Raw genomic sequence first — 1,153,433 nt, forward strand, 5'->3', positions numbered from 1 at the left:
TTCCCGTTTTGGTCTACCTCAAAGGATTGAGTCAGACAGAGGTAGCCACTTCAGCAGTGAAGTAATGACAAAGATGTGGGAGATATTGGGGGTCAAGAGAAAGCTGCATATTGCTTATAGACCAGCTTCTTCTGGGGCAGTAGAGAGATATAACCGGACAATTGTGAGCATATTAAAGAAGTTTGTGGCAGATTCTGGGCCAAGTTGGGATATCCGATTACCTCTGGTCCTAATGGCCATCAGATCTACCCCTTCATCTGCAACCAAAATGTCACCATTTGAGTTGATGACCGGGCGCAAGATGGTGCTTCCGCAGCATTTGCTCTACAGGACCCAAGAGCAGACACTAATAAATGCCTCCACTACTCATGAGTATGTGGAGAATTTAAGGAAACACCTCCAACATGCTTTTGCTTATGCTCAGCGGAATCTAGAAAGATCAGCTGATAGCATGAAGACCCATTATGACCTGAAAACTTCCAGGAAGGAATATCAGGTGGGAGACCGGGTCTATTTATACAACTTCCAAAGGAACCAGGCCAAGCAGCGCAAATTTTTGCCTACATGGAAGGGACCCTTTGAGATCATCGACAAGATCTCCCCTGTGGCCTACAAGATCCGCATCCCCAAAGGCGGTTCGGCAGAGGGGGAAGACAAGTGGGTCCACATAAACCAGTTGAAATGTTGCCATCCCAGGCACACTCTGCAACAACTGGAGGAATCCTCTGGAATCCTAGCGGGTATTGTCTCAGACTAATTCAGTTCCAACCATAAAACATACCACATCTAGTCTCTAAAATATTGTGATTTGCATGAAACTGTCTTTTAGTTATACTGTTTTTTTTTTCAAAATAAGAATGTAATGTTTCGTGATGATGAAATGCATATGCTGCCCCACTATCTCAACAGTGGTGGAAAAACGTCTATGAGTAGGTATTGCCGCTCTTCCTTTGTCGTCCTAGGAGAAAGAAGACCTTGAGACTGGCCAAGGAGGATGACCCAGGGACCGGGAACGAAGATCCAATGGGCCCGGGGTACCGCCCAATATTCCCATCAGGACCGACGAGGCGAACCCATCGATCAGTACCGGATGGAGGAAAAGATGCTGAACTGTGCCATCTACCGGAAGAAGATGAGAACTACATCCCAGATCTTGCGGGTCCCACCAGTGAAGGATCAGATGGCCACCGCAAGAAGGGGGGCTTGTGGGATGTTTTTAGCCATGCATCCGAGCCCTACCTCAAAATTGTGCATTACTGGCATTGAAAACATCATAATGGCCAGAGCTCCACAGAAAATGCACAGGAAAATCCCATTTCGCCTATGTTGTGAGCTCAGAGAGGCAATGCTGGTTGCCAAAAGCAAACCCATAACTGTTGGGAATTCATTTTTTCTTGAATGTCAAATATGGCAAAATCATGGGCATAGAATTACTTTACTTCAGAAACACACCAATGCCGTGTCCTGAACATGGACAATATACTCCATGTAATATCACTTGCTGAAATGAATCAATCTAAAAAAAAATCCCAAGGATGGATGCAGTAACCACAAAATCCTGATGGTGGCGCTAGCGGTCTAAACTCTGACACGAGAGCTGTCTTGCAAAACTGTCTAAGTGCAAAGAAAGGGGTCTCATGTCATTAAAAGTTCAAAGGGGTTGCCTGTCCTGAGAACTCTTGACACTTCAGAACTCAACACAAGAAGCCAGGAAATCACAAGGTGCTGTTAATTAAATGCAAAGTGGCTCCCTGGCCTCCTGATCTGAGCTTGCCGGACACCACACAAAGGACCCTTTCCTCTGAAAGGAATATGTTAATTCTGAATGTTTGCTGTCAACAAAGGCCTGCCTGCCCAGAGGACACCTGTGACTGACCCACCCAAGTCTTGGAGGCGGACCTCAACACTCTGAACTGACTTGAAAGCAAAATATATATTTTACAAAAACACTGATAACTCTTTGTAATCAAATGACAGAAATGTATAACTTTGAGAGCCTTAATTTAAAAAATGTACCTTTAATTCAAGCCCAAACTCCAAATTGTGGGATATTCTGGGACAAAACCCTGCTGTTTATTAATATTACAGACTCCCTGTTTCAGCTAGACAAACGAAAATGCATTGGTATATGGGTAGATATGTGAGGAACAGTTGTATAAAATTTAATGAAGATCCAATGTTGTTTAGCACATTAAAACGCGCAAAATATTGCCATTTCTGGATGCAAGCTCCTAGAAACGCCAGAGTCAGAACAGGGGCTAACATCAGTAATGCCTCATGTGTGTATGTCATTTTAAACAAATGTGTACCTGTGCAAATATGTCTTTTGTTATCAAATATAGAATGTGTGCAATTTGACAGGGGAGTGTCCTCTCTGCAAGCCATAAAATGACATCACTCTGACACAACTTAGCTCCCCCAATCAGGGGAGAAATGAAAGCTGGACCAATGGCAAGTGGAGAGGGGTAGGGTCTAGTGATGCTGCATACACACCCACTCTCAAAACCCATAAAAGCAGACAGTCAGGACAGATAGGGACCTTCATTTCCATCTGCCGCTGGAAGCTCTGCCGGAAAAATCCATATTTACCTCCATCAAACCTCCAGAGAGACAAACTAGAGACTCCAAATCCATCAATCTCCAGAATCCAGAAGCAGTGCTGTACCCAGAGAGAGAGCAGAGCTGACCCAGACCCATTTTAGCAGTTCCAGAGACCAGACCGCTGTGCGGAGAGACCGTCCGTGGCGAGTGAAGAAAACCTGACCAGATCCGTGACGAGGCCCATTTAATTCAAGAATATAGTGTGAGTACATAGTAAAACTGTACCAAACCAAAGCTCTTAGTTTAAATTCATCTAATTCAATCTATTTAACCTAAGTCGAACTGCCTGATAACTCCAAATCTGTCACCTGTCATTCTAGCTGCAAAATCTGTCACTTGTCATTTTGAGCTTTTAAAATTTCAAATCTGAAAAACAACCTTTACAAAATCGCTCATATCTCCGCGACCGTTTGTCTTAGAGACTTGCAGTAACTTTCATCTGGAAGCTGAGATCCTAGGCTTTCCTAGGACCCCAAAACGATATTGCTAGCCCTTGTAGTTCCTCTGTAATCGCACCAGACGCATTCGCGAATTTTACCGCGATTTGCAAATTTCTCCACTTGCAAAAAGATAGCTGCTTTTGCCTTCCGTTAAAGAAAAATCGTTTGCCTCATAAAAACCATCCCTGCATCATTGCTAGTGTGAGCCTGGACTAATATTAACTAGATACCACTCACCCTGAACCTCTGAAAGGGAATTAAAAGCATTTCCAGCATATTTCTCATCCATTGCTAGCACATATAAAAGCATTTGGGCCTGTGTTTTCAAAACTCCTATCTGTTTTCTTTAAGCGTGCTTGGGGGGGATTGAACTGAATTACATTGATTGCATTTCTGAGAACTGTGTGCTTTCCTCCCATTTCCTTGCATTGCATAAAGAGGGGGGGAGTGAATAGCCAGAGAAAAGTGATTACATTGTTTGGTTGAAATCATATTGAGTATTTTCTGTACTGCATTAATTGAATATTGCATCCACCTGAGCTTACATAAAGCATTCTGTACCACCTTCTTCTTTTGTTCCTATTCACCTGTGTGCTACCTTATCCATTTCATGTCAACTCCTTATTGATTATAGAGAAGCGTGTTGGTGCCAGATTCTCCGTTGTTAATCTTTATCATATCAGATTAAGTGTGCTATTCAATTATTAATTTATTATAAAGTGTGATATATATATGTATTGTTTAAATTATCAAATAAACCTTTTAACTTGCAAAACAGAACTACTTCTTGGCTCAGTGGGGTCAGGAGGATTCCAAGAGAGGGGTGTTATATAGGGGTAGTCATCCAGAACGCATGAACTGGACATAAAGGTATATCAATAAGGGTTTTCATTCAGTATTCTAGACTAGGCGTTGACTTAGCTGTAGTGTTGAATTGAATCCTCTTACAAATTGGGGGCTCGTGCCGGACGTTTGGGTTAGATCTACCATTTGTGCAGATTAATACAGCGTGCCAGCTGACCAGATACACATATCCGGTCGGATCACCACGCTGTGTTACGCTGTAAAGCATTCCTCAAAAGGGACACTCCAAGAAAAGTTCTGTTCTGCAAAAATAAAATACTAACTTCTGTAAGTCAGGACAGAGACCAATCTCTAGAATGACGACCTTGGTAGATATGAAAATAGCCAGAGAGCACTTCTTACATAAACTATTTGTGAGAGGTGAATGGGCTGAGCAGGGCCAGGAGGCCTGGTTGCAGGCCATCACGCGACCATTCCATGTGGCCCTGAGTGAACTATATATGGCTCCTAAGGCCAAAGATGAACACGACAAGATTGTTAGGATAGCGGCATATTTATATTTATATATGGGAGCCATACAGAATAAATGTGCTGAAGGCCATGATCTGGCAAAAAGGCAACAGATGGCGTTAGAGAAGGCCCAATCTGATCTGGACTCTTCTGAGCAAAGGCTGCACAGAAGCCAGGAGTCAGAAAATGAGACCAGACAGTACATCACTAAAATAAAGGAGGATATGGATGTGCTGCAAAAGGAAAAGTCAGAACAGGATACCAGATTTCTGGCCTTGCAGAAGGAACACCAAGAAGGTTTGGACTCCCTACTGCAAAGCCAGAAAAAGCTGGAGCAACAACTGGACTTCAACAGGGTATGTGCTGAGCAGGTAGTCACCCTGCAAGGCCACCTAGATAGGGAAAAGGCAGAAAGCAATAAACTGATTCTGAAAGACCTGGATACCCAGGCAGAGTTTGATGAAGAGCGCCGGAAAGCTGGTGCCCTTCAAAGGCAGAGGGACGACCTGGCAGCACAGATGCAGGCTCTCAGTCAGGAAAGAGACACTTTAGGCCAGGAAGTCTGCCACTTAAAAAAGGAAATTGAAGAAAATCACCTGGCCCTTCAGGGGCTGGGTGACCTCCAAAAAGAAAACCAGAACTTGGTAGAGCACACCAGAAGGGTGGAAGATGCTCTGGCAAGAAAGGAGCAGGCCAGTAGGGATGGGACTCAGGAGGTAAACCTCCTGCAGCAAAGACTGGTCCAGTTCTCCAGGACCAACCAGGAAGCACAGAGGGAAAATGAGGCTCTCTGCCAGCACAATGAGAGGCTCCAGCAACAGGTAGCGATGCAGGAGAAACTGATAGAGTCGAGTAAGGCCTTAACAGAGGAACTGAAAGCACAAATGCAGGCTCTTGCATTGCAACAGGGAGCAGGGGTGGATAGAGATGAGGTCCGCTGGGAAAGAGAGATTCCTGACCATAACCGCAGGAGCCCTAACACCAGGGGCCTTCATCTCCCCCAGTCCCTGGACTCTACCACCCCCATGTCCCCTGGCGCACATGAGCATAGGGCCACAGGGATGGCAGATTACTATCCAGCTAAGAGTATGGGGCTCATAGGCCAGTACCCCTCAGGAATGGAGGGGTGGGCATCCGGGTATGGGCACCCAAGTACAGTACAGTTCAATGGGGAACCCCAGGAGAGTAGGCCCATTAAGGGCATCCTGAAAACCTCTGCCCAGTTAGGTCAGTGGAGGGGGTACCCATCAAATCCTGGAAGCAAGGAGGAATCTGAAGACTCCTCTGAACTGCGCAGGACACAGGAGACCAGGTCCCCACATTCTGCCAGCCATTCCCAGGCTCGCAGAATCCGGGAAAACCTGGAAGAACAGACGGGAACCTCTGGGAGCAGTGCCTCTGAGTCCGAGGACGAATGGACAAGGGTTACCCGAACCAAAAAGGCCAATAAGGCAAAAAGGGCCTTGCTTAAGGACCCCTTAAAGCAGATTAAGGCGATCAGGAGCGTCATCACGCCTTATCATAAGAACGCCAAGTACTCTGTTTGGGAGCACTTAGAGTTGTTTGAACAAATGATGGAGACTTTCCATTTGAAGGACAGCCAAAGCTGTATTCAATATGTAAAGTGGACCTTCTCCCCGGAATACTCCAGTTTCTTTGCGGGGCTGGAGGACCAAAATCATTTAAGATGGTCCACCTATAAGGCGGCCATCTTGAAACATTTTTCTGTTCACAGAAATCCTCAAGAGGCTCGCAAGGCAGCCTACAATTTGCAATGTGGGGAGGATCAGGCCCCACAAGAATTTGTGCAGGAGTTAAAGCGTGCTTTTGCACAGACCACAAGAAGGGTGCGCACGGATAGCAGGGAATTTATTAATACGTTTTTCCATGCCTTGCCCAAATATATCATGACCCAGCTCGTGAGGGATTTTCACGAGAAAAGATCTTTAGACTGGGTCATTGAACAGGCTACCCGGATCTATGAGGTGCAGAAACCGATAGATAGCAAAAGTAATGCCCAGAAAAACCCCAAAGCCAACAGCACCCCTGCTGCTGCCAAGGTGGCAGAGGTAAAGGTCACCCCCGTTTTGGATTTGGAGATGGGGGGGCCTAAAAACCTACCTGCACCTAATGATGCTAGGCCCAGGAGGTCCTCGGGTCAGTCACAGACAGGGAGCCAAGGAGGCAGCCCCACAAATGGGGTCCCTCGCTCTCCTGATTATGTAAGTCCCCGTTACAAGGGAAATCGACCCATCCTGGGTTATGTGTGGACTCCTCCAGCCCAAGGGGGGATCCAGCCAAGCACCTAACCCAGGGAACTTCCCTCCAAACTTCCCACAGGAGGGCAGAAATTTACCAAACCCTGGGCAGAACTTTTTCCCCAGATATCCACCCGACTTTCAGCCCCAAAACCATCCATCCTTCTTTCCCCAATTCCCTGAGCCCAGACCACTGAATCCGGGAGAGGGGAGGCCAAGGGTGGAGGGGTACCCAAATCTTCCCAACCCGGGGTATTACCACAGGAGGGACAGCTACCCTTCCCGGGATCAGCCCAGGGGAGAAAACAGGGCCCCGTATCAGCCTGAGCGGGTTTCCCAGTTAGAGCGCCACGTTCAAAACATGGCGCGGGATCTGGGTCACATACTGAGGGCTCAGCAGAACCCTCAGATGGGCGTGCCGGCGCAGAACGCACCCAACTCTGGACCTGGTGCTCCAGAACAATGACGGGGGCAGCACCCCGATAACTCACCGGTTCCCAGGGAGGAGGCACAAAGGGAAGGGGGGTGTAAAGCCTTGGAGGAAGCTTCCTTCCTCACTTGTAAACAGCCCCTGGAAACCCAGGAACCGGAAACAAAATCTCTTGCCCCTGAAAGTCTGCCTCCTAAGGAGCAGAGGGGGGGTAGGAGAAACAAAAGACCCAAACAGACTCAGTTTGAGGAGGAGGTACAGATCTTCCAATTTGAGGGAGAGGGATCCTCAGAGGATCCTGGGAAAAGGATCTTCTCCTTCAGAGAGGGGGGAACTCCTCCCAAAGAAAAATGGGTCCCTAGGGATGCAAATCCAGACTGGGGAGATGTGGAGACTGAGCTACCGCCGCCCACCATCTCATCCCAGAACCAACAGCAAGAAAATCCCCTGGTTCAAACCCATCCTGGTGACTGCCTCCAAAAAGGGGGGGGGCGGCCCAGAACCGGAGCCAGGGGAACCCACAATGGCTCTGATCTCCAGTTGCCAAATTTTTCTTTCAGATTCCCAAGGCTCTCCACAGAATTCTGCCCAAATCTCTTCGCTAGCGATGTCCAAAACCAGAAAATTAGCCCACCAGTTGTCCAAAAATGTACATTATCTGTGCCCCCTTGAGGAGAAGGAGGGAAGATATTATGCCCCGGTACAAGTACCGGGGCAGGGTACAATCTTGGCACTGGTGGACACTGGATCTCAAGCTACCCTTCTGTCCAGAAGGGCCTTTGACGAACTGAATGCAGGAAGGGGAGGGAATTACCAAATTCCTCTCACCTCACTTCCTGGACAACTCCAGAACTTTGACAGGAAGGAAATTCCCGTCGAGGGGACGGCAGATTTGGACATTGAAATTGGGCGACACAAGTTGAAACACCCGGTCATAGTTGTGACCCCAGAGGGCACCCCTTGTTTACTAGGGAATGACCTCCTGAGAAGGTTGTCACCCCTAATAGATTGCGTAAACGAGGTCCTCTGGACCCAGACTAGCCGACCAATAAAATTAAAACGGAGTGTCAACCATGTTAGTTTAAACGGCACCTGCCACATGGTTGAACAAAAATCTGACCAAGTAGAATTTCACTTCCAGAATAGCCAAATCCCAGACGTGACAGTAATAGCAGTAGGACAACAGACTGGTGATGCAGGGTCCTCTCTATTTCTGAAAATCAACCTTCCTTCCAGTCTAAAGTGGTACTCCACGCTGGAAGGAAACACTCTGAGATTCCATACTAATCCACAATCTGAAACTCCCACTCCTACAGTCCAGAAAGATGTGAAATCAGCTCAGAGCCTGGCTGATATTCAGCAAATTGGAGAGCAGTTGTTCATCCCTGTTCAGTTAAATGATGGGAAGGACTCTGTTCTCGCTCGAGTGTGTGTGAACAACGGTAAGAGCTTCATCAGCGAAGCCATGTTCCGCCAACTCCCAAAAGATCCAGCCATTCCCACCTTCAAACTGATAGACAAGTGGGAAATGGACCTGGAAGCACCTACTTCCAAACATCTCCTGCCAAGCAGGTGTATGTTCAAAATCTCCATTGGCAACAAGAGCATAGTCCACAATTGTTGGGTCGTGCGAGACGTCCCTGCCGCCTTTTACTTAGGCAGTGACATTCTCAATCGCTTTGCCATTAGTTTGGACCTAATAAACTTCAAAGCTTGGTCCCGATTAGCGGATAATCCCATGGGCTTTGATGATCCAGAAAAAGCATTTAGGTCAGCTCAATTGCTACCTTATGCAGTTGAAATTCAGATTAAAGAGGAAGTCACCATCCCAGAAAGGACCCGACAATTCTCCCTGGAAGTGAAAGTTAAAAGGGGACAAGAGTTGAAAAACCCTGATGCTTACATACATCTAAATGCTTCTCTCCAACAACAAGGGTTGGGGGTAAACCCAACTCCATTAGTCAACATAGAACATGACACCATTCCAATAGAGGTGGATAACAGCGACTTAAAGAGTATTACTCTAGCCGCAGGCACCATTATTGGAATGGCGGTTGATGACCGACATTTCTCCTTTGATCTTGGAAATGAACTGTTAGGGCAAATCCCCAAGGACTGCGTTGACAGTGACAGTGAGGACAATACAACACCAGACAGGATTTTTACCCGGCATGGGGGGAACTTCCTGGTGTACACTTCCTGCCCTTATGGTAAGGAAGATGTGACGTGTGACTTCAGGAGGGATGAGGTGATTTTCCAGGTCCATGAGGGCTGCCTTTCCCACCTGAAGCCTCCAGTCCAAATCAGCACTCTGACCAGGGACTTCTCCACCCAGCTGAAGGAGGCCGCTGAAATAGCCAAACCAGAAGTCTTTCCAGGCTTCAGGCAGATGGTGGAAGAGAGAGTCAACCTAGCTGATGCCTGTGTGACTCTGGAACAAAAGCAAAAGTTGAAACAAGTTTTCTTGGATTTCCAAGATCTCTTTGCGGTAGACTCATATGACTGTGGTCGCACCGACATCCACACAACCACAATCCCCACGGACCATGGCATGACTCCTGTGTTTGTGAAGCAATATCGCTTGCCTCTCGCATCAATGGAGTCCCTTACTGAAATAATTAAGAACCTTGAGTCCAGGGGAATAATCCGTCCAGTCCACAGCACCTTCAATAACCCGGTGCTGGGAATATTGAAGCCAAACGGCCAGTGGAGACTCTGCGCTGACCTCAGGGAGCTCAACAAACGGGTCCATACTTCCCGATGGCCTCTGCCCTACATTGACCAAGGGCTGGCCCAGATTCAGGGGTCACAGGTATTCACTGCAATAGACCTGACCAATGGATACTGGACTGTGCCTGTCAGTAGGGAGGACCAATACAAACTGGCTTTTACCTTTGGGGGCCAACAGTATACATGGACCCGGACGCCCTTCGGATACCTTAACTCCGGTAATGAGTTCAATATTTTCCTACATAAGGCCATGCCCGACCTGGGTGCAAGGGGTAACCTGGCTTATGTAGATGATGTCCTCATCAAAAGTTCATCTGTGGAGGAACACATAGCGGAGATCCGTTATGTTCTGACCCAGTTGAAAGCCGCCGGAGCAAAACTTTCCTTTCGGAAAGCACAGTGGTGTAGAACCCGTGTTAATTTCTTGGGGCATGAGATTACTCCTCAGGGTCTCTGTCCCCAGGAAAAGAAAGTGGAAGCACTTCAGAAACTGAAAGACCCCACAACTCTGCGGGAACTAAGGAGCCTCCTTGGACTGACTAATTACAGCAGAAAGTTCATTGAGGGCTACGCAGCGATCACCAGACCCCTGATTCATCTCCTGAAGGGGGGGGTCAAGTGGGAATGGGGTCCAGAACAAGCCGAGGCAGTAAAACAACTCAAAAGAAGCCTCTCACAAGCGCCTTGCCTAGCTTACCCTGTCAGAAACAAGGAGTTCTTCCTGGAGACGGGGTTCTCTAATACGTGCTTGGCGGCAGTATTATACCAAAAGCATGACAAGGTCAATAAAGTAATCTCATATGCGAGCAAAACTTTATCCTCTGTGGAGGAGAAATTCAACGATTGTGAGAAGGCACTCCTGGCGACGGTGTGGGCATTGAAGAATTACCGCCCGTTTATCCAGGGGGAGCACATCATAGTGGAGACTCCACACCAGCCTCTGCAATATCTCCAAAGTGACAGAATCCGGGCCGGAAATGTGAGTAATTCCCGAATTACTTCCTGGATTCTGTCAATGCAAGGCTTTCCTGTGGAAGTCAGATATGGCCAAAACAAGAAGAGTCCCCTCGCGCAAGGTCTGGCTGACTTGCATGATTGTGCCAGAGAAAACTGTCTCGAGGACGAAAGTCTAAAAATCAAGGACAACACAGAGGCATACCTTAATTCCCCACACAAAGTCTTTGAAGAGGACAAGTGTGAGGGAATGCCCACTGTCTATGTGGATGGATGCTCTTACCATGTTGACAACAACGGGGAGAAAGAACTGGTGGCTGGCGTAGGGAATTCATGGGTGAATGAGTCCCCAGAACCCTCCGCTGGATACAAAATTGGTCCCCGAAGTAGTCAGGTGGCAGAATTGATGGCTGTGCATCAGGCCATCCTCACTGCTATCCAGCATCAACTCCACAAACTGGTCATAATCACAGATTCGGATTATGTACGGAACGGGTTCGTGGAGCACCTGGTTAATTGGAAAACCAGAGGCATGTTATGTGCTAACAACAAACCCTTGAAACATGGGAAGTTGATCCAAAACATTGATGATCTGGTCACATCGAATGGGATGACCATCTACTGGAAAAAGATCAAGGGTCATTCCAAAGTAGAGGGACCAGACAAAACTGGAAATGACTTAGCTGATCAGCTGGCCAAAACCGGGGCCATCCAAGGGGTTCTAATTAAGATTGAGTCCCTGTTGGGGGAAAATCCAGGTCACTGCCATCACTAGGTCCCAGACAAATGCTCACAACGACCTTTCAATTGTACAATGGAGTAAGGAGACCCCTGATGCTGATTTGATTACCGCTCAGAAGGGGGATCCAATTATTGGTAAATTTTACCAGCACCTTGAGGACCCTGAGAACTTTCCCCTGACGGATACCGATTACATTGGGAAAGAGGACCTAAGAGTGTTGATGAAATGTCCAAAAATGTTCCGGATCCAAGACGGTTTGTTGGTAAGGAAATCCAAAGCTGGCCACGATCAGTGGGTGGTTCCTACCTCATTCCGAAGCCTGATGTTAAGTCACGCCCATGATGCGGCCACTGCCGGTCATAGGGGGTTTCACACAACATTGGAAATCTTAAGAGAGGTTGCATACTGGCCACACATGGGGCAGGACCTCGACCAATACTTGAAGGGGTGTCTTGTGTGTGCACAATTTCAGCCATCATCCCTCACGCACCGCGCGCCTCTCCAAAAGAGGGGGATGACACTGCCATGGTCAGATTTACAAATCGACTTTGTAGGCCCTGTGATTCGCTCGGCTAGGGGGAATAAGTACATGTTGACTGTGACATGCTTGTTTACTAAGTGGGTGGAATGTCTCCCAGCCCCAAATTGCAAGGCAGAAACTGCAGCTGCCTTGATGATTAACCACATCTTTTCCCGTTTTGGTCTACCTCAAAGGATTGAGTCAGACAGAGGTAGCCACTTCACCAGTGAAGTAATGACAAAGATGTGGGAGATATTGGGGGTCAAGAGAAAGCTGCATATTGCTTATAGACCAGCTTCTTCTGGGGCAGTAGAGAGATATAACCGGACAATTGTGAGCATATTAAAGAAGTTTGTGGCAGATTCTCGGCCAAGTTGGGATATCCGATTACCTCTGGTCCTAATGGCCATCAGATCTACCCCTTCATCTGCAACCAAAATGTCACCATTTGAGTTGATGACCGGGCGCAAGATGGTGCTTCCGCAGCATTTGCTCTACAGGACCCAAGAGCAGACACTAATAAATGCCTCCACTACTCATGAGTATGTGGAAAATTTAAGGAAACACCTCCAACATGCTTTTGCTTATGCTCAGCGGAATCTAGAAAGATCAGCTGATAGCATGAAGACCCATTATGACCTGAAAACTTCCAGGAAGGAATATCAGGTGGGAGACCGGGTCTATTTATACAACTTCCAAAGGAACCAGGCCAAGCAGCGCAAATTTTTGCCTACATGGAAGGGACCCTTTGAGATCATCGACAAGATCTCCCCTGTGGCCTACAAGATCCGCATCCCCAAAGGCGGTTCGGCAGAGGGGGAAGACAAGTGGGTCCACATAAACCAGTTGAAATGTTGCCATCCCAGGCACACTCTGCAAAAACTGGAGGAATCCTCTGGAATCCTAGCGGGTATTGTCTCAGACTAATTCAGTTCCAACCATAAAACATACCACATCTAGTCTCTAAAATATTGTGATTTGCATGAAACTGTCTTTTAGTTATACTGTTTTTTTTTTCAAAATAAGAATGTAATGTTTCGTGATGATGAAATGCATATGCTGCCCCACTATCTCAACAGTGGTGGAAAAACGTCTATGAGTAGGTATTGCCGCTCTTCCTTTGTCGTCCTAGGAGAAAGAAGACCTTGAGACTGGCCAAGGAGGATGACCCAGGGACCGGGAACGAAGATCCAATGGGCCCGGGGTACCGCCCAATATTCCCATCAGGACCGACGAGGCGAACCCATCGATCAGTACCGGATGGCGGAAAAGATGCTGAACTGTGCCATCTACCGGAAGAAGATGAGAACTACATCCCAGATCTTGCGGGTCCCACCAGTGAAGGATCAGATGGCCACCGCAAGAAGGGGGGCTTGTGGGATGTTTTTAGCCATGCATCCGAGCCCTACCTCAAAACTGTGCATTACTGGCATTGAAAACATCATAATGGCCAGAGCTCCACAGAAAATGCACAGGAAAATCCCATTTCGCCTATGTTGTGAGCTCAGAGAGGCAATGCTGGTTGCCAAAAGCAAACCCATAACTGTTGGGAATTCATTTTTTCTTGAATGTCAAATATGGCAAAATCATGGGCACAGAATTACTTTACTTCAGAAACACACCAATGCCATGTCCTGAACATGGACAATATACTCCATGTAATATCACTTGCTGAAATGAATCAATCTAAAAAAAAATCCCAAGGATGGATGCAGTAACCACAAAATCCTGATGGTGGCGCTAGCGGTCTAAACTCTGACACGAGAGCTGTCTTGCAAAACTGTCTAAGTGCAAAGAAAAGGGTCTCATGTCATTAAAAGTTCAAAGGGGTTGCCTGTCCTGAGAACTCTTGACACTTCAGAACTCAACACAAGAAGCCAGGAAATCACAGGGTGCTGTTAATTAAATGCAAAGTGGCTCCCTGGCCTCCTGATCTGAGCTTGCCGGACACCACACAAAGGACCCTTTCCTCTGAAAGGAATATGTTAATTCTGAATGTTTGCTGTCAACAAAGGCCTGCCTGCCCAGAGGACACCTGTGACTGACCCACCCAAGTCTTGGAGGCGGACCTCAACACTCTGAACTGACTTGAAAGCAAAATATATATTTTACAAAAACACTGATAACTCTTTGTAATCAAATGACAGAAATGTATAACTTTGAGAGCCTTAATTTAAAAAATGTACCTTTAATTCAAGCCCAAACTCCAAATTGTGGGATATTCTGGGACAAAACCCTGCTGTTTATTAATATTACAGACTCCCTGTTTCAGCTAGACAAACGAAAATGCATTGGTATATGGGTAGATATGTGAGGAACAGTTGTATAAAATTTAATGAAGATCCAATGTTGTTTAGCACATTAAAACGCGCAAAATATTGCCATTTCTGGATGCAAGCTCCTAGAAACGCCAGAGTCGGAACAGGGGCTAACATCAGTAATGCCTCATGTGTGTATGTCATTTTAAACAAATGTGTACCTGTGCAAATATGTCTTTTGTTATCAAATATAGAATGTGTGCAATTTGACAGGGGAGTGTCCTCTCTGCAAGCCATAAAATGACATCACTCTGACACAACTTAGCTCCCCCAATCAGGGGAGAAATGAAAGCTGGACCAATGGCAAGTGGAGAGGGGTAGGGTCTAGCGATGCTGCATACACACCCACTCTCAAAACCCATAAAAGCAGAAAGTCAGGACAGATAGGGACCTTCATTTCCATCTGCCGCTGGAAGCTCTGCCGGAAAAATCCATATTTACCTCCATCAAACCTCCAGAGAGACAAACTAGAGACTCCAAATCCATCAATCTCCAGAATCCAGAAGCAGTGCTGTACCCAGAGAGAGAGCAGAGCTGACCCAGACCCATGTTAGCAGTTCCAGAGACCAGACCGCTGTGCGGAGAGACCGTCCGTGGCGAGTGAAGAAAACCTGACCAGATCCGTGACGAGGCCCATTTAATTCAAGAATATAGTGTGAGTACATAGTAAAACTGTACCAAACCAAAGCTCTTAGTTTAAATTCATCTAATTCAATCTATTTAACCTAAGTAGAACTGCCTGATAACTCCAAATCTGTCACCTGTCATTCTAGCTGCAAAATCTGTCACTTGTCATTTTGAGCTTTTAAAATTTCAAATCTGAAAAACAACCTTTACAAAATCGCTCATATCTCCGCGACCGTTTGTCTTAGAGACTTGCAGTAACTTTCATCTGGAAGCTGAGATCCTAGGCTTTCCTACGACCCCAAAACGATATTCCTAGCCCTTGTAGTTCCTCTGTAATCGCACCAGACGCATTCGCGAATTTTACCGCGATTTGCAAATTTCTCCACTTGCAAAAAGATAGCTGCTTTTGCCTTCCGTTAAAGAAAAATCGTTTGCCTCATAAAAACCATCCCTGCATCATTGCTAGTGTGAGCCTGGACTAATATTAACTAGATACCACTCACCCTGAACCTCTGAAAGGGAATTAAAAGCATTTCCAGCATATTTCTCATCCATTGCTAGCACATATAAAAGCATTTGGGCCTGTGTTTTCAAAACTCCTATCTGTTTTCTTTAAGCATGCTTGGGGGGGATTGAACTGAATTACATTGATTGCATTTCTGAGAACTGTGTGCTTTCCTCCCATTTCCTTGCATTGCATAAAGAGGGGGGGGAGTGAATAGCCAGAGAAAAGTGATTACATTGTTTGGTTGAAATCATATTGAGTATTTTCTGTACTGCATTCATTGAATATTGCATCCACCTGAGCTTACATAAAGCATTCTGTACCACCTTCTTCTTTTGTTCCTATTCACCTGTGTGCTACCTTATCCATTTCATGTCAACTCCTTATTGATTATAGAGAAGCGTGTTGGTGCCAGATTCTCCGTTGTTAATCTTTATCATATCAGATTAAGTGTGCTATTCAATTATTAATTTATTATAAAGTGTGATATATATATCTATTGTTTAAATTATCAAATAAACCTTTTAACTTGCAAAACAGAACTACTTCTTGGCTCAGTGGGGTCAGGAGGATTCCAAGAGAGGGGTGTTATATAGGGGTAGTCATCCAGAACGCATGAACTGGACATAAAGGTATATCAATAAGGGTTTTCATTCAGTATTCTAGACTAGGCGTTGACTTAGCTGTAGTGTTGAATTGAATCCTCTTACAAATTGGGGGCTCGTGCCGGACGTTTGGGTTAGATCTACCATTTGTGCAGATTAATACAGCGTGCCAGCTGACCAGATACACATATCCGGTCGGATCACCACGCTGTGTTACGCTGTAAAGCATTCCTCAAAAGGGACACTCCAAGAAAAGTTCTGTTCTGCAAAAATAAAATACTAACTTCTGTAAGTCAGGACAGAGACCAATCTCTAGAATGACGACCTTGGTAGATATGAAAATAGCCAGAGAGCACTTCTTACATAAACTATTTGTGAGAGGTGAATGGGCTGAGCAGGGCCAGGAGGCCTGGTTGCAGGCCATCACGCGACAGGCCACTGAAACAGGGTCAGACTTATGGAGAGATCAGGGTCCATTCCATGTGGCCCTGAGTGAACTATATATGGCTCCTAAGGCCAAAGATGAACACGACAAGATTGTTAGGATAGCGGCATATTTATATTTATATATGGGAGCCATACAGAATAAATGTGCTGAAGGCCATGATCTGGCAAAAAGGCAACAGATGGCGTTAGAGAAGGCCCAATCTGATCTGGACTCTTCTGAGCAAAGGCTGCACAGAAGCCAGGAGTCAGAAAATGAGACCAGACAGTACATCACTAAAATAAAGGAGGATATGGATGTGCTGCAAAAGGAAAAGTCAGAACAGGATACCAGATTTCTGGCCTTGCAGAAGGAACACCAAGAAGGTTTGGACTCCCTACTGCAAAGCCAGAAAAAGCTGGAGCAACAACTGGACTTCAACAGGGTATGTGCTGAGCAGGTAGTCACCCTGCAAGGCCACCTAGATAGGGAAAAGGCAGAAAGCAATAAACTGATTCTGAAAGACCTGGATACCCAGGCAGAGTTTGATGAAGAGCGCCGGAAAGCTGGTGCCCTTCAAAGGCAGAGGGACGACCTGGCAGCACAGATGCAGGCTCTCAGTCAGGAAAGAGACACTTTAGGCCAGGAAGTCTGCCACTTAAAAAAGGAAATTGAAGAAAATCACCTGGCCCTTCAGGGGCTGGGTGACCTCCAAAAAGAAAACCAGAACTTGGTAGAGCACACCAGAAGGGTGGAAGATGCTCTGGCAAGAAAGGAGCAGGCCAGTAGGGATGGGACTCAGGAGGTAAACCTCCTGCAGCAAAGACTGGCCCAGTTCTCCAGGACCAACCAGGAAGCACAGAGGGAAAATGAGGCTCTCTGCCAGCACAATGAGAGGCTCCAGCAACAGGTCGCGATGCAGGAGAAACTGATAGAGTCGAGTAAGGCCTTAACAGAGGAACTGAAAGCACAAATGCAGGCTCTTGCATTGCAACAGGGAGCAGGGGCGGATAGAGATGAGGTCCGCTGGGAAAGAGAGATTCCTGACCATAACCGCAGGAGCCCTAACACCAGGGGCCTTCATCTCCCCCAGTCCCTAGACTCTACCACCCCCATGTCCCCTGGCGCACATGAGCACAGGGCCACAGGGATGGCAGATTACTATCCAGCTAAGAGTATGGGGCTCATAGGCCATTACCCCTCAGGAATGGAGGGGTGGGCATCCGGGTATGGGCACCCAAGTACAGTACAGTTCAATGGGGAACCCCAGGAGAGTAGGCCCATTAAGGGCATCCTGAAAACCTCTGCCCAGTTAGGTCAGTGGAGGGGGTACCCATCAAATCCTGGAAGCAAGGAGGAATCTGAAGACTCCTCTGAACTGCGCAGGACACAGGAGACCAGGTCCCCACATTCTGCCAGCCATTCCCAGGCTCGCAGAATCCGGGAAAACCTGGAAGAACAGACGGGAACCTCTGGGAGCAGTGCCTCTGAGTCCGAGGACGAATGGAAAAGGGTTACCCGAACCAAAAAGGCCAATAAGGCAAAAAGGGCCTTGCTTAAGGACCCCTTAAAGCAGATTAAGGCGATCAGGAGCGTCATCACGCCTTATCATAAGAACGCCAAGTACTCTGTTTGGGAGCACTTAGAGTTGTTTGAACAAATGATGGAGACTTTCCATTTGAAGGACAGCCAAAGCTGTATTCAATATGTAAAGTGGACCTTCTCCCCGGAATACTCCAGTTTCTTTGCGGGGCTGGAGGACCAAAATCATTTAAGATGGTCCACCTATAAGGCGGCCATCTTGAAACATTTTTCTGTTCACAGAAATCCTCAAGAGGCTCGCAAGGCAGCCTACAATTTGCAATGTGGGGAGGATCAGGCCCCACAAGAATTTGTGCAGGAGTTAAAGCGTGCTTTTGCACAGACCACAAGAAGGGTGCGCACGGATAGCAGGGAATTTATTAATACGTTTTTCCATGCCTTGCCCAAATATATCATGACCCAGCTCGTGAGGGATTTTCACGAGAAAAGATCTTTAGACTGGGTCATTGAACAGGCTACCCGGATCTATGAGGTGCAGAAACCGATAGATAGCAAAAGTAATGCCCAGAAAAACCCCAAAGCCAACAGCACCCCTGCTGCTGCCAAGGTGGCAGAGGTAAAGGTCACCCCTGTTTTGGATTTGGAGATGGGGGGGCCTAAAAACCTACCTGCACCTAATAATGCTAGGCCCAGGAGGTCCTCGGGTCAGTCACAGACAGGGAGCCAAGGAGGCAGCCCCACAAATGGGGTCCCTCGCTCTCCTGATTATGTAAGTCCCCGTTACAAGGGAAATCGACCCATCCTGGGTTATGTGTGGACTCCTCCAGCCCAAGGGGGGGATCCAGCCAAGCACCTAACCCAGGGAACTTCCCTCCAAACTTCCCACAGGAGGGCAGAAATTTACCAAACCCTGGGCAGAACTTTTTCCCCAGATATCCACCCGACTTTCAGCCCCAAAACCATCCATCCTTCTTTCCCCAATTCCCTGAGCCCAGACCACTGAATCCGGGAGAGGGGAGGCCAAGGGTGGAGGGGTACCCAAATCTTCCCAACCCAGGGTATTACCACAGGAGGGACAGCTACCCTTCCCGGGATCAGCCCAGGGGAGAAAACAGGGCCCCGTATCAGCCTGAGCGGGTTTCCCAGTTAGAGCGCCAGGTTCAAAACATGGCGCGGGATCTGGGTCACATACTGAGGGCTCAGCAGAACCCTCAGATGGGCGTGCCGGCGCAGAATGCACCCAACTCTGGACCTGGTGCTCCAGAACAATGACGGGGGCAGCACCCCGATAACTCACCGGTTCCCAGGGAGGAGGCACAAAGGGAAGGGGGGTGTAAAGCCTTGGAGGAAGCTTCCTTCCTCACTTGTAAACAGCCCCTGGAAACCCAGGAACCGGAAACAAAATCTCTTGCCCCTGAAAGTCTGCCTCCTAAGGAGCAGAGGGGGGGTAGGAGAAACAAAAGACCCAAACAGACTCAGTTTGAGGAGGAGGTACAGATCTTCCAATTTGAGGGAGAGGGATCCTCAGAGGATCCTGGGAAAAGGATCTTCTCCTTCAGAGAGGGGGGAACTCCTCCCAAAGAAAAATGGGTCCCTAGGGATGCAAATCCAGACTGGGGAGATGTGGAGACTGAGCTACCGCCGCCCACCATCTCATCCCAGAACCAACAGCAAGAAAATCCCCTGGTTCAAACCCATCCTGGTGACTGCCTCCAAAAAGGGGGGGGCGGCCCAGAACCGGAGCCAGGGGAACCCACAATGGCTCTGATCTCCAGTTGCCAAATTTTTCTTTCAGATTCCCAAGGCTCTCCACAGAATTCTGCCCAAATCTCTTCGCTAGCGATGTCCAAAACCAGAAAATTAGCCCACCAGTTGTCCAAAAATGTACATTATCTGTGCCCCCTTGAGGAGAAGGAGGGAAGATATTATGCCCCGGTACAAGTACAGGGGCAGGGTACAATCTTGGCACTGGTGGACACTGGATCTCAAGCTACCCTTCTGTCCAGAAGGGCCTTTGACGAACTGAATGCAGGAAGGGGAGGGAATTACCAAATTCCTCTCACCTCACTTCCTGGACAACTCCAGAACTTTGACGGGAAGGAAATTCCCGTCGAGGGGACGGCAGATTTGGACATTAAAATTGGGCGACACAAGTTGAAACACCCGGTCATAGTTGTGACCCCAGAGGGCACCCCTTGTTTACTAGGGAATGACCTCCTGAGAAGGTTGTCAACCCTAATAGATTGCGTAAACGAGGTTCTCTGGACCCAGACTAGCTGACCAATAAAATTAAAACGGAGTGTCAACCATGTTAGTTTAAACGGCACCTGCCACATGGTTGAACAAAAATCTGACCAAGTAGAATTTCACTTCCAGAATAGCCAAATCCCAGACGTGACAGTAATAGCAGTAGGACAACAGACTGGTGATGCAGGGTCCTCTCTATTTCTGAAAATCAACCTTCCTTCCAGTCTAAAGTGGTACTCCACGCTGGAAGGAAACACTCTGAGATTCTATACTAATCCACAATCTGAAACTCCCACTCCTACAGTCCAGAAAGATGTGAAATCAGCTCAGAGCCTGGCTGATATTCAGCAAATTGGAGAGCAGTTGTTCATCCCTGTTCAGTTAAATGATGGGAAGGACTCTGTTCTCGCTCGAGTGTGTGTGAACAACGGTAAGAGCTTCATCAGCGAAGCCATGTTCCGCCAACTCCCAAAAGATCCAGCCATTCCCACCTTCAAACTGATAGACAAGTGGGAAATGGACCTGGAAGCACCTACTTCCAAACATCTCCTGCCAAGCAGGTGTATGCTCAAAATCTCCATTGGCAACAAGAGCATAGTCCACAATTGTTGGGTCGTGCGAGACGTCCCTGCCGCCTTTTACTTAGGCAGTGACATTCTCAATCGCTTTGCCATTAGTTTGGACCTAATAAACTTCAAAGCTTGGTCCCGATTAGCGGATAATCCCATGGGCTTTGATGATCCAGAAAAAGCATTTAGGTCAGCTCAATTGCTACCTTATGCAGTTGAAATTCAGATTAAAGAGGAAGTCACCATCCCAGAAAGGACCCGACAATTCTCCCTGGAAGTGAAAGTTAAAAGGGGACAAGAGTTGAAAAACCCTGATGCTTACATACATCTAAATGCTTCTCTCCAACAGCAAGGGTTGGGGGTAAACCCAACTCCATTAGTCAGCATAGAACATGACACCATTCCAATAGAGGTGGATAACAGCGACTTAAAGAGTATTACTCTAGCCGCAGGCACCATTATTGGAATGGCGGTTGATGACCGACATTTCTCCTTTGATCTTGGAAATGAACTGTTAGGGCCAATCCCCAAGGACTGCGTTGACAGTGACAGTGAGGACAATACAACACCAGACAGGATTTTTACCCGGCATGGGGGGAACTTCCTGGTGTACACTTCCTGCCCTTATGGTAAGGAAGATGTGACGTGTGACTTCAGGAGGGATGAGGTGATTTTCCAGGTCCATGAGGGCTGCCTTTCCCACCTGAAGCCTCCAGTCCAAATCAGCACTCTGACCAGGGACTTCTCCACCCAGCTGGAGGAGGCCGCTGAAATAGCCAAACCAGAAGTCTTTCCAGGCTTCAGGCAGATGGTGGAAGAGAGAGTCAACCTAGCTGATGCCTGTGTGACTCTGGAACAAAAGCAAAAGTTGAAACAAGTTTTCTTGGATTTCCAAGATCTCTTTGCGGTAGACTCATATGACTGTGGTCGCACCGACATCCACACAACCACAATCCCCACGGACCCTGGCATGACTCCTGTGTTTGTGAAGCAATATCGCTTGCCTCTCGCATCAATGGAGTCCCTTCCTGAAATAATTAAGAACCTTGAGTCCAGGGGAATAATCCGTCCAGTCCACAGCACCTTCAATAACCCGGTGCTGGGAATATTGAAGCCAAACGGCCAGTGGAGACTCTGCGCTGACCTCAGGGAGCTCAACAAACGGGTCCATACTTCCCGATGGCCTCTGCCCTACATTGACCAAGGGCTGGCCCAGATTCAGGGGTCACAGGTATTCACTGCAATAGACCTGACCAATGGATACTGGACTGTGCCTGTCAGTAGGGAGGACCAATACAAACTGGCTTTTACCTTTGGGGGCCAACAGTATACATGGACCCGGACGCCCTTCGGATACCTTAACTCCGGTAATGAGTTCAATATTTTCCTACATAAGGCCATGCCCGACCTGGGTGCAAGGGGTAACCTGGCTTATGTAGATGATGTCCTCATCAAAAGTTCATCTGTGGAGGAACACATAGCGGAGATCCGTTATGTTCTGACCCAGTTGAAAGCCGCCGGAGCAAAACTTTCCTTTCGGAAAGCACAGTGGTGTAGAACCCGTGTTAATTTCTTGGGGCATGAGATTACTCCTCAGGGTCTCTGTCCCCAGGAAAAGAAAGTGGAAGCACTTCAGAAACTGAAAGACCCCACAACTCTGCGGGAACTAAGGAGCCTCCTTGGACTGACTAATTACAGCAGAAAGTTCATTGAGGGCTACGCAGCGATCACCAGACCCCTGATTCATCTCCTGAAGGGGGGGGTCAAGTGGGAATGGGGTCCAGAACAAGCCGAGGCAGTAAAACAACTCAAAAGAAGCCTCTCACAAGCGCCTTGCCTAGCTTACCCTGTCAGAAACAAGGAGTTCTTCCTGGAGACGGGGTTCTCTAATACGTGCTTGACGGCAGTATTATACCAAAAGCATGACAAGGTCAATAAAGTAATCTCATATGCGAGCAAAACTTTATCCTCTGTGGAGGAGAAATTCAACGATTGTGAGACGGCACTCCTGGCGACGGTGTGGGCATTGAAGAATTACCGCCCGTTTATCCAGGGGGAGCACATCATAGTGGAGACTCCACACCAGCCTCTGCAATATCTCCAAAGTGACAGAATCCGGGCCGGAAATGTGAGTAATTCCCGAATTACTTCCTGGATTCTGTCAATGCAAGGCTTTCCTGTGGAAGTCAGATATGGCCAAAACAAGAAGAGTCCCCTCGCGCAAGGTCTGGCTGACTTGCATGATTGTGCCAGAGAAAACTGTCTCGAGGACGAAAGTCTACAAATCAAGGACAACACGGAGGCATACCTTAATTCCCCACACAAAGTCTTTGAAGAGGACAAGTGTGAGGGAATGCCCACTGTCTATGTGGATGGATGCTCTTACCATGTTGACAACAACAGGGAGAAAGAACTGGTGGCTGGCGTAGGGAATGCATGGGTGAATGAGTCCCCAGAACCCTCCGCTGGATACAAAATTGGTCCCCGAAGTAGTCAGGTGGCAGAATTGATGGCTGTGCATCAGGCCATCCTCACTGCTGTCCAGCATCAACTCCACGAACTGGTCATAATCACAGATTCGGATTATGTACGGAACGGGTTCGTGGAGCACCTGGTTAATTGGAAAACCAGAGGCATGTTATGTGCTAACAACAAACCCTTGAAACATGGGAAGTTGATCCAAAACATTGATGATCTGGTCACATCGAATGGGATGACCATCTACTGGAAAAAGATCAAGGGTCATTCCAAAGTAGAGGGACCAGACAAAACTGGAAATGACTTAGCTGATCAGCTGGCCAAAACCGGGGCCATCCAAGGGGATCTAATTGAGATTGAGTCCCTGTTGGGGGAAATCCAGGTCACTGCCATCACTAGGTCCCAGACAAATGCTCACAACGACCTTTCAATTGTACAATGGAGTAAGGAGACCCCTGATGCTGATTTGATTACCGCTCAGAAGGGGGATCCAATTATTGGTAAATTTTACCAGCACCTTGAGGACCCTGAGAACTTTCCCCTGACAGATACCGATTACATTGGGAAAGAGGACCTAAGAGTGTTGATGAAATGTCCAAAAATGTTCCGGATCCAAGACGGTTTGTTGGTAAGGAAATCCAAAGCTGGCCACGATCAGTGGGTGGTTCCTACCTCATTCCGAAGCCTGATGTTAAGTCACGCCCATGATGCGGCCACTGCCGGTCATAGGGGGTTTCACACAACATTGGAAATCTTAAGAGAGGTTGCATACTGGCCACACATGGGGCAGGACCTCGACCAATACTTGAAGGGGTGTCTTGTGTGTGCACAATTTCAGCCATCATCCCTCACGCACCGCGCGCCTCTCCAAAAGAGGGGGATGACACTGCCATGGTCAGATTTACAAATCGACTTTGTAGGCCCTGCGATTCGCTCGGCTAGGGGGAATAAGTACATGTTGACTGTGACATGCTTGTTTACCAAGTGGGTGGAATGTCTCCCAGCCCCAAATTGCAAGGCAGAAACTGCAGCTGCCTTGATGATTAACCACATCTTTTCCCGTTTTGGTCTACCTCAAAGGATTGAGTCAGACAGAGGTAGCCACTTCACCAGTGAAGTAATGACAAAGATGTGGGAGATATTGGGGGTCAAGAGAAAGCTGCATATTGCTTATAGACCAGCTTCTTCTGGGGCAGTAGAGAGATATAACCGGACAATTGTGAGCATATTAAAGAAGTTTGTGGCAGATTCTGGGCCAAGTTGGGATATCCGATTACCTCTGGTCCTAATGGCCATCAGATCTACCCCTTCATCTGCAACCAAAATGTCACCATTTGAGTTGATGACCGGGCGCAAGATGGTGCTTCCGCAGCATTTGCTCTACAGGACCCAAGAGCAGACACTAATAAATGCCTCCACTACTCATGAGTATGTGGAGAATTTAAGGAAACACCTCCAACATGCTTTTGCTTATGCTCAGCGGAATCTAGAAAGATCAGCTGATAGCATGAAGACCCATTATGACCTGAAAACTTCCAGGAAGGAATATCAGGTGGGAGACCGGGTCTATTTATACAACTTCCAAAGGAACCAGGCCAAGCAGCGCAAATTTTTGCCTACATGGAAGGGACCCTTTGAGATCATCGACAAGATCTCCCCTGTGGCCTACAAGATCCGCATCCCCAAAGGCGGTTCGGCAGAGGGGGAAGACAAGTGGGTCCACATAAACCAGTTGAAATGTTGCCATCCCAGGCACACTCTGCAAAAACTGGAGGAATCCTCTGGAATCCTAGCGGGTATTGTCTCAGACTAATTCAGTTCCAACCATAAAACATACCACATCTAGTCTCTAAAATATTGTGATTTGCATGAAACTGTCTTTTAGTTATACTGTTTTTTTTTTCAAAATAAGAATGTAATGTTTCGTGATGATGAAATGCATATGCTGCCCCACTATCTCAACAGTGGTGGAAAAACGTCTATGAGTAGGTATTGCCGCTCTTCCTTTGTCGTCCTAGGAGAAAGAAGACCTTGAGACTGGCCAAGGAGGATGACCCAGGGACCGGGAACGAAGATCCAATGGGCCCGGGGTACCGCCCAATATTCCCATCAGGACCGACGAGGCGAACCCATCGATCAGTACCGGATGGAGGAAAAGATGCTGAACTGTGCCATCTACCGGAAGAAGATGAGAACTACATCCCAGATCTTGCGGGTCCCACCAGTGAAGGATCAGATGGCCACCGCAAGAAGGGGGGCTTGTGGGATGTTTTTAGCCATGCATCCGAGCCCTACCTCAAAACTGTGCATTACTGGCATTGAAAACATCATAATGGCCAGAGCTCCACAGAAAATGCACAGGAAAATCCCATTTCGCCTATGTTGTGAGCTCAGAGAGGCAATGCTGGTTGCCAAAAGCAAACCCATAACTGTTGGGAATTCATTTTTTCTTGAATGTCAAATATGGCAAAATCATGGGCACAGAATTACTTTACTTCAGAAACACACCAATGCCATGTCCTGAACATGGACAATATACTCCATGTAATATCACTTGCTGAAATGAATCAATCTAAAAAAAAATCCCAAGGATGGATGCAGTAACCACAAAATCCTGATGGTGGCGCTAGCGGTCTAAACTCTGACACGAGAGCTGTCTTGCAAAACTGTCTAAGTGCAAAGAAAGGGGTCTCATGTCATTAAAAGTTCAAAGGGGTTGCCTGTCCTGAGAACTCTTGACACTTCAGAACTCAACACAAGAAGCCAGGAAATCACAGGGTGCTGTTAATTAAATGCAAAGTGGCTCCCTGGCCTCCTGATCTGAGCTTGCCGGACACCACACAAAGGACCCTTTCCTCTGAAAGGAATATGTTAATTCTGAATGTTTGCTGTCAACAAAGGCCTGCCTGCCCAAGGACACCTGTGACTGACCCACCCAAGTCTTGGAGGCAGACCTCAACACTCTGAACTGACTTGAAAGCAAAATATATATTTTACAAAAACACTGATAACTCTTTGTAATCAAATGACAGAAATGTATAACTTTGAGAGCCTTAATTTAAAAAATGTACCTTTAATTCAAGCCCAAACTCCAAATTGTGGGATATTCTGGGACAAAACCCTGCTGTTTATTAATATTACAAACTCCCTGTTTCAGCTAGACAAACGAAAATGCATTGGTATATGGGTAGATATGTGAGGAACAGTTGTATAAAATTTAATGAAGATCCAATGTTGTTTAGCACATTAAAACGCGCAAAATATTGCCATTTCTGGATGCAAGCTCCTAGAAACGCCAGAGTCAGAACAGGGGCTAACATCAGTAATGCCTCATGTGTGTATGTCATTTTAAACAAATGTGTACCTGTGCAAATATGTCTTTTGTTATCAAATATAGAATGTGTGCAATTTGACAGGGGAGTGTCCTCTCTGCAAGCCATAAAATGACATCACTCTGACACAACTTAGCTCCCCCAATCAGGGGAGAAATGAAAGCTGGACCAATGGCAAATGGAGAGGGGTAGGGTCAAGTGATGCTGCATACACACCCACTCTCAAAACCCATAAAAGCAGACAGTCAGGACAGATAGGGACCTTCATTTCCATCTGCCGCTGGAAGCTCTGCCGGAAAAATCCATATTTACCTCCATCAAACCTCCAGAGAGACAAACTAGAGACTCCAAATCCATCAATCTCCAGAATCCAGAAGCAGTGCTGTACCCAGAGACAGAGCAGAGCTGACCCAGACCCATGTTAGCAGTTCCAGAGACCAGACCGCTGTGCGGAAAGACCATCCGTGGCGAGTAAAGAAAACCTGACCAGATCCGTGACGAGGCCCATTTAATTCAAGAATATAGTCTGAGTACATAGTAAAACTGTACCAAACCAAAGCTCTTAGTTTAAATTCATCTAATTCAATCTATTTAACCTAAGTAGAACTGCCTGATAACTCCAAATCTGTCACCTGTCATTCTAGCTGCAAAATCTGTCACTTGTCATTTTGAGCTTTTAAAATTTCAAATCTGAAAAACAACCTTTACAAAATCGCTCATATCTCCGCGACCGTTTGTCTTAGAGACTTGCAGTAACTTTCATCTGGAAGCTGAGATCCTAGGCTTTCCTACGACCCCAAAACGATATTGCTAGCCCTTGTAGTTCCTCTGTAATCGCACCAGACGAATTCGCGAATTTTACCGCGATTTGCAAATTTCTCCACTTGCAAAAAGATAGCTGCTTTTGCCTTCCGTTAAAGAAAAATCGTTTGCCTCATAAAAACCATCCCTGCATCATTGCTAGTGTGAGCCTGGACTAATATTAACTAGATACCACTCACCCTGAACCTCTGAAAGGGAATTAAAAGCATTTCCAGCATATTTCTCATCCATTGCTAGCACATATAAAAGCATTTGGGCCTGTGTTTTCAAAACTCCTATCTGTTTTCTTTAAGCGTGCTTGGGGGGGATTGAACTGAATTACATTGATTGCATTTCTGAGAACTGTGTGCTTTCCTCCCATTTCCTTGCATTGCATAAAGAGGGGGGGAGTGAATAGCCAGAGAAAAGTGATTACATTGTTTGGTTGAAATCATATTGAGTATTTTCTGTACTGCATTCATTGAATATTGCATCCACCTGAGCTTACATAAAGCATTCTGTACCACCTTTTTCTTTTGTTCCTATTCACCTGTGTGCTACCTTATCCATTTCATGTCAACTGCTTATTGATTATAGAGAAGCGTGTTGGTGCCAGATTCTCCGTTGTTAATCTTTATCATATCAGATTAAGTGTGCTATTCAATTATTAATTTATTATAAAGTGTGATATATATATCTATTGTTTAAATTATCAAATAAACCTTTTAACTTGCAAAACAGAACTACTTCTTGGCTCAGTGGGGTCAGGAGGATTCCAAGAGAGGGGTGTTATATAGGGGTAGTCATCCAGAACGCATGAACTGGACATAAAGGTATATCAATAAGGGTTTTCATTCAGTATTCTAGACTAGGCGTTGACTTAGCTGTAGTGTTGAATTGAATCCTCTTACAGGTTATAGATGCACTTATAGCCGTGGTTATCATAAATTCCTCTCACTTTTCGGCTAACCCCAGTGATAGCTGCCCCCTGCTGCAGTAATCATAAATTCCTTCATGGCAATCTCATTATCTCCTGCATGCTACACTCCACAATTTCACATGATGTCCTATTTCGCTAGCCTGATGTCAGGTCCTCCTTTTTCCTCCTCCAAATGGCATTTTTTGCCCTTTTGGTTTTCGGCTAACCCTGGTTAGCTGTGGCTATCTTGCATCAAACAAAAACAAAATTGGAGCATCTCATTTCAGAAAAAGGCTCGCTGATGCATTTTAGGACACATATAGCTTGTATTTTGGGAGAAAGGGACAAGCCCTTCTCCGTCAAATGTTTAAAAACATCTGTACAGAATAACCCCAGACCGCTCCTGGAAATCGAGTCAATGCTTCAAGCCCAGTTTGTTTCGTACCTGGTCCAATTCCATCCAGCGGATTTTGCTGTGCTCTGTCCAGAAATGGGGACTTTTTCTCTATGGGGAAATAAATGGGAGTAGACTGAAAACAGAGGTTCTTTTTACTTTCTTACTAACGTTTTCATTTTTGAACAAATCTTTCCCAATATTTCCAGTAGGGGGAAGCCCATGACATTTCTGTTTGCAAAATATCAGCCAAATCCATTCTGCAAGTCAAATGTTGTTAGAAATTCAATGTGCGGGTTTCCTGTGACACTTGATTCTCACCGCCGTACTATAATATTCATTTTGATTTTAGCTCTGGAATAAAACGTTATTACAAAAGCGTTTGTTTTCCGTCCCAGAGTGTGATAAGGAGGGAAGTATTAGACTGAGATATGGGGTTGCTCCAATTTGTTATATAACCCAGCACATAAACAGTTATTTCTGAATTATAAGTACAGTGCTCCCTTGTAGCATTAACGTTATGCTTTCGCCTTGATATATAGTGCACATCTTCATACAGATTTGTCAGTTGTTGTACTTTCTTGCTATGTGCAACATGACCCATATACGTTCTCCTTTATTCCTTGCCTGCTAGAAAATGTCAACATCTAAAGTATTATTCTGATACCTTATTGCATCACTTTTAAAAGTTATAGCGCGTGCTTATAATGTGATACTTCATTTTAAGTCCTATGTCACACGAATGCACAAACTCCTTTGCCGAATATGGATTAAGCACCATGCCCCCTGCAAGAGCGCCAGGGGACCACTCCGGTGGTGATAGTGTGCGGTACAAATATTCTTTAACATTAACATTAACATTAACATATGTTGGGTACACTGTAGTACTGTAGTAATCACACCCCACCATTACTGTCCTGAATGCACCCCTGCTGGGGCATGATTGCAATTCGCATCTCAGTGTTTGCCCGGGTTGCAAAACGTTTTTTTCTCTGGAGTTTGGCTCCGATAATTGCAAGATGTCAATCCCCACAGTGATGGAAAAATAGAAAAAAGATGGCTGCCACCATCAGACAAGGTTCTAAGTTCCATTTCTATGGCGACTGGAGGCAGGCAGAGTGCCGTGACTGGCGCACAAAGCTCTGGCTCAGCAGTTTAGTGCAGAAGAGGCAGGGGGCAAGGGGATAGGGAAGTGGTTTGTTTTGTTTTGGGGCTGTGGAGAGGGGGGATAACAAGGAGAGCCTCTCAGTTGCCTCCTATTATTACACATAAAAAAGGATGGCGCGACCCATGGAAGGGCCCTGCATGGCTGGAAACAGCGGGTGGGACACTGTATTCTCACCCGCTGTTCCAGCCACATGATCCTCTGAACGCCCTACCCAGTGTGCAAATGTTGCTTAAACACTTAGTGAAGTATAGCATTATGTTTTAGAAGCATTTCTTGCGTTAACTACGGCCTTCTAGGTTCTCGTCCTGCTTTTGCCAACTAATTAACTGTAACCACCAACATTGCCACTCCTGAAACACCTTGAAGTGGAGTAGCCAGTTCACAGAAACTTCAAACCAAACAAAAGTTCTCCAAGATCATACATTTTAATTGGTACCAGGCATCATAATAATAATAATAATAATAATAATAATAATAATAATAATAACACTTCCAGTTTTTATGGGTTTCTGTGTAGCTGTATATGATGTGCTTTGTAAAATGAATCGAACACTGGTTATACCGAGTATGAAGTTTGAAGGTCAAGGAAAGAGGAAGGACTTGCTGAAAGGTTGTGCCATATGGCAAGCAGCCGAGCTGCATCCTGAGCAGCAGCCAGGCGTGCACCTGAGGCAGCAGCAGCCATGCTGCACGTGTGGCTCTGTGAAATAGGCAGGATTGTTAGTCACCACATAAGCGATGCACACTAGGATGAGAAAGGTGTGGGAAATAATTGAAAGAGCCGTGTATCAAAGACCTAGTGAAGCCTATATGACACATCAGCATTTTCATACTATGACTGAGGCAGAACGGCCTGGGGTTTCTTGCTGCTGTTTTGTAAAACACATTAAAGAAACAGTTCTCGGAGAAGCAGGCGAGTTTCTAGGTGACCTGATCATTTTAGCTGCTTCTTTGTTGGCAGCAAAGCAATTGAAAGCACTAAATGTTTGAGAATTAGTCTGCCATAGATGCATCAAAGTGTGCCCCCTTTCGTGATACACAGACTGCACACGTTGTGCCAATGAGAATTACAGGAGTTTACATGTCACAGTGACATTGCTTTAAGACTTGGAACTGGTTACTATCATAAAAGTGCAAAATACAGTAATACAAATCCATATGTTTCAGAACTGACCCTCTGATAATGAGGTAGATTTAAACATCACATCAGCACTTCCACACTCTCCTTGAGATGTAAGAAGATAGTGGTGCCTGCACTATTGTCATAAATCAAATCAACTTATTGGATCGAGCATGGCTACTGAGTATTGAGTACATCATGCCATAATTATCACATTCATATTGTGTAATATTTTGGGAAAAGTGTGTGTATGTCTGGGGGTTAGAGGTTCAGCTTCTGTGATTCCTATACCTGCATAGAAGGAATTGTGCAGTTGTGGTTCTGTAGTCCTGCAGGCCAACACTCTAAAATGTCCTTATGGCTGGCTGGCTGGTTTGCATTTGTGAAGATTACAGTGAAGATACTGTGCCTCTGAGCATTCTGCTAGTCACTAGGGCAGCTGGCATGCTGTGTACTTGCTATATAAAATAGAATAATTCTGCTGGGACTCTATATATCAGTACGTCACAAAAGGGGTAGCCGCCTAGCAAAGTTGAAACATACTATAACTTTGGTATGTAGTTAATTATATTGGAATTGGTGGTGTATACAAAGATTCACCAGTGATTCATCCTAGTGATGTAATCTAGAACCCCCTAGGGGGTGGACAAGACAAAACAGTTGTATTGTATGAGTGTGCTCTATATTATTAAGAGAAACTGCTTTTTTGAGGTGCAATTTTTATTATTATTACACACCGCTTTCTTTATCAAAACAGCAAAACACAAAGTACGGTGTCCTGATAAAATGGAGACGCAAGGAAAAAAGGTGCAGACAGTAATAGAGCATGAGTCTCAAACGTGTTCTGTAAACAAAGAAATGAAGTGACCAAAAAGCAAAACAATGACTGAATTGTGGTAATAAACTTTTGACCAGTATCGGCATAGCATCATCACTTGAGTGGAAGATTCTTTACAGAAAGCAGCAGAGGCATCAATGATAAAAGATACATTTTCATCAATTACAAAAAAATGCCCCATTCGGGGAATGCTACAACCAGAGCAAAGCAGGACAGACTGGTGAATGTTAGTAGATGGTGTACATTTAAATATAGGTCAGGAGCAATTGTCCTTGCAATGTCAGTTGTGAGTCCTATGCAATTGTACACTGATTTTTCGATGTATGAGTGACCAATCCTTGCAGATTTACGGCTCAAACCACACTTCATCTACACCACAGGTACTTCAAATGTTACTTAAATGAATAGTAATGTTAGGTTTTGGACTTGAGAATTAAGTACTTATCATAAATATGATACTGAATTTGTTACTCTTTGTAGGCTACCTCTTCAAAAGGCAGCTCACAGTCAGAAAAGAACCATCACCTAGAAGAATGATTAATTTCCAACTGAAATGCTATTTTGGTAAATGTTTCCCGTGCCCAGAGTATGCTCATCCCTGCACAAAAACATACAAACATTCAATTATCTCAGCATGACGGCAATTAGCAAGGTTTATGGCAGTATCATGTCAGAGGCTAGTAACTTGATGAATTTTGGATCTGAATACATTTTCATAGACTCTCTCCATTTTCAAGCAATTCGGAGGTGAATGTGTGTGTGTAGATCTGCCAACGGGTGCATTCGGGGTATTTTGAATTTAATTTAAAAGTACAAACGCATGAGCGCTCTATGTCCTGATCCCGTCGTCACCAGTGCCTTCTTCCTGGTGCTTGACCTTATTCACACCTCCCACCCACCATATGCTGCAGATTGTCTTTTTAGAAAAAAGATGAAAACCCAAATGTCTTGCGCCCTCAGCAAATTTTTTAGTTGAAAAAATAATGAAAGGTATAATCCAATTTTGGTGGTTTATCCATAAATCTGTATTTATTTTCAAAATGATAAATCAATGTCCTCAAATCAATGCCCTCTATGTCCTAAAATCAATACCCTCTTTCTAAATGATAAATCAATGTTCACAAATCAATGCCCTCTACACGTGTTTCAATGTCTTAAGTTTCCAGACAGATCTTCAGGAGGGAATAATAAGTCTATTTTTCCGACTCATGTAACATATTAAAGCCTTTTTCGGCACATTTGATATTGGAACAAAAGAGTTGTGTTGTCTGAAAATAGAAAAAAACATTTTTTGCTTATTATCCTTTGAATGTGTTGCAAGCACTTCTAATACGGTTAACTTTAACACAAAATTTAAAATTTTCTGAACCTTTGTGATTTTAATTGCTCTTTCACAGTGTTAAACACGTTGAAAACAAATAACAGTTTAATAAACATATTTGTAGCACTAAAATAAACTCACTTCCATTTTTTTCTCTCTGGCCCCAAAGCTTCTATATGTGTTTTTGAATTGCTTAAAGGAACGTTTCCCCTTTTGTTCTCCCAATTGTTGGTTAAGGCTGGGGAGAGAGGAGCACCATAGAGTAGTAAATTTGTTGTAGAGTTCAGCTAGTTACTGTCACTTTTGGTTTAAATCATACGATATGTCTACTTCCTTAGAGTTTCCTCAAAAGCGCTTACCTTCTATTTTCTTGTTGCTCAAACATTCGCTATTGTCAGAGATCGATCCTTATGTACGCAAGATCGTACGGCCTGATAACTGTAATGCTTACCTGCTTCCTTTCGCTTTTATGTTTGTTCAAAGTCGCGGTCACGTGATTAAATGTATCACGTGATCGCAAATCCACCATTTTGGATTGGGAACTTATTTAGTACTTTCTACTACTGCATGAACCCTTTATTATAGATGCGTAATAATGCATCAAAATGCTTTTAAAGTGTTCATTTCTTTAGTTGTTTTCTCCCGGTGATTGCTGTTATGCGAAAGCGTGATCGCTTAGTGATATATATCACGTGATCGCTCAGATACGCCATCTTGGATTGGGAACAATAAAGTTGTTGCCCTCACCAGTGGCTTACTTACTTTTGTTGTTTTTTTATAAATATTTATATTTTTCTATAGAGCTTTTGCTACTGCGCGGGTCCATTTTGAGGATCAATAATAGTACTGCACAATAACATGGTAATAATCTTATGCTTTTCACATTTACTGTTATTCAAAAGCATAATCACGTGATAGTGTATTTCACGGGTTTGATCCTTTTCTGTGAACAAGTAATTTTCAATGCAGGTACTATTTTCATTGTGGCTAAGACAAATGTACTTACCAAGATCTGGTTGGTTATGCTTACTGCTTGCTAACTACATTTCCGTTGTTCTCGGGGAGAGGAAATTACTGACGGGCCCATTGGTCAGTACTCGACCCCCAAAAACTTGTAACACAAGATAGCTGCACCGATTGAGGACAGGGTGCAGGACTTACATACTCCAGCACAAATCAATACTAGGGACTCAGTAAATTGGCAAAGGGAAGTCCGTTTAATAATACATACATCAGCTTATGGATATCAGCAGCATCACAAACACCTGTCTCGCCCTGACTTCCCCGAACTTTAGTCAAACAGCCTTTTTATTGGCAAATTCCGTCATGAATGACGTACACTTCTATAAAAAATCATCATGCAATATAATTGGTTGGGAAAGGTAACTTAAGTATAGGTGTTATGTCTGTATATGAAAATAAGGCATACGGATTGGATAACTCTTATCGGGTGGTGTCTATGCCCATCCCTCTACAACACACGTGATTGACATCACTAAAAGTACGATGTCCTATTGGTTACAGTCTCTGTAGGACCCTAGATTACATGGTCCCTTGTGATTGGGCAAGTTACACCCCTAAACATGAATCTCCACTTTAATTAGCAGCATGCAGAATAGATACCCTGGTGCCTGATGTCCCAAGATTCACCCTGCCTCCCTTCCATCAATCAGTGGATTTAGGGCGATGTGTCAATTAGTTGGCTAAGGAAGGCCTCAAAACTGTTGTCTTATCAGGAAACGTTATGTCACCCTCCGATTTGGGTGACATCAGAAGGTGGTACATCTTCGCGACTGGTTAGTCACGTGCTAGTCCACCGTGAATCTGCTTCAGTGTTCCACCTTTTCGTGCATTTGATTCTGTGTTCGCTTGGCCACTTGCATGGGCCTCTCTTATCTTGACCTTCCCAGGGCAGGCTGGTATGCTCTGAAGTTTCGGCTCTCTGTAGTTGAGCTTGCCTTCCCCTCCCGGGTTGACCTCGATTCCCCAGGCTTAAGCCATTCTTTCTTAAGTTTCGATTCCACTCTTCCTCCAGGCGTGGACCTAGATGTGAAACTTAGCCAGTTGGGCCTGGGCCGCCTGGGCATCCTTCTGCTCAAACAAAATGGAGTCACACATGTACATTGTGCTGCATTGAGGTAGACATATATAGTTGGCGCATGCCGTTCTATTCTTCTACTTAAGCATTGCAGGCAATATCGATTACTTAGCTTCTTGCATTCCAAGCTTATTTACATGTATTAGTCGGTTGATTCTTCCATCTTGGTTCATAGTTATATTGTTTCTTACATTTCATCTCTGCATTGTCTTTCGTATCTCGCGCACTTAGTTTTGTGATTAACCGAGTTCATGTCTGTTGCCTTTTCTCATGCGTTTGGTTTGCTCTGGCTCTCTTCTCATCAATGTTTGCCCTCCATCAGAGCTCTTTGTGTCTCACTCATGAACAGTCTGTAAATACTCATCGTTTCATATCAGTGGCAGGTGTGGTTGTCTGATTGGGTACCGTTCTGCCCACGGCTGTCTGGTTATGGGTGCTTTGGCTGGTACCGATCTCCTTATGGATATGGGGCAGAGGCCTAGTACGGCTCTCTGCTGATGCAGCTGCTCCTTGTATGTCACACACCTCGAGGGGTACCTTACTGGCACCTCGCATTGGGGGGAAGGGGTACAGGTAATATCTGCGAACTCCTCTACACTCCCCCTCTGGTCGGTTCATCGAACACTTCTGCTTCCTCCTTTACATTCAGTTTCTTTGATTCCTCGAACTCTTGTTCATCGTCTTCTGGATTTACGCAAGATGGCGTGAATGTATGCACTTTTGGTTCCATATCTTTATCACCCCTTTAAAGCTTCCTTTTCACATGCTCATCTTTGTTCCAGGTCATTAATTGGCATTGTCCATTTGGACTGCAGTAAATCCATTTGCCTTCATACCTTCTTCGTTTCTTGGGATAAGTGAATTTCATTCCCTCAGTTGCAAATTTGCTGGCCTTCATGAAATTCCTTATCTCCTCATCTGTTAGGTCTCTGGGCCTCCACCCTGGCTCTACGTCGATCATTACTTTCATCCCAAAGGTCTTCTTTGCAGTTTTATGGCACTCTGTGATGATTATCTTGATAACACAGAATCCTAGCAGCACCATTGCTAGCAATGCGCCCAGAAACTTGAATAGGTCTGCCATCCATTGCGGGACCCATGAGAATAGGTTTCTGGACCAGTTATCATCATCCATTTCATCAACTTCTTCGGTCATCTGGTTCTTCAGGGTTGTCAGCATGCCTATGGCCTCTGTGAGGGTCCCATTTTCTTCATCGTGTGATGGTATGAACGTGCAACGTGATTCTCCAATCTTTGCGCAAACACCTCCATCCATTGCGGTGATTATGTCCAACACATATCTATTCCGAAGAGTCATCAGCTGGACTGCTCTTAGTTCCTCCTTGATTGCATTGAATCCTTTTATAGTGGTGTTGATGGTCTGCAATAACTCCCATCTGGTTATCTGCAACCACTTGGCATTTACTCCAATTTGGATGTGAGGTAAGAGCATTGTGGTGAACACCATCGAGGTGAGGCTGAACAGCCTGTGTTCATATGGGAACGCATGGAATGCCTCTTCGGATTTGGCTGAAAAGTAGTTCTCTCTCTTCATTCTGGACACCACTTATACAGCTCTCCTTCTCCTCAGGTGAGCATCTGCTTTCAGTAAGCTGTCCAGATTCAGTTCATTTTTTGGGATTAACAGTGCAGGAACGTGGACGTTCACCAGTGTGCATATGCCTCCCCAGTCCTTTGGTAGCCTTATGTATGCCTTGGATCCACACGCCCAATAATGGTCCATTAGGACTGCGGTTCCTTGCATCATTCCTGGGGCCTCGAAGATTCACCCGCAGTTTTGATTCTCGCCCATTTTCCTTGTGCCATTACGTGTGAAGCACAGTTTCGGGTTTTCCAGTGGCACTATTTGCAAGGGTTCTCCTCTGTCTTTGACCCATGTTAGCTTTACCGATTTTGGCCACAATGGTTTGCATAGTCTTTGTGAGTTCTCTATAGGTTCTTGACAGGCTCCAAGGACCATCCAAGCTCGGCAGATCACAACTCCTTCTTTCCATCCATTTGGGGAAACTACTGACCCCCAGATCTGCATTTAGCCTCTGTTCTTCCAGATTTGAGCCTCTTCTGCAGTTTTTCCTTGGACGTTCAGTCTTGGGTTTATTTCCCATCTAATTCCTGATCCTTTGACATCAACGTTCTCGTATTTAATTACATGGTTCTTGGTGTGTTCCTTGTTTCTTGTTTAGATATCCTGGACAAAACCGTCATCATCAGGGAAGTCCTTCTTGTTGGCCCATATCAGTGAGGCGTCTCTTCCCATAAACTGCCCTCTGGTGTTGCACATTGCTACGTGTGACATGCAGTGTGCCGTGGGGACGCCAACTTCTACTGCAACAAAGATTTTGGACTTGCCCATGCTATATGGCAGGAGTGCACAGGCAAAACACTCCCCTTCAGATTGCCTTCTTCCAACTTCCTTCATGTGTTGGCACCGGATATTGTTTCCAAGATGGGCTGTGCTGTCCAAATAGTCATTAAGTTCATTGTCGGCTTCATATGGCCTTCTCTTGATTCTCAATGTTTTCCTGTAATTAGCTATCACTACGTCTCTGAATGCGCCTGTGCTGCTTTTCCGCTCAGGTAGCTTCTCAGGGATTATCCTCGGTGAGGCAGGTTCCATTTCCTGCCCTACAGCAATAGGGGGAGGTCTTGTGTTTCTTTTCCTTCCCTCATGCATTCTCTTGTAGACCTCCTCCCACCACCATTGGCCAGTCATCCTTCCAACACGTGGCAGTGTCGTGGGTTCGGTAGTTACTTCTGGCATTGGAGCTGGCGTACATGTTATCACAGTTGTGGTGGTTGTCTTGCTCATCTCTTCGTGTAGCTTCTTTGCTCTAAGTATGAGTGGAAACACATACTCGACTACCGCGTGTGTTTTCTCAGTAAGTTCTTTCGTAGCTTCCTCCATTTTATTGAGGGATTTTGCTATGTCAGCTTTGTTCGGTTTCTCGCTTGGTTCTCTGTTCTCTGTTCTCTGGTACTGTCTGCTCCACGGGTGACTTGTCTTCTTCAGTTGCTTTGGATTGTGGTGGAGTAGCCATTGACACTTGCCCTTGCTTGTGTGCATTCAGTGTATGGGTGCGTGCCGTGGACAGTGCTATGTTATCATTCATTCCGTGCTGACCCTGGTTCCAGCTTTTTTCACCATTCATTACTTCAAGTGTGTACGTATTACTGCTAATTACATTCAACTGTAAATCGTTTGCTTTATCATCAGGTTTTCTTGGAACAGGGACCACTATATAGGGTCTGGGCGCTTTTGTGGGGCCCAGACGTTCATTACCCGGTGGATGCACAGATATTGGGATGCTCCGTGCTCCAATAATAAAGGCAGTTCTGACAGTTAAAGATACAAATACTACAATAATCACTATGCATATACATATGACGGCCTTGAAAGACATCTTACAGCATCTCTTCCAGGAGACCGGGGGCGTCCTTCTGCTGGTGGCATGACTAAATTACTGTTTTGGGCCCCCATTTCAAATAGGTCCATAGTCAATAGTCAATTTTTCTTCTTGTTCTGGCTTGTTGCTCAAAGTTCAATACACATTAACGTGACAAGTGCAGCTCAATGTCCCCCCCTTTTTTTTTAACGGGTGATGATGATGGTAGTCTCTGCTTAATGCAATACAGTTTCTCCGCTAGACTATGGAAAAAAGGTTAGACTATCGCTTCCAGCATCCCATGGTGCACAGGGATCCAGAATGCCCTTGCTGACAAAATCTCAGGGCTCCAAACTAAAACTGACAACAAACGACAACACACTCATGGCCCTACTTCCAGCCCCACCCTTCCCCCACCCTCCGCCACTAGCTCAGGCTTTACTTTCAAAAAGGTATCCATACCTGAAGTACAAAAAATTATAGCATCTTTGAAACCTTCGAAGTGTAAGGGGGACAGCTGCCCCGCACAGATCATAAAAGATGCAACCAGGGATCTCTCCCCCTTCATCACCAAATTAATAAACCTGTCATTCGCCAATAACTTGGTCCCTAGTAATCTGAAACAATCATGGGTCCTACCTCTGCTAAAAAAAAAAAACTCTCGATCCAGATATACCCACGAATTATAGACCCATTACCACTGTCCCATTCTTACTAAAAATTCTTGACAGAGTGGCCTATCTACAAATTCAAGATGACCTTGAGACAAACCAATTATTAGGAACTCGCCAATCTGGCTTTCGTCCTCAACATGGGACAGAAATGGGCCTTGTTGATCTCAAGTGCCAGATAGACGAACTCAAAGATAAAGGTAAGGCGGCCATCCTTCTTCTCCTCAACCTTTCCACTGCCTTTGATCTGGTTGACCACAAAATCCTGTGCAACCACTTGTAATCGGCAGCACACTTCTCCCACTCTGCGCTCACATGGATCCAATCCTTCCTGGACAACAGGACCATGTGGGTCTTCTCACCCCTAGCAGCGACCGACCCTATCCCCATTACTTGCGGTGTCCCACAGGGATCTTGTATCTCTCCCACTTTGTATAATATATTTACAAAGCCCCTTTTCGACAAACTGGACCATCTGGGTGTCACCTACACGAATTACACAGATGACACCCAGATACTCCTTACCTTATCCGGCAATTACAACTCGGACGCCAACCGGATCAATGAAGTCTTCTCCATCATTCAGGCATGGGTGGCCACACATGGCCTCTGCCTGAATGATGACAAGACCAAACTGCTCCTTGTCGGCTCACCTAACACCATCCGGAAATTCAGTCCCAACTACACCAGCTTCACCATTGACGGTAACACCATTCCCATCACCAAAAGTGTAAAAACCCTTGGTTTCTACCTAGACACGAATACCAACCTTGCCAAACAAATTAATATGACCGCCTCAGCCACTGCCTACACTGGCAAACTAATTAGGGCCTGCAGACCGCTGACCTCCCCCAACAACTGCCTCACCTTAGCCAGAGCACTTATACAATCCAAACCGGATTATTGTAATAGCCTTTATGTAGGGGCCAACAAAACGGTAATCAATATATTGCAAGTCCTACAAAATAATGCACTCCGTGCCGCCCTAAATATTCCCAGAAGAGAACATATCTCGGCCACAAGAATCTCATGCAAATGGCTCTCTATCCAACAGAAAATAGACCTAAAAACCATCTGCCTCGCCTACAAAGCTCTTAGCCACTTAGCCCCGCCCTATATAACCAACAAATTCACACTAAGACAGAATACTAGAACCACTAGATCCTCTAACACACTACAACTGACAGTGCCCAAATATTCCCTTAAAAGAGCCGGCGGATCCAGCTTCCCAGCTCTAGCCTCACAACTGTGGAACACCATTCCACTGGATATCAAAGCCACCCCCACCTTCCAACCTTTCAGAACAAAGGTCATCTCTTGGTTACTCAACAAATAGCCAACTATATATGCATGTAGACCTAAAGTAAGAATGTATCCTTTACCATGTCTGCCTGTTCCTATCTCTGCACTAACTGCTCTCTTGTCAAATATACATATGCTTCACAATTGTGCAAATGTTCCCCATCCTTGCCTGTAACCTGATATTTTTGCCTGTAACTTGATGTTTTAAGCGCCCATATACCCTTGGATCTGGAGCGCTATACAAATAAATAAACAAACAATCAAACAAACAAGCATATCACATTCGTTTTGTATTTCTATGATAAACGTTGTCCCAGGGCATTCTTCAAAGTCGATTTGGCCCTGAGGACATACAGGGATCTGTTCACTGTGGCACCATAAAAAATGGCTTCACTGCACATGATGCATAGATAAACCATTGAAAAAATAAAAACAAAAATAAAAATAAAAGTGAACATATGAGAAGGTAGGAAAAAATAAGAAAAAGGTTGAAAAAAGTAAACACGGCAGTGAAGTTCGTTGCTCTGCTCCTTTCGCTTGGTTCTTCGAGGTCGAGTTGCTGCAAAGTCTCTCTTTCTCCCCCCATTTACTCCACTGCGGGAGGATGATGAAAAATAGATAAACCGGAAAAATAAAATCACGATCTTGGTATCCTTGTTTCTGCTTTCCTCAATCTGTCCTCCGTTAAAAGCATGGAGAACTGCGTCTTTATTTCCATGCTCTGCCCCTTGGGGGGGAGATGATGAAAACGTTTTATCTTGGACCTCTCCTTTCTAAAGCCCTTCTCAGCAGCAGATGTCCATGGTTGCTTCTCAGCTGTAATGCAATAGCTCTCAGGAGTCTGTTGAGTAGTGCATTTTTTGCTGGATCACAGAGAAACGTGTGCACATCGACCGTGATGGGCCAACCCACTAGCTCTGGAAAGTTCTCGATGAGGTGAAAGAAGACTGTGAAGGCAATTCTGCTATCTTCAGGTGATACTGACATTTGCTCTGGTTCTCTGTCTCTTAGGTCACCGGTCTTTTTTGCAGTGTGATCAGTCCTTGCCTTCTCGATCTGTCCCTCACCGAATAATTTCACTGGAATTCTCTCAGAAACTCTCTCTGAAAGCTGGACAGTTCCATTTGTAGCTGTATGCTATAGAAGAGTGTTCCTATCTTTTTCACGTTGGCAGGGTCTCTGAGGAAGGTGAGGGCGTCAACCTCGGCAGGTCTCCCTGCCATTTCCGGAAAGTCATTTACTAAGCCAAAGAGGACATTGTGGGCTAGTAGGCTGGCCTCAGGGGACAGGGAAATTTTTTCATTTTGCAGAGTCTCAATCACAAGGTTTTTTGCTGTTGTGAACAGTTTCTTTGCTTATCTCCCCGATCTGTCCCTTGGCGGAAAGTTTCACTGGAGACTCCTGAGGAATTCTTGCTGAAAGTTGGTCAGTTCTACCTGGAGCATGATTCCGTGGAGTAGAGTCTTCATGTGTAATAAATTGGCTGGATTTCTGAGGAAGGTTGCAACGTCGACAGCAGAGGGCCTTTCCACCATTTCAGGAAAGTCTGTGACCAGTCTAATTAAAACATTGTGGGCTAGCTGCGTGTCTGCGGGGGGCAGTGGGATTTGCTTCGCCTTGCTGGGTCCCAATCACACGCCTAGCTTTTGCTTTGAGCAGTCTTTGCCCTTGCCTGCTGCGTGGATGGCTACCACATGGTTTATTTTATTCCATATTTGGTCAGGAACTGATTATTTCCGGGATCTCGTATATAAGTCAGTGTGTCGGTGGTCCTCCCAACAAGTTCTGGGCACTCCTCTATGATCCAAAAGAACAACCCGTAAGTAATCTCATCAATGACTGCTTGTGGTGGTAGCATCAATCTTTTGCTCCTAGTGCTCGGGCAATTCAGTGAGGACCTCTGTGATGACAGTCAATAGTTGCCTGATTACCTTCTTATTTTCTAGATCTTGGATGAATTCTGTGACATTTGTTTCTCTCCCTATGAGTGATGGATAAATCAATGTCACTAATTGGAAGTAGATGAGTAAATCCCGCTTCTGCTGGGGTGTACCATAAGTTCAAATGAACAAAGTCTAGACACTGGATGCTTTCAGGATAACAGTTTTAGCTTATGAGTGTGTCCTGCCTTTACTGCTCATCAGAGTCTTAGAGTTCTTTGTTCACTACTCTGTGGCTCTACGTGTTTACGTTACCAGCGTCACTGCAGATTCAAAGTATGTGACCTTTTCCTTTGCTCTGCGATTTCAGCTGCACATTGCGTTTGTGTGAAAAGTTTTGCATCTCGTTCAATGCTTAGAGAGAAAGTTCAATGTATAGCCACAATTTTCACAGCGAGTTCTTCAGTTTGTCTTTTCTGATTGTGCGTCCTTCTTCCTCACCATAGTCCTTGTCTGCACGTGCTGTGGTCCTTTCCCATTGTCTGTAGATTCTATGGTAGATTCAGTAGGAGTGCCTTCTCCTATAATGATGTCATTCAGGAAGATCCAGGCTCTTCTTCCTTGGAGCTTGATAGCGGACGGCGTGCAGTCCTCTACGATGAAAGGGCCATTAAATCGGGGTTCGTCCCATTACTTCCTTGTAAAGTTCCTCACCAAAACGCTGTCACCAGGGAAGATGAGTGGCGTACAAAGACTGTGTGCTGCGCCTGTCTCAGCAATGTCTGTTGTGGTGTTCTGTTACCTTTACACCGTCACTGCAGCTGGCCCGAAATGACAGATGTACTAGAGGTAAGGCAGTCAAGGTAATTCTTCATTTCTTCTCCCAGAACCTCCGTAGCAGGCTGGGCATCACATCTAGCCCTATCTCGGGGGGTAAGAGGGTTTCTCATTCTTCTACCAGTGATAATTTCGTGCAGCATGAGGTGATAGTCGGAGCCTGGCTGGTTCCGAAGCGCATATAATGCCAGTGGTAGGCAGTGCAGCCATCCCTTCTTTAATGTGAGCTTCAATTTGGCTATCCTTTCTTTCAACAGGCTGTTGAACCGTTCACATATGCCATTTCCTTCTGGGTGATACGCCGACGAGAACTTGTGCTTTATACCAAGCAACAAGCTAATCTGCTCAAATACTGAGTTTACAAAATGGGGCCCGTTGTCTGACCTCATAACCTCACACATCCCCCACCTGGGAAAAACCTCCCTCACCAGGAATTTTGCAGCACAAGCAGCGTCAGGGTGTGTACAGGGCCCTGCTTCTATCCATCTCGAGAATGGACACACCACAACAATTAAATACCTGTACCCATTACAAACCTGAATCATATCGACATAGTCGATATGCAAGTGCTGGAAAGGCCCTTCAGGTCTGGGAATGATTCCTCTCATCACCTTCAATGTGTGCCCAGAGGTGAATTACTGGCAAATTATGCAATTGACCATAAAGAATGCAACATGCTCCGCTAGATTCGGAGTGAACCAGTCTTCTGAGAGCGTTGCAGCAAGATTTTCTTTTGATATATGGAAAGGGTAGTGGAGCTGTTCTAACGCTACCTTTAGAAGGGTGACAGGCATTACTGGTTTACCAGTGCTGTCCTGCCTCCATAACCCATCAGAGGGTTTTAAAGAACACCCTCGACGCTTCCATACATTCTTCTCATCCTGAGGTGCCTCCCCCTGGAGTTCCATTAACTGTGTCTGCCCCATATTGCTATAGGCTTCTGGAGTGGCTCGGGCTATCATCATTCGTTCATGGGTACGTGCCACCTCCACGTCCATGATTGTCTCACCCTTGGATGCCATGCACTTGGCTTCCGTGTCCGCTTCATGGTTTCCACGTGACACGAAATCTGTTCCCTTGGTGTGAGCGGCGCACTTAACAACCGCTATGCACGCTGGGAGCTGTAGTGCTTTTATCAGCCTGTCCTCCTTTTCCATCGTGCCAGGCTTGCATGCACGGTGGACGTCACATAGGCGGAGTCACTGTACACTGTTACTTCCTGGTCTGCGTGATTCTCAATGGCGAGTATCATTGGCACTAGTTCTGCAGCCTGTGCCGAATAGTGGGATGGTATTCGTGCACTGACAAGTACTTGGAACTCTCCATTTGCCATGTGTTTGATCACGGCTTTGCCTGTATACCGTTGCCCGTCTTCTTGGTCAATTCCCGATGACCCGTCAATGAACACGACTTCTCCGCCAGGCAAAGCATTCTCTCTTACTCTGGGGATTTCATCATAAAACTCTTCATAGTTGGCGCAGTCATGCACAGGTTCTCCCTCTGTGACTGGCTCAGCAATAAACATAGCAGGGTTCACAGTTTTGCATCGCACTATTTTGATCGATGGATTTGAGATAATCACTTCATATGCGGATGCTCTCTGTGAAGTCAAGGCACCTTTTGGCTTCTCCAATATGGCAAATAATGAATGCTCAACATATAATGTCATGGAGCATCCCATCACAATGGATAATGCTTTCTCGATGGAAAACGCTGCGGCTGCAAAATTTTGCTTGCATGGGAAGTGGCCCCTCATGACCGGGTCCAAGCTCCCACTGTAGTACGCTAGGGGCTTGTACCCCAGTGATGTTCGCTGAGCGAGCACTGCCGTCATAAAATTGCCATCGGTATGAGAGATGAGATAGAATTCCTCTGGATAATTGGGGATCCCGAGAATTGGGGCCTTACAAATTGCCCCTTTAAGCTCTGCAAACCCCTTTTCCATTTCTTCAGTCCATTAAATTTTCTTTAATTCCTGGAGCAAGGGCTTGGTGTACAAGCTGTAATCGAAGACCCATGCTCTGGCATAGGCCTAGGAAGCTCTGCATTTGTTTTACCGTGAGCGGTTTAGCTGTGTTCATGATAGTGTTCATGATAGCTTCAGCCCTTTCTGATGTTATCTTTTTCCCTTCATGTGAGATTGGTTGCCCTATGTATAACACCTCCTGTTGGCAGTATTGCAACTTGTCCTTGTCCACCTTGTATCCCTTCTCAGCTAATATGGTCAATAGCTGAACAGAGTTGTGTCGGCATTGCTCTTCAGTGGTGCTGCAGATCAGAAAGTCATCTACATACTGCAATACAACACTGTCTACCGCAATGTTGCTTAGGTCCATTTGCAGGACTCTTTTAAAAATCGACGGAGATTCACAATACCCCTGTGGCAGCCTTGTACTTTTCAGGCGCATTTGTCTGAAAGTAAATGACGTCAGGTCTTGTGAGTCACGGTGCAATGGAATCGAGAAAAATGCATTCTTCAAATCAATTACAGTGAAATATTTTGCCTCCGTGGGTATGTTGCACAAAATGGTGGATTGATTAGGCACTAGAGGGAACTCGGCTTCGACTATGTCGTTCAATGCTCGTAAATCCTGGTTTAAACGCCAAGACCCTCCCTTCGATTTCTTGACAGGATAGATCACCGTATTACAAGGTGATTCTGACGTTGCCAGAATGCCTTGCTCCATCATGGCAGAGATTGTCTTCGCAATCCCCTCATCCGCTTCTCTGGACATGGGTTATTGCTGCGCTGTTGGTAGGATCGCTCCAGGCTTGAGTTTAGTCTTCACCTCTCCTGCCCCCTTCAGGAGTCCTACTTAATAAGGCCCTTTTGTCCATACTGTGACTGGAACCTGGGCCATGTCCTCCTCAAAGTATTCTGGTCATACCATCACTAGCATCATTCGCTGTGACACTTCTCGTTTGATCATTTTGACCCAGAATATGAGATTTACTTCCACCCGTGTCTCTTCTAAATCAGGGTGCTCTTCGAACAGATCATCATCTGTGACGTCAGTCACTCGATACACTTCTTCAATGGTGATAACAGCGCACCATTGCCTTCCTTCGGCATCGTATCCTTCCACTAAAACCACCTTCCCCTTTACTGCGGCAAACTGTATCTCCAATGGAAATATTTGCCCCTCTTCTTCATGCATGGGTATCCTTGGTCTAACAAGAAACTCGTAAGGGGTCCTCATAGTTTTGCCTGTGAGGCCCGGCAATCCTGCCATAAGCACTCGCACGCCATATTCGAAGACCTCCGGCTCCAGCGGTAAAGCTCTCATAGCTGCATGACCCGAGTATGCTCTGATCATTTCGCATACGTTGGAATAATGCATTCCTGGCGTGGAGCACACTATGCCATCCTCAGTAAATGAGATTGACATATTTAGCCTCGTCATTAGATCTCGACCCATGATGTTTACTGGGGACTGACGTGAGTACAGTAACGGCACATTCATTTCATGCTCTCCCACTGAGACCGGGAGAGTGTCTGTAAAGGGAACTCTACTATGAGCTCCAGTGAAACTCTGCATGTCTATTGCCTCGCCGGACTAGGAAAACTTGCCTTCTCTTATGCACGAACGCGTCGCGCCCGTGTCAACTAAGAAGGAATACTTTTTTCCCCCTATGGTGACATTTACCCTCAGTTCCCTATTAGGGTTTGGTGTCACTGATAGGATAGAGCACATCTGAGTTTCCCGTGAGCTGTCCTATTTTATGTATAGGTTCGGCCCATCATAAGTTTGCGGAACACCCCCATTGTTCATTCCTTGTTGTACCGGCGGCGGTGCCTGCTGGGGTTGCCCCTGTTGCAAGTTCCCCAAGTTCGAGGTTTGAAACCCTAGCTGTGCACCTTGCTGCGCGTTCGCCGCCTGCTGCTGTACCATGTGGCCCTGTGCACTGCCTTGTTGCGGGGCGGCTGGCTGATTCGTCATACCTGCTCCCGTTCCTTGACTATTTTGCCACATGCCCTGGTCTCTGCACATGCGCGCCACATGGCCTGCCATTCCACACACCCAACAAACTGGCAGTGGTCGGACCATCTGTCCATCCGACATGATTTGACCGCCCAATTGTACATTTTGAAATCCACCTTGGTTACCCTGAAAACCTCCCTGATTACCTTGGAAGCCTCCCTGGTTCCCTTGCCATCCTCTTCCTCTAAATCCTCTACACCTCGGGTAATATCCCGTATTAGCTTGGTTGTTTACTTGCTGCGTGCTGGGCTCAGCCGGGCTGGTCAACATGGCTCCCTCGAGAGTATACTTCGAGAGCTTTTTTTGTATCAGCTTAGCTTCCTTCCCTTTACGAGTTGCCTCCTTTTTCCGGTTCTTTTCTTGTACCAATCTACAGTAGTGTGCGATTGTCAATTGGATTTCAGCCCATGGTTTGGCTTCTATCCCCACCAATTTCTTGAGCTGTTTTTGCACCGGTTCTGGCAACCCTTGGCACAGTATATGGTAAAATACAGGGATAGATTTCGACCAAGATTCATGCGTTTCAAGCACCCACGCATCTTGGAAATTCTGGATATAAAGCAACGGATCCTCTGACTCTTTCATTTTGCGAGTCATAATGGCTCCCATGTCTGATGTGTCAGGGTATAGCGTTCGCAGCGCTTTCCACACTGCGGCTCTACAATTATTAAATGGGGCTCCGTCATGGGTTGTGTTGGTAATGGTTACCCTTGGGCACCCTGCCCGTTTCCACACATCATCAGCCCTTTCACCAAGTATGGCAATCGAGAGTCCCTTAATATCCCCTATTGCCAAAGTGACTACCCCGGTCATCTTTTCTAATTTGTGTATCCACTTTCCAGCCCCCGATGTCAGCATTGGGAGCTTATTTTTTAAGTTTTCTCGGTCCATGTGGGGCCATGGAATATATTGCGGTATTGCTCCCCCCTTTTCTAACAGTGGGAATTGGAATGCACAATCCTTCCTTCCCCTCTCTATACTTCCTTGGTTTCTCATCGGTGTGGCGTTCCCGCCTTGCCGTCTACCTGGCAATGCCCTTAATCGATCAGTATAGGCCGGTGCCGACGCCCCCCTCTGACCGTGGTGTGTTTCTTCATGTCGGCTGGACTGTCCAGCAGACTTCAATGTCCTATTTATGGACTCGCCAGCATCTGACCATTGTACCTCTCGGTTCCCTGGGAGCCGCCTTTTGTGCCGTCTCCCATCATCATACATCACTTCCTCCACTTCTCCATCTGAATCCGACTCTGAATACTCCCATTTTGCACAACTTCTCGCATCATCTTCATTCTGTCCATCTCCCAGTCTATCTAGGGAACGTCCCCTACTCTCACTACTTTGGCTCACATCCACAGTGCAATATAGCTGGGTGCTCTCTAAGCGCTCATCTTCCCTTTCCTCATGGGAGATTCGTTCCAGGCCCATTTCATCATATATTTTATCAATCGCCTCTCCGATGCTTCTGGTATCGAAGTCATCATCAATATTTGTCCCGCTTGTACCCGGTACCGCGTCGTTTGCAGGAAAGAACTCTTCTATGTCTTCCCATTCTACGACAGGATTGGGTTTTTTAACTTCCCGCTACAGATAGTCTAAATCTGGCGCCCTTTGCCTATGTTTACGTTCTATTTCCTTGTCTGCTTCCTTGCGTTTCCTTGCATCCTCTTTAATCTTATCTACTTCCCGCATCCTTTCATCTCTACGTTCTTTTGCCTTTCTAATCTCTTCCTTCCTTTCATGCGCCATATGTTCTTCCTCTAACTTCAACATATTCAGTCTGTATTTTTAGTAGGCTGCATACTGGGTGCGACTGAGCGTTATTCCTTGCTCTTCGCGATAAAGTTGTTCTCGCCTCAGCCTGTCCTTCTTTCTATTTCTTTCATCTCTTGTCTCCCTATTCGTCTCCCTTATCTGCCTTTCATGAGGCCTTCCTCGTGGCCTTGCATCATCACTCCCCTTTCCATCTAACTTTAACAATATCTATCCTGCCATCCATTTGTTTTTTGCAAATGTCATCTCATCACTCCCTTTCCACTTCTTTCCCTCTCTCCTTATCGAGAGGTGCACTAGTCTGTGCCTGATCCTTTCGTCCATCTCCGTGCCTCTCCTTGTCCCTCGGGACGGCGGGGGCTGGAACGATTTCCCGCTCCTTCTCTTTAGTTTCGTCACTACCGCATGCAGATGATTCATAGACGGTGTTGCTATATCCCGTGGCTGCTTTGAGCTCTCGTAATGGGTAAAGACCCTCTGACTTGCTTCCCTCAATGACTGGTTCCGGTGGGGCCGGAGGCACAGTAGGCGTCTCACCCCCCTCTGTACATACGTTTAATATCCAGTCTGCAGGTGGGTCTTCTTCTTTTGTTTGTTAAAAAATCTTCCATAACTCGAGAACGGCAAGGCGTTTCTCAAGATTCTTGCCCGTATATGTGGCATCTAGGAAGGTTGTCATGTGCTGCAAAATAGCAAAATAGCCTTAGAAAACGACCTGTTCTGGGGCCAAGGCATAAACATTTTATTGGCAGTACCCTTAACCCATTCTTGGCTATATTTCTTCAACTTCACTGTGTGCTTAGGCAATTGTCTACAGAGATGCATAAGCGGGGTGACCTCCTCCATCTTCTCACTAAAATCATACGATATGTCTACTTCCTTAGAGTTTCCTCAGTAGCACTTACCTTCTATTTTCTTGTTGCTCAAACATTCACTATTGTCTGAGATCGATCCTCATGTACGCGATTCAACAATATAATTGATTGGCGGGGCTATATCGAAGATATTCTTCTGATATGGAATGGAAACACCGAAACCTTGAATGATTATGTCATATACTTAAACTCAAACCAATACAACCTGAAGTTCACCACAAACCAAAGTTCCAATCAAATTCAATTTCTAGATCTAGAAATATATGTATAAAAATGGAAGAATTTTAACAACCCTCTATGTGAAACCAATTGCTGGCAATACAATTTCACATGCAAAAAGACACCATCCCCAACATATTATTCAAAATATACCATATGGAGAAATATTAATAATCAAAAGAAACTGTACTAAACCACAAGAATATGAAAAACATGCCAAACAAGCAATGGAAAAATTTCGGGAAAGAGGTTATAAGAAAAAACATTTGGAAAAATCGTATGAAAGAACAAAGACTAAACCAAGAACAGAACTGCTGAAAGACAAAAAAGTTAAGAAGGAAACAAAAGAACAAAAAGAGAGATTTATCAAGCAATACAGCATGAATGCAAAACAGATGCAAAACATTTTGAGGAAGAATTGGCATATATTAAAAATGGATCAAGCTATATCCAGATACATTGAAGAAGATGTAAATATTACTTTCAAAAGAGCGAAAAGCTTAAAGGACATATTAAGCCATTCGCATATCCAAGCAAAAAAACAAGAAGAATTAACTCAGTTATGGACCAAAAAAGCCTTACAGGGAAAAAAAGTATTTCTTTGTCAAATGGAACAAAATACCGAACCAAAAATGTCATGAATTGCAACACAAAAACGGTAGTATATGTGATCACATGCGTATGCAAAAAAGAATACGTAGGAAGCACAACGAGAAAACTTAAAACTAGAATTCAAGAGCACATGAGAGCCATTATCAATAAAGACATAAAATACCCATTGGGTTATCATTACCTAAAAGAACATGCAAATGAATCTATCAACGGCATAAAGTTCTTTGGAATTGAAAAAGTCACAAGACCACAGAGAGGAGGTAATTTGGAGAAAATTCTGAGAACTAGAGGAGCTTTTTGGATCTGTACTTTGGCCAGCTGCCATACAGGCTTAAATTCGGACAATGAACGAATACATCTAATGTAATAACATTTTGTTCAGCCTTGAAACCATATTTCAAACTCAAAAATTAACCATGCATATGCTGTTAGCTTTATGTATAGCTAAACAACAATAAGCACGGAAATGTAGTTAGCAAGCACTAAGCATAACCAACCAGATCTTGGTAAGTATATTTGTCTAAGCCACTATGAAAATAGTACCTGCATTGAAATGACTTGTTCAAAGAAAAGGTAAGTAAAGGATCAAACCCGTGAAATACACTTTCACGTGATTATGCTTTTGAATAACAGTAAATGTGAAAAGCATAAGATTAGTACCATGTTATTGTGCAGCACTATTATTTTTTTTTTATAAAGTATTTTATTGTTTTAAACATAATAAAATAATCACAATAAAGCAACAAGCAAACAAATCAACTTAAAGACTGTCATGGTCATTCAGAATCAATGGAGATAGTACCATAGCATCAGAAGTCGAACGGCTTCCTCAGAACGTGTAGTAGTATGTAATACAAATACATATACTAATACAAAACAGAACAAAACACCCAGTGCACATTCCTCAGGCTGTGGGAGGGGGTTCTCAGGTCGCTCCTTCTTCCCACCTGCCCCATATGTTCAAGGCTTTGTTGGGACAGCCTCGTGCTGAGTAAATCCTATGCTCCATCATAGCGCATCTGTCCATATCTAATTTCCATTGGTCCAGTGTTGGGGAGTCAGGGGCTCCCCATTTCTGCGCTATGTTGCGCTTGATCAGTCCCATCGCCGTGTGTAGGAGTAATATCTCCCACTTATTAGCTTCCATCTCACCAGGCACACCTAGGAGCAGAGTCTTTGGGTCCTGGGGCAGGGTTCGGTTCAGAACTCGAGAGAGTTCCCTACAACATGCGTTCCAAAAAGTTTGTATCCGGGGACATGCCCACAAAATATGAATGAAGGTTCCCTCCTCCTCCCCGCATCGCAAACAGTTCGGGTTTGGTGCCCGTTTCCAGCCATATAAGCGCGTTCTAGGGTAATAAACCCGGTGCAGTATTTTCAACTGCACAAGTCGAAGCCTAGAGGAAATAGCGATTTCTCGGGGGTGCATGAGGACTTGTATCCAGTCCTCTGGATCTATCTCTCCCACATCCGCTTCCCATTTCGCCTTCAGCTCGTTCAGTTCAGGGGTGGCAAAGGAGGACATGGCATTATAGAGGATGGAAGTGCATTTGGTGGGAATGTACGCCGGGAGAATGTTAAGCTCTATAGGGGTATAGTCTGGCAGTTGTGTATCATCTGTTAGGTAGGGACTTAGGGCGAGGGCCAGACGTATATAATGGTATCGTTCCGTATGTGGAATCTGGAATTGCAATTGTAGGTCATCAAATGAGGTCAATCTTCCCTGCGTGAGCACATTCCCAACCCTAATAATCCCCGCCTTAACCCACTTGGGCCACGGCTCAAACTTCTGAGTCGCAGCTAGATTGTAGTTTTGCCAGAGGGGTTGTGCAGTAGTAACTTTGTTTCCCCACCCAATGAATCGGTGTGCTTGTCTCCACACCGTAATCATGTGTGCTTTGGTTGTGGGTGGGGGGGTTCTCGGGAGGGGTTGATAAAGGAGGGACAGCGGGTCGGTGTTCTGCATGGTGGCTACCTCAGCACGTATGTGGGGCAAGTCTCGGTTTCCGTGGAGAAGATCATTAACCACTACCAGTTGTGATGCCCAGTAGTACGTTTGTAGACGGGGGACTCCTATTCCTCTCTCCCAGATCGATCTCTGAAGTGTGGTTAACGCAATTCGTGGTTGGCCTCCCCCCCATATGAGATCTCTAAGGAGTGTCTCCACCTGGTGAAACTCCAGATCGGGGATTATAAGTGGGGCATTCTGGAGGACGTAAAGGAATCTGGGAAGGGATATCATTTTAAAGAGTGCCGCTCTTCCCATAAGTGTCAGGGGGAGGAGTTTCCAGTGTCGGACATCAATAATGAAGCGGTCCGTGATCGGTCGGAGATTGTGTTGTATATTACTTGGTAAGTCCCCAGATATCCATATTCCCAGGTATCGAAAGCCCTGTCGTTCCACCCGATACGGGCACTCCTGGGGAATTGCTTGGTCTCCACCCTTTACCGGAAAGAAGACTGATTTCTCCCAGTTGATTCTAAGTCCGCTAAGTTCCCCAAAGCGGATGAGCAGTTGTGTTACAATGGGGGAAGACCTTGGTGGGTCACCCAGATATACGAGGAGGTCGTCTGCGTACAGGGACGTACGATCCTCGTGACCCTCCGGCCATCTGAATCCTTTCCAGGTGGTGTTTTGGCAAAGCCAAAGAGCCAGTGGCTCAATAGCAAGGGCGAATAAAAGAGGGGACAGTGGGCATCTCTGTCGTGTACCCCGACCCAGGGGGAAGGACTTGGAGGACCAGCCTTTTACCTTCACTTCAGCTTTGATGTTAGTATAAAGTAACTGCACCCATCCCAGAAAGGCCTCTCCGAATCCCATACGGCGCATGACCTCCCAGAGGCAGTCCCATCAAATGGAATCAAACGCCTTTTCAAAATCGACTGCCAACAGGGCCAAGGGTTCGTTTATGATCGGGGATCTCTCCAACGCTAGATGGAGGCAGCGTAGATTCATCCGAGTCGATTTGCACGGCATAAATCCACATTGGTCCGGGTGGATCAGGGTAGATGCAACTAACTGTAAACGGTTCGCTAGTAACTTAGCGAGGATCTTAGCCTCCCCGTTGATCAGTGATATAGGCCTATAGGAGGCACATTCATGTGGAGGTTTGCCAGGTTTGGGAATGACTACGATAGTCGCCTTGCAAAGATCTGGTGGAAGGGTCCCCTGATCCCGGGCAGTAAGGAACAATCTGTGTAGAGGAGCCGCCATTTTATCTGCTCCTAGCTTTTGCCAAGTTTCGACAGGGAATCCATTTGGGCCCGGGGCCTTCCCTGATTGGAGCTGAGACAGCGCCTCCGAAATCTCAGCCTCCGATAAGGCAGAGTCCAGTTGGTCTCTCTGTTGTCCCGAGAGAGTCGGTAACTTTACCGCATCTAGGAGGGAGGGGTTTAGTGGTGAGGTCGGGGCTCGGTACAGGTCCGCGTAAAACTCTGCGAAGGCCTCAGCGATCCCAGAGTCTGAATGGTAGCTGTCGCCCTGTGGCGTAACTATTTCCCGGACATGGCGTTGTCCTTCGTCCCTCCTCTGTACCCTGGCGAGCAGTTTACCTGCCTTGTCCCCTAGTTCGTACACCCTCGCTCTAGCCTGCCAATGGGCCTGCTTAGAGTCATCCATCGCTCTGTTCCGAAGGCATTCTTGGGCACGCTGGAGGGATCGATGGGTCTCGGGCGTAGGGTCAGAGATATGCTTAGTCTCCCAGTTGCTCACTTCCTCTTCGGCTTTTAGTATTTCCCGAAGCCGGGTGTTTCTTTTATGTGTCGTCCAGGAGAGAATCTCACCCCTGAGCACTGTTTTATATGCCTCCCATAGTATCACGGGGTTATCCACCGACTCCTCGTTAATTTCAAAGTATTCGGCAGACACCTCCTCTAGGCGAGCTATCAGCTCCGGGAACCCCAGGTAGTAGTTGTTAAGTCTCCACGTTCTAGGGGAAGGGGGCCCTGCATACACAGTTCAACTGAGAGAGGTGAGTGGTCCGAGATACCCCGGGGGAGTAGAGCTGCGGACATTGCCCTGTGGAGGTCGGTATGTGGCAAAAAGAGGTAATCCAGTCTGGACATGGAGCCGTGAGCGCCTGAGTGGAAGGAATACTCCCTAGCATTCGGGTGTAACTCTCTCCATACATCTCGGAGCCCAAGAACAGATGTAAAATTGGCTAATCTAGTGGGAGTGTTTGGGTTGCGATTTCGGAGATGGGAACGGTCCACGCTATCATTCATGGTGTCATTGAAGTCTCCCCCCAGAACGAGTGTATCAGGGTGGTGTTTCCCTATAAGGGTAGTGAGGTCGTCCAGTAACACCTGTCCCAGCCCAGGTGGAGAGTAGATTGAGGCAATAGCCACCGTCTGACCCCAGATCGTTCCCATGACGAACACTTATCGGCCCCTACCAAGTTGGTAGTTAGTCCTCTGAAAAAAGGCACAGTTTGATCCCGCCAGGTGGGTTTCTGTCAGAAGGGCCACATCAGGGGAGTGTCTGTTTAAAAATTGCCTGAGAAGACGCCGTTTGATTCCCGACCCCATCCCATTCACGTTCCAAATAAGGAATTTCAGAGATTTAGTGTGTCGTATGGGTGTCCAGTTAATCTGTGCGGAGGATACTTAGTACACATGGTGGGACTGTCAAGGGTGTAGCAATCAGTGAAAGAAGGCGACATGGTATCTGCCTGTGTCAAAAGAGCGGGGGTGTTCCGTAAAATAGTACAGAGCGCCTTCAACCAGAGATAATGATTCGCATGACCTACGAACACATGACAGTCTTGAAATAACAAACAAAACTTTAAACATTCCCAACTCCCCCCCACCCTATACTCCACCCCAACACGAAGTACCTGACGCCCCAACATAGTTGAGCCTTCAATTAAGGTATCAGCTCAAAAGCCAGACCCTTGGACAGGGTCTAGATAAACAAGAAAGAGAAAAAGAAAAAGGGAGGGGGGGGGAAATGGAAGGGAGAGGGAAAGGACTTAGCTAGGGGGGGGGGGTGAGAGCCTCCTCCAGAGTTCCCTCCCTTGCGCCAATGTCAACATCTTCCATGGTGGACTATTTATGCGTGGGGCTCAGGAGTGCGAAAAGTGCACGCCCCCATGTCAGAGCATATCTCCTAGGCCCCAGGAGTAAGGGGCAATACTCCGTTTGATGTTCTTCTTGATCTGCCACTGGCTCCAGGATCTCCTGTCCTTCCGGTTCTGGGTTTCTCCTCGGGGAGGCTCGCCTAGGCCTCGGCCGGGGTCTTCCTCTCGGTCTCCTTGGCCTTGCTGTCCAGTCGCCTTCTACGTGGGCCTCCGCCCATTTCCATGCCTCTTGCGGGTCACTGAAGTGAACAGTAGTTACTTTATGATAAATCTTTAGTTGGGCCGGGAAGAGCAGGCCGTATTTCACATTCAGTTGAGCCAGTTGTCTCTTGAGTGGTTCAAATGATTGTCGTGCCCGCTGCACTTCTCGGGTATAGTCCGGGAAAAAGGCGATTCGGGAGCCGTTATGGGTAATCGACCCTTGTGATCGTGACAGTTGCAGGAGGGCATCCCTATCTCGATAGTTGAGTAGGCGGGCGATAATAGTACGTGGCGGAGCACCCGGGGGTGGTTTGCCCGGCGGCATCCTATGAGCCCTCTCCACTGAGAAAAACTTTGAAAAGGATGTGGCCTCGAAGATATCCACGAGCCACTGCTCCAAGAATAGTTCCATGCATTGTCCCTCTTCCCCCTCCGGCAGGCCCAGGATGCGGACGTTGTTACGGTGGGATCTCCCCTCTCCATCCTCCACCCTCGATTCAAGGGTTTTAAGGCGGTTCAAGGCCTGGGACAGTTGACGATTGATCCCGCCAATGTTGTCCTCCACCTCAGAGATGCGGTGTTCCGCCTCTCCTGTTCTGGAAGTTAGTTTCTGCAGGTCGTGGCGCAGGAAGGAAACATCTGCCACCATACTGTCTATTTTGGTCTCCATGGAGGATCGGGAATTAGCAATGGCCGCCATTACATCATGTAGGGAAAGAGGGCCGTCCCCCGTGGGGGAGTTCAGTCGTGTTGCTGGGCCCGCCGGGGCCGGGGTAGTAGCAACAGCAAATTGGTCCATACTGCTCTGTGTGGATGGTTTTTTCTGCCTGTCTTTCCCCATGGCTCCGAAGACCGTGGAGCTTCGGGCACAATGGGTCAAGTGATATTATTTATACCCAGTTGAACCCACTCCAGTGTGTGGTGTTGCAGGCCTGCAGCGGATCAGATGGAGAGCCGCGGGTCCCCCAGAGCGTCCTCCAACAGGCTAATATGTAATCTGGGTAGTAGGGACTCAGCGTCCTGTATTGGGGTTTAACGGGGCCTCCAGAGACCGTGCAGGCCTCCGTCGTATCTCACAGTCCCTCGCTAGGTGGTGGTCCCCTTATGTCTCCTACGCGGCACCCGGCTCCGTTTTCTGTGTGGAGCGGGGGGGGGGACCCACCTACCTCTAGCGCGGTCTAGCCGAGCCGCTTCTGTCCTCCACCGCTCGGCGCTGGGACGAGATGGCCCAAGAATGGGGGCCGCTTGTCACCGGGCTCGGGTCTGTCCAGGCGTCCTCCGGGTGCCAGCAGGTTCAAATGGTGTCCGCCTCGTATACCGCTTCACACCGCACCACGTCTGGCCGCCCCGAGCCACAGTCATGCAAAGGAGATCTGCCCTCAGGCCCCGGCGGGCATCTTGATCTCGCAGTTCGGACGGCGCCACCGGCCTTCAGCAAACTGTAGATTTAGCCCGTTGGGTGGACCGTTAGGTGCCCAGATTTCAGTCGATCCTAGCCCACAGCTTCACGGGCACAATCGCGGCGTTAATATCGCCCGAAATCCCCAGGAATCAGGATAAAAGTACAGGATTGTATCGGCGCTCACGGGAGCTCACTCGGCTCACGTCCGCATCGTCCGCGCGCTAGCCACGCCCCCGTGCAGCACTATTATTGATCCTTAAAATGGATCCGTGCAGTAGCAAAAGCTCTATAGAAAAATATAAATATTTATAAAAAACAACAAAATAAAGTATGCCAATAGTGAGGGAAAAGACTTTATTGTTCCCAATTCAAGATGGTGTATCGGAGCGATCACGTGATATATATCACTAAGCGATCGCGCTTTCGCATAACAGTAATCACCGGGAGAAAACAACTAAAGAAATGAACACTTTAAAAGCATTTTGATGCATTATTGCGCATCTAAAATAAAGGGTTCATGCAGTAGTAGAAAGTACTGAATAAGTTCCTAATCCAAAATGGTGGATTTGCGATCACGTGATACATTTCATCATGTGACCGCGATTTTGAACAAACATAAAAGCGAAAGGAAGCAGGTAAGCATTACGGTTATCAAGCCGTATGATCTCGCGTACATGAGGATCGATCTCAGACAATAGCGAGTGTTTGATCAACACGAAAATAGAAGGTAAGCGCCATTGAGGAAACTCTAAGGAAGTAGACATATCATATGATTTAAATCAAAAGTGATAGTAACTAGCTGAATGCTACAACAAATGTAGTACTCTATGGTGCTCCTCTCTCCCCAGCCTTAACCAACAATTGGGAGAACAAAAGGGGAAACTTTCCTTTAAGCAATTCAGAAACACATATAGGAGCTTTGGGGCCAGAGAGAAAAAAACTGAAATGAGTTTATTTTAGTGCTACAAATATGTTTATTAAACTGTTATTTGTTTTCAACATGTTTAACACTGTGAGCAATTAAGATCACAAAGGTTCAGAAAAGTTTAAATTTTGTGTTAAAGTTAACTATATTAGAAGTGCTTGCAACACATTCAAAGGATAATAAGCAAAAAAAATGTTTTTCTATTTTCAGACAACACAACTCTTTTGTTACGATATCAAATGTGCCGAAAAAAACTTTAATATGTTACATGAGTTGGAAAAATAGACTTATTATTCCCGCCTGAAGATCTGTCTGGAACCTTAAGACAGTGAAACACGTGTAGAGGGCATTGATTTGAGGACATTGATTTATCATTTTGAAAATAAATATAGATTTATGGATAAACCACCAAAATTGGACTATACCTTTAATTATTTTTTCAACTAAAAAGTTTGCTGAGGGTGCAAGACATTTGGGTTTTCATCTTTTTTCTAAAACGACAATCTGCAGCATTACGCTTATAGTCTGATTTGCTTCAGACCAAAAGAAAACCAAGAGTGCTGCCCAGTGACCAAGTTTGTATAAATAGATACTATCAACTATTGGAAAAATCAGGCTCGCTAAATAATTGCATAAAGCAGAAAATAAGGGTCCATTTGGACCCTAATCTTACACTACCACCCACCATACCCTGATTGGCCCATAGCCCCATATTACACATCACTGTAGGGCAGCACATCTGCCATTGCAGCCCTTCCGGCGAAGGACCCAGAGGCAAAGGACAGCAGCTGAAGAAGAAACAGCTCCAGACCATGTTGGCCGTGTTAACCTGTGGTGCCTGAAGCCGTCAACAAGCAGCGATTGACAAAGTAGGTGAGGTCTGGACAGGGGGACCAGCAATTGCTTCTTCTCATTAGGCTGTCCTGCCCATCTTGTTATCCTATCATTATATAATCTAAAAGCCTGTAGTTAGTTGCACATTCATATGTCAGCCACATCCAACACCTAGGCCAACCATCAGTGAACCACATCTCGCATTTAGGTACATTGTGTAATCCAGCCACAGTTTGCATTGAGATAGGTTGGGTCAGGTAGCAACATCTCTCCTCCAAGCAAATTGTCCACTTGTGTACTTGCAGCAAAGGCATTTACCCCTCTGCCCTGGTATCCCAAACCTTGTAGCTACTGCCTGCATTGTAGTAATCCCATCTAGGTGTTTCACTGCCTTGCCAGATCTTCCATATCTAGGTGTTACTGTATTTTACATTCTACTGTTGCATGCACATTTAGGTGTCTCTCCATCTACCCAAAACCAGGCACAACTATATATGAACTGCCTTTGGTTTTAGGCCCATTTAGGAATCCAGGTGTCCCAAAATTAGGTGCTACTGTATTTTACTGTATTCAGTTGTAGGCCCATTTAGGTATTTCTTCTGATATCCAGGTGTCCATGATCTAGGCGCTACTGTACTTTACTGTCTACGGTTGTAGGCCCATTCAGAAATTTCTCCCGCTATCCAGGTGTCCCAAATCTAGTTGCTACTGCATTCTACTGTAAACGGTTGTGGGCCAATTTAGGAATTTCTCTCGCTATCCAGGTGTCTCAAATCTGGGTGCTACTGCATTCTACTGTCCACTGTTGTATGCCCATTTAGGCCTCTCTCCCTCTAGCCAGGTGTCCCAAATCTAGGGGCGGCTGTATTTTACGGTCTACTGTTGTATCCCCATTTAGGTGTTTCTCCCACTATCTAGGTGTCCCTAATCTACGTGCTACTGTATGTATTTTAGTGTCTACTGTTGCATCCCCATTTAGGTGTTTCTCCCACTATCCAAGTGCCCAAATCTAGGTGCTACTGTATTTTACTGACTACTGTTTCAACCCCATTTAGGCATTTTCCCCACTATCTAGGTGTCCAAAATCTAGGTGCTAGTGCATTTTACTTTCTACTGTTGCATGCCCATTTAGGCGTCTCTCCCTCTACCCAAAACTAGACACTGCTGTTTTTCAACTGCCTATGGTTATAGGCCCCTTTAGGAATCCAGGTTTCCCAAAACTAGCTGCCACTGTACTTTACTGTCTATGGTTGTAGGCCCATTTAGGTGTTTCTCCCGCTATACAGGTGTCTCAATTCTAGGTGCTGCTGCATTCTAATGTCCACTGTTGTATGCCCATTTAGGCCTCTCTCACTTTAGCCAGGTATCCCAAATCTAGGTGCTACTGTATGTATTGTATTGTCTAGTGTTGCAACCCCATTTAGGTGTTTTTCCCACTATCCAAGTGCCCAAATCTAGGTACTATAGTATTTTACTGTCTACAGTTGTAGGTCCATTTAGACGCAAACCAGGTTTCCCAAAACTAGTTGCTACTGTATTTTACTGTCTGCTGTTGCAACCCCATTTATGTGTTTCTCCCACTATGTAAGTGCCCAAAACCTAGGTGCTTCTGCACTAAAATACAGTAGGACCTAGTTGTGCGAAACCTGGGTCCCGCCTAAATGGGCCTAGAACCGTCAACAGTAAAATACAATAATCCTTCCAGCACTCAGAAGGGAATTAGCACATTTCTGAGAATTATTCCTAACACTCATACCCCCCAGACTGAGGGACAGGAGGATTAATCCACTCCTGGATGAATCTCCTAATCCAGTCGGTAATATTTTCTGGGGAGACCATCAGCATTTTGGTGATTACGCCCTGACTTGTGTTCTATGGTGAAATCAAGTACCTGAAGGCTGATTGGCCATATTAACAATTTAGGATTCCCCCCCTTCATCTGCATTAACCATCTCAAGTGTTTGTGGTCTTTTTGAGTTACAAAAGTAGATCCATACAAGTATGCTCTAAACTTCTTCAAAGACCACTCAATTGCAAAACCTTCTCTTTCAATTGTTGCACACCTTGTTTCACAGTCCTTAATTTTCCTACTGATGAAGCAGATTGGGTGTTCCCTGCTTTTCTCATCCAGCTGACTCAGAACTGCACCTATTCCTGTATTTGAAGCATCAGTTTGTACAATAAAATATTTGCTGTAGTCAGGAGCTCTCAAGACTGCAGCTTGACAAAGGGCTTTCTCAAGTCCTTCAAATGCCTTGGTGCACTCCTCATTCCAACTGCCTTTCTTGGGGAATTTGGCTGAGGTAATCACATTCAAGGGAGAAGCTATGGCCCCATAGTTCTAAATGAAGTTCCTATAGTAACCAATGAGAGCTAGGAAGGCTCTCACTCGGGCTTGAGTAGTAGGGGTGGCCCAGTCTTGTACAGCTTGTACTTTGCTAGGCAATGGCCTTATTTCACCTTATTTCACATCCTCCTACTTCATGTTCAAGGTAGACCACTTTACTCTGATCAATATGACATTTGCTTGCCTTTATGCTCAAGAGCCTTTAAAACATATCCAAGGTGGTCAAGATGCTCTTTCCAAGTGGGGCTGAACACTGCAATGTCATCCAAGAATGCCATGCAGAAGTTCTCCATCCAATTCAGAACATGGTTCACCATCCTTTGGAATATAGTTGGTGCATTTTTTTGTCCAAAAGCCATAACCTTAAACTGGTAAAGGCCTCCTGGGGTGGAAAATGCAGTTTTATCTTTGGCATGTTCTGTCAGAGCTATTTGGCAATAGCCTGATGATAGGTCAAATGTACTGAGGAACTTGGCTGAACCAGGTTTGTCCGCCAGCTCATATGTCCTAGGTAAAGGATGTGCATCAGTCGTGGCGACTGCATTAAGAGCACTATAGACCACACAGAATTTCAACTCCTTGGATCCTGCCTTTGGCACTATTACAGCTGGACTAGCCCATGGACTTGTAGATGGCTCAATTACCCCAAGATCAAGCATCTTCTTGACCTCTTGATTTATGTGGGTTCTTACATGGTCTGACATTCTGTAACCTGGGGGGCAAACTGTTTCAACAGAACTTTGCCCTCCTCCTGTTGTTGCAGAGTCAGATCAGAAGAGAGATTAATTCCTTCTTTTGTTCCATCTAAAGGCTGTCCCCTGAGAAGGTCAGGTAGAGGCTCACTCTCCTCCTCCTCTTGATCAGAGGCTAAGAGCAAAGCTCCCGGTTCTGGTCTGGATACGTGTGCCTTTGGGCGGTTAGTGTGAAAATCCCTAGGATTCTCCTTGGGATTGCCCAAGTCCACTAAGTAATTGACCTCTCCAGGTTTGCCCAAAACCTTGAAGGGTCCAATCCATTTGCCCTGTAAGGGCCCTCTGCCCTGTAGGCACCATAACTAGAACTAGCTGATCTGGCGTAAACTGCACCATGTTGGCCTTCTGGTCATGCCAATGTTTAACCAGAGCCTGACCGGCTTTCAAGTTATCAGAAGCTTCTGTCATCATTTGTGTCATTCTCCTTCAGAGACCTAACACATAGTGACTTTCACAGCTTTAGGGAAGGGGCACTTTCCAACCCTTCCTTGATTAGGGCCAATAGACCTCTAACCGGATGACCATAGAGGAGCTCAAAGGGGCTGAAACCAACCCTTTCCTGAGGGACTTCTCTATAAGCAATGAGAAGGCATGGCAGTAGAAGGACCCACTTTCTTCTAAGGGGTTCCCCTAAAGCACCAATCATGCTCTTCATAGTTCTAGTAAACATCTCCACCAATCCATTGGTTTGGGGACGGTAGGATGTTGAGAACTGGTAGGTTACTTCACAGTTTTTCCACATTGCTTGCATGTAGTGGACATAAAATTGGTCCCCCTGTCTGAGATAACCTCATTAGGAAAACCAACCCTGGTAAAAATACAAAGAAGGACCTTAGCCACAGCCTGAACAGTAACAGTCCTCATAGGTATGGCTTCAGGATACCTGGTAGCATGGTCTACCACAACCAATATAAATTGGTTGCCTGAAGATGTGGGAGGGTCTAGGGGACAAACAACTTTTTTTGAGTGGCCCCAGAATCCTTGTGAGTGCCCGTGTTGTCAACCCACAAGTCAGCAGCCTTTGCTTACTTTTTGGGATCAATTTCTTTTGAGTCCGCCAAGTGCTGTCTCAGCTCAGGAGAGCAGGCATCAAAAATAGACTGTAACAAAAACAGATTGCTCATTCCTTCAAACGTTGTCACTCTGTAACCCTTACCCCAACCATCTAGGCTTTTTAAAAAATTCACACACCCAGGTAGCCCAAGGGGTACCATCAGTCCTTTTGAGGGTCCTAAACCTCTTAAGGTACTGGGAAGGAGTTTTCCAAAATCTGGCTATCAAGGCCAGCTTCACATTCTCGTACTCCTGTCTTTCAAGTTCAGCCACCTCCATTACAGCATCAGTTGCAACCTGGGGGAGCCTAGACAAAAGCCAATAAGTCAACTAATTCCCTGTGAGACCCTGAATCCCATGATTGTATTCAAATGCACCCAACCAATCCATAATATCAAGTTTCACATCATACATACTCACTGCTTCTTTAGGGAAACCTTTTCAAAAGACAATCTTTTCATTTCAAGAGCATGTTGCATTTATAATTCCCTGAGCCTGATGTCCTGATACTTGGCTTCAGCTTGAGCTTGCAACCTTTTAAATTCCAATTCAAGTCTCATTGTTTCAAGATACACATATTCTGACCTTAGTGTTGAACCTTGTGGGTTCCCAGTGGACATGGTTTGTGGCAAAAGGACAGGCTGAGGCAAAGAGGGGTTTCTATCCTGGGACTCCTCTAATCATCTAAGACATTTGAGTTAGACTCTGAACTATCATCCTTATTATCAATTTCCACATTTCTTAGGTTAGCAGGTGTTGAAGGCCTACTATCCAAGCTTTGGTGATTCAACAACTTTGTAAGCAACTCATTTTTGCTTTCCTTTACACATTTCTTTCAGTTGATCTACTGTTAAAATGATCAGGGCGTCCTGACTGAAGTTATCCATATTTGGCATGTTACAATTGCTGTTCTGATGGAGCTTAGCCTTGTGGGGATTTAGTTGAACACAAGCGAAGCAAAATACTCAATGTAACAACTCCACAATACATCCTCACCACCTGCCACCACTGTTAGGCAAGATTGTATGCAGTGCCTTGTGGGAGACTGCACCAGCCTTGTCCTCTAGGCAATAGTTAACCCAACCTTTGGTATAAGCATGTACTACACACGTTGCTAAGGTGACTGAGTAGGCAGGCTTATCTTAAGAGGGGTCAATGTGAGCTGTACGGTTGCAACATAGACTTTTACAGTGACACATATCCAAATAACATCGATTAAATAATTATTTATTAATTTGACAGTCAGTTTGAATAAGCCTTCTTTAGAAGGGAGCAAATATGTAACACTTAAAATACACAATCTCAGTTTCAATAAATCAGTAGAAACCCATTTGGGATGACACACAGACACTTCCAATACCCTCAGGTGACTTCAATAACTAGAACACTATGGACATTGATATATCACTGGTACATTTAGAGCAATACTGAGTTTGGTGTCAAAAGGAAGATGTTAGTGGATGAAACAATGGTTAACACGTTTCTCAAACAGGTAAGCACTTTAAACACCCCAATGCAATGTAGATGAACCCTTTCCCAGCTATACAAGTAAAGAATGTATGACTTTTTGGATGGACAGATCAAAATACAAAGTCAGAGGTTAGAAGAGTCTTCAGGGAGCCAGGACTGCCAATGTCACTTGGGCAAAGTCTAGGGGAGCTGAGGCACTTCTTGTAGGCGAGGCAAAAGTTTAGCACAATGTAATGGAGAGTTTTGTAGAACATGAAATCACTGTTGGGCAAAGCTGCAAGCAACTCTCCAAAGGGGAGCCAATGCCAGTCTCAACTGAGAGCTAGCAATGCTACACAAGAAGAGGTAAGTACCCCTCAGTTTACAGTACCTGAGGTCTGAAGAAATTGGTTCCAGCTGGATTCTGTTCCTGTTGTAGTATGCAGATCCTGTTGTTCATGGGCCTCAGTCGTGGAGACAAGAGCGAGGACATCTGGGGACTCTTGCACTATGATTCGAAGATCAGCTGCAGCAATGTGCAAACTTCAGATCAGCAACACTTCACGGTTTCAGCTTCTCACGAATAGCTCCACTGCGGTTCTCGGATACCTTGTGGGCTTTCCTTGCTTCCGGGGTCCAGCACTCTGTTGAAGTGGCTCAGGCTTGGTTAGTCCTGCTTCAAGGGAGTACAGAGGATCTTCCTGGAGCTCCGGTCATGGTGTTCCTCTCCCTGGTGCTCGGTTCCAGCAGCAGCAAATGGAAGTTCAGCCTGCAACGAGAGCAGAGCTTCAGCACTGCAGCAGGGCTTCGCCAGGCAAATCAACAGTCCAGGAATTGCAGCAAGCATCTCTTCCAAGTTCTTTTTCAGATTCCTTCACCCAGTGGTCGACTCTGCCTTCTGTCCAAAATACTTCACCTTTTATACAGGTGTCTCCCATTCATTTGCAGCCTAGGTGTCACTCACACTTCAGGGTGGCTGTCCTCCAAGGACAGCCAGCCAGCCAATCACCTTTGGGTGCATTCCTGTAACCAAGGAGACTAAGCACAGGGAGTTTTGAGAACCTTCCTTACTTCCTGCTCTGCCAGACACGCTGGAGCCAGAGGCGGGATTCAGCAGTGAACCCCGCCAAAGACAAAATGAACAAAGGGACCAATCCTGGTTTGGTGTAAATATCAGGAAGGACCTTTCCAAAAAGAAATGGCGAAAAAAGAACGCCGGGCCATTTTGACAAAATGCAGCCTGAAGTAAAAACACACAATGATAGGAAAAGTAAACCACTGCCACCAGCCATTCATTATAGAAAGTGTAACATAAAATGTTACATGATAAAGTAGACCAAAGGGATACTAAGTAACCCCTCCAGAACTCTATGAAAGATAGTGTGTGCTGGCTCTACAAAGTTACAAAAGGTAAGTAAAGTCAATTTCACTTCACTGCTCTTAGAAACAGTAGTTTATCAAAGAGAAGGTATTTAAACCTTTGGGAAATCTGAAAGACTTTCCTGTGCCACTGCACTGAAGGTGCTGTGTGTCACAATGTAAAAAGATGATGCCTATGGAGTTTGTCAGACTCCAAAACCAAAAGAAACACAGTGTTCAAATGAAAGAAAAATACATGAGAGAGTGTGAAAAAGATCGCACTCTCTCCATGATAAAAATGAAAATTCCTAAAGTCCAACAAAATAGCTAGGGGTCTGTAAGGTAGAAGGGAATTAGCGCATTTCTGAGAATTCTCCTTAACACCCACCAACTCTCTTGTGCCCTCATCAACGCAAGGTCAATCTCCAAAAGCAAATTACACATATTTGACCTCACCACAGAGGAAAATCCAGAGGTCCTTTTCATCAAAGAGACCTGGTTTGCTGACGATTATGAGCCCATTGCGCACAAGGCCTTCACACCCGGGTACAATCTTATTGTTGGGAAAAGATTGTGAAGGGGTGGTTGACAGGCGATACTATACAAATACAAATTCCCACTAATAATTAATAAAGGACACCCCAGCCAACACCACAGACTACTAATCCCTTCTAGTAAAACTCCAACTCTCACCGTCCACCTTGCACAGATTTATACTTATCTTTATACTTATCTACAGACCACCTGGCTACACCAAAAACTTCACTAACATGCTCTCTGATACACTGACAACCATCCTCAATCAGCATCCAACACTTACCATCCTAGGAGATTTAAACATATTGCTTGATTCACCCTCAAAACCCATGACCCAATCTCTCACAGACAACCTAGAAATATTAAAACTGACACAATATATCCCCTCACCCACCCACACTGGGGGTCACAACCTTGATGCGATATTCACCACTGTAAACATATCCACATTTCCCCCATGCCCCTACCATTGACCGCTCACTCAGAAATATTCTTCTCTGTACCACTGATCACTGCAGCTCTCACCCAAAGTCACACCTGACCTCCACCACCCCCACACCTCTCATTCCGCTATGATGAAATAAAGTCGTTATCACCCCAGATCTAGATAACACCCTCCACTCCTCTCTCCCAACACTGTCCCTTCAGGAAGGGCCACCCCATCAATCTTTTGAGATTGATCAAGACCCACACCCATGTGGTACACCACCAACCTCAAAGTACACCCTTTGATACAAACTTTCTGCTCTTTCAATCCAATCAAATACCATGAGTTCCTCTCGCTCCTAGCACAAAGCCGCCCATCAGGCTCCAATGAGGTCTCCGAACTCAAAAACAACCCAGCCTCAACCTGTGCAGGCAGTATTGCATGCTCAAACCTCCACCACTCCCTAACATTGAGAACTTTCCCAGAAGCCCTAAAAAACTTGCACTCAACCCACTCCTCCCCCAGAACTACCGGTCCATCTCCAACACCCGCTTCATGGCAAAACTCATATGCCACACAGCATACAAGCAGCATGGCCTTTTCACTGATGCCAACAACCTCCTAGACCCTGCAAAATTTGGCTTCAGACCACTCTGAGGAACAGAATCCTTCGTAGTGTTCATCTGGGATGACCTAAAAAGAACAGTGAGGAAGGATAGCTCAGGGGCAACGCATTTGTCTTGAAAGCAAGACAACACGGTGCAACACAGGTTTGAATCCCTATCCCGTGCTTATAAACCCCTAGCTGGTATTAAGCGCATTATAAATTAACAATAAAATAAAAATAAAACAGTTGATGCAGAAGGTTGTGATGTACTCATCCGTTTTAACCTCTCTGCCACTTTCAATACCATCGATCACACAATCCTCCTAGACAGGATACACTCATTAGGAATCAAGGACCTCTTTCCATCTCTAACTGTCTCAAATCATGCACCTCCACCTCACAACGAGTAACAAAAGTGGTCCCACAAGGAGCATCCCTATCTCCCCTGTTCTTCAACATCTTTCTAAACTGTCTGCCCACATTAGCCCACTCCCACAATCTTCCCTGCTACAACTGTGCAGACAACACACAGATCATCCTTAAAGTCCCCAAATCGCCAGGTTCCAACCGTCCAAATCTGTCATCATGCCTCTTGGATATTGACTACTGGATTACAACCAACCATGTCATCCTCAATCCTGGCAAAACAGAAATCCTTCTCTACAGGAATACATTGTTCCTTCCCAACCTATTCTCTGGTGCAATCCATAGGCCCCCCACTCGCTACCTCCAACTTGGTAAAAAAAAACCTTGGATGCACACTGGACACAGATCTATCCCTCTCCCAACAAGTCAACTCTGTCTCCAGAACTTGTTTCTTTCACCTTTGCATCCTAAGGTGCATCTTCCCTTACCTCACTTATCCTCACCTTATCTCTGCCATCAACTCCATCATCCTCTCCCACGTATACTAGGCAAACTGCCTTTACCTAGGCACACCAGTGTTTCAGCTAAGGGAACTACAAAGAATCCAAAACGCTGCAGCCCGCCTGCTCATTAATCTCCCAGAGAACACACCAGCCTTACACTGAGAGTCCACCATTGGTTCCTTATTGTTCAACACACTACCTTTAAAGCCATGTGCATCACCCACCAGGCCATCCACAACACAGGGCCAGAATTCCCTCAAGACAAAGTCACCCACTACCACCCCTCAAGGACTCTCAGATCTGGCACAGAACCTCTCCTAGTAGTCGCACAGCATGCCACCAGACTTGGCAGATCCTCTTTCTCCGTCCAAGCGCTGATCATCTGGAACTCTCAACCCCTGCACACATGCAATATCGACAATCACTGGGCATTCAGCAAGGCCCTCAAAACCTGGCTTTTTCCTCCCTCATCTTGAAACCATTTCCCACTATACACTCTTGAAAGGCGCACAGAAACGCTGAGCCATACACAACAGCACTCCTATCTGCCAATACCCCATGGATGCCGGCAGCATTCTCAGGGGCACACCATGACAAACTTTTCCTTCCCAAACACAACAACACTCCTACCCACCAATAACTCATTGGATGCCGGCAGCTTTCGCAGCGGCTCACCGTGGCATACTCCTCCTGTCCAAACACAACAACACTCCAACAGACCAATACCTCACGGATCCCGGCAGCGTTCACAGAAGCAAACAGTAACAAACTATCACCTGCCTCTCAACTCCTGGCCCATCATCCCTCTGGGCCCTCTACCAATGCGCAGACTTTTGTTCCAGGGGGACCATGAATAGCAAGACCTGCCAATCGCACTGGACCAAGAAAAAAAAAAACACTGCAGTATAAGCTGCTGTGAGGGTTAGTAACCAATCATGAATGTATCACCAACCACAGTACATCCTTGTGGATCTGACAAGATCCAAACTAGGACTGACTGAGTCCAAGAACAATTATTTAGCCAGCGGTCCATCAATAGCTGGTAAATCCCACTGATATACTTTATGGCTTCCTGTATTGACAAACCTCCCATGATATTTACAACACATGTAAAGGCATGAACCACTTTCCCTATAGCAACGAATGTCAGGTTGTAGGTCAAATGGTCGAATCTAAATGGTCGACAGGACAAATGGTCGACACCAAAAGGTCGACAGGTCAATTGGTCGAATTTTTTTTTTTTTTCACATTTTTTTTTTGGGGGTGTTCTCCCCAACCCTCTTATTTTTGCTAAAAAACCCTTTTTTCCCTAAACGAAAACCTAAAAATATATATATAACTAAAAAAAATATTCTATCATTTGTCCTGTTGACCAAATTGTGTCGACCATTTGTCTGTCGACCATTTGACTAGACACCCGAATGTCATACATGTAACAAGTTGATATTATGCAATGTGGACACTGGCCCTCATTACGACCCAGGCGGTAAGGGGTTTACGCCGGCGTAAACATCGCCGACCCTTACCGCCTGAGTACGAGTTCCCTTAGCGCCATGGCGGATTTAACACCTGCTTTTAGCAGGTGTTAAAATCCATGGCGCTAAGGGACCTTGTTGTTAATTACGCCACCGTAATTTACGGTGGCGTAATTAACGCCTTCCCCACTCCCATTATGCCCTATGGGGCAAAAATGGGAATGGGGAAGGGTAAATGGGGATTGGGGATTTACCGCCCCGCCAAGGTCGGAATGGGGCGGTAAGTCCGCCAACCACCATGGCGGAATTGCACCCTTAGCGGCATGGACCATGGTGCTAATAGCACCATGGTTCTCCGCCAAGGTCGTAATGAGGGCCACTGTGTTTTGGCCTTGAGTCTTCGGGTACATGGTTTGACCAGGCGTCACCCCAATTTATCCACAGCCTTCATCAGGACTCAGGGAGCTATGGCTACGGTGGGCTGCTCAACATTTCAAACCTCTGTGTTGTGTATACACAACTACAATAACAAAGGACTAGATTTAAAATTGAAAAACTTTCTTGTACAAATGCATTGGACCTTGTAAACCAATCAGATAGCACTGACCTCTGTTCATTCACTTAGTGTATAGTGGATCCTTGCTGTAAACGGATGAATCCTTTCTTCTTCATGGATATTCAATCCGTGTACCTTGTGGAGCCTATAATATGAATTCAAAGTATCCTGTAGAACCTGAACCTTCTACCCCTATGTTCATTCAATAGATCGTTCTTATAATTTATGACTACTTGTAATGCAATAAATACATCCTTTTGCATCTATGAGCAAACATATTCCAATATATTGTTGGCGCTATAAACAATATACAAGAGATATCCCCCATGGTTTACTGAAAAGCCCATTGTGCCATAAAGGGCTAGATCGATATCCATCCCAACTCCTTTCATCTACCTTTCAATCTCCAGATTGCCCCTCATGCTTAAATGTAACAGCCGCATGGTCAAAGGGGAGTGGGAGGGATGACTGTAATGGAAGAGCCCTAGCTCTGTCTAGTAGAATAGAGGCACATAACGAGTACAGGCGGTTCCTTCTGCGTGTCCTCCATGTCGCGGGCACAGGACATGTCAATTGTGGAGTTCCATTCTCAGTGAGAACCTGCACTGCCGGAGTCCCGAATTGTTTTTAACTCTATATGAGGGAAATCATTTTCCTCCTTGGCATCATGCTGCACCAGTGTCTTGGAGAACCGCACTGCATGCAGCTTGCAGGCACTGTTCTAAACTGGGCGCCATGTTGAGTGTACATTGCACATAAAGTTCCAATCATCCACCTCTTTCTGATGTCAGTGTATATCCCCAAAACGGCCCAGTTGTAATGCAAAACGCCCCTCTTAAATGTAAAAGGCATTTTTTTTTATGAAAATAGGTGGAGGGGAACAAAGGAAGAAAAAAGAGGGCACAGAGAGGGGAAGGACAAATTAGAGCAACTTTGGATAATATGGTATTTTCCATGACAGTCTCAGTGTACTTAATCTGTTAACTCATACCATCTACCTCTGGTAAAAAGCAAATTCCATTCGATGCAGGTGTTTGTTCTGTGCCCAATGATGTATCCATTTCTGCTATAAAAAAAAATCAATTGATTATCTAAGGTGGGCTTTCGCATTCTGGATCACGAACCACAGCATATTGTGGTGTGCAGTAATAAAATCATGGCAAAACAATCGCGGTGGTTTGACACGGTAAAGGTATACCCATTATAACATTTAAGGGGAGCAGGGGCTGCGGGGGTGCCCCGTTCCCCTAAAATGGTATAATGGGTCTGGTGGTTGCCGGGGGCCTTTTGCAGTGATTTCTTGTGTAAACTGTCATTTTTAGAACCCATATTGTCTGGGTTGTGATCTATCTCTTAGTTGCCATATCCAAAATAGATCATGGAATGTGTGGTGGAAGAAGAATTCTAGTATTATGTAGGATCCCTGGCTCTTCTACATGATCGCTTAGCAGATTTATAGCCTGTTTTTGGAATGGCCCATTGACTGTCAGCTGCTCTTGGACCTTCTTCTTCAGATGGTTTTAACTGAGCTGGCTTTGGCTTCAATTGTTCTTGTTGGTCCAGTCCCAGAGCGGGGCGATCCTGCCTTATGATTCCCCTTCAAGTTGCTCAACGTTTTACTTGGCTCAGCATGTGGCCCCTTATTATATGTTTCTCCTCGTGCACATTCGCTGTCACCTTTTCACCATTCATTTTATTTATGGATGACAACTAGAATTTCCTCCATATGGAGTCACCTGGGCTAAATGTCGAGCTTGTCTCGCACCTGGGAACAGTTGAATGTGCCACATTTGAATTAAATCTAGTGGCAGGATGACAGAGGTTTCACCTAAAGACAACATCTGGTGCTGCTCATTCTGGCCACAATGTATGGGCTCTTTGCCTACTCTTTTTACCATTGTGAAATATGCGGCAGTGAGAATTGACTCTGCACTTTCTCTGGAATTCACGCTGTGGCTCCTACAGGATTTTGTTTTTCAAATCTCTCCCTAGACATATTCCATCCTTCACTTTTTCTGCTCACGCATTTATTAAATCCACCCTCGATTATTGGAGTTGCCTGTACCTGGAACAACCTACATTCATCCTCTTTGGGGCCTCAGTGACTTTAAAATGCGGCAGCTGTACTGAAGCCGCACGTGTCAGATCATTTGACTTTTCTTTATATTCTCTACACTGGCTGCCAGTGGAAAAGCCGACGAAACATATGTCATTATGTCAAGTTCATAAATCTGTTTTAAGAAAACGCACAGGATGTCTGCCCTACAATCTCACTATATCCCGTCAGTCTTCCTCACATCTTAGCTGAACTTTTTAACTCATCCCGTGTGGGTGGAAAAGCTTTGTTTACACAGAGACGTTTTTATGGGAGGGCAAAAGGGGCACTTCCCAGTGCCCCCACCTTGGAGGGGGCCCAACAAGGTTGTCTGATCTAAAGAAGTAAGATTCCCTTGTTCACCAAAATTTAATAGCACACATCATGATAGTTTATGGCATTATGCTGAGGCTCTAAACCTATTGCCTGTCTGTTTTGGCAAGTAAATTCTGCCTCAAACAATTCACCATGTAACGCTTTCTGTGTTCTCTGTGGTATATATAGTTTGTGTGTTCATTGCGGCACAACTCCTGTACCATTCTTTCCTTCCTGTGGGAATTACATTGATCATGTGCAATAGCTACATTTGAAATGCATATTGGTAAATTGAGTGCCACAGTGGTTCAGAAGTTAGCTCTGTGTGTTAAGCACTCATTGCAGAGATATGTGTTCCTATGCAAGATTAGAATAGCACATTCCTCTAAGGCTGGCTGAGCTTTTCCTATGTCTGAAGTTTAAAAACCTGCCTGCATATGTACCTGGTCTTGCATCACAACAGGTGCTATTATCAGCAATGTACCTGCAAAATGTACTGGCTGCAATAAAAACAAACATGTCAACCTTATGGTAAAGGTCTAGAAATTGGTTGGTTCAGATGGGGTGTTGTAAAACCTAGGCCATCACCTCCAATGAGGATCATAAACTGTTATTCGAAGAGATGAATAAGTATCCACATTTGGAACCAAAGCATCTATGCTTGTATCCTGGCTTTGCTAGCAGACAATACAGTGATCCTGGTCAAATCAACTAATATCTCGTACATTACTGCACTGTCTTCTCTGAAGTTTGCCTTCTCGCATGCTAGTGGCATTGTTTATCCCATTACTTGATCTTTCTTCTTTCGTAGGCCATTTGAGTGGAAGGGGTGGTAGACATAAGGGGGCGGACCAGATGGTGCAGGACTCGGGCAAGCATATTTTAAAGTCTGCTCGTTTGACACAAAAAAAAGCTTTGCTTTTTTGTTAAAGTCAAAGGTTTTTCTGCACGTTTATAAATGACAGTTTCACAAGCCAGTGTTTTGGAAGTATGTAAAGCTTTAAAATAAAAAAGACAAACCCAGATTAAATCTGTTAAACACACTGATTGGTATGCTGGTTCTTATATACGTCTCTTTATGATGGAAATAACAAAGGTAGAATCATTCTGTGTAACAACCTTCTATAATATTTAGTTTTAAAAAATGGTCATGTTTGGTAATGTGATTGGTATACTTTCCAAGTCAGTTTTATAAAATGAGATTATTTGAGTTCATGATAAGAACTAGTTAAGAAAGATTTCAAATGCAGAAATGGCAGAGTTGGCACAAATCCCAAATTCACCTCTTGACCAGTTTGTGTAATCCTGTGCATTGTGGGATGTCTTAACCCACTGATCCAAGCCCTGCAACATCACTGTGCATTGCTGGCAGCACAAACATCATAATGGCCGCCGGAAAGCATGCTGCTTGCCAGAAATCACCAGAAAGTGCGCAGTGAAAACCTGAAAAATAGGCCAAGATCTACTTTTGCCTATATCAGTGGTAACACAGGAGACCACTGTCAAAACCCATCATTTGGTTGCTCACAGAGCAAAATCATTGCAAAAGAATCAGAGCTGGTTTCAAAAATCTGTTTTTATTTGGTGTCAAATTTGTAGAAATCATGGCTTACAAACCACCCAAAAAGATCCAACCTCCTTGATGGGTGGTCAACATCATTCTCCCACGAGAATCTACATAAATATAAGGTCCACACAAGTGTATGTATATCTGAACAAAGTATACTTTTGAGGATTGCTTGCTGGAAGAAATCTGTCAAAAATGGGTGTAATACCGATACTCACCTCTACCAGAAGCTGGCGTTTTAAAACCATTTTGGGTAAAGTTGAACATGGAAATCAAACTATGGCAACGAAAGACTTGCTATCAGAAGCCTAAGAGGTGGATACAATTTAAAACCATATTCTGAAAAGGCTTGAAGCAAGACATTTTTTAATGTATGTGTTAAAAATGTGAGTTATATTATAAGAAAAGACAATTTGTAGACATTGGGTTAAGAGTTAAAGTTTCCCACACTGTGTTCAAACGAATTCCACACCTTCTCCCTGGACAAAGGAGACTTCCCCTGCCCTTGGCTAAGAGATTGACAGGCTGTTGTGAATAGGAACTGGGAGTGGCACCCTGGCCTGTTGCTCTCAGTGCAGACAAAGGAATCCTTGTGCTGAATAGAAAATGCTAATTGGGGTGTGACTGACAACAAACTGCTGGCAGGAAGGAAGAAGGACATGTGACCTCTGAGTCAGCCCAGACCTTGGAGGCGGAGACAAACGATTGTGTGGATTCAGAAAGCACAGCAAATGTATGTTTTAGAAAAATGCTTATAAAATATTGTACCGAACTGACAAAAATGTGAAACCTTGAGATTGTTCAAATGAAAAATTTGCTCACAGTTGAAGACTAAGCTGGACTCTGTGCGATGTTCTGAGACCAAACCCCAGAATTATTCATATTGTAGCTACTGTGTTTATGCCAGGAACCGGAAAAATTACAGAATTATGCTCAGATGAGGTGTGCATGCATGTCTAAAAATTGGTGCAGAACTAATATTGAGAAACCCACCAAAAGCGCAAAAAGTGGTAATTTCTGAACCAAAGCTCTTAGGAAGATGAGAGTTGAACAGAAATGTACCTTAGTTAATCTGTCATGTGATTTATTTAGTATTAACAAGTTGTGTATATTGTAAATATGTGTTTTATGAAAAATAAGATATACTGTACAGAGACAAAGGGGAGTGTTTTCCCGTAAGCCATAAAGATGACACAGGATGACACGCTGATCCTTTCTCCAATCATGAGACAGGGAATCCTATGACCTATCAGATCCTTAGAGGGTTGGGCATTGTAGAATCAGCCTCCCCACCCACTTTGGAAATAAATAAATAGGGACTGCTGAGGACAGATAGGACACACACTTTTCCACTACTCAACTGATTTCTTGGCGAAGCACCCTGCAAGAAGATCCAGACTCCAGGCAATATCCAGACAGAGACTCTAGAACCAAACTCTAGAACTTTGAAGCAGAGAGGCCTAACCCAAAAGCTGAACCTTTCTCAGCAGGCCTTTAGAATCTAGCAACCCAATTGTAACCCCTAAACTTCCAAGGGGCTCTCACATTCAACAGCCGGGCTGTACTGTTTTGCTATTCTAGCCAAGAACCCTGTGCTAGAACCAAGATACAGACCCAGAAAGCAGAGTTGTATCAAGAACCTGTCAGATCCAGTCCAAGAGACCACGTAGACCGCAGTGCAGTGCTGAGAGCAGAACTGTGACCTGTCCGGTGGCGAGAGAATCCCAGCCAAACCCTTGACCAGATCTTTGACGGGGCCCACTCCATTCCAAAGCCATAGGAGTATCTAGTCTAGAACTGTACATAACCAATCTCTTAGTTTAAAGTAATACTATTCCATCCATTTCAATTTGTCCAGAACTGCATTATAGAAACTTTTGTCTATCCTTAATTCTTCTCTCCTCCACATAATCCTTGATAATTGTAGTGATCATCATCTTGGCGCTAATATATATTTTCTGGAGAAAGGCAATCGTCTCGTTCAGACAGAAACCATCCGGAGGTGCCTCTGGATAGGTGGCTGGGCTGTCGTGTAGTTTGCGGCTCCGTAGACTCTTTAGTGTTAAGAAATCTTTGTTTCTAATCTTTAAAGCGCATCTGTCATTTTTGAAATCTTGACTTTGTTTCTGAAAAATCTACCTTGATTAAAACCTCTGTAACGTTTGAACCGCACGTCCTAGAACAGAAATTTAACTGTCATTTTAAAGCTGAGATCCTAAGCTCCCCAACCAAACCCAAACAACCCCTTATAGTTTTTCCATAATCGCGTTACCCGCACACAGAAAAGTTGCCGCAAATTGCAATTTAGCTCCATTTCCACACATCTCAAAATAGCTGTTTCTTGTTTTCAACTGCTGAAATTCGTTTTCAATCTGATAATCATTCATAATCATTGCTAGTGTTGCCCTGAACCAATTCAAAGTAACTCTCACTTATCCTGAATCTCCTTTAGTGAATTAAAATCATTTTAGCATATCTTCCCTTTCATTGCAATCACATTCAAAAGTATTTTGGCCTGTTTTAAAATTATACCTGTTCTCTCTAAGCTTGCTGGGCGAACACTGGATTGAACTGCATTATTGATTGTATTCCTGAAACCTGTGTGCCCTCATTCGCATCTCTTCATATTGCATAGTGGGGGGAGTGAGTAGTCACAGGGGAAAAAGTGATTATATTGTCTTATGATTGAAACCATATCAAGTTCATTTCTGTGTTGCATTCTTTCCCATCATTGCATTTCCTTGAATCATACAAAGTATTCTCTGCTACCTTATCCTTTCTATTCCTACTCCTAACTGATTAAAGAGATTGTTGATATTGTAATATTACCCATTGCTGCTCACTGTACATATTCATAGGTGAGCTATTCAGATATTATTCTATTCATAAAAGTGTGATATATATTGTTCAATTCTTCAAATAAACCTTTTAATTTGCAAAACAAACCTACTTCTTGGCTCAGTGAGGTCAGGGAGATTCAAAGAGAGGGGTGTTATATAATGTTCATCATCCAGATTTAAAGAACTTTGACAAAAAAATATATAAATAAGGGCTTCCATTGGGCATCCTATACTAAGCATTGACTTAGTTGGAGTGCTGGATTGAAGTCACTTACAGATTCTAATTTAATCTTATATTGCCTAGCTTCTCGAAATTGCCAGTCCCTAAACCTTTCAAAATTTTCAGCCCTACAGAATGATTTCCTTCTCAGGGTATAATCTTCAAAACAGCCTCACTCATGGTGTCACTGGCTATAGTGTTGCTTCCACTGTAATATTGAGCATTGATATATTGCACACCACAGGCAATTTATCTTTTGATCTCTGTTTGATCTAATTAACCAATCATATTAACACTATTTGAAAACCATGTCCCATTTATAATCTCAGTCTGTCTGGATACAGACACCTGCCTGTATCTTTTAATCTTCATCCACTATCCATGCTATGGTATGTGTAGCTTTCTACTTCTTCCCAGTTGGTCTTCTCTATCCATACTTAAGCATGTTTGCTTTCTGTGAGGCAGCAAATGTGAGTTCTCTGTCTATTCTGGGTTACATGTACCTATTATATACTGTCCTGCATTAATAGCGCAGCATCATGACTGAGGGAGGGCAGGAGCCCACCCCCCTGATCCCACGCGGCAGCTACGAGAGCACAGCCCTAGCCTGCATCCACTGTCACCATCGTCGCCCCAGAGAGGGTAAGCTAGCAGATCTGGACCTGGATCCCCAGAATCCTGACCACCCACAGTTAGAGGCCCATCAGTGCTCCCCCCACTGACCACCATTCGCAGTGTACTACCCCTGCCCCATTGACAGCATCACATTATCCTGAGCCACGAGACACGGCCTAAAATGGCCGCTGCCTATTTGTTTACTGTTGCCAAGCAACAGAGCCTTGTATTTTGATTGGCTCACACCCCTACATCTTCATTTCGGCGCCGCCGGAAGGCGGGAGCCAGCCTTCCTCTGAAGGCATCCTCTTAAGGCTCTGCCTGTCTGTGCCACGGCAGAAACGCAACATCACGACTGAGGGAGGGCAGGAGCCCACCCCCCTTGATCCCACGCGGGAGCTACGAGAGCACAGCCCTAGCCTGCATCCACTGTCACCATCGTCGCCCCAGAGAGGGTAAGCTAGCAGACCTGGACCTGGATCCCCAGAATCCTGACCACCCACAGTTAGAGGCCCATCAGTGCCCCCCCACTGACCACCATTTGCAGTGTCCTACCCCTGCACCATTAATGGCATCACATTATCCTGAGCCACGAGACAGAGCCTAAAATGGCCGCCACCTGTTTGTTTACTGTTGCCAAGCAAAAGAGCCTTGTATTTTGATTGGCCCCCAGCCCTACATCTTCAATTCGACACCGCCGGAAGGCGCGAGCCGGCCTTCCTCTGAAGGCATCCTCTTAAGGCTCTGCCTGTCTGTGCCTGCCTGGGGCTGTGGGCCTATCTACTATGCCCTAATCCCAAGCTCTCAGCGTGAGGTAAGAAGCCATCCATACTCTTCACATCCGAAAGTACTCTTTTCCATTTCCCATCGATACTAATCCATATTTGCTGTCCTACCGCTCCGCTGATTGAGCTCCTACTGATGTCCACTAAGCGCTAGTGCACCTAAACTTCCAGCGTCTGGTCTACATTGAATCCAAAAACAGTAACTTTTGATCCTGCACGGCGCCTGTCCACAGGCATAATTCACTTGCCAAGGCTGCGGCTCGGCACCTTGAACATTACCAATCGACAGTCCTGAACTCACTCGCATCACTCTAACCAGCCACTATGAGGACCTTCTTTGCCTGTCTATCAATCTCTCCATAGCCCACTCGTACGCTGCCCCCTTATATACGTTGGTACTCCACTTCAAACTACAGCGCTGTTCTATGCTGTTACTCCCACGACCAACTTGGTGACTAGCTCCTCGCACAACATTGATGTGTCCTGTTTGTAACCTACCATACATCCATGAGATGCTGTATCAAATCGCATCTAGCCCGCATTAACTTATCAATATTAATATGTGCAAACTGTGTCTGCCTGCATCATTTCCGCTGACATAAGCACAATCTGCATATAGACTACACCAATCCTGTCTCTATTGAGTTTAAATTTCTCCTAGCCTGCATGAATGCATGAATGTCTTGCTTATATTGTGCATAAAATATACCTGCCTACCTCAATCCTACTGTGACTGAGTACAAATGGCACCCAGCTTACCTCAACTCAGCGTTTACCACGCATAGATTGCTCCAAGTCTACACCAATCCCTTACTAGGATTTTGTGCATACTGCACTCAACCTACTTCTATAATTACAGGCACCGCGTGACAGTTATGTAAATTAGTCTGCTCTGTTACTGCTGACTATTGTTGCACCATTGCTAGTTTGATCTATTACTACTGATTACTGCTGCACCCATGCCCATATGCATTAACTACATATAGCCTGCTCGGCTCTAGCTGATCACTGCTGCACCCACCCCAGCGCCTGCCAATACCTGCAGACAGAGAGCTTTAAACCGATTGTGCACCATTTACCCTGCACTATGCACCAACACATGCACTATAGCGTACCCAGAGCTCTCCATTAAACTGACTCGTAACGATACTCCTGCCCTCATCTTAGCATCATCACTGAAAGTACTAATCAGCACACTTCGCAGCCTCCCTGTGTTGCCCCTTGATGATTTGCAAACCAACATCTATTGCCTGCATGCCATAGTATTTTCCACCATGATTGTATCTCCAGCAACACCTATTGCCTCATTGCTATGTTTTGCATCTAGCCTAGCACTGCCTCATGGTTGTGTTCTGCATCTAGCCTAGCTCTGCCTCATGGTTATGATCTGCATCTAGCCTAGCACTGCCTCATGGTTATGTTCTGCATCTAGCCTAGCATTGCCTCATTGTTATGTTTTGCATCTAGCCTAGCTCTGCCTCATGGTTATATTCTGCATCTAGCCTAGCACTGCCTCATGGCTATGTTATGCATCTAACCTAGCACTGCCTCATGGCTATGTTCTGCATCTAGCCTAGCAATGCCCCATTGTTATGTTCTGCATCTAGCCTAGCAATGCCTCATTGTTACGTTCTGCATCTAGCCTAGCTCTGCCTCATTGTAATGTTCGGCATCTAGACTAGCACTGCCTCATGGCTGTGTTCTGCATCTAGCCTAGCATTGCCTCATTGTTACGTTCTGCATCTAGCCTAGCTCTGCCTCATGGTTAAGTTCTGCATCTAGCCTAGTAGTGCCTCATGGTTATGTTCTGCATCTAGCCTAGCACTACTGCACCCCTCGAATTGCTACCATATACGAGCACCCTCAACACATACCATCCATGGCACATATCCCATTTACTTTCATCGCTCTTTCAATATACTTCTACCAGACCCAGTCCACCAGGATATCGCCCCTAAGAGCCAACATGCAAATCCCAACCTTTATCCCACCTCGCCATCATAAGATGCTGTGCACTAAGGGCCCATCGCACCCTCTTGAAGTCCACTGCTACACACCTGCACCCCACAATCTCATATGTAGAAATTCCTTCTTAGGATACCGCACCTCCCGATCACCCCTGGCGATCTAGCCTAGCATTGCCTCATTGTTACGTTCTGCATCTAGCCTAGCTCTGCCTCATGTTTATGTTCTGCATCTAGCCTAGCTCTGCCTCATGGTTATCTTCTGCATCTAGCCTAGCACTGCCTCATGCTTATGTTCTGCACCTAGCCTAGCGCTGCCTCATGGTTATGTTCTGCATCTAGCCTAGCATTGCTTCATTGTTACACTTTGCATCTAGCCTAGCTCTGTCTCATGCTTATGTTCTGCATCCAGCCTAGCACTGCCTCATGGTTATATTCTGCATCTAGCCTAGCGCTGCCTCATGGTCATGTTCTGCATCTAACCTAGCACTGCCTCATGGCTATGTTCTTTATCTAGCCTAGCATTGCCCCATTGTTATGTTCTGCATCTAGCCTAGCATTGCCTCATAGTTACGTTCTGCATCTAGCTTAGCTCTGCCTCATTGTTATGTTCTGCATCTAGCCTAGCACTGCCTCATTGTTACATTCTTCATCTAGCCTAGCTCTGCCTCATTGTTATGTTCTGCATCTAGCCTAGCACTGCCTCATTGTTACGTTCTGCATCTAGCCTAGCTCTGCCTCATTGTTATGTTCTGCATCTAGCTGTCACGCTTACCGGGAGACCGGGGTTCACTGTTCGCGCTCCCCCTCCCTGGCGCCTCTACCCACGCTTTCGCGCTTGGGGAGGCGCCGGGGGGAGAGCTTCAGGGACATGGGCGGCAGCTCCTCGGCGCTTGCGTCGGGGACCGCGATTACGGTCCCGCGCATGCGCCGTGAGGCGGTCGCCCAGGCTTGGAGCAGCTTGCTGCTCAAGCCTCATTCTGGGCCCGCCGGCGCCTAGCAACCATCTGGCTTGCGCTCCAGGCCTCGCAGGCGCCGGCGGCCCATAAAGGGAGAGGCGCGGTCGGGAACAGATCGCGTCTCAACGCGTTCTGTTCCGGATCGTGTTCTCGCCTTCTCCCGCTCTGCCAGTCAGTTCCTGCCCTGTTCCCTGCTCCTACTTACCTTATCCTTTTGCCCGCTGCCGGCCATTCCCTTTGGCCAAGTCTCTTCTTGGGTTATTTCCCTTGGTCCAGCTTCCTACTCTCCTGGTTCCCTTCCTTGTCCGTGCTGGTCCCCCTGCCTGATTTCTTACTCTCCACCTCTTGGCCTGGCCTATTTCCTGTGATTTTCTCCGGCGCTACCTGGGACTCTCTACTCCTCAGCACCCACTGCCAGCTACGGGTGTGGCCTCCCACACCTTTGGACTCTCTACTCCTCAGCACTCACTGCCAGCTACGGGTGTGGCCTCCCACGCCTTTGGACTCTCTACTCCTCAGCACTCACTGCCAGCTACGGGTGTGGCCTCCCACACCTTTGGACTCTCTACTCCTCAGCACTCACTGCCAGCTACGGGTGTGGCCTCCCACGCCTTTGGACTCTCTACTCCTCAGCACTCACTGCCAGCTACGGGTGTGGCCTCCCACACCTTTGGACTCTCTACACCTCAGCACCCATTGCCAGCTACGGGTGTGGCCTCCCACACCTTTGGACTCTCAACTCCTCGGCACCATTCGCCAGCTACGGGAGTGGCCTTCCCACTACTTGGGATTCTCCACTTCTAAGGACTTCCTGTGCTCACCCATCTCAGTTCATCGGAGTCTCGCCTCTTCAAGGATTCCCTCCTACCACTTCTTCTGTCAACACTGTGCAGATCTGTCATCACTGGAACCAGGTTGTGGCATTGGGAATCGGTCCATCTTTCACCCAGTTCCCACTCAGGGTGGAGGAGAGGCTGGTTGCTTGTGTCACCAAGTCTTCTTGTCAGTCTGGCTGCCCCGTCGAGACCAACCAGAAATACAGGTACGCAGCTTTCCCGTGATTCTCATCTTAACAGATTGAGACGCCTACCTTCCGATTTGGAAATGGAGGACACACAGGACCTGCGGAGTGAGTTGCAAGCCCTCAGAGCAGAGATGACAGCCCTACATCAAGAGAATCAAGTCCTTCGTCAGATGGTAACCCAGGGGACAGGAGGTGCTCCGCAGGCCGAAGGTTCATTGGCCCATACTGCCCCAATCAGGTTCGATGGAGACCCGCGTCGAGTGGCGGAATTTTGCAACCACTGTCGTATCCATTTCCTTTTCAGGTCTACCTATTTCAATAATGATAAGGCCAAGATCGGATATATCTTGGGAAATTTAACCGGAAATGCCCTTGCTTGGGCGACACCTTTTGTGGCTACTAACAGCCCCATTCTTAATGATTTTGCTGCTTTCGAGAAGGCATTTCTGGAGGTCTTTCAGACACCTAACCTGGCTGCCGCTGCGCAGAATCTGTTAATGGACATCAAACAGGGCAGCTCAGACATAATAACATACATCAGTCGCTTCCGCCTGCTGGCTACGGATTCGCAATGGCCCGAAGTTACGCAAAGGACCTTGTTTCGCCGGGGGCTGAGGGAGGAATACAAGGACGAACTACTTCACATCCCTGAACCTGAGAGTCTCCAACTCTTAATTAATCAGGTGCTTCGCATAGACCAGAGACTAACCGAACGAAAGACTGAGAGACGGCGGCTAGAGAGAATCGCTCCCAGAACAGCTAGTCTTCCCGCCGGGGCCTTTGGTTCGACAGAATCTGGACCAGAACCTATGCAGTTGGGTGCCGTGAGAGGGCCGCTATCAGAGGAAGAAAGAAGGAGGAGAAGAACATTACGATTATGTCTGTATTGTGGAGCTGCCGGACACTATTTGGGAATGTGTCCTCTACGGCCACAGAAGAAGAAGTCGGGAAACTAGAGGACCTGTCGTGTGGAGGAGAGGCAACGACAGGTCTCGCCCCTTTTTCAGACCTTTCCGCCTTTTGCTCGATTCTTCTTCCCATGCAACCAGCTGTTCTACTAACCTTGAGGATTCAGATTCAACTGCCCGGCTGGACGCTTGAAGTTTTTGGGTTGTTGGATAGTGGAGCATCAGGCAATTACATCGATGAGGATTTTGCTAGCACTCACAAGATTCCTCTTTTACCCAGACACTCAGTCCTTCCTGTGGAGGTTATCGATGGTACTCCTTTATCCTCTGGACCGGTTCGTCTGCACACTGTCGGATTAAGTCTTAGGATCGCCGATCACGTGGAGAGGCTTGCTTTGGACGTCATCCGGTCACCTACTTACAAGTTGGTCTTGGGGTTACCTTGGCTCCAGCATCACAATCCAGTTATTAATTGGAGGACTCATACCTTGACCTTCTCCTCCACCTCTTGTACCTCGAGATGCAGCTTGCCTGTCCAGACTCTGGTTTCTTCAACTGAATTGGAACTCCGAGACAAGGGGACTCGCCTTTGTTCTACATTGCTGATTCCTCCTGAATTTGCCGACTACGAACAAGTGTTTGCCGAACCAAGTAACATACCCCTGCCACCTCATCGGTCGTTCGATTGTGCCATAGAACTGTCTCCTGGAGTCGAGATTCCGCATGGCAGGCTGTACGCGTTGTCTCGGGAGGAGAGACGAGTACTACAGGATTACTTATCGGACTGCTTGAGTAAGGGGTACATCGTACCATCCAAGTCTCCCGCTGGATTTCCTCTGTTTTTCGTAAAGAAAAAAGAAGGTTCTTTAAGACCCTGTGTGGATTACCGGCTATTAAACGATATTACCATCAAGGACCGGTACCCACTACCGCTGATTCGAAGTATCCTAGAGACCTTACACCAGGCTCAGATTTTTACTAAACTAGATCTTTGAGGGGCATATCATCTGGTCCGAATCAAGAGTGGAGATGAATGGAAGACGGCGTTTAAGACTCCTTTTGGGCATTTCGAATACAGGGTTATGCCTTTTGGTCTGTGCAATGCCCCTGCGATCTTCCAACGGCTCATGGATCATATCTTTGGGGACATAATTGGAATCTCTGTCTGGATCTATCTGGATGACATCTTAATCTTTTCCCGATCAAAGGAGGAACACATAAGTCATGTACGAGAGGTCCTCGATCGGCTGCTTCATAATCATCTGTTTGCCAAGGCGGAGAAGTGTTCCTTCCATCAATCCAGGATTGAATTCCTAGGGTTTGTAATAAGTCAGTCCGGTATTGAGATGGATTCCAAGAAGGTTCAGGCCATTCAAGAATGGCAGCAGCCTCATGACGTAAGGTCACTGCAACGCTTCTTAGGATTTGCCAACTTTTACAGGCAATTCATTCCAAGCTTCTCTGAGATCACCGCACCTCTTACTAGATTGACAAGCAGCAAGATAGTTTTTCTGTGGGACTCTTCCGCTTCACAAGCCTTTGATGCCTTGAAATCAGCCTTTATGGCTGCTCCGATCTTACGCCACCCACAAGATGACTTGCCCTTCATCGTTGAAGCAGACGCTTCGGACTTTGCTGTTGGTGCTGTACTGTTACAAAAGGATCCCGCTACTTCAGTCGAACATCCCGTGGATTCCTTCTCCCGCAAGCTGAATCCCAGTGAGAGGAACTATGCAGTTATTGAGAAGGAGCTGTTGGCCATCAAGATAGCTTTCGAGGAATGGAGACACCATCTGTTGGGAGCCCGTTTCTCGGTTGAGGTCCGCACAGATCACCGTAACTTGCAGTATTTACGCTCCTTACAATGTCGGACACCCAGACAGGCCCGGTGGGCCTTCTTCTTTTCTCCGTTTGTGTTCCATATTACTTACATCTCCGGATCCTCGAATATAAGAGCAGATGCCTTGTCTCGATCCTTGGAGAGAGAGAAGAATGAAGACAACTCCAGCCAGATTCAACCTCTGATCCCTTCTCATCGTTTTCTATCGACTGTATCGCCACTCTTACAGTCAATATCAGACGCCACCCGGTCTGATTCTTGGAGGTCAGTTTTGCTCCAACGACCCTCAATATCTGAAAGTCATGGCCTCTTATTCTTTCAGAAGAGACTATACATCCCTAAAGGGGAGATTCGTAATGGCATTCTGCATGGAGTCCACGATTCCCCCATTGGAGGTCATCGTGGGATTCGTGCAACGCAGAAGTTACTATCACGACAGTTTTGGTGGCCTGGCTGGGCTGAGGAGGTTCGGAAATATGTACAGGCCTGTCCCATCTGTGCCCAATCCAAGGTTCCCAGACAACATCCTTTAGGGCTACTTTCTCCTACTGAATTGCCGCCATACCCTTGGCACTCAATTGCTACCGACTTTATTGTCGATCTTCCTCCCTCTGCAGGACATACTTGTATTATGGTCGTAGTGGACTGTTTTACAAAATATGCCCATTTCATTCCCTTTAAAAAGATACCCACTGCGGTCCAGATGGCCACTGCTTTTCTTCACGAAATCTACCGTTTACATGGTCTTCCTGAGAAGATCATTTCTGATCGAGGGTCTCAGTTTCTCTCTTCCTTTTGGGGTAAAGTTTGTGGTCATCTCGGCATTCATAGAGCCTTAAGCTCGGGTTATCATCCACAGTCCAATGGTCTCACGGAGAGAACGAACCAGACCTTGGAAGCCTACCTCCGTAGTTTTGCTAATGCCACACAAACCAATTGGAGTACCTATTTAGACCTAGCTGAGGTCTCCTACAATAATTCTTTTCATTCTGCCATCGGGACCAGCCCCTTTCATTGCTCTATGGGACAACATCCCAAGCTGGTCCCTTTCCACCCTGTGCCGACCAGTACGGTTCCTTCCGCCGACACCTTGGTCTCCACAATCCAACGGCAGCATGAATTGGCACGTGCCTCTTTCACGGCCGCTCGTGACCGCATGAAGGCTCAGGCTGACCGTGGGAGACGGATGGAACCGGATTTCCAGGTTGGTGACAGGGTTTGGCTGTCCTCTAGGAATCTGCCTCTCCGCAACCTGCCCGTTAAATTGGCTCCCCGGTACTTTGGCCCATTTAGGATTGTTAAACGCCTATCCTCTGTAGCTTTTCGTCTCCAGCTACCTCGTTCATGGCATGTTCATCCTGTTTTCCATGTCTCCCTCCTGAAACCCTATGTGGTGGATCCTTATGGTCATTCCAGTGTTTGTCCGGTCCCTGTTCTGGTGCAGGGGGTTCCGGAGTTCGAGGTTCAGGAGATCTGTGATGCCCGCTATCGCAGGGGGGTGCTCCATTTCCTGGTGGATTGGAAGGGGTACCCGGCCTGTGATCGCACTTGGGAACCCTCTCGGCATGTGCACGCTCCGCGCCTTGTGCGCGAGTTCTATCGCCAGTTTCCCTGGAAGCCTGGGGCCCCGGATCTTCCTAGGAGGGGGTATAGTGTCACGCTTACCGGGAGACCGGGGTTCACTGTTCGCGCTCCCCCTCCCTGGCGCCTCTACCCGCGCTTTCGCGCTTGGGGAGGCGCCGGGGGGAGAGCTTCAGGGACATGGGCGGCAGCTCCTCGGCGCTTGCGTCGGGGACCACGATTACGGTCCCGCGCATGCGCCGTGAGGCGGTCGCCCAGGCTTGGAGCAGCTTGCTGCTCAAGCCTCATTCTGGGCCCGCCGGCGCCTAGCAACCATCTGGCTTGCGCTCCAGGCCTCGCAGGCGCCGGCGGCCCATAAAAGGAGAGGCGCGGTCGGGAACAGATCGCGTCTCAACGCGTTCTGTTCCGGATCGTGTTCTCGCCTTCTCCCGCTCTGCCAGTCAGTTCCTGCCCTGTTCCCTGCTCCTACTTACCTTATCCTTTTGCCCGCTGCCGGCCATTCCCTTTGGCCAAGTCTCTTCTTGGGTTATTTCCCTTGGTCCAGCTTCCTACTCTCCTGGTTCCCTTCCTTGTCCGTGCTGGTCCCCCTGCCTGATTTCTTTCTCTCCACCTCTTGGCCTGGCCTATTTCCTGTGATTTTCTCCGGCGCTACCTGGGACTCTCTACTCCTCAGCACCCACTGCCAGCTACGGGTGTGGCCTCCCACACCTTTGGACTCTCTACTCCTCAGCACTCACTGCCAGCTACGGGTGTGGCCTCCCACGCCTTTGGACTCTCTACTCCTCAGCACTCACTGCCAGCTACGGGTGTGGCCTCCCACACCTTTGGACTCTCTACTCCTCAGCACTCACTGCCAGCTACGGGTGTGGCCTCCCACGCCTTTGGACTCTCTACTCCTTAGCACTCACTGCCAGCTACGGGTGTGGCCTCCCACACCTTTGGACTCTCTACACCTCAGCACCCATTGCCAGCTACGGGTGTGGCCTCCCACACCTTTGGACTCTCAACTCCTCGGCACCATTCGCCAGCTACGGGAGTGGCCTTCCCACTACTTGGGATTCTCCACTTCTAAGGACTTCCTGTGCTCACCCATCTCAGTTCATCGGAGTCTCGCCTCTTCAAGGATTCCCTCCTACCACTTCTTCTGTCAACACTGTGCAGATCTGTCATCACTGGAACCAGGTTGTGGCATTGGGAATCGGTCCATCTTTCACCCAGTTCCCACTCAGGGTGGAGGAGAGGCTGGTTGCTTGTGTCACCAAGTCTTCTTGTCAGTCTGGCTGCCCCGTCGAGACCAACCAGAAATACAGGTACGCAGCTTTCCCGTGATTCTCATCTTAACACTAGCCTAGCACTGCCTCATGGCTATGTTCTGCATCTAGCCTAGCATTGCCTCATTGTTACGTTGTACATCTAGCCTAGCTCTGCCTCATTGTTATGTTCTGCATCTAGCCTAGCACTACCTCATGGTTATGTTCTGCATCTATCCTAGCACTACTTCAACCCTCGATTTACTACCATATACGAGCACCCTCAACACATACCATCCATGGCACGTCTCCCATTTACTTTCATTGCTCTTTCAATATACTTCTACCACACCCAGTCCACCACCATATCGCCCCTAAGAGCCAACATGAAAATCCCAACCTTCATCCCACCTCGCCATCATAAGATGCTCTGCACTAAGGGCCCATCACACCCTCTTGAAGTCCACTGCTACACACCTGCACCCCACAATCTCATATGTAGAATTCCTTCTTAGGATACCGCACCTCCCAACCCCTGGCGATCTAGCCTAGCATTGCCTCATTATTACGTTCTGCATCTAGCCTAGCTCTGCCTCATGGTTATGTTCTGCATCTAGCCTAGCACTTCCTTATGGTTATGTTCTGCATCTAGCCTAGCATTGCGTCATTGTTACGTTCTGCATCTAGCCTAACACTGCCTCATGGTTATGTTCTGCATCTAACCTAGCACTGCCTTATGGCTATGTTCTGCATCTAGCCCGGCATTGCCCCATTGTTATGTTCTGCATCTAGCCTAGCACTGCCACATGGTTATGTTCTGTATCTAGCCTAGCTCTGCCTCATTGTTATCTTCTGCATCTAGCATAGCACTGCCTCATGGCTATGTTCTGCATCTAACCTAGCACCGCCTCATGGCTATGTTCTGCATCTAGCCTAGCATTGCCCCATTGTTATGTTCTGCATCTAGCCTAGCACTGCCTCATTGTTACGTTCTGCATCTAGCCTAGCTCTGCCTCATTGTTATGTCCGGAATCTAGCCTAGCACTACTGCACCCCTCGAATTGCTACCATATATGAGCACCCTCAACACATACCATCCATGGCACGTCTCCCATTTACTTTCATCGCTCTTTCAATATACTTCTACCACACCCAGTCCACCACCATATCGCCCCTAAGAGTCAACATGCAATCCCAACCTTCATCCCACCTCACCATCACAAGATGCTCTGCACTAAGGACCCATCACACCCTCTTGAAGTCCACTGCTACACACCTGCACCCCACAATCTCACACGTAGAAATTCCTTCTTAGGATACTGCACCTCCCAACCCCTGGCGATTAAATTCAGCCGCAGCCTACAAATAGTGACACACTCTAACACACTCAGAAACCGTCACAAGAACACATCCACCACACCTCATGACCAACCTAAACGTCCCAAAGACTCGGCAATACCCACCAACATCAAACTCAACTGTGCCCTTATAAACGCCAGATCCCTTGTTGCACACGCCCTTGAGATTTCAGATCTCATCACAGCCAACAACCTGGATCTACTCGCAATAACTGAAACCTTGTTACATCCAGCAGCAGGACCTGCACTTATGCTGGTAGTCCCTAAAGACTACACCATCACCAAAGCCGAAAATCCAGCAGAGGGGGAGGAATTGCCTTCATCTCCAAAACCCAGCTATGCCTAAGAGAATGTACATCTCTCCCATTCCTCTCTGGAGAACTCATATCCACAAAATTACCACTCTTTGCCCAAAGCACACTCCTTATTCACCTGATCTATAGACCTCCAGGCCCCACCTCCACGTTTGAAGAAGACATCTACAACCTACTCTCACACACCAAACCTTCCACAAAAATCCTACTAGGAGACTTGAACTTAGGGTTCAAAGACCCTCTAGACTCCCACGCCAGAACAGTAGAACAATCCCTACTCGAACTGGGCTTCAAACAACACCTGTCAGAACCAACCCACTGCCTTGGCAGAACCCTGGACTGGGTGGCCAACCTAAACTGCAATTTGAACCTTATCTCTAATAACCCATGTCCATGGTTCGACCATCACATTTTCCATTTCGAACTGGACTCAACTCACATCCCCCCAGTGACCACCCAGTCTCCTCCAGCCTCGACTAGGAACAACAAGGCCATCACCCTGGACACTATCCGCCCACTCATCCAACCCATAATCAACCCACCTCACACCCCCACATGTCAGTCCAGAAAAACCAAACACCCCTTGAGGGTCCGGAAATGAATGATAATTGGTTGGCCGAAGACCAACCGCCTCATTTACAGTGTAAGAATATATATTCATTAGTCATTATTTATTACGTAGCTATTAGTTCAACTAAAGTGAAGCCATTTTAAGAAGACCAGAATCGCCATTTTGTTTTCTCTCTCTGCTCTCTCTAACGTTGCCACTTTGCCTCATGTAAAACTGCTTTGCTGTAGATATTATTTCGCTTCAATGGTCCAAGGCTAAGAAACATGTTGAAACATTACACTGAAGAGCCAGACAGAAGTGCCTGATTCCCTCCCTCACATATCCTTGAAGACAGGGAGCAAGGCATTTAATCAGTACACGAATGCCAGCGAGTCTCCTGAAAGAATAGCAATGTACGAAACTAGCATTTAAAGAGTTGAATTATGATCTTCTTTATGGCCCCCCTTTCTGAGCCCGGTGAGGCCCAGAGAGCGGGCTGACCTCTAGAGCGAGAATTGAAACTGAGAGATAGAGAGGTCTGGTATGTGCCAGTCTCCTATGCGCAGCTTGCCCATGAAAAACAGAAACGCTGTGTTCTCGCAAATAAAGAATGGTGTCTGTAAAATTGAAGATTGCAAACCGTTACTAAATATGGTGGTCTAAGGTGTCATATTTGTCACACTGGTCAATCATCGCCTCTTATTCAAAGGGAAATGAATTGGGGGCGGCATCAAATGTGTCATTACTGATTGTAGGATGCTCCGTTTGTATATATGTAACTGATGTACGTTTCACGCTCTCGTGCATCCCCCGAGGTCTGTTAGACACACGTCGCGGGGCGTCGGACCACTTGGCCAACTGGGACTACTTTATATTGCAATAAACCCTAGATTTTGGGAACAGATTCTCGTGTCTGTTGTATCTATTTGTGTGTGGTGACTGTGCCTTGTTTCCACATTCGAGGGTCCTTCAGGGGCCCCTTCACACAGTCGACCCAAACGCTCTAGTGGACACCTTCAATAAAAACATACAACTGGCGCTAGACCAAATCGCCCCCATCAAACCCAGAAAAGCTAAACAACCCAACCACCTCAACAACTGGTTCACACCGGAACTAAAAGCACTGAGGAAAACTAAAAGAGCTGCAGAATCCACATGGCTAAAAAAACCCTCTCCCCACAATAAAGATCTCTTCAAATTAGCTGCCAACTCCTACAAAAAAGCCATTAACTACACCAAAAACGACACTTTTAACAACAGATACAAAATGCCAAATCCAGTGTGATAGAACTTTTCACCATTCTCAGAGAAATAGAAGCGCCCATTCCCCCCAATCCACATGTGTCAAAGATGCCACATGGTGCGCCAAAATCCAAAATGCACTATTAGACAAAATAGCCTTACTCCAAACAAAAATAGAAGCCAAAAGACTCCTCCTATTCCACAAAGGTATAAACACCAACCAAACCCACAAATTTCATCCTAATAACGCAGAACCATTCGAATTTGCCCCAGTCAACATCGCTCAGGTAGAAGCAATCATTTCCAGCCTCAAACTTTCAAAATGTCAAGGGAGAATTTGTCCCGCACCCTTCATTAAAGGAGTTAAAGACTTTGCACCATTCATCACCACGCTCATAAAATCTTCTTTCGCATAGTGCACTGTACCCAAGAATCTGAAAGACGCTTGGGTCAAACCACTGCTAAAAAAAACACCTTAGACCCTAACACTCGCACCAACTACCGCCCCATCACCACCATGCGATTCCTGCTAAAAATCCTTGACAAAGCAGCCTATATCCAAATCCAGAACCATCTAGAAACGCATAACCTACTGGTCCTGCGCCAATCAGGCTTCAGACCTAGACACGGCACAGAGACAGCCCTTCTAGATCTGAAAATCCAAATGGATGAGGCTAAAGACAAAGGACACCCCTCCCTCCTTTTACTTTTTGACCTCTCGGCGGCCTTCGACCTGGTCGACCATAACATCCTTACCTCACTGCTAACCACCTCTGCCTCCTTCTCACCCAACGCCGCCAAATGGATCCAATCCTTCCTATCCGAAAGATCCATGAGGGTCTTCTCAGACAAAGCATCTGCAGAACCCGCACCTATCATGTGCGCAGTTCCCCAAGGCTCCTGCGTATCCCCCACCCTCTATAACATCTTTACTGAGATGTCATTTGACCTCCTTGATGACATGAATGTCCTATACACCAACTACGCGGATGATACACAGATCCTCATCATGCTCACAGGTTCATATGAAAAAGACTCAGCCTTTCTCAATGAAATCTACAGCAGGATCCAAGACTGGATGGCTAAGCATGGGCTTTGTCTAAACGATGACAAAACCGAGCTCTTACTTATCTGCTCCATACAACGTCTCAATAAACTCGACCCAAAATATAAGACATTCAACATCGACGGAAACCATATTAAGGTCTCCAATAATGGCAAAACACTCAGTGTCTACCTAGATTCCACACTGACACTATCAAGATAGGTTAATGCCACTGCTTCCGCATCGGCCTACACCACTAAACTTATAACGGCCTGCGGGCCTTTTCTATCTACTCATTTTTGTATCATCCTGGCAAGAGCTTTGATTCTTTCCAAACTCGACTACTGCAAGTCACTATACCTAGACACTAGCAAGCAAAACATTCACAAACTTCAAATCTTACAAAATAACGCCCTTAGGGCACCCCTCAACATCCCAAGTACTGACCACATCACACACGCAAGACAGACGGCCAACTGGCTCCCCATAAAAGATTACATTCAGGACCCTCATGATCACACACAAATGCCTTAGCAACACAACCCCAAAATACCTTGTCGACAAATTCTGTACCAGGACATCCTCCAGACGCACCAGAACTAACTTCGCGCACTGCCTCAACATTCCCAAATACAGACTCCAGAAAGCAGGTGGCACTAGCTTCCCTGTCCTAGCAGAAAAAACATGGAACTCCATGCCCCCATCACTGAGAGATAAACATCACTTCCCCGCATTCCGCTTCAAAGTCAAAGCATGGCTTTTATCCGCAATCCCTTGCACATAACTTCATACCCACTTCTTCCATGTTCAACCTGTATATACATGTACATTGTGCCTATTTGTTCATACCACTCAATCCTGTAAAATAATTTATTCACTGCACATTAATCCTGTCTGCAATGAACATCAACAGCCACCCCTAATCACTGCTGTATATTGTATACTATGTAACTGTAAATTCTTGTAATTATGTAACCTCGCATGTATATTATGTAATTGTAAATTCCTGTAACTCAAGACCAAGCGCCTAGCTACCCCTGGGTTCAGTGAGCTATATAAGCAAATAAACTAAACTAAACTAAATACTACAGGCTGCATACCATCCTGAATGCTATTGATAAAAAGTCTCCTGTGTCTATGCTAGAACAGAAGTAACCTCTTTGTAGACTGATAATGTTGGCCTTTAAATGGTACTTGTTTATCATTCTGATTAGAGCAGGAATGAAGAAGGTAAGGGGAATTAAAGGGAGAAAACATCCTTATTTGTAATGCTGTGAGGCAGCAAATCAGCCTATGGGTTGTGATCGCGGTGGGGGGGGAGGCAGATATTCTTGATCACTTAGTTCCTTTGGATTGGTGGAGGGGGCCCCAAAGATGTTCGTGCCCAGGACCCCAAAAGTGCTTAAGATGGGCCTGTGCTTACAGTCAAGTCAATTATGGAATTCTACTTCCAGTGCCTTTACATTTCACTATGATTTTCTGATCTTCAGTTGGATGGTTCATATGTGGCTTTACAACTAATTAACTAGGAGGTTATTTTTAAAACAGTGGTGCCCTTTAGCTCTTCTACAGAACAAGAAAGGCCTTACAGGTTGGAGCTGAGCTGTATGAATAAAATTAACTGGAAAAAGAAAAGAAATGAATCTCTGGCTAGTACAGAAGTATCTAATCATGTTTCAAATGAAGATGATGAACCAACTCTAAAGAAAACTCAAAACGTCCCCTCCAGTTCCCCCATGCACAGTATGGGCAGTGGATGTGCTCCACCAGTACAGGCAACCAGTTTGCAAGTGACTCAAAACATAAATGTGAAAGAAAGGAGGCCCTGAACACAGACGTCAGTTGCAGGTGTGCGCCTCAAGTGGGTGGTGCTTTACATTCATTCAATGTGCTTCTGCTCACGCTTCCTATAAATTGTATTGTGTTCTTAGACTTGTACCATTTGAATCCATTACTTCCTTTCCCCAATTGCATTCTGGACAGTGCAGCTTAACAACACACTGCACTATAATTGGGTATTGAGATACATGGGAAACCCCAAAAATGAATTGCTTATAGCTTTTGACTTGCATGACTGATTTGGCTGAAATTTTGCAAACAAAAAGTTTGTCATGGGTCCCCGAGGCTGAACATTTTGGAAAATATCTGTTAAAATTTTTTTTAAAAGTTATTAAGAAAGTAAAAAAAAACACTGTTTCGGCCTAAACCCCATTCATATTCCCATAGAGACAAAAGTCAAATTTTTTCTCCAGCGCACAGCCAAAAGCGCTGGACGGAATTGACCAGGTACAAAACAACGTGGGCACAAAGCATTGACTCCACTTCTGGGGTGGTTTGGGGTAATTGCGTCCTGTAGTTTTTAAAATATTTGATGGAGAAGGGGGTCCCCACTTTTCCCAAAATTATAGCTATATTTTCCATGGTTCCATGGTGTTTTTCAGCAGAGTGACTTTTTCTAAATGAAAAGACGCCACTTCTTTTTTGTTCAATGCGAGAGATAACAGTGGTTATTACGGTAATCACTGCGGCTAGCCAAAAACAGCTCAAGTTTAAACAAATTCCATTTCGAGGTTGAAAAACAATGCAATGCCATCAGGCTAGATGTGGGGAGTAGAAAAGAGGCCGTCATGTAAAATTGAAGAGTTGGGATTCGGCAGGATAACCGCGGTAACGAAAAGAAAATGAGGTCAGAAATGAAGGTGCGTTCAGTGGTGTGTGAGGAGCATGACAGGAAGCAGGGGGCACTTGCTTACTGTCTGAGGGGACAGGGAAACATGTTTGATTATGAACCATTTTTATGGATAACTGCGGCTTTGGGCGTCTACAGAAATCGCAGTTATCTGTAGTACATTGCTATTATAACTGTGGTTATGAGAAACACATTTTTTTTTGGAGAGTAAAAGAAATAGATTAAAAAAAATGTTTTACAGCTATATTGAGGTGAGGGTAGAAAGTGTACTAAAAGGAACATATTGCGGCAACGTGTACAGTGGACACGGCCGAAAGCCTTGACCACTGACAATGTCTAGTAGCGCAGTAGTGCTTTAAAATATACAGTGGGCACATCTGAGGCCATGGCTAGTGTGCCCGAAAGACATGTATAGTGGCCAGCCAAAGGCTGTGGCCACTGAGTGGGCTTAAAAGAAATATATTGGGGGAACATATACAAAGTACATGGCCAAAGGCTGTGGCCAATAGCCATGGAAAGTCATGATCAGGTAAACGCGGCGCGTTCCTGTTGCAAAGACAATGAGAAGGGATTCACAATGACATATTAAATGGCATTATGGGGGACAGCATTAGGGGGACATCAACAGGAATGTGTCGAGTTAAGCTAGTCATGATTTCCCACATCCGCTGAATTTCAAGGATTTTGTTGCGTTAAATCTTCTCAACTTACCTAAACTTTAATGTTTTTTCAGTGCGTTTATATATAGTGAATTACAATAGCAGTACTACAATAACCAGAATACAAGTGGCCGTAAATATGAGCAGACATCTACTGAAGTAATCATTTTAAGAACTGAACCCTTGCAACTCACACCTGAATTTTGCAGCCCATTGCAGGAGACCGGTGTGAATTGTTGCAGTGATGTTTATTTTATAAAACAACTGTGATTACGTATGTATTCATTCCGTAAACAGCACCTGCATAGCCTCACAGTGTTCCCTACACATTTCATTGGCACACACACGCACTTAACCCGTGCTTCAGAATGGAGTTAGGTTTGCCTGAGAGAAGCAACATTTGCTTTCAAGAGTAGAATGCAACATGATTTTGTTTTTAGACAGCAATCATAACTGCTTCTCTGCAGGCTGATTTCAAAAGCACCGATAACATCGTTCTATGTGTAAAGAAATAAAATACTTTATATATCAAAATGACTTTGCGCCTTGTCTTTCAATAATATGTTTGTATAGCCTCTCAGTTTTTATCACAAACAATTATATTTCTTATGAAAATTAGTTCATGATTCGTGGGGCAAATATATAGAAAATCCTTTCAAATCACAGAGTTTTTTATTCGTTTATGTTTATATGTAATCATTTTAATTTATTTAGATATACACAAAGGAGTTAAAGGTGTTTCCCCTCTTATTGAAGAATGAAATAGACATGGAGATGAATAGTCTTCCGGCGTATGATGATAGTCTGGTTTTGATGACAGCTGGGACGATGAAAGAGGTAAACACCGAGATGTGAAATGGTGTAAACTGATTTTTCTGCAGTGTCTAGTTGTCATAGGTTTATGTTTGTCACAGGACTGCTAATATGAAGTAATTGCCCGATTTAAATTGCAAGCAAAGACCCTCATGAATATATATGAAGTTGTGTACCCCGTGTTGAAAATGGGGTTAAGTTTATTCTGTTCAATCCGTGCTCCCTAGTGAGATGCACAATTCGTGAAATATTAATTGTTAGATTGTACTTGTCTTCCACGGTGGAAGAGTCAGCGTGATGTAGCATGTTATCCTCCAAGAGAGCCATTAATTGAAACGTGGGTTTGTACACTATAGACAGAGATGATTAATTGGTGATTTTGGTTCATGTTTGTGGACCGCACAGAACCTACACGGATTGCCCTGTAGATGTCTTGGCCAGCTTGAAAGCAGAGAATATTACAGCTGGAAATGGTTGTCATCATATCAAAAAATGAAAGCAGCAATAGCATCAGAAGATCTTAATATGATTCATATATATTGAGATGATGTTTAATAATTAAGGGATAAGGAAGTGAAATCCAGGGGAGTATTATTTTTTATTGCTATTATATAGTTCAATATTGCACTTTATTGTATTGTTTGTGAAGTTATGCTCGAATATAAGGCAATGAGGTGGTAGTTTGTTGATTTGTATTTCGTACTCAGTTGCTCAATTTGCATGTAGTAGGTGTGTGTTGTTTCTGCATTTTAAGTAACTGTTTAATCCTATATACGTGTGTATATGGGTGTGCATGTGTGTGTTCATAATAAGATATATTTTTGACACACATTTTCACTGTCTTATGTGCAGGTGTGTTGTTGCAGACTAACCACTTGTAAGTAAGCAGTGAGCCATGTTTTTGTTTTTCATGTGAGTGCCAGCCAAGTTGTACTCCTCTTTATTTGGCGTGTTGAGAGTAGATTATCTGGTCGATTCATGGAATTAATGTGCGCCGAAAAATCCCGCACAGAGGTGCCAAAACGTGCAATTCGCAGTAAAAGTGCGAAAATCACAGTGCAACTGCGAAAATCGCAGGGAAACCAGCGCACAGGTCATCCAACGGCGTGCGCCACGGCCACTGCGAAATCGCACATAGCGCGGCGCACATCACAAAAGTAGGTGGAACACGGGGCGTAACACTCGGAATGGGGAACAACGCGTGAAAATATGGGCATCACGGGGGAAGTACAGGAGGCAAGTGCGCGGAACGCCCACACGCTCGCCTACAACCCGTATTCATGGAATCGAATAGGGCAAACCAGCGCACGGTGAAAGACGCGCACAGGGCCAAACAAGTACGCCACAAGAAAGCAGGCGGTAGCGTCCGTGCGCCTGAAATAAATGTGCGCCAAAATGTGCGCTAACAAAAAGCACGCATATACAGCCATGATGAATGGTCCATACAGTGGCCCTCTAGGACAAATAGGTGCAAAGGGGTACCGACAAACACGGACACCCGCTGTGTGAAAAATAGCGTGTGCGTGTGTTTCTGGGTGCGCGGGAAGTTCCACACGCGATTGGCCTGGGTACGTGTGTTTCGGGGTGCGCGGGAAGTTCCACATGTGATTGGCCTGGGTATGTGTGTTTTGGGCTGTGCTGGAAGTTCCACACGCGATTGGCCTGTGTACGTGTACTTCGGTGTGCGCGGGAAGTTCCACACGCGATTGGACTGGGTACGTGTGTTCCGGGGTGCGTGGGAAGTTCCACATGCGATTGGCCTGGGTACGTGTGTTTCGGGATGCGCGGGAAGTTCCACACGCGATTGGCTTGGGTACGTGTACTTCGGGGTGCGCGGGAAGTTCCACACGCGATTGGCCTGGGTACGTGTGTTTCGGGATGCGCGGGAGGTTCCACACGCAATTGGCCTGGATACGTGTACTTCGGGGTGCGCGGGAAGTTCCACACGCGATTGGCCTGGGTATGTGTGTTTCGGGATGTGCGGGAAGTTCCACACGCGATTGGCCTGGGTACGTGTACTTCGGGGTGCACACGAAGTTCCACACGCGATAGGCCTGGGTACGTGTGTTTCAGGATGCGCGGGAAGTTCCACACGCGATTGGCCTGGGTACGTGTACTTTGGGGTGCTCGGGAAGTTCCACACGCGATTTCAGCAGGGTACGTGTATTCCGAGGTGCGCGGGAAGTTTCACACGCGATTTCAGCAGGGTACGTGTATTTCGGTGGTGCCACTACACGTGATTTGGCCGTGTGGGTCCTCCCAGGTGTTCCCTCTACACCGTCCACGGCCCCTGCAGGCAGCCCACACCTCAGGGGACTACCCTGCACCCCTGCTTATGTCCCACAGGCAACCCATCCACCATGGCCATGCCCCCCAGCCAACCCACATGTCACCTTGCACTACTGATCACCAACACATGGCTCCCAGCACCCCCCAGCACTGTGGGGCACCTGCCAGCAGGCCCCCACACATGTCCCACTCATGTCCCCCTGCACCCCCACCACCCAGCAGTGCAGGGCACCCTCCACCAGGCCCCCACTCATGTCCCCCTGCACCCCCCCCAGCACTGTGGGGCACCCTCCACCAGGCTCCCACTCATGTCCCCCTGTACCCCCACCCCCAGCATCCAGGGGCACCCTCCACCAGGCCCCCACTCATGTCTCCCAGCACCCCCACCCCCCTGCATCCAGGGGCACCCTCCACCAGGCCCCCACTCATGTCTCCCAGCACCACCACCCCGCTGCATCCAGGGGCACCCTCCACCAGGCCCCCACTCAAGTCTCCCAGCACCCCCACCCCCCTCCATCCAGGGGCACCCTCCACCAGGCCCCCACTCATGTCTTCCAGCATCCCCACCCCCCTGCATCCAGGGGCACCCTCCACCAGGTCCCCACTCATGTCTCCCAGCCAGCATGTCATCACAATCTAGATCCCTGGCCCCTATGGGCAGCCTCCAAATGCCAAACACCCACCCGAGTAAATTGAATCCAAAATAAACAAACGAAAATGGGAATTGACAAAAAAAAGCAGCATGTCCGTGAAATAATGTAAAACCACATTTCATAATCCAAAGGAAAGGTGTCCAAAGTCACAGTTCACAAAAGAAAATCCAATGGAAAATTAAAATCGAAAACCATTGCTCCATGGGTAAATCATAAAAAAAATTAGAAAATCCAACAGTCTACTATATACAGAAACAATCCAGGGTCCATGATCCCAACTGAAGAAATGAAACCTATCTAATAACACTACCTAATAAAAAAAACTATATACAAAAATGTGGCCCATTGTCCAAAAGGTCCAAAAAAAATGCTAAACCAAAGGAAACCTAACACTAACTACAGAACTATTTACAAGGGCAGCGGGTTAGTCCGACGGCTCACTTTGGGATGTTCCGGGCCAGGGCATCATCGAACTCCTGCTCAATGTCCCGGAGGCGGTCCTCGTCCATGGCCCCGAGGGTCCGCAGGGCTGTCGACATGTTCACCTCCAACTCCCTGCGGATTGCCTCGAGGCACTCGGCCCGCCTCAGGGCCCTTCGCATGGAGTTCTCCGCCCTGACCATCGTGAGCTGTGCCTCTTCTGCCCGCTGCCGCTCCGCATCTATGGCGTGGCCCAACCGCTGCCACACGGAAGACACTTTCCGTCCTGGGTCCTCCTGCCCTCTGGCCGATGCCTGCCCCTCTGATGTTGAAGGCCCCGAGCCATCATGGCTCCCACCTCGTTGCTGCTGCTGCTGTGCCTCTGCCCGTGCCCTGGCTCCTGCTGCCTGCACATCCTCCACCGGCTGGGGTGCAGTCGTTGATGTGGCCACCCCTACTGGACGTCTGACTCCCGACTGTGGCAGGGATGCCTCCTCCACCATCCTGGCCGCACCGTCAGAGGCAGCTCCACAGGGCACCCAGGTGACTAATGGGTGGGAAGATGGCACAGAGGACAACTGGCGCATAGTGGGTTCAGTTGAGGAGGGGGTCGGAGCAAGCCCCATCAAACGGAGGAATCCGGCCTGGGTGACCTGTCCCAGTAGGCCGCCGAGGTCAACGAGCCATTCGAGATGACGTGCAGTGCCCTGATGCCTGTGTTTTATTTCTCCCTGTCTGCAGCGTCAACTGATGAAGAGGGCGGAGAAGGTGCTGTGGAGCACAGCGGCGGGGATCGCACCGCCAGCCGGAGACGCAAGGCCCGGCTCCCCTCCCAGGTTGTGATCTCGTCGGGGAGTGAGGAGTCCGGTGCCGCGTCCCAGGCCGCAGCTGCCGGGGGGAGGTCCAAGAGGCGGAGGTCGGAGTTGGACTCCTCGGCTGCAGAAGGGGCAGCTGGGACCCCACAGGGCCCAACGGGGGAAGATGGCACGGAGTCATCCAGGTTGGTGGGGGGTTTGGTGGAGGAGGAGGCCGTGCAAGCAACAGAGACGGGGTCTGGAGGTGGGGATTCCACTGGTGCTAGTGGTGCAGTGCAGGACCAGGGACAGGAGGCAGCACAGGTCGCCGCGGAGGTGCCTGTGTGCAATCCTGTCGCTGATCCTGTCACTGCATCATCTTGCACCAGCAGGGATGCCTACGTCCAGACCCGTTTTCAGGCAGGGGATGAGCTCACGACAACTGGCCTTCCTCTGCCTGCGGACGTGGCTATCCGGGTCCGGGTTGAGCCTGTCCTGACTGGTGTGGCGTTGCGTCAACGGGCCATGCGAGGTGACCTGCAGCCCCGAGCACGCTCCCACCTGCCATCTGCTGCTGCCTGACTGCCTGCTGCCCACGTGCCCTGCCATTTGCTGCCTGCACATCAGCCCAGGGTACTGTTGCTGTGACCACCCCTGCTGGAACAGAAGACTCCCGACTGGTATACCATCGCTCCACAGCCCAGCCCCAGGACCCAGTTGCCCACCCACTCCTGCCTCTGGGGTTGCCAAGTCGGGCACTGCAACATCTGGCACCACTGGCAACCCCCGGCCAGAGAGGCAGAGGGGCACCAGCTTCACTGCCACCGAAGTTGGTGTCCTGGTGGAGCAAGTCCTGGGGCAGTATGATGCCCTCTTTGGATCATCACGCACCAACAAGGAAGGCCGGGACAGGATCTGGGACGACTTTGTGGTTGCCATCAACGCGGAGGGGGTGGCAACCCGCAACATCAAGCAAGTCAAGAAGCGCTGGGAGCACTTGAGGTCCAGGACTCTCTTGAAGGCCCGGCACCTCGTGGAGGGGGGCCGGGGCCGCATGAGTACCATCCAGCTGAGGGTCCTGGAACGCGTACGCCCAGCGCTCCACGCCCAGATCCTTGAGAGGCAGACCCATCTGGAGTTGAGCGGTAAGTGGCCAAGCCTTGCTGTGTGAGACAGGGCATGTTACAGTGTTCTGGTTGTCTGATACTTGCCTGTATGTGTGACATAGGCCATGTACGCATGTATGTGTGCAGGGACATCATGGTCATGCATGTGAGGCCAGTAATGTGTGTACCACATGGTTGGTGCATGTGTTTAAATGCAACATGGGGAGCCCTATGCCGAATGGACACATGAGAGCATGCCAGTCTGTGTTCCTGGACATGGGTGGGGGTGAGGGATGGGTGCTGATGCCATGTACATGTATGGTGTCCATGTCTGTGTGTCTGACCTGCGTGTCTGTGACTTGTGAATGCCATGGATGCATGACACATGCCTGTGACAATGTTCAGATTCAATGATGCAGCCTAGTTACCCTTGTATCCACTGTGTCTGGGGTGTACGAGGCCAGATGGATGGAACTACGGTGAAGTGTGTGCATGTGATAGGCATGACCCATGATGCATGTGAGTTCCAAAACAACATCGTATGTTTCAAGAGTCCCTTGGACATGTATGCTAATGTCCATAGCATGCGCCATGCCTGTTACTGCATGTGTCTTGCCTGCACTGACCCATGTGTTGTGGAGGGACATGATGGAAGTGATCTTTGACAGTGCCACTCATCTGCTATTGCTTCCTGTCTAGGGGACCATTGTACAGTACCCTGATGCTTGTGTTCTATGTCTTCTTCTACACAGCGGCAAGTGAAGAAGAGGGCGGAGATGGCGCTGTGGAGCAAAGCGGCGGGGATGCCCCCACGGCTGCAGCGGAAGGGGTGGGTGAGCCCCCACAGGGGCTTGCAATGGCGGAAGACGGTGTGGAGCCATCCAGGTTGGTGGTTTCCACAGAGGAGGAGGAGGCCGCTACTGAGCCGCACATGGGGCCTGGTGGGGGCATCCCTGCTGGTGCAAGTGGTGCAGTCCAGGGGCAGGGGCAGGAGGCAGCACAGGTCGCCGTGGAGGGGCCTGTGCATGTCACTGTCCCTGACACTGTGACTGCACCACCATGCACCAGCAGGGATGCCCCATCCCAGGCCCATCCGCAGGTAGGGGGGATGTCCATGTAATCTGACTCCCCTCCACCTGCAGACGAGGGGACCCCTGGCCGTATGGAGAAGGTCCTGATTGGTGTTGCGTTGCGCACGGGTGTCATTCGTGATGACGTGTGTGCTTCACGGGTGGAGCACGCACATCATCACGAAGAGCACCATGCCAACATGGCCCAGTTGGGAGTGGCCATGGTCAGGGGTTTCGTATATGTGTCGGCCACTCTGGCGGCCCTCTCCTCCTCTGTTGCGACTATGCGCCAGTCGTTCTCCATGCCCTCTTCCGGCCCAGATGCCACCAGGGTCCCCTGTGGACCTGCCCTGACCAACGCAGCCAGCTCAGTGGGGATCCCAGCCCTGCCACAGTCGGGAGTCGGGGGTCCAGCAGGGGTGGACACACCAGCAACTGGACACCAGCAGATGGAGTATGTGAAGGCATCATCGGGCAGGGCACGTGCACGACGGCGTCGGTGGATTCCAGCAACCTGGATGCCGTTGTGCTGGCAGAGGCAGTTGCATCGGAGGCAGCGGCAGGCTCGACGTGGGAGGAATCATGGCTCTGGGACATCTACATCAGAGGGGCAGGCATCGGCCGGAGGGCAGGAGGACCCTGGAATGGGAGTGTCTTCCATGTGGCAGCGTTTGGGCCAGCAGATAGGTGCGGAGCGGCGGCGGGCGGAAGAGGCGCGGCTCACAACGGTCAGGGCGGAGATCTCCATGCGGAGGGCCCTGAGGCGGGCCGAGTGCCTCGAGGCAATCCGCAGGGATTTGGAGGAGAGCATGTCGTCGTCCCTGCAGACCCTCGCGGCCATGGAAGTGGACCGCCTCTGGGATATCGACCAGGAGTTCGATGATGCCCTGGCCCGGGACACCACGGAGTGAGCCACTGGACTTGCTCGCCGCCATTGTATATAGTTAATTAGTTAGTGTTAGGTTTCCTTTGTTATTCTTTTTTTTTGGTTGCGCTTGGACTATGCACCACATTTTTGTATATAGTTTTTTTCTTAGGTATTAGTTTTTGGTAGGTTTCATTTAGTTAGTTGGGCACATGGACCCTGGATTGTTCATTTGTACATAGTTCAACATTGGATTTATCTTTTCCTGATTATTTTTAGTTTCACCATTGAGCAATGGTTTTGTTTATGGTTTTTCCCTTGGATTACTTTTTTTTTACTTTGATTTTGGACTACATTCATTTGGATTCTGATTTCTGATTTCTTGTTTTTGATTTCAAAAGGGACATGCAGGTTTCATTTTTTCATTCCCACTGTTGTTTTTTTCATTTTATTCCCATTCATGTTTTTTTAAATACATTTTTTGGATTCATACTTTGATGTGTGGTATCGTCTCATTGGTTTCATGCATGACATGCTATGGGTTTTCACATTCATTTGCAACCATTGTGTGTGTGTGACAGACATGTGTTCATTTACATACTTTAGATTGGGGGTGTATCATGTAATTGCCTTTTCTATGTGGGTGGATGGGATACTTGGTTGGGCCTTTTGGCTGGGGAGGCTGGCCATAACAGCCATGATTGAGGACTGTCAGGACCTGGGTGCAGGGGGAGATGAGTGGGGGCCTGGTGGAGGGTGCACCAAAGTGCTGGGTGGTGGGGGTGCAGGGGGACATGAGTGGGGCATGAGTGGGGGCCTGGTGGAGGGTGCCCCACAGTGCTGGGGGTTGGGGGTGCAGGGGGACATGAGTGGGGGCCTGGTGGAGGGTGCCCCTGGATGCAGGGGGGTGGGGGTGCTGGGAGACATGAGTGGGGGCCTGTTGGGGGGTGCCCCACAGTGCTGGGGGTGGGAGTGCAGGGGGACATGAGTGGGACATGAGTGGGGGCCTGGTGGAGGGTGCCCCACAGTGCTGGGGGGTGGGGGTACAGGGGGACATGAGTGGGGGCCTGGTGGAGGGTGCCCCTGACTGTTGGGGGGTGGGGGTGCAGGGGACATGAGTGGGGGCCTGGCGGAGGGTGCCCCTGGATGCAGGGGGGTGGGGGTGCTGGGAGACATGAGTGGGGGTCTGGTGGAGGGTGCCCCTGGATGCAGGGGGGTGGGGGTGTAGGGGGACATGAGTGGGGGCCTGGTGGAGGGTGCACCAAAGTGCTAGGGGGTGGGGGTGCAGGGGGACATGCGTTGGTGTGCAGTAGTGCAAGGTGACATGTGGGTTGGCTGGGGGGGCATGGTGGATGGGCTGCCTGCGGGACATGTGCAGGGTAGTCCCCTGTGGTGTGGGCCGCCTGCAGGGGCCGTGGAGGGTGTAGAGGGAACACCTGGGAGGACCCACACAGGCAATTCACATGTAGTGCTCCCCGCGCACCCCGGAAATGCACGTGCCCTGATGGAATCGCGTGTGATACTTCCCGCGCACCCCTGAAATACACGTGCCCTGATGGAATCGCGTGTGATACTACCCGCGCACCATTGAAATACACGTACCGTGATGGAATCGCGTGTGATACTTCCCCCACACCCCTGAAATACACGTACCCTGCTGCTTTTGCGTGTGATACTTCCCGCGCACCCCTGGAATACACGTACCCTGATGGAATTGTGTGTGATACTTCCCGCGCACCCCTGAAATGCACGTACACTGCTGTTTTTGCGTGTGATACTTCCCGCGCACCCCTGGAATACACGTGCCCTGATGGGATCACGTGTGTTACTTCCCGCGCACCCCTGATGTACACGTACCCAGGACAATCGCGTGTGAAACTTCCCGTGAACCACTGAAATACACGTTCCCCGCTTGGCGTTTGCTGTTTGGCAGCCCTGTGAACTGGTCCAGGGTTAGCACAGCCCTTTGCGATGATTTGGGAATTTTGAAGGCTTTTCCTTTGCGCGAGGGCGTTCTTGGGGGTGTAACTGGCGCTGCTGCAGGGTCGCTGCGCCACTCTGCGCCACGGCTGGTTTTTGAGGCTAAAATCCATGAATACGAAAAGGATTTTATCGCACGCGGCTGGCGCAGTGTATCGCACGGGGACACTGTGCGCCAGCTGCGTGCGCCACTTTTGTGCGAAATTCTATGAATTACCCTGTATATTTTATTATTATGAAGACCAATTACTACACACGTTCTCTTACTTTGAAAAGCAAAGTTCAATGGTTTGGTGTTTCAGTCTGTATCTGTTCTTTGGGCAGTATACATTTTGTCATGGCTTCACGTCAGATGTCTAGTGAGGAGGCTCTCGACTTACTGATGCAGTCTGACACGGAACAAGGCACAGAACCAGAACCAGAAGCAGAATCTGAAACAGAATCTTCTTCTGAGGGTGAACATGAAGTAGATTCGGGAAGTGAGTTTTCTGTTGAGGCTAGTTCAACCTCCTCATCGGATGAGGAAGGGAACGGATGGGTACATGCACCTCGTGTGGCACTTCCCACACTAAGTTCACCTGCAAGGTTGAGGGGACATGCAAGGAATATACCAGTTCATCACATGGCTGATGAGTCTGACTGGGTGCCTCCAGCAATGGCTCAGCCTGTTGTGCCACCTTTCACTGGAGTATCAGGATGCACAGAAAATACAGGTGGTTTTGAGCCTTTTCAACCTTTTTCTGGATGATGGGTTCATTTCAGATATGGTTGAGCAAACCAATCTGTATGCTGAACAGTTCTTGAGGGAAAGAGGTGCCAAACTGAAACCCCATTCCCGAGCTCACCTTTTGGTTCCAATTACAAGTGTTGAGATGAGAACATTTAGGGGTCTCACTCTGCTCTTGGGACAAACAAGGCTGCCGTCTATTTCTCTGTACTGGTCTACTGAACCTGTATTTGCAAGCCCTTTTTTTCCAGCAACAATGAGTAAAGATCGCTTTCTAGCACTAGAACGTATGCTGCATTTCAATGACAACTCTGCAGCATTGCCATGAACTGACCCAAATTGTGATAGGTTATTCAAAATTCAGCCATTACTGAAGCACTTTGCACAGCGATGTTCTGAGGTGTGTGTTCCTAGCCAGAACATATTCATTGATAAACCTTTGGTATTGTTCAAAAACCAGCTACTGCTCAAGCAGTATATTTCAAGCAAGAGAGCACAATATGGAATCAAGGTTTATATGTTGTGTGAAAGTACCACTGGGTATGCCTACAACATGAAAGTCTACACTGGAAAAGACTCGAGCATAAACCCTCCCGGCTGCCCTGCCAATTTAGGGACCAGTGAGAGGATTGTGTGGGATCTTGCCACATCATTGTTCCACAAGGGTCACCAATTGTATGTGGACAATTTCTACACCAAAATACCACTGTTGAAGGAATTGTACAACGTGGGCACACTGGCATGCGGTAGAATCCGCAGTAACCGCAAAGGCTGCCCCAGACAACTTGTGTGTAAGAAGCTGGACAAGGGAGCACATATGGCATTGCGGCATGATGCACTGTTGGCACTAAAATTCTGCCACCGAAGGGATGTGCACATGCTGAGTACTTTTCATGATGAAAGTACTTCCCTTGTCACTGTACACGGGCAGGCTCAGCAAGTGGTAAAGCCCAAGTGTATTCTGGACTACAACAGGTACATGGGAGGAGTAGACAAAATAGACCAATTACTTGAGTTATACCATGTAGAGCGTAAGACTTGCACGTGGTACAAGAAGTTGGCAGTTTACCTTATGCATCTAGCTACATACAATGCATATGTTGTATATCGTGCAGCCGCTCTAGAAAACAAACTGACATTTTTGAAGTTTGAATTAGCAGTTTTAACTTCGCTGAGCGTTGTGCATGTACCAACTCCCAACTTTGCAGAAGTAGAGGATGTATGTAGTCACATTGCAAGAACAACACTTTGCCAATTATGTGCCTGCCATTCCCAGGAAGACACAACCATACAGAAGATGTAAGGTGTGTACAAAACAAGGAAGGAGGAGGGATACTCGGGTGTACTGTCCCCAATGCCCTTCAAAGCCAGCCCTCTGCCTACAGCCTTGCTTTGCTTTGTATCATACAAAGAAAAAATATTGGGAGATCGAGTGATTTCCTGAAATGCCCATCTTTCCTACAAAGTGACCAATACACTCTTGATTCATGCAACACCCAATTTACTTGTGTCTTGGAAAAGACAACACCACTCAGGCTTCCTCCACTTGAGAAGCGCCTCACCTTCCATCAGCATTAGAATTGCAACTGCAAACTTCTTGATGGCTCTGGCCTTGGAGAACACCAATGAACTAGAACTGAAGTAGATATAATTTGCATTTTCCCTATACATGTGCAAGATCCACTAAGTCGAAATCATGGGCTCCCAGTGGCATTGATCCAAACAACTATCAGTATGTTTTGTTAGAAATTTTGAAATTGGGAAAAATGGCATGATCTGCTGCAGGTGGGAAATTATGTGCTCTGTCTTATACTTTATACAGTTTAAGGAAATAGCTTATAATCATGGTGTTCAGATATCAAACACAAATGCATTGGAATCACTGTATTTTGTTGTAAGGTGTCATTTTTCTTACTTTTATGATGGATGACATATGCATTTGTAATTTGTAATTGAACGTACAAATGTTATGTTTTTTTTTAAATCTTTTTTTTATATTATAAAAATATAATCACCGAATCACCCTTTTCTGTGATATAATTTATTTTAATATGGGAGGTATCCAACAACATTTCTACAATGTCAGTACTTACACATTATATTCTCCTAGTCTAAACATGTATGTGCCCCTAAAGAATACCTTTGTTTACTTTTATCTAAATCCCACCTCTGTTACCCAGTTAACTTTAAACTAACTATATGCCTCAGATAATTGTACAGCCACTATGAGAATTTGAAAGAAGGTCACGCTTTGAGGTAACCCACCAGCCCATTTGTCACACTTTATTCACGTGTGGCTTATACTCCACATTTGTTCCATCGCTCCCATCCCATAACATTTCCTGGTTCCCCATTTGTATTCTTACACATTGATTTTCCCTCTCTTCTTTATTCATTGTGTATTTCTTCCACCCGAATCATCTTGGTTTGGACTCCATAGATCGTCTGTCCGGTCGTATTTGTCCTCTTCTTAGGCATGCTTTGCAGCAAGTTCCTGGGACTTTCACTGCATAGGCCACTTAGTCCATTCAACGATATGGGAGTTTTCACAGGAGTTTGTCCACTGTCAAAACTGCATAGCAGACACATTTGTGTATGGGCATCTGGTTAGGTCCCTTGACCCTTCTCTCTGCTGATAGGTTTGAGTGCCGCCAATTCTCCGGGTATATATAGGGTTCTCTTTCTCCCCGCCTGTAGTATAAAACTGAATGAGTTTCCTTTGAAAAACAAGTGTCTTTATCGTCAATATTTTTCCTTTCAACCCAACCCTTTAAAACCCATTTATGTGTTACTTTTAAACATTCCATTCCTTCTACTCCTTAAACTATCCAGAAGAGACCACATCACTCCAGCCCTAAAAACACTACACTGGCTCCCAGAAAAACTTCGCATCACCTTCAAAACAATGTGCATAACGCACAGGGCAATCACCGGACAAGGAGCAAAATTCCTACAAAAGAAAATAACAGTCTACAAACCAACGAGACCCCTCCGATCAAGCAACAAAATCTGCCTGGAACTCAAACCATACCTTAAGAAAAAACTTGGAAGCACCTCCTACCACTTAGCTGCAAAAACAACATCCCAAAAGAAATAAGAAACACTGAAGATCACCTAAAATTCAGGAAATCACTAAAAGCCTGGCTCTTCAACACCACAGACTAAATCTGGAAACCGAAACCAGAAAAAGGATGACTAATCCGGAAAGGACACGGACATCCCTGACCCGAGAGGGTAGCTCCCACGGCACCTGGATGGGTGACACCGGATAGACTGGAACACAGGTGGCACGCATGAAGACTGAGCCAACTCCCCCAGACAATCCCACCAACACTTTCGCCCATCCCTTAGTTACTGCCAGGTACGACAGTGGTGTGGAATTGTTGAGATATTGGCAATCACCACTATACCTGAGAGGGTGACATTGGCAGGTGCACTGGCCACATGAGTATGAAGGGAGGATAAGGGGAGCTATGAGAGAGCATGTTAGAGGTGGGGGCCAGAGGAGTAAGGAACCTTGTATGCCAGTCGGACCCAGATCAGGACAGAGCCGCACCAGGGGAGACTGCGCAAGCCGAGCGCCTGAATTCAAGATAGAGACGCAAATTAACCAACCATACTAACAATTTCCCTTTCTGCATACACCTCTCAAACTCCAAACCAAACACAACCAAAATCTACAGCACAACAAACCGCAGAAACCGCACAAACTTCACTACATTGCAACAACAAAACAAAAACACGCATAGTCTTGCACAACATTACACGATGACTACCGGCCGCAAACACCCCAGGCCCAGCCAACGGACCCACCGGGCTGAGGCCGCCAACAGCACATCACTGCTCTCTTGCACTTTTCCTGCCTCCTCCCACTAACTCAACCTCCTCTCCTGTTTCAGAGCTGCCAGAACGCCAGGGGACCACTCCGGTGGTGATAGTGCACGGTATAAATGTCCTTTAACATCAACACTAAATGTTACTACTGATCAGAACTGGCATTCTCCCAATAAATTTGTACTTTTTAGATGTCATGCTGGGTATTGTACAGTGTATAGTAAATATGAGGAACAGTATTTTCCCCACTCCAATTGTGTACATGAAGTTGTTAACTATGGTTCTAATTTCCTGCATTGATCCAGCAGTGACACTCTGGTAAGGTTTGCTGACTCAATCGAGTTACATGATCACCTTTGAACATGACTCTTTGTTGGCCAGGTCTCCTGTTCAATGTTTATAACACTTCAGAAGCAAAGGGAAGCCTCTCCTAAACAGACATCTTTTAAGAAGTCTGATCATAGGCAAGCTGCTTTATGGAAGAGATGATCAAATGCCCAGGCTCCATTATAGTAAAACCCTTCTGATCGGTGCCAACAAAGACTGTATCCATAAGCTCCAGGTGATACAAAATGCAGCAGTCTGGATTGCGTGTGGTGCTTTGAGAAGAGATCACATCTCAAGTGCTAGCAATGAACTTCACTGGCTGCCTGTGATTGTGAGAATATGTTTCCAAGTCATCTCCCTGACCCACAAATGTCTCTATGGAAATGCACCTGCTTACCTAAAAGATAGTCTCAAACTGTATGAACAATGCAGAAACATGCGATCAAGCAGCACCCTACACTTGGTTAATCCAAGAATCAAAAGTGTGAGGGGGAATCGGTGACGGTCGTTCTCGGTACAGGCATCCCAGGCCTGGAACACTCTGCCTATAGACTTATGACAGGAAAACTGTCTACTGGCTTTCCAAAAACGCGTAAAACTTTTTTAATAAATTAAAAGGTTTTTAGATATGTATGTCTGTGTTCTTTGTCTCGTTTTTCTTCATGTCCTGTGTTGATATGTGCCATGATGCCTGCGGGCTATGGTACGTAACAAATAGACACATATATAAACAAATAATAATGTAGCGTTTTGATACAGTTTCTTTTTGGTAGTGATTAATGGCATGATGCAGTAACAGATTGTGCAGACAGAGCTTCCGACAACAGTCTGAACCTCGAGGTCTGTGACACTTGCAGCAGGATTTGCTGATGATGTCAGAGCAGATACAAGCTCTACATGGGCACAGCACTCGACGCTGTGGGGAGGAATAGATAGAAACTAACATATGTCCTTCCTTTGCTAACCTGAAGAAATAGTAGGAGGTCAGCAGCCTCTTGTTTATGCAGGTAGGGAAGGGGTTTGGGAAACATCATGAAATGTGCCAAGTCACATAAACAAGGGCAAAGGGTGCAGCTAAATATTGCTTTTCACGACTGTGGCTTTATTTCATACTGAGTCATCCATAAGTATACACAAGACTCTCCTTCAATTATACCCTCTAGATAACTCAGATTAATTGACTAACTCAATTATTGCCATTAATTCAAAATTCATGCAGTGAGCAGAACGAAGGACGCAGAGAAGCTTTCATGTGGGAATGCCAGAAGCAAGAAGAGTGCTTCTGAACATTTGGTGATAGAAGAATGCAAAGAGAAACTTACTGGGAAGCCGTTAGAAGAGGAAAAGCCCAGCCATCAGCATGAGAGACCTGGAAACCGAAAACCGGACAGCGTGAAGGAACGCAAATCCAGCAGCTGCCCTCAGCGTCCTGCAGACAGAGCAGCAGACGCCACAAAGAGTCAATGAGTTCACGCTGGGACAGAGGGAGCATCAAGCGTATTGGCAAACATGCCGTATGTTAAACATTGAACAATGCAAGTCAGCTAAGGAGAGGAAATCTTTTTGTGATAATGAAAGTAAAGATGTTAAAAGCACGTTTGCCTCAAGAGAGACTCTTTAATGGACAATGCACAATAACCCACAGTGATAAAGTTGGGAATGATTGGAAGTATGAGCAAAACACTAATGAGGAAATAAAATATGAAACAAAGGAATTAGCCAAGGGAGCTAATCTGATAAACTATCTCTGGTCGACTCATAGAAACAGACAATTACAAGAAGTCCTGCTAGGAGAGTATACCAGGCAGATTCAAGCATGTCAAACAAGAAGCCCTGGCAGGACAGTATAGCAGGCAATTACAAGTGTGAGAAAACCAGAAGCCCTGGCATGAAAGTACTTGAGGCAGCCCATAGTGGGTGAAACTCGAGAAACACAGAAAACTCTGTCAGGATAGCATACCAGGTATTCTGACAATCAAAAGGCCAAAGATAGACACAGAACTGTCTTTTATATTAAACAAGAGGAAAAAGAAAAGAGTTATTTGTGAAGAAGAATCCAGGGGAAGGGTGACACCCCATGGATTAAGGAACTATATCCAAAAGAGGGCCTCATTACAAGTCCAGCGATTTCAGGAACCCAGCCAGTGTGTGGTCTTTCTGGCAACAATGGTGCAGAAGACACCCTCACAGTGTTTTTTCCTCCTACAGGAACAGCTGCAGCGTTACAGCCTATTCCCAAGATGGCACCCGGGATCACTCCGGTGGGGTGGACGTGGCACACCACGAAAAGCTGCATATAACACAGCTCCAAGGTGAGCTCTCTGTGTCACTTTGTTCCTGCTAAGCAACTGACACTGTTTACCTTCTGGCCTTCCTTCCCTGTTACTTTTCACTTTTGGCTTCCATTGGGCCTCTCAGGCCCCTGCTGCTGACTTCTCTCCTGCCGTTCTGCTGCCTCTTCTGTTCTGCTTCCATTTGTTTTCCTTCTTCTTGTTCCAATTTCGGACAGCATGCCTTTCCAACTGGAGTTGTTTGTTTGCTGTGGATTCCACCGTGCTCCTCATCCACCTCACACTCAAAACCCGATCTGGGGGAAATAAGACACTTACGCCACTTGGTTCCGGAGCACACAAGGAGTTTTTTTCCCCCTAATGTTTTTTTCTCCCTTGGGCTTGGCCAATAGCGCACCTTCTGCACCCTGTTCCCTATTATGGCTCGGAGGAGGCTTTCTGGGCTCTGTCCTGAAGCTTCACCACACTGTTGCCTTCCAGACACTTCCCCGCTTGCTCACAGGTCAGTTTCTTTCAAGTTGTTACAGGCAGTAATCCGCTGGTGCTACCGGTGGGTTGCTGCCGGACTGTAACACTGTTTCCACCGCCTGAGATCCCAGTGCCACTGGGACATTACAAGTCTTGGCGGGCCGGGATATCAGGTGGCAAAAAATGTAGTCCACATTTCCGTGGAGTCCATTTGGGGACTCCGAAGCACCGGCACCGTTAGTCACAGTGCCGGTGCTTCTGTGACAACTGTGCCTGCTGGGGCTGTTGCACCTGGCAGGCACAGTTGTAGTCTGCTGGTCCGGAAAGGGTGCCGGTATGTTGCTATCGGCACCCTTATTTCTGGACCAGCAGACTTGTAATGAAGCTACTTATGTTGTAGTTATTTACTTCTTTTTGAAGGCCAAAGACATTACCCTTTTCACCTTAAGAATTTTTTCATTAGAATGTGATGGTCAGAATACTGATTTGGACACCTGACGGTTTTGTTTTGTACACCCTGACACTGACAGATCCATAAATTTCATTCAGGTAGGGAAACACCTACGTTCTGATCTTCTCCCAGCTCCTGGCTTGCCAAGGGGTTCCCTTCCCCTAGCTTTCTGGTTTTTCTTCACAACACGATTTTCAGGGACCGTTCCCAGCTCCTCTGGTTTGGTTATTCTTCACAAATCTCACAACTAAAGTTCCTCAATGCTTCCTTCATGTTCAATCACAGATTTCTCTGCAAGTATTTTATATGCTTTTCAATAGGTGGGTGTCCTCGGTCTAGACACAGTTGTTGGACCACAGAGTCAACTCATTACAGGTCACACAACCGATACACCTTACTTGTGTCCTTTGTACCATTGCTTGCTTGGCCACTTCTCTTTATTGCCACTTCATTCACTGCTATGGCTCTTGCCAATCTTTGGTTTCTCAAAGCACATAGGCTCAAATGAATCTTGCCAATAATTGTTTCACACAGTTTCCCACAGTTCCCCACACAGAATCCAATGGTTCTTGCCAAAGTTTGTTTCACACAGTTTCAGAATGGCTCTTGCCAATGTCACACTTGTGTAGCATCAACGTTGTCAATTGAATAACTTTAACACTCTTATAGCTTTGGCAATGCTTGTTCATTTCATCCACATTGGTAACTTGCACATTACACTCTCCCAACCTCTCCTTATACAACACAGAATGTTGTCTTGGCTTTTAAGGAATAAGTGTACCACTCTTTCCTTCCTTTTACTTCCCAACAATGCTGTCATCAAAGATTCAGTCTTATTGCAAAGAAACAGTTCGCTCACCAGCTGTCCTTCCATAGCCAAGTTGCTGCCACTAAGATGTGGTTCATGTGTGAGTTCCTTTTCTCTTGAAAACGTGTTCAACAATATCTCATGTACTCGCATTCGCATGTAAGACCACTGATTGTTTCTTATTTCAGTGAAACTCACTGACGCAGAGTGCCCTCCTGCACTCTTTGTCCGGCTTTGGGGGTCTTCAGCCTGCCCTGTGGACACTCTGGCATTCCTGCAGCACCCAGAGGTAATGAGAACTCTTTGTGGGCTCAATGGGATGGCTCTTTTTACCCCTGATTCCCAATGCACAGACTCTACATAACGGAGCTCACGCTCTAGCACCACTCACAGGACCCAACTAGCACAGGGGTCATTGTCTCAGCACTGATTTGTCACAGAACCATTTCTCACAGCTCCCTCCTCTCTAGCCACTTCATCGCCAGTTTCTTTCTTCCTCTTGGCTTTAGGTGACAAAGCCTTTTATATCCATCAGGATTGTTAAGTGAGCTCCGGTGTGTCATCTCCAATTGCCTGACTCTGGCCAAAGCTATTAGGTGAATTTGCCTGGTCATTTGACCTGCATACCTCTTTAGTCCTCTTCTTTGTCTCAGTACCAGAGAGGTGTGTGAATGTATGAATGTCTAATGGAAAATAGGGGTCTGACCTACAATACCCTGCAAAGGTCTGGGGGATTGATGGAAAATCTTGAAAGGGAAATGGGGATACCGCATCTCAGCAAATGGTGCCTCATCCCCACTCCCCAAGTCTCCTCCACCCAGGTGGTCCTCCCTCACATATCCACCCACAGGGTCAGGATCCAAAAGTGATGGCCTTTTCCCTGGGCCCCTGTGACTAGGATATATGGGTAAAAGTGGTGAGGACGCCCTCAGATTCCTCACATAATATCCTTCTCTGTGAGAGCGATGATAACACTCTTCCACTAACATTACTATGGGTGGTAGAGCAGGCATAGTTCCCTGTGATTTATATCCTCATCCTTTGAAGAAAGCTTCAGGAGCGCCGGCCATTTGCTACAAGGCTGATAAGGAGGAGGAACTGGTTTATAAACAAAGCCTTTGTCACCTTTATAGAAACTATAGAGAGATTTATATTACAACAAACCTCTTAAATTATTCAGGCAGAAATCGTGGCAATCAATTAAATGCAAAGAGAAAACAAGAGCTCTTCTTTCATCATTTTGGCCACTACCAACATGAAATAGAGGCATAAGGAATATAAGGCAGAACTGGACAGAAGGAGGGCAGAAATAGCATAGGAACATTGGAAAGCTCTATGTCAGGCTGCTAATTCCCATGACAACACATCTTTTTGGAATATTCTTGTAAGAAAGTTAAATGGGCTTCATCAGGGCCTCCCAATTTCTACTGAAATACATGAGTTGATAATTAGACACCAAAAACCACTGAAATGGCACTATGAGCACCCTTCCTGATGATTGTATTTAATGCCCTTTTGTTTGAAGATTATAATCCTTACAGTGTAAGACTGACATTATTGTTCCAACTTATAAAAAGGGTCTGAAATTTCTTCCATCCTCATACTGTCGCATCACTTCTAAACTCTTCTCAGGTGTTTCGTTATGCAGATTGGAGGAATGAGTTAGGGATATGAATATCCCGTCCGATACACAAGTGACCTTTACTACGGGCCTTGGCTGATTAACATTTGTATCTCATCTTGGCCAAATATATTTATCTCCTGGGAACCTCTGTCTATGTGGCCTTTATAGATATCAGCTCTGCTTTTGATGACATGGAGAGGGGTCTCCTTTGGAGGGCATCTTGATGAGATGGGAGTACCTGGTTCTTTACTTCACACACTGAAAACACTTCATAACTGTACCATGGTTTGTGTTTACTATGGACAGGTGTGGGAGCAAAGTCGACCTATTAAAGCATGGAAAGGGGTCAGGCAAGTGTCCTTGCTTGCACCCCTCCTGTTTTTATACCAATTGCCTCCCATTGTAGCTGGAAAGTCTAGATGGTGATGTCCCTGAAAATGAAGGTAGATAGATCCCGGTGCTGAGCTTTGCCGATGATGCAGGTCTTATAGCCAGATTTCTGATGTCCCTCCAGGCTTTGGTGGAGGTCTATGGAAAATACATTTCAAGTCACGGACCTAGGGCAACTGTCTGCAAATGCTAAGTAATGTGTATTTCAAATAAAGCCCAGCATCCCCCAAGAATAACCTCAATTGATATATGTTAATCAGTTTGCCAAAAATGCAGTATTTGGGAATTATTCTTTACAACAAGCTTTCTTGGAGCGATGATATTAGCAAACGCAAAGTAAACATTAAGCACGCTTCTGATGCACATTTTTAGGTTTGCATAGACCTTTCATCATCACTTGGTCACTCATATGTTGACAGCCTATAGGAGAAAGAGTGTGGGAATGGGGATTTATGGAGGATAACTCTGGGCTGAGGGTAATGTGAAGGTGCTACAACGTGAAGAAAATTCCTTTGTATCCCACTTGCTGGGTGTCTCTTTGTCCACGTCCACATACATTACCCACCTAGATTCAGGACTAATCCATCTTTCAGACGTTCATGTATCTTATTCTGGCATTCACTGTGGGACAGTAAAGTTTGGAGGCTAACCAAGCCACTTACCAAACATGTGCCCTCTTTTGGCAACTGTGATCGAATTATCTGGCTGGCATTCATGAGAACCTCTTTGAGAAGTGTGGGTCTGGGTCACAACTTTGAAAACCCTGACAATATCATTGGTGTGCCAAAGGGATCTTTAAAGTGTACATGTTATCACCCAGGGGTGTTGCTAGGTCTGGAAAAGACCCGGGGCTATGCTAATGCCGGAACTGTTGGGACTGGGGGCTAACTAGCCTTTTGGTTGTAGCTCCTGAGATTCTATCCAGGGCTACAACCAAAAGACCAGGGGCTATAGCCCCCTTAGCCCCCCCCTAGCAATGCCTCTGTTATCACCTATGGGAACATCAAAGGAAGACCGGAACCTGCTTTACATTCCTCTTTCTCAGGGGCCGGGGGCAGCCTGTTATCTCAATGTGATTATAAATTTGTACCACCACATTTTATTGACCAAGGCCAGATTAAATGTCCTCCCAATAAAGGCCATTACTAATAAATGGTTGGGTTCAGGTCAAGTAGATGATGTCAGTTGTTTCTGCGGCTCTTATGGGTCCTCACTCCACTTTATATTATTCTGCCCAATCTATGCAGATTTGAGGAAATACTATGTGCTTGACTTATGGAAGTCATAATGAGGCAGTGGCAACTAACCTTTTTATCGCTTTTGTCTCTTTCTGATGCAAAGTCTAATTTTAAACTCAAACTGTACCTGCAATTCACTTGGAAACGCAGACTTGTATTCCTTACATTGATTCCATAATGATTTACTGACTGTTTTTATCATGTTTAGAAATTGCTTGTTGGTCAAGGGTTATTAAATATGGATCAAAGTGCATTGATGTTTTAACTGTTCTATCGTGACTCTGTGGGAGTTACATTAATCATCCAGGATTTCTGCATTATTTATGTATTGTCTTGTTTTAATTATGGATGGTGTGGTTTAATGGATTATGCAAATCCAAAATAAGCTATTTGATGATGATGATGACATAAGAGCAGGAGGCGGAAGAGATTATACATGGTCTCCCAGATGATGTCTCAGGTGAAGGAAGTGGCTGGAATCTCTGCATTCTATACGCAGCCTTGCACAAGTCTTGTCAAGTTTCTGTCAGTGCAAGCAACCCTGGGCAGGACGGTGCCCACCTTGTCATGGGTCTGTGACCACAGTTTGGAAGACTGTTAGGGGGGAGGAAGGCACTATGATAATCAATATATTCACCACACTGCATCAGGGGACACCATAGCAGGGTTTCTACTTGGGTTCCAAGGGAATGCACAATCACAGAGTGCCAAACCATTGTCTGACTAATCCTATTGCATGCAGGTTGATTTCCAGTGACCACACTTCCATACCACCCTCTATTGGTGGGGACGACAATGAAATAATGTCCTCACAGGAAGCTGCACCTGCCAGTTGCTTGTGTCATATACACCTAGCAAGCTTCCCTTAGTCCTCCTGATACCTAGCCTGCCCAACCACATTTGTCCTCCATACATATTGCACCAGTGGCACCATCATCCAGCAGGGCCTTATCCCCAGTACTAGCATCACCACAAACAAAACTGGCTATTTTTGATAGCCCCATGAGTGTGTCACTATTTGGGCTGGAACATGCGTGCCCGAATGATGCTTCATGGCAGCATGCACTGCTTAAATTACCAAATAGCCATTGGTCAGGGTATCTGAAACTAGCAGCATTGGTTGATGTTATAAAAGAGCAAATTCTCTGCTACCAACCTACCCTTTTGCAAGCAACTAACTGGGCAAAGAGAAAATTGATAGGCAAAGGCCAGATGGATTTAATGTACTTGGCGCCAGAAAGATAGTCCCCAAATGTTGCCGGAGTGACCCTCCAGGTCTTCGAGAGGATCACAATGAGTTGCAGAAGTTCCATTACATTCTGCAGCTTTGAAAAAGAAGTTAACAATGTTGGAAAAGGAGTTCATGGGTTCAGTGGAATCAAAGGAGCTGATCCAAGCTGAAATTAAATTAATGGACCAGATGTTTGCCCATATGGGTTTAATTTGTAAACTTAAACTCTCAGATTGCAGAAAGCCAATGAATTATGTTCCGCCTGTTATTACTGTATGTATTTGCATTTTCCATCTGCAGCATGGAAATCACTGCTAACTTGGAGTGAACTCCTTGCAATATTCATTATTGTTATGGGTTGAAGTAAGGCTAAGGATTGGGTTTTTTCATGATGGTGAGGCATGGGAAAAACATCAGGCATCCACTGAATTAAATGACAACATTACCTGGGCTGAATATTGTAGAGTAAACATTTCAGACTGAATGTGGGGTGATATTATACAACAGACTATTATGTAAAATTGCTTGAATATCTCACTTGATTAATTCTATACATTTGCTATCTTGCTGTCATCATTGGCCTAGTGTTGATGGTATGTTTTCTGAAGCAACTGTTAAGATGTTTGCAAATGTGTAAAAGCAGTTAACAGTGTGTTCTTACGAATATCAGTGAATGTATTAGGCAGGAGCTTTTGATTTATTTAGTGGCCATTTCACAGAGAAATATGAAATTATTGACAGTGGCAGCACTGTGTGCCCTTAATGAAGTCGTAAAATAGGAGGACCAGGACACAAGATCGGAACAGTAGCAGTTCAAATGTTAGTGACATCTATTAATCTTAGAAAACAAAGGGGGTCGGTCTTCCCAATTGTACAATTAAGTCACACTCTTATTTTCAGTATGGATTATTTGCAACGAGAACTGGCTACAACTAGTTTAGCCTTACCATTGAATGAACCCCATCCAAGCTTGGACACGGCAGGTCAAAGAGCAGGGAAGTAACAACAGAAGTAACCCATGTGTTGTCTTCAGTGACGGTTCATTTAGTAGCTGCTATCTATTTTCACTTTTTGGAGATTTTTTTTCCCTCTCCTGAACAATTATTAATAAACAAAAGTTGAGAGATAAAACATATTAGCAAAAGAACACACATATTTACAATAGTGAATGCATTGTGAAATAGTGAATAGACATATATAAGGTGCAGTAAGATTCCCATTCTAAATGTACATAGTAAAACCCTTCAATCCAGCCAATTGGTACATATCCAAGGTCTCACATGTATCCAACCCATAAAATTGTGGCCAATGCAATCAGGGCAAAAGCGCATGAATAACTGACTGTTGAAAATTCAGTCATTGGCACCTGGCCAGTTCATGAATATATCCTGGATGAAGAGGTGGCCAGTTAATTGTCTCACTGAGTAGATAAAGACCAATCCAAGGTCGACGTCTGAAAGTAACTTGCTGATGATGTAATGTGGACTGCAAGAGGGACACGTGGACTCTTGGTCCAATGACGTTTCAGCAAGCCGTGGAAGCTGCCTTCTTCTGGGCCTAGGAATGTGTCTCTGGTAGAGGGTCCCTTGTGTGATGTAGTGTCCCAATGGAAGACACAGTCATCATTTGGGTTCTGTGTTCCCTTTGTATGGGAAATGGTTTTAGGATATGCACTGGCTCCCTGTATAAGCCTGGAATGGCTCACTGGTGGGATAGTCAAAGTAGTTGGAAGGATGAGGACCCACCATGTAGGTCAGTAGATGAGCTTCATCCCTGTGTACTGCGTGCAGCGTTCTCCGATTTCATGCTCGAGCGCCCATCTATTAATCTGTCAGCACCTCTGCAATTAGTCACTAGAACTATGACACAAGAAAAGCAACATTTTCTCTTGTGAGAGAAGAGACTGTGAGCTGCATGATGAATGACATCTGGGGAAAGGACTGCAGTAGATGTATTCTGGGTTCTCTATCCTGTCCATGGTGTTGCATAATGTGTCAGTGTTAGGGAGAATTCTCAGAAATGTGCTAATTCCCTTCTACCTTAAAGACCCCCAGCACTTTTGCTGGACTTTAGGACTATTTCATTTCTAACCTGGAGAGAGTGAGACCTTTTTCTCACTCTCTCATGTATTTTTTCATTGATTTGATCACTGTGATTCTTTTGACATTGGAGTCTGACAAACTCCATAGGCATTATCTTTTTACATTACACAGCACCCTCATCTTTTCCTTTTGACACTAACCTCAATATTTATCTAAATATGCCAGTGATATATCAATGTCCACAGTGTCGTAGTTATTTAAGTCACCTTAGGGTGTAGCAAGTGTCTGTGTGCCGTCCAAAATGGGTATCTACTGATTTATTGAAACCGAGAATGTGTAGTTTTGAAGTATATTATTGTGTTACATATTTTTGCTCCCTTCTAAAGAAGGTTTATTAAAATGACTGTCAAATTAATAAATAATTGTTTAATCAAGAAACCTTGAGAGTGTTTATTTGGATACTTGTCACTGTGAATCTCTGTGCAATAACACTACAGCTCACATTGACCCCTCTTGAGATAGGCCTGGCTGCTCAGTCACTCTACTAACTTGTGTAGCACATGCTTATACCAAAGGCTGGGTTAACTATTGCCAAGAGGACAGGGCTGGCGCAATCTCCCACAGGGTACTGCATATAATTTTGCCTAACAGTCACCACAAATATATTGTATCCAAGTTCCAAGTTAGTCTCAGACTTTCCCTGGCACACAGTTTTACTGCTCAGACATCTGGTGGTGAGATTATTTATTATTCATCCACAGGTCTGAAGACTTCCACACTTTGGTCTTTCTTCCAGGAGCAAGAACAAGTGCCATCTGATGCCCTTCTAGAGGCAAATGTGATGCTGCTGGTAGCAGAGTGGTACTGCCACAGACAGACAATTTGTACTTTCAGATCTGTCAGGCGGTTTTTGAAAGATGCTTTGCTAAGAAGGAATAGTAGCCTTAATAGTCCCCATATTTCTGTAACTGTGGCATTTCCCCCCTCATTCATTTTCTCAGTATTACTAGTTTCCAAAATCATGTGTGCTGGTGGCCTAGACTCAGATGTGTAGTCACCTTTACATTGGTCATCATCATCATTATCTTCAGGCTCATCATTTTTTGATGTACATATTTGTGGAGGGTCCAGGAACAACTCACATCCTACACCAGGGCACTTGATTCTTACAGCTCATCAATAGATACAAGCTGTGACTCCATTCCCCCTTCTGCCGATGAAACAGTGGCTGAACCTTATCCACAGGCCTTCTCTTTCAATGGAACTTTTGTGTTGCTCTGGACATGCTGGCAGTTAAATTGACAATTTCTCCATAGTCACAAGGTGATGGCATGGTGCAGGCTCAGTTATAGCCACTGAATGTATTCTCTTTCCTCAAAGGAATTCTAAGATTTGTTATTTGCAATTTTACTACCAACAAATATTTAGTTTGGCCACCAAAATATGGCATAGCCTTACATCCACTGACTATAATCTCATCTTGCCTAAAATAGAACTGTACAACATTTTCTCTGTAACTGGTTTGTGATGTGGCCATTAAATGATGATGCACTCAATTATAGGCAATGGATAAGCTCTCTGCCTGCCTTCCAAGAAATATATGGCTTGATCACTGCAACTAGTGTTGGATATGCCCACTAAAGGATGACACACCCAATTACAGACACAATTATAATGTAATGCATGCAATGAAATATAAGACTTTGGGGGTCATTACAACCCTGGTGGTAGGGGGTTAACGGGGCCGGTAGAGCTGCCGGCCCCATGAGCCCCCTACCGCCTCATTACAAGTTCCGCTTGCGGGACCCGCTAAGGACGCCTGGTTTTACCAGGCGTCCTGAGCGGTTGAGCATGCTTAACAACGGGCCCGTTGTTAGCATGCTACCCATTCCCATTGAGCCCTATGGGGGCTCGAATGGGAACGGGGCTGGGTTCCTGGAATGGGGAAATACCAGGCCCTCCAAGGTCGGAATGGCCTGATATTTCCCCATTCCAGGAACCCGGACCCGGTACCCAGAATGGGGGTAGCCATGCCGCAAATAACAGCATGGCTACCTCCAAGATCGTAATGACCTCCATTGTCTACTATGCACATCTGACTGTAAAGGTGGTGGCTGTGGAATTGTTGGTCGGGCTTCCCCACATTGATGTTTTGAACATCAAAGTATTACAGATTGTTTTTGAAAGATACTGGACATAGGTGCAGAAGCAGTTTTGGCTGTCCCTCCCATGCCTGTAACTCAGCATTGCTCTCATCCTCAGTATCAGTGGTTTGCAGCCTATGGATCGGTCATAATCGTTATCTAGCTCATATTATTCTCAGACTCATTGCACGTAAATAGTGGAGACAAGAAATTCTCCTGCCACCAACCCCTATCATGCTGCTCCTCTATACGTACGTTGTTTCTCCTGGCTCATTATGCTCCTCTACACACTGTACCACCTCTCCTGGCTCACCAAGCTCCATCTTGCACAATTCTGGCTTCCCAGGTGCCGACTACAGCTCCTCGATCTGATGTAAAATGCTCTCTACCTTCATGCCTCCCCTTTCACGTTGCTAATTTTAGTGTTCCAAATCATTGATTGTAATATTATCTACCCCTGCCTATTATATGACTTTGGAATGCAAACACTATGTATTTAATCTGGCCGTAAAAAGATAGCCCAGTGAGTTAGACACTGAATTTACTCACTTGCCAAAAAGGAATTTTAAGACTTTATATTCGCAACACTGCAAGCAAAAGTTATATCTGGTCTAGCCTCGAAAGATGCAATACTGGATTAGAGCCACTGACTATAGTGTTCACTAGTCTCCAAAGAATGATAAAACGTTCCTTTGCAAGCAACACATATTTAGTCTAGCCACACAAGGATGGTAAACTGATGTACTCTCGTGCCTAACAAGAGTGCTAAAGTTTTATTTGCAATTTCCCCAACTACAAGTGTTAGGTCTGCCCACAAAAAGATGGCAGACTCACTAGTTACATTAACTGAATATAATCTCCTGCCTGCCACTGGTCCCGAACTGTTCTGTGATTACATTTTCCTCAATCCGATGGTAGTTTATGAGTTTATGCTGTGCAAGGAAATAAAATAAATAAATGAATCACAGAAAATGGCCAAGCCTACTTAAGTTTCCCACCTCTCGCTCCAAAAAGACATACTTACATTTTCTACCTCCTCAGCTAAATCTTATTTTCGTTTTAATCCTTTCCCTCAAAGAAACAATGTCAATCTTCTACCCATATTGTATGTAAATCATATTCTCTCAACTGGTCTGAAACCTCTTGCCTCTGCCTACGTAGAACTTGCTCCAAAAACTAACCATGCCACTGCCAGCCCAATTTAAACTACTCAACCAGAACCATCAAAATCACCCTGCCTGAACTTCCTATACAAACTTCGGAAAAAATCAATTTCACTGGAAACAGCTAGCATTCGGGTAGTTCAGTTTATAGCCAAATATTTTCATTCAGACTCACCCTGGAGTATCACACGTGAATCTGATTTACATCTGTGTGCCTATCTGCGGTCTTTAGGTTTGTAAGTGAGCAAAAAGAAGTAGTGAAGTGTCCTTTTATTACAGATCACTGTGTGCTTTTCATTTTACAAAATAAATCTGAAATTATCTCTTATATTGAAATACATGCATTAGATACGCCGCAAAAGAATAAAGGCGTTCATTCATTTGCAAATAGAAGAGTGGTATAAGTGCTTTGCAACTCAATCTGCAAAGAAGCAGCCATGATTGCTGTTGAAAAACAAAATCATACCTCATTCTGCTTTTGAAATGAACATGTTGCTCCTTATCAGGCAAACCTAACTGCATTCTAAAACACGATTTAAGTGCAAACTACACATTCATATCCAACAGCCTGTGAAATGTGCAAATCCCAATATTTTGCAATGTATCAGTATGATTTAGCTGTATTTCATTTTAGTTATCTTTGTGAAGGAAATGAAATTGTAAATAGCGGGCAAAAAGGGGATTCATAATTCCACTTATCAGTTCTCAATTTATGATAGATAATACACAAGAAATGGCATATTGAAAATGAATTTTTGTGAGGACATAGTGGATACGTGGATAATGATAGTACATACCAGTATTAGTAATAACAGTTTAAAATTAGAAATAATTATTATTCCTAGTCCTTCCAGCTCGTCTCATTCAGTACTTCATGAAGGCCACCCCTTTACCAGACTGTTATCCACGAAACGTAATCTGCTGCCTCCAAAGAATTCTAAGGGCCTGCAATGAGTTTGCCGGTAGTAGCAAAACACCTGGTAATTATCATAACTGGGTGTTTTACCATTCCGCTAAATTCTGAGTCTGGGTTCCGAAATACTTATTTCAGAGTGATTCTGTGTGGAGTTAATTGCCTCTACGCAAAAGCAGTACCACCGGCAGTCATTGCCAAATACAGTCATTCCTATACCCATGGAGTCATATGGGACTCCAAAATGGGATAACAGAAAAGTCTATAAGGATTGAATTCATGCAGAACTTTCTGGGGACACCGTAATTATGACATGAGCTTAGCTGTATTTTATAGGTAATGCCGCCAAACTCATACTCAGGATATAAAGATTTTCTATGCAAGTAACAAGTGTTTGGTATTAGCACAAAAATTGAACCCTGAGTTAGATACTGTCTAAATTCTCCTGTGCCTCCCTGTACCAGAGTAGAAGGTTAAACACGAAAATGTAGTAGTTTCCATATGAACCTTTGGAGAGAATATAAGTCATAAGCAGCATTATTGGTTGGGAGGTATAAGAGTCATGATAATTATCATATGTTATCTATAATCACCTCCCAACCCCCTTCCTTGTCTCATTCCTTATTTCATAAAGATGTGGCAAGAAGTATGTAGGATATGAAATTGTAACACAAAAAGAATACTGTATGCATTGAGTAGTCATTTATATAGCGCCTTTTCCAAAGTCCAGGTATAGAAATATTCTCAGATGAGGTTTAAGATGCATGTGTGCATTTGCCCAGGATTAGGATTTAGGAGGGCTGTCTAGGCTCCAATAAGCAACCCAAGCAGTAAGTCCTGCAGATAGGTGCTGATGGAGGTCAAGACAGAGCGCTAGCGGCAGAGACTTGATATACACCCAGCTAGACCGAATTGTGTTGTAGGTTGTCACAGTATTCTGATGGCAGAGGTATTGAGGCAAGTCTGGTGTTTCAGTTCGAAGTGATTATGCGACCAGCTAGACCAAATTTGTCGTTGTCTTAGCTGCATTCTAAAGTACATGGGTGGATAGCCTTCAGCTCAGATAGACCTTATCTTTGATGTCGCTGTGTCATCCGGACTTTTGTGGGGAAGAAAAGCCAGCTACCTTCATATAGCTTTCTAGGCACTATGGACAGGCTACCCTCAAGTCTACCAATTGCAATAGACTGGCTGTCCTGGAAAATCTTCAAGGCAGTATCAACATGCTGCCATAGAAACTAGGATAATGGGATACTCTAAGCACAATTGGCAGGTTACCTCTAACCAAAGGAGTCTACTAGGTGCAATATGAAGGGTACCTTCATGTAATCACTTTGCATTACAATGGCTAACCTAAGCAGTTATGTAAATGATTTCAATCCGGCACACACCCAAGTCAAAGCCCAGCATGTAGTGCATATATTCTGAACGATATACCACTCATATCACACCCTTCTCCTGGAACCCCCTCCCCCAGGTCACACTAAACCAGGAATCAGGCTGGTTTGCAAAGGTACATATTTATTTATGTATTTGAAATTTAATCACAATGGTTTTAATAGATAAACAACAATCACCAATGGGGTGACAGAATACAGAATAATATATTTAATACACTATGAATCAAGCAATGAACACCAAAAACATATGCAGCACAGAAAAGAATACTTTTGTGTTGGTTCAGATCAGATAGCACTATGGTTAGAGGTTCCCCCTGCAACACCTCTGGTCAGGGGATTGGGTCTGGTCTGGGAAAGAAAGCACATCAGGCACGGTACTGGATCATCTAGGCTAGTCGCCGGATTGGCACAGGATCTGCTCTTCTACTCTGTGGGTATTTGAATCAGCTGGATGGCAAGTTCCCCAGGCAGGCCTAGTGGTGGCAAGCCAGAGAATTTCAGGATACTGGTTCAAAAGGCCTTCTCACACCACACAGCGCTTTACTGAGTGGATAGAATAAATTTGAAGATTTGGGGCTTGCTGAAATCAATAGTCTCTATTGCTGGCAAGAGTTTTGGCATCTGGATCTGGAAGAATATTAAAGCTGGATGTAGGATGCTGGATCAGAGTGCTTCACCGGAATAAGGAAAGTGGCTGGATCAGTGAGTCCCTATGTGTTGTCAGCTGTCTCTATTTATCCTTTAAAATGACATCACAAAGGGGTGTATGGGCCGGCTTAGCTAAGCTTGCCCCTGTTAGCTGGGATAGGACCTCACTTCATCTCCACCTTGCAATTTGAGTGATTGGATCAAGGCCGGGTAATGTCACATTTTATGATTTGCTTTACAATCCTCTGGGACCTCCCTTTAGCCACTGGTCTCAAAATCAGATTTTATATTAAATGTACATTTCGACATTGGTCACCTTTATACAAATCACAAACAAAGATGCCATATTTTATGTAGCATCTGATGCTCAAAAGCCTGTAGCTGTGGGATCTTGTTTCAACTTTCTACAGAGTTTTGTCCTTTTTGCTAGGAACACAATTTCCAAACTTTATGCGACTTTCCACAAATGTGTGTGTTTAACATAGGGATGTGCGGGTAAATTTTCACAATTCTAATATTTATACATTTCGAATAAAACCACATATATTGCCACTCCTGTTCAGAATAAGCTACACTGTTGTACTATTTTTTCAAAGGTAGTGCCAAAAATAGGTTAATTAATCTGCCATTTTCAGATTTTTCACCCCTTCTGATAATAAGTTATAAACCTTCTAGAAATGTCCATTATATATCCTGTTAACACAAAATGGTCAGCATTTGTTACTCCTTGAAGCATGTGGTGGCCCCCTCCTTTGGAATTTTCTTCTGTCACCTAGCAGTTTTATGACCCTTCACACCTTCAATATCCTGGGTTGGAGGATGTTCATTGTTTAGTCCTGTGCTAACCAGCACCTCCCAGTGAGTTTCTGCTGAGAGGAAGGCCCTCCATCTGGGAGAAAAACCTGCTATTCCAGTTCTTGCAGCTCAGCCAGGTTAATTTATTCTTAATTAAAATCCAGCCAAACCAAATGTATTGCATCAAATATAAATACATTACTTTCTAGCCTGTGGGATAAAAAGCAACTGAGATCTATCTTCTTTTTAGCAAAAAATCATTTTTATGTTTGCTAATCCAGTAGACTTTTTAGTTTTAGATCCCTTTAAAGTTTCATCAGTAACTCATCTGACAGCTGCCATTCAGGTAGCCCCGGGTACTGCACCCAGATTTTGGCATGAGCTGTCAGTTCACAGACTTTGTATGTTTTACAATGTTTCATCAGATACATGAATTTTAGCACCAGGCAAGATTTTGAATGTTGAGAAGTGTTCTGTTATGGGCATTTTGGAGTTTTTGGCAACAAAGAAAATGTCATTTGTAGGCACATTTTGGGGTTTCACTTGCAAAGTGCTGCTTCTCTCTCTGCACTCTGTTTACTGGACATGGAAGGTTGTGCATCCCTCTTTTTGCATGCTGAAGCAAACCGTTTTTGTAGGTTTTTGGTGCGCACAAGGGTTTTGCCACCATTGTTGCCGTTTCTTTCACCACACCTGGCAGGGTGATGCCTCATAGCATAGCGGAGTGGGTCAATACATCCCACAGTTAAAAGTGCAATCAAGGGTTACCAACATATATCTTTGAGTGTCATGGGCGGGCTCAGCATTAAAAGGCGTAACATGCGGTAAATGTACACATGTTTTAACCTACATGTGCTTTCTTCTGGTTGCGATGCCAGGCTACCCGCATATCTAGGTACATCCCCATGGCTGTCCTTATAGGTATTGTGATCATAGAAGCGGGCTAATATCAAGTAACTGTCATGTCCAGTGCTGAGTCCTGGGACCAGTGGCAAGCTATCCTGACAGATCTTTAGGCACAGAGGGGCAATCCTAATACATCTTCTTGGTGCAATAAAAGGACTACAGACATGTTGGGTCGATTCTCCCTATGATCTTCAGAGTGCTGGGTATATCATTATTAAACATCTGCATAAATGGACAGGCTAGCAAAAGAGTACTAACCATTCCTACCCACCTAAAATCCATTAAGTGCATCATATTTCCTACCCCCAAAAATTCACCTAGGTGCACCACATTTCCTACCCCCAACAATCCATCTAACCGAACATTCTGAGCACTTTTAGGCAATCCACTTAGGTATTTGACAAGAGAGAGGTACCGGTATGGGTCCTCTAGGTGTCGAGTCGAGGCGGGTGTAAGGTCCGGACCCCAGTGGATTTTTTTATGACCTGATCAGCTGTTCTGAAACATTTCATTGGTTGCATATAAGCTACCCTCAGACTGTCAGTTGTTGTATACTGGTCGAATGCGTGCACTAGCCAGAGCAAAGGATGCCCGGGTCTGAGGTGGAGGTAGCAGGATAGGCCACTGCGACTATGGCCTGCATTCATCTGTGGGTTTGTTTGTGAGAGGGTGTCAGTGAATGATGCGTATATGGTGTAACATTGCCACAAATGCCGGCATCCCCTGCAAACGTGAGTTGTTGGTGTTTTGATGAGATGAGGCTGGTACTTTTTAACGGTACTATGGTGATGGAATAGGGTGGGGAAGTGGATATCAGGTTACAGTAGGTTACAGTAGGGAATAGCCATGATTCGAGGTCCTTTCTGAATGAGAGGTGGTTATCAATGCAGCGGATGTGGAGAAGAAGGGAGTTCCAGATGATAGTGTCTTGGATAGAGAAGGAGGATCCACCCAATCAGGCAGTGTTGTAATGCGGGATAACTAGGAGAAGAGCAAAGTTAGATCTGTAGTTCCTGGTCGGTTGATAGCATCTGAGTTTATCTTGAAGGAATTTGGGTCTGGTGTAGTGGATGGCACAGTAAGTGATGCACTTGGATTGATAGGTAGTTGGTGGACTGATAGGGAGCCAGTGTAGGACTCTGAGTGCAGGGATACTATGTCCTAGTGAATGAGGAGATGGGAGGCAGCATTCTGGATTCCTTGGAGTTTCCTGAGCCGGAATTCCAGGACACCTAGATAAAGGCAGTTTGCATAATCTATGTGAGAGGGAATGATGGCAAGGATAGCAGAGATTTGGTGTGGGTTGGTGAGGTACGGGAAGATTCAGCTGAGGATGCATAGGTGGAAGAAGCAGGTTCTGGACAGAGAGTTGATATTTTGGCAGAGGGATAGATTTGAGTGCAGCGTGAATCTGAGGTTTTTCACAGAAGTGGATGTTGCTGGGTATGGGGTGGTCCTAGGGAGTGTGGCCAGAGGATTGGTTGGGGAAGGAGAGCAGTTTTGCCACATATTAGGATTTCAGCTTTGCCAGGGTTAAGGAGGAGGTGGTTGATTGTCATCCAGTGGTCAATATCAGAAAGGCAGGAGGAGACGTCCTGGTGGGTGGAGGATGGCAATTTTCTGAACTTGAGGATGATCTGTGTGTCATCTGTGTAGTTGTAGCAGATGAGGTTATGAGACTGGATGAGTGCAGTGAGGGGCCTAAGGTAGATATTGAAGACGAGGGGAGACAGGGAAGCTCCCTGCGGAACCCCTTGTGGCTAAAATCGCATTTCTTTGAAAGAAATAAATCAAATAATTCAGCGAATTCTACAAAAACCAATTAACTGATTTAACAAAGAATGTGATTGAGCTTGAAGTACTGAATTTAGCGAGCGCTGGGTGTTACAGGGTGGTTTCCACTCTGTTTTTCAAATCATTACAGTTATTAAGGCCCGAGTGTCATTGGACCTTTTTTCGACCCAGTGAGCTCCTACTAAGCACAAAAAAATATTTGGATCAGTACGAAATTTGAGAACCACATGAAAATATAATACTTTTCGTGGTGCCCACCTATTCCGGATTCAATGGTATCGAAGGCGACAGATAGGTCTAGAAGGATAAGCGCTTCACATCCTTCCACATCTGCTGTTCTTCAAAGTCATTCCAAACTGACACAAGTGAGGACTCAGTTCCTCTGAGGGGTTTGAAGACTGTTTGCACTAGGCCAAGAAGGTTTTTGGTTTCTGTGAAGAGGCAGAGCTGTTTATCTGCTGTGTGGTCCAGGAGTTTGGCATTGAAGCGCGCATTGGAAATAGGTCGGTAGTTCATGGGACTGAGTGGGTCCAAGTGACGGTGTTTTTGAGGAGAGGTTTGATATAGGAGGTTTTGAAGGCATTTGGAAGGATTCCTGAGGAGATGGTCTTGTTAAGGATTGACTGTGCAATGATGCCAGCACATGCCGTTTTAAGGATGTTCTTGAGAAGAGCAAGGTAGGGATTGCCAGGAGAGCCTGATGGATGGCTTTGTGCTAGGAGTGTGCGGAACTCATTGAGTGAGATGCGGGAGAAAGAGGAGAAGACTGCATAGGGGGCATCAGTACTATTTTAGAATGCATAGCACAGTGTCTATCCATAGCGATGTCGTGAAAGTGTTCAGACAAGGCGTCGCATAGAGATTAGGAGTTAGGGGGAGAGTTGTTGAGCAACCTGGACTCTTGAATTATGTGATGATCCTGTGCAGTTCCTTACTTGGGTTGCGGGAGTTCTGGATTCAGTTCCCGTAAGAATTTTTGGGGTCTTTCCTAATTTCTGACCAGTAGGCCCTTGTCAGTCTTGCAAGAGAGGCTTTGTTTTGAGGAGTGGGGTTGGATCTCCAAGTCCGCTCCAGTCAGTGCTTGAAGGTTTTGTTAGATTTGAGGTGGGTTTGTACCTTTTGGGCTGGGGCACGTTCTCTGAGAGGTATGGTTCATTGGAGTGAGGTGGATGAGGACACTGGATAAAGAGTGAGAGTCCTGTGAGTTGAAGAGGGAATTGGCTAGGATGGATTAATGGTGACTTTATTACAGAGAGGGTGTGGGAGGGAGTGGTTGGAGAGGGCAGGCTGGTGAGCCAGGAGAGGGAGGCGGGTGAGGTCAGGAGGGAGAAGAAGATTGCTGAGTGACCTGTCCAGATAAGGGGTGGGGGTTAAGGGTGGATATAAGGTTTGTGGTGCTGAATACTGCATTGAGGGTGTGGCCTGCGGTGTGGGCCACGATGGAAATGTGTTGTGTCAAGTTGAGGGCTTCTAAGTTATAAATCATAGAGGGGGCCATGAGGTTTGAGGGAGTGTCAAACTAGATGTTGAAATCTCCTAGTAAGGTGAGTGAGGGATGCTGATTTAAGGTAGTCGATAGTGCGTCACTCAGGAAGTCTGTGAAATTCCTGTTGTAGACAGGGGGTTTGTATAGGAGTAGAAAGCTGTGGGAGATACACGGGTGAGTTGGGATTTTAGAAGCAATGATTCACAGTCAGTGTTGTGGGCGATGGTGCCCTTAAGTAGGTATTTGTGCAGGATTGGTCTGTTCTAAACAATCAGGGTGTACCCAGGGGGAAGGCCTTATGAGCAATAGGTTCATAATCGTCTACAAACCAGGTTTCTCTGATGAAGAGGATGTCTGGCTTTTAACCTGTGATAAAGTCAAAGATGTTAAATTTGTTTTTGGAGATAGACCTGGCATTGATGAGTATGCAAGAGAGCATTTTCGAATTATGGGGGGTGTATTACGGGTAAATGCAGTGGTTGGTGTGTGCGTTGTTGAAGAATAATGAGTTGGAGTGTGTTGTAGTAAGACGTGGGGTGAGAGGAGTGGGGAGGTGGCAGAGTGAAGGTTAGGGATGTTCAGTGGAGGGCATGAGAGCGGTAGGTGGACAAGAGGGGTTTGGGGACAGAGAATAGAGTTAGGACAGGGTTGGGTGGGGAGAATTGGGTGGAGTAGAGGGGCCAGGGATTGGGATCTAGGATAGAGCACAGGAGAAGAGAGGGAGTGGGGGTTCTGAGGTGGCCACGACCATAGCCCTTTTATGTCATTTGCATGGCCAAAGGGATATGGGTGAGAGCAAGGGGGCTGTGGAAATTGGTGTGTTGGCCAGAGCGGTCCTTGATGCACTGAGCAAAGGGAAGTGTCAGTTGGTGGGGTGAGTGGGAGGATGTGAGGGAGAAGAAGATGAAGTGGAAAAATGGTTGGGGGTATGTGCCGGGTAGTGGTTTGGTGCGAGGGGCTGGAGAGTAGAGATGGGAGAGAGGCTGGAGGGGTCGATGAGTTCATTTCTTTGTCACCAGCATACAGCTCTGATTTGAGAGGAACGAGATCTGCATCAAGGTCGGACGGGTGGGTAGTGGGGTGGTTGGTTTTAGGGGGTATTGAAGTGTTAAATTGAGTGTTGTGAAGGGGTAAAATGGGATGCGTGTATGGTTGGGCGAGAGGGGCGGGCTGGTCGAGGAAGAAGGGAGAAGTTGGCTGGCTGGGTAGGTCATTAGTTAGGTTTCTGGAGCACCAGGGTGTCACTCTGGGCGGTGTGAGGCATTGTTTTCTTAGTGTTGGAAAAAGATGCACACGGATTCAAAACACAGCAGTGGGAAATATATATCCAGATTCAGAACACACAGCAATTCGAAAATGCACCTAGATTCAGAACCGAAAGCAGTGGCTAATGTACTTAGATTCAAAACTCACATTAGTGAGCACATGCACCTAGATTTAAAGTACACAGCAGTGGTATAATGAACCTAGAATTTAAAACTCACAGCAATTGGCGAATGCATCTAGATTTTAAAGATACAGCAGTGCGAAAATGCACAGCAGTGGGCAAATGTACCTAGATTTAAAATGACACAGCAGTGGGAAAATGTACCTAGATTTAAAACACACAGCAGTGGGCCAATGCACCTAGAATTAAACTCACTTAGAATCAACAGCGTAATAAAAAGCTGTATTGGCGTTGGCAGAGTAATGAAAAACCAGTTACACAATTAGGCTAGATGCAAGTAGGTATAAGATTATTAGGTAATAAGAGTGGTGGTGTTTTACTGGAGTGCATTAATGGCTGCACTCCCCTCCCACACCACACTTACCTTATCAGTCTCTGCAGGTTGTCTGCATCAGGTGCCCAGGCAAACACGGGAAAACACAGAGAGGAGCTGCTTGGGTGAGAGCTGCTCTTTACCACTGACCCTTAGCCGATCACTGTCCGGGCAAGGCTGCCTTGGGAGAGTAACCAATAGGGGGGTGTCGGGTCATGTGTGCTAAACGCCCACCAATCACGGCCAAGTTGAGGTTCTTAACCCCCCAAACACTAATACAGGTTAAAACAAAACCAACCTTAAGGTGCTGGGAGGCGCAGTAAAAAAAAAAAAGAAAATGGCTGGTGGCAGTTACCTTGAGCAGGAAGCCTTGCTGGCTCTCTGTCCTGCTGGTAAATGGAGTGGATTGCCCCAATAACAACTTTCAATGTGCTCCGATAACAGACCTATTCCATCACGTGTGCTAAACGGCCACCAGTCAGGGCCAAGAGGAGGATCTATCTTACCCCCACAAACACTAATACAGGGTACATGAAAACCAACGTTAGCGCACTGGGAGGCACAGTGAAAAAAAGAAAATGGCTGGTAGGAGTTAACTGGAGTGGGAAGCTTTGCTGGCTCTGTGTGCTGCTGGTAAATGGTGTAGATTTCCCTCAGAGAAACTTAAAATGTGTTCCGATAACAGAGACATTTTCCGGTTACTTGTGCTAAACGCCCACCAATCCGGGAGAAGAGGCGTTGTTTACCCGCTCAAACAATATGACAGGATAAAGAAAAACAACCTTTAAGTGCTGGAAGACACAGTGAAAAATACAAAAATGTCAGGTGGGAGTTATCTGGAGTGGGAAGCTTTGCTGCCTCTGTGCGCTTCTGGTAAATGGAGCAGATTGCCCCGAGAACAACTATAAATGTTCTCCGATAATGGTGAACGCCCACCAATCAGGGCCAACACGAGGTTCTTACCCCCACAAACACTGATCCAGGTCCAATGAAAACCAACCTTAAAGCCCTGGAGGCGTGGTGAAAAAAAAGAAAATGGCTGGTAGGAGTTACCTGGAGTGGGAAGTCTTGATGGCTCCTTGTGCTGCAGGTAAATGGAGCAGATTGACCCGAGAGCAACTTTTAATGTGCTCCGATAACAAATACTTTTTCCAGTCGTGTCTGCTAAATGCCCACCAATCAGGGCCAAGAGGAGGTTCTTACCCCTAAAAACAGGAATACAGGTTAAACTAAAACAAACCTTAAAGCGCTGGGAGGTGCGGCGAAAAAAATAAAATGGCTGGTGGTAGTTACCTGGAGCAGGAAACCTTGCTGGCACTGCGCTGCTGGTAAATCAGTACTTAGATAATGCTCACTACATTACATGTAGATAATCAAATAGATCATTGGGAATTTTCGCAAAGGAACCTGAATCCAAATTCTTCGATTAGAGGGCCTCCAATTACCTGCTGTTAACTAAGCAATAAAGCCAGTCGGGCAGGGGCATTACTGGGTCAGTTAATAACCTAGGGCCAAGTTAGAGGCACAGGAAAAGCTTTAATGTTACCATATTTGGTAATGCCCACACCTGGCACTGGCGAGGGACAAGGAAGCTGCAGGTAAGTGAGGCAGGAGAGGAAGGTGCAGGGAGGGGAGGAGGCAGGGAGTGGTGGAAATTAGTGGGGCTGGAAGGTTTTTCAGGCCAGCAGATCCCCCTTTGCCAGTCCATAATGTTGCCATTATTTGAGTAAGTTGTGATGGATAATATTTGGAAGACGAATGTCAGCCATATCGAAACAGATGCTGATGGTAGACTAGCCCTAATGACTCAAAGATAAAGCTACAGGCTTTTTTTCAACTTGCATTATCAACAAAGATGGTACAGTGACTTTCAGTTTTCGAAAAAGGAACTGTTTCATTCTTATATATTTGTAGAGCTTATGTCACATCTAATGTATGTAAATCTCTGGACGTACTACTGGAAGAGTATCTTCCTAATTTAAATGACACTCTGAAAAGATTTTATTTATTTTAATTTAGGACCTGTATATTCTATTACCAATTCAAGAGTAAACAAGTAGATACGGTTCTAACAATATGAATACTCCAATGTTATCAATTCGTCTGGCTGTTGTGATGGATGCAAACAAGAGTGTTTTACACAATGTGATGTCAACTTCATCAATTGCTGCAAAGAGAGCACATATTAAAGCTCTTTGAGCAGAAGTTGAAGGGCTCTTTCTTTTTAGCATTCTAGTCAAAACCCTCCTGATGTTTTTATTTTCCTCCTACATCTTAGTTGTTGCTTCCTCCACTTTTTTCTTATCACCTTCCCTCACCTCCTTTATTTTGGTTAGCCCTTCCGCCTTATAGCTTCTATTGCCCTCTTCTACTGTCAATGTCCTACTTTTTTCGACCAACTCCACCTTCTGTTCTTCTGTGTGCTTCCTACCACCTCATCTGTACATCTCACATCTTCCTTCTCTTTCAACTCAACACTCTCTTCCCCCTTACGATCTCCTCCTCCTTTATTTCCACCTCTTCTGCACCATTAACCTCCTCACTGCATCACCACACATTGTCCAGTTCACTCTTCCTCTCTTCCTTTGACTCCTAACTCTGACACCGTACACTTCCCAAACCGACAAGTATTTTGTATACTCCAATGGACCTTTCATGTGGACACTGTGATTGACTGATATTTTTTAGCTGGAATTTTGCATTGTGCAAGTGTTGTAATTGGTTGTCATAGGCATAGATTATGAAACTCTTATTTTATTTGGCTCTATGACTTTTCCCAAAAGGCTGTTTTCACTGAAGCCCGATTCCCTCTAACCAGTTTTGGTGCTGCTGCGGACATCATTTTCTCTGCACACCCCAACAGTCTCCGTGATAACCTGGGTATCACTGGTCAGGCTCTGGCATGGCTGACTTCTTTCCTCTCTGACCGACCCTCCCAGGTCCATCTTGGGTCTTTCCTCTCTGATATCTTTTTCTCCACCTGTGGTGTCCCCCAGGAGTCTACCCTCTCTCCCTGGCTGTTCAACCAGTGCCTGGAACTCCTTGCCCACTGCATCGCCACTCTTTGTCCTAACTTTCAGTGCTATGCAAATGATACCCAGCTCATTTTCAGGCTACCCTCGGCCTCCTCCTCTCCTTCCCTCATCTCTGACTGTCTCTCTGCCATCCATGAGTGGTGTACCGCCAATGACCTCTGCCTTAATGCCAGTAAGACTGAGATTCTACTCATCAGCACACCCGCTCCCTCCTTCCCTGCAGCTCTCTGGCCGGCCTCTCTTGGCCCACCTGCAAGGCAAAAAACCTTGGAGTCATCTTCGACTCCACACTCTCCTTCTCTCATCACATCTCCGACGTCTCTAAGAAGTCTCACTACTAGCTGCACCTCCTCAGAGGTATACTTCCTTTCCTCTCCTTCCCCCAGAAGCTCACTGTCTCCAGAGCCCTGGTTCTCTCTAGGCTGGACTATTGTAACAGCCTCTATCTAAACCTGCCTGCCTCTACTCTCCGCTCTCTGCAACTTATCCAGAACAGGACTGCGAGACTTGTCATTGGCCTCAAGCCCAGGGATCGTATCTCTCCAGGACTTAAATCTCTTCACTGGCTCCCCGTGGCTGCGAGGATTAAGTTCAAAACCCTCTGCATTGTCCACAAGGCCTTCTGGGGTCTAGGGCCAAAATACCTTCAGCTCTGTCTTCCTAAATATCTTCCTTCTCAAGCTCTTTGCTCATCCGCCACCAACTCCCTCAGGGTCAGTCGCTTCTCTAAGCAACAAGTTGGTGGCAGATCTCTCTCTTCGGCAAGGGCCTCCCTCTGGAACAGCCTTCCTGTCTCCCTGAAACTTGAGGAGAACCATCTCCGGTTCCGGAAGCACCTCAAAACCTTCCTCTTTGCCTCTGCTTTCTCTCCCCCTCTCCCCTGCTAAACTCTTGTCAGAATCGGCACCAGTTACCTGGCCATCCTTTCTGACTCTCTGTGCCAGGCCCTGCCAGTTGCCAACCTGCACTGCCTCCCTTGCTACCCCGACACCTGGGGACTGTTTTCTGTATCCCTACAGTCCCCCTGCCAGCACTTATGTCTGCACTTACCTTGCACTTGCCACCAACGGCCGTTTTTCTTTTCTTTTTTATTTATCTTATGTATTCTACTATCCCTTGTACTGCACTTTTCCCTATCCCTTCCCACGCACTTTTCCCTCTCCCCCTCCCCATGCACTTGTGTGATCTGAATGACACCTGGCCTAGTAGGATCATTTTCTGTCTTCCCTTTGTTCCCCCTCCCTTGCCTCGTCACGCTTTGAAACACCTGTGTATAGGCACGTTGTAAATGCCATATCATATAATATCATATCATATCATAACCCTTATTCCTCGCATGTGGGAACACCCCCAGAACTCATATTTTCTTCACTGCCCTGTTCTCTGCATGTGTCATGGCTTCTGGTGGAGGCCTGTCTGCCCGAGAAGCTGAGTTCCTTTGCCAGGTAGCTGGGTGTCTTGAGAGCGACTGCCTTTTAGATGATGCAGCAAGACTTGAAGGTGATTTGCGCGTGCAGTGGAGGCCAGTGAAGGTTGAGGAGGGCTTGCGTGATGTGGTTGTATGTGCGTAGACTCTTGATGAGGTGAGTGGCCGCGTGTAGGACACTACACAGGTGGGATAGGGCTAGTGCTTGAATGGTGGATCTGACGCTGTCCGTATGGAGGATAGGATTGACTTTCCACAGGAGAGAGAGTTTATACTAATCTCACTGAGTTCTCTTAGCTATTTGTTTCTTGAAGGAGAGGTGTTTGTCGATGTGGAACCTGAGGGACTTGGTGCAAGAGGTAAACTCAGGTGGGAAGCCCTCAGAGTTCATGATTGATAGCCAGGTTTGTATGTCCGGGTGTTCGGTGTTGTTGGTGAGGAGAAGGAATTCAGTCTTGGAGGGGTGAGCTTCAAATATGAACTGGACATCCAAGACTGTATCAGCAAGAGGCTGATTTTGAGCCTATGGCTGTCCTTGATGGAGTTGATCTTGAGGTATAGCTGTATGTCATTGGTGTATTGGTCGATGTGTGTGTGTCTAGGAGGGCTCCCAGCATCTCCATGTATAGATTGAAGATCACTAGCGAGAGGATGGAACCCTGAGTGACTCTACAGGTGATGGGTACCATTAGGGATCTAGAGGAGTCCATATGAACACAATGCTGACAGTTGGCGAGGTAGGACTAGACCTAGCATAGGACAAGGTTGCTGATCCAATGTAGGGTGTCCGTTAGCGTCTTGTGGTCCCTCTTTCCAAAGACGTTCCAGTACCTGATGGCCTTATCAGGTCTCTCTGCAACATTCACTTTTCTCTTAAATGTTTTCCCAATTGCAACTCCTCAGGGCACAACCTTGTGTTGATTTAAGTTAAAACTTGCAACAATTGTCCCCATACTATCATTCCTTAAACACGGGTTGGTTTAAGCTCCTTCTCTCAACCTCTCTTACCATGTATCTTGGCAATGCTTGTTCCAGTTTTCCCCCAACTGACATCTCATGTGCCTCTTTGTTTGTTTTACAACGTCTCTTGGCTTATGGCAATGTGGGTTCCAAGTTTCACCCAAATTACATCTCTTGTCAGGAGAATTTCCCTGTGTTTTCCCACTTTTTCTCTCTGTAATGTATTTTGGCGTATGGCAATGATGGTGCCAGGTTTCCCGAAATGACATCTCTTGTCAGGAGAATTGCACCATATTTGCAATCAGGTTCTCTCTTTAATTCTATTTAGTCGGTATTCAAAACCTTGACTTAATTGTCAACGCACCTGTCAGAATGCCCATGACCACCACTAACAATGGTGTAGCAGAAGAGTTTTACGTCCGGTACAACTTCAAAAGCTTGTCAAAGCCCTTTTCGGGTCCTCTGCCGGATTTTGGGGCCTCACTTATACGGGTGCTGATTTCTCACTTGGCAGTTTCGTGGACAACCTGTCTGGGGATGTTGACACCTCAGACCGTTTGATACCTTATTTCATTGCATGGAAACCCATTCTCTTATGAGGACATTGTGGTCCACTCAAGGCTTTTCCAGTTTTAAACATTTCAGAAGGACTTCCCCACTATTGTCTTAACAGGATAAAATCATATGTCAATTTGGTATTGGTTCTGTAACTGTTTAGTAGCAAACGTTTTGATCCTCCAAGCTGTTATGTTCCGAGACTTAACTCTGAAATATTAAGATGTCTGTCAATGTATGAACCTTCTCGTCAAATATGGATGTTTTAAGATTTGGACAACATAGATTGTTCTCATAATTATCTAAAACAATGTATTTACTCCTCCCTTTCCAACATTCCCATTCAGATCTCCATAAAAGAATGATGACTTCAGGCTTTGGTTCTGTGTTTCAATGATTTCTCTCAGTACTTTTTATGAACTACTGCACAAACTCCTGACAGCAAGCTATTGACACAGAAGGGCAATACACTATGATGACAATGATTTCTTGTTTGTGTCTAACTTCTTTCTCAACCAAACGGATTAAATTCCTTCAGTTGTTAGTGTTTTTGACTTTATTTCTTTTACCTTGAGCAATGCTCATTTCAAGACTTCCATGTCCCTTCCATTTTGATTGTTTGTAGGTGGTACTATAGGTGTTTCAAACCCTGATTTGCTCTATGAAGTTCAGGACCAATTCTCTTGAAGTAGGGCCATGTCTCACACTCTCATAAATTTAAAGAGAAAACTGTCACCCTTCTTTGCACTTGTTCCCACAAAGTTCCAAGAAAGGTTTTCAGTTGGAGAGTCTCCCACAATCTCACATGTTTACTTTTCCCATTAACGCTTTTTATTATCCAACTTCTGACCCTTGGTATGAACGGTGTGCTCTTCCAGTCATTCAATGTTATGATGACTTTTCAGGGAAGAGTAAACCTCTCCACTCTCAGAACCCCCAACAAAGATCCTGTAGTGTAGGATTATGTAGGATACTGGGGTACATGGCATTATTTCATAGGAGACAGTCAGTAGAAATAAGTGCAAATAGAGACAGCAAATGATTTAGTGCAAGTGAAGACAGCAAATTAAAAGGTAATGCAGTGCGCTCATGTGGGTCTGTGAACTAGGTTTTCAATGGAGTCAATAAAATGGATGCAAAAATAGCAGATTTAATGCACTGAGCATGAATAGAAAATGCTTCATGTTATAAGTGAATTCGCCATGAGTGTAGTTCTGCATTGAAAAACTAACCCAGATTAATCCATTAACAAGTCCCTATTAAATAACATTGAACCCTGATTAATTAATGTTCCCTTTCAACATTGAAATGCAAAGACTCAGATGGAAAATTCTGTTTTTCATTCGGCAGAAATAAATGTGCATGCAAAATGAATGGACTTTTTTTCATTCAGAAAAGGCTATTGTCCTCTGCAGGAAGCAAAGTTGATACATGTAGGCCCTCGCTGGTTAATTGGACAGAGATATGATATGGTTCTAGAAGTTTACTGGGGTGATAGAAGATGTCAGGAAAGGGGCAGGAGGTAGTTTTGACTGACAGGGCTGATCTATAAATGTAGGAGGCAGAAAGGGTTTGGGGTTCTTCTGCTTCTGGCTGTCCAAAGAAGAGAGGGAGAGCAGTAGACAGCGGGAGAGCCGAGCTGTCCCGGCTTTAGCTGCAGCGGGGTCTGTGAGCTGACCTTCGGGGGTGGCAAGAGCAGCGCGGAATCTGCACACTTTCTGTGCTGATAACCCACATCAGAGAGGGGACTTTTCCTAATAAAGCGCAGAGACTTCACAGTTTAATGTGAGTATCTGTGCAATTCGAGGAGCGCGGACAATTGCATGTGCGTTTCCCATCAGATAGTCAGGACAAATGTTTATTTTTATCAAAGTATTTGCTGTTTTTCTCTCACATATTTGATATGGACTTACAAAAGCCGATGAAAGAAAACATTTCCATGTATTGTGCTGTGCTTCATATCTCTTCTCTTAGATAACCACGTCAGTTTCGAGGCATTGGTAAGAACAAATAAATGTTCTCATTGTGAAACAATATAAAATATTTTTTATTGTAACTAGTGTTATTTTAACACATGTATAAAAATGGCAAAAGCTGAGCTGGTGGAATTATTAGTGTGTCTCTGGTGATTATTTTTAATGGAAGGGAAGTAACAAGGAAGTGCCTTAGTGCATATACCACAGTGGTAAAATATTTACTATAGGTGGTACAGTAAACTATATGGCAAGCTAGAAAATCTGTGATGCACATGTGTGTTTGTTCAGCTGTGCATGCTGGAAGCTGAACAGAACTGTTAAATATGGTAGGCTGATGTTGTATATAAGTCATCAACATAACAGATATGTTCCTATAAGTGTGAGGTCCGGTGATTTGTACTTACCGTCAATCCTAAAACAGAATATAAATATATATGCCTCTTGAGATTATTTAGAGCTTCAGACAAAAATGCTAAAAAGATTGCTTAGTAAGGCTATGTGCAAATATCTGGTTTCTCTTAAACTGGCCTCTAAGACTGCAGGATAATGACACTGAGGTAATCAACAGATCACAGATCAGTTTGGAGGAGGCAAATGAGCAGAAAAAAAGTTAAAAAATCGGAATAGAATCATGTAATAGAAAATTAATTTGAATAGTATGTGTAAAAAAACTAAAAGATGGAGAATACAAGCAAATGGCCTTAATGACCCAATAATAGATACAGGTTTAGAGGGTTGCATAGGGGAATATTTTAGGGAAAATAATGGATCAGCAGATTTGAAAACAGTATGGGACTGTTTTAAGGCAGTTTTGCGTAAGGAAATGAATTGTAGAGCTTTGTATGCATATAAGAAAAATCGGGAAAGAATTAAACAACTAGAAGAAGAAGTTGTAGAATTACAAAACAGTTGTGCACAGGCAGAATCGGAATTTAAAAAATTAAAATTGAGAAGACTGGAAGAGGAATTGAAAAATCAAGTGCAGACACATGCAGAAAAAGGGTTGTTTTACACAAAGCAGAGATTTTGGGAATTTGGTGACAAGAATGGTAAACTCTTAGCAAATAAGCTTAAAGGACTAATGCTTCACAAATGTATCTCTTCCATTGAAACTGATGAAGGAGAAACGTTTCATAGAAGTGCAGATATTTGTCAATATTTCAAAGATTTTTATGAAAAGTTATATATGGAAGATCTGCATCCTAATGAAACAGACTTAAAGAAGTTTTTTGATAAAATTAATCTTTCTGAAATTCGTAATGATAAAAAATAAATACTCGAATCTGTGATAGATGTGACAGAGGTGAATAATGCAATTTTACAAATGAAAGATGGAAAATCACCAGGGCCAGATGGGATCATCTCAGAGTTTTATAAGAAGTTTGCAAGTCAATTATCACCAATTCTATGTGTACTTTTTAATGATTTTTTTAACATCAGGAACAATATGTGGCTCAATGACAGATGCTCTGATTATTGTTACTCCTAAACCAGATAAAGATCAGAAAAAGTGTGGGAACTGTAGGCCGATTTTGTTGCTAAATGTAGATTTTAAAAAAGTTACTAAAATATGGGCAAATCGGCTTATGGCTAATATGGGAGATCTGGTTGATGAGTCCCAAGTGGGCTTTATTCTAGGGATTTATGGATATGATAACATCCGAATTATATTAAATGTCATAGGGATGTATTACAATAAAGATTCAAAAGGGATCATAGGTTTTTTTGATGCTGAAAAAGCCTTTGATAGTGTTAATTGGAGATTTTTAGAGTACACCTTGTTGAGGATGGGGTTTGGGCAAATTTTTATGAAAATTATAAAATGTATTCATCATGAGGTTAAAGCTAGAGTGACTATAAATGGTTTGATCTCTGGGACTTTTCCTCTATCTAAAGACACTTGACAAGGATGCCCCCTGTCACCATTCTTATTTGACTTGGCACATGAGCCACTGGCTGCTTATATCCGGCAATGTGAAGAAATGAAAGGATTATGTGTTGGAAAGTAGAGGTTAAAATCTTGTCCTATGCAGATGGCATGTTGGTCCTACTGTCAAACCCAGCTATATGTGGTCCGTTAATAAAGCAAATGTTTGAGGAGGTAGGAATGCTATCTGGACATAAAGTAAATTGGGACAAGACCAAGATTTTTCCATTGTCGAAAAATTGTAGCAGGAACATTCTAAAATTGGGTGCTATGTATCTTGGTATACACATCATTGGTGATTTGAACAAAATTGTTCAACATAACATTGATAAAATATCAAATTGTTTTCTCTATAAAGAGTTGGGAAAGATTGAAATTATCTTTATGGGTGAAAATCAATGCAATTAAGATGGTCTTACTGCCAACAGTGTTATATATTATCCAGGTAATTCCACTATTGCTTAGTAAGAAGCAAATAATGAAAATTGATAAAGTTTTCCAATGTTTTTTATGGGGTTTGGGTAAAAGACCTCGAATTCCAAGATATATACTGATGCAGAAGCGAGCAGATGTGGTTACCCAGATTTGTTAAAATACTGTAAGGCATTCCTAATTAAGAAGGTCTCTTATTATTACAAAGATGACAATTTTAGGGGACCAATCTGGTTACGCATGGAAAGAGACATTTGCACTCTGTACCATTTAATAGCCTTTATACTATGGGGAAAATATCAGCCAGGAGATTAAAGTTTAAATCAATAATGGCAACTAGGCAAGTTTTTGGGTTTTGGGCAAACAAACAAAAATATGGATTCAGTGAGGATACGTCACTGTGGTATAATGATGCACTACAGCTTAGCAACAGGTGCCTAAATTGGCAGATTTGGGTCAAGAAAGGTATTTTGACTCTAAGTGATTTACTGGATGGTGATCGTCTGTTATCAATTGAGGAATTACAGGGAAAATACAATCTGAGTGCAAGAGAACGCAATAGATACATAGAACTAATCTCATTAATTAATCTCAGGAAAAGTATGGTGAATGACTCATAGGGGGTTAAACCAGAATTGTGTCAGCTGCTTATGGGACAGGAGTACAATGTACATACATACATGAATTTTATGCAAATGGAAAATAGACATGTCATGGCATGGGGAAAACTGAGAGCTGCATGGTCAGTTGATGTGAACATAGAATTTACGGATACAGATTGGAAAGATATACCTAGGGAGAGTGCCATTTTGGGAGCAGACTTGAATTTGCATACGATCAGGCAGAACATAGTAGGCAGGGTATACTGGACACCAGTTAAGATGTACAAATTAAAGTTGCAAATGAATGATTTATGCTGGAGTTGTGGAAATGACATGGGTACACTTTTGCACCTACTGTGGGTTTGAAGTTTTTGGAATGAGGTGATTGATAGAGTTCAAATGATTTTAAATATAATTTTACAGAGATCAGCAGTGAATATAATCTTAATTCAGCATCAGGATAGATGTAAAAACTCTAAAAAATACAACAACTGGATAGATAAGGTTATGTTAGTGGCAATGAGAGTGATTCTCAGGGTCTGGAAAACAAGGAAGAAACCTCTGGTGGAAGACTGGTTAGTGGAATTGCAAACTTTGTCCAGTTATGAAAAGCTTGCATTCAAGGCAAAAGAGAAAGAGGAAAAATACCTTTTGCCATGGGGACCATACAATGCCTTATATGATTGAATATCTAAGATGTGAATTGTAATGAGGAGTGGGATATCTCTCTCTCTTTTTTTAATTCTCTTTCTAATTCTCTTTCTCTTTTCATTTTCTTCTTCTTTGTTGGTGGCTTGGTTTGGTGTTTGTCTTTGTGGGGTCCTTTATTTGTGTCTGTGTCCTACAAAATGATATTACATTTTTTTGTTTTGTTATTTAACTGAGTAAAGGGAAAGTTGCTTAGTATGTCTAAGGGGGGTGGATTTGATTGCAATGTTTATTTTTATTATGTTAGTAACATAATGTTAAATTGTTCATTTATGACTTTACTAAATGCTCCTATAATATTCTATGAGATTAAATATATTTGTTGACATACTAATAAAACGATTTTTAAAAAACAACTATAACAAAAAAGAATCATGTAATAGAGAGATGCAATCTAAATGCAGCGATTTAGACAAACAGCTATCTCAGAGAAGGAGACCGTTTGAGGAGAGTGAGCAGGAACCTAAACAACTAAAAGTGGTGGTAAGTGCCATCAGACAAGATAAAGAGGACACTATTTTGGAGATGTAAATGCTCCAAAGGGATAACATGGAGAGGGAAAATGAGTTTCAGGTTATTAAACAAGAAATGGCCAAAATGGTACAGGGAAATGACAAGAAGGATGAGAATTTAATCAGTGCCAAATGCAGATACATGAAATGCAGGATGTTAGTAATGAAATGGGTGATGAGAATTCGTACCTTTGTCAGGAAGCAGACCAACTTCATAAAAAGTGCAAAGATTGGAACAGCAGATATGCAGCTTTAAATCTCAGCAAAAACAACAAGGCACCACATTCAATGGGATTGAGGTTGGCCCCAGCTCTACACAAGGGAGCAATGTACCAGTAGCTATACCAGTGGCTAGGCCTGGTTTTAAATCATTTGGGGGGTTTGACTCACTCACCAATGGTTATCATCAATCCTGTCCACCTGAGAGAAGGAGTGAGCAACTGAACAATGCAACTCCAAATATAGTGCCAAGTAGTCCTATTGAAATAATGAAATCGATCAAGACCCTGATTAAACCGTTCAAAAAGGGAGGCAATTGTTGCATAGAAGATCACTTGGGGACAGTGCATGTTAAGCTCTTCAAATACCTAGGGAATAGTATAGACAGTATTTTCACCTAACTCTTGATTCTGCTACTGCTAGCATTATCAGAAGTCTAAATGAGCAAGAAAATATGTTATAGGCAGAATAAAAAAAAAAGAGATTAGACATCACTTCTCCCCATACCAGTCATTGCAGGAAGCAAAAAAAGGCAGCGTATACCGTGACAGCGAAGCCAAATGTGTCACCTCGCCAGTTTCTCCAAGAATTCAAAAGAACATTCTCCTGCTTTGATGTATCGTTTAGCCCTAATTCTGCTGTGTTTAAGACTGCCTACTTTTATGGCTTACAGAAAGACATTATATCCCAGTTAATTTGTGAATTTGATCGGGACAAATCTCTGGACTGGTTTGTAGAACAGGGAACTAAGCTATATGCGGTAATAAGTTGTCAAAGTGAGGAGGGATCCAAAAATAAAGAAGCAAAATTAAGATCTAAAGATTCCACCCCAACGGTAATGGAGATAAAATCTGCAAAAATGCCACTTGAATCAGCCCAAACTCAGGCCAGGAATTATATGACAGCTGATCAAAGGGGTGCACCTATGTTCCAGTGACATGACCCAAGCAATAGAGAAATTTACTTTAGTCCTAGGCATATGGGAGACAGACCTAGGATAGGGTACTGACCCAATATGTCAGGTATGAATAACAATCAAAATCAGAATCAAAATCAAAGACACAATGGCCCATACCAGTCGCTGGGGGCACAGAGCAGATTTGACCCAAATACTATGGTATATGGCAATCAAGACAGACCACGATACGTGGATCGGTTCATTGAAAATGGAAATCAACATAAGGGACAGTTCCCACAAAATGAAAGACAAAACATGAACTATGTCCCGCGCCATTATAATCAGTCACAACCACTGGTTGACCACAGCCAATGGATGGTAACAAAGTGGTCTCCACCTCCTATGAATCAAGAGATCAGAAACAACTCAAATAGAAATCAATCTCCTGAGAGATACCAGAAAAGATCCAACCAGGGTGAATTTAACCAGTACTGACCTAGGCCGCAAACAGAAGATTCCAGCGAGATGGACAGATTTCAATGCCTTGAGGCCCAAGTTAAGATGTTGTCTGAGCAAATAGGAAAACTCTGTGCAGTTCAAGAGCAGCCACAAAGTGAGGGTGCGGAATGTCAAAGGAGTGATCTTGTGCGCTGTGACAATAAGTGACCATATAAAAGCCTCTGCTGTGATAAAAGAACAGAATCCCATGAACCAGTTTTGTGTAACGATCCTGAATTGCTTGCTGATTTAAACATGAAGGTGACCACAAATGAGAATGAGGCACCCAAACGAAAAGGGAGTGTAGCTCAATTTAGAGTTGAATCAGACTATCGAAGTGTGCCCAAATAAAAGACAAGAAAGAGAAAACAAACAAGAAATTCCAAAGGAGCAGAGAGACAGATTCAAAAAGGACATAATGTACTATGATAAAACACCTGATAAAGAGGTAGGATTAGTTGTTAGAATATCCTCCCTCGATAGTCAGAATACTGATGAAATGCAGACAGAAAAAATGAGTGTTCAAAAGGAGGGTACAGGCCAGTTACCTGAAGAGTACTTTGAGCCACACATATTCCAAAAGACTGAGAGAACAGGGACCACACAAGATGCAAATGGGTGTTCTAAGCCAGAAAATGACAAACTACCACATGATTCTTGTGAGGATGTTCAGTCAAAAAACTGCAGTGTGAACGCTGATGGTACCTGAACAGAGGGGCGAAAAGTGGCTACACTTCGGGTGGCTTCAGAACATAGAAAGATAGAGAAAGAGTCCCAAAATGGGATGGGCGAAAAGGAGGGAAAGGTATTGTTTCACTTGCCTCTGTGTTTGGCAAAAAGTGAAAAGGGCCTGAGAAAGCTGAGCCCTGAAATCCATAGAAATTCACACTTCTTGTGTGTGCTGGAAGAAGTTGAGTACAGGTATTATGCTCCTATTACTGTTGAAAAGAAGTGCAATGCATTTGCAATGATTGATACAGGTGCACAGGCCACGATCATGAACAAAGATTTGTTAAAAAGTATCAATGAAGGGAGATCCCCACAAAATCATATCAGAATGAAACAAAATGAAGACCCAGTGCATAATTTAAATGGTATTTAAAGTGTCACCGAGGTTGACATAAAGATAGGGAAACACAGGATGAGACAGGAAGTGTTGATCATATCTCTCAGAGAAATTCCATTTTTGATGAGAACAGATTGCCTGAAGAGGTTGTCACCCCTCATTTATCGGGTAAATGGGGTTTCTATGGTACCTAGCCAAAAAGCCATTGTGGCCTAAAAAATCAAGGTCACAAAATAACAGTATAAATGAATGCCATTGAGTGGCTAAATCAGATGATGCAGTGGAGGTGTACCTTCAAAATGGCTGTGTGCCTAGTGTCACTGTCATCCTGATGTGTCAGGGGGAAATGCGAGGTGATGAAGGGAAACAGACTCCAGAGATTTGTTTGTGCCCCAAGAAAAATGGCATACCGAAATAGATGAGAACACATTATGCTTTTTCTTAAAAGAAGAAAAATGCAAGCCATCTGTCATTTCAAAGATGAACACAGAGAAACACATTTCAACCCTTTCTGAAATACACATGGGAGATGGGCAGCCATAGATCCCTAGTGCTGTAAATGGTCATTCTGAAACGATAAGAGATACATTAGCACTTGAACAAGAAAGAAGTTTAATTAATGAAAAAATGCTCCAGCGAATAATTGAAAGGGAGGAGATCCCAAAATTCAGAATTAGAAACCAACATGTATTTGGTTTAGATGAGCCAGACTCTGGGAACAGTTTTTTAGGCAGATGCATGCTAAAAATTACCATTGACCCGAAAACTATCTGTCACAATGTGTGGATCGTGAATGGGACACAGAATGATTTTTAGTTGGGAAATGACATGATGCACAGAATGTGTATGGTGTTGGACTTCCTTAATCAAAAAGGTTGGTCCCAGCTAGGAGGACCTGCGCCTGAATTTGAAGACAAGAGACAGGCTTATAATTGTGCGCAGTTGGTGCCATACGCAATTGAGCTACAGGTGAAGAAGGATGTAACCATTCCTGCCTTCACCAAATAAGTTACTATAACACTGAGACACAGAAATGGACATCAGATGAAAGATTCTGATGCATTTGTGTGCATAAATGGATCCATGAGGCAACAAGGAATAGAGTGTGAATATACTCCACTGGTGAATATAACCAGTGTTTGTGCATCAATATCGGTTGCCACTAGCATGTTTGCAATCATTGGCTGAGATCATTAAAGATTTAGAATCCAGAGGAATTATTAGACCCATTCACAATACCTCAAACACTCCCATGTTGGGTGTGTTGAAACCAAATGGTCAATGGTGTTTGTGTGCTGACTTAAGAGAGTAAAATAAAAGGGTGCCTGTTTCCAGGTGGTCACTTCCATTAATTGATCAGAGTCTCGCACAGGTCCATGGGTCAAAGGTGTTTACCACATTGGATCTTACAGCTGGATACTGGTGTGTGCCGATGGCTGAAGACATACAAAACTTATTCACATTTTCATTTGATAAAACCCAATACGCATGGTCCAGAACACCCTTTGGGTATGTCAATAGTGGAAGTGAATTCAGAATTGTTTTTTGAAAAGCGCTCCCAGATGCAGCAGAAAGGGGGACAATAGTTTATATAGATGATGTTCTAATTAAAAATGAAAACCTAAAGAGTCATTTTGATGAAATTAGACATGTGCTTGGCCAGTTACAGAAGGAGGGAGCCAAAGTATCTTTGCAGAAAGCGCAATGGTGCAAAAAGAAAGTGAATTTTGACAGGAAGTGTTGATCACATCTCTCAGAGAAATTCCATTTTTGATGAGAACAGATTGCGTGAAGAGGTTGTCGCCCCTCATTTATGGGTTAAGTGGGGTTTTAGGGTACCTAGCCAAAAAGCCATTGTGGCCTAAAAAAGTGAGGTCACAAAACAACAGAATAAGAGAATGCCATAGAGTGGCTAAATCAGATGATGCAGTGGAGGTGCACCTTCAAAATGGCTGTGTGCCTAGTGTCACTGTCATCCTGATGTGTCAGGGGGAAATGCAAGGTGATGAAGGGAAAAAGACTCCAGAGATGTGTTTGTGCCTCAAGAAAAATGGCATACTGAAATAGATGAGAACACATTATGCTTTTTCTTAAAATAAGAAAAATGTAAGCCACCTGTCATTTCAAAGATGAACACAGAGAAACACATTTCAACCTTTTCTGAAATACACATGGGAGATGGGCAGCCATAGATCCCTATTGCTTTAAATGGTCATTCTGAAATGATAAGAGCTATGTTAACACTTGAACAGGAAGGAAGTTTCATAAATGAAAAAATACTCCAGCGAATTGTTGAAAGGGAGGAGATCCCAAAATTCAGAATAAGAAACCAACATGTTTTTGGATTAGATGAGCAGGACTCTGGGAACAGAGTCGTAGGAAGATGCTTGCTAAAAATTACATTGGCCCGAAAACTATCTGTCACAATGTGTGGATCGTGAACGGGACACAGAATGATTTTTAATTGGGAAATGACATGATGCACAGAATGTGTATGGTGTTGGACTTCCTTAATCAAAAAGGGTGGTCCCAGCTAGGAGGACCTGCGCCTGTATTTGAAGACAAGAGACAGGCATATAATTGTGTGCAGTTGGTGCCATACGCAATTGAGCTACAGGTGAAGACGGATGTAACCATTCCTGCCTTCACCAAACAAGTTACTATAACACTGAGACATAGAAATGGACAGCAGATGAAAGATTCTGATGCATTTGTGTGCATAAATGAATCCATGAGGCAACAAGGAATAGAGTGTGAATATACTCCACTGGTGCATATAACCAGTGTTTGTGCGTCAATATCGGTTGCCACTAGCATGTTTGGAATCATTGGCTGAGATCATTAAACATTTAGAATCCAGAGGAATTATTAGACCCATTCACAATACCTCAAAAACTCCCATGTTGGGTGTGTTGAAACCAAATGGTCAATGGTGTTTGTGTGCTGACTTAAGAGAGTTAAATAAAAGGGTGCCTGTTTCCAGGTGGTCACTTCCATTAATTGATCAGGGTCTCGCACAGGTCCATGGGTCAAAGGTGTTTACCACATTGGATCTTACATCTGAATACTGGTTTGTGCCCATGGCTGAAGACATACAAAACGTATTCACATTTTCATTTGATAAAACCCAATACGCATGGTCCAGAACACCCTTTGGGTATGTCAATAGTGGAAGTGAATTCAGAATTGTTTTTTGAAAAGCGCTCCCAGATGCAGCAGAAACAGGGACAATAGTTTATGTAGATGATGTTCTAATTAAAAATGAAAACCTAAGGAGTCATTTTGATGAAATTAGACATGTGCTTGGCTAGTTACAGAAGGCGGGAGCCAAAGTATTTTTGCAGAAAGCACAATGGTGTAAAAAGAAAGTGAATTTCTTAGTCAATGGAGTGACTGAGCATGGGTTGAATCCACAAAAGAAAAATGTGGAGGCAATACAGAAGGTGAAAGATCCTACTAATTTAAAAGAGTTTGTTAGGGATGATAGGATATAACGGGAAGTTTATTGAGAATTACGCAGAGATCACTGAACCTTTAACCAAATTGCTGAAGCAAGGTGTATCCTGGAAATGGGGAAAAGAGCAATGTGAAGCGGTGGCTAAATTGAAAGAAAGTCTCATGAAGGCGCTGTATTTGGCCTATCCTGTGAAGACCCAGGATTTCTTTGTGGAAATAGGATTCACTGACCAATGCATGTCAGCTGTGTTATCTCAGAGGCATGATTGAAATCACAAAATGATTGCCTATGCGAGCAAGGCATTATCTCAGGTTGAAACTAAATTCAGTGAATGTGAGAAAGCACTACTGACCACTGTTTGGGCATTGCAGCATTTCCACCCCATCATTCAAGGAGAAAAAGTAATTATTGAAACAAATCACCAACCCCTACAATTTTTGCACAGTAAAAGAATTAGGTCAGGTCATTTGGCACAGTCCAAAATTACTTCCCGGACACTGGCATTACAAGCGTTCCCTGTGGAGATAAAAAATGGTCAGAATAAAAAGAGCCTAATTGCTCAAGGACTAGCGGATCTGCATGATTGCGCAGCTAAATGCATGCCAAATGAAACAGAAATAGAGATCAATTTGAATTTCATTTGAACAATACCCACACAAAGCTTTCGATGAAGAGGTGCGTGGAAGTTTGCCAACAGTGTATGTGGATGGATGCACATATCATGTGGAACATAATGAAGAAAAACAACTTGTGGAAGGGATAGGAAATATTTAGTTCAAATGTGACAATAAAGCAAGAGTGAGCTTGAGAATTGGAGCTATGAGTAGCCAAATAGCAGAGCTGGCTGCCATCTATAAGGCAATTGCTACTGCAGTTAAAAAAAAATTCAAAGAGATAGTTTTGGTGACTGATTCTGATTATGCGCAAACTAGTTTTGTAGAGTATTTAACTGGCTGAAAGGCAAAAGGGATGCTCACATATAATAACAAACCTCTTAAACATGGTAAAATGGTTCAAGCCATAGACAAACTAGTATCAGAAAATGATTTAATAGTTCACTGGAGAAAAATATGTGGGAATGTAAAGGCTCCCGGAGAGGAGAAGGAGAGAAATGACAAAGCAGATCAATTGGCCAAAATTGGTGCAGTCATGGGAGAGTTGTTTCCCAATGAACACCTACTTGGTGAAATACAGGTAGCTGAGATGATGTCTTTGCGTCGAGCAATTGCTGCTCACGCAGAGGCACACATGGAGACCCTGAGGGAGGAGTATGCTTCCCTCATATCCACTCTGGGCGTCCTTATGATGTCCCAGAGGGAGCGGCAGAGGAGAGGTTTGCACAGCTTGAGCGTACCATCTCGGCTGAGCTACGTGCTTGCCGGGAGGTGCAACAGTTGTCCAGCCAGGCCTTGCAGGAGGAACTCCGTGTTACACGTGTTACCTTGCAAGCGGAAGCACGCGTATCACGTGAGGTCCTGCATGCAGACCTACATGTGATCGCTGCACAGAATCAGGCTCACCCATCCGGCAGACTTGCTGCCGATGAGGGGCAAGCTGCGGCTAGGCGTGGTCAGGCTCCTGTGCCACATCCTCCTTTCCAGGAAGAGCCAGACTCCGACGACAATCTATCGCCCACATAGGTCGGCTGTGCAGGCGTTGAGCCAATGGAGTTTTTTTTTTCCTCAACATCATTGCATGTGGGTGTTGAGCAGCACCCTGTACCTCGCCCCTCTTGGGTGCCTCCCCCCGGGTCATATGTGGCCATTTTTATTTTTATTTTAGTTTAGTTAGTTAAGTTTCTATTTGATAGTTAGTTTAATTAGGTAATGTAGGTTTTTCATAGTTAGTGTAATTAGTAAATGTAGTTTAAAATTGCTTGTCTATTGTGCTTTCATGTGACGGTGTGGTGCTTTGTGGCTTTTGATAGCATCCACTGTCTGTTCCAGCAGGCCAGCACTCACCCCAGAGATAAGTTTCTGTTTGTCTTCCATTTGAGTAATGTGTTACTATGTGAATGATGATCAGGTTTGGTGTACTTGTGTATGTGTTAATGTGAGTAGTACATGTTTGTGCATTTCCTACTTTCCCATGTGAATCCGACTCCCCTCTCCTGCCCCTCATTCCGGTTATCCAGTATAGCAATGCCTGTCCCGACTGCATATCCCTGACCCTCCTTCCCCACCAGGGTCTCAGAGGCCTGTGTGAGTTTGACCTTGCAGGCACACAGCCACGGTGGGGGTGGTTGGTTTGTGCCACTCCTGCACCTGTACACGGGAGCAGTGACAGTACACATCAGTTCGTGGTACATTATTCTGTGTTATGTACCACACATGGTACACATCCTGTTGTGACATTGTTTTACTGTGCTACCTTGGTTGTTACGTCATCGTGGTAGTACTTGGGCTTTGTGACGTACTGCTACTTCAAGTCATCTACTGGAGGGTCTTCTGGTTTGTTTTGCTGCCTGCAGGCTTTTTGCTTGGCTTCTGTGTTGACCTGCTTTGAGTTCTCTTTGATGTGGTGTTTTTGCAAGTCAAGGTGGCCTCTGAGGGTGCTGGACACTTTTTGCACACAAGGTGGGAGATGGTGACAAAGGGGAAGGGTGATCCTGTGGCTAGGTGAACTTCAAGGATGAAGGCTAGATAACCCATGTGCAGTTGTTCAGTGGGTCATGGTGATTTGTGAGGATGGGGGGTGTTTTGTTGTTGACAGTTGCCTTGCCCTACAGTGTGATGCACACCCTGACATTGTAATTGCAGTATCCTATGTACATGATGTATTCTGCTGATCAATGCCTGTTCATGTGTTGTGTTTACCTTTCAGGTGTGAGGGAATAGTTGTGATGTGTAGAGGAAACTGATGGTCACTTGATTGCACATGTATATATTGAGTGCATGTCCCTACTGACCCACACACTTGCTCCATGATCCATTACATGTACAACCACCCGTCCATGTCCACATGTACACTCTGTTTGCCTTCTGGTGCCCACTGTGTCCCTGCAGCACATGATCTATGACCAATTGTGGATCCTGTACATGCGTAATTTGATTTTTGATGTAGTTTGTCACTTGGATGTGATGCTCAGGGTGTGCGTCACACACAATGGCTGTTCACTATGCTGTGCGCTGAGCAGTGTGTTGCATGAGGTGGGCACGGACACAGAAGCTGCAGTGTTGATTTTGCAATGCACAATGTGCATGTAGACAGGCATTCATTGTTATGTTACAAATACAACTGTTGGAATGCATTTGGGTATGACTTCTTTTGGGTGGGAGGTTGTTGGTCAGTCATTTCATCTGATTCCATGTCAGGCATCATTGTGTGATGCCACTTTACATTTTTCACATGTCAATGTGTACCTTATTGGTACTGTGTTGGTATATAGCTATTGCTTGCCATGTCATGTTGTGGTTTGGGAGGGTTTGGGTGACATAGCAGTAATAGTCATGGCCTGTTTTGCAGGTCTGTATGATTCACACCTTGCATGTGTGCCTTTTTGTCACACAGGATTGGTTATGTTTAAGTAGCTAGGGATGCACACAATGTGGCACTTCCATGGCAACATTCTCAGGGTGGTAAGGTTGTGACAGTTGACTGTCTCTTTGTCATCATCGATTGTCACCTGGTATGTGCCAGGCCTGTGTGCACTCTGCAGGGGTGGGAGTTTAGGTGAAAAATGTGGCCACAAGCTGGGTCCGGGCCCTGTCCCCTCCCATGGGCAGCGCCTGTGCCTCTGGTTGGGGATGTGGGGGCACCACCATGTCCACCGGTACGCGTGTTGCAACATTGTGCAGGACGCATGCTGTCACAATGATCCTGCACACTACTGGGGGTGCATAGAGTAGCTGCCTGCCAGAGCAGTCAAGGGAGCGGAAGTGTGACTTGAGCACTCCGAATGTGCGCTCCACTAAGGCCCTGGTTGCAATATGGGCAGTGTTGTTTCTTACCTGGGGTGGTGTGGTGGGGTTCCCGATTGGCGTCATCATGTGGTTGCTCAGAGGGTGGGCACTGTCCCCTGGAGAGGTGATGATGGTTGTGATTATTGGGGTTTGTGTATTTGTGTGTGTGTGTGACATGCATGCATGTGCACAGGCATTTGTACTCACCTAGGAGCCATGTGTCGCCATGCTGGCCAGCTTCCAGGGCCCAGCTCAGGGTGGACATTCTGTATATGAAACTGTCATGGGTGGAGCCAGGGTAGTTTGCATAGACAGAGGTGATGATTCCTTTTGCATCGCATACCACCTGCACGTTGATGGAATGCCAGTGCTTGCGGTTTCGGTAGATGTGCTCAGTGGCCCTAGGTGGAAGTAGGGCCAGATGGGTGCCATCTATGGCACCAAGCACTTTTGGGAAGTGTGCCACCCTGTAAAAGTCCTGGACAATGGCCTGCCTTTCTGCAGGTGTTCTGGGCATGTATATGTGCCTGCGGACTGAGGGGTGCTCTGTCATGATTGCCAAGACCTGTTGTAGGCAGCATGACTGCGTGGCCTGTGAGACCCCCCCCACTATGGCAGTAGTCCGCTGAAGCGACCCAGTGGCCAAAAAATGCAGGACATTGAGCACCTTCTCCAAGGGGCTCAATGCTTGGGAGCAGAGGGTGGGGGATGTAAGGTCATCTTTCCACTCTCTGACCAGGTCTAGGATGATACGAGGTGGAAACCTATATCTGCCATAGACCTGGTCATCAGGCATCCCAAAAAGGCTTGTATGCTAAGGTGAATAAATGCATGCCCTGGCTATACTCCTCCTCCTGCGGTGTCCCACGATCAGTGCTGCGACAAATGGGGCATTCATCGTAGCGGTATATACGTGTTTGCGCGCACTTTTATACTGTGCGCGGGGACGCTTCCGCCTGCCTTCCTGTGGCGGACGCGTTGACGCCTATGCGCGTCTTTTGCCGTGTGCAGGTTTCCCGTATTCGGATCCATTAATATGGGTTGTTCGCATGCGTGTTGGCGTTCCGTGTAGTTACGGCCACCGTTCCGCCCACTTTTGTTTTGTGCGCCGCGCTATGTGCGCTTTCGACTTGTCGGCGTAGCCCACGCCGTTTGATGTAGTGTGCGCCCGCGTGCGCCACGCACGGATTTGGCACACAACCAGTGGTATGCACGTGCAGCGTCTCCTTGAATCGCACGCGTGCGCTTGCTTTCTCACGCTTGCGCCACCTTGCGCCTGCTTGCGCTGGGATTTTTGGCGCACGTTTGTTCAATGAATCGGCCCCTTAGTGTTTTAGCATCATGCAGCTACCTTTTGTGGTTTCTTTTCTGTGTAAAAAAAAGTAAAATTGCTTAAGCATGATAGTTTAAAAGCTGCAGTAGTATACAGTTTTCATTATACATTTTCTTTTTTGACCCTCATAAACAGTACATTTTAAGTACTATGTTTGCTACAACATTAGCGTATGACACACTGCTGTTGTTTTTACTTTATTTAATCATTGGGTGATTGGGAAAATAATCTGTACTGGATATTACAAAAAAAAAACATTGCAGTTATGTGAGTGTAAGTACGTTTGATTGAAGTATATTGTAATTGAGGGAATGCATGGACTAGTTAGATACCCGTTGGCGTATTCTAACTACATTAGAAGTTACAAGATGTTTTCTCATATAACAGTTCAGATAGTGTAGTTGAAGTGCTTTGCATGGAAGGGCATTACTTGTTGGCATATTCTAACTAGAATGACTTTGAAAAGTGTTGTTGCAATATTATGGATGTTATTAGGTACCTGCTGGCGTATTCTAACTGTTAATTGTGCTATTCCTTAGTGACTAAATTTGGGTTGGAGGAATATTAAGTAGGCATTTGTTAAATTTGCTGGTAACCTATGTTTTGGGTTATGTGGGAGGTTTTGGCCCTCATTAGGATACTGTCGCTAAACCATGGTGCTATTAGCACCATGGTTGGTGCCGGTATCGTAACGAGTCCGCCAATGTTCAATGGGGAATTACCACCCCATTCCAAGGTTGGCGGGGCGGTAATTCCCCTTTGAACATTGGCCCTACCCCATTCCCATTTTTTCCCCATAGGGCTCAATGGGACTGGGGAAGGTGCTAAGAATGGTACCGCAAATTGTGGTACCGTACTAAGCACCAAGGTCCCTTTGCGGGTCCCTACTTTAACGGCTGGTCTAGACCAGCCGTTCAGGTCGGGTCCCGCAAAGAGATCTCGTAGTAAGGCGCTAATGGGTTAACGGCACCACAGCCTTTTACGGCACCGTTAACCCATTAGCGCCAGGGTCGTAATGAGGCCCTTTGTCTTTTGGGGTAAAATCTGGATTTGGTGGTATTTTCTTACCATGGCAATTCTGTGGTAATTTTGTGGTAATCTGGCCTTATCATTAGGAGAAGTTCAGTATTACCCTATTTTGGTGATATATAATATTAGCTTATGTTGGTGTTAATTTTTAGTGAGATCTTATTTTGGTGGTATTTTAGAATTATCTAATTTTTGTGGTATAGTGGTGAGCATGTTTTTTATACTACCACCCCATGATAGAACAATCTCTCCCTCATTACGATTGTGACCCACCTTTGGCTGACTGTAGGTACTCCGTGGACATAGCACACCTTTAGGGAACCCAGTGAGTTTATTCAGAATACCACTTATTGCATGTAATTCATGTTACTGAATTATTTACATTCAGTTATCTACGTGCCTTGGGGCACCACTTTCTCCTCAGTATGCAGAGAAAGTGAATCCATACACACACATAACCTTGTATCTTGCTTATTTGTATATATTTACTCTTGTCCTAACCTTGTCCCATGTGGTAAATGAGGTAGCAAAATTCTTTACCGCAGTTATATGACACTCGGATCACCCACTGACTTTTCCCCTAAAACAGTAATCACGAGAGACATAAAATAAAACCCCAAAAAAGTGCACCAGCTTTGCTTTTTGTTATAATACTGGTCTTTGTTATACACAATCCAGAATGTTACAATAGCACATATGCTTACCAACAGCGACCACAACCTCGACCTCTAGAATATAAACACAGAAAAGAGAAAAAGTACATGGCAACTCGAAAAATCCTGATTCATTTCTTTTTCTTTTCTTTTAAACAATTGCACATAGAAAGGAATAAAAATAAAGCATTGTGTGCTATAATTCAGCACCCTGAGCTAATCTGATCACATGTCAGCCAGCCACCCACGTACTCCTCAATTAAATAACTTACAAATGTATTTGAAGTCTGCTTCTATTTTCTGTCTGCTTCTCTTGCTGCTAGGGTTTATCTTCGCGACCTCACAGCTCATGGACTCAGCCTTTGGAATTCCTTCTACTTTGATGCCAGCAACCGACCCCTTTCTGTATGGTTTGCTAGCTGTTTTCAAAGCTGCATTCCCGTAGCCCCATCCAGGAAGACAATGATAGCTTTCGAATCTCTGGAAGCACTCCCTTCTCTGCCCAGCTCAGCTGATTAAAAAAACTCTGGCTGTCTCTCAAACTCAGAACATCCTTCTCTGACCTTATCACTACCATCTCTTGATTCTCACCAATCATATTACAAGAATTTTTATGTATCAAGTAATTTCCTGCGAGGACAATGGAAGTTCTCAGCCTGCATAGAAAAACCTTGCACAAAACAGCCTTTCCTTTTTTTCCATGCATCTCCCCATGTAAAAACACAAACTGAAATTACTTTCAAACTGTACCTATCGAACTGCATTATAAAGTGAATGGGGACAGTTAATTGGTTAGTGGACTTTTTTATTAGTTATTAGTTGGTTATATATTTCCAGTTCAGTTCCACACAGATATAAAAGTATCCAATTTGTAAATATGGACGCTTCTTCATTTTAAAATGACTGCCCCCTTTACTGAATGCTTTTAATAATAATGCTTGCTGGCATGCTGCTAAAAAAACGTTTTGCTACATACTTTTAACAATAATGCTTGCTGGCTTATTGCTAGAAAGCTGTCCCTTGCACCCATTTTGAAAAAGCTGCATCTACATAATAAACAATGAACACCCCACTTTTACTTCCCTTTGAATCTGCACACATGTGCTGTTGTTTGCACAAATATTTCATGCATGAATATATCCCTACAGGTAACAGAGGTATCGTTACTTTCAAACCAATTACTTTTTTCACATATGCAGTGTGGTGCCCTTAGGTAGTTGTGGCACCAGGGTGGTATATTATATCTATTGTTTTGAAGGTTTTCTTTCCAAGAGATACTTGGCCGTGTGTGCAGCCTGTAAGATTATAGTTATTTTTGATACCATCTGCATTGTACTTTAGAAGCATTAGTATAACATATTGGCTATGTGAGTTTATTTGTATGCTGGAACTATTGTCTGAATTGCAAAAAGGGCACAATATGCTATGATTTGCATTCTGAAGAAGCTGGTGAAATAGATTGGATTCAAAATTTGGTATGGATACATTTCGGAATTGTTCATTAGGGATGCGGTCTTGTGAAACATGGCTGCAGAGAGTGCATGTATGTTTCCACATGTATGAAATATTCCTGTATGAAATCTAGAAGATTTCATTTATAGGGATGTTTTTGGTTTCCAGTACTTGTAGTAAGTACATCAGGACTTCTTGGGGATCGTCTTGTGTGTTTATGGTAAATGTTACCATTCCTGCACAGTAGTCCAATTCTTGCCTTATACCTGAGACACCGTAAGCGTTGTCAGTATTATTTGTGGCATTTCTGTGAAGGACGGGCATTTGCAGACATAACCTGAGTCGTTTAACTAAATGTTGTGAACATTTGGTGGCAATTGAAAGAGAAGATTCATTGTCACATTAGCATAACAATGTACTCCAGTTGTGTTTGTGAATTTAGTTGGAGCGGAGAGTTCTGTTTGTGGATCATTAGATGGGCCTCCAGATCTTTGTGTCTTTCTTTCCTGATGGATGTGACCTTGACTTTGTACTGGATAGTTTTGTGGTTGCATTGTTTGATGCAGGAGTTTGTCCCTGTTTTTTAGTGGTATTCTTGGAAAATCTGCTGTAGCTTCTGTTTCTATTATTTGTCTTTTTAAAATGTTTCTTTATTTGAGGAACAGGGTACATATTTAGATGGGGTGCATAGTGCCCATAACCTGTTGTATTCCAGGATGCAAGGAATGGCAGCATTGACTTTGTTTGCATGAAAGGTAACTAGGAATAGACCATTGAGTGTACGCAGGCGTGAAAGTGATACATAATTCATACGTTCTTTAAAGACGGTGTACTGTGTACCAATGCCAATCAATGCTTGATCTAGGGTTAGACCTGTGATTTGTGAATAGTGACAGCATATACAAGTGACAGAGACAATTGCTCTCTACGTACCTGCATGTCTTTGAAAAGAAGGAAAGGTCCTATTGTTCGGCCAAATTGTTTAACCTCTGCAAGTTTGTCAAAGTGGATATTGACAAACTGAATGTTGTTGTCACACAAATATGTGTGGAAGCTAGCAACTATACCAATTGTTCGATTGACTAAACCCTGTTCTACATTAAGGTTATATTTTATAATTACTCTGCCTTTTGGACACAAAGTTAATATTTTCTCCAGTTACATTTTTCTAAGCTAGTTAGTTGTGCTGTTGCTTGTTGCTTGTTGACACATATGAACAGTCATGTCTTGTACTTCTAGTTTGTCTATGGAGCTGATATGCAGTATAGGTTGCATTTCCTTTTTCAACATGGTTTCGTTGAATTGATTACAGCTTGCAGTTGTTGGCATTAAGGATATACATTTCAGATTTTGTTGTGTTAATTGTGCCATGACATCAGGAGCAGATGTGTTCCACCCATACAGCTCATTGATTAGTCTACTATTTAAGATGAATTTTGCATCTTTTGTAAGCAGCCCAGTTCTAATGCTTTTTAAAATGTTATCATATGTGAGGTCTGCAGACTGGCGCATGTTTTGAGTTAGTTCTTTGTAGTGAAAATGTTGCCAGAGATTTACATTTCTAATGCTTCCAAGATCATTACGGCATTCTTTGTATCATAAAGTTTTGAAAATAGGTTGTCCTTTCACTGGCGTCAACTGTAGGAGGTCTTTGAGAACAATAACATGTTTTCCTCCAAACAATTCCTCATAGTTGGTTTTTACGACTTCTTGCATTATGATATGAATTAAAGCGAACATGAGGATGAACACCATGCTTACTTCATCTATCAGGAGCACTTTAATTTGTTTTAGAATTCTTTGTACCTCAGTTGCAGCCTCTGCTGACAATTTGTAGTATTCTAATTTCTTTTGGTGTTCTATGAGTAGGAGTAATAGTCAGTGTAAAGTGACACCACCTATGTTGTAATAGCTAAACCTTTGGGGGGAATGTTTTGCCAGGACCAGCTTCACCACTTACATACAGGAGCAGAAGTTTATAATGTTTACATGTACAGGTTTTACTTTCATGTTTACAACCATGCTCTTATTCTTGAATGACTTGCAGATTAATGGTGAGTTGTTCATCATTTAGCTGAGATTCCAGAACTGACAAGAGTTCTTCAGATTGTTTATATTAATACATGGTATTTTCTACCTCGGAAATGGTTATTTCTGCTTCATTTAGAATTAGTGCTTCTTCAAGTTGGTCTTGGCTTCCTGTAAGGAAAGGTTGGCTGCCCTCAGGAGTGTCTTTGTGTGGTTAAGATTCAATTTCTTCCTCTTGTTGGCATTCATTGTCCAACATTTCTTTGTATTGTTTTAGATTTTTATTTGATATTCTGCTTTCATTTGCCTTAAATGCAGCTTCAAATAAGTCATAATCACCTAATCATTCTTTTTCTCTTCCCCAAGGTTTAAAAAGTTTGCGTAGAGCCATTTAGTACAGTTCTCTATGTTGTGGAGTTTTAAATGATAACTTTAAATGATTAATTAGACTGGGTTTAAGTACCTTCACTAGGCTTACTTCTCAAGTTGAAACTGAATATTTGCCAGTTCCCTCATTTGGTGTGACATTGTTTTTGTAGGTGTGGTTTTGGGAAATGTCGTACAGACACATGTTTTCCAAAGTAGTACTTCTGTTTGGGTAGTATGTCTCAAGTAAATTGTTGTTTAAAATGTTCTGGCTGTTGGGATCATTTGTGGCTATGTTTTCTATCTCTTGATAGGATTTTGGTACTCTTTTTTGGGATGGTGCTGGTTAAAGGTTCAGCCAAACAACTGCTCAGATTTGCCATATAAGGCTGTACCTGTTAAACAGTATTCAGCTTTTTAGGACCTGCATTCTCTATGGGAGAGCATTTTTATGCCGAAGATGTACAATTTCTTTGATATTGTTTTGTCAGATGATATCTCATCCCGCAGATCCTTTAGCTTTGTTTTCTCAGATTTGATGAGATAGGCTGCAACATAACTTGCAACTGCAGTGGAATTGTCTGAAATGTATAGTATCTCTATGTTTGTATTCGACAAGAGGTCAATGAATCATTGATGTACTTGGATGCTTCCTCCCTTCGTCCCTACTAATGTTGTATGTATTTTTAGGGGATTTGCCTTTTACGCTGTGTCTAACAGAAGACTTCAAGCTATTTACTTGCCCTTTTTTGCACACTGGTCTAGGGAAGCAAAAGCAACATTTGGTATAGTATAGTTTTTATATCTACATTGGAAGTATTTGCCACATTTATGTTTTTGGAAGCGTAACACTTGTGTATGAAGGTCACTTTGTGTGGTTTCTCAAGGTATGTCACAGGTAATAATTTGTAAAACAGTGTTGTCAGAATCATGGCCACATTTTGGAGCATCTTTTATCCACAAAAGCATGCAGATGTGTGGTGCTCCTCTTGATTGATATTCTTTTCTCCAAAAGAAGTGTTGCACGTTCCCGAGCAGAAGGGTAGTTTTATTGCAGATAAAATGCAGCATGGCTATGAAGCGATAGTGAAAGTGCCTTGATACATGTACAGCGTTCTCTTAGTGTTTTTATGTCTATTCTGTCTTTATTTTGGTTTGCAGTAAAGAAGTCGTGCAAGTCATCCCATGCGTACTCTGCACCACTTAAAGTAACTTTAGACACCACCTATGCCCGTACAAACAGAATTCCATCTTGGGAAGGGCGTAACTCATCAGCCACCATTGACTACATCTTTACCTCTACCCAGCTGCTTGAAATCATTGCCTCCTTTAACATCTCTAAAACGATGGCCAGTGACCACAATTTGTTGACCATGACGTGGCCCTCCTTCTCGATAGGAAAAGTCATGCCCAACTCAAACTTGGCTGTAAATCGTAAAGGAAATCGCCTCTCAATGGGTGTGAATAACATCACCACATTAACTACCAATTACGCCCAGCTAGAAACAGCGAGAGTGACTAATCTCCATCCTGACTACCGTAGTTTGCTGACCGTCTTCAGAAAAACAAAACTAAACCCAGGTATGGTCATAAAAAAACCTGTCTACAGCTACGACCAAATATTGGTCGTCAAAAGACGGCCTCTATGAAAACTAAGAAGAGCGTTAGCCAGCAATAGCTCAGAGGCAAACAGAAAATCTTTATCTGATGGACTTATGCTGTACAAGACCTGGCTAAAATCCTAATGCCTCTCCCTGTCCCAAAAGGACTCAGAGGACATTCTGAGGGCCGTCTGTGGCAAAAACACCCGCAAATTCTGGGCCCTGATAAACGACACTGAACAAACCACTAACGACTCGCTAATACACAGTATTGGCGAAGATACCTGGTCGGCGTACTACAAAATGTTTTTTTACAATCCACTCTGGATCTCGTCAACTTCATGACAGACAGGATATCCTGGAAATCTTAAAAAAACTTAAAAACTCACGTGCTCAAGGACCAGACCGGCTGTCGAACATACATCTGAAGCAGCATCCGGAAGAATGGCCTCTTTTCATCAGTCAGGTTTTCCAAAGACTAACAAAAACCAAGACACTACCAAATTCCTGGACTACTGCAGTAGTAGTCCCCATCTTCAAAAAAGGAAACGGAGACGACCCCAAGAACTTTCGTCCATTGCACTTTTGGACGTCATTGGTAAAGTTTACGGGTCTTTGCTGCTATGTAAATTTCAATCATGGTCAAGTAAGGCACCTTGCGAGGACCCACTTCAATCTGGGTTCAAGAAAAACGCAGGAACTAATACCAACATATTAACCCTGAGTGTCTTGAAGAGTAAAACACTGGCTGGAGGGACTCGAATCTACATGGCTTTCATCGATTTAAGCCAGGCCTTCGGTCAGGTTGACAGAGCAAGACTGTGGGAGAAACAAAAAAAATGGAAATGCCCGGCTGAAATATTACAACCGATAAGAGCTCTTCACAACAACACCAGGATACAGGTCCGCCTAAACCATCAAGGGCTCCTCTCCGAAGGGATAACCACAAATCAAGGGGTGAAACAAGGGTGCCCCTTGGCCTCGGCTCTATTTGTGGCATACATGGGAGACTACAAAGAAATAGAGGCAAGGGTGAGAGCCTTCCCCCGGCAACTTGGCCAGGCTAAAATATCAAGGATCTTATACGCGGACCATATAATCCTTCTTGACCAAAGTGCAATCGGTCTACAGAGACAGCTTACCAACTTTGCTGATTATATCGCAGAAAAACACCTGGAAATCAATAAATCCAAAACCAAAATACTGTCATTTGGTAAAAGGAGAGGGAAAGCAGACAACTTTGTATGGCAGCTGGAAGGTGAGCGAATCGAGAAGGTTACAAACTTCAAGTACCTGGGCATTATGATTGACAACTTGCAAAACAAAAGTGCTATGCAAAGCTACCTGCAAGAAAAAACCAACAGCCTAATATCTCAGGCCAAAGCCATTGACAAGAAGTTCGGGTGCTTCTCTTTAACTCCAGTTATAGACTTGTACAAGGCCAAAGTCGTCCCATCGCTTGTGTATGGTGCAGAAGCAATGTCAGGCTACCCAAGAAGATCTGGTCTACACTGGAAAGCAATTTCTGGCGGAAAGTGCTGGACTTGCCGACTTCAACACCTATAGTCCTGATAAGGCGAGAAGTGAGTCAGTTCTCCTTACAATCGGTAGTCAAAAGAAACTCCATGATGTTGTTTAGAAAACACCTGCTGGAAAATACCCCACAGCTGGCAGAAATTAAAGAAGAGCTGATGGGGAAACGATGCACAGTCCTAAACCTTTGGTCTGCGGAACAGGAAGCTAACCTAGAAATGATCCAGTGCTGCAACCAGGACTTGATTGAGAATCCAACAAGGGTTCATAAAAAAAATTAATGACTTAGAGTGGATCAAGACATGTGAGCAAGCAGCGATGCATAAACTAACCTCACAAACTACTTATGTGCCCCGAAAATTACACGAATTACAACCTTTTGTGGGCAAATACCCAAATCGAAAACTGCGTAACATCTTTTTAAGAGCCCGCCTTAATCTGCTGCATACTAATGAAATTCTTGCCATTTGTGGACTCACGACGTGCAATAAATGCAGATTTTCTAAAAATTCCAACGAAGTAGAAATGACGCGGCATCTTCTTACATCTTGCCCAGGAGTGGAAAACATCAGACAAGCCTACTTGAACCCTATTTTGGCTTCTGCCCACATTTTCGAAGAAGATGTCTGGTGGTCAAGACTCATCGGAGCACAGAAGACAGCATGGGTGACGGCTACAGCTAAAATAATGGATTCAACTTTAATGAATTTAGCCGGAAAGGAAAAATAGACTAAGCACAGAAAGTATAAATAAAACGGGAAAAATACAAAGCGATCAATTCTTGTAAAAAACTTGTGGGTTAATCAAGTATAAAAAAAAAAAGTAACCAATCATGTGGGTGGCCCTAAGTTCCTTAGCATACAACTTACATCAGCATGACGTCGGAACCAGCATTATTTTGTACCACGCATGTTTCCCAAGAGATTTGTGATACTTGACTGCAACACTTAATCTTTTTCTTTTATTTTTTTAAACAATTGGGTAGCAGATATTTTATAAAGTTAGAGCCTCTTTTTAATGTGCGTGCAACTCCATAACTAGTTCAGTTGCTAGACCACTTTCGAAGAGGAAGTGTATTCGACAGTTTGCCTGAATCTGGGGTCTTCAGAATACATTTGTAAAGAGCAATATTCTGATGCACTAATTTGTGTGGACCTTTCATAATATCTTCCTTTTTTTCTGTAGGAAAGAGTAGAGGAAAAGAACGTGCTACTACACTTTATTGCCATATGCTCATTGGGGATCTTTTGGTTTAATGCATTTGATATGTTTCTGGTGACTCTTGACTAATGTGGGTGGTTTCTTTTAAGTTTTCCTCTATGTTTATATCTTTGTAGTATTCATTGTTTTCTTTTAGACATCGTAGAGCTTGTCTAACTTTGCACATTTTTGCATTTTTTTTCTTTTGTTGGCACACCATTAACTAGTATAAACAAAGATTGATCTATTGGCCATTGTAGTCCTAGAGTTTGAGCATTTTCTTTTAGACCAATGGTAAATATACTACTTTGCCACGTATTCCCTTTAGTAGCTCAAATTGAAGTAATTTGGCTGTTTTTGGTTGAAGGGCGTATTACAGATTGCAATGGGTGCACTGTTTGTATTATAATGCACTCATACAAGTTAAGCTGTAGTGATAGCAGGTGAGGGCATTTGGTTATTGTCAATCCTTCACACTCTTGAGGGGTTAGTTATTTTGTATTTACCTTCTGCTGTTAGATGTAAAGCTAATTGGAACCATTTGGATTCTTTATTGTCTTGTATTTTGTATGCTATGTCTACTATTTTTGTGCTCTTTTTATAACACGTTCTGCAGTACCAGACACATATTTGGTCTGGTATTTCAGCAGATAAGTTTAAACGTAGCTATTTTCTTTTTGTGTGTGTTTATTCGGATGTTGGTGTTGTAGGGGTTTTTGTCTTTTGTGGCAAATTTGGGATTTGGTGGTATTTTCTTACCCTGATATTTTGGCAGTAAAATGGCCTTACCATTAGAGATAGTTCAGTATTACCCTATTTTAGTGATAATATAGTGTTAGCTTATATTGGCGGTAATTTTTAGTGGTATCTTACTTGTGTGGTATTTTTAGAATAACCTTATTTTTGTGGTATAGTGGTGAGCATGTATTTTTTATACTTCCGCCCCATCATAGAACACACCCTCCCTTGTTACAATTATGACCCACCTTTTGCTGACTATAGGTACTATGTGGACTTTGCACCTTTTGGGAACCCAGTGAGTTTATTCAGAATGCCACTTATTGTATGTAACCTGTATTACTGACTTATTTACATCCAGTAACCTATGTGTCTTAGATGACACCGCTTTCTCTTCGGCATGCAGAGAAATGCGCACTCAAAACACATACACACCTTCCTACCTGTTAGATAGTTATATCTATATACCTTTTTCGTTTACTACTTTTAGCACTGGTGATAAAATGGTAAATGCTTTAGCGCCCGAGCATGAACATCAAACCCTTACAATTTTCCTCTCCCTTGAAAAATGACCGATAAACGCATTAAATAAAGCACAAAAGAAACACCCAATATACTTTCAGTACACAATTTATTACACAATCATGATAACAAGGTTCCATTATGTGTTGTTACAATCATTTGCTCTTACCAGGTTTGTCATAGCCTCGAGCCTACAAAATATAACAGAGAAGAAAAAAAAACCAACAGAAACAAGCACTTCGCATGGCAACTATGCATAGAGAAATATGACACATTCTATATCAAAAATACATAATTTTTTTGTTATGACTTCAGCTCCCTAAGCTAATCTAATTACATGTCAGCCACCCCCACATACTCCTCACTTAACTTCACTCACCCAGGACATATCATCTCGACCTCACAGCTCACAGGCAGAATTCAGAACTCCTTCGGTTTCAATGCTAGCAGCAGTCTTTTTTTATGGTCTGCCAGCTGTGTTCAAGGCTGCATTCCTCGAGTCCCCATTCAAAGACATCAGCAGCTCCTGAATCCCTGGCTGTTCGCATTCAGATCCCAAACAGCTATGCCTATTTTTTTCAGCTCAGCTCATTAAAAAAACTCTCTCCATGTCCGTCACTCTTAGGTCAGGCCCCTCTTGACATCAGCTTTTCCACCCCTTCATTTACCAATCAAATTACAAGAATGTCTTGTACTATTTCTTCGCCCGTTTAGAACAATGAAGACTTCAGCCCAGCAAGGCAATTGTTTCAATTTCCTTTCCTGTTGCACATTTTTCTCCTCTCCATAAAACACTAAAATGGAATGGGTTTCACTGTGTTTAATGAACTGCATTATATATTAGAAGTACAGTTAATATGTTAGTGGGATACATTAGTATAGAATTAGTGAATTATATATTTCCAATGCAGTTCCACACAGATGAAAACATCGAAATTGCATTTTAAAATGACAGCACACTGTACTAACTTATTGCTAAAAGCTGTGCCTCACACCTTCTTTGAAATGGCTGCATTTACATACTACCCAATGAAACTCCCACTTTTGCTCTTTTTGCATGAATATCCCCACAGTGTTTATCAGATTTTAAGTAATGTTTTCTGAAGGTACAGAATTCTCAAAGTCACCTTCAGTTCCAAAGTATTTACGTTGGATGTGCTCTATTTCTCAAAGGAGTTCTTTGGCTGTTCCATGTAGGAGAATGGTATTTCAATTTTGCAGTTCTAGAGCAGGAATCTTTGCATAGTATAGTAGATGCACAAGATTCTGTATAGTGGAATGGTGTGTCGCTAACATTTTGATGTTTGGAAAGTGCTTTTACATGCAGTTCATACAGTGCAGGCTAATGAATGTCCTTGCAGACCAGTGTGGCTGCACACTGGACAGGAGTCTATGGTTTGCAAGGTTTTCATTTTACTTTTGTCTTTTAATTTTACATAGTGAGTGAGGAATTGCCGTAAAGATTTAAAGGATTGTTGGCATTCAATACACATTGAGCTGCATGTCCATTTGTACAATGGATGGTTTGTTTGGGTGAGAGGAGCATTTGGTTCAGAGTTTTTTGGGGAATTTTTTCTATAAGGGTTTCTTTTGCCATGATGGTTTGATCCACCATTTCATACCCTCGACCACTATTGTCTATGGCAATTGTTTTTTTCTTGTTGTTTATAAGCTTCTTCACTGAAGTATGGTTCTCTGCTGCTTTTGTGCATCCATTCACCATCACAGAAGTTTGAAAAGGTCTCTATATTGACAGTGCGCATGTTTAGAAGTACATGTTGTAATGGTTTGATTAATTTGGTTAGTGATTTCATTCTGTTTAAAATCAATATAAACAATGTTCTTTTTAGTTTTTAAGGGACGATTGTGACTTTTCAGATGATTGTACGGTGGAACACATTTTGTAACATAATTTTTTGGGATTTATTTACTGTGACTATGTTACCACTGGTAGATACAGGATTTGGTTCATTAGTAGGTACACTTTTCTTTCTATGTAATTGTTTACTTTTTATTCCTGCAAGAGGGGCCTTGCCTTCTTTAGTCGTTGTTGGTTTAGTTTTGTTAAGTGAGGTTACAAGCTCTTTTGTTTTAAGGCTTTCTATACATTGTTTCAGAGGAGGATGACTATGTGGTGTACTTTTAGTCTTATCTGCTCTAGTTTTTCTTTCTTTTCTACGGAGTTGCTGTTTAGTAGGCATTTTGCTGTGTCGGTTGGGAAAAGAGAAAGATTGTATTGGTAAGGTGTGCAATGTATAGGCATGTATGGGGCATGGATGTGTGGGTGTGATTGTAGAGATGAATAGAGTACTGTTTCATTGTGAGGTGGTATATTTGGTGTGGTTAGAAAGGTCGTGGGACAACAAGTGTACAGAGGTGTGATGGTGTTGAGTTAGTGAGAAAGGCAGTGATAGTGCAATGGTATCTGTATGGTGATTGTATTTTTTTGAGGAACAGAGTGGGTGTTGCAAAGGTGATGTGTAGATGGGAATAGTAGGAGTGTGTACGGTGGAGTATAATGGGCTAGAGTGAGAGAAATGTGGGTTTGAAAAAAGTAGTCTGGGGTAATCTATACCCCATAATGACACTGTGTTGCTATAATAACATACATATACCTGGTCCATTAATGTTCTTACTTTGTCGGATGCAAAGGGTATTCGTTTTTCGGTTCTTGATTGCAGGGATGTGCTTCTTTCCTTTAATTTATGTGGTAATGCTGACGCACTGTTAGGAAGGAAGGGTTATATTTGTAATGGAAGGAGGAGTGGTGGGGAAAAAGTTACTGAAATTGGTGGACAGTCAAAAATGGTTGCTTATAGGAGCATTTTATACACATTTAAGAAACATTTGTATGTGCATTTGCAGAAGCTCTGTAACAATTTGTAAAAGCAAAGAAAAGTTGATGGAAAATATGTTTTGTACACTTTAAATGGCAGTTGGTGTGTATAAGTTTAATGTGTTAGGAGTATATGAATACTTGCCAACATGATACATTAAAATCTGTAGGTGTTTATGTAGTCATTGAGTTTTTGTTTGCATTATGGGACTTGTAGTTCTACGTTTACTATTATAAACATTGGGGTACAAGTCACAGAATGTAGAGAAAACAGTAGGACTGCATAAGCAGCTGAAGATTGGAATGGGTTCTGTTAGGAAGTATGCATGTACTGTTATTATATTAAACTGGCACGCAGTGAGCGCTAAGTACAAATGGTGTACAAATCCATTTTTTTTTACTTTTCCTTTGTTTTATGAAACAGGGACACACTGCTGCTGGAAATGCAGATATGCATTTTTTTTTACTTTCTTAAAAAGGAGAATTGGGGACAGAGGCAACTATTATATTTAAATCACTTCTTTCAGGCAGTAAACCCATTACTATTCGAAGACTGTAAGCCGAAATTTGGCGTAGGGAAAAGAGATAGATATACATACATCCAGATCCGATATTGGATAATGCAAAAGGGGAATAAGAAAGCAGCCACTAGGACCCCGGTGGGTCTGGAGTTGAAGCTGCAAGATGGGAATGAATCAAGGGCGGTATCCAAGCTGTATAGGTTACTGGACAAAGCACAGGAGAGTGATACCCTCACATACATGGATAAGTGAGCGAGGGATCTGGAGGCACCCATCACTGAGGAGTGGGGGCAAATATGGAGAAGAACTCAGAAATCCTCCAAATGTACAGCCATTAGAGAGACGGCATATACGATATGTTTTAGGGGGTACTTGACCCCTGTAGATTACACAAAATGAATTCCAACTATCCGCCCATGTGCTGGAGGAATTGTGCAAGTAAGCGCGACCTATATCACATGTGGTGGTCCTGTCCTAAGGCGGGGCTGTATTGGAAAGAAATTCTCGGGCATATAAAAGAAATTACAGGGAAACAATTGCCAGCCGAGGCAAAGGTGATATTTTTGGGTTCTTTGGTTGAAGACATTTATGTGGCAACTGGCAACAAAACAGCACTGATTACCCACTTGCTAATGGCAGCAAAAATGACTCTTGCCCAAGGTTGGAAAAATCCGAATGGTCCTATGAAGTGTTGAAGAGAGATGACAAGTAAAGGTGTAGAGGTTTTGGATGTGATTGGTGGATGGATGTGTGGCTCTTTCAAAGCAGCCAATGAGGGAGTGTGGAAGCGGAAACAGTAGAAGGGCTGCCCTCTGTACGCGGGTCTGCATACAACATGGTAGCACGCAGATGGCACGTGCCACATCCAAGGCTTTTGAGGATGCCTAGCATGGAAAAGGGACTGTGGGGAGTAGCCAATCAGGGTGGCTGGGTGTGGAGTACAGGATGAGAGGGTAGTAGGAGTTTTGTTTGCAGGAGTTGTGAGAGCAGTGATACTGGTTATGGCTGTGTTTGAGAAGACTGTCATGATCTCTGCTTCCAAAAGGTCAGGGTTTTCCCAACTCCCTTGGAAGCAGATCCATAACCCAGGTTCCGAGTGCCAACCAGTCCCAATTGGGATCTTTTGGACCCAGTCCTGGCGCCAGTGGCACCAGGCTCATAAATATGCCCAGTCCCAGCGCTGGAAGCGCCGGGCTCATAATGCTTGGGTGGACTTACCTGCAGCAGACCATGCTGCTTACTTGCCTGCCAGTTGAGCCTCTGATCCTCTTCTGTTTGGAACTACTTTTCCTGTTGGGTGGGGCAGGAGCCACTCCCTAGATTCAGAACACTGGAACTCTTCTGGAAAGCAGGAACTCTTTTCTTACCTAGGCGTGGCTGTGGAAGGAGACACCTAAGCACTACAGGAGGCTATTTAAACCACACCCGATGGATGAATCTTGCTTTGCGTTATTCTGCATCCTCTGCAGCAGAACGCTCATCGTGTCTTCTGCATCTGATCCTGGGCCTAAGGAAAAAGGCTTACCATCCTGAATCCAGTCTTCAGCAACACCTATAAAGACAAGAAAGAACAGGTTAGCATTACGGTCTTCAGTGACAGCTCTTCACTTACCTGGTCCATCGGCTGTCACCAACGCCTCGCGCTGCATTCCGGCATCTGAAAGACAAAGGCTTACCTACTCCTCTTGCGCTCCGGAGGTCTTCACACTGCATTCCGGCATCTGAAAGACAAAAGCTTACCAACTCTTCGCACGCTCCGGAGGCCTTCGGCGCTGCATCCCGCATCTGAAAGACAAAACAAGGTGCGTTTAAAGACATTGGGGAACTTTAATACTCACGTGCCATTACTCCTTTCCACATCTAACCCAGTGGGTATTCCGGCACCCTGCAGCCGCTCCGAACTTGTACCTGCAAAATAAAAAGACAGTTAGAGCGCATCGTGAAGCAGGCAACAAGCGCTTACTTACGTGCTTCCAGGCGCTTCTATTCATCACACGGGCTCCATCTTCAACTCACTTCAGCCCGTCATCCGCCATCGCCGGAACCCTGCAAAACAAGAAACAGCATTACTAAAGACTTTAAAGACATTAGAATTACTCGAAACTTACCGTTCGTGCAGTAAACGACGGACAGCAGTCCTCTGAAGTCAAGAGGCCTGCTCCCCTTATCCAGTGAAGAAACTGGTTACAGCACCCTGCCCCGAGGCAGATGGAGAGCACGGCGTTCACTTACCTAAGGTGAGAGCGTTAACCTTTGGGGTTCTACAGGAGAAGAGAAAGGGAAGAAGAGAGAGACATTCAATAACCCAGTTCCTTAATCCCATATTTTCTATCTGCAGACATTTTACCCTTCGAGTCAGACATACAGTGCACAGAGGTCCAGCCCAAAGAGCCAGCCGTGTGTTACACATCACCTTTGAAGATACGGTATACGCCCAGTCAAGACCGGCGCCTCTACGGGAATCAGGTGAGCGTTACAAAGGCATACTTTGTGGATTCTGGGGGCCTCTTCAATTCATTCATTGAAGGTATATGCTGATAATCATGGCATCCTTGGAAATATTTGATTGGCAGAAATGGAAGTTTCGTGGCATGGAGTTTTTGGATCAAACTGGGCAAGCTTGTTTTCATTCTGTGAGAGTATGGCTTGCTTTAAATGTCCAGATATTGTGATTGTCCATTGTGGAGGGGACAGTTTGGGGTTTGTGACTCCAGTGTCTTTGCAAGTTGCGGTTAAGGATTCTTAAAATCCTCATGCAACTGTTTCCTGCTGCTCAGATTTCTTTTTTGGAAATAAATAGGAGACGCACATGGAAATGTCCAGAAAATCTTTTCAGTCCTCAAATTGAAAAATCAAGGCAGATTGTCAATAAAGGTGCATCTGCCTTTTTGTATGCTACAGGAATGTCATCTTTTGAGAATGATAATATCAATTCTCAGGGTGTGAATAATTTTGTTTTTCCAGATGGAGTTCACTTCACAGATGTTGTAAATGCAAGTTTCCTTTACAATTTTAGGAATGCATTGAAGAGGTTCCTGTAAGGAAAAAAAACATACAAGCAAAAAAAGGGAAAATAGGTGTTTGTTAACAAACCCCCAAAACATAAAAAAAGGTTATCTTCAAAGCCTCGACTAAAGATTAAGAGGCTGATTCATGGAACAAATGTGCGCCGAAAATCACAGCGCATGCTGGAGCAAGGTGCCGCAAGCGTGAGAAAGCAACAGCACGCGTGTGATTCAAGGAAGGGGCTGCGCGTGTTTTCCAAATCCGTGCGTGGCGCACACAGGCGCACACGTCATTGCAACAACCCGAACGCTGTGCGCGACGCACACAGGGAAAGCGCACAACGTCCGCGCACACACCAAAAAGGGGTGGGACACGGGGTGTAATGCACGGAATGGGGAACAACGCATGAAAAAGAAGGCGTACTGGGGAAGTACTGCAGGGAAATACACGGAAAGCCCACACGCACGCGAACAACTTGTATTCATGGATTCGAATACAGGAAACAAGTGCACACAAAAAGACACGCACAGGCGTCAATACGTCCGCCACAGGAAGGCAGGCGTAAGCATCCCGCGCACAGTATAAAAGTGCGCGCAAACAACAAACACGTTTATATCTCTACGATGAATGCCCCATTTGTCGCAGCACTGATCGTGGGACACAGCAGGAGGAGGAGAATAGCCAGGGCCCGTATTTATTCCCCCCGGACTAGCCTTTTTGGGATGCCTGACGACCAGGTCTACAGCAGTTATAGGTTTCCACCTCGTATCATCCTAGACCTGATCAGGGAGTGGGAAGATGACCTTACATCCCCCACCCTCTGCTCCCAAGCATTGAGCCCCTTGGAGAAGGTGCTCAATGTCCTGCATTTTTTGGCCACTGGGTCATTTCAGCGGACAACTACCATAGTGGGGGGGGTCTCACAGGCCACGCAGTCATGCTGCCTACACCAGATCTTGGCAATCATGACTGCGCGCCCCCCAGTCCGCAGGCATATATACATGCCTAGAACACCCACAGAAAGGCAGGCCGTTGTCCAGGACTTTTACAGGGTGGCACACTTCCCCAAAGTGCTCGGTGCCATAGATTGCACCCATGTGGCCCTACGTCCACCTAGGGTCACTGAGCACATCTACCCAAACCGCAAGCACTGGCATTCCATCAGTGTGCAGGTGGTATGCGATGCAAAGGGAATCATCACCTCTGTCTATGCAAACTACCCAGGCTCCACCCATGACAGTTTCATATACAGAATGTCCGTCCTGAGCCGTGCCCTGGAAAATGGGCAGCATGGTGACACATGGCTCCTAGGTGAGTACAAATGCCCGTGCACATGCATGCATGTCACACACAGACAAATACACAAACCCCAATAATCACAACCATGATCACCTCTCCAGGGGACAGTGCCTACCCTCTGAGCAACCACATGATGATGCCAATCCGGAACCCCACCACACCACCCCAGGTAAGACACAACGCTGCCCATATTGCAACCAGGGACATAGTGGAGCGCACATTCGGAGTGCTCAAGTCATGCTTCCGCTCCCTTGACCGCTCTGGCAGGCAGCTATTCTATGCACCCCCAGTAGTGTGCAGGATCATTGTGGCAGCATGTGTCCTGCACAATGTTGCAACACGCCAGGGCGTACTGGTGGACATGGTGGTGCCCCCACATCCCCAACCACAGGCACAGGTGCTGCCCATGGGAGGGGATAGGGCACATGGCGAGGCAGCCCGGACCCAGCTTGTGGCCACATTTTTCACCTAAACTCCCACCCCTGCGGAGTGCACACAGGCCTGGCACATACCAGGTGACAATCGATAATGACAAAGAGACAGTCAACTGTCACAACCTTACCACCCTGAGAATGTTGCCATGGAAGTGCCACATTATGTGCATCCCTATCTACTCAAACCTAACCAATCATGTGTGACCAAAAGGAACACATGCAAGGTGTGTATCACACACACCTGTAAAACAGGCCATGACAATCACTGATATGTCACCCAAACCTTCCAAAACCATATCACCCTTGCCTGCCACACCATGACATGGCAAGCAATAGCAAAACCCCAAAACAGTACCAATAATGTACAAATTGACATGTGAAAAATTGAAAGTGGCATCAGACAATGATGCCTGTCATGGAATCAGATGTAATGACTGACCAACAACCTCCCACACAAAACAAGTCATACCCAAATGCATACCAAAAGTTGTAGCATGAACATAACAATGAATGCCTGTTTACATGCACATTGGGCACGGCAAAATCACCACTGCAGAATCTATGTGCTGTGTCCATTTCCTGCAACACACTGCTCAGCATACAGCATAGTGACCAGCCATTGTGTGTGACGCACACCCTGTGCATCCCATGAAAACGACCAACTAAAATAAAAAACAAATGACGCATGTACAGGATCCACACATGTTCATAGATCATGTGCTGCAGGGACACAGTGGGCCCCAGAAGGCAAACTGAGTGCACATGTGGACATGGAAGGGTGGTTGTACATGTTGTGGATCATAGTGCGAGTGTGTGTGTCAGTAGGGACATGCACTCAATACATGCATGTGCAATCAAGTGACCATCAGTGTCCTCTACACATCACATGTGAACATTGCCCGTGTGTACACCCCAGCATGTCAAACCACTCCAATTCCCTAACCCCTTGAAAGGTAAACAGAACACATGAAAAGGCATTGATCAGCAGAATACATCATGTACATAGGACACCGCAATTACAATGTCAGGGTGCCCACCACACTGTAGGCCAGGCCAACTGTCCAACTACAAAATACCCCCCCCCCTCACATATCACCATGACCCACTGAACAACTGCGCCTGGGTTATGCAGCCTTCTTCCTTGAAGTCTTCCTGGCCACAGGATCACCCTTCCCCTTTGTCTCCATCTTCCAGCTTGCGTGTAAAAAGTGTCCAGCACCCTCAGAGCCCACCTTGACTGGCAAAAATACCAAATCAAAGATGACTCAAAGGAGCCAAACACAAAAGGTATGCAAAAAGCCTGCAGGCGGCAAAATACACCAGAAGAGTCTCCAGTAGATGACTTGAAGTAGCAGTAAATCACAAAGCACAAGTACTAGCACAATGATGGAACAACCAAGGTAGCACAGTCAAACAATGCCACAACAGGATGTGTACCATGTTTTGTACATAATATACAATGATGCACCACAAACTGATGTGTAGTGTCACAGCTCCGGTGTACAGGCGCAGGAGTGGCACGAACCAACCACCCCCACCATGGTCGGGGTGCCTGCAAGGTCAAACTTACACAGGCCTCTGAGACCCCGGTGGGGAAGGAGGGTCAGGGATATGTTGTTGGGACAGGCATTGGTATTCTGGATAACCGGAAAGAGGGGCAGGAGAGGGGAGTAGGATTGTCAAGGGAAAGTAGGGAATGTACAAAAATCTACTATTCACATTAACACATACACCATCAGACAATACGTGTTCATCATGCACATTGTACCAAATGACTCAAAGGGAAGTCAAAGAGAAACTTATCTCTGGGGTGAGTGCTGGCCTCCTGCCTGAGCACTCTCAGGTCCGGTAACAGGAGCAGTTCAATGCTGCAAAGAGAGTCAGAGTTACTAATCTGTGTGTGCCCATAACACACACACACACCACCATACATGCCCCAAAGTAACAAACTCCTCTACAAACAAACAATCTTGTGTGGTGCTTCGTACCCATACGTAAGATTTCCCCCGTGATGGTTCATACACAGTCAATGCAGTACGTCCGGCGCACATGGGTGCGTGGCAAATGGAAGACCAATGTGTCAAAATTCACACAACATGCAATCTTCCCTGGGTAAGCAGCTAGATGCATTTAGCGAGGTACGACTTCAGTACAAGTTGTGTTACGGCATCCCCCAAATAAAGTAGGTAGTGCATGTGTCAATTTCAACATGCAAATGACATGCACTGCACACGAGTCTGCCCCTCGCTGTGTGTCCCTGTGCGCTGCTACTTTCCCTGGCTCGGAACGCTACAGGGCTAAAACATCTGCATCAATGGACCATGGTGGACTGGAGGATATGTGCAACTGCCCCTGCGTGTGCCCCTGACAACTTTGTCATCAACTAGCCGTTAGTCCACCAACGCATCTTAACTGTACTGTGCGCTTCAACACCAATACCTGTCCAAGCTGACTGTCAGTGGTGCTACTTAGAATGCATGTGCAACTGGCCTGGTGGAAGGTTGGCTGCGGTGTGGCCCCCTTGTGCTGCTCACCTTGCCTGGAATTCCTGGAAACACGTCTGCTTCTATTGGATGTATGAGCGCAATCCCTGTGGCTCCGCTTGCGCACACATGCGCATGTCTGCACCACCGAATGTGTCCAGCTGCCAGACGTCCAATGGCCCATGTCTGCTGGCAAAGGTGGTCTGGAGGCTCATTCCCCTGCAAAAAAGGGCACAAAACACATGATTAATGCTGGAAATTCCCCTGTGTGTGTCTCTTCAGGCAGGTCATGACTGGACCATGTCAGAGACGTACATCAGAATTCACACCATCAGTGTGACTTTGACAGGAAAAGTATGGTAGCCACTGTCTACAGCATGAATTGCATCAAGCACATGTACAGTGAAGATAAGAAACATACTACACAATGTATATCAATTAATGTACACATTAATCATGAAACCACACATCTCTCAAAAGAAGAAATTCGGTCAATAAGACCCCTATAATCCCCACTAGGGGTGTTAACAAAAGTAATACAGCAGCAGAAACGCCACAGATATGACAGTACAAAGCCCTTGTGAAACAGGCTGTAACACCGAACAATCCTTGCGAGCCCATGGATAAGGGAAGCAGGAGTGGCTCATGTGAGTCAGGACCCCAAGCTGCAAACACATACACGAGACAAGCTTGAAGGGACCAGTTGGAATGCTTTCAAAAGCCACAAAGCACCACACCATCACATGAAAGCACAATAGACAAGCAATTTTAAACTATGTTAACTAATTACACTAACTATAAAAAACCTACATTACCTAATTAAACTAACTATCAAATTGAAAGTTAACTAACTAAACTAAAATGAAAAATCAAAAATGGCCACATATGACCCGGGGGGGGGGAGGCACTCAGAAGGGGGGAGGTACAGGGTGCTGCTCAACACCCACATGCTATGATGTTGAGGAAAAAAAAAAACCCATGGGCTCAACGCCTGCACAGCCCGATCTGAGTGGGAGATACCTCGTCGTCTGAGTCTGGCTCTTCCTGAAAAGGAGGACGTGGCACAGGAGCCTGACCACGCCTAGCCACAGCTTGCCCCTCGTCGGCAGTAAGTCTGCCGGATGGGTGAGCCTGGTTCTGTGCGGCGATGACACGTACGTCTGCATGCATAACCTCCCGTGATATGCATGCATCCTCTTGCAAGGTAATACGTGTAACACGTGGTTCTTCCTGCAAGGCCTGGCTGGACAACTGATGCACCTCCCGGCAAGCATGTAGCTCAGCCGAGATGGTACGCTCAAGCTGTGCAAACCTCTTCTCTGACCATGCCCTCTGGGACATCAAGAGGACACCCAGAGTGGATCTGAGGGACTCATACTAAGCCCTCAAGGCCTCCATGTGTGCCTCTGCGTGAGCAGCAATTGCTTGATGAAAAGACCACATTTCATCCTGGCATGCCCTGTCTGAGGCCGCCATGCCCAGCCTGAGTGAGCGGGCCGTGGACTGTGCCACCCGCTGCTGGAGAAGCACCTACCTAGCAGGGGGGAGCACAGATTGGGCCACACACTCCATGCTCACGGCGATGTTTCCATTGCTGCCCCCTGGCGTTCTGAATTGGCAGTCATGTCTTGCTCCCACTCAGTATACCTCGGTGGCACGTGGCCACCGCGTTGCTGGGCTTGACACCTGCGGGGCCCAAGGGCCGGCCATCCTCGTTGGGATGGCACCGCCCGCGGCTGCACGACTAAATGCCCCCGTCGATGTGATGGCCCAGGCCCATCAGGGACTGGTATGGAGGGTGACCCTGCGTCCTGATCCACCACAGGCAGAGGTCCCACCACTGTCTGACCCCTCAGTGCAGGTGTCGCGGACAGAGGAGTGTCCACATCAGAATTACTCACCCCTGACGTATGGACCTGATGCACATCCAACTCGACATGGATGTCAGAGTGGTCATCTGGGCTGGACTCATTGCCAGCCAAAGACAAGATGGTCTGTAGCACATGTGGGTGCTCGTGGCCTACCACCCCACGACCCCCACTTGTGCCGGGTTGATGTAGTGATAGCAACCCTGTGCCTGGCATGACAACATCATCCTCTGGCTCCATTGCATCATCATCTGAAAATTAGAGAGAAAAACAGATCACTACACATGTTAGAAAAAGAGAACCTGCCATGCATGCCGGTGAACTTGACATTGCTTCTGTGATTAGGCATGTAGAAGGGTGTTATACCGCTCAGAAGGGGGTCAATGCAGTGCTGGACATTTGTAACTTACTCACTATCTTTATGTACAAGTACTTCATGATGTGTGTCAGAAAACGTGAAGGCAGTGCAAGGTCAAGTTCAGGCATCACGTGAAATGTGCATGCAATGGGTTGCATGGCTACAAGCAAACCACCCCTCACCCGAAATGGAAATGCAGGGATGCCTTGCATGGTATCAAAAGAATGACCAGACACCTGTGCATTGGCAGACAGTGTTGAATAGCATCAATTGCATCCTCTGAGTCAAGTGACAACACAGTAGATGATGATGGGACAGTAAGCAGGACACATGATGAACCCTCAGGAGTACACCCACGTGTGCAGAAGACACTACACCAGTTGGACAGAGTCAGTGGGCCTGAAACAGGCTGGGGCCTGTGACCCACATAGACTGTCACACCCTAAACATGTGTGGGATGCAGGACTGAGCCACAGTGGCCATGGGAATGCTGATGAAATGCCATGCAATGTAGGTCACCCTGGACACGTACTACAATGATCATCCAGTCAAGGACACATAGGGGCATGCATGGAATGCACATGGAGCATGAATGGGCACTCATGTCCCTGCGGAGCATCTGACAGCACCAACACATGGCACAATATTGTGCCCAAGTGGCGCATCCCTGCCTCTTCCCCCTCTGTGGCCACACTGGTCACCCCGGCCACGTCCCTGACCACACCCATCACGAGGAGTACGCACAGCTGAGGCTCCCCTCACCTTTGGTGGCCTCCCAACCATGGCACAGATGGAGTAGTGCCAGCACAGATGGAGAAGTACCAATGGGAGGTGTACACGACAATTGTCCTGGGCAATTGGGGTGAAGGGGGTGGGATGCAAGATGTTAACAGCACCCCTGCACCTGCAAGGCTGTATGTGACCCCGGTGATGAAGTGACAGGCCATGCAACGCTCTGGCACCTCAAAACTGCTGTAAAACTGTGCACGCAACCCCTGCAGCCTACCTGCGTGGAATTAACCTCGCGCAGTACGCTGTGGCACCCAGGAACACGAAAAACACATACGCGTGGGACGCGCAGGCTACTATGACCTCGAAAACGGGTACGCTATACACAGGGGCACCCGCAGTGGGAAAAATAGCGTGCGCGACTCACCATCAGTCTAGCGCATAGCCAATAACCCACCAAAAGAAGAGATACGTCCTTGATCCGCTGTGAAGTTGTGATGGTGCGCGAAACAACACACACGTCAGTCTCCACGAAAAGCACATACAGCAAACTGCTGGCCCCGCTCACCTTTAATCCGTGCTGAGGGAAACGCCCGCGTGCGTCACGTCACTTACGCACTTAGGCCCTTTCCTCCAATTACACGCATTCACACACGGACGTGTGGTTTTTTCACATGCTGATCCAGTATGCACCCGTGTTGCGGAAAACGCCCGTGCGTGTTACGTCACAGACGCGCTTACGCGCTAAGGGCCTTTCCTCGAATTACACGCTGACGTGCACTTTTTGCACGTGCCAAATCACTCTGTATCAAGCTGGCCACGGGAAAACACACGGAAGACATGCTCCTGCCCAAAAAGCCATTTCCCTGCCCCCAAGAGCCCCGAGCACGCTCCCACCTGCCATCTGCTGCTGCCTGTCTGCCTGCTGCCCACGTGCCCTGCTATTTCGTGCCTGCATGTCAGCCATCTGCAGGGGTCCAGTTGCTGTGTCCACCTCTGCTGGAACAGAAGACTCCCGACTGGGATACCATCGCTCCACAGCCCAGCCCCAGGACCCAGTTGCCCACCCACACCTGCCTCAGGGGTCGCCATGTCGGGGCAAACACCATCTGAGACCACTGGCGACCCCCAGCCAGAGAGGCAGAGGGCCACCAGCTTCAGTGAGAAGGAAGTTGGTGTCCTGGTGGAGCATGTTCTTGGGCATTATGATGCCCTCTTCACACCATTGCGCGCCGACAAGGAAGGACGGGAGAGGATCTGGGAGGACGTAGTGGTTGCCATCAACGCGGAGGGGGTGGCAACCCACAACATCAGGCACGTCCGGAAGCGCTGGGAGGACTTCAGGTCCAGGACCCTCAACAAGGCCTGGCGCCTCAAGAAGGCAGAGGATGAAGAGGGGTGCCAGGTCAGTCTGACCAACATCCAGATGAGGGTCCTGGAATGCATAAACCCAGCACTCCATGCCCAGATCCTTTGGAGGAAGACCCTTCTGGAGTTGAGCGGTAAGTGGCCATGCATTGCTGTGTGAAACAGGGCATGTTGCAGTGTGCTGGTAGTCAGCTACTTGCCTGTATGTGTAACATAGGCCATGTATGGATGTGTGTGTGCAGGGACATCATGGTAATGCATGTGAGACCAGTAATGCGTGAACCACATTGATGGTGCATGTGTTCCAATGCAACATGGGGAGCAGCATGCGGAATGCACACATGAATGCATGCCTGTCCCTGTTCTTGGACATGGATGGGGGGTGAGAGATGGGTGCTGCTCTCATGTACATGTATGGTGTACATGTCTGTGTGTCTGACTTTGAAACGCCATGGATGAATGACACATGTCTGTGATGAGGTGTACATTCACTTATGCAGTCTGGTCACCCTTGTATCCACTGTGCCTGTGGTGTACGAGCCATGATGCATGACCCTCCGGTGATGTGTGTGCATGGGATCAGTATGAGCCATGATGCATGTGAGTTTTAAGGCAACATTTATGTCAATTGAGGCCCTTGTACATGGATGCTGATGTTGATTGCATGCGCCATGACTGTTTCTGCATGTGCGTTGCCTGCATTGACCCATGTGTTGTGGAGGGACAGGATGGAAGTGACGTTTTACAGTGCCACTCATATGTTATTGCTTCCTGTCTAGGGGACTATTGTACAGTACCCTGATGCTTGTGTTCTATGTCTCCCTCTACGCAGCATCGAGTGAAGAAGAGGGCGAAGGCAGCGTTGTGGAGCTAAGCGACGGGGATGCATCGGCTGGCGACGCAAGGCCCAGCCACCCTCCCAGGTATTGCCATCATCCGGGAGCGAGGGGACTGGTGTCGTGTCTGCCACTACGGCTGTAATTGAAGGGCCGGGTGAGCCCCCACAGGGGCTTGCAATGGCAGGAGACAGTGCAGAGACATCCAGGTTGGTGGTCTCCACAGAGGAGGAGCCCGCTACTGAGCCGCATGTGGGGCCTGGTGGGGGTAGTACCACTAGTGCAAGTGGAGCAGTCCAGGGCCAGGGTCAGGAGGCAGCACAGATCGCTGCGGAGGGGCCTGTGCATGTCACTGTCCCTGACTCTGTCACTGCACTACCATGCACCAGCAGGGATGCCCCGTCCCAGGCCCGTCCGCAGGTAGGGGGGAGGCCCACGTCATCTGGCTCTCCACTACCTGCGGACGAGGAGTCCCATGACCGTATGGGCTCCATCCTGATTGGTGTCGCGTTGCGCACGCGTGTCATTCATGATGACATGTGTGCTTCCTGGGGGACCACGCACGCCATCACGAAGAGCTGCATGGCAAGGTGGCACAGTTGGGAGGGGCCATGGTCGGTGGGTTTCTACATGTGTCGCGCACTCTGGCGGACCTCTCCTCCTCTGTGGAGACTATGCGCCAGTCATTCTCCTTGCCGTCTTCCGGGCGAGATTCCACCAGGGCCCCCTGTGGACCTGGCCTGTCCAACATAGCCAGCTTGGTGGAGATCCCATCCCTGCCACAGTCGGGAGTTGGCGGTCCAGCAGGGGTGGACACCCCAACAACTGGAGGCCAGCAGATGGAGGATGTGCAGGCATCATCGGACAGGGCACATGGACAGCAGCAGCAGCAGGCTCTAGGTGGGAGCGTTGATGGCTCGGGCCATCAACATCAGAGTGGCAGGCATCGGCCAGAGGGCAGGAGGACACTGGAATGGGTGTGTCTTCCGTGTGGCTGCGGTTGGGCCAGCGGATAGATGCGGAGCGGCGGCAGGTGGAAGAGGCGCGGTTCACCATGGTCGGAGCGGAGTTCCCCATGCGTCGGGCGTTGAGGCAGGCTGAATGCCTCGAGGCAACTCGCAGGGAGTTGGAACAGGCCATGACTGCATCACTGCGAGACCTCAGGGCCAGGGCAGAGGCCCGCCTCCAGGATATTGACATGGAGTTTGATGATGCCCTGGCCCACAATATCACAGAGTGAGCCGTAGGACTTGCCTGCCGCCATTGCATATAGGTAGTTAGTGTTAGGTTTCCTTTGTCTTTATTTTTCTTTTGGGACGCTTGGAAAATGCCCCACGTTTTTATATATAGTTCTTAATTAGGTAGTTTTTTTTTTATAGGTTTCAATTCATTTGTTGGGCTCACGGACCCTGGTTTCAATCTTTGCACATAGTTGGACTGTGGATTTCTGCGAAAATATTATTTTACACGACCATGGATCAATGGATTTTTAAATTTAGGTTTCCTTTGGATTTGCTTTGGTGGACAAGGAGTTTTCACTGACTTTATTTTGGATTACTTTGGATTTTTTTCTTGTTTAAAATTATTTTCATGCTTTGATTTCATTTGCTTCATTTTGTGCACAATACATTTTGATTTTTTACTTCCATGTGTGATATTCACTCATTGGTTTACTGCATGTCACAATGTGGGTTTACACAATCACTGGCACCCAGTGTGTGTGTGTGTGACGGACATGTGTTGATATGCATAGTTGACTTTTGGTTTGTGACAAGAAATAGGCCTTTCAGTGTGGGGTGGATGGGAAACTTGATTGTGTCTCAAGACTGGGGTGGCGTGCAGTGGGATTTTGGTGGACATGAGGCCCATGAATGTGCATCTTTATGACATGTTGGGTGGGGATATGAGTCGGGCCTGCTGGCAGGTGCCCGTAAATGCAGGGTGGGTGGGGGTGCAGGGGGACATGTGTCGGGGCCTGCTGGCAGGTGCCTGCCAATGCTGGGTGGGTTGGGGGTGCCTGTCAATGCTGGGGGGGTTGAGGTGCAGGGGGACATGAGTCGGGGCCTGCTGGCAGGTGATTGTCAATGCTGGGGGGGTGTGGGGGTGCAGGGAGACATGTGTTGGGGCCTGCTGGCAGGTGCCCGTCAATGCTGGGGGGTGGGGGTGCAGGGGGACATGAGTCGGGGCCTGCTGGCTATTGACCGTCAATGCTGGGGGGGTGGGGGTGCAGGGGGACATGAGTCGGGGCCTGCTGGCAGGTGCCCGTGAATGCTGGGGGGGTGGGGGTGCAGGAGGACATGTGTCGGGGCCTGCTGGCAGGTGCCTGTCAATGCTGAGTGGGTGGGGAGGAGGGGGACATGAGTCAGGGCCTGCTGGCAGGTGCCTGTCAATGCAGGGTGGGTGGGGCTGCAGGGGGACATGACTCGGTGCTCACTGGTGCATGGTGACATGTGGGCTGGCCAGGGTAGATGGGCTGCATACAGGACATGACCAGGGGTGCAGGATAGTCCCCTGTGGTGTGGGCTGGCTGCAGGGGCTGGGGAGGGTGTACAGGGCACACCTGGGAGGACACACACTGCAAAATCACGTTTGAAACTCCCCGCGCACACCTCAGAATACACGTACCCCGCTCGCACAGGGCCTATCGCGTGTGATTCTCCACGCGCACCCCAGAAATACACATACCCGCTCGCACAAGGCCTGTCGCGTGTCATTCTCCACGTGCACCCCCGAAATACACGTACCCTGCTCACACAAGGCCTATCGCGTGTGATTCTCCATGCGCACCCCTGAAACACACGTACCCCGCTCGCACAAGGCCTATCATGTGCGATTCTCCATGCGCACCCCCGAAATACACATACCCGCTCGCACAAGGCCTGTCTTGTGCGATTCTCCAAGCGCACTCCCGAAATACACATACCCCGCTTGCACAGGCCTATCGCGTGTGATTCTCCTCACGCACCCCCGAAATACACTTGCCCCACTCGCACAGGGCCGAGTGTGATTCTCCACACGCACCCCCAAAATACACGTACCCCGCTCGCACAAGGTCTATCGCATGTGATTCTCCATGCACACCCCCAAAATACATGTACCCCGCTCGCACAAGCCCTATTGCGTGTGATTCTCCATGCGCACCCCCAAAATACACGTACCCCGCTCGCACAAGGCCTATCGCGTGTGATTCTCTGCGCGCACCCCCAAAATACACGTACCCCGCTCGCGCAAGGCCTATCGCGTGTGATTCTCCATGCGCACCCCTGAAATACACATACCCCGCTCGCACAAGGCCTATCGCGTGTGATTCTCCACGTGCACCCCTGAAATAAATGTAGCCCGCTCGCACAAGGCCTGTTGCGTGTGATTCTCCCGCGCACCCCGCTGCGAGCGCGGTTCGTGTATTCGGAGGGGTTCGTGGGGAGTTTTACAGATGTTTTCATGGTTGGGGGCTGTATGCTGGTCCACTGGCCTGTGCGCCATGTACGGTATTTGTGTGCTGTTCATGACGCACGGGGTGGGGTTGGGGGCGTAACTGGTGCTGCTGCAGGTTTGCTGCACCACTCTGCGCCACGGCTCGTTATAGATGTTAGAATCCATGAATACCCTGTGCGCGGAAATGGATTTTGGCGCACGCGGCTGGTGCAGACTGCCGCACGCGCACATTGTGCACCAGCTGCGTGTGCAACTTGTGCGCTGATTTCAATGAATTACCCCCTAAATAGCTTACATCGGGCCTCATCACGAGTTGGCCAGTAGCCCTTAAATTCCGGCGTAACCCTATTAGCGCCGCCAATACCGCTCTGCCCGATCACAACTGCAATCCAGCTGGTGCTTTTCTAGCCGGGCGCTATTACAGATGGCTGTAATAGCACCGGCTGTAATAGCTCAGACAACACAATCCGCTATAACAAGTAGAGCATCAGCGGTACTAGCGCCGGAAAACCAGTGCTAATAGCGCTGGAAATACCCCTGGCTGCCTGCTGAAGGTAAAAAGAACATAGGTGAGAGTAACAAAGCCACAGGGAAAGATGCCTAAAAAAGACCCACCAGGCCCCAAACACACTACCCAACACCATGTTGCCATTAGGAGCAGGGAGAGGAGAGCAATAAAGGAACAGGTGCAAACAATGCACACAAAGACCCACCCAGGCCCCAAACACACTACCCAACATCATGTTGACATTAGGAGCAGGGAGGTGAGAGAAATAAAGGCACAGGTGCAAACCATGCGCACAAAGACCTACCCAGTTCCCAAACCCACTCCCCAAGACCATGTCACCATTTGGGGCATGGAGGTGAGAGCAATAAAGCCAAAGGTACAAACAATGCACACAAGAAGCCTACAAAAGACCCACCCGGGCCCTAAACATACTTCCGAACACCATGTTGCCATATGGAGCTGGGAGCCTTGACATGGACCTCTGCATGCTGTGCCTGGAGCTACAGAGGCCTGACAACCAGCTCAGGGCACAGGCAGCCCGAGGGGGAGGAGGAGAAGGAGACCAGCCACAGCAAGACGGGCAGACATCCCCAGGGTCAGGCCATCACCCTGGGCCCTGACTGATGGTCAGTTGGTAGCCGAGTACAGGCTGGACAGGGCTACCATCACCCAGTTGCCAGACACAATTCAAGGTGACATTGGTAGCAGGATTGCCATCAGCACTGCTCTGCTCCCACTCGTGAAGCTGGTGTCAGTCCTGCAATACCTTGGGATGGGTAGCTTCTAGAACACAGTTGCAATGATGCATGGCATGGCCCAGTCCATATTTAGTGCAGTCCTAGGCCAGGTACTGGATGCACTGTTGTGCCATGTGAACGAACACATGGCATTGGCCGCCACCTAGGCACAGGTGAATTAACTTAAGGCACAGTTATATGCGATTGCCCAAGTGGCCAACTTGATTGCAGCCCTGCACTGCACACATGTTGCAATGGTTGCACCCCGGGACCGTGAGGCAGCATACTGGAATCAGAAAAATGCCCATTAGTTTAACGTACAGATGACCTGTAGCCAAGACCTGACCATCAGCCAGTGCTGCGCTCGCTACCAAGGATCCACCCGCGACTCCATGGTGCTGCACAACAGCACACTACCAGACTATATGGAGAGGCACAGATGACAACGCACATGGATAGTGGGTGGGTGCAAACCCTGCCTGAAATGCATGCAAAGGTACAACAAATGAAGATGGGCGCAGAGCCACAGGAAGTCTTGCATGCCACCAGGAGCCACAATCAGCACCATCATAGCACCAGTACCATATACGTGTTGCACACAAAGTCACCTGCACACGGCCACCACACCTGTACCCACACAAGTAATTGCCACACACTTCTGAAAACACTGTAACACATGTGACCACAACAATCAGAATGCACCTTGCCTGTGTTGCATTGATGCGTTAGACCCTGACACACAAGAGTAACCTCACCCAGGGCACCACGCAGCAGTGCAAAGTGAGAGGAATGCAATACCTATCATCTAAACCACTGTAGATGATCAGTATCAAACCCGAACATGAACATCCCTGATAGAGTGATCCATGAATGCACATTTACATGCATGGGAAACAAAACAAAAACTGGTGCCATGTAGCTAAAGCTCCACCATCCACTGAGACAGCCACATCCAAATACAAATCACCACTGGCCCTGAACAGCCTGTCATGATGGGTGCCTCATCGTGAGGGTATGTATCCACCACTGTGCCAATCACACCCAGGGAGAGCTGCCGGTAGAAAATGGGCTACAAGGGCCATGGCGCACATTGCAGAGCAAAACCATGGAACATGAATACACCATATTCAAAGCACAAGTGGTTACATGATGGTACTTGATGGGCATGAGTGCCACACAATCCCATTCACATAGGTCATCATCCACCGGTGCGAGTTCAGTAATCCCATGTGCAGGCAAATGTAATCTGCCACAGGAAAGCCCACTCTATCACACAAGGTGCATGTACGGGTCAGATGATGCACGGCCTGAAATATTATGGATGTACACACAAAGAGAACCACAGTGCATAGCATATTGATGCTTAGTCCTTGCACACGCATTGAGGTGACATAGGCCTCATGTACCCCATTCAGGTGATTCAGGATACCTTCAGCTCACCTGGCTGATGACCCCTGTGGGAATCCACAAATTCCGGCAGAGCAGGGGTACGAAAATGTGCATAGTAGGACACACATATGTGTAGAAAGGACATTTGGCTTTTTGAAGGCACGGTTTCAGTGTCTGGACCGTACTGGAGGGGCATAAATGTATGCACCTGAAAATGTTGGCAAGATTGTACTCACTCGTGCCTTGCTGTACAACATCTGCTGCTGTAGCAATGTACCACTGCCCCCTGACGCAGACGGGCAACCCCCAGGGGATGGAAGTGACAATGACCATGTGCCCGTCACCAGGGCTATTGCACACATGGATTGGGTGAGGGAGGGGAGGTTGGCCAGGCAGGCGTTGATTGCCAGTTTTGTCTAACATGGTGAAAGGACACATGGCACGGACAGCAAAATAAATAACACTACTACACAATCATGAATGTCCTTGCTTTATGTCATGTTTGAACAGGCTTTAATGAAAGTGAAACTAAGCCCCTCCCCCACCAACTCCCCAGCACACATACCCCCCTCCCCCACCAACTCACCAGCACATATTCCCCCTGCCCCCACCAACTCCCCAGCACACATATCCTCTGCCCCACAAACTCACCAGCATACACTTCCACCTCCCCCAACACAGTGCAAATGGGTCCATGTGCCCGGCCCTCAGGCCAACAGTGCATTGTTCATCTAACTTGGACGTTGACCTTTCCCATGTGCACCACCTTCAGGTGTGTGGTGCTGCAAATGATGCAGTGACCTATGCCTGGGTGGTCCCTGTAGGAAGCCCTCTGTGGCGGTGGTTGTGGTGGATGGCACTGATGCAGCCAACTCCAGCTGCTGGTGGAGGAGGTTGTTTGCCTCACACATCTGTTCTGCATGTGCAGATTGGCACTCGCACAATTCGCAGAGTGGCTATCCAAACCCTGTCAGTGACGCAGTGCATGCCTCTTTGACCTTACGTGTGTGTGTGTTCATCGTCACGTGCCATGGTCTTGGCTGCCCCCCTAATTGCACTGCTGATGGCCTTGATGTGGCAGCTGTGATCGCAGGCCATGCCCTCGATCCTCATCTGGCATACCTCCATCACATCCATGCGTGCCATGACAGCGTTGGCAGGACCTGTTCCTGTTTAAAGTGTGGGGCTGCTGTGCCAGGCAGGTCTGCACGGTGTTGTAGGGCTGATGTGCCAGGCAGGGCTCTGCGGTGTTGTGGGGCAGCTTTTGCTGGAGGTGCTGGGCTGTCTGGTGGGGCTGCCATGGATGGAGAGGCTGCCAGCAGATGACCCATATGAGGGTGTTTCCTCATCCGCCACTGGTGTGTGTGCATGGTGGCGGCATGCACAGGCATGTGGACTGTGGTTGTTAGTCTACACATGTTCAGGGGTCCCTGTGAGTGTGATCATTTGCTGCACTGGACTATATTGGTGTTAACACTGATACAGCATGCTGCTCTTCACCGGATGAGGCACCCTGCTCTGGGGTGGTTTCAATCGTGGCAACTTCCATATCCTGTGAGCCCCCGGTGACTTGGGATGGGCTCAGTGAGGCTGCCCAGGCGGCTTATGTGAGCCGAGATGGTGAGAACAGCACCCTGGTGGCTTGTGTGCGCCAAGGTGGCGAACCCCTGGTGGCTTGTCTGCGGCGAGATGGTGTAACACTGCTGCAGTGGGGTGGGATGCAGTGGGTCTTCCACCTTAGCGTGTCCTGCCAGGCCCTTCACTGGGTGGTGGTGCTGGTGGATGCATGCCTGGGCAAACGTTGGGATGGACCTGCCTCCTCATCATCCACATTGCCCTCGGACGATGCATGCATGCCTGTAGGTGACATAGGGTATGGCATGAGGACAGAGCACCTCAAATTATTTCATGCATTTCAGTGCTTACGGGGGAGGGGAGTTGTACAGGACAGTTTCACTCATGTTTGGGCCTGACCTGTTTTGTGTTCACGGTGTTGGTATTACTGGGGCATACTACGTGAGGTGGGACACAGTTTGGAATTATTGGCATAGTCATTTCATGCATATATATGATGCACATGCACAGCTGGCATGCTGCAGTTAGTGAGGGGGGTTGGTACTACACACGCCCACCTGACAATGCTGTGCCCCCACCATGGATGTGTGTGGCATGGTGCTTGCCTGTGCCCATTGGCTGCCCTACTCACAACTCTGGAACACAGAGGTCGCCTAGGTGCACTATTAGAAGGGTACTGTCATGGTGTCTGTGGTCACTCCCACACACTGCACCCACTCACAGTGCCCGGCTGTCAGGCATTCACATTGGGGATGGAGTCGTGGCCTATTCACGGTGACTCGCCTCCTTGGTGCCGGTGCCTGCCTCCGCTCCTCCCACTCCCTCAATGGATGCCATGTCAATGAGGGTGGTGCACTGCTCCTCCCTTGGTGCTAGCTCCGGTGGTGGTGACAGTGGCCCTGCCCGGTCACCCTGCTCTCACTCCTGTGCTGTGCCAGGAGGCACCAGACACGGACCTGCAAGTCGTTAAATCGCTTGAGGCAGTTCTCACCATCCCTAGGGACAAGGCCTGCCCAAGTGACCTTCTCGCTTATGTTTGCCCAGATGCGGTTATGCCGCTGTGAGCCCGTCTTTTTCTGTTGTGGTCCATAGAGTTCATCCTGGTGGGAAATTACCTCCCCTACCAGTATTGTGATTTCAGAGTCTGAGAACTTAGGTGTGCGCACCCTATGCAGATCAGACTTGCCCCTCACACGCTCCTGAGACATTTTCTGGAATTTGTTGGAGTGGATGGCGTCCAGGGGCTTCAATTTTAGGTGCATTGTGATTTCCATAATGGCCGTCGCTTTGTTTCCCATTCCGGCAGTGACACATTTCCCTCAGCGCGATTACTGAGCGCTATTAGCTCATGCTAATAGCGCTAGCTGCCGACGCTAACGCAATGTTCGCTGAGTTTTTGGGTTTTCAGCCACTATTACAGCAGAATGGTATTTGCATTAATGCCTGGGCTGTGTGTGCATGCCTGCCGACTCATCACAGGGCATTGTTTGCACCACAACTTAGTGCATTAATGCAAATAACGCTCAGCAGTATAGGTGCCCGGATACCGCCCAACTTGTGATGAAGCCCATTGTGTTTAATTTCCCTCCCCACCCCCTTCAATTGGATGGTCTGACCATGGACATCGCGGTTGTCTGCAGACGGCAGGTGCCACATCCTTTGAGGTTGCCTGGTATGGAAAGGGGACTGCGGAGACTGCAGCCAGTCGTGTGTACGTGGACATTGGAGGATCAGCCTTTATAGGATAGCAGAACTTTTGTAAGTGGCAGTTGTGAGAGGATTGAAAATGGCCATGACAATGTTTTTTTGCAGGCAGAGTGTTTGGATTTTGGGGGCCCCTTGGGTCCACTGGGTGAAGGTGCATGCTGAGTATTGTGAAATAGGCAAAAATCTTGGATTTCCCAAATTGGAAGTGTTCTGGTATGGAGTGCGTGGCATGATGTGGGTGGACTTGCTGCCATTTTGTGCAAATATGGTTCAATTGAAGCATTGTTATCATTCACTGTGGTGGTAACAGTTTGGGGATCGTAAGTGGATTCACATTGCAGTTTGCAATGAAGGAGACATTGCTAAAGTTGAAGGAAATGTTCCCTAATTCCAAAATAATTTTTTCACAAATTGCCCAGAGACAGATGCGTATGCTTTCAAGTTAAATTGGTCCACAAATGGAAAATGCGAGGCGCAATGTCAATAGAGCTGTGTGCACTTTTGTTTGCAATGTTGCCATGACATCGTTCTATAATGAGAACATTATATTTGATAGGGCCAACATTTTTCGATGAGATGGAGTCCATCTAACTATTGTGGGTAATCAAATTTTTGCGGAAAACATTCAAAATGCTGTGAAGCAGTTTCTGTGAAAGTGAGAAGAAATAATGAAAATCAGTGAAATATTTTCTTAGTTCAGTTTGTAAACCCAAACATAAAAAAAATATAAAAGTGAAAAACACAAAAAACAGTTTTTTAAGAGCCACCCATTTTGAATGCAAAACAATTAACATGATTTCAATTATCCCATGCCTACAATTTTTAGAATTCTGCAGACTACCGTGCAGACCGCGGACCTCCAAGCCATCTGCGGACTGTGCAGGCTGTACAGGGTCCTGTAACTTCCTTTCACACTTCTATTTTTTAACTGTGAAAGGTGGCTCCTAAAGGAACTGTTTTTGTGTGTTTTTTTCTGGTTCTGTATTTTCCTTTGGCTTTTTCAGGTTTTCTTTGCAGGAGAGGGGAGTTAAGGTGGGTAAGGTAAGGGAGGGAAGTGAGGGAAGGGAGAGAAGGGTCACCAACCACAGAGATGGAGGGGCAGGTTGACAGGGGAAGTTGTTGGGCATTCCTTAAATTTAAGTTAAGGGGCACTGTTTCTAATGCTGAAACTGTTCCTGCCTGCAGAAGTTGTGTTGCAGTACATGCAGCATCCTGTGACCCTCAAAAGGTAAGGATCTACAACCACAGTCACTGCATTGCATGTCATGGAATGCTTTACTTACAAGATCAGGAAAATGTGCACTATTCTAATCAGGGATAGGCACATATACCTATACTTCACAAAGATCTGGAGTAGACCCAAGTTTCTTACATAGTCAACACATATGATTCCACTCATAACTAATTCCTGCATACCTATCCACACTAACAGTTTCCTGCATTAATGAATCACAGACAGTCATTAAAATGTCTTGACTATCTTCTGGAGTACTTTGAGAACATTGGTGATTTCAACTTGTAACACCTACTACATTTCGAATTGACCTTGCCGAATGCATTCTGTGTGGTTTTTCATCTACAGATTTTTTAAGAAATGAAAGTTCCACACATAGTTGCTTCTCTGTTGTGGAGGTTATTTCTTGCATCAATGATGTCATTTGAAACAACATATACAAAGCTGCATTAGAATAGCATTCAACTGTTTCATTACTAAATTTGCAATGTGTGTATGTCATAGTTGAACAACTCTGCAACTGAAGCAGATTATGAGAAAATATTTTATTACAATGTAGTTTCACTGAATCCTTATGTTTCCTAACTAAGGGCTTAGCAGGTACAGGTATAAGGTTTAGGTGTGGAGCATACAGTACACGTAACCTATTATATTCTTCAATGCAAGAAATATCAGCTGTCAATTTTCTTTCATCAAAGATTATTAAAAATAAACCTATATTTTTCACAGATGACACAGCTACATATTACATTCCTTCTTTAAATCCTGTATTACCAATGTTAATAATTGCTGGTTCTAAAGTCAACCCTTGTGATTTATGAATACTAATTGCGTAAGCAGAGCACAATGGAAACTGTGCTCTTTTGACAAAGGTAACCTTTAAAAGCATGAAACATGCAGAAGTACGGGAAATCAAATGAGTTTGTTCCACACGATCAAACTTCACTTCAACATGTTCAATGTTTGTACTCTGAGATGCAATCACTCTTCCCATCTTTCCATTAACTAGACAGAATTTTGAAAACTGGCTGACCTTTTACAGGAGTTAATTGTAGCAAGTCTCCAAAAACCAGAAGATGTTTACCTGCAATCAAACCATTGTGGTCAGTTTTCAAAACCTCTTGCATTTGCAAGTGAATGGAAGATAGCATCAAGTTAAACACCATGCTTACTTCATCTACATTCAAGGTATTCAAAGAACTTTTCCTACTTCTTGTACTGCACTTGATACACGTTTTCGATACTCTAGTTTGTTGTCATGCTCCACTAGTAACATCAACAGAAAATGTAAAGTAACACCTGCTACATTAAATTCTGCTAAACCTGTTGGAGCAGTTACAATACATGACAAAGAGGAATCTGTAACATTTTAGACCATACATCTTATTGCATAAATTAAAAACGATTTACCTGTTCTTGCTTGACCACTAACATACACCAATACAGGTTTGTATTGCACACAAGAACATTCTCGCTTGTCATGCTTTAAACCATGTAAGAACTTATCTTTCATTTTATAATAAACTTTTTTTTTGCTTTACATTACGTTTAATAACTATTTCATCAAAATTCACGTCTGAGACTTTACTTGTTCCATTGCACTTTCTACTTCCTCCATGGCAAACTCAACATCAGTTTGAATAATTGGCTCACCAAGCACATTTTGACTTCCTGCTACAGAATCTTGACTTCCCTCAGGAGTCTATTTTGCCAATTCAGATGGCAAAAGTTCTTCTTGAAGTAGTTCTTTCTCTAGGAACTCCAAGTACTGGTCAAATTTTCTATATGTAATTAAGCTTTTTTTTAATAGCAAAATGGATTCATCAAATGTTTCAAATCTTCCAAGCAAATCACTCTCTGCACGCCATGGGAAGAACAACTGTAAAGACAAAAATAAAATAAATCCTTTTTCTCTGCAGTTAAGCAAGACAGTTCCATGTGGTTACTGGACAACCAGTACATCCATGTACTTTAAACTGTCTTCTGTCACTGTTTGCTTCAATATTTTGATATTAGTAGCATTGTGATACTGCATATAAACAAATATCTTTCAACACTTCCGATCAATTTATATAATGTATAAATCAAGTTGGTTTTCAGAATCTCTGTACTATCAAGTACTGCTTCAGCTAACTGCTCAATTTCACTCAAAGGCTTCAGTACCCGATTTCTAGTACGAGCTGGTCCAAGACTAAGCACATTGATACTATGTCCATAGAGGCAAACTAGTTAGCTAAACTGCAGATTCGTAGCTACCACACTCTCTATGTGAAAGCATCTTCAGACCAAAGCTTAAAGGTTTCTGACTTGTATCTGCTGATAATTCTGCCCATACTTCAGCTGCATTGCTCTATTCAGTTTTTGTCATGTACGCTGTAACATAATGAGCAACATCTGCTGTATCATCAGCAGTAAACTGTACATCAGCATTTGCATAGCTGAGCAGTCACAGGATTGCAATCATTGATGAATTGGCATTCCTTACTTCTTTTTAAAAGATAGGTATTTCTTGGTGACTTACCTTTAACATGGTGTCGAACGGATGATATTAAACTATTCACTCGACCAACTGGTGTCAACAGGCCTTGTCTTTACTTTTGTATTTTCTCTGACAGCATTTTCCACTTTGTTCCGTTGATCAGCATTCACATGCTCAGCAGGAATTGAACAATGAACATATTTTTCAATAAACTCCATCACACTCACCACTTTCCGTACCATACTGAGGAGCATCTTCAATCCACAACAGCATACGAATATGTGGGGCCCCACGTGCCTGGCACTCTTTCCTCCCCGGAAAATGTACCACAGTGCATAATGGACCATTTTATTTATTATATATAAAGTGTAAAATGGCTATAAATCTGTGATGAAAAAATCTCCATACACCTACAAGGTCCATAGAACACAATCCCCTGGTTTTATGAAAACATCTCCATACACCTACAAGGTCCATAGAACACAATCCCCTGGTTTCATATGTTCTAAATCTTCTTTCTTTGCATTACTTTCCCAAATCCACTCTGCAAGATCTTCCCAACCATACTCAGCACAACATAAAGTTACAAACCAAGTTGGAGGGCTCAACTTTCTGATCATGCTTCGAACCTCAGAGTGTCTCTGATACCAATATTCCTTGGTTTCTCTCATTGTAGAAAGAACATTGGTAAGTGTACCCTCTAAAACTTAATTGTCTTTCTTTTACCTGTTGCAGCATCTTACATATAGACATATTTTTTAAATCTAGTTCCGGTCTGAAGTGTATACGCAACAACATTACATAATGTTGAAAATTCACTTTCATACAATAAATGAAAAATATATTGTACATTGGTGCAATATCAGGAATCTTCAGAATACATTCTTGTACACCGATATTCTGAAGCAGAGATTCATACCTTCTGAATAGCCAATCAACCTCCTGTAGCAGTAGGAAAAAGCATAGAGAAACAACAAGCTTCCAACGTTTTTTCCCAAACACAGATTGGTGCACCTTTTGTTGCTTTCATTTGATACAATTCTAAACTGTCCCCATCACTTTACGTGAGAGTAGTGGATGAATAGTATAATGTTCATAGAAACGGTTCTCTTCTGCAACAGATAAACGTTGGAATTGACCTTCACTGCTTTTCTTTGTTGACTCAACATCAAGCATAGACAGGTCTGGTACCATTAGACTGCCTTTGTATAAATTATTGTGCTCCAATAGAAATGCCAATGTGTTTTTCACTTTTCCAATATCTATAAATTGTTGCCAAAAGGTCTTATCTTTAGTGGAAACTTCACTTACAAAAACAACCAAAGAATCTAGAGTGTTCACATTTGTTCCAAATGTATTTATTTATTTATTTATGGATGAATTATTTATATAGTTTAAAAAGGATTCTCCACACCTCAAATGAGCGCCATACAGAGTATTTAGGTAGGTTGATATATTGTATTAAATCGAAAAATGCCCTTTACAGATGACACGTGTTTCGACACACCAGTGTCTTTTTCAAATCAGGGCTAGTGGCAAAGCTAAATCTCAAGTCAAAAGGTTTCAATTGGGTGTAACACTCAGTCATGGGTTAAATCCCCCTCCTACTCCGCTGAAGTCTGCTGCCGTCTGGAGACTTCAGCGGACTAGGAGGGGGAGTTAACCCATGACTGTGTGTACACCCAATTGAAACCTTTTGACTTGAAATTTAGCTTTGCCACTAGCCCTGATTTGAAAAAGACACTGGTGTGTCGAAACACGTGTCATCTGTAAAGGGTATTTTTCGAATTAATACAATAAATCAACCTACCTAAATACTCAGGGTGGCGCTCATTTGAGGTGTGGGGAATCCTTTTTAAACTTTTGCTCTAAGGGGTCGGGGTCACTTTTGTCCCCTTTCATGCTCCACACTACCTGCGACACTTGCTTGAATTGAAACAATAAACAGGTGCATGGCAACCAAGTTGGCACTGAACAAAAAAAAAACTGAGTTGTGGTACAAATTATTTATATAACGCACATAACCCAGGGGTATCTGGGCGCTTTTACTTAAGAGATTGCTTGCAGTGCTTCAGGTTACAGAAAGGAAGTGCATGAGGTGATTACATCATAGATGAACGTACATGAATAATACATCACACGCAAAATTCAGAGGAGAGTTCAAAGTGAGAACATTCATGACGCCTAACCCCATGTTGCAGTGCAGCGGCACACACAAATGCGAAAAAGTCAATTAGGATGGCAGATACCTGGAGCCAGCCCCATGTTACAAGGTGGCAGCACAAACAAATGCGAAAATGTCAATTTGGAGGGCAGATACATTGAGCCATCCCCATGTTGCAGGGCGGCAGCCAGCACAAATGCGAAAATGTCAATTAGGAGGGCAGATAGATGTAGCCAGGCCCATGTTGCAGGGCGGCAGCACGCAAAAAAGCTAACATTTCAATTAGGAGGGCAGATACATGGAGCCAGCACCATGTTGCAGGGCGGCAGCACACACAAATTCGAAAATGCAATTAGGATGGCAGATACATGGTGCCAGCCCCATGCTGCAGGGCGGCAGCACACACATTGAGAGGTAAATACACGTTTCCTCTCACACCTTGCACTAATGATTTTTTAAGCAGATTTGACATCTTTGTTTGTAATCTAAAAATAACTTGGAAAGGATGAACAGTTTGGAATGCATTCACTTATATAATATTCAATGTTTGAAGCACAGAAGGGATATCACACACTAACATGTCATTTAAAACACTTCTTGCAGGAATACTTCTTTGATTATAAAAACCCTACACAGTGCCTACAGACATAAAGTGCCTCTCTTGTGTCAAATCGCTCATCTACAAACAAATACAGGTAAAGTTATTTCCAAACATCCTCTACACTGCCCTGAATGTACAATAGTTGCACTTGAGATTTATAATAAATGTGTGGACAAGATACGCAAACAATGTCCTGTCTTTCAGTAGAAGACGACTCAAACATTGTAATACTTCTTTTATAGTGTTGAAAAATCTGATCCTTTGGAAGCATAGGGTCATCATGTCCACTTCCTTTAAGTGTTTCATCTACACACACATTTGGCCTCATTCTGAGTAGGGCGTTAAGGGATACTGGGCACCGGCAAAGACACCGGTGCCGATAATCCCTTACTGCCCTACTATGGGGTCCCTTAGCGGGTCCCTTCCTTAACGCCTGGTCTGATCAGGTGTTAAGGACGGGACCCGTTAAGGGACTTCAGAGCTAAATAACGGTACCGCAAATTGTGGTACCGTTGTTAGCTACTTCCCCATTCCCAGTGAGCCCTATGCGGGCTCAAATGGGAATGGGGAATGGTTTTTTCAATGGGGACTTACCGGACCCGCAAAGGTCGGACTACACCGGTAAGTCCCTATTGAATGAGACCGGTGCCGGTACCGTTATTGGAGGCAGTCATGGGGCAAATAGCGCCATGACTACCTCCAATCTCGGAATGAGGCCCATACTCTTTTAAATGCATGACATGTATCATTTGTACTGTAGAAACTAATAAACTTTCTACAGTTACATTCAAAGTGTTTGATTTAAAAGTGCAAGAGACATACTTGCATGGTAATTCATGGAATAAATGTGCGCCGAAAAGGGAAGCGCAAGTGTGAAAAATGCATCGCACGCGTGCAAAAGCCACGCACGCAGCCGTTTGTCGATTCATGGAATGCGCTGCATGTGTAAACTCTGGGATGTGCGCCAAATCCGTGGGTGGTGCACGTGGGCGCACACGTCACCAAACGCTGTGTGCGCAGTGCACAGGGAAAGCGCACAATGTGTAGTGCACACAAGAAAAGTGGGCGTAACACTGGGCGTAACATGCAGAATGGGGAACAACGCGTGAAAATGTGGGCGTAACGGGGGAAGTATGGGAGGTAAATGCTTGCAACGCCCACATGCACGCTAACAACGCATATTCATGGAATCGAACAGGGGAAATCCGTGCGCCAAAAAATACATGCACAGGCCTAAACATGTCTGCCACACGAAGGCAGTCGGTAGCGTCCCTGGACATAACAAAAGTGTGCGCAAACAACAAACACATAAATACAGCTATGATGAATGTCCCATTCAGTGGCCCCCTAGGAGAAATGACGTGTCACGCAATGCACAGGCATCCTATAAAAGCAATAAAATGAGATAAGTGACCCCTGTAGCCCACATGCATGTTAAAAAACACACGCAGTATGCTGTGGCAGCCAGGAACCCCAAAAAGACATAAGTGATCAACGCGCAGGCTAGTATGGGTGGAAAAAAAGGGGTACGCGACAAACAGGGACACCCGCAGTTGGAAAAATAGCATGTGTGACTCACCGTCTGCCTTGCGTGTAGAAGAAGAACACGTAGCCAAGACCCACCTGCTGTGAAGTAATTGCGTGTGAACCCCAACGCCTGGAAAACACATGCAACGCTTTCCATGAAAAGCACGTACAGAGCAATGGAAACCCACGTGGGACCCTCAACCCGTTGCAGGGAAACGAACGCGCCTGTTACGTCACGTACGCGCTTACATGCTAAGGCCCTTTCCTCGAATGACTCGCTGACGTGCAGCTTTTTCACATGCCAAATCACTCTGTATCAAGCTGGCCACGCAACAACACATGGAAGACCACACTCCTGCCCAGAAAGTCGATTTACTGCCCCCCAGAGCCCCGAGCAGCCTCCCACAAGCCAACTTCTGCTCCCTGCCTGCCTGCTGCCACAGTGCCCTGCCATTTGGTGCCTGAACATCTGCAATCTGCAGGGGTCCAGTTGCTGTGACCACTCCTGCTGGAACAGAAGACTCCCGACTGAAGTTCCATCACTCCACAGCCCACCCCCAGGACCCAGTTGCCAACCCACACCTGCCTCGGGGGTCGCCATGTCGGGGCAAACACCATCAGATACCACTGTCAACCCCTAGCCAGAGAGGCAGAGGGCTACCAGCTTCAGTGACAAGGAAGTTGGTATCCTGATGGAGCAAGTTCTGGGGCATTATGAGGCCCTCTTCACACTATCGCACGCCGACAAGGAAGGACGGGAGAGGATCTGGGAGGACATAGTGGGTGCCACCAATGCAGAAGGGGTGGCACCCCGTGACATCAAACACGTCCGGAAACGCTGGGAGGACTACAAATCCAGGACCCTCAAGAAGGCCCGGTGCCTCTTGGAGGCAGCGGATAAAGTGGGGCACTGGGCCCATCTTACCACCCTGCAGATGAGGGTCCTGGAGCGCATTCGCCCAGTGCTTCACCACCAGATCCTCAGGATGCAGGCCCGTCTGGAGTGGAGCGGTAAGTGGCCATGCATTCACGTTTGAAACAGTGCATGTTGAAGCGTGGTGGTAGTTAGCTACTCAGCTGCAGGTGTGACATGGGTCATGTATGGATGTGTGTGTGCAGGGAAATTGCAGTGCTGCATGTGAGTCTAGTCAGGCGTGACCCCCATGGATGGTGTATGTGTTACAATGCATCATGCTGAGCAGCATGCGGAATGCACACATGTATGCATGCCTGTGTCTGTACCTTGACATGTTTATGGTGCGATAGATGTGTGCTGCCGTCATGGACATGCATGATGTACATGTCCGTGTGTCAGAGTAGTGTGTGCGCCATGGATGCATGACACATGTCCGTGACGATGTGTTGAATCACTGACACAGCCTACTCATCCTTGTATCCACTTTGTCTGTGGGCATATGGCGCCAGATGCATGACCCTCCGGCGATGTGTGTGCATATGATCAGTATGTCCCATGATGAATGTGAGTTGCAGCCCACCATTGGATGTATGTACGGTATGATGGACATGGATGCAAGTTTTTGTTGCATGTGCCATGCCGGTTCTTGCATGTGTGTTGCCTGCACTGACCCATGTGTTGTTGGGCGACATGATGGAAGTGACGTTTGACAGTGCCACTCATGTGCTATTGCTTCCTGTCTAGGAGACTGTTGTAAAGTACCCTGATGCTTGTGTTCTATGTCCCCCTCTACACAGCCGCAAGTGAAGAAGAGGGTGGAGACGGCGCTGTGGAGAAAAAGCGGCAGGGATGCCTCCACTGGCCGGCGACGCAAGGCCCAGTCACCCTCCCAGGAATTACCATCATCCAGAGGGACTGGTGCTGCGTCTGCCACTACGGCTGCAGCATTAGGGGCAGGTGAGCCCCCACAGGGGCTTGCGATGACAGAAGACGGTGTGGAGCCATCCAGGTTGGTGGTGTGCATAGAGGAGGAGGAGGCTGCTACGGAGCTGCACATGGGGCCTGATGGGGCTGGTACCACTGGTGCAAGTGGTGCAGTCCAGGGGCAGGTGCAGGAGGCAGCACAGGTCACCGTGGAGGGGCCTGTGCATGTCACTGTCCCTGACACTGTGACTGCACCACCATGCAGCAGCAGGGATGCCCCATCCCAGGCCCGTCCGCAGGTAGGGGGGAGGTCCACGTCATCTGGCACTCCTCTACCTGCGGATGAGGGGACCCGTGACCGTATGGGGTCCGTCCTGATTGGTGTTGCGTTGCGCACGCATGACATTCGTGATGACGTGCTTGCTTCCTGGGGGGACCACGCACGTCATCATGAAGAGCTGCATACCGACGTGGCCCAGTTGGGAGGGGCCATGTTCGGGGGTTTCCTACATGTGTCGGGCACTCTGGCGGGCCCTCTCCTCCTCTGTGCACACTATGCACCAGTCGTTCTCCATGCCGTCTTCCGGAACAGATGCCACCAGGGCCCCCTGTGGACCTGCCCCGACCAACGCAGCCAGCTCAGTGGAGATCCCATCCCTGCCACAGTCGGGAGTCGGAGGTCCAGCAGGGTTGGACACCTCAGCAACTGGACCCCAGCAGATGGAGGATGTGCCGGCAACATCGGGCAGGGCACGTGCACAACGGCGCTGGTGGATTCCATCAGGCCGGATGCCATCATGCTGGCAGAGGCAGTTGCGTCGGAGGCAGCGGCAGGCTCAGTGTGGGAAGCATCATGGCTCGGGGCCATCAACATCAGAGGGGCAGGCATCGGCCGGAGGGCAGGAGGACCCTGGAATGGGAGTGTCTTCCGTGTGGCAGCTGTTGGGCCAGCGGATAGATGCGGAGCGTCGGCGGGTGGAGGAGGTACAGCTCACTATGGTCAGGACGGAGAACTCCATGCGCAGGGCATTGAGGCAGGCTGAGTGCCTTGAGGCAACTCACAGGGAGTTGGTACAGGGCATGACTGCATACCTGCGAGACCTCGAGGACAGGGAAGAGGCCCGCCTCCGGGACATCGACGTGGTGGAGTTTGATGATGCCCTGGCCCAGAACATCACTGAGTGAGCCGTAGGACTTGCCCACCACCATTGTATATAGTTCATTAGTCTTAGGTTTTCTTTGTTTTTCTTTTAGTTTGGAGTTAATGGACACTGCTCCACTTCTTGTATATAGTTTTTTCTTCATAGGACTTTTTTTGTAGGTTTCCTTTTGTTTGTGGATCATGGACCATTTGGACTTCCATTGTATATAGTTACAGACTTGTACATACTTTCTTTTTATATATTCCCATGGATCAATGGTTTTTTAAAATTTGGATTATGATTTTATTATGGACATTGGAAATGGACCACATTTTTATTGTACATGATTTTTCTTTTTTTTACTTTATTGGATTTACAATTTCTTTCTTTCGAAATCTGTCATTGTACATTGATTTTCATTTTACAATTCCTCCAAGTCAGTTCATTATGTTTTTAATGCATTTTTTCTAACTTCTAAATTGGTGTTGTGTTCTGTCATTGGTTTTGTTTGCATTCCTGCATGGGCATGGTGGTTCATTTAGACTATTATGGCATGGCTAATTTGGGAGTGGTTTCTGTGGATGGTTGCATGCTTGGACTGGGGGGCAAGGGGGATTAGGATTGGCTTTAGGGACATGGCTCTGTTTTGTTAGGACATGTTGTTTGTTGGGACATGAGTCGCGGCCTGCTGTCAGGTGGCCATCAATGGTGAGTGGGACATGTGTTGGGGCTCACAAGTACATGGTGCCATGTGGGCTGCCTGCAGGGCATGCCCAGGGTGGATGGGCTGCCTGCGGGGCATGCCCAGGGTGGATGGGCTGCCTGCGGGGCATGGCCAGGGTGAAGGGCTGCCTGCGGGGCATGTCCAGGGTGGATGGGCTGCCTGCGGGGCATGCCCAGGGTGGATGGGCTGCCTGCGGGGTATGCCCAGGGTGGATGGGCTGCCTGCAGGGCCTGAGGAGTGTGAGGGGGCACACCCGGGAGGACCCACACTGCCAAATTGCATGTAATACTCCAAGCACACCCCCGGAATACACGTCCCCCTCTTGCGCTAGCGAAATCGTGAGCGAAACTTCCCGCGCACCCCTGAAATACACGTACCCCGCTCGCACAAGCCCTGTCACGTGTGAAACTTCCTGCGCACCCCTGAAATACACGTACCCCGCTCGCTCAAGGCCTATCGCGTGTGAAACTTCCAGCGCACCCCCGAAATACACGTACCCCGCTCACACAAGCCCTATTGCGTGTGAAACTCTCTGCGTACCCCCCAAATACACGTATCCCACTCGCACAAGCCCTATCGCATGTGAAACACCCCACGTATCCCCCAAATACACATACCTCACTCGCACAAAAGCTATCGCTTGTGAAACTCTCCCGCAAACCCCCGAAATACACATACCCTGCTCACACAAGGCCTATCGCGTGTGAAACTTCCCGCGCACCCCCAAGATACACGTAGCCCGCTCTCGACCAAGGCCTGTCATGTGTGAAACTCCCCACGCACCCCCGAAATACACGCAGGCACCCCATTCACCCTGGCCAGGCCCCACAGGCAGCCCACTCACCCTCCCCACACCCCACAGGCAGCCCATCCACCCTGGGCATGCCCCGCAGGCAGCCCACGCCACAGGGGGGTGCTTTTTCTAAGCAATTTACCTAGTGCGAGCGGGGTATGCGTATTCCGAGGGGTGCACCAGTACATTTTCACGCTTTTGGGTGCTGTGAGCGGGGTGCGCTTAGTATTTTCACGCGATTACAGTGTACCGGCCCTGTAAGCTGGTGCAGGGTTAGCGCTTCCCTTTGCGCTGCATTGGGGATTTCAATGCCTTTTCCTTGTGCAAGGGGCGTTCTTGGGGGCGTAACTTGCGCTGCGGGATGTTCTCTGCGCCAGCGCTCAAAATGGCTTGGGAATTCCATGAATACGCGGTGCGCCAGAATGCTGTTTAGCGCACATGGCTGGCGCACGCTGCCTCTCTGCACTGCTTGCGTGCGCTGCCTCTGCGCTGAAATCTAAAATCTTGTTAAGACTTAACAAAAAAATCTGTCAATATTGCACAAAAAATTGCATGTCCATACTTCACAATGCTTCTTTTGTTGTATTCTAGATTGACCTTAAGTTTCAATTTCTGTATTGTCAGACCCTAGTATTTCTGATTTTCTTTTTAAATCAACCCATTTTGTACTTCATAGCTACGTCCACTTGTATCAATAGCTAAAAGAACATTCTTTCCTTGAATGTAACTCTCCTCATTAAAACATCTTTCTGTATGAGAAGTGTGTTGTCACGTGTAAGTACATGAACTCTTTCTATATTTTTATAGAAATATATAGTCACCTTAAGTAATTTCTTAAGTTTATTCAATGCAAAAATTAACAATTTTAAAAACTTGAGAGTGATAAATGTTTTTATATATATCTTTATTCCTCTGTTTCAAATTGATATCACATTTCCTACCTTTTCTTCTAAAAATCTTTCTTTTTTACTAGCTACCAACACTTTTCATGCACTTTTTGTTTTCTTACTATCAATAAAAACATTCTTGGTTACATCGATAAGTTCAGTTGGCACATCTCCTATTCCAAATTGCAGATTTGTAAAAGTATTGTTGATAACAGGCACTATTGTGTTATGTTCACTATTTGTATCTACAGCTATAGTAACACTACTTCTTCCCTGCAGACAAGGCTTCCTAATAACACATTGTTTTTGTTTTCTTGTTGGCATCTTAAAAAATCTGTATAAAAAATGAATTAGAATGTTAACATCACTCATTACTAATGTTCCCTCTAATTATTTTTCCCTAAGTGCAGGAATGGTTAGCTTTTGTGCGCACTTTATTTTGCATGTGCGCAACTTAATAATGAGGTAAGCCACTTTGTGATCATCCATACTTGGTGAGCTACCATCTCTAAAGAGTTTGGAAGGGTATGTCCCCTTCCTAACCACTGCAATTCTTTACAAATCAGTGTAAAAGGTGAATCTTACAACATTTTCTCCAAACCTAAATAGGCTAAAAAAATAAATATATATTTTATGCATTTATATGGAGAGCTTATCCACCAGTCCAAGACTTCAAGATATGCCATAGTACCTACCAAAAGTACTCCTGTACGGAGAAGAACATGTGTATGTTCGCCTCGGGAGGCTAGCTCAGCAGCAACGTGCTCGCCTTGGAAGCAAGATGACACAGAGCAACACAGGTTCGATCCCCGGGTCCGCACTTAGAAACCTCTGGGTATTAAGCGCCTTATAAATAACATAACATAGCATAACATATAAGTAAAGAAAAAGCTTTGTATCCTCGGGATAATTAATAGGTTTAGTTGTGGCTATTCATTTGTTGACCACGCCCAGAGACAATGCAGTAAGTGTTTAATGCCATTGAAATAAAACACTACTTTATTACAACAACAAATATTGCTTATCGCGGATATGGTTGTCAAATAATTCAAATAGGATCTAATTTTTGCAAATGAAATAATGACCACTAAAAGGAGTGTGTAAGAATACATGCAATAGGAGTTCATGTGCCACTTTAATGAAGTAATTCAAGGTTCAGGGGAACATGTCTCTGGTTGTATAAAGACGATAATTGCACCACAGAATATGACCAGAATTCCTGGGTCTCTTCTTGCTATCCACATTATGTTGTCCTGTGAGTTGTGACAACATTTACTCAAAACATGCCTTACGGCTAAAAGGCTTATAAACATCAATTTTTACTCTCTAAAAACAGGAAAATGTCCCCAACAAAAATGGGAAACCAAGAACATATAGGAGCCTTCCCCCTGCTTCTATCCACAAGGTTCCATTGATATTTATTTGAATCAGTGACCAGCAGTGGCATAGGTAGGAGTTCTAATAATATTACTGCCCGATGTCAAGAGCAATTGTAAGGGGAAAGAACACATTTTAATAAACATGCAATATCCCTACTGTCAAAGCTAATTATTTTCTTACTCCCTCAAAAATTATTTGATTCCAAGTAGGGAGTAAAATCGTATCAGAGCTGTGATTTAAATGCAGCTTATAGTGTTGCCCACCTTGCCTCACCACAGCCCGAGATAAAATTCAAAAAGAGCCTTACTGAGGTTTCTTCAGGAGCCCCATTGAAGAATATCACATATTTTGCTTTTAAGTCAATAGCAGCAATGCTCAGGGGTACAACAGATTGAGTGCCTTTTTCTTTGATTAGGGACCCCTCTTCTGAAATTCACAGATATAATTTAAAGAAGATGCATGGAGATGCTAGAGGCAATAAACGCAAACCCATGATTATATTAAAAAGCCCTCAGCAGCAGAGAATAGAAAGAAACCGAAGGTGCAGTTTCCTTGACCGTTACTAGAGTTTCTTATCCTTTAGCAAACAAACAACTAATTTCTATCACTGCACTGTCCTGCCAAAAGGATTTGATTTTTGAAAGTTGCTGATTTGTTCTTCACCCTGAAGGAGTATTGTCCTGCTACCCATACCCCTACCCGCTTCCTGTGCTGCCCTCCAATACTAGTTCACAGGGCTCTGTAAAAAGGTTGGGATTGTAGTAGCAAAACACTAACTCAGATATGTACATACCCACAATACTTTGCAAGAAAAACATATTTGAAGCCTCACCATGACATATGTGCACTTTAACATGTTATGAATCTGCATGTGCACAATTACTATGAAGTGAATGCAAGATTGTTTGGAACATACTCCACCTCTATATTCTTGGGTAGGATAAGTGCTCAGTATTACCATGTAATATGTTAAGGTCTATGCCCCATGGAACTCTGAAAACATGGAAAGTATGCATATTGTATAAACAGCATGCCTCTTTTGCCCTAATACTATATACAAAAAATGGCAGGAATAGCCCATACCTACTGTTCCGAGCAAGCCAAGTAAATGCTGTTGCAATGTTGTTCTCCACTTATAGGGTAATGGTGGCTTATTTACAGTCAGAATGCAAAATCTGAGCTGACAGTTGGGTTACATAGTCTGGGTGATGCTTTTGCTAAGGCACCATGAGTAACAGACATTCTTGTGCTTGAACGTTGTTCCTATTATAACAAACAGTAAACAAGTGGATGTAGGTACAGGCTGGTAAACGTTTGCAGAGCCAAAGTAGGCATAGTGACCGTTCTCTGCTAATACCTGTATGTGACTTGGGCGGAAGTTAGTCATAAGATTTAAGTGTGGTAGAGTCCAGTATAGGAGTCATGGGTGGGGAGGGTATCTTATTTGGTTAATGTGTGCAGGCATATTTTAGCAAGATCTTCTGTTCATGGAGCCACCTTTTCATTTTAGTTTTGAACCTCTTGTGGGTGCATTCTGTTTTTAGGATTTTTTGGTTTTTAAGGTTTTTAAGCGTGCATAATAGGGCAACGAAAATAGGCTAGACCAGAATATCAAGAAAAGTTAGTCCCATTTAGCTTTATTTGGTGAGAAAGCAAATATTATGTACCTGTTATGGCTTGTGACTTATTAAATTATTTTGAATTGGTGGGAATTTTCTGTGTGCGCTGCTAAAATTCTTCTGAGCGGCACCCAGAAGGAAGCTGGGCAAGCGCACATGCGCACAGCTTAGAGGGAACATTGCTCATTACGTTTCTTTATATTTTCAATATATAATATACCTTTCACGCTGAGGCTGTAAAACAGGCTGTAAAACAAAACATCACTATCAAGTTTGTAATGATCCCAAATTTAATTCAACCTTACCATCCTAAAAACATACTGTTCCATCCACAAATACATAACAAACCAGAAACCCCAGTTTCCATACATTTAGGGGGTAATTCATAGAATCCAGCGCACAAGTGGCGCACGCGGCTGGCGCACAGTGTGCGCGTGCGAATCCCTGCGCCAGCCGCGTGCGCCAAAACCCATTTCCGCGCACAGCGTATTCATGGATTCCAGCCACCAAAACCAGCCGTGGCGCGCAGTGGCGCAGCGACCTTCCAGCAGCGCCAGTTACGCCCCCAAGAACGCCTTCCGCGCAGGGAAAAGCCATCAAAATCCCCAATCCAGCGCAAAGGGCTGCGCTAACCCTGTACCAGCACGGCAAGCGGGCTACGTGTATTTCAGGGGTTCACGTGAAGTTCGTCACGCGATCGGTCCTGGGGGAGCGTGCTACATGTATTTCAGGGGTTCGCGTGAACTTTTTCACGCGATCGGGCCTGGGGGAGCGGGCTACGTGTATTTCAGGGTTCGCGTGAACTTTTTCACGCGATCGGGCCTGGGGGAGCGGGCTGCGTGTATTTCAGGGGTGCGCGGGAAGTTTTACACGCGAATAGCCTGGGCGCGTGTATTTCAGGGGTGCGCGGGAAGTTTTACACGCGAATAGCCTGGGCGCATGTATTTCAGGGGTGCGCGGGAAGTTTTACACGCGAATAGCCTGGGCGCGTGTATTTCAGGGGTGCGCGGGAAGTTTTACACGCGAATAGCCTGGGCGCGTGTATTTCAGGGGTGCGCGGGAAGTTTTACACGCGAATAGCCTGGGCGCGTGTATTTCAGGGGTGCGCGGGAAGTTCTACACGCGATTTCAGCAGGGTACGTGTATTTCAGGGGTGCCGGGGAGTCCTACATGTGATTTGAGAGTGTGGGTCCTCCCAGGTGTTCCCTGTACACCCTCCACGGCCCCTGCAGGCAGCCCACACCACAGGGGACTACCCTGCATCCCTGGTCATGTCCCGCAGGCAGCCCACCCAACATGGGCATGCCCCCCAGCAAAGGCACATGTCTCCTTGAACTAATGAACACCAACTCATGTCCCCCACCACCCCCACCCCCCAGCACTGTGGGGCACCTGCCAGCAGGCCCCCACCCATGTCCAACTCATGTCCCCCACCACCCCCACCCCCCAGCACTGTGGGGCACCTGCCAGCAGGCCCCCACCCATGTCCAACTCATGTCCCCCACCACCCCCACCCCCCAGCACTGTGGGGCACCTGCCAGCAGGCCCCCACCCATGTCCAACTCATGTCCCCCACCACCCCCACCCCCCAGCACTGTGGGGCACCTGCCAGCAGGCCCCCACCCATGTCCAACTCATGTCCCCCACTACCCCCACCCCCCAGCACTGTGGGGCACCTGCCAGCAGGCCCCCACCCATGTCCAACTCATGTCCCCCACCACCCCCACCCCCCAGCACTGTGGGGCACCTGCCAGCAGGCCCCCACCCATGTCCAACTCATGTCCCCCACCACCCCCACCCCCCAGCACTGTGGGGCACCTGCCAGCAGGCCCCCACCCATGTCCAACTCATGTTCCCCACCACCCCCACCCCCCAGCATTGCGGGGCACCCTCCACCAGGCCCTCGCCCATGTCCCATCCATGCCCCCCTGCACCTGGGTCCCAACAATCCCCAATCATGTCCGTAATGGCCATCCTCCCCTGCCAAAAGGCCCAACCAACTATCACATCCACCCACATATCAAAGGCAATTACATGTTACACAACCAATGTAAATAATGCAAATGAACACATGTCTGTCACACACAATGGCTGCAAGTGAATGTCAAAACAACCAACATGACATGCATGAAAGTAATGAGATGATACGACACATTGAAGGATGAAAATAAAAATGTATTGAAAATCAACTAGAATGGAAATGAAATTAGAAAAACCACAAAGCAAAACAACAAAAAGAAGATGAATGTCCAAGTAAAAAAATCCAAAAAATCAAAAAATCCATAGAAGAACTATTTACAAGACAATCCCGGGTCCATGAGCCCAACCAAATGAAACCTAACTATGTCAACTAACTAAAAACTGAACTATATACAAAAAAGTGGCGCATTGTCCAATCGCAACCAAATAAAAAAAAAATAATTAAAAGGAAACCTACCACTAACTATATAACTATATACAATGGCAGCGGGCAAGTCCTGCAGCTCACTCTGTGATGTTGCCGGCCAGGGCATCATCGAACTCCATGTCGATGTCCTGGAGGCGGGACTCTGTCCTGGCCCCGAGGTCTCGCAGGGATAACCCCATGTTCACCTCAATCTCCCTGCGAGCTTCCTCGAGGCACTCAGCCCGCCTCAATGCCCGACGCATGGAGAACTCCGCCCTGACCATGGTGAGCCGCTCCTCTTCCGCCCGCTGCCGCTCCGCACCTATCCGCTGGACCAACTGCTCCCACACGGAAGACACTACCATCCCAGGGTTCTCCTGCCCTCCGGCCGATGCCTGCCCCTCTGATCTTGATGGCCCCGAGCCATGATGCCTCCCACGTCGAGCCTGCTGCTGCCTCCGACGCCACTGCCTCTGCCAGCACGACGGCATCCAGGATGATGGAAACCACCGACGCCGTCGTGCACGTGCCCTGCCCGATGATGCCGTCACATCCTCCATCTGCTGGGGTCCAGTTGCTGTGTTGTCCACCCCTGCTGGACCTCTGACTCCCGACTGTGGCAGGGATGGGATCCCCACCGAGCTGGCTGCATTGGTCAGGGCAGGTCCACAGGGGGCCCTGGTGGCATCTGGGCCGGAAGACGGCAAGGAGAACGACTGGCGTATGGTCTCCACAGAGGAGGAGAGGGCCGCCAGATTGGCCGACACATGCAGGAAACCCCCGAACATGGCCGATCCCAATTGGGCCACGTCGGCACGGTGCTCTTCGTGATGACGTGCGTGCTCCTCCTGGAAAGCACGCACGGCATCACGAATCACAGCCGTGCGCATCGCGACCCCAATCAGGACCTTCTCCACACGGCCAGGGGTCCCCTCGTCCGCAGGTGGAGGGGAGTCAGATGACATGGACATCCCCTCTACCTGCGGACGGGCCTGGGACGGGGCATCCCTGCTGGTGCAAGGTGGTGCACCCACAGGTTCAGGGACAGCGACATGCACAGGCCCCTCCACGGTGACCTGTGCTGCCTCCTGCCCCTGCCCCTGGACTGCACCACTTGCACCAACAGGGATGCCCCCACCAGGCCCCATGTGCGCCTCAGTGGCGGCCTCCTCCTCCTCTGTGGAAACCACCAACCTGGATGGCTCCTCGCCGTCTACCGCCGTAGCAGGCCCCTGTGGGGGCTCACCCACCCCTTCCGCTGCAGCCGTGGGGGCATCCCCGCCGCCTTGCTCCACAGCGCCGTCTCCGCCCTCTCCTTCACTAGCCGCTGCGTAGAGGGAGACATAGAACACAAGCATCAGGGTACTGTACAATGGTCCCCTAGACAGGAAGCAATAGCAGATGAGTGCCACTGTCAAAGTACACTTCCATCATGTCACACCACAACACATGTGTCAGTCCAGGCAAAACACACACAGTGATAGTCATGATGCGTGCCATGGACATTTCAATGCATGTCCAATGGACTCTCGAATCATACAATGTAATGGGACTCACATGCATCATGGGTCATGCCTATCACATGCACACACTTCACCTCAGTCACATCCATCTGGCCCCGTACACCCCAATCACAGTGCATACAAGGATGACTAGGCTGCATCAGTGAATCTGTACATTGTCACAGACATGTGTCATGCATCCATGGCACTCACAAGTCACAGACACGCAGGTCAGGCACACAGACATGGATACCACATATGTATCTGGCATCAGCACCCATCCCTCGCCCCCACCCATGTCCAGGAACAGAGACTGCCATGCTCTCATGTGTGCAATCTGCACAGGGCTCCCCATGTCGCATTCAAACACATGCAACAACCGTGCGGTTCACACATTACAGGTCGCACATGCATTCCCATGATGTCCCTGCACACATACATGCGTACATGGCCTATGTCACACATGCAGGCAAGTATCAGACAACCAGCACACTGCAACATGCCCTGTCTCACACAGCAATGCTTGGCCACTTACCGCTCAACTCCAGACGGGTCTCCCTCTCAAGGACCTGGGCGTGGAGCGCTGGGTGTGCGCGTTCCAGGACCCTCAACTGGATGGAACTCATGCGGCCCCGGCCCCCCTCCACGAGGCGCCGGGCCTTCCTGAGGGTCCTGGACCTCAAGTCTTCCCAGCGCTTCTTGACCTTCTGGATGGTGCGGGTTGCCACCCCCTCCGCGTTGATGGCAACCACACAGTCGGCCCAGATCCTGTCCCGTCCTTCCTTGTTGGCGCGGGACGATCCGAAGAGGGCATCATACTGCCCCAGGACTTGCTCCACCAGGGCACCAACTTCGGTGGCAGTGAAGCTGGTGCCCCTCTGCCCCTCTGGCTGGGGGTTGCCACTGGTGCCAGATGTTGATGTGCCCGACATGGCAACCCCAGGGGCAGGAGTGGGTGGGCAACTGGGTCCTGGGGCTGGGCTGTGGAGCGATGTTATCCGAGTCGGGAGTCTTCTGTTCCAGCAGGGGTGGACACAGCACTGGACACCTGCAGATGGCTGATGTGCAGGCACCAAATGGCAGGGCACGGTGGCAGCAGGCAGGCAGGCAGACAGCAGCAGATGGCACGTGGGAGGCTGCTCGGGGCACTGGGGGGCAGTGATTCGGCCTTCTGGGCAGGAGCGTGGTCTTCCGTGTGTTTTCGCGTGGCCAGCTTGATACGGAGTGATTTGGCACGTGAAAATCCTGCACGTCAGCGTGAAAATCGAGGAAAGGCCCTTAGCGCGTAAGCGCGTCAGCACGCGTACGCGATTTCATTGGACCCAAGGCCCTTGCAGCGTAAGCGCGTCTGTGACGTTTTGCGCACGGGCGTTGCCCTAGCAGGGCTTGGTGATCCCGCGTGCATTTATGTTCTGTACGTGCTTTTCGTGCGGTGCGTGTGTTTTCCATCCGTTGGGGTTCACACGCTATTACTTCACAGCGGGTGTTGGCTCCGCGTTCTTCTACACGCAAGGCAGACGGTGAGTGGTACCCCGCTCCCCCAGGCCCGATCGCGTGAGAAAGTTCACGCGAACCCCTGAAATACACGTAGCACGCTCCCCCAGGCCCGATCGCGTGAGAAAGTTCACGCGAACCCCTGAAATACACGTAGCCAGCTCCCCCAGGCCCGATCGCGTGAGAAAGTTCACGCGAACCCCTGAAATACACGTAGCCCGCTCCCCCAGGCCCGATCGCGTGAGAAACTTCACGCGAACCCCTGAAATACACGTAGCCCGCTTCCCCAGGCCCGATCGCGTGAGAAAGTTCACGCGAACCCCTGAAATACACGTAGCCTGCTCCCCCAGGCCCGATCGCGTGAGAAAGTTCACGCAAACCCCTGAAATACACGTAGCCCGCTCCCCCAGGCCCGATCGCGTGAGAAAGTTCACGCCAACCCCTGAAATACACGTAGCCCGCTCCCCCAGGCCCGATCGCGTGAGAAAGTTCACGCCAACCCCTGAAATACACGTAGCCCGCTCCCCCAGGCCCGATCGCGTGTGTGACTTCCCGCGAACCCCCGGAATACACGTATCCCGCTAAATCGCGTGTGTAACTTCCCGCGCAACCCCGAAATAAACGTGCCCCGCTCGCACAATTGCTGTATGTTGCCACTTTTGTAATGCGCAGGGACGCTACCGCCTGCCTTCGTGTGGCGGACGTGTATCGGCTTGTGCGTGTCTTTCGCTGTGCGTGGTTTTGCCCTATTCGATTCCATGAATACGTGTGGTTCGGGTGCGTGTGGGCGTTCCGTCTGCTTCCCTGCAGTACATCCCCAGTTACGCCCTTGTTTTCGCGAGTTGTTCCCCATTCCGCGCGTTACGCCCCGTGTTCCGCCCACTTTCTGGTGTATGCGCCGAGGTTGTGCGCTTTCACTGTGCGCATCGCGCACGTCTTTTGGGATGTTGCAGTGACGTGTGCGCCATGCACGGGTTTGGCGCACATCCCGTGGTAAACACGCACAGGGACTTCCATGTATCGCACGCGTGCGCCTGTTTTTTTCCGCTTGCGCCTGCTTGCGCCTGCTTGCGCGAAGATTTTCGGCGCACGTTTGTTCCATGAATCGGCCCCTTAAAGTCTACTTTGCACATCTTATTTGCACTACCTACAATGCTTCACACACTTCCTCCAATCATGTAACACTAATCTATAAGGAATATCAGCATATAGGCCAAAAAGCATTCTTTTATCAAAAATATGAAAGACGGATGCATGCTCTTCTCTCTCTACATTAATTCATGACTACAAACTTAAGGTGCAAAGTGAGCACCTTAAGCCTAAACACAATAAACATTGCATAACGTACCATAATTTCTTATTGCACAGTCATGACGGTGTTCCAGGTAATCTGTACAGAGCTTTACTTTCATGTCCCAACTTGCCATTCATGTGTCTCTGGTGTATCTTCAATTAATATTGGGACACTTGCTCCCTCTTTTCCTCTCTCACTCTGGCCGCCTACCTGGGGCCCTCTACCTGCTCCTTCCTGTGAGGCTAAAAACCTTGGTGTCATCTTTGTCTCCACCCTCTCCTTATCTCCTCACATCTCTGATGTCTCTAAGAAGTCACGCTATCAGCTGCACCTCCTCAGAGGTATTTATCCTTTTCTTACTTTCCCCCAGAAGCTCACTGTCTCTAGAGCCATGGTCCTCTCTAGGCTGGAAAACTACAACAGCCTCTTTCTAAATCGGCCGGCTTCTACACTTCACCCTTTAACACTTATCCAAAACAGAACTGTGAGACGTGTCATTAGCCTCAAGCCCAGAGATCATCTCTAAGCAGCCCTGAAATCTCTCCATTGGCTCCCTGTGGCAGTGAGGATCAAGTTTAAGACCCTCTGCATTGCCCACAAGGCTTTCTGGGGCCGGGGACAACACTACATCCAACTTTTCTCTCCCTAAGCATCTTCCTTCTTGAGCCCTCCGCTCATCCACCTCCAACTCTCTGAGGGTCAGACGTTTCTCCAGGCAGAGAGTGGGTGTTAGATCCCTGTCGTGGGCTGGCGCCTCCCTCTGGAACAGCATACCCGCCTATCTCAAACTTGAGCAGGACCACCTAAGTTCTGGAAGCAACTCAAGACCTTCCTTTTTGCATCCACTTTCTCTCTACCTCTCCCTTTTTTGATGTCCCTGACTGCTGTACATACTGTTCACCTGGTCACCCACTGAATTTATGGGACCAGGCTCATGCATGACCAGTTGCCCTTGCACTTCTTCCGGGCCTCTCAATCACTTAAGGGATTGTATCTGTGGCCCTACAGTCCCCTGACTCTCTGCACTCATGAGCCATTTCCCGGCAGCACTTTTTAGCTACTTGCACTCTCCCATCCCCCTATCCCCCTGGCACGCCTCCCCTCCATCCCTCCACACTTGCACAATCTGAATGACAAAAGGCCTAGTAAGATTGTTCTTTTATCCTTCTTCTGTCCTCCCTTCCTTGTCTTGTCGCACCTAGAAACACTTGTGTACAAGTGCATTATAAATGACTTATCATATCAATAAGTAAGGTAATAATAGACAGAGCTTCAAGACAAGTCACTGACACTTACTTGCTCCATCCAGCTGCAGTTTTCACACCTTAAAATCCTCTACTTAACAACCGTATAATACTTCCACACACACACACCTATCACTATGCTCCTGCTCACACAACTACGTCCTGCCACACCGTTGCGTCTTCCACCACCCATTTAATCAGTCCTCCTTATTCACTCTCATAAAAAAACATGCAAAATAAACAACCTTACCCATTACCACCTATTTAAGCATCATAAGCCAATGCTCTAACCCACTATCCTGTTTTTCACCAACAAACTAATCACTACTATTTCTACTCAACAAAACATAACATGGATGTCCTCCCTCCACTACCCATCCCTACTCTAATTAGGATTTTAATGGCCAAGTGCCTTAAACACCCCCATTCCGCTAATTTAGCAAACCACATCAATAATACTATTTCCCCATCCCACTATGCACCCTTATTCATTTTATATCTCCTCATGTCACTGCTAATCTCATACACCACAGTGCCCACTTTTTACATAACTAATGCATGATAAAGCATAAACATATTAAAAGAAACACCTGTCAGTTTTACAATACAATTCTCAACCACTTCTCAACATATAGTAATGTTTTTATTTTTTATTTTGCATTTAGTCACAAAAAAAGGACTTTTTACACATTTTATCAAATTCAAATTCAAATTACAAATGATCAATTCATACTATTATTTCATTCAAACCACAAAAAGAATTAACATAATAAAATAAATACATTACTAAAATCAATGAAAAAATAATTATTAAAATACAAACAGAAACAGACAACAAGCATATCTTCAAAAATGAAATCGCAAGGATTAAATGCAGTCCTTGCTCTGCCTCATTTGATCAAATCACAATGACAGCGTTATGAAATTCAATTCATTCAAGAGTTTCAGTAAAGCAATAGATATTGAGATCTTGTTTGCTGCCGATAATCTATGCCAGAAATCTTCAGTTGAGATCCAAGCAATGTTGTGCCCAAAATGTGTAAAATATTTTTCCCTGAGAGTCAAAGTGAATGGGCAAGAAATTAATACATGGTGCACACCTTGAGGATAACCTTCTCCACAAAAGATACATTCCCCTTCAATGGGATCTAATTTATTCCAAATTTGGTCAGTCTCATTCATTTTTATCAGACCTAACCCAAACCGCAATAATTCATTATGCCACAAAGAATTTGGAAATCTCCTAATATATGATAGCACATATGAACTTGATTTTTCACACAGTGGAGCATTTTTAGTGTTTTTTAAGTTACTAATTAGCGCTGTTTTAATCCAATCTGAACGCATAAGTGCTTGTTTGACTTTCTCAGGATTTTCTATGAGAGTCTGAGATGCACATTGACACTGAACAGGAATCTTTTGAGCCTCGTCATGTATATTTATGAGGAAACAGTTTTTCCGGATGTTTGTATATTCATGTATGTCTTCATACAGAGATCGATCAAGTGGAATTAGAATCAATGTATAGAGAGCTAATACTTTCCAATAATAGTGAGATTGCAAAGAGTGTAAGCCAAGTTCATATCTCAATCTAACGATTGGTAGAAATTGTGGCAGGGATAGTGTCTTTTTCCATAACAAGCCATCTAAACAGTCCCAATTGATGTTGCGTGAATTGGGGTGCATTCCATTCCATATAAGAGTGCTGTAATGATTTTTCCTTAATAAAGTTGTATTAGAGGCATTAAGGAAAATCTGCAGTATGTACACAGTAGTTTTCGTAACTGGCACATATATTGGTGCAATTTTTTCTCTAGCTCTTAGGTTAAGTATTGAAGTGACAGGTTAGACCTGATATTAAATCCCTAGTATTTTACATTTTTGACTATCAGAATTGCTTGCTGGGCTATGCACCATTGTGGTTTCCGAGACCTGTTACTTGGTTTCACAAACATGATAATAATTGACTTTGTGGGATTCATTTTTAGGTCATTGGTCAAAGCATATGTTTCCATGGCTGAAAGTAAATGTTTTAGCCCTAAACGGGTGTTATCTATTAGGGCTATATCATCAGCATATTCAAGTAAATGAATTTTGCAATTTCCGATAGAGGGGGACACAAAGGTGTCGTTTTGTAAGAAAGGGGCTAGGTCCACAAGATACAGATTGAAAAGTAAGGCTGCTAATAGACACCCATGTCTTATGCCATTGTCAATGGGAATATTTAAAGACAGATCACCTTGTAAATTAAGTGTAACTCTAACTCTAATGGTATTACAGTCATGCAGAGCAATGATTATTTGAAGTAACCCATCTGGTATGTTCCATGATTTAAGCCTTTTATATGTCAAAAAAGGAAATATAAGTTGAAAGAGATTGCTTTTTTTGATTTTGAGCTTGCAAGATGTTTATGGACAACCCATTTAAGATGGTTGAGAGCCCTTTTCTGAATCCTATTTGAAATTTTGATAGGATATGATGACTCAGGCCCATTTTTGCAACTCACAGAGGATCACTCGAGAACAAATCTTGCTTTAACAATCCATGAGAGCGATTGCACGATAATTTGCTCGGTCAAGTGTATTGCCCTTTTTGTGAATAGGGATTATTATGGCTTTGGTCCAGGAACTGGGTATTGCTTTGGAATGCACAATCTTAAATCATTTTGTGAGAGTTATTGACCAGGTTTGAAGATCTAATCTAAACATCTGGTTGGGCAAGCCATTTGGCCCGGCCATGTGGGATTTAGAGGCAATCATGATTAAATTCAAGATTTCATTTCTGTCTATCTCCAAAGTCCATTTAATAGAGTTGCCAATATAAGATTGTACTAGAGCACCCTTAATTGTTTGTTCTTTAAAATAAGACTCCCGAACAGAAGCAGATAAAGTACATGTTTTCTGTAAACTTTGAGATTGTTTTGGATTATTAATTAAAGCCCAGATGTTTTTAGTTTCTGATGGTAAGTGCATTTTTAACATATTCTGCCCATTATTAAACATACGCATCAATCGATGCCTGTGCGACCAATGTTTATAGATGTTTTTCAGTTCAGCATTTTTGGCAATAAAAGTATCTAGGTTGATTTTCTTTGTTTTTAGTCTTCTCAAATTTCTGTTTAATTGTTTTTTTTGCCTACACATGTTTTGGTCAAAAGTGTATGCATAAGGTTTTATTAGCAAATTATTTTTGAGTTGTGGTGGATTTAGGTCCCACAGAAATTCTACGTAGGTTCCTGGGGCACTCAGTATTTCTAACTCCTCTGTTGGACCCTGCATGACCAGTTGTTGTATCTTCGTATTTAACTTCTGCCCCTTATTTGTAGAGCCAACAATACGGTTTCCCCTTAAATTGATCTGAAGTTTAGAAGCATAAGTCTCTTCACATTCATATCTTTCCAAAGAGAAGGAAACTTGTAAGGCATTATGATCATTTTGTCTGCAGGGGGCAACCCTAAACCATTTGCACTGATAGAATAAATCAAGAGATACAATAAAATTGTCTATTATGGATGAGTTCTTACCATTTGACCACGTTACCACAGGAGGACAATCAGAACTAATGTTGACATTCACTATATTCAAATTCCAATTTGTGAAAAACTGTTCCCATTATTCATCACTGTTATTACTTACTAAGGATTTTGATAATAGCCTTGCAGCTGGGAAACAACATGCGTTAAAGTACCCACCAATAATAATAAAATCATCCGGATACTTTATATTCAACTTAGTAAAAATGTGAGAAAGGTCTTCCAAAAAATGATGGTAATGGGCTGGAAGCTGGATGCCAATAAATATTTATCACTTGGAGACCTTTGATTGTTATACCCCACTTAATGTGACACCTCAGTACCAGAATGCTTTGAGTATCGCTACTAAAAAATTCAATATTATGGCCTATCATGTTTTTAACAGCTGTCAAAAGACTGCCTGAAGAGCACCCACACGTGGAACTGGATGCTAACTGAGATACAACCGTGAAACCATCAAGATATAGTTCAATGGTGAGCCACGTTTCTTGAAATAAAACTATATCATAGTCCTTGAAAATAATTTTGGCGATTTCTTTATGTTGAAATGACAGGTTACCCCGTGTGTTCCAGCTTAATAATTTAGTACATTTTGAAATCTAGAGTTGTGCATGAGTCATATTCAAATGCTGGAACACTTGTGATATGATATCCGGGAGGAGAGATAGTAATTTCTCACTATCTTTATTTGCATGAACTGCGCTTTTTCCTTTTGATCGAATTGTTTCTATTGCTGCTACTTGTTGCCCAAACATAGATGGTGGTTTGGGATGTATAACAGTAACGGATGCAGGATGTGAACATAGATGGTGCAACATAGGAATAATAGTAGAAACCTGTACACCTCCTTTTTTTAGATTTGAGGCACATAGCAGAAGAGCTTGAACACTTTGGGTGGTTTTCAAGATTAACCCGACTATGTGTGTTGATTTGTCATAAGGAAAAGATAATCTGTCTATGGACGAGAAGAGGTACAAGTCAGGTCATCCTTTTTTTGTAAGTCAGGATGTTTCTTCTGTTTAACGCTTTCTGATTTTTATTCTGATTTATTTGTTGCAACCACACCTTTGGTGCAGCAAATGGTTTGCTTATGATGACAGACTCACAAACAGGAGTGACAGGAGCTGGCACTTGTAGAGGTGACATTTTATTCTCACAATTGATTGTTAACTCTGTGGGTTGCAATTTTTATTCAACTTCACTATTGGATTCTTCACTTTTGTCTGTTGGTTTTGTGTAAAATAAATTGCAGAAAATTGGGGCTATTTTCAGTACCTTCTCTGGAGTCTTAAAACTTTTCGAAAGATCTTCAATTTGAGACCTAGTAGTTCTTTTCATTGCCACTGATGCTGGAATTGAATCAGGGGTGTCACAGATTAATTAGTCTTATTAAGACAAGTTGGCTCATATAAGGCGACTTTTAACAACACAACAGTAAGAACCTACAGATGTTTGTTGAGCAGAAAGCACGCACTCACACACAATGCAAAAGTTGCTTTCGAGGCACAGGAACAGACACTGGCCTCTGATTACATAAACTCCTTGACTAAATAACACACGTGCCTGCAATCTACAAACACACATAGACACTTGCCGTTTAGCTTCAGCAAAAAGTGATGAGCTTCCCTTTTTTAGAAGAAAGCCAACCACAAGTGGCAACTTCCTGTCTTAGACGGGCTCGTAGCAAATTCAAGAGATGCTGCTTTGCTGATTAGCAGCCAAGGACAGGAAGCATGACCCCAGAATACACACAGATGTTTGAACATGTGTGCAGATGCTCTTCACATCTTCAGAAACTCAAATACTTTAATGGGGTTTGAAGTTGTGTAGTAGCAAATAACACACTTTGATTGTTCCCCAAGCAGAAGCCCCACTCACTCTGAAGCGCAACAGCCAAGGGTCAAAGACAGCAACTGGCTCTTAATTTTGCACATAGGTATATCATGTGTCCAACATGAAGCAAAGCACAGGAGCAGTGTTAAGCCCTACAGTTTAACGGGCCAGGTGTCGGAAATGACGCACACATTATAGGCAGACCAATTCCAGCTTTAATATAAAAAGCACAGGCTGGTGGGGTAACGCCACACACATCGCAGCAGAAGAACACAAATCCTGGGGGGGGCTGAGAAGGCACATCCATCGCAGGTCCCCGAGCAGAGGCACAAGCAAGCCCGATTGACATGAAGTCATTGTCAATTCACATGCAGCCCAGCGAGCCCTGAAAGCGTGAGTTTAAATGTCGAACGGTATACATTTTCTGAGACTAAAGGCATGTTTTATTACACCACTCCCGATCATACCATAGCTTAGTATAGACCAACATAACATTAACTCTATGTTGCTCAAGCTGGTATCTCAAAATGAATAACTGTACTTGTTCTTTATCAAATGTAAATCATGCTTTTAGCTTATACAATAACGCTTCTCATATGTATGGCAATCTGCTATGTTATAATTGCTGCTTCCATAGCAGGTGTAATGAGAATTAGAGCGGTTAGGAAATATATGGTATTAAATATATTAACTCGCTACCTTGAAGTGTCAGCTTCATATTTCTGAGTAATGCATCATGATGATGTCTCTCTGAGTCCAAACGAACCACACAAACATTTTCCTGTCTGTATTTTGTCAAGTATGTCAGGGGGTGCGAACACTCAAGGAAACAGTCCTAGCACTAGACCAAACATTAGGGGCACCCCTTACCATAGACACAACTTTAGATTCCATGCCCACTTCACACAGCCCTATTTGGGGTAGAGGGAAGGGGCAGAATTTACGCGTTTTAGGGGCAATTAAGTCAGGGGCAGTGGATAAATTATCTAGATTAGGAGATTCAGCTTCTTCATAAGATTTCAGTATGGCCTCTATGTCATCTGGTCTTCTGTCTTTCTAATTTTTTGCATGCAATTTGTTCTTTTTGTTTACGTTATCTAATGCCTTGAAGACATTTCTTTTCCCAGTATTTTTTTGTTTTTCATTTTGATGCTTTTTTGAAGATTCGGTGGAGAGAAAAACTTCTAAAGACGTTCCTTTCACCTTTTTTTCCCTTTCTTTTTGGGTTTTTTAATGTTTGTCAGGAGAAGCTTCTGTAACATAGAGGTTTCTGTGCCATCTTCAATTAAGATGGGTGAACCAGGCTCCTCTATTACATAATCTGGCAAAGATGTTTTTTGTCTCCCCTCGATCTAAGGGATCGTCAAGTCTTGGAATTTGAGATTGATTTTGTGCTTGGTCATCAGCAATTGGTGCTAATCTCAAGGATTCTTCAAGGGTTGAGGTGGATAATTGAGTGACATCTCCACCACATGGTTCTAGAATGATATAAAATGTTCTACAACTGAAGCTTTCATTGTTTCACGTGCAAGCAGAAATGCTTTGAGTTCAGACCACATCGACTCATTAGTATTCCTGAGCTTGAGAAAATATTTTGTCAGAGACTTAATAGAGTCTATTTGTAGCGTCTCATTTTTTGTTGCACAAACTGTTTGTTCATTGAAGTCGGCATGCATAGCTGTATTAAACCCGACCAGGTTAGAATCGCAACTGCCCACCTCTTTTGTTAGTTCCATAAGGATGTCAGAATAGGTGTGGACTTTTAGTGATTCAAAAACATTTACCAAAGATGTTAGCACAAAACTTAGCGCCGAAATTGTAGGAACTTGTAATCTCAAAGTATCTATCTGTATGTGTCATTTTGTCATCAAAGTTTTCTCCGACAGAGGAATTGACCAGCAGAGTTCTAACACCAGTATCAGGTCTTGTGGTAGGTTTGGTGCATGACAGTGATCTTAACAAAAAGGAAATGATCAAGCTTCTATACTGTAAATTTATTCAAGCATCATGTGTAAGATTCAATAATGGAACCAAAGTTTCTTTAGGCAATGCGTCCCGTGCATAAAAAAACATTAATTTCTTGATTTCGCTTTGCATTTAATTGAATTGGGCTTGCTGCCTGTGAGAAATGTTCTAAGGCATTCAAACTGCGTGATCGATAGTATTTTTTGTACACCAAGGTGTTAATGTGGCGTTTCATTGTGGATGTAGAAACCATGAAATCTAAATTATGAGTTAAAGTATTTTTCACCAAATGAGGTAGAGAAATGGGCAAAAAGCCTGGTTTTCATCACTGTTTTTTGTATGCAGTTGCTTCTCAGCATTAGTATTACGTGAAACACAGGTATTAATAGAGGGCATGGTCGGACTGTGAAGGGACAAGTCCATTTCAAGGGCCCTCAAATCATCCTCATGTTGTACATCCTGTTGAAAATAAATAAAACAATGTACTTTCTGCTTCACATGCTGATTGTAGAGCACACACACACAAGGAACACGACAGACCCAGTAAACTCAGGAGTAACAAAGTGAAAAATTGACCAGTCTGGCCTTCTGTGGCCTTTCTTATGGCAAAAAAACAATAGACACTTTGTGGAAATCAAGGAAGGTGCTATAGCCTATACGGCCAAGTCAACCTGCAGCTCCTGGTGGAATGAACTGTTAAATGCAGGAGCAAAGAATGATCAACACTACAGGAATTTCAGGAAGAGTTGAGCATCAAGAAAGCAGTTTCACAGGAGCTCAAAGGCATACATTCTGAGAGTCACCCCAGTAGACTGCTAGCACACTCGGAAAGTTTCAAATACTTGTAAAGCGATATCATACTGAGGCTCATCGGCTAAAATAGCCAACAGTCACTGCAATGAGTGAACCAGGCTTCTTATGAATAATTTTGCAGTGGAAAAGCAAACACAGTGTTGGGTTTCAGCCTCGGGGCTCAAAGGCTAATTCTGGAAAGACAACCCTGCTGTTTGTAATCTCTGCAGTGAATAAAACAGGCTCCTTGTTAATCTCTACGCATCAGCAAAAGCAAACACAGCAGCAGATGATGTTGCAGGGCTCAAAGGCTCGGAACGCCTGCAGTCATCCCGGATGATCGTTAGAAGCTTATATTTTACTTTTGAGAAGTTAAGTGCGCAACTCAGAATGAATGTGTAGAAATGTTCATGAGCGCTGTTCATAAATTGTTCATAGATTATAAAGGCGCACGTTCATCAGCAAAGTGCAACTATGCATTCATGTATGTTTTAAGCTTACTTCACTGCTCGTCTCCTCTGTTCCCTGCTCCATCTGCTGAACACTGCAGAACACTTCTCTCCACACTTCGCTGTATAGTAATCAATAAAACCCAACAAATCATTTCAAAGAATACCTTGAATAACATGTACACACATTTGTTTTCTTTTTTTAAATATGTCAAAATACATAACCGCGGCTATAACCCCGGTACACGTACATTTTTCAAATATGCCAAAAAACACATATCACAAAGGTTTCAAATTTAATTCGCGCAGGCCATCAGATGAGAACATCCAAACAGAAACACATGTAGAAATATGTGCTAAAACTTCCATAATGTAATATGATCACTGCACCTAAACACAAATGGTTATAACTGTGGGTACAGCTATTGGATACATACCCATGTCTACGATAGCCTGGCACAAAGTTTGACATATGATTGCAGCATTTCTAGCCACTGATCGGGTCAACTGTAATTCGCTGCGAGTCCCCATAACATGTTTACAGGTTACAAAAGAGATAAATCAAGCTGTAACAATTCAAACAACATAACAGTACACATAAGAACATGAAATCAGAAACACATGTGAAATTGTGTAATGTAAAAACAAGGGAAGACTGGGATCACTGCACAGAAATTGAAATTGCCATACCCGTGGATAAACGTGACCAAAAAATATCATAATCGCGGCATAACGTCCCATTGTCTTGCTGGCACTCGCGGCTCCACCCCTCCTAAGGGAATATGTTACCTGTGGCTACACCAACCAATAAATATACAATGCCCCATTGACTTTCTGATACCCGTGACTACGTATGTGAACCACAGCTACAATCCACCTGACTGGGTATGACATTTCATTGATTGCTTTTGTAGCCGCAGCAATAAATAAAAAAACATGAAAGATATTTCCTATTCCAATATACTTGAAAGGTTCTCTGGGTGGCTCTTAAAAGAGCCTTTTTTAGCTGCTTTAACCAATATATAACCAACACATATATTTTAAATCAGAAAAATACCCTTCACCTCTATTACAATTGCAAAAAATGTCAAACAGTTCTCTATGCTCTTTCTTGAGATGATTAATTAATTTTCTTTTCCCAAACAAAAGAAACCTGTGCTCCATTTCAAAAGAAATTCTCCACAATTGCAGCAAACACCTCTCATTTCATAGCCTCCATGTAAAATAATATTATAGAACAAAAACAACTTTGTAAGCCAATGCTTTCCCTATAACCTCAACATCACTAAGAACCCCATTCTCAAATTCCCCACTGTCTTCTGATAAATCAAAATGTTCTCCTTCTATAATTGTCTCCATGTTTGAAATATCCAAAACACCATGAATATAACACCAGAACATTGCACTATCTACTGAAACCACAATTCACTCTCAAGCAACAAAAATGTATTATTTATAAAAACTCTGAATACAATGATACAATATAATCTACAATTTCATTTGATAGGTTCAACAATTCAACATCATCTGAGGTAATTTACACCTTATCGGCAACCACCCACCACACAGTCAATGAACAACCAATCAAAAAGTAAATACAAACATTACACCTTCTCTCCTCATGTACTCTTCTTCCATTGCTAATTCTAATATCCGAAGTGTCGAGCAGTATTTCTTCTTCCCACACCAAAATGGGAAACTACATGCAATGCCTGGAGGATAATTATCCTACAGAGGAAGAAATACAAAATGAAGATGCTGAACACAACGCACCAGGATAAAATGCAGCACAACCAAGATTTTGTATGTACATTCTATATATTCATTCAAAATAAAACTAACAATTATATTCAAAGGAACAAATATCACTATCCAAAAACATATAATTACAAAACACATATAATCTATCTGCATACTATAAAACTACCAATGATGTTTACTATAAACACAAAAAATTTAAAGTCTATTATATCTTCAATTGTTTAAACTTATTTCAAATATTTTCAAACAGATGAAGAAGTGATTCAAGTCTCAAGAAGATTTCAACAGCAACCAAAAGAACAAGTAGTCGCAAATGAAATTATGGATTCCTTGAAGGAAGTAAAAGGACTATTACTTAATATTCAACAAGAAATACAATCTATGAAAAAGGATATTCAAAATGTAAAACAAATCATGGACAGTAAAGGTTCTGATAAAGTGGGCAACAGAAGAAGATATATCATGTGTTAAACCTAAAATTTAACGTAAACCCACAACCACATTCCCACCAAAATAAACCTGCTGCGAATAACCGTTGTTTCCATATTTATTTACCTTTCTAAATATGTGCACTTATATGTGTTATAGATGTATAAAACGTGTTTAAATGTTACAGTAACAGCTGACAAACACCAGACTCAATACACATAAAAGGAAATTCCACATTACATTTCTTTTCAAATATTTTCTATAGCCGCGTCTACCAACAACCCCATGGCTCCCCAAGTTTTCTAGCCACAGCTATAAGTGTGTCTGTTGGGGCTCACTTTAGGTTTATACTACAATAGAACTTAAAAGATCAATGCAGTACAACACTACTACAGAGATAGAACATGTGAAGGGAAAACACTAGGATTCATACATATAACAAAAGGTATAAAGAAGATTGTGTTAAATAAATATATACATAATAGATCAGTGTTACAGATACAATACATAATAGATCAGTCCTAGAATGGACTCGCTCTTGTACAAACAGTGTACTTTTTTGTACATTGACGCCTATAGCCGTGGGTGTGGTCCAACAAACCCACGGATATGACCCTCCCCAGTCGTTGTGGCGATTAACTGCGCCTCAATATTCAACAGCCCATTGGTTGATACTGTGGCCACATTTATTCATCTGTGTTAAAGGAAAATAATAATATCCTTCTATTTTAAAAAAAGAACAGATACTCAGTGAAACAACACGCACACTTTAAGAAACACAATTTAATACACAAGTTTTTAAGACTCTCATATCTTGTATGCAGTGCATCACATGCTCTATATAAGTTACAACATTTGCACACAACACTGTTGTTCTCTTTCCACACACAAATCATAGGGTTATTGGGGAAAAAAATCCAACATGGATTAAAAACAACCATTAAAAAAGCTAGGTGTGAGCAGTGTTTGTGCAGAATCAAACTCCACATATTAAAGGTGCTGCCACCAACAACCAGATACTTCAAATACCTGCTGCACTCCATTTAAAGAATCATCTGAAATGTTACATTCCTGGTGTAGAAAGTGATGCAGCAATTGCTTGTCAAGCGTGACAACCAATGTAGAGGACACCAGTAGTGAAATGGAGCAAGAAAAAATTCTGACAGTAAAGGAAACACCATTTGCAGAAGAAGATGAGACACAGCAATGAAGAATGATAATACAATCCTAAAACTAATGAAAGGTTAAACTGAAAACACCCTGAGCAAAAGAATGCTCAAGGAGGTGAATACGGAAGCACAATAGAACACAAAGGATAAACTGTTGCTACAAGACATTTGGCCTCATTACGAGTTTGGTGGTGCAGGAAAAAAGTGGAGGTAATTCAGTTACCTCAATTTTCTCTGCAATGCCAATTTACAGGTGTTGGTGGAATTACCACTGGTGGAATTACTGAGTGCTAATTCTGCCGACTTTTGGTGTATTAGATAATGCTGGCAGCGAATCCTCCACTTTTCCTCCCAAAATTGGTGGAATTACCACTCATTAATTCTACCAGTGGTGATTCCACCAAAAATCCCCAATGGAGTCTGATGAACCCCAGAACGTGGGGATTTACAAAGCCTTCCACCACTTGTAATCTTGTGGTAATTACATGGACCCGAGTGGTGGAAAATGTAAATCAGTTTGGTGTTATCTCAGAGGATTTACCTCTGAAATACCACCAAACTCATAATGAGTCCCAATGTTCTGAAGCAAGGAGACAAGATCGTACCTCCTGAAGAGATAAGGGACCATATAGTCAATTTAGGGCATCAAGGTCATCAAGGAATAGTGTAGAAGAAACACGGAATCAGAAATGAATGTCGGTGGCTAGGATGTGATATACAAATAGAGAGGGCCATAAAACATGGTATCCTTTGTGAAAATAGCGATTAAGTGTGTGTCAGTGCAAAGCTTCCAATAACTGTGACTGACATACTGAGGAAGCCATGGAAAAACATAGGAATAGATGTTGTTGTTCCGATATGGAGTGACGGTAACCAAATGGATTGTCTAGTGTTGATAGATGGTTTGACTAGGTGGACCAAGATAATGCTGACACCACAGGTAAAGAAAAGGAAAGTGATTGAGTTCCTGGAATAGTTGTGTGGCCGTGAGCATTATCCTAAAACAATCCTGACACATGCAGGCCACAGTTCAAATCAGGGGAGATGGAGAAATACTTTAAGGACCATGCTATAGAGCATCACAAAAGTGCCATTTATCATCTCCAAACAAACAGAGGTGAACCATTCAGCAAATTCATTAAGGAGACTATAAGATGTGCATGGGCAAATGGGAAATATTGGAAAAATGCAGTTAAGTTAATTCTGATTACACATAGGTTTACACCTCATAGCACAACAGGCATTTCACCTTTTGAATTCAGGGTAGTCAGAAAGGCTAATACAAAAATGCTTCCCGCATGGTTGAGGAAGGAGAATACACTTTGAGTGAATAAGGGTGGTGTGGAGGACAGAATAACGAAACAAGTAATGAAAAGAAGGTTGTTTAAGACTGGTGCAATAGACATAGTGTATCCTCGAGTGGGGGATTCGGCCAGGATTAAATTGCCGGGACCACTCAGAAAGAAATGGGAGTAAATGGTCTGTGCATGTGGAAGTTAGGTGTTTCTATAGAGGGGCTGTTAGGACTCCAGATGACAGAGTGTGGAATATGGAGAGAGTTATGATGGTGAAAGGGAGGGCATCCAATTGTGAAGAGAGACAGGACTGGAGAACTCAGGAAGAAGATGATTCCTAGCTGTGCAAAACAGATGATGGTTTGTTGATGTTGAGAAGTTGGAGAAAGTATCAAAGACCAAGATATCTTGAAGAATATATTTGATAGCTAGAGGAAGGAACTTCAGGAAGAAAGATGGTGATGTAATTGAACATCAAGTGTGAAAGGCGAATGGAGAATGGGATGTGAGATATGGTTGGAGAATCAAGGAGGAAGGAGAAACCAGTGGAGATCCTTACACGGATATAACTATGTTACATCTACACAAGTAAATAGGAAGTGTTCCTACCCCAGCGTGGTCCTGCCCTTCACTACATACTGTCTCAAAAAAGCTCAGAATCTGCACTCTCCAGGGAAACTCAAAAGCATTCTTCGTACATCTTTCAAAAGCAAGTTATGGACATTTCAAATCATGCTTCCGTTCCACTCACCTATCATGAGACTGTGGCCCTTGAACTAGGCAAGGCATAGACAGTGAGCTCCCTTTAGCTTTCAGGTTAGAGAACTGTGAATATGCTGGCATTTTAAGAATATTAATATAACTGAATTTTTACATTGAACGTCCGCCTGTAGTGAGTTGCATTAGACCATCATAAGAGATTGCAGAAAAGAATAAAAGAGAGGAAAATGCATGGTGACGTACATGCATTGATAACCGCATCTATGCATGTCTAGTGTGCTATGTGATGAAATCCACTGTCTGGACCGTGTAGTACATGGTGGGGTGCACATGGCTGCCATGTTGTGCCACCTTACATGCTGTGATATGTTGGGAATGGGGGAAGTGAGCTGGGGATTGCCTGACCAACCCTATCATACTTGAGGCTTTTGCCAGAATCGTGACCCATTGAGCAAGAACACATCCCTGTTCCTAAAACGAGGAAGTGAAGTTTCGAGCATGTGTAGAACATCTAAATCACAAGCACCTTTGAGATAAAACTGTTCCCAAAAGTCGCAGCGTTATTTCCAAGGGAACCACATCCACAAAGCTATTATTGCCTGCTTTCCATAACCCCTTGCAAGGAAACACTGTGGCCACTGAGAATGAAGAGTTACCAAGCCCTGACTGTAAATACAAAACCATGTCAGAACTAGTAGACTCAGTGAAACATGTTGGTTTTCATCAAAATGCTACTCTCGTTATTCAAAACCCCTGACCAGGCAACCAAATACTGAGAACCCCTATTCTGTAGCCTTTCATGTACAGCAGAACATTTCCATGATGGAAAGCTGGATCCAGGGCTCTAGAGCAGCAGCCCCTATCCCTGCATTTAAAGAGTGGAATTTGAATGTGACAGCAATCCTTAATCAAGGCTTGTAGCACGGCCCCAAGAATAGAAGAGAGGAGCAATCTAGTCAATCATACTGTAACCTATATGATTCCAAAACTAAAAATATAGCACATCTGAGTGTGGATAAGCAGTAGGCTGTTCACAATATACACGACTGGCATTTTGACAATGGTATTGGTGTTTGGAGGCAGTGAAGGAGCTATGGCGAGAGTTGCAGGTGAAGGCATAAAAAAATTGTGATGGACCTGGAAGAAGGGAGCTGGAGAGCAGTGCCCAGCTATAGGGTCAGGAGAAGGGAGTTGGAAACAGTGAGGGGAAAGGTCAAGAGGTTGGAGGTAACTAGATGTATATCTAAAGGAGGAGAGGAAAAAAGAACAAGTTTCAAAGAAATTGGAGGTGATATCAAGTGAGAAGTTGGTGTGTGTTTTCAAGAGGAGGTCGAGGTGTCATGGGGGAGGCAGATCAGCAGAGAGGTGGAAGAGTTTGCTAAGGAGTAGGTCTTAAGTGGAGTTGAATAGGAAAGGACAATCAGTGAGTCTATTGAACAAAATAAGATGTAGGTGAGAGAGGTGCAGGCCTACCCTAAGCTTGAGGGGTATGTGTGTGTGGTAGATGGGTGTCCGTAGCACATGGCAGATCACAAAAGAGACAGAAGTGAATAAAGGAGGAGAGAGAGAGGAGGTAGGGCAGTATGGGTTCCCATAGGGTTGAGACTAATAGTGACTAGTTAAGGAAGTACGCAAGGATAGGGTATCGGGCACCCAGAGGCACAACCCTAACACAATCCAGTGAATAATTCACCCAGACCCAAACTGTAGACAAGCTGAAGTGGCCAGCTTCTTGGTGGATGTTCTGGGGCTAATCCCACTATCCCAAGGCCTATCTCTATATGTGCCTAGGTCTAATATGCAAGTGCATGCAAAGTCGCGAGGCCCAGACGAGTCAAGGATGGGAGGCAGGGACCTGGATCTATGCACAGGTAAGTTTCTTCCAAGGGTTCAGGATTAGAAGCAGGGGACGTGAATCTATGCAACAAAGAGTTACCAAAGCAGGGTGGGTACACTCAAAACCCTAAACCTGTGAATAATTTAGCAATGACAACATATGCCAAGAAGGAATTTTGGACTTGAGTGTTCTGAAACCCAATTCTTGTTTATATTAAGGAAAATTCATTCTGTTTTTTGGTATGAAGTTTCCTTTAAGTCTTAGAGAAACCGCCATGCTGATTTCGAAAATTACCTACTTAGGGGAAAGTGCCTGGGGATCGGGAAAGAAGTTTCAAGGCATTTGTTTATTTTGGCCTTATGTTGTATATATATATTGACAAAGAAACTGAATTTAACCTATCTTCGTGCTGATCTGTTGTTGCGCCTACTCAATACGTGACAGTTATAAATGGAAAGATTGCTGTCCCTACAACCACTGTTTGAAACATCATGGTGGTGAAAACCAGAATTATGCCATTTGTTTAGGTTCTGTGCGAGCATATATAGTTGGATTGTGTTTATGATTTGAGCATGACCAGGAGTTTAAACAGAGCAAATCACAATTTCTGTTTGGAGCCATGTATTGAGAACAGATTAGAACATGTGTGTTTAACTCTTTGCAAGAGGCTCCCATGGTTGGGTCTGGGACTCAAGACAGTGTACATACACAGTGTAAGTTTTTGAAAAAACCTAAAAAAGAAAATATTATGATATTTTCCCCCTCACTCTTTAAAATGCGTAGGTGGAAACCAGCCAGTCATAGCAAGGACTATATCCAAGATGAAAGGACAGTTCTGCCACTGGAGGTCTGCAAATGATCTGACATAACAGAAGGTATGGCTTTACGTGGATGATATGCTGCTTGTGACAATGGATCTGCATTCTTCCTTGTCCACCTTGATGAAGCAGATAGAGGCCTTCACTTCATTCTCAGGCTATAAATAAATAGGTCTAAATCGGAGGCTATGTCTGTGTCTTCATCGTGCAGGAGTGAGCATGTTACCAGGTTCGGTTTCCATTGGTGCCCCGAAAAGATGCGATATCTGGGAGTGTGGTTGATGAAGGAGGTGAAAACTATAGTGGACGAGAACATGAGGCACTTAATTCTGAACATGAAACTTAATGTGGCAATGTGGCCATAGTTGAACTTGTATCTTTGGGGGAAATTGAACACTAACAATATGAGTCTGGCACCTTGCATCAATTATGTTCTGAGTATGCTGCCTCCTCGTGTGAAGAAGTCAAGTTTTTGGGAGATTGAAAGACAGTTGCAGAGCTTCTTATGGGATTGGAAACAGCCACACCTGAAACTGTGGAAGTTACAGCTGCCATGTGAACGTGGGTTCTTATGAGTGCCGGACTTCAAACTGTACATCTAGCTTTTTCAGCAATGAATTTGTTACTGTTTCTGGAGGAAATGCCTGGTGTTTGGGCTCAGTTAGAATCTTGTGTAAGCATGCCGCTGGCCTCAGAGGCTTTTTGAGGTCTGCTAGTGCCAGGGGCAGTGTTTATTCTCTTGCAATGGATTTTCTGAGATGGGCCTGGCACACGCTTGAGGGAAGAATTAGTGAGGTCACAGCAATGTCCCCAAGAACTTCGATCTGGATGAATAAGAAGGTGCTGATTGACGGGATGGACGTTTTCTGGCTGCACCGGCTTTTGAGCGGTGTGCAGTAGTTTGGAGACCTATTTGGGAACAATGATTGGATCACCTTTGGCAGGCTTTCAATAATGTTGAATCTTCATAACTGCTTCTATGGGAAATACAGAAGATTGCAGATGGTGATTAGGAATATCACAGTGAAGGAATGAGATGCTCTTAAGGAACAGATATTGAACTTTAATCGAAAGAGACATTTTGCTTCAGCCATGTACAAGATTTGATGAGCAGGAAAAAGTTGAATGAACTTTTACCTAGTGTCATGACCCACAGGACGCGCCCCTTTTGGTCTTCCTAGTCCTTATCGCAATGGGCCTTGCATTCCCTGACACTCCCAACATGGCCGTCCAGCGTGACACGCCTTCCGCAGTCTATACGTTGGACGTAATGTATTCTACTAATAGACCGCACCCCCGCGGCTCCGCGCGTCTCAATGCTATTGCCAAGTAGCGATCAGACGTGTGCTCCGTAGTTCGCAGTATTGCTTTCCTGGTTCCTAGCTTTTCTACTTCCATTCCTTGCCCCTTTCCCTTTTCCTCTTGCTTCCTGGACTCGTGCGCCATTAGCACATCTTCTTAGTTTCCACGATCCCCGGATTGCTGCATCCCGGAATATTAAACGCGTGCTGGATTCGGAAGAGACTCACTCAGCCTATTTCAAGTCCAGGTCTGTCCGCAAGAAGACACCGCCCATGGAGTCCAGCAAGGATCGGTCTCAGGTGAGAAGGGGGGAACTCCGTGACACCTAGGACATGGTCAGATGCAATTGGCGAAGACATGTTGGAGGGCAGGTGGGAAAACCTATGCAGAAATGTGTCCCTGACCTTGTTGAACCTGTGTGAGAGGGTGGAGCAAATAAAGATGTTAAATAATGTTAATTGAACGCCAACCATGCTCATTGCAAGATGTATGATTGAATCTGTAGGAGGTTTACAGGGTAATTCATAGAATTTCGCAGAAAAGTGTCGCAAGCGGCTGGCGCAGAGTGTCCGCGTGCGATTGTCTGCGCCAGGCACGTGCGCTAAAACCGATTTCCGCGCACAGTGTATTCATGGATTTTAGGCTCCCAAACCAGCCGTGGCGCAGAGTATCGCAGCGACCCTGCAGCAGCGCCAGTAACGCCCCCAAGAACGCCCTCGTGCAAGGAAAAGCCATCAAAATTGCTAAATCATCGCAAAGGGCTGCGCTAACCCTGGACCAGTTTACAGGGCTGCCAAACAAGGAACGCAAAGCGGGTAACGTTCATATCAGGGGTACGGGGGAAGTTTTACACGTGATTAGCCAGAGTACGTGTATTACAGGGGTACGCGGGCAGTTTTACACGCGATTGCCCAGGGTACGTGTATTACAGGGGTACGCGTGAAGTCTCACACACGATTAGCCAGGGCACGTGTATTACAGGGGTAGGCGGGAATTATCAAATGCGATTTGGCTGGGTACGTGTATTACAGGGGTACACGGGAAGTTCGACACGCGATTTGTCTGGGTACGTGTATAACAGGGGTGCGCGGGAACTATCACACGCGATTTGGCCAGGTACGTGTATTACAGGGGTGCGCGGGAATTATCACACGCGATTTGGCTGGGTACGTGTATTACAGGGGTGCGTGGGAAGTTACACACGCGATTAGGCTGGGTGGGTCCTCACAGGTGTTCCCTGTACACCCTCCACGGCCCCTGCAGGCAGCCCACAAAACAGGGGACTACCCTGCACACCTGCTCATGTCCCCTTGCACCCCCACCCCCCAGCAAACAGGGGCAGCCCCCACCAGGCCCCCACCCATGTCTCCCACCACCCCCACCCCCCAGCAGTGCAGGGGCAGCCTCCACCAGGCCCCCACCCATGACTCCCACCACCCCCACCCCCCAGCAGTGCAGGGGCAGCCTCCACCAGGCCCCCACTCATGTCCCCTTGCACCCCCACCCCCTCAGCAACCAGGGGCAGCCTCCACCAGGCCCCCACCCATGTCTCCCACCACCCCACCCCCCAGCAGTGCAGGGGCAGCCTCCACCAGGCCCCCACCCATGTCTCCCACCCCACCCCCACCCCCAGCAGTGCAGGGGCACCCTCCACCAGGCCCCCACTCATGTCCCCTTGCACCCCCACCCCCCAGCAACCAGGGGCAGCCTCCACCAGGCCCCCACCCATGTCTCCCACCACCCCCACCCCCCAGCAGTGCAGGGGCAGCCTCCACCAGGCCCCCACCCATGTCTCCCACACCCCCCACCCCCAGCAGTGCAGGGGCAGCCTCCACCAGGCCCCCACTCATGTCCCCTTGCACCCCCACCCCCCAGCAACCAGGGGCAGCCTCCACCAGGCCCCCACCCATGTCTCCCACCACCCCCACCCCCCAGCATCCAGGGGCAGCCTCCACCAGGCCCCCACTCATGTCCCCTTGCACCCCGACCCCCCAGCCACCAGGGGCAGCCTCCACCAGGCCCCCACCCATGTCTCCCACCACCCCCACCCCCCAGCAGTGCAGGGGCAGCCTCCACCAGGCCCCCACCCATGTCTCCCACCCCCCACCCCCCAGCAGTGCAGGGGCAGCTTCCACCAGGCCCCCACCCATGTCTCCCACCACCCCCACCCCCCAGCAGTGCAGGGGCAGCCTCCACCAGGCACCCACCCATGTCTCCCACCACCCCCACCCCCCAGGAGTGCAAGGGCAGCCTCCACCAGGCCCCCACCCATGTAAAACCCATGTCTCCCACCACCCCCACCCCCCAGCCACCAGGGGCACCCTCCACCAGGCCCCCACCCATGTCTCCCACCACCCCCACCCCCCAGCCACCAGGGGCACCCTCCACCAGGCCCCCACCCATGTCACCCACCACCCCCACCCCCCAGCATCCAGGGGCAGCCTCCACCAGGCCCCCACTCATGTCCCCTTGCACCCCCACCCCCCAGCAACCAGGGGCAGCCTCCACCAGGCCCCCACCCATGTCACCCACCACCACCTCCCCCCAGCATCCAGGGGCAGCCTCCACCAGGCCCCCACTCATGTCCACTTGCACCCCCACCCCCCAGCAAGCAGGGGCAGCCTCCACCAGGCCCCCACCCATGTCTCCCACCACCTCCACCCCCCAGCAGTGCAGGTGCAGCCTCCACCAGGCCCCCACCCATGTCTCCCACCACCCCCACCCCCCGCCACCAGGGGCAGCCTCCACCAGGCCCCCACCCATGTCTCTCACCACCCCCACCCCCCAGCAGTGCAGGGGCAGCCTCCACCAGGCCCCCACCCATGTCTCCCACCACCCCCACCCCCCAGCAGTGCAGGGGCAGCCTCCACCAGGCCCCCACCCATGTCCAACCCATGTCTCCCACCACCCCCACCCCCCAGCCACCAGGGGCACCCTCCACCAGGCCCCCACCCATGTCTCCCACCACCCCCACCCCCCAGCCACCAGGGGCACCCTCCACCAGGCCCCCACCCATGTCACCCACCACCCCCACCCCCCAGCATCCAGGGGCAGCCTCCACCAGGCCCCCACTCATGTCCCCTTGCACCCCCACCCCCCAGCAACCAGGGGCAGCCTCCACCAGGCCCCCACCCATGTCACCCACCACCCCCACCCCCCAGCATCCAGGGGCAGCCTCCACCAGGCCCCCACTCATGTCCCCTTGCACCCCCACCCCCAGCAAGCAGGGGCAGCCTCCACCAGGCCCCCACCCATGTCTCCCACCCCCCCACCCCCCAGCAGTGCAGGTGCAGCCTCCACCAGGCCCCCACCCATGTCTCCCACCACCCCCACCCCCCAGCCACCAGGGGCAGCCTCCACCATGCCCCCACCCATGTCTCCCAACCCCCCCGCCCCCAGCAGTGCAGGGGCACCCTCCACCAGGCCCCCACTCATGTCCCCTTGCACCCCCACCCCCCAACAACCAGGGGCAGCCTCCACCAGGCCCCCACCCATGTCTCCCACCACCCATACCCCCCAGCATTGCAGGGGCTGCCTCCACCAGGCCCCCACCCAAGTCTCCCACCCCCCCACCCCCAGCAGTGCAGGGGCACCCTCCACCAGGCCCCCACTCATGTCCCCTTGCACCCCCACCCCCCAGCAACCAGGGGCAGCCTCCACCAGGCCCCCACCCATGTCTCCCACCACCCCCACCCCCCAGCATCCAGGGGCAGCCTCCACCAGGCCCCCACTCATGTCCCCTTGCACCCCCACCCACCAGCCACCAGGGGCAGCCTCCACCAGGCCCCCACCCATGTCTCCCACCACCCCCACCCCCCAGCATCCAGGGGCAGCCTCCACCAGGCCCCCACTCATGTCCCCTTGCACCCCCACCCCCCAGCCACCAGGGGCACCCTCCACCAGGCCCCCACCCATGTCACCCACCACCCCCACCCCCCAGCATCCAGGGGCAGCCTCCACCAGGCCCCCACTCATGTCCCCTTGCACCCCCACCCCCCAGCAACCAGGGGCAGCCTCCACCAGGTCCCCACCCATGTCACCCACCACCCCCACCCCCCAGCATCGAGGGGCAGCCTCCACCAGGCCCCCACTCATGTCCCCTTGCACCCCCACCCCCCAGCCACCAGGGGCAGCCTCCACCAGGCCCCCACCCATGTCTCCCACCACCCCCACCCCCAGCAGTGCAGGGGCCCCCTCCACCAGGCCCCCACTCATGTCCCCTTGTACCCCCACCCCCCAGCAACCAGGGGCAGCCTCCACCAGGCCCCCACCCATGTCTCCCACCACCCCCACCCCCCAGCAACCAGGGGCAGCCTCCACCAGGCCCCCACCCATGTCTCCCACCACCCGCACCCCCAGCAGTGCAGGGGCAGCCTCCACCAGGCCCCCACCCATGTCCCCTTGCACCCCCACCCCCCAGCCACCAGGGGCAGCCTCCACCACGACACCAACTTCCCTGGCACTGAGCTGGTGCCCTTCTGCCTCCTTGGCCGGGGGTTGGCACTGGTGCCACCTGTTGTAGTGGCCGACATGGCAACCCCAGAGGCAGGAGTGGGTGGGCAACTGGGTCCTGGGGCAGGGCTGCGGGGCGACGGAAAAGCAGTCGGGAGCCTTTGGTTCCAGCAGGGGTGGTCACAGCAACAGCACCCCTGGCTGATGTGCAGGCAGCAAATGGCAGGGCACGTGGCCAGCAGGCAGTCAGGCAGCAGCAGATGGCAGGTGGGAGCGTGCTCAGGGCTCTGGGGGGCAGTAATTTGGCCCCCTGGGCAGGAGCATGGTCTTCCGTGTGTGAACGCGTGGCCAGCTTGATACGAGTGATTTGGCACGCGAAAATCAAACACGTCTGCGTGTAAATCGACGTGCATGCGTAGGAAAATGTTGCGTGACACGTCCGAGTGTCAAAGCGTGTAATAGTTGAAAATGGACCTACACGCAGAAGTGACAAAGCGTGTGATTGGTGAAAAAGGACCTACACGCAGAAGTGACAAAGCGTGTGATTGGTGAAAAAGGACCTACACGCAGAAGTGACAAAGCGTGTGATTGGTGAAAAAGGACCTACACGCAGAAGTGACAAAGCGTGTGATTGGTGGCAATGGCCCTACCACGTACACGCCGCGTAAGTGATGCTGTACGTGTGGGCCTGTATATAAGGTACGTGTAGAACACCATTTCCTTGTACGTGCTTTTCCTGGAGAGCGAGTGGGTGAATTCTGTACTTCTTGTCGTTTCACACGCGATTTACTTCACGGCGTTTCCAGTTCGTACTCCCTGTTACCTCTGACAGCTTTTTCTCTTTTTTCTCTTGTACTGGTTTACCTGGCCCTGTTCCCTCAAACAGTGTCCCCTTCTACTGTTGTCCTGTCTCCTCAGACAGCGTACAAATCTTCTTTTGGCGGGGGTGTTGCCAACCAAACGCGCTCATTTTTCACGCTCTTTTACCTGGTGAGTCACGCACGTATCTAACTTCTGTGCTTGCCCCGTGTGTAGCCTACCCCTTCAGAGGTCATTCTAGGCTGCGTGTGACACGCATACGTTCATTCTTGTGTTACTGGGTGCCACAGCGTAGTGCAGGTTTTTCTTTCTGCACACGTGGTCTAGGAGGGGTTGCGTGCACGTCATCTCCCTTTTTTGGGCCTCCTGTGCGTTGCGTGACCCGTCATCTTTCCCCAGGGGTTACATTCAGCCTTGCTAGAGCACTAGGGTACAATTACCATCTGGTACCCAACCCCTTTGACCCCCAATTGCCCAGGACAATAGTCTACATCCACTCCCATACGCACATTAATATCAGTGCCATGGCTGGGAGGCGAGGATTCCGTAAGGGTGGCAAAGGTGGAAGAGCCACAAGTGGTGGCCGTGGTGGATCCGGTAGGGGACGTGGTCGTAACTTGCAGGGTGAGCCTGTCCCCCCATGTGTGGAGGACCAGTCAAGGGCACCCATAATACCCCCCCTCGAACCCTCCCCCCCTCCCGTTGAGGCTGATGTGGCTGACACCATCCATGCACAGCCCTTGTTGGACCAGCCCATTGTGACACCAGACCTGGCTGACTCCATGGCTAACTTCCAGGTCAGCAGGGCTACGACACGTGCGCTGGTGCACGTTGATGCCATCATGCCACGTGGATCTGGGGCAGCAAGGTCATCTGCTGCCACAAGTAGGCAGGGCGGAGAGGCTGCAGGGGCAGCTGCGGCTCCATCCTCCCCAGCTCTCACACACCCAGCCAGGACAGTGTCGGTCCTAGTCCATCCTGCTGACATTCCCCCTGACACCATTACACTAGAGCCAATGCCTGCACCAACTCCCATGCTGAGTGTGCAATCCCACACACCTGATACAGAGCCCACCAGGGCTCCTGCCCCTAGTGTCCAGAGCGGCGCAGGACACTCAGGATCACCACCACCTTCCAAGCGGAAGAGGAAGAGTGCTCGTCCGGCACAGGCTGATGCCCCAGACACGGCTACACAGTCCGGCCCGTCCAGGAAGCCCAGCTTCACGGATGACGAACTGAATGCACTGTCGAGTATGTGTCCGGACATGATAACGAGATGCTCATTGTTGCAGGATCCAAGACCACACCTGCACAACGCCAGGCACACTGGCAGACCGTTGCGGACATCGTAAGTGCTCTTGGAATCGTGAGGCGCACAGCCAATGATTGCTGTAAGCGCTGGAATGACCTAAAGCGCAGGGCAAAGAAGAAGCTGGCCTCAAGTCATGCCGCAACTCTAGTGACTGGAGGTGGGTCTCCAGTAGTAGACATGGAACTCACTCCACATGAGTCAGTCACTGGGACCTACATCACGGAGGAACAGATCCAAGGCGTGGGAGATCTGCCTGATTACGAGGCATTGTCCGGTGAGTGCACATGCATGTGTGTGTCATCCATGTGCATGGTGTGTGTGTGAGGGCATCTGTTTGTGTGCCAGGTGAGAGTGTGTGCGCCTGAGTCGTATGGGTCAGCCATGTGCTTCATGCAATACATCCTGCGCAGCTGCATTTGGCCATTGCAGTATCCCTTCTGCCAATAGTAGACATCTAGCCCAACAGCACCCCAGTTGCCCTTGTAGTGTCACCTTGCCACAACATTGTTGCTTATTTTTCTATGTTCAATCAGACAGATTGTTTGCATTCCACCACTTATACTAGGCATTCCTCAGTCCTCCGGTCACATGTCTGGCATGGCTATGGTAAAGTGGAGTGACTTTGTTACCTGGATATCATATGTTCACACATGTCCCTGTGCAATTGGACCATATTGGACTGGCAGCTCCAGGTGAAAAATCAGACCTGTTTGAATTAGAAAAGCTATTGCATGCGGGAACTGGACTGAATGAATAAGTGCTGCCCTCCTCTCCATCTACACTCAATAGCAATGGTACATGCCAGCTGTGTGATGGCATGTGTGTGTCACCTGGCAATTACAGGCCAATGTGTGATGCCACTGCCAGGCAGCATGCAGAAAATGTGTTCATCTTCCATCTTTGTGTCATGAGTGTGTGCCATTTGCCTGCCCTTCATACGCAGTGAGGGTGCATGCATGGGAGGGTCTTAGTCATGTGGGACATGTGTCAATCAAGTACTGGTTCTCAGCCCTCATTGTGTGCCATGGTGCTAATGCGTGTTTCCATTTCTTTGTCATTATGTCATTGCAGGGGAAGACGCACCTGATACTGCTGGGGTTGTGGAGATGGTGCAGAGCCAGGAGGGGTCCGAGGGCCGACCAACCACCAGTGAGGGACGTGGTGTGCTGGTGGGTGAGAACCCACAAGTGCTGCAGGTCGTGCTCTCAAGGGGTGTCTCTGGCTGCACCTCCCCCGAGCTGTACTCAGCTGTTGACTCGGATGATGAGACCTATGTGCCGTCGCAGGTGAGTGTTCCAGGGAGGGATTCTGTTCTGTCCCACCCACCTGCACCAGGGTCAGAACCCTCAATGGGGATGTCAGTGTTGGCAGCTAGGCCTTTGGTGGTTACGGATGCAGGGTCACACTCCGCGACATCTGATCCTGTTCCTGGGCCAGCAGATCAGAGGGGGAATGCAGTCCTGCAGCCTCAGGCAGTGCCCGCACATCAAGGCGCAGTCCGCCTTGCCCCAGACAGGTGTGGTGCCCGCCGATGTGGTGGCCGTACGCCACCTGGCAATACCGCATGGGAGCAATCCATTTACGGTATGGCTACCCAACAGGCAGCATCATCCGAGATGATGGCTCAGGCCATGGATAGGGTGGCCACTTCCATTGTCCCCCCTGAAAGGCTGATGGAGCGACTAGAGCAGGCAGCCAACTCCATCTGCCAGTCACACAGGGAGGACATGTTGGCGTCCAACAGGGACAGGCGGGCGGCACTGGCGACTCTGCAGGAGGCCATCTCCATAGAGTCCCAGGGCCACAGGGAAGCCCTGAGGCAGGAGCTACATCAACTCAGGACGACTCTTGTTGAGCTTGAGGCTTCAACACACCAAAGGACAGAACAGCAGCTGAAGCGTCTCACCCGTACGCTCTCAGCTGAGATGCAAGCAACGAGGGCGGAGGTCCGGGCATCTCGTGAGTTGTTGCATGGGGACCTCCGCACCCTCATCCTCCAGAACGAGACCTACCACACACGCATGCTTGCAGCCATGGAGGAACAGAGTAGGGCCTTGCGTGGGCTGCCTCTCATAGTGCAACCACCTCCGGATACAGCTGCACAGGGTGATAATAGCGACAGCAGTGATACTCCCACAATAGGGTAGCCGTGTGGGCCATGAGCCCATGGAGGTGTTTTTTTTTCCCAGGATCCACACAGGTGGGTTTTGGTGTGCACCCTGACCTCGGACCTCCTGGGTGGCCTCCCCAACCCCCCCGGCCCTTTAATGGCCATTTTTGATTTATTTTTATTTTTATTTTTATTTTTATTTTTAATTTTATATTTTTCCCAATTTTTTTGGGACAATTTGTTGGCTTCCGTGGTTCCTGTGGGCATACGCTGCATTGTGGCTGGGCACATGCAGGCTTGTCATGTATTAGGTTCAGATGCCTGGGTTTGAGTCACACACACCCCTCCTGCTTCCCGTTTCCATGGGCTTGCAAAGGGTGTGCCCAAGTGACATTGAAGTACATGGCGACATTGGACTCCCACTACATGTGTGGGTAGTCTAGTCAATACTGTGTATACATTCCTAGTGTATATTGCTGTTGTGTTGTACACTGCATGTTGCATTGATGTGTAACTCATCATCTGTGTCTGCCTCCCAATTTGCAGGTCCCTACCTCATGTCTACACAAGGCCCTCTAGTCTGGAGATGGGGTCCTTGTTGGCAGCAGTGCACCTACAACTCTACATGGCGCCAACACTGTTCAGTTGGAAGTGGTGGGAGTGCAGGCATTTCCAGGTGGTGAGACTACTGATTTATCACATTAGTGAAGTCATGTCAATGGTAATACCTGCTCAAGTTTGTTGTTGGTCCTGCATTACAGTGAGTATTTCAGGTGTAGCAAGTTTCAATTGGGGACACCGTACATCACAACACTTGTCATGTTGTGGGGATTACTTTGTTTACCTGCACATAGCATGACATGGCACGGTGTGTTGTGTGGCGGTGCTGGGGATGGGTTGGGTGACATGGCACTGTCCTCTTGTTGCATTTAGCAAGTGGGTATTCATTTTAGCTGCTTGAATGTGTTTCTTCACAACACTGCATTGGTGGTGTGTGTGGGTAGGGATGCACACATTGTAACACTTCCAGGTGAACAATCTCAGGCTGATATGCTTTTCACGGTTGAATCTCCAGACATTCAGGATCAGTGTAAGGTTGAGTCATCATTGACTGTCAGATGGAATGTGCCAGGCCAGTGTGCAGTCCACAGGGGTGTGATTACTATGTGACGTAATTAGCCACTAGCTGTGTACGGGCTGCCTCCCCCCGTGCCCTTTCCCCTCCCATGCGCAGCGGCTGTGCATGTGGTTGGGGATGTGGGGCCACCACCATGTCCACGGCCAGGCCCCAGCGTGTTGCAACGTTGTGCAGGACACATGCTGCCACTATGATCCTGCACACTACTGGGGGAGCGTATAACAGCTGCCCGCCAGAACGGTCAAGGGAGCGAAAGCGTGACTTTAGCACTCCGAATGTGCGCTCCACTATGCCCCGGGTTGTAATGTGGGCTGTGTTATATCTTACCTCGGGTGGCGTGGTGGGGTTCCGAATTGGCGTCATCATGTGGGGGCTGAGAGGGTAGGCACTGTCCCCTGTGGAGGTGGTGATTGGTATCATTGGTGGGGTTGTGACCTTGCTCAGTATCCAACATGCATGCATGTGCAGTGGCATACATACTCACCAAGCAGCCATGTATCGCCATGCCGCCCAGCATCTAGGTCCCGGCATAGGGTGGACATTCGGTAAATGAAGCTGTCGTGGGTGGAGCCGGGATAGTTAGCATATACTGAGGTGATGATTCCCTTGGCATTACATACTACCTGCACGTTGATGGAATGGCAGTGCTTGCGGTTCCTATAGATGTGCTCAGATGCCCTGGGGGGACGTAGAGCCACATGGGTGCAGTCGATGGCACCTAGCACTTTGGGGAATCGTGCCACACCGTAAAAATCCAGGACGGCAGCATGCCTTTCTGCAGGTGTTCTGGGAAGTATATGTGCCTGCGGACTGATGGGCGTGCAGTGATGATGTTCAAGACCTGGTGTAGGCAGCGTGACTGGTTGGCCTGTGACACCCCACCCACTATGGCACTTGTCCGCTGAAATGATCCAGTGGCTAAGAAGTGCAGTACATTGAGGACCTTCTCCAGGGGGCTGAGTGCTTGGGAGCACAGGGTGGGTGATGTGAGGTCATCCTCCCACTCACTCACCAGGTCCAGTATTATGTGTGGTGGAAACCTGTACCTTCCATACACCTGGTCATCAGGCATCCCGAAAAGGCTGGTTCTGGGTGTGAATATTCTGGCCCTGACTATCCTCCTCCTCCTCCTTTGGTAGCCCACTGCCACTGCTGCTAGGAACGGTATGTTCATCCTGGCGTCTGGCTTGTTATTGTTAAAGTGCGCAAATTCATGCTTTGCGCGTGTTCTAGGCGAGCGTGTGACCCGCGCACCCCTGGAATCCAGTTCCCAGTCCAATAGCGTGTGGAAATTCACACGCACAACGGGATACATGTGCGCTGACGTACTTGCGTGTGTAAGTGCCTGCGCACCCCTGAAATACACGTACATAGGCCAATCATGTGTACGCGCACTTTTGTCCAATTACACGCGATGACACTCTGACGTGCAGTATTTACACGTGTGCTCCGTCATCACGTGCTGGGTGGGGAACACCCGTGCGGGTCACGTCACATACGCGCTTACGCGCTGAGGGACTCTGGACCAATAGAATTGCGTATGCGTGCTTACGCGCTTACGCGCTAAGGGCCTTTCCTCGGATTTCACGCTGATGTGCCGAATTTTCACGTGCCAAATCACTCCGTATCAAGCTGGCCACGCGAAAACACACGGAAGACCATGCTCCTGCCCAGAAGGCCGAGTTACTGCCCCCCAGTGCCCCGAGCAGCCTCCCACGTGCCATCTGCTGCTGCCTGCCTGCCTGCTGCCACCGTGCCCTGCCATTTGGTGCCTGCACATCAGCCATCTGCAGGGGTCCAGTTGCTGTGTCCACCCCTGCTGGAACTAAAGACTCCCGACTGGGATTACATCGCTCCACAGCCCAGCCCCAGGACCCAGTTGCCCACCCACACCTGCCTCTGGGGTTACCATGTCGGGCACTTCCACATCTGGCACCAGTGGCAACCCCAGGCCAGAGGGGCACCAGCTTCACTGCCACCGAAGTTGGTGTCCTGGTGGAGCATGTCCTGGGGCAGTATGATGCCCTCTTTGGATCGTCCCGCGCCAGCAAGGATGGACGGGAGAGGATCTGGGCCGACTGTGTGGTTGCCATCAACGCGGAGGGGGTGGCAACCCGCAACGTCCAGAAGATCAAGAAGCGCTGGGAGGACTTGAGGTCCAGGACCCTTGTGAAGGCCCGGCGCCTCGTGGAGGGGGGCCGGGGCCGCATGAGTTCCATCCAGATGAGGGTCCTGGAACGCGTACGCCCAGCGCTCCACGCCCAGATCCTTGAGAGGGAGGCCCGTCTGGAGTTGAGCGGTAAGTGTCCAAGCATTACTGTGTGAGACAGGGCATGTTGCTGTGTGCTGGGTCTATGATACTTGCCTGTATGTGTGCCATAGGCCATGTATGCATGTATGTGTGCATGGACATCATGGTAATGCATGTGCAACCAGTGATGTGTGACCCACATGGTTGTTGCATGTGTTCAAATGCCGCATGGGGAGCCCTATGCGGATTTTGAACATGAGAGCATGCCAGTCTCTGTACCGGGACATGGGTGGGGGTGAGGGATGAGTGCTGATGCCAGGTACATATGTGGTAGCCATGTCTGTGTGGCTGACCTGCGTGTCTGTGACTTGTGCATGCCATGGATGCATGACACATGTGTGTGACAATGCACAGATTCAGTGAAACAGCCAAATTGCCCTTGTATCCGCTGTGTTTGTTGTGTTTGGGGCCAGATGGATGTGACTGAGGTGAAGGGTGTGCATGTGAAAGGCATGAGCCATGATGCATGTGAGTTCCATATCATTGAATGTTTCAAGAGTCCATTGGACATGCATGGAAATGTCCATGGCATGCAGCATGCCTGTTACTGTGTGTGTTTTGCCTGGACTGACCCATGTGTTGTGGAGGGACATGATGGAAGTGTACTTTGACAGTGGTGGTCATCTGCTATTGCTTCCTGTCTAGGGGACCATTATACAGTACCCTGATGCTTGTGTTCTTTGTCTCCCTCTACGCAGCGGCTAGTGAAGAAGAGGGCGGAGACGGCGCTGTGGAGCAAGGCGGCGGGGATGGCCCCACGGCTGCAGCGGAAGGGGTGGGTGAGCCCCCACAGGGGCCTGCTACGGTGGGAGACGGTGAGGAGCCATCCAGGTTGGTGGTTTGCACAGAGGAGGAGGAGGCCGCCACTGGGGCACACATGGGGCCTGGTGGGGGCATCCCTGCTGGTGCAAGTGGTGCAGTCCAGGGCCAGGGGCAGGAGGCAGCACAGGTCACCGTGGAGGGGCCTGTGCATGTCGCTGTCCCTGACCCTGTGAGTGCACCACCATGCACCAGCAGGGATGCCCCGTCCCAGGCCCGTCCGCAGGTAGAGGGGATGTCCATGTCACCTGACTCCCCTCCACCTGCGGACGTGGGAACCCCTGGCCGTGTGGAGAAGGTCCTGATTGGGGTCGCGATGCGCACGGCTGTGATTCGTGATGCCGTGCGTGCTTCCCGGGAGGAGCACGCACGTCATCACAAAGTGCACCGTGCCGACGTGGCCCAATTGGGATCGGCCATGTTCGGGGGTTTCCTGCATGTGTTGGCCAATGTGGCGGCCCTCTCCTCCTCTGTGCAGGCTATACACCAGTCGTTCTCCTTGCCGTCTTCCAGCCCAGATGCCACCAGGGCCCCCTGTGGACCTGCCCCGACCAATGCAGCCAGCTCGGTGGGGATCCCATCCCTGCCACAGTTGGGAGTCGGAGGTCCAGCAGGGGTGGACAACACAGCAGCTGGACCCCAGCAGATGGAAGATGTGACAGCATCATCAGGCAGGGCACGTGCACAACGGCGTCGGTGGTTTCCATCAGCCTGGATGCCGTCGTGCTGGCAGAGGCAGTGGCGTCGGAGGCAGCAGCGGGCTCGACGTGGGAGGCATCATGGCTCGGGGCCATCAAGATCAGAGGGGCAGGCATCGGCCGGAGGGCAGGGCAACCCTGGGATGGTGGTGTCTTCCGTGTGGGAGCAGTTGGTCCAGCGGATAGGTGCGGAGCGGCAGCGGGCGGAAGAGGAGCGGCTCGCCATGGTCAGGGCGGAGTTCTCCATGCGTCGGGCGTTGAGGCGGGCTGAGTGCCTCGAGGAAGCTCGCAGGGAGTTTGAGCTGAACATGGGGTTATCCCTGCGAGACCTCGGGGCCAGGACAGAGTCCCGCCTCCAGGACATCGACATGGAGTTCGATGATGCCCTGGCCAGCAACATCAACAAGTGAGCCGCAGGACTTGCCCGCTTTTTTGTATATAGTTATATAGTTTTTTAGTGTTAGGTTTCCTTTATTTGTTTTTATTATTTTGGACCGCTCGGACAATGGCCACTTTTTTGTATATATTTTTTTCATTAGGTAGTAGTAGGCTTCCTTTATGGTGTTGGGCTCATGGACCCTGGTACATTCCTGTATATAGTTTGTTTTTTGAAGGACCATTTTCTTTTTTTCGTTATTGTGTTCACCATGTGGAAATGGTTTTTCATTCTTTTCCTTCTACTTGATATTGCTTTGGTCAACATTTGTTTTTGTATTCCTTTTTTTTTATTGATTTTTACTTTTGTTCTCCGACATGGACCATTTATTTTGTTATCCACATAGTTGTATGTTTGATTTGTTTACTTATTTTTCATCTTTAATACATTTTTTATTTTTACTTCCACTTGTGTTATTTTGTCTTTGGTTTCATACATGTCATGATATGGGTTTTGACATTCACTTGCAGCCATTGTGTATGTGTGTGTGACCGACATGTGTTCATTTACATACTTGCCATTGGGGTTGTGTCATGTAATTGCATTCACTATGTGGGTGGATGAAATCCTTGCCTGGGTGTTTGTGCTGGGTATGCTGCCTATTACTGCCATGATTGTGTATCGTCAGGACGTGGGGGCAGGGGGACATGGGTGGGGGCCTGGTGGAGGGTGCCCGTGCACTGCTGGGGGGTGGGGGTGGTGAGTGACATGGGTGGGGGCCTGGTGGAGGGTGCCCCTGGTGGCTGGGGGGTGGGGGTGCAAGGGGACATGAGTGGGGGCCTGGTGGAGGCTGCCCCTGGATGCTGGGGGGTGGGGGTGGTGGGTGACATGGGTGGGGGCCTGGTAGAGGGTGCCCCTGGTGGCTGGGGGGTGGGGGTGGTGGGTGACATGGGTGGGAGCCTGGTGGAGGGTGCCCCTGGTGGCTGGGGGGTGGGGGTGGTGGGAGACATGGGTGGGGGACTGGTGGAGGGTGCCCCTGCACTGCTGGGGGGTGGGGGTGGTGGGAGACATGGGTAGGGGCCTGGTGGAGGCTGCCCCTGGTTGCTGGGGGGTGGGGGTGCAAGGGGACATGAGTGGGGGCCTGGTGGAGGGTGCCCCTGCACTGCTGGGGGGTGGGGGTGGTGGGTGACATGGGTGGGGGCCTGTTGGAGGGTGCCCCTGGTGGCTGGGGGGTGGGGGTGGTGGGAGACATGGGTGGGGGCCTGGTGGTGGGTGCCCCTGCACTGCTGGGGGGTGGGGGTGGTGGGTGACATGGGTGGGGGCCTGCTGGCAGGTGCCCCACAGTGCTGGGGGGTGGGGGTGGTGGGTGACATGGGTGGGGGCCTGGTGGAGGGTGCCCCTGGTGGCTGGGGGGTGGGGGTGGTGGGTGACATGGGTGGGGGCCTGCTGGCCGGTGCCCCACAGTGCTGGGGGGTGGGGGTGGTGGGTGACATGGGTGGGGGCCTGGTGGAGGTTGCCCCACAGTGCTGGGGGGTGGGGGTGGTGGGTGACATGGGTGGGGGCCTGGTGGTGGGTGCCCCTGCACTGCTGGGGGTGGGGGTGGTGGGTAACATGGGTGGGGGCCTGCTGGCAGGTGCCCCACAGTGCTGGGGGGTGAGGGTGGTGGGTGACATGGTTGGGGGCCTGGTGGAGGCTGCCCCTGGTTGCTGGGGGGTGGGGGTGCAAGGGGACATGAGTGGGGGCCTGGCGGAGGCTGCCCCTGGATGCTGGGGGGTGGAGGTGGTGGGTGACATGGGTGGGGGCCTGGTGGAGGGTGCCCCTGGTGGCTGGGGGATGGGGGTGGTGGGTGACATGGGTGGGGGCCTGCTGGCAGGTGCCCCACAGTGCTGGGGGTGGGGGTGGTGGGTGACATGGGTGGGGGCCTGCTGGCAGGTGCCCCACAGTGCTGGGGGGTGGGGGTGGTGGGTGACATGGGTGGGGGCCTGGTGGAGGCTGCCCCTGGGGGGTGGGGGTGGTGGGAGACATGAGCAGGTGTGCAGGGTAGTCCCCTGTGGTGTGTGCTGCCTGCAGGGGCCGTGGAGGGTGTACAGGTAATGCCTGGGAGCACACAGCCAAATCGCGTGTGGGACTTCCCGCGCACCCCTGCAATCCACGTACACGGCCAAATCGCGTGTGGAACTTCCCGCGCACCCCTGAAATTCACATACCCTGCCTAATCGCGTGTGGAACTTCCCGCGCACCCCTGAAATCCACGTACCCTGACTAATCGCGTGTGGTACTTCCCGCGCACCCCTGATATCCACGTACCCTGCCTAATCGCGTGTGGAAATTCCCGCACACCCCTGAAATCCACGTACCCAGCCATGTCGCGTGTGGAACTTCCCGCGCAACCCTGAAATCCACGTACCCTGCCTAATCGCGTGTGGAACTTCCCGCGCACCCCTGAAATCCACGTACCCGGCCATGTCGCGTGTGGAACTTCCCGCGCACCCCTGAAATCCACGTACCCTGCCTAATCGCGTGTGGAACTTCCCGCGCACCCCTGAAATCCACGTACACGGCCATGTCGCGTGTGGAACTTCCTGCGCACCCCTGAAATCCATGTACACGGCCAAATCGCGTGTGTAACTTCCCGCGCACCCCTGAAATCCATGTACCCTGCCTAATCGCGTGTGGAACTTCCCGCGCAACCCTGAAATCCACGTACCCTGACTAATCGCGTGTGGTACTTCCCGCGCACCCCTGATATCCACGTACCCTGCCTAATCGCGTGTGGAAATTCCCGCGCACCCCTGAAATCCACGTACCCTGCCTAATCGCGTGTGGAACTTCCCGCGCAACCCTGAAATCCACGTACCCTGCCTAATCGCGTGTGGAACTTCCCGCGCACCCCTGAAATCCACGTACCCGGCCATGTCGCGTGTGGAACTTCCTGCGCACCCCTGAAATCCACGTACCCTGCCTAATCGCGTGTGGAACTTCCCGCGCACCCCTGAAATCCACGTACCCGGCCATGTCACGTGTGGAACTTCCCGCGCACCCCTGAAATCCACGTACCCGGCCATGTCACGTGTGGAACTTCCCGCGCACCCCTGAAATCCACGTACCCTGCCTAATCGCGTGTGGAACTTCCCGCGCACCCCTGAAATCCACGTACCCGGCCATGTCGCGTGTGGAACTTCCCGCGCACCCCTGAAATCCACGTACCCGGCCATGACGCGTGTGGAACTTCCCGCGCACCCCTGAAATCCACGTACCCTGCCTAATCGCGTGTGGAACTTCCCGCGCACCCCTGAAATCCACGTACCCTGACTAATCGCGTGTGGAACTTCCCGCGCACCCCTGAAATCCACGTACCCTGCCTAATCGCGTGTGGAACTTCCCGCGCACCCCTGAAATCCACGTACCCGGCCATGTCGCGTGTGGAACTTCCCGCGCACCCCTGAAATCCACATACCCTGCCTAATCGCGTGTGGAAATTCCCGCGCACCCCTGAAATCCACGTACCCTGCCTAATCGCGTGTGGAACTTCCCGCGCACCTCTGAAATCCACGTACCCTGCCTAATCGTGTGTGGAACTTCCCGCGCACCCCTGAAATCCACGTACCCGGCCATGTCGCGTGTGGAACTTCCCACGCACCCCTGAAATCCACGTACCCGGCCATGTCGCGTGTGGAACTTCCTGCGCACCCCTGAAATCCACGTACCCTGCCTAATCGCGTGTGAGACTTCCCGCGCACCCCGGTATACACGCACACGTTTTTTTTTCTCTGAGCGCCTGTCTGTGTTTGTGGGTACCCCTTTGCACGTCATTTGTCCTGGAGGGCCACAGTATTGGCCATTCATCATGGCTGTATATGGGTGCTATTTGTTGGCGCACCTTTTGGCGCACATTTCTTCCAGGCGCAGAGACGCTACCGCCTGCTTTCTTGTGGCGGTCGTGTTTGTGCCTGTGCGCTGGTTTGAGCGTGCGCTTTTTTGCCCTTTTCTATTCCATGAATACGTGTTGGAGGCGAGCGTGTGGGCGTTCCGCGCACTTGTACCCTGTGCTTCCCCCGTGACGCCCACTTTTTGGCAAGTTGTTCCCCATTCCGAGTGTTACGCCCCGTGTTACGCCTACTTTTGTTGCGTGCGCCGCGCTATGTGCGATTTTCGCTGTGGCCTGTGCGAATTTCGCTGTAACCTGGCGCACGCCGTTAGATGGCCTGTGCGCCAACATGCGCCGCGCACTTTCTTATCGCACATCTGATGGTCTTCTCGCGCACGGCCTTCCATGAATCGATGTGCGCTGCTTTTCGTGCGATTTTTGCACTTGCACTGCGATTTTCGCTATTCCACTGCGATTCGCACGTTTTTGGCCACTTGCGCCGCGCTAATTATTCCATGAATCAGCCTCTTAGTCTTTTGGGGCAAATTCTGGATTTGGTGGTATTTTCTTACTGTGGTATTTTGGTGTTATTTTGGCAGTAAACTGGCCTTACCATTAGAGGTAGTTCAGTATTACCCTATTTTGGTGATAATATAATGTTAGCTTATATTGGTGGTAATTTATAGTAGTATCTTATTTTTGTGGTATTTTAGAATTATCTTATTTTTGTGGTATAGTTGTGAGCATCTTTTTTATACTACCGCCCCATCATAGAACAAACTCTCCCTCATTGCATTTGTGACCCACCTTTGGCTAACTGCAGGTACTCCGTGGACCTAGCACACCTTTAGGGAACCCAGTACGTCTATTCAGAATGAACTTATTGCATGTAACTCATGGTACTGACTTATTTACATCCCGTAACCTATGTGCCTTAAATTACACTGCCTTCTCTTCAGCATGCTGAGAAGCGCATCCATACACACCACCTTCTATTTTACACATATATATTTTCTTCCTTATTTACTAACTTTTCCTTTTGCAGTAAAATGGCAAATGCTTTACCGCTCTGGTATAAACATCAAACCCTCATGATTGCCCCTTTTCCTTTGAAACAGTGACCAACATACGCATGAAATGAAACACAAAATCTCAGTCTTATTTTGGTACGGTATATATTACACAATCATTATAAACAAAGTAACATTATAGGATGTTACAATTATTTGCTCTTACCACATTGGTCACAGCTTCGAGACTTTAAGAAATGAAAAGAGAAAAGAAACAAGCACAGGTACATCACAAAAAATTGAACTTGGCGTTCATCACTTTCGTACCTAGTGTAGAAATGCAGAGAGAAACATTAAATATTTTTTATAAACCGAGCTCGCTACACTGTCTGCCAACAATTACATCATCTCCCATTCATTTTGTTTTACGAACCCCTCACTTATAACCTGACTCACCAAGGCAGGCGAATTTTGAAACTTTTGCTGCCAGAGCTTTATCTGCACGACCTCACAGCTCACGGACACAGCCTTCAGAAATTCTTCCACTTCGGTGCCAGCAACTCGACCCCTTTCTGCATGGCTTGCCAGCTATCTTCAAAGCTGCATTCCTGGAGCTCTGTCCAGGAAGGCACCGACAGCATTCGAGTCTCTGGAAGGACTGACTACTCCCCCCAGCTCAGCTGATTAAAAAATCTCTGGCTGTTTGTCAAACTCAGATCAGCCTTCTCTGACATCAGCACTGCCATCTCTTTATTCCTACCTATCATATTACAAGAATGTCCTGTAACAGCTCTTTCCCCAGAAGAACAATGGAAAACTACAGTTAACAAGAAAATGTTTCCCATTTATTTCCTGCTGAGCACATATTTCTCCTCTCCATGGAAGAATACTAAATGGAATGAATCAAACTGTGTATAATGAACTGCATTGTAATGTTAGAGGAACAGTTAATGGGTTACTAGGGCAAATTAGTATGGGATTAGATAATTATGTATTTTTAATGCAGTTCCACACAAATAGAAACATCCAAGTTGTACCTATGCACATTTCTGCACTTTAAAATGACAGCACCCTGTGCTGCATGCATTTGAAACTAAACCCCATGTTGCTGGCACGCTGTTAAAAAATGTTTGCTAAATACTTTTAAAAATAATGCTTTTCCAAAAATAATGCTTACTGGCCTGTTGCTGAAAAGCTGTCCCTTGAACCAATTTTGAAAAAACTGCTTCTACATACTAAATAATGAAACCCCCACTTTTGCTTCCCTTTGAATCTGTACACATGTGCTGTTGTTTACACAAATATTTCATGCATGAATATATCCCTAGAAATCTGATGCCTGTTGGGGGTGTGGTCATAGGTCAGGCTCATTTGAACACATGACGTGGGAATGTTGTAGAGTGTGTGAGTTCTGGAGTAAAGTCACAAAGACAATGAACAAGGTTTTGAGAACAGATTTAGACTTTGATTTTGTGACCATTGACCTGGGGGAAGATGAACTTTTGGAAGATTTGAATTACCCACAGAAGTGCTGGTTCTTCAGGACCTCTCTCTCTGTGAAGAAGATTGTGTTACGAGATTGGAAATGTAAAATATTTCTCATGACATCGGCGTGGATTGAGGTCCTACAGAAGATGTCATTGTTTGAGAGAGTCATCCTGCGCAGGTAAAAAAGGATGGTCTGTACGAGACAAAGCATCATGTTGGTTTTTATTATTCTTTCTTTGTCTGGACTTTTTCTTTGTACTGAATTGCAAATGGTTCAATATAAATATTAATACTAAAAAAAATAAAATTGCGACAAGAAGTACAACACTTTACTGGTAACTGTGCCATCATGACTAAATAATACATTATATTAGATTTGAATCAGAATGAATCATACACAACTGAGACAATGCTAGTACTGTATTGCTCTGTTTGAATCTATTTCAGTCCCAGCATGTAAAGGGATTTGGGGCACACAAGCAATTCTATGTGTATTTATTTATTTTTCAAGTTCCTTCGGATGCCAATCGTGCACTGAAACCGTTTCAAAACAATCATAGAGCAATCATAAACATATACGCATTGACTGTCTTCTTTGGAGGTCTACTCTGCATTATATACATTTTAAAAAGATCAATTGCATTGTTGTTTTTAGTTTGTGCAGTCTATTTGATACAAACTCAAAGTTTTGTGATTGTAGGTGTTGAATGTTAGCTTTGGTGTTGAGTGCTAGGTATCTCATTTAGTGAAATTGTCATTAAATTAACCTAGAAATGATGGCATGATTTGTCACTCTTATGATCTCCCTCTTATCTGGCATGCAGGAAACCACCAACATTAGCACTTACATGGTGTTGGGTTCCCGGCATGCACTTTTTTACTTTTGCAAAAATGAGTTCAAAAGTAAAGGGCCTCATTACGAGGCTGGCGGTAAGGGGTTAACGGCGCCGGTAAGGATGCCAGTGCCGTTAACCCCTTACACCACATTCCGAGGTCCCTTAGCGGGTCCCGCTAAGGCCAGCTTGTTAAACCAGCCATCCTTAGCGAGAGCCGCTAAGGGACCAGAGAGCTAATAACGGGCCACTTATTAACGGGCCCGTTATTAGCTCCCTCCCCATTCCCATTGAGCCCTATGGGGGCTCGAATGGGAATGGGGAAGGGTATTTTGAATGGGGACTTACCGGGTCCTCCAAGGTTGGAATGACAGGGTAAATCACCATTCAAAGAACCCGGACACGACTTTGGAGGCAGCCATGGTGCTAATAGCACCATGGCTAATAGCACCATGGCTGCCTCCAAACCCGTGTCTGAGTCCTTGGTGTTGGAATGGGGATTTACCGGGACATTCCGACCTATGCGGACCCGGTAAGTTCCCATTTCGAAAAAAAAAATCTCCATGCCCATTCAAGCCCCCATAGGGCTCAATGGGAATGGGGAAGGAGCTAATAATAGCAGGCCCATTATTAGCTCCATGGTCCCTTAACGGGTCCCGATAAGGGCGGCTGGTAAAACCATCCGGTCCTAGTGGGGCCCGCTAAGGGACCTCGGAATGTGACGGTAGGGGGTTAACGGCACCGGCATCCTTATCGGTGACGTTAACCCCCGACCGCCGTACTCGGAATGACCCCCATTGGCTTTACTCTTTCATTATACTCTATGCTTTTGCAAGGGTTAAATGCAGAAGGATTTCACAGTATTCCAGTAGTTTAACATCAGCATGAAAATGCATGCTCGCCTTCAACCATATTCTATTTGAAATCAAAGAGCCAAAGCACAATGGGAATGGGAATTCTGTTTTGTGTGCCTTCTCTGTTCTAAATGCCTCTGAACTGCTCCATAGTATAACAGTACAGTGTAAATAGCTAACACCTTGCTTTTACACCTTATTTTTGCATTCTGGGGTTCATAACATGAGCCACATTCATTTTTCAACCCATGTTGTAAATGTGGAAAATGTTATGCAATGGACCCAACAGCAGGCAACTGATAATTTTATTTATTTATTTATTCATATTTTTAAAGCGCACATCAGCCCAAGGGCATTGTGGTGCTGTTACATATAAAGGACATTGCTGCTTACTAAGGAAGGCTTATTAATTACATTGATATTTGCATTTACGGTTCATCTTAGAGTTACATAGTACAGAGGATAGTATATATTTGCATTTATGGTTCAACTTGGGGTTACAGAGTACATAGAAAATAGCATATAGCATATAGATAGAGCAGTTAGAGCAGCTAGTGGATTCGCCAGCCAATGAGGGCTAAGGTACTGGAGTGTAGTGAAGGTTTATATGAATAGTGTGGTTTTGAAGGTTTTGCGAAAGGCGAGTAAGGAAGGTTCTGCTCTGAGTGCGTTGGGGAGGGCATTCCAGAGTGTTGGTGCTATGTAGGGGAAACCAATGCCGCTGGCGTTTACTCTTTTTATGGAGGGTACGCCGAGTTGGTTTGCATGGTGGCTCCTAGTAGGGCGGGCGGAGATGTTTTTAGATATAGTTTCTGATGGCTAGGATGGGGCAGAGAGGTTGGTGCATTGGTGCGTAAGTGTGAGAATATTTAAATTGATCCTTTCCTTGCCAGTGGGCTTTGCGTCTGGCCTGGGATATGTGGTCCCTTTTTGGAATGTGAAGGGCTGCTTGGAGTACGTTGTTTTGTATTATTTGGAGCTTGTTGATGTTTTTAGTGGAGGTGCCTGCCAGAAGGGCATTGCAATAGTCGAATCTGGCTCCTATTGTGGCTCTGGCTATGGATAGGCAGTTTTGAGTGGTAAGAAAGGGTTTTATAGCAGTCATACATTTAGTGGTGTGAGCAGAGGCAGAAGAGATGGGGCCTCATTCCGAGATTGGAGGTAGTCATGGCGCTATTTGCGCCATGACTGCCTCCAATAACGGGTCCGGCACCGGTATGGTTCAATGGGGACTTACCGGTGTAGTCCGACCTTTGCGGGACCGGTAAATCCCCATTGAAAAAGCCATTCCCCATTCCCTTTTGAGCCCCCATAGGGCTCAATGGGAATGGGGAAGGCACTAATAACGGTACCGCAAATTGTGGTACCGTTATTGGCTCTGAATTCCCTTAACGGGTCCCATCCATGACGCCTGGTCAGGAATCTCGTAGTAGGGCGGTGAGGGATTACCGGCACCAGTCTCCTTACCGGTGCCCGGTATCCCTTATCGCCCCAATCGGAATGAGGCCCATGGTGCTGACCTGTCTTGTCATCGAAAGAGTAGAGTCTAAGTGGACTCCAAGGGTCTGTACAGATGTAGAGACTGATAAATTAGTGTGGTCGATGGTGAAGTGATTGTATTTAGTGTTGAGTTTGGAAAGAATTTCCTTGGGCCAAGGATGATGATCTCAGTTTTGTCCCTATTTAGGCAGAGACTGTTAGATGCCATCCAAGTTTGGTTGGTGGCATATATCTGGAGGAGTGCTTCTGTGTCATGGTCGTAATCTCCAGTAAGGGGAAGGAGGACTTGAGTGTCATCAGCATAGTTTGTGTATGCTACAATGAGCACATCCAGCATGTCAAAGAGAGGTTTGGTGAACAAGTTATAGAGGGTAGGCGAAGTACATGAGCCTTGGGGTCAGAGGCGGATCTAACGGTCGCTAGGCAAACAAAAGGCGACCGGGCCCCCCCCGCCCCGGGCCCCCCCGGCCCTTCCACACAACAGGGCCCGCCCCTTCCACACAACAGGGCCCGCCCCTTGCCCGCCCCTTCCACACAACAGGGCCCCGCCCCTTCCACACAACAGGGCCCTTTCATTTTAACACTCCGGGTTCATTCCAATCCTGGGCCAGGACTGGCCCAGGAGACGTGTCTACGTCACAGTGACGCAGTGTTATGTGCCGGCGGTGTGATCCCACGAGGAAAAAGAAGTAATCTCCATTGCCCGGGCCCAGCTGAGAAGAGAAGGTGCTGCTCGAGTCGAGGCTGTCGAGTGGTGTTTGCTGTTTGCTGTCTCCTGCCTACTGAAACAACGGGTAAGTTTAGCTATTGTGGGGATTTGTGTCTCCATGCTCCCGTGACTGTCTCCATGGACCATGCTCCCCTCCTGCCCCAGCCCCCCGTGAGTGTCTCCATGCCCCCCTCCCTCCCCAGGGCCCCCGTTTGTGTCTCCATGCCCCCCTCCCTCCCCAAGGCCCCCGTTTGTGTCTCCATGCCCCCTCCCTCCCCAAGGCCCCCGTTTGTGTCTCCATGCCCCCCTCCCTCCCCAAGGTCCCCGTTTGTGTCTCCATGCCCCCCTGCCTCCCCAAGGTCCCCGTTTGTGTCTCCATGCCCCCCTGCCTCCCCAAGGCCCCCGTTTGTGTCTCCATGCCCCCCTGCCTCTCCAAGGCCCCCGTTTGTGTCTCCATGCCCCCCTGCCTCCCAAGGCCCCCGTTTGTGTCTCCATGCCCCCCTGCCTCCCCAAGGCCCCCGTTTGTGTCTCCATGCCCCCCTCCCTCCCCAAGGCCCCCGTTTGTGTCTCCATGCCCCCTCCCTCCCCAAGGCCCCCGTTTGTGTCTCCATGCCCCCCTCCCTCCCCAAGGTCCCCGTTTGTGTCTCCATGCCCCCCTGCCTCCCCAAGGTCCCCGTTTGTGTCTCCATGCCCCCCTGCCTCCCCAAGGCCCCCGTTTGTGTCTCCATGCCCCCCTGCCTCTCCAAGGCCCCCGTTTGTGTCTCCATGCCCCCCTGCCTCCCCAAGGCCCCCGTTTGTGTCTCCATGCCCCCCTGCCTCCCCAAGGCCCCCGTTTGTGTCTCCATGCCCCCCTGCCTCTCCAAGGCCCCCGTTTGTGGAGCGTAACTGACCCAATATCCTCAAAGCACTGTTACTTGAGACTTCAGCCTTTCATCCTTCTGAGGTTGATAAATCAGTGGCAACTTTGGTTGGGCGATTATTGTATGTGAATATGTCTATATATAATGGTTGACAAAATAACCAATAATGATCATTAACTAGAGTTTAGTGTGTCGAGAGTAGATGATTTTATTTTATAACAAAAGTTGCCTAGGCAACTGTAATAAAGACAACTTCATAAAAAATAGCTTTTGTCCCTAAAGTTTGCCATTGTGCACTTGTTACCTCAATTAACTCCGCCCACCCTAAGCTCCGCCTCCATGACCCGCCCACCTAGGGCCCTCTGTCAGGTGCTGCCCACGGGGCCCTTTGCCTTAAATCTGCCACTGCTTGGGGTACTCCACAATTGATGGTGGTGGGGGCTGCATTGTCTTGGTCAGAGAAGATCTTCATAGCCCTTCCTTCTAGGAAGGAAGATATCCAAGAAGTGGCTTTGTCAGAGAAGTGGGCGGCGTTGGACAGGTGGGAGGTGAGGATATTATAATTAACTAATGTTAATTGTTCTTTTCATGCAATATGCATGTTTTACAAAATGCGTCGTTACCTGCTTTTATTGAATGTGACTGCAACCGTTGAGCATTTAAGCCACACACCTGACCTTCACACACATTGGAGAAGGGGGGAGGGGTGTATGAAGCACCGAGAGTGTTCGACAGCAGAATGTTTGACAGCCGCGCCTGTGCTTGCTTCCTTGCGCTGGATGCGCGCTAGCTGCACGTTGTAAGAATCCAAGGGGGCTTATGATTGTGGCGCAGCACTGAAATTTCAAGTGTTTCGATTTAATTGTATTGGTGGTCAGTTTGTTGGGTCTCACTTCAAGAAATGGGGGAAACTTATTGGTTCCATTGGTTTATTAATGTTAATGAAAGTGCCACTTTCATTAACATTAATAAACCAAAGGCACAAATGTACTTTGTAATTTTTGCACTATATAAAATGTCCACTATATAAAATGTCAATAAAAAATAAACAACAATGTTTGTGTATGTGTGTGCATGCAGACAGCATATGCGTGGGTATGACTGTTCTTCTTCCAGACTATCTGTCTGCTTGTGTATCGGTCAATGTATATTGCTTGAGATTGAGTATCATTCTCAGTTTGTTGGATAGAGATGCCATTCCCTCTAAAGTCTGTGAAACAAAAAGTGCACTCACTGCCTCACAGGCAAAGCTATAGACAGGGATGTCATTTAGGGGTCGCCAGAGGTCGCAACTGCAAACTCTGAGGTCTCCCTTGGACCTCTAAATATTTTTTTTTTTTAAGTATTTTTCTTTTTTTTTGTTGGGTAATGCAAACTCCTGGGCTGTACCCAACAACATGTGGCTCTTTACTTCTGGAGTGGCTGGCTTCTTGTTCAGGCCCTTTAAAAAAAAGAAGAAAAATAAGAACATCACTGACCTTAAATAAGAAAGAATAGGAATAACAAATGATGTGTCTTTCTGGAATTCTATACAAGCATTGCTGGTCTCATTAAAGGTTTATTTCAGGCCCACTTCGGGGGGGGTGAGCCACTGATTTAGTCTGTCCTTAAACACCTCAACTCAGCCTTTCATCCTTCTGAGGTCCATAAATGAGTACCAACACAGGTTCGGTTGATATTGGGTGTATATTTTTTTCTATATAAAGCGCTTAAGCGTAAGTGCCATATAATAACACATCATTATCAATTGGTCATGGACGTCTGCTTGCATTCACAGTAATTTGGTAGTATGGGCCTATACACACTGATCTTAATGATACATATGGCGATCCATTTTTGTATGAAGTGTAGATCACATTATAGTGATTTCGTAACGATATTTTTCGTAGTGTACAATGCTATGTGATGCCACTTACAGTTTTAACAACAGATGAAAGGTTGTGCTCCATCCCTTCCAGTGATATCACTTCGGGGTGGGGTCAAATGACATCACTTACTGTGATGTCATCAGGGGGTCAAGGGTCATGTGATGTCACTTCCGCTACCCCTGGCATTTTGGTGAAATGACATCCCTGCGTATTGAGATGTAGAGCTGCCATAGGCAAACGTCCAGTAAAAAAAGTGTTACCAGCGCATAAAATGTGGATGACCCATGCATATGTGCCATTCATTTGGGGTACAGATTCCCACCACAACCTTTAGTGGCCATCAGTAGCCCATTTCATCTATCGATAGATCGAAACCTAGAGGGTCTATGTATAGGGGGCACGCTCTCAATATACACCAGCAGAAAATCACACATTCAAGGGGCTTGTCAACTATTTCTCTTTTCAAAGCCTTCAAAAGGCTGCTCTAGATATTGTATCTATGGTTAGCATTGAACGTCGATAGACCTGGCCAAACAATGAATCACCCAAAAGCTTTGGCGAGTGGAAGTTTCTGCAATTAAGTCCAAAGCTAATTCATAGTAATTAGTGGACTCATAAGTCTTAACAATGGTAATGTTGGGGTTCATATGATATGATATGTTATGGTTCATACCTGAAAGCAAAGCAACACACACCAATAAGTACAATTTGTAGTTGTAATTGGTTATTTATAACGTGCTTAATACCCAGAAGTTTCTAAGCACTCCCCAGCGTTGCTCCACGGCGTCTTGGAGCGTTGCCCCTGAGCTATCCTTCCGAGACAACTGTTTTTAATAGTATATAATGGAAGAGTAATCCTTGGCAGTATGGGCTGTAGCCTCATGTAGTACTACTGTCCACATGCACAAAATTAATCAAACTTAAAGAAAGAAAGGGGAATTCAATTAAGTCGTTTACATTTTAAGTTATTTTTCTGCATGCATGAAACAGCATCCAATGCTTTAATCCAGTGGGCTATTTAATCAGATTTATTTTTCGAATGTATGCTCTTGAACTTGGCAGTGGCGCTCACTGCACACACTCCACAAACAAGAAGAATTTAAATGTCCATTAGTACTGATAAATTCATCATCCATTTGCAGGGGCTGATAAACCCCATTTTGCCAAATGCAGCATCAGCAGAATACCTCTGACATTGATTGATCTTGTGCTATTTGTTTAAAAACATCGCAAATCCAGTTTATTGGGTTGCAGGATCTCTTGGCCAATAATAGTTTTCAAACCGCTGCCGTTATCACTCATGCAATCCTAATCGACTGGCATTCATCACACGGGGTTTGTTCGTTTTTTGTAGTGCAAATAAAGAATTACAGTGGCATATATGTTCCACTGAAAAATAACCTATTCATTTTAGGTATAACGGTCCATATTTTCTCCTTCTTATCTCCCTTGCAAAAAATGCACATCTCGAAGAGTAATGCTTTTGTTAGGAAAATGAAAGAATGATCATGGTGTGACAACCACTTTTATATTTCCGAAATGATAGACAGCGTCTCACATGGCTGCATCGAGTGTGTATTGGAGATGCATTTGGGCCAAAATAGTGCCCATATTTGTTGGTGAGGTGGCCATTTCGAAAGAAAAGACCACAATGTTCAAATGTTCCTCTCAACACAGTACTCGACAAATTGAAGACAGTCATGCACACACCCTAACTTCTCATTATAGGACACACTGGGGCCCATTTTCGAGTTCCATGATTGCCATGATTGCATAATTGAAGTTATATAACATCACATCCCCCTTGAACTTCATAAATCTCTCAGAATATTCAGTAACCGACACAAAAGAGCCGAAAGAGGTAAACATCTCTGTGATAACTGAACATATTTTAGAGATATGTGTCTTTGTCCTGCAAATGCCATTTACAGTGAAATCACCCTTTGTTTGTGAAGACTGATGCGTTTTATAGGAATATGCGCATACAATCAGCGCCACCTTAAAACTAGTTTATGTGGCAACATCTTAAACAAAGCAAAGGAGTGAAGGAGTGAGTGACTGCATATTACCAAGTGGCATGTGTATTGGCCTCTACAAAGCAGAACAAAGAAGGACAACCGGCGAGGAAGCTCAAACCTTAAATGGCATTTTAAGAAAAGCTAGTACATTTTCCTTGTCAGAGTCCTGTGGGTTTTTTATGGTGTGGTGGTCCATTTCAAAAAACAATTGAAAAGCCCTAACAACAGGACTGCACTATTTTCTAGTTTACTACACTTCCATAACAATGTCAGATATGCACTATAAAAGTGCTTTCAACATAAGATAAGTTCAATCTTCCCACAATAATAAATGGTATACTGCACCATCCATGTTATTCAAAAGCCTGTTCCTATCTGTAACCTGATCAATTTACTAATATCTTTCAGTAGCATCAAGTAAATGGCAATTTATGTCACTGAGTAATACTTGTACTGCTTCGACGAGACAAACCCTTTCTCTTTGTTTGATCTTTAGAATAAATGAGCAGGAATGACTAAACTAGATCTTTTATGTTCAAGAAAATGTATTTATTAAATGACTAACTTGGGAAAGGAAACTTAAATAATTCATATGATGGAGCTGTTTCATGTTTCCCAGCCCTGGAAGAAACCACAGAATTGCATATTGATTTTACAGGAATTTCACTGGGTTCATGAAAGAGATGGTAAATCATTTAATTGAACAAACATTTTCGGGGCTCTTCTATTGTTGTCTTTTTCGTATTGTAGAATTCAGTCCAGAAAATAACTACGCCTGTCCCAGATGCATGATCGTCAATTTTTGTTTTTCACAATCAGGATTCTCACAGATTTTATTAATAACAGTTTTTGTTTCTTTACCAACAGAAATGTTTTCTTTGTTACCAACATATAGATGTCGTTGTGCTATTGCCAGCACTAAACTCTGTGGTGACCTAGGCCCGCCCGCCCTCCCTCCCTCCCTCCCTCCCTCCCTCCCTCCCTCCCTCCCTCCCTCCCTCCCTCCCTCCCTCCCTCCCTCCTTCCTTCCTTCCTTCCTTCCTTCCTTCCTTCCTTCCCTTCCCTTCCCTTCCTTCCTTCCTTCCTTCCTTCCTTCCTTCCTTCCTTCCTTCCTTCCTTCCTTCCTTCCTTCCTTCCTTCCTTCCTTCCTTCCTTCCTTCCTTCCTTCCTTCCTTCCTTCCTTCCTTCCTTCCTTCCTTCCTTCCTTCCTTCCTTCCTTCCTTCCTTCCTTCCTTCCTTCCTTCCTTCCTTCCTTCCTTCCTTCCTTCTCTTTCCTTGATTATTCCCTTTTCGTTTTTTACTTCTCTTTGTCTTCACATCCCTGTGTCACTTTACCTCCTTTGTATTGTTTAGATAGTCCCAAATGTGAAAAGTAACATTTTAGCCGGGCGAAATTGGAGTCGTTACCTTTCGTTGTGGCGACATCTGATATACTTGCAACTGGTGCAGCATATTTCTTGAATGTTACATACAACGTATATGGAATGAAGAGGTATTGACAAAATAATAGGGCAAGAAGTCCACAAAAAATAGTACCGGTGTGCAAGTCCACTCAATCACGTGACTTGTCATATTTTTGGCCACCGTCAAAAGCCTTCAACACACTGTCTTGGAGTTAAGGGGTACCACTGTGGGATCCAGGGCTGCGGCTTTGTGTCTCTGGAATACTGTCTGGACACATAAAGAGTATTTTTTACGTGTGGGTGGGCGAAGTGGAAGTCGCGTGTGTTCATCCCAGACCTATTCATGGTGGTGCATGATATGGGACAGCAACGATATTTTAACTAAGTTGATCCCAAGCTAATGACTGCGAAGTGTGTTGTGGTAATATTAAAGGTTTGGCTTCCACATGCTGACAGTATGCACTTTCCTACATTACAGGTTGTGATTGAGGGACACTTAACAAAGGTGGTGAAGTCGCTTTCTTGTGTTTTAATGTGCCACTGTCTTCCTCATTGGTATCAGTGCTTTACAGAATCATGTGTAGCCCCTGGGCTTGCATCATAATCTTTATATGGCTCATCATCATTTTCATTATTTTTGTTCTCAGACTCAATGAATGTGGATGGAGTCGGAAACCAAGAACTTCGCATACCTTGCTCCTCTACACTGTGTTTTGAATCTACTGGCCCATCAGTAGATTGCGTGTTGTGGACATCATTGGGCCAATAACAGTGGACTGAACCACCTACTCTTTTCTGAGCACAAAGCATGAACGTGTAATACTTACTATCTCTTGCGAAGGAGGTGTCAATGAATGCCAAATTATTGCCTTTAATTTACCATGAATAATTCTAGCCCCCCTGGTGGGTACAGCAGCTATGCTGTGGAAGACATAGATTCATGGAATTAATGTGCGCTGAAATTTTCGGTGCAAGGGTGCGAAAGCGTGCGAATCGCAATGCAAGTCCGAAAATCGCAGCGAAACCCGCACACAGCGATTCATGGAAGTCTGTGCGCATGTAAATCCCTGGATGTGCGCTAAAATTCTGCGTGGTGCACGCTGGCGAACACGTCTCCATACAGCGTGCGCTAAGCGCTCAGCGAAAGTGCACATAGCGCAGCGCACACAACAAAAGTAGGCGGAACAGGGGGCGTAACATGCGGAATGGGGAACAACACTTGAAAATGTGGGCATCACATTTTCATCACGGGGGAAGTACAGGAGGCAAATGCGCGGATCGCCCTCACGCGCGTCTACAACACGGATTCATGGAATCGAACGGGGCTAATACGTGCGCCAAAAAAGATGCGCTAATCCGGAAACACGTACGCCAGCAGGAAGCAGGCGTACGTGGACCCGCGCAGCATAAAAGTGCGCGCAAACAACAAACAAGCTCAGATGCCAAGATGAATATACAGTTCGTAGCAGCAGTGGTCGTGGGATACCGCAGGAGGAGGAGGAGGAGGATAGTCAGGCCCAGAATTTTTACACCCAGAACCAGCCTTTTTGGGATGCCTGATGACCAGGTGTATGGGAGGTACAGGTTTCCACCTCACATAATACTCGACCTGGTGAGTGAGTGGGAGGATGACCTCACATCACCCACCCTGTGCTCCCAAGCACTCAGCCCCCTGGAGAAGGTCCTCAATTTACTGCACTTCTTGGCCACTGGATCATTTAAGCGGACAAGTGCTATAGTGGGGGGGTGTCACAGGCCACGCAGTCACGCTGCCTACACAAGGTGTTGGCCATCATGACTGCACGCCCATCAGTCCACAAGCACACATACCTGCCCAGAACACCTGCAGAAAGGCATGCTGCCGTCCAGGATTTCTACAGGGTGGCACAATTCCCCAAAGTGCTAGGTGCCATTGATTGCACCCATGTGGCGCAACGTCCCCCCAGGCCATCTGAGCACATCTATAGAAACCGCAAGCACTGGCATTCCATCAACGTGCAGGTAGTATGTGATGCCAAGGGAATCATCACCTCAGTATATGCCAACTATCCAGGGTCCACCCACGAAAGTTTAATTTACAGAATGTCAACCCTAAACCGGGACCTAGAAGCTGGGCGGCATGGCGATACATGGCTGCTTGGTGAGTATAAATGCCACTGCACATGCATGCATGTCAGATACTGAGTAATGTCACAACCCCATTAATGATACCCATCACCACCTCCCCAGGGGACAGTGCCTACCCTCTGAGAACCCACATGATGACGCCAATTGGGAACCCCACCACGCCACCCGAGGTAAGATACAACACAGCCCATATTGCAACCCGGGGCATAGTGGAGCGCACATTCGGAGTGCTCAAGTCACACTTTCGCTCCCTTGACCATTCTGGTGGGCAGCTGTTATATGCTCCCCCAGTATTGTGCAGGATCATAGTGGCAGCATGTGTCCTGCACAACGTTGCAACATGCCGGGGTCTGCCGGTGGACATGGTGGTTCCCCCACATCCCCAACCACGCGCATGCCCGCTGCACTTGGGAGGGGAAAGGGCACGTGGTGAGGCAGCCCGTACGCAGCTAGTGGCTAATTACTTCACATAAAATCACACCCCTGTGGAATGCACACAGCCCTCGCACATACCAGCTGACAATCAATGATGATGACATAAGGGACACTCAACTGTCATAACCATACCAGTCTGAGATTGGTCACCTGGAAGTGTTACATTGTGTGCATCCCTACCTACCCAAACACCACCAATGCTGTGTCATCAAAAGACATACATCTATGCTGCTAAATTCATAACCCCCTTGCTAAATACAACATGAGAACAGTGCCATGTCACCCAACCCCTCCCCAGCTCCACCACCAAACACACCATGGCATGACATGCAATGTGAAAGCAAACAAAGCAATGCACAAGACCTGACACAAGTGTCACAAAGTACACCGTCCCTAATGGAAACTGCCCACACACAATATGCTCCCAGTAATGTATAACTAACAGCACACATTACCAAATACCACCAACACAATGCTGCAACACACCATGGAAAAATGCAAAAACATGACAGTACTAAATTCAAGTAGTGGTAATCTTACAACCTGAATACGCCAGCACATCGACCCCTTCCAACTGTAGAGTGTTGCTGCCACACAAATGTCTCAGTGTACTGCATACAACATGAACTGCATCTGCAAAGTAGACGGCCTTGTGAAGACATGAGGAAGGAACCTGCAAATCAGGAGGAAGACATGGATGCACAAGCACATATCAATACACCATGCAGTGTACAATACAACAACAATATCCACTAGGGATGTGTACACAGTATATTGACTACAGACTGCACACAAAGCTCATGGGAGCCCAATGTCACTGTGTAATTCACTGTCACTTGGTCACACCCTTTGCAAGCCTATGGAAACGGGAAGCAGGAGGGGTGTGTGTCTCACGAACCAAGCATCTAACCCAAACTCAGGTCAAGCCTGCATCTGCCCAGCCAGAATACAGTGGATGCCCACGGGAGCCACACAAGGCAACACACTATAAAAAAAAAATCAAAAATCAAAAATGGCCATGTGGGGGTTAGACGGGGGTGGGAGAGGCCGCCCAGGAGGTTTGAGGACAGGGTGCACACCAACACCCACCTGCGTGGATGTTGCAGAAATAAAAATATCTCCTTGGGCTCATTGCCTGCACGGCTATGCCATTGTGGGAGAACTGCTGTCGCTCTGCTCATCCTCTGCTGCTGCATCAGGAGGTGGTGGCACTATGGGAGGCAGCACACGCAAAGCCCTGGTATGGTCCTCCATGGCAGCAAGCATGCGGGTCTGGAAGGTCTGATTCTGGAAGATTGAAGTGCGGAGATCCCCATGCAGCACATCACGGGTTGCCTGCATTTCTGCACGCATGGCCTTGCGTAATGCCCGGATCTCCTCACGTGTTGCATGCAGCTCAGCTGAGAGCGAACGAGTGAGCTGCTCCAGCTGCTGTTCTGCCCTTAAATTACTGGAAGCTAAAAGTTCAACCAGAGTCTGCATGAGGTTATGTAGTTCTACCCTCAGGGCTTCCCTGTGGCCATGGGACTCTATTGATATGGATTCGTTGGACGCCAACATGTCTTCCCTGTGTGATTGGCAAATGGAGTCTGTTGCCTGCTGTTGTTGCTCCATCTGCCTTTCAGGGTGGATAATGGAAGTGGCCACCCTCTCCATTGTCTGAGCCATCATTTCTACTGATGCTGCCTGTTGGGTTGCCCTACCGTACATGGAGTTTTCCCATACAGTATTGCCTAGTGGCGCATGGCCACCGCGTCGACGGGCACCACACCTGTTTGGGGCAAGGCGATCTGCACCTTGCTGTGCTGGCACTGCCTGAGGCTGCAGGACTGCATTCCCCCTCTGATCTGCTGGCCCAGGAACAGGATCAGATGCTGTGGAATGTGACCCTGCTTCCGTAACCACCAAAGGCAGACCTACCAACACTGACATCCCCATAGAGGGTTCTACCCCTGGTGCAGGTGGGTTGGACAGAACAGAATCCCTGCCAGAAACACTTACCTGCGACTGCACATAAGTCTCATCATCCGATTCAGCACCTGAATAGAGGTCTGGGGAGGTGCACCCAGTGACACCCCTGGACAGTACGGTCTGCAGTAACATTGGGTTTTCACCCACCACCACACCACATCCCCCACAAGTGCGTCATCACCTGCAAAAACATGAAAGACAACAAATGGAAACAGGCATGAGCACCATAGCACACACATAGGCCGTGACAAGCCAAAGATCCAGTACATGATTTACACATGTCCCACATGACTATAACCCTGCCATGCATGCACTGTCAAAGAGTTGGAAGTGGAGTCAAAAAGGCAGACACTGGGGAGAGCAAGATAGAAAAGCAACACATTTGCAGCATGTTGGGTAGCACTGGTATCACACAGCAGGCTGCGAGTGGCATGTCCAATACACATACATGACACATGCCACCACACAGATGTCATGTAGCATATCCACATTAAATTACAAAACTACAGCAATATGTCAGTGAATGAGTACTGTCATACATCCATGTCACATCGACATGATGCGAAGATTAATGCTGAATAGTGTTGCTAAATATGCATGTGCCACACACTGAAAGACATCCAGTGTCCAATAATACCGTCATTGTGGGCTGATTAATGGTTGGTCACTTTAACATTACAGGAAACATCTGTCATGTTCCACATGCAAACAGGCCCTCATAAAAAATTTCTACAGCCCAAAACTCCATCGGCCTGAATGTTGTAGTAATTAACATAACCACGTAAAAATAGTGGCCCAGTGTGGGCTGTAAACAATGACCGAAGCATATCACATATGTTGTAATAGGACAGAAAAATGCGTAGTAAAAATGGGAGAGTAGAAACAATCAGCCTGAATGAACACTTACAAAATCTGAACAATGTAGTTGCAAGATGACAGTTGAAGGTAAAGTGCACTAATGTGGCCCTACTTGGCAACTGTGGGCAGAAGGGATACAGTCATACCCAAATCCAAGGCACGTGAATGTATGGGAGGAAGCAAATGGGTGACCCATAACACTCAGGAGTACACACCCTCACCTGGCACTCAATCAGAACCTGTCACCCAAAAAACATACACATGGATTACGCACACACACATGGGCACTCACCGGACAATGCGTCGTAATCAGGTACATCTCCCACACCTTGGATCTGTTCCTCTGTGACGAAGGTCCCAGCAACAGACTCATGTTCAGTGAGTTCGTTGTCCTCTTGTGGAGACCCACCGCCAGTCACCAGAGTAGTGGCATGATTTGAGGCCAGCTTGTTCTTTGCTCTGCGTTTCAGGTCATTCCACCGCTTGTAGCAATCATCAGCTGTGCGCCTCACAAATCCAAGGGCACTTATGCGGTCCGTGATGGTCTGCCAGTGTGCCCTACGTTGACCAGGTGTGGTCTTGCACCCTGCAGTCACCAACATTTCGCGGCTATGTGCCGACACATAGCTCACAAGTGCATCAAGTTCGGGGTCATTAAAGCTAGGCTTCCTTGACGTGCCCGACTGTGTAGCCGTGTCTGGGGTCTCATCCTGTAGTGCCAGAGCACCCTTCTTCCTCTTCTTCAAAGGTGGAGCAGAGCCTGAGTGGCTTGCGCCGCTCTGGTCAGTAGGGGCAGAAGCGCAGGTGGACTGGGTATTGGGAGTGTGCGAATGCACAATGACCATAGGTCTTGGTGCAGGCATTGGCTGAAGTGTGATGTTGGCAGGGGCAATGTCAGTTTGATGGACCAGGACCGACACTGTCCCGGCTGGGAGACTCAGAGCTGGGGTGGATAGAGCTGCAGCTGCCCCTGCAGCTTCCCCACCCTGCCTACTTGGGGCAGCAGATGACATTGCTGCCCCAGATCCACGTGGCCTGGTGACACCAACTTGCACCGGCACACATGGCTTAGCAACTTCCTAATTCTCAGTTCTTGATTCGACCTTTACCTCCTGAGTTTAGCATTGTCCCGGAATGTTTATGGGTGGTAGACGACAATGATGTCGGGGTATTACAGATTGAGCCCGTTAAAATAGTTCTGAAACATGGAGTGAAACTACCACGCATTCCGCCGTATAAAATATCAGTTGAGGGCCAGCCTGCTTTGAAATGCATTGTCTCCGATTTTGTGCATCGTGGGGTGATCGAGGAGATTACAGGTAGTTTGTGTAATAGTCCGATCTTGCCTGTATATAAGAAAGGCGACAATGCAATTCCATACCGGTTCATAATTGATCTTCGTGCTATTAACAGAGTGGTCGCCCCACAATTTCCAATTGTGCCCGATGTGACAACGATATTGACAATGATCCCTGCTACGGCTACGCACTTCAGCGTTGTGGATTTAAAAAACGCTTTCTTTAGCATTCCTATACATGAGGAAAGTAGTAATCTGTTTGCGTTCACCTTGGGGGGACGCTCATTTACATTTACCAGGGCACCTCAAGGGTATACTGAAAGTCCTAGCATTTATAGTAGAGCCTTGAAAGAGCAGCTCGACACCCTTGAATTGCCACCTACGTGTACGCTGCTTCAATATGTTGATGATTTGCTTTTGGCTGCAGACTCTGAGAGTGCTTGTAAAGAAGGCACTGTACTGTTGCTTGTTCATTTAGCTAAAAATGGTCATAAAGCTTCGCTTAAAAAATTTCAATATTGTTGTCAGGAGGTCGCCTATTTAGGCATGTCTGTTCCAAATACACAGAAGGAAGTCAGAGCCTTGATAGGTATGGCTTCTTACTGTAGGTTGTGGATCCTGAACTTTTCGCTAGTGATAAAACCGATGTTGGCTTTGACGAAGAAGGGCATTTCTCTGCCAATGCCATGGAAATCGGAACATCAACGATCATTTGAGCTTCTCAAAACGGCGTTATGCTCTGCACCGGTTCTGGGTACTCCAAATCATGACAAGGCCTTTGTGTTGTTTGTGCATGAATGTGATGGATGTGCTTTGGCTGTGTTAACACAGGAACACGGAGGGAAGAATAGGCCGTGCGGCTACTACTCCTCCGCCCTTGATCCTGTCGCATGCGCTTTGCCAAGATGTTTGCGCGCTGTCGCTGCTGCTGCCGCGTCTGTAAAACAGAGTGAGGGAATGGTCCTAGGCCATGATTTGATTTTGATGGTACCTCACTCTGTTGATATTCTATTGAACAAAACCCAAACGCAACACCTCACCTCTGCGCGGTTAACAAGTTATGAATTAATTCTGTTTGCCCCTCACATCCAAATTAAGAGGTGTTGTGTTCTTAATCCGGCTGAACTCTTACCTTTCCCGCAAAACACTGTTTGCGGTGACAAAGAATTACATAACTGCCTGTATACCACTGAACAAGAAACGAAGGGCAGGATAGATCTCATAGATACTCCTTTGGATAATGCAGAAGGTGAGCTGTTTTGCGACAGCTCCTGCTTCAAACTTTCGGATGGTACATCTACAGCTGCTTATGCAGTTACTACATTGAGCAAAGTTGTTGAAACTAAGAGAATTTCGCATAACTCCGCGCAGGCCGCAGAGATTATAGCGTTGACCCGAGCTTGTGAACTCTCCCAAGGGCGTATAGTAAATATATATACTGATAGCCAGTACGCATTTGGGGTGGCTCACAACTTTGGAATGCTCTGGTCGGAAAGAGGGTTCCTGACCTCACATGGGACCAAGATCCAGCATGGCCCCTTGATAGTGCAATTACTCTCGGCACTCTCACTCCCTAAACAGTTAGCGATCATGAAATGTGCAGCACATCGTGAGGTCATAGATGATGTGGGCAAAGGGAACGCTTTTGCGGACCTGATAGCCAGACAAACGGCCACAGACCTTAGCACGCACATGTATGCCTTGAGGGAAATGAGAGATGCTTACATAATGGATGAAGGTATTGGGTCTGTGCGAAATATTCTGATGCCACAATAGAAGAATCTAAAAGGTGGGCTGAAGGAATGGGGAAATTGGATGATGAAGGGTGTTGGGTGGATACGTCCAAAGGAAAATGGTTGCTCCCTGATTCATATGTATTAGCAATGGTTACGATGGCACACAGTCCTACACATGTGTGTGCCCAGCAGATCACGAAAATGTTAGAGCAAGTTTGGCTGAATAACAAGATTCTGGAGACTGCGAAGAGGCATGTCCAGAACTGTATGATCTGCTTACAGCACAATGTGGGTAAGGGGACAGTAACTCCAAGGGGAAGCTTTGGGCCCCCTTCTGTTCCCTTCGAGGTCATTCACTTTGATTTTATTTAAATGGAACGATGTAATAATCTGAAATATGTTCTTGTAATTATTTGTGCCTTCCCTAAATGGGTCGAGGCTTTCCCCGTTAAAGATGCTACCGCCATGACCACTGCAAAGATTATGGTAAAAGAATTCTTTCCTCGATTTGGGCTCCCGAGGGTAATTTGGTCGGATAATGGTCCCCACTTTATTGCAGCAGTAATTTTGCAGATATGCACAGCTTTATGTATTGAAAAACGATTTCACTCAGCTAGACATCCTCAAAGTGCTGGGTTGGTGGAAAGACACAATGGTATCTTAAAGAATAAGCTTGCGAAAACATGTGCTGATACCAAACTGAAATGGCCAGATGCGTTACCTATTGTATTATTAGCTATGCGTACCACACCTCAGACTAAGACTGGGCTTTCTCCATTTGAGGTAGTGATGGGGAGACCTGCTAACATTTGGGGTCTCCCAAAATCTAAAGCCCTGAGAGAGGTGGAAAATGTATTGCTTGTAGACTACTGTAACCAGTTAACTAAAAACCTGTATTTCATTTATCACCAGGTGCACTCAGCTTTACCTGTATGGTTCACGGCCCAGGACACGATATACAGCCTGGAAGTTGGGTCCTAGTGAAGGCCTACGAGAGGTCTTCCTGTCTCGCGCCTCGCTGGCGGGGATCCTACCAGGTGTTACTGGTCACCAGGACAGCAGTGCGGGTGGCTGGAAAGAAGCACTGGATCCACGCGACGCATGTCAAGAAACTTCCTCACCCAACGCCACACATTACAGAAGAAGCAGAACCCCTCGCTGATGCTACAGTCTCTGATCTTGGAGTAGCAAACAGCGCTGTGAGTGCGTCAGAGAATTTCTCTGAGCCCGAGGAGCTTGGGGAACAGTCCATTTCGTCTCCGCACTCTCTTGAAAAATCACATCCGGAAAACACTGTTTCAAGCTCTGCGACTTCCGTCGCCTCCGATACATCGCTTCCCTCAGGAAGTGACGACACCTTATTTCCGGATCAGACAATTTTGGGTACCACCAGGTACAACCTTCGACGAAGGAAATAGAACTACGGCACAGGTTTTTCCATGCATCTGGAAAAAGGAAGTGATTGGAAGTTTTCCTTTTTATAAGAAAGTTCTGTTGAACAAAAGGGATTCTGCTGGCTAGGGTTGGGAAGGACTAAGAAATTGCACGACCGTAGCATGGCCAGCAACGAACATTGGGGTCGTCGATTGAGGAACTACAATGCCTGCCACCTCCGCTGCTGCTCCCTGCACTGGACTTGTGAATAAGGGGATGACCAACTTGGAAAATGAACAATGTGCCTGGGCCCCGAAAACGTACTGCTGTGTTTTGATAATGATAATTGTTATTTTTGCAACTGCTGCTGTAGGACTTTGGTATTTTGAAGAAATCTATCCTCTGAAACCTTTACTACCGACCGAGATTGTACCAACTGTTTTGACTCCCTCTGTACACCTTCACACTCTGTCCCCTAGAGACTCCCAACATAGACAAAAGTATCATAATAACACTATAATGATAGTAATGAATGCAACTCATGCCATTTTTAATAAGAGTAATTGTTGGATTTGTATTCATTTACCGCAACATGGGAACAAGGGACTGGGATGGTATATACATCCTTTACCTTTAACGACTGCTTGCTATGCCTCTCTTAGAGCACTATTCTTTGGCCGATGGAATGATAGCATATCAGGGAACTTTGATGGAACTAATCTGAATGATTTCGAGAAACGTGAATTAACTCCCCTGGGATGCTCGCTTTTTGCAAATAGAAGTAAACGTAATGTCGCTTCTATTAGGCCGTCTGATAAACTATCTCTTCCTTTTCAAACTCTAATTTCCTTTAAAATGGCTCCGATAGGCAATAAGGACGACGTACCTCCTTCTTATTCTATAAATCATAGCCCTGACTCGGTTCCCTTTTCTGTACAAAGAAATGGCAATCGGCCAATGGGAGATTTTGAAGGGTGTAAGAACATTGTAAATTTGACTGGAGAAAACAGGCCTCTGTGTGTAGGGGGGCCTGTTTATTTTGTTTGTGGTAGTTTAGCATTTCCCTGGTTGCCCAAGGATTGGCAGGGAACCTGTTATTTAGGAATATTATTACCCAGGGTATTTGTAGCTAGTACATTGGAGGTTTCTAAGGCTCGCCCACGGCGGGACAAGAATGGAGATACCCCTGGGCAAGTATTGGGAGATATAGCGAAATCAGTTGTGCCCTTTTGGGGACAAATAACAAACTCTGAGAACATTAGGGGATTAGCAAGGGTACTGGAGAGAACGATCAACCGGACCACGGACATACTCTACAGTATGACCTTAGAGCAAAAAGCAATAAGATTGTTAGCATTCCAAAATCGGATGGCATTAGATGTCATTTTGGCAGAACGAGGTGGAGTATGCAAATTAGTGGGGTCCGCTTGCTGTGTTTTCGTACCAGATTCCTCGCCGACAATTTTTAAAGCAATACAGAACTTGCATACTCTTAGTTCTGAAGTACATATCCCTGTAGGAGATTGGAATCTTAGCACTTGGTTCTGGGATTCTTTACGATCTTGGGGTTGGAAGGTGCTTTCTGTTATTCTGGTTATTCTGGGGATCCTGCTATTCCTTTGTTGCTGTTTTCAATGTCTTCCGAGTATATGTGGAATGCTAGGGGGATGTTGTGCCCAAGCAGTGAGCACAATAGGGCATAAAATATATGCCCCAGATACAGCATCTAAAGAATTCGTGTTACAAGAGGTTCTGATGAACGACCTAATGGCTATAGATATTACAGACAATGATTCGGGATCTATGGATGACAACACATGGAGTTATTTTCAAAAGTATTAGAAATGATGTTAGCACTTGGCAGAGGCCAAAATGAGGGTCTGTTGGAATTGAAATAATATTATGCCTCCTATCGCAGTATTTGAATGTGTGTTGGCCTACGCCAAGTTGTCTAAAATATCATGTAAATAGATTCCGCGGCAAGGTCCTGACCTTAACGAAAAACTGTGTAAGTCGCCATCTTGGATTTAGCCACCATCTTAGGTTCTCTTGTAAAGTGGAAGTCACCCTGAACATCAAAATGGAGGCCGAATGACATTCCGAGTGAGATTCTGGCCGTTGTGACCTCCGCACACATGAATAAGTAATATGCCTGCAGGCCACTTGTCGGGGTCGCGAACTGAGACCTTGTCCTATCACTGACCTATGTGTAAATGAACAACTTTATCAGCGGAACTGATCAAAATGCATACATTATGGGATTGACCTGGCAAGGAACCCTAGGCCTGGTCCAAAGAATGGTTAACCAGCGCGGGGGTTGGCCAGAGCTGGATAAAGAGTATAAAAGCACAAGTATTCCAATGTACGCTCTCTCTACTAATGCATCGAACCTTCGTTGAAGTTCGTTACGTTACTCTGAGAGCCGAATAGCTATCCGTTTGTCAATTGACTTTTTGGTAACTGCTGTAGCTTTTAAATAAAGCACTTTGTATGTCCTTTGTAACCTGTGTTGGTGTGTTTCCTTTGGGCTTCCCAGCCTCATATCAATTTCTTTGTTTTCACAAGAGCCCCGAGCACGCTCCCACCTTCCATCTGCTGCTGCCTGACTGCCTGCTGCCCACGTGCCCTGCTATTTGCTGCCTGCACGTCAGCCAGGGGTGCAGTTGCTGTGACCACCATGCTGGAACCGAAGACTCCCGACTGGGATACCATCACTCCACAGCCCAGCCCCAGGACCCAGTTGCCCACCCACTCCTGCCTCTGGGGTTGCCATGTCGGGCACAACATCATCTGGCACCACTGGCAACCCCCAGCCCGAGAGGCAGAGGGCCACCAGCTTCAGTGCCAGGGAAGTTGGTGTCCTGGTGGAGCAGGTCCTGGGGCAGTATGATGCCCTCTTTGGAAGTTAGCGCGCCGACAATGAAGGACGGACCAGTATCTGGATGGACATTGTGACTGCCATCAACGCGGAGGGGGTGGCAGTCCGCGACTTACAACATGTCAAGAAGCACTGGGAGGACTTCAGGTCCAGGACCCTCAACAAGGCCTGGCGCCTCTTGAAGGCAGCGGATGCCAAGGGGCACCGGGGCCACCTGTCCGACCACCAGATGAGGGTCCTGGAACACATATGCCCAATGCTCCACGTCCAGGTCCTTGAGAGGCAGACCCGCCTGGAGTCGAGCGGTAAGTGTACATGCATAATGATTGGACGCTGTGCGTGTGGTGGTGTGCCAGTAGTGTGCAGGTTGCACATGTGTTTTCGTAGGGCCATGTAGGGATGTGTATGAACAGGGGCGTGAGGCTGCCACATGTGAGTCCTCTTATGTGTGAGACACATCGATGGTGTATGTGTTGGTAAGCATGCTGTGCAAATGCAGGTGTGGTAGCACACATGTTTGAATTTCTGTGTATGTAAGTTGGCATGGTTGTCACACATGGATGGTGGTTCCTGCTGCATGTATCTGCACTGTGTACATGTGCATGTGTGTGTATTTGACAAGTGTGCAACTGTGATGCAACATGGATGCACGTGACACTGATATGTAGAAGGCTGAATGCCAGATGTGACATGTATGGCGATCGCATCACTGCGACAGTTGGAGGAGATGTAGACATGCATGTAAGTGTGGTGGCATGTGTGCATGTCTAGTGCTCTCCCTGTGTTTCATGTGATGTCAGGCTTATCTTCCGCTGTTCATGCTGTTGTATGTGTATGGATGTTGCTGCCTGGTGCAATATTGCTGTGGAAATGCTCATGTGTGTGAGTTGAAATTACATGTGTGTCGTGGAGAGTGATGCCATGTCTGAAGTTTGACACTGCCACTCATGTGCAACTTTCATGTGTGTATCAGTCCATTGTACAGTGCCCTGATGTCTGTATTTTATCTCTCTCTGTCTGCAGCGTCAACTGATGAAGAGGGCGGAGAGGTTGCTGTGGAGCACAGCGGCAGGGATCGCACCACAAGCCGGAGACGCAAGGCCCGGCTCCCCTCCCAGATTGTCATCTCGTCGGGGAGTGAGGAGTCTGGTGCCGCATCCCAGGCTGCAGCTGCCGAGGGTAGGTCCAAGAGGCAGAAGTCGGAGGTGGACTCCTCGACAGCAGAAGGGGCAGCTGAGACCCCACAGGGTCCAACGGAGGAAGATGCACGGAGTCATCGAGGTTGGTGGGGGTTTGGTGGAGGAGGAGGCCGCGGAAGGGGCACACACGGGGTCTGGGTGTGAGGATTCCACTGGTGCTAGTGGTGCAGTGCAGGGGAAGGGATAGGAGCCAGCACAAGTAGCCGCGGAGGTGCCTGTGTATAATCCTGTCCCTGATCCTGTCACTGCATCATCTGGCACGAGCAGGGATGCCTACGTCCAGACCCGTTTTCAGGGAGGGGATGAGCGCACAACAACTGGCCTTCTTCTCCCTGTGGACGTGGCTATCCGGGACTGTGTTGAGCCTGTCCTGAGTGGGATAGCGTTGCATCAACGGGGCATGCAAGGTGACCTGCAGTCTTTTCGGGGAGAGACTGCACGTCGTCTCGTATGCCTCTTTGACCACATTGACCTGCTGGGACGGGTTACCGGTGCTGGTTTCCTCCGTGAGCTGGACCCTCTTGCGACCCCCTCCTCACCTGAACCTCCTATGCGCCAGTCGTCCTCCATGCCATCTTCCCACCCATGTATCACCTGGGTACCCTGTGGAGCTGCCCCTGACCCAGCGGCCAGACTGGTGGAGGACACATCCCTGCCACAGTCAGGAGTCGGACGTCCAGCAGGGGTGGCCACCACGACAACTGCACCCCAGCCGGAGGAGGACATACAGGCAGCATGAGCCAGGGTGCAGGCACAGACACAGGCACAGCAGCAGCAACATGGTGGGAGCAATGATGGCTCGGGGCCTTCTACATCGGAGGGGCAGGCATCGGCCATAGGGCAGGAGGACCCTGGATTTCAAGTGACTTCCGTGTGGCAGCGGTTGGGCCACGCCATAGATGCAGAGCGGCAGCGGGCGGAAGAGGCACGGCTCACAATGGTCAGGGCGGAGAACTCCATGCGGAGGGCCCTGAGGCGGGCCGAGTGCCTCGGGGCAATTCGCAGGGAGATGGAGGTGAACATGTCGTCTTCCCTGCGAACCCTCTGGGCCATGGAAGAGGACCGCCTCCAGGACATTGAGCGGGAGTTTGATGATGCCCTGGCCCGGGACATCAAAAAGTGAGCCGTCAGACTAGCCCGCTGCCATTGTAAATAGTTAGATAGTGTTAGGATTCCTTTCTGTTTTTGTTTATTTTGGGCTGCTTGGGCAATGCTCCACATTTTTGTATATAGTTCTTTATTAGGTAGTGTTTTTTGTAGGTTTAATTTCATTTGTTGGGCTCATGAACCCTAGATTGGTGATTTGTATATAGTTGAACACTGGATGTTTCTCGTTTTTATTTTAATTTCACCATGGCGCGATGGATTTCATATATTTTTTTTCCCTTGGATTTGCTTTGTTGGATACATTTTCATTTGGATTTCTTTGGATTCTGATTTCATATTTTTTATTTTTTTCCGGACATGCTGCATTTTATTTCTTATTCCCATTATTGAGTTTTTTTTTCATTACATTCATGTTGTGTTCAATACATTTTTGTTTCATACTTCGATGTGTGGTATTCTCTCATTGGTTTCATGCATGTCATGATATGGGTTTTCACATTCACTTGTACCCATTGTGTGTCTGTGACGGACATGTGTTCATGTACATACTTGCCATTCGGGTTGTATCATGTAATGGCCATTTCTCTGTAGGTGGATGCAATAATTGTTTGGGTCTTTGGGCTGGGGTGGCATGGGGTGTGATGTGGGTGGCCATGAGGCCCATGATTGAGGATCGTCATGACGTGGGTGCTGGGGGACATGTGTGGGACATGTGTGGGGGCCTGCCGGCAGGTGCCCCTGACTGCTGGGGGGTGGGGGTGCTGGGGGACATGTGTGGGGGCCTGCTGGCAGGTGCCCCTGACTGCTGGGGGGCGGGGGTGCATGGAGACATGAGTGGGGGCCTGCTGGCAGGTGCCCCTGACTGCTGGGGTTTGGGGGTGCTAGGGGACATGTGTGGGACATGAGTGGGGGCCTGCTGGCAGGTGCCCCTGACTGCTGGGAGGTGGGGGTGCTGGGGGACATGAGTGGGGGCCTGCTGACAGGTGCCCCTGATTTCTGAGGGGTGGGGGTGCTGGGGGACATGTGTGGGACATGAGTGGGGGCCTGCTGGCAGGTGCCTCTGACTGCTGGGGGTTGGGAGTGCTGGGGGACATGAGTGGGGGCCTGCTGGCAGGTGCCCCTGACTGCCGGGGGGTGGGGGTGCTGGGGGACATGTGTGGGGGCCTGCTTGTAGGTGCCTCTGACTGCTGGGGGGTGGGGGTGCTAGGGGACATGAGTGGGGGCCTGCTGGCAGGTGCCCCTGACTGCTGGGGGGTGGGGGTGCTGGGGGACATGTGTGGGACATGAGTGGGGGCCTGCTGGCAGGTGCCCCTGACTGCTGGGGGTGGGGGTGCTGGGGGACATGAGTGGGGGCCTGCTGGCAGGTGCCCCTCACTGCTGGGGGGTGGGGGTGCTGGGGGACATGTGTGGGACATGAGTGGGGGCCTGCTGGCAGGTGCCCCTGACTGCTGGGGGTGGGGGTGCTGGGGGACATGAGTGGGGGCCTGCTGGCAGGTGCCCCTGACTGCTGGGGGGTGGGGGTGCTGGGGGACATGTGTGGGGGCCTGCTGGCAGGTGGCCCTGACTGCTGTGGGGTGGGGGTGCTGGGGGACATGTGTGGGGCCTGCTGGCAGGTGCCCCTGACTGCTGGGGCGTGGGGGTGCAGGGGAACATGAGTGGGGCCTGCTGGCAGGTGCCCCTCACTGCTGGGGGGTGTGGGTACTGGGGGACATGTGTGGGACATGAGTGGGGGCCTGCTGGCAGATGCCCCTGACTGCTGGGGGGTGGGGTGCTGGGGGACATGAGTGGGGGACTGCTGGCAGGTGCCCCTGACTGCTGGGGGGTGGGGGTGCTGGGGGACATGTGTGGGACATGAGTGGGGGCCTGCTGGCAGGTGCCCCTCACTGCTGAGGGGTGGGGGTGCTGGGGGACATGTGTGGGGGCCTGCTGGCAGGTGCCCCTGACTGCTGGGGGGTGGGGGTGCAGGGGGACATGAGTGGGGGACTGCTGGCAGATGCCCCTCACTGCTGGAGGGTGGGGATGCTGGGGGACATGTGTGGGACATGAGTGGGGGCCTATTGGCAGGTGCCCCTCACTGCTGAGGGGTGGGGGTGCTGGGTGACATGTGTGGGACATGTGTGGGGGTCTGCTGGCAGGCGCCCCTGACTGCTGAGGGTTGGGAGTGCTGGGGGACATGTGTGGGACATGAGTGGGGGCCTGCTGGCAGGTGCCCCTGACTGCTGGGGGTGGGGGTGCTGGGGGACATGAGTGGGGGCCTGCTGGCAGGTGCCCCTGACTGCTGGGGGGTGGGGGTGCTGGGGGACATGTGTGGGGCCTGCTGGCAGGTACCCCTGACTGCTGGGAGGGTGGGGGCGCTGGGGGACATGTGTGGGGGCCTGTTGGCAGGTGCCCCTGACTGCTGGGGGGTGGGGGTGACATGTGGCTTGGCTGGGGGGCATGCCCATGATGGATGGGGTGCCTGTGGGACATGACAAGGGGTGCAGGGTAGTCCCCTGTGGTGTGGGCAGCCTGCAGGGGCCGTGGAGGGTGTAGAGGGAACACCTGGGAGGACCCACACTACCATTTCACGTGTAGAACTCCCCGTGCACCCCCGAAATTCATGTACCCCGCTCTGACAGCAAAATCACATGTGAAACTTCACACGAAGCCCAGTTATTCATGTACCCCACTCGCACAGGGCCTATCGCGTGTGAAACTTCACGCAAACCCCAGGAATACACGTACCCCACTCGCACAGGGCATTTCGCGTGTGAAACTTCCCGCGCACCCCCAAAATACACGTTCACCTCTCCAATCGCGTGTGAAACTTCCCGCGCACCCCAGGAATACACGTACCTCACTCGTGCAGGGCATTTCGCGTGTGAAACTTCCAATGTACCCCAGAAATACACATTCCCCTCTCCAATTGCGTGTGAAACTTCCCGCGCACCCCAGGAATACACGTACCCCACTCGCACAGGGCCTATCGCATGTGAAACTTCCCACGCACCCCAGGAATACACGTACCCCACTCGCACAGGGCATTTCATGTGTGAAAATTCCCGCGCACCCCCGAAATACACGTTCCCCTCTCCAATCGCGTGTGAAACTTCCCGCGCACCCCAGGAATACACGTACCCCACTCACACAGGGCCTATCGCATGTGAAACTTCCTGTGCACCCCAGGTATACACGTACCCCACTCGCACAGGGCCTTTCGCGTGTAAAACTTCCCGCAAACCCCTGTTATACACGTACCCCGCTTCAATCGCGTGTGACACTCCCCGTGCAGCGGGGTACTTGTATTCGGAGGGGTGCGCAGGGAGTTTTACAGGCGTTTCCGTGGTTGGGGGCCTGTGCGCCATGTATGGGATTTGTGCGCTGTGCAAGGGACACAGGGAGGGGTTGGGGGCGTAACTGGCGCTGCTAAAGGGTCGCTGCGCCACTCTGCGCCACGGCTGGTTTTGGAAGCTAAAATCCATGAATACGCTGTGCGCGGAAAAGGATTTTAGCGCATACGGCTGGCGCAGAAATTCGCACACGCACACTGTGCGCGAGCCGCGTGCGCCACTTGTGCGCTGAATTCTATGAATTACCCCCAAAATGCCTTCTAGCTGTGTGCTTTCCTCCTATTTTAGCAGTTTAGCTGCTTAAGACATGTTGGCACTCTCCTCCCTATCACCGAAAATGTGTGCGTACATGCCACACTAAGTGGTAACTGGGATTCTCTCCTCTATATTACCAGTAGGTGCTACAAGATGTCAGAAATGCTGCATACTTTTTTATAGCCAGTTACTGTACTCTCTCAGCTACAGACAATTTAATTATGTATTTTCACAAAAAGTATTTCATCTCATCATGAATCTCTGCAACTAGTATTTTCCCTCATCCGCCGTAAACTGTTGGCACACTAAGTACAAGCACTAAATGTAATTTTCTGATTCCAAACTATTTTAAGACATTGGGCCTCATTACAACTGTGGCGGCCACGGAATGAACCGTTCATTCTGGGCCACCACATTACGAGTTCTGCAGTGGGTCCCGCTCTGTACACCTGGCCAGACCAGACGTGCAGAGCGGGACCCGCTAGCAGTACAGGATGCTAACAACGGGCCTGTCATTAATGGGCCCGTTGTTAGCATCCTCCCCATTCCCATTGAGCCCTGTGGGGGCTCAAATGAGAATGGAGACGTACCGGGTCCTGTCGTAAACTGTTGGCACACTAAGTACAAGCACTAAATGTAATTTTCTGATTCCAAACTATTTTAAGACATTGGGCCTCATTACAACTGTGGCGGCCACGGAATGAACCGTTCATTCCGGGCCACCACATTATGAGTTCTGCAGTGGGTCCCGCTCTGTACACCTGGCCAGACCAGACGTGCAGAGCGGGACCCGCTAGCAGTACAGGATGCTAACAACGGGCCTGTTATTAATGGGCTCGTTGTTATCATCCTCCCCATTCCCATTGAGCCCTGTGGGGGCTCAAATGAGAATGGAGACGTACCGGGTCCTGTGAAAGGGAATTACCGGGCCCTCCAAGGTTGGAATGGCCCAGTAAGTCCCCTTTTGCGGGAGCCGGACCTGAGTTTGGGGGTAGCCATGCCGCTAAAAACGACATGGCTACCTCCAAACTCGTAATGAGGCCCATTATCCTCACAACTATGGTTGTGTTTCTTAACAGAAATATGTCACATTCAGTTACACCCACTCAGTATACTGTCCTTTATCCAATTTTTTGTTTGGGCTATTAGGTGTCACTTGTGACACTTTTAATTTAATAGCCCATACTATTGCATTCAAATACTGATTCATGTGTACATAGGGAGATGAGCTTGTGACAAGGGGCACAAACACATGACATTTGAGGAGGGACACACAGTGTATTTTGGTGCTATTTGGTTATTGATTCCTCCCATTTCCTGCCCCTAGCCATGCTAATCCCTATGGCTAATCCCACCCATTCCTACCCATCTCAACAATTGTTTAGCTCTGAGCTCTTCCATGGTCGTGGCCATCTTGGATGACTGTCTCTAAGGAAGCTCTCTGGAAACAAGTCAAACATAGCAGCCATCTTTGAATGGGAAATATACCAAGCAGTTTCCAAATAAAATGATACATTTTCAGATTACTGTTTATATGTGGAGAGAATTTCAAATTAAACTAGGATTTGTCCTGGCTGAGAAGGGATGTTTTATTAGGTTCCCGGAGATGTAAAAATGATGGCCTTTGCTTGAGGCTAACGCTCAACTGCATTTCATTCTCACAGCAGCTTCTTGTTTTCTTTATTATCAAATGCAATTTGCTGTGATTGAAATAGAACCAGGCTTTCCACCTTGACTGTGGCAAGCCTGTGTTTATTTGTTCATAGCCCAAATGACTTGCTTTAAGACTTGTGTTCCGTTGCTCCTATCACACATGCCAGTCGTTGTTAAGACTGATTTTCTATACTCTGGCCTGGTGGACAGATGTATAGAAGGCCAACCTTTATTGTGACAGGGACAACTCTGGGAAGCTGTAGCCAAACCAGCTTAAGGTAGCAGTGACAGGCGGTCTAGGCTAAGTTCTTCAGAGGGGTGAGAGTGTAAAAGGTCCACAATGAGGTCACACAATGGGAGTCACAAATGACACTTAGACAGGATATATAAAAATACAGTTATTTAATTATGGACAAACACACTACAAGAACAATGAATACAAGCAAGTAGACTTATGAACCAATACCATCAAACTAAAATACATATATACAGTCACAGGTTCAAGTGCATAATACAAACTAATATTGTCCAACCCTAGGTGCCTGGGGCTTTGTTCCCTATTGTTCAGGATGCAAAGACACAGAACCCAGGAGGCAGGAGAAAATGTAGGTAGGGTCTCTGGGGGTTCCTATAGTATGAAATGGTGTGCCCCAGTACGTCCATATGTGAATGCAATGCTGTCAATGAGCAGAACGCAGGTGTGGGCAGCAGTCAAGTGTGACAGCAGAAATGTGCATCCCTCCAAAGCAAACATTATTCTAGCAGCAGGCCCTTCTCAGCGGAGCTTCATTTTAGCACATCTTCCCATGGCCATTTGCAAGCAGTAATCTATGCAGACATGCTTCTTGGCAGGTAGTTGTGTCAGCAAGACGTGTAGTTGCTAGTTGAGTGTGACTGTAAGTGCAGGGGGGAGTTGGGGAAGGGAGGCGTGGTAGGATAGATGGCTGGTCACAACATGCATGCAGGAGGCGTGTGTTTCCTGGATTCTTCACTCTCCGCTGTTTTTAGGGGCTGGTCTGACATGTTTCAAGGCAGTCAAACCTCGACACTTCAGCTGCGTCAAAAAGATGTCAGTCAAGGACGCATTATATGGTTTGCATCAGTTATTCTTTTTAGTCGTTTTTATTGGTGCGTTGGGTCCCGGAGATCAACCTTCAGCTTTTTTGTAAAGTGAACGCTTCAGCTTTTTTTGCACTTTGTGACACAGCGCAGACAATGTAGTGTTTATTTGCGAAATACTTTTTTAACTTCAGTGATGCATAACTCGTACTCCAGACGTAGCACAGAGACAAAGCAATGTTTGGAGTGCGTTTAAGCTATTTTGGAACTATAGCTACAAATTAAATCAGGAGGAGTGTGAAGACAGGATGCCAGTAACTATGATAAATACTGATTTAAGTACTCTACTGGCGCATTGCAGCCATACGATGTCAAGTTGATAATATTTTATTAATTCATTCTGGTTATTGTGAACAAGCCTAGATTAGGAAGCAAGAAAGTTCTGGGCACCAAGAGTTACATAGGTTCAGGGCTCAAGTCGAGGGACCACTCAGGTGGATGGCGTCCGCCCACTTTGAGAGGGCAGACGCTTTCCCCGCTATATTTTTAAGAAATGTAAAAATCTACATACGATTCATTCACCTACCTTTTTTTCTTTTCCGCTGCCGGTCTTGAACTCGGGTTGCGCCTTTGATAGATGACACTGTTAGCTACCAAGTCCAAACTGTTGGCATTGCCAGTGCCTCTTTTTTAAGACTTCATGTTCACAACTAATACTTTGGCTCTTCAAAAAATAATGTCATAGTTACATCCAATGAATGTACTCTCCTATTTGCCTTCAAACAAGTCTTGGATTTTCTTCTCTCTCCATAGTGACGGACAATACAAGGCATTTTTTATTTATGTATTCATATCATGCAGTGTGGTCATTGGGACTCTTCTCCCTATTAGTCGCAAATATAATAATATAATATAATATAATATAATATAATATAATATAATATAATGTTTACCTCTCCCTCAACAAAATACAATGTTAATTTATTTTCTCTCTTCCCTTCCACTACAGCCTATTTTAACATTTCACCAATGCCTCAACTACTCTAATGACCTCATGCCTCTCCCTATAAGACACTTCCGAACTTGAACCATAAATCCCCTCTTTATACAATTTTAGTACAACATTGATTGAATCTCTTTCCATGAATCGCAAAAATATTTCAAGAAAGCTCGATCCAACCAAAATGGCCAATATTTAGTTGATTTGAAAAGTCCCTGATGATGTTCACCTGGGCTTAAACACCATAGCAACAACATAGGCACTGTAGTGGTAAAGAAAAAATGAATGTAGCAAGGCATGGGGATTGAACGTCTTATGATAGTACTTGTCATTGACATTTGTAATATTGAATTGACCAGGATGTACCCTGGGTTGCAATACGAACTCAGGGAGCCGATTCAAACAAAAGTATGTCTGTTTCCCCAATGCCAATGTTCTCAGGGGGAAAATTAATTCACCTCTCCTCTACACTTAACTTCACATCTGTGGCAGCTGATAAAAGGTACAATAATCAAATCAACTGTACTGATTTGGCCCCTTTATGGTCTCAATTTATGGAGGGGAATAATCTTAATTTTATTTATTTTATTGTCAAATGTTATTGGAAATGCAAAGAGATATTAGAGACTACTTGAATGTGTGTGTGCTTGATTACCTTTTTTATCTAAGCTCTTGTCTGGTCTTATGTATTTCTTATGAGCCTTTTATGAACTTTTTTATGGACGTTTTAACGATTGAAACTTGTTTTATATTTTTGTGCATGTCATTCTATGTATCGATGTGTGCATTCCCTTTCTATTCTTGTTTTAACAAGATGTTTTATGTTGTACATACAAAACATAATTGCTATATGTATATTAACCCAAATAAATAAATAAATAAAAGCTGCATTGTCAATGCCCAATGTGTTGCCATACCAAGCATGTTGCATTATCTGCTGTCCAGCGGAGCAGGCATGGAAAGCCATTACCAAGATGGAGCTAAATGCTTGTAGAGCAATGCGCACTTAACGTGGGAAAGAGAGCAGGTTGAAGCTATGTTTGAATATCACCATCAATGTCTTTTGTCAGTGGCCATCAGTGGCCTACATTGAAAACAGAGTACTTAAAATAATCTGATCAGCTGTGAAAAGTGTTAGTTTCATTGATTTTGATCATTTCTATAATTTGGTTTATTTGGGGCTACAATTTCCATAATTCATTTGGCAAAGATGAAGGACTTACTGTCTTTAAACAGCATAGTGACTTGAACACTCAATTTGGGAATGGGTTATTTTTAGTTGTCCGGTTTTCTCTGTGGACCCCAAGGTTATTGTAAAGCACTCCACTGACGAGGAATCAATTGTTAACCTCTTGCTGAATTGCTTCCATGTTAGGTGAGCAATTGTTGCAATATCTCCATGGCATAAAACCATCTCTATGTGCTTTTAAAATCTTCATTGGACAAGCTCAGAAAAGAGCGGGAAAATGTGGGAGGAGCTACTTAATGGTTTAGTGCCTTGAAGCCATTCAAGGGATAAAAAGGCTTGCACTTCTTCCACAATGCCCATACCAGGAACAGTCTCAGATGAGAACAGTGATGCAGACCCATGGATGAACATTGCAGTTTGAACGTTTTTTTCGCTCCCCCCTCTGCTTCTCTGCTCTTTTCACTGTTTTTATTCTATTCTCTTCTCCTCCCCCTTCCCCTTCTCTCTCTCTCCTTCCCCTCTGTTAGGGAGAATTCTCTGTTTAGGCTGAATTTCCTAACCTAGTGAGTCCCCCAGCAGCTTTGCTGGATTTCTGGAGTTTGTTTTTTTCCATCCTGCCAAGATTGAGACTCTTTTTCTCCCACTCTTGGACATGAGTGTGTGTAATTCCTTTGAATGTCAACGTGTTCTATGGCTATGGGGTCTTTTACTCCATAGGGTCTCATATGTTTTGCTATGTGTGTTACACTGCATGCACCCTCCGTGCCGTAGCACTGGGGCGTCCTAGCGGACCTCCATCATAGACTACATACCCGGGGACTGACTACTGTCTCCCCGGGCATGTAAAGTCACCATTGGCTTTACTAGACCTAAATTTACTAACAGAACTAGTACAAACCATCCTATTGTGGACGTACTAGTAGGGGTAATTCGATTACTCCTGGGTCTGTTATTCGAGGGGGCACTGTCCCATCCCCCCTCGTCGAGTTTTGGCTGGTGGCAGTGGAAACTACTTGTTATGTTCGACCCCGAATATAACCCTGTGGGATTCTTCCCATTGTTGGAGATTGATACTTTTCCTCGTTAATCTCTAACATACCACCGGTTTACTTATCTTAAATAAGTCTATCGGATGGTATTTTCTGCCAGAACTCGGCTCTTAAAATGGCGTCTGTGTTCGTCTCTGTGACTCCTGAACCAAAGCTTGAGCCCTTTGTTCCACTTTTGGCGGGCTTCTGTACAGAGACCCTCCAAAGTGGTGCCATTCTGTCTGGGTTACCACAGGGGTGTGGGAGGGGGTTTAGGCACCCTGGACTGAGTTGCCTTGCCAACTCCAGTCGCACTCTGGTGTGATTGGCTCAAGTGGTGAGCCACCCCGCTCACCACTTAGCGTGTTTTGATTGACAGCTAGGCTGAATGAATGGGGGTTTTCTGCATAAAAGCAGGGTTTTTGGGACTGGATCTTCAGAAGTCGCCACAGGACCTAAGAATCCGACGAGGGTAAAGCTGAGCCGACCTGCAACGACGACACCTCCGGTGGAGCCCTGCGGAACCGACTCACCACTTCCCGACGACAGAGGAGATCTCCCTGCCGGAGAGTCTCTTCCCCTGACTGGTGGGAACAACCAGTCCCCTTTGCTTTTCTTCGCTCCAGGACGCAGTGGTCGAATTGCCCGTGCAGAGCACCTCGGCAACCAGATAGCCACTACCCCTGTACCGCGACCAAAAGGTGGTGCCTTGTGACGGAGCACTCCGCGGCTGGTCTCTTCCCTGGTGGTGCACCGGACTTCACTTTTCTTCGACAACAAGATCATCTCTACTCTTGGCAAAGACCCGACGTGCATCCACCACCAGGAACAACTGCCCCCGCCGGAGCTGTCTCTCCACAAACAAGGTACCGTGTCCGCCTGGCTTCCCTTTCTGCCGGATCGAGTGAGGTGTCTTAATCCTCGGCTTTCCATTGGGTCGCCTCCAAGCTTTCTTTAACGTGTTGTTCTGAACTGGTCCAATCTTTCCATAACAATTTTGCGATAAAGACTCAAAGCGCATTTCCACTGAGAAACTTTTTGGGACATATCGCCTTGCCTCTCTCCGAGTGGGCCTGGCCTCTGAACTTTGTGATCTGCAGTAGACCCTGCCTTACTTGCCTTGCATTTGTCCGAAAAGTATTGGTACCGGGTTGACTTCATAACCTGCCTTATTTTTCTCTCCCGTCCTAACGAATACTAGAGTACCATCTAGGTTAAAGCATACACCTCTGTCTGCAAATAAGTGATGCCGGTGAACCTAGACTTGTCAAACTATTGTTAGGGGGATTGATCTTTTTCTTCGTATAGTAATTGTGATTGAAGTTGTTTGCCGTATTAGTGCCAGAGTGTTTTCCATAGATGTGTTGTTATAAATAAATACCTTTATATCTTTACACCGAAGCCTTGTTCCGTGTTTGCTTGTTCTTCTGTGTAGGTTGCCCTATATTGTATACTCCACATACTGCCTAACTCTTCTTGAGGGAAGTCTGACTGCTCAGCCACAGCTACCAAGTGAATCTGTGTGGTACAGACTGCTACCAAGTGGGTTTGCTGCCAAACACCTGTAGTCCTAAATCTTTTGCAGTGGTCCCAGAGGGAACTGCACAGGTTTCCGCCTAACACCCTCCCCTCTGTGCACTTACTCTATCAGAATTGTCACTGGACCTAGTATGATAGTAACAAGTGTTTGTCTCCTCCCCCTTACTTGTTATCCCCCCCAGCACTATCTGAAATTTCAGCACTAGTACGATAGTCGCTTGTTTTGTTCCTCTCCCTCCTCTCTCCTCCCCACTCCCTCACCTTGTGTAATTCTCCGGCACTATCAGAAATGTCATCAGGCCTAGTACGGTAGTCGCCTGCACTATCTGAAATGTTGCTAGGCCGAGTACGATAGTAAATTTCACATTCTTGTTGTTCATGGCCTGTAAGAATGTTTTGTATTTTCCCTTGTTCCCTCACTTGACGTGAAGCGCTTTGAAACACATTGAGCCTCACTACGAGTTTGTGGTAACCATGCCAGAAAAATCGGCAGGCTACCGCCGGACCCGTATTACCATTCCACCTCCGTGATTCCCGAATCACCGGACCATTATGACCCCGGTGACCCGGGAATTCCGGAGGCGGAATTCTGTAAGTCCCCATTCTCATGGAGTCCCATAGGACTCCATGGGGATGGGGACAATGGAAACACTGGTTCCGTCTATGACGGAACCAGTGTTTCCATGTCCGCCTGCAGGCGGGTGATGTAAATCCTACCAGGTCAGACCTGGTGGGAGTGACACCTCCTGCCTGCAGGACTCTTAATCAGCTGGTCCAGAGAGAATGGTGGCGGCGGTTTTACCGCCACCGTTCTTTCCGGACCGGCAGGGTCGTAATGAGGCCCATTGTGTGTAGGCGCTATATAAATAAACAAACATATCATATCAAGGTTGTATGGAACTGTCGCTTGAGAGGGTTTAAAAGTAACCTCACATTATGTTCAGTGTTCCGTGAAAGTCCATGTCAGCGGGACATTTCCAAGCATGCAGCTGGTCTGAAACGGGCTGAAGGGAGAATGGCCACAGACTTCTTAAAAGAGCACTTTGTCTATGTAGTGCTAAACCCACATGTGGAAATGCATTATACCGTGGCACCCATAAACTCAGAATAAAATGAACAATGATCTAAAATAGTCCTCACCTGCAGGATTCCCAGATAGCCCGGGCCTTCATTAGGTCCGGACTCCTAGTGAGTCTCTGGACCTACATATAATGTAAATGCTATTGGCACAGGGGTATTTGCAGTGGTTCATAAATACATGAACAAGGCAGAGAAGCTTGATGGCACCCCCAACGCTTCAGTCTGAGATACTTTCAAAGGACATTTGAAGCAGAAGAATTGGGCATGTTGAAAAAGTCCTAATGGTGGTTTGGAATGGAAAGGGACAGCAATGAATATGTGACCCTGCATCCAAAAATATACTTATTCGCCAGGTATTCCCGAATAAATAACTGATAATAAATAAATCAGGTAGATATTGAAGCCCCCCTCTTTCTGTTCGGTGTTAGCGACTCAACATAAATGTATTTTTGAATAAATGCAAACATCAACAAATAAACAAGCGGGCCTAGATGGGGGAGTGCACTGAGCTGGCAGCTGAAGGTGAGCAATTGTAGACAGTGTAAGCAGTGGGGACGTTGCTATTTAAGGGTGCTGATGCCCAAGCTAGTTAAAGATGTGGTAGTAGAAGTGACTGGTTGGGTGATATGGTCAGGTGAATGGACACTGGTCTGACAGAAAAAGTGTGCAGATGAACGTTATTAGTCATAGGTTTTCTATCCTCCTCCCATTCTTCCTCAACCATTCCCACCCGTGTTTTTCCATGAGAACTGTGCAGCCAGGTCCCATGGCTGTTTTAGAAAAAGGCTCTATTCAAAGGTAATCACTGTTACTTACAGGGTTGGCCTGCACTATAGGGAACTCTGGAGATTTCCTGCTAGGCCTCTGCACCCTGGGACTCTTTTGTGTGCTTACCTCTTTTATTTTCAAATGTTGTCATAGGAAAAGGAATGGGCTTGCTGAAGATGTCTAATAAGGGACCACTTTGAAAACTATTTCCAGGTCTCCAGCCCACCCCAGGTTATTTATGCTTACTGTAACCGTTCATTTAAAATACAGCACGAGTGTGGGAGCTCCAATACTGTAGCTGTGTGAAGTCAGTCTGGTGTGAACATGTGTGACCAGGGAAGTGCACTCGAGAAGAGTCTTTCTTGAGCGGCAGCTAATGCCCACCCAGCAAGTGCCAGGCGGGAGGGAGCCAGAAAAGGGGTGAAGACGTGCAGGTGTGAGGTAGCCCCATGTGTACCCATTTCTCCTGAACGGTATGAACGTTCAGATTGACAGTGGCTCTAGAAATGTATGTGGAATAATCGTTAAACTATGAATATATAATTATTTACCAAAAAAAAATAAACAGTGACTGTGCATTATACATTCATTATAAATACAGTAATTATAAATTCAAATCTGCAATTTCCAGATCCAACACGGTTTATGCTACGATACGGTTTGGTTGCACTGTGCAATGTTATGCCATTAAACATGTGTATTCTGATGTTCTGCAAAGGATTTATGATATTTATGATATTTAGGATATTCATGGTATTTACTGCTGCAAAACAGATAGACTTCATATTCCTTAGCAAATAGCTTGTATGTCACTCTTGTTTAAATCTGTATGAAAACATTGACTCAAAAACTCAACTTACCCTAAGGAAATATTGTTTATTATGACTTTGTGGGGACCCAATAAAGAAATAAAAATGTTGCTGACAGGGGGAATTTAAGTTTCAGTGTCTGACTGTAATTCATTGAGGATTCTCCAGAGGGGTTTCCTTTCCTCTGTCCCACCAGCATGATCTGAATGACATGTGCACATGTCTGTGGTGCAAATGGCATAAAGGTGCTTTGAACCCTGCTAAATGACAAGGGACGCCTAGTGGTGAAATATTGGCAGTGGTGCACATGGGTATATCAGCCATGCATCGGAAAATACTGCCAATACTGGCGATAAGAAATAGTGATATGTATACATGTCACTCTCAAGTAAAAACATTAAGCTACACTGACTTCATAACCTGGCCATCCTGTGCTGTACAGTTGAGACAATGTTCTGCAGAGAAGACTGCACATTTTCAGTAGGAAAATAGCATGTTGCCTTCTCCCTACTCTTTCCTCCTGTTCTTTTTTCCTTATTACAGACTCCTTTTACCTGATTAAATGTCCCACTGCATTGACTCATTTCTCTGGATGTTCTCTCAACCTGGTCTCTCAATCCTTCTTCTGCCTCCCCTATATCTGCCTCTCCTTTTCTCACTCCTGACCATTTCTTCCTGTGCTTCTCGAAGTGCCTAAATGCCAGCCCTTCTCCCATTTCTTCCCCTTTTCCTCTTTTTTTATGACACTATCTTCTTTGCTTTAATACTTTTTAATTTCTTGCTGATGTTACCAATCCATTACCCTTCGTATTTGTCTCTTTTTTACTCCGATTCTGCTTCTACTCTCTTTTCTTCCACTATGCCATCTTTTTTTGATTGTTACAGCTCTCTTTTCAGTTTTGTAGCTTGTGTAAACCTTCACAACCTTAGTTAGCTCATTATCTTAAGCTTACCTGTAATACCGATTACATACCTGTAGTTCACTTGGTCATCATGGCACAAATTCAGCAAACACTATTGCATGGATTCTATGCCAGGTCAGGAGGCATGATTTGGCAAGGCAATACATTCTCTGCTCCCACCCCCTTCCACACACTGCTTTGGGAGTCTATCAAAGAGGAGAAAATCGTGGGAGGACACAATACATTTGAAGAACAAATTACTTAGCCCTGGTAATGTTATTTCGACTGGATGTTCCTCCCATATATTCCTCATTGCCCTCCCATCCTTCCCCTCTATCTTGTGAAGAGTTTATGTATTTTTGCATCTTCCTCTATTTCAACATCTGGGTCATTCCTTTAAGACAGCTGAGCATAGGGTGGAAAAAAATCGAACTGAGGCAAGGGGCTCCGTGCAAGCTGCTTACACCAGCATTGACATCACGACAAAGGACAGGATTGAGGCCGTCGAGGACCATGCCCGATACTATGAAAAATGTTTCTGAAGGGGCAAGCAGACTTACAATTATATTAAAGATGAGGAATATGTCGGAGGAACATCCAGTCGAAAGAACATTAGCATGGGTAAGTAATTTGTTCTTCTCTGTACTGACTGCCTGAAGGATGTGTCAGTTTCACTTTAGCAATGAGATAAAGTCCATTGGAGTGCAGCTGAAGGCTGTGCTCCACAGTAAATAGTCAGGTTTGGGTACAGAACCAAATGCAAAAGGTTTGGGAGTTCATGGACTATGGAGGAAAAAATGCTTCCAGAGAGTCATTTCTAACATGTATCCACCCATTTCTAATCCAATTCCTGACTAAGACTTCAATGGTGTACTCAAAAAGCTCATGGGGGCACCCTTTGAGCCACTGCACAAAGCCAGTCTTAAAATACCTACCTTTAAAACTGCTTTCCTTGTGGCCATTCCATCAATAAGGATTCTAAGTGAGCTTCGAGCCCTTGCAGAGCAAGATCCTTTTGTCATTAGTCACAAGGACAAAGTGGTTCTATGCACACATCCATGCTTTTCTCCAAAATTCATCTCTAAGTTCCATGTAACCAAGCCATAGAACGTCATGCTTTCTTCCAAAACCCAAAGAATACAGCAGAGAAAAGCCTACACACCTTAGATGCCAGAAGGGCAGTCATGCATTACCTTCAGAAGACTAAACCACTCAGAAAAACAGAAATTATTTTTGTGTCTCTAGCCGCAGGGCGACAATGGGATGCTTTCTCTAAATCGGCTATCTCTAAATAGATTGTCAGATGCATTCAATTATGTTATTGTCTTGCCAAGAGAACTTTACCCTTCAAGTCCAGAGAACATTAGACTCAGGGCACAGGGGCTATGCTAGCTTTCATTGCAAATGTGCCTTTAGATGCCATCTACAAAGCTGCCACTGGAGTTCCATTCATGCCTTCACACAACAGCCCCCTCCCTGCACTTTTTCTCTCCCATAACCTCATGTGTTACAACTACGCAGATGACACTCAGATCATCTTCAAAATCCCCAAATCACCCGCCTGGATGTCTCATCATGCCTCTCTGATATTGACCACTGGATGATGACCAACTACCTCCTACTCAACCTGGGAAAAACAAAAATACTTGTATGCAGTAAAACCACTCTCCTTTCCCAACCTATCCCCTGGCCTCAGTCTCTAGCCCTGCCCCTAGCCCCAGACAACTTCCACTGAAAAAACTCGGAAGCCCGCTGGATTACAATCTATCCCTCTCCCAACACATCAACTCCATATCCAATACCTTCTTCTTCCACCTATGCATCCTCAGGGGAATCCTCCTGTACCTTAACTACCCACAGCGAACCTCTGTCATCCACTATCATCCTCTCCCGCTTAGATTATGCAAACAGCCTTTATCTAGGTGCACTAGCTTTCCAACATAGGAAACTCCAAAGAATCCAAAACGCTGCTACCACCGCCTCAGTGGTCTCCCGCCTAGAGATCACATCAGCCCCGCACTCAGAGTAGAACACTAGCTCCCTATTGGTTGCCGAACTGCCTTTAAAGCCATGTGCATTACTCACTATGCCACCCACAACACCAGTCCCAAACTCCTCCAGGACAAACCTGCATGCTGCCACCCCACCAGGATACTCAGATCCGGTGCAGCACTTCTCTTCATTGTCCCCCATTGCAAATGCACCAGATTGGGAGGATCCTCCTTCTCTAGCCAAGCTCCCACTATCTGGAACTCTCTCCCTCTAAACATCCACCGCATTGACAATCACCTCACATTTAGATAGTCCCTCATAACTTATCTGTTCTCTTCCTCTTCCTGAATCCCCTCCCGATGCATTCCCTTGATGATCCTCGCATACAAGCACCGGCCCAGACTCGCCAAAATATCAACAGTTCATGTTGCAGCAGATCCTGGCTGCTTTTGCAGTGGTCTTCCGTGCTAAACTCAGCCCATTCCACGCCTGCATACAATCACACATCAGCCCCTGGGATTTCCTGCACTCTAATTGGTGCACCAGACAATACCCGAAACAATCTGATAGTACCTTGTATGTTACCACCGAAAGGTGACTGGACAGCAGATCAGGCATTGATATATGCAATTTGGTCTCCAGACTCCTGCTTTCCCAAAACACTCAGATTGCTCGATTAATTTAATCACTCGAGGTAGCAAATGAAGTGCGCCTAGATGGATTATGTGGATAGGGCATGTTATGTGCTTAGATGGATTGCCTATCTAAATATCAAAGGGGCTTGCTCAAGCACTCAGAACTCTCAATTCATAGGTTCACTGGAGGTAGTGCGCCCAGTTGGATTTGGATATTACATGTGACTCCACTTAGCGCATTACACCTACAAGGTGTCACCCCAACCATGACACTCAAAGTTACTTGCTAGCAACCTGCTTCACACTTATAACTGCTTAGGTTAGCTGATGGAATGCACAGTGGTTACATGCAAGTAGCCCTTCGCATCACGCATATTAGATCACTTGGTTAGCTTCTTTAGAATGTGGAAGACATGTAGTAGCTATGTATCCTCTGTCACCGGGACATCAAAGAAAAACTCCATCTGAGTTTAAGGTATGTGTAACTGCACCACTTCTGTGGACATCTGCTGCAAGAACGCCTCTCCATCCATGCACTGTCAAATGTAGCTACAGCTATGAAAAACTTGGTATAGCTGCTCACATAAATCATCCCACTGAAACCCCAGACTTGCCTCAACACTTGCCTCAGCCAGCGTGTTCCCTATGCTGCTCTTCTGACCCCCTAAGGGGGCCTTTCTCCAAATGTTGTGGCACTGAGTGGCTGTTTGCAAGGCCGACCCTCCCCCGTTCGCTTCCCTGTTTGCTTGTTTACATTTATTTCTCCCCTTTTTGCCCACTCCAACTTTTTGCCCTCCAATCCCCTCTCCCTGATCCTCCTCCACCCACCTCCCATTCCCCCCAGCATCTTTGCATTGGCCCATAGGCCCTGCAACATCACCAGCATGGACCTGAGACCCCCATTGCAGGCCATCTCCATTTCGGCCAGCGTGGTCCCTATGGACAGGTTAAGTACTTTGCTGCTCTTCCAACCGCCTAAGGGGACCTTTCTCCAAATTTCGCGGCACTCAGTGGCCGTGTGCAAGGCTGACCCTCCCCTGTACCAATTCCCTGTTTGCTTGTTTACATTTTTTATTCCTTTGCCCATTCCAACTTTTGTCCCTCCAATCCCATCTCCCTGATCCCCCTCTACCCACCTCCCATCCCACCGAACACCTTTGCATTGGCCTGTACGCCCTGCAAGATCACCCGCATTGACCTGAGACTCCCACTGCTGGCCGTCTCCATTTCAGCAAGCGTGGTCCCTGTGCACATGGTAAGTACTGTGGTGCTCTTCCGACCCCCTAAGGGAGCCTTTCTCCAAATACTGCAGCACTCAGAGGCCATGTGCAAGGCTGACCCTCGCGACCCACTTCTCAGTTTGCTTGTTTACATTCTTTTTTTCCCTTTTCCTTTCACCCACACCAACTTTTGTGCCTCCAATTCCCTCTCCCTGATCCCCCTCCACCCTCCTCCAATCCTGCCCAGCACCTTTGCATTGGCCCGTTGGCCCTGCAAACCATCAAGGTAGCATCACCTGCATGGGCCTGAGAACCGTATTGCTGGTCATCTCCATTTCAGCCAGCGTGGTCCTTGTGCACAGGGTAAGTACTGTGCTGCTCTTCCGACCCCCAAAGGGGGCCTTTCTCCAAATTTCACGGCACTCAGTGACCGTGTGAAAGGCTGACACTCCCCCCGACTCGCTTCCCTATTTGCTTGTTTACATTTTTTTTTCTTTTCCCTTCGTCCACTCCAACTTTTGTCCCTCTAATCCCTTCTCCCTGATCCCCCTCCACCCGCCTCCCATCCCAGCCAGCACCTTTGCATTGGCCCGTTGGCCCCTTTTAAGGATCCCATCCAGGGAAGCCCTCTGCCCGACAGCCGTTGTGACTAAGGGCCCCAAGGCAAAGGCCAGCTCCCTCAGAGGCGGCTCCAGATTGAGTCTGCAGGTGTCAGCAGGGGATGCCAGCGGCCAGCCATCAACCAGCAGCAACCATCAAGGTAGGTGCTGTCTGGGTGGGGAGTAGAGCAATCACTCTACTCCAGAAGCTGCTACCTGTCCTCAGACCATAGCAAACCAGGACATTAGCACTATCCTACTAAACAACTAGATGGAATTGTGAACATCTGCCTGCGCCGGACCCAGACAGAATTGTGAGTGTTGGCAGGTACCACACTTAGATAGAGTTGTGAACATTAGCCTGCGCCGGACCCAGACAGAGTTGCGAATGATAGCGGGTGCTGCGTTTGGATGGAATTGTGGATGTTGGCCAGTACCGCACTTGGACAGAATTGGGAATGTTAGCGGGTACCGCACTTGGATAGAATTATGAATGTTGGCAGGTGCCACACTTGGATGGAGTTGTGGATGTTGGCAGGTACCACACTTGGATAGAATTGTGAGTGTTAGCTGGTACTACACTTCGATAGAATTGTGAATGTTGGCGGGTGCCACACTTGGATAGAGTTGTGGATGTTGGCAGGTACCGCACTTGGATGGAGTTGTGGGTGTTGGCGGGTGCCACACTTGGATAGAATTGTGGACATTGGCTTGCGCCGGACTCGGATGGAATTGTGGGTGATGGTGAGTACCACGTTTGGATAGAGTTGTGAATGTGTGCAGGTGCCACACTTAGATAGAATAATTGTAAATGTTAGCAAGTGCCACACTTGGATAGAATTGTGAATGTTGGCAAGTAGCACACTTGGATGGAATTGTGAATGTTATCAAGTACCACACTTCGATAGAATTGTGAACATTAGCCTTCACCGGACCCAGACAGAATTGTGAATGTTGGCAGGTGCAACACTTAGAGTTGGGAATGTTAGCAGGTGCCACACTTGGATAGAGTTGTGAATGTTGGCGAGTGCCACACTTAGAACTGTGAATATTAGCGCGTGCCACATTTAGATAGCATTGTGAACATTAGCCTGCGCTGGACCCAGACAGAATTGTGAATGATAGCAAGTACTACATTTAGTTAGAATTGCGGACACTGGCCTGCATCGGACCCGGACACGATAGTGGATGGTGGCGGGTACCCCATTTTGATAGAGTTGTGAATTTTGGCAGGTGACACACTTGGAACTGTGAATGTTTGCATGTGCCACATTTGGATGGCATTGTGGACATTGGCCTGCGTCGGACACAGACAGAATTGTGAATGATAGCAAGTACCACATTTAGTTAGAATTGAGAATATCAGCCTGCGTCACATCTACGTAGGATTGTAAATGTTAGCAAGTGTCACACTTTGATAGAATTGTGAATGTTAGCAAGTGCCACACTTACAACTTTGAATGTTAGCAAGTGCCACACTTAGATATAATTGTCAATATCAGCCTGTACCGGGCCCGGACAGAGTTAAGTGTTGGCAAGTGCCACACTTAGATCGAATTGTGAATATTAGCACATGCCACATTTAGAAAGCATTGTGAACATTAGCCTGCGTTGCATAGAGATAGGATTGTGAATGTTAGCGAGTGCCACACCTAGATAGAATTGTAAATGATAGCCAGTACCACACTTAGATAGAACTGTAAACATTAGCCTGTGCCCGACACATACAGAATTGTGAATGATAGCAAGTACCACATTTAGTTAGAATTGTGAACATTAGCCTGCGTGACATCTATATAGGATTGAAAATGTTAGCAAGTGCCACACTTGGATAGAATTGTGAAAATTAGCCTGCACCGGACCAGGACAGAGTTGTGCTTGTTGGCAAGTGCCACACTTATTTAGAATTGTGAATATTAGCACGTGCCGCATTTAGATAGCATTGTGAACATTAGCCTGCACTGAACCCAGACAGAATTGTAAATGATAGCAAGTATCACATTTAGTTACAATTGAGAACATTAGCCTGTGTTGCATCTAGATAGGATTGTAAATGTTAGCAAGTGTCACACTTAGAACCATGAATGTCATCAAGTGCCAAACTTACATCTATGAATGTTAGCAAGTGCCACACTGAGATAGAATTGTGAACATTAGCCCGCGCCGGAACCGTACAGAATTGTGAGTGTTGGCAAGTGCCACACTTAGATAGAATTGTGAATATTAGCACATGCCACATTTAGAAAGCATGTGAACATTAGCCTGCGTTGCATCGAGATAGAATTGTGAATGATAGCAAGTACCACACTAAGATAGAACTGTAAACATTAGCCTGCACCGGACCCAGACAGAATTGTGAATGATAGCAAGTACCACATTTAGTTAGAATTTTGAAAATTGGCCTGCATCACATCTAGATAGGATTGTAAATGTTAGCATGTGCCACATTTAGATAGCATTGTGAACATTAGCCTGCTTCGCTTCGAGATAGGATTGTGAATGTTAGCAAGTGCCACACCTAGATAGAATTGTGAATGATAGCAAGTACCACACTAAGATAGAACTGTAAACATTAGCCTGCACCGGACCCAGACAGAATTGTGAATGATAGCAAGTACCACATTTAGTTAGAATTTTGAAAATTGGCCTGCATCACATCTAGATAGGATTGTAAATGTTAGCATGTGCCACATTTAGATAGCATTGTGAACATTAGCCTGCTTCGCTTCGAGATAGGATTGTGAATGTTAGCAAGTGCCACACCTAGATAGAATTGTGAATGATAGCAAGTACCACACTTAAATAGAACTGTAAACATTAGCTTGCGCCGGACCCAGACAGAATTGTGAGTGACAGCAAGTACCATATTTAGTTAGAATTGTTACCATTAGCCCTGCGTCGCATCTAGATAGGATTGTAAATGTTAGCAAGTGCCACACTTTGATAGAATTGTGAACATTAGCCTGCGCCAGACCAGGAGAGAGTTGTGGGTGTTGGCAAGTGCCACACCTAGATAGAATTGTGAATGATAGTAAGTACCACACTTAGATAGAACAGTAAACATTAGCCTGCGCCGGACCCAGACAGAATTGTGAATGATAGCAAGTACCACATTTAGGTAGAATTGTGAACATTAGCCTGCGTCACATCTATATAGGATTGTAAATGTTAGCAAGTGTCACACTTGGATAGAATTGTTAACATTAGCCTGCGCCAGACCAGGACAGAGTTGTGGGTGTTGGCAAGTGCCACACTTATATAAAATTGTGAATATTAGCACGTGCCACATTTAGATAGCATTGTGAACATTAGACTGCACCAGACCCAGACAGAATTGTAAATGATAGCAAGTACCACGTTTAGTTAGAATGGAGAACATTAGCCTGTGTCGCATCTAGATAATATTGTAAATGTTAGCAAGTGTCATACTTAGAAACATGAATGTCAGCAAGTGCCACACTTACATCTATGAATGTTAGCAAGTGGCACACTAAGATAGAATTGTGAACATTAGCCTGCGCCGGACCCGGGCAGAGTTGCGAGTGTTGGTAAGTGCCACAATTCGATGGAATTGTGAATATTAGCACGTGCCAAATTTAGATAGTATTGTGAACATTAACCTGCGTCATATTGAGACAGGATTGTGAATGTTAGCAAGTGCCACACCTAGATAGAATTGTGAATGATAGCAAGTACCACACTAAGATAGAACTGTAAACATTAGCCTGCGCCGGACCCAGACAGAATTGTGAATGATAGCAAGTACCACATTTAGTTAGAATTGTGACCATTAGCCCTGCCTCACATCTAGATAGGATTGTAAATGTTAGCAAGTGCCACACTTTGATAGAATTGTGAATGTTAGCAAGTGCCACACTTAGAACTGTGAATATTAGGATGTGCCACATTTAGATAGCATTGTGGACATTAGCCTGCGTCGCATCGAGGTAGGATTGTGAATTTTACCAAGTGCCACACCTAGATAGAATTGTGAATGATAGCAAGTACCACATTTAGTTAGAATTGTGAACACTGGCCTGCGTCACATCGATATAGGATTGTAAATGTTAGCAAGTGTCACACTTGGATAGAATTGTGAACATTAGCCTGCGCCAGACCAGGACAGAGTTGTGGGTGTTGGCAAGTGCCACGCTTATATAAAATTGGGAATATTAGCTCGTGCCACATTTAGATAGCATTGTGAACATTAGACTGCACCAGACCCAGACATAATTGTAAATGATAGCAAGTACCACATTTAGTTAGAATTGAGAACATTAGCCTGTGTCGCATCTAGATAAGATTGTAAATGTTAGCAAGTGTCATACTTACATCTATGAATGTTAGCAAGTACCACACTAAGATAGAACTGTAAACATTAGCCTGCACCGGACCCAGACAGAATTGTGAATGATAGCAAGTACCACATTTAGTTAGAATTTTGAAAATTGGCCTGCATCACATCTAGATAGGATTGTAAATGTTAGCATGTGCCACATTTAGATAGCATTGTGAACATTAGCCTGCTTCGCTTCGAGATAGGATTGTGAATGTTAGCAAGTGCCACACCTAGATAGAATTGTGAATGATAGCAAGTACCACACTTAAATAGAACTGTAAACATTAGCTTGCGCCGGACCCAGACAGAATTGTGAGTGACAGCAAGTACCATATTTAGTTAGAATTGTTACCATTAGCCCTGCGTCGCATCTAGATAGGATTGTAAATGTTAGCAAGTGCCACACTTTGATAGAATTGTGAACATTAGCCTGCGCCAGACCAGGAGAGAGTTGTGGGTGTTGGCAAGTGCCACACCTAGATAGAATTGTGAATGATAGTAAGTACCACACTTAGATAGAACAGTAAACATTAGCCTGCGCCGGACCCAGACAGAATTGTGAATGATAGCAAGTACCACATTTAGGTAGAATTGTGAACATTAGCCTGCGTCACATCTATATAGGATTGTAAATGTTAGCAAGTGTCACACTTGGATAGAATTGTTAACATTAGCCTGCGCCAGACCAGGACAGAGTTGTGGGTGTTGGCAAGTGCCACACTTATATAAAATTGTGAATATTAGCACGTGCCACATTTAGATAGCATTGTGAACATTAGACTGCACCAGACCCAGACAGAATTGTAAATGATAGCAAGTACCACGTTTAGTTAGAATGGAGAACATTAGCCTGTGTCGCATCTAGATAATATTGTAAATGTTAGCAAGTGTCATACTTAGAAACATGAATGTCAGCAAGTGCCACACTTACATCTATGAATGTTAGCAAGTGGCACACTAAGATAGAATTGTGAACATTAGCCTGCGCCGGACCCGGGCAGAGTTGCGAGTGTTGGTAAGTGCCACAATTCGATGGAATTGTGAATATTAGCACGTGCCAAATTTAGATAGTATTGTGAACATTAACCTGCGTCATATTGAGACAGGATTGTGAATGTTAGCAAGTGCCACACCTAGATAGAATTGTGAATGATAGCAAGTACCACACTAAGATAGAACTGTAAACATTAGCCTGCGCCGGACCCAGACAGAATTGTGAATGATAGCAAGTACCACATTTAGTTAGAATTGTGACCATTAGCCCTGCCTCACATCTAGATAGGATTGTAAATGTTAGCAAGTGCCACACTTTGATAGAATTGTGAATGTTAGCAAGTGCCACACTTAGAACTGTGAATATTAGGATGTGCCACATTTAGATAGCATTGTGGACATTAGCCTGCGTCGCATCGAGGTAGGATTGTGAATTTTACCAAGTGCCACACCTAGATAGAATTGTGAATGATAGCAAGTACCACATTTAGTTAGAATTGTGAACACTGGCCTGCGTCACATCGATATAGGATTGTAAATGTTAGCAAGTGTCACACTTGGATAGAATTGTGAACATTAGCCTGCGCCAGACCAGGACAGAGTTGTGGGTGTTGGCAAGTGCCACGCTTATATAAAATTGGGAATATTAGCTCGTGCCACATTTAGATAGCATTGTGAACATTAGACTGCACCAGACCCAGACATAATTGTAAATGATAGCAAGTACCACATTTAGTTAGAATTGAGAACATTAGCCTGTGTCGCATCTAGATAAGATTGTAAATGTTAGCAAGTGTCATACTTACATCTATGAATGTTAGCAAGTGCCACACTTAGATAGAATTGTGAATGATAGCAAGTACCACACTGAGATAGAACTGTAAACATTAGCCTGCGCCTGCACAGACAGAATTGTGAATGATAGCAAGTACCACATTTAGTTAGAATTTTGAAAACTGGCCTGCGTCACATCTAGATAGGATTGTAAATGTTAGCAAGTACCACACGTGGATAGAATTATGAATGTTGGCAGGTCCCACACATGGATGGTGTTGTGAACGTTGGCCTGTGTCACGTCTCGACAGGACTGTGAATGTTAGCCAGTGCCACATCTAGATAGAATTGCGAATGTTAGCCATTGGCACATCTCGGCTGCATTGGGAATATTACCAATGCCACATTTAGATAGAATTGTGAATGCCAGCTTGCTTCTCATCTAGACAGGATTTTGAATATTAGCCAGTGCTGGATCTAGATAGAAATGCAAAGATATTCACACGCAACATCTAGAAAGAACGTGGACATTTTGCACATATCACTTCTAGATAGCGAAGCCAATAACCAAACCACTAACAATTTCACCCCTCTGCATACACCTCTCAAACTCGAACCAAACACAACCACAACCCTAAAGCACAACATCACTGCTCTCTTGAACTTATTCCACTTGTTCCCACTAACTCAGCCGCCCACCCCCTTCCCTTTTCAGATCCGCCAGAGTGCCAGAGGACCGCTATGGTGGTGATAGTGCGTGGTACAAATATCCTTTAACATTAACATTAGCATGCAGTGACAACCTATGACAAATTTGGTCTAGCTGGGTACACACGGAGTTTCCTGCACTAGCGCTCTGTCATCACCACCCACAGCACCGCTCACATATGTGATCTCTTGGGTTTCTTACTGGAGCCTAGCCAGCCCTCCTAAGTCCTAATCTCGGTCAAAGGCAAACATGCATTTTAAAGTCTACTCTTAAAAAAGTTTTCTCATGCCAGGACTTCGTTCCCTGATGGTGTTTCAACCACAAAGTCATTGAGACCATACAAATTGGAAAATGGCACTATATAAATGACGACTACAACACAATACAATACTTAAGCAGCCCTCCATCCTCTTTTTCTTTTCAGTTAGTGAGCAGATGCAAGTGGATGTATGTCACATGGTCTAAGCCTCACCCACCTTCTTAGCCCTGTCTCTTCCTTTCTGCTATTAACTCTTAGTCCAAGAACCTCTCTCGCCGTGTCGTCCAAAGTGAAGGGCAGATGAAGAAAAGGGTAATTCCTGTTTGCACCTGTTGGGACCGGGAGAACCCAGGTCCCGAACCACTACTCAGACAACAGGTAAGCCTGTGCTGACATGTGTTTTCTCTCTTTGTCCCCACAGGCCATCCCTACCATCACCAGGCAATGCCATCATCAATTACAGGACCCCTCTCCTAAGGCATAGGCTCTGCAATGCAGCAACCTCACCCAGTTCAGCCTCAAGCCCATCAGCACCCCCTCACCATCCACAACACAGAAATTGATGCTCAACAGCATCTGCTCAGCTATCACCCATACAGCAGACATCGCCAACCTCATCACTACGCTTGGCCTTGACCCCATCTTCATCACAGAGACCTGGCTGACACCCACCTCCACCCACATCCTAGATATCCTTGTACCCTACAGCTACAGCATCCAACACAGAGACCGGCTGAACAAGACAGACGGAGGCCCCGCAGTCATCACAAGACCTTGTGGCCCTGCACCAGACTTGATGTTAACAACATTGGCTCCTTTGAAGTCCTCCTGCCACTTCCTGCTCTCTCCAACAGACACACTCCCCTTCCAGCTCATCTACAGACGTGCCAAACACCGCCTTAATCGGAAACTCCACTGACCTGGTCACCACCATGTCCCTCATGCACACCAACATCTTCCTAGGCGACTTCAACCTCCCAGGCATCAAAGCCACCAAGTTGATGAAGGAAGCACTCCTCAGCTTTCTCGACACTCTCAGCCTCACACAGCACATGAAAGACCCAACGCACGACAAAGGTAACATCCTCAACCTAATAATTACTGCACTGTCATGCCTCCACTACCTACAGCTCACCTTTCCCGCTTGATTGGTCTGACCACCTGGCCGTGCCTTTCAGTATCCTGCACACCACCCCAGTCAATCACTTCCAGCAGAAACCCATCAGACAAACCTTCAGGTTTTTCAAGAACTTCCCGGTGGGAGCCCTCAACCTTCACCTTACATGGACCAAACACCCCCAAGCGAAGCACTCAACGCCACCCTCTCAGCCGCCATCGAACCCATCAGCACCCTGGACATGCAAGAACTCAACCTCAGTAAAAGAGTAATCAGGAAACAAGAGAAATCCTGCCACCGCTCGAGGACCACATCCGGCATGGCACTCGTCAGGGAACTCCGAGCAACCTGCAGATAACTAATCAATACATCCAAGGCCTTCTACTATCAGAACATCATAGCAGAAGTCGACAAGAAAAACAGAGCCCTCTTCAAAGCAGTCAAGCACTGTGTCAACCCGCTACCTGACTCTGCCATACCACAATCCATCGAAAAATCCACTGCCATCAACACATACTTCGACAAAATCAGCAAGATTTGCTAGCACATAGATTCCAGCTCTGCATCCAGAGACCCACCTCATGTCCCTCTCCATGAAATCTCCACCCCATGGACAACAATCAAGACACTCTCTACAGAGGACCTGGTAGAAACCCTGGCCACACTCAAAGCCACATCATATACAGAAAACATCCTCCCAGCATCCATCCTCAAGGCCCTCCTGCAGAAGCTCTCCTTCCCTCCCTGGAGATCATCAACAGCACCCTAACTCAAGGCACCTCCCCATTGACCCTAAAGACAGGACAAATCCTCCATCTACTAAAGAAACCCACTCTGGATCCCGACAATCTAGGTAGCGATCGCCCCATCACCCATCTTCCCTTCCTAGGTAAGATCATCGAGAAAGCAGTAGCCATGCAACTACAGCATCAGATCGACAACAACAAACTCCTCCAAACCTACCAATCCGGGTTCAGACCCAGATGCAGCATGGAGATGGCAACCGTACAGGTGGTCAAAAAGCACTCAACATCCTTGATGACAGCCAAACCTGCCTCCTGGTTCGACTTGACCTCTCGGCCTCCTTCAGCACAGTAGACCACTAGGTTCTCATGGACACGCTATTTTGGTGCATGGGGTTTAGAAACCTTGTGCTACACTGGTTCAAATCCTACCTCTCAAACCACCAGCAGTTTATTCAGAAAGACTTTGGTATATTGCCATTTCTGCCTGTCACCTGTAGAGTCCCACAGGGTTACATCCTCTCCCTACTAACTTTCAATCTATACATGGAACTGCTAGGAGACCTCCTAGCCACACACAACATCCAGATCCAGCAATACACTGACAAAACAAAGCTATACCTCAAGATCGACTCCATCAAGGATGTGCACAGGCTCAAAACCTGCCTCTCGCTGATCCAGTCTTGGATCTATGGTGCATACCTGAAGCTGAACCCCTCCAAGACCGAATTCCTACCCCTCACTAACAACACTGAACACCCATACATACAGACCTGACTATCATCCATAAACCCTGAGGGCTTCCCACCCAAGCTCACCTCCTGTGACAAGTCCTTCGGGTTCCACATCGACAAACACCATCCATTCAAGATACACATAGCTAAGAAAACTCAGACAGCTTGCCTTCAGCTCTCCCTCCTGTGGAAAGTCAAGCCAGCTTTAGATCCACTGTTCAAGCACTAGTCCTATCCCACCTCGATGGCTACAATGCCCTCCTTGAAGGCCTCCCGTCATTTTCCCTTGTGCCCCTGAGAAGTGTCCTACATGTGGCTGCACACCACATCAAGGGTCTACGTAGATAGGACCACATCACCCGGCCCTCATCGACTTTCACTGGCTCCAACTGCATTCACAAATCACCTTCAAGATTTGCTGCACCATTTATAAGGCAGTCACCCTCAAGTCATCCAGCTTCCTTTAGGAGAAAATCAGCCTTGTCTGCCTACGCCCCAAGACTATGGAACCTCCTCCCTGTCAGCATCAGACTCACCCCCGCTCCTACAATTCAGAAAAGAACTCAAGACCCACCTCCTCCTCAGCACTCAGGGCATCACGTTGCACCCCACGCCAGCTTACTCACTAGATGCTGTACGCCCTTCTCTCAGCCACCCTGTAAAGCTGCACCCCTCCTCTGTGCCTCTCGTTATCTGTATCCTACTCCCACTGCATATATGTTCAGTTGCTACCTCTGTAAAGCGCTCTGTTGTGTATCTGTATTGTTGTATAGCTCTTTAAAGCACTCTGTTGCTTCTCTAAGTTAGGTCTGTGCTCAATAAATACCATAATAATAATGATGATAATAATAATAATAATAATAATAATAATAATAATAATAATAATAATAATAATAATAATGATAATAATAAACGTCAAGGTCAGATGGTTTGAAGCAGTGATCCTGATATTCCTGTGTACAGTTTGATGAAGTGGCAGTTAAATTTTGAGATGGTTTGAGCCATTCAGTAACTGCTGGTTTGAGTCTGCGAGTGACACTCCATTGGATCGAACCGAGGTTTGGCGGTGAGCAGTTGATTTGAGCCAAGTAGGTGTCAGGCTATGCAAGGATACTGTGCTGCATTGATCTGGTTTGAGGATTCCTGCTTGTCTTGACCTTCAGTTTTATGTGGGCCTCAATCAAGGGACTCAAGGATAGGATGTGTCCCTGTTCTTGGTCTCCGAAATTGGATGAGGCTGGCACACCTGCAGGGGTCCTTTAGCACAGTGAGGTCCTGGATAGTGGTGTGACTGGCATAATACCAGGTCTTGTTCCTGCAGCAGGTCACCCCCAATGTGCTTTGGGGATGGGTAGGATGCAGAGCTTGCCTCTGCCTTGGACACTCAGTCTTCTCCTCCAGCAGAGGGTTTGGAGAGTCAACTCTCCTAACAGACGTTCAATGAATTCTTTCTTAAGTGTTTGTTCCAAAGTGAATTAAAGAAGGAATGGGATGCCCCTTCTTTTAAAGGAAAACGATTACAGGTGATTTGACTAAATAAAGCCTGCTTTAGTGGTCCAATCTCTGTCCTTGGGACAAGTGGACATTCCCTTCTGACATCATACCTAAAGTGCTTTGTGTTAAAGGAAGTGGAGGGACAGAAAATAAGAGATATACAGAGAGAGAGAGGGCAAAATGGTGGAATCTTTCTCCAGCTACTCTGAGGTCCCCCTATCTACACTAAATATGTCTCCATCTTTTTTTTATTTATTTTTTATTTGTGTTTAATCCAAAACAGATTTTTTAACAAAAAGTAGAAGTAGAAGATAACAAACTTACTTAAGATAACATTCTGTTTTCTGAAAGGAGAAAGAGGGAAAGTCTTAAGTGAGTGCAATCGAACCGGTGATTGAGTCTTGAAGAGGGAGCATCACTTTAGTGATGTATTGCATGATTTTCAATATGTCTCCATCCCTTGTCAATAACACAAAAGTTCATTTTGATATGCAGCACCCTGTTGTGTGGCTAGTCCTTTTTGGGTTGGAGCGCCCTTGGATTCCTGTTTCCCAGGCCAGCTCCTGCAGGGAGGCTGGCTGACTCAAGAATGGTGTTACCCAACCTCATAAAGGATCAAAGGAAGGCATAGCCATCCAATCTCCTGCACTGTCACTTCTCAGGGCCAGGTGGTCTGAGTTGGGCACGCAGTGCTGAAACATGTATGATATCAAACTGATGTGGATTGGATAATTATGAGAGATACTAGCCACCATACCTTAAAGTCAGGTGTGGCTTATTTATAAAGTTTACAACAACTACCAGGAAAGCGATTCTCATAGTTATGTGGTTTTGGCGATATGGGTGCATATCTTAAATGCAGCCCCTGTGCTGCATTTAAGAGTCTTGGCTGTCACTTCAGCTGTGGCCCATGAACCTAGTCAGTGCTTGCTATTGGAGAACAGGTGCTGCAGATCAGGATACTGATTGAGCAGGGCAGAGGTGCACAATATGCTTTTGGCATGGAGCTTCTGAAATAGAGATCTGATTAGCAGATTTCCCTTCAAAGATGGAATTTCCTGTTTCATTATAGTAATTTAATAAAAATGAAAAAAGCCAGGCCTTCTACACCTTTGCCAGATAACAATACATCACAATCATGCTTCCACATGGCCCTGTCCCAGTTCCATCAAAATGTGTGCAGGGTAGCAGGGCCAACATGTATAAGTCTCATGCATTAGGGTGGCAAGGCCAACTTGTTTATCTCTCCTACATTTGAGGGGCAGTTTTTGTTGAGTAGTGTGCCATATCATGATACCTGGTCCTTCCCCGCTGTCATGGACATTTTTGTAGGGTGACAGGGCCAACTTGTTTATCTCTCATGTATTTGGGGGTAGCTTGTTCTTGAATTGTGTTGTTTCCTTCTTCCACGTGGCCCTTCCCCACTTCCATTGAAATGCGTATAGGATGGATGGGCCAACTGTGTCTCTCTCATGAATTAGGGTGGCAGGGTGAACTTGTTTATCTTGTTTATCCCTCATGAAATGGGGGTAGCGTGTTCTTGATTGTCATGTATCATTTTTCCACATGGCCCTTTCCCAGTTCCGTTGAAATGTGTTTAGGGTGTCCAAAGATCGCTATGCCTCATACTCATACATACTACAACAGCACACAGGGATGATCTAGCTGTTCAACCTTCATAAAATAACATTTAGATTCCAACAGAGAAATTAAAAACATAAATCCTTGAAACCAAGGTTGAATCCCCTTCACCTGGATCAATGCAGGATGGTTCAAACCAAAGTTCAAAATCAAGAAAGTTATTTTCAATAGCCAAGATCCACTTGAAATATAGCACTAAGTTCTGTTCATTCCATATGTGCTTCACTTGGTAATGCAATTGTCTTATTTTCAAGTAAGACTTCTCACTCTTCAACTACTGTTTGCTAAACCAAAATGAGTTTGTCTTCGTACATTATTGAAATTACATTTGTTCATTTCTAACATGCTTAATACCAACAAGTGGTTTCTAAGCATGAGATAGCGATTCGAGCCTGTGTTCCGCTGCATTGTCTTGCTTCCAAGACAAACATGTTGCCACTGAGCTATCCTTCCTGAGCTATATCTCAAGTCTGTATGCTATATAATTATTCTCCTCTCTGAAGACCAATCAACTTTCATTAAATCACATTTATTCTTTATAAGCAATACAGTTTTTTCAGGAAGATTCCACATCAGTTCATCAGTAACCATTAATGGTTATAAAACTGCTTTCCACCACAACCTTCTACCACATTGTAGTACTTCAATGTATCTTCTTCTTGGTCCACTCGCCTGCCAGGACTAACCACTAACTGGCCCTTTCCTGTTATACTTGCCTGCCAGGATAAAAACTCTTACTACTACTATCAATACTTTGTGGTGAGGGTTGCTTCAAACTTTCCATACTTATATCCTCAATTGGGAAAGTTAAATTGACAACTACTTCAAGGATGATTCCTTTTGACTTTCTGTAGTATGCTTGATGTTCTGTAGTGTATGCAGAATGCGATGTATGGGTGAATGGAATGGGTGAATGGAATGAATGTGCAGAGTGAGTACTAGAATGAGAATGCAGGAGTGTCAGGGGAGTGTGTCAGTTGGAGAGAGGCTCTGTTGGAGGAGGATGCTCTGCTGTTGGGCTGTATGATGAAGACTTAATAAATATGTAAGTCTTATCCTTACCTGTGGTACTTCAACTTTGGCAATGAGCGCCTACCAGCATGAATCCACACAGCAGCCTGATCATCCTGATCCTGTCAACCTGCCCACTCCACGCTTCTGACCTACACTACCAAAAAGGGTTGTGTGTTCTTCCGTGCTTCTCTGTGCTGCTCCGCCCACCCATCTACATTGTTAATCTACATTCCTGCATTGTTTATTCTACAAGCTGGCTGCAGTAAATGAGCGCGTGTGCTGCCATAACACGACATGCTTGATTGCATTAGAGCAAAGCACTGATGAGCATCGCTATGCTTTCCTCCAACAATCCCGGTTGCTCAGCAACCGACAGAGAATCTGCAGTGCCTTTTGTCGCACCCACACAGAAGCATCAGAGAAATGGTCACACGCGCGCATGCACATTATTACAATTGTCATGCACGAAACAACATTAGGAGAGACATTTCATGTGCACGACATCATAAAGATTTATATAATAAAAAAAGTAGGGTTACTTCCAACACATCGTGTATTAGGGACTTTAAAACAAAAATATATATACCCTAATTAATCAAAACTAATACTGAAGGCACACCACACAACAACAAAATTTAAAAGCATTCCAAAATTGCAACCGGAGACCACCACTCGGTAGGAATGATGCAAAACATTGTTCCACAATTATCCTTTCCTCCCAGTCCAGGAGATCCTCCAATACCTTGGAAAAGATCGGAAAAGAATTTCAAGCATTTTGCAGCTGCAGTTTGTAGCACAGATTTCAGCGCTGAAAGAAAAACATGTTGTTAATGCATTGCCTATGACAGTAGTATGCTTTATCACAGCTTTCAGAGGTCTAGCAAGAACCATTTTGGTCAACAGATGGATGAATGCTTGAGAAGCCAATTGATGCTGGAGTGTTGGGAGGGAAAAATAAGAGTGTGGCTATGGGAAAAGTGTGACCATCCTTTACAAATATGTGAAAACCGTGAAAAGAGGAGTCAACAATCCAAACAAGTGGAGAGCACAGCTGAGAATATTGCAGCTGTATCCAATAGTAAACCTTCAGTGCAACCAAAGATCCTTGCCGATAAAACCAGACACAAAGGCATTGCGATAGATGTGATGGGGTGGGACATCTAGCTAAATGTTAATCTTGTCCAGCTATAGAGGTGAAATGCACTAAGTGTAAGCGAAAGGGGCACCTTGCCAAATGCTGCAGATCACACACAATAAATATGATTGAAGAGTGGTATGAAAATGCAGAGGAGGCTGTATTTTCTGTCAATGATGCAGATGATGAAGATGTGGAAGGTCTCAAAGACATTGTACTGATTAATGGGCATCAAATTCACATGATGATAGATGATAGATTCAGCTGCAAAGTATAACCTTCTCCAAAAGAAGATCTTTGAGAATGTGATTCCAGAGGTGTCGCTAAAGGATGTCGACATAAAACCTTGAGGATAAGGGGTTGCAACATCAAAGTACTTAAGTTGACTACAACAAAAATGGCTGAAAATAAAATTAGATCCCAACTAAGAGGACTGTGTGCTACATTGTAGTGCTGATGAGTTACACTTTCAGTTATTCAATGAATCATTGGGGTGCCTGAAAGATTTTATACACACAATCTGGTTAGTGCAAAGATCAAGGCCAATTGCACACAAAGGGAGGTCGATTCCCCTAACATTAAGGGATCAGGTAAAGAAGGATCTTGCAAAATTGGAACGAGAAGGAATCATAGAAAGGATTGGGTCATCGGAATGGGTGTCACCACTTGTGGTACTTGGGAATGCAAATGGAACATTGCAGATGTGTGTAGATCTTCGATCACTCAATAAATGTATTATATCAGATTGCCAACCCCTCCCTAATGTTACAGAGACCTTGGCTACATTGGGAGATACACAAGTATGTTCTTCTCTCGATCTCAAGTCGGCTTACCATGAGATAAAATTACATCCCGACTAGAAACAACTTACAAGCTTTATTACCCTGATGGGTCTTTATCAATTTGTAACAATGCCTTTTTTGGGCTGGTATCGGCTACATCCTTTTTTCATAGCATCATGCATCAAATATTTGAGAATGAGGAACGTTTCATTTTCTTCCAAGATGATATTTTGGTGTTTAGCCCTGATCAATGTACACATGATAACAGATTGATGAGGGTCATGAACATACTGGTCAAAAAAGGTCTCACTTTGAGTCTTGAGAAGTGTAAGTTCAACAAGGAGGACATTGGGTACCTAGGACCTTCTGTTTCAGCCAAAGTTGTTAAGGTTAAAAGGAAATTGGTGGACAACATGATATATATGACAGAACCAACCAATAAGAATCAATTGTGTTCTTTCCCTGGCATGGCTGAATTTTACTAAAAATGTATTCAAAACTTTGCAGATAAAACTGTTAATATGAGGATGTTTTTGAAGAACAAAGATTCCTTTGATTGATCCATGAAGTGTGCTTCTGAGAATAATGATATCAAATGAACATTAGCGAATACTCCCTTTCTACAGAACTTCAAAATAGGCAGAAGGAAAATCTTCACCACTGATGCTAGCAACATAGGCTTAAGAGCAGTCTTTGCACAAATTGAAGCGCATGAAGAATTCATTGTTGCATTTGCTTCTCGCTTGCGGAAAGGAGCTGAGCTCAACTACTCCACGAAAGAAAAGTAGATGCTAGCTATAAAATGGGCTGTTTGGAAATTTAGGACATTTTTGTGGGGTTTGAATTTTACCATCAGAACAGACCATGAGCCACTGAAAGAAACACTGCCGAAGAAAGGATTGGATGGACTGTCATCCGGGATAAGGAGATTGGTTGTAGCGCTCCAAGAATATCATTTTGAGGTTGAATACCTTCCAGTAAAAATGAACATACCTGCTTATTGTCTGTCTCAACTGACAGCAAATGGAAATGACAGAGAAGATGAAAATGAACAGGACTGTGTGTTGTATGTGGAGAAAAGGATTATTGAGAAGGAGGAATGGAATGACAGCATAGTCTTGGTTATGGCTCTTCGCACTGTAAGAGAAAAGATCATAGAGGAAGGGATGGTCACTAAGGAGTATATCAAGGGTTCGAATTTGGAAGGATTGTATGGTGAGGGATGAACTATGTGTGAATGAAGGTTATGTCATGAGAGGAGATGGGATAATACCACTTTCAGGTGTGAGAAAAATTATTGTTGATATTGCCCATGGAGGGCATTGATGAATTATGAAAACCAAACAGGTGGTTTGAGCAGAATATTGGTGGCCAGGGTGTGATTTGGAAGTGGAATGAGATGTGAGGAATTTTATAACATGTACGTTGAGTGAGAAAGGTCTGTTGACAAGGGAAAGTTCCATGACTTTAGAAGGCGGGTATGGATATTGTTGGGCCAGTTAGGAGCAGGGGTGTGCAGAAGTATGGCATTATCTTAATCAATACATTGTCCAAGTGGGTGGAAGTGAAGATTACTAAGAACAGTACAACCAAAGAAGTTGTGGAATTTGTGGTATTTGTGTTTAAAAGGGAAGGTTACCTTTGTGAACTGATCACTGATAATGGTGTTCACTTTAGGTTTTAGGAGATGTGTGAATACATGAAAGAGAATGGGGTGGAACACAAAATTACTGTGATATGTCACCCCCACGCTAATGGTGTGACAGAGTGGTTCAACCAAGTTATAACAGACTGAATAAGGGGGGTATGGGCGAATGGTGAAGATTGGGAGGAGGCAGTGAAAAGTAGGATTGAGGCACATTGGTTTTCACAAATTGTATTGACTCCTCTGTGGATGAAGAAAGCAAAATGGTCTTGGAAATATGTGCAGAGAGCGAGGTCACATGTACAAGAGGGATACATGATAAACAAGAAAAATTTCATAGGATGAAGGCAGTCAAAGAGAGTCACTTACAAACTGGAGATGTAGTAAAGTTGCCTGTGGCTTTGAGACAAGGACCATTGAGATGGTCAAAACCCTGCAGGATCAAGAAGGTTTTCCATAATGTGAAAGAGGATGGAAGAACTTGGAATGTTGGTGGAGTTGAGATAATTGATGATAAGGGTGTGCCGAATCGCAGTGAGGGGTGGGAGAGAAGATGTACTGAGGAAAAGAAGTCTGGAAGATGGATAAGGCAACCTGCATAATTTGAGGACTATGTGATGGGAAGTTTGAGGAGTTTCAATAAAGTTTAGAGTTTCATTAGATGGACAGAACATACAATGCTCTTATAGTTGTTTAACAGTTTTATTGTGTGTTTGTCGTGTTGTGTATAATGAAGGGAGGTGTGTAGTATGCTTGATGTTTACATATTTTTTAGTCTCAAAATGTCCAACTTTACAATATGACATTAATATATTATGATCATTAGGGACATTATTCAAAGTATTTTTCTATTCTTCCTGACCTGAACCTCCCCTCATGTGATCCTCACACATAATATCATCCCCAGGGACAGATCAGATAGCGGCTGCTTTTACCTGGCCACATGGGAAGGGGTCCAGGCAAGGGTTTCTGGGATGATCATCTCTGATTCTTCACAGTGCTAATAGTGTTTGTATGTTGCTTTTTCACAGGATGTGAGCAAATAACATTACCACCTCCATGTACCGTATTTCTGCTGTACTTGCAGATATAATCAACACTGACGGTGGTGCTGCTCTTGATTCTTGGGGGCCACTGCAGCCTCTGCCAGGGGGGCTGGAGATGAGTAGCCTTGTTCACCATAAAAACAGAAAGCAGCAATAGATTGTGTCATCACTGGCAGGACTAGTGGAGGGAGCATTCCCAAAAAAATACCATGGGTCAACATTGAATACACCATGTCGGGTTGAGGACATGGGGCCTCATTACGACCCAGGCATTAACCATGGTGCTATTAGCGCTATGGTTGACGCCGGTACCTTACCGTTTCTGCCATGGTGAATGGCGGAATTACCGCCCCATTCCAAGGTTGGCGGGGCGGTAATTCCCCATTCACCATTGGCCCTTCCCCATTTCCATTTTTGCCCCCATAGGTCTCAAAGGAAATGGGGAAGGCAGTAATTACGGTACCGCAAATTGCGGTACTGTAATTACCTCCAAGGTCCCTTTGCGGGTCCCGTCCTTAACGGCTGGTAAATCCAGCCGTTAACGCAGGACCCACAAAGGGACCTCGGAATTGGGTGGTAAGGGATTACCGGCACCAGTGCCCTTACTGGTACCGGTAATCCCTTACCGCCTGGGTCGTACGAGGCCCATGATGTACTTCGTGGTGGAGGACATTATTTTGATTGAGAAATATGAGGAAGTCTTTCAAGTAGAGTCTGTCAACCTCAGCAGAGCTCAGCAACAAACATATACGCCCACTCTACTGGCACCAACCACATGCCCACAAATTGATTGAAGCATCACCACCTCTAACAGAATGACAGCAGTGTTGGCTTACTTCACTGCTAAGCAAGCAAGGACCAAAGCTGAAGTTGGTACCTTATGTAAAAAGGAGTCGAACAAGGTCTTATCTGGTTATGTCGGGGGAGATAGTCCACACAAAAAAACCACCCTGAGTGGCCCTGGTACCAAGCAGGCAGGAATGGGAGCAGCACAGCGTAGGATCCACAAATATGTGGCTCAAGTGCAATGACAACTAAAATGTACACTACAGACAGCACACACCAGCTTACACTTACTGAGGCTCTGTAGAAACAAAGACCCTATAATTGCAAACATCCCATTGCCCAGAAACACAAGTTTCTGACAGAAAATATGCTTGCTGTTTATCTTCTGACTTTCTCCTTTGTTGAGAACCAGAGCTTCCGAGAACTGATGGCATGCACATGGCCAAGTTGGAAGATTCAAATTCTTCATATTTTCTCAAGGGTTGCAGTTCCAGTTATTTATTTATAAAAAGGTAGTGGTAGGGCTGCACAAGGCTCTGCAAGAGTCAGAGGTAGAGAAGGTGCACCTCACCATGGACATGTAAACTAGTGTGCATTGCACTGACTACGTCACTGTAATGGTGCACTGGGTCTCCTTTGCTAAGCCACACTCTGGGCTGACAACAAGCTGCAATGATGAATCCAGAAGCATCACTCCTTTCCTGGGCAAACTCTTGGAAAATCTGGCCATCTCCCAGCTTAATCTACATACTGAATCTGTTGTTTGCCTCCATAACCACCTGTCTGGCATCAGAGCTGCCAGGAGCACAGAAACTTATCTCCTGAACACCTGTGAAGACCTGCTCTCCAATCTTGACTCGAATCTGCCCTCTGTCCTCATTCTCCTTGATCTATCCTCTGCTTTTGAAATGGCCAACCATGCCATCCTGCTCAATCACCTCAGCGACAACCTTCGCATTAGTGATTAGGCGTTGGCCCGGTTGACCTCCTTTCTCACTGACTAAACCTTCAATCTCTTCTATCTGGCTCTTTAACCACTATCTGGCACCTCTTTCCCACCACATCGCTACTTTCTGCTCCAATTTTCAATTTTATGCGGATGATACTCAGCTCTCTTTCAGGCTCCGCACAGCCACCTCTGCTTTTTCTCTCATACCAGACTATCTGGCCGCAATTCAGGAATGGTGTGCCACCAATGATCTCTGTCTTAATGCCAGTAAAAATGAGAGCCTCCTCATTGCAACACCACTCCCTCCTTTCTTCTCTCTCTCTTTGGCTGCCCACTCTGGGCACTCTTCCTGCTCATTTCTGTGAGGCTAAGAACCTTGGTGTCATCTTTGACTCCAGCATTCCCTTCTCTCCTCACATATCTGATGTCTCTAAGAAGTGAAACTATCACCTGTACCTTCTCATAGATATTCTTCCTTTTCCCACTTTCCCCAGAAGCTCACTGTCTCCAGAGCTCTGATCCTCTCTAGGCTGGACTATTGCAACAGGCTCTTTCTAAATCTTCCTGCTTCTACTCTTCAACCTTAACAACTTTTCCAGAACAGGACTGCAAGACTTGTCCTTGGCCTCAAGCCCAGGGATTGTATCTCTCCAGCTCTGAAATCTATTCACTGTCTTCCCATTGCTGCAAGGATCAAGTTCAAGACCCTCTGCATCATCCACAAGGCTTTCTGGGGCATGGGACTGCTCTACATCCAACTTTCTCTTCCAAAACTTCTTCCTTCTTGAGCTTTCTGCTCATCCACCATCAAATCTCTGAGGGTCAGACGCTTCTCCAAGCAGAGAGTTGGGGGCAGATCTATCTCCTTGGCTGGGGCCTCTCTCTGGAACAGCCTCCCTGCCTCTCTCAAACTTGAGCAAAACCACCTCCGGTTCCGGAAGCAACTCAAGACCTTCCTTTCACTGCCGCTTTCTCTCTTCTTCTACCCTGCTGATGCACCTGACTGCTCCACGCATTGGTTACTTGGTCACCCTGTGAACTCGGTCCTAGGCTCCTGCATGTCCAGTTGCCCTTCCATTGCCCCCAGACCCCCCAGCACTTAAGGGTCTGTATCTGCAACCCTACAGTCCCATCTCGCTGCACTTATGAGCCACCCGCTTGCTGCACTTGTGAGTTAACTGCACTTCCCCCTTCCTCTCCCCCCTGGCACCTCTCCACTTCCCTAATCCCCACAATTGCACGATCTGAATAACACAAGGCCTAGTAAGATCATTATTTTGTCCTCCCTGTGCTCCCCCCTCCTTGTCTTTTCATGCTTAGAAACACTTGTGTACAGGGACATTATAAATGCCACATCAAATCATATCATATCATATCACATAGCACACACTTCTTGAAACACCCAGTGCCAACATGCAATGTTTTGCCTCTAGAGCTTTGATCAGATGTCAAACAAGCCTTCAGACATTCGCACAAAACCTGAATCAGTTGGTGCCTGAATGGCTTGGTTCACTCTCCCTCAAAGTTATCTCTGTCAATGCAAACAATGGAAGAAATATTGTGTCTGGCCTCAACCAGTTTGAGACAACCCACATGCCATGTTTTGTGCATGTGATCAACCTTGTTGTGGCATGGTTCCTGAAAAGAGCCCACCCTTGCTGAAATGCTGCAGTGTGCTTGCAAGATATGTGCACACTTCAGCCATTCCTATACTGCTCACAATAAATTGGCCTCTTCCACACCACTCCGAAAAGCTGAGGTTGTCACTCACTGGAATTCCACCCTCTATATGTTAGAATGCCACCTTAATCAATGACTAGCCTTAGTCGACTATTGAATGGAATCCCAGCAAGCCAGTACATTAGGCAGCATTGCTCTGTTGGCAAGCCTGTGGCACTTGATTTGCCTTGTCTGCAAGGTACTTTGGCCATTGTGGGAGGCAACTGTGAGGGTAAGTCACAAGGAAGCAGGCCACCGTGAAATCCTGCCACTCATTGTTCTTCTGGAAAGGAACGTGGACAACATGCAGCATGGGACAGTGTGCAAGAGGATGCAGAGAGTGATCAGATGGTGACATTCTCCAGGAACATGCTAAAGTTCTGGTGGGCAGACCCATGTATCCGTGCAATTAAAACAGTGACTTATAACTTACCACCAATTTTCTGTACCCATGTTGCTAGGAGCACCCAGAAGAGCAGCCTGCCTCTATAGAGTGCACAAAAACAATAGAAGACAATGTTCATGAAGTCTACCCCAAAACAGGCAAAGGAAGGGGATGTGAGGTCTCCCTATGGGGTTATGGTAGCAACATATTATGTTATTACCACCTATAAAGCATCTGACTCTCTGGGCCTTTGTCCCATAAGGTGTTCAGCCCTAGTACTGATTGAGCCTCAGGGACTGTAGCAACATATGCACGAGATAAAAGGTATACCCCTGCATTACCAGGAAGCAAAGGAGGACGTTTGTCCTGAACTAGTAGACGTTGCTGCTAAATCATTATTGGCCCTCAGGAAGTGTAAAGTCAGAGTTTGCTGTCAGTGCTGAATGGGGATCCGATCATGACAGTCAAGAGGGCAAGTTTCTCTACAGTTAGTGCACAGAGACTGGCTTTTCTAAAAATGTCCAATACCTTAATACCCATACCCTTTTCTTTCACCCACCACTTTCAAGATGGGTATGCAATCAGCAATGACAAGGATAGGTTGCAGTGGTATGCATGATATAGTTCTCAATAACTGTATTGCGTTTTAACTCCTTTATTTTGACCTGTAACTTCTCAATTTGGTGTATTTCTTACCTTGTCTTAGCTTCACTTACTTAAATTTAAAAGTAAAGTGTTGGTAATGTGAATGTGTATATGTTAGTAGGATATATTTTTAGATTTACTTACCTAGAATTTTAAATTGAAGAGTTGCCCAAGTCCATATCAATAAATTGGATGTTTATACATTCTGCCTAACTTGTGTTATTAAGAGTCCTCTGTGTATGCTTCACTGATCCCTTCACCCCTCCCACACTATTCTAGGTCTAACCCTTTCTGCTCATTCTATGAGAGAGGTATTTCATTTTGGGAGAGGTATTTCAATTTTCCAGAAGTGCAGGTTTTGCACGAAGTTATTGTCATTTTCTGGCAGGATCCCATCACCACTCCTTGCCCTAACAACGCCACTGCTCCCTCACATAGGGCTCTCCTAGGAAAGAAAAAAAGAAAGAGTGGTTGGTCAGTATGTGTGTTTGTATGTGCGTGTGTGTGTGAGACAGAGAGAGAGAGAGAGAGAGAGAGAGAGAGAGAGAGAGAGAGCTGGCATGGCTCTGGTTGGAGGCAGTATAGGGTCCTGCTCCTCTTCAGGTGGTGGTGTGCTGCTCCAGCAGCTGGCAGCATTTGGTGGGGAAACACCTTCTATAGCTATGCCAAGCGCTACAGGATGAATGAAATGGGAAATATTAGTACTTTGAAATGTCAGGATGAAGAGAATATGTCCAAAGTAGACTGCAAGGCACACAGATTATTGATTCACTTACATGGAAGAATCCAACAACTTTTTGTAACTGGAGAAAAGTACATTTTGTTTTTTAAAAGTACAATAATTTATAGGAAAGTGAAAAACTGAGTTCATCCCGGCATTGTGTATGATTTCCTTTACAGTACTAAGAATCAGCTTTGTATAAAGAAACATACAGAGTAAAAAAGAAAATATTTGACTGGACGTGTTTTGGATCTAGGATTGTACACTTCCTCAGTATCAATGGGTTCTAGCTTAGCATAGCACCAAGTTCACAAGAAAAGGGATACTCGACTTTTTCAAATAATGTAATAATAGCGGCAGTAGTGATGTTTCGTTTAATAGTTAAGAGATGTGTTTTTAATGAGTTACTGTTATTTCTCTAGGTTCGATCTGATCTCTAAAGTTCTCTTGGTGAATTTAAGACAGAATTGTTGAGTTGCAGCCTTTTGAAAATGGAAGGGTGCTACAACCCTGGATGAAGTTAGTGGCATTCATTTCCTTTAATTTTGAAGATTAGCTATGAGTTTAGTATCTAATATTAATTGATAATATACATTTGCTTAATAGATGATACTAGGAAGTTAGAAACCATTGGTCCTGGGGAAGAGTACAATCTTATATAAGAAACACGTTACATTAAAGAAAATAACAGATTATTACTATGGGATATTTAGCATTGATGAGGAATTTCATAGCATTTCTAAAAAATATTATAATCCATGTACTATTTAGTATAATTGTGTTATTAGTCTGGGCATTCTGACAACCTTGAAAAATATTGTAATGTTCATTTGATTTGTAAGGTTGTATCTTTATATTTAATTGTATGCTGTGAGGATTCAGAGGATCTCATCACTTTCCCCTCTGTTAGGCTATGGAGGTGAGCTCGCTATGCATCATTCCGCCTAGGGGTGGTGGAAAGCAGGACTTCACAGGCAGATAATCCCCTCTTGGAGATAGGGACTCCCATTCCATGAAGGAACTCCCCAACCCTCTATCCTATCAGACGCTTAGGTCATCACTACCTCAAGAACTCCAATCTGAACAGACCGCAGTTTGCTATTGTAACACCTTTTCCCTTACTCCATTAAAAACCACAATAATGGAGGAGAGGAAGAGTTAAGGAAGCATGAAGAGTGCCTACGGGTTGATATCCACTCTTACTAAAAAGAAAAAGAAGAATAAGAAGAAGAAAAAGAAGAAGAAGAAGAAAAATGAAGGAGTAATAACGATCACTCCTCCATTGGAAGCATACATCACTGGGAAGAGTTGAAACCAGGGTGTCACAAAGAATATTTCATGGATACTGAGGAAGGGCAAAGATCCTCCACAGGGGATGACCCACCCAGATAGTATAAGATTTGAAGAAGGACTTGCAGAAGAGGGAAGCCGACACTGAGCAGATGTAGCCAGGAAATTCAGGATCAAATCATAGAAGAGGCTGGATATTTGGTCGAAATGACATGGCGAATCGGATGGAGTCCGAATTCCGGCAGCAAGCCAACTCACATGAAGGACTCGAAGATCCAGGTGGTTGTGTGACTTCGAGCAGGTGGTCTGTGCGGTCCACAAATAATGTGGAGACTAATGAGCTGGTGTCAGAGGCAAGGAAGGGTTTGTGGTTTGTGCAGGGTGGGCTGGTAACAATGGCAGTCAAAGAAGCAGGGTGAAATGTGTTCTTGGTGCAAACCCAGATTTTCTGAAGCTATCTGTTGCCTACACTTCACAAAATGGAGGACTGGGAAGTAGCCCAGAGCAAGATGGGGGAATGGTGCAGGAAAAGTTCCAGAATACAATCTTTTGAAAAGATGGCAAGCAGTTTCCATTTTCAACTGTCTTTCATCAATGTCCTTTGAGAAGTAATGACCTGTTTGTGTGATCTCCAGTCAACAGGCCAAATCCTGGATTCCTGAAACTACTTCAAGTAAAGATTCGGTGGAGAGAGAAGGAGCAGCTAAACAAGACACTAGTGGGAGTGCTGCGATTTAGAAAGAATGTTATAAATACATGTATTCTTTTCCTTTGAACATACGTATGCTTTACAAGTGACACCTTGAATGATGAAATCTTCCAGTTTGACAACCAGAGATTCTTAAGAAGCCTTTTTATCATATACGTTTGTTTGGTGATTTTGGAAAGTTCCATTTTGGTATTTTTGAGGCAAGTGCTATAAAGTTACATTTTTTATTTTGGCAGTGCTCGTAGCAGCATGTCAGAAGTTTGCATCAGTTCAGTAACCAAAGCTAGCTCTGGCGCTCAAGTGCCTTATTTGTAATATTGTCCCTTAGAGCAGCGTGAGCAAGCATTTCTCTCGGACATGCTACGCGCATCTAGTAATTGCAAGAGTAAGCGGCCAATGCTCGCTCTTCAAAGGAGGGACGAAATGTAAGTTTAAAGACACCTGATAAGTAAGCTCTGCGCTGATTACCCTTCGCCTGAAGGATAGCGGGAGCATTCAAAGCCAAGTTGTGCCTGTCATTTTGGAAGGCATGCTGGGTAATGTAGTTTCTCAGGGTGCGCACCTGGAAACAAAGAAAGGAAACCATCAGAAGTAAATGAAGCAAGAGATTTTCTTTTAAGGCAAATTCAATTTATTAGATTCTACTCAGAAAAGACTCAAAAGATTTTCAGGCAAAAAGAAAACAGTTTTTTTTTATAGATTAACAATTTACTTCTTCAAGTTTCTTCAGTAAAAGACTATTGATTTCAGTTAACTGTGATTTGAACAAACTCATACACTTTGTCAATATATTAAAACATTTCTACTAGTAGGAAGAAAATTCCGAAAAGGAATAAAAGTCAATGACACTCAAGCCGCTTTCTTAAAGGAGAATTCTAAAGAGTCAATCCTACTTAACTCTCAGCTGGGGGCAGAGGTTATACAGGTAATTGGTGGGACAAATTAGAATACATTATTTTTTGGTTCAGAGTGTTGTAAGTTTTAACATTTAATTTCTGTACAGGGTGCAGAGCTAAGAAGTCAGAAGAGCTCCTTTGTTTTTTTTTTTTATTTTCTACACTTCCCCTTTCCCTTTGTGGCTAGCCTGAACTCCATTGTAATTTAGTTCGGTGGAGCGCAGAAAAGACATGAGGGGACTGTGGGATTCAGCAGCTCCCACGGATGCGCATGTTCCGGAACATGACAGTGCGTGCTCTGCGGAGCCACCAAAAAGCACTGAAAGTCGGAGAGAGAAAACGCTCAAAGGGTTTACCAGCACACAGGAAATCCACAAGCCCAGGAAAAGCCAGTGACACCAATCTGTTAAGACAACAAGAGTGCCAGGAGACCCGGTAGGGGACAGCAGCATAGAGAAGGCGATATTGAAAGTCACAAAGACTGCGGGAGTCATCTCCTTCATCTCAGTAATTGGGAAAACATTAAAGCAAGTCAAGAAGTATTCAAGAGTCATCTCCCACATCTCAGTAATTGGGAAAACATTAAAGCAAGTCAAAAACACCACAGGAGTCCCCTCCCTCATCTCAGTGGTTGGGAAAACATTAAAGCAAGTCAAGAACACTATGGGAGTCATCTCCCTCATCTCAGTAATTGGGAAAACATTAAAGCAAGTCAAGAAGACTTTGGAGTCATCTCTTTCATCTCAGTAGCTGGAATGGAAATCCAGTAAAGGAAATCAAGACTACTACGGGAGACATCCCCTATGTCCCAGTAGTAGTGAAGTAACTAAGTCAATCAATAGCACTACGGGACTTGTGGTATTTTATTTATTTGTATTGCACCAAAGGCCCATATATTTAGACAAGGACAACAACAGTTAGGCGGGACAGTGGACAGATTCATTGACTTTTCTGTGAGTCTGCTAAAGATAGCTGTCTTTAGCATTTTCCTAAAGAGTCAATAATTACTCTCAAGTCTGATTGCCTTTGGTAATCCATTCCATATTTGGGCTGCTCTTACTGGCATACTCATCCCAATAACAACAAAGAGACACTAACAGAAACCCAGTGGGGAAAAGAGCAATATCCTGACATAGTGAAACACAGAATATTGAAACATTGGACATTTAAGAGAGAATGGTATAGCCCCCTTAAGCAACTATGGGTTTTAATTAAGAATATCACAAGGAACTATATGCAGATAAGTTACTAAGTCTGAGTAAGCCTGTTCAACAGACGGGAGTCATTCTCCTGGAACTCTTTTTGTTTGCTGAACATTTTTCAGTGGTGGTAGGGTCAGCATAGGTTCGTTTTTGGACAGCGGACATACTCTTTTGATTTGAACAACATAACTGACAACGAGCAGCGTAGTTAGATTTCTGTTAGCCAGGGAACCCTCCCCTTTTTATAGGAACAGAGAGGCCTATTTTCAATAAAGTGTTGGTTAAAAATGCCACCCCTTTATCCACCTCCTTCTTTTGGCCTACCATATATGGTGTCAGGGGTGGACCATTGCCCACCTGAAACAAGGTGGAGGGACCCATATAAAGCTGCATGGCCAGAAGCTGCAATCAGTTACGTCCCATTGGTACATTGGTAATCAAACTCAGCCTAAAAAAATCTACTAAAGTCACTTCCCAACTTACACCCTTTACATATTTTTTTACTAACGATTCCGATATCAGGGAAATCCCGGAGGAATCCATGAGTCTTGAATTCTTTGAAGACCGACAGGAGACAGTTAGAATCAAAACAATAGAGGCCTTGTAGGACATGTGGTACACCACCAAATTCAAGTCGAGCAAAGGTTCAGGAAGGGTAAGAAAGGTTAATGACCAGTCACCACCGGCCCTTTCCTCCTCATGGAATTCTTCAACCATATAAAGAGGATGAAGACACGGGGCATGTTTTTCCTAGTTCATCACATTTGATAGACTAGTTCATCAGTTCAATTGGAGTGAGGAATTGAAACCCTGTGATTTAGCGCCCGTGTTAAAGGGAGAGTTACAAGATGCATATCAAACCTTTAACCCACAAGGAATAACACAGTTTGATAAAATCAAACAGGAACTGCTAAAGAGGCTCGGACAGACCAAAAACCTCTATAGACAGAAGTTCAGAGAGATCTGTCTGACTTTCAAGGAACTCATGGTGGCAACAGTAAAGAAAGACACAAGTGACCACAGTTAAACTGTATGGGAAGGTTGGAACAAACACCTAATCTAAACCTAAATCTAAGATGGGAGTAAGCTACAACCATCAAATAATAATAATGCAGTCTTAGTGGCTTCTCGTAAAATACAAAAAGGGCCTATACTAAGAAAAACCTATTGCCAATCGTTACGCTAAATACAAAAAAGTAAAGAGAGTAAAGAAGATGGGGAAGTCCTGCCCCAGAATAACTTCTTTGGGAAGTCCAGGAATTATAGCTGATGATATTTCACAGGACTCGCCTCGGATCTCAATGTATACTGGTATTTTAGGGTGTACTTCGTTGTCCCCATGTACACATGTCACTCTAACTAGTGCCGCATTGCCCAGGTATTTAGTTGTAACTAAATTGGCCCATATAGCAGTTTGCTTACTACCTGTGTCGATCAAGGCTCTCACTTGCCTCCCATTCACCCAAGACTTTTCATATGTAAACTCAACAAAAGTTTGACACAAGCAAAAGCTAAAGGTCCCTAGCTCATCCTCAGGTTCGTCCCATTCTTTGCCCTTCAAACAGCCTATTTCTATGGGTTCGTCTTTTATATTCTTTGGCAGTTTCTAGCTAGATTCCCTGTTTCCCTACAGGAGAAACAGATCAGAGCAGGTGGTCTGCTTCCTTTTAACTCCTCCTTTCTACTTTCATCCTTAGCTTTTGGGTACATTTTTGGGATTTCTACTCTCTCTTTGATCCTGTGTAGCCGCCCTTGTTTATCTATTGCTTGAGGTTGAGTTTGATGGATGGACTTATGGTCCTTCCGTTCTTCCCATCGATGGGCCAAATGGAAATGTTTAGCTGCATCCAAATGGTTTAGTGTAGTCTCAATGGGCGTGGCTAGAGTAGATCAATTCAACTGAAGGACATATTTTTGTAAAAAAGGGGTAGAGAATTTGTAAATTGTTCTAAAGTAATCATTTCTGGTAGTTTTTCTAAGTGCTTGTTATCAATCCATAGGGCCATCGTGTTTTTAATGAGTTCACCCAGTTCTAAGGGGGTTTCTCCAGGGTTTAACCTAATGGCCGGTAACCTCTGACTATAAAAATTACAGGTCTGTCCCACTGTTTTTAGTAACCCTTCTTTGATGGATAGAAAGGTGGCTACCTGTGCAAGGTTAAGTAGCTGATAGAAGGTTTGGAGTTCGCCTTTGAATAAGGGAGCCAAGTAGCATCTGTGCAGGTTCTCTTCCCATCCCAATGGACGGCCAGGCATTCAAAATTTAGAAACAGATTTCCTAAATCTTCACCTTCAAGATAGGGTTGAAGTACACCCTGTGGTAATAATGGCCTTGTTTGTTTTCCAATTAACTTTGTTACATTTTCTTGGAGCCTATTTTCTGTCTGTATCTGATTGGCCACCAATTGGGCGATTACATTGGGTAAGTCTGCCATTTCCTCCAGGGGTGTAAGGGTTCCTTCTGTGGTATCCGAATCAGAAAAGAAATAGCTCTGGACTCCCTTGGATAGGGTTTCAAAATCCTCTGAATTTTCAGATTCTGAGTCTGCTATAGAAATAGGTTGGGGAAAAACTGTTTTTAACTCTGAGGGTCCCGAAAAGGATGAAGACTGGGTACCATGTGCAAAAAAGAGTTCAGTGGGAGGGGGGCTAAGAGCAATTGATCTGAGGAAAAAAAAACACAGGCCCAACTTTGAGGATTATTCGGTACCAGGGCTGTATGCTGTAATGGTAGAGAGGAAGGGTATCTAGCAACACAGAATAGATCCTGTTGATCCTGTTTTAGCTGGAATAAGCAACTGAGAGAACAACACCTCTTTCAGTGTGGATACACGGTCAGAATCTAGGAGATCAACTATTTTATTTTCCCCTTCCGGTGGAACCACAATTATTAGCATGGGTTTCAATTTTGTATCAGTTGAATAATACCCCCCCTGACACCATATGTAAGGAACTCTTGGTGCCAACAGTTAAGACAGACACAAGTGATCACAGTTCAAGGTGTTTATTAAACTGTATAGGAAGATTGGAAAAATGCCTAAGCTGAACCTAAAGTTAAGATGAGAGCAAGCTACAAACATCAAATAATAATAAAGCAGTCCTAGTGGCAACTTGTCAAACAAAAAAAAGGCCTATACTAAGAAAAACCTATTGCCAATCCTTATGCTAAATGCAAAAAAGAGTGTGGGATAATGTTCACAAGAAAGAAGTGTACACAAATAAGTCAGGATGTGGTAGTCAGGGGTCTTTGTTCCCCACGTTGTGAGCATGGGATAAGGTGGGATTCCAGAGCACAGCACACACTCGAGCTTTCCCAGCATGAGACAACAATTCCGCTCTCAAATCATCAGGGCCTTGAGTGGTGAAGTCTCTTTTCTACAAAAAGTCTCTTGCCTCCGAGGACTTGAGGTATCCAAAATAATAAACAAAAAGTTACTTTCCTCATGTAAATTGGGTGACGACTTGCACCTCTGGATCCTCCTCTTCGGGGCTCAGATCGCCAACACGTTCTTAGCAATATCCGGACCTTCAGTAGATAAGCTTCTTGCTTCTGAGGGTCTGATGGGCTCATAATAATAAACAAAAGTTCCCTCTTCCTTAACCCTGGGGTGATAATGGCTTCACCCCTCGGTCCGCCTCTTCCGAGCTCAGACCTGTGACAAATATCAGCCTCCCTCCATCGGGGTTCACCCTGACTTATATTCAAAAGGTTTCTCTGTTGTAATTCACGGGTCGGTGGGGTGATGCCTTCTCACCCCTGCATCCCCTTCTTCCAGGCTCAGACCCTTCTTGAATGTTTTCCTTCCCTCTGTCGGCTTCACTATGGCTTTTGTCAACTCAACTTATTGGCATCCACAAATCTTAATGTCTTTTTAAACAGTTCACTGTGGACATCCCTCTGTTGGGTTCACTCTTGTCTGTGGACATACCCCTGACGGGTTCACTCTTGTCAACACACTATTCACTGGGACTTTAGACTTCACCCCTTTTTCATCAGCATCCCTTCATCATGTTCACTCTTTCCAACTTTGCCCATCACACAATTCCTTGAACAGTTCTTACGATGCAGGATTCACTTCCCGTAGCTTCACAATTATCTGCCAGTCAAAGACTTTTGACTGTACAGAGGATTTTACTAGGCCCCTGTATGACCACTTTGACCCCTTTCTCGAGTTCCCAAAGCATTCTGGTAATGATAGTTTCAACAATAGGGTAATCGCCAGAGTTTCCTGAGTGAGCACCCACATGATGCCTGATTCCTCTGTAACTGTTTTTCCCCTTTCGTATTTACAGTTCTTTGTACTTTCTTCAATTAGTAGTTTTCTACTTTTGTTGAACACAATTCTGCTCTCCCTCGACTCGCCGGCTGTGATGAACCACTTGGCATTTCTTGTCTCTTGAGTCAAGACCGGTACCACAGTGGGAAGCGTCTCTCCCTGGCATGGTTATAGGATGTATACTAATTGACCTTTTCACAATTGACCTCGGGAGAATTGACCGTGGGAGAATTAACCTAATTTAAAAGGTCAATTAGGACCCTTAAAACCCACCACCCAATCCAAAACCCCCTGCAACCCTCCACCCAATCCCCTTATATTATTTATAATCCAAAACCAGCCCAATACATATAAAATAACTAAAATAATATAAAGGTCAATTGTTCAGAAGGTAAATTAGGACCACTATAATTATGTCGATTAGGACAAAGGTCAATTGTAAAAGATCAATTTTGGTAATACCTGGTTATTAGCAGAGGAGGGCACTGTATACCTTTGACATCTGGTGCAACACACGCTGGCTATTTTTCTCGGTTTTACAACTCCTTCCATGGAGGTTTCACAGGCCTAGCACGGAAAGGGCAAGGTCGCTTCTCTCCTTGCCACCCTCTCGGTTCGCAATGTCTTTCTCCTCCTCTTGAACTGCTGTGCTGATTTAACTCTCTGGTCGTACAGTCTGCCTTGCTCCTTTTGTGCTCTCATGCTGCACCTCTTATCCCTGTGGGGAAGGGAAAGAGCTGTCAGGTGTGGTTATTCTGGTCAATTGCCCAACTTTGCCTGACCCTTGTGTTGGGACATATCAGGCAAATCTGCCTGGCTCTGGTGTTTGTCCGTTGTTTGTTACAATCTAAGAATGAGTTCGTGTCGGAAAAGAGGGGTAGAGTTTTTGAGTATCTTACAAGTTTGTATCAGGAAATGGTGTTATAAGAAGGGGATACCGCGTCTCACAGTCGGCATCCCACTTCCACTCCCCGAGTACCCCCATACAGGTGATTCTCCTGCATTGGTCCACCCCCCAGGAACTGGATCCAATAGCAATGGCCATCTGGATGACAGATGCCCGGGGACTATCAAGTGAGAAACCTTCAGGTTTCTCACAGACTCCTTCAGAAACTACATTGCAGATGGGAGCCTGGGTCCAAAATACGTTGTCCAAATGGTTAGGGAAATAGACTCTCCCAGAAGTATTAGAAATCCGAGCCATGGAAAAATGGTACAATGGGCTACTCCCCTATTTGCAAAAAGCAATATTACAACAATGTAAACCCACCTTTAATAATGCCATTCAAATTGCTGAACGCCATGCAGAGGCTGCTAAACAACTAAGGTCCATGTATAGGGGACAGGAGATAGGAAAGAATTAAAACCTAGTATGAAAACTCCACTTGTGAAAGACCCACTTGAGATGTTTAATTCTTAGAGAAGTTGGCACTTACTCTTCCTGCCACTCTTATCTGCTTCTCCAGTAACGAAAAAAGACTCCTGGCATGACATTGTCCAAAAAATAAAAGGGAAGAACCTATTTAGATACGTTGGATGTCTGCCGACATCTGGGACGGGGAGGTTATAGAGTAAGAAGATGGCATAGAAGTGACGTACAGCTGTTTTTGTGCTTCCAGTCCTTTTAAGACTCATGAAAAAAATGGTTAATGGAGTGTACTTGGTGGACTCAGAAAGCAAGCAGACAGCCGTTCGGTCGACTTGATATATACACAGGATCTAGGCTTAGGCAAGCCAATGCAAATTACTTGCACTCATGGGGATGAAGAAATCTGTCCCAGGACCCCCGCTAAATTAACAAATAGAGACAAGCCCATATTGACTCTGCCATAGTCCCAGGTCTTCCTTTATAGGCACTGATTTTCCCAGCTTTGAAGACATATAGGGGAAACAGAACAGGTTCTCCTACAACTATTCTCCCTTGAATACCTGGAAAAGCGGTTGCTTTGAGGTAAAACCACCCATTTGGGATTGGGGATTGAGTAAGAACACCTCATCATTAAAAGATGTTTTCTCTAAAGATCAACCTGTGTTTATCGAAGGAAAAGGCAGTCTCATAGGGAAAGGATATGTGATGATTCACAGGATCACGTCACTTTTCCCCAGAGGGAGCCCTTCTCTCTGAGGCTTGGAAGGTGAACCTGTTATGCAACATTCCCCTTAGGGGTGGTGGTAAGCAGGACTCCCGTTCTGTGAAGGAACTCCCTAACCCTCTATACTATTAGACCCTTAAGTCATCACTACCTCAAGAATTCCAACATAAACAGGTCACTGTTTGCTGTTTTAACACCTCTTCCCTAACTCCATTAAAAACCACAACCAACCACAACCACTTATTGCACGAGTGAACTTGCTGCCTGTTCTTAGACCATTATTTTAGCTTAATTTTAGCTATACTAGTTTTAGTCACTTAGAATTTAGTTATAAATATTGCTTTTAGCTTCCAGACCTTTGAAGAAATGTGTGTGATTTCTGTAATATTGTGCTTTGTTTCTTGTACCGCTTGGATTATTCTTGAACGCCAATCCAATTCTGTTCTGCTTCACTTACCTGATTGCTGCTGCTTGAAAAACTCTGCCTAGATTCGAATTTCCACATTTTCGTGCTTTTTCAAGGTAACTACAATTCCCGGTGGCTCTGTAGTCCTTTGACCTATTTCTTAAAGGTCAGCGGCGGCGCGTTTTGCCAAGCCGGTCTGTGCCGACATATAATTGCCTGCCCTTGCCTTGCCAGCCTTAGTGCCATTTTTATAGCATGAGTGAACTTGCTGCCTGTTCTTAGACAATTATTTTAGCTTGATTTTAGCTATACTATTTTTAGTCGCTTAGATTTTAGTTTTCAATTTTGCTTTTAGCTTCCAAACCTTTGAAGAAGTGTGTTTGATTTCTGTGATATTTTACTTAGTTTCTTGTACCCTTTGGATTATTATTAAACGCTAATCCATTTCGGTTCTGCTGGATTTACCTGCTTACTTCAATTTGAAAAGCTCTGCCTAGATTCGAACTTCCACATTTGTGTGCTTTTGCACAGGAACCACAATTCCCGGTGGATCTGTAGCCCTCTGACCTATTTCGTAAAAGTCAGGCACATCTAGGCAAGCCGGTCTAGGCCAGTCAGTGGCGCTTGATGGTGCAGGTGCCAGCGGTCAGGCTGAATGGGTAAGGCATGTCCGTTACCTCAGTATTGGCACTGATTAAAGAGGTTAAGGACAGAATGTCACAGAACAATGGGAACACAGGGTCTTATAGGCTAGCTGGCACGCGTATACTGGAAATTGTTAAACTTCATCTCGCAGCTATGTTAGGTAACACAATGGGAACACAAGACACGACAGAAGTAGTTGAAAGCGCACTAGCTCCTCCAATCTTAGTTTTAATAATTTCAGCTTAATCTTTGGCACTGTCCATTTTGTTTGAAGCTATTTTTGTTAAGGATTTGGCTAATGAGCAGAACAAGGCAATTCGTAGGCAAGATGGAGACTATAATAAAGTGTGCAAGATAGGTAATATACCGCAAATGAATACTCCAGCAACCGCCATTGACCACTGCTCGAAGATAACTTATAAGGCTGGTCTCAATATATTCCTATTGAATACCAGGTCCTTACGAAAGCATGCACTTGATGTAGCAACACATATTTTTAGTCAGAATGTTCACATCTGTGCGCTGACTGAGACGTGGTGTCATGCTGCAGCAGGTCCTACCATGGCATTAGATATTCCGCTTGTTTATGATATTCTATGCCTGAGGTACCAGGTATTGAAGGGAATTGAAATATACAGCTAAACATTAGGACTGATGCGTAAATGGCTCTGAAAATGAATTTGGTCTATAGACCACCTATTCCGATGCCAGAATTTCAGACGCATCTAGGTAATATCCTTCTAGCTAGCCCCAAGCCTAATACTAAGGCAATTGTCCTAGGTGATTTCAATTTCTGGTTGGGCAACAGCACTGAAGCTAACATTTTATAGGACTCATTAGGCAATTTGGGCTTTCAGCAATTGGTCAAGGTACCTGCACATACGAGGAATACCCTAGAGTGTGTAGTTATACGGAATGTTAAAATGACAGATCTGCTGGTCTCGTCGTGACCATTTCTTTATCCATTTCACGATAGCTTGTGAAAAAACTTTAAGGACCAAGGTTACAAAAAGATTGATATAACGTTCAGGAACTTGAAAAAAATGACACCAGAAGCTTTGAAGCCCTGGTTAATGCCTATGGTTAATAAGGTTAACAAACTTGAGTTGGTTGATGATATTGTTAACGTTCATGTGCCGTCAGTGCAGGAAGCCACTAACATCCTAGCACCCCTCAGAAGAAATATGCAGCATTGAAAAAAGGCAAGGCATGTTTCTCTCCAGATTTACAAAAACGTAAAGCCAATACAACTAAGTGCTTTTACGCATGGAGATCCTCACAGGGCGACCATGATAAGGAACTCTATAAGGTGGCTGGTAAGGTGTTTAAACCAGCAGTCATAGCAGCAAAAAAAAGTATGTTTGATGACAGGATTGTTATCGAACATTCTGAGTCCAAAGAACTTTTTAAGATAATGAGGGAAGAGTAAGAATACATCCGGTGTCCCTGTTAAAGATGTTGCTTCGTGCACGTCGATTCAGGAGGCCCTGATAGGGAAGCTTGATTGGATCAAAAAGAATATTGAGGTTAATAAGAAGACCCGTGGTTCGGTAGTAAATGATCCGGATGGGTCAGAACATATGCAAGTACAAAACCATCAGTTTAATTTTAAACTTTTGTCAGAATCCGAACTGGCAGTGATTATTGATAATCTTAAACCGACCAGTTAAAAAGGGGATACATGCCCTGCAATGATAATAAAGCCTTGTACTCCTACTCTTATAGGTACTCTCTGTAAATGTGTTAAGGCTTCTTTTACAGAAAATCATGTGCTAGCAGCTCTCAAGAATGCTTGGTTCACCCCTCTTTTAAAATAGTCAGGTTTATGTCCAATTACACCAACAAACTATAGGCCTATTACTAATACAGGGTTTCTTTAAAAAGAAATGTGATTGCGCGGCATACATTCAAATTTCAGCATCTTTGAATGAACATGTGATTTTAAATAAATGGCAGTCAGGTTTTAGGCAAAGGAATGGCACAGAAACGGCACTGCTCGATTTGAAATCCAGATGGCTGCAGACCATGGATAAGGGGCAAACTGCTCTGCTTATGCTGTTGGACTTGTCCACAGCTTTTGATCTTGTTGGCCATATTTTCCTGGTCACCAGATTAAAGGAAGTTGCTTTTTTCTTTGACAATGCCGCACATTGTATTAATACATTTCTTAGCAACCGACGGTGCAGAGTTTGCAGTAAGGAGACAGAAACCTAACCAGTATCTCTGAATTATGGTGTGACTGTTTTTCTCTCTCATTATTCAATATTTTCACAATCCCCTTTTTAATCTCCTAGAAACAATGGTGTTGAGTTCACCAATTATGCCGACTACACACAGTATCTCGTCCCACTATCTGGTAATCAAGCTGAGGATGAAAGAACCGTCAACAAAGCATATGAATGTATCCATACATAGATTGTAGGAAATGGTTTGGCGCTCAACAAAGAAAAAACTAAATTGATGGTGGTTGCCACTGAGAATAAAATACAAACATTGAGTACTGACTACAAGCACTTTTTGGTGGCAGGTTGTAATATTGAAACCCAAAAGAAAGTGATAATGCGTGGGGTCTATTTGGATCAGAATTTGAACACGCGGGCCCAAGTTAGCAGCCTTGTTCCAGGGTGCCATGAAGAATACTTCATAGAGACTGAGCAAGAACAGTGATTCTCTGCTGGGGAAGACCCAGCCAGATATACAAATTGAAGAAGGACTTGCAGAAGAAGGAAGTTGACGCCGAGCAGGTGTACCCCGAGAAGTTCAAACCTGGGAGGGAGAAACCCATGAAAGCTGGCTGTTCCTCTGTCAAGATGACATAGTGAAGCAGAAGTGGAAGCCCTCCAAGGAGCCAGCAGTGAGCTGACTCACATGAAGGACTGGAGCATGCACGTGGTGGCGTGACCTCGAGGAGGTCATCCATGTGGCCTGCAAATTAATTGGAGATTCGCGAGCAGAGGGCTCAGTGGAGCTGCCGAGAAGCACTGAAAGCCAGAGAGAGAAACGCTGGAAGCATACACCAGCACACAGGAAACCTATGACTCCAGGAACAACCTGTGACGGCAACCCATCAAGACAAAGCTAATGGGAGTGGCTGGAGACTCGGTGGGGGAAGGGGGTCAAGGGCTTTTTATAGGTACAGACAGGCCTTTTTTCTATAGGTTTAGTAAAGTGTTGGTTAACAATGGCACCCCTTTATTTATCTCCTTCTTCTGGCCTACCCCAATGCTTACTGCTTACATGTTATATATATTTCTTCTATGAATTGAGGTTGCATTTATTTGTAATGGGTTTAAAACAGATTGGACATTAGTGTGACCATACAAAGAAATATTTGTGTATGTAGTACTTAGAAGATGGTTTTCTCATTTTGATTACATTACTTACAAAAAATACTCATGTATTACTTATTTTTTATGCATCAAATCTAAATAAGTGTTTCATGAAGTGATGAATATATATGTATTTGCGTATTACATTGTTCTGGCTTTACCCAGTGTGAGTGCAGCATTGCTTGCACAAATGCAGGTTTGTGTGACATTTCTTAAATGAAGACCGTTTAATGCTGACACTGATATAATTGTGTAACACTGATATAATTGTGTAAATTCTGATGTGAATGTGTCTTTTCTATTGAACATACAATGTCTCCATGTATTTTGTAGGAATGTATGTGTGCAATCTCAACATACATTTCATGTATAGGGATTTGTAGGGTCAAACCCTAAAGACCCCAAGAGAGGCAGAGAGAGCAAGAGGAAGATAAAAGCTATCCGAAACCCAGAGTCTAGAGTCCTGTGAGACTGACAAGCTCACCAAATAAACAGACTAACACTTGCTCACTGAGAAACCCGAGTCAGGGGGGCTCACCAGGAACCTGAGCCCACAGGCTCACTGATAATCCAACCCAAAATGAGATTGAGATATGAAAGCAAAAGTTAATTTTTAAAAACAACCTTAAATGTACATTTTGCAAATGCTCATAGAAAAATATTCCTAGTTAATTTAAAGTGCAATGGATGGTGGTGGGAATTTCTTCCCATTCATCGCAGCAATCCCCTGCTGCCCCCATCCCCTAAATAAGAACCTCTCAATAAGATATGAAGCCCTGGAAGAAAACCTTTGTGCTCTTTGTGTCTGTAAGAACTGGTGAGGGTGATGCATGGCAGAGTGTATTTGATATGAGAGTAATGAGGCTGAGTAATGCACACATTGTATTCTGTAACATGAATAATGCTCCAGGCAAATGTGTTTCAATGCAGCACAACGTTTTAAATAATAAACAGTAAAAGATCGGTGACTTAAAGGGAAACATAATGTTTACTCCGGGGAGGAGAGTTCTAGATATTTTAATAAAGGGAATGAGGTAAACCGTGCTTCTCCAGCTTCTGTGATTAGTTTTTAGGAAAAGAGCCCCAGAGTCATTTGGGCCATGTATCGCCTCTCACGAGATTGTTCTGTTATCAGCACCACGTGATCAAATGCTGCACATGTCCAAAAGCCGCAACACTATGTATGGATGGCAGTGCAGCACTGATGGACCTTAAGTGTGGACACGGTTTTATCCATCGCATAATTCCTGTTACTGCTTCCAATAATATGCAAACCAGAAATCACACACACACTTGATTGATTGTTCTATCAAGTAAAATAAACGGGTCTATGTGAATGATGAATTACTGCAACAGATTCAACAGATGTTTCATGTTTAAGCTGAAACATTATTGATGCCCCTTCTTTGGTAATTAATAATGTATAGCAAATCATATGATCTGTGGCTCAGAAGGAAAAGCCAGCGTTAGGAATAACAAGCTCCATGCAGCCTGAATGGAAGAAATAACTTTTGAAAAAATAGGCTTCTTTTTTTCAAGATTGTGTAGTCCTATCGATAGGTTTAACTTGCAAACAAAAGCAAAGTTTAGATTTCCGGTTTGCTCATTGTGTACAAATGCACATTGTAATGATACTGTATCAAAGAGATTGCCACACCACAAAATGACTGCAGCCCCCTGCAAAATGTGACATTCCCAAGCACACATCCAATAATGACCACCCTGTTTGTGTCACATATATTCAGTCGATATACAGAGGTCAGTGTAAAAACACACAATTTGCAAATGAACCACTGAACACATGCACAACTTTGCAAAATAAAGTAAATGCGAATCTGGCATTGCGCAAAATCATAGTAAATGTGCAAATGTGCATTCAAGTACACTGGCTATTTCAGTGTACCTTCTCAGTTACACTTGAGTGTCCAATGAACATGTACAAATCTTATTGTATCGTTATCGTTGAGGTCCTAAGTGGAGTTGGGGAAAGAACAAGAGATCAGGCAAAGAAAGGGCAGCAGAGCATAGTGTTGGAGAGGTGAATTTTGAAATAATTATAACCCATGAAAGAAAGGATTTTGAACAGTAAATTAGAAATATCATTGGGATATACTTATACAAACACTGCAAGACTCAAGGAGGGGTGAGGACAGTCTCAACAGTCCCCGCTGACAGCAAGAAGTGTGCAAGCCACCACACTTATGAGCTGCAGGCTTTTGGGAAAACCATCAGTTACAAACTACCCTTCCAACGCCACCGTAAGCCCAACGGTCCCTTGGTCCTGAAGAAGGTGGTACACCCACCAGTCGCCAAAATGAAGTGTTACGTCAAGAAGGATGATGCAGCAATTGGTCCCCGAAACATAGTGTTACATTGACCCTGTTACTTCAATTCATTTGAAACTCCCCTAATTTGACTCAGCAACATTTATTTTCAACTGTTTAATTTGTTATATTATACCACTGTTTGATTTGTTATATATTGTATTAAAATAGTGTTTGGTTAGAATGTGTCTATATTTGTATTTGAAAGATGTTGCTTCCTTACTGTAAGCTCTATATGCCACTGTGATGATTTGTAACTGATGTTTGTTATGTCATTTGTTTTCATGCCAGTTTACATTTTGGATCTACATACATAAAACATCATTGAAAAATTGTTGTAATCGCTAGTCTGAGTAAATATTGGCAAGACATTGAGTAATTTATTTCTCTATTATCCATATAAGTGAATACAAAGGGACTCTGTATTGCCAGGCAAAGTATTCATTCATTTGAACGATGAACAAGAAGAGTCATTCACCCTCACAAACATTTCCTGACAGGAACCCCTCTTCCTTGCTGTACTCATGTAAAATTATGACCATGTGTCACGTATTTCAGCAGAAAAATAACATAAGTGGTGCTGTATTACATAAGCTTTCCACATGTATAAGTGCTATTTTGTACACTATTTATTATTTTTTTTATTTTATTTAAAATGTTTGCACATTTATTTACATAAAAGGAACTGGTTCTTCCATCATTTCATTTTTTTTCCCCTTTAAACATCGCTAAAAAAGAAAAAGGAGGAACCGCGCATCTGTTTACTCCTTCGAAAGGTCAATGTTCTGCAGAAATTGGGTCACTGCTACAGTATTGGAAGTTCGTTCTCCCTCCATTAAATGGAACCACCAAATCTCTTTGTCGTAGTAAGATATATCTTTGAACAAATGTAGCATATGAGTCGTTCTCTCCTTCTCCAGACCTTTACAATTGAATAACAGATGTCAAATGGTTTCTGTTTGTTCCTTCAACTCACAAAAGCAACACAGACTTGTGTTTGATAGCCCTCTGATGGCTCTTATTTCATTTGTTGCAATGATATTAAAACGGGCTCTCATAAAGGTTTTTCGAGACACTCTATTCAGAAATTTTCTCAGGTAAGAGCTTGTGTCATTCAATTTTCTACTTACTGGTGTAATGTGAGCCGCTGATTTGTACTCGGCTGCCATATCTTGAGTTTTTATCCAATCCCATGTTTCCAGTTTTAATATCGCTTTTGTTGGATTGTTTATAAATTCCATTTCAGATGAGCCTATATCGATTAAGGTAGAAGCGATTTTCTGGACCCACGGGGGTTCCGAATTTTTGAATTGGGGATCAATAAATTCCACATGAATTATGTTAAAAATTGCCAGTCTTTTTGGCAATATCACTTTTCTGAAAAATTTTAGTCGATTTCTTTCTAAATTGGCTTTTAATGAGGAAATGTACAGTTCCCTTCTGATTAAGGTCATAGGTGTCGACACTGGTAGGTTCAGCAAATGTCTCCAAAAGAAACTTTCAAGTTTCTGCCAAAGCTCATCAAGGAGATTTAAGAATGCTTCTGGTCCATATAAAATGGTTGGAACGACTTTCATTTGATAAAATTGGATTATCGGTTGCATTGAGAATTTACCGAATGTCCTTTCCAATTTCTGTGCTTGGAATGTCAATCGTCTCGGCTTCTCCCACAGATTTGATTACATATTCTTTTCTGTGGGGTTATTACTTAAAATGACTCCCAAGTATTTGAATTCGGCAACTGTTTGAATCTTTGCTCCTTCCAGTAGCCATGTGAAGTTGGTGTTAGGTTTCAGCGTTTTTTGGAATGACAACGGCCCTCATCCCGAGTTAGGAGGTAACCATGGAGTAAATAGCTCCATGGTTGCCTCCCAACTCGCCGGAAATCCGGCATGGTGTATGGAGTAATTACCGTTCCCATTCCAAGGTTGGAGGGACCGGTAATTCCCCATTCACCTTTTCCCTTCTCCATTCCCATTTCTGCCCGATAGGGCTCAATGGGAATTGGGAAGGAGGTAATTACGGCACCGTAAATTACGGTACCGTAATTACCTCTGAGGTACCTTTGCGGGTCCCGTAATTTACTCCTGCTAAAAGCAGGAGGTAAAGAGGGACCCGCAAAGGGAACTCGGAATACGGAGGTAAGGGATTACTGGCATTGGTGCCCTTACCGGCGCCGCTAATCCCTTACCTCCAACCTCGGAATGACCCCCATTGTCTGTGTTTTATTCGTATTAATGGTCATGTCATGTTTTCTTATATATGCACTCAAATTGTCCAGCTGCCTTTGCAGGCCTATAGGTGTTTGATTTAATAAAATTAGATTGTCGGCATATAAAAGATGAGAAATCTTGGTCCCACCCAGTTTGGGGGAAAGATCTTACCAGCGATTCTGTGTCTCTAAAGTCCCATAAATATGCGTTAAACAGGGTAGGAGCCAATGGGCAGCCCTGCTTTACTCCTCTCGCCGTATGAATCGGTTTGGAGATCAGTCCTAGTTGATTTAGTCAGACAGATATTGACGTTTCCCAGTAAAGCACCTTCGTTTGTTCCAGGAGATTGTCAGGGCACCATTAGTTTTTAGCTTCTTCCAAAGGCGTTCCCTGTTGACCTGGTAAAAGGCCTGAGCCAGGTCAACGAAGGCCACATAGATCGAAGAATCACCCGCCTTGGATTTCCCTTTTAAGATGTTAATTAGGAAAATATTTGTCAAGGTTCCAAAGTTTTTTACAAGCCCAGACTGGAATGGATCCAATACCCTTGACTCCTCAGCCCAGGTTTGAAAAAGATCTAGTAAAGTTGTGGGATGCTTTAACCCACTAGTCCATGCCCTGCAACAGCTCTGTGCGCTGCCTGCATCAGAAACAACAGGATGGTCGCCAAAAAGATCTTTGCGCTAAAAATATATGAAAGTGCGCAGGAAAACATGAAAAATAGGCCGCCAATCCATTTTGCCTATATCATTTGGCTGTCCACAGAGGAAAATGAAACTACTTGAAAAAGCAATGCTGCCTTGCAAGGGAAACACAAACTGTTTTAAAAATCTGTTTTTCCTTCACTGTTAAAAGCGCAAAAATCATGGTTCTCAAACCTCACAAAAGATCCAACATCCTTGTTGGGTGTTAAACATCACTTTATCAAAGAATTCACCTTAGCACAATGTCAGCAGAAACATATTTTATTAGAAGAAAATCCACATTCAAAGATGCTTGCTTGGAAAAATATGTTAAAATGGGCGTAGTACCGCCGCTCGCCTGTGTCAGAAACTGCTACTTACTCATACTGTCATTTAAACTTGTGCCTTAAAACCAAAGTATGGAAAAGAAGAGATTTCCCATCAAAAGCAATATAGGGTGACAATTCAATCTCTATGTTTTAAAAAAGGCTGGAAGTAAGATATTTGTGGCTATATTTGTAAATATGTAAATTACATTTTAGAGAAAGACTATTTTTAAACATTGTTTCAAAAGTAAGTTAAAGCCAGCCACACTCAGCTTCAAAGACATTCCACACCTTCTACCCAATAAAGGAATCTTCCCCCCTGCTCTCTGCTGAGAAACTGGCAGGGAGGTGTGAAAGGAACTGGGAGGGGGACTTTGGCCTGTTGCTCTGACAAAAAACAAAAGGCTCCCTTGACTGAAAGGAAAATGCTAATTCGGGTGTGACAGAAAACAACTGCTGGCAGGAAGAAGCTTGGGACTGCTCTGGCCCAGCCCAAAACCTTGGGGGCGGAGACAAACAGTTTTGTTTATTCAGAGAGCACAGAAAATATCTTTTTGAAAAAGACTCATAGAAAACTGAACAAAATTGGTAAAAATCTGTAAATATAGTGTTGTTAAAATGAAAAGGTTGGTCACGTTTTAAAACTACACTGGAATTTGAGCGATGTTCAGAGACTGAACTATCAAAATATTGACTTTGTAGCAGTTGTGATAATGTTACAAATATGAAACTTCACAGGAGGATGCCCAGATGTCATGTGCATGTATCTGGAAAACTCTGAACAGATCTGACACTGGGTAACCAACCAAAAGCGCGGAAAACTGTCATTTGTGAACCGAAACTCTTAGAAGGATGAGACTTTGATGGATATGTGCCTTATTTAATCTGTAATGTAAATATGTATTATTAGCAAGTTGGTGATATTGGAAATATGTTTTATATGAAAAACAGATTTTTTTTATAGGCACCAAGGGGAGGTCTCCCCCTGGATTGTAAATGGCAGCATCACTATGACACATTATGACACACTGTTTCCTTCTCAAATCAGGGGAGAGGAAATTCTCTGACTTATCTGATTCCTAGAGGGTTGGCCTTAGTATAATCAGCCACCCACCCCTTTGGAAAATAGATAAATAGGGACTGTTCAGGACCTAGAGACACACACATCCACCCATCAACCGATAAACTGGCGAAGCGCTCTGCAGGAAGAACCCAGATCAAGACTCCAGAACCCAGATTAAGACTCCAGAACTCTGAAAGTAGAAGGCCCAATCCAAAGCTGAACCCTTCTCAACTGGCCTTTAAAATCTTGCAACCTGATTTTAACCCCAAACTTCCAAGGGGCACAACCAATTCAACAGCCGGGCTGTGCTGTTTTTCTGATTCTTGCCAAGAACCTTGCTAGAACCCAGAGATCCAAACCAGTAGAGCAGAGCTGTAACCCAGAACCAACCCAGAGGCTGTGAAGATACCAGAGTGCCTTGCTGAGTGCAGAACCAAGCGCCTGAATCCTGACCGGTGGCGAGCAGATTCCAGTCCAAACCTTTGACCTGATGGGCCTACTCATTCCCAAACCATAGTTGTGAGTATCTAGCATAGATTTGCCATAGCCAATCTCTTAGCCTTGAGTAATCCTATCCAACCCATTCCAAAATATCCAGACTGCATTGTAGAATATATTTTGTCTTTTCTGAATCTTTCTCTCATCCATATAGCCTTGTGATAATTGTAGTGATAATCATCCTTTGAGTGGAGGTTGAAGTCTATAGAGCTGTAATAGCTTCATGCTGAATTTCTGACCTCGTCACCGCCGGACGGATCTCAAGGATCCTGGAATTTAGACTCCATTGGCGGTTCAGTTCCACCTTTTTTCTCCTTGCAGACAGTGACATAAACGGGGTGAGTCAGTACCCATTTTTTCTTTATTATTCTCTCTGTTTGTTTTTTGTGGTGATCGACTTTCTTCTCCCAAACAATACAGATCGGGCTCCAAACCTTCATTTGAGTATTCTGATAAGTCCATGAGGTCAGTCGGAGAATTCACAACTAGGTCATTCACTATGTGGTTCAATGTCTAAAGAGTGTTAACATCAGACAGGTCTTGTTCAGTACTTGGTTTCACTGTTAGTTTTTTTATGTTACTAGCTTGTGCTAAGATTGAGAGAGCTCTCTCGTCTTCGTTTTCATAATTCTGCTCGGTATTCTGTAGTTCTTGAGCCGGCTTCTCTTCAAAGGTTACAGTCCTCATTCCTAAGCCTTTAACATTCGTTGTTGATGAGAATATCGGATATGTGTCTTCTTTGACCGTTTGTATATGTTGCTTTTGGTTAGGCGATGGTTCTTATATTGATTGATTATTTTTCTCTCCTTTTCAATCCAGTATTACACACCCATTTAAGGGTTTTGTTTTTAGAGTTATCTTCATAATTCTTGAGACTTTTTCTTTAGTGTTACATACTAGATGACCTGGACGAGCTGATTGTCGTCGCACAGCGCCCTTGGTGCCATGCAACATGCCATGATGTAGCTTTCCAAATAGATCATTTTCGTATGTATCATGGTCTTCTCTTTAGGTTTGTACAGTGCAGGCACATCACCTGTCTGATTATCTTGAGGTGTTTTCAATTGTTCCAATTTAGACTCGTTCGTCCATGACGTTTGGGTGCTTGATGATAATACACTCAGATTTTCTGTTTCCATATTTTTAGTCTTCAATTGAGGCTTAACAGAATCTTGGGATTGCCTTTGGGAAAGTTTGATTGATGGCCACTCGCATCAAAAGACGATTGCAGTAGTTAAGATGCTTGAGGACTGTAGATAGAACTGTAAAATTCTTTTAAATATTGTGTATATTGTGTTGGAATTAGTCTGGATGCGAATGCTTTGTTTATCAACTGTATATATTTTCTTTTTTCTTCTTCTTTTGAAATTATGTATTTAATTTTGAGATTTGTGAAAGGTTATATTTTCTTTTGTAACCATATACAATAAAAAAAAGAATCTTTCATGTGTAACTTGTTCTCCTCTCAAAGTTTCTTCTGTTTCTCACATGCCATGATGTAGCTTTCCAAATAGATCATTTTCGTATGTATCATGTCAATCATTGTAGAATGGTCCTTGAGTGTATCGTTGATTCCCTATTAGAGTTTTGTAAATGGCTCCAAGGACATACTAAATGTGGACATCAGTGCCATCAAATCTGTTTTTTAGAAGGAGTGTCCTTATCTGTGAATTCAGACAATCTCGAAGATGGTATCCTTCTCGTAGACTGATGTATAGGTGAGTTTGCCGGCTCTAAGTTTCTATTCAGTCTTAGGTTTAGTTTAGTTTAGTTTGTATTTGATAATGCGCTCCAAACCCAGGCGTAGCCGGGCGCAGCAGTCATAAGAATACTTAGGCTTAGGTTACATACATAGGATACATACAGAAGATGCATTGCAAGTGTTATTAACAAATTGCAATACATATATACAAGAGATACAAGATGTGGGTGCCTCACATCACAAAGGGCAATGAGATAGTCTATAGTCTGGTTTCAGCGGTATCAAGGTAATTATATGCAATGGTCCAGGCCCAGAGCAGGGGATCAGTTTGTTAGTCGTCTTTGGTCCAGAACCCGCTTTTCACATTGCGTCTAAATCTCAGAGTAGGGTAGATTCGCTCTCAATGCAGTAGGGAGTGCATTCCAGGCTCGGGCAGCTCTAACAGGGAAACTTGCTCCGCCCGCTTTTGTCAGTCGGAATCTGGGAGTTTCAAGTAGAAAGATGTTAGAGGCTCTAGTGTTGTGACTGGAGGATTGTTTGGTCAGTCTAGCCGAGATGTATGGGGCGCAGTATTGTTTAGTCCTTTATGGGTGAGAGATAGCATCTTGAGGAGAACTCTATCGCTAATTTTTAACCAATGATGGTCTTTCCTGATGTTGGAAATGTGTGCTCTGCGGGGTATGTCCAAGGCTGCTCTAAGAGCATTATTCTGCAGTATTTGCATTTTGTTTATGGCAGTTTTACTAGCTCCTGCATATAGGGCGTTGCAGTAGTCTAATTTAGACATTACTAGGGCGTTAGCTAGTGTGATACAATTGGTTTTGGACAGGTAGGGTCTGCAGGCCCTGATTAATTTGCAGGTGTAAGCAGTGCAGGAGGCCAAGGAGTTGACTTGTTTTTTGAGAGATAATGTGGAATCGAGGTAGAAACCTACTGTTTTTACCTCAGTTGCCACTTTAATTATATTGCCATATATGTTGAAGGCGAGATAATTAGGCCTGAGTTTTTTGAGGTTAGAGTCGGAACCCAGGATCAGTATCTTTGTTTTGTCATCATTCAGGCAGAGGACGTGGGAGGCCATCCATGCCTGAATGAGGAGGTAAATCTTGTTTACTAGAGCTGTGTCTTCGACAAAGTTGCCAGATAGCGGTATGAGGATCTGCGTATCGTCCTCATAGTTGGTATAAGTTACCCCCAGTAGGGTGTAGTATTCAGGGTTAGTCTTCAGGATTATTACGCGGATGATTGCCAATGTCCTTCTGTGTTTGATATTTCAAAAGAGCCAACTCGTGCATGGGACTAACAGTTATTGTCTCCAAGGCCGGCTCTTTCAATACTGAAGTTTCCGTAGGTGTCAATGTGGGGTTTCCCACCTCAAAGTCTTCAATTTTAGATCTTTCTTTACCCTCCTGTTTTGTAGGATGGTTGTCTGGGTCTTCAAGCGGGAATGTCGGACAGGATCCTCCCTAATACCTTGATTGGGGTTCCGCTAGATGTATCTGTGCTGTAATTTCAGGGGGTGGCACTAAGGTGCCCACCCCATTGTTCTTGATGTTGTCAGAGGATTTATTGTATCTATTAACCACTGAATATGGCTGCTGTTCCTCAATCCATTCCAATGTTTGGGGAGGGCGGATCTGCCCATTCATGTGATTTTGGTAAAAGTCCTTTGCTGAATCCATAACCACCCATGTAAAAGCTTGTGAATCCACTGGGACAAGGTATGGTTTACATCCGCTCCTTGTAATATTTCCATGTCTGATAATTCACCCATAGCATGTTGTTCTACCGTTTCTTTTTTAAAGAAAAACTGCAGAAGGGCAGATTCTTCTGGAGAATTTTTCTGTTTCTTTAGTTTAATTTTTTTGTATGATCTTTTTACTAGGTCATCCTTGTCTTTACATTTTTGTGATAAGTCTTTTTTCTTTAGAATAACTGGTAATAATCCACGTGTCGTTCCATTCTTATTTATTACTTTTAAGATCTTCTTTTCGTTTGCCGAGTGTTTCTTTAATGCAGCCGTTTTTTGTGTTTTTTTTAACTGTTGTTGATTTATCTCTTTGAGTTTTTTGATGGATATCTATATCCGTTGAGTTTAAACGTTTTTCTAAATTAGTTGTTTCATCCAGGGTTTCACTGTGTACAGAGACCATGTTTTGAATGTCCAAAGACTCATCAGCTATTTCAGCGTAGTTTGATGGTCGTTATTGTGTAAACCAAGCGGAATGTTCCCTGTGTTTTTTTTGTTTGGTATTGGATGGATGTCAATAACTACTTGAATTTTGTGTTGTCCCTGAAGTTTGTTTTGCAGGAGGGGCTCTTGGTCCACGGTCGACTGGCGTCCCGAAGGAACGTCAGCAGACAAAGACTTGAATATATTAGTATTAATGGGTGGTGCCTCCACAGGTATAGTGTCTTCCGCTATTTTGGAGCCCCCTGTGAAATGATCGGACCTCCACTCCCAGTCCATCTCACCCAAGAGTCGGGCGTCCCCATTTGGGTTGCAGCGGGAGTTCTCTGTCAGAGACTTCATGTTTGCGGTCTCCGTAAGAGTAACAGACCGCGGCTCCCACGATTGCACTAGGGATCCATCAACCTCCAAAGTTCTCCCAATTCCTCCCACCCCTCCTCTGCTAGCATGCACGTCAAGTCCCCCGCCAGACCCAAACCGCTGCATTTGCTGCGTATGGGGGACAGAAGGGGGGCACAAACTGTAACGTGCCCGACGGGGTCAGGGTTTTCCGTTGATGACTGCATAAAGATATTTTGCAATAGAATGTTCGTATGAGAGCTGTTACCCTCCAAATTATCGACACACTATTAGCACCAGGGCAAACATGGTCATAGTGAACACATATTCTTTCATTACATTTTTTCTTCAGAGGAAGGTTTGTACAAGTGCTATTATGAAATTGTATTATCATTGAAAGAATACATTGTTTTGTGCTTGGAGAATATTTTTGGCCTAGTCCAGGTACTATGAAAAGTTGCACTTGCACCGGTACACATTTTCTGTAATGGTGGCCCTTATGTTCACTGTAAACATACTGATTCGGGAGACTAATCTGCCTTTGAGCCTGTTGGAAAAGAGAGGGACATACATCTGAACTTCAAGATGATGTGCAGACATTTAAAGATCACATGACATTCTACTAGCAGAACTCATAGCTTTGGGAAGTAAAATCCCAAAAGACCAAAAGACCGGAAAAAAAACGTATGGCATATTTGATCGAATTTAGGCTACACGAAAATCTCGTACAACTTAACAATTCGAACAAATATACCATACTAAACATTACAGTGAAGAAAGGCAGCGGGGGCTACCTGGGGTGTCCCCTGCACCCTCCTTCACTGTAATGTGAGCAGAGGTTGCGGGGGTGTCCCCCGCTCCTGACTCAATAAAGTATTTAAAAAAAAGAAAAATGAAGAAAAGCGGATCCTGCTGCGCCGGTTCCCATGAAGGGAACCGGTGTCGCGGAACGATGCTGGAGAGGGCTGCGCACAAGGAGGTGTGCCAATTAAGGAGGTGGGGGGCAAGGGCATAGTGTGAAATGTTCGAGGGAGAGAAAACTGAAAGTTAATTTCGGTAAAACAACTTTCGGTCTTTTCTCCCTCGAACATTTTAGCCTCAATGTTATCACCCAAATCCGCTTTGGGGCACATACGAATCCAGAAAGGAGCATGAACAGAGCCCCAGAGCATACTGCCAATGCCAGAAGTGTTATTAAATGAAGAATGTGCACTATTCCAATGTGATTCTGATCAGGAACCCGTATGGGTCTGTTAGTGAAATTAGGATATGTGACAGATATAAAAACTTGTTTCCATAAACTGCCACCTAGGCAAAAACACCTGACATGGTTCCTTGCACTTTTACTGCAGGTCTAGCTCCACTTTCACCCAATGTGTAGTCGTGGTACGAGAAGTGTGTATCACAGCTCATCTGCAGTTTTGAGTTACACTAAAGTGTCATGTCTATGAATGAAAGTGTGCTCGCTTCTATTGCCAAAGCAACACTGGCATGTTCACATGCTAATCACCATTAATACTGTAGTTGTGCCTTACTGTGGCTTTCTACCATCTACTGGTCTCCTTGCACCCCATCACTTCCCCTCCACCCCTGCCCTTAATTGAGCCTGTCCATTAAAGTGGGCAACACACCTGTTATTCCTCCAACCCATGTTAGCCACAAAACAATCAATACAATCAATGAAATATCATTACTCTGAAATTACAGTCATGTGTTCAAGTGTCATCCAGCTATGCACCTAATTGGATCCAGAACATCAGTACAGGACTAGCACTTCCATACTACCCTTTTTCACTACTTAACTACCCATATGATAACGGGTGAGTCATGGACCAAAGATGCCTCTTAGCTGGCTTATTGTGCATCAGGTTTCAGTTATTAATTTGCTAACATGTTCAAAATGAAAGCTGCTCACTTGCACAGAACCTTCACATGAAATGGCTGTGGTGCTTTCATTCAATGGAGGACTCTTGGCCATGGTATGTATTGTAAATGCTCTCTGTTCAGAAAACATATGTACCTGTGCTTCTTGTCTAATTGAGTCTTCTTTCTTCACAGTTCACTGGCCTACAACATGTTGTATGGTACCTGTGAAGAACACATCTGAATGATCTAACCTGCCTTCTTATGCTTTGTAAGAGTTCTCACATTTTTCATCTTCATGAGGCATCTACAATACCACGTAAGCATAAAACGTGAACAGTACTACTACCTGATTTATGTTCTTTCATTAAAAATAACTTGTATTTTTGTATTTTTTTGTATTTATTTTATTTATAAAGCGCAGCCAGGCCCATAGGCATCCGGGTGCATCATTTTAAATACAGGTTGCAGAACGTTACAGCTGCATACAGTAGATAAGGACAATACATACGTGTTGCAGATACATAAGTATTACAGTTATATACAGTAAGTAAGGGAAGATACAGTTAAATAATACAGTACAGTATTTACAGTAAATACAGTAGGTCAGATGACAGGCCTAAGATCAAGGAAGTTAAGCTGTCATTGTATCCAGATCCTGAAGCCAGTGCTTAGTGTTACTCTTGAATAAGTGGAAGGAGGGTTCTGATCTGAGGGAAGCAGGGAGTGTGTTCCAAAGCTTTGATGCTCATACAGGGAAGCTAGCACCACCCAAGTTATGGAGTTTGAATCTCGGTATGGACATTGTGTTTGCTTGAGCCGCTCTAAGTGGTCTTGAGGACGTATGTGAGGTCAGTTGGTTAGTAAGGTAGGCAAGAGCGAGGTTGGCCCTGGCTTTGTGTGTTAGGGCAAGAGTTTTGAGAGATAGTCTGTGCTCTACCGGGAGCCAGCACAGGTTGCGTCTAGTCTCAGGGACATGCGACTTCTTGGGGATGTTGAGGGCAGCCCTGATGGCAATATTCTGAATTACTTGTAACTTGTTAATGTTTTTGTGACTAGTAGCTAAAAAGAGGGCGTTACACTAATCAATTTTGGACAGAACTAGCGTTCTAGCAAGTGTGATGCAATTAGGTGTGGAATTGAACGGCCTGCAGGCGGTGATTAGTTTACAGGTATATGCGGAGGATGTTGCTACCGCGTTAGTTTGTTTGGAGAAGAATAAGGTGTCATCACGGTAAATGCCAAGGGTTTTAGTGTTGTTTGAGATGGTAATAGAGTTGCCATCTATAATAAATGATTTGAAGGCAGTGTTAAGTTTTTTTCATTTAGCGTGTGTACCAAGGATAAGCAGCTCAGTATTTTTGATGTTTAGACAAAGACCATGTTGCAGCATCCATGCTTGTATCACTGAGTAGATTTCGTTAAGGGTTTTGCTGTCAGATGCATAGTCTCCAGAGATAGGAATGAGTATCTGGGTGTCGTCCGCATAGTTAGTATACGTGACACCCAGATAGTCAAGGATATCGAATAGGGGCTTCGTAAAGACATTATTGAGCATTGGGGAAACACAAGAACCTTGCGGAACCCCACCAAGTACCAGGGAAGGTTCAGCAGAGTCAGTGGGAGAGAAGACCCTCATAGTTCTGTTCGCCAAGAAGGAGCTGATCCAGGAGGTGGCTGCGTCGGAGAAATGTGCTGCAGATTTCAGATGGTGGCAGAGCGTTTGGTGGTTGACCAAATCAAAAGCTGCTGACAGATCAAGCAGTAAGAGGAGTGCTAGTTTACCATTGTCTTTTAGTACTTGAATTTGAGTGATGAGATCTATCAAGGCAGTTTCCGTGCCGTGTCTTGGTCGGAAACCGGATTGCCTTAGTCCCAATAGATTGTTAGATTCTAGATATGCCTGTATTTGCAGGTAGGCTGCTCTAGCCAATATTTTTTAGTAAAAAGGGTACAGTTGTTATAGGCCTATAGTTAGACAGGTTGGCTGGGTCAAGGGTCGTTTTTTTAATTAGAGGAATGACCCAAGCGTCTTTTAAGTTATCAGGCACTACTTCCTTTTTGAAGGAGGCATTGATAAGGTTAGTAATAAATGGAGCAGGTCGTGTGCTGCTGCTTTGATGATCAGAGCAGGGCAGGCGTCACCTTGGCAATTCGAAGGTTTGAGTTTCCTAATGATATTTTCCACTTCCCTTATTGACAGGGGTGAGAAACTAAATGGTTTACACGTGGGCTCAAAGGTGGGGGTCTTATTAGGATGTTGTTTGTATTCAGGGTCAGAGAGTAGCAAACATTTTTTCACGTTATTTTTAGATTGTAGCAGTGCTATTTTATCTAATAGTGCCTTCTGAATGTTAGTGCACCATAGTGCAACTGTGATACATTTGTCAACAGGGGCGATAGGAGATTCTAGTTCTTTTTAGGATCTTAAAAAGTTCTTTTGTATTTTATTCCTCTTGTATGATCCTTTTGTTGTAAGTGTCTTTTTTAGCAAGTATAATGGCCTCTTTGTAGTTAGAAGATGCTTGGGTTAGCTCATTCTTATTAGTTACTGAAGGGCACTTTTTCCAATGTGCTTCTGCAGTTCTCTTAATTTTACGCAGTTCTCTTAGATGCGGCGTGAACCACATATTCAGATGACGTTGAGGTTTAGGTTTCCGCAATTTTAAAGGGGCGATGGTATTCAGAGCTTTAAGTATTGCCTGATTGTAAATGTCCACTAGGACTCAAGGGTCAGAAGTGGCAGTATTGTTCAGGAGGGGGAGTAATAAAGGGAGGAGTTTATCAGGCGTAATGTCTTTCTTGTTCCTGGTGTGGGTGGCTGGATGTCATACACTCCGGGAAGAATCCCTCCTCACTCACAGCTTTGCATGCCCCTTCTGGAGATAGGGACGCCCAGACACCTAGCATAGCCCAAATACCCACTACACAATCGCCTCCTCATTATACCCGCTCAAAGTACTGTTATTGCTTGTGTTAACCTTGCCTTCCTTCCAACAGCTTTGGGGTTCTCGACGCTGCTGATCCTGTGAAACACCATCCACCTGTGGTCCCAAGGCTCGCACAGGGAGTTCATACTACCTCTCTGTGGGGAACTTGGGAACGGAGGTCCATACTCTCTTCACTACGTGGCAAGTCACGACACTGGAGCAATGATTGGTGCAGGACGTTGTGTGGTGACTTTGATGGAGAAGGTTATTTTATGGTGATCCGACCAAATACATGGTTCGTTAGATAGGAGATCAATAGTGCAATTAAGGTTGGTGAGCCAATCCAATGTTCTTCCTTTAGTATGTGTGGGCTCATGAATGATGTGGGCGTGACCAAGGTCAGATAGGGTGTTGGCTAGATCAAGGGCGTTAGTATTCATGGGGTCATTAAGACCAAGATTAAAATCCCCAAGTAGGATAGTTTGTGAGTTGGGTTTAGTATCAGTCGATATAAGGGATACAATGTCCTCTGTGAATGTGGAAATGGGTCCTGCTGGTCGGTAGATGAGGTGCACTGTTGCTGTATGGTTGGGTTGTAATGGAAGTTTGATGGACAAGGATTCAGCAGAGGGAATTTGTAAGTCCTGAATGACTCTAATGTCGATGGTGTTTTTGAAGATGAAGGCAAGACAGCCTCCCTTCACCTGGTTAGTGTTTCTATCACATCTAATGATAGCATAGTCGTTCGGTATGGCTAGAGCCAAGGAAGGGCCAGAAGCTGCGTTTAGCCAAGTTTCCATAATTTGCAAGCTATCTGCCACCTGTGTGTCCATGCTGCAGATTGAGGGTGCCCACAGAGGGCATCGAATGCACAACTACATTTTCAAACTTGGATAGGTCACTCCATAGTCCCCATCACCTTGGATCAGAAAACTCTCAAGGGGTTCAGTTCAATTTGTCCACATCCATTATCTATGGTAATCTATAGCTAAATGATGCCCCACTACTCCTGCTCTGAATGTCAAAACTGTATATTATATGGAATATCTCCCGCATTTACAAGTTGTGTGTGCGGATGCCACTAGCATCCCATGCTTACATTACCCTGCACACACACCATGTGTCACAAGGTGTCATGATTCTTATCATACCTTCCATGCCAGAGCCTAACCACCACCGCAAAGGCAATCAAAATGCCCCCCTGATGCTGTGGTAGGTTTTACGGCAGACAATAGTACTGTAACTGAGACAAAGCTCTGAAGCAAGTTGGATCTCAGTGCTTAGAGCACTAGTCCTGGAAAACAGACAGGTCTACTATTGAACAGCAATATTGGTGTTGGCTCTACCTCTAGAGTATTTGGGAACACATTCTAATGTTCTGTATGTATGTCATAAACATTGGGTATTATCAATATGTTCTGTACACAGTTTAATCACTAAATCAAGTATTTGTACTTGCAATATAGTGTGTTTTATAGTCAAACATAGAAACACGTTCCAAATGTTCTCACTCCCTTGTTTAGCAGGGTAATATATGAGCATGAAAAAGAGTATAGTCAAACAGCATGCAGTCCCCATATTAGCAAGAAAGTTGTTGAATATAGTCCCAGCACCCCACTCTTCTATTCACTTCTAAAATGTTAAAGCAAATTACAACCAATCAGCAATATATGTAGCTATTCTGGCACAGTAAAACTTAAAATCGGACACACAGTAGTAGTGCTGTCAGTTTTCACGAGCCAGGCAACAGGTGAGGTTGTACATACCAACCCCTGTAAATCCTATTACATGGAGAGAAAAACACAATGTCATAAATCCATGGCTTTTAGGGGAAATTAACAAAGAAAAATCTAGAAGAAATCGAAATTAATGGGTTAAAACGTACAGACAAATTATTGTAAATTCCCCGGCAAGGGTTTCTCTCTTCTGTCCTCTGTACTTTAAGTGATTCACTTAGCATAGCCAAATAAATACCAGGAGTATCATAGGAGGATGTTATGCACATGGCCAAAATGCAGTATTGTAATAAACTCTGTGTTTCACCAGCACAGGGATAGTTCAAAGGCTCAGCTAACACAAATACATCATAGTGCTCTTAATGGCATAACATGGAAAACAAAAGAAAATGTTGCAAAAAGAGGAAAAAAAGACTCATTTGAGACCCCAAAATACTGAAACTTGGAAAATATGCCAAAGTGCCAGGTCTAAGGCAGATTTACTGTCTTCTGATGAAGGCTTTTGAAAGCTGGTTGTGCCATCTCATCCAAGCCACTAAACAAATTAGTTCTTCAAATGCCGCACTCCTGGGAGAGCTGCATGCCGCATATCTAGACAGAGCTCCCCTACCGCCTTTCTGCCCTGCCGTTACACTGTTAGACAGAAGTGTGCGTTCAGGGCACAAAAGGCTTTAATCCGGCAGGGGGTGAAGGCAAATTCAGCATGTTTACTGGTCTGCACAGAGTGCCAGAAAATCACTGGCCAAAACCATCAATGTGGGAAACTCACACAAAATACAGGATAGTTGGCCATTTTACTATTACCTTTGATTTGTGTACTTTTCCAGATGTGCTGAGAACACACTCGGCGTTGCCATTTTGTGCTACTGCTATGTGTGCATTACTTGCACTAACTTTCAGTGAGGGTGCGCCACTACATCTTAACTTTCGCCCCTATAGGTGACATTAGTTGCCGACAGTAGCAGCTCAAACTGTGTACTACTGCTATTTTCATAACGTTCGTACCCAATGTAGCCCAACGTGTCATGTTAGTACCTACGTCCAGACATCAGAAAAATAAACACAAGGTAAAACAGACATGCACACACAAAGCGTTCGGTTCCTGTCTTCCTATACACTGTAGTTGGTTGGAGAATATTTGCTTCATTTGTGAACAACACTGTGTACTGTCACCAGTGGTTTCATTTTAATAGAAAGTTCACAAGAAAGTGTAAGCTGCCTGAAACGCACTCTTTTTCCATTTTGCGGGTACCTTCCAGCATAGAATGCTGTGTGTGCTTTTGTGTACTTCTTTTGTTGACTGGCAAAGCAGCAAAAGGATTCATTTATGGTCCTTGGTGGTTTGTATGGGAGAACACACTTTCTTTTTAAATTAGGAACGGTGCAGTTGTCTTTGTGATGTCTTACATCATAAAGGTATGTATGTTGCTTCTTATTGCCAGAAATGCAAATGGACATACATGGCCATAGCGATCCTCAAGACAACGATGAGCGTCTACACACCGCTTATGGTAATCCTGTAATGATTGTTCCACAAACCATTTGTTGCCAGGTGGAAGGGGTGAACCAGGCAGTAAAGAATCCGGTATCTGTGAACAAAGTAGATTAAGAATACATTTCAGTAGCCATTATCAGTGGCAGCGTAAAGGACAAAGGCCCTGAGGGAAGGATGTCATGAAGGGCCCTAGATGGCCAGTTCATGCATTTTAGGGTGAGCTACTGTGTGTTGATGAGTACCGTCAGGTGTTCACCCACAGGCTTGCTATCTGTTTTGTAGGTGCCACTCTCCTTCCACAGCTACACACATGCTGTTTGTCTTTCAAACATTGCCAACAGACCCTCCTTTAATGCGTTTGCATTTTATAACAGATGTCACTGCCAGCGAGTGTCGTCAGACCAAAGGCACATTCTCTTTGTGTGTGCTCAAACAAACATACAAAACAAAAGGAGTTTTTTTTCCGAACCATTGAACAGTAAAATATTAGCTGTTGACATTTTGTGTGCCAGCTGAGTGCCATATGCGCCTCTGACCTTTTATTATTTTTAATAAAATGAAGGTGCGTAAAACTGTTAAGTGTTTGAAAGGTCATTGTAAGGACAATACAGCCAATCATTTAGCACACGATTGAACATACGGTGTACTGTTTCAGTGCAGGAGTTTTGTTCATTTTCATTGTTGTGCTCCATATATAGGTTTGATTGGCCTGCAGAACCATGTTAACAAAATGAACACCAATCCTAATACTCACTTAGGCTGAATGCTGCAGAAATGGTACTGTAATGCAGCATGCACAACTATTCTTACAAAACCCACTACATTCCAAATTGACAAAGTGTACGGGACGGTACGTTAATAGTTATGCACACAGAACTGTATGCTACTAAATTTTAATACCTTTACGCATGTTATGTACATTTGTACATACATAATTTCTGCAAATTCCATGGTTATACTGTGTCTCCATGAAATCACATTGTACAGTTTACGAAAGAATTGCAGACTACCGTTACGGAAAATGTGTGCTGCAACAACACTAAGTTATCTTTCATTTTCTTTTTAAAATTCATAGGACATATACATTTGGAGCAATTCATGCGTACCACTCAAGCCTATTTTACAATGAGCATTTCCCCTGTTGATAGAGAGAAATGTTAGGTTTTGATTTCCTGCCACCATGCAGCTACAAAAACGAAATCAGGTGGCAACGTTTTACCATGTCATTGTGCATTTCCAATTCTAAGTACTGTAGAACTTACTTTTACGTACAAGGAGACATGCTGGTACCTTATACATGGTGCAATGAAAGTACAGCTGACACAATCTATAAATGTACATTTACAGGTCCTATCTACAATTTATATCTGCAGTGTTTTACGACTCAACAGTGTATGTTGTCAGACTGTGTGTGCGATGGCTGCACATAGGTGGGTGGCAGGGCCATCTTACACACTTTAGTGCCTTTGGGCAAGGAAATTTTTGGGCCTCTCCTTCAGGAAAGGAAACAAATTCATTTACAACTTCTTCAAAGATTGTACGTGCTTCTAATGTATGCAGTAAAGTGATCTGAACTGGTTGTGTCACCTGTGCGGTAGATTATGGCTATTAGCGTGAAGGTTTTGTTGCCAAGTGATACCTGTCTGTGTGTGAAGGTGGTAAGTTTGCAGTTATTGTTGTTTCCATCTGCGTTGTATGTTGAAAGCATTCATATTACGTATTGCTTATGTGATTGTATATGTAAAATGGAACAATTATCGGAATTGCAAGGCCTACACAATATGCTATGGTTTGCATTTTGTACCACTTGATGAAATGGAATGGAATCACAGTTAGGTATAGATACATAGAGAAAGCACTCATTGGGGACTTCTTCCTGAATGACATGATTGCAGAGAGTGCATGTATGTTTCCACATGTAGGAAATCTGAAAGATTTCATTTATGGGTATGTTTTTGCTTTCCAATACTTGTAGTAAGTACATTACAACTTCCTGTGGATCTCCGTGGCTGTTTAAAGTGAATTTACCATTCTAGCACAGTAGTCCAATTACTGATTTATTCTGTTTCCAGGATTGTTTGCAGCATTTCTGTGCAGGACTATCATTTGTGAACACAACTGGTCTGAACCGTTAAAATAAATGTTTTCAACAATTGTTGGCATTTGCAATACACCATTGATTTCTACATTTGCATAGTAATATACACCACTTGTATTGGGAAATTTGAATGAACCAGGCAGTTTTGTGTCTGATTACTTTTTGCTTAGTACACTTTGTAAATGAGATTTCTTACACTACAATGGTAAATTGCTAACATTTTGATATGGTGGAAGGTGCTTTTGCAAGCAGGCCCAGAAATGCAGGCTAACAAATGTCCTCGTACTCGTGTGCATTTGTGTACTGGACGGGAGTTCATCGTTTGTAGTATTTTCCTTTTTCCTTTGTCGTTGCCTTTCACATGGTGCTTGATGAACAGCTTCAATGACTTCAGAGAGTTGTGGTGACCATTACACATTGATGTGCAAGGCCATTTATAGATGGGCCATATTGGTTCGATACCATGGAGAGGGACATCTAAGTTTGATGGGGATATTTGTGAAAGCAGTGTTTCTTCTTCCATTATGCTATTGTCTACCTTTTCATACCCTTGTACAGTGCTATGCATGGCAATTTGGTTTCTTTGCTCTTGGATGAATGATTCTTCATTGAGGTATGGCTCTGTGCTGGAGGTGTGGTCTCCACTCACCTGTACTGATGTTGCCAAAGGTATTTATGCTGATATTGTATTTGTTTCAAAGTAGTGGTTGTAGTTTACAAATTAATTTTGTTAGTGCTTTGATTCTCTTTAAAATTAATAGGAAGAAAATACTTTGTTTCAAGAGCATTGAACTGTCTACAAGAGCTTTCAGGATTACTTTTCTGTGGTACGGTTAAGGGGTTGAGCATGACTTCTCCTCCCAACTCATAAGGTTCTGAAGAACTCTGTGGTGGAACAATTTTTGTAAAATTGCTTTTTGGAATGCTTCCTTGTGGTGACATTTGCATTTGTCCATGCTCTACTACCAGTAGTGACAGTTACACTAGTTTCACTGCCTTTATTTTAATTTCTACATTTTGACAGAGGCATTACATTCTCCTTACTGGTAGGTGCTTTCGTTTTCCTTAGTGACTATATTAGCTGTTCTCTTTCAACTTTCGGTACAAAATCTGCTAGGGGTGGATGGCTACTTTCTATGCTTTTAGTTAGAGCTGGTCTATTTCTGCATTGTTTTCTACAGAGTTCCTTTTGCTAGGCATTCTGTAGCAGCTGTTGGAGAAAAAAGGAAAGTTTGGGTGTGCAAGTTTTGTGATCTATATGTGTGCAGCTGTGCATGAATGGATGAATATGAGGGTAGGAATACAGATAGAGGTGTGTGATTTTGTAATGGTGTGTTAGTGTATGGTGGGAATGCTATATTGCTATTTGGGAGTTAATATAATGGTGGTGACATGACAACACAAAGTGAGCAACTGCTGAGATGCACTGAGTAAGAATGAAGCAAATATCAGTGGGTGGATGCAATTGTGAACCTTAATATACAATGATACTGCACTGTCTCAGTAAGAGATGAAACTCCGGGATAGCATTGCACTTACTTGGCTGTCGAGAGTATGCTTACTCTGGGTTGCATTTTCATGTTGCCACGCCACTAGCTTTGAGGACAGAGGTGCTTACTGCAATTGTCAAAGAAAATAAGAAAATATAGTTGTTCATGGCATACTGGCTGCATTTGGAGAATACATTACTTAAAAGGGTAGGGGATGTGTTGTTAGGAAGATTTAGTGTGTGTGTGTGTAATTGGATGGCTTTGTATATGAATGGGGATTTGGGAGCATCAGCATTGTGGTACAGGGTTAAGTGGTTCATTTGTAAGTGTGCCATATGACATGCGGTTTAGCAAGTGTGTGCATTGGTGTATGAGTATTTACTTTGCAAATGGATTAGTCCTAGTTGTAGAAGGGTGAGAAAAAGGTTCGGAAAGGTGTGAACCTTGGAAAGGAAAATTATTTTGTGTGTGAAATTCCATTAACTTTTCTGCACATATATGCTTCGTACATGAGTACAGCAATCATTTCACTTGTTGGATTTATGTATCCACATTTAAGATTGGTACTGTTGTGAATGCACATACTTTTTGTTGCCTTTCTAAGTAATGTTACATTCTGTGAAGTGTGCAAGGTAAGTGGCAGGAACCCTGCTCTATGCATGCAATTTATGTACTTGGTTTAGGTTGGTAGATATATTCAGTGCTCCTTTTTTGCGACAATTTTATGAATTGTATAGGAGATGCGGAAAAAAGTTGTAGAATTGAAAGAAGTAAAGAGAGTAAACATTTGGATATTATAATAGTTGATATGGGTATTTGATGGTATGTGATGGGAGAAATGGCGGTATATGTTTCAGTACTTTATGAAGAGTTGCAAAAATACACTATGAAGAATACTAATACCTGCACTTTGTGGTGATGGGCGCCAATGTGGATGAATCTGGATGCAGAAATCTTGGATAGTTTCACAGACCTTTCTACTGAAGGTGCTTTCGAATCACACAAAACTTGTACTCTGTGTGTTTAATGGTACATATGGAGTGTTGCACAGAAATGATAGTGTTAGATGCAGAGGACTTGGATGTGATTGGTTGATGTGTGTTTGATTATTTAACAGTACCCAACGAGGGAGTGCTGGCAAAAGAGTAGTAGAAAGGGAAGAAGGACTGCCCCTGCTTTACTGGGACGTATCTGTTATGCTCACCTGATATCCCCGGGGGCGTCTGGAAGGCTCTGAGATCTGGAACCCTGGATGCGTAGTTGCCCAGTGTTGAATAATGAATCTTAATTATTTGTAGGGTGAGCTATCCGTCCTGCGTTTCTTGTGCAGGGGTGCTTGATGTTTGTTGGCGAGCTGCCCGAGTTGCTTCACTGGTGCAGTACGCCTTCCTGGGGCCAGGCCTGCTGTGACCCCGAATCTGCTGGTAGGCAGGTATGTTTGTTAATTGTAAGTCTTTGTTCTGTTTATGGTGGGAATTCGTTAATGTCTTTATCTCCTTCTTTTCAGGTGCGAAGGTCTTGATGCTGGCGTGCCGGATGGAGAGGCATGTTTCTAGGTAAGAGAAAGCGCAAAGCGCAGTGTCTTTATTGTCTTTTAAAGCTAACCTGTGTTTTCTTCGTCTTTTCCTCACAAGCAGCTGAGGTGCTGCGAGTGGATGATAGCGCGAAGAAAAACAGGCCTCCAGAATCTGTTAAGGTAACTACAGCATTGTGCGGTTGTTTAATATTGAAAGCAACCCTGAATATGTCTCTTTTCCTTTGCAGATATTGCTGTGGTGCTCCGGATGGAAGTGTGGCGTAGCGTGTCGGAATTCAGGTAAGACTGATGGAATTCGATCTTTTGGAAGCGCGTGTTCTAATATTGCTTTTCCCTTTCTCGTTATTGTGTTTGCGGTTTGCCGGAAATCCTTAAGCTAGTACTCACAGGTGGTGATGTTTCTTCTTCTCTCAGTTTACAAAGATTGCAGCCCAGTTGAGATGCTGAGTGCTGGATGGTGTTTTCTCAGGTAAGACAGAATAATCTTGTTCTTGCAGGATTACAGGAAGATGCTGAAGACCAGGAGCTGGACACAGTGAGCGTCACGCTGCTGGTGGCAGAATAACATGGAGTGGGTTCTGCAGTCAGGGTGTGGTTTATATAGCCCTGGTAAAGTAGTACCAGGGAAAGTAGTTCCAGGCCTGTCACACACAAAACTCTAGACCGCATGGCTTGGTTCTTAGAACTAGACTGGGTGGGTGCTTCCATGTTGGATTTAAAGGCCCATGTACATAAATGGGACCTGGTTTGAACAGCCCTTCCATCCTACATATGAACCTGGTGCCAAAGGCACCAGGACTGGCTCCAGGAGCCCTTTTGCAGTGGTTTTAAGGCCTCAGGGTTCTGGTGGGAGTCTGCTTGTGGCACAACTTGTGCCCCCTCACAGTGGTCATGACAGCACTCCCCCCCAAGGCCCCTCTCATGGTATTCTTCCTCTCTGGTCTGGGTTGGTGGGGTTATCCAGGTGAAACCTCTTAATCAGACGTGGTGCGTGAATATGTTCACTTGGTTCCCAAGTTCTGTCTTGAGGCCCGTACCCTTTCCAGTCCACTAAATAGTATAGCTTAGATCTGGTACGTTTCAAATCCAGGATGTTTTTAACTTAAAATTCAGGCTCTCCATCAACTACCACAGATTTTGGTGGTGTTAAGAACTGGGTTCCTGGTTGTACAGGTTTTACACGTGACACATGGAACACCGGATGAATTTGCATGCTTCGTGGTAAGGCTAACTTGTCGACCACTGGATTTACAGACTTCATCTCCAACTTGATAATCGGGAGCTTTATTTCGATGCCGGTCCAAGAATTTATTTTGTCTGTCTTTGGCTTGCAGTAAATGTTCATTTGCCCTTTTGAAGGCTTGGGTTATGCTTGTGTGTAGAGTCTTTACCGCTGGCATTCCCTAGGTCGTGGGGGAGTCTAGTTCAGAGGTACGTGGATGTCTTCCGTATATTGTGTAGAACGGGCTTTGTCCCGTGCTGGTGTGTATGGAGTTATTGTATGCGTATTCCGCTATCCATAACACGTCTTTCCAATTCTCTTCCACTTGATGCAGCATGCAACGTAGATACTGTTCTAATGTCTGGTTTGCTCTTTCTGTTTGTCCATCCATTTGGGGGTGATGGCTAGTGGATGTAACGCTCACCTGGTATCCACGGGGACGTCACTCAGCCTGTTCTGACCTCTTATGACCTCACACCCTTCCCTGGAGGCTATTCGACTGGAGACTGGGCCTGAAACACAGGATTGGTAGAGTTTAACTCCCTATTGTCTCTGTGTGCTTGAACCCCCTCTTCCCCGGGCTCCAACCCTTCCCTTTGATCCACAGCTCACCTTGTTTTCTTGGATAGTGTGCTCTCCGTCCTGCTTTCAGCGCAGGGGCGCATTGATTGATGCGGGCTCGTTGCTGCCTAGTTACTTCACGGCCAAGAGTCCAACAGGTAAGTATAATGAGTCTTTTGAACAGTTCTCTAACTTTGTTCCTTCCCTTCCTTAGATGATGGCCGGCATCCGGGGATGGCGGCGTGCTGCTGAAATGAGTAGCACTGAAGGTGAGTGAGAGTGCGATGCGCGATGCACCCCTTTCGTATTTGCATTGAACTGAGTTCTGTTTCTGTGTCTTTTAGGTGCCGCAACGTTTTCAGCGTAGATGCCGGTTATGAAGAACAAATGCGGTGGGTAAGCACGGTATGCGGCGCCTCTAGATGTTTCCACGCTAACCTGGAGTGTCTTTTCCCTCTTGCAGATGGATGAGAAGTTCCGGGGACAGAGTTCCCCCAGAGTGGCTGGGATTCAGGTAAGCGTTTGAAGCTCGTACAGTATTTAAAAATAAGCGAAGATTTGCAGAATGCTTACTAATACCTTTTTTCTGTTCTTTTCCCTTTTCCTTAGGAAGCGGCATGCCGGGATGGGAATGACACCGCCGGAGATGCCCGCAGAACAGAAGGAGCGATGAATGATGGGCAGAAGCGCCGCAAGGTAAGGCTGTTCCTAACGGTGTTCTTGTTCTTGCAGAAGCTGAGCGCAGAAGAAAGATGCAAGCCTACTGGAGACCGATCCGAACACGGTGAGTGTCACGCTGCAGGTGCAGAAAATGCAAAGCATGTTTCTCAGCCTGGGTGTGGCTTAAATAGTCTCTGGGTATCCCAGGTGTCTCTGGGCTGAACCACACCCAAAAGACTAGACCGCACATGCAGTTCTGGGAACCGAAATATGTGGTGGCATCCATCTTGTCCCCATCAATGCACTACAAGTCCAATCCCCAATGTTATCCTACAGAAGTGAGTGAGTCTGGTGCCACAAGTGCCAAGTCTGACTCCAACTGAGTCTTTGGAGGGATGGAGAGGCCCTTGAGGGCCATGTAGGTGATCGTGGCCTGGCTCCAGCCTGACATCTTGGAGGGCTGCGGACATGAGGGGCAGGAATCATGACAGTGGATAATTGAACATCGATTTGTGCCATGGTACAACCATTCCTCCAGAAGTTGGATACAAATTGGCTTCCACGATCTGAGATTAGGACTGACAGAAACCATGCAGTTTTATAATATGTTCAAGAAATGCATTTGCCAGACCGGTAGCGTTAGGAAGTCCTTTGAATGGAATGAAATATGCCATTTCAGAGAACAGGTCTACCACCAGAATGGTATTACAACCTTGACCGGGTGGTAAGTCCGTAATAAAATCAAGAGAAAGAGTATGCCAGGGAGCCTGTGGAATACACAATGGTTATAGGAGGCTAGCTGGTTTCTGTTTTTTGTGATTTATTCTGTACACATATCTCGCAGGATAGAACGAATCGAGCAATGTCCTTACGCCAGGTTGGCCACCAATAATTCTGTTTAACCTTGGCTAGAGTCTTAGCAATTCCAGGATGGCCTTCGATCAGGGAATCATGATAACCAGACATGACCAATTCTTGCAGATGTTTACTTGCTAGATATCATCGTTCCCTGAAGTAGGGTAATCCATTTAGAACCGTGTGATGTTCATTTGTCAATGTGGTGGTGAGTCCCAGTAGTTTATCACTTGGGATGATGGCAACAGGGTCCAGGGTACTGTTTGTTTTCTCTTCAACACCCATACGAGACAAGGCATCAGCCTTCCCATTCCGAACTCCCGGTCGGTATGTTATTAATTAATCGTATTCTGCGAAGAATAGAGCCCACCGCAACTGTCATGACGATTGGGCTTTTGCTGACTTCAGGTATTGAAGGTTTCGGTGATCTGTGATTACTGTGATGGTATGTTTGGCACCTAATAGATACTGCCGCCAGGCTTTGAAGGCTGATTTTATTGCCAAAAATTATTTGTCTGTAATTGCATAGTTAAGTTCTAGTGGTGAGAATTTACGTGTCCAAAAGGCCACCGGGTGTAATTGGCCTGTCTCTGGATCTCTTTGAGAGAGAACTGCTCCCATAGCTATGCTGGAAGCATCAGTTTCCACTACATAGGGCAGATCAGGGCGAGGATGTCATAAAATTGCCACGGAGGTGAATCTTTTCTTGAGTTCTTGAAAGGCCTGTTCTTCCTCTTCAGTCCATTGGAATTTTTTGTTGTTTGTTCTCAGTAACGATGTGATTGGGTGGACTATCCATGAGAAATCTGGAATAAATCGGCAATAAAAATTTGCGAAGCCGAGCATGCTTTGGGTTCCTTTAAGTGAAGAAGGTGACAGCCAAGTAAGGATGGCATCTACTTTGTGTAAATCCATCTTGACTCCCTTTGGCGAGAGAACAAAACCGAGGAACTCAACTTCGGTGACATGGAAGGAGCATTTCTCAAGTTTAGCGTACAGTTTGTGCTGGCGAGGTTTTGCAAGGACTGAGCGAACATGTTCCACATGATTTCTTTCAGAGGGTGAATACACCAGGATGTCATCACTACAGACCACGGCACAGACATCGATTAATTCCCATAATACATCATTCATGAAGTATTGGAACGCTGCAGGAGCATTGCACAGCCTGAAAGGCTTTACCTGATATTCGTACAGGCCATACTTGGAGCGAAACGTGGTTTTCCATTCATCCCCTTTCTTAACACATACAAGGTGGTATGCTCCTCTGAGGTCTAGTTTGGTGTAGACTCGGGCATCCTTGACTTGGTCCAACAGTTCCAGGATAAGGGGTAAAGGGTAGCGTTTTTTACTGTGATTTGATTAAGTGCGTGGTAATCGATGGAAGTCTTCAAATCTCCTTCCTTCTTGGGTACGAAGAATAAGGGAGAGGCTGCTGGTGACTTTGATGGGCGGATAAACCCATTAGCCAGCTATTGATCCAGATCGGACTTCAAGTGGAGATTTTCGGTTTCTGTAAGTGCATAAATTTGACCAAAATGAACCTGTGCGCCAGGTATCAGGTCGATTTGACAGTCATAGGGCCTATGTAGCAGTAATGTGTTCCTTCTGAAAAACATCTTGATAATCCTGATATTCTTTTGATAAGGTGTCCATTGGTTCAGCGATCCCTGATGCTATTCCGTGAACAGATTTCAGGTTTGGCTGTGGTGAAGATTTCGGGTAGCAAGCGTGGGCGCATTCGTCGGAAATGGTCAGTCTCTTTGCATGCCCGTCTATGTGGGGATTGTGAGTTACTAACCATGGCATCCCTAAAATCAACCGGAACTGAGGAGCTTTGATGAGGTCAAATGTGATTGCTTCTTGATGTCCATCCTGACACAGAAGCGTTAATTCTGTTGTGCATTGGTTTACTGGTCCCGAAGCAATTTCTGCACCGTCAACAGTAGTTACCTTTTCAGTTGTTGGTTTTGTGCATAAGGGAAGTCCCATTTCTGTTGCCAGATCTCGATCTATGTAATTACCAACTGCTCCGCTGTCTATATATGCCTCTATGGCATGCATCCGTGACGGTCGTTGGTGATTGATCAAGGTTACTGGTAGGGCGAAATGTGAGGTCTGTGACTCATCCATCTCGCTCGACAAGCAGACCTCTACGCTTGCTGAGCCTGGTAGCTTTCTCATTCTTTTCCATCTTCTTCTTTCTCTGTAGTGCCTACCACCTTCCTTGGAGGTTTCACTGGGCATTCTTTGAGGTAGTAACCCGATTTACTGCAGTATAGGCATAACTGTAGCTGTCTCCTCTTGTCTCTTTCAACCTTGGTTAAAGGGGGTCGTACTCCTCCAATCTGCATGGGTTCTGCGGTATTTTCTGATGGACGTTGAACATTATCTTTTGAAAGTACGTACATGGCACGATTTTCGAGTCTACTTCGGTCTGTTCTTTGATCCTGTAATCTGTGGTCCAACTGAACTACCAGGTTGATAAACTCTGCACAGTCTTTAGGTGGATCTACCACTTGAGCAAGGACATCCTTCAGTTCTCCTTGTAGGCCCCAATGAAACAACATGGTTCTTTTTTCTTCTGGCCACCCCGCTTCTACAACCAGTCTATTAAAGGTGGCAATATAAGTCAGCAAATCTCGATTCCCTTGGCGGAGGGACAGGAGTTTGTTATCATGAGCTTGTCCATGCAAGTGTCGAGCAAATAACTTTTCCATCTCCTGTTGAAAACCCCCGAAGTTCTGCAGTAATGGGTCTTCCTGGCTCACTAAAGGTACTAACCAGTCTGCGGCTCTTCCTTTCAAATATAATAACACGAAGGCCACCCTCACCTGGTCATTTGGGAAAGCCCCAGGCCTACAAAGAAAATGGAGGCGGCACTGGTTAATGAATGTTGCGTACCATCTGGGGTCTCCATTAAACCGTTCTGGTGGTGCCAGGGGTACTGCTCCCGGGAAAAGTTATCTGTACTGGATTGACTGATGATGGTGTAGCGCCGGATGGGGCGAATCCAGGTAATGGAGCCTGTCCCACCTGTGTTTCTAGTAGCTGTTTGCTTAGTTCATCAGTACGGTCTTTTGTGACTATTAACTCTCGTCTTAAGGCATTGGTTTCCTGCTGGGCTGCGTGTACCTCGGTGCGTAATTGTCCCAAAAGCTGGGCTAACTGATCAGTCTCAGATGTCTCCATGATGCCCAGGTAGATAAGGTTTAAAGGCTTTGTGTTCTGTTACGCTCACCTGATATCCCCCGGGGCGTCTGGAAGGCTCTGAGATCTGGAACCCTGGATGCGTAGTTGCCCAGTGCTGAATAATGGATGTTAGTTAGTTGTAGGGTGAGCTATCCATTCTGTGTTTCTTGTGCAGGGGCACTTGACGTTTGTTGGTGAGCTGCCTGAGTTGCTTCACTGGTCCCTTCCTTTGTCCCAGGCCTGCTGTGACCCCGAATCTGCTGGTAGGCAGGTAGGTTGAATTGTAAGTCTTTGTTCTGTTTATGGTGGGAATTCGTTAATGTCTTTATCTCCTTCTTTTCAGGTGCGAAGGTTTTGATGCTGGCGTGCCGGATGGAGAGGCACGTTTCTAGGTAAGAGAAAGCACGAAGTGCAGCACCTTTATTGTCTTTTAAAGCTAACCTGTGTTTTCTTCTTCTTCTCCTCACAGGCCGCTGTGGTGCTGCGAATGGATGAGAGCACGATGGAAAACAGGCCTCTGGAATCCGTTAAGGTAAGTACAGTGCTGTGCGGTTGTTTAATATTGAAAGTGAATCTGAATATGTCTCTTTTCCTTTGCAGATGTTGCTGTGGACCTCCGGATGGAAGCGTGGCATAGCACGACAGAATTCAGGTAAGACTGATGGAATTCGATGTTTTGGAAGCACTCGTTCTAATATTGTTTTTCCCTTTCTCGTTATTGCAGGTCGCAATGTTCCAACAGCAGCTGTGGTAGCGGTTCGCCGGAAGTCCTTAAGCTAGTAGTCACAGGTGAGTGATGTTTCTTCTTCTCTCGGTTACCACAGATTGCAGCCCAGTTGAGATGCTGACTGCTGGATGTTTTTTTCTCAGGTAAAACAGGATAATCTTGTTCTTGATCTTGTTCTTGTTCTTGCAGGATTACAGGAAGATGCTGAAGACCAGGAGCTGGACACGGTGAGCATCACACTACTGGTGGCAGAATAACACAAAGCGTGTTCTGCAGTCATGGTGTGGTCTATATAGCCCAGGTAAAGTAGTACCAAGAAAAGTAGTTCCAGGCCTGCCACACCCAAAACACTAAACTGCATGGCTTGGTTCTTAGAACTAGACTGTGTGGGTCCTTCCATGTTAGATTTAAAGGCCCATGTACATAAATGGGACCTAGTTTGAACAGCCCTTCCTTCCTACATATGAGCCTGGTGCCAAAGGCACCATGACTGGCTCCAGGAGCCCTTTTGCGCAGTGGTTTTAACACCCTCTGGGTTCTGGTGGGAGCCTGCTTGTGGCACAACTCATGTCCCCTCACAGTGGTCATGACAGCAGCCCTCGCTACAGTTGGGGAAGCGCACATGCCACATCTTGTCCTTCTCAGCATGCTGGGCATGGAAATGGGACTGTGGGGATTATCCAATCAGGTGTTTGATGATTTTGATTTTGAGTCATTTCTTACGCGCACCAAGCAAAAAAATTGCATTCGGGCGCAGATGTTCACTAAATGTTATATATTTGGCTGTGGAGGCTTGTGGTCACCCTAGTTACTTAAGTTCATTTGAATAGGAATGTTTTCAATTATTTTCAAAACGTTGCCAGTGTGGTGCATGAACGTATGCCAATCGGCAGCTGATTCCACAACTTGGGCCGAACACGGAGAACCTCCTGTCTCCTTTAGAGGTGTGTTTTATCCGGGGGGACGCATACCAGGAGTTTATCTCCTGAACGGAGGTCTCTGGTAGGGTAATACTTGTGGATTCTCGTATTCAAGTAGCTGGGTGCGAGTTTGTGAAAACATTTATATACCAGACATGCCACCTTGAATTTAATACGGTCCTCCACCATCAGCCAGTGGAATGCTTTCCGGGATGTGGAAACGTGGTCTCTTTTGCCCAAAAGGGCAGTTAACCTCACTGCCGCATTCTGGGCCTTTTGGAGTCTTGACATTTGTTTCATAGGGATCCCTGTCATAGGACTGTTACAATAGTCGAGATGGGTGTTTACCAAAGCTCCCACCACCACTGGTTGATCTTGGGGAGTTAAAAAAGGGAGTACTTTCCTGAACAGGCGCAGGGAGTAGTACACTGCTTTTTCTTTTGCCCCTACTTGAGCTTCACTGCCCAAATTTTCTTGCCAGATGCAGCCAAGAATCTGTGGAATTATGTGAGTTCCTTCCTCTCAACTTTTATTCTCTGATCTAAATAGGATTACTTCTGTTTTGGCTGCATTAAGCTGTAACTGGTTGCAAGCCATCAATGTTTGATATCTTGCATACACCGGTCTATCCTTTCAAATGCCTCTGGCAGGTTATCTGTCTCCACATAAATCTGAGTTTCGTCGGCATAAGAATGGAAACGTAGGCCGTGTTTCCTCAGGATATCGAACAGTGGTCGAATATATAGATTGAAAATCAGAGGTGAGAGCGCTGAATTGAGGGTGTGCTTCACAGGAAGGGGCGGTAATACTTTTTTTCATTTGTCTGTGTAGTGAGGCTGGCAGAGATGGAGAGACTCACTGGGTTGATCGTGGGTGATGCTTTTGTGCATGATCTGCACAGAAATGCCCAGGAAAGAAAGAGGCATTGCTGGCAATTTCAATTTGGAAGGAGTCAGTTTCTGTGCTGTGGTTGCAGTTTGCAGAAATGTGGCCACTGTCACTACTGTTCATGCTGTTGTGGTGCATTATGGAGCCCTGCATTTGGGTTACATCCCTTGTGCACATTTGCTCTGTCGACTGAAGAAGTTGGTGAAAGCAGTGATGCAGGTTGTTCCCACTGCCAAGGTGGTTTTCTCATGCATACCACCAAGAAAATGATGGGACTATCCCAATGCACTGTGTCACCAGCCAGAGGTCGGAAGGTATCTTATAAACAGAGGCATGTGTGAATTTTTGTGCACTGCTGGGATGTTCTCGTGACAATGAGATCCTTAATTCTCAACCTGTGTACTTTTTCCATGCAAATGGCATTTCTTTGACCACCATTGGAAATGCGATTTTGTTTTACAATCTACCGGATGCTTTGAAGAGGTTCCTGTACGAACGTAAGGAGAAGATGAAAACAAAAACCCCTATACAAATCAAAAAAGTGTTTGTTTACGAGCACCTACCAAAAAAAGAAAAGTAAAAAGGCTCTTTTCAGAGCCACCAATAAAGACAAAATCCCCTGCGCTGGTTGAAATTTGTTCCCCCACTCCCGTACACAGCATGATATATCCACAGACACCGCAGTAGTTCCAGGATCGCACGTGCCACATCCGGGGCTTTTGAGGATGGCAGGCTTGGAAATGGGACTGTGGAGGTTAAGGGATTGGTCAATAAGGTTTCTGAGTGTGGGCAGTACGCAAAGACTGTGGCAGAAGGTCTGTTTGTAGAGAGGAAAGCAGAAGCCTATGGTTATGGCTGTGTCGTTCACGAGGCAGAATGTATGTATTTTGGAGGACTCCTATTTACATTGATTGAAAGTGCATGTGGAATGGCTACACATTTTGGATTCTATCATGTGGATGTGCACTGGTATGGAGTACGTGCAATGAATTGGCTGATTTTGGTTCCTCTTTGTGCCACTTTGGTGTTGCTCGATCATCCAGATATTATTATTATTCATTGTGGCGGGAACAGTTTAGGACATGCTACTGGAATTTCTCGGAAGTATGCAATTAAGAAGGCATTTGGCCAGGTCATGGGTATGTTTCCGAACTGCTGATTAATTTGTTCTCGCATTGCGCCAATGTGGCTGCGTTCTTCTTCATTTGGTCCGCAATTGGAGAAAGCGAGGCCCAATGTCAAGAAGGCTGTTGGTGCCTTTTTCAGAGATGTTGGCATGTCCTACTTGCATAATGCAAATATTACGTTTAGTAGCACAAACATTTTTCCCACAGATGGAGTACATTGTACTGATGCTGACAATCAGCTTTTTCTCCGAACTATCCAAAATGCAATGCTGCCCTTTTTTCAAGTACAGTGAGCATTTTTCGAGTAGGTGTTGACAATTTCATCCTTTCAAAACATAAACAAACACCACAAAGAGCTTCTTCTTAGAGCCAGCACTTTCTCTCCAAAATGACTGCAATGTTTTTGACAGAGCCACCCCTCCCATTATATAATGTGCAATCTGTGGAGCTTATAGGCTGTGCGGCGGCCTGCATCCTTTCATTGGCAATTACATTTTTGAACTCTGAAAGGTGGCTCTGAAAGGAGCCTTTTTTAAACTTTTCTTTCTTTTTTCGTTGTTTTGTATCTTTCTTGGTCTTGTAACACTCAACACAGAAGGAAAGGAAGGGATGGTATGGAAGGGGCACCAACCACAGGGATAAGATAGGGCAAGTGCAGAGAGAGGAAGATGTTGGGTGGCTCTCACTTAGGTAGGGGGCAGTCATTCTCATGCTCCCGGATCGAACCCTCGAAAGCACTTCGAAGTTGCTCCCCCTGCAGAGTACCGTGTCACAGTACATGCAAAATACAATGACCTTTGAAAGGTAAGGGTCTGCTGCGGTGCATATGGCCTGCAAGGCTCATTTAAGGATCCTCTACCCCACTGGAGTGTCCCTGGTGGTGGCAGGAGCAGATGCAGAGAATGCTGTAGAGGAAAGTAACCTACTGCCTTGTTCGAAGGTCATTAACCTCCGAACTGCTGCCTTGTGGTTCGATTTGAGGTGTCGTTGCAGGGAGGTGGTGCCATAGCTGTACAAGCCAGGTTTTCCGTGACTGAGTCAGTGCATCTCACCTGGGTTGCATGACATTTCAGCACGTCTCCTATTCTTGTAAACAGTTTCCATACCCAGCACTCATTCTGGCTGCAGGCATTGGGGATTTGCTCTACGTCATCCTCGTTCTCCTCTTGATCCCTATCTACATCATCACGCATGTTCCCTTGTCCAGGCCCTTTGGAAGGAGGTGGTGGTGGTGGTGAGGATGAGGGTGTGGGTGCTGCTGACTTAGAGGCAGTAGCAGCAGCCATGGTTGCCATTAATTGCAAAGGTAACATAGCACAGCAGAATTGATCAGAAAGAAATTTCAGCACAAAGCAATGTGGCCCACTATTCTGCTCTGCGAAGGTAAAAACAGAATGCGGAGCAGCTCTGTGGTATGGCCTTTTGTAAGGCTGCTGTGGAGCACTTGGAACCAGAAAGTGGGCCTAAATCGTTCAAATAAATAGTTACATGTACAATGGCACAGTGTGGGATCTTTTTAAGGGTGTACTTTCACAATAACACTCCTTACATTGCAGAAAACAGTACTTTTCCGATATCTGGGGGTCCGGATCGTGTCCGGCAAATAAGGGCCCACGCGCAGTGTGGATACGGTCACATAGTGATGTCCCAAAATGTTCTCGAATGGGACAACTGTCCGCAGGACACGTATTGTGCAGAACAGTTTGTGCACATGTGCATAGGTGTCCCATAGGTGCCCTACGAATTTCTGGGGGCTTTCGGTTTTACATGTACCCATAATATGGATAAGTTGTTGTTAGTGCAAAGTATGTATAATGACCCTTTAACAAAGTTTTTGCACTGACTGTGCTAGGTTTTTCTTAGGGAAACTGAACCATAACGTGCCTTTAACAACGTTTTTTCACTGAATTATATAAACAATAAAGCAGTACACAATTTTAACCTCTGAAACATACAACTGTAGAGATTTGGTAATGATCTTTCAGCAGGGTCTCCTTTTATTTTTCAAGCCACTCACCTGATGGTAATTGAAAGGCAGACCTCCTGAGCAGGATGTGCCACCAAATTCATGAGCGTTACTCGCGTTTTCGCAAACAGGTAAAAACCCATATCTTCAAATAAACGGCCATCACGGCATATACCTCAGTTAGCTTAATTCTATGTGACTGTCCCGTCTGCTCTGTCTAATCACTATCTGTTCCATCCGTTCTCTTGTCCTTGTTTCTGCACCCCGAGGCTCGCGAGCTACCGGCGCAATATAAATATTAAATAAATAAATAAATAAATAAAATGAGCAGGAGCTTGATCCAAACATTCTAGCAGTCATATTCTGGGAATTGGATTTCCCTTCATATTATCTGTTCACCAAAGCACTGAACCTGGCGTGCCCACAGCATTTCTACTGCAGCATCCTGGGCTGCTTCTTCTCTTGTATTGACTTCCAAGAACCCAATCTAGTTCAAACTGTGTCAGAACTGAATCTGTGTGCTGATAACATTGTATTGGCCTGTGGAGTTCTGTTTTGCATTCAGTCTTCCATACCGATTATTTCTTACAGGCCAGAAGTTCTCATTAAAAAATGGGTGTGTTGTGTCTATGACACCCATAGATCAATTAACTTTGCTGCTTGGTGATTCAGTTCCTACACTCATTGCCACTGACTTGACCTGTGAAAATATTGCCATCCTTGAGGTAGAGAGGAATTCCTCTAACAGGCCCAAAATGTCAGCAAGTAGCTCTGATTTATTATTGAATGTCTGTGTTCAAGCAAATATCTTTCTCTAGAAATGTATCTGGACAATGCCATGTCATGTGTTGCTTTTATATATTCTTCTAGATTTAAAGTTGACTCTTGCAGATCTTACTAGATGGCTTAAGAAACTGACTGCATTTCTTTTGTGTGCTCTAAAATTCACCTAGATGCAATACCACATCTCGCCCTTCCAGTGAAGTCACCTGCCTCTGCCAGGTCTTTCAGTGCTTTAGTTCATGCCATTTCAGCCAATATCCTCAGGAGCTATGTATGCAGTGATGTAGAAAGCTGTGTTCTTAGTCACTCTAACATCAGCCTTTGCACATAAGCATAATATAGTTGCTTTCCAGTGAGGGAACCTTATGTTTCACAAGGACAGGTTTGTGGGGTATAACTTCCCTTCCTTTTTTCCTTTTTTTATAAGACGTTGACATAAATCAATAAATCTTTATGACAACTTTTTATCCAAAGTTTTCCTCAGATAAGGAGCAGGTTCTGATTGCCTAGATATAAGTCGGGTCCTTTAATTTTTTCTTGAGAGGACTAAATCTTTCCTGACCTTAGAAATTATTTTTATATATGGGATGAATTTCCTGGTTTCTCAGGCCGTCAACCCATCTATTATACAATCGGTGATATTGTTCATCATGCAGAATTCCAGAAAGTGACAAAAGGTCTACACACTCATTTAGAATATGCTAAATCGGTATGCACTGACATTCTGAAGCACATACCGCCTGATGTCTTCTGCAGGACAGTTCCCTGGTCTTCCATATCCTCCTCCATATCCTCCTCTAAACTCTACTGTTTGCTTATTGATAGATTTTCAATGTCTTGTTTAAAGTGTAATGCTTTAGGAAGAGGGCAGGGGTTGGGAGTATGATTACACATTGTAGTGACTACAGTACTAGTCAATAGTCCCATAGCCCCCAGTGACTAGTGTTGAAGTAATTAGTGCACACATTTCAACCATGCACTAATTTCAGCAGCAACACTGACTGCAATAGAGGTAGTGTGTACCAATTTAAAATAATGTTAACATTACTGCCACTGATTGTAGTTTAGGGTAAATGAAAAAGTTGGATTGCTTTGGGGACTTTAAACATTAGCATTTTAACATTGTATCATGCACATGGCTTGCAAGCATTCGATTCTGAAAAAGCAGAACATATAGAATTAAAAGCCTGTTTTGTGCGGTATGGAAAATGTGAAAGCCTTGGAGGAAAAACATGTCTATTGTTAGAGCAGTGCAAACGCAAGAAGAGAGGATGCATGTAGCATTTCTTTTCCCTGCACAGGAAAGGATTGGTGAAGCATGGCAAAAGCCAAAGGGCTGAGGTAATGCTAGAAGACACTATACATTTTGCAAAGGTTTTGTCACGTGTCTGCTGGCAAGGCACAAGATGGTGGGGCAAGGAGGTGACATAACAAACGTAGGTGGTCATGATGTGCAAATTCTTTATTATCTATAGGTCCTGGGCTGAGTTTGGGAAACTTCAGCAGAGAGATAGGGGTTTTTGACGGTTGTTGCATCCATGGGAGAGCTGTGTTTGGATTTTTATTTTCCTGGATCTGGAAAGGGACTCCTCTACCTATCGAATTGTTGAGAATTTTTTTTTAAGAAACAGGGCTTCAGACTTGCCAAAGCCTGGTTGTGAGCAAAAGAAGACAAACCTGAAGCCGTGTTGTTTGAACTCTTGAAAGGCTTCTCTTGTGTGTGGGTGCCCAGCCATAACTGTGCTCTCAGAGCCTAAGGCATTGTGCCAAGCCTGGCTGAAATAGCGGTAAGGCCGTGGATATGAGATCCATGTGTTTGGTTTTATGAAAGGCTTCTGAGCTACAGTCTGAGCCAAGCCCAAAGGTGGGGTTGTTGTGAGCTGAGGGATATGGGCCAGTGGAGCTGGGGCATTTTCAGTCGCAAATCAAGGGTGTAAGTATAAACAGGGGATACCAAAGAATAGTTTGGAATTTCTTACAGGGGAATTCCTCCTTTGCCACGGTACCCAACAAAGATGGAAGCTCTCTAAGTCTAAAATTGATTATGGGAATTATGTCATGCAGGACATTCCATTATTGCTAAGATTAGAATAACGTGACATTTGACTAATAGAGCAAGAGGGCAGGTAAGTAAAAGGTAAACTGGTTTATAAAGTGTGTCTGTTTCTATAGCTGAATTAGATGACAAGGCATGGCCCTTTTACATCCCCAGTCTATTGAAGGGGTTAACTACAAGATAGACTTTCGACAGTATGTGCATTTATCTGTCCTCTATCTAGCTGTGAATACGTGTTCTTTGTGTGTGCACGTGTGTGTACAAATACCTTTGTGTAGGGATGTGAGTTTGCCTTGTGCTAATGTTATTATGTCGGAGTGTCTCTAATAATGCTAGCACAGCTGGATATTTATTGTTATTCAACTGGGTTCAGTGTTGAGGTACCTGTATTTGCCAAGATTTCAGCTGGATACGGTTTAAATGGTTGCCTAAGAGAATATCTGCTCACATATGTAGAATTTACTGGCCCTCCTGGTAGCTGGCCAAGCAATGACTGTCGTTTCTAAGTCTTTGGGCTGTCATGCATATAGAGGTCATGTAGGGCTTTCCAGGGACCCTCCCTTCACATGTTGAAAATTACAATACGATTCAAAAGCATTCATCACATTGTATGGATTGTAAGTGGAACCAAAGCCAAATTCTATTTGGGAAATTACATCATGCACTGAATGTGTATGGTTTTAGATGTCTTGAATCAAAAGGTTTGGTCTACACTGGGTGGAGCAGCACCTGAATTTGAGGACAGAAGACAAGCCTACCATTGCGCACAAATAATGCCATATGCAGTTGAACTGCAAGTGAAGAAGGAGGTTACCATCTCTGCATTTACAAGGCAAATCACAATGGCATTGAAGTACAGGAAGGGACAAAAATTGAAGGCGCCCGATGCTTTTGTGGGTCACAATGTATCCATGAGACAGCAGGGGCTAGAATGTGAATATACACCTTTGGTGGAAGTTGGAGATTGTCCCATTCAAATTCTGGTGAATAACAAAGGATGTCAGGAGTGCTCACTTGAAAAAGGGACACCATTAGGGATGGCAATGCAAGAATCACACTACACCACAGATTTAAACAACCACCCATTGGGCATGTTCCTGAAAGTTATGTTACCTCACAGGGTGAACTGTCTGAGTCTTTAGATTTTAAACCAAAAGGGATTTTTACAATTCAGTCAGTATACCCTTATGAACCAAAGGAAGTGATTTGTTGTCATGAGGACGATTGCATCCTATTTCAGGTAAATGAACATGAGGAGGAAAGACAGAAAATTTGGAGGATTTTTCACAAATTTCTAAAACGGTTGTGGAGCAAATTCAAGCTGCAGATGCTTGCACCATTGAAGAAGAGAAATACCAGTTGAGGAAAATATTCAAGGAATTCAAAGAGTATTTGCGGGTGTACTGATTTGCGCCTTGCTACGCTGCCAAAAGAATACAGTAGGGAGCCTGTATTTGTGTGACAATATAGGATGCCCTTGGCCCTTGGCCTGTTAAGAGTCGGTGGCAGAAAGAATTAAACTTTGAGAGTCCAGAGGAATCATTAGACCCATCAACATAACTTCAAATGTGCCCATATTAGGTGTGCTGAAGACCAATGGCTAATGGCGTTTGTGTGCTGATTTCAGAGACCTAAATAAGTAGATACCTGTTGCAAGATGGCCACTTCCATTCATAGATCAAAGCCTTGACCGGATCCATGAGTCAAATGTGTTTACTAGGTTGGATCTAACAGCAGGCTATTGTTGTGTGCCCCTAGCAAAAGATATCCAAAATCTATTTGCCTTTTCTTTTAATAGGCTACAAAGTGCGTGGAATCATTCAGGTATATCAGTAGTGGGAGCGAATTAGGGATATTCCTGAACAAAGCACTCCCGGATGCAGCCAAGAAAGGAACTGCGATCTATGTGTATGATGTCCTGATAAAAAATGAAGACATAAAAATCAATTTCAATTAACTTAGACATGTGCTCAGCAAGTTGAAAAAGGCTGGGGCAAAGGTGTCATTGTAGAAAGTGCAGTGGTGTAGAAAAAGGGTACATGTCATGGAACATGAAGTGACAGAGCAAGCGTTAAATACACAAATGAAAAAGGTTGAAGCTATCTATCCAAAAATAAAAAGATTCAAAAATCTGAAGTGTTTAAAGCGTTTGTTAGGGATGACAAGTTACAATAGGAAATGCATTGAAGATGATGCAGAAATCACACAACCTTTGACTAAATTACTGAAGCCTGAGTGCCCTGGAAATGGAGAAAGGAAAAATGTGAAGTGGTAGCCAAATTGAAAGATTGCTTGATAAAGTCCCCATGTATGGCTCATCCAAAGATTTCTTTTTGGAGATAGGGTTCGCAGATTAGTGTCAGCGGTTTTATATCAAAAACATGATTCAATAACAGAACCATTGCATATGTCAGCAAAGCATTGTCAAGGGTAGAAAAGAAATTTTATGAATGTGAAAAAGCCCTTTTGACTACTGTGTGGGCATTACAGCATTTGCTCCCCATTATTCAAGGTGGACGGATAATTGTTGACACTAATCATCAGCCCCTGCAATTCTTGCAGAGTAAAAGAATCAGATAAGGGAATTTAGCCCAGTCAAGAATCACATCATGGACATTGGCATTGCAGGTATTCCCAGTAGAGGTTGAGATATGGCCAGAACAAAAGGAATCAAGTAGCTCAGGGGCTGGCAGAATTACATGACTGTGCAGCTGTGTGTGCTACAGAGGATGCAGAATCAGAGACAGATTAGGCAGAATTTGAACAGTCACCACACAAGGCTTTTGATGAAGAAGCATGCAGGGATCTCCCAACCGTATATGTGGATGGCATGATATGATATGATATTTTATTTTATTTATATCGCGCCCACACACAAGTGTTTCAGAGCACAACGAGGCAAGGGAGAGATGCAAGGGAGGACAAAAACAATTATGTTACTAGGCCCAGTGACATTGAGAACGCGCAAGTGCAGGGGAATGGATGTGCATACTATGTAGGGGTGATTATGAAAAAGAATTGGTGGCAGGAATAGGGAAGATGTGGGTCAAATATGATGGCATCCGAGGAGTAACCATGAAGTTATGTTTCAAAAGTAGTCAAGCGGCAGCATTGGCTGCAATTTACACGGCACGATCCATGGCTGTGGAGAACAAATTAAGAGAAATAGTTTTGGTTACAAACTCTGATTATGTACTTACCAGAACGGAAGCTCAGAGGAATGGTCATATGTAACAAAACACACTTAGTTCCAACATGGCACGCAGAGAGAATAGGGCTGGATCTGAGCGCCTCAAGGAAACAAATGTACCAATGATATAGCGATGGGTATTTAAGTTACTTCTTAATTATGGTAATGGAATCTTACATTGCATGAGTATATTCATTTAATTTAACAAAACTTACAATGCAATAGACATCAAAATGAAAAGAAACATTTTTTAAATTGATCACATTATGTAAACAGAGGTATTGTTGATATCCAGTGAAGTTAGTAGTGATTTACTGATAACTAGATGTACACCAGTGGAACACACCTAGTTCCAATATGGCACACAGAGAGAATCATGGAAAGCTGAGTACCTATGGGAGCGGCACTGTGGCACCTGACTGATTTGCCAGAATCATGCCACTTATGTCATTTCCAGGTACTTATATCCGTATAATGTAAAGGATGTTGCATTCCATAAATATACATACAAAATAATCATGACTCAGATGAGGGTGCCGAGTGACTATAAACAGTCACGTTTTAAAAAGAAAGCTGTACATTCAAATATACGTTTCTGGTAATGTTCAATTTTGCCAAAAATACACCAAGATGCCAATAGAGGACTACTGGTATCATGGAATGGACAGAATGATGCATTTTGAAAAAGGCACCAATTGTGACTTGGTACTTACAAGATGGTCACTAGATTTGAGGCTCAGACACACCTTGTGAATAGTGAGACAAAAGGAGGGGATGCAAATGTTTGATGAGTCTAATGCATAGTGACAGACAGGTAATCCAGTTGAGCACACTTCTATGAGAAGGAACAAGGCTCTTGCTGTAAATAAGGGAGTGAGGGGAGGTAGATTGAGACGATACCATGGAGGAAACTGACATAAGGAATTTGGGATGTCATTACAGTAGGAATTGTGAATAATGTGGAAATTGCATTACTTACAGATCCTGGTTAGCCCTATGGGGAATCAGAGTGCCTACATTGGTGAGAAATTGTTTTCCCTGGTTGAAATTAGTGCAATGGTATATACTGCTACAAAATAGATGTCGACATATATTCTGTTTTGATTTTGCTTATAGGTACACAACCATGAGTGTATTATCTGTCCAAAAAAAGTCAGTGTAAATAATTTTATTTTGAAATGAAACAGGAGAGGGTAGTTAGAGGTGCCAAAATGTAACTCTATATATATGTTTTATAGGTTATTTGAGGAAATTGAATTTCAGAAGAACAGTGAACATGCCCTGAAGATGGATTTGTAATCCGAAACGCTTTGACAAGAGTTTGAGGAATGAAATGTTATATCAAAAGGCTTACCTCATTTGATTAAACTGTTAATTGTTTGATGCGTGAAAGGGCAACTAATTTAGTGTAGTTAGGAAAGACTTGAGGCAATTGAGTTCAAGAAACAGTGTCTTTTGCTTTTTGAAACTTACATAGTATCACTTTATATGCAGTTACAGGAAAGTGTTTTGTATTGAGTTAGTTTTATTTGATATGTAAAGATGAATATTATTTGATAAAAAAGAATGATATGGGTCTCTGTTTGACTTTATATGTTCACTTTATACTTGTTTGAGAAGATTTATCTGAAGTCAATTATAAGGGAGTTATCCTTGCAGGAGGGCATTTGGGTCACCTACTGGAAACAGTGGGCTATTTTCTGGTTTTAGCTTTTGGCACTCTCTTTGGCCAGGGAGCAAAACCCAGCTGCACTTGAAATGTATATACATTCTAGACAGTAGTATTTAGAATTGGATATTCATTAGAATATATGTTGTTCACCTCACACATGTAACAAAAAGCCACTCAAACATGGAAAACTGATTCAGGCCATTGATAATCTTGTTTCAGAGAATGACATCTAAAAACACTAGGGGAAGACAAAGGGGAATCAGTTGGTCAAAATCAGGACAGTGGTGGGGGAGTTATTTTCAATTGAGCATACCTTTGATGCAAACATAAGAGATCAGAAACGCATGATGCGACGAGCCCTAAGAGCTCTTAGAGTGCAAAAAACTGCTAAAGCAGACGAGGGTTCGTTGAAAAATGAGATCATAGAGAAAAACGAAACTACTGCAGGTGGTTAAGACTGTACCGTTTGACACTACAGAGAAACCAATGGCAGAAGTTTGCTGAAGCTCTATGCAGTAAGAACAGCCATAGAATTTGGCACATTCTAGCCGAGGTGGGGGGAGAACAGAAGCTGAGAATGCGAAACCCCATTTCTGGGGTAAAATGGATTGAGTATATTTCCAACAAATTCTACAAAGAGAACGTTACTAACACTAGCAGCCTGGTGGGGGTAAAGACCTGGCCTCTCCCTCTTAGTTATAAAATCATAAAACAGACTATTATGAATCTAAAATCATCCAATGCCCCAGGCCCAAATGGATTAGCCGATGCTGTACTAAAAAGCGACCTACATAATGGGGCACAGGTATTGCTTACTCTCTATTCCCGAATATGCAGAACCTGTCAGCTACCCTCCTCCTGGAACAAATCTGTGTTAATCCCAGTATATAAAAAGGGGGAGAGGAAATCTGCCGCTAATTATGCTGGATGTAACTAGCAAAATCTTTAACACACTGGTTCTTAAATAAATAGAAACCTGGGTTACCGAAAAACAGATTCTTAACTATGCACAAACGGGCCTCAGGCCAGGGGTGAGTAAACCCATAATATCAGGGTCCTTGACCAATTAGTTCATAACACTACAAGTAGCATGGAGGCCACATTGTACATTGCCTTTGTAGACTTCAGCAGTGCTTTTGATCTTGTGGGGAGGGATATTCTATGGTTGAAGCTTAAGGCTATGGATTGCCCCAGGTGGATTCTAAATATACTAATAGCCCTGCATATTAATACCACCACTAGAGTCCGACTTAATGATGAAGGCGGGGTGTCTGTTGAAATTAACACCAATATAGGGGTAAAACAGGGCTGTGTAACTGCACCTATGCTTTAAAATCTATATATAGCCGATATGTTGGTGCGCATGTCATCAAAGTCTAATTGTCCTCCAAAACTGGGTGAGACTTCTATTCCTGGCATGCTCTATGCAGACGACTTGATTCTGTTTGACCGTACGTTGTCTGGCATAAAGAACATGCTGAATGAACTATTAGTCTATTCTACACAGTTAGGCCTTGTAATCAATCTGGAAAAATCTAAATAATGACAATTGCACGAAAGGGGCCTAGTCGGACTGGCATAGATACCAATGTGGGTAAAATTGCGTTGGTGGAGCAATATCCCTATTTGGGTCTAGACTTTAAAGCACTGTCTGATTAGGAAGCCATAATAAGACATACAAAATTGCGAGCAAAATTGCTCACCCTCCAAGCCTGTACATTTTCAAAGGGCTCAGCAGGCTTTAATATGGCAGGTATATTAAGATTGTACCAACTATGCTTTGTACCTGCTATCCTATATGGCCTGGAGGCATTGTCTATGCAAGACCTAACATGGCTCAACATACTAGAAGGCCATTATTGGCGTACTGTGCTTGGTCTGGGACCTTCCTGCTCGGTCTACTATCTGCGCCTAGAATTGGGCCTCATCTCATTGAGTGGGATGGCACTGCATGCGTGAGGGTCTTTCTTTTTGAAATACGAGCAGACCCTAGCTGTAAAATGCTCAGACTGGCAGGGAAAAATTATGACATAGAGAAACATCCACAGGGCCGTAACTACAAAGAGCTGAATGAATCACTATTTAGGGAGATTGATTGGGCCTATGAAAAATTGAGACATCTGCCATATATCCATAAAAAAAAGCATTTGAGGACAAACTGAATAAATGGGATTGGTGTGCGAACTCAGTCCACCTATCTAAACTGAGTCGATATGAGGCAGTTGCTCATGTTATGCATAGATATCTAAAACCCCAGGCCTAGCTACTCCTATGCCCGGCCCCTGAAGTGAGACAGTTCCTACTAATATTAAGAACTAACCAGTTACCGGTCCTTACCATCATTGGCCCTTGGCTGAAGATATCACATGAGTCTAGACTCTGCCAAATTTGCCAGGGGGCAGGAGTTTTTGAATCCACCCGCCATGTATTATCACTATGTCCTAAATTGGGTTCTACATACATGAGTGCATATGGGAAATGGGTCCATAATTATGAGGCGATAAGAGAGGAAGATTTATGGTATGCTTGCCTGAACACCGACTCCTTAGGCCTCCAGCTCAGACTCTTTAGGGTGTAGGCACAAATAAAGTATCTACTACAGTTATAATCTAAATCATATTAGATCCTGGTATTAATTACATGGTGGACTATCTCCATCTGGGCTTACACGGATCTACCTGACTCTACATATAAGAAGGAAATGGATATTACTCTGGATGGGGCACGGGTATTGGACGGTTGGCCAACTCTTACACCTCAACAATATCATACTGTTGCAGTGACAAAATGAGAACTTGACTGTCTGAGTTAATTTGTAACACTGTATAATAAGTTTAATACTTTTAGATTTTTAAGATTTTGTATATATTTCCTTGTATTCTTATTTGTGCTTTTACCCATATATATATATATATGGTAGTGGCTGTGTAGTTATGCTTAAGTTGCTGTTTCCATAGGAAGAGCCCTTTTTGGGTGGCTTACAACTTCGCTCTCCCTGGACGAATCCTCACCAAACTTTGCAAAAAAAGTATATGGGTCACTTCAAATTCTTTTGCAAAGTTTGGTGAGGTTTGGTCCAGGGGGGGTAAAGTTATAAGGGGGTCCCAAAACTTATTTTTTTCCCATAGACTGAATGGGGAAAAAACTTTGCTCATGCCTACAGCCCAAACCGCTGGACGGATTTTCACCAAATTTGAACCAGGAGCAGTGGCTTGGTCCCAAAAGCAAATTTGGTGAAAATCCATCCAGTAGTTTTTTATAAAATGAGCAAAAAAAAAGGTTAAAAACAATTAGTGATATCTATGTTCGGTCCGCGGACAAACTTCCCTGTTCGCTCTGCGGACAGTGTCCTGATTGGCCAACCGGCTTGCGTCATGTCCGCGGACATGCAACGTGTTTGCTGATTGAATGGCGAAGAGCGTGAAGCGTGTCAGATTTTCTGGAACGCCCAACATCTTGAATTTGTCAACGTCCGCGGACAGCGCAGTGAAACTTTTTGGAGAAATGCTATTTAGTAGCGTGTGTTGGTGTGTAAGACTGTTTGGGGAGGGTGGGGGAGTAAGAGATGGGTTAAATGTTGAATTTATTTAGGTGGTAGATCTCCTTATTGAGTTTGATTTGTCCGCGGACAACACGGATGTCCTGAAATGTTGAAACTTCTAAAAACACATGGAGTGTCCTGGGATGTTCGCAAGCAAGTTGAAACTGTTCTAAGAACACATGAAGTGTCCTGGGATGTTCGTCACTAAACAAAATCGGAGTGTTCTGAGGACGGTATATCTGTCCGTATTGTTCGCAATCAAGCTGAAACTGTCCTAAGAACACTCGCAGTGTCCTGAAATGTTCGTAAATAAACAAAATGCGAGTGTCCTGAGGACGCTGTCCGTATTGTTCGCTGGCAAGTTGAATCTGTTCTAAGAACACTCATCATGTCCGCGGACATTAAAATGCCCATATGGCATAGTCAAAATGTTTGACTCTATGGGTGTGATATGCTGCGGTGGTTGTGGCCATGCACCCAAGACTCTATGCCCTGGCCACAACCACCGCAGCATATTTCACCCATAGTGACTTAGAACTTTGGGATCCAAGAACAAATTTATAAGCAACTAAGTTGTAAGCCACTATGGGTGTGATATACTGTGGTGGTTGTGGGCAGGGCATATAGTCTTGGGTGCATGGACAAGACCAAAGTTATAAGTCAATATGGGTGTGATTTGCTGCAATGGTTGTACTTATTATAATATACTTACTGTTTGGTTTAGTGACTGGAGTACATGTATTTCTTGTTCATTTCTGTGATAAAAGAAAAGATCATGTTAATATTGGTATTTTGTAATGACTTATAACATTGAATAATCAACATTTTTTTTTACCCTCATATTTAGTAGATTACAAACCAGTGTACTGTGCAATTTGCTCAGTTTCTGTGTTTGTTGCTAAAATCATTGGGTCTGTGGGAGAAAAAAAATCCATGTTGTATTAAAAAAAACCTTTTTTTGTTATGCTACAGTCTATTTGTTTGTTTTCAGTGTTCACTTGTTGTTTCTGGCTAATCCTCTAAGTATTGGCTTGTCGCAGATTTTTGGAGCAGTTAGATACCTGTTGACATATTGTAACTGTCTATTTTTTGTGATAATGAAGTGGTATTGATTTATCTGTTTGGATATTGTAACATTTTGGGGCAGTTAGATACCAGTTGGCATATTCTAACTGTCTATTTTTTTTATATAATTTAGTGGTATTCATTTATCTGTTTAATTGTTGTATAATCTTGGGGCAGTTAGATACCTTATGGCATATTCTAACTGTTTATAGTTTTTTTTATAATGAAGCGGTATTGATTTATCTGTTTGGTCATTGTAAAATCTTGGGGCACTTAGATACCAGTTGGCGTATACTAACTATCTATTTTTTGATATAAGTTAGTAGTATTCATTTATCTGTTTAGTTGTTGTAGAATCTTGGGGAAGTTAGATAACTGTTGGCATATTCTAACAGTTTATAGTTTTTTAATAGAAGTTTAGTTAAGGTTTAAGTATAGTTTAGTTAATACATTTTGGTTTTAAGAAGATTAAATAAGCGTTTGTAAGATTTGCTGGTAATCTCTGCTTTAAAGTAATGGTACTATAATTACATTCGAACCATCCACAATTCTTTTTTATATGTGCAGTGTAGTGATCTGAATTGGTTGTCACTCCTGCGTAGTAGATTATACCTATTGTTGTGAAGGTTTTCTTACCAAGTGATACTTGACCATGTGTGAATCCAGTCAGCTTGCAGTTGTTTTTGGTACCATCTGCATTGTAACGTAAAAGCATTAGTATTACGTATTTACCATATGTTTGTATTAGTTAGGTGGAGCGATTATCTGAATTGCAGGTAGAACATAATCTACCATGGTTTGCATTTTGTACAAGTTGCTGAAATGGAATGGATTCACAATTAGGTATATATACACAAAGCGTTCATTGGGGATTTGTTTTTGTGTCACATTGTTGCAGAGAGTACATGTATGTTTCCACATGCATGAAATCTGGAAGATTTCATTGATGGGTATGATTTTGTTTTCCAGTGCTTGTAGTAAGTACATTAGAAATTCTTGTGGATCTTCCTGTGAGTTTATAGTGAATTTCACCATTCCAGCACAGTAGTCCAATTGTTGTCTTATTCCATAAACACTATGGGCCTCATTACGACCCAGGCGGTAAGTTACCGCCTGGGCCGTGACTTTACCACCATGGCGTAAACTACGTTTACGCCATGGTGGTTGGCGGACTTACCGCCCCATTCCGAGGTTGGCGGGGGCGGTAAATCCCCAATCCCCATTTACCCTTCCCCATTCCCATTTTTGCCCCATAGGGCATAATGGGAGTGGGGAAGGCGTTAATTACGCCACCGTAAATTACGGTGGCGTAATTAACTCCATGGTCCCTTAGCGCCATGGATTTTAACACCTGCTAAAAGCAGGTGTTAAAAGCGCCATGGCGCTAAGGGACCTCGTAATTGGCGGTAAGGGGTCGGCGCAGCTAACGCTGGCGTAAACCCCTTACCGCCAGGGTCGTAATGAGGCCCAATATGTGTTATTAGGATTGTTTGTTGCATTTCTATGAAGTACTAACATTTGCAAACACAATTGGCATGTACTATACTGTACATATAATGCAAGTATATGCTATCAACAATTGGTGGTAATTGAAATAGAATATTCATTGCTACATTTGCGTAGCAACTTACACCAATTATATTTGAGAGTGTAAATGGACCAGGTAATTCTGTATCTGAGTGATTTTTTTGAGTTTGTCTTCCTTCTTTGAAGAAGTACCTGGTTTACTTTCCCTAATTGGTTCTTTTTTGCTTGTGGTACTTGATGAAGTATTAGTTTCTTTTACTCTCTTTGGAGTATTTGCAGTGATATCCTGTTGTATTTCTGTTTGATTTAGTTTTCTTTTACAACGTTTTACTTTTTGTGGAACAGGATATGTTTTTAGAATGGGGGGTGTAGTGAACGAAGTCTATTGTATTCTAAAATGCAAGGAATATCAGCATTTACTTTACATGCATCAAAGTTGATTAGAAATAGACTTTCAAGTGTACATAAGCGTGATAGTGCTACGTAGCTCATGCCTTCTTTAAAGACTGTGTTACCAATGTCTATTAATGCTTTGACTAGGGTAAGATTTATGAATGGTGACTGCGTATGCAAGAGAAAATTGTTCTCTGCGTACATACATGTCTTTGAAGAGAAGGAATCGAGCTGTTGAGAGTCCTATCTTTTTACTTCTGAAAGTTTGGCAAAGAGTATATTGACAAACTGAATGTTGTTGTCACGTGGGTATGTTTGAAAGCCAACAACTGTACCCAGTGCTCCATTGACTAGTCCTTGGTCCACGTCAAGGTTACGTTTAAGCATTACTCTGAAATGTAAGGATAATTTTAATATTTTTTCCAATCCAGCTGTGTTGGAGATTGAATTTTCTAAACTATTTAGTCTTGTGGCTTGTTCACACATGGGTAGTGTCATACCATGTACGTCTAGTTTGTCTGTGGCGCTAATTTCCAATATTGGTTGCATTTCTTTTTTTAACATTGTTTCATTGAATTTGAAACAGCTTGCAAGAGTTGAAATTTTTGTGGGCTAATTGTTCCATAACATCTGTAGCACATGCATTATCGCCATGAAGTACATGAATGTGCCGGGTTTTCAATATTGATTGTGCTTCTTGAGATAGTATACCAACTCTAATACTTTTTAAGATGTTGGCATAAGTGAGATCTGCAGATTGACGCATGTTTTCTGTTAATTCTCTGTATTGGAAATGTTGCCAAAGGTTGACATTTCCTATGCTGCCAACAGTTTTACGGCAGAGTTTGTGTCCTAAAGTTTTAAAAATAGGCTCACCTTTCACTGGTGTCAATTGAGGAAGATCTCCGAAAACAATAATGTGTTTTCCTGCAAAGAGCTCTTCGTAGTTTGTTTTGAGTACTTCTTGTAATCTGAGGTGAATCAAAGCCAACATTAGGTTGGAGACCATGCTCACTTCATCTATTAGTAGCATTTTCATTTGTTTTAATACTCTGCGTAGTTCCATTGCAGCTTCTGTACAATGTTTGTAATAGTCTAATTTGTTTTGGTGTTCTACTGGCAGGAGTAGTAATCGGTGTAAAGTGGCACTGCCTATGTTGTAGGCAGCTAAACCTGTGGGGGCAGTGACAACAGCTGACAGTTTGTTGTTTGTCAACTGTTGAAGGAACTTACTGATGATTTTGATTAAGAATGTTTTGCCAGAACCAGCTTCACCACTGACATACAGTAGTATAGGTTTGTAATTTTGACAGGTGCATTCTTTGTTTTCATGTTGTACACCATGTGAAATTTCTTTTTTGTTACTTCTTGAAAAATGCTACATTGCTCATTGTTTAGTTTTGATTGTAGTATAGTTAAGTCTTCTTTATCTTCATACTGACACATGGGCCGTCATTACGACCCTGGCGGAGATCGTGGTGCAATATGCACCATGGAGCACGGCGGAAAGCTGCCGATACCGCCATGGGGGTTGGCGGATTTACCGCCCCATTCCGACCTTGGCGGGGCGGTGAATCCCCATTCCCCATTTTACCCTTCCCCATTCCCATTTTTGCCCCATAGGGTATAATGGGAGTGGGGAAGGCGTTAATTACGCCACCGTAAAATACGGTGGCGTAATTAACAACAAGGTCCCGTAGTGCCATGGATTTCTCCGCCTGGAAAAACCAGGCGGAAACCGCTCCATGGCGCTACGGGAACTCGTAGTAGGGCGGAAGGGTCCGCCGCGAATACCGCTGGCGTAAACCCACTCCGCCAGGGTCGTAATGAGGCCCATGGTGTTTTCTACTTCTGTCATAGCTAATTCTGCCTCCTTTGTTATTAGTGGTTCTCCCAGTGGTTCTTGGCTTCCTGTTACAGAAGGTTGACTACTGTCAGGAGTGTCCTTATCTAGTTGGGCCTGGAGTTGTTCTTCATGTTGTTGTTCATTGTGCAATGTTGTTTTGTACTGTGTAAAGTTTACATCAGTTATAGTGCTTTCATTTGCTTTGAAAGTGTCTTCATATGAGTCATAGTTATCTAGTATTTCTTCTTCTTTTCTACATGGTTTAAAGAGTTGTAGCAGGGACATGTAATATAGATCTTTATGTTGAGGAGTCTTTAATGACAATTTGATATGATTAATAAAATTTCGTTTGGTGAGATTTACTAAGCTTCCTTCACAATTTGTCACTCTGTATTCACTTTTTTTTTTCATTGGGTTTTATATTATTTTTGAATGTGAAGTTTTGGGCTATGTGGTATAGACACATGGTTTCCAAAGTGTTACTTCTGTTTGGGTAGTATTTGTCCAGTAAATTGTTTTCTTAAAATGTCTTGGCTGTTGGGATCACGTTTGGCTATTGTTTCTATATCTTCATATGATTTTAGAACTCTTTTTCTAGATTTAGCAGGACAAAGACGATCTGCTGCTTCATAGGAGCCACATTCTCTGTGGGAGAGCATTTTTATGCCCAAGCTGTATAATTTCTGGGACAGTGTTTTGTCTGATGTCAGGTCATTCCAGAGGTCTTGGAGCTCTGTTTCTTCTTCTTTTGTTAAGTATGCTGTAACATATCGTGCAACTGCAGTGAAATTGTCTGCAATGTACTGCACATCTATGTTTGCATTCCATAAGTGGGCAATGATTGCATTGTAATCATTGATATATTTTTCTTCTTCTGCTCTTTTTATGTCATATGTATTTTTAGGTGATTTACCTTTAACACTATGGGCCTCATTACAACCCAGGCGGTAAGTTCCCTACTTTACCACCATGGTGTAAAACTCTGTTTACACCATGGCGGATGGTGGATTTACCGCCCCATTCCAAGGTGAGTGGGGCGGTAAATCCCCATTCCCCATTTACCCTTCCCTATTCCCATTTTTGCCCCATAGGGCATCATGGGAGTGGGGAAGGCGCTAATTACGGCACTGTAAATTACGGTGCCGTAATTAGCACCAAGGCGGGTTAGCGCCTTGCATTTTAACGCCTGCTAAAAGCAGGCGTTAAAATGGTAATCAGGCGTTAAGGGTTAACGGCGCTGACGGCGCCGTTAAACCCTTGACGCCTGGGTTGTAATGAGGCCCTATGTCTAACTGAAGACATGAAGTTGTTCACTTGACCTGTTTTTGTAACCGGTCTAGGGAAACCAAAGCGGCATTTGATGTAGTGTTTCCCTTTGTTTTTGTATTTGCAATGACAATATTTGCCACATTTGTGTCTTTGAAATTGTAAAATGTGTGCATGAAGATCACTATTTGTTGCCTCTGATGGAATTTCACAAGTGACATATTTTTCAATAAACTGTAAAACAGTGGCATCACTGCCTTGACCAAATTTAGGAGCATATTTAATCCATAAAAGCATGTGGATATGTGGTGCTCCTCTGGCTTGGTATTCTTTTCTCCAAAAGAAATGTTGCAATGAAGCGATGGTGAAAATATCTTGAAACATTAACAGGATCTAGAGAAGAAAGTTCTCCAGGTTTTAGTATATCTATGTTTGTTTTTGTTTTTGTTTGATATGCGTAGGAAATCATGTAAATCTTCCCATGCATATTCTGCACAACTTAATGTAACAAACCAAGTGGGTGGGCCAAGGTTTCTTATCATTCAACGTACATCTCCATGACGTTGAAACCAGTACTCTTTAGTACCACGCATATTTGCTAATAGATTTGTAATATTTGATTGTAAAACCTCATCTTTTTGTTGCACTTTTTGTAATAATTGTGTAGCTGACATATTTTGAAAGTGGGATCCTGGTTTTAATGTGTGTGCAACTCCATAACATAAAGTTGCTAGTTCACTTTCAAAGAGTAGGTGGAATATGTATTCCACATTTTGTCTAAATCTAGGATCTTCAGGATACATCCGTAATGAGCGGTATTCTGATGCTGTTATTTGAATAGGTCTTTCATCGTACCTTCCTCCTTTGCCAGTAGGAAAGAATAGAGGAAAAGCATGTGCGTCTATACTTTTTTCCCATATGCTGATTGGTGATCCTTTTGTTTGACGAATTTGGTACGTTTCTAGTGCATCTTCTATGGTGTCATTAGAGTGCAATGGGTGAATTGTATAATGGTCTAAAGTATTGGATATTGTAGCAGGATCTAGGAGCTCAAATTGACCAGCTTCTTGTGTCTTTTGAATTATTTCACTGGTATCCTTCAAGTTTTCTTCAATATTAATTTCTTTGTAGTATTCATTATTATCTTTTAGATATTGCATGGCTTGTCTAACTTTATGTAAATCTACCAGTTGTTGCCAAATTTTTTTGTCTTTTTTTTTATTATTATTTTTTTTAATTGTGAAACTTCATCTTGATATCTCATATCATGTTTTTGTTAAATTTCAGAAAGAAAAATTAGGTACATTTTCCTTTTCATCTCCTCCTTGAGTGGCCTTAGTCAAATTTAACAATAGATATTATACTATAGGGTGACACAGTTACCGGAAGAGGCAACAACCATGATGGCATATCTTTCAGTTACTCGCGGCGTTCAGTTGGGTACTAACTTTAGGGCTTCATCAAAGAAATTAATTAGGTTGCAGGAAAGCTTGATGTTATGACATGCTATGGCATAATCCCACCAATCATCAGACTCATGGGATTGTGATTTAAATTCATTTAGATGCACCTCACGGAGATCTGTTAACATTGGGCATAAAATAGCTAGGTGCTTTAGGGACTCAACTTCTGTAGTTTTGCAGAAGCGGCAGTTATTATTAGCTGTTTCTTTGTTCTTGCGCATCCAGAGCATCTCATTAGTGTTTAGAGCGTTCAGTCGCAGCCTTAGAAATTGTGCCCTATGATGGCGAGATGGACAGTTCGTGAGATATTTTGGTTGACAGTGTAGTTTAACCAGACCTCTGGAAGTGGGCAAGGTAGATTTGAGAGCTAGGCGGGTGTTGTAGGTTGTGATCCAGTCCCATTTTGCTAACTTCTTCTTAGCATGTTGTGGACGCTTGACTAACTCTTCTTCCGATATGCCTGCATCAGCCATAATTGAATTTAGTTTGAGCTTCCATGCGTGAATAAGGACATTATCGACGGATTCTTGCCCCAGCTTGAAGATGTTGTGTGCCGGGATGGTAGAGCCGAGTAGTATTTTACGCAAGGTAGATAGAGATTTCCAGACAATTGTCATATAAATAGAGTTCAAAGCTAGCTCGTATCTCAAGGCTGACATAGAGATATAATTCGGAAGGCTCAGAACGCGTCTCCAAAACTTTCCCTCCAATTGGCACCATAGGTTATGATTGACATTCAAGGCTGCTTCGCCGCCAAAGGTGATGGTTGGAATTACTTTTTGAAGATAAAACATTACTACGGGGGTGACAGAAAATTTCCTGTGGTCAATGTTAATTTTGGCAGCTTGGAGACTCAGAATCTTTATTTTATCCATCAGATCGCTGGTCCAAGCAGATTCGTTGACCATTACACCTAGGTAGCGGATAGACTTGACAACATTTAGCACTTTTTTTTCTATGTGCCATCGGAAAGACCTGTCTTTCTTTGACATACTTCGTCCGATGCAGATGATTTTTGTTTTCTCTGCCTTTAAATAGAGCTCGTTAAAGGTTAGAAACTCATGCAGGTGAGAAAGAAAATGTTGGAGGCCAATTTGAGTTTGGTCAACCAACACTATGTCGTCAGCATAAACCAGGTGATTAATGAAGGATCCGTTAAGCTTGGGGGGAAAACAATGGGCAGACTTTAGCCACTCCGGTAGATCAGCTATGAAGAGTTTAAAAAGATCTGCTGCGAGGGGACATCCTTGTTTGACGCCTTTAAATGTTCTTATTGGATCTGTGAGGTCGCCTTGTGAGTTAAGTCTGATTTTAATGGACGTGTTAGATTGCAGGGCGATGATGGGCTCTAACAGATGATCAGGACAATGCCACAAGCGTAATTTTGCCCATAGTTTGGTCCTATTAATGGCGTCAAAAGCTTGTTGAAGATTGACAAATGCAAAGAAGATTCTTTTTTTCGCCTCCATCGCTGACAACTTTAAGAATTACAAGATTGTCAGATTCACATCAGTCCCCACGTTTTTCGTGAAGCCTGTTTGGCGACAGTCAAGTTTTCCAGCTGAAGTTGCCCAATTCACCAACTGTTGGCGCAAAAAGGAGCCGAAAATCTTCCCAATGGTATCTAGGAGGGCGATCGGGCGATAGTTAGCAGGATCGGCCCGACAGCCCTTCTTGTATATCGGAACTACAATTGCCTTGCACCAAGAGGAGGGAAGCTTCCTACTATTTGCAATCTGAGAGAACAACTTGTGGATTAATTTGGCCCAATGTACACTATGCTTTTTGAGCATGAGGTTTGATATTTGGTCGGGGCCAGCAGCTCTTGAGTTTTTCAGCTTAGAGATTGCAAATTCAATCTCTTTGCAGGAAGGTGTAATATCCCAAATAGAAAGTGTCGCGTCAGGCAGCGAGGGATCTTCAGGCACAGGTTTTTCATACATTAAGGTAAAGTATTCGCGCCATTTATCGCTTGTAATTTCATTGGATATTACTGGGGTTGATTTAGAGCGGCCCTTATTCAGGATGGCCCAGATTTCACAGGTGTTTTTCTGTGCTAGGAGTTTTAGCATTTTTTCTGCTCGTCCTTGATCGATGATGGTTGAGTGTGATTTTAGCAGATTTCGATAATCTTGCCGTCGGTTCTTGATCTTCATTGCCTTACAACGCGGGTCACTCGGCTCTCTTTTGATTTGCCTAACATCTTTCCTTAATAGTTTTTTTGCCAATGCTAATACAGAACTATATAGATGTTTCAGCAATGACCCGAACGTTCTTGAGTTGGAAATTATTTGAGTATGCTCCATCAGCAAAGGCGTATATTCTACTATCTCAAGTGCGTTTACACTCAGGTTTAGGTGGGCAATAGCAGATCCATTAATTACTAATCGATTGCCTGCTGCATTTGATTGCAATTGGGAGGAGTATTTTCCTGGCGTATTGCAATGCTCTTCACACCAAACAAGCCGCAGCAAGTTATGATCGCTAGATGACATCGGCCGCACTTTAAGGAAAGAAACTTTATGGAAAAGATCCACCGAGGCCCAAATGTAGTCACGAGTGTTTGTTCGAGCCATACAATGCCACGTCGGATTTGCGGGAGAAACGCCCTTTGTTGTTCCATTTAGCATCTGGCAGTTGCGTTCCAAGAGATCCTTTGCTCACGTTTGGCCTCTCTGAGCTACTTCAAGATCAGGAAGCCGAACATTTAACTTGGTAAGTGGATCGTATTTAAACCAACTGCAGTTGAGGTCGCCGCAGATGAGTACAGAAACATTGTCATATTCTAAGAAGGTGTGGTCGATTTCATTCAATACTGACTGGATGAAAGATGTTGATGAAATCATAGCAGGATTCCAGTATCCATTTATTATTAAAAAATTGGAAACAGTGGCTCTCAGCGAAAGTTTGATCAAAGTGCTTTGCACAAAAGGATTTGGATTCGTGGAGACAACTAGCGACCACCAGTTCTGGATTTTCAAGAGTGTTATCAGGCCTGCAAAAGGTCGACCTTTTGGGTTCTTGCCAGCTGGGTTTATCAGCGTGATGAATCCGTCGCGAGTGGGGGGATCCCGTAGCCACGTTTCCTGTAAGCATATCGCAAACACATTCACCAACGGTTCGTGAAATGTGTTAAACAAATGCGTGAATCCTCTCGTGTTCCATGACAGTAGAATCAGTTCTTGTTGTTTGACGTTGGCTCATTGTTATTTACGTGGTCCATTTGGGAATCTTTTCGCATTGTTGGCTCTTCTTTCAAATGACTGATGCATGGCAGCATCTAAAATGTTGGGCGATGAGACTAGTGACTGGCGCAAGGCCGATCGCCTGGCGGCGCCGTGACTTGCTTCATGGTCAAGATTTACCTTGGAAGATGAAACAGCTCTTGCAGCAAGAGGCTCGAGGGTGAGATCGAAGGCGTAAAGCAGGAGATCTTCGTTTGCTTGAAGTAGCATGTTTTTTACCGCCGTCGATAAAATATGGAGAAAAACTTGGTCGGAAGACATTTCAGTTATATATTCCACGATTTTAATGTCATCTGATGAAATGGCTCGCAATGGTGGTATGCATGCGAGCAGTTTTAGGATGTTTCTTCTATTTAGATTAACTTTGTTACCGTCTGAATGGATGTTTTGGAGACAGAGTTTCCACTTGCATATTTGAGGCTCAAGATTGGCAGGACCAGAAGCGCGCTGAACTAGAGGCAAGCGCGATTTTAGCTGATTCAACATGTGTTTAGGATTTAACCTAGAACTCAGTGGTTGCTGAGCTGCCCTCTTTGTCAGAGGTGAAAATTGTCGAACATTGGGTCTTGATTGTGCGATCTTCGAAGTTTTATTTGCCTCTAGCTTCTCCCTCGTTGATAGCCCAGTTGATATAACGCCTTGGGCTTCAATAGAAGCATTGGTGGAATTCTCAAGATCAACTGAGTAAGTCGATAAATCACATAAGTCAACAGAAGAGTCATGAGAGCCGTTTCCAATGGAAGCATCGTTAGATGCTATGCGCCGGCGTTTTGCCGAGATCCTTAAAGGACTCTGTCTGGCACCTATTGATCTTGATGGTATATTGCTGGTAGGTTTTGTCACAGTAGTTGTATGAACATGTCGAGTGAACAAACTTGTCTTCTTCGGGGTTGTTAGGTTCCTTATAAAACGTTTTTTGGTTTGCTGTTGTTTTTGTTTTGGTAAAGTACATTTTTTGTTAGGGTGCTGTGCTTGTTGTCCGGAAGACTTTTTCAAATTAGGTACAAAGCTTGTAGTGATTGTTTTTGCTGGCCCTTTGAATATGTTGAATGAATTCACTGACGTGGAGGTTTGCACCGGTACATTTCCTTGAGACGGGATCGCATTTATTGCGAGACTGCTTGTTTGAGGGACTAAACCCTGCATTTTCGAGTTTGGATCCGAATAGTCATGGGAGGGAGCCAGAAGGCTCATTGTTGGGTCAAAATGCGAAGGTTCATTTTCAATTGTCACAGGTGCAGCCAAGACTTGAGGATGAGGGGAACCTGATGAATTTTCTCGTGTCTTGCAGGCGCCTCGGGATGCGATGATTGTGTTTTTTCGCATCCATTTCACAGAGTCCAACAGACCTTCCATTAGGGAGTCATTTTGACAATGATGGCGAGCAGCTAAATCACTCAGCCTGTCTTGCCATCTTGCCGCATTTTCAGCATTAGATGCCATTTGAGCTTGAAGGAAACTCAAAAAGTGTTCAAGTTTATCGATTTTTGTCATTAAGTTAGAGATGGCAACACCTTGATCACTTATGGTTCCTATCAATGATTCAAAAATGTTGGTGAATGGTGCTAAGGCGACAGCAGAGGCAGCTCAGACATTGTTGTGTATCTGGGAGAGCGCTTCAGGTGAGATGCCGAGCGGTTGAGGTACAAAATCATGGAGAGACAAGGAGCCAGCTGAATTGTCCAAATTGTAATGTGGGTTAAAGGTGGAGAATTTTTTTGCAAAGTTCGTAGGATGAACATCTTCGCCAAACTGGGGTAGCATTGGGTGCTGAGTACTTGCATTCAGCATGGACTTTTCGCATAGAGGAGGTATGATGGAAGTACGTTTTGCCTTAAGCTCGGCGACTCTTTGCAGGCGACTAGCGCGAGCAATCGCACTCCGATCGAGTTGAATAGGGAGTGGATTGGAATCTAGTGCCGGTGGCTGAGGGCTGCTCGATGGATTAGCATCGATGAACTGATCATTTGCACTCGAGATGGAAGAACGACCAACGTCTGGGGCTTGACATGCCAAAGCGCTATCGTTGTCAGGTTCCGTACATTCAAGAGCTGCTCCTAGAGCAGCTCGACCTGCTGTTTTTAGTGTGGTGAAATCAATTAGAGAACACATTGGATTGATTGTGGGCAAAGAGCGTGGAATATTAGCAGGGGGCCTCAATGTATTTTCGGCCTCGACCAAGGCAATCTGGAGGCCACGCGACTGAACCGGAAAATAACAAGAGCTTTTCTCCTGTAACAGAATGTCATTGGCAGTATGGAGACAAGTCAACCCCACAGTGGGCATAGATACTTGTTTATTGTTCAGAGCTTGTTTAGAAATAAAATTGTTAATCGAAAAGTTTTCCCTCTCAAGATTCGAGATTTTTAACAGTTCTTCATCAGTCACTAAATGTGAAAAGAGACCTTTATCTGTAGAAAGGCCAGCAGCATTCATGAAGTTGTTGTTCTGAGAGGGCGTAGGTGCCATTACAACCGGTTGCGTCGTTTGTGGTGTATCAGATGTTTTAACATCGGACCGAAGCACCAGAATAGCGCCTGGAGCGCTAGATGAGTTCAGTGAATCCACCTTACCCGCTCTATTTGCTAATATGTCTGTTTCACCGACAAATGGGATTTAGTCGTTAGACGCTGGATTACATTCCAGATTGGTGGCAGGGATTCTCGATGAGCCGGGATTGTCTAACTGGACTGCTGGGGCGTTAGATGGAACAGTGAGCAGTACGGGTGGCATTAAGGGATCAGTTTGCGCGCATCGCTCTTGAACAGACGACAAAGCTGGGGGCATTGGAGAGCTGATAGCTTCTGTTGGTAATAACCCATTTGCAGCCATAAGCGCACGTCCAGTCGCTTTGCTTACCTTAGGGCCGACTGCAGCTTTCATCATGGACCAAGGATTTGTTGAGCGTCGTTGCTGTAAAGATTTTTTCTGGGTCTGTGGGCGGTCTGCCAATAGAGTCATTATTCGCGGCGGCTCGGCAAGAGTACGTAGAATGGAGCCACCAGTGCCTAACAGTCGCTTAACAGTCACTGGGCTTTACTTCTAACGGGCTTAACGCCGCAAGGGTGGACTGGCCCAGTTTTTTAGGTCAGGAAGTGTCACGTGAGCTATCACGTGAGCACCACAGTGCTCTGCCCCCACCTGGAAGTGGGCGCTCGTGAAGCACGAGTTTGATAAACTCCCAGCGCTAATTCACGAGCAAAAGTAGCAGGTAGGCGAGTTCCTTATCCTTTGGAAGTAGCTTCGCCAGAAGGTTGGAGTCCGCGCCGCTCAGCTGCACTGGCCCAGTTTTTGAGGTCAGGAAGTGTCACGTGAGCTATCACGTGAGCGGCACAGTGCTCCGCCCCCTCCTGGAAGTGGGCGTTCGTGAAGCGCGAGTTCGATAAACTCCCAGCGCTAATTCACAAGCAAAAGTAGCAGGTAGGAGAGTTCCTTATCCTTTGGAAGCAGCTTCGCCAGAAGGTTGGAGTCCGCGCCGCTTAGCTGCACTGGCCCAGTTTTTGAGGTCAGGAAGTGTCACGTGAGCTATCACGTGAGCGGCACAGTGCTCCGCCCCCTCCGGGAAGTGGGCGTTCATGAAGCACGAGTTCGATAAACTCCCAGCGCTAATTCACGAGCAAAAGTAGCAGGTAGGAGAGTTCCTTATCCTTTGGAAGCAGCTTCGCCAGAAGGTTGGTTTGTCTTTTGTAGGTACAGCATTTACTAAGATAATTAAAGAATGCTCCATTGGACCTTGCACTCCTAAAGTGTGCACATTTTCTTTTAGATCTAATGGTAAATACACTACTTTTCCCCATAACCTTTCACTAATACAGAGGGAGGTAATTTTGCTGGTTTTGGTCAAAGGCGTATTATTGCTTGAAATGGGTGCACTGGTTGAATTATGATGCTCTCATATAAATTGAGTTGTTGCAGGGGTTTTGGTAGTGAAAATAATTCCAAATTATTTGTGATAGCACGTGAAGGAGTCTGGTTGTTGTCAAGTTTTGTAGTGCAGTAACTGCGAAGTATTAAGGGCTCAGTTATTTCGTATTTGTTTTCTGCTGTAAGGTAGAGAGCTAATTCAAACCATTTAGAATCTTCATTGTCTTCTATTTTGCATGTTAGGTCTACAGTTTTTATGTTACTTTTATAAAAAGTTCTACGACAACATACAGACACATGGTTTGGTACTTCAGCAGATGTACTTTTAAATTTCAGTATTTCTTTTTTGTATGTGTGTAGTAGAAGGTTGCCATGCATAGAATTGCTGCTAATTTGCTTTAAAGCTATTTGATTCTGTAAGTGGCTTTCACTTCCAAAATATTTTTTCTGGATATAGTCGATTTCTTCAAGTAGGTCTTTTGCTGTAACATGTAGAAGAATGTTATTTCAATTGGCTAGTGCTAAAGCAGGACTTTTAGCATAGTACAGTTTATAGACTACATTTCTTATAGTTGAATGATGTGTTGATATCATTTTGATATAATGGAAGGTGGTTTTGCAAGTATGTCCTGAAATGCAGGCCAATGAATGTCCTTGTAGTCCTGTGTACTTGCGCACTGGACAGGTATCCATATTTTGCAGTAGTTTAATTTTGATTTTGTCTTTGCCTTTCACATATTGATTGAGGAATTGGTGTAAAGACTTGAAAGATTTTTTGGGAATGTTACACATTGACGTGCATGGCCATTTGTATACTAGACGTTCTGATTCAGTTGAATGGAGAGTTAATTCTAAGTTTTCTGGGGATATTTTTGTAAGCAGTATTTCTTGTTCCATTATGGTATTATTAGCTTTTTCATAACCTCGTCCACTGCTTTGTATGGCAATTGTATTTGTTTGCTTTTGTTTGTATGCTTCTTCATTAAAGTTTGGTTCTGTGCTCTTAGTGTGACTCCATTCACCTCCACAGATACTTAAGAAGTTATTTCTGTTGACATTTTGTTTATTGAGAAGTCTTTTTTGTAATGTAGTCATTAGTTTTGTTAGTGGTTTCATTTTGTTTAACACTAAAATAAATAACTTTCTTTTGAGAAGGATTGCAAATTAATTTCTAAAATTTCTAAAATTAATTTCCTACGATAGGTTTTAAGGGTTGAGCCTGATTTCTCTCCTGTTTTTATAAGATTTTGAAGGACTCTGTGACGGAACATTTTTACTAAAATACTTATTTTGGTATGCTTACTTTTCACTATATCAAGATTTATAGGAGCAGTTCTATCCATAGTGGTAGCTGATTTTTTGTTAATTGTTTTGTAGTTAGTTTTACATTTTGATAGAGGAGGCAAAGTTTCTGTAGTTGAAGCTTGTTTTGTTTCGCTAAATGACTATATTAGCTGTTTTGTTTTAACTTTTTTTACAAATTCTGCTAGAGATGGATGCTTGTTTTGGACACTTCTATTTTCATTTGCTCTGCTTCTCCATTGCTTGCTACGGACTTGATTTTTGGTAGGCATTCTTTAGGGTCTGTTGAAAAAAATAAAGAAGGTATCGGTTGGGGTGTTCTTAATGTATGTGTGCTGTGTGCATGAGTGTCTGAGTAAGATGATAAAGATGTATGTAATGGTGTGTGATTGTGCATTGGGCAACTACAACTAGTTGGGATGGGTATTCTTGAATTTATGTGCTTCTAAACTGGGGTTCAGATGACAGTAGAAAGTAAGCTAGTGGTGTGGAGAAGTAGAAATAGTAAATCTAATGGTATACAATTAAAACAGTTGTTTGTTCTATAATATCAAAATTCTAGGGGCTGAGTTGGGTCATTTGTGTGTCGAAAAAATTCTGCCTGTACATCTCTGTTTAAGAAATGGGGATTTGTAGACAGAATGGTGCACAACCTCTATTTTTAGGCACAGAAATAGCATGAATTAACCTTACAGTGTGTTTGAATAATAGTACAAATAATATGGTGGTATTCAACTTACTTTTTTTTTAAATGAGCAGGTTTCTTCTTAGTTGTTCACTGTACTTCAAATTCGGCTGCTTCTTTTCAGGAGAATGGTTTTCACTGCAATTGTAAAGGAAACAAATTAGTAATTTTGTTTGTATGTAGCACTGTTTTTAATTTAGACATTGATATTTTTAATTGACATTGACCCTCAGCGCCTTCCTCAAAATCATGAAAACTATCTTATTCACAGAAGATGCGTCGCACCAGTTGAATACATATCATATGTTCTTAATGCATAAACTGTATTGTAATGACTAACTGTACCATCCAAAATATCATTTGTATGCCTTGTGGAATTCATAATGTACCACTGAATACCACTATTTCTGTAACTAGGCTCTTGTAAGTAACAGCGCCTCAATGCCATGGGCTGCTTGCGCAGTATATAAAAATATAAGTAAATAAATGTTTTTTGTTTTTGTACAAGTATTGTTGTTTGATATTTGAACATACTGTGTGCATGCAATTTTGTTTGAGTATGTTACCTCTTCATATTGCACTTTAAATATGTTAGTTCAACATGCTTTGAAAATGTGTGTGTAAAAAGAAATTAAATAGCAGATAGGTTTGGAAGTGACAGTTGATTTTAGGAGATAAAAAAATGACAGTAAATTCATTTTATAGATTATACAAGCTAAAAGTCAGTTGATCTGTTTATATGAATCTATAACAATTGTACATGTACTATAAAGAAAATATGCATACCTGTATGGATATGCATGCAGCTGCAAGTAGAAATCTTGGAGACTTGTACAGTATTTCTGGTAGAAGGTAGAAGGTGCTTTCCAATGATATGACACTTGTACTCAGAGAGATTAACAGTACATTTGAAGTGCTGATCTATGATGATGCAGTTAGATGTAGAGGTCTTGGATGTGATTGGTGGATGTCCATGTGACTTCTTAGCTATATCCAATGGCACAGAAAGTGAAACGGAAATGGTAGAAGGACTGTCCATGTTACGATATGTCCGCGGACATAGCCTTAGTCCGCAGACATCGGATGTTAAATCCGGGGATTTTGGGTTGGGGAGCCATGCAAATGAGAATGAGCAGAGGAAGGGATTGGTCAGGAAAGTTTAGTGGGTGTGTTGTGCCAGGAGAGAGTTTCTCAGATACTCTTTTGCTGAGAGAAGAACAGATAGCTATGGCTGTGTGTTTCAGAAAACAGATTGTTTGGATTTTGGGGGACTCGTTTTTGGGGATACATTGGTTGAAGGTGCATGCAGAAAGCTGCGGAGTAGCTGTAGATCTTGGATTCCCACATGTGGAAGTGCACTGGCATGGAATACGTGGAATGAAGTGGTTGGACTTGCTACCTCTCTGTGCTACTTTGGAGACAGAGCAACATCCAGACATAATTGTAATTCATTGTGGAGGGAACAGTTTAGGACATGGGAAGGTCATGGACATGTTTCCAAATTCTCAAGTAATTTTTTCACGGATTACGCAGAGACAAATGTGGCTTTGTTCCTCTTCATTTGGTCCACAAATCGGGAAAGCAAGGCGCAATGTCAATAAGGCTGTTTGTGCCTTTCTAAGAGATTTTGAGATGTCCTCTTTTCACAATGAAAATATTATGTTTCGTAGAACATACATTTTTCGCAGAGATGGAGTCCATCTTACTTATGCTGGCAATGAGATTTTTCTGGGAAATGTACAAAATGCATTGCAACCTTTTGTAGTAGGTGTTGAGCATTTCAAATTGTTTAAACACAAACAAACAAACACCACCAAAAGGCTCTTTTCAGAGCCACCACTTCCTCCAAGATAAAACTGCAATGGTTAAGATAGGGCAGCACCCCAAAATTGTAGTTGTCCGCGGCCTGTGAGGCAGCTTGAGGAGTACGCTGTCCCACAGGCGTGTTCCTTGTGGTGACAGGATCGGAACGGAGGAACGGAGGATGAAGTAGAGGAAGTCAACCTGCTACGCTCCTTGCAAGGTACAACCTTGCAAATGGCCCAGTGTGGAATGACTTTAGGTGTCGCTTCATGGTAGTTGTCCCAAAGCTGTATGAACCAGGCCTCCCGTGACTGAGTACCATTTTGCACTCGTTGCAGGTGACTTGGTTCGCACGCGCCTTAGGACCATTAACACAAATGGTAAATAACCGCCACACCCAAGACTCATGCTGAGTGCTTGTAGTAGGGACTTTCACTACATCATTCTCGTCATCCTCTTCATCCACCTGTGTATCCTCACTCCTGTTCCCCTCTTCAGGCCCTTGGGGAGTTGGTGGTGGTGGAGGGGCTGGGGTGGTGCTGAGGCAGATGCAGCACCAGGTGGCATGAGTGGAGCCATGGAAGCCATCAGCTTGGAGATGAAAATCTGCAAATTGGTAGCAAAATTCGCTGTGTTCTGTAGGATAGCCAGAAGCACAATGAGAATGAGTTCTAGGGCGTGGTCTTTTATAGGGGTGCTTGTGCGCGGTTCATGGACATGCGCGCTGTGCGCGGACAGATCAAACAGAAAAAAGGGTTCCGAAAGTCACAAAAAGTATGTAGAAACTCAGGATTACTATGTGTGACTTGTTCTATGGTGAGTTTTTATTGAAAAATATTGTAGATTACTTGAAAATGTAGTTTTAAATTGTTCGAGGACACGAACAGTGTTCGCAATCAAAACATACGCTCATCGTGGGCGCGGTCACATGATAGGTTCGCGAACATGTTCGCGAAGGGAGCGGGTGTCCGCAGGACACCAAATGTACTGAAACTGTTTTGTGCATGCGCGTTGGTGTTCTACGGACACTTTTCGGGTCCTGAAGTGATTAAAAGTGCGTCACAAGTGAAACGAACAGTTACGGACAGGCATTTGTTCTTAGAACAGTTTCAACTTGCCTGCGAACAATATGGACAGGCATAGCGTCCTCAGGACACCCCCATTTTGTTTATTTACAAACATTTCAGGACACAGCTTGTGTTCTTAGAACAGTTTCAACTTACCTGAGAACAATATGGACAGGCATAGCGTCCTCAGGACACTGTAACGCTCACCTGGTTCCCACGGAGGCGCGGCGTCAAAGGCGCAGAACTCTGAAGATGGACAGGAAGGGCCCCTCTATTCTGGCTTCCCTGGCTCGTTGGATACCCTCCTGTGCGTGAAAAGGGAGTATTACCAACTGTGGAACAATGCTCAAGCCTCCCACTCCCTTCCAACCCTCCACGATACCTCCTCCACGATTCCCCGTGAAGCCTCACCTTAGGGTTTGGAAGGATGAGCTCTCCATCCTGCTTCTGATGCAGGGGCGCGTTGAAACCCAGTTACTTCACTGGATTGAGGATTGATGGGAGTTCAGGTAAGCTTGACTGTTCAGGTAAGGCGCTGTAAAAGTTCTGTTCAAAAGTTCAAGCTTAATAATAATGTTCGTTGTCTAATTGCAGCAAGCGCTAATGCTTATGTCTTTTTCCCCTTAGGGGCCGGGGTTCGGAGTGCCGGAGATATGGCGCCGACCTGAAGTGAAACAGTTCTGGATGAGCGCTCAGGTAATGTCTTTGCATTCGCTCATTCAATGTCTTTGTCTTTTTTCCCCATAGGGGCCGGGGTCCGGAGATGCCAGGAAGCGGCAGGACCCGAAATGCAGTGGGAATAATCCAACAGGTAAGACTTAAAAGGAAACTGAGCTTTCCTTATTCCTTTTCTCCCTCTCATCTTTGTTCTTGTCTTTTTTCCTCTAGGCGCCGGGGCGTAGCTGAATCCGGAAGATCGCTGCTGAAGATGGAAGCGCCTTGCAAAGGTGAGTAAAATGCAGCGCTGCAGCGATCGAAACGAAATGCCTTTAAAATGATGTCTTCCTGTTCAGGGCCGTTGGAGAAATGACTCCGGGATGCAGATTTAGCAGGTAAGGGCTTTTCTTCTCCTATTCTCTTCCTTTCTCCCCTTGCAGGTGTTCCAGGGTGCTGGCAGGCGTGGCTGAAGTCAGGATGCAGGAGCTGACACGGTGAGCGTCCAGCTGCTAGGTGCAGAACAACGCGAAGCATGTGTGGCTGTTCGGGTGGGGTTTAAATAGCCTTGGAAGAAGTTCCTGGTATGTATCCTTCCACCAATCAGGTATGTATCCTTCCCCGACCACACCCGGGTGGTGAAGTAGTCCTACAGGTTAAGTAGTCCCATTCAGGCCTCAAGAGGGCCTGGATGAAGCAGCAAGGTCTGCATCAGGTAAGTGTGCACCCAAGCACTTAAACACATATCCTTTTCTATGAGCCTGGCGCCTAAGGCGCCAGGACTGGGGTCCGCTATGAGCCTGGCGCCTAAGGCGCCAGGACTGAGTCCAAAGGGCCCCGACTTGGGCCCGCTGAGACTTCCCTGGGGAAAATGATGTCTGCCTCTGGGGTTGCTGGGCCCGGCCTGGCTCCTTAGAGGTAGGCATCATGACAGTACCCCCCCTCAAGGCCCCTCCCAAGGTCTTTTCCTCCGGAGGTTTTGGTTTGTGCGGGAATCTTCGATGGAATCTTTGAATTAATCGTGGTGCGTGAACATAGTTACTGGGTTCCCAAGATCTTTCCTGAGGTCCATATCCTTTCCAATCAACAAGATAGAAGAGTTTCGACTTAACTATCTTGGAATCTAAAATGTCTTTCACTTCGAATTCTAATTCTCCATCAATTTGGACAGGGCCTGGGGGCTCAGACAGTCTGGTTCCAGGTTGTACTGGTTTTAGAAGAGATGCGTGAAAAACGGGATGAATCCGCATGTTGGATGGTAAATCGAGTTTAAAGGCCACTGGGTTGATAATAGCTTTGATGGGGTAAGGCCCAATGAATCTGGGATTAAAAGTTCGCTGACCCTTGAGGGGTAGATGTTTAGTTGCTAGCCATACCTGATCTCCTACTTGGTAAGGAGGAGTTTTACTTCGGTGCAAATCAGCGTTTTCTTTATACTTTTTCTTGGCTTGCTGTAAGTGGGTTGTAGCTTCTTTGAAGGCTTGGGTTATTGTGGAATGTAAGTGATTTACTGCAGGCATCTCCAGGGTCAGAGGTGGATCTAGGTCAGAGGTCCGAGGATGGTGACCATACAGGGTATAAAAAGGAGTCTGTCCGGTTCCAGAATGCACTGAATTGTTGTATGCATATTCTGCAATCCAAAGGATGTCCTTCCAATTCAACTCGGATTGGTGTAACATGCACCGCAGATATTGCTCGAGAGTCTGATTGGTTCTCTCGGTTTGTCCGTCGGTCTGGGGGTGGTGGCTGGTGGATAACCGCACGTCTATTTGTGCTAGTTGGCAACATTTCTTCCAAAAGTGGGAGATAAATTGACTTCCACGGTCTGAGACTAATATGGAAGGGAAACCATGTAACCGCACTATATTTTCCATAAATTCCTTGGCCAAGGTGGAAGCTGACGGCAATCCTTTTAAAGGGATAAAATGGGCCATTTTGGAGAATAGATCCACTATTACGAGAATCGTGTTGTAACCACCACAAGGAGGCAGGTCAGTTATAAAGTCCATTGACAAGGTGTGCCAAGGTGCTGGTGGAATGTCCAAAGGTTGAAGTAGGCCGGCTGGCCTTTTCTTTTGACTCTTATTTTGGGCACAGATTCCGCAAGACAACACAAATGACTTTATGTCTTTTCTCCAAGAAGGCCACCAGAAGTGGCGTTTGATCTTTTCTTCTGTTTTCGCGATACCGGGGTGTCCTTCCATTAATGATTCATGATGACGGGTAATGACAAGTTCCTGCAATTCTTTACTTGGCAGAAATAACCGCTCTTGGAAGTAGGGTAAATCATCATTAACGGTGTAGTGAGGACCCTTTTGACTCCATTCCAGTAAGGCAGAAGAGTCAAAAAGCTGTTTTACTTGAGCTTGGATGTCCTCAATGGTTTGCAATGAAGTCAAGCCCAGAATTCTTTGTTCCGGTATGATTGGCACAGGTTCTAAACTCGAATTGGGTTCTTCCATGCCTATCCGGGATAAGGCATCTGCCTTACCATTCTTGCAGCCAGGGCGATAGGTAATTACAAAATCAAATTCTGCAAAGAATAAAGCCCATCGGAGTTGTCGCGAAGATTGAGCTTTGGCCGTCTTTAAATACTGCAAATTTCTGTGGTCCGTAATTACGGTGATGGTGTGTCTTGCACCGAGAAGATAGTGACGCCAAGCCTTGAAAGCTGATTTAATAGCCAGTAGTTCTTTGTCGGTAATTGCGTAATTGAGTGCAGGTGGAGAGAATTTTCTGGACCAAAAGGCTACAGGGTGTAGTTGGTTAGTTTCTGGGTCTCTTTGCGACAGGACAGCTCCCATGGCCGAACTGGATGCATCGGTTTCCACGATGTAAGGGAGATCTGGGCGCGGGTGCTTCAATACAGGTGCAGAGGTGAATTTGGTTTTCAGGTCCTGAAAGGCTTGTTCAGCCTCAAGAGTCCATTCAAAGCGTTTGTTTTTCTTTAGGAGAGCTGTGATGGGTTGAACAGTTCGAGAAAATTCCGGGATGAACCTTCGATAGAAATTGGCAAAGCCAAGCATGCTTTGCACTCCCTTCACAGAGCTAGGAGATGGCCATTTAAGAATGGCGTCCACTTTCCGCGAGTCCATTCGGATTCCTTGAGGTGTCAGGATGAATCCGAGAAACTCCACTTCTGTGGTATGAAAAACGCATTTTTCGAGCTTGGCAAATAATTTGTGCTGGCGCAATTTCTCAAGAACTGCCCTAACATGGTTTCTGTGATCAGATTCTGAGGAGGAATACACCAGGATGTCGTCAATATAAACGATGACACAAACATCGATAAGTTCCCGAAGAACATCATTCATGAAGTACTGAAAGGCGGCAGGTGCGTTGCACAAACCGAAGGGCATTACTTGATATTCGAAGAGCCCAAATTTGGTGCGGAATGCAGTCTTCCACTCGTCGCCCTCTTTTATACGTACCAGGTGGTAAGCTCCTCGGAGATCTAGCTTGGTGTACACACGAGCATCTTTTACTTGGTCGATAAGCTCAGGTATCAGGGGCAAAGGGTAACGATTCTTAATGGTTATCTGATTTAGGGCGCGGTAGTCAATACAGGCCCTAAGGTCTCCTTCCTTTTTAGGTACGAAGAACAAAGCGGAAGAGACTGGTGACTTTGATGGGCGAATGAAACCATTGGCCAGGTATTGATCCAAATACTGGCGCAAATGCAGGTTCTCAGGTTCAGTAAGAGCATAAATCCTACTACAAGGTAGTTGTGCATTGGGTACCAAGTCGATTTGGCAATCGTAAGATCGATGGAGAGGTAAGGTGTTAGCCTGTTCTTTCTGAAAAACGTCTTGGAATTCTTGGTATTCAGATGGTAGCTGTACAGGGGTGGAAGTTACAGAGGCTAGACCCATAGCTGGATTCCTTGGGTAACAGGTTGGTTCACAATCAGGAAAAGTTATCTTCTTTGCTCGCCAGTCTATTCTCGGATTATGTGTTTCTAACCAAGGGATTCCAAGAAGTACTTGAAATTGTGGGGCCTTGATTACATCAAACACGATTGCTTCCTGATGTCCGTCCTGACCCACCAGAGTGATTTCAACTGTGGAATGCGTTACAGGCCCTGAGGCTATTTCGGTTCCATCAACTGTAGTAATTACATCTTGGGCTACTTTCGGGCGGAGAGGAAGCTTAATCCTGGAAGCCAATTCACGGTCTATGTAATTTCCAATAGCTCCACTGTCTATGTATGCTTTTATAGCATGCAACTGCTGAGGCTGTTTTGGGTTCACAAGCACCATTGGCATGACAAAATGCGAGGTCAAAGAGTTTGTTTTCAAGCTCGGCAAGCGGACCCCTACGCTTGTCGGGCTAGGTCATTTCCCGAACCAGGTGTCAATAACTCATTATCAGTGGCTCCAACCACCTTTTTGGGTGGTTTAACTGGACAACTTTGAAGAAAGTGACCGGAAGTTCCGCAATACAGACAAAGTTGCATTTGTCGCCTTCTCTCTCGTTCCTTCTGCGTTAATGGTCCTTTAACACTGCCAATTTGCATAGGTTCGGAAACGTCAGTACTCTTGGAGTTAACGTGGGTCTTGATAGGTACTCTGGTTTCATACTTGAGCCGATCTGCTTTTCTATTTTGAAGTCTGTGATCAAGTTGAACCACTAAGTCTATGTAGTCTGCGCAGGCCTCGATGAAACAATGTGATCCTTTTATTTTCAGGTCATCCGGTTTCCACAACTAGTCTATTAAAGGTGGCGATATAGGACAAAAGATCATGATTACCTTGTCGTAAGGATAGCAGTTCGTTGTCAAGGGCCTGTCCCTGCGAGTGTCGAGCGAACAATCTTTCCATGCTGGCCTGGAAGCCCTGGAAATCCCGGAGAATGGGATCATCCTGATTTACCAATGGAATAGACCAATCGGCAGCACAGCCACTGAGGTAAGATAGTACAAAGGCTACTTTGGTCTGGTCGTTGGGGAAGGCCCCGGGCCTGCATAAAAAGTGTAAACGGCATTGGTTCATAAAAACGGCATATTTCTTGGGATCCCCCGCAAAACGTTCCGGCGGGGCCAAAGGCATGTGTCCAGGTAGATTGATTTGTACCGGGTTATTCGAACCCATTGTTGTAGAAATATCTCCGGAAACAGGTAAAGGAGTGTGCTCTGCCTGGCCCTGCAATAACCTTTTGGCCAGATCATCAGTTCTTTCCTTGGATAGGATTAGTTCCCTTCTGAGAGCATTAGTCTCCTGGCGGGCTGAGTGCACTTCTGCCCGTAATTCCCCTAAAAGATGGGCCAGCTGATCTGTCTCGGAAGTCTCCATAGCGCCCAGGTGGGAAATTGTGGTAAGGCTTCGCGTTCTGTAACGCTCACCTGGTTCCCACGGAGGCGCGGCGTCAAAGGCGCAGAACTCTGAAGATGGACAGGAAGGGCCCCTCTATTCTGGCTTCCCTGGCTTGTTGGATACCCTCCTGTGCGTGAAAAGGGAGTATTACCAACTGTGGAACAATGCTCAAGCCTCCCACTCCCTTCCAACCCTCCACGATACCTCCTCCACGATTCCCCGTGAAGCCTCACCTTAGGGTTTGGAAGGATGAGCTCTCCATCCTGCTTCTGATGCAGGGGCGCGTTGAAACCCAGTTACTTCACTGGATTGAGGATTGATGGGAGTTCAGGTAAGCTTGACTGTTCAGGTAAGGCGCTGTAAAAGTTCTGTTCAAAAGTTCAAGCTTAATAATAATGTTCGTTGTCTAATAGCAGCAAGCGCTAATGCTTATGTCTTTTTCCCCTTAGGGGCCGGGGTTCGGAGTGCCGGAGATATGGCGCCGACCTGAAGTGAAACAGTTCTGGATGAGCGCTCAGGTAATGTCTTTGCATTCGCTCATTCAATGTCTTTGTCTTTTTTCCCCATAGGGGCCGGGGTCCGGAGATGCCAGGAAGCGGCAGGACCCGAAATGCAGTGGGAATAATCCAACAGGTAAGACTTAAAAGGAAACTGAGCTTTCCTTATTCCTTTTCTCCCTCTCATCTTTGTTCTTGTCTTTTTTCCTCTAGGCGCCGGGGCGTAGCTGAATCCGGAAGATCGCTGCTGAAGATGGAAGCGCCTTGCAAAGGTGAGTAAAATGCAGCGCTGCAGCGATCGAAACGAAATGCCTTTAAAATGATGTCTTCCTGTTCAGGGCCGTTGGAGAAATGACTCCGGGATGCAGATTTAGCAGGTAAGGGCTTTTCTTCTCCTATTCTCTTCCTTTCTCCCCTTGCAGGTGTTCCAGGGTGCTGGCAGGCGTGGCTGAAGTCAGGATGCAGGAGCTGACACGGTGAGCGTCCAGCTGCTAGGTGCAGAACAACGCGAAGCATGTGTGGCTGTTCGGGTGGGGTTTAAATAGCCTTGGAAGAAGTTCCTGGTATGTATCCTTCCACCAATCAGGTATGTATCCTTCCCCGACCACACCCGGGTGGTGAAGTAGTCCTACAGGTTAAGTAGTCCCATTCAGGCCTCAAGAGGGCCTGGATGAAGCAGCAAGGTCTGCATCAGGTAAGTGTGCACCCAAGCACTTAAACACATATCCTCTTCTATGAGCCTGGCGCCTAAGGCGCCAGGACTGGGGTCCGCTATGAGCCTGGCGCCTAAGGCGCCAGGACTGAGTCCAAAGGGCCCCGACTTGGGCCCACTGAGACTTCCCTGGGGAAAATGATGTCTGCCTCTGGGGTTGCTGGGCCCGGCCTGGCTCCTTAGAGGTAGGCATCATGACAGTACCCCCCCTCAAGGCCCCTCCCAAGGTCTTTTCCTCCGGAGGTTTTGGTTTGTGCGGGAATCTTCGATGGAATCTTTGAATTAATCGTGGTGCGTGAACATAGTTACTGGGTTCCCAAGATCTTTCCTGAGGTCCATATCCTTTCCAATCAACAAGATAGAAGAGTTTCGACTTAACTATCTTGGAATCTAAAATGTCTTTCACTTCGAATTCTAATTCTCCATCAATTTGGACAGGGCCTGGGGGCTCAGACAGTCTGGTTCCAGGTTGTACTGGTTTTAGAAGAGATGCGTGAAAAACGGGATGAATCCGCATGTTGGATGGTAAATCGAGTTTAAAGGCCACTGGGTTGATAATAGCTTTGATGGGGTAAGGCCCAATGAATCTGGGATTAAAAGTTCGCTGACCCTTGAGGGGTAGATGTTTAGTTGCTAGCCATACCTGATCTCCTACTTGGTAAGGAGGAGTTTTACTTCGGTGCAAATCAGCGTTTTCTTTATACTTTTTCTTGGCTTGCTGTAAGTGGGTTGTAGCTTCTTTGAAGGCTTGGGTTATTGTGGAATGTAGGTGATTTACTGCAGGCATCTCCAGGGTCAGAGGTGGATCTAGGTCAGAGGTCCGAGGATGGTGACCATACAGGGTATAAAAAGGAGTCTGTCCGTTTCCAGAATGCACTGAATTGTTGTATGCATATTCTGCAATCCAAAGGATGTCCTTCCAATTCAACTCGGATTGGTGTAACATGCACCGCAGATATTGCTCGAGAGTCTGATTGGTTCTCTCGGTTTGTCCGTCGGTCTGGGGGTGGTGGCTGGTGGATAACCGCACGTCTATTTGTGCTAGTTGGCAACATTTCTTCCAAAAGTGGGAGATAAATTGACTTCCACGGTCTGAGACTAATATGGAAGGGAAACCATGTAACCGCACTATATTTTCCATAAATTCCTTGGCCAAGGTGGAAGCTGACGGCAATCCTTTTAAAGGGATAAAATGGGCCATTTTGGAGAATAGATCCACTATTACGAGAATCGTGTTGTAACCACCACAAGGAGGCAGGTCAGTTATAAAGTCCATTGACAAGGTGTGCCAAGGTGCTGGTGGAATGTCCAAAGGTTGAAGTAGGCCGGCTGGCCTTTTCTTTTGACTCTTATTTTGGGCACAGATTCCGCAAGACAACACAAATGACTTTATGTCTTTTCTCCAAGAAGGCCACCAGAAGTGGCGTTTGATCTTTTCTTCTGTTTTCGCGATACCGGGGTGTCCTTCCATTAATGATTCATGATGACTGGTAATGACAAGTTCCTGCAATTCTTTACTTGGCAGAAATAACCGCTCTTGGAAGTAGGGTAAATCATCCTTAACGGTGTAGTGAGGACCCTTTTGACTCCATTCCAGTAAGGCAGAAGAGTCAAAAAGCTGTTTTACTTGAGCTTGGATGTCCTCAATGGTTTGCAATGAAGTCAAGCCCAGAATTCTTTGTTCCGGTATGATTGGCACAGGTTCTAAACTCGAATTGGGTTCTTCCATGCCTATCCGGGATAAGGCATCTGCCTTACCATTCTTGCAGCCAGGGCGATAGGTAATTACAAAATCAAATTCTGCAAAGAATAAAGCCCATTGGAGTTGTCGCGAAGATTGAGCTTTGGCCGTCTTTAAATACTGCAAATTTCTGTGGTCCGTAATTACGGTGATGGTGTGTCTTGCACCGAGAAGATAGTGACGCCAAGCCTTGAAAGCTGATTTAATAGCCAGTAGTTCTTTGTCGGTAATTGCGTAATTGAGTTCAGGTGGAGAGAATTTTCTGGACCAAAAGGCTACAGGGTGTAGTTGGTTAGTTTCTGGGTCTCTTTGCGACAGGACAGCTCCCATGGCCGAACTGGATGCATCGGTTTCCACGATGTAAGGGAGATCTGGGCGCGGGTGCTTCAATACAGGTGCAGAGGTGAATTTGGTTTTCAGGTCCTGAAAGGCTTGTTCAGCCTCAAGAGTCCATTCAAAGCGTTTGTTTTTCTTTAGGAGAGCTGTGATGGGTTGAACAGTTCGAGAAAATTCCGGGATGAACCTTCGATAGAAATTGGCAAAGCCAAGCATGCTTTGCACTCCCTTCACAGAGCTAGGAGATGGCCATTTAAGAATGGCGTCCACTTTCCGCGAGTCCATTCGGATTCCTTGAGGTGTCAGGATGAATCCGAGAAACTCCACTTCTGTGGTATGAAAAACGCATTTTTCGAGCTTGGCAAATAATTTGTGCTGGCGCAATTTCTCAAGAACTGCCCTAACATGGTTTCTGTGATCAGATTCTGAGGAGGAATACACCAGGATGTCGTCAATATAAACGATGACACAAACATCGATAAGTTCCCGAAGAACATCATTCATGAAGTACTGAAAGGCGGCAGGTGCGTTGCACAAACTGAAGGGCATTACTTGATATTCGAAGAGCCCAAATTTGGTGCGGAATGCAGTCTTCCACTCGTCGCCCTCTTTTATACGTACCAGGTGGTAAGCTCCTCGGAGATCTAGCTTGGTGTACACACGAGCATCTTTTACTTGGTCGATAAGCTCAGGTATCAGGGGCAAAGGGTAACGATTCTTAATGGTTATCTGATTTAGGGCGCGGTAGTCAATACAGGCCCTAAGGTCTCCTTCCTTTTTAGGTACGAAGAACAAAGCGGAAGAGACTGGTGACTTTGATGGGCGAATGAAACCATTGGCCAGGTATTGATCCAAATACTGGCGCAAATGCAGGTTCTCAGGTTCAGTAAGAGCATAAATCCTACTACAAGGTAGTTGTGCATTGGGTACCAAGTCGATTTGGCAATCGTAAGATCGATGGGGAGGTAAGGTGTTAGCCTGTTCTTTCTGAAAAACGTCTTGGAATTCTTGGTATTCAGATGGTAGCTGTACAGGGGTGGAAGTTACAGAGGCTAGACCCATAGCTGGATTCCTTGGGTAACAGGTTGGTTCACAATCAGGAAAAGTTATCTTCTTTGCTCGCCAGTCTATTCTCGGATTATGTGTTTCTAACCAAGGGATTCCAAGAAGTACTTGAAATTGTGGGGCCTTGATTACATCAAACACGATTGCTTCCCGATGTCCGTCCTGACCCACCAGAGTGATTTCAACTGTGGAATGCGTTACAGGCCCTGAGGCTATTTCGGTTCCATCAACTGTAGTAATTACATCTTGGGCTACTTTCGGGCAGAGAAGAAGCTTAATCCTGGAAGCCAATTCACGGTCTATGTAATTTCCAATAGCTCCACTGTCTATGTATGCTTTTATAGCATGCAACTGCTGAGGCTGTTTTGGGTTCACAAGCACCATTGGCATGACAAAATGCGAGGTCAAAGAGTTTGTTTTCAAGCTCGGCAAGCGGACCCCTACGCTTGTCGGGCTAGGTCGTTTCCCGAACCAGGTGTCAATAACTCATTATCAGTGGCTCCAACCACCTTCTTGGGTGGTTTAACTGGACAACTTTGAAGAAAGTGACCAGAAGTTCCGCAATACAGACAAAGTTGCATTTGTCGCCTTCTCTCTCGTTCCTTCTGCGTTAATGGTCCTTTAACACTGCCAATTTGCATAGGTTCGGAAACGTCAGTACTCTTGGAGTTAACGTGGGTCTTGATAGGTACTCTGGTTTCATACTTGAGCCGATCTGCTTTTCTATTTTGAAGTCTGTGATCAAGTTGAACCACTAAGTCTATGTAGTCTGCGCAGGCCTCGATGAAACAATGTGATCCTTTTATTTTCAGGCCATCCGGTTTCCACAACTAGTCTATTAAAGGTGGCGATATAGGACAAAAGATCATGATTACCTTGTCGTAAGGATAGCAGTTCGTTGTCAAGGGCCTGTCCCTGCGAGTGTCGAGCGAACAATCTTTCCATGCTGGCCTGGAAGCCCTGGAAATCCCGGAGAATGGGATCATCCTGATTTAGCAATGGAATAGACCAATCGGCAGCACAGCCACTGAGGTAAGATAGTACAAAGGCTACTTTGGTCTGGTCGTTGGGGAAGGCCCAGGGCCTGCATAAAAAGTGTAAACGGCATTGGTTCATAAAAACGGCATATTTCTTGGGATCCCCCGCAAAACGTTCCGGCGGGGCCAAAGGCATGTGTCCAGGTAGATTGATTTGTACCGGGTTATTCGAACCCATTGTTGTAGAAATATCTCCGGAAACAGGTAAAGGAGTGTGCTCTGCCTGGCCCTGCAATAACCTTTTGGCCAGATCATCAGTTCTTTCCTTGGATAGGATTAGTTCCCTTCTGAGAGCATTAGTCTCCTGGCGGGCTGAGTGCACTTCTGCCCGTAATTCCCCTAAAAGATGGGCCAGCTGATCTGTCTCGGAAGTCTCCATAGCGCCCAGGTGGGAAATTGTGGTAAGGCTTTGCGTTCTGTAACGCTCACCTGGTTCCCACGGAGGCGCGGCGTCAAAGGCGCAGAACTCTGACGATGGACAGGAAGGGCCCCTCTATTCTGGCTTCCCTGGCTCGTTGGATACCCTCCTGTGCGTGAAAAGGGAGTATTACCAACTGTGGAACAATGCTCAAGCTTCCCACTCCCTTCCAACCCTCCACGATACCTCCTCCACGATTCCCCGTGAAGCCTCACCTTAGGGTTTGGAAGGATGAGCTCTCCATCCTGCTTCTGATGCAGGGGCGCGTTGAAACCCAGTTACTTCACTGGATTGAGGATTGATGGGAGTTCAGGTAAGCTTGACTGTTCAGGTAAGGCGCTGTAAAAGTTCTGTTCAAAAGTTCAAGCTTAATAATAATGTTCGTTGTCTAATTGCAGCAAGCGCTAATGCTTATGTCTTTTTCCCCTTAGGGGCCGGGGTTCGGAGTGCCGGAGATATGGCGCCGACCTGAAGTGAAACAGTTCTGGATGAGCGCTCAGGTAATGTCTTTGCATTCGCTCATTCAATGTCTTTGTCTTTTTTCCCCATAGGGGCCGGGGTCCGGAGATGCCAGGAAGCGGCAGGACCCGAAATGCAGTGGGAATAATCCAACAGGTAAGACTTAAAAGGAAACTGAGCTTTCCTTATTCCTTTTCTCCCTCTCATCTTTGTTCTTGTCTTTTTTCCTCTAGGCGCCGGGGCGTAGCTGAATCCGGAAGATCGCTGCTGAAGATGGAAGCGCCTTGCAAAGGTGAGTAAAATGCAGCGCTGCAACGATCGAAACGAAATGCCTTTAAAATGATGTCTTCCTGTTCAGGGCCGTTGGAGAAATGACTCCGGGATGCAGATTTAGCAGGTAAGGGCTTTTCTTCTCCTATTCTCTTCCTTTCTCCCCTTGCAGGTGTTCCAGGGTGCTGGCAGGCATGGCTGAAGTCAGGATGCAGGAGCTGACACGGTGAGCGTCCAGCTGCTAGGTGCAGAACAACACGAAGCATGTGTGGCTGTTCGGGTGGGGTTTAAATAGCCTTGGAAGAAGTTCCTGGTATGTATCCTTCCACCAATCAGGTATGTATCCTTCCCCGACCACACCCGGGTGGTGAAGTAGTCCTACAGGTTAAGTAGTCCCATTCAGGCCTCAAGAGGGCCTGGATGAAGCAGCAAGGTCTGCATCAGGTAAGTGTGCACCCAAGCGATTAAACACATATCCTCTTCTATGAGCCTGGCGCCTAAGGCGCCAGGACTGGGGTCCGCTATGAGCCTGGCGCCTAAGGCGCCAGGACTGAGTCCAAAGGGCCCCGACTTGGGCCCGCTGAGACTTCCCTGGGGAAAATGATGTCTGCCTCTGGGGTTGCTGGGCCCGGCCTGGCTCCTTAGAGGTAGGCATCATGACAGACACCTCCATTTTGTTTATTTACAAACATTTCAGGACACCGCGTGTGTTCTTAGAAGAGTTTTAACTTGCAGTTAAACATTATGGACAGATATAGTGTCTTTAGGACACTCCCATTTCCGTTTCTTACGGACATTCCGGACACCCACGCTGTCCGAGGACACCTGAATTGCTTTTTAAAAAAAGACAAGAAATGAATTAGGACACAATATAATAATTTTACTTTATTTTACATGGATGTTAAATTTATGACAGAGAAGGTGAGGCAGAAACTGAAACAAAAACAGGAGAATTGGGGGTTTCAATAGGATTTATATGAGGTGAAGAAGGGATGGAAGTCTCATCAAAACGTTTTGGTTCATGGAGAGGGTTTGGGGATAATTGAGTGGGATATGGTGAAGGGGGACAGGTACATGTGGGACAATGGTATGTAGTTGTTTGTTTCAAGTGATCCTCCACAAAGTTTTTTAAATTTGCCAAGAGTAGGTCCATTTTTTCTTCTATGTGCTGAAGAGTCTTATCCAATATTGCTTTTTCTTTAGTATTTACAATGTTTGTATGGTCTGTACAAAAATATATATGTATATATATATATATGTTAAATGTATCTAAAATAATATTTATTAATTGGTTTATATAGTAAAGTGTCTACCATTAGGTTCACTATCTTCTGACATTTCCTCACATGGGAAATGCTCCTCTAGCCACTGCAGAGTACTAGACATTTCTGTGAGAAAAAAAAATACATAATATCATTTTTTTTGTATCTAATACAGAAAGTTTACAAATATATGAGTAAAATGCAGTACACTTACTAGCTTCTGGTAAGGTGTGTTCTGAGTGGTCTGTAGATCTGCTGTGGCTCTTAGTTGTGGAGTTTCTGTGAGGTAATCATGTTTGAAGACTATCTTTCTTCTTTTGGTATAGTCCATTTTAGAACATATTGGGCCTCATTACGACCCTGGCGCTAAGGGGTCTGCGCCAGCGTTAGCTGCGCGGACCCCTTACCGCCAACTACGAGTTCCTGGAGCGCCATGGTCATTTTTCCGCCCGCTTTTTGCGGGCGGAAAAATCCATGGCGCTCTGGGACCTTGGTGTTAATTACGCCACCGTATTTTACGGTGGCGTAATTAACTCCTTCCCCACTCCCATTGAGCCCTATGGGGCCGAAATGGGAATGGGGAAGGGTAAATGGGTCAATGGGGACTTACCGCCCCGCCGACCTCGGAATGGGGCGGTAAGTCCGCCATCCGCCATGGCGTAAAGGGACTTTGCGCCATGGCCGGAAAGTCCGTCGATGGCGGAAAAAATCCGCCAGGGTCGTAATGAGGGCCATTGTATTTAAATGAATGGTTAGTGTGTTATATATATGGGTTACAATTCTTATTTATTACTACATATAATGTGTATGTGTGCTGGTTTGTGAATGTGTAAAATGTTCATATGTTATGATATAACAATTAAACATACCCCCCAGACTTTTTGGGTAGTGGTGCTGTTGCCCGCCTCTGTCCGCGGACATTAAAAGAGTTCGCGGACATCAAATTAGTTGCGGGGGGTTCAGTATGTTCTTTGTTACTAAAGTACTTAGTACATAAAGTCAGAGTTATTATTGTTAAGTTGCGCTACTACAAACCTATGAAATTCAGTAAAAAACTTTGTTAAAGGGACGTTATGGTTAAGTTGCGCTACTAAAAACCTATGAAATTCAATGAAAAAACGTTGTTAAAGGGACATTATGGTTAAGTTGTGCTACTAAAAACCTATGAAATTCAATAAAAAAAACTTTGTTAAAGGGACGTTATGGTTCCAAGTAAAACCGAAAAACCCCTGAAATTTGCCAGTTATGGTAAGCTAAGCAACCATAACTCGCACCACCACCGTGCACTGCTAAGACTAACACCCACGACATCAAAGATGACATCACAAATGTCATTGATGACATCACTGATGACATCACATGTCTGTCTCCCACTTTTGTCCCTATATGTCTGTCCCTTTAACAAAGTTTTTTTTATTGAATTTCATAGGTTTTTAGTAGCGCAACCTAACCATAATGTCCCTTTAACAACGTTTTTTCATTGAATATATATATATATATATATATATATATATATATATATATATATATATATATATATATATATATATATATATATACTGATTAATTTTTGAGAAATGTATGAGTTGCGTAAAATCCTATTTTGGATTATATCACAATGAAGTATGTATTATTATTGAGCATTTGCTCTGTGAGATCCAAGTGGATGTGGTAACATGTTCCAAATGTCAGGGAATAGTTGATCAGCCATTGTTGCAATGGAGCTTTGATATGCCTGACCAGGACTTGATCAAGGCACAGGAAGACGACCCCACTGTAGGTCTGTTCTACAATCATTTGTCAGATGCAGAGCAAAATCCTTTAACAGAGGAGAACTGCAAAGGGAGAGCAGAATTGAGTGTGTAGTTAAAAAATAAAAAACATTTAAATTGCAAAATGGATTATTGGTTTGAGAATCTGCATCAGGCCAAATCCAATGGGTGGTCCCCTTGTCATTTCGGGGTTGATGCTACATCATGCTCACAATGCAATAACAGTGGGACACAGAGGTTCACAGAAAACATTGGCAATATTAAAAGAATATGCTTATTGCCCGCATATGTCCAAGGATGCAGAGTTGTATACCCAGTGGTGTTGGGTGTGTGCACAGTTTAGGCCTGCCTCTCCAACACATAGAGCACAATTGATAAAAAAGGGGTCTAACACTACTCAGGTCATATTTGCAGATAGATTTAATTTGCCCAGTCCAAAGATCAGCACAGTGAAACAAGTACATGTTAACAGTTACCTGTTTAAAGTCTAACCGGTTTCAGTGCATACCAGCACCTGACTGCAGTGTGCGCAAACAGCAGCTACTTTGCTAGTGAATCACATATTGCCTAGGTTTGGTTTTTTCCACAAAGAATAGAATCAGACCGTGGAAGTCATGTTACTAGTGCAGTAATGACTAAGATGTGGAGATTCTGACAGTACAAAGGAAGCTACACATTTTCTATTCACCATCTTCTGCTGGTGTTGTGGAACATCACAATAGATCAATAATTGACATTCTGAAAAAATGTGTTGTTGAAGCAGGGTATGGTTGGGAGTTGTGACTCTTTTTTGTGCTAATAACCATTAGGTCAATACCATCAAAGATTACAAGCCTCAGCCCACATGAAATTATGACAGGCAGGAAAATGGTGTTGAACAGGTCCTGGTAAATGCATACACAAATCATGAATACGTGGAAGAGTTGAGAAAGCATTTGTAGCACACATTTGCATTTGCACATAAAAATATGGAAAGGACAGCTGAGGGTGACAAATCATACTATGACAAAAAATCATCTGTTAGGGAGTATGAAGTAGGTGATCAGGTACACAAGTTTAATCTTATGAAAGGGAAAAACAAAAATACCAAATTCGTGGCATCCTGACATGGCCTTTTCAAAATCGTGCACAAGGTGTTGCCGGTCGGATAAAGGATTATGATGAAGGAAGGAGATCTGGCTGTGGAACAATTTGTCCACGTGAACCTGACTAAAACGTTCTACTCGAAACAAGGTTTATATGTTATGATTATAAACACATGTTTTTTTTAAATAATTTGATTTATGTGAAAGGTTTCTCTTTATGTAAAACTGTATCACATTAAATACATAATAATAATAATACAAATTAAGGTGATGCCACAGTGAATGGCAGTGAGGTAAGTATTCCACTCAAAGACTAGAAGGTGTCATTGGAGCAGGTAAGTTGATGTGTAGGGCGTGGTGTGCATAAAGGTGTGAATGCAAGTTGTATATGTTCAACAAAAATAAAGAAAATGTAGGAAATGTACAGGTTTATTGTGATTATAAATGTATATGATACTAATCTTTGTTTCCAGATAAAAAGGGGGAAGGAGTTTGAAAAATGTGATATGTCTAATACTTAACCTTTCTCTCTCTCTTCTGGTTTAGATTGCCAACTCTTTTCCCTGATCAGTGCCCCCTCGAGCCTGGTGTCGATGGGGAGGTCCTTGGAGTCGCCTGGACCAGAATTCCCAGGCCCAAAAGGGTCGAAGGAGTCTCGTGGGTGAAAAAGAGGAATCCAGATGATGACACAGCATTCCTTGCAGTGTGGGAGCTTCATTCTTCTTCTTGCTGACAGAGTTTATCCATCAGTGATTATTGGATATCAAGGCTTGAGCCTCATTGCTCCAACCCCTCAGGCTGAGTGTGTAATCCTGGGTTGGATTTCTTCATGGTCTGTGTGGACGTGTAACAATAAGACTGGTTTCACAGGGTCTTCAGTGTGATGGGCTGTGGGTAGTGGTCAGGAAGCATGGGAGGAGACATCATGTCCTTTTATTCAAAATCATTTTGACTGTGGTGTTATTTTTAAGCTTGATATTTGATGACCCAGTAGAAATCCAAGTGCTGGTCGAACCGGGGCCTGCATCTTGCACTGTATTTCAGGAACTCCCCGGGTTCATTTTGGGAAACAGAAGACTATTATTTTAAAATATTTATACTAGCGTAAACACAGATTTGATCCTAGAAAAGTTTCTTAATGTCTCTGAGGTTAAATCGGCCTAAGTAAAAGAATAGGTACAAATGCTATGGAAGAAGCTCAAAGAGCAGTTGATAGAGATCCTGATGCAACTGGAAAAGACGTTTATAAATTCATCTCATACAAAAAAAAAGAGGAGGTGAAGAATGGTTAATTTCCTGACAGCAATTGTTATGATGGTAATTGGAGATATTGGTGCGACAGCTGTTTCTACGGACAAGGCAGCATGAGTGAATACACTACAGAACAAAGCTCTAGAATTCGGACAAGATTTGAAAATGGTTCAGCAAATGCTGGATGAACTTTGGTCTGAGAAAAAGGAAGTGGTTCAATATGTATATCAAATCATCCAAGGAAGTGGTTCAATACGTATATCAAACCATCCAGATCCTTAGTGAGCAATCAAGAACACTTGCCCACGGCATAAATGTCACGGTCAAACACGTCAGAATTTTAGAAGATATTGTGAATGTTGTGAATGTGAATGTTGTGAATCCAGTGGAAAGTTCAAATCTGGGTGTCTCATTTGCTACAGTGTTGTGTCATTTGATATCATCCATCAAACTATGGCAAGTATCACACAAAGAGAAGTGGAGACTATTTAAGAGAAGATTGCATTTGAAATGGGGATTGCAATTCCTTTGTGTGTGTGTGTGTGTGTGTATATATATATAAATATATATATATATACCATGTGGAGGGCAAGGAGATTGGTTTTGAGCATTTTGTTTATTACTCCATAGTTAATTTATTAGACGATGTTGGCACACAAGGTGTGTTACTGGCAGTTTGACAAGTATATCAAAATTGTAACTCTTGAAATGGTAGCTTTTCAAACCTGATTTCCTGATTTCTATCTAGTCTCCAAACTAGATACCTGCGTAAACGTCAAGGAACACAACTACATATGTCCTGGGAAACCATTTTACTTGATGCAACAAGTGCAGTTTGTGGGTTGCAGTTAATTCAGATCATTGCTGAAGGATGTGCAGTGTCTATAGGTAATCCAACACCTGAAGAATTAGTACATGCCATATTAATTGAATGCATGCTAGCTAGTCAGTACTTGTGCACCACATTTTACAGTCACCCATCTTAGTCATGGTTCATTTGTTGTAAAGCCATTACAATACACTGTGTTCTTTATTTCTGCACACAAAGATAATGTGGTGACAGTCGGGGGTTAACATTGGTTCATGTTGACATGGACTTGTGGGAAGGTAAAGTAGAAAAAAGAGCTTTTACCAAAGGAATAGGTTTCCCATAGATCCTGACATTGGGCCTCATTACAAGTATGACGGTACCGCCATACTAGGAGTTCTGCTTGCGCGTGTCCTTGAAGCCACCAGGTCTGACCTGGTGGCCGTACTGGCACCCGCGAGCAGAACATGGTGGTAGCACTGGTACCATAATTAACGGTACCAGTGCTACCACTCTCCCCATTCCCATTGAGTCCTATAGGGCTCAAATGGAAATGGGGATGTACCGGGCCCAGCACCCGCGAAAGGGCAATTACCGGGTCCAACTAGGCCAGAATAGCCCGGTAATTGCCCATTCGCGGGTGCCGGACCCAGATGCGAGTTTGGAGGTAGCCTTGCTGGTAAAACTGGCAAGGCTACCTCCAACCTCGTAATGAGGCCCAAATAGAAACACAAAAACGTGCATACAATCAAACTGAATATACATCAGAACAATGTCACGATGAGTTTGACAGATGAAGATTCTTACACAAGGGGAACTTGGACAGAAAAGGGCTTGGTGCTCATGGCTGTGTCCATTGCATCCATCATTGTGTGGTTGATAGTGCTTATGATCAGTTTACACATTATGATGCTTGCCTTGTTGGCTGCTGACAGAAGGAAAGTTCAGTTGAGTGGGCAGATGTGTTTTAAGGCCCATGTTTGTTCGATTCTGCAAGAAGAAAAATGTCAAGTCCACTATAGAGAATCATTCATTTTCACCCATATTCATAGGGGTAATTCATGGAATCAAGCCCAGAAGTGGCGCATGCGGCTGGCGCACAGAGTGCGCATGCAGCATCTTGCGCCAGCCGCCTGTGCCAAAACCCATTTTGACGTACAGCGTATTCATGGATTTTTATATCCATAACCAGCCGTGGCGCAGAGTGGCACAGTGACCCTGCAGCAGTGCCAGTTACGCCCGCAACCCTGCCCAGTGTGCCAAAAACACCGCACAAATCTCCTATATGGCGCAAACCAGTATACAGCCCCCAACCACGAAAACACGCTAAAAACACCACACAGCCCTCACGTGCCAGCGAAATCGCGTGTAAAACTCCCCACGCACCCCTCAGAATACGCGTACCCCGCTCACGCCAGTGAAATCACATGGAAAACTCCCCACAGACCCCTCGGAATATGCGTACCCCACTCGCGCAAACGAAATCGCGTGGAAAACTCCCCGCGCACCCCTCAGAATACGTGTACCCCACTCGTGCCAGCGAAATCGCATGTAAAACTCCCTGCACACCCCTCGGAATGTGCGTACCCAGCTCGTGCCAGAGAAATTGCGTGTAAAACGCCCTGTGCACCCCTCTGAATATGCGTACCCCACTCGCGCCAGCGAAATCGTTAGGAAAAAGTCTCTCCCTGTGGTGTAGGCTGCCTGCGGAGCATGCCCAGGGGTGAAGGGCTGCCTGCGGGGCATGCCCAGGGGTGATGGGCTGCCTGCAGGGCATGCCCAGGGGCAAAGGGCTGCCTGCGGGGAATGCCCATGGGTGAAGGGCTGCCTGCAGGGCATGCCCAGGGGTGATGGGCTGCCTGCAGGGCATGGGGAGGGTGAAGGGCTGCCTGTGGGGCATGCCCAGGGGTGAAGGGATGCTTGCGGGGCATGCCCAGGGGTGATGGGCTGCCTGTGGGGCATGCCCAGGGGTGAAGGGCTGCCTGCGGAGCATGCCCAGGTGTGATGGGCTGCCTGCGGGGCATGGCCAGGGGAAAATGGCTGCCTGTGGGGCATGCCCAGGGGCAATGGGCTGCCTGCAGGGCATGCCCAGGGGTGAAGGGCTGCTTGCAGGGCATGCCCAGGGGTGATGGGCTGCCTGCGGAGCATGCCCAGGTGTGATGGGCTGCCTGCGGGGCATGCCCAGGGGTGAAGGGCTGCCTGCGGGGCATGCCCAAGGGTGATGAGCTGCCTGCGGGGCAAGCCCGGGAGTGAAGGGCTGCCTGCGGGGCATGCCTAGGGGTGATGGGCTGCTTGCAGGGCATGGTCAGAGAGGATGGGCTGCCTGTGGGGCATGCCCAGTGTGGATGGGCTGCCTGCGTGGCATGGCCAGGGGTGAAGGGTTGCCTGTGGGGCATGCCCAGGGGCGAAGGGCTGCCTGCGGGGCATGCCCAGGGCTGAAGGGCTGCCTGCAGGGCATGGTCAGGGTGGATGGACTGCCTGTGGGGCATGCCCAGGGGTGATGGGCTGCCTGCAGGGCATGCCCAGGGTGGATGGGCTGCTTGTGTGTATACTGGGGGTGCGCGTGGAGTTTTACACGCGATTGGCCTGGCGCGAGTGGGGTACGTGTATTCCGAGGGGTGTGCGGGTACTTTTACACACGATTGGCCTGGTGCGAGTGGGGTACGTGTATTCCGGGGGTGCGCATGGATTTTTACATGCGATTGGCCTAGAGAGCGAGTGGGGTACGTGTATTCTGAGGGATGTGCTGGTACTTTTACACATGATTGGCATGGCGCGAGCGGGGTACGTGTATTTCGGGGGTGCGCATAGAGTTTTTTTTTTTAAACTTTGGTTTTTATTAGCATTTTGTGAAAAAAGAAAAAAAACAGAAAAAGGGGCATAACCAAAGCCCCCATCTCCCCCTTTTCGTGACCCCCCACCCTCCCCCCCTCTGTGCCCAATCAAAACATAACAGCAGTAAAGAGACCAAACTGCCACTCCTTTTCCTAGGTCTTTGAAGCGCCGCAACTTGTGACCAATTCAGTTACTGACTTGAAGCCGACATCGCCCTGGGCCGTGGGAACCTCGCATTTGGGTGTTGACCTTCACAGCGGTGATCACGCCCCGACCATCCGGGGGCACGATCTCGAAGCTAGTGAACATCCCATCCCCATATCTGCTGGACCCCGTACCATTCAGCGAGGAATGAGCATGAGTCTTTATTCACCAAGGCGGTCAGTTTGTCCATCAAGAACATATACTTAAGTTTTTTTGTCCAATCTTCTTTGGAAGGTGTTTCCGGGCTCTTCCACCTCTGGGCTAGGGCCACTCTGCCTGCTCTCAACATAGTTCCCCACATCCTTGGGTACCGGTGTATTTCCGCTTCCTCCGGGCGGAGGCCCAGCAGCATGGTCAGCGGGTTGAGGGGTAGAGGGTCCTCCGTTATCTCTGCCATCCAGTCTCTCACCAATTCCCAATAGGTCTGCACCTTCGGGCATAGCCACCACATGTGACCTCTGGTCCCTATCTGGCCACAGCCCCTCGGGAATTCAGGTGATACCCCTGTGAACATTTTCGAGAGTTTTGCCGGGTCCCTGTGCCACCCCTGCAGGATTTTAAAGTTGTGTTCCACATCCGAGGTGAAGAGATTGCCATGAAACGATATCCTGAAAATGCGAGCCCAGGCATCCTCTGATATCTCCTCCCCCGCCAGATCATTGCAAAAGCCCCGGAAACCTCGCCTAGCCTGGAGGTCATGGGTGTTTAGGACAGTGTACATACAGGAGACCGCACCCTTTCTGGAGGTCGCTGAGTCGAGGAGTTTCTCGAAGGGCGTTAGTTGTCTCCGCAGGTTTGGGCCCCATGCAGGGTTGTTGAGGATGCCCTTGAGACGGAGGTATTCCAATATGGAGAGGGTCCCACCACTCAGTCCCTCCCAGAGGTCCTCATAGCTCAAGAATTCTCCCTCCTTGAACAGCTGGCCCGCCCATTCCAGTCCCGCATCAGACCAACGCTGGGCTTGTCTAAACCCCCTGCTGCACAGTTTCAGGGGTGGCCCCCACAGGGAGGTCATGGGGGACGGCCACGAAGAAAGATGCGCCGTCCGGGGGCATTCCCTCCAGATGTCCCAGAGAACCCCCAGGGTCGGGTGTGACAATATTTGTTTCGGGATAGACCTGCGATTGGCCCACAGGAGGTCACAGACTTTTAAGGGGTGGACATCCATGTCCTCCAGATATGACCAATATGTCCGTAAACCTTCCTTCATGTGTTCTAGGAGGACCCGCAGTTGTGCTGCGTGATAGTACAATTGGAAATCTGAGAGACCAAAACCTCTCTCCTCCCTCGGGAGCATCAGGGTGGCCCTACCAATCCGCCGGGTTTTCCCCTGCCAAATGAAGTCTCGGACACTCTTGTGTAAATCTATGAAGGTTTGAGCGGGTACCTGGGTAGGGAGGGCTGTAAAGAGGTATAAGAGCCATGGCAGTATGTTCATTTTGACTGCCGTCATCCGACCATACCATGAGAGGATCATTCTTCCCCATCTCCTTAAGTCAGAGGCGATCTTAGTTAGCATGGGTTCGTAGTTGGAAGACCCTAGTTTTGTTAAATCCCCAGTGAGGAGAACCCCCAGGTATTTTATAGAGTTCTTGCCCACCGCTATCCCATGAAACCTAGTCAGGGGGTCTAGTACCGGGTCCACCAGGCGCATTGGAAGGAAGACTGACTTGGCAGTATTTATTTTCAGGCCTGAGAACCTCCCGAAAGAGCTGACCAGGGACAGGAGGGAAGGGATCGAAGAGCTCGGGTCCACTAGGTATGCCAGGATATCGTCTGCAAACAGGGATATCTTGAATTCCACCTCTCCCCTTCCAATACCCCTGATATCTGGGTGGGACCTAACCACTATAGCCAAAGCCTCCATCGTGAGGACATATAGAAGGGGGGAAAGGGGGCAGCCCTGTCTGGTCCCTCGGGTAAGAGGGAAGGATTCTGACAGCACTCCATTCACCTGGACCCTCGCAGTAGGGGCTCTGTAGAGGGCGGCAACCCAGCTCAGGATGTGCGTCCCAAAACCCATTCGTTGGAGGAGGAGGGTCATGTATCTCCATTCTACTCTGTCAAAGGCTTTTTCTGAGTCCAGGGACAGGATGCATGCCTCGAGGTTTGAATTTTGGGCGAAATGAACCAAGTCTACCATTTTGCGAATATTATCCATTCCCTGCCTGTCCCCTATGAAGCCCACCTGGTCCCCGTGGACTAGCTTCTGCATTATCCCCTCCATCTGCCTGCCCACCACCTTGGCCAAGATTTTGACATTGATGTTGAGCAATGATATGGGTCGGTAGGACGAACACTCCCTCAGGTCTTTACCTTCCTTGGGAAGGACCACTATAATGGCTCCCATCATGGTGTCGGGGAGAGTGCCCTCTTTCAATACCGAATTGAAAACGTTCGCCAGGTATGGGGACAGGGTAGATCGAAATCTCTTATAGAAATACACCGAAAAGCCATCCTCCCCGGGGAAGTCCCCACCTTCATCCCGCTGATCGCCTTCTCCACCTCATCCTCGGTCACCCGGCCCTCCAGCCCCTCTGCCTGCTCACGTGAGAGGGACGGTATCTGTATGGAGTCGAGAAACTCTTCGATTTGGGCATCACCACCGTCATATTCGGAGGCATATAATGTCTCATAGTATTGACGGAAGTCTTTGCTGATATGGGGGTGTCATGACCTAATGTTCCCCCACTGTCCCTCACCTCCTTCACCATCCTGCTTCTCTGGACCTCCCTTAATTTCCAGGCCAGGATCCTATCCGCTCTGTCCCCCTTCTCGTAGTATTTCTGTTTAACCATTTGGAGGCTCTTCTCCATTTTGTGGAGGAGTAGGTCTTTCAATTGGAGCCTGTAGTCCTCCAGGGTGGCCACGCGATCTCGCTCTAGGATCTGTACTGGGGAGCCTCCCGGTTGGAGGCGCGCTACTTTATCCCTCAGGTTCCTCTCCTGGGTCTCCCTTTCCCTCTTCTGTCTGGAGCCTATTTTTATAAGCACTCCTCTTAGTGTCGCCTTGAAGGCGTCCCAGAGAGTGTGTGTGCCCACCTCCCCATTGTCGTTTAGCTTGAAGAATTCTGTAATGGCCTCCAGTACAGTCTGGGCATGGACCTCGTCTCTCAGAATAGCGTTGTTACATCTCCAGCGTCCCCTTCGTTCTCTGCACCAGTCCCCCACCAAGGTGACCCTAACCAAGTCGTGGTCCGACCAGGGGACAGGGTCTATCCTGTAACCCGCTATGTGTGGTCGGAGTACCTTGTCCGCAAGGATATAGTCTATTCTGGAGAAGGCTTTGTGGGTGGAGGAATAGTACGAGAAAGAGGGGGTCCCTGCTCGGGGGGGTAGGTAGCGTGTCCACTAAGTTCAGGTCATCATTCACCCTTTGGAAGCAGCATGATGTGACGTCCCCAGCGGGTCTGGGGTTTGATGCACCCACCCGTCGTCTATCTCTGGATGGGTCTAGGACCATATTGAAATCGCCTCCCACCACCAATGGGCCCTGGACAAAGGTTTTCAGCCTTTTCCCCACTCCCTCCCAGAATTGAGCTTGACCCTCATTTGGGGCGTATACTACCGCCAAGGTTATGGGCGATCCCTGTAGGGAGCCCCGTACGAAGAGGTAGAGGCCTTCGGGGTCCCTTAGGATGGAGTCTTTCACGAAGCCCAACCCCCTAGCGGTCAGAATTGTGACCCCTCTTTTCTTTCCTTTGTGGGAAGCGTAGAATGTCTCCTCGATTCCGCCCCCCCGCAACCTGGGCTCCCTACCCCTCGCCCGGTGTGTTTCCTGCACGAACAGTAGGTCCAGCTTAGCCCTCCTAAACTCTCTGCTGATTAGGGATCTTTTCGTGGGGGTGTTCAAGCCCCGTACATTCAGGGTTCCCACCCCCAGGGCCGGTCGGTCGTCAGCCATAATCGCTATCGCCTTTCCCCTTGGTCACCGGTGTCGCATGGTCGCTCCCTCCCTGCTTACTATGTTTCCTTGTTTGGATCTCTTTGAAACGTTTCCCCAACACACCCCCCAACTCTTTCCCCGCCCTGGAACCCCCAACTTGTAAACAAACCCCCACCCCTTCCCCGGCGTCCAGCCAATCAGTTTTTCCATTCCTGGATTGTTGGCTGGACCACCAGCCGGTTCCCCTCCGGCCAGGCGTCAGATCCAAAGCTTGCTAACGTGAGCCCCCCTTTCCCCTCTCGTCACTCCCCCGAACCTCTCAGTTTGGTCCCTCTCCCGGGCCCTGGTTGAGGCTTCTCTCAATTCCCACAGTTGTGATCCATCTTATGCCCCCTTATACTTGCAGTTCGAGGGGGTGCAGCAAACCAAGCGTCTCCAGAGTCCTTCTGGTTTCTAGTCCCGATGATCTGCATGGGGTCGCTGGAGTCACCCCTCTGAGTCGGCCCGGTCTTCCTCCATTGGTGTTGGTGGTGTGTTCAATTTCTTGAACTTCCTCGTGCCGGTTTTTCTCCTTCTGGGGTTGGGCTGCCCGGGGGTGCCCCCGCTGAGCACCTCCGGACCCACTGGTCCCCTCCGGGGGGCGGGTTCGCCCACATAATCTTGAATGGTGCCCTTAATGTCTTCCTCCGTTACCAGCGTTGTGCGTTGGCCTGAATATTCATAGGTCAGGGAGAAGGGATATCCCCATCTGTAACGGACGCCCTTCTCTTTCAATTGTTGTGTCAGAGGGCAGCATATCCTCTGTTTGGCTAGGGTGTAAGCTGAGAGGTCTTGAAAAATGGCGATCTGTGCGCCGTTGTAGGTTATCGCCCCCGCCTTCCTCGCAGCCTCTTGAACTTTGGCTTTCTCCGTATAATAGTGGAAGCGGGCCAGGACCGTTCTGGGGCCCCCCGATCTTCCCCCGGCCCTGTGCACCCGGTCGAACGTGAGTTCCGTCGTCATTTCCTCAGCAAACAAGAGGGTGATGATGTCTCTCACCACTCAAGTCAGCTCTCTCTCCGTCTCACCCTCCGTCTCTGGGATCCCAAAGAACCTTAGATTGTTCCGCCTTTCCCTGTTTTCATAGTAGTCCATAATCCTGGCTCTCTCTTCATCCCTCTTCTCCAGAGCCGCCAGCCGTGTGTCGAATTGGATTTCCTGAGATGTAGATGACGATTGATAATTTTCCATTTGTAGGACTCTATCCTCAATTTTGTCTACCCTTTGGTCCAGTTTCTCGAACTTCTGGGCAATGTTGGATCTCATTTCTCTGATCTCCTGAAGGATGGAGGCGAAGCCCTTTTCCATCGTCATTGCGGGATGGCCTGCGGGTTCCGTGTGATCGTTTTCTCTGTTTCTTGGAAGCGAAACGTTTGTAGGGCTTTCTTCCAGCTCATGGGGTGTTGTTGATCCTCTGCCACGGGGTCCGCTGCGGGCCGGGGGGCCTTAGGGGGGAATGCTGTGCCGTCCCAGGTCCAGTCCGTAGTGCGTCGCTCCGGTGGGGTTTGTGGTCGATGGATTGTCCCCTGCGGGGGGTGGGGCAGCCCTCCAGGCGGACACTCGCCCCGCCAACTGAGGATGGGGGCCTCTCACCTGGGTTGCGGGCAGCCTGCGAGATCAGGGCGGGCCGGGGGAGCGGTGATGCAAAGGACGCCGGAGGTGTGTGTCAGTTCTCTTGAGGGGCGTGATCGTGGGGACTCCTTTCAGGGCTAGGGTGTCTAATGCCCCCCAGTTGCTTGGTGCGTCGTTGCCCAGTGGGCCCCTGGGGTCATGCTGCGCTGACCCGGGGTCGAGTTGTTGTGGTTCTCCGGTGCGTGAGCTCTGGTCCTTATTAAAGGTGGGGCCGCCCCCCAATCGGGCCCGATATGCGGGAAGAGGCCTCTGGGCGGGCACACGCCCCACCGGGTCCTGGTGGGGGCCACACACCCGGGTCTATCTCCTTGATCAGCAGAGTCCTGGGTGGTTGTGGGCGGGCACACGCCCTGCGAACTAGCACAGGGGCCTCCACCCACCGGGATCGAGCGCCAAGTGAGGCCTTCTCTCCCTCCGACTCCTTTGTGCTGGAGAGGAGGTGTGGATCCTCGGCCTCTTGGGAGGGGGGGGCTCTGTGGACGCGGGTCGTGGCGTGAAAGCCCGTGGGATCCCAGCCACGGGCCGCCGATGTTTGTCCTCCCCCTGGCTGCGGGCCACGATAGCCCCGATGCCCCTCTGCAGAGGGGGGCCACGCTCCACCCACAAGGGCCGCTGCGTCCTGGGTCTGGCTGTGTCGATTTAGCCCTGGGCGGGCTCTCCGCGGCATTTGCTGGGCCCGCTTTAGGCGGGGGGTCGTGGTCGCAGGGCAGCTGCCGCCCCGGGTTTGCTGCAAAAGTGAAGCGTGGGGGGGTGCAAATCCCCGACCCGCCCCGCCGCCAACAAGTCACCTCTCTGGGCCTCGGGGTAGCGCGAGGATCCCGTCCTCCTTCGTGTCTCCGATGGGGGCAGGGCAGCCGGAGCCCGCAACCTGCTCAGGGACCGTTGTGCCCTGCACTTGTTCCCTCCGGCGGGGATGGGCGATGGGCCGACAGCGGGGACACGGCACTCCAATGGGAGTCCCCCGCCTCACCGGGCAGCGCCTCTTCCCTGGGGCCGCGACCGAGGGATCCTCCCTCCAGGCCCGCTCCTCACTCCGTCTCCGCAGGCCGTGAGGCCCGTTCTCTGTTGTTCCGTTGCCCCTGAAGACCGCTCCTTCGAGCCAAGGGGGCACGGGGGGTTCCGCCAGCCGAATCGGCACTTTGTAGTCGCTGGTGGGGGACGGGGGGGGGGTCAATCCCCTTCGATGGCCCAGCTTCGGCGGGAGAACTGCGCTCAGGCTGCCATGTCCTGCGCGCCCCCTGGTGGCCTTCCGCGCATGGAGTTTTACATGCGATTGGCCTAGAGCGAGTTGGGTACATGTATTCCGAGGGGTGCGTGGGTACTTTTACACGCGATTGGCCTGGCGCGAGCGGGGTACGTGTATTCTGGGGGTGCGCGTGGAGTTTTACACGCGATTGGCCTAGAGGGAGTGGGGTACGTGTATTTTGGGGTGCGCAGGTAATTTTACACGCGATTGCCCTGGCGCGAGAGGGGGAAATATATTCTGCGGCTGCGCGTGGAGTTTTACACGAGATTGGGGTATGCGTATTTCAGTTTGCCGGGGGAGTATTACACGTGATTTTGCGTTGTGGGCCCTCCCGGGTGTGCCCTTCCCCCCAGGCCCTGCAGGCAGCCCACACCACAAGGGATGACCCAACACCCCTGGGCTTGCCCCGCAGGCAGCCCATCCAGCCTGGGCATGCCCCGCAGCAGCCCATCACCTCAGACCATGACCCGCAGGCAGCCGAAATGGCACCATGCACTTGGGAGCCCTGACTCATCTCCCCACCCCAGGTGACAGCAACCTGCCAGCAGGTCCTGACTCATGTCCCCAGCCCACCCCCAGTAACGGCAACCTGCCAGCAGGCCCGACTCATGTCCCCGAGCCCAACCAAAGTGACGGCAACCTGCAAGCAGGCCCCGACTCATGTCCCCACCCCACCCCCAGTGACAGCAACCGGTCAGCAGGCCCCGACTCATGTCCCCCAGCCCACCCACAGTGACGGCAACCTGCCAGCAAGCCCCGACTCATGTCTGCCAGCAGGTCCCAACTCATATCCCCCAGCCCAACCCCAGTGACGGCAACATGCCAGCAGGCCCCAACTCATGTCCCCCACCCCCAGTGACGGCAACCTGCCAGGGGTGAAGGGCTGCTTCTAGGGCATGCCCAGGGGTAATGGGCTGCCTGTGGGGCATGCCCAGGGGTGAAGGGCTGCCTGCGGAGCATGCCCAGGTGTGATGGGCTGCCTGCGGGGCATGGCCAGGGGCAAAGGGCTGCCTGTGGGACATGCCCAGGGGTGAAGGGCTCCCTGCGGGGCATGCCCAGGGGTGATGGGCTGCATGTGGGGCATGCCCGGGGGTGAAGGGCTGCCTGCGGGGCATGCCCAGGGGTGATGGGCTGCTTGCAGGGCATGGTCAGAGAGGATGGGCTGCCTGCAGGGCATGGGCAGGGTGAAGGGCTGCCTGTGGGGCATGCCCAGGGGTGAAGGGATGCTTGCGGAGCATGCCCAGGTGTGATGGGCTGCCTGCGGGTCATGGCCAGGGGCAAACGGCTGCCTGCGGGGCATGCCCAGGGGCAATGGGCTGCCTGCGGGGCATGCCCAGGGGTGAAGGGCTGCTTGCAGGGCATGCCCAGAAGTGATGGGCTGCCTGTGGGGCATGCCCAGGGGAGAAGGGCTGCCTGCGAAGCATGCCCAGGTGTGATGGGCTGCCTGCGGGGCATGGCGAGGGGCAAAGGGCTGCCTGCGGGGCATGCCCAGGGGTGAAGGGCTGTCTGCAGGGCATGTCCAGGGGTGAAGGGCTGTCTGCGGGGCATGCCCAGGGGTGATGGGCTGCTTGCAGGGCATGGTCAGAGAGGATGGTCTGCCTGTGGGGCATGCCCAGGGTGGATGGGCTGCCTGCGTGGCATGGCCAGGGGTGAAGGGTTGCCTGTGGGGCATGCCCAGGGGTGAAGGGCTGCCTGCGGGGCATGCCCATGGGTGATGGGCTGCCTGCAGGGCATGGTCAGGGTGGATGGGCTGCCAGTGGGGCATGCCCAGGGGTGATGGGCTGCCTGCCGGGCATGCCCAGGGTGGATGGGCTGCTTGTGTGTATACTGGGGGTGCGCGTGGAATTTTACATGCGATTGGCCTGGCGCGAGTGGGGTACGTGTATTCCGAGGGGTGTGTGGGTACTTTTACACACGATTGGCCTGGTGCGAGCGGGGTACGTGTATTCCAGGGGTGCGCATAGAGTTTTACACGCGATTGGCCTAGAGCGAGTTGGGTACATGTATTCCGAGGGGTGTGCGGGTACTTTTACATGCGATTGGCCTGGCGCGAGCTGGGTACGTGTATTCTGGGGGTGTGCATGGAGTTTTACACGCGATTGGCCTAGAGCGAGTGGGGTACGTGTATTTTGGGGTGTGCAGGTAATTTTACACGCGATTGCCCTGGCACGAGAGGGGGAAATGTATTACGCGGCTGCCTCCCAGGTGTGCCCTTCCCCCCAGGCCCTGCAGGCAGCCCACACCACAAGGGAGGACCCAACACCCCTGGGCTTGACCCGCAGGCAGCCCATCCACCCTGGGCATGCCCCGCAGGCAGCCCATCACCCCAGACCATGACCCACAGGCAGCCCAAATGGCACCATGCACTTGGGAGCCCCGACTCATCTCCCCACCCCCAGTGACAGCAACCTGCCAGCAGGCCCTGACTCATGTCCCCCAGCCCACCCCCAGTGACGGCAACCTGCCAGCAGGCCCGACTCATGTCCCCCAGCCCAATCCAAGTGACGGCAACCTGCCAGCAGGCCCCGACTCATGTCCCCACCCCACCCCCAGTGACAGCAACCGGTCAGCAGGCCCCGACTCATGTCCCCCAGCCCACCCCCAGTGACGGCAACCTGCCAGCAAGCCCCGACTCATGTCTGCCAGCAGGTCCCAACTCATATCCCCCAGCCCAACCCCAGTGACGGCAACATGCCAGCAGGCCCCGACTCATGTCCCCCACCCCCAGTGACGGCAACCTGCCAGCAGGCCCCAACTCATGTCCCCCATCCCACCCTCAGTAACGGCAACCTGCCAGCAGGCCCCGACTCATGGACCCCAGAGCACCCCCAGCCCACCCCCAGTGACGGCAACCTGCCAGCAGGCCCTGACTCATGTCCTCCAGCCCACCCCCAGTGACGGCAACCTGCCAGCAGGCCCCGACTCATGTCTGCCAGCAGGCCCCGACTCATGTCCCCCAGCCCACCCCCAGTGACGGCAACCTGTCAGCAGGCCCCGACACATGGCCCACCAAACAACATGTCATAACAAAACAGACCCATGGCCTTAATGCCAACCCAAAACCCCCCTGCTCCCCAGTACAAGCACGCAACCATCCACTTCACCCACTCCCAAATTACCCATGCCATGAGAGTCTTACAAGAACCAGAATGTCCATGCATGAATGTACAACAGAGCCACACAGTGGCAACACATGACTGAGGCAATGCCCATAGAGACATGCACAAAACCAATGAGAGTACACAACACCAATAATGAAGATATATGAAATGTATTCAAAAACGTAATGAAATAACATAATGTAAATTCAAATTTGAAAATAAAGTAATAATGAAAGCAAAAAAATAAAAAATAAAATCCAATGTAAAACAAAAATCCACAACAGGAAAATAGAAAAGTGGTCCATTGCCAATGTCCATATAAAGTACATTAAAAAAAACATTGATCCATGGGATGTCCAAAGAAAGAAAGTATGTACAAGTCCGGAACTATATACAATGAAAGTCCAAAGGGTCCAAGATCCACAAACAAAAGGCAACCTACAAAAAAGTCCTATGAATAAAAAACTATATGCATAAAGTGGAGCAATGTCCATGAACTTCAAATTAAAATATAAAACAAAGGAAACCTAACCCTAAAGAACTAGGTACAAAGGTGGCGGGCAAGTCCTACGGCTCACTTTTTGATGTTCCGGGCCAGGGCATCATCGATATCCATGTCGATGTTACGGAGGCAGGCCTCTTCCCTGGCCTCGAGGTCTCACAGGGATGCAGCCATGGCCTCCTCCAACACCCTGCAAGTTGCCTCAAGGCACTCAGCCCGCCTCAATGCCCTGCACATGGAGTTCTCCGCCCTGGCCATAGTGAGCCGTGCCGCCTCCGCCCGCCGCAGCTCCGCATCTATCTGCTGACCCAACCACTGCCATACGGAAGACACTCCCAATCCTGGGTCCTCCTGCCCTCCGGCCGATGCCTGCCCCTGTGATGTTGATGGCCCCGAAACATCATCGCTCCCATCCTGAGCCTGCTGCTGCCTCCAATGCAAATGCCTCTGGCACCACACCAACCTCCAGGCTGATGGAATCCTCTGGGACCTGAGTGCACGTGCCCTGCTCGATGATGCCTGTACGTCCTCCATCTGCTGGGGTCCAGTTGGTGGGGTGGGCACCCCTGCTGGACTTCCGACTCCCGACTGTGGCAGGGATGTGTCCTCCACCAGCCTGGCCGATGGCTCAGGGGCAGCTCCACAGGGGGCCCAGGTGATACTTGGGCAGAAAGATGGCACAGAGGACGACTGGTGCATAGGGGGTTCAGTTGAGGAAGGGGTCACAAGGAGTTCCAGCACACGGATGAACCCAGTGCCAATGACCTGTCCTAGTAGGTTGACGCGGACAATGAGGGATCCGAAATGACGTTCATTGTCCTGATGAGAACCCTGCACGTCATCCCGAATCCCACGTTGGTGCAACGCCACCCCAGCTAGGACAGGCTCAATACGGTCACGGATTGCAACATCCGCAGAGAGTGGAAGGCCAGTTGTTGTACGCGCATCCCCTCCCTGAAAACGGGTCTGGACAGAGGCATTCCTGCGGGTGCCAGATGATGCAGTCACAGGATCGGGGACAGGATTACACACAGGCACCTCCGCAGCGACCTGTGCTTCCTCCTGTCCCTGCCACTGGACTGCACCACTAGCACCAGTGGAATCCCCCATCCAGGCCCCGTGCATGGCCCTTTTGCGGCCTCCTCCTCACCCAAACCCCCACCTCCTCCTTATGCCCCTGTGGGGGATCAGCTGCCCCTACTGCTGCCGAGGAGTCCACCTCCAAACTCCGCCTCTTGGACATACCCTCGGCAGCTGCGGCCATGGACACGGCACCAGACTCCTCACTCCCAGAAGAGATGACAACCTGGGAGGGAAGCTGGGCCCTGTGTCTCCGGCTGGCGGTGGGATCGCTGCCGCTGTGCTCCACAGCACCGTTTCCGCCCTCTTCATCAGTTGACACTGCAGACAGGGAGACAGGCATCAGGGCACTGTACAATGTGTGTATACACACATGGCAGTTGCACATGAGTGGCATTGTCAAACTTCACAGATGGCATCACACTCCCCAACACACATATCATTTGAACCCACACACATGCACAAATTAATAGGAATGGTGCAGCGGCAGCAGCATCCATACACACAATATCAAGAACATCCAAAGGTCAGCCACCAGACAGACATGCTTCTGTACATCACCACCTGTCACAGTGCAATCACCAGCAACTATGTTACATCTGCAAATTGCCTCACTACAAGTCTGTGTCACATGCATCCATGGCGTATCACAGTCGCACACATGTCAAACACACACACATGCACATGTACACTGTGCACGTGCATGAAGGTGGAACCAGCATCCATGTGTCACACCCCAACCATGGCATAGTACATACACAGAAATGCCAACATGTGTGCGTCTCCACGTGCATTTGTGCATCATGCTTCTGAACACATACACCATTGTTGTGCATCACACATGACTGGACTCACATGCGGCAGGCTCATGTCCCTGCACATACACATCCATACATGGGCCTTTCCAGACACATGTCCATGCTGCACATTCCTGGCACGCCTCAACATGCACTGCGTCCAATCAGTATACATGGACACTTACGGCTCGACTCCGGACAGGTCTGCCTCTCAAGGACCTGGAGGTGAAGCGCTGGGCATATGCGTTCCAGGACCCTCATCTGGTCGTCGGTAAGGCAGACCTGGCACCCCTCTGCATGTGCCTTGTCCAAAAGACGCCAGGCCTTCTTGAGGGTCCTGGACCTGGAGTCCTCCCAGCACTTACGGATGTGTGTAATGTCACGGTTGCCACCCCCTCTGCGTTGATGGCAAATACGATGTCCGTCCAGATCCTTCTCCGTCCATCCTTCTTGGCGCGTGTTCTTCCAAAGAGGGAATCATGATGCACTAGGACTTGCTCCACCAGGATGCCAACCTCTCCTGCTGAGAAGCTGGCAGGCCTCTGCCTCTCTGGCTGGGGGTTGCCAGTGGTCTCTGATGGTGTTTTCCCCAACATGGCAACCCCCGAGGCAGGTGTGGGTGGGCAACTGGGTCCTGGTGCTGGGCTGTGGAGCGATGGAACTTCAGTCGGGAGTCTTCTGTTCCAGCAGGGGTGGTCACAGTAACTGGACCCCTACAGATGGCTGACGTGCAGGCACCAAATAGCAGGGCACGTGGCCAGCAGGCAGACAGGCAGCAGCAGATGGCTGGTGGGAGTAGTCTCAGGGATCTGTAGGGCAGAAAAATGGCCTTTGGGGCAGGAGCATGGTCTTCCGTGTGTTGTCATGTGACCAGCTTGATACGGAGTGATTTGGCACGTGAAAAGACAGCACGTCAGCGTGTAATTCGAGGAAAGGCCCTTAACACGTAAGCGCATATGTGACGTAACGCACATGGGCGTTTCCCTCGGCACAGGTGCATATTGATTCAGCACGTGAAAAAACAGCACGTTCGCGTGTTAATGCATGTAATTCAAGGAAAGGGCCTAAGCGCATAAGTGACGTGCCACACGTGGGCGTTTCCCTCAGCACGGTTGCATAGTGATTCAGCACGTGAAAAAACAGCATGTCCGCATGTTAATGCGTGTAATTTGAGGAAAGGGCCTAAGCGTGTAAGTGACGTGATGCTCGTGGGCGTTTTCCTCGGCACGGGTTAAAGATGAGCGGGGCCAGCAGTTCACTGTACGTGCCTTTCGTGGAGACCGACGCGTGTGTTGCTACTTTTGGTTGTTTCACACGCCATCACTACTTCCCAGCGGATCAAGGACATATCTCTTCTTTTGGCGGGGGTATTGGCTAGGTGTGTTTTTCATTACCACGCTAGTCAGACGAAAAGTTGCACACGCTATTTTTCCAACTGCGGGTCCCCCTGTGTAGCGCTTACCCGTTTTCGAGGTCATAGTAGCCTGTGTGTCCCACGTGTACGTGTTTTTCATGTCCCTGGGTGCCACTGCGTACTGCGGGAGGTTAATTCCACACACATGGGCTACCGGAGGTTGCGTGCACAGTTTTACTGCAGTTTTGGGGTGCCTGAGCATTGCGTGTCCTGTCACTTCATCACCGGGGTCACATACAGCCTTGCAGGTGCACAGGGGTGCTCTTAACATCTAGTATCCCACTCCCTTAACCCCAATTGCCCAGGACAATTGTCGTGTACACCTCCCATTGGCATTACTACATCTGTGCCGGCCCTATTACATCTGTATCATGGTTGGGAGGCCACAAAAGGTGAGGTGTGCATGTGGTGGGTGTGGTTAGGGACGTTTCCGGGATGACCAGGGAGTAAGGGGACTCCAGGGTGTCCAGGGTGGCTGCAGAGGGGGAAGAGGCAGGGGTGTTCCACTTCAGCAGAATGTTCTGCCACGTGTTGGTGCACTCATGCCACCACCACCTGTGGTTCTGGGAGATGCAGCTATTGCATCTGGCACTGATGCCCATGTGACCCGGCAGTCCGTTTCATTGACTGCCATGGTCCCAAGGATAGTGGTAGCTGCAGGTGCAGCTGTAAACACCAACACCCAGGCTCAGGGTCGGCCAGCGCATGCTGCATTGGCACCTGAAGAGTCCCAGGATGATTTCCAGGAGGTCAGGAGGCACACGGTAAGTGCACGCAGGGCTGCACTGACCGAGGCACATGTCCCTGGGGCAGTATTGTCATCTGCTGCTCCGCGGAGCCGGGTGTTGGCAAGTGCATGGGCAGATGCATCCGACACTACCCTGTCTGTGAGTCTGCCATCCAGGACAGTACCCGGTCAATGACCTTGGCACAGCAGATGTTGCTGCGTAGGGTCCAGTATCTAAAAGAGGGGGGTACTGAAGCATCCAGTCAAGGGCACCGAGCAGCCACTGACGCAAGTCAGGGCTTCCGTCCTTGTTCCACCTGTCACTCCCTTGGTTCAATCAACCAGTGCCACTGCCCCTACTGATCAGGGCGGCATTTGCCAGTCAGGGTCAGGATCACTGCCCAAGAGGAGGAAGGTTGCACCTGCACAAGAGGCTGGGACCCCACACACGGCTACGGCCTCTGGCACATTGAGGAAGAATCCTTTCGGCAATCAGCAACTGGACTTCCTTGTGGGCTACGTGTCGGAACACGAACGTGATATGCTAGTGGGCCCAAATTGTCACACTATGGCTGAACAGCATTGGGTCCACTGGAAGCGTGTTGCGGAGAGTGTTAGTGCATTCGGACATGAGGTGCGCACAGCTCAGGAGTGCAAAAAGTGTTGGGATGATCTCCGACGCTGTGCTAAGCTAATGTGTGCCTCCATGACTGGGGTGACTGGCGGTGGGCCACCACCGCAGGAGGAAGAACTCAATCCGCACGAGTTGATCTCTGCAGTGTTCATACCGGCAGAATTGTTTGAAAGAGTGGGAGAGATGCTGGATTTAGATGCCCCGTCCAGTGAGTATTTTTGCGTGCTTGTCCAGGCCATGTGTGGTTTGCTTGTGCAATGTTCTGTGCTTGACTGCCAATACATGCTATGTGTACATGGTTCTCATTTGCGAGTCATGCAACGCTTCACTAATGCGTGCCTGCTGTGCAGCATGCTGGACATGTAGTGCAGACAGGGACTGTCCTCATCACCACACTTGCACCCTACTCACATGCTAGTCACCCGGCTGCCCCTCCAGTCCATGTTACAGCTCACTGGCCCTTCTGCATGTAGCCTGGGGTGTCTTTCCACTCAGCACTCGAACTATGTCATTGCATGACTGACATGCATGTGTCTTCTGCCTGCATGCTGGTACTCCACGTAGGCATGCTCCCTTGCCCCTCCACCCCCCTGCACCACTATTGCACTGGTGGGTAACATGTTGGACTACTGCAATGGCCTGTTCAACACTCCTGTGTACATGCACAATTCCCCTTGTCAGACACATACTGTGGGGTACATCCTATGTCCTTGATGCAGGGAATCTCACTCGGACGGTGCAGATGTCGGATGCTCCGCAGGGACATGAGTGCCCATTCATGCTCCATGTGCATTACATGCATGCCCCTATATGTCCTTTGCAGGATGATCATTGTATACGTGTCCAGGATGACATACATTTAATGGCATTTCATCATCCATTCCATGGTCACTGTGGCTCAGTCCGGCATCATGCACATGTTTACGGTGTCATAGGGCCTCATTACACGGATGGCGGAGAACCATGGCGCTATTAGCGCCATGGTTCATGCCGGTAAAATACTGGCACCGCCTTGGTGGAAAGGGGAATTACCGCCCCATTCCAAGGTTGGTGGGCGGTAATTCCCCCTTCCACCATTGCCCTTCCCCATTTCCATTTTTGCCCCATAGGGCATAATGGGAATGGGGAAGGCGCTAATTACGGTACCGCAAATTGCGGTACCGTAATTAGCTCCCTGGGTCCTTTTGCGGGTTGGTTTTTAACGCCTGCAAAAAGCAGGCGTTAAATTCCCCAACCTGAAAAGGGACCTCGTAGTTAGGCGGTAAGGATTTACCGGTAACGGTAAAATACCGGTACTGGTAAACCCTTACCGCCATCCGTGTAATGAGGCCCATAGTCTGTGTGGGGCACAGGCCTCCCCCTGTCTCAGGCCCCCTGACTCTGTCAAACTGGTGTTGTGCCTTCTGCACAAATGGGTGTACTACAGAGGGTTCATCATGTCTCCTGCTCACTGTCCCATTCTCATCGGCTGTGTTGTCAGTTGACTCAGATGATGCAAGTGACGGTACTCAACACTGTCTTCCAATACACAGTTCTCTGGTCAACCTTTCACTGTCATGCAATGCCTCCCTGCATTTTCACTAAGGGGGGGGGGTGCCTGTATCCATGCAACCCATTGCATGCACATTGCATGTGATGCCTGACCTTGCACCCACACTGCCTTCTTGTTTATTGTTTGACATCATAATGTACTTGTTGATGTAGATAGTGGGTAATGTGCACATGCTCTGCGCTGCACCAACCCACTTCTGAGCCATGTCACACTGTTCTACATGCCTACTCACTGAGGCATTGTCAAAGTGACCTGGCAAGTATGGCCACATTGTCATCCCTTCACTGTCATGAAAGGCACAGGAACAAGTGCATCCTGTGACACATGAACTCAGTATTGAAACACCCTAGTGTAAGCAAAGTTGATAGGTCAATCTGCGGCCTATACTAACCGGTATCAGCTGCAGATTGACTGTAGCCTGCCAATCGGGTTGTAATGACTGTGGAGCTGCCTGCACGTGTGTATGTGTACACTTTCACAAACATCAAAGCAAGCAGCATTGTATTGGTTGCTGCTCATGTTCACAATACAGGTGTATAGGGAAACAGGTGTTTTTGAACACTTTCACATGTACATATGCAAGCAGCTTCAACGTTGTGTAGTGCAACATTGCGGCTACTCACTTATGTGTGTGAATGTGCTCATTCAGGACCTCAGGGGTGTTCTGGAGGCTTCATGGCCGCAGCTCGGACCGTACTGGGCGTTATGGTCCATCATGCCTGGTTGCAGGTCCTCGCTTTGCTCGGGACATTCACTATGTCTACATGGCCTATGAAGCCCGGTACGGGACGAGCTGCAAATGGATGAAGCAATATTGGTGATGATGGTTTAGTGATGTATGTGTACATGCATATCACGTGTGTCATGGTGTGTTTGAATTCACTTGCAGCTGTGTCCATTTTGCAGTTCAGACATACTTATGGTATGTGACATCTCTTTGTTGCCATCTGTCATATCTGCCTGTGACATGTGCCTGACAGAGGTGGTGTGTGATGGAGGTGATATACTACATTCTGTACATGTGTGAGCTTTGCTATTTACACACATCCATTTCTGCTTTTGGGATGTGTTTGCATATCAATGCCACTGGATGCATGCCAGAATTTCATTTGTGTGTGACATGTCTGCTTCATGGGTTGGCTGTCAATGTGATGTCTATGTGTTTGTGGGTTATGTGCTTCTGACATTTGTACTCATGTTTGTTTTTTCCACACTACAGATGATGACGCAATGGAGCCAGAGGATGGTGATGTCAATCCTGACACGGGGTTGCTATCACATCAGCAACCCGGCACAAGTGGGGGTCATGGGGTGGTAGGCCACGAGAACCCACTTGTGCTGCAGACCATTGTGTCCATGGTTGGCAATGGGTCTAGCTCGGATGATCACTCTGACAACAATGTTGAGTTGGATGCGAGTCATGTCCATTCGTCGACAGTGATTGATTCTGATGTGGACGATCCTCTGTCTGCGACACCTGCACTGAGGGGTCAGACGGTGTTGGAGCCTCCACCTGTGGTGGATCGAGATGCACCGTCTCACTTCACACCAGTTGCTGATGTGCCTGGGGCATCACGTCAACAGAGGGATGTAGTCCTGCAGCCGCCCAACGAGGACCGCGGATCGTTGGGCCCCGAGGGTGTCAAGCCTAGCAATGCAGTGGCCGTGCGCCACCGGAGTATACTAAGTGGGAGCAAGCCAATTCCGAACAATAGGGGGCAGCAATTGATATGATTGCTCAGAGCATGGAACGTGTGGCCCAATCTGTGCTCCCCCCTGCTAGGCAGGTGGATCTCCACCAGCGGGCAGCACAGTCCGCAGTCCGCTCGCTCAGGCTGGGCATGGCGGCCTCAGACATGGCATGCCAGGCTCAAATGGTGTCTCTTCGTCAAGCACTTGCTGCTCACGCAGAGGCACACAGGGAGGCCCTGAGGGATGACCATCAATCCCTCAGATGTACTCTGGGTGTGCTCAACATGACCCAGAGGCAGCGGATAGAAGAGAGGTTGGAGCAGCTTGAGTATACCATCTCGGCTGAGCTACGTACTTGCTGGGAGGTGCTCCAGATGTCATAACCACTAAACATACCACACTAATGCTTAAAGGGTCCCTTGCTTCTCCAGTACCTTCTTCTAACTCAGTCCTGCATGTTGTTTAACTCATTAAATTACAACATACTTATTCCAAACAATTATTTTTATCAAAAATATCAATTTATTTACTCTCAGTAAAAACACCACTAAAAAATACATTCACAATTATCTCAACAAAGACAGCATCTTGCACTTTTGTCTAAGTTCAATTATTGCACATTTGCCACTATTTTTGGTATCATTGACCACAGACAACTTCTACATAACATTCTATTTTCTAATACATATCTCTGTTATTAGATAGTTCATCAGTAGAAGACACATTTTTCAGTTTTTCATTTACTTTTTATATCTTCTCCTTTCTTCAGTGGGTACTCTGACTTCCCCATAAAAATCGTGCTCTACTCATTCACACTTATGTCATTCATACATCCTTTCATTCTACAATCCACACTACCCAACATGTTTCTTTCCTTTATCAGTTCTCATAATTTCAGGAAATTCTTCAGGGGTTAATTTTTGTATAGCAACAGTCTGTTATGTAGTGACCATTCGGTCTTCTTGTATTCTTTATACTTCTTGGTCAAGGCTCATGTGTTCGGTTCACATCTGTTTCATTTCTGGGCCAGAATTCCACAAGAAGGTATCTGTGAGAAGCAAGTGTATGAAAAATGGATTTAATTATTAACCCAACTTCTATGCAGTCTTATTTCTACATTCGGGGTATACAATTTACCATGAGAGAATATATTCTTCCAATTCTTCAGTACTAGACATGCACTACTTGGTAAAGGACATTATCACGACACGACGTCTTTTCATAAGGTGGTTTACCATTTATCTAGTGACCTACCCTCTCTATTTTTTACCGTAATTCCCCTGTTCTTAAAAAAGGGGGCATTTGATAATTTATTTAGTTTCCCAACGCTCTCACCCTACTGTTATGGTACCCTATTTACCTTCTGGCTTTTACCTGCAGGTTGTTTATTTTCATCCATCCAGGTATCTATCTCTAGGTGCTTCTTAATTCTCAACACTTGTGTACTGCCTTTTTGGGTTCACCTTTTGCAACATCTATCAATACAGAAATGTCACTTACAGTTAATCCTGGTTAAACTGGTACTACATATCCTATGTATAATAAGCATAATCTGGTATTACACTTAGTTCTAGGGTATGTACCTTAATTAGGACTTCCCATGTTAGAGTCCGCCATGTTTGTTGTTTTCAGCTTATCCCGACCTTCAATGGTTACGACCTCGGTCGTCCCGGGTTCCCACGTGATCTATACACGGCTTCTTAGTGTTCTAAGTGCCGATATCTATAGAAGAAAAAAACAAAAAGTGTATCTTTAAAAATTGAAACATTCCGCCCGCGTGATCTTCAAACGGCTTCTTGGTATACTAAGCGCCAATATCTCTTATAGCTAACTCACGGGACATGTCTTTAAAAATAGGGACATTCCGCTCTATTATATCTCCCTCCTACAGTCTTACATTTGCTGTCTCGTATGTTTCGCTTACCTTCTAGCTAAAGGGCTTGATCAATCTCACTCGCGGGTTGCTGTCGGCGTTCTCTTGCTTCTTCTGACTTCCGTCGTCTCTGTTCTCATACCCGGATGTTTTTGCCCACGTCAAAGTCGGTTCCTCCTTCCGGCTTGTGTCCATTTCCATGTTCTTTTCTACATTGTTGTAGATAGGCACGGTTCCATCTATCCAATGATATTCCTTCATGTCACCATTCTGGCATTACAGGTCCTTTTTTCTTGCCTTCGTTACTCCGTATTTATTTCTTCTTTGGTACTGCCTTTCCTGCACCATAGATAAGGATCTAATTTCCTAACCCATCAAAGTTGTTCTTCAACAGATGTCATGCCAGGCCATGCAGGAAGAACTCCATGTTACATGTGCTACCTTGCAAGAGGAAGCACGCGTATCACGTGAGGTGCTGCATGCTGACCTACGTATCATCGCCACACAGGACCAGGCTTACCAGTCCCGCAGACTAGCTGCCGACGAAAGGCAAGCTGCGCATAGGTGTGGTCAGGGTACTGTGCCACGTCCACCTTTTGAGTCAGAGGGTGAGCATGACAACGACTTATCTCCCACACAGGTTGGGCTGTCCAGGCGTTGAGCCCATAGAGTTTTTTTATCTCAACATCATTGGGTGTGGGTGTTGAGGTGCACCCTGTGCCTCCCCCTTCCTGGGTGCCTTCGCCACCCCCGGGTCGAATGTGGCCATTTTTTATTTGTATAGTTAGTTTAATGAGTTAATATAGTTTAAAATTGTTTGTCTATTGTGCATTCATGTGACAGTGTGGTGCTTTGTGGCTTTTGAAGGCATCCACTGTCTGTTCCAGCTGGGCCCATTCAAGCTTGTCTCGTGAATGTGTTTGCAGTTTGGGGGTCCTGACTCACATTATGTCACACCCTTCCCTCTTTCTCACCTGTTTGTCCTTGATTGTGGTCTTCTTGGAAGCTCCTTCCTTCTTCCTGACTGATCGGGACTTGTACAGGAAAGGACGTGAGTCTTCAGGTTCCAGTGTGAGGAGTGCTGACTGGCTAAGCAGAGTTGTGTTCGGTATCCAGGAAGGTTACGGCGGCGGAATCTAGGAAGGAAAGGGAACAGGTTGTCCAATGCTCAGTGAGTGCCGGGGAGCCCGCGGCATCGGAGCACGAGATGGAGTCCGGGATGGAAAGGGGAATGGTTTGGCAGGAGCAAGGGCAGGTAAAAGGGGTTTCCAGGAAGGAGAGGTTGGTGGAAATTGGAGAATAGCACTAGAAGGAAACGATACACTTGCCAAACAACTCGGAACAGAAGCGTTGAGACGCGCAGAGCTGCGGGGGCGTGCCTATTTTCTAGGAGGCAGCACCTAGCGCGTAAACACTAGAAAGCAGCGTTTCCATGCTGTCGGCCATGTTGGGAGAATCACCGACCTGATGTTGCGGTGCATTATGGACCACGAAGTCCAGAAGGGTCAGAATCGGTGATTCATGACACATATGCCACTTCTCCTTCCCCCATCCATGGGCTCACAACGATGGTTCGGTGTTACAACCATTTACACAAGGGCATTGGACTTTCGTCATATCTGTGGCCTTTCTGCTGCTGTACTACTTGTATTAACACCCCTAGTGGGGATTATGGATGTTTTCTCCACAGCATGTCTGCAATCAATTTTGGTGAGTACATTATTGAACTGTCCATTTACTGATGTTGATTGGGATGTATGTTCATTTCTTGCCTGTATACGTGCTTGATGCACTTCATGCTGTAGACGATAGCCTGCACCCCTTAGCTGTCAAACTCACACTGATGGTGGGAGGGGGCCTTGTGGTGAAAATGTCAAGTTGGTACATGTTCAGTACAGCCCCTGGGGATTGTGGCAAAGGAGGTTGCATTAGGAATGTGACCCACAAGGCACAACTCACGGTCCAGTCCTAACCTGAGATGTCCGCCTATACTACTACTACGCTCCATTCTGTTTGGACGGCATGTTGTGTCTGTCTTCCCTCTGCGACTTTGATGCTGCCTGACGGCACAGTTTTCCTACTGGACTACAGCTCTTTTACTTGTTTTTCACACTCTGGTGCCTTTAGTCCCTGTTCTTCTTCCTGCTACTGTCCTTGTTTCAGATCTGTCCGCCTGTCTCTCGGGCAGTTATTTCCACATACTTTTACACTGCCTTGGTTTGCCACAGTACACTTCTGTTCAAATGCATCTCTCTGTTGCTCCTCCTGTCTTTCATATATTACATCCATGCTTTTATGTTGAGTGTTGCCTTTTGCCAATGCTATTCAACTGTTGTGGCTCTTAACTTGCTGTCAGCTGTTTCCGGCTATCTTGCATTCTCTATGCCTTTCCAGACTTGTGCTGTCTCTGCCTTTCTTAGTTCATGCTATCAAGGATTGATTGGGTTTCAGCTCAACCATCCAGTTGTGCCAGCCTCCTTGGTTATTTTCTACTCAAGTTCCAGCTCTACCTGTCAGGGTACAGAACCTGGGTTTGTATGAGAGGAGGTCAGATGTAGGTCTCAGACATGGCCCAGTAACAAGCAGCATGAAGACACACACAGAAAACTTTCCAGCCTTATTAAAGTCTTGTATGCCCTTTCTGCTCAACTACCTTTCCAAGCAGACACCGGGCCAAGAATTACTAAACCCTTGCCATGTTGGATGGGGCACATGTGCGCATACGCGCGCAAGCAGAAGCACGGGGCTTGCGCTCAGACGTCCGACAGAAGCAGACATGTTTCCAGGCGCTCCAAGCAAGATGAGCAGCATGAGGGGCCATGCCCCAGCCGACCTTCCTCCAGGCCCCTCACACATGCAAGCTAAATAGCGCTGAGGACCAAATGCCAAGAAGCTTTCCAAGTCCATATCCTCGAGTCTACCCTGCTCCATAGAAGCTAAATTATTAGCGCAGTAGTGTTCCTAGCCACAAACTAATACAGCGCAAGGGGGGGCACCCATCTATGTACAAACTCCAGTGCAGTGCATATCATTAGCATATGCAAATTGCCACGTGCGCTACCTATAGAAATCTGCGGCTGGCAGAACGCGACTTGTACTGAAGTCGCACCTCGCCACACGCGTCTAGCAGCTCACCCAAGGACCAGTCTATCATGTGTGATTCTTAACACATGGTCTTCCATATACCGCGGTGCAACGTGCAGCTGCCTTACCGCATTAAAAGTGTATGAACCCTCACAGGGGCAAGCAAAAGTATACGAATGAAGCAGCAGACAAGAGTGCTTGTTTGGGGAGGAGGCACTAAGTTTGAGGCATGAATGGTGTTATGTATGTGTGGGGAAAACACACACAGAATAGTAACTCACACTCTCTTTGCAGCATTGAACTGCTCCAGTTACCAGACCTGGGAGTGTGCAGGCAGGAGGCCAGCACTCACCCCAGAGATGAGTCTCTCTTTGGCTCGCCTTTGAGCCATTTTGAAGAACATGGTTTCTCTGATTGAGTATGTGTAATTGTCAATAGTTGTATTTTGTCTTTTGGCTACTTTCCCTTGCCCATCCACCTCCCCTCTCCTGACCCTCTTTCCAGTACTCCTGAATACCGACGCCTATCCAAACAACAGATCCTTAAGCCTCTTTCCCCGCCGGGGTCTCAGACGCCTGTGTAAGTTTTACTATGCAGGCTCCCAGACCGCAGAGAGGGTGGTTGGTTCGTGCCACTCCTGCGCCTGGAGATCGGAACTGTGACACTAACCATCAGTTGTTGCATCCTCATTGATTATTGTGTACTGAAAATGGTACCCATGCTGTTGAACCATTGTTCAACTGTGCTACCTTGGTAGTTCTTCTATTTATTTTTATTTATTTATTTTTATTTATAATGCGCCGGTAGCCCGCAGGCCTCGGGACGCAGAGATATGGACACGTTTACAACTGGGCAGTGCTTATGAAGACGGGACAGACAAACAAGTGAGCAGGGGGCCTAAAAGATAGGTTCGACAAAGCGATTATTTAAAACAGAGGGTCTTCACTTGCTTGCAGAAACTCAAATAGTTGGTTTCCAATCGAATAGGAGTGGGGAGATTGTTCCAAATGCCGGCTGCCAGTATAGTGAAGGATCTGCCAAGACCACATTTAAGTTTATGCGGAGCAGCTGTAATTTTACTGAGGTGGGTAGATCTAAGTGTTCTGCTGGGCACATAGGAATGAATCCTGGATTTCAAGTAAGCCGGGGCTTTTCCATGGATACATTTATGCACGATGGTTAAGGCCTAGAAATGGACCCTATCCTCTATTTTCAACCAGTGTAGCTCTCTTCTGGAGTCACTGATGTGTTGTGATTTGGTTTTTTGCTTCACAATCCTTACCGCGTTATTCTGGACAACCTGATAGCTGTGTATCCATTTCTTAGATGCACCCAGGATCAGGGCATTGCCATAGTCCAAACGGGCAGCAATGGTGGCGCTGTTTTCCTCGGATATATATGGCCGGATGGGTTTCAGTAGCCTGAGGTGATAAGCACAGTTTTTTTTATATATTGTGCCTGCGCGTTTGTCCCCAATGAGGCTCCAAGCATCATACCCAGGGTTTTAACTTTACTTAGGACCTGAATCTGTGTATCATTTATTTTAAAGGATTTATACGAGGTGGATAGTTTGGCTGTGACTGAAGAAGATCCGAAGATCATATGCTCGGTTTTTTGTCCATTCAGGCACATCCAATTGGAGTCCATCCAAAGTTCCATGTTATTGTAGACCAAGGTGAGCTGGTCACTATCTTTCTGATAGTCGCCGCTTAGCTCGATCACCAGCTGCATATTGTCAGCGTAGTTGGTAAAGAACGCATTGATGTAATCAAGGACGAGGCATAGGTATCTCAAGTAGATGTTAAAGAGTAGCGGTGACATGCTTGTGCCTTGAGGAATTCCACAAATGATTCCTTTTCCATGGAGAACTTGTCAACCCAATAGACCTTAGATATCCTGTCTTTTAGGAATGACATAATCCAGCCGATGGCTTCCTCAGAGCAATTAGCTGTTTTCTTTAGAGCGGACTGAAGTTATGGTCCAACAGATCGAACGCCGCGCTTAGGTCGAGGAGAATGAGGAGACCTGCCTTTCCTTTATCGATAATGCTAAGCATCTTGGACTGGAAATCAAGCATTGCCGACTCCGTGGTGTGGGCTGGGCGGAAACCCGATTGTTGAGGATGTAGTGAATTGGTGGACTCTACATGTGCCTGTAGCTGGATGGTGGCAAACCTGTCCATGATTTTCAATATAAAATTACAGTTCATGATGGGTCTCAGGTTATTGGGGTCTCTTTGATCGAGGTTTGGTTTCTTGACCAATGGTGTAACTGTAACTTTTTTTATGGCCTTAGGTACATCCTGATCTCTGAAAGATGCATTGACAATTTTGGTTAACATTGGTGCGAGAATGTCCGCATTGTCCAAGATTATTTTAGGAGGGAGAATGTTCTCCACACAGGAGGTAGGTTTCATGGAGGTAAGGGTTTTAGTCATGTCTTCGATGATTATCATTCTGCTTGGACATGTGCTTGGCCATATTCAGCGACTTCAAGTCATCTACTGGAGACTCTTCCAGGGTTTTCTGGTGGCTACAGGCTTTTAACCTGGTTTGGGGGTTTGGCTCCTTGGAGTTCTCTGCAATTTGGTATTTTTACCAGTCAAGGTGGCCTCTGAGGGGGTTGGACCCTATTTACACGCAAGGTACGACAAGGAAACCAAGGGGTAGGGGGATCCTGAAGTCAGGTAGACTAGAAGGAAGAACACAACGGACCCCAGACACAGTTCTTCTGAAGGTCATGGTGATGAGTAAATGAGGGAGGGCCTTTTGTTGTCGGACAGTACGCTTGAGCCACAGTGTTTGGGCATTCTCTGACATTCTCATTGTGGGGTACTATGTACATGATGTGTTCTGCTGGTCAATGGCTGTTCATGTGTTGGGTTTACTTTTCAGGTGTCAGGGAATTGTTGTGGTTTGACATACTGGGGTGTACACATGGCCAATGTTCACATGTGATGTGTACAGGACACTGAGGGTCACTTGATTTCACATGCATGTATTGAGTGCATGTCCCTACTGACACACACACTTAGACAATGCTCCACCACACATACAACCACACTTCCATGCCCACACGTGCATACAGATAGACTTCTCTGGCATGCTTTGTCCCTGCAGCGCATGATCACTTACCATTTGGGGATAGTGTACATGCGTCAATAGGTAATTTGTGTTGCTTGTCCTTTTTATATGATGCTCAAGGTATATCGCCAACACAATGGCTGCTCACTGTGCTGTGTGCTGAGCAGTGTGTTGCAGGAGACACACACAGCACACGGGTTAGGGATTTGCGGATTTGGCTTGGCCAATGTGCATGCCAACAGGCATTCTGTCTCTTGTTGATGGTACCGCTGGTGTCATGCATTTGTGTATGACTTTGTATGTGTGGGAGGTTGTTGGTCAGTCATTTCATCTGATTTCATGTCAGGTGCGATTGTCTCAGGCCTCTTTCCATTTATCACGTGTCCCTTCGTTTCTAATTGGTCATGTGTTGGGCTTTTGGTTTGCTCTTTTGCTGTTGCATGCCATGTCATGGTGTGGCAGACAAGGGTGATGTGGGTTGGGAGGGTTTGGGTGACATACCATTGATTGTCATGGCCTGTTTTGCAGGGGGGTGGGGTGATATACACCTTACATGTGTTCCTTTGGTCACACAGGATTGGTTATGTTTAAGTAGCTAGGGATGCACACAATGTAGCACTTCCGTGGCAACATTCCGGTATGTGCCAGGTCTGTGTGCACTCCGCAGGGGTGGGAGTTTAGGTGAAAAATGTGGCCACAAGCTGGGATGGGCTGCCTCGCCACGTGCCCTTCCTCATCCCATGGGCAGCACCTGTGCCTGTGGTTGTTGTTGTGGGGGCACCACCATGTCCACCGGTACGCCCTGCCATGTTGCAACATTGTGCAGGATACATGCTGCCACAATGATCCTGCACACTACTGGGGGTGCATATAGTAGCTGCCCGCCAGAGCGGTCAAGGGAGTGGAAGCGTGATTTGAGCACTCCGAATGTGCGCTCCCTCTTTGCCCCTGGTTGTAACATGGGCAGCGATGTAGCTTACCTGGGGTGGTGTGGTGGGGTTCCGTATTGGCATCATCATATGGTTGCTCAGAGGGTAGGCACTGTCCCCTAGGGAGGTGAGGATGGTTGTCATTAGTTGGGTTTGTGTATTTGTCTGTGTGTGACATGCATGCATGTGCACAGACATTTGTACTCACCAATGAGCCATGTGTCCCCATGCTTCCCAGCTTCCAGGTCCCGGCACAGGGCAGACATTCTGTATATGAAACTGTCATGGGTAGACCCAGGATAGTTTGCATAGACAGAGGTGATGATTCCATGGGCATCGCATACAACCTGTATGTTGATGGCATGCCTGTCCTTGCGGGTTCGATAGCCTAGGTTGACGTAGGGCCACATGGGTCCAATCTATGGCACCAAGCACTTTGGGGAAGTGTGCTACCCTGTAAAAGTCCTGGACCACAGCCTGCCTTTCTGTGGACTGAGGGGCGCAAAATCATGATTGCCAACACCTGGTGTATGCAGCGTGACTGCGTGGCCTGTGAGACGCCCCCAACTAAGGCAGTTGTCTGCTGAAATGACCCAGTGGCCAAAAAAGTGCAGGACATTGAGCACCTTTTCCAAGGGGCTCAGTGCTTGGGAGCACAAGGTGGGTGATGTTAGGTCATCCTCACACTCAGTGACCAGGTCTAGGATGATACGAGGTGGAAACATATACCTGTCATAGACCTGGTCATCAGGCATCCCAAAAAGGCTGGTCCTGGGCAGAAAAATGCGGGGCCTGGCTATTCTTCTCCTCCTGCGGTGTCCCACGATCAGTGCTGTGAGAAATGGGACATTCATCGTAGCTGTAGATACGTGTTTGTTGTTTACGTGGGACGCTTCCTCCTGCCTTCTTGTGGCGGACGTGTTTACGCCTGTGCGTGTCTTTTGGCGTCCGCAGGTTTCCCGTATTCGATTCCATGAATACGTGTTGTTCACGTGCGTGTGGGCCTTCTGTGTATTTCCCAGCAGTACTTCCCCAGTTACGCCTTCATTTTCATGCGTTGTTCCCCATTCTGTGTGTTCAGACCCCTTTTTGGTGTGTGCACTACATGTTGTGCACTTTCGCTGTGTGCGTCGCGCACGGCGTTCGGGATGTTAAAGTGACGTGTGCGCCCATGTGTTCCACCCACGGATTTGCCGCACATCCCGGGGAAAACACACGCAGGCCCTTCCATGAATCGGACGCGCGCGCATGCGCTTGCTTTTTCACGCTTGCGCCAGCTTGCGCCACAAATTTCAGCACACATTTCTTCCATTAATCGGTCCCATAGTGTTAGCCAAGGATCGCAGGGTTGGTAAACTGTAGCTAGGTGGCATGCTTTTGCAGAGGCATTTGTTTATCGAAGTCTCTGCAAAAGAATAGGGGATGATGTTGGAGTAATTAGGGCATGCATTTCAACCATGCACTGATTTCAGCTGTGCCACTGACTTTAATAAAATAAAATAATTTTAACATTGCAGCACATGCCAGGTGCTGTGTGTGTGTTTTAATATACTGGCACTGAGGTGTATTTTAGGGTAAATTAAAAAGTGGGGTTGCTTTGGAGGCTTAAAGCATTAACATATTAACATTGCAGCATGGGAATGTCTTGCGAGGATTAGATTATGAAAAAGCAGAAAATAGAGAATCAAAAGCCTGCTTTGCATGGTGTGGAAAATGTGAAGGCCTTCGAAAATAAATATCCCGGCAGTGTAAATGCAGGAAGAAAGGATGCACGTAGAATTTTTTTTCCCTTACAGGAAAGGATGGGTGAAGCGTGCCAGAGGTCAAAGGGCTGAGCTAATGCTAGAAGACACTCAAAGTTTCACGAAGGTTTTGTTGAGTTGGGAAAAAAAACTATTTAAGAAACTCCAAGCTGAGAGGTGGGGTTTTTTGCTGCTTGTTGCGTCCATAGGAAAGCTGTGCTTGGACTTTTATTTTCCTGGGTCGGGACAGGGCCTCCTCTGCCTATTGTATTGCTGAGAATTGTTTTTTTTTAAAGAAACAGCACTTCAGACTTGACAAACCGTGGTTGTGAGCAGAAGAAAAACCTTAAGCAGTGTAGTTTGAACTCTTGAAAGGATTACCATAACCGTGCTCTCCTAGCCTAAGCTGAGATAGCTGTGGAGGCGGTAGAAGTGAGATCTGTGTGTTTGGCTTTGTGAAAGGCTTCTGAGCTACAGTCTGAGCCAAGGCTGAAAGGAGGGGGTTGCCGGAAGCTGATGGAGAGGAGCCAATGGAGCTGGGGTGTTTTCCGTTGCAAATCAAGGGTGTAAGTATGAACAGGGGCTTCCAAAGAATTGTTTGGAATTTCTTGCAGGGGAATCTTGATTTCGCCAGGCCAGTTTGACCCAAAAGAGAATTTCCTCCTTTGCCACGTTATCCGACAAAGGTGGAAGCTATGTAAATCTAAAATTGATTATGGGAATTATATTATGCAGGAAATTCCATTATTGCTAAAATAAGAATAATGTGACATTTGACTAACTGAGCAACAGGGCAGGTAGTGAATGAAACTCGTTCATAAAGTTTGTCTTTCTCCATAACTAAATGAGTTGCATGACAAGGCATGTCCCATCTACATATCGAGTCTATACAAGGGGTTAACTACGATACATACATTATCCATGAATGCAATTTAGATTCCTAAAGGCCAAAGAAATCTGTCTGCATGACATTACATATTATAATTGTTTTTTCTCTAACAACGTGCATGGGTAAATCTATTGGTTGTTTTGACCTTAGATGAGGACAGGGGGCAAATGGGCAAATGGAATCGGTGTGCAGTCTCTGCACATGGGCAAGGTACTAGATGAAGATTTGAGGTTGTGATGCCTTACACACAATATTATTCTCTCCAAATGAAAATTGTTCTTCCTGTGTTTTATATGTGTTCAATTATAAATGCAGTGCTGATATTTTTCCTTGCATATTTTTCCTGGTTTGCTGAAGGAAGTGCCTGAAGGTATACTTGTCAAAACCATGTGTGGTTTACTATTGTGTGGTCTGTTTATTGTGTGATATATAGACTATAAAGCCTGGCACATCTGATACTGTCAGTGGTAAAATCTAGTGTGCTTAGCTCAGTACTAAGTCTTGCAAGTCACTCACCACAGGTTCCGGGAGAAAAACATAGCAAATTAACTAATTCCCTACATCTTGGTAACCAGCTTATGCAAGTGTTTCTAGAGAAGCACATATTCCTGCATGTGGTGAAAGTGGTCTGGATATATTTCCCTACACTAGTGACTACTTCATCAGTCCATAGCCCCATTTTCCCTATAAATAGGTGGATGTGAATGGACTGAAGGGTGGCTACGGAGAGCAGAGCATGCCACATTATGGCTATGCATACGTGCTTGCATATTTATTTTTTAATTTTATTTAATACATTTGTTACTCGCCCAGACCCTGGGGTATCACCGCGAATGGATACAGAAGGTAGTCAAATTAATACACAGTGTTACAGTTTCAAGACAGTAATATTTTTACAGACGTTACAATGGAAAATAAGGTCCTAAATCAGATTACAATTGGTGAGATAGTTCAATATTTATTGAATAACCAGGTTTTCAGAGCTTTTTTAAAGTTTTGTAAAGATTCCTCCTTTTTGATGCTTAGTGGAAGGGCGTTCCAATGCGAAGGGGCTAGAACTTTGAAACTACTTCCTCCTGCTCTGCTATATTTGAATGTGGGAACTTCTAAGAGGGCCAGATTGTTGGATCTCAGTGATCTGCAAGCCATTTTGTTTTTGATAGAGTTGTTGAGGTAGCTGGGCGCTTTGTTAGTGGTGCATTTGTAGACAATGCTAAGGGTTTTGAATATGATCCTTGCTTCAATAGGCAACCAGTGATTTTCTCTTCTAATGTTAGAGATATGTTCTGATTTCTTTATCCCTAGAGCCGCTCTAAGGGCTTTATTCTGCAGTAGTTGGATTTTGTTTATATTGGTTTTGGATGTTCCCAGGAAGAGGATGTTACAGTAATCTAGTTTTGTTAGGATTAGGGCTCTAGCCAGAGTGATACAATTTACAGGGGTGAGAAATTGGCGACTAAGAGCAATAAGTTTTGCTGTGTAAGCTGTGGATGAGGAGAGGGCTGCTATTTGTTTGTGCATGGAGAGGTTGGCATCGATGTAGACACCTAACGTTTTGACTTGTTTAAGTACTGGGATCTGGGTACCGTCGATGTTAATGTGGGAGTAGTCCGGCTGGAGGGTGCTTAATCTTTTTTGGGAGCCCACGATGAGGATCTCCGTTTTCTCATCATTTAAACAAAGACTGTTCAGGGCCATCCAGTTTTGGATTATGGAATAAACTTTATTGATGGTGAGGGTGTCTTGGGTGTAGTCGCCTGAGATAGGGATGAGGATCTGTGTGTCATCTGCGAAATTGGTGTAGATGACACCCATATCGTCTAGGGCTGAGAATAAGAGTTTGGTGTATGCATTATAGAGTGTGGGGGATAGGCAGGATCCCTGGGAGACCCCTAAGGGCACTAATATGGGGTCCGCTGCAAAGTTCCCAATGGCAACTCTGGATGTACGGTCCGTAAGAAAGGATTTGATCCAGTAAGTGGCGTTGTTGGAAAGATTAAAATCTTTTTTTAGAGTGTTGCATAGTTTGTCATGATCTACTAGGTCAAATGCTGCTGATAGGTCCAGTAGCAGTAGTGTAGCTAGTTTGCCTGAGTCTCTGATAGCGTCTAATTGGATTTTTAGATCCAAGAGTGCTGTCTCAGTACTGTGGTTAGGCCTAAAGCCTGATTGTCTGGCTCCTAGCAAATTATTTTGTTCTAGGTGAGTTTGTAGTTGGTTATACGCTATTTTATCAATGATTTTAAGTAGAAATGGGACAGTTGTTATGGGCCGGTAGTTAGTAGGCACTAGTGGGTCTAGCGTGGGCTTTTTTAGAAGGGGGGTGACCCAGGCTGCTTTAATGCTGATTGGGACCTGGTTGGTGGAGAAGGAGGCATTTACAAAGTTGGTGATTATGGGCGTGAGGATGGGGGCGCAGAGTTTAATTAGGTGTGCTGGGAAGTTGTCTCCTTTGCAGTTGGACGCTTTGAGTTTGGCTATAGTCTTAAGTACTGTATCGTGAGAGACTGGTGTGAAGTTGAAGGAAGGGGCAGTGTTTACTCCGGTAGTGGAGATCTGGTTGGCCGTGGGGTGTTTGTCGGATAGGAGGTTTCTTTTAGAGATAATTTTGTTTTGTAGTAATTTAATCTTAGTGTCTAAGGCATCTTGGATGGTGGTGCACCATTCTTTGCTAGGTTTGACTGGGTTAATTATAGGGATCGGGTTCTCCAGCTCCTTGAGTATGGTGAATAACTCTTTGCTATCGGAGGACGCATTACTGATTCTTGTGTTGAAGGCATCTGCTTTATGGGCGATGATGGCTGATTTATAGGTTTTGTTTGCCGAGTTGAATTCTTCCAAAGCTTCTGGGGTCTGGTTTTTCTTTAGGCGGTGTTCAAGCGATCTTTTAATACGTCTGAGGGCGACTAGTTCCTCATTGAACCAGAAGGAGGATTTTTTGTCTTTACGTTTAGTTTTATTAACGCAGGGTGCTAGGGCATCTATTGTACTAGTAAGAGAGTTGTAGTAAAAGTCTGCCAGGGCACACGGTTCTTTGGCGTTAATGATTTTGGTATTGAGGGCTTTGGCTAATAGTGGGTTGATATTTTCTGCTGTGAGTTTACGTGTGTTTCTTGTTACATATGATTCTTTCATGGCCGTTTTGGGTGCATCTGGCTTTTTGCTCAGGATAGTGAAGTTTATGCAGTGATGGTCTGACCATGGTACCGGGGAGATGGAATCTATGGATACTGTAGTGTTAAGATAGTATCCAGTCTAGAGTCCTCCCTTTTATGTGGGTAGGGGTGTTCACGAATTGCGTGAAAGCCATGTCTTTAAGTGCACTATGTAGTGCATCTGCTTTGTGGTCTTGGGGGTCGTTGAATCGTAGATTCAGGTCCCCTAGTACTAAGCATTTTGTGTTTGGTTTTATGAGTGGCGTTAGCAGTAATGGTATGTCTAGTTCTGGTTGGGATAAGGTGTTAGGTGCTCTATAGATGGTTATTAAATTAATAGTGGTTTTGTGGTCCGTAGCTCTGATAGCTATGATAGCTCTGCATAAAAGTATAAGACATTGATGTAACATTTTTCTCCAGACTCATCCCCGTGGATCGGCATCCCAACAGAAAGGCACTAAACCTTGGAGTAGGAATACAGAAGTCACGAAACTGGATAACTTTTATATTTGTGGAATACATTTTGTCAGGCCATTAAGCTGCACATTATATAATAAATAGAGTTTGCTAGTCCAGACGGTAATTTTTCTAAACAGACAGAAATTTCTTCAATATGCAGTACATCTGGGTAGGAGAGAAGTTGCACAATGGTTACATTGCATTGTACATTTTTGCTGAGTTTTAAAAAAAGGGCTCATTTGTTTCTGAGCATTTTCTATTAATATTTATTTTATGGGGAGAGGTGGTGTCCCCACGCATTCTACACCCATACATGTTTCCCTTTTTACCTCATTATTTTTTATTTTAATCATCCATGTGACCTTTCCATCACCTTCCTCTGCCAGCCTTCCCCTTTCCCAGTTACCACCACCTGACACCATGTCCTGCATTGATATTGCTAACCTTAGCTGTCAGCATGGTGAATTGAGGAAGAAAAAATCACATGGTGTTTCTTTTTTTTCTCCAAAATGAATGTGAGACAGTGAGTGACCTCTATCCTCAAACCCTTCTTGTACCTGGTGTCCTAGTATGCCACACACAGTGTAGGGTAGTTGTAGAAACAAGTAGTTAAGAGGGTTTGAAGCCTGTCAAAGCTAACCCTTGGCGATTCCACAAGTTATTCTTTTAAGTTCACTTGGTTGTCAGCCAGAGATTGATCCCTCTATGTGTGGCTGCCACACAGAAAAAATGACCTGCTGATAAGGGAGGGATATTATTCTTATGCGCCAACCAGAAATTAAGAAAAGACGATGAAAGGTTTTGGTGGTGAGTGAAAGTCAAAATAATGTTCTGACAAGGTTCTGCTTCCACAGGTAAAATAAACGTTTTTAATTAAAAAGGTTCCTGATTTCCAATCAGATTTAATTCTCTCAACACGTGTTTCCCCATTTTAGATCAAATGGTTCATCAGGAGAAATTTCATGAAATAAATTGTTCCCGGATTTCTATAAATCTTGTTGTTAAGGTTTCTTGAAACTTAAAGTATGGTCACAATTCTTGTCAGTAGTAACATCCTACCTGCCCCCGAAACACCACACATAATAAACTGATCAAGGTAGGCCCTGATATGGGACCCCATTTAGCTCCACCATGCAGTCCGTTCTGGGAGGGAAGTACTGCTAAGCCGTAACTAAGGTGACCACCTGCTGGTATTGTTCTGCCAGGCATTGCCCATGAGTACAGCCTCTGGTCCCTTTTTGAACAATTCGTCCATAAGGAATGTATCTATTAACTGTGTTGTGTTTTTTTGTTTCTAAATTCCCCATCACTTTCTACGGTGTCACAATTGAACTCTGAGAAGCAGAAGAAGAAAGAGGCAAAGATACTATGCAGAAATTTTAGCTGTTCTCTATGTGCGAGTAGATCATTTTAGAGGAGGTGAAATATATGGTTTACCTTTATAGTCCTTACCATCTGTTCGCCCTCTACTGGGTCCACGACTTCCTGGCATCCTGATACATACTTTCTGTGTAATTATATTTCACTGTTCCTATATTATATTCATATTTTGGTATACTGTTACAATAAACTTCAATGTTATTCAGTGGTTTTGCTGATTTGAAATTGTAGGAGGTTTTGAGTACTTATTCCACAATGATGTTGTGGCCGCAGTCACAGTGGCCTTAAGAAAGAGTCTATTGTCTGTAAAGAATCCAGAGACTCATGAACAAAGATAAATCAAGCATATATTAACCTACAAAAGTAGAAAGCAATATTTCTACCCAGCTAAATGGAACGCTGGATTGATAGAGTAGAACTAATCAGAAATAAAGTCCACGACCAGGGAATATAACTCAGGAAATTAAGACGCATGCTTTCAGAAACACAATTTTATTAGAATAAATGGCCAAGAGCACGACTTGACCTCCAGTGTGCACTGCAGTGGTTAGGAGTAAATTGTGTCTGTGTGACAAAGGATGGTAAATATTCATTTTGTAAAATGTTGTTATTTTTTATAGGATTCACCGTCTCCAGACGAGATGGACGTTGACTGATGCATGCATTTTCATAAACCAACAGTCACATTCAATAAATATAGCAATAAAAAGGCTTCATATTCTGTGTGGCAGCTTGTTTGCCCTCCAGCATTGAATAAATTAAAACATATTTTGAGGACTGACTTTTGATGTAGCTAATTATCCATTACAATTGTAATCATATGATAATCGATGCTTATAACTGCAAGGCAGTAAAACAACTATTGTGTATGCAAAGCAGAGCTCGGTTGGCTGTAAGCTACAGCTACGAGACAAACTAGGATTAAATATAGATAATTATCCAAATGACATTGTAGTGATAACAGGACATTGCGCTGTAAAATGGAATTGCTAAACAGATGAATAACAAAAGAACGCTTCGGCTCCATACAATGGAGTTTTGCAGCAGGAGTGCAAAAAGAGGTTGAACTAAACGGAGGCATGCTCTTTCCGATGTATCCAATAGCAAGACATTGGTGATCAAACGTGGACTATACTGGAAGCAGGGCTATATACAATTATGGATGTCTTTGATTCAGAAAGGAGACTCGTCTCCCAAAGAGGTGGGGAACACCTTCACACAGATCCCACAAATGGATAATGGTAAACGATGCATACATAAACTCTTACTTCATTTCATTAAAAAATGTGTTTTGCATTTCGTGTAGAACCACATTAGAGGGAAATCCAAAACGTTTAGTGGCTCATTTCGATGATCTTGTAATGTAAACAAATTGCATAAAATCCTTGCGTAAAGCATTTATGCATTTCATTTACATCACAGCTCATTCTCATTCATTTGTATGTCCTGCTTCCATTCCGCCAAACAATTACTACTGAATTTGCGCCAGCATGGATTTTCATGCTGCCTCAAATGCTGTGGATTCCTATAGAATCCTTTTTAACAACAGGCAACGTTTACTCAGTTTTCATGTCTGAGTGCAAAAGGGAGGTGTACAAGCATGTATGCAGTTGTTGTATTGTCCTCTTTTGCACTCTACCATACAAATGAGGAAAATTACATGGCAGGCACGTGAACTACCTAAGGGCCCTTTAAGACGAGGAAGCAATACTTAGAGATGGATGGGGATGCAGATCATGCTCAAACATCAATAATCAAACTGACTCAGGAAGTTGGCAAACTTGGTACTGTTTTATTTGCAATGATCTAAAACAGGGAGTTACAACGGACATCAATGGGCATTCGCTCGATTCTCTCAACACAATTTATAAAAAACACAGCTTTTATAGTAAAAACTTGTCATCAGTGATGTTAGTCTACGTGGCAAACTAAGAAAACCTACTTGGGAAAGTGACAGGCTTAGAGGGAGCATCTAAGTATACGTTCCATACTTGACAGGGATAATGATTGGGTCTTTAACATTAGGTGAGCAACTAAGCCCTCCTCTAGTATATGTGATCTACATCCTCACAAATTACACAACGATTCATCGGTTATACAAACTATAGGGCTCTCAGTTACGTGGCCCTTTATAATCGGTTGGCACTCTCGTACCTTTCTGGAATATTCCACACGCCAGCAGCACGCAGGCCGGTACCCCAGGTACTCATGGGCTGGTCTTGAACATAGCTTCCCACCCAATTAGTCTGGCATCCATCATCACTCTTGCAGTCTTCCATTAAATTAAGCTTTGAACTTGGCCTTGTAAATGTTCTCTGTGTCTGAGAATAAAAGGGAGTATAGCTACAGTTTGTCTCCTGGTTTCGCTGTAGCTCGACCCAATGTCTATTTTCATATGACCATGTCACTGGAGACCAGGTTCCTGAGCTTTTTGCTGTATTTAATACCACTAAATGATGATCCTCTGACATCTTCACAATTTTTCCACTCCACCTCAGGCAAGGTTTGTTCTTTTCTCACGTTTGTAACTACTAGCCATTTAGCTGTTTTCCAACTGCGCCACACTAACATCTTGTCTTTTCACAGGGTCCAGGCTCTGCTAAAGTGTATTGTGGAACATCCATATTCCATACATTCCTATGTATATTTGTTGGCGCATCACCACAATCTATTCACTACATAGCCAGCCTTAAGATTACTTTGTCTCCTTGTGTTACTGCGTCTGTACAATTATAAAATGACTTGGCATTTTCTTCATCATTTCTGTAGCATGAGCATCTTCATCTCAAGCCTGAAATGTTGCTCATCTTTAACACCTCCTCTTCAGATCCTATAGAATGTTTTGTTCTTCAGCCTCTTGCCTTTTTTCTGGGTGCGTCTGCCCTGCTTTGCATGATGTCATCAGTCTTCTTTCCTACTCATTTTCACACATCTGTCGGGACTTTGTCCAAAAGCCATCATATCTTCGTGAATGCATATAGGTTTTCCTCAATGGATACCTTGTTTCCAGAATTTTCTGAGGTACAGGCATCCTCACTGGTACTACACGTGTTTCATATTCTGGCTCCCAACATATAGGCAACATTGGGGTAGAGCTTTTGGTGAGGTACTTGACTCCTTTTCTACACCACCCCTGGGTGATTCATTGACCAATGTCTCATCATTCTTCATATCTAGTTATCCTCGTCTGCAGAAGTGCATTTTTGGAACCCATATCTTTATGACTCCTTTCAGACATCCTGCTGATTGCACATGCTCATCAGTACTCCAAGACATAGGCATGCATTGTCCATTAGGACTGCAGTAGATCCATTTCCCCATGTACTTCTTGTAGTTCTTTGGGTACAGGAATTTCGTTCCCTCAGGTGCATGTATGCTAGCCTTTACGTAGTCTCTGATCTCTGCATCTGTCAACTCTTTAGGGTCGCATCCTGATTCAACATCAATCACAATCTTCGTTCCTACTGCCTTCTTTTCAGTCTTCTTGCATTGTGTGATTATTATTCTGATCATACAGAATCCAAACATAATCATCACCAACAGGGCTCCAAGAAATATGAAAATGGTTGCCATCCATTGTGGAACCCATGAAAAGATTGATCCAAACCAACTGTCATCAGAAATGTCTTCCACCTCATCTTCCATCTGGACATGTAGGTTTGTCAGCAACGTTATGACCTCTGTCAAGGTGCCATTCAAGTCATCATGAGAAGGTATGAATGTGCAACATGATTCTCCGATTCTGGCACAAACACCTCCATCCATAGCTGTGATCATGTCTAGGACATATGTGTTCTGTAGAGTCATCAGTCGTATGGCTCTCGGCTCCTACTTGATAGCATTGAATACTTTTATAGTGGTGTTAATTGTCTGCAAAATCTTCCATCTGGTTATCTGTAACCATTTGGTATTTGCTGCCACCTGGATCCTGAGCATAAAGATTGTTGTGAATATTGATGAAGTCTGACTGAACAATCTGTGTTCATATGGAATGGCATCAAAGGTTCCTATCGACTTAGCTGAGAAATAGTTCTCCCTCTTCATTCAATTCAGGAGCTCAAAGGTCTATTCTTTCTCAGGTGAGCATCAGATTTTGTAAACTCACCAATGTTCAATTCACTTTAAGGAATCACCAATGCTGGAACATGGACGATCACTATAGAACACAGTCCTCCCCAATCTCTGGGCATCCTCATATAAGCTCTGGATCCACAGACCCAGTAGTGATCCATTATCACTGCTGTCCCGTCCTTCATTCCTGGCACATCAAAGATTTGTCCACACTGTCGATTTTCCCTAAATTTTCTTGTGCCATTATTTCTGAAACATAGCTCTGCACTTGTCAAAGGCACTATCTGTAATGGGCCTCCTTTGTCTTCAACCAACGTCAACAACTTTTCAAGCTTTGACCATAAGAGTTTGCATCCATTTTTAACTTGTTCAATAACTACAAATGCTTTTGTATGTGCAGTGTTTGAAAATATCAACTTCTGGTGCCCTACAAGCACATTTACTCTCTAGTATTACGTGTCGCATGCGTGTGGAAGAAACTGGAGGACAAGTTCCCCACCTCCGTTCTAACTATGAATAAGTAGACTAAGTAGACTTTCACACAATAACTATGCTACAAATACAGTTTCAAACTTGTCTGTTTATTTTATTCCTATCATTTCAACTCCCGTAGGTGAGGTGAAGGAGTGGTGAAGGGGAGGATGAATTAGGATTATGTGAAAAAGCCACATCAGTCAACAAAACAAGACAAGAAAATGGGAAAGAGAAAACATGAGATTAGAGTACTTCCTGTGTGGCTTATTCATTTTACAATGTCTCACCATCCTTATTCATAGTCTATTTAGCCATTCCATCCACTTATAGACATGACTATCCAGCCCTTCCCAAATCAGTGTCTAAATTGTGTTCCTGTAATACTCTAACATTCAATTAATGTCAATATAGGTCTTTCATGCTTTATCCTATGTTATGTTAACGTAAGTAAATCTTGATGTCTTAACTTATGTCTATCAATTCTTGTTTAGTCAAGTCTTTAAATAGTAATGGTTCATGGGTTCAATCCCACCTGCAACATATTGTTATATCTTGATCAATTGTTCCCATGATGCTATGTCACGGGAATGTACTGCTTTATTCTTAAAATCATATTAAAGTGCCCCCGCTAGGGCTTACCTGAAAATTCGCCTGTCTCATCCATCCCCGTCGGCTCTCCAAATGTAATGGAAACGCCGGCTTCTGAAACCAGAACCGAATTGTGTGCGGTTTTCAGGTTTTCAAAATTGCCTCAGCCCTTTCAGGTGTAACTATCTTTCCTTCATGCAAGATTAACTGTCATATGTACAACACCTCTTCTTGGCAATACTGTAATTTCTCTTTGTCCACCTTATGTTCCTTCTCTGCTAGAATAATTATTTGCTGAATCAAATCACATGTGCGCCCATCTGCCGATGTGCTGCAGACTAGAATATCATCTACGGACTGCACCATGGCACTTTGCAAATCAATATTGCATCAGTCCATCTGCTGGACCCTATTGAAAATTGATGTTTACTCACAGTACCCTAGAGGTAATCTTGTGCCTTTCAGCTTATTCTGTCATGCTCCATTGTTCCTGGCGGTTGTGGGACAGATGGTGCTCCAGACGCCATTAACGGGCCATCATGTTCTTCTTTGAACGTAGTTTTTTGGTCTAGTTGTTTTCAACATGGCCACCGCCAGAGAAGTACTTTACTCAGTTCTTCCTGACGGCTGGTGCGTTTCAACCCGTTTGTGCTGTTTTCTTTTTGGGTCCAACGCTCCCAGGTTTTCTCTTGGCTCAGGTGAGCCCTTTTTTGATATCCTTCTTCTGCTCTCCTGTTTTGCCTTTACCGGTCTTCGCCTCCTTGGCTCTCTCTCTTACTTTGGCGTCCACCGCTTTCTGTGTTTTTGCTGATGCCGTATCCTCTCTGTGTTCTCTTACCTTATTCCAGACATTTCTTTCCTCTTTTATGTACCTCTCGGATCGCAGCTTCTCTGTGCGGCATCTGCCTTCTGGTCCTCTCTTTCCCTTTTCCTTCATCTGGTGTCCGCACGTTATCTGTGCTCTGCTGGCACTTTCTCCTCTCTACTCTCCCTTACCTGGTTATTGGACATCGCTGATATATCCTGGTCCTCCTTGACTTACTCCACGGCATTCACCTTCTTGCTTTTCCACAACTCTGTGACCATCCTTGTTCCAGTCCTCTCTACGATTTGGATTCATTGGTGGCTGACCAGAAACTGCATATTACTTGGTTACTCTGCTTGGAACAACATCACTTCAGCCTTGTCTACACTACTGGACCTCCACCTACCGTTGTGTCTTCAGGAGTCCAAAGTCAGGAAGAATTCTTGAAACCAGTGGACAGTCTACGTTCTGCTATCAGGAATTTTTTGTGCCGATCTGGCTTTTTCCCCTTTCCGGCTATCCCGGGAGCCCAGCCACTGGACTACTTGTCCCATAAGTACTCACAGTGGCGGCTTCTCATGGTAGACCATTCCTATATCAGAAAAAGGATTACAGAAGGAAAAGAAATACTGCCATCAATCCTGCCGATACAGCTGAGGAGTCGGGGGAAGTATTGTCGGATGGTGAGGTTGACAGTTTGCAACGCCCAGAATCTCACATGTTCAACATGAACACATTGGAACAGCTACAAGAAATGGTTGCTGCAGGCCAAAACCTGACTCTGGAAGTAGAGAATCTGAAAGTAGAAAACAACACCCTCTGACAATTGGTAGCAGCTAGAGATACCCCTACGCCTGACTTGCCTCTCATGCCTCTTTCCTCAGGGAAGTATGACGGGGCACCCAAGAAGCTGAAAGAATTCTTGGAAGCATGTTCTGTGCATTTTGCTTTCTGTTCCCAAACCTACACATCAGAGCACGCTTGTGTGGACTTCATTGTATCTAATATCTCAGGCAACGCTTTGGCATGGGCTAGCCCGGTTAATGACCCTGTGTTGCAAGATTATGGGGCTTTCCTTGCATTGCTGATACAGTCCTTTGAACGTCCCGAGATAAGCTTTAGTGCTTGTGAAGATCTATTGGACATTCACCAGGGATATTCAGACCTGCTTTCTTACATCACACTGTTCAAGTGTTTGGCATCAGAGGCTGTTTGGCCTGAACAGGCTCAATTCACGATTTTCCATTGTGGGTTACGTGAGGAACTCAAGGAAGAGTTAGCAAGGATTCTTCCCCCCCTCTAAACTCTCAAAACTAATTTCTTCGGTCTTACAGATTGACTACTGTATGGGGGAGAGGAAGACAGAAAGAAAGAGTTTTTTTTTCCTTACCTAATCTACCAGCGTCTTACCCTACAACTGGACCATAGCAACCTAATGATGTGCCAATGCAAATCAGAATAACTAGAGCACTGCTCTCTCTGTAGGAGAGAAAACGAAGAAGGGATGGAGGTTTGTGTTTCTATTGTGGCTCCTCCAGTCACTTGCTTAGGGATTGTCCTGAGGTTCCTTCTAGGCATCAGGGAAACGGTTGACCTCAGTCCTAGGAGGGACGGGCACCCGAGGTTCACTAAACAGTCCCTATGTTTTGGTAACTGTAACCATTCCTGAAGACAGAGAAGACACTCGTCTCATGGTTGTGGCCTTGCAGATTCTGCTGAAAGGTAAGAAGATAGAAACCTTTGCTTTAATTGATTGCAGAGCTGCAAGAAACTTTATCGACATCATCTGGGCCGATAAGGTTGGTATTTAGCGAGTTGAGAAGAAGGAAGATCAAAAGGTAGAGGGGGTAGACGGCACCCGCTCAGCTCCGGACCCATTACAATCTCTACTGAACCATTACGGGTCAATATCATGCAACACACTGAGAGGATGTCTTTTGACATTATTCAAGCTGCCGCATGCAGCTTGAATAATGCCCCATGCAAATCAGAATAACTAGAGCACCGCTCTCTCTGTAGGAGAGAAAACAAAGAAGGGATGGAGGTTTGTGTTTCTATTGTGGCTCCTCCAGTCACTTGCTTAGGGATTGTCCTGAGGTTCCTCCTAGGCGTCAGGGAAACGGTCGACTTCAGTCCTAGGAGGGACGGGCACCTGAGGTTCACTAAACAGTCCCTATGTTTCGGTAACTGTAACCATTCCTGAAGACAGAGAAGACACTCGTCTCATGGTTGTGGCCTTGCAGATTCTGCTGAAAGGTATGAAGATTGAAACCTTTGCTTTAATTGATTGCAGAGCTGCAAGAAACTTTATCGACATCATCTGGGCCGATAAGGTTGGTATTTAGCGAGTTGAGAAGAAGGAAGATCAAAAGGTAGAGGGGGTAGACGGCACCCGCTCAGCTCCGGACCCATTACACACACTACTGAACCATTACAGGTCAATATCATGCAACACACTGAGAGGATGTCTATTGACATTATTCAAGCTGCCCATTTCCCTGTCCTTTTGTGTATTGCTTGATTAAGGAAGCACAATCCTTTGATTAACTGGTCTAATAATGTTTTGGACTTCCAGTCTACCTTTCGCAAACAACATTGCCTTCCTGAACCGAGTCATCAAGTAGTTACCACCTTGTCCAGTCCTTCTTTGACTTCTCGCACAGTGCATTGAATACCTCCGGATTTGAATGAATTCCAGCAAGTGTTTGTTCATAAGGGCCAACTTGATTTACCTACCCACAGACCAGAAGAATCCACCATTGACTTGGTCCCTGATGCCCTGGTCCCGTTTGGTCGGATGTTCTCTCTGTCCATCATAGAGAAGGGAGCATTACGAGTTTACCTTGATGCCCATCTTGAGAATGGTCTTATTCAGCCTTCACGGCCTCTGGCGGGTGCTTCCTTGTTTTTCATACCAAAGAAAGATTCGACTGAGCTTCGACCATGCATCGACTATAGGGGGCTCAATAAGGTTACAATCAGAGATCTTTATCCCATGCCCCTCATCTCTGACATTCCTGAGGCCATACAGGGAGCCAACATATTTTCCAAATTGGATTTACTGAGTGCTTACCATCTGCTTCGGATCAAGGAGGGCGACGAGTGGAAGACGGCCTTCCGCATTCCTTTCAGCCACTTTGAGTATCGAGTAATGCACTTTGGCCTTGTGAACGCTCCATCCATCTTCCAGCGCTTCATGGATCGCATGTTCTCCGATATGGTCTTCCAAACCGTTATTGTCTACTTAGACGACATCTAGGTCTTCTCCTCTTCTGCCCTTGATCACACTTTTCATCTACGATCTGTACTGGCCCGCCTTCAAGCCCATCATCTACTCATCAAACCTGTGAAATGCCTTTTTCGAGTGTCTTCAGTCACGTATTTGGGGTTCATCCTTTCCTGTGACGTCATTATGATGGTTAATGCAGTCAAGGACAGGCCAGCTCCATCCTCGGTTAAAGGGGTACAGAGGTTTCTGCATTTTGCAAACTTTTATCACAAGTTTATGCCCCATTTCTCTGAAATAGTGCTGCCTCTGACCGGACTGTTGAAGAAATCTTCTGGCCCATTCAGATGGACCGACGAAGCAAACACAGCATTCCCATGTCTTAAAGATCTATTCTCTTCTGCCCCCATTCTTTGGCAACCTGATCAGGCTAAGGTGTTCATCATTGAAGCTGTTCCGTCCGCGAGAGCAATAGGGGCAGTCCTTTTACAGGAATTTGAAGGAAGGGAGCATCCTATAGGATATTTGTCTAAGACACTTACTCCCGGTGAATGTAATTACTCCGTTATTGAAAGAGAATCCTAGCCATGAAGAGAGCCTGTGAGGAATGGAGAGATCTGCTCCAAGGGAGTTCTTACCCATTTGTTATCCGGACCGATCACAAAAATCTTAAGACTCTACAGAGATTGGACTGTGTTAACTCCAGACAAGCTAGGTGGGCACATTTGTTTTCTCAGTATGCCTTCGAAATTACGTACCTCCCTGGCTCCCAAAACATTTTTGCGGATGTGCTTTCACATAGAGACGCTCCTGGGTCCATATCAGAAAACCCTCCTGAACCCTTGTTTCCCAGGAAGAGGATCATCAATCAAGTATCCCCTTTTGTTAAGGAGGTTAAAGAAGCAACGGTATGCTCCAGACACATGATTCCCAGTGGGTTACTCCCATACACGGAGGAGAGAGGGGGCCTTGTTTTCGTTAACCAGAAACTATTCCTTCTGGATCCTAATCTCCGACATAAGGTTTTACCCTGGTGTCATGATCATGTCTCGGTGGGCCGTAGAGGTACTAAAGGAACCCTGGACCATGTTTCGTGCTCTTTTTTCTGGCCAGGTATGGCAGCAGATGTCAAGAAGCACAACACCTGTTCAGTGTGTGCTAGGAGCAACAACAGAACTCAACAACCCGTCGGCTTACTTGAACAGGCTACTCCACCCACTAGACCTTGGAGCCACATCTCCATGGATTTTATTGTGGAATTGCCAACATCCGAGGGTTGTTCCTGCAATATGGTGACAGTCGATTACTAAACCAAATTAGCACATTTCTCCCCTTTGGTCAGCCTTCCATCAGCATCTGAGACAGCCAAGATTTTCATACGTGACATCTATCGGTTGCTTGGTCTACCGGACAAGGTGGTATCTGATAGGGGTAGTCAATTCACCTCACGGTTTTGGACAGCCTTATGTTCCAGGCTGGGTATTGAGAGAGCACTCTCTTCAGGATTCCATCCTCAATCCAACGGACAGACTGAACGTCTCAATGGCAGTTTAGAACAGTACCTCCGATTTTATATAAACTCTCAACAGGATAACTGAGTGGCCTTGCTGCCGACAGCAGAGTTCTCCTATAACAACTCTATCCATTCCGCCACGGGCATGAGTCTTTCTATTGTACCTACGGCCTACATCCTTGCAGTCTCCTACCAGTATTCTCTCATCCTTCCAATATCCTGTGCCTTGAAGCTCTATTGACAACTATCTCTGAAGCTCATCGCATCGCCAAGAACAACCTTCAAGACTCCAAACGTGTCAACAAAAAACAAGCAGACCGTAAGCGGTCTCCGGGACACCTTTGGGAAGCAGGTACAAGAGTATGGCTTTCCCCTAAGTACCTCCCTTGCTGGGTACGTCCATCCAAACTCTTTCCTAGGTACCTGGGACCCTACATGATATTCACATGCATCAACCCAGTCACATATCGTCTTAAGCTTTCAGCCAGCATCAGTCACATTCATCTGGTGTTTCACTCATCCTTGCTCCATCCTGCTGAAGGCAGAACCACCCCTTGTCCTGTGCGCAGTAAACCTCACGGTCAGGACGCCAACCTGGAAGAGTATGAGGTCTCACAGATCCGGGAATAAAGATAACACAAGTGACGTGTAGAGCATTTAGTTCACTGGAAGTGCTACACCGATACCAAAGACTCTTGGGAACCTCAATCTTTTGTATATGCCCCCATTCTTATTCAGAGGTTCCATCAAGCTCACCCTGGGAAACCAAGCATGCCTAGGGTAAAGGGGGGCATGAAGTCACACTACGTCATTCCTGGCAGTTGTGGTACAGAAGGCGCTCAAGACGCCATTAATGGGCCATCACATTCTTCTTTGAACATAGTTTTTTGGTCTAGTTGTTTTTCAACATGGCCGCCGCCGGGGAAATACTTTACTCAGTTCTTCCCGATGGCCAGTGCGTTTCAACCGGTTTGTGCTGCTTTCTTTTTGGGTCTAACGCTCCCAGGTTTTCTCTTGGCTCAGGTGAGCCCTTCTTTGCTATCCTTCCTCTCCTCTCCCTTTTCAACTTTCCCAGTATTTCCCCTTTTGGCCCTCTCTCTTACATTGCTGTCTGCCACTTTCTGTGTTTTTGCTGACGCTGTATCCTCTCTGTGTTCTCTTACCTTATACCAGAGATTTCTGTCCTCTTTTTTGTGCCTCTCGGGTCGCCGCTTCTCTGCGCGGCGTCTGCCTTATGGTCCTCTCTTTCCCCTTTCCTTTTATGGTTTCCGCACGTCTTCTGTGCTCTGCTGGCGCTTTCTCCTCTCACCTCTCCCTTACCTGGTTATTGGACGTCTCTGTCCTTTGATTTATCCTGGTCCTCCGGGACTTACTCCACAGTATTCGCCTTCTTGCTTTTCTGCAACTCTGTGACCTTCCTTGTTCCGGTCCTCACTACGATTTGGATTCATTGGTGCTGACCGGCAACTGTATATTACTTGGAACAACATCACTTCAGCCTTGTCTACACTACTGGACCTCTACCTACCATTGTGTCATCAGGAGTCCAAAGTCAGGAAGAATTCTTGAAACCAATGGACAGTCTACATTCTGCTATCAGGGTTTTTTTGTGCCGATCTGGCTTTTTTCCCTTTCCGGCTATCCCGGGAGTCCCGCCACTGGACTACTTGTCCCATAAGTACTCACAGTGGCGGCTTCTCAATGTAGACCATTCCTCTATCAGAAAAAGGACTACAGAAGGAAAAGAAATCCTGCCATCAATCCCGCCGATACAGGTGAGGAGTCGGGGGAAGTATTGTCAGATGGTGAGGTTGACATAGACTGACAGAACGTAAATGATGTCAGATCTTGGGAATATTTATGCAACGGGATTGAGAAAAATGTATTTTTCAAGTCAATCACAGTAAAATATCGCAACTCAACCAGAATACTACATTGGATCATCGCCAGATTAGGAACTGGAGGAAACTCTGCATCTACAATCTGGTTAATTGGTCTCATATCTTGAATTAAACACCACAACCCCTCTTTAGATTTTTTGATAGGGTGCACTGTAGTATTGCATGGTGACTCTGATGTCACTAAAATCCCTGATCCATCATAGCCGATATTGTCTTAAAAATATACTTGTCTACCTCTCGAGACATGGGATACTGCCTTACTGGAGGTAAAATTGCTCCTGGCTTCAAATTAATCTTAACTTTTCCCACTCCCTTTAACAGGCCTATGTCATAGGGGCCCGTAGTCCACAAAGAAATTGGCACTTTCGCCATATCTTCATCAAAAAATGTGGGACGTTGCCGTACTATCAACATTTTCTGTGGAACCTTTCGTTTCTCTGTCCTGATCCAATATGTAATGCTCTTTTCAAATACCACTTTGTCAACTGATGGGTCATCTCTGAATATATCCCTGTCAGTGAAGTCAGTCAATCTGTGTACCTCCCCAATAGCAATCACTGTTCTCCATGGCCTGCCTTGATCCCAAGCTTTAAGCATGGCCAATTCTCCTAGTAGTACATATGCCTGTAATTCCAAGGGAAAAACCTACACCCCCTCTTTGTCCATGGGAATCTCTTGCCTGAATAGAAATTATCAGGTATTCTCATAATCTTACCCACTAAACCGGGCAGCCACGTTAACAAAATGTGTACCCCATAGTGAAAGGCTTCTGGTTCAAACGGCGCGCCTAGTATGGCTATTTGCCCTGTAAATTCCATGATAAATTCACCCAAGTTTAAATAACGTACTCCTGGCGTTGAACACACTATGCTTTCATCAGTGAAAGAAATCTTCATATTTAGCTTTGTCATTAAATCTCGGTCCAATATATTAACTGGCGCCTGTCTTGAATATAATAACGGGACAGTCATATCACACTCTCCTATAGATACTGGCACCTTTTCAGTAAAAGGAACTCTACTTGTAGCCCCTAAGAACCCTTCAGCATTCATGACATTACCTGATAATGAAAATTGTCCCTCCCGTATACATGAGCGAGTTGCACCCGTGTCTACTAAAAAAAATAGGATTTGCCTCCTATGGTAACGCCAACCCTCGGTTCCTCTTGAGGATTGGGCATCACTGATAGTACTGAACACATCAAGTCACCCAGTGAGCTGTCCTGTTGTGGGTACTTGCTTATTCCTGTTCCCATTAAAGCATGCCCACCCTCGACAGTGAAACCCCCTAATCTAGGGTCAGTAATTGTCCTGTGTTTGCATTCTGCTGTATTTGCATGGGTGCGTGCTGTGACTGCCCTTGTGGCAGATACAATGGTGCTTGCTGTGGTTGTAAAGACTGTGGCATTCTCGGTGTTTGTGCTTGATATACTGTCTGATCTTGGGCAAATCCGTCCCTACCTTGTGGGCTATATGCTGGTGGATAAGCAGTCCCCCCTTTTGAGGATTGCCCATTCCGTACATATCATACCCACTCTAGAGTCCGCAGCCACATTTTAGCTCACTGTACCTTTCACAGATTCATTCATGAAATATTCATTTACTTATCAGTCTTTGTCCCGCCCACATGGGCAGTCCAGCAACCAAATGCTATGGCAATTCCCTTCTGAACAAGAGTACCAACAGCAACCCCATACATGTGTTTCAGCCTTGTTGGGCATCATCAGTGAGGTGGAGCTGTGCCTCTATGAGCATAGTGAGCAAAGCATCCACGACCCTACGACACTTAGGGTGACTAAACCTAAGCCCTTGAAAAAATAAAGAAAATTAGTCATGGGCGCCCGTCTATGAGAATGAACACAGAAACAATTGCCTGTTCTATGGGATGGTACCCACTCTAGAGACCGCAGCCACATTTTAGCTCAACGTACCTTTCACAGATGGGAAATATCCATTTGCATATCAGTCTTTTGCCCGCCTACATGGGCAGTCCAGCACCAAAATAATATGGCAATACCCTTCTGAACAAGAGTACCAACAGCAAACCCATACATGTGTTTCAGCCTTTTTGGGCATCATCAGTGAGGAGGAGCTGTGCCTCTCTGAGCATAGTGAGAAAGGGGTTACATGCAAGAGGGCGCAAGGCCTCCATCTGTTCATCAAATGGGCTACGGCTTACCACATGCAACACACCAGAGTACATGCTATCTAACCATGTGCAAGTCATGTGCAATACACTCCCCTTCTGCAATTGAGCTCCCACAATCACCATGGAAAGAGGTCTCCACACCAACTATCATGCAGTAATGCAGCCTGCCTGCATTCAGCACACATGGTAGTCGCATGTGCAGAGGCCCGAGAATTGGCGCAGTACGCACGTATACTGCAGTCACTTCAACGTCTTCATCCACCTATTGACGTATCATAGATGAACCCCACCCTTACCATCTCGTCCTCCCACCACCACATGGCGTACTCTATGCAGTACACAAAAGCAATACCTCATAGTGCAGTACAGTAGTCAGCACTGCATGCAATGGACAATATGCAATCCTTTGAAATATGCAGTTCACCCCTATCCACTTCTATGCACACACTATTTAAATATTGCACCCACTTCATACAATGCAGTATGCATGCACCTAGAAGATGCACTTCAACCATACCCTCTTCTATACTGACAGTATTCCAACAGTGCACACACTGCAGAACTGTTCACTCTGTTAGCTGCAGCCATGGAGTGAACACTGTAGCATGTGCTAACAAGCATGACACCCATGGAATCAAGAATGTATGCAATGCTGATGAACCACACACAGAGAAGGCAACAATGTCAAACCTAATTGCAACCACGACACATAGTGGTCGGTGCACATCGAATGAGCTACAGCCTTACCACATGCAACACACCGGAATACAAGCTATCTTACAATGTGCATGTCATGTGCAATGCACTCCTCTTCTGCAATTGAGTTCCCACCAGTCACCACGCGGAAAGAGGTCTCCGCACCTGCTGTCATGCCATACCGAAGCTTGGCTGCATTCAGCACACATGGTAGTGGCCTGTGCAGAGACCCACGGATTCACCCTGTATGGACGAATACTGCAAGCACAACAACGTCTTCGTCCACCTATTGACATATCTCAGATGAATCACTTCTCACTCCCCCACCCTTACCATCCCTTATTCCCACCACCACATGGCGTAATATATGTTTTCCAATGCACTCCCCTTCTGCAAATCAGCTGGCACCAGTCAACACGGTAAGAGGTTGTGGCACGAGCTATCATGCCGTAACTAAGGCTGCCTGCATTCAGCACACATGGTAGTTGCCTGTGCAGGGACGGGTGAATTGGTGCAGTACGCACGGATACTGCAGGCACACCACTGTCTTCATACACCTAATAATCACACATCTCAGATAAACCACTTCTCTCTCCCCCGCCCTTTCCATTCCTTCTTCCCACCACCACATGCCTTACATTACATTTCTCATTCCCTTTTGGTGCCACACTGTCCTCCGATACACCATGGCAGCATTTACCAAAAATGTTGACGCACACCACGCTTCCCTCCAGCCAACCACCAGCTGCGTCCAGAGTTCGCCGACATCACAGTGCACTCCAAGCCAATGAGACTTCTGTCCACGGAGCGAACAGGGAAATGGGGCCATGGAACGGAGCCAGATATCACTAATTTTTTGAGACGTACATTTCAGTTCTTTGCAATAAAAGTACTGGTCGGATTTCCACCAAACACACAAAAGCACGCTTTCAGAACCAAGCCGCCGCTCCTGCCGCAATTTAGGAGAAAATCCATCCAGCCGTTCAGGCTGTAGTCGTGCACAAAGGTTTTGCCCATTCTGTCCATGGAAAAAACATGTTTTTTTGGGACCCTCTATAACTTTTCCCCCCCTGCACGAAACCTCACCAAACTTGCACGGCCATATACTTTTTTTGCAAAGTTTGGTGAGGATTCCTCCAGGGGGAGCAAAGTTATAGGCCGCCCAAAAAGGGATCTTCCTATGGGTTAAGCAACTTAACCATAGCTATGGCGGGCCGTATAATATATATATATATATATTCAGAATCAAAATGAGATGAGGAGGCTTCAGAATATAAGAAGCTCATTGTCATCAGGAAAATCGATGAGCTTTCGTGGAATAATAATTATGATATAATTTTGTATTATGTTTTGTGTTTTCCTCCTGATCTTCATGGCATTTAGAAATGTTATAAGAATTGATACAGGAATGGTGGGGAAGAATGACACAGTTACTATTGTCCCTGATGAAAGCACAAAGAGTATCCTTTATAATTTTATTTATTTATTTTATTTGTAATGCTCTGTGACAAGGCCCATAGGAATGGAAGCGCAAGAAACGACAAACAGTCCTTAGAAGAAATCATCATTCGAATAGGATGGTCTTCATTAACAATTTGAGGGAAGCAAGGGAGGAGCAAGACCTTAGATCTGGTGGCAGTGTCTTTGAAAGGCGAGGCACTGCCATAGGGAAAGGGCCCTCCATGACCATAGAGAGTTTAGCTCTTGGGGTTGGCAAGAGTCCCACATTTCTGGTTCTTTGGCTGCGTCTTGCTGGCAGCCAACCCAATAAGGCTGACAAGTAGGTTGGGGTTTTTTCCAAAGAAACAGGCGTGAGCGATTCACAGCATGCAGGACACAATACGCTTTCTAATTGGAAGTCAGTTCAGAGATTTTCTTGCCACTGATAAATTGTCATATTTATGCAGCCCACTGACCACGCTGACAGCATTATTTTGAACCACCTGTAGGTGACACAGATCTCCCTGACCTATAACCTGCAGTAGACTTGAGCAGCAGTCTAACTGTGATCCTACAATTGGATGCGCCAGGCTAGCTTGACTCTAGGAAGGTACGGATCTGTGTCTGATGTAGTACGAGGAAGAAGGCACAAGATCGCTAGCATGATCTTTCATGGTCAGTTCTTGATTGAAAATGACTCCCAGATTTCTAACCTTCAGGAGAGTGTTAAGAGAGCATGTGCCCACTTTATTGGCTAGAAACGCTGTATCCAGGTGACAGAGCTTATAAGAAGTGCCAACAATCATTATTTCAGTCTTAGAATTGTTGAGAGCCAAGCCATTGCACAACATCAATCTATGAATAGGGTTATAGGTGGTGTTTATTGTAAGGTTGTCAGTTGCATGGTACCTGTCAGAGGGATGAGGCACTGAGTGTTGTCTGCATAATTAGCAAACATTACCTGCCTGGACTCCAGAGGTACAAAGAGGAGCAGGGTAAAGATATTAAACAGGGTTGGGGACATACACAATCCTGAGGAACCCCAAAAGGCAACACAAAACTCTCTGCGATGGCATTGTTGCAGTATACCATAGCAGTATGCTCCGAAAAAAAGAAGAGGACCCAGCTGGCCGCTTCAGGAGAGAAAATGACTGACTCTTGAAGTCGGGTGACCAGCATGTTATTTTCCACAAGGTCAAACACTGCAGTTAGGTACAGAAGCATCAAACTGGCAACTTGTCCCTTATCTAGATGTTGCATTATGTTAGTTTTAAGATCCAACAGAGTTGTCTCCGTACTATGATGGCTTCTGAAACCTGACTGTTTAGGGCTTAGGATATTGTGATGAACAACATCATCTTGTATTTGTTGGTGTGCAATCTTGTCCAGACTTTTTAGAAGAAACGGCATATTAGTTATGGGGGTATAGTTGGCTGCCAGAGATGGGTCCAATGAGGGTTTTTTCAATGAGGGGGTAATCCATGCATGTTTAATGGAGGTTGGGACATGGTTCTCCAGAAAGTATAGGTTACAAATTTAGCAATCATTGAGGCAAGGTGGTGGGCACAAGATTTTACAATAGCTGCTGGGCATATGTCCCCTTTACAATTAGTTGGTTCCAGGTTTTTTTTAGCATATCCAGCACATCCTCATTGAACACTTTTGCAGAATACAAAGTGTGGTAGATGGTCCAATGCTTTTCCTGTGTTAGATGCATGTTCATCCTCTATTAAAGCCGTTCTGGTAGTTATTGTGATGCTTTTGATGTTCTCAATCTTGGTTCACATCGAGATCTGGATGTCTGGACATTTCACATCATTGATGACTAGGGAAGTGGGTGGACAAGGGCCCTCCAGTTATTTTAAGACCCTAAACAATTCCCTTGAGTCAGAGGAGGCCGCCTTTATTCTTGGCTCATAGCATTGCATATAGCCTGATTATGAGTCTTGACTGGCAGGGTGTAGTTTTCTTTATCCTCCAGAGAGAGGGACCCCTGCCATCTTTTGAAGGCTTCATCCTTCAAGGTTTTTAGTTTCCGAATGTCTGAGGAGTACCATTTTTTTGATGGTTGTATCTTCGCCATTCGTTGTTTTAGTGGTGCTAGATTGTTTACTGCCAAATCCATCATTTTATCATACACCAATGCGATTTTAGCGGCAGTGGCAATACGATCACGATTGTCTACTACAGGGGCAAAGAATGGAAGCATAGAAGAGGGGGTCAATTTACGCATATTGCGGCAAATAACCTTTAAAGGAGGGTTCCTCTTTTTTTCCAGGTGGCGAGCTAAATTGCTGCTGGAAGGAGAGTAGAAAGTGGTCAGAACAGGGGCAGGTCTTTACTTCAAGGTTATCAAATGTTAAAACATGAGAGGCTACCCAATCCAGAGTTTTACCTTCATTGTGTGATGGTTGGTTAAGATGTTGTATGAAGTTTAAACTCTCTATTGCGTCCTGTGCAAACCTTGCCAGGGTGTCGTTTGGGTCATTGAAGCTGAGATTCAGGTCACACAGCACCAACACCTTTGAGTGAGATTTTAGAGATTAAGAGATTCATCCACTAAATTGGACTAGAACATCTGCCATACTCTGGGGCGGCGATAGATCAGGAAAATGTTCAGTGTGATGTTAGGGTCCAATACTACTTTAGCATGCAAAGTTTCACAATCATCAATGTTTATTGAGTCAATCGTTTGTATGTTCAAAGTCTTACGAAAGATCAGGGCCATGCCCCCACCTTTCCCAACTAACCAATCGGCTCTTAGAACCCTGTAATCCTGTGGTATGGCCAATGAGAGAGCTGGTCCTGCTGCTTCATGAAGCCAGGACTCCGTAATGGCACTGATATCAATTTTGTGCTCAGTAATGAAGTCAGATACTTCCGTAGAGTGCTTTATCAGCGATCATGTATTTAGTAACATATACTTCAGGGCTGTTTCAGTCCCCAAGCCATCCACACAAATGACGTTGATAGAGGCGGGATAGTGCCCTGAATCATTTCAGAATCTATCTGTGTTTCTGTAACAAGGTATTGAACAGTTGTGAGGTCAGTCACACAGTCTTGCGGTCCATGTCTGAGGGGGTCACTTTGAGAATGTAACACTCCTTTAGTGGCATCTGCCAGTATGGCACGGGGGATAGTGCATGTGTCCCTGTGGTACATGGCTGTATAACCCCTTTATTGCCTGCACACATCCGTTTATCAAGATAAGATGCAATTAGAATACGTGTGTGTCCTGCCTTGACTCGAACTCGAATGGAGAATTTGCCCGGAGCACACCGGATGCAAAGCAGTGATAACCAGTGATAACCAGCCTAGCACACATGCCAGCGCTAATGCTCCGCTGATGTCGTTTAAAGTGCCGGTTACCCTGGGAAGTGCAGTTCACGGGAACTACAACGTGCGCCCATAGCTCTGCTATAGGAGAGCAGGGGGCAAACCACTCGAAGCTTTGAAAACACGGGTAAGTGGTCAAAGCCTACACCTGCAGTACCCAGAAAGTTAAATCTGGTATATTTCTTCTATACCGGGAGGATAGCTCAGCAGCAACATGTTCGTGTTGGAAGCAAGACGGCACAAAGCAACAAATGTTCGATCCCTGAGTCCGCACTTAAAAACCTCTGGGTATTATGTCTTAGGGTTTTTTATGTCTTAGTTGCGTTATAAATACGCAACTAAGACATAAAAAATAAATAAATTACACAACCATTCCTGTAACAGTACCTTCATGCCCACGGGCTGTGTGGGCAGTTTAAACATGCAAATAAATAAATAAACAGACACCAACAGCCTAGTTACTGTGGTACACTAATCAAAATAACAGTGAATAAGCAGTCTTCACTGCTAGGAAAGATTTCTAAGAATTCACCCAATTAATGCAGTACAAAAATATTTAATGCGCAGTCAGGCTTTCAGATCACACTCAGGCACAGAATACTGTCAGAAAGAGAGAAAAGACACCATACTCATACCTAGCGTACCATAATCTCATTAGGCGTCTATTTAGATTTAAAAGGGATGTTGGGGAAGACTATGAAGATATAAATACAAGCTTGATTATTCGGCTCATTTAAAAAATAAAGTACCAGCACTTTAAGGAGGCAGGAAAGAGAACTCCAGATGAAAGCTGCTAAGTCTGTTTCTGAATACCGAATGCCATGAATGCAGCAAGGACATGTATTGCCAAAGAGATGCTTGGACATGATGCAATATGTCTCAGTCTTCAAGCAGCTGTACAACCATAGGTAAATTCGATAGAAAATGGGCAGCCTTACGATGGCGATCAAGAGGAACATTCCCATATGAAGATATCTATTTGAAGAAAAAAAGGATGGAAAGTGGAATGGGGTGGACAAGCAAAAAACGTATGTATCGATCCCATATTGGAGAACAATAAGAGGATCGACAGCTCAGATATGACTGAAAGTGCAGGTGAACCAGGATGCTGGGAGAGACCTCAGCTATTGGTATATGGGTGTGTTGCCACCAGTAGCAGATGGGAAGATAGATTATTGTCTTGACCTTCACACTAATTGAAGAAAGAACCAGTAAGCATAGTGCAAATAGTGAATGACAGATGTCTAGAATCATGGGCGAAGTACTCCAAGATACTAACATGGGTCGATAATGATGCAGGACCAGTATCTATAACACCATTAAAGAATGCAACAACATGCTTCAAGAATGGAAGCTCGGTTCTGTTTGGAGAGAACAAAGGCTGTGGACAGATACACGAGGTCCCAGGAATGAATGGAGGAACTACCATACTGATGGACCGATATTGGGCCTGTGTATACAGAGCTCACATGTAGTTACCTAGGGAGGAATGTGCTCTATGGTGATGGTACACTTTCCAGCACTAGTGATTCTTCAAAGTGATCTCAACATTGATGGATTTCCAAATATGAATGAACATAAGAGGAGGAAGAGGGCACTGAACCTCTGCCGGCTGAAGAGGGAGAATTATTTCTCATCAAAATCAATATAGGCCTATGAAGCCATTCCAGAGGGGCATCCACTGTTCAGCAAGATGGCAATGCTAAGGACATCTATATTTTTGCCAGGACTTCAGGCTGCAGTGAACGCCAAGTGGCTGCATATTACCAGATGGCAGCTGCTGCAGATGATCACTGCAACAATTAAAGGATTCAATGCAATCAGAGAAGAACTGAGACCCATCAGGCTGATGACTTTCCAGAACAGGTATGCCCTGGACTTAATTACAGCAATGGAAGGAGGGCTGTGCATCAGGGTTGAACCTTCTTGCTGTACATTCATATAATTCACAGACAACCGTATCAAATGTTGCATGGAGCGTTGAGTGAAATCTGATGAGGACAGATTGATGTCATGAAGAAGATACATACTGAAAAAATATGAAAATACTTAAGAGTGATAATGCAACTGAAGTGATAAGAGAAACATGTACTAAATAATAAACTGATCATATATGCAAAGAAGATAAAGAAGATAAAGTAACTTGCTGACCAATAAGTGTAACTACGCAGCAATGCAAGGTAGATAAAACATACAGAAGCTTGCTATAAAGGGAAATATAACATGGCAAGGACGTCCATGATAGGAAAGTGGATGTTGGCTTGTGTAAAGCTTCAATTTAGTTACCTCAGAGACAGGCCAGGGGTGCAGAGTCAGGAGACACTAGGAAAACAACTGTGTGTGCAAAACAAAGAGGACTCTATGTTGGCCTGGGATCAAGGATGCTATTTTTAATTAATAGCTGCAAGGCTTTAAGGGAGGCATCATGTGCATGAGACATATTTCACTTAGATTAAAGAAGAAGAAAACATCTGAAAGATCCATCTATTGGAAAATTAAAAGGTTATAACGTCTATAAAATATAGAATGGTCAAGACTCTAGAAGCCAAGAGGAGCGATGACACCCAGTATAATTGAAACAAATAGCAGTATATAAGAGGTCTAAATATACAAATGTGTGGTCTCTTCACAAGTGATTTAGAAGTCGAAAACAAGGGCTATTCACTAAGCTTGGGATCAAGATAGTGATGTACTTGCATTCCCTTGAATGTCCCAAAACAGATAGCAGGCTACAGGGCCAACTATAGATGGTAAACCTTGACTCATGTCCTGACGTGACTCAGGACTTGGGTTTCATTTTGCTTACTTGCTGCTGGCTGAGGCGAAAATCCAATGTTGGGTGGGGATGCCAACCAATCAATGGTTCTATGGGGCAATCTGCTATGCAATGTTCCATAGACCAATCCAATGCCATTTTGTCCACTAGTGTTAGTATTATATGTATTTAGAGGTCGATCGAGGCATGTCTTACAGATAAGAGACAGCCAATGGTGTACTAACGCATTTGTATTCTATAAGTAGATATGTTGCGCTAACCAATCCCTCCCATCAATAGGTTTTACAGTTTGCAAAGTAGAATTACATCATAGATGATGCATATTGGGGTATAGGACCTCTGTGTAATCAAGTTTGTGTGTGAGTGTGAAAGCATCAGTCCGATGTCTTCCAGTTTTATGAAGTTGAGGATAAAGTAGTATTTTACCATATCCTTTTGAAAGACCAAAGAAATATCAAGGCTTAGTACCACATGAAATATGCCAATCACGGGTTGAAAAGATACAAGTATCTTTTATTACTGTACAGTTACAAAGCAAAATAGATACCTATCTGGCTCCCAACACCTCACAGTGTGTATCAGCAGACGCAGAGAGGGGTGAGAGTGCTGGACATCTAAACACAGACATATTTATACAATTTTTGAAACATTGTCCAGCCTCTCCAAGCTAATAAGTCACTGGCTAGAGTTTGTGCCCAGTTCATATGACAAACATTACAATAGTATACAAGGAATTAAACAGGTTTGCATGTCCATGAAGTCACAATGATGCTGTTGGTTCTCTGATCCATGGTAAGCCTTATTCCAAGAATCGCTACAATGCAGTTCATCCAGAAAACACAATCTGAGTTTGTTTTCCATTGTCTCTTTATTTATACGAGGATGAGGCTTGTGAGCGCAGAAAACACTTGGATGGCAGTTCATTCGAGTTACAAGGTTTCTTTACATTGGTCAAACAGTCTGCTCTCGGTCAGCCTAATCCTTAACAGAACTCAAAAGTCGTTCGGCTCGACTGCAAATTGAAAACACAGTCCACCATTTTAGAACATGAAACAAGATTTTGAAATCAAAATTGAGGATGATTCATAAAATGGCGGCAAAGTTAACCAAAAGTCGGAACATTATGAATGCGGTTTTCTGTGTAACGCGCATGGGTTTAGGCCAATATTCATAATAAGGGGGTATTATATGATTACGGTTTAACACTTAGTTTGCCCGGTTATTTGGTCTATGATCTTTATTGGTAATTCCATCTAGAACAAAAGACGCTTCAAGTTGCTAGAGCACATTTTGGACACCATCCTTGCTACCAAAAAACACTTAAAAAAATGTATTGTGTTTTGGATTTAAATAAAACCTTTCACAATTACTTCATTCATTTTGTCACATACATTTTGGATTCTTGTTAAGCAAAAGTAGTGCTTTCCTTTTTTAAAAAAACATGCTGCATAAATATAAAAGCAATTCATAATATAACATTCAAATTATAGTTTACTTCCTGTTATACTTAGATTCCGTACTATCTAAAAATGTTCCATTAGGCTTGCAGATTCATTCTCTCTGAAAATCTTAATCTTGCTAAATTCACCGATATGTGTTCCGCATTGATTATAATGTTGCACATTTGTGTTTGATCCATATTGCATTGTTCCTTAAAATGTCTATAATAGTGTTCTTTGAGTAGTTCTGCCAAACTGTTACATTGCACTAATAGGTGTTCAAGTGTTTCTGTATTGCTTTCCACTTCACAGAATCTGCACTTGGACTTGAACTCAGCTTTCATGTCTCATCAAGCAAGCACCACTCTCGTGGGCCACAAATTCAATCTTAATCACATTATTTGCACTTGATATTTTCGATCCAAGTATTTCTGTAAATATTTTGGTATCTGATTGCAACATTTTAGGGGGAAATTGTAATTCTTTAAGATCCTATAGGCTCTGCATTGTGACATTGTAGTGATCCAATCATGTTTACATAACTTTCTTTTTGCTCTATTGGGATTCAATGTTAAGGTGGCTCTATCAATATCTGCACTTTTCATAATTCATTTGCAATGGTCTCTCCAGGTGTTGAGATATTTGTAAGCGTTAGTTCTCACAGTTTGTGAGATAAGTGGAATTAGCGTGTTTTCATGAGATTTTATCATTAGACATTTTCTGTATAGCGTCCGTCTATTCCACCATATTTTTCCTTTCAGTGATGTTAATCCTAATTCGTATTTACTGATGGCAATAGGAAAACTAATTGGTACCGGGAGCAATGATTTCCAATATACACCTTCTACCTAATCCCATTCAGGCTGATATTGAGGAAGTTTAGAATGAGCTCCATAGGTAATGGTTGGTATATCTTTTTGTTTATAATATATCAATAGAGGTGTATAAAAAAAGTGCCATATTTGCCATGGATAATCTTTACTTGCGAGCATAGTGATTGTATTAATATTTTATTTCTGTGTTATATTGTGTATCCATTTTATTATTGTTGATATTAACACCCAAATACTTATATTCTTGCGTGGTTGGGACCTGCTCCTATGGACCATTTGAATTCTGAATATTTGTAGGTTCCTTTCTAATTCTGCAACTTCATGATGTTCGCGCAGGAGTGTTGTTCGTGTTGGGTACCTTTGCTGCAGTGACTGGATTTGCCCTTCTTCCCTTCAAACTAAAGTTTTGTGCCCATTGACATCGTTACGTGGAGGAAGTCGCTTTTACTTTCGAAAACCCTGCCCCCGTCACGGAGCGAGGCAGAGTGCGCAGGAGTGTTGTTCGTGTTGGGTACCTTTGCTGCAGTGACTGGATTTGCCCTTCTTCCCTGCAAACTAAAGTTTTGTGCCCATTGACATTGTTACGTGGAGGAAGTCGCTTTTACCCTCAAAAACCCTGCCCCCATCAGGGAGCGATGCAGAGTGCGCAGGAGTGTTGTTCGTGTTGGGTACCTTTGCTGCAGTGACTGGATTTGCCCTTCTTCCCTGCAAACTAAAGTTTTGTGCCCATTGTCATTGTTACGTGGAGGAAGTCGCTTTTACCCTCAAAAACCCTGCCCCCATCAGGGAGCAATGCAGAGTGCGCAGGAGTGTTGTTCGTGTTGGGTAACTTTGCTGCAGTGACTGGATTTGCCCTTCTTCCTTGCAAACTAAAGTTTTGTGCCCTTTGACATTGTTACGTGGAGGAAGTCGCTTTTACCTTCAAAAACCCTTCTCCCGTCGCAGAGCGATGCAGAGTGTGCGGGGGGTGTTGTTTGTGTTGCTCTGGGTGCTCTGGAGTGCGCCTTGCGACTACATCTAAGCAATATGGCAAGTGGAGCTAAAGTAAAGAAGGTTCACATGCCCCTCCGCATAGCGGATTCGTCTGGACCTACAAACAGCAGCGTGATGGGAACGGATGCTGGGCTGGTTTGTATTTGTGAAGACTATGATGTAGGAAGGGGGATGCCCCTCCTCTTATGTGGCAAAAACAATGCTTTTCGGCTCCGAGACCCAGAGAGGCGTCCCCCCTTTGGTAAGTAGCACAGTGTCCCGCAAAAAGACCTTCGCTTCCATCTCTTCTTTAACTACTGACACTTTCTTTGACTGTACTGCTAGCAGCCCTGTGTTTCTAGCAGCAGAGAAGCAATGGGATGTGCTAGAATGTAGTCAGACTCATGAAAGCCGTAACGCTCCCTGCATGGCTATCATTTCAGCCGACGAGTTAAGCGTCCCCCGATTATGTTGCTTAACCACTGGTATGAATGTGAATGTACTTAGTACCGTTCCTAAAAAGAATTGTGATCCTCTGACAGTTTTGTCATTACAGACATTAGCGTCACGAGCCACACTGTACTCAATTGAGCCAAAATAAATGATCATGTGTGACACAGACGCACTGGACCTTACACGATATGAATATACATGTGATAGTGGAGCTCTAGCACAAAGAGAAATGATAACTGAGGCAGGAGAAACGGCCTGTGAAGAATGACCCAAAGAGAACGAGTCTCCCCGTGCAAATGTTCATCCAAGCCCTCATACCACTAAGCAATATGCTGATGGAGAACCAGCCGTACGTCACATCGCTGATTGGACAATGCCCATAATGCCACAGGATGGTTCTGCTAGTAGCAGTAGTGCAAGTACAAACAGACGTAGCTCGATTGCAGTGGTTGACAAAGTCCTGAAAGATCTAATTGCAATTAATGCCAGAATCGGAAACCAACAAAGTGCTGAAACTGCTGGTGAAGCTTTAAAAGGTGGAAAACCACAAGAGGTACAAGCCAGTGCTCATAGCATCAGTGGAAACAATGTTTTTGAATTGTTTACTGAGGTGAATAGCAGTGAAAGAAATCAGAAGTTGGCACCAAAGCAGCCAGCAGAAAGGAGAAGATTGGTGTCAAGTACGGACGATTATGTAACTATCTCACAAATAAGACACTCTGACAAGACGCTAAGTGACCCTCAAACTTTATCATATAGGATTCTTATTCATCTTCTTCATCGAAAAGCTCAGTTACCGAAGAACTGCCTGAGAAGTACAGAAATACTAGAAAGAGGCTCACAGCTGCGCAATATCAACGGAAATGCAAAAACCTTAATCCGACAGAAAACTTGCCACAAAATCTCTCTGACATGCTTACTAAATACCTGAACCCGCTGATAATGGCTGCTCTTAGCATAACCATGTCTCCTTTTACCAAAGTTTATGAACAGCTAAATGAGAATATCAAAGATCAAACAACATTATTAGCTCTGCTGAACACTAAAATGGTAGCTCTGGAGCAGGAAATGGCTATGAGCAACCAAGCTCTGACACATGGAAATTCAAGATCTGAAGCAAATGTGAGAGTCATGTTAGAACACACCAAAAATAGTGCGGAAGATAAGCGTTTGTTTGCTGAAGGTGCACGAGAAGCTATAGCCCTTTTGAAAATGCAAAAACAGGATCTTCAAATGCCAGATAAACTGGATAATGCCCTGGTTGCTAGTAAAACTACCCCACGTGAGTTGGCAGCTGGTGTAAAGTATACTAACCAAAAGGAACAAGGCCCCTTACAAAGCAAAAACAGCATAGCAGACATGAGTAAAAATAATGAGTCGATTGATGTTGAACCATCTAGAGAAGTAACAACTGAAAATCAATCACGAAAACGAAAAGAGAAAACAAAAAATATAAGCACAGATGTTATCATGACTGAAAAAGTTGATCATCCTATTCTTAGCGAGCGAGACAATAAATCTGCACAAGCAGCAGATGAGGGAGATCAAGTAGAACTTGAGAAGCGAACAAACAAACACCAGAATTTTTATCCAAAAAAGACCCTCAGAACTTGAATACACAGGAAGATTTAAGAGAGAGTATACCCTCTACTTCTGCGAATGCTGAAGGACTGGAGGGTAACCCAGAGGGCCAGGGCTTGCCCCAGACAAGTGCTAGAAATAGACATGAGACAATCGACCAAGGCAGACTGCATGAAGATTGTATTCCAACAGGTGCAGGACTGTTCTCAATATTTACTTTAAAAAAAGTAGAGACAAACAAAAAAGCCCTGAATGACCCACTCTTGGAGAAGAAATCGAAAAATATGTAAAAAAGAAAAATGCCACAAAGATCGAATGTTCAATACTTCTTGAGGAACATCAAAACCTTTAGTATCATGACAATATCTAATAACATCTGTGCAAAAAAACTTAACATTGGATCAAACAGTCAAGAGGCTCTAATACAGGGTGTGATAACGGAACCTAATCCAGTGGAAATGATCAACCTTCCGGTGGAAGATAGCATACCCTCCGACCTTCTAGATTTATCCACATATGAATCAAGTGAAGGTGAACAAAATGAAGGGAGTGAGACACACGATTCTGAAATGAATGTAGGGAATGGGCCATTAAACCCTCCTATAAATATAGATCCTTGCCCAGCCACTGTGGATGAGTCAGAAATAAGCATTAGAAGATGTGTCATTATTGAACCTAGAAAGCATAATGTCTCACCTCTCGAGCCAACTGTCGAGAGCTCATTCAAGTTCCTCACGCCCGATGCGAGAAGAGCTTTGATTGAAGCTGCCAACTCCTCAGAAGCGCAAAAGATGGAGCCTGCTAAATGAATCAATCGCTCAAACAAACATGATCAAAACAGTCACCAAATAACTAAATGTTCACCACCAGCCAGAAAGATGACCTTTGATCTATATAAAGCTAAGTGAGAGGAACAAAAGAGCAATCTAAAAGTCAGTCGCAAGCCGTCAGGTGTCAAATGCAAAAACAGTCGGGAAATATCTGTTATGGCTGGGGCGAATTGAAAAAGAAAAAGATGGTCTGATATTAAATAGAAAAAATGCTCTCGTGCTCTTCCATCATAGAGCTTAGGACGGTTGCCTCCGAAGATATTCAAACAGTTGAATTTGAGGATGAACAGACAAACGATTGTGTAACTCTTCACATCGCGTCGAAAATTATCAGAGACTCATTACTGAATACCTGCACTTTATTGAACTCACTGGGGTTCGATATTATTGAAATCAGTGAAAGAAAGTGGCAGGATTGACCAAGAGAGGTGACACATCCGCTACGCCTAGATCAGTACAAAGCAAAGTTACTGACAACTTTCGGCATTGAAGCTAGATTCACAAAATGGCAGTGACAACACCAGGAAATGGGATTCCGAAAGAAACATGATTAAAATCACAGTTGTTAAGTTGGACCAACAAAACCGGAGTATCCACCATGATGCCAGTACAACAGTATGAATGAGCGTTAACGTTCAGAGAGTGGTCGACTGGAAACATTCTGTATTGTGTCCTGGAACACGAGAGGTCATACACACCTTTTTGGAACAAATCTATGGAACTAGGGGACATAGACATCCTTTGCCTCCAGGAGACGTGGCTTTTGAAAAACCCAATTGCTCATGGATTTGAGACTGCATTTAACCCTGCAATTAAGGGTGCAAAAGGCAAGCCCATGACTGGTCTCTTAACACTTGTAAAAGTCAAAAGTGGTGCATGTATCATCTTTGACAAAAATGTATTGCCTTATTTACAAGTAGTGAAGATCTTACTACTGACGCAATTGAGTAAAATAGGCAAAATCTTGGTGTTGATAAATACATATTGGCAACATGAGGCCTCGCGACAAGACAAACTCATTGCACAAGTCTCTGAAATAATAAGCGTTATCTGTGACAAAGAGAAAGAAGTGAACATACTGATTTGCGGAGATCTCAACATAAATTGCTTACTAAAAAGACTACAAATGTCCAAGACAATCTAATGATAAACAGAGTATCAGTAGCCGATGTGTGGCTCCACGAAATGAAAGCATGGAATCTAAAGATGCTAAAGGGAAATACTTCTGGAGACATTCTTGCACACTTTACTTGGCAAAGAAAAAAACAAAGACCAATTATCGGCTATATGTTTTCTACAGAAAAAGTGAGAAGTCAGGTTGAAACACTACAAGAGGGGTCACAAACCATGAGCATTTGGTTGTTGCACCAGGTCGTAACCGCCTACGGCTCGATGACTCGAACATAAGAGCTCTATTAAAATCACTTGAGAATAAGCAAGATGTTGAAAGATCCGAATATACAGTCCTTCTCAAAGCTTATTGTGAGATATATATGTGATGAAGTCTAAGCCCAGCTTTAAAAAAACACATCTGTGGGATAATCAAATATCAAGTAAGAAAAAAGACTTAAACAAAGCCATAAGAACATGTAAAAAAGTTGTGCTAGAAGAGCACATAAGAATGATAAAACAAGCAAAACAAACTTACAAAAACTGGCTGATCAGTCACAGATCCGTAATGATGCAACGTGATGCTGAACTGATGATGGAAACCCTAGTCAAAAGAAACTCAACTGCTTTTTGGAACTTTCTGAATGATGTATCTATGCCTCAAGGAGCGCTCATGAACAACATGGTGTCTGAGAAAATGTGGGTTCACTACTATACGAAAATATTTTTCATCAAAGATATAAATGTCAGCAAGCACCCGGAGTTGGAAATTGAGTGGTCAATTACTATTGAAAAGGATGATATCCTAAGAAATATCTTGAGACTCAGCACGTCGAGAGCTCCTGGGCCAGATGGCCTGACAAACCATCTGTTAAAACAACAACCAGATTTATGGGCTCACTTTTGCTATGTCCTGTTCGCATGTATCTTGCGAAATTGAAAAATTCCAACTTCTTGCCAGAGTGCAATCGTTGTCCCTATTTTTAAAAAAGGCAATAGAGCCAAGCTAAAGAACTACCGACCGATTGCACTCCTTGACATGGTGGGTAAAATCTTTGCCACCCAGCTACAATGTCTACTTCTAAAGTGGATTGAAGAAGCTGTGAGATTTGACCCATGTCAGGCCGGTTTCGTTAAAGCAGTTGGATGTGGCTTAAATTTAACATTGATACATTTTCTAAAGATGAAAGCGATTTGACAAAACAAGAAAATCTACATAGCTTTTGTCAATTTATCCAATGCATTCGACACCATTGACCGGGAACTACTCTGGGAAAAAATGAGGAAATGGAAATGTCCAGAAAACTTGTTACAACCTATTAAAGAACTTCACACAAGAACAGAAATTTAGATCAGACTGGACAATGTTGGAACACTTAGTAAACCAATATCGACTAACCATGGTGTAAAGCAGGGCTGCCCGCTTGCGGCTACCCTGTTTTGTTTATTTCAATCAGACATTGGAGAGACACTTGGAGCGACCAATTCTCATCCGCCAAAAATTAATGGCGAGGCAGTAAACTGGCTGCTGTATGCTGATGACATTGCCTTACTAGACCTTATGCCAATTGGCTTGACACGGAAGCTAGCAGCCCTTGAGAGCTACGTTACACAAAATAAATGAAAGATTAATCCTGCAAAGTCGGAAGTATTAATCCTTCAAGATCTTACTCGAATAAATAAATTGACTAACAACCGTGAACCAAAATGGAGACTGAACAACAAAGAGCTGAATTGTGTAAAAAAGGTTAAGTATCTCGGGATGTGGATCAACAGCACTATAAATGATGTGCCTTGGGTCGAAAATGCAAAGCAAAAATTTAAACAACTAGCTTGCCAGCCTGCTGTCATAAACAAAAAATATTGAACGTTTTCCATGCAACCGGTTCTTGCTCATTACAACCAGAAGGCAGTGCTGACATTAATCTATGGTGCAGAAAGTGCCCTAGGAGTACCTGCAAACCTGTAGTCACAACTAGAAAATCAGTATTGGAGGCGCGTTCTACAGCTGTTTGCGATATGAATTAAATCTGATATCAATGAACGCGAGAGTTCTCTGGAACATGTTGTCTCTGCATAGAAAGACCATCATTGACAAAGGTACACCTCAGTTTGAAATACTATCCGATCTAAAAAATGGGTACCCAGAGTCTATACCGGTTAGGTGGACGAACGCCTGTGAAAACCATCTGAAAGAGTCACTGACAGATTGCGAGACATTGAAAAGTAACCGAATTATGTGAAAAAAAACAATGGGAACGAGGCTGGTGTTCAACTTTAGATGATAGAAATTGCTATAATCTAATGGAGATGCTGCAAAAGAAGGAAAAAACCAGAGAAATCTCCCTCAATATTTGGTGAAAGCTCCAAATGCCAATTATCGAAAGATTTTCATGAAATTTCGACTTAATCTATTTCACACAAGAGTAACTCAAAAACTGAGATTCAGAAAGACCCCAGCGATGTTCACCTGTCGCTTCTGTGAGAACCACCCAGAGACTTTAAAACATCTAACACTCTATTGTGCAGGGCTGAAATCATTGAGAACGTTACATTTGAACCAAGTGGTAAAGTTATATTCTACTTTATGCGGAGAAGAGCTGTGGTTGAAATTTGCTAACCCAAGAGAAAAAGACGTCTATGGTTTGATACACTTCTTTCGTAAACTAGAAGTAATGCTAACAGATCGAAATCAGTTGGACGACGTCAAAGATGTGAAGTAGGATGAGTCCTGGTAACAGAAAAGCAAAAGAAAAGCCCCAAGGAAGGCCTATCACTCAGAGGGAACTAATGGAACTGAAAGAAATTCATGCACAAGGGAGGGATGAATTCATCCAAAGGAGCTGTGATTTTCTGTTGATTTGTTTACCTTTCTTATCCTTTTGCTTCCCTCTACTCCTTCTTTTTTAAAAAGTTTGTATAAACTAAATGAAATAAAAAATTTAAAAAAAGATGTTCATTTTTGCAGCATTAATCTCTAGTTTATTTTGGCTTGCATAATGTTGTAGCGCTTGCAGTTGTCTTTGCAGTCCAAGTGGTGTCTGATATGCAATCAACAGATCGTCTGCATAGAGAAGCCATGCTATCAGATACTGTCCCATTTTGGGGGGATAGGTATTAGCCATAGTTAGATTTGTGTTGATGTCGCTAATATAGAAATTGAACGGAGGGGACGCCAGTATGCATCCTTGTTTTAATCCCTGATGGGTCATTATTGGTTGTGATAAAATTCCTTTCTGATCCAGTTTGATTCTGGTAGACGTATTGGTATAAAATTGGCGTATTGTGTTTAGAAAATATTTTGGACAACCCACTTTTTTTAGCTTTTCAAATTGTAATGATCGAGATATAGAATCAAACGCTTGTGTAAGGACTAAACAAATGCTATGTATAGCAGTCTTTTTGATTTGGTTGCCTGTTCTTTTAATGCTGAAATTACTAGTAAATTGGTGGCCATACCTATACCAGTGATGAATCCAGATTGTTGATGGTCCATCTTTTTGGTTGATTTTAGCCATTTTTTCATGTCACTCACTACTAAAGTATATTTTGCCAGTAGAGTCCAATGATGCCGATGGTCTATAATTGGCTGGGTCATCCCTATCTCCTTTTTTGAATATTGAAATAAGGATGGATTGTTGCCATGTCATGGAGATATTTCTAGTGCGTACAATAGTTTGATAGACGATGTATAGAACATCAGCCCATTGCTCTGGATGTTTTTTTATTGTAGCATTGGAGAGTCCATCAGGATTCAGGAGCAGGCGAGGAGCTTAGCTTATTTATTTGAATTATGATATCCAAGCGATCGATTTTTAATTCATGTGTGTTATCATACATTACCTCAGAATTGGAGATGCTCTCTGGGTCTGCAAATAATTTAGTATGATGATCTGCCCATGACTTTTCACTTATTGTATTTAGTAAGAGTGAATAGTTCCCCTTGTTGTTGGCATTTTTTAATAAATGCCAGATTTCAGTGCTAGACTTTGCCAAGATAGCTTTAATCATGATCTCGTTATCTTCCTGTTTCTTCGTCACTTTGAGTTGTTTCACACAATTATTTTAGCCATTTTTATAATTTTTTTAGTTAGCCAATTTTTTTATTCTCTTTTCATTTTTGATTTTAATAATCTGATTTTAGGATCTTAGATATGCTTCTGTATAATTTCTGGACGGTAGCTCTTTTGAGTTTTTTCTTGGAACATTGCCAGGAAGTGATTTTACATATGTGTTTTGCTCAGTGGTTTTCCTTTTGAAAATGTTATCTTCTGTTCTGTCATTTTCATTAATAATGAGTCTATTTTGGCAGCCGACCACTTTATCCTATTTCTCCCATTGTTTAGCATAAGATCATTTGCGTACGATTGTTTTGCTGGATCGCTTGCTTTCTTCCATGTGGTTTCCAGCATATTGTGATTGCTATCAGTTGATGTTATGATCTTAACGATTTATGTCTAGTGAGGATATAAACACATTTTATTATGGCAGTAGTATCATTTCTTTTCCAAGTGGGTTTAGGCGTGTAGTCGCCTTGAATTGTGCCATTGTGGATTGTGAGATTTCTTTCGCCCATCAGTGTCATCCATCTGTGGCATTTTGGTGATCGCAACTTGTTGTTCAAAAGAATGCATCTTATATTGAAGTCACCAGCGATTATGATAATGTGATGATGTGGTTCATTCTGAGTGATGTCCAACATCGATGATACATGTTTCAGAAACTCATTGTCCAATATGATGGCGGAGTTCCAGTATAGATTTATGATTGCAGTTTGCGTAACTAAGGGGTGATATTTTTCTGAAAAGTCTAATTTGAGTAATTGTACACATGGATGTGGGGTTTGCCCTGTCGTCAGTTTTCCACCAGAATCTTATCGCAGGGCTGTTAGCTGACCAGCCATTGAATTTACCCAATCTTGCTTAATGGCAGGATTCCAGCATGTTTCATAGTTAGGTTTGGTAGGTTGTGACGTAATCCATGTTTCTTGTAGAATAATAAGATTGTAATTGTCCAATGGATGTTTTGAAGTTTTTCTCATTAAGTGCATAAACGCCTAGTGTTCCATACTGTCATCTTGAAGAAGCAAGGGGATATCTTCTTTTGGCTCTGGTTTTTGGTGCAGTGATTGTTGTTTTGAATTGCTTCTTTGAGCCATGTCCATTTCGTAGTGAGCGGAGTGGATTTTTGGATTCGCAAAATACCTGCCATTTCAAGTTGCCTCTCACAGTGTATAAATACGTCTTGAGCTGGCGGTTTTTGTGGTTGAGTGCATCTGAATTAATTGGGACAGTCAAAGTACTTAGAAACTTTTTGATTTTTGAATTCTGCATTTTTTTGTTTGCTTAGTTTTTAGTATTTTTTTATCATTGTTTTGCCTTTTCATAGATTTTTGTTTCCGTTTTTGTCAGGTAAATACCTCAAATACTGATTCTTGTGTTTCTTCAATTATTTCGGTGTTGCTAACAGTCTCGTGAGCACATTCAATTTCAAAGATTTCCTCCGATTCATTCTGCACAATGTCAATGATGGGCATTTTTGGGTGTTCCAATATGCTTTGCTGTGCACTTATGCTCTGGGAAGTCATAGGATTACACGGGGTTAAGAGTGTGTCACATCTTTTCCTTTATCTTAAATGATGTGTCTCTATAGTTTTTGCTATTAAAAGCTTCATGTACTTTATTTTCAATATTTCCGTATAATAGGAGCAAACCTTTCAGCGGATCAAGTTTTGTTGCATTTATTTGATGCTGTGTTTTTTTTCCAAGGTCTCATAGAGTTTGGTTAGGCTATATAATCCATTATTCATCGCAGACAATGTTATTTCGTATGCAGGGATCGGCACCTGTCTTAGGCCAAATAATGGTCTAGGCGTAGGCTTCACAAAGTAAGCTGCTGATAGAATTGTTGTATTTGCAATAGACTCGCCCTAATTTGGGTAAAGTATTGGGGAGTGTGATAGACGTATGCATAGTGGGAGATCCCATTTGTGTTTCAAATACAATTTGGGATATTTGGGATATTTGTTGTTCTTCTGCCGGTTGTCCGTTTTGCTCAGACGTAGGAGAAAGGGTTAATGTTTTCTCTTCTCGGTCTTCCCTTTCGAATTTTGAATATTAGGCTCAATGTGCTGATCGGCATCTTTTTGAGGAGATCTACTGATGGTATTTCTTCTAAACTCTTCATTTGGCATGGACTGGCTTCCGCTTCAATGGTTATTTTTTATGATTTCGGAGTATAATAGCGGTTTTCCGTATGTCAATGTCTTTATGTATCATGGCAATTGTTGTCGGGTTGTATTCAGATATATTCATTTCAGTTGGCTTGAATGATTTACTCTTCATGGATTTTGGCGATAGGCCTGCTTGGGAAAGAGAGTCCAATATACCTTCATCCGATATTTGAGAGTCGATGTTAGTGTTTATTTTCATTTCATGCAGGTATTCACGCTCGGAGCTTCGGCAGATTTAATAGGTTGTATCGTTAGGTTGCATTGCGACAGTGTTTGTTGCAGTTTCGATTTCGCCAAGCGTTTTTGGCTTCGGAAACCAAATGAGTCTTACATCTGATGTCAATGATTTGGAGCGCGCAATTCTTGCACATTTTGTTTTCCATTCATTTATTGTTCCGATGATGTCATTTAGCGAGTATTGGCATGTTGGTTTTCAACGTATAAGCAGTCATGGCTTTGTGCTCCCTTACTGCCAAATCTGTGAAGTATTAAAGGTCAATTTACAATGAACTCGGGTTGCTAGCTTAAAGAAGAACACTGTTCGCTGCTCAGTTGAACAGCAGAACAGCACTCATCAATGGCACTCACACAATGTGCGTGCACAATGCGTGCGCCCAGTGGATTTTATGGCACTTCTGGGTAACGGTGGGCAGGGCTTGGAAGTGCACAGTTACCATTGTTGAGAGAGCTCAGACGTTGTTTTACGAGTTTTATGAAGCTCGGTATCGTGGAACGTAGTCAGCAGTGCAGAATTGCGAAGCACAGCAGAACAGCACTTGCCAATGGCACTCCTACAATGTACTCACAACCAACTCTACATAGTGATTTAGCCAGGTCTCTTATACTATAAATATCTGTGGCATAAATAACACACCCTCCCTCCCCCGTATCCACACAACTAGTTTTTCTGGGTGCAAATTCTCAGAAAGACTTCAAATCTGAGCTTTCTGAGGCCTGGCACAAGGCCTCCCAATTGTAAAACGCAATTTCCTTCCTCCGGTCTAAAAGAGCAGACTTACGTTCCCTGTGCCTTAACCCAATTTCATTAGAATCCACAGTTGACTTTTTAATGCACCAAGGAGCAGTCATTTCTTGGCCTTACAGGTGTCAGACAGCCATGTATATGATATACGATAGTCTCTCCTCGAACTGTAGACCGTTGGTCAAAAAATGCCCTTACAGACTTCAGTGAAATTATCAAATGCCTTGACAAAGAGAGCTGCTTCAGAATTCCCACTGTTTGGCCCCACTATGTTGCATCCGAATAAGTATTATACTTTACATTCAGACCCTCCTTAATTGCCCATTTCAAAAGGGATTATGGTCACTTCCAGGTGTTTTGTGGATTCCAAATTCTAAAATGCATCTCCATCACGACATTGGGACAAGTATATAATCAATAATATTTTGGAATCTGCCATTCTTAAATGTGTAGTTCCCTGGGTCAATAAATGAAGTAGTCCTGCCGTTTACGGCTCTGTAGCTTGAATCTACCAAAATGTTCCATAAATGCAGGGCTCTATCAGAAGCTAGTGAGTCAACCAGAGAGGCGGAAGGAACGAAGTAAACTATTACTTCTTCTTCCAGCATAAAAATATCTTCTCCTCTCCCCAGCCGAGTATTAAAGTCACCTCCCACTATAATAGGCAAATCACTGCAATGTCCCACTTGGTTATGAGTCAGAAGTTCCTTTAGGATAGTAAGTATTTCTATCAATTGCTTCCCTGTTTTGTTATTATATAAATTGATCTGTCCTAGGCGCTGACCCAATTTATCCTTCAAAGTCAGGTACTGAATAGTCCTATAAGAGTCTTTTGTCTGTCTAGTTGCCCCGGGGAGGTTCACCAGAACATAGACAGAAGTCTTCCAGATGGCCGCCCTCTCCAACTGTTTTTTGTGGCTGGAACAAAAAATAGATAATAACCCTGCAAATGTATTGGGTCCACCAGCCAGGTCTCTTGGAAAAGCAATATCTGGTGGCTCCTGATATATGATACCCAATGCAGATGCAGAAATTTACAAAATTCCATACCAGCATTTTCGGATTTGCTGGTCCCTTGTCATCTGGGTTGGGGTTAACCCCAGAAGACACCCGATTGCTATTACTTGATTGGGACGTCATACATCCTGGAAGGATATTCAGTCTCAGTGCGGTCTGAATCTGTCACTCTATGTTCTCCAAAGACTCCAGACAGGAAAATCTATTTCTAAAGGTTATGGGAGCAGCTAGATGTCCCTGCATAATTCCCACCAACCTCAATGCACGAATTTCCCACCAGTAACCCCCTGGAAGGGACCTAGGTAAGCTAAGCTGTATTGGTATCTGCCTCCCTTTGTCTCTGAAGTACATGTACTGGAGGGTAAAAAAAAGACAAAAGGGGAAAGCTCAACCTCGAAATATACAATTCGACCTTCTGTGCCTTTCCAAAGGAGATCCGCTGCCTTAATAAGATTGTTAAAATTGACAGTAACACAATCTTCCCTTAAACACTTCATGCCCTGCCCAACCCAAAATGATCATTTCGCCATTAGAACATCCCTGTCTGGAACAAAAACTACATTGCAAATTCTTTTAATGAAGTGACTAACCTTATTTTCCAAGCCAGGTGTATCATCTGTTTGGCTGTCATTCAAAGAAGGGCCATTTGTCACTACCAACAAGGGTGCAGCCTGTGGAAGGAGGTTAAGCATGAACCCTGCCCTTTCAGTCAACATGTTTCCTGTCTCTAGTGTTCTCATTGGCCGATGTGGTGTACGGGCCCCTACATCCTCTTGAGTCCCCTTGATTCGGTAGCCATAATCTTAGTTAAATAAATGTGTATTCAAATGAAAATCATGGGACAAGTTGTCAGCATTGACTTGATTTATTTGGTAACCTTATTTAGGTAAGTAATGAAACATTGAAAAGACTGCAGTTGAAGAAAAGTGCATGTAGGCTGAGTGAGAGGCACACAACACCCAGTAGGGAAGCTTGTGCTTGGATGTTCACCCATACATTAAACAAAATATTAATCACCCAAGAGCAGCAGAAACGCCTGTCACATCCAGTGAAGCCAAAGATAAATGCCCTTGCTTAGCAGCACAGATATACAACACTGCTGACCAAAACAAGACTGCCCACCCCCTTTATCAAAGTAGGTGAAAGCTAACCCTTCGGTAGGACAGGAGTAGGAAGGGTGAATAAATGTGTCTCCAGAATTGCAATTTACTGTGTGAATGGAGGAACATTTGGATGGCATCTTCATAAATTTCACATAATCCTCTCAGGGTTTTCCAATGCCAAAGTCAGGGAACACAGGCAAAATGTCAATGTCAATGTCAATATGAGCTTTGAGATTCCCAATGAAACAGGGGGAGGATTAATTCGGGAGATCAATTATAAATGTACTTTTAGGACACACTTATCTGGGCACACTGCCTGGTACATCTGCAAAAATGAGCTCACATAATTTCAAACATAAGTGCACAATGCAATGCTGGGCTCAAGTTTACAAACACACAAGGCTGCAATTGGCAAAAGTTTATGCAGACTTTGTGGGCAGACACACCATATCCATGAGTACAGCTTGGACCTGTACAGTCATCCATGCTCTAAGCCAAACCTACATCACCCAACAGCAACACAAACATCACTATCACTATAGCGCTCAATGATATAAAAGTGATGTTTGGTCAGCTTCAAACTGGTATACAGTCTCTGCATGGCAAAATAGACATGCTTACTTGCAAAGTGGACCACATTTATCCTGGCAGTTCCTGTGTGCCAGGTTCTCATCCTGGCAGGGATCAGAGTAAGGTTCTTCCCTGCGTGTGGATTGTGGTTGGCTCCTTTATGCCAGACTTAATTATGCCCACTGGAAGAGCTTCCCTCGAGGGAAACCTCTGCTCCGGGGGCTGTTGAGGAGCTGCTCTCCTGAGTGTGTCCTGCATTGCCTGTGTGGCAGGCATCTTCATGGCAGGGTTCTCAGGGTGACCCCTTTGCAGAGCTAGCCTTAGCTCAGAGCAGTGGGTGCTTGGCACACCTCCCCTGGGTGCTGCTTGCGGGGCTCCCCCTAGCTTGCTCTTCCTGTGCTTCTCCAGCAGGATCCCTGCGCTTCCCTCACCCCGCGCAGCCTCTGCACTGCACCCCTCTCACCCTGCCAGTGCACTGCACTCTGGAAGTCCTCGGAAAGGTCCAGTGGAGGCTGTGGTGCTCACAATCTGGTCCGGACTGGCCTATCGGGCAATATGCACATGGCCGAAACAAACATACAAAATGCTGGTGTGGGCCAGTTTCTTGGGTCAAAATGGGCTGCTTTTTTGGCCACTTTGGGCCAGTTTGATCAGTTAATTCACTCTGCAGATAGTAGTTTTGACCAGTGTTGCTTAATACATTTTTAAAAAGCACAATTTGCATCACACTTTATCAAAAAATCCCCGCCTGGTTATTATTCAAACCGTGAACAAACAAAAAGTGCTCACAATTAGTGGGATACTCACCTACCACGTACACCTACAATAATTGGGTACCAGTCATTTAGATTTCAAATTGCAGAACTTTTAATAGGTGACCACCTGAGTTAGATAATCCTTATTTAAAGTTTATCTTGAAAATAAACTTCATGAAAATTTGTACAAAAGAATCACCTTTACTCTATTCTTGTAACCCAATAAACGGATTATCTGTGTGTTTTGTTTATTTAGAAAAAAAAATTATTTAATCATTCAAACATTAATTGAAACTGTGATAGTTGAACTTAAAAGTGCATTAGAAGCTGAATTTAGAAGTTGAATTTAGAAGTGCCCAACAGCCTCTCTGTGAAAGTTGAATTTAAAGTGTGCCCAATAGACTCTCTCTGGTAGTTCAATCTAGAAATGCATTAGAAGTTGAATTTAGAAGTATGCCCTATAACACTCCCGTGCAAAGGTGATTTTATAGTGTGCCCAATAGCCTCTCTGTAAAAGTTGAATTTAGAAGTGCATTACAAGTTGAATTTAGAAGTGTGCCCTATGACACCCCTGGGCAAAGTTGAATTTAGAAGTGCCCAATAGCCTCGCTGTGAAAGTCGAATTTAAAGTGTGCCCAATAGACTCTCTGCAATAGTTGAATTTAGAAGTGTGCCCTATAACACCACTGGGAAAAGTTGAATTTAGAAGTGCCCAATAGCCTCGCTGTGAAAGTCGAATTTAAAGTGTGCCCAATAGACTTTCTGCGATAGTTGAATCTAGAAGTGCATTAGAAGCTGAACTTACCAGTGCGTCCAACAACCTCTCTGTGAAATTTGAATTTAAAATGTGCCCAATAGACTCACTGTGAAAGTTGAATTTAGAACTGCATCTAGTTGTCTAATAGCTCAAATACCCCACCGTACAAAAATTGAATCTAGAGGTAAACCTAATACCATCTCTGTATACAGTTGAATGTAGAAGTGTTCCTAATGGTACCTAGTAGCTAGCCTAATATAATCTCTGTGCACAGTTAAATCTAGAAGTCTACCTAATAGTACCTAACAGCCTAATATCACCTCTATGTGCAATCAAACCTAGATGTGCACCTAATAATCTAATATCATCCCTGTGCAAATCGAACTTGGAAGTGAGCCTAAAAGTGTGCCCCCACTGTATCTAAAACCACAATTAGAAAACCCTCCTAAATTCCACCTAAAAGCTTGTACTAATCATGAGTCACCGACTCCACCAGAGTTTATCGGATATGACCACTGTGGACTACTGCCCCTATCCCTGATCAGCCCCCCCGCTCGTCACACCCTGCTCCAATCATTCCTCTCCCTTTCGCATTCCCTGCCATTCCCCTCTCCAAACACCAAGCCAGAGGGGCATGATCGAGCATCACCCAGCCTACCCTTCTCCCTCGCCAGTCCCCACTCTCTCCGCCACCATCCCCTTCTGCTCCAGCTCCGAGACCAACCTCGCCTGCCAATGTGAACTGCACTTTAACGCCCGATCCGTAGCAAAAAACAGACACTGCATCTTTGACCTCATCGCCTCTGACAAACCAGACCTAGTCTTCATCACTGAAACTTGGTTCTCTGACGACTTTGCCCCAATCGCTAAAGAAGCCTTTCCCCGGACTACTCCCTCATCCCACTGAACCGTCCCTCCAGAGGAGGGGGAGTAGCATTCATCTTCAAGTCTCTCTTCCATGCCTCAATCATCGACAACCAACCTTCCATTCCTTCCTGCGAATCTCTCCTTGTTAAACTATCCCTCTCCCCGTCACTCTCACACAGCTTCCTAATAATCTACAGGCACCCTGGCTATGATAGAGAATTCACAAACAACCTCTGCAACACTATTGCCACCCTTCAACTAAAACACCCCAACCTCACACTTCTTGGAGACTTCAACATATGGCTCGACATTCCCTCCAACCCTATGACTCACTCTCTGGTTGACGGTTTAGACGCAATTAACCTCCAACCCCACATAAATGGCCCGACTCACTATAAAGGACACACTCTTGATGCCATATTCAGCTCCAACACCCGGATTCATTTAAACCCCTCCACCCCCATCATCTGGTCTGATCATTTCATTCTCTCGTTCACCATTAGCTCACCCGACCCCCCTCCCCGACTTGAATCCGAACCTCCGAATCTATGCAAATGCTGGAAAAAACTAACTATCATCCCGGACCTAGCCGACGTACTCCTCCAATCTCCACCACCCTCCTGCCAACTCAATAAACAACTAACCCCAGATGCCTTTGACTCATAGCTCAACGCATCTCTTATGCGGCTCACACCCCCTTGCATCCCTCAAAGCGTCGTGGACTCTTCCCCAAATGGTTCACTCCCGAGTTGAAGACTACCAAACAACTATATAAATACCTAGAATGCAGATGGCAGAAAGACAAAACCCAGGAGAGCAGGGCCACTTTGGCCCGACATCTTTATCAGTACAAGGCCGAAATCCGGAAAGCAAAAAAAGCCCACTACAACTCCCGAATCCTAAACTGCAAAAACCATAGCAAAGAACTCCACAAAATCATCTCTGAATTCACCAACCCGGCCTGCACCACGACCGTCCCGACCCCCTCACAATCACTATGTGACTCGCTCTCCCTCCACTTTTACAACACAGCTCTCGAAAGAACAAATACTCTAGCCACCAAAGTTGCTCTTCTAAATCCGCCAGGCAATACTCCCCCCAATCCGACCTTCCGACCAGCTGCAACCACTATGCAACCAACGTTTGAATCCTTTAGTCCAATATCACCAGAACAATTTCTCAAACTTCTATCTGCCTGCAAACCATCTGGTTCTCCCCTAGACCCTTTTCCAGCCACAACCCTGAAAGAAATGTTTGCTTCAACCTGCACAGGAAAACACGCAAAAGATCCAACATAAATGCCTCCCTTTCCTCCGGTATCTTTCCCGACGCATTCAAAATGGTTCATGTCAAACCTCTAATTAAAAAACCTTCCCTCGACCCTCTCGAGCCCAAAAACTACCGCCCCATCTCAAACACCAGGTTCCTTGCCAAACTCATTGACCGAACCGCCTACTCCCAACTAAATGCCTTTGTCGAAGCCAACAATCTCCTACACCCCGCACAATCAGGTTTCAGAGCCCGTCACGGAACTGAAACCACCCTAACCTCTATCTGGGATGACCTTAAGATGACAGCAGACTCAGCGGGATGCGCCACACTAATCCTTCTGGACCTATCCGCCGCCTTTGACACAATCAATCACACAATCCTCCTAGACCGCCTCCACTCCCTAGGAATTCGTGGAACCGCTCTTAAATGGATAGCTTCATGCCTCAAAGATAGGCACCAAATAACGATACTCTCGACCTATACCTCCCAAGCTCGACAGGTCGCTACGGGAGTCCCACAAGGAGCATGCCTATCCGCCCTCCTGTTCAATCTCTACCTGATCACCCTCCCACCAATAATTAGTTCACACAACATCCTATGTTACAACTACGCCGATGACACTCAACTAATTCTAAAACTCCTGAACTCGAAACCCAACTCCCGACCTGACCTGGCATCCTGCCTCCTTGACATAGAACTCTGGATGACCCAAAGCCACCTCCTGTTAAACCCCACCAAAACTGAAATCATGGTTTGCGGCGACCACGAACTTCTTCCGCACCCACTACCCTGGCCACCCGCCATGGGCAACTCACCGACCCCCTCCAACTCAGTGAAAAATCTTGGATGCACCCTTGACTCTGATCTAACACTCTCGCGCCAAGTCAACAATGTCTCAAAGTCCTGCCACTACCACCTTAAAACCCTTAGGCGCATCTTTCCATATCTCTCATTTCCCAACAGACTCTCCGCGGTCCAATCAATCGTTAAATCAAGACTAGACTACGCAAACCCCCTATACCTTAGAATCCACACCTACCAACTGAATAAACTCCAAAGGGCACAAAACGCGGTGGCCAAAATGCTACCTGCGCTCGGTCCAAGAGACCACGTCTCCCCAGCCCTTAATACACTGCACTGGCTTCCTGTAGCCCGTAGGGTGGCTTTCAAATCCTTATGCCTCTCCCATCGAGCACTGCATAAAACTGGACCTCAATATCTTCAAGACAAACTAAAACCTTATCATACCACTCGCACCCTAAGATCAAGCTCAGCTGGCCTCCTAGTAATTCCTAAAACAAACTCAGTCAGGCTAGGAGGATCGTCATTCTCAGCCCTGGCCCCAACCCTGTGGAACTCGCTCCCACCCCACATCCGCCTAACTGAGGATTTAGCGTTCTTCCGCAAACTACTGAAAACCTGGCTCTTCCCCTAAAATCAACCGGTTTTCCAAACTAACAGCATCACAATGAGGATTTAGCGTCCTTCCGCAAACTACTGGAAATCTGGCTCTTCCCCTAAAATCAACCGGTTTTCCAAACTAACAGCATCACAATGACACCGACCCAACAAACTACCTGATGCGAGAAATTGACAGCTAATAAACTCGAATGTAAACTAGAAAGACAAACAGAAATAAATGAGTAAAGTTGATCAAAACAGTGAAGTGGATAATTTGAATAAATCATTGGGAAAATAAAGAGATCTAAACTGCCGAAATGTACATACTGAAGGAGGAAGAACGAAGTGAATGGCGTGGGTGAAACAGTTAGAATGGATGAAGCGTATAGAACTGATGAATGCACTGAGTGGAAGAGTGCATGAGTGGAAGAACAGACGACTAGATAGATCAAATGAATATGGAGATCAGCTGAGTATACAGAATAGATGAACATACAAAACAGGATGAGTGTGTAGAGCGGCTAGGTGTATAGAGCGGACAAGCTGTAGAGCCGATGAGTGCGTGAATACAGAGAAGCAAATAGAACACAGGAGTGCATAGAACTGATGACTATACAGAATGGATGAACATATAGACCAGATGAACTTTGGAATCCGGATGAGCGTGTAGAGCGGATGAGTGTGCAGAACGGATGAGTATGCAGAGCGGATGAGTGTGCAGAACGTATGAGTGAGGAGAGAGGATGAGTGTGGAGAGCGGATGAGTGTGGAGAGCAGATGAGTGTGGAGAGTGGATGATGGTAGAGAGCGGATGTGAATGGAGAGTGGATGAATGTGGAGAACGGATGCGTGTAGAGAGCGGATGAGAGTAGAGAGCAGAAGAGTGTGAGAATGGATGAGTGTGAGAGCGGATGAGTGTGAGAGCGGATGAGTGTGAGAGCGGAAGAGTGTGAGCCTGGATGAATGTGGAGTGTGGATGAGTGTGGAGCGCGGATGAGTGTGGAGAGCGGATGAGCGTGTAGAGCGGATGAGTGTATAGAACGGATGAGCGTGCAGTACGGATGAGTGTGTAGTACGGATGAATGTGTAGTATGGATGAGTGTGGAGTACGGATGAGTGTGGAGTAAGGATGAGTGTGGAGTACAGTTGATTGTGGAGTACGGATGATTGTGGAGTACAGATGAGTGTGTAGTATGGATGAGTGTGGAGTACGGATGAGTGTGGAGTACGGGTGAGTGTGGAGTACGGGTGAGTGTGGAGTACGGGTGAGTATGGAGCATGGGTGAGTGTGTGGAGCGGATGAGTGTGTGGAGCGGATGTGTGTGTGGAGCGGATGCGTGTGTGGAGTGGATACGTGTGTGGAGCGGATGAGCGTGTAGAGTGGATGAGCGTGTAGAGTGGATGAGCATGTAGAGTGGATGAGCGTGTAGATTGGATAAGCGTGTAGATTGGATGAGCGTGTAGACTCGATGAGCGTGTAAACTAGATGAGCGTGTAGATTGGAAAAGCGTTTAGATTGCATGGGCGTACAGAGCGGACGAGTGTACAGAGCGGATGAGTGAAACGCCTGATCTCGAACACTTGAAACGAATAAAAGTGCATAGAACGGACTTGATCGCATAGAATTACGTGACGTACGTGATTTGCCTTGGAATGCAGGGAACATTTGAAAGAGCATATATCCCATCATACCACACCCCTCGCTTACTCTCATCTTTACACCACCACACAACTAGAACACAGAGATACTATGACACCATTCGGTATAACTGTTCTCATATCAACATCTCACGCTCACTCCCCATCACGCTATGTAAACACCACTGGTTACACACCCCCCAGCCAGGCGTTCTCCTCAGGCCTAACGCAGCCACACTCTGTCTGAATTAATCCTGCCAGAGCGAACACATACTCCTGATCTCAACCACCACACCTACCGCTATGAAGCAGCTACTACACGAATTCCGCACCAGCTGCACACATACCTGGTTCGCAGAGGTACCTTTGGACTCTCTACTCTCTCTACTGACTCGAACTTCGGTTCCCAAGGGCGTTCAACCTACCAGCAGCTTCAGACCATACCAATGGTATGTAAGGCGCTATATAAATGCAAAATAACATAACATGCAGGTCTAACTAGATAAGCATGGGGTGCGGATGGAGGAGGCAGAGACCAGAATATTGACGGTGGAGGATGTATCCCCCACGGCAGCGAGAGAGCGTGTCCAGCTTAAGAGGGCACTGAAGGAGTTGGTGGATAAGCAGGAGGATCTTGAGTGTTGTTCCACAAACAACCTCTGGATAGTTGGGAGTTCCAGAGTCAGTTCATTGGTGATCTATGCAGCCATTGGTGGAGTCCAGCCTGAAGGATGCCCTGGGTTGGAAGACTTCTCAGTGGTGTTTATCATTGAGTCGACAGGCTGGTTCCCCAGTGGTGAGCGACAAGTTCCAGAAGCACCCGCTGGGCCAATCTTTCCTAAATTGTAGAATTACTGGCACAGAGTCTTGGCGATCTTCATGGTGAGAGAGAGGGGGACATAAACATAGAAGGGGGACCCAATGAAGATTTTCCCTGTTTTCTCCAACAGAGTTCAGGCATCACAGAGGACATATATTGATGTTAAGAGGAGACTCTGGGAGCATGGTATAAGATATGCAATGCTCCTTCTGGCAAAAACGTAGGGTGGAGCACAATGGCAGGGTGCTGTTTTTTCAATCTCTGGCGACGGCTGATACCTTCCTTGAGTTGTCGCCAAGAGCTCCCAGACAAAGAAACACCAATGTTCAGGGGGCGGGGGATCCCCTATAAGAAAGGGAGTGAAATACTGGTGAATGGAGGACAGGTATGACAGAGGTTTGTGGTGTCCGGATGTAGTTCAATTTTTGAATGTGAGCGGCTGGGCGCTCTGGTGGTCCTCAAGCAGGTGCCTATGGTAGGGAATGGGGTGGAGAAGGGGGAGTTTCCTGGCATGTTGGGGTTGCTGGATGGAATGCGAAGGGGAGCAGTTTAGAAGGGGGGACAGCGGCCAGTGAATCTTTAACTGTTGGGACTTCAGCTTGGATCCGGTGGTGGGTTCGGGATGGAGGGGGGAAGAGGAGTTTCATTTGGCGCTTAGCGATTCCAGGGTCAGAAGTAGTAGAGGGAGAGGACCTGGGGAGGTATTGTGATTGCAAGTCATGGTTTGGCTAAGGGGTGAGGTGTATGACATGAAAATCAGATGCTTGAATTGCACATCCAAACACTGGAGAGTGCTGTTATATATGAAGAGGCATGGAGTCAATGTTGCTTTTTTGCAGGAGACGTATCTTGTCCCATCTGGGGAATCACAGTTTGATCCGAGCTGGGGGTGTCATAGATAGTTCTCTTCCTTTTCCACCTACTCTAGAGACATCTGTATGCTTATCCATGGTACAGTAGGGTTTAGGTTACTGTAGCTACCCAGGCCAACAGCCTGCCATATGGTGGACCTACGTCTTGCTAGCCACAAACCTTAGCACTTGCCCTGCTGGGCTCCCTCCCCCTATACTAGCCTGACCGGGCCTACACCCGTACTGAGCCCGATACAGCCCTGTCCTCGCATTTAGCATGTGGACCCGCATTCCCTGCACTCCCTGCTTCTCCCTGTCAGTTGTCCACCTGACCTCCCCATAGCATGCACGAAGGCCAGGGCCCCTCTTTCCCCCCTCCCTATCCCTCACCACTTGAGTGTTCTCAACTCCTCCTTTCCCATCGTAGCATTAACACATTCCACTCTGACTGGCACTCCCCACTCCCCTTCACTTCCCATTACTGCACTTGCATGATCCGAATAACACAAGGCCTAGTAGGACTGTTTTTTGGTATTCTTCACCCCTGTCATCTCCCCTCACTTTGTGACACCTTGAAACACCATTTGTTGTATATGTGCATTATAAATACCCAAAAAATAAAATAAAATAAATGGTAACAGAGGGTAGGGCGCTGCTGGTTAGGGAGATCATAAATGGGCAGCTGATAACATTGGTGAACTACAATGGCCCCATGTTGACATCATGGAGACCCTGGAGTGGATTGATGGGCAACTGGCCCATGCCCCTTCAGGAGTTATAGTGTGGGCAGGTGACTTTAATACGGTGATGGATCCAGACCTACACAGGATGGATGGCAGCCAGAGAGCCGTAGCTAAGGCCACTGGTAAGCTGGGGGAGATGTGCTGGCCATGGCATGAAAACCTCTGGGTATTAAGCACGTTATAAATAACCATTTATAATTAATGGGATATGTGGCGTGTCAGGCATTGGACGGATAGAGGATGCAACTTTCACTTATCTGTGCATCAGTCAGTCTCCCAGATGGATAATTTATTGATGTTGGTGGTTGCGTCGGGATGAGTTAGCGAGGTAGAGATACTGGCTGGCACCCTGTAGGATCATGCACATGTGGTGATGGAGGTTGATGCCCTCGGGAAGTTGTATAATAGACGCAGGTCATAGATACTTTTTTCAAGGAAAATGTGGGCTCGGTCAAATCAAATGTAGTGTTATGGGAGACCTTCAAGTGTGTAGTATGTGGAGAATGTTTATCTAAGCAGTCTGGAGTGCTGAAGGTTATTAGAAAGGCGCTTGCTGACGGTGCTCAGGTGGATTCAGGTGGAGCCCGAATACCTGGGGAATCCGGTTAAGCAGCAGAGGATCAATGAGGAGTTGGAGAAATTTAAAAATTTGTGAAAGTCCCCTGTACCGGATAGCCTTAAGGCACAATTTTATAAGCACTATGCAGCAGTGTTAGCCCCACAGCTGCTGGAGGTATACCAGCAGGCCCAGAAGGAAGGACAACCACCGGAGTCTATGTGGGAAGTGGTGATCATTATATTGTTGAAGCCTGGGAAGGCGGCGGAGGAATGTTCTTCCTATCATCCCATCTCACTTGTTAACTTGGACAATAAGATCCTAGCAAAGTTGTAGGTCCTGAAACTGATTCTTTATTCCAGTGATGAAGAAAGAAAACACTGATGCAGCTGGTCTCAGGGAACAAGAAGGAATTCAGGAAACTCGGCTTCAGTGACCGTCACTGTGGCACACGGACGCAGGGGCTCCCAGCTCTCATTGTCTCATGCAGCTTTCCCTCTCATGACCGACAGTGCCTGTGACAAAAGAATTAGGCAAAAGGGCGCATTACAGAGCAAGGGGACACTCCTAAACAGTAACTCAAGTTAGAGCTGGATAGTTCACTGGATCCCAGGGACACTTCTGAACAGGTTCACTTGCACTGCAAGCAGCAGGCATCGAGTGTCATTAGTCCCAACACTCCAAAGGATCGGAGCACCTTCGCAGGTCTTTTGAAATTGGGCACAAAGCAAGGCTCCACTGGGTCAACAACAGGATTGGGGTGCCAACCTTCTTTTGCGTGTCTCTGGATTGTCCTTTATTCTACTTGGGTCTTCCAGATACTTGGCTCTGTCTCCAGGTCAGTTCTGACCTGTTGCTGTTCTCCTGGGAGGCATTCAGGGCCCCTCCTCATATCCAAAGTGTGGTGAGTGCTCGCACCCGGCCAACCAATGCAAAGATCTGCCCCATGCTCGCATACCAGCAGTGGTCCAATCAGGGACCACTGGGGTGCTCATGCTCTCATGGGGACCCAACATCCTGGCACCAATTGTGCAGATTGGGACCAGACAACCCCAGACCACTTCCTGGGTACCTACACATGTGGCCTGCAAGGACCCACAAAAAAAGCTTTCACGGGCAACTGCATGCCCAAATAAGGAATTCACAGTTTGGGAAGACCAGGAGGAAGGGCAAAAACAAAATGCCAAAGGAACAGACAAAGAACCTTGTGGCATGGAAATGACGGACACTAGTCACTGTCCTGAGCCAAACACGGTATTCACCGTATGGCTCGATAAAAAGTTGAAACATTCAAAGAAAAACGACTGCTGCCACCAGTCTGTTCCCAGGCACACTGTACCAATCACAGAAAAATCCTTAGAGGATGTCTACGGTCGGAAACAAAACAGAGACCATATTGCACAGTACTGTAATGTACTTTGAGCAATGATAAACTGTTACCAAAATTGGAAACTAATTCGAAAGACTAAGAGAAACAAACAGGGTAATTCATAGAATTTCGCAGAAAAGTGTCGCAAGCGGCTGGCGCAGAGTGTCCGCGTGCGATTGTCTGTGCCAGGCGCGGGCGCTAAAACCGATTTCCGCGCACAGCGTATTCATGGATTTCAGGCTCCCAAACCAGCCGTGGCGCAGAGTATCGCAGCGACCCTGCAGCAGCGCCAGTAACGCCCCCAAGAACGCCCTCGCGCAAGGAAAAGCAATCAAAATCGCCAAATCATCGCAAAGGGCTGCGCTAACCCTGGACCAGTTTACAGGGCTGCCAAACAAGGAACGCAAAGCGGGTAACGTTTATATCAGGGGTACGCAGGAAGTTTTACACGCGATTAGCCAGGGTACGTGTATTACAGGGGTACGCGGGAAGTTTTACACGCGATTGGCCAGGGTACGTGTATTACAGGGGTACGCATGAAGTTTTACACGCGATTAGCCAGGGTACGTGTATTACAGGGGTACGCGGGAATTATCACATGCAATTTGGCTGGGTACGTGTATTACAGGGGTACGCGGGAAGTTTTACACGCGATTTGGCTGGGTACGTGTATTACAGGGGTGAGCGGGAATTATCACACGCGATTTGGCCAGGTACGTGTATTACAGGGGTGCGCGGGAATTATCACACGCGATTTGGCTGGGTACGTGTATTACAGGGGTGCGCGGGAAGTTACACACGCGATTAGGCTGGGTGGGTCCTCACAGGTGTTCCCTGTACACCCTCCACGGCCCCTGCAGGCAGCCCACAAAACAGGGGACTACCCTGCACACCTGCTCATGTCCCCCAGCACCCCCACCCCCCAGCACTGTGGGCCACCCTCCACCAGGCCCCCACTCATGTCCCCTTGCACCCCCACCCCCCAGCAGTCATGGGGCAGCCTCCACCAGGCCCCCACTCATGTCCCCTTGCACCACCACCCCCCAGCAGTCATGAGGCACCCTCCACCAGGCCCCCACTCATGTCCCCTATCACCCCCACCCCCCAGCCACCAGGGGCAGCCTCCACCAGGCCCCCACTCATGTCTCCCACCACCCCCACCCTCCAGCCACCAGGGGCAGCCTCCGCCAGGCCCCCACTCATGTCTCCCACCATCCCCACCGCCCAGCATCCAGGGGCACCCTCCACCAGGCACCCACTCATGTCCCCCTGCACCCCCACCCCCCAGCAGTGCAGGGGCACCCTCCACCAGGCCCCCACTCATGTCCCCCTGCACCCCCACCCCCCAGCAGTGCAGGGGCACCCTCCACCAGGCCCCCACGCATGTCTCCCACCACCCCACCCCCCAGCCACCAGGGGCAGCCTCCACCAGGCCCCCACTCATGTCTCCCACCACCCCCACCCCCCAGCATCCAGGGGCAGCCTCCACCAGGCCCCCACTCATGTCTCCCACCACCCCCACGCCCCCAGCAGTGTGGGGCAGCCTCCACCAGGCTCCCACTCATGTCTACCACCATCCCCACCCCCCAGCCACCAGGGGCAGCCTCCACCAGGCCCCACTCATGTCTCCCACCACCCCCACGCCCCAGCATCCAGGGGCACCCTCCACCAGGCCCCCACTCATGTCTCCCACCACCCCCACCCCCCCAGCAGTGTGGGGCAGCCTCCACCAGGCTCCCACCCATGTCTCCCACCACCCCCACCCCCCAGCCACCAGGGGCAGCCTCCACCAGGCACCCACTCATGTCCCTCTGCACCCCCACCCCCCAGCAGTGCAGGGGCACCCTCCACCAGGCCCCCACCCATGTCTCCCACCACCCCCAACCCCCACCCACCATGGACAGCCTCCGCCAGGCCCCCACTCATGTCTCCCACCACCCCCACCCCCCAGCATCCAGGGGCACCCTCCACCAGGCCCCCACTCATGTCTCCCACCACCCCCACCCCCCCAGCAGTGTGGGGCAGCCTCCACCAGGCTCCCACCCATGTCTCCCACCACCCCCACCCCCCAGCCACCAGGGGCAGCCTCCACCAGGCCCCCACTCATGTCTCCCACCACCCCCACCCCCCAGCATCCAGGGGCACCCTCCACCAGGCCACCACTCATGTCTCCCACCACCCCCACCCCCCCCAGCAGTGTGGGGCAGCCTCCACCAGGCTCCCACCCATGTCTCCCACCACCCCCACCCCCCAGCCACCAGGGGCAGCCTCCACCAGGCCCCCACTCATGTCCCCCTGCACCCCCACCCCCCAGCAGTGCAGGGGCACCCTCCACCAGGCTCCCACTCATGTCTCCCACCACCCCCACCCCCCACCCACCATGGGCAGCCTCCGCCAGGCCCCCACTCATGTCTCCCACCGCCCCCACCCCCCAGCATCCAGGGGCACCCTCCACCAGGCCCCCACTCATCTCTCCCACAACCCCCACCCCCCCAGCAGTGTGGGGCAGCCTCCACCAGGCTCCCACCCATGTCTCCCACCACCCCCACCCCCCACCCACCATGGGCAGCCTCCGCCAGGCCCCCACTCATGTCTCCCACCACCCCCACCCTCCAGCATCCAGGGCCACCCTCCACCAGGCCCCCACTCATGTCTCCCACCGCCCCCACCCCCCCAGCAGTGTGGGGCAGCCTCCACCAGGATCCCACCCATGTCTCCCACCACCTCCACCCCCCAGCCACCAGGGGCAGCCTCCACCAGGCCCCCACTCATGTCTCCCACCACCCCCACCCCCCAGCATCCAGGGGCACCCTCCACCAGGCCTCCACTCATGTCTCCCAACACCCCCACCCCCCAGCAGTGCAGGGGCAGCCTCCACGAGACCCCCACCCATGTCTCCTACCACCCCCACCCCCCAGCAGTGCAGGGGCACCCTCCACCAGGCCCCCACCCATGTCTCCCACCACCCCCACCCCCCAACCACCAGGGGCAGCCTCCACCAGGCCCCCACTCATGTCTCCCACCACCCCCAACCCCAGCATCCAGGGGCACCCCTCCACCAGGCCCCCACTCATGTCTCCCACCACCCCCACCCCCCCAGCAGTGTGGGGCAGCCTCCACCAGGCTCCCACCCATGTCTCCCACCACCCCCACCCCCCAGCCATCAGGGGCAGCCTCCACCAGGCACCCACTCATGTCCCCCTGCACCCCCAGCAGTGCAGGGGTACCCTCCACCAGACCCCCACCCATGTCTCCAACCACCCCCACCCCCCACCCACCATGGGCAGCCTCTGCCAGGCCCCCACTCATGTCTCCCACCACCCCCAGCCCCCAGGATCCAGGGGCACCCTCCACCAGGCCCCCACTCATGTCTCCCACCACCCCCACCCCCCCGGCAGTGTGGGGCAGCCTCCACCAGGCTCCCACCCATGTCTCCCACGACCCGCACCCCCCAGCCACCAGGGGCAGCCTCCATCAGGCCCCCACTCATGTCTCCTACCACCCCCACCCCCCAGCATCCAGGGGCACCCTCCACCAGGCCACCACTCATGTCTCCCACCACCCCCACCCCCCCAGCAGTGTGGGGCAGCCTCCACCAGGCTCCCACCCATGTCTCCCACCACCCCCACACCCCAGCCACCAGGGGCAGCCTCCACCAGGCACCCGCTCATGTCCCCCTGCACCCCCACCCCCCAGCAGTGCAGGGGCACCCTCCATCAGGCCCCCACCCATGTCTCCCACCACCCCCACCCCCGACCCACCATGGGCAGCCTCCGCCAGGCCCCTACTCATGTCTCCCACCACCCCCACCCCCCAGCATCCAGGGGCACCCTCCACCAGGCCCCCACTCATGTCTCCCACCACCCCCACCCCCCCAGCAGTGTGGGGCAGCCTCCACCAGGCTCCCACCCATGTCTCCCACCACCCCCACCCCCAGCCACCAGGGGCAGCCTCCACCAGGCCCCCACTCATGTCTCCCACCACCCCCACCCCCCAGCATCCAGGAGCACCCTCCACCAGGCCTCCACTCATGTCTCCCACCACCCCCACCCCCCAGCAGTGCAGGGGCAGCCACCACCAGGCCCCCACTCATGTCTCACAATACCCCCACCCCCCAGCAGTGAGGGGCACCCTCCACCAGGCCCCCACCCATGTCTCCCACCACCCCCACCCCCCACCCACCATGGGCAGCCTCTGCCAGGCCCCCACTCATGTCTCCCATCACCCCCACCCCCCAGCATCCAGGGGCACCCTCCACCTGGCCCCCACTCATGTCTCCCACCACCCCCACCCCCCCAGCAGTGTGGGGAAGCCTCCACCAGGCTCCCACCCATGTCTCCCACCACCCCCACCCCCCAGCCACCAGGGGCAGCCTCCACCAGGCCCCCACTCATGTCTCCCACCACCCCCACCCCCCAGCACTCTGGGGCACCCTCCACCAGGCTCCCACCCATGTCTACCACCACCCCCACCCCCCAGCAGTGCAGGGGCAGCCTCCACCAGGCACCCACTCATGTCCCCCTGCACCCCCACCCCCCAGCAGTGCAGGGGCACCCTCCACCAGGCCCCCACTCATGTCCCCCTGCACCCCCACCCCCCAGCAGTGCAGGGGCACCCTCCACCAGGCCCCCACTCATGTCTCCCACCACCCCCACACCCCAGCTACCAGGTGTTAGGCGGAAACCTGTGCAGCTCCCTCTGGGACCACTGCAAAAGATTTAGGACTACAGGTGTTGCGATGAACCCACTTGGTAGCAGTCTGTACCACACAGATTCAATTGGTAGCTGTGGCTGAGCAGTCAGACTTCTCTCAAGAAAAGTTGGTCAGTATAGGGAGCATACAAGATAGGGTAATTCTTCGCAGCAAAACGAGTAAACACGCAACCAGGCTTTAGTATAAAGGTAGCAAGTTATTTATTAATAACAGAACATCTACGGAAAGTACTAAAGCGAACCACGGCAAACAAATCAAAATACAATTACTCTGCAGAATGGAATAAAGCTCAATCCCCCGAAACACAATATCGACAACTCCAGGTTCTACGGCACCACTTATTTTCAGACAGAGGTGTATACCTCAACCCAGATGACACTCGAATATTTAGTGAGGAAGGGAGAGAAGAGATAGGCAGGTAATGAAGTCAACACGGTTCGTACTGAAGCAGGTAAAAATGCAAGGCAAGAAGGCATTAATCACACTAGATCATACAGTTCGGCGGCCAGGCCCACTCGGTGAGAGGTAAGGCACGATGTCCTGGAAAGTCTCTATGGGTGATGCGTTCAAGTCTCAGTTAGCAGTTTGGTTAGCGACAGGTTGAACCAGTTCAGAACAAAGAGTGAATAAAGCTTGGAGGCAACCCAACGGAACGGAGAGGAATCAGATACCTCACACGAACCGATCGATAAGGGAAGCCAGGCGGTTACGGTACCTTGTTGTGGAAGACCACTCCAGCGGGGGCAGTTGTTCCTGGTGGTGGATGCACGACGGGTCTTGGCCAAGAGAAGAGATGCTCTCGTCGTCGAAGAGAAGATGTCCGGTGCACCACCAGGGAAGAAACCAGCCGCGGAGGGCTTCGTCACAAGGCACCACCTTTCGATCACGATGCCGGAGTAGTGGCTATCCGGTTGCCGGGTGCTCTGCACGGGCAATTCGACCACTGCGTCCAGGGCGATCAAAAAGCACAAAGAAGAAGAAGACTGGTTGTTCCCACCAGCCAGGGAAAGAGCCTCTCCGGCAGGGAGATCTCTTCTGTCGTCGGGAGATTGTGAGACGGTTCCGCAGGGCTTCACCGGAGGTGTCGTCGTGCAGGTCGGCTCAGCGTTACCCTCGTCGGATTCTTTAGGTCCAGTGGCGACGTTCTGAAGATCCAGTCCCAAAAGCCCTGCTTTTATGCAGACGTCCCCCATTCATTCAGCCTAGCTTGTCAATCAATACATGCTAAGTGGTGAGCGGGAAGGCTCACCACCTGGGCCAATCACTCCAGAGTGCGACCTGAGTTGGCAAGGCAACTCGGTCCAGGGTGCCTAAACCCCCTCCCACACCCCTGAGGTAACCCAGACAGACTGGCGCCACTTTGGAGGGTCTCTGTCCAGAGGCCCGCCAAAAGTGGAACAAAGGGCTCAACCTTTGGTTTAGGAGTCACAGAGAAAAACACAGACGCCATTTTACAACCCGAGTTCTGGCAGAAAATACCACTCGATAAACCTATTTAAGATAAGTAGATCGGTGGTACGTTGGAGATTAACGAAAAACAGTATCAATCTTCAACAATGGGACGGATCCCATGGGGTTATGCTCGGGGTCGAACATAACAAGTAGTTTCCACTGCCACCAGCCAAAACTCGACGAGGAGGGACGGGACAGTGCCCCCTCGAGTAACAGATCCAGGAGTAATCGAATTACCCCTACTAGCACGTCCACAATAAGATGGTTGGTACTAGTTCTGTTAGCAAATTTAGGTCTAGTAAAGCCAATGGTGACTTTACATGCCCGGGGAGACGGTAGTCAGTCCACGGGTATGGAGTCTATGGTGGGGGGACCAGCTAGGGTGCCCCCGTGTCACGACACGTAGGGTGCGGAGTGACACAAATAGAAAAACTTATGAGACCCTATGGAGTAAAAGACCCCATAGCCCATCGAACACATTGACAATTCAAAGGAATCACACACATACATGTCCAAGAGTGAGAGAAAAAGGGTCACACTCTTGGAAGGATGGAAAAAACAAACTCCAGAAATCCAGCAAAGCTGCTGGGGGACTCACTAGGTTAGGAAATTCAGCCTAAACAGAGAATTCTCCCTAACACCAGGGGCAGCCTCCACCAGGCCCCCACTCATGTCTCCCACCACCTTCACCCCCCAGCATCCAGGGGCAGCCTCCACCAGGCCCCCACTCATGTCTCCCACCACCCCCACCCCCCAGCATCCAGGGTCATCCTCCACCAGGCACCCACTCATGTCCCCCTGCACCCCAACCCCCCAGCAGTGCAGGGGCAGCACCACCAGGGCCCCACTTATGTCCAACTCATGTCTCCCACCACCCCCACCCCCCAGCCACCAGGGGCAGCCTCCACCAGGCACCCACTCATGTCCCCCTGCACCTCCACCCCCCAGCAGTGCAGGGGCAGCCTCCACCAGGCTCCCACTCATGTCTCCCACCACCCCCACCCCTCAGCATCCAGGGGCACCCTCCACCAGGCACCCACTCATGTCCCCCTGCACCCCCACCCCCCAGCAGTGCAGGGGCAGCCTCCACCAGGCCCCCACTTATGTCCCCTATCGCCCCCACCCCCCAGCAGTGCAGGGGCACCCTCCACCAGGCCCCCACTCATGTCTCCCACCACCGGCACCCGCCGCACTGTGGGGCACCCTCCACCAGGCTCCCACACATGTCTACCACCATCCCCATCCCCCCAGCCACCAGGGGCAGCCTACACCAGGCCCCCACTCATGTCTCCCACCACCCCCACCCCCAGCATTCAGGGGCACCCTCCACCAGGCCCCCACTCATGTCTCCCACCACCCCCACCCCCCCAGCAGTGTAGGGCAGCCTCCACCAGGCTCCCACCCATGTCTCCCACCACCCCCACCCCCCAGCCCCCAGGGGCAGCCTCCACCAGGCACCCACTCATGTCCCCCTGCACCCCCACCCCCAGCAGTGCAGGGGCACCCTCCACCAGGCCCCCACCCATGTCTCCCACCACCCCCACCCCACACCCAACATGGGCAGCCTCCGCCAGGCCCCCACTCATGTCTCCCACCACCCCCACCCCCCAGCACCCAGGGGCACCCTCCACCAGGCCCCCACTCATGTCTCCCACCACCCCCACCCCCCCAGCAGTGTGGGGCAACCTCCACCAGGCTCCCACCCATGTCTTCCACCACCCCCACCCCACAGCCACCAGGGGCAGCCTCCACCAGACCCCCACTCATGTCTCCCACCACCCCACCCCCAGCATCCAGGGGCACCCTCCACCAGGCCACCACGCATGTCTCCCACCACCCCACCCCCTACCCACCATGGGCAGCCTCCGCCAGGCCCCCACTCATGTCTCCCACCACCCCCACCCCCCAGCATCCAGGGGCACCCTCCACCAGGCCCCCACTCATATCTCCCACCACCCCCACCCCCCCAGCAGTGTGGGGCAGCCTCCACCAGGCTCCCAACCATGTCTCCCACCACCCCCACACCCCAGCCACCAGGGGCAGCCTCCACCAGGCCCCCACTCATGTCTCCCACCACCCCCACCCCCCAGCATCCAGGGGCACCCTCCACCAGGCCACCACTCATGTCTCCCACCACCCCCACCCCCCAGCAGTGCAGGGGCAGCCTCCACCAGGCCCCCACTCATGTCTCCCACCACCCCCACGCCCCAGCAGTGCAGGGGCACCCTCCACCAGGCCCCCACCCATGTCTCCCACCACCCCCACCCCCCACCCACCATGGGCAGCCTCCGCCAGGCCCCCACTCATGTCTCCCACCACCCCCACCCCCCAGCATCCAGGGGCACCCTCCACCAGGCCCCCACTCATGTCTCCCACCACCCCCACCCCCCCAGCAGTGTGGGGCAGCCTCCACCAGGCTCCCACCCATGTCTCCCACCACCCCCACCCCCCAGCCACCAGGGGCAGCCTCCACCAGGCCCCCACTCATGTCTCCCACCACCCTCACCCCCCACCCACCATGGGCAGCCTCTGCCAGGCCCCCACTCATGTCTCCCACCACCCCCACCCCCCAGCCACCAGGGGCAGCCTCCACCAGGCCCCCACTCATGTCTCCCACCACCCCACCCCCCAGCACTGTGGGGCACCCTCCACCAGGGCCCCACCCATGTCTACCACCACCCCCACCCCCCAGCAGTGCAGGGGCAGCCTCCACCAGGCCCCCACTCATGTCTCCCACCACCCCCACCCCCCAGCCACCAGGGGCAGCCTCCACCAGGCACCCACTCATTTCCCCCTGCACCCCCACCCCCAGCAGTGCAGGGGCACCCTCCACCAGGCCCCCACTCATGTCCCCCTGCACCCCCACCCCCCAGCAGTGCAGGGACACCCTCCACCAGGCCCCCACTCATGTCTCCCACCACCCCCACCCCCCAGCATCCAGGGGCACCCTCCACCAGGCACCCACTCATGTCCCCCTGCACCCCCACCCCCCAGCAGTGCAGGGGCAGCACCACCAGGGCCCCACTTATGTCCAACTCATGTCTCCCACTCATGTCTCCCACCACCCCCACCCCCCCAGCATCCAGGGGCACCCTCCACCAGGCCCCCACTCATGTCTCCCACCACACCCACCCCCCAGCCACCAGGGGCAGCCTCCACCAGGCACCCACTCATGTCCCCCTGCATCCCCACCCCCCAGCAGTGCAGGGGCAGCCTCCACCAGGCTCCCACTCATGTCTCCCGCCACCCCCACCCCCCAGCATCCAGGGGCACCCTCCACCAGGCACCCACTCATGTCCCCCTGCACCCCCACCCCCCAGCAGTGCAGGGGCAGCCTCCACCAGGCCCCCACTCATGTCCCCTATCGCCCCCACCCCCCAGCAGTGCAGGGGCACCCTCCACCAGGCCCCCACCCATGTCTCCCACCACCCCCACCCCCCCGGCAGGGTGGGGCAGCCTCCACCAGGCTCCCACCCATGTCTCCCACCACCCCCACCCCCCAGCCACCAGGGGCAGCCTCCACCAGGCACCCACTCATGTCCCCCTGCACCCCCACCCCCCCAGCAGTGCAGAGGCAGCCTCCAACAGGCTCCCACTCATGTCTCCCACCACCCCCACCCCCCAGCCACCAGGGGCAGCCTCCACCAGGCCCCCACTCATGTCTCCCACCACCCCCACCCCCCAGCACTGTGGGGCACCCTCCACCAGGGCCCCACCCATGTCTACCACCACCCCCACCCCCCAGCAGTGCAGGGGCAGCCTCCACCAGGCCCCCACTCATGTCTCCCACCACCCCCACCCCCCAGCACTGTGGGGCACCCTCCACCAGGCTCCCACCCATGTCTACCACCATCCCCACCCCCCCAGCCACCAGGGGCAGCCTACACCAGGCCCCCACTCATGTCTCCCACCACCCCCACCCCCAGCATTCAGGGGCACCCTCCACCAGGCCCCCACTCATGTCTCCCACCACCCCCACCCCCCCCAGCAGTGTGGGGCAGCCTCCACCAGGCTCCCACCCATGTCTCCCACCACCCCCACCCCCCAGCCACCAGGGGCAGCCTCCACCAGGCACCCACTCATGACCCCCTGCACCCCCACCCCCCAGCAGTGCAGTGGCACCCTCCACCAGGCCCCCACCCATGTCTCCCACCACCCCCACCCCCCACCCACCATGGGAAGCCTCCGCCAGGCCCCCACTCATGTCTCCCACCACCCCCACCCCCCAGCATCCAGGGGCATCCTCCACCAGGCCCCCACTCATGTCTCCCACCACCCCCACCCCCCCAGCAGTATGGGGCAGCCTCCACCAGGCTCCCACCCATGTCTCCCACCACCCCCACCCCCCAGCCACCAGGGGCAGCCTCCACCAGGCCCCCACTCATGTCTCCCACCACCCCCACCCCCCAGCATTCAGGGACACCCTCCACCAGGCCACCACTCATGTCTCCCAGCACCCCCACCCCCCCAGCAGTGTGGGGCAGCCTCCACCAGGTTCCCACCCATGTCTCCCACCACCCCCACCCCCCAGCCACCAGGGGCAGCCTCCACCAGGCATCCACTCATGTCCCCCTGCACCCCCACCCCCCAGCAGTGCAGGGGCACCCTCCACCAGGCCCCCACCCATGTCTCCCACAACCCCCACCCCCGACCCACCATGGGCAGCCTCCGCCAGGCCCCTACTCATGTCTCCCACCACCCCCACCCCCCAGCATCCAGGGGCACCCTCCACCAGGCCCCCACTCATGTCTCCCACCACCCCCACCCCCCCAGCAGTGTGGGGCAGCCTCCACCAGGCTCCCACCCATGTCTCCCACCACCCCCACCCCCAGCCACCAGGGGCAGCCTCCACCAGGCCCCCACTCATGTCTCCCACCACCCCCACCCCCCAGCATCCAGGGGCACCCTCCACCAGGCCACCACTCATGTCTCCCACCACCCCCACCCCCCAGCAGTGCAGGGGCAGCCTCCACCAGGCCCCCACTCACGTCTCCCACCACCCCCACCCCCCAGCAGTGCAGGGGCACCCTCCACCAGGCCCCCACCCATGTCTCCCACCACCCCCACACCCCAACCACCATGGGCAGCCTCTGCCAGGCCCCCACTCATGTCTCCCACCACCCCCACCCCCCAGCATCCAGGGGCACCCTCCACCAGGCCCCCACTCATGTCTCCCACCACCCCCACCCCCCAGCAGTGTGGGGCAGCCTCCACCAGGCTCCCACCCATGTCTCCCACCACCCCCACCCCCCAGCCACCAGGGGCAGCCTCCACCAGGCCCCCACTCATGTCTCCCACCACCCCCACCCCCCAGCACTGTGGGGCACCCTCCACCAGGCCCCCACCCATGTCTACCACCACCCCCACCCCCCAGAAGTGCAGGGGCAGCCTCCACCAGGCACCCACTCATGTCCCCCTGCACCCCCACCCCCCAGCAGTGCAGGGGCACCCTCCACCAGGCCACCACTCATGTCCCACTGCACCCCCACCCCCAGCAGTGCAGGGGCACCCTCCACCAGGCCCCCACTCATGTCTCCCACCACCCCCACCCCCCAGCCACCAGGGGCAGCCTCCACCAGGCCCCCACTCATGTCTCCCACCACCCCCACCCCCCAGCACTGTGGGGCACCCTCCACCAGGGCCCCACCCATGTCTACCACCACCCCCACCCCCCAGCAGTGCAGGGGCAGCCTCCACCAGGCCCCCACTCATGTCTCCCACCACCCCCACCCCCCAGCCACCAGGGGCAGCCTCCACCAGGCACCCACTCATTTCCCCCTGCACCCCCACCCCCAGCAGTGCAGGGGCACCCTCCACCAGGCCCCCACTCATGTCCCCCTGCACCCCCACCCCCCAGCAGTGCAGGGACACCCTCCACCAGGCCCCCACTCATGTCTCCTACCACCCCCACCCCCCAGCCACCAGGGATAGCCTCCACCAGGCCCCCACTCATGTCTCCCACCACCCGCACCCCCCAGCATCCAGGGGCAGCCTCCACCAGGCCCCCACTCATTTCTCCCACCACCCCCACCCCCCAGCATCCAGGGGCACCCTCCACCAGGCACCCACTCATGTCCCCCTGCACCCCCACCCCCCAGCAGTGCAGGGGCAGCACCACCAGGGCCCCACTTATGTCCAACTCATGTCTCCCACCAACCCCACCCCCCCAGCATCCAGGGGCACCCTCCACCAGGCCCCCACTCATGTCTCCCACCACCCCCACCCCCCAGCCACCAGGGGCAGCCTCCACCAGGCACCCACTCATGTCCCCCTGCATCCCCACCCCCCAGCAGTGCAGGGGCAGCCTCCACCAGGCTCCCACTCATGTCTCCCACCACCCCCACCCCCCAGCATCCAGGGGCACCCTCCACCAGGCACCCACTCATGTCCCCCTGCACCCCCACCCCCCAGCAGTGCAGGGGCAGCCTCCACCAGGCCCCCACTCATGTCCCCTATCGCCCCCACCCCCCAGCAGTGCAGGGGCACTCTCCACCAGGCCCCCACCCATGTCTCCCACCACCCCCACCCCCCGGCAGGGTGGGGCAGCCTCCACCAGGCTCCCACCCATGTATCCCACCACCCCCACCCCCCAGCCACCAGGGGCAGCCTCCACCAGGCACCCACTCATGTCCCCCTGCACCCCCACCCCCCCCAGCAGTGCAGGGGCAGCCTCCAACAGGCTCCCACTCATGTCTCCCACCACCCCCACCCCCCAGCCACCAGGGGCAGCCTCCACCAGGCCCCCACTCATGTCTCCCACCACCCCCACCCCCCAGCACTGTGGGGCACCCTCCACCAGGGCCCCACCCATGTCTACCACCACCCCCACCCCCCAGCAGTGCAGGGGCAGCCTCCACCAGGCCCCCACTCATGTCTCCCACCACCCCCACCCCCCAGCCACCAGGGGCAGCATCCACCAGGCACCCACTCATGTCCCCCTGCACCCCACCCCCCAGCAGTGCAGGGGCACCCTCCACCAGGCCCCCACTCATGTCCCCCTGCACCCCCACCCCCCAGCAGTGCAGGGACACCCTCCACCAGGCCCCCACTCATGTCTCCCACCACCCCCACCCCCCCAGCCACCGGGGGCAGCCTCCACCAGGCCCCCACTCATGTCTCCCACCACCCCCACCCCCCAGCATCCAGGGGCAGCCTCCACCAGGCCCCCACTCATGTCTCCCACCACCCCCACCCCCCAGCATCCAGGGGCACCCTCCACCAGGCACCCACTCATGTCTCCCACCACCCCCACCCCCCAGCCACCAGGGGCAGCCTCCACCAGGCACCCACTCATGTCCCCCTGCACCCCCACCCCCCAGCAGTGCAGGGGCAGCCTCCACCAGGCTCCCACTTATGTCTCCCACCACCCCCACCCCCCAGCATCCAGGGGCACCCTCCACCAGGCATCCACTCATGTCCCCCTGCACCCCCACCCCCCAGCAGTGCAGGGGCAGCCTCCACCAGGCCCCCACTCATGTCCCCTATCGCCCCACCCCCCAGCAGCGCAGGGGCACCCTCCACCAGGCCCCCACCCATGTCTCCCACCACCCCCACCCCCCCAGCAGGGTGGGGCAGCCTCCACCAGGCTCCCACCCATGTCTCCCACCACCCCCACCCCCCAGCCACCAGGGGCAGCCTCCACCAGGCACCCACTCATGTCCCCCTGCAACCCCACCCCCCCAGCAGTGCAGGGGCAGCCTCCAACAGGCTCCCACTCATGTCTACCACCACCTCCACCCCCCAGCATCCAGGGGCACCCTCCACCAGGCACCCACTCATGTCCCCCTGCACCCCCACCCCCCAGCAGTGCAGGGGCAGCCTCCACCAGCCCCCCACTCATGTCCCCTATCGCCCCCACCCCCCAGCAGTGCAGGGGTAGCCTCCACCAGGCCCCCACTCATGTCTCCCACCACCCCCACCCCCCAGCATCCAGGGGCAGCCTCCACCAGGCCCCCACTCATGTCCCCCTGCCCACAGGCCCTGACAATCCTCAAGCATGTGCCTCATGGCCAGCCACCACAGCCCAAAGACACAACCAAGTATTACATGTGCCTATGATACTACTCCAATGGAAACAATGTAAATCAACACATGTGTCTCACACACACACAATGGTTGCAAGTGAACCTGAAAACCCATATCATGACATGCATGAAAACAATGAGATGAAACCACACATTGAAGAATGAAAAAGTCCAAATAACGTATTAAAAACAACAGCAATGGCAATCAAAATTAACCAAAATACACAAGTAAAAAAATAACAAAATTAAGCTGGCTGTCCCTTTTCAAATTAAAATCAATAAATGATAATCCAAAAAAATATCTTCCAAAATTCAAGTCCATGAAAAGGAAAATGAAGGGAAAAAAGAAATAGAAAACCATTGCTCCATGGGAAAAAATATTTGTAGTAAAAAAAATATCCAAATCCAAAGTCCAACTATGTACAAAGTATTCAGGGTCCATCATCCCAAGAGAAGAAATGAAACCTACCAAAAATCTAAAATGGAACTATATACAAAAGGTGGAGCAGTGTCCGTCGACTCCAAATAAAAATAAACTACAAAGCAAACCTATCACTAAATAACTATATACAATGGCGGCGGGCCAGTCCAGCGGCTCACTTAGTGGTGTTCCGGGCCAGGGCATCATCGAACTCCTCGTCTATGTCCCGGAGGCGGTCCTGTTCCATGGCCCCGAGGGTCTGCAGGGACGCCGACATGTTCACCTCCAACTCCCTGCGAATTGCCTCGATTTCTCGGCCCGCCTCAGGGCCCTCCGCATGGAGTTCTCCGCCCTGACCATCGTGAGCTGCGCCTCTTCCGCCTGCCGCCGCTCCGCATCTATGGCGTGGCCCAACCGCTGCCACACGGAAGACACTTCCCGTCCAGGGTCCTCCTGCCCTCCGGCCGATGCCTGCCCCTCCGATGTTGAAGGCCCCGAGCTATCGTGGCTCCCACCTACAGCCTCCTGCTGCTGCAGCTGCTGCTGTCCATCTGCCCTGTCCGATGGTGCCTGCACATCCTCCTCCAGCTGGGGTGCAGTCGTTGATGTGGCCACCCCTGCTGGACATCCGACTCCCGACTGTGGCAGGGATCTGTTGTCCACCAGCCTGGCCGCATGGTTGGAGGCAGCTCCACAGAGCACCCAGGTGACACATGGGTGGGAAGATGGCATGGAGGACGACTGGGGCATAGGGGGTTCTGTGGAGAAGGGGGTCGGAACAAGGTCCAGGAAACGGAGGAATCCAGCCCTGGTGAGCTGTCCCAGTGGGTCAACGCGGTCAACGAGCCATGCGAGAAGACGTGCAGACTCATCATGAAAAGACTGCAGGTCAGCTCGCATGGCCCGTTGACGCAACGCCACCCCACCCTGGACAGGCTCAACCTGGTGCAGGATAGCCACATCCGCAGGGAGAGGAAGGCCAAGTGTTGTAAGCCAATCCTCCCCCTGAGAACGGGTCTGGAGGTAGGCATCCCCGCTGGTGCAAGATGATGCAGTGACAGGAGCAGGGACAGGATTGCACACAGGCACCTCCGCGGCGGCCTGTGCTGCCTCCTGTCCCTGATCCTGCACTGCACCACTAGCACCAGTGGAATCCCCACCTCCAGACCCCGCCACTGTCGCTTGCACGGCCTCCTCCTCCACCAAACTCCCCACCAACCTGGATGACTCTGTGCCATCTTCCTCCGTTGGGCCCTGTGGGGTCCCAGCTGCCCCTTCTGCTGCCGAGGAGTTCAACTCCAACCTCCGCCTCTTGGACCTCCCCTCCGCAGCTGCGGCCTGGGATGCGGCACCGGACTCTTCACTCCCTGACGAGATCACAACCTGGGAGGGGATCCGGGCCTTGCGTCTCCGGCTGGTGGTGCGACCCCTGCCGCTGTGCTCCAGAGCACCTTCTCCGCCCTCTTCATCAGTTGACGCTGCAGACAGGGAGAAAGAAAACACAAGCATCAGGGCACTGTAAAATGGACTCATACACACATGACAGTTATACATGGGTGGCATTGGTAAACCTCAGACATGGCATCACAATCCCCAACACACATGTCATTTCAACTTGCACACATGAGCCATACCACAGCCATATTGCAACAGCCAGCACCATCCATTCACCATCCATTCACATACAACAGCATGAGCAGCCAAAGGTCATCCACACATCACATGCAACATAGGGAGTACACTACACATGCACACACAACACCAAACTTGCATGCATGTGTACACCCCCGCCAACTGTCGCAGTGTTTTGATCGACATCCATGTCACACCTGACAATCATTCCTCCACATCCTGTGCCATGCAAGCCCACACACACAAGCACCATCCATGTGTCACACATGAGACCCCATGAGACCCCTCGCATGTGTCACCCTCACGGCCCTGTACACCCCCCCTACTTGGCCACATAAAAATATATGTTCAACCTGCACACTCCTGGCACACCACCACACGCACAATCAGTATGCATGTACACTTACCGCTCGACTCCAGACGGGTCTGCTTCTCAAGGACCTGGATGTGGAGCGCTGGGGATATGCGTTCCAGGACCCTCATCTGATCTTCCGACAAGTGGCCCCGGCGCCCCTTAGCATCTGCTGCCTTCAGGAGGCGCCGGGCCTTGTTGAGGGTCCTGGACCTGAAGTCCTCCCAGCGCTTCCTGACACGTTCGTAGTCGCGGACTGCAACCTCCTCCCCGTTGATGGCAGTCACGGTGTCCATCCAGATCCGAGTCCGTCCTTCCTTGTCGGCGCGCAACCTTCCAAAGAGGGCATCATACTGCCCCAGGACATGCTCCACCAGGACACCAACTTCGGTGGCAGTGAAGCTGGTGCCCCTCTGCCTCCTTGGCCGGGGGTTGCCACTGGTGCCAGATGTTGCAGTGCCCGACATGGCAACCCCAGAGGCAGGAGTGGGTGGGCAACTGGGTCCTGGGGCTGGGCTGTGGGGCGATGGAAAAGCAGTCGGGAGTCTTCGGTTCCAGCAGGCGTGGTCACAGCAACAGCACCCCTGGCTGATGTGTAGGCAGCAAATGGCAGGGCACGTGGGCAGCAGGCAGTCAGGCAGCAGCAGATGGCAGGTGGGAGCGTGCTCAGGGCTCTGGGGGGCAGTAATTTGGCCTTCTGGCAGGAGCGTGGTCTTCCGTGTGTGAAACGGCGGCTTGATACAGAGTGATTTTGCACGTGAAAATCCAACACGTCTGCGTGTAATTCGAGGAAAGGCCCTTAGCGCGTAAACGCGTCACCAGCGTATGCGCGTCTATGAAGTCACGTGCACGTTGAATAGGGCACAGGTTGGAAATGTTGCGTGTTAAAAAAATGAAAGACACGTCCGAGTGTCAAAGCGTGTAATTGGTGGAAATGGCCCTACACGCAGAAGTGACAAAGCGTGCAATTGGTGGAAATGGCCCTACACGCAGAAGTGACAAAGCGTGCAATTGGTGGAAATGGCCCTAGCGCGTACACGCCGCATAAGTGACGCTAGACGTGTGGGCCTGCATAAAAGGTATGTGTAGAACACCATTTCCTTGTACGTGCTTTTCGTGGAGAGCGAGTGGGTGAATTCTGTACTTCTTGTCGTTTCACACGCGATTTACTTCACAGCGTTTCAAGTTCGTACTCCCTGTTACCTCTGACAGCTTTTTCTCTTTTTTCTCTTTTTCTGGTTTTCCTGGGCCTGTTCCCTCAAACAGTGTTCCCTTCTACTGTTGTCCTGTCTCCTCAGACAGCGTACAAATCTTCTTTTGGCGGGGGTGTTGCCAACCAAACGCGCTTCTTTTTCACGCTCTTTTTCCTGGCAGACGGTGAGTCACGCACGTATCTAACATCTGTGCTTGCCCCGTGTGTAGCCTACCCCTTCAGAGGTCATTCTAGGCTGCGTGTGACACGCATACGTTCATTCTTGTGTTACTGGGTGCCACAGCGTAGTGCAGGTTTTTTTTTCCGCACACGTGGTCTAGGAGGGGTTGCGTGCACGTCATCTCCCTTTTTTGGGCTTCCTGTGCTTTGCGTGACCCGTCATCTTTCCCCAGGGGTCACATTCAGCCTTGCTAGAGCACTAGGGTACAATTACCATCTGGTACCCAACCCCTTTGACCCCCAATTGCCCAGGACAATAGTTTACAGCCACTCCCATACTCACATTAACATCAGTGCCATGGTTGGGAGGCGAGGAATCCGTAAGGGTGGCAAAGGTGGACGAGCCACAAGTGGTGGCCATGGTGGATCCGGTAGGGGACGTGGTCGTTACTTGCAGGGTGACCCTGTCCCCCCATGTGTGGAGGACCAGTCAAGGGCACCCATAATCCCCCCCCCTGGTTGAGGCTGATGTGGCTGACACCATCCATGCTCAGCCCTTGTTGGACCAGCCCATTGTGGCACCAGACTTGGCTGACTCCATGGCTGACTTCCAGGTCAGCAGGCCTATGACACGTGCGCTGGTGCACGTTGATGTCATCAGGCCACGTGGATCAGGGGCAGCAAGGTCATCTGCTGCCCCAAGTAGGCAGGGTGGAGAGGCTGCAGGGGCAGCTGCGGCTCCATCCACCCCAGCTCTCACACACCCAGCCAGGACAGTGTCGGTCCTAGTCCATCCTGCTGACATTCCCCCTGACACCATTACACTTGAGCCAATGCCTGCACCAACTCCCATGCTGAGTGTGCAATCCCACACTCCTGATACAGAGTCCACCAGGGCTCCTGCCCCTAGTGTCCAGAGCGGCGTAGGACACTCAGGATCACCACCACCTTCCAAGCGGAAGAGGAAGAGTGCTCGTCCGGCACAGGCTGATGCCCCAGACACGGCTACACAGTCCGGCCCGTCGAGGAAGCCCAGCTTCACGGACGCCGAACTGAATGCACTTGTCGAGTATGTGTCCGCACATGATAACGAGATGGTCATTGTTGCAGGATCCAAGACCACACCTGCACAACGCCAGGCACACTGGCAGACCGTTGCGGACATCGTAAGTGCCCTTGGAATCGTGAGGCGCACAGCCAATGATTGCTATAAGCGCTGGAATGACCTAAAGCGCGGGGCAAAGAATAAGCTGGCCTCAAGTCATGCCGCAACTCTAGTGACTGGAGGTAGAAGACATGGAACTCACTCCACATGAGTCAGTCACTGGGACCTACGTCACAGAGGAACAGATCCAAGGCCTGGGAGATCTGCCTGATTATGAGGCATTGTCCGGTGAGTGCACATGCATGTGTGTGTCATCCATGTGCATGGTGTGTGTGTGAGGGCTTCTGTTTGTGTGCCAGGTGAGGGTGTGTACGCCTGAGTCGTTTGGGTCACACATGTGCTTCATGCAATACATTCTGCGCAGCAGCATTTGGCCATAGCAGTATCCCTTCTGCCAACAGCAGACATATAGCCCAACAGCACGCCAGTTGCCCTTGAAGTGTCACCTTGCACCAACATTGCTGCTTATTTTTCACTGTTCATTCGGGCAGATTGTTTGCATTCCACCACTTTTACTAGGCATTTCTCAGTCCTCTAGTCACATGTCTGACATGGCTATAGTAAAGTGGAGTGACTTTGTTACCTGGATATCATTTGTTTAGACATGTCCCTGTGCAATCGGACCATTTTGGACTGGCAGCTCCAGGTGAAAAATCAGACCTGTTTGAATTAGAAAAGCTATTACATGAGGGAACCGGTCTGAATGAATAAGTGCTGCCCTCCTCTCCATCTTCACTCAATAGCAATGGTACATGCCATCTGTGTGATGGCATGTGTATTTCACCTGGCAATCACAGGCCAATGTGTGATGCCACTGCTAGGCAGCATGCAGCAAATGTGTTCATCTTCCATCTTGGTGTCATCAATGTGTGCCATTTGCCTCGCCTTCATACGCAGTGAGGGTGCATGCATGGGAGGGTTTTAGTCATGTGGGACATGTGTCAATCAAGTACTGGTTCTGTTGCTTCTCAGCTCTCATTGTCTGCCATGGTGCTAATGCCTGTTTCCATTTGTTTGCTTTTATGTCTTTGCAGGGGAAGACGCACCTGATACTGCTGGGGTTGTGGAGATGGTGCAGACCCAGGAGGGGTCCGAGGGCCGACCGACTACCAGTGAGGGACGTGGTGTGGTGGTGGGTGAGAACCCACAACTGCTGCAGGTCGTGCTCTCAAGGGGTGTCTCTGGCTGCACCTCCCCCGAGCTGTACTCAGGTGTTGATTCGGATGATGAGACCTACGTGCCGTCGCAGGTGAGTGTTCCTGGGAGGGATTCTGTTCTGTCCCACCCACCTGCACCAGGGTCAGAACCCTCAATGGGGATGTCAGTGTTGGCAGCTACGCCTTTGGTGGTTACGGATGCAGGGTCACACTCCGCGACATCTGATCCTGTTCCTGGGCCAGCAGATCAGAGGGGGAATGCAGTCCTGCAGCCTCAGGCAGTGCCGGCACAGCAAGGCGCAGTTCGCCTTGCCCCAGACAGGTGTGGTGCCCGCCGACGTGGTGGCCGTACGCCACATGGCAATACCGCATGGGAGCAATCCATTTACGGTATGGCAACCCAACAGGCAGCATCATCAGAGATGATGGCTCAGGCCATGGATAGGGTGGCCACTTCCATTGTCCCCCCCGAAAGGCTGATGGAGCGACTACAGCAGGCAACCGACTCCATCTGCCAGTCACACAGGGAGGACATGTTGGCGTCCAACAGGGACAGGCGGGCGGCACTGGCGACTCTGCAGGAAGCCATCTCCATAGAGTCCCAGGGCCACAGGGAAGCCCTGAGGCTGGAACTCCTTCACCTCAGGACGACTCTTGTTGAGCTTGAGGCTTCAACAAACCGAAGGACAGAACAGCAGCTGGAGCGTCTCACCCGTACGCTCTCAGCTGAGATGCAGGCAACTAGGGCGGAGGTCCGGGCATCCTGTGAGTTGTTGAACACTCATCCTCCAGAACGAGACCTACCACACCCGCATGCTTGCAGCCATGGAGGAACAGACTAGGGCCTTGCGTGGGCTGCCTCCCATAGTGCAACCACCTCCGGATGCAGCTGCACGGGGTGATAATAGCGACAGCAGTGATACTCCCACAATAGGGTAGCCGTGTGGGCCATGAGCCTATGGAGGTGTTTTTTTTTTGCAAGATCCACACAGGTGGGTTTTGGTGTGCACCCTGTCCTCGGACCTCCTGGGTGGCCTCCCCAACCCCCCGGGCCCATTAATGGCCATTTTTGATTTTTTTTTTTTTTATTTATTTATTTTTTTTTAATTTGGGACAATGTGTTGCCTTGTGTGGCTCCCGTGGGCATACGCTGCATTGTGGCTGGGCACATGCAGGTTTGTCATGTATTTGGTTCAGATGCTTGGGTTTATGTAACACACACCCCTCCTGCTTCCCGTTTCCATGGGCTTGCAAAGGGTGTGCCCAAGTGACATTGACGTACATGGTGACATTGAACTCCCACTACATGTGTGGGCAGTCTAGTCAATACTGTGTATACATTCCTAGTGCATATTGCTGTTGTGTTGTACACTGCATGTTGCATTGATGTGTAACTCATCATCCGTGTCTACCTCCTAATTTGCAGGTCCTTTCCTCATGTCTACACAAGGCCCTCTACATTGGAGATGGGGTCCATGTTGGCAGCAGTGCACCTACTACTCTACATGGCGGCAACACCATACAGTTGGAAGTGGTGGGAGTGCAGGCATTTCCAGGTGGTGAGACTACTAATTCCTTACATTCGTAATCATGTTAATGGTAGTTTTGAGGGTCAGTAGATGATAATTGTTTTTGCGAAATACCTGCTCAAGTGTGTTGTTGGTCCTGCATTACTGTGAGCATTTCAGGTGTCGCGGGTTTCAATTAGGGACACTGTACATTGTGACACTTGTGTCATGTTGTGGGGATTACTTTGTTTACCTGCACATAGCATGACATGGCACAGTGTGTCGTGTGGCGGTGCTGGGGATGGGTTGGGTGACATGGCACTATCCTCATGTTGCATTTTGCAAGTGGGTGTACATTTTAGCTGCATGAATATGTTTTTTCACGAAACTGCATTGGTGGTGCCTGTGTAGGTAGAGATGCACACATTGTAACACTTCCAGGTGAACAATCTCAGGCTGATATGGTTTTGACGGTTGATTCTCCTGACATTCAGGATCAGTGTCAGGTTGAGACATCATTGATTGTCAGATGGTATGTGCCAGGGCAGTGTGCACTCCACAGGGGTGTGATTCCTATGTGAAGTAATTAGCCACTAGCTGTGTACGGGCTGCCTACCCCCGTGCCCTTTCCCCTCTCATGCGCACCGGGCGTGCATGTGGTTGGGGATGTGGGGGCACCACTATGTCCACAGGCAGGCCCCGGCGTGTTGCAACGTTGTGCAGGACACATGCTGCCACTATGATCCTGCACACTACTGGGGGAGCGTATAACAGCTGCCCGCCAGAACGGTCAAGGGAGCGAAAGCGTGACTTAAGCACTCCGAATGTGCGCTCCACTATGCCCTGGGTTGCAATGTGGGCTGTGTTATATCTTACCTCGGGTGGCGTGGTGGGGTTCTGAATTGGCGTCATCATGTGGGGGCTGAGAGGGTAGGCACTGTCCCCTGTGGAGGTGGTGATTGGTATCATTGGTGGGGTTGTGACCTTGCTCAGTATCTGACATGCATGCATGTGCAGTGGCATTCATACTCACCAAGCAGCCATGTATCGCCATGCCGCCCAGCTTCTAGGTCCCAGCTTAGGGTGGACATTCGGTAAATGAAGCTGTCGTGGGTGGACCCGGGATAGTTGGCATATACTGAGGTGATGATTCCCTTGGCATTACATACTACCTGCACGTTGATGGAATGCCAGTGATTGGGGTTCCTATAGATGTGCTCAGATGCCCTGGGGGGACGTAGAGCCACATGGGTGCAGTCGATGGCACCTAGCCCTTTGGGGAATCGTGCCACACCGTAAAAATCCAGGGCGGCAGCATGCCTTTCTGCATGTGTTCTGGGCAGGTATATGTGCCTGCGGACTGATGGGCGTGCAGTGATGATGTTCAAGACCTGTTGTAGGCAGCGTGACTGCGTGGCCTGTGACACCCCACCCACTATGGCACTTGTCGGCTGAAATGATCCAGTGGCTAAGAAGTGCAGTACATTGAGGACCTTCTCCAGGGGGCTGAGTGCTTGGGAGCACAGGGTGGGTGATGTGAGGTCATCCTCCCACTCACTCACCAGGTCCAGTATTATGTGTGGTGGAAACCTGTACCTCCCATACACCTGGTCATCAGGCATCCCGAAAACGCTGGTTCTGGGTGTGAATATTCTGGCCCTGACTATCCTCCTCCTCCTCCTTTGGTAGCCCACGGCCACTGCTGCTAGGAACGGTATATTCATCCTGGCGTCTGAGCTTGTTTTTTTTTTTTGCGCGCAAATTTATGCGTCGCGGGTCGACGTATGCCTGCTTCCTACTGGCGTACGTGTTCCTTTGCGCGTGTTGTAGGCGAGCGTGTGAAACTTCCCGCGCACCCCTGAAATCCAGTACCCAGGCCAATAGCGTGTGGAAATTCCCGCGCACCCCGGAATACACGTGCGCTGATGTACTCGCGTGTGAAACTTCCCGCGCACCCCTGAAATCCAGTACCCAGGCCAATAGCGTGTGGAAATTCCCGCGCACCCCGGAATACACGTGCGCTGATGTACTCGCGCGTGTAAGTGCCTGCGCACCCCTGAAATACACGTACATAGGCCAATCGCGTGTACGCGCACTTTTGTCCAATTACACGCGATGACACTCTGACGTGCAGTCTTTCCACGTATGCTCCGTCATCACATACTATGAGGGAAACACACGTGCGGGTCACGTCACAGACGCGCTTACGCGCTGAGGGCCTTTGGTCCAATAGAATCGCGTATGCGTGCTGACGCGCTTACGCGCTAAGGGCCTTTCCTCGAATTTCACGCTGACGTGCAGGATTTTCACGTGCCAAATCACTCCGTATCAAGCTGGCCACGCGAAAACACACGGAAGACCACGCTCCTGCCCAGAAGGCTGAATTACTGCCGCCCAGTGCCCCGAGCAGCCTCCCACGTGCCATCTGCTGCTGCTGCCTGCCTGCCTGCCTGCTGCCACCGTGCCCTGCCATTTGGTGCCTGCACATCAGCCATCTGCAGGGGTCCAGTTGCTGTGTCCACCCCTGCTGGAACTGTAGACTCCCGACTGGGATAACATCGCTCCACAGCCCAGCCCCAGGACCCAGTTGCCCACCCACTCCTGCGTCTGGGGTTGCTATGTTGGGCACTTCCACATCTGGCACCAGTGGCAACCCCAGGCCATAGGGGCACCAGCTTCACTGCCACCGAAGTTGGTGTCCTGGTGGAGCATGTCCTGGGGCAGTATGATGGCCTCTTTGGATCGTCCCGCGCCAGCAAGGAAGGACGGGAGAGGATCTGGGCCGACTGTGTGGTTGCCATCAACGCGGAGGGCGTGGCAACCCGTGACGTCCAGAAGATCAAGAAGCGCTCGGAGGACTTCAGGTCCAGGACCCTCGTGAAGGCCCGGCGCCTCGTGGAGGGGGGCCGGGGCCGAATGAGTTCCATCCAGATGAGGGTCCTGGAACGCGTACGCCCAGCGCTCCACGCCCAGAGCCTTGAGAGGGAGACCCGTCTGGAGTTGAGCGGTAAGTGGCCAAGCATTGCTGTGTGAGACAGGGTATGTTGCGGTGTGCTGGTTGTCTGATACTTGCCTGTATGTGTGACATAGGCCATGTATGCATGTATGTGTGCAGGGAATTCATGGTAATGCATGTGCGACCAGTGATGTGTGAACCACATGGTTGTTGCATGTGTTTAAATGCGACATGGGGAGCCCGATGCAGAATTTACACATGAGGGCATGCCAGTCTCTGTTCCTGGACATGGGTGGGGGTGAGGGATGGGTGCTGATGCCAGGTACATATATGGTAGCCATGTCTGTGTGCCTGACCTGCATGTCTGTGACTTGTGAATGCCATGGATGCATGACACATGTCTGTGACAATGCACAGATTCACTGATGCAGCCTAGTTATCCTTGTATCCGCTGTGTTTGGGGTGTATGAGGCCAGATGGGTGTGACTGAGGTGTACTGTGTGCATGTGATAGGCATGACCCATGATGCATGTGAGTTCCATATCATTGTATGTTTCAAGAGTCCATTGGACATGTATGGAAATGGCCATGGCATGCACCATGCCTGTTACTGTGTGTGTTTTGCCTGGACTGACCCATGTGTTGTGAAGGGACATGATGGAAGTGTACTTTGACAGTGGTACTCATCTGCTATTGCTTCCTGTCTAAGGACCATTGAACAGTACCCTGATGCTTGTGTTCTATGTCTCCCTCTACGCAGCGGCTAGTGAAGAAGAGGGCGGAGACGGCTCTGTGGAGCAAGGCGGCGGGGATGCCCCCACGGCTGCAGCGGAAGGGGTGGGTGAGCCCCCACAGGGGCCTGCTACGGCGGAAGATGGTGAGGAGCCATCCAGGTTGGTGGTTTCCACAGAGGAGGAGGAGGCCCCACTGAGGCACACATGGGGCCTGGTGGGGGCATCCCTGCTGGTGCAAGTGGTGCAGTCCAGGGGCAGGGGCAGGAGGCAGCACAGGTCACCGTGGAGGGGCCTGTGCATGTCGCTGTCCCTGACCCTGTGAGTGCACCACCATGCACCAGCAGGGATGCCCCGTCCCAGGCCCGTCCACAGGTAGAAGGGATGTCCATGTCACCTGACTCCCCTCCACCTGCGGACGAGGGGACCCGTGGCCATATGGAGAAGGTCCTGATTGGGGTTGCAATGCGCACGGGTGCAATTCGTGATGACGTGCATGCTTCCCGAGAGGAGCACGCACGTCATCATGAAGAACACTGTGCCGACGTGGCCCAATTGGGATCTTCCATGTTCGGGGGTTTCCTGCATGTGTCGGCCAATCTGGCGGCCCTCTCCTCCTCTGTGGAGGCTATACGCCGGTCGTTCTCCTTGCCGTCTTCCGGCCCAGATGCCACCACGGCCCCCTGTGGACCTGCCCTGACCAATGCAGCCAGCTCGGTGGGGATCCCATCCCTGCCACAGTCGGGAGTCGGAGGTCCAGCAGGGGTGGACACCACAGCAACTGTACCCCAGCAGATGGAGAATGTGCCGGCATCATCAGGCAGGGCACGTGCACGACGGCGTCGGTGGATTCCATCAGCCTGGATGCCGTCGTGCTGGCAGAGGCAGTTGCGTCGGAGGCAGCAGCAGAGTGAACGTGGGAGGCATCATGGCTCGGGGCCATCAACATCGGAGGGGCAGGCATCGGCCAGAGGGCAGGAGGACCCAGGACAGGAAGTGTCTTCCGTGTGGCTGCGGTTGGGCCAGCAGATAGGTGCGAAGCGGCGGCGGGCAGAAGAGGCGCGGCTCACGATGGTCAGGGCGGAGAACTCCATGCGGAGGGCCCTGAGGCGGGCCGAGTGCCTCGAGGCAATCCGCAGGGGGTTGGAGGAGCAGATGGCGTCGTCCCTGCGGACCCTCGGGGCCATGGAACAGGACCGCCTCCGGGACATAGACGAGGAGTTTGATGATGCCCTGGCCCGGAACACCACGGAGTGAGCCGCTGGACTTGCCCGCCGCCTTTGTATATAGTTCTTTAGTTTTAGGCTTCCTTTGTTTCTACTTATGATTTGGAGTCGACGGACACTGCTCCACTTTTTGTATATAGTTGCATTTTAGTTAGGGGTTTTTGTAGGTTTCCTTTGTTCAGTTGGGCTCATGGACCCTTGGATGTTTTGTACATAGTTCTTCATTGGATTGTTTGATTATTTTATTTTTTTTTATTTATTCACCATGGAGCAATGGTCTTTGCATTTATTTTTCTCTCTCTGATTGATTTTATTTTTAATGTGACTTTGGACAACATTTTTTTGGATTTGTATTTGTATTTTTTATTTTTTTGGACGGACATGCAGCTTATCTTTTTTTCATTGCCATTGTAGTTTGTTTCATTTCATTTGCATTCAATTGTTTTTAATACAAATTTTTGTTTTCATACTTCACTGTGTGGTATCATCTCATTGGTTTCATGCATGTCATGTTGGGTGTTTTCCCATTCAATTGCAACCATTGTGTGTGACGGACATGGGTTCATTTGCTTTATGAACAATGGGGGTGTAACATGTAATTTCCATTTCCATGTGGGTGAATGGGTTACTTGGCAGGGCCTTTTGGCTGTGGAGGCTGACCATAACGCACATGATTGGGGATTGTGAGGACCTGGGTGCAGGGGGACATGAGTGGGGGCCGGGTGGAGGGTGCCCCACACTGCTGGGGGTGTGGGGGTGGTGGGAGACATGAGTGGGGGCCTGGTGGAGGGTGCCCCTGGATGCTGGGGGGTGGGGCTGGTGGGAGACATGAGTGGGGGCCTGGCGGAGGCTGCCCATGGTGGGTGGGGGGTGGGGGCGGTGGGAGACATGGGTGGGGGCCTGGTGGAGGGTGCCCCTGCACTGCTGGGGGGTGGGGGTGGTGTGAGACATGAGTTGGACATGAGTGGGGGCCTGGTGGAGGCTGCCCCTGCACTGCTGGGGGGTGGGGGTGGTGGGAGACATGAGTGGGGGCCTGGTGGAGGGTGCCCCTGGATGTTGGGGGGTGGGGGTGGTGGGAGACATGAGTGGGGGCCTGGTGGAGGGTGCCCCTGGATGCTGGGGGGTGGGGGTGGGGGGAGACATGAGTGGGGGCCTGGCGGAGGCTGCCCATGGTGGGTGGGGGGTGGGGGTGGTGGGAGACATGGGTGGGGGCCTGGTGGAGGGTGCCCCTGCACTGCTGGGGGGTGGGGGTGCAGGGGGACATGAGTGGGGGCCTGGTGGAGGCTGCCCCTGCACTGCTGGGGGGGGTGGGGGTGGTGGGAGACATGAGTGGGGGCCTGGTGGAGGCTGCCCCACACTGCTGGGGGGTGGGGGTGGTGGGAGACATGAGTTGGACATGAGTGGGGGCCTGGTGGAGGCTGTCCCTGCACTGCTGGGGTGTGGGGGTGGTGGGAGACATGATTGGGGGCCTGGTGGAGGCTGCCCCTGGATGCTGGGGGGTGGGGTGGTGGGAGACATGAGTAGGGGCCTGGTGGAGGGTGCCCCACACTGCTGGGGGGGTGGGGGTGGTGGGAGACATGAGTGGGGGCCTGGCGGAGGCTGCCCATGGTGGGTGGGGGGTGGGGGCGGTGGGAGACATGGGTGGGGGCCTGGTGGAGGGTGCCCCTGCACTGCTGGGGGGTGGGGGTGGTGTGAGACATGAGTTGGACATGAGTGGGGGCCTGGTGGAGGCTGCCCCTGCACTGCTGGGGGGTGGGGGTGGTGGGAGACATGAGTGGGGGCCTGGTGGAGGGTGCCCCTGGATGCTGGGGGGTGGGGGTGGTGGGAGACATGAGTGGGGGCCTGGTGGAGGGTGCCCCTGGATGCTGGGGGGTGGGGGTGGTGGGAGACATGAGTGGGGGCTTGGCGGAGGCTGCCCATGGTGGGTGGGGGATGGGGGTGGTGGGAGACATGAGTGGGGGCCTGGCGGAGGCTGCCCATGGTGGGTGGGGGGTGGGGGTGGTGGGAGACATGGGTGGGGGCCTGGTGGAGGGTGCCCCTGCACTGCTGGGGGGTGGGGGTGCAGGGGGACATGAGTGGGGGCCTGGTGGAGGCTGCCCCTGCACTGCTGGGGGTGGGGGTGGTGGGAGACATGAGTGGGGGCCTGGTGGAGGGTGCCCCACACTGCTGGGGGGGTGGGGGTGGTGGGAGACATGAGTGGGGGCCTGGTGGAGGCTGCCCCACACCGCTGGGGGGTGGGGGTGGTGGGAGACATGAGTTGGACATGAGTGGGGGCCTGGTGGAGGCTGCCCCTGCACTGCTGGGGAGTGGGGGTGGTGGGAGACATGAGTGGGGGCCTGGTGGAGGCTGCCCCTGGATGCTGGGGGGTGGGGTGGTGGGAGACATGAGTGGGGGCCTGCTGGAGGGTGCCCCACACTGCTGGGGGGGTGGGGGTGGTGGGAGACATGAGTGGGGGCCTGGTGGAGGGTGCCCCACACTGCTGGGGGGGTGGGAGTGGTGGGAGACATGACTGGGGGCCTGGTGGAGGGTGCCCCTGGATGCTGGGGGGTGGGGGTGGTAGGAGACATGAGTGGGGGCCTGGCGGAGGCTGCCCATGGTGGGTGGGGGGTGGGGGTGGTGGGAGACATGGGTGGGGGCCTGGTGGAGGGTGCCCCTGCACTGCAGGGGGGTGGGGGTGGTGGAAGACATGAGTGGGGGCCTGGCGGAGGCTGCCCATGGTGGGTGGGGGGTGGGGGTGGTGGGAGACATGGGTGGGGGCCTGGTGGAGGGTGCCCCTGCACTGCTGGGGGGTGGGGGTGCAGGGGGACATGAATGGGGGCCTGGTGGAGGCTGCCCCTGCACTGCTGGGGGTGGGGGTGGTGGGAGACATGAGTGGGGGGCTGGTGGAGGATGCCCCACACTGCTGGGGGGGTGGGGGTGTTGGGAGACATGAGTGGGGGCCTGGTGGAGGCTGCCCCACACTGCTGGGGGGTGGGGGTGGTGGGAGACATGAGTTGGACATGAGTGGGGGCCTGGTGGAGGCTGCCCCTGCACTGCTGGGGTGTGGGGGTGGTGGGAGACATGAGTGGGGGCCTGGTGGAGGCTGCCCCTGGATGCTGGGGGGTGGGGTGGTGGGAGACATGAGTGGGGGCCTGGTGGAGGGTGCCCCACACTGCTGGGGGGGTGGGGGTGGTGGGAGACATGAGTGGGGGCCTGGTGGAGGGTGCCCCACACTGCTGGGGGGTGGGGGTGGTGGGAGACATGACTGGGGGCCTGGTGGAGGGTGCCCCTGGATGCTGGGGGGTGGGGGTGGTAGGAGACATGAGTGGGGGCCTGGCGGAGGCTGCCCATGGTGGGTGGGGGGTGGGGGTGGTGGGAGACATGGGTGGGGGCCTGGTGGAGGGTGCCCCTGCACTGCTGGGGGGTGGGGGTGGTGGGAGACATGAGTGGGGGCCTGGTGGAGGGTGCCCCTGGATGCTGGGGGGGTGGGGGTGGTGGGAGACATGGGTGGGGGCCTGGTGGAGGGTGCCCCACACTGCTGGGGGGGTGGGGGTGGTAGGAGACATGAGTGGGGGCCTGGTGGAGGGTGCCCCTGGATGCTGGGGGTGGTAGGAGACATGAGTGGGGGCCTGGCGGAGGCTGCCCATGGTGGGTGGGGGGTGGGGGTGGTGGGAGACATGAGCGGGGGCCTGGTGGAGGGTGCCCCTGCACTGCTGGGGGGTGGGGTTGGTGGGAGACATGAGTGGGGGCCTGGTTGAGGCTCCCCCTGCACTGCTGGGGGGTGGGGGTGGTGGGAGACATGAGTGGGGGCCTGGTGGAGGGTGCCCCTGGATGCTGGGGGGTGGGGGTGGTGGGAGACATGAGTGGGGGCCTGGTGGAGGGTGCCCCACACTGCTGGGGGGTGGGGGTGGTGGGAGACATGAGTGGGGGCCTGGCGGAGGCTGCCCCTGGATGCTGGGGGGTGGGGGTGGTGGGAGACATGAGTGGGGGCCTGGCGGAGGCTGCCCATGGTGGGTGGGGGGTGGGGGTGGTGGGAGACATGGGTGGGGGCCTGGTGGAGGGTGCCCCTGCACTGCTTGGGGGTGGGGGTGGTGGGAGACATGAGTTGGACATGAGTGGGGCCCTGGTGGAGGCTGCCCCTGCACTGCTGGGGGGTGGGGGTGGTGGGAGACATGAGTGGGGGCCTGGTGGAGGCTGCCCCTGGATGCTGGGGGGTGGGGGTGGTGGGAGACATGAGTGGGGGCCTGGTGGAGGGTGCCCCTGGATGCTGGCGGGTGGGGGTGGTGGGAGACATGAGTGGGGGCCTGGCGGAGGCTGCCCATGGTGGGTGGTGGGTGGGGGTGGTGGGAGACATGAGTCGGGGCCTGGTGGAGGGTGCCCCTGCACTGCTGGGGGGTGGGGGTGGTGGGAGACATGAGTGGGGGCCTGGTGGAGGCTGCCCCTGGATGCTGGGGGGTGGGGGTGGTGGGAGAAATGAGTGGGGGCCTGATGGAGGGTGCCCCTGGATGCTGGGGGGTGGGGGTGGTGGGAGACATGACTGGGGGCCTGGTGGGGGCTGCCCATGGTGGCTGGGGGGTGGGGATGGTGTAGACATGGGTGGGAGCCTGGTGGAGGCTGCCCCACACTGCTGGGGGGTGGGGGTGGGTGGGAGACATGAGTGGGGGCCTGGCAGAGGCTGCCCATGGTGGGTGGGGGGTGGGGGTGGTGGGAGACATGAGTGGGGGCCTGGTGGAGGCTGCCACTGCACTGCTGGGGGGTGGTGGGAGACATGAGTGGGGGCCTGGTGGAGGCTGCCCCTGGATGCTGGGGGGTGGGGGTGGTGGGAGACATGAGTAGGGGCCTGGTGGAGGGTGCCCCTGGATGCTGGGGGGTGGGGGTGGTGGGAGACATGAGTGGGGGCCTGGCGGAGGCTGCCCATGGTGGGTGGAGGGTGGGGGTGGTGGGAGACATGGGTGGGGGCCTGGTGGAGGGTGCCCCTGCACTGCTGGGGGGTGGGGGTGGGTGGGAGACATGAATGGGGGCCTGGTGGAGGCTGCCCATGGTGGGTGGGGGGTGGGGGTGGTGGGAGACATGAGTGGGGGCCTGGTGGAGGCTGCCCCTGCACTGCTGGGGTGGGGTGGTGGGAGACATGAGTGGGGGCCGGGTGGAGGCTGCCCCTGGATGCTGGGGGGTGGGGGTGGTGGGAGACATGAGAGGGGGCCTGGTTGAGGCTGCCCCTGGATGCTGGGGGGTGGGGTTGGTGGGAGACATGAGTGGGGGCCTGGTGGAGGTTGCCCCTGGATGCTGGGGGGGTGGGGGTGGTGGGAGACATGAGTGGGGGCCTGGTGGAGGGTGCCCCACACTGCTGGGGGGGTGGGGTGGTAGGAGACATGAGTGGGGGCCTGGTGGAGGGTGCCCCTGGATGCTGGGGGTGGTAGGAGACATGAGTGGGGGCCTGGCGGAGGCTGCCCATGGTGGGTGGGGGGTGGGGGTGGTGGGAGACATGAGCGGGGGCCTGGTGGAGGGTGCCCCTGCACTGCTGGGGGGTGGGGGTGGTGGGAGACATGAGTGGGGGCCTGGTTGAGGCTCCCCCTGCACTGCTGGGGGGTGGGGGTGGTGGGAGACATGAGTGGGGGCCTGGTGGAGGGTGCCCCTGGATGCTGGGGGGTGGGGGTGGTGGGAGACATGAGTGGGGGCCTGGTGGAGGGTGCCCCACACTGCTGGGGGGTGGGGGTGGTGGGTGACATGAGTGGGGGCCTGGTGGAGGCTGCCCCTGGATGCTGGGGGGTGGGGGTGGTGGGAGACATGAGTGGGGGCCTGGCGGAGGCTGCCCATGGTGGGTGGGGGGTGGGGGTGGTGGGAGACATGGGTGGGGGCCTGGTGGAGGGTGCCCCTGCACTGCTTGGGGGTGGGGGTGGTGGGAGACATGAGTTGGACATGAGTGGGGGCCTGGTGGAGGCTGCCCCTGCACTGCTGGGGGGTGGGGGTGGTGGGAGACATGAGTGGGGGCCTGGTGGAGGCTGCCCCTGGATGCTGGGGGGTGGGGGTGGTGGGAGACATGAGTGGGGGCCTGGTGGAGGGTGCCCCTGGATGCTGGGGGGTGGGGGTGGTGGGAGACATGAGTGGGGGCCTGGCGGAGGCTGCCCATGGTGGGTGGGGGGTGGGGGTGGTGATAGACATGAGTGGGGGCCTGGTGGATGGTGCCCCTGCACTGCTGGGGGGTGGGGGTGGTGGGAGACATGAGTGGGGGCCTGGTGGAGGCAGCCCCTGGATGCTGGCGGGTGGGGGTGGTGGGAGACATGAGTGGGGGCCTGATGGAGGGTGCCCCTGGATGCTGGGGGGTCGGGGTGGTGGGAGACATGACTGGGGGCCTGGTGGGGGCTGCCCATGGTGGCTGGGGGGTGGGGATGGTGGTAGACATGGGTGGGAGCCTGGTGGAGGCTGCCCCACACTGCTGGGGGGTGGGGGTGGGTGGGAGACATGAGTGGGGGCCTGGCAGAGGCTGCCCATGGTGGGAGACATGAGTCGGGGCCTGGTGGAGGCTGCCACTGCACTGCTGGGGGTGGTGGGAGACATGAGTGGGGGCCTGGTGGAGGCTGCCCCTGGATGCTGGGGGGAGGGGGTGGTGGGAGACATGAGTGGGGGCCTGGTGGAGGGTGCCCCTGGATGCTGGGGGGTGGGGGTGGTGGGAGACATGGGTGGGGGCCTGGTGGAGGGTGCCCCTGCACTGCTGGGGGGTGGGGGTGGGTGGGAGACATGAGTGGGGGCCTGGCGGAGGCTGCCCATGGTGGGTGGGGGGTGGGGGTGGTGGGAGACATGAGTGGGGGCCTGGTGGAGGCTGCCCCTGCACTGCTGGGGGGGGTGGTGGGAGACATGAGTGGGGGCCGGGTGGAGGCTGCCCCTGGATGCTGGGGGGTGGGGGTGGTGGGAGACATGAGTGGGGGCCTGGTTGAGGCTGCCCCTGGATGCTGGGGGGTGGGGGTGGTGGGAGACATGAGTGGGGGCCTGGTGGAGGGTGCCCCACACTGCTGGGGGGGTGGGGGTGGTGGGAGACATGAGTGGGGGTCTGGTGGAGGGTGCCCCTGGATGCTGGGGGGTGGTAGGAGACATGAGTGGGGGCCTGGCGGAGGCTGCCCATGGTGGGTGGGGGGTGGGGGTGGTGGGAGACATGGGTGGGGGCCTGGTGGAGGGTGCCCCTGCACTGCTGGGGGGTGGGGGTGGTGGGAGACATGAGTGGGGGCCTGGTGGAGGCTGCCCCTGCACTGCTGGGGGGTAGCGGTGGTGGGAGACATGAGTGGGGGCCTGGTGGAGGGTGCCCCTGGATGCTGGGGGGTGGGGGTGGTGGGAGACATGAGTGGGGGCCTGGTGGAGGGTGCCCCACACTGCTGGGGGGGTGGGGGTGGTGGGAGACATGAGTGGGGGCCTGGTAGAGGGTGCCCCTGGATGCTGGGCGGTGGGGGTGGTAGGAGACATGAGTGGGGGCCTGGCGGAGGCTGCCCATGGTGGGTGGGGGGTGGGGGTGGTGGGAGACATGAGTGGGGGCCTGGTGGAGGGTGCCCCTGCACTGCTGGGGGGTGGGGGTGGTTGGAGACATGAGTGGGGGCCTGGTGGAGGCTGCCCCTGCACTGCTGGGGGGTGGGGGTGGTGGGAGACATGAGTGGGGGCCTGGTGGAGGGTGCCCCTGGATGCTGGGGGGTGGGGGTGGTGGGAGACATGAGTGGGGGCCTGGTGGAGGGTGCCCCACACTGCTGGGGGGTGGGGGTGGTGGGAGACATGAGTGGGGGCCTGGTGGAGGGTGCCCCTGCACTGCTGGGGGGTGGGGGTGGGTGGGAGACATGAGTGGGGGCCTGGCGGAGGCTGCCCATGGTGGGTGGGGGGTGGGGGTGGTGGGAGACATGAGTGGGGGCCTGGTGGAGGCTGCCCCTGCACTGCTGGGGGGGGGTGGTGGGAGACATGAGTGGGGGCTGGGTGGAGGCTGCCCCTGGATGCTGGGGGGTGGGGGTGGTGGGAGACATGAGTGGGGGCCTGGTTGAGGCTGCCCCTGGATGCTGGGGGGTGGGGGTGGTGGGAGACATGAGTGGGGGTCTGGTGGAGGGTGCCCCTGGATGCTGGGGGGTGGTAGGAGACATGAGTGGGGGCCTGGCGGAGGCTGCCCATGGTGGGTGGGGGGTGGGGGTGGTGGGAGACATGGGTGGGGGCCTGGTGGAGGGTGCCCCTGCACTGCTGGGGGGTGGGGGTGGTGGGAGACATGAGTGGGGGCCTGGTGGAGGCTGCCCCTGCACTGCTGGGGGGTAGCGGTGGTGGGAGACATGAGTGGGGGCCTGGTGGAGGGTGCCCCTGGATGCTGGGGGGTGGGGGTGGTGGGAGACATGAGTGGGGGCCTGGTGGAGGGTGCCCCACACTGCTGGGGGGGTGGGGGTGGTGGGAGACATGAGTGGGGGCCTGGTGGAGGGTGCCCCTGGATGCTGGGCGGTGGGGGTGGTAGGAGACATGAGTGGGGGCCTGGCGGAGGCTGCCCATGGTGGGTGGGGGGTGGGGGTGGTGGGAGACATGAGTGGGGGCCTGGTGGAGGGTGCCCCTGGATGCTGGGGGGTGGGGGTGGTGGGAGACATGAGTGGGGGCCTGGTGGAGGGTGCCCCACACTGCTGGGGGGTGGGGGTGGTGGGAGACATGAGTGGGGGCCTGGTGGAGGGTGCCCCTGCACTGCTGGGGGGTGGGGGTGGGTGGGAGACATGAGTGGGGGCCTGGCGGAGGCTGCCCATGGTGGGTGGGGGGTGGGGGTGGTGGGAGACATGAGTGGGGGCCTGGTGGAGGCTGCCCCTGCACTGCTGGGGGGGGGTGGTGGGAGACATGAGTGGGGGCTGGGTGGAGGCTGCCCCTGGATGCTGGGGGGTGGGGGTGGTGGGAGACATGAGTGGGGGCCTGGTTGAGGCTGCCCCTGGATGCTGGGGGGTGGGGGTGGTGGGAGACATGAGTGGGGGTCTGGTGGAGGGTGCCCCTGGATGCTGGGGGGTGGTAGGAGACATGAGTGGGGGCCTGGCGGAGGCTGCCCATGGTGGGTGGGGGGTGGGGGTGGTGGGAGACATGGGTGGGGGCCTGGTGGAGGGTGCCCCTGCACTGCTGGGGGGTGGGGGTGGTGGGAGACATGAGTGGGGGCCTGGTGGAGGCTGCCCCTGCACTGCTGGGGGGTAGCGGTGGTGGGAGACATGAGTGGGGGCCTGGTGGAGGGTGCCCCTGGATGCTGGGGGGTGGGGGTGGTGGGAGACATGAGTGGGGGCCTGGTGGAGGGTGCCCCACACTGCTGGGGGGGTGGGGGTGGTGGGAGACATGAGTGGGGGCCTGGTGGAGGGTGCCCCTGGATGCTGGGCGGTGGGGGTGGTAGGAGACATGAGTGGGGGCCTGGCGGAGGCTGCCCATGGTGGGTGGGGGGTGGGGGTGGTGGGAGACATGAGTGGGGGCCTGGTGGAGGGTGCCCCTGCACTGCTGGGGGGTGGGGGTGGTTGGAGACATGAGTGGGGGCCTGGTGGAGGCTGCCCCTGCACTGCTGGGGGGTGGGGGTGGTGGGAGACATGAGTGGGGGCCTGGTGGAGGGTGCCCCTGGATGCTGGGGGGTGGGGGTGGTGGGAGACATGAGTGGGGGCCTGGTGGAGGGTGCCCCACACTGCTGGGGGGTGGGGGTGGTGGGAGACATGAGTGGGGGCCTGGTGGAGGGTGCCCCTGGATGCTGGGGGGTGGGGGTGGTGGGAGACATGAGTGGGGGCCTGGCGGAGGCTGCCCATGGTGGGTGGGGGGTGGGGGTGGTGGGAGACATGGGTGGGGGCCTGGTGGAGGGTGCCCCTGCACTGCTTGGGGGTGGGGGTGGTGGGAGACATGAGTTGGACATGAGTGGGGGCCTGGTGGAGGCTGCCCCTGCACTGCTGGAGGGTGGGGGTGGTGGGAGACATGAGTGGGGGCCTGGTGGAGGCTGCCCATGGATGCTGGGGGGTGGGGGTGGTGGGAGACATGAGTGGGGGCCTGGTGGAGGGTGCCCCTGGATGCTGGGGCGTGGGGGTGGTGGGAGACATGAGTGGGGGCCTGGCGGAGGCTGCCCATGGTGGGTGGGGGGTGGGGGTGGTGGGAGACATGAGTGGGGGCCTGGTGGAGGGTGCCCCTGCACTGCTGGGGGGTGGGGGTGGTGGGAGACATGAGTTGGACATGAGTGGGGGCCTGGTGGAGGCTGCCCCTGCACTGCTGGGGGGTGGGGGTGGTGGGAGACATGAGTGGGGGCCTGGTGGAGGCTGCCCCTGGATACTGGGGGGTGGGGGTGGTGGGAGACATGAGTGGGGGCCTGATGGAGGGTGCCCCTGGATGCTGGGGGGTGGGGGTGGTGGGAGACATGACTGGGGGCCTGGTGTGGGCTGCCCATGGTGGCTGGGGGGTGGGGATGGTGGTAGACATGGGTGGGAGCCTGGTGGAGGCTGCCCCACACTGCTGAGGGGTGGTGGTGGGTGGGAGACATGAGTGGGGGCCTGGCAGAGGCTGCCCGTGGTGGGTGGGGGGTGGGGGTGGTGGAAGACATGAGTGGGGGCCTGGTGGAGGCTGCCCCTGCACTGCTGGGGGGTGGTGGGAGACATGAGTGGGGGCCTGGTGGAGGCTGCCCCTGGATGCTGGGGGATGGTGGTGGGAGACATGAGTGGGGGCCTGGTGGAGGGTGCCCCTGGATGCTGGGGGGTGGGGGTGGTGGGAGACATGGGTGGGGGCCTGGTGGAGGGTGCCCCTGCACTGCTGGGGGGTGGGGGTGGGTGGGAGACATGAGTGGGGGCCTGGCGGAGGCTGCCCATGGTGGGTGGGGGGTGGGGGTGGGGGTGGTGGGAGACATGAGTGGGGGCCTGGTGGAGGCTGCCCCTGCACTACTGGGGGGTGGGGGTGGTGGGAGACATGAGTGGGGGCTGGGTGGAGGCTGCCCCTGGATGCTGGGGGGTGGGGGTGGTAGGAGACATGAGTGGGGGCCTGGTGGTGGGTGCCCCTGGATGCTGGGGGGTGGGGGTGGTGGGAGACATGAGTGGGGGCCTGGCGGAGGCTGCCCATGGTGGGTGGGGGTGGGGGCGGTGGGAGACATGGGTGGGGGCCTGGTGGAGGGTGCCCCTGCACTGCTGGGGGGTGGGGGGGTGGGAGAGATGAGTTGGACATGAGTGGGGGCATGGTGGAGGCTGCCCCTGCACTGCTGGGGGGTGGGGGTGTTGGGAGACATGAGTGGGGGCCTGGTGGAGGCTGCCCCTGGATGCTGGGGGGTGGGGGTGGTGGGAGTCATGAGTGGGGGCCTGGTGGAGGGTGCCCCACACTGCTGGGGGGGTGGGGGTGGTGGGAGACATGAGTGGGGGCCTGGTGGAGGGTGCCCCACACTGCTGGGGGGGTGAGGGTGGTGGGAGACATGAGTGGGGGCCTGGTGGAGGGTGCCCCTGGTTGCTGGGGGGTGGGGGTGGTGGGAGACATGAGTGGGGGCCTGGCGGAGGCTGCCCATGGTGGGTGGGGGGTGGGGTTGGTGGGAGACATGGGTGGGGGCCTGGTGGAGGGTGCCCCTGCACTGCTGGGGGGTGGGGGTGGTGGGAGACATGAGTGGGGGCCTGGTGGAGGCTGCCCCTGCACTGCTGGGGGGTGGGGGTGGTGGGAGACATGAGTGGGGGCCTGTTGGAGGGTGCCCCTGGATGCTGGGGGGTGGGGGTGGTGGGAGACATGAATGGGGGCCTGGTGGAGGGTGCCCCTGCACTGCTGGGGGGTGGGGGTGCAGGGGGACATAAGTGGGGGCCTGGTGGAGGGTGCCCCTGCACTGCTGGGGGTGGGGGTGGTGGGAGACATGAGTTGGACATGAGTGGGGGCCTGGTGGAGGGTGCCCCTGGATGCTGGGGGTGGGGGTGCAGGGGGCCATGAGTGGGGGCCTGGTGGAGGGTGCCCCTGGATGCTGGGGGGTGGGGGTGCTGGGTGACATGAGCAGGTGTGCAGGGTAGTCCCCTGTGGTGTCGACTGACTGCAGGGGCCGTGGAGGGTGTACAGGGAATACCTGGGAGCACACAGCCAAATCGCGTGTAGAATTTCCCGCGTACCCCTGTCATACACGTACCCAGCCCAATCGCGTGTGGAAATTCACGCGCACGTACCCTGCCAAATCGCGTGTGGAACTTCCCGCGCACCCCTGAGATCCACGTTCCCAGCCAAGTCTCGTGTGGAAATTCCCACGCACGTACCCGGCCAAATCGTGTGTGGAACTTCCCGCGCACCCCTGAAATCCACGTACCCTGCCAAATCGCGTGTGAGACTTCCCGCGCACCCCTGAGATCCACGTACCCAGACAAATCGCGTGTGGAAATTCCCGTGCATGTACCCGGCCAAATCACGTGTGGAACTTCCCGCGCACCCCTGAAATCCACGTACCCTGCCAAATCGCGTGTGAGACTTCCCGCGCACCCCTGAGATCCACGTACCCAGACAAATCGCGTGTGGAAATTCCCGCGCACGTACCTGGCCAAATCGCGTGTGGAACTTCCCGCGCACCCCTGAAATCCACGTACCCTGCCAAATCGCGTGTGTGACTTCCCGCGCACCCCTGAGATCCACGTACCCAGACAAATCGCGTGTGGAAATTCCTGCACATGTATCCGGCCATATCGCGTGTGGAGCTTCCCGCACACCCCTGAAATCCACGTACCCTGCCACATCGTGTGTGAGACTTCCCACGCACCCCTGAGATCCACGTACCCAGAAAATCGCGTGTGGAAATTCCCACGCACGTACCCGGCCAAATCGCGTGTGGAACTTCCCGCGCACCCCTGAAATCCACGTACCCTGCCAAATCGCGTGTGTGACTTCCCGCTGACCCCTGAGATCCACGTACCCAGACAAATCGCGTGTGGAATTCCCGCGCACGTTCCCGGCCAAATCGCGTGTGGAACTTCCCGCGCACCCCTGAAATCCACGTACCCTGCCAAATCGCGTGTGAGACTTCCCGCGCACCCCGGAATACACGCACACGTTATTTTTCAGTCAGCGGGTGTCCGTGTTTGTGGGTACCCCTTTGCACGTCATTTGTCCTGGAGGGCCACAGTATTGGACATTCATCATGGCTGTTTATAGGTGCTATTTGTTGGCGCACCTTTTGGCGCACATTTATTACAGGTGCAGAGACGCTACCGCCTGCTTTCTTGTGGCGGTCGTGTTTGTGCCTGTGCGCTGGTTTGACCGTGCGCTTTTTTGCCCTATTCGATTCCATGAATACGGGTTGTAGGCGAGCGTGTGGGCGTTACGCGCACTTGCACCCTGTACTTCCCCTGTGACGCCCACATTTTGGCAAGTTGTTCCCCATTCCGAGTGTTACGCCCCGTGTTCCGCCTACTTTTGTTGTGTGCGCTGCGCTATGTGCGATTTTCGCTGTGGCCTGTGCGATTTTCGCTGTGACCTGGCGCACGCCGTTAGATGGCCTGTGCGCCAACGTGCGCCGCGCACTTTTTTAGCGCACATCCGATGGTTTTCTCGCGCACGGCCTTCCATGAATCGATGTGCGCTGCTTTTCGTGCGATTTTCGCACTTGCACTGCGATTTTCGCTATTCCACTGCGAATCGCACGTTTTTGTCCACTTGCGCCGCGCTAATTATTCCATGAATCGGCCTGAAAGTTTCTCAGTACTGACAGCCTGAAGGACGTGTCCGTTTCCCCATAACAATAAATAAAAGGCCAGTAAAGTGCAGCTGAAGGCTTTGCTGCACTGTAAAAGGTCAAGTCAGGATACTATAACAAAAGCAAAACGTTTGGTGTTCCATAAATTTGGAGGGAAAGTTGCATTCAGAGAACTCTTTCCTAACAATAACAATATTACATTTCATCAATAACATTCATACACATTTGTATCACTAAAACAACAAGTAGTTGCAATTGCGATATAGTGCATCTTTATACTAATAAATAAAAGCACATAAAGAATGCTCTCTCATGTATATGCAACAATTGTTTATTTTTTACTTAATGAGATAATGTATGAGCATTACAAATAATAGAGTGGAACAACTAGCAATCCCTGATATTAAAAGCAGTGTACCTGAATATAGTCCTTGCATTCTACTGTTCTCCTATTCACTTCTAGGAATCGAGGCCTGAAGCCACACAACAATGTGTATTGCCATTTAAAATATGGTGTAGTAAAATAAGGGATATGCTCACAATATAGGTAATATCGTACTAATGGTATATTACTGCAAGCAGTTGTCGTGTATTTCTATTTAAGGCAATGTAAACCCATTAAACGGAAAGAGATAAAACCCTATCACAATCCCAAGGATACCAAAGTGTCCTAAAAGCATTGTAAAGTCATGTATAAATATACATGTCGAGCAGTACCAATCCACTGATTCATTCGTGGAGGTGTTTGTCAGGGCTCAGCCCTGGCACCTATTCCTGAGCCCTTGCACTTATTGCCTCAGTCATCAATTATGAAGTAATGATAGCCATAGCATCTGTCAATCTCAGTGTGCAGGTGCAAACTGTAGTTCAACTCCAATGTGTCGACACTGTGGGGTGCAGCTGTGAGTGGTGGCAACAATGGTGGGGAACTGCCACCCCACAGTGTCACAGGCGTGCATGAAAATGTTTGGGCACTTATTTTCTTACAAATTAAGCACAGCACCAATCCAAGCATTTGGTTCCTCTCTTCCATCCACCAATGCATGCATGTATCCACTTATCCTGATCAAATAAAGTTCATGGGAGCAAAGGTTTTGAAATATGATAAGCCCAGTCTTGTAACTCAGCTCAATACTTTCTGAAACTTCAATAACAAATAAAATGCTAGACCTGACCACAATTCAGAATTACCACTCATTATTTCAGAAATATGGAAAACAAAGTAAGGGTTAAAAAAAGTTTTAACTGTTTAAGTCAGGCCTGGAAATGTGGAAAAACAATAAAAATACACATTCGAAATTTTTTCTAAATGCATATAATTTAGCATCAAAGTTGAGATTTACTTTCCACAGGAAAATCTATTTGAAAAAATGCTTCATCTCATTCTCTGACAGCTCAGTACTGCATGGACATAGGTCTTGCTTCACGAGATCCACAAAAACATCTGTGTAACCACCAATTAGACCTTGTTTTAATTACTTAATAACTAAAACCACATTTTGACTTTCCATGTCTTCAACATGATAGTGCTTAGTGCAGTTTAAGGTTCAAATTGTTACAACGTTATGAGTTACCGGTTCAAAGTGTCTTGTGACATGACTAATAGGTTATATTGTCTTGTGTCACAATTCACAGTTTAGACCTCCTGCCACATTTATATACTATAACCATTGAGCAGGTTAAATTATGCCATCTATACTTTACAATGACTAATTATTCTCTGAGACAATGTGTTATTCTGCACATGCTAGTATTTACTTTAGCTAAAGGATACATTCTCTGTAAACTGTAAAGAAGATATTACTAAGTGGTTTAATACAATGTTAAAACATACCATTTGGAAGGTTTGTCAGAGAATGTTTTGTAATTTCTGAAATGAAAACATGTTTTCCAACTAACAACAAATGTCGACTTCCCTTTTCTGAAACATCATAGTGCACAGTACAGTTCGGTGTTCATAGTGTTGTAATGTCATGAGTTAAGGTTTAAAGTGTCTTGTGGCATCACTCACAGCTTATATTTTCTTGTGTCACAGTTCATAGTTTAGACCGTATCCCACATTAATGCACCATAACCCTTAGCAGGTTAAAATACGTAATCTTAGATATTTTACAAAGGGCAATATTTTCTTTGACAGTGTGTCTGTCATTTTGCTCCAGCTAGTGTTTACATTATCTCAAGGATACATTCCCTGTAAACTGTAGGCAAGATATTGTTCAATTGTCTAATACAATGTTGAAACATACAGTGTTGAAGGTTAGTCAGAGAATGATTTATTCTTTCAGAAATGCAAACATATTACATTAGTACCCGGCACGCGCGGCACACCGGGAATCCAACATGTTGATTGGCTCTTTTCCGAGCCATACCACAAGGTATTTCCGTATACGCTGTGCGAACCGGGTACTCTGTTCCTGGCGAGGGGCGTGGCAGCCCTTCACCGAATGAGGAGGCTTGAAACGGGGCAATCCCCGCTCCAAGCCTCCCCATGGCTGGAGGCTGCCTTCATCTACCGCCGGGGACTCAGGTAAGACTTTTTTTTTCCCTCCCTCCTCCCACCTCCATGCCCTCGCCACCCCACTTACCTTCTACCCCTTGGTCTCCGGCGGAGGACGAGGGAAGCATCCAGGCATGGGGAGACTCGGAGCGGGGCCATCCCTGCTCCGTGCCTCAACACGGCTGGAGGCTTCCATCGTTCCCCGCCAGAGCCGTAGTACTTTTTTCTTTTTTTTTCCCTTCCCCCCTCCCAACTCCACTTACCTTCTTTTTTCTTCTTTTCTTGGGAGCGAACGCACTGGAAACACTTTTGTTCCCAGCGCGTCCGCTCCCAATGGCCACCATGGAAAGGGAAAATGGACTACGTTTTCCTTTCCCAGCGGCCATTTTTTTCACTTTTTTTTTATTTCTGTTTTGAAACGTGGCAGCATTTGTAAACAGAAAAAAATGCCATTAGTACCCCGGTCTAACAGGCCGGGGTACTAATGGCAATAAGACCCAAGGCAGCGGGCCAATACCGCCCACGGTAATGCCCCCTGGGCATTACCTGGGGCGGTATTGGCCCGCCGCCTTGGGTCTTATTTCCACATTATTCTTTGTGACTTTGCTGTGCTGATAAATGTTTATCATTGAACAATGAACTGCAATTCCATAAAATGTACGTTAAAATGCTATTTCTATATGATTTGTTTGTCCATATATAAAGCAGCATTTTAACACTAAGTCCCATTTATGTAATACAGCTGGTACATATGGTGTCAGACATTTTTACTAGGCATCTGATTTATTTGATTAAATTCATGAAAGTGTGATAATACTGGAAAATAAGAACCAAGACCTCATGTGTGTTCACTGTAGTCTTGGAAATGGAAAACAGAAGGTCTACGTATGCGTTTTCCATAAAATAATGACATCATACAATGAAAGCAGTGTGTATGTATGTATTGTGTGAATCCCAAGAGTAACCTGGCTTTAGTTAGTGGCAAACATTACAGAGAGAAATGGGCACCATCATAAAATGCCTCTGCCCACCGTGTCTGCCCTGCACCAGTTATGGAATGCACAAGTATCGTTACATGCACCTAATAAGAGGTGTAGTACCTGGTGCAGATTGCATTGCAGGCAGGCTATGCAGATATATTTAGAAGGATATTGTTCCAGTGAAATGGCCAGGTTGCCAGGGAATGTAGTCCTCTGAGCATATTCACATGTGTTGACAGGGATGTGAGTGGGCTGTGGGTGTGATTAACAAAATATGAATGTCAGAAAAGATAGTCTTAATTTTGGTGAATGAGATGCACAAGAAAGCAGTTTTACAGTTAGTATTGGAAGACAATCGGTCATAAGGTGTCAGATGATAGATAGCTTCTGGGTTAAACATGACAATATGTCTGCAGTTTTGATGGCAACCTCCTCAGGTGAGGGACCAATAGCCTCCATCCCAATAATGCCTCCCACTGTAGATTAATAGTTTTTTGTTCATTCTGGTTTAAACCAGTGTGATCCAGTGACACAAAATGGGTGGCCTTGCCAGAGTCAACCAATGCCGGCCAAATGTTCAATGCAGGCTAAATACTCAGTGACCACGTTTTAAGTGCACACACACACAGCCTAAGTTGTAACAAGCAGCAATAGCTGGTGCCAATACCGATAGGGGGTGCACTATCAAACATACATCTGACACCTTATGGACTGCTCAAAGATCTCAAGGTGAGTCTCATATTTGGGTGTACCTCCATTTACTGTTGAGACTCAGATTTAGGTGTTCCTCTGTTCACTGTTGAGTCTCATATTTGAGTGTTCTTCCATTTGCTAATGTGTTCCAAACTTAGGTGGTGCAAGATGTTCCAAACCTAGGTGTTCTTCCATTTGCTGTTGTGTCTCAAACTTAGGCATTTATCACACTGCTCAACTTCTCAAAACTAGGTGGCTCTTGGTTGCAAGACCAGCCAATCGTCTTGGGGGACCTGGGAAAGTGACATTGAATATAAACTCAGTCCAAGTTCAAGGTTTGTATAAATCGCACCACGTCTGTGGACACATGCCGCAGGCACTGCTCCCCATCCATGCACCTTAGAATTCAGCTATGGCGATGTGAAATCCGGTCTACCTTCTCGCATAGTCATCCGGACTGAAACTCCTGCCGTGCCACAACATCTCTGCCATTAGTGTACAGCAACAACATATGACAAATTTGGTCTAGCTGGGCACACATCAAGTCTCCTGCACTAGCACTTTGTGTTAACCACTCACAGCACCCACCCACGTGCCTGACCCCTGGGTTGCTTAATGGATCCTAGCCAGCCCTCCTAAGTCCTAATCTTGGCAGAATACACACGTATCTTAAGTAAACTCTTAAAATTTCCCATACCTGGAGCCATACAAATGGAGGAATGGCACTATATAAATGACAACTACAATACAATACAATTTAAGAAAAACAACACAAGATGGGTATTTATTTATATATGTATTCGCTTCTATAGCGCCATGGCAAACATGGAAGCATCAGGACGCTCACAAAGACAGACAACAAATAAACAATCATGTCCAGAGAGACAGGAGCCAAGAAATCATTAGGCACTGTAGACATCTACTCAAGCAAAGAGGTATGTTTTCAGATTTTGTTTAAACAAGGACAGCGAGCTGCAACCCCTCAAATCAGGTGGTACAGTGTTTGTTAATATTAAGAGGATCACTACTGATCTCTCCCCCTTATTTCATTGTCTTCCCCGAGTACACGATCAGCATCTCATTATTGTTATTATTTTTCAACTTGTTCTGCGGCTGTCTTTGTCCATATCAGTCAGGATCCTCTTCAGTGTATCTGGTGTCACGCCTGGATCAAAGGAGCATGTCAATAACACAACAGAGGCAGTTATGCCCATAAACCCGCATTCCCTGGGCTGACGTATATAGAGTTACGACACAAGGTTGGAATGACGGTATCTTCAGTCCGAACTTGTGTCGTAACTCAAAGAAACATGTCCCATGACCACGATATCAGACACCCATGTGGAATAAATACTGGGCCTCATGACAAGTATTGTGGTAAGGCAACAACGGTGCCGGTATCGCTAGCGGCACCGTTGCTACCGTACCGCCATACTAGGAGTTGTTCTCGCGGTTGCCCTTGCAGCCACCAGGTCTGACCTGGTGGCCGTACCGGAACCCACAAACTGAAAATGATGGTAGCACCGGTACCGTTATTAATGATACCGGTGCCACCACCCTGCCCATTCCCATTGAGCCCTATAGGGCCAAAAAGGGATGGGGAGTCCCTTATTACTGGCACCCGCAAATTGGCAATTACTGGGTCCGCCAAACTCGGCATGACCTGGTAATTGTTCATTCGCGGGTGCTGGAAAAAACTACTACAAGCACGGCTACCGCCAGCCTCGTAATGAGGCCCACTGTCTCATTCCTTCTCCTTATACTTCAGAGCATCAGGGTCTTTGGCACTATAACTGCAAAAGACAGTTCACAACAATGGTCATGAGGGGACTTACTCATTTTCATCTTTTACCTATGAAAGGTTTTAGTTGAGGCCTACGTGCCCCGCCAAACGGGTCTAATTTATTTTTGGAATGAGTAATGGCTCTGTGTGATTTGCTCCTTCGTGGGTGTTGACCTGACCTTCTGTGCATTGCACTTTCAGTGGCACTCCTTGGAACTCCCCTGACACTCCCTTTCCACATGTGCAAGTCATTATACGTGGTGCACTCATGGTTACTCCAGCTCTTGGGATATGCATGTGCAAAAACTGCACTATCATGGCACAATCAGTTCCAAGGCATCTTCTATACACCTGCTCATACAATGCACTTTGTATTGTACTCATATGCATTTTGTCCGATTGCAGTTTGCACCGGTCTACAGCCTCATATCGGTTTGTGGCTGTAATAAAGCTTTGCGAATTGCTCCCTTATTTTTTCATAACATTAAAACTCATTTACGCGAAAGGGACTTTTACTGTCTCTTTTTAGGGTAATCAATATGAGGTTATGACAATTGTTTCTGCATCCTGAACATATTTAACGGATACCGAGCTAACATGCTCCATTAGCCAAATTAAGGCAATTGTTTTCATTAGTTGTGAAAGAATGCTGAAAGGTGATCAATAAAGGCTAGGAAGGCTATTAAGCAGACCCACACTGTATGCCTTAAAGACCATCCACTAAAGATGAGGACTCCTTTTTGGGATTCAATAGAATGCCCAATATTTGGCATGCAAATTTGTAGCTCCTATTTAAAACTATGACAGGCAATTATTTATGCAAATTGTGATATGCTAAATATTCTTCTTCCTGCTGTGAAACTCTATCCCACAATTGTTTAAATATGCTTGCGTAAGGGATATTAGCATACCACTTTTTCTTTTGATTAAAAACATGCACAGTCTACTCTAATTTAAGAAATTAGCACACAATATTGTAAAATTCCACAGAAACAGTGATATTTTGAGGCCTAAATGATCCAGTTACATCAATTCAATGAAAGGCAGTGCTTTAACACGACTGCCAAGTCGAATGCCAAGTCTAAGCAGCATTTACACAAGTAGAGACGAACACAATCAAAATGTCACTTCAATGCCGCAGAGATGATAAAAAGTTAATATCCTAGTTTTAGCAATCATCTGAAAGATAATGTTACAAATATAATAATATGCTTACAAAAATGCGGATTATATTGAGTGGCACACCAGGTTTGGCAGGTCTGGGCAGTGTGAGGTGAAGCCCTCTAGGCCCCCACCCAACAAAGAAAACCGCTATTGTTTTGATGGCAGAAAGCAGAAAAATACGCAGACTTGTCAGAATCAGAGTCCCTCCATGATTGAAGGAGTGGGACACGTTCTGGTAGACGAGGGAGGTATCTGTCGCTTTGCACGTGAACACATATGAACTTAATTGAGAATGAAGTGAGATTTAATTTAACATAATTTCAAATAACACATTTAAAAGGCTTTTACAGTAGCAATGGCCGTGACAGCTGCGAAGGCACTTTCAAGCTTCGTCACTCACTCTTGATTAGGAACTTGGCCGCAATATGCCGCATTGCATGGTGTGTATGGGCCGGTGCTGTTGGCCCTATGCAATGCTGATTAGATTGGGGTCTGCACCATGAACTCACTCTGCAGGCACAAAGCATGACAGCTTGGTTTCAGTATACACCCTTGATTGCTAGTAGTGGCACCTGTGTGCTTGTGACACATTCCTTTTCAGGCCCGAACAATTAAAAAAGGGAGCAAAGGGTTTTGTTTGCTATGCCTAAACTTGTACCACATAAACAGAAATGCAGGAGTCCCTTTCTTCCAGATATTGGGAACAAAAATAATAAAAACCTGAAGCTTTAAATCTGGGACAATACATTTACAAATAATGTTAGATATGTCATCAAAAGATAATAACACGTTTTATTTACAGTTAATGTAAAAAGAATTCAATAGTACATACAGCAGCAGAAACTGTCACTAGAAGCTCTACCTAAAAATCAATCAACATCACAGATATTGCATCCAGACATACCATATACACAAACATCACTACCAAAACATACTGTGCATATGAGCTATTTCAAACAAACAAGGCACAATATGGAGGGTGAAAGACACAATTCCCTAACTAAAACGATAACACAAAAGTATGAATACATGTAGCCAAGGGGAGACCAATTAGTATGGATTGTTGTGAATGTTTTCCAGCTACTTACAAAACACAGACTGGTTTTGACGTTAAAAGCTTAGTTGTAACGTCTTCATCAGGGGAAAGAATACAAATCCTAAAAAAAACATATTGGGATGTATAAATCAGTTATTTCAGACAAATATGCAACACAGTACTACATTCTAATTCAAACTGTACATACAATTAAATTCGGTCCAAATAGTTCAAGGAGCCCTAAAGATAGTCAGGAAACCAGCAGTGAACTAGGAGACCTGTAGTACAGCATGAATCATAAACCAAAGGTGCACTCTACTCAGAAACACCTGCAACCCCAGAAAGAGTGTGAGATGACAGAAAAACCGACCTAGGTAACCACAGCCACACCCAGTGACAAAGAGTGGGAAAGCTTAGCACACCCAGTGCGGTTACTGATTGAAACAAAAACAAATAATAATACAATGAAACCACCACAATAGCATAACCTTACTCCCCATACCTCGCCCGTGCTATCCAAGGTACTAAAAAGTGAGGAAGACACCCAAGGCCTAAAACAGACACACATGGGTACCTAAAACAAGCACCACCTTAAACTGTGATAGCAACTAACTGAGTGGACCCTCCCAGTCTATTTATACTTTAATGATAGCATAGGATTGGCCACTTCAAACCCCCTAGTGGATCTAATCGGGCTTCTTGTCTTGGAGATTCCTCCATCTTTTCCAACATCTTACAGGGTGATGGAGGTGCTGCTGAGTGGTAGCTTCAAAGAATCCTGGGATCTACAAAGTGGTATTGTTCCCATTCGAGGAGCTTATTTCTTGCCTTCCCAAGGGCTCTGACAGCAAATAGCATCCCTTACCATAAACACTGCATACTGTCCAGGCACCACGGGTCACATTTGGTTTAAACTCCCCTTCCTTTGCAGGTGACATGTGATATTGTCACATGGAAGCACAAATACATTCCTGGGTTGGGGTAAAGCCATGCTGTATCAGATCGAAAAGAGGAACCGCTTTTTCAGATCATAGATCTTTCACCCAAAGCCCAATCAATTAATGGTGAGTTTACCAATTCCCCTCAACCTAATCTATACCCTTAACCACCTCCATACATATATTTAATTACATTTGACAGAAAAAAAGGTTAAAAAAATGCATTCAAACGTTTTAGATCAAATGTGTTTAGGTCAATTATGCTAATACTGTGGAAAGAGATCAAAAGAACAGCCGACCCGTATGTTAAAGGTTTAGATGGCTCTCCCTTTCTCTTGTCCAGGCAGAAGTGGACTGCGATCGAAAAGAGGCCCTTGATTTTTGTTTTTTGAAAGTGACCCCATATTATACTGTGCAGGGGGCAAAAGCATTTTATTTTATTTTTTCGAATTCAACAAAGTGCAACATTCTGAGTGCTCTGAGAAAAGAGGCCCATAGTGCAGATACCTACCGGGAAATCTCCAGACAGGCATTACAACCCTTTCAGGAACTTTCTAGGGAGAAAGCTGCCTGGCTGCGTGTATTCGGTTCGCGTGTAAAATCACACGCGGACGCTGGAACTCTTCAAGCGCGGCTGTCCTGGCTGCGTGTACTTGGTTTGCGTACAAAATCACACGTGGACGCTGGAATTCTTAAAGCGCGGCTGTCCTGGCTGCCTGTACTTGGTTCGCGTGTAAAATCACCCGCGGACGCTGGAACCCTTCAAGCGCGGCTGTCCTGGCTGCGTGTACTTGGTCTGCGTGTATCCAGCACGCAGTTGATTTGAACCTGTGAGGAAATAACAGGTGGACTCATTCCAATTTGTTTTGTTCCTGGTGGGAAAGGAAGGTGTATCTACAACTTTTATTTGAAGGTGTCTGTGCACAGGACTATGGACGCTATCCTGTGGTGCACCAACCCGGTATCTAGCGAGAGCCTCGTGCCATTCGGGATAAGTTTCCCTTACTAACCTTCCCTCCTTTGTCGTTGGTTTTCTTTCCTGGATTTCTTCATTGACTTTGGTGGATACTCCAGTTCTAAGCCTACAGGTTAGTGTTGGAATTTGCATTATTGCCATTCTATCAGAGAGGTTAGTTGAGATAGTTTCTCATTATGCTTTATTTTTCCTAGGCTGCTTTCCTATTACTCTCTCACACCCTTTCCAGTGACCCTTCTCTCTGCCTGTTTTACCAGTCAGAGAGCTGTATCATTTGGAAGGTCTAAATTGACATCACTTCTATCAAATCGTGTGAATTCAAGGATCTGGAAGACCCCTATCAATTGTATCCTTTTTGGTTACCATATCCTTTTCATACCTTGGGGATTTATGACACCAATTTCCTTTAGATTTACTCTCACCCTTACGTCAGAATTCCTTTAGAATTCCCAGATATATAACATTGTTATGATTTATGAGGATTTGAGCCAAGTATCGGCCTGCCACTTTGGTTACCTCCCACCGTTTAAGTCTCAAACGATTGCCTCCACCTTCTAAGTCCACCTGTCCCATTTTTTTCATGGGCTTGCCCGTTTCCCATCTCAAGACGTGAATAGTCAACAAAATATGGTCACAAAATTTCTGGGGCATTATTGCAAAATTCTCAAACTTCTCTCTCAAATTTTCTGACACAAAGCAATAGTCTATACATGACTCCAAACCCCCACATTTCCATGTGCAATGACCAAGTATAGTTTGTGAATTGAGCATATGCATCTCCCTCAGTCTCATGTTGGACATCCATTCCCGCTCTCTTTCCTTCCATTTACCCTCTTTCAATGGATGGTCAGTTTTGTTCAGGAGTTTGATGTTCAAGTCTCCCCATATAGCAATCCTGGCATCATCCCATTCTTGCATTGCTTCATCAATTATTCTCATTACTGACTCCACTAGTTTTGTTTTTTTCCCCAGATTGACTTGCCAATAGATATTAATTAGCAATAGTGGGGATCTCCGGACACCCCCGATTAGTGTCAAGAAAAGAACCTGGGCGTACGGGTTGGGGATTTCCGATTCTATTTTAACCAAGGTTAGTAAGCCAGCAAATGGATGGCCTGTTAGGCCCTTAGGCACCGGATTCAAAAATGCAGCATGTCCTTCGCACCGCGGCAGCTTCCTTAGCTAAGTCTCTTGAAAACATAATATCTCAAATTCCTGCAAATCGGGGACTTTTTCAGTAAATAGGGTAAGAAAGCCTCTAGTATTACAACAGGCAATTTTCAGATGTTTCGGGCTCCGGCGATTTTGGGTTTAATCAGTCCAAGAGCTATTCAAGGCTCCTGCAAGCCAAGCCCATGAACTTGCTGCCCTTCTGTCCACTTCTTGCTTCTCTTCCTCCATGGCTTTGCTATTCTTCTGATTGGTGACTCTAAATTTCAATGGAATCAGATATTTTTTTGTGAATGGAAGTGATTTTTCCTCAGGCGCATTTTTATTTGCCTCAGCTTCCCTGACTTTTTTGTGTAGGTGCAGTTGGAATGCTCTTTTCTATAACCCTAGGAATCAGGGCCTCTCTCCAATTAGCTTTCATTTTCACATGGTAGTCGTTTATTTCATAAATTGCAGGAAATTTTCTTTAAATGATAGCACTAGGTCTTTCTTGACTCGTGAATTCAGATGGAGTATGACCCAGTCGGTTCTTTTCTCACCCACAAATTTAATGACTTTGATATCCTCTGAAGTCAATTGATGGGCCGGCCGAATGCAATTCAGCAGCCTTAAAACATTCCTTCTATTTAATACCTGCATAGTTGGTCCTAACATGATCCCCTCTATGTAGATTTTTTTACTTGTCTGCTCCTTTATTTTAACATGACCTTTTTGGCTATTCTTTTTCACTGGGATTACCCGTCGATCCTGCCAGGTATCCTTTTCATTCTTTCTTGTCTTCTCACTGCCCATCAGGGAATTTCAATTATACAATTGCAGGCATCTTTTTTTATCCGATCTTCCAATGTTCTAAAGCCATTAGCTTCCTTTTCGGGCATTGTAGGTATCCTTATTCCGCTCAGTCTTTGTCCTATCCTTTTTCAGGTTTGGTGGCCAGATCTATTTGGCTCTCGATATTTGCCCATTCCGAATTGCTCACCTCCTTCCACACCTCATCTTCTTCAGCTCTACCTATTTCTTCAATTAAGTCACTTAAATCCACCTGAGAGGCAATCCCCCATTCCTCCCCTTTCTCCACCTCATGGGCATTTGATGGTTCTGTATTTAAGTTTACATCCGGTAGGGTTAGTTCTTTCCTTGCCTTTTTAGAGATGGGTGGACTATCCACCAGTGGAGCTGAGCGCAAGTGTCTCAAGAAAAGACTTGACCCATTTGATTTCCTATTGGCCATCCTTGTCATGTTTTTTGACTTTTTCTTACATTGAAGGCTTTTGTTTGAGACATTACTGGGCATTTTGTTTAATATAGCAGCCTTTTGTGGTTTAAACATTAAAAAGACATTACTTTCTTTAATGACTTTCTCCAGTTCTTGCTTAACAGAAGCCACTTCATCCGCCTCTGTGATTATCTATTATTACCACCAACTCTTCTTTCCTAGGGCTTTTAGTTTTTTTGCTGGGTCTTAAAATGGGTCCTCATCCATTCACAGCGTAGAAGCAGAGCCCTCATCATTGAGTTCTTATCCATGGTTTCTGGTCGTGCAAGATCGCACAAATGGTTTTGTCAATTCGCAGAGGTTTTGGCTTCTTTGTCTAGCCTAGCCTCAACTTTATTTGCTAGAATTTCCAGTCCTAACAATTTGTTAGTCATTCCTGTGATTAGTACAGATTGATCTGGAAGGCTGCTGTTTAAAGCCTCATAGAGTTTCGTGAAGGGCGCTAATTACATTGTTAATGATGCCATCATAAGCTGCTGCAGAAGCACTTCATCCTCCACTCAGAGAAGGCCCTCCTTGCTTCAATCCTTCATTCCAGCACACATCAGCAGAGGCGTTGCTAGGGGGTGGCTTAGGGGCCTATAGCCCTGGGTCTTTTGGTTGTAGCCCCGGATAGAATCTCAGGGGCTACAACCAAAAGACTATAGCTAGCCCCGAGTCCCAACACTCCCGACATTAGCGTAGCACCAGATCTTTTTCAGACCTAGCAACACTCCTGCACACCAGGCATTCAATGGAGGACGCCGATGAAGAACAAGAGGCACTAGAATCATGCACCTCAAATACTAGATCTTCCCCACTTCCCCCCTCCAAGTCCCAGCCTGCTGCCCTTATTCCAGGCTGTCATTTTCCATATTCCATGTTCAAAGACAGAGGAACCTCTTTCCTCTTATACTCAGTGAGATTGTCCACTTCCATTTCTGCACTTTCCCGCAAACCATCAGTGTGCTGGCCTAGAGATTTCTTCTCGGCTCGCTCCCTCCCCTCATGCTTATAGACCACAGAGACCCTCCCTTCCATTGCCTGCGCTCAGCTGCCTGGTCTACCTGTTGCAGCGACTGATCGAGGAATCACAGACAGTCATTAACCTTTGCCATGCTAAGGCATTTTTGTTGGGCAATTTTCATGGTTAGCATGCCGGGTTTCTTGGCCAGATGGGCTGCCAGCCCCACGTTCTGGTTGGTTTCTGGGCAACCAGCGAGCTCTCCTTTTTACTTCCGCATCTAGGCTTTGCCCTGTTCATTTAGAGTAATCTCACCATGGCTCAGATCTTGTAGTAGGGGTCTGTTGGTTATTTGATTTAAATTCGACTGTTTCCCCTCACTCAAATTGTGATTCAGCATATAGTTAAAACTTAACTGGGTACTTTGTGGAAAGCTCCATGGAGACCCGTCTTTACACTGTTCCTCCACTGGAAACGCTAATGATCGAGGGGCCTCTGATGATTCTGCCCCCACATCATATTTTATCCTTAACCTCAGAACAGGGGTATCTGTTTGAGTTTGGCCCGGGCTATGTCGTGATGCCAACCCTGTACCGTCCCTCAGCTCCAATTCAATGATCCCATCGCCAGGGATCAACCCCTTCCTCACCATCACCACCTTGCCGCGGACATTTGCATTTGCATTCGCCTGAGCATTTACCGGGGCTTCCCGCTGCTAACTGTCCTGTGGAGTCTCTGTTATTTCACCCACCATTGAATCAGCACTCCCCATCTCACTGTAAAGCACCACAGGACTGCCCCTCCTTACCTGTTGCTTCATTTGTGCACTCAGGAGGCTATGGTCCATTCGCATTTCAGATACCAACTAGATGGTAAATGTCCAAGTTCTAATCATGGCGGCTCCCTCATGGCTAACTCCGGACAACTACACCTAGCCCCACTTCACTCTGTTTCACGGAGCAAGTGGCTTATAAGTCAGAGGAGCACTAGTGCTGGCAAAGACGGAGGGACTTGTCGGCTGCAGGTTCCTTAAAGTAACAGCGCTGCGTTGTATCTTCTTCTCTTTCTCTTCGTGTTCACAGCAAAATCAAATCAGTATGCAGGTCAGCAATTACACACTACTCCGGACAACTCCACTTAGCCCCACTTTGCTCCGCGAAGTCCGAAGAGCAGTGGAGCTGGCACGGAGGGAGGGACGCGTCGGCTGCAGGATCCTTAAAGTAACAGCGCCACATAGTTTCTCCTTCTCTTTCTCTTCGTGTTCACAGCAAAATCAAATCAGTAAAGGGGGTCAGCAATTACACACTACTCCGGACAAATCTACTTAGCCCCTCTTCTTTCTATTTCATATTCTACTAGGTTGTTCACAATTCTTTTCACCTTCATCATTTGGCTTAAAGCTAAATGATTCATCAGATTTTCTGGTGGAAACTAAGTCAATGTAAAAGGTTGTTACGATCCGTTTCCTTTCGGAAAATGTTTGTCAGAGATTTATCCTGTTGTACTTGTATGAATACATCTATGAAATGTATCTCTGCAGTGGAGCTTTCGCTGGTAAATTGAAACCTGAGTCTATTGTGTTGACATATTCAAAAAAGTCTTGCACACTCTCTGATGAGCTGATCCAGATGCCAAAAATATCATCAAAAAAACAGACCCATAAGGAAATGTAATTACGCCATACTGCATGATCTAAAATGTGTTCCCCTCAAACTTAAGCATAAAGCATAAAGCAATTGGCATATGTGAGGACCATAGTGTCCCCATAGATGTTCCCAATATGTGAAGAAAAAACTAATTCTTGTATTGCAAGTATGAATTTTCCGATATAAACTAGAGGAGAACCAGAATGAACTCTTTAATTGCTTTCATCTCTCCCTCATTCAGGAGGATCCATTCAATTGCTCCGAGTCCCATATCATGTGGGATAGATGTATAAAGGCTCTTGACATCAATGGTAAACATAATCGAGTTCTTAATGTGTCCAGTGCTGTTCAGTCATTCCAAAAATTGAGTGTTATAAGGGGTTAAAGAAAATAGTCAGTATACTTTCCTAATGGTTGGAGTAGACTATCCATTCCTGATACTGATTGGTCTACCTGGACGTTGAGTTGGATGTTTATGCACTTTCGGTAATGTGTAGAAATTTGGAATCCTGGGATGTCTGTTGATCAAAAATGCTTTAGTGAGATCATTAATCCAGCCTAGTTCTTCTGCTTTGTTGAGCAAGGTCTCTAAGTTTTTTTAAATTTCAACAGAGGGATCTGTCTCCAGTTTAGCGTAAGTGGTGAAATCATTCAGTTGTCTCTCACATTCCCTGTGATAGTCTGCACTGTTCACAATCACCAATGCTCCCCCTTTATCAGGTGAATTCCGATGATTTCAGGTTACTAAACTTTGGGCGTTTATACAAGATCTTCTTAAGGTCCCTCAGAGTTTGTCTGTGAAAAATGTCAATCGATGGTATACTGATAGGCGGCATGAAGTTGCTTTTTCTCTTAAATTCTTGGAGTGTTTCGTCATCCATCAGCTGGCTGTCTGTAGGTTCAAGTTCATTGAAGAAAACGTTGAGCTTCAGTTTTCTAACGAACTTAAAAAGATCCACTTTGGACTCAAAAAGTTATGGCCTATGTATAGGGACAATACCTAGACGGTTCTGTAGCAAATCTGTTTCAGCTTCATTGAGAACACTGGATGAGAGGTTGATAACAAAACATTCCTCTGTTGTTGTCTCATTACTCACCCTTGTGTTCTTCTGTTTCCACTTCCCCTGCCTGGTCCTCTTACTCCTGGGGTGCATCCTAAAAAAGCGGCACCATTTGATGTTGTCAGTCTGGAGTTAATATCTTCACTTGTCTCTGTACTCTCATGGTGGGTTGGTCCCTTGTCATTTGAGATTTCAGAGTCTGTGCTAGAGGAGTTATCTGACCTACCCGGATGCAGTCTTCTCTATGGTGGAGCTGCATACTTTTCCATAAATGCATACTCTTCCCCATTCAGATAGTCATAAGTGTCTCTGCAGAATTTTCTGACTTTCTTAGCCACAATTCTGTTTTATATGATTCCAGTTTATGGTTATCTTCGTAAATATTATCTCTGAATCTTCTTTACCTTTAGACCTTAATAATAATAATTAGGCATTTATATAGTACTACGAACCCTCAGGTATCTGAGCGCGGCTTATTATTACCCACGGTGTGTGGTGCTCATTTATCGAACTCGGAAGGATGAAAGGCTGAGTTTGGCCCCGCCGGGATTCGAACCTGCGTCAGCAGGCTCTGCACAGATGTCAAAGCGAGCGCTCTCCTCGCTGTGCCGCTGTGCCACTTGACCGGCTACTGAAAATGTAGAAACATTAGGAGTATGACAACCAGTGAAAAAATCATAGATTGTACTAGTTAATGGTGTGCCAACAAAAGATAAAAACATGGCAACAACTAGTTGACTTAAACGAAGATAAAGAAGCCCTAGAGTATCATTAACAAAACAATGAAAACTACAAAGGCATAAACATAGAAGAAATCTTAAAAGAAACAACCCAAATATATGAAGATGCACCACAAACTTGTCAATTTGAACATGTTGATCATATCACAATGGACAACATTCCTGACCAGTATACAAACCACCCACTACATTCCAGAGATGACATGCAAGAAGCATTAGAAACATATCAAATTTGTCAAGCCAAAGGGTCTCCAATGAGCATATGGGAAAAGAGTTTAGATGCACATTGTTTTCCACTACTGTTTAATACAGGAAAAGGAGGAAGAAACAATGAAAGACCCATTCAAATCAGTGCATCAGAATATCATTCTCTACAAGCGTTTTCTGAAGATCCAAGATATCGGCTGAATATGTTTTCTATCTCTTCTTTGAAAGTGAACTAACAACTCTATGTTACAGAGTTGTCACACACTAAAGACAGGCACCTATTTTCTAAACATGTCATCTGCTCAACTCCTTCAAAAGATACAAACAAAGATGAAGTATTGCAGTCAAGTATTACAAATCTCTTGGCAAATATGCAAGTACAAAGAAATACTAGTTCCGATATCATGCTGATATACGTTGTATGTTAAGGAACCTAGGCCCCCCCTGCATGGATTGTTAAAGTTGCGCTGAACACGCTTCGGATGACTTGCATAACTATCATAGACATTCGACACATTGCAGACAATTCAACTGCCGTTGCAAAATATGTCACAGCCTATCCCTCCAAAGTTGAGCAAACTAAGGTAAAATACCTTTGGGATGACATATCATCTGACAAAAGCCCTACACAAAAATTGTACAATGTTGGTAACAAAATGCTGTCACATAGAGAATGTGGGTCATACAAAGTTGAAGATCATTTAACAGGTACAGCCTTGCATGGGAAATCTGAGAACATTTTCTGGCTCAAACTTCCAGCTTCATCGCAAAGAAGAGTACTTAAATCCTACTAAGAAATTGAATCTATAGCCACAGCTGATCCCAACAGCCAAGAAATCTTAAAGAATTATCTGCTTGACACATACTATCCAAACAAAAATACTGCTTTGTAAAACATGTGCCTTTATGATATAGTCCGAAACTATACCTACAAAAATAATGTTATGCCAAAGGAGAGAACTGGCAAATACTAAGTATTAAATTGTAAAGGAAGCCTAGTAAGACTTTCAAAGCCCAGTCTAATTAACTATGTAAAGTTATCATTTAAATCTGCAGAGTAGAGAGAACTTTATTACATGGCCCTTCTGCAACCATTCCAACCTTGGAGAAAAGAGGAAGAATTGTTAGGGGACCATGACACATTTGAAACTGCTTTCAAGGCAAATGAAAGCAGTATAACAAATGAAAAATGTAAACAGTACAAAGAAATGTTAGATAATGAACTACAAGAAGAAGGAATAGAAACAATATATATCTCCTGTGCCTTGCACAAGCAGGAAGTACCCACTTGTGTTTTTGTCCTGGAACACAAGTAGATATGTCCACCTGTTCACTGGCCCTACAGTTGGTAAGACATTTAAATCTCAAACAAAGGTTTTTCTGCAGAAACCCTAGTTGAGGTCTTCTCCATCTGTTCCAAGCAAAAAACAGGGATTATCAGGCCACCCATAGGGTGGTGTACTCATCTCATAAAATGCACTAAAGAAATAGTAGTAATAGGGAGTATGGATGTCTGTAATGCAGTGTAGGCAACACACATCCAGTTTTGTGAAACAGATCAAATTCACAGCCTAATCCTCAATGTATATTGGCATATGGGCATTGGTGGTTTGGAAGATGTTCTCCAACAAATTATTCTCTGCATAAATGGCTTTAGCGAGGTCCATGTGGGTGGTCATGTTATTTTAGTAGGAGATATAATCTATGATTGTGTTTATTTTGGCTTTAGCGAGGCGGGGGAACAGTTTAACGAACATCACAATATCAAACTACTTAATGCCAAAAAATGGGCAAAGGGATTGGGAGGTCAAGGCCTGTGCCCATTGAATGGCAGTCTTTGGTGACATTCCCAATTAACCTACCTGGGTCAATGGAGTAAAGCGATTATATTTTCGTGGGTCTTTGGTTGTTTGAGCAATGTGTGCTACTGAAGGTAGTACCCACAAATCTTAGTTATTATTCTATGGTGATGGCACATTTTGTGATTGGTTCTCCGAATGGAAACATAGACGAGTATGCTAAAGACAGTCCACCATCTCTTACAGGAAGCCAAGAACCTCTTGGAGAATCACTCATTCAAAATGAAGCAGATAAATACCAATGAATGAGGTAGAAAACACCACGTATCAATCCAAACAATCTAAAGAAGATTTGTCAGTGGTCAAATCTCGGTTAAATGATGAACAACTTATGATTTACCTAGAAACCACTGAAGAAATTGAACATGGACTACAACATGAAAATAATACTTTCATTTGTAAACATTGCAAACCTCTGCTCTTGTATGTAAGTGGTGAAGTTGGTTCTGGCAGACACTACTTAATTAAAACAATCAGAAAATGTGTAGAAAACAAAACAAATAACCTTCCAGCTTTTATAACGTCCCCCACAGGTCCAGCGGTTTACAGCACAGAAGGTGTCATTTTACACTGACTACTCCTCCTGTCACTAGAACCAAAACAAATTAGAATATTACAAATTGTCAGCAGAAGCTGCAACTGAAGTACGCAGAATTCTACGACAAATGAAAGTCCCCCTACTAGATGAGGTAAGCATGGTTTCCAACATTATGTTTGCTTAATTCATCTAAGAATGCAGGAAGCCCTAAAAAACTGGATACATGAAACTGTTTGGAGGCAACCATGTTATTTTGGAGACCTCCTACAGTTAACACCAGTGAAAGGACAACCCATATTTAAAACATTAGGCTACAACAAATGCTGTAATACACGAAGCAGTATAGGCAATGTCAAGCTGTGGCATAATTTTCACTACAGAGAACTTGGACAAAACATGCATCAGTCTGCTGATCTAATAAATGCTCACATTTTAAAATAAAACATTAGAACTGGTATGCTTACTGAAGACGCAAAGTCATCCTTGAAAAGTAGACTAATAAATGAGCTATATGAAAAAAGCACATCTGCCCCTGATTAATGTAACAATTAACACAACATAATCAAAAATACATGTGAGTAATGCCTACCCTTGCAAACTGTAACCAATTCAATGAAACAATGCTGAAACAAGAGATGCAACCCATAGTCCATATCAGCTGCACAGACAAACTAGAAGTGCATTGCATGTCACTCCCTATGTGTCAACAAGAAACAGCAGGTATACATCTAAACTGCAGAGTGATAATAAAACACAACGTTGATGTAGGAAAAGGAGTCATCAATCGGAGCAGTTGTTGACTTTCAAACAGATCCAAATGAAAACAATATCCACTTTGTCATCATCAGTTTTGACAAACTTGAACAAACTAAAAAGAATCCCCCGCACAACAGCATGTTTCCATCTTTTCAAATGTATGTATGTACGCAGAGAACAATTCTCTCTGTCTCTTGCATATGTTGTTACCATTCACAAGTCACAAGGTCTAACCCTCAATCCACACACTTGTAGACATTGGCATCACAATCTTCAAAGAAGGTATGAGTTACGTAGCACTTTCCTTTTTTCATACACTCACTGGTCAATTTCTAGCTAACTTTGATGCAAACAAAGCCAACACTGACATTCCTTGCATCCTAGAATACAACAGGCTGCATGCGCAGTACACTCAGCATCTGGATATTTACCCTGTACCTCAAAAAGGAAAACCTTTAAAAAGACAACTAATACAAACGGAAACTATAACAGATCTCCCCATTATCCCCAAAAAAGAAAAAAGAAATGCATGATGTTCAAACCAAACAGAGACAACATTCTCTGGTCCTTTTTGTGGGCAATATTTATTTAAATGACTCAGATCAACTATGTTTACCAATGTTCATCCTGCACAGAATGCCACTAACAACTCTGACACTATCTGCAGTGTTTCAGGGATAAGATAGGAATTAGACTACTATGCAGAAATTGTTAAAATCATCACATACATACTAGAGGATCCACAAGACTTCCTAATGTACTTACCACAAGTACTAGAGACACAGCACAACGCTATAAATACAATCTTACAGATTTCATACACTTGAAAACATACATGCAGTCTCTGCCACCATGTTTCACAAGAGAATATCCCTAATGAATAATGTGTGTATGTATATATACCAAATTGTAATTGAATTCCATTTCAACAACTTCTCCAAAATGCAAATCTTGGCATTTGATGCCCATTTTGCAATTCAGACAATCTGTTCAACATACAAATAGATTCACTTGCCCAATCTGTATTATTAATCTATTTTAAGATACAATGCAGATGGTACGGAAATTAACTGTAAACTCACTAACTTCACACATGAGTATCTCTTGGCAAGAGCACTTTTCCAACAGTAGGCATAATGTACTACACTGGTGCAACAACCACTTCAGGCAGATATACTGCATTTGTGAAAAAAAGACGTGGTTGGTTTGAATGGAATGACACTTCCATTACTCAAAAACATAGGTTACCAGCACATCTAACAAATGCCTACTTAATATTCCTTAAACCCAAATGTAGTCATTGAATTACACTTTGAAGTCACATTTACAATAATATGCAGTTAGAAAACTCCAATGGGACTCTAACAACTTTAAACACAAATAAACACACATAACAAATAGTCATTTGTGATGTCATCTTTGATGTCCTGGGTGTTAGTCTTAGCAGTGCACAGTGGTGGCGCGTGTTATGGTTGCTTAGCTTACAATAACTGGCGAATTTCAAGGGTTTTTCGGTTTTACTTGGAACCATAACATCCCTTTGACAACATTTTTTCACTGAATTTCATAGGTTTTTAGTAGCGCAACTAAACCGTAACGTCCCTTTAACAAAGTTGTTTCACTGAATTTCAGAGGTTTTTAGTAGCGCAACTTAACCATAACATCCCTTTAACAAAGTTTTTTCATTGAATTTCATAGGTTTTTATTAGTGCAACTTAACCATAACGTCCCTGTAACACATTTTTTTTTTACTGAATTTTATAGGTTTTTATTAGAGCAACGTCACCATAACATCCTTTTCAATAGATGAAGACCACTAGCATCTTAGGTCCTCAAAGTGGGAACCCCGGGTGGTAAAAAAAAAAGATTTTCCTTCCTACACCGGGGTGCCTGTGTAGGAAGGAAAATCTTTTACCAAGATGGCCACCATGGAAAGGGAAGGCGGGGTGTATAAAGAGAACACAACAGGGCATGAGCGGGGGTGGGGGGGAACAGGGGAGACACATGGGCATGATCGGGGGTGAGAGGGAACAGGGTACAAACAGGGCATGAGAGAGACACGGGGCATGAGCGGGGGGTGGGGAGGAACATGAGGGAGACACGGGGTATGAGTGGGGGTGGGGAGAAACACGAGGGAGATACGGGGCACGAGCGGGGGGTGGGGGAAACAGGGCACACACGGGGCATAAACAGGGGGTGGGGGAAACAGGGCACACACGGGGCATGAGCAGGGGGTAGGGGGAACAGGGCACACACGGGGCATGAGCGGGAGGAGGGGGGAACAGGGCACACACGGGGCATGAGCGGGGGGTGGGGGAATAGGCCAAACACGGGGCATGAGCGGGGGTGGGGGGAAAGGAGAGAGACAAGGGGCATGAGCGGGGGGGTGGGGGAACACGAGGAGGACATGGGGCATGTGTGGGGGATGGGGGGAACAGGGGAGACACACGGGCATGAGCGGGGGCTGGGGAGAAGGGGAGAGACACACAAGGCGTGAGCGGGGGGTGGGGGGAAAGGAGGGAGACACGGGGCATGAGCGGGGGGTGGGGGGGAAGGGGAGAGACACACGGGGCGTGGGCGGAGAGAGGGGAGAGACACACGGGCATGAGCGGGGGGTGGGGGAAAGGAGGGAGACACACGGGGCATGAGCGGGGAGTGGGGAGGAAGGGGAGAGACACAAGGGGCATGAGCAGGGGGTGGGAGAAAGGGAGAGACACACAGGGCATGAGCGGGGGGTGGAGGGGAAGGGGAGAGTCACATGGGGCATGAGCGGGGGGTGGGGGGCAGGGTAGAGAGACACACGGGGCAGGAGCGGGGGTGGGGGGAAGGGGAGAGAGACACACAGGGCATGAGCGGGGGTGGGGGGAAGGGGAGAGACACACGGGGTATGAGTGGGGGTGGGGGGAAGGGGAGAGAGACATGGGGCATGAGCAGGGGGTGGGGGAACAGTAGGGAGACACGGGGCATGAGCGGGGGGTGGGAGGGAAGGGGAGAGACCCACGGGGCATGAGTGGGGGGTGGGGGGAAGGGGAGAGACACACAGGGCATGAGCGGGGGGTGGGGGGAAGGGGAGAAACACACAGGGCATGAGCAGGGGGTGGGGGGAAGCAGAGAGACACACAGGACATGAGCCTGGGGTGGGGGAGAAGGGGAGAGAGACACGGGGCATGAGCGGAGGGTGAGGGGGAAGGGGAGAGACACACAGGGCATGAGCAGTGGGTGGGGGAAGGGGAGAGACACATGGGGCATGAGCGGGGGGTGGGGGGAAGGGGAGTGACACACGGGGCATGAGGGGGGGGTGGGGGGAACAGTAGCGAGACATGGGGCATGAGCGGGGGTGAGGGGAAGGGGAGAGACACACGGGGCATGAGCAGGGGGTGGGGGGAAGGGGAGAGACACGCGAGGCATGAGCGACGGGTGGGGGGTTTTAGGGGAGAGATGCACGGGGCATGAGCGGGGGGTGGGGGGAAAGGAGGGAGACACGGGGCATGAGCAGGGGTGGGGGGAAAGGAGGGAGACACGGGCATGAGCGGGGGAAGGGGAGAGACACACGGGGCATGAGCGGGGGTTGGGGGGAAGGGGATAGTCGCACGGGGCGTGAGCGGGGCGTGGGGGGAAGGGGAGAGAGACACACGGGGCAGGAGCGGGGCGTGGGGGGAAGAGGAGAGAGACACACGGGGCATGAGCGGGGGATGGGGGGAAGGGGAGAGACACACAGGGGTTGAGTGGGGGTTGGGGGAAGGGGAGAGAGACATGGGGCATGAGCAGGGGGTTGGGGGAATAGTAGGGAGACACGGGGCATGAACGGAGGTGGGGGGAAGGTGAGAGACACACGGGGCGTGAGCGAGGGTGGTGGGGGTTATTGGGAGAGACACATGGGGCATGAACGGGGGGTGGGGGGAAGAGGAGAGACCCGTGGGGCATGAGCGCGGGGTGGGGGGAAAGGCAGGAGACACGGGGCAAGAGCGGGGGGTGGGGGAAGGGGAGAGACACACGGGCATGAGCAGGGGGTGGGGGGAAGTTGAGAGAGACACGGGACATGAGCGGGGGGTGGGGGGGAAGGGGAGAGAGACACAGGGCATGAGCGGGGGGGAAGGGGAGAGAGACATGGGGCATGAGCGGGGGGTGGGGGGGAAGGGGAGAGAAACACGGGGCATGAGTGGAGGTGCGGGGAAAGGGGAGAGAGACACAGGGCATGAGTAGGGGTGGGGGGAAGGGGAGAGAGACATGGGGCATGAGCGGAGGGTGGGGGGGAAGGGGAGAGACACACGGGGCATGAGCGGGGGGTGGGGGGAAAGGAGGGCGACACGGGGCATGAGCGGGGGGTGGGGGGAAGGGGAAAGAGACACGGGGCATGAGCCTGGGGTGGGGGGGAAGGGGAGAGAGACATGGGGCATGAGCGGGGGGTGGGGGAAGGGGAGAGACACGGGGCATGAGCGGGGGGTGGGGGGAACAGTAACGAGACACAGGGCATGAGCGGGGGGTGGGGGGAAGGGGAGAGACACACTGGGCATGAGCGGGGGGTGGGGGGAAAGGAGGGAGACACGGGGCATGAGCAGGGGGTGGGGGGAAGGGGAGAGAGACACGGGGCATGAGCCTGGGGTGGGGGGGAAGGGGAGAGACACACGGGGCATGAGCGGGGGTGGGGGGAAGGGGAGAGACACGGGGCATGAGCGGGAGGTGGGGGGAACAGTAGCGAGACACAGGGCATGAGCGGGGGTGGGGGGAAGGGGAGAGACACACGGGGCATGAGCGGGGGGTGGGGGGTGGGGGGAGGGGAGAGACACATGGTGCATGAGCAGAGGGTGGGGGGAAAGGAGGGAGACACGGGGCGTGAGCAGGGGGTGGGGAGAAAGGAGGGAGACACGGGGCATGAGCGGGGGGTGGGGGGGAAGGGGTGAGACACACAGGGCATGAGCAGGGGTGGGGGAAGGGGAGAGTCACATGGGGCATGAGCGGGGGTGGGGGGAAGGGGAGAGAGACACACGGGGCAGGAGCGGGGGATGGGGGAAGGGGATAGAGACACACGGGGCATGAGCGGGGGGTGGGGCGGAAATGGAGAGACACACTGGGCTTGAGTGGGGGTGGGGGAAGGGGAGAGAGACATGGGGCATGAGCAGGGGGTTGGGGTGAACAGTAGGGAGACACGGGGCATGAGCGGGGGGTGGGGGCGAAGGGGACAGCCACACGGGGCGTGAGCGGAGGGTGGGGGTCAAGGGGAGAGACACATGGGGCATGAGCAGGGGGTGGGGGGAAGGCGAGAGACACACGGGGCATGAGCGGGGGGTGGGGGAAGGGGGGAGACACACGGGGCATGAGCGGGAGGTGGGGCGGAAGGGGAGAGACACACGGGTCATGAGCGGGGGGTGGGGGGAAAGGAGGGAGACACGGGGCATGAGCGGGGGTGGGGGAAAGGAGGGAGACACGTGGGGCATGAGCGGGGGGTGGGGGGGAAGGGGAGAGAGACACGGGCATGAGCAGGGGGTGGGGGGAAGAGGAGAGAGACACGGGGCATGAGCGTGGGGAAGGGGAGAGAGACACGGGGCATGAGCTGGGGGTGGGGGGGAAGGGGAGAGAGACACAGGGCATGAGCGGGGGGTGGGGGGAAGGGGAGAGAGACGCAGGGCATGAGCAGGGGGTGGGGGGGAGGGGAGAGAGACGGGGCATGAGAGGGGGGTGGGGGGTAGGGGAGAGAGACATGGGGCATGAGCCGGGGTGGGGGGAAGGGGAGAGAGACACAGGGCATGTATAGGGGTGGGGGGAAGGGGAGAGAGACAGGGGGCATGAGCGGGGGTGGGGAGAAGGGGAGAGACACACGGGGCATGAGCAGGGGTGGGGGGGAACAGGGGAGACACGGGGCATGAGCGGGGGTGGGGGGGAACAGGGCACACACGGTGCATGAGCGGGGGGTGGGGGGAACATGGGAGACATGGGCCATGAGCGGGGGATGAGGGGGAGGGGAGAGACATGGGCCATGAGCGGGTGATGGGGGGGGTAACAGGGGAGACAGGGCATGGGTGGGGGGTAACACAAGGGAGACACAGCGCATGAGCGGGGGTGGGGGGTAACACGAGGGAGACACGTGCCATAAGCGGGGTTTGGGGGGTAACACAAGGGAGACACAGGGCATGAGTGGGGGTAGGGGGAACACGAGAGAGACATTAGGCATGAGCAGCGGGTGGGGGGAACAGGGGAGACAAGGGGCATGAGCGGGGGGTGGGGAGGAACATGAGGGAGACACGGGGTATGAGCGGGGGGTGGGGAGGAACACACGGGCGACACGGGTCATGAGAGGGGGCTGGGGGGGTAACACGAGGGAGACACGGGGCATGAGCGGGGGGTGGGGGGTAACACAAGGGAGACACAGGGCATGAGCGGGGGGTGGGGGGTAACACAAGGGAAATACGGGGCATGAGCGGGGGGTAGGGGAAACACGAGGAAGACACGGGGCATGAATGGGGTGGGGGCAACAGGAGACACACGGGGCATGAGCGGGTGGTGGGGGGTACACGAGGAAGACATGGGGCATGAGCACGGGGTGGGGGGCAACAGGAGACACAGGGCATGAGCGGGGGGTGGGGGGGCAACAGGAGACAGATGGGGCATGAGCGGGGGGGTGGGGGTTAACACGAGGGAAACATTGGGCATGAGCGGGGGGCGGGGGGGAACAGGGGAGACATGGGCCATGAGTGGAGGGTGGGGGGAACAGGGGAGACACGGGCCATGAGCGAGGGTTGGGGGAACAGTAGGGAGACACGGGCCATGAGCGGGGCTTGGGGGAACAGTAGGGAGACACGTGGGCATGAGTGGGGGTGGGGGGGAACAGGGGAGACACGGGGGCATGAGCAGGGGGTGGTGGTGAACAGGGCACACATGGGGCATGAGCAGGGGTGGGGGCGAACAGGGCACACACAGGCCATGAGCGAGGGGTGGGGGGAACAGGGAAGACATGGGCCATGAGTGGAGGGTGGGGGGAACAGGGGAGACACGAGCCATGAGCGAGGGTTGGGGGAACAATAGGGAGACACGGGCCATGAGCGGGGGTTGGGGGGAACAGTACGGAGACACGTGGGCATGAGCGGGGGTGGGGGGGAACAGGGGAGACACGGGGGCATGAGCGGGGGGTGGTGGGGAACAGGGCACACATGGGGCATGAGCAGAGGGTGGGGGGAACAGGGGACACGGGGCATGAGCGGGGTTGGGGGAACAGGGGAGACACGGGGCATGAGCGGGGTTTGGGGGGAACAGGGGAGACATGGGGAATAAGCGGGGGGTGGGGGGTACAGGAGGCAGACACGGGGCATGAGCGGGGGTAGGGGGAACACGAGAGAGACATTTGGCATGAGCAGCGGGTGGGGGGAACAGGGGAGACAAGGGGCATGAGCGGGGGGTGGGGAGGAACATGAGGGAGACATGGGGTATGAGCGGGGGGTGGGGAGGAACACGCGGGAGACACGGGTCATGAGAGGGGGCTGGGGGGGTAACACGAGGGAGACACGGGGCATGAGCGGGGGTGGGGGGTAACACAAGGGAGACACAGGGCATGAGCAGGGGGTGGGGGGAACAGTAGGGAGACACGGGGCATGAGCGGGTGTTGAGGGGAACAGTGGAGACATGGGGCTTTAGCGGGGTTGGGGGATAACACAAAGGAAACACAGGGCATGAGCGGGGGGTGGGGGTAACACAAGGGAAATACGGGGCATGAGCGGGGGGTAGGGGAAACACGAGGGAGACACGGGGCATGAATGGGGTGGGGGGCAACAGGAGACACACGGGGCATGAGCGGGTGGTGGGGGGTACACGAGGAAGACATGGGGCATGAGCACGGGGTGGGGGGCAACAGGAGACACAGGGCATCGGGGGGTGGGGGGCAACAGGAGACAGACGGGGCATGAGCGGGGGGGTGGGGGGTAATATGAGGGAAACACTGGGCATGAGCGGGGGGTGGAGGGGAACAGGGGAGACACAGGTCATGAGCAGGGGTGGGGGGAACAGGGCACACACGGGCCATGAGCGAGGGGTGGGGGGAACAGGGAAGACATGGGCCATGAGCGGGGGGTGGGGGGAACAGGGGAGACACGGGCCATGAGCGAGGGTTGGGGGAACAGTAGGGAGACACGGGCCATGAGCGGGGGTTGGGGGGAACAGTAGGGAGACACGTGGGCATGAGCGGGGGGTGGGGGGAACAGGGGAGACACAGGGGCATGAGCGGGGGGTGGTGGGGAACAGGGCACACATGGGGCATGAGCAGGGGGTGGGGGGAACAGCGGACACGGGGCATGAGCGGGGGGTGGGGGCAACAGGGGAGACACGGGGCATGAGCGGGGGTTGGGGGGAACAGGGGAGACACGGGGGGTGGGGGGTACAGGAGGCAGACACGGGGCATGAGCGGGGGTGGGGGGAACAGGAGGGAGACACGGGGCATGAGCGGGGTGTGGGGGGGAAGTGGAGAGAGACACGGGCATGAGCGGTGGGTGGGGGGAACAGTAGGGAGACACGGGGCATGAGCGGGGGGTGGGGGGAAGGGGAGAAACACACGGGGCATGGGTGGGGGGAAGGGGAGAGACACACGGGGCATGAGCGGGGGGTGGGGGGAGGGGAGAGACACACAGGCATGAGTGGGGGGTGGGGGGAAAGGAGGGAGACACGGGGCATGAGTGGGGGTGGGGGGAAGGGAGAGAGACACGGGGCATGAACCTGGGGTGGGAGGAAGGGGAGAGAGACACGAGGCATGAGCAGGGGGTGGGGGGTAGGGGAGAGACACACGGGGCATGAGCGGGGGGTGGGGGGAAGGGGAGAGACACACGGGGCATGAGCGGGGGGTGGGGGAAGGGGAGGGACACATGGGGCATGAGCGGGGGGTGGGGGGGACAGTAGCGAGACACGGGGCATGAGCGCGGGGTGGGCGGAAGGGGAGAGACACACGAGGCATGAGTGGGGGGTGGAGGGGAAGGAGTGAGACACACGGGAATCGGCGGGGGGTGGGGAGGAAGGGGCGAGACACACGGGGCATGAGCGGGGGGTGGGGGGAAGGGGAGAGACACACGGGGCATGAGCGGGGGGTGGGGGGAACAGTAGGGAGACACGGGGCATGAGCGGGGGGTGGGGGGAAGGGGAGAGACACACGAGGCATGAGCGGGGGGTAGGGGGGAAGGGGTGAGACACACGGGGCATGAGCGGGGGGTGGGGGAAAGGGAGAGACACACGGGGCATGAGCGGGGGTGGGGGGAAGGGGAGAGACACACGGGGCATGAGCAACGGGTGGGGGGAAGAGGAGAGACACAGGGGGCATTAGAGGGGGTGGGGGGAGGGGAGAGACACACGGGGCATTAGCGGGGTTTGGGGGGAGGGGAGTGACACACGGGGCATGAGAGGGGGGTGGGGGGAAAGGAGGGCGACACGGGGCATGAGCGGGGGGTGGGGGAAGGGGAGAGACACACGGGGCATGAGTGGGGGGTGGGGGGTAGGGGAGAGAGACACGGGGCATGAGCGGGGGGGCCAAGGGGAGAGACACACAGGGCATGAGCAGGGGGTGGGGGGGAGGGGAGAGAGACATGGGGCATGAGTGGGGGGTAGGGGGAACAGTAGGGAGACATGGGCCATGAGCGGGGGTTGGGGGGAACAGTAGGGAGACACGTGGGCATGAGCGGGGGGTGGGGGGAACAGGGGAGACACAGGGGCATGAGCGGGGGGTGGTGGGGAACAGGGCACACATGGGGCATGAGCAGGGGGTGGGGGGGAACAGCGGACATGGGGCATGAGCGGGGGGTGGGGGCAACAGGGGAGACACGGGGCATGAGCGGGGGTTGGGGGGAACAGGGGAGACACGGGGGGTGGGGGGTACAGGAGGCAGACACGGGGCATGAGCGGGGGTGGGGGGAACAGGAGGGAGACACGGGGCATGAGCGGGGTGTGGGGGGGAAGTGGAGAGAGACACGGGCATGAGCGGTGGGTGGGGGGAACAGTAGGGAGACACGGGGCATGAGCGGGGGGTGGGGGGAAGGGGAGAAACACACAGGGCATGGGTGGGGGGAAGGGGAGAGACACACGGGGCATGAGCGGGGGGTGGGGGGAGGGGAGAGACACACAGGCATGAGTGGGGGGTGGGGGGAAAGGAGGGAGACACGGGGCATGAGTGGGGGTGGGGGGAAGGGAGAGAGACACGGGGCATGAACCTGGGGTGGGAGGAAGGGGAGAGAGACACGAGGCATGAGCGGGGGGTGGGGGGTAGGGGAGAGACACACGGGGCATGAGCGGGGGGTGGGGGGAAGGGGAGAGACACGCGGGGGGTGGGGGAAGGGGAGGGACACATGGGGCATGAGCGGGGGGTGGGGGGAACAGTAGCGAGACACGGGGCATGAGCGCGGGGTGGGCGGAAGGGGAGAGACACACGAGGCATGAGTGGGGGGTGGAGGGGAAGGAGTGAGACACACGGGAATCGGCGGGGGGTGGGGAGGAAGGGGCGAGACACACGGGGCATGAGCGGGGGGTGGGGGGAAGGGGAGAGACACACGGGGCATGAGCGGGGGGTGGGGGGAACAGTAGGGAGACACGGGGCATGAGCGGGGGGTGGGGGGAAGGGGAGAGACACACGAGGCATGAGCGGGGGGTAGGGGGGAAGGGGTGAGACACACGGGGCATGAGCGGGGGGTGGGGGAAAGGGAGAGACACACGGGGCATGAGCGGGGGTGGGGGGAAGGGGAGAGACACACAGGGCATGAGCAACGGGTGGGGTGAAGAGGAGAGACACAGGGGGCATTAGAGGGGGTGGGGGGAGGGGAGAGACACACGGGGCATTAGCGGGGTTTGGGGGGGAGGGGAGTGACACACGGGGCATGAGAGGGGGGGTGGGGGGAAAGGAGGGCGACACGGGGCATGAGCGGGGGGTGGGGGAAGGGGAGAGACACACGGGGCATGAGTGGGGGGTGGGGGGTAGGGGAGAGAGACACGGGGCATGAGCGGGGGGGCCAAGGGGAGAGACACACAGGGCATGAGCAGGGGGTGGGGGGGAGGGGAGAGAGACATGGGGCATGAGTGGGGGGTAGGGGGAACAGTAGGGAGACATGGGCATGAGCGGGGTTGGGGGAAGGGGAGAGACACACGGGGCATGAGCGGGGAGTGGGGGGAAGGGGAGAGACATGGGGCATGAGCGGTGGGTGGGGGAAGGGGAGAGACACACGGGGCTTGAGCGGGGGGTGGGGGTGAAGGCGAGAGAGACACAGGGCATGAGCGGGGCGTAGGGGGGAAGGGGAGAGAGACACGGGGCCTGAGCGGGGGCTGGGGGGAAGGGGAGAGACACACGGGGCATGAGCGGGGATAGGGATAAGGTGATAGACACACGGGGCATGAGCGGGGGGTGGAGGGGAGGTGATAGACACACGGGGCATGAGCGGGGGGTCGGGGGAAGGGGAGAGACATGGGGCATGAGTGGGGGTGGGGGGAAGGGGAGAGACACACGGGGCAAGAGCAGGGGGTGGGGGAAGGGGAGAGACACACGGGGCATGAGTGGGGGGTGGGGGGAAGGGGAGAGACTCATGGGGCATGAGCGGGGGGTAGGGGAAGGGTAGAGACACACGGGGCATGAGCGGGGGGTGGGGGGAACAGTAGCGAGACACGGGGCATGAGCGGGGTGTGGGGGAAGGGGAGAGACACACGAGGCATGAGCGGGGGGTGGAAGGGAAGGTGATAGACACACGGGGCATGAGCGGGGGTGGGGGGGAGGTGATAGACACACGGGGCATGAGCGGGGGTGGGGGGAAGGGGAGAGACACGGGGCATGAGTGGGGGGTGGGGGGACGGGGAGAGACACATGGGGCTTGAGCGGGGGTGGGGGGGAAGGGGAGAGAGACACGGGGCATGAGCGGGGGGTAGGGGGGAAGGGGAGAGAGACACGGGGCATGAGCAGGGGGTGGGGGGAAGGGGAGAGACACACGGGGCATGAGCGGGGGGTGGGGGGAAGGGGAGAGACACACGGGGCATGAGGGGGGGTAGCGGAAGGGGGGAGACACACGGGGCATGAGTGGGGGGTGGGGGGAACAGTAGCGAGACACGGGTCATGAGCGGGGGGTGGGGGGTAAGGGGAGAGACACATGAGGCATGAGCGGGGGGTGGAGGGGAAGGTGTGAGACACACAGGCCATGAGCGGGGGGTGGGGGGAAGGGAAGAGACACACGGGGCATGAGCGGGGGGTGGGGGAAGGGGAGAGACACACGGGGCATGAGCAGGGGGTGGGGGGAACAGTATGGAGACACGGGGCATGAGCAGGGGGTGGGGGAAGGGGAAAGACCCACGAGGCATGAGCGGGGGGTGGGGGGGAAGGGGTGAGCACACGGGGCATGAGCGGGGGGTGGGGGGAAGGGGAGAGACACACGGGGCATGAGCGGGGGGGTGGGGGGAAAGGAGGGAGACACAGGGCATGAGCGGGGGGTGGGGGGAAGGGGAGAGACACACGGGGCATGAGCGGGGGGTGGGGGTAGGGGATAGACACACGGGGCATGAGCGGGGGGGTGGGGGAAAGGAGGGAGACACAGGGCATGAGCGGGGGTTGGGGGGAAGGGGAGAGACACACGGGGCATGAGCGGGGGGAAGGGGAGAGGGACACGGGGCACGAGCGGGGGGTGGGGGAACAGTAGCGAGACACGGTGCATGAGCAGGGGGTGGGGGGGAAGGTGGAGAAACACACGGGGCATGAGCAGGGAGTGCGGGGGAAGAGGAGAGACACACGGGCATGAGCAGAGGGTGGGGGGAAGGGGAGAGACACACAGGGCATGAGCAGGGGGTGGGGGGGAAGGTGAGAGACACCCGGGGCATGAGCGGGGGTAGGAGGGAAGGGGAGAGAGACACGGGGCGTGAGCGGGGGTTGAGTGGAACAGTAGGGAGACACGGGGTATGAGCGGGGGGTGGGGGGAAGGGGAGAGAGACACGGGGCATGAGCAGGGGGTGGGTGGAAGGGGAGAGAGACACAGGGCATGAGCGGGGGGTGGGGGGAACAGTAGGGAGACACAGGGTATGAGCGGGGGTGGGGGAAGGGGAGAGACACACAGGGCATGAGCGGGGGTGGGGGGGAAGGGGAGAGTCACATGGGGCATGAGCGGGGGTGGGGGGAAGGGGAGAGAGACACACGGGGCAGGAGCGGGGGATGGGGGAAGGGGATAGAGACACACGGGGCATGAGCGGGGGGTGGGGCGGAAATGGAGAGACACACTGGGCTTGAGTGGGGGTGGGGGAAGGGGAGAGAGACATGGGGCATGAGCAGGGGGTTGGGGTGAACAGTAGGGAGACACAGGGCGTGAGCGTGGGGTGGGGGCGAAGGGGACAGCCACACGGGGCGTGAGCGGAGGGTGGGGGTCAAGGGGAGAGACACATGGGGCATGAGCGGGGGGTGGGGGGAAGGCGAGAGACACACGGGGCATGAGCGGGGGGTGGGGGAAGGGGGGAGACACACGGGGCATGAGCGGGAGGTGGGGCGGAAGGGGAGAGACACACGGGTCATGAGCGGGGGGTGGGGGGAAAGGAGGGAGACACGGGGCATGAGCGGGGGTAGGGGAAAGGAGGGAGACACGTGGGGCATGAGCGGGGGGTGGGGGGGAAGGGGAGAGAGACACGGGCATGAGCAGGGGGTGGGGGGAAGGGGAGAGAGACACGGGGCATGAGCGTGGGGAAGGGGAGAGAGACACGGGGCATGAGCTGGGGGTGGGGGGGAAGGGGAGAGAGACACAGGGCATGAGCGGGGGGTGGGGGGAAGGGGAGAGAGACACAGGGCATGAGCAGGGGGTGGGGGGAGGGGAGAGAGACGGGGCATGAGCGGGGGGTGGGGGGTAGGGGAGAGAGACATGGGGCATGAGCCAGGGTGGGGGGAAGGGGAGAGAGACACAGGGCATGAATAGGGGTGGGGGGAAGGGGAGAGAGACAGGGGGCATGAGCAGGGGTGGGGGGAAGGGGAGAGACACACGGGGCATGAGCGGGGGTGGGGGGAGCAGGGGAGACACGGGGCATGAGCGGGGGTGGGGGGAACAGGGCACACACGGTGCATGAGCGGGGGTTGGGGGGAACAGGGGAGACATGGGCCATGAGCGGGGGATGAGGGGGAGGGGAGAGACATGGGCCATGAGCGGGTGACGGGGGGTAACAGGGGAGACAGGGCATGGGTGGGGGGTAACACAAAGGAGACATGCCGCATGAGCGGGGGTGGGAGGGTAACACGAGGGAGACACGGGCCATAAGCGGGGTTTGGGGGGTAACACAAGGGAGACACGGGGCATGAGTGGGGGTAGGGGGAACACGAGAGAGACATTTGGCATGAGCAGCGGGTGGGGGGAACAGGGGAGACAAGGGGCATGAGCGGGGGGTGGGGAGGAACATGAGGGAGACACTGGGTATGAGCGGGGGGTGGGGAGGAACACACGGGCGACACGGGTCATGAGAGGGGGCTGGGGGGGTAACACGAGGGAGAAACGGGGCATGAGCAGGGGGTGGGGGGTAACACAAGGGAGACACAGTGCATGAGCGGGGGGTGGGGGGTAACACAAGGGAAATACGGGGCATGAGCGGGGGGTAGGGGAAACACGAGGGAGACTCGGGGCATGAATGGGGTGGGGGCAACAGGAGACACACGGGGCATGAGCGGGTGGTGGGGGGTACACGAGAGATAATCATTTGGCATGAGCAGCGGGTGGGGGGAACAGGGGAGACACGGGGCATGAGCGGGGGGTGGGGGGTAACACAAGGGAGACACGGGGCATGAGTGGGGGTAGGGGGAACACGAGAGAGACATTTGGCATGAGCAGCGGGTGGGGGGAACCGGGGAGACACGGGGCATGAGCGGGGGGTGGGGGGTAACACAAGGGAGACACAGGGCATGAGCGGGGGGTGGGGGGTAACACAAGGGAAATACGGGGCATGAGCGGGGGGTAGGGGAAACACGAGGGAGACTCGGGGCATGAATGGGGTGGGGGCAACAGGAGACACACGGGGCATGAGCGGGTGGTGGGGGGTACACGAGGAAGACATGGGGCATGAGCAGGGGGTGGGGGGCAACAGGAGACACAGGGCATGAGCGGGGGTGGGGGGCAACAGGAGACAGATGGGGCATGAGCGGGGGGGTGGGGGGCAACACGAGGGAAACATTGGGCATGAGCGGGGGGCGGGGGGGAACAGGGGAGACACAGGTCATGAGCAGGGGTGGGGGCGAACAGGGCACACACAGGCCATGAGCGAGGGGTGGGGGGAACAGGGAAGACATGGGCCATGAGTGGAGGGTGGGGAAACAGGGGAGACACTGGCCATGAGCGAGGGTTGGGGGAACAGTAGGGAGACACGGGCCATGAGCGGGGGTTGGGGGGAACAGTAGGGAGACACGTGGGCATAAGCGGGGGTGGGGGGGAACAGGGGAGACACGGGGGCATGAGCGGGGGGTGGTGGGGAACAGGGCATACATGGGGCATGAGCAGGGGGTGGGGGGAACAGGGGACACGGGGCATGAGCGGGGTTGGGGGGAACAGGGGAGACACGGGGCATGAGCGGGGGTTGGGGGGAACAGGGGAGACACGGGGAATAAGCGGGGGGTGGGGGGTACAGGAGGCAGACACGGGGCATGAGCGGGGGTAGGGGGAACACGAGAGAGACATTTGGCATGAGCAGCGGGTGGGGGGAACAGGGGAGACAAGGGGCATGAGCTGGGGGTGGGAAGGAACATGAGGGAGACACGGGGTATGAGCGGGGGGTGGGGAGGAACACGCGGGAGACACGGGTCATGAGAGGGGGCTGGGGGGGTAACACGAGGGAGACACGGGGCATGAGCGGGGGGTGGGGGGTAACACAAGGGAGACACAGGGCATGAGCAGGGGGTGGGGGAACAGTAGGGAGACACGGGGCATGAGCGGGGGTTGAGGGGAACAGTGGAGACATGGGGCTTTAGCGGGGGTGGGGGGTAACACAAGGGAAACACAGGGCTTGAGCGGGGGGTGGGGGTAACACAAGGGAAATACGGGGCATGAGCGGGGGGTAGGGGAAACACGAGGGAGACACGGGGCATGAATGGGGGGCAACAGGAGACACACGGGGCATGAGCGGGTGGTGGGGGGTACACGAGGAAGACATGGGGCATGAGCAGGGGGTGGGGGGCAACAGGAGACACAGGGCATCGGGGGTGGGGGGCAACAGGAGACAGACTGGGCATGAGCGGGGGGTGGGGGGTAACACGAGGGAAACACCGGGCATGAGCAGGGGGTGGAGGGGAACAGGGGAGACACAGGTCATGAGCAGGGGTGGGGGGAACAGGGCACACACGGGCCATGAGCGAGGGGTGAGGGGAACAGGGAAGACATGGGACATGAGCGGGGGGTGGGGGGAACAGGGGAGACACGGGCCATGAGCGAGGGTTGGGGGAACAGTAGGGAGACACGGGCCATGAGCGGGGGTTGGGGGGAACAGTAGGGAGACACGTGGGCATGAGCGGGGGGTGGGGGGAACAGGGGAGACACAGGGGCATGAGCGGGGGTGGTGGGGAACAGGGCACACATGGGGCATGAGCAGGGGGTGGGGGGAACAGCGGGCACGGGGCATGAGCGGGGGGTGGGGGGAACAGGGGAGACACGGGGCATGAGCGGGGGTTGGGGGGAACAGGGGAGACACGGGGAATGAACGGGGGTGGGGGGTACAGGAGGCAGACACGGGGCATGAGCGGGGGGTGGGGGGAACAGGAGGGAGACACGGGGCATGAGCGGGGTGTGGGGGGGAAGTGGAGAGAGACACGGGCATGAGCGGTGGGTGGGGGGAACAGTAGGGAGACACGGGGCATGAGCGGGGGGTGGGGGGAAGGGGAGAAACACACGGGGCATGGGTGGGGGGAAGGGGAGAGACACACGGGGCATGAGCGGGGATGGGGGGAGGGGAGAGACACACAGGCATGAGCGGGGGGTGGGGGGAAAGGAGGGAGACACGGGGCATGAGTGGGGGGTGGGGGAAGGGAGAGAGACACGGGCATGAGCCTGGGGTGGGAGGAAGGGGAGAGAGACACGAGGCATGAGCGGGGGTGGGGGGTAGGGGAGAGACACACGGGGCATGAGCGAGGGGTGGGGGGAAGGGGAGAGACACACGGGGCATGAGCGGGGGGTGGGGGATGGGGAGAGACACATGGGGCATGAGCGGGGGGTGGGGGGAACAGTAGCGAGACACGGGGCATGAGCGCGGGGTGGGTGGAAGGGGAGAGACACACGAGGCATGAGCGGGGGGTGGAGGGGAATGAGTGAGACACACGGGAATCGGCGGGGGGTGGGGAGGAAGGGGCGAGACACACGGGGCATGAGCGGGGGGTGGGGGGAAGGGGAGAGACACACGGGGCATGAGCGGGGGGTGAGGGGAACAGTAGGGAGACACGGGGGATGAGCGGGGGGTGGGGGGAAGGGGAGAGACACACGAGGCATGAGCGGGGAGTAGGGGGGAAGGGGTGAGACACACGGGGCATGAGCGGGGGGTGGGGGGAAGGGGAGAGACACACGGGGCATGAGCGGGGGTGGGGGGAAGGAGAGAGACACACGGGGCATGAGCAACGGGTGGGGGGAAGAGGAGAGACACAGGGGGCATTAGAGGGGGTGGGGGGAGGGGAGAGACACACGGGGCATTAGCGGGGTTTGGGGGGGAGGGGAGGGACACACGGGGCATGAGAGGGGGGGTGGGGGGAAAGGGGGGTGACACGGGGCATGAGCGGGGGGTGGGGGAAGGGGAGAGACACACGGGGCATGAGTGGGGGGTGGGGGGTAGGGGAGAGAGACACGGGGCATGAGCGGGGGGTGGGGGGGAGGGGAGAGACACACATGGCATGAGCAGGGGGTGGGGGGGAGGGGAGAGAGACATGGGGCATGAGTGGGGGGTAGGGGGAACAGTAGGGAGACATGGGGCATGAGCGGGGTTGGGGGAAGGGGAGAGACACACGGGGCATGAGCGGGGGGTGGGGGGAAGGGGAGAGACATGGGGCATGAGCGGTGGGTGGGGGAAGGGGAGAGACACACGGGGCTTGAGCGGGGGTGGGGGTGAAGGCGAGAGAGACACAGGGCATGAGCGGGGCGTAGGGGGGAAGGGGAGAGAGACACGGGGCATGAGTGGGGGGTAGGAGGGAAGGGGAGAGAGACACGGGGCATGAGCGGGGGGTGGGGGGAAGGGGAGAGAGACACGAGGCATGAGCGGGGGTGGGGGGTAGGGGAGAGACACACGGGGCATGAGCGAGGGGTGGGGGGAAGGGGAGAGACACACGGGGCATGAGCGGGGGGTGGGGGATGGGGAGAGACACATGGGGCATGAGCGGGGGGTGGGGGGAACAGTAGCGAGACACGGGGCATGAGCGCGGGGTGGGTGGAAGGGGAGAGACACACGAGGCATGAGCGGGGGGTGGAGGGGAATGAGTGAGACACACGGGAATCGGCGGGGGGTGGGGAGGAAGGGGCGAGACACACGGGGCATGAGCGGGGGGTGGGGGGAAGGGGAGAGACACACGGGGCATGAGCGGGGGGTGAGGGGAACAGTAGGGAGACACGGGGGATGAGTGGGGGGTAGGAGGGAAGGGGAGAGAGACACGGGGCATGAGCGGGGGGTGGGAGGAAGGGGAGAGAGACACGAGGCATGAGCGGGGGTGGGGGGTAGGGGAGAGACACACGGGGCATGAGCGAGGGGTGGGGGGAAGGGGAGAGACACACGGGGCATGAGCGGGGGGTGGGGGATGGGGAGAGACACATGGGGCATGAGCGGGGGGTGGGGGGAACAGTAGCGAGACACGGGGCATGAGCGCGGGGTGGGTGGAAGGGGAGAGACACACGAGGCATGAGCGGGGGGTGGAGGGGAATGAGTGAGACACACGGGAATCGGCGGGGGGTGGGGAGGAAGGGGCGAGACACACGGGGCATGAGCGGGGGGTGGGGGGAAGGGGAGAGACACACGGGGCATGAGCGGGGGGTGAGGGGAACAGTAGGGAGACACGGGGGATGAGCGGGGGGTGGGGGGAAGGGGAGAGACACACGAGGCATGAGCGGGGAGTAGGGGGGAAGGGGTGAGACACACGGGGCATGAGCGGGGGGTGGGGGGAAGGGGAGAGACACACGGGGCATGAGCGGGGGTGGGGGGAAGGAGAGAGACACACGGGGCATGAGCAACGGGTGGGGGGAAGAGGAGAGACACAGGGGGCATTAGAGGGGGTGGGGGGAGGGGAGAGACACACGGGGCATTAGCGGGGTTTGGGGGGGAGGGGAGGGACACACGGGGCATGAGAGGGGGGGTGGGGGGAAAGGGGGGTGACACGGGGCATGAGCGGGGGGTGGGGGAAGGGGAGAGACACACGGGGCATGAGTGGGGGGTGGGGGGTAGGGGAGAGAGACACGGGGCATGAGCGGGGGGTGGGGGGGAGGGGAGAGACACACATGGCATGAGCAGGGGGTGGGGGGGAGGGGAGAGAGACATGGGGCATGAGTGGGGGGTAGGGGGAACAGTAGGGAGACATGGGGCATGAGCGGGGTTGGGGGAAGGGGAGAGACACACGGGGCATGAGCGGGGGGTGGGGGGAAGGGGAGAGACATGGGGCATGAGCGGTGGGTGGGGGAAGGGGAGAGACACACGGGGCTTGAGCGGGGGTGGGGGTGAAGGCGAGAGAGACACAGGGCATGAGCGGGGCGTAGGGGGGAAGGGGAGAGAGACACGGGGCATGAGTGGGGGGTAGGAGGGAAGGGGAGAGAGACACGGGGCATGAGCGGGGGGTGGGGGGAAGGGGAGAGACACACGGGGCATGAGCGGGGATGGGGATAAGGTGATAGACACACGGGGCATGAGCGGGGGTGGAGGGGAGGTGATAGACACACGGGGCATGAGCGGGGGGTCGGGGGAAGGGGAGAGACATGGGGCATGAGTGGGGGTGGGGGGAAGGGGAGAGACACACGGGGCAAGAGCAGGGGGTGGGGGGAAGGGGAGAGACACACGGGGCATGAGTGGGGGGTGGGGGGAAGGGGAGAGACTCATGGGGCATGAGCGGGGGGTAGGGGAAGGGTAAAGACACACGGGGCATGAGCGGGGGGTGGGGGGAACAGTAGCGAGACACGGGGCATGAGCGGGGTGTGGGGGGAAGGGGAGAGACACACGAGGCATGAGCGGGGGGTGGAGGGGAAGGTGATAGACACATGGGGCATGAGCGGGGGTGGGGGGGAGGTGATAGACACACGGGGCATGAGCGGGGGTGGGGGAAGGGGAGAGACACGGGGCATGAGTGGGGGGTGGGGGGGACGGGGAGAGACACATGGGGCTTGAGCGGGGGTGGGGGGAAGGGGAGAGAGACACGGGGCATGAGCGGGGGGGGGTAGAGGGGAAGGGGAGAGAGACACGGGGCATGAGCAGGGGGTGGGGGGAAGGGGAGAGACACACGGGGCATGAGCGGGGGGTGGGGGGAAGGGGAGAGACACATGGGGCATGAGGGGGGGTAGTGGAAGGGGGGAGACACACGGGGCATGAGTGGGGGGTGGGGGAACAGTAGCGAGACACGGGTTATGAGCGGGGGGTGGGGGGTAAGGGGAGAGACACATGAGGCATGAGCGGGGGGTGGAGGGGAAGGGGTGAGACACACAGGCCATGAGCGGGGGGTGGGGGGAAGGGAAGAGACACATGGGGCATGAGCGGGGGGTGGGGGAAGGGGAGAGACACACGGGGCATGAGCAGGGGGTGGGGGGAACAGTATGGAGACACGGGGCATGAGCGGGGGTTGGGGGGAAGGGGAGAGACCCACGAGGCATGAGCAGGGGGTGGGGGGGAAGGGGTGAGCACACGGGGCATGAGCGGGGGGTGGGGGGAAGGGGAGAGACACACGGGGCATGAGCGGGGGGGTAGGGGGAAAGGAGGGAGACACAGGGCATGAGCGGGGGGTGGGGGGAAGGGGAGAGACACACGGGGCATGAGCGGGGGGTGGGGGTAGGGGATAGACACACGGCACATGAGCGGGGGGTGGGGGGAAGGGGAGAGACACACGGGGCATGAGCGGGGGGGAAGGGGAGAGGGACACGGGGCACGAGCGGGGGTGGGGGAACAGTAGGGAGACACGGTGCATGAGCGGGGGGTGGGAGGGAAGGGGAGAAACACACGGGGCATGAGCAGGGAGTGCGGGGGAAGAGGAGAGACACATGGGCATGAGCAGAGGGTGGGGGGAAGGGGAGAGACACCCGGGGCATGAGCGGGGGTAGGAGGGAAGGGGAGAGAGACATAGGGCATGAGCGGGGGTTGAGGGGAACAGTAGGGAGACACGGGGTATGAGCGGGGGGTGGGGGGAAGGGGAGAGAGACACGGGGCAGGGGGTGGGGGGAAGGGGAGAGAGACACAGGGCATGAGCGGGGGTGGGGGGAATAGTAGGGAGACACAGGGTATGAGCGGGGGTGGGGGAAGGGGAGAGACACACAGGGCATGAGCGGGGGTGGGGGGGAAGGGGAGAGACACACAGGGCATGAGCGGGGGGTGGGAGGAAAGGAGGGAGACACATGGGGCATGAGCGGGGGTGAGGGGGAAGGAGGGAGAGACATAGTGCATGAGCGGGGGGTTTGGGGAACAGTAGGGAGACACAGGGCATGAGCGGGGGGTGGGGGGAACAGTAGGGACACACAGGGTATGAGCGGGGGTGGGGGAAGGGGAGAGACACACAGGGCATGAGCGGGGGTGGGGGGGAAGGGGAGAGACACACAGGGCATGAGCGGGGGGTGGGAGGAAAGGAGGGAGACACATGGGGCATGAGCGGGGGTGAGGGGGAAGGAGGGAGAGACATAGTGCATGAGCGGGGTGAGGGGGAAGGGGAGAGACACACAGGGCATGAGCGGGAGGTGTGGGGAACAGTAGGGAGACACAGGGCATGAGTATGGGGTGGAGAGGAAGTAGGTAGACACTGGACATGAGCAGGGGGAACCGGAAAGAGAAACGGAGCATGGGGGGTTGGAGGAAAGCACAGAGATTCAGCGAGGGAGGGACATGGTAGACACGGGCCTTGAGCGGGGGTGGGGGGAACAAGAGAGAGACACGAGGCCCTGTGCCTCACCGCCTTTTCGTGGCCGACGCAGCCCACATCTACACTGTGCAGGCAGCCGATCCGCTCACATAAACAAAGATGGCGGGCGTCTCTGAAAATAGACACACTGCACGCTTTACGGCAGCCAATAGAAAAGCACGTCAGATGTCTGCGGACATCACGCAAGCTGCTTGCCCAATCACCGTCCTGTCCGTGGAGCGAACAGGGAAGTGTGTCCGTGAAGCGAACACAGATATCACTAATTTTTTCTGACCTACTTTTGGGTTATTCAAAAAAAAACTACATTACGGATTTTCACCAAATTTGCAAAAGCACGCTTTCGGGACCAAGCCGCTGCTCCTGGTCCAAATTTGGTGAAAATCCGTCCAGCGGTTTGGGCTGTAGGCGCGAGCACACTTTTATTCCCATTCAGTCTATGGAAAAAAAAAAGTTTTGGGCCCCCCCCTATAACTTTGCCCCCCCTGGACGAATCCTCACCAAACTTTGCGAATTCAGAGTGGGCCATGTACTTTTTTTGCAAAGTTTGGTGAGGATTCATCCAGGGGGAGCGAAGTTATATGCTGCCCAAAAAGTGCTCTTCCTATGGAAACACCAACTTAACAATAACTATATGGCCACTACGGTGGCCATGTAATATATATATATATATATATATATATATATATATATATCAATCAAAAGTGAAAGCAGGATACAGCTTTCTGGACAGCACTCTCCTGAGTGGTAAAGAATCACCTAGATACGTTTAAAAAAGTATCTTCATCAAACTTCCTCTATTCAACAGATATAGTGGACAAGTTGCTCAGGAGAGAACAAAACAACTACGCGTTTCACCCTTACGGGCTTCGTCTGGTTGTAAACATAAATGACAAGCTCCTCTTTTTAAACACTTTTACAAACAGGAAAAAGTCCTTCTTTGCTTATCATTAGCTCAACTCATCATTCCCAATGCATGTTTCTATGAGTGACATCTTGGAATGGTTAAAGCATATTTTCAGGAATACTGATGGAGCCAATTGTTTTTGTGTTTTACATGGTTTTAGTAATGTAGCAGCATATATTCTTGTTTACATTTCTACATCAAACGTTGCACTTCCCGGATTATTAACAGTAACCCATGTTTTTTAAAAGAAGCGGTTTCTCACATCATGCCCTTATTGCACTTTTCATATGGCTAAAGTTCCAATACTTTCAATGAAGTGGATTATGCATTATTATAGCAGATATTTCCCATTTCCAAAGTATGTAATGCTTTGAATAAGATGCATATTGCACAGTGGAAATAGTCATGCTAGTATAGCAATAAATCTGTCTATTCTTGCTAATATAGCAATAATCATGCTGTGCATTTTTCAAGTTTCAAACTGTAACCAATATCTTAGGAAATGTACATCCTATATCATGACCATGTTGCATCATCCAAATTTCTGAAGTGCCAAGTGCTTTTAATAAGGTGTATTGTGCGTTATAGCTGCCGATATTCCCACATTTCCAAAGTGTCTAGTGCTTTGAATAGAGTGCATAGTGCACAATGGCAATAATCGTGCTAGTATAGCAGCAAAGATACCTAATCATTTCAAGGATAGCAACAGTCATTTCTAACCCTTTGAATAAAGTACAAGGTGCATTATGACAACAGGTATTCTACAACATCCAAAATATCTAGTACCCTGGATAAAGTGCATTATGCATTATAGCAGCAGATGTTCTACATTTCCAAAGTGACTAGTACTCCAAATAAAGTGCATGGTGCATCACAATGGTCATTTAACCGTCTTCATTATTTAAAAAACCTCTTTGCCAGAAAAAAGTGCTTAATGCTCACAATATACAAAACCATTTGATTTACTTCAAAACCTCTCAATCTTCGAATATTTGAGATGTTAAAAGAGGGAGAAGAGAAGGAAAAAAGTATAGCATATTTTTTAAGTGTTTAAAAGGAGCCTGTGACAGATTGACAAAATGCACCCATGTTCAAAAATATATGTGTCTAAATATTAAAAAGCTTCCTACATGTTAAGAAATGTAAAAACTGTTATATAAGAGAGTGTATCAAAAGAAAGTATATTTCAAAGATAAGCAACCATACAGTGACCTCATAATTTTTGATGAAGTATCTATATTCTTTTTTCATTTTTTGTTTTTGTTTTTTGTATGTATGTGTTACAAATATAGCCAAAAACAGTTCTAATTTCCCACAAATGTATAGAGTTCCTCGTCCTTGTTATGACCACCTGGATTTTTTGTCTGGTAGTCGACGATGTATTTACATTCAGTTTGTCTCAACTTTAATTCTCGATTGCCTCCTCTCGGGTGTGGTAAGATTTTATCTATGCCGAAATATTTAAACAATGAAATATCTCCATTGTGCTTTTCTTCCAAATGCTTGGCAAGGGTGTAAGTTGGATCTTTGTTTTTAATGGGCCGAAGATGTTGCAATATCTGAGGTTTTACTTCTAGTTTTGTGCTGCCTATATTCCAGAGGTTATAGCCACATGTGATCACCTAGACTACATATGTTGTTACACAGGTGATATGTTTTTTAATAATCACTTTCCACTGGGTTCGTGGATGTACATAGTGTTTCAAAGAAACCTCATGTTTGCAGGCCTTGCATTTTGTGCATTTGTAAAAACCCCCAAGGTTATTTATTAACCATTGATTTGTTGTCTGTGTCGGGGTCGAGAAGAGACTTGGTGACAACTCTGATTGTAGCGATTTTGCTTTTCTTAATGTTACACTGGCATTTTTCTGAATGTGTCCTGCAATATATGGATCTCTTTGTAATAGCGCCCATCGTTTAGCCAGGATCTTCTGGATGTCTTTTGCCCCATTATTGTAAGTTGTAATGAAGCGTATACTTTCACATTTCATTTCCTGTAATCTCTGTTCATTCTGCTCCTTGTTTTTTCTGAAAATATCCGCTCGTGTTTGTTTGGTGCATTGATCAAAAGCACTATTGATAGTCGACTTCTTGTAGCCTCTTGCCATAAAATTGATCGCTGTTGTTTTGGCATTCTTTTCAAAAGTTTTGTTTTCGCTACAATTTCTTTTCATTCTTAAAAATTCACCATAAGGTATACTGTTTTTTAGACACTTCGGGTGTGCACTTTCCGCATGAAGCAATGAGTTTGTACTTGTTGGTTTTCTGTAAGTTTCCGTAGTCAATACTTCATTTTTTATCATAATCTTAATGTCCAGAAAAACAACCTCTATTCGATCATTTTGTTCTGTGAATTTGAGATTGATATCATGTGCATTCAAGATGTTAAAAAAAGACATCCATTCCTGTTCACTGCCCTCCCACACTATAAACAAATCATCAATATAACGCCACCAAAGGGCCACCTTGTTGGTATATGTAAAAAGGGCTTCTTCAGAAAACAGCTTGGCTTCCCAGGCCCCCGTAAAGAGGTTCGCGTACGTGGGTGCTACTGTCGTGCCCATAGCCTTTCCACACAATTGTTTATAATGTTGACCGTCGAACATGAAGGCATTGTGTGTAAGACAGAAAAAGAGCATATCCAATAACATTTGTGAGTGGTCTCTAAAACTTAATGATCTGGTAGATAAAAATCTTTTGATAGCTTCCATGCCTTCCTGATGTCTGATGCATGTGTATAAAGAGACCACATCCAAGGTTACTAATAGGTACCCTGGTTTCCATGATATTTGATCGATTTGTTGGAGAAAGTCAGATGTATCCTTAACGTAGGATGGCAATGTCTGAACAAATGGAAACAAAAAATGATCCAGATATTTTGAGGTATTTTCTAACAGGGAGTCAATTGATGCAACTATTTGCCTCCCCGGCGGTGTTCTCTTGCATTTGTGGGTTTTTGGTAAAAAATGTATTATTGGCAGAATTGGAAAGTCCTTTGTCAAAAAAGCCTTTTTTCGTGCAGTCAAAAGGCCCTTTTCATGCCATGTCGTAAGCTTCTTATCATACTCCATTTTGTATGACTTATATGGATTTGCAAGTACTTTTTCATAGTTGTCAGGTTGTCTAAGCTGGCATAAGGCTTCTCACTTATAGTTCTGCGTCTTCAAAATCACAATGTTTCCTCCTTTATCCGATGAACGGATGAACATTTTTTCATCTTGTTTTAAATTGTTTATAGCTACCCATTCTTCTGAGGTTACATTGTGATGCATTTTGCTGTTCACAGAGGCCAGTTTTTTTAGGTAATCTATAATTAGATCCTCAAAGAGGTCTATAAGTGCCATGTTGTTAGATGGAGGAATAAATCTAGATTTTTTTCTTAAAAGGCTTGGTGCTGGCATATTAGTATGGACATCATCCGGTACATCAGAAAACCATTCCAGATCAGATGCATTTGTATCTGTTATCTCTTCGTCATCTTCTTGTAATAAGGATAACGTGCGTAATGTTGGTATATCTCTGATAGATAAGGCTGACGGTAATTTTGATTCTGAGTGACAAGATGTGTTGTTAACGTTTGCTCCTGCAAAGAATTTTGCCAGTCTGATTTTTCTGATAAACAGATGTAAATCCACTCTGCATTGCGCATAATCAAAATTAGATGTTAAGCAAAGATAAACCCTTGGACAGAACTTGAATTTCTATGTCCGTTAATGCTCTCTCTGATAGGTTGATGACTTGTGCATTCTGAGTCATCATTATTGCTTCCGTTTCTTGATCTTCCCAGAGCGTGTCTGCGGGGCTCCTGATTGGCCTCTTTTTTTTGTTGGATTTGCCTTAAACCCTTCTCCCATGTCTGTTCTTTCTCTTGTATGCCTCGGCTGATTTCTGCCTTGCATATTTTTCCCGACTTGATGCAGGAGTTTCATCTCCTCTAAAAAATGTAATCTTGGCAGGGGTTCATTCATATCGCTCGAAGTCTAGATGTCTGTAGATGATCTTGCACTAGTTTCCATCTCTGATTCTTCGTCTGATGTAACTGAGATCGAATTCTGCTTTTGACTTTGTATTCCCTTTCTGATGGAATCATATTTTTTTGAGAAGGTATAGATTCTTCCACTTGCATAATCCTCTTTGTCACGAAGGAACTTCCTCTGTTTCCTCTCTTTTATTTCTTCTTCATGCTTGCTAATGTTTTTCTCCATCTGTACCTTGAGCTCATTTGCTGTTTTTGATTCAGCTCCCATGTACACACTGGATTCCAATACTTCTATTTCTTTCAGGGCCTTTGATTTGTCACTTTTGGCATATTTAACCAGGGTAAACATTTGTTTATATATTCTGAATGCAAATATAGGTTAACAGTAAAGGGTTTAGTTCCACTTAAATCATTGCGCTGCTAGATCCAAAAGGGTTATTCGAACAGCCACCAAATGTGTTATAACACTAATATGAGCCAATTATCGAGCTGAAACATGGGTAGTTGTAGCAGAAATATTGTATTTAAATCCTTCAGTTAAGAATGCCAAAGAAGTCTGCCGATACGTGTTTCGACCTTCAACGGTCTTTCTCAAGGCAAGACTCTGTGTTTTACAGTCAACAAATGATGCAAACCAAAATCAAATTGTGCAAAACATTTTCAAAACAACATGGATCAAGGACCCAATGATACATTGAATGTGGTCATCATACATTGAGAGGTCAAGGGCATAGATAATGGGAAAACATCCAACACATTATTGAAACTAGTTTGAGATCAATACATTACTATGGCGCCCAGAAGTAATTGTTCAGTTCATGTCACCAGTAGTATAGTATCACATATCCACGTATTTCAATGTCCAGACGCGGAACAGAAATATAAACAGAAAAAAGAATGCCAGAGGCATCATTAGCCTCATTTGAAGTTGTCACCATCATTCGGAGTGAACAACCAGACATGCGACGATGGCACAAACAGCTTGGTAAATAACTTTCTATATATCAATTGCACTGAATTACACTCAATTACTCACTCAGCAAATATCCAATTAAAATGCACATACTGCGCACAAGGGACCTTATTCTGCTCTATTTAGTGGTGGATTTCAAACAGGTGCACAAGGCATTTGGCAGGCGGTATACATTGGGTTGCAAGCATTGCTGCACATGAAGTCTCAATGTAATTTTGTAAGATCAGTGACACACCAATGGCGCAATGGGTATCTCGGCACATCTAAGTCAAGCCCAGACTGTGTAGAGGATTACTTTCACAATTTGCATTTGAATGATGGTGACAACTTCAAATGAGGCTAATGATGCCTCTGGCATTCTTTTTTTCTGTTTATATTTCTGTTCCGCGTCTGGACATTGAAATACGTGGACATGTGATACTATACTACTGGTGACATGAACTGAACAATTACTTTTCGGGGCCATGGTAATGTATTGATCTCAAACCGGTTTCAATAATGTGTTGGATGTTTTCCCGTTAACTATGCCCTTGACCTCTCAATGCATGATGACCACATTCAACGTATCATTGGGGTCCTTGATCCATGTTGTTTTGAAAATGTTTTGCACAATTTGATTTTGGTTTGCATCATTTGTTGACTGTAAAACACAGAGTCTTGCCTTGAGAAAGACCGTTGAAGGTCGAAACACGTGTCGGCATACTTCTTTGGCATTCTTAACTGAAGGATTTAAATACAATATTTCTGCTACAACTACCCATGTTTCAGCTCGATAATTGGCTCATATTATTGTTATAACACATTTGGTGGCTGTTCGAATAACCCTTTTGGATCTAGCAGCGCAATGAATTAAGTGGAACTAAACCCTTTACTGTTAACCTATATTTGCATTCAGAATATATAAACGAATGTCAACCCTGGTTAAATATGCCAAAAGTGACAAAGCAAAGGCCCTGAAAGAAATAGAAGTATTGGAATCCAGTGTGTACATGGGAGCTGAATCAAAAACAGCAAATGAGCTCAAGGTACAGATGGAGAAAAACATTAGCAAGCATGAAGAAGAAATAAAAGAGAGGAAACAGAGGAAGTTCCTTCGTGACAAAGAGGATTATGCCAGTGGAAGAATCTATACCTTCTCAAAAAAATATGATTCCATCAGAAAGGGAATACAAAGTCAAAAGCAGAATTCGATCTCAGTTACATCAGACAAAGAATCAGAGATGGAAACTAGTGCAAAAAATGAGACTTACCAATTCTAATCTGTCTTACAATTTGACCCCCAGACAGAAAACCACCTTACAAGAGCTTCATAACCTTACCAACCTATTCATTAAGACTTCAGACAAAGGTTCAAATATTGTTTTGCTGGACCGCCATGCTATGTCTGAGAGGCCAACAGACAGCTCCATGATAAGAGCTGTTACACAAAATTGTATTGTAATCCTTATCCTAATATTAGACTTGAACGCCTTGCTGTATTACAAACTTGGATGGATCTTGGTATCTTGGACAATGAGTTACTGGATTGTCTGTCACCTGTTGCTTTTGTAACTCTGACTATCTATTTCCTGCCCAAGCTTTATAAGTCACTCTCCATGCCTCCAGGGAGACCGATTGTCACTCTTTGAAGTTCTCTTCTTTGGAATGTTGCTAGATTTATTGATGAAACTTTAAAACCTCTGGTTTCTACCCTGCATTCCTATCTATGTGACACTAAGGGTTTCTTGTCACATATTAATGGTTTACCATGGGAAGGTGTAGTGCTCTTGGTGATTCTCAATGTGTTGTCACTCTATCCATTGATTGATATAGGTTTTGCAGGACATAGGTCATTTCTTGACATTCGATCTTTGAAATATTTACAGCACACACAAATGATGATGGATATTTGTCTAAATCATAATGACTTTCGATTCAATGGATCATTCTATCATCAAGTCAGTGGTACAGACATGGGGGAAATCTTTCCCCTGCCTATGCAAACCTCACCATGGGTTGGTGGAAGCACAATGTTGTTTGGAGTGAGACCAATTTGCTTTATACTGAAAAGGTTTCATATTTGTTACGGTACATTGATTACTTGTTTATCCTTTGGAATACTGGAAAGGAAGAATGGGGGAATGGCTTGACTTTGTGCAGATCCTTGACTCCAATGATTTAAACCTGCACTTTACAGAGAACCAGAGTGAGACGGAGTTGGTCTTTCTGGATGTCAAGGTTACCAAGGCAGTTGATGGCCCCCACACGACTATTCTTGGCAAACCTACTAGCTCTAACCTCCCTTTATTGTCAGCTAGCAGTCATCCCAGGTCTTGTATCAACAGCATACCATATGGTGAGTTTGGGAGGTTTAGACGCAAATGCTCTCAGAAGGAAGATTTTAATACCCAGTCTGTGCATGCTGTGAAATGCTTCAGGTATAGGGGCTATCGCAAGAAGTTGGTTGAACGTGCATATCTACAAGCTGGAGCTTTGAATCAGGACTGTCTTTTGGCCAATTCGAGGCCCAAGTCTGAAAAAACAGAATCCCAAATTTGGCTCATCTTGACATATGGCCCTGCATGCAAAAGAATTTGAGAGATCATCTCTAAGCACTGCCATGTGCTTTGGACTGACAGGGATTTGGGAGATGTGCTACCTGCTCATCCATGCTTAACATTCCGCAGAGCTTCCTCCCTCAAAGACATGTTGGTACCAGCTTTCCTTGTTCCCGCTAGATCTCCAACCTGGTTAGGTAGGAGCACAGTGGGTTTTGTCAAGTGTACTAAATGTAAATTCTGTGAGAATGCTTTCACACAGTCTGTCTTTGAACATCTGGTGACAGGCTCTGCTTTCTCCATTTATTGCCATATCAATTGCAACACTGAATTTGTTGTGTATGTGTTAAGCTGTCTGTGCTCCAAATGGTATGCATGCAGCACTACCAAAAATAAAATGCAGTATCCTACAGCACCTCAGGGCAATTAAGAACAAGGATTTTGCATATCCAATTCTCACAGTGGGTAAGTGTTCGGCTTTAAATTCTTTGGAGTAGCACACATTGAGAAGCACCGACGAGGAGGTGATAGATTACTGAAATTAAGCCAGCTTGAAAACAGGATCATCATTGATTTTCAGACAAAAGCTCCCGCTGGACACAACATCAATGAGGAACTATATACATTCTTTGGTGTTCACATTCTTCCCTTTTTCTTTCCTCTGCTATTCCCACAGTTGCTGTGATTGGTGTCTGGGGCCCTTATGTATCCTCAGACCCCTGACCTCCCACACCCAATCAGCCCAGCTCCTGTCTACCCTCAGCACTTGCATTGTCATACCCTCCAACCTGGAGGTTCGACTTACACCGAACACGGCTCCAGGCCGTGTAGCACTCAACAATCCTAGCACTTCATCTGTGGCTCAGCCATGAGCTCAGACTCCCCAGCACTTATGCTCTCTGCCCTCTTCCTTGCTGCAGTTGCACATTCGGAATACTCAGAAGGCATAGTAGGGTTGTCCTTTTACCCTTTTTCCTCCCACTGCTCTTAAATATTGTGTTTTGTAATGTGTTTCACATCCTTGTTTCCTCCCTTCGCCCTGTGGGCTCTTTGAAACAGTAATCTACTTTCTGAATAAGCGCCTAACAAGTAAACAATAAATAAATAAGTGCATAAGTCTATATTATCTTGTATATGTTTCTCTTAGCCATATTCATTTATTTTGAACCTACAGCTATATATGCTTCATCCATTGGAAGCTAGGCATCCCTGCAGTGCACCGCGCTTGGCATTTCCAGCTTGCCATAGCCGAGGAGTGAAGCACACATTATTTAGCCCCTCCGTGGGCCTGTTGCTATACTTGACTGCCTGTTGTGTTAGACCCTCCATGGGTCTGTTTACTTGTTTTCTGCCGCCTTGCGTGTGTTCCTCTGCCCCCTCCCGCCCTCTGTGGCATTCCCCGTTGATCCCTTCCCGCCCTCCCGCCTCACAACACCCTGATTGTCACGCCTCCCCCCTCCTCATCTCCAGCAGTACTTGCCCTGATCTTCCCTGAGTGGATTCCTGCCTCTTTCACTCCTACGCATGGCTACTCCTCTTTTGAATGCCTCGTCTGCAGGCTCTCTCTCTCCCCTAGCCATTCCCTTACTGTGGCTACTATCTATTCGCCACCTGCTCAGAGTTCCTCCTTCCTCTCAGAGTGGGCTGACCTCTCCTCCTCACTCCTGGCCTCTACCATTCAACTCCTTCTCCTTGGAGACTTCAACATCCTCCTGGATGCCTCCTGTCCCTCCTCTGGACTCTTTTGCAACCTCTGTGACTCTCTCTCACTCGCTATTCTCCCCTCTGGCCCAACTCACTCTGCAGGGCACACTCTGGATATTCTGACATCCTCAGACCTTCCCCTCTCTGTCCCTCTCAGCACTCCTCTCTGCTGGAGTGATCCCTTTCTCCTCTCCTCCCATCTTACCCTCAGGTCAAGCCACTTCGTCACTGCCACCCACCTTCTCGGTCATCCGGCCCATGAAGCGTGTGTCAGCTGAGGCTTTCTACGACACCTTCTCACCCGCCCCCTACCATCTTGGCTGACTCTCACCCTGAACACAGCCCTCTCCATGCTCCACGCTGCTATATCTGATACTCTTGATATCCTTGCCCCTGTTATGAGAATCTACCTGAAGCCCAAAGCCAAGTGCAACTCCTGGCATGACTCAGGCCTCATCACCCTAAAAGGCAAGTGCAGGGTGGCCGAGAAGAAATGGCTTGCTTCATGTGCATCCTCTGACAAACTATCCTGCCGACTGTTGCAAAGGCAATACCAACACTCTGTCCGAACCAAGAAGAGAGCTCATATCCAAGCCCGCGTCTCTGCGGCATTTAATAACTCGGCTGAACTCTTTAAAATCTGCAAGTTACTGGCCAATCCTGCTGCAGTCTTTACCTCTCCTGTCCCTTCCCAGGCCCTCTCCACAGCACTGGCTTCTCCCCTTCCTCCCTCTACTCCCTGCTCTTCCACTGGCCCTTCTTCGGCCAACTCTCCTCCCTCCTTCTCTGTCTTTCCCCTGTTCTCCGCTGACGAGGTTTCTAGACAAGACCAATCTATGAAAGTCTTGTCAAAACAGGTTCACCCCTGTTCCTCCAAAACCATCATGGACCACATTGACTCCCTGGCTCCTGCCCTGGCTGATTTATGCAATCATTCCTTCACCACTGGAGTTTTCTCTTCCCCCCTGAAACACTCCCTTGAGCACCCTCTTCTTAAGAAACCCTCTGCCGGCCCCTCCTGCCCGGCTAACTATCGCCCAATCTCCATCACTCCTTTCCTGGGCAAACTCCTGGAGAAACTGGCCAACTCTCAGCTTAATCTCCACACTGAATCTATTGGTTGTCTTCATGACCATCAGTCTGGCTTCAGAGCTGCCAGAAGCACGGACACTGCTCTCCTGAACATCTGTGAAGACCTCCTCTCCAACCTTGACTCCAACACCCCCTTAGTTCTCATCCTGCTTGATCTCTCTTCTGCCTTTGACACTGTCAACCATACCATCCTGCTCAACCATCTCTGTGATAATCTGGGTATCACTGGTCAGGCTCTGGCATGGCTGTCTTCTTTCCTCTCTGACCGACCATCCCAGGTCCCGCTTGTGTCCTTCCTCTCTGCTATCTTTTTCTCCAACTGTGGTGTCCCTCAGGGTTCTAACCTCTCTCCCCGGCTGTTCAACCAATACCTGGCACTCCTTGCCCACCGCATCGCCACTCTCTGCCCCAACTTTCAGTGCAATGCGGATGACACCCAGCTCATTTTCAGGCTACCCTCGGCCTCCTCATCTCCTTCCCTCATCTCTGACTGTCTGTCTACTATCCAGGAGTGGTGTGCCACCAATTACCTCTGCCTTAATGCCAGTAAGACTGAGATTCTCCTCATTGGCACACCCGCCCCCTCCTTCCCTGTAGCTCTCTGGCTGGCCTCTCTTGGCCCTCTTCCAGCTCCCACCTGCAAGGCTAAAAACCTTGGGGTCATCTTCGACTCCACACTCTCCTTCTCCCCTCACATCTCTGACGTCTCTATGAATTCACACTACCAGCTGCACCTCCTCTGAGGGATTCTTCCTTTCCTCTCTTTCCCCCAGGAGCTCACTGTCTCCAGAGCTCTGGTTCTCTCTAGAATGGACTATTGTAACAGCCTCTTTCTAAATCTACCTGCTGCTACTCTACACCCTCTGCAACTTATCCTAAACAGGACTACAAGACTTGTCCTTGGCCTCAAGCCCAGGGACGGTACCTCTCCAGGACTGAAATCTCTGCACTGGCTCCTAGTGGCTGCGAGGATTAAGTTCAAAACCCTCTGCATCGTCCACAAGCTCTTCTGGGGCCTGGGTTCTCAATATCTTCAACGCTCCCTTCCTAAATACCTTCCTTCTTGATCTCTCCGCTCTTCCGCTTCCAATCCCTCAGGGTCAGTCGCTTCTCCAAGCAACGAGCTGGTGGTAGAGCTCTTTCTTTCGGCTGGTGCCTCCCTCTGAAACAGACTCCCTGCCTCCTTTAAACTTGAGGAGAACCATCCCCGGTTCTGGAAGCACCTCAAAACCTTTCTCTTTGCTTCCTCCTCACCTCTGCTGACCTCTTTGCTGAAACCGGAACCACACCGGCTAACTGGACACTCTCTGAGCTCGGGCCCAGGTCCCTCCCCTGCCATTGTCTCACACCTGCACTGCCCACCAGGCAAACCCTGCACTCGGGACTGTTTCTGTATCCCTGCAGTCCCCCTAACAACCCCATACACCTGTCGTCCGCACTTACCTATGCTCTTGCCATGTGCTGGCCGCTACTCACTTATTGTTATCATCTTGTACTGCACTTGCCACATGCTGGCTGTTAGTAACTGTTATCATCTTGCACTGCATTGTCCCTGGCACCTTCCCACGCACTTGCGCAATCTGAATGACACCTGGTCTAGTAAGATTGTTGTCTGTCCTCCCTCTGTTACCCTACCTTGCCTTGTCGTGCCTTGAAGCACTTGTGCCTAGGCGCATTATAAATGCCATATAATTTCATGTCATCATATCATATCATATCATTAGTTTGGGCGTTGGTATTACTGTGAATGTGGATTAGTGTAATTCCCCTTTACATTTTGCCTATTTGGAATCTGTTGCTATTTTCTAATTTTTCCCATGACTACTAGGGAATGGCACTTGTCTTTCTCAGACCCCCTTTTTTGGTCCCCCAATTCTGGTTCCCCATCATAATGATTGATATGGTTTTGTGGTGTTTGATCGTCTGATAATTGATTGCGGCAAACTGTCTGAAAAAAAACTGCCCGCGTGCGATCAATTATCAGAAGATCAAACACGCTCACACCAACCCACACCCCCCATCTCCCATCCCACTCCCCTATATACCTGTTTGCTCGCCACCAGGTCCCCTTCAAACCTGTGGTATCAGATCCGTCCCTCTAATGCAGGTCGGATCCAACGCCACAGGTTCCCTTTTTCATTGTTGATTAAGCAGGGGACACCCCAGCAGCCCACCAAGGCTGAGGCAGACAGATCATAGGGATCGGGAGACACCCCACAATTCTCGCTCCACATGTTCAGTATGTATTAGCCTAATTGTTTGATTTTAATCGATCGAATGGGACTGGCCAAATTGGGTCAAACCAATTATGCTAATACCAATTGATATAGCTTTGCCAGTTGTACTCACTATGTTTTCAACTGTACTTCATTTCAATTTATTTTATTTGCTTCATGATTTTTTCTATTTGAAAATATATTTCTTGTTGTACTGTTCTTTTCTTTTCTTCACTCATATCTCTTTCAATTCTTCTTCTCCGGTGGCCATTTTGTGTATATGGCATTTTTGATGTGATATCATTCTTGATGATTTGTTGAGGACTGTTTTGTGCATTGGCCACCAGGTGGGTGTAATACACACTTGCGTGCCCCGTATTTGTGCACATGGAAATGTCATTTTGCACTGTGACATCTGGTTTTAGTATCTATATACAATTTTACAGTTGCTGAGTTAGAATACTTGTCTTAAAAGGGAATTTATGATTTTATCTGATTTGTAGCATTTTGCACATGAAGAGCACTTGGCACCTTATGCAGGATGCACTTTATCCATCCACCCATTCTGCATTACTTGTTACTGACAGTGCGCCTCACACACTAACAATCACAGAAAACAAATAATGACCACTAAGAGTAGCTGATATGTATATCTCGACTAGAGCACCTATGTTTACTGAATTATGCATAGTTGAATAAGACTAGCTTTTAAATGGTCACCATATTACTATCCATATTTATTGTCATCTTCACAGTAATGATCAAGTGAAAAATATGTGATTGTTTTATGTATGTGAGGCTCACTGTTTAAATATCACAGCTGAGTCACTTTTTCTTTTAATTGCATCCTGAGGACAGAACGTTAGGCAAAGTATATCACTCCTTTTTATTCAGGTACTTTTTCACTTGTTGGTCCATGCAACTAATAAGTATGACCATGGTTTGTTAACTAATGGTTAAATAAAATTCAATAGTTGCATTTTTTCAAAAAATCTGAGTGCTAGCTCTTTTCTTTAGAAGCTGACAAACATCGCTTGGGAAATGGATGGATGATTGTTCAGTTGCTTTTTGCCTTTGGAATTAATTTGGAATTTTGGACCCACGGCACCCACTACAACTTAAATAGGCCAAGCGCTCCTGAAAATCTGAGCCACATTTGTGCGAGATATTCAGCAGTAGTGGCCATGTAGTTATGGTTAAGATGTTCATCTCATAGGAAGACCACGTTTTGGCCGGCTTATAGCTTGGCTCCCCCTGGACGAATTTGCATCAAACTTTGCAAAAAAAGTATATGGCCCTCTCTGAATTAATTTGGGAAGTTGGTTGAGGTTTCGTGGAGGGGGGCAAAGTGATAGGGGGGTCCCACATTTTTTTTCTCCCATAGACTTTCTCCCATAGACTGAATGGAGAAAAACTTTGCGCAGTCCAACAGACCAAACGGCTGGATGGATTTTCACCAGATTTGCGCCAGGAGCGGTGGCTTGGTCCCGAAAGCGTGCTTTTGTAAATTTGGTGAAAATCTTTCCAGTACTTTCTTTAAAAACAGCTAAAATGTATGCCTCTAATAAATAGTGATATCTGGCTCTGCTTGTCAGGTTTCCACATTATATACTTCACATTTCCAAGGGCCCTAGGAGATTTGGGCGTTTCAGGCATTATTTCTGGAGAACTAGAAGGGGAAGTTTGTTTAAGTATTAGGTAAACTCTGGTTTGAGTGTAGCAATTTTCATATTAAAGTTTGTTCATCTTCCCTTAACTCATTTTCACTTAGAAAGATGAAATTCTCCCAAGCCAAGATGGTGGAACACCTTTCCAGCAGTTATTTGGCTTAGATCTCAGCAGTCAGCATTGTGTTGTCATTTAGAATTTTCATTACAGTTCTAAACTGCCTTTCATTAAAGTTTTCCTCTGAGTAGGTCGTGTTATAGTTAGCTCCAGTAAAAATAAAACTATAGTTTCTCAGTTAATAGTTGTAGACTCCTATTTGTATAGTTTTCTCTCCATCTCAATATATGTTAACCCAGAATAAGTTTAGAAGACTGCAGCAGAAGAAAGAAAAACCCAAGAGAATCAGATTACAATGTTGCTGAGTATCCAGTCCACAAGACAACAGACTAAGCTAAGTGATTCATCTGGATCTTCCATATAAAATAATTTGTAAAGGATTTGCGAATATTTTTGAACTTTTGCTAAATTAGTTTTGAACTGAACTTGAATCTGTAAATATTTCATTTGGGTTTTGGATTTAAAGACATATTTTTTAATTGAATTCCATGTCTTCAAAAGATTTCTTTGCGTGTATTTTTACTTAATACAATTAACAGTGCGTGCAGAGCTTATTCACTGCGTTACTAATATTAAAAAAAACATAATTTTGTTACTAACATGTTGAATTTTGCTACGGGCGCGAGTTTACAGTTAACGTGTACTGAGTATTTTTTGATCGAGTGCGCGGTTAGAGGAAAAGAGCCTACGACGTTGTGCGCGTGTCGCACCCATTTTTGATTTTCGTTTGATTTCATCGTTTTTCTCCATTATTCTTCGAACAAGAGACATTGGCGCTCAAGGACATTCTCTGTTGAAGGTGTTTTTTCTGATTCCTCAATTTGAAGACTGCCTAATCGGATTTATTCATCCTCAATCCTCAAATACTTTACCATGTAATTTAAAAAGGAAAAAAATATTCTGAGTTAAAACGTTACAAAGACAAAGATTAGCATAATAGTAAATCTTTTTCTGGGAATTTATCTAAGGACTAGTTTTGTGGTGATTAATGAAAGAGTTAAGTGAAAAAACAAATTGAAGAAGAAGATCATTTGTATTTCTACATTTCAAATCTTTATGGTGAAAATCTTTTACAATATTCTACAGTCAACTATAAAGACACATAAGGAAAAAGCCTAATGGCAATCAAGCTTAGGCAACAGCTAACAAGAATAGTGTTATTTTAGAAAGTGTGAGTTACGTTTAGAGAGTTAGAAAAAATATTTAAAAGATTGCCTTTTCATTTTAGGATCTCTACTGAAAACACAAAAGACATTCCAGTGAAGACAGACTGAAGTGCCAGCAGTAGAAGTTCCTGTATTTGTTTGTTTCTCCATTCCCCTTTCCCCTTGGGTTTGCCGGACCAATAGTTTTATAGTTACAGGATTGTTGGGCTGGCAGGCTTAGGGGGTCTGGTGGGCCAGCTTCACTCCTGCCGGATCCTACAGCTTTAGTTCTTGACACTGCTCCGCGGTCCCATTTCCCTGTTCGCTCCGCGGTCCAAAGTCTCATTAGCCTGGAGTGTGGCGTGATGTCGTCGAACATTGGACGCACCCACTGGTTGGCTGGAGGGAAGCATGCTCTGCATCACAATTTTGGGTTACGCAGCCATGTTCTATCCATGGACAGTGCGGCGCCGAAAGGGACTGGCAAACATACTTTACGACATGTTGTGGTGGTAACAAGGGATAAAAAGGATGGGGGAGTGAGAAGTGGTTCATCAGATATATCTCATTGGGTGGAAGAAGACAGTGGTGAGCATGCAGTAGCCGTTTGTACTGCACCAATTTGCGGGTTCCTCCAGAGGCGAGCAACTTGTGCGGAGAATGCAGGCAGCCTTCATTACGGCATGATAGCTCGTGCTGTGAACTCTTTCCATGATGACTGGTGGCAGGTCAATTGCAGAAGGGGAGTGCATTACACATTATATTAATATGTTAACATAGTGTGTACTGTTGTGTATTGCTTGTGGTAAGCCTGTAGCCCCTTACATGCATGGCTGGAGGCCTGCACCGACAGCCTTGTGCCCTGGTTGCAAGTAGGTTTGACATTGTTGTCTCGTGTGTGTGGTTTGTCAACATTGCCTACATTGTTGATTCCATGGATGTGGTGACTGCTAGCACATCCTACAGTGTTTACAGCATGGCTAGAGCGCATGGAGTGAACACTCCTGCAGTGTGTCAACTGGGTGCAATGTTCAAATGCTGTGTGCATAGAAGTGGATAGGGTTCAACTGCCTATTTTATCAGTTTGGATAGTCTTCATTGCGCGGAGTGCTGACTACTGCACTGCACTACGAAGTATTGGTTTTGTGCAGTTAATATAGTGCTGGGAGCAGGGCCACTGTTGTGAAGATTTTGTGGTTCGATTGGTAGTAACACCATAGTATGGGAATGAAAGTGGGTACTGTTGCATGTTTCAATGCATAGCTGTTTTATGGTGTGGAGGTTGGGTAGGAGTGCCGGTGGCTGTGGTACATTTGTGGATTGTGGTACTTGGTCACATGTTCACATGCACGGCTGCATTATGTTGTGGTGGGTGTAGCCAAGGCCTAGACTCTTGGGGGCATGGCCAAAAGCTGTAGGCCGTAGGCCATGCACCCAAGAGCCTAGGCCTGGACCACACCCATCGCAGCCATGCAGTTTTCACTCTGCATCTCTGAGAGGGTGGTGACCTTTAAAGAATGGTTGTGGAGCACATTTTAGACTTGGAAGTGCACCAGAAGTGAGCTGACATGTGTATATTGTTGGTTCCATGGGTGAGGTGATTGTTAGAACATCCGACAGTTTTCGGTGTATGGCTGGAGATGCTGCAGTGATACGTCCAGCAGTGTGTCCACTGGGTGCAGTGTTGGAACACTGTCTGTAAAAACTGATAATTGGGGATGCCTGGATTGTTATCATTATAGAATCATTAGACTCTTTGGTAGAGAATTATTATCCATCTTTCCATTATTGCATCCTGTTTAGTTCTGATTAGTACATGAAGAAGTAGCATCATTACTCTATCCACATTACATATTAGACTGCCACTTTGTATACATTAGCAATTTGCTTATAGAATGACCACTGACGTATTTGAAGTGTCATGTAGTGCTTTAAAGACACACTGTTATACTTATGGAGACATGTAGAGCCATTTAGAGACACATGTTATGTTTTGTAGTTACATGTACACATGTATGGATTGTAGAGACACCATGCACTGAGTGTGCACTTAGAATAAGTTTGTATTAGATTGCGCTTGACATTGGGAGAGAAAGAATGGCTAGAAGACATGGAAATGTAGGACATGGAGTGCAATTGAACGAGAGATATGCAGTGGTTCAGCATTTGAATGTGCAATTTTTGAATGTGCGATTTCTGGAGTATGTGAAATTGGCTGTTCTGTTTTGTTTTGAAAAGGACAGAGATGGAATTGCAGGAGTCATGCATTAAGCATGCATGCATTAAGCAGCATGGAGAGACAAGCATAGTTAGACAGATGCACTGACACATTGATAGAACTGACTGAATCACAGAGGAACTAGCATTGATGTCTTTTGAGAGACATGGGACGTTTAGAACTAGATGTGCACTGCAACGTTCAATGAGAAATGCTGTTTTGTTTTTGGCTTTGATTACATCTGAATCTGATTGAAGACTGATACTTGCACTTTTGTTTTCTTTGCATGACATCTGGAGAAACACCTTGACCAGACTGTGAGCGCATTGATGACAGACCAGATTGCATCACAGGAATTGACAAGACCATGATTGGCAGCAGCATGACGATTGAAAGCAGCATGACCAGAATGATGATTTACTGACCAGACCAGAATGACCAGACCTTGATGACCGTCTGTTCGAGATCCATGATGGCTGACACCTTGTGACTTTGCATCATGGCTGTTTGTTTGCAGCAATGATGAGACATTGGCATCTGACCTTTAGCTACGTTTTGCAGCAACACTTTTGGGGAATGCCGACCGACTGATTTGAGGCCTTAGGGTATGGCCTTGTTTAATGGCTGTGCTCTGAGAATGTACCCAGAAAACCTGCCTGTTAACCAGACTTCGTGGCATGACACCTATTGCCATGGAAAGTGAAGATCGTGACTGACTTTACAGAGAGAAGACCCCTTGCAGCATTCTGTGCCAAGAGGAGAAAGAGAGAGAAAGAGCAGTGGAAGATTTTTCAGCAAAGAAGGGAGAAATTCATTTTGTGAGCTTTGTTGTAATATGCAGCGAGAAGAGAATCCATTTGGAATGCCTTAACTTGTGAACCAGAAACATTCACAAGTTTGGGCCTGAGGAGAAAGAGAGAAATGCAGGAATGAGCAGGAAGACACACTCTGAAAGCATTTGAATTCCTGTCTTCGTTTGAACAGCAGTGAAGCTTTGTCTCTTTAGTGAAAGAGATAGAGCACTGATTCCTGGTGCTTTGAAATTTGCACTTGCATTCAACGTTGACTGGTCCCTCATTTGAAGAGCATGGGACTAGCATGGCATGAACTGGCATGGCATGGCAACAGCATGACCTGGCAAGGAAGGAGAGAATTTGAAAGCTGGAGTTTGGCCTATGGAGAAGGGCCACTGTGCATGGAATTGCACTGAGCATGTAATTGTGGAGAGTTGCCATCTGCATTGTTTTTGCACTCGCCTTTGTTCCCACTTCTCCATGTTGGGAATGAGAGGCCTACGGAAAAGGGAGCGTATGAGCTGCAAATTGAAAGTTCTGACACACGGTTTTCCCAGTGCCACCTTTCTCATTAGCCTGCTGCCATTTAATAAGCATGCCAGCCTGAACTGGCTTGAACACTTTTCTGCTACCTGAACATTTAAATCCTTTGCTGAACACATAGATATACTCATTGTGACATTTGTGAACACTTGCTTCATTGACACTTACTTTGTTGACTTTCCTTGGCTGAAACCGTTGCATTAGAACTGGATTTGTACTGACTTGGAATTGTGTGCAGATGTGAGGGCACACATACCTCATGAGTGAGAACCTGGAAATATCTTGGACGGGAATATAAATGTATTGGCCTGTATGACCAATGCACTGGATGTATACACTGATATGTATTCATTGATCTGTAATGAAATGATTTGGCCTGTTTGGCTACTGACATCTGAAATGAGCTTTGACACCTGTGAAAGTGATTGTTATTTTTGTGCTTGACACATTGAAATGGAAACACCTTATATCCACAGTACACATGCATTGATTCTATGCATTGCATTTTTGTTTTCTGCTTGTAGAGACACTTTCACACTTTTGGCTTGTAGAGCCTTTTGGCTTTGACTTCTGACTTTTGACTTGACTTTTGCTATGATTTGCTATCAGAAATTTGAATATGCTATTAAGAATTTTGACACATTTGCAGCTATGCATTTGAATATTTAGCTTGCCACTAATACAGTGAAATGCTTGCATTTTTAAGAGGGTTTTTTGTATCATGAAATAGAATGCTTTTTCCCTTTGCAATTTCGCTTGGTTTTAGCATACCACATTTCTATGTTATGCTATGACATATGGTTAGAATGATTTATGTAATGATAATAGGAGAGATTGTAAAAACTGATAATTTGGGATGCCTGGATTGTTATCATTATAGAATCATTAGACTCTTTGGTAGAACATTATTATCCATCATTCCATCATTGCATCCTGTTTAGTTCTGATTAGTACATGAAGAAGTAGCATCATTACACTATCCACATTACATATTAGACTGCCACTTTGTATGCATTAGCAATTTGCTTATAGAATGACACACTGTCATATTTGAAGTGCCATGTAGTGCTTTAGAGACACACTGTTATACTTATAGAGACATGTAGAGCCATTTAGAGACACATGTTATGTTTTGTCGTTACATGTACACATGTATGCATTGTAGAGACACCATACATTGAGTGTGCAGTTAGAATACGTTTGTATTAGATAGCGCTTGCCATTGCGAGAGAAAGAGTAAGCATTATTGAAAGTATGAGGCCTATGAATCCATTCTGATGGAGACAGAGGAGTGCCACGGTGTGCAAAGATTGTTTTGAATTACACTGAGTACAAGTATTCGTAAACAGTTGCTTGGCAGGCAGGGAGCTAATACGGCCTTTGCCTTAGTAGAGAGATGGCCTGGCCTAATCAGCATGGCTTGGTGTGCGCGGAGACAGCAAAAGTGGGGGCCATGAAGGCTGCACCACATGGATAGAGGGAGTAGTGCCTTTTGCATGCGAGAAGAGATGGCCTGTTCTCTGGAGGAAATAAGATTTTGTGATGCCAACAGAGCCAACAGTGGAGTGAATGGATATGAATGGAGAAATGGAGGCACCGCAGGCAGATAGAAGGCCATGACAGAGATATGCTTTGAAATGTCACATTGACACAGAACATGACAAGAACACGAAGTGAAAAAACATGGAAACACAGACTTTCAGGCATTGCTAAATGCTGACAGAGAAAGAGACATTCTTAGTAGAGAACGAATATAACCATAAGGATTTGAGTGCGTCATGGAATAGTATAACCAAGAGAGAGGGGAGATGCTGGTTCTAGTTGTTGGAGATGGAGTTTTGGATGGAGCTGCTCTATGAGAGATAGATCGAGAGATGTATTGATGCAGTTCTGAGATGCGGCAGAGGTGTCTTGGTGCAGCAGAATCCGATGGCTTTGGGAGATCGTGAGCTTGGGGAAGCATTCTGATAAGGCCTTGATGAGAATGATCTGGCAGACAGAGACCGAGGCCTGGCCCTGACACTGACTGGCTGGTTGCAGAGTAGCGGGAGAGGAGAGACTTGACAAAGACAGAGCTGGAGACAAAGGGAAGCAAATGGGAAGTATGGTTCATGGCCTACACTGATTGATTAGAACAGACACTCACAAAGAGCTTTGGGTTTGGGGGAAGGGGAAATCAGACAGGGATTGTCTTAGAGAGTGAGTGTGAAGTATGGTGTGGAATGGAGAGGAATGCTGATGTGACACTTGCCATATCTATATCACAGTAGACACTGATAGCTTGCATTAGAAGCCTTTAAGGCGTATAGTTATCCACTGCATGGTAGATTTGCACCAGAAGCATAAAAGGTGCAAATTAGATATTTGCAATAGTTTTAGTATTGTTTGCATCATGCTATGCTGTGCATAAATAAATGTATTATATTGCTCTAATTGAATCGATTCATGTGTTTTCTTTGTGTCTTATGTTATTGTGTCTATAGGAGTATGTTAGGAGTAATCTAGAAGTAACAAAGTGCACAAAGGGCCTGAGATACGAAAGCAGGGGGGTATAGTGGTCCACATCGTCCTAGGAGATTGGCTAGGGTTGTCTAGCGTTGGCTAGAGTTGTCTAAGACCGGTGCATGGTTGCCTGAAGGGATCTATACCGTGGTAGGATTTGTTATAAGACTAACATGTCAGTATAGAAGAGGGTAGGGTTGAATTGGATCTTCTATGTGCTTGGGTACTCTCCTTTGTGCATATTGCTGGGAGAAGGCCCAATGTTGTAAAGATTTTGTGGTTTGGTTGGCAGTGACACAATACTCTGTGAATGGAAGTCAGTAGAGGTGCCGGAGGCTGTGGTATGTTTGTGATTTCTTCTAACTGTTACATGTTTCCATACATCGCTGTGTTAGGGTGCAGAGGTTGGGTAGAAGTGCAGCTGGCAATGTTACGTTTGTGGATTGTGGTGCCTGGCCACATGTTCGCATGCATGGCTCCATTATGTTGTTCTCGGTATGGGCAAGGCCTAGACTCATGGGTGCATGGCGGATGATTTTGGATGCTGAAATCATGGATTATTTTGCAGAACTTTCTACTAGAGGTGCTTTGGAAGCACACGTGACGTGTACTCAGAGTTTTTATCAGTACATATGGAGTGCTGTACAGAAATTATATTGTTGGATGCAGAGGTCTTGGATGTGATTGGTGCATGCATGTGTGAATATTTCACAGTACCCAATGAGGGAGTGCTGCAAAAAGAACTGGAAAGGGAAGAAGGACTGTCCCTGCTTTACTGGGACGTAGCCCTCGCTGTAGCTGGGAAAGCGCACGTGCCACATCCAGCCCTTCTGAGCATGGTGGGCATAGAAATGGAACTGTGGGGATTATCCAATCAGGTGTTCAGGGGTGGTTCACAGGAAGGCATGGGACTATTTTTTCCCACTACTCTGTATAGTGAAGTTGTCAGAGATGGAGAGACGCACAGTGCTGATCGTGGGTGATACATTTGTGCAAGATCTGCACATGTATGCCGTGCAAAGAGGCATTGTTGCTAATTTCGGGTTGGAAGTAGTGGAGGCTTTGTGGGGCAGTCTCTATGAGTGCATTTCGGTGGTATGGTTCACCTTTGCAGATATGTGGCCTCTGTCGTTACTGGTGATGTTGTTGTGGTGCATTACAGAGGTCTACATTTGGGTAACATGTCATGTGGACGTTTGCTCCGTCACCTGAAGAAGTTGATGAATGCAGTGATGCAGATTTTTGCCACTTTCAAGGTGATTTTCTCATGCATACGACCATGAGGAGTATGGGACCATGCCGGTGTCATTTGTCCCCAACCAGAGCTCAGAAAGTGTCTTATAAACAGAACCATGTGTGAATTTATGTGCACTGATGGGATGTTCTCAACCCACTGTGAGATCATGAATTCGGAAGATATGCACTGTTCCCTTTAGTATGCATGCACTGTATGTACTTATTTTACGTTGCTAAGATACATTCAGTGCTGCTTTTGTCTGATATTTTTACAAAATTTGTAGGAAATGGGTGAGTGCGGCAAATAAATTCTGTGAATTGTGCATGGTAAGTGGCAGGCATGCTGTTTTCATGCATGCAAAGTGTTTACTTGGTTTAGGTTCCTAAGTTACATTTTGTGTTGCTTTTGTGGGATATTTACACAATTTATGTAGGAGATGGGTTAGTGCGGAAACATATTTGTACCATTGTCGGAAGGAAAGAAGAGAGTTCCTGTTTGGATACTACAATGGCTGATATGGGTAAATGAAATCATTGAAAGCTACCGGCGCTATGTAAGTGCACATTACATTACATTACATTGAAGTGGCACATGATGGTAGGTGATGGAAGAAAAAACAGCATGTTTTTTAAGTACGTTATGGATCTTCATTGGCAGATACTGTGCTCAGAGGCACTTATAACAGAGTTGTAAACATACTGTACAGAACATTTTCATACCTCTAGTTTGTGGTGATGGGTGCCCATGTGCATGAATCTGGATGCAGAACTACTAGAGGTGCTTTCAATTCACATGACACTTGCCGTCTGAATGTGTAACGGTACATATGAAGTGTTGTACAGAACTGACATTGTTAGATGCTGACATCTTGGCTGTGATTGGTGGATGCCTGTGTGACTATTTGACAGTACCCAATGAGGTAGTGCTGGACAGAAAATAGTGGAAAGGGAAGAAGAACTGCTCCTGCTTTACTGGGGCACTGCCCTCGTATGGAGAAGCACATTTGCCACAGTCTGCGCTTCTCAGCATGCTGGCCAATGGGAATGGGACTGTGGGGATTATCCAATTAGGTACTGAGGGTGTGGTTCACAGGAAGGGGGTAATACTGTTTTTCAATACTCTGCCTAGTGAGGCGGGCTGACATGGAGAAATGCACTGTGTTGATTTTGGGTGATGCCTTTGTGGTAGATCTGCACAGGTATGCCCAGGAAGGAGAATTTGATGGTGATTTCTGTTTGGATGGAGTGGAGGTATTGTGGTGAGCTGTCGATATCCACAGTTTCCACGCTCTGCTTTCACTTTGCAAAGAAGTGGCCAGTTTCCCAACCATTCATGTTGTCGTCATACAGTATGGCGGCATGCATTTGGGTTACGTGGATTGTTCACGTTTGTTCCATCAACTGAAGAGGTAGACGCATGCAGTGAAGAGGCCTTTTCCCACTGCCCAGGTTGTTTTCTCAGCCATACACCAAGAAGAGTATGGTACTATCCCAATGTATGTTGTTCCGAGCCAGAGGCTGGGAACAACATTCATTGTCGAAATGCAGAGTTTTTCCATGCAAATAGCATTACTTTGTCCAGCATTGGTGATGCACTTTTGCTTGCCCATCTACAGGAGGCATTGAAAAGTTTACCATAAGAATGTGAGTAGGAGAAGAAAACAGAAAACCCTATAAAAACTGAAAATAAGTGTTTCTCTAGAAGCATCTAAAAATAAAAATAAAAAAGACTCTTTCCAGAGCCACCACTAAAGATGAAATACCCTACCCTGGTTGCAATTTATTCCCCTATGCCTGCACAAAGCACAAAAGCCACATCTGGGGATTTTGTGGATGGCGGTCATGGAAATGGGACTGTGGAGGCTAAGGGATTGTGCAATAACATTTCTGGGTGTGGTGTCTATGCGGAGGAATGTTGTACAGAACTGATAGTGTTACATGGAGAGCTCTTTAATGTGATTGGTGGATGGGTGTGTGACTGTTTACCAGTACCCAATGAGGCCGTGCTGGAACGAAGATAGTGAAAGGGAAGAAGGACTGTTCACGCTTTACTGGAGTGCAGCCCTCACGGTACTTGTGGAAACGCACGTGCCACATACTATCATTTTCAGCATGCTGCCCATGGGAATGGGACAGTGGGGATTATCGGTACTGAGGGTGTGGTTCACAGGAAGGGGCGTTAATACTTTTCTCCATTACTGTGAATAGTGAGCCGGCCTGACATGGTTGCCATTACTTGCAAAGGTAATGCAGCATAGCAGAATTGGTCCAAAAACAATTACAGCTCAAAGCTTTGTGGCCCGCTACTCTGTTCTGAAAAGCTACAAACAGAATTCAGAGCAGCTCTGGGATGTGGCCTTTTGTAGGGCTGCTGTGGAGACCTTGCAACTGGAAAAGAGGTGTACATCGCTCAACCAAATACATACATGTGCAATGGCACATTGTGGGGTGTTTGTAAGCATGTACTTTCCCATTAACACTCCGTAGTCAGAACATTGCACTTTTCCGCTGTCCGAGGGTTCGATCGTGTCCGCGAAATAAGGGCCCACGGCCAGCGTGGGTGTGGTCCCATGGTGACGTCGCGAATGTTCTCAATTTGGACGGCTGTCTGCAGGACTCATTTTGGGCGGTATGCTTTGTGCGCATGTGCATAGCGTTGGGATCTCTGGACTGCTTAATAGTGCGACAGATATGCGCCAACCATATTGGGACAAGCTGGGTGTTTGTAAGGTATAACAGGTGAGATGTTTATGTGTACAGCTACCTGTAGGACGTCGGTAGGCACCTCAAACTACTTTAAGTTGGTCACAAGTTTCTTCGAATATGCTGGACAGGGGCGGTGTTACCAGGAGACAGAGGAAGAGATACGCATGCGCATACTTGTGCAACGCACAAACGTCCGATCCCACAAATAATTATATGTGGCACACAAGATGCAGACATAGAGTTCATACTGGCATTGTACGGATGCCTCCATTGTGATTGCGGATAGGCCGGGCTGGTGCAGTGTCCTTAGGACACCTCCCTTTTGCTTAATTGCTGTAATTCCCTCCAGTACTGTGTGCCACTGAGTCATAAAGGGATTTTAAAAACAAAGGAGAAGCCAGATATACACTCAGCAACAATTTACATTATTTCCACACATTCATAGATACTATTAGGAAAGGGAAGGGGTAGCAGAAGTAGATAAACATTGGGGGGAATTGGGGATTTGTATAAATTGGTTGTGAGGAGAGGAAGGGATTAAGGTATCATCGTAATGTCTCTGATCACTTGGATTTGAGGGGATGGCGGGCTGTGAAATGGGGAAGGGGTACATGTGCAGGGCAGGCAGTGGTATTTTATTTTGTCCATACTATGTCCTTGTACGTAATCTTTTAAGGCAGCAAGATTGTTCACCAATTCCTCTATTTTGCCTGCCAGGCTGTCCACTTAGCCATTTACAGAGTTTCTTTTCTTTCCTGTGCCCGTATGCTGTTGTGGAAGGGGTGCCGCTTGTGCTGCATTGCTTTCCTTTCCAATATGTTCTCTTAAAGAAAATATTATCTGTTAGGTGTACATGAAGCAATAGATGTAAAATATTTTACGTTTCAGACTGCGGGGCGTACCAATGTGGTTACTATCGTAAGTCATTTTGTCATGAGGGAAATTCTCTTCCAGGCACTCTGAGGTGCTTGCCATTGCTGCGTAAAAAAAGAGACCTTATGGTTATCTACCATTGAATACTGCACCACCTGATCAATTATCAGACAAACTTTAGTGTGCTTACTACGTTGTAGTGATGTTCTGCTGTTAGTACTTTCCAGTCCTTACTCTAGCCGTTTGTTCTTTGTTCCTATGTAAAGCAGCAGTGCGGTAAGATTGTTGAAGGCAGACATCACTTCTCTAGTTGGTGCCTTCTGTTATGGAGCTCTCCCTATGCCTTTGTTCTGTTTCTTTCCTAAGTACACAGTTTGTCAACCTATTCTATTTTCCCTTGCAATTCACATACATGGTGCTGTTTGTATATGTTCCTTGTGCTTGCTGAATGGTACCACCATGTAAGAGAAATCTGCGCAGGTTGGATGCCACCCGATCTCCGCGACCAGATGCACACTCTGCGACTGCTGTGCACATTAACATGGTGCCAGCGGGGTCAGTATGTTGTATGGTACACCTTTACAAACTAGGGGTTTCCTGGTAAAAACCTACGAAATTCAGTGAACAAATGTTGTTAAAGGGACGATATAGTTAAGTTGCACTAGTAAAAACCTATCAAAATCAATGGAAAAACATTGTTACAGGGACGTTATGGTTACAGTTAAAACCGAAAAACCTCAGAAATTAGCCAGTTATGGTAATCTAAGCAACCATAACACGTGCCACCACTGTGCACTGCTAAGACTAACACCTAGGACATCAAAGATGACATCACAGATGTCATTGATGACATCTCATGTGAAATACATTTTTTATGAAAAGTCTCTACAAGGCGTTGTGTTTATAATGTTGGTAACAAGATATCAAGGTAGATTGTGTAATGTTAAACATGTAATAACCAGCTACCAATTCAAGACTTACTACACACTTGTGCTAGTAGAAACACTACATATGAAGACCCACAATGCATACATATCAGAGGCGCATACAGGCAAACTATAGTAAGGCAGACAGAAACAGCATCATCAGAAAATGTTAATAGCATTAAAGTTTATTTTGATGTATACAAATGAATTGTGTGTTTGAGGCCTGCTATTGCCCCATGATTTTGCACCATGAGCTGAGACCGAACACTAAGGAAAGTAATTTAAGAACATATGCCAAGGTTAACGTTTAGATATACAGCACCTTTTGAATTTTAATATTCTGAATGTCAGTGAACAAAACCACCTGGCCTAGATATTTCAGTGAAAAAAACAAGTGAGCCAGATATGTGATGTTATCAGTCATGTCATCAATGACATTTGTGATGTCATCTTTGATGTCCTGGGTGTTAGTTTTAGCAGCGCACAGTGGTGGCATGAGTAACGGCTGCTTAGTTTACCATAACTGGTGAATTTCTGAGGTTTTCCGGTTTTACCTGTAATCATAACGTCCCTGTAACAATGTTTTTCCATTGAATTTCATAGGTTTTTACTAGTGCAACTTAACCATAATGTCTCTTTAACAACGTTATATATATATATATATATATATATATATATATATATATATATATATATATATATATATATTACATGGACGCGGTAGCTCCATGTAGTTATGGTTAAGTTGGTGTTTCCATAGGAAGAGCATTTTTTGGGTGGCTTATAACGTCGCTCCCTCTGGACGAATCCTCACCAAACTTTGGAAAAAAAGTATATGGCCCACTCTGAATTTTGCAAAGTTTGGAGAGGTTTGGTCCAGGGGGTGCAAAGTTATAGGGGGGGTCCCAAAACTTTTGTTTTTTCCCATAGACATAACGGGGAAAAACTTTGCGCCTGCCTACAGCTCAAAACGCTGGATGGATTTACACCAGATTTGCGGCAGGAGTGGGGGCTTGGTCCCGAAAGCGTGCTTTTGCAAATTTGGTTTAAATCCGTCCAGTAGTTTTTTTTAAAATGACCAAAATGTAAGGCAAAAAAATTTGTGATATCTCCGTCGCGCCGTGGACGGACTTCCCGGTTCGCTCTGCGGACAGTGCCCTGATTGGCCGAGCGGCTTGCGTGATGTCCGCGGACATGCGCCGTGTTCATTGATTGGACGGCGTGGTGCATGAAGCGCGTCAGATTTTCTGTGGCGCCCGCCATCTTGCATTCGCGGACGACCGCGGACAGCATGGTGAAACTTGGATTCAAAATTGTATTTAGTGGAGTGTGTTGGTGTGTAAGAGTGTTTGGGGAGGGTGGGGGAGTATGAGATAGGTTCAATGTTCTGTTTTTTTTACCTGCTAGACACTTTTGTTGTGTACGATTTGTCTGCGGACAACACGGCTGTTCTGAAATTTTCTATAAAAACTAAATGGTGGGGTGTTCCGAGGACGGAGTATGTGTCCGTTTAGTTCATAAGCAAGCTAAAATTGAGCTAAGAACACTCACAGTGTCCTTAAATGTTGGTACATAAACAAAATGGGGGTGTCCTGAAGATGCTGTCCGTATTGTATTCTGGCAAGTTGATTGTGTTCTAAGAACACTCGCGGTGCTGAAATGTTTGCAATTAAACAAAATGGGAGTGTTCTGAGAACGCTGTTCGTATTGTTCGTTGTCAGGTTGTAAGTTTTCTAAGAACCCTCCTTATGTCTGCTGACATTACAATTTCCTATGGGCCTTACCCGACTTTTTGTCCACTAAACAAATGATAAATCAGGCTGCTGTGCGCCAACATTATGTGATAATCCTATCGCTTGCCCCATCGACCAGGCTGACCTGTTTTTGCGACACTAAATCATATCTCCCGCCCCTAAGCCTGACATTATCAAAGCATTTATATTCCCCGTCTCTCTCCGTGACGTTACAGGGTGCGTAGCCAAATGTGCCTAGTCGTCTCCAGTTCTACGTGACTTTACACAGAACCCAGAAAACAACACACATCATCTCACAACACAGCGCACCACAATTCGGAATATGAAACTGTGATTTAAAAGCAAACAGCAAGATTGTACATTTCGTAAAGTACATTTATTTGACATCAAATGTTTAGAGAATATTCAGCGATTTGCATTTGTCTTTGCTGTCGATCCGCAAAAAAGTTCATCTTGACTCACGCGCTGTTCCTTTGCACTACACAGGGTGTTGGTTTATGACAAAAGCAGCACTATGGTCGCACTGATAATCGGAAGGCTGTTCCAACAACGAGGCATTATGGATTATAAAATAATAGCATATTAAAAATGGCAGTACACGTTTAAGAAGCGACAACAGAACAACCTAATCATTGTGGGGTTTATTTAAATACTAGTGCATTTGCATGTGAATGTATGCATATGGATGTAATGAGTTTGCATCTGTGCATTCGCGACTTTCATTACAAAAAAGGGGTGAGCTCAATGAGAGGCTATAACAACCATGCCCTCGGCAATCACCCATCATGCACCTGGTGAATTATGCAAATTAGGTTATGACATCATTTAGCTACTTCTAGCTTCTTTTATGACGGCCAATAGCTACTTTTCTTACTAAGAAGTTGCCAACACTGCTCCTACGCGACTTCATACAGAATCCGGAAAACAACACAGAAACTCTCACAACACAGCGTGCCACAATTCGGAATATGAAACTGTGATTTAGAAGCAAACAGCAAGATTGTACATTTCGTAAAGTACATTTATTTGACATCAAATGTTTAGAGAATATTCAGCGATTTGCATTTGTCTTTGCTGTCGATCTGCAAAAGTTCATCTTGATTCACGCGCTGTTCCTTTGCGTTACACAGGGTGTTGGTTTATGATAAAAGAAGGACTGTGCTGGCACTGATAATCGGAAGGCTATTCCAACAACGAGGCATTAGACCACCATAATGGTTGGTATGTTGCTTCTAGCCGCTAGTACCGCGTAAGGGCATATTGGTCATTGGCGATTGTCCCATAAAATGGTGAGGGTCATGAAGTTGTTTACTAGGAGCTGCACCTGGCAGTTAAAAAATGCGTCGGCCGAGGTCTGAAAATCGTGGCATTGACAGTAGGGAAGGATGTATCTGTTTTAAAAACATAAATTTGTCTCACGAGCCGATATTCATTAAAAATATTAATTTTATTTATTAGGGGGCGAAACTATTTGCTAGCGAGGATAGTGCAACGGAGTATGTTAACTTATTCCCACTAACCCACCCTCTCTCCTCTGCCTTTTTCAGAGCCGTCTGAGCGCCAGCGGACCACTTCGGCGGTGATAGTGCACGGGTCAAAACAATATGCCACATTGAACGAACAAGTACAACTTAACCAGGCTTTAACGCCACGCTATTGTTATTATATTCCGGTATAAAATAATTTAAAGGGTTACTTACATTATATTGGCATTTTCCATTTTCTACGCGCAATGCAGTCCCTAAATACGACTCTGTCTGTGCCAACAATCTTTTTCATAGTGATACAATATATAAAAGCGGTTTTGTTTCAGAAATTTCATCCTTATCATCTCTTACGTTTTTGCACCCCTCCTTCAAAAGAAGTCTTTTGGCACGATCCCTGTCTGTCAAGGTAACAAAACAATAGAACCTTATAGTGCGAGTCGTGGGCCACTCCGGCCCGCAAGCAAAAAATGGAAGCAGCTGACTTTCACTGTGAACGAGCATAAATTCTTACTTTGCAACATTCTTTGTAAAGCCATCCCTGAGAAAAAGCTTTTTACACTCCATCTTTGTATATTGTCTGCGTGCTAATGAAAAAAGTTTGTTAAAGGGAGTTTATGGTTAACTTGCGCTGCTAAAAACCTATGAAATTCAGTAAAAAAACTTTGTTAACGGGACGTTTTGTTTAAGTTGCGCTAATAAAAACCTATGAAATTCAATGAAAAAACTTTGTTAAAAGGGACGTTATGGTTAAGTTGCGCTACTAAAAACCTATCAAATTCAGTAAAAAAACTTTGTTAAAGGGACGTTATGGTTCAAAGTAAAACCGAAAAACCCCTGAAATTCGGCAGATATGGTAAGAAGCAGCCATAACTCGCGCCACCGTGCACTACTAACACCCAGGACATCAAAGATGATATCACAAATGTCATTGATGACATCACTGATGACATCACATGTGCATTTACTTTTCATGAAAACTCTGTAGGAGGGATTCTTATAATGTTGACCAAAAAGTGTCAAGGATCATTTGAATAAATATCATGAGCTAATTAGTGCATTAAGCAATGCATGGATATAAATAGCATTCTATAATGAAGTTCTATCAAGTATACTAAGCAACTCATGCAGAAACCTAGGCAGTGTGTGCAGTATACATGATGAAGGTGCAATATTCATAATCTAACATGTAATAAGTAGCTAATAAAACCCACTTAATACATAATTACACTTAATACAGACAAAACACAAAGAGACAACAACACATACAAATATGAGTATATACAGGGACAGAGAAGTAAGCAAAAAAGCAGAAGTAGTAGCAGAAAGAGTTCATAACCTAACTGATTATCTTTATGCAGAGAAATGATTGCTCTGTTTCAAAGCTGCTACTTACTGTATGGATGTGTACCAAATGATGTTAGTGAACCCTAAGGAAAGGAGTGTGAGTACAATGTATACAAATATGAGCATATACAGGGAAGGTATAGTAATAAAAATAAAACTATGAGAAAGTGCTGATAACTCTAATGATTATCTTCATGCACAGAAATGATTGCTCTCTTTCAAGCCTGTGTCTTCTGCTATGTATATGTTTCATATGATATGACTTGACCCTAAGTCTACAACTATAGTACCTTTTCAATGTTTACTTCCTGACTGTTACTGAAGAAAACTATGTGGCTTAGATATGTCAGTAAAGGAAAAAAAGGGAGAGCCAGCCATGTGATGTCATCAGTGATGTCATCAATGACATTTGTGATGTCATCTTTGATGTCCTGGGTGTTAGTGTTAGCAGTGCACGGTGGCGCGAGTTATGGTTGCTTATTTTACCATAACTGCCAAATTTCAGGGGTTTTTCGGTTTTACTTTGAACCATAACGTCCCTTTAACAAAGTTTTTTCACTGAATTTGATAGGTTTTTAGTAGCGCAACTTAACCATAACGTCCCTTTTAACAATGTTTTTTCATTGAATATATATATATATATATATATATATATATATATATATATATATATATATATATATTCAATGAAAAAACTTCACAAAGTAAACTTTGTTACAGGGACGTTATGGTTACAAGTAAAACTGAAAAACCCCAGAAATTCGCTGGTTATGGTAAGCTATGCAACCATAACTCGTTCCACCGCTGTGCGCTGCTAAGACTAACATTCAGGACTATTTTTTGTAACCTACATTATGACACGTATCAAAAAATAAAACACAAGTTTGCTGGAAATCCACCCATGTTTTATTTTTTCAAAAGTGTCAAATGTTTGCACAGACAATAGTCATATAACCTCGCCCCCACTTGACAAAATCCATTCAGACTTTATGAAAACATGTATCTCTAGATCTATAATCTTTTTGCATACCTTTGTGTAGATTTGTCAAATGGCACCACATGTATAAGCCTTTACAATATTTCCCCCCTCTAATTTTGCCCCCTCTTGACAAAATACCACCAAACTTTGCAAAAACATTTATATCTAGATCTATAAGGCACCGACTTTATAAGCCTTTACAATATTTTGGGAACCCCCCTCTAATTTTGTCCCCTCTTGACAAAATCCCACCAAACTTTGCAAAAACATTTATATCTAGATCTATTATCAGTTTGACAAATTAAGTGTAGATTTGTCAAATGGCAGCTCATTTATAAGCCTTTGCATTATTTTGGCACCCCATCTAATTTTGCCCCCTCTTGACAGAATCCCACCAAACTTTGCAATACCATTTGGAATCAGGTCAGGAATATAATTGCATGCAGTTTCATTAAGTGGTGTCAAAGTTATTAGCAATCCAATAACTGCTTTTCACCAACCCTGTAATGCAGAGGTGTCTGCGAACTTCACAGAACTGTTTGCGAACATCCGGACTGTTTGCAGACTTTTATGGCAAAAAACACCATTTTTTTTGCTTCTTGCAGCCACATCCCATCCCATCCTCATTACCCCTCACCTCCCCAGAGATTATTTGATAGGTTTGACAAGTGCAATGTTGTGTTTTTTAATATGTTTTTACCGCAATGTCCGCGGACAACAGCCGAAGTCTGCAAATTCAAGATGGCAGACATTTCCAAAAATCTGATGCACTTCACGCTTTTCACCATCCAATCAGTTGGTGGATCGGATGTTCGCTGTAAGCACGTTGCCTTCTAAGCCAATCAGAGTCCAGTCTGCGGACCGAACAGGGAAATGAGTCAGCGGACCGGACCCAGGTACCACACATTTTTTTGGACCTACTTTTTGGTCATTTAAAAAAAACTACTGGACGGATTGCCACCACGCTTTCGGGACCAAGCCACCGCTCCTGCCACAAATTTGGTGAAGATCTGTGAACCGCTTTGGGCTCTAGGAGTGATAAAAGTTTTTCTCCATTTAGTCTATGGACAAAAAAAATGTTGGGACCCCACCATTAACTTTGCCCCCCCTCGATGAAACCTCACCAAGCTTTGCAAAAGAATTCTTCGTGGGCCATATGCTTTTTCTGCAAAGATTGGTTAGGATTCATCAAGGGGGAGCGAAGTTATATGCTGCCCAAAAAGTACTCTTCCTATGGGTTTAGCAACTTAACCATAACTACACGCCCGCTACCGCGGGACGTGTAATATATATATATATATATATTACATGGCCTGCGATAGCGGCCATGTAGTTATGGTTAAGTTGCTAAACCCATAGGAAGAGCATTTATTGGGTTGCTTATAACTTCGCTCTCCTTGGACGAACCCTCACCAAACTATGTACAAACAGTATATGGCCCACTCTGAATTTTGGTAAGATTTGGTCCAGGGGGGGCAGAGTTACAGCGGGGGTCCCAAAATTTATTTTTTTCCCACAGACATAATGGGAAAAGAACTTTGCTCACGCCTACAGCACAAACCGCTGGACGGATTTTCACCAAATTTGTGGCAGGAGTGGTGGCTTTGTCCCGAAAGTGTGGTTTTGTTAATTTGGTGTATATCCGTCCAGCATTTATTTTTTAAATGACCTAAACGTGAGGCAAAACATTTTATGATATCTATGTCCGCTCCGCGGACTCACTTCCCTGTTTGGTGTGTGGACTGGCCTCTGATTGGCTGTATTGTCCATGGACTGGCCTCCGAATGGCCAGAAAATTCGTTGACTTCTGCTAAGGTCCGCGGACATGTACGCGGCCACCAATTGGCTGGTGAGAGAACGTGAAATGCGTCGGTTTTCTTGAAGCGCCCGCCATCTTGGATTCACTGATTTTTTTGGGTTCCGCGAGCAGCGCAGTGAAAACATTTTTAAAAAGCAGCATTTCACTTGTCAAACTCAACAAACAATCTCTAGGTATGTGGGGGGGAGGATGATGATTGGATTGGATATGGCCATAAGAAGCCAGAAAACGGGTTGTTTCACCCCCCGAAAGTCAGCGAACACTCCAGATGTCCTGGGGCAGTGCTGTGGTGTTCGTGGACACTTCAGCTGTCCTAGGACATCTGTACATATTTCTGCATTACAGGGTTGGGGAAAAGCAGTTTTTGGATGGCTTATAACTTTTGCGCCATCCAGTGAAACTGCATGTCATTTTGCAATTTTATTCTAGAACTAATCCTGAATGGTTTTGTGGGATTCTGTGAAGAGGGGGCAAAATTAGAGTGGGGGTCCCAAAATATTGATGACATGATGCGGACAATCTGGCTATTGGCCGTACCCGCTAGGGACGAAAAATTGTGTTAAAGTGGCTATGTCTACCTGGGACCGGCTATGTGGTAAAGTTATTCGAAGGTAGGATAGGTTTGAAAGGGAAAAAAATTGCTTGTGGTAATATGTTCATAGGGTTTTGCAGGCTGCCATGGCAAGGGAAGAGGGGTTGTGTACGGAGCCCCGCCTTCTCTTTCCATGTTGGCTCTCTTGGAAAAGGATTTTCCTTCCTTCTTACAGTGGGACGCCACAGGCGTCCCGTTATAGGAAGAAAAATCTATGTTTTAGCACCCTGGGTTCCCGCTTTGGGAACCAGGGTTGCTAATGGCCTTTATCCCTCATTCCAGGGACTGCAATGGACGATAATGGCCTGTAGGCCTCCTTATTTATTTATTTATAACGTACCAAAGCCTGCAGACATCAGGCTGTGTGGTTACAGTTTTTGTTGAGGAAGATGAAGTGGAGGAAGACAGCTTACTACTTGCTGAGAAAGGAACAACCTTTCTGAGAGCATTGCGGTTATTGGATTTGGTGTGGCGGCGCATGGAGGTGGGGTACTGTCCAGGTAGCCTGCGACTGAGTGCACTCAGTGCATTTCACTTTGGTAGCTTTAGCCTCTGGTACACTCCCAACCGTAGCAGAGAACTGGCACACCCATGATTTGATCTTGGTGCTAGAAGTAGCTAGAAGTAGGCACTTCCTCTATCTCACTACCTCATCTTCTTGGTCCTCTTCATTGTCTTTGAAAGTACAGCGCTTTTTTGTTGTGAAGGTCCTCCAGCTGGTGGTGGTGGTGGCTCTTGGGGAGGAGGGATGGCAATAACGGATGCCATTTTTAAGATAAATAGCAGTTTTGATAAAATTCTTCCAAGTATGTACTGTGTTCTAGATTGGTAGTGGATAATGAGTATGAACAGGTGTAGGAGGTGTGCAAGGGAAATTTTGAAGTTTAAAGTTCCTAGATCAGTAGAAAATGCAGTTCCGAACTGTCTGCGAAGGACGGATCTTATCGTGAAGTGCGGATGGTTCTCCGACACATCATCATGCCGCGCGTCAGCGCATGGTCATGTGGCTCTGTCCGGAAGGTCCACAATGAAGTAAGATGTTCGTAGAAGTCTACGGATGCAAAACTAGTTGAAATAGTTGCAAAAATTGTATAGAAGTGTTAAAAATGATTCTAGTAGGTGGGAAATGGCAGAGTTTTAAGGTGACAATTTGTAAATTGGACACAAATATTGTTATAGTTGGTAAGTATGATATTAGTAGTTGTAGGAAAATTGCATACTCTGGTAAAAACATTTGTGATGTCATCTTTGATGTCCTGGGTGTTAGTCTTAGCAGGTCACGGTGGTGGCGCGACTTATGGTTGCTTAGCTTCCCATAACTGGCGTATTTCAGGGGTTTTTCGATTTTACTTGTAACCATAACGTCCTTTTAACAAAGTTTTTTCACTGAATTTCATAGTTTTTAGCAGCGCAACTTAACTATAACGTCCCTTTAACAACGTTTTTTCACTGAATTTGAAAGGTTTTTAGCAGCGCAACTTAACCATAACGTCCGTTTAACAAAGTTTTTTCACTGAATTTCATTGGTTTTTAGCAACGCAACTTAACCATAACGTCTCTTTAACAAAGTTTTATCACTGAATTTCATTGGTTTTTAGCAACCAACTTAACCATAACGTCCCTTTAACAAAGTGTTTTCATTGAATTTCATAGGATTTTAACAGCGCAACTTAACCATAACGTCCCTTTAACAAAGTTTTTTCACTGGATTTCTTAGGTTTTTAGTAGTGCAACTTAACCATAACATCCATTTAACAAAGTTTTTTCACTAAATTTTATAGGCTTTTAGTAGTGCAACTTAACAATAATGACTTTGACTTTATATACATGTCATATGGTACTGACTGAATCTCTTATACTGTACTTGATGTCCACGAACTCACTTAATGTTCGCGAACATGTTCGAAGAACAGTACCACTACCTAAAAAACTCTGGGGGGGGTATGTTTGATTGTTATATTATAACATAGGAACATGTAACAAATTCAAAAAGGAGCACACAAACACATTATATGTACTAATACATAAGAAATGTAACCCATATATACAACACACTAACCATTCATTTAAATGCACTATGTTCTAAAATGGAATATACCACAAGAAGATAAATTGGCTTCCAACATAATTAACTCACAAACACGACAGTACTGAGAACAAGAGCTGACCCACTGAGTACATAGGACATATCTTACCTGAAATAGTAAGTGTACTTAATTGTATTCATATATTTATAAACTTTCTGTATTAGATAAAAACATATATTATCTTTTTTTTTTCTCTCTCAGAAATGTCTAGTACTCTGGAATGGCTAGAGAAGCATTTCCCACATGAGGAAATGTCACAAGATAGTGAAACTAATGGTAAACACTTTATAATATAAACCATTTAATTATTATTATTTTGTATACATTTAATATATATATATATATATATATATATATATATATATATGTATATATATATATATATATATATATATATATTGTACAGAGCATACCAAAATAGAAAATACTTCAGAAAAACCTGTTATGGATAACACTTTTCACAGTATAGAAGAAACAATGGATTTATTGTTGACTAATTTTAATAATTTGAAAACTTTTGTGGAAGATCATTTTAAACCAAAAACCTCGTACCATTGCCCCACATGTACTTGTCCCTCCTCACCATATCCCAGTCAATTATCCCCAAACCCTCTCCATAACCCAAAACGTTTTGATGAGACTTCCATCCCTTCTTCACCTAATAACAATCATGTTGAAACCCCTAATTCTCCTGTTTTTGTTTCTGTTTCTGCCTCACCTTCTCTGTCATAAATTATTAATATATGTTAAATAAAGTTTAATTTTTATATTGTGTTGTAAATAGTTTCATTTTTTATTTTTTTTAAAACAATTTAGGTGTTCGCGGACAGTGCAGGTGTTCTGAAATGTTTGTAAATAAAAAAAAATGGAGGTGTCCTGAAGAACACTATACCTGTTTGTACTGTTCGCTAGCAAGATCAAACTATTCTAAGAACACACGCGGTGTCCTGAAATGTTCGTAAAAAAAAATAATTAAAGTGTCCTAAAGAACAATATATCTGTCCGTAGTGTTCGCTATCAAGTTTAAACTGTTCTAAGAACACAATTGGTGTCCTAAAATGTTCGTACGTAAACAAAAATGGAGGTGTCCTGAAGAACACTATACCTGTTCGTAGTGTTCGCTAGCAAGATCAAACTGTTCTAAGAACACACGCGGTGTCCTGAATTGTTCATAATTAAACGAAAATGGAGGTGTCTTAAAGAATACTATACCTGTCCGTACTGTTCGCTAGCAAGTTGAAACTGTTCTAAGAACACTATTGGTGTCCTGAAATGTTTGTACGTAAACGAAATTGGACGTTTCCTGAAGAACACTATATCTGTCCTTACTGTTCGATAGTAAATTTAAACTGTTCTAAGAACACACGCTGTGTCCTGAAATGTTCGTTTCACATGTGATGCATTTTTAATTAGTTCAGGACCCGAACATTGTCCGTAGAACATCAACGCGCATGTGCTAGTCAATCTCCGTGCATTTGGTGTCCTGCGGACATGCGCTTCCTTCGCGGACTTGTTCGCGAACGGATCATATGACCGCGCCCACGCTGATCGCTTGTTCTGAATGCGGACACTGTTTGTGTCCCCGAACAAATTAAAAGTACATTTTCAATGAATCCATAATATTTTTCAATAAAATCTCACCATGGCACAAGTCCCACATAGTAATCCTGAGTTTCTAAATACCTTATTAAACTTTTCGAACTTTTTTTTGTGTTCGATCTGTCCGCGGACAGCGCGCAAGTCTGCGGACCGCGCTCAAGCACCCCTATAAAAGACCACGCCCTAGAGCTTATTCTCATTGTGTTTCTGGCTATTCTTCAGAACACAGCAATTTTTGCTGCCACCTGCAGATTACACCATCATTGAGATGGCATCCCTGGCTGCTGAACTGCCACCTGGTGCTGCACCTGCTTCAGCACCACCCCCACCCCCTACACCACCACCACCTCCCCAAGGGCCTGAAGAGGGGAACAGGAGTGAGGATGCAGAGGAGGAAGAAGAGGATGATGAGAATGAGGTAGAGGAAATCCCTACTATCCGCACTAGGCGTGAGTCTTGGGTGTGGCGGTTATTTACCATTCATGGGAATGTTCCTAAGGCTCGTGCAAACCGTGTTACCTGCAATGAGTGCAAAATGATACTCAGTCGCGGGAAGCACGGTAAGTACAGCTTTGGGACCACTACTATCAAGCGACACCTGAGGTCATTTCACTCTGGGGCTATTCGCAGGGTTATACCTTGCGAAGAACGTAGCAGGTTGATTTCCTCTACTTCATCCTCTGTTTCTGATCCTGTCACCCCAAGGACCACCTCTGTGGAACAGTGTCTTCCTCAAGCTGTCTCACAGGTCACACATAATGCTGATGACCCTTACCTTTCGAGGGTCACAGTTGTATGTATGTACTGTGACACAGTACACTGCAGGGGGGAGCGACTTAGCAGTGCTTTTGAGACTATCGTCTCAGAGCACGAGAAGATCTGCTCACTACCCAAATAAAACCCACTTTACGTCTTCCTCTCTCAGCTTGCCCTTTCTTATCCCTGTGGTTGGTGCCCCCTCTTTATCTTCCTTTCCCCTCCTCTCCTAGTGTGTCCTGTATAAAAAAACAAAAAAAAATACAAAATATCAAAAATCAAAAAAAAAATAAGGCTCTTTTCAGAGCCGCCTTTCACAGTTAAAAAATAGAAGTGAAAATAAATGAAGCAGGGCCCTTTGTATTTTTTAGAAGTCTGCGGACAGTTCGCGAACATTTAAAAAATTGGGTTGCTACCCTATCACAAACATTGCAATTTTCTCTGGGAGGAAGTGGTGGCTCTGAAAAGAGCCTTTGGGAGGTGTTTGTAAGTCAAAAATTATAAATGCTTAACACCTACTTCAAAATGGATGTTGTAATTCCAAAAAAGGTCGCAATGCATTTTGTACATTTCTCAGAAAAATCTTATTGCCACCATAAGTAAGATGGACTCCATCTTTGGAAAAAGGTTTGTACTACGAAACAGAATATTTTCATTGTGAAAAGAAGACATGCCAAAATCTTTTGAAAGGCACAAACAGCTTTATTAACATTGCGCTTTGCTTTTTCCATTTGTGGACCAAATGAAGAAGAAAGAAGCCACATTTGTCTCTGCGCAATCCGTGAAAATATCACTTGTGAGAATTAGGAAACATGTCCATAACCTTCCCAAGTCCTTCTTTCATAGCAAATTGCAAAAAGATTCCAGTCACATGTCCTAAACTGTTCCCTCCACAATGAATTACAATTATGTCTGGATGTTGCTCTGTCTCCAAAGTAGCACAGAGAGGTAGCAAGTCCAACCACTTCATTCCACGTACTCCATGCCAGTGTACTTCCACATGTGGGAATTCAAGATCTACAGCTACTCCACAGCTTTCTGCATGCACCTTCAACCTATATACAGGAATCCCCCAAAATCCATACAATCTTTTTCCTAAAACACACAGACATAGCTATCTGTTGTTCTCTCAGCAAAAACAGTATATGAGAAACTCTCTTCTGGCACAACACACCCACTAAACTTTTCTGACCAATCCCTTTCAGTACTCATTCTCATTTGCATGACTTCTGAACCCAAAAATCCCCGGATGTAACTCCTGATGTCCGCGAACTACCGCCATGTCCGCGGACATATCTTAACATGAACAGCCCTTCTACCATTTCCACTTCACTCTCTCTGCCATTCCCTCATTGGATGTAGCTAAGAAGTCACATGACCATGCACCAATCACATTCAAGACCTCTACATCTAACTGCATCATCATAGATCAGCACTGCAAATGTACTGTGAATCTCTCTGAGTACAAGTGTCATATCATTGGCAAGCACCATCTACCAGAAATAATGTACAAGTCTCCAAGATTTCTACTTGCAGCTCCATGCATATCCATATGCATGAACACAAACTTCAGGTATGCATATTTTCTGTACAGTAGATGAACACATTTTCAAACAGACTTTTAGCTTGTGTAATCTGTAAAATTAATTTACTGTATTTTTTTCAATTTCCTAAAATCAACTATCACTTATAAACCTTTATACTATTTACTTTCTTTATACACACACACTCAAATCATGTTAAACTAACATTTTTTAAATGAAATATATAGACTACATATATTCAAACAACATTGCATGCAAGCACAATCTATGTTTAAATATTTAAAAAAATACTTATACAATTTCATATGTTTTTGTTTATTTATTTACTTAATTAGTTTAATTTAGACATGACATTGAGGCGCTATTACCTAGAACAGCTTAGTTACAGAAATAGTGGTATTCACTGGTATATTATACATTTCACAAGACATAGTAAAGATAGTTTTTTTTGCTACAGTTAGTCATTCAATACAATTTGTTCATTAAGAACATATCATATGTACTGAACTGATGCAATGTATCTTATGTAAATAAATTAGTCTAATGGTTTTAAAGAAGGCGCTGAGGATTTCAATGAAAAAAATCAATATCTAAATTAAAAACAGCGCTATATACAAACAAAGTTACTAATTTGAAGCTTTTACAATTGCAGTGAAGACCAGTCTCCTGAAAAGAAGCAGCCGAATTCGAAGAACAAAGAAGAACTAAGAAGTTACCTGTTAATTTAAGAAAAAAAGTAAGTAGAATATCACCATTATATTTGTATTATTACTCAAACATACTGTAAGGTTAATCCAAGCTATTTCTGTGCCTAAAAATAGAGATTGTGTACCATTTTGTCCAAAAATCTCCATGTCTTAAACAGCGATTTACAGTCAGAATGGCCCACAAATTCCTATTTTTGGACACACAAATTACCCAACTGAAACGCTACAATTTTCATATTATAGAACAAACAACTGTTTTAATTGTATACATTAGATTTACTATTTGTACTTTTCCACACCACTAGCTTACTTTTTTTGGTCATCTGAAGCCCAGTTTAGTAACAAATAAATTCAAGAATACCTATCCCTACTAGTTGTAGTTCCCAATGCACAATCACACACCATTGCATACATCTTTATCATCTTATTCAAACACTCATGCACACAGCACACATACATTGCAGAACACCCCAACAATACCTTCTTTATTTTTTTCAACAGACCTTAAAGAATGCCTACGAAAAGTCAAGTCCCTAGAAAGCAACGCAAAAGTAGAGCAAATAAAAATAAAAGTGTCCCACATAAGCATCCATCTCTAGCAGAATTTGTAAAAAAAAAAGTTGAAACAAAACAGCTGATACAGTCATTTAGTGAAACACAAGAAGTTTCAAGTACAAACACTTTGCCTCCTCTATCAAAATGTAAAGCAAACCAAAAAACAATTAACAGAAAATCAGCTATCACTACAGATAAAACTACTTCTTTAAATTTTAATATAGTGCAAAGTAAGCATTCCAAGAAAAGTATTTTAGCCAAAATGTACCGTCACAAAGTCCCTCAAAATCTTATAAAAACAGGAGAGAAATCAGGTTCAATGCTTAAAACCAATCGTAGGAAATTAATCTTAGAAGCGTTGATGGACAGTGAAATTCTTCTCAAAAGAAAGTTATTTATTTTACTGTTAAACAAAATGAAACCACTAACAAAACTAATAACTAAATTACAAAAAAGACTTCTCAATAAGCGAAATGTCAACAGAAAGAACTTCTTAAGTATCTGCGGAGGTGAATGGAATCACACTACGAGCAAAGAACCACATTTTAATGAAGAAGCATACAAACAAAAGCAAACAAGTACAATTGTCATACATAGCAGTGGTTGAGGTTATGAAAAAACGAATAATACCATAATGGAACAAGAAGTACTCCTTACAAAAATATGCCCTGAAAACTTAGAATTAACCCTCCATTCAACTGAATCAGAACGTCTAGTGTACAAATGGCCATGCACGTCAATGTGTAACATTCCCAAACAATGTTTCAAATCTTTACGCCAATTCCTCGATAAATATGTAAAAAGCAAAGACAAAATCAAAATTAAATTACTGCAAAATAGGAATACCTGTCCAGTGTTCAAGTACACAGGACTACAAGGACATTCATTGGCCTGCAATACAGGACCTACTTGTAAAACCACTTTCCATGATATCAAAAGGATATCAACACATCATTCAACTATAGGAAATCTAGTCTATAAACTGCACTATGCTAAAAGTCCTGCTTTAGCACTAGCAAAGTTAAATAACATCCTTCTACATGGTACAGCGAAAGACCCACTTGAAGAAATTGACTATATCCAGAAAAAATATTTTGGAAGTGAAAGCCATTTATAGAATGAAATAGCTTTAAACCAATTAAGCAACAATTCGACACATGGCAACCTTTTGCTAAACACATACGAAAAAGAAATACTAAAATTTAAAAGTACATCAGCTGAAGTACCAAACCATGTATGTGTATGTTGCCGTAGAACTTTTTATAAAAGTAACACCAAAACTGTAGACCTATCATATAAAATAGAAGACAATGAAGATTCTAAATGGTTTGAATTAGCTCTCTACCTTGTAGCAAAAAACAAATACGAAATAACTGAGCCCTTAATACTTTGCAGTTACTGCACTACAAAACTTGACAACAACCAAACTCCTTCACGTGCTATCACAAATAATATGGAATTATACCCAGTACCAAAACCCCTACAACAACTTAATTTATATGAGAGCATCATAATTAAAACAGAACACCCATTTCAAGCAATAATACGCCTTCAACCAAAAACAGCAAAATTACCTCCCTCTGAATTGGTAAAAGGCATTTGTGGAAAAGTAGTTTATTTACCATTAGATGTAAAAGAAAATGTGCATACTCTAAGAGTGCAACGTCGAATACAGCAATCTTTAATTATCTTAGTAAATGGTGTACCTACAAAAGACAAAAAAAATGTCAACAGCTGGTAGATTTACATAAAGTTAGACAAGCCTTCCAATATCTTTAAGAGAATGATGAATATTACAAAGAAATTAATATTGAAGAAAACTTGAAAGATAAAACTGAAATAATTCAAGAAATACAAGAAACTGGTCAATTTGAGCTACTAGATCCTGCTACAATATCAAATATTTTAGACCATTATACAATTCATCCTTTGCACTCTAATGAAACCGTAGAAGATGTACTGGAAACTTACCAAATGCGTCAAACAAAAGGATCGCCAATCAGCATATGGGAAAAAAGTATAGAAGCACGTGCTTTTCCTCTACTCTTTCCTACTGGCAAAGGAGGAAGGTATGATGATAGACCTATTCAAATATCAGCTTCAGAATACCGCTCATTACGGATGTATTCTGAAGATCCCAGATTTAGACAAAATGTGGAATACATATTCCACCTACTCTTTGAAAGTGAACTAGCAACTTTATGTTACGGAGTTGCACACATATTAAAATCAGGATCACACTTTCAAAATATGACAGCTACACAATTATTAGAAAAAGTGCAACAAAAGGATGAGGTTGTACAATCAAATATTACAAATCTATTAGCAAATATGCATGGTACTAAAGAGTACTGGTTTCAACGTCATGGATATGTACATTGTATGATCAGAAACCTTGGCCCACCCACTTGGTTTGTTACATTAAGTTGTGCAGAATATGCATGGGAAGATTTACATGATTTCCTACGCATATCAAATAAAAACAAAACAAACATAGATATACTAACACCTGGAGAACTTTGTTCTTTGGATCCTGTTAATGTTTCAAGATATTTTCACCATGGCTTCATTGCTATGCTACATTTTATTTGTAATAAAACTGTTCCTCCCCTTGGAGAAGTGCAACACTTCTTTTGGAGAAAAGAATACCAAGCCAGAGGAGCACCACATATCCACATGCTTTTATGGATTAAAGATGCTCCTAAATTTGGTCAAGACAGTGATGCCACTGTTTCACAGTTTATTGAAAAATATATCACTTGTGAAATTCCATCAGAAGCCACAAATAGTGATCTTCATGCACAAATTTTACAATTTCAAAGACACAAATGTGGAAAATATTGTCGTCGCAAATAAAAAAACAAAGGGAAATACTACACCAAATGCCAATTTGGTTTCCCTAGACCAGTTACAAATACAGGTCAAGTGAACAACCTCATGTCTTCAGTTAGACATAGTGTTAAAGGTAAGTCACCTAAAAATACATATTACATAAAAAGAAAAGAAGAAGAAAAATATATCAATGATTATAATGCAATCATTGCCCACTTATGGAATGCAAACATAGATGTGCAGTACATTGCAGACAATTCTACTGCAGTTGCACGATATGTCACAGCATACTTAACTAAAGCAGAAAAGACAGAGCTCCAAGACCTCTGTAATGACCTGTCATCAGATAAAACAGTGTCTCAGAAATTATACAGCTTGGGCATAACAATGCTCACCCACAGAGAATGTGGATCATGTGAAGCAGCTGATCGTTTAACTGGTACTGCATTGTATGGTAAATCTGAAAATATAGTATGACTAAGTCTTGGTCCAGCTAAATCTAGAAAAAGAGTTCTAAAATCATATGAAGATATAGAAACAATAGCCAAACGTGATCCCAACAGCCAAGACATTTTAAAAAACAATTCATTAGACACATACTACCCAAACAGAAGTAATACTTTGGAAAACATTTGTCTATATCACATAGCCCAAAACTACACATACAAAAATAATATGAAACCTGATGAACAAAACCGTAAATACAAAGTGACAAACTGTGAAGGCAGCTTAGTTAAACTCACTAAACCAAATTTAATTAATCATATCAAATTGTCAATAAAGACTCCTCAACATAAAGAAGTATATTACATGTCCCTGCTACAACTCTTCAAACCATGGAGAAAAGAAGAACAAATACTAGATAACTAGGACTCATATGAGGATGCTTTCAAAGCAAATGAAAGCACTATAACTGATGTAAACTTTACACAGTACAAAGCAATGTTGCACAATGAACAGCAACACGAAGAAGAACTCCAAGCCCAACTAGATAAGGACACTCCTGACAGTAGTCAACCTTCTGTAACAGGAAGCCAAGAACCACTGGGAGAACCACTAATAATAAATGAGGCAGAATTAGCTATGATAGAAGTAGAAAACACCATGTGTCAGTATGAAGATAAAGAACACTTAACTATACTACAATCAAAACTAAACAATGAGCAACGTAGCATTTTTCAAGAAGTAACAAAACAAATCTCAAATGGTGTAAAACATGAAAATAAAGAATGTTCCTGCCATAATTATAAACCTATACTACTGTACGTCAGTGGTGAAGCTGGTTCTGCCAAAACATTCCTAATAAAAATCATTAGTAAGTTCCTTCAACAATTGACAAACAACAAACAGTCAGCTGTTGTCACTGCCCCCACAGGTTTAGCTGCCTACAACAAAGTTGGTGTTACATTACACCGATTACTACTATTACCAGTAGAACACCAGAACAAATTAGACTATTACAAACTTTCTGCAGAAGCTGCAATGGAATTACGCAGAGTATTGAAACAAATGAAAATGCTACTAATAGATGAAGTGAGCATGGTCTCCAACATGATGTTAGCTTTGATTCACCTCAGATTACAAGAAGTACTCAAAACAGACTATGAAGAGCTCTTTGCAGGAAAACACATTATTGTTTTTGGAGATATGCTTCAATTAACACCAGTAAAAGGTGAGCCTATTTTTAAAACATTAGGACACAAACTCTGCCGTAAAACTGTTGGCAGCATTGGAAATGTCAACCTTTGGCAACATTTCCAATACAGAGAATTAACAGAAAACATGCAGCAATCTGCAGATCTCACTTATGCCAACATTTAAAAAAGTATCAGAGTTGGTATACTTTCTAAAGAAGCAGAAGCAATATTGAAAACCCGGCACATTAATGCACTGTATGGCGATAATGCATGTGCTACAGATGTTATGGAACAATTAGCCCACAAAAATGTCAATTGTATGGCCTTAATGCCAACTCTTGCAAGCTGTTTCAAATTCAATGAAATCATGCTAAGTAAAGAAATGCAACCAATCATGGAAATTAGCGCCACAGACAAACTAGATGTACATGGTATGACACTACCCATGTGTGACCAAGCCACAACAAGACTAAATAGTTTAAAAAAATCAATCTCAAACACAGCAGGCTTAGAAACGATTTTAAATGTATCCTTAAATTGCAGAGTAATGCTTAAACGTAACCTTGACGTGGACCAAGGAATAGTTAATGGAGCACTGGGTACAGTTGTTGGCTTTCAAACATACCCACGCGACAACAAAATTCAGTTTGTCAATATACTCTTTGAAAAACTTTCAGAAGTAAAAAGGATAGGACGCTCAACAGCTAGATTCCTTCTCTTCAAAAATATGTATGTACGCAGAGAACAATTTTCTCTAACTCTTGCATACGCAGTCACGATTCATAAATCACAAGGTTTTACCCTAGACAAAGCAATGATAGATATTGGTAACACAGTCTTTAAAGAAGGCATGAGCTACTTAGCACTATCACGCTTACGTACACTTGACAGTCTATTTCCAATCAACTTTGATGCAAGTAAAATAAACGCTGATATTCCCTGCATTTTAGAATACAATAGACTTCGCTCACTATACACCCGCCACCTAAACACATATTCTGTTCCATAAAAAGTAAAACGTCATAAAAGAAAAATAAATCAAACAGAAATGCAGCAGGATGTCACTGCAAATCCTCCAAAGAGAGTAAAAGAAACTAATACTTCATCAAGTACCACAAGCAAAAAAGAATCAATTAGGGAAAGTAAACCAGGTACTTCTTTAAAGAAGGAAGACAAACTCCAAAAAAAGCAGTTAGATACAGAACTACCCGACCATTTAAATTCTCAAATATAGTTGGTGTAAGTTGCTATGAAAATGTAGCAATGAATATTCTATTTCAATTACCACCAATTGTTGACAACATTTACTTATACAGTACAGACCCATTGTGTTTGCAAATGTTAGTACTTCACAGAAATGCAGCAAACAATCCTGACAACACGTATAGTGTTTATGGAATAAGACAACAATTGGACTACTGTGCTGGAATGGTGAAATTCACTATAAACTCACAGGAAGATCCACAAGAATTTCTAATGTACTTACTACAAGTACTGGAAAACAGAAACATATCTATAAATGAAATCTTTCAGATTTCATACATGTGGAAACATACATGCACTCTCTGCAACAATGTGACACAAGAAGAAATCCCCAATGAACGCTTCATATATATATCAATACCAAATTGTGAATCCATTCCATTTCAGCGACTTGTACAAAATGCAAACCATGGTAGATTATGCTCTACCTGCAATTCAGATAATCGCTCCACGTTAGTAATACAAACACATAGTAAATACATAATACTAATGCTTCTACGTTACAATGCAGATGGTACCAAAAACAACTGCAAGCTGACTGGATTCACACATGGTCAAATATCACTTGGTAAGAAAACCTTCACAACAATAGGTATAATCTACCACGCAGGAGCCACAACCAATTCAGGGCACTACACTGCATATATAAAAAAGAAATGTGGATGGTCTGAATGTAATGATAGTACCATTACTCTAAAGCAGAGATTACCAGCAAATCTTACAAACGCTTATTGGATGTCCTTAAAACCAAAATTTGATAACTAAACTGTATGTAAACCCTAAGTAAACTTGTGTTAAAAAAATATAAACTGTTAGAATACTCCAAGAGCTATCTAACTGCTCAAAGATTCTACAACAACTAATCAGATAAATGAATACCACTAAATTAGACCACAAAATACACAGTTAGAATACGCCAATTTGTATCTAACTGTCCCAAAATTTAAAAATATCCAAATAGATAAATCAATACCACTAAAATATATCAAAAAAATAGACAGTTAGAATACGCCAATTGGTATCTAACTGCTCCAAAATTTAATAATATTCAAACAAATAAATAATATGTTACTGCTCCAAAAAAATTCAACAAGCCAAAGTATAAAGCATTAGCCAGAAACAACAAGTGAACACTGAAAACAAACATACAAATAAACTGTAGCCTAACAGAAAAAGTTTTTTTTTTAATCCAACATGGATTTTTTTTTCTCCCACAGACCCAATGATTTTAGCAACAAATACAGAAACTGAGCAAATTGCACAGATTTGTAATCTACTAAATATGAGGGTCCAAAAAAAAAAGTATGTTGATTATACAATGTAATAAGTCATTACAAAATACTAATACTAACATGCTATGTTCTTTTATCATAGAAATTAACAAGAAATACATGTACTCCGGTTACTAGACCAAACAGTAAGTATACAATAATAAGGAGAACCATTGCAGCATATCACATCCATAGTATCTAATAACTTTGTTCCTTATACATTTGTTTATCACCCAAGGTTATAAGCAAATATGAATGTAATATGCTGCGGTGGTTGTTGCCAGGGCATAGAGTCTTGGGTTGCATGGCCATATGGCCATGCACCCAAGACTCTATGCCCTGGCAACAACCATCGCAGCATAGCCATAGAGTCAAACATTTCAACTATGGTCTATGGAAACTTTTAATGTCCGCGGACATTATGAGTGTTCTTAGAACACTTTCAACTTGCCAGCGAAGAATACGGACAGCGTTTTCAGGACACCCCCTACGAACATTTCAGAACAACACGATAGTTCTTGGAACACTTTCAACTTGACAACGAACAATACGGACAGTGTCCTCAGAACACCCCCATTTTGTTTATTTGTGAACATTTCAGGACACCATGAGTGTTCTAAGAACACATTCAACTTGACAGAGAACAATACGAACAGCATCTTCAGGACACCCCCTAAGAACATTTCAGAACAACGCGAGAGTTCTTAGAACACATTCAACTTGACAGAGAACAATACGGACAGCGTCCTCAGGACACCCCCATTTTGTTTATTTGCGAACATTTCAGGACACCGCGAGTGTTCTTAGAACACATTCAACTTGCCAGCGAACAATACGGACTACGCCTTCAGGACACCCCCTACGAACATTCCAGAACACCACGAGTGTTCTTAGAAACGTCTTCAGAACACCCCCATTTTGTTTATTTGCGAACATTTCAGGACACTGCAAGTGTTCTTAGAACACATTCAACTTGACAGAGAACAATACGGATAGCGTCCTCAGGACACCGCCATTTTGTTTATTTGCAAACATTTCAGGACACCGCAAGTGTTCTTAGAAGCGTCTTCAGAGCACCACCATCTTGTTTATTTGCGAACATTTCAGGACACCGCGGGTGTTCTTAGAACACATTCAACTTGACAAAGAACAATACGGACAGCGTCCTCAGGACATCCCCATTTTGTTTATTTGTGAACATTTCAGGACACCGCAAGAGTTCTTAGAACACATTCAACTTGCCAGCCACAACCCCTCATTCATATTTGCGAACATTTCAGGACACAGCGAGTGTTCAACAACGTCTTCAGAACACCCCCATTTTGTGTATTTGCGAACATTTCAGGACACCGCGAGTGTTCTTAGAACACATTCAACTTGACAGAGAACAATACGGACAGCGTCCTCAGGACACACCCTACGAACATTCCCCGGACACCGTGAGTGTTCTTAGAAACGTCTTCAGAACACCCCCATTTCGTTCATTTGCGAACATTTCAGGACACAGCGAGTGTTCTAAGAACACATTCAACGTGACAGAGAACAATAGGGATAGCGTCCTCAGACCACCCCATTTCTTTATTTGTGAACATTTCAGGACACCGCGAGTGTTCTTAGAACACATTCAACTTGCCAGCCACAACCCCCATTCATATTTGCGAACATTCCAGGACACAGCGAGTGTTCGACAACGTCTTCAGAACACCGCCATTTTGTGTATTTGTGAACATTTCAGGACACCGCGAGTGTTCTTAGAACACATTCAACTTGACAACGAACAATACGGACAGCGTCCTCAGGACACCCCCATTGTGTTTATTTGCGAACATTTCAGGACACAGCGAGTGCTCTTAGAACAGTTTCAGCTTGCTTGCGAACAAAACGGACACATATTGAGTCCTCAGAACACCCCCCATTCAGTTTATTTAGAACATTTCAGAACACCTGTGATGTCCGCAGACAAATTGAACACAAAAAGAACGTCTAACACATAAAAAAACACAACTTTCATCCTATCTCATACATTCCCACCCTCCCCAAACACTCCTACACACCAACACACTCTACTAAATACAATTTCACTGTGCTGTGCGTGGACGTCTGTGAATCCAAGATGGCGGGTGCTACCGAAAATCTGACACGCTTCACGCTGCACGCCGTCCAATCAGCGAACACGTTGCATGTCCGCGGACATCACGCAAGCTGATTGGCCAATCAGGACACAGTCCGTGGAGCAAACAGGGAAGTGTGTTCGCGGACCGAACACAGATATCACACATTTTTTTTACCTACTTTTTGGTCAGTTTAAAAAAAACTACTGGACGGATTTTCACCAAATTTGCAAAAGCACGCTTTCGGGACCAAGCCGCTGCTCCTGGTCCAAATTTGGTGAAAATCCGTCCAGCGGTTTGGGCTGTAGACGCGAGCAAAAACTTTTTCCCATTCAGTCTATGGGAAAAAAAAAGTTTTGGGACTCCCCCTATAACGTTGCCCCCCCTGGACGAATCCTCACCGAACTTTGCAAAAGAATTCAGAGTGACCCAAATACCTTTTTTGCAAAGTTTGGTGAGGATTTGTCCAGGGAGAGCGAAGTTATAAGCCACCCAAAAAGTGCTCTTCCTATGGAAGCACCAACTTAACCATAACTACATGGCCACTACAGTGGCCATGTAATTTATATATATATATATATATACACTGAAAATACTTTAGTTAAAGTTTATAAAGTTTAGTTGAGTTGAGCAGATTTATCGCAACAAAACCCTTGAAATTTAGTTCATTCGGGAAGTCATGACTGGCTTAACTCCCATTGATGTTCCCCACAATGCTATGTTCCCCCATAATACCATTTTGTATGTTATTGTGAATCCTTTCTCTTATTATATATATATATGTTCTTGGACTTTGCAATGGGACTGTGCTGAATTAAGCCAGTCATGATTTCCCCAATAAATTGGTTCAACTTACCTAAACTTTAAGTTAAGTTTTTTAATTTAATTTCAAGGGTTTGTTATACCATAGTTTATTTCTGCGCCCCTGGTGGCCACGGCCTTCAGCCGTGTCACTGTATATTTTACAACATTACCCGGCCACAAGCCATGGCCATCGGCCATGTCCACTGTATATTTTACAACATTACCAGGCCACTAGCCATGGCCTTTAGCCATGGCTACTATATATTTTACAACACTACCAGACTATATTTTACAACACTACCAGGCCACTAGCCATGTCCTAGTTACGTATAGACTAGCACAAATGTTTTCACCAGTACAACGAAACGCACTGTTTCAGCAGAAGGTGCCTGCAATTCAGACTGTGTCATGTGACAATCTCTCAAACTGTGGTAGATGCATACGTTCTGTTTTCCTCCTTTTGAACAGTTGGGATCATCGCCTGTCATTGCCTCCTCCGACTTCTGCTTCTCTCAGCGCTCCAAAGCACTTCTGCCTTAAATGTGGCACTATATAAAGCATCTTTAAGTAAAGATGTTAGATTCTGTCAGCACATTGAGGTCTGTCATGATGCGGGGTATAAATTCAGCCCCTGAGTGATAGAGACTGAGAGGCCATGCAAGGCCCTATTGTGAGAATGAAGCTGGATGATGTTGAAACCTATTGGAATATGCAGACGAGTCCAACCATTGATTTCCAACATAAGGACTAGTGAAGGTACAGAAATGGGCAATTTTCACAAAATGTACAGGTGCTCAAGTGGAGGAAAATGTGCGTGAGACCTGAATACTGCTGGATGTGCCCATTACATTTGAAAGTGAGAGGCCCCCTGCACTGCTGGCAAATCAACCAACAGAGTCAGTAAAGGTACATCCCAGAAGACCAAGACCAAGTGAGAGTGCAGTTAAAGTCTTTTATCTAAAATTAGGTCAAACAGAATCTACTCTGCTTATGCCAAGAGCACTCTGCAGGAAACATGTTACAAATTGTTTATAAAGTTTTGTCATCATCAAGAAAGGGAAGGCCTAAGGGGCACAGTGACATTTGGGATTGGACACTAAGAGTAGGCACCTATAGGTGCTATATGGTTGGTGACGGCTGATTGGTCCATGGGCACGTGACAAGATGATGTGGTGCGTAGGGTCAAACGTTCAGCTGCGCTCATCGGTCCGGCATCTGTTGTTGCTTCTTTGACATCCTATTTTAGCAACATTTGCTCTTGTGGCCACACATTCTCACCCATTCAAACTTTTGAACTGTTCATCCGGCAGCAAGGCCAGTCATTTACGAATATGAAAAGAAGGCTCTGAAGTGAGATTATTCATTACTGAACATGAAATATGTGTCCCTATCAAAGGTATCACCCTCCTGTTTAAACCTATTCAAATGCTAGGTCAGGGGTAGGAGCTATAGGATCAGGGTATGGTCGAGGATATTCATTCAATATTGACAGGGGGAGGGTTGAAGGATATAGCTCTGATGACCGGGTTACAAAAGGTACATTTCATTATAAACATGCACTTCCTTGGAGGGGGTTTCAGGGGCTGAGTGTCCAGACAACATAACTCTTTGCTGATGCCAGGTTGATCAGGGACGTTTAGTCCCACAGTACCACTACATACTGGCCTGGAGCCTTTCCAATTACATCTAACAGATGACTATTAACATGTGGCTGGCTGGTTTACATTTGAATCAGATAGGCTTGGGACATATTTTTATCTCTATACAACTAGTCAATTCCATAACAACAAACAGAGACAAGAGACAGAGAGAGAGAGAGAGAGAGAGAGAGAGGGAGAGAGAGAGAGAGAGAGAGAGAGAGAGAGAGAGTCAGAGAGAGAGAGTGATTGTCGTCAGATAACCACATTATCACATTATAATGACAGCCAAAGGCGACTACTTCCATATTGTACTTTTCTGACATTGTGCATGTAATTAAATTCAGTGTTGTCCAGAATGAGGTAGCATTGTGTGGGCATGCACAGATCTATATTTCATTATCCATTGTAATATTGCAGTTAGTAGTGTAAACGTTTCAGCATTATAAGTCGACATATATTCTGCTTTCAATATAGGAGGTTAGCATAGGAACTTCCAGTTACACACGTACATGTATTTACATTGCTCACTCATAATCCTTCTTCGGTTATCAGCAGGTTTATATAATTTCGCACAAGATGAGAAGGCATGTTTACTTTTTATACAAGTCAAAGGGAAAATAGGTTCACAGGTTTAAGGGACCTTTCGATTGTTGACTTTACTCTGGGGTGCACAGGGATTATGTTTTTATGGCCAGGGTCTGTGGGATGCGGGGCAGGTTTACAGAGACAGATAGCCCTTGCTCTGGTCCTCGTTCTGGGCCGCATTTGAATCAATGAAGGGAGTCGGATGGCAAGTGATACAGTGTGGGTTTTGTTGCATTCTTGCTGCCAGCCTTTTCATGGGAAGCAAGTAGTTCTGTGGATGGAAGAGGGGAGGAGGTGGGGGAGAGAGCCGCACTTGCTGTACATGCTTGATGGAGATGGCTGCAGGCTGGAGTGAAACCTTAATAGCCTTTTGTTATTTGCAAAATGGAGTCTGAGAGTTACAAAATTGAGTCTTTTGTACCCCTGATTTAGCTATGCAAGTGTGAGCGCGGGGGTATTGCAGCACCCAGAGATATTCTTGTACGAAAGGGGTCGTGGTTCTCTGAGTTGTTCCCACATGAGTGCCCCAGGGCCGGGGCCCTGGACCTGAAGCAGCCATGGCTGGGCCCACCTGGGAAGCATAGGAATAAGGGAGGGGGGTCTCAAGTGCCCCTTCCTTTCACTCATTCACCCCTTTCATTACTTAAGTAACGAACATTGTAACTGTCCCAATCTCTTACGTTCTTCCTCCTCTGCCACTGCTTCATCCCATGCAGGTGTTCCCTTTATTGGCATCGATGCCCTGCATACTGCTCTGAGACTGTGTCCCCTTCTAGCATATTCGTCAGGGGTGCGGCTCATATAAATGCACCCCCATCACCTTCCATGTCCACCCACACTTCCTTGTACGATGACAGTTCTCTAGGTTCTTTTACAGTTGTGTGATATAAGCTATCAACTATATGCCCTGTGTTGTACATGGCAGTCATTCTATATTTGGGTCCCGTAGCATCTGCTGTTTGTACTTCTGCCTTATGTTTGATTTGTGCCACACCATTTGCACGTCCCATTGTCACCTTCATTAGTGCGCAATTTAGTACTGCATTTGCGCAGCATTGAAGTCCCAGTTGGCACACACAACAAACCAGGAGTAAAAAGACGATGAGAGGTACAAGGAGTTTTACAGTCATTCCAAGCCAGGAGGGCAACCACGAGAAAAGATTGTCAAACCTGGTGCTGGGCTGTGCCCCTCCCTCATCCTTCATTCGTTTTCCAAGGTCGTGCACCGTGGCTCCCACGTGTGAAAGGGAGCCATTCTCAGTGCCTGCAGAAGGTACAAATGTGCAACATGCGCTCCCTATTTTTCAGCAAACACCTCCATCGATTGCTGTTAATGGGTCCAACACATATCGATTCTGCATCGTCATCAATCGCAAGGCTCATAGTTCTACTTTGATCACATTGAACCCTTCTTCAGTGTCGTTGGCCAACTGGATAAGCTCCCACCTGGTGATTTGGAGCCACTTGGCATTTCCTCTCGCCTGGATGCTGGGAACAAGGGATGCGAAAAATGTCTCTACTGAGCTGAACAGTCGATATCTATCAGGGATGTGGGCCAAAAGTTCGGAGGACTTGGTGGCGATATAGTTGGATGACCGCTTCTTCCTCCTGTATGGACCTTCAGCTCCTTCTTCGTCCAAGGCATATGGAGGTTCCGTCTTGAGTGGCGTTGGGGACGGTTCAGTCCAAATTGCTGCATGCCTGCGCCGTCCGTTGATGTGGCTCTCAGGGATTACGATTCGTGCAGAATGCAACGTTGCCAGGGAGCACGTTCCTTTCCATGACTGCAGGAGATGCAGGTATGCCATGCTGCCGCAAACCCAATACGTGTCCCTTAAGGGGGCCATTCCCTTCTTCATGTCAGGAATTATGAGGGTTTTGCTACAGTTCTCATTGCTCCCCATGTCTCTCCTCCCTTCTCCATGGAAACATAGTTCGTATGAAATATTTTTCTGTAATTTGAAGGGCTTCTCGATGGTGGTAACCCATCTAAGTTTGCATATGTGTTCAGTCCATATGGGAGCGCATGTTCTCTGTACCCATGAGAGTTTATCTTCGGACAAGCCTTGCAATGCTTCTGCTTTGCATAGTATCTCTTCCTTCTGCCATTTGTTGTCAGCATGCAGAGTTCCTTTTATTACCAAGAATGGTTCTTTTACGCAAATGAATCCTTGTGGCCGCGAGTAGCATGTGCGCTCATTCTGCAAAAGTTCAAAAGAAACTGTGTGTGCTTGAAATGTGTTTTTTATCTGGCACAGCGTGAGATGTAGAAGACATTGGGCCTCTGCAAATGGAATTTCTTGTAGCAATAGCACTTTTGGAGTGCCTGATGCATGGGGAATGAGTGAGCAGACATAGCTGCTCTCGTTAGTTGTTTGTTGTGCTGTGTGGCTCATGTCGGGATACCACTTATTTGTTTGATGGGGCTGCTGGGGGTCAACAACTCTATCTAGGCCAAATGTATATTCCTCTTCCCAATTATCTACCACTGTCTCCCGCAGCTTTCTCCTGGGCATTTCCCCTTCAGCCATCTGGCCCTGCCAGTCATTCCCGTTATTATATAGATTGTAGTAAGTATTTAACATGGCTCTGCTTTTATTACCCCCTGTCTCTGTGGTTGAGCCATTGGGCAAGGCTGATTCTGATATTGCTGTAGCTGTTGGATATGGATGGTTCTGCACCCATGTTAGTTCTGACAGAGTTCTGTCATTCATTGTATACACTTTAAAATGGGAATCGCTCATTTTTAGGGGCGGTGGGGTGGTTTGCATTGTTGTGTTATGGGTGACACTTGTGTTATCATCATTATGGTGCTCACTCTCAGGAGTCCAATGACCCCATATCAACCTTGCACCATCCCAAATTAGGTGGGTCCCTTTCTTTATTGTCTCAATGCCCACACCGCCCTGGCCAGCATCAATTGAAATGTACACTATTACCCAGTACAGAAACAGGCCAAATAATGCCGAAAGGAATACCACTGCACACACAAACAACACACACACATACAAATAGCTAGGATACGCCTCTCTCCACTGTCTACTCCTATCTGCACTACCACTAGTTGTTGTTGGGGGCTCGTCCATGCCCAGTGATACTCCTAATAAATGAGATATAAGCACTTGTTAATCATGAATATCATTTTCATACATTGTTCACAAGCATAATCTGGTCACTTAAAGTATGCTCCTTTGTGTTAATATTTTACATATCATTAATCTCATAGCCATACTGTCATTTGTATGTTCTTTGTCCATACCGTGTCCTTCCGTTTCCCTCGCCCACACTATACATCTGGGGGAAGAGAACAGAGGGAGGCGAACAATATAGCTGCATCATTTCATTACGAAAGGAAGGAAAGTGTTAATTACAAGTCATCATTTCACTTGACGAATAAAACCATGACATTATGCAAGGAGAAAGACAGCATTTCATCAAAACCTTTTCTTGTTGTTTGCTCATCAAAAAATATCATTACTCTTACACAATTATTTACATATTTTTTCCATCCCTGAGCTTCCTTTTCATACTCAATTTTATACCAGCTCCTGAACCCCTTTTATTTGCTACGTTTGTGTACTACCCTCGCCCTCACCTTCTTGGGTGCCTTGGTCGTTTATGTTCCCACAGACCCTGCGCACATCTGTCAAATGAATCCAATATCGCAGTCCCTGTACCTTAACTGCTGTAGGTGTACAAAAGATCACCTTATATGGGCCATGGAATCTCGGCCCATTCCATCTCCTCACAAAACTCCTCACTTATTCCATCTCACCTGTCAGCAGCTGGCAGTCTGTATTCCCTGTGGTGGGGATTGCTGTGTCCGTGGATGTATCTTGTGTGAAGGGGTGCTATTTGTTTTGCTATTTCGCGTGCTGCTTTTGTCAAATTTCTGAGATATTCATGGAACTCTTCACCTAGGACAGTGGAGCTTTGATGTGCGTCTGATTGTCTGCACAAGGGTGAATGGGTGGTATGCATTCTCCTACTTGTCACAATTTCATGCGGTGACAGGTGGTGGTCCTTGCTGGGCTGGATCCTCATTTCAAAAGCGCCAGGGGTAGGCAGTACACCCTGTTCTTTTTGAGTGTGTGGCATAGTTTAGACAATCTACTCTTGAGTAGTCTGTTCATTTTTTTTACAAGCCTGTTCGATTGCGGATGATAAATTGTGCAGAGCTTGTGGGTTATGCCCAACATTGCAGTGATGTGCTTCAACATGTCATTTACAAAATGAGTTCTGTTGTCGGAACGTATGATGTCACAAATACCCCAGCGGGGAAACACCTCTCTCACTAGGAACTTTGGCAGCACACCGTGTGTCTGGGTGAGCGCAGGGTCCTGCTTCCACCCACCAGGAAAATGGGCACACGACAACAATCAGGTTTCTAGCCCCGTTACACCCCTCTACCATGTCTGCATAATCTATATGCAGCTCTCTGAAGGGCCCTTCTGGTTTTGGTAATGTTCGTCTGAGGGTTCGTAGTGTCATGCTGGAATTGTATGTTTGACAGGTGATGCACTCCACTATTAGCTTTGAGACATGTTCCTGTATCCCGGGGGCAAACCAATTTTCCTGGATGTCTGCAATGATGTGTTGTTTTGTGTTGTGGGCTGGGAAATGTAACTGTTTAAATGCTACTTCTAGCAGTTTGGTTGGCTTTACCACTTTGCCTGTAATGTTTTGTCTCCATAGCAAATCAGTGGGTGATTGACTGCACCCCCTTTTCACCCACATCTCTTTCTCTTCGCCGGACGCATCGTGTTGAAGCTCAATTATCTGAGAAACTGGTAAGGAGTTAAAGCCCTCTGGTTGTGTTTCCTCTACTGCCTTTTGCAATATGTACTTACCTGTTGAGGCTTTTGGTAAATATGAAGCTTATTTTGCAGCGGCTTCCGCTGCTGCGTTCCCTAATGAGATGACGTCATCACCTCGTGTATGGGCCTGGCATTTCACGACTGCGACGAGTGGGTGTTCCTTCAAGGCATCACTCAAATCTCCTAGTAATGCTGCATGCTGTACTGGGGACCCATCTGTTCTCCGGAATCCCCTTCTCCCCCACCGTGCTAGTACCCCATGTACCATTTTTACCATATAGGCGGAGTCTGTATAGATGGTGACCATACATCATTTTGCTGCATGAAGTGCTTCTATCAGTGCAACTAGCTCTGCTGCTTGGGCGGAAAAATGTGGGGGCAACCTCTGCTGCACAATCACTTCAAAATCTCCATCTTCAACCCGCACTATGCTGCTCCTACGTGCTTTTCTCCTATTTCACAATCTATGGAGGCAGACCAATCTACAAAGTAATCCTCTCCCCCTGACAAGGCAATTTCATGTGCTTTGGGAATGTCATAATCATTCCCTGTGTATGTGGCGCAATCGTGCTGCTGCATGTCTTCCACGGTGCATGTCTCTATGATAAATGTAGCTGGGTTTATGCTTTTACACCGCACTATATGAATGTTGGCACTAGAAATGATCAGTTCGTATGCTGTGGCCCTTTGAGTGGTCAATGTACTCTTTTGATCTTTCGAGGATGGCGAACAGGGAATGTTCTACATAGAACGTGACAGAGCATCACAATCGTAGAGCTCTTTTCTATCGCGAATGCGGCGGCTGCGAAGAGCCTGTTCATATGCGAAGTGTCCTTGCATGACTGAATCAACTGTTCCACTGTAAAATGCCAAAGGCTTGTGGCCCAGGGATGCCTTTTGTGCTAGCACAGCTGTCATAAGTGTGCCGTTGCAGTGTGAGAAAAGGTAAAATTCCTGCTCATAGTTTGGGGTTGCGAGGACTGGGGCAGTAGATATCAATTCCTTTAGTGTGTAAAAGGCTGTGTGCATTTCCTGTGTCCACTGCAATTTAACCTTCTCCCTCTGTGCTTCTTTAAGTGCCTGTAGCAGGGGCCTAGTGTATGATGCCTAGTCTAGTAGCCAGGCGCGGCCCTAAATACACATGCCGAGGAATTTCTGTATTTCCTTTACTGTTCTGGGCACTTTTACTGCTTTTATTGCTGCTGCTCTGTCAGGAATTATCCTTTTACCATCTTTGGAGACCAATTGTCCTAGATACAGTACTTCTGTCAAGCAGTATTGCAGCTTCTGTCTGTCTACCTTGTAACCCTTCTGTGCCAGATGTGTCAGTAAAATGATGGAATCTTCTCTGCACTCGTTTTCACTTTTTCCGCAGACCAACAGATCGTCTACATACTGAATTATGGGGCTTGTTGTGTGTATGTTCCCAAGGTCGTTGTGCAGTATTCTGTTAAAAATGCAAGAGCTCTCACAATACCCCTGGGGTAGCCTGCAATGTTCATACCTTTTCCCCCTAATGTGAATGTTGTTAAGTACCAAGAACCTTGATCGAGTGGGATTGAAAAGAATGCATTTTTTAGGTCCACTACTGTAAAATGGATGGCTTCTGTTGGAATGCTGCATAGTATTGAGGCAGGGTTTGGGACAAGAGGGAATTATTTTCGTACTACGTCATTGAGGAGGCGTAAATCTTGGATCATCCTCCATGCCCCTCCCTTTGTTTTCTTGATTGGGTAAATGCAGGTGTTACAAGGTGAGGCTGATGGAACTAGTATGCCTTGTACCATTAATGCATAAATTGTGTCTTTTATTCCCTCCTCAGCTTCCATGGATATGGGGTATTGCTTCACCCAGGGTAGAATGGCCCCGGGTTTGAGTTTGATCTTCTCTGGTGTCACTTCGTGTAGTAGCCCTACATCGTGTGGGCCTGTGGTCCACAGCTGTTGTGGTACTTGGGACATGTCTTCCTCAAAGTATGTTGGTTGGGCTTTGATCATTGCCATGAGAGGTAGCTGCACCTCTCTCCTTTGGATCATGATGTCACACGGGATTGCAATTCCCATTACTATTTCCCGGCGTCTTTTGCAGCACAAAATGTTCTTCATCAGTTAAGTCGTGCAGGGCCTTATTGGCGTTGATGCAGAGCACGATTCTCCACTGGCATCCCTGCATGTCCATTGCTATCACTGCTATTCTCTGGGCAGACACCTCCACTGCGTGTATGGCCAGGGACACAATGGATCCCAGCACTATTTCTGGGTCTGCTACTGCGCAAAAGATACATTTTGAAGGTACTCTCCATTTTTTGTTTTTTAGTTCTGGCAGTACTTGCGTTAGTATTCTCAGCCCTTGTATGAACATGTCAGGATTTACCGGTATGCCTCGTGTTTGTGGGAAGTCTGCCTGTGTGTGTATCACTAACATTGCACGAATTGCACTTATGTCTGGTGTGGAGCACACTAGCCCTCTCTCGGTAAATTAGATGGTCATATTGAGTTTGCTAAGAAGGTCCCTTCCTAGTAGGTTGATGGGCGATTCCTCGTAATACAGCATGGGGGCATGTACAGTTTTCCCCCCCACCGTTATGTCTAGCTCTTCAGTGTATGGAACCTCGAACACCGCCCCAGAGAACTCCTGCGTTTCCAAAGTCCGATTAGAAAGCGGAAACCTGCCTTCCTTGAGGCATGATTTTTCCGCTCCCGAATCCACCATGAAAATGAATTGTTTGTTTCCTATTGCCGCCGAAACAAGTGGTTCCTCTGCTGCATCACGGGTTATCGATAGTACTGGACATGCAAGTGCTCTCTGTGGGCTGTCCTATGCTGAGTGCCACGGGAGTTCGTCAACGTCAAAAACATTTCCTGTCACCATTGCTGTCCCCCTACACTGTGTCGTTGGTGCCCCGTTGGCTGTAGTGGAATAAGTCTGGCTGCGCACGGGGCGGCATGAGCTTGGCACTGGGGGTGTGAGGATGTGTCTTGAGAGGGCTTTGGGCGCTCATCCATGTATCAGGGGTCTGGTTGACTATCTTGTCTAGTCCCACCCATTGGCAGCCCGTAGAGGCTTCCCAGGGGGGGTGTCCACCCTGGCATTCATTTGGGTATTAATGTTTGGCCTACTTCGACATTCTCTCATAAAATGGTGCCACCTCCCACAATTCCACCATTGTCCTTGCATTCCTCCCCGTGGCCCACCATACCCTACACCTCCTCCTCTTGATCCCCTAAATCCTCCTCTTTTGCCTCGCCCCCCTCTCGATTGCCACTGCAGCCCCTCATATTGATTTTCCCCTGCCCACAGGTCCTGGCCATTACCTGTCCAATTTGCCACCATCTACATTGGTATCCCCATCTGCCCATCTTCTTCCTCCCACTCCCTTCCTGCCACGCTGGTAACCGCTACTGCACTGACATTCTGTAGTTTACTTTGCACCGATTTAGCTTCGTCTGCCAACCGCCGCTGAGCTATTTCCTTTTCCATCTCTTTGATCCTCTTACTGTGGTGGACTATGATGCTCTGAATTTCAGGCCACCCCTTGGCTTCTATCCCAGCTATTTTGTAAAGAAGGGCTTTCCGCACTTCCTTTGGCAGCCCTTGTTTTATAATGAAGTAAAACAGGGACGTTGATTGGTCCCAGGCCCTACCCGTTTCTGCTCTCTACATGTCCTGCACCCGGAGAATGAAGGACATCGCATCTTCCTCATCATTCAATGTACATTGCATCACTGACTGTAGGTCGGGAGTGTCCGGTAATGTTTCCCTCAACGCATCCCACACACGCGCTCACACTGTGTTGAAAGAAGCCCCATCATGGCAGTCACAGTCTAGCGTTATGCCTGGGAACCCCACCTTTGCCCAGACCCTGTTAGCCTGATCTCCCACTGCAGATACCAGCAGGCTTTTAACATCCCCACTGCAAAGGGCACTCCTGCCGTGTGTTTTTCGAAAGCATATATCCATTGACTGGCGCCTCCGGATAGTGGGGGGTAGCTGTTTAAGGAAATTTGCCTTGTCCATTTGAGCCCATGGTATGTAGTTTGGCCTTCCCGCCCCCCTGTGTATTAGAGGCAGATGTAAATTCTTCCCCCCCTGTTTATTACTCACCTTCTTTCCTTTCTTTCGAATCACTGCCATACGCCCTGCCCTGTTTCTTAGCCACCCCCTCCATTCTTCCATGGGAGAGAACCCTTCTCAAAATGAGGCCCCACTACTAGCAATTCCTAGTCTTTTTCCCTCCTCCTCTTGCTCTTCTAAGTCACTCCAGCACTTTTCCTCTGTCTGACGTTGCCCCTCCTTCTTCTACCTCCCGTTCACTGTCGGCCGTGTTTATTTCTATTATTCATGTAGGGGTGTCATTTATTCTGAATAAGATCTCTCCCTTTTTCCATCCTTCTTCCCCTGCTCCCGCACTCAGTGGGGGTGTATCATCACGTTCTGCCGGGGGGTAGACATCCCTCCTCCCTCTCCCATGGCCCTGATGCGAGACAGCTCTGTTCGAGACATTGTGAGTTGCGTGTCCAAATCCTGTGCCAGCTTTCCGATATCAACTGTTGATATATCTAGGGTCTTGTTATGCTCTGGCTCTCATACGGGGGTGGTGCTGTGGCAGAGGGTTTATGTATGGGTGGGGCTGTGGGTTGTGCTACATATACGGGGTCACTATACCCTTCTGCGGGCACTGGTTTTGACAATAGGGGATGAACACGTGTGACCTCTATCACCTTTTCGTCCTGTGTAGGTGGCTGTGTGCTGCCAGCTGTTGTCAAGGGAGGTGCATGGTGCTCACCATTCTTACCTGAGGGCACCTCCTCAAACAGGCGCCGCAGATCCAATATCTCTCTTCTATTCTGTAACTGCTTTCCCTTGTACTAAATAAACAGACAAGTGGCAACCATATCTATTACCTCCTTGTCAAACCATATCTATGACCCTCCTTCTGGCCATACTTGGGGTATGGCTGCTCATGGTATTTATTATTTTTTTTCGCAAACCCTGGTAACGATTTACAAATATGGGCAAGGGGCGTCTCTGCTCTCAGCACACCTTACCTGAAGTTTCTGTTTTGTACCTGCTCACTTCTCATATAACCAAATTAATATTTGTTACACTTTTCGTCAATGTAGATTAAGTATCATTCACCCTTCAATATTTTAGAATCGCGTTGTTATACATACAACTTTTCTCATAAATCACCAAATTTGCTTCCCACGGTATGTACCACAAATAATCTTCTCACACAAAAATGGACGTTTAACGTTTCACATAGACGACAGAAAACATAAACAAAACAGATTATTTCCCACTGTCCCCAATATTCCTCTACTTCTGCCCACTCCCTTGTTCTTCTCTGAGTTTTAATCTCTCCTTCCACCTTGCACCAGTTCACCCACTTGGGAGGGATAGAGAGAATAAGTAAGAAAAAGGTCAGAAAAAAGCATTTCTACCTCATGTTCCGGGTTTCCCCTTGGACCCCTGTGTTTACCTTATTTTACCTCAATTTCTTATACCCATATATCCTGTACTAGTCAAGATAGCACTATGCGGCTCTACCTTCTACCCCCTCACGGAGATAGGATCCCTGTCAACCTCTCGTCACCTTATACTTTGTCACCGTCCTAATGGCCATATGCGATAGAATGAGAATAGTATTAAATATAGAAAAGCCCCACACTCCGAGAACCCCTTCAACCCTCTTTAGCTTCAACCCTCCACACCTTTTTATGTTACCACGCTATGTTCTTCATCCCAAGACCTTCTAATCTGACTCCCACCGTCCCTTTAATATCACTTGCACTTGATACTCACGTGTCCGTCTTGATCCGAGACCCTCTGGACCCAATCAGGCAGGGCGCCGCTCCTCGCTTAAAGACCACGCCCGGCTCCGGCGAGTGGTACATTGGGTTTTGTTAAGGGGGATCCCGTACCAGCTCGCCCTACTGCGTGCGCACGTCTAGGTGTACCGGTTGTCATTGGCAGGTAGCTCTTGAGGGAGTGCACTCAGGGTCAAAGCAGGGGGGGTGTCTTGTGCCAGAAGGACAGAAAAGAACGCTATCATGTCAGGGTCACGAATGAAAGTGAGAGGCCCCCTGCATGCTGGCAAATCACCCAACAGAGTCAGTAAAGGTACATCTCAGGAGGGAATAGGACTAAGACCAAGTGAAGGTGCGGTTAAAGGCTTTTATCTAAAATTAGGGCAAACAGAATCTACTCTGCTCACGCCGAGAGTGCTCTGCAAGAAACATGTAACAAATTACTTTTATACAGTTTTGTCATCATCAAGAAAGGGAAGGCCCAAGGGGCACAGAGTCAATTGGGATTGGACACTAAGAGCAGGCACCTATAGGTGCTATGTGGTTGGTGACGGCTGATTGGTCCACGGGCACATGACAAGATGATGTGGTGCATAGGGTCAAACGTTCAGCTGGGCTCATCGGTCCGGCATCTGTTGTTGCTTCTTCGACATCCTATTTTAGCAACATTTGCCATTGTGGCCACACATTCTCACCCATTCAAACTTTTGACCTGTTCATCCGGCAGCAAGGCCAGTAATTTACGAATGTGAAAACAAGGCTCTGAAGTGAGATTATTCATTACTGAACATGAAATACTTGTCCCTATCAAAGGTATCACCCTCCTGTTTAAACCTATTCAAATGCTAGGTCAGGGGTAGGGGCTCTGGGATCAGGGAATGGTCGAGGATATTCATTCAATATTGACAGGGGGAGGGTTGAAAGATATAGCTGTGATGACCGGGTTACAAAAGGTACATTTCATTATAAACATGCACTTCCTTGGAGGGGGTTTCAGGGGCTGAGTGTCCAGACAACATAACTCTTTGCTGACGCCAGGGTGATCAGGGACGAGCTGAGGCCTCCTTTACAGTTTAGTCCCACACTACACACTGGCTGGGAGCCTTTCCAATTACATCTAACAGATGACTTTAACATGTGGCTGGTTGGTTTACATTTGAATCAAATAGGCTTGGGACATATTTTTATCTCTATACAACTAGGCAATTCCATAACAACAAACAGAGAGAGAGAGAGAGAGAGAGAGAGAGAGAGAGAGAGAGAGAGAGAGAGAGAGAGAGAGAGAGAGAGAGAGAGAGACAGAGTAATTGTCGTCGGATAACCACATAATAATGACAGCCAAGGGCGACTACTTCCATATTGTACTTTTCTGACATCGTGCATGTAATTACATTCATTGTTGTCAAGAATGAGGTAGCATTGTGTGGGCATGCACAGTTCTATATTTCATTACCCATTGTAATATTGCAATTAGTAGTGTAAACGTTTCATCATTATAAGTCGACATATATTCTGCTCTCAATTTAGCAGGTTAGCATAGGAACTTTCAGTTACACACCTACATGTATTTACATTGCTCACTCATAATCCTTCTTAGGTTATCAGCAGGTTTATATGATTTTGCACAAGATGAGAAGGCGTGTTTACTTTTTATACAAGTCAAAGGGAAAATAGGTTCACAGGTTTAAGGGTCTTTTCGATTGTTGACTTTACTCTGGGTGGGGTGCACAGGGATTATGTTTTTAAGGCCAGGGTCTGTGGGGTGTGGGGCAGGTTTACAGAGACAGATAGCCCTTGCTCTGGCCCTCGTTCTGGCCCCATCTGAATCAATGAAGGGAGTCAGACGGCAAGTGATACAGTGCGGGTTTTGTTGCATTGTTGCTGCCAGCCTTCTCATGGGAACCAAGTAGTTCTGTGGATGGCAGAGGGGAGGAGATGGGGTGGAGAGCCGCACTTGCTGTACGCGCTTGACGGGGATGGCTGCAGGCGCAAGTGAAACCTTCATAGCCTTTTGTTATTTGGAAAATGGAGTCTGTGAGTTACAAAATTGAGTCTTTCGTACACCTGATTTAGCTATGCAAGGGTGGGTGTGGGGGTATTGCAGCCCCCAGAGATATTCTTGTACGAAAGGGGTCATGGTTCTCTGAGGTGTTCCCGCATGAGTGCCCCAGGGCCGGGGCCCTGGACCTGAAGCAGCCATGGCTGGGCCCACCCAGGAAGCATAGGAATAAGGGAGGGGGGTCTCAGGTTCCCCCTCCTTGCACTCACATTGCAAAAGACAGTTGTGGCTGAAAATGCTGTTTTCATAAAATTTGAAAGGCTACAATTTCACCTAAAGAGACAGATAGTAACATGTCACATTGACTTCAATGCAGCACAAGACTGTGATCCAGAAATCTAAAGTGAAGCCAAGCACTTTGCATTTGTCACAATAAAAACACTCGTCAACATTCAAAATTACATAATTTTAAAAGAGATGCCTACTTGTTGTAAAAGTGAACAATAGTTTCCTTATTTTAACTATGGCCTATGTGTGAATAATACTGAACGTCAGACTCAATTATTGTATTAAAGAAACATTTCATTCCTGGAAAACAGGCCCAGATGTGATACAAAATGTCATGTGTAAAACACGTCTTTTCAATTTAAGATGCTCTTCTTTTGGAAATATGTATGTAGCTTGTTTCCCCATTGAACTGAAAGGTCTGTGCCTCTCAAGTTATTACCTCAGGACCTTTGGGGCTCAGCCCACCAGGAAGAGAAGGTCTGGTTTTAGGTGAAAATGCAAAGAAATACAAAGATTTAGATCAACATTGTGGGAGGGTTAGATAAGCCAGCCAACAGAATTCTAAGTAAATGTTAATCATGTGTGATGGATAGAATTTGAGTTAGGAAGAAATCCATGATCCTGGCTTTCTCATAATTTTCAGAGGAACTCAAAAGTTGGTGAACTGATAGAATGCAAATTAATGCTTGGATTGTGAAGTGCCATATGTGTAACTTTTTCTGGCCAGGAACAAGCCATGAAAAATAATAGCTTCTCCCAGGAAGGTTGTGCCAGAATAAAATTAGTATTCCCTGAGGTAGTCGCCATGAAGTGAGATTTTGAGGGGGGAAAAACGGTCATTTTTAAATTTTGTATTTTTCCCCTTCCCCATTATCCATAATACAGACCTCTAAACTCCTAGCCCTATCAGCTGGCAGCGGGCAGACTGGTGGGAGGGGGAGAAAGAGAGATGTCCAATCTGCAACATGGGAATATTCATAATATGTAAGCATCATCAGCACAATATAATGTCAGTTTTCAATCTAAAAGGGTACAGAAGGGAAAAAAGAGGAGTGCAGCTGACAACAACAGAGAGCTGTCACTCGCAGTCGCGGCCATCGCCGTGACTGGCGTTTACTTCCGCGTTGGAGTTTGAGAGGTCATGGGGGAAGGTTGCTTTAGTCCCTTTTTTGTGTTTATGGCCGCAGCTCCTAACGCGAGACGCAACGCTGCCGGGAGTATAAAATCCCTGCCTCCCGGCAGGTCATTGCGTTGCAACCCCTCTCCGTTGTTTACTTCGTTTCTGGGTCCTTCGCTCTTCCTCTGCACCTCGCTTTGGATTCTACTAGGGGTTAATATTTACCCCCACGCGGTTACTTCTCATAGGTGTCCAGTCACCAGTAACCTCCATACTTTGTTTCCCTTTGCCATCCGCCGCCCCCCTTTAGGCGGCGTCTGCCGTGCTCTCTCTCTCTCTCTCTCTCTCTCTCTCTCTCTCTCTCTCTCTCTCTCTCTCTCTCTCTCTCTCTCTCTCTCTCTCTCTCTCTCTCTCTCTCTCTCTCTCTCTCCCTCTCGTCCTCTCACCTAGCTCTTGAGTCTGGTCATCGCGGGGTTTTCTCTCCCGTGCTCCCGTGTTCCTCCGCAGTGCCTCTCGGAAGACTTCTACCTTCAGTCCGGACTTCCCAGCTGCTGTTTCCCTCGCCTCTCTCCAGGTCGACCGCTACAGTGGACGTTTTCAGCGTTTGGTGATCCTTCGCTTCCTCCTCTTCATCGGTGGACTGCTGGCCTTCTGAGAACAGTCTTGGCACCTCCTATCAGGGTTTTTTCCCCTAGTGGGTTTTTCCCTGCTTTTTCTGGTTTGATTCCGGAGAGGGGGTCGCTGTGCCGCTGTTCACACCCAGCGGCCACAGTGGCTTCTCTCCGTGACAAGCCCTCGCACCAGAGGAAAGAGAGAGACTACCTGGCACGTCGAGGCCTGCAAGATACCATCGACTCGGAAAGCCCAGGTGAGGAGAACGTGGGTACGGAGGGAACACAGTCAAAGGTACCCCTTCAGTCACAGATTGCAACGCCAAAGAGTATCACGATGTCAGCTGACGAACAAGTCCAAGAGCTCTGGAAGGCATTCCAAGCGATGTCCCAAGAGCTACAAGGGGTCAAGACTGAGAACGCTTTGCTTAAACAGATGGTTGCGGCTAGGGAACCTACTCCCTCGGAATTGCCACCCATGGCACTGTCCTCGGGGAAATTTGATGGCTCCCCAAAGAAGGTAAAGGAGTTTCTCGAAGCATGCCTGGTTCACTTTACGTTCAGACCCCGTACCTTTGCTACAGATCAGGCCCGGGTGGGTTTCCTAATAACCAACATGACGGGAAACGCTCTTTCCTGGGCCACCCCTCTGGTGACTAGCGGAAACGCCATTCTGCAGGACTATCCGGGGTTTCAGAATCTTCTCAAGCACACCTTCGAACGACCAGAGCTCTCCTTTACAGCCTGCGAAGACCTGTTGGATGTCAGGCAAGGCTCGCTAGACGTGTTATCATACATCTCCTCTTTCAAGACATTAGCAGCCGGGGCCGGATGGCCCGAGACAGCCCAGTATGCCATTTTCAGAAGAGGACTGAAGGAAGAAATTAAAGACGAGCTAGCCAGGTCTCCTCGTTCTCCTACTTTCACAGATCTACTTTCTGCTGCTCTTCACATCGAGTATCGCCTTCAGGAGAGACGAGTTGAACGTCGTAAGCAAAGGACTCCTGGCCATAACTCAGACCCCTCTGTACCCGTTCTCCCTGGTCGCTCTACTAACATCATTACGGAAGAACCTATGCAGATCGGTGCTACCAGGGCGCCCTTGTCCGCTGCTGAAAGACGTCGCAGAAGAGAGAAAGGACTGTGTGCCTACTGCGGATCAGAGCAGCATTTTCTCAGAGACTGCACAGAACTGTCAAACAAGAGGTCGGGAAACGACTACCCTCGGCGTTAGTAGGGACAAACGACCGAGGGTCTTTAAGAAATCTCCATCGTCCCTATGTTTCTCTGTCAGTGACCTCTTCCGAGTCTAAGGAAGATTCCAGGCTAATGGTCATTCCAGTACAACTCAACCTCGGAAACCATCAGGAGGAGACACTGGCTCTGTTGGACTGTGGCGCGGCAGGGAACTTTGTTGACACCGTGTGGGCTGACAAGGTGGGCCTCCGTCGAATTCCCCGGGCAGAAGGTCAGAAGGTGGAAGGAGTAGACGGCTCGCCTTTGTCCTCAGGTCCTATCACCCATACCACTGAGGAACTCACTTTGACGATCAACCAACATAAGGAAGTCCTGAGTTTTGATATTATCAGAGCGGCTCATTTTCCCATCATCTTGGGCATTACCTGGCTCCGACGACACAATCCTCTGATTAATTGGACCGAGAACCAAATAAGCTTCAGTTCCCCATATTGCGCTACTAACTGTTGTTCTCTGGAAGGTCGGGCTGATCTTCAGCCAGTCAAGGTGTTTCCCAATAATCATGTAGGTATCCATGCTTTACCCTATTTCTGCTCAGATTTTTCAGACGTTTTTCAGGAGTGCCTCCATGCCAGACTTCCACCCCATCGGCCAGAGGACTGCACTATCGACCTGGAGCCCCATGCCTTGGTGCCATTCGGAAGGATGTTCGCCCTCACTCAGACCGAGAGACAAGTGCTTCAGAAATACTTGGATACCAACATGGAGAATGGTCTCATACAACCTTCCAAGTCTCCAGCAGGAGCCCCTTTGTTTTTTATAAAGAAAAGAGATTCCACCGATCTTAGACCTTGCATCGACTACAGGGGTCTAAATACAGTGACAGTCCGTGACAGGTATCCGATGCCCCTAATCACGGATATTATTGAGGCAGTGCAAGGTGCTCGAATCTTTACCAAACTGGACCTACGAAACGCTTACCATTTGTTGCGGATAGCCAAGGGTGACGAATGGAAAACTGCGTTTCGTACTCCTCTGGGCCTATATGAATACAAGGTAATGCCGTTTGGCTTGGTGAACGCCCCTGCGGTATTTCAGAGGTTCATGGACCGGATGTTCTCCGACATGCTTTCCATCTCGGTCATCATCTATTTAGATGATATCTTGGTTTTTTCCCCTAATATGAGAGAACACATAGCACAAGTACGACGAGTTTTGGAGCGTCTTAAGGAAAACCATCTTCTGGTCAAAGAGGAGAAGTGCAGCTTCGCGGTACCTTCGGTACATTATCTGGGATACGTGCTATCAGAAGAAGGGATCGCCATGGATCCTGACAAGATGCAAGTGATTCTTGGCTGGCCGGCCCCGACCTCTGTCCGGGAGGTTCAGAGGTTCTTGGGTCTTTCAAATTACTACCGAAGATTCATTCCGAACTTTTCAGAGGTGGTGTTTCCCATCACCCGCCTACTCAAGAAGACGGCCTATCCTTTTTCCTGGTCTACTGAAGCAGAAAGAAGTTTCTGTCATCTAAAAACCCTCTTCTGCTCTGCCCCGATTCTGCAGCATCCAAACCAAACTCTTCCATTTATTCTGGAGACGGACGCCTCCGCTATCGCTGTAGGAGCAGTGTTGCTTCAGTCTTTCAACAAGGTGGAGCATCCGGTCGCCTATCTCTCTAAGACTCTTTCTCCCAGCCAGCTCAACTACTCGGTTTTGGAGAAAGAATTGTTGGCGATGAAATTGGCTTGTGAGGAATGGAGGCACCTTCTCATGGGTGCCCGTCATCGGTTTCTCATTCGCACTGACCACAAAAACCTCAAGGCTTTACAGGACATGGAATGTTCTAACTCCAGACAAGCTAGATGGGCCTACCTGTTTTCGCAGTACGACTTCCAGATCACGTACATCCCTGGGTCTCTCAACCGTCTGGCTGACGCTTTGTCTCGCAAAGATTCCCACTTGGAAACGGTAGCGGTCAAGTCTGAGCCGTTATTCCACAGAAATCGGATCTTAGCCACAGTGAGTTCTTTCCTTCAGGAGGTCAAGGCTGCCGTTGCGCAAGAGGCTCCCCAGTTCTCTTTTTCCGTTGATTCTCCTTTCCAAATCAAAGACGGCTGGGTCTTCTACAAGAAGAAGTGGTATATTCCTGAGGGGTCACTGCGCCGGAAAATCCTTAAATGGTGTCACGACTCACGTCTAGGTGGACACCGAAGCGGGAATGGTACGTTGGAACTCATCTCGAGATCGTTCCAGTGGCCCAACATCAGGAGAGACGTGTTTAACTACGTAAAGACCTGCCCTACTTGTGCCAGTGTCAAATATGCTTCCGGGAAGCCCCTAGGACTTCTTACCCAAGCAGAGATGCCGACTCGCCCGTGGGGTCTCATCTCCACGGACTTCATAGTGGAGCTTCCCGACTCCGAGTCATGCACATGTATCATGGTGACAGTGGACTCTCTAAGCAAGCTAGCCCATTTCTCTCCTCTTCCAGGACTCCCTTCGGCCACCAAAATGGCAGAAACCTTTGCCCGAGATATCTTTAAGCATCATGGCCTCCCCGACAAGATGATATCCGATCGAGGAAGCCAGTACATATCCAAATTCTGGACGGCTTTATGTACTCGATTGGGGATGGAAAGGGCCCTATCCTCAGGGTTTCACCCCCAGACAAACGGCCAAACGGAGCGACTCAACGCAACTTTGGAGCAGTACTTGCGATGTTTTATTTCCCAGTGCCAAGATAATTGGGTTTCTCTACTCCCTACGGCGGAATTCGTGTACAACAACTCCAAGCACAGTGCCACTGGCCTATCACCTTTTTATTGTACCTATGGCGTTCACCCGCGTTATCTAATGCCCGAGGTACCCAGTTACTCCAACTCTCCCACTGCAGAAGAGGTGTTAAGTAATCTCAAGGAGGCCAGGGACAGTGCATTAACGAGTTTGGCGGATTGCAGACGGCGGAATAAGACCGAGGCCGATAAACACCGCAGGGATACACCTTCATGGAAACCGGGGGACAAAGTGTGGTTGTCCACCAGATTCCTTCCCAGATGGACAAGGCCTTCTAAACTATCTCCTCGTTTCTTGGGACCTTTTCCCATCCTCTCCAAGGTCAATCCAGTTGCCTATCGCCTACAACTCTCTCCGTCTCTCAGACGCATACACCCTGTTTTTCACGCCTCTCTTCTTAAACCTTACTATTCAGATCCCAATCACCGGTCTCTCCGCCGGAAACTACCTGTCACTACAACCGACCAGGAGGAATACGAAGTTTCCGCCATTCATGATTCCAGATTCCTTCATGGTCGGTTGGAATACCTCCTGTCATGGAAGGGTTTCCCAAGGTCGGAGGATTCCTGGGAGCCAGCTTCCCATGTACATGCCCCTCAACTGTTGGCAAAGTTCCATCGCTTGCACCCAGGTAGGCCTGGGCGGTTGCACTCTAGGGGGGGGCATACTGTCACTCGCAGTCGCGGCCATCGCCGTGACTGGCGTTTACTTCCGCGTTGGAGTTTGAGAGGTCATGGGGGAAGGTTGCTTTAGTCCCTTTTTTGTGTTTATGGCCGCAGCTCCTAACGCGAGACGCAACGCTGCCGGGAGTATAAAATCCCTGCCTCCCGGCAGGTCATTGCGTTGCAACCCCTCTCCGTTGTTTACTTCGTTTCTGGGTCCTTCGCTCTTCCTCTGCACCTCGCTTTGGATTCTACTAGGGGTTAATATTTACCCCCACGCGGTTACTTCTCATAGGTGTCCAGTCACCAGTAACCTCCATACTTTGTTTCCCTTTGCCATCCGCCGCCCCCCTTTAGGCGGCGTCTGCCGTGCTCTCTCTCTCTCTCTCTCTCTCTCTCTCTCTCTCTCTCTCTCTCTCTCTCTCTCTCTCTCTCTCTCTCTCTCTCTCTCTCTCTCTCTCTCTCTCCCTCTCGTCCTCTCACCTAGCTCTTGAGTCTGGTCATCGCGGGGTTTTCTCTCCCGTGCTCCCGTGTTCCTCCGCAGTGCCTCTCGGAAGACTTCTACCTTCAGTCCGGACTTCCCAGCTGCTGTTTCCCTCGCCTCTCTCCAGGTCGACCGCTACAGTGGACGTTTTCAGCGTTTGGTGATCCTTCGCTTCCTCCTCTTCATCGGTGGACTGCTGGCCTTCTGAGAACAGTCTTGGCACCTCCTATCAGGGTTTTTTCCCCTAGTGGGTTTTTCCCTGCTTTTTCTGGTTTGATTCCGGAGAGGGGGTCGCTGTGCCGCTGTTCACACCCAGCGGCCACAGTGGCTTCTCTCCGTGACAAGCCCTCGCACCAGAGGAAAGAGAGAGACTACCTGGCACGTCGAGGCCTGCAAGATACCATCGACTCGGAAAGCCCAGGTGAGGAGAACGTGGGTACGGAGGGAACACAGTCAAAGGTACCCCTTCAGTCACAAGAGCTGACAAAAAGGAAAGGCAGACACCCGCAAGACAAGATAGACAGAAGACCCTGTGACACTTGTTGGGGACTTTTTCCTGGAAGCTGGGAGTCCTATCTGAGAGAGAGGCCTAACATCTACCTGGAAGGACCTTTCTTTGAATAGAGACCAGAGGTGTGAGCTGCTTACCTATTCCTGAAAGGGGGTCTGAAATCTTCCTGGCCTTCTGAGCTAAGAACAGAGATCTCCCGCATAGGTAGATATATCCCAAAGCTATCAACTGTGTGGGGAGCTAACTGCCTTAATCCCTTTCCATTAGTGGATGGGTGGGGGGAAACCGTGTGGTCATATTTGACTAAAAATATCACTTGAATTCTCTTAAAGAAAATCACCTTAGTAGTTTTAACCAGAAGTGTGAGGGAAGCTGTCTGTTTTAACCCATTCCTTTTTATTAGTGGGTGATCTTCCATTAGTCAGAAGGGGTTAAAAGCATTATAGCCTTAGCTTAATCAACTACACATTTAATGTAATCCATTCCCATATAGTAAGCTATCAAGGGGTGGATGGGTGGGGGGAAACCGTGTGGTCATATTTGACTAAAAACTACTGTAACCACTAACAATTGCTTTGTACCTGCCTGTCATAATTTCTTACATACTTTTGCCCATAGTAGTAACATAAATTAACAATTTTGTCAAAAAGCACTGTAAATGTCTTTGGTTGTTGAGGGCTATGGGGTTTCTGAAACGTCTGACTGCAATGCAGACCTGTCTACATTTGAATATAAAAAACCCTGACATCTGTTTAACACAATGCCATGTCCACAGCCATTCAAGAATCCACCCTCAGCCCTGCCCGTGCATGTTAAAAAAATATTCAATCGCAGGTGGCTGATAAATACCATAGTCTTGTCATAATGTGCACAGACTCCTCCTCAGCTCCTTGCATCCATTCCCCATAGCTATACAAGCAACAGCTAGCATCTGAGCAAGTATACACATAACAATGTTGCCAAAGGGGCTGATGGCCTTAGTTTACTACAAAACATACCAAATATCCACCAATTTTCGTATCAAAATTATTAAAACATTGGTTTATTGTGTAATCATGCATCCAAAACTTCCTTTTTAAAATCCACGTGTGTTCGTTCATGTGTGCTGCTTTCTTTTGTGATCCACTGCTGAGTTAGGGTGACCAGATAAAAAAAAAAAAAAACGGAACAGGTCATAGAAATAGACGTAGGACTAAAGTAAATACTAATAACATGTTTGTCCTACTTCTATGTTGCTGGCCTGTTGCGGGGTCGGGGAGTGCTCACAGGCAGAGGAGAGCACCTGGGAGGGGGTAGGGGGAGGAAATGGATGCGTGAAAAGCATGGGGGCATGAAAAGCACTTCATGCCCCCATTCGCACAGGAAGAGTTGCGCTGGGACCCGATTTCGGGATTTCCATCAACCTGTGGAAACCCGGGACGGGGTAAATTCAAAAAACTCCCAGGACGGAGGGTGATTTCTCCAGACTGTCCGGGGAAAACCGGGACGTCTGGTCACCTTATGCTGGCTGCCCTTCCATACAGGGCTCCTGTGAAGTCTTATTATGTTCATGGTAATTTTCAGGCATTTGAGGGGCATCATGACTCCAGAAGGAAGCCTTCTTCCAAGTTGAAAAGCAGTCTTTGATGTTGGCGTGAATCACCTACAATTGGCTTTAAATTGGGGACGAATGAAGCCAGTTACCAGCCATGCATCACTGGCCCTCATTACCTTGGAATCCTGGAGGTTTCACACTCTTGCCTGGAGACCAAGAGAAGAGTGTTAAAACCGGGGGTTTGGGCTAATCCGGGAGGTTAGGCAGGTTCCATTGCTGCCCCTCATAAATTATTAGGGTCATCAATTGGAGATGTGAAATCAGGTGTGCTGTGCTAGTTCACACAGGGGTACTATGGTGGGTACTATACCCAGGTGTGCACTGCGCATGCAAACGAAATTTGACACAAAGGTTAGGGTGTATCGCACAAACACGGACGCTGTGCGCTACGTTCTATGCTTATGCTCCTGTTTCTGTATTATTAATTTGTGTAGTTCATACAGTGCCTGCAGCACACAGACATTTTTTGTTGATACAGTTGAGCTCTTACGGATTGTACACGTTCTTGTGCGTACATTATGTACGCACTCTCCTCTTTTTAACCCAAAAAACTGAAACAATACAGGGTTAGATTAAGAACAAGTAGCACACAACAAAACATCCAGCACCTTAAACGTCGATGACGTGACAATGCAGTTATTTCGAGTTCACTAGATTTCTTAACAGGCTGCAAGAATGTAACGATATGACAAGAAGACTTGATACAAGGTGTCATGTCCTGCCCCGTAGCGTGCAATTCCCCAACTCTCAGATTCCTGGTGTGACAAGACACAGCAATTCAGCTATTCAGGCCTGCACCACAGAAGCATGTTTTCCTGTACATGAGTGGCATTGGCTGATGAGCTCTGCCTTCATCTGCCGTATTGCCTGCAAAGCATGGCAACAGAGACGAGTCTGATGACTGTATGTCATTGTTCTATACAACCCTGACGGGTCTGCGTGAATACAGCGCCCTGAGTGGATTGGAAGCTGCTTTGTTTGTGCTGTGCAACGTGCACACGCTATTCAACAAATACAAGCCTGCATAAAATATGCATGGTTTTTTTAGCAGTCTTATAAAATATTGACATGTATACTCTGTGCATTGGTAGATTGCAATAACCAACACTGAATCTACCTAATGTGTTTAATATGAACTTATTTTATGCGAATAGCAGTGAGGTTTTTACTTATACCAAGCCCATTAGACGTGCATGTATGGCAAATGTTTTAATTCCTACTCATATGCATACATATCCATGTATTTAATTATGGTCATACTCAGTGGGCTGCATACCACGAGCCCCGCAGAGCACGCGATCAAGATGATGGACAACAGAGAGACAAGATGGGTTGCGGGTGTAGTCGGAAGAATCAGTCTTCAGATCCTTTCTGAATTTGGGGTAATTGGCTCCAAGGTATAGATATGTTGGAAGGGAGTTTCAAATCGTGGGACCACTATAGTATAGGGCTCTGTATTCATCGGTCGTGTTGCTGATTTTAGGGAGGCAGGAGTCCAGCACTTTCCTGTAGAGCATGAGGAGGGTGTCATTTGAGATTGAGACTTTTCGGCTGTCACCATGTATTGCATTGTTTACTGTCCAGGATTTCTCAGAATGGAGAGATGTGCTCTTGTCTGTTGAGATAACGAAGAGTCTGGCTGCAGAATGAATTTTGCCAGATGTGATACCCAGATAAAGACTGTTGCCATGGTCAAGAAGGGAGGATCTTAAGGTGGTTACAGCGATTACTCTGTTGGGAAAGAGAGGAAAGGGAAACATTGTTAGGAAGCTTGCGTTAGGAAATAATCAATAGATGACAACTGAGATTACTTGTGGAATGTTGGAGATATTACAGTCTATGATGTGCTCTAATATTTTACTGACTTGGCATCATAGGCCAAGTGCCCAGGTCTAGGGGAAAAAGGTAACGATTCTCTACAAAACACATTGGAGCTCATGTTGCTCCAATTTGTAATCTGGCGATGTGGACCTGGTACGTTTGCACTCAGGCATAATCAGGTCCCCGCCACCAGATTTTCATCATTTGCTTGGCGAAGTGCAAATGTGCAGGGCAAAAGGTTGTGTGCATGCATGTATGCCACCGTTTGGCCAGCATTTTTGCCATCCGCCGTGCAAAGTGAATAAATGTCTACTTGTAATTGTGAGCACGCATGATCAGCAGCGTTCACAATGAAAATTCAATGCTGCCCGACATACGAGAATGTTAGGCAGCTTCTAATTGTAATTCTAAATGCTGCTTGTCATGCGACTATGGCAGGTGTTTATGGCAGGTGAATATAATTGATCCCTATGGGGTCAGCTGGCTTTATGCTGATGCATAGGGATCTCCAGCATTTGCACCGGCATTTAAATTCATGCCTGTGCAACTGCTGGAGTATTTGTATGGCAGAGAGGAAGGAAGGTGGCCAAAACAATGGTTGCGTTCCACCCCTCCTCGCCGCCATACAAATCATTGCAAACAGAGCATCACGTTAATGGAAGGTGTTAAAGCCAAGGCTTTTTCGCTTTCCATTAACATTATGCCTCCCCCAACGAACATGAGGTCCGTTATCTTTTGTTTTTAATGGTTACAGTTTTTGACAATTGGATCACATAAAGAAGTTAATGCACTGGAACAAGAACCAAGAGCTGTATATCTAAGGCTATATTTCCTGTCTAGTCAAAGTAGGGTCTGCGTGTCATTGGCATGCATATCAAAATTTAATCTGAGGGACAGATGATGTAGGCCAATGAGCAGAGAGAACGATTGAACCTGTATGAGTATAAGTCAGTGTCATGTGGGTCTTCACAGGTAGTGAGGAAAGGGGAGGAAATGAAAAGGAGGGCATGATTCATTGAGTTCTATATTTAGGAAACGAAGCAAATCTCACAATGCTGAGTCAAGGAGGCTGGATGCTGGTTGGTAGGCAAAACTCCACCAGTCCAATATCTTCGTTTTGATATTTAGTGGTCCTGCCAGATATCGTGCAACATGCCAGCAGCCCACAATTGTTCCCCTACACCTGTAAGAGATGTCTAATGATAAACACGCATCAATGGGATAATACGAACCATTGAAATAATTTCCAGGCAATTTGGTGATAAAAAATGCATCTACCTGGGACTCTGGGAACTGTAATGGCCAGAGAGACTAGGTTTCTGGCTGATCTGTCCTACAGAGCTACCAGGCCAATCAGAGACCCTGATTTTATAGGATGATTTGTTGGCCTGGTAAAATCACTTCCCCACTTCCTGTTTCTCTGTGTGTAGTGCTTGACTGTTAGATGCAGCAGATGGGCTGAACTCCATGGAGAGAGAGAGCAGGCGAGGGTGTGCTGCAGCCACTGAGAACATTCTTAATTTTTTATAACCTGTGTATGACATTTCATTGTGTATTCTGCTTGTTTTGTGATGTTCTTTAAAGCCTGACTCCCCATTCATACAACCATTTGTGAACCTCTTTCTGAGTGTTTGTTTTCTGACTCCCTCTGCCTTCTCTTACTTCCATATACCCCAAAATGAAAAAGGACACACTTTGTAAAAGACTTTGTGACCTCCTTTGTGATTCTTTATTTTGTAATCCCATTCCCTTATAAAGCCCCCAAAGTAAATATAGAGAAACCTGATGTGAAACCCTTTGTCCTAGAAACCCTTAACCATCATCTTTTCCGACATTTCTTGTTTCTGCCTCCATCTTCATGTGCAATTCTGAGAGTCGGGTGATGGCCTTCGTCTGCGTCCCGGTGTCTTCGTTGTTGGCAGGTTTGAACGTACAGCAAGAAGACCCAGCCTTGGCACAAACGCCTCGCTCCATGGCTGTGAGGCAATCTAGAACATATCTGTTCTGGAGGGGCATCAGTCTAAATGCTCTCAGCTCTACCTTGATGGCGTTGAACCCCTTGACAGTTAAGTTTATTGTGTGGGGTGCATTTAAAGATCCCAAACAGAAGTCCCTTTCAAATGAATGGCAGGAATTTAAACACTGCAACAAAAACGGCCAGGCTTTTGCTTTTTTTTTCTCACATGAATGACATGCATTTAAACACTGCAATACAAACAGTCTGGCCAAAGTTATGCCTCCCCCAATCAACATGAGGTCCGTTATCTTTTGTTTTTAATGGTTACAGTTTTTGACAATTGGATCACATAAAGAAGTTAATGCACTGGAACAAGAACCAAGAGCTGTATATCTAAGGCTATATTTCCTGTCTAGTCAAATTAGGGTCTACATGTCATTGGCATGTGTATCGACATTTTATCTGAGGGGACAGATGATGTAGGCCAATGAGCAGGGAGAAAGATTGAACCTGTATGAGTATAAGGCAGTGTCATGTGGGCCTTCACAGGTAATGAGGAAAGGGGAGGAAAGGAAAATGAGGGTGTGATTCATTTCATTCTATATTTTGGAAACGAGGCAGGCCACACACTGCTGAGTCCAGGAGGCTGGATACTGGTTGATAGGCAAAACTCCACCAGTCCAATATCTTTGTTTTTATATTCGGTGGTTCTGTCAGATATCGTGCTACCCGCCAGCAGCCCACAATTGTGCCCCTACCCATGTAAGAGATGTCTAATGTTAAACACGCATCAATGGGATAATCCAAACCACTGAATGTCCTACAGAGCTACCAGGGCAATCAGAGACCCTGATTTTATGGGAAGATTTGTTGGCATGGTAAAATCACTTCCCCACTTTCTGGTTCTCTGTGTGTAGTGCTTGGTTGTTAGATGCAGGAGATGGGCTGAAATCCATGTAGAGAGAGAGCAGGGGAGGTTGTGGAGCAGCCACTGAGAACATTCTTAATGTTTAATAACCTGTGTATGACATTTCAGTGTGTATTCTGCTTGTTTTGTGACATTCCTTAAAGCCTGGCTCCGCATTCATCCAACCATTTGTGGACCCCTTTCTGAGTGTTTGTTTTCTGACTCCCTCTCCCTTCTCTTACTTCCATCTACCCCAAAATGAAAAAAGACACACTTTGTAAAAACACTTTGTGACCTCCTTTGTGATTCTTTATTTTGTAATCCCATTCCCTTATAAATCCCCCAAAGTAAATATAAAGAAACTTGATGTGAAACCGTTTGTCCTAGAAAACCTTAACCATCATCTTTTCTGACATTTCTTGTTTCTGCTTCCATCTTCATGTGCAATTCTGCGAGTCGGGTGATGGCCTTTGTCTGCATCCCAGTGCCTTCTTTGTTGGTAGGGTTGAATGTACAGCAAGAAGACCCAGCCTTGGCACAAACGCCTACCTCCATGGCTATGAGGCAATCTAGAACACATCTGTTCTGGCGGGCCATCAGTCTAAATGCTCGCAGCTCTAACTTGATGGCGTTGAACCCCTTGACGCTTGAGTTTATTGTGTGGGGTGCATTTAAAGGCACCAAACAGAAGTCCCTTTCACATGAATGGCAGGCATTTAAACACTGCAACAAATACAGCCAGGCATTTGCTTTTGTTTTACACATGAATGATAGGCATTTAAACACTTCAACAAAAAAGCCTGGCTTTTGCTTTTATTTTTCATATAAAGTTAAAGAGCCATCTGGAAAGGGGCCTGCCTTTCATTACCCATGGACAAGCAGCAGTTTCATTTAGAAAAGAAGAAGGAATCAAAGATCCTGTAACATGGAAAACAGGATTTTTAAACATTGAAAGCAAAAACAGCGGCACATGTGTGTGCAAAAAAAAACGGCTTTAAAAAGCCACCATGGAAAAAAATATCCCTGCTCACAGAAAAATGTCAGGAAAACAAAACATGATGTGTGGGTTGACAAAAGCAATGTGTATTATGTTTCACCCACAAAACTCTAGTGACATTTGAAGAAACACTTAGTCTTCAGGAAAAACCTGTTTCTGGCTGAGGGCAAAACATCACAAGGAAAACTCCCACTTCCAGCCTAGGATGTCACATCACCTATCTAATGACCCCCTGCGATAGAATTTTGTGCTGAATCTGTCGAAAGCCCACTGTTCCCCAGACTGGCTGGCCCTGAAGGCAGTTAAAGCAGGGAAAGCCATCCTTGGCTGGAGCATGACTAAAAGGTGTGTAGACTGGAGTCTCAACTTCACAGAGACTCATAAACAAACCTCTAGTCGCAGGTTGGCCCGTGGAGATAGAGGGCTGTGCTGGATGAGCCAGACCTCCCATTTGCTGAACAGGAACACTCCCAATTAATTTAAAAGACTAGTATCATTTAGACATTTTGCGCAGCAACCGTCATGTGGATTGATTTCATTTTGGTACCATTTTTTATGTAATTTCCAGGCAATTTGGTGATATAAAATGCATCTACCTGGGACTCTGGGAACCGTAATGGCCAGATAGACTAGGTTTCTGGCTGATCTGAACATGTTCCAAATGTGAGAGTTGGTGAAAAGGTGGGAAATGAAATTAGGTATATGTTTAATAATTTACATCTTCATAATTGTTGTGCATTTCATGGAAACGACAAAAATATACCACATGGCCATTCTACAATTTACGAATTTGGCAGTCGGCTTATCTAATTCTCCATGATCAGCTAAAACAGAAAATATGTTTAGTATGGCAATTGCTAGTACAATTATGAAGTTGTGATACATAACTAGTTTTTGCCAAAAAGTTGAAAGGAGAAGAAATGATGATGACGAATGGGAATAGGCAGATGTTGCTCCAAACCCCTAAACCAATCCTGTCTGGGGATGGAGAGAGAGAGGGTAACTGTCCAATTCTAGTGGCAGGGATTATTGCAGAGTACTTCCCCAAGATTGTACAATTGGTGATGTCATTTCTGCTATCTAAGGGGGACTGCACTAGGACAGGGGACACAAGAAAGACTGGGGAGACAGAAAAAGGAGAAAGACAGGAAGGCTGATGAAACTTATCATCTGACAGCTGTAAGGAGACACCAGAGGAGATTGATGAGAGCGCATCTGGGTGGAGCTGTCTATTTCTAGGAAGGCCTCAAAGGTGATTGGGTCCGGTGGTGTAGAGGGGGAGGTCATCTTGGAGAGTGGAGTGATCAGACACATGCCCTATCTTTCCAGAGTGTCCTGAGATGCAGCTGGGTTTCCTGAACCTTAAGCAGAGGCTTGCTAGCTAAGTAGAACTAAGCCCTGGAAAACCAAAAGGTGGGGGGAGACTGCTTACCTTGAATTTCCCTTTATAGTGGGTGGGAGGGGCAAAACTATGTAGATCCTTAGCCTATGTAACCAGAAATAGTTATTTAATTAATTCCCCATTTGTCAGAACACTACAGGGTGAATTCTGTTAAAATTCAAAATTAAAAAAGCTCACTCCTAGTGTGCACTGAAAACTATAGCCTATAATTTAATTAGGTAATCCTTTTTGTCCAGCTGACCCTGACTTCTTTAAGGAAGAGGGGTGCCTTTGTTCTTAAATCAGTCCAAACCTTTTTATCCAGCTTCCCCAACACAGGCCTTTCAGTAGGGGGGGGGGGTCTGAAAATCCAAAATTCCCCAAAGCATTCCAATTTTTCTGTCTGACCTCCCAACCTAGACCAAAGCAAGAGGGGTCTGAAAAAAAAGCAAGAAATCACCCTGTTTTTATTTTAAACCAAAAGTGTGGGTATAATTATAATTGCCATATATATTTTTACCAATCTTGAAATCCTACTGCTAGCCTTTTAAGCCTGCAGGAAAATCAAAATCGCACAACATTAAATAAGAGCCTTCTTTATTGATCAGTGTAATTATTTTGTGAAGTGAAATTTACAGAAAAAATGGTGCCTGTGTTCTTTTTAACTCACTTTTGTGATTTATTTGTGCTGAGATAAGTTGATTGCGTGTGCCACAGATAAAGTGGTGTTTTTGACATTTTCATGCTGATTTCTATTATTTTTGATTTAAATAAGTACCAATATATTTCCCATACAACAGCCTGGTTCTTGACTCATTGTTAGCTCAAGGGCGTGGAATCGAAGGGACATTATATGTGTCTGAGATAGGGCTAAAAAAAAGAAACAGTTTGTTGAACAACCGCTTGAGTTGGGGAGGGAAGGGACTCCACGTGTTGAGGGTGGCTTCTCAATAAACCATTACAATTTTCTGCAGTAAAGAGATTAGAAGACACAAAATATTATCAAAATATTACAAATTACATTTCCCATGTTTTTATTCTTCAGTGTTTCTTTGCGTTGATCCGAGGATTTGTGCAGCTCACCAGAAAAGCATGAGAAATGCATTATTGTTGTGTTAGTGTATGTTATATTAAGCTCTAAGCCTACAGTATTGGGCGAGTGCTGCAAAGAACAATCAATGCCACACTACACGGATTCTCAGATCACCAAGCAGAGTAATGCTAGATGGGTTTACACAGGTTATTTGTGGGTAGATGTGGGAAACATATAGCAGAAAGGCATGAAAAAACAATTGTGGAGGAATCATTTGTTCAGTTTCTGTCAGTATCACAAAGCAAATAAAGCATTCCTGGAATGGGTTACACCTACCAAGCACCATATAACTTAAACTGTCCTTACTTTCTTGATGAATACCTATTGTAAGATAAAGGTAGTGTGCCTATTCTAGATGTGTGTATTGTCATTACCTAACGCTCTTGCTCTGGACCGTGTTATCCGTGGTTTTTGTTATTCTTCTTTGTTTTTGTCTTCTCCTTGCATCAAATCGTCTTCTCTTAGACAGGAAGAGGTCCCACCTTGGCAGGGCTCAATGTCCCCAATTTAGTTCCAAGCGTTCTTCCCGTTCAGTTTCAGTGCTTGCTCTGTGGCTTGCACTACGGTATAGGGGCCCTTGGATCTGGTTTTAAAATAGGCCTTACAAAATTCCAGAGTAGGACTGTATCCCTCGGATAAAGTAGAGGTTGCTTGAGGTGTTTTTCACTTGTGGCTGTGATGATATCTTCCTCACTGATCTTCGACCTCTCCCACTGCACCTGCAGATGACAATAAATAAAAGACGCACTAGCCATCAACGAAGCCACATATCCACACATTTCATTTCCAAACACATCCAAGGTTGCATTTACTCTAGTGTGAGGAGCTGGGGGTAGTTGCATGCGCTGTCCTGTTACCACCTCATGGGGCGTTAAGTGGTGGTCAGATCTGGGCTGATTGCACAGTATGAACAGAGCTGAGGGCAAACAATGAATCCATCCCTTTTTTAAGAGTGTTTTTTTGTTGCAATTACTTCCTTGATCAGGATGTTGAAGTGCTCACACACCCCATTCACTTGCAGGTGATAGGCACAGGAGAATTCTGCTTTATCCCCAGTAGGGTTGCAATGTGCTCAAAAGTCTTGTTCACAAAATGAGACCAGTTATCTGACCGCAGGACCTCAAACCCGCAAACCCCATTGTGGGTATACCTCTCTAACAAGGAATATTTCTGCCCTGAGGGCATCGGGGTGTGAACAGGGACCAGCGTTGATCGATCAGGAGAACCGGCACACATCCACTATCATGTAGCGGTATCCCAGGCACACCTGGATCATATCGACATAGTCGATGTGGAGATGTTGGAAAGGCCTGATTGGACGAGGTATGGCTTCCCTCACTACACTTAAAGAATGTCCTGCAGTGAACTTCTTACAAGTAACACTGCTTTCCATAAATGCTGCTACATGCTCTGATATATTAGGACAGAACCAATTTTCTCCAATGTGAGTAGCAAGTACCTCTTTAACCATATGAGTTGGATAATGCAGTTGTGTGAGTGCAATCTGCAATAATGCTATTGGGAGTACTAGCTTTCCTGTGCTTTCCTGTTGCCACAGAGCATCCGTAGGAGATACTTAATATCCCCTTCTCACCCATAAGTCTTTCTCCTCTATCTGAGCCTTCCCTGAAATTACATTGTCTGTGTGGCTGGTAACGTGTTATAGCTTTCCCTTAGAAGCATATTCTGCACACGCATACACATGAGTGATGGGGCATCGAAGTCTGTTATACCTGAAAAATATGCTGCACACTTTTCTTCTGCATCTGCTGCTTCAATGCCCCAGGAGACTGCATTCTCCCCCCTCGTGTGAGCCTGGCACTTTACGTCTGCTACTGCTGCTGGGAGTTCAAGTGCATCTATGAGCTTACCCAATAGGGGCATGTGCTGCACCAGTGTGCCGTCAGCACGTCTAAAGGCCCTAATCTGCCATTGTTACCTCCCATAGTGTACTGTAGCTGTCAGATAGGCCGAATCTGAATACACTGTGATTTATAAGAGGCACTCATTCTGCTGCTTGCACCAAAAAATGTGAAGGCAATCTCGTGCTGGCTATTATTTCTGCAATTCCTGTATGCTGTTCCCCTGTTGTCTTGTCTATTTTTCAATGAACCCTTAATATAAAGCAATTTTCTGCCCTCACGTGGCTTCTCCCCCACCTTGGGAAGGTTATCATACTGTTCCATATATGTAGAACAGTTGTGTACATAGTCTCCCTCTTCTACTGGCTCAGCTAAAAATGGCACCGGATTGACAGTGCCGCACCTCACTACCTTAATTGCTGGGTTTGAGATAGTTACCTCATATCCAGAAGCTTGCTGCATGCTCAACATACTCATGTGTCTTTCAAAAATTGCAAAGGGGCATGTCACACGTAAAGTGTGGTGCTGCACCCCATTATGATACTCGCTGACTTCTCTACCGCAAATGCTGCATCAGCCAGAGCTTGCTCACAAGGGTAGGGCCGCTCATCACTCGGCCTAAATATCTGCTACAATAAGCTAATGGCTTGTGCCTTAGGGTAGTCTTCTGAGTCAGCCCTGGAGTCATCACTACTCCATTGGGTTGTGACAACAAATAAAATTCATTGTCATAGTCTGGGACCCCTAACACTGGAGTTGTGCATATTACTTTCTTCAGCTCTTTGAATACGTCAGTCATTTCATATGTCCATGCCAACTTTCCATTCCCTCTCTGTGCCTACCTAAGCACAATCAAAAAGAGTCTTATGTATGTGCTATAGTCAAACATCCAGGCTCTGCAATAATTGCAAAGGCCCAGAAACTGTAACGCTCACCTGATTCCCACGGAGGCGCTGATCTTGGCAGGAAGGTGTCTGTGACTTGAAAGGTGATGTGCAGAACCCGATGGGCTTCTGGGGTCGAACCTCTTCGCACTGTGTGTCGAACTCATAGGGTGAGGTTTCTGCAGGTGAAAGAATATGGGGGTTAATGGTCTGGGTTGTTCAATGTCCCTCTTCCTCTCTCTCCCTCTCCGTAGAGCCCCCAGGTCAACGTGCTCACCTTAGATAGGTGAATGCTTGGCTCTCCATCTGCGTCTGGTGCAGGGCGCTGTTGCCAGTTCCTTCACTGGTGAAACATAGGCCTCTTGGACTCAGAAGACCGTTACCGTCGTTAACTGCACGAGCGGTGAGTTTCCAGGCACCTTTTTAGTCTTTATAGTCTTTAGGTGCAAGGCACGTTAACATTGAACAGGACTTCGTATAATGCTTTTCTCCCTTTTGTCTTGCAGGACTCTTGAGGAAGATGGAGTGAAGCGCCTGGAAATGCGTGAGTAAATGCAAGCGCTCTAATTGTCTTTTCCTTGCAGCGGAGTTCGTGCTGAAGAGCAGGCGTTCTATTGCGAAGAGCGCGATGGGCGTAAGTAAATACCTGTCTAATGTCTCTTCTTTTGTCTTTCAGAAGTTGGTTTGCAGCGCCGGAGTCCGCGGAATGTCCGTAAGTAGATACAATGCTTTTATCTCCGCAGGCGGCGATGCAGTGTGAAGAAATCCAGAATTCACGGAGTGCCGGTAAGTAGTGACAATGCTTTTGTCTTCGCAGGCGGAGGTGCAGCGTGCCGAAAATGACCGCAGCCGATGGATCAGGTGAGTAGCACTGCGAGTTAAGGCTGCCTTGCTAACCTGCTGTTTCTTGTCTCTGCAGGTGCTGCTGTCGACTGGATGCAGGAATGGAGAGTATGCTTCTTGCAGATTCAGGATGCAGGAATGGTGAGTATGATTCTTGCAGATTCGGGATCGTAAGAAGAAAGGCTGGAACAGACTCGGTGAGCGTTCTGCTGCAGATGCAGAATAACGCGAAGAACGTTTCGTCTATCGGGTGTGGTTTAAATAGCCTTGGAGTGATGAGGCGTCTTCCTCCACGGCCCCGCCTAGGTAAGAAAAGAGTTCCAGTTCCAGAAGCTTTCCAGTGCTGAATCCAGGGAGTGGAGCTTGCCCCACCCAGGTAAGAAAGTAGTTCCTGTTCACAGAGGACTTCTAAGAGGCTGGTATGTAAGCAGCATGGTCTGCTGCAGGTAAGTCCACCCAAGCATCTGCACACATATTATGAGCCCGGCGCTTCCAGTGCCGGGACCGATTATTCTGATGAGCCTGGTGCCACCGGCGCCAGGACAAGGTCCAAAAGGTCCCCGTGGGGACCGGCTGGTGCCTAGGATTAGGGTTAGGGGCCTGCTTCCAAGGACGTTGGGTTGGTCCTGGCTCCTTGGAAGCAGTGATCATGACAGAAACTGCTGCATTGCTCTCACTATCCTTGGCATCAGCATTCTACTGATCGCCCCAGCCCTTTCTGGAGTCACTTTTTGCCCTTCTTGTGATATCAACTGCCCTATGGCAATATTGTAATTTTGCCTTGTCCACCTTATAACCCATTTCTGCCAATACTGTCAGCAAATATACAGAGTAATTTCGACACTGTTCCTCTGATTAGCTACAAATTAAAATGTCATCCACATATTATATGACTGTGCTCGCTATCTGCATGTTGCCTAAATCCATCTGAAGGACTCTATTAAAGATGGAAGGTGACTCACAGTACCCCTGTGAGAGCCTTGTTTGATTTCACTTCCTGTTTCTATATAGGAAGGTAGTTAAGACCTCTGATTCTTCAATATAGAAAAGAAGGCATTCTTCAAGTCTATTACCATTAAGTGCCTAGCTTCCGTTGAGATGCTGCACAACATTGTAACTGGGTTCGGAACTAACAGAAAATCTGATTCAACAATTGGTTTCAACATGTGCAAATTCTGAATAAAACACCATGATCCCCCGTCACCTTTTTCATCGAATACACTGTGGTATTGCACTGCGATTCTGAGGGTACCAGAATGCCCTGCTTCAATAATGCAGCAATCATCTCATAAATACCCTTGTCTGCCTCCCTTGATAGAGGATACTGTCTTTCCCTTATTAAAATAGTCCCTGATTTAAGCTTTATCTTGACCGCTCATATCCCTTTTAGCAGACCCATGTCATAGGGACTATTGGTTCATAACACACTGGGTACCCGCCCTAAGTCTTCCTCAAGAAAGAATGGTGGTGGTTTTCGCAATACAGCCATTCTCTGCTGTACTTCCCTGTAATGCATTTCCACCCAGTGTGTAATGCTTAAGTCAAACACCACTTCGTTATCTGATGATCCTCTTGGAATAACTCCTCATCTGTCATGTCAGTCAACCTGTATCCTTCCACCACTGCAATTACAGTTCTCCATGATCATCCTGTATCATCAGTCCCATGCAGTACTCATCTCTTTTGTCTCTTACTATAACTGCCTCGAGTTCTATGGAGTTCAGTTTTTCTTTTTCTCATCTAAAGGAATCTCTGGTCTGAATAGGAATTGATTGGGTATGCTTTACAGTCTGCCTTGTATCCCTGGGAGCCTTGCATTTAACACTTCTACCCCACATGAAAATAGTTCAAAGTCTTCTGGCAACTCGCCTCTGTACCGTTAGGTTACAATAAGTCTGGATGAGTTCACTCATTTTCATGAAATGAATCTGTGGCATTGAGCACACTATCCCATTGGTCTCTGAATGAAATGGTCATGTTAAGACGGCTCACCATGTCTCTACCCATTATATTCACTGGACTCTGTTGGGACTATAACAGTGGCATGGGCAGGTCGTGGTCTCCCACCGAAAGTGGCAATTTGTCAGTAAAAGGAAACAAATCTGTGGCCCCAGAGAATCCCTGCCCATTGATGGTAATGCCTGAAATTGGCTATCTTCCCTCCCTTGTACAGAACCTAGTCGCCCACTGTATCCACGAGAAACTAAAATGTCTTGTCACCTATAGTCACACCTATATGTGGTTCCTCAGCTGGATTGGGTGTAACAGATAGGATTGAACACATCAGGTCTGTCTGTGGGCTGTGCTATTATAGATATAATTACATTCCCGACCCTGTAAATGGATTGGCCACTACCATAGTCGTCCCTCCCAGCTTTTGCATGGGAGCCGACATTGTGGGACCTGCATGTGTCGTGGTTATAATATTCTGTTGAACTGGTGCCTGCTGTGCTGGTTGTGATTGCTGCATGTGTCCCTGTGTCTGTAATGCATATGTCATGGGCTGATATTGCTGTGTTGTTTTGTGTACATCTGCGCTTGCATGTGATCTTGGGCATAATAGTCAGTCTGTTCTGTCTGGTATGTGGGCTGTTGCTGTATTCTACCATTCTGAGGCATCCCGCTTCTGTATCTACATACTCACGATATGTGGCGAATTTATCCACACACCCAGAATTGTTTGGGAGCCCCCATTGGTCCTTGCTGTCCCCACGATCCCCATGCATTCTGCTGCATTGGGTGTCCAAACCCACTTCCCTGAGGTATCCCTCTTTGTCCTCTCACCCACTGAATCATATCCCCTCGTCCTGCGAAACCTCTCTCTGTCATCTGTGGTCAGTTCTGTACTTGCTGATCACCTACTCCTTCTCCGCTCGTCAACATTGTGCCTTCCATTGTATACTTAGATAGTTTCTTCCGCACTAACTTTGTTTCTTCTTGTTTCATCTGCTCATGCTCCTTTCTCGCATTCACTTGCATTAGCCTGCAATGGCTCTTTCTGCAACACCCGACCAAGAACTAATTCCAATGGACACACATACCAACACACAGACTTCATAGAACTACGCTACAGTTAAAAGATGCCAGCCCAAATGCTGGCTACCCACACTCTGTACAACGCTCTGCTGCTCTCGAGCTCGGTATGCACTTTAAAATAAAATAAATATACTATCTTGTGGTCGTCACTGTGCACAAAAAACAACAATAGTAAGTCTCAACATCTTGCACATATATCAGTGTTTAACTTACAAGAAGGCCAGAATCAAAACTGTTGTTGTGAGCTTCAGCATTTTTCGAAATAAGCCTAATAGACAACTCTTTGACAGATACAAGACGTGTGTTTCAAGTATTCCAGGTGGCATTCTTAAAGCATATTATAAGGGTTTGATGCATGCTGGTCAACAGTGTTGAATTTTGATAGTACAGCGAAATAACTTGCTAGAAAAAAAGAAAAAAGTCGATAGAATTTGGGAAGTCGATCACTAACACAATGCAACCCACTCTGTTGGATTCTTTCAAAAACGAATTCGGGTCATTATAAAGAGAGCTGCTACATTGGAACCGAAATGCAGCATGTTAAATAAGATTTTAGTTTTTGCACAACTACTCAATGTTCACATTACTTATGCAGCCTTTAATGGCATTTTAAACAAAGAAAGCATGCCAGGATTGTGGAAATTCAAGGACTTCAGTGAAGGACATGGAGAGGTCTTATAAATCGAGTGGCTGAAGACAGACCTGCAAACTGTTTACAACTCCAATTAAGTCATTAACTGAGAGAAGACTGCTTTGAACCAACAATGGCAGGCACTTTGAATGCGTGCAAAGCCTGATGGTAAGGCTTGATTACAGTGAGCTCAAAGAGCTCCCAGGAGGAGGTGTGTTGGGCGGGCAGAGCCAGGAAATGGTGAGAACGATCATAGGGATTAGCATGGCCATGGGCAAGCAATTGGTGGGTACAAAACCAAACAACACCCACAGGCTGTGTGTCCCTTCTCATATGTCATTCCTTTGTCTCTTCTCATATGCCCTATTACCTCCCTAACTGTACTCCAATGCAATAAGCTGGTCAGATAGCACAGTGAGTAGAGTGCTTGCTTTGACATCCCTGCAGAGCCTGCCGATGCAGGGTCGAATCCCGCAGGAGCACCACACACGTTGGTAATAAGCAGCAATCAGATGCCAGAGGGTTCGTAGCACTATATAAAATAAGTGACATCTAATAGCCCAAACTAAAAAAACAAACCCTAAATATGTACCAGTTATGGTTCTGGAGGACCATCACTGTGCTCTGCCATCGAAAATTAACAATAACTCGGCCACCACCATGCACTGATCATGACGGCTCTTGTGTTGCTACACACCCTGTAAAATCGATTATTTCTGAGTTTTTATTTGTGTTTTCTCCCAGTTGAAATGTAAAGAATTAGCAACATGTTTATTTTGAGCTGCTTTTTTCGTTGTTAAAGTCGTGCTGAAAGTTTTATTAAGTGCACATTATTTGTGTAGGCATGTGTGGCATCATGAGTAGTGCGCAGGCATGGTCGAGTGTTGGTTGTTTTTACGAAAGCCATGGTGATGGCAGTGGTGCAGGGACGACTTCTTTAGAAACCCCATCTGGGAGCTTTAGGGGTTTTGTTGTTTTACTTTGCATCCATAAAGTCCTTATTGGAAGTATTGAATTTCTGTATTTTTTCAATGGTCTGTGGCCATGTCCATGGCAGCTTTGAGCAGGGGAGGTCCATTGGGTCTTCCGCTGGTGCTCTTAAACACCTGTTCAAACCATTGCCTAGAGGCTGTGGGAATTCTCAAGCACCTGATTGCGCCACTGTGCATGGTCTGTTGCTATGCCCTGTGGCTAGTTTGGGCAAGGAAGAACCTCCAAGCTCCCTAATAGACCCGTTGTGCCTACTTTGTCCTGCCCAGGGATGTCCCCTGAACCACCCTACGTGCCCCTGGGCATTACCTAGGGCTTCATTTGTGGCAGTATTTGCCTGGGCTGAGTCCAGGGACCTAATTCCGAGAAACTGCACTTATTGTTTCAGACTCAATACAATTCTAATGTGGTGTTTTGACAACTATAATTTTAGGCTTTGTCACAGAACTTGTACCATTGAGTGAGTAACATGGCTTTATACCCTGCACTTGCAGTAGCAGAGATCTAGGCTATATGCCATCCAGTACTACACTGCCTCCCACTATTGATTTTGTTGTTGTAGGCATTGCTCTCCCGGTCCAGAACCTACTCACCTGTTTGTTCACAAGTCTAACTGTACTGCTGTCTGCACTCTTGTCACTTGATATTGCCAGCTAGCCTCATATGCGTACTGATATAACAATTGGATGCCTGTATTATTCACCTCCTCCATGTGCATAATTGTTGCCAATTGGAGTATAACCTATCATGCTTTACTCTGGCTATTCATTACATAGTGGTCTGCCGTATTTTGGCCAACTTGTTATCCCTCCAGACCTCCAGATCCTATTGGTGTATACTTATACATGCTGCCCAATTCTCACAACCACTGCTCCATGATTCTCATGCTATTGTACTGTCAATACTCTATTGTTTGATCTGCCCTCTTGCCACATTGCCCAATTTGCCTTAATACATTATGCATCTCACCTTGTCGACCCGAGCCTGCTTGGGCATATTAATTAACTTAATAGTACTACTTATTACGGCATGGTCCACTAATACAGTAAATACTGCTGTCGACCATATCACCATGTCCTCTAAACTGTCCTTAGACAATGCAGGCACACCTATGGAGGTAACTATTATAAAAACCCCTTGCAACACAGCACAGAGAAACCTTAGACTCTGTGCATGATTGCCTCAAATATTTGAACCCCTCATCAGATATGGCATCAATCTAGACCATATTCATCCTAAACTACATCACCTAATGAAGACCACCTCACCACCTAACTCCAAGACTCATTCTAAAAGAAGCAAGACCTCTACTATCTCACATTCCCCCCTCAACTCACCCCAACTACCACAGTCAGGACCAGACCTTAAAGGTGCCCTGATAAATGCTAGGTCCCTAGTTGCCCACGCAACAGAAATAGCAGAGGTTATTTTAGCAGATGACTATGACTTCATTACCATCACAGAATCCTGGCTACATGATGCAGCAGGCCCTGCACTGACCCTAGCAGTACCTGACAACTATACCATCCTTAGAGCGGACAGACCAGAATAACACGGTGGAGGAATAGCGATCATTGCCAAAACGAATCTATCTATGAGAATAACCTAGCCTAATCTTAATTCTTGTGAGTCACTATCTATCAAACTACCCACCGCCAACTCCCAAACTCTAAACATTCATCTCCTATATAGACCACCAGGCCCTATGAGCACCTTTAATGAAGACATCTCCACCATCATCTCAGAGAATCTAAAAAACACCTCACAAACCTTACTGCTGGGAGACATCAACCTAGGATTTGATCATATCAATGACCACCAGGCTACTTCTGTAGCTAATATCCTGACTGAACTTGGCTTCACACAGAGAGTGAACGCACCTACGCATATTAAAGGGAGAACTCTCAATTGAGTATCCAACCACAATTGTAACGTCTCCATCTCCTCCATCTCTCTACAAATTTGGACTGGCCACCACCTTATATCCTTTACTCTAGACACTAAAAGATCCACTGTGCAAACACCACCACCCGGCCCCCCTACATTAACTAGAAACAAGAAAAACATTACAGCAGACAACCTCCTACCCCATACCTTACCCAATCTTAATTCTCTTCCAGACTATTCAGATCCAAGTCTATTAGTAGAAGAATATAATAACGTAATGACTATTGCTCTTGATAGTATCGCCCCTCTAAAACTTAGGAATAGCAAACCTAAAAATCATCTCAACTCCTGGTTTACACCCCACCTAAAAAACGTAAGATTAGAGAAAAGAAGATGTGAAACGGCTTGGAGACTACATCCCACAGCAGAAAATAAAACAAATCTAATTAACATCTCAACTCAATACAAAAAGGATATTCTCATGGCCAAACAAGAAACGTATAACGACAGAATCACACAAGCCAACTCTAGCATGAAGGATCTCTTCACCAGTCTAAAAGAACTAGAAACTCCCATCATAGCACAGGATGATTCTATCAAAGATAAAACATTGTGCTCGGACATCCAGCATGCGTTAGTCAACAAAGTCACCAACCTCCAAAACAAAATAGCTCAAAAGAAAGCCTCACTAACTGCTCAGACTCCCTCCAATAAAATACCTCTGCCCAAGACTAAAGCCTATACTCAATCTAACTTTTCCAAAGTCTCAATTATTGAAGTTGAGAAAACGATTCTTGCTCTCAAACCATCTAACTGCAAAGGTGACCAATGCCCAGCTCAACTGATCAAGGACACTGCCAGAGATCTAGCTCCCTTCATCACTAAACTCATCAATGCCTCCTTCACCACTGGCACCATTCCTTGCAATCTAAAAGAATCATGGGTACTCCCTCTTCTGAAAAAACAAACACTAGACCCTAATATACCCACTAACTACAGGCCCATCACCACTGTGCCATTCCTATTAAAAATCTTAGATAAGGTAGCATACACCCAAATTCAAAATTTCCTAGAGCTTAACCTGTTTCTATGCTCACACCAATCTGGTTTCCGACCACAACATTGCAGAGAAACAGCACTTATCGATTTGAAGGCCCAAATAGACATACTTAGAGATAAGGCAAAATTAGCACTTCTCTCCTACTTGACCTCTCGGCTGCATTTGACTTGGTGGACCACGAAGTCTTATCCAGTCACCTGGACTAAGCAGCCCACTTCTCGAAAGAAGCTATAGTATGGATACAGTCATTCCTCAGTGACAGGACTATGAGGTTCTTCTCTCCATCGGCAGCAGCAGACCCCATACCCATTACTTGTGGAGTGCCCTAGGGATCATGTGTCTCTCCAACGCTCTACAACATCTTCACCAAGCCACTCTTTGATGATCTTGACCATCTGGGTATCTCCTACTCTAACTATGCAGATGATACCCAGATCCTCTTACCACTCACTGTGGTTTATGAGGAGGATCTGGCTATGGTGAACAGAGTCTACAGCATCGTTCAGGCATGGATGGCCAATCACGGCTTGTGCCTGAATGATGACAAAACAGAGCTCATCATCCTGGGCACCGTATCTCACATTACCAAACTCAGCCCTGACTACTCGTCTTTCATCATCGATGGGAACATTATTAATGTCGCCAGAGAAGTAAAAACCTTAGGCTTTTACTTAGACTCAACCCTATCATTCACCAAACAGGTAAATTCCATGGCCTCTTCTACAGCATACACATGCAAATTAATAAGAGCTGGGAAACAATTTTGACGGCTGACAGTTGCCTGATCTTATCTAGAGCCCTCATCTTATCAAAACTTGATTATTGTAATGTCTTATACATAGGGGCGAATAAACACATTATCAATAAAATACAGGTACTCCAAAATAATGGCCTTAGAGCAGCTCTAAGCATTCCAAGAAGAGAACACATATCCGAAATAAGAAGGAAACATAAATGGCTATCCACCCAAGAAAAAATCAATCTTAAAACTGCTTCCCTCATCCACAAATGCTTAAACAAGAAAGCTCCTCACTACCTACCAGAACGATTTGTCAAAAAAACCTCAATCAGACCCTTAAGAACAGTAAACGCCAATTGTCTTCAAGTGCCACGTTTCAAATGATCTACCATTGGAGGTTCCAGCTTCCCAGTTAGGTCAGCACAACTGCGGAACTCCCTACCACACACACTAAGATCAGACCAAACTTTCACCAAATTCAGTCAGAACCTAATCAAATGGCTCATAGTGAAAGACAAGTAATATGTCCTTCCTACACATCCTCCTCTTGCATATATATTTGTTTTGTTCACATGTATCTTTGCATCCTCTAATATATGCTAGACAACAGTCACAATAGTTACCTAGTATGCTTGCTATCTATGATTTGATGTCGACACTTGTATGCCCACCATACCTGCTCTGATCCTCAACCTTTGTAACTCTGCAGAAAAATTGTTTAGCTATGTTCCGCAACCTTTGAAACTAAGCTGTATGTACTCTTATCACCTGCGCCCTGATACCCTCTGGTCCGGTGCGCACAATAAATAAACAAACAAACAAGCAACAGCAGTGTGAGCCACCCTGGCTCTGCAGTGCTAGTTATCCAATGGCATGAATAACAATGAGCCAGAAGGTGTTAGTGCTGGGGGTTCGTACTGGTCATGCCAGAACAATGTTCTTTTGAGCCTACTTGGCTTTGGTGCCACACTTCTGCTGTAATAACTGTGACTAATGCTGAAGCAGGATGAATGGCTTGTGAATTTGGTGTAGGCAATAGCCAAGTAGTTGCAGTCCCAGGTGGAATGGGGGCTCATGCAAGTAATTGTTAAGCTGGAGACATCCCCTTTTTCTTCTGGCACAGACACCTGCCACCATGCAAATTCTTAAACACACACTGGCACATGATATTAATCAGTGCCACACAGTGTCAAGTGCCTGTAATGGGGAAGAGCCGCTCCAAGCACAGAGAGGCCAACAACATGACAGTCACTTGCCAACAGCACCACTAGGGAACTAAGGCCAGGGAAAAGACATTACCAAGAAGGAGTAGCTGTAATGAGTGCCGACCAATAGAAGAGCTTGCTGAGCTGTTTGACGGGCAAGTTAATCAGTTCAGTGATGATGTTGTCTTCATTTGTCAATCCCTTTACTCTAGGAGAAAATCACATTTGCTCTATTTTCTCAGGAAGCCTTCCACATGCCACCTTTAAAATCCCCCAAAATTGATAACGAAGAACACATGTTTAGAGAAACAGTGAAAGAGTTGGTCTCATCTACCAAGGGTGGTGCACATATCACATTCAAAGAACCGGAGGAATTTGCTGCTACAGCCTCCAATATGTTGACATTCTCTATACTGGCTCCCGGTTGCTGCTAGTATCAAATTCAAGACCCTCAGCATCATCTACAAGGTTTTCTGGGACCTTGGCCCCTGCTACATCCAACTCTCTCTGCCCTAAATAGCTCCCCGCTAGAGCCCTTCGGTCTGCTACCTCCAACTCTCTGCAAACCAGATGCTTCTATAAGCAAAGAGTGGGGGGTAGATGTCTCTCCTCCACAGGAGCCTCCCTCTGGAATGGTCTCTCTGCCCCTCTCAGGCTTGAGCCAGACCTTCTAAAGTTTTGTAAGCTCTGAAGACCCTCCTTTTAACCTCCTCCTTCACTCTCCTCCCTCCCCTGCTAACACCTTCTTCTGCCTCTTTGACTGGCTACCTGGTTCTCTTTGAGTAGACAGGGCTAGAGAGTGCACTGCCCCTTCCCTGCACTTATCTGCATTCTCTGGCACTTGCCCCCTGTCCGCCCCTTAGCACATGCACCTCCCCTCGTCACATTTTTCCCTTCCCACCTTAGCACTTGTTTTTGCACAGACCTGCACTCTTCCCCTTCCTTGCATTTCTTCTTCTGCACCTGCACAATCCGAATGTCACAAGACCTAGTAGGAACGTTATTGAATCTTTCTACCTTGTTCACCCTTTTTTGTCTTGTGACGTCTTGAAGCACCATTTGTTGTATAGGCGCCTTACAAATAGCCAATAAATAAATAGATAAAATCAGTCCTAATGGGATTTTGCAACAGGATCACATGCTGCAACTGAGGTAGTTGTAACGGCTCTAGACATACCAATTTTCTGCAATGGATTCCCTTTCAAAGAATCAGACTCATTTCCTTTGCTTTTCTAACTACAAGACAACTTATCATCAACAACACAATCAAGATCAAAACCCCCATTTTAGTAGGGACTCTAAGTTTGCTCTAACCAGCAAGACAACTTCAGTAGAATGACAATTAAATCTTGTTAGAGGAATTGAGCATGACTTTACTTGCTCCACAAAGTCAAAGTCTTTGCTTTTAAGAACCTGAAGTGAAGGAAGATGACCTAGAATGTTGAACAATTCACTACGGTTGATACGGGTCTTATTTCCTTCAAAAAGATTAAAGATGGTGAATGTAGTGGGTGGCAAAGGCTTCACAGTCACTGGAGGTGGAGGCACAGCAAGGCTCTTTGAGGAAGGACATGCGCCATTTCCAATATCACTATCATTTACAGATAGACAATTAGTATCATGAGTAGATGACTCCAAACAGCTCACTACATATGTTGGAACTGAAGCTGAGCACGTTTCTTGTTGGAGTTTATCCACAGTCCGTTTCTTTTCCTTTTAAATCATTAGCCAATCTGTTAAGTTACCCACTTTGTTGGTTGCTCTCTTCACCTGTCTAGCGGCGCTTTTCCTCGATTTCTTTGAGCTAGATAATCTTTTATCTTTTTGATCATTACTTTGATCTACACAGCTTGCATTATTTTGGGAAAACCTAACTATGGCTGCTTTCAAAGTCTTCACTTTAAAAAAAAAAATGTAAAGGACTCTAAGCGTTATTTCAACGACCCTCAAGGGTGTCCACTTTTGTTGATTCCAAAACATAAGTACATTGCACTACTGAGGAATCTGGTGATATAGACATATTCAATTTGGGGGCATTTAAACCAGACCCGACCGACTACATTCAGCGCACCAACATTATTGGAATTCATTAGGTCCTCCAAAAGTGTTGAATGTCTTTGCACAGTACTATTGATGTAATGGCATAGTTTCAATAACATTTTCAGAGCAAAGTTAGTTGCCATGTTTTGCGCTTTCTGGCCAGCATTAGTGCTGTCAGCTAATATTTGGCCGCTAGTGACTACATTCATTCTCGACTGCAAAGGAGAGGACTTGGAGATAGAATGGGGAGAAGATGAATCTTCAATCAGGCACGTACAACGCGGTGTACCTGACAGTCTTCCCATATGAACATTTAACTGATCACAAGTCGTAGTTACTGTTTTTTCTATGGCAGAGGAAACTTCAGATCTCTCCCCGTTAGGCACCTCCACAAGTTGTACCTCGGCCTGGAGGGAAAAGCACAAATTGAGAAGAGAATTGTTGTTGTCTATTTTAGCTGAGATACACACTGCAGGACTGCCAATAGATTCAAGATTGCTGGGAACGTGATGGACTTCCACAGGACTGGCTACTGCACCATTAAAATAATTAGTAATCTTATCCCATTTTAAGGAAGCCACCAACTGCACTGCCGTTTTGTCATGAGCTGTCGATTTTGCTGCAACATAGTTAGCCTTTCTGACGACAGTTATTGTCTGCTTAGAACCATTCCACAAATTGTAAATGTTCTTGTTAACTTTGCCAGTCATTTCCTACCAAAAACATTAACGCGTCTGCTTATACAATATAATGATATATAAGCTGACACAATAATCAGGCACGGTCAATGGGCCCGATGCAAATAATAGGCACCTGGGAGAACTGTCAGTTAGAGGAGAAGCACACAAGTTCTCAGCTTTACTCACTTCCTCAGGCTAGTAATGTTTCCTTGACACAAGCCGAAAGAATAAGCTATAGAGCTACTCCTTGTCGCTCGTTCTCTCAACCTCAAGGCACCAAGGCACACTCAGCTCACACTCGCCGCTGTGCATCGGCCAAATTAAATGTGCACAAACCAGGTGAAGCAGCAGAACACTGAGCAGTCTACATGCAGGGTCAAGTAGTAGATGCTTGAGAAATGGATACAGTTTCCATACAAAGTATCCGCAAGCGTTAATGGAAATGGTGCCAGAAATCATAGCACAGGTATTTCAGAAGATGGTGATGCCTGAACAGAAGCTCTAGCCAACCAGGAACTTAGATGCCTGTCATGGAACTCCAGAGGCTACAACTCCTTCTCTGGGGATAACCAGAGAGGTTTCATTTTCCAGAACTTTGGTTTGATTTCTTTACAAGAAACCTGGCTAGTGGAAACTGTGGGTATCGAGGGTTTCTATGTTTTTCAACAACTTGCTGAATACAGAGGGGTGGGTCTGCTGCATGTATTCTGTTATCAAACAAAGTTCAGGGACTCCTGGTTGTTAGAGTCCTGATCAAAGAAAATTTGATTTTTGCCTACTGGTTTGTAATCACAGTATACTGGAATCCCGCAGTGATTTCTCTCGGTCTTTTTCTGCAGCATTTGTCTGATATATTGGTTGGAGTCCTATCACAATTTCCTTTGGATGAATTGATCATTTTGGGTGGCTTCAACTCGCAGTGTGTTAGTACAGGTGTAAGGTCGCTTCCCTCTAAAAAGAAATCACTGAATGGGTATGCTTGGGATGAGTTTATGTCGGAATGGAATTTAACTATGTTAAATGGGACTGTGAAGGGGGATATCCCATGTGCACCATCTTGGGAGAGAGGTGATTCTTTTACAACTATTGATTATGTGTACGTTTCTGGGAACATATTTAAGAAATGTTTAATTCTGAAGCTGACCCATACTTTAGATAGTGATCACGCTATGTTGGATTTTGTCACAAGAATTGAAGATACATCATCAAATCTATATCACTCATATTACTCTCACTCTCTTGAGGTGAATATAGGGGGTAATCGAGATTACAATCTAGTAAAAGCTATTAGGCAGACATCTGCCGCACAATTGAGAGAATAATGTAAACCAAGCAACTGTATTGGCTTCTTGCGGTTTTTGAATTCCCCTAAAATGGGAAAGGGAAATCCTAATAAAAAACATAAACACGGCTTTGACAATCAGATCCATGAAAAAAGAAGCAATTAAGAGCCGAAAAATATAAAATGAAAAAAAATGGAAAATTAGAAGGTTTGTTTAACAAATTAATAACCTATATAAGAGCTGGGTTAGAAGCTATAGGTTTATGCTGCTGCAAAATGATGGGAAGAAATGTTGATGGCTCTATCCCTGCAAAACTCTAAGAACTTCTGGTCAATTGTTAACTCAGCGCAATCCTCTACTAATTTAACTCAAGACTCACTGATTGATGAAAAGACATGGGTGGCTCATTTTCTGAGGGTTTATGCTCCGATAGTTTCTGAACCCTACTATTACCAGCAAGAGTCAAATTGGACTTTGCAATTTGATGTAGAAGACATTGAGAGCCTGATAAAGAAATCTTCTAGCTCAAGAGCGCAAGGGCCTAATGGCCTATCAAATTCAGTTCTGAAAAATAACTCTTTTGTTTGGGCTAGAATACTAAAGATCCTGTTTGACAATATTATTGTCTCTAAAACAACACCAAATTCATTGAGACAGGCGGTCATTATTTCGGTCTATAAAAAAAGGCGACTGCAATTTGGCGATCAACTATAGGCCAATATCACTATTGGATGCAGATGGAAACATTTTCAATGGTTTAGTTCTGATGGAATTGGAGAACTGGGCTACATCAAATGTTATAATGCCTATGGAACAGACAGGCTTTCGGAGAGGTCTATCGACTACTCTGAATATATGAATTCTCACCTGTATTACATCATCATTATTGGCCAAAGCAGGCACTCGGCTTTTTGCTGCCTGGGTCGATCTTTCCCCGGTATTTGAAACCATAAATAGGAATAGACTATGGTTCAAACTAAAAAAATGTGGTCTACCGAATGGCCTCCTAAATATTCTTATTCATCTTCATGAAGGTTCTGCCCTTAGAATTAGCCTTCTCTCTACTGTTATTAAAACAGAGAGGGGGTTCACCAGGGTTGCCTCTTGGCTCCTTTTCTGTTTATTTTATTTATGGCGGATCTGTCTCAATGGTTTTTGGAGAAAGGTCTAGTGGCTCCTAGAATTGGCATGATTAAAACATCATGGCTGGTTTATGCAGACGATATTGTGGAGATGGATCACACCCAAGTCGGACTGCAGTGGCTATTGACAGCCGTAGCTGAATATGCTAGCCTTAATGACCTGGCTATTAATCCAGCAAAGTCAAAGATTGTAATCTTTAAACATCCTAATAAAATAACCAAAACATATGTATGGCATTTGAACAATACTGTTGTTCGTACAGATAAAGAAGTGACCTATCTGGGGTGTGAGATTCCGTCCTATCCCTCCATGACTCACCTTCTAACAACCATTGAGCCCAAACAAAGAAAGCTGGGTACGCAAATGAAAAGAGTGTACTCTAAGTACTGTAGATATTCCTTAATACCTAATACCTCAGATTAAATGCTATGTGGGGAAGGTTCTTCCATCTATCAGCTATTGCTTAGAGTGCTATCCAAAGGCTTTTGATGTTAATTGGGATAAAATAGAGAGCCAGCTATGGAAAAAAGTAGTAGCTTTGCGAAAGTGTATACCAATTCCATGTGTATGATATGAGTTAGGCCTTGGATTTCTGATGTCAGTAATGGAATGGTAATGGTTGAGTCTATATAGACTGATTTTGTGCCCTCAGAAAGCATCTCTATATGTTGAAGCTGCAGATCAGATGATAAAGAATGATAACACCTTTCTTAATAGCTTGAGATCTTTTTGTAATAACATACTAGTAGCAGCAGATACCACCAATGATATTCTAATCCAGAATGCCTTAAAGGTAAAGGAATATGTAAATCATATGGATTGGATCAGAACCATTTCCAAGATGAGAGCGGCCAAACTATCAGCATCTTGGACCCAAATTGACAAACCTATCGAATCCCTGCTGGCATATCTGAAAAAAATCATCAAATCCAAGAGTAAGATCAGATTTCTTAAGATTCAGGCTAAATTCGGTTCTCTTATTGGAACTGCAGCACATTAGAGACCCAATAGCCTTCCCCTCTAACATCTGTGATAGATGTGAAGACGGTGAAAGCAAATCGCAGTCCATCTATTGTCAGATTGTATGGGAACGTGGCCCCTGAGATTGAAAAGATTACAAAGATTTGTGCATAATCCGAACATTGTGAATTCAAATCTGTTTTGGGAAAGAGTGTCGCAAGGTCAAGAAACCTTGCTTACCTACAAAGTAACATGCTTTTTAAATGATTTGAAACTAATTGCAAGCGTGACCTAGATGATTTTCCATTGGTATGCATTGATAAGTGTATGATTATCTGAGTATTTACGTTTCTTCCAATTTATCTTTGTATTTCTTTGTGAAGTTATTGTCTTAAGGCGGCATTGATGAGTTTTATTGCTTTCTTTATTTTCTTCTTTAAAAAATAATGTGTAAATAAGTTTTTGGAAAAAGTTAGTGTTTGTATTCTTTGTTTGTCTGTGTAAAAATTCAAAATTCTTGGTTAACATCACAATAAAAAATAAAAAAGTATCCCAAGCATTGGATTACAATTTCCTTGTAGAAAAGAGGAGGGCTGCTAAAGGCAAGAGTCCCAGGCACCAAGACACATTCAGCTCACACTCGCTGACGCCGAAGATTACATTAACAGTAGAAATGCAGAAACACAGTTCACAGTTTTATTAATGGCATGGGTGGTTGGAGAGTGCCTGTCAGGGTACATCCAGCCATAATAGGGATATTCTACTATCTAACAGTCCCAGAAAAGTGAAAAACACAATATTTTCCCTACACATCAAAATAGGGATGGTCTACTAGCCAACACAGTGCCAAAATAAGTGAAAAAATACCATTAACCTACTCGGAGAATAATCGATTATCCTGTGTCCAAAGCACAGGTCTGATTTTAGACATGATTCATCGAAGTCATGCAGAGCATTAGGGATTCATAGTGTTTCAGCGCACTTCAATGTCATAGTCGGGATCAAATCCTCTGAGACTCTGGTAGCTACCATCCTGGGATGGTGAGACGGCCCTTAATGATGGTTGACTGTGGTTAGAATCAGGCATTCTGACTTGTTCTGACGCGTGGTGGAAAGATTGGGGGAGGGCTTTGGAATTCCACAGCCTTTTCTTTCTGGCACAACCTGAGTGAATTTGTCACATAACTCATCCCCTTCCTTGTGCTCCCTCTTGCGTAGTTGTGTCCTGATGCTGGCTTTCTACTCAAGTAATCAAAATAAGGATGGCATTTACATTCTCTATGTTCTACCATAAATATAGTGAGCTCCAAGTACAATCTCATGATCACTGAATTCATATCTTTATTTAGTCCATCTAACTTAAGGATGTGTGGTCCATATCTAATTAGAATATCCTTCTAGTTGTATAGTTTGTAGGGGCCTCAATGACCCAATCGATGGCAAGGTATTCAGGGTCTTTAGTAGCATAATTTATTTCACTCTGGAATACCCTGCAACCTGTATATAGTAGTGGCTGCCCCACCCTTGCCTTTCTTGAGATAAATAGCGCTCCTAAACTGATCAGAGTCGTTTGGTTTAATGATTAAAGGCTTCCAGAAATCGGGCATGGCAAGGATGCAGATTTACACGGGATGACTTCTAATGCCTAAAAAAGTGACTATTCCTATTTTATCAGGTACATTTTATTGGTTGACCCTTAGTTAATCATTGAGGTGGCCAGCCAACATGGACACTTAGGGATGAACATTTATAACATCCGAAGAGCCTTAAGATGTCTTGTGATTCCTTCTTGGTGTTGGGACAAGGTATCTTCTGTACTATCACATCCTTTTAAGCTTGGGGACACACAAAGCAACCTCCCACACAGAACCCTAGGTACTTTATCCTGCACTGGTTAAGGTGGCACTTGGCCAGATTAGCTATCAGTCCCTCTTAGCACCATGCTTTAGCCACAAAATATAGGTGTCTTATGTGTTCCTACCAGGTATCCCTCTGCATAACGATATCACCTATGCAGGCAAGGGCAAACGATGTTTATGGCATTAAAACTGTGTCCATTAATCACTAGAAGATGTCTGCGGGCCATGCACTATAAATAGAAAATCACAAACTAAAGCAACTCCGCCAAATTGAAGAAATATGTTTCTGCTTGTCATCTGGGCTTAGAAGGACCTGCCAAGAGCCATTTGTAAGGTCCAGGGTTGATATCACATTGGAAAGCCCAATTCGTTTGAATCAGTCACCAACTCTGGGAATGAGATAGGCACCAAAATCTGAAATCCATACAGAGGGCCTCATTACGAGTAGCGTGGTAAACCGGTGGTCATTACCGGCATGGCGGAACGAGCGGGTCCGTGCCTGTATGATGCCGCTAATAGCGGGTGATTATGAGTGCGCGAGCATGCGCAAACTCCCATGCCGGTAATGGCCATACCGGCATGCCGCAAAAGGCCCTCCAACCCCCAGATAGCGGCATCACGGGACACGCCAATACTGCCACCGCCTAAGAGGAACCCCTAAATACCGACCCGGTAATACCAACATGTTAATACCGGGCTCGTAAAACCGGACCCAGAAATAACGGCATCGCATCGGAACGGGAAATTGGCCGGCGGCCATCTTTAAAAACAAAATCCATTGCAATCCTCCCAAACCACCAGTCGATTCCTGTTGTGCTCTGTGGCAATACTCTGAGGATGTCCAAGGCTACCCGGAAGACCACCCCCGGCAGTAGAAACAGTGTTTCTCCGACACAGAACTGAATATGTTGGCGGGCACTCTCGCTGCACATGCAGATATCATTAAAGCAAATTATATGAAGCGTGAGGCCCAGCTAAAGAAAAAGGAAATCTGGTAGGAGGTAGCCCGCAAGGTGTCGGCTGTGGGGGCCACCCCACGTACTGTCCGGAACTGCCGTAAGAGGTGGGACGACCTCCGCTTGAGGGTCAGGAACATCATGTCAAGCAACATGAGGACAGCCATGGCACCAGGCGGGGTTCCCCACTGACCTGCAAAGATGATGCCCTGGGAGGAGACTGCTAGCAGCTTCATCGATCCAGAGTCGATTGAGGGATTCGGGGAGATGGAGATGGGTGCGGCATCATCCCCAGAAGGAGGTGAGTGACCCTGCACGTCCCCGTAGGGGAAACCATTACGTAGCACAAGTGATGTGGAAGAGAGACTAGGCAAGGCAATGCATGTCCCTACACCCACATCAACATATCCAAGCCCAGATTGCGGCCCAAACCCTGCCACGCAGAAATGCATGCTGAGTGCCAATCCCATAACCAACACACGGCCAACACACCTGGACCGTGCCCATGTAACACATCACACAAACCCCAAATCAACGGCATGCCACCTGCCATGCAGTGAATGCCAAAATGCCCCCTCAGAACACCAAGTGTGACACCCTGTAAGACATGAATGTATGAATGGATGAATATTGAACAGCACAATTGTATGCCTCTGGTATGTGATACCATCACTGATGACCTGCATCTCTTCTACCCCCAGGCACCGATGAGGAAGAAGCCAGTCAGGAGAACACCGCAGGGGCATCCATGTCACACCAAAAGAAAAGGGCCACCACCACCCCATGGCAGACAAGCAGGCCACACCCACAGGCAGTGTGCCTGTCCGAGTGGAAACACAGCCACCAACACCTGCTGCCAGTGTGCCGGACACACATCAAACCCAGCAGCCCACACCCACACCATGATCCCTGCCTCCATGACTCTGACCTGAGGGATTCAGACCTGTGCACCTTTGAGGAGGACAGCACCCAGGACGCAGGCCCCGTGAGTGCACCACCCACCAGTGCACCACCCACCACTCCAGCTCCCACCACTCCAGATCCCACCACTCCAGCTTCTACTAACACCCTGGAGCCATGTCTGTCGAGGGTGGACCCGACAGGAGGCCACGTTGGATCTCCTGCTGCAGGATATTGCCGATGGTAAGGACACAAGGAGGGGAATTGCAACTGCCATTGTGGGGACCACAGCGGCCATCGCAGCGAACACAGCCGCTGTGAATGCATCAGCTGTGCTCATGAGGGACTGTCTGGGGGCAGTAACCCAAGTACTCACTTCCATCCTGCTCCACATGCAGCGGCCACGCCTTGGAGCAGGTGTGGTACCTGCCTCGGACTCATCAACAGCCACCGCACCTGCATCCTCAGTCCCCGCAAGCCCTGTGTCGCCAGACCCGGAGCAGTGCACGGCACTGTGAGATGCCACCCCCGGACAGCAAAAAGTCCCGGAAGTAGTGTGGCCAGACAATGGGAGTGGGACACATGGTTTTGGGTGAAGGGGAGCATTTCATGGAGTATATTTGGGGTCTTTTGGGGTTTTTTGGGTGGGTTTGGGAGCTCAAAGTCCCGGAAGTAGTGTGGCCAGACAATGGGAGTGGGACACATGGTTTTGGGTGAAGGGGAGCATTTCATGGAGTATATTTGGGTCTTTTGGGGTTTTTTGGGTGGGTTTGGGAGTTCAATGGGGATTTTTGGGGTTTGTTGGGTGGGTTTGGGAGTTCACTGGGAGTTGGGGGGGGTGGTCACATTTTTCCCTGTTTGAACAAATACACCCGTTGTGTGCAAAAAAATTCAATGGCTGGACATTGTTCATTTTGTGTATATCCATTTAATGTGTGACGATGTTCAGTGGCCAACTCCCAACAATCCCAGTGTGCATGTCCACATGGACCCAGTGTGTCACTGACACATGTCTATCATAGCCCCTGTGGTTCAGAAGTATTCGTGAATAAGTGCTTGGCGTACTGCATGGCCATCCCGTGCATCACGTACTGTCAGGGGGGCTACTTCACCTCTGTCTCCATCCTCATCATCCTCACCCGATGCATGCATGTCAATGTCAGGTGGCAGTGGTACATTTCTCCGGACGCACATGTTCTGCAGCATGACACAGGCCTTCTCAGGACTATATAGGAGTGCCCCACCAGACCTGCTTAGGCAGCGGAAATGCTCCTTCAACAGGCCAAAGGCCTGCTCAATCACTGTCATGACCGCAGCCTCCAAGGAGTCAGGTTTAGCCCAACTGCCTAGGAAGCTGGTTCACAACTTCATTTCCAGGCACCTATCAGCTCCCATAGGGGCCTTATGGACCTTGTCCTGGCGCCAGTGGCGCCAGGCTCATAAGGGGACCCAGTCCCGGCACAGGACGTGCCGGGCTCATGATGTAAGGAATGGTGCTTGGGTGGACCTACCTGCTGCAGACCATGCTGCTCACTCAACTGCAGGATGAAATCCTCATCCATCCATGGCTGGAACTACTTTACCTTCTGGGTGTGGCCAGCACCACTCCCTGGGACTGGATACTGGAACTATTCTGGAAGCTGGGACTTCTTACCTGGGCAAGGCTGCTGTGGAAGGAGACACCTAAGCACTCCAGTAAGCTCTTTAAACCACGCCCGATCAGAGCAACGTGCTTCGCGTTATTCTGCAATAGCAGCAGGACGCTCACCGTGTCAGCTCCAGAGAATCTTCAACTTCTGCATCTGGGGAAGAGAAATCCGCAATCTTACCTTCCGAAATACCATCTTCGTCTTCAGCAGCATCTGAAAAGGGAAAAGAACACCAGGTTAGCACGAGATAAAAACCAGCGCAGCACTTACCCAGTCCATCGGTGCATCTCAAGCCACGGGCTGCAGCTTTCCATTTTTCCGGCACCCTGTGGAAGCAAAGACATTGGTTAGTAAACCTCAGTGAAACCTTCCTTACCTGCGCTGCATTCTTCTCGCCTCCGCCGACGCTGCTACTCGCATCTGCAAAACAAAAGGACATCATTAAGAAATGCAAAACTCCATCTATACGCACATGTTTTGGGCAGCGCTCATCTTTCTCACTCCTCGGTGCATTCCTCGACATCCATTTTTCTACCCAGCTGCTTCTGCGACCTGAAAAAGGAAAAGAGACATTAAGAAGTGCTTTTAACTTCGAATTGACATTTTCTACTTACTTGCCTGCAATACCTTCGCCATTCCATCACTCTCCGGACCTCCATATTCAAGCAACCGCCGTTCGTGCTGCTAACAACGGCCTAGCTCCAAATCTTCATCCTCTGCAACCAAGAGGCTGGACAATTAACCAGTGAAATAACTGGCTTCGGCGCCCCTGCACAGACGCAGGATGGAGAGCTCTGCTTTCACCTACATAAGGTGAGCACATTTAGCCTACGAACTACTTGGGAGTACCAGGAAGGGGAGGCAGCTTACCCAGTCAGGCTTATATATCCATATTAACCCCTTGCTCTCATAATTGCAGACACCTCACCCTTCAGATCAAGATCTCAGTGAGGAAAGGGCCTTTCCAGGGTGGCATTCGAGGCCTGCGCGTGACCCTAGAAGACTCCGAGAACCCCCAGCCCAGACCTGCTCCTCCGAGGGATTCAGGTGAGCGTTACAGAACGCGAAGCCTACCGCAATTTTCCCACCCAGGCGCAATGGAAACCTCGGACACAGATCAACTGGCTCAATTGCTTGGGGAACTAAGGGCAGAAGTACACGCATCTCGCCAAGAAACAAACGCTTTACGAAGGGAGTTGATCATTGCCAAGGAACGGATGGATGATCTGGCCAGACAGTTGCTACAGGCTCAAGTGGGACAGACGCCACTGCCTCCCTATGGAGGGGGCGGCACTCCTACAACCTCAAGTAATCCGGTGCAAATTAATCTGCCAGGGAATGTGCCTTTGGCCCCGCCCGAACGTTTTTCCGGTGATCCAAAGCGATATGCAGTATTCATCAATCAATGCTGCTTGCACTTTCTGTGTAGACCCGCCGCATTCCCAACGGACCAAGCCAAGGTAGCGTTTGTACTTTCCTATCTTAGTGGTAGTGCTGCAGATTGGTCCATTCCTCTCGTGACACAGGATGACCCGCTCCTCTATAACTTTCAAGACTTTCAGACCAGTATGGAAAAGTTGTTCGCAAGACATTCACAGGGGCAGGCCTTGGACAATGAACTCCTGTCACTCAGACAAGGTAATCAGGATCTCCTGGCTTACATAGCGTCCTTTAATAGACTGGTGGTTGAGACCAGGTGGCCTGAAGATAAGAGAATCACGCTCTTCTACAGAGGTCTACGTGGGGAACTTAAAGACGTTTTAGCACAGGTGGTTAATCCGCCGCAAGACTGTTCAGATTATATCGACCTAGTAGTCCAATTAGATCATCGGCTACAGAACAGGAAGACCGATCGATCCAGATTTGAAACCCGGGTACTTTCAAGACCTCAGAGCTCCGCTAAAGGGAATGACTCCGTGGAACCAATGCAAATAGGAGTAGTAAAAGGACCATTAATTCAGAAAGAACGGGAAAGAAGAAGGCAATTACAGCTGTGCCTATACTGTGGGAATTCTGGACATTTCCTTCGTGATTGCTCAGTGAAACCGGTCAAGAAGACCGTAGGAGTTTCTGATAAAAATGCTGAGAAACTGGAATCAGGAAACGACCTCGCCCGACAAGCGTAGAGGTCCGCTTGCCGAGCGTTAAAACCAGTTCCTTGACCTCGCATTTGGTAATGCCTATGGTCCTCATAAGTCCCAATAGACCAGATCGCATGCATGCTATCAAAGTATACATTGATAGCGGAGCAATCGGTAATTATGTGGACCAAGACTTGGCTATCAGGATGGATCTTCCCCTACGTCCCAGGATGGTAAAGGACGTAATCACTACAGTGGATGGTACTGAAATAGCTTCCGGACCAGTTTCTCATACCACCATGGAGGTAACGTTGTTATGTCAAGACGGACATCGGGAGAAGATTGTGTTTGATGTAATCAAGGCCCCGCAGTTTCAAGTGATTCTGGGAATGCCTTGGTTGGAAAAGCACAATCCTCAGATAGACTGGCGAGCCAAGATAATTCGATTTCCAGAATGCGCTTCAACCTGTTATCCTCAGCCCGAAATCAAGCTAGCAGCCATCACTTCCGAGGACCCCCGATTACCTCTGGAATACCAAGAGTTCAGCGACGTCTTTCAGAAAGATCAAGCCAACACCCTGCCTCTGCATCGGTCATACGACTGCCAGATAGACCTAATACCTGGGTCCACCCCTCCGTGCAGTAGAATATATGCCCTCACTGAACCAGAAAACCTCCATCTCAGGCAATACTTGGACCAGTGCTTGGCTAACGGATTCATCCGCCCCTCGAAATCCCCGGCTTCCTCAGCTTTGTTCTTCGTCCCGAAAAAGGAAGGTGACCTAAGAACTTGTATCGATTATCGCGCCCTGAACCAGATTACAGTCAAAAACCGATACCCGTTGCCCTTGATTCCTGAATTATTGGACCAGGTAAAAGGCGCCTGCATATACACAAAGTTAGACCTCAGAGGAGCTTACCATTTGGTACGCATTAAGGAGGGCGACGAATGGAAGACGGCCTTTCGCACTAAATATGGATTATTTGAGTATCAAGTAATGCCCTTCGGACTATGTAACGCACCGGCCGCTTTCTAGTTTTTCATGAATGATGTCCTCAGAGAACTTATTGATGTGTGCGTAGTCGTTTATATTGACGACATCCTGGTATACTCAGCCTCAGAAACTGATCATCGTAGACACGTCACAGCGGTTTTACAGAGACTTCGCCAACACCGCTTGTTTGCTAAACTGGAGAAGTGCACCTTTCACGCAAAGGAAGTGGAATTTTTAGGGTTCATCTTGTCACCCAAGGGAGTTCACATGGACTCAAGAAAAGTGGATGCTATCACCAAATGGCCTTCCCCAACTTCCGTGAAAGGTGTACAGAGCATGCTGGGCTTCGCTAATTTTTACCGAAGGTTCATTCCTGAATTCTCTCGGGTAGTCCAACCTATCACGGCTCTTCTGAAAAAGAATAAAAAATTCGAGTGGACTCCAGAAGCCGAACAAGCCTTCCAAGAATTAAAAGCCAAATTTATCTCTGCTCCAGTCTTAAGGCATCCACGTCCAGAACTTCCCTACATCGTCGAGACAGACGCTTCCAGTCTTGCAATGGGGGCGGTGCTGTCACAAAGAGACCCCGAAACGCACCAGTTACACCCTGTAGCCTTTTGGTCTCGCAAATTTTCGGCTCCTGAGATCAACTACACAATTACGGACAAAGAACTCTTGGCAATTAAGTCCGCCTTTAAGGCCTGGCGGCATTATCTTTTGGGAGCCCGGCACACAGTAACTGTAATCACGGATCACCGTAACCTCCAGTACCTGAAGTCAGCTAAAGCTCAATCTTCGAGGCAACTACGCTGGGCTTTATTCTTCGCAGAATTCGATTTTGTAATCACATATCGACCAGGCGTTAGGAACGGAAAAGCAGACGCCCTTTCCCGGATAGGGGTAGACGAACTTACAGCTAATCCGGAGCCGGTGCCAATAATTCCTGAACAAAAGATACTAGGAGCAATCAACACACTATCCCTCGAAGAGATTAAAGCAAGGGTCAATCAACTCATAACTCCTGAAGATTCATCGAATTGGCAATTGAAAGGAAAGGATTTTACAATAGATCAGAACCTATTGTATTTCCAAGGAAGACTATTCTTACCCTGCGTTGACTTACAAAAACAGGTCATCACCTGCTACCATGATTTTCTAATGGAAGGACATCCTGGAGTTGCCAAAACCTCAGAGAAAATTAAAAGGCATTTTTGGTGGCCATCTTGGAGGAAAGATGTTAAAGAGTTTGTGGCTTCTTGTGGTATCTGCGCACAAAACAAGAGTCAGAAGGAAAAACCAGCAGGATTACTACGTCCAATAGACATTCCACCAGGCCCTTGGCACACGCTCTCGATGGATTTTATCATGGATTTACCCCCTTGCTCCGGATACAACACAATTCTAGTGATCGTGGACCTTTTTTCAAAAATGGCTCATTTTATCCCACTGAAGGGTTTACCTACAGCTTCCATTCTAGCCCGAGAATTTCTTGAAAACATTGTCCGGTTGCACGGTTTCCCTTCAGTACTAATCTCTGACCGCGGGAGCCAATTTATTTCCCATTTTTGGCGGAGTTGTTGTCGTTTAGCACAAATTGATGTACGACTTTCCACCAGCCATCACCCTCAAACCGACGGGCAGACTGAGAGAACTAACCAAACTTTAGAACAATATCTGCGCTGCATGTTGCATCAATCCGAGGGTACTTGGAAGGATGTCCTTTGGATTGCTGAATACGCTTACAATAATTCAATCCATTCTGGGACGGGAAAAACCCCTTTTTTCCTGCTGTATGGAAGTCATCCTCGAACCTAAAATCTGGACCCACCTCAAGCTCTCGGAACACCTGCTGTTGACCATCTGCATTCGGCGATAACTCAAGCATTTAAAGAAGCCAGAGCTCATCTTCAACGAGCTAAAGAATCATACAAAAAAGGAGCAGACCAACATCGAAAAGAGGCTCCTCAATATCAAAAAGGAGATCAAGTCTGGCTGTCCACTAAACATTTATCTTTAAAAGGGCCACGCACCTTCAACCCAAGATATTTAGGACCCTACTCGATCACGGCCGTGATTAACCCAGTGGCTGTCAAACTAGAATTACCTACTCGAATGAAGATACATCCTGTCTTCCATGTTTCTCTCCTGAAACCTGTGCAACCCGGAACCCGTTTGACTAAACCTCCTGAGCCAATCCAAGTTGACGGAGAATCCGAATTTGAAATTCGAGACATCTTGGACTCCAAAATTTCCAAATCAAAACTATACTACCTGATTGATTGGAAGGGATATGGACCCCAGGAGTGATCTTGGGAACCCTCAGAATATGTACATGCACCTAGTCTAGTCCGAAAATTTCATCGGGCTTTTCCCAACAAGCCAAAACCTCCGGAAAAGACAAGCTTGGGAGGGGCCTTGAGGGGGGGTGCTGTCATGACCGCAGCCTCCAAGGAGTCAGGTTTAGCCCAACTGCCTCGGAAGCTGGGTCACAACTTCATTTCCAGGCACCCATCGGCTCCCATAGGGGCCTTATGGACCTTGTCCTGGCGCCAGTGGCGCCAGGCTCATAAGGGGACCCAGTCCCGGCACAGGACGTGCCGGGCTCATGATGTAAGGAATGGTGCTTGGGTGGACCTACCTGCTGCAGACCATGCTGCTCACTCACCTGCAGGATGAAATCCTCATCCATCCATGGCTGGAACTACTTTACCTTCTGGGTGTGGCCAGCACCACTCCCTGGGACTGGATACTGGAACTATTCTGTAAGCTGGGACTTCTTACCTGGGCGAGGCTGCGGTGGAAGGAGACACCTAAGCACTCCAGTAAGCTATTTAAACCACACCCGATCAGAGCAACGTGCTTCGCGTTATTCTGCAATAGCAGCAGGACGCTCACCGTGTCAGCTCCAGAGAATCTTCAACTTCTGCATCTGGGGAAGAGAAATCTGCAATCTTACCTTCCGAAATACCATCTCCGTCTTCAGCAGCATCTGAAAAGGGAAAAGAACACCAGGTTAGCACGAGATAAAAACCAGCGCAGCACTTACCCAGTCCATCGGTGCATCTCAAGCCACGGGCTGCAGCTTTCCATTTTTCCGGCACCCTGTGGAAGCAAAGACATTGGTTAGTAAACCTCCGTGAAACCTTCCTTACCTGCGCTGCATTCTTCTCGCCTCCGCCGACGCTGCTACTCGCATCTGCAAAACAAAAGGACATCATTAAGAAATACAAAACTCCATCTATACGCACGTGTTTTGGGCAGCGCTCATCTTTCTCACTCCTCGGTGCATTCCTCGACATCCATTTTTCTACCCAGCTGCTTCTGCGACCTGAAAAAGGAAAAGAGACATTAAGAAGTGCTTTTAACTTCGAATTGGCATTTTCTACTTACTTGCCTGCAATACCTTCGCCATTCCATCGCTCTCCGGACCTCCATATTCAAGCAACCGCCGTTCGTACTGCTAACAACGGCCTAGCTCCAAATCTTCATCCTCTGCAACCAAGAGGCTGGACAATTAACCAGTGAAGTAACTGGCTTCGGCGCCCCTGCACAGACGCAGGATGGAGAGCTCCGCTTTCATCTACATAAGGTGAGCACATTTAGCCTACAAACTACTTGGGAGTACCAGGAAGGGGAGGCAGCTTACCCAGTCAGGCTTATATATCCATATTAACCCCTTGCTCTCATAATTGCAAACACCTCACCCTGCAGATCAAGATCTCAGTGAGGAAAGGGCCTTTCCAGGGTGGCATTCGAGGCCTGCGCGTGACCCTAGAAGACTCCGAGAACCCCCAGCCCAGACCTGCGCCTCCGAGGGATTCAGGTGAGCGTTACAATCACAACACCGGTACGGGTGTGCACACAATTGTACTGCACTTCATGGCTATTCTGCGGGTTCCGCACAGGGGTAAGTAGCCATGGCCTCAAGGGATATCCTCCATCACCTGCAAGCAAATACAAATAGGTGTGTGTCACTCTGAGCTGCCACCTTCAGGAAGCACAGTCATAGCCGCAGCTATTTGGTGTGGACATTCACATGTCCCTGTACGTATGCAAGATTGTTACCTAGATGCATACTATACTGTTATGAGGAGTGGTAGTCTGGATGGCGTTCAATAGATGATGCAGGGTGTAATAATGCATGCTGAGGCAGCTGTACTGTGGTTGTACGACAAGGTTTAGCCTGCCATTTATGCTGTGTATTCTACACTGTGCATGGTCACACTAGCCACATTGGCACAATTGCAATCCTGTTCAGTCATGCATTGCTTCACATACCCATGGTGGCCTGGTCGTGCCTCTTACTTGTTGTCTTCGATATGCATAAATGGTCAAATGTGTGCCAGTGATGTGTCATGTTCTGTTTGGGAGGTTCAGGTCAGGAGTGTTTAGCTCTGCATGCATTCTCAAATCACCGACATATGCCACCCAGGTGGAGTATGCATCCCTCCCCCCTTTCCCAGTATGCATCCCCCCTTTTACCACCCTGGTGGAGTATGCATCCCCCCCTTTCCCACCCAGGTGGAGTATGCATCCCACCTTTACCACCCAGGTGGAGTATGCATCCCCCCCTTTCCCACCCAGGTAGAGTATGCTTCCCCCCCCTTTACCACCCAGGTGGAGTATGCATCCCTACACATCAGTACCCCAAAGCACTGCCATGGGCCAGTTGGGCAACTCACCAAGCAGCCAGGCACGTGGTCTAGCATCTCGCTCCATGTGACGGGATAGCGTGGAGTTGCGCAGCACCATGGCATCATGTGTTGATCCGGGAAATCGGGCGCAGCAATGTGTGATGATCTTGCTGGAGTCACATACCATTTGCACATTGATGGAGTGGTATTGCTTGCGATTGTGGTACACCGCCTCTATGGCATGGGGGACTACCAATTCCACATGGGTGCAGTCCAAGGCACCAACACAATTGGGCATGCCTGCCAGTGAATGGAAGCCTACTTTGGTGTCGGCTATCTCCTGGGCAGTCCGCGGTAGAGATATGTGGGTGCTTGCATGCTTCAGGAGGGCATTCAGCACTTGGTTCAACATGCGTGAAAATAGTGGTTGTGAAATGCCATGCAGTTGACCCACTGTGTGTTGATAGGTGCCTGTGGCCAGGAAGTGGAGCACAGACACCACCTTTAGTAGCAGGGGGACGACAGTGCGTATTTCTATGAGGCTGGCAATGTCGTTGTGTATCATGTCCACTATGGTGGTTATGGTGTTCCGGTCCAACTGGTACAGGGTGTGGATCTGCTCAGGGGTTAGGTTGAATGGCCTGGATCTGATGCGTGGGATTGGTGGCTGCCTACGAGGCACTGCTGGCTGCGCTGGTGGTAATTGCTGGGCCTGTCTCACCCTCCTTCTCCTCCTGCATCTCCTCTGTGCTGCCTGTTGTTGCTGCTGTAGTTGTTGTTGTAGTTGGTGTTGTTGCTGTAGTTGTAGTGGTATAGGCATGTCCTCCAGCGCCATGATTGCAACAACTAGTGGTAGCATTTTGGTTTAGGAAGGGGTGTGGTGTGTGGGTGTGCTCATTTAATACTGGCCCAGCCTCCATTGACTCCACCTGTGGTGATTGTGTGCACCTGTAGCAGTTGGCTTGATTGCTGATTGCTGTTTGCGGGTGGTCCGCGATGCCTGTATGGCCGGCATCGTGCAGCCCGTGATTACCGGCTTCTGGATGCCGGTATTTGCATGTCCGCATGGGTTGTGATGTCCTCCTATTACCGGCATGCCAGTATTTGCTCCCCGAAGGGGCACATGTACACGCCCATGCCGCTATTGGAGGCACTGTTATTTAGGGTGCCGCTAATAGCACGTTGCCGGGTCATAATACAACGGAGCGGTAAGCGATGCCGGTAATCCTTTACTGGCATCGTTTTTCCATTACCTCCAACCTCGTAATGAGGGCCAGAGTAACTGACTACCATCAGGTATTTCAAACAACTTGAATGGGGAATACCGCTGACTATTGAAACGCTTGATAACTCCCAACTCTATTATTTTCCAGATCACGTGCTTCACTATTTGCCTACATGCTTCCAGCAAACAATTTCCCCGGAATCAAAATGATTTCCATGGTGGTGTGCGTATGTGATGGTAGAATACTGCACTATATCTGGCATTTCTGAAAGAAGTCAGAAAAAGTCTCACAAAACCTTCCAGATCCTGCCGTTCCTCTCCAGATAAGTACTCTCGGATTACAGGGGACTGAAGATTGGGAGAGGGCCCTCAGGTCAGAACATCTTTGTCGGGCCATATCTCTCCTTCTATGCCTTGAGCTAATTTAAATGGTGTACTTAACTTTTCTTGCTTCTTTCAGGCTGTTGGACCCTGTAATTCTGAAAATCTAAAACATCCCTAACTGTACATGCCCATGCCATTGGGCAAGGAATTTGTTGTGAGATGTAGGTAACAGTACCATGATATGGTCCCCTATTTGAAACGTCATTATCCAAGCCTTTTGATCATAAAAGCGTTTTCTGATTGTCCTTTGCTGTTTGTAAATGTTGCTGCACTAAATGCTTAACTAGAGTGATTTTTCCCTGGTGCTTTGGACAAGCTGGGCAGTGTTTAAACCAGAGCCCCTTTGTTGTTCCCAACCCGCCTACAACATGGCCACTAGATTTGGAGGGTAACTAACATACAATGCAGACGATGCTTGGGGTGTTTTCTGGACTACAAACACAGTCCAGAGCATGCAGTTTATCCTAGTTATTAAGGATTTCAATTGATGCTCCAAACGTTCCCATCAGTTTGAGGCCAATAGATCGAGTTCCATTTGGTTTGACTCTAGAGTAACTCTTTGACCGTGCCCATACGAAGCTCATGCCATGTTCAGTTAAGTATTCTTTAGGGTGTCCCACTTGAATAAAGTAAGGCACAGAGGGGGTCACCAGAGGTTGGGCAGAGTGGTAAAAATTCAGCGATAACGCTATTACCACTGCATTACCGGTCTGCCCAATCCCAAGTTTGGGTGGAAAGTGGGAGGTTTGCCGGTGGTAAAAACCTCCCCTTTCTGCCCATTTGCAGCACTATAACCGTGGCACAAATTGCACCACAGTAATAGCACCAAGAATGTCCCATTGGATCCAATTGACCCAATGGGAATAGTGACTTACCTCCCCAACCCCAGCAACTCAGGATCCGGCGAAAAAAGCACCGGATCAAGTTGCTGTAATGCAATTTACACTGGCGGTATTCCGGCAGAATTACCTCTGGGATACCGCCAGACTTGTCATAGAGCCCAAAATGTCAGGAGCTGGCTGCCCAGAGCATAGCCCACCATAAAACACTATGCTGTTTCCCTTCTCGAGAGGGATATCCATACCGATATGATAAAATGTGACATCAATAATAAGTTAGGGCTGTTGAGAGTATTTGGCCCATCCACACTGAAGGGTTTCTCTCATATATAGCAGGATGTGTAATACTTCTTAAAGTATTGTTTTCTTGGCCTGTAAAACCATGACAGTATGTAGTCCAGGGTCTTGGCTATCCACTGATGGACAGCTGTTAGGTGGTATTGTACCATCTACATAACAGTACGTTGGAAGGATGATTGTTCTCTGCTCAGTACAACAGACCCTTCCATTACACAAGTTGGAGTGAGTTGACTGCATTCCATGCAGCCTGCAGTGTTTTTTTCAGTGGCATGTTGCAGTCCAGAGCGGAGTTGGAGTGAGCTGACTGCAGTCCGTGGAGACAGTGCTGGCATCCCGGCATGCTGTGGCTGGTGAATGTTTCAGTCTGATAGAATATGAATGGAGACTCGCCCCACACATGGAAAAACACATGTACCTTTCCCCTCTAATTTGAATGCATGACTCATCAGCGGGAGTGTGTGCAGGAGTGTGGTCACACTGAGGAACTGTTTAACAGTGCCCCATAGCCTGCCATTGCCCACTTTTTGAAAATCTACAGTGGAGCATTTTGTTATGGTACAGAGTGCGGCAGTACTGTGATTACGCAGGGTCGGTACAAGGAATTTTGACACCATAGGAAAACTGTCAGATTGGCGTCCCCTCCACTCCAGATCCTAACCGTTCTCAACTCATTTTGTTATCGATTGCCGGAAACCCATTACCTCCACCTAACACATTGCTCGCGTCTTCTGCTGTGAATGGATCCCATTGCACTTTCCTTACCCTCACATCTACTCAGAGTGTTAGGTTTCAGAAGTCAAATTAAAGCCTCTGTGTTTCATAAATACAGGTTTATTAAACAAGTCAGTGATACTATAACAGCAACAAATGTAATGCTGAGCATGCAGATCTAATCCTCTCTGTAAATGATATATAGTCAATACAGGCAGTAGGAAAACGATTTTGGTAATGCATACTAGACACCTGTGTACAGTTATGTCAGAGGGAGATTAAATTAGTTGTCCAGGGTCACACACTTTGGGTAAACAGTGAAGCAGTGATTTTAACCCACTCTGCTTTTTAATGTTAAGAACATGTCACTATCTTCATAAAGATCACCTTTTTATTGTGTGCACCTCCACATATTGCAAGTCCCAAAATATCTCCCTCCCCCGTTCTCATTGCCTATATCTCCCCTCCCCATGACAATAGTTTCAGGTGATAGGTGTCACTTTCATTTCCACCTAATAGCCAAAACTATTAATGAGATAGTGGAGGGCTAAACAGGATGAACCTGGAGACACACACCACCTTCAAGCCCTCATTGTGTTGGATGTACTCAGGTTAACCTACTCTGCCCTCACACTGGAATCTGTGCATGTTATACACCTTTTCTAAAAATCAGGTCACCCTCATTCTGTGTCCTACAGCTTCAAGAATCCTTCTGTCAGAATTAATGTCTCGACATGTGCAGGACACTGGAATACCAGGGAACTGTCAGAATTCTTTACAGGCACAGTTTCCAGAGGTGGCCTGTAAAGGTGGCACCAGCACAAAGCACAAAGCACAAGATCACACATTGCTCTGCTGTCATGGAGTCTGTCCTCCAAAGGGGATTATTCTGCAGAGACAGACAATCTTTGGAATTGGGCCGACCAGCACCACAGGAGGGGTCACCGGCATGTACTATGTACTGTAAGTACGCATTGGTAGGATAGTATTCAACAATATTTGGCACAGACAAACTAGACATGCTTCTGAATTTCAGTGGCCACTCAATGGTAGCTTTGAGATTGCCCGAATAGAGTATTTAGAGTCCATATTGTTAAACAAAAAAAGCTAGACATGCAGCATTTGATGTCATTCAAAATTGGAAAAAAGAAGCTATGCAGCAACTTAAGAGTAAAGAGAAGCATGCACGTCGTCATATGTCAAATTCAGAAAAGGCATTATTGTACGATCAACAAAAACAGTCAGAGTCTGTTAAAAACATGGATAGGGCTTTTCAACTTGGTGTACAGAAAATATATCTGTCTAAATATTTTCATGTCTCAGATGAACTAATTGATAAACTCTTAAATGAACATAGGCCTGGTGCCACTGCACCACCTCCATATGTACCTATTCCTGCTGTCTTACCTCTTCCCGCTGTCGCACCTCCTCCCGTAGCAATTCCTGTTCTTCCTGTTGCTCCTCCACTGCCAGCTATTGCTCCTCTTCCTATTGTTGTTCCTCCGACTGAACCTCCACCTTTACTGATTGTTACTGTTCCAGTAATTCTATCTTTGTTGTCTCCACTACCTGTTGTACAGGATCTGTCTACTCTTTCTTTGCCAAGTGGTTCTGCTCCGCTTGTAGCTGATGAAGGGGCGAGTTTTTAATCAAAATTAGTGACTCGGAGCACAGTTTCTAAAGATAAGAGGAGAGATTTGAATGCATGGGCTAAGCAATGTATAGCGAAAGGTGAAACATCTATTGTCTTAGCTACACTCCTTAATCTAGAAAGTATTCCCGAACAGAATGTTTTTATTGAAGGGATGGGGATACATTTGGCTGCAATGTGTAATATTTTGACGGACATGGATGTCCAACAAGGGTTGAGGGATTTGAATGTTTTAGCCTATTCAAGGGATACTGCGGAGACAGTATATGAGCATGTTGATAGGGTTTTTGAGTTAAGAAGGGAGTTAGAACGGTTACAGAACGATGAACGATGAAACAGATGGTGACAGTTTGGACGCTTTGTACATGCAGAAACAGTTCCTTCCTCCTTGTAAGTCAATGAGTGAAGAGACTCAAATTTGCATGAGGGATGCGCTTAGATGGATTTCGGATGCGTCGATATCTCCCATAGATGTATATGATACGTATAGTCAGTATACTACAGAAATGCAGAAGGAAGTGTTACAGGTAATGGTAGAATACCTGCAGGATGAGTGTATAAAGAAAAAGATTTGTTGTCCCGCAGAACTGATGATTATTTCTAAGAGAGCTTTTGCGCCTGATACTGCTTCCACCACTTTAGCGCTCGATTTGGCTCTGTTGCTTAACAAACGTTCGGAGTTGCCTACTTCTCAGTTGCCTATGAGAGAGGTTCCTCTGACATTCATTCCTAACGTTGAGATTCCAGCTAATGTCGCAGGAGGTACCACAGCCATCAATATTGAAGCTCACTATGTATCACAATTTGTTCATGCCCCGTTCTCCAGACAGGAAGTGTATACTATTAGACAGTACATTCCAGACATTAGGAAAAATCCAACAGGGTTTTACAAAGAAATAGAATCTCTCTTGCATTCGTCCGTTTTCACTTTGGGTGATATAGACTGGTTGTTTCCCGTGATCCTACCTGCTGATTTATGGAAACAGATTAGGAGTGTAGATGATCAAGCAGGTTTAGGAGACACATGGGTTAACTTGGTGAGGATAGATGGAGAAAGGAAAGCTGGTAAGAGACCACCGCAAGTGATACTGACTGTGCCAGACAGAACAGTAAAGAAATTAATAACTTTGGTTCCTGAGAGAAGGATTGTTTGGGACAAACTCACTGCTTGTACCCAAGGAAAATCTGAAGGTGCTATCGAATTCTTGAATCGGTTCGTACAAGTATTCTCAGATTTTAGCAGACAGGATTTAAGCACTGAGTCAGGGAAAAGATTGTTTGTGTATAAGTTTGTGCTTGGATTGTTGCCTGATATCGAGTCACAAATCATGACTTCCGACAGTGCTTGGCAAGCTAAAACCAGTCCGAAGTATTGCATATAGCTCAGTATTACGCAAATAGAGTCAATAATGAAAAAGAGAACATTGAAAAGAAAAGGGGAGATCTAAAATCCAAAGTATTATTGCAACAGATGGTTAGAGGACCTAGAGGTGGGAGTACACAGTTTCAAGGTCAATTTGTTCCACAAAGTAATGCGCAGTTGGGTCCTGTACAAGACCCAATGTGCTTATTGGGAGACAAGAGGGTCATTGGAGAGCACAATGCCCGATCCTTCAGCAAAGGTCGAATAACACATATGGTGTCATGGGTAGACGATCCAGAGGCCGCCCTGGGGTAGGGGGTCCTGGTAGAAGCCAGTTCGCTCAAAATCCACAGTCATTCTCGTAAGATAATCAGAAACCTAGTATAGATAGCAGAAATATTTTCGATAATCCTTCAACTGCCTATCTTTCTGAAGATCTTGTCTTCGATGATGTATTGTTTCGTTAGGACAGCCCGAAGCAGGGTCTGGAATCGATGCCTATTCCTGTAATCAGAAAGGGCCCTACATTGAGATGACGGTGGGGAATAGAAAACATTTATTTTTGATAGATAGAGGAGCACGGAAGTGTTCCATTGTTCATTTGCGGGTTCCAGACATCTCACTGTCAGGGCAGAACATCGTTTCCATAGGGTTTTCTGGCATGCCAGTGGTTAGTCTGGTTTCTCGGCTGGTACCTATTTCACTGGGGCCATTCACAGATCACTGTCCGTTTCTTCTGACAAGGAACTGTGGAGAGAATTTGTTGAGGTTGTATCTGTTGAAGGAATTCAATTCAGTAATTAATTGTTCTTCGGATGGAGTACGTTTGACGATTTCACCTAGGCAATCTTCTGCCTCACAGTTTTTGTCTAGACCTTTGCCGCCTGAATTTAGTGAAGTTCCGGCGTGTTTATGGGTGGTTCACGACAATGTTGTTGATATTTTGCAAATTGAGCCTGTTAAAATTGTTTTGAAACTAGGAGTTAGGTTGCCACGTATTCCACAATATAAGATTTCAGTTGATGGTGAGCAAGCTTTGAAGACTATAGTTTCCGATTTTGTACATCGTGGAGTAATTGAAGAAATTGCAGGAAGTTAGTGCAATAGCCCGATTTTACCAGTGTACAAGAAAGGGGATAATGTCATTCAATTTCATTTCATTATCAATTTGCGCGCTATCAATAAGATTGTTGCTCCACAATTTCCAATTGTGCCTGATGTATTTACGATATTAACAATGAACCCAACTTCTGCTACTCATTTTAGTGCCTACTTATTATAAAGATTGTCCTAAGCCCCTTCGCGTTACACGGAAAACCGCATTGCAAAGTTCCGATTTTTGGGTTAACTTTGCCGACATTTTAAGATTCGTCCGCCAGATGTGTAACCTTCTCCAAAAAGTGTGTTTGTTCCTATTATCAAGTGGGATCTCTCTCAAGAGAACAAGAGAAGACCGCTCCAGGGAAAGGAGTGGTGCTGGGCTTGACCAGTATTTTGCTGCAAGAATACACCGATTATCTAGACGTTTTGCAAAAGGAACAGGCCAATACGTTGCCTCCACACAGACCCTACAACTGCCAAATCAACCTTGATCCTGTGCAGTCACATTTATGCTCTTACTGACCAGGAAAATCTCCACTTAAAGACTTACCTAGGCCAGTACCTGGTGAACGGGTTTATTCACCCACCAAATCACCCACGGCCTTGCCCCTCTTCTTTGTACCTAGAAGGAGGGAGATTTGCAGATTTGCATCGATTATCGAGCACTGAACCAAGTAACAGTGAAGAATAGATACCCTCTGCCTCTCCTTCCGGAGCTATTGGACCAGGTCAAGGACACCCGAATTTACACTAAACTGGACCTTAGGGGTGCATACCACCCAGTACGAGTTAAAAAGGGCGACAAATGGAAAACTGCGTTCTGTGCAAAGTACAGGCTTTACGAGTACCAGGTCATGCCCTTTGGGCTTTGTAACGCTCCTGCTGCGTTCCATTTCTTCATGAACGACGTGTTGCGGGAACTGCTTGACGTCTGTGCGCTAGTCTATATGGATGACATCTTGATATACTCTGCCACAGAACAAGACCATGTCACCCATGTGCAAACCGTCCTAGAAAAACTCAGACAACATTGGTTATATGCCAAACTGCAGAAATGTTTTTTCCATGTTACAGAAGTCGAGTTCCTAGGGTTTAATCTCACTCTGCAAGGCATTAGAATGGAGACTCATAAGGTAGACGCATACTCAACTGGCCATCGCCATCGTCCGTGAAAGGGGTTCAAAGTGTACTCGGATTTGCAAACTTTTACCGCCGATTTATTCCTGGTTTCTCGCAAATCATCCACCCTATCACATCTCTACTGCGAAAAAACCAACACTTCAACCAGTCCGCAGAGGCTAAAGCAGCCGTCCAGAACCTGAAACAAAAATTTACTTCTGCCCCAGTGCTACGAAATCCACGGCTGGACCTTCCATATGTGGTCGAAACTGACGCTTCCAGTATAGCCATGGGAGCTGTTCTCTCACAAAGAGTCCCAGACACCGGTCAATTACATCCAGTGGCATTCTGGTCACGCCAATTTTCCGCACCGGAATTAAACTATGCTATAAGGGACAAAGAACTCCTAGAAATCAAGGCAGCATTTAAAGCATGGAGGGACTACATTTTGGGAGCCAGACACACCATCACATTAATCACAGATCACTGCAACTTGCAATACCTAAAATCAGCTAAAGCCCAACTATCACGCCAACTCCGGTGGGCCCTGTTTTTCACAGAGTACGATTACGTAATCACATACCGGCCAGGAGTGCAGAAAGGCAAAGCCGACACATTATCCTGTATGGGGGGAGGAGAGGACGCATACACAACACCGGAACCAGTGGCCATCACCCCTGAGGAGAAAATCTTGGGTCTTACGGCTACCATGTCCTTAGAAGATCTAAAAGGCAAAGTCCAACACCAAATGGATGAGAAGGCACAAGAAGCATGGACAGCCAAGCGAGAGCAACACACAATTTCTGATGGACTTCCATTTTATCAAGGGCACCTTTATCTCCCAACCAAAGAACTACAAGACCAGATCATCACCAGTTACCATGATTCCTTAGTCGAGGGACATCCAGGGATTGCCAAAACCCTGGCCAAGGTTAAGAGACATTACTGGTGGCCAACCTGGTGAAAGGACATAATCCATTTCGTATTGTCGTGTGGAATATGCGCACAGCACAAATCCCAGAAACAGAAGCCTGCAGGCCTTTTACAGCCCATAAAGGTGCCTTCTACACCTTGGCACACGCTATTGCTCAATTTTATCATGAAATGACCTCCTGGTAACGGCTATAATACCATCCTTGTCGTGGTAGACCTGTTCTCAAAAATGGCCCATTTCATTCCCTTGAAAGGTTTACCAACTGCATCCACCCTGGCGAGAGTCTTCCTGGAAAAATTGTCCGTTTGCACGTATTTCCTTCAATTCTAATTTCTGACCGTGCCAGTCAATTCATTTCAAACTTCTGGAGAAAGAGCTGTCAGCTTGCACAAATCGATGTCTAATTATCCACAAGTCACCATCCACAGACCGACGGCCAAACCGAACGGACAAACCAGACATTGGAGAAATACCTGAGATGTATGCTGCACCAGACAGAAAGCAACTGGAAGGATATTTTATGGATAGCAGAATATGCATACAACAACTCAATACTTACTAGCACCGGACAGAGCCTGTTTTATGTGCTATATGGACGACATCCACGTACTTCCGATTTCGATCCACCTGAGGCCCTTGAAATGCCTGCCGTAACTACCTTGCACGATACAATCACCAGAGTCTTCAAACAAGCAGTTGAACACCTGACTAAAGACAAGGAATGGCACACAAGATTCTCCCATCAACCCCGGCGTCAAGCTCCAAATTACCAGGTTGGAGATGCAGTCTGGTTGGCATCCAACTATAATCCCATGAAAGGAACTCGAACCGTCCGTCCCAGATACTTATGCCCATACGCATCAAGGCAATAATTAATCCTGTTGCGATGAAGCTAGCCCTGCCCCCCAACATGCGTATCCAACCAGTATTCCACATTTCTCTCCTGAACCAGTCCAACCTGGCACTCGGATCAACACACCTCCAGCCCCGATAACATTACACAGTGAACCAGAATTCAAAGTAAAGGACATTCTGGACTCCAAAGTAGTCAAGTCCACACAATACTACTTGGTAGACTGGAAGGGGTATGGCCCCCAGAAAAGGACGTGGGAACCCAGCAACCATGTCCATGCTCCACGATTGGTAGCACATTTTCATTGCAATAATCCGGTCAAACCCGGACCAAAGCGAAATCCAGCCTTGAGATGGGTATTGGGGGCGAGTGCTGTCACAGCCAATGGACCAGGGACACTCATGCAACCCTGCATCCGTGCTGCCATGGGGGCACTAGCCTGAGATGCTGCTCCAGTTATTCCTGGGAGACAAGGAAGAGCTCTTGGACCTTGGACCTTGTCCTGGTGCTTTTGGCGCCCTGGTGAATATTGGGCCCCAACAAGATTCCAGACAACTCAACATGGAGGGCACTGGGCCACAGCCTCATTTTCATTCTGTCTGACCATGCAGACTAGAGTTTGGGTGTGGCTGAAGTTTCTGGGGTGGGGCTGGCTCTATAAGCCATGCCCCGGCTCAGAAACGTGCTTTGCATTATTCCGCCTTCCAGCAGCGTAACGCTCACCGTTGCTTGCAGCTTGCCGCTCATCATCGCAACAAGGAAAGAAAGCATCAGCATAGAGATAACACACGCAGCTACCCTACACCCCGAGCAGCTTACCTGAAGATCCTCTGCTTCCGCCCGCCGAAGAAATCAAGCAACCACTCCTGTTGAATTCCTGTGCGGTTCACCTCATTGCATCCGTTTAAACACTGGCACCTGAAAGAGAAAAGGACAAAGTCAGCGCACACAAAGTAAGACCTTAATATCGCGGTAGCAAGCGGGTGCACACATGTACTTACAAATGAGCTGAGACAACAAGACCGCCACGCAGGACCCTCTCATTGAAGTCTTAACACTGGCGCTTCCCGGTATAGCGCTGACCCCTGCAACACAAGCAAGGAACATTAGACACATAAGAAAGGAACATTTAACAATGAACAGCGAACATTCACAAATCACAACCTGGTGTGAGATCGAACGTCCAGGTAAAAGACTGAGTGCTAGGACAATAAATAGACGTGGAAAAGGGCGCAAGCACAAGAAGGAGAAAACTAGCAGAAAGACCAACCCGACTTAAGAAGCCGCACTGCAGCAGGCCTGGGCTAGACTCTTCAGTCAAAACTGCCATACGAACCAGTGAGAATAACTAGGTTCAATTACAGGAGCACAGAGACTGTGCCCTTGCTGAAAGTAAGCAGGACGGACAGCTTGCCTACAAAACTAATTAGGTGAGCAAGGGAAAGATATTGTGTCTGAAAGCAAGGGACATAGCCAAGGGGAGAGAGAAGGGGAAAGCTAATCACTCTTGGCAGCCCTAACCTATCGTGACTTCCACATCACAGGAGCTGACCATTACCCCCTTGGGAAGACAAGAGATACCAGAGCTGTCAGCTACCAGAAGCAGAACCCTGAGAAGCAGATGCTTTATTTATAAGAATAAAAAGAGAGCATAAGTACTGGTTGAACAGAAGAAGGTACACAGCCCTTAATGGGCAGTGTGCAACAGATGTTCTCTGTGCTATGCAGCAAAAAAGTTAAATCTATTTGGCAAACTCTGTCCAAAGCTAAGGGCGATACTCAGGGTCTTACAACAAAACCTATACCTGAGTGCAAATGGATGGTACATTAGATATAACTTTGTCACAATAGCAGATGGTACATCAGAAATAAGAGAAGTGGGACGATGGCCACTAAAATCAAGTGTTGATGACATCTACAGTGCTGTAATAAAACTGAAGGGATCTAGAGCTCCAGGGCCCAATGGGTTGTCCAATGTTGTACTGAAAGAGGCCCTTGTGTTGAATATACTATTTGAAAAGGTGTGCAAAGAAAAAACACTTCCTGTAACTTGGCTAAGGGCTACACTGTTGCCAATATAAAAAAAGGAGATAGAGTTTGCCCGGAGAAATATAGATTATTATCATTGCTAGATGTCACGGGTAAACTCTTCAGTACAATTGTGTTGCACACCTTGCAGAGCTGGGTGGAGGAAAATAATATCTTGGTCTTCACACAAACTGGCTTCCGTCCAGGGTCTACTACAATACATCAGGTTTCTGGATATACCTATAGGTGAAGCCACAAATAGGGGGAACCCAGCACTGTACTTGATATGGGTGGACTTCAGTGCTGCATTTGATACAGTGAACCAAGCTCGGCTATGGCAGAAGCTGCACACATGGCTTTGTCCTGAATGGTTGTTGACAGTACTTATCCAACGACATACAGGGAATAGTGTTCAGGTGTGTCTGAATAACAGGATCTAAGACGACCCCTGTCATGGTTAATAGGGATGTCAGACAAGGTTGTGTACTGGCCCCTCTATTATTTTTTATTTACTTGGCTGATTTGACGTTAATGCTACTGGCGGGGGATGGATGCCCAGTTCAGATTGGCACTCAACACATAGCCATTCTATTGTATGCAGACGACTTTGTCTTGCTCGACCGTACAATAAGGAGAGTAAAAAATTAATTTAAAAATCTGATGTATGCAAAGTTGAATGACCTAGATATAAATATGAGCAATGCAAAAATGATGGCTGTTTTATGTAGTAAGATAGCCAGAGTCAGTCTGCAGACAGACTCTCATAAGGTTGAGTATGTCGATAGTTATCAATAGTTGGGAGTTGAGTTGACAGCCGACGGTGACTATGGAGCCATTGTGTAGAAAAAAGAGGGGGTGAGGCACGCACTCTAGTTCCTAGTTGTGTATACCTGATGCAAGTAGTAACAGGGTTAAATCCCATCAATGATCAAGTAATAACAGGGTTAAATCCCATCTGCTGCAGTTCAGTTGCTCTTCTCCTCCAAGTGCTTTCATGTCTCTTACAATCTTCAGGGAGGCAGTCTTTTAAGGTGTTACTAATTAGTCTCAATTTAGTTCTCAGGGAATTCTGGTAGCTGCAGTAACTTCTGGTAACCAGGAACCAACTCCCCTCCAATAGCACAATTTTTTCCCATAATAGGGGGAGGAGGGAAAACCATAAATGTGACTCTCCTAGGTAGGTCATGTTGACCCCGGTGCCACTGCATCTAGAGCCCTGGCACTCGGATCAACACACCTCCAGCCCCGATAACATTACACAGTGAACCAGAATTCAAAGTAAAGGACATCCTGGACTCCAAAGTAGTCAAGTCCACACTATACTACTTGGTGGACTGGAAGGGGTACGGCCCCCAGGAAAGGACGTGGGAACCCAGCAACCATGTCCATGCTCCACGATTGGTAGCACATTTTCATTGCAATAATCCGGTCAAACCCGGAGCAAAGCGAAACCCAGCCTTGAGATGGGTATTGGGGGGGAGTGCTGTCACAGCCAATGGACCAGGGACACTCATGCAACCCTGCATCCGTGCTGCCATGGGGGCACTAGCCTGAGATGCTGCTCCAGTTATTCCTGGGAGACAAGGAAGAGCTCTTGGACCTTGTCCTGGTGCCTTTGGCGCCCTGGTGAATATTGGGCCCCAACAAGATTCCAGACAACTCAACATGGAGGGCACTGGGCCACAGCCTCATTTTCATTCTGTCTGACCATGCAGACTAGAGTTTGGGTGTGGCTGAAGTTCCTGGGGTGGGGCTGGCTATATAAGCCATGCCCCGGCTCAGAAACGTGCTTCGCATTATTCCGCCTTCCAGCAGCGTAACGCTCACCGTTGCGTGCAGCTTGCCGCTCATCATCGCAACAAGGAAAGAAAGCATCAGCATAGAGATAACACACGCAGCTACCCTACACCCCGAGCAGCTTACCTGAAGATCCTCTGCTTCCGCCCGCCGAAGAAATCAAGCAACCACTCCTGTCGAATTCCTGTGCGGTTCACCTCATTGCATCCGTTTAAACACTGGCACCTGAAAGAGAAAAGGACAAAGTCAGCGCACACAAAGTAAGACCTTAATATCGCGGTAGCAAGCGGGTGCACACATGTACTTACAAATCAGCTGAGACAACAAGACTGCCATGCAGGACCCTCGCATTGAAGTCTTAACACTGGCGCTTCCCGGTATAGCGTTGACCCCTGCAACACAAGCAAGGAACATTAGACACTTAAGAAAGGAACATTTAACAATGAACAGCGAACATTCACAAATCACAACCTGGTGTGAGATCGAACGTCCAGGTAAAAGACTGAGTGCTAGAACAATAAATAGACATGGAAAAGGGCGCGAGCACAAGAAGGAGAAAACTAGCAGAAAGACCAACCCGGCTTAAGAAGCCGCACTGCAGCAGGCCTGGGCTAGACTCTTCAGTCAAAACTGCCATACGAACCAGTGAGAATAACTAGGTTCAATTACAGGAGCACAGAGACTGTGCCCTTGCTGAAAGTAAGCAGGACGGACAGCTTGCCTACAAAACTAATAAGGTGAGCAAGGGAAAGATATTGAGTCTGAAACCAAGGGACATAGCCAAGGGGAGAGAGAAGGGGAAAGCTAATCACTCTTGGCAGCCCTAACCTATCGTGACTTCCACATCACAAGAGCTGACCATTACCCCCTTCGGAAGACAAGAGATACCAGAGCTGTCAGCTACCAGAAGAAGAACCCTGAGAAGCAGATGCCTTATTTATAAGAATAAAAAGAGAGCATAAGTACTGGTTGAACAGAAGAAGGTACACAGCCCTTAATGGGCAGTGTGCAACAGATGTTCTCTGTGCTATGCAGCAAAAAAGTTAAATCTATTTGGCAAACTCTGTCCAAAGCTAAGGGCGATACTCAGGGTCTTACAATAAATCCTATACCTGAGTGCAAATGGATGGTACATTAGATATAACTTTGTCACAATAGCAGATGGTACATCAGAAATAAGAGAAGTGGGACGATGGCCACTAAAATCAAGTGTTGATGACATCTACAGTGCTATAATAAAACTGAAGGGATCTAGAGCTCCAGGGCCCAAAGGGCTGTCCAATGTTGTACTGAAAGAGGCCCTTGTGTTGAATATACTATTTGAAAAGGTGTGCAAAGAAAAAACAGTTCCTGTAACCTGGCTAAGGGCTACACTGTTGCCAATATAAAAAAGGGAGATAGAGTTTGCCCGGAGAAATATAGATTATTATCGTTGCTAGATGTCACGGGTAAACACTTCAGTACAATTGTGTTGCACACCTTGCAGAGCTTGGTGGAGGAAAACAATATCTTGGTCTTCACACAAACTGGCTTCCGTCCAGGGTCTACTACAATACATCAGGTTTCTGGATATACCTATAGGTGAAGCCACAAATAGGGGGAACCCAGCACTGTACTTGATATGGGTGGACTTCAGTGCTGCATTTGATACAGTGAACCAAGCTCGGCTATGGCAGAAGCTGCACACATGGCTTTGTCCTGAATGGTTGTTGGCAGTACTTATCCAACTACATACAGGGAATAGTGTTCAGGTGCGTCTGAATAACAGGATCTAAGACGACCCCTGTCATGGTTAATAGGGATGTCAGACAAGGTTGTGTACTGGCCCCTCTATTATTTTTTATTTACTTGGCTGATTTGACGTTAATGCTACTGGCGGGGGATGGATGCCCAGTTCAGATTGGCACTCAACACATAGCCATTCTATTGTATGCAGACGACTTTGTCTTGCTCGACGGTACAATAAGGAGAGTAAAAAATTAATTTGAAAATCTGATATATGCAAAGTTGAATGACCTAGATATAAATATGAGCAATGCAAAAATGATGGCTGTTTTATGTAGTAAGATAGCCAGAGTCAGTCTGCAGACAGACTCTCATAAGGTTGAGTATGTTGATAGTTATCAATACTTGGGAGTTGAGTTGACAGCCGACGGTGACTATGGAGCCATTGTGTAGAAAAAAGAGGGGGTGAGGCACGCACTCTAGTTCCTAGTTGTGTATACCTGATGCAAGTAGTAACAGGGTTAAATCCCATCAATGATCAAGTAATAACAGGGTTAAATCCCATCTGCTGCAGTTCAGTTGCTCTTCTCCTCTAAGTGCTTTCATGTCTCTTACAATCTTCAGGGAGGCAATCTTTTAAGGTGTTACTAATTAGTCTAAATTTAGTTCTCAGGGAATTCTGGTAGCTGCAGTAACTTCTGGTAACCAGGAACCAACTCCCCTCCAATAGCACAATTATTTCCCATAATAGGGGGAGGAGGGAAAACCATAAATGTGACTCTCCTAGGTAGGGCATGTTGACCCCGGTGCCACTGCCTCTAGAGCCCGGGACTCTAAAAAAAATGTGTAGAAAAAAGAGGGGGTGAGGCACGCACTCTAGTTCCCAGTTTTGTATACCTGATGCAAGTAGTAACAGGGTTAAATCCCATCAATGATCAAGTAATAACAGGGTTAAATCCCATCTGCTGCAGTTCAGTTGCTCTTCTCCTCCAAGCGCTTTCATGTCTCTTACAATCTTCAGACAAGCAGTCTTTTCAGGTGTTACTAATTAGTCTCAATTTAGGTATCAGGGAATTCTGGTAGCTGTAGTCACTTCTGGTAACCAGGAACCAACTCCCCTCCAATAGCACAATGTTTTCCCATAATAGCGGGAGGGGGGAACCATCAATGTGGCTCGCCTAGGTAGGGCATGGTGACCCGGCTGCTGCTGACTCTATAGCCCGGGACTCTCGACCAATGTGTAGAAAAAAGAGGGGGTGAGGCACGCACTCTAGTTCCCAGTTTTGTATACCTGATGCAAGTAGTAACAGAGTTAAATCCCAGCAATGATCAAGTAATAACAGGGTTAAATCCCATCTGCTGGAGTTCAGTTGCTCTTCTCCTCCAAGGGCTTTCATGTCTCTTACAATCTTCAGGGAGGCAGTCTTTTCAGGTGTTACTAATTAGTCTCAATTTAGGTCAATGGAGCCATTGTGGACTGCAAAAAAGAAAGGCCAGTCAACTAACCTGTCTAATTTACACATTTGCAAAACAAACTGCTGGATAGTCACTAGAAGGGATCCTAAAGTTGTATAAACAGAGTTGTTCTCCAGCCATTCTCTATTGTCTAGAAGCACTTGCCATGAGGGATTTGACATGGCTAAACATGGTGGAGGTTCAATTCTGGAGGAAACTCCTGAATGTGTTTTCTACCACGCCTATGGCAAATCTATGATTAGGATTGGTCTCCCTCATGAGTAAAGTGCACATAAGAAGGGGAACGCTCTATATTAAATCTAGATGTTTTCCAACTTTTCAATTGTTGCAGCTCACTGGCTCAAAGTATACAATGGGCAGCTATAACAAATACATTAAATTGAACGAGGAATGTTCCACTAACATTGAATGGACCCCCATCTTTGAACGTGGCTCAAAGTTTGCGGTGTTCAAGGCAATATATAAATATAAGGTGGAGCAGTAGGATTGGTTAAACAATTCCACACATTTGAAATCATTACTCAACTTCAAATACGTATTAGGTATCGACCATTGCTATCTTAAATCCCAACAGTATCTTTTGAAATGCCCTAGTTCTGCAGTCCGCTACTTTGTGTTGAAGTTGCATACAGCCATTTGCCACTGTTGGTGCTGCAAGGTGCCCACACTAAGCTCCCAGCGGAGCAGAGAATATGTTGTATGTGTAAGAAAAAGGAGAACATTGAATCACCTAGACATGTACTAACATTGTGCCCTCAGATGGGACCTACTTTTATGACAAAGCTGGGGCAGTTAGTGGGAAACTGGGTCCATTAAGAGTACCGAATTTTGGGGCAATTGTCCAAATACTGATCTCAAAACTGTGCATATGGGGCTATACCACATTTGGAAAGAGATACTTGAATGGTTGATGAAGTAACAGGAAAATGATTTAGTGCCATACGTAATCGCTGATTTTTAGAAAATGTTTGTTATTTTGTTGACGGCCAAGTAATGAGCTATTAAAGTTTGGATATATGGTCTTTAGGTATAAGAAATCCAGTTTTAGAGGGTCATTACAAAATTGTAGGCTGTTGAGTGTATTTCAGTGTGTATTTTAGAAAAATGCAGGCAATACAGGAGGCTAAGACAACGACAACATTGTGCAAAAGTTTTATGTGTAAGTGTCGGTTCTGTAATGGTTTTTATGTGTGGGTTTTGTAAAGGTTCCATTGTAAATCAATACAAATAAAATAAAACAACAAGTTACACACTGAAGGCCCCCCTTCCTGTCTTTCACTTCCTGCACTGACACCACCTATCAATAGGCCAACTTTAGAACTGTGTCACTTTATTGAGCAGCCATAAAATGTGAGGACACCAACCTCTCCTCTACTGCTTTCTTGGGAATATTACAGGGATGAGTTCAGCCAAACTGTTTCCGCCATCATGGTTAGTGGTAATTAGAAACCTCTAATACCTTAGTCTAAACATAAATGTGCATATTTGTTGGGCAGCGGATCCACTTTATCTAGTGCATAGAAAATCGTCCTGTTAATAATAAATAGGACCCTGCCATCCTATGTGTAGTCTTACACCTCAGCCCCTAGGTCAATACAAAGGTTGGTGGCTAAACCGAACTTGGGAGAAAGATCTCCATATGCACCATGGGGCATGCAGATCTTTAGATTGGGGTTTACGAGTGTTCACTCTTATCAGGAGTCAACATGATTTCTGTACTTCTGTACTAGAGGGGTCAAACCTAACATGCCTCCCTCTTTTTCATTCTCTCTCACTCTCTATCTCTTTCTCTCCTCTCATTTTCCATATTCCTCTAATGGAAAACCATCATTTTGCCCCCACAGCTCAAAGAATGGTGTCTCTTTTTTAGTGAAGGACAAATTGTGTCATTGGTTCTGCAGAAAAGGTCCTTATGAGAGGAAGGTAGGTTCTTCTTCTTCCTTCTTCTTCTTCTTCTTCTTCTTCTTCTTCTTCTTCTTCTTCTTCTTCTTCTTCTTCTTCTTCTTCTTCTTCTTCTTCTTCTTCTCCTTCTGAGGAGATTATCCCTCATTTCCTCATGAGAGAGATTTATTGATGATTATTAGGATGGTCAAAATTGCTTGCCCTTTAATTGATTTGATGATGGCTTCCTGGAAGGATGTCATCCTCACAGGTTGCGATTTTTAAAGATGTGAGAAAGTTGGCAAGATTTCAGGTTTGATAGTTTCATTATTCAGGTATGGTCTGGGATGGTGTAGGTGGAGGTCAGGAAACTGTGGTTTGTGGAGTGCATATTCATTATGTGTTTCAAGATCCTATGATGTGACAATAGAGGGAGTAGGAGAGTCCCTATGATGTGACAATAGAGGGAGTAGGAGAGTCAAGGAGACAGAATATGTGAACAGCTGGACTGAATTTTGCAAGGGACTCTTCTGCATTCTGTTGGGGGTGGTGATGAATGCGGGTGTAGTCGGGTAGTGATTATTGCATCATGCCCCGTGCTCGATACAGCTATGTTCCATTGTGATGGAGTGCTTGTTGTTCCAGTAAAGAAAGACAGACACCTGGATAAATGTGGTATTGAGCTGCTTACCATAAAGGCCTGACTGAGTTGCATACAGTGCGGAGGGCTGTTTCCCACCTTATTGACTCCTCAGGTGCCCCTGTATTCCTGTCAGGGGATGGATATTAGTTCCCCCAGGAAATGGACTAAGTCTGTAAGAACGCCAAAGGGAAGAGCCAGGTTTTGAGAGACATGCTGAAGGCGAGGTGGTCGTCTATGTGGTGTAAAGTTAATGCGATCAAAGTCCTGATGGTGGGTGCTTGGACTGAGAAACCCTATTCTGGTTGATTTTGTCATTGGAATGATGAGGAGAAGTGCTGCACCTCATCTGAGGTTTCTCTTAGGCCGGTAGCGTGTACGTTTGTGCTGCAGATATTCAGGTCCTATGTTGTGGAGAGCTCAGTGGGAGATAAACATTCCTTTGAAAGTAGAATGCCGCCCGATTGGAAGCTAGTGAAGGACATGGAAGTTGGGTGTGATGTGTCCTCTAGGGCTAGGAGGAGCATCATGGCAATGTTTTGTACCCATTGGAGTTTCATTAGCTATTATTCGAAGGCCCTGAGGTATAGGGCGTTAGCATAGTCTAAGCATGAAAGGGTGATAGCAATGATCGCAAAGACCCTCTGTGGGAAGGTGAGGTAATAAAAATGCAGTGGAGAATGTGCATCATTAGATAGCAGCTTTTTGTCATAGAGTTGTGTGATGTGAAAGGGTGAGGTCCGCGTCCATAATGCATCCAAGGTTTTTTACTGTGTTGGAGATGGAAGGCAGTGGGTCTAGAGAGGGCACTGTGAGGGGTCAGAAATGTGAGGCAGACAACTTTGCAAAGAGTTTTTAACATCCTCCATTTTATTAAATTAAGCAGGCTAAATAAACACCTCACTATCCCTGCCCTAATGTGGATTTCCCTGCCTATAGTTAACAAAAAGGGAACACCCTAAGCAAAGGATCTCTATCCCTAACACTTATACAATAATCAGAACAGAAAAAAGGTATAATATGGCAACTCAGTTCCACAAAATATAACCTTGATTCACAGTGTAACCAACATTTCTTGTCATGCACTGGGCAAACTCCCCTTTCTCTGATCCAAACAAGGATTTCCTACACCGTTCAAAGGAAAACAAAGGAAATCCAACTTTAACACAAAGTTCCATTGTTTCAATTAAGTAACTTGTCAAAGTCCAAAAGTTCTAACTCCTGCTGAGATAACAACTCTCCCAAAGTATCTTGAAAGGAAATGTCATAAGCACTCACACCTGTATTGAGAACTACTTTACATCTTTGACAAAAAGAAGTGGTTTGCTCAGAATGGTCTGCTTCAAGAATGGCTGCAGGAAGAATTGTAACTTTTCCTTGATCAGCTTTCACAATCCTTCCCCATATCTTAAAGCTTAAGAGAGAGAATTCCTGGCCACACATCCGGATGGCAGCGGCCACCTGCAGCGACCAGTCCCTCTTTGTATGCACCTTTGAGAGGTTTACAAGAGCTGTGTTATCAGAATTCCTGTCTGTTCTTTGGAGTTGGAGGTTGTCCCTGGATTGGGCAGACCGTTAATGGGACACTATAGCAGAATACTTCAGGTGAACACGTAAACAAGTGGGGTATGGGAAGGGAGTATGTGGGGCTGAGCTTGTGAGGAGTGGGATGTGTGTGTGTGGTGTGGGAGGATTGAATTTATAGCTTGGAAAAGCATGAGGTGTTGTATATAAAGTGCACATTTTTATACAGAGGATTGTGGTGTAATGGGACTGTTTCCTATGGTTTAACAGAGGTAAAATGATACAAATTGAGACCCTGTATATTTAGTGGGTCTGGGATCTCTCTGCCCAGTATAAGTGGGAGGGGAATGTGAAAATGAGACCTAGTTGGGGTAGAGACCCTGGTGGGCCTGGGATCTCCTCACCCAATGCAAAGGGGGTGTTGGAACGAAAATAAATATTTAATTGTGATTTATATGGTTGGTAACTTTGTTGCAATTAGTAGGAGGATGAGGGAGGGGCTGGTGTGTTGCTTAATAGGAGGCCTGGGAGGGGTGAGTGGATATGTGTGTGAGGGAAGTGTGAACGGGAATACATTGTGAGGAAGGGGGAGTTGTGCATTAATAGTGGGTGGGTGTTAAGCAGGAGGGAAAGGGGTATTGGGGAGGGGTACAGTTTGCTGGGTTGGAGCAAGGGTATTTTACCATTGCAGAACAGTGTTACAGGGGCGCCCCCACTGAAGCCAGCAACTCTTTTGAAATATATGTGCAAAGCTGTTCCTTTGTATTGAGAACAGATTCTCATGTATCATAAGGAATGGCTAGCTGGGGAGGGATGTTTAAGCCATGGCCGGAACAGAGAAAAAATAACATAGACATTTTCAGTCATATGTACACATTTTTGACAGCCAAATATAAAGGAAATAAATTGAAAAACAGAAAGGAAGTATTAGAATTATGAAAAATTTGGAAGTTTTGGAAGATGGGTCTACAGATTCCCTTAAAACGATGGGCGAGTTGGTCACCCCTTGTGCCCCATTCACTCCTGCAGATACTGTTCTGAGTACCCCTGAAGCCCCTACTGAGAGAGTCAATTTTCCCTCATTAGGATGTTACCCTACGCATGCTGCGTCAGAATACGCAAACCCCACGTATGTTCCCCTGCCTGACACAGCTTCCCTGTCACCCACGGTGGCCCAATCCCACAATCTCCCAAATCATATAGCGTCTGCTGCTGTGAGGGATAAAGCATGACCACAAAAGTGATGGGTGCAAGGTTTTGAATGAATCTGTACCACTGGCGTTGCTCTGGGCAACCTTCCACACCACCGTTTTTAGCCTGTCTGCGCCATTGCAAAAGGTGTCCAGCCATATGCAAATCAGTCTGGTACTGCCACCAATGGTAGCAGCCCAGCCCAAACTGCTAGGCCAGGTCTGCTCTGCACAGAAACACAAGCAACCCCAGACATGTTTCGGCCTTGTTGGGCCTCCTCAATGAGGTGCAGCTTGGTTCCCTATGGCGCAGCAAGCAAGGGACCCACGTCTGGGCATACCATCTCTCACATAGTGAGACAAACTGTGACCACAAAAGTGATGGGTGGAAGGTTTTGAATGAATCTGTACCACTGGTGTTGCTCTGGGCAACCTTCCACACCACAGTTTTTTAGCCCGTCTGCGCCATTGCAAAAGGGGTCCAGCCATATGCAAATCAGTCTGGTACTGCCACCAACTGTAGCAGCCCAGCCGAACTGCTAGGCCAGGTCCCCTCTGCACAGAAACACAAGCAACCCCAGACATGTTTCGGCCTTGTTGGGCCTCCTCAGTGAGGTGCAGCTTGGTTCCCTATGGCACAGCAAGCAAGGGACCCACGTCTGGGCATACCCTCTCTCACATAGTGAGACAAACTGTGACCACAAAAGTGATGGGTGGAAAGTTTTGAATGAATCTGTACCACTGGCGTTGCTCTGGGCAACCTTCCACACCACCGTTTTTTAGCCCGTCTGCGCCATTGCAAAAGGGGTCCAGCCATATGCAAATCAGTCTGGTACTGCCACCAATGGTAGCAGCCCAGCCAGAACTGCTAGGCCAGGTCCCCTCTGCACGGAATCACAAGCAACCACAGACATGTTTCGACCTTGTTGGGCCTCCTCAGTGAGGTGCAGCTTGGTTCCCTATGGCGCAGCGAGCAAGGGACCCACGTCTGGGCATACCCTCTCTCACATAGTGAGACAAACTGTGACCACAAAAGTGATGGGTGGAAGGTTTTGAATGAATCTGTACCACTGGCATTGCTCTCAGCAACCTTCCACACCACTGTTTTTTAGCCGTCTGCGCCATTGCAAAAGGGGTCTAGCCATATGCAAATCAGTCCGGTACTGCCACCAATGGTAGCAGCCCAGCCGGAACTGCTAGGCCAGGTCCCCTCTGCACGGACACACAAGCAACCCCAGACATGTTCTGGCCTTGTTGGGCCTCCTCAGTGAGGTGCAGCTTGGTTCCCTATGGCACAGCGAGCAAGGGACCCACGTCTGGGCATACCCTCTCTCACATAGTGAGACAAACTGCGACCACAAAAGTGATGGGTGGAAGGTTTTGAATGAATCTGTGCCATTGGCGTTGCTCTGGGCAACCATCCACACCACCGTTTTTTAGCCTGTCTCCGCCATTGCAAAAGGGGTCCAGCCATATGCAAATCAGTCTGGTACTGCCACCAATGGTAGCATCCCAGCCCAAACTGCTAGGCCAGGCCCCCTCTGCACGGAAACACAAGCAACCCCAGAACTGTTTGCCAAAGTCACCCTAAGTGGGACGGGTATGCCCAGACGTGGGCCCCGAGTCTGCCGGGCCTAGAGACTCCTCACTGATGATGCCCAACAAGGCTGAAACATGTCTGGGGATGCTTGTGGTCTTGTGCAGAAGGGATGGGACCTAGCAGTTCGGGCTGGACTGCCCCTTTTGGGGTAGGACCAAGCCTGATTTGCATATGGTTTTTCCCCTTCTGTAATGGCTTGGCATGCTGAAAAACGATGGTCTGGAGGGTTACCCAGAGCTTTGCCCGTGGTTATGATTAATTCAAAACCTTCCAGCCATCACCTTTCTGTTTTGCCAAAGTCACCCCGAGTGGGACGGGTATGCCCAGACGTGGGTCCTGAGTCTGCCGGGCCTAGAGACCCAAGCTACTCCTCACTGATGACGCCCAACAAGGCTGAAACATATCTGGGGATGCATGTGGTCTCGTGCAGAAGGGATGTGACCTAGCAGTTTGGGCTGGACTGCCCCATTTTGGGGTAGGACCAAGCCTGATTTTCAAATGGTTTTTCCCCTTCTGTAATGGCTTGGCAGGCTGAAAAACGATGGTCTGGAGGGTTGCCCAGAGCTTTGCCCGTGGTTATGATTAATTCAAAACCTTCCAGCCATCACCTTTCTGTTTTGCCAAAGTCGCCCCGAGTGGGACGGGTATGCCCAGACGTGGGTCCCGAGTCTGCCGGGCCTAGAGACCCAAGCTACTCCTCACTGATGATGCCCAACAAGGCTGAAACATGTCGGGGATGCTTGTGGTCTCTAGCAGTTCGGGCTGGACTGCCCCTTTTGGGGTAGGACCAAGCCTGATTTGCATATGGTTTTCCCCTTCTGTAATGGCCTGGCAGGCTGAAAAAAGATGGTCTGGAGGGTTGCCCAGAGCTTTGCCCGTGGTTATGATGAATTCAAAACCTTCCAGCCATCACCTTTCTGTTTAGCCATGAGGGATAAAGCACCAGAAGGAACTGATACAAAACCAAAGAAGGAGTTGGAAGACGCATTAAGGAAAGTGGAAGGTGAACTGGCACGATTAAAATTGGAAAGGAGAGATGGACAGTGTTCATCTGTAGGAACTGATGAGTGGAGTGTGTGTGGGATATTTTACTTTGGATAGGCAGTACAGCCATTAAGTATGTGCACATAGAGAAGGAAAGAGAGGAAAGGAGGCGGCAAGAGGAAAATATGGACTATGGTACGGTACAGTCAGATGACGAATATGACTGTACGTGAGGGGGAGAAGAGGAGTGGGATACTGTAGATGAGTTGGAAGATGAAGAACAGTCACCTGTGATTTCCAAATGAGTAGAAAGCTTGTGGAGACCTAGATTATGAAATACATATGGGCGTATGTCAGTGGCCAAGATGTTGGTGATGGGAAAAAGAAAGTGGGGGAGACAATTGGAGCACAGTTTCCATTATTACACAAGGGAACCGGTAGAGCACAGTATATACCATGGGCTCATATGGATAAGAACAATCTCATTAAGGCACTCCTGTCTCTCACTGCTGGAGCGGGTAAGTGGATATATGCTTTTGAAAAGCAAACAGCTGGTACCACTTTGGCTGTAGGGGATTTGAAAAGCTTGTTTGTGTCGATACTGGGCGATCAGTCTGATGACATATGGGTTAAAGCTGGGTACTTGGGGTGCAGTTGGGTGATGATAGTCATGATGGGGTGCATTTCAATGACATTAGACCCCAAGTGTGGGCAGCACTACGGCACAAATATCTGGATACATCTGATCTCCATTCGATCAAGCAGAGGACGATGTGAGATAATGTGGATCCTGCCCAGTATATATTGCATATACAAGAGATGCGGAGGGCAGAAATGGCAGATTCCTGGAATCAAGCAATTCCATTTTTCTATTTTGTAGTAAAAAGCAGTATTCTGAAGGAGATGCAGAAGGTTCTTGACAAGATAGTGGATATTGAGGCAAAGGGCTGGGCATAAATTCAGTCCATTATTATTCATCATTATAAAAGGTTGAAAGAAAAGAAGAAGGAAGCCACACATCGAGCACAAGCGGAGGAAGCAAAACTGGTTCAAATTGAGCTGGCAAAGGTTGCATTGGAGCGGGCTGTAGTGACTGTGCAGACAGAATTATCATCAGAGTTCAGCGTGGTTCAGGCCAATGTGCCAGCGGCACCTGTGTGTGGAGTTGAAAAATGATTGGGTATGTGGGTATCAGCCCCAGTATCAAAGAGGGTTTCCAAGGGGATGGGAGGTTTTGGAGGAATGGGACCTCAGGGAGGAAGAGTGGGTCAGTGTTCAACATGTGGGCAAATGGGTCATTTTTCAAGAGAATTTAGTAGTAGGCAACCGTTTGCATACCCCCAGCAACAAACATATCCTTCTCCCAAGGAGGTTCGGCCCCATACCTCTAGTCATAAGGGCAGTTAACCCTGGCAGTTTCTTATGGTGCACGATTGCCTGTTGCCCCACCTGCTCCCCCACCATCTTTCCCACAGTTGCTAGCTCAAGGCTCCAGCAACATGTCGCTCTACGCAGTGCTTCAAGGACAACAGCAGGGTCCTCAAATGCCAAACAGACACACTGTGCTGAATGGTACAGTGTGCATTATCAGGCGGCCACAGTGATCAGAGGGAACCTATTTGATTTCCCAGGGACAACCACCTATCTAGACTAGGACAGCCCACATAGAGCCTTAACGTGCCCAGTCCCATCGGTCACTGCTGACCAGAACAGGAACCCTTGGTGGGCATGTAGATAGTTATTAAACCATTTATTTTCATGGTGGACACAGGTGCAACTAAATCATGCATCAGCGAGGGAGGGCTCCCTTTGTCAGGTGAGGTCAAGGATACACAGGGCTTCTCTGGGGCAATCCAATCCGTTCCGTTTATGAGGAAATTACGCATCAAGTTAGGGGGCAGAGAGGTGCGGTCCCCCTTGTTGCACTTTACTGCGACTCTGATTAATTTGTTGGGAAGGGACATTTTGAGTAAGCTCAACATGACCATCTGTTTCACTGAGAGGGGTGTGGTGTACACACATTGGGCATTGACTCTGCATTGAGGAATACCAGTGGCCCCTGGCTTGTTCATGTACGGCAGCTCAACATTACTCAGTGCAGTGCCGTAGGTGGCTAACAGATATTGGCAAATACGTTCAGAATTCCTGTTAAGGACGGTTTGATTTCAGGAAGTAGTTGTAGGAACAATTAACATGCTCAACATAGAAGGAGTTCTAGTGTCAAAGAACAGAATTGTGCTGATAGCAGTAGATTCTGAGAATGGGGAGTGGTGCACGGTTTTGTGCATTGATCCTACAATACCAATGAAAGATGTTTTAAATGAGGACCTTTTTTAAAACAAATAAAATGAAGGCAAGATAATATTGGGAGTGGGTGTTCCTTCTGAGATAATGAAATAACATAGGCGTGTAGCTTATTCCAGGCTACCAGTGGGGCATGCCCCCTGTTTTGTTTCAGAAGATTTGTCTCAGGTACCTGACAAGTTGTGGACAAGTAATCTGCATGATGTAGGGCTTCTGTGCAGTGTCACACCAGTACGTATAACACTGAAGCATGGCGCTGTGTTGCCCCGAGTTAAACTGTATCCCATATCAAAGGCAGCCAAGGAAGGAATTTATGACACCATAATGGCCATTTTGCATCAGGGTATTATAGTACCATCTAACTCACCCTGTAACACAGCTATTTACACAGTGTAGAAAATTGAAGGGGCTAGTTGGAGGATGATTCAGGTTTTATGCCCCCTTAATGATGTTGTACAGGCAGAGTTCCCAGTGGTTCCAAATCCCACAATCATACTATGTAACATACCTGTTGAGGTAACCCATTTCACTGTGGTGGATTTGAATAATGCCTTTTCTCAGTGCCGTTGCACAATTTCTCACAGCGTTTACATTTGTCGGGAGCTGATTTCAGCGTACTAGGCATCATCAAGGGTACTGTGAGTCCCTGAGTATTTTTCATAGGGTTTTACACAAAGAGATAGGACATTTTGATGTCTCCAGGACAGTTTATTCACTACGTGGATGATTTGTTGGTGTGCAGTAGCACCAGACAACAGTGTAGGGAGGACTCTATTGCTTTGTTACAACTGTTGGCTAACAAAGGATATAAGGTTGACAAAGCGAAGTTACAGTACTGCCAGAAGGATGTTTAGTACCTGGGTTAATTGATTTAACAGCAAAAGAGTGACTCCAGAATTTGCAGCAGCAGTGTGTGCTACCCCCAGCCAGTGACGGTTACATATGTGCAATTATTGTAGAGCAGGGATCTTTGAATACATGTCATATACTCAACCATTGTTGCAGGCTCTTAAAGAAGCATAATGAATGATAAGTAATATTATCTGGACCAATGAGATGGTTACAAGTTTTCAGAAGTTGAAACATTTTATCTCTACTGCTCCTGTACTGGCAACTCCTGAATATACTAAAAAGTTCTATCTTTTTTCACATTCAAATGGCCAGATGAGGACTGCAGTTTTGACTCAGCACAGTACTATGGGTCATAAAGCCTTAGCATATTACAGTGGTATGTTGGACCCTGCCATTGAAGGGCAGGTTCTGTGTGAACAAGTATTAGCTGCTGCTTTTTTTGCTATTGAGAAGTCTGCCTCTATTGTTATGGGGTGTTCACTGACGCTGCATGTCAAACACACTGTAATTGCAATACTGGAGAGGTCCAATCCACATTGACTACACAAAGGGCTTCCGCATATTAAGTGATTGCTTCTCTCGAGCCCATCTATTCATATTGTCCATTGCACAACAGTGAATCCAGTTACCTTTCTAAATGAACCCATTACTGATGATGACGAAGTGCATGACTGTGTCAGATATGAGGGTCCTGAGGATGACATTCCTAAGGAACGGGACTATGCTTTAGATGACAATGAGGTATTTTTGTTGATGGGTCCTCAGCTATTGACAAGGAGACAGGCCAGCAACATACTGGGGCAGCAGTAGTGTGACTAGTAGAAGGGGAGTATGAGGTTTTTGTGCAGCAAAGTTTACCATGTCACTGTTCAACAAAGGCAGTGGAATTGTTTGCTCTTAATGAAACACTTGAGGCAGCGTAAGAGTGCCGAGTAACAATTTCTTTTGACTCGGCCTATGTTACTACTGTCGTTCATTCAAGTTTGTCGAGGTGGATGAGAAGAGTATGTTGTAAAGCAGATGGGTCCACAGTGCAGCATGCTGCCCTGTTGGATCATTTGATTCATGCTTTATCACAGCCCACTCTTGCCGTAGTTACACTAGTGGAGCAGACTTTGTCTGAAGCAGCGGACACAGATGCAAAACTGGCCGCATCTTTACCAGTACAAGATATCCCTGAGCATCCAGTGCTTGTAAAAATGTAGTTGTAGGTTCCATATAGTGTGCTTCCTGTCACTGAAATAATTGAAATACAAGACCAGGCACCACAAAGTGAGAAATTGCTGTGGTAAAGAGGGAGATGTGCGCAATCCCCAAATGATTTAGTGTGGACACACACCAGCATTGGAAAGGTGGTGATGCCCCAAGATTTGTCCTTAGTGGCAGTCGATCAGCTTCATTACCCCGCCCATGTGTCCAAACAGAATGTTGCTACAGATATACAAGAGGATTGGTATGTGCCCAATATTCAGGAATTGTCTATGTTCACAACAAATTGTGCAGTTTGCCAGACGCACAACAATGGGAAAACATTAAAACCTTTGAGGGGCACACTGCGACGTCCAATTTGACCATTCCATGATAGACGTTGCAGATATGGGTGAGAGATGTAATTCCTTCCATTCCCTCATAGTTCTAGTAATTCCTTTCTCCCATTGGATTGAGGTTGTTCCATGTGCACATCCTGATGCCAAATCGGGCGGCAAATTTTTGGTGAGAGAAGTTTTCACCCAATAGGGAGTGTGCAAAACACTTAAAAGTGATAATGGCACCCACTTATTTAAAGACCTGTTCACGGAGATTGCAGCTCTTTTGGTAATAAAGCACAAACTGGGTTCCATGTATCAACCCAGGCCAACGGCATTGCAGAAAGGAGGAACGGTTTACTCAAAAATAAGTTGGCCACACTTTGTGCTACACGGAAAAGGAACTGGGTGCATTGTCTACCTTAGGACTTGTTCAGTTCGAGAACCCAGCCCTGTAAGGACCATCACCGAGGAGATGCATGCACACATCATTATCCCCTGTGCGTAGTGCTTTTGATGCTCACAGGGCTGCATCATATTTTGGGTGATGAGTTTCATTCATATTTGACTCAGTTAACATAGTATATTAAATACCTTACTCATCAGATTGCTCCATGGCAGTGTAAAGAAGGTGAAAGCAGCACTAGACCAGAATCTGCAAGCTCACCACCATTGCAATTATTTCCTGGTGATAAAATATATGTTAGGAATTTGTCCGCAGGTGGAGCGAGCCTCGATACAACAGACCTTATACAGTGGTGTATGCTACTCCGCATGTGGTCAAAGTTAGAGAACTATGCTACCAGGTGCATTTTTATGATGTTAGGAAAGTACAGCAAATATTACCACCAGCCAAAAGTATTTTATATGAGTGTGTTTTTTATGAGGTGATTGTTCTTTAGGTAAAAACAATATTTGCTGCATTTTCTTTTTAAGAATATTGACTTTTCACTGGTTTAATGCGTTACTGATGTTTAGGTTTTGTAACTTTTTCAGTGATGTTTGTGCATGTTTTGATGGGACAAATGTTGTATGGTTTAAAAGGTTTTGTGGGAGAATAGTTTTATATACTTATCTATTACAGTTATATGGACAGGTCATATAAAGTGGGGTGGGGGTTTAATACAAAGGGATGTGATAAAGACAATCCATTTTTGACAGCAATCAATTTTTTTACTGTACAACACCAACTGATAAGTATATGACCACAGTAGTACATTATAAAAGGATGAAGATAAAAGACACAAAAATATGGAGTTAAGGTCATGAGACAAAAGGGATTTACATGAAAAAAAGGAATACAATGTGTATAAAGGTGTGGTATTTGATAGAAGTTACGCCCAATAGCCTCTCTAAGAAAGTTGAATTAGAAGTGTCATAATTGCACCCAGACATTTTTCCCAACTGCATTTGAAGCTGAACCCAATAACCTCTCTGAGAAAGATTGAATCTGACGTGTACATGATTGCATTTTGAAGTCGTGCCCAATAGCCTCCCTGGGAAAAGTTGTATTAGAAGTGTTCCTAACTGCATCTACAAGTGCTCCCAATTGCATCTAGAATCTGCGCCCAATAGCCTCTCTGAGAAAAGCTGAATTAGAAGTATACATAATTGCATTTAGAAGTTGCGCCCAAATAGCCTGTCTGAAAAAGTTAAACTATAAATGTCCTAACTGCATCTACAAGTGCATTTAAAATCTGCGCCCAATCGCCTCTCTGAGAAAGTTGAACTTGGAAGTGTACATAATTGCATTTAGTAGTTGCGTCCAATAACCTGTCTGAAAAAGTTGAATTATATGTATCCCTAACTACATCTACAAGTGTTCCCAATCGCATCTTGAAGCTGCGCACAATAACCCCTCTAAGAAAAGTTCAACTTAGAAGTGTACATGATTTCATTTAGAAGTTGCGCCCAATAGCCTCTCTGAGAAAGTTGAATCTAGAAGTGTACATGATTGCTTTCAGAAGTTGCGCCCATTAGCCTCTGTGAGAAAAGCTGAATCTAGAAGTGTTCTAAACTGCATTTAGAAACTGCGCCCAATAGCCTCTCTGAGAAAAGTTGAATCTAGACGTGTACATGATTGCTTTTAGAAGTTGCGCCCAATAACCTCTCTAAGAAAAGTTGAATTTAGAAGTGTACACGATTGCTTTTAGAAGTTGCACCCAATAGCCTCTCTAAGAAAGTTGCATTAGAAGGTCCTAACTGCACCTAGATGTCTCTCGCAATCGCATCTTGAAACTGCGCCCAATAGCCTCTCTGAGAAAAGTTGAATTAGAAGTGTTCCTAATTGCACCCTGAAGTTTCTCCCAATTGCATTTAAAAGTTGTGCCCAATAGCCTCTCTGGGAAAAGTTGAATTAGAAGTGTTCCTAACTGCATCTAGAAGTGTTCCAAACTACATTTATAAACTGCGCCCATTAGCCTCTATGATAAGTGGAAATTAGAAGTGTACCTGACTGCACTTAGAAGTTGCGCCCAATAGCCTGAAAAAGTTGAATTTGAAGTAATCCCAATTACATCTAGAAGCTGCTCCCAACAGCTCTCTAAGAAAAGTTGCATTAGAAGTATTCCCAATTGTATCCAGAAAGCACCAAATAAGTCGTCGATCAGTTGAACCCGAAAGTCTCCCAAAAAAGCGTTAATCATCAACCCTTGAACTACAATCAGAAACCCTCCTAAATCAACCCAAAGCTCGCACCGATCATGAGTGCAGTCACTCCCCCCACTCCTGTCAGAAATGACTCCCGTAGACCACCTCCATTCTCCGATCCGCCTTCCCTCCCGCCCCCCCCTTCCCATATCAGCCCACCCTCGTCCGCAATCCTTGCCACCACCCTCTCCAAACACCAAGCCAGGGGTGCACGATGGCGAGCAACACACCCTAAGACCACGCATCCCATGAACCCCACCGCCGACCTGCCAGCAGTGCCCACTGTGCCCACTCCCGCCCTCCTTACTATCATATCTAGCACACCCGACCCTCCATTCGCCCAACTCCCTCCTTGCCCCCATACCCCTACCATTTTCACCGGCCGACTGCACCATTTCCCATCCCTAAAAACTGCACGCCTTGCACTAGCAAGAACCGAAGCCGCTTCCCTCTCCCCCTCTGACCCCCCTACCCTCTCTCACACACCAGTTGCAGCAAAGAAACTAAAGAGGAAACGTTCCTGGTCCCCCTCAACCTCTCAGCTCTCGTCGCCTCCCCTATCTCGACCCTGCACCTCTCTCCCACACTCTCCTCCTTCCCCCGTGGCCTCTCCTTTCCTGAAACCCCTCTCCCTCGATTTCTCCCCGACTGCAACTGAAACTCCCAACCGCCCACCCCCCTTCCTCAAATCCCCCACCCTGAACCCGATCAACCTATCACAAGCAACCACCCAACCACGCCCGAAGCCTAAATACTTCTTTGCTCGCCCACTTTTCCCTAGCATCACCAACCTTAACCCCCTCCCTCCAGCCTCTCCGCCCCCCCCCACCCAAGCACCAAACCCAACCCTGCCTGCAGATGTAAACTGTATCCTTTTTAACGCGCGATCTGTAGCTAAAAACAGACACTGCATCTTTGACTTCCTCACCTCTGTCAAACCGGACCTAGTTTTCATCACTGAAACCTGGTTCTCTGATGACTTCGGCCCAATCGCTAATGAAGCCTTTCCACCTGACTATTGCCTCATCCCACTGAACCGTCCATCCAGAGGAGGGGGGATAGCATTCGTCTTCAAATCTCACTTCCGTGCCACAATCATGGACAACCAAACCTCCATTCCATCCTGTGAATCGCTCCTCGTTAAACTATCCCTCTCCCCGTCGCTCTCACACAGCTTCCTAATAATCTACAGGCCTCCTGGCTACGATAGACATTTCGCAAACAACCTTTGTGACTCCATCGCCTCCCTCCAAATCAACCTCACCCTCCTTGGAGACTTCAACATATGGCTCGACAACCCCACCAACCCTATGACCCACGCCCTGGTTGACGGTCTAGATGCAATTAACCTCCAACCCCACATAAACGGCCCGACTCACTTTAAAGGACACACTCTCGATGCCATCTTTAGCTCCAATACCCTGATTCACCTAAAACCCCCCACCCCGATCATCTGGTCCGATCATTTTATACTCTCGTTCACCATCCACTCTCCCAGCCCCCTTCCCATACGCACATCTAAGCCTCCGAACCTACGCAAGTGCTGGAAAAAACTAAAAATCACCCCAGACCTAGCCAAGGCACTCCTCCAGTCTCGACCACCTACCTACCGTCCCCACAACCATCTAACGCCTGAAGCCTTTGACTCATGGCTCAATGCATCTCTGACACGACTCACTCCCCTGTGCAAACCATCATCCCGCCTTGGCCCTTTTCCCAGATGGTTCACTCCTGAGTTAAAAACCACTAAACAGTATTACAAATACCTTGAACGCAATTGGCGGAAAGAGAAAACCCAAGAGAGCAAGACCACCTTGGCCCGACAATTGTATCAGTACAAGGCCGAAATCCGGAAAGCAAAAAAAGCCCACTACAACACCCGAATCCTAAACTCCAAAAACCCAAGCAAAGAACTCCACAAAATCATCTCAGAATTCACCAATCCAGCTTGTAACACAACCATCCCGACCCCGTCACAATCACTGTGTGATTCACTCTCCCTCCACTTTTACACCACGGCTATTGAAAGGACTAAAACTCTAAACACCAAATTGGCTCTCCTACAACCAACTGACACTCCACCGCCCGCACCGGCCAGCCCCTCACCTGCGACCTCAACGCAACCAACGTTCGAATCCTTTAGTCCATTATCACCAGAGCAATTTCTCAAACTTCTATCTGCCCGCAAACCATCTGGATCACCACTAGACCCTTGCCCAGCCAAAACTCTTAAAGGAATTTTTGCCTCCACCTGCGCAGGGGAGCACGCAAGATCTATCATAAACGACTCCCTTTCCTCCGGTATATTTCCCGAGGCATTCAAAATGGTATACGTCAAACCTCTAATAAAAAAATCTTCGCTCGACCCTCTCGAGGTCAAAAACTACCGCCCAATCTCAAACACCAGGTTCCTTGCCAAACTCATTGACCGAACCGTCTACTCCCAACTAAATGCCTTTGTCGAAGCCAATAACCTCCTAGACCCTGCTCAATCAGGTTTCAGATCACGTCACGGAACCGAAACCACCCTAACGTCGATCTGGGATGACCTCAAAATGACAGCAGACGCCGCAGGATGCGCAGCACTAATCCTCCTTGACCTATCCGCTGCCTTTGACACGATCAATCACTCAATCCTCCTAGACCGCCTCCACTCCCTAGGAATCCGTGGAACCGCTCTTAAATGGATAGCCTCTTTCCTCAAAGACAGGCACCAAATAACTACACTCTCCGGCTTTACCTCCCAAGCTCGACCAGTCGACACGGGAGTCCCTCAAGGAGCATGTCTATCTGCCCTGCTGTTCAATCTCTACCTGACCACCCTCCCGCCAATAATTCGCTCACACAACATCATATGTTACAACTACGCCGACGACACCCAACTAATCATAAAATTCCTGAACTCGAAACCCAACTCCCGACCCGACCTGGCAGCCTGCCTCCTTAACATTGACCGCTGGATGACCCAAAGCCACCTCCTCCTAAACCCCGCCAAAACAGAAATCATGGTGTGCGGCAACTCCGATCTTCTTCCGCACCCTCTTCCCTGGCCACCCGCCATGGGCAACTCACCGACACCCTCCAACACAGTGAAAAATCTTGGATGCACCCTAGACTCCGGCCTAACACTCTCGCGCCAAGTCAATAATGTCTCAGAATCCTGCCACTACCACCTTAAAACCCTCAGGCGCATCTTTCCATACCTCTCATTTCCGAACAGAGTCTCTGCCGTCCAATCAATCGTTATATCCAGACTGGACTACGGAAACCCCCTATACCTCGGAATCCATGCCTACCAGCTGAATAAACTCCAAAGAGCACAAAACGCGGCAGCCAAAATGCTACTTGCGCTAGGTCCAAGAGACCACGTATCCCCAGCCCTCAAGACACTGCACTGGCTTCCAGTAGCCCGTAGGGTGGCTTTCAAAACCTTATGCCTCACCCATCGAGCACTGCATAAAACTGGACCTCAATATCTTCAAGAAAAACTAATACCATATCATCCCTCTCGCACCCTAAGATCAAGCTCAGCCGGCCTCCTAACTATTCCTAAGACAAACTCAATCAGGATAGGCGGAACATCATTCTCAGCCCAAGCTCCAACCCTGTGGAACTCGCTCCCACCCCACATCCGCCTAACTGAGGACTTAACGTCCTTCCGCAAACTACTGAAAACCTGGCTCTTCCCCTAAAACCAACCGGCTTCCAAACTAGCACCATCACACCGACCTATCGAGGGGAAGAGTGTTGAGGGCGGATGTGTGTTGAGGGCGGATGTGTGTTGAGGGCGGATGTGTGTTGAGGGCGGATGTGTGTTGAGGGAGGATGAGTGTTGAGGACGGATGAGTGTTGAGGACGGATGAGTGTTGAGGACGGATGAGTGTTGAGGACGGATGAATGTCGAGGGCGGATGAGTGTTGAGGGTGGATGAATGTTGAGAACGAATGAGCGTTGAGAGCGGATGAGTGTTGAGAGCGGATGAGTGTTGGGAGCGGACGAGTGTTGAGAGCGGATGAGTGCTGAGGGCGGACGAGTGTGGAGGGCGGACGAGTGTGGAGGGCGGACGAGTGTTGAGGGCGGACGAGTGTTGAGGGCGAATGCCTGTTGAGGGCGCATGAGTGTTGAGGGCGCATGAGTATTGAGGGCGCATGAGTATTGAGGACGGATGAATGTGGAGGACGGCCGGGTGTGGAGGGCGGCCGGGTGTGGAGGGCGGCCGGGTGTGGAGGGCAGCCGGGTGTGGAGGGCGGCCGGGTGTAGAGGGCGGCCGGGTGTGGAGGGCGGCCGGATGTGCAGGGCGGCCGGGTGTAGAGAGCGGCCTGGTGTGGAGGGCGGCCGGGTGTAGTGAGTGAAGACATGAGTGGAGAGAGGAGACGTGTGTGGAGAGAAGACGTGTGTGGAATGAAGACGTGTGTGGAATGAAGACGTGTATGGCGAGAGGACGTGTTGTGGCGAGAGGACGCGTTGTGACGAGAGGACGTGTGTGGCGAGAAGACGTGTGTGGCGAGAGGACGTGTGTGGCGAGAGGACGTGTGTGGCGAGAGGACGTGTGTGGCGACAGGACGTGTGTGGCAAGAGGACGTGTGTGGCGAGAGGACATGTGTGGCGAGAGGACATGTGTGGCGAGAGGACATGGGTGGCGAGAGGACGTGGGTGGCGAGAGGACGTGGGTGGCGAGAGGACGTGGGTGGCGAGAAGACATGTGGTGGCAAAAGGACGTGTTGTGGCGAGAGGACGTGTTGTGGCGAGAGGACGTATGTGGCGAGAGGACGTATGTGGCGAGAGGACGTGTGTGGCGTGAGGACGTGTGTGGCGAAAAGACATGTGTAGCGAGAGGACGTGTATGGCGAGAGGACGGGTGGAGGGCCGACGAATGTGCATGGATCCTTTAAAAAGATCATACCTCATATCACACCCCACGCTTACTCTCTCCTTATACCACCACCCAACTAGAACACAGAGATACTATGACACCATTCGGTATAACTGTTCTCATATCAACATCTGACGCTGCTCACTCCACATCACTCTATGTAAGCACTGCTGGTCTCGCACCCCCAGCCAGGCGTTCTCCTCAGGCCTTACGCTGCCACTCTCGGTCTGGATAATTTCCTGCCAGATTCGAACACATACTCCAGACCTCTCAGCCACCACACCTACCGCTATGAAGCAGCTTCCACAGGAATTCTCGCACCAGCTGCACACATACCAGATGCGCACTCGCACCTATTGGACCCTCTCTCCTCCCTCTACTGACAAGAACTTCGGTTCCCAAGGGCGTTCAACCTACCAGCGCCTTCAGACCATACCAATGGTATATAAGGCGCTATATAAGTGCAAAATAACATAACATAACATAACATTGTCTGATGTGCACAACCCAGAATTTAGTAACATGTGATACAGTGATATGAACTCATTCGTAAAACAGAGGTATAACAGGAGTTGGAAGGAGTATTGTTCATTTCTAACACATGGGAGAAGGTGGTGGTGAGCTGCGCATCAGGGGGGTTAGCACAGTGTGGAGAAGAGGTTATATGGAATATAAATAAGAACTGTTTCAAAACTTGCACTGCCTATATATCAAAACTAGCATGGATTGAAGCACAAGACACTCCAGTAAAAGTGCAATCAGTATAAGGATACCAATTCTGTTTTCGAGGGCATGGGACTGTTCCTGCAGGCACTAACACTAAGTGCAATAAAACAATGTTCATCCCAGATCTTGCAAAGGAAACAGTGGCTCTGATGGATCTGTACTGCGTGTGTGGCCAACAAGCATATCTGTATCCCACCAGACAGACGAGCAGAACCACCAGGCATTAGCCTAAATGAGTGGTAGCACATTGGATGACTTCTGCCATTGGCCTGAGAAATTCACGGAATTGATCCCTTTCACCTTACCAATCAGACTTGATAAAGACCCTCCGGGGTTGAAAAACGTGTCGGCTGACCTTCTCTTTGCAGGCAATGCATCTAGACTATGATTCAATGTAAATAAAAACACACTTGTAAAAACCACAGCTTAAAACGCGTAAAGATCCTTTTATCTCAAAGGGTCCTAATGCTCTTCTTGCAAGGTAACCAGGACGTTTCAATAAACTCCTTTCTCAAGAGGTATTGGGTTTACCTCTTCCAACCTGTGATCTTGCAGAACCTGATAGAATCCAAGCAAACTACTCACTGAGCTCAGCACAGGAGTGTTCATTACCTAGAACCCAACCTTGTTCTCTAACATATCTGTATCTTGGCCTGAGTGATTCATTTAAAAAGGCTGCGGGCGAGAGTCAGCTGACCCGGAAGGAGCCGCCAATCCAGAGGCGGGGAGGCATGTAGATGGTGGGGATGGAGGATCATGCCTGAGGGAAGGGAAGGCAGGGGACGGCAGCACAGAGCATTCTAATGGCTCCGAACCACCACAGAAAAGATGCTTCCTTGCAGAAGCAGGGCAAAAAATTCTGCCCCCCAAGTGAGCGGGAGTGTGTGTGTGTATGAGGTTTAGCTCACCCAGAAGGATCTGCCAATCCAGAGGCAGGGACAGAGGATTATAATTGTTATTTTATTGCATGCTTAATACTGGACCGGTTTCGAACCTGTGTTGCTATGCATTGGCTTGTTTCCAAGACAAATGTGTTGCCCCTGAGCTATCCTCCTGACCCAGGATGGCGAATGAGGGTAGGGTAGGACAGGCGCAGCAACATGGGAGCATTCTAATGGCTCTAGGCAAGATAGAGGGACAAGGCCCAGCAATTTACCTAGTATAGATCCATACAAGATGCTTCCTTGCAGAAGAAGCGCAAAATAGGCTTCCCCTGGCAGTGAGCTGGTGTGTGTGTATAAGTGTCAGCTCACCTGTTAGGATCAGCCAATCCAGAGGCAGGGTGGCGAGCAGAGGGTGGGGACAGAGGATGCAGCCTGAAGGGAAACATGGGAGCATTCTAATGGCTCTGAGCAAGATAGAGGGACCAAGCCCAGCAACCTACCATGCAGCCATCCTTGCAAGATGCGTCCTCGCAGAAGAAGTGTGAAAAAAAATATAAGTCCACTGCTTGGTCTTTTTGGGGTGGCATTCATTTTGCCATCCGCTGCGTGGAGTGGCTTCCACCAACAAGATTACATATAGTTCCACAGAGAGTAAACCCAAAGTGCCTTTCATCATGACTGACTAATCTAGGTTAGAATTGTGCCATCCTGGCCAACGAAGCTTACACAGACTCAAGTGACAGGAAGAGTTCCCAAAATGCTGCTGGCTCAATGACGTATTGGTACAAACACTAACTAGAGCCCGATATGTGATGCTAGACTCAATGGACACATGTCTCTACAATTGAACAATGACTGACATCTTTCCCTCTGCCTTTTACGGATCACTACAAAGTGCCCAGTCCACTTTAGCAAGCCCTATGCAAAAGCAATGAATGTGAATCCTGATGAAATTTCTCAATGAACTGAGACTTCACAACAGAAATTTGTGTGTGCTATCAACTGTTTTCAATCATGCCAGGACCCGATGAGCAATTCATCCTTCAGAGGTTGATAATTTAGCTATCATGGGTAATTATAACACCTGTTATTAAAGTGATGGGACGCATGAGCAATCCAGTTTAAAGTTCTTTGTGAGAACATTATATATTAGTGTTTATTACTGGACAATTCTCCTCATCTATCCTGATTTTCAAACTGAGAAAGATACTCTGATCAACCCAATCCTCCCTTTGTGGCAATTTATTTTCTCCGAAGAGAGATCTTCATCATTCTGCGCAATTCTTCCTCAGCTTCCAGATCTGGAAGAACTGAATGGGTTGTGTTTGGACTGCAACATTGAGTGGTGGAGTGGAGAGACAGAGTGGTCTGCAGTGTTTGCAGTGTTCTCTGTTCATTGCAGTATTTCTTTTGTGGCTGTTGTTTGAGGCGGAGACTCAGAGCAGGAGCTCTTCTACTACCAAATATATATGGCAGACACACGCGGAGCACTGCGCAGAGTGGAGAGACAGAGTGGTCTGCAGCTGTCCGCTGTGGCAACACAGGTGGCAAGTGCAGGTTGGCCACTGCTACTGCTGAAGTTCCAACTACATACATTCTGCGAGCTGTGCAGCCGTGGACTAGCGGTAAACAGTGTTTCCACACACTTGCTAACACGAAAATCTCTACCTTTTGGAAGTATGGAGGGATCAATCTTAAAGGAGCACTGCTGTGGCTGATAGTAGTGATTCATATTAATGAATCTTAGGGACATCACAATGCACAAGTCTGCTCGCCATTACCGGTGGCCCATATACTTTAGGACAATACTGATAAGGAGCCTGGCAGCAAACTGGTTCTTCCACAGGCAACTGACGCAATGAAACATTTACGATGGATTACCAATAGAGATATTGCTGGGAGTGAAAACATTACAAACCTTTTTCCACCAGCTTCAGTGGCTTGTATCACACCTGCAGTTTCGATTGGAGTATCTGCTACTGCAAGTTCACCCATATCAATCATTAAAATTGACATTAATAAATCGATTTTGAATCTGTGCCTCAATCTATGGAGAGGCTCATTGGGTGATACACTTCAAAATACACAACCAGATACACAATGGGCGTCATCATAACTCCGGCGGTAGCCGTGCCGTAAAAAACGGCACGCTGTCACCAGAGTTGTGTTTTTTTCCGGCACCTGGCAATGGGGAATCACCGGGGCATTACAGCCCCGGCGGTCCCTGAAGCCAGGCATCAGAAAATGTCACTCCCCATTCCCCTTGAGTCCAATATGACTCAATGGGAATGGGGAGGACGGATGCACCGGCACTGTGTGCAACAGTGCCAGCGCATCCGTCACAGTCTGTAGGCGGGTGCCGTTCCGTCCACCAGGTCAGACATGGTGGGTAGGACGGCACCCGCCTGCAGAACGTGGGGTGTGCCAGTCCAGTAACAACCATTCCAGTAGTTTACCACACTGTTGTTACCGCGACCGGCACACTCATAATGAGGCCCAATGTCACATACCCAACACAAATCTGTCCATCAGTCCGGACTTAGAGCAGATTACAGCGTCATTAATGGCAGAACTGGAGCCATATAGCATACATTCCAGCAGAACTATAGTGAAGGATAACTTGACTCGCACTGACACGTTTTGTACTCTGGCAATGATTGTGGATGCTACTCTTTGGTTTATGCTCCTCGTTGGCTAATGAGCAAAGCTGCATCAAGCACATTTTGGCTAGGGTAGTTGATGTCATCTTAACTAACAGTGCCAGGCATGAGCCTGTTGGGAGTAATTTGTTCTTGCAAGAAAGTATTACATATCCAATATTGAACCTGCCAATGCATCTGAACTCTCCTCCCTCTATTATCACACCTACACATAAAACTGCGTAACAGGGGCTGTCAATTAGCCCAATGGCCATTCTTGATTGGATTCTTGAAGAAGAGAATGTGTGAAAGATTGAAAACCAAACAAAAGATGGCATTGGCCGCTGAACTAACAACGGCCAGGACTTCTCGACCCCGACTAATGCCTGTTCCATGGCTCAGATGCAAAACAAAACTAACCTGATAACAAAAGTTGGCTGCCCTATGGTGCCTAACCCTGGAACGGGCAGTATTCTAAATCAAGATTTTGGAGTTGGTCCAGCCATGATTGGGACTCTTGATAAGTGGCTTCAGGTTCCAGAGCAACCAACGGTGTTCCTCCGACTAGCACCGGAGAGACCTTTGGCGTATAACATCTTGGATGCTCTGGATAGTGCCCCTTTACCCACTTGGAAGAATAGCATTGGTGTACAATGTGTTCCCCACTCAGAAATCTCCATGGCTTGGCCTGTTTTGAATACAAATAAGCCTGGTATTGTAAGTCACCTTGAGGTACAGAGGGCCACTTGCTTGTTGCATCCACCTACGCATCCAGTAATGATTATACCTTACATTGAGGTACAGAGGGCCTTGTCTTTGATGCAGGCACACACACAAACAACAATGCCTACACCTTATATGGAGGAAACACACCGTTCATAAGGTTATTCCACTTATGTGCCTGTTGATGTAAGTGGTCAAGCATCTCAACAGTGTCGAAGTGTTCACATCATAGAATTATCATTCACAAATGAAAGTCCCTTTCTTAATTGTGGTAATCTGATGCGATTATTTCATCAAGTGCACAAATTAAGAATACCTATCACCAAATGACATTGAAAGCATCAAATTCCAACTCTATACAGTCAGAGCAACTGGAGCATAGTGCCATTCATGTCATATGTGATTGTCGACAGACTGGTAGGTTTTGCCAAAGATTTCAGGAGTTTGGGCTTCGATGTAGAGGTACAACAGCCAGCCATCAGGGAGGGTGCTTTTTGACACCCTTGTACACTGTGGCTGGAAAGAGAAACAACTACACATGTAGGACATGTTCTACTGCTTGTAGGCAGGTAGAAAACAAGGCCGGTGCACAAGTGAAGTCATATATGCAACCTGCTGATGGCTGGCAATTGGCACTGGATGGTAACCAATATTAACACCTTGGGGCTATACTCTCTGTGTTAGCCCTCTCCAGGAATATCCGGGGCTTTTATTCCTTTATCACTCAACAGGACGGTTTAAATGCTATTTGTACAGCTATATGTATGCTATATCATAAATCGAAGATACATGTCTGCAGTCTAGTATTGTGATCATTGGGTATAAGAGTTTAATTCCCCCTGCCATAAAATCAGACAAAGAGCGCCCCGAGGGTGTCTTATGTTTTGGAGTAAAATGTTATCTAGATGCACTGTGCTTCGATGTTGGAATCGACTACCCTTACTGCTTAGGTATTGTAATTAACAACTTTCTATGTGAGAAGGATAGTACTCTTGTTCTCAACTTGCATGATCCCCCTGACGGTCTGCACACTTTGACTCGATGCGCAAAATATAAAAGATCCTATAAGGGTGGGGGACTACACATCCCAGATGGTCAACATTGTGATTTTAACAGCCACTGTATAGGTGTAATGGATGAGTGGCTGCTTGAGTCTGGTGAGAATGCACCTATTCGCTCTTCTGGTACCGGGAATATATATGGTCTTGGCTTGATCACCACGGTTTGTAGGTGGATGGATATCATGCAGAAGTACAATCGGGAGCCTCTCATACCTAGTGACTGCAACACCTTGCTTGGGGTTACTACTCCGCAGAATGGGGATAGTTCCACCTGCCAAGATGTTTGTGGCACGCACATTATGCACACTGGTCTAAAAATATGAAATTAAACGTACCTCCCTGAGTGATCATGTTATTTTATCTGCCACATTTAGAGTAAACAAGCAGGTCATGAAACATGGAGTGTTGGCAGGGGCCAGTCCAAATCTGCAGGGGAATAGAATTATTTGGTCAAAATCCAATGTGGATAAGATTAGCATCTTGGCGAAGACAAGGGCCCTAATTCCAAGTTTGGAGGTAAGTAACACTCCTTACTGGCATGGCGTAAATAGCATGTCCGAGCAGTTATCAGTCCGCTATTAGAGGACTATTACGACTTTGCGGGCACGAGCTTTACGCCATTCCTGTGAGGTCATTAGCGCCATCCCGTTAAAGGCACCTAAAATGCCCTTAGCGGCATCAAGCATAGCGCAGATAACACTACCGACAAGGTCCAATGCGGCATTAGCGGTGACCGTTATTAGCGGTGACCGCTAATAACGGTCACCGCTATTTATGGTCACCGCTAATAAGTGGAACCGGAAGTAGCGTCATCGCACAGGAACGGGAAGGAGCACGGTGGCCATCTTTAAAAACACAATCCATTGCTATCCTCAGCACCCAGGACCTGGACCAGCACAACAGCAGCCCCAACCTCATGTAAAACTCCATCAGAATGCCCAAGGCCCTGAAGAAAGGCACAGCGCCCCAGCGCAAGGTCCGTTTCTCAGTGGAGGAGCTAAATATGCTTGCCGACACACTTGCTGAAAATGCAGAGGTTGTGTTTGTGCAAGACATGCGGTGTGCTGCCCAGATAAGAAAGAAGGAGATCTGGGAGGAGGTGGCACGCAAAGTCAGTGCGGTGGGTACCACCCCCCCCACTGTAAAGTAAAGGATGTGCGCAAGCGCTGGGATGACCTGCGCCTCCGTGTCAGGAGCATTCTTGCAGCCAATCAGAGCCAGGGCATGGTAACAGGTGGCGGAGGAGGCTCCCCGATCAAGATGACACACTGGGAGGAGACGTGCCAGCACAATTGGCCTAGAGACAATTGAGGAAGTGGGGGAAATGGAGCATGGAGCGCCATCATCGGCTGATGGAGGTGAGTGTCCACACAAACCACTGTAATGCAAAGCATGACGATGTCCCCCAAATGTGACAGTGAAACTAGCCAATGCATGGGGCATCACACACACATGCACACAACCCTGTCTATAGTCTGTCCACAGCACCATCACATCCCCATGCATGCAGCACCTCATACATGTGTCACCCAGATGTCTGCCTGCATGACCAACCTATATGGCAAGCAACCTCCATGTCACAACTCAAGGTCCAAATAGCCTCAAATGTATAGAACTGCAACAATACCAATATATGCATGATGCACGTAGAACCATCACCAATGCTGTCCCTCTCTTGGTCCCCCACAGGCTCACAATCTGACTGTGAGGACCAGGACTCCGCGGCGCAGGCCACAACACCCATGAAGAAGGCCAGGGGCATGGAAGGAGGGAACAGGCCTACCACAGCAAGGAGCTCTGGCAAACCAGGCAGAAGCCCAAAGCCACTAAGGATGCTACGTCACCAAGGCGTGAAAGGGGCACTGACACCACGATAGCACCCACACCAGCCACTACCATCACACAGGAGCCAGTGGCAGAAGACTTTCGGTTGGAGCAGCAGCTGCCATGGCACCCCTGTCGGATGAAGAGGGACAATGTCAAACACCCGTAGGACAGGGCACACCCAGCACGCAGCTGTCACCCCACCTCACCCCACGCCCCACATCCAATGCCAGCAGCCATGAGCTGTCTGGTGGTGAGTCATTGCCAAGGAGATGGAGCCCCAGGGAGAGCCCACATGATGGTGGACCCATGCCGCATGCTGCGTCAACATCCACCGGTGTCAGGGATAGAGACCGGGGAATCAGCCTCATCCAACAGCACCAAGAGGAGCTCACTGCGCTGGTTTGCCAGCGCATGAGCGAAGGTGCCCTGGTGAATATGCTACGGCCACTAAACTCGCAATAGAAGCAAGTACCACATGCATCTGTGATGAGTTGGCAGCTGTGAGGCAGGTCCTCAGCTGCATTGCGGATGCCATGGAGAGCCAGCGTCCCGCACAGGGACTGGAGCAACCAGGCACCTCCTCCTCCTCTGCCAGCTCCAGGCAGACCAGCTCCCTGCACAGGTCTGCACGACCTTGCGGCGGCCAGACATGCAGCCACCCAATGCTGGTAGAGGACATGGGAAGTAGGGGCAGCCTGTTATAGGTGACTCTTGCGGACTAATGCTGCACTGAAGTGCACACCATTTGTGGGGGAGTTGTGGGAGGAGGGAGAGGGGGGAGAGGGTGTTTGGGGAAGTTGTGGGGGGCGTCGGAGGGGGAGAGGGTGTTTGGGGAAGTTGGGAGGGGAGGGGGAGGGGCAGAGGGTATTTGGGGTGGAGTGTGTATGCACTTTTTATACATTTTATGGTTAATACACCCGTTGTGTTAAGAACAATTACATGACTGGACATTGGTTATTGTTTACGTGTGCTTTATTGGTGAACAGTGCACAGTGTCCATGTCCCCCCAACACCCAGTGCCCTGAGTCCCACATCCATTGCACCCTCTGCATACATGTGTCTTAGAAATATTGGTCTATCAGATTCTGGCGCACAGCACGTTCCTCCTGTGCATCACCACCTGCCTGTAGTGCAACCCCATCTTCTTCCTCCTTCTCAGCCTCACCAGGCGGTCGCAGTTCAATGTCAGGGGTCAGGGGCACGTTGCGTCGGATGAACATGTTGTGCTGCATAACACATGCCATGATGGTCTTGGCCACCTTCTCATGCCTGTATAGGAGTGCCCCACCTAACGGCCTAAGGCAGCAAAACCATGCTTTCAATGTGCCAAAGGTCTGGTGAATGACCACACGGGTAAGGGTGTGGAATCGATTGTAGTCCTCCTCATACCTGTTCTGTGTGTTTTGGACAGGGGTGATGAGGCACAGCATCAAGGGATAGCCACTGCCACCTGCATGGAGGCACTGAAATCTATATGTCAGTCAAATGATGATGGACAGCTGTACTAGTCACACATGACGGCAGATTATCGTTGGTCGCATGCACATGACCCTGGTGTATGCAAGCCATTTTTAGTGTCATGATCTCTGCTTCCAAAAGGTCAGGGTTTTCCCAACTCCCTTGGAAGCAGATCCATAACCCAGGTTCCGAGTGCCAACCAGTCCCAATTGGGACCTTTTGGACCCAGTCCTGGCGTCAGTGGCACCAGGCTCATAAATATGCCCAGTCCCAGCGCTGGAAGCGCCAGGCTCATAATGCTTGGGTGGACTTACCTTCAGCAGACCATGCTGCTTACTTGCCTGCCAGTTGAGCCTCTAATCCTCTTCTGTTTGGAACTACTTTTCCTGTTGGGTGGGGCTGGAGCCACTCCCTAGATTCAGAACACTGGAACTCTTCTGGAAGGCAGGAACTCTTTTCTTACCAGGAACTCTTTTCTTACTTAGGCGTGGCTGTGGAAGGAGATACCTAAGCACTACAGGAGGCTATTTAAACCACACCCGGTGGATGAATCTTGCTTTGCGTTATTCTGCAACCTCTGCAGCAGAACGCTCATCGTGTCTTCTGCATCCGGTCCTGGGCCTAAGGAAAAAGGCTAACCATCCTGAATCCAGTCTTCAGCAACACCTATAAAGACAAGAAAGAACAGGTTAGCATTCCGGCATCTGAAAGGCAAAGGCTTACCATCCTGAATCCAGTCTTCAGCAACACCTATAAAGACAAGAAAGAACAGGTTAGCATTCCGGCATCTGAAAGGCAAAATCTTACCAACTCTTCGCACGCTCCGGAGGCCTTCGGCGCTGCATCCCGCATCTGAAAGACAAAACAAGGTGCGTTTAAAGACATTGGGGAACTTTAATACTCACGTGCCATTACTCCTTTCCACATCTAATCCAGTGGGTATTCCGGCACCCTGCAGCCGCTCCGAACTCGTACCTGCAAAATAAAAAGACAGTTAGAGCGCATCGTGAAGCAGGCAACAAGCGCTTACTTACGTGCTTCCAGGCGCTTCTATTCATCACACGGGCTCCATCTTCAACTCACTTCAGCCTGTCATCCGCCATCGCCGGAACCCTGCAAAACAAGAGACATCATTACTAAAGACTTTAAAGACATTTGAATGACTCGAAACTTACCGTTCGTGCAGTAAACGATCAACAGCAGTCCTCTGAAGTCAAGAGGCCTGCGCTACCTATCCAGTGAAGAAACTGGTTACAGCACCCTGCCCCGAGGCAGATGGAGAGCTCGGCATTCACTTACCTAAGACATCTTACTCTACACGTCAGGCATACAGTGCACAGAGGTCCAGCCCAAAGAGCCAACCGGGTACTACACATCACCTTTGAAGATACGGTAGTCGCCCAGTCAAGACCGGCGCCTCTGCGAGAATCAGGTGAGCGTTACAGAACGCAAAGCCTACCGCAAAACTCTCGCCCAGGCGCTATGGAAACCTCGGATACTGACCCCCTAGCCCGGTTACTTGGGGAATTAAGGGCAGAAGTGCATGCAGCTCGTCAGGAAACGAATGCTCTAAGAAGGGAACTAATTATTTCCAAGGAGAGAACAGACAATCTTGCTAGACAAGTGCTACAGTCACAAGCCGGACAGACCCCGTTACCCGCATCAGGGGCAAATCTTCCTTCAACATCCTCTATGAATCCAGTGCAGATCAACCTACCTGGGAATGTACCTCTGGCTCCGCCCGAACGATTTTCTGGTGACCCAAAGAGGTTTGCAGTATTTATCAATCAGTGCCGGTTGCACTTCTTATGCCGGCCAGCAGCCTTTCCAACTGATCAAGCAAAAGTAGCTTTTGTACTTTCGTACCTTAGTGGCAATGCGGCAGACTGGTCGATCCCTCTAGTTAATCAAGATGATCCGGTTCTCCATGATTTTCAAGCCTTTCAGCTTAGTATGGAAAAACTGTTCGCAAGACATTCACAGGGGCAGGCCTTGGACAATGAGCTTCTTTCGTTGCGACAGGGTAATCAAGACCTTTTGGCTTATATTGCATCTTTCAATAGACTAATAGTGGAAACTCAATGGCCTGAGGACAAAAGGATTACGCTGTTTTATAGAGGTCTACGTGGAGAGCTCAAAGACGTTTTAGCCCAAGTAGTGAATCCCCCACAAGACTGTTCGGATTATATAGACTTGGTCGTTCAAATAGATCACAGGCTGCAGAACAGGAAGGCCGATCGTTCCAAGTTTGATGCTCGAGTATTTTCCAAACCGCCAACTCCTTCCAAAGGAGTAGACTCCGGGAAACCCATGCAAATAGGGGGTCTGAAAGGTCCTCTAACACAAAGGGAGCGGGAAAGGAGGAAACAGTTGCAATTATGCCTATATTGCGGAAACTCAGGGCACTTTCTTCGAGACTGTCCGGTGAAACCTGCCAAGAAGGCAGTAGGAGCTGCAGTTACCAAAGTTACAAACTCTGAGCAGGGAAACGACCTCGCCCGACAAGAATAGAGGTCCTCTTGCCGAGCGTGAAAACCAGTTCCGTGACCTCGCATTTCGTGATACCTATGGTCCTCATTAGCCCTGATAATCCGGATCGATTACATGCAATTGAAGCTTACGTCGACAGTGGTGCCATCGGCAATTATGTGGATCATGAAATGGTTTTGAGGATGAATCTCTTTGTCCCAAGGCTGTAAAGGACGTCATTACTACGGTGGATGGTACGGAGATAGCCTCCGGGCCAGTAACGCATACCACTCAAGAGGTGACGCTAGTAAGTCAAGATGGACACCATGAGAAGATCGTGTTCGATGTGATCAAGGCCCCTCAGTTTCAGATTATTCTAGGAATACCTTGGTTAGAGAAACACAATCCTCTGATCGATTGGCGAGCAAGAACGGTCCAGTTTCCAGAATGTGTCTCTACTTGTCACCCTCCACCTGGTGTTGCACTGGCCGCAATTTCTTCAGAGACTCCCCAGTTACCTCCCGAATACCTAGAATACCAAGATGTTTTCCGGAAGGATCAGGCTAACTCTCTACCTCCTCATAGGTCTTATGACTGCCAGATAGACCTGATACCTGGATCTACTCCTCCTTGTAGTAGAATTTATGCCCTCACCGAGCCTGAGAAACTTCACCTTCGACAATACCTGGATCAATACCTGGCAAATGGGTTTATTCGTCCTTCCAAGTCCCCTGCTTCTTCAGCTTTGTTCTTTGTTCCAAAAAAGGAAGGAGACCTTAGAACTTGTATCGATTATCGCTCCCTGAACCAGATCACCGTTAAGAATAGATATCCGTTACCTTTGATCCCTGAACTCCTGCACCAAGTCAGAAAAGCATGCATATATACAAAGCTGGATCTTAGAGGAGCTTACCACTTGGTACGAGTAAAAGTGGGCGATGAATGGAAGACGGCCTTCCGCACCAAGTATGGGCTATTTGAATATCAGGTCATGCCCTTCGGACTTTGCAATGCCCCGGCCGCCTTTCAATATTTTATGAACGATGTCCTCAGAGAGCTCATAGATGTATGTGTTGTTGTTTACATCGACGACATCCTCGTTTATTCTTCATCGGAATCTGAACATCGGAAACACGTGAAAATGGTCCTCGAAAGATTGCGTCAACACAAACTTTTCGCTAAGTTTAAAAAATGTGGTTTCAACGTGACTGAAGTTGAATTCTTGGGATTCATATTATCACCTGGCGGAGTGCGTATGGATTCAAAGAAGGTCGATGCAGTTCTCAAATGGCCATCACCATCCTCCGTAAAAGGTGTGCAAAGCATGTTAGGCTTCGCTAACTTTTACCGCAGGTTTATCCCCGAATTCTCTCGAATAGTCCAGCCCATCACTGCCTTGTTAAAGAAAAACAAAAGTTTTGAATGGTCGACCGAGGCGGAACAAGCTTTCCAGGATTTGAAGACTAAATTTATCTCTGCACCAATCTTAAAACACCCTCGCCCCGAACTCCCCTACATCGTGGAAACTGATGCTTCAAGCCTTGCCATGGGGGCAGTTCTATCACAAAAGGACCCGGTAACCAATCAGTTGCATCCCGTGGCATTTTGGTCCCGCAAATTCTCGCCTCCTGAAATCAATTACACGATTACTGACAAGGAACTTCTGGCTATCAAGTCTGCCTTTAAGGCTTGGCTGCATTATCTGCTGGGGGCCTGACACACCGTTACTGTGATTACGGATCACCGAAACCTGCAATATTTGAAGACCGCAAAAGCCCAATCCTCTAGACAACTCCGTTGGGCATTATTCTTTGCCGAGTTTGACTTCATAATTACCTATCGACCTGGTACAAAGAACGGTAAAGCCGATGCCCTTTCTCGGATGGGAGTGGAAGAACACTTGGTCAACCCTAAACCTGTACCAATCATTCCCGAACAAAGAATTCTGGGTGTAATCGCCACAGAATACATAGAGGAAGTTAAGGATAAAGCCAGGCAACTTGTAACTCCAGCAGACATACAGAATTGGCATCTGCAGGGAAAGGACTTTGCAGTAAAGGACAACTTATTGTATTTCCAAGAACGATTATACCTACCCAGCACAGATTTACAGAAAAAAGTAATCTCCTGTTATCACGACTCTTTAATGGAAGGTCATCCCGGTATAGCCAAGACCTCAGAAAAGATCAAGCGCTACTTCTGGTGGCCGTCTTGGAAAAAAGATATCAGAGACTTTATAATGTCCTGTGGAGTATGCGCCCAAAACAAGTGTCAAAAGGAAAGACCAGCAGGCCTCTTACGCCCTATTGACATCCCACCTCGCCCTTGGCATACGCTTTCTATGGACTTCATCACCGATCTACCTCCATGCTCCGGATACAATACGATTCTAGTAATCGTGGACTTATTCTCCAAGATGGCGCATTTCATTCCGCTCAAAGGCTTGCCAACAGCAGCAACTCTGGCCCGAGAATTTCTCGAAAACATCGTCCGACTGCACGGTTTTCCTTCGGTTCTAATTTCGGATCGAGGTAGTCAATTTATTTCTCATTTTTGGCGAAGTTGCTGTCGGTCGGCTCAAATTGATGTGAGACTATCGACCAGTCACCACCCTCAGACCGACGGACAAACCGAGAGGACCAATCAAACTCTGGAACAGTATTTACGCTGCATGCTGCAACAAACTGAAAAAACTTGGAAAGATATCCTTTGGATAGCCGAGTATGCCTACAATAACTCTGTCCATTCGGGAACTGGGAAAACCCCGTTTTTTCTTTTGTACGGCAGTCACCCTCGAACCTCGGAGTTGGATCCCCTCCAAGATCTTGAAACACCATCAGTAGACTACCTGCATTCTACAATCACCCAAGCCTTTAAGGAAGCTGTTTTTCACCTTCAAAGGGCTAAAGAACAATACAAGAAAGGAGCAGATCAACATCGGAAGGAAGCCCCTCACTATCAAGTAGGGGATCAAGTCTGGTTATCCACCAAATATCTATCTCTAAAAGGGCCACGCACATTCAACCCAAGATACCTTGGTCCCTATTCCATCACTACCATAGTAAACCCAGTAGCGGTCAAGTTGGACTTGCCCCCGCACATGAAGATACATCCGGTCTTCCACGTCTCTCTATTAAAACCCGTGCAACCTCAAACCCGACTAACCAAATCTCCAAAACCTATCCTAGTGGATGGAGAACTCGAGTTTGAAGTCAATAGCATTCTGGACTCCAAGATCTCCAAATCTAAACTATTCTACCTAATTGACTGGAAAGGCTACGGCCCCCAAGAGAGATCCTGGGAACCTGCTGAATATGTCCACGCTCCTCGCCTAATCAAAAGATTTCACCGAACATTTCCTGACAAGCCAAAACCCCCGGAGAAGCCCGGTTTGGGAGGGGCCTTGAGGGGGGGTACTGTCATGATCTCTGCTTCCAAAAGGTCAGGGTTTTCCCAACTCCCTTGGAAGCAGATCCATAACCCAGATTCCGAGTGCCAACCAGTCCCAATTGGGACCTTTTGGACCCAGTCCTGGCGCCAGTGGCACCAGGCTCATAAATATGCCCAGTCCCAGCGCTGGAAGCGCCGGGCTCATAATGCTTGGGTGGACTTACCTTCAGCAGACCATGCTGCTTACTTGCCTGCCAGTTGAGCCTCTAATCCTCTTCTGTTTGGAACTACTTTTCCTGTTGGGTGGGGCTGGAGCCACTCCCTAAATTCAGAACACTGGAACTCTTCTGGAAGGCAGGAACTCTTTTCTTACCAGGAACTCTTTTCTTACTTAGGCGTGGCTGTGGAAGGAGACACCTAAGCACTACAGGAGGCTATTTAAACCACACCCGGTGGATGAATCTTGCTTTGCGTTATTCTGCAACCTCTGCAGCAGAACGCTCATCGTGTCTTCTGCATCCGGTCCTGGGCCTAAGGAAAAAGGCTTACCATCCTGAATCCAGTCTTCAGCAACACCTATAAAGACAAGAAAGAACAGGTTAGCATTCCGGCATCTGAAAGGCAAAGGCTTACCATCCTGAATCCAGTCTTCAGCAACACCTATAAAGACAAGAAAGAACAGGTTAGCATTCCGGCATCTGAAAGGCAAAGGCTTACCATCCTGAATCCAGTCTTCAGCAACACCTATAAAGACAAGAAAGAACAGGTTAGCATTCCGGCATCTGAAAGGCAAAATCTTACCAACTCTTCGCACGCTCCGGAGGCCTTCGGCGCTGCATCCCGCATCTGAAAGACAAAACAAGGTGCGTTTAAAGACATTGGGGAACTTTAATACTCACGTGCCATTACTCCTTTCCACATCTAATCCAGTGGGTATTCCGGCACCCTGCAGCCGCTCCGAACTCGTACCTGCAAAATAAAAAGACAGTTAGAGCGCATCGTGAAGCAGGCAACAAGCGCTTACTTACGTGCTTCCAGGCGCTTCTATTCATCACACGGGCTCCATCTTCAACTCACTTCAGCCTGTCATCCGCCATCGCCGGAACCCTGCAAAACAAGAGACATCATTACTAAAGACTTTAAAGACATTTGAATGACTCGAAACTTACCGTTCGTGCAGTAAACGATCAACAGCAGTCCTCTGAAGTCAAGAGGCCTGCGCTACCTATCCAGTGAAGAAACTGGTTACAGCACCCTGCCCCGAGGCAGATGGAGAGCTCGGCATTCACTTACCTAAGACATCTTACTCTACACGTCAGGCATACAGTGCACAGAGGTCCAGCCCAAAGAGCCAACCGGGTACTACAAATCACCTTTGAAGATACGGTAGTCGCCCAGTCAAGACCGGCGCCTCTGCGAGAATCAGGTGAGCGTTACATTTAGGCCCTCAATGTGTCCTGTGTCATGGAATAATTGTGTGGGTAGCATTTTCAAGATAATGCACGGTGTGCTCTACATATTGTAGCTCTTGCATTGTGTACGCATAGTGCTGCTTTTGGGTGAATTTAGTGATTTGTTGTGTTGGGTAGGATTTTCTGACTGTGAGCGTAGGCAGTAGCCTCTGCAATGTTTGGCATTCTGCAATGATTTTTCCCATGGTGACATGCAGCATTCCTGTGGTTGATCCGGAATATTGGACACAGCAATGTGTGATGATCTTGCTTGCGTCACCTTACATCTGCACCTGTTTGTAGTGGTATAGTTTGTGATTGCGGTAAACCACCTCCATGGCATGGAGGTCACCTTTCGTTTCTAGCATCTCCAGGGGAGTCTGTGGTAGGGATATGTATTCCGTTGTGTGCTTGAGGTGGGCATCCGCCACTTGCTTCAGGATGCAAGTGAATGAGGGTGGGGATATGCCATGCATGTGCCACACTGTGTGCTGTTAGGTGGCTGTGGAAAGGAAGTGGAGCACGGACACTACCTTCAGTAGAGGGGGGATGGTGGTGCGTATTTCAATGAGGCTGACAGTCGTGTATCATGTCCACAATGGTATTGATGGTGTCCCGGTCCAGACGGTACAGGGTGTGGTTGTGCTGCGGGGTTGGGTTGGAGGGACTGGCTCTGATGTTTGGGATTGGGGGCTGCATGCGTGGTTACGCTGGCTGCACTGATGGGGCATGCAGGGCCTGTCTCACCTCCTTCTCCTGCTGCGCCTCCTCTGTGGTGCCTGCTGTTGTTGTTGGTGTTGTTGCTGGTGTTGCAGTGCATGCATGTCCTCCAGCTGAAGTGTTGATGCTGCTATTGGATTGATCTTGGTGTGGTAAGGGGTGTGGTGTGTGGGTGTGCTCCTTTTGTAGTGGGTCAGATTCCATTGCTTTCACCAGTGCTGATTGTGTGCACCTGTGGCAGTTGGGATCACTGCACATGGCATTTTATGGTAGGTCTGCAATGCCGGTATTTACGGCATGCCGGTAACTACTTTTAATGCCTTCATGGAGCCGTTATTTGCATGTCCGCTTAACGTGTGATCTCCTCCAGTTTACGGCATACCGCTATTGCCGGCATGTTGGGTCGTGTGCCCGCGCCCAGACCGCTATTAACCATACTTTACGATGCCGCTAATAGCGGTCGGGCTGGTCAGAATAGCCCGTAGCGGTAATCGATGCCGGTATTCCTTTACCGGCATCGTTTTTTCCTTTAGCACCAAGCTCAGAATGACCCCTAAGCTCTTTTTCCTCTGAAGAACTATTGCAGATTTGTAATGGTGACATGCATGCCATATTGGACCTTCTGTGGCCCGTTAACAAGCTAAAGCAATATCTAATAACTCTGCATAAAGGCTCTATGCATCTTTTTGATTCAACCATACACTGGAAGAAAATTGCTCTTCGTAGGTTGATAGCCACAGTTAAGAGAAACACCACTTTTTAGACTTCCATGCAGAAAACAAATATTCAAGTGCTGCGTACTCATTATACAAACTGGCTTTGGTTGCACAAGCTTAGCACTTCCTCTTCTAATTGGAAGATGGTGTGTGGCCAGTGGTCAGTGGTCGAAGTGGAGGGGGGATGTTGGGAGCGGTGCTCCTCTAAAACTTTCTATTAAACAGCAGGAGCATGTGTTTGGGCGGTTGTATTGCACATGGAAGGGGTCGTGGTGGTGGGTTTTGTGGAGAGCAGAGGGCAGGCCACCAGGGAACATAGTTCCACTACTTCTTTTTGTACACTTCGACCACTGTGTGTTGCCTAATAAAAACCCACAATGCCAGAAAGTTCTCGCATCTTTATCGTAGGCATCTTTCTGCTCAATCACCCAGGGAGATCTGTGGGATGAAGATTGAAGGTTTGGACCACGTATGTGAAAGAGCTTTAGTTGAATCCTGACTTGGTTGGCGTGGAGCTCCCCTTGGAGAAGCCTACTCATAATAGTTTAGATGTGGAGGGAAACAAGATTGACATGGTTAACATAATAGTGAAACTCAAGGATTCTAGTTCCCCTGGCCCAGATGGGATGGTCAATATCCTACTAAAGAGGCATCCGATATATTGGGCAAATCTGTTATATCTTATGTATACAGATATTGTTCCCAGCGGTATTATACCTAATAGTTGGAGAAGCTCTATGCGTAGCCCAGTATACAAAAAGAGCATTCACACAGAACTCAGTAACTTTCGGTTACTTGCTATGCTGGATACAAGCAGCAAGATTTGTTTTACTATACGGTTGCAGCTTCTTGGCTCTTGTGCTGACTAGGAGAGTTTACTCAAGCCACAACAACTTGGGTTTAGAAGGGGCAGCTCTACGATTTACCCCATGTGGGCATTACAACTACTGGCGGCAGATGTGTATTGTGTGGGTGGCGGTGGTCTTTATTATTTTTTATAGATTATTCAGCAGCATTTGATTGCATCTCACATACCCGTCTTTTGGAAAAGCTACAACATTGGGATGTTAATCCATACTTGCTTTATTTCATCAATCTGCTATACACTGACACCTCTGTCACTGTCAGACTCGCACAGGATGGTGTCTTCTCAGCTCCTGTTGCACAAATATAGGATTCAAGCAGGGGTACGTTCTTGCCCCCCTCTTTTTTAACCTCTATGTGGCTGATACTGATGCAGCCCTGCTAAACTGCTGTAACTTTATGCCTTGCATTGGAGGAATTAATACTGCATGCATATCATACGTGGATGATACGGTGCTGCTGGACCATAGTGTGGTGGTGCTCCAGCGCACCATGGATGCCCTCTTCCAATATGCGACAGACAACACGCTGAGAGTAAATAAGAGTAAAACTAAGATCAAGCAGATTCATGGTCAGAAGCGGCTGTGTTCCATGTGTATTTTGAGTACAGTGCAGCTTGACGGCATCGTTGTTAGGTCCTTTCCTAGAGCTAGCTCGCCCTGTGTTTGCTCTGACTGCCAAATGCGCTGGATGGTGTGACAAGTGTGACTGTGCTATGGCTGGGACACGGCTGGGCTGGAGTCGGGAGTCAGGCCAACACAGAGACAGAGACGCTCCCCGAAGGCACTGTAAACCCAATGGCAGGAGGTAGAACAGAGCAGAGAAAAGGTGAGCCACGAACCTTCATCCTCCATCCTGAGTGAGACTTTCCCTGCTTCCCCCATGTTGCGTCGCACAGCACCGCCATGAGTTCATTACATAGCCTGCTAGTTAGCTGTGCTCTGTGGGGGAAGTAAAGAGGATCAAAGAGGATTAAGGAGGATTACAGAGGATTAAGGATGGGGGTCACCACTCCTGTTTTCATTTGTTTCATGACTTGGTGTTGTTACATTAGACCGCAACAGACTGACAAACCCGCTACTGAAAAGCACTAGCAAGGCACTAGCGTGGCACAGACGTGGTAGCACGATTTACTCTGGTGAGAAGAGTGTTGTGTTGTTTGGGCGTGCGGGTGCGTTGTTGGTCTGACCGTGCTTGCTATCTAGGGCCGGTCCTTCTGGCCCTGTAATTCCCGTGGACCCTGCATCGCATAATCGTCCCAATCGCTTGGATCTACACTACCTGGGTAAGAGCGCTACCTGACTTACACACATTGCATTTGAATGCATACCTGCTTTAAAATGCCTTCCAAGAAAGAGTATATGCTCTGTAATGAAACAACTAAACATGGGAAGCGTACCCAGAGCCCTCTAAAATCTCTAAAAGGTCGAGGTCGTGTGCCTCGGGCAAAAAAAGGAAAACTGGATAACGCCAATTGTTTAAGCATCACTACTACGCAGCCTAAGCTAACAGGGTTTTGGGAAATGACACTGGCTCTGACTGTGTCTGAGGTACAGCACATTCAACCAATGTGCCTCACAGCCATGACATGGAACTGACTGTGGTACAGTCCCCAGTCACAGTGCTCATTAACACCTGTAATAATAATTCCCATTGCTTGGCTTCCATTGATAACAATGGCTCACTTCTTAAACTATGTAACAATTTTGAAAGTAACTCACTGGGATTGGCTATCCCGTTGGAGTCCATGTAAGAAGAGAGTGGGGACGAGGCAATGTCTGCTACCACTGACCATATCCCCTCTAATGGGAGGGGGGTACAATTTCTACCAACAAATTATGTCATTTGTGTGAAAATGGAGGCTATACTCAAACTGCTGGGCATAATCCCAGACGACAGTGCCTCTGCCTCCATAGCACAAGAAAATGAGGTCACAAACACCAACAATTTGATAATGGCAGAATATATTGATGTGCCAAATTAAACAGGGGGCCAATAGGATTGTGATACAACTCAGAATGCTATTGTTATATCTGATACGTTGAATATCATAGCAGCCTTGGAAAGCGATGCCATGGAGGCACTTTGCAACAAATTATCGATGATTTACAGCACCCCTATTGGAGTAAAGAGGAAACAACGTAAACAAGCTATTGCCACCAAAGAAGCTCAGTCAAGAAAATGGGTAACAAACCCAGTATTCGTCAGCTTGGTAATCATGACAGGATAACCATGTTGTCACGCACCACCAGAAACAGGGTAGTATCAAAGGAACATGGGGTGGCACAGGGGGGTGGCACTATTCGGCGTGTGACTTTGCAGGGCCCTATGGAGAAATGGATAATGCCGGACCAGCCAACCACTCCTTGCCTGCCATCTGTGTCGCTTGGATACAATACGAAAGCAGTAATCAAGTCTTCAACGAGGATAGACGTAAATGCCGGACAACTGCCTAAGTCCTTACAAGAATCGTCTATCCCACCAGGCCTAACTTGCCTTAATCAATGACCTGACAACCACTTTGCACATGCATAGGGGATTTTTTAACACTGGGAAAGCTGGTGAAACTTGAAGACAGAAGACATGTACCTTAATAGGGAGAGTCCTTTCTTCAATCGTACTAATCTACAATCTACACTCGCTATGGAAATCCATCCCTCAGCTTGCTGCTGTTACACATTTTGATATCCTCTGCCTAAAGCTACTGAAGTGGGACACCATACAGAATTGGGCTCTCATTGAATTCAGATCTCCAGCGGTGGTGTCATTACTATGGACCTATGTTGTCTTAAAACTCAACATTTGTAACAGGCATGAGGGAAAACAAATCTGTAGCTCAAAGACCCCATATATATTAGATTGAGTAATGAGTGTCCAAATTTAGATAGGGGGCACCCCTCTTATAAACCAATGCACAACCAGTCTCACCTTACGGTAGTAGGAGGCATGACTATAGAGAATCCTCCTACATGACACAAGAGGATATTTGACTACGGCGACAGGATGCAACAACAAAATGGCTGTGCGGGAACACACGTGGTTTACGGTCATTTCTAGTGAACCCCGTAGGCATGGACCACATTAAGCAAGTGATATATTTTTCTTGCAGGAGACCTAGGCATGTGAAGAGTTTATAATTGACAGCTATAATATATTATACTCTCCGGCCATACATGTTATTAGGGGACAACCTTGTGGAGGCCTGGCAATTGGTTCCCAGGTCAAATGTACGTTAAAAGCTTACAACATGTACACACCCTCACCATTTGTGATGGCTGCTATGCTCTTAGATCCCACAAACAGGATTTTTATTATCAATATCTATTAACCCCCGGGTGGCAAGGCTACAACTGGGATCATCACAAATGTTGACAAAACGTTGATGATCTGGCAGGATGCTTTCCCTATGGGTGGGGTGATTATTGTAGGCGATCTAAACGCACCTTGTCTCTTTCAAAATGTGTTGCTCTCTCTGGATGTGATTGATAAAACTGGTCGGGGAGGAAATATTCATCTTGCCTCCTCTACTGCTCCTGAATGGATGAATTTGTGTGAAGGGCATGATCTCACCTGCTTAAATATTAAAGACAGAGACAATTCATTTTCTCGAGATACTTGGACTAATGGTACCAGTTTCTCCTGTTTGGACTATATATTTGTTGACAGGCAAAATTGGTATAATTGTAGGGATCTTACATAACATTCAATACTATTCGGGACCATGCTATGCTACGGTGGACCTACAATCTACCTACTCCAAGATATTTTAAATGTATGGATTGTTCTGCATCTCTTAGCATCTCTTAGCATGCAGGGTCACCGTATTGTGTTGGGTGTTAGGAATGTAACTCGAATTAGCAATTTCGTCCAACATAACCAATACACACTATTGGAATGGCTGGCTGAGCAAGAGTGGGACATACCTAAAATAATGACATTTCGGAACAAATAGTTGCACTTGAGCCATAATGTCCCTACCCCTCGGAGTGGTAATTCAAGGAATTTTCATATTATTGTACATCACGCTAAGAAATCCCATCGAAGGAGGTATAATGCCACTAAGAAAAATGTAAATTATAGTGACCTAGAGAAAAAGAGCCTATTGGCCACCTCTATACTAAATATAAGAACTGGCGACGTAGTAAAAAATCCGATCATTTGTTAATGATACTTGTAAGCTAGAATTGAATTCCATTAGTGTGCTGAAATGGACTGACGCTATAAAGATTTTGTATGGCAAACCAGAAATTGTAGCAATTTCAGTGCCCTGTATCTCTAACTCTATTTTTAGCATGGGGTTTGATAAAGATGATATCGAGTTGGATATTAAATCATCAAATAGTTCCCATGGCCCTGGGCCAGATAGGATGGCTAACGTGATGTTTAAGGCAGTTCCTGAATATTGTTACTTTATTTTGGAAAAATGTTTGCACACATTTTAAAATCGGGTAATATGCCAACAAGCCGTAAATGCATACTTATCCTGGTTTTTAAAAAGGGTATTTGTGCTAACCCCCAAGACTATAGATTATTTGCAATGTTAGATCTTTGCTACAATTCTTCAGAAAAGATTAACTAAATGGGCCATTCCTGACTGGGTTTCGCAAATCACACAGCACACTACCTAATCTTAGCGCATTGCATGCTATTGCTTCACATTGTCAGGATAGCACTTATGTTAATCTATACTTATGTTTTGTGGCTTTCACTAAAGCATTTGACACAGTCTCCCATACCTTACCATGGACCAAATTAGCAAGTTGGGACATATATTGTACACTCCTTTATTTCCTCATATAGCTCCATAATAACACGACTGTATCTGTTTGTGTTAATCAAGGTGGAGAGATTACAGACGAGATACAAATAAACACAAGGCTAAAGCAGGGTTGTGTCTTGGCCCCATTATTGTGATATTAATACCTCTCTGACATGGGCCGAGCCATAGAAACTACTCATAACTGTCCCCCAAGTATAGATAATATCCTGGTGCCTTGGTTAGGCTACGCAGATGACACAATACTGCTAGATAGAGCACCCATAGGCCTACATCGGTCACTTGATGCCCTTGCCATATATGCTGAAGATAACCATCTAAGAGTAAACAGCACCAAGACTAAAAGATTGATATTTAAAAAAGGGAAGTAAACAGAATACAAATTGGTGTTTTAAGGGTTCACCATGGGAAGTAGTTAATAAATATTTATATCTAGGTGTACCAATTTGTATCACCCCCACCAAGCAATACAGTGGTGACTTCATACAAGCAAAAATAATGAAGAAATGGCTGATACTCAAGAGTTTCATATGCAAAAAGGGCGGCCACAACATTGAAGGTATAGTGGCTGTGTATCGTAAGAGTATCCTTCCTGGCTTCATATACGGCACACCAATCTTTAATGAGCAGATGATGATGTGAGGGGATGGAATTGATAAAAATCCTGAGATCGATATTAGGAGTACCTTCTTCTGTGCCTGTAAAGGCTCTCTGAGGTGAACTTGGGGTTCCATCGATCCGCTCACTCTGGTTGAATCAGGGATGTAAGTTGTTCCTCTCTATCTATTCCTCCTCCCCCTTGGCTAACAACCTATTAAGGATTCTAGCTCGATCATGTGGCAAGGTTTGTGCTAACAAATTCCTTATTCAATTACGGGACACTGCGACAAATCATTTCCAAAATATCAACATTGAGTTGGATGAGATAATCATGGCGCCCAATGCGCATATTATTTTAAAAAAGAAAAACAGTATTTATGATTTTATCTCTAACATTTTCTTTTTAAGTGAAAAGATAAATTACATTGTTTTTAGTGAACAGGGATATCGTAGCCATCACCCTAGGTACTTAACCAAGTTCATTTTGTTGAATATTTGCAGCTTTATTATCTATCTGTGTTTCAATATACTTCCTACCCATGAGCACACGCCAGTCAAATTAAATTGGCGCGACAAGGAAGAACTTGTCAGCTATGTAATTTGAAGCTTGAGACTGCTCGCCATCTACTCACTCAATGTCGTATGTTGAAGATTTATTATACTAAAAGCGTTAGCAGTTTTGTGCATAACATTTGCTCCATACAGGAAGAGAAATTCGGGAGCCTAATATATTGAGTGGAGAGTATTGTCATAACTACACCGGCTTTCCATGTATGGAAAGAAGGATTACGCCAAATTGAGTTTCTTTTTTAGCTGATTGTTGATATACATTTTATATGTTAGTACTATCTATAATGATTTACTATTTTAATTGTGTATTTCTTTGATAAGGCACGTACAATATGTGCAAACATGTAATGTGATTACGCTTTATTTGGGTATTTATATATGATGATATGTATTTTGCTGAAGGTTTGTTGTTTAACCATAGGCAATAAACATTTTTTTAAAAGATACATGGAAGAAGGGGGTGAGCTTTTCACTTCAGCTGGCGCATGGGGGACTAAGCTCGACGATGTGGACCAGTACATATATCTTTGACTTCCCTTCTTGTGTGCACCTACCCGCTTACACTATAAGACCTATATAGCTCTTAAAGTCACAAGTAGCAGGTAATAACATTGGGCCTCATTACGAGGTAGGAGGTAGCCATGGCGCTATTAGCGCCATGCTTACCCCCTTACCGCATTATGGGTCTGTGTTCCTGGAATAGAGACTTACCGGGTCATTCCAACCTTGGAGGACCCGGTAAGTCCCCATTCCAGGAACCATTCCCCATTCCCATTCGAGCCCCCATAGGGCTCAATGCGTAAACCAGGAGTTAAGGAAGGGACCCGCTAAGGGACCTCGGAATAGGGTGGTAAGGGATTACCGGCACCGGTCTCCTTACCAGTGCCGGTAATCCCTTACCGCCCACCTCGTAATGAGGCCCATTGTCTGTAAATAGTGCAGGAGGTAGATCAATTGCGGGCTTCCCAGGGTCCTACATAAAGGCCATTATCCCACGTGTCTTGTATGGCTTAGAGACACTCACTGCTAAATTTATCAACTGGCTAAATAAACTTGAGGGCAGGATATTAAGACCACTCCTCGGGCTCCCCTCATCGGTCCCAGTCGAAGCCCTTAGGCTGGACCTGGTGGTGCCAGATCTTTACTGATCTTGTGGAAAATGACGATGCAAATATCTAGCAAATATACTTCAAGCAATGGCCACTACAGTAGCAATATTGGCACAATTTTCTGAACATGTATGCTGCTGTTCTGGCAACACTGCTTATGTAGATTTGCTCAACATCGTTGAAACTCATTTGACCGCTATTGGGTTACATACTTCTAATATGGAGGACATTGGTTCATTTCGACAAAATCTAAAAATTAAATCATTAGATTGGGAATGTGCAGCATCAATTGACGCATTGGTGACTAAGAGACGTTATTCAGATTACATCAAGCAGGGTTTTGCCCCCCATCATCCTCATAGCTATCTAACCAAAATGTGCACCGTGGCATTGAGAGAATTTATATTGTATGTTCGATTCAGCGTTCTGCCTGTTCGGGCGTACACTGTTTCATAGTCCAAAATGCCACTTAAACAACTACTCTGTCCATTTTGTTAAGTGCAGGTGGCGACTAGCAGACATGTACTCATCGATTACCCATGTTTCAATAAATATTATCTAAAAGGATCTGGCCAGTTCTGCACCACAACCGAGAATATCTGCACTGATCAATTTTGGGCTGCCATCTTGTCGGCTGTGTATTTGGTCATAGTGGCAGCAGTACAACACATTTGGGGGCAGATTTTTCCAACTGCCTGGATGGAAAGTATTGTGAAGTATGCACCTTAATATACATCTGTGTCTCTGTCTAGGGTATTTTGATTAAGGTGTTCTTCTTAATGTATTGTTATATGTGCTTTCATGTGTTTTAGAGAAAATGACTGTTTTATTATGTATGTAATTTATGTTGTAATGTTGAAATTGTTTGCTTTATTTTACAAATATCTGTATGTTACTTCATGCAAAAGGCTATTCATGTTAGCCTCAAACATACAAATAAAAAAAATAAAAACACATTTAGTGGGACCCTCTGTCATTACATTGGAATTGGCATAAGTGAGCAGTTAAGCTGTATTTACTTACGCACGTCACGTTGTGACAAGCCAGTGACCATCAAACATTAGAAAAGTGTCTGTGATTGTTGATCATCATTAAAAAATGCCTATCTAAGCTAACACAATGATTTTAAGTTACAATGCCTTTTCATTACGTCATTTTTCTCAGCTTTACAGTTGAAGCTAAAATATAGTGTTTAACCTAAATTGTATCTATTGTATCTGTATTGTGTTTTGTGCGTTATGTTAATTTTATTGCACTGTATACTGTGTTATGCTGACTTTTGTGCGCTGCTGAAATAAAGTGTATATGACGAAAGGGCCTTCCGTGGTGAAAATGTGAATGATGTACCTCCGTGTGCTTTGAGTTTGATGTGAAAAGCATGACAAAGGACTGTGGAGGATTTATAAATAATCATCATGATGGATGCTCCTTCACAACTTCACATCAAAGAAGATGGGATTTTCTAATTTTGCGCTTCCCGTAATACCCACATTGTGTGGTGAATTGAGTGTTTACTTATAATCGGGGAAGTCGTTCCACTTGCGCGAAAGTGTAGTTTCTAATAAGGTCACGCTGAACCCGGGGAACATTTCCCTCGTGCACAATTTGGAAAATGATAATGCTGAGTTGGCAGAAGGCAGGAACATCTGAACAGCAACCTCTAAGACAAAAGGAAAAAGTATTGATTAACACATTTGAATCAATTCCCTGTTCGCATTAGTAACAAACCACATTCGTTAAGACCATCTCATCCCTGCTGGTCAAAATCAATCATTTTGAAAACACACACTTATATTAGGATGTTCTATGTTCTTAACAGTCTGGTGGTGGCGGCAAATGTATTCACCCCAGTGGTTGAAGTGTACCAAAAGAAGTAGTGGAAGTATGTTCCCTACTGGCCCACCCCTATGTAAAGCCCCCATGTCATTAAAACATGCATACTCAGACACTGTACTAGTGCCTTCATGTATGCTGGTGCTTTTCACATAACGTTGTTCCTTCAGATATGTTACCCAAAAAGAGCTGGAAAACATACTGCTCATGCGTCCATGCATTTCTCATGGCGAGCATTATGCTGTCAATAATAAAGTGTTACTATCAGCTGATTACATCGGCTGTACATAACTATACTTAAGATCTGGTGCCAGTGGAAGCCAAAGTCCAGGAAACAAATCTGCAGATGGAAGCACTGTTGCTCATCATGTGTAGAGCTGAGCCAGAGCTGGGACAGGGTGTCTGCAATGTCTACCTGGGAAACACGTGCTGAGCCTGCTCAGGTGGACTCCCGCTTTCTCCGATGCAAAACATTTACACAAGGGGATGCTTTTCACATATTTTAAAGCACATCCAAATTTCAGAAAAGGATGTGCACCAAAATGTGTAGATAACAAACATATTACCCTGTGCCTCTGTGGAACAAGTGCACGGGAAGTTAAATGCATGAAAGGGTAATTTCTGAACTGTTCATGTTTTTTTAATTATTTAACAGCCGTGGCATAAACCGCTGATGTCTCACTTACATTACTGTCCCTCAAATAGGGATGGAAATGTGTTTTGTTTTCAGTTTTGCACAATGGATGGCCCTTTACGGGTGTATCATAAGGACATGCACTCCGAGCATACACATGAATGCAGGGAGGGCCGTACATGCTCCTGGCACTAATGTATGCAAAGGGGCTGGAAATGCTGCATCACAGCCGACTGGAAATGTGAAGTCCACCATTGTGAATACGTTGACCTGTACATTTGCACACAAAAATATAGCATCCTCTGTTCATTTTTTATTTGCATTACTTTTGTGAATTTGACACTAAGAAATGTTGTAAACTAATTGCAATATTTTGTTACATATTGATGCTACCCTATTTATATATGTAACCCAGATGTTGGTTAATCAATTGCACTTTGATACTTACTGTGAATGAATTTATGGCGATGAGATTTATTAAACCTTTTTTTAATTTTGTTCAGTTTTGGAAAATGTGTGCTACACATTTTTCATGTATGCATGTTTTGCTACAGTTGTATGGTTGTTTTAACCGAATAAAGTGAATTTATGTGTATACAAAAATGTTCTGCTGCAAACAAACATTTAATTTTGGCTCTATATTAATGAAACATCCAGGTAAAATCTATTGTGCACGTCTGTCAGGAAAGGTTCTGAACTTCTGAGCTATTCCCATAAATGTATACTTTCTAACTTTATCATTTGTTTCTTTGGAACATGTGCTGGAAGGAAAAAGTCTGAACCATTCAACCCAATGTCTACTGCCACATTCCAAAGAGCATGAGTTATTATCAGCGTAACCCGAATCTGTAAATCAAATCTCTGAAACGTTTTGTCAAACCCGAATCACTCGAATCAAGACAAATTTGGGTGGTCCAGCGAAATGTATTCACCCAGGCTTATTAGCAGATACAACTATGTGATAAGCTATGGATGGAAAGCCCTAAAATAGTATTGTTTTATAGAGAGATGTGTACAAAAATCACATAGAAACTATATGAGAAATGCTGTAGCCACAAAATGATCTAGCACCAGGGATGAACAGACACCTAAAAATTCGATCCCAATGTGTAGTCATATATGATTTAATTTCTTTGTAAATCTGTTATAACCATTATTTTTCTTATTCCACTACATGCATTTCACACCATGAAGGTGTTTCCTTAATGTTTTAACACAGGGCTAAACCAACTGTGTAAAAAAATAACACAAGACATTATAAATCATAAATCTGCAAAGTAAAATTATAGTGCTGTAAAATACTAAAAAGTGATATCTTGATGCTAAAAAAGTGGGCACATATGAAATTCAGCAGTCAGAAATAGCCTCTTCTTTAAGGTAGCAAGGTGTTTGAAACGTGTCTAGTATGATAGCTATCATAAGTAGAGATAAATAGGAAAATAGTGAAACCCCAACAACCTATTCCCAAAATAATTTCTAATAAAGCAGGAAACTAAGAGGTAGAAAACCTGTTATCTTTAGAGCATGAAGTGAACAGCTGGATACTTAATGGAACAATGTGGCATGCAGTAACACTATTGTGTACATGACATTTTCTCTACATAAAAAGGCAGTAATGGGGAGTTTCAGTTGAGGAACTAGAAACTTCACAGAGTGGTAAAACATTTGGTAATTTTAAATATCAGATGTATTGCCACTGTTGTCATTCTTGAAATGAGTGAAGGAGCGTGTAGTTGCATCCATGCTTCTAGAAGTGACAACACCTGAAGGAAATAGGGTTATTATGCTGATAATTTCAAAGTGCATCTAGAAATTGAAAGGCACACTGGCATGTTAACAAATGGAGGTGAAGAGCAAATCATTGAACCCCATCATAATAGAGAAACATGAATGTAAAGAACAGTTGAGATAAATAATGACCACAATAGCATTTGTCCTATTCATGCTTGTTAAGAAATGTTTCACTTAGTTGCAATGATTCCATGACTGCTTTTTTGTTTTGCCAATCAAAATATTATTCAGGAATGTTAGGAATACCACTTGCTAACTCAATAGTATTGTGACATGATAACATTCCAAATTAAAATGTGATTCATAGGAGAATGTTTAAGGTAGTGGATTAATCATGTAGCATATTGGGTTGGGCTATCCTTCAACTGTGCAGTTAAAAGGTGGCATCTAATCTAGAATCTAATCTAGAAATATTGTATTCAATTATTGTAATGGTATATAGTGAATAACTTAAAGGTGTTAACAAATAAATCACTCTTACCAAATCACCCAAAGAAATGCATTAATTTCAATGTCAGAATTCAGGCCCTTGGTTGTGCACCTCAATGCACATTTCCAGTTGATTTCAAATTTCAGAGTTTTCCCAATATCAAACAATCGGAGGGTGTTGATATGCTGGTAAATATGTTATTTGTCATTTTTTTTATTTATTTATATTAGAGTTTCCAAACCATGTATGAGGCAAACAGTATAATTGGACTCCATGTCCATCATAACTTTAAAGTAGTCCCTATAATTCATAACCATAATTTACCACTTTCTTTTTTGTATTGGCTACTATGTTAAGTTTCTTTTTTTGATTGTGTTTTGGTTTATAAACAAAAAGTATAAACCTTTCACATCATACAGTAATAAGACAAAGAGAAGAATAAAAAAAGAAAAAAAAAATTAAAACTCATACAATTTGATATGTAAAAATTAAAACCACATGGTGTAACTCCTCTATATGTTGTACATTATGCGCTATACACACTGTCAAAACTTCAGTTTTACTTAGCATGCCCAAAATGAGCATGTAATGAATACATCACTTCTCAGTAGTTCCTGCCCCAAAGAACAATGGAATTGCTGTCCATCCGACCTGCTGTTAGGCATGACCACTCAAAAGAGCAAAAAGTACCATTAAAACATTCAGAAAAAGAAACATAACAAGAAGTATCTAAAGTGTGTCCAGCATTACTCTGAGTATACTTAAAAAGGCACACACTGATAGGATTATTGTTTGTCGATTGCCCCACATTAATCCATAAGGACTCAGCCAACTGCATTGATCCCAAAAATCGTAGTCTTAGCTCTCTGATCACATGCCAGTCCAGGACCAGATGTTTTAGACTTTCAATTGTGAAAACATCATTACAGAACCTACAATGCATCTCAGTTTGGCCCTGCCCCATTTCCCTTTCCGCTCCAACATTACGAATTGATTTAATCAGAAACGTAAATATAGGGTCCGAGTATTGGGACAAGGGAAGACATATATGTATTTCATAGTATGCTCCCTTTTCCTAATGAATTTTGCATATTTTGTGTGAAGAGTATATGATGGCAACAGGTCTGTTGTCTCACACCAATCATATTTAAACAGCTTCTTTTAACATTACACATATTACTGCTTAGGTCCTCCCTCATGGAGCAATTCATGTTAGCATTTCAGTCATATGTGTTTTAAAGTCACTTATGGTGGTTGCTGAGATTGAGGTCTGATATCCCCCCCACCGCCGCTAAAGAGAGTTTGCCGGTGCATTTAACAGTCTGGCAAACTCTGCTAGCTTCCTCCAATTTTCTCTGGCAGCTAAGGAGATAAGACCAAACACGTGTCTAATAACTGCATTTGGAACAGAGTTTGCCAGTCCCAGAACTCTTTTCCATAGCATGCCTTGGAGCATATTTAGATAAGCCCCCATTTCAAATGATGAGATGTCTAGGCCATATAGTAGCGTGGGTTCCACCTTCAACAGATAGAATTGAACAAGTGGCCACAATGAATAGCGGCCGAGCTGTGAATACATTCTTTTCATCTTGGTCAAGAGCAGGATATATTTACCCTTGAGAAAAAATGTCCAGCCTACCATGGAGTTGCTGTTAGGTAGGCAGTATCCCATATATCTCAGGGATTTCACTCATTCCAGAGAATGGTCACCCACTCCCCAGTCAAAGATCTTTGGCCACCTTTCAGTTGTGAATATCATGACCTTGGACTTTTGTCAGTTTACCTTTAGATTATTATCTTCTGCATATCTGTGAAAAAGGCAAAGCTTCCTATGCAGACCAATTGGGGTTCTATCAAACAATATAATATCATCTTCAAAGGCAATCCAGTCCAGTGTTACTGTGCTCATTTTCACCGGATTTGTAGTGCCCCCCTCCCATAGTCTGACAATTTCAGGCGTATATAGATTGTACAGAGTGGGAGCCAAGACAAAGCCCTGTCGCAACCCAACATACTTGGGTATAACCTTTCAAGGCTCCTTCCTGTCGCAACCTAACCTTCACCAAGGTATTAATGTGTAACAAGGCCAAATGCTGCACCATCTTCACTGGAAGCTTCCAAGCAAGCAACTTTGTCCAAAAGATGTGCCTGCTTACCACGTCGAATGCCATTGACATATCAATGGAGGCCATATATATGGCCCCCACCAACCCCTTTTTAACAGCAACTAGCAGATGGAACATAGTAAACACATTCAACAAAGTCCCCATTCCTGAGCAAAAACCCAACTGATAACATGAAAGTAATTCCTATACTGAATGTGGGTCTTAGGATCTCTCAGTAATAAGGTTGCAAAAATGTTGCTTAAAAATCAAGCAAGCTTATATATAGGTATGATGTTGGATTCCCTCTGTGTGTGAGGAACCCTGGTGGTAGCATAGCCATGCTTAAATAGATCTCCAGGTGGATGCAGCCAGGACCCGGGTCTTTTTTTATCAACGTTGGAGGAATGAAGTACGGACCAGGGGCCCTGAATGGTCTAGTTCTACCAATTGCCCACATTATGTCACCTTTGTCCCATGGACATCCAGATTGGTAAACTCGTCCCTAATAGGTTGCAATACCCTCTCGTTCCCCTTTTGGCAAGTTATATTTGGTGCTCAGAAAGGCTACCCAGTCTTGTTCCGTAATCGAGACCTCAATGCTAACCTTGGACCCTATCAATGTTCCTCCTATAAGTGACCAGAATTTTGAATTATCATTCACAAGTATAGTTTTTAGGACCCCACGATTTTCTCTGATGTGGGTTTCCCTTCTAAACAACTTCAGAGATTGCCTGTGCATCGCAATAATTTGCCTCTTGGACTTGAGGAAGTCAAAGCGTCCAATGGCTTGAGAAGCCAAAACTCGTAGTGCCTTCCTCTAATCCTCTTTGCCTCCCTCACCCTCTGGTCAAATATATGTAAGTGCCCCTTGTTGGTGTCAAGATGACCCCTGTTAGTAAGCTGTTTCATACAGTTTAATAAGATTATCAGCAGAAGAACAATCAGCGTTCGTACCCATATTGCTTAAGAGGAGTTCCCATGTCATCATCAAGGTTGTGCCTGCCACAGCATTCCATTTTACCCCCGAGACTACCCCTATCTGGGCTGGAGAAGGCATTACAAGGATCAACGTGTGTCATAGGGAATGGTAGTCGCAAGGTCAGTACTAATTAGAAATGGTCACTACCCAGAGCTGCCCCTTCAATCAGTGGTCCACATGTCCTGTCTAGATTGGAAGTGGCATAGAAGTGGTCAATCCAAGTTTTTTTTTTTGTCCTCTTCACCAAGTGAAGAAACCACTTCTTATCTCCTACTTCTCAGGCAGGCGTATGGTTAGCTTCCAACTCAACCCATATTCATTACACAGATCACCCAAGTCGGCACCCTTTGAGAATTTGAACATTTTCTGTAATATCAAACCGTTCTTCTTATGGACCTCTACACATTTTGCATTCAGATCTCCCCCCAGAATGATATAACAATTTTGTTTTTTCTCCAGCCAGCCTGAAAGCAGGTCATCTACTTCAGCATGTATGTCTACCAGAGATAGATTCTATCTGTTCCAGTAGACGTTCCCAACCAAAACATGTGCCTGCAAGTTAGGGAAAGAAATGTTAATTGCAAGTAGGTCATGCGACTGTGTTACTACCACCATATGTGTGCATTTAAGATTTTGATCAACAGCAATTATTAAGCCACCCTTGGGTTGACTGTTGATGCCTCTAATATCCTCTTTACAGTATGTGTTGTGACCCTCTAAGTCGATTTTGTTTAGTGACATTGATTCCATAATCATATATTACCACTTTCTTGTTTTGTGTTGGCTGCTATATTCTTTTTGCCAAGTAGTGTTCCATACAATAAAGAGCATCATTGAAGTATTTCTGACCCTTCGGATGTTCAGCATCCAGAAGCATAAGCACACATAGAACATATGCCACAATTGAAAAATCCATTTGCTAATGTTTGTATCCATTTGGAAGCAGTAGGGGGCTTTGAGATAATTTGGTCATAAGGGATTTTTCAGCGATGGCTCCTTTGTGTTTTGGATCATGTGTTGTTATTTAATGTGCATTGTAGATCTTCACCCAACTGCAATATCTGTCAAAGTTTTAGTAGAATCATTTGGAAAAGATGACTGTCACGATTGCCCAAAGTAATCAGACATAACTTGAATCAGGGTCTGACATTTTTCTTTGGGAGTCAGCAAGGATATCTTGATCAATAGTTCTCTGCTTGCTCTCTGTAAGACTCTTGAGAATGTTTTTTTGTTCTATTTCAAAGATAATTGGACAACTAGAGTTGTATTTTGCACTGATTAATTTCCCACTTGGAATATTTTCAATAACTTTGTAGTTGTTCCCAAAGAGTTCACCGCAGTATGTTGGCAATCTATTTTTGTGACGGTTATATTATTTTGTATACAGATCTCAATTTTCTCAAAATCAAAATCTGAGTGAGCTGTTTTCTACCATCAGATCCAAGTTTAAACCATTGCTTAGCAGAACCGTCAGTCAAAGTCACTTCTCACCTTGAGCTGCCTTTCCTTCTTCCTCACACCAGAAGCACTTCTCAAAGCTTTCTGCACACCCACAGTATTAGGAGCATCAAGTGTACTTCGCGGCTGTGATATACTCTAAGTAGACAAAAAAGGCTTCCCTGCAGTGTATTAAGCAACACCCACCCACAGGTTGAAATTCTTCATAGCATGCCAGCACTGCAAAACAAAAAGGTAAAGAATGTGCATGTTAGAATAGAATATGTTGTGACACCCTTTGTAGCTTATTGGCAATGATAGAGACATTCCAGGAGCCAGCATTATACAGTATTTGCCATGACAAAACTGGAATGGTAACCAATAATTCCAAATTAGGTAAATAATTCCAGACAAAAAACTGAAGTACATCAATAAACTAGTTTTGAGCCGTAAGATGCCACCTTGAGAAGCAAAAGTTAAGAAGAGGAAAAAGAGTATATGGTTCCAAAAGCCAAGAAAGGTTCAGTGCCTCTGAGGAAGAGCAATTTCCACTTCATCAATGAGGCTAGCTACTATGTTGTACAACATGTCTCTAAACTAGTACAATTTCTAAAGGCAGAGAAAGAGTTCTATACAGAGATAAAGAATTGGATCTATGTTTTCTTTACAAAGGTTAAACCTGATGTCCTTTTTCGTATTCACCGGGAAACAAACTTCACAAGTCACTGACTGTCATGTGCTTTGGTTTCACTGACACTCTCCTAACAATCCCTATTACTTTCAGTCATCATCATCCCAGTTCACATACAAAGATATGTTTATTTCTGTTTAATACAATCGGATTCCCATCCAAAGCCATTTGACTTCTACCTCTTCTATTATAATGGCCAATGGTTGTGCAGTGGTACATCCAGTGAAGGAAGTACAGAGCAATGCAGAAATGTAGTTGAAGAGTGCTTCAAGTGCACAAAAGAGTTCAGTACCCTTGAGGGTTACTCCTTCTCCCCACTACTTGCCTGGATCCAGATGATGTTCAATCAGTGTTCGAAGTGGGAGGGAGCGGTTGGGAGCGGTGTTCCTCTACTTTTGTAAAGTATGTTTTACTGTTCATATACTTTTACTTGAAAAAGAAACCGTTCCGGAATGGTTTCATTTTAAAATAAAAGTGTAGGAAGAAGTTGAAACTGCACTAAACATTCCCTTAAACAGCAAGCACATGTGTTTGAGGGTTTGCATTGTGCATGGAAGGGGGCTTGTGGGGAGCGGGGGCAGGCCAGTAGGGAACATAGTCCCACTTCTTCTTTTCGTACACTTCGACCACTGTGTGCGATGAACTTTACAGCTGGGTGCAGAATTAAGCCCCCTCATTGACATTGTCAATTTTAAATAGACTTTAGGAAAAGGGCCAAGGGATCTGACAGCACAGATCCAGCAGGGTAAAACATGTGGGGGTCTGGCCAATGGCACCTCTGTGGATATACACAGTAGCATCAAGGAAAAACTGATAGGAGCAACACACGACTTCTACCCCAGCTCACACGCACCCTCAACTGTTTCTCTCCATCATATTCCAACTGCCTTGTCCTCTGCACATTTTGCCAGCATCTTGATAATCTGCCTTCCCAAATGGACTGTCAAACCTCTCAGAACGTATCTCGCCATGACAGTATCACTCAGGACATCTTCCCCACCCACACCCCTATTTATCAGATATTGATGTGATGTTTACCACCCCTACCTCCAGAGCCTGCCCCCACCACCAGGGGGTCATGGTAGGAGATGGGGTAGGGAAAAGCATATACCTGTCACTGTGCACCAGTAAAGAGAGCAGGCAACACTCCCTGCAGCAGATGGCTGCTCTCAATTGCCAACACAGGAGAGGTTTACCAATATCACATATTTTTATTTATGGTAAACTGCTCCCACCAACCAGTAACCCTTCATATGTGTATTAAAAGGCACCATTTATAACGTGTCAATAAACAATGCATTTAGATAGCTGCTGCACTCCTTAAGTTCATGTTCAAATACTTATCACTCAGTAATGAACACTCAATGGATGCTTCTTACACTCATGTAAACAAAATATTTTAATTGTGAGAATTTTGTAATAAAGAAACATTGCATTATTATCATCACTATACACAACACACTTAAAATACAGAACATATTTAATGGAAAAGCTGAACCATTGTCATTGCCTATACCTCAAATCAAGCCTAAGACTGATCAACTTTCCCCAAGAAATCAGAGTCATCTCAAAAACCAATTACCTGCCTCACCAGGTCGTGAAAGGCAACCTCACAAATCATGCTAGGCAATCTAGCATATGTCTCACAAAATCATGATAGGCAATCTCAAAGCGGCATCTGTCTAAATCAATACCTCAATACCCTTATCCATGCGAAGGACAAAACAAAATACCTCATTCTCACTAACTGTAGAGGATAGAGAGATGGGGGCTAAATAGGATTGGATGACCGCAGAAATCCACAATTGAAGGAAAATTGAAAAATTGAAGAAAAAAATGAAAAAATCCCAAAAGCACCATGACCTTTTCATCAAAAATTCATCAAAAATAGGATAAAATGCTCCTAAAAGAATTAAATGTCAATTGGACTTACATGTGCCAGCATATAGCCAATCCAAAATAAAATGTCTGCTTGGGGGGTAAATACAAAGATCTTTCCCCAAGTAGCTCAAAATTATTTCCAATTCTGATTTAAAAAAAAAAGAAATAGCCAGAATCCGTCTTTGGGCTTCAAAAATCCAGATAAAGAATTAAGAGGGAGGGGACCCCTGCCATCTTGAAAGCATCACTGCTATTCCTCTCCTTCCAGCCATCTGCCTCTTGGTCTTCCTGCTCTGCTGATCCTAACAGCTATGTGCAGGGGCAGGTCTTACTCTATACTTTTTTTGGTCCATCCCTATTCCACGCCTACAACCACAAAAGTGTGTCCATCACTGAAATGTTTTCAAAACAAAATATTGAGGACACAAGCGTCATCGGCTAATAGGAATTGTGCCAACAAATATGTTTAACCTGACAGCACCTTTCTTGTGTAAGTATTGGCCAAGGACATGTTGTCATTCAGCCCTAGAAATTGTTCCCAAAAATGTGTGAGCAAACTAAAGAATCCTGCTTAAAACTACCGAATAAAACTACAGAAAGGACTGCATTTTGTAGTTTACAATGTTTGCCGTTATCTATGTTTTGTATTTTATGAGAACATTGGCCTCCGTCCCAGAAATAGCCTACAGCAGCAGTGAAATGCATTATTTACAGAATAAAAGTGTGATGTACCCGGCTCAAGGCCATTGGTGCACTGCCCGGGCTATTGGAAAAAACTCTACTGTTCTTCATCACAACATGCAAAAGCAAATCTCGCGGCTTGCATTTCATTAAGCATGAAAGTGTCTTCATTGCACTGTGCTCAGCAAGGAGGCCTGGTCTGCAGTTCAGACAACATGCCATTTTAATCATGGCTAATATGGGGAGACATGGTGAATACATGTAATTCTCCCATTAGACATAAAACAGGCCATGGAGGCATCATAGTTATGATGCGAATAGAGTGAAGAGACAAAAGAACATGTAAAACATGGCAGAATACTTATTTGCTAAAATGTATTCCCTTAGAATCTTCACTAGTTACTAAATATTGAAACATAAACATTTCTTCTTGGGAAGAGCCAGCTGCAGCAGGTACTGGTCAGCAGACAACCTTTAATCGCTAATAGTCATTGTTGAATAAGAGGAAAAGGTCCAACGAGTTTTCTTCTTTTATTCAGGATACAGTTTTGGTGCATTGACAAGTTCACTGACTGCTACTTGTCACAGTGAAGTAATACTGATCATCAGGATCAGGATGAACCCAGCTACAAGGATGTAGAGCACAGGTGTGATCCATGTGCCTAAGCTTCCAAAGAATTCCAAAAGATTTCAAAGGATTGAAGAAAGCAACTGAATTCATCAGCCAATAGATGGAGGTCAGGAAGGAGCTCCCATTTGTTGTAGCAGAGCTTTTTAAAAGGGCATGAATCTCCTTTGGCCATTCTGGTATTTTTCCAGTAGGTCTTTGGCCAACTGCAGTGCTCTGTTTGATGCTTCCATGAAAGTCACTGTGGCGCTATTGCCGCATATTTTCATATCCAGGAGATATTCCAGTCTCAGTTTTAGTTGCAGGAACTTCAGTGGTTATAGCTTCACTTCAAGCCAATCCAATAGCACTAGCTCAGTCCACACTGGTAGATGTAGAATGATACTGCAATAGTTGACCACATGTGAGCCAGTGATCCAGCCAGCAATCTCTACAGGTACACCACAGCATGATGCATTGAACAGCACAATGAAGGATCCATTAGGTAGTAGTAGAGTTTTGCTACTGAAGGTTTCCATTCGAATTGCACTAAGCATGCACTTGGTTGAGTTTGAATTTTACTCGCATGGGCTGATCTTGAGAATGTTCTGGCATCTTGTATGGGGTGTTCCCACACGGTTCTTCGGGGAATGCAGTTGTACTGTAGTGTCCTTGCGATTCACAGAGGCATGGGTGTATGGCACCTCATACAGAGTTTGTATCCATTGCTTGTCTACTTGAGGCATGGTGCCTCAGGACTATAGTCCTTCACACAATCGAGGTATGATATGATATTATATGATATTTTATTTGTATCAAGCTCGTACACAGGTTTCTCCTGGCACAGGAATATTCAGGATCCCATGCAGTGTCCATGACAGTGAGCCTTTGTCCCATGCCGATGCTCCATAGAATGTCTTCTTGAATACACTCAGCAAAGTGTAGGTGGATTATTAAATGGCCTGTCACTGAGTTTGTCTTGATAGATTCAGTTCTGTCAGCTGCTCTGGTCATGTTTTGATGGACCAGGATCGAACACCTTCAGAGAGTGTATCCATGAGGTCTGTGATCTTCAGAAGTTTAACGGTTGTTTCTTGTTCAACCCGTAAAGATTCCAAGTCCTCTTGGATGATATGCATCATATCCACTACCACATTTCTTCAGCTAGTGGATTCCCTGCTGCAATGCAATGATGTTGTCATCGGTGATAAAATGGCTCATTTAAATGTTCATTATGGCCATTCCTTGGATATTTAGGAGAGTTTTTTTTACAGGTAAGTTTGGCTTCTTTCGCCTCTCTCTTGGCACTAGACTTTTCCAGGTGACCTATCCTGTCTAGGATTGCTGACCAATTACCTTCTTTGTCCATGTATCTATTATTGAAGCCCAAGTTGTGTAAGGCCCTTCGCTTAAACCTTTGTGTCATTTATGACATTCATTGCCTTCAAGATTCCAGTGTGTTGGAATGACTGAGACATTTGTAATATGTGCATAGTTGCCTTCCTTTATTGATTTGTTAGGCTGTTTAGTTGTCCACAGAAAGCCACCCTCCTTGGCCTCTCAATCTAGATATGTGGGTAAATGGGTTGGACTACACAATACTGCAAACTGAGTGTGATTGAGAAAACATCAAATGTGGATGTCTACATGCTACATTTAACATGTCTGTTCGGTGCACTTGCCAAGAGTTACTCCCCTATGACGTGTTAAGAAAGACTGTGGGCCTCATTACACAGTAGGCGGTAAGGGTTTACCGGTACCGGTATTTTACCGGTACCGGTAAACCCTTACCGCCTTACTTCGAGGTCCCTTTTCGGGTTGGAGAATTTAACGCCTGCTTTTTGCAGGCGTTAAAAACCAACCCGCAAAGGGACCAGGGTGCTAATTACGGTACCGCAATTTGCGGCACCGTAATTCACGCCTTCCCCATTCCCATTGAGCCCTATGGGGCAAAAATGGGAATGGGGAATGGCAATGGGGGAAAGACGAATTACTGCCCCGCCAACCTTGGAATAGGGCAGTAATTCCCCTTTCCACCAAGGTGGTGCCGGTATTTTACCGGCATGGACCAAGGGGCCTCCGCCTACCGTGTAATGAGGCCCTGTGTCTTGCCAAGTATTTATGTAAATGTGGCATAGAAGGCTTCATCATAGACCACAGAAAGGGTAAAGCCCATATACTGGAGATTCTGTAGGAGGTAGGAGGATATATCCATTTTGCGCAATACACTCTTCCTTCACTTGGAATTTGGTATTTAAGGGAATTGTATCTTAAACTGTGGTGGTGAGTCCAAAAGATGAACAGGACAGTGCTCCAAGAGGGTTGTGTTTAACCAATGCACAAGGTTCCGCTTATAGAAAAAGAAAGTGTCAAAGGATTTCGCAAAACATGCATGGTCTGCCATGTCATCTAGCTTTTCTAGATCATCTTCAGGATATAAAAAGGCTCATTCAGCAAAAGCTTCTATCTTGGATCTCAACAGGTCCCTAGAGGTGTCTGTAATTTGTCTGTGATGTGCATTGTAGGGGGCCACTAGCCTAGATACATCTATCACCAATAGTGTATGTACCTAGAGTTGCACAGTAGGCCCGCGGTAGAGTTATACTGACTTGTCCAAAAGTGCCCTAACTCCTCCCACATCAGCCTGCACTTCCCTCTTATGCATTGGGGTTGGAGTGTGTGCGGTTTCTAAGGTTGAAATGTTCAATTGTTGGTTAATCTTTGGGTTAAAACATTTCCCAAATCCAATAAGACAAAAAAGGTGAGAAGGATTATCCACAGCAAAATGTATAACAGGATTACTGTTCGTATAGCAGTTTTGCAAGTTTTCATGCACTTTAGATGGTCAAAAATCTTGACACTAGACCTCATGCTTGGCTTTGTTTCGAGCCTTGTTTCTGGCTCTTCATTTCCCAGAAGAAATAGACATGTTTTCATAGGATGTGGAATTTTCTGGAGTTAAGGTTGACTACACATTTTCATTTATTCTTACCTGCTTGTCAGGTTGTTCAAGAAAGAGAGTCTCCTTATCTTTGTGGCTGCCTAGCCGGTACCCTATCTCTTAACTGACTGGTGCTTTTTTCACCACTTCGGCCCTTAAAGGGCCATCTATCCCAACCAACTTCTTGCCTGGCACTGGTGCTATCTCTTTCTCCAGACAGCCGTTTGCTATGTAAGGTTTCCCTTTCTTCTTTGGTAGGGGCATAATGGAAGCCACTGTCCTTCCCTTTCCGCCTCTTGCTGAGAAGGTATGTATTCTTGGTTCCTGTCTGGTACCAGTGGTACTAGTAGTTGGTGCTCTATTAGAGGGCCTATTCTCACTTGATTCCTTCCTTTGCCCTTCTCTGGGGTTCTACCGAGGTAATCTCTGCCTAGAGACTCATAAGTAGAGGTTACTATGTGGCCAACGTAGGGTTTCCTTTCTTGGTCACTGGGCAATACTGCTAGGTATCTGATGACTTCTGGTCTTACTAATTCCCCTTTTATAAGGGGCAAAAGTACTGCTTCTATGATGGAATAATTGCCCAAGCTATTGCCAGCCCTAAACCCATTGCTGTTTCTGCTCCATGGATCTTAAAATCTCTTTCAGAATGGAGGTTAGTGCTGTAATTGAAGGAGTCCCAATTAAATGAAGGTACAGCCAACTATACACTAACACCCAACTGCCACAGTGTTCTATGGGTGGATTACAACCTGTTGGCATTATGATTGCTAATGACCTCTGCCAAGTTGTCACCTGCGTGTATGATGCCTCTAGCTGGCTCAGTTTACTGGAATACCATATAGGGATGTCCTCATGCATTGTGGGGCAATCTCCCAGTAAGGCTTTGAGGGTCCGGAATGGAAGTGTTCCTTACTCCTCTGCTAGTATTGGTCTGTGTGCTGCTGAAGCAGCTCCCAAGAGTCTATATTCCACAGCTTGAGCACAGACAGTGCCAACATGTCTCACCAGAATACCGTAGTTCTCTCTGGTATACGGACCATTTCCCCCACTGATTGGGTGGAACCTAAGAATGCGTTCTAATGTTAAACCTTCCATAGCAAAAGGAATATGTCTAGCCTTCGTGGTGGAGTTTGGCAAGCCCCCTTGAAACCAGTTCTTGCATTCTACCTGCTGCAAGGCTGCTTCAGGATACCCATAGTGTGTGTATTGTATTTGATTTAGATCCCTCCTTATTAGGAGTGTACCGAATAGTAAATGTACTATTCGGCCGGAGATGAATAGTGATCCGAATAGTGGTTTACTACAAGAAATGTGTCAATATATATGTATAGAAATGTTCCTTTGCAATGTAAACATAGGAGAATTGCATTAATCGGTCCTGCAAAATAAAGGATGCAAACCTTGATATAACTGTACCACACCTCTTCAGCACATATTTTAACCTACTGTGCTGCTTCACTTTGCGTGGTAGGCAAAATATGTTGTTGCCGATTCACCCCAATTCTCTGCATTCTCCATATGATTTGTTAATTTGAAATGCCTGCCTGTAGTTGTAATATAAGTTGCATATCTTTGTGTTCATTTCCTTACAGATTTTTTAAAAAAAGTTTGCTTTTAAATTACGTTACTCCTAGAGCTTTAATGTTAAAGCTAATGGTGATGACGTTTTTACTGTTGTTTTGTAAACCAGAGCCCTCGGACATGTTTGCCAATCACACTTTTTGTGGTTGTTACTGTGGTGCACTTTTTTGTTTGACATCCTGCACTTCAACTGAAGGAACCGACACTGTGCCCCACCATCCCTCTGTCCTCTGCATGGGATTTCCTTTCATTCTTTCTTTCAGGCTCCTCGGTATACCATAGCGCCACCCTCCAATTTCAACTAAACTCAGGATGCTTCTTACTTTCACGCTGACTAATATAACAAATACATTCAAGTGGGCAGCTGAGACCGTATGAAGTAGGACTAGATCAAGTAAGGCACCCTGGCATATGCATCACACATGTGCTTTTCCTTAGCAGCAACTGCAAGGCCCAGAACTGAAATGACAGGCAGCTTTAAAACCTAACAAACTTTTAAAAACGGGCCTTTACTTATACCAGCCAATTGAGTTCTCCATCAATTATGTGCACAAGCCTGCAGCACCCTTCCTGTAATGAGTAACCCGAAACCGCATAGCCTTAAGGTTGTGAACAAAGATGTGTGTTTAATAGCGTGATTACCCACCTTCACCACTGGCTTCCCATTCAGCATGACAACAAATCCCCTTTGAGAGCCAAGACTGAAGAACATCCAGGAAAACCCATAATAATATGCTGGGAGGGGAGAGGAAACGAAGCATACACACAATATAAGATACTTAATAATGCATTAATTACCACCATAAATTGCACAGCATCACAAGTGCAGTCACAGATGTTACAGAACCATGATAAAATTATTATTATGATTATTATGATTATTATTATTATGATTATTATTATTATTATTATTATGTTACAAAGAAGAAATATGCATTGGGCGAATAAGAATCACACATGCCGAAGTTGGAAAATACATGGGATATGTTTCACTGATGAATTTGTTTTTACTTCGAACGGGAGTGTAAACCTTACTGTGGAAATCCTGGTGGCAAGTCACTAGGCTGTGGGAGTTTTCATTGAAGCCACTGTGGGATGTACTAACCCACTTATGCTCTGACCTGCGGCATCCCTGTGTGCTGATGGTGCCAGAATGATCAAAATGGCCGCAAAACCCGTATGCGCGCCAAAACCTATGGAAATCGTGCTTGGAACACAAAAAGATGGGTGACAAATCTACCATGCATGTTGCCAGTGGTGGAACAGAGAGCACACTCCTGAAACATGTCACTGGGCTGCCCCACAAGTAGAAATGGAGACTGCAATGAAAAGCAGTGTTTTGCTGAAAGGAATCCAGAATCTTTTTCTCAAATCTTTTTTCTTGGTTGCTGAAACTGCAGAATGCCGGTCCAAAACACCATAAAACATCCAATATTCTTGCTGGGTGTTACTAGTTAATTCATTCAAGAAATCATTATGAACATACAATGTCATGAAAAGCGGAATCTGTCATCAAAACATTCACAGAAAAAAATGTGCCTGCCTGTGAAATCTGTCAAAATCTGGGCGCAGTACCAGAGGCCACCTGTATGACAGCTGTCAGTGGATTGCATCGTAAGGATTTAAACTGGTACAACTGTAATCTAATGTCTGAAATTTAAGTGACCTGTCATTGAGAGTAACCTAGGTTGTCACTATTTAAATCTCATGGTTTAGAAGCTGAAATAAGAGTTGTAGCTGTTTGTTTGGAAATTGCAAGTTTGTTTTAAACCAAGAAAATAATGTAACAAAATGACATTTAAATGTAAGCCTGACTCAAAACCAAACCAGTATAACAACTTCTTCCCACAAAGGCCAGGCCCCTCTCTCCACCAGGAACTCACACCCATGTGATGATTAAGGGGTGGGAGGAGAATGTGGGCTGCTGTGGGAAGGGGACAATGGACTGCCTCCAGCTCAAGGAGATACTAATCAGGAAGGATTGTAAATGGCCTCTGCCAGAAGGAAATGGGAGGAAATTGCTCTTGCGCTGCAAGAAGAGGAAGGAGGCGGGACAGACAACCATTTGTTGATTCACAAGGACAAAAAGCACATTTTTAAAAAGATTGATAATTTACTGTGTCAGATTGTGACAAATATGTAAACCCCAGAATTGTGAATTTAATTTGTGGCTGCACATTTTAAGAGACGCCAGAACTCTGTGCTATGTTCTGGGAAGTCACAGTGGAAATTATGGTTTTGCAGCAAATGTATTTATGTCAAAAGCATGAAACTTCACACGCTTATGCCCATATACCAGGCACACATTTGTGGAAATTTGCTTCGAAATTGGACCATGTGTTCAGGACAAAAAGGGCGGAATTCTGTCAAAAGCAGACCCACGATCCTACAGCGACGGAACTTGGAAGAGGATCTGCTCCACAAAATATGTAATTTATATATGTTATTGTTAGAAAGATTGCACACTTGTAAATATGTATTGTACAAAAAGTAGATTTTTTGTTCAAAAGCCAAGAGGAGGATTCTCTGACTCATAAACCCACATCATCATGGAGACATCCTGTTTTCTCCTCCAATCAAGAGAGAGAGGAGACTCTAGCCAATAGCCTGGAGAGGGGCGCAAATAGGATAATCCAGCATACACACACCCTTATCACATGCATAAATAGAGAAAGCTGAGGACTTAGAGAGACACACAGATTCACCCACTAACCGTTTGCTGGCGGAGCACCGTGTTAGAGAACTTGACATCTTCCTTGCTCCAGACTCCAGAAACTTGGCAAGCAGAAAGGCCCATTATATAGCTGAACCATTCTCAGCTAGGCCTTCAAATTCCAGAAACCAGAATTCACCCCAGAAACCTAATGGGAACAAAAGAAACAGCCGGGCTGTGCTGTAACTGCTGTCCTGCTAAAATAATTATTACCAGAATCAAAAGACCCAATCCAGTTGTGCCGTGCCGTGACCAGATAGCTGTGACCAGAGCCATTGCAGATCCAGGTCAGTCCAGTCTCTCATTTGTATTTAATTTAATAAATCATTAGGGTTGTGAACAAATAATTTGAATCCAGAGAGAAATGGATTATCCACCACATGAAGGGTCCCTGTCTAGGATTAATGGAGATTCATGTGTGGCATTCTATTTTTCTCTAGTCATAATCTAGTGTAAAGAAATTCTATTTGTCTTGTTAAAGTGCATTTCCGTTTCCTTTCCTGTGCCTATCTAAAAAAAAAAATGACCTCCAGTAAAACGTCCATAACTTCTTCAAAGTTTAAGCTAGAAACAAAATTCAAACGTCTGCTTGTAGCTCACATCCACAGCTTTCCAAAGAACCAAAACCGCATTCCAAATCCATATAGTTTCCTGCAATCGTGATTACCGCGCTATTAGCGCCATGGTTGCCGCCGGTATTTTACCGTGTCTGCCTTGGTGGACTGTGGAATTACCGCCCTACTCCAAGGTGAGCGGGGGCGGTAATTCCCCATTCACCAAGGCTCTTCCCCATTCCCATTTTTGCCCCCATAGGGCATAATGGGAATGGGGAAGGTGCTAATTACGGTACCGCAAATTGCGGTACCGTAATTAGCTCTGTGGTCCCTTTGCGGCAACCTACTTTAATGGCTGGTAAAACCAGCCGTTAAAGTCGGGTCCCGCAAAGGGAACTCGTAGTAAGGAGGTAGGGGTTCACCGTACTGGTGCCATTACCGGTACCAGTAAACCCCTACCGCATACCGTGTAATGAGGCCCTTAGTGTTTTACGCAATCCATCTCAAGATCACTTTAAAACCATTTTTGACAGTTTGCCAATCAATTCTGTTTCTCTCTTGTGTTTGCTGGGGGGGAAATTGGGATTGTTACCTTGTTTGAATTCTGCATTCCTGAAACCTGTTCTCTATCCTCCTATATCATTACACTGCATATTGGGGGGTTGAAGGGTGTGCAGGGGGAAATAGTAACCACATTGCTATTTGATTTGAACACACCCACCAACGTATTATTTCTTTTCTGAATAGTTTTTCCTCATTATTACTCCTTGTGATTAAATAGATTGCTTAGTGTTACATCACCATTTGTGATCATTGTATACTTATCAAACGTAGTGTGATTATATTGTGAACTACATAAATAAATATTTTAACTTTGTAAATAAGTCTGGTTCATTGTGACCGGTGGGGTTCTAAGAAAGGGGTGTGATATAAGTGGTATATCGTTCAGAATAAAAGAACTTTTAGACACAAATAAATAAGGGTTTCAGTTGAGCATTACATGCTAGGCATTGACTTAGGTGAAGTGCCGGATTGAATTCACTTACAGATTGGGGGCTCGTCACGAGATTTCTGAATTAGACATACCACTTGTGACAGTCTAATACAGCGTGCTAACTGACGGGGTACATAAACCCTGTTGGGCTACCACACTGTGCTACACTGTGAAAACACCCTTCAATAGAAACGAAACACTCTAAGGAGTTTGCCTGTTTTGCAAAAATAAAGTAACTCCTGTAAGTTAGAAAGGAAATTAATATTTCCGGGATGGCGACCCCAGTAGAAATTAATATGGCAAAAGAACACCCACTGCACAAATTATTTGTCAGGGGTGAATGGACAGAGCAGGATCAGAATATTTGGCTGCAGGAAATCAAAGAACAAGCCATTGCCACAGGAGTAGATACATGGCAGGATCAGGGTCCGTTACACATGGCACTTAGGGAATTTACATGGCCCCTAAGGTAAAAGAAGAGCAAAGTAAAATTGCCAAAATAGCGGCATATCTGTACCTCCACATTGGAGCAATACAGGAAAAATATGCCGAAAACCTAGATCTCGCAAACAGGCAACTACAATCATTAGAAAAAACCTAAACTGTTTTGGACTCTGCAGAGCAAAGGCTACAAAAGAGCCAAGAATCAGAGAATGAAACCAGACAGTACCTGATAAAAGTAAAAGGAGATCTGGATATCCTGCAGCAAGAGAAGGTAGAGCAGGGTACCAAAGTAATGGCGCTGCAAAAATAGTGCCAAGAAAGTTTGGACTCCCTACTACGGAGCCAACAAAAGCTGGAGCAGCAATTGAACTATAATAGAGTCTGTGCAGAGCAGATAGTCACCCTGCAAAACCGCCTAGAATCCTTATAAAAGGAAAATAATAAATTAATCCTGAAAGACCTTGACTCCCAAACTGAATTTGATGAAGAGCGCCAGAAACTGGTGCACTCCCAAAAAAAAGGGACGACCTGGCTGCACAGAGGGGTACTCTAATTCAGGAAAGGGACACCTTAGTCCAGGAGGTCAGTTATTTAAAAACCAAGATGGAATAAAATCACCTGGCCCTTCAGGGACTAGGTGAGCTCCAAAAAGACTACGAAAAACTGTTAGAGCACACCAGGAAGGTAGAAGATGCTCTAGCAAAGAATGACCAGGCCAGTAAGGACAGGACTCAGGAGGTAACCCTCCTGCAGCAAAATTGGCCCAATACTCCAAAATTACACAGGAAGCACAGAGAGACAATGAGGCTCTCTGTGAGAAAAATGAAAGGCTGCACAGACAGGTAGCTATGAAGAACAACTAATAGAGACTAGTATGCCTTGAATGAAGAACAAAAGGGTCAGGTTCTTGCATATCAACAGGGAGCAGGGGCTGAGAGAGATGAGGTCCGCTGGGAGAGGGAAACACCTGAGCATAACCTCAGGAACCCTGGTACCAGAGACTTTCATCTCTTCAACTCCATGGACTCTGCCACCCCCATGTCCACTGGCGCACATGAGCCCAGGGCCACAGGGATGGCAGACTTCGACCTAAGGGGAAATATGTGGCTCATCGGTCAGGGCCTCCCAGACATGGATGGGCAGGCATCTTTATATGGATTCCCAAGTGCTACGGCCATCTTCTCTGATCAGGGAGACTCTGATCCAGAGATCAGATGGTAAAATTTGGTGGGGAATTCCAGGAGGGTAGGCACACTAGGAGTATATTAAAAACCTCTTCCCAGATAGGACAGTGGGGGGGGGGGTACTCAGCCAATCCTGGGAGTAAGGAAGAGTCAGAAGACTCTTCTGAGTGCCACAGGACCCAAGAAACTAGGCCCCCACATTCTGCTAGCCATTCCCAAGCTCGCAGAATCCAGGAGAGCCTAGAAGACCCGACAGGCACCTCTGGTAGCAGTGCCTCTGAGTCAGAGGATGAGTGGACCAGGGTGACCCGAATTAAGAAAGCCAATAAAGTAAAAAAGGCCTTGCTCAAGGATGCCCTGAAACAAATAAAAGCCATTAGGATCGTCATTACGCCCTATCACAAGAATGCAAAATATTCGGTTTGGGAGCACCTTGAGCTATTTGAACAAATGATGGACACTTTCCATCTGAAGGACAGCCAAAGCTGTATTCAATATGTGAAGTGGACATTTTCTCCTGAATACTCCAGCTTCTTTGCGGGGCTGGAGGATCAGAATCATTCCAGATGGTCCACCTACAGGGCGGCCATCTGAAACATTTTTCCATTCACAGGAATCCTCAAGAGGCTTGCAAGGAAGCCTATAACTTACAATGTGGGGAAGACCAGGCTCCACAAGAATTTGTTCAGGAGTTTAAACGCGTCTTTGCGCAGACCACTAGAAGGGTGCGCACTGACAGCAAAGAATTTGTAAACACTTTCTTTCATGCTCTCCCTAAGTATATTATGACCCAGCTAGTGAGGGACTTTCACGAGAAAAGATCACTAGACTGGGTCATCGAACAAGCAACGCGCATCTATGAGGTGCAGAAGCTGTTGGAAAACAAAAATAATCCCAAAAGCCCCAAGACAACTAACACCCCTGCTGCTGCAAAAGTGCCGGAGGTGAAAGTTGCCCCCATTTTAGATTTGGAGATGGGGGCCCTAAAAACCTGCCCACACAGAATCAAAACAACGCCAAACCCAGAAGGCCCTCGGGCCAATCACAAACAGGGAGCCAAGGAGGCAACCCTACAAATAGGGCTCCCCTGACTACATCAGCCCATGCTACAAGGGGAATAATCCCATCCTGGGTTATGTGTGGAATCCTCCAGCCCAAGGGGGTGGGGGATCCAACCAGACAGCGGGAAACCCAGGGAACTTCCCTCTTAACCTCCCCCAGGAGGGCAATAATCCCCCAAATACTGGACACATTTTATTTGCTAGGTACCCGCAAAATTTCAACCCCCAAAACAATCCATCCTTCTTTCCCCACTTTCCTGACCACAGACAGCCCAATCCAGGAGAGGGGAGGCCAAGGGTGGAGGGGTACCCAAACTTTCCTAACCCGGGATATTTTGTGAAGGGATAGCTACCCTTCTCGGGATCAACCCAGGGGAGGCAAGAGGACCCCGTACTTGCCAGAGCGGGTGTCCCCACTAGAGTGCCAGGTCCAGAACATGGCACAGGATCTGGGTCGCATGCTGAGGGCTCAACAGAAACCTCAGATGAGCATAGCGGCTCAGAATGCCTCAAATCCAGGATCTGGTGCTCCAGAGCAATGACGGGGGAAGAACCCTGACAACCCACCGGTTCCCAGGGAGGAGGCACAAGGGGAAGGGGGGTGTAACGCCTTGGAGGAAGCTTCCTTCCCCACTAGTAAAAAGCCCCTGCAAACCCAGGAACCAGAACCAAAATCTCCTGCCACCAAAAGTCTGCAACCCAAGGAGCAGAGGGGGGGTAGGAGAAATAAAGAGCCCAAAAAGACCAATTTTGAGGAGGAGGTACAAATCTTCAAGTTTGAAGGAGAGGGATCCTCAGAGGATCCTGGGAAAAGGATCTTCTCCTTCAGGGATGGGGGAACTCCTCCCAAAGAAAAATGGGTCCCATAGGAACCAAATCCAGACTGGGTAGATGTGGGGACCGAGTTGAAACCGCCCATCGTCAGTACTCAGAACGACCAGCATGAAAATCCTTGGGTTCAAACTCATCCTGGGGACTGCCTCACTGCCTCCAAAATGGGGGGGGGGCAGCCCAGAATCAGAACCAGGGGAACCCGAAACTTCCCCCATATCTAGCTGTCACCTTTTTCTTCCAGATTCCCAAGCCTCCAAACAGAATCCTGCCCAAATCACTTTTCTGTCAGTGTCCAAAACCAAGAAACTAACCCACCAGTTGTCCAAAAATGTACATAATCTTTGCCCCCTTGAGGAGAAGGAGGGAAGATTCTATGCCCCGGTGCAAATACAGGGGCAATGTATAATTTTGGCACTGGTGGACACTGGACCCCAAGCTACCCTTCTGTCAAAAAGGGCCTTTGATCAACTGAATTCGGGAAGGTGGGAGAAATACCAAATTCCTCTCACCCCTCTTCCTGGACAACTTCAGAACTTCGACGGGAAGGAAAGTCCCATCGATGGGACTGCGGATTTGGACATTAAAATTAAAATTGGGTGACAAAAGGTGAAGCACTCGGTAATAGTTGTGACTACAGAGGGCACCCCTTGTTTACTAGGGAATGACATCCTGCGTAGATTGTCACCCCTCATAGTTTGTGTAAACAAGGTCCTCTGGACCCAGACTAACCGACCAATAAAATTGAAACAGAGTGTCATCCATGTTAGTTTAAACGGCACATGTAACATGTTTGCACTAAAACCTGACCAAATAGAATTTCACTTCCAGAATAATCAAATCCCAGACGTGACAGTAATTGCAGTAGGACAACAAACTGGTAATGAAGGGTCCTCTCTATTTCTGAAAATCAACCTTCCTTCCAGTCTAAGGTGGCACTGGAAGGAAACACTCTGAAATTCTTTACACATTCACAATCAGAAAACCCCACTCCTATAGTCCAGAAATATGAGAAATCAGTTCAAAGCTTGGCTGACATTCAGAAAATTGGAGAGCAGTTGTTCATCCCTATTCAGTTAAATGAACGGAAGGACTCTGTTCTCGCCCGAGTGTGTGTGAACAACGGTAAGAGCTTCATCAGCGAAGCCATGTTCCGCAAACTCCCAAAAGATCCAGCCATTCCCACATTTAAACTGATAGATAAATGAGAAATGGATCTGGAAATACCCAATTACAAACATCTCCTGCCTAGCTGGTGTATGCTCAAAATGTCCATAGGTAACAAGATCATAGTCCATAATTGTTCATGCGAGATGTCCCTGCTGCATTTTACTTAGGCAGTGACCTTCTCAATCGCTTTGCCATTAGTTTGGAGCTAATAAACTTCAAAGCTTGGTCCCGATTAGCGGGTAATCCCATGGACTTTAATGACCCAGAGAAAGCATTTAGTTCAGCTCAGTTGCTGCCTTATGCAGTTGAAATTCAGATTAGAGAGGAAGTCACCATCCCAGAACGGAACAGTCAATTCTCACTGGAAGTGAAAGTTAAAAGAGGACAGAAACTGAACAACCCTGACACCTATGTCCATCTGAATGCCCATTTCCAACAGCAGGGGTTGGGGGTAAACCCAGCACCACTAGTCAACATAGAACATGACACCATTCCAATAGAGGTGGATAACAGCGACTTAAAGAGTATCACTCTAGCCGCAGGCACCATTATTGGAATGGCGGTTGATGACCAACATTTTTCCATAGATTTAGGTAATGAACCGTTAGGACCAATCCCCAAGGACTGTTTTGATAGTCATAGCGATGATGATGCAACACCAGACAGGATCTTCACCCGGCATAGGGGGAATTTCCTGGTGTACACTTCCTGCCCTTATGGTAAGGAAGATGTGGTCTGTGACTTAAGGAGGGATGAGGTGATCTTTCAAGTCTGCAAGGTCTGCCTTCCCCACTAGAAGCCACCAGTCCAAATCAGCACTTTGACCAAGGACTTCTCCACCCAGCTGGAGGAGGCAGCTGAGATAGCAAAACTGGAAGTCTTTCCAGGATTCAGACAGATGGTTGAAGAGAGAGTCAACCTAGCTGATGCCTGTGAGACTCTGGAGCAAAAGCAAAAATTTAAACAAGTTTTCTTAGATTTTCAAGATCTCTTTGCAGTGGACTTATATGACTGTGGTCGCACCGACATCCACACAATAACAATTCCCACGGACCCTGGCATGACTCCAGTGTTTGTGAAGCAATATCGCTTGCCTTTCGCATCAATGGAGTCCCTTACTGAAATAATTAAGAACCTTGAGTCCCGTGGGATAATTCGTCCAGTCCACAGCACCTTCAATAATCCGGTGCTGGGGATTTTTAAACCAAATGGCCAGTGGAGACTCTGTGCTGACCTTAGGGAGCTCAACAAACGGGTCCATACTTCCCAAAGGCCTCTTCCCTACATTGACCAAGGGCTGGCCCAGATCCAGGGGTCAAAGGTATTCACTGCCATTGACATGAACAATGGGCACTGGACTTTACCTGTCAGTAGGAAGGACCAATACAAGCTGGCCTTTACCTTTGGGGGCAGCAGTACACGTGGACCCAGACTCCCTTCGGATACATCAACTCCGGCAATGAATTTAATATTTTTCTACACAAGGCCATGCCCGACTTGGGTGAAAGGGGAAACTTGGCCTATGTAGATGATGTTCTAGTCAAAAGCTCAACTGTGGAGGAACACATAGCGGAGATCCGTCATGTTGTGACACAGTTGAGGGCTGCCAGAGCAAAACTCTCCTTTCAAAAAGCACGGTGGTGCAGAACCCGTGTCAATTTCTTGTGGCATGAGATAAATCCTCAGGGTCTCTGTCCCCAGGAAAAGAAAGTGGAAGCACTCCAGAAATTAAAAGACCCCACAACTCTGCGGGAACTAAAGAGCCTCCTTGGACTAACTAATTACAGCAGAAAGTTCATTGAGGACTACGCAGAGATCACAAGACCCCTGATCTATCTTTTGAAGGGGGAGTCAAGTGGGAGTGGGTTCCAGAACAAGCTGAGGCAGTAAGACAACTCAAAAGAAGCCTCTCACAAGCGCCTTGCCTAGCTTACCCTGTCAAAAACAAGGAGTTCTTCTTGGAGACAGGGTTCTCAAATACATGCTTGACTGCAGTATTTTATCAAAAGCATGACAAGGTCAATAAAGTCATCTCCTATGCGAGTAAGACTTTATCCTCTGTGGAGGAAAAATTCAACGATTGTGAGAAGGCACTCCTGGCAACGGTGTGGGCATTGAAAAATTACCGCCCATTTATCCAGGGGGAACACATCATAGTGGAGACTCCACACCAACCTTTGCAATATCTTCAAAGTGACCGAATCTGGCCCGGAAATGTGAGTAATTCCCGAATTACTTCCTGGAGTCTGTCAATGCAAAGCCTTTCTGTGGAGGTCAGATATGGCCAAAACAAGAAGAGTCCCCTCGCACAAGGTCGGGCTGACTTGCATGATTGTGCCAGAGAAAACTGTCTTGAGGACGAAAGTCTTGAAATCAAGGACAACATGGAGGCATACCTTAATTCCCCACACAAAGTCTATGAAGAAGACCAGTGTGAGGGAATGCCCACTGTCTATGTGGATGGGTGCTTCTACCATGTTGACAAAAACGGGGAAAAATAACTTTTGGCCGGCGTAGGGAATGCATGGGTAAATGATGCCCCAGAAACCTCCACTGGGTACAAAATCAGTCCCGAAGTAGTCAAGTTGCAGAGTTGATGGCTGTGCATCAAGCCATCCTCACTGCTGTCCAACACCAACTCCACGAACTGGTCATAATCACTGATTCGGATTATGTACGGAACGGGTTTGTGGAGCACCTGGTTAACTGGAAAACCAGAGGCATGTTATGTGCTAATAACAAACCATTGAAACACGGAAAATTAATCCAAAATATTGATGATCTGGTCACCTCGAATGGGATGACCATCTATTGGAAAAAGATCAAGGGTCATTCTAAAGTAGAGGGACCAGACAAACTGGAAATGACCTAGCTGATCAGCTGGCCAAAACCGGAGCCATCCAAGGGATTTACTTGAGATCGAGTCCCTGTTGGGGGAAATCCAGGACACTGCTATCACTAGGTCCCAGACAAATGCTCACAATGAACTCTCAACTGCCCAATGGAGTAAGGAGACCCCAGATGCTGATTTGATTACGGCTCAAAAAGGGGATCCAATAATTGGTAAGTTTTATCAACACATTGAGTACCCTGAGAACTTTCCTCTGACGGATACCGATTACATTGGGAAAGAGGACCTCAGAGTGTTGATGAAATGTCCAAAAATGTTCCGAATCCAAGACGGTTTGTTGGTAAGGACCAGTGGGTGATCCCTACATCATTCTGAAGCCTGATGCTAAGTCACGCCCATGATGCGGCCACAGCCGGTAATCGGGGGTTTCATACGACACTAGAAATCTTGAGAGAGGTTGCATACTGGCCACACATGGGGCAGGACCTCAACCAATACTTGAAGGGGTGTCTTGTGTTTGCACAATTTCAGCCAACATCACTCACACAACGTGCTCCCCTCCAAAACAGAGGGATGACACTGCCTTGATCAGATTTACAAGTCGATTTTATCGGGCCCGTGATTCGCTCCTCTAGGGGGAACAAGTACATGTTGAACGTGACATGCTTGTTCACTAAATGGGTGGAATGTCTCCCGGCTCCAAACTGCAATGCAGAAACAGCAGCTTTCCTGATGATCAACCACATCTTCTCACATTTTGGACTACCGCAAAAGATCGAGTCAGACTGAGGTAGTCACTTCAAATGTATTTATGTTAAAAGCATGAAACTTCACACGCTTATGCCCATATACCATGCGCACCTTTGTGGAAATTTGCTTCAAAATTGGACCATGTGTTCAGGAAAAAAAAAGGCAGAATTCTCTCAAAGGCTTGGAAGAGAATCTGCTCCACAAAATATATAATTTATATATGTTATTGTTTGAAAGATTGCCCACTTGTATATATGTATTGTACAAAAAGTAGATTTTATGTTCAAAAGCCAAGGGGAGGATTCTCTGACTCATAAACCCACATCATCATGGTGACTTCCTGTTTTCTCATCCATTCAAGGGAGAGAGGATACTCTAGCCAATAGCCTGGAAAGGCGGCGCGCTTAGGATAATCCAGCATACACAACCCCTTATCATATGCATAAATAGAGAAAGCTGAGGACTTAGAGAGACACACAGATTCACCCACTAACCGATTGCTGGCGGAGCACCCTGTTAGAGAACTTGACATCTTCCATGCTCCAGACTCCAGAAACTTGGCAAGCAGAAAGGCCCATTCTATAGCTGAACCATTCTCAGCTAAGCCTTCAAATTCCAGAAACTAGAATTCAAAAGAAACAGCCGGGCTGTGCTGTAACTGCTTTCCTGCTAAAAGAATTATTACCAGAATCAAAGACCCAATCCAGTTATGCCGTGCATGCTGTGATCAGATAGCTGTGACCAGAGCCATTGCAGATCCAGACCAATTCGGTGTGCCCATCAGCCTGTCCAGTCCGGTGTGCCCAGCAGAATTTCTGAGCAGAATCCCTGATCTTGACGGACCAGAATTCCTGACGGTTCTGTTCAAACATATATAGTGAGTATCCATAGAATAGGATTGTGTCACTAGATTATGTACTGTCCATAGTAATACCTATCTAAATCCATCCTATATTGTCTTCTGGACCTGATCTTGTTAGGAATACCTTTGAATTGTGAGAACTTTCTTGCGTTAAGTCTCTCATTTGTATTTAATTTCATAAATCATTAGAGTTATGAACAAATAATTTGAATCCCAGAGAGAAATTGATTATCCACCACATGAAGGGTCGCTGGCCAGGATTGATGGAGATTCATGTGTGGCATTCTCTTTTTCTCCAGTCATAATCTAGTGTAAAGAAATTCCATTTGTCTTGTTAAAGTGCATTTCCGTTTCCTTTGTTGCGCCGTCTAAAAGAAAAACGAGCTCCACTAAAACGTCCATAACTTCTTTAAAGTTTAAGCTGGAAACAAAATTCAAACGTCTGCTTGTAGCTCACATCCACAGCTTTCGAAAGAACCAAAACATTCCAAATGCATATAGTTTTCCTGAAATCACAATTACTGTGCACGGACAAGTTTGCCGTGAATTTTGTTTTAGGAAATTTCTATAACATGTAAAACAGCGTTTGATTGCACCTGACCTCAGTTTTAAGTTTTCACATTGCTTATTAGTACCAAATCATTTATAGTGTTTGTCAGCAACTATCTAAAGCGGCTCTCATTAGCGTTTAAACAATTTCAGTCATTTAGTCCATATTTAGTGTTTACCCAATCCATCTCAAGATCACTTTAAAACCATTTTTGACAGTTTGCCAATAAATTCTGTTTCTCTCTTGTGTTTGCTGGGGGGGGGGTTGGGATTGTTACCTTGTTTGAATTCTGCATTCCTGAAACCTGTTCTCTATCCTTCTATCTCTTTACACTGCATATTGGGGGGGGGGTTAGGGGTGTGCAGGGGGAAATAGTAACCACATTGATATTTGATTTGAACACACCCACCAAAGTATTATTTCTGTTCTGAATTGTTTTTGCTCATTATTACTCCTTCTGATTAAAGAGATTGCTTAGTGTTACATCACCCCATTGGTGATCATTTTATATTTATCAAACATAGTGTGATTATATTGTGAACTACATAAATAAATATTTTAACTTTGCAAACCAGCCTGATTGCTGGTTCAGTGTGACCGGGGCGTGATATAAGTGGTGCATCGTTCAGAATAAAAGAACTTTTAGACACAAATAAAATAAGGGTTTCAGTTGAGCATTACAAGCTAGGCATTGACTTAGGTGAAGTGCCGGATTGAAATCACTTACACCACCAAGCAGACAGGTGCCTGTTAATTACCTTATTGACACTAAGTAGAAAAGCACTTGTTGTGTTTAGCACCACTAGGCAGAAAGGTGCTCTCCAGGCAATTAGTGCCACTAGGTAGAAAAATGATTGTGTTGTATTGTGTAGCACCACTGGGCAGAAAGGAACTTCATTAGAACATTAAACATCTATTGGCAAAATGGTGTTCATTTTTTGTTCGTAGCGCCACTCTCAAGGGACAGCATTACACTTCCTCTTCCTCCTTACAACAAATGCCTACATCTACATCCATTCTTAATGCACACTTGCCCATTTTATCCTCACCCCTTCCTCGTCCTCCATCACAATGAACCCAACACCACCCTCTCACCCCTCCGCCCATGGCGCTCTTCACACTTCTCACCAAGTCACTGGCCCTCATTACGACCCTGGCGGAAAGTAACTGACCTGACCACCATAGCGTAAATAGCGTTTCTGCCATTGCACGATGGAGTAAAGTGCGGCTAATTCTGACCCATCGGGCACGAGCATTACGCCATGGCGGAAGTGCAAAGTCCGCGATGGCGGAAATGTCCTCAAAACGCCCCTCACCGCCGTCGTACGGCGCCCTAGGTGCAATTCCGCCACCCATCATAGCGGTCACCGTAATGAGCGGTAATCGCAAAATACGGTGACCGTAAATATACGGAAACGGAAGTAAAAACATGGGGCCGGAACGGGAAACAGCACGCCGTACACCTATTAAATCAGAATCCCAACACAACCATCAAAAATCCGACCCTGAGACACATCCCAACCCGTTAGCCACCCTAGTTAAAACAATCAAAATGGGAAAAGTTGCTAAAAAAGCTTGCGACCGCAAGCGGCAGGTCCACTTCTCCCATGAGGAACTCACCGTGCTCACAGAGACCCTCCAGGAGAATGCTGCCGTCGTCTTCTCGACGCAAATGACCAGGACGGCACTTGCGAACAAGAAGGCCATATGGGCCCTGGTGGCACAGCGGGTAAGTGCGGTGGGGACCGCACCCCGCAACCCACAGCAATGCAGAAAGCGATGGGACGACTTGCGGATACGCGTACGGAGCATACTATCAGCCAACCGTAACATTGCCACAGCTACCGGGGGAGGATCGGAATCACCCATCAAGTTGACCCCCTGGGAAGAAATCTGTGCCTCCATCATTGGAATGGAGAGTATAGAGGGAGTCGGAGGGATGGAGAAAGGAGTGCAGACATCCGAAGAATCAGGTAGGTGGGCCAAATAAAACAATGCTAAATCCACAATGTCCAATCATGTGAAGTACCATGTGTCCACATAGTGCAACAGAAACACATGTCCAGGAGAACGTCCACATACATTGGCCTGATAGCACACTTTAAAAGTCACATTAAATACATAAATAATTAAAAATCCTAAAAACACCCTCTACACGTGCAGCATGCACACCCTAACTGCAGGCTGCAAAACAACTGCATCCTCAATCCACACAAAAATGAAACCACCTCCAAGGCCCTGACCCAAATCACCCTCAGGTACCACCCCAATGCATGTGATACATTGCCATTCCAATTTCCACAGACCCATAAATAACGCTCGCCCTCCTTTACTCCACCACAGGGTCCGATTCAAACGACGAGCTTCAGGACACCCCTACCAGCACACCTGCAAAGAGGGCCAAGACCAACGGCCAAAGACCCTCCACCTCAGCTGCACGGATCAAGACACGGCAGCAGCACAAATCAAGTGGCAGCACACAGGAGGGGACTTCAACAGGCACCCCAGCAGCCAGCATGCCCACAACAGCAGCACCACAGGTCCCCCCAATGGATGCCACAGAAGACACTGCTTCTGGTGGCAGCAGCACCATAGGTGACACTGCATTAATGCCAGCATGCTCCGACACAGAAAACGGTGCTGTTGATGTAGGACCCATCCATGACCTGTCTCAATCCCCCTGTTTGTTTCATCCCGTACACCATGAGGATACCACGCAGGGGCACCCACAAGACGACGACTGGCCATCCCCCACAAGCCCTGTGGCAAGGCAACATGAGGTGATCAGCCCCTCTGTGACACCACCGCAAATGGGCATGGCCCAGCAGAGGCAACAGTCCCTCGACCAGGTGATCGTGCAACAGCAGCAACTGGCCACGCTCCTCAAGGAGCATGCTGATGAATGTGGGGGTTCTAAGGCAGCCATAGAAACATCTACTGAGACACTTAGGGCACAAATGGAGCGAAGTACAGAGACACTAAGGGTACAAATGGAGAGAAGTACAGAGACACTAAGGGTACAAATGGAGAGAAGCACCGAGAGCCTGAGGGGGGAACTGCATGCGACGTCCAAAGACGTATGTGGTGAACTTGCCGCTGTGCGCCGTGTGCTCACTGAGCTCTCACAAACCCTTAGGGACATGCATGGACGTGAGCAGGCAGAGACATCATCCGTTGCAAGTTCCGTCCAGGGCAGCCCCCAACGTAGATCTGGGAGGAACCTGCGCTCCACAGGCAGGGGTGCCCCTGATACCCGGAGAGGGGGCTTGCAATAGCGTCTGCCCACTGACAATGAGCATCTTTGGACACTGGTGTTCGGGGGGGAGGTAGGAGGGTGGAGGGGGGTGTTGGGCTTTCTTGGGTGGCGGGTCGATGGGGTGTGTAATATAATTTCACATATGCTATAAACATTTCATAATCATCCAATGAGATGTGTGGACATTGATCTTTGTGTACGAGGCCTTTATAGGCGTACAGTCCACATTGTGCATGTTCCAGACACACACAGTGCCACAAGTCCCGTGTCCATGTATCAGCCACCAGGCGTGAGTGCTAGAAGCATGAATCTATGATATTCTGACGAATTTCACGGGCCTCCTGTGCCTCGCGGACTCCTTGAGGTGCTGCCACATCCCCACCCTCATCATGACCATCTTCAGGTGCTTGCAGTTCTGCGTCAGGGGGCATGGGCACATTTCTACGTACGCACATGTTGTGTAGCATGACACATGCCATGACCATCTTTGCAACCTTCTCATGGCGGTACAGGAGTGCCCCGCCAGACCTGCTGAGGCAGCGGAAACGAGCCTTCAGTAGGCCGAATGCCTGTTCTATGACTACACGGGTACGTGAGTGGGCATGGTTGTAGTCCTCCTCATGCTGGTTCTGTGGGTTCCGGAGTGGTGTAAGGAGCCATCTCTTCAGTGGATACCCGGCATCACCTGTATGTGGACAATAAAGGATGTTTGTGGAATGACATTGCTACGTACGCATCCCCCCCCCTTCCTGCCAGGTCATTGCCGCATCACATACCCCACATTATCATGCATGAAATGAGACTCACCGAGTAGCCAGGAACTGTTCCCTGCGTGTCGCTCCATGTAGCGTGGTATTATAGAGTTCCTCAAGACCATAGAATCATGGGTTGATCCAGGAAATCGGGCACAACAATGTGTAAAGATCCTGTTGGAGTCACACACCATTTGTACATTAAGAGAATGATATTGTTTCCGGTTGCGGTACTGGACCTCCATGGCATGTGGGACAACCAATTCCACATGGGTGCAGTCGATGGCACCAATGCAACCCGGTATGCCGGCAAGTGCATGGAATCCCACTTTTGTGTTTGTAATCTCCTGCTCCGAGCGTGGTAAAGAGATGTAGTCGTCTGCGTGCTTCAGGAGGGCATCGAGCACTTGCAATAGTGTCTGTGACAACAGTGGCTGTGAAATGCCATGCAACTGTCCGACTGTGTGCTGGTAGGTGCCTGTGGCCAGGAAGTGGAGTACAGACACCACCTTCAGTAGGGGTGGGATGGCGGTTGGGCTATCTATCATGCTGACAAGGTCAGCGTGTGTCATGTTCACAATGGCGGTTATGGTGTCCCGGTCCAAACGGTAGAGGGTGTGGATCTGCTCAGCAGTGAGGTTGAACGGATGAGCTCGGAGGCGTGGGATTGCGGGCTGCCTGTGTGGTGGTAGTGGCTGTGCTGGTGGGCCTTGCTGGCCCTGCCTTGCCCTCCTCCTCCTCCTGCGTCTCCTCTGTGCGGCCGGTTGTTGTAGTAGTTGGTGTTCGTCTTCTTCTTGAAGTTGGAGTATTTGCAGTGCTATCAGGTCCCCCAGGGCCAACATCGCTAGTCCTGCCGGTAGCATTTTGGAGTGGGTGTGGTTGTGGGAGGGGGTTGGGTGTGCAATTTATGTGTTTTCAGGCTGTATAGCCTCCACCTGTGGTGATTCATTCCACCTGTGCCAGCTGCAATCCCCTTTGGGCGAGCACGTCCCGCACACAACGCTGCAATGTGACGCATGGCATCTTGCTATTACAATCATGTATTTAATCCCGATGGCAGTGAAATATTGGTTTATATGTTCATTCTGCTTTGGTCCCATTGTTTCACATACTATCTTTGCAGTCGCGAACAAACTTGTGAAGGGTCAGTGGAATGTAGTACTCGATTAACGGTGGACCCTCATGCAGCACTGTACCGAGGTTCACCGACGGGCGGGGCGTCCCATTTGTGAGTGAAGCCAGTTGCCATTTTCACACACTGCCGCACTACATGGATGAATTTGTGATTTCAAGCGTTCACAGATGCCTTTTCGACGTGATATTGCAAATGAGGAATTCGAAGGACAGCGCTTTCGGTTTTCAGCTAGCGGCGAGGAGACGCCCACAGGTCTGACTGCAAATATAACGTTCTATTGTTTAATGTCCTTGGGACAGGGGCCATGGTGAGAATGCAATGATTGATATGAATAGTATGGGATGCGCAATAGCGTAGTGGACGATAAGGCAGGACGTTCCCAAATACATGTTACTTCACAACACTAGAATTCTGGCCTGGAGCACAGTGGATTTTGCAGACTGCATTACGCACAGACTCAATGGAAATTTCAAATGTTATGTGAGTAAATAATCAGACGTTTTTATACCGGGATGAGGGAATGATGTATGGATGCATGGACAGATGATTTAATTGAGAGTTTGCCATGTACATGGCTTTTTGGAATCTATCCCCTTCCCCTGCGCTATGTGATGCAGAGCTGCCATAGTGGGACCATCGTCTATCTGCCCTTGTTGAACCCTCCCTGTCTCGACGCGCCTTCAAACACTTGTGTCTATGCACGTTACTAATCCCATCTAATGGATTCTGTTTTAACAGACGCATGCACACAAACACTAGTTTGTAATAGTGTTTTCACCTCGATTTATATAGTTATGATTCGCAAGTGATTTTTGGGTGGAAATTATCCTTTTGAGTGGGCTAGCATGCATATGGCTGTAGATTTAGTGTGATCATTGAAGTGAGTGATACAAATGAAGTTCTGATGCCCATACTATTCTTTTTCATTTCATTTGGGTGACAGGTATCTCCTCCCCTTTTGCCGCTACCATCTGTATGCCACTCCTGCAGATGGCTTTAACTCCCGACACCTGCTGCTTCGAGTTAATCAGTGGAGCACCATTACGATCTTATGGGACGATCGCCAATGAGCCACATGCCCTTACGCAGTACTAGTGGCTAGGAGCAACATATCAACCTTTCAGCTGGACTAGTGCCTACCTAATGGGACGGCCCTGCGGTTCTAGGCGCTTCCATGTTGCCTTTTTGAACGTGAATGTAGCCCCTGTGTACCATGAAGGAACAGGGCGTCACACAAGAAGAAGCTGGTCATTTATTGCAGATGCAGCCCACAGTAATGAAACATATTTTGGAGTTTATGACCTAATAGCTGTATGGGCTTGGTGAATTTGATGTGCATTAAAATTTTATTCTGATATTAACCGTGTAGCGTTATTCTTTGCAAGTAATGTAGCATATTCCTATTTGTGGAGCGATGTATTGTGAGAAGATCTGCATTGTGTTCCGGCTTCTGAGTATAGTTGCGTGGTACTGTACTGGCCGCGTTTGCCTACGAAGCCCAGTAAGGTCAGGGATAGGGGCTGCCATTATGACTGTTTTAATGATGTCATGCTCAGGGGTGGGGGATTAGCTTTTGTGTAACAGATGCCGGTCAGCCAGGTGGATTGGTGGAATGATGTGATTATCAGAAAATGGCTGGTCACAGGTGCCTGTGTTTGCGTGCGTTTCTTGGAGGGAGACTGAGGTCATGTCCATTGGAATAGCTTCTGTATTCGTGCCATCTGTGCCCTGCAGCTCCCATTGGCCCCTCTTGAGATGAGCCTGGCTGCTCAGTCACTCTGCCAACTTGTGTGGTACATGCTTATGCTGATGGTTGGTTTGTTTACTGGCAAGAGTACAGGGCTGGTGCAGTCTCCCTCAGGATACTGCTTTGAACGTTGCCTTACACTGGTGTCAAGCGATGGGGGCCTGTTGTTGTTTTGTCTCATATTTCAGTTCATATTGCTGTACTTGAACCTTCACATGCCTGTGCTGCATCAGTACGGCAATGGTGACATGCCAAATATGGATGGCCACTCACAAGGCACTTGGAGCCCCTACATTCATTTGTTCGTTGGCATGCATGGGTGACTTGTACATTTCACTGGTTGCATTGTGTAACTTCATTGCACCTACGAGGAGTTGTGCAATGTGGGCAGGGAGTGGTGCACAGGCACTCAGTAGGGCCATTTACGGTTGGTTCACGATGCCGTAATTCTCACCATGGCGGAATGGTACTTTCCGCCATGCTTGATGGCGTTAAGTAAATGTCCGCTAGGGTCAGAATTCGCGTACCGTTGCGCCATGGTGGTAATTACGGTTTTGCATGGCGCGCGTGCGCGTACTTGGTGCAGTTAGCGTTGGCGTTCACTACGGTGTCGCTAATGGCATCGTACTTTACGGTGACGGGTCATAATCGCACCGAGCGGTATTCGATGGCGGTATTACATTTCCGCCATCGTTTTTCGATTTCCGCCAGGGTCGTAATGAGGGCCACTGCATCGCCAGCTTCCTTTTCCAATCCTAGAGAGCATCACAAATCTTTCCACAGGTTAGGCATCAATGGCTTCTCTGCTCACATCCCTGCTTTCTATTTTACCATTCCTGGTGACTCTACATCTAGTAAAAAGTATTAAGTTTCGTTTATAGAGACCATTACTGCAGACACTTCTTGTCTGACAGTTGAATTTATGGCCATTGTCATCAGATCACATACATTATCCATCAGATATCTTATGGATAAGCATGTGACTCTCCATGGATACCCGTGTGATTACTTACACAAAAATCAACACTGCAGACATCACTGCATTAAAGCAGCCATGGCAGTTGTTGTAACGCTCACCTGATTCCCGTAGAGGCGCCGGTCTTGACTGGGCGTATACCGTATCTTCAAAGGTGATGTGTAACACACGACTGGCTCTTTGGGCTGGACCTCTGTGCACTGTATGTCTGACTCGAAGGGTAAGATGTCTGCAGATAGAAAATATGGGATTAAGGAACTGGGTTATTGAATGTCTCTCCCTTCTTCCCTTTCTCTTCTCCTGTAGAACCCCAAAGGTTAACGCTCTCACCTTAGGTAAGTGAACGCTGTGCTCTCCATGTGCCTCGGGGCAGGGTGCTGTAACCAGTTTCTTCACTGGATAAGGGGAGCAGGCCTCTTGACTTCAGAGGACTGCTGTCCGTCGTTTACTGCACGAACGGTAAGTTTCGAGTAATTCTAATGTCTTTAAAGTCTTTAGTAATGATGTCTCTTGTTTTGCAGGGTTCCAGCGATGGCGGATGACGGGCTGAAGTGAGTTGAAGATGGAGCCCGTGTGATGAATAGAAGCGCCTGGAAGCACGTAAGTAAGCGCTTGTTGCCTGCTTCACGATGCGCTCTAACTGTCTTTTTATTTTGCAGGTACAAGTTCGGAGCGGCTGCAGGGTGCCGGAATACCCACTGGGTTGGATGTGGAAAGGATTAATGACACGTGAGTATTAAAGTTCCCCAATGTCTTTAAACGCACCTTGTTTTGTCTTTCAGATGCGGGATGCAGCGCCGAAGGCCTCCGGAGCGTGCGAAGAGTTGGTAAGCTTTTGTCTTTCAGATGCCGGAATGCAGTGTGAAGACCTCCGGAGCGCACGAAGAGTAGGTAAGCCTCTGTCTTTCAGATGCCGGAATGCAGCGCGAGGCGTTGGTGACAGCCGATGGACCAGGTAAGTGAAGAGCTGTCACTGAAGACCGTAATGCTAACCTGTTCTTTCTTGTCTTTATAGGTGTTGCTGAAGACTGGATTCAGGATGGTAAGTCTTTTTCCTTAGGCCCAGGATCAGATGCAGAAGACACGATGAGCGTTCTGCTGCAGAGGATGCAGAATAACGCAAAGCAAGATTCATCCATCGGGTGTGGTTTAAATAGCCTCCTGTAGTGCTTAGGTGTCTCCTTCCACAGCCACGCCTAGGTAAGAAAAGAGTTCCTGCTTTCAGAAGAGTTCCAGTGTTCTGAATCTAGGGAGTGGCTCCTGCCCCACCCAACAGGAAAAGTAGTTCCAAACAGAAGAGGATCAGAGGCTCAACTGGCAGGCAAGTAAGCAGCATGGTCTGCTGCAGGTAAGTCCACCCAAGCATTATGAGCCCGGCGCTTCCAGCGCTGGGACTTGGCATATTTATGAGCCTGGTGCCACTGGCGCCAGGACTGGGTCCAAAAGGTCCCAATTGGGACTGGTTGGCACTCGGAACCTGGGTTATGGATCTGCTTCCAAGGGAGTTGGGAAAACCCTGACCTTTTGGACGCAGAGATCATGACAGTTGTTGCTATAGTTTATCACGTGTCCTAACTACTTTTACTTACTAAGACATTCTATTCATCATCTTATTACTATTCCATTTAATTTCCCCCTTTTTAAAAAGAAAAAAAGCCAGCTTCAAAACGGAACAACATTGAAGTACGTGCTCCACACGTCACGTAAAGGTTTGTTTACAAATATGACATCATCCGCATCATCAATGTGGTGACATCACTTCCTTTTGTCACTTCTGGTTTTTCACTTCCGGTGTGTCACTTCCAGTGTGTCCCTTCCGGTTTGAAGGGCGACCAAACGAATATAAATGCCAGTGCTGCCATAACTAAAACAACTCACCTTGGAGCCTGAGGCAGCCCTCCTGGACTCCTAAGAATGCTCTGACGCCCAGGAACGCTTCATTGCCACCACAAGTAAGTTAATTAGGCTAGACCTTGTATAGAATAGCAGCACAGCTCTGCTACCTCTCACCCTTTTTTCCTTAGATTTATATTTACCTACCTATCTTACCTGATTTCTAGGACCAAGTTATGTCCTCATGACTGCTGGTCTGACCTTTCCACGCATACCATTGTGATTGCTAGTGAACCTACATGAAGCAAAATCTTGGGTCCACAAATACAGATTTTTCTGATAAGCACCTATGCACCTGTGCTGGTAGGTTCTTTTTCCTTTACTTATAAATATGTTCTTTACCTAAAATACAGAAACATCCATGATATGGATACTTTAACTTACCTTTGTAGATCGAAGCCGCCACTATTGTGAATGAATACACATGCCACTCTTTACTATGTGTATCCTTTAAACACAAACAGGGTAAGAATGACATTATGTTTCCTTTTTCAAAACTAATATATGTATTCCTTAATCACCTTTAGCTTTATGAATCAACAAACTCTTAAGACATCGGGTCTCACTAGGACCCAGGCGTTAAGGGGTTATCGCACTATAAAAGGCTGCGGCGCTGTTAACCCCTTAACGCCTTACTACGAGGTCCCTTTGAGGCTCCCGACCTGAACGGCTGGTCTGGACCAGCGGTTAAAGTAGGGACCCGCAAATGGACCTTGATGGCAACTACGGTACCGCAATTTGTGGTACCGTAATTGCCGCCTTCCCCATTCCCATTGAGCCCTATGGGGCAAAAATGGGAATGGGGAAGGGCCATGGAGAAAGGGGGAATTACCGCCCCGCCAACCTTGGAATGGGGTGGTAATTCCCCCTTTCTCCATGGCGGACTCCGGTATGGACCATGGTGCTAATAGCACCATGGTTTAGTGCCGGAGTCCTAATGAGGGCCATTATTTGTTATATCATGATGATCCCATAAATAACCGTTTCTCCAAACTTATGATTGTCTGTTCAACATGCCTATGGGAAATTTTGCTAAATATCTTGATTTATGCCATTATTGAATGTTGATATGTATACTCTTCAAATCAGTTGATTTCTAATCACATTCATGTTTGATTGTTTTTTTAATTAGATTGAAAAATTCCAAAATTGTATTGGCCCCTGAAGAAGAGAGCACATCTCGAAACGCGTTGGGCATATTACCCTCTTGTGAATAATAAATATATTCTGCACTAAATCAGATAACTTGTTCTTACTACTTATGTGCTTTTTCATAAATGTGTACTACGAAAATAACCTTCAAAAGAACTTTTTACAATGTATAAAATCATTACCTGAAAATGTTTGGCTTCCTTAGCCTTTGATAGTGTGCAGGGGATGAGAGTTCCCTAATAGGGAACTTATCTTTTTTCTATTCATTATACAGACCATATGCCAGGGATGCACTTCTTCTCCCCTGCACCTTAAAATCTCTAAGTAATTCTTTCAACCTATTCTATATAACATATAACACTCAAGCTACAAATGGTGTGCAAGTGATAGAGATTTCTCTTTCTTATTTTACCGTGCCCTGCAGGAGCTGCACCTCATGGCCACTTATTTATAAACGGTTCATTTAGGCCTGCATTGTACGCATTGTAAGTCAATCCCTGGTATCCCACAGACAGCTTGCAGGGAGATATTCCCACATTCCTCAGTGCCCTTTGGCGTTCCACGTCTTCTGAGAGATTACACACATCATTGTATCTCTTGTCTACTAGCCAAAACAATCAGAGATTAGCAGACTTTTCTTTCATGCAAACCCCTCCTTTCGAGGAAAGAGCTATATTTCTTTTAACACAGTAACACTGGGTGACCACTCCTCAAACCATTTGCTATAACCAAAGTGTCAGCCAGTAACTGGAAAGTATGGAAGTGCAGAACTTCGGCTTCGGGTAAGTATTACAGTACGTATTCGGCTGAAGCCAAAAATAAGATTTTCAGCCGATCTTCGGCCAAACACTTACTCAAAGCTGAATTTCAGTACACCCCTACTCCTAATGTGTAGGGTCTCAAACATGTCCTCTGGCTTGGTACCAGGTGTCTTCATGTATGTGAACAGGATTTCCCCTGGAAATCCTTCAGACACTGCCACTGTGAAATTGGTGTTGACATTCCTATCAACTCTTTACTGTTGCTACCCGGTAACTGGATGGCAGTAGTTCACAGGTATGGGGATGTCATCATGTGGGTTAGCCATTCTAATACCTTTAAGTTAGATAGCTGTCATGGGTATTTGCTTGCACCATGCTCTTCACTCGAGTGCTTTAAGCTATTTGTTAGACACCCTGCTCTTCCCTAGAGTGGTGTAATACCTCCTAGCTTGATAGTAGTTTAGAGGGCATGCTTGAAAAGACACACTGCTCTTGACTAGAGTGCTTTAAGCTTTGCTTTACACCCTCCTCATCACTAGAGTATATTTTGTTCTTTGTATTGCCAGGCATATAGCAAGCATCTCCCCCACCGCCCTTCTACAGTAGCCAGGTGGGGATAATATTGTTAGGGTGTACAAAAGACGAGTAATGTCCCACCTGGGGTGCCACAGTAATGTGATTTTGATCACCCCTACCTCCGAAGCCTTCCCTCCACCCCCAGGGGAGTGTCCAGGATCCTCCACAGCAGGGGCTGTGGTAGGAGTGGGTGTAGGGAAAAGCATGTTCCCGTCACTGTGCAACAATAAAGAGAGCAGGCAGCAACCCCTGCAGTAGGTCGGCCTCTCTCAATTGCCAAAACATGAGAGGTTTACCAATATCACATATTTATATTGAAGGTCCACTGCTCATACCATCCTGTATCCCTTCATATGTGTATTAAAAGACATGTACCATTTAGAACACATCAAAACACAATGCATTTAGATAGGGGTCCCACTGCCTAAGTTGATGTTCAAATACGTATCACTCAGTAATGAACACTCAATTAATGCTTCTTAAACTCACATGTAAAAAATGCATCTTTTAATTATGAGAAATTTGCAATAAAGAAACATTGCCATTATTATCTTCCCTATACACAACACACTTAAAAATTAAAAACATGATTAATGGAAAAGCTGAACCATTGTCATTACCTCCACCTCAAATCAGGACTAAGACTGATCAACCAAGTCACCTTAAAAACCAACTACCTGCCTCACCAGGTCATGATAGGCAACCTCACTATTCAGACAATGTAGTACCTGCCTCACCAAATCATGATAGGCAATCTCATAGTGACATCTGCCTCAATCAATACCTCAATACCTTTCTCATTGTGATATTAAATGAAGGGCAAAACAAAATAACCCATATTCAGTAACTGTAGAGGATAGAAAGATGAGGACTGGATAGAATGGGATGCCTGGAAAAATCTTCAATTCAAGAAAAATGGGAAAATGCACCATGAGCTTTCATCAAAAATGCATAAAAAATAGTATACAATGCTTCAAAAAGAATTAAATGTGCATTACTGGTGCCAGCATGTAGCCAATCCCATATAAGTCCCATATAAGATGCCTGCTCTAAGGCTATGAGCTGAAATGCCTTGGGGGAGTGGGGGAGCTTCAAAGATCTTTCCCCAAGCAGCTCAAAAAGAAGTCAAGCTCTGCTAAAAAAATGTTTTAAAATAGAAAGATAATTAGGAGGGAGTGGACCCTTCTCACCTGGAAAGCCTCACTGCTCTTCTTCTCCTTCCAGCCATCTTCCCCCTGGTCTTCCTGCTCCAACGTGCTGAACAGCTGTGTGCATGGGGCTGAAATTACTTTATTTATACCTCTATTTATACCTATTTATTACTCTATTCTATCTCCTAAGAATACTGTTCCCCCTGTCTTGTTTCAAACGGCAGCACAGGCATTGGCTATGGCGCATATCAATGGAAGAAATGGCTTTGGCGTTGTGAAATGTGATGAGGTCATCAGAGCAATGTGTTGCTCGTTTGGTAGCTGGGAAACGAAAATATGTCTATAATTCATCTATCCTTGCTGAATAACTGCAGACGTTCAATGATAGGCATGATCGTTCCATGCCACTCTGAAGGCCCCTCCATCCAACCATGCACAGCATGCACTAGAACTTCTGAACGCAAGGCAGCAAATAGCCTTGTTTTCTGAGAAATCAGTATGTTTAATTGCCGCATGAACCTCTGCATGGTTGGTACAACCTGCAGACCACTAAACTCATGGATGTAATTCCTTTGAGGCATCCTTTGGCATGTATATCTGATCACATGTGCACGATAAAGCAACTGTATGATCACAATTCACATTTCTCACACAGATATGTGACGACTGCATGGGCAACAAATCTATATTTATTTACCAAGTTGTATAATGCGCAAACACCCCCAAACATCATCAGCGTACAGCACAAAAGATAAGAATGCAGAAGGTGCCACCATAGTTATTTAACGAGATCTGAAGGAAACAGAGATGTTTTTGTTGCAGGAAAGAATTCCAAAATCGAGGAACAGCAACTGAAGAAGCTTGGTTAGCTACTTTTATTTGGGAAACGTTTACTCCTCCAAGATCAAGATCCCCAGATAACTTTGTGAAAAACCCCTGCTTTGTAGGATAACTACCCCAATTGTAAACGTATGCCCGTTTGCTCATGCTTGAACACAGGAGCACCTGTACAAAACCAAGGACAGGAGGCCCTTGCGGCAAAAGCCTCTGCTCAAGGGGCACCGCTGTTAGGGCTGTGGAGGCTGAAGAGGCCCCTGTATGTAAACGGCGGGTGCCCTTGTTCGTGTGGCCCGTTAAGACTTAAGGCATTTATTATGACATAACCAGCGCTTAATCATTCTTACCATCGTGTATATAACAGACTGAGAGGCCGATTCATGGAATTAATGTGCGCCGCGCAAGTGTGCGAAAGCGTGCGAATCGCAGCGCAAGCGCGAAAATCGCAGCGCAAGCGTGTGAAAGCCGCGCACATCGATTCATGGAAGTCCGTGCGTGTGTAAATCCTGGGATGTGCGCTAAAATCCTGCGGGGCGCACGCGGGCGCACACGTCATCAAACGGTGTGCGCTACGTGCACAGCGAAAGCACACATAGCGTGGCGGACACAACAAAAGTAGGCAGAACACGGGGTGTAACACGCGGAATGGGAACAAAGCGTGAAAATGTGGGAGTTACGGGGGAAGTACAGGAGGCAAATGCGCGGAATGCCCACACGCGCGCCTACAACACGCATTCATGGAATTGAACAGGGGAAACGCGTGCGCCAAAAAAGACGCGCTAATCCGGAAACACGTACGCCAGCAGGAAGCAGGCGTACGCGGCCCCGCGCAGCATAAAAGTGCGCGCAAACATCAAACAAGCTCAGATGCTACGATGAATATACAATTCCTCACAGCAGTGGTCGTGGGACACCGCAGGAGGAGGAGGATAGCCAGGCCCAGAATTTTTACACCCAGGACCAGCCTTTTTGGGATGCCTGATGACCAGGTGTATGGGAGGTACAGGTTCCCATCACACATAATACTCAACCTGGTAAGTGTGTGGGAGGATGACCTCACATCACCCACCCTGTGCTCCCAAGCACTAAGGCCCTTGGAAAAGGTGCTCAATGTACTGCACTTCTTGGCCACTGGTTCATTTCAGCGTACAAGTGCCATAGTGGGGGTGTCACAGGCCACGCAGTCACGCTGCCTACACCAGGTGTTGGCCATCATGACTGCACGCTCTTCAGTCCGCAGGCACATATACATGCCCAGAAAAACTGCAGAAAGGCAGGCTGCCATCCAGGACTTTTACGGGGTGGCACACTTCCCCAAAGTGCTAGGTGCTATTGATTGCATCCATGTGGCTCTACGTCCTCCCAGGGCAACTGAGCACATCTATACAAACTGCAAGCACTGGCATTCCATCAACGTGCAGGTAGTATGTGATGCCAAGGGAATCATCACCTCAGTATATGCCAACTATCCAGGGTCCACCCATGACAGTTTCATTTTCAGAATGTCACCCCTAAACCAGGACCTACAAGCTGGGCGGCATGGCGATATATGGCTGCTTGGTGAGTATAAATGCCTCTGCAAATGCATGCATGTCAGATACTGAGTAATGTCACAACCCCACTAATGATACCCATCATCAGCTCCCCAGGGAGCAGTGCCTACCCTCTGAGCACCCACATGATGATGCCAATTCGGAACCCCACCACACCACCCGAGGTAAGATACAACACAGCCCATATTGCAACCCGGGATGATAGTGGAGCGCACATTCGGAGTGCTCAAGTCATGCTTTCGCTCCCTTGACCGCTCTGGTGGGCAGCTGCTATACGCACCCCCAGTAGTGTGCAGGATCATAGTGGCAACATTGTCCTGCACAACGTTGAAACACACCAGGGACTGCGGGTGGACATGGTGGTGCCCCCACATCCCCAACCACATGAACGGCCACTGCGCATGGGAGGGGAAAGGGCACGTGGTGAGGCAGCCCATACGCAGCTGGTGGCTAATTACTTCAACTAAAATCAAACCCCTGGCACATACCAGCTGACAATCAATGATGATGACATAAGGGACAGTCAACTGTTACAACCATACCGGCCTGATATTGGTCACCTGGAAGTGTGACATTGTGTGCATCCCTACATAATGAAAGACAACAATGCTGTGTCACAAAAAGGCACACATTTATGCTGCATGAATGACTACCCCCTTGCAGAATACAACATGAAAATAGTGCCACGTCACACAACCCCTCCCCATCTCAGCTACCCAACACACCATGGCATGTCATGCAATGTGAAACCAAACAAATGAATGCACAACACATGACACAAGTGTCACAAAGTGCACTGTCCCAAATGGAAACAGGCCACAGACAATATGCTGCCAGTAATCAATAACAAAAAGCACACATGAACGAATACTTACCAGCAACACAATACAGCAACACAGGATGAAACAGGGCCAAAATATGACAGTACAAAATCAAAGTAGTACAAGTCTTACAACCTGAATAAGCCAGCACATCGACCCCTTCCAACCGCAGAGGGTTTCTGTCAGGCAAATGTGTCAGCGTACTGCATACAACATGAACTGCATCTGCAAAGGAGACGGCCTTGTGAAGACATGAAGAAGGTACCTGTGAATAAGGAGGAAGACATGGATGCACAAGCACATATCAATACACCATGCAGTGTTCAATACAAAAACAATCCCCACTAGGGATGTCCACACAGTTTTGACCACAGACTGCCCACACAGCTCATGGGAGCCCAATGTCACTGTGTAAGTCACTGTCACTTGGTCACATCCTTTGCAAGCCCATGGAAAGGGGAAGCAGGAGGGGTGTGTGTGTCAGGAACCCAAGCATCTAACCCAAACACAGGACAAGCCTGCATGTGCCCAGCTGGAATACACAGTGGATGCCCACGGGAGCCACACAAGGCAACACACTGTTAAAAAAAAAATAATAATCAAAAAGGGCCATGTGTGGGCCAGGGGGGGAGGCCACCCAGGAGGTTGGAGGACAGGGTGCACACCAACACCCACCTGCGTGGATGTTGCAAAAAGAAAAATACCTCCATGGGCTCATGGCCTGCATGGCTACGCCAATGTGGGAGAACTGCTGTCGCTCTCTTCACCCTCTGCTGCTACATCAGGAGGTGGCGGTGCTATGGGAGGCAGCCCATGCAAAGCCCTGGTATGGTCCTCCATGGCAGCAAGCATGCGGGTGTGGAAGGTCTCGTTCTGGAGGATGATAGTACAGTGATCCCCATGCAGCACCTCACGGGTTGCCTGTATTTCTGCACGCATGGCCTTGCGTGATGCCCGGATCTCATCACGAGTTGCCTGCTGCTCAGCTGAGAGCGAACGTGTGAGCTGCTCCAGCTGCTGTTCTGCCCTAAAATTTCAGGAAGCCTCAAGGTCAACCAGATTATCCCTGAGGAAATGGAGTTCTAACCTCAGGGCCTAAATTGGCCCTGGGACTCTACAGATATGGCTTCGCGCAGAGTCTCCAGTGCCGCCCGTCGGTCCCTGTTGGACGCCAACATGTCCTCCCTGTGTGATTGGCAAATGGACACTGTTGCCTGCTGTTCGAGATCCATCTGCCTTTAAGGGGGGAGAATGGAAGTGGCTGTCAGGGATGGCACTCTATTAAGAGTGGCAGAGGACACCCAAAAAGGGTTTGGGTGGTTGTGCCTAAATAAAGTGGACAGAGAAGCACACACACAACTGAAAGGAAAGAGAACGAAGAGTAGGCAAGAGTAGCAAGGAAAAGGTACAGAATTAATTCCCTCTTGTGGTGTATGCAGATATAGGAAAAGAGTATTCCACGAACCTTAGGAAATACTCAAGCCTTCTGCACAGTTTGCTATAACAGAGGCCCATGGCTGTTTGCTCATGGCTTGGAACAGCAGCTATGGGTGTCTGTAATGTAGAAATTAGACAAGGGAAGGGGCAGAGGTTGACTGATGGGAACCAACAGACAAGCTCTGTACAAAAGGGTCTACAAACAGGACAAGAGAAGATACTTACAGACAAATCCAGGAAAAGGAGGTTGATAGCAAACTAGCAGAAGGAAATGAAGGGAAAGTCGTGTAACAGGATAGGATAGCAGAGGACAGTAAGGAATAAGGTTGAGAGCTCAGAGGAGCAGGAAAGCAATGAGCAAGCCCACAGGAGCAGGGCTGTAAGGTAGAGAGCCCAGAGGGAAAGGGCTTAGGGCAGCAGAGTAAAGCAGGCTGCACGGCAAGGAACCCAGAAGGACCGGGCAGCAAGGAGTGAGCCCTGAGGGGCAGGGCCGCTGACCGTAGAAGGTTGCAGAGGACTGTAGAGGGCTGCTAGGCCGAGAACCCAGCGGAAAAAGGTAGGTAGTAAGCAGCGGAGAGTGATCGGCTGCAAGGCAGGAAGCCCAGAGGACAAGGGCTGTAGATAGAAGGCAGCAGAGCGTGATCGGCTGCAAAGCAGGGAGCCCAGAGGACAAGGGCTGAGACTGGAAAGAAGCAGAGCGTGATCAGCTGCAATGTAGAAAGCCCGGTAGGGCAAGGGCGGAGGCTGGAAGGCAGCAGAGCGTGATCGGCTGCAATGTGGAGAGCCCGGCAGGGCAAGGGCGGAGGCTGGAAGGCAGCAGAGCATGATCGGCTGCAATGTGGAGAGCCCGGCAGGGCAAGGGCGGAGGCTGGAAGGCAGCAGAGCGTGATCGGCTGCAATGTGGAGAGCCCGGCAGGGCAAGGGCGGAGGCTGGAAGGCAGCAGAGCGTGATCGGCTGCAATGTGGAGAGCCCGGCAGGGCAAGGGCGGAGGCTGGAAGGCAGCAGAGCGTGATCGGCTGCAATGTGGAGAGCCCGGCAGGGCAAGGGCAGAGGCTGGACGGCATCAGAGCGTGATCAGCTGCAAGGCAGGAGCCTGGAAGAGCAGGGCTGAGGCAGGGAGCCCAAAAGGCTAGGGCTGTAGGCAGCAGGGTGTAGCAGGCTGCAAGGCAGGACGCCCAGAGGAGCAGGGCTGAGGCAAGCAGCCCAAAAGGCTAGGGCTGTAGGCAGAAGGGTGTAGAAGACTGCAAGGCAGGAGCCCACCAGGGCACTGGAACAAAGAGCAGGTGAAATCAGGAAACAGCATACAAAGTTTGTAGCTCGAAGCAAATAAGGTGCCGGAAGGACATTCAATGCAAGAGACTGAGCTCTCGCAGGCAGCAGCCTTTATACTGCCCAGCCCAGCACAGAGGCAGGCTTATTGGTTGCACCTGGCTCAGCACACCTGCAGACAATCGGCCACCTCCCTCTCTGTTCCTGAGCTGGTGGAAGTAGAGCAAATCCCTAGGGCTTCTGGGGATTGTAGTTCTGATGAAAAAAAATAGGAATAGCCAGGAATGGATGGTTATAGCCAAGTGCATTATGGTAAGTGTAGTTTTCTGGGAAAAATAAAAAGGCACCAAAGTCTTGCAAATGGGAAATAAAGTCCAAATAGTGAATAGCGGTTGATCCAGGAGTTTTCTGTAGATGTAGATAAATGAATAACAATGTGTCCATATTGATTGCCAATGTATGCGCCCATGGCGCAGGCATGACAGTATGCCCCTCTCCAGGCTCCCTGAAGACTGACCAAAAGGAAGAAGGTCTGTCACACCGTGAAAGAGTCTTATTCCAAAAAGGCATATCATGAAGCACAAAAAACTGTTTAAGGTTGTAATGTGGGAGTCTTGAAAGGTGGAGACGGTATCAATGTGCTGAACCTTTACGGTAGAAATCAGAAAAGACAAAGTCTTTGGAGCACAAAACCCAACAGAGTGTTCATGAATAGAGGAACTGTGAATGTCTGTTACAGGTTCCATGGCAAAGCTTGCTTTGAAAGGTGACAGTAAGGTGGTGAAAGGTGGAGCCAGAGGTACAGCAGAGTTGGTTGCTTTAGCAAGGTTTCCCAAGGCATCAGACACAGCAATGGCAGAATCAAGATTAACCGCAGAAACGTCAGGAGTCACAGTGGCGGGTTCTCCATGATTTGTAGGAATTTCAGAAGCCACCGCAGCAGAGAGATCATGAATGGCTGTGGATAGTTCCGATGCTGTAGCAACTGGGAGAGTGGGTGCCATAGAAGAACCAGTGGACAGGGACGCACCTGAGACTGATAGAGTAGAGTCTGGTAGTTTTAGTGTTGCAGAGGCGCCAGCAAGAACAACCGGAGCTGTAGTCCCAAAAGAAAAGTTGTTATCTGACTTAGCAACAGGTTCTGTCCTTGCTGGCAGAGAGGGAGGGGGTGCTTCTGCTGCGAAAAGAGAGATGTGAGCTGCTGCAACAGTAGCAGATTTAGAAGTATTACCAGGAGGAGCAGCAGAGATTGGGCTAGCAGATACAGGAACAGGTAATAAGACAGATGTGGGGTCATGATTGGGTAGGTGTTCTGAAGGCTGATCTTCAAAGTCTGGTGTGCTCAAATTACTTGGTGGGTCTGGGGTATTGACTGATGGAAAGGCTGGATTCCAGGCAGGTACCGGGTATTGTTCAGGATTGGAATCATGGTCTAGAGTCCCAGAACCTGAGTTACCGTGGTTGGAAAGTGAAAGAGCTGTGTCAGACTTTAGAAGGGATGCATATGCTAAATTTAGGTCTTCCATCTGCTTGGTATAAATCTGTATCCTTTTCTGCGTGGCAATTCCAGGCCTTACCATGTTGATCTCTAAAGACAGTATTTCGGGTGTAGGACATTGTGTCAAAAGGTCTGGAATATTGTGTCCCTTCATAGAATTTATACTATGTAAATAAACAAAGTCATCATAGAGATCTTCGGTCTTTCTTTTAAGGCGTAGGAGTTTTTCTTGTAGCAGGTATGTATCATTAGCCTGATCTAAAGCTTCAGAATCTGGTGTGGCAGAAAATTCTGTTGTAGCAATGGGAAGACTGACCTTAAGGTTACTGTGGTTGGTAGATACTGGGGAAGTATTAAGACCACCGATGGTCAGTATTGGTCTTTTGTACCCAGGACTAGTTGAACTAACCTCAGGATACATAATACCGTGTCCTGTCAAATGAGGGTTTCCAGTAGACTGGGGAGCTTGCCAATCAGATCTTGAACATATCACTCTAGCAACAGGGTACTCTGGTTTAGAGACCCCCACAATGAGTGCAATATCCTTGGCTGTAACAGTGTTAGAAAAATTATCAGGCTCAGGAGTGTCTTTCACTGTTTGGGCTAACAAGATCTGTAAGAATTCATTATCTTGCTGTAGCTCTTCAACCGATAAGGACTGCGGATCATAGTCGCAAATGTCATAATAGTTATACATGGAAGAAGGGTCAGCAAGCCAGTGAGTGTAGTACCGTGCTTGTAAATCTTTGTTTACTAAGGCAAGACTGTTCTTTAGACTAAGGTTCTTGTTTGCTGTCTTTAGGGAAAGTATAGATTTTTGCAAAGGTTTCTTAACCCGAAAGGAAAGCATCGTTGGTCTGTGTGTGCCTTTCCTGCCTATGGAACAAGACATTTTTGGCTCTTGCATTCTGTCAGGGATGGCACTCTATTAAGAGTGGCACAGGACACCCAAAAAGGGTTTGGGTGGTTGTGCCTAAATAAAGTGGACAGAGAAGCACACACACAGCTGAAAGGAAAGAGAACGAAGAGTAGGCAAGAGTAGCAAGGAAAAGGTACAGAATGAATTCCCTCTTGGGGTGCATGCAGATATAGGAAAAGAGTATTCCACGAACCTTAGGAAATACTCAAGCCTTCTTCACAGTTTGCTATAACAGAGGCCCACGCTGTTTGCTCATGGCTTGGAACAGCAGCTATGGGTGTCTGTAATGTAGAAACGAGACAAGGGAAGGGGCAGAGGTTGACTGATGGGAACCAACAGACAAGCTCTGTACAAAAGGGTCTACAAATAGGACAAGAGAAGATACTTACAGACAAATCCAGGAAAAGGAGGTTGATAGCAAACTAGCAGAAGGAAATGAAGGGAAAGTCGTGTAACAGGATAGGATAGCAGAGGACAGTAAGGAACAAGGTTGAGAGCTCAGAGGAGCAGGAAAGCAATGAGCAAGCCCACAGGAGCAGGGCTGTAAGGTAGAGAGCCCAGAAGGAAAGGGCTTAGGGCAGCAGAGTAATGCAGGCTGCACGGCAAGGAACCCAGAAGGACCGGGCAGCAAGGAGTGAGCCCTGAGGGGCAGGGCCGCTGACCGTAGAAGGTCGCAGAGGACTGTAGAGGGCTGCTAGGCCGAGAACCCAGCGGAAAAAGGTAGGTAGTAAGCAGCAGAGAATGATCGGCTGCAAGGCTGGAAGCCCAGAGGACAAGGGCTGTAGATAGAAGGCAGCGGAGCGTGATCGGCTGCAAAGCAGGGAGCCCAGAGGACAAGGGCTGAGACTGGAAAGCAGCAGAGCGTGATCAGCTGCAATGTAGAAAGCCCGGTAGGGCAAGGGCGGAGGCTGGAAGGCAGCAGAGCGTGATCGGCTGCAATGTGGAGAGCCCGGCAGGGCAAGGGTGGAGGCTGGAAGGCAGCAGAGCGTGATCGGCTGCAATGTGGAGAGCCCGGCAGGGCAAGGGTGGAGGCTGGAAGGCAGCAGAGCGTGATCGGCTGCAATGTGGAGAGCCCGGCAGGGCAAGGGCGGAGGCTGGAAGGCAGCAGACTGTGATCGGCTGCAATGTGGAGAGCCCGGCAGGGCAAGGGCGGAGGCTGGAAGGGAGCAGAGCGTGATCAGCTGCAAGGCAGGAGCCTGGAAGAGCAGGGCTGAGGCAGGGAGCCCAAAAGGCTAGGGCTGTAGGCAGCAGGGTGTAGCAGGCTGCAAGGCAGGACGCCCAGAGGAGCAGGGCTGAGGCAAGGAGCCCAAAAGGCTAGGGCTGTAGGCAGAAGGGTGTAGCAGACTGCAAGGCAGGAGCCCACCAGGGCACTGGAACAAAGAGCAGGTGAAATCAGGAAACAGCATACAAAGTTTGTAGCTCGAAGCAAATAAGGTGCCGGAAGGACACTTAATGCAAGAGACTGAGCTCTCGCAGGCAGCAGCCTTTATACTGCCCAGCCCAGCACAGAGGCAGGCTAATTGGTTGCACCTGGCTCAGCACACCTGCAGACAATCGGCCACCTCCCTCTCTGTTCCTGAGCTGGTGGAAGCAGAGCAAATCCCTAGGGCTTCTGGGGATTGTAGTTCTGATGAAAAAAAATAGGAATAGCCAGGAATAGATGGTTATAGCCAAGTGCATTATGGTAAGTGTAGTTTTCTGGGAAAAATAAAAAGGCACCAAAGTCTTGCAAATGGGAAATAAAGTCCAAATAGTGAATAGCGGTTAATCCAGGAGTTTTCTGTAGATAAATGAATAACAATTTGTCCATATTGATTGCCAATGTATGCGCCCATGGCGCAGGCATGACAGTGGCCACCCTCTCCATTGCCTGAGCCATCATTTCAACCGATGCTCCCTGTTGTGCTGCTATACCGTACATGGAGTTTTCCCATACAGTATTGCCTGGTGGCGCATGGCCACCGCGTCGGCGGGAACCACACCTGTTTGGGGCAAGGCGTGCCTGATTCCTCCTGGGTCTGCACCATCTCCTCCACCTCTACAGCATCAAGTGCGTCAACACCTGCAAAAACATGAAAGACAACAAATGGAAACAGGCATGAGCACCATAGCACACACATAGGCCTGACAAGCCAGAGATCCAGTACATGAACAACACATGTCCCACATGACCATAACCTTGGCATGCATGCACTGTCAATGATTTGGAAGGGGAGGCAAAAAGCAGACACTGAGGACTCCAAGATCGAAAATTAACACATGTGCTGCATGCTGGATAGCACTGTCATCACATATTAGCGTGTGAGTGGCATGGTCAATCCACATACATGGCACATGCCTGCACACAGATGGCACGTAGCATAGCCATGGTACATTTGACAAGTACAGCCATATGTCAGGGAATGAGTACTGTCACCCATCCATGTAAGGTGGACATGATGAGATGAAAAATGCAAAATAGTGTGACACAATATGCATGTGCCACACACTGCAACACATACAGTGTGCAATAATACATTGATGGCAGGCAGATGGATACATCAATAGTTCGTCACTTCTACATGACAGAACACAACAGTCATGTTCAACATTCAAACAGGGCCCAAAAATTAATGTGAGAAGGCCCTTACTGAATCAGCCTGAATGGTCAAATCATTCCCATAACAAGGTAATAAATGTGGGCCAATGTAGGTTGTAATCTATGACAGAATTTTGTCACATATGTGGCATTAGGGCAGAAAAATGCGTTGCAAAAATGGGAGGATTGAAACAATCAGGCTGAATGAACTATGAAAAATCAGAACAATGTTGTTGCAAGATGACAGTTCAAGGGCAACTGCAGTAATGTGGCGCTAATTGGCTACTGTGGTCATAAGGGATACTGTCATACCCAAACCCAAGGCTGGTGAATGGTTTGGAGGAAGCACATGAGCGACCCATACCACTCAGGAGTACACACCTTCACCTGGCACTCAATCATTACACATCACCCAAGAAACATACACATGGATTACACTGTCATGCCTGCGCCATGGGCGCATTCATTGGCGATCAATATGGACAAGTTGTTATTCATTTATCTGCAGAAAACTCTTGGATCAACCGCTATTCACTTCTTGGATCTTTTTTCCCATTTGCGAGACTTTGGTGCTTTTCTATTTTTTCCAACAAACTACACTTACCACAATGCACTTTGCTATAACTATCTATTCCTGGCTATTCCTATTTTTCATCATCAGAACTACAATCCCCAGAAGCCCTAGGGATCAGCTCTGCTTCCACCAGCTCAGGAACAGAAAGGGAGGAGGCCGATTGTATGCAGGTGTGCTGATCCATGTGCGAGCAATTAGCCTGCCTCTGTGCTGGGCTGGGCGGTATAAAAGCTGCTGCCTGCAGGAGCTCAGTCTCTTGCATTAAGAGTCCTTCCTGCACCTTTTTGCTTCGAGCCACGTTTTTTCGCATGCTGTTCCTGTTGCTGCTTTTTTCTCATCCTGTTTCCAGTGCCTCGCTGCCCAGCTCCTCTGGGCTCACTCCTTGTTGCCCAGCTCCTCTGGGCTTACTCCTTGCTGCCCTGCTCCTTAGGGCTCCCTGCCTTGCAGCTTGCCTCACCCCGCTGCCTACAGCCCTTGTCCTCTGGGCATCCTGCCTTGCAGCTTGCTACACTCCTCTGCCTTCAGCCCTTTTCTTTTGGGCTCCTTGCCTACAGCCCTTGTCCTTTGGGCTCCTTGCCTTGCAGCCTGCTTCATTCCACTGCCTACAGCCCCTTTCCTCTGGGCTCCCTTCCTTACAGCCCTGCTCCTTTGGGCTTGCTCCTTGCTGTCCTGCTCCTCTGAGCTCTTTACCTTGCACCCTACAGTCCTCTGCAATCCTCAACAGTTTACCTGCATTTATTACTTTCAGTTATTGCAGCCCCCCTGTTTCATGACTGCTCCTCCCTTGCTTTCTTCCTTGTTTTCTACCCTCAGTTCTTTATCCCTGTCCAATTCAGTTATACTGCTTTCCTTTCATTCCCTTCTTCCAGTTTGCTCATCGACTTCCTTTTTCCTGGATTTGTCTGTAATTGTCTTCTCTTGTATTATTGTAGACCGCTTTGTACAGAGTTTGTCTGTTGGTTTCCGCCAGGCAACATCTGCCTTATCCCTTGTCTCGTTTCTGTGTAACAGACACCCATAGCTGTTGTTCCCAGCCATGAGCAAACAGCGTGGGCCTCTGTTATAGCAACTTGTGCAGAAGACTGGAGTTTTCCTAAGGTCCGTGGAACACTCTTCCCCCTTCTGCATACACCCCAAGAGGGAATCCAGTTTGTTTGTACCTTTATTCCCCTGCTACACTTGCCTACTCATTTGTTATCTTTTACTTTCTGCTGTGTGTGTATTTGTCTGTCCACCTTACTTCAACACAACCACCCAAACCCTACTTGGGTGCCCTGTGCCACTCTTAACAGAGTGCCATCCGTGACATACACACACTTGCATGGGCACTCACCGGACAATGCCTCATAATCTGGTAGGTCTCCCACGCCTTGGATCTGTTCCTCTGTGACGAAGGTTCCAGCAACAGACTCATGTTCAGTGAGTTGGTCGTCCTCTGGTGGAGACCCACCGCCAGTCACCAGAGTAGAGGCATGATTGGAAGTCAGCTTGTTCTTTGCTCTGCGTTTCAGGTCATTCCATCGCTTGTAGCAATCATCAGCTGTGCGCCTCACAAATCCAATGGCACTAATGTGGTCCGCGATGGTCTGCCAGTGGGCCCTACGTTGAGCAGGCGTAGTCTTACAGCCTGCAGTCACCAACATTTCTCGGCTATGTGCCGCCACAAAGGCCACAAGTGTATCAAGTTCGGCGTCATTGAAGCTAGGCTTCCTTGACGTGCCGGAGTGTGTAGCCGTGTCTGGGGTCTCAGCCTGTAGTGCAAGAGCACCCTTCTTCTTCTTCTTGTAAGGTGGTGCAGATCCTGAGTGGCTTACACCGCTCTGGTCAGTAGGGGCAGAAGCGCAGTTGGACTGGGTACTAGAAGCCTGTAAAGGCACAATGACCATAGGTCTTGGTGTAGGAATTGGCTGCAGGGTGATGTCAGCAGGGCCAACGTGGGTGTGATGGACCTGGATCGACACTGTCCTGGCTGGGAGACTCAGAGCTGGGCTGGATTGAGCTGCAGCTGCCCCTGCAGCCTCCCCACCCTGGCTACTTGGTGCAGCAGATGACATTGCTGCCCCAGATCCACGTGGCCTGGTAACAGCAACTTTCACCACCACACGTGGATTAGACCTGGAAGTCAGCCTTTAAGTCATCGTGTGCTGGTTCAGGTGACAAAATGGGCCGGTCCAACAAGGGCTGAGCTGGGATGGTGTCAGCTATGTTTCCCACTACCATTGGGGGAGGGCATAGGTGTCCCCGATTGGTCCTCCACACATGGGGCTCTAGGGGCACCCTGCAAATCCTGGCCACGTACCCTACCGCACCCACCACGCCCACCTTTTGGAGGTCGGCCACCTTTGCCTCCTTTACTGCTTGGTCGCCTCCCAACCATGGCACTGACGTTGTTGTGCGTATGGCAGTTGCAGTAAACAATTGTCCTGGGCAATTGGGGTGAAAGGGGTAGGGTACTAGATGGAATTCGTACCCTAGTGCTCTAGCAGGGCTGGATGTGACCCCTGGGGGAAGATGACGGGTCACGCAACGCACAGGCACCCCAAAAACAAAAGTACACGTGCAAGCAACCCCTAGTAGACCACGTGCGTTGAAAAATGAACCCACACTACGCTGTGGCACCCAGAAACACAAAAATAAGCGTACCCGTGTTACACGCAGCCTGGGGTACGTGACACACAGGGGCAACCATAGTTGGAAAATATGTGCGCGACTCACTGTCTGCCTTGAAAAGAACGTGAAAAAGACGCGTGTGTGCATTGGCAACACCCTGCCAAAAGAAGAAAAGAACGCAGTCTGAGGAAACAGGGAGTACGAACTGGAAACGTTGTGAAGTAATCGCGTGTGAACCGACAAGAAGTACAAGAAACACCTGCTCGCTCTCCACAAAAAGCACGTACAAGAAAATAGCGTGATACTCATATCTTTTAAGCCAGCCCACACGTGCAACATCACTTACGCGCTTACGCGCTAAGGTCATTTTCTCCAATTGCATGGGTGACATGCAGTTTTCTCACGTGCTGAATCACAATGCACCCATGTTGTGGGGAATGCCCGCGTGCGTAATGTCACTTAAGCGCTTACGCGCTAAGGGACTTTCCTCAGATTTCAAGCTGACGTGCACTTTTTTCACATGCCAAATCACTCCGTATCAAGCTGGCCACGTGAAAACACACGGAAGACCACGCTCCTGCCCAAAAGGCCGTTTCCCTGCCCCCAAGAGCCCCGAGCACGCTTCCACCAGCCATCTGCTGCTGCCTGCCTGCTGCCCACGTGCCCTGCTATTTGGTGCCTGCACGTCAGCCATCTGCAGGGGTCCACTTGCTGTGTCCACCCCTGCTGGAACAGTAGACTCCCGACTGGGATACCATCGCTCCACAGCCCAGCCCCAGGACCCAGTTGCCCACCCACACCTGCCTCTGGGGTCGCCATGTCGGGGCAAACACCAACTGAGACCACTGGAGACCCCCAGCCAGAGAGGCAGAGGGCCACCAGCTTCAGTGAGAAGGAAGTTGGTGTCCTGGTAGAGCATGTCCTGGGACATTATGATGCCCTCTTCGGAACATCACACGCCAACAAGGAAGGATGGGAGAGGATCTGGGAGGACGCAAAGGTTGCCATCAATGCAGAGGGGGTGGCAACCCGCAACATCAAGCACTTCCGGAAGCGCTGGGAGAACTTCAGGTCCAGGACCCACTACAAGGCCCGGCGCCTCGCGGAGGGGGGCCGGGTCCTCATGAGCAACATCCAGATGAGGGTCCTGGAATGTGTAGGCCCAGCGCTCCGCGCCCAGATCCTTCAGGGGCAGACCCGTCTGGAGTCGAGCGGTAAGTGGCCAAGCATTGCTGTGTGAGACAGGGCATGTTGCAGTGTGCTGGTAGTCTGATACTTGCCTGTATGTGTGACATAGGCCATGTATGGATGTGTGTGTGCAGGGACATCATGGTCATGCATGTGAGACCAGTAATGTGTGAACCACATGGATGGTGCATGTGTTCCAATGCAACATGGGGAGCTGTATGCAGAATGCACACATGAATGCATGCCAGTCTCTGTTCTTGGACATGGATGGGGGGTGAGGTATGGGTGCTGCTATCATGTACATGTATGGTGCACATGTGTGTGTGTGTCTGAGAAGTGTGTGTGTGACTTTGAAACGCCATGGATGCATGACACATGTCCGTGATGATGTGCAGATTCACTCATGCAGTGCAGTCACCGTTGTATCCACTGTGTCTATCCACTGTGTCTGTGGTGTACAAGCCATGATGCATGTGAGTTTGAAGGCAACATTTTGGTTAAAAGAGGCCCTTGTACATGGATGCTGATATTGATTGCAGGCGCCGTGCCTGTTTCTGCATGTGTGTTGCGTGCATTCACCCATGTGTTGTGGAGGGACAGGATGGAAGTGACATTTGACAGAGCCACTCATGTGTTATTGCTTCCTGTCGAGGGAAATATTGTACTGTACAATGATGCTTGTGTTCTATGTCTCCCTCTACACAGCGTCAAGTGAATAAGAGGGCGGAGATGGCGCTGTGGAGCCAAGCGGAGGGGATTCCTCCACCGGGCGGCGACGAAAGGCCCAGCCACCCTCCGAGGAATTGCCATCATCCGGGAGCGAGGGGACTGGTTCCGCGTCCGCCACTACGGCTGTAGCGGAAGGGCTGAGTGAGCCCCCACAGGGGCTTGCAATGGTGGAAGACAGTGTGGAGACATCCAGGTTGGTGGTCTCCACAGAGGAGGAGGAGCACGCTACTGAGCCGCATATGTGGCCTGGTGGGGGTAGTACCACTGGTGCAAGTGGTGCAGTCCAGGGCCAGGGTCAGGAGGCAGCACAGGTCACCGCGGAAGGGCCTGTGCATGTCGCTGTCCTTGACCCTGTGACTGCACCACCATGCACCAGCAGGGATGCCCCGTCCCAGGCCCGTCCGCAGGTAGGGGGAGTGCCACGTCATCTGCCTCTCCACTACCTGCGGACGAGGGGTCCCACGACTGTATGGGCTCCGTCCTGGTTGGTGTTGCGTTGTGCAGGCGTGATATATCGTGATGACGTGTGTGCTTCCTGGGCAGAGCACGCACGTCATCACGAACAGCAACGTTCCGACGTGGCACTGTTGGGAGGGGCCCTGGTCGGTGGGTTCCTACATGTGTTACGCACTCTGGCGGACCTCTCCTCCTCTGTGGAGACTATGCACCAGTTGTTCTCCCTGCCGTCCTCCGGCCCAGATTCCACCAGGGCCCCCTGCGGACCTGGCCTGACCAACACAGCCAGCTTGGTGGAGATCCCATCCCTGCCACAGTCGGGAATCGGCGGTCCAGCAGGGGTGGACACCCCAACAACTGGAGACCAGCAGATGGAGGATGTGCAGGCATCATGGACAGGGCGCATGGACAGCAGCAACAGCAGTAGGCTCTAGGTGGGAGCAATGATGGCTTGGGGCCATCAATATTAGAGGGGCAGGCATCGGCCAGAGGGCAGAAGGACCCTGGAATGGGTGTGTCTTCCATGTGGCTGCGGTTGGGCCAGCGTATAGATGCGGAGCGGTGGCGGGCGGAAGAGGCGCGGCTCACCATGGTCAGGGCGGAGTTCTCCATGCGTCGGGTGTTGAGACGGGCAGAGTGCCTCGAGGCAACTCGCGGGGAGTTGGAACAGGCCATGAGTGCATCCCTGCGAGACCTCGGGGCCAGGGCAGAGTCCCACCTCCGGGACATCGACATGGAGTTCGATGATGACCTGGCCCGGGACATCACAGAGTGAGGCGCAGGACTTGCCCGCCGCCATTGTATATAGTTAGATACAATGTTAGGTTTCCTTTCTGTTATTATTTATTTTGGGGCACTTGGCCAATGCCCCACGTTTTTGTATATAGTTCTTCATTAGGTATGTTTTTTTCTAGTTTTCAACTGAAGGGTTTTTCCCATGGATCAATGGTTTTGTCTTGGTTTATCAATTTGGATTTGTTTTGCCGGACAGTCACTTTGGACCCATGTGCATTTGGATTGATTTCGATTCTGCGTTAACTCATTTTCTTTTTATATTTTGGACATGCAGCTTTTTCTTCATCATTTCCATTCTTGTGTGTTTTATTTCATTCCCTTGCTTTTGTTTTAAATACATTTTCATTTCCTACTTCAATGTGTGGTATTTTCTCTTTGGTTACATGCATGTCAGGATGTGTGTTTTCTCAATCTCATGCACGCATTGTGTGGGTGTAACAGAACTGTGTTGATGTGCATACTTGCCATTTGTGATGTGTCATGTGATAGGGATTACATTGTGGGGGGGATGTGATACCTGGTTGTGTGTTTGGGCTGGGGTGGCGTGGGGTGTGATGTGGGTGGCCATAAGGCCCATGATTGAGGATTGTCATGACGTGGGGGAGGGGGGACATGAGTCGGGGCCTGCTGGCAGGTGCCCCTCATTGCTGGGGGGTTGGGGTGCTGGGGGACATGAGTAGGGGCCTGCTGGCAGTTGCCCGTCAATGCTTGGTGGGTGGGGGTGCTGGGGGACATGAGTCAGGGCCTGCTGGCGGGTGCCTGTCAATGCTTGGTGGGTGGGGGTGCTTCGGGACATGAGTCAGGGCCTGCTGGCAGGTGCCCCTCACTGCTGGGGGGTGGGGGTGCTGGGGGACATGAGTCGGGCCTGCTGGCAGGTGCCCGTCAATGCTTGGTGGGCGGGGGTGCTGGGGGACACGAGTCGGGGCCTGCTGCAGGTGCCCCTCACTGCTGGGAGGTGGGGGTGCTGGGGGACATGAGTCGGACCCTGCTGGCAGGTGCCTGTCAATGCTGGGTGGGTGGGGGTGCTGGGGGACATGAGTCGGGGCCTGCTGGCAGGTGCCTGCCAATGCTTGGTGGATGGGGGTGCTGGGGGACATGAGTCAGGGCCTGCTGGCAGGTGCCCCTGACTGGTGGGTGGTGGGGTGCTGGGGGACATGAGTCAGGCCCTGCTGGCAGATGCCCGTCAATACTGGGTGGGTGGGGGTGCAATGGGACATGAGTTGGTGATCACTAGTGCAAGGTGACATGTGGGCTGGCTGGCGGGCATGCCCATGGTGGATGGGCTGCCTGCGGGACATGACCAGTGCACCCCAGTGAAACACGTACCCCGCTCGCACAGGGCCAATCTCGTGTGGAACACCCCGCGCACCCCAGTAATACACATACCCCACTCGCACAGGCCGAATCACGTGTGAAACTCCCCGCGCATCCCAGTAATACACGTACCCAGCTCACACAGGGCCAATCACGTGTGAAACTTCCCGCGCACCCCAGTAATACACATACCCCGCTTGCACAGGGCCAATCGCGTGTGAAACTCCCCGCACACCCCAGTAATACATGTACCCCGCTCGCCCAGGGCCAATCGCGCGTGAAAGTTCCCGCGCACCCCCGAAATACACGTATCCCGCTCACACAGGGCCAATCGAGTGTGAAACATCCTGCTCACCCCAGAAATACACGTACCCCACTCGTACAGGGCCAATCGTGTGTGAAACTTCCCGCGCACCCCCGAAATACATGTACCCCACTCGCACAAGGCCAATCGCGTGTGAATCTTCCCGCGTACCCCCGAAATACACGTACCTCGCTCGCACAGGGCCAATCGCATGTGGAACTCCCCGCGCACCCCCGAAATACACGTACCCCGCTCAGACAGGCCCAATCGCATGTGAGTCTTCCCGCGCAGGGGTGTACGTGTATTCGGAGGGGTGCGTGGGGAGTTTTACAGGTGTTTTCGTGGTTGGGGGCCTGTATGCTGGTCCACTGGCCTGTGCGCCGTGTACGGGATTTGTACGGGATTTGTATTACTGGACGGTACTTCATAGAATTCAGTGCACAAGTATTACTGGACGGTACTTCGTAGAATTCAGCGCACAAGTGGAGCACACGGCTGGCACACAGTGTGCGCGTGCGACAGTCTGCGCCAGCCAGCCTACGTTCACATGCGATTGGCCGTGTGCGAATGGGGTATGTGTATTACTGGGGTACGAAGGAGTTCCACACGTGAATTGGCAGTGTGGGTCCTCCCAGGTGTGCCCTCTACCACCTCCACGGCCCCTGCAGGCAACCCACACCACAGGGGACTACCCTGCACCCCTGGTCATGTCCCGCAGGCAGCCCATCCACCATGGGCATGCCCGCCAGCCAGCCCACATGTCACCTTGCACTAGTGATCACCAACTCATGTCCCCCTGCGCCCTCACCCATCCAGCATTGACGGGCAACTGCCAGCAGGGCCCGACTCATGTCCCCCAGCACCCCCACCCCCCAGCAGTGAGGGGCACCTGCCAGCAGGCCCCAACTCATGTCCCCCAGCACCCCCACCCACCAAGCATTGACGGGTACCTGCCAGCAGGCCCCGACTCATGTCCCCCAGCACCCCCACCCCCCAGCAGAGGGGCACCTGCCAGCAGGGCATGACTCTTGTCCCCCAGCACCCCACCCACCCAGCATTGACGGGCACCTGCCAGCAGGCCCCGACTCATGTCCCCCAGCACCCCCACCCACCAAGCATTGACGGGCACCTGCCAGCAGGCCCCGACTCATGTCCCCCAGCACCCCCACTCCCCAGCAGTGAGGGGCACCTGCCAGCAGGCCCGACTCATGTGCCCCAGCAACCCCAGCCACCAAGTATTGACGGGTACCTGCCAGCAGGGCCCGACTCATGTCCCCCAGCATCCCCACCCCCCAGCAGTGAGGGGCACCTGCCAGCAGACCCCGACTCATGTCCTCCAGCACCATCACCCACCCAGCATTGACGGGTACCTGCCAGCAGGCCCCAACTCATGTCCCCCAGCACCCCCACCCACCAAGCATTGATGGGCACCTACCAGCTGGGCCCGACTCATGTCCCCCAGAACCCCCACCCCCCAGCAGTGAGGGGCACCTGCCAGCAGGCCCTGACTCATGTCCCCCAGCACCCCCACCCCCCAGCAGTGAGGGGCACCTTCCAGCAGGCCCTGACTTATGTCCCCCAGCACCCGCACCCCTCAGCAGTGAGGGGCACCTGCCAGCAGGCCCCTACTCATGTCCCCCAGGACCCCCACCCACCCAGCATTGACGGGCACCTGCCAGCAGGCCCCTGACTCATGTCCCCCAGCACCCCCACCCACCAAGCATTGATGGGCACCTGCCGGCAGGGCCCGACTCATGTCCCCCATCACCCCGACCACCCAGCAGTGAGGGGAACCTGCCAGCAGGCCCTGACTCATGTCCCCCAGCACCGCCACCCCCCAGCAGTGAGGGGCACCTGCCAGCAGGCCCTGACTCATGTCCCCCAGCACCCCCACCCACCAAGCATTGACGGGCACCTGCCAGCAGGCCCCGACTCATGTCCCCCAGCACCCCCACCCACCAAGCATTGACGGGCACCTGCCGGCAGGGCCCGACTCATGTCCCCCAGCACCCTCACCCACCAAGCATTGACGGGCAACTGCTAGCAGGCCCCGACTCATGCCCACCCACCCCCACGTCATGACGATCCTCAATCATGGGCCTTATGGCCACCCACATCACACCCCACGCCACCCCAGTCCAAACACACAACCATGTATCACACCAACCCCACAATGTAATCCCTATCACATGACACATCACAAATGGCAAGTATACACATCAACACAGTTCTGTTCCACCCACACAATGCGTGCATGAGATTGAGAAAACACACATCCTGACATGCATGTAACCAAAGAGAAAATACCACAAATTGAAGTAGGAAATGAAAATGTATTAAAAACAAAAGCAAGGGAATGAAATGAAACACACAAGAATGTAAATGATGAAGAAAAAGCTGCATGTCCAAAATATAAAAAGAAAATGAGTGAACGCAGAATCGAAATCAATCCAAAAGCACATGGGTCCAAAGTGACTGTCCGGCAAAACAAATCCAAAGTGATAAACCTAGACAAAACCATTGATCCATGGGAAAAACAATTCAAAATATAAAGTGAAATCCAGTGTTGAACTATTTACAAAGTACAAATACAGGGTCCATGAGCCCAACCTTTCAGCTGAAAACTAGAAAAAACCCTACCTAATGAAGAACTATATACAAAAATGTGGGGCATTGTCCAAGTGCCCCAAAATAAATGATAACAGAAAGGAAACCTAACACTATCTACCTATATACAATGGCGGTGGGCAAGTCCTGCGCCTCACTCTGTGATGTCCCGGGCCAGGTCATCATCAAACTCAATGTCGATGTCCCGGAGACGGGACTCTGCCCTGGCCCTGAGGTCTCGCAGGGATGCACTCATGGCCTGTTCCAACTCCCTGCGAGTTGATTCGAGGCACTCCGCCCGCCTCAACGCCCGACACATGGAGAACTCCGCCATGACCATGGTGATCCGCGCCTCTTCCGCCCGCCGCCGCTCCACATCTATACGCTGGACCATCCGCAGCCACACGGAAGACACACCCATTCCAGGGTCCTCCTGCCCTCTGGCCGATGCCTGCCCCTCTGATGTCGATGGCCTGAGCCATCATTGCTCCCACCTAGAGCCTGCTGCTGTTGCTGCTGTCCATGTGCCCTGTCCGATGATGCCTGCACATCCTCCATCTGCTGGTCTCCAGTTGTTGGGGTGTCCACCCCTGCTGGACCGCTGACTCCCGACTGTGGCAGGGATGGGATCTCCCCCAGCTGGCTGCGTTGGTCAGGCCAGGTCCTCGGGGGGCCCTGGTGGAATCTGGGCCGGAAGACAGCTGGAAGAACGACTGGTGCATAGTCTCCACAGAGGAGAAGAGGTCCGCCACAGTGCGCGACACATGTAGGAACCCACCGACCAGGGACCCTCCCAACAGTGCCATGTCACAATGCTGCAGTTCGTGATGGCGTGCGTGCTCCACCCAGGAAGCACGCATGTCATCACGAATGTCACGTGTGCACAACGCGACACCAACCAGGATGGAGCCCATACGGTCGTGAGACCCCTCGTCCGCAGGTAGTGGAGAGGCAGATGACGTGGCACTCCCCCCTACCTGCGGACGGGCCTGGGATTGGGCATCCCTGCTGGTGCATGGTAGTGCAGTCACAGGGTCAAGGACAGCGACATGCACAGGCCCCTCCGCGGTGACCTGTGCTGCCTCCAGACCCTGGCCCTGGACTGCACCACTTGCACCAGTGGTACTACCCCCACAAGGCCCCATGTGCGGCTCAGTAGTGGGCTCCTCCTCCTCTGTGGAGACCACCAACCTGGAAGTCTCCACACCATCTTCCGCCAATGCAAGCCCCTGTCGGGGCTGACCTGGCCCTTCCGCTACAGCCGTAGTGGCAGACGCGGCACCAGTCCCCTCGCTCCCGGATGATGGCAATTCCTGGGAGGGTGGCTGGGCCTTTCGTCGCTGCCCGGTGGAGGCATCCCCGCCGCTTGGCTCCACAGCGTCGTCTCCGCCCTCTTTTCACTTGACGCTGCGTAGAGGGAGACATAGAACACAAGCATCAGGGTATAGTACAATATTCCCCTAGACAGGAAGCAATAACACATGAGTGGCTCTGTCAAATGTCACTTCCATCCTGTCCCTCCACAATACATGGGTGAATGCACGCAACACACATGCAGAAACAGGCACGGCGCCGGTAATCAACATCAGCATCCATGTACAAGGGCCTCTTTTAACCAAAATGTTGCCTTCAAACTCACATGCATCATGACACTGATCCCATGCACACACATCACCGGAGGGTCATGCATCGTGGCTTGTATACCACAGACACAGTGGATACAATGGTGACCGCACTGCATGAATGAATCTACACATCATCACGGACATGCATCATGCATCCATGGAGTTTTAAAGTCACACACACACTTCTCAGACACACACACATGTGCACCATACATGTAGACGAGAGCAGCACCCATCCCTCACCCCCCCTCCATGTCCAAGAACAGAGACTGGCATGCATTAATGTGTGCTTTCCGCATACAGCTCCCCATGTTGCATTGGAACACATGCACCATCCATGTGGTTCACACATTACTGGTCTCACATGCATGACCATGATGTCCCTGCACACACACATCCATACATGGGCTATGTCACACATACAGGCAAGTATCAGACTACCAGCACACTGCAACATGCCCTGTCTCACACAGCAATGCTTGGCCACTTACCGCTCAACTCCAGACGGGTCTGCCTCCGAACGATCTGGGCATGGATCGCTGGGCCTACATGTTCCAGGACCCTCATCTGGATGTTGCTCATGCTGACCTGGCCCCCCTCCGCGAGGCGTCAGCCTTGTAGAGGGTCCTGGACCTGAAGTCCTCCCAGCGCTTCCGGACGTGCTTGATGTCACGGGTTGCCTCCCCCTCCGCGTTGATGGCAACCACTGCGTCCTCCCAGATCCTTTCCCGTCCTTCCTTGTTTGCGTGTGATGTTCCGAAGAGGGCATCTGACCCATGACATGCTCCACCAGGATACCAACTTCCTTCACACTGAAGCTGGCGGCCCTCTGCCTCTCTGGCTGGGGGTCGCCAGTGGTCTCAGATGGTGTTTGCCCCGACATGGTGACTCCTGAGGCAGGCGTGGGTGGGCAACTGGGTCCTGGGGCTGGGCTGTGGAACGATGGTATCCCAGTCGGGAGTCTTCTGTTCCAGCAGGGGTGGACACAGCAACTGGACCCCTGCAGATGGCTGACGTGCAGGCACCAAATAGCAGGGCATGTGGGCAGCAGGCAGGCAGCAGCAGATGGCTGGTGGGAATGTGCTCGGGGCCCTTGGGGGCAGGAAAATGGCCTTTTGGGCAGTAGCGTGGTCTTCCATGTGTTTTCGCATGGCCAGCTTGATACGGAGTGATTTGGCACGTGAAAAAAGTGCACGTCAGTGTGAAATCCGAGGAAAGGCCCTTAGCACGTAAGCACGTAAGTGACGTTACGCACGCGGGCGTTCCCCACAACACGGGTGCATTGTGATTCAGCACGTGAGAAAACTGCACGTCACCCGTGCTATTGGAGGAAAGGGCCTTAGCGCGCAAGCGGGTAAGTGACGTTGCACGTGTGTGCTGGCTTAAAAGATACGAGTATCAAGCTATTTTCTTGTATGTGCTTTTTGTGTAGAGCGAGCGAGTGTTTCTTGTACTTCTTGTCGGTTCACAGTTCATACTCCCTGTTTCCTCATACTGCGTTCTTTTCTTCTTTTGGCGTGGGTGTTGCCAACGCACACTACTGTGTTGTGCCTTATGGTCGTATTTAGACCACACTACTGTGTAGTGCCTTATGGTCGTATTTAGACCACACTACTGTGTTGTGCCTTATGGTCGCATAGTGACCACACTACTGTGTTGTGCCTATGGTCGTATTTAGACCACACTACTGTGTTGTGCCTTATGGTCGTATTTAGACCACACTACTGTGTTGTGCCTATGGTCGTATTTAGACCACACTACTGTGTTGTGCCTTATGGTCGTATTTAGACCACACTACTGTGTTGTGCCTTATGGTCGCATAGTGACCACACTACTGTGTTGTGCCTATGGTCGTATTTAGACCACACTACTGTGTTGTGCCTTATGGTCGTATTTAGACCACACTACTGTGTTGTGCCTTATGGTCGTATTTAGACCACACTACTGTGTTGTGCCTCATGGTCGTATTTAGACCACATTACTGTGTTGTGCCTTATGGTCGTATTTAGACCACACTACTGTGCTGTACCTTATGGTCGCACAGTGACCACACTACTGTGTTGTGCCTTATGGTCGTATTTAGACCACACTATTGTGTTGTGCCTTATGGTCGTACCTAGACCACACTACTGTGTTGTGCCTTATGGTCGTATCTAGACCACACTACTGTGTTGTGCCTTATGGTCGTATTTAGACTACACTACTGTGTTGTGCCTTATGGTCGTATTTAGACTACATTACTGTGTTGTGCCTTATGGTCGCATAGTGACCTCACTATTGTGTTGTGCCTTATGGTCGTATTTAGACCACACTACTGTGTTGTGCCTATGGTCGTATTTAGACCACACTACTGTGTTGTGCCTTATGGTCGCATAGTGACCACACTACTGTGTTGTGCCTCATGGTCGTATTTAGACTACACTACTGTGTTGTGCCTTATGGTCGTATTTAGACTACATTACTGTGTTGTGCCTTATGGTCGCATAGTGACCACACTATTGTGTTGTGCCTTATGGTCGTATTTAGACCACACTACTGTGTTGTGCCTATGGTCGTATTTAGACCACACTACTGTGTTGTGCCTTATGGTCGCATAGTGACCACACTACTGTGTTGTGCCTCATGGTCGTATTTAGACCACACTACTGTGTTGTGCCTTATGGTCGTATTTAGACTACACCACTGTGTTATGCCTTATGGTCGTATTTAGACCACACTACTGTGTTGTGCCTTATGGTCATATTTAGACCACACTACTGTGTTGTGCCTATGGTCGTATTTAGACCACACTATTGAAACAAGGCGGGTGCCTATTTCATACCTGTTACACGCCAGTGCCTGCCGACGGCCAGACCCCCGGCATCACAACCCTATCAACTACCTTTATCTAGGGGCTACATAGACCATCCCAACCACGGTCACCTTAACCAGGTATTACTCAGCGTTTCCATAACATTCTCGACCCCACCATTTAGCATGTATCTACTCACCTCCATCTTGCTTGCCTACGTCATGACCAGCCTCAATACCACATTTCCGACCAAGATGGCTCCACACCTACCCAACATGCCAGCCCTACCCAGGCGTAACAACCAAGTACCTTACTCAGATTTAAACGCCTCTCAGACACTATCTTCCAGTCACCCTCGCACCACCACAGAAAGGAACTTAGGACTTAGAGCTAGACTAGCCAAAATCCATGAACCACTTGCCCGCTCACTGTCCACTTCACATAACTCTAGATCGCTGCCACCGCGACCTATTACCTCCACACAACCCAGTAACCCACTACAAACCCTTCAGAACTCCCGCAACCAGGGTACCCCTAAACTTACACAAGACAAGCGCCATACTACTACCTCAAAAAATATAGCTACCATCTCTAAAAACAAAGCTAGCCCCAATATCAAGGGAGCCTTGATCAATGCCAGGTCGCTAGTAGCTCATGCTACAGAAATTGCAGACCTAATACTCACCGAAAACCTTGACTTCCTCGCCATCACTGAGACCTGGCTACACCCAGCAGCAGGCCCTATTATGTTGGCAGTCCCAGATAACTATTCTATCCTGAGACAAGACCGCCCTAACTCTAGAGGAGGTGGTGTCGCCTTTATCCACAAGTGCAGTCTTACCATGAGACTAACCACCTCGACCGACGCCCTCTCTTGCGAATCACTAGCAGTCAAAATACCACTCACTAACTCCCAAACTCTTAACATCTACCTGATCTACCGTCCGCCAGGCCCCATCGGCACCTTCGATGAAGACCTTAACTCCATCCTATCCAGCAACCTCAAAAGCTCCACTCAAGCCCTCACCATAGGAGACTTTAACTTGGGCTTCAATGACTTAGAAGACCATTCCGCTAGTACCATAGCTAATACTCTTACTGAATTAGGCTTTGTGCAAAGATGTATGACACCTACGCACACGAAAGGTAGAACACTTGACTGGGTGGCCGACCATAACTGCCTAGTGAACATCACTAACATCTCACCCCAAGCCTGGACCGACCACCACTTGGTATCATTCATGCTCTCCACCGACAGACCCCCACCCCCGCTCACCATCAAGGCCCCACCCACTCTCACTAGAAACAAGAAGAACATGACAGTAGAAAGACTTATCCCTGACCTCCTCCCCATTCTCAACTCACTTCCTGATAACTTGGACCCTGAGTCCTTAGTTGAAGAATATAACAAGATTATGGCCACCTCACTGGACCGCATCGCCCCCCTTAAACTGAGATCCAGTAAACCGAAAACGCACCTCAACAAATGGTACTCACCATTCCTCAAAAAACTAAGACAGCAAAAAAGAAACTGCGAGGCCATCTGGAAAAAATCCCCTTCAGTCTCTAATAAACTAAAACTCTCCAAACTAGCCGCACTCTACAAAAAAGAAATCTACCTGGCCAAACGAGCCTCCTTTGACTCTCGTATATCCCAAGCGAAATCTAACATGAAAGAACTTTTCTCCATCCTCAAAGAAATAGAAACCCCCATAGCACCCCTTGACACGTGCACCAAAGATAAAAACTGGTGCTCAGAAATTCAAAGTGCCCTAGCCAACAAGATTGCGACTCTTCAAAGTAAAATCACTAGCAAAAGAGCATCCCTGAATGACACCCTCAACTCAATAATTCCGGACAAACCCACACCCACTGACCTAGCCCGCTTCCAATTCACCAAAGTCAACATACTGGAAGTCGAAAAAATGATCCTGTCCTTGAAACCGTCTAACTGCCAGGGAGATCTATGCCCTGCACAGCTCATTAAAGATGCTGCCCGCGACCTCTCCCCTTTCATTACAAAATTGATCAATGCCTCCTTTGCCACTGGCTCCATCCCTACTAACCTAAAACAATCCTGGGTACTACCTCTACTGAAAAAACCTACACTCGACCCAGCCACACCCACAAACTACCGACCCATAACTACTGTTCCCTTTCTACTAAAAATTCTGGACAAGCTTGCCTATGTACAAATACAGAAGCACTTGGAAGAACACAACCTCTTAGGCTCTAGACAATCTGGATTCCGTCCCCAACACGGGACTGAAACCGCCCTTATTGACTTGAAAGCGCAGATCGATTCGCTCAGAGACAACGGACAAGCCGCCCTACTCCTCCTCCTCGACCTATCTGCAGCCTTCGATCTGGTCGATCACTCCGTCCTTTGCTCACACCTCCACTCCTCGGCTCATTTCTCCAGCGAGGCCATCACCTGGATCACATCCTTCCTTAACGGCAGGACTATGAGGGTCTTCTCTCCCACGGCGGCAGCAGACCCTATACCCATCACCTGTGGTGTTCCTCAGGGCTCTTGTGTCTCCCCCACATTATATAACATATTTACCAAGCCCCTTTTCGATGATTTGGATCATCTTGGTATCACCTACACTAACTATGCAGATGATACTCAGATCCTCCTTCCGCTTTCAGGAGATTATGGAAAGGATTTGGCCTTGTTAAATAGGGTGTACATCATCATCCAGGCATGGATGGCTACTCATGGACTATGCCTGAATGATGATAAAACAGAACTCATCATCTTAGGCACCACAATCAGTATAAAGAAACTTGGCCCGGCTTATAAATCCTTCATGATTGACGGGAACAACATCAAAGTCGGACTGGAGGTCAAAACATTGGGATTCTATCTAGACTCCAATTTTTCCCTCAAAAGACAAGTGAGCTCCCTTGCATCCTCCACGGCTTACACGTGCAAATTAATCCGTGCAGCCAAACCTTTCCTGTCCGACACTAGTTGTCTGACACTCGCCAGAGCCCTCATACTGTCTCGCCTTGACTACTGTAACGCCCTCTACCTAGGATCCACCAAGGCCATCACCAATAAACTGCAAACCCTTCAGAACAACGCTCTCAGAGCAGCTCTGGGCATCTCCAGAAGAGAACACATTACAGGATTCAGCCAACAGAACAATTGGCTCCCCACCAGAGATAAAATTCTCTTAAAAACGGCATCCCTCACCCACAAGTCTCTCAACAACGCAGCCCCAACCTACCTGATCAACAGGTTCCACAAACTATCCTCCTCAAGACCCATCAGAACCGCATACAAAGATTGCTTATCTGTCCCCCACTACAAACGGGCCACTATAGGAGGCAACAGCTTCCCGGTAAAAGCTGCCAAGTTCTGGAACTCCCTGCCTCCAAACCTCAGAGCAGACTTGCCTTATCAGAACTTCCGTTCCAAGTTAATCTCCTGGGTGAAACTGGGTGAAACTGGAGACCCACTAAAACCAGGTAGTGTCCAGCGCTACACGCACACATCGTAACCACGTGTGCCTCTTGCTTATCTGTATATTACATTACGGCCTGCTGGCCTACTGTTGATTTGTATATATTGTATATAACATTTGTGCACCTATTTTGTATTATGTATTTTCCTCGTGTAGTGTAACCAAGCTTCGAAAATTCTTGTAAAGTCTGCGCCCTGATACCCCCGGGTACGCTCGCGCATTATAAATAATAAAACAAACAAACAAACAGCACACGTGCGTCTTTTTCACGTTGTTTGTCAAGGCAGACGGTGAGTCGCGCACGTATTTTCCAACTGTAGTTGCCCCCGTGTGTCGCGTACCCCAGGCTGTGTGTAACACGCGTACGCTTATTTTTGAGGTTCTGGGTGACACAGCGTAGTGCGGGTTAATCTTTCCAGGCACGTGGTCTACCAGGGGTTGCGTGCACGTGTTCTTTTGTTTTTGGGGTGCCTGTGCGTTGCGTGACCCGCCATCTTCCCCCAGGGGTCACATCCAGCCTTGCTAGAGCACTAGGGTACGAATTCCATCTACTTACCTACCCATTTCACCCCAATTGCCCAGGACAATTGTTTACTGCAACTCCCATATGCACAACAACATCAGTGCCATGGTTGGGAGGCGACCAAGCAGTAAGGGAGGCAAAGGTGGCGGACCTCCAAAAGTTGGGGGTGGTGGGCGCGGTAGGGGGCGTAGCCAGGATTTGCAGGGTGCCCCTAGAGCCCCATGTGTGGAGGACCAATCAGGTACACCCATGCTCCCCCCCCAATGGTTGTGGGAAACGTAGCTGACACCATCCCAGCTCAGCCCTTGTTGGACCGGCCCATTTTTGTCACCTGAACCAGCACAGGATGACTCCCAAGCTGACTTCCAGGTCAGCAAGCCTAATCCACGTGTGGCGGTGAAAATTGCTGTCACCAGGCCACGTGGATCTGGGGCAGCAATGTCATCTGCTGCACCAAGTAGCCATGTTGGGGAGGCTGCAGCTGCAGCTGCAGCTCAATCCACCCCAGCTCCGAGTCTCCCAGCCAGGACAGTGTCGGTCCACGTCCATCACACCGACGTTGGCCCTGCTGACATCACCCTGCAGCCAATGCATGCACCAAGACCTATGGTCATTGTGCCTTTACAGGCTTCTAGTACCCAGTCCACCTGCTCTTCTGCCCCTACTGACCAGAGCGGTGTAAGCCACTCAGGATCCGCGCCACCTTACCAGAAGAAGAAGAAGGGTGCTCTTGCACTACAGGCTGAGACCCCAGACATGGCTACACACTCCGGCACGTCAAGGAAGCCTATCTTCAATGACGCCGAACTTGATGCACTTGTGGCATATGTGTCGGCACATAGCCCTGAAATGTTGGTGACTGCAGGCTGTAAGACTACGCCTGCTCAACGTAGGGCCCACTGGCAGACCATCGCGGACCACATTAGTGCCCTTGGATTTGTGAGGCGCACAACTGATGATTGCTACATGCGGTGGAATGACCTAAAACGCAGAGCAAAGAACAAGCTGGCTTCCAATCATGCCTCTACTCTGGTGACTAGCAGTGGGTCTCCACCAGAGGACGACCAACTCACTGAACATGAGTCTGTTGCTGGAACCTTCGTCACAGAGGAACAGATCCAAGGCGTGGGAGACCTACCAGATTATGAGGCACTGTCCGGTGAGTGCCCATGCAAGTGTGTGTAATCCATGTGTATGTTTCTTGGGTCATGTGTAATGATTGAGTGGCAGGTGAGGGTGTGTACTCCTGAGTAGTATGGGTCCCCCATGTGCTTCCTCCAAACCATTCACCAGCCTTGGGTTTGGGTATGACAGTATCCCTTCTGACCACAGTAGCCAATTAGCGCCAAATTACTGCAGTTGCCCTTGAACTGTCATCTTGCAACAACATTGTTCTGATTTTTCAGTGTTCATTCAGCCTGATTGTTTCAATCCTCCCATTTTTGCAATGCATGTTTCTGCCCTAATGCCACATATGTGACATGCTTCTGTCATAGATTACAACCCACATTGGCACACATTTATTTACTTGTTATGGGAATGATTTGACCATTCAGGCTGATTGAGTAAGGGCCTACTCACATTTATTTGTGGGCCCTGTTTGAATGTTGAACATGACTGTTGTGTTCTGTCATGTTGAAGTGACCAACCATTGATGTATCCATCTGCCTGCCATCAATGTATTATTGCACACTGGATGTGTTGCAGTGTGTGGCACATGCATATTTTGTCACACTAATTTGCATTTTTCATCTCATCATGTCCATCTCACATGGATGGGTGACAGTACTCATTCACTGACATGTGGCTGTACTTGTCAAATGTGCCATGGCTATGCTACGTGCCATCTGTGTGCTGGCATGTGCCATGTATGTGGATTGACCATGCCACTCACAGGCTAATATGTGATGACAGTGCTATCCAGCATGCAGCACATGTGTTAATTTGCCATCTTGGAGTCCTCAGTGTCTGCTTTTTGCCTCCCCTTCCAAATCATTGACAGTGCATGCATGCCAAGGTTATGGTCATGTGGGACATGTGTTGTTCATGTATTGGATCTCTGGCTTGTCAGGCCTATGTGTGTGCTATGGTGCTCATGCCTGTTTCCATTTGTTGTCTTTCATGTTTTTGCAGGTGATGACGCACTTGATGCTGTAGAGGTGGAGGAGATGGTGCAGACCCCGGAGGAATCTCAGTCACGACCGGGCACCAGTGGAGGACGTGGTGTGGTGGTGGGCGAAAACCAAATCCTCCTGCAGACCATACTGTCCAGGGGTGTCTCTGGGTGCACCTCCCCAGACCTCTATGATTCAGGTGCTGAATCGGATGATGAGACTTATATGCTGTCGCAGGTGAGTGTTTCTGGTTGGGATGCTGTTCTGTCCAACCCACCTGCACCAGGGGTAGACCCCTCTATGGGGATGTCAGTGTTGGTATCTCCGCCTTTGGCGGTTACGGATGCAGTGTAACACTCCACAACATCTGATCCTGTTCCTGGGCCAGCAGGTCAGAGGGGGAATGCAGTCCTGCAGCCTCAGGCAGTGCCAGCACAGCAAGGTGCAGATCACCTTGCCCCAAACAGGTGTGGTGCCCGCCAACGCGGAGGCTGTGCACCACCAGGCTATACTGTATGGGATAAATCCATGTACGGTATAGCAGCACAACAGGGAGCATCGGTTGAAATGATGGCTCAGGCAATGGAGAAGGTGGCCACTTCCATTCTCCCCCCTGAAAGGCAGATGGAGCTCCAACAGCAGGCAACAGAGTCCTTTTGCCAATCACAAAGGGAGGACATATTGGCGTCCAACAGGGACCGACGTGCGGCACTGGAGACTCTGCACGAAGCCATATCTGTAGAGTGCCAGGGCCACAGGGAAGCCCTGAGGTTAGAACTCCATTTCCTCAGGGAGAATCTGGTTGAACTTGAGGCTTCCCGAAATTTTAGGGCAGAACAGCAGCTGGAGCAGCTCACACGTTCGCTCTCAGCTGAGCTGCAGGCAACTCGTGAGGAGATCCGGGCATCACGCGAGGCCATGTGTGCAGAAATGCAGGCAACCTGTTAGGTGCTGCATGGGGATCTCTGTACTATCATCCTCCAGAACGTGACCTTCCACACCCGCATGCTTGCTGCCATGGAGGACCATACCACGGCTTTGCGTGGGCTGCCTCCCATAGCACCGCCACCTCCTTATGTAGCAGCAGAGGGTGAAGAGAGCGACAGCAGTTCTCCCACATTGACGTAGCCGTGCAGGCCATGAGCCCATGGAGGTATTTTTTTTTCTCGCAACATCCACACAGGTGGGTGTTGGTGTGCACCCTGTCCTCGAACCCCCTGGGAGTCCCCCCACAGGCCCACACATGGCCATTTTTGATTTATTTTTTTAAGCCTTGTGTTGCTCCCGTGGGCATCCACTGTGTATTCCAGCTGGGCCCATGCAGGCTTGTCCTGTGTTTGGGTTAGATGCTTGGGTTCCTGACACACACACTCCTCCTGCTTCCCGTTTCCATGGGCTTGCAAAGGATGTGACCAAGTGACAGTGACATACACAGTGACATTGGGCTCCCATGAGCTGTGTGGGCAGTCTGTGGTTAAAACTGTGTGGACATCCCTAGTGGGGATTGTTGTTGTATTGAACACTGCCTGGTGTATTGATATGTGCTTGTGCATCCATGTCTTCCTCCTTATTCACAGGTACCTTGTTCATGTCTTCAAAAGGCTGTCTCCTTTGCAGATACAGTTCATGTTGTATGCAGTACGCTGACACATTTGCCTGACAGCAACCCTCTGCAGTTGGAAGGGGTTGATGTGCTGGCTTATTCAGGTTGTAAGACTTGCACTACTTTGATTTTGTACTGTCATATTTTGGCCATGTTTCATCCCGTGTTGCTTTATTGTGTTGCTGGTAAGTATTTGTTCATTTGTGCTGTTTGTTATCGATTACTGGGAGCATATTGTATGTGGCCTGTTTCCATTTGGGACAGTGCACTTTGTGACACTTGTGTCATGTGTTGTGCATTCATTTGTTTGGTTTCACATTGCATGACATGCCATGGTGTGTTGGGTAGCTGAGATGGGGAGGGGTTGGGTGACATGGCACTATTTTCATGTTGTATTTTGCAAGGGGGTAGTCATTCATGCAGCATAAATGTGTGCCTTTTTGTGACACAGCATTGGTTGTCTTTCAGTAGGTAGGGATGCACACAATGTAACACTTCCAGGTGACCAATCTCAGGCTGGTATGGTTGTGACAGTTGACTGTCCCTTATGTCATCATCATTGATTGTCAGCTGGTATGTGCCAGGGCTGTGTGCACTCCACAGGGGTGTGATTTTAGGTGAAGTAATTAGCCACCAGCTGCGTAAGGGCTGCCTCACCACGTGCCCTTTCCCCTCCCATGCGCAGCGGCCGTGCATGTGGTTGGAGATGTGGGGCACCACCATGTCCACCCGCAGGCCCGGCATGTTGCAACGTTCTGCAGGACACATGCTGCCACTATGATCCTGCACACTACTGGGGGCGTGTATAGCAGCTGCCCACCAGAGCGGTCAAGGGATCAAAAGCGTGACTTGAGCACTCCGAATGTGCGCTCCACTATGCCCCGGGTTGCAATATGGGCTGTGTTGTTTCTTACCTCGGGTGGTGTGGTGGGGTTCCGAATTGGCGTCATCATGTGGGTGCTGTACATTAAGCACCTTTTCCAAGGGGCTCAGTGCTTGGGAGCACAGGGTGGGTGATGTGAGGTCATCCTCCCACTCACTCACCAGGTCGAGTATTATGTGTGGTGGGAACCTGTACCTCCCATACACTTGGTCATCAGGCATCCCAAAAAGGCTGGTCCTGGGTGTAAAAATTCTGGGCTTGGCTATCCTCCTCCTCCTGCGGTGTCCCACGACCACTGCTGCGAGGAATGTTATATTCATCGTAGCGTCTGAGCTTGTTTGTTGTTTGCCTGCACTTTTATGCTGCGCAGGGCCACGTACGCCTGCTTCCTGCTGGCGTACGTGTTTCTGGATTAGCGCGTCTTTTTTGTCGCACGCATTTCCCCTGTTCAATTCCATGAATACGTGTTATAGGCGCGCGTGTGGGCTTTTCGCACATTTGCCTCCTGTACTTCCCCCTTAACGCCCACATTTTCACTCGTTGTTCCCCATTCCACGTGTTACGCCCCGTGTTCCGGCTACTTTTGTTGTGTGCGCCGCGCTATGTGCGCTTTTGCTGTGCGCCCTCGTGCGCCATGCAGGATTTTAGCACAAATCCTAGGATTTACACGCGCACGGACTTCCATGAATTGATGTGCGGGGCTTTCGCATGCTTGCGCTGCGATTTTCGCGCTTGCGCTGCGATTCACACACTTCGCACACTTGCACGGAGTACATTAATTCCATGAATCGGCCTCTGAGTTGTTAAACGCTGAACTTCCTGAGTGGTTTGGTGGCCCTTAGGAGTGGGTCCCACAACGTTTTTTATTAACTCTTTCAAAAAATGCAATTCATGTTGTAATGCAATCAATAATTGGTCCATACATATTTATATGTTTTTTTTAAACTTGTTGTCAGTGAGGGATGAACCAATTACTACTCCACGAAATGTGCCAAAATGTGTTTCGCACGTTGGCTGCTTTTTCAAGGCAATTGTTTTGGTATGACTCCATTTTTGGGAATTCTTTTTTTGCAAACACAGCAAATATATTAATTGAACAGTTCACAGTGTATCTTTCCTTTTGTTAAGTAGTTTTTGCTTACTTTTTCAAAACTGGCAGTTTGAGCCTCCAAATTATTAGTTCTATTTTTTATGGCAGTTCTTTCATTGAGTCATGACATTCTACACTGTTTTCTAATAACCCCACTCCCAAACGGAAAATGCCAATCAAGCTGATTCTCTCCAAGCCCTATTGCAGATTTAGGAGTAAAAACACTTTGGAGGCCTGCGAGGTATAACAAAATGAAGCAGGGAAATTGCCATGCAACTTCTAATTGATGCCTGAAAGGAGAAGCCACGATATTGCAAGAAAAACTCTAAATAATTAGAGTACCCATTATCCAAATAAGGCCCACACAACCTGTGTTTTATTTAATAAGCACTAAAAGCAGAAACAACTAAACTCAATTGCAGCATCTCACATGTATGCATTGGGTTTTATATACTGCAAACCTAATGCATACAATTAGAATTATATAATATCAAGGGTCCAGTTAGAAAGATATGGAGGGGGCACAGGCAAGGGAAAGCGATTAGGGCAGGAAAGGCAGACTAGCCCGAGTAAGGGAGGTCCGGCAGACTGCCAGTCCCGGCGATGTTCTTTTAAGAGATGTATCTTTAGCCCTTGTGTGAATTTCAGGAGAGGTGGCTGATATGATCACAGGTGCAAGGTTATTCCCTATCGTCAGTGCATCGTTGGAGAAAGCTTGTGTTGTGTTGTGCTTTCTTCCTGCCTCGTATTTTCTGCATGCATGTTGATTTCATAAGCATTCTGCGTGTAGAACGTACTCTTGGTGCTGCCTACTGAGTGCTCTCTTTTTGACAGTTGGTGAGTGGCAGGCTGAGTGAGAGGGTGTACCGGTGGATGTCTTCCCTTTACCTAAGGCTGGTGACCAATGTATCTTTGGAGCTCAGCTATACTGTTGCTGTAACCAAATAAAGAAGCTTTCCTTTTGCACCTGCGTTTCCTGGTCACAGAACATAACAGCTTGCTTCTTGCATTTTTCCATTTTGCATTTCATGGTTTGCAATCTGGTCAAGTCCAGGCTTCTAGTGTTGGGCTGGCCTCCAGAGAAGGTCCGTTTGCCAGCAAGTCAAGCAAGTGCATTTCTAGTTAAGCTTGGCTTGGAAATGCACTCAGTGTAGTTCTGAAAGGATAGGGGTGATAAGGTCATGAACCCTCAGTCTTTTGCTGATACATACGGTATTCAGATAAGAAGGAGTGAGTAGTGTCAGAGATATCAGTGAGGAAGGCTTTGCCACCTTTTATGCCAGAAATGACTAATGACGTTCCTGAAGTTCATTTCCGGCTTAATTTTCAGGAGGCACGAGAGTTAGTACCACGCGGTTTTCACGTTGATGTGAGTCGTGACGGAGATTGTAGGTTTCAGCCCGTATTTCTAGCCACCTGATTGGCTGGTTCCCCTGTGCCAGGTGCTAATGCAATAGTTTCGGATTATATGTTACTCGGCCACCTATTAGCTCAAACTTGAAAGTGCATCATAGTGATGGGAAACCAATGAAGAAAAATAAGGATAAGGGTAACGTGTTTGAATATCTGACGCCTGTGATAAGACGAACAGCAGAAGGTAGTACTGCTCTCTAAAGGGGTCAATGTGGAAGTAAGAACGCCCATGGGGACATCATCCGCTGTCTAGGCAAGAACGTTCCAATGCCTGAATGGCAGTAGAGAAGTCCAAAGGAAAAAGATATGATTTTTCTTTACAAAGCAAGCAAAACGCAAAAGTATAGATTGGAATAAAGAGTGAAACCCAAAGAGTTAGCAGGGAGGGAGTGATACCTAAAGAGGAGAGTGAAGTAAGCTACTCCTGAAAAAGAGCTCAAGAGGAACAAGAAGAAAACAAAACAAAAGCAACTCGGTTTTAGATCGATTTTGCTTCAAAGAAAGCAGAAGTGGCATGGCAGAAGTAGGGTTTGTTTTAGATAGAAACCTCTGTGACTTTGCCCGACAAAGACTGACATCATCAGAATGGATGCCAGGGCAGCATCAGATCCCAGGCCTTTCACCACTCCTGACCCTAAATACTATTCCCTACGCCCCACCGTAACACGTGTCTCATCGCTCTCTGTCCCGAATTTAATCACTATTCCCAAGCCCATGAAAACCCATGTCTCTCACCAGTCGCTGGTCTAGTCTTAATCACCAGTCCCCTCCTCAGGCTCTCACTTCTCCGATTGCAGTAGCCCGAGGGTACTCATTGCTTTCAGGGGACCCTCAAGTGGGGCTCTGACCCTATCCCTAGTCACAAGGAGCATTTGGAATTGGCACCTGTCCTCTCCCGTTTACTTGGCCAACAGTACGCAATGTTCCAATCTTAACTCTCCTGCTTTCTCCTTTCTCTGTCGGTGATGTTGAGCCACATCAGTGTGAACATCTCCAGAAGAGTCCCACAGCCCAGAAATGACACTACTAAGGTACACAAGCATTGCATGGTCATGTGGCGGTACCGCGCACTTCTCGAGTTCTATTTCACTGACAGTATACTTATGCAGGAAGTGCACACTGCCGAGGGCTTATAGCCCTTAATAGGGCACAGTGTGAGGATCCATCCAAGTACCGGGGCCCTACATAACTAGCAGGGTGCTGCTGAGGTCATGTTGCACTGGCAATGTGCTACTGTACGGAACATACATTGCTGATGTTCCATAGCGCTGATGCACTGACAACGCTTTGTTGTAGGAAGTTCACACTACCCCAGTGCATAACACTGACAGGGCCTTTGGGAAGAAAGCTCTCACTACTGAGGGACTGTATTGCTGAAAGGACACTGCCAGAGAAGCACACAATGCTGGAGACACAGAGCAGTTATGTGACTCTTCTAAAAAAGCTGAAACGACTTCATTTCGGCATCACTTCCCTTCTCCTGGTGGGCTTCAAAAGCGTGGACAATGGTCTTCTGGGTGTAGACCCAAAAGTAATAGCCCTAAGCACTATGAGGGTACTGCTGAAGGAAGTTCAAAGCTGTGTAGCCCAGTGGCCGAAGTGTCTGAAAAGAAGTAGTGGAACTATGTTCCCTGCTGGCCTGCCACACTCCCCACAAACCCCATCGCCATGCCCCCTCCCACGCACAACACGAACCCCTGAAGAGATGTGCTTGCTGTTTAAGGGAACGTTCAGTGCAGTGCAGTGCATTGAAGTGCAAGTTTCAGCTGCTGCCTACACTCGTATTTTAAAATGAAGCCATTCCGGCATGGTTTAAGATAAAAGGAAATGAACAGTAAAACGTAATTCAATGAAATAGAGGAGCAACTCTCCCAACATCTCCTGCCCACTTCAACCACTGGTGTAGCCATGTCAGATGACAGGCTGTGGTGCTACAACACATGCAGAGTGCTGCTAGGGTGCAGCAGCATACCCAGCTCAATGCTTGATACATTTTAAAGAGCGGGGGACTGGCATACTCAAAAGGGCATGCTGGAAGAGCCTCACCATGCTAGAGTTCCATAGCACTGACAGAGAGGGCACTGTCAGAGGAGGGTCCAACAGCAACATTTAAGAGAACTGACAGGATAAGGGTCCTGTAGCATGGTCCCCAGGAGGAAGACTGCACTGCTGTGGCCCTGTAGAAATAGAGTTGCTCCATATATGCAACCTCAATGTAGCATGGTAGTTAAAAAAAAAGATCTTTATTTGTTGGTAAATAGAGCCATATCTGCCCAAATGTCTAAAAAAAATTGAATTCATTCATGTTATGTTTGCCTCTCCAAACAACGATAAATAATAGTGTGTTTAACATGGCCATTGTGGCTGCACCGTAGGGAGCTCAATGGGAAAGAATGAGAGCATCAGATAGAAACAAGAGGGCATGTTAGATGGGTGTCCACCATGGCAGATAGACACACTAGCCAATGTTATTATCGCATATTAACATAAGAGCGTCACCATTCATTTATATCAAATAATCCCCAACATGGTGGCCACCACGAACACGTGTTGAAATCAATATACCACAAAGCAAGACATTGGTCAGCATAATCCCAAGCCATTATTGAGTAAGTGGTGCATTTATTTGATGGACACTCTCATAACGTGGGGCCATATTGAGAGCCCTATGTATGAAAAGAAATATCTGAGAAATTAGATTATAGACCAATTTATATATTTGTTTTGAATACGGCCAGAGCAGAGACGATTTGAGTAAATACAAAAGTAAATAGATCAATAGGTATAAAGATTGATTTTCTTTGTAAAGTGATGGAATATGTGTGCAGAAATAGAAAATAGTTTCTTATTGGGTTCTTTGAAACATTGGAGTGGACTAAGATACATACAGAATGTTATAGGTTATGTTTTCATGGTCCCCTAACGCTGGTCATGGCGATATTGTTTCCATAGTTGTGCTATATCTGGACGTGTATATTTATCTGTAGTCTCCAAACTAAATTGTTGTGTGCTTCAGCGTGAATATATTGCAAGTAAACAAACGCTTTCTTTACAATCTAAACACATGTGCACGCGTTGCCTCGCATGCATTGAGATTGTCTTTGTATGGCATTTTCATCATTTGAAATGAAGGTGTGTTAATGATTGTGGATTGACATTCTATGCTGTGCTACTATTTTGCATTTTGTGTGAGAATGTTTCCCTTTTTATTTGAAGTAGTGCTGTAGTGACTGAGCTCAGTTGTGATCAGGGTACAGAAGAGGAGAATATGGTTTGTGTTCTTTTAGTTTTGTAGATTATAGCCATATTTCGGGATACAGAACTAGCCCTGAGGAAGATGGTAGAAGGGGTCTGAAGATCCAATTAAGAAGAACGCAGTCATTGTCTGTTGGCCTCTGTCTTAAGTCCTTTGAAACACGTGTAGGCATGTCCTATAGGTATGTACTTATGGTCTGTATGACAAATGTACCATTCTTGCATAGTGGATTTCCAAGCTGACTAATTCATACTGTACTAAGCCAGATTGTTTTCAGCATTTTATCAATTCCTGTACGTGCAAATCATACCTAAATGTTTGTTGATTCATTCTGAAATGTTTTATGGTCCTATTGTGCTTGTTCAAAATAACATGCGTTTGGTGAGCTGGTGCACGAAGACAAAGGTCATGGTACCTCAACCCCACACGCCTGTCAATCACTGCTAATCCTTTTGTGCCATCTTGTTTTGCTGCTCTTTTTCCCCTGCTTGAGCTTGAGTTCCTTTTAGGACCTGTTGAGACCAGAAGGACCCACGACCAGCAAGGGGCCCCCAGTTTTGGGGCCCCTTGACAAACTGTTTTGTCATCCAAATCCATCCAGCAGGTAAAAAGTTATTAGCAATAGAATTTTGGGAAGACATGTCTGATGTTCGTTTTTGAAAAGGCTGTCAGCTTCTCTGGTGCATTCTGGGACACATATATAGCTATAAGTTTGGGAAAAGGGGGCACCACCTTCTCAGTGAAATATTTTAACAACTACTGGATGGAATAACCCCAGACCCCTCCCAGAAATCGAATCAACACTTTGTGCCTAAGTTGTTTTCTACCTGGTACAATTCCTTTCAGTGGCTTTTGGTGTGCGCTGCGTAGACATGTAGACTTTTTCTCCATGGGGAAATGAATGGGAATGGGTCAAAAACAGTTTTATTTTGTTTTTGAATACATTTTTCATTTTCAAACAAATCTTTCCCAAAATTTCCAATGAGACTGGTGGGTTGGACGTTGAGGAGTGACAAACTTCTGTTTTGCAAACAATCAGTCAAATCCATCTTGCAAATCAAAAGTTATTAGCAGTTCAATTTTGGGGTTTCCTAACCGCCACACTATAATATATATCGTGTGAGTCCTAGCAGTGAAGGGTAGTGGTGTGAGTTATGGTCACATAGCTTACCATAACTGGTGAATTTAACTGCTTTTTTTAAATTTTACATTGCAAACATAGCTTCCCATCAACAAATATTTTTTCCAATTAATTTCACAGATTTTTATTAGTGTAACTTAACCATACATCCCTTTAACAAAGTTTTCTCAGTGAATTTCATTGGTTTTGATTAATGCAATTTAACCATAATGCCCCTTTAACAAAGTGTTTTCACTGAATTTCAATAGTTATTATAGGTTAATATTTTTTATGAAGTTACAACACTATGGGCCTCATCACGAGTTTGGCGGTAACTCTTAAATGTGGCGGTAGTGCTATTACCGCCGCATTTAAGGGTCCGCCAGATCATGACCTTGGTGGATTTCCCCCCAGCTCTGAGCTGGGGGGAAATCTGCGGCAAATTTGCCAATTTGCGGCGCGTTTACTGCCGGCAGGAAATCGGCCAGCGGTAATAGAGCAAAATCTTCCCCATTGGGCCCAATGAGGAATGAGGAATTCCTGGATAGGCCCAATGGGGAATGGGCAATAACCGTTCCACCAAACCCGTGATCCGGCGCTAATAGTGCCGGGGGGTTGGCGGAAGGGCTATTAGCGCCGGCGCAAATAGCGCCGGCGTTACCGCCCAACTCGTGATGGGGCCCTATATATGTTATTCATAATTCCTTGATTACCATATAAGAAAAGAATATAAACCTCCTTCAACAAACAATATTTTTTCAGCGCGTACAGATGTATGTCATTTTCAGCAGTGCATGCTGAGGATGCAAGTCATGGTTGATTTGCCGCGGGCATGAGACTCCACACGACCCCGGCCCCACCAAATCACCCTTGTTATCCACTGCACTTAGCCTGCATCCTGGTCCAGTGTCCACTATTTTCCCATAACATGACCAATGACTAGTGCCCACAATCCATGGTGCAAGAGCGTTGGCCGTGCTGCTGGCCCCAGTAAGCAAATCAGAGTAGACAGTAATCATTGCCGGGTATCAGGCCCACTGTCCAGGCACCAAATGTATATCACTGTTTGTTGTACCTACATTTTGACATTTTGGAAAAAATAAAACACAGGACAGATTTACAAAAGCCTGCTTTCAGGTCCTTGTTGACGCTCCTCACGCATGTTTGCTGCAAACCCATCCAGTACATCGGGCTGCAGCCATGAGCAGATTTTTTTTCTCTTCCAGCTTATGCAGATTTCGAAACCTAGTCAGTCCCTGGTTTCCATGCCTACTTTAACCCAAGTGCTGGTCTCTGGTGACCATGCCCCCAGGCTATGCCTCAGGCAAAAAATGATATCACAATTTTTGCACCTTTCCTTGCCAGGGGCAGACCCACTGCACACTTTCCACATAGCCGGTCCCTGGTGGCAATGTCCACTTTAACCCCTTAGACAGGCCCTCGTAGCCATGGGCATTGGCCAGTTGGTCAGGCGATGTCCTGGAAAATGTTGCCTATCGACACGTCCACCAGTTATGCCTCACGAACCAAAGTTATATCACAATTTTACTTTAAAAAAAATAAGACACAGGACAGATATACAAAAGCATGCTTTCAGTCCTTCCCAATGCTGCTCGCAAAGTTTTGCTGCAAATCCATTCAGCACTTTGGGCTGTAGACGAGAGCAGAATTATTTTCGCATTCAAGCCTATCCCGAGTTACAACATTTTAGGAACCCCCTACAATTTTTCCCCCTCTTGACAAACATCCTTCGGCTTTTGCGCAAACATTCAGAAGTAAGGTATATAATCGTTTTGCAAAGCTTTTCTGCAGATTCGTCAAAGAGTGCCAACATGATAAGCTATTCAAAAATCTTGGAACCCACCATCTAATGTTGCCCCCTCTTCAAGAAACGGCACCTGCATTTGCAACAACATTCAAAGTTGGGTCTTTATTGGTTTTACAATCTTTCATGCAGTTTCAATGAAGGGCACCAAAGTTATAAGCCATCTAATAACTGCTGTTTACTGACCCTGTAATGCACACATCTGCATGGATGTCCACAAATGTTTGTCAAGTTTCCAAACGTCAGCGCAATGTCCCGAACATCTGAGATGTTTGCGGACATCTGAGAAGAAAAATCACCAAATTTTGGGCATAACCTATTGTATCCTCATCACCCCTCATCTCCCCAGAGACTGTTTCATTTATTTGCTAAGTGCAATGTTCTGTTTTTTAATATGTTTTTACCGCAATGTTCGCAGACTGCGGCCGCAGTTTGTGAATCCAACTTTGCTTCCATTTCAAAAGTGTTGATGCATCTCATGTTTCTCAATTGACCAATCAGCGGCTGTGTACAATGTCTGCGAACGTTGCATGGCTCTCTGGCTCAGAGGCATCCACGGACACCGAAACAGGAAGTGAGTCTGCAGATCAAGCAGAGATAACACACATTTTTTGGACCTACTCTTTGGGCATTTTTAAAAAGTCAACAGGACGGATCAACACCAAATTTACAAAAGCAAGCTTTTGGGACTAGGACACTGCACTTCATGCAAGTTTGGTGAAAATCCATTCAGCAGTTTGGGCTGTAGCCGTCTGTGAAAATTTTCATTCATGTCTATTTGTAGTTCAAAGGGTTTGGGACCCCCCTTATAACTTTTCTCTACCTTGATGAAAATACACCAACCCTGGTAAAAATATTCAAAGTTGAGTCTACTATTTTTGCAAAGTTATGTACAAATTCACTGAATAGTGACAAAGTGAAATAGTGAAGTAGTGAAAACATTATTTTTATTATTATTATTAAAGATATAAGCCGCTGAAATACTGCTCGTCCTGTGGGAAATGCAACTTCACCATAACTACAGGGTCACTACCACAGACCCTGTAATATATATAAAACAAATCTACATGAAGACATATTAGGCCAAATAAATAGACCCACTTTGAAAAAAAGCATGTAGTTCACATATATGCAAAATCATGACGATGCAATAAAGCAAGGTAAATGAAAAATGACGAAGATAAACAACCCTGCATTTGTTAATATATGCCCTCTCTACTGATTTACGATGAGTAATCATTGGAGGAAATAAGAAACCTGATGAAAAATCAACACTTCTACATATTATCTAGCGATTGATTAGTGTAGTGTGATGAAGTACATGCACCGGCTTATACCTGAACATGCGATATGATGATGTTAACAGAACTCAGCGTGTTGCGGACTTGCTGCAGAGATATGTGTGTGGAATCTCCCAGGTTACAAGTTTGAATCCTTGTCGAGTTAACATGGTGTTTCATATTTCGATGTTCAATGCATTAGGTGAATAAAATGTGTGCTGATGCAAAAAAGTACATATTTCATTTGCTGATAAAACATGCAAATAGCTTTTTAAGTATTTAATTTAGTTTTTCGTCCACAAATTAAACAAACACTCTGGGCTGTGTTTCGGACTTAGATTCAAAATACTGATAGGCCTATATAGTCTAAATGTGAATATAAGCACCTTTCAGGATGATTTTGAAATGGTCACATGGTCACTCAAGATAGGCTTACCGCCTGGGCCATTCCCCATACATTGCTACCTGCTGGGAAACCCTTGTGATACAAGAGAGCTATAGATCAAACCGAAATAGTCCAAATAAAAAGGTCATGCGAGCACAACAGGAAGCTGTGATGGGGTAATCGCAGTCATGGCCAGTCTCAACCCTCACACGCCTTCAACTGAGACTAGTGATGCAGCACCGAAGGGAGACGGGGAGGGTAGAGAAGTTGGGGGAAGAGAGGCAAAGTGTGTGGTTACAAATGCATGTTGAAATGTTCAGGAGCATGACCCCCTTGAGCCCTCCTGTGATTAATGTGCAGAGCCAATAAACCCCTGACTGCCCATCTTTTCAGGATCCAGCCTTGCACCAGAGAACCCCACTGCCAATACGAAGTAACTCCATTGTAACTAGGCTTACAGTAAGCAGACTGGAACCTGGGCCCCATGCATATAATCCCCATTTCTTAGAGACTGATGGAATAAGCGCCTTCTTTCATCGCCCAGAGAATCATAAAACCCCTGCAAAATCAATGAGAATTAGTTGGCTTATTCTGTGTGTATTTCTTTACGTTCATCTAGGTGCACACATGCACATATGTGTTCGTTTTTAATTCCCTTTTCTTTCACAGTTCAGAATGTTAAAATCTAAAAATAACACATTATCTGTTCAAAAAGGAGAATTCTAGAATGTGTAAACCTATCATACAATATGATTCAACAACTCATAAAATGATTGCAACTTGAGTTGCAAATTGTTGCAAATTGTCTCGGGAGGATAGGTCAGGGGAAACCTGCTCGCCTTGGAAGCAAGACAACACGGAACACCACAGGTTCGATCCCCGTGTTTACGCTTACAAACCTCTGCATATTAAGCTCATTATAAATATCATATCATAAATTTAAGCAAGCGCTGCCATGAGATTTGGTGTTGTTTTGGAGAAGCTATTTTGAAGCAAAAGCTGAGTAGCCTTCATCGCACATTGTCGATCTGTACGGTTAAAAACGGTGAGCCTGTTGCAGCACCGTTGACATTTCTTGTTTTGTTCTGGCTTTCTCAAGCTTTTTCCAGAGCACAAAAGGAGCATTCATTGTGATGATTTCCTTCAGAACCTTAACTTCTCATGGACAGGGGTCACACCATGTATGTTTCTAAGCACCCAAGTTAAAGGCCCTCTCCAGATTGACTGTAAAGTGTAGCTGCCTCCCACCCTGGTAAGAGGCAGGATTTTTAAACCACTTCAGGCAGCACACCATAGCTGGTTACTGAGGGTACACTTTCTGGGACTATCCCTTTCTAAAATCCAGGGCCGTGACTTGTGGTTGGATATTGCTTCTGCTAGATGTGTTTCTGTAAGATATGGATGTGGCCAAATGTGGTCATGGCTTGCCTAGCTGAGAATTCCAGAAATAATACTAAGCCAGAAAGCATTCAGGTCCATGTAGCTGGAGTCATGATATTTTGGTCGATAGGAAGCTGGAAAAATATGATCCTTGTAACTATCAATGATGGTGTGGCCTCCAAAACATTGAATGGACACAGTTCAATAATTGAGACTTGTGACCACTATCAATACATTACACCCATAAATGTGGAAGGCTCAATCAATTGTTCATCTGAAAGTGTACGGAAGAAGCACTGCTGAATAAGCTGTGAGGCTTGCAGAGACATGACTGTGAAGTTCTGCTCTGATACCTAAGGAATTAGATGTCCTACTATCTAGGTCAGGGTTGTCCAACTCCAGGCCTCGAGGGCCGGACACATGTTGGATTTTGAGAATATTCCTCATTAATGTGCATGAGATAGGTTTGCGTGAAATTATTTCCTCATGCGTTTTAATGAGGGATATCCTGAGAACCTGTCAGACTTCCGGCCTTCGAGGGCTGGAATTGGACAACCATGACCTAGGTGAATACCACGACTGGCACTCATCTCCCTTGTCTTGAAACGACCAGCCAGGATACAGGCTGCCACCTCCACTGCTAGCCCAAGTCAAGTGAGAGCTTCATACATTTGCAAAGAAGAACTGTTGGGCGTGAGATGCACTTTTGATTCTATCATCACCAGAACCCTGTGTCTACTGGACCATGGCATCCTCTTCCCTTGCTGTTGCCCACGCCAGTGAGACCCCTCAGCACCAATGCCTGATGATGCTGGAGTATCACAGGGCGGTAATCCATAACAGGGAGAGTCCCTGACCCCAAAAGCTGACATCTCACAGCTTGATCTGAATACCGCTGGGAAAACAGAACTGCTGGGTACTCTCGGAAGGTTTGACAGCTGGAAGCCAGGAACAGCCAGCATAGGCTGATGATAAGGTACCAGCCATGTCATTGCATCTTTGTATGGCCTGATCCTGTATTATTGTCGTATTTTCTGCTTTGGCTACCTGATACTCTTCGTTGCATCAGGGGGAAACAAGTCCTGGGGAGATGAGATATTCTAAAGGTGTATGGTTGTGGAAACCTGAATGGCCTAACTTTGCATATGTGATTATAGTTGCCACACAGCACTAGAACCATCTCCCGCATGACTGATTAGCTCATGCTTGGATATTGCCTTAGTTCCCGACGTAGCCTAGCACAGTGGTTGCACTGAAAATCATGCATTGCCAGTTTTGGGTTCATTGTGACTTTGCAGTAAATGCTAACACCTACAGCAAGTGGCTCTTTAAAGAACAATGTGGAAATAGCTTTTCTTCTAGTTAATTAAAGCTTTATATAGCATTTAAAAACATCTCTTGTTAGAATATTCCTTTTATGTAGGCAAGGATAGCCCAGCTGCAACTCTCCGGTATCGTAAATAAGATTGCACTGAGGCACACTGGTTCAGTGCCCTGTCCCGGTACTGCGCTTAGAGGCTGGAGTCCGGCATAAAGCACAATATGAAAAAACATTTTTTTTATTCCCAGAAATAAAATATGACCCTGTAAGTGAACCACCCCACTCCACTCCCATATGTGAGAACTGAGGAGCATTCTCTGCCTAGGTCATAAACAGCACCCAGTCTCTACCCTATAGGCCAGCGGTAAACCCCGACACATTTCCATGCCTACTGGTTTGTCTGCATTGTTAGAAATGACCCATGATACAGACTAGAGAAGTATTATGTGCTGTTTGAAAGGCTGGGATGTCACAATTCCAGATTTTGTGTTAATATTGCTCATCAAATGTTTTAATTACTTTTAGATACAGTGGTGTAGCACAAAATGTGGGGGGCACCCAGCGAGCCATACTAAGGTGCCCCCCCCAAGCTCCTTAAAAAGCACAGAGCATGCAACACCACGGGCCAGCCTGGACCACCACATGTGCACAATGTCCATGATTATTATGCCACTGCAGGGGCATACACTACTAGAAGAGAAAGAAGTAAATATGTTTTTAATCAAAGCTTAAATGTTTTGCATACCGTAGAACTAAGGGGTGGTGCCTGGCTCCCAAATAAATTAGCCACCAGTGGTGGATGTTGAGTTGTTTTTTTGGAGGGTGTAAATATTTGCCACAAGTATGCGATTGCAGCAGAGAGTAGCGAGGAAGCCCTAACTAACGAAAACAGGTTTGGGATGGTCAGGGGGGATTCTGCCCCCTCCCCTGAGAAAATATTTTAAATAATGTGGTAAAATGGTCCATTGCACCGCTTACCTTCTGTGAAATTGTGGGTAAAAAAGGCCAGACAGTTTGCAATCAGTGTTGTAGGGTGTAGAGTAAATCATGACAAAAGTACTATAGATGCATGTCACCAAAAGTGCACAGGAGCATTTCCCAATGCATTGTCATGCTAGTCACTGCAATATATGCCAGTATAAATTACGTTTTCATGCTGGCTATGCCCATACATGTCCATGCAGAGTCTACCAACATATGCTAATATTCCCATATAAGATCAACTCATGTTTGCTTTGAGATGTTTATTATAGTACCATTACTGGCACTAGGCACAAAGCTGGCTCTGCCAATATTGGCCAGTACTTCTATGTAAAACATACTCCTGTCGGTTTGGCCATTAAAAGTGACTTGTCAAAATAAGGAAACATATCCAAACTGGTTCCAACAACAGCCAGTCTAGACCTATAAGAACACTTATCATGCTTGCTTCATCGTAGATGCTCAGTTAATAAAAAGTCATGCTACAGTAAGACATGTACAGACCGCTACACCAAAAGGTCAGTCTAGCGAGTAATACTACTTATCATGCATGCTTTATCAAAGATGCTGAGTAATAAATTTTATGCCACAGTAAACAATGGCTAAACTGGCTGCACCAAAATGCCAGTCTAACCACATAGTGACATACATGAACTTGGCTTTGCCCGAAAATACAGATAAATATGCAAATTCAATAAAGGATGTGTCAAAAATGCACTAATGATCACCAGGCTGCAAGAGCCTTACACACGCGTGCATCCCCTTTCATCCACCAGTCACTCACACATACATCTCCTCTCACATTCATTCACACTGCATTCATCACACAAGCATGCACCCACCCATCCAGAACATTCACACACATAATCGCATTCATACCCATTTACCCACCAGCCACTCACTCAGATACCTTATCTTGCATAAACTCACACTGGCCCTCAAGCACCTGGAACATTCACATTCACACACACACGCACACACACACACACGCTCTACCTCACATTCTGACTCACTCACCAATAAACCTCTCAGATCCATTTGCACTGCATTCTCCACACAGGAACACACCCACCCATCAGGAACATTGAAACACACACTATCACATTCCTACTCATTCACCCACCACTCACTGACCCATATACCTGCTCTCGCATCCACTCACACTGCATTCTCCACACAGGCAACTACCCATTCAGAACATTCACACGCACTATCACATTCATTCATACTCATTCACCCACCAGTCACTCACGTGTACCCCTTCTCTCACATCCACTCACATGGCATTATCCACGCAGTGTTACGCTCACCTGGTATCCACGGGGGCTCCACACAATACTGGATGGAAGTCTGAGCGCTATCCTGGATATGTCTTAAAGGGTTATGGCAATTGGGTTTTGTTTCCAAGGCAGAGTTGGAGAATTGTAAGTTAGTACATAGTGTGATGTTTGATGCAAGAGGGACTTGAGAGTGTGACCAGGCAATCTTCGAAGTGCGGTGGCTTATTTGCCAAGGCATCTCAATACATTGTTCCTCAGGACAAACTCCGAAATATTTTTTCTGTGACTGCCAAGCCTGACCCAAGAATAGCATAATCAACAATAAACTGTGTATATAGTTGAATGTTGTTAGTAATAGAATGTAAGGGAATGGAGCGGTCAAACTAGTATGGTAAAAATGAAAAAGCCTGCCACCTTAATGTGAAAGATGTATCATTTGTATCTTTTCATTGTCATGTCATGCTAGATATTATTAGAGTTTGTTTGACATGACAGATTTTCTTTTAGCTCATGGTAATTCAGGGTGGTGCCTTACTTGGGATTAAGTTATCAATTATGATCATCTGAAGCCATATGTAGAAGAAAAAATATACCCTGAACTCCCTGAGCAGGCTGTGTTCTTCAGAGTGTGAAAAGCAGAAATGGATGCTCACCAAGAATGGACATAGTGACCTTTCGACCGATCCTGATAAAATGAACAATATGTTGAAGAGCATCATAAAGAGAGATTTTAACGTCAAGGAACATGAATTAGTTGTGTCCTAATTGAGTGGATCCAGAACCCTGAGCACCTATTGGGAAAGAAAATTAGCTACTGGTTATGAATGGTATCATGATCACCTGAAACCAAAGTACTTGCGCACACTTTCTAAAAAGTTTAGAATTGGTATTCTGCCCTTGGCTGTGTTATTCAATACCAATGCAAATACCAATAAATTTTGTTCCTAGCCCAAACGGTTCCAGAGATACGGACGATTAAATAAAGGTAGTTTTTCGGATTCAAAGTAAACTCAAAATGACAGGTGACAGCTTGCAGCTGCAGAATTGACAGGTGACAGTTGTGCAGCTTTAAAAATGAAAGATGACACGATTTCTAGGAGGCATTTCTACTTAGGTTAAAATAGTTTGGATTAGATTATCTTAACTAAGAGATTGGTTCTGCACAGTTCTGCTAGGTACTCACAATATAAATTTGAACTAGGCCTCATCACGGATCTGGTCAACACGTCCGGCTGCGGTTCTGTCTGCTCGGCGGGTCAATCAGGCACCGGTTCTGCTCACAGTGATCTAGGTCAGCTCTGCTCTGCTGGTCTAGCCTCTCTGGATTCTGTGTAACACTGCTTTCTGGGTACTGCTACAGGTTCTTGCAAAAATTCTTGGCAAAACTTCAAACAGCTCGCCCGGCTGTTGAATAGTTTGGTTAGTTTTGAGGCCTGCTGAAGAGGATTCAGCTGGTGGATTCAGGCCTCTTTGCTACAAATTCTGGAGTTAATTTCTGCTACAGGTTCTGGAGATTGATGGATTTGAAGTCTGGATCTCTGGATGTGAAGTCGTCGGTCAGCATGCTCCGCAGCAAATGGAATTGAATGTCTCTACCTGTCCCAGCAGTCTCTTTTTATGTGTTTTGGAAAGTGGGTGTGTGCGTTGGTCATAACTAAACCTGCCCCTCTCACTTATCATTGGCCAATTCCTCCTCTCTCCCTTGATTGGGGGAAGGAAATGTGAGTCAGAGTGATGCTGTAGGTTTTATGGTCAGAGGAACCTCCCCTTGTCAGATTGCACACAAATCTATTTCTGACCCAAATACATATTTATCTATGTACCATTTTTCTAATATTATAGGTCCAGTTAACATATTTTCTGTAGCACCAAACCATCCGATCCCTGTCTTTGTACGATGTTGTGTCCACTGATGACAGAATTCTCCCCTTTTCATCCAGATAACGACCTCTAAACCTTCCCAGATTTTACACAAATGTGCACCAGAGATATGGGTTACAGATGATAAAGTGTCAGATTTTTAACATGCATACATTTGGAGTGAGACCCTATTTTCCGCTAGCAACCCCCCAGAATACACCACAGTGTCCTAACATCTCTTAAAATGTTCACAGAAAAATCACAAAAATAATGATATTACTTATATAATTCTGACAAGTCCGCACTATGAGATATCTATCTTTTAAAAATTATGCTCTGGTCAAAAAGGGGTGTGGCTTCCCACATCACAGGGTGGAATAACTGGTTTATCCACTTCCCCCAAGCTCAGCTGGCTTGTAGAGGCACTGGCCCTCCCAGTTTCCCCTAAGAGGAAGCCACTTTACGCCCCCCCCCAATATAACATTTGCCTGAGTCCAGGACAGGCCTTTGTTCAACTCCCTGTAGTCCCCAGCTGCCACTCCCCTTTCAATCAACAGGGCCATGTGACCTCAGGATGCAGCCAGGCCTGGCAGACAGGCCTGGGAACACAGCTGTTGATCCAGTATCAACTCCTGTCGGGGGTAGTTGTCAGGCAGAATTCAGTTTCATTAAGCCAGGTTTCAGCTAAATGTCACTTTTTGTTCCCAGTTTTCTACATTCAAATCAAACTGACAATTTGTACATATACATTAAATAATTACTTCCTTCAAGTCATTTCAGAATATAGTTTTACATTGTGTCCACCTCTTAGCAAGTCTTTCCTTGGCCTGGTTTTGTTTCATTTGTTCAGTTTTACACAAAAGTCTGGTGGTTTTAAAACGCCGGCTTTCTGATAGTGGTGAGTACTGGTAATGCAACCATTTTTGGGATTAAGAAAATGAATTCCCCACAGTTCTGAGTTGCTTTTTGGCAATCCGCATTGCCATTCCCAATGGTTTCAGGCTACTGTGTGTGTAGCCCAATGGTGGTTTTAGGCAGTGCCCTCCTGTGCTCACAACATAGGCAAAAATGGGTGGCAGCCTATTCTTCATGTTTTCCTGTGCACTCTCTGGGGAGTTCTGGCCATCATGATGTTTTCCATGCCAGTACTGCACAGTTTTATGGTAGGGCTTGGATGCATGGGTAAAAACATCCCACACTCGACCGCTCTGGCGGGCAGCTACTCTATGCACCCCCAGTAGTGTGCAGGATCATTGTGGCAGCATGTGTCCTGCACAATGTTGCAACACGGCAGGGCGTACCGGTGGACATGGTGGTGCCCCCACATCTCCAACCACAGGCACATGCGCTGCCCATGGGAGGAGATAGGGCACGTGGCGAGGAAGCCCGGATTCAGTTTGTGGCCACATTTTTCACCTAAACTCCCACCCCTGCGGAGTGCACAAAGGCCTGGCACATACCAGGTGACAATCGATGATGATAAAGAGACAGTCAACTGTCACAATCTTACCACCCTGAGATTGTTGCCATGGAAGTGCCACATTGTGTGCATCCCTAGCTACTTAAACACAAGCTATCGTGTGTGACCAAAAGGCACACATATGATATATGATATGATATGATATGGCATTTGTAACGTGCCTATACACAAGTGTTGCAAGGTGCAACGAGGCAGGGAGGGGGGAACAAGGGAAGACAGACAACGATCCTACTAGGCCAGGTGTCATTTAGATCACGCAAGTGCAGGGGTAGGTGGAAGGGAAAAGTGCAAGGGGAAGGGGAGGGGGGTAGTGCAGTACAGGGTAAGTAGAATACAAAATAAATAAATAAATAGGCCAGCTGGTGGCAAGTGCAAAGGTAAGTGCAGACAAGTGCTGGGAAGGGGGGGCTGTAGGGATACAGAGACAGTCCCGCAGTGCAGGGGTTGCCAGGGAGGCAGTGCAAGTGGAGAGTGGCTGGGCCAGGGACCGAGGTCGGTGAGAGTGGCCCAGTTGCAGATTCAGTGCAGTTTCAGTGAAGAAATTAGCAAGGGAGAGGGAGAGTGAAAGCAGAAACAAAGAGGAAGGTGTTGAGGTGCTTCCTGAAGTGGAGATGGCTCTCCTCAAGTTACAGGGAGGCAGGAAGGCCGTTCCAGAGGGAGGCCCCTGCCGCGGAAAGAGATCTACCCCCAGCTTGTTGCTTCGAGAAGCGGCTGACCCTGACATGCAAGGTGTGAATCACACACACCTGCAAAACAGGCCATGACCATCACTGTTATGTCACTCAAACCCTCCCAAACCACAACATGACATGGCAAGCAATAGCCATACACCAACACAGTACCAATAAGGTACACATTTCCATGTGAAAAATGTAAATTGGCATCAGATAATGATGTCTGACATGGAATCAGATGAAATGACTGACCAACAACCTCCCACCCAAAATAAGTCATTCCCAAATGCATCACAAAAGTAGTAGCCGCAACATAACAAAGAATGCCTGTCTACATGCACATTGTGCATTGCAAAATAAACACTGCAGCTTCTGTGTGCTGTGTCCAACTCCTGCAACACACTGCTCAGCGCACAGCACAGTGAACAGCCATTGTGTGTGATGCACACCCTGAGCATCACATCTATGCGACAAACCACATCAAAAAGCAAAATAGTTATTTACAGGATCCATAATTGGTCACAGAACATGTGCTGCAGGGACACAGTGGGCAGCAGAAGGCAAACAGAGTGTACATGTTGATATCGAAGGGTGGTTGTACATGTAGTGCATCGTAGTGCGAGTGTGCGGGTCAGCAAGGACATGCACTCAACATATGCATGTGCAATCAATTGACCATCAGTGTCCTCTACACATGTGTACACCCCAGCATGTCAAACCACAACTATCCCCTCACACCTGAAAGGTAAATACAACACATGAACATGCATTGATCAGCAGAACACATCATGTACATAGGATACCACAATTACAATGTCAGGGTTCCCATCACACTGCAGGGCAAGGCAACTATCAACAACAAAACACCCCCCCTCCCTCACAAATGACCATGACCCGCCTGGGTCATGGAGCCTTCAACCCTCAATTTCACCTGGCCACAGGATCACCATTCCCCTTCGTCACCATCTCCCGCCTTGTGTGTCAAAAGTTGCCTGCACCCTCAGAGTCCACCTTTATTTGCAAAGACACAAAATCCAAGGCAGAAAAACGAACCAGAACAGCCTCCAGTAGATGACTTGAAGTAGCAGTACCTCACAAAGTCCAAGTACTACCACAATGATGTAACAACCAAGGTAGCACAGTAAAACAATGTCACAACCATGTGTGGTACATAACATAGAATGATGCACCACGAATGGATGTGTACTGTCACAGCTCCCGTGTACAGGCGCAGGAGTGGCACGAAACAACCAACCCCACCGTGGCCTGGGTGCCTGAAAGGTCAAACTCACACAGGCCCCTGAGACCCTGGTGGGGAAGGAGGGTCAGGAATATGCAGTTGGGACAGCCGTTGGCATACTGGATAACTGGAATGAGGGGCAGGAGAGGGGAGTATGAATGACACGTGAAAGTAGGGAATGCACTAAAATGGAGTACTTGCATTAACACATACACAATCATGACAAACTTGTACATCATTGTCAGGGCCTTCCGGAGTCCAGGCGCAGGAGTGGCACGAATCAAGCACCCCCTCTAGGGTTTTGGCGCCTGCAAGCTTGGGGCTTACAAAGGCATCCGCAACCCCAGTGGGGAAAGAGGGTTAGGGAACGTTGGTTGGATAGGTACGGGAAGCAGGAACACCGGTGAGAGGATACAGGGTTTAGAATTGGATAGGACTCGGAGTGATTATGGAAAAAAACATACCAAATTGAATTACACATTCATCCATGCAACAGTGCACCCCCCAGCAAACCTATGTAGAGCAGTTTGAAAGAAAAACAACAAGACACTCAGCTCTGGTTTTGAGTGCTGGCCTCCTGCCTGCGCACTCTCAGGTCCGGTTACAGGAGCACTTCAATGCTGCAAAGAGAGCCACAGTTAATAATCTGTGCGTGCCCATAACACACAAACACACCACCAAATATGCCCCATAGCAACAAACTACTCTACAAACAGACATTCTGGTGTGGATGCTTCGTACCTATACGTAACATTCCCCCTGTGATGGTTCATACACAGTCAATGCAGTAAGTCAGGCGCCGGTGGGTGCGTGGCAAATGGCACACCAGTGTGTCACGATTCACACAACATGCAATGTTCCCTGGGTAAGCAGACAGACGCATATAGCAAGGTATGACTTCAGAAAAAGTCGTATCCCACCATGACCGTAAAAAAATAGGCAGTGCATGTTTCACAATGTACATGGAAATGAAATGCACTGCACCCGAGTCTGTCCCTTGCAGTATGTCCCTGTGAGCTGCTCCTTTTCATGTCTCGGAAGGCAGCATGGGTGATACAAGTGCCTCAATGGCCCATGGTGGACCGGAGGGTATGTGCCACTGCCCCTCCAGGTGCCCCAGATAACCTTACAATCAACTAGCCATCAGTCCACCAACAAATCTGAGCTGTATTGTGTGCTTCAACACCAATATTCGTCCAAGCTCACCCTCAGTGCTGCTACTAAGCCTGCATGTGCAACTGGCCTGGTGGAAGCTTTGCTGTGTTGTGGCCCCCCTGTGCTGCTCACCTGCCTGGAGTTCCTTGGAACACATCAGCAGTTCTAGGATGTATGTCTGCAATCCCTGTGCCTCTGCTTGCGCACACATGTGCATGTGGGCACCAACAAACGTGTCCAGAATCCAGACGTCCAATGGGCCATGTCTGCTGGCAAAGGAGGTCTGGAGGCTCATCCCCATGCAGAAAGGGCATGAAACACATGATTAATGCTTTAGAGTCATCTGTGTGTGTCTCTTCAGGCATCTCATTACTGGACCATGTCAGAGACGTACATCAGAAATCACACCATCAGTCCGTCTTTCACATCCAAAGTGTGGAACACACTATCTACGGAATGAATTGCAACAGGCACGTGTACAGTAAAGATAAGAAACATACTACACAATGCATAGCAATGAATGTACACATTAATCATGAAACACCCCATCTAGCAAAAGCAGAACAGTGGTCAATAACACCGCAATCATCCCCACTAGGGGTGTTAACACAAGTTACACAGCACCAGACATGCCACAGATATGACAGTCCAAAGCCCTTGTGTAATAGGCTGTTACACCGAACCATCCTTGCGAGCCCATGGATAAGGGAGGCACGAGAGGCATATGTGAGTCAAGGACCCCAAGCAGCAAACACATACACAACACAAGCCTGAAGGGCCCAGCTGGAAGAGACAGTGGATGCTTTCAAAAGCCACAAAGCACTGCACCGTCACATGAAAGAACAATAGACAAGCAATTTTAAACTATATTAACTAATTACACTAACTATGAAAAACCTACATTACCTAGTTAAACTAACTATCAAACAGAAACTTAACTAACTAAACTAAAAGAAAAATCAAAAATGGCCACATACGACCCGGGAGGGAGGGGAGGCACCCAGGAGGGGGGAGGTACAGGGTGCTGCTCAACACCCACATGCGATGATGCTGAGCAAAAAAAAAAAACCTCCATGGGCTCAACGCCTGCACAGCCCGACCTATGTGGGAGATAGATGGTCCTCTGAGTCTGGCTCATCCTGGAAAGGAGGACGTGGCACAGTAGCCTGGCCATGCCTAGCCGCAGCTTGCCCCTCGATGGCAGCAAGTCTGCCGGACGGGTGAGCCTGGTTCTGTGTGGCGATGTGACATAGGTCTGCATGCAGAACCTCACGTGATACACGTGCTTCCTCTTGCAAGGTAGCACGTGTAACACGGAGTTCCTCCTGCAAGGCCTGGCTGGACAACCGCTGCACCTCCCGGCAAGCCTGTAGCTCAGCCGAGATGGTACGCTCAAGCTGTGCAAACCTCTCCTCTGCCCGCTGCCTCTGGGACATCATAAGGACACCAAGAGTGTATTTGAGGGAAGCATACTCCTCCCTCAGGGCATCCATGTGCGCCTCTACGTGAGCAGCAATTGCTTGACGCAGAGACGACATTTCAGCCTGGCGTGCCCTGTCTGAGGCCGCCATGCCCAGCCTGAGCGAGCGGGCCGCCTGCTGCTGGAGAAGCACCTGCCTAGCAGGGAGGAGCACAGATCGGGCCACACGCTCAATGCTCTCAGCGATGTTCTCCATTGCTGCCCCCTGCCGTTCTGAATTGGCAGTCATGTCTTGCTCCCACTCAGTATACTGCGGTTGCACGTGGTGACTGCATTGCTGAGCTTGACCCCTGCGGGACCCAAGGACCGGGTGTCCTCGCTGTGTTGGCACCGCCCGCGGCTGCATGACTACATGCCCCCGTCGACGTGATGTCCCAGGCAGACCCTACGTCCCGATCCACCACGGGCGGAGGAACCAAGACTGCCTGACCCCTCAGTGCAGGTGTCGCAGACAGAGGAGTGTCCACATCAGAATCACTCACCCCTGACACATGGACTTGATGCTCATCCAACTCGACATGGACGTCAGAGTCGTCATCAGGGCTGGACCCATAGGCAGCCAGAGACAAGATGGACTGTAGCACTAGAGGGTTTTCGTGGCCTACCACCCCACGACCCCTACTTGTGCTGGGTTGATGTAGTGGTAACAACCCTGTGTCTGGCATGACAACACCATCCTCTGCCTCCATTGCGTCATCACCTGAAAAATAGAGAGAAAAAAGGTCCCTTCACATGTCAGAAGCACACAACACACACACACACTGACAACAAACACATCAGGCAGACATGTACCACACAAAATAGAACCTGGCATGCATGCTGGGTCAACTTTGAATTGCTTCTGTGATCAGACCTGTTGAAAGGTGGCAGTTTGCATAGAAGTGGGTCTATGCAGTGCAGCAAATGTGTATGTCACTCACTACCTACATGTACAAGGACTCCATAGTGTGTGTCAGGAAATGTGAAGGCAGTGCAAGGTCAAATTCAGGCATCACTTGCACTGTGCATTCAATGGGTAGCATATCTACAAGCAAAGCACGCCTCCACCCAAGTACAAAAGCAGGGATGCCTAGCATGGTATCAAAAGGCTGACCATAGACCTGTGTATTGACAGGCAGTGTTGACTGGCATCAACAGCTTAATGTGATTCAAATGACAACACTGCAAATGATGATGGGACAGTAAGCAGGACACATGCTGAAAACACTGGAGGCCGCCCACGTGTGAAGAAGACACTACAACAGTCGGACAGAGTCATTGGCAATTAAACAGGCTGAGGCCTGTGACCCACACAGATTGTCAGACCCTAAACATGTGTGCAATGCAGTACTGAGCCACAGTTGACATGGGAAGGCTGATGAGATGCCATGCGATGTATGTCACCCAGGACTTGTATTACAGTGATCATCCAGTCAAGGACACATAGGGGCATGCGTGAAATGCACATGGAGCATGAATGCACACTCATGTCCCTGCGGGGCATCTGACCTATGCACAGTACAAGTGAGAGACCCTGCATCAACTACAAAGGCTGTACCACACAGCATATGTCTGGCAGATTGTACGCTGGAAGTTAGCATGTACACAGGACGCATGAACAGGAAAGTACACAATGGCAAGATTGAAGCAGACCAATGCAAAGGTGGAACTGGGGTGCAGAGTGGCGGAGGAGGGGCAAGGGAGCATGCCTACATGGAGCACCCACATGCAGGCAGAGGACACATGCACGTCAGTCATGCTATGACATTGTGCCTGGGCTGAGAGGAAGGTCACCCCACGCCACATGCAGAAGGGCCAGTGAGCTGGAACATGGACCGGAGGGGTATACTCGTAACCAGCATGTGAGTAGGGTGCAATAATGGTGATGCGGACAGTCCCCGTCTGCTCCACATGTCCACCATCCAGCAGAGCAGACATGCACCATGGAAGCATTGCATTACTTGCACATCAGAACCATGTACACGTCACATGTAGTGGCAATCATGCACAACACATCCCACAAGTAAAACGCACACGTCCTCAACAAACACGCATCAACACTCACTGGACTGGGCATCAAAGTCCAGCATCTCTCCCACTCCTTCGACCGATTCAGGTGGTATGAACTCTGCAACGAGTGACTCATGCGGAGTGAGCTCTTCCTCCTCTGGTGCAAGCCCACCGCCAGTCACCAGAGTCAAGTTGTAATTTGAGGCACGCTTAGCCTTAGCGCTGCGTTTGAGGTCATTCCAACGCTTTTTGCATTCTTGCGCCGTGCGCACCTCATGGCCGAATGAACTGAAATGTTCTGCAACATGCTTCCAGTGGGTGTCACGGTGGGCAGCCGTAGCCTGACTATTGGCACCCACTACCATGTCACGGCTGTGGCCCCGCACGTAGTCCACGAGGAAGTCCAGTTCCTGCTTGCAGAAAGGCTTCTTCCTCGACGTGCAGGAGGTCGTGGCTGTGTGTGGGGTCCCAGCCTGTGCTGCAGGTGCAACCTTCCTCCTCTTGGACTGTGGCGCAGACCCTGGCTGGCTAATGCCGCCCTGACCAGTATGGCCAGTGGGTTCGGTGGATTGAGCCAAGGGAGTGGCAGGTGGAGGGACGACCAAAGGCCTGACTTGTGTCAGTGGCAGCTGGGTGCCCTCTAATTGACCCTGCGCAGCAACATCTGCTGTGGCAGGGTCATTGACCGCAACGGTCCTGGTTGGCAGACTCACAACCAGGGTGTTGTTGGGTGCATCTGCCCCTGCACTTGCCAACACCCGGCTGTTCGGGGCAGCAGATGACATAACTGCCCAGGGACACGTGTCTTGGTCAGAGCAGCCCTGCATGCCCCTACGGTTTCCCTCCTAGCCTGTTGTAAATCTTCCAAGGGCTCCTCAAGTGCCAACGCAGCCTGTGCTGGCAGACCCTGAGCCAGGGTGGCGGTGTCCACAGCTGCACCTGCGGCTACCACTACCCTTGGGCCCGTGGCAGTCGATGGAACGGACTGTCGGGTCACACGGGCGCCAGTGCCAGATGCAGAAGCTGCATCTCCCGGAACCACAGGGGGTGGTGGCATGACTGCACCGACACATGGCACAACATTGTGCTCAAGTGGTGCACCCCTGCCTCTTCCCCCCCTGCGGCCGCCCTGGACACCCTGGAGTCCCCCTACTCCCTGGTCACCACGGCCACGTCCCCGACCACGCCCGCCACGAGGAGTACGCCCAGCTGAGGCGCCCCTCACCTTTGATGGCCTCCTAACCATGGCACAGATGGAGTAATGCCGGCACAGATGGAGTAGTGCCAATGGGAGGTGTACAGCACAATTGACCTGGGCAATTGGGGTGAAGGAGGTGGGAAGCAAGACGTTAACAGCCCCCCGGCACCTGCAAGGCTGAATGTGACCCCGGTGATGTAGTGACAGGTCACCCAACGCTCAGGCACCCCAAAACTGCAGTAAAACCGTGCACGCAACTCTGCAGCCTACGTGCGTGGAATCAACCTCCCGCAGTACGCGGTGGCACCCAGTAACACGAATAATGCGTACGCGTGGGACACGCAGGCTACAAAGCCCCCCGAAAATGGGTTCTATACACAGGGGCACCTGCAGTGGGAAAATAGCGTGTGCGACTCACCGTCTGACTAGCGCAATGCAGAAAAACACGCAGAGCCAATACCCCTGCCAAAAGAAGAGGTACGTCCTTGATAGCTGTGAAGTTGTGATGGCGCGCGAAACAACAGGAAGCAGCAACACACGTCGGTCTCCACGAAAGGCACGTACAGCGAACTGCTGCCCCTGCTCACCTTTAACCCGTGCTGAGGGAAACGCCCGAGCGCGTCACGTCATTTACGCGCATGGGCCCTTTCCTCGGATTACACGCATTCACACGCGGACGTTCAGTTTTTCACGTGCGCTGAACCACTATGCTAACGTCACGAGGTAAACGGCCACGCACGCACGCGCGCGTCATGTCGCAGAGCTGCTTACGCTTGAAGGGCCTTTGGTCCAATGAAAGCGCGTACGAGTGCTGATGCTCTTACGCACTAGGGGCCTTTCCTCGAATCACATGCTGACGTGCACATTTTTCACGTGCTAAATCACTCCGTATCAAGCTGGCCATGCGTTCACACACGGAAGACCATGCTCCTGCCCAAAAGGCCGAATCACTGCCCCCCAGAGCCCTGAGCACGCTCCCACCTGCCATCTGCTGCTGCCTGACTGCATGCTGCCCACGTGCCCTGCTCTTTACTGCCTGCACATCAGCCAGGGGTGCAGTTGCTGTGACCACCCCTGCTGGAACAGAAGACTCCCGAATGGGATACTATCGCTCCACAGCCCAGCCCCAGGACCCAGTTGCCCACCCACTCCTGCCTCTGGGGTTGCCATGTTGGGCACTACACCATCTGGCACCACTGGCAACCCCCAGCCAGAGAGGCAGAGGGCCACTAGCTTCACTGCCACCGAAGTTGGTGTCCTGGTGGAGCAAGTCCTGGGGCAGTATGATGCCCTCTTAGGAAGTTTGCGCGCCGACAAGGAAGGACGGACTCGGATCTGGACGGACATTGTGACTGCCATCAACGCGGAAGGGGATGGCAGTCCACGACTTCCAACATGTCAAGAAGCGCTGGGAGGACTTCAGGTTCAGGACCCTCAACAAGGCCCGGCGCCTCTTGAAGGCAGCGGATGCTAAGGGGCGCCGGGGCCACCTGTCGGAACATCAGATGAGGGTCCTGGAACGCATATGCCCAGCGCTCCACGTCCAGGTCCTTGAGAGGCAGACCCGTCTGGAGTCGAGCGGTAAGTGTACATGCATACTGATTGGAAGCTGTGGGTGTGGTGGTGTGCCAGTAGTGTGCAGGTTGTACATGTGTTTTTCTAGGGCCATTTATGGACGTGTATGTCCAGGGCTGTGAGGCAGACACATGCAAGTCCTTTCATGTGTAAGATACATGGATGGTGTATGTGTGCGTAAGCATGCAAGCCAAATGCAGATGTGTGAGCACACATGTTTGGATTACTGTGTATGTCAGTTGGCATGGTTGTGGTGTCACACATGGATGTTGGTTCCAGCTGCATGTATGTGCACCGTGTACATGTGCATGTGTGTCTATTTGACAAGGGTGCAACGGTGATGCAACATGGATGCATGTGACACTGATATGTGGAAAACTGATTTGCAGATGTGACATGGATGCAGATGTGACATGGATGCCGATCTCAACACTGCGACAGTTGGCGGAGGTGTACACATGCATGTAAGTGTGGTGGCGTGTGTGCATGTGTAGTGCACTCCCTGTGTTTCATGTCTTGCTCACCTTTGGCTGCTCATGCTGTTGTATGTGTATGGATGGTGCTGGCTGTTGCAATATGGCTGTGGAATAGCTCATGTGTGTGAGTCAAAATGACATGTGTGTTGGGGATTGTGATGCCATGTCTGAAGTTTGACAATGCCACTCATGTGGAATTGTCATGTGTGTATGAGTCCATTGTACAGTTCCCTGATGCCTGTGTTTTATTTCTCCCTGTCTGCAGCGTCAACTGATGAAGAGGGCGGAGAAGGTGCTGTGGAGCACAGCGGCAAGGATCGCACTGCCAGCCGGAGACGCAAGGCCCGGCTCCCCTCCCAGGTTGTCATCTCGTCGGGGAGTGAGGAGTACGGTGCCATGTCCCAGGCCGCCGATGCCGAGGGGAGGTCCAAGAGGCGGAGGTCGGAGTTGGACTCCTCGGCAGCAGAAGGGGCAGCTGAGACCCCACAGGGCCCAACGGAGGAAGATGGCATGGAGTCATCCAGGTTGGTGCGGGGTTTGGTGGAGGAGGAGGCTGTGCAAGGGACAGAGACGGAGTCTGAAGGTGGGGATTCCACTAGTGCTAGTGGTGCAGTGCAGCACCAGGGATAGGAGGCAGCACAGCTGCCGCGGAGGTGCCTGTGTGCAATCCTGTCCCTGATCCTGTCACTGCATCATCTTGCACCAGCAGGGATGCCTACGTCCAGACCCGTTCTCAGGGAGGGGATTGGCTTACACCAACTGGCCTTCCTCTCCCTGTGGATGTGGCTATCCGGCACCAGGTTGAGCCTGTCCTGGGTGGGGTGGCGTTGCATCAACGTCCCATGCGAGGTGACCTGCAGTCATTTCATGAGGAGACTGCACGTCTTCTCGCATGGTTCGTTGACCGCGGTGATCCACTGAGACAGCTCACCAGGGCCGGATTCCTCTGTTTCCTGGACCTTGTTCCGACCCCGTCCTCAACTAAACTCCCTACGCCCCAGTCGTCCTCCATGCCATCTTCCCACCCATGTATCAAATGGGTGCCCTGTGGAGCTGCCTCTGACCCTGCGGCCAGGCTGGTGGACAACAGATCCCTCCCACAGTCGGGAGTCGGATGTCCAGCAGGGGTGGCCACCTCTACAACTGCAGCCCAGCTGGAGGAGGATGTGCAGGAGCCAGGGCACAGGCAGCAGCGCAGCAGCAGCAACAAGGTGGGACCCATGATGGCTCGGGGCCTTCATCATCGGAGGGGCAGGCATCGGCCAGAGGGCAGGAGGACCCTGGACGGGAAGTGTCTTCCATGTGGCAGCGGTTGGGCCATGCGATAGATGCGGAGCGGCAGCGGGCAGAAGAGGCACGGCTCACGATGGTCAGGGCGGAGAACGCCATGCCTAGGGCCCTGAGGCGGGCCGAGTGCCTCGAGGCCATTCGCAGGGACCTGGAGTTCCAGATGTCATCGTCCCTGCGAACCCTCGGGGCCATGGAAGAGGACCGCCTCCGGGACATCGAGTAGGAGTTCGATGATGCCCTGGGCCGGGACATCAACATGTGAGCCGTTGGACTTGCCCGCTGCCCTTATAAATAGTTGGATAGTATTAGGTTTCCTTTGGTTTTTCCTTTATTTTGGACCTTTAGGACGATGGACCACATTTTTGTACATAGTTTTTTTTATTAGCTAGGAGTTTTTGATAGGTTTCATTTCTTCAGTTGGGATCATGGACCCTGGATTGTTCATCTGTATATAGTTCATTATTGGATTCATCTCTTTTTTTTTGGATTTCCCCATGGAGCATTGGTTTTCACTTTTGTTTTTCCCTTGGATTTGCTTTGTTGGACTGTGACTTTGGACACCTTTCCTTTGGATTAGGATTTGTTGTTTTTCATTATTTTACAGACATGCAGCTTTTCTTTTTTAATTTCCATTGTCGTTTGTTTGATTTTAATTCCATTCATGTTGCTTTTAATGCATTTTTTTCATCCAACTTCGATGTGTGGTATCATCTCATTGGTTTCATGCATGTCATGATATGGGTTTTGACATTCACTTGCACCCATTGTGTTTATGTGACGGACATGTGTTCATTTAGATACTTGCCATTGGGGTTGTATCATGTAATTGGCATTTCTAAGTGGGTGGATGCAATACTTGGGTGGGTGTTTGGCATGTGGAGGCAGCCCATAAGGGCCAGGGATCTAGATTGTGATGACGTATTGGATGGGGACATGTGTCGGGGCTTGCTGGCAGGTGCCCCGCACTGCTGGGGGGTGGGTGTGCAAGGGGACATGAGTGGGGGCCTGCTGGCAGGTGCCCCACCCTGCTGGGGGGTGGGTGTGCAAGGGGACATGAGTGGGGGCCTGATGGGAGGTGCCCCATACTGCTGGGGGGTGGGGGTGCAGGGGGACATGAGTGGGACATGAGTGGAGGCCTGTTGGCAGGTGCCCTGCACTGCTGGAGGGTGCAGGGGGCCATGAGTGGGACATGAGTGGGGGCCTGCTGGCAGGTACCCGCACTGCTGGAGGGTGGGTGTGCAAGGGGACATGAGTGGGGGCCTGCTGGCAGGTGCCCCGCCCTGCTGGGGGGTGGGTGTGCAAGGGGACATGAGTGGGGGCCTGCTGGCAGGTGCCCTGCACTGCTTGGGGGGTGGGGGTGCAAGGGGACATGAGTCGGGCCTGCTGGCAGGTGCCCCGCACTGCTGGGGGGTGGGTGTGCAAGGGGACATGAGTGGGGGCCTGCTGGCAGGTGCCCCGCCTTGCTGGGGGGTAGGTGTGCAAGGGGACATGAGTGGGGGCCTGCTGGCAGGTGCCCCGCACTGCTGGGGGGTGGGGGTGCAGGGGGACATGAGTGGGACATGAGTGGGGGCCTGTTGGCAGGTGCCCTGCACTGCTGGGGGGAGGGGGTGCAGGGGGACGTGAGTGGGGGCCTGATGGCAGTTGCCCCACACTGCTGGGGGGTGGGGGTGCAAGGGGACATGAGTGGGGGCCTGCTGGCAGGTGCCCCACACTGCTGGGGGGTGGGGGTGCAAGGGGACATGAGTGGGGGCCTTCTGGCAGGTGCCCCGCACTGCTGGGGGGTTGGGGTGCAAGGGGACATGAGTGGGGGCCTGCTGGCAGGTGCCCTGCACTGCTGGGGGGTGGGGGTGCAAGGGGACATGAGTTGGTGATCAGTAGTGCAAGGAGACATGTGGCTTTGTTGGGGGGCATGCCCATGTTGGGTGGGCTGCCTGCGGGACATGATCAGGGGTGCAGGGTAGTCCCCTGTGGTGTGGTCTGCCTGCAGGGGCCGTGGAGGGTATACAGGGAACACCTGGGAGGACCCACACTGCCAAATTACGTGTAGGACTCCCCGGCACCCCCGAAATACACGTACCCTGCTGAAATCGCATGTGAAACTTCCCACGCACCCCTGAAATACACATACCCTGCTGAAATCGCGTGTGAAACTTCCCGCGCACCCCTGAAATACACATACCCTGCTGAAATCACGTGTGAAACTTTCCACGCACCCCTGTAATACACGTACCCTGCTGAAATCGCGTGTGAACCTTCCCACGCACCCCTGAAATACACATACCCTGCTGAAATTGCGTGTGAAACTTACAGGAGGGAACCCGGGCAGTTGTGACAACACCCCCCTCCCACCAACAATCAGGGAGACAACACAACATTGTCCCGAAGCAGGTAAGTGGGGGCCTGCAATACCACACCCTAGGAGGCCAAATAAATCATTAAACCAATGCCACACAGCTGCAAGAAGAGGGGAGAACACTAGAGGGTGAGGCAGGGGGCCCTTCCCCACCAGGATTCGTGCAAGCAGTACCACCCACTTCAGGCAGAGAGGGAACCAAGCCATGAGAGAGACCCGGGAGCGGGCGCAGGCCCACGAGACCCCAGTTTCAACTCTTTCAAAAGCTCATCACCACGGGGAAGACCCCCTAAACCAAATAACGGACTCCCCCATAACCAGTCCATTGCAGGCACTGGCCCGGCAGTACCACAACAAGCCCACCTCTTCCTCCATAGAAGAAGGGAATAACGGCTCATAAACCAAGTCGGGGCAAGAAGGGGAGGACAAAGCTGCAGAAAGGCCGTAACTACTGAGTCCCAAGCGACAACACAGTCTGACGATTACTACCCAGGGGCCACCCGCTCGCAGAGAAAAAGACAGGAAGAACTAGAGCATGCCATTGTGGGGTCCCCCCCCAAGGGACCACACAGAGGGGTAGACCAACAGACCAAACAGAACACTCCCCTGGCACCCGACTTCTCCCCCCACAAGGGCCTCACACGAAATCACATAGGCGAAGAGCCAGGCAGCCACAAGTGGAACGGCATACATGTCTAAATCAAGGGGGAAAGTGTCACAAGCCTCTAAGCAATCCCAGACACCTCGACAAGAACCTAACCTGGCGATACTCTTGGGCACAGAATCGGCCACCCACCCGAGGGGAAAGGGACAAGACGAGCACCACGCAATTCAAGACCAAGACACAACCAGACTTAACATGGCCACAAAAGAGGACATGCAGGCCTGGTTGAAAGAGCTCCAAGACCAGCTCATGACCACAGTCTGCACCCAATTTGACACTATGAGGGAGAAATGACACAGGCGGTCCAGGAAATGAAAGCAGACATGGCATCCCTTGGGGAAAGAACGGACACGCTGGAGGATGTGGTACAGAACCTGGAAGAAGAGGCACGGAAAAATAGTGAGGCCCAGGAACACATAGCCCGCCTGGCCTAGAAACTAGAGCTACAATGTGAGGACCTAGAAAACCGTTCACGGAGGTCGAACATAAAAATCAAAAACATGGTAGAGTGGGTGGAGGATAAAGACCTCAAGGAAGCAGTGCAACAGGTCTTCAAAGATATCTTCTCCCTAGAGGAAGACACGGAAATCCAAATAAATGGGATTCACTGGGTGGGCCCACGAAGAGCAGGCGAACCAGGAACATGCCCTAGGGACGTCCTGGTCGCACTTACCTCATACACACAAAAGGAACAAATCCTCCGGCGTGCCAGAACAATGGACCACATACGGATGAATGGGGTCGATATACAATCATTCCAAGACCTGGCGCAGTTGACATTGCAAAAGAGGAGGGAGATGGCCCCGGTAATCAGAGAATTAGTAGCCAAATAAATCAAATATAAATGGACATTCCTTTTTGGCCTACTCTTCACATGGGAAGGTAAACAACAAAGAATCACCACCCGCTAAGAAGGGTTACGAATTATGAATATACAAGATAACTTCCCGGAGCAAAAGGGGGCAAGGCCCGAGCGGCAACGCACCCCCTTGGAATGGAAAACATTACGCAGGAAATCGCGACCACCAGCCAAGAAAAAATCAGATGGCCACAAGGAAGTGCCTGAACAGTGAAACACCGCTTGAAACAGAATAACCTGTCAGAGGGCGCCCCCATGATAACAGACAATGTTAGGGTACAGCCAACAAACACATCACAAAGTGCAGCCGGGAGGGGAGGATCAATCGTTGCCACCTCATGGAATCGAGTGGGTTTAGGAATCCCCACAAAGTTATCCCTGAGTTTAACAAGGGCCTGGTGCAAAAGGTGGTGTGCCTGAGCATCCATAGGATCCAGAGCAAACCTCAACACAGTTCAGGGGGAGGGAACCGTGCAAGTTGGGGGATGCATGAAGGAGGGAAGGAGAAGGGGGGGTGGGATGAAGATGATATGGTGCAGCAGTGAGCAAAAGGTCTGACACGACAGATGCTACAACAGCATATCTATGCTTTGGAAGGAACATGGACAATAAAGGACCCAAAAGCAGTGAACATAGTTTCCTGCAACGTAAGAGGAATTAACACTCCTATCAAAAGGAGGAAATTGCAATGCCAAGGGTGGAAATGTAAAGCAGACATTCTGCTATACCAGCAAACCCATGTAAGGAGGAGAGACAGGGCACAAATCAGAATCATGGGGGCATCCCAAGTATATCAGGCAAACACGTGTGAGAAGAGAGCAGGGGTCCTCATAGCACTACAAGACGGACTACATGCCCAGGTTAAGAAATTGCTAGCAGACGAAAAAGGGTGATACCTCTTTCTCAATGAAACCATCGGAGGGACACCGCTCACACTGGCCTCTGTTTATGCACCCAATACAGGGCAAGATATTTTCCTGAGAAAGACTCTAAGGATAATGGAAGACTTTGCCGTAGGGGACATAATACTTGCGGGAGATCTCAACATCACCTGGGAACCACACAAAGACATGAGCAACACCGCTGGAGCCAGAGCCACCACCCCGTCATGGGCCCTGAGGAAGGCCTTTGAAACATTGGCACTGCGGGATGTTTGGTGCGCAAAAAAGGGGGAGACCCAGGGGTTCTCTCATATCTCCTATGTAGATAACTCCCAATCCAGAATTGACTATATATGGGCATCCACAGGGCTGATCGGCAAAGTAGCAGATATAACAATAGGTCCGATTTCCCTCTCAGACTACTCCCGATAACTGGGCAATTTGGCATCGTTAATCAACAGAGGGGGATCTGATCATGGAGGTTCCCAGAGGATATCATCCACAGCGACGTTCAGACAGACCTGATCAGGGAGACGCTACTTTGAAGAAAACGAAGGGGGGGTGCCTCAGGGGGTGGTATGGGATGTGTTTAAGGCAGTCCTGCGAAGGGAACTGATAGCACTGATGGCACAAAGGGATAAGCAAAGAAGGGGATGTGAGGAGACCTAGAAAGAGAATTGAAAGCAGCACAGAGTGATCTAGCAAGAAACCAAAGAAGAAAAATGAAAATGGCCCGGAAACATATAGAAGGGCAGCTGAGCCTACTTCAGAATAGGAAAGCAGAAATGGCCCTCTTGAGCCTGAAACACAGGTACTATATCAGCATGAATAAAGCAGATAAGCTATTGGCTAGGCAACTAAGAGTAAAGGGGCGCAAGACCACTATACAACAGCTGAAAGACGACAAGGGCTAGATGCGAATGATGAATGGGGACATGGGTGAGGTGATAAGGGCATACTATCAACTCTTGTACCAATTAGACTCACCCACAGAAGACGAGCAAAGGACATACTTAAGCAATATACGACTCTCCCAGTTACCGGCCTTGGACAGGGAGCTCTTGGAAATTGACATTCAAGAAGAGGAGGTCCTCCGAACAATAAAAAATCTCAGAGAGACCCTAGCCCCAAAACTGACGAAATTATACAACACCTTTAAAGTACAAGGAAATATTATGAACTCCATGATCTAAGCTAAGCTGATAGTCTTCCCCAAACCAGGGAAAGACCCAACTCTCTCTTGGTCATATCGATCAATTGCCTTGATCAATCTGGACACTAAAATATACACAAAGATTCTGGCTACAAGACTTACCTGTCTGCTCCCGGTGTTAATAGGACCCGATCAGTCAGGTTTAATTTCGACCAGACAGACCACAGGTAATACACGCAGAGTATGCCACCTCATAGAGAAAATTGGATTCACTCAAACCCCAACTATACTGGTCTCCCTGGATGCGGAGAAAACATTTGACTGAGCAGAGTCGTCACTGCTGTTTCACACCATAGAGGGGATGGGATTCAGCCCCAACTTCAGACAAATGGTGATAGCAAACTACAGAACCCTGTTGCTTTGAGTATCAATTAACAACACCATTTCAAACTCAGTTCCCTTAACCAGGGGCATAAAACAGGGCGGGCCGTTATCGCCGTTACTAAATGCACTATTCCTTGAACCCTTACTGATCAGACTCAGGGGGGAGGAACATGTAAAAGGCATAATGATGGCCGGAGTGGAGCATAAGACTATGGCTTTCGCAGACGACATGCTAATATCACTCATGGCCCCAGAGACCTCCCTTCCAGCGCTCCTGGAAGAACTAACCCAATTCGGAGCGGTTTCCGGCCTCAGGATAAACAAGCAAAAGTCGGATATTCTGAACATAATGGCAGACCCCCAAGTAGTGGACACCCTAGCGGTAGAGACACAACTCCACAAAGCCCCGGATGAATTACAGTACCGAGGTGTTAAATTAACACCTACAATAGGCCAGATATACCAGGCTAACTACTGGAATATAATAGTGAAAGTGAAAAAGGACCTTGAGAAGTGGAACCCTCTGAATATTTCCTGGTGGGGCAGGTTGACTCCAGTGAAAATGTCGATCTTGCTGAAGATCTTGTATTATTTCCAGACGCTACCGGTGGCGATCCCGAGAACATTCTTCAAGGCCCTTAACAAGTTAGTGATGGCCTTCTTTTGGAAATGCAAACTCCCCAGGCTTGAAATGTCTACCCTAACGGCAAGAAGAGATCAGGGGGGTTGTCAGTACCTCATTTCCGGAAACATTATGAAGCGGCACAACTAAGGGTCATCAAGGAATGGGTGGCCCAGTCACCTACCCAAATATGGGTGCTGCAGGACCAGGCAGTAGCAGGGGCCCCCTTATCCAACCTACTATGGTTGCCGAAGCAACAACGACACCCAAATGTCAAGGTGAGCGAAGTGCTGGGGGCAGGGCTGGGGGCGTGGGATTCAGCAATAAAAAGAGGCATGTTAACAACGCTCCCGTCCCCGCTCACCCCACTATTTGGCAACCTGGACTTCAAGCCAGTTCCAAAACAGAACTCGTATCAGAGCTAGACACAAGTGGGTTGCACAAAACTGAGGGACATGTACACAGAAAAGGAACCCATGACACTCCAGGAGTGCAAAAGAGACTTTGGGATAAAAGATACAGAAGAATAAAACATCTACAAACATCTAAATGATCATGGGGAAGATATTCTCTGGGGGTACATGAAAAGATGGGAGAAGACGCTGGGTGAACCAATAGCAAGACAACAATGGGCCTCGACATGGAACAGAATCCTGAAACTTACCTACTGCATCCAAGTCAGAGAGATGTGGCTGAAAGTGCTAATACAGTGGCACGTTACACCACAAAGGCTACAAGTAATGTTCCCAGCCACGAGCGGCAAATGCTGTAGAGGATGTCAGGACAAAGGTGATTGGAGACACATTTGGTGAAGTTGCCCACGCCTTCAGCAGTTTTGGCAAGAGGTCAAAGAGCAAACAAATAAGATGCTTCACGGGCCAGGAACGTTACCGTATCCGGTATGGCAAGCAGGTCTATGGCCTCCGGGCCAAAAGGAATACTCTAAGGCGGAGCAGAGGGGCGCAATGACCCTGATCATAGCTACGTGGCTGACAATAGCCCAGCACTGGAAGCAGAAGGACCCGCCACACAGACAGACTGGCTACACAAGGTATGGAAATGTATCGTATTAGAGTGAATGACGTACAAACTGCAAGGAAGGCGAGAAGCGTTCCACAAAGAATGGGGAACCACTTACAAAATGACTTTATGATTCAATGGTGTCCCCACAACATACGAATACTAGACATTTTGTGAAGGATAAGTGTGGGACGAAACAGAACTTAGATCATCACCTAGGGGGGAGGGGGCAACCAGGGGGGAGTGGGAGAACACCTCCATATGTTTATGTTATTGTTGTTTATGGAAATGGCAATAAAATGTTTTACAAAAAAATCAAAATTAAAAAAGCTCACTTCCCAGTGTGCGCTGAAAAACTAAAGCCTATAATTTAATTGAGTAATCCTTTTGTCCTGTTGACCCCGACTTCTTTAAGGAAGAGGGGTGTCTTTGTTCTTAAATCAGTCCAATTTTTTTGTCCAGGTTTCCCTCACACAGGCCTTTCAGTGAGGGAGATATGAAATCCAAAATTCCCCAAATCATTCCAATTTTTTTGTCTGTCTTCCCCAAACCAGACCAAAGTAGGGGGTCTGAAAAAGAAACTGCTAAATCACCCTGTGTTTATTTTAAACCACTCATGTGGGTGGAATCATAATGTACCTGTACCAACCTTGAAATCCTACGGCTAGCCTTTTAAGCCCGCAGGAAAATCAAAATTGCACATTTATAAGTGTTTTGGTTACTGATCAGTTTAATTATTTCTCGAAGTGAAATTTGTAGAAAGTAAATAATTGTGATTTGTATTTTCTTTAACTAATTTGTGTTATTGATTTGTCTAACAAGAAGTTAATGATGAACCACAAAGAAGGTGGCGTGTGTAGTTGTGCGATTTCTTACTTGTAATTTAAATAGATACAAATATATTTCCTGAAAAAAAAAGACGATAGAGACTGCAAGACATGTACTTACCAATTGCCCCTATCTTGTTAAGCATTATTGGAAAGGTTACGCTCAGTTTGTTAGTGTTTCTTCGAGCATCCAGACTGATCTATTATGGGCTTCCATTTATTCTGCAGAATCATTGCTCATAACTGCTGTTTCGTACCATATATGGAAAATAGCCTTACCATTTTTTTCTTAGCTAGTTTTAATTGCAGATGAAATCGATTAAGGCAAATTGGAAGTTCTTGAGTATTTACTTTGTCTGCTAACATAGGAAGTGGCATGTTTTTTCATAGACAGGATATTTTGTATTCATTTTTATGATTTTAATGTACTATTTTGTTGACATTTTATAATATTTGTTGATGCATTGTGCTAATGAATTTTTATTATAACTTGAAGATATCTGCATCTTTAATGATTTTTCTATTTAACTATGTAATGCACAAAAGATCTTCACACCCAGAGTGCCCCTTTCATTAAAAAGTCAGCATATTCTGTGTCCTCCTTGACCAGGATAGGTTTTAGTGTTTGTATTTTAATTTGATTAAAGTATGCTGGTTTTATAGAACCTTGGTTGGACATTCTTTTATTTTGGTACCACAATACAATTGTTTGGTCTGATTTGTTGCTGGTTCACATCCTGCCTGAACAATATAGCCAGCCCTTTGCCCATGCTACCTTAAAGGTGCAAAAGAGGTATACCTTTTGGACTCTTCCTGTTTCACCTTTATGATCATGATTACTGCTTTTTCAGTAGCAGTTGTTATGTTGTGCCTTGGTCATCGACTGCCCCATGAGCCCCCCCAGGCCAACACAGGATGGACTGCTTCTTGTTTGGGCTTCACAGGCGCACTGTCGCTCACATGGTATGTCCCCTTCTATTAACCCACATGCGGCAGAGTTATGTCACTCTGCCGCATGTGTCTCCTTAAAGATACAGACACCACACTCATAACAACAAAAACAGCAAGAGGTCTGAAGAGGTCTAAACATTTACCCATAATAACATTTTACTGCAAAACGTAGCCCCACCAATTTCTTTATTCAACAGGTAACCATGTCCCCACCCGGTCCAAGTGCACAGGCTGTGCAAGTTCAGTGGTCCAATATATAGTCATTGAGGTGGGCAGACTTCCACCTTCCCACTCTCTGGGGATACCCCATACCCCCTTCCCAACTCAGACTCTCCTCACCTGTGTCCCTTTGACCAAGGGAACTTGGTGGGTGGCCAGAGCGACCGCTCTCATCGAGTACCTCTATTCAGTCTCTCCTCAGGGTCTCCTCCGGCCTGGAACTCACCATCATTTCCGCTTGGCTGGTGTCCCCACCTTCTCAAAGAAACTGGTGTTCCGTGTGACAGCTGCGGTTCCATCTGACACCATCAACATTTAGCCTTTGACTGCAACAACATCCAGGGGGTTGGGTTCATAAATCAGGGAGAGCTTGCCCTGAGGACGGCAGTTTTTCAACAGCACCTCATCACTGGGGCTTAGCTGATGCTGTTGGAGTGCTCTTCTCAAGTTCTCACCCTCTGTCCTTGTCCTTCTTTCCTATTCCACGTGGGCATCATCAATCACTGTGGGATCCCGCACACCGGCCTCAGGTATCAGGCCCCTCGTGCATCACTGAAGCATTGCCTCCGCCGGTGCCACTCTAGTCAATGCATGCGGAGTAGCTCTATCCTCACTCAGGAAATGGTACAGTGCCCGCTCTAGGCAATGTCCCTTTCCATGAGCAATTCTGAAGATTTTGTTGAGGGGCCTCATAAATCGCTTCACCATGCGGTTTGCATGCGGCCAGACGGGTGTGTTCTTCTGGTGATGGATCCCATATTCCTCCATGAGCTGCTCAAAACTGTCCCCTTGGAATGGCATTCCGTTGTCTGAGCACAGGGTCTGGGGTAGCCCATGAGTGGCGAAGATCTTCTCGAAAGCCTCAGCTACCTTGTCAAATGACAACGACTCGACAAACTCGACCTCGGGGCACCGTGACCACTCGTCCATGGCCACAAGGAAGTGAACGTCTCTGCCAGCCAACCAAAAGTCTCAATGTATGATTTCCCAGGGCAATGGCTTCAATGAGGGGAGGGGCTCCCGCTGTGCTGTGGAGCTGCTTGGTACCACATATAGGCCGAGACAAAGTTTTCCACCCACTTTTTGTGATCGGGGAACCACAGATTCAGCCACAGCCTGGCTTTCGTCTTGGCCATGCCTTGGTGTCCCTGTTGTGCCAGCTGGATAACTTGATGAATCTTGCTTGCCGGCACCACAATACAGTCCCTGGGGAGAAGAAGCCCCGACCCCACAGATGTTAGTTCATCCCTCACTCTCCTCGGATGTTCTAATATTGTCCGTGCCTCTTGGGTTCTTCTCCCTAGAGTTTCCACCACCGACCTTTCGAAGTGCCTCCTTGAGGACTTGGAAGCACTCATCTGCATCCGCCGCTCTCTCCAACTCTTGGAGGAGCATGGAGTTTGGGATTGCAAACTTAATGAACAACTGCACATGCTTTTCAGCCTCATCCGCACTCATGTTCTCTCCTTCAACAACCCCACACCTCAGATGTCTGTTCAGGTAGTCAGCTGCATTGTTGGTTCCAGGGCAATACACTAACGACACACTGTATTCGAGGAGTGCCAGCCTCACCTCTCAATGTGTGCCGGGGGCTTTGAGGAGGATAGAGCCATGATAGGCAGCATTGGCTTGTGGTCTGTTACCAGAGTCACTGGCCGGCCCAACATGTAGAGCCAAAAATGACACCCCCATAGCGCTGCCGGATCTTCCCGCTCTGTCTGGGAATAACATTGCTCAGTGTCTGACAGGGTTCTACTCGCATAGGCAATGTGCCTGACTTCCCTTTGAGTGTCCTTTTGAGTGAGGACAGCACCTAGACCAAATGCGCTGGTGTCCACCTTTCTGGTCAGGCCCCTGAACTGGTGGACTCCAGCCCTTTAAGACCAGGTAGCAATACCCTTGAGATGGATGCGGATGCAGAAGTTACTCAAACATCAATAATCAAAACGACTGGTTGGCAAAAAGGTAACTGTTTTAATATCGATTACCTAGAACATAGATATCTAGAACAGGAAGTACAGCAGACATCAACGGATGTCTCAGCATAAGATCTCTCACTGCAACATAAAAAAAAGCATTCTTTTATGGCAAAAAATCATCTTTGATGACGTTAGCCTACATACTACTAACATCATCCCACGTGGCAAACTACAAAAACCTAGTGGCAATTGTGATAGGTTCTTAAGGAACCTCTAAGTATACAATCCATACTCGTCTAAGAGTGAAGAAAAGTGATACGTTTTTTTAAACATCAGGTGGGGCCACTAAGCCCCCCCATAAACAGGTCACTATGAACGTCACTAAATACACAATGTCCCATTGGTTACACAAACTATAGGACCCTTAATCACTTGGCCCCCTACAATTGGTTGGCACTCTAACCTCCGTTTGGACTTTTCCACCTATGTTAGCAGCATGCAGGTTGGACTTCCAGGTGCTGGTGAACTCGCCTTAACCATAGCTTCCCATAAATTAGCATATTCATCTATCATCACCTCAGTGGTCTGCTGCCAATCAAAGCTTTGAACTTGTCCTTGGGAGTGTTCTTTTGCTCTGGAGAATTCAGGGGAGTGAAGGCACGCTTTTCCCTCATGCGTAGGTGAGACCATCGTGTTTGTCCAACTTCATCCTTCCACATGAATGGTGACCAAAAAATCTCCAGAGCATTAAAAATACTATTTTCTAATAGACCTCTGACGTCTTCCTTGTTTTTGTCCATGTCATCTGAACAAGAGTTTTGTTCTTTCACATGATTTGTATCCAATGTCTGCTCCCCCCCAACCTGATAAGACCTTGCCTTCTTTTTGCTCGTCCAGCCATGCCTTTCTGAGATCTGCTTCTGTAATTCAATTGCTTTTTTAACTGCGACACACTGGAAAAGAGGCCTTCCTTCTCTGGTCCAGCTCTGCTATAATATGTAGGGGAAACATACATTTCTTTACTCACTTCAATATGTATGTATATGTTGGTGCATGCTGCAATATATTCACTATAAAGCTAGCCTCAAGAATACTTGGTCTGCTTGTGTTTCTTTGCATCTGTACACATGTAAAATAACTTGATATCTTCATTGTTTCTGCAGCATAGGTGTGTTCATCTTGATCCCAAGATGTCACTTATCTTTGATACCTTCTTTATGCCTTATAGAATATCTGCATTCTCTTGCCTCTGCATCTTTTCCATGTATGTCAGCTTCTTCATGTGACGTCACCATTCGTCCCTTCCATTCATTCATCCTGCTTCTTCCAGGATTTCATTCAAATGGCCATCATACTGTCTCGTATGCAGGTATGGCTTTCTCAATCGGAACCTTACTTCCAGGATTCTCTTCGATATCAGTATTTTCACTGGTACCGCACATGTCTCACACCCTGGTTCCCAACATACAGGCAATATGCGAAAGTGGTTGAGGTGGGGGTACTTGGCTCCTTCTCTACACTCCCCACTCTGGCGATTCATCGACCACTCTCCCATCATCCTTCATATCTATACATCCTTGTCTGAAGAAATGCTTCATTGGAATCCATATTTTTATGACTCCCTTCAGGCATCCAGCTGATTTCACATGCTCATCCTTGTTCCAAGTCATAGGCGTGCACTGTCCACCTGGGCTGCAATAGATCCACTTTCCCACATACTTTATTATGGTTCTTTGGATACATGAACTTTGTTCCCTCAGGTGCATGGATACTGGCCTTCACAAAGTCTCTGATTTCTTCATCTGTCAAGTCTCTGGCCTTCCATCCTGATTCAACATCGATCATAATTTTCATCCTTATGGCTTTCTTTGCTGTCTACTTGCATTGTTTGATTATTATCTTGATCACACAAAATCCAGGTAATACCAAGACAATCAGGGCTCCAAGGAACTTGAACATGTCTGCCATCCACGTTGGAACCCAAGAAAAAACAATACAAACAAGCTGTCATTCGCAATATCTTCTACTTCGTCTATCATCGTGTAGCTTCGTTAGCATCTCCATGGCATCTGTCATGGTGCCATTCCCATCGCATTGAGTAGGTATGAACGTGCAACATGATTCTCCGATTTTTGCAGAAACACATCCATCCATAGCTGGAATCATGTCTAGGACGTATATGTTCTGAAGAGTCATCCGTCGTATGGCTCTCATCTCTTCTCTGATAGCATTGAATCCCTTTATGGTAGTGTTGATTGTCTGTAGCAATTCCCATCTGGTAATCTAAATCCATTTGGTATTCGCTCCAACCTGGATTCTCAGAATGAATATCAGTGTGAATACCGACAAAGTCTGGCTGAACAGACTGTGCTCATACGGAATGGAGGAATGGAGTCAAAAGCTTCTATTGACTTGCCACAGAAATAGTTCTCCCTCTTCATCCGATTAATCAGCTCCACAGATCTCTTCTTTCTCAGGTGAGCATATGCTTCGGGAAACTGTCAAGACTTAAGTCACTTTTAGGACTCCCTAACACTAGAACATGAACATTCAGTAGTGACCATCGTCCTCCCCAATACTTGGGTAGCCTCATATATGCTCAGGATCCACAAGCCCAATAGTGATCCATGATCACTGCTGTTCCAAGTTTCATTCCTGGTACATCAAAGATTTGACTGCAGTTCTGATCCTATCCAACTTTTCTTGTGCAATTATTTATAAAGCACAGCTTTGCACTCTCCAAAGGCACTATCTGCAAGGGTCCTCCTCTATCTTCAACCCAGGTCAATAGCATAGCAAGTCTTGGCCATAGTGGCTTGCATCCATTCTGCACTATATCAATGGTTAGCTGATAACAACCAATGACCACCCAGGCTCTGCAGATCACCACTCCTTATTCTCATCCATCTAGTGATAGCACTGATCCCCAGTTCTGCATTTGGCCTCTGTTCTTCCATTTACAAATTTCTTCTGTAGATTTTATTGGACTCTCCAGTCTTTTGTTCACTTCCCATCTGATTCCAGCTCCTTTCACTCCAGGTTTTTCGAATCTGATCACGTGATTCTTAGTATGAGCCCTGTTTCTTATCTTCGTGTTTTGGATATAATCATCTTCATCTGGATCTGCCCATTCAGTTGCCTATTTGAGATAGGCATCTCGACCAATGAACTGGCCTCTTGTATGACAGAGTGCTATGTGTGAAAGACAATGTGCTGTCTGGATGTCTATTTTAAAAGCTATGAAGATCTTAGACTTCCCCATGCTATAGGGCAGGAGTGCACATACAAAGCATTCCTCCTTTGATGTTCTCCTTCCCATTTCTTTCATATTCTGATACCATATGTTATTCCCCAAGTGTGCTGAACCATCCAGGTAATCATTCAGCTCATGATCATCCCCCTTAGCATTTCTCTTAGATCTCGTTCTTTTCTTAAAAGCTTCTCTAACCATCTCATTCAATATGTCAGCATTGTTTCTCCTTACTGGACCAACCATAGAAACATTTATCAGTGGAATGAGTGTTTTTACATGTACTCCCTGTGTAGGAGAAAGATCTAAATGTCTTTTCCTATCCTGAAACCTCATTTTAGCAGCAGCTAAGGCCGGCCATAGGGAGTCTGCTATAATCTCTGCATGTGGTCTCCCTCCAAAAGGAAACCCAGGCTTATCCATCACAGCACCAGGTGCCCTTGTGTGTATCTCTAGAGTAGGAACAATCGCATAAGGTCTTGGCTGCCTTGTAGTTGCCACATCAGTACCCTCCTTCTGTACAGGAAGATGCACAGGAGTTTTTGCTCCATTTACGTCTATATAGTAAGCAGTACGTACTGTAAGGGAGAGCAGTATCACTATGAACACAATACAAGTGTAAATTACGTACAGGTAAGTCCATTTACAACAATAGCTTCTTGCACATTGTGGACGTCTCTCGGGATATGCCATAATGATATTACTATTAATGCTGCCCATTTTTGCTCTTTTTTAAGGAAGGAAACAACAAACTTTAATCAGGCAACAATATTCAATACACTGGAAGCTGGTGAGTCTGCTCCACTAGTTCCCTCGATCAGCTTCGGCAGGCTGACTAGGTGATGATGAACAAAAGTTCCCGGTGAAGACCACAAATTAACCTTTTACCAGACGATATGAAGATTTTCCTTCAGCATGAAACAAAGTACTTTAATCCACAGCCTCTTGGATCTCTCCCTCGAAAGTCTCATTCAGTTCTCAGCGTTCTCTCAGAGTAAAGGTTTACGTGCGCAATGATGTTTCTTAGTATCTCATTAAGTGCAGCATTATTCCTCGGATCCCTCAGGAACGTTTGGACATCAGTTTGTCTCCCAACGAGATGCAGGCATTCCTCAATCAGATAATAGACTACCAAGCTGACCAGTCTATGTGCATTATCCGCTGATAGGGTCATTTGTGTTTTCCCCACTGTACTCAGGAAACTGAAGGATTTGCTCAATGATAGCTGCAAGCAATCTCCTCATGATTGGAACATTTTTAGGATCTTGCAGGAGCAGATGGGCACTAGTCGTTCTCCCCACAAGCGCAGGGTATGTGCGCAAAATGACCAGGAAAACTGATCCGTGAAACGTTGTCATGTGGCACCACCATGGGCACCTCTGAAAAATTGTTCAGTGAGAAAGGAATCAGGGAACTGTTCCCTCTTCCAGTCATCGAAAAAGGAACTCCAAATCTGTCATGCTCTCCTTTATGATCAAGGCCTAAACATGTCTCAGTCCAATATCACCAAACTCCTGTGGCCCAAGAACAAATAGCTTCCCTTATCCTTTTTTATTGACTGAAAAGAGTGTCTCGAAATAAGCCACAGTCCAATGTACTCTTTATCTTTATTCAACAGCTTCTGCGTTCTTCTTCCTCATCATAGACCTAGTCTTCATGTTCTGTTGTTCTTCCCTAATGCTTGCTTCCGACAGGGGTGGTAGTGGAGGGGGTTCTCCAGCATAGATTTTGACATCTCCGAGAAATATCCAAGTGCGTTTGCCCTACCCTTCGACTGTAGACAGTGTCACGTCTTCCACTATGAAGGGACTGTTAAAACGTGGATCGTGCCACCTCCTTGTAAAACTTCAGATTAGGACCGAATCACCGGAGAAAAGTTTTGAAAACATAATTTTTCAACTCCAGTTGTTGTAGTCTGTGTTCTGAGCTGCCCCACACCCCCTCCGCTTGAGCTGATCTGAAATGGCAAAGATACTTGAGGTCATGCATGTTAAGTAATCACGTAACTCCTTCCCTAACAATTCTGCTGTTGTCTGGGCATCACTTCTAGTTCTAGACGGAGGTGTGAGAGGTGTCTTCATTCACCTCACTGTCACTATTTCATGGGGGGTAAGATGGTGGTCTAAACCTGCTTGATTTCTCAACGCATACAATGCCAGTGGTAGACAATACAACGATCCTTTCTTCAAGGTAAGCTTCAATTTAGCTATTCTCTCTATAAGCAAGCCATTGAGTCTCTCAAAGGTCCTGTTTGCTTGCAGGTTATACACTGATGACAATGTGTGCTTTATGCTAAGCAACTAGCTTATTTGTTCTTCATTAACAAATTGAGGGCTATTATGTGATCTTAATACTTCACATATCCACCATCTAGGAAATACTTCTCTTACTAAAAGTTTTGCTGCACAGGTGGAATCTGGGTATGTACACAGTCCAGCTTCAATCCACCTCGAGAAGGGACATACCATTACAATCATATAACTGTATCCATTACATACTTGCAGCATGTCGACATAGTCGATATGCAAATGCAGAAAGAGTGCATTAGGTCTTGGAATAACTCCTCTAATTGTGCATAGTGTGCGCCCAGCAGTAAAAGTTTGACATGCGATACAATTTACTAAATAAAATGCAACGTGTTCTGCTATATTTGGAACAAACCAATCCTCTGCAATAGTTGCGGCAAAGCTCTCTCTAGTAACGTGCACAGGGTGGTGTAGCTGTTCCAGTTCCACCCTTAATAAAGCTACAGGCATCACCGGTTTACCAGTGCTGTCTTGTCGCCACAATGCTTCTGAGGGGTTTAAAGAAAACCCTCTCCGCGTCCACAAGTCTTTCTCATCTTGAGGTGCTTCCCATTCAATCTCTGCCAATTGAGTCCTAGACAAGTTATTATAACATTCAGACATACTCATCATCACCACTATGCTTTCATTCACATCTGGCGTATCAAACAACATAATAATATCTGTACATGCAACTTGCTTTGCTTCCTCATCTGCTTTTTCACTTCCACGTGAGATAAAGTCAGCTCTCTTAGTGTGTGCTGCGCATTTAACTACTGCGATGGCTACTGGGAGTTGTAGTGCTCTAATGAGTCTGTCCAATAAGGCTGTGTGTTGCATTGGAGTGCCCTCCGCTCGGAGGTAGCCCCTCTTTTTCCAATGAGCTAGCCCTGCGTGCACTGCTGACATCACATAGGCAGAGTCACTGTATACAGTTACTTCCTGATCTGCGTGTCTCTCAAGCGCGATAATCAGTGTCACTAATTCTGCAGCCTGTGCTGAAAAGTGAGATGGTAGTCGTGCACTTATCAGTACTACAAACTCGCCATTTGCCATGTTCTTCACCACAGCGGCACCAACGCATTTTCCTTCACCCTCTGGAGTTCATCATAGAATTCCTCATAAGTCGAGCAATCATGTGCATGATCGTCCTCTACCGGGTTCTGCTACAAACATGGCAGGATTCACTATTTTGCATCAGACTATTTTAATCGCTGGATTCAATATGACTACCTCATAGGCAGAAGCACTTTGAGAAGTCAACGTGCCTGTCGGTTTTTTCAAAATGGAAAACAATGCATATTCAACAAACAACATCATGGAACACCCCATTACTATACTAGCTGCCTTCTCACTGGTGAACATGGCGGCAGCCAAATACTGTTTGCACGGAATGTGACCCCTCATTACTGGGTCTAGAATCCCACTATATTATGCAAGGGGTTTGTACCCCAAGGTGGTTCTCTGCGTAAGTACAGCTGTCATAACAGTGCCATTTGCACGCAAGAACAAAAATGATTCCTCAGCATAATTGGCAATTCCTAAAGCTGGAGCTGTGCAAATTGCCTTTTTTAACTCATCAAACCCATCGATTTCCTCAGTGCAAACAACTTTCTCCTGAGCTGCCTGTGCTCTCTTCAGAGCTTGCAACAAGGGCCTTAATTATGAACTGTAATCAAAGACCCATGCTCTAACATAGTTACAAAATCCCAAAAATCTCTGAATGTGCTTTATCGTGAGTGGCTTTACTGTTTTCAAAATAGCCTCAGCTCTCTCAGGAGTAACTTTCTTTCCCTCATGTGACGTTAACTGACCTATGTATAGTATTTCCTTTTGACGATACTGCAATTTCTCCTTGTCTACTTTATATCCTTTGTCTGCAAGAATAATCATCAGTTGAACTGAATCGCGTCTTTACTCTTCCTCTGAGGTGCTACGTACCAATATGTCATCCACATATTGCATCACAACACTTTTCAAATCAACATTGCTTAAGTCCATCTGCAGGACACTATTGAAAATCGACAGAGACTCACAGTACGCATGGGGTAGGCGAGTACTTTTAAGCCGAGTCTGTCTCAACGTAAATGACGTCAGATATAATGAGTCTTTATGCATTGGGCTTGAGAAAAATGCATTTTTCAAGTCAATCTCAGTAAAATATTGTGCTTCAATGGGGATATTACATAAGATTGTTGCAGGATTAGGAACTAGAGGGAACTCGGCCTGCACAATCTGGTTAATTGGGTGTAAATCTTGAATTTAATGCCACAACCCACCTTTCCCTTTCTTCACAGGATAAATTGTGGTATTAAACAGTGACTCTGATGTCACTAGGATGCCCTCTTCCATCATGTGCCTCTCGAGACATAGGATACAGTTGTGCTTGAGGTAAAATTGCTCCTGGTTTCAATGTAATATTCACCTTTCCAACTCACTTCAACAGGCCTATACCATAGGGGCCTGTTGTCCATAATGAAACTGCCACTTTTGCCATGTCTTCATCGAAATACTCGGGGCGTTTCTGTGCTAACATTTTCGGAGGAACCTCAAGTTTAATTGCTCTTACCCTATAGGTAATGCTCATGTCAAATACTACTTCGTCATCTGATGGGTGGTCTCCAAACATATCCTGATCAGTGACGTCAGTCAATCTGTAACCTTCTCCAATGACAATCACTGAGGACCATCGTCTGCCATCATAATCATTCCCATCAAGCAAAGCAATTTTTCCTTGAACTATGGCTTCTGGTTATTCTAAAGGAAATATTTGCCCTTCCTCTTCATCCATAGGTATCTTTGGCCTGAATAAGAATTCATCAGGTATTCTCATAGTTCTGCCCAATAAACCTGGCAGCCATGTCAATGGAATGCGTACCCCATAGTGAAAAACCTCTGGTTCTAACGGTAATCCTTGCATGGCTATTGTTCCTGCAAATGCCATAATAAATTCACTCACGTTCAAAGAATGCATTCCTGGTGTTGAACATACTATGCCTTTATCAGTGAATGAAATTGTCATGTTCAACTTGGTCATTAAATCTCGACCTAATATATTGACAGGTGTCTGCCTTGAATATAATACCTGCACAGACATGTCACACTCTGCTATAGAGACTAGCAATTCTTCAATAAAAGGAACTCTGCTTGTAGCTCCTGTAAACCCTTTAGTATTCATGGCATTTCCAGACATCAAAAATGTCCCCTCTCATATACATGAGCGTGTTGCACATGTATCTGCTAAAAAAGAAAAAGATTTCCCTCCTATATTGATGTCAACCCTCAGTTCCTCAGATTCTGAGCAAACCCATCTCCATTCTGTTATGAATATGCAGGTGGGCTTGCTGTCCCCCCTCTTGAGAATTGTCCATTCTACATGAATCCTGGACTTCTACGTGTGCGAGCATAATGCCCTGGCATACCACACGTCCAACATGTAGGAGGAGGTCTCCTAACTTGCCCCTCCTGCATGCCTTGACTATTGTTCTGCATTTTTTTAAACCCACTTTGATTGCTCTGGAAGTTTCCCTGATTATTCTGGAAGCCTCTACCTCGAAAGCCTCCCCTTCCCCGTGGTGCGAATCCATTATTACCTTGATCAAACTGTCTTTGGTTATTCACCTGCGGCAAGCTTGCTGCTTGCTGCAAACCCAATCCGTCTCCACTAGTCAACATTTCCCCTTCAATAGTGAACTTTCATAGTTTTGTATGCACTAACTTTGCCTCTTCACCTTTCCTAGCATCATCTTTCTTTCGATTCTTCTCTTGCAAAAGCCCGCAATAATGCTTGATGGTCTACTGAATCTCTGCCTATGGCTTTGCTTCCATGCCCACTAATTTCTTGAGCGGCTTTTGTACTGCTTCTGGCAGTCCTTAGCACAATATGTGATAAAATACAGGTATGCATTACCCCCAAGCCTCGCGTGTCTCCAAAGCCCAGTGCTCTTGGAAATTCTGAATGTAAACAAGAGGATCCTCCCCTTCCTGCATCTTCTTTGCCATTATAGCTCCCATGTCGGACGTGTCCGAATACAGTATTCTAAACGATTTCCAAACCACCACCCTACAGTTATTGAACGGTGCTCCATCATGAGCAGTGTTTACTGTGGTAACACTAGAATATGCTGCTCTTGAACATACGTCATCAGCCCTTTGCCCAAGGATGGCATTCAGGAGACCTTTAAGGTCCACTATACCTAACATGGTTTCTCCTGTCATTTTCTCTAACTCATGTATCCATTTCCCAGCGCCAGAAGTTAAACTCGGGAGTTTATACCTTAAATTATCCTCATCGATCTGTGGCCAAGGTATATACTGTGGCCTAGCTCCTCGCTTTTCTAACAAAGGAAACTGTGAGATCCCAAACTCACATTTGTCTCCCTTTGTCTGTGTATCCATAGCAGGGACAATGGTTCCACTCCGCCTTCTACCTGGCAGCGACCTTAACCTGCTCACATAAGGTGGCGAGTCCCCCCTAAACATGGGATCGCCCTCTAATTGGATCTAGTCGCATCAATGATTCTGACCCCTGAGATTTCGGTAGGTCTAGATCTGACCATCTTACTTCCTTATCCATTGAAAAACATCCTTCAGGGCCACATGCATTGTCTTCTTCCTCCCCATGGAAGGTTTCCCTGTCCTCGTCCAACATATCCTGTCCCCAACTCGTGTGACTTCTCTCCTCTTCATCTCTATTCAGAGTCACTCTATCTAAAAAGAGCTCCTTTGGCTCAAAACTGCATGAGGCTCCTTCTTTGTCATACAACTGTGTACTCTCGAGTCGATTTTACCCTTCCCCTGCAGCACTTTCTTCATATCATGATAGACTTTATCGATAGAATCCCCAATGCTTCTAGAGTCAAACTTGTCCTCTAGATTTGGACTGGATGGACCTGCTATTGACTCATTTGCTGGGAAGATCTCTTCTATGTCTTCCCATGCCACTACTGGATTAGAATCTATTAATTCCTCTTCCACACATTCAAGACCGCGTGCTCTCAGCCTCCTCTTTCTTTATAGTTCGTCATCAAACTATCTTTGTTTCCTTGCTTCTTCTCTTACTCTTGTTTCCTCTTTTCTTTTCATATCTCTCCTCTCATTTTCGCTTCGTATCTCCTCATCTTTTTGTCTTTGTATTCTTTGATCCCTTCATTTCTGTTCCTGCTCTTCCTCTCTCTTTCTTTCTGTTCTTTCTCTTTCTTCGATTGCCCCCTGTGTATTGTCATACTTTCTCTGCTCCTCTAGTCTTTCTTGCTTTCTCAGTTGCTCCTCTTCATACAAGTGTTCCCGTCTTTGTCTATCCTTCCTTTTCGCTTCAATTTTCTTTCAATCTCCTCTCTCTATCCTTTGTCCTATTAGTCTCGATCTTCCCTTTGCGTTACGTCCTAGATGCTCTTACCATCGAGTTTGAGCAAAATCTGACCACCCATCCATTCGTTCTGTATAAGTGCTAACTCATCAGTATTATCTTTTCCTCCTTTCCATCTCTTTTTTTCTCATCCTATCTCTAAGGATGTACTTGGTCAATTACTTCTCTCCTTATCGCGTCTCTCCTTGTCCATCAGGACCTTAGAGATTGCATCTCTCTCGACTATTTTCTCTGGACCCTTATCGCTGCTTTGCAGAGGTGACTCATGTGCCGGATTACTGTACCCCATCGCTGCCTTAAGCTCTCTTAATGGGTATAACCCATCATCTTTCCTACTATCACTGTCTGCTTCAGGCGCGGCGGGAGGAGCAGAAGCTCCTCACCCCCATCTTTGCATATATTCAATATCCAGTCTTCAGGAGGTGGCTCTTCTCCCTTCTCCTGATACATTTTCTAGAGCTCTAAGCTCGCTAATCGTTTATCTAACTTTTTCCTGTGCATGCTGCATGCAAATATGTCATCATATGCTGCTAAACTGCCTTTGATAAAAATCCCCCTTGTGGCCATGGCATGAACATTTTGTCTGCCGTTCCTTTTAACCCATTCTGCACTGTACTGTCTAAGTTTGGGTGCATGTTTCGGCAACTGTTTGCATAGGTGCATAAGCGGAGTAATATCCTCCATTCTGTCTCATCAACTTGATTATCAATACTTACCCTTACACTTTGCAGATTTCAAAAATACGTTTCAGAAAAACAAAACAATATGAGCATTCACCAATCATCGCAGGCTCCAAACCCTCTATATCATGTTTTTTACGTTAATCTACTTTTTCACTAAACACCATCAATTCAATTTCCACTAAATAAATAATTAATTCTCAAATCTTGTGTTTTCTTTTCACATCATTCAATTCCTCTATTGTTTTTTCACCATTTTCATTGACATAAAACAAACAGACAAATGGACATACTCGACCGGCCACATATATTTCAGTCCTCTCCTCAAGACCGACCTTTACCTACCCCTAAAAATACCCCGATTGGGATGTGAATCCTCCTCTTTAAACTCGTCTTTAACCGAGTTCGTAGTCTATGTCACCCGTCAATAGGGCTCTAGGAATGATTACTTCTGTGTCTTCACGATGCAGGAAACTGGGCATACCCTTTACCATGGCATCTTCCCTCACGATACCATTTAATTGCTTGGCCTCTCCTCAAGTCAATTACCTAATATTTCAATGCTCAACATTTTCAAGTTACTTTACCCCAACCTCCCTTCGTTACTCGTTTTTCCCTTATCACCCACTTCCCATTCACAACTTTTCCACCTCACTCAGTTCTACTCACCATTCAATGTTTCAACTTCCGACTCTCAGGATTTCACAGCCGTTTCAACTTTCCATTCCTGTAGACGCCGGGAGGAGTTTCTGCCTGAAAACAAGGGACCCGTCTCACCTACCTTGCAAGACTTGCTATAAACTAATATCCAATATCTACAGGGAGCTTCACTCCCTTTCAGCCAAATGGCAGAGGTCGTGCGATATTTCCGGGACCCCAAAGGCTACTATCTTGATGGATTTTAAACCATTCTCTGCTACCACGTGAAGTGGTGGACTCCAGCCCTTTAAGATGAGGTTGCAATACCCCTGAGATGGATGGGGATGCAGAAGTCACTCAAACATCAATAATCAAAACAACTCAGGTAGTTGACAAAAAGGTAACTGTTTTAATATCAATTATGTAAAATAGGGAAAACATGCATTATTTTACAGCAAAAAATCATCATTGATGACGTTAACCTACATATTACTAACTTCATCCTGCTTGGCAAACTACAAAAACCTAGTGGCAATTGTGATAGGTTCTTAAGGAGCCTCTAAGTATACAATCCATATTTGTCTAGAGAGAGTGAAGAAAAGTGATATGTTTATTTAACATCTGGTGGGGCAATTAAGCCCTCCCCTTCTACGGGTCACTCTGAACGTCACTAAATACACAATGTCCCATTGGTTACACAAACTATAGGACCCTTAATCATATAGCCCCCTTACAATTGGTTGGTACTCTCACCTCTGTCATTACTTTCCCACCTATATTAGCAGCACCAGGTGCTGTTGAGCTAGTCTTAACCATAGCTTCCCACCAATTAGCATATTCATCCTTCATCACCTCAGTGGTCAGCTGTCAATTAAGGCTTTGAACTTGTCCTTGGGAGTGTTCTTTTGCTCTGGAGAATTCAGGGGAGTGAAGGCACGCTCTGTCCTCATGCGTAGGTGTGACCATCTTGTTTGTTCATCTTCATCCTTTCATGTGACTGAAGACCACACAATCGAGCTCCAGAGCATTAGAAATACTATTTTCTAATAGACCTCTGACGTCTTCCTTGTTTTTGTCCATGTCTTCTGAACAAGAGTTTCATTCTTTCACATGATTTCTATCCAATGTCTGCTCAACCCAACTTAATAAGACCTTGGCTTCTTGGGGCTCATCCAGCCATGCCTTTCTGAGATCTGCTTCTGTAATTCAATTGCTTTTTTAACTGCAACACGCTGGAAAGAGGCTTCCTTCTCTGGTCCAGCTCTGCTATAATACATAGTGGAAACATCCATTCTTTACTCACTTCAATATGTATGTATATGTTGGTGCATGCCGCAATCTATTCACTATGAAGCTAGCCTCAAGAATACTTTGTCTCCTTGCGTTTCTTTGCATTTGTACATGTGTAAAATAACTTGATATCTTCATCGTTTCTGCAACATACGTTTCTTCATCTTGGCCCCAAGATGTCACTTATCTTTGATACCTTCTTAATACCCTATAGAATATCTGCATTCTCTTGTCTCTGCATATTTTCCACGTACGTCACCATTCTTCCCTTCCATTCATTGGTCCTGCTTCTTCTGGTATTTCATTCAAATGGCCATCATACTGGGCCTCATTAGGACTCCGGTGCTAAACCATGGTACTATTAGTACCATGGTCCATGCCGTAGTCCGCCATGGCGGAATGGGGAATTACCACCCCATTCTGAGGATGGTGGGGCGGTAATTCCCCATGCCACCATGGCCCTTCCCCATTCCCATTTTTTCCCCATAGGGCTCAAAGGGAATGGGGAAGCTGCTAATTACGGTACCGCAAATTGCAGTACCGTAATTAGCACCAAGGTCCCTTTGAGGGTCCCTACTTTAACAGCTGGTAAAACCAGCCATTAAGGTTGGGTCCCGCAAAGGGACCTCGTAATTAGGCGCTAGGTGTTTAACGGTGCCGCAGCCTTTTACCGCGCCGTTAAACACTTAGCGCCTGGGTCATAATGAGGCCCACTGTCTCATATGCAGGTATGGCTTTCTCAAAGGGAACCTTGCTTCCAGGATTCTCTTCGATATGAGTATTTCCACTGGTACTGCACGTGTCTCACACTCGGGTTCCCAACATATAGGCACTATCGGCGAAGTGTTTGAGGTGGGGTTACTTGGCTCCTTCTCTACACCCGCAGGGGTTCTGACCTTGAATCCAGATTTCTGATGAAACGACCACAGTAGGTCACCATCCCTAAAAAGCAATGGACTTGAGTCACACTTTCCGGTGGCCTCACCTCCATAATATCTTTGACTTTGTGAGGATCTGGGGACACCCCTCCTTCCTTAAATACAAAATTGAAGAATTTGATGCTAGTCTTCAAGAATTCACACTTGTCCTTGTGCAATGTCAGTCCCAGCTCCTGGAGTCACTCTAGGTTCTTTACCAGGCGTGCCATGTGTTCAGCCTCTGTTCTGGCGAATACGAGGATGTCATCGTTGATATTCAGAATGCCGTCTAGATCTGCCAGGGTCAATCAGATGATGTTCTGAAAGACTTTTGCCACCGAGGACACCCAAAAGCTCAGACGCTTATACCGGTACAACCCTTGATGTGTAGTGAAGGTTGTGATGTACCTCGAGTCAGGGTGCAACATGACCTGGTGGAACCATGCCGTCAAGTACAGTTTAGAGAAGAACTTGGTGCCTTGCAACTCCGCAATGATGTCATCGATCATGGGTGTGTGGTGTCCCTCACGCTTGACTGCCTTCTTTGGTAGCCTCATGTCCACACATACTCTGACCGAGTCTGTTTGCTTTGGCTTGCGAGCGATGACTATGGGTGACACCCAAGGCGCGGGCCCATCAACCTTCTCTATGATGTGCAAAGACAACAACCTGTCCAGCTCTTTGTCCACAACAATTCGCAGGTGGAACGGAACTCTGCTGTGCTTGAGGGCTATCGGTTGAATGGACTCACCGATGTGTAGCCTCACTGGCTCGCCAGCCATCTGGCCAATACCTTCAAACAGCCGACCATACTTCTGGAGAACCCCTTGTACATCCTCCACATACACCTCATAAGCAAAACGGACAATTACGTCCGAAGACTTACGTCAGTCACATAGAAGCAAGCCTTGATAGAGGTGCCGTCATGCTCCACCCTGTCATGCTCCACCCTTGCCACAAACGCTCCAGCCAATGGGATGGGCTGCTCAATCCGAAATGTGAAGATGTGTGCCTTCGGCTTATGCAATGTGGGCAGCACCATCATGGCCTCATAGTGCACTCTGGCCATCAGATTTACTGATGCATCCGTGTCTATCAGCACAAGCCCTGTCGAGACATTTACATGGACCAGGCATTTGGGTTGTCTTTGGCTGTTGACATGCAGTGCACTTACACTGGAAATAAAAAAAGATGTTTTCCTCATCATTCTCCTCTTCCACTTCCTGAGCTATCCTTTCTTCCTCCTGGTCCACCGGGGCTATGTGGGGTGGGCATTGTTGTTAGAAGAATCCTTCATGGACCGGTTCTCTTTGTACTCCCACCGGTACCGGTGCTCTGCACATGCGAGCACAGTGGTTCATTGCTCAGCCTCTTCCACTTGCCTTGCGTTATGTGGGACATTCTGCAGGATGCTGGAGGTCGTACCCTAATTTGAGGCATAACTCAGGTGATCTGCCCCCTCTGTCTCACGGGACACTTGTAGGCCGACGTGCACCCCTCCAACCTTGTCCTCGGACAATGGCAAACACCTCGTCTGCCGTACCTGGCCAAATAGCTGCATCCATTTTGGAGGCCCTTACTTCTGCCACCTCATGAGAGCGAACCAGATCCAATATGTGAGGTAACGTGAGGCCAGGTTCACGCAGCACCTGATGACTGAGCTTCCCAGATGAACAGCCCTGTATAAGCTGGTTCCTGAACATGGATTGTTTGTTGTCCTAAGCACACAAGACTGCTATGCGCCAGAGGCATCCATAAAATGTGTCTAGGGATTCATCGTCTTTTTGTTTTGCACTGCACATGATGAAATGCTCATAGTCTGCATTGGCAAGGGGCATAAAATGTTCGTGCAAGGCATTCTTGGCCTCCACATAAGAGTCATTGACTGGTTGCAGAGACTAAAAAATGTGATGAACTGCCAGGCCTGTTGAGTACAGTAACGTGGCCAGCTTGCACTCATCAAACGTCTCACCCGTGGCAAAGAAATACATGTCCAGATGGTCAATTGATACTTTACACCTTGGCCCTAGGCTTGATGGGGCCCCAGAAATATCACATTCGGGCATCAGTGTTAGTGCCTCCTTCTGGCATGGAACACAGACTCCCACTAGGGGTACTGGTCTTGGCTGCGCATTTCCGCCAGCTCCACCATCCTCTTGTTGGTTGTTCATGCCAGTGAGTGCACAAGCACCCCTTGTAGCCTTCGGGGCCGCAACTCACACCGGAATCCAAAGGAGTTCAAGGATTCCCCACACAAAAATTGATTGGGCCGACAAGCCACACTCCAAGCAGTGTCCAAGAACAAACAAGTAATTGTACCTTTCCCAGTCCACTGATCGCTTTGAAAAAAGGAAAAGCATAATTTTATTTTCCTTACAAGGCCACTCCCTTCCCTTCAACTTGATATCCGATGAGTGAAAGTCCAGAAAATATCAGTCTCTCTTGAGACTGCCCCCCTCGCAATATGGGGTTTCCAAAAATTACGTGAGAGGCGCACAAGCACTCCACGACAGAGCTACAACCTTCTCCACCATGTGTTTGACAAAATGGCGGCCATCTGCATTATGAACGCAGACCCCAGGTATTATGCTAATGAGTCACACTCAAAAATCACTGAGGCACTGGTCCCATGGGTTCCTTCAGCAGATCGGCCTCAAACCCAATGTTGTGCTGTTGTGCCGTGGTCATCCGGCACCCTGTGACTCCCCTAGCCGGCAGAACACACACAACGCGCTGCTTCTTGTCCGGGATCATGTAGTACATCCCCTTTTATTAATCCACATGCAGCAGAGTTACGTCACACCGCTGCATGTGTCTCCTTAAAGATACAGACAGTGGGGCTCAGTGAAAATTGTACCCATGCAGAGCAGCAGTAATTTTGTCACAAAGTGAGCATAGCATTTCAGAGCAGAGCATAGCGAAGATAGCATATCACAGTCACATAGCAAAATTAATTAATGAATCTTTTGTAACAAGCTAATAGCCAGAGATCAGTCTCTAAGTGCAGGACCGGGATTCAAAACTCCGTTGACCTGCATTGTCTTGCCCCCCCGACCCCTCCAGAATCACCGTTCTAGATTAGAAGTATACTGCTCTGGAGTTTGACTTGCAATCTTTTGAAAATGACACAAAATTGAAAGTATCTTGTCCCCAGCTTTTGGGTGGCATTATGCATGCTTGTATTTATTTGCTGGGGTTTAATACTTCAAAGAAATGCTTATTTTGTCAGTTCAGTTGCTGCTTCATTTTGGTGGAGGAAAGCATTTAAAAAACTTCTCTGCAGTTTTTAAAGCACACCCCACTTTCAATGCATCAACAAAGATTTTTGGCACGCAGAAACAATTGTGATGGTGATTTGGTGCAGTATAATAGCCAATTTACATAACATTCCAGGGAGACCACAGAAGGGAGTGAACAGGTTGCCATCTCTGATGCCCTCCATCTCAACATTTTTGCCTAGTAATGCTCAAAAGGGACAGAGTAAACCCTCGTGCGCATTTCATTTTTCAAATTGCTGGTCACAGGTGCTGCTAGCAACACCACCTATAAGCCAACATTATTGGTATTAGCACAAATGCTTCACAGAAGAGATGGCATATGAGAAAGGGCACATCATTAAGGTTGAATATTGGGTATGTGTCCACTCATTCAGTGCCCATCACTATGATAAAATGGTGTGTAACTTCACCCATTCCCACCCGCCCCCACACCTTGCTTAGGGATTTCTCTTTTATTACACTTGAATGCACATTTGTTTGCCAGACCAGCACACTGCTGCTCTGTAATCCAAAAGTATGCCAGGTTGAGGCCTCTCCCCACCTACACTGGTGACTGTCTTTTTTAAAGGCACCTAGTACTCTGCTGTGTGAAGTGCCTGTAGGCCCTCCTCGCCCAAACTGGCTGGTGATTATCCCATCATGCTTTTTATCTGGCAGTTGTGCGACGTTGAGATGGTATCCCGCTTGGAAGTAAAGAGCCCTTTCAAAGAACAAATAGCTTCTTAAGTGGACCTTTTCAAAACAGGCCAAGTCAGAGTTGTGACCTATAAACTACTCTATCCTAAATAGCGAGAGTTGGCGAACAGAAGCTTTACGGTACTCAGTCATGTTTTTTACACTGGTAGGGTAATCAGACTGCCACAATTGGTGAATGCTGAAGGCTATGTACTTCCTATCTAGGAACAATTCCATCACTGCAACGTAAAGCACCAGCTGACATGTTTGTCTCAGGTATCATGGCATGTGGAAAATGAAGCCCCTTTAAGAACTGGACACGTGACCCAGGGAGGGAGCGCAGGAGGTGGGAGGAAGGGGAAGGAGAAGGGATAGGGAAGTTTCAGTTTCATGTTGAGATAATAACAGGAACTTGCAAAAAACTCTGGCTCTGTGATGTCTGTGGTCGCTTTGGCATGTGCAACTATAACAACTGGCAATGAAGGGACAAGTACGTCACTTGACCCCCCAGCACTGCTGTGACTCTACACGGAAGCATCTGGCCTGCCCACGGCCCATGAAGGAGAATTCCGGACCACATGACGTGTGCGGCCATTGAGAGAGTCAGCTTACCACACCACAAGGAAGGTGTCTGATGCTAAAGCACCATCACAAGCGGAGGAGCAGCATTATGGAGGTGGCAGGGGGGTGCCCACTGTAACCCATATGCTGAGGACAAGACTGAGGACCTGCGCTATGCAGAGGAGTGAGGCGTGTTGCGGGAGGGGTGAATGAGGATGCCACTCGCTCGTGCAGCAGAATAGTGAGGCACCAGGAAACTCGGAAGTCAGCTGGGAGAAAAGCACAGGTAAGAGGATGGTGGGGAAAGGTCAAATAATAGCAGGGACACACAGCAGCCGGTAAGGAGAGTGAAAACCACTGTGAGGTGGGCGGAGAAAAGGGGAAGGAATACAGGAGGAAAATAGAAGGAATAAACATAAAATAAAGGTTGAAAGTGGGAGGAACATCAAGTATCAGCCAAAGCCGGTATAACCACTCTGATACCAGGGAGGTAGCAGGCTGGAGGACACAGCAGGGGTTGAGAAAAATAAGAAGAGAAACAAACTGCAGTGAGATAATGCAGTGACAAAATGCACAATTAAACCCAATAGCCCACAGCCTATGATGACGCCACGAACAGTGAGGGACTGCCAAGCAAGAGGACAGACACCAGAATACTAACATGGTGGACAATGCACAGGCAGGCATAGACGCTGCAGGGGGGTCTGGAATGCTGGCAAACATCATGGTAGGAACCACATCCAGGGCAGCCTTCCTGCGATGACCTAGCCTATTCACGCTGCAACCACAGCACGACCAAGGACAAAGATGGGAAGAATGGATGGAGGAGTTTGAAGACTTCCTGAGTGCCATAGGGGACTGGAAATCACCTAACAAGAAAGACATATCTGCCAATCTAGTTGGACAAGAGATTAAAGGAATCATAAAGAGAACTCCATGCAGCCATCAACAGAAAATTAGTCATACTACCCAACAGGTGCTATGAAAGGTACTCTTTCAATCAATGTGTACAGCTCCCTCATGAAACCAGAGTTTGTCATAAGACTTCAAACAAAGATAACCCATTGTGACTGTCAAACCTTCTCCGATGAGGAGAAATTTAGAGTCAGTATAATAGAAGGAAGTGCATCCTCCATATTCAGGAAACATCTGCTAAAGAAACCCCTCTTGCTGCAGGAGATCATAGATCTAGCAAGAGTCTATGAGAGAGAAGACGTGCAAGTGGCATTCTGGCAAGCAAGCTTTATATTGTGATAATAGTTACGCGACATATGGGTATATAAACCGGAAGCACTTACACTTTGTCTCCTCCCCTGCAGTCTGACTGAACCGACAGCTCGGACAATTTTGCGAGCCCCATTACTCCAACTGAGTGAGTACCGATTCACTAATGTTCTTTTCTAATAGTATGCTATACTCTTCCTATAAACTTACGAGTTTATATGTCCTTTATTCTGTAGGACGTACGACGTAAAACTCATTATTAGAGATCTCTCATACCGGGATTTACTCCACCAAACCGACACGCCAGCCACTGAAGAAATCAGAGGAGGTGAGCCGGTTCGCACACAGCTTTAGTAGCTAGCTGTTACTCAAGAAATGGGTTTTTATGAAACAGAGATGACTTCTTACATATTTCTTTCTTATTTTATAGACCTAGGCCTCTTTGCCTTACACACACACCCACTTTTCTATGAGACCATGTGGATTTGGTGATCGTCTCTTGTCCTGAAGAAGGTTGAACATAATACACAAAGGGAAGTCATTGCCCACTTTAAGAACTCAACCGAAACATGTCGAAAAACAGTTTTTCTATCCTCTGAATGTTGACAGATGGACACATTGTAAATTAATCAAGTGTGAAACCAAGAAATGCTTTAATTGCCATTGTTATTGTGATATGAACAAAATATCATTTTTCCTATCGTTTGTGAATGTGATGAATGCATGAAGTTGTGAATGAAGTTTGTTTGGAGGGATGTGTTTGTTTCTAAGTTCAAAGAGCCATATTTTATATGAATATATTTGTTATTGTGTAATTTGACATATGGATTGTTGCAAAATAAATAGCTAACGATTACAAATTGAAAGAGTAATCAGTTGTCATCTCTGGTCTGGATGGTCTAATTTTCATTAGTCTGATTCCACAATTCTACAAAACCTCCTGGCGTAGAAACGCATGGAGCTAACAGGGTAGTAGCCCACAAAACAAATGCATACAGTATGATGAAATTATTAAACTGCGACAAATGCATTTTTCTGCCATGTATATACTGTGGAAAAGTCCAATATGTAACATAAAATATGCAGTAATAGCAACAGTGCTTTCCTTTTTTTAACTAAAAATGAACACCAAAGATGTTAGCAGGTTCTAAACACATCTTCTGGGAGTCCAGCATTGCCCATTAAACAGGAGCTGCATATGTGGAACAACAGACTATTGGAAACATGCTATACATTATGTTTAACCTTACAGAGGATGCACACTATTACATGTTTTCCTTTTTATATGAATCAATAAGCTTCTTGATGTGAAGTAATGCTCCTTTACACACACACACAAACAGGGATAAAATGTCACATAGGTATGTCTGTTTGGCACCTGTTGGCCTGGTAGGCAACCATAGCTCCTGGTAGCTGTTGGTGTCAACTTGACTAAGCAGCATGCTGGAATTAATATCCTGACAGCATCTTCAGTACTTCTACAATTAGAACTTGTTCACCACGTGTCACATTCTAATTGGGCACTTTCTGCACAACTGGTTTTTAACTATCATGAGCATGTATAAGCTGTCTGACAATTATGTTGCAGGAGATGGTGTGTTGGGGCTGTCGAACAACTTCCTGTCACAATGAGTCTGATTGCTGCTGCAGCCAGTAATGTAGTCATGTACATGAGAGAGAGCTAAAGAGTGAAAAAAAACTTGCACTGCATCACAAGCACTGAAAGTGACATTATGTCTTCGACATGCAAAGTAGTGCATTGCAAAAGGTTTCTGTCAAAAATCGCAATCGTTATTGTTCATTATGTACACGTTGGGGTAAACATCGCATTTATCGTCGCAAGTACTACCACTAAGATAGCGATCTGGATCCTTTTTACATCTATAGGCCACAGTCTAGTAGTTTTCAAGATGGCCGTCTTCCTCGGAACAGCCACGCTCAAACAAGGTTCCTTCTACATTGTTTATAAAGTGGAATAAAGGCAAGGAGTACGCGTCACTACGCTCCCATGAGCTTGATGTGTGTTGCCTCCTACTTCCTTGTTTCTCATTTCCCTTCCTGGTTCACGTGCTTGTCCTTGTCCTTGTTCATCCAGTTTTCAGAGGTATCCTTGAAGTAAGTGAGTAGTCGTCTTCAACTTGGTATCAGTAATTTTATTGAAGATAAGAGTGAAGCAGTTAAATATAAGACCCCACGGACACCACTCCATCAGCCTCCATCACAAGCAGGAACAACTGCTCTATTAACTGTCACAACTCAAAACACACACCTTCCTAACTCCCCATTCTATATTACCTCACACACACACACACCTAACCTTCTCTGCATTCTATGCATGCGGTCATCTGACTACAGCTGACTTCATAGTACACATTTCCCCCACCCAAAAAATTGAGAAAAAAATGTAAATAACATAACAGCACTGTAAGATGTTTGCAAAGCATAATATATAACCATAGCAAATAAAAAAGAACATAACAACACTAGGTGATGTTTGCAAAGCACAAAATATAACCATAGCGAACAACTCTAACCCTCTTTACTTCTTGTATACAACAGAATCCTAGAACTTCCTTGGTACTCTCGTATTCCTTCCCCTCCTCATAACTTTACTATCAACTCTACCATCAATATTCTCATACAACGCCTCACTCTCCGCTAGATTTGCATTACCTTCTTTCCACAGCTCATAGTTCCAAAGGTCCCATGTCCTCTCACTTTTTTCAACCCCTTTTAAGACTGCTTCAACGTTCCCACATTGAACATCTCTGTGCCGTCTTCCACCTTGATAGCATGTTTATAATATTGCACCACTTTCATGGGACCAGAAAACATACATAACCCTTTCCCACATTCTCTGCCCTTCCTCACATTCACCAAATCACCAACCAACACAGTTTCCTTAGCCTTACCTCGGTTGTTAATGCTGCCTGGGAATGTTTGTCATGATATTCCTTGTTCTTCCACTGCATTTCTATCATCCGCTCAGCCACAAAACCCTCACTCACACTCTTAATACCCAATCTACCATCAGCGTATGAAGGGGATAATTTACTGTTGGGTTCTGCCCCTCATAAGCCAGAAAGGTGACACACCTGTGGCACTATGTGTTGACACTCTTACGTTCCATAACAAATCACCCAAACAATCCTTCCAATTAAGACCATTTGCTAAGGCTAGTTGTATACATTCACTCATCACCCTATGAGTCTTTCCACTATGCCATTTGTTTCTGGATGATATACTGATGAGTGTTTCCAAAGAAAACGCATTTTTGTGGCAAATTCCTTTATTTCTCTGGAATTAAATTGAGGACCATTTTCACTCAGTATTTCTTCTTTTCTAAAAATGGTTTCCAAAAATTCTATGACTTTCTTTGATGTTGCCCTTTCTAATATCGCCACTTCTGGCCAATGTGTTTACCTATCAATCATTACAATCTGAAATCTATTGCCATGTCCTAGAGCTTCACACACACCCAAATGTCAATGCTCAATTACAGGTATATATAATAGGTCATGCCCAATATGTTTTCGAGGGGTCTGTGTTGTAATAGAGCAAGAACAATATGAGATAAAAATGAAACATTACTACCCCTGTCTCCTGTTTTTTGTCAAGTTGCAGACGACACACTGTGATATATGAGTGACTTATATCATTATAAAATACCCAGACTCAGAACTCTTATACTTATATCAAATACACATGTTAGTTAATTTATTTATCAACAATAGTTTCCTTGTTATAATCTTTCATATAAAAAACATCACACTACACAACAAAATGTTTTCAAGGGTTACATATAGACTGATTTTCTTGATGCACTGTCTAGTCACAGAATTTACATTAGTTTCGAAAGGCTTTTCTTTCACAAATGTTTTAAATACAAAGGAGTTGTTTCTCAAGCTAATATGTCTTCAGGATGATATGTCAACGCGTTTCGGCCTATTTCCATGGAATAAACCCCATCCTTGAATAGGTTTTTCCGAAGGCCTTCGTCAGGACAGATGATGGTACTATTTTTGTATAGCTAATAAGTCTTCTAACCCTCAGTATATCATGTTGTTTTTATTAGACCTGAACAGGGACCACTTCCTTATACAGGTCTCATTGAATGGGGCCAATATTTTAGCTGACACATACAACAAGTTCCCCTTTGTCGTAGAGAATGTCATCTAGCTTCCCTCCCAATGGGGTTCCTTATTCTTGCTATGTGATATAGATCTTGTTTTCCCCATGACCGTTTACTGTTCCTTATTCTTGCTACGTGATATAGATCTTGTTTTTCCCGCGACCATTCACCAAGCGTGTAGGACAACTTGACAAAAAAACAGGAGACATGTGTAGTCTGTGTTTCATTTTTATCTCATAATGCTCAATTCCAGCCATGGTCCTTCAGGTACTGGAATCTGTGTCAACGGTAACCTTTTATCCATCATGTTCTTATCACAATTACTGCATGATACACCGTGCTTGGAGAATTATTTTGATTTGCACATCCATTGCTACCCACCAAAATGTTTCTCTCGCTTTTGTCTTAGTCAATGTAATACCTGGACGACCTTCATGTGCCAACAGAACAATCTGTGTCCTTATTCCTCTGGGGGCACCACCTTGAAAATCTCGAAACTCAATCACCCTCAATAGATAATTCATCTTTTACCATGTAAAAGCCAACAAATCGTTCCTCTACATGTTCTTTTCCAGCCAGCCTCTTACAATCCTTTCCTTTACCCTACTCAACAAACCATCCTCCATGACCTGCATCTCCCATTCTTCTTCATTCAAGGCTAAAGTTACACCGCACACTTGCTCCTTATTCTCGTTAAATTCTTTCCTTGATACATTGTCCTCCCTTGGTATGCCAGATAAAAAAATCAAATTAACAAGGGGGGTCCTGGGAGTCCCTCTGCCAGGCATTCATCCTGGTTATGAGAAACTAACCCAGAGTCTTTAGCTCACTATCTTTCACAGAGAAGAAATATCCCAAACATATCAGTCTTTGTCCTGCCCTGGGGCAGTCCAGCACCGAAATGCTAGGCAATTCTCCTCTGAACAAGAGTACCAACAGCATCCCCAGACATGTGTTTCGGTCTGGTTGAACCTCATCAGTAGGGAGGAGCTGTGCCTCTCTAAGAGTAGTGAGCAAGGGGTCCACATCTGGATTCTCCTAGTAAGTTAGGGTGAGACCCAAAGTTACTTGAATATGCAAATTAACAAGGGGGGTCCTGCTAGTCTCTCTGCCAGGCATTAGTCCTGGTTACGAGAGACTAACCCAGAGTCTTTAGCTCACTATCTTTCACAGAGAAGAAATATCCCAAACATATCAGTCTTTGTCCTGCCCTGGGGCAGTCCAGCACCGAAATGCTAGGAAATTCTCCTCTGAACAAGAGTACCAACAGCATCCCCAGACATGTGTTTCGGTCTGGTTGAACCTCATCAGTAGGGAGGAGCTGTGCCTCTCTAAGAGTAGTGAGCAAGGGGTCCACATCTGGATTCTCCTAGTAATTTAGGGTGAGACCCAAAGTTACTTGAATATGCAAATTAACAAGGGTGGTCCTGGGAGTCCCTCTGCCAGGCATTAGTCCTGGTTACGAGAGACTAACCCAGAGTCTTTAGCTCACTATCTTTCACAGAGAAGAAATATCCCAAACATATCAGTCTTTGTCCTGCCCTGGGGCAGTCCAGCACCGAAATGCTAGGCAATTCTCCTCTGAACAAGAGTACCAACAGCATCCCCAGACAAGTGTTTCGGTCTGGTTGAACCTCATCAGTAGGGAGGAGCTGTGCCTCTCTAAGAGTAGTGAGCAAGGGGTCCACGTCTGGATTCCCCTAGTAACTTAGGGTGAGACCCAAAGTTACTTGAATATGCAAATTAACAAGGGGGGTCCTGGGAGTCCCTCTGCCAGGCATTAGTCCTGGTTACGAGAGACTAACCCAGAGTCTTTAGCTCAATATCTTTCACAGAGAAGAAATATCCCAAACATATCAGTCTTTGTCCTGCCCTGGGGCAGTCCAGCACCGAAATGCTAGGCAATTCTCCTCTGAACAAGAGTACCAACAGCATCCCCAGACACGGTCTCACCCTAAGTTACTAGGGGAATCCAGGCGTGGACCCCTTGCTCACTATTCTTAGAGAGGCACAGATCCACCCTACTGATGAGGTCCAACCAGACTGAAACACGTGGCTGGGGTTTCTGTTGGTACTCTTGTTCAGAGGAGAATTGCCTAGCATTTTGGTGCTGGACTGCCCCTGGGCAGGACAAAGACTGATATGTTTGGGATATTTCTTCTCTGTGAAAGATAGTGAGCTAAAGACTCTGGGTAAGTCTCTTGTAACCAGGACTAATGTCTGGCAGAGGGACTCCGAGGACCCCCCTTTTTAATTATTATTTTATTTAGATAAAAAAATCAGTAATCGAGTTCTTTTTGCTGGCAAATATTCTAACTCACTATTGTACTCCATCAGGCTCAAGCTCAAACGTGCAATTCTTGGCGTAGCCCTGGTCATGCCATTGACTGTCAAAACTTCCACTAACTGTTTGTGGTCAGTTCTTATAATAAATGTGTCACCCAATTCATACTGTCTGTAATGTTCTGCACCCCATAAGAATGCTAACAACTCTCTTTTGATCACTGAGTACCTCGTCTCAGTGTTTATTACTGCTCTGGAAACAAACATCACCACTTTCGCTTGATCTCCATCCCTCTGCGATATCACAGAACCCAGACTTTTGCAGCTGGCATCCACAGTGATGATTGACTTTCTACCCAGAACAAAACCCCCCAACAAAAGAGCTTTACATATACATTGCTTTATACAATCAACTGCATCCTTATGTTTGTCCATCCACTCAAACGTTGCGTCTTTCTCTCAATGGGTGAGTAATTGCAATACATTTCTCAATGAATCTGTTACATTATTTGGCTAAACCGAAAAATTAGTGCAACTCTTCCTTATTGCATGGGTAAGGTGTTTTCCCAATTGCATCCACGGCCTTGAATCTGGATTAATAACCTTCTTTGTATAAGGTGTGCCCTAAGTAGTCCACCTCATTCTTGCCAAATGTACATGTACTGTATTCCACTGTCAAACCTTTTGTGTCAGGTTTCTCTAAAGCCTTGCATAATCTTTATTGTATGTTCTCTTTCACCCAGTCCATACACCAGCATGTCATACTGGAACACCTGTACACCTGGTAAACCATCTAGCAGATGGTCATTGCTGTTTGAAATACAGCAGCCACTGACGCTAAACCAAACGGCATAAGTAAGTAACAATATATTCCAAAAGGTGTGATGAATGTAGCATACTCTGTGATTCAGCATTTAAATGTATCTGGTGATACATGGCTGATAGGTCTATTGAAGAAAACATGTCTGCATCACCCTCCAAGTTTAACATTTCCAATATGACAGGTATGGGATATTTTTGTAAGACAAATGTCCTATTCAATCCTCTAAGATCCATGCAAATTCTCACTTCACAATTTTCGTCTTCCTTGCCACCACTATAGAGAAAATCCACTCTGAAATATTTACTTCCTCAATCACACCGTGCCTCTTGAACCTAACAAGCTCTTCTTTCACCTCTTTTCTCAGTGCAATGGGTATGTGCCTCACGGTATGTGACATGGGTTTCGTGCCAGGCTTAAGCTCAATTTTGTGCGACCATCCTTTTAGTCTTCCAATGCTATCACAGAACACTCCGGGAAACATTTCTCTTTCCTTACCCTGAGCATATGTATCAGTATGTACACCACCAGTTATTACAATTGAAACAGGCTATTCACTCCCAGAACTGAGTTTGATTTTTAATTTAGCTTGATCTTCCTACCATAATACATTCACTCCTTTCTTGGCTACACACACCTTCCCTTCTTCTAGTCTCCCTTTAAACTCAACAATAGCCATTCTGTAACCATTCGTTTAATCGCAGACCCTTCAAATGCTCTGTTTTTTAAATATCAGGTTTCTTATGTTCTGAGCTGTATCCCTTTCTGCTCAGTTCTTCATATTCATCCTTTGTGACAATGGTATATGGTGGACACGAGTCCACCATTAGTACTGTATTTATTCCATCAATTTTAAATGTACTTTTAGGAGCTCTTTCTTGTTTCCACTCACAGTGTTGATGACCTACACTTCTTGTTCATCTGTATCATTATCTCCTTCTTCATCTTCTTGAATCCATTTAACTTTAACTCTTATTCCTGCACATTATGCCAAAATGACCCTTCATGCCACAACTGGGGCATGTTTTATTTAAAGCTGGACATGTCTGTGAATTAGCATAATGTCCCTTTCTACCACATCGATAACATCTTCCATTAATTGTTCTTGTTTTCTCTCCTTGCATAACTTCTTTGGGTTTATTTGCTTTACCATAATTCTTGATTTTGTGCTCCTTGTTTTTCAACGATGTGTCCTTCACTTCTTTGGATCTACCTACCGCTGTGATCTTCCCAGGTTTGTCCTATCCATGAATTTTTCGTTCATGGCTTTGGCATAAATCATGGTGATCTCTACCTTCTTTGCAATTGTGATCGTTGCTTCTAGTGAGGAATCTCGGCATATCCACACTGTTTCTTGCTCTTTGTGTGTATTATGATTTTGGGCCTCATTACGACCCTGGCGGAAGACCATGGTGCTATTAGCACCATGGTCCATGCTGGTAAGTTACTGACTCCGCCATGGAGAAAGGGGGAATTACCACCTCATTACAAGATTGGCGGGGCGGTAATTCCCCCTTCCTCCATGGCCCTTCCCCATTCCCATTTTTGCCCCATAGGGCTCAATGGGAATGGGGAAGGCGCTAAGTTGCGGCACCATAATTAGCACCAAGGTCCCTTTGCGAGTCCCTACTTTAACGGCTGCTCTTCACCAGCCATTAAGGTCGGGTCCCGCAAAGGGACCTCGTAATTAGGCGCTAATAGGTTAACGGCGCTGCAGCCTTTTACGGCGCCGTTAACCCATTAGCGCCTCAGTCGTAATGAGGCCCTTTGTCTCTGAAGTGATCCTCTTGTGTCAATCTTCTTTCAAAATTGCATGTTACTGACAGTCGTTTGAGCGCACTAACATACTCTTCCACAAATTCATCTATTTCCTCCTGTGTGAAAAGTAGTATCTATTAACAGCCACATTTGTTTTTGGGTAATAATATATGTATCCAAACTCGTCCATGCTTGTTCATATTCATCAAACCCATCCCCATCACCTATCCTCAATGGGGGTAGTTCTCTGTAAATTCTGTGCCCTTCTGGTTTATGGAGTGCAAAAGCAATGTATTCTTGTGAGCTGGCGTGAGGCTTTCATTTTTTGATTGTTCCTATATAATTGCCCCAATATTCCTTCCAATCTCTCCATGAAAGTGGGGTTTCAACTGCTGTGGCCAAGAATGGATGAGGGGGGTATATGGTTACTCCTTGCTTTTTCCACAGAACAAAGATGATGTGAACTAGATATGATAAAAAGCAAGGAAACCCCCCTTTTATCCTGTAATTGTGGCCTTATGATTGGCTTGAATTAATTTGATATGGAACTCAGTGTTCAACAGCAACTGAGAGCAGTCCAATGTTACTGATGGGTTGGCATATTATGCTGCACACCGGTTGCTATGCACCTTTCTTTGCAGTAAGTAATGTCTTGGTTAATGGAAAGTATGATAAACCTCATAAAGCAAAAGACTGGAACCCTAATCGCTTGTCGGGTCTGTGACCTAGTTATAGGAGGATTAAGTATGCATTTACTTTTGTAACAGTAAAATGTAAATGCTGCGGGTCAAGCTGGATCCTTTGACCAAGAAATCCAAGAAAGACTAACAAATCAGAGAATTACACAGCCCAGGCTGTATTCAATTCCATAAAATCTGATAAAAATCTCACAAATTGTATTTGCGCAGGGTGGTTGTGTAATTCTCTGATTTAATGGAAAGTATGTGCTTCGGCTCGCTGCGTTAGTTACTGGAGGCAGTTGTCACAGCAATACATAGACAAAAGGTGGCTCCTATAATGCCCACTACACGTACACGACATTAACAGGTCCTTTCCCCGCTTGGTGGGGGACTCTTAGGAGCATTGCTTGTAGTCCCAGTACCCAAGCTGGGGCAATGTCCAAAAATCTTTGCACTGTCTTTCCTCCCCTGACTCCTTACTGATGTACACCTCACTCCTAGATCAGATCCCTTTACCTGGTGCAGGCCTGTGTATGCCAGGTACAATGATGTAGCAACTGCTCGCTGGATGTCGGGCGTCTTCCTCAGCACAGCCACAGGGGATCACTTGTGCTGTGGGGTACTTCAAGGCCCACACCAACGACATCCCACCTTCGTCGCCTATTGAAGTGAGTAGACATACTCAACTTGGTATCCTTGAGTAATTTCATTGAGGATAAGAGGGAAGCAGTTAAATGTAAGACCCCAAGGGACACCACTCCGTCAGCCTTCAGCAGCAGCAGGAACAGCTGCTCTATTAACTGTCACAACTCAAAACACAACAATCTATATCACAACACATACACCTAATATTCTCTGCATTCTAGGCATGCAGTCATCTGATTACAGCTGACTCCATACTACACACATCATATTCTTTCCTCATTCTGCAGTCCTGTGCCGCTGCCGCTCAGGCTTCATCTTGAGTGCGCTGGCCTTCACTCTGGCCAACCAGATACTATTCCGCTAGCTGCATTTAGTTGGAGAATATTTATTCAACTATCACAAGGGTGTTCTTCCCCACAAGGGATTCTCTTAGGGGTTCCCTTCAGAAGACCCTTCCTGTCTGTTCTCCTTTAATCAGGTCTGATGTCCCTTTGGTGACATACCATATATGGCCACTGAACCAGTGGTGATACTACCCAGGTCAGTCTTGCTTTATTGAAATTGCTTGATATTAGTACTGTCGTTTTATTGAGCCCTTACATGTTCACACATCACAGAATGCTGTGGAGTACATGTTCCCAGAAGTAGTGAGAGAGCAGAGCATACGACCCTGGCGGTAAGGGGTTTACGCCAGCGTTAGCTGCGCCGACCCCTTACCGCCAATTACGAGGTCCCTTAGCGCCATGGCGCTTTTAACACCTGCTTTTAGCAGGTGTTAAAAACCATGGCGCTAAGTGACCATGGAGTTAATTACGCCACCGTAATTTACGGTGGCGTAATTAATGCCTTCCCCACTCCCATTATGCCCTATGGGGCAAAAATGGGAATGGGGAAGGGTAAATGGGGATTGGGGACTTACCGCCCCCGCCAACCTCGGAATGGGGCGGTAAGTCCGCCAACCACCATGGCGTAAACGTAGTTTACACCATGGTGGTAAAGTCACGGCCCAGGCGGTAACTTACCGCCTGGGTCGTAATGAGGCCCCATGTGTTTTCACTATTCAATCTGTAGTTAAACAACACCTGTTAAGTCATTGCCCATTCCCCACCTAACTTCATAACGCCCCCCACTCATATCACCATGTAACATTTAAGCATTATGACCCGAGCGGCGGGGGCATTATCGACTCAGGTAATGCCCCGGGGCCCATAGTTATAGGCCTGAGCAAAGCAAGGCCCTTAACGAAGGCCCCGCGGCATTACCTGCATCAATAATGCCCCTGCCACGAGGGTCATATTGCTATTAGTTCCCCGGTCTGCAATATCTGCGTGACCGGGGCACTAAAAGCATTTTTTTCGGTCACAAAACGCTGCAGCGTTTCGGGACAAAAAAAAAGAAACAACCAAGAAAATGGTCACCGGCAAAGGGAAAACGGTGTCCATTGTGTTCCCAGCGCGTCCGCTCCCAAAAAAGGATAAAAAAGAAGGTAAGTGGGGTTGGGAGGGCGGGAGTGGGACGGGAATTAAAAAAAAGTAAAAATAAAAAACGCACCTGCGTCCCCGGCGAGGGACGAGGGAAGCCTCCAGCCATGTGGAGACGCAGAGCAAGGATGGCCCCGCTCCGAGTCTCCACATGGCTGGAGGCTTCCCTCATCACTCACCGGGGACGCAGGAACAAGAAGGTAAGTGGGGGTGAGGGGGAGGAGGGAGGAAAGGCAATAAAAACAAAATCCTTACCCGAGTCCCCGGCGGGGGCGTAGGCAGCCTCTCAGCCGCGGGGAGGCTCGGAGCGGGGATGGCCCCGCTTCCAGCCTCCTCATTGTTTGGCTGAGGTGCTGCCACGCCCCCGCCGAGGACAAGGGGGCTGGAATCCCAGCCGAGAATCGAAGGATTCTCTGCCGGGTAAGGACCCGGCTACAGCCAATCAGAATGCGTGTTGCATTCTGCTTGTGTCTCGCTGGGTACTAATAGTGGTTAGTAAATGATGAATGGCTACACAAAAGGCCAAACAATAGGCATTGTCAATGTTTTCTTTACAGTAGCTCTATGAACAGCTACTGTATACTATCCATGCCCATTTTCAAAATTATGGTGAAAGTGGATTTTGCACAGATGCATGTTATTATTGATTTCTAGGAACACTGAATGTTTTTCCAAAATCTCCATCTTCTATGTAGTAAATGATCTGATTGAATGCAATGCCCTGCATTAAAAAAATTGATTTAGAAAATGGCTCTAAACTGAAATGTCATGCAGGTAATGTTGAACATAATAAAGTCCAAATGTTTTATTAAAAAAGAAAATGTAACTTCTATATATATAGTAAACAATGCACTTGTATTTTAGTGTTCTGCAAGGAAATTATGGAAGGGACTGAATTGTAAATAACATGAGAGGTTTGCTATATTTATGCGCAGAAAAAAATGTATTATTTGAGAGTTATTGTAAATAAAAGATTGCCTAAATAGAACATTTCCATTTCCTGGAACTACATATTGCTTTTATGTACTGTGAACCTAAGCCTGTGAAATGTATTCCCCATAAACTCTACGTATATGAAGAGCGGAGCTCTCTAAATGTGCAGGTTCTATTATCTATCTCTGTGACCCACATATTAAAGAGCTTAATGGACACGGCTGGTTTACACCCAGCAAAGGCCTGTTTGTATAATATTAGAAACAATTCTGAATGCTTTCGAAAGTGAAGAGTTTTGTGTACTTATTTTGTCAGAGGATAAGAAGATCAGTGTGAATTGTTTCATAACAGTGGACTTAAACAGACCCTGATCCCTGACCCTGACAGAGCAATCTTTTCCATTAAAGCAGCCTATTACTATTCTGCTTGTAGATGTTTCATAGAAAACAAAGTGATTTTTTTCAAACTTTATATGAAGAATGGTTTTGCCTTTTTTAATCAAACAGTAATGTGTGTTTATATTGGAGATTCCTCTATGTTTTTGATGGTGTATACCGTTTTTAATGGCTTGGAAACCGAGCCTGGAAACCTGAGTTAAAAGTGGTTAAGCTATGGTTAAACTGGTTAAGCTATAAACCTACCAGCACCTTGGTATGAGGGCTTGGCTGCTAAAAAAAAGGGACACAAATCCAATAAGTGTGAACTTAGAATGCAGAGTGTTTCTGATTGCAGGAAGCTGAAGCATGGAAAGGAGAGCCGGTTCCAAGATGACTACCACAGTGCTGTGTTCTTTGTCAAAGAATACCAAGAGCCTCTTCTTCTGGATGGGCTTCTTCATGAAGGCAATGGAGCTGGAGGAAAGGCCATGCCATGCCACATTAAGTATATGCAGACTGGCACTACTAGTGTCAGTCTGGGTATACTTGTTAATGTGGCATAGCATGTTTTACTTGCTACTTGGCATGAAGTGTAAAACACACATAAGTGTTATTATTTGGCAAGACTGGCATACATTTGTGGTGGCATTCTCCATAAACTGTATTACTTGGCAGGGTAAAGCAAACATGATAAGTGTCAATATGTGGCTAGCCTGGCCTTTGGAGACGTCATGCATTTACCTTATTACTGTGACAGGGCATTTCATCCTTTTTACTTGGCGTCACAGGTGAACTAGACATGATGAGTGCTATTTCATGGTTAGACAGACTTACATTTCTGGCTCCGTCTGACTGTTTATTCTTTGTGTGCCATGATATTGTACTTTGAATCAAGGGCAAACGAAAATGTAAGTTTGATTTCATCGTATACTGGCCTATTTTGGTATAGCCAGTCCGAATATACGTTGTTTTTTTGGAACAGCATTTTTTACCAGCTGCGAGTATTTATATGGTAATGCTGCCATATCTTGGTGCAGCCTGCATGCACATGTATGGGCACAGGGAGCATAAACATGTTTTATATACTGGCATATGTTGTGGGCAAAAGCATCATGAAAATGCATTGGAAAATGGTCCTGTGCACTGTTGGTGACTTGCATGTATTGGTTCTTTTCATGTGCTAACATACAAAACCGATTGCTACCTGTATGACTTTTTTCCAAACTTTTCACTGAAAGTGCTTTAAAATGTATCTGTTTGACCCGTTATTTAAAAAATGTTATCCGAAGGAGACCCTGAATCTCCCTTGTTTGTTTCTGGCTCCATCGGTGCGCTCGTTTGCTCCTACATTTTAGGCGCGTACATTTGCACCCCTTCAGTTCGGAAATTCACCAGCCACACCTGCTTTTAGACTCCTTCCATCAGAATTAAATGCAGCAAAATACTAAGCTAATTCACAGCTGTTTCACATCACATAACAATGATTAGACACAGTTAGGAAAGATTTATCAGCAGATTAAGTGAAATCCTGCAGAGACCAGTATGCACCTGCCATTCACAAGTCCCACATCTCAACAATGCCTACTCAGCATTTCATGCTGTGTCTTGGTAGTTGAAACCCAAAACGTCTGGAGGACACGTAAAAAGTAACTAGGTAGGCGCGTAAACAATAATCGACCACCATTGACATTGGAAACAATCACCTTGAATTTGATTAGGATCTTTAAAAAAAAGTGATAGTTGTAGGACATATGAGCACAAAACATTGATATGACTTATTATTATTTGCCAAGTGTAAATGCCACAATAATGAAAGCAGACCCTTAGCTAAATGTCTAACAGCGCAAAATGGAGGCGTTGGACACTGCTTACTAGCAAACAAGATCTAGTTTATTGCTTGTGGATATCTGGCGTGGGAAGCGTTTGCAGCAGATACCTTAAGGAGTACTCGCAATATCTATGGGTATTAAAAATGAGAAATGTATACACTGCTGAATTCATTATGCAAAATAGTTAACAGTGATTCCCCACAACAGTTTTCATGAAAAGCAGTGTCACAGACTTGAGCTTCCTGGAACGAAATGCAGTGTTATGCACACATTTTTTCAGCAGAGAAATTCTGTTGCTTTCTGTTAACTGTCCATACTGCAAAGCAGTCAATGTTAGTCCGAAAGATACACAGTGGGCCTCATTAGGAGTTTGGAGGTAGCCATGCTGTTTTTAGCGGCATGGATACCCCCAAACCGGGTACCAGGTCCAGGTCACAAAAATAGGGAATTACCGGGCCATGCCGACTTTAGCGGGCCCGGTAATTCCCATTCTCGGGACCTGGACCGGTACATCCCCATTCCCATTTGAGCCCCCAGAGGGCCCAATCGGAATGGGGACGATGCTAACAATGGGCCCATCCGGGCCCGTTGTTAGCATCCTGGACTGCTAGCGGGTCCCGCTCTGCACGTCTGGTCTGGCCAGGCGTCCAGAGCGGGACCCGCTGCAGACCTCGTAATGTGGCAGCCCGGAGTGAACGGTGCCGGTCCATTACCAGCACCGTTCATTCTGTGGCCGCCACACTCCTAATGAGGGCCAGTGTTTTATTGAGTTCCTGGAGGAAACAATAAAGTGACAGCCATTGAAAATCAGGCGTTTTTAGTAGAAGGGCTTAATTTAACCTTAAATGTAGAAATATACTTTTTGCTACAGTATTGGTCTTAGTCTGACGTAGTGGATAAGCCTCTTCCAGCACAGCTAGTAGAAAGCCCGCCTCCACCCGGTCCTCTCAGTTTCACTCTGCTACCTTTTAACATAGATAAAACACTGCTGCAGTTATCCTGGGGGTCATCAGAACCGGCAGGCAGCTGTGGCATTGCAACCACCGATGTTCGCTTAGTGGTGTCAGGAGGAGTGCCTATACGGCACTTCCCAGTTAATACCCAGGGCATTCTACACTTGGCCATTTATGTAGTCCTTCAGAATCACTCTTGTTATATAGATGAAGCCAATACACAATTATGTGATCGTTTTTGCTGTAATACATTGGTTATTTTATTCATTTTATTTATTTATTGTGCATTTGTAAGGCTAAGTGCCTTCAAGTAAATTGTGTTTCAAAGTGCCCACAGAGCAACAGGGAGGGAACCTGGAAATGAAAGGAACATAAAACAACGAAAGAGACAGGCAGTCCTACTCGACCATGTGAGCATTCTGAACGTGCAAGTGCAGAGAGAGAGAAAGGATGATAGAGGGCGGAAGTGCTAGGAGTACCAAGGTTGAAAGTGCTAGGGAGTAAGTTACAAGCAGCTGTAGGGTAATTGTCAAAGATCACTTGGTAATGGTGGTCAACTACCTATAAGTAAGTGCAGGCCTGTGATACACAGATTAGTGGGCGCCAAGGCAAGTGCTGGGAGGGGGTGGAGGCTGAAGGCGATTGGGGGTGGGAGGCCAGAACCAGAGGTCGTTGCTAGGGGGGGGCTGAAGGGGCTATAGTCCCGGGTCTTTTGGTTGTAGCCCCGGATAGGGGTTAAAACCAAAAAGGCTACCTAGCCCCCAGTCCCAACAGTTCCAAAATTAGCATAGCCCCGGATCTTTTCCAGAACTAGCAACACCCTTGGCCAGGACCCAGGTGGACACATAAGGGCCCTGGTCACCAATCACAGCGACTGTGGGGTTTAGAAAAGGAGGGAGGGAGGGAACGAGGAGGTGAAAAGGAAAGTCATGAAGATCTTCTGGAATTTGAGGAGGTCCGCCTCAAGACAGAGAGGAAGGGGGAGGCTGTTTCATAGGAGGAGCCAGCCACTTTTTAATGAAGCGCTTGACACACACAGAGAGTTGGTACCGTGGGAATATAGAGATCTAGAGGGGGAGTATTTAGTGAGAGCCAGTTGTAGATAGCAGGGTCCCCGGCCACAGACAACCTTATGGATGATGCAGAGGGATTTGAATATGATTCTTGCAGCAACCGGGAGCCAGTGGAGAGATTTTAGGGCTGCAGAGATGATGTCCCTGGGCTTGAGGCCAAGGATAAGTCTCACAGCCCAATTATAGATTAGCTGGAGGGGTCGTAGAGAGGAAGATGGTAGATTAAGGAAGAGGCTAGCTTAGAGAGAACCAAAGATCTAGAGACATTGAGCTTCTGGAGAAAGTGAGGAAAGGAAGGATTCCTTTGAGGAGGTGCAGATGAAAGTGAGCCTTCTTGGTAAGGTCCTGGATGTGAGGGAGGAAGGAAAGAGAGGAGTCAAAGATGATGCCAAGGGTTTTGGCTTCAGATGAGGGAGAAGGGGCAGAGTCCATAGAGGCGGCCAGAGTGAGGGGAAGAAAGAGGGAGAAGGATTCCCAATGCAAAGGATCTAAGTCTTGCTGGCATTGAGACAGAGATCATTGGAGGCACACCAGAACTGGATGGCAGATAGGCAGTCAGGAATGATGGAGGAAGTAAGGAGAGGATCAGAGGGAAGTTTGAAGAAGAGTTGTTTGTCATCTGCATAGCACTGTAGGTGAGGGGAGAATGTGGAATTTAGGTTTGCAAGTAGAGAAAGATAGAACAAAGTACTGGAATTGATACACTCTGGGTGGATGGATCATGCCTTTCTGTGGTACCTTATGTACAATACCACACTATGCCCCTTTGGCTGAGTTTCAACAATTATACAACATGCAATTGAAATACTGCACATTCATTCGATCTCTCTGAATGAACAGCACAACACAGCTACTGTACTTTTAGATATTTCTTAATGTGCACATGTCTCTTTGTGCATATCAAATAATAGGGACTAAATGCGGAATAAATGTAAAGAAGCTAAGTGTTACTTTAGAATGTGTTTTTATCATGAAATAGAAATATGCAATTTACACAGAATGACACTTATGCTGCCCACATTGTATTTCACAGTGCAATAGCTTTTAGCGCTTTATCAGCGCCAAGTCTTGCCAACTGTCCTTGGCATCATGGGACTTGGCAAGAGAATACACTTTAAAAAAACACAGTGAGACTTTGCAAAACATAAATTCAGGATTACATGCATGTTAAACATAGACTGCACCTAAAATGAAGTGACCTACTGAATCTCAACTACCTGATCTCATTCAAAACAGCAGTCCCTCACTTAAATTTATATTTACCTAGATATGGTTGCAGTATTTCTGATTCAGTTTGGCATGGAGATCTTCCCCAATCTTTCCACCTTCCTCGCCCAGGGTCACTCAGATAAGGTCCGCTTCAGCATTAGATTGCCTGCCAGCACTGAATTCTGTCTACCTAGTCAGCCTCTGTTACGTTGTCTCCCAGTGCCCGAAGATGAAGGAATAACTACTCCATCTCAAAACCCTTTTTATCAAATCCCCTTGTCACTCAAGCGAAATACCTTCCCTTGAGCTGATCATTCCACTGAAATGGCATGTGATTTCATTGCTGTAGAGCAAAAGATACATCTCTCCTTGAGCTCCCTGCTCTAATATAATGCCCTGTTTACAGTAGAATGGATCTTCAAATATTTTTGTGTGACCTAGTGCAGATTCAGCCTGCACGTTTAATTTCCCATTTACAGGGCATCATGCATTTTCCCAATCTGCATTCAGCTTATTTCATCATGGACTCATTTGCACTAAATGTTATTAAGGGATTCATTTACATGCTACCTGGGGAAGGAATAAATTAGTATGTTAATTTAATTTATACAAGTATTTTGCTAAGTGCAGCTCAGTCCATTGACATATCATCCTGAAGCAAATTGCAAATATCAAGCATGTGCTTTGTGTATTGGCATCTATTTAATACTGTCGGAAACTCACATTCTTGAGTCCAGAAATGAGTTTCACTCCCTGGGCCCCTTTTGCAGTTGAAACCCACGCTAACATGTGCATACTGAAAAGATTCATCTAACTATTGAAATGTAGAGTCTCATCATTAAATTTCAGAGCCCCTACTCCTGCAAACCCTGGGGGATGCTGCAGGTGGATATAGAGGTGTGGGCAGAGAAGGAGCCCAGGATAACCTGGGTGGGGTGATCATTGAGGAAGGAGGTCGGCCAGTCCAGTTGCTGACCCTTTCCCTGATATCATCTGTAACCTCTCTAATCTTCTTCAGCGATGGCCCGATAAGGGTATTCTTGATTTAGTCACTTTGACATTTCTGTTACCCTTTTATCTACTTTGCACAAATCCAACACAAAGCCTCCGGGCACTCTGTGTTGCTCTCTGTTTGAAAATTTGATCGAATTTGTTTATGAGACCATTAATCCATTGGTGTCCACATTGCCTTCATTCTTGGGAGACACCACACATTTCTGAAAACATGTGATTAAAATCCCATGGAAAAGTGATATGTTATTGACCACTCGAGATGTTGTGTCACTTTACATCTCCATTCATCATGAATTTGGTTTGAAAGTATGTACATTATTTTGGGACACCAGGTCTCTCAACTATTTGAGTCATACTGCAATGCTCCTAAACATGATCTCCTTTTGTTTGAGTCATAATCTTTTTTATTCAATGGTTCCTTCTACCATCAAGTGAGAGGGACTGCGATGGGGGATAATTTTGCCCCTGTGAATGCCAACCTTGCTAGTGGGTGGTAGAATGCAATATTGTATGGTCTCCTCAGAATTCATGGTTTACTGATAATGTGGCCTGTTGGCTATGTTTTATAGATGATCTGTTCATCATTTGAAAGAGAGCAAATGGCTGGATGTTGAGAAGGTTTTAAATTCTAATGATTTGAATGCACGCTTCACTGAGATACATTATAAGACAGATATTGTGTTTTTGAATGTGTCACTTTGGATGGTATAAGTACATCTTTCTATATTGGCTGTAATGCCACAAGTAATCCTCCATCAACATGCATAAATAGCATTCCTTATGATGAATTTATATGTCTTCATTGTAATTGTTCCAATCTTATGACATTTGATGCTGAATGTTCTATTACTGCCTGTAATTTTCTTGTGCACGGTTATTCAAAAAAAGTGATTGAAAGAAGCTTAAATCGAGACACTTTATTGAACAATCAAAAGAGGGACAACATTATTGTCTTACATGTCATCTGCTTGATTCTAAATTATTGTCCTGGGTCACACAATATTTGTGATATTGGGCCTCATTACACGGTAGGCGGTAACCATGGCGCTCTTAGCGCCATGGTTGCCGCCGGTATTTTACCGTGTCCGCCTTGGTGGATGGCAGAATTACTGCCCTACTCCAAGGTGAGCGGGGGCGGTAATTCCCCATTCACCAAGGCTCTTCCCCATTCCCATTTTTGCCCCCATAGGGCATAATGGGAATGGTGAAGGTGCTAATTACGGTACCGCAAATTGCGGTACCGTAATTAGCTCCGAGGTCCCTTTGCGGCACCCAACTTTAACGGCTGGTAAAACCAGCCGTCAAAGTCAGGTCCCGCAACGGGAACTCATAGTAAGGCGGTAGGGGTTTACCGGTACCGGTGCCCTTAAAGGTACCGGTAAACCCCTATCGCCTACCGTGTAATGAGGCCCATTGTCTCTAGACATTGGCATGTTCTTAGGATTGATAAAGATCTCTCTAAGGTTCTACCTAGTCAGCCCAGTATTGCATACAGAAAGTCTCCTTCCTTCAAAGACAAACATGTGTCAAGGTTTTTGTCTCCAGAGAATGTACCCCAATGGAATTGGCTTTCTATGAACAGTTTGGGATTGTTTGATATGTCAGTAGTGTAAGGTGTGTCAGTATGCTATGCCTCAATGTCATTTTGAGAATCCTGTGATTCATACTACTTAAGCCATTCATTCAAACATTATAAGCAGCAATGCGTTTGTAGTATATGTTCTTTGCTTTCCATGAAATAAATGGTATGTGGGGACCCCGATTTGCAGTTTGAAGATCAGGATTTTGAAACATATACGGGTAATTAAGCATGTTGACTTTTCCTATCGGATTGCTAAACATTTTCACAAAAGTAGTGGGGGATGTTCGCAAGGGTTTCTCATTCTTTGGAATGAACCACGTCACTAAGCATGCAGGCAGAGGGGACAGCAAGTTAAAATTATGCCAACTTGAAACTATACTGTTATTGGAATGTGACTGTGAATGTTATTTTTTGAGACTGATGCTTTGTTTTCGTTTTTCTTCAATTTTGCATATATATTTTTTGAGTCACTATATTTTTTCTTTTTGTCTTGGTTTGCATGAAATATATAATATGTACATTTAATTTATGTCAATGTGTAGTGACTAGTATTGTGCTTTTGGAACACATTCACAAGGTTGTGATTTTATTTTGATGCGCTTTGCACTTTATTACAGCAAGTTCGGCACTTATGTATACTTGTACCAGTATGCAATGTTTGCACGTGTGTACACTTGTATCAATTTATGGATGGTATTTATTGCAGTAATAAGTGCAATGTAGGTTTTATGTTTGGTATATGTGTGTCTAAATCTATTGTCCTTATACATTGTTTAGGAAACATTGTTTAAAATCTAATGCACTGTGCACTTTATTCGAGGCATTTTTGCACAAATATGTATTATAAATTAGCAATTGTTTCACTTTTTTATATCAGCATAAAACACTGGATGTTACACAATGCAGATTAGAAATGAAACTTACATTTCATGTATTGTACTTAGGTCTATATGCTCTGAATATTCTCATGCCTGTGCATTGTTTGGGGAAGATCCTGTAAATAACCTCCTGCACTTTGCACTTTACTGAAGTCATTTTCTGCACACTTGCAAATTTGTAAAACATCCAAATGTAATTGAATTGCATTAATATTTTTGGTTATTGCGGGAATATGATGTGTTTTAAATATTCTGCAAATATGTGTCCTGATACCATTTTTGACATTTCTTCAGTGTTCAGTGTCGGAGTATTTGGTAGTTCTTTTGTGTTTCACATTGGTAGTTATGTGATTCAGGTGTATAGGATTAGGTCTTGTAGCAAATAGATGTACCCATTGTGTAGGTGTGAGCGTGGGCTGGGTTGGTGAGGTGAGTTTGATAGGCTTACTAGAGCGAACTGGGAGGCAAGATGGTAAGAATCGTGATGGGGTATATTGTCATAATGAGGTAATGTTGGTGACATAGTAATCGAGGTGGTGCAAGGGTAGAGGTAAGTGTGGTCGGTGAGGATGTGTGTTGGATTCATGTACGTAATTTTATAGGATATGTTGCAAAGGTGCAGCAAGGTTTTGAGAGTAGTGAGGTGCCACAAGTTGTTCAGTGATCTACTCATGGCTTGTTTTATTTATTAGGCTGAAATCAAACTGAGGTTCACTAGGCAATGATGCAGGGGCCACTTATACAGGTTATGTTTTGCTAGTATTCACAGTAGCAGGCAGTAAGACTAGGAAGGCACAGTCTTGAAGGCAGGCCAGCAATGGGATCGGCCGACTGTAGTTGTTCACAGTATTGTGGCCTGCGAAAAGTGGGAACGTGCTGGGCTAGAGAATCAGGGCCTGGGCAGTACATGGATGTGTCAACTTGGCGTCAGAGGGCGTATAGGGGGTTTAGCAATTCTGAGGGTCACATTGTGTGCGATGTCTGTGTCCTCTGGGCAGTAGTAATATAAGCAACGTGTGACATGGATTTTGCGGCAAACAGAACTGGTAATATGGTGCTTTGGTCAGTAGTAATAGACGTGCAGTATTTAGCTTTAGTCATAGGCATGTAGATAAGAGTGATAATGGCAACGTGTGACATACAGCTTGTGGCAGATAAGACCGGGCTGGTGATACAGTGTTTTGGTCAATGACAATAGAATATGTGGCAGTGTTTTAGCTTTATGCAGGTACAGTACATTTCGTAGTTAGTGATAACTTAATAGCCGAGTAGACGATAGAGACTATGTGCCTCATTACGAGAATGGAGGTAATGAAAAAAGGAAGGTGGAATGGTAATAGCGGCATCGTTAACGGGATCGGGGCATTCTGACCCGACAAGCTGCCAATACCGGCACCGCCCGTACCGTGCCCCCTCATACCGGCATGGGCACGTACACGCGCCCTTACGGGGAGCAAATACCGGCATGCCGGTAATATGTGGACATCACAACCCACACGGACATGCAAATACCAGCATCCCAAAGGCGGTAATCAGGGGCTTCACAATGCCGGCCATACAGGCATCACGGACCACCCGCAAACAGCAATCAGCAATCAAGCCAACTTCCACAAGTGCACACAATCACCACAGGTGGACTCAATGGAGTATGGCCCAGTATAAAAGGAGTACACCCACACACCACACCCCTTCCTATACCAAAATGCTACCACTAGCTGTTGCAATCATGGTGCTGAAGGATATGCCTATACTGGTACAACTACAGAAACAACAGCAACTACAACAACAACAGCTGCAACAACAGGCAGCACAGAGGAGACGCAGGGGGAGAAGGAGGGTGAGACAGGCCCAGCAATTACCACCAGTGCAGCCAGTAGTCCCCCGTAAGCAGCGCCAATCCCTCGCATCAGACCCAGTCCATTCAATCTAACCCCTGCGCAGATCCACACCCTGTACCGGTTGGACCGGGAAACCATCACCACCATAGTGGACATGATAGGCAACGACATTGCCAGCCTCATAGAAATACACACTGCCACCCCCGCCCCCGCTACTAAAGGTGGTGTCTGTGCTCCACTTCCTGGCCATAGGCACCTACCAGCACACAGTGGGCAAGCTGCATGGCATTTCACAACCACTATTTTTACGCATGCTGACACAAGTGCTGGATGCCCTCCTGAAGCACGCTAGCACACACATATCCCTACCATGGACTGCCCAGGAGATAGCCGACACCAAAGTAGGCTTCCATGCACTGGCAGGCATGCCCAATTGTGTTGGTGCCCAGGACTGCACCCATGTCGAATTGATTGTCCCCCATGCCGTAGAGGCGGTGTACCGCAATCGCAAGCAATACCACTCCATCAATGTACAGATGGTATATGACTCCAGCAAGATCATCACACATTGCTGCGCCTGATTTCCCTGATCAACACATGATGCCATGGTGCTCCGCAACTCCACGCTACCCTGTCACATGGAGCGACATGATGGACCACGTGCCTGGCTGCTTGGTGAGTTGCGTGAGTGGGCCATGGCAGTGCATTGGGGTAGGGATGTGTTGCGATGCATACCCCACCTGGGTGGGAATGGGGGGGGAATGCATACCCCACCTTGGTGGGAATGGGGGGGAATGCATACCCCACCTGGGTGGGAATGGACGGTGAGTGGAGAATGGACGCAGAACTAATGACACCTGACCTGAACTCTCCAACCCCAACAGGGCACATAATTGGCAAACATCTGACCATTAACGCATATCAATGACCACATGTAAGACACACAACCTGACCACCATGTGTATGTCATGAAATGCATGACTAAACAGGACTGCAACTGTGCCAATGTGGCTACTGTGCCCATGCACAGTGTAGTATACACAGCATAAATGGGAGGCTAAACATTGTCGTACAACCACAGTACATCCCCTCAGCATGCATCATTTCACCCTGCATCATCTATTGAACGCCATCTAGACTACCACACCTCATAGCAGTATAGTATGTATCTAGATGACATTTGTGCATACGTACAGGGACATGTGCATGTCCACACCAAATAGATGCGGCCATGACTGTGATTCCTGAAGGGAGCAGCTCAGAGTGACACACACCTATTTGTATTTGCTTGCAGGTGATGGAGGATATCCCTTTAGGCCGTGGCTACTTACCCCTTTGCGGAACCTTCAGAACAGCCATGAAGATAAATACAATCGGGTAAACACCCGTACCCGTGTTGTGATTGAGCAGACCTTTGGCCTGTTTAAGGCACGGTTCCGCTGCCTAAGCAGGTCCGGTGGAGCACTCCTTTATAGGCCTGAGAAGGTGGCAAAGATCACTATGGCCCATGTCATGCTACAAAACATGTGCTTCCGGAGAAATGTACCACTGCCACCTGACATTGACATGCATGCACTGGGTGAGGATGATGAGGATGGACACTGAGATGAAGCAGCACCCCTGCCAGTGCATGATGCACAGGATGGCCATGCATTACGCCAATCACTGATTCACGAATGCTTCTGCACCACAGGGACTTTGACAGACATGTGTCGGTGAGACACAGGGTCCATGTGAACATGCACACAGGGAATGTTGGGATTTGGGCACTGAACACCGTCATACAATAAATGGATACACTCCAAATCACCAATGTATAACCATTATGTTTTTTCTCACAACGGGTGTATTGGATCAAACTGCAAAAATGTGACAACCCCCCTCAAATCCCCCAATGAACTCCCAAACCCTCCCAGTGAACACCCAACCCCCCCCAGTTAACTCCAAACCCCCCCAATAACCTCCACCAAATGCTCCCATTCACCCCCAACCATGTGTCCTACTCCCATTGTCCTCCCACACCACTTGCGGAACTTTTTGCTGTCCGGGGGCAGCATTTCGGTCTGCCTTGCACTCCTTCTGGTAGGACGCACAGGGCTGGTGGGGAATGAGGAAGCAGGTGTGGTGGCTGATGAGGAGTCGGTGGCAGGTTCCACGCCTGCTGCAAGAGGTGGCCGCTGCATGTGGAGCAGGATGGATGTTAGTACCTGTGTTATTGCCCCCAGACAGTCCCTCATCAGCACTGGCGACGCATTTACTGCGGCTGTGTTGGCTGTAATAGAAACAGTGGTCCCCGCTATGGCAGTGGCTATTTCCCACCTGGTGTCCTCGCCATCTGCTATGTATTGTTGCAGGAGCTCCAACATGGACACCTGTTGGCCCTCCACCCTCGCCAGATGTGACTCGAGGGTGTTGGTGGGGGCAGGAGTGGTGGTTGGTGCACTCACTGGGCCTGCATTTTCAGTTCTGTCCTCCAGGAAGGGGCTCAGGTCCGAATCATGGAGGCAGAGATCAGCACTGCTGTAGGTGGGTGAGGGCTGAGTTTGGGGCGGGGGGTGGACACGGGGCTTGGGGTGGGTGGACATGTCACTTCTGTGACTCCCTCCTGGTCCACATTCTCCTCCAAGTCATCTTCAGTGGTGGCCAGTGCTTGTAGGGACCTTCCACTGGTGTGGGTGTGGGCAGCTGGCACTCGACTGTGTAAGGCACACTGGCTGAGGGTTTGGGCTGTATGGCTGCCATGGAGGTGGTCGTGCGGGTAGCCCTTTTCTTTGAGCGGGACGTGGATGCCCTTGCGGTGGTGTCTTGGCTGGCATCTTCTCCATCGGTGGCAGGGGGGTAGAAGAGATGCAGGGCATCAGTGATGGTGTTGCATGCCGGAAGCATACTATGGTGCTGTTCATTATTCATTTAATCATGCATTCATGTCTTACAGGTGTGTCACACAGGGCAGTCTGAGGGGGCATTTTGGCATTTGCTGCATGGCAGGTGGCATGCCGTTGAATTGGGGTTTGTGTGATGTATTACTTGGGCACGGTCCATGTGTGTTGGCTGTGTGTTGGTTATGGGATTGGTACTCACCATGCATTTATGTCGGGCAGGGTTTGGCTTGCCATCTAGACTTGGATGTGTTCATGTGGGTGTTGGGACATGCATTGCCTTGCCTAGACTCTCTTCCACATCACTTGTGCTACGTCATTGTTTCCCCTAGAGGGATCTGCAGGGTCACTCACCTCCTTCTGGTGATGATGCTGCACCCGTCTACATCTTCCCAAATCCCTCGATGGACTCTGGATGTATGAAGGTGCTTGCGGTCTCCTCCCAGGTGGTCATTTTGGCAGGAGAGTGGGGACCCCCGCCTGTGGCCATGGCTTCCCTCCTGTTGCTTGCAATGATGTTACACACCCTCAGGCGGAGGTCGTCCCACCTCTTCCTGCAATCCTTGACACTACGTGGGGTGGTTCCCACAGCGGACACCTTGCGGGCTACCTCCTGCCAGATATACTTCTTCTGCTGCTGCACCTCATGCTTCAGGTTATGGGATTTGATGACATTAGCGTGTGCAGCAAGGGTTTCCGATAGCATATTTAATTGAGCATCGGAAAAGCGCTGTTTCCGCAGCTGAGGGTGGCCTTCCGGGTTGCCTTAGACATTCTCGAAGTATTGCCACAGAGCTCTCCTGGAAACAACTGGTGGTTTGGGAGGATTGCAATGGATTGTGTTTTTAAAGATGGCCACCGGCCCTATTCCCTTTCCGACGCGATGATGTTATTTCTGGGTCCGGTATTACGAGCCCGGTATTAGCATGTTGGTATTACCGGGTGGGTAGCTAGGGGTTCCTCCTAGGCAGTGGCGGTATCAGAGGGTCCCATGATGTTGCTATCGGGTGGTTGGAAGGCCTTTAGCGGCATGCCGGTATGGCCATTACCGGCATGGGGGTTCAGGCGTGCTCGCGCACTCGTAATCACCCGCTATTAGCAGCGTCATACAAGCACGGACCCGCTCGTTCCTCCATGCCGGTAATGACCCTGTTTTTACTTTGCTACTCGTAATGAGGCCCCATATCACTGAGAGAGGCAAGTAGCAAGACTGATGGTCAGATTGAGTTCCGGCAATACATTGATTTGGCGACATGAGGCATGTTACATGAGTTTCAAGTTTAACATTAGCATTAACATATAACATTAGCATTAACATATGAATAAGCCAAGGCAATTAGAGCAAAGATGCTGAATAAACATGGGAGTTGCAGTGCTGCTTGAATGGTAAGCGATAAACGAGTGAGCAGTTGGTATCAGGTAGTTTTTGGCAGGTATGGGTTTCCTTTCTGTCGCAGTAGAACAGTGGAGAGTTGATGTGTAGGATAGCAATCATATAGGCACAGCTTGCATATAAGTTAAACCTTGAGGTGTAAGATCAAGGGAGAGCCTTGCTTCCGTGGTGTAACCGTTACCTTGCAAAGTCTGGGTAGATTACAGAAGGATTGTACTGGACTGGCAGAGTAACTGGGACCGCGGCCTCGGCGGTGCAATCCAACACAGACAGTGCCTTGTTGGATCGTGCCTTTGGGTGATTGTGCCAGCTTCCGCCTACCGGCCACTGTGATTGGCTGTTGTAGGAGAGTCTGACCAATCCAGAGCACAGGCAGATGGGGCAAGTTGCACCTAGCAGAGGTGTTAAAACTTATAGGCCATTTTGAAATGGTGATTCAGGTTCAACAGAGCAGCAAAAATAGACGTGAATGCTAACAAAACAACATGCGGCCAAAACTGAGTAGAATGCACAGTTGTAATTATGGGAGCAAAACCGATTGGAGGACTGACAGTGTGAATTTAGCATTTCTCAACATGCAATTGCATGGGAAAAGCTGTCAGACTCCTCCGTCGAGTGCTGACAGAGTCTCGTGGGTGGACAGAGCTCCTGCCCTTCAGTCGTCGCTGCAGTCAGGATGGTAGCCAGCGTTTGTTGCTGCAAATGTCAACTGTATGTGGAAACCTCCTACACTGATAATCAGGACAGGGAGAGACGATTGCTACTGCGGTACTGTCCTTGACTCCAGAGACAAAGAAAAGCCAGGCAGTTCATAAAAGGCTGTTAGTCGAGGGGAGAACCGATAAGAAACCAAACTGTGTTGAATGAAAGTTGCAAATAGCAATTGAAGCACAGTATAAAGAACTGTTAATAAATTAGGGGAAAACCAGCTGCAGAGGGGTCCCACACCATGCAGGGGTGTACTTGAGAGACTATGGTTGATCTCCCTTTTGTTGAAACTACAGATACCAGAAGGCCTTAGGAGAGCCACAAGGAAAAGATCAAAGTGGTCATACAGGATCTAGCAAAATCCTCTGTATAGTTAAAATTCTTTGACCGACAAACCAGCCCCCTCCTTCCCTGATTGGCCTCCCAATCCAGTATTATATGACAAGGGTCCAGCCCTGCAGCACTTTCATTTGAGCGCACTTTACATCTGTGCCTCAAAGATGAGTCTAGTGCTTTTCCAGGCCTCTAGTTGCTTTAAAAATGTAATTTGCCATTTTTAGAATCACTGCGCCCTCCTGTGCCATGGTTTCAGGGTTTTGAACTCTGTTATTGGCTCTGTACTTGCTTCCTGGTGTCCTCCCTCCTCCCAGCTCCCCTCCACCCCTGATTGGCTTACCAGTGCACTATTTTATGGCAGGGGTCCAGCCCTGCATCAACTTTGTCGAGTGCCCTTTACATCTCCCATTGCATGAGGTAAGGTCTGGTTTGCCCCCTGCCCCATTTTGTGATGATAAATTGTTTTTCCTGCTTGGGCGCTTTTCACGCGCTGCCCGTGTGTTTCCCCACCGAAGGAGGGTGCTTGGAGTGGAGGTAGTACCTACCAGACCTCCCCTCACCCCTGATTGACAGTTCCCACCGCTAAGATACAAGACCTACGATTGGCTACTATGCCTCTTTAAGCTTTCACTGTAGGGCAGCCCCCGCGGCGAAGGGCCACAAGGCTAAGGGCAGCCCCTACAGGCAGCCCCAGAAGGTGTCTGAATGTGTCATCACGAGAAGCAGGCCATCATCCACTAAAATGATAATCACCAATCACTGTCACCTAACACCAAACACCCCGCCCACATATTCTACCTGAGAAACCACTGTGCCCCCAACCCCCGCTGAGCTCAAGCAACAGGTAAAGCAGTGCCTGGCAAATTATACCCGACCACAGTGGAAAGCCTTGTTATTCCCCAAGCAGTTGCATAAGCAGCTTTGGATACTTTCCAAACATGCCAAAAGATGACCAGACAGCCGTCAATGTGCTTCAACAGTCAAGGTAGGGAGAACTACTTGGTAATAATTGGAATGTTAACGCTCACCCCATCCTAAACCACCACCACCCACAATAAGTACTTCTACCGTGTAACATACCCATCCAGGAAACCTCTGGGAATCCAGTGAGAACCCAATTTACATGCTTACACTGATGTGTCTATTGTATTGTGAAACCCAGGCCTTTTCTCACATTATCTAGGAATCTCAAATCTAGATGTGTTTTCTCATTGGTGGGCAATTTTTTGAAAACCTAGGCCTTTTCCCACTGTCTAGGAATCTCAAAGCTAGGTATGCTTGCCCACTATCTGCCATTTTGTGAAACCCAGGCCTTCTCTTCCACTGTCTAGGAATCTCAAAGCTAGGTGTGCCCACTCACTGTCGGTCATTTTGTGAAACCCAGCCCTTCTCTCCCATTCTCTAGGAATCTCAAAGCTAGGTGTGCTCACTCAATATCTGCCATTTTGAGAAACCTAGGCCTTTTGTCCCACTATCTAGGAATCTCAAACTAATGTGTGTTTCCCATTGTCGGACACACCCAACCACCGATGTCCACATACCTCTAGTCCATGGAGGAAACTTAGACAGGTAAGGATCACAAACGGGATGGGCAGTGAGGGACCAGAATCCTCTAACCTAAACATTGCAAACCCCTGGACGGGTTTGCCATGCCACTCCTTAATGTGCCTGCCAACCAGGCCGACAAACTAAAATATCAAACACACAGGATAATCATAAATGTAGAGTGCAGAAACACAAAGATAAAGAGGCAAGGAAAACCCGCTAACACAACTCTAAAAACTCAGCTTTCTGCCGACTCTTCTTATATAGAAACTCACACAACCATTTCTCTGCACAGCAATCCGCATGTACTTAACCACATTGCAACATCATACAAACACATAACCCGGCACAACATCACATGGGAATCAGCACCAACCCGAAAACTGCACTTAAGCTCAGCAAACGGTGCAAACCAAACTAAAGTTGCCAACAGGACATCACAAATCTCATTGTCCTATTCTCACTGTACCCTACTAAAACCCATTCACACCCTCTTTCAGATCCACCAGAGCACCTTTGGACCACTCCAGTGGCAACGGTGCTCAGTACAAATACTTTTAACATTAACATTAACATTGAACAACCTCACAACATCCACACAGTGAGCTTTTTCTTAGCAATAACTACAACCGTCTTCCCTAAACACGACAATCAAATCTCCTGCTACCCTCTCTTCCTGTACACCATACCAAGAAACCTGATTGGCTGATCCCCCGGTGTCCGCAGACATCCACAACTGTCTGTAGTCTCCACAGTCGCCTTTCCATGCCAGGCATCCTCAAAAGACATGGACGTACCACATGCTGTCCGCGGACCACCACAGTGTCTGCGGACATGATGTCCAATTGAAGCGGGTGGGGAGGTTTACACTTATTTTTGCTTTTCTGATATTTATTTTCTAGAACTACTTACAAATGTTTTCATATGCACTGTAAATCTTTTTCACATACACTTTATCAGTGCATGTTGAATATTTACAAGAAACATCTGATTCCTGAAATTAATAAAATTCACTCCATCACTCCAAAATTTCTTTACACCATACAACTTGATGTTTTCATTTTCAAAATATGCCATGCCTACACCATTCAAAGCAGCACATACATCTTTATTTACAAAGTGCCTACCTTCTTCTAGTTGTGCACAAAACACAGTTGCACCTCTGACTAATTCCCTTGGATGTATTTCTGAAAAAATAAATCTTTCCACATGAAAAGAGTTCCATTAAGCCTCGGTACATATCTTTTAATGCAACCTGGATATATAGTGGAGTAACGTAGTCCAAACATTTTCCTCTACAATGAACAAAAAAAATATCTGGGCATTGAAAGTGAGCTATGGTCTTACAAAATGATGATCAACTCATCCAGTTTAGCGCAGACACTGTACACCACAAAACCTCCACTCCCTCCAAACCAATAGTACCAGAGATGCCACATAACTCAGTGTACCTTTTCAAATTATTCATCCAACTATCTCTCAACATCCGCACAGTGAGCTTTTTCTTAGCAATAGCCACATCCATCTTCCATACACATGACAATCAAAACACCTACTACCCTCTCTTTCTGTAAATCACAAGCAGAACACCTCATTGGCTATTGCCCACAGTCCCCTTTCTATGCCAGGCATCCTTGAAAGACCCTGATGTGGCATGTACCGTCCGTGGACTACCGTAGCACAGGGGCAGCCCTTCTACCCTTTCACTTTTATGTTATGCATTCTTTAGTGGTGGCTCTTAAAAGAACCTTTGTTTTTTTGGGGGGTTTGTTAACAAAAACCTTTTTTTTCATTGTTTTGCTTTTATCTACAGTAGTACTATACACTATACATCTTCCCTTACATTTTTCTTAGAGGAACTTTTTCAATGCATTCCTAACATTGTAGAGAAAAATCACATTTCCAACATTTGTAAAATGAACTCAATCTTCACAAAAAAATTCCCACCATCTGAACTTATATTGTAATTCTCAAAAGATGACATTCCTGCAGCATATACAAAACATATACAGCTTTATTGACAAGCTGCCTCAATTGTTCCATTTTAGGAGTGAAAACATTTGGACATCTCCATTTTTGCCTCTGATTCATTTCAGAAAAAAATATCTTTGCAACAGGAAACAATTCCTTCAGGGCAACCTGCAAATACATTGGAGTCACATACCCCAAACTGTCCACTACACAATGCAGAATTACAATGTTTGGACATTTAAAGTGAGCCAAACTCTGACAGAATGAGAATAGCCTTGCCCAATTTAAGCAACAAACTGAATGTCACAAAACATCCACTTCTGCCAATCCAATACTTCCAAATATGCCATGATTTTCAGCATACACCTTCAATGATTGAACTGAAGAATGTCCCAAAATCCACACTCTATGCTTCCTCAAAGACATATCCATCTTCACTACACACAACAATCAAAACACCTACTACCCTTTCTTCCTGCAAACCACAACTAGAACATCTCATTGGGTAATCCCAACAGTCCCCTTTCCATGCCAGGCATCCTTAAAAGACCTGGATGTGGCACATGCCATCCACAGAACTACTGCGGTGTCCGCTGACCCCGTAGCACAAGGGAAGCCCATGTACCCTTTCCACTTTCATGTTCTCAACACTCCCTCATAGGCTACTTTCAAAGAGTCACATATCCATCCACCAATCACATTCAAAAACTCTACACCTAACACCGTCATGTCAATTCAACACTTCAGATGAACACTTCAACTCTGAGAGCACATTTCTCTACTTAATCACAGCCATCTGCAGCAAAAACTACAGTGAAACTTTCCAAATTGGTGGGGCCCCTCTTTCCGCTCTTCTGGGGCCAACTCTGTGAATCCTGTCTATCTTCACCTATAACTTTTCCTCTGAGTCAGTAAATCCTCAAAGATACCTCAGACAGCTGTTTCAAATTCTTTATCTAGAACCTCCTCTGTCAGGTTTTTGATACGTATATTAGATCTCCTCGACCTGTTCTCCAAATCTTCTGTCTGAAGTTCTAGGATGTGAGTTGATGTTGCCAGTTGCTCTACCGAGGTCTCTGTTTTTCTTGAGTCCTTTGTTAATTAATGTATTGCTTTCTCCTTAGTATCCAGCCTTTCCTCCATTTTGTTAACGTCTTGTTTTATCTCCTGGAGGGCAGCCGACTGATCCTCCCTCATGAGGTTCATTTGTTTCTGAACTGTATCTGATATTTTCACCAAAGCCCATAAGTCTTTAGCTCTTGACACCTGATGTCTGCACTTACCCTTGCACTTGCCACCAGCTGACCACACTTTAATTTATTATTTATTTTCATACGTTCTTTAATTATTTACTGTTTCCTATATACTGCACTGCCCCCTCCCCTTTCCCTCTGCACTTTTCACTTCCCCCTGCCCTGCACTTGCACAATCTCAATGTCATTTGGCCTAGTAGGATCTCTGTCCTCCCTCTATTTCCCCTCCCTTGCCTTGTCACACCTCGAAACACTTGCTCTTGAGAGATGGGCTATTACTGTTCGCATAGCCTGGGAGGCCTGTTTTGTCTTTTCGCCTCCAATTGACCCCCACTTGGGGTTTGTATTTCCACAAAGCAAGTTTTGGCCCTGCTTTCAGATCACAGCTGTGTTCATCTTCCAGCCAAGCTCTATCTCCCTCTCCCCTTTGGAGCTTGATTTATCCTTTATGCCCGAATGTGGGCCTGGACTTATTCTGTGCTATCCCCCCGGATATCTCCTTGTTTGCAGTCTCCACCCCTGACTGTTTCATGCCTGGGGTTCTCCCGTCATCTTCCAGGGTCTCAGACTGTGTCCCTGGGCCACTAGGGAGTGCTCTGTATCCTTTACACTTTGGCCTCGGGGGATTTCCAAATGTCCCTGTCCTTTTTTAGCACAAAATTGATCCCCTACAAGGAATCCAGTTACTTGGAGGCTCCTCCTCCCCCAGGGCCACTTACAGTTTCAGTCTTGGGTAGAGGGGGAGCCCGGGTGGTGTTCTCAAAGCCCCTATGCAGCTTCTTCCTTGAGTGTCTCTGTGTCTCCCACGTCGCTGGAGGCTCAACTTCCTCTGGACTCTCACAGGGTCATAAAGGCCCGCTCTCTACACTTTGCGATTGTAGCGAAATCCGCCTCCCGGGCAGTCTTCCGCACAGTTCACTCTCCTCACTTCCCCAGTGTTTTCACTGCATTCGACTTTGCAGATGTTCCTGCGGCGACACGGCTTCACTCCGGGCACACATGGTGGCGTGCCCTGGCTTCGCTCCCTCGGACTGAAGTGGATAGCCCCCTTCTGCACGGGTGCTCCATGCTCCGATTGCAGTGCCTGGGGAGGGATCAGTTTACAGATTGTCACTTGGAGGCCCCGGGGTTAAGAGAGCATTGATCACAGTGCTCTCCCCACAGTGGTCATCTTGGAATCTTTAAAAAGATTGTTCATGCTGGAGTATCTTACTGTGTGGTTATCTATAAGAGAACATATATTGTCTCCATTTGTTGTTTGTTGTTTTGTGAAACCTAGTGTTTAATTTCATTAAGGATATGTTTGATTGATTCTATTTTTAAAGATACACTTATAAAGAATATTGGAATGGTATCACTTCTGCAAACTCCTATTATGTAAAAAAAGAAATAGAAGGGGTTTTCTGGTTCAAATTGCCCCAATAAATACTATGGGCTTCAGCAATGAAATTCCAGTCCACAATTATTGAAGTATGGGTTTGTTGTGCTCACTCTTTTCATGAGTGTTTGTTTCTGTTTTTATTTTTGTAAAATAAGGAGGGAAAACAAATTGCCACTGAAGAAAATGTATATATATTTGCAGTGGCAGCAATTGCTTTGATGCTCTAAAGTAGATCTTCTGTAAACATGTAGGATGTGATCTCACACCATGATGCAGTTATCATATTTCAAACACATTACTGAAATTAGCTATTCAATAGGGTTCCTCCATATTGTTGTAATGGAATCGGATGAGGTGCTGAATATAATTAGTGGTTGCAAAAGTTTGGGATGGTTTATTATAAGCTTCCATCTGCAATTTGACACAAAAATAGTCCCAGCTGTTAGTGACAGTTTTTTGGGCACACTGGTTCTTCTATGGAGTTAAAGTGAAAATTTAGCAGACCCATGCACATCTTCATAACTTTCTTTCATTGCTTGTTTGCTCTCTGTGCTGAGCAGGTTTCCTGTAAGGTTTGATCAAGGTATTCGCAAATTCCCCAAGAAAGTGTCAATGTCCAATGCAACTAAGACATATCCTTGGTGTTTATTTTATTCATGTATTGAAAAATGTCACCACGATATGTAGTAGAAGATTTATAAGCTAGTGATTTCTATTGTTCACCAATCTGCTGTTTCTTAAATACGGGACAGACAAAGTGTGAAAGAATGAATATAAAATAACATGTTTTTTAGGGTTTCCTTTGATGAACGAGTTGCCAAATAATTGGTCCTTGGCTGCTGCTGCCTTCCATGTTGCTATCTCACTTAGTTATGATCAATTTTTACTATGATGGAGCTTTTCCTTTCTGTTGTGATTGTACTATTGTACTATTGGCATTATGCAGTAGGCATATGGCTTTTTGGGCCAATCTCGTCAGAACAGTAGGGTCTATGTTCCCCCATTTCTCTTTCACTTTATCATCTAGGTTGAGTATCCTTGTAATTGGTCCCAACAAACACATCCAGTAATTTATCTTGGCATAAATCCCATGATGCGTTAAGCCATTTCTTGACGTGTTTAGTATATTTGCTCATGCGGGTGAGCATTCTTTTGTCTATTCTAGGCGTTTCAGCAATTCCTTCTGGCAGATGTGGTCCGGCACACTCAGTCCGTAGTTTGTTTTTGGCTTTTTAGGCCAGTAGTATTCTCAACCTCCTCATCAGGTACACCGCTTTTGGCATTGACAGCTCTCATTCTGATGACCAGGGATGAATGAGAACAGCAACTTAACCATAACTACACGGCCAATACCGTGGCCGTGTAATATATATATACATATATTCAGTGAAAAAACTTTGTTAAAGGGACGTTATGGTTAAGTTGCGCTACGAAAAACCTATAAAATTCAGTGAAAAAACTTTGCTAAAGGGACGTTATGGTTAAGTTGCGCTACTAAAAACCTATGAAATTCAGTGAAAAAACTTTGTTAAAGGGACGTTATGGTTAAGTTGCACTACGAAAAACCTATGAAATTCAGTAAAAAAAACGTTGTTAAAGGGACGTTATGGTTCAAAGTAAAATCGAAAAACCCCTGAAATTTGGCAGTTATGGTAAGATAAGCAACCATAATTCGCGCCACCGTGCACTGCTTACACTAACACCCAGGACATCAAAGATGACATCACAAATGTCATTGATGACATCACTGGGTGTCCTGGGTGTTAGTCTTAGCAGTGCACAGTGGTGGCACGAGTTATGGTTGCTTAGCTTACCATAACCGGCGAATTTCAGGGGTTTTTCGACTTTACTTGGAACCATAACGTCCCTTAAACAAACTTTTTTTATTAGCACGCAAACAATATACAAAGATGTAGTGTAAACAGCAAGTTCTCACAGATGGCTTTACACAAAATGTTGCAAAGTAAGCATTTATGCTCGTTCACAGTGAAGGTCAGCTGCTTCCATTTTTTTCTTGCGGCCCTGAGAGGCCCACGACTCCCAGTATAAGGTTCTATTTTTTTTTTTACTTTGACAGACAGAGATTGTGCTGGAAGACTTCTTTTGAAGAAGTGTAGCAAAAACTTAAGACACGATAAAGATGACATTTCTGAAACGCAACCACTGTTGTATATTATATCACTTTGAGAAAGATCGTTGGCACACGCAGAGTCGTATTTTGGGACTGCACTACACTTGGACAATGGAAAATGCAATTGTAATGTAAGTAACCCTTTAGATTATTTTATACCGGAATATAATAACAATACCGTGGCATTAAAGCCCGGTCAAGTTGTACTTGTTCGTTCAATGTGGCATATTGTTTTCTACCGCGCACTATCACCGTCAAATTGATCCCCTGTCGTTTAGAGGGCTTTGAAAAAGGCAGACGGCACAGGGTGGGTTAATAGAAATAATTTAATCGGTCTGTAGCCGGTAAAGCGCTCTACTCGCTGTGCCACTTCACTGTAGCTGGTCAAGTGGCACAGCGAGTAGAGCGCTCGCTTTGACATCCGTGCACAGCTTGCTAACACAAGATCGAATCCTGGCACGGCCAAACTCAGCCTTTCATCCTTCCGTGGTCGACAAATGAGCACCACACACCGTGGCTAATAATAAGCAGCCCTGAGATACCTGACAGTTCGTAGCGCTGTATAAATGCGAAAATATTATTATTTTATTATTAACATACTCCGTTGCACTATCTTCGCTAGCAAATAGTTTCACGCCCTAATAAATAAAATGAATATTTTTAATAAAGATCGGCTGGTGAGACTAAGTTATGTTTTTTAAAACAGGTGTGTTGCCCCATTTTGCCAATGTTATGATTTTCAGACTCCAGCGGATGGATTTTTCAACTGCCAGGTGCAGCTCCATGTAAGCAACTTCATGACCCTCACCATTTTATGGGATAATCGCCAAGGACCAATATGCCCTTACGCAGTACTAGCGGCTAGACGCAACATACCAACCATTATGGTGGTCTAATGCCTCGTTGTTGGAGCAACCTTCCGATTATCAGTGCAACCATTTACTGCTTTTATCATAAACCAACAGCCTATCTACCACAAAGGAACAGCGCGTGGCTCAAAATAAACTTTTGCTGATTGACAGCAGAGACAATTGCAAATCGCTGAATATTCACTAAACATTTCATGTGAAATAAATGTACTTTACCAAATGTACAATCCTGGTGTTTACTTTTAAACCACAGTTTCATATTCCGAATTGTGGCGCACTGTGATCTAACCTGATCTAACACCCTCTGTACCGCAAAGGAACATCGCGTGGCTCAACATGAACTTTTGCGGATCGACAACAAAGACAAATGCAAATCGCTGAATATTCTCTAAACATTTGATGTCAAATAAATGTACTTTACAAAATGTACAATCTTGCTGTCTGCTTTTAAATCACAGTTTCATATTCCGAATTGTGGCATGCTGTGTTGTGACATAATGTGTGTTGTCTTCCGGGTTCTGTGTAAAGTCGCATAGGACGTTTGATGACGCTCCCTGTAACATCACGGAGAGAGGCGGGGAATATGAATGCTTTCATAATGTCAGGCTTAGGGGCGGGAGATATGATTTAGTGTCGCAAAAGCAAGTCAGCCAGGTCAATAGCGCCAGTCATAGGATTATCACATAATGTCGGCGCACAATTTATCGTTTCTTTAGTGGACAAAAAGTCGGGTGAGGCCCATAGGAAATTGTACTATCAGCGGACAAGAGGAGGGTTCATAGAACACTTTCAACCTGACAACGAACAATACAAACAACGTTCTCAGAACATCCCCATTTTGTGTAGTTGCAACCATTTCGGGACACCGCGAGTGTTCTTAGAACACATTCAACTTGACAGATTACAATACGGACAGCGTCCTCAGGACACCCCCAGTTTGTATATTTACAAACATTTAAATGCACCACAAGTGTTTTTAGCTCAATTTTACCTTCCTTGCGAACAAAAAGGACACATACTCTGTCCTCTGAACACCCTACCATTTAGTTTATTTACAAAATGTCAGAACAGCCGTGTTCTCAGCGGACAAATCGAACACAACAAAGCGTATAGCACATAAAAAAACAAAACATTGAACCTATCTCATACTCCCCCTCCCTCCCCAAACACTCTTACACACCGACACACTCCACTAAATACAATTTTTAATCCAAGTTTCACCGCGCTGTACGCGGTCGACGGCGAATACAAGATGGCGGGCGCCACAGAAAATCTGACGTGCTCCACGCCCCACGCCGTCCAATCAGCGAACACGTCGCATGTCCGCGGACATGACGTAAGCCCATGGGCCAATCGGGGTTGCTGTCCGTGGAGCGAACAGGGAAGTCCGTCCGCGAAGCGAACACAGATATCACTAATTTTTTTGCCTTACATTTTGGTCATTTTAAAAAAAAACTACTGGACTGATTTACACCAAATTTGCAAAAGCACGCTTTCGGGACCAAGCCGCCGTTTCCTGCCGCAAATTTGGTGTAAATCCGTCCAGTGGTTTGGGCTGTAGCCGTGCGCAACGTTTTTTCACATTATGTCTATAGGAAAAAACAAAAGTTTTGGGACCCCCCTATAACTTTGCCCCCCTGGACCAAACCTCTCCAGACTTTGCAAAAAAACTTCAGACTGGGCCATATACTTTTTTTGGAAAGTATGATGAGGATTCGTCCAGAGGGAGCGAAGTTATAAGCCACCCAAAAAGTGCTCTTCCCGTGTCTCCCTCCTGTTCCCCCCATCCCCCTCTTAAGCCCCATGTCTCCCTCCTGCTCCCCCCACCCCCGCTCAAGCCCCTTGTCTCTCTCCCATTCCCCCCACCCTCCGCTCATGGCCCGTGTCTCCCTCCCATTCCCCCCACCCCCGCTCATGGCCTGTGTCTCCCCTGTTCCCCCATCCCTCGCTCATGCCTCATGTCTCCCTCCCGTCCCCCAATCCCCGCTAATGCCCCATGTCTCCCTCCTGTTTCCCCACACCCCGCTTATGCCTCGTGTCTCCCTCCCGTCCCCACCCATCCCCCGCTCATGCCCTGTGTCTCCCTCCTGTACCCCCCACCCCGCACTCATGCCCTGTGTCTCCCTCCTTCTCCCCCTACTCCCCTCTCATGCCCCGTGTCTCCTTCCCGTTCCCCCCACCCCCTGCTCATGCCCTGTATCTCCCTCCTTTTCCCCCGCCACCCCCCACTCATGCCCCATGTCTCCCCTGTTCCCCCTCCACCCCCCACTCATGCCCCGTGTATGCCCTGTTCCCCCCACCCCCCGCTCATGCCTGTGTCTCCCTCCCGTTCCCCCCACCCCCCACTCATGCCCCGTGTTTCTGCTGTTCCCCCACCCCCCACTCATGCCCTGTGTCTCCCCTGTTCCACCCCAACCCCCGCTCATGCCCCGTGTCCCCCTCCTTTCCCCCCACCCGCCGCTCATGCCCCGTGTATCCCCTGTTACCCCCCGCCCCCTGCTCATGCCCCGTGTCTCCCTCATGTTACCCCCACCACCCGCTCATGCCCCTTGTCTCCCTCATGTTCCCCCCACTCCTGCCCCGTGTCTCCCTCGTGTTCCCCCCACCCCCGCTCATGCCCCGTGTCTACCTCGTGTACCCCCCACCTCCCGCTAATGCCCCATGTCTACCTCGTCTACCCCCACCCCCCGATCATGCCCCGTGTCTCCCTCCTATTCCCCCCGCCCCCGCTCCATGTCTCTCGCTTGTTATCCCCAGCCCCGCTCATGCCCCGTGTCTCCCTCCTGTACCCACACCCCCCGCTCATGCCTCGTGTCTCCCTCCTGTTCCCCCAACCCCTGCTCATGCCCCGTGTCTCCCTCGTGTTCCCCCCACCCCGCGCTCATGCCCCGTGTCTCCCTCTTGTTCCCCCCACCCCCGCTCATGCCCCGTGTCTCCCTCGTGTTCCCCCACCCCCTGCTCATGCCCTGTGTCTCCCTCGTGTTACCCCCCACCCCCTGCTCATGCCCCGTGTCTCCCTCCTGTACCCCCACCCCCCACTCATGCCCCGTGTCTACCTTGTGTTGCCCCTGCTCATGCCCTGTGTCTACCTCGTGTACCCCCCCACCTCCCGCTCATGCCCCGTGTCTACCTCGTGTACCACTCCACCCCCCGCTCATGCCCCGTGTCTCTCATGTTGCTCCCCACCCCTGCTCATGCCCTGTGTCTCCCACGTATTCCCCCCACCCCCTGCTCATGCCCCGTGTTTATAGGGTTAAAGTGGGAGAATGGGAGAAAAAGCTCCCCCCAATTTCCTCGCGACCATGGCCCAGAGGATTGCGGCCTAGACACCCACCACGAGATGAATTTGCCTACCTACCAGACGACCAAATACCCTGGTTCAAGAACATACGGATATGCCCACCAGCCTGCCCTACTCAAGCCGACACCTGCGGCATGGATGAACTCGACTAAGACCTCAACAACAAGCAGCCACTTCGTTGGAGATGCCATGACTACTTAGCCAACTGCCAAGAACACACATGCACCATGCACACTGGACACTCACACACCAACCCACACGAAGAATATAATCAGTGCTATGACGTAGGTGATGGATACACCCACTGACGCGCATCTTTATTATTTTTCAGATAGGTTTTCTGAAATGCAGAAACGCAAGACGCACAAAGCACTCGCTTACACGCTTGCTGACGCGTCTCCCGACCCTTGCATCGTGATGAAAATATAACAAAGACATGATACTGCCTATGAAGCCATGTCACACCGCAACACAGGTGCCGTGCATTACACATCCCCACCTATGAACCAGGCCCAAGTAGGCCGCAAGCAAGAGCCGCTGTGAACACTGAACGAGCAAGAGTACAATTGCTGGCCATGCAGAACGAGCCCAGCGAGAGCTGACAGCCAAGGGAGCGATGTTGCAACTCGTATGCTACCAGCCGACGCCAAGGTCACACCTGTGAGCAAAGCCAAGCACGCAGAAGCAAATACAACTTTAAATGTGCAGAATTCTGCCTCATCCACGGTCTCTCTTCACGTGACCAAGCCAACCTGACAAGGTGCCAGACCCACAAGGGAGACGTCACCTGGGTCCCACGTCTGGGACACAGGCTGCAACAATGAAATGACCCAATGGACATCTACAGCGATGGGAATGGTCTGCTCTCAGGCCTATGAGCAAATCCGTGCATTGTCTGCATGAACACATAGTTACATATTGACTAGTGACAGGTACACCGCGAGCTGGGAACAACGATGGTCCCAGGCTGGGGGGCTCGCGAGTGGACCAATCAGAACATGGGGGCACTCATCACTGACTCCACTAACATTAGCCAATCATTAGGGGTCTTTGTGTAACAATTTCCAAGTATCTAATAAAAGGGACAACCCAAGTATACCACTTGACTGACCCTCAACCACTAATAATGCTCTCTATATGTATGCTATACTAACCCTGTCACTCGAGGAACCAATCCAGAGTGGCGATAGGTTTTTTGCTAACTTTCCCAGGTGACGAAAGTAGCGTGTCATACTGAGGCAAAAAGGGCCTGCAAGCCCCACGAACTTTGAGAGTCTGGCCGGACGCGTACGATCCTAGACTTATCCCTGCCATTGTTCAATAAACAGCAGAACCACCTTGCTTCTTGCGTGTGTCTCATACTCATTTTTGGGGAACATGGGAGGAGTTGGGGCCTCCCAGCCCGGAGGTCCGCAGACGGCCCAGCCAGCCCCGGGAGAAACACCCCGACAGGGTGGTAAGGGATTACCAGCACCAGTGCCCTTACTGGTGCCGGTAATCCCTTACCGCCTACCTCGTAATGAGGCCCAAAGTCCCATTGGTTACACAAACTATAGGAACCTTAATCATGCAGCCCCCTACAATTGGTTGGCACTCTCAACTCTGTCATTACTTGTCCACCTATGTTAGCAGCACCAGCTGCTGTTGAGCTAATTTTAACCATAGCTTCCCACCAATTAGCATATTCATCCTTCATCAAGTTGTCCCTGGGAGTGTTCTTTTGCTCTGGAGAATTCAGGGGAGTGAAAGCACGCTCTGTCCTCATGCGTAGGTGTGACCATTGTGTTCGTTCATCTTCATCCTTCTTTGTGACTGAAGACCACTGAAGACCACAAACTTGAGCTCGGGAGCATTAAAAATACTATTTTCTAATAGACCTCTGACGTCTTCCTTGTTTTTGTCCATGTCTTCTGAACAAGAGTTTCGTTCTTTCACATGATTTGTATCCAATGTCTGCTCACCCCAACCTGATAAGACCTTGACTTCTTGGGGCTCATCCAGCCATGCCTTTCTGAGATCTGCTTCTGTAATTCAATTGCATTTTTTAACTGCAACACGCTGGAAAAGAGGCCTTGCTTCTCTGGTCCAGCTCTGCTATAATACATAGTGGAAACATCCATTCTTTACTCACTTTTGTATGTATATGTTGGTGCATGCTGCAATCTATTCACTATGAAGCTAGCCTCAAGAATACTTTGCCTGCTTGCTTTTCTTTGCATCTGTACACGTGTCAAATAACTTGATATCTTCATCGTTTCTGCAGCATAACTTTCTTCTTCTTGATCCCAAGATGTCACTTATCTTTGATACCTTCTTAATGCCTTATAGAATATCTGCATTCTCTTGTCTCTGCATATTTTCCATGTACGTCAGCTTCTTCATGTGATGTCACCATTCTTAACTTCCATTCATTGGTCCCGCTTCTTCTGGGATTTCATTCAAATGTCCGTCATATTGTCTTGTACGCTGGTATGGCTTTGGCCAGGCGTGCCATGTGTTCAGCCTCTGTTCTGGCGAATACCAGGATGTCATCGCTGATATTCAGAATGCCGTCTAGATCTGCCAGGGTCAATCAGATGATGTTCTGAAAGACTTTTGCCACCGAGGACACCCAAAAGCTCAGACACTTATACCAGTACAACCCTTGATGTGTAGTGAAGGTTGTGCTGTACCTCGAGTCAGGGTGCAACATGACCTGGTGGAACCCTGCCGTCAAGTCCAGTTTAGAGAAGAACTTGGCGCCTTGCAACTCCGCAGTGATGTCATCGATCATGGGTGTGAGGTGTCCCTCACGCTTGATTGCCTTGTTTTGTAGCCTCATGTCCACACATACTCTGACCGAGTCCATTTACTTTGGCTTGTGAGCGATGACTATGGTTGCCACCCAGGTGTGGGCCCATCAACCTTTTTATGATGTCCAAAGACACCAAACTGTCCAGCTCTTTGTCCACAAGAACTCACAGGTGGAACGGAACGCTGCTGTGCTTGAAAGCTATCGGTTGAATGGACTCATCTGGCCAATTCCTTCGAAAAGCCGACCATACTTCTGGTAGAACCCCTTGTACATCTTCCACATACAGCCCATAGGCAAAACAAACAATTCCTAGGGCTTACGTCAGTCACATAGAAGCAAGCCTTGATAGAGGTGGCGTCATGCTCCACCCTTGACACAAACACTCCAGCCAATGGTATGGGTTGCTCAATCCCAAATGTGAAGATGTGTGCCTTCGGCTTATGCAATGTGGGCAGCACAATCATGGCATCATAGTGCACTCTGGCCATCAGATTTACTGATGCATCCGTGTCTACCAGCACCAGCACTGTCGAGTCATTTACATGGACCAGGCATTTCGGTTGTCTTTGGGTGTTGACATGCAGTGCACTTACACTGGAAATAAAAAAGATGTTTACCTCATCATTCTCATCTTCCACTTCCCAAGCCAGCCTTTATTCCTCATGGTCCACCGAGGCTATGTTGGGTGGGTGTTGTTGTTAGAAGAATCCTACATGGACTGTTTCTCTTTGTACTCCCATCGGTACCTGTGCCCTGCACATGCGAGCACAGTGGTTCATTGCTCTGCATCTTCCACACGCTTTCTGTTGTGCGGGACATTCTGCAGGATTCTGGAGGTGTTACCCACATTTGAGGCATGACTCAGGTGATCTGCCCCCTCTGTATTGTATTGTTTATTTATTTATAGAGCGCACCTGGCCGTTAAGCAACTGGGCGCTCGCAGAAAATAAATCTTAGGTTACATGTACATGAATAAGTTATGTTTCTAATGTTACACGATCATATATAAAGCATTTCTTATGTTACAATGTCGGAGGATTTACATGTGGGATATGTTACATATATCAAACATTTCTCATGTTACAATGTCGGATGACTTACATGTGAGATATGTTGCAGTTACATATGTTACAGTTACACGTATTTACAATAAATGTACAGCATATTTGGTGCAGTTGGGGCATTTAGCAGTCGTTGGTGTTAAGCCAGAATTTGACGTTAGCTTTGAACACATGGAAGGAGGGGGTGACTCTGAGTGCATCTGGGATGGAGTTTCAGAGATGAGCTGCTAGAACTGGGAAGCTGGACCCACCAGTTATTTTCAGTTTAAGATTGGGGATTTTGATGCTGTTTGAGTGGGCCTTTCTGATAGGTCGTTCAGAAGTGTGTTTTGTGAATTTTTCTGTAAGGTATGCAGGTGCTTTGTTGTTCAGGCAATTGTGTGTAATGTTCAGAGTTTTAAATTTGATATGGTCATTGATGGCCAGCAGGCTTCTGCGTGCCGTTTCTCTTTGCGTAGGGCTTTTAGCATGGGAGTGAACCAGGTGTTAAGATGGGCAGTAGGTTTAGATTTAGTGAGTTTCAGCGGCGCAATAGTGTCAATCGCTGAGTTGATGGTGTTATTGTACAGGTCGACTAGATCATTAGGGTTAGAGATCTGGCTAGAGTGATTGGTGATGTGTTGGATCAGCGGGAGAAGATTTGCAAGTGTTATTTTTTTTTACAGCGGGTGAGGGCAGGAGGAGCATGAGGTTTATTAGATTTGGGTTGAGGAAGGTCTGAAATGGTCAATGAAATCAGATAGTGATCTGTCCTTATGCAAGGTTCAATTGCTGTTATTAGAGAAAATCAATTGATGTCTGCGACCCAATCCAGTGTGCGGCCTTTAGAGTGCGTAGGGCCGTTATTCCGAATAGTGAGGCATGCTTCCCCAATAATGTTAGCTATGGTGGAGGCATTGGAGTCTTTTAGGTCCTTGTAGCATAAGTTAAAATCACCTAGTAGGATGATTTGTGTCCCCGGTTTGGCATTAGTGTCGCGGTAGTGTACTCTGACAATGGCAAACACCTCGTCTGTCGTCCCTGGCCAAATAGCTGCATCCATTTTGGAGGCCCTTACTTCTGCCACCTCATGAGAGTGAACCAGATCCAATATGCGAGGTAACGTGAGGCCAGATTCACGCAGCACCTGATGACTCAGCTTACCAGATGAACAGCCCTGTATAAGCTGGTTACTGAACATGGATTGTTCATTGTCCCAAGCACACAAGATTGCTATGCACCGGAGGCAGCCATAAAATGTGTCTAGGGATTCATCGTCTTTTTGTTTTGCACTGCGCATGATGAAATGCTCATAGTCTGCATTGGCAAGGGGCATAAAATGTTCGTGCAAGGCATTCTTGGCCTCCACATAAGAGTCATTGACTGGTTGCAGAGACTAAAAAATGTGATGAACTGCCAGGCCTGCTGAGTACAGTAATGTGGCCACCTTGCACTCATCATACGTCTCACCTGTGGCTAAGAAATACATGTCCAGATGGTCAATTGATACTTTACACCTTGGCCCTATGTTCGATGGAGCCCCAGAAATATCAAATTCGGGCATCAGTGTTAGTGCCTCCTTCTGGCATGGAACAAAGACTCCTACTAGGGGTACTGGTCCTGGCTGCGCATTTCCATCAGCTACACCATCCTCTTATTGGTTGTTTATGCCAGTGAGTGCACAAGCACCCCTCATAGCCTTCGGGGCCGCAGCTCACACCGGAATCCAAAGGAGTTCAAGGATTCCCCACACAAAAATTGATTGGGCCGACAAGACTCACTCCAAGCAGCGTCCAAGAACAAACCAGTAATTGTACCTTTCCCAGTCCACTGATCGCTTTGAAAAAAGGAAAAACATAATTTTATTTTCCTTACAAGACCACTCCCTTCCCCTCAACTTGACATCCGATGAGTGAAAGTCGAGAAAATATTAGTCTCTCTTGAGACTTCCCCCCTCGCAATATGGGGTTTCCAAAAATTACATGAAAGCCGCACAAGCACTCCACGACGGAGCTGCAACCTTCTCCACCATGTGTTTGACAAAATGGCGGCCATCTGCATTATGAACGCTGACCCCACTGTATTATGCTAATGAGTCACGCTCAAAAATCACTGAGGCACTGTTCCCACGGGTTCCTTCAGCAGATCGGCCTCATCCCCAATGTTGTGCTGTACCGGGGGCATCTGGCACCCTGTGAGTCCCCTAGCCAACAGAACACACACAACGTGCTGCTTCTTGTCCGGGATCATGTGGTACATCCCCTTTTATTAATCCACATGCAGCAGAGTTACGTCACACCGCTGCATGTGTCTCCTTAAAGACACAGACAGTGGGGCTCAGTGAAAATTGTACCCATTACTCATCCCCTGACTCTGCTGAGCAGCAGTAATTTTGTCCCAAAGTGAGCATAGCATTTCAGAGCAGAGCATAGCAAAGATAGCATATCACAGTCACATAGCAAAATTAATTAATGAATCTTTTGTAACGCGCTTATAGCCAGAGATAAGTCTCTAAGTGCAGGACCGAGATTCAAAACTCTGTTGACCTGCATTGCTTTGCCCCCCACCCCTCCAGAATCACCATTCTAGATTAGAAGTCTACTTCTCTGGAGTTTGACTTGAAATCTTTTGAAAACGACACAAAATCGAAAGTATCTTGTCCCCAGCTTTTGGGTGGCATTATGCATGCTTGTATTTATTTACTGGGGTTTAATACTTCAACGAAATGCTTATTTTGTCAGTTCAGTTGCTGCTTCATTTTGGTGGAGGAAAGCATTTTAAAAACCTCTATGCAGTTTTTAAAGCACACCCCACCTTCAATGCATCAACAAAGATTTTTGGCACTCTTAAACAATTGTGATGGTGATTTGGTGCAGTATAATAGCCCATTGATATAACATTCCAGGGAGACCATAGAAGGGTGTGAACTGGTTGCCATCTCTGATGCCCTCCATCTCAACATTTATGTGTCGTAATGCTCAAAAGGGAGAGAGTAGACCCTCGGGGGCATTTCATTTTTTCAATTGCTGGTCACAGGTGCTGCTAGCAACACCACCTATAAGCCAACATTATTGGTATTAGCACAAATGCTTCACAGAAGAGATTGCATATGAGAAAGGGCATATCATTAAGGTTGAACATTGGGTATGTGTCCATTCATTCAGTGCCCATCACTATGATAAAATTGTGTGTAACTTCACCCATTCCCACCCACCCCCAAACCTTGCTTAGGGATTTCTCTTTTATTACACTTGAATGCACATTTGTTTGCCAGACCAGCACACTGCTGCTCTGTAATCCAATAGTATGCCGGGTTGAGGCCTCTCCCCACCTACCCCGGTGACTGCCTTTTTTAAAGTCACCAAGTACTCTGCTGTGTGACATGCCTGTAGGCCCTCCTGGTCCAAACTGCCTGGTGATTATCAAATCATGCTTTTTATCTGGCAGTTGTGTGACCTTGAGATGGTATCCCGCTTGGAAGTAAAGAGCACTTTCAAAGAACAAATAGCTTCTTAAGTGGACCTCTTCAAAACAGGCCAAGTCAGAGTTGTGACCTATAAACTACTCTATCCTAAATAGCGAGAGTTGGAGAACAGAAGCTTTACGGTACTCAATCATGTTTTTTACACTGGTAGGGTAATCAGACTGCCACAATTGGTGAGTGCTGAAGGCTATGTAGTTCCTATCTCGGAACAATTCCATCACTGCAACGTAAACCAAAGGTTGACATGTTTGTCTCAGGTATCATGGCATGGGGAAAATGAAGCCCCTTTAAGAACTGGACACGTGACCCAGGGAGGCAGCGCCGGAGGTGGGAGGAAGGGGAAGGAGAAGGCAAAGGGAAGTTTCAGTTTCATGTTAAGATAATAAAAGGAACTTGCACAAAACTCTGGCTCTGTGATGTCTGTAGTCGCTTTGGCATGTGCAACCATAACAACTGGCAATGAAGGGACCAGTACGTCACTTGACCCTCCAGTACTGCTGTGGCTCTACACGGAAGCATCTGGCCTGCCCACGGCCCATGAGGGAGGACAAGACTGAGGATGCCACTCGCTCGTGCAGCAGAATAGAGAGGCACCAGGAAACTCGAAGTCAGCGGGGAGAAAAGCACAGGTAAGAGGATGGTGGGGAAAGGTCACACAACAGCAGGGACACACAACAGCTGGTAAGGAGAGTGAGAACCACTGTGAGGTGGGCGGAGAAAAGGGGAAGGAAGACAGGAGGAAAATAGAAGAAATAAACATCAAATAAAGGTTGGAAAGTGGGAAGAACATCAAGTATCAGACAAAGCCGGGGATACCAGGGAGGTAGCAGGCCGGAGGAAACACCAGGGGCTGAGAAAAATAAGAAGAGAAACAAACTGCAGCAAGATAATGCAGTGACAAAATGCACAATTAAACCCAATAGCTCACAGCCTATGATGACGCCACAAACACTCAGGGACTGCCATGCAAGAGGACAGACAGCAGAATACTAACATGGTGGACAATGCACAGGCAGGCGTAGATGCCGCGGTGGGGGTTGGAATGCTGGCAAACATCATGGTAGGAACCTCATCCAGGGCAGTCTTCCTGCGACAGCCCAGCCTATTCACGCTGCAACCACAGCACGACTAAGGACAAAGATGGGAAGAATGGATGGAGGAGTTCAAAGACTTCCTGAGTGCCATAGGGGACTAGGACTCACCTAACAAGAGAGACATATTTGCCAAGCTAGCTGGAAAAGAGATTAAAAGAATCCTAAAAACGATCCCTGCACAAGGTAACTCCGTGTATGTGCTAATGACAGCAGCCATCAACAGATAATTAGTCATACTACCCAAAAGGTGCTATGAAAGGTACTCTTTCAATCAATGTGTACTTCTCCCTCATGAAACCATTGGAGAGTTTGTCATAAGACTTCAAACAAAGATAACCCATTGTGACTTTCAAACCTTCTCCGATGAGGAGCAAATTAGAGTCAGTATAATAGAAGGAAGTGCATCCTCCATATTCAGGAAACATCTGCTAAAGAAACCCCTCTCGCTGCAGGAGATCATAGACCTAGCAAGAGTCTATGAGAGAGAAGACGTGCAAGTGGCAGCCACAGAGAACCCCAAGAAGAGTGAAAGCGTTGCAGCAATGCATTCCATACCAGCTATGAATGCCAGAAATCAAGGGACACCATTCGGACTGGGGCCAAGAAACTCACACCAAAGAACCCCAGGAGAAAAATACCCACACTGAGTTGGTTTTCACCTTCAGGCACAAGTAACGCAAGAACTACAGCTCCTCTTAGACAATGACATTATTCAAAGAGTAAGCGGTCTGACCCCATGAGTGTTGCCATTGGTTGTCATACCAAGGGAAAATGGCCGACTAGATCTTTGCGTCGTCATGCGCATTACACCCAGGCCCAAACATAGAAGACATGATGGTCAGGCTAAACCAAGCAACCCTCTTCTCCAATTGGACCTCAACCAGGGGTATCATCAGGTGCTCATTCACCCTGATTCTAGACCCATGACCACGTTTGCGATGCATGAAGGACTCTTTCGCTATAAGCAGCTTAACTTCGCAATATCCTCAGCTGCGGAAGTATTCCAGGAGGCCATTCAAAGATTAATAGCACTTAATTACAGTGATGACATTCTGGTTTGTGGCACAACTCAATACCAACACGACGAAGCTCTGAGGACATTATGCAAAATACTATATGTGGCAGGCCTCACACTCAATGGATCCAAATGCAACATCAATAAATGTAGCCTGCAATTCTCTGGACACGTCTTCTTGGACCAAAGGATCATGGCAGACCAAGAGAAGATCAGTGCAATAGTTGACCAGGCTCCCCCAACTGGGGCCGTTCCTGGGCATTGCAGGCTACTGTGCCCACTACCTTCCAAACCACACTTACGGACCCCCTCAGATAGCTGCTCCAAAAAGATGCACTGTTGGAACAGATATTGGCTGCCATGATGCATTCCCAGCAATGAAGGCAGAACTGGTCAATAACCACCAGTTGGCATACTTTGACCCAGAACGAGATTCTGAGATAACAGTTGACACCAACCCTGTAGGGCTTAGCGCCGTAGTTGCCCAAACCGACCTCAGGGGACAAAACAAACAACAAATTGTTGCAAACACCAACAGAGCCTTATAGCCCACTGAATGAGCATACTCCCAAGTGGAGAAAGCTTGGCAGCAGTGTGGGCATGTGAGAAATGTCACCACCTTTTTCTTCTTATTGGAAGAAAATTCACACTTATAACAGACCACCAGGCGCTCATCTCCCTCTTCGGCAACCCCAAAGCCAAAATGCCCCCACGCATTGAGAGATCGGGCATCAGGCTCCAAGAATACAACTTCTGCATTATCAACAAACCTGGAGGGGATGCAAACCCGGTGGATTACCTATCGAGTCACCAGAATGGGAGATTGGAAGACTCAATGGGACAAGAAGCAGAGCACTAAATCATGTATCTGTGAGAGAATGTGCTTCCTCCGATCACTTCCATCGAGCTATGTGCTGACAAAAGCAGGGCGGACACCACCATCCAGGCAGCAGTGCAACTCACCAACATGCATAAGTGGAAGTTCCTTCGGAAGGAAGCGTTTGCAAACGGGAGGTGGACAAGAAGGAATTAGAAAGGATGGCCAAGATACAAGGAAAGCTAGCCATTACAGAACAAGGCATCCTACTGTGAGGAAAGCGACTACTAGTCCCCAAGTGTCCAAGGAAGACAATGGTGAACATAGCTTACGAGATGCACCGAGGGGTCGCAGACCCAAAGAAGATATTATACAACCAAGTATGATTCTTGGTGTTGCAAATGCAACAAAGAAAGACCCTGAGACATTCCTTGTAACTGAAGTAAAAGGGCCAATGATCACTGCATAAGGAGACAAACAGGAAACAGCTAAAAACTCCTCATTCTTCCGGTGACTCCACACGCCAGAACCTGGCACCCTGGAACCGACAGAAGGGAATGAAGAACAAAAGAATGGGGAATATCAGGTGGAAGAGAATCAACCAGAGATCGAAGAAAGACCAGGTGAGACTCGTGAAACACCAGAACGATCTCAACGGGCAGTGAAGAAAACTTTGCGGCTAATTGAGCAAATGTGAACCGAGAACCGCCATGATAAACAGGGGGGGGTGTCATGGCATGGGGAACGTCAAAGCCCCTTTAAGAACTGGAAACGTGAAACATGACCCTGGGAGGGAGCGCAGGAGGTGGAGGGAAGGGGAGGGAGTAGGGAAAGGGAAGTTTCAGTTTCATGTTAGGCTAATAAAAGGAAGTTGCACACAACCCTGGCTCCAGTGGTCTGTGACCCCTTGGGCATGTGCAACTGTAACATCAGGGTTATACTACACACTGAACTCTTTTGAGTCTCAAATCTACTAATACCTACTCGACCCGCTCTTAGACCAGACTACATGAACATTCTGATTCCACAGTTCCACAAAACCTCCTGGCGTAGAAACGCATGGAGCTATCAGGGTAGTAGCCCACAAAAGAAATTAATACGGGATGATGAAATTATTAAACTGCGACAAATGCATTTTACTGCCATGTATATACTGTGGAAAAGTCCAATATGTAACAGAAAATATGCAGTAATAGCAACAGTGCTTTCCTTTTTTAAACTAAAAATTAACACCAAAGATGTTAGCAGGTTCTAAACGCATCTTTTGGTAGTCCAGCATTGCCCATTAAACAGGAGCTGCATATCTGGAACAACAGACTATTGGAAACGTGCTATACATCACGTTTAACCTTACAGAGGATGCACACTATTACATGTTGTCCTTTTTATATGAATCAATATTCTTCTTGATGTGAAGTAATGCTCCGTTACACACACACACAAACAGGGATAAAATGTGACATAGGTATGTCTGTTTGGCACCTGTTGGCCTAGTAGGCAACCATAGCTCCCGATAGCTGTTGGTGTCAACTTGTCTAAGCAGCATGCTGGAATTAATTTCCTGACAGCATCTTCAGTCCTTCTACCACACATTTACAGTTCATCAGCATAACACAGTAATAATGTGCAATGTGTGCATGTAACCAGTCTGAGCTACTTAAGGTAGGCAGGGCTTGCAGTCATTCCTATCCATTTCCTATACTTTAAGCTTGTTTGTTTGTTTGTTTTTATTACTTATATTGCGCACCAGACCCAGGGGTAACCGGGCGCATTTTATAAGACTGCTTAAAGCTTAGTTACAAGATCACATGGCAAATAGAGCAACAAGAAACATATAAAGTAATAATATACAACAAAATATACAGGAATATACAGAAGGCGAAATTGAGGAAACATGTATTTACAGTCCTAATCAGAAGCTCCTAGGGATTGATTAAGTACAGGCAGTGGATGATCTATTGTGTGTCTGCATTTTTGATCCACGTTATGTGTCAGAAAGTGAGGTAAGGTTGGTCAGTCTTCAAGGTGGATGGTAGGGAGTTCCAGAGTTGAGCTGCTTTCACCTGAAAGCTGCAGCCGCCGACTTTAGTCAATTTAACTCTAAGTATAGATATGTTGTTGGAGTTAGCAGATCTGGTGAGTCTTGTTGGTTTAAATCTCGTGAATCTCACAGATAGGTACTGCGGTGTGGCGTTGTTAAGGCATTTGTGGACCAAAAAGGCGACTTTTAGTTGGATTTTCTCCTGAGTAGAGAGCCAGTTATTGGCTCATCTGAATTCGGTGATGTGGGCTCGCCTGGGAATACTAAGTGCTGCTCTAAGCGCGTTGTTCTGCAAAATTTGAATTCTTTTGATAACTTCCTTATTAGCCCCAATATAGAGCGAATTGCAGTAGTCCAGCTTTGATAACACGAGCGCTCTCGCGTGTGTGATGCAGCTATTGTTTGATAGAAAGGGTTTGCCTGCTCTTATCAGTTTACGGGTGTAGGCAGTTGCAGAAGCCATCGCATTGACCTGCTTGTTGAAAGAGAGGGAGGAGTCCAGGTAGAAACCCAGAGTTTTTACCGCGTGGATGGTTGTAATTTGGTTGTTGTCAATATTAAAAGAGGAGTAGTTGGGGCCCAGTTTTTTGAGGGTGGGAGGTGTGCCTAGGATGATGATTTCAGTTTTGTCATCATTCAGGCATAGTCCGTGAGTGGCCATCCATGCCTGGATGATGAGATGCACTCTGTTCACCAAGGCCAAATCCTTGTCGTAATCACCGGTAAGTGGTAGGAGAATCTGAGTATCATCTGCATAATTAGTGTAGGTGATACCAAGAAGGTCCAGATCATCGAAAAGGGGCTTAGTGAAGATGTTATAGAGTGTAGGAGAAACACAAGATCCCTGGGGCACACCACATGTGATGGGGATGGAGTCTGCTGCCGCAGTGGTGGAGAAGACTCTCATGGTCCTGTTATTGAGGAAGGATTGGATCCAATTTGTGGCTTCTTCTGAGAAATGCGCGGCTATATCCAGGTGCCTACAAAGGACCTTGTGGTCAACAAGGTCAAATGCAGCTGATAAGTCCAGGAGGAGGAGTAAGAGTGGTTTGCCTTGATCCCTTAGCTCATCAATTTGCGCCTTTAGGTCTAAGAGGGCAGTTTCGGTCCCATGCTGGGGACGGAAGCCAGACTGCCGTACTCCTAGTAAGTTGTTGGTTTCAAAGTGTTTCTGTATTTGTGAGTACGCCACTTTATCTATAATTTTTAAAAGGAATGGCATAGTAGTGATTGGGCGGTAGTTCGTGGGTATGGCAGGGTCTAGCGTCTGTTTTTTAAGCAATGGGTGTACCCAAGGTTCTTTTAAGTTACTAGGTATGGACCCTGTTGCGAATGAGGCGTTAATAAGTTTTGAGATAAAGGGAGCCACGTCCCTAGCTGCGTCCTTTATCAGTTGGGCTGGACATTGATCCCCCTGGCAGTTAGATGGTTTGAGTGACAATATGATTTTTTCTGTCTCAATAATAGATACTTTAGAGAACTTGAAGCGAGTATTGTTGATGTTATTTTTAGGAGGGGTGATAGCTGTTTTGGGCTTAGTATCGAGACTGAGCGAGGATTTTTTCGTGGCAATTTTAGATTGGAGAGTTGTCACTTTGTTAGCTAGGGCTTGCTGAATGTTGGTGCACCATGTTTTATCTTTGACATAGTTGTCCGGCACTGGGATGGGGGATTCTATTTCCTTTAGGATAATGAAGAGTTCCTTTATGCTAGAGTTGGCTTGGGCTATTCTAGTGTTGTAAGTTTCCCGTTTAGCCGACAGTATTTCCTTTTTGTAGAGGGTAGATATATCTCTCAGGGTGCTCTTATTTTCTTCCGATGGTTGTAGTTTCCATGCGACCTCGCATTGTCTTTTTTTGGTGCAAAGAGTTTTTAGATGGGGGGTGTACCAGGAGTTGAGGTGGGCTTTGGGTTTGCTGCGTCTCACTTTGAGTGGTGCAATTATGTCCAAGGCAGAGGACATAACTTTGTTGTACTCATTCACTAGAGTTTCAGGGTCCAGGTTATCTGGTAGTGAATTAAGTGTGGGGAGGATGAGCGGGAGTAGGTTATCTGGGGTGATGTTTTTCTTGTTCCTGTTCGGGATGGATGGTGCTGGCTGGACTGAGGTAGAAGTAGGTCTGACCGTTTCTAGAGCAAATGTTATAAGGTGGTGGTCTGTCCAAATTAGTGGGGAGATCGACAGGATTGAGGCATTGCAGTTATGGTCTGCCACCCAATCAAGTATTTTACCCTTGTTGTGGGTCGGGTGAAGTACTTTTTGTGAGAAGCCTAGTTCAGAGAGTAAGTTAGCCACTCTGCTTGCCTGTGGGTCGTTTTGGTCATTGAAGCCTAGGTTAAGATCCCCTAGCAGGATGACTTGTGATGATTGTTTTAGGTTATGCGATAGAATGGTAGAGATGTCCTCCTCGAAGGTTCCAATAGGGCCTGGCGGTCTATAAATAAGGTGGATGGTGAGGGTTTGAGAGTTGTTAATAACTAGTTTAGCAGTTAGGCTTTCGCATGATTTAGTGTCATTCGAGGGAGCTAGCCTGGTGGATAAGTTGGATTTAACAATAAGGGCTATGCCACCACCACGGTCTTCGCCTCTGTCAGCTCTTAGGATGGTGTATCCGTTGGGCATTGCTAACATGATGGCTGGTCCTGCGGCGGCATGTAGCCAGGATTCCGTGATGGCCAGGAAGTCAAGGTTTTCGGTCTGGAGAAGATGAGCAATTTCAATGGCATGAGCAATTAAGGACCTAGCATTAATTAGTGCACCTTTTAGGTGTGGGCTGTGGATGGGGATGTGCATATCTTTTCTTGGGTCGTGACAAAAGTGTGCATACGTGCATTCTGTGTCTTCAGGTTTAGGCTGTATGGTCTTTCTATACCCCTATTAGGTGTGGGTTTGCTACGGTTAGATGCTGTCAGTGTTCTGGCGCGTGGTTCATAAAGTTTTGCAAGTCTGGCTCGGAGTCTAGTATTTCTAGATATGGTGTTGCATGGTTTAGATTCGAAGGTCCTATATTGTTGAGGTTCTTCAGTTTGGTCATTACGACTCATCAATGGTTGGGGTTGAGTCTGTGTCACGGCAGGAGAGTGGGCTGAGCATTGAAGGGTAGTGTATTCAATGGTGGGGGTGAGTCTAAGTATATAGACTAGGAATGTTGTTAATGTGAGAAGGGCGAATGTGGCTTGTAAGGTTTGCATCTTGTGGCGTCACCGTGGAAAGGTGGCAGTTCGATCTAAAATGAAGCTATGTATTTCAGCCTAATCAAGGTTAGAGCATGTGCTAGCAAGACAGATAACTCAGGTATAGTAGGCGGCATCTAGGTTTGAGAAGGTGGCAATTGACTAAAATACAATGGGCAGTACATTTGACTCAGAAGCAGTAGGCAGCACATATGTACAAGGTGGCTCAAAGCAATGGGGAAATGACTTAGATGGAACACCTAAATTTGAGATAGTAGCAATTGACTAAAAATAAATGCAGCTATCATGGGCAGGCTAGATGTAACTATCATAAGCAGGCTAAATGCAACTATCATGGGCAAGCTGAATGCAGTTATCATGGGTAGGCTAAGTGCTTATCACAGGTAGGCTAAATTCAACTTTCAAAATGCAGCTTTCAGGGGCAGGCTAAATGCAACTATCATAAGGCAGGCTAGATGCTGTTGTCAAGATACATTATAATGGCAGGCTAGACGCAGCATTCAAAAGGCAATACAACTTTAAACGTTTAAATGCAGCTATCATGTGTAGCGCAGTAGCTAGTGGAGGCATATGCATGTGTAGCTGAGGGCCATACAGTAAGTATACCTACTAAGTGGTGGTGTAACAGGTGAATAGGGTTAGCTAGCAGTCGGCATAGTTTGGGTGCAATTAACTTTACGTAGCAGGTACTCAGCGTTCACATGTGGGTTACCTGAGATGTAATACAGTGGCGGAACACCAGTTGTATATGGTGTGCAGCTGTGGTCAGGTCCAGTGGATAGTCTGGGTAAGTCCAGGAGCCAGGGGGCGTGATGGTGGTGAGCAGGGCAGATGGGGGTCGGGCGGTGTGTCCTGCCACAGCCTGCAGCTTGGTCTGGCCTCTTGATGGTAAAGGGAGCCAATCAGGGCTGGTGGCTACAAGCGCGGATGGTTGGAGGGGGTGCAGGCACTCGAGGCGGCCATCTTGGAATGGCAGGTAGCCTCGTATAGACAACAAAGGCCAAAAGGCATCCGGTGCTTTTGGAAGAGATGCAGCACCCTTCTAAAGCTTGGGGGCTGGATGGCGGCTTGTAGGTATCAGGGTTCACGTCGCGGATGAGGATTAGTAAATGCCGTAGATTTTCGGCAGTCAAGCAGATATCCTGAGCTAGACTCTAATCAGTGCAATGGTAGGGGGCGCAGCATACAGGCTCTACCAGCGAACAGGCAGCTTCCGCCTGCCAGGAACAATGCTGCTAGGTTAAGCAACGCTGTTTCTTAGAAACCGGGCCGAGCCTTGGTTTCATCCTGCATCGCGCCGGCCATTAGCAGGTCAGGCGATGCACGTGGAGCGCGGCAGGCCCAGGGCAAACAGCTGATTCCTTCATTGAATAATTAGTCTTCTCTCTGCATCTCAGTGGTAGTGTTATCTTGTCGAGCACTGCTGGAAGACTGCCTTCAACAAGTAAAAAACACCAGGCTCCAGGAATATTGCCTAGTGTTTCCAAAGTGTTTTGTCTTCGGAAAACTTAGCTTTGGGATGGGGCGTGTATGCATTTCTCTTTGCTATGTTGGGGAACGCAGTTGACCACAGAATTATCAGAGATGGGAGGAGGCTGCTTAGATGCTAAGTGGGCATTGTGGTAAGCAATGCTTGCTTTGCACATATATGAATTACATGTGGTCTTAGCACCTCACATAGCTGCTGCCCACGGCAACATTTGATATTGCCATTCTTCATCTGGACTCAACCCTAGGGACTAATGCCCTTGTGGGCAGTAGACATGTTCTTGGGGCAGTATGTTCAGATGTTCTGGTGAATGAATTGTTCTTAGCAGTTAATTGGAAGAGCAGGGAAAGGATGCAGAGAAGGATAGAAAGGTAAATTTGACAAGGTAGTACAATCGTAAAGTATCCAAAAATATCTCTAAACTCAACAGCTGGCAGCCCTTTTTGTTGTTGGAATATTGGCTTATGTTGAATTTTCCTATACTACAAGTACAACTTGTTCACCACGTGTCACATTCTAATTGGGCACTTTATACACAACTGGTTTGTAACTGTCGTGAGCATGTATAAACTGGGTGACAATTATGTTGCAGGAGATGGTGTGTGGGGGCTGTTGAACAACTTCCTGTCACAATGAATCTGATTGCTGCTGCAGGCAGTAAAGTAGTCATGTACATGAGAGAGAGCTAAAGAGAGAAGCAGAACTTGCACTGCATCACAAGCATTGAAAGTTACATTAATTCCTCCACATGCAAAGTAGTGCATTGCAAAAGAGTTCTGTCAAAAATCGCAATAGTTCTTGGTCATTATGGACACAATGGGGTAAACATTGTGTTTATTGTCGCAAGGACTACCACTAAGATAGCAATCTGGATCCTTTTGACATCTATAGGCCACAGTCTAGTAGTTTTCAAGATGGCCGTCTTCTTCAGAACAGCGATGCTCAAACAAGGTTCCTTCTACATTGTTTATAAGGTGGAATAAATGCAAGGAGTATGCGTCACTACGTTCCCATGAGCTTGATGTGTGTTGCCTCCTGCTTCCTTGTTTCTCGTTTCCCTTCCTGGTTCACGTGCTTGTCCTTGTCCTTGTTCATCCAGTTTTCAGAGGTATCCTTGAGTAAGTGAGTAGATGTATTCAACTTGGTAACAGTAATTTTATTGAGGAAAAGAGTGAAGCAGTTAAATGTAAGACCCCACGAACACCACTCCATCAGCCTCCATCACAAGCAGGAACAACTGCTCTATTAACTCTCACAACTCAAAACACATTCCTAACTCCCCATTCTATATTACCTCTCACACACACCTAATACTCTCTGCATTCTATGCATGCAGTCATCTGACTACAGCTGACTTCAAGGTACACATCTCCCCACCCGAAAATTGAGAAAAAAACATAAATAACATAACAGCACTGTATGATGTTTGCAAAGCACAATATATAAACATAGCAAATAAAAAATAACATAACAACACTATGTGATGTTTGCAAAGCACAATATATAACCACAACGAACAACTCTAACCCTCTTTACTTCTTGTATACAACTGAATCCTGGAACGTCCTTGGTAATCTCGTATTCCTTACCCTCCTCATAACTTTACTATCAACTCTACCATCACTATTCTCATACAGCGCCTCACTATGCAGGGTGTTACTCCTATCATTCACGTCACCACTCTCCCCTAGATTTGCATTACCTTCTTTCCACAACTCATAGTTCCAAAGGTCCCATGTGCTCTCACTTTTTCCAACCCCTTTTAAGACTGTTTCAATGTTCCCACATTTAACATTGCTGTGCCGTCTTCCACCTTGATAGCATGTTTATAACATTGCAGCACTTCCATGGGATCAGAAAACTTACATAACCCTTTCCTACATTCTCTGCCCTTCCTCACTCTCACCAAATCACCAACCAACACAGTTTCCTTAGCCTTACCTCTCTTGTTAATTCTGCCTGGAAATGTTTGTCATAATATTCCTTGTTCTTCCTCTGCATTTCTATCATCCTCTCAGCCACGAAACCCTCACTTACACTCGTAATACCCAATCTACCATCAGCACATGAAGGGGATAATTTACTGTTGGGCTCTGCCCCTTGTAAGCCAGAAAGGTGACACAACTGTGGCACTATGTGTTCACACTCTTATGTTCCATAACAAATCACCCAAACAATCCTTCCAATTAAGACCATTTGCTAAGGCTAGTTGAATACATTCACTCATCACCCTATTGAGTCTTTCCACCATGCCATTTGTTTCTGGGTGATATACTGATGAGTGTTTCCAAAGAAAACGCATTTTTGTCGCAACTTCCTTTATTTCTCTGGAATAAAATTGAGCACCATTTTCACTCACAATGTCTTCTTTTCTAAAAATCGTTTCCAAAAATTCTATAACTTTCTTTGGTGCCCTGTCTACAATCACCACTTCTGGCCAATGTGTTTACCTATCAATCATTACAATCGGAAACCTATTGCCATGTCCTAGAGCTTCATATGCACCCAAAATGTCAATGCTCAATTACAGGTATATATATCATAGGTCATGCCCAATATTTTTGGTTTTCAAGAGGTCCGTGTTGTAATAGAGCAAGAACAATATGAGATAAAAATTAAACATGACTACCCCTGTCTCCTGTTTTTTTGCCAAGTTGCAGACCACACACTATGATATATGAGTAACTTATATCATTATAAAATACCCAGACTCAGAACTCTTATACTTATATCAAGTACACATGTTAGTTAATTTATTTATCAACAATAGTTTCCTTGTTATAATATTTCATATAAAAACATCACAGTACACAACAAACATTTTTCAAGGGGTACATATAGACTGATTTTCTTGATTTACCGTCTAGTCACAGAATTTACATTAGTTTCGAAAGACTTTTCTTTCACAAATGTTCTAAATACAAAGGAGTTGTTTCTCAAGTGAATATTTCTTCAGGATGATATGTCAATGCGTTTCGTCCTATTTCCATGGAATAAACCCCATCCTTGAATAGGTTTTTCTGAAGGCCTTCGTCAGGACAGATGATGGTACTATTTTTGTATAGCTAATAAGTCTTTTAACCCTCAGTATAACATGTTCTTTTTAGTAGACTTGAAAAGGGACCACCTCCTTATACAGGTCTCATTGAATGGGGCCAATATTTTAGCTGACATACACAACGAGTTACCCTTTGTCGTAGAGAATGACATCTAGCTTCCCTCCTAAAGGGGTTCCTTATTCTTGCTACTTGATTATAGACCTTGTTTTCCCCATGACCGTTTACCTTCCTTATTCTTGCTATGTGATATAGATCTTGTTTTTCCTGTGACCGTTCACCAAGCGTGTAGGACAACTAGACAAAAAAACAGGAGACAGGTGTATTCTGTGTTTCATTTTTATCTCATAATGCTCAATTCCAGCAATGATCCTTCAGGTACCGGAATCTGTGTCAAGGGTAACCTTATATCCATCATGTTCTTATCACAATTACTGCATGATACACCATGCCTGGAGAATTATTTTGATTTGCACATCCATTGCTGCCCACCAAAATGTTTCCCTCACTGTTTTCTTAGTCAATGTAATACCTGGACGACCTTCATGTGCCAACAGAACAATCTGTGTCCTTATTTCCTCTGGGGGCACCACCTTGAAAATCTCAAAACTCAATCACACTCAATAGATAATTCATCTTTTACCATGTAAAAGTCAACAAATGTTTCCTCTACATGTTCTTTTCCAGCCAGCCTCTTACAATCCTTTCCTTTACCATACTCAAAAAACCATCCTCCATGACCTGCATCTCCCATTCTTCTTCAAAACCCCCCAACAAATGAGCTTTACATATACATTTCTTTACACAGTCAACTGCATCCTTATGTTTGTCCATCCACTCAAACGTTGCGTCTTTCTCTCAATGGGTGATTAATTACAATAAATTTCTCAATTAATGTGTCACAATATTTGGCTAAACCTAAAAATTAGTGCAACTCTTCCTTATTGCATGGGTAAGGTGTTTTCTCAATTGCCTCCACGGCCTTGAATCTGGATTTATAACCTTCTTTGTGTAAGGGGTGCCCTAAGTAGGCCACCTCATTCTTGCCAAATGTACATGTACTGTATTCCACTGTTTTTTGTCAGGTTTCTCTAACACCTTGCATAATCTTTCTTTATATTCTCTTTCACCCAGTCCATACACCAACATGTCATACTGGAACAACTGTACACCTGTTAAACCATCTAACAGATGGTCATTACTGTTTGAAATACAGCAGCCACTGACGCTAAACCAAATGGCATACGTAAGTTACAATACAATCCAATAGGTGTGATGAATGTAGCATAACTCCGTGATTCAGCATGTAAATGTATCTGGTGATACACGGCTGACAGGTCTATTGAAGAAAACATGTCTGCATCACCCAACAAGTTTAACATTTCCGATATGACAGGTATGGGATATTTTTGTACGACAATTGTCCTATTCAATCCTCTAAGATCCATGCAAATTCTCATTTCACTATTGCCACCACCATAGAGAAAATCCACTCTGAAGTATCTACTTCCCCAATCACACCATCCCTCTTGAACCTACCAAGCTCTTCTTTCACCTCTTTTCTCAGTGCCATGGGTATGTGCCTCACGGTATGTGACATGGGTTTCGTGCCAGGCTTAAGCTCAATTTTGTGCGACCATCCTTTTAGTCTTCCAATGCTATCACAGAACACTCTCAGAAACATTTCTCTTTCCTTACCCTGAGCATATGTATCAGTATTTACACCACCAGTTATTACAATTGAAACAGGCTATACACTCCCAGAACTGAGCTTGATTTTTAACTTAGCTTGATCTTCCTACCATAATACATTCACTCCTTTCTTGGCCACACACACCTTCACTTCTGCTAGTCTCCCTTTAAACTCAGCAATTCTGTAACCATTCGTTTAATCGCAGACCCTTCAAATGCTCTGTTTTTTTAATATCAGGTTTCTTATGTTCTGAGCTGTATCCCTTTCTGCTCAGTTCTTCATATTCATCCTTTGTGACAATGGTATATGGTGAACACGAGTACACCATTAGTAGTGTATTTATTCCATCAATTTTAAATGTACTTTTAGGAGCTCTTTCTTTTTTCCACTCACAGTGTTGATGACCTACACTTCTTGTTCATCTTTATCATTATCTCCTTCTTCATCTTCTTGAATCCATTTAACTTGACTTTATTGTTTCTTATTCCTGCACGCTATGCCAAAATGACCCTTCATGCCACAACTGGGGCATTTTTTATTTAAAGCTGGACATGTCTGTGAATTAGCATAATGTCCCTTTCTACCACATCGATAACATCTTCCATTTATTGTTCTTGTTTTCTCTCCTTACATAACTTCTTTGGGTTTATTTGCTTTACCATAATTCTTGATTTTGTGCTCCTTGTTTTTCAATGATGTGTCCTTCACTTCTTTGTGTATACCTACTGCTATGACCTTCCCAGATTGTCCTATCAATGAATTTTTCCTTCATGGCTTTGGCACAAATCATGGTGTTCTCTACCTTCTTTGCAATTGTGATCGTTGCTTCTAGTGAGGAATCTCGGCATATCCACACAGTTTCTTGCTCTTTGTATGTATTATGATTTTGTCTCTGAAGTGATCCTCCTGTGTCAATCCTCTTTTAAAATTGCATGTTACTGACAGTTGTTTGAGCGCACTAACATACTCTTCCACAAATTCATCTATTTCCTCCTTTGTGAAAAGTAGTATCTATTAACAGCCACATTTGTTTTTGGGTAATAATATATTCCAAACTCGTCCATGCTTGTTGATATTCATCAAACCCATGGAACTCAGTGTTCAACAGCAACTGAGAGCAATACAATGTTACTGATGGGTTGGCATATTATGCTGCACACCGGTTGCTATGCACCTTTCTTTGCAGTAAGTAATGTCTTGGTTAATGGAAAGTATGATGAACCTCACAAAGCAAAAGACTGGAACCCTAATCGCTTGTCGGGTCTGTGACTAGTTATAGGAGGATTAAGTATGCATTTACATTTGTAACAGTAAAATGTAAATGCTGCGGGTCAAGCTGGATCCTTTGACCAAGAAATCCAAGAAAGACTAACAAATCAGAGAATTACACAGCCCAGGCTGTATTAAATTCCATAAAATCTGATAAAAATCTCACAAATTGTATTTGCGCAGGGTGGTTGTGTAATTCTCTGATTTGATGGAAAGTATGTGCTTTGGCTCGCTGCGATAGTTACTGGAGGCAGTTGTCACAGCAAAACATAGACAAAAGGTGGCTCCTATAATGCCGACTACACGTACACAACATGAACAGGTCCTTTCCCCGCTCGGTGGGGGACTCTTAGGAGCATTGCTTGTTGTCCCAGTACCCAAGCTGGGGCAATGTCCAAAAATCTTTGCACTGTCTCTCCTCCCCTGACTCCTTACTGATGTGCACCTCACTCCTAGATCAGATCCCTTTACCTGGTGCAGGCCTGTGTATGCCAGGTACAATGATGTAGCAACTGCTCGCTGGATGTCGGGCGTCTTCCTCAGCACAGCTGCAGGGGATCACTTGTGCTGTGGGGTACTTCAAGGCCCACACCAACGACATCCCACCTTCGTCGCCTATTGAAGTGAGTAGATATACTCAACTTGGTATCCTTGAGTAATTTCATTGAGGATAAGAGTAAAGCAGTTAAATGTACGACCCCACGTGACACCACTCCATCAGCCTCCAGCAGCAGCAGGCACAGCTGCTCTATTAACTGTCACAACTCAAAACACAACATTCTATATCACAACAAATACACCTAATATTCTCTGCATTCTAGGCATGCAGTCATCTGATTACAGCTGACTCCATACTACACACATCATATTCTTTCCTCATTCTGCAGTCTAGTACCGCTGCCGCTCAGGCTTCATCTTGAGTGCGCTGGCCTTCACTCTGGCCAACCAGATACTATTCCGCTAGCTGCATTTAGTTGGAGAATATTTATTCAACTATCACAAGGGTGTTCTTCCCCACAAGGGATTCTCTTAGGAGTTCCCTTCAGAAGACCCTTCCTGTCCGTTCTCTTTTAATCAGGTCTGATGTCCCTTTGGTGACATACCATATATGGCCACTGAAACAGTGGTGATACTACCCAGGTCAGTCTTGCTTTATTGAAATCGCTTGATATTAGTACTGTCGTATTATTGAGCCCTTACATGTTCACACATCACAGAATGCTGTGGAATACATGTTCCCAGAAGTAGTGAGAGAGCAGAGCATGTGTTTTCACTATTCAATCTGTAGTTAAACAACATCTGTTAAGTCATTGCCCATTCCCCACCTAACTTCATAACGCCCCCCACTCATATCACCATGTAACATTTAAGCATTATGACCCGAGCGGCAGGGGCATTATCGACTCAGGTAATGCCCCGGGGCCCATAGTTATAGGCCTGAGCGAAGCAAGGTCCTTAACGAAGGCCCCGGGCATTACCTGCATTGGTAATGCCCCTGCCGTGAGGGTCATATTGCTATTAGTACCCCGGCCTGCAATATCTGTGTGACCGGGGCACTAAAAGCATTTTTTTCTGTCCCGAAACACTGCAGTGTTTCGGGACAATAAAAAAAAAGAAAAGACCAAGAAAATGGCCACCGGGAAAGGTAAAACGGTGTCCATTGTGTTCCCAGCACGTCTGCTCCCAAAAAAGGATCAAAAAGAAGGTAAGTGGGGTTGGGAGGGTGGCAGTGGGTCGGGAATAAAAAAAAGTAAAAAAAAAAGAAAATGCATCTACGTCCCCAGCGAGGGACGAGGGAAGCCTCCAGCCATGTGGAGATGCAGAGCGAGGATGGCCCCACTCCGAGTCTCCACACGGCTGGAGGCTTCCCTCATCACTCACCGGGGACGCAGGAACAAGAAGGTAAGTGGGGGTGAGGGGGAGGAGGGAGGAAAGGGAATAAAAACAAAATCCTTACCCGAGTCCCCGGCGGGGGCGTAGGCAGACTCTCAGCCGCGGGGAGGCTCGGAGCGGGGATGGCCCCGCTTCCAGCCTCCTCATTGTTTGGCTGAGGGGCTGCCACGCCCCCCGCCGAGGACAAGGGAGCTGGAATCCTAGCCGAGAATCGAAGGATTCTCTGCCAGGTAAGGACCCGGCTACTGCAAATCAGAATGCGTGTTGCATTCTGCTTGAGTCTCGCTGGGAACTAATAGTGGTTAGTAAATGATGAATGGCTACACAAAAGGCCAAACAATAGGCATTGTCAATGTTTTCTTTACAGTAGCTCTATGAACAGCTACTGTATACTATCCATGTCCATTTTCATAATTATGGTGTAAGTGGATTTTGCACAGATGCATGTTATTATTGATTTCTGGGAACACTGAATGTTTTTCCAAAATCCCCATCTTCTATGTAGTAAATGATCTGATCGAATGCAATGCCCTGCATTAAAAAATTTGATTCCATAAATGGCTATAAACTGAAATGCCATGCAGGTAATGTTGAACATAATAAAGTCCAAATGTTTTATTAAAAAAGAAAATGTAACATATAAAAGCATGTATGTATCTATGCAGTCATGGTGCATGACATATAGTAAACAATGCACTTGTATTTTAGTGTTCTGCAAGGAAATTATGGAAGGGTCTGAATTGTAAATAACATGAGAGGTTTGCTATATTTATGCACAGAAAAAATGTATTATTTGACAGTTATTGTAAATAAAAGATTGCCTAAATAGAACATTTCCATTTCCTGGAACTACATATTGCTTTTATGTACTGTGAACCTAAGCCTGTGAAATGTATTCCCCATAAACTCTGCGTATATGCAGAGCTGAGCTCTCTTGAGAGTAGAAATGTTCAGGTTCCATTATCTATCTCTGTGACCCACATATTAAAGAGCTTAATGGACACGGTTGGTTTACCCTCACCAAAGGCCTGTATGTATAATATTAGAAACAAGCCTGAATGCTTTCGAAAGTGAAGAGTTTTGTGTACCTAGTTTGTCAGAGGATAAGGTCAATGTGAATTGTTTCATAACAGTGGACTTAAACAGACCCTGATCCCTGACCCTGACAGAGCAATCTTTTCCATTAAAGCAGCCTATTACGATTCTGCTTGGAGATGTTTCAGAGAAAACAAAGTGATTTTTTTCAAACTTTATATGAAGAATGGTTTTGCCTTTTTTAATCAAACAGTAATGTGTGTTTATATTGGAGATTCCTCTATATTTTTGATGGTATATACCGTTTCTAATGGCCTGGAAACCGAGCCTGGAAACCTGAGTTAACACTGGTTAAGCTATGAACCTACTAGCACCTAGGTATGAGGGCTTGGCTGCTAAAAAAAGGAACACAAATCCAATAAGTGTGAACTTAGAATGCAGAGTGTTTCTGATTGCCGGAAGCTGAAGCATGGAATGGAGAGCCGGTTCCAAGATGACTACCACAGAGCCGCAATCTTTTTCAAAGAATACGAAGAGCCTCTTCTTGTGGATGGGCTTCTTCCTGAAGGCAATGGAGCTGGAGGAAAGGCCATGCCACACTACTAGTGTCAGTCTGGGTATACTTTGTTAATGTGGCATAGCATTTTTTACTTGCTACTTGGCATGAAGGGTAAAGCACACATAAGTGTTATTATGTGGCAAGACTGGCCTACATTTGTGGTGGCATTCTCCATCAACTGTATTACTTGGCATCAAGGGTAAAGCAAACATGATAAGTGTTAATATGTGGCTAGACTGGCCTTTGGAGTCGTCATGCATTTACCTTATTACTGTGACAGGGCATTTCATACTTTTTACTTGGCATCACAGGTGAACTAGACATGATGAGTGCTATTTCATGGTTAGACAGACTTACATTTCTGGCTCCCGTCTGACTGTTTATTCTTGGTGTGCCATGATATTGTACTTTGAATCAAGGGCAAAAGAAAATGTAAGTTTGATTTCATGGTATACTGGCCTATATTGGTATAGCCAGTCTGAATATACATTGTTTTTGTGGCACAGCATTTTTTACCGGCTGCGAGTATTTATATGGTAATGCTGTCATATATTGGTGCAGCCTGCGTGCACATGTATGGGCACAGCAAACATAAAAATATTTTATATATTGGCATATGTTGTGGGCAAAAGCATCATGAAAATGCATTGGAAAATGGTCCTGTGCACTGTTGGTGACTTGCATGTATTGGTTCTTTTCATGTGCTAACATAAAAAACCGATTGCAAACTGTATGACTTTTTTCCCATCTTTTCACTGAAAGTGCTTTAAAATGTTTCTGTTTGACCCGTTATTTAAAAAATGTTATCGGAACGAGACCCTGAATCTCCCTTGTTTGTTTCTGGCTCCATCGGTGGGCTCGGTTGCTCGTGCATTTTAGGCACGTACATTTGCACCCCTTCAGTTAGGAAATTCACCAGCCACACCTGCTTTTAGACACCTTCCATCAGAATTAAATGCAGCAAAATACTAAGCTAATTCACAGCAGTTTCACATCACATCACAATGATTAGACACAGTTAGGAAAGATTTATCAGCAGATTAAGTGAAATCCTGCAGAGACCAGTATGCACCTGCCAATCACAAGTCCCACATCTCAACAATGCCGACTCAGCATTTCATGCTGTCTTGATAGTTGAAACCCAAACCGTCTGGAGGGCACGTAAAGAGTAACTAGGTAGGCGCGTAAACAATAATCGACCACCATTGACATTGGAAACAATCACCTTGAATTTGATTAGGATCTTTATAAAAAGTGATAGTTGTAGGACATATGAGCACAATACATTGATATGACTTATTATTATTTGCCAAGTGTAAATGCCACAATCATGAAAGCAGACCCTTAGCTAAATGTCTAACAGCGCAAAATGGAGGCGTTGGACACTGCTTACTAGCAAACAAGATCTAGTTTATTGCTTGTGGATGTCTGGCGTGGGAAGCGTTTGCAGCAGATACCTTAAGGAGTACTCGCAATATCTACGGGTATTAAAAATGAGAAATGTATACACTTCTGAATTCATTATGCAAAATAGTTGACAGTGATTCCCCACAACAGTTTTCATGAAAAGCAGTGTCACAGACTTGAGCTGCCTGGAAAGAAATGCAGTGTTATGCACACATTATTCAGCAGAGAAATTCTGTTGCTTTCTGTTAACCGTCCATAATGCAAAGCATGCAAAGCAGTCAATGTTTGTCCGAAAGATACACATTGGGCCTCATTAGGAGTTTGGAGGTAGCCATGCTGTTTTTAGCGGTATAGCTACCCCCAAACCGGTACCGGGTCCAGGTCCCAAAAATAGGGAATTACCAGGCCATGCTGACTTTAACGGGTCCAGTAATTCCCATTCTCGGGACCCAGACAAGTACAATGGGCCTGGTGATGACAGGCCAGTTGTTAGCATCCTGGACTGCCAGCGGGTCCCGCTCTGCACGTCTGGTCTGGCCAGGCGTCCAGAGTGGGACCCGCTGCAGACCTCATAATGTGGCAGCCCGGAATGAACGGTGCCGGTCCATTACCGGCACCGTTCATTCCGTGGCCACCACACTCCTAATGAGGGCCAGTGTTCTATTGAGTTTCCTGGAGGAAACAATAAAGTGACAGCCATTGAAAATCAGGTGTTTTTAGTAGAAGGGCTTAATTTAACCTTATATGTAGAAATATACTTTTTGCTACAGTATTGGTCTTAGTCTGGCGTAGTGGATAAGCCTCTTCCAGCACAGCTAGTAGAAAGCCCGCCTCCACCCGTTCCTCTCAGTTTCACTCTGCTACCTTTTAACATAGATACAGAAAACACTGCTGCAGTTATCCTGGGGGTCATCAGAACCGGCAGGCAGCTGTGGCAATGCAACCACTGATGGTCGCTTAGTAGTGTCAGGAGGAGTGCCTATACGGCCATTCCCAGTTAATACCCAGGGCATTCTCCACTTGGCCATTTATGTAGTCCTTCAGAATCACTCTTGTTATATAGAGGAAGCCAATAGACAATTATGTGATCGTTTTTGCTATACTAAATTGGTTTATTTATTTATTTTATTTATTTATTGTGCATTTGTAAGGCTAAGTGCCTTCAAGTAAATTGTGTTTCAAAGTGCCCACAGAGCAACGGGGAGGGAACCTGGAAATGAGAGGGAAATAAAACAATGAAAGCGACAGGCAGTCCTACTCGACCTTGTGAGCATTCTGAACGTGCAAGTGCAGAGAGAGAGAAAGGATGATAGAGGGCGGGAGTGCTAAGAGTACCAAGGTTTAAAGTGCTAGGGAGTAAGTTACAAGCAGCTTAGGTGATGGTCAAAGATCACTTGGTAAGAGTGGTCAACTACCTATAAGTAAGTGCAGGCCTGTGATACACAGGTTAGTGGGTGCCAAGGCAAGTGCTGGGAGTGGGTGGAGGCTGAAGGCGATTGGGGGTGGGAGGCCAGGACCAGAGGTCGTTGCTAAAGGGGGGCTGAAGGGGCTATAGTCCCGGGGGGTCTTTTGGTTGTAGCCCCAGATAGGGGTTAAAACCAAAAAGGCTACCAAGCCCCCAGTCCCGACAGTCCCAAAATTAGCATAGACCCGGATCTTTTCCAGACCTAGCAACACCAGAACTGGATGGCAGATAGGCAGTCAGGAATGATGGAGGAAGTAAGGAGAGGATCAGAGGGAAGTTTGAAGAAGAGTTGTTTGTCATATTCATAACACTGCAGGTGAGGGGAATGTGGAAATTAGGTGTGCAAGTAGAGAAAGATAGAACAAAGTACTGGAATTGATACACTCTGGGTGGATGGCTCATGCCATTCTGTGGCACCTTATGTACAATACCACACTATGTTTCAACAATTATACAACATGCAATTGAAATACTGTACATTGATTCAATCTCTCTAAATGAACAGCACAAAACAGATACTTTACTTTTAGATATTTCTTAATGTGCACGTGTCTCTTTGTGCATATCAAATAAAAGGGACTAAATGCGGAATAAATGAAAAGAAGCTAAAAGTTACTTTAGAATGTGTTATTATCATAAAATAGAAATATGCAATTTACACAGAATGACACTTATGCTGCCCACATTGTATTTCACAGTGCAATAGCTTTTAGCGCTTTATCAGCGCCAAGTCTTGCCAACTGTCCTTGGCATCGTGGAACTTGGCAAGAGAAATACACTTTAAAAAAACACAGTGAGACTTTGAAAAGCATAAATTCAGGATGACATGCATGTTAAACATAGACTGCACCTAAAATGAAGTGACCTACTGAATCTCAACTACCTGATCTCATTCAAAACAGCAGCCCTCACTTAAATTTATATTTACCTAAATATGTTGATATGTTGGCAGTATTTCTGATTAAGTTTGGCATGGAGATCTTCCCCAATATTTCCACCTGCCTCGCCCAGGGTCACTCAGGTAAGGGCCGCATCAGCATTAGATAGCCTCCCAGCACTGAAGTCTGTCTACCTAGTCAGCCTCTGTTACTTCGTCTCCCAGTGCCCGAAGATGAAGGAATAACTACTCCATCTCAAAACCCTTTTTTATCAAATCCCCTTGTCACTAAAGCGAAATACCTCTCCTTGAGCAGATCATTCCACTGAAATGGCATGTGATTTCATTGCTGTAGAGCAAAAGATACATCTCTCCTTGAGCTCCCTGCTCTAATATAATGCCCTGTTTTCAGTAGAATGGATCTTCACATTTATTTTGTGACCTAGTGCAGATTCAGCCTGCACGTTTAATTTCCCATTTACAGGGCATCATGCATTTTCCCAAACTGCATTCAGCTTATTTCATCATGGACTCATTTGCACTAAATGTTATTAAGGGATTCAGTTACATGCTACCTGGGGTTGGAATAAATTAGTATGTTAATTTAATTTATATAAGTATTTTGCTAAGTGCAGCTCAGTCCATTGACATATCATCCTGAAGCAAATTGCAAATTTCAAGCATGTGCTTTGTATATTGGCATCTATTTAATTCTGTCTGAAACTCACACTCTTTAGTCCAGAAATGAGTTTCACCCCCTGGGCCCCTATTGCAGTTGAAACCCACCCTAACATGTGCATACTGAAATGATTAATCTAACTATTGAAATGTAGAGTCTCACCGTTAAATTTCAGAGCCCCTACTCCTACATACCCTGGGGGATGCTCCAGGTGGATATAGAGGTGTGGGCAGAGAAGGAGCCCAGGATAACCTGGGTGGGGTGATTATTGTAGAAGGAGGTCGGCCAGTCCAGTAGCTGATCATTTCCCTGATATCATCTGTAACCTCTCTAATCTTCTTCAGCGATGGCCCGATAAGGGTATTCTTGATTTAGTCACTTTGACATTTCTGTTACCCTTTTATATACTTTGCACAAATCCACCACAAAGCCTCCAGGCACTCTGTGTTGCTCTCTGTTTGAGAATTTGATTGAATTTGTTTATGAGACCATTAATCCATTAGTGTCCACATTACCTTCATTCTTGGGAGACACCACACATTTCTGAAAACATGTGAATAAAATCCCATGGGAGAGTGGTATGTTATTGACCACTCGAGATGTTGTGTCACTTTACATCTCCATTGATCATGAATTTGGTTTGAAAGTGTGTACATTATTTTGGGACACCAGGTCTCTCAACTATTTGAGTCATACTGCAATGATCCTAAAAATGATGTCCTTTTGTTTGAGTCATAATCTTTTTTATTCAATGGTCCTTCTACCATCAAGTGAGAGGGACTGCGATGGGGGATATTTTTGCCCCTGTGAATGCCAACCTTGCTGTCGGGTGGTAGAATGCAATATTGTATGGTCTCCTCAGAATTAATGGTTTACTGATAATGTGGCCTGTTGGCTATGTTTTATAGATGATCTGTTCATCATTAGAAAGAGAGAAAATGGCTGGATTTTGCAAAGGTTTTCATTTCTAATGAATTGAATGTACGCTTCACTGAGATACATGATAAGACATCTTTCTATATCGCAAGCCTATCGGCTGTAATGCTTCCCTAGTTGCCACAAGTAATCCTCCATCAACATGCATAAATAGCATTCCTTATGATGAATTTATACGTCTTCATAGTAATTGTTCCAATCTTATGACATTTGATGCTGAATGTTCTATTACTGCCTGTAATTTTCTTGTGCACGGTTATTCAAAAAAAGTGATTGAAAGAAGCTTAAATGGAGACACTTTATTGAACAATCAAAAGAGGGACAGCATTATTGTCTTACATGTCATCTGTTTGATTCCAACTTATAGTCCTGTGTCACACAATATTTGTGATATTGTCTCTAGACATTGGCATGTTCTTAGGATTGATAAAGATCTCTCTAAGGTTCTACCTAGTCAGCCCAGTATTGCATACAGAAAGTCTCCTTCCTTCACAGACAAACATGTGTCAAGGTTTTTGTCTCCAGAGAATGTAACCCAATGGAATTGGGTTTCTATGAATAGTTTGGGATTGTTTGATATGTCAGTAGTGTAAGGTGTGTCAGTATGCTATGCCTCAATGTCATTTTGAGAATCCTGTGATTCATACTACTTAAGCCATTCATTCAAACATTACATGCAACTCTGTGTTTATAGTATATGTTCTTTGCTTTCCATGCAATAAATGGTATGTGGGGACCCCGATTTGCAGTTTGAAGATCAGGATTTTGAAATATATACGGGCTATTAAGCATGTTGACTTTTCCTATCCGATTGCTAAACATGTTCACAAATGTAGTGGGGGATGTTCGCAAGGTTTTCTCATTCTTTGGAATGAACCACGTCACTAAGCATGCAGGAGGAGGGGACAACAACTTAAAATTATGCCAACTTGAAACTACACTGTTATTGGAATCTAACTGTGAATGTTATTTTTTGAGACTGATGCTTTGTTTTCGTTTTTCTTCAATTTTGCATATATATTTTTGAGTTACTATATTTTTTCTTTTTGTCTTGGTTTGCATGAAATATATGATGTGTACATTTAATTTATGTCAAGCAGTAGTGACTAGTATTGTGCTTTTGGAACACATTCACAAGGCTGTGCTTTTAATTTGATGCACTTTTCACTTTTTTAGAGCATGTTCGGCACTTATGTATACTTGTACCAGCATGCAATGTTTGCATGTGTGTACACTTGTATCAATTTATGGATGGTATTTATTGCAGTAATAAGTGCAATGTAGGTTTTATGTTTGGTATATGTGTGTCTAAATCTATTGTGCTTATACATTGTTTTAGGAAACATTGTTTAAAATCTAATGCACTGTGCACTTTATTACAGGCATTTTTGCACAAATATGAATTTTAAATTAGCAATTGTTTCACTTTTTTATATCAGCATAAAACACTGGATGTTACAATGCAGATTAGAAGTGAAATTTACATTTCATGTATTGCACTTATGTCTATATGCTCTGAATATTCTCATGCATGTGCATTGTTTGGGTAGGATCCTGTATATAACCTCCTGCACTTTGCACTTTACTGATGTCATTTTCTGCACACTTGCAAATTTGTACTTTGAAAAAATCCAAATGTAATTGAATTGCATTAATATTTTGGGTTATTGCGGGAATATGATGTGTTTTAAATATTCTGCAAATATGTGTCCTGATACCATTTTTATTTTGACATTTATTCAGTGTTCAGTGCTGGAGTATTTGTTAGTTCTTTTGTGTTTCACATTGGTAGTTATGTGATTCAGGTGTATTCTGGATCCTAGTCTTGAGTTTCTGCTCAGTGTTGGACATGGTTGGTTAGGAGTAGGTCTTGTAGCAAATAGATTTACCCATTATGTAGGTGTGAGTGTCGGCTGTTGAGGTGAGTTTGATTGACTTACTAGAGCGAACTGGGAGGCAAGATGGTAAGAATCTTGATGGGGTATATTGTCATAATGAGGTAATGTTGGTGACATAGTAATCGAGGTGGTGCGAGGGTAGAGGGAGGTGTGGTCGGTGAGGTTGTGTGTCGATTCATGTATGTAATTTTATAGGATATGTTGCAAAGGTGCAGCAAGCCTTTGAGAGTAGTGAGGTGCCACAAGTTGTTGGGTGATCTACTCATGGCTTGTTTTCTTTATTAGGCTGAAATCAAACTGAGGCTCACTATGCCATGGTGCAGGGGCCACTTATACAGGTTATGTTTTGCAAGTATTCACAGTAGCAGGCAGTAAGACTAGGAAAGCACAGTCTTGAAGGCAGGCCCGTAATGGGATCGGCCGACTGTAGTTGTTCACAGTATTGTGTCCGGCGAAAAGTGGGAACGTGCTGGGCTATAGAATCAGGGCCTGGACAGTACATGGATGTGTCAACTTGGCGTCAGAGGGCGTATAGGGGGTTTAGCAATTCTGAGGGTCACATTGTGTGCGATGTCTGTGTCCTCTGGGCAGTAGTAATATAAGCAACGTGTGACATGGATTTTGCGGCAAACAGAACTGGTAATATGGTGCTTTGGCCAGTTGTAATAGACTATGCAGGATTTCGCTTTAGACAGAGGCATGTAGATAAGAGTGATAATGGCAACGTGTGACAGGTAGTTCACAGCAACAGAACTGGTAATACAGTACTTTGGTCAGTAGTAATAGACGTGCAGTATTTAGCTTTAGACATAGGCATGTAGATAAGAGTAATAATGGCAATGTGTGACATGCAGCTTGTGGCAGATAAGACGGGGCTGGTTATACAGTGTTTTGGTCATTGACAATAGAATATGTGGCAGTGTTTTAGCTTTATGCAGGGACAGAACATTCCGTAGTTAGTGATAACTTAATAGCCGAGTAGACGGTAGAGACAATGGGCCTCATTACGAGAATGGAGGTAATGAAAAAAGGAAGGTGGAATGGTAATAGCGGCATCGTTAACGGGTCCGTGGCATTCCGACCTGACATGCTGCCAATACCGGCACCCGCCCGTACCGTGCCCCCTCATACCGGCATGTGCGCGTACATGCGCCCCTTCGGGGAGCAAATACCGGCATGCCGGTAATATGAGGACATCACAACCCACGCGGACATGCAAATACCGGCATCCCGAAAGCGGTAATCAGGGGCTGCATGATGCCGGCCATACAGGCATTGCGGACCACCCGCAAACAGCAATCAGTAATCAAGCCAACTTCCACAAGTGCACACAATCACAACAGGTGAACTCAATGGAGTTTGGCCCAGTATAAAAGGAGTACACCCACACACCACGCCCCTTCCTACACCAAAAAGCTACCACTAGCTGTTGCAATCATGGCGCTAGAGGATATGCCTATGCTGCTACAACTACAGCAACTACAACAACAGCAGCAACAACAGGCAGCACAGAGGAGACGCAGGAGGAGAAGGAGGGGTGAGACAGGTCCAGCAATTACCTCTAGTACAGCCAGTAGTCCCTCGTAGTCAGCCGCCAATCCCTCGCATCAGACCCAGTCCATTCAATCTAACCCCTGAGCAGATCCACACCCTGTACCGGTTGGACCGGGACACCATCACCACCATAGTGGACATGATAGGCAACGATATTGCCAGCATCATAGAAATACACACTGCCATCCCCCCGCTACTAAAGGTGGTGTCTGTGCTCCACTTCCTGGCCACAGGCACCTACCAGCACACAGTGGGCAAGCTGCATGGAATTTCACAACCACTATTTTCACGCATGCTGACCCAAGTGCTGGATGCCCTCCTGAAGCACGCTAGCACACACATATCCCTACCACGGACTGCCCAGGAGATAGCTGACACCAAAGTCGGCTTCCATGCACTGGCAGGCATGCCCAATTGTGTTGGTGCCCTGGATTGCACCCATGTCGAATTGGTTGTCCCCCATGTCGTAGAGGCGGTGTTCCGCAATCGCAAGCAATACCACTCCATCAATGTGCAGATGGTATGTGACTCCAGCAAGATCATCACACATTGCTGCGCCCGATTTCCCAGATCAACACATGATGCCATGGTGCTGCGCAACTCCATGCTACCCTGTCACATGGAGGGACATGCTGGACCATGTGCCTGGCTGCTTGGTGAGTTGCGTGAGTGGGCCATGGTAGTGCATTGGGGTAGGGATGTGTTGCGATGCATACCCCACCTGGGTGGGAATGGGGGGAATGCATAGCCCACCTGGGTGGGTATAGGGGGAATGCATACCCCACCTAGGTGGGAATGGAGGGTGAGTGGAGAATGCACGTAGAACTAATGACACCTGACCTGAACCCCCCAACCCAAACAGGACACATCATTGGCAAACATCTGACCATTAATGCATATCTATGAGCACATGTAAGACGCACAATCTGACCACCATATGTATGTCATGAAATGCATGATTAAACAGGATTGCAATGGTGCCAATGTGGCTACTGTGCCCATGCACAGTGTAGTATACACAGCATAAATGGGAGGCTAAACATTGTCCTACAAACACAGCACATCCCCTCAGCATGCATCATTTCACCCGGCATCATCTATTGAACGCCATCCAGACTACCACATCTCATAGCAGTATAGTATGCATCTAGATGGCATTCATGCATACTTACAGGGACATGTCCATGTCCACACCAAATAGCTGCGGCCATGACTGTGATTCCTGAAGAGGGCAGCTCAGAGTGACACACACCTATTTGTATTTGCTTGTAGGTGATGGAGAATATCTCTTGAGGCCGTGGCTACTTACCCCTGTGCGGAACCCGCAGAACAGCCATGAAGATGAGTACAGTCGGGTACACACCCGTACCCGTGTTGTAATTGAGCAGAACTTTGGCCTGTTGAAGGCGCGGTTCCGCTGCCTAAGCAGGTCTGGTGGAGCACTCCTTTATAGGCCTGAGAAGGTGGCAAAAATCACCATGGCCCGTGTCATGCTGCACAACATGTGCGTCCGGAGCAATGTACCAATGCCACCTGACATTGACATGCATGCACTGGGTGAGGATGATGAGGATGGAGACGGAGGTGAAGCAGCACCCCTGCCAGTACGTGATGCATAGGATGGCCATGCATTACGCCAATCACTGATTCACGAATGCTTCTGAACCATAGGGACTTTCACAGACATGTGTCAGTGACACACAGGGTTCATGTGAACATGCACACAGGGAATGTTGGGATTTGGGCACTGAACACCGTCATACAATAAATGGATACACACCAAATCACCAATGTCCAGCCATTATGTTTTTTCTCACAACGGGTGTATTGGATCAAACTACAAAAATGTGACAACCCCCCCCCCCCAAAACCCCAATGAACTCTCAAACCCCCCCCAGTGAACTCCCAAACCCCCCAAGTGAACTCCCAAACCCCCCAGTTAACTCCAAACCCCCCAATAAACTCCACCAAATGCTCCCATTCACCCCAACCATGTGTCCCACTCCCATTGTCCACTGACACTACTTGCGGGACTTTTTGCTGTCCGGGGGCAGCATTTTGGTGTGCCTTGCACTCCTTCTGGTAGGACACACAGGGCTGGTGGGGACAGAGGAAGCAGGTGTGCTGGCTGATGAGGAGTCAGTGGTAGGTTCCACGCCTGCTGCAAGGCGTGGACGCTGCATGTGCAGCAGGATGGATGTTAGTACCTGTGTTATTGCCCACAGACAGTCCCTCATCAGCACTGCCAATGCATTCACTGCGGCTGTGTTGGCTGTAATAGCAGCAGTGGTCCCCACTATGGCAGTGGCTATTTCTCACCTGGTGTCCTCGCTATCTGCTATGTATTGCTGCAGGAGCTCCAACATGGACTCCTGTTGGCCCTCCGCCCTCACCAGACGTGACTCGAGGGTGTTGGTGGGGGCAGGAGTGGTGGGTGGTGCACGGGGGCTGCATTTTCAGTGTTGTCCTCCAGGAAGGGGCTCAGGTCCGAATCATGGAGGCAGGGATCAGCACTGCTGTAGGTGGGCGAGGGCTGAGTTTGGGGTGGGGGGGTGGACGCAGGGCTTTGGGTGGGTGGACATGTCCCTTTTGTGACTCCCTCCTGGTCCACATTCTCCTCCAAGTCATCTTCAGTGGTGGCCAGTGCTTGTAGAGACCTTCCACTGGTGTGGGTGTGGGCAGCAGGGAGTCGACTGTGTCAGGCACACTAGCTGTGGGTGTGGGCTGCGTGGCTGCCCCAGGGTTGGTCGTGCTGGTAGCCCTTTTCTTTGGGCGGGACGTGGATGTCCTTGCGGTGGTGTCTTGGCTGGCATCTTCTTCATCGGTGCCTGGGGGGTAGAAGAGATGCAGGGCATCAGTGATGGTGTTACATGCCGGAAGCATACCATGGTGCTGTTCATTATTCATTTAATCATGCATTCATGTCTTACAGGTGTGTCACACAGGGCAGTCTGAGGGGGCATTTTGGCATTTGCTGCATGGCAGGTGGCATGCCGTTGAATTGGGGTTTGTGTGATGTATTACATGGGCACGGTCCATGTGTGTTGGCTGTGTGTTGGTTATGGGATTGGCACTCAGCATGCATTTCTGGCTGGCAGGGTTTTGCCTGCCACCTGGACTTGGATATGATCATGTGGGTGTTGGGACATGCATTGCTTTGCCTAGACTCTCTTCCACATCACTTGTGCTACGTCATGGTTTCCCCTAAAGGGATCTGCAGGGTCACTCACCTCCTTCTGGTGATGATGCTGCACCCGTCTCCATCTCTCCAAATCCATCGATGGACTCTGGATGTATGAAGATGCTTGTGGTCTCCTCCCAAGTGGTCATTTTGAGAGTGGGGACCCCCGCCTGTGGCCATGGCCTCCCTCCTGTTGCTTGCAATGATGTTACGCGACCTCATGCGGAGGTCGTCCCACCTCTTCCTGCAATCCTTGACACTACATGGGGTGGTTCCCAGAGCGGACAACTTGCGGGCTACCTCCTGACAGATGTCCTTCTTCTGCTGCTGCACCTCACGCTTCAGGCTATGGGGTTTGTTGACATCAGCATGTGCAGCAAGGGTGTCCGCTAGCATATTTAATTCAGCATCAGAAAAGCGCTGTTTCCGCAGCCGGGGGGTGGTCTTCCGGGTTGCCTTAGACATTCTCAAAGTATTGCCACAGAGCTCTCCTGGAAACAACTGGTGGTTTGGGAGGATTGCAATGGATTGTATTTTTTAAATATGGCCGCCGGCCCATTTCCCTTTCCGACGCAATGATGTTATTTCCGGGTCCGGTATTACAAGCCCGGTATTAGCATGTTGGTATTACCGGGTGGGTATTTAGGGGTTCCTCCTAGGCAGTGGCGGGTCCCATGATGGCGCTATCAGGGGGTTGGAGGGCCTTTAGCTGCATGCCGGTATGGCCATTACCGGTATGGGGGTTCGCGCGTGCTTGTGCACTCATAATCACTCGCTATTAGCAGTGTCATACGAGCACGGACCCACTCGTTCCCCAATGCCGATAATGACCCCGTTTTTACCGTGCTACTCATAATGAAGCCCCATATCACAGAGAAAGGCAAGTAGCTGTGGTCAGATTGAGCTCCGGCAATACATTGATGTGGCGACATGAGGCATGTTACATGAGTTTCAAAGAAGTATATTTAACATTAGCATTAACATATGCATAAGCCAAGGCAGTTAGGGCAAAAATGCTGAATAAACATGGGAGTTACAGTGCGGCTTGAACTGTACACGATAAACGAGTGAGCAGTTGGTATCAGGTAGTTTTTGGCAGGTATGGGTTTCCTTTCTGTCGCAGTACAACAGTGGAGATTTGATGTGTAGGATAGCAATCATATAGGTGCAGCTTGCATATAAGTTATACCTTGAGACGTAAGATCAAGGGAGAGCCTTGCTTACCATGGTGTAACCGTTACCCTGCAAAGGGCCTGATTACGACCTCGGCGGTAACGCTAACACTATTAGCGCGGGGGCTATTAGCGCGACCACCATAGCCCCCGGCGCTAATAGCGCGGGATCACGAGTTGGGCGGACTTGGAAGTCCCCATTCCCCATTGAGCCCATTCGGGAATGCCCCATTCCCCATTGAGTAATAGCGCAAATTTTCGGCGGATTTCCCCCCAGCCAAGAGCTGGGGCGAAATCTGCCAAAGCCCTGATTCGGCGGACCCTTAAATCCGGCGGTAATCATGCTACCGCCGGATTTAAGGGTTACCGCCGAGGTCGTGATCAGGCCCAAAGTCTGGGTAGATTGCAGAAGTCTTGCAGTACTTGATTTGGGATGGGGCATACTGGACTGGCAGAGTAACTGGTACCGCGGCCTCAGCGGTCCGATCCAGCACAGACAGTGCCTTGTTGGATCGTGCCTTTAGGTGATTGTGCCAGCTTCAGCATCCACTGTGATTGGCTGTTGTAGGGGAGTCTGGCCAATACAGAGCACAGGCAGATGGGGCAAGTTACACCTAGCAGAGGTGTTAAAACGTATAGGCCATTTTAAAATGGTGATTCAGGTTCCACAGAGCAGCAAAAACAGCCGAAAATGATAACAAAAAAAAATGCAGCCAAAACTGAGTAGAATGCACAGTTGTAATTATGGGAGCAAAACCGATTGGGGGACTGACAGTGCGAATTCAGCATTTATCAACATGCTATTGCATGGGAAAAGCTATCAGACTTCTCCGTCGAGTGCTGGCAGAGTCTCGTGGGTGGACAGAGCTCCTGCCCTTCAGTTGTCGCTGCAGTCAGGATGGGAGCCAGCGTTTGTTGCTTCAAATGTCAACTGTATGTGGAAACCTCCTACACTGATAATCAGGACTGGGAGAGACGATTGCTACTGTGGTACTGTCCTTTACTCCAGAGACAAGAAAAGCCAGGTAGTTGAATGAAAGTTGCAAATGGCAATTGAAGCAAAGTATAAAAAACTTTTAATAAATTAGGGGAAAACCAGCTACAGAGGGGTCCCACACCATGCAGGGGTGTACTAGAGAGACTATGGTTGATCTCCCTTTTGTTGAAACTACCAATACCAGAAGGCCTTAGGAGAGCCACAAGGAAAAGGTCAACGTGGTCATACAGGATCTAGCAAAATCCTCTGTACAGTTAAAATTCTTTGATCGACAAACCATTGGAAAGCTAAGGGAAATGAATCCTGAAAAGTGACAAAGTAAAAGGAACATTGTGTTGAGACAAGTGAACCCGACAGAGGGAAGTCCACAGTGAATTGTTTAAAATTCCATTAAAACGTTTGAATGCACAGTTGAGATCATTTGGATAAAGCCGTAGTTAATACGACGGAGGGAGGGCAACATTTGAGAAGGGTCGGAGCCCAGAAGAGTGAGATCCAGGAGTGGAAAGTCATCACCCAATGACACGTGAATGCCGTAGTGAACCCGACAGAGGGAGGCAAACATTCAAGAAGAGTCTGAGCCGAGAAGAGGTGGAGCCAGGGCTGATAAGCCATCACTTCGCCGACATGTGAATGCAACAGAGATATATTTGGAATACAAGTCAGAGTGAACCCGACTGAGGGAGGCTGATATTGAAGAAGGTTTTAAACCCAGAAGAGGGGGACCCAGGGGTGAAGAATTATCACGCAAGTACAATCAGAAAGGAAATTGTGTTTATAATTTTGAACATACCAGGATCTCTGAAGCAAGAGATGTAACCACTGAAGGTCCTGATATCTCAATTAACTATTTGTGGATATGACCCCGGAAGAGGGGAATCCAGGCATGAAAAGTTATCACACAGCATACTTGCGTAAAGGACATTTTGTTTATTATTTTGAACATGTCAGGTCCTCGAAGGCAAGAGACTTTTTGTAGAAAAGAGACAGAACCACTGAAGGTCCTGATACCTAAGAAAAGAACTGTCGTCTCATGCTGGGAAAGCTTGAGAGTGTGTTGTGCTCATTAGTCCTGCCTTGTCCCATGCTCAAAACGTGGGGAAGGGAGACCCTTAGCTATCAAATCCTGACTTATCATGTGTAAACACTTCCTTGTGCACACTATCCCACATTCTTTTTGTATTTAGTTGTATGGTTTGGCAATAGTTTTTGTTTCGTATAGGCCCTTTTATTTGACAAGACACCACTATTACTGCCTTATTATTATTTGATGGTCGTAGCTTGCTCCCATATTAGATTTGGGCTTAGATTAGGTTTTTTTCCAACCTACCTTAACAGTTTAATAAACACCCTTGAACTGTGATCACGTGTGTCTGTCTTTACTGTTGCCACCATGATTTTCTTACACCTTTGAACTCTGTTTTGGGCTCTGTGCCTGTTTCCTGGTTCCTGCCCTCCTCCTAGCCCTCTTCTCCAGCTCCGATTGGCCTCCCAGTCTCGTATTGTATCGCAAGGGTCCAGCTCTGCAGCACCTTCATTAAACGCCCTTTAGATCTGTGCCTCAAGGGTGATGCCCATGCTTTTCACTGCCATCTCCTGCACCTTGGTTTCAGGGATTTGAACTCTGTTTTGGGCTTTAAACTCATTTGTGGGCAATTTTTTGAAACCTAGGCCTTTTTCCCACTGTCTAGGGAGCTCAAAGCTAGGTGTACTCACTCACTTTCTGCTATTTTTTGAAACTCAGGTCTTTTCTCCCACTATCTAGGAACCTCAAATCTAGGAATGTGTTCTCGTTAATGGCCAGTTTTGTGGAACATAGGCCTTTTCCTCCACCGTCTAGGAATCTCAAAGCTAGGTGTGCTTGCTCACTCTCTGCCATTTTGTGAAACCCAGGCCTTCTCTTCCACTGTCTAGGAATCTCAAAGCTGGGTGTGCCCCCTCACTGTCGGTCATTTTGTGAAACCCAGACCTTCTCTCCCATTCTCTAGGAATCTCAAAGCTAGGTGTGCTCACTCAATATCTGCCATTTTGAGAACCCTAGGCCTTTTGTCCCACTATCTAGGAATCTTAAGCGTATGTGTGTTTCCCATTGTCGGACACCCCCGACCACCCATGTCCACATACCTCTACTACATAGAGGAAACCTAGACAGGCAAGGACCACAAACGGGATGGGCAGTGAGGGAACAGAATCCTCTAACCTAAACATTGCAAACCCCTGGACGGGTTTGCGATGCCACTCCTTAATGTGCCTGCCAACCAGGCAGACAAACTAAATTTTCAAACACACAGAATAATCATAGATGAAGAATGTAGAAACACAAAGATAAAGAGGTAAGGAAACCCACTAACACAACTCTAAAAACTCAACTTTCTGCAGACTCTTCTCATACAGAAACTCACACAACCACTTCTCTGCACAGCAATCCGCACGTACTTCACCACATTGCAACAACATGCAAACACATAACCCGGTACAACATCAGATGGGAATTAGCACCAACCCGAAAACTGCACTTAAGCTCAGCAAACGGTGCAAACCAAACTAAAGTTGCCAACAGGACATCACAAATCTCATTGTCCTATTCTCACTAAACCCTACTAACACCAATTCACGCCCTCTTTCAGATCCACCAGAGCACCTGGTGACCACTCCAGTGGCGACGGTGCTCAGTACAAATACTTTAACATTAACATTAATATTGAATAACCTCACAACATCCACACAGTGAGCTTTTTCGTAGCAATAGCTACATCCATCTTCCCTATACATGACAATAAAATCTCCTGCTACCCTCTCTTCCTGTACACCACACCAAGAAACCTGATTGGCTGATCCCCCGGTGTCCGCAGAGATCCACAACTGTCTGTAGTCTCCACAGTCGCCTTTCCATGCCAGGAATCTTCAAAAGACATGGGCATGCCACATGCTGTCCGCGGACCACCACAGTGTCTGCGGACATGATGTCAAAATGAAGCGGGTGAGGAGGTTTACACTTATTTTTGCTTTTCTGATATTTAATTTCTAGAACTACTTACAAATGTTTTCATATGCACTGTAAATCTTTTTCACATACACTTTCTCAGTGCATTTTGAATATTTACAAGAAATATCTGATTCCTGAAATCAATAAAATTCACTCCATCACTCCGAAATTTCTTTACACCATACAACTTGATGTTTTCATTTTCAAAATATGCCATGCCTACACCATTCAAAACAGCACATACATCTTTATTTTCAAAGTGCCTACCTTCTTCTAGTTGTGCACAAAACAGATTTGCGCCTCTGACTAATTCCCTTGGACGTATTTCTGAAAAAATTAATCTTTCCACGTGAAAAGAGTTCCATTAAGCCTCTGTACATATCTTTTAATGCAACCTGCAAATATAGTGGAGTAACGTAGTCCAAACATTTTCCTCTACAATGAACAACAAATCTGGGCGTTGAAAGTGATCCATAGTCTTACAAAATGATGATCAACTCACCCAGTTTAGCGCAGACACTGTACACCACCAAACCTCCACTCCTCCAAACCAATAGTACCAGAGATGCCACATAACTCAGTGTACCTTTTCAAATTATTCATCCAACTATCTCCCAACATCCGCACAGTGAGATTTTTCTTAGCAATAGCCACATCCATCTTCCATACACACGACAATCAAAACACCTACTACCCTCTCTTTGTGTAAACCACAAGCAGAACACCTCATTGGCTATTCCCCACAGTCCCCTTTCTATGCCAAGCATCCTTGAAAGACCCAGATGTGGCATGTACCGTCTGTGGACTACCGTAGCACAGCTGCAGCCCTTCTACCCTTTCACTTTTATGTTATGCATTCTTTAGTGGTGGCTCTTAAAATAACCTTTGTTTTTTTGGGGGGTTTGTTAACAAAAACCTTTTTTTCCATTTTTTTGCTTTTATCTACAGTAGTACTATACACTATACATCTTCCCTTACATTTTTCTTACGGGAACTTTTTCAATGCATTCCTAACATTGTAAAGAAAAATCACATTTCCAACATTTGTAAAATGAACTCAATCTTCACGAAAAAAATTCACGCCATCTGATCTTATAATGTCATTCTCAAAAGATGACATTCCTTCAGCATATAAAAAACATATACAGCTTTATTGAAAACCTGCCTCAATTGTTCCATTTTTGGAGTGAAAACGTTTGGACATCTCCATGTTTGCCTCTGATTCATTTCAGAAAAAAAATATCTTTGCAACAGGAAACAATTCCTTCAGAGCAACCTACAAATACATTGGAGTGACATACCCCAAACTGTCCACTCCACAATGCAGAATTACAATGTCTGGATATTCAAAGTGAGCCATACTCTGACAGAATGAGAACAGGCTTTCCCAGTTAAAGCCACAAACTGAATGTCACAAAACATCCACTTTTGCCAATCCGATACTTCCAAATATGCCATGAATTTCAGCATACACCTTCAATGATTGATCTGAAGAATGTCCCAAAATCCACACTCTATGCTTCCTCAAGGCCATATCCATCTTCACTACACACAGCAATCAAAACACCTAATACCCTTTCTTCCTGCAAACCACAACTAGAACATCTCATTGAGTAATTCCAACAGTCCCCTTTCCATGCCAGGCATCCTTGAAAGACCTGGATGCGGCACATGCCATCCACGGAACTACTGCGGTGTCCGCTGACCCCGTAGCACAAAGGCAGCAAATGTACCTTTTCCATTTTCATGTTCTCAACACTCCCTCATAGGCTACTTTCAAAGAGCCACATATCCATCCACCAATCACATTCAAAAACTCTACACCTAACCCTGTCATGTCAGTTCAACACTTCGGATGTACACTTCAACTCTGAGAGAACATATCTCCTCTTAATCACAGCCATCTGCAGCAAAAACTACAGTGAAACTCTCTAAATTGGCGGGGCCCCTCTTTCTGCTCTTCAGGGACCAGCTCTGTGAATCCTGTCTATCTTCACCTATAACTTTTCCTCCGAGTCATTAAGTCCTCAAAGATACCCCTGACAGCTGTTTCAAATTCTTTATCTAGAACCTCCTCTGTCAGGTTTTAGATCCGTATATTAGATCTCCTCGACCTGTTCTCCAAATCTACTGTCTGAAGCTCTAGGTTGTGAGTTGATGTTGCCAGTTGCTCTACCGAGGTCTCTGTTTTTCTTGAGTCCTCTGTTAATTCATGTATTGCTTTCTCATTAGTATCCAGCCTTTCCGCCATTTTGTTAACGTCTTGTTTTATCTCCTGGAGGGCAGTCGACTGATCTTCTCTCATGATGTTCATTTGTTTCTGAACTGTTTCTGATATTGTCACCAAAGCCCATAAGTCTTTAGCTCTTGACACCTGATGTCTGCACTTACCCTTGCATTTGCCACCAGCTGACCACACTTTAATTTATTATTTATTTTCATACGTTCTTTAATTATTTACTGTTTCCTATATAATGCACTGCCCCCTTCCCTTTCCCTTTCCACTTTTCACTTCCCCCTGCCCTGCACTTGCGCAATCTCAATGTCACTTGGCCTAGTAGGATTGCTGCCTCTGTCCTCCCTCTATTTCCCCTCCCTTGCCTTGTCACACCTTGAAACACTTGTGTATAGGCGTGTTATAAATACCATATCATATCATGTCATAAGGTATTGTATTGCTTGAAGAGTGATTCTGTCACATTCTGATCCAGGGCCTCCTCCGTTTGGGGTTTGCTCTGACCTATATGGTCTTGTCCCCGTTGTGTACCCTGGGGGAGAGCACTTCCTTGCCCCACATTCTTTGGTGATTGCCCTCAGAGGGTTTCTTAGACCCCTTCGAGGATATTGGCAGTTCTTTTCCCCCGGTTTTGGAGATTGTCATTTGGTTTGACTCCTCGCTAAGAACCTGGTCTTTTCTTGCGGGCTTATAACCTGGCAGCTGGTGAATCTTCCCTAGGTCCCTCTCAATCTGTCGGTATCTAATTTTACCCTACACTGTCCTCTTTATTTCTTGTATATCTGACGGTATATAAACCAATTGGTCAAATGGCGAATCCTCGGTTGAGGATGATACCCCTGAGGTTTACTGATGTTTTTTAGTAGCCAGACAGCCTTGCTCCGACTGGGAGGAAGGCGCTTTCTATTCCTGCTGTTTATTGGATGTTCAGTGATCTGTGCCCTCCTGTAATGGTGTGTAATGGTGTCTGCTGCTCTTGAGAGACGGGCTATTACTGTTCGCATAGCCTCGAGGCTTGTTTTGTCTTTTCCCCTCCAATTGACCCCCACTTGGGGTTTGTATTTCCACAAAGCAAGTTTGGGCCCTGCTTCCAGATCACAGCTTTGTTCATCTTCCAGTCAAGCTCTATCTCCCTGAGCCCCTTTGGAGCTTGATTTATCCTTTATGCCCGAGTGTGGGCCTGGACTTCTTCTGTGCTATCCTCCCCCAGATATCTCCTTGGTTGCAGTCTCCACCCCTGACTGTTCCATGCCTGGGGTTCTCCCGTCATGTTCCAGGGTCTCGGATTGTGTCCCTGGGCCACTTGGGAGTGCTCTGTATCCTTTACACTATGGCCTCGGGGGATTTACAAATGTCCCTGTCCTTTTTTAGCACAACATTGATCCCCTACAAGGAATCCAGTTACTTGGAGGCTCCTCCTCCCCCAGGGCCACTTATAGTTTCAGTCTTGGGTAGAGGGGGAGCCTGGGTGGTGTTCTCATAGCCCCTGTGCAGCTTCTCCCTTGCGTGTCTCTGTGTCTCCCACGTCGCGGGAGGCTCAGTTCCTCTGGACTCTCACTGGGGCATACAAGGCCCGCTCTCTACACTTTGCAATTGTAGCGCAATCGCCTCCCGGGCGGTCCTCTGCAAAGTTCACTCTCCTCACTTCCCCAGTGTTTTCACTGCATTCGACTTTGCGGATGTTCCTGCGGCGACACAGCTTCACTCTGGGCACACACGGGGGCGTGCCCTGGCCTCACTCCCTCGGACTGAAGTGGATAGCCCTCTTCTGCACGGGTGCTCCACGCTCCAATTGCAGTGCCTGGGAAGGCTCAGTTACAGATTGTCACTTGGAGGCCCCAGGATTAAGAGAGCATTGATCATGGTGCTCTCCCCACGGTGGCCATCTTGGAATCTTTAAAAAGATTTTTCATGCTGGAGTATCTTACTGTGTGTTTATCTATAAGAGAACATATATTGTCTCCATTTGTTGTTTTTTGTTTTGTGAAACCTAGTGTTTCATTTCATTAAGGATATGTTTGATTGGTTCTATTTTTAAAGATACACTCATAAAGAATATTGGAATGGTATTACTTCTGCAAACTCCTATTATGTAAAAAAAGAAATAGAATGTTTTTTCTGGTTCAAATTGCCCCAATAAATACAGGTGCACTAGGGCTTCAGCAATGAAATTTCAGTGCACAATTATTGAAGTATGGGTTTGTTGTGCTCACTCTTTTCATGAGTGTTTGTTTCTGTTTTTATTTTTGTAAAATAAGGAGAGAAAACAAATTGCCACTGATAAAAATGTATATATATTTGCAGTGGCAGCAATTGCTTTGATGCTCTAAAATAGATCTTCTGTAAACATGTAGGATACAATCTCACATCATGATGCAGTTATCATATTTAAAACACATTACTGAAATTAGCTATTCAATAGGGTTCCTCCACATTGTTGTAATGGAATCGGATGAGGTGCTAAATATAATTATAGGTCGCAAAAGTTTGGGATGGTTTATTATACGCTTCCATCTGCAATTTGACACAGAAATAGTTCCAGCTTTCAGTGACAGTTTCCTGGGCACACTGGTTCTTATATGAGTTAAAGCGAAAATTTAGCAGACCCATGCACATCTTCATAACTTTCTTTCATTGCTTTTTTGCTCTCTGTGCTGAGCAGGTTTCCTGTAAGGTTTGATCAAGGTATTCGCAAATTCCCCAGGAAAATGTCAATGTCTAATGCAACTTAGTCATATCCTTGGTGTTTATTTTATTCATGTGTTGAAAAATGTCAGCACAATATGTAGTAGAAGATTTATAAGCTAGTGATTTATATTTTCCAACCTGCTGTTTCTTAAATACGGGACAGACAAAGTGTGAAAGAATGAATATAAAAGAACATGTTTTTTTAGGGTTTTCTTTGATGAATGAGTTGCCAAATAATTGGCCCTTGGCTGCTGCTGCCTTCCATGTTGCTAGCTCACTTAGTTTATGATAAATTTTTACTATGATGGACCTTTTCATTTCCGTTGTGATTGTACTATTGGCATTATGCAGTAGGCATATGGCTTTTTGGGCCCATCTCGTCAGAACCGTAGGGTCTATGTTCCCCCATTTCTCTTTCACTTTATCATCCAGGTTGAGTATCTTTGTAATTGGTCCCAACACATCCAGTAATTTATCTTGGCATAAATCTCAAGATGCACCAAGCCGTTTCTTGACGTGTTTCGTATATTTGCTCATGCGGGTGAGCCTTCTTTTGTCTATTCCAGGCGTTTCAGCAATTCCTTCTGGCAGATGTGGTCTGGTACACTCAGTCCGTAGTTTGTTTCTGGCTTTTTAGGCCGGTAGTGTTCTCAACCTCCTCATCAGGTACACCGCTTTTGGCATTGACAGCTCTCATTCTGATGACCAGGGATGAATGAGAGTGTCCAAGTCAAAGTGTTGTTCTAAACAGGCGCCCAAGACTTCATGTGAGTGTAGAGGATGAATAGTGTAATGTTTTTTATAAACTATTCCCTTCTGCAACAGAATTTGGAGCTGACCTTTGTTTACTCAACATCAAGCATAAACAAGTCTGGTACATTCAGATTGCCTTTGTATAAATCATTGTCCTCCAATAGAAACGCCAATGCGTTTCTCACCTTTCCATTATCTATAAACTGTTGTCAAATGTTCTTATCTTTTATGCAACACCATTTACTAAAACAAACAAAGAATCTGGAATGTCATGCTTCACTCCAAGAGTGATGACATTTTCTTCTAAACTGAGAAGTAAATATATGATATATGATAGTTTTTGTATGTAGCTCCTATACACAATGTGTTTCAAAGCGCTTCAAGGCAAGGGAGGGAACAATGGAAAATACAATGACATTTTTACAGGCCATGAACAGTAAGGATATGAAATTACCTATCGTACTCGGCCTGACAACATTTCAGACAGTGCAAGAGCTAAGACATGGAGAAGGAAGGGAGGGGGAGATTGGGAAGGAAATGGAAACAGACAGGTGACTACCGTACTATGCCTGACAACCTTTCTGATAGAACCGGAGAAAAACAAAAGGTGAGGAAGAGGGGTGCAGAAAGAGAGTGGAGGAACAAAACAAGCGACTATCGTATTAGGTCTGGCAACATTTCAGATAGTGCTGAAGGGAGGGCGGAACAGTAAGGGGTTAGGGGAGCAACAGACGAAGTTGCTATCATACTAGGTCCAGGGACAATTCTGATAGAGTAAGTGCGTAGAAGAACGTAAGCGGAGGAGGGGAGGAGATAAGAAAAGGGAAAGAGGAGGAGAGAACAGAGAGTAAGCAGTCAAAAAGAGTGGCGAAGCAAGAGGGGAGAGCGAACACAACTGCAGAAGTCAGTAGTAACAAATAATGTTGCAAGCCAGGATACAAGATGAAGATGGGAACAGCATGATTCAGGGTCACCATGAGTACAAGATGCAAAGGAATTCCAGCATGAGAGTTGAGAAAGGGTATCACACCGTGAATCAATGAAGTCCATAAAAGTAAAATCCAGCATTGGCCCCAAGACAGTGATGGTGAAACCAAAATGTAGCAGGACAGACTCCTGTTTGCGGGAAGGGGGGGCACAAGGGAACAGCACGGGGGTACGAACGAGGGTGGGGATGACCTGTGGGGACAGAGGGTGTAAACACATGTTGGTGCATGCTTACCTGCTGTTTTAGCAGAGGTTTGGGTCCTGGATCCTCCTGGTCCAAACAGGAATTGCCCTTTTCTTTGACTGCCCTTTAGATGCCCGGGCGAGAGACGCCCTTGATCTAAGAGTTAAGAGCAGGAAGGAAGAGGCAGGGCTAAGAAGGTGGGTGGTGCTTGTGCCAGGTGACCTAGATTCACTTACACCTGCCCCCCAGCTGCAAAGGAAAAGAGGCTGGAGAGCTCTTTAAGTAGGGAAAAGAGTGGCAAGCAGAAAGGCACCAGGTGGACGGGGCTTGCTAAGTGGGGAAAAAGAGTGGCAACCAGGAAGGCACCAGGTGGGCGGGGCTTAGGCCAAGTGACCTAGATCCACTTACACCTGCTCTGCAGCTGCAAAGGAAAAGAGGCTGAAGGGCCCCTTAAGTAGGAAAAAGAGCGGCAAACAGGAAGGCACTAGGTGGGTGGGGCTTAGGCCAGATGACCTAGATCCACTTACACCTACTCCCCAGCTGCTGTTGCCTCTCACACCTTGCACTAATGATTTTTTAGGCAGATTTGACATATTTTTTTGCAATCTAACAATAACTTGAAAATGATGAACCATTTGCAATGCAAAGCACAACAGGGATATCAGGTACTACCATGTCGTTCAAGACACTTCTTAGAGGAATTGTTGTTTGGATACAAAACCCAACACGGTGCCTACAAACATGAACACTTGTGTCAAATTGTTATTCTACAAAGAAATACAGATAAAGTTCTTTCCAAACGTTTTCAAGACTGTGTTTAATTTTCTCCTCAATGTACACTAGTTGCACTTGAGACTTATAAAAATAAATACATATTTTATACTGTTAAAAAATCAGATCCTTTTATAGCATAGGATCATCATTTCTACTTCATGTAAGTATTTCATCTACGTACACATAATCTTTTAAATGCATGATATTTCTCATTTGCACTGTAGAAACTAAACTTTCTACAGTTCCAGTCAGAAATGTTTGATTTAAAAGTGCAAGAGACATACTTGGTATTTTGCACTCATTCAGTTTAACTAAAAGTATCTCATTTTAGTATGCTGTGCAGCCAACATCCATATATGATTAAACTGTCTCTTACATCTAGACGAGCTAGAACATGACCCAGAAGTGCTGTTTTTTTCACAAACTTCACAGTCATCTATTTTCTGTAGCATCTTGATCTGTCTTTGAACATTATTATGTTTATGCAAACCTATCAATATTGCAACAAAAATTGCACCTCCATAGCGCACGTTGCTTTGTAAGTGTTATTCTAGACTGACCTAAACTTCCAATTCTTGAATTATCAGACCTTAAGATAGCTTCTTTTTTAGAAATCACACCATTTTGGACTTCATAGCTATGTCTACTCTCAGCAATAGCAAGGGGCAGATTCCTTCTTTGAATGTAACTCTCCTCATTAAAAAATCTTTCTGTATGAGAAGTGTGTTTCCACTCTCTGCCAAACGCATCACAAAGGCTGTCATGTGTAAGTACATGAACTATTTCTATATTTCTATAGAAATCTGTAGTTACCTTCAGTAATTTCTTAAGGTTATTCAATACGAAAATTAATCATTTTCTTATCAGATGAAAAACTTTTTAAATTACTACTTCTACTTTTTTTCTTTTGCAAAAAATGCCTTACAACATATCTAGATTTTGGTTTCACACTTTTCAAAGATTTGCAGAAACTCGAGAGTACAACATTTTTCTATGTATATATCTTTATTCCCTGTTTCAAATTCATCGCACATTTGCTTTCTTTTCTTCTAAAAATCTTTGTTTTTTACTAGCTGCTAACAGATTTGATAAATGTTATCTTTTATTACTTTCATTAATAATATTCTGGGTTCCATCAATTTGTTCACTTACCATCATATTTTCACAAGATGTTACTATTAGGATCATCTCCTAAAAGCTTTCAGTGTTGAGCTATGTACACATTTACTGACTTGAAGACCACAATTTTGGTGACCCCCCACCTTCTGCTTGTGCTCAGGCACTTAGCATACCATTTCACATGGAATTATTTTTTCTCAGAAGCATTGTTGACACAAAGGCAGGAATCACAGTTGTAAAAACGTCAACTGTAAAAATGGTGTCTTTTTTGCATATTCCTTCTTCTACTTGTCAGAAGTGTCAGAAACATAGTTTACACCATGGTGGTAATGTTGGCGCAATTAGCGCCTGGGTCGTAATGACCCCCAATGGAGTTTGGAGGCAAATCGACTGCAAAGAAGGGAAGAAAGAAGGCAGAAGGACTAATTACTGAAATGAAAAAGGAATGAATGAAACCTTTAATCATGAGGAGAGAGAAATGTTTAACTTTGGATTAGGATTTAAAACCCTGCCAACACAACCCTACATCCATGCAAGATTGATAAGACTAACTACCATTACATCCAGCAATAAACTGGAGGTAAATCTGCCACTTTCCTCCCAAAATTGGTTGATTTACCACACAGCAAACACACCAGCGTCAAATCAGTCAAAAATCCAGATGCATACAGAAATGGAAATTTGACACCATGTGTAATCCTCTGGTAAGCCCTCAGGTCCAAGTGGAGGTAACAGTAATCTAGCTTGATGGTAATTCGGCACATTACAAAGTAGCACATTTTATCAAGCACTATAAATTAAAGGCCTAGCTAGAGACCATTCTTTGTGAGTGCTGTGTGGGTCGTTCTGTCATGTTTGACAACAGAGGTTTACGATTATTTTTTCAACTTTGTCTATTTGTTGCATTTTATGAGCATAATTAATAATGCATTAGCAGTGTTCAGGCTTTAAGGTCCCTTTAGATTTTAGTTCCTATATATTGTTATGGGAAGTTAACGCTTGCATGGCAAAATAAAACCGCTTTACTATTGAAGCACCTGCACCTCTAACCTCACTTGCCATCTCCAGGTCTTCCCTCCATGGTTTTCTGGTGTGTGCCTAGTGTTGATATGCATGGCTGATTGGAGTAGGAGAAGGTCCGTGATTTTGAAATCTGTCAAGATTATTTGGGGCATTTGGAACCTTTTAACTTAAAAAGTTTTTGGCAGTCTGACTTGTTTTTCCACACCGCTTCAAAACAATGTTAGTGGCACCGGAACAAAATGTCAGGTCAAGCATTATTTATTACCTCTACCTCTACCTCTAATAAAAGCACAGTCAGTGGTTTACCAAAGCACTGTGAATACAGCAGCAGTGCTTTCAGAACCTGCATAGACGAGAAACATCACAGGCTGAAACACCCACAAAGGCGTCTTTGCTCTCCCACTCACTCAATACATTTACAGGCTAATTCATGGAATAAATGTGCACCAAAAAGGGGAGCGCAAGTGTGAAAATTGATGCGCGTGTAAACCCTGGGATGTGCGCCAAATCCGCGAGTGGCGCACACAGGCACACACATCACTAACCGCTGTGCGCAACGCACACAGTCAAAGCACACAAAGTGTAGCGCACACAAGAAAAGGGGGCAGAACACAGGGCATAACACGCAGCATGGGGAACAACATGTGAAAATGTGGGTGTTACGGGGGAAGTACCAGAGGTAAATGCTCGCAACGCCCACACGCTTGCTAACAACACGTATTCATGGAATCAAACAGGGGAAACCTGTGCGCCAAAAAAGACGCGCTAATCCGAAAACACGTATGCCAGCAGGAAGCAGGCGTAAGCGGCCCTGCACAGCATAAAAGTGCGCGCAAACAACAAACAAGCTCATATGCTACAATGAATATACAGTTCCTCGCAGCAGTGGTCGTGGGACACAGAAGGAGGAGGATAGCCAGGCCCCACATTTTTTTACCCAGGACCAGCCTTTTTGGGATGTCTGATGACCAGGTCTATGGGAGGTACAGGTTTCCACCACTAATAATCCTAGAACTGTTCAGGGAGTGGGAGGATGACCTCACATCACCCACCCTGTGCTCCCAAGCACTGAGCCCCTTGGAAAAGGTGCTCAATGTACTGCACTTCTTGGCTACTGGGTCATTTCAGTGGACAAGTGCCATAGTTGGGGGTGTCTCACAGGCCACGCAGTCAGGCTACCTACACAAGGTGTTGGCTATCATGACTTCACGCCCCTCAGTCCGCAGGCACATATACATGCCCAGAACACATGCAAAAAGGCAGGCCGTCGTCCAGGACTTTTACGGGGTGGCACACTTCCCCAAAGTGCTAGGTGCCATTGATTGCACCCATGTGGCTCTATGTCCTCCCAGGGTCACTGAGCACATCTATCAAAACCGCAAGCACTGGCATTCCATCAACGTGCAGGTTGTATGTGATGCCAAGGGAATCATCACCTCAGTATATGCCAACTATCTGGGGTCCAGCCATTATAGTTTCATATTCCGAATGTCACCCCTAAACTGGGACCTGGAAGCTGGGAGGCATGGCGACACATGGCTAATTGGTGAGTACAAATGCCTCTGCACATGCATGCATGTCAGACACTGAGAAATGGGAAAATCCAACTAATGACAACCATTATCACGTCCCCAGGGGACAGTTCCTACCCTCTGAGCACCTACATGATGACGCCAATACGGAACCCCACCACAACACCCGAGGTAAGATACAACACAACCCATATTGCAACCCGGGGCATAGTGGAGCGCACATTCGGAGTGCTGAAGTCACGCTTTCGCTCCCTTGAAGCTGGTGGGAAGCTTCTATATGTGCCCCCTGTAGTGTGCAGGATCATAGTGGCAGCATGTGTCCTGCACAACATTGCAACCCGGCGGGGTGTGCCGGTGGACATGGTGGTGCCCCCACATCCCCAACCACATGCCCGGCCGCTGCGCATGGGAGGTGAAAGGGCATGTGGTGAGGCAGCCCGTACCCAGCTTGTGGCAAATTTCTTTACCTAAAATCCTACCCCTGCTGAGTGCACACAGGTCTGGCACATACTAGATGACAATTTATGATTATGACAAAAGGGACAGTCAACTGTAACAATCATACCACCCTGAGATTGTTTACCTAGAAGGGCTACATTGTGTGCATCCCTAGCTACTGAAACACACTCACTGCTGTGTCAGCAAAAGGCACACATTCATGCAGCGTAAAATACTACAACCAAATAGTGGCATGTCACCCAACCCCTCCCTAACCCCATCCCAGCTACCCAACACACCATGGCATGGCATGCTATGTGAAAGCAACCAAATGAATGCACAACACATTACACAAGTGTCACAAAGTGCACTGTCCCAAATGGAAACAGGTCAGAGACAATTTCCTCTCACTAATGAAAAAAAACAGCACACATTAACAAATACTTACCAGCAAGACAAAACATTAGTACAGGATCCAACAGTGCAATTTATGACAGTAAAAAATGAAAGTAGTGTAAGTGTCAAAACCTGACAAAGGTAGCACATCGACCCCTTCAACTGCAGTGTTGCTGGTAGGTAAATGTGGCAGTGTACTGCATACAACATGAACTGCATCTGCAAAGGGGACGAGCGTGTTAAGACATGAAGAAGCTACATGTATATATGCAAAAAGTCCTGTATGTAATACTATATACAAATCAACCATGCCGTGGAGAAATTAACACCAATCCCCACTAGGGATGTATACAGTTTGGACTACAGACTGCCCACACAACTTATGGGAGCCCAATGCCTCTGTGTAAGGTACTGTCACTTGGTCACACCCTTTGCAAGCCCATGGAAAGGGGAAGCAGGAGGAGCGTGTGTGTCAGGAACCCAAGTTTCTAACCCAAAGAAAGGACAAGCCTGCATGTGCCCAGCTGGAATACACAGTGGATGCCTACGGGAGCCACACAAAGCAACACAATGTAACATGAATTCACAATCTGAAAGAAAATGGTTGTGAACAAATAAGTAAATGCAAATTAAACAAAGAAAAAGTAAATGAAAAGTAAACCAAATAAATAAAATAATAAAGGAAAAATCAGAATACAATTTAAATTAAAAAATTTAATGAAAATAAAAAACAAATTAAAAATGAAAAGAAAATGAAAATAATAAATAGAAAAAAGAAGAAGAAAAAAGATAATAAATCTAATTCTAATTTGCAAGTCGGAATGAAATATGAAAAAAAAACAAAAAAACAAAAAAATTAAAAAATGGCCATGTGTCGACCAGGGTGGGGGGGGCACCCAGGAGGGAGGAAGTACAGGGTGCACCCCAAAACCCACATGCGTGGATGTTGAGAAAATGTTTTTAAAAAAACTCCATGGGCTCATGGCCTGCACGGCTGCCCGACAGTGGGAGAACTGCCGTCGCTGTCATCACCGTCTGGTGGTACATTAGAATGTGTGCGTGATATGGGAGGCAGATATGGGAGGCAGACCACACAAAGCCCTGGCATGCTCCTCCATGGCAGCAAACATGCAGGTCGGAAAGGTTTGGTTCTGCAGGATGATGGTACGGAGATCCCCATGCAGCACCTCACGGGTAGCACGCATTTCTGCCTGCAAGGCCTCGTGTGATGCCCGGATCTCCTCACGGGTTGCCTGGAGCTCAGCTGAGAGTGTGCGTGTTAGCTGCTCCAGCTGCTGTTCTGATCTTGTACTCTGGGACACCTCAAGGGCGCCCAGAGTATCTCTGAGGGACCTGTGTTCTAACCTCAGGGCATCCCTGTGGGCCTGTGACTCTGCAGATATGGCTGTGCGCAGAATCTCCAGTCCAGCCCTTCGGTCCCCGTTGGACGCAAACATGTCCTCCCTTTGTGAGCGGCACATGGACTCTGTTGCCTGCTGCTGGAGCTCCACCTGCCTTTCAGGGGTCAGAATGGAAGTGGCCACCCTATCCAAGGCCTGAGCCATCACCTCACACGATGCCCCCTGTTGTGCTGCAATAGTATACATGGAGTTCTCCCACACAGAATTGCCTGGTGGCGCATGGCCACTGCGTTGGCAGGCACCACACCTGTTTGGGGCAAGGTGATGTGCACCTTGCTGTGCTGGCACTGCCTGAGGCTGCAGGACTGCATTCCTCCTTTGATCTGCTGGCCCAGGAACAGGAGCAAATATAGTGGAGTGTGACCCTGCATCCGTAACCGCCACAGGCGGACTTTCCAACACTGAATGCCACATAGAGGGGTCTACCACCAATGCAGGTGGGTTGGACAGAACAGCATCCCTGCCAGAAACACTCACCTGTGAAGGGACATTTGTCTCAATGTGAAATTAAGAACCTGAGGCAAAGAGGTCTTCAGAGGTGTACCCAGAGACACCCATGGACAGGATGGTCTGTAGGAGTAATGGATTTTCACCCACCACCTCCCCATGTCCTCCACTGGTGCCTGGTTGTGGCTTTGTGTACTCCTGCCTCTGCGCCATCTCCTCCTCCTCAACAGCATCTACTGCATCATCACCTGCAAAAACATAAAAGAAAAGTAATGAAGACAGGCATGGGCACCATAGCCCACACACATAGGCATCATGAGATACACATTGGATACATAAATGACACATGTCACACATGACAAGAACTCTGGCATGCTTGCACTGGTAATGAAGTGGAAGGGGAGCCGAAAAGCCGACACTGAGGGCTCCAAGATGGAAAAGCAACACATGTGCTGCATGCTGCATAGCACCTGCATCACACATTAGCCTGTGAGTGGCATGGACAATCCACATACATGACACATGCCAGCACACAGATGGCACGTAGCATAGCCATGGCAGATTTGACAAGGACACCCAGATGGTAGCAAATCAGTACTGTCACCCATCCATGTGAAATGGACATCATGAAATAGAACATGCAAAAGAGTGTGACAAAACATGCATGTGCCACATGCTGCAACAAAGCCAGTGTTCACTAATACAGTGATGGCATGCACATGGATACATCAATGGTTGGTCACTTTGACATGACAGAAGAGAATTGTCATGTTGAAAATTCAAACAGGGCCCCGAAGTGATTGTGTGCAGGGCATGTATAGGTGCACAATACTCAATCAGCCTGATTGATGAAATCATTCCCATAATAAGTAAACAAATGTGGGGCATTGTGGGGTGAAATCTATGTCTGAAGTATGTTGAATTTGGGGCAGAACAGCACAAAAATGTGTGTTAATCATGCAAAGGATTGCATAAATCAGGCAGAATGAACAGGAAAACAGTATGAACAATGTTGTGGCATGATGGCAGTTGAAGGGAAAGTAATCACCTGGAACTCAATTAGAACACATCACCCAAGCAACATACACATGGTTTGCACACACATGCATGCCCACTCACCGGACATTGCCTCAAGGTCTGGTAGGTCTCCCACGCCTTGGATCTGATCCTCTGTGATGAAGCCTCCAGCGTTTGAATCATGTTCTGTGAGTACTTACTCCTCTGGTGGAGACCCACAGCCAATCACCAGAGTAGAGGCATGATTAGAAGCCAGCTTGTTTTTTGCTCTGCGTTTGAGGTCATTCCACCGCTTAGAGCAATCATCAGCTGTGCGCCTCACAAATCCAAGGGAACTAATCTGGTCTGCGATGCACTGCCAGTGGGCCCTGCGTTGAGCAGTCGTAGTCTTGCACCCTGAAATCACCTGCATTTCGCAGCCATGGGCCGACACGTAGCCCACAAGTGCGTCCAGTTCCACATCATTGCTACTCCGCTTCCTTGACGTGCCGGAGGGGGGAGCCGTGTCTGGGGTCCCAGCCTGTACCACAAGAGCACCCTTCTTCCTATTGAGAGGTGGTGCAGACCCTGAGTGGCTTACACTGCTCTGGTCGGTAGGGGCTGAAGCGCAGGTGGACTGGGCACTGGAATTAGCCAAATGCACGATGACCAAAGGTCTCACTGTAGGCATTGGCTGCTGGGTGATGTTGGCAGGTTCAACCTTGGTGTGATGGTCTTGGACCAACACTGTCCCGGCTGGGTGACTCGGAGCTGGGTGGATTGAGCTGCAGCTGCCCCTGCAGCCTCCTCACCCTGGCTACTTGGGGCAGCAGATGACATTGCTGCCCCAGATCCACGTGGCCTGGTGACAGCAACTTTCACTGCCACACGTGGCTTTGACTTGGTGACACAGAAGTCGGCCTGTGAGTCATCCTGTACCAGTTCGGACAACAACACGGGCCGGGTTAACAGGGCTTGAGCTGGGATGGTGTCAGCTGCATCTCCCCGACCCATTGGGGGGGCATAGGTGTCCCTGATTGGTCCTCCACACACTGGCCTCTTGGGCCACCCTGCACATCCTGGCCACTGTTACACCCCGCCGTGCACATCACTCCAGAAGACGGGCTTGTTCTTTAAAAGGTACGCACAAACATGTTTTCCTTCCTTATGGTATGCGGCACTTCATTCCCCCATTCCTTTCACAATGGAGATTGCGGCAGGGATTGAACAAACTACGAGTACCATGCTGCTCCACTGCACTATCATGTGCCCTGCGCCTCCCATCACCATGCTCTGACGTTTTGCTTTCTCTTTCGGATAAATGCAGTCTTTTCATTCAGCTTGCTGCTTCTGATTGAAGTTGCTGACGCCTTTGAAGTTTCGTGTTCGTCCTTTCTTGAAAATCTGGAATTCTTGACCTTTGCCTGCCTAACGGACCGTCTTGTCTGCTGCTTTGTACTTTACTGCCAGGTTAGTGTACCAGGACCTATTTCTTGTTTTCACGGACTGCCTTGCCAAATCGATTTTGTACTTCTGCTGCCCGCACGTTAACAGGACCCTTTCAAGTCTTGCTCCTAGCCCCAAACAGCACATCTAACAGGATTACCGTCTGGGATTCATTGCCATTTCTATCAAGTCTGATATTGGACATTGGGAATTGTGTTTACCTTTCTTCAACAAGTGCACAGGGGGACGCTGCGCAGAGTGTGCACCAACCCGGAACTAGCGCGCTCCTCGTGCCGTTCGGGTTAGAACCCTCACTAACATTCCCATTTATTACTTTATACTGCCGTTTGTTTCACCTTGGATTGATCCCAACACTACTAGTGGTAAGGAGTGTTTCTTTCCTATTCCAACCTATTGTCATAGTTCCTTGAATAGTCTTGACAGGGATATTGTCTTGAGGTAGAAATAATCCATCCCCGGTCTGCAATTATAGAACTCATCTCTTCTTCTTTATTTTTACAGCTGGTAAACCGTGGCGGTGTGTTCTCCCCACTCTTTTGGGTGATCAGGCTCTTGTACTGTTTTAATCAGTAGGGGGTCATATCATTTTAAAGATCTATTCCCTCACAGAGAGGAGGCTCGGTTGGAGGCCCCATCCGAGCTCTTCAATCAAACCCTGCGAATACCGGTCCTGGTCACCTCCTTATCCTCATCCTGGTTGGTGAGTAACAGAATCAGAAGCCTTATTAATATGAAAGGAGAGGACCCCTTAGCCGCCATGGTACGTCTGGTGGCAGAACTCCGGGCTGAGATTTCAGTAGCTCATGATGCTCTGAGTCACAGGATTGATAATCTACAAAGATTTCCGCAGCCGCAGTCTTTGGGGATAGACGTCTCAAACGCTTCTGCATCGACTTCAGGGGTCTCTAATCCCTCAACATCGGGGTTTGCTGCAGCCCCAGTACTGGTGGCTTCCCAAATCCCGTTAGCTCCTCCTGAGAGATTTCTTGGAGACCCAAAAAATTATAGGACCTTTATTAATCAGTGCAAGCTGCACTTTCTTTGTCGCCCTACGTCCTTCCCTAATCCAACGACAAAAGCTGCCTTTATCCTTTCCAATTTTGGTGGAACCGCTGCAGCCTGGGCTAACCCTCTACTCGAGTCAAACAGCTACCTGCTATATGACTGCGATGCCCTCATCGCAGCTATGAACCGGGTTTTTGACACTCGTTACAAATCCCAGGCTACGGACCCTGAGTTCCTGAACTTACGCCAAGGGACATCCTCTCTGTTTACCTATCGTACTAGGTTTAATCAACTGGCAGCCGAAACGGACTGGCCAGAAGAGAAAAAATCAGCAGTCTGTTACAAAGGGCTATCAGAGGAATTAAAAGATTTATTAGCAACCGTACCTACAGTTCCCACGGCTTTTGGTGAACTCCTGGATTTGGTTTTGCAGATCGACGCCCGAAGAGCAGAAAGAGAAGGGGAACGCAAACCAGCAGGTTTGACCCCTCCACTGCTGGAAACCGCCAGTTCTTCCTTGTCCGCCCCTGAACCCATGCAAGAGGGGGCTATACGGGGACCCCTTACTGCAGCCCAAAGGGAACACCGCAGATCTAACAATCTTTGTATGTATTGCGGTTTGGCGGACCATCTACTTAGGGACTGTCCAAAGAAACCTGTTGGGAAGGCGGGAAAAACGCCAAAACCCGGCACTAGTAAGAGTCCCTACGCCGGGGATACATTCTTTGGACTCACACGGGGTCACCTCTGCCCCTGTTAGCTTACCTGTGGTCTTTACAGCGACTCCTGACATCTCTTTTTCTTCTTTAGCCATTATTGACTCCGGCGCCATAGGGAACTACATGGACTATGACTATGCTAGTTCTCATAATGTGCCTATGGTGTCTAAGGTACGTCCAGAAACTGTTCATGCAGTGGACGGTACCTCCTTGGTATCTGGGTTGGTCACCCAAAACACTTCTCTGGTTCGAATGCAAACCAAAGAAGGGCATACCGAGAAGATAACATTGGACTTGATCAAGGCCCCCCAGTTCCGGGTCATTTTAGGGGTTCCCTGGCTTCAACAACATAACCCTGCCATTGACTGGGCTAAGGGGGTCGTTCAGTTTCCATCCCCGCTCTGCAATGAACAATGCTTTCTAAGCACTAATGTGTCACCCGATTCTTCCTGTCAGGCTTTAGTCGCCTCCACAGCCCTTATCGGGGCTGTTACCACTGCTCCCGATATAACTATTCCATTGGAATATCAGGACTACCGTGATGTCTTTGACAAGGCTGGAGCCGACCACTTACCACCACAACGTCCATACGATTGTCCTTTTGATTTAACACCTGGGGCCAAAATTCCAACTGGCAGAGTGTACTCCCTTACGTTACCAGAGGATAAGATATTAAAAGACTATATTGAGAAAGCCTTGAGCAACGGGTTCATCAGGCCGTCCAGGTCCCCTGAAGCCTCTCCGCTCTTCTTCGTTCCTAAGAAGGAGGGTGATCTTCGCCCTTGCATTGACTATAGGGCCTTAAATTCGGTCACAGTAAAAAACCAGTACCCTCTTCCGTTAATCTCTGTTCTTCTGGATCAATTAGGTACTTCTGTTATATTTTCCAAACTGGATCTGAGGGGAGCGTACAATCTTGTACGTATACGCAAGGGGGACGAATGGAAGACGGCGTTCAAAACCCGGTACGGATTATTTGAGTACCTTGTCATGCCCTTTGGGCTATGCAATGCTCCGGCCACGTTTCAGGCCTTTATGAACGATATCTTCCGTGACTGTTTGGACCAGTTCGTAGTAGTCTACCTGGATGATATCCTTATATACTCTTCATCTAGGCAGGCACATAAGGAACATGTGCTTTTTGTTCTGCAGGGACTGCGAGAGAACCATTTATTCATTAAAGCCGAGAAATGTGTCTTCAATACCACTGAGGTCGAATTCCTTGGTTATGATCTCACTAATCAGGGTATCAGAATGAGCCGTTCGAAAGTTAAGGCAGTCTTAGAATGGCCTATTCCCACCTCAGTCAAAACACTTCAGTCGTTCTTGGGCTTCTCAAATTTCTATAGACGTTTCATACACTCCTTCTTCTCCATCTCAGCTCCTTTGACAGCATTGACTAGTTCCAAGCAACCCTTCCGTTGGACTCCTGAGGCACAAGAGGCCTTTGATGCTCTAAAAGAGGCCTTCTGCTCTGCCCCGGTACTACAGCACCCTAATCCACTGTTACCATACTTGGTGGAAGCGGATGCTTCCGGATCCGCTGTTGGGGCCGTCTTATCTCAGCGTTGTCCTGATTCTGGTGAAATACACCCTATAGCTTATTTCTCTAGGAAACTCACTCCCTATGAGAAGAATTACCCCATTACAGAAAGGGAATTGCTGGCCATCAAGGAGGCTTTTTCAGAATGGAGACATCATTTGCTGGGTGCACAGCATCCTGTTACGGTTTTCTCAGATCATCGCAGTCTTTTGGCTTTCAAATCCATGAAATGTCTCACTGCTCGTCAGGCCCGCTGGCACCTCTTCTTTTCACAGTTCAACTTCACTATCACCTATCGTCCGGCACGTCTCAATACATGTGCTGACGCCTTGTCTCGCCTGCCTCAAGATCCTCAGAGTACCATTCTTGACCGACCTTTGGTTTTACCCTGCAGGGTGGTCTGCGGATGCACCCCACATTCGTCTTTGCGTTCCATAGTTACGGAATGGGTTGCCACTCATGCAAAGGAATGCCTCGACCTCAATCTTGACATTGTTCAGGGGTTGCCTTACATCCAGGGTCGGCTATACTTACCTCCCGGAGAAGCACGTCTTTGTGCTTTTACCTGGTCACACGACTCGATTTCGGCAGCTCATCCCGGTCAACAGAAGACTTTGGAGGCTATTCACCGTTGGGCTTGGTGGCCCTCGATGTCTAAAGATGTCATTGACTACCTTGCCTCCTGTTCAGTCTGCTCCCAATGCAAAACTACTTGATCCAAGCCCATGGGCCTCCTACAACCGCTCCCTGTGCCACATAAGCCGTGGTATATGGTATCCATGGACTTTGTAGTGGACTTACCTCCTGTGAACGGCTTTAACACCATCTGGGTTGTGGTTGATTATTTCACTAACCTGGCCTTATTTGTTCCCTGTATCGGTCTCCCGTCTGCCCCAGCATTGGCGTCCCTCTTTCTTAAGAACGTTTTTAGGTTCTTTGGCCTTCCCTCTATCATCGTTTCAGACCGTGGGTCCCAATTTACGTCACGCTTCTGGAGAGCCTTAACGGCGTCGCTTCAGATCGAGGACCGTTTCAGTTCGGCCTTTTATCCACAAACGGATGGCCAGACAGAGAGGGTTAATGCCACCATGGAACAGTATCTCAGGTGTCTCTGTCTTCTGTTCCAGTCGGATTAGTTGGTGATGCTCCCACCGGCTGAATTCGCATACAATAATTCCTTACACTCCTCTTCTGGTGTGTCTCCCTTCTTTGCTTTATACGGGCAACACCCTCGTTTCTTGCCTCTGGATCCAGCTCTTCCAATTGATAACCCGGCAGCTCTGGATTGCGTCCGGAACATGCAGACGGTGCATGACTCAGTTCTTGGACACCTATTGAAGGCTCAGAGACGGGCCAAATTCTATGCCGATAAGCATCGGATCCCTGCACCCGATTATACGGTAGGCATGAAGGTATGGCTCTCCACGCGCAATCTGAACATACCTGGCAAACGTGCGCTCCTTCCGAAATTTGTGGGTCCCTATTCGGTGACGGCCGTGATCAACCCGGCAGTGGTGCGTCTTTTTTTGCCTTCTTCGTGGAAAGTGCATCCCGTGTTTCAGGTGAGTCTGCTGAAACCATGTATTGCCTCCACCAGACTGCCGGCTCGTCCTCCTCCAGTGCACGTGGATGGTGACCTGGAATATGAAGTGGCTGGCATACTGGATTATCGCCTGCGCAGGGGTCGTCCCTTCTACCTAGTTGATTGGAAGGGCTATGGTCCCGAGGACCGGTCTTGGGGGCCTTTGTGCAATATACATGCGCCTGCCCTTTTGCGCCGTTTCCATGCCCGTAGGGGGTTGGCGCCATTTTTGGGGGTGGATACTGTTACACCCCGCCGTGCACATCACTCCAGAAGACAGGCTTGTTCTTTAAAAGGTAGGCACAAATATGTTTTCCTTCCTTATGGTATGCAGCGCTTCATTCCCCCATTCCTTTCACAATGGAGATTGCGGCAGGGATTGAACAAACTACGAGTACCATGATGCTCCACTGCACTACCATGTGCCCTGCGCCTCCAATCACCATGCTCTGACGTTTTGCTTTCTCTTTCGGATAAATGCAGTCTTTTCATTCAGCTCGCTGCTTCTGATTGAAGTTGCTGACGCCTTTGAAGTTTCGTCTTCGTCCTTTCTTGAAAATCTGGAATTCTTGACCTTTGCCTGCCTAACGGACCGTCTTGTCTGCTGCTTTGTACTTTACTGCCAGGTTAGTGTACCAGGACCTATTTCTTGTTTTCACGGACTGCCTTGCCAAATCGATTTTGTACTTCTGCTGCCCGCACGTTAACAGGACCCTTTCAAGTCTTGCTCCTAGCCCCGAACAGCACATCTAACAGGATTACCGTCTGGGATTCATTGACATTTCTATCAAGTCTGATATTGGACATTGGGAATTGTGTTTACCTTTCTTCAACAAGTGCACAGGGGGACGCTGCGCAGAGTGTGCACCAACCCGGAACTAGCGCGCTCCTCGTGCCGTTCGGGTTAGAACCCTCACTAACATTCCCATTTATTATTTTATACTGCCGTTTGTTTCACCTTGGATTGATCCCAACACTACTAGTGGTAAGGAGTGTTTCTTTCCTATTCCAACCTATTGTCATAGTTCCTTGAATAGTCTTGACAGGGATATTGTCTTGAGGTAGAAATAATCCATCCCCGGTCTGCAATTATAGAACTCATCTCTTCTTCTTTATTTTTACAGCTGGTAAACCGTGGCGGTGTGTTCTCCCCACTCTTTTGGGTGATCAGGCTCTTGTACTGTTTTAATCAGTAGGGGGTCATATCATTTTAAAGATCTATTCCCTCACAGAGAGGAGGCTCGGTTGGAGGCCCCATCCGAGCTCTTCAATCAAACCCTGCAAATACCGGTCCTGGTCACCTCCTTATCCTCATCCTGGTTGGTGAGTAACAGCCACGTACCCTACCGCAGACACCTCGTGGAGGTCGGGCACCTTTGCCCCCTTACCACTTGGTAAACAATTGTCCTGGGAAATTGGGGTGAAGGGGGCAGGGTACTAGATGAAATACGTACCCTAGTGCTCTAGCAAGGCTGTCTGTGACCCCTGGGGGAAGATGACCGGTCACGCAATGCTTGGGCACCCCAAAAACCAAATTTAACGTGCACATGACCCCTGGTAGCACACGTGAATGGAATAAAGAACCCGCACTACGCTGTGGCACCCAGAAACACATAAATAAGCGTACGCGTGATACACGCAGGCTGCAATGACCTCTAAATGGATACGCGACACACAGGGGCAACAGTTGAAAAATATGCGTGTGACTCGCCATCTGCCTGTAAAAAGAAAGTAAAAAACACGCGCGTGTGCGTGTTGGCAACACCCTGCCAAAAAAAGAATTGAACGCTGTCTGAGTATACAAGGTGTATGAACTGGAACCGTTGTGCATTAATCGCGTGTGAATCGACAAGAAGTACAAGAATCACCCACAAAAAGTACGTACGAGAAAATGGCGTCCTATGCGTACCTTTTAAAACAGCCCACACATGCGATGTCTTTTACGCGCGTACGCACTAAGGGCCTTTCCTCCAATTAAATGCAGTGCCACCTGGATGTGCAGTTTTTGCAGGTGTACAATCACTATGCACCCGTGTGGAGGGAAACGCCTGTGCGCCTTACGTCATGTGCTAAGGGCCTTTCCTTGAATTACACGCTGACGTGCAGTTTTATCAAGTGCCAAATCACTCTGTATCAAGCTGGCCACGCGACAACACATGGAAGACCATGCTCCTGCCCAGAAGGCCATATTCCTGCCCCCCAGACCCCTGAGCCCGCCTCCACCTGCCATCTGCTGCTGCCTGCATGCCTGCTGCCCAGGTGCCCTGCTATTTGGTGCCTGCACATCAGCCATCTGCAGGGGTCCAGTTGCCGTGACCACCCCTGCTGGAACAGAAAACTCCCAACTGAAGTTCCATCGCTCCACAGCCCAGCACCAGGACGCTGTTGCCCACACACACCTGTCTCAGTGGTTGCCATGTCGGGAGATACACCATCGGAGACCACTGGCAACCCCCAGCCAGAGAGGCAGAGGGTTACCAGCTTCAGTGCCGCAGAAGTTGGTATCCTGGTAGAGCAAGTCCTGGTGCATTATGATGCCCTCTTCGGAAGACGACATGCTGACAATGAAGGACGGAACAGGATCTGGAAGGACATCTGGCTGCCATCAACGTGAAGGGGGTGGCAGCCCGCGCCATGGCACATGTCCGGAAGCGCTGGGAGGACTTCAGGTCTAGGACCCTCAGCAAGGCCCAGCGCCTCTTAGAGCCATCACATGCAGAGGGGTGCCGTGTCCACCTTACCAACATCCAGATGAGGGTCCTGGAATGTATGCGCCCAGCGCTCCACCTCCAGGTCCTTGAGAGTAAGACCCGTCTGGAGTCGAGCGGTAAGTGTCCATGCGTACCAATTGGACGCAGAGCATGTTGAGGTGTGCCAGGAATGTGCAGGTTGGACATATGTCTTGAAAGGCCCATGTATGGATGTGTATGTACAGGGACATGAGTCTGCCGCATGTGAGTCTAGTCATATGTGAGGCACATCAATGGTGTATGTGTTGAAATGCATGATGCACAAATGCATGTGGGGATGCACACATGTTAGCATTTCTGTGTACGTACTGTGGCATGGTTGGGGTGTGACACATGGATGCAACATTCCTGTTAATTAGTGCATGTGTCTGGGTTCAAAGGATATGTGTGTTGGGAAGTGTGATGCCATCTGTGAAGTTTGACACTGCCACTCATGTACAACTGTCATGTGTGTATCAGACTATTGTACAGTGCCCTGATGCCTGTGTTCTGTCTCTCCCTGTCTGCAGCGTCAACTGATAAAGAGGGCGGAGACGGTGCTGTGGAGCAGAGCTGCAGGGATCCCACCGCCAGCCAGAGACGCAAGTCCCAGCTCCCCTCACACGTTGTCATCTCTTCGGGGAGTGAGGAGTCTGGTGCTGCGTTCTCGGCTGCAGCTGCCGAGAGTAGGTCAAAGAGGCAGAGGTCGGAGGAGGACTCCTCGGCAGCAGAAGGGCCACCTGAGACCCCACAGGGGCCTATGGAGGAAGATGGCAAAAAGTCATCCAGGTTGGTGGGGGGTTTGGTTGAGGAGGAGGCTGTTGAAGTCCCATGCACGGGGCCTGGAGGGGGGCATTCCACTTGTACTAGTGGTGCAGTCCAGGGGCAGGGACAGGATGCTGCACAGGCCGCCGGGGAGGTGCCTATGTGTAATCCTGTCCCCAATCCTGTGGCTTCATCATCCCGCACCAGCAGGGATGCCTTCGTCCAGACCCTTTTTCAGGAAGGGGATGCGTGAACAACAACTGGCCTTCCTCTCCCTGCGGACGTGGCTATCCGGGACCGGGTTGAGCCTGTCCTGGTTGGGGTGGTGTTGCGTCAACATGGCATTGAGGGTGACGTGCAGGGTTCTCATGTGGACAATGCACGTCATTTTGAATGCCTCATTGACCGCATTGACCTACTAGAACTGAACCCCCTATGCTACAGTCGTCCACCGTGCCATCTTCCTGCCCACGTATTACCTGGGCACCCTGTGGAGCTGGCCCTGACCAAGCGACCAGGCTGGTGGAGGACACATCCCTGCCATAGTCGGGAGTCAGATGTCCAGCAGGGGTGGCCACCCCAACAACTGGACCCCAGCAGGAGGAAGACATGCAGGCATCAACAGGCAGGGCACATGCACGGCAGCAGCAGGCTCAAGGTGGGAGCAATGAAGGCACGGGGCCATCAACATCACAGGGGCAGGCATCGGCCAGAGGTCAGGAGGACCCTGGATTTGGTGTGTCTTCCGTGTGGCAGCGGTTGGCCCGGTAAATAGATGTGGAGCGGCAGCGGGCGGAAGAGGCACGGCTTACTATGGTCAGGGCGGAGAAGTGCGTAGGGCGTTGAGGCTGGCTGAGTGCCTCGAGGCAACTCAAAGGGAGTTGGAGGAGGCCATGGCTGCATCCCTGCGAGCCCGCCTCCAGGATGTTGAAGAGGAGTTTGATGATGCCCTGGCCCGGGACATCAACAAATGAGCCGTTGGATTTGCCTGCCGCCTCTGTACATAGTTCTTTAGGCTTAGGTTTCATTTGTTTTTTCTTTATTTTGGAGTTCATGGACTTTGCTCCACTTTATGTACATAGTAATTTCTTTAGGTTTTTTGGTAGGTTTCCTTTTGTTTGGCCATCATGGACCCTTTGGACTTTCACTGTATATAGTTCCACATCTGTACATACTGTAGTTATATTGTCATCCCATGGATCAATGTTTTTTTTTTCATGTACTTTATTTGCACATTTGAAATGGACAACTTCAGTTTTTTCTTCTTGTGGATTTTGGGTTTACATTGGATTTGTTATTATTTTGGATTTCATAATTTGTTCATTTACAATTTTGATGTTTAATGATGTTTTTTCTTTACATATTTTAATACAAATCATATTTCTTCATTATTGGTGTTGTGTACACTCATTGGTTTTGTGCATGTCTCTATGAGCATTGCCTCAGTCTTGTGTTGCCACTCTGTGTCTCTGTTGTACTATTATGCATGTCCATGGTGGTTCTTTTGAGGCTCTCATGGCATGGGTACTTTGGGAGTGGGTGCAGTGGATGGTGCGTGCTTGTACTGGGGAGCTGGGGGATTTGTGTGGGCATTAGGCCCATGGGTCTCTTTTGTTAGAACATGGTGTTTGGTGGGGGACATGAGTCGGAGCCTGCTGGCAGGTGCCCGTCAATGGTGGGTGGGTGGGGGACATGAGTTGGGGCCTGTTGACAGGTGCCCGTCAATGGTGGGTGGGTGTATGGGGGACATGAGTCGGAGCTTACTGGCAGGTGGCTGTCAAGGGGGACATGAGTCGGGCCTGCTGGTAGGTGGCCGTCAATGGTGGGTGGGTGGTCGGGGGACATGAGTCGGGGCCTGCTGGCAGGTGGCCGTCAAAGGTGGGTGGGTATTTGGGGGATATGAGTCAGGGCCTGCTGGCAGGTGGTCCTCATTGGTGGGTGGGTGTTTGGATGGGGGACATGAGTCGGGGATTGCTGGCAGGTGCCTGTCAATGGTGGGTCGGTGGGTGGGGGACATGAGTCGGGGCCTGCTGGCAGGTGCCCGTCAATGGTGGGTCAGTGGGGGACAGGAGTCGGGGCCTGCTGGCAGGTGGACGTCAATGGGGGACATGAGTCGGGGCTTGCTGGCAGGTGCCCGTCAATGGTGGGTGGGTGGTTGGGGGACATGAGTCGGCACACAAGTGCATGGTGCCATGTGGGCTGCCTGCAGGGCATGGTCAGGGGTGTAGGGTAGTCCCTTGTGGTGTGGGCTGCCTGCAGGGCATGGTCAGGGGTGTAGGGTAGTCCCTTGTGGTGTGGGCTGCCTGCAGGTCATGGGGAGGGGGGGAAAGGGCACACCCGGGATGGGCCACAATGCCAAATTGTGTGTGAAACTTTCTGCGCACCCCCAAAATACACGTACTCCACTCTCGCCAGGACTATCACGTGTGAAACTTCCCGCGCACCCCTGAAATACACGTACCCCACTTGCGCCAGGCCTATCACATGTGAAACTTCCCGCGCACCCCCGAAATACCCATACCCCGCTCTTGCCAGGACTGTCGCATGTGAAACTTCTCGTGCACGCCCAAAATACACGTACCCTGCTCTTCCCAAGACTATCACGTTTGAAACTTCCAGCAAATTCCCGAAATACACGTACCCTGCTCTCGCCAGGACTATCACGTGTGAAACTTCACGCTCACCCCCGAATGCATGTACCCTGCTCGCGCCAGGCCTATCGTGTGTGAAACTTCCCGTGCACCCCAGAAATACACATACCCCTCTTGCGCCAGGCATAGCGCGTGTGAAACTTCCCACGCACCCCAGAAATACACGTACCCTGCTCGCGCCAGGCCTATCGCGTGTGGAACTTCTCACGCACCCCCAAAATACACGTACCCTGCTCTTGCCAGGACTATCGCATGTGTAATTTCCCGCACACCCCCGGAATAAGCGCAGGCACCCCATCCACCCTGGGCATGCCACACAGGCAGCCCACTCACCCTCACCATGCCCCACAGGCAGGCCATCCACCCTGGGAGCACCCCACAGGCAGCCCACTCAGCCTCCCCATGCCCCACAGGCAGGCCATCCACCGTGGGCATGCCCCACAGGCAGCCCACACCAAAGTGGGTACTTTTTCTACGCAATTTACCTGGTGCGAGCGGGGTACGTGTATTCTGAGGGGTGCATGAGTACAATTTCATGCATTTTGGCTGCCGTGAGCAGGGTACATGTAGTATTTTCACACGATTACAGTGTAGCGGCCCTGTAAACTGGTCCAGGGTTACCACAGCCCTTTGCGCCACATTGGGGATTTCAATGGCTTTTCCTTGCGAAAGGGGTGTTCTTGGGGGCGCAACTGGCGCTTCGGTATGTTCAGAATGGCTTGGAAATTCCATGAATATGCAGTGCGCCAGAATGCTGTTAAGCGCACACAGCTGGCCCACGCTGGCGCACGCTCCCTCTCTGCGCTGCTTGCGTGCGCTGCTTCTGCGCTGAAATCTATGGATTACCACCTTAATGTACTGCAGGTGCACATATGTATCTAATGGCCCAGACTTCCCAATACATTCACCTGCAGGGCATTGCCTAGAATGCAAGTATTCTGGCACACTATAGCAGCACCTGCTCTTGGCGACACCCATAAAAGCGAGGATTGCCATAGTCAATAATCGCAAACGCTCAGCTCAATCACCAGGTAAATAGCATCTAAGAAAATATGAACCATAGTGAAGGACATGAAAGCACAGTGGTTAATGCCTTAATGTTTAGATTAGATTAGAACTCAAGTACTGCACTGTTAAAAATATGCCCCAGGTAGAACTTGCTCTGAGTCCTGGAATAATCTGGGAAAGTATTGCCCTGCTGAAATAGTCTACATATGATCGGCAAAGTAGAGTTTCACTGGGCGGGCACTGAGTTGTTCAGCTTGTGATATATCTGTGGTTGGTACAGAACATGTTTTGGATGCTAAGCCTGAATGAAACATAAACTAATCGTATACACAACAGAAACCATTTATTTCACAACCTAACAATTCATGACACAGCATGTACACATGCAGTGAAAAATATGCACAACCATGGGATTTGCAAGGTCATACCTATATAAAATGTTGAAATCATATTTGATGTATTAGTGTGGAAAAGCTGCAAAGCAAACTATGAGGCATTACCCACTGTGAATTCACCTCCTTCACTTTGCAAGTCCTATATTATGATAACATGCCCCGTATAGAACTCTGCTCTTACTGCTTGTGTAATGTGGAATGGTATTGAGCAGCTCATATAGTGTAAATAAAATAAGCAAAGTAAACTTTAAATGGATGATAAGTCAGATGGTGAAATATCTGTGGTTGTCAGTACATTGTTGAAATGCTAAATTACAATAAAAAATAAACTAATCTTATAGACCACAGAGAACATTTCTTTCACAGGTTAAGAATTCATAATAACGCATGCCCATATCAGGTGAAACAAATGCACAAACCGTGGAATTTCCAAGGTCATACCTATACATAAACAAGCAATGCCATTTGATGGATTACTATAGAAAAGCTGAAATGCAAACTGTTGGGCCTTAGCCACTATGGTTTCACCTGCTTCACATTATTTCATATTTGCTCAAAATCCCTGTTGCATTTAGCCTAAAAACCCACAAGACTGTAACCATTATCTCAGTGTACAATTCCCAAACCACTTTGCAAGAGAGGAAAGGTTCAATGCAAAGTTACAAGTGGTGATTAACTGTACCTGTGAGCTGGCAAAATGCAGAAATCTTCACAAATAAACAAAATTACATTGGCCAACATAATTACCAGGTTAACATTGATCAGATGCACTCAATCATAAGACTTAAATTTAAAGCCACATTCAAACACTTCCACAACTCGGACACAATAAGAAATCATTAGTATAGGGTCACAGGAAACAGTGTGATATCCAGTAATAAGCACATACACAGCTGAAATATTTGTCATAGGTAGAGTTATGCTGCTTGGTTAATGGTACAGCTCGCTATGCACCCCCACTGATTTCATTTCTTCCTATGTCTCTGTATTGTGGAACAGTATATGTCATCACATAGTATGATATCCAAATGGGCTCCTGATTTCCCAGAGTACACCATTACGAAAATACACAATCACTAACTTGGAGCTGCTCCAAAGAATTAATATATCCTCACAATAGCCAAACACAGCACATCTGCACATTCTGAGTTCTGGAATTAGAAAGTCAAAAGTTCACAAAAAGGTCACCTTCATAGCTTTCAGAAATCAATAGAACAAAAAGAGAACTGTACAAAACAAACAAGTAAAATGGCCAACACATTTTTATTACAACCTATAACAGTCAATACACCCAAAACAATCCTTCTAAACACTATTTGTAGAACATGTATAAACACCAATAAAGCCATTTTCTTTTTTAATTAGAAAAATAACATAGCTGCGGATATAACCCTGGTATACTGGGAGACATCACATAACTGTGGGTGTATGCACATCTTTCCCTTGCACTAGAAAACACATATTACGAATGATTCAAATTTAAATCACACATGCCTTGAGGTGAGGACATACAAATAGAAAGATTTGTAAACATATGTGCTAAAACATCCATACAATAATATGATCACTGCACCAAAATGCAAACAGCAGTAACTACGGGTAGGACTAACGGGTTAATAAACAACGTCTGACTGGAGCAATCGTAGTCATTGTTCTGGGCAACCGCCGGTAGCTGCAGCTACCCGTAAAATTTTACAAGATTCTAAAAGACATAACAACAAGGTGTAAAACTGTAAACAACACAAGGGTACACATAAAGGCATACAATCAGAAACACATGTAAAATTGTGCAGAGCAAAATCCATTAAATACAATGATCAATGCACAAAAATTGGTATTGCTATACCCACGACTAAGGCGATAGTTATAGCCGTGGCTGCACCCGTCAAAATCACACAAGGGCACAACATTTCATTGGGTGCTATCGTAGCCATGGCTATTTTAAAAAAAAGGCATCAAAAGTATTTTCGTTTTCCCAATATACTTAGGAACTTTTCTGGTTGGCTCTTGAAAGACCCTTTGTGCTCTTTTAGCAATATATTAAAAAAAATAAAAAATCAATTAGACAGATACTCGTCACCTCTATTACAATTAAAAAAATCTTTGAAAATGTCTCTGTGCCCTTTCCTTAGAGGAGTAATTAATTTTTGTTTCCCAAAGAGAAAAAAACTTGTGCTCCCTGTCAAAAATATTTCTCCACAATTTGAGTATAAACTTCTCACTTCAAAAAGTCCATCTAAAATATTATGATAGAAAGGGAAAAACATTCAGATCCAATGCTTTCAATGTACACCAGCAATGTCCTCAACATCCCTATTTGTCCCATTCTCAAAATTATTGAAATCTCCACATTCCTCACCTTCAGAAATTGGCTACATTTTTCGAATTTCCAATGAAACAATAAAAATAGCCCCGAACATAGCTCAATATCCTAAGACTACACCTAACTCTGAAACAATAAATATTAACTATATAGAAAATCTCTTAATATTATGATGCAATATACTCTATAGTTTTATTGCCACATATAAACATCACTCAGAAACAGTACATTGTCTGACATATTCAACAGCAGATCAGCATCTGAGGTACTTGACATCCTATTGGCAGCTGCTCACCACATAAACAATAAACAACCAATCAGAAAGTAAACACAACACTTTGCACTTTCTCTCCTCATGTACTCATCCTCATTGCTTATTCTACTATCTGAGTTGACAAGCAGTGTTTGTTTCTATCATAGTACAATGGAAAACTTTTACTTTACTTTACTTTAAAGCATTTATAAAGCGCAAACCTTGGACCCATAGGCATTAATGCGCTGACAAACACAAAAAGCAAAGCCGCTTGTAGGAAGGCACCTAAGGAGAAAGCTCTGACGTCGGGGAAATAGTTAAGAGAACAGCCACATTTTCAGTTTTCTTTTAAAAGATTCCAAGCTATGCTTGTCTCTAAACTCAGGTGGCAAACTGTTCCAAGCCATATGCGCCGATAGATAAAAAGCTCTCCTTTCGGCCTTCCTGATTCTACTTCTAGGAACCGTAAGAAGTTTCTGTTTACTAGATCTTATATCGACTTTGGGCTTTTTCACCAATAATTTGCTTCAAGTAACTAGTCATAGTGCCTTGGATGCATTTGAACCATATGGAATGGATAATTATCCTACAGAAGAAGAAATTAAACAAGAAGAAGCTCAAGAAAAGGAACCGGAAGAAAATACATCACATTGAGGATTTTGTCCATTCTTTATATTTTTGTAAGATGAGACTAACAATAATAGTGTACTGAACACATATCAGTCACCAGACATATATCGTTTTTCTACTTTTAAATGTCTATGCAACCAACACAAATATTTTTTAAGTTTATTTAATTGTTTACAAATAATTCAAATATTTTCAAACAGATGAAGTCGTTCAAGTATCACGAATAATTAAACAAGAAGCACCACAGGAAATACCCACATACTAATCATGGTTTTAATAAAAGAAATAAAACAACTATTGATTAAGGGGAAAAAAGGAGTACAATCAATGAAAAAGGACATCGAAAATTTAAGACACATCATGGACATTAAGAATCCAGATAATTGGGCTAAGGGAGAAGATGTATCATGTGTTCAAACTAAAAGAAAAAGAAAACTCACAACCATATCCCCCCAAATAAACTTTTTTTTTAACAAACTGTGCTTGGATATGTATTTACATTTTTAAAGTATGTACACTTATATAAATTATTAATTAATTAATACAAATTATTAACAATGTTACAATAACTGTTTACAAATACTACACTCAATATATCTTAAAAATACTTTCCAAGATGAATACCCAAACATATGCATATATATTTTTTGAAGAACTTTTTATAGCCACGGCTACACAACGTAGGCCATCAGATGGCTGTTTTTTTAGCTGCGGCTGCACAGGGTGCCATTTTTACCCACGGGTAAACAAGACGTGCACGGGATGGGTATGGGATAGCTGTGGGTAAAAACCCCCAGTCATTGCTGTTCCTACGTGTGATCCCCAATAGATCATTCACACCCCTTTTCAATGTAACCACAGATATAGGATTCTTTTTATTAATTAAATTTCATTTCGTTTTGTTTTAAACTGAGAATGGAATATGAATGACAAAAGAGACAGTGGTGTTGTAATGGTAGTTAAAAGCAGTTTATAAGGTACATGATGATAAAGAGAGCACTCTAAATGTACTAAAATACTGCACACAGTGTACCTTAAACAGTCCTTTTAAGGACTAGTTATCACACATAAATACACAAAAACAAGGAGAGTCCCCCAAAAAGACAGTCAAACTCTACAATGAGAGGCAATAATGGACACAACCCAGCAGGGAATGAGACCAAGACCAAGTGCGGGTGAGATATAAAAGGCTTTATCTAAATCAATATAGGGCATGCAAAGGACTCTGCAAACTTCGAGAGCGCTCTGTCGGACAATAGAAAAGATAGTCATATTTATTACATAAATATGTCATGGATGAGGTAAGCTATAGAGGGCACATAATCATGGGGATTGGGTGGTGAAGACTAGCTATTATGTACAATGTAGGTGCGGCGCTCCATGATTGGCGCAGATCCACGTGGTGGCATCGTAGAGTGCTTGGGTCAGCTGGGCTCATCGGGGTGGAGTATAAGGTCACAAGCTGTCCATGTGGATACATTGCTGCTGCACTAACATTTTGCCCATGTGGCCACACATACACATTCATCACTAATTTCTATGTCAATTTAACATATAAATCCTACAACTCATTAATCTAATACCATAAAAGAGACAGAGAGAAACAGTATGCAACTCTGAGCCTCCTTAATACATCATCATAAACCGCTGTTAACAGAGGACCCAGTATCATGTGTCCAGGTGTCTTATCAGGGGGCACAGGTTAGGGTACCGTTATCATTCTACTCTGTTAGATGTAGTAAGAGACAGCTTTCCGGTATGTTAGTACAAGAGTGAATAACTGCCTCCATGGTCAGTCGAGGTTAGGGTGAACTGAAATACCATTTGGTCACAGGGGCACATAGCTGTCACCTCAAAAGATGGTGGGCTGTGGGGCCGTGTTGCTTATAATTCTTCTTAACCAGGGCATGGCGGTACACAGTGATTTTATTGTGGCATCAGGTATCAGGGGGTATGGTGGAAGGTGAGTACTTAGTGGGGGCTCAACAGGAATGCAGGGAGGTGTGGCTGTATTATTCTAAAATCAGTAAACCAGGGACCTTCAGGCCCCAGCCAGGCATTAGAGGGAGGAGGGTGGGAGTTGAATCTGCGGCTCGCTAGGAATGGGAGATGGCCTTGTAGTTTTTTCGCGGGTCTGCATTTATCAAGTATCATTCACATCATTATAAAGACGGAAAACTGAGGTATGTTAGCACAAAAACGTGTATATATATATATATATATATGCATTCATCTATAGATATATCATGCGAGCTCATGGGCACTATTTGTTTTACACTTCTTCGTGGTGCATGAGTACTGTGTCCACAGAATCAAATAAAAAAGCTTTTGTTAACATCACAACATTCACAGTTCTTCATTTTGTTGTGGGGGCACATTGTGAGAGCTAGCAAAAAACGTGAGGTAGAACCAGGTTGGTGTATACGTCAACATCTGTGACAGGGCACAATGTTATGCTTATGATCGGACTGGTGCACATGCTCAAGGGTTAAAACAATTGCTTCAAACGACATTTCATTATGACAAAAGGTGCTGCTCATCACTTTAAATGGCTCGTATATGCTTTGATATGTAAAATCATACCATGCATGGGGATTTCGTACATTGCCTTTTAAATGTCACGTGGTAGCAATAACCTTTGGTCGGTGCTTACAGATTCAGATATACATATGTTCAACAATTTTACATGTAAGTGCTCTGGGATAGGGAAGGGTCGTTCCATTTTAATACGAACATCCATTTTAATATGAACAATCAACATTATGAGTTTTGAGCCTCCTCGCAAATGGCTTAGCAGCATGGATAAGGCTGGGTGTCACACGGGTTAACATTCATGTCTGACACTTCAAACGGGGAACAGGGTTGGGGGTTATGCACAACGTATATCATGGATGTGTGGGTCTGCGGGAAGTCAAGGCATGTTTGATAGGGACAGTTTTGTTTTTTCCCAGACCTCAACTTAAGGTCCGGTCACCACCAGGGCAGTGATGTACTGCGGAAGGTAAATGATACAGTGTTTGTTCTGTTACTTGTTCGCGCTTAGTTGCTCGTGGGAACAGGCCTTCAGTGGAGCCGCCATGGGGAGGAGGCAAACGGAAGTGCGGGCTCGCTGTGCGCGATCAAGTGGGGGAGAGCTGCAGCTCTGCAGGCTGCTTGTTCCACAGAGGCCTGAATTAGTGTACACAAAATGGAGTCCGTATCATGCTACAAGTTGAGCCGTGCAGCCTCATGCGTCGGCCCGCAGCCATCCTGCATCCCAGGCCCAGACACATGGATGGCTGGCGACGAGTCATAAGCCTCACGTAGGAGAGGAGTGTAGGGTGAGGGGGTACTAAAGACCTTTCCTCCCATACAACATATAAATACACAAATACAATTAAATTACGTCCATACACATTTTCTACAATAAATCATCACACATAGCTGTTGCTAGAGTTCATTGACTTTTTTTCTAGCCAATTAAAAGATGATACTTAAGGGAGTAGCACACATAGGTTTTTATACATATACACATATTTACGTAATAGATAGTTCTTAAAAAGGACTCCTTCATGTACAAACAGTGTACTTTTCAGCGCATTGAGGCCTATAGCCATGGGTAACCCGTGGCTACGACCCTGCCCAGTCGTTGCTGCGTTCCTCCAAAATTCAGCACCCCATTGGATGATACGGTAGCTGCGGTTATGCATCTATCTTAACAAAAATATATTCTTCTATCTGTAAAACAAGAAAACATAATTAGTTAAAGAACACACACACTTTACGAGCCACAATTTAATACACACATTTCTATGGGCCTCATATCTTTTGTGCAGTGCATCACAAGTACTTTGTAAGATACAACGTTTGTGCATCAACACTGTTCTCTTGGGACATTGGAAAAACAAATCCAATACATTCCTGTTCTGCCACCACTGTTACTTCCTCTCTATCATCTCTTTCCTCTTTTATGTCATTGCTTTTTGTCTCTTGGTGGGTCAACTTCATTATAAGTTTTCAAAGCAGTAACAAACATGACAAAATTATTTGGTTATTGGGGAAAAAACATGAAGGAGTGAAAAAAAACAAGTACATGAAAACATGGTGTAGGTGTCTTCTGCTTTACCTCCACTCACAAAACAATCACAAAGTTTGTGAACCTCAGCGTTGATTCAACATCTTGTCCAAGTACATAGGGATTACGTGGACGAACTGTACAGGAAAACTCATGTACAAAATCAACACACCAGTATTTATCATCTGTGCCACAGTGTTCCAATACGATCACCACTTATTTTCCACCAACTGAGACCCAACCTCTACCCATACTGTCTGCACTGTTTGGTAATATTCAGGTCCATTGGGATGATGTGCAAAAACCCTATACGAAGAGTATTGTTCAGCACATGGTCGACAAACTGCAGACCACCGTACAAGTACAAGAAAGTAAACCTTTACCCTCAAAAATCACATACAAAAAAAGAAATAGATCAATGAAAATACTATTGAATTTAATCAGCATATTTGTAAAACATTTAAAAAAATCAAACATTAACTGTCAATAAATCTGACGATATGAAACATAATACCAAAGTATGCCCTCTGACAATGCAATAGTAATAAATATAACTGACGTGGATTTTATTAAGCAGCAATAAAGTAAAAGGTAAAATAATACATGAAGAACATTGCCAGTAAATCTAACTAGGCCCAAAATATCGCCAATATATACCGTCTTATAGCAGTGGTAATTTATCTGACACAATAACACCCCAAACAAACTTTTAACTATTTAATTATATACTGGTACTTACTTCCCCAACAGCACTCAGTATACTGTACTGAGTGAACTCTGAAATTAAAATAAGAATACCACACAAAATGGTGGCTTTTATCACACACAAAAGCAAAAACACAAAAAGAAGACTATTTATTAAGCAAACTACTAAAATGGCTGACACATTTTCACCACAACCTATCCCAGACAGTTACACAAATAGAACAGTAACAACAACCAATATCAAACAATCATAGTCACAGAAATCTTTTTTATCCCTGCCCAGCATCTCTCGTAGCCGTGGCTATTTGATGCAGCTGTAAATCTTGGCTTTTAGCCATGGCTACACGTACACTTTCTACAATCTCAAAATCCAACTAAGCCAACCTTCAAAACTTCAAATAACACAAGAGCGCACATAAGCACATAAAATTACTAACATAGATATAATTCTGAGCTGTACCATCCACATAACAATATGATTATTGCACAGAAAATGTATGGCCCAATAGACACGGCTATAGAATTAGCCACACCTACCACAACAACCAATGAAATGGTGAAAAGCATTGACGCGGCCACGCACATGCTTGTTATAGCCTCGGTTTTAGAGAAGCCTTGCCTGTTCGATTGTTATTAGACGTGGCTACCACACATCCACAAACATTCGACGTGACATTTGCTGGTATGTAGCTGCAGCTGCATGGGTTGCCATTTTTCCCTGTGGGTAGCAACGCTGCAAACAGGGTGGTTGCTGGATAACCATAGTTAAACACCACAGTTGTTGCTGAGGCTAGGCGCAATCCTCAATACACCAATTGAATAGCCGCGGTTATAAGATTGAAAATATATATATGAGTATCAAATAGGAATGACAAAAGAGTCAGTAGTGATACAATAGTAGTTAATAGGTGTCACTACAGTATATGACTGCTCATGGAGTTATGTAAAGGGGATGATGATAAGGAAAACACAGTGTACATAGTAGTTAGAATACAGAAGATGAGGTTAAGTTGGCTGCATGCAGACAAGTTCATATACAGTAGTATCATTCTTTCTGCAAAAAAACAAAACACAGTTAGTTAAAGAACACACTACATGAAAAACAAATAAAAAATGTTTTTTGCCCTCACATATAGTGCAATATATTGACAATATAAGATACAACCTTTCACACAGTACACTCTTGCTCTCTTTGCACATACTAATCCTAGGGTCATTGGGAGAAAAAAAAATCAAACTTGGATAAGAAAAACATACAATAATAAAAAAAGCATTAAAACTAACATTACAATAAATGAATGTCAACATATAAACTGAGTAAGAATAAACAGGGGAGATTATACTGGGTGGTTGCAGGACAGAAGATGGGGAAGGTTAAGTAAATCTGGAGAAAGAGAGAGAATAGGGTGGGATAAGTAGACTTGGAGAACAAGGGATAGAAAACTGTCAAGCAGATAGAAACACTAGTACTTTAAAAAATGTGTGTAGATTATTTTAGCATTCTTTTTTTGACCCCACAGAAAGCCAACCTCTGAGACCATTGCAGAAAGTGGAAATATTTAAAGATAAAAGAACACTGTTGAAAATGAATTGAGAAGAGCTTAGAAACACCCAGTTCTGGTGGGATGCCACTGACAGTGAATGAACCCTCAACTTCTGCAGCATTATCTATTGCACCTGTTCAAATTTGACTGGCTCCCAATGTTTCAGTTATGACTGAAAACAGCTTGAAGTACTGCATAGTGAAAATATATAAAAATTACAACAAATACAATGAAATAAACGTTCAACCTCACCATCATGAATACAAAAGCGAAATGCCTGCATATAAATACCATTGATTGACAAATCTAATTTTGTAGGTCCATGTTAGGGAAAGTTAAAAATAGATTAGAAAATATTTGCCACACAATCAGAGTAGATGAAAAAATAACAATGAATACCATCTGATAGCGGTGGTTAATATAACCAGCACACACATCACTGCAAATCAACCTTAAACATGTAAATATTTATTAACACTTACTTTGTCATGTGCACACTGTGAGTTAGGGAATCAAAAGGATAATACTGCAGCAAAGGGTGGCTTTTATACTTTCAAAAATGAATGCCACAAAATGAGGACGGTATACCAATAAAACTACTAAAATGAATGACACATTTTAACCACAACCTGTCACCGACAGCGACACAAATAACAACAACCAACAACAATCAAACTCACTGTAATATTTGTAATCCCTGCCCAGCATCTCTTGTAGCTGCAGCTACCACATGTCCACAAACACTTGATGCACAATTTTCCTATGTATAGCCGTGGCTGCACAGGGTACCACTTTTACCAGGAGGTAGCAACACCGCACACTGGGTGGGCAGTGGATAGCCTCAGATAAACACCCCAATCATTGCTGTTGCTAGGCGTGAGCCTAAATGCAGCAATTATGCCCCTTTTTATAGTATAGTATAACAAATCTTTACAAAAAAGAAATATCTGACTGTAGCATATAAATGAAAAAAGAGACAGTAATACAATAGTACTTAAAAGGTGCCATTACAATAAATGATTGCTCATTCAGTTATTTAAAGTGGATGGCAATTCAGAAAGTATACATATATACATAGTAGTTACAATACAGAATATTGGAGTAAGGTAGGGTGGATGAGGTTAAAAAACAGGTAAAGGGGGCATTGGACACAAAAAATGAAAGTATGGTACATACAGACTTCTTCAATCAAAAGCAAAAAACTGCACACAATGGTGCCTTTTATACTTTTCAAAATCAAAACCACAAAAAGAGGACTATATTTACTATGCAAATTACTAAAATGACGACACATTTTGACTGTAATCTGTTACAGTCAACTACAAAATTACAACAGTAAAATCAACAAATTATGAACACCGAAATAAAAAAAAATCATACAAACACTACTCTTACAAATGAGTAAAAATTCTGAATAGGAGTAATTTTCCTGGAAACACAGAAAGACTGCAGATATCATGCCTGATTTTAAAACTGTGTGGATGAGCAGAGATAGTTGGCTATTTTGGTTTCTGGCTTTTTGTAAGAAACTAAATATTAACATGGACCTAGGTTTCAGTAATTTTGCAAGTAGATGGTTTGGGCTGCAGTGAATGTGATGGCACCAAGTATTTCCAAAATTGTTCAGGGCAGCCAGACATCGTACTAATTAATTGTGAAGGCAATGAGTTGGGTAACGTACAAGGTGTGTCCCTTGCTTTGATGATGGAACAAGTCTTGGAAAAATGAATGGAACATTTTCCCAACACCATCTTTATCTTTTCCAATTTGACTCAGAGGCAAAGATGGAGATGGACCACCATATTTAATGGTAAAATTCAAAAATTTTGAAGACATGTTAATAAAGTAGTTTCAGCATTCATGACAGACCTCAACCAATTAGGGATTTCAAACCGCGACATATAGTTTTGCATAACATATTTGTATAAACATGATTGAGTACACTTAACTGATGAAGGTAATGCAATATTCCTTCATAACATCAAAACAGTACTCCAAATGTGCTAAAATACTACACTCAGTGTACCCCAAAATAGACATTTTAAGCATACACAAAAACAATGAAAAAACACCCAACAAAGATTCTTCAGTATACCTCAGCTAGAGTTCATTGACTTTTTTTTAGCAGTGAGCTACATGGGTATATACTTACTTATGTAATAGGTAGTCCTACGGTTTTGGGGTACACAGAGTGTAGTATTTCAGTACATTCAGAGTACTACTTTCATGTTAAACTTTTCTTATTCTGACTTTTCTTATTCTGACAATGTGTCAAACTCTGCAATTCCCTTATGAGGTCCATTAGAAGATTTCAAAAACAAATACATTCAAACCGTCTCTGTGCATTTTACTCAGAGGCTGTATTAAATGCCTTTTCCCCAAACCCAAAAAAAAAAAAATATATATATTCTACTCCTTACCTATAATCGCTCGTCACAAACCATAAATCGCTAATCTTCCCACATCGGCATCCTCATACCAAAAGAAATTACTTAGTCAGTGCTTCTTAAAATATTCCCAATTTCTTCCACATCACTGTTTGATGTAGAGTCAAAATCATGTATTCCTCTGCAATACTTTAAACAAGATTCAAGATCTAAGAAATCAGTGAAAGAGTTTTCAACATCTGCTTCAGTACTTCACTTCATTATATTTTTCTTCTAAGAATTTCCATTTTAAGACCCACACTCTTTTTTGTATTCTTACAATTTTCTTCCTGTTTTCTCCACAGTCTCACGTGTAAGAAATTCTGGTAACACACACCCAAAATAAATAAGACTCCAAAATACCTACCGTGTTCCTGACCATGGCCCTTGGCCATGGCCAGTGATTTTGCAGCCCTGGTGTCACTACACCTATAAAAATATCTTTAAGAAAGAAATAAAACACAAACACCACAACATCTATAGCCGTGGGCACAGAACTTCTCATACCCATGGCTGTAGTTCTTTATAGCCTCAAAAATTGCTGCTATTATTGGAAAAACAGTGGAAATAAAAATGCTTTCCTGCCCCCAGGCCATCACCAAGTGCCTCCCCCAACTGTGCCAGCTCCCCGCATTCCTCAGATGGCCTCCTCACCTCCCCTGCCATCTGTTTCCCCAACAACATACGTTGTTTCTATGACGCAGTTTGCTTTGAAATGTCGGCTATTCGAGGATATAGCCACGGCTACAGAAAGCTTTGTATTGCAAGCTCAGTCCTTGGACTTCCTATAGCTTTCAAATGTAACACAGTGCCCTCCAGCAACCTCCCTACCTTTAGACTAATGTCATTTGGAATTATTTTATGTATGTCACTTTACATATATATTGCATATTACATATATCACTTCAAGATATATGTTCACTCACTGTGCGTATACTCACGGGTGCCAGCTTTTGATTTTTGCTATGGGGGAAAAAGTTCCTGGGCATATGTTATTCTTGCAGCCAGTCATTTTTTTCCCTTTTCCGTGCTGCTTAAATCCGGTAAGTTTGGGTTGTGCAATGTATCACAAAAGTCAAGAATATACAGCCATAAAACAAGGGGCTTGTAGCACGCTACTTAACCAAAGTGTGTGATCCTCGGCTAAAAATTTTATCTCACTGCACATTGACTAAACACATTGTAAGTTCTCAAAGCTTGCAATCTTTTATACATATTTAAAAAATATATATTTTTACAGATACAGTGGTTTTCCCATAAATGCAGTAACCTGGACTGACCCCGCTAAGCTTAAAAGCAAGGAAGGGCCCACCCCCCCAGGCCATGTTGCCTAATAAATGAGCCCCTGTTACAAGACCACTTAGAGCAACATGGCTTGAGGGGGCCCGAGCTTTCCTTGCTTTGATGGTAAGCAGGGTTGGTCCCAGTTACTGCATGGATGGGTGACAGCCCAAAGTCCTGAATGCTGTGTGTTTTCATAGTTTTTAATATCTCATAACACACGGCATCTGCAATATTTATTTTTAAACTGTGCTGTAAATCCTTGGGAGTTTTGGACTCAGACAACATTTATGTGCTCTTAGCTGAATTGTATTCTGGTATTTGTTGTCTCCCAGTCAAGATCGGGGGAATAATGGCACAATTGTACACTTTTTACCTAACATAGTTCTATAAGGAATTATATATTTGAGTGGGACTATGGTATGTGTTATCTTTATAAAGCAGAGTATAGTTGAAAGCCAGACATGTGGGTAAGGAGGGGTAATGATGAGAGGGCAAGTAAGTCATGAGTATTTGCCCACTATGTGGCAAGTGATTTTGCAATCATGGACGCTGGTGCAGTTATTTTTCCCTGATTGTGGCTGTTTTCAGGGCACAAGTAAAGGAAACAAATTTGGTGGACAGTGTAACTTTTTTTCAGAGGGCGGAATATTTCATGACAGATTGCTGGGTATAAAAGGTGGGGACCTTTTATACATTGCATGCATATTTATTGGAACGTTTACTCTCTCAGGTTATTTTGATGGTGTTCATTACTTTTTTAAATGTCCAATACTGTTTTGTCTTGCACACTTTCTTCTAAGTAGAAGGTCAATTGAACTGAATTTGTATATTTTACTTTGAGATATCTGTTCACTTACTGTGCCTATATTCATGGGGGCCAGCTTTTCATTTTTTGCTATGGGCCAAAAGTATCTGGGCATATGTTATTCTTGCAGCAAGTAATCTTTTTACCTTTTCAGTGCTGCTTAAATGTGGTTAGTTGGGGTTGTGCAATGCATCACAACAGTCAACAAGAGAAAGCCATAAAACAAGGGGCTTGTAACACGCTGCTTAACCAAAGTGAGAGATCTTCAGGAAATAATGTAATCGCATTGCACATTGCCTAAAAACATTGTGAATTCTCAAATTCTGCAATATTTTATACATAACTATACCACTGTCAAAATCAGTTTGTGATTCATGAACATGTTTGAGTGATGGGTTGCAAGTGTTTTGAAATGTAGAGCAGCAATGCCCACCAGACATGGTGAAGGCCATGGATAGTGGTCTGGTACTGTTTTAAAATGGACAGTGGGCACGGCCTAAGGCAATGCCCACCGGCCATGGTCGAAGGCCATGGCTAGTGGTCTGGTGGTGTTCTAAAATATACAGCGTGCACAGACGTAGGACGTGGCCACTGGCCATGTGTGGAAAAAAATTATGGAATAACAAAGCTCTTGAAATTCAAGATAAACACTTTAGTTTAGCAGGGACATTAAGGTGAGCAATACATTGTAAAACAACCAATGAGAGTAAAGGAAAAAACTTTAGTTGCAGGGATGCTAGGGTGAGAACCCAATGCAGCAAAACCCTGGAAATTCAGCTAAAGCCACCTTGATGTCATGCCCCCTGTTGCACAGCCTATGACCACAATGATGACATCACAGAGCACGCCATTGATGACATCACTAATTACATGTTGAAGGAGAACACTGATTACATTACACATTGCATCATTGGTCACAACACTAACTACATTGTATATAACTGATAACAGCAGTAATGGCATGAGACATAACATTGTTTATAAGTTAGCTCATAAAAACTTTGATTAGCTTAACAGCAATTTAGGCAATGGGCATGGCCATGACAATAATGTGGTCAATGGCCATCCCCAAAGGCCATAGCTAGTGGTCAGTTAGTATTCCAAAATACCAATGTGCATGGTTAAAAGCGATGCCTCGTAGCCGATCGCTGCTTTAAAATATACAGTAATCAGCATTGAAAGCTTTACGCAGTGTCCCTCGCTAAATGCCATAATTAGTGCCCATTAACATGTTAGAATATACAGTTGGCACAGCCAAAAGCCATGACCAATGGCTAGTATTCTGTTGAAGACCATAACTACTAGCTGGCTAGCGTATATCATATACAGTGAGCAAGACCAAAGGCCATAACTAGCAGGATGTTCGTTTTTTCAAATGGACATGGCCAAAAGATATACACACTGCTCAAGGTCAAAGGCCATGGCTAGTGGCCCATTTATACGCTAGAATATATACATAGTAGGCACCGCCAAAGGTTGTGGCCAATGGCCAGTACAGTACTAAATCCCATGTCTAGTGGCTGACTAGTGTAAAGAATATACAGTGGACACAGATGAAAGCTGTAGCCACTAGTGAAAGCAGAAATCTATGATAGGTGGCCTTTAAGTGTGTTAAAATATACAGAGGGCATACATGAATGTTGTGACCACTGTTTATAACTGAATGCCATAATTAGTGCCCATTCATGTGTAAAAATATATTTGTTCATGCCGTTTTCTGTTGCAATATAATTAGTGATGTCATCAGTGATGTGATCTATGATGTCATCATTGTGGTCATGCGCTGCACAACAGGGGGTGTGAAGTTAAGGTGGCTTTAGCTGAAAGTCCAGGGTTTTGTTGTGTTAAGTTCTCACCTTAACTTCCCCGAAACTAAAGTTTTATCCTTGAATGTATATAGATATACATATATTCAGTAAAAGAAAATCATTAAAGGGACGTTATGGTTAAGGTACATTACTAAAAATTCAGTAAAAGGAACATTGTTAAAGGGATGTTCTATCAAATTCAATGGAAATATGTTGTTAAAAGGACATTATGGTTAAGTTGCACTAATAAAGACATATGAAATTCAGTGAAAAAACATTGTTGAGGAGACGTTAGGGTTAAGTTGCAGTAAAAAAACTATCAAATTCAGAGAAAAAACGTTGTTAAAGGGACATTGTGGTTACAAATTAAAATTAGGAAATTTGCCAGTTAGGATATGCTTATGCAACAATGACTTGTGTCACCGCCATGCACTGCTAACACTAACACCAAAGATATGAAAGATAACATCACAAATGACATCATCAACGACATCACTGATGAACTCATATGTGATATTACTACAGTGCAACAATGATATGATATGATATGGCATTTATAACGCGCGTATACACAAGTGTTTCAAGGCGTGACAAAGCAAGGGAGGGGAACAGAGGGAAGACGAGATAAGGATCCTACTAGGCCAGGTGTCAATCAGATCGCACAAGTGCATGGGAAGGAGGAAAGGGTAAGTGCGGGGGGAGGGGGGAGGGAACAGTGCAGTAAATGGGATAAATAGAATTAATAACAATGATAAATAACAAAGAATAATAAAAAGAATTAATAACAATAAGTAAAAGCACAGCCAGCTGGCGTCAGGCAAGTGCAAGGCTAAGTGCAGACATTAGGAGTCAGTTGCTGGTAGTGGGACTGTAGGGATACAGAGAACAGTCCCCAAGTGTGGGGGTTGCCAGGAAGGCAGTGCACAGGTGCAACTAGCGGGGGAGGGGACTTGGGCCCGAGCTCAGAGGGTGGCCAGGTAACCAGTGCAGTTTCAGTTTCAGCAGGGGAGAGGAGGAGAGAAAGCAGAAGCAAAGAGAAAGGTTTTGAGGTGCATCCGGAACCAGAGAGGATTCTCATCAAGTTGCAGGGAGGCAAGGAGGCTGTTCCAGAGGGAGGCCCCAGCCGATGAAAGAGATGTGCCACCAACCCATTGCTTGTAGAAGCGACTGACCCTGAGGGAGTTGGAGGCGGATGAGCGGAGAGCTCGAGAAGGAAGATATTTAGGAAGAGAGAGTTGCAGGTATTGAGGCTCCAGGCCGCAGAAGGCCTTGTGGACAATAGAGAGGATTTTGAACTTAATCCTCGCAGCCACTGGGAGCCAGTGCAGGGATTTCAGTCCTGGAGAGAAACGATCGCTGGGCTTGAGGCCAAGGACAAGTCTTGCAGTCCTGTTCTGGATGAGCTGCAGAGGGCAGAGAGTAGAAGCAGCGAGATTTAGAAAGAGGCTGTTGAAATAGTCCAGCATAGAGAGAAAGAGACAGTGAGCTTCTTGGGGAAGGAGAGGAACAGAAGAATACCTCTGAGGAGGTGCAGCTGGTAGTGCGGCTTCTTAGATATGTCATAGATTTGAGGAGAGAAGGAGAGTGTGGAGTCGAAGATGACCTCAAGGTTTTTAGCCTCACAGTTGGGAGCAGGAAGGGGGCCAAGAGAGGCCAGCCAGGGAGTGACAGGAAAGGAGGTAGCGGGTGTGCCGGTGAGGAGAATCCCAGTATTACTGGCATTAAGGCAGAGATCATTGGTGGCACACCACTCCTGGATGGCGGACAGACAGTCAGAGATGAGAGAGGGAGAACAGGTGGTTGAAGGTAGCCTGAAAATGAGCTGAGCATCATCTGCATAGCACTGGAAGTTGGGGCACAGTGCGGCAATGCGATGGGCAAGGAGTGGCAGGTATTGGTTGAACAGCCAGGGTGTTACACTCACCTGGCTCCCACAGGGGCGGCGATCGGACCCGGAGAGCTGCAACCTCCTCCAACGTGAAGCGTAGTGCAGAGATGACAGACTGGACTGGACTGCCTAATCTTGTCTGCTTGACCAGTAGAAATATTCTCCTGCAAGTGGAGAAAGGGATTCAGCCATCCGTGGATTTTAGTAATGGCACCCCACTGTTCTCCCCACTAATCACCACCGATATTCACTTTCTGTAAGCTCACCTTATGTTTGTAAATGATGAGCTCTCCATCCTGCGTGGAATGCAGGGGTGCGTAGATACCAGTTACTTCACTGGTTTGAGGGCATTGGAAGAGTTCCGGATGAATATTGACTCTGAGGTTCCAGACGAGAACCCGTAAGTATAAAGTTCAAAGAGTTCAATATGTCCGATGTTCACTCTTGTACATTCCTTTCTTATGTTGCAGCTGGGTCCAAGGGAAGATTGTCTTGTGGTAGCTGATGGTGTTGAGGTAAGAGTCTGTATTACCCAACACTGTCCGGCAAAACATGCGTGCGTTTAAATTGCTGGTTTCTCTCTCCTTACAGGTGCGGCGTAAGAAGTTGCCGTTTGTTACAGAATAATGCCTCCGGTTGTTAATCAGGTAACTCTATGGTGGTGAGGTTGTATTTGTTGGCTCTCTCGGCTCACCTTATGTTTCTTTTGTCCCCTAGATGGTGGAATTCGGCGGAGAAAATGATGGAGGCTGTGCCGGATCGGAAAATGCTGTGAGGACTGGTGAGTTTGGCGCGGCGCTGCAGCTGGTGATGCGATGGGTGTAGAATAATGTCCTTTTCAAGTTCGAGACGTGATGGATCCGGAATTCAGGTAAGGATTGAAATAATATCTTTTTTCTAACCTTTCCTTCTTCTTTCTTCTATTGCTAGGAGCTCTGGATTCGAGACGGGCGTGGCTGAAGACTGGATGCTGACTGCAGGCACGGTGAGCGTTACGCTGCTGATGCAGAATAACACAAAGCATGTGCTGCTGTTCGGGCGTGGTTTAAATAGCCTCCAAAGTAGTTCCAGGTAAGAAGTCCCTAGAACCACACCCAAGTAAAAAATAGTCCCTGTAGAAAAATAGTCCCATCCAGGCCTCACGTTGGCTTGGATTCATTTGCAGCATGGTCTGCATGAGGTAAGTAAAGTCTATGAACCCAGACAGACCCCAGCCAGGGCTGCTGGGGTTTTATTAAATACCTGGATGCCTGCTCCCGGGGCTGATGTGCTTGATCCGGATGCCCGGGGGTAGGCATCATGACAGCACTCCCCCCCCAGACCCCTCCAAAAGTTGCTCTTCCCCTTGGTCCTGGTTTGTCTGGGAAGTTCCGATGGAATTTCTTCACCAACCGAGGTGCATGATCGTGGTCACTAGGTTCCCATGACCTTTCTTGTGGTCCGTAACCCTTCCAGTCGATTAACTAAAAAAGTCTTGATTTAACCATCTTAGAGTCCAGGATATTCTTTACCTCGAATTCAGGTTCTCCATCTATTAGGATGGGGTCAGGTGGTTTGGTTAATCTTGTCCCAGGTTGAACTGGTTTTAGAAGTGAAACATGAAAGACAGGATGAATCCGCAAATTAGAGGGTAATTCCAATTTGACCGCCATCGGGTTGATAATGGCCTTAATGATGTAAGGTCCCAAATATCTAGGATTGAAAGTTCGAGTTCCCTTTAGAGGTATGTGTTTTGTAGCTAGCCAAACTTGATCTCCAATCTGGTATTGTGGAGTTTCACTTCTATGTCGATCAGCATTTTTCTTGTATTTCTCCTTTGCTTGTTTCAAGTGTTCTATTGCTTCCTTAAAGGCTTGTGTAATAGTAGAGTGCAGATGAGTCACTGCAGGCATTTCTAAGTGTTGAGGCGAATCGAGTTCTGAGGTTCGAGGATGATGTCCATATATGGTATAAAAGGGGCTTTGTCTGGTTCCTGAAAGTACAGAGTTATTGTATGCGTATTCAGAAATCCATAAAATATCTTTCCAATTGCTTTCGGTTTGGTGTAGCATACAACGTAGGTATTGTTCAAGAGTCTGGTTGGTCCTCTCCGTCTGACCCTCAATTTGGGGGTGGTGACTGGTTGATAGCCTTACGTCGATTCGCGCCAATTGACAGCATTTCTTCCAAAATTGCGAAATGAATTGACTACCTCGGCCAGAGACCAATACGGAAGGAAATCCATGGATTCGAACAATGTTTTCGAGAAATTCCTTGGCCAAAATCAAAGCGGAAGGTAATCCTTTTAAAGGAATAAAGTGGGCCATTTTGGAAAAAAGATCCACAATAACTAGAATGGTGTTAAATCCATTACACCAAGGTAGATCTGTAATGAAGTCTAAAGACAAGGTGTGCCATGGTGTAGGTGTAATATCCAAAGGTTGTAAAAGCCAGCTGGCTTTTTCTTCCGACTTTTGTTTTGGGCGCAGATACCACAAGACATCACAAATGACTTTACATCCTTTCGCCAGGTGGGCCACCAGAATTGTCTTTTCATTTTAGCTTCAGTTTTTGCGATACCTGGGTGTCCTTCCATAAGGGCGTCAATAATTGGAGATGACTAGTTTTTGTAGTTCCTTGTGTGGTAGAAATAGAGATCCTTGATAGTAAGGCAGGCCATTGATGACTGAATAATCTTGGCCTTTCTTTACCCAGTCCTGCAGGGCTGCTGGATCGAAAAGTTGTTAGATTTTTAAATTAATGTCTTCTAGAGTCTGTAGAGTAGTTATGCCAAGAATTCTTTGTTCTGAAATTAATATGCACCGGTTCCGGGTTCGAATATACTTCTCCCATCCCTATTCGGGATAGGGCATCTGCCTTGCCGTTTTTACAACCTGGTCGATAAGTGATTACGAAATCGAATTCGGCAAAGAATAATGCCCACCGAAGTTGACACGATGATTGGGCCTTGGCTGTTTTCAAATACTGCAGATTCCTGTGATCTGTAATTATAGTGATGGTATGCCTGGCACCAAGAAGATAATGCTGCCAATTCTTGAAGGCGGACTTGATGGCTAATAACTCCTTATCGGTAACCGCATAGTTTAATTCGGGTGCTGAGAACTTTCTTGACCAGAGTGCTACTGGATAAAGTTGACCGGTTTCAGGATCCTTCTGGGATATAAAGCTCCCATGGCTAAACTGGATGCATCGGTTTCAACTATGTATGGAAGCTCAGGGCGTGGATGCTTTAAGACAGGTGCAGACGTGAATTTCGATTTTAGCTCTTGGAAGGCTCTTTCAGCCTCTCCAGTCCACAAAAAACGTCTGTTTTTTCGCAAAAGTGCTGTGATGGGGTGTACAATATGTGAGAATTCAGGAATAAATCTGCGATAGAAATGAGCAAATCCAAGCATGCTTTGTACCCCTTTAACAGAACTGGGTGATGGCCACTTGAGGATTGTATCCACCTTTCGAGAGTCCATTCGAACTCCTTTTGGAGTCAGGATAAATCCCAGGAATTCAACTTCTGTGGAATGAAAAACACATTTCTCCAATTTTGAGTATAATTTGTGCTGGCGTAGTTTCTCTAGGACTGCACAAACGTGCTTCACATGGTCTGATTCTGAGGAGGAGTAGACTAGAATATCGTCTATGTATACGACAACACAGACGTCAATGAGTTCATGAAGGACATCGTTCATAAAATACTGGAAGGCTGCTGGTGCATTGAACAACCCGAAGGGCATCATCTGGTATTCGAATAGCCTGTACTTGGTGTGAAAGGCAGTCTTCCATTCATCGCCTTTCTTTACACATACCAGATGATATGCCCCTCGGAGGTCTAACTTAGTGTAGATACAAGCATCCTTTACTTGGTCTAGTAATTCGGGGATCAGAGGCAATGGGTATCGGTTTTTTACTGTAATCTGATTTATTGCGCGGTAGTCTATGCACGTTCTAAGGTCACCTTCCTTTTTAGGCACGAAGAATAGAGCTGAGGATGCAGGAGATTTGGATGGACGAATGAAGCCATTAGCAAGGTATTGGTCCAGATATTGTCGTAGGTGAAGATTTTCGGGTTCCGTAAGGGTGTAGATTCTACTGCATGGAGGTTGTGCACCGGGTACTAGGTCAATTTGACAATCGTATGATCTGTGAGGTGGTAAGGTATTTGCCTGTTCTTTTTGAAAAACATCCTGAAATTCTTGATATTCCTGAGGTAACTGCACAACTGGATTAGTAACGGTGGCCAGGATTTTGTTCAAGGTTTTTTCCAGGTAACAGGTGTGTACACAATCTGGGAAGGTCACTCTCTTCTCTCGCCAATCAATACAAGGATTATGTGTTTCCAACCATGGCATTCCTAGAATTATTTGGAATTGCGGGGCCTTGATTAAATCAAACACAATAGTTTCTCGATGCCCATCTTGACCCAACAGTGTCAGCTCAATAGTGGAATGAGTTACAGGCCCAGAGGCAATTTCAGTTACATCGACTGTGGTGATGACATCCGAAGCGGTCTTTTTGCAAAGGGGTAGATTCATCCTTGAGGCCAATTCGTGGTCCATGTAGTTTCCTACGACCCCGCTATCAATGTATGCCCTTACTGCGTGCATACGTGATGGCTGCCTTGGATCAATTAGGACCATTGGTATAATTAGGTGGGAGGTCTGAGTGTCCTTCTTTAAGCTCGGCAAGCGGACCTCTACGCTTGTCAGGAGTGGTCGTTTCCCGAATCAGGCTCTATTTGACTTTTGTCAGCAACTCCTACTACTTTCTTGGGTGGTTTTATAGGGCAATCCCGTAGAAAATGTCCTGTGGTTCCACAGTACAGACACAATTGCATCTGCCAGCTCTTTTCTCTTTCCTTTTGTGTTAAGGGTCCTTTAACCCCCCCGATCTGCACAGGTTCGGATGCATCTGTTCCTTTGGGGGTGACATTGGGTTTAACCCATACCCGACTCTCGAACTTAGCTCACTCAGCCTTTCTATTCTGAAGTCGGTGGTCTAACTGGACCACTAAGTCTATATATTCTGCGCAATCCTGAGGTGGGTTCACAACTTGAGCCAAAACATCTTTGAGTTCTCCCCGAAGCCCACCACGAAATAATGTAATTTGTTTCTCCTCAGGCCATCTGGTTTCCACCACCAACCTATTGAAGTTTGCGATATAGGTTAGCAGATCCTGATTACCCTGTCGAAGAGATAAAAGTTCGTTATCCAGGGCCTGTCCCTGTGAATATCTGGCAAATAGTCTTTCCATGCTTCTTTGAAAACCCTGAAAATCCCGAAGAAGAGGATCATCCTGGTTGACTAGTGGAATTGACCAGTCAGCTGCGCTGCCACTAAAATATGATAGTACAAAGGCTACTTTGGCTTGGTCATTTGGAAAAGCTCCAGGTCTGCATAAAAAGTGCAAGCGGCATGGATTCATAAACACCGCAAACCTTTTTGTTTCCCCAGAAAAGCATTCACTTGGAGCTAAGGGAATAGCCCCTGGTAGGCTTACTTGCACAGGATTGCTCGATGAAACAGGAGCTGGGTTTCCCCTGAGTCCAGGTAAGGGTGTTTGCCCAGCTTGATTTTGCAGCAGTTGTCTAGCAAGATCATCTGTGCGTTCCTTTGACACAATCAGTTCTCTCCTGAGGGCATTAGTCTCTTGGCACGCAGAGTGCACTTCCACCCAAAGTTCCCCTAATAATTGGCTAGTTGGTCTGTTTCGGAGGTTTCCATATGCCCGGGTGGGAATTTGTAGATAGGCTTTGTGTACTGTTACGCTCACCTGGCTCCCACAGGGGCGTCGATCGGACCCGGACAGCTGCGACCTCAACGTGAAGCGTAGTGCAGAGATGACAGACTGGACTGGACCACCTAATCTCGTCTGCTTGACCCATAGAAATATTCTCCTGCAAGTGGAGAAAGGGATTCAGCCACCCGTGGATTTTAGTAATGGAACCCCACTGTTCTCCCCACTAATCACCACCGATATTCACTTTCTGTAAGCTCACCTTATGTTTGTAAATGATGAGCTCTCCATCCTGCGTGGAATGCAGGGGCGCGTGAATTCCATTTACTTCACTAGTTTGAGGGCGTTGGAAGAGTTCCGGATGAATATTGACTCCGAGGTTCCAGGCGAGAACCCGTAAGTATAAAGTTCAAAGAGTTCAATATGTCCGATGTTCACTCTTGTACATTCCTTTCTTGTGTTGCAGCTGGGTCCAAGGGAAGATTGTCTTGTGGCAGCTGATGGTGTTGAGGTAAGAGTCTGTATTACCCAACACTGTCAGGCAAAAGATGCGTGTGTTTAAATTGCTGGTTTCTCTCTCCTTACAGGTGCGGCGTAAGAAGTTGCGGTTTGTTACAGAATAATGCCTCTGGTTGTTAATCAGGTAAGTCTTTTGTCCCCTAGATGGTGGAACTCGGCGGAGAAAATGATGGAGGCTGCACCGGATCGAAAAATGCTGTGAGGACTGGTGAGTATGGCACGGCGCTGCAGCTGACGATGCGATGCGTGTAGAATAATGTCCTTTTCAAGTTCAAAGACGTGATGTATCCGGAATTCAGGTAAGGATTGAAATAATATCTGTTTTCTAACCTTTCCTGCTTCTTTCTTCTATTGCTAGGAGCTCTGGATTCTTGACGGGCGTGGCTGAAGACTGGATGCTGACTGCAGGCACGGTGAGCGTTACGCTGCTGGATGCAGAATAACACGAAGCATGTGCTGCTGTTCGGGCGTGGTTTAAATAGCCTCCAAAGTAGTTCCAGGTAAGTAGTCCCTAGAACCACACCCGAGTAAAAATAGTCCCTGTAGAAAAGTAGTCCCATCCAGGCCTCTCGTTGGCTTGGCTTCATTTGCAGCATGGTCTGCATGAGGTAAGTAAAGTCTATGAGCCTGGCGCCTATGGCACCCGGACTATGGCACCCGGACTGATTTCTATTATGAGCCTGGCAGGTGCCAGGACTGAACCCAGACAGCCCCCAGCCGGGGCTGCTGGGGTTTTATTAAATACCTGGATGCCTGCTCCCGGGGCTGATGGGCTTGATCCGGATGCCTGGGGGTAGGCATCATGACACAGGGAGAGAGATTAGACCCCTGGGGAACACCACAGGTAGAGATAGGGATAGAGGTGAGGAAGGACCCAAGTTGAACATGGGCGGGTCGATCAGAGAGGAAAGAGGTCAACCACGCCAATACAAATGGAACGTCTCTATAAGGGGTACGGCTTACAGTGTCTATTACAACATATCAAAGATGATCAGTAGCCTTGTAATAAACTGCACCATGTAACATAAAAGGTGCTTATTGAATAAGAAAATTTGTACTGACGTTCTTTTGGTGAATACAGCAATCAAATAATACATGAAGAGAAACAAGGACTGTAGTATGGATCGGAGAACAACATTAATGCTAAGATGGTATGTTTAGGTAGTACAATGATAAGTCGTACCATATCACATTCTTGAGAAATGTATTATCTGCATGGGAGCTACTTCTTGTTATATGTATGTGCATTATGACCTCAGGGCAAACTGTAGGCAAATGAACTTCAGAATATAGCACAAGGTCCAGCTCTATATGCACAGTATCTTAATAGTATGTATATCATGGTTTCAATGTGGTATAACCACATAATGTCCTCAGTTTAAAATTAATACTGTCACTGAACAAAAATGACCACCCCAAATATGTGATGTCATGAGTGATGTCATAGCTGATGCCATTTGTAATATCATCTTTGATGCCCTGGGGTTTAAATCTTGGCAGTGCATGGTGGTGGTGCAAGTTATAGTTGCATAGCATCTCATTACATGCACATTTCTTGGGTTTTTTGATTTTACTTGTAACCATAACGTCCCTTTAACAAAGTTTTTCCACTAAATTTGAAAGGTTTGCAATAATGCAATTTAACCATTAAGTCCCTTTAACAACGTTTCTTCACTGAATTTCAATGGTTTTCATAAATCAAAATATTTCATATTGTTACAGCATTGTTAATTCTTCCTCTTTGAACATAAAGTAAAGTACAACACACATCCTTTACATTTAAAAAGTATTCTACCGACCATGCAGCAGTTTAAAAGTCGGTAGACTATATATGGTATCTGCGGACAGGAGGTGGCAGCAACCGAACCCAAATAGACAGGTGACAACACAATTGTCATGTTTCATTTGCAGACATACAATATGCACATGCCAACATTACAAACGATTAATACAACTAAAACATACATTTACACACACTTGTATGTCTCCAAATGTAAAAGCATTTTTTTACACATGCCATAATATTATGGATTATACCAAATAGTAAGCATAACTCTACACCTTATGTAAACAATGCACTTCAACACCTCTTAGGAACTGAAGCACAAGAACACAGCACAGGAAAACAAACTCTGTGAACGTAGTAAGTAAATATTCCCTTCACCTTCATTGTAATTGTTTTCCATCGCAAATAAATACATTTTAATATTGTTTTAATAACTAAAATTATTCATTGCATATTTTTACAGAAATGGCAAGCACACTTGAATGGCTGGAAGAGTACTTCCCTAAAGTAGACATTAGCAATGAACAATCTATTCATGGTAAATACACACTTCTATCTTAAAATGCACTGAAATAATGCATATTGATAATCAGTTAATCAATTACATCTTTTTCGTATATTTTATTCTGCACAAAGTCCAAGAAGAAGAAAATCAAGACAGTAATCATGAAGAAGGAATTCTAAATACCAACGAGGGACAAAGGGTTGAAAGCAGAATTAATAAACGATGCACTTAGATGTCTGATTTAAAAAATCAAGTTACTGAACTGTCTAGTGACATAAAGAAACATGTGATCTGTAACATTGCATTTCATTGCCCCACATATACCTGTGACCTTTTTCCTGAACAATCCCCAATCATTTCCAAAACGATATTCTAATAAATGTTTTGATAACATTTCTATACCCAATTCCCCAAACATGAAAATGTTACACCTCGAAATCCCCCTATATATTTTTCCTACTCTGATTCCCCATCCCTTTCTTAAAATAAATAATTATAAATGTAATCTGTATGTTAGTTCCACAAATATTGTTCTTTGTAAATATATAATGTAAATAAAAAAATATAATGTTGCAATATTTATAAAATGCTTTTTTTAAAACAGCATTTTTATCTCTGTGGACCAAATAATGTATGTGTCTGCATATGTACATACCAATGCTGCAGTATGGATGTTTTGGTGTCCGTGAATGTACCACCCAGTCCGCGGATCGAAATTGCCACTCTTAATTTGTTCGCAAACACGACCGTGAATGTGCTACATCATAGGTGACGTGGTAGTCATGTCGAGCCTGCAGACATTCCCAGATGTCATCATGTGACCATGCTAAGGTGCCACAATTACATCTTTACCCTCAATTGTTTTGGCCACTCTATGGACTTTCAAGTTAAAACTCTGCCCATCCACAGGTCCTAGTACCATTCTTACTTCATTCCTAAACATTTCACAGCTTTTCAAATCCTCATTTGGACACAGAAGTCCACAGACAGCACAGTAGTTCACTGAACGTTCCTCCAAGGGGACCTACCCATTTCTGTTAATCATTCTCAATCAGGCACACCAGCAGAGAGGATATCTCTATATTGAGAGCAGCACATCCATCCTCCCCGGGGTCCACCACCACCATCAACACCACCAGGATAACTTTGACAGGGGAACAGGAGCTCTGCAGTAGATGACATGCAGAAGGAAGAGGGCGAAGAAGATGTATTAGAGGAAGTGCCTTCTAAAAATAACCAATTATAATAATTATAATAATATGTCAGTTGGTCAGAAGAAGTCTTGGGTGTGGAGGTTTTTCACCACTGTTGGAGGGGTGGCAAAGGCTCAGGCGGTCCAGTACACTTCACTTTGTGAATAATTTTACTAAGTTTCAGCCAAAAGGGGCAGTACACCTTTGTGCTACCTCCATGCGCTGCCACACCAGCCCCTTCCACTCGGCTGCACTGAGAAAAGAAATTCCGTACTCAGGAAGTTGGACTACTTTGGTCACTACACCCTCCTCAACCACTCCTGTCACCATTCGGGACATTGAAGTGGGGCAGATGATTCCTCCTGCCATCTCACAGGCCATACAGGAGGCTGTTGACCCGTGCCTTGCACGGTCAACAGTACTTTGTACGTGCTATGACATAATCATCTGCAGGGGGAGGGGATCTGAAGCACCTTTGTGGCAGCTATGAAGGTGCATGAAAAGGATTGCCCTTTCCATTCCTGCTTTAAAGACAAATAAATACAAAAAAAGAAACACAAAAATAAGTCATGGAACTGCCTTTCAAATAAGTCATGGAACCGCCGTTCAAAGTTTAAAAATAGAATAAGACAAAAAAATACTCTCATAGACACTATCTACTTTATAGTACAGTGTTAAGAATATCTAACATTTTCATTAGCATTACATTTTATGCAAATGAAAATGGTATAATATTCGCATAGTAAAGAAAAGAAAATATTACAGTAGTACATTTCTGTTCCAACCCCTTCTCTCTGCCATACCAAATGTTAACATAAAATGTATGCATGCCTAGGAAGTGGTTAGCCATTATTTATGACGTTCACACATCCCACTCTTACTACACTACCATCAAAAAATGACTCATCCCCTTTTCCACAGTCATAGTCATAATCATATAGTTTGCAGTCACTTTTACTGTCCGTGGTATTCTCTGAGAATGAAAGGGTTGCGGGTTAAACTCAATTTACTTTTTTACATTGTACAATGGTCGCTCTTAAAGTGACCTTTTTATTTTTGGTTTTATGTATTATACTAACAAATGCTGTACTGTTTTTTTTTATATAACTTATACAATATTTACTCCAAGAAAGTTTTTGTTTTTTATGTACTATACTACTAACACATACTTTAGTACATATTTTAATTGTTCTGTTTAGATTTTTTTTCACTAAAACAGTTTGAAGGCATTCTGAACATTGGAAAGAAAAATCTCATTTCCAACTTCTTAAATATACTCCATCTCTTCAAAACATGTTCACTCCATCAAACTTTATATTCTCATTGTGGAAATATGCCATTCCTGCATCTTGTAAAAAAGCACATATAGCTTTATTCACATTTGGCCTGGCTTTTTCAATTTGTGGAAAAAACATGTTTGAACCTTTGCACCTTTGTCTTTGAGTTATCCGTGAAAACATAATCTTCTGAGCTGGAAACAGTTCCATTGGCCTTTTGAAAATATTCTTCGTGGCAAACCACAAGCATATTCCGGTCACATTGCACAAACTATTGCTTCCACAATGTACTATAATGATATCTGGATGTTTAAACCAAACCATATTCTCGCACAACGGTAACAATCGTTTTCAGTTTAATCCACCAACTCCATATTGTTAAAAAGCAGGTTCCAGGCTCTTTAAGTTCACTTCATGTAGGTTTATTTCCAAGTTCTTAGTTACATATCCACATGAAGACATAAAGGACATAAGCTGTGACAACACCGGCTCCCATCACCCAGGTCCAGCCAGCTGTAACCGCCTCTACACAGAACACTCACTCAGAATATTCCATCATCCACACATAAACATTCCACATGACATCTCAAGCTACCTCACCTCAGGCAGGCACAATACAACACACCTCCCTCCTTTACTAAACATACATGCACAGAACAAGTCAAATACCAGAACAACACAACTACCACCTTCCAAGATATACGCACACGTAACACTCAACTGGCAGACAGACATTTCCACGGCCAAACCCAATCATCAAAACATCACACCCTGACAAACTACATTTCATGTACCAATAACAAAAATACTGTCATCCATCTGCCTGTTCCTGCCACAAACAAGCAACTGGTCTCTCACCCCAGGTCCTGGCCAACCCTGAAACTGGGCTACTTCACCTACATTCCTGAACAGCCACAAGACTGCTACACCTCCTACCACCTGCCCCCGCCTACAACAACGCGGGTGTCCAGGCTGCCACCCTGGAACCCCAGCAGGCCTCTAGACTGCCACTCTAGAGAACTGAGACCTCAAAGCCTCCAAAAAGACAATCACAACCTCACTCCAACTGGGATTCACAAAGTGGAAATATACAACATCACTGAGATCACAAACACCCATACTCATTACACCAGGATGTACAAGCCTTCCAAACACATTGAGAGCGAACATCCTAACCCAAAACAAACTGTTGAACCCATGGATACAACGAAATCCACAATAAATACCGCAAGTAACGTAAAAAAAAAATTAACTCATCATCTCAGGACTTAACACACTCAATACCGACGGGTCATTACCAGGCGTCCCCAGCTACCCCTTTACCACCAGCTACCTACTGTCGAATTTGATGAGAAGGATAAAAAAACCCTAGAGGAGGCGCTACCTCCCTCACAGAACAACCTCATCGCTGTTCAACCTTTACCGGAATCAGGTAACCCCTATAACCAGACCAATCCCCTCACATGAAATTAGAAAATCCTAACATCCTTAATTGAAAGAGTTGGGGCGCTACCTCACTCTAGAACAATTGCATGGGTGTTCAATTTTACCACGACAGGTAACTACCCAAACCAAACCAAAACAATTTAAGGAAAACTATATACCCCACTGACATTACCCAAACAATTCAAACCATGCATTTCACACTGCAACACTTCCATGCTGAATGTGAGTTCACCCAATACCCAACACTCACTGACTCTCTCCAACCTATCTGAGTCAGATTCATCATAACATACATTCCAAAATCATAGAATGCTGCAACCATATGCTGTAAACAATACATAAACCGCATTGAAAGCATTTGCGTTGTGCACATTTGAATACAAAACCATGTTGCTTATAGTAAGTAAAATCCCCAAAACTAACACTTTTATGAACTAAAACGTCCATAGCCATTTGTAGGCTCTTAAACGAACCTATGAGTCCATAGCCATTTACACAGGCTCTACTGACATGTGCAATATAGCTGAAAATCCTCAAAATGATTAAAGCTATCACACTCATACACATACCACCCATCTTACACTAACAGCAACGATTTATGCACATTAGTGTCCATGTGCCATGGTACTTGGCACTCGAAACCTGCAATTCCTCAAGAAAATGATGCTAAATACCCTTCAATACAACATATTACCACACTATATTGTCACCATTTCACTTACTCATTTACATAACAGAACAGCGCTGTTTAAGATGCATGTATATCTTCTATAAACACAAACTCATTTGCATCCTCACAGTGCCCCCATTCTACAGATTCACATCGCACCAAGGCACTCACCATCCTGCACATGCAAAATGCTCTGTCAGTTTTAAATAGGTATATTAAAGCTCCAAACTGCCCAACATTATGGCTGTTACACTCTGCACAAGCCTATACCCCACCATACTATCATGATCTAAAAATGTCACCTTATTTGTTGGCCACTACCTGTCGCCTCACTAACTGAAACGGAGCGGCACGCCAGCATCACAATCCGCCGAAAATGTCTCTTTTGCCAAGCAGAGACCACAGCATTTGGCACCTAAACAAACCATGTCTCTTGGATCCGATTCGTATCATAGGGTTCCCATGTTCTAAGCATTATTCATTCCTGCCTTAATATAGCTGCACACATATTTAGCTTCCTTCCTTCTAAGACACATGTCTTGCCAAACATCAGATTCCTTAAAGTACTTTCCCTTTTACATCCTCAGGGCAAACAGCACTTATAATACGAAGCTCTAACAATGGCACATTCCAAAGAACATTCTACGCTTCACCATCTCACCCTGCTGCATGTGTGACATCATCAGTCACTACTGTTCAGCAGGGCTATGCAGAGCTTCATAGGCCAACGGTTGTTCACTTCCCAGGAGACCTCGCCACGAAAGGCTCATAAATCACCAGAGTTTCAGACAGCCAAAAACATGATGTGCACGATAAGCACAGTACGGTGCTGCCAGGCTCCCATAACTTCAAAGTCTGCAATTGTCTTGTGAGAAGGACGCCGTTTAAAACAACAGCTCCCCATTGCTATGAGTGCACAAGACATGGGCGTGACGTGTAGTCAGGCAAACAGACCTCCTTGTTCATGTCAAATTCACATCAATTTCCCAGTATTGCCAGTATTATCTTTCACCTGCTGGTCCAGCGCCATCTCCAGCCCCTAGGGCAGAGCTCTGCCTCCTACTTAGGAGCTGCCCATCCAAAAAGGGGCCTCTTTCTTGGACTTCCCCTGAACCCGGGGACGCAGTCCTCCTTCCTGCTCCTGGAGCTGATCCCTCTGCAATGGGGCCCAATTCCTGTTCCTGCCCCTGCACTCTGGGTAGCCATGTCAGGGCTTCTTCCTGAAGACTCCCTGGGGCCCAGCTTGCCCACTACTTATGTGCGCCGGTCCCACCAAAGATTGGGCTTTAATCCTCCGGCTCCCCCTGCACCCTGGGTGATGGGACTTACAGTTTTTGGGGGCAGTGTTGTCCTTCTCCAGAAGCTTGTCCTTCCTGCACCCCCGCAGCAGGGTCCTCAGTCCATCAGCTTGTGGCACGTGGGTGACCAAAGACCGACTCGTCGCCATTGTTAAAAAGCAGGTTCCAGGCTCTTTAAGTTCACTTCATGTAGGTTTATTTCCAAGTTCTTAGTTACATATCCACATGAAGACATAAAGGACATAAGCTGTGACAACACCGGCTCCCATCACCCAGGTCCAGCCAGCTGTAACCGCCTCTACACAGAACACTCACTCAGAATATTCCATCATCCACACATAAACATTCCACATGACATCTCAAGCTACCTCACCTCAGACAGGCACAATACAACACATACCATGACATTTCCAGTTCTTCTAACCCAAGATTACCAGATGCTCTGGGTAAACCTTCAACCAATGTATCCATCAATCTCCCACCATCTACACACTATGCTTCTTCATAGCCATAGCCATCCTTCCGTTACTCCACACAATGAAGAAAACACTTGCCAGTCTGTGCTCCTGTACACTTCAACTCCTCCCGTACAACCATGAAACCTCATTGGCTAATCCCTGATGTTTGTCGGATGTGACTGCCCTCTTTCCATTCAGGGCATCCTTAAAAGCCCCAGAGGCCATGTGGGGGTCCGTGGACTATCGCAGAATTCCACGGACATTGTTGCACACGGCAACCCTTCTTTGCTTTTTACTTTTATCTGTATAACACTCCCTCATTGGCTACTTTCAAACAGTCACACATGATTACACCAATCACATCCAAAAACTCTACATTTAACCCTGTCACCTCAGTTCAGCACTTCTGATGTACATTTTAATTCAGAGTATGTCTCCTGCCATTAAGAGCCTCCTGCATAAAACATTACTGTGAAATGCTTCCAGATTTCTATTTGCAGATTCAACAATGTATACATCTAGCAAGACATAGGGCCTCATTACACGGATGGCAGTACCGGTAATTCCTTACTGCCTTACTACGAGGTCCCTTTGCGGGTTGGGGGATTTAACGCCTGCTTTGTGCAGGCGTTAAAAACCAACCCGCAAAGGGACCCAGGGAGCTAATTACGGTACCACAATTTGCGGTACCGTAATTAGCGCCTTCCCCATTCCCATTGAGCCCTATGGGGCAAAAATGGGAATGGGGAAGGGCAATGGTGGAAGGGGGAATTACCGCCCCTCCAACCTTGGAATGGGGCGGTAATTCCCCTTTCCGCCATGGCGGTGCCGGTATTTTACCGCCATGAACCATGGCGCTAGTAGCGCCATGGTTCTCCGCCATCCGTGTAATGAGGCCCATAGTACAGGTATACTTATATTTTAACATTTTACACCACCTTTAAAAATATATATACAGGGTCACTGCTACTTACCCTGTAATAAGAATCTTAATGGGCATATGCTATTTTTAACCAATGCAATCAAATACCATATATTGCAACATTCTCTACCCACTCACAATAAGTGGCAGTTACTTAAATGTACTGCCAACATATTGAACTTCCTCATACCAACTGCCACTTAACAGTGTTTTACAAATCTTTTGCAACTGCATTTCCCTTACTTGCAAAAAGTTACAAATGGTGCAGCTACAAATGCACATATGCATTTTGTTATGTTCACTAACATGATCCTAAAAAGAAACATTTGTAAACCAACAGCATTTTTCCTTATGTATAAATGTAATATTTTCTAACCTTTGCTATCACATCCCCTATAGGGCTACCATTCACCACCTGGTCACATCATCTACCACTTAATAGTACCATACCAGTCTTTATCAACTGCATGTCCTTTCCTTTACAAAAATATTAACATTACTGTACTACTGCCGTACCTACAAACTTTACATTTCTTATTAAAATACAAATGAAAGTTGGCATCAGCCTTCCTTACCTATAAATGTACAGTGTTTTAAACATAGTACTACCACATTTCACATAGTGGCAGAAGTAAATATATTAATATAGCATGAATATCTCTCTAATTGAAATAACATGGCTCTTTGTTCAATACACCACCAATTCCTTATTGCCTAACAACACAACTGTCTCTCATAAACCTAAATACCACAATTTCATTTCTGAGTCCTTCCATACCCCTACCCACCTCAAGTCCTCCATTCCAACCCATAAACGTTCACACTCATTGCATTCCAAATTTTTAACACACAATACCACTCATACACACTCTCCATCAACCCTTTACAATTACACCAACACAACCCTCATACCTGTACACTAAATCACAACCACTGTTTCCTCATCACAGCAAAATATTCCTACTTATTAAATATTATCACCTCTCCCTTACTCACTAACAGCAGCACTGTTCAACAGATTTTACTATCAATACGTTATCGCTCATTCCCAATCACATAAATATACTTATTCTATACAACAACACCCAATTTCAATGTCATATTTACCCAAACCCATCACACCTAAACAAACTCTTACTCTTACAACCTTCCCGATGACACCTATCATCCCACTACACACTCTCAAAACACTATTTTTTATCCCTCTACAATCACACCCACACACCCATCATGTTTATACAATAACACATGCATAAACATTCCACAACTTTCAAACAGACACTTACCTTTTTTTCCAACAGACACAATAGAATGCCTACTAAAAACAACTCCATAGAAAACAAAGAACATATAGAGCAGATAAAAATAAGAAGAAGCCATATAGTGATCCGCCACTAAAATTATTTATGGAAAAAATTTAAAGCGAACAGTTAGTAACCTCCCTCAACGGAACTAAATCAGTCACCACTAAAGAAAGTATGCCCCATCTTTCAAAAAATAAAACTAAATAAAGATGTACAAATGAAACTACACCTATAAATGAACCTACCACTATATCTACCAAAGTGCTGAACACTTCCTGAACTGTGTGCTTGTCCAGTATATTGGTGTATAATTACAATCTTAGAGTGTTACTAATGCAAATTTAATTGTTCTGGTTATGAGGTTGCATGAGCCTTTGATGACACGTGTTTTGACCCCTGGTCATTTTCAAGGCAAAGCTATACATTTGGCAAGTCAAAGAACATTGATATAAAACAAAATATCATATCACAATTTACAATGTGATTCAAGTTAAATTATCTATGCATGATCAATGAGTAATTATTAGAAAGTACCATCGTTCCATGTGGTTGAATCATGTCAAATCAGAAGTTGGAGAAGAAGAATGGCCGGAAGTACCATATCATATTGAAAATGAATAAGAATTGTAAATGAAAATGAAAAAGAGGAAGAAAAACAAAACACAAAAAATATATATGTAATGAGATGTGAGATTATTTCATCATTGCAAATGAAGACTATACATTTATATCTCAGTGCATAATGAGATTGATTCCTGTGGCAGTATCCAAATTTGAGCAGTGTGATTGTTAATGGTAATGTACGGCATGCATTTATAATCCTAAGGTGTGGGTCACCCTAACATTGTTCATCAGTAAATCAATGGAGGAATGGATTAAATTATGCAGTGAATATTTCATGCTGAGATTGTGCCTCGTCACCCTTTCATGTGGGGTGGTTGATTAAGATAGTCCCATGCCTGTAGAGCATGGGTGCACAACATACGGCCCGCGGGCCAATTACGGCCCGCCATGCTCTTTTTTACGGCCCGTGAGGCACAAAGACTTTCCTAACGGAGGGCGGCCCGTGGCCGTCCACCATTAGGAAAGTCTTTGTTGTCTTCTGGGCCGGACAAAACACTGGCCCTCATTGGCTCAGCACACACACGCACCACGTCGCTCCTACGAGCCACGTAATGCGTGTGTGCTGTACCAATGGAGGGCCAGCACTATGCGACTCGCGTGGTCCATAAGGCTTGATGCCAGAAGGCATTTCAGCCTTGGACCACGCCAGCCGTAGTACGATTCCAGCGTTCCAGCTTACCTGATGCTTACCTGCCTTCCAGCACGTCTCCGGTAAGTGGTCTGTTTGTGTTTGTGTGTCGGGTCTGTTTTGCTTTATGTTTGTGTGTGTATATTGCGATGGGGGATGGGGGGGTGTCGGATGTGCATGAATGTTTGGATTTGAATGTATTTTGAGTGTATGTTGAGATGCGGAGGTGGGGGCGGGTGTCGGATGTGTATGAATGTTTGGATTTGAATGTATTTTGTGTGTATGTTGAGATGCGGGGGTGGGGGGTGTCGGATGTGTATGAATGTTTGGATTTGAATGTATTTTGTGTGTATGTTGAGATGCGGGGGTGGGAGGGTGTCGGATGTGTGTCGGATGTGTATGAATGTTTGGATTTTAATGTTTTTTGTGTGTATGTTGAGATGCGGGGTGGGGGGGTGTCGGATGTGTATGAATGTTTGGATTTGAATGTATTTTGTGTGTATGTTGAGATGCGGGGGTGGGGGAGTGTTGGATGTGTATGAATGTTTGGATTTGAATGTATTTTGTGTGTATGTTGAGATGCAGGGGTGGGGGGGGTGTCCGATGTGTATGAATGTTTGGATTTGAATATATTTTGTGTGTATGTTGAGATGCGGGGGTGGGGGGTGTCGGATGTGTATTAATGTTTGGACTTGAATGTATTTTGTGTGTATGTTGAGATGCGGGGGTGGGGGGGTGTTGGATGTGTATGAATGTTTGGATTTGAATGTATTTTGTGCGTATGTTGAGATGCGGGGGTGGGGGGTGACGGATGTGTATGAATGTTTGGATTTGAATGTATTTTGTGTGTATGTTGAGATGCGGGGGTGGGGGGGTGTCGGATGTGTATGAATGTTTGGATTTGAATGTATTTTGTGTGTATGTTGAGATGCGGGGGTGGGGGGTGTCGGATGTGTGTCGGATGTGTATGAATGTTTGGATTTTAATGTTTTTTGATGTTTTTTGTGTGTATGTTGAAATGCGGGGGTGGGGGGGTGTCGGATGTGTATGAATGCTTGGATTTGAATGTATTTTGTGTGTATGTTGAGATGCGGGGTGGGGGGGTGTCGGATGTGTATGAATGTTTGGATTTGAATGTATTTTGTGTGTATGTTGAGATGCGGGGGTGGGGGGTGTCTGATGTGTATGAATGTTTGGATTTGAATGTTTTTCGTGTGCTGAGTTGGGGTGGGGGGTTTGGGTCTGTGTGTGTGCTGATTTGGGGGGAGGGGGGTTTGGAGATGGGGGGTCCGGGTCTGTATGGGTGCATGTTTGTGTGTGTGCTGAGTTGAGGGGTGGGGGGTTCAGGTCTGTATGGGTGCATGCTTGAGAGTGTGTGTGCTGAGTTGGGGGGTGGGGGTTTGGGTCTGTATGTTTGCATGTTTGAGAGTGTGCTGAGTTGGGGGGTGGGGGTTCGGGTCTGTATGGGTGCTTGTGTGTGTGTGCTGATTTGGGGGGTCGGGGGTTTGGAGTTAGGGGGGGTGGGGGTTCGGGTTTGTATGGGTGCATGTTTGTGTGTGTGCTGAGTTGGGGGTGGGGGGTTAGGGTCTGTGTGTGTGCTGATTTGGGGGGTGGGGGTTCGGGTCTGTGTGGGTGCATGCTTGAGAGTGTGTGTGCTGAGTTGGGGAGTGGGGGTTTGGGTCTGTATGTTTGCATGTTTGAGAGTGTGCTGAGTTGGGTGGTGGGGGTTCGGGTCTGTATGGGTGCTTGTGTGTGTGTGCTGATTTGGGGGGTGGGGGGTTTGGAGTTGGGGGGGTGTGGGGGGTTCGGGTCTGTATGGGTGCATGTTTGTGTGTGTGCTGATTTGGGGGTGGGGGTGGGGGTTCGGGTCTGTATGGGTGCTGGTTTGTGTGTGTGCTGATTTGGGGGGTGGGGGGTTTGGAGTTGTGGAGGTGTGAACCATGGGGAATAGTGTTTGGTTGGGGGTAAGGGGGCCCTGGGGCATAGTGTTTGGTTGGGGGTGAGGGACATGGGGCATAATGTTTGGTTGGGGGTGAGGGGGCCATGGGGCATTGTGTTTGGTTGGCTGTGAGGGGGTCATGGGGCATAGTGTTTGGTTGGGTGTGGGGGCCCTGGGGCATCGTGTTTGGTTGGGAGTGAGGGACATGGGGCATAATGTTTGGTTGGGGGTGAGGGACATGGGGCATAGTGTTTGGTTGGGGTGAGGGGGCCATGGGGCATAGTGTTTGGTTGGGGGTTAGGGGGCCATGGGGCATTGTGTTTGGTTGGGGGTGAGGGGGCAATGGGGCATTGTGTTTGGTTGGGGGTGAGGGACATGGGGCATAGTGTTGCACTCCAAGAGTGAACCCAATAATAAAGCTAAAACAAGCACAGTTAGGAGATGTTCATCTTTGGCCTTTTGAGGAAACCTGACTCAACGAAGGCCATACTCCTCTTGGGCAACCCAAATAGCAAACTGTAGCAGTCCAATCTAGGGTCAATAAAATATATATAAGTTAATTAAACCGGCGAGATACAATAACTAAATAGAAATAAATTATAACAATGGAAAATGTGTAGTACAAAATGTAAGTTTGAAATGCAAATAAAAATCTTTACCCCTCAAAAACATTCTTTTTCCATGTGTTTAGTACAAATTGGGGGTTTAAAAAGCCTCCTGCCCCACCTAACGCCCTGCCCACATTTACTTTTCGGCCCACCATAGCCCTCACGTAAGGTACTTTCGGCCCTCTGTCAAAATCAGTTGTGCACCCCTGCTGTAGAGGTTTGTGATATTTAGCTTGTTAGCGTAACCAAACTATGTTCTTAAAATTGATAATGCAGTGATGTGCCCAAGTTCGCTGTTGCTGCCAAAACATTCATGCATAAGCATGCTGCTTCCACAGATAATGATTGTAAGTCTTACCGAAGAGGCTTTGTAAGTGCTCGGATAGGTGATAATTAATTTGTCTGTATCTCATTCTAGTAATCTGCAGAGAATGGTTTGATACTAAATGAATTTATCAAATGTAAACATTTATAGTTTAGTTTTAATACTGGTGAAATATAGATGTGAAAAGAGAACATTTTACCATAACTCATGTTTGTAAGTAAATTATCACGCAATTTGTGCGGTGGTGCTGAGTGGAATGGACTAGTATATCTGGCAAAAAGGTGTCAGCGACTGAAATGAAATTAACATTAACATTCCATATCGAAGGAAGTCAGTCAACATTGCTTGACTGGGCTTCAATCTTCACTAATCAATATCTTAAAGTCATAGTGAATGTTAAGTGAAAGTTTATTAGAAAAGTGTAAGCCTCAAAATAGATAAGAGTACATTATCATGATGTCTGTCTGAGGCTTGATATGCGAATTATAACTAAATTGAGCAATAGGACTTAAATCTTCAATAACCATTATCTCTAGGTCGAAGTGGGTATCAGCTGAAAATGTATTGGCAATGTGTGAGCCACAAAATAAATAAGAGTCAATTGCCATGTAATGTGTCTGAGGCATGGTATGTGAACATGTAGGATTAGACCATAGTGATATAGAGTCAATTATTTAGTAGCGGTATGAACGTGATGTCAAATATGCTGTGGTGAAACCAATAGAATTGATTGTACTCAGTGAAGACAAATATCCTTCCTTGAATTCAAAGATGATTTACTCATTTGACCCCTTGTCACATATTGAAGAGCCAGAGAGCTCATGCATTTACAAGTCATATTTAAAGAAAAGCATTTATTGCATGATCGCAGTTCAGTTCTTGTTTCAAGCAGCGTAATTTGCAAATCACTTTGGATTATGTTTTCCTTTACATTGATTTCTGATCGCCCCCTATAATTCTAGTACAGACTTCGGGCAAGCCTATAAAGATTGTATCCTCTTTTTTATCCATTTGGTGTTAATTTTGCCAATGCATCGCAAGTGGCAATCTGTTGTCCTGGGAATTGAGACTCGATAGATGTTCTCGTATCCGGATGTGTAACTCTTGAATTGTGCTTCCAATATAAATACGTTTGCAGGCACAAATAATAGCATAAATTGTGCATTTGGGTCTGCAGTTAATCAACCCATTGTTCTGGACTGATGACCCATCACGATATGCAAAATTAGTGGTATCCGGATGTACATGTTTGCACATTGAGCAGTTGCCACGTTGGTAATAACCTTGTGTTCATTTTTTCATCCAACTCTTGGTAGTTTGTTCTGCTATTGGTTCTAGGAATGACTGTCATGCACTGTCGTTAAAGGTGGGTTTTCAACAAGATCAATGTCCACCTCCCCTTCCTCCTCACCTGAATCCTCTGAGGAGACCATTTGCCAGGTGAGCTTCTTCTTTGATTTGTTCTTTGAGAAGAGAAAGGGTCGTCCTCGGTAAGAAGCCACCCTGATTCCCTGTTAAACAATGAAGCAGTGGACTCCCTTCCCGCAGGCACTAAATGGAGAGGAAAAAAGCAGCCGCTTAAAAAAACCTCTCAGTAGTGGTTGTTGAAGCAGACTTCCAGGTGGTTCTATAGTCCGGAACTGGATGGAAGGAGATCCGTAGCGCACTGTGGAGGTTCTGAAGGTAGTAGCAGAGAAGGAAGGTCTTGGGCATGAGGCTGAAGGGTAGAGGCTATACTGTTGCCGACGTCCGGCATGGAAACAGGAGTGGATAAGGAGCGGAGTCCAACAAACAGGTCAGGTTGATGTAGAGCGCAAAGGGAGACAGGAGACAGACTGCCGGGGCGGAAAGGAAGAGAGCCAGGAAGAAAGAGCACAGAGCGGGAAGGAAAGGAGAGTGAAGCAGTAAGGTGAAAGCGAGAAAAGGCAAGCGGAAGAGGCAAAGAAAGGGCCCGAATAGCGAGATGCTCTGGTAGCAGGAGAGGGAGCAGTGAGCGAGGCAAGGCAGGCAGAGCAAGCGCGAGGAGAAAAAACACGGGAGCACAGCAACAAAGTGAAAATGACCAAGTTGCAACACGCCGAACCCAGAGATGGGTGGGGTTAAATACTGAACCGGTGCTAAGGAGCAAAAAGACTAGACCGGTGGACCAGGAAGTGAGAAACAAACCTGGAACAATCTAATGGCACCGCCAACGCCAAGCGTTCCATAGCCGCCAGCGGCCACCGGGAGACGGCGGCGTGACAATGATGGGCTCACCCAATTCCTAATGCTAGGGGCCCGAGTGTTCACAAAGAATGGTTTGTCACCTATATATCATTTGAGATTGTCATCCATCCTTAAAATGTGCCAATTTTTATTGACAATTTGGTATAGTTTGTTGGTGTCTCCTGGGTATTGTGTGATGAGATTGACTTTTGAGGGACTTATATCGCTTACAGGTTTGTATTTGAGAATATCTTTTCTATTCAGGGATTGGATTCTGTTGTGTGCCTTTGTTATGCACTCTGTACTATATCCTCTTTCAATTAATCTTTTACTAAGTAGTGTGCATTCTAATGTGAAATATTCACCCATTGCGATGTTATTGATAGTTGATCTGGTGGATTTTCTGCATATCTTAGTTGCTAATTTGTTAATGTCAACAAATATGGTGAGGTTGCATCGAGAAAATGAATGCTGAGCTTATCACAATGTCCTGCTAGTTCCAAACCAAATCTGTTGTCATTGAGGTAATCAATGAAAAGTTGAAACGCTGTGTCTTTTCATCTCCAAATCACAATGATATCATCAATTAATCTTTTCCACTTAACAATTCGATGTTTGAAGTCTGTGTTCACCAGAGCATGTGTATGCTCATATTGCCCTATAAAAAGGTTTGATATTGAGGGGGCATACGTGGCTACCATGACTACCCCTTTCGTTTGGAGGTAAAATTCCTGGTCAAATATAAAGTGCTTTTTTTTCAAAGTAAAGTGCAGGAATTCCTTGACTATCTCAATATGAAGCTTGTTGGATGCTAACAAATTTGTATAAGTATAATCTATGGTTTGAATAGCAACACTGTGATCTATTGATGTGTAAAGTGCTTTGACATCCAAAGTGGCTAGTTGATAATCTTTTAGCCAATTCACATCCGTTAGAACTTGAAGGACATGGGTAGAGTCCCTGATGTATGATTCAGGTTTAGCTACTTGTTCTTTGATTAGCATGTCAATATATGTCGACAGGCCTTCTGTTGCCCATCCTATGACACTAACTGTAGGTCTTACTTCAGGTAGTTGGTGATACTCATTATGGATCTTGCGCAGAAATTAGATGGTGGGTATGGTGGGTGCTGTCTTAGTCAAAAACCTTTTTCATCATCTGTTAATAAGCCCTTAATGTGGCATTTTGAGATCAGTTTGTTGAGGACTTGTGTTACTTTCTTAGTTAGATTTGCTGTGTGCTTCTTGTAGCAATTGGGTGTTGCCAGATGTCGTTGTCCCATTAGAATATAGGGGGTCATTCCGAGTATGGAGGTAACCATGATGCTATTAGCAGTAAGAATGTTATCTTAGCAGCCCCATTAAAAAATCTAAAAAGTCACGTTTAAAAATGACCACAGAAAATGAATCTTCGAAGCACTCATTGAAAGCGCATTTAAAATAAAGGAACATTTCTTTATATTGATTTTATACAGAATGAAACCACTAAATAAATGTATTAATAAACTACGAAAAATAATTCTAAACATGCACAATGTCAGTATAGATAACTTCTGTAACGGTGAATGGTTGCACAAGCAGCACAGAACCATATTTCAATGAAGAGGCTTATAAACAAGGATAAATAAACCAATTGCCATAGACAATTATGAGCCTGGCAGACAGAGTAGTGGCAGATACCATTATGGCAAGCGAAACCATTATGGAAAAATCTTCCCCAAATAACTTCAACCAAATGTTCTTTTTGTCCAAACCAGTGAACCAGTGTACAAATCGACCTGCAGCTCAATAAGTAATGCACATCAACAATCGTTCAAATGTTTACGACAATTCCTCAATCACTATGTAAAACTTAAAGGCAAAAGTAGAATTACAACTTTACAAACCATGGACTCCTGCCCAGTACACATCCACACTGTTCTCTGAGGATATTCATTAGCGTGCATTTCTGGAGCAAACTTGCAAAAGTACCTTCTATCGCATCATAATGTTAGCAACAGACCATTCCGCTATGCGAAACCTTGTGCAGAGATTGTACTATGCAGGTCCTGCTATAGCACTGCAAAAATTAAATAACATTCTCTTACATGGAACAGCCAAAGAACTCCTTTGACAAATAGAACACATCCAAAGTAAATATTTTGGAACTGAAGTTGACTTAGAAAATGAATTTACTTTAGAAAACATTAGCGAACACCTCACAAACACTAACCTTCTTACAAACACATACAAAAAAGAAATAGCAAACTTTCAAAACACATCTGCTGAAATACCAGACGAAACATGTGTCTGTTGTCGCAGAACATTTTATAAAAAGAGTACAAAAATAGTAGATATTGCCCAAAAAAAACAGTAGAGTGAGGAATGATTCCAATTAGCTTAATATCTAACAGCAGAAAATAAATACAAAATAACTGACCCCTCAAAAATGTGCACATTCTGCAATACAATCTTGTCAATAACCAAATGCCATCGCATACAATCACTAATAACTTAGAAATCTTCCCACTTCCAAAAGCTGTCAAACAACTTAACTTGTATGAGACCATCGTAAGTCAAACAGTACACCACATTCAACCTATAATAAAACCCAAATTTGCCAAATTGCCTTCATCCAAGTTACTCAAAGGCATTTGTGGCAAAGTAGTATATTTGCCATTAGATCTTGTAAAAAATGTAGAAACACTAGGAATAGTACTGCCAAAAGAACACTCTTTAATTGTACTAGTAAATGGTGTACCAACAAAGACAAAAACATTGGGCACTTAAATATCTACAGAGATATCAGGGGTCATTACAAGGCTAATAGCGCCATGGCTACCCCATTACCGCATTCCAGGTCTGGGTTCCCGGAATAGGGACTTACCTGGTCATTCCGACCTTGGAGGACCCGGTAAGTCCCCATTCCGGGAACCATTCCCCATTCCCATTTGAGCCCCCATGGGGCTCAATGGAATGGGGATGGAGCTAATAACGGGCCCGCTCTGAAGTCCCTTAACGGGTCCCTTCCATAACGGCTGGTAAAACCAGGTGTTAAGGTAGGGACCCACTAAGGGACCTCATAGTGGGCCGTAAGTGATTACCAGTGCCAGTAATCCCTTACCACCCACCTTGTAATGACCCCAATAGACATAGAAGAAAACTTAAGAGAAACCACCCAAATAATTGAATCATTGAGGATTCACCACAAACTGGCAATTTGAATGTGTGGATCCTGTTACTGTAGCCAACATTTTAGACGAGTATACAATTCACATACTACATTCCAAAGACACCATAGAAGATGCATTAGAAAAATATCAAAGGCATCAAGCCATAGGATCTCCAAAGAGCATATGGGAGAAAAGTTTAGAAGCATGCTCTTTTCATCTACTCTTTCCTACTGGAAAAGGAGGAGGATATGATGAAAGAGCCACACAAATTAGTGCATCAGAATATTATTCTTTACGTATATATTATAAAGACCCAAGATAGAATCCATTTTCCACCTCCTCTTTGAAAGAGAACTAGCAACTGTTATGGAGTTGCACACACATTAAAAACAGGCTCTCATTTCTTAAACATGTCAGCTACCCAACTGCTTCAAAAGATAAAAGACAAAGATGAGGTTTTGCAGTCAAGTATCAAACTTGCATAGTATAATAGAATACTGGTTCCGCTGTCATGCTAATGTATATTGTATGCTAAGGATCCTAGGCCCACCAACATAGTTTGTTACATTAAGTTGTGCAGAATATGCATGAGATGACATGCATGACTTCTTATGTACTGCAAACCAAACTAAAGAGGGTATAGACAAAAACACACCAGGAGAACTCTGTTGACTTGACAATGTCAATATTTCAGTATACTTTCACCATCACTTCATGCCATGCTGTATTTCATCTGCAATAACACTACCCATCCACTCAGTGAAGTAGAACACTTCTTTTAGAGAAGGAAATATCAATCCAGAGGAGCAACACACATCCACATGCTTTTGTGGATAAAGAATGCTCCTAGATTTTGCCGTAACAGTAGTGCTGCTGTTTTACTATTTATTCAAAAATGCATTACCTGTGACATCCCTTAAGAAACCACACATAATGAGTACGTACACAAATCTTATACTTCCAAAAATGTAAGTGTGTCAAGTACTACCAACATCGATAAAAACAAAGGTAAATACTATATCAAATGTTGCTTTGGTTTCCCTAGACCAGTTCTCACCAAAGAACAAGTAAGCAACTTGATATAATCTGTTAGATACAGTGTAAAACAGAAATCCCCTTAAAAACACATACAACATTAAAAGAGATGAGGTAGCCAAGTACACCAATGATTTTAATACTCTCATTGCGCTCTTGTGGAATGCAAATATAGACATTCAATGCATTGCAGACAATTTCACTGCAGTTGCAAGATATGTCACAACCTATCTCACCAAAGCTGAGAAGGAAGAACTTAAAGACCTTTGGGATGACTTTTGATCCAACAAAACACTGTCACAAAAATGTAACAGCTTTGGTATCAAAATGCTGTCACATAGAGAATGTGGGTATTACAAAGCGGCAGATCTGTTTACAGGTACAGCCTTATATGGGATTCTGAAAACATTGTCTGGCTAAACCTTGGTCCAGCTTCAACACGAAAAAAGGTACTAATATCCTACCAAGAGATAGAAACATTAGGCACAAATTATCCCAACAGCCAGGATATTTTTAAAAACAATATAATTGGCACCTACTATCCAAACGGAAGTACTGCTTTGGAAAACATGTGCCTGTACGACTGAGCCCACAATTACTCCTGCAAATTTGATGCCATATTAGACAACTGGCAAATATTCAGTCTCAACTTGTGAAGGTAAAACTTACCAAGCCCAGCCTAATTAATCATGTAAAGTTGTTGTTTAAATCTCCACAACATAGAGAACTTTATTATGTTGCTCTGCTGCAACTTTTCAAACCTTGGAGAAATGAATAATAATTTTAAGGATACATTTGAAGCTGCATTCAAAGCAAATGAAAGCAGTATAACAAATGTCAATTTTAAACAATACAAACAAATGTTGGACGATGAACGCCAACAAGAGGAAGATGTTGAAGCTCAACTAGATAAAGACACTCCTGAGAGCAGTCAACCTTCCCACTTGGAGAACCACTCATTCAAAAGGATGCAGGAATAGCCATAACTGAGGTAGAAAACATCATGCATAAATGTAAACATTCTGAAGAAGACTTGTTAGTGCTCAAATCAAAGCTAAATGATGAACAAATCACCATTTACATATAAGTCATTGAAGAAATTGTCCAATGAGGTCAGCATGAAAATAAAATTTGAAGCTGTAAAAACTGTAAACATATGCTCTTGTAGGTAAGTGGTATAGCTGGCTCTGGCAAAACCTTCTTATTTAAAATAATTTGGAAATGTCTACAAGAGTTAACAAATAACAACTGTTCAGTTGTTGTAACAGCCCCATAGGGTGAGATGCCTACAGCATAGGAGGTGCAACTTTGCAACGACTACTTCTCCTCCCAGTACAACACCAAAACTATTTAGAATACTACAAATTGTCAGCAAATTGTCAGCAGAAGCCACTACTAAAGTACACAGAATTCAGCAACAAATTAAATTCCTCTTGGTTTATGAAGTAAGCATGGTTTCCAACCTCATGCAGGTTTTAATTCATCTCAAAATGCAGGAAGTTCTAAAAACCGACTGCGAACAACTGTTGAAAGAAAACAGATTATTGTTTTTAGAGACCTACAGTTAACACCAGTAACAGGTGAACACTTTTTCAAAACATTAGTACACAAACAATGCTATAATACACTCGGCAACATTGGGAATGTAAATATCTGGCAGCATTTTTGCTTCAGAGAACTAACTCAAAACATGTGTTATTCTGCAAATCTAACCTATGCTAACATTTTAAAAAGCATTAGAACTGGTCTGCTTACTAAAGATGCAAAATCCATCTTAACAACTAGAATAATCCATGAGCTGTATGGTCAAAAGACATCTGCCCTTAATGTGACAGAACAATTTACTCAGCAAATGCATGTGCTTAATGCCAATGCTTACAAGCTGTACCCAAATCAATGATGCTGTTACGGTTCGGCAGAGATTGGCTCCTCTGTGGACCGCGTTGCACTCACGGACACCCTTGTGGGATCGCTACAGGTTGCCATGGCGCCTGTGTATCCTCCGGCGGACTCCGTGCAAGCTGACTCGCCTTGCACGTAGAAAACATGCATGTACACCACGCCCCCTTACGGCTTAAAAGCTGCCGTCTTCCGTGGGCTCATTGCTGCTTATTGAGATTGGCTCGCCACCACGGTTACGTCTGTTTGTTTGTTCGACTGTGTTTCCTGATTGATTCCCTGGTTCCTACCCTCGCCCGTCTCCTGGACTGATTCCACTCCTAATTTTAGCATTGTTTCCTCCTCATCTGTGGCACTGACCCGGACCACTCTTGGATCGCCTCTCCTCTCTTCCTGTTTGTAGCCGTCACCCTCCGGGATCCACACGGTACGTCTCTGCATTGTTTATCCTCATCCAACTACCTTTGACATCAACTCGCAGAGTGTGTCGGAATTCCTCAGCTGTTCTGATAGGTTCCTATTATACATTCTGAGGCACTATTGTGTTACATGATATTTGATTGCCTGCCAGTGTCATCCTTCTGCTGTCATCCTTCTGCTACTGCTCCACTCGCAATAACCACCCCTGTTGGAAGTTCTTGGACCTCTCCAGTTAGCCTCTCCAGTTAGCTGATCTTTTGGGACATTCAGAAAGACTATTTCCTGAACTGCTTTCTAAGTGCAATATTGACGCTTTCCAGAGATTGCACCAACCCGAATCTAATGCGACCCTCGTGCCGCCTGGGGTATCCTCCCTGTACTAACTTATCTGTTTATTATTTTATCCTGTCGTTTTTGCTTCATCCTGGACTTCATTAACCCTTGAGAATTCCACAACTCAGGTCTGTTGCTTTAGTTTGTATTCCACAAATAGAACCTCTTCCTATTGATTCCTTCTATAATTGGGTTTACTTTCCTTTGTAGACAAACTCCATCCCAGGGGAAATCTCCACTCCAATCCATATCTAGGTATATTCTCCACTACTGTTGTTTGAGTTTCGTTCCTCATTCTTCACAACACTGCTAATCCTCTTTGTATTCCTTTTCAGCATTGGGTTTTGGCGGTGTGTGTTCTCCCCGCTCTTTTATCCAATTGACACCGCTGCCTGTTCAGATCAAAATAGCAGAGAGGTACATTGGAGAAAAGAGTCCCTCCTTGAGGAAGCCTGAATCTTCGTATTCAGGGGAGCTGGAACATTGGAGGCTAAACATCAATTCCTGTATTACTATCGTCTCCAAGGTCCTAGAATCCAGCATTTCCGACCTACCACCAGAGTGGTGAGTAACAGAATTAGCAGCCAGTACAATGTCCACAGAGGCCAGCAAAGCTTTAAATCAGATCATGCAAATGGTCACGGATCTACAAACCGACTTGACCAATCCACAGGGAGCATTGCACCAACGTATGGACGCAATCCAGGCCCTGGTAACCACTCCAGCTGCACAGGCAACAAGCACTGGGGCTATGGCTTCGGGGTCTGGTTTCCCGGCTCCTGTACAAGAATCACCCCCGATTATGCTTACTACACAGTTTCCTCTGTCTCCTCCAGAACGTTTTCTGGGTGATCCTAAATAATACAGGACATTCATTAATCAATGCAAATTGCACTTTCTGTGCCACTCTGCTTCCTTTCCTACTTCCACAACTAAGGCTGCTTTTGTTTTGTCACATTAGGGCCGCACCGCAGCCGCTTGGGCAACCCCATTGTTAGAATCGAACAGTCATATTTTTTACAATTGTGAAGTCCTTCTTACTGTGATCAGTAATGTGTTCGAAACACGCTATACCACTCAGGCTACTGATTTAGAGCTTCTTAAGCATAGACAGGGGAATAATTCCCTATTGGTATATTTGGCCCGCTTTAATCAGTTGGCAGCTGAAACTGACTGACCTGAAGAAAAGAAGACCGCGATCTTCTATCAGGGTCTCTCCGACAAATTGAAGGACATACTCTCCACAGTCCCAGTCATTCACACAGTCTTTGGGGAGCTGCTTGATTTAGTCCTCCAGATCGATGCCCACAAGGCTGCAAGGTGTGAAGAGAAGAAACCTGCCCTATTCATTTCAGCTCCTGCGGAGACCGCAACCCCAACGCTTCCTGCGCCGGAACCCATGCAGATTGGAGCCGTTAGGGGTCCACTCACCCCTGCACAACGAGAATATCACAGGTCGCATAAACTCTGCATGTACTGTGGGACCTCTGACCATTTGTTGCCTGAATGTCCAAAACAGCCCAAAAGGAAGGCAGGAAACACCAAATCCCGACAGTAGATGGAGTCCCTACATCGGGAGGACCACCTATGGACTCACCGATCCTAAATCCTACTCAGTTGTTCCAACTTCCTGTTACTTTTTCTTTGATCCATGGAGGTTCATTCCAGGCAAAGGCAGTGATAGATTCGGGAGCAACGGGTAATTACGTGGATCAATGCTTTGCCTCCATGTCGGGGATACCATTGATTCACAAAAACGTACCTGAAACCGTCAATGCAGTGGACGGTTCGGTCCTTGCCTCTGGAATGGTAACACATCAGACGGTTCCACTGCTTATGAGCACCGACGAAGGTCACACATAAGTGATAACATTTGATGTCATTAAAGCCCCTGCTTACAAAGTCATCCTGGGTATTCCGTGGCTGGAATTCCATAATCCCGCTATTGATTGATCAGCACATCAGATCCAATTTCCTTCTGACGTCTGCAATACCCAGTGCACTTCATTGCTTGGGATCAGCCAAGGTAGTCCTCTCATGGCACTGGCATCCTCGACTGTGCACATCGAAGCCCTATTAAACAATGTTCTACCCATCGTACCCGCTCAGTATGCAGACTATGCAGATGTATTCGACAAGGGTATGGCGGAAACACTACCTCTGCATCAGATCTATGATTGCCCGATAGACCTCCTACCAGGAGTAAAGATACCAGCGGGAAGGGTTTATTCCCTCACACTCAATGAAGATGCCGTACTGAAAGAGTATATCGACAAGGCGCTTGCCATGGGATTCATTCGCCCTTCCGAATCTCCACTTGCCTCTCCGCTCTTTTTGTTCCTAAAAAAGAAGAGGATCTACGTCCCTGTATCGACTATCGCGCATTGAACACAGCCACCATAAAAAAACAGTACCCCCTGCCCTTGATCTCTGTCCTCCTTGATCAATTGGGAGCCTCAAAAATCTTAACTAAACTTGATCTCAGAGGAGCATATCATCTGGTACGCATGAGGAAAGGGGATGAGTGGAAGACTGCATTTAAGACACAATACGGTCTATTTGAATATCTGGTGATGCCCTTTGGGCTCTGTAACGCCCCGGCCACCTTCCAGGCATTTATGAACGACCTGTTCCATGACATCCTAGATCAGTTCGTTGTCGTATATTTGGAGGACATCTTGGTCTATTCACAAACCCAGGCAGAGCATATTCTACATGTCAAAACAGTACTCCAAAGTCTTAGAGAGCACAAATTATACGTAAAAGCTGAAAAATGTATTTTCCACACCTCGGAGGTGGAATTCTTGGGTTACGACCTTACCAACCAAGGGGTTCATATGAGCCAGTCAAAAATTAAAGCTATTTTAGAATGGCCGGTGCCCAAATCCATCAAAGCTCTGCAATCATTCCTGGGATTTGCCAATTTTTATAGATGTTTTATTAATGGTTTTTCTGAGATCTCGGCACCTCTTACCTCATTGACCAGTGCCAAAACACTTTATGTATGGTTGTTTGGGGCTCAACAAGCATTTGACCAGCTAAAAGCTGCTTTCACTTCCGCTCCTGTCCTCAAACATCCTGATCCTGACCTCCCATTCTTTGTGGAAGCGGACGCCTCGGGATATGCAGTCGGTGCTCTCCTGTCCCAAAGTTGTCCCCACTCAGGCAACATACATCCTGTCACCTACTTCTCTCGTAAACTGACACCCTACGAGATAATTTATTCAATCACGGAACAGGAGCTTTTAGCCATCACGAACGCTTTCCTGTAATGGAGGCATCATCTCCTCGGGGCGAAACATTCAGTAACGGTCTATTCGGATCATCGAAGTCTATCAGCCTTCAAGTCAATGAAATGCCTTACTGCCAGGCAGGCGCGTTGGCATTTATTCTTTTCACAATATCAGTTCATTATCACCTACCGTCCGGCTAGAGCCCAGGTATCGGCTGACACCCTCTCCCGCCTCCACGCGGGGAACCATCTCCAACGGACTGAATCACTACCACTTCTACCCAACAAAGTTGTTTGTGCTTGCACGCTTCAGCCCTCTTTACGCTCACTCATCCTGGATTGGGTCTCTACACATCCAGCAGAAATTGTTGAATTTAACTTGGAATTGGTTCATGGCTTGCCATTCATCCAAGGTCGGGTATTCATTCCACCGGAACAGGCTCGCACATTGTCTCTCCAGTGGTCCCATGACTCGCTGGTTGCTGCACATCCGGGAAGTCAGAAAACACTTGAGGCATTGGGGCGTTGGGCTTGGTGGTCTTCCATGGCACATGACTTAAAGGACTACATCCTAATCTGTGCCATTTGTACCCAATGCAAAACCTCTAGAACCAAACCTGTGGGTTTATTACAGCCCTTGCCAGTCCCATATAAGCCAAGGCAGATGGTGTCGATGGATTTCGTGGTTGACTTACCTGACTATCAAGGACACAACACCATTTGGGTGATTGTGGACTATTTCACGAAACATGCCCTGTTCATTCCCTGCACTGGATTGCCTTCAGCTCCGGGGCTGGCAGAATTGTTCATGACGAACGTCTTTCGTTTCTTTGGATTGCCATCCATCATTGTCTCCGATCGTGGTACGCAATTTACCTCACGGTTTTGGAAGGCTCTTACGGCTTCCCTCTGCATTGAGGATAGGTATTCCTCACCTTACCACCCTCATATGTATGGGCAGACTGAAAGGACCAATGCTACTATTGAACAATATCTACGTTGTCTATGTCTTCAGTTCCAACAGTCCTGGTTTACTTCCTTAGCACATGCTGAGTTCACGTATAATAATTCTTTACACACTTCCACATGGGTATCTCCCTTCTTTGCCTTATATGGTTGCCATCATAGGGCGCTTGCGTTGGATCCAACCCTGCCGGAGTCCAACCCGGCTGCACGTGACAGTGTACGGGATTTGGACCAGATACATCGGGATGTACGCTGCCATTTGCTCCGAGCTCAAGACCGTGGAAAATGATTTGCTGACGCGCATCGCATGCCAGCTCTGATCTATCGGACTGACATGAAGGTATGGTTTTCATCCTGTAACTTACGTATTGCGGGTAAGCGCTCCCTTTTGCCTCGGTTCGTGGGGCCTTATACCATCTCGGAGGTTATTAACCCTGCAGCTGTCAGATTGTCATTGCTGCATTCATGGGGCATTTATCCTGTCTTTCATGTTTCCCTGCTCAAGCCTTTTGTCCAGTCTACTCGCTTGCCTACTCGTCCTTCTCCTATTATGGTTTCTGGTGAGGAGGAATATGAGGTGTCTCGCATATTGGACTGTAGGATCTCTAGGGGTACAGTGTTCTATCTGGTTGATTGGAAGGGTTTTGGGCCCGAGGACTGAACCTGGGAACCGTTGTCCAACTTGCATTGTCCTGACCTTTTGAGGAGTTTCCATTCTGCCCGGGAGTTGCCAGTGTCTTTGGGGGAGGATGCTGTTACGGTTCAGCAGAGATTGGCTCCTCTGTGGACTGCGTCACACTCACGGACACCCTTGTGGGATCGCTACAGGTTGCCATGGCGCCTGTATAACCTCCGGCGGACTCTGTGTCAGCTGACTCGTCCTGCAAGTAGAAAACATGCATGTAAGCCAAGCCCCATTGTGGCTTAAAAGCTGCCATCTTCCGTGGGCTCATTGCTGCTAATTGAGCTTGGCTCGCTGCCACGGTTACATCTGTTTGTTTGCTCGACTGTGTTTCCTGATTGATTCCCTGGTTCTGATCCTCGCCCGGCTCCTGGACTGATTCCGCTCCTGATTTTGGCATTGTTTCCTCCTCATCTACAGCACTGACCCGAACCGCTCTTGGATCGCCTCCTCTCTCTTCCTGTTTGAAGCCATCACCCTCCGGGATCAACACGGTACGTCTCTGCATTGTTTATCCTCTTCCAACTATCTTTGCAGTCAACTCGCAGAGTCTGCCAGAATTCCTTACCTGTTCTGATAGGTTCATATTATACATTCTGAGGTACTATTGTGTTACATGATATTTGATTGCCTGCCAGTGTCATCCTTCTGCCGCTGCTCCACTCGCAATAACCACCCCTGTTGGAAGTTCTTGGACCTCTCCAGTTAGCCTCTCCAGTTAGCTGATCTTTTGGGACATTCAGGAAGACTATTTTCTGGACTGCTTTCTAAGTGCAATATTAACGCTTTCCAGAGATTGCACCAACCCGAATCTAGTGCGAACCTCGTTCCGCCCGAGGTATCCTCCCTGTACTAACTTACCTGTTTATTATTTTATCCTGTTGTTTTTGATTCATCCTGGTCTTCATTAACCCTTGAGAATTCCACAACTCAGGTCTTTTGCTTTAGTTGGTATTCCACAAATAGAACCTCTTCCTATTGCTTCCTTCTATAAATGGGTTTACTTTCCTTTGTAGACAAACTCCATCCCAGGGGAAAACTCCACTCCAATCCATATCTGGGTATATTTTGCACTACTGTTGTTTGAGTTTCATTACTGGTTCTTCACAACACTGCTAATCCTCTTTGTATTCCTTTTCAGCATTGGGTTTTGGCGGTGTGTGTTCTCCCCGCGCTTTTATCTAATAGACAACTCGGCCTGTTCAGATCGAAATAGCAGAGAGGTACATTGTAGAAAAGAGTGCCTCCTTGAGGAAGCCTGAATCTTCGTATTCAGGGGAGCTGGAACATTGGAGGCTGAACATCAATTCCTGTATTACTATCGTCTCCAAGGTCCTAGAATCCAGCATTTCCAACCTACCACCGGAGCGGTGGGTAACAGATGCAATGTTGTAAAAAGAAATGCTACCCACAGAGACTATCAGCTCCACAGACAATCTAGAAGTGCATGTAATGACATTCCCTTTGTGTCAACAAGCAACAGCACATCTAAATAGCTTAGAAAAATGTATCTCAAACACAGCTGGATTAGAAAAACTATTAACTCTGTATCTAAACAGCAGAGTAATTCTAAAATGTAACCTTGACGTAGAACACGGTTTGGTCAATGGAGCAATTTGTACAGTTGTTAGCTTCCAAACATATCTACATGACAACAATATTCAATTTGCCAGCATCCACTTTGACAAACTTGCAGAAGTTAAAAGATTAGGCAGCACAATAGCATGTTTACTTCTCTTCAAAGACATGTATGTATGCAGAGAAGAATTCTCTCTATCTCTTCCATATGCTGTCACTATTCACAAGTCGCAAAGTTTAACTCTAGACCACGCAGTGATTGACATTGGCAGCAAAGTCTACAAAGATGGTATGAGTTACGCAGCACTTTAACACCGCGTTACACTCAATGGTCTATTCCTAGTTCACTTTGGTGCAAAGTCAACACTGATATTCCTTGCATCCTAGAATACAACAGGTTACGTGTACTGTGTACCCCAGCTAGATATGTACCATGAACCTCAAAAAACAAAAGATTTAAAAAGAAAACTAATAAAAACAGAAGCTATACAAGATATCCCTGCAATACCACTACAAAAACACAGAACATCTGCGGATCAATCAAACTATACAAGCACGCAACTCTATAGTCCAATACAGCTGCACATCCATCAAAGGACACAGAGACAAATGTTGCTTGTCGAAAAACAACTGCAGGACCATCAAAGGATAAAAAGGCACAACTTTCTGGTCCATTTAAATTCAGCAACACAACTGTAGTAAATTGCTATACAAATGTAGCAATCAAGCTTCTCTTCCAATTGCCAATAATTGTTCAAACCATTTACTTAAACGGCTCAGACCAGTCATGTTTGCAAACTCTCGTCCTTCATACAAAAGTCACAAATAATCCTGACACCACATACAATGTCTCAAGTATAAGGCAAGAATAGCTCTACTGTGCAGTAATGATACAATTCACCATAAACACAAAGGAAGATCCACACAAATGTTTAATGTATTTACTACAAGAACTAGAAATGAAGAACATCCCTATAAATGAAGTCTTCCAGATTTTATAAATGTGGAAACATACATGCACTCTCTGCAACCGTGTTTCACAAGAGCAAATCCCTTACGAACAATTTGTCTATGCAGCCATACCAAATAATGTATCCATTTAATTTCACCAGCTTCTGCAGAATGCAGATCATGGCATATTATGCCCTTTTTGAAATTCATACAATCATTCCAAAATACAAATAAACTCACATGGCCAATATGTGATACTAATGCTTCTAAGGTACAATGAAGATGGGAGCAAAAATTACTGTAATAATACTAGCTTTACAAACTGTAAAGTATCTCTTGTCAAGAAAACCTTCACAACAGTAGACATAATCTACCACATTGGTGCCATAACCAATTCAGGCCACTATACTGCATATGTCAAAAAAGATTTGATTGGTTTGAAAGTAACAACACTTCCCTTCCGTTACTCAAAAACATAGGTTACCATAAAATCTAACAAATGCCTACTTAATATTCTTTCAACCCAAATTTACTCACTAAAGTACACTGCAATACACACTCATAATATGCCAATGGGTATCTAACTACTTTAAAAATACCCTTCATTACAATACATTTTAAACATACCATCACAGTTACACTACATAATACATCCATAGTACTACAATAGTACTTTTAAAATCCAATAGATTATATTATAAATATGCCAACGGTTACCATATTCAAGTAATTATCCATGCCCAGTTTCAATCATTCTCACCATATTACTGTAGCCATAATTACTAAGGACAAGTTATTATATATATCACCAATCTCTACAATTGTACATTACAGCATTTTTACAATATTCAGGCATTCATCCCCACTATCAATTTCTATCAAGATACTACTGTAGCCAAAATCACTGTGGGCAAACTATTGTAGCCATAAACAATGTCCACGATTCTGATTATACTATACTGTATACAATATAACAATATCCTTCCACCATATTTCAAATACTGTATACGCACTATAGAGTCTCTATAATTAATATACACATATTACTGTGGCCATGGGCAGTGTCCAGATTCATACTTCCCCTAGAGTACCTGTAACTACTGTACACATATTACTATGACCGTAGCTTGTGTCCAGATTCTTGGGGGCATGGCCACATGAACAACAATAAAATTCAACCATATATAAATATGCACAATACATAGTGTCCACAGAAATATGCCCGTGTCTGCAGCATGGAATACGCCTGTGTAGAATAAAATTGACCGTGGATTTAGCAGCACCTGCACAGCCTTTTTCACCTATAAAAACAGCTCCAGCTGCCACCCTTCCCAGACACTCTAACAGCCACAAAATAGCCCCACATGTATTTTCCAGAGTTTTTTTTCACTGCGCTGTCCGCAGACAAAGGCTGTGGTCCGCGGTCAAACATGGCGACTATTTCCAAAGGTTTGACACAGCCCACATTTTCCAACAACCAATCAGTGTGCACATTTGATGTCCACAAATATTACTCGCCCCCTCAATTCTTCCAGATGTGCCAACAGGCAATGAATCAGGAAGTGAGTCCATGGACCGGACGCAGATATCACACATTTTTTTGTATCAAATTTTCACCATAAAAAAAAAAGCATTAGACAGATTTACACCACATTTCCAAAATCACTCTTTTGGGACCAAGCCACTGCTCCTCACACAAGTCTGGTGCAAGTCTGTTCAGCGGTTTGGGTGGTAGGCATGTGCACAATCTTTTTTCCATTATGTCTATGAGGATTTCAAATGTTTTGGGACCCCCGCCTATAACTTTTAACCCCTTGACAAAACCACACCAAACTTCGCAAAATCAATCGGAGGTGGCCATATACTTTTGTTGCGAAGTTTGGTGAGGAGGCTACCCAAAAACTGCTCTTCCTATAGGTTGAGCAACTGAACCATAACTACAGGGCCACTACTGCAGGCAGAGAATGTTGTGATTATTTTAATTGGCATCCCCATCTATGTTTTTAAACTTGATAGGTGTGTAAAGGTAACAGAGTGGATAGAGTTTGTGATAGTTTGTGCACCTGTTGCATCAGTGAAGAGCGATCAAAGCATAGAACCGATTTGGAAGAAGGTCTAATTGATAATGCTCCCATGAACGGACGTCTAACCAGGAAAGGCAGTTTCTGATAAGGTCGAGTATATCCGTCCTGAATTCCCCTAGGAAATCATTGTAGGCTCCATCCAATCCAGCAGATAAGTAGTTAGAGAATTACTAAAACTGGTCAGTGGGCCTCATTACAAGTTTGGCAGTAGCCTGCCGGTTTTACCGGCCGGGCTACCGCCAAATTTGCAATTTTAACCGGCACCAGCTAATGGGCAATTACCGGGTCATGTCGACCTTGGCGGACCCGGTAATTGCCCTTTTGCGGGTGCCGGTAAATGTTCATCCCCATTCCCATTTGAGCCCCATAGGACTCAATGGGAATGGGGATGCCGTATGCACCGGCACCGTTAATAATGATGCTGGTGCATCCAACATGCTGTGCTTGTGGGTGCCGCTCTACCTGCCAGGTCAGACCTGGCAGGCTGACAGGCACCCGCAAGCACAACTCGTAGTATGTCGGTATGGTAGCAACGGTGCGGTTAGCTTACCGGCACCCTTGTTACCGTACCACCATACTTATAATGAGGCCCAGTAAGTGGTTTCTTGATGGCTTGAATTGTGACCATGGGATAAGAAATTGAATATCTTCCTTCTTCGGTTGACAAAACTGCCAGTTGTCCTACTATGGGCACACGAATGTTCATGCGTTCATTGCATACATAACGATTTTTGTAACAACACTAGAAGCTGTAGAATTTGAACTCGTCTGCACTGTAATGCCAAGACGAGAAATAATTGCAGTCGTGCCAGTCCGCTCCGACCGGGGAATCAGGCCGCACACATACAATACAGTTAATGATATTCTGCTGGAAAACATTGGCTGGAAGGAAGGAATCGCATCTGCTCAGATCTTCTCTATCTTGTCCTCGTGCCACAAAATATGTTGACACACATCTAAAAAATATTTTCAAAGAGATTTACAGTCCCGGCAGATTGTTTGCAGAACACATAAATCCCCTATTACTAGACGCTCGCTGTGCATTGATACAACGTGCTTTTCAAACATGACGATCTGCCTTGCTGCCTAAGTATGCCTATCAGCCAAAAACAGGCGGGGACAATATGGTTCATTACTATGTAGATATAACTCAGTGGAGTGCTTTCAACGTGATGTGATTTGCGCCTCGAGGACATTACTGTGCACATAGAGACTGATTGCAAGTTCGAGATGTATGAACATTTGAAATGCCCACAATAAAGCATCTTGGGAAGCGCCAGGGAACATGCCCGTCACGGCAGAGAGAGAAATATTGGAAGGCCATAAACCAGCTCGCATTGCATTATTGTAAAACTTGTTGTGGTCTGTCGGCCGAAAGGAATGTCGTTCGTTTCCAAAGTACTGAGTGAAGGTCACAGAAATAACATACCGCTGCAACAAAATATGGTCATTAAAATGCATTGTTGTCAATGTCCCTATAATTAAATGGAAGACGTGCGCCTCTTACCATGAATAGAAATGAACAAGCAACAAAAGGTCAAGGGTGCAAAAGGAGCCTCCCCTGGCTGTCAGATGGCCGGTTTGCTGCCGGCCTTCCCCGAAACACATGGATTACGTGTTGCAATTTATTTCTGGCCTTTGACCCTGCTCAGCAGATGTTTCACTGATAGAAATCACACAACCAAGCAAAAGCAGGTATGCAAAGCACACACACTTGCACACTGCCGTGTATTTATGAAAGTATGTTACATTGGGCCTCATTACGACCCTTGCGGAAATGGAAAAATGATGGCGGAAATGCAATACCGCCATCGAACACCGCTCGTTGCGATCATGACCCGTCACCGTAAAGTACGATGCCATTAGCGACACCGCAGTGAACGGCAACGCTAACTGCACCAAGTACGCGCACGCGCGCCTTGCAAAACCGGAATCACCGCCATGGCGCAACGGTACGCGAATTCTGACCCTAGCGGACATGTACTGAACGCCATCAAGCACGTCGTAAAGTACCATTCCGCCATGGCGAGAAATACGGCAACGCGAACCAACCGTAAATGGCCCACTGAGTGCCTGTACTCCACTCCCTGGCCTCATTGCACAACTCCTGGCAGGCGCAATGTACTCACACTATGCAACCAGTGAAATCCACAATTCACCCATGCATGCCAACGTAGAAAAGCATGCAGGGGCTCAAAGCGCCCCGTGAGTGGGCATCCATGTACGGCATGTCACCATAGCCGTACTGACGCAGCACAGGCATGTGAAGGTACAATACATCAAAATGAAAATCAAGAACACATGACACAAAACAACAGTAGTCCCCCATCGCTTGCCACCAGCGCAAGGCAACATCCAAAACAGCATCCTGAGGGGGATCGCACCAGCCCTGTACTCATGCCAGTAAACAAACCAACCATCAGCAGAAGCATGTACCACACAAGTCGGCAGAGTGACTGAGCAGCCAGGCTCATCCCAAGAGGGGCCGATGGGAGCTGCAGGGCACAGATGGCATCAATACAGAAGCTATTCCAATGGACATGACCCCAGTCCCCCTCCAACAAACGCACGCAAACACAGTCACCTGTGACCAGCCACATTCTGAACAACCCATCATTCCACCAATCGACCTGGCTGACAGGCACCAGTCGGCCAAAAGCCAATCCCCCGCCCCTGAACAGCACATCATGTAAACAGTCACAATGGCAGCCCCTATCCGTGACCATACTGTGCTACGTAGGCAAACGCGGCCAGTACTGTACCACACAACTCAACTCAGAAGGCGGAACACAATGCAGATCATCACGCAATACATACCGCCACAAAGCGAAAATCGCCACATCACCTGCAAAGAACAACGCAACACGACAAATATCGGAATACAATTTAAATGCACATCCAAATGACAAAGGCCCCACAGCAATTTGCAAAATACCACCAAAACAACCATCATCACCGAGGGCTGCATCTGCAATAATTGACCGGCTTCCACTTGTGTGACGCCCTGTACCATCATGGCACACAGGGCCTACATCAACGTTCCAAAAGGCAACATGGAAGCGGCAAGAACCGCAGGTCCGTCCCATGAGGCAGGCACTAGTCGAGCTGAAAGGCCGAAATGTTGCACCTAGCCACCAGTACAGCGTAAGGGCATGTGGCCCATTGGCGATCGTCCCATAAGATCGAAATGGTGCTCCACTGATTCACCCGAAGCTGCAGGAGTCGAGAGTAAAAACCATCTGGAGGAGTGGCGTAGAGATGGCATCTGCAATAGGGCAGGAGATACCTGTCACCCAAAAGAAACACAAATTAACCGATTGCATTACGGGACTCATGATGCATTACAATCTTCATTCAACACACCAAATCCACACCCATATGCATGCTAGCCCACTCCAAAGGAATATACACACCCCTAAATCAGTATCGAATCATAACGAAACCAATCGAGCTAAATACACCATTGTCAACGTCGGTTACTGTGCATGCGTCCGTCAAGATAGAACCCATGACATGGGATTAGTAACGTGCCTAGACACAAGTGTATGAAGGCGCGTCGAGACAGGGAGGATCCGACAAGGGCAGATAGACGTATGTCCCACTATGGCAGCCTTGCATCACATAACGCAGGGGAAGGGGAGTGAATCAAAAAACCCATGTACATGGCAGACCCTAAACGGAATCATCAGTCCATGCATCCACACATCATTCCCTCATCCCGCAATGAAAACGCATGAATATTCACTCACATAATATGTGAAACTTCCATCGCGTCTGTGCGTAATGCAGTCCGCAAAAACCACTGTGCCCCTGGCCGGATCTGTAGTGTTGTGAAGCAAGATGGATTTGGGAACGTCCTGCCTTATCGTCCACTACGCTGTTGCGCATCCCATTCAATTCATATCATTCATTGCCTGCTCGTTATGGGCCATGTCCCAAGGACATTCTACAATAGAACGTTACATTTCCAGCCAGACCTGTGGGCGTATCCTCGCCGCTACTTCAAAACCCAAAATGCTGGCCTTCGAATTCCTCACTTGCAACATTACGTCGAAAAGGCTTCTGTGAACGCTTGCATTCACAATTACATCAATGTAGTGCGGCTGTGTGTCATGATGCTAACTGGCTGCAATCACAAATGGCACGCCACGCCCGTCGGTGAAGTACGTTACTGTGCTGCATGAGGGTCGGCCATCGATCGAGCCCTACATACCACTGACTCTTCACAGGTATGTAAGCGGCTGCAATCATAGCATGTGTAACAATGGGAGCATAGCATGAAAATCAGTCAAAGTACATCACACTGCCATCGGGATTTGATACATGATTCCAATCCCAAGATGCCATGCGGCCAAATGCAGCCTTACGTGCGGGACGTGCTCGGCCAGAAGGGATTGCATCTGCCACAGATTCATTCAATCAGCACAGGTGGAGGCCATACAGGCCGACAGCACATATATTGCAGACCCAAACCCCTCCCACAACCACTCCCACTCCAAAATGCTACCGGCAGGACTAGCGATGTTGGGCCTGGGGTACCAGATAGCACTGCAAGTGCTACAACTACAAGAAGACGACGAACAACAACAGGTACAACAACCGGGCGCACAGGGGAGACGGAGGAGAAGGAGGAGGAGGAGGGCAAGGCAGGGTCAGCAAGGCCCACAAGCACTGCCACTACCACCACGCAGGCGGCCCGCAATCCCACGCCTCCGAGCCGATCCGTTCAACCTCACTGCTGAGCAGATCCACACCCTCTACCGTTTGGACCGGGACACCATAATCGCCATTGTGGACATGACACATGCTGACCTCGTGAGCATGATAGATAGCCCAACCGCCATCCCACCCCTACTGAAGGTGGTGTCTGCACTCCACTTCCTGGCCACAGGCACCTACCAGCACACAGTGGGACAGTTGCATGGCATTTCACAGCCACTGTTCTCACGGACACTCTTCCAAGTGCACGATGCCCTCCTGAAGCACGCCGACGACCACATCACACTACCACGCACGTACCAGGAGATTACCAACGCTAAAGTGGGATTCCATGCACTTGGCGGCATCCCGGGTTGCATTGGTGCCATCGACTGCACCCATGTTGAATTGGTTGTCCCACATGCCATGGAGGTCCAGTACCGCAACCGGAAACAATTTCATTCAATCAATGTGCAAATGGTGTGTGACTCCAACAAGATATTTACGCATTGTTGTGCCAGATTTCCAGGATCTACCCATGATTCTATGGTCCTGAGGAACACAAGAATACCACGCTACATGGAGCGACACGCAGGGCACAGATCCTGGCTACTCGGTGAGTCTCATTCCATGCATGACATCGTGGCCCATTTGATGCGTCAATGACCTTGCAGGGGGGGGGGGGCTACTTAGCACTATCATTCCACTGACACCCTTTATTCGTCTCATACAGGTGATGCCGGGTATCCACTGAAGAGATGGCTCCTTACACCAATCCGGAACCCACAGAACGAGCATGAGGAGGACTACAACCATGCCCACTCACGTACCCGTGTGGTCATTGAACAGGCATTCGGCCTACTGAAGGCTCGTTTCCGCAGCCTCAGCAGGTCTGGCGGGGCACTCATGTACAGCCATGAGAAGGTTTCTAAGATGGTCATGGCATGTGTCATGCTGCACAACATGTGCATACGTAGGAATGTGCCCATGCCCCCTGACGCTGTACTGCATGCACCTGAAGATGATGATGATGATGAGGGTGGGGATGTGGAGGCACCTCAAGGAGTCCATGAGGCACAGGATGTACGTGCAATCCGACAGAGCATCATAGATGCATGCTTCTAGCAACCACGCATGGTGCCTATTACACGGAAAGGGGACCTGTGGCACTGTGTGTGTGTAGTACAGGCACATTGTGGACTGTACGCCTATGAAGGCCTCGTACGCAAATATCAATGTCCACACATGTCATTGGATGATAATGAGGTGCTGTATTGTTAATGTGATTTGATTTATACACCCTATGGACCCGCCACCCAGTGAAGCCCAACACACCCCCTCCACCCTACTACCTCCCCCCCCAACACCAGTGTCCAAATATGCATGCTGTCCGTGGGTAGACGCTATTGCAAGCCCCCTCTACGGGTATCAGGGGCACCCCTGCCCGTGGACCGCAGGTTCCTGCCAGATCTGCGTTGGGGGCTGCCCTGGACGGAACTTGCCACGGATGATGTCTCTGCCTGCTCGCGTCCATGCATGTCTCTGAGGGTTTGTGAGAGCTCCGAGAGCACACGGCGCACAGCAGCAAGTTCAGCACAAACGTCTTTGGACGTCGCATGCAGTTCCCCCCTCAGGCTCTCGGTGCTTTTCTCCATTTGTGCTCTCAGGCTCTCGGTGCTTCTCTCCATTTCTCCCCTGAGGCTCTCACTACTTTTCTCTATTTGTGCCCTGAGTGTCTCGGTGGATGTTTCCATGGCTGCCCTGGAACCCCCGCATTCATTTGCATGGTCCTTGAGTAGCGTGGACGCTTCCTGCTGTTGCTCGATCAGCAGGTCGAGGGACTGTTGCCTCTGCTGGGCCATGGACATTTGCGGTGGTGTGACAGGGGGGCTGCTCAACACATGTTGCCTTGGCACAGGACTTGTGGGGGTTGGCCAGTCGTCGTCTTCAGGGTGCCCCTGCGTGGTTTCGTCATGGTGTAGGGGATGGAACATGCAGGGGGATTGGGAAAGGTCATGGATGGTACCTACGTCGCCAGCACTGTTTTCCGTGTCGGAGCATGCTGGCATGACAGCTGTGTCACCTATGGTGCTGCTACCACCAGAGGCAGTGCCATCAGATACGTTCTTTGGGGGGACCTGTGGTGCTGGGGTTGTGGACTTGCTGGCTGCTGGGGTGCCTGTTGCAGTCCCCTCCAGTGTGCTGCCACTTGATTCCTGCTGCTGCCGTTTCTTGATCCTTGCACCTGAGGTGGAGGCTCTTGGGACGTTGGTCCTGGCCCTCTTTGCAGGCGTGCTGGTAGGGGTGTCCTGCAGCTCGTCGTTGGTATCGGACCCTGTGGTGGAGTAAAGAGGGGCGAGCGTTAGTTATGGGTCTGTCGGATTTGGAATGGCAACGTATCAAATGCATTGGGGTGGTACATGAGGCTGATTTGGGACTGGGCCTTGGAGGTGGTCTCATTTTCGTGTGGATTGAGGATGCATTCATTTGGCTGCCTGCAGTTAGGGGGTGCATGCTGCACATGTAGGGGTTGTTTATGGCTTCTTGATTGATTTGTTTGTTCATTCTGACTTTTAGAGGGCGCTGTCAGGGCAAAGTATGTATTGCACTATGGGGTCACATGGTACTGCACATGTTCGTGGTTTGTGGATTTCGCATTGTTTCTCTTGGCCAACCTACCTGATTCTCCGGATGTCGGCACTCCTTTCTCCATCCCTCCGACTCCCTCTATGCTCTCCATTCCTATGGTGGAGGCGCAGATTTCCTCCCAGGGGGTCAACTTGATGGGCGACTCTGAACCCCCCCCGGTAGCTGTGGCGATGTTCCTGTTCGCAGAAAGTATGCTGCGTACGCGGATCCGCAGGTCGTCCCACCGCTTGCGACATTGCTGTGGCGTGCGGGGTGTTGTCCCCACCGCACTTACGCGCTGTGCCACCAGGGCCCATATGGCCTTCTTGTTGGCAAGGGCCGTCCTGGTCATTTGACTGGAGAAGACGACGGCGGAATTTTCCTGTAGGGTCTCGGTGAGCACGGTCAGTTCCTCTCGGGAGAAGTGTACCTGCCGCTTGCGGTCACACGCTTTCTTGGCTACCTTTCCCATATTTATTTTTTTAACTGGGGTTGCTAACGGGTTGGGATGTGTGTCAGGGTCGGATTTTTTATGGTTGTGTTGGGATTCGGATTTTATAGTTGTGCGGCGTGCTGTTTCCCGTTCCGGCCACATGCTTTTACTTCCGTTTCCGTATATTTACGGTGGCCGTAATTTGCGGTGCACGCTCGTTACGGTGACCGCTCATTACGGTGACCGCTAAGATGGGTGGCGGTATTGCACCTGGTGCAGCGTACGGCGGCGGTAAGGGCCGTTTTGGGGTCATTTCCGCCATCGCAGCCTTTCGGATTCCGCCATGGCGTAATGCTCGTGCCCGATGGGTCGTGATTGGCCGCACTTTGCTCCTTCGTGCAATGGCGGAAACGCTATTTACGCTGTTGCGGTCCGGTCAGTCACTTTCCGCCAGGGTCGTAATGAGGCCCATTGTATTTTCTTGTTTAGTAGCCTACAATATGAGATAGTTTGTTAAGCATTGCAACTATGCACAATAAATAAATAAATAAATACAAATACAAAATACAATGTTTTTTAATTAGACATATATATATTTGTTAATGGGACATTATGGTTCCAAGTAAAACCGAAAAACCATTGAAATTTGTCAGTTATGGTAAGGTAAGCAACCATAACTCGCGCCACCATTGTACACTGCTAAAACTAACACCCAGGACATTACAGATGACATCACAAATGTCATTTATGACATCACTGATGACATCACATGTCTGGCTCCACCTTTGTTCCTTTACTGACATATCTAGGCCACATGCTTTACTTCAGTAACAGTACGGATCCTTCAAGTATGTTCTTACAGTAATTTCCTTGGGGTCCAGTCACATCATATGAAACATATACATAGGGGAAGACACAAGCTTGAAAGACAGCAATCCTTTCTGTGCAAGAAGATAATCATTTGGGGTTATCAGCACTTTCTAATGGTTCTGTTGTTTTTATATTACTGTACTTTCCCTATATATGCTCATATTTGTATACATTGTACTCACACTACTTTCCTTAGGGTCCAGTCAAATCATGTGATACATATGCATAGGGTAACTGCCAGCTTTGAAACAGAGCAATTATTTCTCTGCATAAAGATAATCAGTTAGGTTATGAACAGTTTCTGCTACTACTGCTGCTTTTTTCTTTACTTCAATTTCCCTGTATATACTCATATTTATATGTGTTGTTGTATCTTTGTGTTTTGTCTGTAATAATGCAATTATGTATTGATTGGGTTTTATTAGCTACTTGTTACACGTTTCACAGTATGCAAAACTGTAATAAGAAAGCAATTATCATTTCACTATTCAACATGGCAATATTATGAATATAGCACTTCATCATGTATGCTGCACACACTGCCTATGTTTCTGAATGAGTATCTTAGTATACTGGATAGAACTTCATAATAAAGTGCTATTTATATCAATGCATTGCTTAATGCACTAAGTAGCACATTACATTTATTCCAATTATCCTTGACATTTTTGGGTGAACATGATAATAAGAATCCCTTCTACAGAGTTTTCATGAAAAGTAAATGTACATGTGATGTCTGTCATCAGTGATGTCATCAATGACATTTGTGTTGTCATCTTTAATGTCCTGGGTGTTAGTCTTAGCAGTGCACAATGGTGGTGCGAGTTATGGTTGCTTAGCTAACCATAACCGGTGAATTTCAAGGGTTTTTCAGTTTTACTTGGAACCATAACATCCCGTTAACAAAGTTTTTTTTAGTGAATTTGATAGGTTTTTAGTAGCGCAACTTAACAATAACGTTCTTTTAACAACATTTTTTACTGAAATTCATAGATTTCTGGCAGTGGCAGGTAACCATAATTTAAACAAACATCTGACTTTATTGCACACCTTCCGAAGAATGCCACATGACCATATGCTATATGCTGGCGCACAGCATTGTGACGTGTCCGAAAAGCCGTACACACTTCACAATAAGATCTGTGCCTCGTGGACAGTGTGGAAGTACATTTCGTACTGCTACAGGAATTTGCAACTTCAACATTTCCCTTGCACAACTCCAACACCTATTCGTATGCAGCCTTTAACAATCTAGTATACAGTACATACTTTTAGCAAAACTGCTATTTATCTTAAAACAACATCAGCTAAGGGCATCCCTCCTCCCCAAGAAACAGCACCACTGCTGTAATGAAAGAGCACGAGAAACACTGCCCCTAGTTTAAAAATAGCACACGCACAACATTTTCCCCCGTCCACCTACCCCGCCATATTACTGTTTGGTGCCTCTTTCCTCAGTTCCGTCCGCAACTTTCGTTCTTAGCTATCCTCCCAAAAAAAGCCATCCATAAACAAAATACATTTTCCTTTATGATCCACCTTTCACCGGTAATAAATGGAGAAAAGAAAAATGCATAGACTCCATCTACTTTATATTTCGCAGTAAAGTACATAGACGCAATAAGATTTTCCAACAGTTCCATTTGCAGTTTGTGTTATGCTAATGGGAATATTGTAGAGTTCATCCTCCATTCCAGGGACTGGAACAGTGGATAAAGGGCCAGTAGGCCAAGTTATTAGCCGAATCGAAGCAAGAGTGCATAACGAGGTCTCTGCATCATTACTCACCCTTCCACCCCTAAAATGGGGGATGAATGCCATTAACAATCTAGATTTCCAAAGCAGTAACCCGTGCTACTAAAAAAGATGATTTTTTGCCCTAAACCGGGACGCCTCTGCCGTCCCGGTTTAGTAAAGGAAATCCTTTTCCAATATGGCCACTATAGAAAAGGAAGGCGGGTGTTCCATACTGGGCCCTTCTTCGCTTTCCATTGCAGCCTGCAAAAAGCAAAAAGGAAACCCTGTGATGATATTACCATGAGCACATTTTTCTTCCCTTTCAAATGTATCCTAATGTGCAACAACTTTACCACAAAGCCAGTCCGAGGTGTACATGGCCACTTTAATCCTATCTTTTGTCCCTTCTAGTTATGGCCAGTAGCCACATTGTCCGGATCATGACCTTATACCATGACCCCGACATTCTGCCCACTGCCCATGGCTACAGCCTACCCCTCAGTGATTGAAGCTGTACCGCGTCAAATACGAAAACACTGCCACATCTCCAACACCATGCTTTTTCGGGTGTTGCCAATCAGCCTTATGCAAATTTACTGTAAATCCACCCAGGTTTTTTTTCCAAACTGTCAAAACAATACACAAATGATTTGTCATATTAGGTGTGCACAAAATCTCAACAAACTTTGTAAACTCATTCGCAATCACGTCAGAAGTATTCCAACCATCAGCATTAACCCTCACCTCCCCACACATTATTTCATAAGCTTCACAAGTGCAACGGTCAGAGAATATTATTATCCCGAGGGTTCGACCATTTATTTTTTTACAAACGTTGATCTATCGCAAACATTTTCATTGCACCTTACCTAATTTTTCCTCTTTTAGAAACATACGAAATCTGACAGCAGAGCGCGTCCATCTTGTGCTACTCTTGTCCATTGCTGCATCTGGCTAAGATAAATTGCCCTGACGTCACTAAATCATATGGCCCGCCCTTGACCCTCAAATAACCAACCCTAATGATATTCAACACCTTTGTCGATGACGTTCCTCTCCAGTGTAGCCAAATGCGCCCATAAGCACCTACGTGCCGTGACGCAGAACCTGAAAACGAACACACATTGACTTACAACACAGCACATCACAATTAGAAATAATAAACCGGTTTTGTAAAGAAAACAGTAACACTTTATCATTTGTAAAGTACTTTTATTTCACAATAAAGTGTCCGAGAACATCGGACTATTCCCATATGCAAGCAAATTGCAAAATTGTTTCTGCGCTCGTGATGGAAAATGTTAATCGTGAGGCACACGTTGTTCTTTTCCCATACACAAAGTATTTGTTTTCGATAAATGAACCGCTTTGGTCACACAGTGAATTCCAGGGCGTCGGCATGAACTTGGGCCTAGACCACCATAAAAGATGTTATGTTACTCCTAAGCGCCAGTGCAGCGTATGGACACATGGGCCCTGCGCGATCGTCCCACATAATAGTCACGGTGATGCAGCCGTTCATGATTACGTGCACCTGCCGTGCAAAGAATCCATCACTTGACATCTGGAATCCATGGCAATCACAGTAAGGCAGCATGTAACTATTTGGAAAACATAACAGAAAATACATATCAATACCCACCCTTTATTACAATACATCTATTGATTTCTTAATTCGGCATACAGTTTAAAGTAACGGTTACTACACACAGCAAACAATTTCAAAAACGACAAAAAGAAAGTGGAAACTGATACACAAATAGATGTGGTCATAAATGACATTTTAATGAAATATTAGCCTTGAACATAGGTGAATCTAGTGATAGCCTACAAACGCCAACATTCTGGACTCCTCATAACTACAAAAAAATGACAACTACACAAAAAGATAGGACTTCAGTTACATTGCCAAAATGAATGTTCAGGTAATAAAAAATTCAATCTTGTTCCGGTGTAGAATTGTCAAAAGCAAACTTACACGATATTGACCGTCTCCATTCTCTTCGTGAAACTCAGACAGCACTGTGCTTGCACCAAAGAGTCTTCATGAACTGATATTACATGTGCCTTACAAACGTTTGGAATGCATAACCTTATCAAATTTGCCTTATTGCAAGCTTCCACTCCCTGCATTCTTACTGAATATTCCCTTTCGCTCAAGGTCAAAAAAACAATTGACCCTTATGGGTTGAGTCCCATGCATGGGTCTCCTCAGCTGGCAACCAAAAAGGCAAAGCCAGTGACCTTCACTCAGAATCCAAATACATTCTCACTTTGCAACAACATGGCTCAACGCATTAATGAGAACTGGTACTCCCATACACTTGCAGACCTGCTGTTTCCATCAAACACTGCAGGTGGCTGCCTCAGATTTCAAACTCTAGGGTGCAAGTCTGACTGCAATATTATTTTAAATACATTGTAACACAGACACATTAATTCATCGCCTGTACTTTACGGACATTATATTGAGCAACAACTTCAAATGTACTGTATGACTTTCGTGACAAAAAAACACCACTTTTTTTCTTCCTGCTGCCACATCCCATCCCAGCCTCATCAACCCTCACCTTCCAAGAAAGTATTTGATAAGATTAACAAGTGCAATGTTGTGTTTTCTTATATGTTTTAGCGGCGATGTCCGCAGACACCAAAACACAGATGAAAGATGGTGGGAGCATCGGAACAATCTGACTCACTTCACGCTCTTCACTGTCCAATGAGTGAACGCGTCACATGTCCGCGGACATGACGCAAGCCCATTAGCCAATCGTTATCTTGTCCGCTGAGCGGACATAGATATCACTAATTTTTTGAGACATACTTTTTGGTTGTTTTAAAGAAAACTACTTTGTCACCAAATTTACAAAAGCACGCTTTTCAGGACTAAGCTCCTGCCGCAAATTTGGTGAAAATCCATCCAGCGGTTTGGGCTGTAGGCGTGCGCAAAGTTTTTCCCCCATTCAGTCTATGGGGAAAAAAGACGTTTTGGGACCCCCCTACTACTTTTGGCCCCCTGGACCAAACATCACCAACCTTTGTAAAAAAATTCAGAGTGGGCCATATAATTTTGCAAAGTTTTGTGAGGATTCGTCCAGGGGGAGCGAAGTTATAAGCCGCCCAAAAAGTGCTCTTCGATGGAAACAGCAACATAACTATAACTACACAGCCACTACCGTGGCTGTGTAATATCACATGTTACTGGCACCAATGTAGTCCTGATATAGTCCTGATGCTTATCACACTGGTCAAAACGACTAGCCACAGAGTGAATTAACTCATAAAACTGGCCCAAATTGGCCAGAAAATTGGCCCACTTTGACCCCACAAACTGGCCTACACCAGTGTTTTTGTTTTTGGTTTGGCCATGGGCCTATTACCCTATAGGCCAATACGAGCATGCCTATGGATTTCAATTCCATGTATTCGTTTTCGCCCCTGACTGTATGAGTTTCACAGCCAGATTTTCTAGACGTTGCAATTCTGCACAAAAAAATGGAGCAAATTGATATTGCACCAATTTTGCTGCTTGTCATTTTCATTCTATTTAATTACAATTTATAAAGCGCTTTTGTCACAGTGCTCTACAGAAGTTTAAAACAGTGGTACAAATGAGGCAAGATGATGACCATCAAATGATAACATTAAGCAGATCTGAGAGGCAAGAGAAGGTGAGATGTCAGAGGAAGCCGAAAGGTATGAGGAGCGGGGAAGAACGGATGTTGGGTGGGAGAGAGACAGAGAGTCTAGGAGCAAGAGGAGAGAAAGAATGGAAGTGAGAAGGAGTGCAGGATGGAGAGGGAACTGTGAGCAGATGCACATGTTGAGAACAGAGAGATCTTAAGGGGCAGTAGGGAGACATAAGAGATGAAGACTAAGAAGGGGCAAGACCATGGTTGCATGTATATGTGATACAAAGAAAGTGGAACAGGAGTCTAAAGTAAAAAGGAAAAGAGCGACAGAAAGAGGAGATGCGAGAGGAGAGAACAGGGAAGTTGAAAAAGAAGGTGGATGGCAGAATTAAACACTCAGCAGAAAGGAGTAAGGTGAGAGGAAGGATACCAATGAGGAGGGCAGAGCAGTAGTCAAGTTGAGGAAAAATTGAAGACGTGATAAGAGGTTTAGCGACATGAAAGGAAAGGCTGAATACGACGGATGTTAAAGAGGTGGTATCGGCAGTTTCATGCAGTAGTAAAGATATGATGAGGAAAAGAAAGAGCTGAGTAAAAGATAATTATAAGTTTACCAGCCATGTATAAAATGGAATGGAAGGGGGAAAGAAGAGAAGAGTGCGGGAAGAAAGTGGGGAGAGAGAGAATGGGGGAATAGTACCTCAGTTTAAGACAGATTGATTTGTAGAAATCAAGAGGACATCCATGTTTGAACAGAGGAAATACAATCAGAGACAACAGAATGACGAGAGTCAGAGAATGAAGAAAAAGATAAGATGTTTTTGCTCTCATATATGCATAGAAATGGCAAGAGAGTCCTAAGGATTGAATAAGGTGGGCAAGAGGAATTGTGTAAATATAAAAAAAGGAGAGGACCAAGTACAGAGACTTTTGTAACACCATAGATAAGGGGCTCAGGAGATGAGGTATGACTAACCCAGGAGACTGAGTAGGTACGTTTGCAAAAGTAGGATTGAAATCAAGAAAGAACAAGCCTGAGAAAACAAGAAAATGTTGAGCTAGGGGCATTGCCAACACACGTCAAAAGTAGGAATAAAGCAATCCACAGAACTCAAAAAGGAGTGCACCACTTACAGCAAAAAGCCAAAATGTATTTGTACATAATGACTGGGAAGATGAACTGAACATAGCCAACTTCAACATGCCACGTGCGGGCTGAAAATAGTATATCCAAAAACAAAACATTAGCATATTGTAAAAGAAATAGAGGATTATAAATGTATTTGACAAAAAGTTTGTTTTTCTTTACAAAACTAAAAGTCTATAAATAAAAAAAATTAAAAAAAAGAAATATAACAATAACTTCATCCTAACGTTATCATTGGCTGGTTCCCATCAGACTCCTGTACAACCCTACATTATGCAGGAACTATATTGGCAGTTACCATCTCATTATAAAAATGGAACACCACCCACCCAACATGATCTCTCCCCTTCCCCCCTGGTCTGCAAAATATGCACCAATTCCATCTCGGGCAAATAGTTTGGTAACGAGATGCATTCTAATTGGGCCATGCCACCTCAGACATTTGGGGCCGAGCATCTCACTGAGATGGGCCAAAGAGCAACAAATCAGCATGGCACACACCTCCACTATTCATTTCTGATTATCATTGTCCACACCTGCTCACTATAAAGCTCCCCATCTCAGTACATGTTGCCAATCCTGGTACACCATCAACTAGTAACCTCCTGCAATTAATGACCTTCTAGAAAAAAAGTGACAGGTCCATTGCTGAACACTTCTCCTGGACCATAAGTTCTGCTAACCTCTCCATATTTTTCCGCCCATTTCACACCGTGGCTGCCTTAGCACTAACCCTACCCCTCACTGTGTCCTTCACAAACATTATGTATTGTTTCTGAATCTGACAAGGAAGCATTTGCTATAATCAATTGAGTAAATACAATATTAAACTAGCAACTATCGTGTACCCCTCCCCACCTTCCCTTGAGCAGTCAGCCTGTTTTTCAAGACAAGACGAAATTCGAACAAGTGCTCCCTACTAACAACTATTGCATGAGGTCTTGGTCATAATACATAATGTCCCTACAAACACAATCAATCAATCAGTTATTTATAATGTGCACTATCACCGAAGGCATCATGTTGCAGCAGAGATACTAGGAGAGAGACATCAATTATGCAAACACATGCGATTTTAGTCTGCCTTTAAACAGCTCCAAATCTTCGGGGGGAGCTATTGCGCGGCTCACGAAATGGCCGCCGCCTGAAAGTGCTCCGGCAGAGGCTCGGGGGAATACCTGGCTTTAAGGACTTTATGGCCACGTGGCTGTCCCCATGAGGCAGTGAAGACATTGCTGATACTTCCGCCGCACATCCTGCTGCAGCTTCAAGGTGCGGGACATTGAGGAGACCGGCATTGTGGGCATCGTTGGGTGGTTGGTCCCCTCCCCCCGTGGTGCCAGCCATCTCCTCCGGGGTCAGGCCTGTGGCGCTCTCTGGGCGGTGTGTGGAGCCTCTCTGCCCTGCTGTGCTGGTGCCTGCCGTCGCCCCCGCCGCTCTGGGGGGGCCGGTGCTCGGCAGGCTGGGACTAGCGGTTGCCCGGCAGTGACTGCATCGGTGCACGCTTGGGGGCGGGAGACCTCGTCTGTACGCCGAGCTGGGAGCGGACCTCAGCGCTCCTGGAGGACCCGTTCCTGTGGAGCTCCTTATTGTGCCACCAACTCCTGCTCTCCCTAGTGTCTGTGGTGGGCCCCTGCTGACGGCGGTGAGTCGGGGGACCGGAGGGGGGTCAGTGGTTCGCTCTGGCCCCTCAGGTGGCTGGGGCCCCCTCCTGGATCATCGGTGGCGGATCCTGCATTTCTTGACCCCCTCCTATCTTGGTGGCTGCAAGCTGTGTGGGTGCCTTTCATTCCTGCATGAAGGCTGGTTGGATTGGGACTCCTGTGATGCCACCATGGGGAGGGGGCTTTAAGTTCTCCCATTAAATACTTGGCAAGATCTCTGAAGCTGCACCTCCTCAGTTGGTCGATAGGGCCCACCCATCATCTGCCCTAGTTTGAAGATAGGCTGCTGGACACTGGGAACACTGGGAACTCAGCACTGGGCAGCTCCATTTGTAAAAGGGGGCTTGGAGAGTGTGATTGACGTGGCGTTGTAGAGGAGGTCCTAGACATGGCCTGCACCCCTTCCCCTCATTCTGAGGTACCAGGTGCAAACTCGCCAAGGTATGTGACGGATGAAGAGCAAATGAACCTACAAAGGGCTGCACTGGGACTCTGCCCTTTATACATCAGAAGATCCATACCTGTTGAAGCACCCATAACCAGACAACCCTGGGCAGCGTGGTACCCTATCAGACAGCCATACCAGCCGCTGATACGGAACAAAGAGTACATACACACGGTCCACGAAGAGACTCCAAAAGCCTTAATGTAAGGCCAGTGGAAATGACTTAAGGGCCTGAACAGACTCATGAATGAACAAAAGCAGCTATCGAAGACAAGCACGCCAGCGCAAGTAACTACGAAATACATGTAATGGACACAGAGAAGAGACAATGTTAAAACGTAAGGAAACAGTGCTATGAGACAAGATGGAAGCAACCGGCCTGTTAAACGTGTGTAAATAGGCTTGAAGCGCAAGATGCCAAGAAATCGATACTGCTTGCAATGCTTAGTAGAAGATAGAGCGGCAAGCGCCAACCATATATCTACCTCAATAAGGCACATTATATAAGTGCGACTCCATTTTGTAAAAGCAGAAATGTACCCAGGCGGCCAGAGGCCTGACAAACCAAGTTTCGAAACCCAGCCAAAGGCAAGAGAAGGAGCGGAATTGAAACTCAACAATGAGCGGCTCATGCCTAGGAAATCGAGGTCAACCAGAGAAGGGAAGGAGAGCGTCAGCTAACAAGACTCAAACTTCAGAGCATACCAGCCTGCCTCATGAAGGTTGAGATAAGGGGGGGCCCATGCAGGTGGCGAGGCTGACACAGAATTAAATGTGCTAAAAGCTGGAAACTGAAGCAGATTCATGGTGAACTAACACGTGATCGGCCAGGCGTGAAGAAGTACCATCGCCTGATGTCATGGTGAAACTTGACACACCAGACACAGGGGTGTCCATTCTGCATGCTGCTAATTAAAAGTGGAAATTTATGCCTAGGGATGTAAACTGCCCAATCATAATGGACCAAGTTATCTTGAGTCCTATAGATACTGTAACCAATAGGACGTCGTAGTTGTAGTGACGTCTATCACGCGTGATGTAGAGGGATGAACAGAGACGCCCACCCGATAAGAGGTATCCAATCCGCATGCCCTATTATCATATACAGATATAACACCTACACTTAAATTACCTTTCTTAACCAATTATATTGCATGATGATTTTTTGTAGAAATTAGACGTCAGTGATGATGATTTTCACCTATAAGAATTGCTGTTCAACTGAGGTTCGAGGAAGTCGGAGCGAGACAGGTGATCGCTTGGCTGCTGATCCCCATTTGTTTCTCTGTTCGATGTACTTGTCATTAAACAGACTTCCCTTTGCCAATTTATTGAGTCCTTATTATTGATTTGTGTTGGCGTAAGTGAATCCTGCACCCCCTGTCCTCACATGGTGCAGCTATCTTGTCTTATAGGTTCTAGAGGGTGAGCGCTGGCCTATGGGCCCATTAGCGATTTTCTCTCCGCTGGAACACTTGGTAGCATGAGGATGGTTTCGGCCAACGATTATCGATTGATATAGTTATAATACACCTTTAAACCGACGGCACGAAGTAACTCTAGGCCTTCCGCAAGATCACGAGTCCTTTCGTCATTCTGGCTGAGTAGACTGAGAAGCTCCCCGTGGACAATGATAGAGTAAAATTTCAAAAAATCTGCAGCGGGTCTGAAGGAACCCCCCTTTCCAAGCATAACCCTTCTCATTCCCATGGGCAGCGGATCGGACGAAAACCTTAAAAGCAGGAAGAGAAGGGGCGGTGATCCCGAAGTTCCAGAGAGGAAACGATGCGATCGGTGAGTGAAACAATAAACTTGTTACTTTGGCAAATGTCTTGTAGGCATTAGAACCATTAAGGGAAAGGTAACGGTGGGCGGAGGAGAAAAAATAAAGTAGATAGAAGTAGAGAAGACTGTATATATAGGGGGTAATGACTCGACCATAAGAAATAAAGAGTGGCAACCGGGGGGACACCCAAGAAAAAACGTAAGTATTACCATGGGGGCACCGGAGACAAAACATAAGGATTACCAGGGGGGCACCTGAGACAAAACGTAAGGATTACCAGGGGGGCACCTGAGACAAAACGTAAGTATTACCAGGGGGGCCCTGAGATAAAAACGTAAGGGTTCGCCTTATTCCTGCGCTTTAAAGAGTGGTCAGAAGAAACGTGAACTCATAGGCCACAATGGCGGGACAATTTAGGCTACGGTGATGTTTAAAGACGGGATCAAAGGGGTTTGTTTACATCCCATGACGGGGTATTGATTAGAAGGCAGGTATACGTATGACCAGCTGGTGTCCATCTAGTCTGTCAAATGTCTGTCATATGTGTTCTGTTGTATGGCAAATGTGAAATAATTGTATTGATGATTGGTTGAAATGCATTTTTGCCTTACGCGATTCTGTAGCTAAGTGGGAATCGCCATTGAACTGACGAGTTTTGAGTAAATTGACAGTATTTATTTTGGTGGGAAAAGATTGGATTGGAGCTTGCGTACTTGGTGCTCGCTCATACTATTGAAGGGTCAAAGGACTGACTAAAAACTGGTAGTGACGAAATTAGAAATGGAGGAAGTTACACCAATTGCACATTTATGCAAGCAGCTGCCTAAGCATGCACCAAAACTAAAGAAATACAGCACAGAGTGGGTCAAGGGTACTGCCAATAAGATGTTTATGCCGTGGCCCCAGAATGGGTCACTCTCTAAGGCTGTTTTACAGCATATGACTACCTTCCTACATGCCACATATACAGGCAAGAAACTAGAGAAACGTCTTGCTGTTCTAGAGTTGTGGAAAATTTTCGAATATACGAAAGTGGAAGAACCACCCACAGACTGGATACTAAATGTATGTACGGAGGGGGGTGAGACGCCTACCATGGTACCAGCCCCGCCTGAGCCAGTCATTGAAGGAAGCAAGACAGAGGGTCTTTAACCACTAAGAGAACTTAAGGCAGCACGGGGTATAGCAACCCTGCATATGACCCGCCTACGTACAGTAGTGAAGATAATAAGGGAAAAGAACAGGAAAACAATATCACCTCCGCAGTCTCAAGGGACAATGAGAGATGCAGAGATGAAGGGAAAGATTGGGCACAGAGTTGTGCACCTCCAGATAAGGAGAAAGAGGGAAATAAACATAGAGGAAATGAGGGTAGAGGTGATGAGATAGCATTCGCGAAAGACGAATGGATGGGAGGTCAAAAATTACTGAAGTTGGATGGAAAAGGAAGTGATGATTTGAGGCCAAGGGAGAGGTCTGATGAGACGCAAAGGAGAGAGAGAGAGAAAAGGATGGAAGAAAGGGATGAAAGGACAAGAAAGAAGGATAGGCAAAGGCGAGAACAACTATATCGCGAAAAGCAAGGAATACCGCTCAGTCGCACACAGTACACAGCCTATAAAAAGTACAGGCAGAACATGTTAAGGTTAGAGGAAGAAAGGAGAGCGCACGAAAGAAAAGTAAAAAAACGGGAAGATGAGGAAAGTCGAAGGGCAAAAGAACGTAGAAATGAATGAATGAGGGAAGTAGATAAGGCTAGAGAAGAAGCAAAGAAGCAAAAGGAAATAGACGAGAAAATAGAACGTAAGTACAGACAGAGGGCACAGGATCTTGAATATTTGGAGCGGGAAGTGATTAAACCCAATCCTACAGTAGGATGGGAAGACATAGAAGAATTTTATCCTGCAAGCGACGCGGTACCAGGTACAAGCAGGACAAATATTGAAGATGACTTCAACACCAGAAGCATCGGGGAAACGATTGATAAAGTATATGACGAGATGGGGCTAGAGCAGATATCCGATGGGGGAAGGGAAGATGAGCGCTTAGAGAGCACTCAGCTATATGACACTGAGGATGTCACCGATGTAGTGGAAGCAGGGGACTTTCCCTAGATAGGCTGGAGATTGAGCAGAACGAAGAAGATACAAGGAGTTGTGTAAACTGGGAGTATTCAATATCTGACTCCGGTGGGGAAACGGAAGATGTGGCACATGAAGAAGGGAGACGGTGCAAAAAGCGGCTCCCAGGGGACCGAGAGGTACGATGGTCAGACGCTAGCTAGTCTACAAGTAGGGCACCGAAGTCTGCCGGACAGTCCGGCCGACATGAAGAAACACCCCACGGTCAGAGGGGGGCGTAGGCACCTGCCTATGCAGACAGATTAAGGGCATTTGCCAGGTAGACGGCAAGGCGGAAATGCCACCTCGGCAATAGACCGAAGAGCTATGGGGAAAGAGAAGGAGGACTGTGCATTCCAATTCCCATTGCTAGAGAAGGGGGAGCAAGACCACAATATATTCCATGGCCACACATGGACCGAGAGAACCTTAAAAATAAGCTTGCAATTCTGACATCGGGAGCCGGGAGCGGATACATGAGATGGAGAAAATGACGGGGGGTGTAGCCTTAGCTATAGGGGACATCAAGGGTCTCCTAATTGCCATACTTGGTGAAAGAGCAGATGCTGTATGGAAACAGGCAGGCTATCCTAGGGTAACCCTAACTAACACCTCCCATGACGGAGCACCATTTAATAACTGTAGGGCAGTAGTGTGTAAAGTACTGCAAACGTTATATCCAGACACTTCTGATTTGGGGGCTATAATGACTCAAAAAATGAAGGAGTTAGAGGATCTGTTGATTTATATCCAGAATTTTCAAGACGCGTGGGTGCTCAAAACACATGAGTCTTGGACGAAATCTATCCCTGTATTCTACTATATATTGTGCCAAGGGTTACCTCAACCGGTGCAAAAACAGCTCAAGAAATTGGTAGGAATAGAAGCCAAACCATGGGCCAAAATACAGTTGACAATTGCACACTAATGCAGGTTGTTGCAAGAAAAGAATCGGAAAAAGGAGGCAACTCGTAAGGGAGAGGAGGCAAAGCTGGTGCAAAAGAAGCTCTCGAAATATGCTCTCGAGGGAGCCATGCTGACAAGCCTAGCTGAACCAAGCACACAGCAAGCAACTAACCCATCGCAGAATAATCAGGGTAACACAGGATTTTACCCGAGGGGAAGGGGTTTTGGAGGTAGAGGATGGCAGAGTAATCAAGGAGGGTTTCGAGGTAACCAAGGAGGTTTTTTGAATGCTCAAGGTGGCTTCCAGAACATGCAGATGGGCGGTCCAGTTATGCCAGATGGACAGATGGCCCGACCACCACCTGTATGTTGGCTGTGTGAATGACAGGACACGTGGCACGCATTTGCAGAAGCCAAGGCATGTGGCAAAACAGCCAAGAGATGGGGACAGGCATGGCGAATCAACCTACTGGCCCGCAGCAGGGCGGTGCACCAAATTATGCAGTGCAGCTGCAGGCGTCAGGCGTGCAGCAAGGTGCACAGCAAGTGGTTCAACCACCGAACATGGGGAATTTACCACAGGGACAACCCCAGCAGGCACCGCTACAGATGACACAGGGTACTCATTCCGGAGGGGGAATTAACCCTGGAAATGGGGGAAACCCACAAGTATACAGTGGACCAAACCTGTACATGAAATAGGACAGCTCACAGGGGACTCTGATGTGCTCTATCCTATCAGTGACACCAGACCCTAACATGGAACCAAGGGTGAATGTCACCATAGAGTGGAAAGAATATTCCTTCTTAGTTGACATGGGTGCAACACGCTCATGCATACGAGAAGGCAAGTTTTCCTTGTCTGGCAAGGCTATAGATACTCAGAGTTTCACTTGCGCTCATAGTAGAGTCCCCTTTACAGACGCACTCCCAGTCTCAGTGAGAGAGCGCAAAATGAATGTACCTCTATTATATTCATGTCAGACCCCAGTAAATATTCTGGGTCGGGACCTGATGACTAAATGAAACATGACCATCTCGTTTACCGAGAATGGTATAGTGTGCTCCACCCCAGGAATGCATTATTCAAACATGTTTGAAATGATCAGAGCATACTCAGGATGTACAGCTATGAGAGCTATAACGTTAGAACTAGAAGTCTTCGCAAATGGCGTGCAAGTGCTTAGGCAGGATTGCCAGGCCTTGCAGACAAAACTATGAGAACCCCTGATGAGTTTCTATTCAGATCAAGAATACCCATGCACAAAGAGGAGGGACAGGTATTTCCCTTAATAATACAATCTGCCACAGTGCGAGGGAAAGTGGTATTGGTCAAAGGATATGACGATGAAGGCAGACAATGGTGTGCGATTATCGCCATCGAAGAAGGGTATCGAGTGATTGACGTCACCAATGACGATCTGTTCGAAGAGCACCCTGACCTAGAGGAGACAAGAGTAGAAGTGAGTCTCATATTTTGGGTCAAAATTATCATACAGGAGGTGCCGCAGAGAATGATGTTGGCACCAATACGTCCAGAGTACTTTGATGACGACATGACCCAAGTGCCTGCTGCAGTATGGACTACAGGGCCCTATGATGTAGGTCTCCTGGAGGGGGCAGGTGAAGTGAAGATTAAACTGAAACCAAGAGCAATTTTACCACGAGCACGACAATACCCCATGTCCAGAGAGGCAGATGAAGGGATTGCGAAGACAATTTCCACCATGATGGAGCAGGGAATCCTAGTGACGTCAGAATCGCCTTGCAACACGGTGATCTACCGAGTCAAAAAATCGAAGGGAGAGTCTTGGCGTTTAATCCAAGATTTATGAGCACTGAACGATATAGTTGAAGCCGAATTCCCTCTAGTCCCTAATCCATCCACACTACTGTGTAGCATACCCACTGAGGCAAAATTTTTCACAGTGATCGATTGGAAAAATGCATTTTTCTCGATTCCGTTGCATCGTGAATCGCAAGACCTGACGTCATTCACTTTCAGACAAATGCGCCTGAAAAGCACGAGGTTGCCAGAGGGGTACTAAGAGTCCCCATCTATTTTCAACAGAGTCCTGCAAATGGACCTAAGCAATATTCCGGTGGACAGCGTTGTGTTGTAATATGTAGATGACATTCTGATCTGCAGCACCACCGAAGAACAATGCGGGCGAGACTCTGTCCAACTACTAACTATATTGGCTGAGAAGGGATACAAAATTGATAAGGAAAAGTTAGAGTACTGTCAACAAGAAGTGTTATACATAGGGCAGCTGATCTCACATGAAGGGAAAAAGGTAACCCCAGAAAGGGCTTAAGCTATCATGAACACGGCCAAGCCGCGCACGATAAAACAAATGCAAAGCTTCTTAGGCCTGTGCAATTATGTCAGAGCATGGGTCTTTGACTACAGATCATATACCAAGCCCTTGCTAGAGGCCTTAAAGAAGGTCCAGGCGACAAGGAAAGATATTGAATGGAATGAGGAAATGGAAAAGGGGTTTACGGAACTCAAGGGGGCAATTTGTAAGGCCCCAGTTCTCGGGATTCCTAATTATGCAGAGGAATTCTACCTGTTCTCACATACCGATGGCAATTTTATGAAGGTAGTGCTCACGCAGCAATCCTCGCTGGTGTACAAGCCCCTAGCATATTACAGCAGGAGTTTGGACCCGGTCATGAAGGGCCACTTCCCTTGTGAACAAAACCTAGCTGCTGCCGCATTCGCTATCGAAAAGGCATCATCCATTGTGATGGGGTGCTCCATGACATTGTATGTTGAGCACTTACTGTTTGCCATACTAGAGAAGCCAAAGGGCACACTGACATCTCAGAGAGCATCCGCCTATGAGGCGATCATCTCTAATCCATCGATCAAAATAGTGCGATGTAAAACTGTAAACCCCGCTACATTCATAGCTGAGCCAGTCACAGAGGGAGAACCTATACACAACTGTTCGAACTATGAGGAATTCTATGATGAGATCCCCAGGGTAAAGGAAAATGCGTGGGTCTTCGAGAATTGACCAAGAATACGGACAAAGGTATACAGGCGTTGCCGTGGTAAAACACCTAGTGAATGGAGAATTTTGAGTACTTGTTAGTGCACGAATACCATCTCACTATTCGGCACAGGCTGCAGAACTATTGGCGTTGATACTCGCCATTGAGAATCATGCAGACCAGGAAGTAGCAGTGTACAGTGACTCTGCCTATGTGACGTCCACAGTGCACGCAGGGCTAGCGTGCTGGAAAAGGAGGGACTACTTCCGAGCAGGCGGCACGCCAGTGCAACATGCAGCCTTATTGGACAGGCTGATAAAAGCACTGCAGCTCCCAGTGGGCATAGCGGTCGTGAAATGCGCGGCTCATACTAAGGGGATGGATTTTGTGTCATGTGGAAACCATGAAGCCGACACGGAAGCCAAGCGCATGGCATCTGAAACTGAAACAATCATGGACATAGAGGTGTCACGTACCCATGAGCGAATGATGGTAGCATGAGCCACACCAGAAGCCTATAGCAATATGGGGCAGACTCAGCTAATGGAGCTCCAGGGGGAGGCACCTCAGGAGGAGAAAAATGTGTGGAAGCGTCAAGGGTGTTCTTTAAACCCCTCTGACGGGTTGTGGAGACAAGACAGCACTGGTAAACCAGTAATGCCTGTTGCCCTTCTAAAAGTAGCATTAGAACAACTACACTACCCCATCCATATGACTAAAGAAAACCTTGCTGCAACGCTCGCAGAAGACTGGTTCACAGCGAACTTAGCAGAGCATGTTTTGTATTTTTCATGGTGAACTGCATTATCTGCCAGCAATTCACCGCTGGGCGCACATTCAAAGTAGTGAGAGGAATCATTCCCAAACCAAATGGACCATTCCAGCACTTGCATATCGACTATGCAAGTGATTCAAGTGTGCAACGGGTACAGGTATATAATTGTGGTGGTATGTCCATTCTCTAGATGGATAGAAGCAGGTCCCTGTACACACCCCAATGCTACCTGTGCTGCCAAGTTCCTAATGAGGGAAGTATTCCCTCGATGGGGGGTGTGCGAAGTAATGAGATCAGATAATGGGGCTCACTTTGTAAATTCAGTTTTCGAACAGATTAGCTTGTTGCTTGGTATAAAGCACAAGTTCTTGTCGGCGTATCATCCAGAAGGGAATGGGATAAGTGAATGGATCAACGGCTTGCTTAAGGAAAGGATAGCCAAGTTAAAGCTCATATTAAAGAGGGGATGGCTGCACTGTCTGCCATTGGCATTGTATACACTTCGGAACCAACGCGGCTCCGACCATCATCTCACGCCGCACAAGATAGTTACAGGCAGAAGGATGAGGACCCCTCTTACCCCCGGAGATAGAGCTAGTTGTGATGCCCAGCTGACTAGGGAGGTTGTGGGAACAGAGATGCAAAAGTACCTTAACTGTATGACATCCAGCTCCTCTGTCATTACAGGCACGCTGCAGCAATGGCGAAAAGGGGGCGGCGCAGGTCAAAACACAGCAGAAAATGCTGAAGCAGACACCGAGCAAGGTGTATATGCGCCCCTCGTCTTCCCTGGTGACAGCATACTTGTGAAGAACTTTACCAGGAAGAGGTGGGACGAGCCAAGATTCAATGGCCCGTTCATCATTGAGGACTGCACCACCTCTGCCGTCAAACTCCAGGGCAGAAGGGCATGGATCTTCATCAAAGACATTAAACTGTATATAGGATAAAGCCCTCCTGCTGCATCTGACTGCAAAGAAACCACAGACAATGGGGAAGAACCTCAGCACGTGCAGACAAGATCCATGGCGAGGAAGGAGGACGCATGAGCAGAAAAGACAAGATGAGAGAGCTCCTCGTGACAATCTTGGCTTTACACTGAACATTTCCTTTAAGCACTGAAAGGGATAAAAGACAATAAAACAGATACTCTGTGCAGCAAAAGGTGCAGGGTAAAAGAAGAGAATTGCACATCCAAATCTGCAGTAACGTTACTCATATGAACGTTAAAGCCACACAAAGCATTGAAAAAGAAAAAGCCCAAAGACTCTGATAAGCGGGAAATAAGACATTGCCTGAGAGTGTAACACAGTATCCAGAAGCAATCAGTATTGAGACTTTGTTCACAGAATTTTTGGTATCCCCCAGTATAAACATCACAGAGGATGTGCTTTCGAATTTCCGGCTAGTATTAGAAACGTATGCATCACTTGTAGGGAGAGTTACCAGTATCACAGACTTTTTTCAAGATCCGGCCAACAAGAAAATAATCTGGCAACTGCTGACTGTCATCATGGAAGCCTTCATTGTACTGCCCGAGTACGGTGATAAGGATACAGATGCTCCCACCACAAGTGATCATTGATGAACTGACATACACTCTATTTTTCCGCATCATAGAAGAATGCCCAGGACTCGTCGGGAGAACCACAGATACTTTATCCTTTATCAGAGATCCAAGAAACAACAAATTCCTAAACCAAGTGTGGTACAAACTGAACTACGTGATCGAAATCCACGCAGCAGGAAAGTGTAAAAAGTGTTCACGTCACAAAAAAGGCCTGTGATCTAGAAACCAGAAAATCAGAATGAATGTCATTGTCAGCAGAAGACAGCAGATATGCATACCATGTCATCTTTCACCTCATTGAGAACTTTCCAGAACTAGTGGGTAGACCAAACAATGTTGACGTACCCGCATTTCTCAGAGACCCAGTAAAGAACGTGCAATTAAACAGGCTCCTGAGAGCCATCACAAGACAACTGAGAAGTAATTATGGTCATCCACTGCTGAGATGAGAATTAGAAGGAGGAGATCCACAATAAGACTTTCCGCCGTGGAGCAGATCGAGGAGAGAGACACTGTTCTTCAACTTGTCGCCGAGAGACTGAGCGAAAAGAGCGGACACAAGAACTTCACCGTCTTATTTTCCTTTTTCCTAATTTTTCTCATTTTTTCCTATTTTTTCACATGTTCACTTTTATTTTTATTTTTTGTTTTTATTTTTACAGCATTGTATTTTGTGTGATTTTTAGCAGTTGCATCTTTTCATTCTTTTGCATTCAGCAAGTTCCAGCATGTCCTCAGGACCAAGACAAATTCGAGGTGTGCATTAGGACCTCACCTATTATAGCTATGCATAATGAATGTGATGTAGCAAGATTGATAGCCTAACCCTTTTCCATAGTCTAGCACAGGAACTGTACCGAGTACCCAGAGACTACCGTCATCACCCGCAAGAGGGGGGACACTTGAGGAGCACTCGACACCTTAGTAATAATAACCTTAGAAGCTACAAGATCAGAGCAAGAAAAGAATAAATAATTGACTATGGACCTGGTCGAAATGGGGGCCCAAAACACTAACGTAGTTCTACCTCCAGCAGAAGGGCGCCCCCACTTCCCTGGAAGAAAAATGCTGCAAATTGTCGTTCCGAACGATTATGTCTATATGCATAGTTATTATTATTGTTTTTTTCTGTCATTAACAATCAGAACTGCTTTCTTTATTGGTGCACGAAGCGTCCAAATTCAGTGCACCCACCAGATAATGTACATACAAGTCCCACGAAAGCACCCACACCCTATATAGTCATTCCAGTCCCAAGAAAACCTGATGATAAAAGTAACAAACTAAAATTAAATGTAATTAACAGTAATTTGGGCACGTTTGAGGTCACAAATGAAGAGAAAAGCTGGAGACAGGGTCAGCACGGAACGAATGATAATGTAGCACTAACCACGACACGCACCCACACACAGAATACACACAAACAAGGGCAAGTGTCAATGGCTACAAGGCTTCCAACGAAGGCAGCAGAGAAGGAGAGACAACCTACCGAACCATCAGTACCAGAAAACAGTGGAAGTGACCTAGAGAAGGCAAGTGAAAAACACAAAGGCGAGGGCATAGCAAAATCCCTCAAAAGAACAGAAGTAGCCGCAAAGGAACTGACAGAGAAAACACAAAAGCTGATAGATTATTTGTTCCCATTCATAGTCAGAGCAAATAAACTGCATGAGGAGTTGAAACATAGAACTGTAGAGACTATAACGACAAGCACGCCTGCTCCAACGCAAGGAACAAGCCGCAGGCCTACAACACAGCCACAAGTTGGGAGGTTGGCGAACAAATGGTGGTTGGGGAAAGTTTATGACTGAGTTCAAAAGGAAAAGAACGGAAGCACAAAACGGTCTCCTACCACAGCGATGCAGTCAAGGCAGCCTGATCCACCAAGATACCCGAAGGGGAAAAGCAGCACTGAAGCATTTAGAGACATAGTCATAGCAAACTACAGAAGGACGCTAAAAATCAAGAGAAGCTCTCACGAAGACAACAATGAACTTAACTATTATCTGGACAGCACAGCGCATCTTGGAAACAACATATGGTACCAACACATGAAGTAAGTAGGACGAAGGCAGTCGGAGGGGAATGCTTCATCTGTGCTCTCCTACCATACAGCATGGGAAAATCCAAGATCTTTGTGCCCATAGAAATTGATGTCCCTACAGCACACTGTATGTCACATGTAGCAATGTGTAACACATGAGAACAATTTATGGAAAAAGACGCCTCGTTGATATGGGCCAACAAAAAGGATTACCCAGATGAAGATGTCTACATCCAGGACATTAAAACAAGAAACAGGGCGCATACCAGGAATCACGTAATCAGATACGAGAACCCTGAAGTTAAGGGATCAGGAACACGATGGGTAATAAACCCAAGATTGAACATTCAAGGAAAAACTGCAGAAGAGGCCCGGATCTGGAAGAACATAGGCCAAATGCAGATCTGGGGGACAGTGGTCTCCCCAGATGGATGGGAGGACGGAGTAGTAATTTGCAGCGCATGGATGGTCCTTGGAGCCTGCAAGGAAGCAACAGAGAATTTGCAGAGGTTATGAAAACCTCTATGGCCAAAGCTAGTAAAGCTACTAACATGGGTCGAAGATAGAGGAAGGCCCCTGCAGATAGTGCCAATGGAGAACCCAAAACTATGTTTCAGAAACAATGGCACAAGGAAGATGGGAGAGAATCGAAACTGCGGACGATTCTTTGAAGTTCCAGGAATGACACAAGGAACCGCAGTTATTATGGACTATTACTGGGCGTGTGGACCCAAGGCCTACATAAGACTACCGAAAAACTGGGGAGGCATATGCACGCTGGTGAAAGTCCACGTTCCCGCGTTAGTGATCCCTAGGAATGACCTGAAATTGGACAGTTTCTCAAAAGCAGATGCTCATCTAAGAAGAAGGAAATCTGTGGAACTGGTATCCAGGATGAAGAGGGAAAATTACTTTTCTCCCAAATCAGTAGAGGCATTCCATGCAATCCCGTAAGAACACAGGCTGTTCAGCCTCACCTCAACAGTTTTCACAACACTACTCTTGCCCCACATCCAAGTTGGAGTGAATGCTAAATGGTTGTAGATAACCAGATGGGAGTTATTGCAGACCATCAATACCACGATAAAAGGATTCAACGTGATCAAAGATTAGCTGAGAGCAATCAGACTGATGACCCTCCAGAACAGATATGTGCTTGACATGATCAATGCAATGGATGGAGGTGTTTGTGCAAAAATCAGAGAATCATGTTGCCCATTTGTACCATCACACGATGAAGAAAACAGAATCCTAACAGAGGCCATAAGCATGTTGACAAGCCTGAAAAACCAGATGATCGATGAAAGTGATGAAGTGGACGATGAGAGCTGGTTTGGAGACCTATTCTCGTGGGTCCCCCAATGGATGGCAGATATATTCAAGTTTCTGGGAGCTCTACTAGCAATAGTATTGCTAGGATTATGTGTTATCAAGATAATCATTACACAGTGCCAGAAAACTGTGAAGAAAGCCATAGGGATGAAAATAATGGTTGATGTCGAGCCAGGATGGAAGCCCAGAGACCTGACTGATGAATAAATAAGAGACTTTGTGAAAGCCAGCAAATTTGCGCCAGGGGGAACAAAGTTCACATACCCTAAGAAACGAAGAAGGTATGAAGGAAAATGGATCTACTGCAGCCCAAATGGACAATGTCAGCTAATGACATGGAGCAAAGAAGAACATGTAAAGACAGCAGGGAGTTTGAAGGGAGTGATAAAAATATGGACTCCAAAGGCTCACACATTCACACCATCATGTACAAACGCTGAAGACGATGAACATGACACCGAAGAATCAAAAGAGATGAATGCAAAGGAGGTTGGAGAAGTGGTCGATGAACCGACCAGAGGTGGGATTGTAGAGGAGGTCCCAGACATGGCCTGCACCCCTTCCCCTCATTGCGAGGTAGGCTGCACTGGGACTCTGCCCGGTATACATCAGAAGATCCATACCTGTTGAAGCACCCATAACCAGACAACCCTGGGGAGCGCGGTACCCTATCAGACAGCCATACCAGCTGCTGATACATAACGAAGAGTACATACACACGGTCCACGAAGAGACTCCAAAGCCTTAATGGAAGGCCAGTGGAAATGACTTTAGGGCCTGAACAGACTCATGAATGAACAAAAGCGGCTATCGAAGAAAGCATGCCAGTGCAAGTAACTACGAAATAAATGTAATGGACACAGAGAAGAGACAATGTCAAAACGTAAGGAAACAGTTCTACGAGCCAAGATGGAAGCAACCGACCTGTTAAACATGTGTAAATAGGCTTGCTTAGTATACTATCGCTCAGAAATCGATACTGCTTGCAATGCTTAGTAGAAGATAGAGTGGCAAGCGCCAACCATATATCTACCTCAATAAGGCACATTATACAAGTGCAACTCCATTTTGTAAATGCAGAAATGTACCCAGGCGGCCAGAGGCCTGACAAGCCAAGTTTCGAAACCCTGCCAAAGGCAAGAGAAGGAGCGGAATCGAAACTCAACAATGAGCGGCTCATGCCTAGGAAATCGAGGTCAACCAGAGAAGGGGAGGAGAGCGCCAGCTAACAAGACTCAAACTTCAGAGCATACCAGCCAGCCTCATGAAGGTCGAGATAAGGGGGATTTTTGCCTATAAGAATTGCTGTTCAACTGAGGTTCGAGGAAGTCGGAGCGACACAGGTGATCGCATGGCTGCTGATCCCCATTTGTTTCTCTGTTTGATGTACTTTTCATTAAATGGACTTCCCTTTGCCAACTTATTGAGTCCTCATTATTGATTTGTGTTGGAGTAAGTGAATCCTGCACCCCCCGTCCTCACATGGTGCAGCTATCTTGTCTTACAGGTTCTAGAGGGTGAGCGCTGGCCTATGGGCCCATCAGCGATTTTCTCTCCTCCGGAACAGCGCCTTGTCCTCCTCCTGGATTATTCCCTCATTGCTAACTGGATATATCACTGTTTCTTGGTCATGGGTGGGGGATCCCCCCATGATGTACGTGGTCTGCCCTTGAGTGGAGGTTGGTGCCTGCCTTCGCTGTTGTGTGGAGTGGGTTCGGGCCCCCTTGTCGGTCCTCATATCAGCGTGAGGAATGTAAGTCACAGAGGGCATCCTTATTCTGACAGGTCTGCCTCCTGGATTCTTGCTTCGTGTGGGCCCTGTGAACACCTGCCCTGGATCTTGTTGTCTTCCCGTTCCTTTCTTCATTGGGGGTGTACGAGGGGTGTTCTGCATTCTGTGTTTAACCAGTTGGGATATGGGGAACCAGAAAAAGCAATCCAAGATGGATAACTACACTCGAACTGACTCATCGCAGCATGCTGGCAACCCTGATCCCCCTCAATTCGATATTCATACCCTCAATCAGACCCTGTTGGCACTAAAGATTAGCACGGACAGCCTGGGCACAAACATAGATGCCCTTTCCTGTAAAGTAGATATCTTGGCTGTCCAGATTGATAAGCTGTGTGGCAGGATGACTGAGGTGAAACAACGGATCGGGTCCGGTGAAGACAAAATAGTGGACTTGCAACGTGAGGTGGCCTCCCTACAGCAAACGGTCAAAAAGCTGGCTGCCAAGAACCATGATTTAGAGAGAAGGTCGAGGAGAAAGAATATCACTATCACTGGGGTCGCGGAATATCCTTCAATAGATAACATGGAAGTGTTTGTGGAAAATCTACTCAAAGAGGTCCTGGAGAACCCGCCGCTCTCTGATATGTTCATGGTGGAGCGCGCCCACAGGTCATTGGCAGTTAGGCCTCCTCCTGGGGTCCCTGAAAGGGCTATAATTGCTCGTCTTTTCAATTATCGAGACCGAGATATATTACTTCGGGCGGCTCGGGCCAAGGGTCTGCTACGTTGGGGCTCTGCAAGTATTAGACTGTTCACTGATTTCAGTCAACAAGTACAGGAGTTGCGGAAACCATTTCAGGCGGCAAAGAACACCCTGCGAAAGAAAAATATATGGTACTCTATGCTGCACCCTGCTAAACTCAGGGTGGAGCATGAGGGAAAAACCTTATTCTTCACATTGTCGGAGGCAGCTGAGAAATTTGCTCTGGAAATCCTGGCCCCAGGGGCATCTCCTAGACACCCTGTTTGACTGGAGGGGTGGGACTCGGGCCTCAATTACAGTGGTGGTCGGGTCACAGTCTTTCAGCTAAATGAACACAATGCGTTCAGTCTGTTATGGTCTAATTCTATTGGAACGATTAGCTACGTTGAGCCAAACTGAACATGTGGTAACCGAGCCTCTCGCTATTGGGAGGCACAGCAGCCGCAGGCTCCCCCCATTGCCCAGCGGCGCGTCTTTTTCTTTTGGGATTCACTCTTATGGTTGTTGAAGAAGGGGTGGGGGGGTGGGTTATGGTGGACGGTAGGTTGTTGTTTCTGGCATGGGTGGGGGTGGTGGGGATTGTTTATTTCTCGTTTGATGTTATGGGTTTTGTAGTTCCAGGTAGGGGAAAGGGGGGTCTTCAAGTTCCTGAAGGTACAGGCAGTAATATAAGAATTGACACTGGTACTGGTGGCACACGAGGGTTCAATCACAATGATCTAGTTTCACACTTGGTAATGTACTTCTGTGATCAAGGTATGAAGCTGCTCTCGTGATGCCTACCCCCGGAGCATCAGGCCAGGCCCAGCACCCCCGGAAGCAGGCATCATGCCCTCGGGTAAATGCCCAGCGGCCCCTTATAGGGACTCTTTGGACTCAGTCCTGGCGCCTTTGGCGCCAGGCTCATGTTGGACATCAGTCCTGGCGCCATAGGCGCCAGGCTCATAAAGGGAGGTGTTTTGTGCACTTACCTGATGCAGACCATGCTGCACGCTTCAGGCCTCCCTGAGACCTGAAAGGGACTATTTTTTCATAGGGACTATTTTTTCACTCGGGCGTGGCCAGGGAAGGATACATACCTAGTTGGGGAAGGATACATACCTGGGACTTCTTTGGAGGCTATTTAAGCCACGCCCAGACAGCAGCTCATGCTTTGCGTTGTTCTGCTTCCTGGAGCTTAACACTCACCGTGTCTGCTCCTACTCCTGGACTACAGCCACGCCCGTCTTGAACCTGGAAGACCTGCTAGGAAGGAAGAGAAGAGAAAGGTGAAAACCAAGGATTATTTCAAGCTTCTTACCTGCATCCGGAATCTTCTCGCCAGCATCCCTGAAGGAAGACTTCAATTTAAAAGCATCGCCTTGCTCGCTGCAGTGCCACGCTTCACTCACCTGTCCTGTCCTCGAGACATCTCCCGGCTCCATCGCGGCTCTCAGCATCGGACGCCACATCTCTGCACCTAGGGGAGAGAGGAAGAAACAAAAGGTGAGCAGAAGGACACACAGAAGGAAAGCCTGATTAACAGCCATAATACTTACCGGCTTTTCTTCCACATTTCGGGTCGGCGCCGCCCCGTTGGCAGGTACCGTACCCCGGCCCCTATGGGGAAAGGACTAGAGACATTTCAGAGGAATGATAAGGACATCTAGAGGGATCGCCCTCATTACTACTCACCTCGGCAGGTTAACCCCTCGACGCATCGCCTTCATTCTGCACCTGAAATAAAGGAAGATCACAGGTGAGAAAGACAGCATAAAGGGGGCCTCACTTGAACTTTGAACTTTCATACTTACGGCGCATTACTCAGGAAAGTCAAGTGGATTTTGCCAGCGCCATTCTGAAAACCAGTGAAGTAACTGGACGAACGCGCGCCCCTGCACCAGAAGCAGGATGGAGAGTTCAACCTTCCAAACCATAAGAAGGATATTCCTACGGGCCAAGGAAGCACGATTTTGAGGTCCTGTCCAATCGGTGTTCCGGGTCCTGCGCATCACGCTAGAAGAGGCCGCAGTAATCCAGACTAGATCAGCGCCTCCGTGGGAACCAGGTAGGCGTTACAGAACGCGAAGCCTCCCTACAAATTCCCACCCAGGCGCTATGGAAACTTCTGCGACTGACCAACTGGCCCAACTACTGGGGGAATTACGGGCCGAGGTACATGCCGCTCGTCAAGAGAATAATGCCCTCAGAAGAGAAGTGATTGTAACAAGGGAAAGGACTGATGACCTGGCTAGACAGCTTTTGCAAGGTCAAGCTGGACAAACTCCTTTACCCGGTTCCGGGGGGAACCCCACTCCTGTGGTTTCCAGTAACCCTGTGCTGATTAATCTACCTGCAAACATGCCGCTGGCCCCACCCGAACGCTTTGCTGGGGACCCCAAACGATTCGCCGTATTCATGAATCAGTGTCGTTTGTACTTCCTATGCAAACCCGGGGTCTTCCCTAATGATCAGACTAAGGTAGCCTTTGTGTTGTCATATCTCAGCGGCTGTGCTGCCGATTGGTCAGTCCCACTGGTAACTCAAGATGACCTGATTCTTCGTGATTTTCAAGGATTTCAAACAAGCATGGAAAGGTTATTTGCTCGACATTCCCAGGGACAGGCTCTGGATGACGAACTTCTATCTCTGAGACATGGCAATCAAGACCTTCTATCCTACATTGCAACCTTCAATAGACTAATTGTGGAAACTGGTTGTCCAGAGGATAAAAGAATCACGTTATTCTATCGAGGTCTACGTGGAGAACTTAAAGATGTCCTGGCACAAGTTATAAATCCGCCCCAAGAATGCACTGAATATATAGACTTAGTGGTCCAGTTGGATCACAGGCTGCAAAACAGAAAAGCAGATCGGTCCAAGTTTGAAACCCGGGTGTGGGCCAAAACCCACGCTAACCCCAAGGGGGCTGATGCCTCGGAGCCTATGCAAATCGGAGGAGTTAAAGGACCCCTAACTCAAAAAGAACGGGAAAGAAGACGACAGATGCAATTATGCCTTTATTGTGGGTCCTCAGGACACTTTCTACGAGATTGCCCGGTTAAGCCGCCCAAGAAGGTGGTAGGAGCCGCTGATAAAATCCATGGAAACTCTGTATCGGGAAACGACCACGCCCGGCAAGCGTAGGGGTCCGCTTGCCGAGATTGAACACTAACTCTCAGACCTCGCATTTCATTGTGCCAATGGTCCTCATAGATCCGGAACAGCCAAAACGGTTGCATGCTATAAAGGCATACATCGATAGCGGGGCTATAGGAAACTATGTGGATCGAGAATTGGTCTCTAGGATAAACCTCCCTCTGCGTCCTAAAACCAGCAAAGATGTCATCACCACTGTAGATGGAACCGAAATTGCCTCTGGACCGGTAACACATTCCACAGCTGAGGTGACACTTGTAGGTCCGGATGGCTATCGGGAGGCAGTTGTGTTTGATGTGATCAAGGCTCCACAGTTTCAGCTAATTCTCGGAGTCCCTTGGTTAGAGACACATAATCCTCGAATTGATTGGCGAGCGAAGAGAATAACCTTCCCGGATTGTGCACAAACCTGCTACCCATAAAATCCAAAGATTAATCTAGCATCAGTAACCTCTGTCCCCGTGCAACTACCTCCAGAGTACCAAGACTTTCAGGACGTCTTCCAAAAGGAACAGGCCAACACGTTACCTCCCCACAGATCGTACGATTGCCAAATCGATCTGGTGCCCGGTGCACAACCCCCTTGTAGCAGGATTTATGCCCTTACTGAACCTGAGAATCTGCATTTGAGACAATATTTAGATCAATACCTTGCCAATGGTTTCATTCGCCCGTCAAAGTCCCCGGCATCTTCAGCTTTGTTCTTCGTGCCTAAAAAAGAGGGCGACCTTAGGACTTGTATTGATTACCGCGCATTAAACCAGATAACTGTTAAAAATCGTTACCCTCTGCCTCTGATCCCTGAACTCCTTGACCAGGTGAAGGACGCTTGCGTATACACCAAGTTAGATCTCCGGGGGGCTTATCATCTGGTACGAGTAAAAGAAGGTGACGAATGGAAAACGGCCTTCCGTACAAAATATGGACTATTCGAATACCAGGTGATGCCTTTCGGGTTGTGCAACGCGCCTGCTGCCTTCCAATTCTTCATGAATGATGTCCTTCGGGAACTCATCGATGTCTGTGTTATCGTGTGTATCGATGACATTCTTGTGTACTCCTCTTCGGAATCTGATCACAGAAAACATGTCAGGGCCGTCCTAGAGAAACTGCGCCAGCACAAACTGTTTGCCAAGCTGGAAAAATGTGTTTTCCATACCACTGAGGTTGAGTTTCTCAGATTCATCCTGACACCTAAAGGGGTCCGAATGGATTCACGGAAAGTGGATGCCATCCTCAAATGGCCATCACCTAGTTCAGTGAAAGGTGTCCAAAGCATGCTTGGTTTTGCCAACTTTTATTGCAGGTTTATCCCGGAGTTTTCACGTGCGGTGCAACCCATCACTGCACTCTTGCGAAAAAATAAACGTTTTGAAAGGACCGAGGAAGCCGAACAGGCCTTTCAGGAGTTGAAAGCTAAGTTCACGTCCGCACCTATTTTGAAGCACCCGCGTCCTGATCTCCCATATATAGTCGAAACCGACACGTCCAGCTTAGCCATGGGAGCTGTCCTGTCTCAGAGAGACCCTGAAACCAACCAACTGCACCCCTGTAGCATTTTGGTCCAGAAAGTTCTCACCGCCGGAGATAAATTATGCGATTACCGATAAGGAACTATTAGCCATAAAGTCCGCCTTTAAGGCTTGGCGGCATTATCTCCTTGGCGCCCGGCATACCATCACCGTGATCACTGATCACCGAAATTTACAATATTTAAAAACTGCCAAGGCCCAATCGTCTCGACAGCTCCGATGGGCTTTGTTCTTTGCTGAGTTCGATTTTGTAATCACCTACCGCCCCGGTTCTAAGAATGGTAAGGCGGACGCTCTATCCCGAATTGGAATAGAAGAAATAGACACAAACTCAGAACCTGTGCCGATAATTCCCGAACAAAGAATTTTGGGAATAACCACTTTACAAACCCTTGAAGACATTCAAGCACAAGTAAAACAAGTCCTGGACTCTTCAGCCTTGCAGGATTGGATCAAAAAGGGGTCTAACTTTTCAGTCAAGGATGGCTTACCTTACTTCCAAGGACGCTTATTTTTGCCAGAAAAGGAATTGCAAGAACTGGTTATTTCCCGTCATCATGACACCCTGATGGAAGGACATCCTGGCATTGCCAAAACTGAGGAAAAGGTTAGACGACAATTCTGGTGGCCTTCCTGGCGAAAGGATATTAAATCTTTCGTGATGTCCTGTGGAGTTTGTGCCCAAAACAAAGGTCAAAAGACAAGACCCGCCGGTCTTCTTCAGCCCTTAGACATTCCGCCAGCACCTTGGCACACCCTGTCACTAGATTTTATCACAGACCTGCCCTCTTGTAATGGTTACAATACTATTCTGGTCGTGGTGGATTTATTTTCCAAAATGGCCCACTTTATTCCGTTGAAAGGATTACCTTCAGCCTTTGTTCTTGCCAAGGAATTCCTCGAGAATATCATCCGTTTGCATGGATTCCCGTCCATACTAGTCTCCGATCGGGGAAGCCAGTTTATTTCTCATTTTTGGAAAAAAAGTTGTCAGCTGGCACAAATCGACGTAAGACTTTCGACCAGCCACCACCCACAGACCGATGGTCAGACGGAGAGAACGAACCAGACCCTTGAACAATTTCTACGATGTATGTTGCACCAATCAGAGGGTAATTGGAAGGATATTCTGTGGGTGGCTGAATATGCTTATAATAACTTGATACACTCTGGAACGGGTCAAAGCCCCTTTTTTACCCTATATGGACATCACCCTCGTACTTCAGACTTGGACTCACCTTCGAGCTTGAAATGCCCGCAGTGGATCATTTGCATTCTACGATAACTCAAGCCTTCAAGGATGCAACTGCACATTTGCAACATGCGAAAGAGAAATACAAAAAGAATGCGGATCTACATCGAAAGGAGGCGTCTCCGTACCAAATTGGGGATCAAGTATGGTTGGCTACCAAACACTTATCGCTCAAGGGACCTTGAACTTTTAATCCAAGGTATTTAGGCCCTTACTCAATCAAAGCTATAATTAACCCAGTAGCAGTCAAGCTTGATCTACCAGCCAAAATGCAGATTCACCCAGTTTTTCATGTGTCACTTTTGAAACCAGTACAACCAGGAACCAGATTAATAAAGCCACCAGACCCAATCCTGATAGATGGAGAGCCAGAATTCGAAGTAAAGAACATTTTGGATTCTAAAATCTTAAAATCAAAGCTTTTCTATCTAATTGATTGGAAAGGGTACAGGCCTCAGGAAAGGTCTTGGGAACCCAGTGATCACGTACATGCACCTCGGCTGGTAAAAAGGTTCCATCGGAATTTCCCAAACAAACCGAAACCTCCAGAAGGAACGACCTTGCGAGGGGCCTTGGGGGGGAGTGCTGTCATGATGCCTACCCCCAGAGCATCAGGCCAGGCCCAGCACCCCCGGAAGCAGGCATCATGCCCTCGGGTAAATGCCCAGCGGCCCCTTATAGGGACTCTTTGGACTTAGTCCTGGAGCCTTTGGCGGCAGGCTCATGTTGGACATCAGTCCTGGCGCCATAGGCGCCAGGCTCATAAAGGGAGGTGTTTTGTGCACTTACCTGATGCAGACCATGCTGCACGCTTCAGGCCTCCCTGAGACCTGAAATGGACTATTTTTTCATAGGGACTATTTTTTCACTCGGGCGTGGCCAGGGAAGGATAAATACCTAGTTGGGGAAGGATACATACCTGGGACTTCTTTGGGGGCTATTTAAGCCACGCCCAGAGAGCAGCTCATGCTTCGCGTTGTTCTGCTTCCTGCAGCTTAACGCTCACCGTGTCTGCTCCTACTCCTGGACTACAACCACGCCCGTCTTGAACCTAGAAGACCTGCAAGGAAGGAAGAGAAGAGAAAGGTGAAAACCAAGGATTATTTCAAGCTTCTTACCTGCATCCGGAATCTTCTCTCCAGCATCCCTGAAGGAAGACTTCAATTTAAAAGCATTGCGTTGCTCGCTGCAGTGCCAAGCTTCACTCACCTGTCCTGTCCTCGAGACATCTCCCGGCTCCATCGCGGCTGTCAGCATCGGACGCCACATCTCTGCACCTAGGGGAGAGAGGAAGAAACAAAAGGTGAGCAGAAGGACACACAGAAGGAGCCCCTGATTAACAGCCATAATACTTACCGGCTTTTCTTCCACATTTCGGGTCGGCGCCGCCCCGTTGGCAGGTACCGTACCCCGGCCCCTATGGGGAAAGGACTAGAGACATTTCAGAGGAATGATAAGGACATCTAGAGGGATCGCCCTCATTACTACTCACCTCGGCAGGTTAACCCCTCGACGCATCGCCTTCATTCTGCACCTGAAATAAAGGACAGATCGCAGGTGAGAAAGACAGCATAAAGGGGGCCTCACTTGAACTTTGAACTTTCATACTTACGGCGCATCGCTCAGGAAAGTCAAGTGGATTTTGCCAGCGCCATTCTGAAAACCAGTGAAGTAACTGGACGAACGCGCGCCCCTGCACCAGAAGCAGGATGGAGAGTTCAACCTTCCAAACCATAAGAAGGATATTCCTACGGGCCAAGGAAGCACGATTTGGAGGTCCTGTCCAATCGGTGTTCCGGGTCCTGCGCATCACGCTAGAAGAGGCCGCAGTAATCCAGACTAGATCAGCGCCCCCGTGGGAACCAGGTGGGCGTTACAGCTGCGTCCTCCGCAGTGGGTGAAGTTCAGCGCGGGGGGAGTATAACCATTTTAATGTGGAATATACGTGGGTTCACGAACAGTAAAAAAACTTGTTTAATCACAAATTTTGTAAGGAATCATCATGTAAATGTTTTGTGTATTCAGGAGACGCACCTGGCTAGAGCTCACAATCCTCCAAATTTTGCGGGCTGAGGGGTCCATAGATACGGGTCCTCCTATTTGTCCCATGCTCGGGGGGTAGCTATATACATACATAAAAGCCTTGACTTTAAAATGCATAAAGTGATTTCCGACTCAGATGGCAGATTTGTTTTGGTTGCGGGTGAAATCTCGGGGTGGCTCATTCTTTTCATTAATGTTTATGGCCCCAATTATGACTGCCCAGAATTTTTTCAGACGTGCGCAGATCATCTACGTACATTTTCCCAATACAATGTGGTATGGGCAGGTGATTTCAATGTTGCTCTTACATTGCATATGGACAGATCCTCATCTGCTCAGACTACACTACCTCGTGCGGCTCAGAAGTGGGGACTCATAGCGAGGGATTACTCCCTGGTTGACTCCTGGAGGCTGCTACACCCCTTGGACCGGGAATTTATCTTCTACTTGGGGGTCCATGGCAGCTCGTCCAGGATAGACTACATCCAGTTGTCCTCGGAGTTGGCCAGATCAACCCATATCGCTCAGATCATTCCCCGTACATTGTCGGACCCTTCTCCTGTTGTAGTCCAATTCAGTAAACCTCAGGTTCTTAAGAGTCAGCTTAGATGGAGATTTAGAGCATGGGCATTGGAGAACAGTGTCTTCAGGGAGGATGTCCGTCGGGACATAGCTGAATTTTTCCTCTTCAACACGGATTCGGTGGATGATCCCAGGGTGGTCTGGGAGGCCTCTAAGGTCTATATTCGAGGGTGTTATATGTACAGGGAGGGGGTGTCCTGAGGTCTTTGCACAGGTCTATAGCGTCCATTGAGAGTGAGATTAGGGATTTGGAAAGGGAACAGGTTCAGGGCGATTCCCAAGACCTACAAGATCGTTTGAGGATGAAGAGGGCGGAGGTTTGTACGCTAATGTACAGCGAAGAGTGGTTTTTAGGGGATCCTATAGCAGCAACAAGATATGCAGAGGGGGACCGCCCCAGTAGGTCTCTTGCTTGGGCAATTAAACAGGAACGGCGTCATGACGCTATGCTGGAGGTAGAAACTGAAAGTGGGGATTTGGTCAGGGATAATGTAGCCATAAATTAAACCTTCTGTGTATTTTATGAGAAGCTGTATTCCTCGCACCTGGAGGTGGGTCATGATAGTATCACTCAATATCTGGATAGGGTGGCGTTGGGGTGGCTGGACCCGGAGCAGGATGCACTATTGAATGCTCCTCCCACTGATCGGGAGAATCTTAGTGCGATACACTCCCTCCCAAATGGTAAGGCTCAGGGGATTGATGGCATCACTGCCGAGTTCTACAAAGCGTATGCCGAATTGCTAATCTCGCCACTTTGGAGTATGTTTGAGCATGCCAGAGTCGCTGGTTCTCTGACAGAGACTACCAGGACAGCTTTGGTTACGGTGCTTTTAAACCTGATAAGGATCCACGCAAATGCTCCTCATACAGGCCTCTGTCACTTATGAATAGCGATAATAAGATCCAGCCCAAAATTCTGGCAGATAGGCTTCTTCCCCATATGCCTGCCCTGGTTTTGCCAGATCAGGCCGGGTTTATTCCAGGTTGGTCCACACAGAATAACTTGAGGAGATTATTCTCATTGATGCATAATATTAATAACAACATTCCCATGGCCGTCGGGGCCCTCGATGCAGAGAAGGCATTTGACTCTGTCGAATGGCCTTTCCTGTTCAAGGTGTTCCATAGGGCTAGTCTGGGTAACACCTTTCGGCAGTGGATTCACCTGTTGTATACAGCCCCTCGGGCAGTGGTTTATACGAATCAAACGCAATCAGCAGTAATATTTCCTCCCGTGGAACCCGGCAGGGGTGTCCCCTCTCGCCCATCCTCTTTGCTCTGGCTATTGAGCCTGTGGCCTGTGCTCTGCGCGAGTTCCATTCGCATAGGGGTATTAGCATATATTCGTGCACGTCTATTGTGTCATTATATGCGGACGACATGTTGATATATATGAAGCACCCCAGGGATAACTTGGACCCAATAATGAAGGAGATCGTGGAGTCTGGGACCCTATCGGGTTTACGGATCAACTGGTCCAAGTCAGAAATACTTCCTCTTATGGCTATGGTCTCACGGGAGGATATAGGGGATGAGTTTGCCTGGTGCCCCCAGGGGATCCGGTATGTAGGAGTCTTGGTTTCAACTTCTCCCATTAAGTTGTACGAGGATAACTATTTGTCGACACTAGAAATTATGGAACATAAGGTGGACACTTGGATGCGCCTTCGATCTCTCAGGCAGCCAGAGTTGCGCTCATCAAGATGGTGATTCTACCTAAATTTCTGTACATCTTTAATAATGTACCGATCTGGCCTCCATCGAGATTCTGGAGGCGTTTCAGGGGATTGCTGAACAGATTGATATGGGTCGGGGGGCACCCTAGGATTTCGTTAGATATATTGTGTCGCCCGTACACCCATGGTGGATTTTTCGTTCCTGACCTTCCCCTTTATCATACGGTGGCCCAGGCCCAGTATGCGGTTTGGTGGTGGGCTCCTTCCCTGGATCTCCCTCATACACGGTTGGAGAAGGTTATAACATATCCAGAAAGTTTGACTGGGTTATTGGGAGGAGTGCAATCCCAAGGTCCCAGGCTGGAGATGCAGCCAATAATATCCATGCTTAGGGCACTAGACAGCCTGGCTGACAGGCTGGGTCCGGATTGCTGGTATTCCCCAGACATGGCTGTTTACTTTGTGCGGGGTGTTCCGCTTACTCAGGAGGTTGCCTTCTGTAGACAGTTCAGGGCTTTAGGTGTTCAGACTTTGAGTGACCTTGTGGTGGAGGGTAGATTTGTCTCCTAGGAAGTACTAAAGGAGAGAGGTGTTTGGACTCCTGTAACAATGTTTCTCTATTTCAGGCTCAGGGGGACACTGCGCTCTATCTGGCCTACCTTCCCGGTAGCTCTGCCGATCTCCCCAGTATCGTCTTATATTACCTCTCCGCAGTGCAAGAGTAAAGTGGTCTCCACGCTGTATAAAATTGTATGGGCTAACACCCCCCTCCTCGGCCACCAGTATAGATGTAGATGAGAGGAGTGTTTGGGTTTTTCACTGTCGGAGGCTCAATGGGGGGCGTAGTGTGCACGCAAACTAAGCAAATTGCTATGAATAGTAGGCTATGTCTGATTCACTTTACGTTTATTCATCAAGCGTACTACTCTCCTGCCCGCCTAAGTGAGTTCTACCCAGATAGCTCCCCCAGGTGCAAGGGGTGTGGTAGGTCACCGGCAGATTTTCTCCATGTTGTATGGGTTTGCCCCCAGTTACAATCCTTTTGGTCCAGGATCCAGCAGACTACGGCTACTATTCTTGACATTCCAATACCAGATACGCCTGCTTTGTGGCTGCTGGCCCTAGTAGAGTTGGGTACTAGGAGTGAGAGGCAGCTCTTGGGCATGGCTACGATTGTTGCAAGATCGTTAATTGCTAGGGCCTGGGGGTCTTCAAGATCTCCGTCTTTCGCAGAATGGATTTCCTCCATGTCTAGGTTTGAGAGACAAGAATCGCTGTATATACAAACATTGCCGCCGAATAGCAGACCCACGGATTATTGGACTGTGTTTAGACATCACCAATCGGAGCTTGATAGGCCCTTGGATTCTTAGGTTTATGATGAAATGGCGTAACAATATATTTTAAATCTTGTTGAGCCTGATGGTATTGTATTTGATTTGAATGTAGGATTGCATAGTTTGAAGGTTGGTCTACAGACTTGTGGGTAATCCTTCCCATTTTGTTACGACATTTTGATCTTTGTGTTTTGCTGTATGTATCATTCAGCATGAAGTATTTGTGTAACTTGAGGTAGGGGTGGTTTTAGTTTGGGATCGGGGTCGGGGTGTTAAGGTTGGGGTGGGGTTATTGTGGATTGTTTATGTCCAGCTTGCTTATGTGTAATTTGAATAAAAACAGTTTGACAAAAAAAACAGCTCCAAATCTTCAGTTCGCTGTAGTACCATCGGTAGGGTGTTCCACAGTTTTGGCCCAGTGATGGAACATGGTCTGCCTCCCACTCATTCTTTGTGATAGCTGGGTATCTTCAGTAGCGCTGCATCTTTAGATCTAAGTGAACGCCTCGGGCAGCAGCATTTTAGTTTGTCCTGGATAGCCAGGCAACCCTTCCCATTCAAGGCCCAGTAGATAATACACAGGGTTAAACTTGAATCGTGCTGAAAAAGGAAGCCAGCGCAGGGATTGGCGAGCTGCCGTGACATGATAGCCGTAAGGAATGCCCAAGACCAGCCGAAGGCTGTATTTTGCAACACCTGTAGACAGTAAATTAGGTATGCAGGCTGGAAATGATAAATAGAGCTGAAATAATCAATGCTGCCATTAAGGCAAGCTAAAACCACCTCAGGAATAAAAAGAATGACTTTCTGGAGCTGCTTTAGTTTAAGGAAGCCTAGCCCAAAGTCAGTGTTAATCTGGCTGTCCATAGCTAAAGACGAAGATATTTTTACACCCAGATTTCTGACCACAATTGCTGGGATCGGAAACCGAAACGGGCCAAGCGACAGTAGCCAGCTCTCAGAGGACCTGGCGGGAGCAATGATTAAAATTTCAATCTTCTCGCCATTGAGTCTTAACCAATTGATTTCCATCCAGGCCCTGATAGCATCAAGGCACATTTTCAGCTGGACAGCAATCCCTGCCTGCTCCAGGTCAATCCTAAACAAGACTTGGGTATCATTTGTGTAGAAGAAAAATTGGAACCCAAAAGACTGAATAATCATGGCCAGGGGCTGGATATACACATTGAAAAGCAGCTGGGATAGGGTTGACTCCTGTGGAACCCCACAGGTCACAGCTGCTGGTGGAAACTTGTAAAGAGGGAGAGAGACCATTTGTACTCGGGAGATCAAGAAGGCACGAAACCAGTCCAGGACCGTCCCTGAAATTCCTGCGTACTGCAACCTGTATACAAGGATCTCATGATCAACGGTATCAAAGGCAGCAGACAGGTCCAATAAAATAAGACCTGCCATACCACCTCTATCATTGATCATGGTGAGATCGTCCAGTACCGCAAACAGGACTGACTCTGTCCCCTACAAAGGGTGAAAGCCCAGTTGACATGGATCCAGAACATTCTGTCCTTCCAGAAAGGATCTTAACTTGGGGGTAACAACAGTTTCATGGCCTTCATCAGGAACAGAAGCAATTAAATTGGACGGTAATTAGAAAAAAACAAAGCATCCAATGACGGTTTCTTTAATAGAGGGATCACCAAAGCCTTCGTCAGTATAGCTGGGATCTGTTCAAAGGCAAATGAGGAAATGACAGCTTCTGAGATAACCTCATAAAGGCTCCCAGAAGCCAATTTAAACAAGTGCAAGGGAATGTCATCGATAGGTGATGCAGACTTCAGATCTGCCACCACACGACTAAGATCCAAGACATTGGTGGACTTGAAGAGAGGAGGAGGATCTAGCCGCCACACTTTTAAGTAATGGTTGTTCAGGGAGAACCTCAGACAAAGTACTCGCTGGATTACTCACCCTAACATTAGAAATACTGGACCAATAATGCAGTGCTGTGTTTTCTACATTAGGTGTTATGACAACTACCAAAATCAAAGGTGCACATGTGTGCCATGAAAGAAATAAAATGTGATGGGCTGTGGGTGTGTGCTGTGACAGATGGTGAAAGTGTTATTATACGTGCTATGCACCTTCTACCCAGCTGCCATGTAACTCGAGAGTGTGGTGCCATAGCTTGTCTATTGGGAGGTGTGCTACACACTATGCTGTGTGATGTATGCAGGAATGTAGTGCCATACACCATGTATTTCTGGCAATCATTTTGTGCAGGTAAGTTGTAGTAAGGATGGTTCCATGCAGTGTGCTGTGTGCCGTGCTCAGACATGGAGAAATGTGCTATATGAAGAATAATGTGCTGTTTCCTCTCTGTGAGGTGCAGTGCATGCAAGCCATACAATGTTATGGGCTGCAATGCTGGCAAAAAGCAAAGCTACAATGGAACAATTGCCTGTGTTATGTAAAAACAGAAAATAGTACTGTGTGCTGTGCTGTGTTGTGTTACATCTTAGCTTCTAACCTAAAGTTATCTGCACTGCTACTGTCCCCGTGGCACTAGCTGCTATTCTAAAATTATCAGCACTGCTACTCTCCTTGTGGCACGTGACATTACGTCACTGCCGAGGTCCTGATGCCCTGTTAGATAATCTTTCTGAACAGTACTTCTACTCGCTCTGTGGACGGTGCAGCTGAAAACTCCCCCTTTTGTTACATCAGTAACAAACAATTCCTCCCCTTCCCACCTTTCTCTTCCTTCTTCATCCACATCTTGTGAACATCCTTCCGGGAAGGATAATCGAGTCCCCTTCCCCAAAGCAACTGACACAGTGCATATCATAGTTGTCAGGATCCTGCGTTTCTGAAAATGATGCCTCTGGTAAATCAGCAACTCTTTCCACCCCAACTTCTCCCCTTTTCTTTTGACCCTCATAGCCATCTTCCTTAACCAACCCATTTCCTGTTCCCTTCAGTTGGAGGGAGAACATCCTTCCCCTCTTTTTCCCTAATCTACTCCCTGCTGTGTTCCCCCATGTGCCCCTAGCCCGCACACAGCAAGCCAAAACTACTTGGGTGGCACAGAGAAAGTTGAGCACCACTAACAGGACAGGGACCAATACCTGCAGGATCTGAGACAACCACGTGTGCAGCCAAGAAAAGGGGGTGTCTTACCAATCTTCTTTGATGACCACACTAGATTATTCTTCCATCTTCATATGCACATTTTGTAAAGTTGTATAGCTACGGTCAAACCACCATTCTGTTCATCATTAGCTGGCTTAAGGGTGCAGCAACATGTGCCAATCTTTGTGAAACTCCCCCCCTTCATAGCTGTCAATAGGTCTAAAACATACCTGTATTGCACAGTTATCAATCTCACTGCCCTAAGCTCCTCTCATATGGAATTTAAACCCTTCACCATTGCATTAGCTAGCTGCAATAGCATCCCACACCTGAATTTGAGTCATTTGGCGTTCACAGCTGTTTGAAAACCTAGTCCTAAAAGAGATGCAAAAAACTTAGCAGTCAAAGTAAACACTCTGAATTTGGTCACAACCACATGCAACAAATCTGATTATTTCTGAGAAGTGTAAGAATGATCTCTCCTTCTCCTTCCTTTACTCATATTGTGGAAAGCTCCTTCTTCTTTTAACATTCTAGCATCAGCAGAGCTCTAATTCCAGAGGTTATTGACAAGTTGCCTAGGATATGAGTGTCGGTGACTAGCATTTGATAGTCCTTCAATAGTACACTAAGGTTGTGAATGTCCAATTTTCTCCTGGGATGGCAATCAAGCTTTGTTCGAGTGTTTGGGAAAATAACATACATCAATTGACAGTTTGGAAATAGTATGGGCATGCGACTGAGAGGGACGCAACCAGGGCTGGTGTGTGTAGTGCTATGTGGGAGCATGAGCTGGGCCAATGTGGTAGCAACTGTAGATAGGCGCTGGGCCCACAAGCCCACCAGAAGTCCCATCTTGCCTCCTGGGTAGCTCCATCGTTTTGGTGCAGTCCTCATTCTCTCCTATCTTAATGGTATCTTGATATTTGAAACACAAAGAAGGTTGTTTGAGCGGTGCTGTCATCACAGGTGTTCTGTTGTCAGTTATCTAGGTGAGGGCATGCACATTTCCCTCACAAATCTTCAAAAAGTATGCGTTAATGTAGGCCGCCACTTCATACCCAAAGGCTACCAAACCATTTGCCCTGCAGCTCAAGATACCCTACACCAATTTATCTCTAATTAATCTCTAAAGAAAACCAGGTAAGGAGTGACCTGCCTCGTTTTTTCAGTTGAGCGTGTGGTGCATTAGAAATGTAACCTCCCCCCTTTGTGGCCCCTCCCTTTCATTTTATAGTACTATGTCTCTGGTGTCCCTGGTGTTGGGATACTCTGCCACCTTTTTATCTATATATAGATGTCATTCTGTACTATCTCACCTTCCTCCACTGACTGCACAGTAACTGCCCATTGCTGAAAAAGGCATTTAACTTCGCACAATGCCATATGAAGTAAACACTGCAACATGTGTGCCTGCACCACTCTTGCAATACATGTTCTGGGTGCTCCTGTCACATGCAGAATCAGGGAGCGCACATTACATGTTCCATCAACTCTCTCTCTCCCCAGTGTTGTCATGTGGTCATATCACATATTACCAGAATCGGCGTGAGGCTGACCCCCACCAGGCCCAAAAGCAGATCAAAGTGTGAGATGTCCCTCTAAGCTCTTGCCACATTATGGACGGTGGCTGGGGGTGCCTAATAAACCTCCCCTCCCATACACAGAAGCCCCAGTCAATTGCAATGAGGAGAAGTTAAGAAAGAAAGAGAAGAGAAAAAAAAAACAGAAAAACAAAGCAATACATCACATTTTTTAACATTTTCCGCCCTTTCTTCAGCAACCCCCAGGAAAATAGTCTGACATCCTGAAGCTGCAAAAGGAAGACCAAAAAGAAATACTTAACCGTCAGGCACTTCTCTTTTGCCGACCTCTGATTCTTCTCCTGTAGGGGAGGTGTTGCTTTTGTCCCATTGTATGTCAATCAAATGGATCCATTGGCAACGTCCCTCTACCTTGATCATGGTGTGAGTCGAGTAAGTGACGGTGCATGGCTCCAAAAAGTGGGGCACGCACCACCTCTTCCTGGTGAAGTTCCGAATCAACACCTTTTTACTGGAGTTCAGATGCAGTAGGGGCAGTAAATCCTGTTCCTCTTGCTCTGGTGATACCTCTGTGATTGGTGGTGTCGGCCGGAGTCGGCGTGGCCAGTGTGTAAGGACATAAATCTGAGAGATCGAGACCCCAGAAAGTCAGCAGAACTGTCAGCATCAGAGATTGAGTGAGCATTGTGAACAGGGGCATGCAATGTTAGCATATGCCTACCGATCACAATCTCATGAGACGTGAGATGGTGGTCAGACCCAGGCTGATTGCGCAAAGCAATGAGGGCAGCAGCAAGCACTGGAGCCAGCTCTTGTAAAGAGTGTCACACAGCTTCGCAAGGTGCTCCCTCAGCTGGCCGTTGATGCATTCCACTAGATTGTTGGCTTGAGGGTTATAAATGGAACAAAGCTTGTGTTTGATATCTAATTGGGAAGTAATTTCTTTAAAGAGCTCATTGGAGAAATGTGCCATTATAGGACCTAAGTAATTCACACAGTTCCTTGTGCACAAGGAACTTAGCTGCTGATTTTGCATCACAATGGACACATGGTCTGGCTTCAAACCAACAGGAGAATTGATAAGCCACAACTGTTACTTAGCGATAGTTAGTGTACCTGTTTTGCATATCAATGTAATCAATATACAAATGGCGGCAGGGACATGATGGGTGAGGTAAAGATGAATTCATCTTTTTGAGTGTGTGCCCTGCTGCAAAATACTTACATGTCACACAGTTGGCAATGAACTTGCCCACATGCTCATGCATATTTGAGATGAACCACCCTGCCTGCAGATAAGCTGCAATGCTTTCTTTCGATTTATGTTCTGGGTGTGATAGCTGTTTAAGAGCCACCTTAAGTAAACCTACAGGCATAACAGGCTTCCCTGAGATGTTCCCATGCCAAATTAGATTGGTGGGGGTCAAGAAGCACTCCTCCCTTTTTCCATAATGTGTGCTCCTGCCTGCAAGACCTGCCCTTTAATTCTGTTATCTGTGTTACTCGTAAAGCATTATAGCTGTCTATCAGCTGTGACATGCTTGTAAACATGGGAGGCAAATCGGTAACATGTGGCAGATAAGATGCTTGTTTGGCCACAATGTATGCTGACTTGTTGCCACATGACACAAAGTCTGTGCCACCACGTGGGCGGGACACTTGACCAATGCCAGAATTGAAGGTAAGTGTAGCACCTCTATCAACCTTGATAGCAACTGTGTGTGTTGCACCGGTGCCCCATCAATTTCCCTGAAACCTCTAGTCGTCTACCTAGTCAGCCCTGAATTTAAAATGGAGGTAACAGGCCGAATCTGAATAGTGGCACAGCATCCCTTACACATCTCTACTGCCGAAATCAATGCCACTAATTCAGCAGCTTTTACTGAATAATGTGATGGTAATCTCATCTGTGCTGCCACCTCAAAGTAATCTCCCTTAAAGTTCACCACCTCTGACCCAGTGTGACAACATCCCGTGTTCTGGTCAACCGTAGATGAACCATCAACGAAAAATATCTCTCCCTCCTCTAAAGCTTTTTTCCTGCACTGTATGCAGACCCTTTAGCCCCTCTTAGTACCTGGTGCAATCATGAACGTCATCAGGCACCTGCAAAGACTGGGCAACAAAGGTCACTGGACTGACAGCGTGGCTCCTCACAATGTGAATTGCTGGATTTGAAAGTAAAACCTCATAAAGACCCAGGTCCGGCAGTAATTGCACAAGCCCAGGAACTGCTGTACTTCCTTTATTGTGTTTGGCTGGGGTATATTCTGTACTGCTGCTACCCTTTCAGGTGTTAATCCCCTCCCTTCTGATAATAGTATCTGCCCTAGGTGAACTACCCATTTCTGGCAATATTGCAGCATTTCACTGCCCACCTTGTACGCCTTTCCTTCCAATAACGTCAATAGTGTTACTGAATCATCCCTGCCCTGCTCCTCTGTGGTGCTGCACACCATGAGGTCGTCCACATATTGGGACTCACCAGGAGTCCGGCGGTAATACCCTCTACTCTGTTTCCTACCTCATCTCCTCTCCTCCCCCACATGCCCCCTCCCAGATTAGCTGCTGCTTCCAGGAATTACAACTTACCAAGCATTGCAAGGAAGACCTCCTCCTATTCCATCTGGTTACCACAGTGCCCCGGGACCCTCCACTCTTCAGGTAAGGCCTGCATTCCCAAGGAGCTATTGTTTTCAGCCCAGTATTCCTTTTTTTTCTCCCAGTCATCTCACACCTGCACTCCCAGTGGATTCCCCCTGCTCCATTTCCTCCCTCAGTTCCTCTCCTCCCCTCTCCCACCCACCCTCTTTCAGATTGGCTGCTGCTTCCGAAAAGCACAGCTTACCCATCATTTCAGGGAAGCCCTCCTCCCATTCTATCCATTAACTGCAGTGCACCAGGACCCTACACTCTCCAGATATGCCCTGCATCCAAGAGAAGACGGTGTTCTCAAATAAACATTTATTTCTTTTTTCTCCTAGTCGTCTCACTGCATGCACTCTCCTTGGCCTTCCCTCTGCTCTGTTTCATACTTCAGCCCCTCTCCTGCCCTCTCCCGCCCGTCGCTCCCTAATTGGCTGCTACTTCCAAGATGCAAGGTTTACCCAGTGTTGCAGGGAAGCCCTCTCCCCATTCCACGCAGTTAGCACAGTGCCCCAGCACTCTCCACTCTCCAGGTAAGGCTTGCGTTCCGGAGGAGCTGTTGTACTCAGCCCAGTACTTCCTTATTTCTTTCTCCCAGTCTTCTCAGGGCCTGCACTCCCTGTGGATTTCCTCTGCTCCGTTTCCTCCCTTAGCTCCTCCCATCTCCCTCCCTTCCTGATTGGCTGCTGCTGCCAGGAAGCACAGCTTACCCAGCATTGCCAGGAAGACCTTTCCCCATTCCATCTGGTTACTTCAGTGCCCAGGACCCACCACTCTCCATGTAAGGATTCATCACAGAGGAGTCGGTGTTCTAAACCCAGCATTTTGCACTTTTTTTCTCTCAGTCTTCTCGCCAACCGCGCTCCCCTGGGCCTTCCCTCTGCCCTGTTTCCTCCTGCAACTCCTCTCCTGCCCTCTCCCGCCCACCCACTCCCTCATTGAGTGCTGCTTTAAAAAAGCACAGTTTACCCAGTGTTGCAGAGAAGCCCTCTCCTCATTCCATACAGTTACCGCAGTGCCCCATGATACTCCACTCTCCAAGTAAGGCCTCCGTCCCAGAGGAGCTGTCATTCTCGGACCAGCATTTTATTTCTCCAACAGTCTTCTCACCATCCGTGCTCCCCTTGGCCTTCCCTCTGCTCTGTTTCCTCCCTCAGCCCCTCTCCTCGCCTTTCCCCACACGCCCTCCATGATTGGCTTCTGCTTAAAGCAAGCACAGCGTACCCAGCATCGCAGGGAAGCACTCCAAGCACAGCATATATTTATTTATTATTTCTCTCTGGGTGTTCACGCCACCCGTGCTCCCATTGGCCTTCCCTCTGCTTCATTTCCTGCATCAGCCCCTCTCCTCCCCTTTCCCCCACGCCCTGCCTGATTTGCTGCTACTTCCAGGAAGCACAGCTTACCCAGCGTTGCAGGGAAGCCCTCTCCCCATTCCTTCCGGTTTTTTCAGTGCCCCATCACCGTCCACTCTCTCAGAGGAGCCATTGTGATCAGCCCAGCATTTCTTTATTTATTTTGTTCCCAGTCCTCACACTGTCTGCACTCCCGTTGGCCTTCCCTACGCTCCATTTACTCCCTCAGCTGTCTCCACCCCTCTGCCACCCACCCCCTCACTGATTGGCTGCTGCTTCCAGGATGCACATTTAACTTAGAACCTCAGACCAACCTTGCAACGGAAGCCAGTTAAGGACCTAGGCAAAGGGCACCTCCTTTCCCACCTCCACTGCCTGTTTTCCTGTTTGCCCTGGGCACCCCAGCCAAGTCAATACCTCAGCTCCTGCCTACTGCAACGAGCAGGCAAGGGACAACGATTGTTTGCACTGGCAGTACTGCGTATATTGATTACCACCACTGTTTTGAATCTAGATGCATCTTTTACTTTAGCCCTTGTGTTGTATCTAGTTGTATTTAAAACCCTGACACTGTTTTGAATCTAGCAGCGCTTTTGATTTTTAACCATTTTGTTGGATCTAGGTGTATTTTGAACGCTGTGACTAATTCTGAATCTAGCTGAGCTATTGACTTTAGTCACTGTATGCTGAACCATAGCACTGTCTCATATCTAGCTTCACTTTGACTTTAGCCATTGTGTCGAATCTAGGTATATTGTGAAACCTGCCACCATTTTGAATCTATCTCTGCTTCTGACTTTAGTCATTATATTGAGTCTCGGGGTATTTGGAACCCTGCCACCATTTTGAATCTATCTCTGCTTCTGACTTTAGCCATTATATTGAGTCTCGGTGTATTTTGAACCATGACACTGTTTTGAATCTATCTGCACTTTTGACTTTAGCCACTTTGTTGTATCTATACGTATTTTGAACTCTGCCACTACTTCAAATCTAGTTACGCTTTTGACTTTAGCCACTGCATTGTATTGTATTGTACTGAATCTAGGTGTACTTTGAACCCAGCCAGGACACACAGGAATGCACTCCATTTTGATGGAAAATAGCCTCAGACTCAGCCACCCACATGCACGCATCTACTATCATACACTACATGAAGACACATTGCACAATACACCTGCAATAAGAATGCAGCTATGTCCCATGACACAAATCCAGTCTTGCTGTACACAGATCTAGTCTAGCTGGACACAAAATTAGTCTCCTGCACTCGCATACTCTCCCGACAACCTCACAGCACCCATCCACAAGCCAACTCCATATGGGTCACTAGTAGGGACTTTGCCACATCTACAAACCTTTGTTTTTGCTAAAATGCATACATCCATTCTAAACGTCTCTACGATTCTTCCCATACTTGGGACTTTGGTCCCCCGAGGGCATTCACATACAGCGCTTTGAGACCATAGCAGTGGGAAAAGGCGCTATATAAATGACAAATTACAATACATTACATAAATTGCTGTTTGCCTTCCCCAGAGCAGGAGCTTTGGGCCACCTCTAGGATCTGCCTCTCAGCACCCTTTACCTGCTGACACATGCAGGAATACGAGGCCCCTTTTATGCAGCCGCCCCCAGCCCAGCACGAGTGAATTTAAAAATTGAAGAAAATCGGCGGATTTATTTATTTAATTTCCGCGATACGAATGCTGCAAGATTGCACCCTGTGCCCTGCCACATAAAGGTGCTGGCCCCCTCTGCAGCCACCAGATGCTACCTGGCCTTTGTCTGAAGCATGAGGCTCTTAGCCACTCCAAGATGGCCGCCTCGAGTGCTTCTACCTCCTCACCCTGTGGAAACAGCACCTACAAGCCCTGATTGGCTCCCTCTCCAGCCAAGAGGCCAATCAGGACAACGAGTAGGCGTGAGCCGGCCCCCGTGGGAAGGCACTGTGGAAAGGCTCAGGTCCTGACTGAGCTGGCCGAGCTGCAGGCTGCCCCAAAACACTTAGCCCCATCACCACTAGTACTTCCCACCACCCTACTTGCTCTAGCCCCCCTGGCACTTGAACCCATCCAGAGCCGGGACCTCACCATTGAAGCACAACAGACTATATCGGTGTTCCGACGCTGCACTCTACTCCAGAGAGGTAATTCACATGTGACCACTGAGCACCCACAATGTGTAACTGGGAAACCACTTGCAGTAATATTTGATCAATGCTCCCAAGACTGCCACATGCTACCTATACCCAGTCATAAACTGTCCCAACTGTGAGCTATATTTCTATATTGCCCTACTGGTGCACACACATTTATTCATTTGAAAGTGCACCACCACTACAAGCTGCTTCTAGCCTGCCATTATACTGTGTTTTTCTAATTGACTCAGCCTATCACTACACTGCATCTTGATATTGTATCCAGCCTAAACCTACACCATGCCTTGATAGTTGCATCTAGCCTGCCACTATATTGTGTTTTGTAGCTGCTTTAGTCTGTCACCACACCCTGCCTTGATAGTTGCTTCTAGCCTGACACTATATTGTGTTTGTAAGCTGCTTTAGCCTGTCTCTATACTGTTCCCTGATAGTTGCATCTAGCCTACATCTACTTTGTATCTTGATAGTTGCACTAGACTATTATTACACTACGACATGATAGTCACACCTAGCCTATTAGGACATTGCTGTCTGAATTGCTTTCATTACCAGGTGATCATCCAATGCATTGTGCACTGTACCTGCCAATAGCTCTACAGCTACCAATGTCTACCGTGTCACCCCTGGGCCCCTGTGTTCTCAGCCTACCCAGCTATCGCTATAGTATAAGGTATAACACCCTATACGTCAGCAGAATGCATATTAGCACAAACCTATCAAGATATGCTCCACTGTTGCTCCTAAAACTAATACTGGTAACTATGGACCAATTTAAATATGTACCCTGCCCTACTATCCATAGAAACGCTAGGCTTCGCGCAAGACTTTCCACCCTCTACGAACCGCAAGCACCTAGCAACGTCTACTCGAACCGTCGTACCATTCCCAAAAACCAGACTAGGAACTTAATGCATCCCAAACCACAACTACCTGCTAGCACTTTAACGAAAGAACCCACCCCAGCTACCTCTGACATCAACTGTCTGCCTAAAACAACTTCCATAACAGGAGCACTGATCAATGCTAGATCAGTCGTGGCCCACGCCACTGAAATAGCCGACATCCTTACATTAGATAACCTCGACCTCCTAGCAGTCACAGAAACCTGGCTACATGACGCAGCAGGTCCATCCCTCTCCCTAGCAATACCCAAGGAGTATCAATTACTAAGACTAGACTGCCAGAACGCCAGAGGCGGCGGCTTAGCCATCATCTCCAAATCCAACCTAAATGTAAGATTAACACCACTGCCCACCCTAAAATCCTGCGAACTCCTGACCGCTAAATTACCAATATCCCCATGCCAAACCCTAACTATCTATCTCATTTATAGGCCACCAGGGCCCCTAGGACTATTCAAAGAGGAATTATCCAGCCTCTTAGCAGGCAACACAGAAAAGTCATCCCAGACAATGATCCTTGGTGATCTTAACTTAGGTCTTAATGACCCAGATGACAAACAAGCGCAAGCTATTGCCACCATGCTTGAGGGACACGGACTCACCCAAAAAGTTCTCACCCCTACCCATGACAAAGGGAGAATACTAGACTGGGTAACCACCTCCAACTGCCCTACTACTATCACTAAAATTACACCCCAGCTGTGGACTGACCACTTCCTCATTAACTTCCACCTAACATTCAACAAGATGCTCAGGAATGAAAAAATAATGGCACCATCGGTGCTCACTAGAGCCAAAAAAAATATCACACCTGACAATAACTTACCCCTACTCCTACCAACCATCAATGCCCTGCCAACAGATTCTGACCCAGATACCATGGTCAAAATATACAACAACACCATGGCCATAGCCATGGACACCGTTGCCCCATTGAAGAATTGTAAAAGTAAACAACACTCCCACCTCAATACTTGGTTCACCCCCCAGCTAAAAGAACTAAGATTGGAAAAAAGGAAGCTTGAAACTGTATGGCATCACACCCCCACAGCTGAAAACAAACTTAAACTCAAACAATGCGCTACCAACTACAAGAAAAGTATCATTCAAGCTAAAAAAGACGTCTACAACGACAGAATCTCCAACGCATGCTCTAATACAAAGGAATTATTTGCAATCCCGTGAGAACTTGAATCTCCCATACCACCACCCGATAATGTACCCAAAGACAAGCAATGGTGTACCAATATCCAAAATGCCCTTACAAATAAAGTGAAAACTCTACAATCCAAAATTACCCTAAAAAAAGCCTCGCTCCCTATCAGCGAAACCCCCAGTACGCCCACACCTACGACTACTCCCAATCCTAGCTTAACACCTTTCAAATTCTCTAAAATCTCTACTCACGAAACTGAAAAAAACATTGCCTCGCTTAAACCGTCAACTGCAAAGGTGATCACTGCCCGGCCCAGATAATTAAGAATGCCGCCAGAGACCAAGCCCCGTTCGTTACCAAACTTATCAACGCCTCCTTCTGATCTAGCACAGTCCCAAGCAGTTTAAAAGAGTCCTGGGTTCTCCCCCTGCTAAAAAAACAAACCCTGGACCCCTCTGTCCCCACCAACTATAGGCCCATCACCACGGTCCCCTTCCTCCTGAAGATAATTGACAGAGTGGCCTATCTTCAAATTCAAAAATACGTGGAGACTAACCAACTCCTTGGCACTCGTCAATCTGGCTTCAGACCTCAGCACGTCACTGAGACCGCACTTATAGATCTCAAAGCCCAAATTGACAAACTCAATGACAAAGGAAACACAGCTATGCTACTCCTCCTTGATCTGTCGGCGGCCTTTGACCTAGTGGACCACACAGTACTCTGCCAACACCTAGCGTCAGCCGCCCACTTCTCAAGTGAAGCTATAGCCTGGGTTCAATCCTTTCTCGACAATAGAAGTATGCAAATCTTCTCCAACTTAGACTCTGCAGACCCGATCCAGACAACATGCGGAGTCCCCCAGGGCTCCTGTGTCTCGCCAACGATGTACAATATCTTTACTAAACCTCTATTTGACAAATTGGACAGACTGGGTATCACCTATACAAATTATGCAGACGACACCCAGATCCTCATCCTCCTTTCGGGCAATTTCGCTACGGATACAGCTTTAGTAAATAAAATGTACACCCTCATTCAGGCATAGATGGCAACCCATGGCCTCTGCCTGAATGACAAAAAAACAGAGATCCTCATTCTAGGCTCACCTAACAACTTTAAAAAACTCGATTCCAACTTTAGCTCCTTCAATATCGACGGCAATATAATCCCCGTTGCCAAAGAGGCGAAGACCCTGGGTTTCTACTTGGTCTCGACCTTATCCTTAAAGAAACAAGTGAACTCCCTGGCCTCATCCACGGCCTACACTGGCAAACTCATTAAAGCATGCATACCCTTCCTCTCACCAGCTAGCTGCATTATCCTAGCCAATGCACTGATCCTCTCAAAACTGGATTACTGCAACGCACTATATGCAGGCGCTAACAAACACATCATCAATAAACTCCAAACCCTGCAAAACAACGCGCTCAGAACGGCCTTGAACCTCCCAGTCAGAGAGCACATTTCAAATGCGCATAGAAACTACAACTGGCTAAAAATCAGCGCTAGGATCACCTTCAAAATTGTCACACTAACATTCAAATGCCTGAACAATGCTGCCCCCCATACCTCAGGGACAGAATAATAAGAAAATCCTCTTCACGACCAACCAGAACAGCCAACTCTTTCTGCCTCCAAACCCCAAGATTCCGACTAAAAAAAAAAAAGGAGGCAATAGCTTCCCTGTGCAAGCAGCTCAGTACTGGAATGCCCTATCAGTTGAACTAAGACGGGATCAGTCCTACAACAGCTTCAGGCACCATACCCGCACCTGGCTCCGTCGCAATGACTTTTAAAACCTGAGACTTTGTGCATTGTGTATTGATACCACACGCTCCCACCCACTCTATCATGTAAATGGACACACTGCATCTCCTGCTTATAATATGTACCTAAATGTAAAGTAAAGAATGTATATAATGTAATTACTGTATATAACACTGTAACCTGTAACCAAGTTCTAAGTATGCTTGTTATTCTGCGCGCCCAGCTACCCAAGGGTTTTCTGGCGCCTATAAATAAACAAACAAACAAACAAACATAAAAAGAAATGTAGTGAACCCATGTGTTTTAGGTTATGCAGAACACATATTAAAAATACAGTCAGATACATTTTTGCCTAGTGCAAACGTTTTTAGATACTATTGACTGGGAAAACAAGTGTTTGCTCTATTCCATATAACTTAAGCAGCACAACTGGTGCAAAATGGATTTGCTTGTTTGTATTACTGGTGCAAATGATAGTTAATCTGGCAACTGAGGAGCACTGATGGCCCACGGCTCTGTGTAGTGGCCGGCCTAGTATTTTTCTAGACTCTTATTCCTTCTCAAACTTGCACATTAACGCTTTGAAACAGCCTCTGGCTGTATGCGAGCATCAGAAAAAGCAGAAATAGATTTTAAAAATAAGGGACTTTGCATTAGTACTTAGAACGTCAAAGAAGAAAACATTTTGCGTATTTTGTTTTGGCAATGTGGGGCTATTTTTTATAAGCTTTTCTTTTCGGGTTCGACGAGTTTCTGCACCCAGTTATACGAATAAGGTCTTAATTGATCATTTTAATCATGTCTCTTCCTAAAGAGAGCTCTCTGCTGTTACAGAAAGAATGAGCTGCACAATGCCTGCCTTCATTAAGCAAGCAGGCTTGCCCTGAAGCCTTACTAAAAGCATGTTGAATCAATTTCCTCGTCCTCAAAGGAGGAGGCTATGCCAAAAAATGTAATTCTCTAATGAAATGTCTCATTTTCCATTTAAATGCAGTGTGATCATAATTTCAGATTGCTTGAGCAACAACACGCTACCTTTTTCATTGACTAATAACTATTTTTTCCTGCATGCTCATTGATGTCATGCAAGCCACTAACTCCCTCCCCTGTTGTTATTTAATGAAAGTCTTTATTGAAATATGCAATTTCATCACCAAAACAGTAAATCGTTTCCACAGTGTATTTCAACACATATTCGGAAAAGCGACCAACATACCCACTCCCAGAAGTTCCTTTTTGTGCTCCCCACCCTTTGGGCCTCATTACACGGTAGGCGGTAAGGGTTTACCGATACCGGTAAGGGCACCGGTACCGGTAAACCCTTACTGCCTTACTACGAGATCCCTTTGCGGGACCCGACTTTAACGGCTGGTTTTACCAGCATTTTTGTGGTACCGTAATTAGCGCCCTCCCCATTCCCATTGAGCCCTAATAGCGCCATGGTTACCGCCTACCGTGTAATGAGGCCCTTTGTCTCTATCAATTTGCTGGCCCCTTCCCTTGTAACGCTCCCATAACATAACAATCTCAATAACCAAAAACATGCAGTACCCACCTCTCCATGCCCCTACACTCCACCGCTATCCGAGCCCCCACCCCACCCTGAACCCTGCACCCCCACATTCCTTGTGTATTGATATTATTGTTAAGGCTCTCCCTTGCCACTCTTTGCTAATCCTTCCTGGTCCCTATGCATCAATTTCCCGCATATTTTGTCATATTTGTGCTGTCATCCCCTACTTCTGTATACCAACTTCTCCAGGCCCATGCACCTGTGCCTCCAGTCTTCCCACATCTGCAGAGATGGACCCTCTTCTCCTCTACACTTTACTGCAATGCACCTCTTCACCAGGGCTAGTGCTAACCCTGTTAGACTTCTTTCATACATTGTAAGAAAATAATGATCCCACGCAACAGAATACAGAGTTTCAGGTCCATAACCAATTCCACGTCCATTAATGTGTTTAGGATCTGAATTACCTGCCTCCACAAACTGCTAACCTTTGGACACGTCCATATCATGTGCAGATATGTCCCTGTGTCTCTCTTACAATTGGGGCAAACAGAGTTATCCTTCCTAGCTATTTCGTGCAGCCTCTGGGGGTTGTAATATATACTATGAAACATTTTAAAATGTATTGTAATGGCAGGGCGGAAAATCTAAGCCCTTATGCAGTCAAGGTAGGCCGGGAAATCCTGGGGCCAATAAACGAAAGAGTCATAGTAAGTGACAGAGGCCTGTTTTATTAATCCATTATGTGAAAAAGGGACAGCCACAAGTAAAAATTCAGATTCTCAGATCGCAATCTCATCGAGCATGACAATGGTTTAAGAACAGAAAATATATCATCATTAATGTCACATCACAATCTTGGTTACACAAACCTACGAGGCACAGGGATTCGATCAGGGACTCATATACATTTAGAAGCTATAGGAATTAGTGCTTTCATTGGTTATACTTTATGATTATATTTATAATTGTTCTTTTATAACATGCTTAATACAGGGGACCAGTTTCTAAGCAGGAGTCCAGGATTCAATCATGTGTTGCTATGTGTTGTCTTGCTTCCATGA

Source organism: Ambystoma mexicanum, chromosome 8, assembly GCF_040938575.1.
Source record: "Ambystoma mexicanum isolate Mex_15411 chromosome 8, UKY_AmexF1_1, whole genome shotgun sequence".
Classification (NCBI taxonomy): domain Eukaryota; kingdom Metazoa; phylum Chordata; class Amphibia; order Caudata; family Ambystomatidae; genus Ambystoma; species Ambystoma mexicanum.